The sequence below is a fragment of the Elephas maximus genome, chromosome 14 (assembly GCF_024166365.1).
Source record: "Elephas maximus indicus isolate mEleMax1 chromosome 14, mEleMax1 primary haplotype, whole genome shotgun sequence".
Lineage (NCBI taxonomy): Eukaryota > Metazoa > Chordata > Mammalia > Proboscidea > Elephantidae > Elephas > Elephas maximus.
Genome location: NC_064832.1, coordinates 25,706,565 through 26,816,579, shown reverse-complemented (window position 1 = coordinate 26,816,579; position 1,110,015 = coordinate 25,706,565). Strand labels below are relative to the sequence as shown.

Below are 1,110,015 nucleotides of genomic sequence, written 5' to 3'. Positions count from 1 at the left end.
TAGAGAACACACGTAAACTAAATTTGACATCAGTTTATAATAAAAGGTGGCTAAAGAAAAAGTTTAGTGTTCATCGTGATTTTCTCAGAAACAAAATTGCCTTGGTTAGAGCAAAAAGTTCAAAAACACAACAGTAGCAAAGGCGGGTGTTGAGAGGTGGGGGTGCGGAAGAGCACCACCTCATGTCAATTCCAGAAATGCAGCGAAAGGGCAAACTTTTTCCCTTTGTGAATATGAATATAGGTCTGGGTGTGTGTGGGTGGAGGACAGGAAGAATGGGGGGGAAGAGGGGGAAAAAACAACAATAAAGAAAGACAGCATCGGGCTAGTAGAAAGAATTTTCTACTGGGTTTGTTGCATATCTGTGATCTTCCTTCCTCCATCAAAAAAGAAATAAACGAAAAAGAGAAGCCCATAAACGCCGCTGCTCCGTGATCATTGGGTACGTCCACGCAGGCCACCCCACTTTCCACAACCTCTGGGCTCCTTCCTAGGGGCTTGCAGGTGACTGAAGTTTATTTGAAAGCAAAGGAACCTCGGTTTTAAAAGAAATTTCTTCATAGAGTGAATAATCCTTCTGTCCCGCAAATGTCAGGCCCAAGGTTCATCTTACATGTTTGCACTTTATTTACGAGGATTTCTTAAAAGGGCAGACACCAGCGCTGAGAGGAAGCTGACTGGCCTAAATCCTGGCAGCTCCTTCCTGGGAACCGGATGTATGGCTGCACTTCCGGCTCTGCCCACACAGCCCTCTCTCCTTTCTCCATCTTTACCTAGCTACCTTCCTCTCTACCACTGTGTAACCCGTTTCTATGGCTGCGCCCTAGGCTGACTGGAACTGTCCTCAAAGCACCCTCTAGAATTGTATTCATTGATGTTTCCATCATGGAAACATTTGTTTCCTGTTCTTACTTCCTTATGTTCACTAAAAGTGCCTGCCCACCTTTCCCAGACGCAGACCTATTCTCCCACAGCGTTTCTTCCCATTCCACCCAGTTAGCCTACAGCGAGTCTCAGCTCAATGCTGCCTTGCTTGTGGAACTGCCTCCACTCCCCTGAACCAGGAGCCAGGTGGTATTCCCTTATGTCCCAGAACTCGTAGACTTCTGGGCCCTCACCACCACAGGGATGCTTTTTTAAAAATATTGCATGCACACATGTATATTTTATCTATCTTTCCGGGGTTTCTGGGGGACACAGTTAAGCCCTCGAATACTAGCTGAAGGTCTGCGGTTGGAACTCACCCAGAGGTGCCTGCCTCAGAAGACAGGCCTGGTAATCTGCTTCTGTAAGGTCACAGTCTTGAAAACCCCTGGGAGCAGTTCCCGTCTGCACACATGGGGTTGCTATGAGTTAGAATCTACTCATCGCAATTAACAACCATCTATCTTCCTATCTATACACACACATGCGCACACGTATGGTTGTGAGTCTGTGCATATATACATATGTATCCATACATATGAATATACTTGTCCTTATAGATTTCCCTTGCTTTTGCTAAATTACAAGCTCCTCTGTGTCAGGAAGGAGGTATAATTTATCTATATATTAGCTAAAGTTTTAAGACAATGCCTGGTACATAGTAGGTATTTAACAAACACTTTTTGAATAAATAAGTACTGAATTGAAGCCTGAAGTCTGAACTCAAGAAAATCTTTAAAAACCACCAGGTATTTAATATTCAGTCCGATGTTAACAAAGATATCAATTGTTTATCCAAGTAATCTTGGCAAAACAGCGCCGGCTCCAATGGAGCCTCACATCCACTTTGGAAAGGCCGCACGACGACACCCTCCTAGTTTGTGGCAGAAGAAACTGAGGCATAGGGGCACCTCACAGTTTGCTGGTCTCCCTTTCTGGGATATAACACACTGGGCTAATGTACCCCAGTTTGATGAATTTAGGGACAATGAGACACACAGTCCAGCACTTGGTCTTGAGCATCAAGGATCCCTAAAACTGGTGGCACAGCTAATACGTTTGGGGGCCCCGAGTGCATAGGTCAGAGAAAGGCCTCCTACCTCTACTGACTGTAATGCATCTTAGCCCTCCTGTAGCCCTTCTTCTGCGTCTCAAAGCAGGGGATTTTCTCTGCCTCTGGAGGGAGCACAAAGAGGCAAAAGTACAGGCTGGCCCGACAGAATTTGTCCAGCTTATGCTGGAGGCCTATTGTGTTTGCTTCTCACATACCAGGTCACAAGGCGTTTTCAGTAAGAGACACACTCCTTGTACATTGAAATGGTGAGAATTACAAACCAGTACTCAATTCTCTAATACTCTGCAACTGTCGCTGTTAAACTAGTTCAGTCACCAAGCAGGTGGGGACTCTCACTGGCCTGGTGATCCCAAATCTTTCAGGGGCCACTTGGGTAGTGGTTGTGATTAACACCATCCAGAAGGCACCCCTGAGAAACAGTTTGTATTTATTTTTTTTAGTTCGAATATTTCAAAGTGTAGCTAAATCTTTCTCCTAAAAAGAACAGCTTTCCTCATTCCACACCAATCCTATTCACTGTGCGGGCTATCTCTTGCCTGAGGAATGAGACTTTATTGTGGAATACAGCATCGATGGGTCCAGACAGGGGTTTTGGTGTAGAGGAAAGAGCTTGGCCTTTGGAGCTGACACGTTTCTGTCTCTGTGCCTTATAGCTGTGCTGCTTTGGGTAAGTTACCTAACTTCTCTGAGCCCAATCTGCTCATGAGTTAAACTGAAAATCCCAGTGCTGACTCTGAAGGACTGTTGTTGGGGTTTTGGAGTAATGGTTCTAGAGTCAGACGGCCTGGGTTGACTCTGGCCTCAGGTCTTCCTAGCTGTGTGACCCTGGCCACTCACCAAACCTCATGCATCTTCAGTTGCCTCATCTGGAAAATGGGGAAAAGAATGACCCCTCCCTCATAGGCTCACGGTAGAGATTAAATGAGATCATAGGTATTCCCCAATAGGCACCATGTGCCACTTGGTACATAGTAAGTGCTCAGGAAACGATAGGCGTCTTAGATAACATGCATTTAGAGAAATAGGCGCTCAATACATGGAAGCTGAGAAGTCAGGGCCGAGGATATTGAGGGTGCTTACCATGTTGCCGCTGAGGCTGGTCCTCGATCCGGAGCAGTCTGCCTCGGCCTTGGATCTCCTGTGCTTCCGACCCTCCCGTCAGCCCCCAGGCACCCAGGAGAATCTGCAGCATCTCCAGGAGCCAGTCTTTTAGAGGCCTGTGCACTCCACAGGGAAATTAGGGACTGAGCGTGGACTCCAAGCAAGCAGCAAACTGTTAGTCACCCAGGGAGTGGAAGTAAGGCTGCCTGTGCCGGTGAGCGCAGGGGACCTGCCACCTGGTGCCCAGGGGTGCACATCTGGGACCCTAAACTCTCAGTTCAGCCCGAACCTGAGGTTTCTCCTCTTGAGGTGGCTACACAACAGCAGCGTCACCGCCCCAGCTAGGCGACCCCTCCTCTTACCCCCTCCGCCAACCGGTGCTTTGATGGTCTCTGGGGGCTCCAGCCACCAGGGGGAGTCTGGCTCGGGGGGATGGCGGAGCTGTTGCGTTGCCACCTCAGGGTTGAGCTGCCCTAACACAACACCAGCCTTTCCTCATTAAGCACCAGGATCACTTCCTGGTCGTGCTGGACCCTGGGGCTTATAGTCTCTCTTTGGTAATGTCTTTATTCCCACTTTATCTGGCTACAAATTCAGAAGTTCCCTCTCCCATTCAATACTTCATCAGAGATGTTGGAATCTGATTCTCTGGGAAGCATTCTCTCCTAGACGGGTTTGAATTGCTGGCCAGGCTTCCTGGAACCTGACAGGCTTTGCACAGCCCTTCATTCTTTCATTCCACGGATTGCTATTGGCCACCTAGCGCATGTGGCGTCCCCTTGATGGGCCTGTGGGGAAGGCAGAGGCTGGGGCATGGTCCCACCAGGTCACCAGGTTAGAGAGCTCTTGGCCCCAGGGCATTCCCAGAGCCCTGAACTTGACTTGGGGCACGTCCCTAGGCTTCTGCGGGAAGAGAGCTTTGTAGATGAGATCACCTATTGAGAGGTCTTTTTAGTTCTCTAATTAAACCTCCTTGAATGTGGTCCAAGAATGGTCCGTGTGACTGGAATTTGACCCTATCAAGTTATAATGTGAAGTTCCCTGGGGCCATAAAGCCCTCATCCCCATCACCGCTGCATTTCAGGCTCTGTTAGTCTGCTTCTCACAGGTCTGTTTATTTCCTGAATATTGCTTGTGGTCAGGGGTGAGAAATCCAGCCACTGGCCAGGCCCAAAGAAAGCTGCCTACAGCAGTTCCAGAAGTCATGCTAGTTTTGGAGTAAACATAAATAAACACAATAAAAGAGTAAAAACAAAAGAAAAGAGAAAAGAGGGTTTTTGTGTGTGTGTGTGTGTGTTTTAAAGAAAAAGTAAAAGTGAATTATTATCGTTAGGTGCCGTTGAGTCACAGCAGTGACCCTGTGTACAATAGAATGAAACACTGCTTGGTCCTGCACCATCCTCACAACCGTTGCTATGTTTGAGCCCATTGTTGCAGCCGCTGTGTCAGTCGATCTCACTGAGGGTCTTCCTCTCTTTCAGTGGCCCTCTGCTTTACAAAGCATGATGTCCTTCAGGGACTGGTCCCTCCTGATGACATGTCCAAAGTACATGAGATGAAGTCTCCCCATCCTTGCTTCTAAGGAGCAGTCTGGCTGTACTTCTTCCAAGACAAATTTTTTGGTTCTTCTGGAAGTCCATGGTATATTCAATATTGTTTGTCAACACTATAATTCAATGGTGTCAATTCTTCTTCGGTCTTCCTTATTCATTGTCCAGCTTTCGCACGCACATGAGGTGGTTGAAAATACCACAGCTTGAGTCAGGCACACCTTAGTCCTCAAAGTGACATTTTTAACACTAAAATAAGTACAATACAATGAAATCAAAGGATTGGGTAAGTTGTCCCGGCTGCTGCACCCTGCAGAGGTACAGGGCAGCTGACCTGTATAGATGTAACTCCCGGGTAAGGCAGCAGCCCTTGAAGCTAACCGTGCCAGAGGCTGGTGTGGCGCCGAAATCAACGCTAGCTGTCCCACAACAGCCAAACTAAACCAGCTGCCAGTGAGCAGATTCTGACTCCTGGCGACCTCACGTGTGCAGAGTAGAACTGCTCCACAGGGTTTTCAAGGCTGTGACCTTCAGGAGCAGATGGCCAGGCCTTTCTTCCAAGGTTCCTCTGGGTGGGTAAGACTGACAGGCCTTTGGTTGGTAGTGGAGCGCTTAGCCATTTGCACCGCCCAGGGACTCGCAGATATCTAACAAACCCGCCTGAAAATATCTCAGTGTCTTCACCTTTGCGTTCCCAATGCCTGGAGTAAATTCCAGATCCTTTGTTGGGGGACTTTCTCCTTGTTACTCTTCCCTCTGGCCCCACTCAGCTCTCTCCCAACTTGCAGCTCCCCTAAGAAAGCTTTTCTTGCCCCTCCCCTCACTAAACCATTCTCGGCTCCTGCTTTGCCTTATTTGCACCACCCCCTCCATGGAAAGACCTAGCACTTGTTTAAGTCCGCTATTCTGTCTGAAATGGGCACTTGGTTTATTCCCCAAAGCTGGATTCTCTACATGCTATTCCCATGTGGAACGGACATGTGGTTGGGAAGAGGAAAAAAAGGGCCCTGGAAGAGGTGATTTCCATAATTATGCTTCCAAAGCCTTTGCGACCATCCTGCTGACACCCTCCTGTCTCCCTGCCAAGTGGGCTTGCTCTGCGCGCTCTTCCGCCCACCCCTCCTCCAGCCCTGCTTTCTTCAACACAGATACCAGCCCTCACAGTTCACAATAAGCAAATGGTTAAAAAAAAAAAAAACTCCATTTTCTTTTTCATGCAGCAGATGGCAGGTCTCTGGAACTTGGTGGAAATTAGGCTTTCTGATTTTCTAATAAAATTCAGTATCTCATACAAAAAACACAGGCTCATTTTGAGTCTGGTGTTAAGTACCATATGGCGGATCCTTCCTGAAACTTCATACCCAGGAGAACAAGGAAGACGGGCTTTTTTCCATAACAACGATGTTGAGCTCATGAGAACCAATTGGGCTCCTTGGCGAGTGCCATTTGATAATGATGTTGTATATGGCAGCGGGCAATTACCCCTCTTCTATGCTATGTGTTAATTTTCACTGCCAGTTTTCCTAATTACAGCCGCCACCCCGCTGACTACTTTTTGTAAATACACTGTAAACATTTGAAAAGACATAGGCAGTGCATGCGTGAAGGAAAAAAAGTCCCTGAATTTTAAAACTGTCTGGAAAATTGGCTGACGTTTTATATATTTTTCGATTGCATAGACGCCTAGTGAGGAACTTTCGGTACATGGAAATTCCCTTCCCTCATCCATTACATAGCGGGCTTCCTGCCGAGACTGTGACCGTTGTTGTCAGAGGCATTTTTCACTGCTGCTTTTTTGATCTTCAGTGCACAGTTCCATGAGTTTTGACAGATGTAAACACCGTGTAACCCAGAGGCTAATAAAGACGTCGAGCATTTCCATCTCCACAGAAAGCTCTCATGCCCCTTTCAGCCAACCTCCCCAACAACCACTGCTCTGAATACTGTCACTATAGATTGAACTTCGTAGAGGCTGAATCACACTGTATGTTACTTTTTGTGTCTGCCTTCTTAACTTTGAACCCACGTTCAGTGAACTGAAGAGTTCAGACATCATTCCCCAAGACACCTGTAGTAAACACACAGCCTCGTTCGCTGCGCGCTCTGTGATGTGTGATGACACCACAGAGAACAGCAACTCTCCTGTTGTATAGTGTGCACTGAGACACACGAGCCTATGTTTCACAGACAAGGGGAAGGGTGAGATACCGTACACGGACTTTGCTAGAGTAAATTTCTATAGTTTCAGAAAGAAATGAGATCAAGGATGCAAGGGAGTGTGTATACTTTCACCAAAAATACCAAAATAATAATAATGACAGTAAACAAAGAACGCAAGAGAAGAGTATCAGGGAAGACATTCCCTGGTTTTGTGTGTTTGTTTCTGTATTTCTAGGAATGCAGCTGCCTGGGTTTTGGTGGGAGCTCCTTTTTTTTTTTTTTTTCCTCGTAGAGTCACTGGGTCGCTTCCCGTCTACCTCAGGCTTCCTGGCTTCAGAGCTGGCCGATGACTTCGTACCAGTTGCCTTTGCGTCGATTCCAACTCATGGCATCCCCTTGTATGTAAGTGTAGAACTGTGCTCCATGGAGTTTTCGAGTCCACTCAAGGTGCCTCTGGGTGGACTCAAACCTCCAGCCTTGCAGGTAGCAGCTGAGCGCATTAACCTTTAACCATTTGCACTCCGGTGACCTCCTGCCAGGGCCCACAGCAGCAGAGGAAGGTGCCGCATTGCCTCTGACTTGGGCTGGCCCCAAGGCCACAAAGCGAGAAGTGGCCGAACTGCTGGGTTCCCAAAGACCCTTCTGCTCAAAAGTACTCCACACGTGGGCCTGCCAGGGTCTGAGGGCCTCATTCCTTTGGACTAAGGCTTTGAAAGCTACTGACAAAATGAAAATACTATCTACTCCTTCTGGCTAATCAAACCAACTAACATTGACTAGGCTTGCAGAGAGGTACACAGGACTGATGAGCTTTGATGAATGCGCACCAGAGAGTCTGAGAGACATAAGCTTCAGTACCAGCCCGTGGACTGCAGTGCTCTCTGAGAGGCTGGCTCTGTACGAGACAGCAAGAGGCCTGGACAACGCGGAAAAGGGACAAAAAAGAGTTCACCTTTACTCATTTCACAGGTGGCAAGAAAAGAATAAAAGGTTGATATTAACCCCCTTTTTCTTCTGGAAGAAACTGAAGCCTGTATTGGATTCAGGTGATAGCTTCAGAAAAGTCCCCTTTTACAGAAAAGTCAGAACTCTGACACACGCGGGCCCGCGTTCTGTGGCCTCCCACATTGGTGGATGTCATTTTGCTTTGCACCCGGAATTGGGTGTGATGTGAAAAACCCTGCAAAATGGGCTCTGGCTGCGGAAATCAAATCATAGCCTTTCCTTAAAACTGAGGAAACCAGCAAAAAGAACCAAGCATCCTGGGCAGCCCCATCATGCTCGCTGGCCAGGGTATCTGTGTCAGCCTGAGAAGAAAGACAGGGCACAGCCATTTCCCTTAAAGTTTGAATTTCAAATCTTGACACCTGAAAAAAGGAAGAGAGGAATTGTTAGGCATGAAGCGCCACCGTGTGGCCAGAGCGCCACATGGCAACGGGCATCTGTGTAATTAATTCCTTCGCCAGAAGCGAGGCCACCGTACGCGGATTTCAATGCCCACAAATCCTGACATGGTGGTGGGACGTGGCTTAGAGGAGTGGACTTGGATCCGAGTCCTAACCTCTGGTTCCGGCGTCCTAGGTTTAAATTAACCACAAAAAGGTCCTTCATCTGCCCCGAGTGGCCGTTCCCCTCGGACTAAAAGGAGCTTTGGGTGCTCTCCAGGGACTGAAAGGGGAATAATACATTATATACAGAAAACAGGCAAGGTTGGAGATGAGAAGTCGAGCAACGCTGAGACGCTGCTGTGAAAGGCTCATTTGAGACCACATCCAACAACGTTCTGATCTAAGCTAATACGTTGTTCTTGTTGTTAGCTGCCTTTAAGGTGGCCCGCTACCCATGGCGACCCCATGTGTTATAGAGTAGAACTTCCCCATAGGGTTTTCCTGGTGGCACAATGGTTAAGCACTCAGCTGCCAACTGGAAGATCAGTGGTCCGAACCCACTAGCAGCTCCTTGGGAGAAAAGAGCGGGTGATCTGCACCCATAAAGATTTCAGCCTAGGAAACCCTATGGGACAGTTCTACTCTGTCCTATTGGGTTGCTATGAGTCAGAATCCGCTTGATGGCGCACAACAACAACAATCTTTACAGGAGCAAGTCGCCAGGCCTTTCTTCTGCAGTGCCACTGTGGGTTTGAACTGCCAACCTTTGGGTTAATAGTGGATTAAAAACTGCTTGCAGCACCAGGGCTCCTTAATCTAATCTATATATATATATTAAAAAAACCCTCATCGCCATCGACGTGATTCCGACTCCCAGCTACCCTATAGGACAGAGTGGAATTGCTCCATAGGGTTTTCAAGGAGTGGCTGGTGGATTCCAACTACCAAACTTTAGTTAAGCAGCTGAGCTCTTAGCCACTGTGACTTCCATATTATTTCAAGGAAAAGCTGCAAATAAGAAAACCAGGTGGTCTGGGGAGCATATGTAGAGGAGGCATGACAATAATGTATTATCACATTGTAATCAACCTTGTTGTTGTTGTTAGCTGCAGTCAAGTCAGCTCTGACTCATGGCGACTTCTGTACGATGGAACAAAATGCTGCCTGGTCCTGTGCCGGCCCTATGATTAGTTGTAGATCAAACCCTTGTGATTCGTAGGGCTTCTGTTGGCTGATTTTCACAAGTAGATAGCCAGGCCTTTCTTCCTAGTCCATCTTAGTCTGAAAGCTCCACTGAAGCCTGTTCAGCATCACAGAAACACACAAACTTCCACTGATAGATGGGTGTTGGCTCTCATGAAGGTACCTTGGCTAGAATTCAAGGCAGGTCTCCCACATGGGTGGGGAGAATTCCACCGCTGAGCCACCAGTGTCCCAGTAATCCACTTACCATAATTTACATGTTGATGTTTTTTAAGAGCCCACAGTGATGTTAATTGCAACATGTAGTGTGTGCTTCCTACCTACGAGCACTGTGCTTTCCATGCATTCTGTCTCAGTAGATGCTCATAAAGTGCCATGAAGCCGACACTCGGACCATGCTCATTTTACAATTAGAAACCCAGGCTGCTGAGAGCGGTGGAGTAGCTGGTGGGTGGAGGAGCTGAGATTCAAGCCAAAGCCCTGACTGTAGAAGCTTTTCTTCAGCAGATGTTGGGCCAGTGCTGTCTCCTTCAAAACAGTCCTCTAGGAGGCTATGCTTTCTCCGGTTATGCACAAAACATTTTAAAATTACTATTTTACAGTTATTTCCAGAGAATGTGGCAAAATTTTTGAATGTCTTAGGTGACAATTATTAATTACATTTGATTATGACGATAGCTAACGATGACCATATACCAGGCCTTTTGTCACTGTCGTTAGTTGCTAGCTGGTTGACTCCGACTCATGGCGACCCCACGTGTGCAGAGTAGATCTGCTCCATAGGGTTTTCAATGCTATGACCTTTCAGAAGAAGATCACCAGGTCTGTCTTCCAAAGCACCCCTGTGTGGATTTGAACTGCCAACCTTTTCAACAGTAGTTGAAAGCTCAGTCCTCTGTGCCACCCAGGGACTTTGCTGGCACGTTAACGGGTATAAATTCTTTTAATCTGTACAAAGCACTGTAAGTTATGAGCTATTATTATCATGCCCAATTCACAGATGAGAATATGAGGCATAGGGGGCCAAAGTCACCCGCCCAAATTCTCACAGCCCGGGCTCCTGGGTTTGCATGGGGCTACCAGGTCAGACTATGAAGCTTGTTCATTGTATGAGGGTTCCCAGCAGAGGGGCTGAAATACCCCACCCTGACCCTGCGTGAATCAGAGGTCACCCAGGGAAAGGCGAGTCCCTGTGTGGTGCAAATGGTTAACACAGTCAGCTACTAACGAAAAGGTTGAAAGTTCGAGTCCACCCAGAGGTACCTTGGAAGAAAGGCCTGAAGATCTATTTCCAAAAAACCAGCCACTGAAAACTATATGGAGCTTACTTCTACTTTGACACACGTGGGGTCTCCTTGACAGAAACTGGTTTTTCTTTGTTTTGTTCTAAGTCACACCAAGACACTGCAGGCTCCCTACAGCCCTGGTCCACTACACTGCACCAGAGGCTGGCTTGAGTTTTATAAACAAACAAAAATCATCTGGAGCTGGGTCTGGCAAACAGGACGGGTGAGCTCTCTGGACTGTGGGCAATAGCACCCTCCCTGGGCTACAGCGCAAGCCGCAGGGCCCTGCCTGCTCTGGTCTCCAGCCTCGTCTTGCACCACATCCCTGGCCGTCTCTTGTGCTCCGTCCACCTCAATTTAGATCCTTCCCTCACCTCACTAGCCTGCTTTTCCTCCATCTCAATTGCTCCTTCTCTTTGCCTCTAAGTGCTGGGGTGCTCTGGTCCCTGGTCCTCGTCCTGCTCTCCTCTCAGATTTTCACTCTTGGTACCTGGTGACTTCTTCTCAGCCCATGCCTCCCAAGTCCACCTCTATACTCGTGACCCCCAGCTTTATACCTGTACCCCAGCCACTGCCTGAATTCTGCACACAGGTGTTGAATTCCCTGCTTGGCATCTCTACTTTGAAGCCTACAGAAAACTCTAAGTTAATGTCCAAAATAGATCTTTTGACTCCCCCACCCCACCCCCCCCAAAAACCCTGCTAATCTGCCCTTCCCTTTCCCAGCTCAACACATGGTACCTCAGTCACCTAGTTGCTCAGGCTAAAACCCAGGGAATTTCTCATACCTCCATATCTAATTCATAGAGCACTCAAATGCCTGTAAATTCTACTTCAGAATTTATCCTAAAGCCAATTGTCTTGGATCACTTCCATTTCTTCCACCCTGGTGGCATAATGGTTAAAAGCTATGGCTGCTAACCAAAAGGTCGGCAGTTGGAATCCACCAGGCACTCCTTGGAAACTATGGGACAGTTCTACTGTGTCCTATAGGGTCGCTATGAGTTAGAATTGACTTGATGGCAATGGTTTGGGTCTGGTCCAAGCCACTATCTTCTGCTATAACCACTGCAGAGCTGCCCAACTGGTCTCTAACTTTTCCTTTTGCCCCCTAGTCAAATTCCCACCCAACAGCCAGAACCGTCTTTTAAAAACTAAATGGGACTGTGTTACTCTCTGCTCAGAACCCCCAAGGACCCCCAGCCGTTCATCACCGCGCCCTCCAGCCTTCCTGACGCCACCACACTGGCTCCTCCCTTTGCCTGGGCAGTTCTTCCCCAGCCTCTGTTTACATACCACTTCTTTGGAGAGGTTTTCTCTGACTAAAACCCACCTCCCTCTGCTCCTTTCTCTACCGGTCTTCATAACATCTATCATTACCTGAAATTTTACTATAACACATATGCATGTTTGCTTAATGCCTGTAGCGCCCTCTCCTCAAACATACAAGCTCTAAAGAGAAGGATTTTATCTCACTGGCCTGGAACAGCATCTAGGAAACAAATGGGTGCCCAACAAACATCTTATGAAAAAATGAATGTCATAGATGCCATACTTCCTCTAGCACAGATCTTTGCCCATGATATGCCCTCAATTATTTTTATCTCCATGCTTCCTATTTTCTCTTCAGATCTCAGCTCAAACATCATTTTCTTCATTTAATTCAATCAATCAGTCAGTCAACAACTTGGCCTTGGTAGAGGCGACGTTCTAGGCACTGAGGACAGAGCCATGAACACACCAGACTAGCTCCCTGCCATCATGGAGCCTACAGCCTAATGGGACACAGATGAGTGTGTATAATCCTGTAAGATAATGGTAAATCCAGCGAAGAAATCAGAGCATGGTGGAGATTAAGGGCAGTGGTGGTTTAGATCAGGTGGCCAGGAAAGACTTCTCTGAGGAGGTGGCATTTGAGCATTTGAGCATGACAAATGAAGCCACGGGGGATCTAGAAAGTCTTCCCCAAGCCTCCCTCCACCACAACTAGCTCAAACTCCACTGCTACAAGCTCTCAGTGAAACGGTGGCCCTCGTTCCCAGCACAATTCCAATCCACATGTGTTGGTGTAATCCTCTGATTCAAGTCTTATCCTCCCACTGGACTGAGAGCCCTGTTAGGGCAGGGTCTCTGCTTGTTTCCCCATCATACAGCAATGCAAGGCTGGGACTTAGTGAATAAATGGGTGAACAAGCATAGGCAGGTCTCAAAAGAACGTCCAGCAGGCTTTGGCCTCCTCTGTGGACTGTGAGGTCAACCTCAACAGCGACGTGGATTGACTTACAAAGCGTCTCTTCCCAAACCCTCCCCTCACCCCCACCACACATCTCCTGCCCCTTTCAAGGACAGCTGGGAAGACACAGAGTTGACAAAGAGCTGGAGGGTCCTGGACACTCATGATTTGATGATGGGCTGGGTGCCTGGAGCAACTGGAAGCAGATCTCACCCGGAGATGCATACACACACCACGTGTGGACCATGGAAGGACTCACCACAGAAGTTGCATCTGGTCAAAACTGGCCAGGTCCAGGGGCAAGCATGGTGCTCTGAGGAGGAGGGAAGCTGGAAGAGGATGGAGGAACGGAGTGGGGAGAGGAGTCAGGCAGGAGCAGACCGAGGCCTTGAGATTCTCTCTTCCTGAGGACATGGCAACTTGGACACCCACAACATTTCAGACGCAGCAGCCAGACTTCCACCTCCCACCCCCATACTCCACTTTCTGGAGATGCTGCTTCCATCTTGCTGCTTGCTAGCTCCAGCCTTGAGAACAGCTGGTTCTACATCCCCACAGATCAGTTCTATACACCTCTGTTGGCTTCCCCCAGGCCATCCAATCTCATTTCCCTTGACTGCTCAATAAAAACCCTGCCCTCACGGTTCTCCCGCTTTCCGTGGCTGTTCTGAATACCGTCCGTGCTGTTCCTCACCACGGAATACTGGCCTTTAGCAATCCTCTGCTGAAGTCTAAATCCATTTTCCAGGCTCCACCTCTGCCATGGAGTTCTTCCCTGACGCTTCGTGCTAAGTGGGCTCTCTCCTTCATGGAGCTCTTCATGGGCAGTATGTACTCTGCACGATTTTATCTGTGTTCATCCTACCTTCTCCCTTTGGATCGCCAAATGAAATCATGTCTTACACTATTTTGCTTGGCGCTTTGCGGTTGCTTAATAGAGACGTGATGACTGATGGGAGGAAAGCACATGTGGTTGGCCGGCAGCAAAGTTTATGAAGAACTGCTGTCCATTCCTTATCCTTATAGGGTCGACTGTCATCCCGAGTGTCACTCGGGAACTTTGTATAATTGAAAAGTCTCTCCAAAAGAGAAACCTGTCAGACGAGAGAGAATTTCCTCCTTAACAAAATCACAGGGTAGCAGCTAGAACCAAAAAAGGAGTTTGTAAATGACAGCTAAGCTAGAGTTAGCCATAGGTACTGGCTTTAGTAGAAACTTGGGCTGGGTTCATAAAAACTAGGACATTTTGGGATCCTGAGTGTAGCAAGCTGAATGATGGCCCTCCCAGGACGTTCACATCTTAATCCAGGAACTTGTGAATATATCACTTTTACACCACAAAAGAAGTTTTGCTGATATGATTATATTAACGATATTGGGATTATCCTGGATTATCAGGTGGGCCCAGTATAATCACAAGGGTCCCTGTAAGAGGGAGGCAGAAGCTCACAGCGAGTAGTTGGAGATGTGACGACGGAAGAGGTCCAGAGGGAAGGGACCAGAAGCTAGGGATTGCTAGTAGCCTCTAGAAGCTTCCCTCAAAGCAATCAGAAGAGGCCAGCTCTGCTGACACCTTGACTTTAGCCCAGTGGGACTGATTTTGGACTTCTGACCTCCAGAACTGTAAGAGAATAAAACTGTGTTGTTTTAAGCCCCTCGGTTTGTGGTACCCAGTTTGTTTCAGTGGCAACAGGAAACTAATATGCCATGAGAAGGCCATCAGTAATGTGGGGAATGCAGTCTCCTACTGGAACCATCCTGGGCTCTGTTTCTGAGAATGGGCACCAGGAAGCTCCGCTATGTCTGTCCTGGCAGCCATGTTCTCAGTTGCTTCACAACCAGGCAAAGGTTAGGGTATGCGCCATTCAAATTAAACGGAAGTCTCCCACTCCAACTACTTCCAGGGCAGAGAAGACACTTTGTGTCAGGATTTAGAAAACAGAGGCTAAAGAACAAACCAGATGCTAGGGACTCACATGCTTTTTTTTTGTTGTTTGCTTGACATTCCATCCAAAGAGAGGTAGATTTTCACGTATCAAAACTGAGACAGGTTTGGGAAAGCTCGAGCTGCTAACCCAGTGCCACAGCAACCAGCTGAGTCAGTTGACTAACTGATCCATTCAAGGAGGAAAGAATTGGTTGAATTAGCTGATTTTCCTGAAGTGACTTTCATTGTCCCAGATTTGATTTACCTCAGAGCCAGAGATAGCACCCAAGATTCACCAGGCAGATCCCATAGTCTGGTGTTTATCAGCAATTTCAAAGACTTGAAATCATCTCAAAAGACAAGCCAGGGTCTTAAGTTTCTGAATCATAGGGTTTTCATTTCAGACAGTTTGTATACAGTCTCATGAGAGACAAAAACATACACAACATGAAGCAAAACAGAAAAACACAGCTTCATTTCCTAAGAAATGCTACAAGAAAATTAGGGCTCCAAACACCCTCTGCTGTCTATTTTTTTCTTATCTATGAAAGCCAGATGTAGGGCCTCTGCCACAGAATGTCAGGGTTGATCTGTGATAGGCTATAGGTTGATAAGAAGCAGAGTAAAGAGACCTTCATCCTGAGTTTATCCCCAGCAGTGAATGGAGTGAACTTCCATACGTGGAGCTTCCAACAAGGCCACTTTTGGGGAAAAGACAGAGCCACGGTGACATTAAGTTGGAATACTTTAATGAAGCTTATAAAACAAATCTCCCAAACATTTATTTTTCAGTCAAGCTTCTAGTTATATTGGGGTTAGTATAAGCAACAAAAGAAAGCTCCCACACATTGGCACACCATAAATAATAAAGAGAAGTAGTAAAACATTTCCAATATGATTTCATTCTGAGAATTTTGTTGACACAAAATTTCTAAGAATGCTCCAGAATTACTTATTGATTTTTTTTCTCATAGGAATTATAAATACTTAGATTCAGATAGTCAAATTCCCATGAATAAAAGGCTTTTTCTAACAATCTGAACCATAAGAATATCATCACACGGGCCTGGCAGGAGAGAAGGTTGTGGAACTTTATTCAGTTCTCAAAATGACCTTAGCGTAGAGCACTGTTGGCTTAATTTAGATCATGGTTTTTCCTAGTCTGTCTCTCTTATTCCCACTGGCAGTCATATATTCATCAGCATGTACCTCTTACCACTACCCACTGCCGTCGAGTCAATTCCAACTCATAGCGACCCTATAGGACAGACGAGAACTGCCCCATAGAGTTTCCAAGGAGTGCCTGGTAGACTTGAACTGCGGACCTTTTTGTTAGCTGCCGTAGCACTTAACCACTACACCACCAGGGTTTCCATGTACCTCTTAGCTAACAGTTCTAAAGAAAACACCAGAAGAAATAGGTGAGAATGGGCAGAGTGAAGTGTTTCCTCCAAACTGTGGTTCTCAAACTCCAGTGGGAATAACTACATGCAAAAATGCAAAGCTTATGTTAAAAACTCAAAGATTTTATTAAAAATGTAATTCTGATTCAGATTAGTTCCTGAAATATAGAAATCCTTTCTAGACCAAAAGGGCTTAATGGTTCTGGTTGCCCTCTTAAATTGGGGAAGGAAGGAGCACAGAGGCCGAGCACCGGCTGTACGGGTTTCTTCAAAGATTTACTGGCCGGGAATTAGAGAAAGAAGAACCACCCCACCTCCCTCCTTCCTGTGGGAAGTGGAACTGAGTTCCTGGGCTTTGGCGGAGCGTGAGTAGTCTGGAGACAGGGCCCTGACACAGCCCTGCCCCCGGCCCCTCGCCAAGGAACCTGCCTCATCTTTAGCCTAATCCAAAACTGTGCTAACGGTTAGGGCAAAAGGAGCCTCTTCACTGACTACATTCCGCACAAAAGAAGGCAACCTCATGATGAAAACAGTTAATATGCTCAGCTGCTAACCAAAACGTTGGAGGTTTGAGTCCACTCAGAGATGCCTCAGAAGAAAGGCCTGGTGATCTACTTCTGAAAAACCAGCCACTGAGAACCCCACGAAGCGCAGTCCTACGCTGACACGCTCCATGGCAGCTGGCCACTGTTTCAGTACACAACCAGAACGTCTCTGGGCTCCATGGCAGCTGGCCACTGTTTCAGTACACAACCAGAAGGTCTCTGGGCTCCATGGCAGCTGGCCACTGTTTCAGTACACAACCAGAACGTCTCTGGGCTCCATGGCAGCTGGCCACTGTTTCAGTACACAACCAGAACGGCTCTGGGCTCCATGGAAAAGGGATTGCACTGTTTCAGTACACAACCAGAACGTCCCTGGGCTCCATGGCAGCTGGCCACTGTTTCAGTACACAACCAGAACGTCTCTGGGCTCCATGGCAGCTGGCCACTGTTTCAGTACACAGCCAGAACGGCTCTGGGCTCCATGGCAGCTGGCCACTGTTTCAGTACACAACCAGAACGGCTCTGGGCTCCATGGAAAAGGGATTGCACTGTTTCAGTACACAACCAGAACGTCTCTGGGCTCCATGGAAAAGGGATTGCCTCTTCGCAAACTTTGGTCCAGAGCTCCATGGGGGGTTCACTTCCTGTGCTGAGCACAAAGCTAGCAGCCACTTAGACACGTGGGAGAACCAGACCCTGGGGACAGACCAGGTGAGGCCAGGGATGTGGGCCTACACAACCCCCAATAAGTCCTTCCATTTCTTCTGTACTGAAGTCTAGCCAGGCTGTAAGAACCTGCTCACCGGTCCACACAGGCAGACCCTAGGGGAAGCCGCAGGTCTGTTTGGCACTAACCGAGCACCATCGGGCAGTGTGTTGATGGGTTTGCTTTGTTACAATGTCCCCTTTTAGCCCTACAAACACCTTATAATGCACAGAAAGAAGACCCCATCTCTGGAATCCACCCCGAGAAAGGCCAGGAGCCCAGATGGAGTCAGGGCACAGCCTGCTCCCAGAGTCTCTCCCGCAGAAGCCACTGTCCTTTGGGGTTCTCCGTCTCATAGAAGTCCTCCTCTGGAGACACCAGGGGCTCCAGGGCAAAGAGCTCAGCATCCAATTCCATGTCTTCTCCAGAGAGGTTGGAGAGGATCTGTCTGGAACTCCCCAGGCTGGAAGGGAGGAATGAGGCACAGAGTTTCAGTTCAGCTTGGCTAGTAGCACAGAGGGAAGGAATTGTCACCATTCCAGTGGAGATCATCAGATTGCTCCCCTGCCCTGGGCCTGGTGGAGGACCAAGCAGTAACGTCATGGGGCTATGGGCAGACCTCAGGTGGACCTTGGCCTGCCCTTGAAGGGAAGGATGGGAGATGGCTCATGTTTGTAAGATGTCCAATGCATGGTCTACTATTGTTATGGATTGAAATTGTCCCCTCTCAAAATATGTGTTGGAATCCTAACTCCATGGTCTATTATTGTTATGGGTTGAATTCCCCGCCCTCCCCTCTGCCCCTGCAAAAAAAAAAAAAAAAAAAAAAAATGTGTTGGAATCCTAACTCCTATGCCTATGGATGTAAACCCATTTGGAAATATGGTTTCCTTTGTTATGTTAATAAGGCCATACAAATGTAGGGTTGTCTTAGACCTAATCACTTTTGAGATATAAAAAGAACAAATTAGGCACAAAGACAGCAGGCACAAAAGGGGGAAAGATAGATGCCATGTGGAGATTGCCAAGGAACAAAGAATGTGGGGGTTACAGAAGCTAAGATAAGGATCTTCCCCCAGAGCCAACAGAGAGAGCCTTCCTCTGGAGCCCTGAATTTGGACTTCGAGCCTACTACACTGTGAGAAAATAAATTTCTCTTCATTAAGGCCACCCACTTGTGGTATTTGTGTTACAGCAGTACTAGGTAACTAAGACTATTATTATAGGAGGAAAATGTTATTTAGAAAACATTCTGAATCCATCAGAGTTGGACAACTTTTTTTTAGAAAAACAGAGGTTGATGAATCTTGATAGGCCATTCTGCCGTGAAAGGTCCCAGCAGAAGTTCTCCATCCAGAGAGTGGCCAATGGCTTTTTAAGTCAGTGGCCTCCAAATAATTGATGCTGGTTCCCTCTTGGTGCAATTCCCTCTTGCACGCCAAGCTCTCATTAAAAATCTGTAGTACAAAGGGGGTGAAGCGAGATAGTAAAGTAAGTGGATGTTCCCATTTATTCCCCTAGCCACTAACCCATCAAGCAAGGGATAAAAACAAGCAGAGGCTGAGATCTCAGAACTCTGGAGGGCAGCTGTGGTGTCAGAGAGCTGGGGTGAGTCCAGAAGCAGAGGAGAGAAGCAAGGATGTCACAGAAGCTGGGAGAATCTACCCACTAACATCTGGAGCCCTTGCTCATCATAGCCATTTTGGGACCAGGCTGGCAACACCCCAAACAAGGAACAGATGGGCACCAGGACTGGGAGGAACTGCAAGGGCAGCAGGGTGGAAGAAATATTTCAAACCGACTGGCAACACAGAGGGAAGTGGCTAGCTCCTGTCCACAGAGGGATACGATGCGAGAGCCTGTGCAGGGGTGTCCATGATGGAAAGACACAGAGAGCCCCTCACCTTCACCATAGAAAAGCCAAGCCCCATCACTTACGTCAGCATCTGCACCCAGCTAACCACTCCCTCCTGAACATGTACATTGAATTCCAGAGAGCAAACATCCAAAACTCCTCAGTCAGCACTGAAAAAAAAACCTAGAGACAAGAGTGCCCTCTAGTGGTTCTCAGGAGAAGATACCAAGCCACTGCCACTGGGTTGATTGTGACTCACAGAGACCACTGGGGAAGAGCAGAGCTGCCCCCTGGGGTTCCCAGGGCTGTGTCTTTGTGGGGCCAGGCTGCTGCATCTTTCCCTGTGGAGTGACTGGTGGGTGATAAAACAGGCCTTTCAGCTGGCAGTTGTGTGCTTGGCCACTGCACCACCAGAGCACTCAATAAGAAAATTTTCCCCCACACACAAAATTTAAAGTAAAAAAAAAAAAAGATAACAAAATGGCCAAAGTTCAACAAAACTATAATAAAACACACACACACACACACACACACACACAAAACAACTAAAGAAGGACCAATCAAAAAGCAAAACAAGAAAAAGAGGAAATTTCTCCTATGGAGGCCAGACTAATGCGAAGAGTTGATAATTTTCATACTATGGTGCTAAATATGTTTAAAGAAAGCAAGAAGCACACAGACAACAAACCAGCAGAGATCAGGAAAGAAATGGAGGAACAAAATGAGAGATTCAACAAAGAAATTGAAAACATAAAAAAAAAAAAAAACCCAGAACTACTGCAGCTGAAGAATAAAGTAACGGAATTAGAAAAAGCATGAGAAAAACTTAACAATACAGTAGAACAGATAGAAGACAGACTAAATGAACTAGAATACAAAACAACGGAACTTATCAATCCTCAAGATAACAAGAAAGAAAAACAAAGAAAAGCAAACAAACCCAAAAGGAAATATGGAATTCAATTAAGAAATCTAACATTAGAATTATTGGAATCCCAGAGTAACGTGACAACAACGAAGGCATAAAAACAAATTTCCAAGAGATAATCACAGAATTTCCCAGATCTACAAAACACTCAAAAAACATATAGCAAAATGAGTAAGGTAGACATTTTGTTTTCAGTAATAACCTTAAATGTAAATGGCCTAAATGTCCCATGCAAAAGGTAGAGAGTGGCAGAATGGATTAAAAAAAAAATGATCCATTCTTTTGCTGTCTGCAAGAAACACACCTTAGACATAAGGACACAAACAGACTGAAAATCAAAGGATGGAGAAAAATGTTTCATTCAACCACTAAACAAAAAACAGCAGGGGTGGCCATATTAATATCATATAAAATAGACTTTAAATCAAAATCTATTTCAAGAGATGAAGAAGTACACTACATAAATAAAAGGGTCAATCCAGCAAAAATAATAATGACAATTATAAATAGATATGTACCTAACAGCAATGCAACAAAATTCATGACAAAAACAAAGAACCAGGGGCCTCCCAGATGAAGAGAAGGTCTTGGAATTACTGGAGGTAGAATTCAAAAGATTAATACACAGAGTTCTTTAAGAGATCAGGAAGGAGATCAGGCAAAATGCAGACCAAGCCAAGGAACATACAGACAAAGCAACAGAGGAACTTAAGAAGGTTATACAAGAGCAAAATAACAAATTTAACAGTTTCTAGAATCCATAGAGAGGCAGCAAATAGAAATCCAAAATATTAACCATAAAATTTCAGAATTAGACAACTCAATAGAAAGTCATAGGAGCAGAACTGAGGCAATGAATGTCAGGATTAGTGAGATTGAAGATAAAGCACGTGACACCAACTTATTTGAGGAAAAATCAAAAGAATTAAAAAAAATGAAGAAACCCTAAGAATTATGTGGAACTCTATCAAGAGGAATAACCTAAGAGTAATTGGACTACCAGGACAGGGCACGGGGAGGGGAGGGTAACAGAAAATACAGTGAGAATTGTTGAAAATTTGTTGGCAGAAAACTTCCCTGATATCGTAAATGACAAGAAGATATCTATCCAAGAAGCTCATCAAACCCCACACAGGGTAGATCCCAAAAAGAAAGTCACCAAGACATTTTTATAATCAAACTTGCCAAAACCAAAGATAAAGAGAGAATTTTAAGAGCAGCTAGGGATAAACGAAAAGACATCTACAAAAGAGAGTCAATAAGGCTAAGGTCAGCCTACTCAGCAGAAACCATGCAGGAAAGAATGCTTTGTGATGACATATATAAAACCTTGAAGGAAAAAAATTACTAACCAAGAATCCAGCAAAACTCTCTCTCAAATATGATAGCAAAATTAGGTCATTTTCAGATAAACAGAAATTTAGGTAATTTGTGAAAACCAAACCAAAATTACAAGACATACTAAAGGGAGTCCTCTGGTTAGAGAATCAGTAATATCAGATAACAACCCAAAGCTAGAACACAGGACAGAACAACCAGATATCAAACCAGATAGGAAAGTCACAAAAACAAGTCAAAGCTAAAACACTGAAAATAGGGAAACAGACATCAATATGTAAAAGATGACAACATTAAAACAAAAAAGAGGTATTAAATAATGTACTCATAGAACTTTCATATGGACAGGAAGTCAAGATGATATCAAGAAATAAAAGATTGCTTTAAACTTAGAAAAATAGAGGTAAGTTTTAAGGTAACAACAAAGGAAACTAACAATCCTACACATCAAAATAAAAAAGAAGAAAAACATAAAGACTCAGCAAATACAAAATCAACGAGAAAGATGAAAAGAAAATGCAAAATGAAAAGAAAAATGACTCAGCACAGAAAATTAAGTGGCACAAAGAAACTGTCAACCACACACACACACACACACACACAAAATACATCAAAATGACAGCACCAAACTCATACCTAACAATAATTTTGCTGAATGTAAATGGACTAAATGCACCAATAAAGAAACAGAGAGTGGCAGAATGGATTAAAAAAAAAAAAAAAAAGATCCATCTCTATGCTGTCTACAAAAGACACACCTTAGACTCAAAGACACAAACAAACTAAAACTCAAAAGATGGAAAAATATATCAAGCAAACAATAATCAAAAAAGAGCAGGAGTGGCAATATTAATCTCTGGCAAAAAAGGCTTCAAAGCAAAATTCACCACAAAGGATAAGGAAAAACACTATATAATGATTAAAGGGTCAATACACCAGGAGAATATAAACATAATAAATATTTACACACCCAACGACAGGGCTCCAAGATACATAAAACAAACTTTAACAGCATTGAAAAGAGAAATAAACAGCTTCACAATAATAGTAGGAGACTTCAACACACCACTTTTGCTGAAAGGACAGAACATCCAGAAAGAAGCTCAAAACAGACTTGAAAGATCAAAATGCCACAATCAACCAACTCAATCTCATAGACATATACAGAACACTCTACCCAACAGCAGCAAAGTGTAATTTCTTTTCCAACACACAGGGAACATTCTCCAGAGTAGATCACATATTAGGCTACAAAGCAAGCTTTAACAGAATCCAAAACACTGAATATTACAAGCCATCTTTTCTGACCATAAGGCCATAAAACTAGAAATCAATACCAGAAAAAGCAAGGGGAAAAAAATCACATACTGAACAATACCTTGCTCAAAAACTACCAGGTTATAGAAGAAATCAAGGACAGAATAAAGAAATCCACAGAATCAAATCAGAATGAAAACACATTCTACCACAATCTTTGGGACACAGCAAAAGCAGTGCTCAGAGGTCAATTAGTAGCAATAAATGCACACATCCAAAAAGAAGAAAGGGCCAAAATCAAAACATTAACCCTACAACTCAAGCAAATAGAAAGAGAGCAGCAGAAGAAGCCCTTGAGCACCAGAAGAAAGGAAATAATAAAAACTAGAGCAGAAATAAATGAAATAGAGAATAAAAAAAAAAAAACAATTGAAAGCGTTAACAAGACCAACAGTTGGTTCTTTGAAAAGATCAACAAAATCAATAAACCATCAGACAAACTAACAAAAGAAAAACAGAAGAGGAAGCAAATAACCTAAATAAGAAATGGGAGGAGCAATATCACAACAGGTCCAACTGAAATTAAAAGAATCATAACAGAATACTACGAAAAACTGTACTCAAAAAATTTGAAAACCTAGAAGAAATAGATGAATTTCTAGAAACACACTACCTACCTAAACTAACACAAACCAGGGTAGAAAAACTAAATAAACCTACAACAAGAGATTGAAGAGGTTAAAAAAAAAAAAAAAAAAAAAAAACCAACAAAAAAAAGCTCTGGCCCTGATGGTTTCACTGGAAAACTCTACCAAACTTTCAGAGAAGAGTTAACACAAATACTACTAAAAGTATTTCAGAGCACAGAAAAGGATGGAACACTTCCAAACTCATTCTATGAAACCAGCATAGCCCTGATAACAAAACCAGGTAAAGACACCACAAAAAAAGAAAATTATAGACTTATATCCCTCATGAATGTAGATGCAAAAATCCTCAACAAAATTCTAGCCAATAGAATTCAACAACATATCAAAAAAATAATTCACAATGACCAAGTGGGATTCATATCAGGTGTGCAGGGATGGTTCAACATTAGACAAACAATCAATGTAACCCATCTCAAAAGATAAGAACCACATGATCTTATCATGATCTTATCAATTGATGCAGAAAAGGCATTTGACAAAGTCCAACACCCATTCATGAAAAAAACTCAGCAAAATAGGAATAGAAGGAAAATTCCTCAACACAATAAAGGGCACTTATACAAAGACAAGGAAACCCTGGTGGTGTAGTGGTTAAGTGCTACAGCTGCTAACCAAAAGGTCAGCAGTTCGAATCCCCCAGGCGCTCCTTGGAAACTCAGTGGGGCAGTTCTACTCTGCCCTATAGGATCACTATGAGTCGGAATCGACTTGACGGCAGTGGGTTTGGTTTTGGTTTTATATAAACCCAATAGCCAACATCATCCTAAATGGAGAGAGTCTGAAAGCACTCCCTTGAAAACGAGAACCAGACAAGGATACCCATTATCAGCACTCTTATTCAACGTTGTGCTGGAGGTCCTAGCCAGAGCTATAAGGCAAGAAAAAGAAATAAAGAGCATCCAAATTGGTAAGGAAGAAGTAAACGTACCCCTGTTTGCAGATGACGTGATCTCATACACAGAAAAGCCCAAAGAATCCACAAGAAAACTACTGGAACTAATAGAAGATTTCAGCAAAGTATCAGGATACAAGATAAATATACAAAAGTCAGTTGGATTCCCCTACACCAACAGAGAACTTTGAAGAGGAAACCGCCAAATCAATACCATTTACAATAGCCTCCAAGAATATAAAATACTTAGGAATAGTCTAACCAAAGATGTAAAAGACCTATACAAATAAAACTATAAGACACTACTGCAAGAAACCAAAACAGACCTACATAAGTGGAAAAACATACCTTATTCATGGATAGGAAGACTCAGCATTGTGAAAATGTCTATTCTACCCAAAGTGATCTATAGATACAATGCAATCCTGATCACATTTTTTAATGAGATGGAGAAACAAATGGAAGAGGCTCCAAATAAGTAAAGCATTACTGAAGAAGAACAAAGTGGGAGGCCTCACACTACCTGATTTTAGAACCTATTATACAGTCACGGTAGTCAAAACAGCCCAGTATTGGTACAACAGGTACACAGACCAATGGAACAGAATTGAGAATCCCGATGTAAATTCATCCACCTATGAGCAGCTGATATTTGACAAAGGCCCGAAGTCCATTAAATGGGGGAAAAGACAGTCTCTTTAACAAATGGTGCTGGCATAACTGGATATCCATCTGCAAAACAACGAAACAAGAACCATACCTCACACCATGCACAAAAACTAACTCAAAATGTATCAAAGACCTAAACATAAAATCTAAAACGATAAAGATCATGAAGAAAAAACAGGGACAATGCTAGGTACCCTAATACATGGCATAAACAGAATACAAACCATAACTAACAAGGCACAAACACCAGAAGAGAAACTAGATACCCGGAGCTCCTAAAAAACAAACATTTATGCCCATCCAAAGACTTCACCAAAGGAGTAAAAAGATAACCTGACTGGGAAAAAATTTCTGGCTATGGTATATCCCATCAGGGTCTAATCTCTAAAATCTATAAGATACTGCAAAACCTCAACAACAAAAAGACAAATAACCCAATTAAAAAACAGGCAAAGGATATGAACAGGCACTACAACAAAGAAGACATTCACAAGGCTAACAGATACATGAGGAAGTGCTCACAATCATTAGCCATTAGAGAAAGCAACTCAAAACTGCCATGAGATACCATCTCACCCCAACAAGGCTAGCACTAATCCACAAAATAATAAATGTTGGAGAGGTTGTGGAGAGACTGGAATGCTTATACACTCTGGTGAGAATGTAAAATGGTACAACCACTTTGGAAATCAATTTGGTGCTTCCTTAAAAAGCTAGAAATAGAGGTACCACACGATCCAGCAATCCCACTCCGTGGAATATATCCTAGAGAAATAAGGGCCATCACATGAATAGACATATGCACACCTATGTTCACTGCAGCACTGTTCTCAACAATGAAAAGATGGAAACAACCTAGTTGCCCAGCAACAGACAAATGGATAAGCAAATTATGGTATATTCACATAATGGAATACTACACAATAATAAAGAACAATCATGAATCCATGAAACACCTCACAACATGGATAAACCTGGAAGGCATCATGCTGATCGAAATTAGTCAGTCGCAAAAGGACAAATATCGTATGAGACCACTATTATAAGAACTCAAGAAAAGGCTGAAACACAGAAGAACACATTCTTTGATGGTTATGAGGGTGGGGAGGGCGGCAGAGGGGAATTCACTAACTAAGGAGCAGACAAGAATCATCTTAGGTGAAGAGAAGGATAACACACAGTACAGGGGAAGTCAGCACAACTGGACTGAACCAAAAGCTAAGACATTCCTGGACACAACCAAACGCTCTGAGGGGCAGAGTAGCAGGGGCGGGGATCTGGGGACCATGGTTTCAGGGGACAGCTAGGTCAATTGGCATAACAAAGTTTATTAAGAAAATGTTCTGCATCCCACTTTGCTGAGCATCATATGGGGTCTTAAAAACTTGTGAGAGGCCATTTAAGATCCAACAATTGGTCCATACCCACCTGGAGCAAAGGAGCATGAACTCTAAAGACACAAGACAAATATTAGTCCAAGAGACAAAAGGGCCAAGTAAACCGGAGAGTGCATCAAACCGAAACCAGAAGAACTTGATGGTACCCAGCTACCACCAATGACTATCCTGACAAGGAACACAACAGAGAGTCCCTAACGGGGCAAGCGAAAAGCGTGGTGTAGAACTCAAATTCATGTAAAAAGGCCAGATTTAATGGTCTGACTGAGACTGGAGGAACCCCCGAAGACATGGCCCCTGTACTCTGTTAAGCCAGAACTAAAACCATTCCTGAAGCCAACTCTTCAGACGAAGATTAGACTGGACATAAAACATAAAATAATACTTGTAATGAGTGTGCTTCTTAGTTCAAGTAGATAAAACCCGATACACGAGACTAAATGGGCAGCTTCTGTCTGGAGGCAGGATGAGAAGGTAGAAATGGACAGGAGCTGGTTCGATGGACATGGGAAACCTGGGGTGGAAAGGGGGAGTGTGCTGTCACATTATAGCGGTTGCAACTAGTGTCACATAACAATACAAGTATAAATTTTTATGAGAAATTAACTGGAGCTGTAAACGTTCACCTAAAGCACACAAAAAAATCGCAACATAGGAAAATATTTATTGATAGAAGTTGTTTACAAGATTAAACACACACACAGAGAGACACACGCAGGATGCTCCCTTAAACAATTAACTATATGAGACCAAACAGTCGACATTTACCCAAAAGAAAAGATGAGAAGGCAAGGAGGCGAAGGGAAGCTAGATCAATGGAAACAGAAGAAATGGAATGGAAATAATGAGAATGCTGACACATTGTGAAAACCGTAACCAATGGCATGGAACAAGTTGTATAAAAATTGTTAAATGAAACCCTAATTTGCAGTATAAATTTTCGCCTAAAACACAATTAAAAAAAAAAATCAACTGGATTCCTCTATACTAACAAAGACTACTCCGAAGAAGAAATCAAGAAAACAACACCATGTTTAATAGCCCCCTGTCATGGATTGAATTTTGTCTCCCCAAAAATGTGTGTATCAGTTTGGCTGGGCCATGGTTCCCGGTATTGTGTGATTTTCCTACATGTTGTAAATCCTGCCTCAATGATGTTAATGAGGGAGATGGGCGGCAGGTGTGTTAGTGAGGCAGGACTCAACCTACAGGATTGGATTGTATCTTGAGGCACTCTCTTGAGATATAAAAGATGGAAGCAAGCAAAGAGACAGGGGACCTTATACCACCAAGGAGGCAGCACCAGGAGCAGAGCGTGTCCTTTGGACCTGGCGTCCCTGCACCTGAGAAGCTCCTCGGCCATGGGAAGATTGAGGACAAGGACCTTCCTCCAGAGCTGACAGAGAAAGAAAGCCTTCCCTGGAACTGATGCCCTGAATTTGGACTTCTAGCCTACTAGACTGTGAGAAAGTAAATGTCTCTTTGTTAAAGCCATCCACTTGTGTTATTTCAGTTATAGCAGCACTAAAAAAAAAAAAAAAAAAATTTTTTTTTAGTGCTGCTATAACAGAAATAACACTAAAAAAAAATTTTTTTTTTTTAGTGCTGCTATAACAGAAATAACACAAGTGGATGGCTTTAACAAAGAGACATTTATTTTCTCACAGTCTTTTAGTAGGCTAGAAGTCCAATAGATAACTAAAATACCCCCAAATCGATAAAATACCTAGGAAGTAACCTAACCAGGAGCATAAAAGACCTATACAGTGAAAATTATAAAACACTACAAGAGCCTAAAAGAGGCCTACAAAAATGGAAAGACATCCTGTGCTCATGAATTAGAAGACTTAATATAGAGAAAATGTCACTTCTACCTACAGTGATCTATAGGCACAACGCAATCCTGTTGTCACAAAGTCCCAACAGCATTCTTTACCGAAATGGAAAAATAATGACCAACTTCATATGGATAGGAAAGAAACCCCGAATAGTCAAAGCAATTTTGAAGAAAAAGAACAAAGCCGGAGGCCTCACACCGCAGTATCAGAACACACCATACATCCAGTGTAATCAAAACAGCCTGTGTAATCAAAACGATAAATACATAGACTGGTGGAACAGAAATGAGAACTCAGGATTAAACTCAGCCACCTATGGACAACAGATGTTCAACAAGGGGTCAAAGCCCATTCGGTGGGGACAGAAACAGTCTCTTTAATAAATGGTGCTAGCAAAACCGGATATCCAACTGCAGAAAAATGAAACAGGCCCCACACCCCACCATACTCAAAAAGTAACTCAAAATGGATCAAAGACCTAAATGTTAAATCTAAAACCATAAAATTCCTGGGAAAAAAATATGGGACCTAACCTTTTGTAAAAATAGATAACAAATGCAGAATAGAAGAAGCCAAAACAGATAGATGGGATCTCATAAAAAATTTAAAATTTATGCTCATAAAAAGACTTCATAAAAAGAGTAAATAGACAACCTACAGACTGGGAAAAAAATCTTCAGAAATGGCTTATCCAATAAGGGTCTAATCTAAAATCTACAGAAAACTTGCACCAAACTCAACAACCAAAAGACAAATAATTCAATCACAAAATGGGCGAAGGACATGAACAGAAACCTCACCAAAGAGTACGTCCAAGCAGACAATAAACTTATGAAAAGATGTTCAGGATCACTAACCATTAAAAAAAAAAAAAATTATTATTATTATTTTTTTAGAGAGGTGCAAATCAAAAGTACAGTGACATACCACCTTAAAAAAAAATTACTCCTGCTAAAATGGCACTGATTAAAAACTAACAAAAAAAGATAACAATAAATGTTTGCAAATATGTGGGGAGATTGTAACTCTTATCCATTGCTGGTGGAACTGTGAAATAGCACAACCACTAGGGAAAATGGTATGAAGCTTTCTCAAAAAACTAGAAATAGAACTACCCTATAGGGTCGCTACAAGTCATAATCGACTCGACGGCACTAGGTTGGGTTTGGTTTTGGTTATCATCCTGCAATCCTATTCCTAGGTATATATCCTAAAAATGACATTAACAAACATATATACACCTATGCTCATTGCTGTTTTATTCACAATAGCAAATAAATGGAAATAACCAAAGTCCCCAACAACAGTTGTCTTAGTCATGTAGTGCGGCCATAACAGAAATACCACAAGTGGATGGCTTTAACAAATAGAACTTTATTCTCTTACAGTCCAGTAGGTTACAAGCCCAAATTCAGGGCATCAGGTCCAGGGGAAGGCTTCCTCTCTCTGTTGGCTCTGGAGGAAGGCTTCCCCTGGTTGAGGAGCTTCTCAGGCACAGGGACTCTGTGGCTAAAGGACGTGCTTTGCTCCTGGTGTTGCTTTCTTGGTGGTATGAGGTCTCCAACTCTCTGCTTGCTTCTCTTTCCTTTTATCTCTTGGATAAAAGGTGGGGCAAGCCACACCACAGGGAAACTCCCTTTACACTGGATCAGGGAGGTGACCTCAGTAAGGGTGTTACAATCCCACCCTAATCCTCTTAACATAAAATTACAATCACAAAATGGAGAACAACCACACAATACTGGTAATCATGGGTATTTTGGGGGGGACACAATTCAACCCATGACAATGGTTGAATGGATAAGCGAACTGTGCTACATACACAATGGAATACTACTCAAACATAGAGAACAATGACGAGTCCATGAAACATATTATAACATGGATGGAGGTGGTGGGCATAATGCTAAGTGAAATAAGATAAGCATATAAGGACAAATATTGTATGAACTCTCTTTTATAAGAAGACAAGAGCTGATATATAAAGAGAGACCAATGTTCATTGATGGTTACCAGGGAGAGGAGAGGGAAGGGAAAAGTACACTGTAGATTATAGAGACTTATTATTTTGGTGATGGGAAAAGTGACACTGAATGTTGATGTAGTGAGCACTGCACAACCAAAGTAAAAACAAGTGCTTGAGCACATATGGATAGGTACAGACATGATGGTACACTGGTAGGTACAGGTGTACACATAGGTGAGAACAGACAGAAGTATCTATAAAAAAAAAACAAAACCAAAGCTGTTGCCGATCACCAAAGCTGTTGCCAACGAGTCGATTCACTCCTCTTGACCCTACAGGACAGAGCAGAACTGCCTCATAGTGTTTCCAAGCAGTGACTGGTGGATTCAAACTGCTGACCTTTTGGTTAGCAGCTGAGCTGTTAACCACTGTACCATCAGGGCTCCAGAAGTATCTACAGGAACATGTAAATAGAAATAAGTGGGTGAAGGCACATATATTCATTGAAAACACGAGTATAGATCCTCCACAGACATAACCAAACACCTTTTAAGATTGGTTTTCTGCATTTGAAAGCTCAGGACCATAGTCTCATGGGACAACACAGTCAATTGGCATAACATAGTTTGAAAAAATTATGATCTCCTCCTAGTTAAGTGAGTAGCATCTGGGGTCTTAAAAGCTTGTGGGCGGCCATCTAAGACATAACTACAGGTCTTTACTCACCAGGAGTAAAACAGTAAGAAGGTAACAAAAAGGTCAGAGAAGAAACAAGTCTACACAAGCCACAACCTCATCTACCCTGAGACCAGAAGAACTAAATGGTGCTCAGCTATCACCACCCACTGTTCTGACTGAGGTCACAACAGATGGTCCCAGATAGGACAGGAGAAAAATGTAGAGCAGAACTCAAATTCTTATTAAAAAAAAAAAGAAAAAGCCATACAAATTGAACAGTAGAGAACAGAGGACTCCCTGAGACTACCGCCCTGAGGCAGTCTTTAAACCTAGAACTGAGCCTATCCCCTGAGATCACCTTTTAGTGAAATGGTAGAACAGCACACAAAATAATCTTACCCATAAGATCAGTGCACTAAATAAACACCATCCATATGAGACCAAAAGGTCAACAATTACTCAAAAGCAAAGACAAGAAGACAAGGGGGCAGGGAAACCAGAGCGCTGGTAAGGGAACAAACTGAACGCAATTAAGGAGAATGTTGGCACATTGTGATAAACGTAACTAACGTCACTGAACATTTTGTACAGAAATTGTCAAGTGGGAACTTAACTTGCTGTGCAAACTTTCACAAAAAATTGAAAAAAATATTATGTACATACATATATATATATATATGAAATCTGTAGCCCACAGTGCCCTTGCATCAGTGGCACTTGGGAAAACAATGACAGAGGGACATGAAACATAAGGAGGAACGGGGCCAGAAGGAAGGGAGGCAGATCCAAAGCTAAAGCATCAGTTGGGAGCAGGTGACAGCATGAAACAGGCTACAGTGTAACACCGCCAAAAGAGCCAAAACAACTAAGGCCCACCCCAAAGAATACACGAGAATGTTCGGCATGAAGGACGGGGACTGAAGCCACTGTCAGAACCACCCCAAGGGTCTGGAGGACTTGAGGACATCTCAGTGATACTTTTTATCCCAAATACTTACTCTTTTTTGCAGCCCTTGGGCTTAAACTTCAAGGTGTTGAAAGCCCCTTCCACAGCCTTGGGCAAATAAATGGGGTGCCTCTCGAGTCTCCTCTGGGTTCCCATGGTCCTCTGCTCACTGCTCTTGCAAAGCTGGCCATCTAGCGCGTGGACGGCACGGGCAGCGATGGCCTCAGAGAGTCTCCGTGGCGCCCGAAGGATCCAGTTGGAGTGCAAGCTGTGCTCTCGGGAGCTGGTGGCCACTGGGAGAAAGAAGGAGGAGCCCCGGGAAAGGAGGGTTTGCCATCAAGAGGAGCAGAAGACAAAGGAGAGGGTGGGTCAGACTGAGAGCTCACAGCAGTGCTCATGTCCAGCAATGTTAGTCAAAGCATGTTTTTAGAAAGGTCCAGAAACCCAAGGACAGGATAGGAATGCGATGAAATATTGTGTGTCCATTAAAATGAGAATATAGATTTACTGAGTTGGAAAGATACCCAAGATTTATTGTAAATTGTTAAGTGAAAAGAGAAGATGAGAAAATAGCAGAGACCCCCCCCCTTTTTTTTTTTCTTTTATGAGTCCCTAGGAGGGGCAAACTGTTAAGGGCTTTACCACTAGCCAAAAGGCTGGTAGCTCAAACCCACCTCGAGGTGCCTGGGAAGACAGGTCTGGTGATCTGCTCCTGAAAGGTCACAGCCTTGAAAACCCTACGGAATGGTTCTACTCTGCACATATGGAGTTGTCATGAGTCTGAATCAACTTAACAGCAACTAGCAAGAAAAATAATAAATACATATGGGAGCATTAGTGGTTCAGTGGTAGAAATCACGCCTTCCATGAGGAAGACAGGTTGGATTCCCTACCAATGTATCTTATGTGCAGCCACCACTCATCTGTCCATGGAAGCTCGTGTTGCTATGATGCCAAACAAGTTTCAGTGGAGCTTCCAGACTAGGGCAGACTAGGAAAAAATGTCTGGCAATCTATTTTTGAAAATCAGCCAATGAAAATCCAGTGGATCACAATGGCCTGATCTGAAACTGATCATGAGGATAGCACAGGACCAGGAAGCATTTCATTCTGTTGTACGCGGGGTTGCCATGAGTCAGAGGCCAACTCCATGGCAGCTAGCGATGACAAGTACATAGGTAGGTGTGAATACTGAAATAAATTTTTGAAAGGATATACACCAAAATGTTAACAATGATGAGTGTAGAATTATACAGGTAATATTTTTTATTAATATGATTTACAATGAGCATATATTACTGTCATTGTAGAAAACTGTAAGTCATCGTCATTAAGAAACTATAACTGCAGAGATGACATTTGAATCTGCAGCCCTTTCTCGAACATTCTGGATTTCCCAGGCCTGACTCCCAGGAAGAGAGAGGGCTATGCTTTGTCAGGAACTGAAGGGGCTGCCTGGGAGGGGAGGGCAAAGAAATTACCCTCCACGGTAAAACCAGGATTAGGAACAACTGTTTGTGAAATTTTACAGAATCCTGTGAGAAACCAAACTTCATAGACAAATATCTATAAGGGCAAAACAACAACAATAAACCACAAGAATGTAATCTTTGGAGCATTAGATAAAACACTTGCAAATGATTTAATATTTGTACCAAATGCTGCTGCTACCTTTGTATCCTGGGGCCAACAACCTCCTTGAATAAAATCGTTGCTTAATTACACCTTGAGGCTAGGACAATGTTTAAAGGAACTGACAGTTGAGTGCTAGAATTTCAAAATGGGCTCAACTCATCAACACAGCTGAATTCTTTGCTCTCTACCGGGAGAGACCCTGGGATATACCTTGGTAAAGAGAAAGGGGGAGCTCTCAGCCCTCACCTTCTTTCTCTCTTCAGAGCTCAGGACTGGGGCCTGGGAGGTCATCTCGGGGCCTCTCCTGGCCTACATCCCCACTCCTGTATGGTGACCATGCAGGCCACAGAGGGTGTGACGGGAGGGGGGTTGCAGAAGGGTGGCAGAGTGGGTGAAAGGTCAGAGTCGCTCCAGCAGACAGTGTTACCTCAAGGCCAAGCTAACTTAAGAAGGTTCAGCAACTGGATTTTTTCCCCACGCTTCTGCCACCTAAGCCCCTGTCTAACCGCTGATCTTTCCCCTATCTCTATAACCAGTTCACCGGTTACCGTCCACTTGATTCCGACTCATGGTGACTCTGTGGGTATCAGAGTAGACCTGTGCTCCCTAAGGTTTTCAATGGCTGATTTTTTGGAAGTAAATAACCAGGCCTATCTTCCAAGGCACCTTTGAGTGGACCTGAACCTCCAACATTTCGGTTATTGCACCACCCAGGGACTCTCCTGTCTCTATAGTTGTGTCTTCCAGAGTGTCTTGTGGTTGGAATCATACAGGATGTAGCCTTTTCAGACTCGCTTCTTTCATTGGGCAATTTGCATTTAAGTTTCCTCTGTCTCTTCCTAGCTTGAGAGCTCATTCTTTTTTATTGCTGAATGATACTTCATTGATTGGATGTTATCACAGTTAGTTTATCCATTCGCCCAATGAAGAACACCTTAGTTGCTTCTAGTTTTCTTTTAATACAGTTTGTCTATTCCCTTTATTTAATAATTTCCCTATTGCTTCCTCTCATGGAATCTGACGAACATTCCGACCTGTCTCAGCTGCGGTAAATGGATCACAGGGGAGGAGTCTGGGCCCAGATTTGGCCCCAGAGTGCTGGAGGGATCGGCTGGAGTGCCAGCTGAGACAACTAAAGCAAGAGGCTTCAAAGAGAAGAACAGGCTCTGGCTCACAGGTGTGGGGTTTCCCTTTACTCAGGGAGGTGGGATTCCTGAGAGCCTACTCAACCCACGGCCAGGGGCCCTAACCCACTCGCTTAGGGGCCTCCGGGGGCGTGTGGCCTTCCATGGCACTTACCATCAAAGTCCACGTCCTCACTGGGCGGGTCAGCCTCCGCCGTACGCGGCCGCTTCTCTGTGTCCAGCTCCGCGATGATGGAGTCAAAGAAGGCGATGGCCTCCGCCACGTCTGCGCTGAACTGCGAGTACTTCTTTGGGGTTGCTTTCTGCTGGCGGAGAATGAGAGAGTATTCCTGAGCTAGACTCTGCGTACCTTCACACACGTCAGCCATAGAAGGCAAAAAGGATGGAAGTGTTGTAAAACCAAATTTATATAGCATTTTCAGCTTTGTGCAGTTTAAAAAGTAAATTTGAGTAAGCGTCCTGTGGAAGGAAGGTAGACACCCCAGATCCATGATTGTGTAGTTTAATTGAGTTCTAATTATCTCAAGGAGGGACAGCGAAAGCACAACAAGGCATAGGTCTTTCTTGGTCGCTGATTTGTTAGTAGACATTAGGCAAAATAACGAGTCTTTGGCCTTGTTCTCTGCCAGTAAACACCCAGTTAGGAAACTGTCCAGCTTCTTAGGTAGAGAGTGAGGTGCTCACAGCATGAAAGAGAGGAGAAGGAGCATTGTCAGTATCTAAGGTGGCCAAAAATGGGCTCAAGGCGTGGAATAAAGAGAAGAGAAACTAGGTATGGTTGTTTGAAAAGCATACAGAATAATAAACTGTAGAGTTAAAAAATCTATTGATACACAAATGTTCAAGGAGCTCTATTTACAATAAACAGCCAAAACGTGGAAACAACCCAAGCGTGTCCACCACAGATGAACGGATAGGCACAATGTGGTATATCCATGTAATAGAACATTACTCAGCCATAGAGGGAAATGAAGCTCTGACACATGCCACACAGGGATGACCTTGAAGACATTATTCTGAGTGAAGTCAGTCAGTCACAAATATTGTATGATTGCAATTATGTGAAATATCTAGAACAGGCAAATGCCTAGAGACCAAAGTTTATTAGTGGTTAGCAGGGACTCCAGGGAGGGGGGAATGGGAGTTATTGTTTAAGGGGTGCTTGGGGCAATGAAAGGTTTTGGAAATGGACAGTGATGATGGTAGCACAACACAGTGAATGTCATTAATGTCACGAATGGTGCACCTACAATGGTTGAAATGACAAATTTTTGCTATATCTATATTTAATTTTGCTAAACATATATGTAACAAAATGTTTGCTACTTCAGCATCCTCTGTGTGTATAATTCAGTGACATTAATTGTGTCTATCATGTCGCGCACCATTATCCATTTCCAGTTTCTTTATCACCCTTCATGGAAGCCGAGTGGCACCTGAGCAACAAGTCTCCCTTTGGCCCTCTGACCACAATAAGATTATAAAAAGTAACAATAACCTAGCCAGGTTCCAGGCTCTGTCCCAGCTTTCTCCATAATCACGTTTAATCTTCACGACGACCTGGAAAGGCATGAGTGGCTGACATCATGGAAGTAAACACACCCTGTTGGACCTGGAAGGAGAACTGATGACGAAGGAGACAGACTCAATAGGTGAACTAATAAAGGACTCTCTGAGGAATTAAGGAAATAATAAGACAACTTGGGGGGGGGGATGGTACAATATGTAGTAATGTTAGCCATTTCGACCAGCTGTAGAGTTCTTTTATTGTATGTGGGTTTTTAGAAGTGGGGTGGTATTAAAAATGAATACGACTGAATTACAGACTGGCATGTTGGGAAATAAAAGGATGGCTTCTCTGTGTGTCAAGATTTTTGTGAAATATCTGTATTTTGTACTACTAGGAAGCAGTTTTAAATACGGGAGTGTTATTTTATTTTTTTCCTGTTGTATTTAAAAAGGGCTTTCTCAGAGAAAATGCTGAAGAACCACAACATACACTTCACCTTTTCCATAAAAAGTGGAAGATTATCCACATGTAGTTATTCTTCTCCCTTCAATGCCCCCTAAAATGAAAGAGAAAGAAGAGAACAAAGTAGAAACCCCAGAGACGGGGAGAACAAGAAAAAGGCCATGAGTGGAAGAGAGATTTCAAAAAGCTTTTGGCAGTTGGAGAGCAGCTGAAGGGTGGCAACTGAGGTAGCAGGAGTCCCTAGTGGTGCAGTTAACCAGCTCGGCTCCCAGTTCACCCAGAGACTCCTCAGAAGACAGACCTAGAGATCTACATCCGAAGTCAGCCACCCAAATCCTGTGGAGCACAGTTCTACTCTCACATACGTGGGGTCATGCCATGAGTTGGCCACAACCGGTTTTGGTTAATAACCTATTTCATCAGCATCAAGAAGGAAAGCGGACATGTACTGAGCACGAACCACCCACTAGCTCACTTAATCCTGACAACTCCGCCTCAGCTCCACAGACAGCAAATCAGAGACCCAGATGTAACCGGATAGGAATGGGTCTCACCAGGTGTGACCCCTCAAGTCAAATGAGAGACACCAGGCCTTTGAGAAAGAGAAAGTGGACTTTACTGCAAGTCAGCCAAGCAAGGAACTCAGAGACTAAATCTCAAATCAAGCTCCCCGAGGTTGGGGATTTTAGGGCAGTTATAAGGTTTGGGATAGAGAATTTATGTATAATTCGTGAAGTTTCTGGGAATAGGCAGGCAATTTCAGGAACTAATTAACATGTATGGGGGTGCAATATGACAGCTGCGGGGTATGACACATGAAGTTTATCTAAGGCCAGCTTTGTGGTGTATTGCTCATGTCCAAATAGGGGTGGGGGGGGCAGTAAGCAGTAAGACCACCTTGGGCTGCAACACAGAAATACCTTATCAGAGAGCCTGGCTGTGATGGGAAGAGGAGGCGGTGTAGTTTAACTCCGTTGGTTACGTGTCAGGAGGGGGAGCAAGTTAACCCTGTCCGTTACATTCCCTCCTCTGGTTTTCAGGGTCTTTAATCTTGAAGATAGATCTTTATGCAGGTGGTGGCCCAAACCTCTGGAACTTTTGAGCTTGCAGACTGGTATAAGCATGTGCATTGTAGGATCTGAGGTTTGTTGAGTTAAGAGGAACGTGGCCATTTGTCTGAAGCATCATGATGTTCACAGCTGTTAGGCAATTTTGAATGAGCCTCAACTTTTACTTAATGATTTTGGCAGCTGTTGTCTAGACTTATCAGTGATTGTAAAATATTGCTTTTCCAATTCTGCATTCTTTCTGCCTTTATTAGCTGTGCTTCTGATAAGAGAAACTTTCCTTCATTAACTATGTGGTTAACTTTAAAAATATGATCTGTATAGAAATGGCAGAATACTTAATCCTTCCCCTTTATTTACCTTTCTTCTAGATAATGAATTAACCCAAGATGGCAGCCACCATGAAGGCAGCTGCAGAAGATGTCAATGCTACTTCTTAAGACCAACAAAAGATGAACAAATTTGCACGGAATACGAGTAGAATCACAGAGTTAAGAAAGAAACAGACATAAAAAAGAACTCCAAAATTTAGAAGACGCTTGTAATGACATCATGCTGGCAGATGACAACTACTTAATGATGCCTCATCAAGTTGGTGATGTTTTCATTAGCCATGAAATGTTAGAAGAAACAAAGAAAAATTTGCAAGAAGAAACTGATGCTTTAGAATCCAGAGTCGAATCAGTTCAGCAGGTGCTAGCAGATTCGAAAGTACAATTACATGCAAAATTTGGAAGCAACATAAACCTTGAAGCTGATGAAAGATAAATGTTTTATAATACTTTTTTATTTGTTTAATGAACCTGAATATTGTTTAAAATGAAAAAAAAAAAAAAAAAAGATAATCAATTGATACCCTAGCAACTTTCCAAGGTGGCCAATGAGCTTGTTTGTTTGTTTTCTGGGTTTATTACAAATTCATGGACTTTTAACTCATTTTCCAGTAATGTTTTTCCATTAGTTGTAATTATTCTTTTTTATTCTCAAATTGTCCCGTATTTGAACAGCAGGAACCTTTTCAAGGTGGGTCCTGAGCCTTTCTGACACAGTCTTAGCAGTCTGTGATAGCTTCCCTAACTGTGGGCTTAACAAATTATCCCATATTCAACTTGTATGTTTCCTACCCCAGCTACTAGTCGGGACTCCCAGAGCCTTTCCAAGCCCTGATTAGCCCCAGGCTGATTCTAGCTCTGTCTGCTTTCCCATAGCTCCCATAGGCCTTTCTGGCCTACACTACAACATCCACTTGACGATCCCTCTAGCAGCAACCACTAGCACGGAGGGCTGTATTGGCTGAGGCTCAGGCTCATGTCACAGGAAAGTCTACTTCACAAAGAGATAGTTTTACAAAGGATGCCCTGGTTGGTGCAAACGGTTAGCAAGCTTGGCTACTAACCCAAAGGTTGGAGGTTCGAACCCACCCAGGGGTACCTCAGAATAAAGGCCTGGCAATCTGCTTCTGGTTTTTATTGAAAACCCTATGGAGCACGGTTCTGCTCTAACACCATGGGGTTACCATGAGTAAGAGTCAACTTGACAGCAGCTGGTTTGATTTTTTTTTTTTTTTAACACAATGGGGTTTCAGTAATAAACATCACTGGATAGGACCAAAATAGTCCTCCATCCCTAAACTCAGTACTGTAAGAAAAAGTGGATGGCCTTGCTTCCCTCCCAGTCATGAATGTCTTCTCGCTCAGAACCATGAAACTTCTTCTCTGGGAAACGTGGATGTAAAGCTGCCAGCCTCCTGCTGTAGCCTGCCAGGCCTGGGTGCTCCAGGTACCCCTTTGCTGCCAGCCCTGCGGCAGCCCTGGCAGAAGAGCTTTCTGGAAGAGCATCTGTCTTGCATTGCAGACTCCATTCTAGTTATCCTTTCACATGTGTAACCTTCAGTGGCCTCAGGGTTATCATTTTCCAAGTCTCTCCCACCCCCACCACACCAGGCCTGGGGCTCAGTTTACTTTTCCGATGTGGAACATTTGGCATTTTTTCCAAACAGAACAAACTCCATCGTATTTTAATTTTAATTTCTGAGTCCCGGGGAGCAGTTTCTGATATTCTTCTGCATTTCATATTGGCCTGCCATACTACCTGGCTCACCTGCCCCCTGGGTACCTGGGCTACCCTCTTCTCCAACCCATACATTTACTCCGGGGCTCTGTCAGCATTTGTCTACAAGAGATCTGAATTCTATAAAATGAATTTTCAGTTGCAAACAGCAATATTTTATCAGAGGTTGGGTTGGATGAACATTCTAAACCCACCCAGAGCCAAAAGGACCACCACTGAGCATCTAGCCTCCTTCTTGCCTTCTCTCCTTGGCAATTCCCCTTACCTCCTTGGAGGGTCAGCTCATGTGTCAGCTCCTCTCTGAAGCTTTCCCTGACTCTAGGCACATATTTTCTATGCTCACATTGTGCCTGTGTGTATAGGTCCACTGGAGAGTATTGTACTCTACCTTCTGTAGCCCCACACTCCACCAACCTGTCTGTCAGTTTGTCAGACTGCAGCGACTTGCATGTTGCTATGATGTGGAAGCTAGGCTACCAGTATTTCAAATACCAGCAGGATCACCCATGGTGGACAGGTTTCAGTGGAGCTTCCAGGCTAAGACAGACTAGGAAGAAAGGACTGGCAATCTACTTCCTAAAATTAGCCAATGAAAATCCTAGGGATCACAACAGAACATTGTTCGACTTGCTCGCTTTGGAAAGATCATCAGGAAGAATCAATTTATGTTTACTGAAGCAGAGAGCCAGCGAGGGCAAAGGAGTCCCTTGAGGAGATAGATTAGCACAATAGATGCAACAATGAGCTTGAACATGCCAACGATGATCACGAGGATGATGCAGCACTGGGCAACATTTCATTCTGTTGTACATAAGGTCACCATGAGTTCAAGGTGACTCACCAGCAGTTATCTATCTATCATCTATCTACCTACCTACCTACCTATCTCCACACTAGACCAGTGGTTCTCATTCTCTTCTTTGAGACAGATTTGGCAGTAACACCCAGAGATATGATATGCCTCATACTTTTTGGATAGCTGCAGATAGGCTGCTACTAGCACACAAGTGCAACGGCACTAGGTCTGCCCCACTCCCACCCACCAACATTTTTCTCTTTTTCTTTCTTTTTTTTCCTTCTACCTCCCACCTAGCCCCATACAATACCTTCCACCCCTTCCCACTGGCCTCCAGGTCTGCCCTGCCTCCATCCACTTAGCCCTGTACGCCAACCCCATTTCCCACCAGCCCCTGCCATGCTGCCATGGCTACAGCACCCCTGCTACTCAGGCCTACCGCCACACCGGGCTTGTACTGCCCCTCTGCTGCTATCACTCAACCATCTGCTGAATGGTAGGAAGTGAGCCTGTACCACTCCCCCTTGACACCCCCACCTATCTGGGGAGGGGCAGTGAATGGTGCCATATCACTGGACCAACATCAGGAGGCAGACAGCACCTTCCCAGTCCTCCCTTAGCCACCTATCCAAATCACTGTACAGCAAAGCAGGATTGTCTTGCCTGCTGCTGTCATTCCTACCTGGGCAAAGTGGTGAGAGCTATCATGCCCACAGATGAGCAAGCAGCAAAGCACACACCTGCCCCACCCACCCTGACATAACAAAACAAAACAAAGAAGTAGGATGAAACAAACAGACAATCAGTAATTAAGAAAATACTACCTCAACGTCTTGGACACAGCAGGCAACATCGAAACATATAAAAAAGCAGGACAAAATGGCTCCAGCGAGCAACCAAAATAAAGAATCAGATGACCTTCCAGTAGAAGAAAAGGCAGTGGAAATACCTGATATGGAATTCAAAAGACTAATATTTAGGGGTCTCCAAGGAAAACACAAACAAAACCAAAGATAAAAGAGACAAAAATCATGGAAAACACAGACAAAACCAATTAAAGCATAACCAAAACCAAGGAGAACAGGAAAAGCAATAGAATAATTCAGGAAAATAATACAAGAATGAAACATCAAGATAAGGAAACAATTAGAAATCATACCAAAACAGAAACTAGAAATCTAAAAGATAAACAACAAAACGTCAGAAATGGACAACCCAATAGAAGGTTTTAGGAGCAAATTTGAAACAATGGAAGACAGAGTCAGCAAGATTGAAGACAAATCCATGGATGCCAGTTTGTTTGAGGAAAAATCAGAGAAAAGAATGAAGAAAAGCTAAGGGTTACGTGGGACACAATCAAGAGCAAAAATTTGCACATGGTCAGAGTTGCAGAATAGAAAATAGAAAACACAGAGAAGACTGTTGAAGATTAGCTGGCAGATAACTTTCTATCATGAAAGTTGAAAAGCTGACTATCCAAGAAGCTCAACGAACCTCGTATAGGACAACCACAAAAGAAAGTCACCAAGACATATCATAACACTTGCCAAAAAGAAAAGGACAAAGAAAGAATCCTGAGAGCAGCTAGAGAAAAATGAAAAGTCACATACAAAGGGGAAACAGTAAGACTACGTTCTGACTACTCTGCAGAAATGCTCTCTACAAGAGACACATCTTAGACCCAAAGACATAAATATATTAAAAATCAAAGGATGGAAAAAGTATATCAAGCAAACAGTAACCAAAAGAGGGCAGGAGTGGCAATGCCAACCTCAGATAAAATAGACTTTAAGGCAAAGTAAACCATAAAAGACTAGGAAGGACATTATATAATGATTAAAGGGACAATCCATCATGATGACATAACCTTAATAAATAATTACACACCCAAAGACAGCGCTCCAAAATACATAAAACAAACTCTAACAGCACTGAAAACACAAATAGACAGATCCACAATAATAGTAGGAGACTTCAACATGCCACTCTTGGCAAAAGACAGAATATCTAAAAAGAAACTCAACAAAGATACTGCTAATCTAAAGGTCAAAATCAACCAACGTGACCTTGTAGATATATATAGAACACTCTACCCAACAGCAGCAAAGTATACATACTTTCCCAATGCACATGGAACATTTCCCAGAAGAGACCGTATTTTAGGCCACAAAGCAACCCTCAATAAAATCCAAAAAATTGAACTAATACTAAGCATGTCATAAAAGTAGAAATCAATGACAGAAGAGCAAGGAAAAATAAATAAATACATGAGTCGCTATGAGTAACTGAATAACACCTTGCTTAAAAACAACAAAAAAAAAAAATTTTTTTTTTTTTAAAACAACTGGGTAATAGAAAAAATCAAACAGGGAATCAGAAAATTCTTAAAAGCAAATGAGAATGAAAAAACATTATACCAAAACCTTTGAGACCCTGCAAAGGAAGTGCTCAGAGGTCGATTTATAGCAATAAATGCACACATCAAAAAAGAAATGGCCAAAATCAAAACATTAGCCCCATGACTTTACAAATAGAAAGAGAAGAGCAAACAAAGCCCACAGCCACTAGAAGAAAGAAAATAATAAAGATTAGAGCTGAAATAAATGAAATAGAGTACAGAAAAACAATAGAAAGAATCAACAAGAGCAAAAGTTGGTCGCTTGAAAAGATCAACAACATCAACAAACAACTGGCCAAACTGACAAAAGAAAAACAGGAGAGGAACCAAATAAGCCAAATAAGAAATGAGATAGGGGATATTACAACAAACCTAATGGAAATAAAAAGGATCATAACAGAATACTATGAAAAATTATACTCCAACAAATTTGAGAACCTAGAACAAATGAAAAAATTACTAAAAACACACTACCTACCTAAACTAACACAAACTGAGGCTGAAAATCTGAACAGACTCATAACAAAAGAACAGACTGGACAGGTAAAAAAAAAAAAAAAACCCAACAACAACAAATCCCTGGCCTGGACAGCTTCACTGGAGAATTCTACCAAACATTCAGAAAAGAGCTAGTATCTGTACTACTCAAACTATTTCAGAACATAGAAAAGGAATACTCCGGAATTCACTCTATGAAGCTAGCACAACCCTGATGCCCAAGCCAGGCAAAGAAACCACAAAAAAAGAAAATTACAGACCAATATCTCCCATAAATATAGATGTAAAAATTCTCAACAAAATTCTAGCCAATAGAATTCAGCATCATATTAAAAAAAAAAACAACTAGGATTCATATCAGGTATGCAAGAATGGTTCAATATTTGAAAATCAATCAATGTAATCCACCACATAACTAGAACAAAAGAAAAGAATCACATGATCAACTCAATCAATGCAGAAAAGGCATTTGATAAAGTCCAACACCTATTCCTGATAAAAACTCTCAATAAAATTGGAATAGAAGGGAAATTCCTCAACATAATAAAGGGCGCTCCTTGGAAACTCTATGCGGCAGTTCTACTCTGTCCTATAGGGTCGCTATGAGTTGGAATCGACTCGACGGCAGTGGGGTGGTTACAAAACTAATGGCCAACATCACTCTCAATGGAGAGAGACTGAAAACATCCCTCCTGAGAACAGGAACAAAACAAGGATGCCCTTTATCACCACTCCTATTTAACATTTTGCTGAAGTCCTGGTTAGAGTGGTGAGGCAGGAAAAAGAAAAAGAAATAAAGGGCATTCAAATTGGAAAGGAAGAAGTAAAACTATTCCTATTTGCAGATGATATGATCCTACACACAAAGAACCCCAAAGATTCCACAAGAAAATTACTGAAACAAATAGATTCAGCAGAGCAGCAGGATACAAGATAAACATACAAAAATCAGTTGAATTCCTATACACCAACAACGAGAACTTTGAAAAAGAAATCAGGGAAATAATATTTACAATAGCCCCTAATAAGATAAAGTACTTAGGAATAAATCAACCCAGGGACATGAAAGACCTATGCAAAGAAAACTGTGATATATTACCGCAAGAAACCAAAAGAGACCTACATGCTCATGGATAGAAAGCCTCAATGTTGTGAAAATGTCAATTCTACCCAAAACAATCTACAGATATAATGCAATCCCCATCCAAATACCAACAGCATTCTTTAATGAAATAGAAAAACTAATCACCAACTTTATATGGAAGGAAGCATTACTGAAGAAAAAGAACAAAGCAGGAGGCCTTACACTACCTTATCTCAGAACCTACTATACAGCTGCAGTAGTTACAACAGCCTGGCACTGGTACAATGACAGACACATAGAGCAATGGAACAGAATCGAGAGCCCAGATGTAAATCCAGCCACCTGTGGCCAGTTGATCTTTAACAAAGGCCCAAAGTCCATTAAATGGGGAAAATACAATATTTTTAACAAATGGTGCTGGCAAAACTGGGTGTCCAACTGTAAAAAAATGAAATAGGACCCATAAGTCATGCTATACACAAAAAGTAACTCAAAATGGATCAAAGACCTAGAACAGATTAAAAAACAAACCCATTGCCATCAAGTCAATTCCAACTCATAGTGATCCTATAGGACAGAGTAGAACTGCCCCATAGGGTTTCCAAGGAGTAGCTAGTGAATTTGAACTGCTGACCTCCTGGTTAGCAGTCAAGCTCTTAACTGCTGTGCCACCAGGTCCTAAAATGATAAAGATCATGGAAGAAAAAATTGGGACAACATTAGGAGCCCTAATACATGGCATAAATACAATACAAACCATAACTAACAATGCACAAACATCAGAAGATAAACTAGATAACTGGGAGCTCCTAAAAATTAAATACTTAAGCTCATCAAAAAACTTTACTAAAAGAGTAAAAAAGAGAACCTATAGACTGAGAAATAATTTTTGGCTACGACATGTCTGACAAGGGTCTAATTTCTAAAATTTATAGAATAGTTCAATACCTCAATAACAAAAAGACAAATAATTCCATTAAAAAAAGGCCAAAGGATATGAACAGACATTTCACCAAAGAAGACATTCAAATAGCTAACAGGCACATGAGGAATTGCTCGCCATCACTGGCCATTAGAGAAATGCAAATCAAAACTACAATGAGATATCATCTCATCCTGACATTACTGGCACTAGCCAAAAAAAAAAAAAAACAGCAAATAATAAACTTTGGAGAGGTTGTGGGGAGATCTGGAACTCTTACGCACTGCTGGAGGGAATTTAAAATGGTACAACTACTATGGAAAACAATATGACACCTCCTTAAAAAACTGGAAATAGAAATACCATAAGATCCAGCAATCCCACTCCTAGAAACATATCCTAGAGAAATAAGAGCCATCACACAAATTGACATATACATTCCCATGTTCATTGCAGCATTATTCACAGTAGCAAAGAGGGGAATAACATAAATGCTCATCAACAGATGAATGGATGAACAAATCATGATACATACACACAATGGAATACTATGCAGCAATAAAGAACAATGATGAATCTGCAAAACATCTCACAATTTGGATGAATCTGGAGGGCATTATGCTGAGTGAAATAAGTTAGTCACAAAGTGACAAATATTGTATGAGACCACTATTATAAAAACCCAAGAAAAGGTTTACATACAGAAAAAAAACAGTCTTTGATTGTTAGACGGTACAGGAGTGGTGGGGAGGGAAAATCACTAACTAGAGAATAGACAAGTGCTAATGTTGGTGAAAGGAAAGAACATGCAATATCTGGGAGGTCAGCACAACTTGACCAAGGCAGTCATAGAAGCTTCCTAGACACATCCAAACACCTTGAGAGACAGAGTTGCTGAGGCTGAGGGTTGGGGTCCATAGTCTTGGGAAACATCTAGGTAACTGGCATAATAGTTCATAAAGAAAATGTTCTACATCCTACTTTGGTGAGTAGCTTCTGGGGTCTTAAAAGCTTGTGAGCAGCCATCTAAGATACAGCTATTGTTCCCATTACTTTCAGAGCAAAGAAGAATGAAGAAAACTAAAGACACAAGTAAAATATTAGTTCAAAGGACTAATGGGCCACATGAACCACAGCCTCCACCAGCCTGAGCCCAGAAGCAGCAGATGGTGTCCAGCTACCACCACTGACTGCTCTGATAGGGGTAACAATAGGGGTCCCGGACAGAGTGGGAGGAAAATGTAGAACAAGATTCAAATTCACAAAAAAAGACCAGACTTAATGGTCTGACAGAGATTGGAGGAACCCCCGAGACTATGGCCCCTGGACAACCTGCTAATTCAGAACTGAAGACCCTCTCCTGAAGTCTACTTTTCAGCCAAAGATTTGACAGGTCTACGAAACAAATCATGCACACTGAGGAACTTGACTCTTAGTCCAGTCAAGTATACGGGACCAATGGGCAACATCTCTCCAGAAGCAAAGACAAGAAGATAAGAAGGGACAGGAAAACTAGATGAATAGACACAGAGAACCCAGGGTAGAAAGGGAAAGGGGGAGAGTGCTGACATATTGTGAGGATTCCAACCAATGTCACAAAATAATTTGTGTATAAGTTTTTGAATGAGAAACTAATTTGGGCTGTACGCTTTCACGAAAACACAATACAGAAAAAAAAAAAAAAAAAGAAACACTTGCTGTCAAGTCGAACTTGTGGTAACCCCATGTGTGTCGGGGTAGAACTGCCTTCCATAGGGTTTTCTATGGCTGATTTTTCAGAAGTAAATCCTTTCTTCCAAGGTGCCTGTGGGCAGACTTGAACTGCCGACCATTCAGTTAGCAGCCAAGCACTTAGCCATTTGTGCCACCCATACTTTTTGCTTTAACTTGACGAGTTTCAAGAACTCTGTATTTCTTACTTCTGTGAAGTACTGCCAATAGGCTCTTGACCTAATAATACCTAAAATGCTGAACGTCAATATTGATGATGAAATTTCCAGGACCAAATATGGAAACGGTCTGAATGTAAGAAGATCGTATTCCTTTGGACCATTTGGCTGGGTGAAATTAACCGCAAAGCTGCTCCAATTCACTCACAAGCAATGTCGTGTTATCAGAAGAAGGTTTTCAGGATAAACTTGACTAGAGTTTCCTCAGGTGCTTACACCCCAGGATTATGTCAGTAGTGCTGGTACTGCTCGTTTAGGAGAGCCCTTATCTTTAGGGTTTCCAGTCTCCGTGGTGTAAATACTCCCACTGCAGCTAATGCCAAACTACCATATGACATCACCTGATGTGGCGCTGGGAGGAGACGCACTATAGCACACCATTATATGGCATTCTCACCCTACAGGCACAAGAGACAAAAGTAATCTCAAGAGCAAAAATAACACCTGTTGCCTTTATCTTTAATGTTATTTATTTCATTGTAAGCTTATGTAATTGAATTTTTAAATACAGGCTGTTTAACACCTGGCTCACAAAATACTTGAAAATTTCCCACTGGTTCCCTGGGTGGGCCAGCTTCAGCCAGCTGCAGACACCACTGGACATAGCACTCTGTCAAGGACATTTATTTATTCTTCCATCTAGCACCCCTCCACCCCGCTTCTTGAGATGAGTCTTCTAACTCCATGATTTAAAAAAAAAGGCGGGGGGGCGATATCTTCTTCCAAACCTCACCTCCCTGGTCACAGTTTTTAGTCAGACAGTAGGTACCTGATAAAAAATGGGTCCATCAGAGTCTTGCCCTGGGGTTCTTCTAACTGTAATAAGGAAATATAGCTCCTTCCGCTTTGGTGGCCAAATTCAAATGCCGTGAATTGGAAGGTACTGACAGCCACACATGGAGAGACTGCCTGCAGTAGGAAGACATTGAGGGTGACATGTAGAGAAAGACAGAGACGAGAGATAGGGGAAGAGGAAGTCCTGGATGCTTACGACCCTGACTCCTATTGTCCCTACAACCAGCCTCAAATTTTCCTCCTCCTTGGTTTGCTTATATAAGCCAGCGTTGTTGTTAGCTGCCATCTGGTTGGTTTCGATGCACGGTGACTCCATGTATAAGAGAACAAAATGTTACCTGGTCCTGCACCATCTTCATACTTGTTGAGTTCATTGTTGCGGCAATTGTATCAATCTATCTCACTGAGAGTTTCCTTCACCTTTGCTGGCCCTCCACTTTACCAAACATGATGTCCTTTCTCCAGTGATAGGTCTTTCTTGATGACATGTCCAAAGTAAGTGAGTCAAAGTATCAGACAATATTATGTGATCCATCTATAGCATTTTTGTTTACTGATTTTTGGAAGTAGATAGCCAGGCCTTTCTTCCTAGTCTGCCTTAGTCTGGAAGTGTCACTAAAACCTGTCCACCATGGGTGACCCTGCTAATATTGAAATAACACTGGCATAGCTCCCAACATCATATCAGCATGCAAGCTATCACAGCACAACCATCTGACAAACAGGTTGTGGATACAAGCCAGCACATTCCAATTTTTGCCTACACTATTATCGGCATAGTGGTTAAGTGCTATAGCTGCTAACCAAGAGGTCGGCAGTTCAAATCCACCAGGAGCTCCTTGGAAACTATGTGGGGCAGTTCTACTCTGTCCTATAGGGTCGCTATGAGTCGAAATCGACTCGATGGCAGTGGGTGGATTTAAGCTGAATTCTGTCAAGTACAACCAAAAGAGCTCTGACTAGTACATCCTCCTTGCTTTCTGCCGTATTTGGGATGATATTCAGGACCACGTCAAAAGACAGCCTTATTCATTTTATATTACAGCACCTCAGGCAATGTGCACCCATAACTGAACAAGTGTTTATGAGAAAAGATGGGAATTTATCAATTGGTAGATATGAAAATACGAAACAACAAACATACTGTTGATGAAAAACAAACAATTTGCAAGAAAAATACCGTCACTGAAACTTTAACACATCCACGCATACAAATTCTCAATACATAGACTAAGTGGTCACCGTGCCAGAGGAAGGGATGAACAAGAGAAGCACCAGGTATCTTTTGGGCAGTGGAACTATGCTGTGTGGTACAGTGATGGTGGAACGATGACACTATGCATTTGTCAAAACCCATAGGGCTGTACAACATGAAAAGTGAACCTAATGTGAGCTATGGACTTTGGTTAATTATAACATGTCAATATTAGTTCATCAGTTGTAACAAATAGACCACAGAAATGCAAAATTTCCTGTAATGATAGGAGAACTGCAGGGAGGGGAAGGGTGTGTGGGAACTCTCTGTGCTTTCTGTGGAGTTTTTCTGTACACCTAAAACTCCTCTAAGAAACAGGCTATTTTTAAAAGTATGTTATTGATGGTGGTCTCTGGTCCATTACAAACTAAATACTTTAATTGTTAGGATATGATTCCATATTTATATACTTGAACTATACGCTATTAAAAACAAAAGGCAAGCCTTTTCTCACTCAAAATCCTGGACTTGTTACTTTTGCAGATCTTCCATCCAACTTTGTAACAGGTCCTTCTTAAATTACAGTTTGGGGCTCTCAGGCTATTCTTTTATTGGGCAAATATTTCGTGCCTGGCTCTGAGCTAGATGTTGAAGAACAAAAATAAATAAGACATATTTCCTTCCCTCAATGAGCCTACAATCAGCAGAAGAGATGAGCGAGTGAACAATTACAAGGCAGTGTACAGTATACTGTGTGCTGTGTACTGTGTGCAGTGTGTAGTGTGCAGTGTGCTGTGTACTTTCTGCTGTGTGCTTTGTGCTGTGTGCAGTGTGCTGTGTGCAGTGTGTTGTTTGCTGTGTGCTTTGAGCAGTGTGCTGTGTGTAGTATGTTGTGTGCTTTGTGCAGTGTGCTATGCGTAGTGTGCTGTGTGCAGTGTGTTTTGTGCTGTGTGCAGTGTGCTGTGTGCTTTGTCCTGTGTGCTATGTGCAGTGTGCTGTGTGCAGTGTGCTTTGTGCTGTGTGCTGTGTGCAGTGTGCTGAGACAGGAGTTAAACACAGGGAGGAGGAAAATGCACTGTTTTGGAGTGTGGATATCAGAAAAAGCTGCCTGAGGAAGTGACTTCTTGCTAAGTTTTAAAAGACAAGTTAGCCATGTGAACAGGGAATGGGGGAAAGGAAAAAAGAAGAAGGAAATACTGTTTCTGGACAGAGGAAACAGCACCTGCTTAGAGGATTGACTGGGGACTATAATTACACACCTCGTGGCTGGCTGTGAGGGGCTGCTGGAATCATATGCCCTGTTATCAATCATTAATACGCTGCCTGTCAACTTGTGGAGAACTCTGCCAAGCATAATGGAACACTCTTCGAGGCTCAAATTGAATTTTTACTGTCTTTTGACTCTGCAAATCAGATATGAGGCAGTGATATAAACCCCCCAGGAACTGATGCTCACAGAAAGCCTACATTTTAACATCACTGCAAAAACCCTGCATTTGGGGAAAGTCCCCACTGCAGATCTGAAGGATAACTCCTAGGGGTGTAGAACAGACCCTAAGCTGGCTCCCCATCCCGGACACAACTTAGAATATTTTTAAAAGAATTAGATCCAGGCCTTCTTGCCATAGAGATGAAATCTTCCTCTTAGCTATTAATATGGTTTCATTTTATGAACTAGAATTGAGTGGCCTCAGTAGGAAATTGATTCTGAAAGCTTACTGTTGTCAGAACAAAATTCGTTTAAATAAAAGGCATTGACTTTTGGCAGCCATTCTCCAGAATTCAACTGATTCTTTTAAAAATCATATTTATAGCAGGTGAACTGCTCTGGCTGGTGGGGGGGTGGAGGGGGGTGGTGGGAGGGGTGGGGGCAGGGTAGACACTTTGCCAGACAAACATATCAGGAACCCAAGCTGCTCCAAGCTGGATAATCTATGGGGGAATTAATGAGGACTAGTGTTCCGTGGTGTGCCATTGTTGTTGTTGTTGTTAGCTGCTGTCAAGTCACCCTCTGACTCACAACAGAACGAAACACTGCCCAGTCCTGCGCCATCCCCATGATTGGTTGTTGATGGGACTGTTGTGACCTATAGAGTTTTCACTGTCTGATTTTCAGAAATAGATTGCCAGGCCTTTCTTCTTAGTCCATCTTAGTCTGGAAGCCCTGCTGAAACCCGTTCTGTAGGTAACCCAAACTGCTTCCTTAGGTCAGCCCTGGCTCTGCAGCCAGATCCCCCGAGATCTCCTCCCAGCCAGGGTTCACTGACATATTTCAGTTTTCATACCATGGTTACTTGTCCATCCGGCCCTAAGGGCCCAAATGCCAGCCATCACTCTAGTCAGGGTCAGGGCATACTGGAAAACATTTTGCTCTACACCTCCCATCAAAAACCAAGTTGAAATGGGTAGGGGGCTTCTTTTTGGGGGTGAAGGAAATGTCCTAGAATTAGACAGTGGTGAGGGTGGCCCAACAATATACTGCAAACCACTGAACTGTCCACTTTAAAGGGTAGACCTTATGGTGTGTGAGTTATACCTCAATAAAGCTGTTATTTAAAAATAAACAAATAAATAAAAGCCAAGCTGAGAAAAGTGATGGTTCTGAAAACCAAATCAGTTGTGCCGCGGTCGACTGTGACTCATGACAATCCCCTGTGCGTCAGAGTAGAAATGAACTCCATAGGGCTTCAGTGGCTGATTTTCTGGAAGTATATTTCCAGGTCTTTCTTCCTAATCTATATTAGTCTAGAAACGCCACTGAAACCTCTGCTGGTATTTGAAATACTGGTGGCATAGCTTTCAGCGTCACAGCGACACGCAACCCACCACAGTACAACAAACTGACAGAGAGGAGGCACCGGCATCTAGTGTGTGGTCAATAAAGACGTGTTGATAAATGAATAAATTCTGTATCTATTAACGAATTACTACTAAAATATTGTCGAGAGCACCATCAACCACATCATACAAGGTTTCCTGCATAAAGCCCTGTGTGAGAAATTTAGGAATTCTAAGCTGGGAAAAATCTTGCTTCCCCTAAATAGCTGTTAGGCTTCTTCTTTTCAGATGGCTAGAACCTTGAAACGAGTCCAGCTCTGTTTTTATTGCGGCTTCCAGCCAGCGCAGAGCCACGTCAAAGCTTATCCACAGCAACTGAGTTAGCCCATATGATCCGCACAGTCTTCTGAGTGGTCTTGATTTTCTGTTGATGTTTTCTCTCGCCGGGTTTTCCAATTTCTGTGGTGATTTTATTATTCCACTGTGTGGCTCATCTCAGATATTTGGTAGGATGAGTTGGGAATTATAAAATTATTTTTGTTGAAATGATTTGAGGACACAGCCCCTACCCATCACGAAATTCACAGTCCAGCTCGGCTCATGCTGTTTCACCAGCTATTTTTCCAGCGCATTTCGGGAAATGCAGAAGTAGGTAGTACAAACCAAATATCTAAACGTGGTCGCAACCTAGAGCAACAATGGAATCAGAGGGAGCCACGCAAAGAGAAGACTCTAAGATGAAGGGGAATTTTACACGTGAATTGGTGAAGAAAGCTTAAAATGAAGTAGCGAAAGTGTATTTTCTTTAGTGTTTTAATATTAGGGAGAATATATTTTCTCATTTGTTTTAGTACAGCTGTATAAGCTGTGATTAATCTCTAAAAAAAAAAAAAAAAAAATCTCTAGTCCTTGGAAAATGGTGCAGGCTCTGTTCAAAATATAGCTGAGCAGTCTGTTCCACTCTTAAACATAACAAACACCTTACTACCTTACAACATGTTTTCCCCTATTCGAAATAGGTGATTGCGAGGTTGACATGACTAATGATGCTGTAAGTAATCTCTAAACATTTTTTAATTGCACCAGCTGCACTGGTCTCTTCCAAAGGGATGCGGCGCTATCTCAGCTCCTGTGGCCTTGGTTCTCTTGAGAAATGGCCTTCAGCCTGCAAACCAACAGGAAGGCTTTCTTTCTTGCTCCCTATCTCAGCCACAGTGGACTTGGCAAAACAGATCCACTAGCAGAGAGATTCTTATGAGAGTTTTTCAGCCTGTTATAAATAGACTAATTAGAGTCCAGGTGCCTGACATCTTTATCTTTAGTTTAATAAAGACTTTTGTAGTTGTTTTGTGGACTATGTGCTCAAAACATTAGGGAACCCTGATCTTTCCCATATAAAACCCTCCCATCAACCCTTTAGGGTAGACAGAATTTGGGAGAAATTTAATCCCCTCTGTCTCTTGAATAAAAAAAAAAAAAACTTTTTTTTGAATACTGGTATTCAATAAAGCCTTCTTACTGCTTACCTCTTCCTGTCTCAGTATCGGCTTTGCTGCAGGTGGCTCGAACCTGCAATTCGTGGTAACAAAAACATTCCTTCTGATCTCTTAATTTCATGCCAGGTTCCTCCTGGACAAAGGGAGACCAGGCCAAGGAGCCAGCTCCATGCGAGTCAGGGGGCAGGTATTCCCCTAAGGACTCCCCTTACCCAGGTGTGCAGAATGGAGCAGCCTCCTCACAGCATCCTGAGCTGTACCCTCCTGCGTCTTCTCTGCTACATTGTCTTAGTGTCTTAAAGGGGCCGCAATGGAAATACCACAAATGGGTGGATTTAAAGAACAGAAATTTATTGTGTCTCAATTCTGGAGGTTGAACATCCAAATCAAGGTCTTGGCTGTGTGGATTCTTTCCTTGTTGGTAGCCCCAGGTATTCCTTTCTGGTCTTTTCATAACTCAGAAGTGATTAGGTTTAGGACCCGCCCTACTGCAATGACCTAATCAACATAATAAAAGGAAACCCTATTTGCTCACAGGGTTATATTTACAGGTACAGGAGTTAGGATTTTAACACATATTTTGGGGGAACACAACTCAATCCATAACATATACAAACTCAAAAAACCTTTCCGATTGAAAGGAGTTGTGGCACAGTGAAGAGTGTGGGCATTTTGACATATACAAATTGGTTTGAAATCTTGGCCCTTGGTTTGTCAAGTGTATGGCCTTACATAAACCACTAATGTCTGGGAAACTACAGTTTCCTCACCTGTAGAATGAGGCTGGTACCCCACATGCAGGGTTTGCAGAACTCAGGAGTAACTGCTGACCACTCTGACTGTGCCCAGGCGGTGGCTGAAGAGCAGAGGAAGGCGGGGTGAGGAGGGGGCCATTCACTGCTCCTCTTCTCTGACAGATGCATCAAAGGTGCCCAGAGCAGGCGGGGCCTTGCCTACAGGTTCTGAGATTCCACAAGCTAGGATAGGCCCCACTGCAAATGTGCTGTTCTTCTCCCATTGCATCATGCACTGTCCCAGATCCTAAGAGCTGAGCATCCCAAAGAAGAGTCTCAAACTGCAGCTCATGCCCAATGCAAAACAAAGACAGAAGGAAACCAACTGCTGTCAAGTCAACTCTGTCTCACGGTGCCCATGTGTGTCAGAGTAGAACTGTGCTCCATAGGGTTTTCAATGGCTGAATTTTCAGAAGTAGATTGCCAGGCCTTTCTTCTGAAGTGCCTCTGGGTGGACTCCAACCTCCAACCTTTCGGTCGGCAGCTGAGCATGTAACCATTTGCGCCACCAGGGACACCAAAAAAAAAAAAAAAAATTGCCGTCGAGTCAATTCTAACTCATAGCAACCCCATAGGACAGAGCAGAACTGCCCCATAGGGTTTCCAAGGAGTGGCTGATGGCTTTGAGCTGCTGACCTGTTGGTTAGCAGCCAAACTCTTAACCACTGCACCACCAGGACTCCCAAGGACTTCAATAGTGACACAAAAATCCACAGATTTGAATTTTTCCATTTTTATTTTAAAATGTTGCAAAAAAAAAAAAACTTTATTTTTGGAAGGACTTCCTACTCTGAGGGAAAAGCAGGTTGTCACAGAGCTTGGCTGAGACCCCTCCATGCAGGGACTGAGGGTGGCTTCCCACCCCCGCCCGGGCCAGCCCCACTTCTGTCTGTCCTCACTTCCTCCTATCAACCACGTGGCACCCTTCCAGCCTTCGGAATCCCAGGGGGCTGGGATAATAGACTATCTGGCAGCCTGGTGCTTTATGTCTTAGACACCAGTAGCATTCCAGCACCCTACTAGAAATGTCTGTCTCCTGGGCATAAAAATTGGGTCTTGACCAATAGTGATTTGTGAAATCAACTTAGTGTGTCATGACTTGCATCAAAAGAAAGAAAGAGAAAACAGAATAGCATAGAATAGATTGAAAAATATCAGAGTGCAGTATAAGAAACAGGAATAAGACTATTTCATGAAACTTTTGTTTTGGTTGTATGTTTGAGCAAACTAAGACAATATATCAAATATATACCCACTCCTCACTTATTGACATGGTTAGGTTCCAAAGGCCAGGTCATTATGTGAAAATCAGCTTTATGCAAAAATGGAAGATGACCACATCAGATCACAAAATGGAGGATGACCACATCATTACATAACTGCCAAATTACATCATTACATAGCTGCCAAACCACTGAGAATCATGGCCCAGGCAAGTTGACACATAACCTTAACCATCACAGCCAGCGTTACTCTCGCATGGCACCTTGGCATTGGTTACTGCCAGGCGTGCGTCGTTAATATGCAAAATAGTCAGACAGTAGATTTTTTACTACTGTAAATGCAAAATGTTGGATACTGAGATAGTCAATAAGCGAGGAGGAAGTGTAGTTCTTACTGTGAGTCTCAATCAAAATAGTTCAAAAGCCAGTATCTTACCCGAAAGGAGTGGCAGACAGGGGAACATAAGATCTACGGGCAGGCCAGGGCTGGTACTTGGGGGAAGCGAGGTGACCTGGAACCACAGGTGACACTGCTCTGTCCCTGGGTAGATTAAGGCCAGTGCTCTCACATGGCACAAAAGACATCAGACTTGTGACGTTTATAAAGTGTCTCTATGTGACCTGTAAGCATTCACTGCTCTGCTCTGGGGATCGAAACATGAAACAGCTATAGTTTAACCAAGCTCACTCCGCTTACTGCAGTCTCCCAGGGTGCATTTCAACTGAGAGAGTTTTAATTCTCCTGGAATCCAGATTTCTGGGTTCCGTGGAGGTGGCGGTGACCCACCCAAGCTATCACTCTAAGATGATCCTGGAGCCTTGAGCCTCGAACACTGGTCTCTTTTAAGTCAAACAGTCGTCAAGAGAAATTAGTAAAGTATGTTTTGCCTGAGGTGTTGTGCTCTTTTAAAAGAATTACATATGTTCAGTTTCAACAGAAACTCCAAAGGTCAGACTACAGCTACGTTTTAGGGTAAATCAGTAATTATTTTAATCGTTCTTCGAGACAATGCTGTAGAGAATTCCACTGGCCACATATTACTAGAGATAAGCTGGAGGGCTGGTGGCACAGTAGTTAAGAGCTTGGCTGCTAACAAAAAGGTCAGCAGTTTGAATCCACCAGCTGCTCCTTGGAAACTCTATGGGGCAGTTCTACTCCATCCGACAGCATTGCTATGAGTCTGACTTGACAGCAATGGGTTTGGTTTTTTAGGTTTAGTGATAATCTGGAGTATTAGAATCTGTAAAAAAAAGTCTTTCTTCTTTGCAACATTTTATACTCTAGTCGAAATGCTACTCTGATTGGTAAATCATATATTAAATAAACTTCAATCAATTTCTATTATTGGCTCAATATGATTTCTGTTTTAACATAACAAATTGCATAAGAATGTGAGAAGCTAGAATGAACTAACATTGTGCGTGCTTGGAATATAGGAGAAGAGACAGAACAGTTAGCTCTGTAGGGGAGTGTATTTGGTTCTTAGAGCTGCTGTAACAACGTACCACAAACTAGGTCACTTAAAACAACAGCAACTTATTCACTCACAGTTCTAGAGGCTAAATGTCCAAACTCAAGGTCAGCGAGGCTATGCTCCCTCTAACGTCTCTAGGGGTGAATCCTTCCTTGCCTCATCCAGCTTCTGGTGGCCCCAGGCACTCCTTGGCTAGTGGCTGCATCACTCCGGCCTCTGCTTCTGTCTTCACATAGCTGTCTTTCCTCTGTGTCTCTGGCTGTGTCTCTTCTCCTCTTCTCATAAGGACACCAGTCAGATTGGATGAGAGCACACCCTACTCCAGTATGACCGCAGGTTGACTAATTACAGCTGCAAAGACTCTCTTTTCCAGACGAGGTCCATTCACAGGTACAGGGGTTAGGACTTCAGCATTTCTTTTTGGAGGACACAATTCAATCCATAACAGGGAGCCAGGGAAAATAATGCTCTTTGTCCCACAGCTTGAAGCTCAGCAGGCATTTTCTACCCATGCAGGAGGGTAATGACCTTTCAGGAGGAAGGAGCCCTCCTGGTCCCCTGAGCCAGCTATGCACAGAGAGCAGGTAACCACGGACCACCTGGCCAGCCACGGAGCCCGCACCTGTTACTTCAATGTGCACCCAGCATACAGCTCTTTCTTTAGGAGAAGCAGTGCAGGAAAGCAGTTTGTGTAAAGGCTGCTGAAAGCCTCCTGCCCCTTACATCTCAGAGTCAACAAACACTCAAGTACCTAGTATTGCCAGGTGCTGCTGTCACACACATGATCCTGCTGACACCTCGCAAGGTTTATTACTATTTCCATTCTATACTTCAGAAATAGAGATACAGAGAGGTAACCCAACCAGACAAAGTCATACAGCTGGTAAATAAAACATGAAAAAATCAAACTAGTTGCCCCTTGAGTCCGTTCTAGCTCATGGCAACCCCATGTGTGTCAGAATAGAACTGTGCTCCACAGGTTTTTGAATGGCTGATTTTTTGGACATAGACCACCAGGCCTTCCTTCTGAGGCAACTCTGGGTGGACTCCAACCTCCAACCTTTTGGTTAGTAGCCAACCACTCAAATGTTTGTACCACCCAGGGACTCCTCAGCTGGTAAATAAAACCCGTGGCCTTTGAGTCAATTCTGACTCAAAGTGACCCTGTAGGACAGAGTAGAACTACCCCATAGGGTTCCAAGGCTATAAATCTTTACGGGGGCAGACTGTCGCATCTTTCTCCCATGGAGCGGCTGGTGGGTTTAAACAGACAACCTTTGAATTAGCAGCTGAGCACTTAACCACTGTGCCACCAGGGTGCCTTGGCTGGTAAACAGTAGAGCTGAAATTCAGACCTTAGGCTGATGGACCCTTTCCTGATTCCACCCTGGGAGGGTCATCTCTTGAGAAACCCCATACACTGTATCATGCCTGTGCCCCTCTTCACAGCCGTCCCTCCAGGGCCAGAGTGGGTTGTTCTGCTTCCAGCCCTTCCCTCACCTTCAGCATCTGAACAAGGAAGGAGAAGGAGAAAGGGAGGGGAGTTCTACCTGGAGAGAGCTCCATTCTGCAGGGAAGTATGGTGTCTACAGAAAATCTAACTAGAACCTACAGCCCCAAAATACTCAAGCTGGAAGGGAGCCCCGAAGCCACTGGACCCCTCCATCAACAGAGGTGTCCCCAAGATGACTGACCCACACATCTACAGCTGGCTAGGCACAGGGTCAGCACCAGGACTCAAGAACTAGGACTCTTTTATATGAGTCCCAAAGCAGACATATTCTGAGGGTTGGAAATGGTTATTTAAATTGCTCCCACCTGCTATAAAATGAAGACCGTTGGAACCATTGGGCTAGGGCAAGTCCCACCAATCTGACAGCAGGCCAATCAGTCATCCCTCATTGATGGAGCTGCCCAGCCTGAGGGCACTCTCAGCAGACAGCAAGGAATGGGAGACAGGTCTGCTCTGAACACCTTCTATCCAGCCGTCAGGAGAGTGAGTGACCAACGTACAAGACAGCCTCCACCACAGGCATACAAAAGTGGATGTGAGGAGTGGGAAATGAGGCCAAATTGGGGGTCATGGTGGGAACCAGATGGCCAAGCACATACAGGTAAGGTCGCTGAGTCTCAGCCGGCTCATCTGCGATGCCTCTGGAGGGCATTATTGAAATGCTCAAAGAACGATGAGATACGCAAAAGCACTACGGTAAGTATAAACGACAAGAACAATGCACGTTCTTTCTGTCCCTGATTTCATGCTTGTGTCAGTCTGGGCTCAGACCCCCAGTCCCCAGCAAAACTGCCCCGTAATCTCCTTCGAGACATAGACTCTCTGTGCCTGTAGCTTGAGCTGCCAAACACCTGAGCCCAAGCTGCAGGCTGAGTAAATCCTCCTGTTAGTTGGCTTGCATGGGGCTGAGCACCTAGATATTTGAAAACATTTAGTCTCTGGGTGGTGCAAATGGTTAACACACTTGGCTGCTAACTGAAAGGCTGGAAATTCAAATCCTCCCAGAAGTGCCTCAGAAGAAAAGCCGGGTGATCTACTTCTGAAGAATCAGCCATTGAAAATGCTGTGCAGCACAGTTTCTACTCTGACGCACAGGGGTCACCAGGAGTCGGAGTCAGCTCGACGGCAGCTGGTACCGGTAGCTCATATAAATATTTCACTTGGATTTTTAGATGTGCTAATACTAGCAATAATTATAAATAAATAATAACGATAATTTGTTGGGAAATTCTCTGCCAGTCCCTGTCACCCAAACATCTTGAGAGCGTCATCTCATTTAGGGAGTCAGGTGGCCAATGACAGCCGTGCCTGAAAATGCAGTACCCCCAAGCCAAAGCCCAGGCTTCCCCACTAGCCTGCTCCACCCCCTTTCCTCGGCGTGAAAAATAAACACGGGACTGGCAACCTTCTCCCACTGGGCACATGACCATGTAGAGTCTCCGAGAACTACTAAATAAAAAGCATTGGCCCTGGAGTTGCCTCTGACTCATGAGGACTCCTCGGTATCAAAATAGAACTGTGTTCCATAGGGTTTGGAATGGCTATTTTTGTGAAGTAGACTGCCAGGCCTTTCTTCCAAGGTGCCTGAGTGGACTTGAACCTCTGACCTTTTGACCCTCCAACCTTTTGGTTAGCAGCCCTGCTGGTTAACCGTTTGCACCACCCAGGAACTCCTCAACCACTCCTCAAATGTGTCAGATGAAGCCGTGAGGAAGGTGAGAGAGAGGGGCTGAGGCCCGTTGCACTCAGGTGTGCAGGCTGGCGGGAGGAGACCTACTGTGTACTGCACAAGTGTATTAAATGACACTGCTCGGCGGCACGTACCTTTGTCTCCTGGGGAGTCGACCGGGTGAAGGCCTTTTTGCCCCCCTTGGAGGAGGACTTGGAGGACGTGGAGGAAAGCCCCGCGACGCGCCCGGCCTTCAGGTCACCGAGGCTGCTGAGGTATTTCCTGCGCAGGGCCAGCAGCTCCTGCAAGTAGTGCAGGCAGTCCTGGGCGCGCGAGGACATCCAGGCCCGGTCCCCCTCGCGCTGCAGGCAGTGCGCGCTGCCGTCCATGCTGCCGGCGCTCCTGTGCTTCCTCAGGGACTCGCTGAACGTCTCCCCGTGCTCCCCGACCACGTACATGGAGCTGCTGCGAAGGAGCCGCACGGCCGGGCTGGCCCCGCCGTAGTACGGGCTCTCGGCCTCTGCCTTCCTCTGCGGGCCCGAGCCGAAGATTGAGTGGATCTTCCTGAACATGGTGCTTGGTGTCTCTCCGTGGGCCCCTTCCAGCTGCCTGCGCCGCCGCCACCTGATCTAGCTGGGGGAGAGGCGGCCGCCACGCAGGCCTGCTGCCATCCGCCTCTGGGGTCCCCAGTGCCGGCTGGGTCAGGCGGGGGGCCTGGGCATCTCTCATGGGGGACAGCTACACCCAGTCGCCACGCTGCGGAAACAACCTGCCGGAATAAAGCTGAAAAAGCAAGTTCCCTGGCTGGCTTTGGAGAACCATTTGGTGCCAAAACCTTCGGTGCTCTTCCATCAAAGGCCTGGCAGATGAAGAGAGCCTGACTGTGCCCTTTCGCTCACTTCTTTCCTTTCTTTCTCATTTCCCACTCTGACCGTGACTTGATCTTGGTGTGGATTTTACATTTCCGCCTTGGCTCAGCTGGCCCCGGCCCTCACCGCCGGTTCAGAAGGAACCCCACTCTGGAGGGCTGCCTCTAAGTCCAAGGCCGTGTGTGTAAAATCCAGCCCCCGGGATGGGCCCCTGTCAGGGGTGGCAGGTGCCTGATAAGCTGGGTTCCGGAGCTTCAGCCTGCGCCGCAGTAAGACCACCTGGCGCGGTCACCGGATAGGGGCCATTGTACAGAGCAGGACGGCTCAGGTGTCCGGGCCTTGGCTTTCTGCACGAACCGTCAGGAGATGAGGGTGGCAATGTGCCTGGGGCAGACACCGTCTTTAGCCCAAGCACACTTGAATATAAATTAACCAGTTCAAATTAGAGGTAAGCTGTTTTTCAAGAGCATTGTATGAATACTTAGGAATCTCAGGGATGTTTCTGCTAGGGTTTTTCTCAGGCAAATGCCAAACATCACTATTGCATTCATTTGTCAGCATAGCCCATTTCTCTTCTGGGCTTCAGTCAAAGAGCTGAAGCCCGGAGCTATCTAGGACAGGCATTTTCTTAATCTGGGGTGGGCTTTAGATAGACGATGAACCCCCAGAAATTGTATGAAAAATGTTATTGGATATATGTGTTAGCAAGTTTTATTTTTCCTGATTTTTTTCTTTTTTATCTTGGAGAGAGAGAGAAAGGTATAGTTTAATCAGATATCCAGAGATGTCTGTATATATATATTTAAAAATTTGCTATGTCTTTCTCTAGAACAATAACCATGGTTTTTTGTTTTTTTTTAATAAATGTAGATACATATGGATTAGAAGACTTAACATTGTGAAAATGTCAATACTACCGAAAGTGGTCTATAGGTATAACGCAATCCTGACCCAAATTCCAACACCATTCTTTACTGAAATGGAAAAATAATCACCAACTTTATATGGAAAGGAAAGAGGCCCTGAGTAGCTGAAGCAATATTGAAGACGAGGAACCAAGTAGAAGGCCTCACACTTCCTGATTTCAAAGCATACTATATGGCCACAGTAATCAAAACAGCCTGGGACTGTTCAGTGACACATAGACCAACGTAACAGAACTGAGAACCCAGAAGTAAATCCACCCATCTATGTGCAGCTGATTTTTGACAAGGGGTCAAAGCTTATTCAATGGAGAAGAAACAGTTTCTTTAACAAATGGTGCCGGCAAAACTGGATATCCATGTGCAGAAAAATGAAACAGGATTCATACCTCACACCATACACAAAAACTAACTCCAAATGGATCCAAGACCTAAATGTTAAAGCTCGAATTATAAAGTTCCTGGAAGATAATACAGGGACAAAACTATGGAACCTACTTTCCTTTAGAAATAGGCTATCAAACACAATGATAAATGAAAGAACAACAAAAGACATAACTAGGACCTCCTAAAAATTAAAAATTTGTGTTCATCAAAAGACTTTATCAAAGGAGTGAAAAGAGATCCCACGAACTGGGAAAAAATCTCTGGGAACGACATATCAGATAAGGGTCTAATCTCCAAAATACACAGAAAACTTCAACAACTCAAAAAGACAAACAATCCAATTAAAAAATGGACAAAGGACATGAACAGGCACTTCACCGAAGAAGACGTTCAAGCGGCCAACAAACACATGAAAAGATACTGACAATCATTAGCCATTAGAGAGATGCAGATCAAAACTACAATGAAATCTCATCTCACCCCTGCAAAAATGGCACTGAACAAAAACACAGAAAAGAACAAATGCTGGCAAGGTTGTGGGGAGACTGGAACCCTGGTCCATTGTTAGTGGGATTGTAAAATGGTACAACCACTGTGGAAAATGGTATGCTGCTTTCTCAAAGAACTAGAAATAGAAATACCTTATGATCCAGCAATTCCACTCCTAAGTAAATAAGATCTAAGAGCAGTGACCTGAACAGACATATGCAAACTTATGTTCATTGCAGCTAGGAGAAATACGTGGCAGTCTGCTTCCGTGAAGAAACTCTGTGGGGCAGTTCTACTCTGTCCTATAGGGTCGTTACGAGTTGGAATTAACAGCAAAGGGTTTTAATGGGTTCATTGCAGCCCTCTTCACAACAGCAAAAAGATGGAAACAACCTAAGTGCCTGTCAACAGATGAATGGATAAACAAATTGTGGTATATACACACAATGGAATACTACTCAGCTACAAAGAATAATAATGAGTTCTTAAAACATATTATAACATGAATGAATCTGAAGAACATTAAGCTGGGTGAAAAAAGGCAATCACAAAAGACAAATATTGTATGGTCTCACTTTTATAAAAAGAAAAAAATAGCTATATGTACAGAAAACAATGATCTTTGGTGGTTACCAGGGATGGGAGGGGAAGGGAGGAGGAATTTCTAGATAGTAGACATTTGTTGGAGCCCTGGTGGCACAGTAGTTAAGAGCTTGGCTGTTAACCGAAAGCTTGGGACTTCAAATCTACCAGCTGCTCCTTGGAAACTCTACAGGGCAGCTCTGCTCCGTTGCTATGAGACAGTCAACTCCACGGCAATGGGACTTAGATATTTGTTATTTTCAGTAATGGAAAAGGCAATACCCAATATAGGCGAATTCTGCACAGCTTGATCGAGGTAAATGATGACACTAAAAAGTACACATGAACAAATGACATTTTTGGTAAATGCTGTAACATATACAACTTTGCAAAAACAGCAAATATCAACCAAAATATCTAAGTGTGGCTACATAGGCAAAGAAGTATGCATACATGTGTATAGGAAGTTATACGTGCCTACATACATGAGTACATACCAGGGTAAGTCAAAAATTGTACACATCTTTATTAAACAAAGATACCAAAATGTGAAGCTATTCTTTCTCAACATATCCACCATCTAGGTCTACACACTTCTGAAGATGGTGTTTCCATCTCTCTAACCCTCCTCCGAAGAATTCTGCACTCTTCGATTTACCCCACATCAAAACAGTAATTTTGGCATCCTCAAGGGATTCAAATCATGTCCCTTTTAAATGTTCTTTGAGTTTGGGGAACAAAAAGAAGTCTGAAAGGGCAAGATCAGGGCTGTAGCGTGGATGGGGTAATGCTTCCCAGCCAGATTCTCACAGGACCACCCTCGCTACCTTTGAAGAACGAGCAGGTCCATTGTCGTGGTGGAAAAAAAAATTCCTAGGTGCAAATTTCATGGCCTTTTTCTCACCAATGCAGTTTTCAATTTTCTTAAAACTTTTTCATAATAAGCCCCCATGATCATCCTGCATCCTTTGAGAAAATCCATCAAGATTATCCTTTTGGGATCCCAAAAAACAATTGCCATAACCTTCTGAGCAGTCTTCCCTTTCTTGGCTCATCTTCGAGGTCCTCCCCACCTTCCTTAAAACACTTATTCCACCTAAAAACTGTTTTTTTTTTCATGTAAGGCGGCATTCCCATAAACTTGTTGCAAAGCTTCTATGACTTGGGAAGATGTCCACTCGAGTTTTGTCAAAAATTTGATATTAGCCTTGACTTCAAAATAGTTTTTTAATAGCACAAAAAGTATCCTTTTTTTTTTTTTAAGGCACCCTAATGAGACTAAAGGAAACCCTGGTGGCATGGTCGTTAAGTGCTATGGCTGCTAACCAGAGGGTCGGCAGTTCGAATCTGCCAGGCACTCCTTGGAAACTCTATGGGGAAGTTCTACTCTGTCCTATAGGGTCGCTATGAGTCGGAATCGACTCGATGGCACTCGGTTTGGTTTTCTGGTAATGAGACTAAGACGGTGTGTTACTGAGAGAACTTGTCTGCACCCATCTACTGATCACAGAGATATGTTTAAACACGTTTTGTTGGAATAAAACCATGTATGTATGAACTGGAAACCAGTATATCTATAAGCATAGCTATACACCTGCTTGTCAGTGCTGCATATATATTCATGTTAATAATAAAGCACAAAGGGGGCACAGCTATGGATACTTCCTAGACATAGCTCACAGGAGTGGTTTAGTGGGTTTGAAGGCTTAGGACCTCAGTCTCATGGGACAGTTCAGTCAACTGGCATAATATAGTTCATAAAGCTTATGTTCTACATCCTAGTCTGGTGAGTAGCATCTGGGATCTTAAAAGCTTTCAAGTGGCCATCTAAGATACAACTATTGCATCTAATCATCTGGAGCAAAAGAGAAGGAAGAAAACCAAAGGCTCAAAGAAGAAAGTACTCTGCAGGATTAATAGCCTATCCTGAGACCAGAAGAACTAGATGGTGCCCGGCTACCACTACCAACCATCTGACCAGAGACACAATAGATGGTCCCAGACAGAATGAGAGAACAACACGTAGAACAAAACTCAAAATCTTCAAAAAGTCCAGGTATACTGGAAACCCTGAGACAGTCACCCTGAAACACCCTTTAAACCTGAAACTGAAACCACTCCCAGAGGTCACCTTTCAGCTAAATAACAGGTAAGTTCATAATGTAAAATCACCTGTGAGAACTCTGTTCTTTAAAAAAAGAAAAGAAAAAAAAAAAAAAACAGCAACGATATGAGACCAAACGTCAACATTTACCCTAAAGCAAAGATGAGTCAGTAGTGGGGGGGGGGGGGGGGGGCAGGAGGGCTAAATTAATGGAAATAGAACAACCAGAATGGAAATAATGAGAATGTTGCCGCTTGTGAAATATGTAACCAATGTCATTGAGCAAAATGCATAAAACCAAAAACCAAACCCAGTGCCGTTGAGTCGATTCTGACTCATAGCGACCCTATAGGGCAGAGTAGAACTGCCCCAGGTTTCCAAGGAGAGCCTGGCGGATTCAAACTGCCGACCCTTTGGTTAGCAGCCATAGCACTTAACCACTGCACCACTAGGGTTTCCAACAATATGCATAGAAAGTGTTAAATGGGAATCTAATTTGCTGTGTAAACTTTCACCAAAAACACAATAAAATATTATTTAAAAAGAAAAACCACATAATCACACCCCTTTACTCAGTGAAACAATGCCTCTAAATACACATTACCAAGGAAATAATGCAAAATAAAGACCTATCTGTACAATAAAAAAATGTAGCTGCAAAATGACCTCCTAAGTGTGTTCTTAGGGAGCACCCCCTATGTGTGTGGGATTCTCCTAGCCACTGTGCTGGAAAAACCCTCTGCTGTCGAGTAGATTCCGACTCATGGCCATCCCATGTGACAGAGCAGGACTGAGCTCCAGATGGTCTTCTTGGCTGTAATCTTTATGCAAGCAGATTTCCAGGGCTTTCTTCCATGGCATTGGTGGGTGAAATCAAACTGCCAACTTTTAGGTTAGCCAAATGAAGCACGTTGCTGTCAAGTTGATTCTGACTCATGTTGTTGTTAGGTGCTATGGAGTCTGTTCCTACTCATAGCAACCCTCTGTACAACAGAACGGAACACTGCCCAGGCCTAAGCCATCCTCACAATTGTTGTCATACTTGAGCCCACTGTTGTAGCTACTGTGTCAATCCATCTCTTGAGAGTCTTCCTCTTTTTGAATGACCATCTACTTTACTGAGCATGTTATCCTTCTCCGGGACTGATCCCTCCTGATAACATGTCCAAAATATGCGAAACGAAGCCTCTCCATTCTCACTTCTAAGGAACATTCTGGCTGTACTTCTTCCAAGACAGATTTGTTTATTATTCTGGCAGTCCATGGTATATTCAATATTCTTCGCCAACACCACAATTCAAAAATATCAATTCTTCTTCAGTCTTCTGTACTCATTATCCAGCTTTCGCGTGAATATGAGGTGATTGAAAACACTGTGGCTTAAGTCAGACGCAACTTTATGTCGTCTGCACATCCCAGGCTGTTGATGAGTCTTTCTCCAATCCTGATGTCCCGTTCTTCTTCATATAGTCCAGCTTCTCGGATTATTTTCAACTCACAGCAACCCTATATGACAGAGTAGAACGGCCCCACAGGGTCTCCTAGGCTGTAATCTTTAAGACAGAACTGCCTGGTCTTTTCTGCCATGGAGTAACTGGTGGGTTCAAACCATGGACCTTTCAGTTAGCAGCTGCATACTTAATGACTGTGCCACCAGGGCTCTTTGCAGAGTGCTTTAGGGCCTATAGAGTGTTTTCACATGTATTAATTTATTTAGTTTTTATGGCTTCCTTGGGAGAATGGCCTCATTTCCATTATCATCTCTATTGGGTCCCCATTGCACAATGGAAGAAGGTGAACTTTAAGAGAGTTTAGGAGACTTGTGTGAAGACCGAATTGGGTAAATACAGAGCTAGCCCACAAACCAATGCTCCTGGCTTCAAGTCCAGTGTGCTCGATCCACTGCCTGTGAAGCCATGGACACGTGATGAGTTACAAGCTCTCCTGGGAGGTTTCTGCCCAGCACCTTTCTCCGCTCCACTAAGGCAAAGTATCTGCGCATCCAGGATTAACACATGCTGACAGAGCTCTTCTTAAGAGAATCCAGGGACTGTGGCTACACAGTCTTTTCCAGTTGCTTGTGCTGATGGCTCTATTATTGTATTTGCTCTACACGGATTTAGAAAAGGGTTGAATAGACATAAATTAACTCTCTGAGCTTTGGTCTTCTGTGAAAGCAAACATCACCTATTCCACACGGCTGTTGTAATGATTAAAGGAGCTCAGATATAACCGATTGCCATCAAATTGATGTGTGGCAGAGTAGAACAGTGTCCATAGTATTTTCAATGGCTGCTGTTTCGGAAGCTGATCACCAGGCCTTTTTTTTGAGGCACCTCTAATGGACTCAAACCTCCAACCTTTCAGTTAGCAGGCAAGCATGCTAACCATTTGCATTGCCCGGGGACTCAAAGATAATACGTGGAGAGCACTTGGCATGTCATATTTGCTCAAACAAAAGTAACAATTATTTATAATAGCAATATATTATTAGAGGTTATAATAATATAAAAATACTATTACTTCTATTTTGCAGCTCCCAACATATAGCTACCAAGCTATTGTTCAAGGCAAATATTTTGAATGCAGGCATATACACAGAGGTCACAGGCTTAGATCGGCCAGCCCTGCTAGCAGCCGGCAAAGAAATTGCCAGCAGAGCCCCCAGCCTGAATACCGCCGAGTTTCCCTAGTTGGGCACCATGCCCTGGACAGCCTATCGGCCTAAGGGTGCATGGCAAGGCATTCCATCCCGCTGGCACAAGGTCAGGTGAACACCGAATCAGTTCTCTCATTCAGCTGGGGGTGTCGCCTACTGTCTGAGTTGCCTAGTGCTGCTATAACAAGAAGTACCACAAGTGGGAGACTTTAAAGAACAGGAATTTATTATCTCACAGTTCTGAAGGCTAAAACTCCAAATCAGGGTCTCATTCTTTCTGTGGGCCTCTCTCCTAGTTTCTGGTGTCTTCCTGTAATCCCCGGAGTTCCTCTGCCTGCAGATCGGTCCTCACACAGCATCTATCTGTCCCTGTGTCTGTGTGTCTTCTTACAAGACACCACTGAGAAGTGATTAGGTTTAAAACCCACGCTACCCTGGTATGATCTCATTAACATAAAAGAAAACCCCTACTGTATTTCCAAACAGGGTCATAATCACAGGTATGGGGGTTAGGGCTTCAACAGACCTGTTTGGGGAACAAAATTCCACCCCTAACACCTGTCATTGTGGTCTAGCCTGAGGTAGCATCGGTGGGACACCATCGTTTCTTCAGCCCACCGGGCTGCACCTGCATTTCCTATAAGGAGTCCTGCATCAGAGAAAACAGTCCCTATATTTCCCCCTGGTTATGTGCACAGAAATCCCCTCAGCCAGATGTGGGGTGTGCCTGCTGCGTCCCTGGCAGTAAAGAAGGCAGGCAATGTGTGGGAGGAGGGGTGAGGAAGGGGAACAAAGGCCGAGAGAGGGGAGAGGAAGATGGGGAGCCAAGAAAAGGAAGAGATGGAATCATTGGCGTTAAATAGTTAATAAGGAGTAAGATTACAAAATTCGACAACAGGTATCCCATGTCGCGTTGGTCCATTTGCACAGGTGTCCTGGAACATCTCCTTCTGGTTGTGCTACAAATTCTAAGGAAAAGAATTTCCCCTGGAGATCTGCTTCCTAGGCTCGGACTGTGATCCCCTGTGATCCCCTGTGCCTTCGGAGCTTTGTTCTCCGTGAGGCTGGCCCCAGTGAGCCGATGGTGGCCCTGCGGGTGAGGGTTCACCAGGCACAGCCTCCCTGGGGGCAGAGCAGCTCCACAGGCCCAAACCTCCCCACTTGGCCCTCCGCACAGGAAGAATGAAAAAGGAATAACACATGGTTTTGCAGCCCCTTCTGACTTTAAGACGCTTACCCATTGCCCTAGAGTCGCCTCCGACTCACGGAGACCCCACAGGACAGAGGAGAGCTATTCCAGAGGGTACCCAAGGCTGTAATCTTTACGGAAGCAGACGACCAGGTCTTTTCTTTTGGTTAGCAATCGAGTCTTAACTATTGTGCCACCAGAGTTCCTTTAAGGTGCTTGGAAATCCCTAAAAATTGGGGCTGTATGCAAACATCAGATCCTCTGAGGTTTGTTGTTTTTAGCTGCCATCCTGTGTGCCCCCGACTCAAGGTGACCCCAGGCACAATAGCACTAAATACTGCCTGCTCCTGTGCCATCTCCATGATTGGTTACTGATCAGACAATTGTGATCCTTGGGGTTTTCACTGGCTGATTTTCAGAAATAGATCACCAGGCCTTTCTTCCTGGTCTTAGTCTGGGAGCGCCTCTGAAACCCATTCAGTATCATAACAACACACAGGCGTCCAGTGACAAAAGGAGGTAGCTACACATGAGGTGCGTTGGCTGGGAACCAAACACAGGTCTTCCACACAGAAGGTGAGAATTCTACCACTAACTGCCCCCCAGGCCCGACAGCACTAGAGAGGTTTTATTTTTGAGGTCTGTTTTGCTCACTTCTGTACCTCCTGAGTTAATCCATTTGTATTTGATCTTCTCCAGAGACTAAGCCAAATCAAAGCTACATGTGATGAAAGACCAATCTAAGCACTAGGCAACCCAGAAACAATCACTCCCCTTTCCCTTGGGCTCCAGGCAGGACTTAAGCTCTCACTCGTGTGTTGTATGTCAGTTAGGATGAGCTAGGTTTTGCTGTGGTAACAAGGAACCCCAAGAGTCTCACTGGCTTGTTACAAAGTTTGCCTTCTCAGTCATATTGGTGGTCCACTACAGGTTGGCTGGAGGCTCGGCTCCTCTTAGTCTTTCAGGGACTCAGGCTGACAGAAGCTCCATCTCAACACATTTGCCATGGCAGCAGGGGAAGACAGCATGGTGAGACATGCCTCATTCCTAAACCTCCCAGCCATAGGTTGCATGCATCACTCCTGCTCACTCTTCATTGGCCAAAGCAAGTCACATGGTTTCACCTAACATCAAGCAAGGGGGGAAGTGCAATCCTAGCACGTGCCTGGAGGAGAGCCAGATACTCGTCAACAGCCCTGATGCTCGTCGTAACTGTGTTTATGTATCCTACCAGTTGCCATCAAGGGCATTCCAACCCACGGTGACCCCACAGGTATCACAGTTGACCTGTGCCCCAGAGGGCTTTCAATGGCTGATTTTTCAGAAGTAGATTGCCAGGCCTTTCTTCCGTACGCATCCTATTTCCCTTTTAGTACAATGTGAGCTCATAGAGGGCAAGAATCAATTCAACACAGTTACATCTGCCTCCATCACCTAAGCCAGGGTCTGGCACAGACATTCCCACTGCCGTCGAGGCGATTCCCAGTCATAGAGACCCTGTAGGACAGAGCAGAACTGCCCCATAGGGTTTCTGACACTGTAATCTTTATGGAAGCAGGCTAATCTTTCTCCTGAGGAATGGCTGGTGAGTTCAAACCGCTAACCTTTTGGTTAGCAGCCAAGCACTTAACTACTGTGTCACCAGGGCTCCTTGTCTGGCACATGGCAAACATTTGTTGAATGAATTAAAAAGTTTCCCCACATAATGAGGAGGTACACCCAGGAATTTAGGGGCTTTGGTTTTGTGTGGTACTGTCACTTGTCCACGTCCCAGGGGAACGTCCTTTCCCAGAATCCCCTTCCTTGTATGAATCAGGGTCGATTTCCTGAGCTTTGGGAGGTGAAATGTGGAGAGAACAATTATCCTCAGGCAGGAATGGTGTCCAGCCTAGACACAGGTGCACCGTGGTTTCTAGGCATCTCTCGACAAGCATTGGACTTGGTGGGAGCATTCCCAGAGATTCTTGAGAATTGCAGCAGTTTCTCCCCAAACTTTAGAAACCACTCACTTAGGTGTTTCAGGCCAATGTCATCAGGGACTCTTTCCAGGACCTTCTAGCTGCATCTGCCCAGCTTTCACCCCCCCAGCTCTTCCCACTCCATGTAAGCTGTCAATCCTACAGCAGACCTCTTTGTTCCCATGCTCCATAAAACCAGTTGCCATCTCATCAGCTCCGACTCCGTGTGTCAGAGCAGAACTGCGCTCCACAGGGTTTTTAATGGCTCATTTTCCAGGAGTAGATCCCCAGGCCTTTCTTCCAAGGCATCTCTGGGTAGATTTGAACCTCCTACCTTTTGGTTAGTAGCCAAGCACTAAACCATTTGCACTACCCAGGGACTCCCACATACTACACAGAGAAGCATTAATACATGGGTCTTCCTTTATTTTTTCCAAGGATTAAATAGGATTTCCCTTTTGGCCACGCTCCAAAGAAACCATTACATTTACTCCTTAGGAAAGTCCTCTAAAGATTTTCTATCCTTTTCTTCCTCAAGTCTTAGATGGAAAGGGGGCCTAAGAATTGTTTCCAAGTTCTGGAGAGCTCCTGCTAGCAGCCTGCTTCAACTCTCCATCCACCAACAGCCTCTCTCCTGGGCAGAGGTATCAGTTTTGTGACAAGTAAATTAGGAACAGGTGTAGCCAGAGACAGTCAATCTCGCAAGGTTTACAAGAAGATCGTCAAACGTGCCGGGACCTGTCCATCCTGACCTATAACAGCACTATCTTCTGATGAAATGCTGAGCTCCCCAGCTCGCCTCTTCTAGCAGAGCCTGTTATTTCCCGCTTCCTGAAATCCTGAACCAAGTGAAACTGCTACTGTGCAGGGAATATTGATGCCTGGTCGAACTGAGGTTTCAAGAATGCATGTTTCATCTCTAAACTCTTTAACTCCCTTTCAGTGAAAAATGGCCATTTATTTCAATGCTGTCCCTGGGTGGTACAGACGGTCAAGCACTTGCTACAAACTGAAAGGTTGGTGGTTTGAATCTACCCAGAGGCAACTTAGAAGAAAAGCCTGGAGATCTACTTCTGAAAAATGGGGCATTGAAAACCAGGGCTTCTAAATGGTTCTTTACGTTTCGAACCCCTGCTAATAATTTTCATTTCTAACAAGTTCCCAGGTGATGCTGCTTAGGGATCAGGTCTGAGAACTAGCAGAACAGTGGTTCTCAAAATTTATTACACGTGAGAATCACCTGAGGCTCTTGTTAAACTGTAGATTCTGATTCAGTATACCCTGGTGGTATACAGCTGCTAACCAAAGGTCGGCAGTTCGAATCTGCCAAGCACTCCTTGGAAACTCTACGGGGCAGTTCTACTCTGTCCTATAGGGTCACAACGAGTCGGAATCGACTGGGATTGGTTTTGGGGTTTTTCTTTCATGCCTGTGGTGCAAATGCAAATTCTCAGCAGGGATTCAAACCAGAATGAACTTGTTCGAAGGCCTGTTGAAAACCCTGTGGGGCACAGCTCTACTCTGACACACATGGGGTCGCCGTGAGTCAGAGTCAACTTGATGGCAGCTGGTTTTGTTTTGTCTCCATGTGGAGACTCCAGAAGCTGAGGGAGCAAAGCCTGACACCTCTTTAACAGTGCCGAGTAGATTAACTGATTGCTGGAAGCAAGTAATGAAAATTTCATAATTCGGCAGGATTCCTGGAGCTTGTGCAGAATTACTCAGGTCATCTCCGATTGCCAGCACTGACCCACCTCCAGTGTCCCAATCAACATCATCTGTAGCCCTGAGGCCTGTCTCCTTAAACAACAAATATTTACTGGGGGTTCTTCTGTGCTCATCATTGCCCTAGACTCAATGGGGATTCTCCTCCAGCTGCTCCTTCTGTCTCCTTCATAGCTTCCTCTCCCTCTGTCAGTTAAATAAACACAGCAACAGTGACGACAGGATCAGCTAAGAGTCACTGAGCTTTCACTTCCGTGGCTGATTTCTCTCTTAGCTGAGCGTGCAAAGTTCCCAACTTCCACCAGAGGGCAGCACATCCACAGGGTCAGCCCCACACCTTGTTCTCAGCTCCGGTCCCTGCAGGGAGCCTGGTGGCCTAGCGCTTAAGAGCTGGGCTGCTCATCAGAAGATCGGCAGTTAGAATCCACCAGCCGCTTTGGGGAAACTCTACGGGGCAGTTCCACTCTGTCCTATAGGGTCGCTATGAGTCGGAATCGACTCGACGGCAGCGGGTTTGGTTTTGGTTGGTCAGTGTAGATAGCAAGGAAGAGCCACGCCCTTGCAATAAGAGGGTGAATGTGGGTTGGAGGGAGGGGATACCTGTACAAATTAGTGAGAGAGTCTGCATGTCACGTGTGTGACTACACGTCTGCCTACGGCTGGGTGGAGACGCATGCGTCCTTAGAACAGCTGCCGTGGAGTCGGCTGCGACTCACGGCGATGCCACGCGTGGCACACTAGAACTGTGCTCCCTAGCGTTTTCCGTGACTGATTTTTCATAAGTAGGTCACCAGGCCTTTCTTCCAAGGTGCCTCTGGGTGGACTTGAACTTCCTTCCTTTCAGTTAAGAGCTGAGAGCATTAGCCATTTGCATAAGTCCTGGCAAAGGCATAGTCACTATTTCGTTCAACATTTATGAGCACTTACTGTTTACCAGAAATTGTGCTATTTGATGAATTTTTTTCCTTTAATAAGGAATCATCTGTAGTTAGCACTTGAATTGCGTGAGGGCAGTGCCATTGTAGTTGAAATGTATTTGTTTTAACGCTTAACTAAAATAAATATTTGGCTCTAATCTTGCTGACTTATACGGCATCCTTTTCTGTTAATAGCAACATAAAAAATGTAACGATATGCAGGCAAGACTCTGTTTTAATGAGCTTGGGCCAGGGAGGGCTGCAGGAGAGAATGTCAGAGTTATTTCCTCATTCCCAAATTAAGCTACAGAATTTAAAAAAGCATTGCTTTCAAACCCACTTGGTAAACTGTACCCATGCAGCCAGTGTTCTATGATGCCATATTTGCACACAAGGCGCTCCTTGGAAACTCTACAGGGCAATCGACTCCATGGCAGTGGGAGTGGGTGGGTGCTGTGCAAATAGCCCATCAGCAGCTCTCAGAGGGAGACTTCTGAGTGTTGTCCTGGGCTGGGACGTGGCCTTCTGGCGGCCAGGGGGGCAGGGAGGATGGCAGTGGATTGCCAAGGACGTCAGGCCCAAGACTGGGAGAGGCAGTTGCCAGGCGTTTCCAATCAAAGACCGAGGCCAAAGACTAAAACATTGTTTTGGCAAATGGGAGCTCAGTAGGAGCCAAAGGCCAGGAGTGGGAGGTATTTTAAAAGATGAGAGGAACAGGAGGAAGAGGAAAGGGGCTGCAGGAAGTTGCTGGCACCTCTTGAAGGAGTAGCAGTCAACAGTTATGTCTAGGCAAGTTATTGCCTCACTGAATCCCGACAGTAATTATGGGCGAGGTACTGATATTATCTTCCCATTTAATGGAAAGGAAGCCAATGCACAGAGAGGTTACATTACTTGCCTACTGTCACACAGCTGTGGTAAAGCTGCATTTGAATTCAGGCTGGTAGGCTCCAGGGTCTCTCTGCTCATTGTCACTGTTAGCAGCCTTTGAGTCGGCACAACGCAGTGAAAGGCTGCCTGGTTCGGTACCATCCCCGTGATCATTTGCGGATAGGATCATTGCGATCCATAGGGTTTTCACTGGCTCATTTTCAGAAGTAGATCACCAGGCCTTTCTTCCCACCCCATCTTAGTCTGAAATCCCCACTGAAACCTGTTCAACATCATAACGTTAACCTGACTACAGGAGGCCCAAGATGGAGTCACTTATGCTAAGCCCCACATCAACAAACCAAAACCTAAGTTTTTATTTGATTGTAAACACCTGACCTTCCCAGAAGCCAAAACCTGAGTCAAACAATGTGCGCTTGCCACCTCAGCTGTAGTGTAGGACCCAGCTACAAAAGTTCCCAGTATGCCACAGAAGGAAAGTAGCTTAGAAATAACCAATCACTTTTTGCCCAGTGTTGCTCTCTTGTTCTCACACAACCCTGCCTATAGAACCTTTGTTTCTTTCGCTTATCCTTCTGAGCTCCAGTCTGACTTTCAAACTAGGTGCTGCCCAACGCATGAATTGCTAACAAAAGCCAACAAGTTCCAACAAAAATTGTTTTGTTGAAAATTTCTTTGAACAAGAGCAACACACAGCCTCCAGTGACAGACAGGAGGAGACTGTGCACGAGGCTCATTGGCTGAGAGTCGAACCCGGGCCTCCCTCGAGGAAGGGGAGAATCCTCCTACCAACTACCACTGCTCCCCATCTGCTTATTAACCTCTGCACTAAGCTGCTTCTCTGCGTTCTCAGCCTTGGGGTGATGGCTCAGTAAACTGGAGTATTAGTCAATGGAATGTTACTCAGTTAAAAATCATGAAAATAATTACAAAGGAAATACAGCAAAATGTTACCTACTGTTAAATCTAGGTGGTGGGGTCATACGTACCTGGTATATTATTTTCTGAAATATTTAAATAATTTTAAAAATGTAAATGCTTATAAGACAATGTATAAAACTTACATTAAAAAAACTATCTGTAGAGGAAGGTCTTCTGTACAGAACGTTTACGACTTTATGTTTTTTTTTAATTAAATCTGGCAATTTCAGAAACACTTCAGAAGCCCTTAGGGCAGCTTCGGGCCACCCTGGCAGCAGAGCCCAGGTTGCTCAGGGAGGCCCAGGGTCCCAGGAAAGGAGTGGGCTGCCCAGGGTCTGGCAGTTTGCCTGGTGTGCATCTTAGTGTGGACCAGAGGGCTAATTCGGAGGGGCCTCCCAGGTGGCTGTGGACACTTGTTACTTTGCACATCTCCATCTCTGTCACTGTGTGTCCAGGAATGAAGTGGAACAGAAGAACAAGGGCCTTATAAGTCCAGATGGAGTCCCTGGACGGTGAAAGCAGTTAACACTCTCAGCTGCTAGTCAAAGGTTGAAGGTTTGCGCTGACCCAGAGGCTCCCTGGAAAAGAGGCCTGGCAATCTTTGTCTGAAAAATCAGCATTGAAAGCCCTACGGAGCACAGTTCTACTCTGACACACATGGGTCACTGTGAGTCAGGGTTGACTTGATGGCAGCTAGTTTTAAATATGCGGATGCTGGGAACACGGGAATAAGCAAGACAGTGTGATTCCTGCTCGCTGAGACCTGTGGTCTAGTTTCTTGCTGGCCCTGCCTCTCCTTTGAGGGCAATGTGGTTACAAAGCGGCCCCTCAGGGACATGGGAAGAGGAAGGGGGAGAGAGCAGCAGAATCAGGGCCGGGCGGTCAGACTGGAGGCTGTGAGTGCACCTGAGCGAGGTATGGCACAACTGTACACATGTGTAGCTCTTTGTTACCCTCCACACCAGAGACAGCAAACCCGGCGTGCAAACGACTTATGCTGACAAACACTGTACGTGTTTACACAGATCAATTAACCAAAATTATGCTTCATAATGAAAACTGCTGTTTCAGACACTCAGTGATGGGACCAGGCCCTGAACATCCCTCTGGGATGTGGAGGCCGGACAGCATCCCTGGACACTTGGCGGGTCACTCACAAGCCACAGTGATCGAAGTCTGTCAAGTTCAGGGTCCTGTGGCACCTGAACAGGGCTGTGAGGGGTGCCGCCTGGAATAGACCTCGGCTGTGCCCCCCCCCCCTGCCACTGGCGGGGAAGGGAAAGGGGACATGAACAGTGCTCAGGCCCCTGTGTGCCCCTCTGCCCCCTTGGTGGCCCCTGACCAGCCCCATCCCAGGCCTCTCTGTCCTTTTGTCTGTCTCCCACTCCTTGTGCTCCTGGACAGAGAGAAACCAATCAAGGAAGCCGAGAAAGAAGAGTAGGTTTCTCTCCTCTCCTCCCCACCCCTCCCCCCTCTTCTCTTCTCTGTTGTCCTTTCCTTTCTTTCCCTTCCCTTCCTTTTCATTTTTCCTTCCTTTCATACTAGTATTTTAAAATAATATTTATTTTTTTATCAGATTACAAAAATAGTGCATACTCATTGTGGAAAATCTAGAAATTTTAGAAGAGCCCAACAAAGAAAATAAAAAGCACGTGGAGCCCTGTGGTGGGCACGCATGCTTTCGATCTCGGCTCCTACACCCGGCATACACGTGCCTTTTACTACAGGCCTGCACTGTGCATCAAGCTTTGAAACCTGCTTTTGTTACCTAACAATACTTCATGGACTGTGCCTTTTCTCAGATCATTGACCATTTTTCTTCAACTTCACTTTTAATGGTTATGTGGTGTTATGGATTGAATTGTGTCTCCCCAAAACATGTGTTGAAGCCCTAACCCCTGTACCTGGAAATGGGACCCATCTGGAAATAGGGGTTTCTTTTGCCATGTTAATGAGGTCATACCAGGGTAGGGTGGGTTCTAAACCTAAACACTTCTGAGTGTCTTATAAAAAGAGGAAGATAGACCCAGGGACACACACAGGGAGAGACAGACGCCACGTGAGGACCCAACAGTGGTTCTTGCCTACAATAATTAATGCTATGTTGGTGCTTTTCTATTTCCATCATTCCTTCTACATATACTAATTAACCCACCCAGTGGTGTCGAGTCAATTTTTAAAGAAGAGCAGTCCCTACTCCCCCGTTACACGAGAACAATGGACCCAGAGACACAGCTAGGGGGAGACATGCCGTGTGAGGATCGCCTACAAGCAAAGGAATGCCAAGGTTTGTGGCAACAGCTGGAAACTAGGAGAGAGGCTACAGGAGGACTGGACCAGCACACCACCGCCCTGATTTAGACAATTAGCCTCCTGAACTGTGAGATAATACATTCCTGTTCTTTCACGCCACCCACTTGTGGTATTTGTGTTACAGCAACGCTGGGAACTAAGATATGCAGTGCCCTACAATGTGCAAGTGTGAGGACTTATCAGTCAATGGTGTCCCCAACATCTTGGTACCCCAAGCTCCCTCCTTCCCTCCCTACATAATGTCATCCCTCCTCTCTTAACCTTACTATTTCAGTATAATACTAAACTCAGAGTTTTCATTTACTTTTTTGGTAGGGGATGTAAGCAGGGAAAGAGGCGGGCAGTAAGCTGAGTCTAAGCCCCTTAGAGGAAGAGGGGGCAGGCAGCTTCACATTCATATTGCTGTTGTTAGCTGCCATTGAATCAATTGCGACTCAAGGTGACCCCATGTGTGCAGAGTAGAACTGCTCCATAGGGTTTTCAAGGCCGTGACCTTTTAGAAGCAGATCTCCAGGCCTGTCTTCTGAGGTGCCTCTGGGTGGCTTCGCCAGCCTTTGGCTACTTGCCAAGCACTTAACCGTTTGCACCATCCAGCCACCTTACATTCATTCACACAGGGTCTCAAAATAAAGATGCCTGACGTGATCCCTGGTGCCGTGGCACACTCAGTTGTGTTACACTACACAATGGAAAGACAGTCATCGCACAACCTCAGACTGGTGGCCCAGCATCAGACCACAATTCAGTGCATTATGCTTTCATATTTTATAAATCCTATGATTTTCTCATAACTAGCAAATTTTCCAGTGCACGTTTGGGTGTGTGTTAAAAGCATGTGTTTGTTAAATGTAAATATGGGAAATAGATCCTGATTTGTCAACTTGTTTCGGAACCTCTTAATTTTTGGTACATTCGGAGCTTCAGAATATAGAAGTGACCCATTCCTCTTTTGACACCCGTTTGGCACCTGAGAAGCTCTGGTAATAAATGGGTGTCTGCACAATAGAACTTCTGGGAGCCCTGCCATAGTCTGAGACAATGCAGGAAGCAGCCTGTGCACCCAACTACCACAATTTGGAACAGCCCCCTGTGTCTCTGACACACAGTCACCTTTGTGAGGGCTCCAGGTTTCTTCTCAGACATCCGTCTCAGTGCCAGCCTGGCCTGTGTCCATGAACAGGCTTCACAGCCTCAGTGACCCCTTGATCCTTCAGTCCGTTTCAAAGCTCACAGCACCGCACAAGGCTGACAGCAGGCGAGAAGCACCAGCCTTTGCTGGAAGCAGGAAACAGCTGCAGCAACTGGGAAAGCTGGGACTCTGAGGAGTTCAGCCTGGCCCAGGTGGGAGGGGCTGCCTCCCAGGGAAGTGGTGATTCCAAGTACTGGCCCCTGACACCACCCTGGCCTTCAGCCTGACTGCACATGTGCACCCAGTTCCATGCCTACACAGCTTCCACAAACTGCTCCTGGACCTTCAGATGGGTGTGGTGTGGACGCCCTTTCAGCCTCGCTCAGATTCAATCCTGCTGGACAGCCAGAGAGGAAGCAGCAGGGGTCTGGCAGCTGGTGCCCAGGTGAGTTGTGACTCTAACACAGACCAGCTGAATGACCTTGGGAGCCTTTCTAATGTTATCCTCCTGGCCTCTGTTTACTCATCTTGTAACCCCTGGGTGGATTCATCAGGGCTCTCAATCTTGGAGAGCTTTTTTTAAAAAAATCGATGCCTGAGCATTACCCCTAGGTGGCATAAGTAGTTTGAGCTCAACTACTAAGTGGTTGGTGGTTGGAACTCACCCATTTAGCACCATGGAAGAAAGGCCTGGCGATTGCATCCATAAGATTACAGCCTAGAAAACTCTCTGAAGCATGGTTCCACTACGTAACACATGAGGTCGCCATGAGTTGGAATCAACTCAAAGGCAACAGCTTTTTTTTTTTTTTTTGCGGAGGGGGGACTTTCATTCCAGACCAATTAAATTAGCATCTCTAGGTGTGGGCCCTGGTTATGTGGCTAAAAGCTGATGGGTTCATTCTCACGTGCAGAGTCTAAGGTGCAGGCTCGAGGAACCCTGGATGGGGGGATTGCCAAGGGCCCCCCATCCCTGACATTTGTGATTCTGTATATGACATGGGGCCAGGGAGTGTTCCTGGGCTCTGAGTGAGGCGGGGCCTCCCCCATCTCAGGCCTCTTCTCCCTAATACAGGGATCCGGATCCGGGAATGCAGAGGCACTTAGAGCAAGTGGAAACCAGCAAATGGAAATGAACAAGCACCTGATAATGCCTTGCCTTGCATCTGCACAGTACTTTGTAACCATGTGATTTCCTTAACAACTGAGGTAAATTGCACAGCTATTATTACTTCCAGAGGACAGGAAGGAAATACAGCAAGGGACAGGCAGAGAGAGGTCTTCCCAGGTCATTTCCACCACCCACGCCCCAGCCCCTGGGGCCCATGCCCCTTCTTCCCTTTGCACACACAAGCGGGGTGCCAATGCGTTGCCAGGCACAGTGCGAGGCACCAGGGCTGTGTCAGCAACACGGCAGATGTGATCTGCCCTCGCTGGGAGAGGTAACAACAAACAAAAGCATATTAAATATGGCACACTGCGATATCAGCACCACGAAGGAAACCAGTGGGGCGTCATGCAGTGATGGAGGGAGGCAAAGGTTTCTGTCCACCACCTGTCTGTCAGTCTGTCGTACTGTGGCAGTTTGTGTATTGCTCTGATGCTGGAAGCTATGCCACCAGTATTTCAAATACGAACAGTTCACCCATGGTGGACAGGTTCCAGCAGAGCTTCCAGACTAAGAGAGATTAGGAGTAAAGCCCTGGCAATCTACTTTCAAAAATCAGCCAATGAAAACTTTATAGATCACAACAGAATATTGTCTGATATAGTGCTGGAAAACAAATCCCCTAAGTTGGAAAGCCAAAAAACCAAACCCGTTGCCGTCGAATCAATTCCGACTCATAGCAACCCTATAGGACACAGTGGAACTGCCCTATAGAGTTTCCAAGGAGCGCCTGGTGGATTCAAACTGCCGACCTTTCAGTTAGCAGCCAAACACTTAACCACTGCACCACCAGGGCTCCCCTGGGTTGGAAGGCACTTAAAATACACAGAGGCAGCAATAATGGTGAAGATGGTGCAGGACTGGGCAATGTTTCCTTCTGTTGTACATGGAGCCACCGAGAGTCGGTGCCAACTCGACAGCAGCTAACAAGAAAGGCTCCTTTAGACGCAGTGGCCTTGGAAGCCCCCACAGAGGAAGTGGCGTTTAATTTGGGATCCGTGAGTTAAAAAGAAGGCAGCTCCAGTGAAGAGCCAGCAGACTCACAGATGGGCCAAAAAAGATGGATTCACCAGAGGCCCCACCAAGTATCAGGGGCCACCTAGAGATTGGCTCCTGGGGTACATGAGAAGGAAGGAAATTATTTCCCCCTGGGTCTTCTGCTCACTGCCAAGAACCCCCTCCCTGCTGGGCAGGGCACTGCCTTACAAAATGGAAAAGAAAATCCCGTCACCTGCTGAGGTCTGAGGGCCTCAAAAACCAGGGCTCCAGGGAAGTGCCTTCCTCCACGGGAGCTCCAGCTGAGACCCATCTTGAATGTTAACAGATGGCTACCACCATAGGTAGAAGTCCCTGGATGGTGCAAACAGTTAAGTGCTCAGCTATCATTACATCTAGAGGAGGTCGGTGGTTCAAATCCACCCACAGGGGCCTGGGAAGAAAGGCCTGGTGATCTACATCCAAAAAATCAGCCATTGAAAATACTATGGAGCACAGTTCTACTCTGACTCTATGGGGTGGCCACGAGTCAGAATCGACCTAATGGCAACTGGGTTTGATGAAGGGGGAGGCAGGAATTTCAACCTTCCTACTTAAAAAAACAAAACCAAACGCATTGCTGTCGAGTTGATTCCGACTCATAGCGACCCTATAGGACAGAGTAGAACTGCCCCATAGAGTATCCAAGGAGCGCCTGGTGGATTCAAACTGCCGACCTTTTAATTAGAAGCCATAGCTCTTGACCACTGCACCACCAGGGTCTCCAACCTTCCTACTAATTCCAGGCAATGCCTGCAGAGGCAGCTTCATATTCCCCAGTGGATGGAGTTCTTGGTAGCTACAGTTCACAGTTCCAGTCATTTAACTTGGCTCTGAAGGCTGCTCAGAAAATTTATCCAAGCCGTGGGCTTAAACTGGAGAAACCCCGAGAAATCTGGTTTCATCTGTATCTTCCTTAATTAGCAGATGTGATAAGGGTGGGGGAAGGTGTTCGCACAGGAAAACTAGCAACTATGAAATACAGCTATGAATGGAGTCAGCCAGAAAATGGTCCTTAGGAAGAAAATTTTGGCTCTAACTTTGAGAAACCAGAGGCACTAACCCTGGACAATCAGGGTGAAAAACAACCTGCGGCTTGGTCACTGTCACCATTTTGCTTGATCAATGGCAGCCGGGTTGTGGTTGATCACACTCGGTCCCAGACACATAGTGGGCTGAGGAGGGTGGCGAAGTTCAGCCACTATAAGCGAAAAGACAATTAGGTTTTCTCAAAAGCAAACTCATTTTGCTTCGTTGTCAGAAAAGATTGTGTTTTTTGCAGTAATACGGCACAGATATTTGTCTCCATCATCAATACTAAGCTGTCCCTGCACCCCCATCTTGTCCCTTCATCCTTAGGAAAGCCTTCTCTGACATTTTTGTGAGTTGAGATAGTCCAGACATAGCAAGAACAAAAAGACACTAATTCTGTCTTCAGGAGTCTAGATTTTAGCCCAAGAAACAGAACTCTTTCCAGGAAATAGTATAAAATACATACTTTTTATATCACTGTTGAACTTTGCATATGTAAATAGAAGCCTTGACAAGCAAATCCAAACCACTACTTTGATACTTGAAGTTTTCATAGATACAAAACCAGTTTTAAGTTTGGGAAATGCCCAAATAGAATTCCACAAGAGATGTTATCCCATCCTCTGAGGATGATTTTGGGGCAAAAAGACATGATAAATTTTGTTCACATTTTTATTTATTGGAAACCTGTTTGCAGAGATCTCCACACTTCCCCCGCATTGGGGCTATTTTTGGCAGCTTACCTTTGGGCCCTTGGTCATCGTACTTCATCATTTTGATTCATATTCACGCTCACAGGTGTTGCTTCCTGGGAAAGGTGAGAGCATAGAAGTTGTGCTTTCTCCTCATTGCATGCTGGGGACAGATTCAAAATAGTCCCTTAGAAGATAAAATTAGAACTTCATTGTTTTAGGGAGGTGGCCTTTGGGATGGTTAATTTTACGTGTTAACTTGACTACAGTTCCCAGTGATTTTGCCAAACACTAGACTTGTTGCCATTATTTATATTGATATTATTATACTTATTCAATCTGTATGCTGAACAAATAATCCAAGAAGCTGGACTATATGAAGAAGAACGGGGTATCAGGATTGGAAGAAGACTCATTAAAAACCTGTGTTATGCAGATGATACAACTTTGCTTGCTGAAAGTGAAGAAGACTTGGAGCACTTACTGATGAAGATCAAAGACCACAGCCTTCAGTATGGATTATACCTCAACATAAAGAAAACAAAAAACCTCACAACTGGACCAATAAGCAACACCATGATAAATGCAGAAAAGATAGAAGTTGTCAAGGATTTCATTTTACTTGCATCCACAGTCAACACCCATGGAAGCAGGAGTCAAGAAATCAAAAGACACATTGCATTGGGCAAATCAGCTGCAAAAGACTTCTTTAAGTGTTGAAAAGCAAAGACGCCATCTTGAAGTCTAAGGTGTGCCTGACCCAAGCCATGGTATTTTCAAACACCTCATATACATGTGAAAGCTAGACAATGAATACGGAAGACCGAAGAATTAATGGCTTTGAATTGTGGTGTTGGAGAAGAATATTGAATATACCATGGACTGCCAAAAGAACAAACAAATCCGTCTTGGAATAAGTACAACCAGAATGCTCCTTAGAAGCAAGGATGGAGAGACTACATCTACATACTTTGGACATGTTATCAGGAGGGATCAGTTCCTGGAGAAGGAGATCATGCTTGGTAGGGAGTCAGCGAAAAAGAGGAAGACCCTCAGTGAGATGGATTAACATAGTGGCTGCAACGAGAGACTGAAGCATAACAATGATTACAAGGATGCTGCAGGACCGGGCAGTGTTCCGTTCTGTCGTGCATGGGGTCACTATGAGTCAGAACTGACTCGATGACACCTAACAACAACGGACTTGTTGCTGATCCATAATGTAATCTAAGGCAATGTAATGGAATCACTTTCCATAATGTAACCTAATGTAATGTAATCAACTAGTTGAAAGTGGAGTTCCTTAGGTTACAATCTGCCTTTAGATTATAAATAATATTTTGGCAAAATTCACTCTCTCTCTTGACTCTGCAGTCTTCTCGTTGCCTGATCTTGGGATGCAAGCTTGAGGAAGTCTCCAGCCTGCTGTCTGACCTACGGATTTTGGACTTGCCAATCCCCACAACTGCATGGGCCAATTCTTTGAAGTAAATATATATATGGCACCGTGGTGGCACAATGGTTAAGTCCTTGGCTGGTGGTCTGAACCCACCCAGTGGCTCCACAGGAGAAAGACCTGATGATCTGCTACTGTAAAGATTCAAAAAAAAAAAAAAAAAAAACCTATGGGGCAATTCTACTCTGTCACATGAGGTCACTATGAGTCCAAATTGACTCCATGGCACCCAACGACAACAACAAATACACATATTGGTTTCTCTGGAGAACCCTAAGACAACCTTCAATAAATGTGCTTCTCTTAATACCCTTCTCTGTCTTAGCCACAAGCTAAAGGTATGTAGAAAACCCCGGTGGTGTAGTGGTTAAGTGCTACGGCTGCTAACCAAAGGGTCGGCAGTTCAAGGTATGTATCAGCCCAAATTCGGCACAAGTCCTATGCAAATTGCACACAGTTTTAGCAGTGCTGCAAACATATAACAAGATGATGGCTACATAACGGAACTTCTGGCTCTCCAGAAACAGGCTTAGCTGTCCTAATAATTAAATCACGTGGGGTGGGCCAGATGATCCAATCAGTTGCCTAGAATCCACTCCTTGGGCCACCAGAAAACACAGTGAGCCCCTCAGAGGCTGTGACTGTGTCTTGATCGTCTTTCCACCCCCAGTTCTTGGCCCAGAGTAGAAGCCAAAACCAGAGCTCAATAGCACTTGCTGAGGTGAACTGAATTCTTTGGTTTTGTATATATGCCTGGGCAGGTACAAGAGGCTACCAATGTCTTCTGAGATGTCAGGAGTCATAATTCTAGCTGAATGAAAAATAAAGGAAATGCCACAAAAGTGGCCAAGAGAAGTCCATAGCTGTAGAATCCTTAGCTTTTCAGAGTCCATCTGTCCCTACCTGTGCCCGTAGGGCCAGTCACAAGCATAAATTCACTCTGCAAGCACTAGTCAAGCACCTTCAGAAATGAGCCAGGCATTGAGCCAACCAATACGGACACAAAGAAGTTCCAGCATTCCAGGGCACAGAGTCCAGCAGGGAGAGAAAAATGCCTACGTGCAGCTAAAGCAACGTGCTCTGCACTGAAGTCCAATGCCAGGCCCTGGGGGACACTCAGCAGGAAGTGCTCTCCTCTCCCTGGGGGAGTAAGGAAGGCTTCCTGGAGGAGGTGGGACATTTCAGCTAAGACTTCAAGGTGGATAGAGGAGTTGCACAACTCCAGGTTCATATGGGCCCAAGGTCCTTCGTTTATCTCTTTGGGACACCGTGTTGAAAAGGGAAACATTTCTTCTTGTCCAGAACAGGCTAGGCCCTTTATCTTCAACATGTGGTCGAGGGACCAAGAGCATCAGCATCACCTGGGAACTTGTTTGTAATGCAGACTCTCGGGCCCAGCCCAGCCTGTCTAACAAAGTCCTCAGGTGCTTCTGATGTGGGTTACAGGTGGAGAGTCCCTGCCCTAAACAGCAATGTTCTCCCGCTCATGACACAGGGGAGAGAACAAAGGCTTTTTTTTTTTTTTTTAAGCGATTATTTTTAATGCTATCACTAAAGGTGGCAACATGAGGTTTTCCTAAGCTTGTATTATGGCTGCAAGCCTTCCGCTTCCCTCCTCCTCCTCACATCTAGAAATCCTTGCAGTGGTCGCGGTAGAACCAAAACACAGGTGTCAACGTTTGATTGCCTCACTGTGAATTTGTGGGATCATTTATTGTACCATGACCCACTGAGGCTTCTACTGGCCCTGATCCATTCCTTCAACATTCTGAAAATGCCGATGGGGTGTCTCCTCGTTTGGGCTCCTAAACACCGGCCGGGAGGGAGGACGGCGGGAAGGAGAGGCTTTCAAAGAAGTATGACGGCTCACTGGTCACAAACGGGTCACTCACCTGCCTGGAGGTGGGCAAGAAGTGCTCGTTAAAATCCTGGAGGTACAAATCCAGAATATTCCATTTCTATGAGGTTCAAAAACAGGAACATCTACTCTCAGGCGGTAGAAGTCAGGCCAGTGGCGCCCTCTGGGGGCGGAGATGGGAACGACAAGGGCAGGGCGCGAGGCGTCCCCTGGGGGTACGTGGAGCTGTGCGCTCAGAGACCAGCACTTGTCTGTACGCGTGTTCTGCCTCTATAAAAAAAAATCAAAACAAGACTTAACCATAAAAATCTTGAAGGGGTAGTGCGGTTTCTCCTTCCTACTGAGAGTAAAATGCCGGCGGAAAGAGAGCGACTGAGACGTGAACTGTGCAAAAAAAAACAAAACAAAAACTCAGAACCTGAAGATTTGGAAACAGCCTGCCCTGGAAAGGACAGCAAGGGTGCGGCTGCACAACCTTTTGATAAAGAGACTGATGGATCTAATCAACCACCTCAGCACAGACCCTGTCAGCTTAGACTAAAAAAGACAAAAAGATAGGACGAAATGAAAGAAAGCTGTCTGCCTCCTGGAGTTCTACAGGCAGGAAACAGAACAGGGGAACAACTTGGTCGCACGTGTCTGTTGCCCTCTAAGTAAGGGAAGGAACCACCCAGGAGCAGTTCAGAGACCAGCAGGACTGTCAGAAGGAGCACGGGGGGAGGGGGATGGAGGCAAGGCAGCCGTTTCCTCTGTTTCAAAGAGTGGAGCCACCATCTTGATTCCAAAGGATGAGGCTGCCATTCCAGTGGGTCAGGAGAACGGGGCCACCGAAAGATGAGGGGCGGGATCTCCATCCCAGGGGGCCTAGGAAGCAGTCCCCTGCCTAGAGTCTGGAGGATGGTCCTTGAGAATAGAGGGCTATTTTCAAGCCTTGAGATCTAACGAGATTTGCCCTGCTGGGTTTTGGACTTGCTTGGTATCAGTAACCCCTTCTTTCCATTTCAGAATGGGACTGACTACCCTAGGCTTACACTACCACTGCATTTAGGAGGTAGGTAACTGGAATCCTAGGTTTCCCGGGTCCACACATGGAGAGGAATTTTTCCCCAGGATGGAAGACAGTCAGAGTCCCAGCTACACTTGAATTAGATAATTCAGAAGATGAATTTTGGACTTGAGTAGATGCTGGAATGGGTTAAGACTTGTGTGGTTGCTGGAGTGGAGTGAATGTATTTTACACATCAAAAGGAAATTAATTTGGGGGGTGGGCAGAAGGGTAGATTTTTATGGATTGAATTGTGTCCTCCAAAATACACATTGGAGTCCTAACCCCTATTCCTGTGGGTATGACCTTGTTTGGAAAAAGGGTTTTTCTTTTACTATGTTAACAGATCATATTGGAGTAGGGTGAATCCTAAACCTAATTCCTTTGAGCAGTGTCTTATAAAGGGAAACAGAGACAGAGACACACACAGGGCGACACCGTGTGAGGATGGAGGCAGATGGGTCTGCAAGCCCAGGAGGGCCAGGGATTGTCTGCAGCTACTAGAAACAGAAAGAGACCAAGAAGAACCTTCCCTCCAACACCGATGCTCTGAATTCAACTTCTAGGCTCCACAACTGTGAGACGATAAACTCCTGTTCTTAAAAAAAAAAAACAAAAACCCTACAAAAAGCAACACTGGAGCTATCACCAAGCAGAATGTGACGATGTGTGATATGACTGATTAAGCGTATTCAGCAGCCTGTGGTGCTGGGTAATAATTAGATCAATTGTTCCCTCACAACGGAGGGGAGCAGCTTCCATGAGTGTTGGCCCAGGCAGGTAACTACACTGTAGAAAACGGACCGACTCTCTTTCCCACCACGTGTTCACGCGAGCTGAATGCTGTTTAGGTTTATTACAGTTTTCTAATAACAATAGCTACCTTTGGTCAAGTACCTATTTTGTGCTAATGCTGTATGTACATACATATTTTTTTTTCCCCTTGAGTGTTTACAATAACCTTATAAGGTCACTGTCTTTTGTCCCATTTTACAACTGAATTGGTAGTTTAGAGAGACTCTATAGGAAGTAAGTGTTGAAGCGAGATTTTTACCCAGGTCTGTTTGGCCTTTTGGAGCCCTGGTTGTACAGTGGTTAAGAGCTTGGCTGCTAACCAAAAGGTCAGCAATTTGAATCCACCAGCTGCTCACTGGGAACACTATGAACAGTTCTACTCTGTCCTATAAGGTCACTATGAGTCGGAATCAACTTGACAGCAACGGGTTGCTGTTGTTTGGCCTCTGTGCTTTTTTGGTCAGGAGCACAGGGTATGAAGACAGATTTCCTGGATTCCTGTCCCAGATCTGCTACTTCCTAGCTGTGTAACCTAGGGTAAGTTACTTGACCTCTCTGTGCCTTAATTTCCTTATCTTTCAAAGTGAGGATAATAATGGCAAGTGTACATCACAGGATTATTGTGAGTTATGAGTCAGAATTGGCTCAATGACAATGGATTTTTGGGGGGAATCTAGATTAAGTCTATAAGTGGTTCCCAGGGACAGTGGGAAGGGAGAATGGGGCATTATTCCTGAAGGGGTACTGAGTTTCTGTGTGGGGTGATGAAAAACATTTGAAAATGGATATGGTGATGGTCGCACAACATGGTAAATGCAATTATAGTCACTAAATTGTACGCTCAAAAATGGTTAAAATGGCAAACGTTTTGCTATATATTTCCACAATAAAATTAAAAAACAAAACCAACCAGATAGAACTTGTAGCTGCGTTTGTAGACCAGACCCTTCTAACACCCTGTGTGCTGGAGAATCCACAGGGTGCAAACTCTTGATTTATCATTTCTTCAACTCCCTGACCTGCAGCAGAAGTGCCTGCAGGTTCTTTGTGGAGTATAACCCAGGTCTGTGTGCGTGTTGGATGTGGACCCAGGGAGAGGCATGGCTGGTGCTGAAGAAAGGAGGGGTCAGGTGACAGGCGCTGTACTTGCTGAGCAGGGCGACGGCCTGCTGGTGGATTTCCGTGGACCTACGTCCTAAAAGCCAGAGCTCAGGTTTGCCAGAGCCACCCTGCCCTGCTTTTCCCAACAGCAGGAGAAGTAAACTGAAACTCAGCGACTTGACAACTTAGCTGTTAGAATGAATTATTATGGGATTGAGGTCATCTACCTAGAGAAAAATTTGCCCCGTTTGAATGCTAGAGCCGAAGTTCTATTTTCTTAAAAAACAAATGGGGTGTTTGTAGCCAAGTTTTTATGAAATGAAGCCTACCTAATTATCCATAAGAGATATATAACCTGATCATGTATGTGGTATCTGTGTAAATGCTGAAAAACAGCCCAGGGTAAAAGTGTACCCTCTCTGAGTATTGTGACATTAGTGATCAATGGATATGCTGCTGAGGGACCTCAACTCCATCAAGTTTACATATGTGAGCAATTTCCAGTGTGCAGACCTTATACAATAAACTTCGTATACAGTGTTTTCAATAAATAGGTATTATCCCCATTTGGCAGATGGGAAAACTGAAACTCAGGAAAGTTAAATTGCCCAAGGTCCCATAGTAAGTGTAGGTGTCAGGATCTGAACCCATGTCTGGCAGATTTCAAAACCTATGTTCTCAGCCACTACACTATGCTCAGAGAGCATCCCGGAGAGAACCTTGGCTTTAGCACCTAGGCTTCTGCCTCTGACCTCTGGCTAACATAGAAAAAATTACTTCTCTTCAATCCTCAAGCAAGGAAAGAACAGGGGGAGATAACAATTCTACCTTACTGAGTTGTTACGAAGATAAGTAATAACGTTTGTAAAGTGTCTCTCTCATACAAGGCACTCAGCAAACGATGGCTATTACGTTCGCAAGCCACCACTCGTCCGTCAGTGTGTTGTACTGTGGTGCCATGCGTGTGGCTGTGATGATGGAAGCTATGCCACCAGTATTTCAGATATCAGCAGGGTCACCTATGGTGGACAGGTCTCAGGGGCGCTTCCAGACTAAGAAAGACTAGGAAGAAAGGTCTGGTGATCTACTTCTAAAAATTAGCCAGTGAAAACTGTATGGATCACAACAGAATATTGTGACTTTGACCATGTCATCCAGAAAGACCAATCACTAGAAGGGAACATCTTGCTTGATAAAGTAGAGGGCCAGTGAGAGCAAGGGAGGCCCTCGATGAGATGGATTAACACAATGGCTGCAACAATGGACTCAAACACGCCAATAATCATGAGCATGGACTGTCACTGGGCAGCATTTTGTCCTGCTGGACATAGGGTCGTCATGAGTTGGAGGTGACTAACAACATTAGAAGAGGCAAGCTGTCCCGCGATAAGTATGGCTGCGCCTGACAGGTCCTTCCAGCCTAAGAACCCGCTCATTGGCCCCGGCAAGCGTGCTGCTCTCTACTCATCACCTTGCGCTTCATAGCCTCCTAGCAGTATCTGCCTTCAGCTGAAGGTCCCACATGACATAGACATGGCAGCTCCTGGACATCCCTGTCAACTGATGGACCCGAATGACTGAGGCAACTGTGAATTCAGTGAAGCAGCTAGGACTGATTTCTGGGGTTTCCCTCCCCGCTGGCTGTTTCACGGAGCTGATGGGCATTCTGAGGACTTAATCGCACCAGCTAGTTCTTTAGTGTGATAGTGTGACACTGAGGTTTCAGGGAAGCACTTTTTTCCTGTGACAGTCATTTCTTTCTAAGCTCCTTCTGCATAGGGAATGGGAAGCATTTAAGGGGAATTTCGTTGCATGTCAGTATGCTGATAAGACATCTCCCCTTCAGTTTTCCCAGAGTTCTCAGGGTGTGATGAGATGGCAGGATGAATCCCAATCTCCTTCTCCCTACGCATGAACTTCTGCCAGTTCTGAGCCATTGAAACCAAATAAATGGCCCCACCCCGCCCCAACACATACACACATAAAAGCTGATTTTCAGCGTTAAGTGAAAAAGCAGATTCTCAGGCAAGTCAACAATATGCCAACTCTTGGGGGTGATGATTCACACACCCGTGATTTCTGTTTTCTTCCCTGGAGGTTGCTCTTGATGGATTTCAGACAGCACCACACTTGTTTTCACTGACAGTGATTGAAACACCAGAAGTCAGGAAAGAGACTGGAAGGGTAGGGGCTGGAGAGGTGGGGTGACAAGAGAGAAAAGAGCTGAGTTGGTGTGGACGCCGAAGCCCTTCTTTGAGTTACAGAGCTCTTAAGCTTCCTCTGGCCACAGAGAAACACTGGTTGCAGACTTTCTTCCAGGAAATAGATTATAGCTGTATTTTTATTGACTTTCAAAAAAAAAACAGTCTGTCTCTGAGTCTTTGATGTTGTCATTGTTGTCTCATCCTGTGATGAGGTCTCAGAATTATTGGAATTAGCAGTGCAACTGAAATTCTCTCATACAATCAAAAAGAAAAGTATCCTAAGGACACAGAGACTCACTCTCCACCAAGCTCCATTAGTCAGTTGCCTTGGAATATGCGATGTATATCATTGCATTACATTATTGCATTTTTGTGCCTTTTATCCTGCATGAGTTTTATGGACTAAATTGCTATGGTGTTTTCAAGTGCCTCATAGGCATGTGAATGCTGGACAATGAATAAGGAAGACTGAAGAAGAACTGATGCCTTTGAATTGTGGTGTTGGAGAAGAATATTGAATATACCATGAACTGAGTGAGCATCGACTCGACGACAATGAGGTTTTTTTTTTTGGCCAAAGAACAAATCTGCCTGGGAAGAAGTACAACCAGAATGCTCCTTAGACGTAAGGATGGCCAGACTTCATCTCACTTTCTTTGGACGTGTTGTCAGGAGGGATCAGTCCCTGGAGAAGGACATCATGCCTGGCAAAGTAGAGGGTCATCGAAAAAGAGGAAGACCCTCAACGGGATAGATTGACACAGTGGCAGCAATAATGGGCTCAAACGTAACGATTGTGGAAACGGTGCAGGACCAGGCAGTGTTTTGTTCTATTGTGCATGGGGACACTATGAGTCAGAACCGACTCAATGGCACCTAACAACAGCAACAACATACAGTATGAAATGTCTCATTCATACAACTCATACGTAATGCAGTGTGACATTAAGCCTGGGTCCACACAATGCCAACTATTAAAAATTTGATTTGCTCCTCCCTATTGACATTTTTATTGACGTTGTGGAAACCCTGGTGGTATAGTGGTTAAGATATATGTCTACCAGCCAAAATGTCAGCAGTTTGAATCCACCAGGTGCTCCTTGGAAACTCTGTGGGGCAGTTCTACTCTGTGCTATAGAGTCGCGATGAGTCGGAATTGACTCGAAGGCAACAGGTTTGGTTTTTTGACATTGTGGCTATGAGTCAAAATCAGGGCTTTGAATTGGTTCATTCGTGTTCGAACTCCTGCTCAGAATTTGCATTTCTAACAAGTTCTCAGGAAGTTATACATAAAGTCCCCTGGGGGTCTTGTTAAACTGTAAATTCTGATTCAGTGTATCTTGGATGGAAGTGCAAATTCTCAGCAGGGAACTTGTTAGACATGCAAGTTCCCAGCAGGGGTTTCCAACCTGAACAATCCAGAATTGAGTCAAGGGTGCACAACAAGGACAACCACATTGACATCATTTAGGGTGCACAACAGAGAGAAGGCCGGGAATGAACTTCATTTGTTGAAAACCAATGAGGAGTTGTGAATTTGACCATGAGGCATTAGAATGCAGACAATTTATCAATGGTATTGGAAGAACATCCCTCAAAATGGCAGGTGTAAAATGAGTGCGAACCCCAGAAATAGAAAGGGGCTGCCTTAGCCTGATTTTTTAAAGTATCTACTAAAATCCCACAATAAGTGCTATTCCTAATGGCAAGCATGAAAAACGTTTCCTCCAAATCAGGAACAGGCAAGGCAGCTTGCTACCAGCAATTCTAATCAACATTGTTTTGGAGATTCTGCCAGGATAGTAAGAAAAAGAAATAAAAAACATAGGATTGGAAACAAGGAAACAAACTGTTATTTTTCACAGTTGATATGACTATCCACAAAGAAAGCTCAAGAAATATCTATAAATAAGTAGAGTTAATAAGAGAGTTCAGCACAGCTGTCAAATACAAAAATAAATATACCAATATCAATTGGGTTCCTATATCCGACTCATTTAGCTGACTATGGCGGGTTGAATGTCCCCCGCCCCCCCCCCGAAAAAAAAGCCCATGTCTGAATCCCTGGAACCTGTGGGTGTGCCCTCATTTGGAGGAAGGGTCTTTGCATAGACGTAATTAAGAATCTTGACGTAAGGTCATCCTGGATTATCCCGGTGGGCTCTAATCCAATGACGAGTGTCCTTCTGAGAGACACATGGGCAGAAGACACACGGGCAGAAGAGGAGAAGACAGAGGCAGCGACTGGAGTGATGCAACCACAAGCCAAGGAATGCCTGGGGCCACCAGAGGCTGGAAGAGACAAAGAACAGAACCTCCTCCAGCGCCTCTGAAGGTACTATGGCCCTGCCCACACCTTGATTCCAAACATCTGACCTCCAGAACTGTGAGAGAATAAATTTTTGTTGTTTTAAGCTTGTGGTACTGTCTTAGGGCAGCCGAGGAAACTAATCCACCAAGAGATATTTATTTAGCTCTTAGTATGTGCCACTGTTCTAGGTGCTTGGAATACATTGATGAAGGAACAGACCTTCTTGAGCTATCCAGCCACAGTCACTTAAAAGTAATTGAAATGAGTGTGAACAAGAAGACTTGACAGCCACCTAACGCCAGGATCCTTGCAAACATTAAGGTTCTGATCCCTGAGTGGTTTGCTACATTATATTCTTTATCAGAAGGTATCCCTGCCCTTGGATCATCAAGGCCCCACACTAAGGGCAAATTGGGACTTCGTTTGGCAGACACAATGTTCATGGTTTGTTCGTTTTTTAAATCACATCCCCAGAATTTAATACTGATACAATAATAAATTTCCCTATTTGGAAATTTGGTTGTGGATTGCTTTGCATTCTCTGATAATCTTGGCCTGCAACCGTTATTACATGGAGGCTTTGGCATTTTCTTTTTAAAGGTTTGAATATTAATTTTTTTAAAGGGTTATTCTCTCTACTCAGCCACAGGCCCTTCACTTCCTATTGCCTTTGGATGGCCCAGGTCACACCCTGATGTTGCAGTAGAAGCTCTCTTTTCTACTATATACAGAAATGTTAGAGGTTTGTTAATGCTAAAAGCAGAAAAATTATAATAAAAAATACATTTCTGTATTAAATATTTTAACTTAAAATATTTGCCCATTTTTAAATAAACAGCTAATAACTTTCCTTTGACATCATTCTTTCATAAATGATACCCACTGTCCCTCGTTTACAATTTCCAGTTAGTTTGCAGTGGATCAATATTTTAAAGAAACTTGTATAGGGTCGCTATGAGTCGGAATCGACTCGACAGCAGCGGGTTTGGTTTGGTTTGGTTTTTCTGAAGCAATAGTCTCCTGATTTTTCTGGATTTTTAAAAGTCTTTTCCAATTTTCTAACCCATATATAGTTAAAGCAGTTTTTGCAATCAAGCCTTTCTTATTTAGTTTTCAAAGAAATAATAACTGTTAGTCTTCTTGTACTCATAGGTCACTGATTTATATAATATTTCACTATATCATAAAATTTAGCTCCCAGTTCACATTTTAAATAACATTGTTCTAGCTCCTAATCCTCTCTTTAGCTTGCCCAAAGTATCCTTCTGTCCATCTTTTAAGTTCTTAATTTCAGTTATTGTATTTTTCTTTTGGGAATTTCTATTCGAGTAAATTCCAGTTCTCTGATGAAATACTCTGTTTTGTCATCTACTTTCTTGAACATATTGATGACTGTTAATTTGAAGTTCACATGTGATAATTTCAATATTAGAGAAAACTCGATGGCAACGGGTTTGGCTTTTTGGTGTATGGGTCTCTGTATACTGTCTATATAATATCTGAAAACCCTAATAGCGTAGTGAATAAGAGCTGTGGCTGCTAACCAAAAGGTTGGCAGTTTGAATCCACCAGGCACTCCTTGGAAACTCTATGGGGCAGTTCTACTCCGTCCTGTAGGGTCGCTATGAGTCAGTGTTGACTCGACGGCAATGGGTTTGGTTTAACGGGAATGCTATTTTTTCTCAAGTTCTTGGTACTTTTAATTGGAATCTGGACATTGTATTTGAAAAATTACAGAGGTTTTGGATGATGTTATCTCCCTCAAAAGAAGATTCACCGTGTCCTTTGGGAGCGGCATAGCGCTTGATTAACTCAATCTAGTCAGACTGAGCCACCTGAGGCTGGATGTAGCCTTTGAATGTCTCAATTCACTACTCGTTCCCTTTATCTTCTACAGTGTAACCCTGCAGAGTCCCAACTAAAAGCTTGGCCGTGTTTCTCAGGGTGTCTCCTCCTAGGCAGTCTGGACTCTTGAGTTTTTATCTCCTCAGCACTTTAAGACTACCAAAACTCTGCTCCACTCTTCAGCTGCTTTCTACTTAGCTTTCTGGCCCTTTGTCCTACTGTCTAATTAACATACACTTTGATGGGAAAACTAATGTTGAGTCAGAATTACTTCTTTACATTTCCATTCTCTCTGGAATTGTAACTCCTAAAGTCCTTGACGTCTTGGTAGCCACAAACTCCGATGTCTGTCTTCCAAGTCCCATGATTGCCAAAAGCCCTGCTGGCTTCTCTACCTCTATCCACTTGTCAAGGATCAGCAAATGTCCCCTGAGACAAGCAGAACACAGAAATTTCTCTAACCTCAATGGACTTTTCTGCTGTCTGAAATCTTGCCCCTCAAACCCCAGCAACCTCAGTAGTTCATGGAGGCAATTAGTCACACATTCCATTTCCTCCTCCTATTCCTGACTCTCCGTCTTCCTCTCTTGCGCCAGGTGAATAGAGACCAATTATTGCGCCTTGGATGGCTACTTGCAAGCTTTTAAGACCCCAGGAACTACTTGACAACCAAGGAAGTAGAACAGAAGCACTAAACATGTTATTAGGTCAATTCTAGAATGTGCCATGAAACCATGACCCTAAACCTCCAAACCAAGGAACCAAATCCCATGAGATTTTTGGTTGTACATAACCAGCCTCAGCAGCTACTTTTTTTTTTTTGTCATTGTTGTAAATACATCTATCACACAACTTTTGCCATTTTAACTTTTTACAGGTGTACAACTTATTGACAGCAATTACAATAATCAGCTGTGCAACCCTGCCCTTAGTCAATGTGATTTTTCCGTTACCGTTAACCTCCTCGTTTCCCCTTCCTCCTCTCGCACCTCTAAAAAAACCTCTAGTAACCACTAATAAACTTTGGTCTCTATACATTTGCCTTTGCTTAACTTTTTATATAAGTGGGGTTATATAATATTTGTCCTTTCGTGACTGGTTTGTTTCACTCAGCATGTCTTCCAGCTCCATCCATATTGTAGCATGTATCAAGACTTCATTTCCTCTACTGGCTAAGTAGTATTCCATTGTATGTATTGTCAAAAACCTAAATTACTTAGAGAAACACCAAAAATTAGTGTAACAGAATATACTTATTGTGAGTAGATACATTCGGAATCAAGCAGCATCACCTGAACACGTCAGGAAGGGGCTCCGAAGAGGGGACAGTGCAAGTAGGTTATATGGGCCATTGTTAAGTTCATTTCTCAAAACATAACACCTAAGCACAGGGCAGGTTACGGAAATAGTCACCAAGGACATGCCACACATCCTAACACAGCCTCTACTCAGACCCTGGAGTTTCTGCTTCTTGAAGCTGGCTGTACATAGATAATTTTCCAAAGGAGCCCAGTGACTAAGGCAAAACACTCTCCACTAAGCTGTTTACTAAGCTCTTGTCCAACCTGAAGGTGACTCCACGGAACCAGTTATAGGCGGATGACCTCTGTGGGTCACCCCAATTCCATGAACCCAGAAATCTGAATTCCAGGAGAATCAAAATGATTTTGTCAGTACATACCACATTTTGTTTATCCATTCATGTGTTGATTACTTAAGAACCTTAGGGAGTAGTGAGTTTATGTTAATAGGGGAGGAACAACTCAGAAAAGGAGGGTGAGGCTAGACAACCCAAAAAATGTAATCAGTGTCACTGAATTGTACGTGTAGAACATTTGAATTAGTGTATGTTTTGCTGTGTATATTCTCAAGAACAACAAAATAAATTTTAAAAAAGGAAAAGCTTCGCAAAGAAAAACCTAAAAATGTCTCCAAAAGAAGAAAGAGTAAAAACACACATTATTCAAAACACAAAAAAGGTCTAATAAATGACTAAGTGTTTTCCATAAAAAGTATGAATAACAATTCACTAAAGTCATCATATGATTCAGATTCTGGATATACTTTGAAAGTACACTCAGCAAAATTTCCTGATGTGAGGCATGCGGAAAAGAGAGGAATCAGTAACGGCTTCAGGAATTTTAACCTGAGCAATTGAAAGAACAGGGTTTGCCATCGACTGAGACGAGAAGCAATATAGGTGGAGCAGGTTTGAAGAGGGGCCAAGTGAGAGTTTGGTTGTTGTTATGAATAGAATTTTATCCCCCAAAAATATGTCATAGGATTTTACAACTCTGCTGATAGCTGTAATGGGGTTGTAAGTCCTAACCCCTATACCTGCGACGGCACCGAGCCGGGTATACCTGTGGAGGAGCCCTGGTGGCGCGGTGGTTAAGAGATAGAGCACGCTACAGCTGCTAACCAAAGAGGTCAGCAGTTGGAATCCACCAGCTGCTACTTGGAAACCCTATGGAGCAGTTCTACTCTGTCCTTCAGGGTCACTATGAGTCGGAATAGATTCAACCAAAACAGGTTTGGTTTTATACCTGTGAATGGGGCCCTGGTGGTGCTGTGGTTAAGAATTCAGGCTGCTAACCAAAAGGCTGGCAGTTCAAATTCATCAGCCATTCCTTGGAAACCCTATGGGGCAGTTCTACTCTGTCCTATAGGGTCACTATGAGTTGGAATCCACTTGAAGGCAATGCTTTTTTTTTTTTTTTTTAATACCTGCGGAGGTAATCCCATTTGGGAAAAAGGGTTTTCTTTGTTATGTTAATGAGGCCATGTCAGTTTAGGGTGTGTCTTTAGCCAATCACTTGAGGTGTTAAAGAGCAGAGTAGACTCAAGCAAGTAAGCAGGAGTTGGAAAAAGATAGGTGCCACATGGAGCTCTCCAAGGAACACCAAGAAGGACTGAGACAAGGAATTTTCCCCAGAGCAAACAGAGAGCCTTCCCCTAGAGGCAGTGCCCCAAATTCAGATTTCTAGCTTCTCAAACTGTGAGAAAATAAATTTCTGTTTGTTAAAGCCTCCCACTTATGAATTTCTATTATAGCAGAAACCATAATAGTTTCAGACATTTTTTGTTTGTGATGACTAACTCCTAAGCATCCACGTTGAGATGTCGAGCAGGCAGTTAGATGAGTCTAGAATTTCAGCATACAGATGGTATTTGGTGACCCAATTATTTTCTCCTTTGAATTTTTGTGGATACCATGTGTTTTCACTAATGGAAGGCATGCTGATTAAAGGACCAATTCAGAATTTTTGTTATGAGTTATGGATTTTGATACTCATTATCTGGGATCTCATATGGCCCAGTGGACTCTGGACATAGTAAATTCTACCAATATGGTCAATGATAAAATCTTTATTATTTTTTAAATTTTGTTTCTTGAAAGTTTACAAGTCATGATGTAAAACATGAGGGCAACTGGCAATGACTGCAGATGCATTTTATTCTAGTCTCCTTCTTCTTAGCCTTTTTATTATTTTCCATGAAACTTTTCAAAACAGTACAGTGTATTCTTCCTTACTGCAAAAGCAATATTTACAGCCCAAATAAATAAAGCCAAGGGATTTTTTTTATCTCAGGAAAATTACTACTACAATGCATTCTTCATTACTGCAAAAGTAGTACTGACAGGCCAAATAAATAAAACTAAAGGAATTTGAATCTTAGGAAAATTACCACTATCGTGTATTCTTTATAACAAAAGCAGTACTGACAGCTAAGTAGCAGAAACAGCTGCCCTGAAATACTGCAGAATGGCTCCCAGCGGTGCTTTCCACCTGCTACACATGGAAGAAATGATTGGGCCCTAAGATTGAATGCAGTGTAAGAATAACTTACAGGAGTTCAAGTCTCTTGAAAAGTACCACTGCAATGCATTATTCCTTATTGCAAAGGCATTATTTACTGTTCATAAGCTAGAAAAGCAGGGAGCCATAACATCCGAAAATAATGAATGGCATCAAGGAGAAAATGACCACTATGACTGAATGAAGACTGGGAATAGCTTGTTCTCGTGATAAGTACATTCTTACAAGAATATAGTAACTGGGAAACTTAGTGAGGAGGCTTATCTCAAAGAAATAATGGCAAACCTGTCAAAAGTTTAGGAAATCCACACACCCACCTAAAACAATGCTCAACCTACACAAAAATGAGATTCCAACTCAAGGTTCTTGAGCTGTAGGCATTTCAAAAGGCTCCCACCTTGAAGCTGAACACGTTAAAATCAGGCTACTTCCTTCCCAAAGAACTCCAGAGACATAAAAACTGGTTGGGATACTATATGTCCCATGGATCACCAAAGGGTTAAAGCCATGGAACTGGATGAGGTTACTAGGGGAGGATGCTGGTTACCTTCCCTTTGCCCCTCCATTTCCACCCATTCTTTTCCATCCTGCTTTATGCCTCAGGAGGCTGGTACCTTTGGACTTTTTCAACAAGATTCCTTGTTCTTCGAGTTACACTTGGGTTCAGCCAATGGGAGGCATCGGCAGGAGATCAAAGAGCACAAGGAGAAGATGTCGGCTGTTGATGTCCCCTGTTTCCCCTCTGTTGAATTTCTGTGGGTTTATTGCATCCCTCTATCAAAGACTATAACTCCTGCCAGTCAGCCTACACATTTGGCTCCCCTTTCAGGGTTCCAGTAACCACTCCTCCTTCTAGCACCTTCGGGCCTCAAGGCGATAACAACTCCCTACTGCCTCTAACTCCAGAATACTGGATTGTCTGTTGCTGATGTTCCTACACTGTGCTCACATCCTCACAAAAAGTTCTTATTATTAAACTCTTCTCAAATTACCCACCTGGAGTGGACCATCTATTTCCTGTCAGAACCCTGACTAACACAGGGAGAGAATGCAGATGGAGAAAAGAAGAGGCGAAAGGGCCGGGCCCTGGAGCGCTTAATTTAAGAGGTTGGGAAGAAGAGCTGGAAGAAGCCAAGGAAACAGAAAAGAATGGGTAGTGAGGTAGAGGAAAACTCAAGAGAATGTGGGCATCCTGGAAAGCAAGTGAAGAAACCAAACGGCCTCATGGCATTTCAGGAGGGACGACTAACTGTGCCAGTGGTGTTTGACAGTCAGGTAAGACAAGGGCTGGTTGAAAATGTGCCACTGGTTTACCAACATGGAAATCATTGATCACCTTGACTAGAGCAATCTCACTGGAATGCTGATGGAATGCTTCCATGGATAGTGGCTAGAGATGGAAAATGAGCTGAGATTCTGCTCATCTCTTCCCAATGGCAATAAGTAATTACAGTTTTTGGAAAACCAGACATAAAATTATATTCAAGCCATGTTTTTAATCAGCATAGCACTATGCAAATGTTGAGACTTCCAATAATAATGACGGCCACCATTAAACAAGCACTGACTAAGGACGAGGCACAGGGCCAGGTGCTTTGCATATATTGTCTTATTTAATCTTCATAATAATCCCTTGAGACAGAATTATTATTCCAATTTAACCAACTCATTGAACAGATATTTACTGAGTACTTGCTATGGGCCAAGTACTGTTTTAAATGAATACCAGAGATAAATCAGAAACCAAAAGAGGATAACATTTCTGCTATAACGGAACTTACATTCTGGTGGGAGGGTTCAAATGAGAGACTGGACACAGAGAAGTTAAATTATTTTTCCAAGTTCAGAAAGCTAGGAAGTGGAGGAGCTAGAATATGAATTTAAAAAACTGTTTTTCCAGCACACTTTTTTACTTTGAAATAACACAAATTTACAATTAAATGTCCTTTGCTGTCAATTAGATTCCAATTTATAACGACCCTATAGGACAGATTAGAACTGTCCTACAGGGTTTCCAAGGCTTTTGTGTGTGTGTGTGTGTGTGTGTGTGTGTGTGTGTGTGTGCTTTAAGTGAAAGTTTACAATTCAAGTCAGTTTCTCATACAAAAACTTATGCACACATTGTTATGTCACCCTAGTTGCTCTCCCTATAATGTGACAGCACACTCCTCCTCTCCACCCTGTATTTCCTGTGTCCATTCAGCCAGCTCCTGTCCCCGCCTGCCTTCTTATCTCACCTCCAGACAGGAGCCGCCCACTTAGTCTCATGTGTTTACTGGAGCCAAAAAGCACACTCCTCACCAGCATCATTTTATGTCTTGCAGTCCAATCCAATCTTTGTCTGAAGAGTTGGCTTTGGGAATGGTTTTAGTTTGGGGCTAACAGAGAGTCCAGAGGCCATGTCCTCTGGGGTCCCTTCAGTCTCAGTCAGACCATTGAGTCTGATCTTTTTACTAGAATTTGAGTTCGGCACCCCACTCCTCTCCTACTCCGTCAGGGGCTTTCTATTGTATTCCCTGTCAGGGCCATCACTGGTGGTAGCCAGGCACCATCTAGTTTTTCTGGCCTCAGGCTGATGGAGTATCTGGTATATGTGGACTTTTCTGTCTCTTGGGCTCATATTTTCCTTGTGTCTTTGGTGTTCTTCATTCTCCTTTGCTCCAGGTGGGTTGAGATCAATTGATGCATCTTAGATGGCCGCTATCTAGCTTTTAAGATCCCAGGTGCCACTCACCAAAGTAGGACACAGAACATTTTCTTAATAAACTTTGTTATGCCTATTGACCTAGATGTCCCCTGAAACCATGGTCCTTAAAGCCCCACCCCTGCTACTCTGTACCTCAAAGTATATGGTTGTGTTCAGGAAACTTCTTAGCTTTTGGTTTAGTCCAGTTGTCCGAACTTCCCCTGTATTGTGTATTGGCCTTCCCTTCGCCTAAAATAATTGTTGTCTACTATCTAGTTAGTGAATACCCCTCTCCTTCCCTCCCCACTCTCGTAACCATCAAATAACATTTTCTTCTGTGTTTAAACCTTTTCTTGAGTTCTTATAATAGTGGTCTCATAGAATATTCATCCTTTTGCAACTAATTTCACTCAGCATAATGCCTTCCAGATTCTTCCATGTTACGAGACGTTTCACAGGTTCATCATTGTTCTTTATCACTGTGCAGTATTCCATTGTGTTACTATACCATAATTTGTTCATCTGTTCATCCGTTGATGGGCACTGTCTTAGTCATCTAGTGCTACTATAACAGAAATACCAAAAGTGGATGACTTTAACAAAGAGAAGATTATTCTCTCATAGCCCAGTAGGCTAGAAGTCTGAATTCAGGGTGCTGGCTCCAGGGGAAACCTTTCTATCTCTGTCAGCTCTGGAGGAAAGTCCTTGTGATAATCAGTCTTCTCTTGGTCTGGGAGCATCTCAGAGCAGGAACCTCAGGCCCAAAGAACTTGCTGTGCTCCCGGCACTGCTTTCTTGGTGGTATGCTTGCTTCTCTCTTTTATATCTCAAAAGAGATTGGCTTAAAACACCACCTTATCTTGTAAACCTCATCAATATAACCACTGCTAATCCATCTTATTACATCACAGTGATAGGATTTACAATACTGGTAAATCACATCAGATGATGAAATGGTAGACAATCATACAATCATAAAAGGGAATCATAACCTAGCCAAGTTGGCAGATATTTTGGGGGGACCCAATTCAATCCATGACAGGCACCTAGGTTGTTCCCATCTTTTTGCTATTGTAAACAGTGACGCAACAAATGTGGGTGTGCATATATCTATTCCTTTGACAGCTCTTATTTCTCTAGGATATATTCCAAGGAGTGGGATTGCTAGATCTTATGGTAGTTCTATTTCTAGCTTTTAAAGGAAGTGCCAAATCGATTTCCAAAGTGATTGTACCATTTTACATTCCCACCAGCAGTGTGTAAGTGTCCCAGTCTCTTCACAGCTTCTCCAACATTTATTATTTTGTGTTTTTTGGATTAAAGTTAGCCTTGTTGGGGTGAGACGGTATCTCATTGTAGTTTTGATTTGCATTTCTCTAATGGCTAATGATCGTGAGCATTTCCTCAAGTTAGCCGCCAAGGCTGTAATCTTTACGGAAGCAGAGTCCACATCTTTCTCCCATGGAGCAGCTGGTGGCTTGGAACAGCCGACCTTTCTGTTAGCAGCTGAGTGCTTAACCACTGTGCCACCAGGCCTTCTTACAATCAGATAGTTTTAAAAATCAGGCATTACATTTTTCCATCTGATAAACACAATTGTCGCATAGCAAGTCTCAAGTCTATATTCAAATATGAAATATTTGATTGTCCAATATTTTTCAAGATCTTAGATAAAAAACTGAAATATTGAGTAATTCTGTTCATGAAACCTACCAGCAGTTTGCAGTTGCATTTGAACTCCAAAGGAAACACACATGTACACACACACACACACACACACACACACATGCACACTCACACAGACAGTTCGGGGAAGGTGGCCTGGCCATTGTGTGTCCTTGGGAAGTCTAAGGATGAAGTAGGTTTCTAGAAGACATTACACAAAAGCACCTTCTAAAGCTAACAAGCCCTGTTCAGACCTTGGTCCTGACATTTATTCAGATGTTTGACTCTAGGATTCCCCAAACCCCTCCCTGAAACAGGGGCTAGAGTTAGCTCTGAAGATCTGGACCTGCTGCTTCCAGCAATGGCAGGGGACCTGCTTGCTGCCCAGGAAGGAGGAATGGGCTTGCTCCTGGAGACTACAAGTATCTTTTCAGGCAAAGTGACAGGAAAGTGGCAAATGACCTTTACATTTTATCTTAAAATAGAAAAAAGAAAAAGACAGTTGCCCCTGAGTCCATTACCGCTCTTAGTGACCCCGTGTGTTGTCAGAGTGGACTTGCGCTCCATAGGGTTTTCAATGGCTTGCTTTGGGGGAAGTAGATCACGAGGCCTTTCTTCCCAGGCACCTCTGGGTGGACTTGAGCCACTATCTTTTCGGTTAGCAGCTGAGCACAGTAACTGTTTGCACCATCCAGGGAAAGAAAAGTTCCAGTGTTCCATTTATTTGTCTTTAATCTTCTGGGGTGTGTCCCTTTCATATAGACATAAATAGATGCCTGATTGGGTCTCAGCTAATCAACCCTAGGGGGTTCTGTTTCTACCCAGGCATAAGATAACTCATGTTCCTGGCTTACTCACCAGGCTCTGGGTATGTCCTGCTGCCTTTTACCTTTTAGTTTTAATCTCTGTGAGCTCTCTACACTCAGAGAAGCTTTAATGCCATTTATCCTAAATGCCCCAGCTGCTGCCTGTCAGTGTGTGTGTCCCTACAGAAGATAGGCTTCCCTGGAGCAAACCTGGGTTCTAAGCCTTCAGGTAGCTATACAGCACCACCTTCCTGAGAGAATTTCCCAAGCTTTGTACTTTTTAAAAGAGGGAGAGAAGGCCACCTACTATGTGCCAGATGTCCTCACAGACACCTTATGAACACAGTCTAACTAATCCCCACCTATTACCACCATTTCATAAGCAAGAAAACACACCTGAGGGAGGCCCAGTTAGAAAGAGACAGAGCTAGGATTTGAACCTCTTTTAGAGTGTTGGTTCCTTAAATCAGATGAGCAGTTTCCCATGGTCTGGTAGAGTCTCATGTGGCAGAGATTACCGCTACCCCTGGTATTCCTCCTCCCTTCTCTCTCACTTTTAACTCAGTGGATGTTTCCCAAAATAAATAAATGTTTCCCAGTCTTCCCTGCAACACAGTAGGGTCACGTAACAGAGTTCTAACAAATGGAAAGTATGCGGACATGCTGTGAGCCTCGTCTGGGCTGCTGTGCTGGAAGGGAGGGCAAGCATGGTGGAGAGGCATTTTGGATCAGCTATGCACGTGGGTAGATGAGAGCAACTCCCAGGGAGAGGAGCAACAACACAGCCATGTCCACAGTACCGTGATGCCACCCTGCCATCCCTGGGAGGCTTACTCTGCATGGTTTGGTCTCCTAGAGCTGCCATAACAAAACACCTCAGAGTCGGGGGCTGTGAAGAGCAGAAATGTATTGTCTCACAGTTCTGGAGTCTAGGAGCCTGAACTCAGGGCATTGACAAGGTTATGCTTTCCCTGTCTGCTCTAGGGGAATACCCTTCCTTGCAGCTTCTGGAACCCCTGAGCGTCTCTCGCCGTTGTCTTACAGATGCATCTTCACTTGGTGTCTCTCCCCATGACTGTTTCTGCGTCTGTTCTCCCATTTGTAAGACAACACTCAGAAGGGACTAGGGGCCCACCCGACTGCAGCACTGCCTCACGGTAACTGATCGTGTCTTCAAAGACCCTATTTCCAAACAAGGTCACAGTCACCAATACGGAGGTTAAAACTTCAGTATATCATTTTGGGGGACGCAATTCAATCCATAACACCCCGGTTATTACATAAGAGCAATGAACTTCTATTTTGTCTGATCTACTGTCGTCTTGGGTCTCTGTCACTATGGCCTAACTTATCCTAAATAAACTGTCTTTTGTTAGAAGGCATTTTTGTTTTCTCAGCCTTTATGTATAAGAATACATCGTTCTTTCAAAGGGATTTATTTAGGTAAAGAGGATAGGAAGTCTTGGTTGGAAATCCTTTGGGTTATAAAGAACACCTTTAAAAGCTAATTTAGCCTTCAGAAAAATATGCTAAGTTAGGAGATTCTGAAAAATAAAAAAACTTAGCCACATCCAGGGGTCTATCAGAGTGGACATTATTGTTTTTATTATTGTTGTTATTACTTTGTTTTTGTTGTTGTTGAGAATTACATAGTAGAACATATACCAATTCAACAATTTCTACGTATACAGTTCAGCGATAGTGATTACATTCAAGTTGCAGAACCGTTCTCACCCTCCTTTTCTGAACTGTTCCTCCCCCGTTAGCATGAACTCACTGCCCCCTAAGTTTTGGGTGTCATTGTTTATAAGTTATATCAATGAGGTACTGTGTTGTATTAGTTCCCTAGAACTGCCGTACCCAAGTACCACAAACTGGGTGGCTTACAAGAACAAAATTTTATTGCCTCACAAGTCTGGAGACTAGGAGTCTGAATTCAGGGTGTCAGCTACGAAGGCCCAAGGGGAAGACTCCTTCTTGTCTCTTCTTATTCTGGTAGTTGCAGGCATCCCTTGTTTACAGCTGCAGTGTAGCTCCATCACCACATGGCCGTCTTCCCTCTGTCTGCCTCTCTCTGCGTCTTCTCCTTTTTTATATGGACATATCTCAGATTGGATTAGGACCAACCTACTCACTTATGGCCTCGTGGTAACTGATAACATCCTCAAAGACCCTACTTACAAACAAGGTTGTGTTCTCAGCCACCAGGGATTAGGACTTCAACATATTTGGGGCTGACACATTGGGCACATTGTCCTCACTTGTCAGCTGCATACCCTGAACTCTCTGAAACTAGACAGAATGTCCCAAACCTTCCTGACAGGAGCCCGCAATCCTAATTGTCAGTCCTAGCTGACCCAAATGTTTCAAAGTTTTTTCCCAAAATTGGACTCCCCTGAAATAAAGTACATAGCCTCTACAGTACCTTGAATCAAGTGCTCCAAATCTCACAAGTATACCCATCACTAGGCCATATCTCTCTCCTGCTTTTATCCTGATTAGTGAGCAGGGCCTTCCCCTTTACAGTCGAGAAATTCTAGCCCTCTCACGAAATGACAGTCACTTGTCTTGACTTCTTAATTAGCGCCCAGTGGTAAGATGAGTAGCAGTGATGTCCTCTGGCTGAACTGTAGTAATGACAGGGTAGCCACAGGCTTTAGGGCACTTTCCGTGCTTGCTGAAAAAGAGGCAAGACATGTAGGGAAATGCCTTCCCCTCGCAAAGCTGCCTCTGTTCTCAGCTGTCTGTTTTACTCCCTCTGTGTCCTGAGTCTACTCTGTCTCCTGATCACGTCTCCATGGTATATTCAGAATGCCCACGAATGACTCCTGGGTAGGAATATTTGCCTTTGGGGGAGAATTAAGGCTTCTAATGCTGCAGATGATTTACTGAACCACACCTGGTCAAGCACCATACAGAACATAGATGTAGCCCTGTGCCCCTCTACAGGATCATCCGAGTGGAATGGACCCACATCATGAACCTAGGACATGCTCCAGCACACTGAAAGCACACAGTGACGTGCTGTTTGTGAAGGTGAGTTGCCTTTTCCATCACTCCTCCAACTGTTCCCTCACACGCTGTGAATCAGCCCCTAGAGCTGTACTTCCATGCTTTGAATGCCTAGGCTTTCAAAATTCCTTGCATCCTCTGTCCCTGCTGAGCCAGCCGTCTGCCTTGACTGATAACTTCTGCATTGCCAAGAGGTATGTTAAGCCTAAGGCATTCCATTTCCAAGAACATATGCTTTTTTTTTTTTGTTTTTTTTTTTTTTTTGGTATAACTTTTCCTAGATAAATAAAGTTGACACAAAGTTCCAGCTCCATCTGGAAGATCAGAGAAATTGTCCTCACTGAGTGCATTTCTTCTTTTCACAGCCAGGAAGGCCTTGGCCCCAGAAATCAGGGTGGCTCAGTTGGAAAAGGAAGGGCCTTGGAACTCACAACCTGGGGTTGAATCCAAATTCCCCAGATTAGTATTTGTGTGACTTTGGGGAAGTTACTAATCTTTCCTGAGTCTGTTTCCCCAGCTGTAAAATGGAGGTAGAGGTAATGCTATTTTGCCAAATTAGCAACAATGCATGCAAATATCTAGTACCTGATATTAGTTCAGTAAATAGAGCCTACTATTATTTAGGAGTCCCTGCTGTTGTTAGGTGCCACTGAGTTGGTTCTGACTCAGAGCAACCCTATGTACAACAGAACAAAACCCTGCCTGGTCCTGCGCCATCCTCCCAGTTGTTGCTATGACTGAGCCCATTGTTGTCAATTTATTCTGTTGAGGGTCTTTCTCTCTTTCACTGACCCTCTACCTTACCAAGCATGATTTCCTTCTCAGGGACTGGTCCCTCCTGATAATATGTTCAAAGTATGTGAGACAAAGTCTTGCCATCCTCACTTCTAAGGAACTTCTGGCTGTACTTTTTCCAAGACAGATTTGTTCATTCTTCTGGCAGTTCATGGAATATTCAATATTCTTCACCAACACCATAATGCAAAGGTATCAATTCTTCTTCAGTCTTCCTTATTCATTGTCCAGCTTTTGCATGTATATAGAGCAATTGAAAATACCATGGCTTGGGTTAAAAAAATGGCTTGGGTTAAAAAAAAAAAAAAACTTAGGCGCACCTTAATCCTCAAAGTGACATCTTTGCTTTTTAGCTCTTTAAAGAGGTCTTTTGCAGTAGATTTGCCCAGTGCAATGCATCATTTCCCCCATGTGTCTGTCAGTTTGTCATACTGGGGGGGGCTTGCAAGTTGCTGTGATGCTGGAAGTTGTGCCACCGGTATTCAGATACCAGCAGGGTCACTCATGGAGGACAGGTTTCAGCTGTGCTTCCAGACTAAGACAGACTAGGAAGAAGGACCTGGTAGTCTACTTTTGAAAAGCATTAGCCAGTGAAAACCTTATGAATAGCAGCGGAACGTTGTCTGATATAGTACTGGAAGATGAGCTCCCCCCCTCCCCAGGATGGAAGGCACTCAAAAGATGAGTGGGGGAGAGCTGCCTCCTCAAAGTAGAGTCAACCTTAATGACGTGGATGGAGTAAAGCTTTCAGGACCTTCATTTGCTGATGTGGCATGACTCAAAAGGAGAAGAAACAGTTGTAAACATCCATTAATAATCAGAACCTGGAATGTACAACGTGCGAATCTAGGAAAATTGGAAATCATCAAAAATGAAATGGAATACATAAACATCGATATCCTAGGCATTAGTGAACTGAAATGGACTGGTATTGGCCATTTTGAATCAGACAATCATATAGTCTACTGTGCTGGGAATGACAACTCGAAGAGGAATGGTGTTGCATTCATCGTCAAAAAGAACGTTTCAAGATCTATCCTGAAGTACAACGCTGTCAGCGATAGGATAATATCCATACACCTACAAGGAAGACCAGTTAATACAACTATTACTCAAATACACACACCAAACACTAGGGCCAAAGATGAAGAAATAGATTTTTATCAGCTGCTGCAGTCTGAAATTGATCGAACATGCAATCAAGATGCATTGATAATTACTGGTGATTTTAACGCGAAAGTTGGAAACAAAGAAGAAGGATCAGTAGTTGGAAAATATGGCCTTGGTTATAGAAACAATGCCAGAGATCAAATGATAGAATTTTGCAAGACCAACGACTTCTTCATTGCAAATACCTTCTTTCACCAACATAAACGGCGACTGTACACACGGACATCACCAGATGGAACACACAGAAATCAAACTGGCTACATCTGTGGAAAGAGACGATGGAAAAGCTCAATATCATCAGTCAGAACAAGGCCAGGGACCAACTGTGGAACAGACCATCAATTGCTCATATGCAAGTTCAAGCTGAAACTGAAGAAAATCAGAGCAAGTCTATGAGAACCAAAATATGACCTTGAACATATCCCACCTGAATTTAGAAACCATCTCAAGAATAGGTTTGACGCATTGAACACTAGTGAACAAAGACCAGACGAGTTGTGGAATAACATCAAGGACATCATCCATGAAGAAAGCAAGAGGTCACTGAAAAGACAGGAAGGAAAGAAAAGACCAAGGTGGATGTCAGAGGAGACTCTGAAAAGTGCTGTTGAGCGTCGAGCAGCTAAAGCAAAAGGAAGAATTCATGAAGTAAAAGAACTGAACAGAAGATTTCAAAGGGCCTCTCGAGAAGACAAAATAAAGTATTATAATGACATGTGCAAAGAGCTGGAGGTGGAAAACCAAAAGGGAAGAACACGCTTGGCGTTTCTCAAGCTGAAAGAACTGAAGAAAAAATTCAAGCCTCGAGTTCCAATAGTGAAGGATTCCACGGGGGAAAATATTAAATGATCCAGGAAGCATCAAAAGAAGATGGAAGGAATACACAGAGTCATTATACCAAAAACAATTAGTTGATATTCAACCATTTCAGGAGGTGGCATATGATCAGGAACTGATGGTACTGAAGGAAGAAGTCCAAGTTTTTCTGAAGGCATTGGCGAAAAACAAGGCTCCAGGAATTGATGGAATATCAGTTGAGATGTTTCAACAAACAGATGCAGCCCTGGAGGTGCTCACTTGTCTATGCCAAGAAATATGGAAGACAGCTTCCTGGCCAACTGATTGGAAGAGATCCATATTTATGCCTATTCCCAAGAAAGGTGATCCAACCGAATGTGGAAATTAGAGAACAATATCTGTAATATCACACGCAAGCAAAATTCTGCTTAAGATCATTCAAAAACGGCTGTAGCAGTATATCGACAGGGAACTGCCAGAAATTCAGGCCGGTTTCAGAAGAGGACATGGAACCAGGGATATCCTTGCTGATGTCAGATGGATCCTGGCTGAAAGCAGAGAATACCAGAAGGATGTTTACCTGTATTTTACTGATTATGCAAAGGCATTCGACTGTGTGGATCATAACAAACTATGGATAACGCTGGGAAGAATGGGAATTCCAGAACACTTAATTGTGCTATTGAGGAACTTTTAACATAGAACAAGAGGCAGTTGTTGGGACAGAACAAGGGGATACTGATTGGTTTAAAGTCAGGAAAGGTGTGCGTCACGATTGTATTCTTTCACCATACCTACTCAATCTGTATGCTGAACAAATAATACGAGAAGCTGGACTATATGAAGAAGAACGGTGCATCAGGATTGGAGGAAGACTCATTAACAACCTGCCTTATGCAGATGACACAACCTTGCTTGCTGAAAGTGAAGAGGACTTGAAGCACTTACTAATGAAGATCAAAGACCACAGCCTTCAGTATGGATTACACCTCAACATAAAGAAAACAAAAATCCTCACAACTGGACCAACGAGCAACATCATGATAAACGGAGAAAAGATTGAAGTTGTCAAGGATTTCATTTTACTTGGATCCACAATCAACAGCCATGGAAGCAGCAGTCAAGAAATCAAAAGACTCATTGCATTGGGCAAATCTGCTGCAAAATACCTCTTCAAAGTGTTGAAAAGCAAAGATGTCACCCTGAAGACTAAGGTGCGCCTGACCCAAGCCATGGTATTTTCAATTGCATCCTATGCGTGTGAAATCTGGACAATGAATAAGGAAGAATGAAGAAGAGTTGATGCCTTTGAATTGTGGTGTTGGCGAAGAATATTGAAGATACCATAGACTGCCAGAAGAATGAATAAATCTGTCTTGGAAGAAGTACAAGCAGAATGCTCCTTAGAGGCAAGGATGGTGAGACTGCGTCTTACATACTTTGGACATGTTGTCAGGAGGGATCAGTCTCTGGAGAAGGACATCATGCTTGGCAAAGTACAGGGTCAGCGGAAAAGAGGAAGACCCTCAACGAGGTGGATTGACACAGTGGCTGCAACAATGAGCTCAAGCATAACAACAATTGTAAGGATGGCACAAGACCGGGCAGTGTTTCGTTCTGTTGTGCACAGGGTCGCTATGAGTCGGAACCAACTCGATGGCACATAACAACAACAACAATGCATCATTTAACTTTTTGACTGCTACTTCCATGGGCATTAATTGTGGATCCAGGCAAAATGAAATTCTTGAAAGCGTCAATCTTTTGATTTATCATCATTTATCATGATGTTCCTTATTGGTGTAGGTGTGAGGATTTTTGTTTTCTTTACGTTGAGGTGTAATCTGTACTGAAAGCTGCAGCCCGTGATCTTCCTCAGTAAGTGCTTCAAGTCCTCTTCTCTTTCAGCAAGGAGAGTTGTGTCATCTGCATATCGCAGGTTGTTGATGAGTCTTCCTCCAATCCTGATGCCCCATTCTTCTTCATATAGTCCAGTTTCTTGGATTCATTGCTTAGCATACAGACTGAATCAGTATGATGAAAGGATACAACCCTGGTGCACACCTTTCTCGACTTTAAACCACACAGTATCCCATTATTCTGTTCAACTGACTGCATCATGGTCTATGTACAGGTTCCACGTGAGCACACTTAAGTGTTCTGGAATTCCCATTCTTCGTAATGTTATCAATAATTTGTTATGACCCACACAGTCAAATGCCTTCGCATGGTCAATAAAACACAAGCAAACATCTTTCTGGCATTCTCTGCTTTCAGCCATGATCCATCTGACATCAGCAATGATATCCCTGGTTCCATATCTTCTTCTGAATCAGGCTTGAATTTCTGGCAGTTCCGTGTCTATGTATTGCTGCAACCATTTTTTAATTATCTTCAGCAAAGTTTTACTTGCATGTGATATTAATGACGTGTTCAATAATTTCTTCATTCTGTTGGATGGAATGGGCACAAACACAGATCTCTTCCAGTCAATTGGCTTAGTAACGTCTTCCAAATTTCTTGGCATAGACAGTGAGTGGTCCCAGTGTTCCAACCATTTGTTGAAACATCGCAATTGGTATTCCATCAATTCCTGGAGCCTTGTTTTTGCCAATGCCTCCAGGGCAGTTGGACTTCTTCCTGCAGTACCAACAGCTCTCGTTCATATGCTAGCTCCTGAAATGGTTGAGTATCAACCAGTTCTTTTTGGTACAGTGACTATTCCTTCCATCTTCTTTTATCAGTGTGTTCCTTGGCTTTTGTAAATTAGTTTTTTATATTCTGTATCTGATAATTCCAGGATTGTATCTTCATTTGGGAAAGATTTTGATTCTTTTGTTTGGGGGGTTGGAGAAGCTGTCATGGTCTGCTTCTTTAAGTGGTTTGATATGGATTGTTGTCTCCGAGCCATCACTGGGAAACTAGTTTTCCCAGAAAATCCGCTAAAAAAAAATGCAGTCAGATCCCTATCAGAGTTCTCCCTCTGGCTCAGGCTATTCGGATGTTAATGAAACCACCTGCGTCCAGTCCAAGTCCCGGCGGGATGGTTCCCCGGCTGGGACGCTGCTCTCCCCGTTCCAAGACCAGTCACTGCCTCCCGGGGACTTCTCCTACCGGCTGTGTCCCACGCCGCCCGCGGAACCGGCTGGTTCCCCTCCCGGTGTTAGTTCAGGGGGGTGGAGCAGCTCTCTGTGCTTGTGCCGTACCTGACTGGTACGCTGGCTCCAGGCTCTGAAAACAATCACTGCTTCCCCGTATTAGTTCGTTCTCCGTCTCTAAATCTGTGTTTGTCGTTCAGCGTTCGTAGATTGTTATGTATGTGATCGATTCACTTGTTTTTCCGTGTCTTTGTTGTAAGAGGGATCCGAGGTAGCGTCTGCCTAGTCCACCATCTTGGCTCCGCCTCCCCTTCCATCTTCTTTTGATGCTTCCTGTGTCATTCAGTATTTTGCCCATAGAATCCTCCAATATTGCAACTCAAAGCTTGAATTCTTTCTCCAGTTCTTTCAGCCTGAGAAATGCCAAGCATGTTCTTCCCTTTTAGATTCCTAACTTCAGGTCTTTGTGCATTTCATTATATCACTTTGCCCTCTTGAGCTGCCCTTAAAATCTTCCATTCAGTTCTTTTACATGATCATTTCTTCCTTTCGCTTTAGCTACTCTACATTCAACAGCAACTTTCAGAGTCCTTCCTGACATTCATTTTGGTCTTTTCTTTTTTTCCTGTCTTTTTCATGACCTTTTGCTTTCTTCATGTATGATGTCTTTGATGTCATCTCACAACTCTTCTGGTCTTCGGTCATTAGTGTTCAATGCTTCAAATCTATTCTTGAGATGGTCTCTAAATTCAGGTGGAATATACTCAAGGTCTGACTTTGGCTCTCTTGGACTTATTTTAATTTTCTTCAGCTTCAACTTGAACTTGCATATGAGCAATTGATGATCTGTTCCACATTCAGCCCCTGGCCTTGTTCTGACTGATGATATTGAACTTCTGCATAGTTTCTTTCCACAGATATAGTCTATTTAACTCCTGTGTATTCCATCTGAGGAGGTCCATGTGTATAGTAGCCATTTATGTTGTTGAAGAAAGGTATTTGCAATGAATAAGTTGTTGATCTTGCAAAATTCTATCATGTGATATCTGGCATTTCTATCACCAAGGCCAGACTTTCCAACTACTGATCCATCTTCTTTGTTTCCAACTCTCACATTTCAATCACCAATAATTATCAGTGTATCTTGATTGCATGTTTATTCAACTTCAGACTGCAAAAGTTGGTAAAAATCTTCAATTTCTTCATCATTGGCATTAGTGATTGTAACATGTAAACAACATGCTTGGCTGGTGACTGAAGGTTGTAGATTTGAATAGGTTAGAGATACCTCAGAAGAAATGTCTGATCATCTACTTCTGAAAAATCACCCACTGAAAACGCCATGGAGCACAGCTGTACTCTTACACACATGGAGGTGCTATGAGTTAGAGTTGACTCGATAACAATTGGTCATTGGTAATATTAGTCACCCTGCCAGAATACAGAAGTAGTTAAGAACCTGAGCTTTCATGCCAAATGTGGCTTAGCATCCAAATCAGTAGTATGATTTTGGAAACTATTTAGCCCCCTGAGTTTGCTTGCTTGTCTGTAGGGTATTAGTGATAACTCAGGTAGTCCTTGTCATGAGAATTAGAGATAATTGTTGTCAAGCACATGGCATGTGGTATGTGCTGAATGAACAGCTATTATTATCCTTGTTGTCGCTGTTACTGTTCTTGGATACTTTTCCAAACGTTGTCTCAGGATGCTCCTCTCTCGGCACAATTCCCTACCAAGTCTGTTTAAGGGGCAACTAGTAGCCATTTTGTCCACCCTGCAGCTGAATTCTGGATATGAGGATGAGAGAGGGTTTTTAGTTCCTGGTTTCTTAATTCGTCAAGGACCTTTTTGACTTCCCAGAAAAATGTCTTGGTTACCATACCAAATCTTCAGAGTGACCAGGAAAGCTACTGGCCATGATGAAGAGTCCCTCTTCACAGCTGTAAGAGCGACTCACGGAACTACGGAACCTGCGGTAATGGAGGTTTATAATGCTGAAAGCCCAGAACAATTGGGCACTATGTGTTTTTAAGGGAACCAATAGAGACTACCATTGCTACTCAGGAAATGAAGTTTCTGCCACAAAGTGACTGCTTCCTGAGAAGCATCTTTAAATTTCCATTTATGATCTTCCATATTAAGTTCACATAAAGGAGCCCTGGTGGAGCAGTGGTTAAATACTTGGCTGCTAACCAAAAGATTGGCAGTTCTAACCTAGCAGCAGCTCCTCGGGAGATAGAAGTGGCAGTCTGCTTCAATAAAGATTACAGCCCAGGAAACCCTACGAGGAAGTTCTACTGTGTCCTATAGGATTGCTATGAGGTTGAATCAGCTCAATGGCGATGAGTAATGTTCATATAGTTACTGGGTAGTGCAGATGGTTAAGTACTTGGCTACTAACTGAAAGGTTGATGGTCTGAATCTACCCAGAGGTGCCTCGGAAGAAAGCCGTGGTGTTCTACTTCTGAAACCCTGTGGAGCACAGTTCTACTCTGACGCACATGGGGTCACCCTGAGCCAGGGCCAACTCAAGAGCAACTATTTGGTTTTTGTATTTGATATTCATATGGATCTAGATCATTGTGTAAAATCTGAAACTCTCCTCCAAATGAAGATTGTGACAAACCCTTCCTTTTGAGCCCTTTTTCCACACTGCTCATCTTCTTGCCCAAAGTCTGTCCTTCAATCAATTCTTCTGGCATTCTTACTAAAAGAACGGCTGACTGAGTTGGAATGCTCAAGACCTAAGCAGAATGGGAAGAGGAAGAGAAACCTGTAAAAACACATCCAACCAACTGGTTTTGACTCACTTGAAATGTGGAAGATTCCAAAAGGGGCCTTTCAGACAAATAGGAGATTGGAAAAAGATCGCACTCAACTAAATATCCTTGAATGCTCATGACAAAAGCCAACCATACATCCAGCTGAAATGAGTATAAATAGGGAGAGACTGCATTGCAAGAACTGAAATACTTTGTGGAAAGTATCTACTTTGTATTAAAACAGAATTTTATGCTTCCTCTTTTGGTCAATAAATTTTTTAGTGAAATTTGTAATCATGTTTCAAGAATCTAAATGTTAGGGCTTCCACAATAGTGCACTTGCATGGGAAAAACATGAAAACAAAAACAGACAAGCAGATGGCTTCCGGGACACGGCCGGGGGTGGACCTCTCTAATAAGTATCCAGGGTTTGATTTCTGAGGACTACATGGATAGAACCTTAAGGAATAACTCCACAGGGGGTGAATGTGATAACTAACTCACAATATCCACACTCCTGCGTAGTGAATCTGTAAGCCAGAACACATACATGTGTATATAAAATCAGTATTTTATTAGGGTATCATGTTTCCAAAATTGTAGTGTCTGTTTCACTCTCCCAATTTCCAAGTGAAGTATCTATTATAATCCATTTAAAAGGCAGATACTGGGAAGATTTGTTATAAATTTTTAGTTTAATACATAATAAACCAGTTGCCATCAACCCCATGTGTTTCAGAGTAGAACTGCACTCCACAGGGTTTTCAGTGGCTGTCATCTTTTGGAAGTAGATCACCAGGCCTTTCTTCTGAGGGTCCCCTAGGTGGAGCCAAACTTTCAGTTGGTAAACTCAAAACCCACTGCCGTCGAGTCGTAATAGACAAGCATTTAACTCTACCACCCAGAGACATTGAGACATTTATGTATACACACACATATTTTCATCTTTTTAAATTATTTCATTTGAATTATTATTATTATTATTTGTTTATTGGCTTTAATTGTCAGAGATTGATTGTGGTATCCAGCGATCTCTAACTCCAGCACCCCATAGTTGGCCCTTCCCACCCCACCCACGCCAGCCAAAACAAACCTACCAGGGGCCGAATTTCCAATATTCTCAGCTGACCTTCATTGCAAGAAATGAACTTGATCAAATAATCTTGTGTGGGCAATTGCTGAAGATGCTTACAACATCAAATTAATAGAAGATTTTGGAGAAACAAATTATCACTCCAAATGTCTGTGAAGAGCACACATAAAGGTGTTTGGAAATTGATCATATCTCAGGCCACAAAGAAAATCACAATAAAGTCCTCAGTAAGTCCCGGCCAAATCGTGACCAAGTTTCCCATGGCAGGGGCCAACTGGAGAATGCACCTAGTTTATGTCCCCAGGGCCTCTCTCTACTCCCTGGATCGCCTCCCACAAAAACCATCTGCCCATAGGCCTGGTTTCAGCCTTTGTTTTTACAGGGAGTTAAAGCGAGGACATGCTCTTTATTTTGCACTCATGGTCCCCATCCAGATCAATTTGGATCCTACTCCCAGTAGTCTTTTCTCAGTACATAGATCTGTCCTGGAAGGGAAATAAAATTTGTTAGTTTTGGGAGTTCATGGGGTCCAGTCAACTCTAGCACCCACCCATAACTTGGAGCTGCGATGTCCTCTCCAAGGTTTCCTGTTCTCAGACCACCCAATTGCACTTTCCTGCAAAAACCTGTTAGAAATTTTAAGGTTTCTGATCTATAAGAAATCCTTTTGATTCTCTTCCATTTTCACCCATGTAGTTCTGATATCAGGCAGCTCTGGTTACTTGTACATAGTTTGTCTCAACCCACTTACACTTGGGAGGTTCATGTGCATACCTTGTCCCCTGGCTTTTATTGTGGATAAATTGCTTTTGCTATGCTCGTGGCTTTAACCTTTCATTGAGGGGTGGAGGGGTGTTAGGGAGGTTAAAAAACTAAGCCACTACTGATATCACTGCCTTCCTAGAATCCTAATAAATTTTCATTCAAAAGCTGATCTTTTGAAAAGAAAAATGAAACTGATTGACCTTTGGAAAATATCCTCATAAAAAAAACAGAATACAAATAAATGAAATAGAAATGAGAGCAAATAAAAAACCAAAAAAATAAACAGATTTGAAAATTTTAAGATAGTACTTTGTACAAGTTCATAACATGGAATATTAACATCTCAAATAGCTGGCCAAATTTTCTGGAAAAACATCATAAAATATCAAAATTAGCACAAAATTTAGAAACATGTACATTAAATATAAATGTGGTAAATACCCCCAATTACAAAGCAGAGACTGTCAGATAGGATAAAAAAGCAAGCTCCAACTGTTTGTTGTCTAAAAAAAAACTTTACCTATAAAGACAAAGATGTGTGTCTTAGTTATCTAGCTGTTATAACAGAAATACCACAAGTGGCTGGCTTTAACAAATAGAAATTTATTTTCTCACAGTTTAGGAGGCTAGAAGTCCAAATTCAGGGTACTGGCTCTAGAAGTCTCTTTTTCTCTGTTCGCTTGGGGGGAAGATCATTGTCTCTTTTAGTTTCTGATCCTGGGTGATCTTCATGTGGCTTGGCATCTCTCTTCCCCCATCTCTGCCTCTCTGCTTGCTTGTTCTAATCTCTTTTATATCTCAAAAGAGATTGACTCAAGACATACCCTATACTAATCCTGCCTAATTAACATAACAAAGACAACCCATTTGCAAATGGGATTATAACCACAGACACAGAGGTTAGGATTTACAACACATATTTTGGGGGGACACAATTCAGTCTGTAACAATAAGGTAAAGATAAAAAGAGGTAAAAAGATATAAACCAAAAGCCAAACCCACTGCCGTCGAGTCGATTTCAACTCATAGCGACCCTATAGGACAGAGTAGAACAGACCCCATAGAGTTTCCAAGGAGCGCCTGGTGGATTCGAACTGCCGACCTCTTGGTTAGCAGCTGTAGTACTTAACCGCTACACCACCAAGGTTTCCTGGTCAAAAGACATACCATGTAAATATTAATCAAAATAAAGCGGGAAATGATATGTGTGTGTGCAAACGTGAGCATTTTAATATAAGCAGAAATATAAGTGTATGTATATATGTACATATTTCCAAGTAGATTTCAAAACAAGAAATGTTACCAGGCATGGAGAGGGAAGTTTCACAGTATCGAAGGCGCCAATCCATCAATAAGACTAATAATCCTAAGTGGATATGCACCACGTAACATAGCATCAAACTACATGAGGTAAAAAATGATAGAATTGAAAGAAAAAATAGATAAAGCCACAATTATAGTTAGGGATTTCAATACCACACTGTCAGTAACAAGTATACAATAAATAAGGATATAGAAGACTTGAACAACATTATCAATCAACTTGACCTAACTGTCATTTATAAAACACACCATACATATTCCTTTCAATTGCAGGTGGAGCATTCACCAAGATAGACATCTTTCAGGGGAATGAACCCAAGGTCAAGAAGAGGAGAGTGTTGACGTGTCGTGGGGGTAGCAACCAATGCCACAAAATGATATGTGTATTATTTATTTAAATAGAAACTAATTTGCTCTTAAACCTTCATCTGAAGTACAATAAAAAAAAGATAGACTTCTGTTAAACTCCCACATAAAAAAAAAAAATTTTTAGTGATAAAACAATTCACTTCTAAATAACCCATGGATCAAAGAAGAAATCACAAGGAAAATGAGAAGACATTTCAAGCAGAATGAAAAAGAAAACACACCATATCAAAATTTGTGAGATATAACCAAAGCAGTATTTAGAAGAAAGTTTATATAGCATTAAATGTTTATATTAGAAGAGAAAATAGGTCTCAAATCAATGATCTAAACTTCCACATTAAGAAAGTAATATAGATCTGGATCTACAGATATAAATACTAATACTAAATACTACTTTGTCTATATTTCACAAATTCAGGAACAAACAAACAAAATCCAAATACTTAGGAATAGAAAGAAACGGAAAATACCCTCAGTGTGATAGGAGGTAGCTTCATAAAAACTACAGCTAACATGACAGTAATGGTGAAAGCCTGAATGCTTCCAGTCTTTTCAGATTGGTAACAAGGCAAGGATGTCCATCTTACCACTTCTATGCAACAGTGTACTGAAAAGCCTAGGCAGTGCTAATGGCCAAGGTGAAAAAAATGACAATGATTTTAAAGGAAGAGCTAAAACTGTCTTTATTGACAGGTACCATGATCTCCTATGTAGAAAATCCTAAGGAATCTCAAGGACAGCTAGTAGAACTAAAGAAGTGAACTTAACAAGTTTGCAGTATACAGGTCATATCACAAAAATCAATTATATTTCCATATATTAGCAAAAAGCAATTAAAAATTAAAATAAAAAATACCTTACACGATAGCATCAAAAACATTAAGTGCTTAGGGACAAATCTGACAAATGTATAAATTTGTACTCTGAAACCTAAAACGCATCTAAAAGAAATTAAAGATCTACATAAATGAAAAGATAAACCATATTCATGAATTGGAAGAACTTAGTATTGCTTAAGAAGTTCTCCCTTTATTGTTCTATAAACTCAATACAATCTCCACCAAAACCCAGCAGGTTTTCTGAATTGATAAGCTGATTCCAAGATTTATATGAAAATGTAGATTCTAAAATATCCAAAATAATTTTGAAAAAGAAAACAAACTTGTAATATTTATGTCTCTGAGTTGAAGTCTTTCTATAAGGCTACAGTAATCAAGACTGTGTGGTATTGTTCTAAAGACAGACATACAGACGAATGGAACAGAATAGAGCATTCAGGAGTAGACCCACACATAAATGGTCAATTGATTTTTGACAAAGATCCTTAGGTAATTCAAGGAAAAAAAAGCGTAATCTCTTCAACAAATGGTGCTGAAACAATTGGACATCCACATGCAAAAAAATTAATGTTAATCCCTCCCTCACTATACCTAAAACATAAAGAAGTGCTTCTAAAAGAAAGCATAGAGAAAATCTTTGTAACCTTAGGTTAGGCAAGCATTTCTCAGATAGGACATAACAGCATGAACCATAAAATGAAAATCAGCAGATTGGAATTTATCACATTTTAAAACTTTGGTTCTTCAAAAGACACTATTAAGAAAATAAAAAAGCAAGCCACAGACCATAAAATGTTGTTGTTAGGTGCCATTGAGTCAGTTCTGACTCATAGTGACCCCATGTACAATAGAATGGAACACTGCCCGGTCCTGCGCCAACCCAACAATTGTTATGTTTGAGCCCACTGTTGCAGCAACAGTGTCAGTCCATCTTGTTGAGGGTCTTCCTTTTTTTTGCTGACCCTCTACTTTACCAAGCATAATGTCCTTCTCCAGGGACTGGTCCCTCCTAATAGTGTATCCAAAGTATGTGAGACTTCTAATGAACATTCTCGCTGTACTTCTTCCAAGACAGATTTGTTCATTCTCTTGGCAGTCTATGATATGTTCAATATTCTTTGCCAATACCATAATTCAAAGGCATTAATTACATAAAATATTTATAAAATATATAAATGATAAAGTACTTGTATCCAGAATATGCAAAGAACTCCCATAACTCATTAATAACAAGACAATCTGATTTTTTTTTTTTTAAGACCTAAAGATTTGGCCAGAAGCACATGAAAAGATTCTCAATAATCATTAGTCATTACAGAAATGAAATTAAAATCACAATAAAATACCAGGACACACCTAAGAAAAGAGCTACAATTTTTAAAACCTTAAAATACCATGTGCTGGTGAGATGTGGAGCAACTGGAGCGTTCATGCATTGTTGGCGATAATGCAAAATGTTGCATCCACTTTGGAAAACAGTTGGACAGTTTTTATGAAATTAAACATACACGTACCTATGATCCCATGACCCAGAAATCCCCTTCTTGGTATTTACCCAAGAGAAATTCAAACTTAGTTTTCACAAATACATGTACTATGATGGAGTCACAAAGTTGTAAAATATCCAGGCTCCATCCTGTTCTTCCTTCCTTTATTCCTTGCTTATGGCCCAGGTCCTCAGAGTCTAAGATGATGGCTGAAGCTCTAGCCGTCATATCCCCCTTTTCACTTCACAGAATGGAGCAAGGATCCAAAAAGGGCTTATCTTCTACTTTTCAGGAGACTTCCCAAAAGTACTACACAACACTTAAACGCTTACATGGCTGCATTCAGCTGCAAAGAAGCACTGAAATGTAGTCTCATCTGTGTGGCAATGTGCCCAGATAAAACTCTGGTGTTATTAATGAAAAAGGAATGTATTTTGGGAAGCATCTAGATTTAATAACCCTTTCATTACTAAATTTTAATTTTTTAAATGTTTTATGCTGTGTGTTTTCGTAATTATGGCATGTGATTCAAAGACCAATTTGGAATTTTTTATATGAGATATGGATTCCGAGCTATATGATCTGGTAATACAAGCCAGCAATAAGGTTAGTGGCACAGTGGTGCCACCAATTTGTGGTATGACAGTGTACTAATAGAACTAAATAGCTTATCGCAGATGCCTTTTTTTTTTTTTGGTTCCATTAGGTTACATGCGGAACCTCTGGTTTTCCAAATATGACACAGAAAAGCCAAAACAAACCCATCAGGGCTCCCTAACTATCGCATACAAAAGCCGTAATCATGTTTGCAAAACTTACCTCACAGAAATAAAGAAGAAAAAGGCAAAAGTTTACAAAACTAACACATCCAGAAAGCATCACCTAATAGAATGCTCAGCCTACACAACAACGAGGCTCCAACTCCTGTCTGCTGAGCTTCACGCATTTCAAAAGGGACCCACCTTGATGCTAAATGCACTAGACCCAGAACAACATAATACACACAAGGTCCAGAGGCATAAAAAGTGGCTGGTATACAGTTAGACCAATCGTGATGAAAGGGATAAGTGATTTGCAAAATTGGCAAGTCATTGAATAAATAGTGGTCATCGCTTTACAACACATAACAAAATGAGTTGCAGGCTGTCTTAGGGTTCTCCAGAGTAACAGAACTAATAAGATTATAGATATAGATACACACGCACACACATATATAATCTTGCATAAACTCCTACTCCTCATTTATCAACTATTTCGTTACCTGACATTTAGCATTAATGACAATAGTAAAATATATCTACTATCTGGCCATTTTGTGCATTAATGATGTACGTCTGGCAGTAATGAATGCCAAGGTGCAAGGTGAGAGCAACACTGGCTGTGATGGTTAAGGTTATGCGTCAGCTTAGTTGGGCCATGATTCTCAGTGGTTTGGCAGTTGTGTAATGATGTAACTTGCCAGTTGCGTAATGATGAGTCATCCTCCATTTTGTGATCTGATGTGGTCGTTTTCGTATAACACTGATTGCTGCATAAAGGCCTAGTCTTCGGAACCTGACCACGTTGATAAGTGAGGAGTGGGTGTATAAGATGTATTCAAGGACTTAGCTCACGTGGTGGTGGAGGCTGGCAAGTCCAAAATCTGTAGGTCAAATGACAGGCTGGACATTTCAGCAACCTCGTGTTCCAGAATTGGTAGGTCATGTGATGGGGAAGAAAGAGGAATTCTGCCAAGACATCTTTTTATAGATGGAGGCAGAATTCTCCCTCAGAAAACCTCAGTTTTTTTGCCTTGAAGTCTTCAATTGGTTGGAAAAGGCCCAGCCACACGTGGAAGGTGATCTGCTTTGTTTAAGGTCAACTTATTTAATTGCAGAAATCCTGGTGGTGTAGTAGTTAAGTGCTACGACTACTAACCAAAGGGTCAGCAGTTCGAATCCACCAGATGCCCCTTGGAAACTCTGTGGGGCAGTTCTACTCTGCCCTGTGGGGTCGCTATGAGTCGGAACCGACGCGACGGCACCGGGTTTGGTTTGGGTTTGGTATTTAACTGCTTCCTTCAGCTGCTGTGGAGCTGATTCGGATGGTGACCCCACGTATGCCGAGTAGAACCGTATTCCACAGGGTGTCACGGCTGGGACCTCTCAGAAGCAGATTGCCAGGGCTTTCTTCAGAGACCACTCTGGGTGAGTTCAAACCACCAGCCTTTTGGTTATGGCCACCCACTTAACCATTAGCACCACCCAGGGATTCCATTTTAACGCCAATCCCATGTAAATACTTGCATACCAACACCTAGACTAGTGATTGACCAAACACATGGGCACTGTAGCCTAGCCATGTTGACAGGTGAGATTAACCATCACACAGACGACTGAGATAAAAGGTAAAATGTAAATGTAATATGAAGAAATAATAGGCAAACATGTATCTCATTTGTGAAGAGGAAATTATTATTTTTTAAGGTTAAGAAACCTAAAACACAAAGAAAAACTTCATCTATATAAACAAGTTTTAAAAACCTGATGTAAAAAAAAATCACAAACAAGTTAAAAAATAAACAAGACAAATACTAGCAATTAATATGGCAGGCAAAGGATTAATATTTTTAATATATATATGCTATGGAATAAATCAGTATGGATGCTACTATAATCTAAACAGAAAAATGAACGTAAGACAGAAACATAATTTGCAGTAGAAGAAATACAAATGATTAACAAACATATGAGCATTTTTCAAGCTCTCTAGTAAACAAAAGGAAACCCTGGTGGCGTAGTGGTTAAGTGCTACAGCTGCTAACCAAGAGGTCGGCAGTTGGAATCCACCAGGCGCTCCTTTGAAAATCTATGGGGGAGTCCTAGTCTGTCCTACAGAGTCGCTATGAGTCAGAATCGACTCAATGGCAGTGGGCTCGGGCTTGGGCAGAAAACAAAAAGTGCAAATTAGAATAGTGTATCTTTTTATTTCACCAAAGAGCCAACATTTTAAAGTCAGGTAGTACCTTTACCTAGCAAGGGTGTTGAAAATTTGGCTTTTTCAAATCCCAAGGACTGCTATTAGAAATTAAATTGGTACAATATTTCCAGAAAGCAATTTGGCAATATGTATTAAAAGGTTTAAAAAATGTCAATGCCCTTTTAAAAATCTATTTTAAGTAAACTTTCAGAAAAGAAGACAGATATTTCTGGCATTGATGTTCTTGTCTGTGTCATTTATAACAGCAGAACATCGAAATTATCTAAATATCCAAAACAGAATGCTTAGTGATATTGCAAAAAATTCACAATATTAAAATAAAATACCAGGGTATATACTCTGTGTGTGTGTGTATTTATATACACAAGAAGCCCCTGGGGGGTGCAAACGGTTAAGTGCTTGGCTACTACCTGGAAGGTTGGCGATTCAAACCCACCGCGAGGCACTTTCGAAGGCAGACCTGTCAAACTGCCTCCGAAAGGGTGGTTATTGCCTTGAAAACCCTGTGGAACAGTTTACTCTACACACATGGGTTTGCCATGAGTCAGAGTCAACTTAATAGCAACAACATGTATACATATATATACATCTATATGGAGCCCTAGCGGCACAGTGGTTAAGAGATATAGCAGCTAATCAAAAGGCTGGCAGTTCAAATCCACCAGCCCCTTCTTGGAAACCCCATGGGGAAGTTCTACTCTGTCCCATAAGGTCACTATGAGTCGGAATCAACTCAATGGCAATGGGTTTGGCTTTTTTTGTTTATACATCTATATGCTCTGCCTACCAGGAACCTAGAAACAATTTCTCCCAGATGAAGGTCTTAAAATACCCTTTCCACCAAAAGAAACTAGTGTTTCTTTGGGAATGACTGATTCCAGGTCTGGAGCAGGAAATGAACATGATGAGCCTAGAACACCTTGTTATTCCAGATAGTAAGGAAGCCATCAAAGGCTACTATAGTCATGTAAAAAAGACTCAGAAACCAACTCGAAAAGGCTCCCACTGGACAAAGGGGAACAACTGAAGCTTCAAAGGAATAACAGAAATTGATTAAACCCATGGGTTCATAATAATATTTTAAAAATCTAATTGTTTACCTTCAGAGAATGATAGGAAACCAGTTCGTCATCTTGAAAACTGGTAAATAAAGAGAAAGAATGAAACATTTATTCTGCCTTTCTCTATGAACTGCACCGCTCAGTAACCAAACTGTAGATGAGGGAGTATTTATAAAGAGCTTTGTAACAAATCAATGTATAAGAAATGATATGATTAAAATAACACTATTTCTAACTCCCTTGAATTAATGGCTCTAGACATTGAATATCAACAGCTGCTAATATCACAAAAATTGAAATGATCAGCCGTTATGTGCCTCCTGATGAAAGAACACAGCACCACCTATAAACCTATAGTCTTCCTAAAATGAATAAATACGAGTCTGATCAAGTCTCTGAATCTAGCTACCAATTAGCAGGAAATACAGAGGACAGATTATACAGTCAGCAAAATCCACACTGTGGGTCAAATACCCAAGGTAGTTCAACAGATAAAAGATATAAATGGATGGAGGGAAAAGTAGAGATTAAGAGAGACTTAACACATCTCTTTATTTAAATGGACAAGACTATAGTGTCTAGTGATGTGCACTTGGAAAATAAAACTGTGGAAAACAAAGAATTGATTACTGGATTAGTTTATACTACCATACTAATATAGTAGTATACTACTGGGGCAAAGCATGGATGGTGCAGTGGTTAAGAGTTCAGATGCTACCAAAAGGTCGGCAGTTAGAATCCACCAGCTGCTCCTCGGAAACCCTACGGGGCAGTTCTACTCTGTCCTATAGGGTCTCTGTGAGTCGGAACTGACTTGACAGCAACGGGTTTGGTTTTTGTAGGTACTTACTGGGGAGAGTTGAGGCCAAGATAAGCCACATGAGGGGACTTCTGGAGTAACTGGTAAAACTCTATTTCTTGATCTGAGTATTTGTCTCATAATAACTCATTAAACAAACATTTGTTTTGCAGCATTTTCTGCATCTGGTTTACTTTAAAACATTCTTGTTAAGTGCCATGGAGTCAATTCTGACTCCTGGCAACCCTATGTGTGCAGAGTAGAGCTGCTCCACAGGGTTTTCCGGGCTGTGACCTTTCGGGAGCAAAGGTTTAAAAAATGGCTATGTGTTTAACCACTTCTCTTGAGTGCCTCTTTCATGTGCTGTTAAGGTAGACATGGGGACCTTACAACAAATATTACATTTATAAATATAAAAAGCTGCATTTTTACATTAAAATTGCGAGTCTGAAACCAACCAAACAGTAGAAAGAAGATAGTTTGCATTAAAAAAATTTGAGAATTTTATTTTATAGTAAGTTCGATGTGTGTTAAAATTGTGATCAAACAATTCCTAAGAGCCGGCTGGATCACTGGCCACGTTAATGAAAGTACAAAATCTAAAACAAAAGATGTGATGGTTGCTGTCCACTCTCTGAATGGCTGTAGGCTTTCTACTTTCACAGGGACATTGGCAGCAAGGGTGTTCAGAGGAGATAGACCAGAGAGTGACGGTTCTCCAAACCGTATCATCAGGGGCAAGACATTTACTCTGGGAAGTCTAGGCTAAGGCATGCGACTGTTGACTTCAAATATTTCAAGAAGAGTCTGTTGAAAGAGGTAACAGAGTTGTTTTGCATATTCCTAGAGATACAACGAAGATCAGTGGGAAAAAGAGACAGGGACAAACTTGTCTCATTGTAAGGAAGAATTACCTGACTGTCAAAATCTGAGAAAGTATGATGGAGCACTTTAGGAAGTACAAGGTTATAGTCACTGGACTTCTGCCATAGGTGGGATGATCACTTGAAAATGAGTAACATGAATATGAGTATTCAAGTTTGGAGGAAATGAAATCTGCAGGTTCTTTTATCCCTGAGGTTCTTTGAATTCTTGTTTTTCTGTGTAGCATAAGGATCTCTGAGACCAGGAGTATAAATACAACAATGCCTCATTTATTGTCAACTCGTACCTAACTTCCTCACCATCATCCATGATAAGAGTGAGCCCTGAGAAAACTTATATCTTTTTTGGATATTTTATTATGATACTAAAGCTCTACCCTTTATACTGTTGTGATAGAAACAAATATGCAATCATAATAATCACACTTTAAAAATATTTTAAATTAATTTTAGACCAAAGGCCACACATTATTATGACCTGCTCCTGTACTTAATAATAAGTGCTTTCCTGCTTGTTAAACCCTGTAGAACTAGCTCCTCATGGTAACTCCTGAGAAGGCTCACCTGCAGCCAGTCCCCTTTGTCTTTATCTGATCCATTTCCTAGGTAATTTATCTAGAATCTGATCTGTCTTCTATGTAATTTATCTATGCTTTCAACCTGTAGTTTTGCTCTAAGGCCCCCACCAAATGCCCTAGCCTGGGATAGTTTTTTACTTTGATGTTTTGTATGAATTCAACTTCCTTTTCTACTACAGGTCACTATTGCCTCAATGGAAACCCTGGTGACATAGTGGTTAAGAGCTATGGCTGCTAACCAAAAGGTTGGCAGTTCAAATCCACCAGGCACGCCTTGGAAACCCTATGGGGCAGTTCTACTCTGTACTATAGGGTCGCTATGAGTCGGAACTGACTCAAGGGCAATGAGTTTGGTTGTTTTTTTTAATAGCCTCAATGGAACCCTGGTGATGCAGTGGTTAAGAGCTACAGCAAGCTACAGCTGCTAAACAAAAGGTCAGAAGTTCGAATCCACCAGCCACTCCTTGGAAACTCTATGGGGCACTTCTACTCTGTCCCATAGGGTTGCTATGAGTCAGAATTGACCACATGGCAGCGAGTTTATAACCTCAATAGCTTGTCTGAATTCTACTACCACCAGATATATCTATCTATATACAGTTACAATCCACAGGGTTTTCATCGGGTACTTTTTCAGGAGTAGATCTCCAGGCCTTTTTTCCTAGTCTGTTTTAGCCTGGAAGCACCACTGAAACCCGTTCACCATGGGTGACCCTACTGATATTTTAAATACTGGCGACATAGCTTCCAGTATCACAGCCACATGTAAGCCACGGCAGTGCAACAAACTCATGGATAGGTGAAACAAAAACAAGTGTCAACGAGACGGATTGACACAACAGCCACAACAATGGACCCGGACATACCAATGATGATGAAAATGGTGCAGGACCAGGCAGTGCTTCATTCCGTTATCCACAAGGTCACCGTGAATCTGAGCCACCTTCATGGCAACTACCGACAACATATACACACGCACGTGTATGTTCATTTGTGACCTCTCTACTCGTTTGGGTGTCTTTTCCATTAAACTTTTCCTGAGTCCCTTACAGATATCCTCTTCCCATCCTTTGCAGCATCCCCATGAGTTACATCTTGCCTACTGCTCAAGACAGTCCTATAATGGAGTGGAAGTACATTATCAGTCTGCTTATCGCCCCTTCCTTTGGGGAACCATCCTTCTTCTATTCAATGTGGTCACATTTCATTCCCAGAGACAGGCGTGTGATGTGGCCCTATTGCCATACGATGGTTTCAGAGACAGGCGTGTAACTCAGGCTGAATCCATGGCTTTGAATCGGTTCTTTCCAGTTTGAACTGCTTCTGAAAATTTGCATTTCTAACAACTTCCCAGGCAATGCTAATGCTGCGGGCTAGGGACCAATTCCAAGAACCACTAGTAAAAGCCCGCTGCTGTGGAGACGATTTTAACTGATAGCGACCCCATAGGGTTTCCAAGGCTATAAATCTCTACGGAAGCAGATTGCCATATCTTTCTCCCATGAAGCCGCAGGTGGTCTCAAACCACAGACCCTTTGATTAGCAGTCAATAGCTTGTCTCTTACTAGTAAAGCAGTGGTTGTCAAAATTTATTATACATAAGAATTATCTAGGGATCTTGTTAAAATGTAGATTCTGATTCAGTGTATCTGGGGTGTAAATGCAAATTCTCAGCAGAGGTTTGGACTGGAATGAACTGGTTTGAAACCCTGGCTGAATCACAATCTTCCCAAAGATTTTTCTTCCAGGGTTATGGGGGAAGATGCTTTTTCTTCTTCTGGGATCTTGAGTCATAAAGTCTATAAGCTCACGCTTCTTAGAGACACTTTCCTTGACTGAAAAAAGCTGCTGCTGTAGGAAAAAAAAATGAGACCAGCACTCAAAACAGAAGATAAAGAAATTGAAAAAAAATCGGGCCTTTGGGTTCACCAGTACCTAAAATGAGATTATCCTAATCTTTGTAGTTACGTGACTCTAGCTCCTTTTTCTTTCATTTAAGTTAGTTTGAGTTGAGTTTCTGTCACTTGCAACTCAAAGAATTCTGACTAATTACATATAACATCACAGTTACATTGTGTGTTTGTTTAACATAATGCTTTTCTGAATTATTGTATTAATAAAATGAGAGAAGATCTAAGAATAAAACTTAAAAGTGAAGAAAATAGCATCCAATTAATTTAGACATATATTCATTTGTTATTTTGAAGGTTGAGATTTGGGAGGGAGAATAAGAAATCATTTACACCATAAAGATTTGATATCTGGATTGCTAAATTTAATCGCTAGAAGATAAATATAACTGTTTCTGCTTGAAAAATAAGTAGCTTTTGTCTAATTTTGAAGTTTTGCCTTACTGTGTGCTCTGAATCAATACTTTTACAAATGGAAAATCTTAATTCTCATTAGAACTCATTTGAATTCTGACAATAGTTGTGATTTGTATTTGCATCAAATTACCAAACGGAGGGAAAATTGTATCAGAGGCTCAATCCTGTTGAGGCCTGAAAAGGTCATAGAGTCTACAGAATTGGGAGGAAGAGTGCGGTGAAGCCTGAAGCAGGGAGGTGCTTCAAGAGCATCACATCTTCTCCACATGTATGTAATATGAGATAGGTACTCATGCGAGGTGTCAGCGCTTCATGGGTACAGGCTCCCAGTGAAGCTAGGGCTTCTCTGACTAACTAGACACACAGCTGCATGCTCTTACACATAACATTCACACACACACACACACACACCACACATAAATACACTCATGCATACACACTCATACACATGTACGCTCATGAACACTCATACACACACCCATTCAGATGCACATACACACTCATGCACACACACACACGCACTCAGAAGCACACACTTGTACACAAATGCATTTAAACACACTCATGCACATAAACACTCATCCACACGTGCACTCATACACACACTCGTGCACACACACAACACACACCCTGATCCGAGCTCATTGAGTATCTGGACATTACTGGCCATATTTACTATCCAAACAATTAAAAGCATGCTTAAACATATGCATAACAAGAGAAGAGACTGAAGAGGTTATAATAAAAACCGCCTCCCCCAAAAAAAGCCCTGGCCTGGATAGGCTGCACTGGAGAATTCTACCAAACACTCAGAAAAGAGCTCACACAAGTACTACTCCAATTATTTCAGAACATAGAAAAGGAAGGGATACTTCTGAATTCATTTTATGAAGCCAGCATAACCCTGATACCAAAACCAGGCAAACACACACACACACACAAAAAGAAAGAAAGAAAATTACAGACCAATCTGTCATGAAAATAGATGCAAAAATTCTCAACAAAATTCTAACTAATAGAATTCAGCATCATATATAAAAAAAAATACAGCCCTACCAAGTGGGATTCACACCAGGTATGCAAGGAAAAAAGAAAGAAAGAAAGAAAATTACAGACCAATTTCTCATGAATATAGATGCAAAAATTCTCAACAAAATTCTAACAAATAGAATTCAGCATCATATAAAAAAAAAATACAGCCCAACCAAGCGGGATTCACACCAGGGATGCAAGGATGGTTCAACATTAGAAAATCAATCAACATAATCCACCACATTAATAAAAACAAAATAAAAGAATTACGTGACCACCTTAATCGATGCATAAAAGGCATTTGATGAAGTCCAACACCACTTCCTGATAAAAATTCTCAATAAAATAAGTATAGAAGAGAAATTCTCCAACATAATAAAGGGTATCTAAAAAAAAAAAATTTTTTTTTTTTTTATACAAAACCAAGAAAACCCTGGTGGCGTAGTGATTAAGTGCTACAGCTGCTAACCAAAGGGTCGGCAGTTCAAATCTGCCAGGCACTCCTTGGAAACTCTATGGGGCAGTTCTACTCTGCCCTATAGGGTCGCTATGAGTCGGAATTGATTCGATGGCATTGGGTTTGGTTTTGGTTTTATACAAAACCAACAGCCAGCATCATTCTTAATGGAGAAAGGCTGAAAATCACCCCCCTGAGAACAGTAACAAAACAAGGATGCCCTTTATCACTGCTCCTATTTAACATTGTGCTGGAAGTCCTAGCTAGAACAATAAGAAAAGAAAAAAGTAAAGGGCATCAAATTGGTAAGAAAGAAGTAAAACTATCCCTACCTGCGGATGATATACCATACATAAAGAACCCAAAAGACTCCACAAGAAAACTACTGGAACTAATAGAGAGATTCAGCAGAGGAGCAGGGTACAAGATAAACATACAAAAATCAGTTCGATTCCTATACACCAATAAAGAGAACTACAAAAAGGAAATCAGGAAAGCAATACCATTTATAATAGCCCTTAAAAAAATAAAATACTTAGGAATAAACCTAACCAGGGATGTAAAAAGCCTATACAAAGAAAGTTACAAAACACCACTGCAAGAAAACAAAAGGGACCTACATAAATGGAAAAACATACCATGCTCATGGATAGGTAGACTCAATATTGAGAAAATGACAATTCTACCCAAAGCAATCAACAAATACAATGCAATCTTGATCCAAATACCAACAGCATTCTTTAAAGAGGTGTAAGAACTAATCATTAACTTTACATGGGAAGGAAAGAGGCTCCAGATAAGTAAGGGACGATTGAGGAAGAATGAAGTAGGAGGCCTCATACCACCTGACCTAAGAAGCTACTATACAGCTACAGTAGTCATAACAGCCTGGTACTGCTACAATGACCAGCACATTGAACAATGGAACAGAATTGAGAACCCGGATATAAATCCATCCACCATTATTCAAAATAGCAAAAAGATGAAAATGACCCAAGTGCCCATCAAAAGATGAATGGATAAATAAACTATGGTACAATGATAAAGAACAGTGATGAATCTGAAAAACCTCTCACCACATGAATGAATCTGGAGGGCATTATGCTGAGTGAAATAAGTCAATCACAAAAGGACAAATATTGTATGAGACCTCTATTATAAAAACCTGAGAAAAGGTTTATACACAGGAGAGGAGGGGCAAAGATGGAGTAGTCAGATGCTTCCTGTGGTTCCTCTTACAACAAAGACTCAAAAAAACAAGTGAATCTATTATATATATGACAACCTAGGAGCCCTGAACATCAAATGCAAAGTTGAGGAGTCGGACTGAGCAACATGGGGAGGGAGAGATGGTTCAGAGGCAGCAAGGAGTTGCCAGAGCTGACCTGGCCAGTACCAGCACCCTGCAGGCAGGATTGGCTGGAGTGTGTGGTGAGGCAAGCAGTGGCATTCAGAACACATTTTCCACATCAGGAGAGACCGAGCGGCAGAGAGTCTACTTAAGCCTCCAGAGCCTGTAAAAAGTGGCGCTCAACAGGCCAAAGGCAAGTACACGTGTCTAACCTATCACACGGATCAAAAATCATCCCCTTTGGGAAGAATCTCTCTCCCATTTACCTGCCCCCTCCCCACTCTGCACTGGGTCCTGGGCTGGCTCCAGTGATTGCTGCATCCCCTGGGCCGGGAGTAAGACCCATCATGTGCCCTGAGACATTCTCCCAGCTTTGGAGAGGGAACAAATTAACAAACAGGAAAAAATAATCCGCTAGCTCCCCTAAGCCAGGAACTCAGGGCAGGCACAGCCCTTTTTCCTAGGCACAGGTATAAGGGGTCCACAGACTTCGAATGTGTCTAACACCTGCACGGACCTGTGTGGGCCCATTCCAGCAGCGTAGGCCCTCATTAGCACAGTACAACAGGATATATACCTGAAGCCTATTTTCAACTGCATTACCTATAAGGCGGAGTGGCAGATTTGTGACATATGACACTGCTCTGCACATTAAGCAGGGTTCTCACCTACCCACATCAGGGGCTTGAGGACTGGTGGCTCCATCCACACCACTTAACCACCCACAACAGAGGTCCAAGAATAAGTGGTGCCTCCCACTCCTAACAGCCAACAGCATAGTCTGGCTGTAAAACCCACCAACCTATGTGCTCTAGGGAGCAGGGACTTGCTTCCCTCAGTCAACCAGGAGCAGCTGTCAGGCCCCTGCCTTACTCAGCACAAGACCCCCTATTACAGCCATATAGCAGTGCCTACGCCAATCACCCCTGCCTGCCTGGGACTGCACCACACACTTGGTGACCTACACCTGGACACCTGATTTGAATCCATACAAGAAAATAAACAGACTCCTGGGCTCACATACCTAGTAACAGCTCTAACCACCTGGTGACAGGACGTGAGGGCTACAAAGGCAGCAATAATCAAACTAGCTCACATGAACAGCCTATCTGGGCATCTCTAAACAAGAAGCTAGGACACAGTAAGCAAACATAAAATAAATAAATATAGTAACTTATTGATAGCTTGGAGACAAGAGTCAATATCAAATCATGTAAAGACGCAGCCCAGGATGGCTTCAGCAAATGTCCAAAATAAAGAATCAAGAAACTTTCTGGAGGAAGATAAATCCTTGTAAATACTGGAGGTAGAATTCAAAAGATTAATACACAGAGCTCTTCAAGAGACCAGGAAGATCAGGCAAAATACACAACAAGCCAAGGAACACACACACAAAACAATAGAGGAAATTAAGAAGGTTATACAAGAGAACCCCCACGTGTCTGTTAGTTTGTCATACTGTGGGACCTTGCATGTTGCTGTGATGCTGGAAGCTATGCCACCGGTATTCAGCTACCAGCAGGGTCACCCATGGAGGACAGGTTTCAGCTGCGCTTCCAGACTAAGACAGAAGAGGAAGAAGGACCTGGCAGTCTATTTCTGAAACGTATTAGCCAGTGAAAACCTTATGAATAACAGCGGAACATTGTCTGATATAGCGCTGGAAGATAAGCTCCCCAGGGTGGAAGGCACTCAAAAGATGAGTGGGGGAGAGCTGCCTCCTCAAAGTAGAGTTGACCTTAATGATGTGGATGGAGTAAAGCTTTCAGGACCTTCATTTGCTTAATGTGGCATGACTCAAAATGAGAAGAAACAGCTGCAAACATCCATTAATAATCAGAGCCTGGAATGTAAAAAGTATAAATCTAGGAAAATTGGAAATCATCAAAAATGAAATGAAACACATAAACATCGATATCCTAGGCATTAGTGAACTGAAATGGACTGGTATTGGCCATTTTGAATCAGACAATCATATAGTCTACTATGCTGGGAATGACAGCTTGAAGAAGAACGGTGTTGCATTCATCATCAAAAAGTACATTTCAATATCTATCCTGAAGTACAATGCTGTCAGTGATAGTATCCATACACTTACAAGGAAGACCAGTTAATACAACTATTACTCAAATACACGCACCAACCACTAGGGCCAAAGATGAAGAAATAGAAGATCTTTATCAGCTGCTGCAGTCTGAAATTGATCGAACATGCAATCAAGATGCATTGATAATTACTAGTGATTTTAACGTGAAAGTTGGAAACAAAGAAGGATCAGTAGTTGCAAAATACAGCCTCGGTGATGGAAACAATGCCGGAGATCAAATGATAGAATTTTGCAAGACCAACGACTTCTTCATTGCAAATACCTTCTTTCACCAACATAAACGGTGACTATTTTTTTTATACATATGGACATCACCAGATGGAACACACAGGAATCAAATTGACTACATCTGTGGAAGGACATGATGGAAAAACTCAATATCATCAGTCAGACCAAGGCCAGGGGCTGACTGTGGAACAGACCATCAGTTGCTCATATGCAAGTTCAACCTGAAACTGCAAAAAATCAGAGCAAGTCCACAAGAGCCAAAATGTGACCTTGAGTATATCCCACCTGAATTTAGAGACCATCTGAAGAATAGATTTGGCACATTGAACACTGGTAACTGAAGACCGGACAAGTTGTGGAATGACATCAAGGACATCATACATGAAGAAAGCAAGAGGTCATTGAAAAGACAGGAAAGAAAGAAAAGACCAAGATGGATGTCAGAGGAGACTTTGAAACTTGCTCTTGAGCGTCGAGCAGCTAAAGCAAAAGGAAGAAATGATGAAATAAAAGAACTGAACAGAAGATTTCAAAGGGCAGCTCAAGAAGACAGAGTAAAGTATTATAATGACATGTGCAAAGAGCTGGAAATGGAAAACCAAAAGGGAAGAACACGCTCGGCGTTTCTCAAGCTGAAAGAACTGAAGAAAAAATGTAAGCCTCGAGTTGCAATAATGAAGGATTCTATGGGGAAAATACTAAACGAAGCAGGACGCATCAAAAGAAGATGGAAGGAATACACAGAGTCATTATACCAAAAAGAATTAGTTGATGTTCAACCATTTCTAGAGGTAGCATATGATCAGGAACTGAAGGTACTGAAGTAAGAAGTCCAAGCTTCTCTGAAAAAAAAAAAAAGAAGGCATTGGCAAAAAACAAGGCTCCAGGAATTGATGGAATATCAACTGATATGTTTCAACAAACAGATGCAGCGCTGGAGGTGCTCACTCGTCTATGCCAAGAAATATGGAAGACAGCTTCCTGGCCAACTGACTGGAAGAGAGTCAAATTTATGCCTATTCCCAAGAAAGGTGATCCAACCGAATGTGGAAATTAGAGAACAATATCATTAATATCACATGCAAGCAAAATTTTGCTGAAGATCATTCAAAAACGGCTGTAGCAGTATATCGACAGGGAACTGCCAGGAATTCAGGCCAGTTTCAGAAGAGGACATGGAGCCAGGGATATCATTGCTGATGTCAGATGGATCCTGGCTGAAAGCAGAGAATACCAGAGGGATGTTTACCTGTGTTTTATTGACTATGCAAAGGCATTCAACTGTGTGGATCATAACAAATTATGGATAACATTGTGAAGAATGGGAATTCCAGAACACTCAATTGTGCTCATGAGGAACCTTTACATAGATCAAGAGGCAGTTGTTCGGACAGAACAAGGGGATACTAATTGGTTTAAAGTCAGGTAAGGTGTGCGCCAGGGTTGTATTCTTTCACCATACCTATTCAATCTGTGTACTGAGCAAATACTACGAGAAGCTGGACTATATGAAGAAGAACGGGGCATCAGGATTGGAGGAAGACTCATTAACAACCTGCGTTATGCAGATGACACAACCTTGCTTGCTGAAAGTGAAGAGGACTTGAAGCACTTACTAATGAAGATGAAAGACCACAGCCTTCAGTATGGATTGCACCTCAACATAAAGAAAACAAAAATCCTCACAACTGGACGAATGAGCAACATCATGATAAATGGAGAAAAGATCGAAGTTGTCAAGGATTTCATTTTACTTGGATCCACAATCAATAGCCATGGAAGCAGCAATCAAGAAATCAAAAGACACATTGCATTGGGTAAATCTGCTGCAAAGGATCTCTTCATAGTGTTGAAGAGCAAAGATGTCACCTTGAAGACTAAGATGCGCCTGACCCGAGCCATGGTATTTTCAATTGCATCATATGCATGTGAAAGCTGGACAATGAATAAGGAAGAATGATGCCTTTGAATTGTGGTGCTGGCGAAGAATATTGAAGATACCATAGACTGCCAGAAGAACGAATAAATCTGTCTTGGAAGAAGTACAAGCAGAATGCTCCTTAGAGGCAAGGACGGTGAGACTGCGTCTTACATACTTTGGACATGTTGTCAGGAGGGATCAGTCTCTGGAGAAGGACATCATGCTTGGCAAAGTACAGGGTCAGCGGAAAAGAGGAAGACCCTCAACGAGGTGGATTGACACAGTGGCTGCAACAATGAGCTCAAGCATAACAACGATTGTAAGGATGGCGTAGGACCTGGCAGTGTTTCATTCTGTTGTGCATAGGGTCGCAATGAGTTGGAACTGACTCGACGGCAGCTAACAAGAACAACATAGAAAAGCATAATGACAAATTTAACAGGTTGCAAGAATCCATAGAGAGACAGCAAACCGAAAAGTTTTTTTTCCTTTTTGTTAGTTTTAATTGAAAGTTTACAAATCAAGTCAGTCTCTCACACAAAAATTTATATACACTTTGCTACATACACCCAATTGCTCTCCCCCAATACAACAGCCCACTCCCTCCCTCCACTCTCTCTTTTCTTGTCCATTTTGCCAGCTTCTAACCCCCCACCTCGTCTCCCCTCCAGGCAGCAGATGCCCACACAGTCTCGATTGTCCACCTGATCCAAGAAGCTCGCTCCTCACCAGCATCCGTCTCTATCCCTTTTTCCAGTCCAATCCCTGTATAAAGAGTTGGCTTTGGGAATGGTTCCTGTCTTGGGCCAACAGAAGGTCTGGGGGCCATGACCACCAGTGTCCTTCTAGTCTCAGTCAGACCATTGTGTTTGGCCTTTTTATAAGGATTTGGGGTCTGCTTCCCACTACTCTCCTGCTCCCTCAGGGGTTCTCTGTTGTGTTCCCTGTCAGGGCACCATCTAGTTCTTCTGGTCTCAGGCTGATGGAGTCTCTGGTTTATGTGGCCCCTTCTGTCTCCTGGGCTCATAATTACCTTTTGTCCTTGGTGTTCGTCATTCTCCTTTGGTCCAGGTGGGTTGAGACCAATTGGTGCATCTTAGATGGCTGCTTGCTAGCATTTAAGACCCCAGACGCCACTCTCCAAAGTGGGATGCAGAATGTTTTCTTAATAGATTTAATTATGCCAATTGACTTAGATGTCCCCTGAAACCATGGTCCCCAAACCCCTGCCCCAGCTACGCTGGCCTTCGAAGCATTCAGTTTATTCCGGAAACTGCTTTTGGTTTAGTCCAGTTGTGCTGACCTTGCCTGTATTGTGTGTTGTCTTTCCCATTGCCTAAAGTAGTTCTTATCTACTACCAAATTAGTGAATACCCTTCTCCCACCCTCCCTCCCTCACCCCCTCGTAAAAACAGAAAAGTTTTATACACAGAAAAAAACAATCTTTGATGGTTACAAGGTAGAGGAGGGATGAGGAAGGAAATCACTAATTAGATAGTAGACAACTGTTAACATTGGTGAAGAGAAAGATATCACAACATCTGGGAAGTTAGCACAACTTGACCAAGGCGAAATCATAGAAGTTTCCTAGACACATCCAAACACTTCGAGCGTCTGAGTTACTGGGGCTTAGCGCTGAGGGCCATGGCCTCAGGGGACATCTAGGTCAATTGGCACACACAGTTCATAAAGAAAATATTCCATATCCTACTTTGGTGAGTAGCATTTGTGGTCTTAAAAGCTTGTGAGCAGCCATCTAAGATACATATATTGGATCCATCCTGTCTGAAGCAAAAGAGAATGAAGAAAACCAAAGACACAAGAAAAATATTAGTACGAAGGACCACATGAACCACAGCCTCCACCAGCCTGAGCCCAGAAGAACTAGATGGTGCCCTACTACCTGCACCAACCACTCTGACAGGGATCACAATAGAGGGCCCAGACAGAGCAGGAGAAAAATATAGAACAAGATTCAAATTCACACAAAAAAATTAGACTTACTGGTCTGACAGAGACTGGAGGAACCTCCAAAACTATGGCCCCTGGACACCCTGCTAACTCAGAACTGAAGCCCATCCTGAAGTCCACCCCTCAGTCACAGATTAGACAGGCTTATAAAACAAACAATAACACACTTGAGGAATGTGTTTCTTAATTCAATCAAGTATCAAGACAAACGGGCAACACCTGCCCAAAAACAAAGAGGAGAAGGCAGGAAGGGACAGGAAAACTGAATGATTGGACACGGGAACCTGGGGTGCAAAAGGAAAGGGGAAGAGTGCTGATACGTTGTGAGAATTGCAACCAATGTGACCAATTTGTGTGTAAATTTTTGAATGAGAAAATAATTTGTGCTGTAAACTTTCACCTAAGCACAATAATTTTTTTTTTTAAGTATGGTTGAAGAATCTACAAAAAATGTTAACGTATCTACAGATTTACTCATTTCATCTATTTTGTTCGCTCTAGAACTTCAACATCTTTACAACACATTGTAAGGTTAAAAAAAAACAGTCTACCACCATCACCAAGTTTCTTGTGTCTCCTTTAGATATTTTATACAATGTATACAACATTTTGTCCACATGCTACCGAGAAAACAAGCTTTATCTGGCAAAACTTTAATTCTGCCCTGATTCATTACATTAATTACATTCATTCATCTCCAATAAGTTTTTCAACAGCTTTGGTTCCAAAACTCTGCAACATACTGGCATGACCTGGGGAGTTTTGTTGGGTATCAGGTGTGAAAACCCCTGATCTACACCCCTCCTACTCAGTGTGGTCCAAGACAAGCAGCTTGGACATCAGCTTGGAGCTTTTTAGAAATGCAGAGTCTCTGGCTCCACCCCCAGATCAATGGAATGCAAATCTGCATTTAATAAGATCCCCAGGTGATTTGCATGCACATTAACATGTAAGAAGCACCCATCTACAGAGCATTGTCAACAGAACTGGTCCCTCTTTTCTCCATTCCTGTCTTCCAAAATTCTAACATCTCCTTAATCAAGAACATCATGCAGTGCACTTAAGTTTCAGTTTTCTTCATCTATACCTGCTCCAATCTTCAAATTCCGTCTTAGATCACAGGTAAAAATAAGGCATTGCATTTTTTAGAGGCCCTCTTTGATGCCTCATCCATTTTATTTTCAGAAGAATATTCCCTCATAGGCCTGCACAACTGAAACGCCCTAAGCTCCACCTGTCCTCCTGGATCTCTTGACCTTTGCCTCCCGTGTAGTTTTCACTGCCAGCACTGTTTGATCTTGGCTGTGACTTTGTCATTCATCTCCTGTTATCTACCTTTTTTAAGTCTTTCCTTTGACATGCTTCCCAGGCTCTAGTCTACCTTTCATCTCCTTTTAGCCAGCTGTAATTTTGCTTACTATGGAGGCCCTGGTCTCTGTAGGAGCTCAGGCTAGATGCAATAATCTGTGCCTACTTTTAAATCTCATTTCTAGGAAACCGCCTGCCAATATCCACTTTCTGGCTGTTTCTACCTTACATCAAAACATCTGGATAAAAGGGGAAATTCATAAATCACCTTGACATTTTCTCTTCCCAGAGCTGGGCACTCAGTGATACTTAGGCCACCTTCCTGAGAACTTCAGTGTTTCACTTTCCATCTGGATAGCCTGATGTCACGTAGACACAGCCGTAGGACACTAGGTTGATATTCACAGTAAACAGTGATGGCTGTGCTATGATAACAGCAATGAGGAAACAATGATCATCAGGGCACAAGGAGCGTTATGAATGAGTTCTCCTCAGTTTCTTGATGTCCTCAATTCTAAAGACCTTCACTTCTACTCCCTTTCAGTCGTGTGTCCCATGACCAGAACTTGGGCCAGGTGACAATCAGTGAAAACCTACCTCTGACATCCTGAATGCCAGTTTCCTACTTCTGATCAAAAAATCTTCCATGTGTTAGACTCGCATCCCTGTTTCTGTCACACCTGCTCTCCCGCTCCATGCTGGCCTCTTGGAAGTACATACTTCATCATTTCAGGTCCAACTTCGAACACCCTCAGCCCCTACCCTATTGTCCCAATTACCCTGCCAAAGTCTCCACTGTGGATTAACCTAACCACCTGCCACCTCGCTCCCACATCTGGGTTTCCAGTGAGCCACTGGAGGAAGCAGTGGAGCTGACACTGACTTGCTGTAGCCATCTGTGCCCTGCCCTCAGCCTTGCTGGCAATTCTGGTATTGCTCCCCTGCCTGTCCTCTCTTTCCTCAAACGTGCTCCATCTTTCTTAACTGTTTATGTCTTTAACTACTTTATCCCTCACCCCAATTCAGGAAACCCTCTTCTTTCTGTTTCAAGGAGAAAATCAGGCTAACAAGTCATCCATCAGAGTCCAACTAAGAAACAGAATTGCTTTACATGTCACAATGGAGGGAGTTGGTTGCACAGGTAATGAAGATCTGAGAGTCTAAACAGTAAAAAAAAAAAATAGGTGTGGGAAAACCAGAGAACCATAAGACGCCACTACTACCCCTAGGCCAGAGAGACAAAGAGAAAAGGAAATGTTAACAGAATCCAGTGGCCTTTCTGGTGAAATCTGGAGCCAGGAAAAGTCACAGCCACTGCCAGAGATGCTCCTGAGGTAGAGGAGGGGAGGGAGACCCACCCGCCCTCCCAGCTCCCATCGGTGCCTCCGACTGGTCAAACCCAACCAGAAGCCAGCCAACATGGAGGCTTGAGAAACAGCCTCAGGACAGTTCCCCACCATACTGAACAGGGCAGGGGAGGACAGGAAAGGGCAAGGGAGAGATCTGAGGACAAACTGGCTCGGTATTGACACAACCCCTTGCAATCGAGTCTACACAGGCATGTCTCAGAGTGGGAGGGTCTCTTCACCCTTCCACCTGTGTTCTGAGACACCTTCCCTCCGGCTTCCATAGAGATCTTATTTCATTAAATATTCTTTTGGGTTCATTTATCATCAACTTTTCTTCCTTCGTTGATTTCTTTCTTGCTGTACATAAACTGATCAGGCATTGCTTCAACAATGACATTTTTTTTAAATACACGTTAAGCTTTGACCCTGAATCCTCTTCTAGCTACTGCCCCTCCTAACATTCCTTATTTAATCCAAATTTATTAAAGAGAGGGCTACTTTTTTTTTTTTTTTTACCCATTTTTTCTTCAATTGTTCTAGCCACCATGCCCTTGGACCTCCTGGACGTCAAATGAAGCATTCGCTGCATCTGATGGCCTGGGGACTGATGGTCCCTTTTCCCACCCTCTATCATGTCTGAGGTCATTCTTGAAGACTTGTGGAATCACAAGGAAAGGTTGCATCACACAAGGTACACTATAGCTGTCCTCCAAGTCCAGGTCACCCCAAAGATGATTTCTCTCTGCCCTTCTCACACCCAGTGCTCAACTGCACAGGCTCCTCCCTCTGACATCCCCTCCCCTACTCAAGACCTCACTTAAGTTCTCCCAACACTTGTGCAGAGCAAGTCCACTCTACTCTCAGCACCTACTCCCCAATAGCCAGAGTACCCATCAAAACCAACACTAGTGTCTAATATGCTGCAAAAATTCAGAAATGAAAGATAAGAGAACATATTTATAGGGAATGAGACCAAACTGCAAAGAATATGGAATAATGAAAAAACTCCAAGGAAAGGGGGTTTGAGAATAAGTCCACTTGACATGCAGGTGCATACGCACTCTGTGTACCCCAGGCTGACCTAGATCTTCGCATCACTGGTCCTCAGCTGATGAAAATGATAAAAATTCACTATAAGATTGAAGGATTGTTGTGGGCAGATACATCCATTAGGCCACACAGTATAGATAAGACACAAGGACTCTGGAGACCGACTGCCTCCTTACCAGCTTTAAACAAGTTACTGAACTCTTCTGTGCCTCATCTGTGAGATGATAAAAGTGCCTGCCTCCGAGGGCTGTGGTGAGGATTGTATGGAATAATGTACGCATAGTGCTTAGCACAGGGCTTGGACCAACGTAACCCCTAAATCATTTCAGTTATTGAAAGAGCCAGTGTTGGTCCTAACCCTCCTGCTTAATGATTCACATTAAAAAAGAGCATTTTATTTTGATAACTTTGTCTTTATCTTTTATTTGGACACAGCTTCTGTGTGGACTAAAAAATAAAAGAAATAAAAATACAGAATGAGAGAGAGGGAGAATGGAACGTTGGGCTTGAAAACAAAGTAATGAAAAGGAATATAATTCCTCTGCCCTGTTCAGTTATTGCAAACGTAGGCTCCAAAGTCAAGTCAATATCGCCAAGGAAAATAAAAGGGCACCCATTTTACTCTTCCACCCACTCAGGTCACATCTAGCCCATCCCTGGAAGGTAAAGATAAATTTTAGTTTTAAAGGAACTCTTAACAGAGAGATGGCATTCTCCCTCAGTAACCATCTTCTATCTTTGAGACTGAAACCTGCAAGCCCTTATATTCCAGTAAAGGATGCATTTATAGAACTAAAACTGATGGTCTGTGAGCACAGAACTGACAAATTTCTCTGTCATTTATTTACAGTTCTCTTTCGTAATTATCATACACGATTTGCAATGAATAGGAAATAATTGCCAATTTATTCATAGATTCTTGGCAAAAGCTTGCATTTTTTCTGAGTTTGAAAAACCCTTGTCACTAGTACAGTCTTTTCCACTTAACATTGTAAAAATGACCTTAATAAATATGGAACTATGACTGCCAATTCAGTAACTGACCTCAGGCACTCACCCTTGGGCACTGGTGTGGAGAAAGCATCAAAATGGCCGGGGCTTGAAGCAGTAAGACCAGTGCCTGGGTTGTCTGATAACAGCTGAGAAGTATTTAGACTCTGGACTAAGCCATTGTGGGTGGAGATGAAGAGAGAAGGAGAGAAGGAAGTAAGATGACAGGAGACAGTGACAAATTCTGTCTAAATTTCTTTCATTTGCTCTATCAGTGAAAAGAGGAAAGAGCTTCTCATCTTTATGCCTAGTGATGTGATGGATGGATGGATGGATGGATGGATGGATGGATGGATGGATGGATGGATGGATGGATGGATGGATGGATGGATGGATGGATGGATGGATGGATGGATGGATGGATGGATGGATGGATGGATGGATGGATGGGATGGATGGATGGATGGATGGATGGATGGATGGATGGATGGATGGATGGATGGATGGATGGATGGATGGATGGATGGATGGATGGGTGGGTGGGTGGGTGGGTGGGTGGGTGGGTGGGTGGATGGGTGGATGGGTGGATGGATGATGAATGGATGGATAGATACATAGATAGATAGAGAGATTAGATTGACAGACAGATAGACTGACAGATAGATAGACTGAAAGATAGACAGGTAGATAGACTGATAGATTGATAGATAGACAGCTTTAGGATAAGTGGAGGAGGAGAGAATTAATATTTCCTGAATACCTGTTAGGTGTTCGGGCCTTTTTATCTATACCCATTCCCTTGGTGATTTCAACCAATCTCACAATTTTAAATATTATCTACATACTAATGACTCCTCTATCTCTAGATTTAACCTCCTCCTTGAACTCCAGGCTTATAAATTCAGTTGCCTACTCAGCATCTCCATCTGCTGCCTAATAAGCATCTTAAACTTAACATATCCCGAAAGAAACTCCTGACCCCAGCCTGCTGCCCCTCAGTCTTCCACCTCAGGTTATGGCTACTCCATCCTTAGACACTCAGGTCAAAAATCTTACAACCGGCCTTGACTCCTCTCTTGCTTTTACATACCTCTTCCAATCAATCAGAAAGCCCTATTCAGATTCATTTCAAAAATATATCCAGGAAGACTCCTTTCAAGTAATGATAAACTACATTATTCAAACCAAATCTAAAAACTGAAATTTAAAAACATATAAGAGCTGAAAAAAAGGAATTACCAAAACCGGAGAAAATTACAACCCAGGGGAAAAAAAAAAGTTGTCTTTACCAAAATATTTTCCCCTGAGGACATTACCTATTCCAGAATATTTTCCCTGAGAATCTAAACATTATGGGAATTCAAAAAAAAAAAAACTCTCCTCAGAATAAGTTGGGACCTTAAAGTCTACAGGATGAGGTTGGCCCAGGGTGTAATTCCTCACATGGAATTACACCCTGAATTTTCTTTCTTTCTTAAGAATATTTTCTTGTGTTTTTGGAGAAAGTTTGTACAGCAAATTAGGCCCCAATTTTAGCAATTTGTATACATATTTTTCAAGGAGCCCTGATGGCACAATGGGTAAGAGCTTGGCTGTTAACCAAGAGGTTGTCAGATTGAACTCACCATCTGCTCTATGGGAGAAAGATGTGGCAGTCTACTTTGGTAAGCTTTGGAACCCTATGGGGCAGTTCTGCTCTGTCTCACAGGGTTGCTATGAGTCAGAATCGACTCAGTGGCAGTGGGTTTTATACATACTGCTCAGTGACATTGGTTACATTTTTCACAATGTGTTGGCATTCTTATTATTTCCGTTCTGATTGTTCTGTTTCCATTATCTAGCTTCCCTGTTCCAATCCCTCTCCCCTTACATTCTCATCTTTGCTTTAGGGTAAATGTTGATCATTTGGTCTTATACAGCTGATTATTTAAAGGAGCACCGTAATCATGGCTGATATTGTTTATTTTATGAGCCAACCTGCTATTTGGATGAAAGGTGACCTCTGGGAGTGGCTTCCATTCCAAGTTTAAAAGGGTACCTCAGGGCTACAGTCTCAGGCATTCCTTTAGTCTCTACAGGTCCAGCGACTCGGACCCTTTTTAGGAATTTGAGTTTCGTTCTACATTTGCTCCCATTCTATCCAGGACCATCTATTGTGTCCCTGATCAGAAATCAGAACTGTCAGTAATGGTAGCCAGGCATCAGCCAGTTCTTCTGGTCTCGGGATAGATGAGCCATAGTTCGTGTGGGCTATTAGTCCTATAAACTAGTTTTTTTTTGTTTTTGTTTTTATTCTTTGGTTTCCTTCTTTCTCTTTTGCTCCAGACAAGTAGAGACCAATAGTTGTATCTTAGATAGCCACTCGCAAGCTTTTGAGAACCCAGATGCTACACACCAGAGTAGGATGTAGAACACTACCTTTATGAACTATGTTATACCAACCGACCGAGTTGTCCCATAAGACAATGGTCCTAAACCTTCAAACCCAGTAAACCAATCCTGCAAAGTGTTTGGTTATGTCTGGGAAGTATCCGTAACTGTGCCCACTATGAGCTTTATTAAATATATGAATATATAAGCAGCACACACAAACAAGTATACACATATACACTTAAACATGCACACTCAGAATCGCATGTGCCTTCCTATACAGATATATGTATACATGTCTACCTATGTAACCGCACACACATTTTTTGGTTGTTATTACTGTTGTTGCAAAATTGTATATGTTACAGAATTTACCAAAATTGTCCCTCATTCTTTTGTACTTCTTAGTGTCATCATTTATCTTGGTCAAATTGTGCAAATTTCGATATCTGATATTGCCTTTTCCATCACCCAAAATAACAAGTGTCTACTATCTAGAAAGTGATTACCCCTCCCTCTCACTACTATCCCTGGTAACCACCAAAGAACGTTGCTTTCTGTATGCGTATCATTTTTGCCTTTTCATAAAAGTGAGACCATTCAATACTTGTCCTCTTGTGACTTATTTCACTCAGCATTATGTCTTCCAGATTCATCCATGTTATAAGATGTTTTGAGAAGTCATCAGTACCATATTTTTATGCAAATAATATGCACCTTATGCGTTTTTTTGTCAGCCACGTCCTCCTCTGCTGAGGTATTTTCATAAGCACACTATGCGAATTTTTTTACAGCAATACGTGATGTGGGAGAGGGTTAGCATGGTGGTGCTCATGAGGGTGCCTCTCCGGGGGAGGGTGGGGCCAGTAAATAAACACAGAAGGCTTCTGTTGTTTGCTTAAAAATACAATATTCTTTAAAGCTGAGTAGTATTCCATTGTAGGTATATACCACATTTTGTTTATACATTCACCCATTGATGGGTACTTTGGTTGTTCAATATTTTTGCTATTGTGAATAATACTGCAATGAACATAGGTGTGTGTCTTAGGTTGGGTTCTCTAGAGAAGCAAAGCCAGCGAAATATATATATATGTAAGAAGGGGCAGGGAAGCTAGATTAATGGAAACAGAACAACCAGAATGGAAATAATGAGAATGTTGACACACACATATAGACACAGAGAGAGAGAGATGTATCTCAAGGAAATGGCTCATGTGGTTGTAGAGGCTGGTAAATCCCAAATCTGTGGGTCAGGCATGATGCTGGAGGCTTCTGCTGATCCATGTGGTTGCAGGAGCTGAAGAACTCAAATCCACAGGTCAGGCAACAGGTTGCTGGCCCACAAGGCTGCAGAAGCTGGTGAATCAGGTCAGATGGCAGGAAATTGGCTCATAGAGCTGCAGAAGCAGGTGGATCAGGCCAGATGATAGGCTGCTGGCTCACAGGGTTTCATTGCTTGAGCAAATTAATACATCTCCTCATACCAGGCATGTAGCTATCAATACGACTAATGCCTTTTCCTCCATACCTGTTTCAAAGAAACACCAAAAGCAGTTTGCCTTCAGCTGGCAAAGAAAGCAAAACACTCTCACTGTCCTACCTCAGGGGTTTATCAACTCTCCAGCCTTATGTCATAATTTAGTCCACAGGGACCTTGATCGCCTTTCCTTCCCACAAGACATCACAGTGGTCCATTACATTGATGACATTATGCTGATTGGACCTAGTAAGGAAGAAGTGTCAATGACTCTGGACTTATTGATAAGACATTTGCATGCTAGAGGGTGGGAAATAAATCTGACAAAAATTCAAATGTCTTCCATCTCAATGAAATTTCTAGCAGTTCAGTGGTGTGGGGCACATTGAGATATTCCTTCTAAAGTGAAGGATAAGTTGTTACATCCCACCTCTCCTGCAACTAAAAAGGAGGCACAATGCCTGGTGGGCTTCTTTGGATTTTAGAGGCAACCTATCCCTCATTTAGGTGTGTTATTCTGGCCTATCAAGTGACTCAGAAAGCAGGTAGTTTTGAATGGGGCCCAGAACAAGAGAAGGCTCTGTGACAGGTTCAGACCTCCATGCAAGCCAGTCTGCCACTTGGCACATATGATCTACCTGATGCAATGGTGCTTAAAGTGTCAATAGCAGATAGACATGCTGTATGGAGTCTTTGGCAGGCCCCTATTGATGAATCACAGCACAGACCCTTAAGATTTTGGAGCAAAGACCTACCATCCCCTGCAGATAACTACTCTCCTTTTGAGAAACAGCTTTTGGCTTGTTACTGAGCCTTAGTAGAGACTGAACACTTAACCATGGGACACCAAGACACCATGTGGTATGAGATACCCATCATGAACTACATGTTGTCTGAACTACAGAGTCATAAAGTCAAATGTACTCAGCAGCACTCCATCATTAAATGGAAGTGGTATATAAAAGATTAGACTTGAGCAGGCCCTGAGGCACAAGTAAGTTGCATGAGGAAGTGGCCAAGTGCCCATTCCTGCTATATTAGCCTACTTCTCCTGGTCTGCAAGTATGGCCTCATGGGAAGTTCCTTATGATCAGATGACTGAGGAAGAGAAAACCTGTGCCTGGTTTACAGATGGTTCTGTGTGATAGGCAGGCACCACTTGAAAGTGGACAGTGGCAGCACTACAGCCCCTTTCTGGACTTCCCTGAAGGATAGTGGTGAAGGGAGATCCTCCCAATGGGCAGAACTTTGAGCAGTGTACCTGGTTCTTCACTTTGCTTGGAAGAAGAAATGGCCAGATGTGTATACTGATTCATGGACTGTGACCAATGGTTTGACTGGATGGTCAGGGACTTGGAAGGAACATGATGGGAAAATTGGTGACAGGGAGGTATTGGGAAGGGGTATGCAGATGGACCTTTCTGAGTGGGCCATAGAAGTGAAGATATATGTGTCTTATATGAACGTTCACCAAAGGGTGACCTTGGCAGAGGAGGATTTTAACAATCAAATGAACAGAATGGTGTGTTCTGTGGAAACCAGTCATCTTCTTTCCCTAGCCACTCCTGTCATTGCCCAATGGGTTCATGAATAACGTGGTCATAGTGGCAGGGATGGAGGTTATTCATGGGTTCAGCAACATGGACTTCCTCTCATCGAGGCCAACTTGGCTACAGCCACTGCTGAGCGCCCAATCTGCCTGTAGTAGAGACCAACGCTGAGTTCCCAATATAGCACCATTCTTCAAGGTGATCAGCCAGCAAGCTGGTGGCAGATTGATTACATTGGACCTCTTCTGTCATGGAAAGGGCAGCATTTTGTTCTTACTGGAATAGATACTTACACTGGATACGATTTGCTTTCCCTACACACAATGCTACTGCCCAAACTACCATTCAAGGAGTCACAGAATGTCTTGTCCACCTTCATGGTATCCCACACAGCATTGCTTCAGGTCAATGGACTCACTTCACAGCAAATGAAATGAGGCAATGGGCCCATGCTCATGGAATTCACTGGTCTTACCATGCTCCCCATCATTATGAAGCAACTGGCTTGATAGAATGATGGAATGGTCTTCTAAAGATGCAATTACAGCGCCAACTAAGTGGTAATACTCTTTGCAGGGTTGAGGCGATATTCTCCAGAAAGCTGTATATGCTCTAAACCAGTGTCCAATATATGCTGCTCTTTCTCCCATAGCCGGGATTCAGGGGTCCAGGAATTAAGGGGTAGAAATGCGAGTGGCACCACTCACTATTACTCCTAGTGACATACTTGTGAACTTTCGCTTCCTGTCCCTCAACGCTATGCTCTGTGGGTCTAGAGATCTTAGTTCCAAATGGAGGAATGCTCCTATCAGGAGACACAACACTGATTGCATTGAACTGGTAGTTAAGAATTCATTGTATAGGTCTTTTACATCCCTGGTTAGATTTATCTTTAGATATTTTATCCTTTTGAGGACTACCGTAATTGGTATTGTTTTCTTGATTCTTTTTTGGAGTTCTCCTTTTTAATGTAAAGGAACCCAACTGATTTTTGTGTGTAGATCTTGTATCCTGCCACTTTGCTGAACCCTTCTATTAGATCCAGTAGCTTTCTTGTGGAATCTCTGGGATTTCTATGTTTATGATCATGTCTTCTGCAAATAGGGATAGTTTTACTTCTTCCTTTACAATTTGGATACGCTTTATTTGCCTTTCTTGTCTTATTGCTCTGCTGGCACTTCCAGTACAACATTGAATAAGAGTGGTGATAATCGATGCACTTTTCTCATTCCTGTTCTCAAAGCGAAGGCTCTCAGTCTTTTTCATTGAGAATAATGTTGGTTGGGCACATATGCCCCTAATTATGTTGAGGAATTTCCTTTCTATTCCTATTTGCTGAGAGTTTTTATCAGGAAATGGTGTTGGATTTTATCAAATGCCTTTTTCTGCATTGATTGAGATGATCATGTGATTATTTTCCTTTGTTTTATTTATGTAGTGAATTACATTGATTGATTTTCCAATGTCGAGCCACCTTACTTTCCTGGTATGAAGCCCACTGGATTATGATTTTTTTTTTGAAATGCTGTTGAATTCTATTGGCTAGAATTTTGTTGAGAATTTTTACATCTATATTCATGAAGGATATTGGGCTATAATTTTGTGTGTGTGTGTGTGTGTGACGTCTTTACCTGGCTTTGGTGTCAGGGTTATACTGGTCTCATAGAATGGATTAGAGAGTACTCCTTCATTTTCTATGTTCTGGAAGAGTTTGAACAGAATTGGTGTCAACTCTTCTCTGAATGTTTTGTAGAATTGCATAGTAAAGCCATCAGGGATGGGCTTTTTTGTTGTTGTTAGGAGTCTATTTATGACATCTTCAATCTCTTCTTTTTTTATGGCTCTATTTAGATTTTCTACTTCTATTTGTATTAGTCTAGGTAGGTAGTGTTTTTTTAGAAATTTGTCTATTTCTTTTAGGTTTTTTAATTTGTTGGAGTACAATATTTCTTAACCTTCTGTTATTATACTCTATCTCAGTTGGATCTGTTACAGTGTCATCTCTTCACGTCTTATTTTGGTTATTAGTGTCTTCTCATTTTTTTCCTTTGCCTGAGTTTTATTTCTGAATCACCTAGGGCATCTTGAAACTTGAACTTGACTTAAGGTAGCCCCAAATGGGTAGCATACTCATGTCTGGCAGAAGTAATTACAAATCCTATCTGGATGAAAGCCTCAAATTATTTCTACAAATTTTCTTTCAAATACAACATTCAGAGTCCACTCAAAGACAACTAGGCCCACAAGGAAGCTAGACTGCATGAGACAGATTCACAAGGATTAGATACAAGAATCTAATCTTCATGAGTCTATTTCCATGGCATATTCAATATTCTTCACCAACACCATAGTTCGAATGCATTAATTCTTCTTCAGTCTTCCTTATTCATTTTTCAGACTTCTCATGTATATGAGGTGACTGAAAATACCATGGCTTGGGTCAGACGCACCTTAGTCTTCAAAGTGACTTCTTTGTTTTTCAACACTTTAAAGAGGTCTTTTCCAGGCTTAATGGTCTGAGACTAGAGGGACCCTGATGGTCGTGGTCCCCAGACCCTTTGATAGCCCAAGATTGGAGCCATTCCCGAAACCAAGTCTACAGACAGGGATTGGCCTGGACTATAAGAAAGACAATGATGCTGGTGAGGAGTGAACTTCATGGCAAGTAGACACATGAGACTATGTGGGTGACTCCTGTCTGGTGGCGAGATGAGAAGGAAGAGGGGGGCAGCAGCTGGTTGAATGGACACGGGGAATACAGGGTGGCGAGGAGAAACGTGCTGTCTCATAACGGGGGAGCAGCTGGGAGTGCACAGCGGGGTGTGTATGGCTTTTCGTATGAGAGACTGACTTGATTTGTAAACTTTCACCTAAAGCACAATAAATAATTTTTTTTTTAAAGATGTCTTTTGCAGCAGATTTGCCCAATGCAATGCATCTGTTGATTTCTTGACTGCTGCTTCCATGGGTGGTGATTGTTGATCCAAGTAAGATGAAATCCTTGACAACCTCAGTCTTTTCTCCATTTATCATGATGTTGCTTATTGGTCCAGTAGTGAGGATTTTTGTTGTCTTTATGTTGAGGTGTAATCCATACTGAAGGCTGCGGTCTTTAATCTTCATCAGTAAGTGCTTCAAGTCCTCTTCACTTTCAGCAAGCAAGGTTGTGTCATCTGCATAACGCAGGATATTAATGGGTCTTCCTCCAATCCTGATGCCACGTTCTTCTTCATATAGTCCAGTTTCTTGGATTATTGGCTCATCATACAGAAATGAATAAGTATGGTGAAAGGATACAACCCTGATGTACACCTTACCTGACTTTAAACCAATCAGTATCCCCTTGTTCTGTCTGAACAACTGTCTCTTGATCTATGTACAGGTTCCGTGTGAGCACAATCAAGTGTTTTGGGATTCCCATTTTTCACAATGTTATTCATAATTTGTTATAATCCACACAGTCAAATGCCTTTGCGTAGTCAATAAGACACAGATAAACATCTTTTTGGTATTCTCTGCTTTCAGCCAAGATCTATCTGACATCAGCAATGATATCCCTGGTTCCATGTCCTCTTCTGAATTCAGCTTGAATTTCTTGCAGTTCCATGTTGATGTACTGCTGCAACCACTTTTGAATGATCTTCAGCAAAATTTTACTAGCATGTGATATTAACGATATTGCTCAATAATTTCCACATTCAATTGGATCACCTTTCTTTGGGATAAGCATAAATATGGATATCTTCCAGGCAGTTGGCCAGGTAGCTCTCTTCCAAATTTCTTGGCATAGGCGAATGGGCACTTCCAGCGTTGCATTCATTTGTTAAAACATCTCAAGATTTCATATAGGATTTCAAAATATATACAAAACTAAAAGGCACAAAACAACATGTTATATATATAATATTATACAACAATGCATGTTACATTGTAAACATAACAAGTAAAAGAATAGAAATATAGTATGTAACTTCCAAGCCATTCCAAAACTAGTAAAGTAAAACCAACAAATTGGAAGAAAGGATATAATAAAGAAAATAAGATAAATTAAAGACATTAAAAACCATTATATAATAGCAAAGTTCAACAAAGCCATTTTTGATTAAATTGATAAGTCTTTGTCACCAGAAAAAAAGAGGAAGCATACAAATAAATACCAGGAATGCAAAAGGAAACATCATTAACAGATCCCGCAGTCATGGACAGGGTGATAAGAAGAAATTAAGAACTACAACATGCATTGTGGTATATTACTAAAAATATAATATAATGACTAGTATGCTATTGTTGTGGTATGTATTTTAATTCTCTCTATATTTAAAAACCCTATAATAAATTATAATCATTATTTATTTTAGGCCAATAAACTTTAAAATTTGGTTGAACTAGATTAATCTTTTAAAATCTAACCAAACAAATATGATTCAAAAACAAAAATAGAAAATATGTATGACTTCCAAAAACCAAAAACCAAACCCAGTGCCGTTGAGTCGATTCCGACTCATAGCAACCCTAGAGGACAGAGTAGAACTGCCCTACAGAGTTTCCAAGGAGCGCCTGGCGGATTCGAACTGCCGACCCTTTGGTTAGCAGCCGTAGCACTTAACCACTATACCACCAGGGTTTCCTCTGTATTACTTCCATGTATTTAATGAATGCAATCAGTAATACAAACTCTTCCCATTAAACATCTAAGCCCAGATGACTTCTTTGGAAAATTCTAAAAAAACACTCGAGGAGGAAATTGTTTATTCTTATACAAACTCATTTAGAGAATAGAAAAGGAACTCATTTTATGAGACCAGCATAACCTCGACATCAAGATCTTCCATGGATATATATTAAAGGAAAATCACAGGCCAATCTTTCTTATGAACACAGATGCAAAAATCAAAATATTAACAAACAGAATTCAGAGATATATAAAAAGTATAATACATCACAATCAAGTGTTTTTTTTTTTTTTTTTTTCCAAAGAACACAAGGTTGGTTTGGCATTAGACAATCAATGTAATGTACCACATAAACAGTTCAAAGAATTTTAACTACACGGTTATCTCAAGAGATCCAGAAAATTTTTTTGATAAAATTTAACATCCATTATTATAAAAATTCTTAGTAAACTTGAAATAGAAAAGAATTGCATGAATCTGATTAAAACTATCTACAAACACTACCTATCACTGAAAAACTGTAAGCTTATACAAGCATGTCTTGTTCCACTTCTTTCAGCTTTTTATTGGAGGTTCTAGAGAATACAGTAAAGCCAAAAAAAAAAAAAAAATCTATAGCTATACACACACTGAAAGTTACACATTACCAAACCAAAACCCAAATCCATTGCCAATGAGTCCACTCCAACTCATAGCGACCCTATAGGACAGAGGAGAACTGCCCCATAGGGTTTCCAAGGAACAGCTGGTGGATTTGAACTGCTGACCTTTTGGTTAGCAGCTGAGCTCTTAACCACTGTACCACCAGGGCTCCAAAGTTATACATTAGATGGGAAAATTAAAACTATCATTATTTGAAAATAATATGACTATGTCTGCAGAAAATCCCAAATAATCTACAGGCAAATTATTAGAACCGATAAGTAAATTTAGCATGGCTGCTGAATACAAGATCAATATGCAAAAATCAATTGCAATTGGACATCTCGTTGGGTTGAAAAGCAAAGAAGCAATTACAGACAAATGGGAACAAGTCAAGGGAACACAGAAGCCAGCTCGAAGAGGCTTCCACTGACCAAACTCTGAGACAATTTGAGCACTGAAAAGAATAATGACTGTAATTAACCATTAAGTGTTTAATAAATAAAACTCCATAAGTATAGTGTGTGTGTATGCATATGTGTGTGTGTGAGAAACAGAGAGAGGGAGAGGGAAAGAGACAGAGAAAATAGAAAGTGATTTAATAATAATAAAAAAATCCTCTCACATGCCACTACTGGAAGCAGGTTTTATGCCAAATGAAAATGGCTCATAAAAGGAAAAGAATTGGACATTTACCATACCTATTTTTTAGGAGTCCCTGGGTTTTTTGGGTAGTACAAATGGTTAACATGCTTAGCTGCTAACCTAAAGGTTGGAGGTTCAAATATTCCCAGAGGCTCCTTGGAAAAATCGGTCATTGAAAACCCAGTTGTACTCTGACACACATGGGGTTCTCATCAATGCGAATTCACTTGACGGCAACTGGTTATTTAGAAGAAACTGTAGGTCATTCCCAGTTGATGATGTGAAGATCTGCTCTACAGAAAAATGACAACTAATAAATATAGAATGGGTTATACAATTAGGAAATCACAATCTGAGAACTTCAATGAAATAAAAACCATCAATAAATGCATGAAGAAGTAGGGAAAAGACATGTGCATGGGACCAAAGTATCACCTCACTAATCACCTACTAACTGCAAAGGGGAAAGCTGTCCTTTTACAATGGAGAATGGGGAAGTCCTTATTAACCAAACACCGACACTCAGCACCTCTCACGGTGGTGATCATCTGTCATAGCACTTGATATGACTCAATATGGAGCAGATAGCACGGGGCGGACTAACCAGTAGGCAACGTAGGCAGCAGCCTACAGTAAAACATCCTCACGGGCTGAGCTGCGTTGACGTACTAGTCTGTAGTGAACAATTTCACGTGGGTTTCACCACATCTTTGATGCTATCTGATAGCATCATCTATGAAGTGTTCTTTCCAAAAATGTTGAACATGAAGCTAGTCAGGCCTTTAGTCTTTTTTATAGGATATAAGGGGATAAAGGAGCAAAATAAATACCCCCACAAGGAAACAATCAAGAATATCCAGAATGTAGAACATTCTACAGGACAACTTTTACAAAGAATCAATGTCATGAAAAAGTCAGGGAATGAGAAAGTGAAAATCAGCCCTGTTGATAATCAGACTGGGACTTCTCAAACATCAACAAGTGTTTCCAACGAGGCAAGGCCAACACCAGTAGACAACAATGCTGCCCAGAACATATACAGCTGATAGGGACAGATTACCCAATTAGCAAGGTATGCACAGGCTTACTTGTGTTTACTTACTAATCTGCAGTGCACCGTCTCACCTGTTTTTCACCACATCCAGCAAGGCACACACATGGGCTTACTTGTGGTTACTTACACAAAACAGGTGAAATTGTGTGCTACAGATTAGTAAGTAACCACAAGTAAGCCTGGGTGTACCTTGCTCACTGGTTAATCTGCCCTTGTCTGTTACCATTTCTTCTGAGTGATTGTTGCTTTCTTACTAGTGGCAAGCAATCGCATCCCACCCTTACTTCTCCTGTCTCCTGAAGAAAGATTACTGAGATACTGATCACATCCTAGCAACTTCCAATCCAAAATGCCTTCTGCTTCTTAAATGCCTTTAAAAGCACTCCGGACAAAAACAAATCTTCTAAGCCCCTGTCAACTGCCTATGGTCTATCTGTGGGCATTCTCTCTTTCAGCAGAAAGCTGACAAAACCTAAACCTGGTGACTATGAGTGTGACTCTGGGCCTCATTAGTCTTTGCTCAGTAGGCTTAACAAGTGGAGGTGCCACCAAGATTTGGCCAAGACTCTTGCTTTTGCAGACTAGCAGCCTCAGTTTGGTAATTTATATGTAAGTCTGATATTCCCAATTCCCATCTCTCGGACCATCTGCCTGTGACGATGAGAAAACACATGCTGAATCTGAGCTGCAATTATTTCATCGAGCTCTTCAGCATTATGTTTCTTTCATTTGTCCTAAAAGAATATCTTTCAGAACTTTTTGGTTTTCTGGTCGGATCTGTACTCAGTTTTCCTTGGTGAAGAAGGTCTGCCAAAGTATCGATTTGCCGTAACACCCCTGTCTGCCTGACTATCATCTGTACTTTTATATGTCTATACACCCAGTTGCCTTCAAGTCAACTGACTCATGGCAACCCCTTGTGTGTCAGAGTAAAGCTGTACTCTCTGGGGTTTTCAGTGGCTGATTTTTCAGATGTAGATCACCAAGCTTTTCTTCTGAGGTGCCTCTGGGTGGACTCGAACCTCAAACTTTTCACTTAGCAGGTGGGTGCGTTAATTCTTTGCATCAACCGGAGACACGTGTCTATAACAGGGCAGGAGACAGGTACATCTCTCCTCCCTCGCCCTGAGGATTGATGAGTTCAGAACCTCTTCTCAGACCAGTGTTCTTGGTAAACTGCCTTGACTCACCTTTTTAAAACCTTTTAAGAACTTTTCTCATCCTTGTCTTTATGTCCTGGAGAGCTGCTTTAGTTAGCTATATCTGCCCAGAGCTGGGGATCAGATAGCTACTCTTTGGCCAGGTCCTGGAGACACAGGTTGCATAAACTCCATTCTGACGACCTTTTTGCAGAACTCAGGCTAAGTCTACAGTAGTTCCAGGCTGAAACCTGCTTCCTCCGTGTTTTTGCACTATAATGCTAACTCTCATGCATTTATTTGTAACTGACCTAATTTCACCAAGGAAAATTTGGAATTACTGTGGCCATTTTGAGCATGTTGACATGAACAGTGTGGTTCAACTGAGAGGTGCCTCAGAACAAAAAGGAAATACAATCCCAAGTCTCCAATAATTTTCTTGTTTTAATTGGCATGAAGAGGCTACCAAATGCAATTCAGTCTCTTGAGTTGCCTCTTCAAGCTTGCTAAAAAATTCAAGGCTTAGAACTACCTCACTTGTGGACCCACCCAAATCCTGCTCCACTCTTTCTTGTTTGTGTCCTTCATCCACGCTACCTCAGTACCCCTTGAAACTGCGACCTGAGTGTGAAGGATACCTCAATACTTCCTGGTACATGGGCTTTAAACCATAGTTAATGACTCCCCAAGTACACTTCCGGACTGACTGAACTCTACCAGTCAGACATCTTTTGGTTGGGCCAGAAGGAAAAATTTGGTTTAGAAATGCTAACTACCAGATGGATGTCAGAAGAGACTCTGAAACTTGCTCTTGAATGTTGAGTAGCTAAAGCAAATGGAAGAAATGATGAAGTCAAAGAGCTGAACAAAATATTTCAAAGGGCAGCTTGAGAAGACAAAGTAAAGTATTATAATGACATATGCAAAGACCTGGGGATAGAAAACCAAAAGGGAAGAGCACATTCTGCATTTCTCAAGCTGAAAGAACTGAAGAAAAATTCAAGCTTCGAGTTGCAACAGTGAAGGATTCTACAGTGAAAATACTAAACTACGCAGGAAACATCAAAAGAAGATGGAAGGAATATAGAGAGTTACCGTACCAAAAAGAATCTGTCGATGCTCAACCATTTCAGTAGGCAGCCTATGATCAGGAACCGATGGTACTGAAGGAAGAAGTCCAAGCTGCGCTGAAGGCACTGGTGAAAAACAAGGCTCCAGGAATTGATGAAATACCATTTAAGATATTACAACAAACGGATGCAGCACTGGAAGTACTCCCTTGTCTATGCCAAGAAATTTGGAAGACAGCTACGTGGCCAGTTGACAGGAAAAGATCCATATTTATGCCTAGTCCCAAGAAAGGTGATACAACCAGATGCGGAAATTAGCGAACAATATCATTAATATCACATGCAAGTAAAATTTTGCTGAAGATCATTCAAAAGCGACTGCAGCAGTGTTTCACCATGGAACTGCCAAAAATCCAGGCTGGATTCAGAAGAGGACGTGGACATCATTGCTGATGTCAGATGGATCCTGGCTGAAAGCAGAGAATACCAGAAAAATGTTTGACTGTGTGGATCATAACAAATTATGGATAACATTGCAAAGAACGGGAATTCCAGAACACTGAATCGTGCTCATGAGGAACCTGTACATAGATCAAGAGGCAGTCATTCAAGCAGAACAAGGGGATACCGTGTGGTTTAAAGTCAGGAAAGGTGCGCATCAGGGTTGTATCCTTTCAACGTATCTATTCAATCTGTATGCTGAGCAAATAATCTGAGAAGGTGGACTCTATAAAGAAGAATGTGGCATCAGGATAGGAGGAAGAGTCATTATCAACCTGTGATATGCAGATGACACAACCTTCCTTGCTGAAAGTGAAGAGGACTTGAAGCACTTGCTGCAGAAGATCAAAGATGACAGCCTTCAGTATGGATTACACCTCAACATAAAGAAAACAAAAATCCTCACAACTGGACCAATAAGCAACATCATGATAAATGGAGAAAAGATTGAAGTTGTCGAGGATTTCATTTTACTTGGATACACAATCAACATCGGTGGAAGCAGCAGTCAAGAAATCAAAAGACGCATTGCATTGGGCAAATCTGCTGCAAAAGACCTCTTTAAAATGTTGAAAAGCAAAGATGTCATCTCAAAGACTAAGGTGCACCTGACCCAGACCATGGTGTTTTCAATTGCCTCATATGCATGCAAAAGCTGAACGATGAATAAGGAACACCAAAGAGTTGGCAACTTTAAATTGTGGCATTGCCAAAGAATATTGAACATACCACAGACTGCCAAAAGAATGAACAGAAATGTCCTGAAAGAAGTACAACCAGAATGCTCCTTAGAAGCAAGGATGGTGAGACTACGTCTCCTATTACTTTGGACATGTTGTCAGGAGGGACCAGTCCAACAATTGGAGAAGGACATCATGCTTGGTCAGCAAAAAAGAGGAAGACCCTCAACAGATGGACTGACACAGGGGCTGCAACAACAGGCTCAAGCATAACAACGATTGTGAGGACGGCACAGGACCGGGCAGTGTTTCATTCCGTTGTGCACAGGTAACTATGTGGTACATAGATTGCTATGCCGTTGACTCGATGGCACCTGACAACAACGTGTTTTGAGGTTTTGTTATGCAGCGACAGTAACTGGAACACCAATATTCTTTGTTGTTAGTTATAAAAAGTTTTTTAATTTCTCAATATCAGTTGGACAGTGTTAGAATTAACAAAACTTGTGAAAATTTGTAAGTGAACCCTCTGTTTGCAAAGATGAATGTCTTTTCACTTTTGTACAAAGCTAACGTACAATGGTGAGCTAGAGCCAGCTCATACCAGCTGGTGAGAGCCAGTTGTGTACATCTCTTCCAAACCAACCATGATGGAAATATTTACACCATGGAAATTGGCAAACACTACAAACCAGGACTTTCTTCCCAGAGAGTTAGTTTATTAGCACTCTACCCATCTGTCAGTAGAAGCTTGCATGTTGCTATCATGCTGAACAGGTTTCAGCAGAGCTTCCAGACTATGACAGACTAGGAAGAAAAGCCTGGTGATCTACTTCTTAAAATCAGCCAATGAAAACTCTATGATGCACCATTGTGCAGGGGTCCTGTTGTGCATGGGTCACTATGAGTCAGGGCTGACTCAATGGCAGATAACCACAACAATTGGAAATATATGGTTTTACTTCTTGATGATATATTTTTCCCTTATTGCAAAAAAAAAAAAAAAAAAAAGTTTGGCTTTATTGAGAGATTTTCCTCTAAAGCTGCTTCAAGACCTATCTGTGATGCTCCAAGAATTCTCATGAGTTAAGACCTACAGGTTGGCTCCCTCTGCTCTAATATTCTCTGCAAGGACTTCCACACGGGCTGTCCATTCCCTGCGGTGTCCCTGACACACAGCTGTAGGCAGAGACGGAGTAAGCCCAGATGTTCTGGGAGGGTCTAGGCACCCCCACAACTCCCCAGGAGTGAGGGGTTTTCCTCCCTCTGTTTGGTGGGTGGCCATGGAGAGCTCTCCCGCTGGCCGCAGCTGGGCCACGAAAGGCATTGCCAGCGGGCTTTGGCACTGCTGCCATTTCAGGAACAGCAAGGTGAGCAGGCTCCCCTCCACACCCCTCTGTGCCTGAGGACCACTCATGTAACTGAGACTTGCACAAAAGGATGGAGCAGGCCCATTAATTTAAATTTAATAACGGCTTGTGGAACTGAACTATTAAGTCAATTCTCCCAGTGCATAAGTGGTGCTTGCTGGTGCCACTTTAATAAATTACAGCTCCAGTGTATTATTTGCATAGCTATTAAATATCTTCCTTATTAGGATAGGAAATTGGGCAGCAACGGATGAAGTATCAAGCCCTCTGTTACTCTAATACGTTGGGAATGCTAAAAGTTAAACCAAGTTTTGTATTTATTCAAACTAGAGTTTGAGGGAGAAACACTTAAAACTCTTGTGTTATATCCTCTCATATACTCATATTAGCAGTTCTGCTTCCCACAAATGATCCTATAGCTACATCTACACAGGGATGAATTAACAAGGAAGTACCACATGGGTGTTCATCAAGGCCTTGTTTGGGTTTATCAATAGGTTACTGGTGAAAACATGTGAAATCCACATGATGGAATATTATGGTGCTTTTGAAAAACAAAGAGGTAGATCTGGATAGATTCATATAGGAGCATCTCAAAAACACACCAAGTATAACCCAAAAAAAGAGCAGCTGCTGAGGCTGCTTATATACAACCAAACACCACATAGGATTCGATTCTTTGGTTTGGAGGCTTAGGGTCATGGCTTCATGGGACATCCCAGTTAATTGGCCTAATTAACATGTTTAGTGCTTCTGTTCTACCTCCTAATTCATTGTATAGTTTCTGGGGTCTTAGAAGCTTTCAGGCAGCCATCCAAGGCACGACAATTTGTCTCTTTTAGCCTGAAGCAACAGAGGAAGAAGGAGAGTCAGGAATAGGGGGAGGAATTGGAATGTGTGGCTAAATGCCTCCATGAACAATTGCCTCCTTTGCCATGAGACCAGAAGAACCGGATGGTGCCCAGCTACCACTACGAACATTTTGATCAAAGATTCTGTAGGAGAATCTGATCAAAAAGGGGAAAATACAGAACGGAATTTCGAATTCTCATGAAATCCAGACTTTCTGGAGCCATGGAGGCTGGATGAACCCCTGAAACTATTGCCCTGAGATAATCTTTAAACCTTAAACCAAAAATATCTCCTGAAATCTTCTTAAAACCAAAGAATAGTTTAGCTTACCTAATAAAAAATGCCTGCCTTGAGCATTATGCTCTTTTAAGAACTATCTATTTGGGATCAAATTGACAACTGCAACTCAAAAGATTAGAGAGGAAACTTAGGGGGCAGTGAGTTTATGTTAAAGGAGAAAGAACAACTTAGAAAAGGAAGGTGAGAATGGTTGCACAACTTGAAGACGTAATCCATGTCACTGAACTGGACACGTGGAAACTGTCAAATTGGTGTATGTTTTGGTGTGTATATTCTCAACAACAATGACAACAAAACAAAAGATACACCAAATGAAAATAATCAAGGCAGAGCACAGCCCTATATAACAAGCCAAATTGGGTAAAAAGAATATATTCATATATATGAGTTTATGCTTAGACATTTTCTGAAAGAAAACTTATGTAGAGTGTTAGCAAACGCAAGTTGAAGCACTAAGTTTGGGGTAAGGAAGAACCTCGCCTTTCATTGTATATGCTTTTGAACTATTTTTGAAAATTCGCCATTTTTTTTTTTCTTTCAGTTTCCTTTCTGTCTCAGTCCGGGTTCTCTAGAGGAGCAAAACCAGTGAGAGCAGACAGATAGATTAAGGGGGGCGGAGGATACTTACTTCGGGGAAATGACCCACGGAATTGTGAGGGCTGGCAAATCCAAAACCTGCAGGTCGGGCAGCAGGCGGGAGAGCTCTGCAGGTTTACACCCCAAGAACCAGAGGTCAGGTGACGTGATGTGTGCAGGGTCATACGAAGAGATTTCCAGACAGAAGAGTGGCAAGTGCCAAGGCCCTGGGGTGGCAGTGTGCTTGATCAAATAATAGGCTGAATTCCTTTAAACTTTACTCTTCAAGTATACGCAGCTTATTTCTGAGCTTAATTCAAGTATATTAATAAAATACAATTGACCTACTCTAATTCCTAGGCTAAAGACATTCACCAAGGGGACAACTGTACTCCCTCAGCACGTGGGGGTTACTGTTCTAAGGGAACTGGAGTATGCTGAGGTTACTAACCCAAGAGAATTGGGGTTACTCTCCCAAGAAAACCAGGACGATCCTCAGAGAACCAAAGTTGCTTATCAACCAGCTGCAGATATGCAGGGCAATTTTGCCTATGACCCTGAACAACAATATTTGAGCCCCTTTTTATGGCCATTATCCCAATGAGAACATCCCACACCTGCCTAATGGAATAATCTCATTACCTAATTCTCTAGTTGGATTTGAGTCTCCAAGCCCCCTGAACTGGAATCAATAAACCTCCCTGTTGCCTGGTTCTCGTCATGTCTGACTGTGAGCCATTGTCACTGTGATGACCTTTGTTTCTCTTTTAGTCAAGGCCGTCTGATTCTCAGGGACTTCTTCGCAGATCTAATCCTGCTTGACCTCCGCAGGATATCTGACACTGTCTGTGACTGCCCCTTGCCAAACTCTCACCTACTTTGGCTTTCTTAACATTGTCGTTGTCCACTGCTGTCAAGTCAGCCCCAACTCATGGTGACCACATGCGCAACAAAACAAATCTCTTCTCGGTCCTACACCATCCACATGATCAGGTGCGTATTGGACTATTGTGATCCATAGGGTATCACTGGTTGATTTTTAGAAATAGATTAGCAGGCCTTTCTTCCTAGTCTGTCTTAGTCTGGAAGGGCCACTGAAAGCTATTCAGCATCCTAGCACCATGCAATCCTCCACTGAAAGACCGGTGGTAGCTGTGTATGAGATGCATTGGTCGGGAATCGAACTCCAGTCTCCCACGTGGAAAGCAAGAATTCTACCACTGAACCACCAATGCCCCATTTTCCTAACATGGCTTCCCACAAATCTGATTGTTCTTTCCTAGTCACCTCCTTTCTCTTCTCCTCCCTTAAATGGCGATGTTCCCAGAGTCTGTTTCTGTCTCCTCCTGGGTGATGGCATCCATTCTCTTCCCACTGGCTCTCAGTTAAGTACTCATAGCATTTAACCCCGGAAGGTTAATATAAGAAGAATGCTATAAGTGTTTATGGATTTCTACCTGCAACCCCACCACAACTATCTCCACTGTAACTTACGAATAACGTCGCCTTCTCGGCGTTTAACAGAAAAGTCAATATCGTAGTGGATAATTTTAACTATGCAAAGAAGAAAACGAAGAGATTGTGTAAACACACAAGTGATGCAATCTGTGCTTGGTCAAGCGCAGGCAAGCTAGGTTGGGAGGACCTGCATCTCAGAGAGGCCTTTTGGAGTGTGATTTTCAAATAAGAAAGCTGAAATCTTATTTTGCAGTTACCATCAAGTCGACTCCGACTCACGGTGAACCATGCGTGTCAGAGTAGACCTATGCTCCATTGGGTTTTTCAGTGGCTAACTTTCTGAAATATATCACCAGGCCTTTCTTCCCAGGTGCCTCTGGGTGGACTTGAACCTCCAACCTCTCTGTTAGCATCCAAGGGCATTAATTATTTGTACCACTCAGGAACTCCCAAGAAAACTGAAATCTGAACAATCGTATTTTGCTCCTCCCGAAGAAAGACACAAATAGAAGATTGTGAAAACGAGCAACCAGAGAGTCCAACTCTGTCCACGAGTCCAAAGCACAGACCTGAGGGAAGGAAGCCCGTGTGCACATCCATGGTTCAGTCTATTCTCCCAAACCTGACTCCGGAGTTGGCCCGAAGCAAGCAGTCTGTAGCATGGTACTAGTTGTATTTCTTCTAAGACTGATCTGTTCATTCTTCTGGCAGTCCGCTGTATGTTCAATATTCTCCACCAACATCACAATTCAAACACATTAATTCTCCTTCTGTCTTCCCTTTTCCTTGTCCAACTTTTGCAAGCATATGAGGAGATTGAAAAGATCATGGCTTGGGTCAGGTGCACCTGAGTCCTCAGAGTGACATATTTGCTCTACAGAGATCTTTTTCAGCAGATTTGCCTAATAATGTATGTCGCTTGATTTCTTGATTCTTGATCCAAGTAGAATGAGTATCCTTGACAGCTTCAATTTCTTCTCCAATTACCATGATGTTGTTTATTAGTCCAGTTACAAGGATCAGTTACTTTGGACACGTCATCAGAAAAGATTAATTCCTAGAAAAAGACATCACGTTTCGTAAAGTAGAGGGTCTGAAAAAATAAGGTAAACTCTCAATGAGATGGATTCACACAATAACCACAATGGACTCATATATACCAATGACAATGAAGATGGCTCAGGACTGGGCAACATTTTGTTCTGTTAATCATAAGGTCGCCATGAGTTGGAACTGAATTGACGGCAACTAACAACGGCACTGGGTAACAACAACAGCATGGCTACTTAAGAAAAAAAATTCCATTTTTTAGTATGTAGGTAAGCAAGAAAAAAACAGAGAAGGCACCAATGTCCCAACCCCCGATTCAGCCTCTCCCTCTACCCTGGTCTTACCCCTCCATGGGTGCAGGCATTTATCTCCTCAAGTTGATCGTGGTTCATGGAGGACGTGTCAATGGCTCCTCTGGGATCATGGATCACGGATCATCTACTTGGGATATTCTTTCTCTCTTCAAGGAACAGCAAAGAGAGTGTGTTGGAATCTTGAAACTGTGATGTCAGGGATCAAACCCACCTAAGTTCAAATACCATTTCAGCCACTTACTGGTTACATGTCTTTCAGCAAGTTACCTGCCTCTCTATACCCCAATTTTCTTATCTGCTAGTTAGGGATAAATATAGCATCTAACTCAGGGTTTTGAGGATTCCACGAGTAATATATTTAAGTGCTTAGGACAGTGCCTGGCTCAGAGTTAAATCCCCAATATCATCCTGATGAGCAGGGAGCAGGAATCCCACAACACTCAGCAATTCTGACCTCAGAACCTTCCTTGCGTCTCTCCCAACTTCTGTTCCTCAGAACAGAGCATGCTTCCCACTGATGCTTCCACCCAAGGCAATTACATGAGAAGCACGTGCTTATCGTTCTTTGGTTATTTTTCTCTAAGACACAAGCACAAAAGAGGAATCAAATAACTACTCGCTAAACCCTTTTATCTTCCTCAGGGTGAAAAGTTTAATAAATTAGAACACCCTTCCAGCTGGTTCTTATTGATAGTACAAAGTTACCTTTTGAATTACAATATATTTTGAGCTAAATGTTTCTGTATAAACACGGAACATTTCCATAGCCTTGTGTTTTCCTTTTGTTTTTTGTTTGGTTGGTATTTTATTTTGTTTTGTTTATACAAGGGGCAAAAACTATTTGTCAGAAAAAAAGAATTCTCATATGCGAAGTGAAAACTACTTCATTGTTTTTATCCCAACCCTAAGTTTAACTAACACAAACATAACTTTATGACAGAGCCTCAACAGTGCCTGGAACCACTTACGTGAATATTCTGGATCGATTGAATAAAAATCATTCATTTTACTTCCCTAGCTTGGAGTCTATGCTAACCGAACAGTTTTCTGATTATAATTTGTCCTTAGAGAATGAATTGGGCAGTGAACCTAAGTCTTTTGGGAGAATTTGGTAGCTGTGTTTCTCACCATAAATCAATAAACTGACGTGTTGGTTGTACCTCAATCTCTTGTAGTATGTATATATGAAACAGCCCCCAGAGGACTGCTTAAAAATTTGAAAAGCCCTAGTAAAATAAAGTTACCCATACTCTAAAGCCTCTGGGATGCTGTGCCCATACCCAGGTGCCATTGCCATTTTGTGAGACTCTGACTGGGGAACCTTCTAGCTTGTCTTTACAACATCTCCCTTTGCACTGCAGCAACCACCATATCTATATCTCCTCTGCCACCTCTGTATGCAGCTGCCCAGTGGACCCTGCATGGTTGTCCCACGGGCATTTCAAACTCAGCGTTTCTAAGAGGTAATTCATCGTTTTGCCTTGCAAGCCCATTTTGTCCCGCTGCTCCCAGAGGTGTTGAGAGAACGTAGAAGGTCTCCAAGTAGGGCAGTAACATGGTCTGCTTTGCATTTCTCTAAGAGGAGCTCTCTGCTCTGTGTAGAGAACAGATCGTTACGGGCCACAAGTGGCCAGGGGGATGCCAGTTAGGAGGCATTTGCAGTCACCTAGGTCAGCCGTGGTGGTGCCTGGGCTGAGGGGTGACACTGGAGATGAGAAATAGGGACCATTCAAGAGATTTTCATAAGGTGTATTTGTGATGATTGGATGTGAAAGGTGGGAGAGAGGGAGGCATCAAAGAGGAGACCCTGGTCTCTGGCAGATGGTGGGATCATTTACTAAGAAAGCAACATGGAAGAAAAGCAGCAGGTTTGGGGAGGAAGATCCCAATGTCTGTTTAGACAAGTTGAATTCGACACATTTTCAGGTGAAAATGCCATGTAGGGAATTGGACTTAAAATGGAACCCAGCTGGGAGGAAATGATCACAGATACAAACTTAGGAGTTACCAGCAGGTTAGGGAAAATTGTATTAATGCCTAGGATCACCAAAGAAACAATGAGTGGATAATGGGGGGGGAGAGAGAGAGAGAGAGAACTAGAATAGAGAGGCTCCAGTATTAGAAGTCAGCTCCATCCATAAAAAAAAAAAAAAAGGTCTGGCAATTGAACCTGAGAAGCAGCCTCCAGAGAAGCAGGCCGGGAACTGGTAACTCTACACCTACAGGGACCCAAGGGAAGGAGGAGGGCGTAGCCCCGGCCCTGCTGCGGGGAGGTCAGGATGAGGGTGCTGCAATCTTGCTCTTGGCAAAAATTCTGATAGAGTCAGAAAATGTTTCTTTTAAAGAAACACCTCTGCATAGCCGTAGGTTATGTTTTTGGATACAGCGTAAATCCCAGGTACGTTTAATAAAGCAAGTTTTCAAAAATTATTTATACAGCACCAAATTTAAAAATTGAATGGAAAAAAAAAAAAAAAGCCACATAGTTGTTCATCCAGATAGGCTGTCATTGCAATACCAGACATGTGAATGTTTCCAAATATCTGACTGTTTGCAGTCACGTAAACCAAAGGGAAAGATGCTTGGCAGTCTTTTTTCCCCATGAGTCATCCTGATATTTAGCATCATGCAAAAAACAGCCTAAGACTCCATGGCTCACTGATCCACCCTGCTACCTTTTAAACTTAAAGCCGCCAGTTGCACCTTGATCTTTTTGATTGACATACTCTTGGTTTCTTAAATCACTTCGAACACCATTTGTCAGTGTTCCCAGACTCACAGATAAAATATCACATATGTCCCCTCCCACCAGGAAGCTAAATCCAGATAAATTTTAAGTCAGTAGCATAAGCCCTCAGAGATTCCCATATAGGACTTTGCCTGTTTCCAAGGTGACGGAGCTGTGCAGCTAGTTACTATTCCAAAGCACACAGCCAGATTCCCATCACGATGATAGATTCCATTTCCTACTCAATTTTATCCCCAGGAAAAAGCTCCTGGATTCTATGAGATTGCACATTTAGACTTGCCCTTCTGACAAACATTAATAAGATCATGGGATCGTAGTGCAGAGGGGGACCTGGGAATGGTAGACTCAATCTGTTCTCCTTTAGCAGGAAAACATTTAACCTCCCCCTAGGGAAACGGGGAACCTCATATTTAAATGGGCTTCCCTTTCCCCTCCAGAAGATTCTATGGCCTCTAACAAACAATTCCCAGTGCTTAGCAACCTGTGCTCTGCGAGAGCTCCGAGGAGACATAGCATCAACAGCCGTCAGAGCTGAAGATTCGTAGCCAAAGATAGGACCCCTGGTGGCACAGTGTTGGCTGCTAACCAAAAGGTCAGCAGTGCAAATCCACCAGCCGCTCCTTGAGAACCCTATGGTGCAGTTCTACTCTGCCCTATAGGGTCGTTATGAGTCAGAATTGGCTCGGAGGCACCCAACAAGTCAGAGATATGGTGGGAAGAAAGTAACCTCACTCACCTAGAGGGGATTCAGATGCAATACTCTGAATTCTGGAAAACATTGTGGAAAAGTGGACGCACTGAAGCACGGCCAGTTCATAGTACAATGTTTTCCGGATTAGATGACTCATGCCTGGAGAAGTCCAGAGGTCACCCAGTGTCCACTTGGGTCAAGTCTGAGGGTGTTGTGGGGATTAACCACTGGCACCCCGTGTGCACTTTCTTCATGTTTCTTCCAGGACGTACGGTAGGACTTGCGAAAGCTGGAACCTGTGTAAGGCGGAACCCTGTCAGAGAAAGAAAGCTCAAGTATTTTCTACTAATAGAGAACAAAGGCAAAATGGTAAGACTGCACCCTGTCAAAGGTGGAGCTTTGCAAGACCTGGAAAAACAAGGCAGTCCCGTCGAGTTCCAGCTCCTGTAAATCTCCCAGTGGAATGAAACTTAATCGTTTGAACTGAATCCTCTCAGTTACATACTCTGCCTTGCATGTGGTGAATCCCATAATAAAATCGAAAGTTTTCTTAAAAAAGAGAGTGAGAGTCTGAGAAAGTTTCTAGTTTTCTTAAAGGGATTAGTAATGGCATCAGAAAGTTCACAGCACATGTGCTCAGTCACTCTTCCCACAGGTATTTGTGAATGGCTACTACATGCCAGGCATGGAGCTACAGTTATCTATGCGCTCACAATAATAACATTCACTATCTGTCAAGCTCTGTGTAGACACTGAAGGTGTAATGGTGCTTTAGATTGAATTGTGTCTCCCCAAACTATGGATTGAAAGTCTGGTCCCTATGTCTGTAAATACGATCCTATCTGGAAACAGGGTTTTGTGCTATATTAATTAGGTCATACCTGAGTAGGGTAGGTTCTAAACCTAATCACTTCCGAGTAATAAAAAGAGTAAAATGGACACAGTGACCTGCAGGGTAGAAGACAGATGCCATGTGAGGATCATCTACAAGTCAAGTAACCAAGGACCACTTGGGGCTACTGACACCATGGCCAAGACCTTGATGTGGACTTTTAGCCTCCAGAACTGTGGTAAAATAAACTGTATTCTTTAAAACTCCCCACTTGTGGTATTTGTGTTACAGCAGCACTCGGAGACTAAGACAACTGGTAAGCAGAACAGTCTGGTCTCCAGGGAGCTTACAATTTAGAGATGGAAAGAAGGAATGATTGAAGAATCACACAACAAATACAAAAGACAACTTTGTTAAGGTCTTTTGGATGCATAAAATAGGGGGATCGATCTAGTCAGGGAGAAAATAATGACTGAGAGGTGATCGGAAGACCAAGTAGGAGTTAACCAGGTGAAGATGGGCCAGGAAGAATATGCCAGGCAGAGCAGCTGTCATAGGAAAGAAAGGCTCCATGCCTGGGGAGGTCCATTTGAATAATGAGAGAAGGCCAGTGTGGTTTGGAGCGCAGACAATGCAGAGAATGGGGGACTGTGAAGACACGGCTGGAGGCACAGCACTGGCCAGCTTGATTATAATTCTGATCTTCACCCTAAGAGCAGTGGGAAGCTATTGAAGGCTTTGAGGCTGTGGTAGTGGTGGCGCCATGATCAGAGCTCTTTCAGAAAAATCATTCGGCTCTAGCATGCCAGGATGGGAGGGCACAGAAATGGACATGGGAAGCCACCTAAAAGACTACTGCAATAAGCTCACCTAGAGGGCAGGACTGATAACTGAGTAAGGGAGAGGGCGTTTCCAAGGACAACATTTAGACTTCTGGCTTGCATGCTAGTGCAGAGTGTGGTAGCATGCACTGAGATGAGGAGAGGCAGGGGTGCGGGTGGGGGAGATGAGGGGTGAGGGGTGGCAATTTGACGTACTTTTGAGACATCCGAGGGGAGGTGCAGGGGAGACAGTAAGATGGGCAGTAAGGCCAGGCACTACGAGGGGTGTGAGCAGGGGTATATGCATCGGGAATCATTGTATGCACATCACTGGGAATCAGGGGGGGCAAATGCAAAGCAGAGAGGAGAGTTTAGGAATGAACTTGGAGGACTCCGGCCCATAAAAACTGTAGAGGACACTGCACAGATGCAACCAGAGGAAGAAAACCAGGGTATTCTGTGCCATGGAAATCAAGGGACAGAGGGCTGTACATATGAAACCTCTCTGGAATAGAAAGGAAATGGAGAGATTAAAGATATGAATAATTCTTCCAGAAAGTTTGCTTTGCGAAGGAGGGGCAGTTGATGAGAGAGGATATAGAGTTAAACACTTTTTTTCCCAACATGATAGAAACGAGTGTGCTTACGTGCTGATAAGAGGAAGCCCATCGGAGGTTGAAGATAAAGCAGAGAGAAGGGACAGTAATAGGGTCAAGTTTCTAAAAAGGCTGGAAGGGATAGGACCCAAAGCTCAGAGATTTTATTTTGGCTGTAGAGTTATTGTGGTGATAAGGTCATGTTCTCAGATTATGTTAAAAACAACCACACAATTGCTAAAGCAAACTGCATCGTTGCCAGCATCAAGGAACCTGAAGAAACTGTCAGTGTCCACCTGGAAGACAGCCATTCCAGAGTGTGGCTCACCTGGTTGACCCACTAGAGGCACTGAGCCTGGACACTTTGCTCACCACCCCCAGGCAGCACACCTAAGGGGACAACCTCCTCATTCAGTGGCCCGGGATACTTATAAACCCACAACACAGAAAAAGGGCTTTGGACACCCAGACGTGGTACTGGCAGAACAAACAAAGTAAGCACACCAATGGGCATGTAATGAAAGTAGGCCTGGGGAGATATGGGGGTGTGGAGGACCCCTCTCAGCATGACTCTGGGTTTGAGAAGAGTTATCACATTGTTTTGAAACTGTCTAGCTACTTTTTAGGAGTCCTTGGGTGGAACAATTTTTTTTTTTTTTTTGGTACTTTTGATGAAGTTTTACAGAACAAACCAGTTTCTCATTCAACAGTTAGTACACACATTGTTCTATGACATTGGTTAACAATCCATGACATGTCAACACTGTCCCTTCTCAACCCTGGGTTCCCCGTTGGCAGCTTTCCTGTTCTCTCCTGCCTTCTAGTCCTTGTCCCTGGGCTGGTGTGCCCCTTTAGTGCCATTTTGTTTTGTGGTCTTGTTCTATCTTTGTTGAATCTTTGTTCAGTCTGTTAGGCCAGCAAGTCTAGACTTTGTTTTTGAGTTAGAATTTTGTTCTACATTTTTCTCCATCTCTATTGTGATCCCTGTCAGAGCAGTCAGTGGTGGTAGCCAGGTACCATCTAGTTTTACTGGACACAGTCTGGTGGAGGCCTTGGTTATTAGATGTGATCCATCAGTCCTTTGGACTGATCTTTCCCTTGTATCTTTAGTTTTCTTCATTCTTCCTTGCTCCTGAAGGGGTGAGACCAGTGGAGTAACCTAGATGGCCACTCACAGGCTTTTAAGACCCCAGACGCTACTCACCAAAGTAGAATGTAGAACATATTCTATAAACTGTGTTATGTCAATTGAGTTAGATGTTCCCCGAGACCATGGTCCCCACAGCCCTCAGCCCAGAAATTTGGTCCTTCATGGAGTTTGGATGTATCTATGGAGCTTCCATGACCTTGCCTTGTGGAGGTTGTGCTGGCTTCCCCAGTATTTTGTACTCTCTTAATCCTTCACCAAAGTTTCCACTTATATCCATTGTCTATTAAGTGTTTCTCCATCCCTTGTAATCATCAAAGTTTTTTTTTTTTTTTGTATGTAAACCTTTTCATGGAAACCATGGTGGTGTAGCAGTTAAGAGCTACAGCTGTTAACCAAAAGTTTGGCAGTTCGAATCCACCAGGTGCTCCTTGGAAACCCTATGGGGCTGTTCTACTCTGTCCTACAGGGTCGCTGTGAGTCAGAATTGACTCGACAGCAATGGGTTTTTGGTTTGCATAAACCTTTTCATGATTTTTCACAATAGTGGTCTCATAGAATATTTGTCCTTTGTGACTGACTTATTTCACTCAGCATAATACCTCCAGATTCATCGAAGTTATGAGATGCTTCCCAGATTCATTGTTGTTCTTTATCTTTGTGTAATACTCCATTGTGTGTATGTACCACAGTTTGTTTATCCATTCATCTGTTGATGAGCATTTAGGTTGTTTCCATGTTTTTGCTACTGTGAACAATGCCGCAATGAACATGGGTGTGCACGTGTCTATTCATGTGATGATTCTTACTTCTCTAGGATATATTCCTAGGAATGGGATTGCTAGATCATATGGTATTTCTATTTCTAGTTTTCTACGGAAGCACCATATCATTTTCCAAAATGGTTGTATCATTTTGCATTCCCACCAGCACTGCATAAGAGTTCTGATCTCCCCACAGCCTCTCCAACATTTGTTATTTCCTGTTTTATTAATTTGTGCCAGTAATGTCAGGGTGAGATGGTGTCTCATTGTGATTTTGATTTCCATTTTTCTCATGGCTAGGGATCATAAGCATTTTCTCATGTGTCTGTTGGTCACTTGAATGTCTTCTTTGGTGAAGTGTCTGTTCATTTCCTTTGCCCATTTTTTTACTGGATTATTTGTCTTTTTGTTGTAGAGATGTTGGATTTTCTTGTAGATTTTAGAGATTAGAGCTTTGTCTGATTTATAATAGCCAAAAAATTTTTCCCAGTCCTTAGGTTCTCTTTTTACTCTTTTGGTGAACTTTTTTGATGAACGTAAGTGCTTAGTTTTTAGAAGATCCCAGTTATAAGGCATATCCTCTGGGGCTTGTGTGTTGTTGGTTGTAGTTTGTATCCTGTTAATGCCATATATTAGGGCTTCTAGATTTGATCCTATTTTTTCTCCTATGAATTTCATGGCTTTTGGCTTTATATTTAGGCCTTTGATCCATTTTGAGTTAGTTTTTGTATATGGTGTGAGGTATAGGTCCTGTATCATTTTTTTGCAGATGGACATCCAGTTTTGCCAGCACCATTTGTTAAAAAGATTATCTTTTCCCCATTTGATGGACTTTGGGCCCTTGTCGAAGATCAGGTGACCGTAGGTAGGTGGATTTACATCTGGGTTCTCAATTCTGTTCCACAGGTCAATGTATCTGTCACTGTATCAGTACCAGGCCGTTTTGATTATCGTAGCTGTGTAGTAGGTTCTGAGGTCAGGTAGCGCAAGTCCTCCTACTTTATTCTTCTTCAATAGTGCTTTGCTTACACGTGGCTTCTTCCCTTTCCATATAAAGTTAATGATAAATTTTTCCATCTCTAAAGAATGTTGTTGGTATTTGAATTGGTATTGCATTGTATTTGTCAATCACTTTGGGTAGAATTGCCGTTTTCACAATGTTGAGTCTGCCTATCCATGAGCGTGGTATGTTTTTCCATTTATGTAGATCTCTTTTGGTTTCTTGCAGTAGTGTTTGTAGTTTTCTTTGTATAGGTATTTTACATCCCCGATTAGATCTATTCCCAAGTATTTTTTTTTTTTTTAGGGGCTATTATAAATGATACTGTTCTCCTTTTCATTGTTCTCTTTAGTGGTGTATAGGAATGCAACTGATTTTATACATTTATCTTGTACCCTGCTACTCTGCTGAATCTTCCGATTAGTTCCAGTAGTTTTCTTGTGGAGTCTTTTGGGTTTTCTATGTATAGTATCACATCATGTATAGTATCAAATAGGGAGAGTTTAACTTCTTCATTACCACTTTGGATGCCCTTTATTTCTGTTTCTTACCATATTTCTCTAGCTAGGACTTCCAACACAATGTTAAAGAGGAGTGGTGATAAAGGGCACCCTTGTCTTGTTCCTGTTCTCAAGGGGAACGCTGTCAGCCTCTCTCCATTAAGAATGATGTTGGCCATTAGTGCTGCATATATGCCCTTTATTATGTTGAGAAATTTTCCTTCTATACCTATTTTATCGAGAGTTTTTATCAGGAATGGGTGTTGGACTTTGTTGAGTGCCTTTTCGGCATCAATTGAGATGATCATTTGATTGTTTTCTTTTTATTTATGTGGTGGATTACATTGATTGATTTTCTAATGTTGAACTGTCATTGCACACCTGGTATGAATCACACCTGGTCACGGTTTTTTTTTTTTTTTATATGATGCTGAATTCTATTGCCTAGAATTTTGTTGAGAATTTTTGCATCTACATTCACGAGAGATATTGGTCTGTAATTTTCTTTTTTTTGTGGGATCTTTGCCTGGTTTTGGTATCAGGGTTATGCTGGCTTCATAGAATGAATTCAAGAGTATCCCCTCCTTTACTATGTTCTGAAATAGTTTGAGTAGTACTGGTGCAAGCTCTTCTCTGAATGTTTGGTAGAATTCTCCAGTGAAGCCATCTGAGCCTGGGCTTTTTGTTGTTTTGGGGAGTTTTTGTTTGTTTGTTTTACCTTTTCAATCTCTTTTCATTATGGGTGTGTTCAGATTTTCGAAAGATTTTGGGCAGGGAGTGTGTTTCTAGAAATTTGTCCATTTCCTCTGGGTTTTCAAATTTGTTGGAGTATAGTTTTTCATAACACTTTTTACAATCCTTTTTATTTCAGTTGGGTCTCTTGTAATGTCCCCCATTTCGTTTCTTATTTGGGTTATTTTCGTCCTCTCCTATTGTTCTTTTGTCAGTTTGGCCAATGGTTTGTTGATTTTGTTGATCCTTTTAAAGAGCCAACTTTTAGTTTTGTTGATTCTTTTGTTGTTTTTCTATTCTCTATTTTATTTATTTCTGCTCTGATCTTTATTTTTCCTTTCTTCTGGTGGCTGTGGGCTACTTTTGCTGTTCTTTTTATATTTGTTCAAGTTGTGTAGCTAATGTTTTGATTTTGAACCTTTCTTCTTTTTTAATGCATGCATCTATTGCTATAAATTGACCTTTGGGACACTGCCTTTGCTGTGTCCCAAAGGTTTTGGTATGATATGTTTTCATTCTCATTTGATTCTAGGAGTTTTTTGATTCCATCTCTGATTTCTTCTAATACCCCGTGTTTTTTCAGCAGGGTGTTATTCAGTTTCCATGTAATTGATTTTTTTTTCCCTTTACTCTTCCTGTTGTTAATTTCTACTTTGATGACCTTGTGGTCAGAGAAGATACTTTGTATTATCTCAGTGTTTTGGATTTTTGTTGAGGGTTGCTCTGTGGCCTAAGATGTGGTCTATTCTGGAGAACATTTCATGTGTGTTGGAAACGAATGTTTACTTTGCAGCTCTTGGGTGGAGTGTTCTATATATGTCTATGAGGTCAAGTGGGCTGATTGCACTCTTTAGCTCTTCTGCATATTTGTTGAGTTTCTTTCTAGATGTTCTGTCCTTTACTGAGAGTGGTGTGTTGAAGTCTGCTACTGTTATTGTGGGACTGTCAATTTCTCTTTTCAGTGCTGTTAGAGTTTCTTTTATGTATTTTGAAGCCCTGTCATAGGGTGCATAGATGTTTATTGTGGTTAAGTCTTCATGGTGGATCTCCCTTTAATCATGATATAGTGCCCTTCTTTGTCTTTTATGGTGCATTTTGTTTTAAAGTCTATTTTATCTGAGATTAGCATTCCCACTCCTGCTCTTTTTGGTAGTTATTTGCTTGATATATTTTTTACATCCTTTGATTTTTAATAAATTTACATCTTTGTTTCTAATGTGTGTCTCTTGTAGACAGCATATTGATGGATCCTGTTTTTTTTTATCCAATCTGTCACTCTGTATCTCTTTATGGGTGCATTCAGGCCATTTACATTCAGTGTAATTATTGATAGGTGTGAGTTTATTGCTATCATTTTGTAGTGCTTTTTTTTGTGGTGCTAACATTTTCTGGTGGCATAGTTGTTAAGTGCTACAGCTGTTAACCTAAAGCTCAGCAGTTCAAATACACCAGGTGCTCCTTGGAGACTCTATGGGGTGGTTGTACTCTGTCCTATAGGACCGCTATGGGTTGGAATTGACTCGATGGCAATGGGTTTGTTTTTTTGGAACATCTTCTTTGTTCTTCTTACTCTCTTGTGCTGAGTTCCTTTTGTTTGTGGATTTCTTTTTCATTTCTCTTGTTTTTGTAGATTTTGTTTTTATTGAGACTTTATGTTTTTCTTCTTTATCTTGATGAGTAGGTTTGTTCACTTTCTTTGTGGCTACCTTGAAATCTACCCTTATCTTCCTAGGTTTGAACCAGTCTATTATTACTTGGTATCCCATTGCCTTCCTCTCCATTAGAAAGTTCTATACCTACACCTTTTATTCCCTCTTTTATTGTTCTGACATTGTTTTCATATAGAGATTAAACTCTCCAGCTCCTTGTTGCAATTCTTTTGGTTTTGGATAGTCCTTGAAAGTTTATTTCCTATGTTGGTATCTGGCTGGTACAATCTTGCATCCTAGAATCAGGCTGTGGTCTGATGTTGTTTGTTCTCAGGCCATAGGACTACCTTTCATAATTCTTGTAGGTTTGGTTTGGCTTTTACATAGTCTCTTAATTTCTGTTTATTTGGAAATGTCCTGATTTCACCGTCATATTGAATGAAAATTTTGCAGGATATATTAGTCGCTGTTGGCAATTTTTTTTTCAAGGTTTTATATATGTCATCCCATTGCCTTCTTGACTAAATGGTTTCTGCCAAATGATCAGAGCTTAGTCTTACTGTTTCTCCTCTGTATGTGACTTTTTGTTTTTCTTGAGCTGCTAGCAGGATTTTTTCTTTGTCTTTGGTTTTAGCGAGTGTGATTATGATATGCCTTGGTGTTTTTCTTTTGGGGTTTATCCTATGTGGGGTTTGTTGAGCTTCTTGGATGGTCAGCTTTTCATCATTCATGATATTAGGGAATTTTGCTGTCATCAGTTCTTCAAAGTTCCTCTCTGTGTTTTGCATTTTCTCTCCCTGTTCTGGAACTCCGATTGCTCACACATTTTTGCTTTTGATTGTATCCCACATAATTCTCAGGGTTTCCTCATTTTTCTTCATTCTTTTTTTCTGATTTTTCCTCAGACAGAGTTGTATCCAAGTATTTATCTTCAATTTCACTGATCCTGTCTTCCATCATTTCAAACCTGCTCCTCAGCCCTTCTATGACACTGCCCATTTCCGAAATCTTGTTGTTTATCTTTTGGATTTCTAGTTGTTGCTTTTGTATGATTTCTAGTTGTGAATTTATTTTGGCATTTTGTTGCTGTATTATTTCCTGAATGGTTCCAATTTTTTGTCTGTATTTTCCATGAATTTGTTTGCCTTTTCCATAAATTTGTCTATTTTTTCCTCATTTTTGTCTGCTTTTTGCTTCATCTTTTGGATATTTCTGAATATTAGAGATTTCAATTCCCTATCAGGTAGTTCTAGTGTCTTTTCTTCTACTGGAAAGTCAATCTGGTGTTTTATTTTGTGTGTCTACTGGAACCACCCTGTCATGATTTTTTGTGTTTTGATATTGTCTGCTGTCTTTGGGGCATTCAATAGTTATTTTCTTTGTTTCTTGATTGTAGTTTTTTTTTTGTTTGTTTGTTTTACTTGGTTATGTCTCGGTAGGCGGGCTGTGTGTTCTTTGCTGTTTGCTCATCTGTATTCATGATAATTTTCACCTCCTTGTCCAATGAGCAGGGCCAGTCCCTCAGCTATGGTGCAGCAGGGCAGGTCCAGCGGAAGTGGAGGGGCTGGGATGGGTTTTTTGTGGCAGGTACTAGGGCCAACAGGGTGGGCCACTGAAAATCCTATGAGGCACAGTTCTACTTTGACACACGTGGGGTCACCAAGAGTTGGAGTTGACGCAATGGGAAATTTTTTAAGCTACTTTTTAACTCTTCAATACAGTGAGCAGCTCCTTAAGGACAAGGACTGTGTTTTCTTTATTATGTGTCCCCAGTGCCTCGTGCTATCCCTGCACAGTGCAGTTGATGGGCCAGGAGCACAGGGCACCTGAGGAACTGGAGGGTGGAGAGTGAAAAAAGCATTTAAAGAGAAAGGAGCCTGGAAAGACAGCCAAGGTGGAAAAATAGGTGCCGGGTTGAAGTGTTTGGCCTATATTCTGTGAGTAAATGTTTACTGTCAGAGTTTTTCAAGTTGGACTAGAGCTGGCGTTCATAAGCTGGTATCTTGAAGTTTCAAATTGCATAATTGGAACAGTTACACTGCAACACAAAGGCAAGAACTGGGGTCGAAAGATGATTGTAAACCAAATTTCAGGATTCTCAATGTACCCAGGGGAGGAACCAGGAGGTCTGTAATATTCACACACCAGCAGCAACAAGAAGGGGTGGAGAGGGGCATGGCCAGAAGCCCTGGACCTTAAATAAGAAAGGTTTTGGCCCTTCCCCTTCTTGTCCATTTGGTGAACTCTATTTAAGATTCAACTTGCGTTATCCACTCTGTGAAACCTTTTCTCATCACTTCCTCCTCTTTCTCCCCTTCTCTCCATCCTCCTCAGGGTGTATTGTTTCCTCTCTTCCACCCTAACAGCATTTTGTACCTGCTTCTGAACTGAATTGCACACACCTCTATCGTAACATTAATTATATTGTGTTGAGGTTTGGGGTTTACTTGCCTGGATCTCCATCCAACTAATAACCAGGGTTCAAGGGTAGAGTCTTGATCTTATTTGCACCAGATCCTGCAGGGCACCCAGGTACGGTGCAAGACCTGAAATTAGGTTCATTATTAAGTGCTACCTTGACATTTGATAAAATTGGGAGGGTCTCAAAATGGCCTAACCACAAATCCCCCTCCCCATCTGCTCCAAAGGATAACGTTCCCTTGCCAAACAACCCTCATTATCACAGAGTCCGGGGCCAGAATCTACTCACCATCTAGGAACAAACTCAGTGCCCTGCCAGTCCATGAAATTATTCAAGCAAGACAATCACGTCTCCCGCAGGAACCAGAAGCCACCTCACCCTCTTGTTACTACAAAGTCTGCCTCCCAGAGCCCCTGCTGGTTCACTCTGTTCCTGAGCACAACCTCCGTGTGGCCCTGCATGGCCTGCAGTGTCCTGCTCCCTCAGACTGGGAGTATATATGACCAATAAGGTGCCATCAGTGTCCTCTGTTCAGTGTCAGATGTCATGTGTTTGGCCATCCCCATTATCCTAAGGTGAGAATCCCTCTCTCACCAATGGTTGAAGAGGAGGTCAGTACAATTTGAGGAGTAAACGAATAAACAAATGCCTTTCATGTGGAGAGATCTAAATAGCATTTGGATGGTCAGATATAGAACCCCAAAGAGGTCATGAAGAAATGCTTAGATTTAGAAGATGGCTGCAGAACAAAGTTATAATACCTAACGCTTCACATGTGCCAGGCACTATCTCAGCACGCTCTATATAATAACTTCTCAGTTCTTACAAGGACCTTATTATGTCCATGTTACAAACAAGGAAACTAAGCTTCATAGAGTTTAAGTAACATGCCCCAGATCACAAAGCAAGTAAGTAAAAGCGGGAGGATTTGAACTTGGGCAGTCTGGCTGGCTTCAAAACACAGTCTCACCCATTATACTATCCTGCCTCCTACATGAGGCTTCTTCAAAGGCAGTCAGAGCTGTGGAAGATGAGGTCACAGAAGGAAAGTGTGAGAATAGGAAGAGGACTTTGACAAACTTTCAAAGTTTGGACCATTAGATACATAACAATAAATGGGCAACTGCTGCAATCCCCAGAAGCACTTCTACCATCACAAGGGCCAAGTGGTCAGTGTCCCAAGGCTAGGGTTTCATTTGCATTCTTAAATTTCCACAGCACTTTCCCACAGGTCTTTCATATTCGTGTCTCATTTTACATCCACCAGCCTGGCAATTGGCAGATAACGTGGGTACCTTGTGGATGTTCCATCTTAGACTCTGGACCTCATCCCTGTAAGCTGCAGGCTGGGAGTTTTGAGGAAGGTCCTAAGGCACAGGGACCACTGTCTCCACTCTACCTTATCAAAGCAAAGTGATTTGTATTTTAATTTGTATTTCAACAGTTCATCTTTAGTTTCATTTATCCCTTTGCTATCTGGTCCCCTTATGTTTGCATGCAGGGCTAGTCCCTCTCTTTGTCGAAGTAGATTTGTCAATAGTTTATAAACTTTCTTGTCAGGATCATAGTATTTATTTTTCACATCAGACAAACTCTTCTGGAGACTTGGAAGGAAGAGTTTTTTTTTCATGTCTCTCTTTAACCTGAAATTTTTGTTTCTGGGAAAAGTGTTTTGATAAACAGAGATAGATAAATATTAATGAACAAAACTTCCAAAACCAACCTTCCAGTCAGTCCTATTTGCTACTAGATACTCTAAGTATTTCATTTAAAGGAATGCATTAGATCACGCTGGCCTTGCATCAAATGGTACAGAAGGTTTCGACTCACAAAATGAAAGTGGCTTAATTTCTCTCTAACTTGAAACTCAAGCCCAGGCCAATCCCATATCCAGATGTTTATCTTTATCTTTTTTCATTCTCTCATTTTCAAAGTTTTTATCTGAAAGCTACTATCTCCTGTTGTTCAGAAACTTTGGCCTTCTCCCAGAGACTTTTGGTCTTCTTGATTACGGATCCACCTCTTTCATCAGCAAAGTCCATGCTCTTTACTCACTATCAGATTATTCTGAGTGTTTTGGTCCTGTTCTAACAGCCAATGGCACTGTCATGGATAGAATTGTGTCCCCCCAAAATGTGTGTCAACTTAGCTAGGCCATGATTCCCAGCATTGTGTGGTTGTCCATCATTTTGTGATCTGATGGGATTATCCTACATATTACAAATTCTAACCTCTATGATGTTAAGGATTAGAGGCAATTATGTCAATGAGGCAGGACTCAACCTACAGGATTAGGTTGCATCTTGAGTCAGTCTCTTTTGAGATATAAAAGAGAGAATTGAGCAGAGAGGAACCTCATACCTCCAAGAAAGAAGCACTAGGAGTGGTTTGGATCCTTTTGACCGGGGTCCCTGCACTGAGACATTCCTAGACCAGGGGAATATTGATGACAAGGGCCTTCCCCCACAGCTAACAGAGAGAAAAAGCCCTCCCCTGGAGATGACACCCTGAAATTAGACTTGCAGGCTGTTAGGCTGTGAGGGAACAAATTTCTCTTTGTTAAAGCCACCCACTTTGTGGTATTTCTGTTATAGCAGCACTGGATGACAAAAACAGGCACCCTACACCTGTCAGGTTCCTGCTGGGGCTTCCAGGAGCCTTCTAAGGAAGGCTAGGCTTAGTGGGAAGGCCAGCCCTGCCCTTTGGCCATGGAATAGAATATGATAGAGTGCCCCTTTCTGAAAAGCTCTATTAAGCCAGGCACTACCTCTGATCCATTTGCCAATATGTTCATCCCAGCCACTGCCTGGTACAAAAAAAAAGGGAGTGCTTAATAAATAAGTGAATAAACGGCCTTGTTTTCTATTGAACTAATACATGCAGTAATATCAAAAGAGACTGAAACTAGTGTTACAGGTAAACAACAACAGGAGAGTGTTGTTCAAACTTTTCTGAGAAAAAGTGATTTAAAAAAAGAATCAGTAACACCTTATGTTCCTAATTCTGGAGGGCTTCAAGTCTTCTGTGAGCCTCATATCAAAAACCCCTTTTTAAGGATGATTGAACCCTCACAAGGTTTGTATGAGGATTAAAGAGATCATGTATGTCAAGCCTCTATCACAAGGGCTGATATATCCAAAAAAAAAAAAAAAAACCCAGTTGCCATTGAGTCAGTTCCAATTCATGACCATCCCATATATGTCAGAATAAAACTATGTTCCACAGAGTTTCCAACGGCTGTGATCTTTCAGAAGGAGGAGGCTCTTCTGGGTGGATTCAAACCACCAGCCTTTTGGTTAACAGTCAAATGCTTAGCCGTTTGTGCCACCCAGGACTCCACCTGACGTGTAGTAAGGGCTTAGAAGAAAGCTGATGGTCTATCTTTTTCCTATAGTTAGAGTTTAAACAACTAGAGCACGATGGTCTAAGTCAGGTTTCGTGTCTCCTGACTTACTAGACCTCCCACTTTAGCTCAGCATTTCTCTAACACTGTCCTCCCTCTCAGAAGGGGACATCATTAGGACAATAGGGAGGGCATCCTAAGCTGACAGGTGGTACTGCTCTGCCCCCATCTTACAGTGCAAGAGGCAGGGCACTCCATCCCCATGATAAAGTGACCCACATTAAATAGCTGGAAAATAGAGCCTAGAAGTCAAGTAAGGTTAGGGGCAAGGTAGCCATGGTAATCACTAAGAGGTTCTCATGCTGGTTACCTGCTGACAGTTCCGATACCAAAAGAAAAAAAAGTAAGATTTGGGAACTGGACTGGAAGCACAAGTGTCACTGGAATGTCTGTCCATCACAGAGCTCTGACGGGCGGTGATTACCGTTCCTCTTCCTGATAACAAATGCATCACAGCTTCGCTGTCAGACAGCTATGTCAACAATGAAGCATAGCCCAAGTCCCCTGTGACAGGTACTCTGAATCGATGCATCTTTGTGAGATATGCCCCAGGTTTTTGGTCTGGTCTGACCTTTCTCTGGATATTTGAGAAAGGCTGAAATAATTTAAGTAGCATCTCATTTCCCAGGGCCCATAAAGGTCATGCTAATTTCATCCTTTTTTCCTTGGCCTTTATCTTGGTGCCATCTTCCTGAGTATGCTACTGGCCTGCCCACTAGCCCTCCTGGTAGGTGGCATGGGCTCCCTCCACAATAAATGGGCCACCTGGCTCTCTACTCACTGATTGGGTGCCTGCGACAAGTCACATGAATTCACTGGGGTTTAGTTTCTTCAGCTGTAAAATGGAAAAATAAACCCACTTCACTGAGCTCTGTCAAGGATCAGATGGGGTGACACACGACTTGCCCCTACACAAAACAGACAAAGCTAGGTTCCTTCATGACTGTAAGGATGATAAGATGGTTGTTGCTGTTAGTAGTCATCAAGACGGCTCTGACTCATGGTGACAACAGAACAAAACATTGCCCAGTCCTGTGCCATCTTCACAATTGTTGGTGTACTTAAGTCCATTGTTGTGGCCAGTGTATATTTTTGAGTGCCTTTTTTTTTTTTTTTCCAACCTAGGGGACTCATCTTCCAGCACTACATCAGACAATATTTTGTTGCAATCCACAGGGTTTTCACTGGCTGATTTTCAGAAGTAGATCGCCAGGCCTTTCTTCAGTCTTAGTCTGAAAGCTCCACTGAAACCAGTCCACCATGGCCAACCCTGCTGGTATTTGAAATACTGGTGGCATAGATTCCAGCCCCATAGCAACATGTAAGCCACCACAGAAGGCTGGTGAACAAGATCCCAATGTTCATTATACATACCTATTTTGCTACTTAGATCACTTATTTTAATCTGGTTTCATTGTTATGGTATTAGCTCTTCTACTTTCCAAATATGCTATAATAATCTATAATGTGGAAACATCACATTTATGTAGAAATGTCTTCCAGTCCTCGCCATCATCTTTGCCATTTTGTGCAGCTCCAGTCACCCAGCTGTCCTTCACTCCCTCTCTAATTGAATGCTCCATGGCCTGTCCTGCCTCACACCTGCTGGTCTCTCTACCTGGAGCACTATCCCCACCTCCACATTGGGGCTGTTGCACCAGAGACTGTCCCAGGTATTGGGGATACAGCAGCAAACAAAACAGACTGAGCCCATGCTCTCAAGGAACTGACATTCTGGGGGTAAGGGTGGAGTGGGAAGAGCAGATAATTAGTAACAAAATCTATCAGGTCAAATGCTGGTGGAGTTACAAGAAAGAGTAGGACAGGGTAAGTGGATACTGTGATGTAGGATCAGTCCGCAAGCCTCTCTGATGAGGGGCGATTTGAATAGAGTCCTGAAGGAAATGTGGAAGGAGTGTTTCAGGAAATCTGAAACAAAGTATTTCAGGACCTGAGACCAGAAGGACTAAATAGTACCCAGCTACCACTACTGACCACTCTGACTGAGACCACAATAGAAAGCCCTGGTTAGAATAGGTAAACAAACAAACAAAAAAAATGTAGAGCAAAATTCAAATTCACGAAAAAAGACCAGAATTACTGGTCTGACAGAGACTGGAGGAACCCCTGAGGCTATTGCCCCTGGACAGCCTGCTAACTCAGAACTGAAGCCACTCCCAAAGTCCACCTTTCAGCCAAAGATTAGACAGGCCCATAAAACAAACGAAAACAGACTTGAGGAACATGCTTCTTAGTTCAGTCAAGTATACAAGACCAAACGGACATCATCTGCCCAAAAGCAAAGACAAGGAGGCAGGAAGGGACAGGAAAACTGGACGAATGGACATGGGGAAACCAGGGTAGAAAGCGGGAGAGTGCTGATACATTGTGGGAATTATAACCAATGTCACAGAACAATCTGAGTATAAATTTTTGAATGAGAAACTAATTTGCACTGTAAACTTTCACCTAAACCATAACATTTAAAATAATAATAATAATTGGTCAGAGTGAAAAAAAAAAAAAACCAGACTTAGTGGTCTGATGCAGACTGGAAGAACCCCCAAGACTATTGCCCTAAGACAGCCTTCTAACTCGAAACTGAAGACACTCCCAGAGGCCGCCTTTCAGCCAAATAATGGATGGGCCTATGAAATAAACAATAACATCTGTGAAGAGTGTGCTTCTTAGAACAATCAACTATATGAGACCAAAAGGGCAACATTTGCCCAAAACCAAAAGTGAGAAAGCAAGGCGGGACAGGAAAACCAGAGAAATGGAAACAGGGAACCCAGGGAGGAAACGGGGAGAGTGCTGATGCAACCAACGTCACGGAACAATCTGTGCATGAATTATTGACTGGAAAACTAATTTGCTATGCAAACTTTTACCTAAAGCACAATAAAATGTTCAAAACAATAAACAGAAGGAAAGAAAGTAGTATTCCAGGGAAAAGTAACAGAGAGTGCAAAGGGCTTGAGCTGAGGCAACTGGCTCCACCCAGCTACAGGAAAGCCCCGACACAGGGTCCTTTGAGGGAACCCCTGCACACTCAGGCCTCTCTTGCCCTGAATAGGCCAGTGTTACACCTTCTAACTCCTTAGGCAAAACGCCCGCCCGAAGGCACTGAGCTCTCTCTCAGTGGGCCGTCAAGTCTACTGCCACTGCTCCTTGCCATCTTGTACTGTTTTCAGTGTTACTGCTCTTTCTTCTGGGTCTAGAAGGGGCCAGCGCAGGGACCCCAGGTCCATGGTCCAAAGGATGTGCTCTGCTCCAGACTCTTCTTGATGGTAGTGAGGACTCCTGAACCTCTGTGAGCTTGACCTTTATATAAGCAGACTTTCTCAATTTCAAGGCAAGACATGGCGCTCCCAACAGGACCACAAACTCACCAATCCCCTCGGTAGATGGTAAGTCACTTAATTTGTAGTCCCAGCCAATCATTTTGTAGGAGTTACAAGACCATGGCTAGAAAGGCCATATAAAAGTGATTCATTATAAAAGTGATTCATTGCACTACAATAATTTATCTATTTCTGTTTTGGGTGCAAGGAATTTTATGTTCAGTAATAACAATTCAGTTAAGATTTGGAGTTGGCATATGTGTTTGTTTCTCTTAATGATAAGATTGAATTTCTGTTCTTTTGTTAATAGCATTTTTCATATGTGTAATTTGATAAAATAAGAATCAGAAAGGAGTGATATTTAGGTAGGGGGTAAGGAGGGAGGGAGAGAAGGGAAGAAGGAAAGGAGATGTATTCCTTTTCACTGCTTTGCAAGTTGAGATTGGGAATGTAACTCAAGCTTTAAATGTAATGATAGTGCTTGGCAAGTGTCAGGACCTATGCTAGGCATTTTATATCCATGATCTTAAATTAATTTTCACAACAGTTCTATAAGGTAGGTATCAATAGTCCCATCTTATAGATGAGGATGTTAAGCCTCAAAGAGGTTAAATAACTTGCAAAGAAGAAAGTAGAAATGAGTTCTTTCCAATGGCTTGGACAGGGCTGTCAAATTAAACCCAAGCCATTCAGATTCTCCTCCCCTTCCCCCAAGTTTGATCCTGTCTCATCCTACTAATAAGGGGAGAGTGGACTCTCCAGTCCTTCCAGTGGCGATCATCGACTCATCCTGAGGAGCGGAGGGAGGGACTTACAAATTATTATCCTCTTGTCCCTGTTAAAGAGTGCTATTAACTGAAAGGTTGGAGGTTCAAGTCCACCCACAGGTGCCTTGGAAGAAAGGCCTGGTGATTTACTTCCAAAAATCAGCCATTGGAAATCTTAGAGACCATAGTTCTGCTCTGACACAAATAGGGTGGCCATGAGTCGGAATCCACTAGATGGCAACCGGTTTTATTATCCCCTTAACTGCAACAACCTCTAAATTCAAGTACATCCAGTGTTCTTTATTTTTAAATAGCAAAAGAACGCACTGCACCCGTCGCAAACTGGCAAGCTGCACCAACCTGTACTGAGAAAGGTGATAATGAACTCAGCACTGGCGCTTCTGAGGGTACTATGAGAAAACACCCAGGGGTTCCAACTGACAGCAGTAGGGGAACAAACCTCTCCTTGCTTTCACCCAGCAGTCGAGTATCTCTCCGGGCTGCTAGCCCCGCCAATCCTGGGAACCTCGGGCAATCCCTGGGGCTCCGATTCTGGACTCTGCGGCCCAGGGAGGAGGACGGCCCTCGAGATCTCGTGAGCACACCCAGCACACGAGCGCGCTCACACACGCGCACACACACGCTCACGCACACACCCCACGCGGTCACAGACCACAGACGGCACAAACAGGCGCGTGCACCCACACATACACGCCACACCCACACTCACACCACGTACCTAGGCACAGGCGTACTCCCACACACTCGCCCACTCACTCCCTTCACCCCCGGGCGCGCACACACGCCCCCGCGGACACGCGCACCCCCGCGCACACCCGGCCCTCAAGCGGAGGGGCGGGCGCGGCCAGGAGAGGGCGCGGCGAGGGGCTCGGCGGACGCCGGAGTTGATCCCCGAGCCCGGCCGCGCGGCTCCCAGGGCCCGGCCGGGCGAGGCTGGGCGGCCGGGAGGGACGAGCCCCGGGCCGCGCGGCGCCCGCTAGCAGAGCGCGGCCGGACGCGCGCCATGGACCCCAAGGCGGGCGGCGGTGGCGGCGAGGAGGATGACTGCGTGGATTCGGGCGCCGAGACCGGAGGGTGAGCGTTCTCCCAGTTGCGCGGCGGCTCTGCCCCGGCCCGGGACCCTGCTGCAGCCAGTGGCCGAGTCGGCGCCGCAGGGGCGGGACGGGGCCGCGAGGGCTTCCCCGCCCTGCCGGGATCCGGGGAAGCGGAGGGGCTGGTTCCGGCCGTTGCCTGCCGGACTGGGGCTGTCCGGTGCGGCGGGCCCCGCGAGAGGACGAGGAGAGTGGAAGGACCCCCGGTGCGATGGACCCCTGCCACCACCACCCCCCCGGCTCCCTTCTTGCCCCCGGGTCAGTAAATCCGCTCATATGGAGTGCCAGGCAAATGCAGCGTCTCCTCGCCGTCCCCCTAGACGGAGGGCTGTTGCACTTGTTTCGACCTTCCCGGAGGACTTCCTCCGTATAGCTCCGGGCGCCCTGGAGTCCGGGATGGGGCTTGGGGATGGGGACGGGGGAAAAGCGAGGGTGGAACACCCGGCACGTTAAAGTCTTTCAGAAGTCTAGGATGATGGCGTGCTTCAGTTTATGGTTTCATTGCGGGGCTTTATTGTAGGCTTGTCGAGACCTCCCGGACTTCTCCATCCCGCGCCCAACTTCCTCGCCCTTAAGCGCGCCCATCCTGGCCGGAACCGCCTGCCCATGGTGCTGGCGGGACGAGGATGGTACTGTGATCTAACCCTGATTATTTGAAGAAATGTCCTATTCTTTTCAAAGGACACAAATATCAGCTCACATCTTGGGAGGCCCATTAGCCCTTTCCCAGCCACACTTTTCCTGAGACAAAAGGCCGAGTGTCTTTTATAAGGCGAATGTCATTGTAAAGCCTTCCACCCAGTCCCTATCTCTAAAGGATTTTCCTGTGCAGGATGTGGGTACTGACCCAGGAGGAAAGGGTGTCTTTTCCTATCTGGAATAACCTGGGGGAGGACAGGGCAGTCCCAGACTACAAAAACTTCATTCCTGGAAGGTGGGAAGGTTTGAAACTAATCTCAGGGTTTGGCAACACTGTAAAGCAGGAACAGAGCCCAGGCCCAGAATGGACCCAGGCTTCTGACCTGACCCTGCAAAGGCTCCCAGCAGCCCCTCCTGCCTGCCCAGCCCCCCTTAGCAGAAGCCCCCTCTGCCACTCCTGGCCCAGATGTAGGACTTGGTGCCCTAAAGCATTTACCCTGCAGTGGGCTCTCCCTGTTACCCACGCTTGTGATCGCTCAGGGTTCATTCCTGTGCAGCAACCAGATTCCAGTCCTGAACTCCCCCGCTTTTTCCCACACCTTATGTGTGTGGCTTTTTTCAACTTTAACTCGAGAGCCTTGGCTGTTTGTCTTTTCTTCTTGCCTCTAGTTGGCTGGTCGATGCATAGAAGAAACAAAGTAACCAGCTCATTTTTAGCTGGTTTAATTAAATAAAGCACTGACTAGTCCTTTTATTTTCAATTTGCAGAGCTCACCTGAAACAGATTTTTTTCCCCCAAGGGCTTTGTCTGGAAGAAGCAGAGAGGACACCATGACCCAGGGGGTGACATCACCTTGGGATCCTGATGGTCAGCATGATAGCTGCCAGGGCTACTGGGACACCAGAGCTTCTCCTCTCTAGGTCTCTGTGTCTCTAACACGTATAGTTAAACAGGACAGAATGGCTTTAAGAATTTTTATTGCCTCAGTTGTTCTTGTTAGCTGCTGCTGCTCCATAGGATTTTCTTGGCTGTAATCTTTATGGGAGCGGATTGCCAGACCTTTCTTTCACCCACTTGGTGGGTCTGAACCACCAACCTTTAGGTTAGCAACCAACCCCAAACCGCTTGCATCACCCAGGCTCCTTATTGCCTCAGTAGCATCCTTAAACTAAAGATAAAGGTAAAATGGCATGTGTTTAAGTAAAACAGTTTCAATATATTCATTCCTCTCCTATTTACCATATAAAAATATACCCCCTGAGTTTAGTTAACAAAAGAACTATTCAGTTTCCCTATTTTCTCCCCCTCCCCCACTGAGCCTATCCAGCTTTCATACCTGTCGAGATTATATATAAAGTGTATAGAAACACTCAGTGCATGCCTGCTACCGTGATATTTTTAAAAATGAAAATCTGATCATGCCTCTCCTCCTTGGAAACTTTTAGTGGCTCTGCCATCTATAAAGTGCAAAGTGCTTACTTAGTGTGGCCTACAAGCCCAGACATTCCAGGGTCCCGCCCTCTCTCTCTGGCATTGTTTTTCAGCAGGTGCCTCTTTGCTGTCTGCACCTAGCCGCATCAGATTGGTCTTTTTCGTTTTCTTGCACTTGTCAAGCTGCGCACTTTACCAGACATGCCCTTCTCCACCTGGCATGCCTGTCCACAAGTGAAACTCAACTCCTCTTTTAAGACTCAGCTCAGGTGATACATTCTCTAAGGCAGAGATCCTTAATTTGGGGTCCACGAACAATTGCTTCAAGTTGGAGACAAAGTGATGTGCTTTGTGAATTTTAGGAGAAGATAACTTATTTTTTTGTCAGATTCTCAAAGCAGTCTGTGACCCCTCCAAAAAGTTAGAAAAAAAAAAATTCAAACCAGTTATTGTCAAGTGGACTTGAACCCGTGATGACCCCTGTGTGTCAGAGTAGATCTGTGCTCCGTAGGGTTTTCAGTGGCTGACTTTACAGAAAGTAGATGGCCAAGGCTTGGTTAACAGCCAAGGCATTGACCATTAGCATGACCCAGGGACTCCTCAAAAAGGTGAGGGTGCATTATCTTGAGTCTTTCTGACAGAGCCACCTCCCCTCCTACCCCCTGCCCTGGTAACACTGACTGCCTCATCTGTCGTGCTGTCTGCACTTAGTACACACCTGTCACCACACCTAGAATCCTCACCGCAGGCGTAGTGCCTTGAGCCCAGAGACTGGACTCATTCCTCCTCGTAGCCCTCACCTGGCACTGTGTCTGGAGCACAGCAGGTGCTCAGTACATCTTACTTGAATGAGGGGTGAAAATAATTGGAAGCACTGATTTTTTTTTTCCTTAAATTATCATTTCCAAAAATATCTGTGCGAAAAAATAAAATTTGGCAGCAGTTGATTTAAAATTAGGAAGATTATATGTGAAACACTCAGCTGCTAATCCAAAGATTCGCAGTTCAAACCCACCAGCTGCTCCATGGGAGAAAGAGCGGCATTCAGCTTCTGTAAAGATGACAGCCTTGGAAACCCTATGGAGCCGTTCTACTCTGTCTTACAGGGTCGCTATGAGTTGGAATCGACTTGACAGCTGTGGGGTTTATATGTGAAAGGTTTTACAAAGATGGTACCCCTATCTATAGCAATAACAATATTCAAGAGTCCTTTTTATTCTTTAATTCAGCAAACATTAAGCTCCTTCTGTATACAGGGCAGAGCCCTGGTGGCGCAGTGGTTAAGCGTTTGGCTGCTGAACAAAAGGCTGGCAGTTGGAATGCACCAGCCGCTCCTTGGAAACCCTATGGGGCAGTTCTGCTCTGTCCCGTAGAGTTGCAGTGAGTCAGAATCGACTCGACGGAAGTGGACCTTTTTTTTTTTTTTTTTTTAAACAGGGTATAGGGGCACTGTTCTAGGTCCTGGGGATAGACCAGTGTAAGAGTCAGGTGCCGTACCTTCCCTGAAGGAGCTTGATGTTGAGTGGGAAGACAGATGTCAGACAATGATTTATGCAATTAATCATTTTATTAGAGTTGTGATAAGTGCTACTTGGGGGCATTGCAGAGATCTGGCCAGTGGGAGGGGCTGGGGTCGGGAGAGCTGTCCTGCCTCCTGCCAGACGAGGGACGTTTGGTGAAGGTGGATGGGTGTTAGAGAGTTCTGTCAAGGAAAGCCCCTGCAGTGCCTGAGGCAGGAAGGAGCAGGCTGGTGGGAGGAACCGAAAGTAGACCTTTTGGCCAGTAGCCTCCTGAGTAAAAAGCCTTTCACCTTTGTTCTAAGTGCAGTGGGAAGTGTAAACCGTTTCCTGAGACTATTGTATTATATGTGTGCATTGCGTGGTGTGGAGAAAGCCAAGTAGGGAGATCAGGGAAGAGCTTTGCAGAAGTTGAGACCAGAGAGGATGGTCAGTGGACAAGGATGTGTCAGCAGAGAGGGTGAGAGGAGAGGTGATGGCTGTGGGAGACGTTTAGGAGGTGGATGAGCGTTCAGGACTGGGCATGGGGAATGAAACAAGGCGGCAAGGTTGACTCCAAGTCAGCCTTAACTTGGCGCAGAGTGCTAAGGGTAAAGAAGCTTGGAGGAAGACCAAGTTGGGCATGGTGAGTTTCCTTTTCAACATGCTGCCTTGGAGGTGTTGAGAGACACGCACGCAGAGATGATGAGTCAGCAGAGAAGAGGTCTGCATGATGACATTGCATTTGGGAACTATCAATCGAAAAATGGCAGTGAGGTCCTAGGAGGGGCTTACCCCATAGGAAGGTAATAGCAAACAATGACCTAGCACTTCCTTGTGTGCCAGGGACTGGTCTAAGAGCTTTACATATTTTATGAACTTATTTAATCCTTCAACAACTCTGTGAAGTAGGTACTATTTAAGACCAACTTTGAGAGACAACAACATTGAAATTTTGTTGGGTAAAAGAGGATGAGTTGATCAAGGGGCCTGAGAAAGATTAGGCATGGAATAAAAAAGGGAAGAATGTGGTGCCATCTAAGCCAAGAGAAGGAAGTTTTTGAGAAAGGAAAGAGAGCTAACTGTGCTCCTGAGAAACTCATTAAAATGAGGAACGTGGAGTGTCTTTTTACTGAATGGAGATAATGAAGTGAAGGTGGAGTGGTGGCTTCCGAGGGGGACGATGAGGGAAAGGAAATAGAGATCTTTGTCTGCAGAGGAAGGGGAGAAGGAAGGTGTTGCTGGAGGGGAAAGTAGGGTGAGAGAAAGATTTTAAAAAATAGGCACTAATAGGGCAATAAATGCTGATAGAAAGGATTCTGTAAAAAGGGGAAGGATGAAGATACAGGAAGGAAAAATGATAACCTATAATGGAAGCTCTCTGAGAAGGTGGAGGTCGATGGACCATGTGGCTTTGGGTAGGAGGAGGGACCAGAGGGAGAGAAGGGAACATGGGGTCGATTTGGTGTAAGCTCTCCAAGGTCTGAGGAGAGTGGAGATTTAACATAGTTTTGGGGGGCAATGTTGAGTGAGAACCCAGCTGAGATTAGTGATTACATATTTATGGAGGTACCCGTCTACCTTGCTATTTATTTTCCTGTGGCAATGCTCAAATTCTTAGGTCAGGCAGAGAGAAGGTGGGGGTTGGGATCTCAAGGATTGGAGGGGTGGGAGAAGATGGTATGACCAAAACATAGGAGCAAGGGATTTTAGGGTGTTGCTTGACCTGACTATTGATCACTTCAGCAGCATGATCAAAGAGACAGTTCCTGAAAACTTCCGTGAGTCACACTACCAACGGGCCAAATGTACTACTGATCACTTTGAAAGTTATAACCTATGGAGCCAGCCTGGCAGGGTTCAAATTCAGCTCCTCCACTTAGCAATTATGGCACCTTGTGCCAGTTACTTAACCTTTCTCTGCCCTCAGTTTCGTCCTCTGTAAAATGGTAGATGATGATAATAGTACCTACCTTATAGGGTTGTTGTGACAACCTAAAGCCCCTAGAACAGCACTTGGCGTAAGTAAACTCTCAGTATATTATTATTTCTCAACATACTATTGGTGTTGTTATGAAGAACCCCCCAAATGATAAACTTTGAATTTTATACAATAAAAAAATGTGTATCTCATGGTAAACTCAAGACCATGTGCTGTGCCACAAAAATTAATCAGATTAAAAAAAGAATTGTCACATGACCATCACCACCATGATTCTTGTTCTTTATACTCATCAGAGGAGCCCCTGGGTAGTGCAAATGGTTAAGTGCTGGGCTACCAACCAAAAGGTTGGCAGTTTGAACACACTCAGAGACGCCTTGAAAGAAAGGCCTGGCAATCTGCTCCAAAAGGCCACTGCCATGAAAACCCTATGGAGCACCGTTCTACTCTGACACACACGGGGTCACCGTGAGTCAAAATCAATTCAGTGGGAATTGGTTTGGTTTATTTTTATATTCGTCAGAGCAAATGCTCTGATTCTTTTCATATCTCAAGAAATTAGATTATCTGAGAGACAGTAGGGCATGCTTCAGTATTATAATTTTTGTTGTTGTACAGATGGAGAAACAGAGGCTGTGATGACGTCGCGAGTTAGTGGCCTGAGCCTGAAGCCTGGGTCTCCAGCGTACTTCCCAGTTAGCGAAGTGGCCTCTCAGGGGGCCGTTGGATCTGCAACTAGCTCTTTTTTTGTTGTTCAGACATTTTCTTTGCTTGAAATGCTGCCTTTGCTGCCTGACCCATCTAGTACAAGTCAAGACTAAAGGCAGGCTAATATTCTCCTGTGGCGATTGATGTCGTTTGGAAACTCCACTTTCCAAATCCACTTGAAAGCAAGCCTTGTGCCTCTGTATACTTTTTGTTAGAAGAAACTGGCAAATAGGCTGCTGACGGTGGTAAACAATCTGAAGAAACAGGATCCCTGAATAGAAGGACAGGCAGTGTCGTCGTAAGCCCACATAAAAGAAGTAGAATAAGTCAGCCAAATGCTTTGTAATGGCTATTACTTTAGTGATGCCGCCAAGATTTGGCAACTAAGCCACTCTTTCAGATATGACCATACCACATAGATGGTTTGCATCCAGTAGTCTGGTCTGGCATTCGTCCACCTCCTCTTCCCTGTCAGTTGAACCTCATGAGCTCCTGGGAGCATGAGGTCATGACATGCCCTTTATGTTTCTTTGGGTGACCTCCATCCAACACATGCGTCACTGTGACTTCAGCGATAACAAGCAATTCAGGGATCTAGAGTTTATAAACAGACGGATGGGAAAGAATAGGTAAAATAAATTGAAAAATGAGACATGTGTAAAGAAAAGTAAAAAGGAAAATCTTGCACAGACGATAAGATGACATATTGGGTACCCTCTTATCTTTGTGGAGTCCCTGGGTGGTGCAAACGGTTAACATGCTGCTGCTAACTAAAAGATTGGAGGTTCGAGTCCATCCAGAGGCACCTCAGAAGAAAGGCCTGATGTGCCATTGAAAACCCTATAGAGCACAGTTTACTCTGATAGATGTGGGGTCACTGTGAGTTAGAGTCAGAATCAGCCGGAGCTTCCAACGGGTTGGAACCTGTGCTGCAAATCTGCATTTCTGACAGGTTCCCAGGGATGCTAATACTGCTGGGCAGGGACCAATTCTGAGAACCGCTAGTAGAGCAGCGGTTCTCAAAATTTATTATGCATAAGAATCACCTGGGATCTTGTTAAAATGTAGACTCCGATTCAGTATATCCAGGGTAGAAATACAAATTCTCAGCAGGGGTTCAAACCAGACTCAAAGCCCCAGAGTCAACTCAGGGCAGGTGTGTGTGTGTGTTCAGGGTGGAGCTAGTTAACTCTAAATCCCATGGCCTCTAATTCAGTGCCCTGAGAGTTAACAGCTGAGCCCTGCTGCACTGAGCTGATGTACTATAGAAACGTCAGGATCAGTTTTACAAAAATGACAAGATCAGTTTTTATGGTGAGTTTTCTGGAAAAGAGAATTTAGGAAGGTATTCATTATACATATATGAAGCACATCTAATTTTCTGTTCATTATTGGCACAAATACTAAGTAAGTAATATACAGAAATAGGTGGAGTATCTGTCACGTATGTGAAATTACGTAATCTGTGTATTATTCTGCTCACCTTTATCGTATGCCCATCAATTTTTCATCCTAAAATTGTTCGTGGATTCACCTTTCATGAGTGTCTCACATAGGATAAATGTGTCACGTAGAGCCAGCTGGGTAATGCTTGTGATGTGGAGACTGATAACAGGCCACTCAAGGCAGCTACTGAACTGCTGCCCCGCCTTCCCCCGAAAAAAGCTGGAGAGGGCATACCTCTCCAGAGGACCTTGTCGGATACCTGATTCTTCTTGGAGATGGTTTGGACCTATTTATTTATACACAAAATTGTTTTCAGCTTCACAGTTTGTTTTTCACTGACCAGATCACTAGCAAATAATCTTTTGGGGTTATTTTGTAATATATTTTACGAGCTATAAAAACGCTCATACCTTGGCTCAGTGCATAATCCCACTCACAATAATTTTTCTAAGGAAAAGAAGGTAAATATAAAGCTTTACTCGTAGCTGTCCCATCACAGTGTGCTTTATGAAAGTGAACAGGCAGGACGAGTCCTATAGCCAACAAAGGGGGTGAATGAGTTATAGTACATCACGTCACATAAAGTTATAATTAAGGGGCTATGTGGCAGCATGTTATAACAGTATTAAGTGAAAAAGAGAAGTTCTGAATTTTATGTATGTCATGATGGCAACTATGTACAAGTTCTGTAAACACATGGGGTCGTCACGAGTTGGAATTGACTTGATGGCAGCGGGTTTGGATTTTTTTTTTTTTTTGGATGAACAAAGGCTAGAAAGTAATGTGAGCGTTTGTGCCCCAGTGGTGAGATTTTAGGAGATTTTTCTTTATCTGATTTCTGTGTTGACATGGATGGGGATGAAAGGTGGTTGATGGATGGTGCTGCAGAGCTGGGCAGAGAACTGTCTGTGATGGAGAAAGGGGTTTGGGTTTTACACAGGGCTTGGGACCAGTTCATTCGGGTTCAAATACCTGCTGAGAATTTGCGTTTCTAACAGGTTCCCAGGAAGTTATACATAAGAATCACCTGGAAATCTTGTTAAAATGTAGATTCCGATTCAGTATATCTGGGGGTGGAAATGCAAATTCTCAGCCAGGAGTTTGTTAGAAATGCAGATTTTCAGCAAAGGTTCCAACCGGAAAGAATAGCCCTGGTTTTACACTAGAGACCTTGAACTTCACCCAGAAGGCAATGGAGAGCAGAGAATGACAGGCCCAGGTTTGTGTTTTGCAAAGACTGCTGTGCGAGGAAGGGGTTGGGGCAGTGCAGGAGCGGTGGCCAGGAGATGACCAGTGGGCAGGACAGACGGACGGGGGCAGTGCCCCTAGCCCCTACTGATGGGGAGGGATCTGTGGCAGGGGCGTTAGTGGTGCTAGCACTGTTCTGTAATACAACCGTTGAACTTTAAGATTCTTGAAATACGTTCCAAATGTAAATTATTTTCTATATATGTATCCATCTGTATGCAGATCTTTAAAGTCTACGCATATGTGAATTCCATCTGCTTCAGGGATATTCGGAAAAGCCTAGCTGCAAATGTGGGCAAATTTTTAATAATAAAATTGTCATATCATATATTATTATTACATGTTTCGTTTGAATAGCCATAGAATTTCTTTAAAATCTGACCATCTTAAAATGATCCCATTGTAATGGACTTAGTTTGCCATTGCATCTGCTGTAGTGGACCTCTGTCGAGCAGTCACTGCGTTTATGTAGCTACTCTTCTTAGAATTGCCCTAAAGTTTATGTCCTGGCTGGATCCAGAAAGAATTTAATGCAGCAACGCTGGGGTTACAACCCTGCTCTCTCTTTCATCTCCCTTCTGCTCTCTGATCCCTGTACCTGCCACCCACACTGCACCCTGCGTTCATGCCCCTACCTTCCTGGCCTAGTGGTTTCCTCCCAAGTAGTATCACTTTAGTTTCGTAACCAGTAAAATAGAAACTGAATTAGATATATGTGAATGTATCTTGTAACATATAAAGGGATACACAAATGTTAGTTGTTATTCTTGCCAGTTTTAAAATTCAGTGAGTCTGTGACTACTGCAGTATTTCATTTGAAAAGGGAAAACCACATGCTGTTTTTCTTCCTTTCTGTTCCATGATCAGTATATCTGCACATCATTTTGTGTGAAAGATGTTGTTGTTAGGTGCTGTTGAGTCAGTGCCGGCTCGTAGCGACCCTACGTAAAACAGAACAAAACACTGCCTGGTCCTCACAACCGTTTTTATGCCTGAGCCCATCGTTGCGGCCACTGTGTCAACCCATCTCATTCAGGGTCTTCCTCTCTTTCACTGACCCTCTGCTTTACCAAGCATGACGTCCTTCTCCAGGGACTGGTCCCTCCTGAAAACATGTCCAAAGTGTGTGAAACGAAATCTCACCATCCTTGCTTCTAAGGAGCATTCTGGCTGTACTTCTTCCAAGGCGGATTTGTTCATTCTTCTGGCCGTCCGTGGTGTATGCGGTGTTCTTCATCGACACCACAATTCAAAGGCGTCAGTTCTCCTTCAGTCTTCCTTATTCGTCGTCCAGCTTTGGCATGCATATGAGGCACTTTAAAATACCATGGCTTGGGTCAGGCGCACCTTAGTCCTCAAAGTGACATCTTTGTTTTTTAACCCTTCAAAAAGATCTTTTTGTAGTATGTTTGTCCATTGCAATATGAGAGATGTGAGTCGTTTTAACTAGTTAGAATTTTATGATTTTTAAAAATCTATGTACCTTTTTTTAGTGTGGCAAGAAAGACAACTGAGTGAAAACTGGATGATTGGGGAAAGGCACTATGAGACTAAATAAAAGGAATGCAAATCTATAAAATTAAACATAATGACCAGTTTATTTGCGTAATTATGCCCCCTAACCACCACCTTTTTTTTTTTTTTTTTACCACCACCTTGGCAGAATAAATCCCTGGGTGCCTAGGAGATGAATTTCCTACTGAGAATGACTTTGTGACACTGGGGGGAGAAAATCAATGGCTTCTGTCATGTATTGAATTGTGTCCCCCCAAAATATCTGTCAACTTGGGTAGGCCATGATTCCCAGTATTGGGTGATTGTCTACCATTTTGTCATCTGATATGATTTTCCTATGTGTTGTAAATCCTATCTCTATGAGGTTAATAAGATGGGATTAGCAGCAGTTATATTAATGAGACAAGACTCAGTCTACAAGATTAGGTTGTATCTTAAACCAATCTCTTTTAAGGTATAAAAGAAGCGAGCAGAGAGTGAGGGGGACCTCACACCACCAAGCAACAAGAGCCAGGAGAATAGTGTGTCCTTTTTCCCTGTACTGAGAAGCTCCTGGACCAGGGGAAAATTGATGACAAGGACCTTCCCCCAGAACCAACAGAGACAGAAAGCCTTCCCCTGGAGCTGGCACCCTGAATTCGAACTTCTAGCCTCCTAAACTGTGAGAGAATAACTATCTCTTTGTTAAAACCATCCACTTGAGGTATTTCTGTTACAGCAGCACTAGATAACTAAGACAGCTGCTATACTGAGCACATCGTCAGAGAAGAAAGTCTTAACAGCCACGCAAGTAAGGCAGAAACTTGGTAGAGTAATCAAGGCGTATCGTTGGCCAGACCCCATTCTCAAAGAGCCGAGTGCCAGGTGTTGACTTTTCCGCATAGGAACAGAATGGGTAATTTCGCCCTGCCCTTTGTTGTTAGTAGTTGTTGTGGAGTCCATTCCGACTCAATGGCGACCCCACGTGTGCAGAGTAGAACTGCTCCATAGGGTTTTCAAGGCTGTGATCTTTCAGAAGCAGATTGCCGGGCTTTTCTTCCGAAGTGCCTCTGGGTAAGTTCAAACTACCAACCTTTTGGAACCCAGTGCTTAACTGGTTACCCCACCCAGGGACTCTGCCCTGTCCCTAGCCCTCCCTTTCCCCTTTTCCTGTCACAACCCACATCCTGTCACCCTAATACCAGTGGGGTTCTTCTCAGATGGAACTGAAACGTGTCAAATCAGCACGCACCTTTGTGTTTCCTGACTGTCAGCCGTTCCCTGAATGCAGAAGCCTTCACGGCTGAGGCGCCCTGGCTGCTCTCACTGCTCATGTAAGCATAGACATATGTCTCCAGGTTGTGGTGTCAACATTTGAAGAGTGTCCATTTGCAGTGGTTTAACCCTTTGTGGGTAGTCCCTGGGTGGTTAACGCACTCAGCTGCTGAACAAAAGGTTGGTGGTTCGAGTCCACTCAGAGGCACCTCAGAAGAAAGTCCTGGCAATCTGCTTCCAAAAACCATCCATTAAAAACCCTGTGGAGCCCAGTTCTGCTCCGGCACACGGGGCATCACCGTGAGTTGGGGCTGACTTGACGGCAGCATCACCGTGAGTTGGAGCTGACTTGACGGCAGCATCACCATGAGTTGGAGCTGACTTGACGGCAGCATCACCATGAGTTGGAGCTGACTTGACGGCAGCATCACCGTGAGTTGGAGCTGACTTGACGGCAACTGTTTTTTTAACCTTTTAGGGAGTCATGAACCCCTTTCAACATCTGTTAAAAACTTTGGAACTTCTCCCCAGAAAACTAAGCATCTGTTCCAAAATTCGCCAGTAGTTCTAGACGGTTAGGGACCTCCGGAATCCCATCTCCAGGGGTCACGGAGTCCGTGTGAAGAACTCCTGTTTTCTAAGAGAGCTTTCAAGTTTTGCTTTTTTAAAAGCATGTTTTTTTTTTAATTGAGGTGTGTCTTAGTTATCCAGTACTGCTGTAACAAATACCACAAGTAATGGCTTTAACAAATGGAAATTTATTTTCTCATGGTTTAGGAGGCCAGAAGTCTGAATTCAGGGTGCTGGCCCTAGGCGGGTAGGCTTTCTCTCTCTGTCAGCTCTGGGGGTCTCTTCGGAGGTTCTGCTCCTGGGCAATATTCATGTAGCTTGGCATCCCTCTGCCCCCATCTCTGCTTGCTGGCTTGCATTTAATCTTTTTTATATCTCAGAAGAGATTGACTCAAGATACATTCTGCACTAATCCTGCCTCATTAACGTAGCAAAGGCAATCCATTCTCAAATGGAATTATAACCACAGGCATACTGTACCCGTACCAGTTGCCATGGAATTGATTCCAACTCATAGCAACCCTATAGGATGGAGTTGAACTGCCTCATAGGGTTTCAAGGAGCAGCTGGTGGATTCCAACTGCCAACCTTTTGGTTAGCAGCCAAATTCTTAACCACTGCACCACCAGGGCTCAGAGGTTAGGATTTACAACACATTTTTGGGAGACGCAATTCAATCCATAACATTCTACCCTGAGGCCTCCCAAAATTCATGTGTTTTGCCGCATGTAAAATGCATTCACCCTATCACATCATCCCAGATGTCTTAAACCAACTCCAAGTCCAAAATATCACCTTCTGAATCATCTAAATCAAATACGAGTGAGACATTAGACATATTCCATCCTGGGGCAAAATTCTTCTTCGTCTGTAAACCTGTGAAACCTAGAACACAAGTTTTCAGACTGCAATGGTGGGACAGGCACAAGGTATATATTTCCATTACAAATGAAAGAAATTGGAGGGAAAGAAGGGCTGATAAGCACCAGGCAAGTCCAAAACCCAGCAGAACAAATTACGTTAACTCTCAAGGCTTGAAAATAATCCTCTCTTCTCTGAGACCCTCTGGACAACAGCCCTGCCCTCCAGAGTCTGGGTGTTGGCCGTGCCCTCTGGATTTTGGGTGGAAGCCCCTCAACTCTGGGCTTCAGTTCCACCTTCCAGGGTCACTGGGGTAGCAACTCTGCTCCCTTGGCTTTACACGACCCAATTCTATTCCATCTGAGTGGTGACCCCACGCCCTTGACCTTGGCCCTATTCTTCTGCCCTTTGGGCATGGTATCCCAACCCCCTCAACTTTGAGTGATGGCCGCATCCCCACGACAGACTTTAACGGCAGCCCCACACTCCAGAACTGAGTTGGTGAAAATCTGACTCTTTGAAACCTGGGAGGCTGTGGCCCCACCCTTTGAAACCCAGAAGACCCTGCTTCTGGTGCTCCTTTCAACAGTTCTGCTGATCTCCAAGCTGCTCTAGGGATTGTCCTTTTCTTGGAGGATAACAAGTGTAGATCCTTTTGCCTGTTTCCTGCCTGTAGAATTACAAGAAGCAGACAGCATTCTTTCCTTTTGTTCTTTCTCTGTTCCTTTCAGTCTTAAGCTGATGGATTTTCTCCTGTGGCAGTTGGTTGGATCCGTCAGTCACAGGCCTAATCTCTTTAACAAAAGATTGTGTAGCCACATCCTTGGTGAACATTCTAGGATGAGTGTCTGTCGTTTTTATAATGGAATTTTCCTCTTTAAGTTTTGTTTTCATTTTGCACAGTTCATTTTTAAGTCCATCTCTTTCCTTCTGTATTTTACCATAAGCAGCAAGGAAAAACCATACAGCTCCTTCAAGATCTTGCTTAGAAATCTCATCAGCCAGATATCCAAGTTCATCACTTAGAAGTTCCACCTTCCACCAAACAGTTGAACATAATGCAGAGAAGTTTTTTGCCGCTGCATAAACATCGCCCTTTCTCCATTGTCCAATTACATATTCATCATTTTCTATTAAAGCCTCATCAGCAGCACATTTAATGTCCACATTTCTAGCAACATTCTGTTGCCAGCACCATATGTATTCTCTCAGACGACAGAGACTTTCTCTCCAGCTCTTCTCATGTCCTTCTGAGCCCTTACCAGAATTGCCTTTGGTAGCTATAATTCTACCAACAGTTTCTTCAAAGCAATCTAGGCTTTTACTATTAAAAAAATAATAATAAAAAATTTACTATTAGGCACCTTAAAACTCTTCCAGCCTGTACCCAATTCCATTTTAGGTATCTATTACAGCAGCGGAGGCCTGGTGGTGCAATGGTTTAGCGTTCAGCTGCTAACCAAAAGGTAGGCAGTTTGAATCCAGCTCCTCCTTGGAAATCCTATGGTCACTATGGTCACTATGAGTTGGAATTGACTCGATGGCAATGGGTTTTTGTTTTTTATTAGAGCAGCACCCCACTCTTGGTACCAAATTCTATCGTAGTCATCTAGTCCTGCTATAACAGAAATACCACGAGTGAATGGCAATAACAAACAGAAATTTATTTTCTCACAGTTTAGGAGGCTAGAAGTCCAAACTCAGGGTATCAACTCTAGGGGAAGGCTTTCTCTCTCTGTCAGCTCTGGAGGAAGGTCCTTATTTCTTCAGCTTTTGTTTCTTGGTTCCTTGGAGATCTCCATGTGGCTTGGCATCAATCTTCCCCCATCTCTACTTGCTAGCTTTCATTTAATCTCTTATATCTCAAGAGAGATTGACTCAAGATACACCCTTCTCTAATCCTGTCTTATTAACATAATAAAGACAACCCATTCCCAACTGTGATTATAACCACAGGCAGAGAGGTTAACATTTACAACATATATTGGGATGGGGGTGGGGGGGCACAATTCAATCCATAACAAGGTAAAAATTCACATAACCTAAAATTAACCATTTTAAAGTGTACAGTTAAGTGGCGCTATCTTCATAATGATGTGCAGCCATCATCCTTATCAAGATCCAAAACATTTTCATTACCCCCAAAGAAGACCCCATACCCATTAAGTAGTTGCTCCTCTTTCCCCCTGTCTCCATCCCTGGGCAATCAGTAATCTGCATTCAATCTGAATTTTTTGTATAAATGGAATCATACAATATGTGACTTTTTGTGTATGGCTTCGTTCACTCAGCATATTGTTTTCAAGGTTCGTCCACATTGGATCATGCATCAGGACCACATCCCTGCTTGTAGCTAAATAATATTCCATTCTGTGGGGACACCACATTTCGTTTATCCATTCATCTGTTGATGGGCATTTGGGTGCTTTGTGGCTGTTAGGAATAATGCCACTATCAACACCCGTGTACAAGTATTTTTTGAATACTTGTTTTTAATACTTTGGAGTATACACTCAGTGATGGAATTACTGGGTCAGATGATAACTCTGTTTGACTTTTTGAGGTACTGCCAGTAAAGTTTGGCTTTTGTATTCAGATACAACTTCACTTTGCACAAGACGAACCTCAGCACCCCAGTAATGTGTGACATTTCTTACCAGTTAAATGCTATGGATTGTTTCAAATCCTAGCTTGAATAAATTATTGGAGAAAGAAAAACAATGTATGACCCTGCTAATACTGAGGTTTTGTGTTTCAGGTCCGACTACAGCCGCATGTCCTCCGCCAGCAGTAAGTACCTCTTATATCTCCTTCAGCGTTGTCTTAACAGTTGCCGGAGGGCCAGGGCCTCTGCTGCCGTTTCCTCGGTACATGCTTTAAGAGTAAGTCAGAATCACCCAGGGAGTCCTTGCCACAGAATGAGAGAAGACTGTTCAACTCTGCAAGTGGAGGCTTTTCGAGAATTCGGTTGTACCTTGATTTCGGTACTAGCTATGCCAGTACTTTCCCTATGGATATTCAGCCTCAAGGAACTAGCCCAGGCTTTATCAGCACACATACTTCTTGAAACACCTTCTCTGAAGAATCTGAAATCATTCGTTCATTTATCAAATACCTGCTCCCTGCAGCTATTCTTGGAAACCCTGGTGGCATAGTGGTTAAGAGTTTGGCTGCTAACTGAAAGACTGGCAGTTCAAATCTACCAGGCGCTCCCTAGAAACCCTATGGGGCAGTTCTACTCTCTCCTATAAGTCACTATGAGTCATAATTGACTCGATGGCAGAGTGTTTTTTATAGGTATTCTAGAGAGCAGTGGCAGTTCAGTTCTTATCTTTGAATTGGAGACCTGGTTTCAGTTCCTGACCAATGTACGTCGTGTGCAACCACCACCCATCTGTCATGGCTTTTGTGCTACTGTGATGCCAAACAGATTTCAGCAGAGCTTCCAGACTAAGACAAAATAAAAAGAAAGGCCTGGCAATCTAGTTCCAAAAATCAGCCAGTAGAAACCCTATGGATCACAACAGTTTGGTTCTGTTGTGCAGGGGGTCGCCATGAGTCAGAGTTCGACTTCTCGGCAGCTAACAACAGCAGCAGCAGGTACTCTGGAGTCCCTGGCTGGTGCACAGGGTTAATGGGCTTGGCTGTTAACTGAAAGGATAGTGGGTCAAGTCCGCCTAGAGGCAGTCTGGTTTTGACCAATCAGCCATTGAAAACCCTGTAGAACATAGTTCTACTCTGACACACGCACGGTCCCGGTAAGTCAAATGGTTATTTTGGGCAGGCTCTCTGCTAACACTGGCTCCATGGCATGGCCCCAGCTCATCGGTTGGCACATTTCCTTCTTCGTATTTCCACAACTGCAGGCACATATCACTCCCTTCCCCACATGGGGGCACTTCCACCTTTGGGAAAATCCAGCAAAGGATGTTAACAGCAGTACCAATGTAGGTTGTAATTAGGGAGTTTAGCTGTCATTTCTTCATTAAATGTAGCTAAAAGGAATATAGACGTTTTTAACAATCCATGTTTCCTTATTTATAATTCCTAGTTTATAGATGATTATTATATGTGGTAAAAATAATTCAAAGTATGTTTTCAAGACACTAAGCATCAAAAGGTGCTCTATTTAATATTAAATTAAGAGTAAATCTATTTGCAGGAAGTTGTGTCTCATGTCTGGAAATAATTTACAGTCCTTAAGAGCGCTATATAAATGACCACATCCATTCAGACTGATGGAACGCTTACTTTAAAATAATAAGCGATTCTTACCATAAAAGCCCTGATGTTTGGAATCGGTAAATCCTGAACTGTTTTGCCCTACCTTACTACCTGCTAGACTCTCACTTCTAAATATTCCCAAATGGAAAAAAAATGGAGAGAAGCTTAATTGGATTATTCTGTTTATTGATGTTCGGGATTAGTTTTCTTTTGCAATTAGGGACTGTGCAGAAAGCTGTAGATCTGGAATTGTAATTTAGTGTCAAATTATATTTCGTTGTCAGTATATCTGCAGTGAGCAATTTCTGACAATCTTAGCCGGCTGGAGACTGAACATTGCCCCTTAGTTATTAAGAACCATCAGTAGTAATGAGTAATAATGATAACTATGCTCCAGTGATTTGCCCTCATTCCCTGAAGCTCTTCCATTCCTAAAATCAGAGAAAACTCTTTTGAACTCTCTCTCTATGCTGCGTCCTCATTCTTCTCACCTTTGCCCAGAGGCTACATTTTTTTTAAGAGTGATTTTTATAAAATACTTTCCTGAAGGCTTTACGTAATTTGTAGCTCTCATATCAGTCCTCTGGGTACCAGAGCACCCCTCTAGGCAGTGGGGCCGGTAATTTGGTTTGGGATCCCCTCCTCTCCCTTGTTTTAATTGCACTTTCTGAGCTGGGATTTCTTTTCGTGCACCTGGGATCAATACCCTGTTATTGGTCTTGCTTTCACTTTAGCTACTTGGTAGTTCTTGCCTCACATGACACCTCAGTGGTGGGGCTTCGTCTTGAGTGGGTATGTGTGTGTTTCACTTGGAAATGTATTTGGCTGCATACAGAGAGCAACAACGGCTTAAACATGTAGGGGTTTGTTTTCCTCTAACATTATAAAAAAAAGTCTGGAGGAGGCAGTACAGCTCTGATGTGAAGGCTCCTTTAGTCTTTCTGGTATACTGTTCTCAGCTTTTAGTTTCCAGACTCAGGGTTGCCTCAGAGTTAGAATATGGCTGCCTCCATCACGTTTTTGTTCTAGACGGAAAGAAAGAAAAGGGAAGGGCAAATGGTGCCTGCCAGCCGAGTCATCCCCCCTTTTTAAGGAGTTTTACCAGAGGCTCTACCCAGTAATTTCTCTTATCCCTATTGGTTAGATCTTGGTCACATGTTTATCCCTATTTGCAAGGGAGTCTGGGAAATGTATTTTGGGTATATTTGTCACCACCAGTACCATCAGGATTCTGTTCATAAGGAAGAAGGGGAGAGTGGATACTGGTGGGCACCTGGCTGTCTCTGCTCTAGGTGTTGCCTGGCCTACCATTCCTCCCAACCAGGAGCATAAATTCCATCCATGCCCATACTCAGGGAGGCCTCAGACAGTCAGTGAGAGCTAACAGTAGACCCCTTCTGGGGGAAAAAAAAAAAGCCTAGAGTCTTGGCACAGCTGCAATAAAAAAAGCATTTTCCAAGTAGATTTCGAAAATAACTTTTCCCCACAAACTAGACAGTCATGCTCAGGGGACTGAGTAGGGAGCTTAGTACGTTTACTATTTATGCTGAATGAGTCAGTCATAGGGTCACCCTCCCTGACACAGTCACGCAGTGCCGGTACCTCTGTGTGGCCAGAGGTCCAGAGGGCTGGACTACAGCTGCTTTTTTCCAGTCCCAGTTTGTCAGTTCTGGGAGCCACGCTACATCTCACTGTCAGCTTCTCTCAACTGAATGGCCTGTTTCTGAGTAAACCCTGGCTCTGACTGGGATTCCAACCACTTACTATTGGGAAATGGACTTTTTTATGTTTGAGAGCAGCTCTTACTGGACAGTCACATCATCATCTACCCGTTTGTTCCTGAGCTCACAGGAGCGTAAATACTTCCTTGGGGTGAGCTAGCTGTACAGCCCAGTATTGATTCAAGGCCACCAGAAACTCCGGAGTACCTCATCAAGGCTTCTCCCTGCCTTCTGAGAACCATGGCAGTGAGGAGGGGCAGAGAAGAATGGGTTTCTTTGATTCCTTTGTGGGAGCTTTCCATTTCTTCCGTCTTCCCTGCTGTCCTTCGTACCCTCTGTTTGTTTCCCTTTCCTCTTTCCTTTGGCTCCAAGGACCAAAGTGGTGGGAAGAATATGGTTCTTAACTGGGAGTGGAGGGACCACAGTTGACTTTACCATTACTAGGAATTGTCATGACAGCTTCCTTCAGAGAGCACCAGCCGCTCAATTTGGTCATTGTCTTTCCCTCAGAATGCAGGGGGCTGCTTCCCCAGTGGTTCCTCATGCCGCCTGCCCTGATGGGGGAAGAAGATAGGCCATCACCAAGAGAAAAGTGCAGGAGCAATGGCACGGGCGTCAGGTGTCCCAGGTTCTAGTCCTGGTTCCACCGTGAACTAGCTGTGTGCTCCTGGGCAAGTCAGTTACCCTCTGTGGGCCTGTTTCCTTCTGCGTGAAACAAGGGGACTGGGCCGGGTGGCTGCTGAGGGCCCTTCCAGAAGCTCTGGGATGGTGGGTTTTGACTGGTTCACAAACTGCTCAGAGATGCAGAGAAGGTGGCAGGGAAGAAGGAAAGAAGGAGGACTGGAAGGAAGAGGGTAATTGAGGAGTTTGTACCTTTTCTGTTTGCTTTCTCTTTGACCCCAATTAAGAATCTAGAGGGCAGGCATCCTCTCTGGTGGTCCGCAGTGTTAATCCCGAAGCTTGGACTGTTTAGAGTCAGTCCAAACATCTTTGTACTGTGAGCTTCCTGCGAGTCTGTTGCTGTGGAGACAGCATGGTGAGAGGCAGCAGCTTCTTTTAGCCCTCCCTCAAGGACGTGGACAAGGTGTGGGTAGGAGGCCATGCAAGTCATGCGCACCCTGCTTTTCCTCGGCCTCGCGGGTTACAGAATCACACGTCCAGTAACGGTGTCGTTTGCCTTCTTTCTGTCCAACTGTCGGGTGTGGGTAAGGGCTTCTTTAATAGATGGTTTTGTTTCGTTTGGGTGGATTTTTTGAAGTTTCAGATGTTCCATCAGTCTTTTCTAGATTGACAGAGAGGATGGGTTTTTCCTTTCTGTTTTCTGAAAAGCTAAACTCCTTGGTGCTCAGAAGATCTCAAAAAATCATGCTTCCATGGTGAGGAGGATGAGTTGAACTTATGATCTCAGAATTTTAGATTGTTTTTCTAGAACACTGGTTAGGATATCATCAAGCCACTGTATACAGTTTGCATTCTCGAATGATTTAAGTAAAAAGGGAAAAATTTATAAACACAGTAAAGGAAACACAGTAATGATACCAGGAAAAGAAATGAACTGAGTCACACAATGCAAATGAAATTCCCATCATGTATCACTGAATATTTTCATTCAATAAAAATTATAATCATACTTGGAGAATCACTCTTTGAAGATGCTGGCAGTGCCAGATGATATTTTTAGGACAGTATAGCCTTCCTTGAGAGCCTCTAGCCCCAGAGCGAGGCCAGTGTGAAGTGGTCAATGAGTTCACTAGTTCCCTCTACTGGAGTCTCTTCCCCAGGAGTCTCCTCTGTTTGCCCTCCTAACTCCTGCCCTAAAACTGTTCCTTCTCGAAGGTCTGGTGTACCCATTAACTCTTAACCTAGCTCCTTATGAACTGCCAGGGGTGGCAGGAATGCCTTGCGGTTTTGTGCCCCTTCGTGCTTTTCAAACCACAAATGGTAAATGGCCAGTCCAGGTGATACAGAGGGAGTTTCTCAGCCCCCAGGAGGTCCCCTGAGGAATTCTCTGTCCGTGGTAGGAGAAAGGGCCAATTTGAGTCCAGCAGGTGGTACCAAACTGTGCAGAAAAGGCACAGGACGGCTGGGCAGGACCCGTTCTTCAACCCACCCGTGCCTCAGATTCCTGGCCTCCTCGATTTTACCCTAGTTTTATTTTTCCAAGGTCCCTGGGTGGCGCAAATGGTTTCTGCACCACTATTAGCCTGAAAGTTGATGGGTCAAACCCACCCAGTGGTCCTGAGGAAGAAAGGCCTGGCAATCTGCTCCCATAAAGATTACAGCCAAGAAAACCCTATGGAGCAGTTCTACTCTGTAATACATGGGATCGCTACAAGTCAAAACTGACTTGACAGCAATGAGTTTCTTTTTCCAGCGTCCTGCTCTGTCCTTCGCGTGACTTAGGTCGCGTTCCTGGTTCCTGCTTCCTGCTCGGGTTCACCCTGCAGACACAGAGCTCCCACAGACAGTAGGTCCGATGGAATTCAGCCCTCAGCTTCCTGGGGTCCCCACGTCTGTGCACCGTCCTTGAGGGCAGCCCCAACCAGGCCTGGTTCCTGCCGTGGGTCCATTTACACACTCATCTTGTGGGAGAGGGTCAGGTGGATTGCCAGTGGTTTTCTGATAGCAAGTTGAGGCATTTTGTTTAACTGCTAGGTACTTTCTGGCGTAGTGGTTAAGTGCAACGGAGGCTAACCAAGAGGTCGGCAGTTCGAATCTGCTAATCAAGAGGTTGGCAGTTCGAATCCATCAGGCACTCCCTGGAAACTCTATGGTGCAGTTCTACTCTGTCCTATAGGGTTGCTATGAGTCGGAATCGACTCCACGGCAGTGGGTTTCGTTTTGTTGTTGTTGTTGTTGTTAGGTACTGTAGCTCGTCTGGAGCCCTGCTAGCACAGCGGTTAAGAGCTCAGCTGCTAACCAAAAGGTCAGCAGTTCAAATCCACCAGCCGTTCCTTGGAAACCTTATGAGGCAGTTCTGCTCTGTCCTATAGGGTCTTTATGAGTCAGAATCAACCCTTCAGCAATGGGTAGCTTGTCTAGGGAGCCGTGGTGGCACAGTGGTTAAAGTGCTCGGCTGCTAACTGAAGGGTCAGTAGTTCAAACCTACCAGTTGCACTGTGAGAGAAAGACGTGGCTGTCTGCTTCCGTAAAGATTACAGCTTTGGAAACCCTGTGGGGCAGCCCTTCTCTGTCCTATAGGGTCGCTATGAGTTGGAATCGACTCAATGGCAGTGGGTTTTAAAAGCAACAGTTGAAAGATACGATTGTGTATTGTAGAACTCATCACAGATGCGGAGTATCTGCATACGGAATGATCTGTATCTCAGTTTCCAGCAGCTAAATTCAAAATAATGATTTTCTTTCAGTTTTTATTAGAGGAGATGGTATCTTACAGACAGACTTTACTCATCTTAGAACCAGTTCTTATCCCAGGTCTCAAAAAAAAAAGGAAGATCAGTATTTTGGAAGAGGTGATAGTAGCCAGTTTAACTTTGAGGCATTTGTAAATTTCATAGTTTTCTTTTTTTTCTCTGTTCAATGTTTTCCCCATTCTTGATTCTCAGAACAAATATTCTTTCAGAGTCTTAGTCCATATGGTAGAAGCAAAACATAAATCAGTTGATTAAATCTCACGAAGAACAATTTTAACCTTGAACTTGCTTCATTTCACGATCAGCATGGAATTGGCCATGTATGTAGGTTTCCAAAATGACTCAAATCCACTACTCCTTCCCCAGCCTCACACCCCTGCTGCAGCAGAGGCGTCAGAACAGAAGTCACTGACGTTCTCTAATTAGCCGTTGAGACCAGGTTAGCCGCGAACGGTAACAGCCTTTAGGGACACACTTGGCAAGAGAACTGAAGGATCTCCGTTTAGGTAGGTCACTACTTGCCTTCATATCCTGCTCCTTAGTTTCCAAAGCGTTTATTAGTGATCCTAATTGTGCTGTTTGATGTGCAGTTGTAAATCTAGCAGTTCACGTAAAACAAATAAAAGCAACGGGGAAATGGTATACCAGTTTCCAAATGGAGGGAAATTATAATGTTTTGAATTTCTATTCTACCACTCTGCAGAGCTAGGAGCACTTTCAAGGTGCAACTTCCAGCAAGTGAACCTCAAATAAGAACTATGATGTTCAAGGCCATGTTTTGGCGCAACACTCATGTTCACGTGCCAAACCATTGGCATGTGAAATTTAGGGTGAGCTGCTGCTGCGTGGCTGCAGTGACTCTCAGTAGCTGGGGCTGGGGTCTCCGTGGGGGCCTTTGCATTTGAGGATACCCTGCTGAGAGCACTTACCACCTCAGTGTGTGGCCATGGCTGCAGAGGCCAGGGAGAAGCCACTAAAATGCAGTCCTCACGAAAAGGAAAGGTCAGTCTGGTTTCCTTGTCTAGTCCATCCTGCCTTATGGTTCTGCTTTCTAAAGTAGACTGTAGGATTAAAGCTTTTACTCACATAGAGCTGTCATGTTCCCTGGGACAGACATCTGGGTCATCTACAGCTACCGCCCTATAGCTCTGTGGGCGTGCACCCTAAGGCTTCTCTTCCTGTCTCTAGAATGCACTGACCTCACTCCAGCTTCGCTAACAGTGGAGAGGGGGGCCCTGCCGCTGGTGGCTTTTCTTACAACCCCCAGCATTGAGATTTAAAGTTCCCTGTAGAGCCCTGGTGGCACAGCAGTTAAAAGCTTGCCTGCTGACCAAAAGGTCAGCAGTTTGAATCCACCAGCTGCTCCTTGGAAACCCTATGGGGCAATTCTACTCTGTCCTGTAGGGTCTCTACGAGTCAGAATTGACTCAACCACAGTGGGTTTTTTTTTTTTTTTTTTTAATGGGTGGTGAGCCTGGCTTGGCACAGGTAAGCAAAAAGAAGAAAACTCAGAATTCCACCACCCAGAAACGACTGCTCTTCATAACTTGATGTATGCCTTTATAGATTTTTTTCCAGGTTTACTCTTTTTTCATATATGGTAAAATATATATAACAAGATAGTTTCCATTTCAACCATTTTTATGTGTACAATTCATTGTCATTACATTCACCATGTTGTGTATCATCACCACTGTCCGTTTCCAAAGTTTTTCGTCCCCACAACCAGAGACTCTGTGCTTCTGAAGCGCCAACCCTTTTCTCCCCTCCCCCTGGCCCCTGGTAACAATTAGTCTGCCTCAGTCTCTGTGCATCTGCCTTTTCTAGATAGTTCCCATAAGTGGGATCATATAACATCTGTCCTTTTGTGTCTGACTTATTTCACTCAGCATATTTTCAGGGTTCATTCATATCTTAACATGAGTCGGAACTTCATTTTCTTTATGGCTGAACTAGTATTCCACTGCATGTCTGTTCCACAGTTTGTTTATCCATTCATCTGTTGCTTTTATTTGTTTTATGTGAACTGCTGGGTTTACAACTGCACATTATACATATAATACATATATATGAGTGAAATTGGATCATATGGTCAGTCTATATTTAACTTTTTGAGGAAAGTTTTGAGACACCCTTTCTAATGAGTTCTTGCTCTTTTATGCTGGGGTGGCGCGATTTAGCATGTAGCTTATATGGTGACACTAATAAAAATTGTCACAGGCCTGGGCGTGCCACTTGTGGTAGGTCTGGGTCTTGCATTCACTCAGGTGCAAGGTTAGCCACGGCCTCCAAGCCACCAACCATCGGCTGATATGGATTGTGGTGTCCCACTCGCTCCATGTTGTGTAGCTGCCCAGAGAGAGAGGCTGTCTTGGTCTGGCCGAGCACATAACATCATTGGCTGGAAAACTTGCTACTCAAAGTGTGGTCCAGGGACCAGCATCACCTGGGAGCTTGTTAGAAATGCAAAGTCCTGGCCCCACCCCAGACCTCCTGAGCCAGGTGAGTTGTTTGCAGTGAAAGCTCGAACAGCACTAGCCCATCTCCCCAGTAAGCGAGACTGCACTTAAGTCCCACCTGATAGATGTAGTTCATCCAAACTTAATACTTTCAGATTCTAAAATTTTAATGGTATCATCTATAGGATCTAGAATCTGCTTAATGTCTAGACATGAAAATATTTCGCTTGATATTTAAATTATTTCATTGATAATTTAAAAGAAAAATAGTAGTATTTCTCTACCGGGAGTAGTTTATTTTAAAATAGGAGCTACATCCCATATGAGGCAAGCTGGAGGTGGGTGTTTGTTTGTGGAGCAGGTGGAAGCCTTCCCCATGGGCTGGTAGAAGTAGCACAGGAAGCCTCGGACAGAGACAAGGAAACTGCTGAAGCCGAAAGTGTGAGTGCATTTACACTGTTACGTGATGGCATGAGTCTGGATCCAGAATCTCTGAGTGGGAAACTGGAAAGCTGGACAGTATTGCTCTTTGACAGTTGATAAGAAAAAGCAGTAACCAAAGGTATGCATGAGGAAACCCAAGGGCGAGGACAATATACCCTGGCGAAGAACCCTTTGATAGTTTGCTGCACTGGCGTCTGTTTCCCAGAAAATGGTGTAGTCTTTCTGGCTCCCAAGATGGGTGTGAATAGTACGGATTCAGCCGCAGAGAGGGTGTCCATTTACTTCCAGGATGTAGGACAGACGCGGTGCACCAGGTCGCCTCCTTGTGAGAACCTGTTGACACTTCAGGGACATGGGGTCTGACTGGGATTCTTGGCATTCCATGGCGGGGGGCTAGTGAGAAGCCATCACCACGCATGCCCCTGACATGTCTGGTGCTTTTCTCTATTTTAAAATAATTTTTATTACCCAAATAATATAGAGTCACTGTAGAAAGGTCAGAAAATACAGAAAGGTCAGCAAAAAGAAGAAAACCCAGAGTCCTACCATGTGGAGACAACCATTATTTGTAATTTGGTGGATATGTTTGTAGAATTTTTTTTTTTTTTGAGCATCTGTATTCCTATGAATGTATATTATTACAAAAATTGGTATTATTACAAAAATTTGATGTTTTTTTTCACCAGGGCATTCAGGGTATATTTTATAAGCATATTCTGATTTTCTCACAAAATATATTGTGTCCAGCTTTCTACGTCCAGTGAACTCACTTCTATAGTGCGTTGACTACCCACGCAGCGTCCATTGCATTTCCGCGCCACACTGTATTCACCAGCGCCCTGTTGTTGGACCTATAGATTGTATTCAGGTTTTCACTGCTATAACAGCATTGCCAGGAACATCCTTGTTCTAAATCTTTGCACACATCCTTCATTATTTCCTTAGCATAAATTCCTGCAAGTGGAATTGTGGGAGTAAAAAATATTTGTACCTTTTAAGGTTTCTGATCCCCGTTGCCAAATTGTTCTCCAAAGGCTCTGCTTCAGTCTCCCATCAGCATAGATGAGAGTGCCAGGTTCTCATAAAAATTGTGATTTTATGTATAAAAAAAGGATATGTGTGCATGTATACATATACATACATACACACACACGTGTATATATACTTATTTATTTTTACAATAACAATGAGCAAAATTGCTCTGGAGAGTTGATTATAAACAGGGAAAATCTCTGGTTTTAGAGGCTTGCAAATTGAAATCTTCCGTTTCTCTCATTAAAACTAGGGTATTGCTTACAGTCCTGCTCCGAGCTCAGGCAGCAGTAACTGCCCCAGCAAAGCTATCAGTCCTCTGCAGTCTGTACGGAAGTGTTTCCCACTCAGTAGACTGTCTCTGTCTTTATGCATCATCAACACTGCTGCCTTTAACCTCTGATAGAATAGTAAGTCAGATATGTTTGGGGAACGTTGTGCAAAAAGCCAGGTCACAGCTTTTAGAAGCTATAATATTCAGAATTGACTGGGAGTGCTAAGAGGACCCTGTCATCTTTATTCTTTCCCTTCAAGTTTGTTCCCTTCCTCTGCATTTATTGAGCATCTATGCTGTTTAACACACTGGCTGTGGAAGAGGAGTGTTCCATCTGCTCTCTGTCCCCCTTTTATATTTATTTCACCTGACATCTCTTTACATTATTATTGGCACAAAATGGTAGTGAAGCTGAACTGTTCAACCTATGCTAGGAAGACTGACCTACCCTTTGTCATGGACTGAATTGTGTCCCCCAAAATATGTGTCAACTTGGCGGGGCCGTGATTCCCAGCAGTTGTCCTCCATTTTGTGGTCTGATTATCCTACATTTTGTGATGTGTTGTGTGTGAATCCTAATCTCTGTACCTGTGGTTATGGTCCTGTTTGGGAGTGAACTCTCCATTATGTTAACGAGGCAGGATTAGGGTGGGATGCAACACCCTTACTCAGGTCACTGCCCTGATCCAATGTAAGGGAAATTTCCCTGGAGTGTGGCCTGCATCTCTTTTTATCTTAGAAGAGATAAAAGGAGAGAGAAGTGAGCAGAGAAAGGGGGAACCCACTACCACCAAGAAAGAGGAGCTGGGAGCAGAGTGCATCCTTTGGGACTTGGGGTCCCTGAGCTGAGAACCTCCTAGATGCAGGGAAATATTGTTGAGGGCCTTCCCCCACAGTGGACAGAGAGAGAAAGTCTTCCCTTAGAGCCAGCACCCTGATTTTGGACTTCTAGCCTCCTAAACTGTGAGAGAATAAATTTGTTTGTTAAAGCTATCCACTCGTGGTATTTCTGTTATAGCTTTACCTTAAGCCATGGCTGTCGAGTTGATTCCAACTCATAGTGACCCTACAGGACACAGTAGAGCTAGATAACTAAGACACCTTTCTTTGTAACAAGAACAGTTATGAGAAGTCTTTCCTTTGTCTAGTATGGGGCTTCCTCTGTGATTCCATGTGTAAAGTGTTGTTGCTTCAGTCCTGAGCGTAATGAAACTAAAATGTCGGGGGCGCGGGGGTCACGGATAACCTGTACTCAACCTGGAGGTCTTTCTGTGAGATGGCATGCTCAAGGGGTCATCATCAGTTGAATTATAATACTTTGTACTGTTCACTAAGAACTCTTATAAGATCCTTCTGTTACAGTGAGTATGGATTTCACAGTCACAAACTCAGATATAAGAGTAGTACTGCTAGATTTTCCTGTAATAGAGCTTAGCCGCAGTCTTGAGCAGTCACCTCCAGCCCCTACAGACTGGAGCACTGAGCTGGCATCCCCCACCCCTGCAGCCTTGGCCCAGCAGAGGCTGGTACGTGGTCCTTGCTCAGACAGAAGTCTTCTGGCATGCAAGCTTGACTCTCTCCCAGTCGTCTTCCTCCCTCCAGGAGCCCAAGCTTCCCATCTGCGTGGGAGAAGCCACTCTTGCATCAGGCACATTCTCCTGCGTGCCACTGTTCATGCTGCAGACCCTCTGCTCTAGCCATGCAGCCTTTCTTGGCTTAAAAAGCCTTTTCCGTCACCAAGAACTCTTGCAATAGAAAACCTGGGCTTTCAAGGCTATTTCTTCTGCTATGAGTTAAAAAAAAAAGAAGAAATTCAGAAGCTTGATTAACAGGTTTATCAACCCCACCCTCCCTAAAGCAGTAAACACCGCAGACACGGTGGGTGGAATGAGAAAATTGTGGGAAAGAGGAACTTTAGTTATTGTCTCTGGGTTTTGTCTTCTGTGTTATTTAGAACTTATCATATCCCTTTCTCTGTGTGAACACCTTGCTTTCTCCGTTAGGTTGTGAGCTCCTCCTGCTTTGCAGTCCCTGGGGCCTTTAGCAGGCACTGGTACTTTAAAGGAGCCTCTGGGTGGTGCAGATGGTTAACACGCTCAGCAGCTAGCCCAAAAATTGGTGGCTTGAGTCCACCCAGAGGTGCCTTGGAAGAAAGGCCTGGTGATCTACTTCCAAAAAATCAGCTGTTGAAAACCCTGTGGAGCACAGTTTAACTCTGACACACACGGGGTCCCCGTGAGCCAGAGTCAACTCAGTGACAACTGGTTCGGGTTTGGACACACACGGGGTCCCCGTGAGCCAGTGTCAACTCAGTGACAACTGGGGGTCCCTGTGAGCCAGAGTCAACTCAGTGACAACTGGGGGTCCCTGTGAGCCAGAGTCAACTCAGTGACAACTGGGGGTCCCTGTGAGCCAGAGTCAACTCAGTGACAACTGGGGGTCCCTGTGAGCCAGAGTCAACTCAGTGACAACTGGGGGTCCCTGTGAGCCAGAGTCAACTCAGTGACAACTGGTTCGGGTTTGGGTTGGGGTTTTTTTTTTTGTTGTTGTTGTTGTTATATTTTATTACTAGGGACAGTAGGAAGTGTGAAGGGAAGAGCCCTGGATTAAGAAATGTGAGCTGTTCATTCTTTTTCAAGGTCTACCATTGACTAATGGGCAGCTGAGGTAAGTCATTTGACCTCTGGCCCCGGTTTCCTCATCCATAAAATGACAGATCTGGCTGTTCACTCTCTTCCTAGATCGGCCATGGACTCATTGGTTGATTTAGCCAGATCGCCTGACCTTTGGCCCCCGTGTCCTATCTGTAGAACAAGGAGGAGGACTAAATTCACCGTGGACTAAAATGTCCTGCAGGGTAAAAAATGCAGAGTATCTAAAGTTTCTGCCTTACTTTCTGTATTCTTTCTTTCTTGATAGCGTCCTGGTTTTAGAATGAGCTCAGGAATACATCTCAGACATGCAGATCTGTGGCATCATTTCTGCAATGATGATGCAAATTTGAGAGAGCAGTAAAACAGCCACGGTTAGAACAAACACACTTATAACAAACTCTTACAAAGGCTGAGAGGCCCTGAGGACCAGCAGGATTCCTTATTGCTCTCCTCTGCAACAGGAAGGTACAGGTTTGGCTTCACCATTGCAGCCTGCATTCATTTTCTTCAAATACGAACATTCTGTGATTTCAGGTGGAGGGAGGAGAACTTTTCTGTTATTGCGGTGATCGCAGTTTGTGCCACCTATGGGGTCACTATGAGTTGGAATCTCTTGGATAGCATTGGGTACATGTCATCTCACTGTCACCAGAGTCCCACCGTTCCCATCCTCACATCCTAATTTTTGCTTTAGTTGGAACTGGCTTTGGGACTGGCCCTGCCACTTTCACAGCCCAAAGTTATAGGCCAAAGGCTTTGTCAAAATTATAAAATTACTAACAATTGAGAAAGTCTGAGATTACTTTCTCTTGAACTTTAGCAGAGGTAAGGGAATTGCGTACAATTTTTTCTTTAGTTCGGAGGTTGGAGAAATTGGCTTTAAAAGCTGTGAAAGAAGAGATTAAGGCAGGCTATTCATTTTTTTACATTCCGGATGAATAGACGCTCCCAGAAAGGAACTGGGAAGCTCCTTTCTGAGAGCAGTTATTTTAGGCATTCCAGGAACCGGGATGTGAGGGGGGCTGTCCGCGGCTCTTCACAGGCAGTGCACTTTGTGTTCATCATTGCTTAGAGCTTCCGTCCTGTCTGCTTCCTGCCCTGATCTTTATTCACAGTGTCCACCTGTGACCTGTGCATATCTTGGTTGCATACCTGATCCATTGCGCCTGGGTTTTCTGCCACTAGATCACATGTTCTGGTTGCCAGACCAAGTATCCAAGCTCCTAAATGGTTCACTGCCACAGAGCGGGTTTCAGAGATGCAAATAAGGAGCTTATTCAGACTCCTGCATGTGAGGGTCCAAGCCAAGCTCCAGAGCCAAATTCCCTAACCAAGCAGCTTGCAGTGGCTGGGGGTGCCCTTGTTCAGACCCCGTTCGCCTCCCTGGGGCTGATGGGGCACCTCAGCACTGGCAATACTTAAGATGCTGGAATGGTGTGTGACACCTTATACAGTTAATGGTAAATGGCTAACAGCTACTGCCTTGGAAACTTCTGTTATTCCCACGCTGAACATGTGTTTGTTTAGCAAAGTGTCCACGGCACGTGGCTACCCATCATCATCTCATACAGTTCTTTATTTGTTTATTGCCTGTCTCCGTACCTGGATTATAAGCCCCATGAACGCAGGGACTTCGTTTATTCACCACTGTATTCTACAGTGGCGGGCACATAGTAGGTGATCAGTAAGCATTCCTTGATTAAGTAAATGATTACAACTGAATTGCAAATTGTAAGTGACAAATTCTACACGAAATGACAGAGACATGGATCATTGCTCAAAATTCTAGAAAGGGGTCTCTGAGCTTGTTCTATCCTGAGACTTGGCCTGGCATGATCCCTTTTGGAGTGAGGGGCCTGGACCTTAAGCTGGATACACTGTTCTAGTATGAAGTAGGCGCTTTGGGGACATGCCATTTTGCCAGTTGTGGCAGGAGGGCCAATCTGGCAGGCACGGGACAGCGGGTGACAGGGCAGGCACAGCTGACGGAAGCCCCAGGACGCAGAGGCTGGCAGTGAGCTGTCCTGGCACAGGCAGCATTGAGATGGCCAAGCAGGAGCTCAGCCTCGGGAACTCTGTCAGCAGGCAGAAGGACCTCTGTCCCCTCCCCTCTCCTCTACCGTGCTCAAGCTTAGGGTGCACATCCCAGGGCGGTGGCTGCCCAAAACCCCCCAGGAGAAATGGCCTGTCCATGCATGGGGGGCCTTGCCCCCAGGTTGCCTGAAGGGACTGAGCCCCAGTATCAGAACCACAGCAAGCTGAGGTTCAGGACGGAAACCAGTATGCTAATAAGGATGGTGGGTTTGGGAGGTGCAGCGTGCTGGAAAGGAGCACAGATTTGGAGGTTCAGACTACTGTTCTCTGGCTGGATGACCTTTGGCAAGCTGGTTAACATTTCGCCTGCAAAATGGGGATAATGCACCTGTATCATAGTGTTAATGTCGCTGGGTGGTGCAAATGCTTTGTGCTCAGCTACAAACCGAAAGTTTGGCGGTTTGAATCTACCCAGCCGTGCCGTGGAAGAAAGGCCAGGTGATCTGCTTCTGTAAGATTACAGCCAAGAAAACCCTATGGACCAGTTCTGCTCTGACATAATGATGTTCTAAGATGAAATGAAATCGTATACGTAAAGCCTTTAGGACAGTGATTAGCAAATAATAGCTTAATAAGTGGTTGCTATCTAAATTCATTTCTGTTAAATTTGAAAAGGGATGTCCAGGAAAGTGAAATACTGGAAAAATGTAGTAAATACCCCGGTTAACAGTATACATTCCATCTCCTAGGTCTGGACAAGCACAGTGCTTTATTTAAACTTATTTTTTACCTTACCAAAGGAAAATCTGATCGTACATCATCACAGAGACAGAATCTCCCTTCTCCTTTGGGAAGCACAAACTAATTTGAAAGCCTCATGACTGTTGTGTGGACAACTCAGATCATCTAACCAAGCCTGAGGAAGTCTGTCTGGCTGCTCAGCCTGTTTGGGTCTGTGTTTTGCCCTAACTGAACAGGTGGTCTGTGAGGTCCTAAAGAAGATGCGTAATAGATATGATAAAGACATGCATGGACCAGTGGAGTAGAGGCTTTTCATGGCAATTAATTATTCACATTTCTCTCCTCCCCGCCCCGCCCCCGCCCTTCAAATGCTTGGTTTCCTCTGGCTGCACACAGATTTCCTCTGGTGTGTGTGTGTAACCCTAGCCCCTGGTGATGGCCCGGGGTTGCATTCTGTGGCTCTTCAGCCGTTTGTTTTAGGGTCACGTGGAGCAAGCATATGCCAGCGATGGCCAGTAATGCCCCCACGTTCTCCTTAACACTCCTGGGGCAGGATTTTAACTGTCATACACCCTAGTTCATCCAGGGCATGCGGCGCGCAGAGGGGGAGCCGTCTTTGTCGTCCTTCCTCCTTGCTGCAGCTCACGGCTCCCTCCCTGAGTGGCCCACGCAAGGGTGCTGCTGGTGTAGTGTCTTTTGGCCCCTCCCCTCTGCTCCCAGGCTGGGCTGTGTCTTGCCCTTTTGCTGAGCTGTAAACAGTCACTCATCCATGAAAGCTCCAGGGTCGCCTTTGTTCCTGCTCACTGGGAAGCCTTTGTGTGGCTAACAGAGGTAGACAGGGCCGAGCTCCCTGACAGCTGTGTGGCAGACTCAGAAAGTACCTCACTCAGACCCCTTTACACCAGCCTTTCCTTCTGCTTGCAGGCTTTCTCTGTGCCGCAGTGCTGCGTTTCTTCCCACTCTTGCACCCATCTGCGGAGCTGGCCTGCTCAGGGTACCCGTGAGGGCTGTGCTCAGATGGGAAGACCTGGATGTGTGCCAGCAGGAGGAGGTTTCTGTTTTATTCTTCCTCAGAGACTGAGGGCCTGAGGAAAGAGACGTCAGTGAGTGTCCATGACAGGAAGGTGTTGGTTCGTGGCCGGGAAGACAGCCAGTGGGCATGAGGCGGGAGAGCCGGGGAGAAGGCTGAGGTGGTAGCAGTGTGGCCAGAAATGGATGCGAATGGCGGCTGCTCGCTGTGCTGAAGCAGAGAGGACAGCGGAGGGCAAGCATCCTCGCTGCAGGAGGGTGGAGAGATTGGGCACACGCCACAGATGCTGGAGCCCACTGCCTGCTAGTGCTCCGCCCTTACTCTCTGTGTGACTGTAGCAAGTTACTGCACCTCTCTGAGCCTTGGTTTCCTGCTCTCCAAAATGGGGATGGAGTCCTTCCATGGTGCAGACAGTTAATGAGTTCAGCTGCTAACTGAAAGGTTGGAAGTTTAAGTCTACCCGGAGGCATCTTGGAAGAAAGGCCTGATGATCTGCTTCCAAGAAGCCACAGCCACTGAAAACCCTATGGCATACTACTCAGCAATAAAGCAAAATGAGTTCCCAAAACATCTTGGAACATGGATGAACCTGGAAGATATTACGTTGCGTGAAATAAAACAATCACAAAAAAACAAATATTGCATATTCTCACTTTTATGAAATGACATGAACAGATAAATTTACAGAAACCAATGTTCATTAGTGGTTACCAGGGATGGGAGGTGGGGAGGCATTCACTTTCTAGATAGTAGACACTTGTTACTTTTGGTGATGGTAAAATGAGGGTGACGCGTACACAGCTTGACAAAGGTAAATGATTTTACTAAAATATACACACAAAACAGGACCTATTGGTAATTACTATAATATATATAATTTTTAAACGAGCAAAAACAACCAAAAAATATGTTAGTATGTATGTATGTACATAAGCATATATGTGTATAAAACCAAAAACCCATTGTCACGTCAATTCCAACTCAGCAACCCCATAGGACAGGGTAGAACTGCCATAGGGTTTCCAAGGAGTGGCTGGTGAATTTGAACTGCCAACCTTTTGGTTAGCAGCTGAATTCTTTTTTTTTTTAATAATTTTTATTGTGCTTTAATTGAAAGTTTACAAATCAAGTCAGTCTCCCACACAAAAACCCACACACACCCTGCTACATATTCCCGATTACTCTCCCCCCAATGAGACAGCCCACTCCCTCCCTCCAGTCTCTCCCTTCGTGTCCATCTCGCCAGCCTCCAACCCCCTCTACCCTCTCATCTCCCCTCCAGGCAGGAGATGCCAACATAGTCTCAAGCGTCCACCTGATCCAAGAAGCTCACCCCTCACCAGCATCCCTCTCCAACCCACTGTCCAGTCTAATCCATGTCTGAAGAGTTGGCTTCAGGAATGGTTCCTGTCCTGGGCCAACAGAAGGTCTGGGGGCCATGGCCACTGGGGTCTTTCTAGTCTCCGTTAGACCATTTAGTCTGGTCTTTTTATGAGAATTTGGGGTCTGCATCCCACTGCTCTCCTGCTCCCTCAGAGGTTCTCTGTTGTGTTCCCTGTCAGGGCAGTCTTTCGGTTGTGGCCGGGCACCATCTAGTTCTTCTGGTCTCAGGATGATGTAGTCTCTGGTTCATGTGGCCCTTTCTGTCTCTTGGGCTTGTAATTACGCTGTGTGTTTGGTGTTCTTCATTCTCCTTTGATCCAGGTGGTTTGAGACTCATTCATGCGTCTTAGATGGCCACTTGCTAAGCAGCGGAGTTCTTAACCACTGTGCCACCAGAGCTCCAATTATATGTATATAGGTATGTATATATAAAAAACAAAACCCATTGCCATCGAGTTGATTCTGACTCATAGTGACCATAGGACAGAGTAGAACTGCCCATAGGGTTTCCAAGGACCGCCTGGTGGATTCAAACTGCTGACCTTTTGGTTAGCAGCTATAGCTCTTACCCACTGCACCACCAGAAGTATATGCATATGTATATGCATCTATGTGACTGTATGCGCATATATTCATATATATAATAAAGCACATAGGGCTCACAGTTACAAATGCTTCGTAGACATAATCAAACACCTCAGGATTGGCTTTCTGGGTTGAAGGATTAGGACTATAATCTTGTGAAACATCTCTGTCAATTGGCATAATATAGTTCATAAAGTTATGTTCTACATCCTAGTTTGGTGAGTAGTATCTGAAGTCTTAAAAGGTTGTGATCAGCCATCTAAGATACAACTATTGGTCTCTACTCATCCAAAGCAAAAGAGAAAGAAGGAAAACAAAGACTCAAAGAAGAAACTAGTCTACAAGACAAATGGTCTACACAAATCGTAGCCTCATCTACCCTGAGACCAGAAGAACTAGATGGTGCCCAGCTATCACTACCATGGTTCTAACCAGGGCCATAATAGTTGGACCCTGATAGAATGGGAGAAAATGTGGAATAGAACCTCAAATTCCTAAAAAGAATCAAACCAGACCTACTGGACTGGCTGAGACTGGAGGACTCTCTGAAACTCTTGCCCTGAGATACTCTCAAACCTTGAACTGAAACTCACCCCTAAAGTCACCTTGTAGCTAAATAACATATTGGCTCACAAAATAATGAATATCACCCATAAGTACTGTGCTCCTTTAAAAAACTACCTATATGAAACCAGAGTCAACAATGACTTTAAAACAAAGATGAGAATATAACGGGGCAGGGAAACTAGATTAATGGACACAGAACAACCGAAATGGAAATAATGAGAATGTTGATGCATTGTGAAGAATGTAACCAATGTGAGTGAACAATTTGTGCAGAAATTGTTGAATGAGAACCTAAACTGCTGTGTAAATCTTCACGGAAAACACAATAAAATATTATTAAGAAAGAAAGAAAACCCTATGGAGCACAGTTCTATTCTGAGACACGTGGGGTCGCTGTGAGTCCAAGTCAACTCAATGGCAACTGGTTTGGTTTTAGTTTTAAAATGGGGATAATAATAGTGTTTTCCTTGTAGGGTTGTCGTGAGGATTGAGTGGGTTCATACATGTAAAACACCAAGAAAGTGCCTGGCACACAGCGAATGTCATACATGTGTTAGCTAACAGTGTCATCCCATGTGTATGGCAGTATGCATACACTCAGGGGGAGTCATAGTCCTAAAGGGACTGGCCTGACTACTTAGACAACTTCTTTTCTCACACACTCTTTCTACTTCATGTCTCTTTTATTCCCGCACGCAGAAATCATCTGTAATTTTCTCAAGTAAATTTATTCATCCCCAAATTGTTCAAAGCCCCCTGCTCTTTTCCATTTATATTGAGCATTGGTGAATGTTTAGCAGAGTAACAGGTCTCCACAACTGGGAGACGAAGGCACTTTGGGAAGCTGAAAGGCACGCTTTAGTTATCGTGGCGTCTTCTCCTACCTTTGCTGGAGTTACTGATGGGTGGAAAATGTAATGAGTTCCCATTTGCACTACTTTGGTTTCAGTGGCATTTCTGCTGATAGAGGTGCTAGCCTTCAATGAAACAGAAAGAAGCCAGGAAAACAGAATGAGCAGCCAAAGAAAAGGACAGAATAATCCATGCATTCAAGTTACTTTTTAAGCCATTGTGATATATTTTCACTGATTCAAATCAATAAGGGTACACATACCTATCAGAAAACTGCATAAAATCAAGCATATGGTCTAAAGGTAATTGGTCCGTCTTTAAATTCAACCCATCACCTGAGCAATGCATAGGACCAGTTACCAACAGGATGTTCCTCTGGGAAGTCACTCAGGCATTTCAAGCCAACATGGCCAAAGTATAATTCCTTATCTTCCTCCACAAACCTGCCCTTCTTCCCCTATTTCCTATCTCAGTAAAGCATCAGCATCACACCAGTTGCTGAAGGATCAAGATACATCCCCGTCTACTTTTCGTGCTCCCTAAGTAGTCCCCAGGTCCTGTTGCATGTACCTCTTTGTGAATCAGTGCCTCTTCTGTTTGCATCTGTAAATACACTGCTGCGTAACAACCACCCCCAAACTCAGTAGTTTGCAACAGCAGTCATTATTTCCTGTGTGTCTCGGGTCCATTGGTCCAGACCAGGCTCAGCTGGGTGACTGATTGCGTTTGCTGGGCTCAGTCAATATGTCTCATTCGTGGTCTAATCCAGCTTAGTGGAGAAACTGCAGAGTCACATTGCAGAGAGCAAGGATACAGGCTGGGATGAGGGGCCAATAATGCAAACTACTACATTGCCAAAACCCAAGTCCTTGCTGTCTCTTGTCTGGACTTTTCAGTAGTCTTCTAACTCCTTACTTTGCCTATAGTCTAACCTCTCCCCAGCTAATCCCATCATCCCTTTATTAAAACCTCCCCTTGCCCCTTACCACCTACTGAATTGAGCTGAAGCCCCCCTACGACTTGGCTCTAATGCATTTTCTAGCCGCTTCTTTGCCATGTTTCAGAAACGACTCACCACCCTCTTCCTTGCACAAGTGCTTGTGTGGGCATGGTTCTGCAACTTCATAAACAGCTTCTATCTCTGTAGTGACTCGCGACCCCCACCCCCAACACACACAGTTAAGGTTGTTATCATTGAGAAGCTGTTTGCCTTTCAAGACAAGTTCACATGCTGCCTCCTCTAGAAAACCTTCTCGGAAGTGCTAGAGAGAAAGAGCTGCTCTTTCCTTTATTGTGTGGTAGCAGATTACAATAGCAATGTGCTCATATTTAACTTACACAAATTGGGGCTCAGGGACACATGCTCAGCCAGAGACAAAGAAGGAGCAAGGAGGACAGTTGAAATAATTCCAGCCACCATTCCACTCAGTAATCAGGGGAGAACTGAGATACAACTCACCTGTTACTTCGTCATCCTTGGTTCCAAAGGCCTCTTGAGCTCCTGAAAGCCTCTTAGAGAGTAAAAGTCTTGGCCTGTTGAGTGGGGCTCTAGTATTTAAAGATACAAGACTGTTACAGCAAGCCAGTTCTCTCATCTCCTGTTCAGCCAGAGAAACAGCTGTCTGGCTGTGTGGCCTTGTCCTAAGTCAGTACCACTCACACTTCATTGGAAATTCAAGGGACTTTCAACCGAGACTTTAGAATCTAAATGCTGCCCGAGATGCGAGTCTGTTGTATTTCGTACAGGCATATATCAGATTGAATTTTAATTTTTGTGTCTCTGTTTCCTAACTAAATCATGACATTCTCGCCTGTGGCTTCTGGTTCTTTACAGGGCTGCTGCCTGGGGCTGCACAGACTGCGCACTGTTCACACGAGAGTCTGTGTAAGCACGCTCCCAGAGAATATGGTTCTACCAGTTCCTTGTATCCCCAGTGCCTGGTACATATTGATTGCTCAAGAAATGTGTGAATGAATGAATGAACGAGAAATAGAAGGCAACAGTAGACTGAGCTAACTTCACGAGTAAGATGTATAATAGAGTTGGGATAAAAATGCAGACAGGGTCTGAGCCAACAAAATTAAAGCCATGCTATCACAGGTGCGCACAGTGACATGAATATGTCAGCCCACTTGGAAAGTCTTGTTATACCTACAACAAAAAATTACCTGTCAGCCTGTGGACTGATGGAGGTTATGGTTCCTCAAAGCACACCACACTTCTCAAATGGAGTTGAGCATGTGATCACCCTATTCCTAACACCCTCTGGGTATTGTTAGGCATGTGTGTGAAGGCAGGTCCATTATTGATGAATCTGGCCCCCAGAATCACAACTGACATAAAGATTTCTTGATTGCCCTTAGATCAGTCATGAAACTTATGTAGATGCAAATAGACCCATCTTTTAAAAGAGCAAGCCTTTTATCGGGTATAGTTAACCTAAGTGTGAGCCCACGCGGCCAGCACACTGTTTCATTCCATGTGAAAGTGTTGCAAGTGAAACAGCACTACTGCTAGGACGCCTCACTAGCCTGTACGCTCCACCAGGGCAAGTGCGTTCTCTTCATTCCCACTGTATGCCCGCTGCCTGACAGCCTCGGCAGGTAGGAAATATCCCATCAGTACTTGTTAAATGAATGAATGAAATAACCCAGTGAGGTGAACCAGCCTGAGGAGCGTGGTGGTCCAGGAAACACCTGCAGGGGTTGTGCTCTAGTTCCCCACCGTGGAACAGGCCCGGCTCCGGGCGACCCCATGACAGCAGAACCAAACACTGCCAGTCCTGCCCCGTCCCCGGGGTCAGTTGCATAATGAGATCCACAGGGTTTTCGCTGGCTGATTCTCAGAAGTAGATCATCAGGCCTTTCTCCCTAGGCCATTTTAGTCTGGAAGCTCCACTCTAAGGCACTGCATTTGCTCAGGAAATGTAAACGGTGTGGATTTGAGGCTACAGCGCCTACTCTAACAGCACGTGTTCACTTCCAAATCAGGAGAGACTTGACTTTCTGTTGTCTCATATAAAGCACACTCAGATGATGAAATACAGGACCAAGACTTTCTTAACACCGTCCAGCTTGGGCACTGTTTGTAGCCATAGTTATTTAGTCCTTCCGAAACCATGGTGGTTAGTGGTTAAGAGCTCCAGCTGCTAACCAAAAGGTCAGCAGTTCGAATCCACCAGGCAGTCCTTGGAAACGATGGGGCAGTTGCACTCTGGCCTATCAGGTCGCTATGAGTCTGAATCCACTGGACAGCAGTGGGTTTTCTGCTAGAGAGGAGCTGCAGTAGTTTTTAACTGGGGTCAGAAAACCGTAACATTATGGAGTCAGCTCAGTGAGAAGTCAGCATGCTTCCTGCCAAGGCGGCCGTGCCACCATTGGACACCTTCGTGTCACGGTATCTTCTCTGCTCCCAGGTGATCTGTCCGCGGAAGAGGCGCAGGACCCTTTCCTGGTTAGCATCCACATAATTGCAGACCCAGGGGAATCCCAGCACCTGCAGGAGGCCATCGACAAGGTCTTGGCTTGGATCCACCCAGACCTCCAGCTGTTCCGCGTCTCGGAGAGGAGGGCGTGGCGGAGGCGGAAGAAGGCGGCCGAGGCTGCGCAGCCGGCCCTGGCGGTGGTCCTGTTTCTGCAGGAGGAGTACGGCCAGGAGCAGATCCTGCAGCTGCACCGGACGCTGCAGCGGCCGCCCTGGCACTTCCACCACGCGGAGCGCGTGCCCGGCAGGCTCCTGCCCTACCTGCCCTGCAGCCAGGACTTCTTCACGCTGGCCCCCGGGACCCCGCTGTGGGCGATCCGGCCGGTGCACTACGGCAAGGAGATCGTGCGCTTCACCGTCTACTGTCGCCACGAGAACTACGCCGACACCCTCGAGTTCTATGAGCTGATTCTCCAGCGAAGCCCCAGCCAGAGGAAGACGGACTTCTGCATCTTCCCCATCTTCTCTAATCTGGATGTGGACATCCAGTTCTCCCTGAAAAGGCTGCCCCGCGAGCAGACCCCAGTCCCCACCGACTCCTCCGTGCTGGAGTTCCGCGTGAAGGACCTGGGGCAGCTGGTGCCTCTCCTGCCGAACCCCTGTAGCCCCATCAGCGAGGGCCGGTGGCAGACGGAGGACCACGACGGGAACAAGATCCTTCTGCAGGTACTTTGTGGGCTCTGTCTGTCTGTCTGTTGCCCTGTCTGTTTTTGAGGACAGAGGAGCAAGTCGGTTGGCTCTGCCAGAAACCTTGAAAGAGAAGATGAATGACCCTCTGTCTGACTCCTAGGCAAGCCGGCCCCCTTCTGTCTAAACAAGAAGCAGGTGGGGCTCCCCTGCTTCTCACCGCCTGTCAGGGCCACATGCCTAGGGGGAGCCACTGCCCTGGCTTCTGGGGATTTCAGCTGAGCTTGCAGGCTGGAGGATTTAACTAAAGATTTACTCAAGTGCTTCCTGACACTTAGCGCGTTGTTAGCATTGTGTCCTTAACTTCCTCACAGGAAGGTCAGGAAAACCCATCTATTGACATCCAGTAGAGAAGGTTCCTGTTCTCTTTCTCCCTTTGACCCCCCCCCCCATTTCAGCGGCTGCTGGCAGTAGGTTGTTAAAACTCTGGAACCACATTAAAAATAATTTCCTCATAAACCTTGTAAGGGGTAAGTGACGCCTGTGGGGCTTCTAGTTTCATTAGGGTGGGAAGGGGCGAGCGCAGTACATCTTAGGAAAAGGGATGCTCAGTAGACTGCCCTTTCCATGGTTGATGTCTGGGCTCAATTATCCTTTTCTCCTCCCATCCTTCCAGAGATAACTAATTATACTCTGGATTTCAAAATTCAGCAAATAAGTTGAAGACATCCTATGCCTGGCTTAGGAAGCAGTGATGATTCGGTGGTAGCATTCTTACCTTCTCTGGGGCAGGCCCCATTTGGGTTCCCAGCCAATGCACCTCACGTGCAGCCACCAACCGCCTGTCAGGGGAGGTTTGTGTGTGTTGCTGTGATGCTGAGCAAGCTTCAGTGGAGCTTCCAGACTAAGACAGACTAGGAAGAAAGGCCTGGAGAACTACTTCTAAAAGTCAGCCAGTGAAAATCCTATGGATCACAATGGTCCAGTCCGCAACCAATCATGGTAATGGCGCGGGACTGGGAAGTGTTTCGTTCCATTGTATGTGGGGTCACTATGAGTCAGGGTCCAACTCAGTGTCAGCTAACAACAGTAATAACCCCTGATGCTACTGATCAATATTTTCCCAGCCTAGGCTTTCTTGATTTAACAAGTAAATCAGTTCCAGAAGTATACCGAAAAAAACCCAGTGCTGTCGAGTCGATTCCAACTCATAGCGACCCTATAGGACGGAGTAGAATCCAGAAGCATAGGACTTTTTTTCCCCTGAAAAGCACCTGCGTCCTCAGTTTTCACATTTGGCTACCTGAAAGGAGAAAGTTGATAGTGAATTGGGGGACATTGTCTTTAGAGGTGCTGGATGTGGTCACCTGAATCACAGGTACAGTTTCACAGTTTTTGTTCATTTCAACATTAAACACTGAGACTAGAACCTGCATATCATGAAATGCAGTGAAAGTGTGGCAGATGGCAGACATACACCAAGCCACATTACTCAGGTCAGAAAGGTCACCTTGAGGTGTTTACTGCTTATCCAGTCAGCTCCAACTCAGGGTGACCTTCATGTGTTCAGAGAAGAACTGTGCTTCCTGAGGTTTTCAGTGGCTGATTTTCAGAAATATGTCACCGGGCCTTTCTTCCAAGGCATCTCCAGATGGACTCCAACCTCTAACCTTTCAGTTAGCAGTCAAGCACGTTAACCGTTTGCACCCCCAGGGACTCCCTACTACCTACAGGAACTAGACGGTCTTCAGATTTTCCTTTGGACTATGCAAATAAGAGGAAAGTGTGGTGGCAGAGTGGGTGAGTGCTTTAGCTGCTAACCAAAAGATTGGCAGTTTGAATCCACCAGGCACTCTTTGGAAACTCTATGAGGCAGTTTTACTCTCCTATAGAGGTCGCTATGACTCGGAATGGGCTTGAGGGCAACGGGTTTAGTTTTTTGTTTTTTAAGGCTGACAAGAAGCTAAATAATATTGCCCAGTACGGTGAACACTAGCATTGGCTCTGTAATCCTTTGGAAACGTGAGAAAAGTTTCTCCTGTGTTTGAAGACTGCTAATTCTTTATGCGGAGTGTAATACAGTTGCACCAAGTAAAAGTTAACAGACATGGAACAGATTTTAGTCATATGAAAAAGGCTAAAATGTGGTTGTTTCTGAAGTGGTGGAGTAGCTAGAGTACTTTTTTCTCTGGATCTGTGTGATAACATAAGCGAAAGAACAAAGTATGAAAGCTCAGCCTGGTCTCTGCTCAAAGGAACCACTGCAAGAATAGTTCAAAAAGAGCCACACATTTGAATATTTAAACACTTAAGTAGTTAAAATTTTACAGATACAGGCTTTTGAAGGTGGAGCATCAAAGTGTGAAACCCATTGCCGTTGAGTCGATTCCTACTCATAGCGACCTTGTAGGACAGAGTAGAACAGCCCCCATAGGGCTTCCGAGGAGCGCCTGGTGGATTTGAACTGCTGACCTTCTGGTTAGCAGGCAGACTCTTAACCACTGTGCTACCAGGGTTTCCATCAAAGTGTGAAGGGAGTAAAAAAAGAAAAAAAATTATCTTGGGACTCAGGAATACAGTCTTTGTTCAAAGTAGCAGTGTGTCCAGGAGCTAAATTAATGTGGTTAGAAACGACTAATAGCCACCTTATAATTCTTGAAAATGACCCTTTGAACAGATTACTGTTACTGCCTCACAGCAGAGAGCAACCTCTGCTCTAGCATGAGATACACATGTATTTTTTTTCTTTTGTGTGTGTGTGTTTTTCCTTCATTCAGAAATTTATACACAAATTATTTTGTGACATTGGTTGCAATCCCCGCAGTAGTCACCAGTCTTCGCCTTTCCCTTTCCGCCTGTGGTTTCAGTGTCCGTTCATCCAGGTTTTCTGTCCCTTCCTGCCTTCTCCTCTCTGCTTTTGGGCAGGTGTTCCCCTTTGGTTTCATATACTTGATTGAGCTAAGAAGCACGTTCCTCACGTGTGTCACTGTTTGTTTTAGAGGCCTGTCTCATCTTTGGCTGAAAGATAGACTTTGGGAGTGGCTTCACTTCTGAGTTAGGGTGTCCGGGGGCCATAGTCTCGGGTTCCTCTACTCTCTGTAAGACCAATAAGCCTTATTTCCCTCAGCATAATGCCCTACAGATTCATCCATGTTGTGAGATGTTTTGTGGATTCATCGTTGTTTTTTATTGTTACAGTATTTCATTGTGTGTATGTACCATAATTTGTTTATCCATTTATGTGTTGATGAGCACTTAGGTTGTTTCCGTCTTTTTGCTATTGTGAATAATGCTGCAATGAACATGAGTGTGCATGTATCTATTTGTGTATGGCTTATTTCTCTAGGATATATTTCTAGGAATGGTATTGCTGGATCATATGGTATCTCCATTTCCAGCTTTTTAAGGAGGCGCCATATTGTTTTGCATAGTGGTTGTTTCATTTTACACTCCCACCAGAAGTGTGTAAGAGTTCCAATCTCCCTGCAGCCTCTCCAACATTTGTTATTTTTGTTTGTTTGCTTTGTTTTTTAGTGCCAGTAATGACGGAGTGAGGTGGTATCTCATCGTAGTTTTGACTGGCATTTCTCTAATGGCTAATGATCACAAACATTACCTCATATGTCTATTAGCCACCTGAATGTCATCTTTGGTGAAGTGTCTGTTCATATCCTTTAGCCATTTTTTCATTAGGTTATTTGTCTTTTTGTTGTTGAAGTGTTGAAATATTTTATAGATTTTAGAGATTAGACCCTTGTCAGATATGTTGTAGCCAAAAATTTGTTCCAAGTCTGTAGGTTCTCTTTTTACTCTTTTGGTGAAGTCTTTTGAAGAGCGTAAGTGTTTAATTTTTAGGAACTCCCAGTTATCTAGTTTATCTTCTGGTGTTCGTGCATTGTTAGTTACGGTTTATATTGTATTTATGCCATGTGTTAGGGCCCCTAGCATTGTCCCTATTTTTTCTTCCATGATCTTTATAGTTTTAGGTTTTATCTTTAGGTCTCTGTTCCATTTTGAGTTAGTTTTTATATATGGTGTGAAGTTTGAGTCCTGTTTTATTTTTTTACAGATGGACTTTCAGTTTTGCTAGCTCCATTTGTTTAAAAGACTGCCTTCTGCATCTAATGGACTTTGGTCCGTTGTGAAAGATCAGCTAAAAAAAAATTTTTTTTTTATGGTGGATGGATTTATGTCTGGGTTCTCAATTCTGTCCCATTAGTCTGTGTGCCTTTTGTTGTAGCCGTATCAGGCTGTTTTGACTACTGTGCCTGTATCGTAGGTTTTGAGATCAAGTAGGGTGAGGCCTCCTGTTTTGTTCTTTTCTTCAATAATGCTTTGCTTATCCGAGGTCCCTTTCCTTTCCATGTAAAGTTAGTGATTAGTTTTTCCATCCCATTAAAGAATGCTGTTGGCACTTGGATGGAGATTGCATTGTATCTGTAGATTGCCTTGAGTAGGATTGATATTTTCACAATGCCGTGGCTTCCTATCCATGAGCATGTTATGTTTTTCTATTTATGTAGGTCTCTTTTGCTTTATTGCAGTAGAGTTTTGTAGTTTTCTTTGTATAGATCTTCTACAACCCTGGTTAGATTTATTCCTAAGTACTTTATCTTTCAGGAGCTGTTGTAAATGGTATTCTCCTGATTTCCTTTTCAAAGTTCTCATTATTGGTGTATAGGAATCCAACTGATTTTTGTATACTGATTTTGTATCCTGCTACTTTGCTGAATTTTTCTCTTAGTTCCAGTAGTTTTCTTGTGGAATATTTGGGGACAGGTTGGTCTATGTATAGATCATATCATCTGTGAATCGGTATAGTTTTACTTCATCCTTTCCAATTCAGATGCCCTTTGTTTCTTTTACTTTCCTTTATTGCTCTAGCTAGGACTTCTAGCACAATGTTAAACAGGAGTGTTGTAAAGGGCATCCTTGTCTTGTTCGGCTTCTCGGGGGAGTGCTTTCAACATCTCTCCATTGAGAATGATGTTGGCTGATGGTTTTGTATAGATGCTCTTATTATGTTGAGGAAATTTCTCTTCTATCCCTATTTTATTGAGAATTTTTATCGAGAATGGGTGTTGGACTTTATCGAATGCCTTTTTTGCATTGACTGAGATGATCATGTGATTCTTTTGTTCTATTTATGTGCTTGATTACATTGATTGATTGATCTTCTAATGTTGAACCATCCTTGCATACCTAGCATGAATCCCACTTGGTTATGGTGTAGTATTTTTTTTTATGTAATGCTGAATTCTACTGGCTAAAATTCTGTTGAGAATTTTTGCATCTATATTCATGTAATTTTCTTCTTTTATGGTGACTTTACCTGGCTTTGGTATCAGGGTTATGCTGGCTTCATAGAATGTATTTGGGAATATTCGTTCCTGTTCTATGCTCTGAAATAGTCTGGGTAGTACTGGCGTGAGCGCCTCTCTGAATGTTCAGTAGAATTCTCTAGTGAAGCCATTTGGGCAAGAGCTTCTTTTTGTTGGAAGTTTTTTATTACCTCTTCAGTCTACTCTCTTGTTATAGGTCTGTTCAGATATTATGTCTCAGTTTGTGTTACTTTAGGTAAGTAGCGTGTTTCTAGAAATTTGTCCATTTCCCCTAGGTGTGCAAATTTGTTGGAGTACAATTTTTCATAGTCTGTTATGATCCTTTTTACTGCAGTTGGGTCTGTTGTAATGTCCCCTATTTCATTTCTTATGTGGGTTATTTGCTTCCTCTCCTGTTTTCTTTTTGTCAGTTTGGCCAATGATTTCTCGATTTTCTTAATATTTTCAAAGAACCAACTTTTGGTCTTGTTGATTCTGTTTTTTCTGTTCTCTATTTCATTTATTTCTGCTCTAGTCTTTATTATTTCCTTTCTTCTGGTAGTCATGGGCCTCTTCTGCTGTTTTCTTTCTGTTTTGTTCAAGTTGTAGGGCTAACATTTTGACTTTGGCCTGTTCTTTTTTGATGTATGCATTTTTTGCTTTAAGTTGACCTCTGAGCACTTCCTTTGCTGTGTCCCAAAGGTTTTGGAATGGTGTGTTTTCGTTCTCATTTGATTCTGGGAATTTTTGATTCCCTCTTTGATTTCTGCTATTACCTAGTTGTTTTTGAGCAAGGTGTTACTCAGTTTCCGTGTATTCGATATTTTCCCCTTTCTCTTCTGTTACTTATTTCTATTTTTATGACATTGTAATCAGAGAGAATTCTTTGTATTATATCGATGTTTTGGATTTTTTTGAAGGTGGCTTTGTGGCCTAAAATGTGGTCTTTTCTGGAGAATGTTCCATGTGCATAGGAAAAGAATGTATACCTTGCTGCTGTTAGGTGGAGTGTTCTGTGTATGTCTATGAGGTCAAGTTGGTTGATTGTGCCTTTAGATCTTTTGTATCTTTGTTGAGTTTATTTCTAGATGTTCTGTCCTTTACCAAGAGTGGTGTATTGAAATCTCCTATTTTTGTGGAACTGTCGATTTCTCTTTTCGATGCTTTTAGGGTTTATTTTATGTATTTTGAAGCCCTGTCATTGGGTGGTTAGATATTTATTAAGGTTATGTCCTCTTACTGGATTGTCTCTTTAATCATTATATAATGTCCTTCCTTGTCTTTTATTGTTGATTTTGTTTCAAAGTCTATTTTATCTGAGATTAGTATTGCCACTCCTACTCTTTTTTTGGTAGCTGTTTGTTTGATATATTTTTTCCATCCTTTGATTTTTAATATATGTCTTTTATGTGTAAGGTGTGTCTCTTGTAGATAGCATATTGATGGGCTGTGCTTTTTTATCCATTCTGCCACTCTGTGTCTCTTTACAGGTGCATTTAAGCCATTTACATTCTGTGTGATTATCAGTGGTGTTGTTGTTAGGTGTCGTCGAGTCAGTTCTGACTCATAGTGACCCTATGCACAACGGAATGAAACACTGCCCAGTCCTGCATCATCCTCACAATTGTTGTCATGCTTGAGCCCATTGTTGGCAGCCACCATATCCATCTTGTTGAGGGCTTTCCTCTTTTTCGGTCACCCTCTACTTTTCCAGGCATGTTGTTCTTCTCCAGGGACTGATCCCTCCTGATAATATGTCCAAAGTATGTGAGATGTAGTCTGGCCATCCTTGTTTCTAAGGAGCATTCTGGTCATACTCCTTCCAAGACAGATCTGTTTATTCTTTTGGCAGTCCATGGTATATTCAATATTCTTTGCCAACACAACAATTCAAAGGTGTCAGTTCTGCGGTCTTCATTGTCCAACTTTCACATGAATATAAGGTGATTGGAAACACCATGGCTTGGATCAGGTGCACCTTAGTCCTCAAGGTGACATCTTTGCTTTTCAACCCTTTAAAGAGGTCTTTTGCAGCCGATTTGCCCAAGGCAATGCATCTTTTGATTACCAATAGGTATGAGTTTATTTCTCTCATGTTTTTCTGCTTTGTGTGTGTGTGTGTGTGTGACTTCCTTTGTTCCTTGTTACTTTCTTGTGCTGAGTTCATTTTGTTTGTGGGTTCCGTTTTCTCTCGTTATTATAGATTTTGTGTTTCCTGAGACTTTTTTTTTTTTTAATTCTATTGAGTAGGTTTGTTAACTTTTTTGTGGTTACCCTCATCTTCCTAGATTTGAACCAGTCTTTTATTACTTTATATCACCTTGACTTTCTCTCCATTTGGAAATTCTATACCTACATCATTTATTCCTCCTTTTATTATTTTGATGTTGTAGTCATTTACAGATTGATGTCTCTGTTTCCTTGTTTTAAGTCTTTTAGCTTTGCTTTATTATTGAGAGTTCTTCACCTAGCTTGGTATCTGGCTGATGCTGTCTTGTGTCCTGGACTATGGCTGTTGTCTGAGGTTGTTGGTTCCCTGACTGAAGGATTCCTTTAATATTTCTTGTAATTTTGGTTTGCTTTTTACAAATTCCCATAATTTCTGTTTATCTGGAAATGTCCTAATTTCACCATTATATTTGAGAGAGAGGTTTGCAGGGTATATTATTCTTGGTTGGCAGTTCTTTTCTTTCGAGGTTTTATGTATGTTATCCCATTGTCTTCTTGCCTACATAGTTTCTGCTGAGTAATCAGAGTTTAGTCTTATTGTTTCCCATTTGTAAGTGACTTTTCATTTTTTTCAAGCTTCTCTCAGGATTCTTTGTCTTTGTTTTTGGCAAGTGTGATTATGATATGTCTTGGTGACTTTCTTTTAGACTCTATCCTATATGGGGTTCATTGAGCTTCTTGGATGGTCAGTGCCTTAGTCATCTGGTGCTGCTATAACAGAAATACCTCAAGTGGATGGCTTTAATAAAGAGAAGTTTATTCTCACAGTCCAGTAGGCTTGAAGTCTGAATTCAGGGCGCCGGCTCCAGGGGAAGGCTTTCTCTCTCTGTCAGCTCTGGAGGAAGGTCCTTGTCATCAGTCTTCCCTTGATCTGGGAGCATCTCAGTACAGGAACCTCAGATCCAAAGGACAGGCTCTGCTCCCAACACTGCCTTCTTGGTGGTATGAGGTCCCCGTGTCTCTCTGCCCCCTTTTGTCTTTTATATCTCAAAAGAGATTGGCTTAAGACACCACCTAATCTTGTAGACCTCATCAGTATAATTGCCGCTAATCTGTTTTATTACATCATAGTGACAGGATTTACAACGTTTAGGGAAATCACATCAGAAGATAAAATGGTAGACAGTCATACAAGGGAATTATGACCTAGCCACATTGACAGATATTTTTGGGAGTCATAGTTCAATCCATGACAGTCAGCTTTTCATCTTTCATGATACTTGGGAAGTTTTCTGCCAGCAAATCTTCAGCAACCTTTTCTGTGTTTTCCATTTTCTTCCCTCATTGAGGAATTCTCATCACACACAAATTTTGCTCTTGATTGTGTCCCACACAGTTCTTAGGTTTTCTTCATTCTTTTCTCTGATTTTTCCTCAAAGTGGTGTACATGGCTTTGTCTTGTCTCACTGATTCTGTCTTCCATTGCTTCAAATTTGCTTCTAAAATCTTATTTTGAGTTGTCTATTCCCGCTATTTTTTTATCTTTTGGATTTCTAGTTGCTGTTTTTGTACGGTTTCTAATAGTTTATTTTAACATTCCATTCTTGTATTATTTTCCCGAAATCTTCTACTGCTTTTTTCCTTGATTTTGGTTGTTTTCATTGGTTTTATCTGTGTTTTCCATAATTTGGTCTGTTTTTTCCATTGTTTTTGTCTGTGTTTTCCTTGATCTCTTTCCTAATATCTCAGAGAGTCCTAAATATCAGTCTTTTGAGTTCCGTGTCAGGTTCCACTGCTTTTTCTTCTGCCAGAAGGTTGTTTCTTTATTTCAGTCATTTGCTAGAGCCATCTTGTCCTGCTTTTTTATATGTTTTGATATTGCCTGCTGTGTCTGAGACATTAAGGTATTATGTTATTTATTGATTGTACATTAGTTTGTTTCGTCCCTTTTTTGTTTTGGTGTGTCACGTTGGGTGGGCAAGGCGTGCTTTGCTGCTTGCTTGCTTGTGGGCACAGTAGCTCTCACCACCTTGTCCAGGTGGGCGGGAAGCAGCAGGCAGGGTGAGCCTGCTTTGCTGCACACTGGTTTGGTCAGGTGGCTGAGGGTATACTGGGCAGTTGCTGTCTGCCTCCTGATGTTGGTCCAGCAGTGTGGGAGTATTCACCGCCCCTCACAAGTTAGGCAAGGATGTCAGCAGGGCATGGTATGGGCTCTCTTCCCACTGTTCACCAACTGGCCGAGTGGCGGGAGGGAAGGGGCGGTGTGGGCCAGATGCGGTGCCAGGCCTGAGCTGAGGACGCACTAGCTGCGGTGGCACATCGGTGGCCGGGTGGCGGGAGGGAAGGGGCGGTGTGGGCCAGATGCGGTGGCAGGCCTGAGCTGAGGACGCACTAGCTGCGGTGGCACATCGGCCGGGTGGCGGGAGGGAAGGGGCGGTGTGGGCCAGATGCGGTGGCAGGCCTGAGCTGAAGATGCACTAGCTGCGGTGGCACATCGGCCGGGCTAGCTGGAAGGGGGTGCTGTACGGGGCTAGGTGAGGAGAAGAAAGAAACTAAAAGAGAGAGAAAGAAAGAAAAAAGGTAGCTGGCAGATGGGGGCGAGTGGGCCTGGGGGACAGCAGGAAGAGCCATATGGGAGGAAGAAAGCAGTGGACTGGTGGCTGTCTAGCCACAGCAGTGGAGCATGGCCCAGCGGGAAAGGGTCAAGGTAGTGTATTGAGCTAGGTGGGAGGGAGAAAGAAAAGGAAGAAAGGAAAAAAATGGGGTGGCAGGAGCTGGTGGGTGGGGCAGGTAGGGGAGAGTAGGACCTGGGATGGCGGCGGGCTGATAGCTGTCTACGCACAGTGGTTTGGCGAGGTCCAGCGGGAGGGGGTAAAGGTGGCATATGGAGCTGGTTGAGAGGGAGAAAGAAAAAGAAGGAAAAATGGTGTGGTGGGAGCTGGCAGGTGGGGGCAAGTGGGACCTGGGACAGCAGTGGACTGATAGCTCTCTACTCATAGTGGTTTGGCAAAGCCCAGTGGAGAGAGGTAGAGGTGGCTTATGGAGATAGGTGGGAGCAAGGAAGAAAAGGGGAAAAAAATGACATGGTGGGAGCCAGCAGGTGGGGATGGGGGGGACCCAGCTGGAGGTGGGCTGGTGGTTCTCTAGCCATGGCAGCATGGAGCAGCCTGGCAGGAACGGGTAGATGTGGTGTACGGGGCTAGGTGGGAGGGAGAAAGAAAAGGAGGAAAGGGAAAAAAAATGCACAGCAGGAGCTAGCAGGTGGAGACAGGGGGAACCTGGGGTTACAGTGGGCCAGAAGCTCTCTATCCACGGCAGTGCAGCATGGCCCCGCGGGAGTGGGTAGAGGTGGCCTATAGGGCTAGGTGTGAGGGAGAAAGAAAAGGAAGAAAGGGGGAAAAAAAATGGCAGGCAGGAGCTAACTGGTGGAGGCGGGGCAGACCCAGGTGATGGTTGGCTAGTAGCTCTCTAGCTGAGCAGCACAGCATGGCCCATGCAGAAAGGGTGAGTGTGGCATACTGGCCGTGGTGGGAGGGAGAAAGAAATGGAAGAAAGCGGGGAAAAAAAAGGCAGCAAGAGCTGGCAGGTGAGGGCAGGATAGACCTGGGGTGACACCAGGCCTGTAGCTCTCTAGCCAAGTGGCATGGTATGGCCTGTCAGGAAGGGGGTGATATATGGGGAAGAAGAGTAAGGGGTGGGAAAGTGTGTTTTTCTGGTTACTGGACGCTCTGTCTCCTGTTGGGAGCACTGTGAAGTTTCCGTCTTGTACTGCCTGTCCGGGGTCATTGTCGGCTGTGCTCCAAGAGAGTGACACTGTGCCATGTTAGTTGGCAGGGGACCTCCACTCAGTTTCTCTCCTCATTCTCTGTTTTTCTTCAGTTTCTTCTTCTATTTGGATTTTGATCTAGTTCTTTTTTCCTTCATTTGATGCCTGGGGCTCCAGGCTTGACATTTGTATCTGTTTTACTTAGTGTTTCGGGTCTTCGCTGCAGAGGGATGGCATGATTCATCTGTCTAGGGTGCCATGTTGGGTCTACCTTTCTGCCCATCTTTTTAGGTTACTTTTTAAAGTAAATAGTTTATGTTTCAGTCTTTGGCAAAATTAAGATATTTAGGTCATTGTGGGAGAGGGGTGCAGTTGAAAAGACTGCCTTTTTATTATTTTATCCGCATTCTCCTTAGCAGAATATGTTTCCATTTTCAACTATAATTTTTAAGGTGCCACTTACAGAATTTTTACATGTGTCTAAGCAACACCCTGTGTAATGGATTGAATGTGTCCCCTAAAAATATGTGTCAGCTTGGTTAGGCCATAGGTGGTTGTCCTCCATTTTGTGATTTTCCTATATGTTATAAATCATATTCTCTGCCTGTGGTTAAAGAGAATTAGGATGGAATGTAACACCTTTGCTCAAGCCACATCTGTGATCCAGTGTAAAGGGAGTTTCCCTGGGGTATAGCCTGTACCACCTTTTATCTTACGAGAGATAAAAAGAAAGGGAAGCAAGCAGAGAGTGGGGACCTCATACCACCAAGAAAGCAATACCAGGAGCAGAGCACATCCTTTGGACCTGAGGTTCCTGCCCTGAGATGCTCCCAGACCAAGGGAAGACTGGACCTTCCTCCAGAGCTGACAGAGAGAAAGCCTTACCTAGAACCGGCTCCCTGAACTTGAACTTCTAACCTACTGGACTTTGAGAGAATAAACTTCTCTTTGTTAAAGCCATCCACTTGTGGTATTTCTGTTATAGCACCACTAGATAGATGACTAAGACATCCTGATCCAGAAACAGAACATTTCCTGAAGAGAAGGCCCGTCCCTCTGTGCCTCGGACTCCCTTCCCTTAAATGAATATGTCAATTCCTCTGTAGTACATGAAAGGGAAAATAAAAATGTCTGTTCAAAGTAAGTTGGGAATATAGCTATGCTTTTATTATTATTATTTATCATTTCGTTTAGATGAGTGAAGTTATACATTGAAGAAAATTTTGGTTGGATAGCTTTCTTAAAATACAATCTCTATTTTATTTCCTAGTCCTGTCCCATTGACCTAACACTCCATATTTCAGGGGCCTCCTCCTTCCCTTTTAATTCCTCTGGAGGAGATAAGCTGAGATTTTTCTGGGAGCAACTCAACCCCCATAAGCATTTGGAGATGTGTTTTATGGAGATCTGATAAAATGGAAATAATCTCTCCTTTCTTGGCATGGCCTTCTTTGGGGAGCAAGGCAGGGGAAGGAGGGAGATTGCTGGCATCAGGAGGTGTCTGAGACCCCTCAGGAAAATGCATCTTAGAAATTTGAATTACTGCTTGATACTAAACTACAGCTTTCTGGAGTCAGGGACTGCATTTTATGAATTTGTCTTCATCCCCTAGAGCCAAACTAACATTGTACCTTGAACACTGTAGGTACTCTTTATATATATTTTTTTGTATTTTATTGAAGAATAATATAAATACTATCCATACTGAAAATCGTACCAGTCATAAGTATGCAGTTCAATGAATTTTAACAAGTTAAAAAGTGTATAAGCAGTACCCGGATCAAGAAACAGGTACGTTTCCTGAAGAGAAGGCCTATCCTCTGTACCCAGACTCCCTTCCCTTAAATGGACATTAATTACTCTGTCACAGGAAAGGGAAAATAAAAGATGTCTATTCAAACAAAGTTGGGAATATAGCTAGGCTATATTTCTTATTATCGCGTTATTTATAGGTAGACCTTACATTAAAGAGCAAAAGAGGTTTAAGATGGCTGACAAAGATATATACCACACAAAGCGATTAAATACAGGAGGGATTTGAAATAGAGGGAAAATATTGATAGAAAAGTAAGGTAAGGAGTACGGAGTAAGGTGTATATAAACTTATATGTGACAGTCTGACTTGATTTGTAAACGTTCACTTGAAGCTCAATAAAAGTTAATAAGAAAAAAAAAAAGTAAGGCAAATCAACAGTGATGTCAGTATCCAAAATACACGCCGTTTCCTGTAGGTTTTCTGATGCTTTGCTGTTCAATTGGTAGTCACTAGCTACATGTGGGAAGAAAGGCCTGGCAATCTACTTCTAAAAACTTATCCATTGAAAACCCTACGGAGTGCAGAGTATTCTGACACATATGGGGTCACCATGAGCTGGAATTGACTCAAAAGCAACTGGATATAATTACATTTAAATTAATTAAAATTAAATGAAATTAAAAGTTCAGTTCTTCTGGACTGCCCTGGCTCCCCGGACCAACACCCGCCCTCAGCTCAGTTCAGGCATCGGGTCTTCTAGGAGTCTCTCCTGGGAGGATGTACCCACCTTCTCAAGTCCACAGAGATGTCAACAGCCCATCCTCACCTGGCCTCTAGAGTAACTACAGCGATGGTTCACAGGTGTTTCTTATCGCGCAGCAGTGCAGGCCCATGGTGTCCAGCCACGTGTAATTCAGAAAACTACCTCAGAGAGGGAAGACAGGCCAAACAAGGCGGTCCTGGCCTGCAGCTCCCAGAGCCTTCACATAATCCCTCATGATTTGTTTCTCTCAGCCAAGCTTTTGGTAGATAGTGAGTGACAGTGAGTTTGACTTTTTTATTCGCAGCCAGGTTTCTGGAGCACAACAGCTCCAAGTAGCTGGTACAGCACAGAGCCATATGTCCCACGACTCTGCCAAGTGAGTTAAGTGTGTAAAAAGAAAAACTTGGAAGGTCACGGACTCTGCCATCTTTTTAAAGAACCCTGAGGATCCTGTCAGGGACACAGGCCTGAATGGAAGGCCACACACCTTCTCTGGAAAGCTGCCGTGGGCTTGCTGTGGGGAGGGCCAGAGTTCTCCTGAGGAAGCAGTATGGGTCCCTCAGTGACAGGGACAGAAGTGTCATTGAAGACCCAATTCCACATGCAGTATGGCTGCAATTTTAGCATGGGAAGTGTCGAAGCAGGTTGCTCCACATCTTTAAGGTAGAAAGGTAATTTAATAATGGAGTCTAAGTTTGTGGAAGATTTTTCCATAGAAGATGGTCACCAGCTGTTCTTTCTTTCCTCATAAGGCAGAAGAAGAAATGAGCTTAAATGGAAGATTTTAAGGTAGACTTAAAAGGCAAGAAATCCTGATACAAAAAAAAATTGTCACAAATTGAAATGCGTTGCTAGACAGAGTCCTGCGATTGTCTTCACTAAAAAACCAGTTGCTGTCGAGTTGATTCTAACTCATGGCAACCCTGTGTGTGTCAGAATAGAACTGTGCTCTGTAGGGTTTTCGGTGGCTGATTTTCTGGAAGTAGATCATCAGACCTTTCTTCCAAGGCACCTCTGGGTGGACTCGAACTTCCAACCTTCTGGTTAGCAGCCAAGCGTGTTGACTATTTGTGCCACTTAGGAACTGTCTTCACTGGAGAGCTTTTAAAGTCACATCCACATAAGCTAGTTTACTTGTCTCTTTCATAATGGTGAGGAAATTGACCGGACAATGAATCCTGAAACAGGGGGAACGTTGGCACCAGGGGATGCGATGAGGGCTGATGTGGGCTTCAGAGACTTGCTTTTTAAGAAAGTAGAGAAAGACTTGCTCTTCGTTTATGAGGTGTTGCACATGATTTTCCGGTTATGATCCAGAATGGCGCTGGGAGGTAAGAAGGTGATGCCAATGAAGAGAATACAGCAAGTAGCAAAGGGGGGCTGTTTTGTCACACTTTACCCTATATACCCCAGAGCTCAACTCCTAACCTGTGGACCTTGGACCCCAAGCAGTTGTGTGTGTGTGTTTATGCTCATTGTTATAAGAGGTGCATCAGATCATGTCTTTCAAGATTAGGACCCTCCAAGGCTTCCCATTGCCCTCTCAGTCCCATCCAGACCTTCACCACATCCTGTTGTTGTCGTTAGGTGCCATCGAATCGGTTCCAGCTCATAGCAGCCCTATGCGAAACAGAACGAAACACTGCTGTATCCTGCGCCATCCTCACAATTGTTGCTATGCTTGAGCCCGTTATTGCAGCTACTGTGTCAATCCATGTCATCCAGGGTCTTCCTCTTTTTCACTGACCCTCTGCTTTACCAAGCATGATGTCCTTTCTCCAGGGACTGATCCCCCCTGACAACATGTCCAAAATACGTGAGATGAAGTCTCGCCATCCTTGCTTCTAAGGAGCATTCTGGTTTTACTTCTTCCAAGACAGATTTGTTTGTTCTTTAGGCAGTCCATGGTATATTCAATATTCTTCACCAACACCACAATTCAAAGGTGTCAATTCCTCTTTGGTCTTCCTTATTCATTGTCCAGCTTTCACATGCATATGAAAAAAAAAAAATTTTTTTTTTTTTTTTTTTTGCATATGAGACAGTTGAAAACACTGTGGCTTGGGTCAGGCGCACCTTAGTCCTCAAGGAGACATCTTTGCTTTTCAACACTTCAAAGCGGTTTTTTACAGCTGATTTGCCCAGTGCAACGCATCTTTTGATTTCTTTGCTGCTGCTTCCATGGGTGTTGATTGTGGATCCAAGTAAAATGAAATCCTTGACAACCTTAATCTTTTCTCCATTTGTCATGATGTTGCTTATTGGCCCAGTTGTGAGGATTTTTGTTTTCTTTATGTTGAGGTACAATCCATACTGAAGGCTGTAGTCTTTGATCTTCATCAGTAAGTGCTTCAAGTCTTCTTCACTTTCAGCAAACAAGGTTGTGTCATCTGCATAGTACAGGTTGTTAATGAGTCTTCCTCCAATTCTGATACTGTGTTCTTCATCATATAGTTTGGCTTCTTGGATTGTTCGTTCAGCATACAGATTGAATAAGTATGGCGAAAGGATACAACCCTGATGCATACCTTCCCTAAGGCCTTGCAACAGCTGTCCATGCTTACCTCTCTGGCCTTGTCCCCTACTGCTCTCCCCACTTGCTCTTCCACATTGGCCTGCTTTCTGTTCCTCAGATGCATCAAGCTCATTCCTGTGTTAGGACCTGTGCACTTGCTGTTCTCTGCCTGGAATGATCTCCTCCAAAATCTTCACATTGCAGATTCCTTCTCATCATTCATGTTTCAAAGAGATTTTCTGAGCAGCTCTTTTCCGTATCCCCAGCACACTTCATTACCTCATCTTGTTTTTCTTTTTACACACTTAACACTATCTAAAATGATCATGTGTATTTATCTGTTTACTTGTATAGTGTCTGTTTCTGGAAACCCTGGTGGCGTAGTGGTTAAGAGCTACGGCTGCTAACCAAAAGGCCAGCAGTTCGAATCCACCAGGTGCTCTTTGGAAACCCTATGGGGCAGTTCCACTCTGTCCTATAGGGTCGCTATGAGTCTGAATCAACTCGACAGCAACGGGTACGGGTTTGTCTGTTTCTATTTTTTTTTTATTACTAGATTGCCAAAGGAATGAATGAATTTGAGTTTGGGGAATTACAGCAAGAGCTATCATTTAAAAGGTCAAATCTCAAAGGGGTCCATGGCCCCTTGTTGACCTCTTATGTCTGGGTTTTGACCCTTTGTCAAGGGGGAAGCCTTTGGCAAACATTTGCTGGGAACCCCTCTGTGCCAGGCCTTTGAATAGCTCACAGCCCATTGAGGTAGCAGACAGGCAAGCCAAAAAATCCAGCCAAGCGTTCCAGGTGCTGTGATTTTAAAACTTACACAGGGCAGTATGTGGGATGGGCTTTGGAGCCAGGTGTATTTGAGTTGAATCCTGACTCCTCTTCTTACTAGTTGAGTGACCTTGGGCACATTAATTTATGTTACTGAACTTCCATTTCTCAGCCTGAAAATGTAGGACGTTAATTCTTCCCTTGCAGAGTTACTCCGGACATTTAGAAAGAATGCTTTGAAGTGTCTCGTGGTAGGCACCCAATGAATAGTGGCTGTTATCACACACAAGATGGTTAATGCTGACCAGGGGGCAGGGAAGATAGCCATGGGAGACTGCTAGAAGACCCGATGCCTGAACTGAGCTGAGGGCGGGTGTTGGTCCAGGGAGCCAGGGCAGTCCAGAAGGCACAGAGTCCTGGGCTGGGCTGCAGAACCCAGGACAGTGGTCAGGTTCTCAGCCACAGTCCTGAGGGCAGGGAGGCCTCTGGGGAGCAGCAAACTCAGGAAAGAGCAAATCCACTCTTCAGTTGCTTACCCTGTTTGTTCTGTTCCAGAATACATGCAGAATCTGACTATTTCTCACACCCTCTACTGCTCCCACCAAGCAGCAAGCCACTGGCATCTCTTACCAGCATTTCCTCCTGACCTGTCTCCTTATTTCTGCCCTCTTCTCCCATCGGTCCATTCTCCCCTGGATAAACCATATGTCAGACCATGGGACCCTGCTGCTCAGAACCTGCCAGTGGCTGTGTGAGTAAAAGCCAGTCCTCACAGTGGCTGCCTCACCTCGCACTCCCTCCTTCCCTCCACTCCAGCCACACTGACCTCATTGCTGTTCCTTCAGAACACCTGGCCCTCTCTGTTCCCTCTGCACAGCACTTCCTCCAGAGCCACGTGGTTGCTCCCTCTGCCCCCAGGCCTCTGCTCAGTGTCCCCTCATTAGTGCGGCCTACCCTGGCCACCCTCTGAGAAATCTCCCCTCAGGTGCTCTTACTCCAGCACACACCTCACACACAGCCCCGTCCTCCTTAGCCTGCCTCATGTTTCTCCATAGCACTTACCACCTTGTGACAATATGTATTTACTGAGTCATGGCCTCGTCTTTCTCCCCTACCAGAATGTAAGCACCCTGAGGGCAAGACTTGGTTTTTTTTTACTGTTGTCACCCTAATGCTTGTAACAGTGTTACCACAAATTGCGGATTCGAGCCACCTGCCTCAAGCCAACAGTGAGACAGGACGAGGCAAGCAGCAAGACCGCTTTATTGAACACTGTGTTCAAGAGACAGAGGGGGCAAAATTTCCCCCCAGATTCTGTCTGGCCCAAGAGGGCTACAAGAGGGTTTCATAGGGATAGGTCAGGGTTTAGAAATTTCCAAGAATGTTGATTCTTCTTTAAGGGGGACGTAATGACAAAGTGACTTATTGTTGACATCTTGCAGGCCTCTTTACAACATCTTTGTTTCAGTCACAAGGTGGGTCCGGGTTTTGCTCAGTTATCTTGGGTGTTGATGGTATCGCTCATTGTTTTTGTCACCTCGGAGAGAAACATGGTTTAATCAACAACAAAAAATCTTGATTACCTTGTTTTTCTACAGTGGAATTTGTTTTTCTACAATGGAACAATCTAAGACGGATTCCAGAGCAAATAATTGACATTCTCAAAGACTAAAGATTTTAATCACAGCTTATACAGCTAAACTAGAAAATATATTCTCTCTTATTTTAATACTAAAACACTACAGAAAATGTATTTTCTCTACTTCAGCAGTGTCTGGCACATATGAAACACTCGGTAAGTGTTTGGGGAATGAACGAAAGAAGCAAAGATGTACGCAGTGGGAACCCTTGGTAGGGGAGTAGGGAGACGGTCAGGAGGTGGCTATGGGGTTTGTGTAGAATGATGAGGGCCCACAGCAGTGAGACGGCGGGGGGTGGGGAGGCCGTGACAGGGGTGTGTGTCAGGAGGACCCCTTGGGCCAGAGTGTCTGGCTGGCTGGCTGTGAGTGGGCAGCCCAGCAGCTGAAAGCAGGGCAGTGGGCAAAGTAAGGGTGGTAAGGCATCCCACCCCTCTCCCTGCCCTTCATGTCTGGGCGGAGGCTCCATGGGCCGCCTTCCCCTCCACAGAGAGAGCAGTGGTATACTGACAGGAACCCTCTCAGACCCAACCCACCATCTCCTAGGGGACAGTAAGGGGCAGAATCTCTGAGAGCATCTCTGAGAAGGTCAGAAGATCACACTGCAGTGGTTCCACTATTGTTAACACTGGGGGGCAAGCAGGCTCAGGCGTGGGTGTGGCTCCTCCGCACATTGCTGGAGATGGAGCTGACTCCATTTGGTCAGCCTCTCCCCTGGGTGTGAGCTAATGTTGGCAAGAAGTTACCCATGTGTCCGGGGACAGCCCCAGCAAGGAAAAACCCTCACTGTGTGTCCTGGCAGATAATCCAAAGAACTGACATGTAACCCTTTACAGATTCATGAGTCGATTCAGGGAAACTTACTGACATGGGCAAGCAGCTGCTCTCCAGTGGCAGCCTGCTGGAGTATTTTCAGAAACCACCTAGCAAGGACCCAAGCTTATATGCCATTCCAGCTGGGACCAAGGCTCATTGTTTTTTCCCACGTCCTTGGGCAGTCAGTGTTCCCAGGGACTTCACGTCCAGGCCCAGATGTTTTCCTCCTTGTTGCTGAGGCATTCCTCGGCCTTGGTTGCTGGCACAGTCATGCCCCTCCCGGCCTCGTACCTTAGCCCGAGTCCATCCCGAATTCATTCCCAGCATGCTTTGGGGAAGAGGAAAGCTGACTCCCTTAGGGAGGGGATGCATGTAGCTGAATAGCATTACCCTACACCACGAAATAATACTAATAATGACAGTGGTAACTAGTATCAGTCACATGCTTAGAATGTACCACGCTTTGGGCCAAGTATACTTCTGGTCGCTCAGCTGGGAACCACTCTCATCGCCATCTTGCATACGGCCACATTGCGATTCAAGTTAGACAGCCTGCCTACCCCCTATCGTTAACAGTAGCGGACGTTGAACGGGGAGTGGACTGAGGCCTGTCTGACTCTTGAACCCTCACTGGCTGTACTGTTCCCCATTCTTTTTCAAGTGACCCAGCAAGGATCCATGCTTCTCAAACTTTAGCATGCACAAAAGTCAGCCGGAGAGCTTGTAAAAACACAGACTCCTGCCCCACGCCCCGGAGACTCTGATCTAGAGCCTGAGGTTGTGCATCTCTAACCAGCTCCCAGAGTTGCCGCTGCTGCCGTCAGTCTGTACACCTGTGTCCATACCCCTCCTCCATATGCCTTCACCAGGTACAGGGCATTCTGAGGCAGGATTGTCCCGGTATCCCTTCGTGTTTGCGTAACACTGAGTGGGACATGTTCAAGAGCCCTGGTGGCACGGTGGTTAAGCAGTCGGCTGCTAAGCAAAAGGTTGGTGGTTCAAACCCACCAGCTGCTCCATAGGAGAAAGATACAGCAGTCTGCTTCTGTGAAGATTTACAGCCTAGCCTTGGAACCCTACGGGGCCATTCAACTCTGTCCTACAGGGTCGCTGTGAGTTGGAATCAACTCAATGGCAATGTTTTTTGTTGTTGTTGTTGTTAAATTGCATTCACTTTTTAAAGTACAATCAATCCTTGTTATTCGTGGTAGTGTTACCGGAATAAGGTTCTTGCCTCTCACTGGTCAAGAATGAGCAGGTAAGGCGCATAGGTTTCCACACGAGCAAAGCTTTGTTGAAGGGGCTTGCAAGTGGAGACAAGGAGGGCCTAGAGCAACGCATACTCTCATCTCACAGAACAAGACAGGCCCAAGTTTTTAAAAGTTCTCGGGCAGAAAAAGATTCATGTTTATTCATAGACACAGGCGGGGATATGTTAACTAGGTGCACACGCAGTAGCTTTCCAAGACAGCTCCTGTATTGGAGGCCTCTGGGATTCATAGCAGGACTTATTATGGGGTGTTGCGCCTGTGCAGTCTGCCGGCTGGGGCTGTAGCCCCTCACTGCCCCTGGTGGAAGGTCACACAGCGGCCACAAGTGGATGTTCTGTGCGTGCGCCTGGGCCTGGTCTTCTCCAGCTGCTTCTGTAAGGCAACTTTAAAGAAGTTTGCAGGCTATTTTTAGATACCCTGCCCCATCTTTCTGGGGAATGGCTTTGTTTCTGTGCCCTGGCGCATTTCTTGTTACTTTATTTGCAGATTTGGGGGCCCCTCTGTTCCTTGTCTTACTAAGTCTCTAGGTTCCACACTCAACCCTCTATTACCTCCCTGATAGTATAGTTTGTTTCTCTTTTACTTGCTTCTCCTCTAACCACAGCAGTCTCTTTGCTATTTCTCAGACAGGCACCCTCCGATCTCAGGGCCTTTGCTCCCTGTCTTAGCAGCTACATTCTGTAAGGTTTCCACAAATACTGAATCTCTTCTCCTAGGGGAGATACAGAGTTAGGTTCCTGTGAGCCTCTGGTCACAACATTTTTGTCAGTTGATCAATGCGTAACCTTGTTTTATGTGTGTTTCTGTTAGAAGACACCTTATTTAATATATAATGTTGAATCATTGCACTGAGCTCGTGGCCAACAGCACTATGCCTCAGGCCTGAGGGGAGCTTATCTAACGTGTGTGTTTCCTCCATAAGGCACATCACAGCCTTCTTGCGCTTAGTGACACTGGGCAGCACTTCAGCACTGTGGTTGGGGGCCATTTTAAACAGCAAATCACCAACAAAAAACACAAAAATGAGAAAAACGTGGCACTAAACAGACCCTGAAAAAGACATTTGTTTACAGTATGAGAGCTGAAACAAGAAGGCGGAGTGTTGTCTTGTTCAGCCACAGCTGGGAACGCATGTGTCAGGTGACTCCACACTTCAGCTCTTCTACGTGTGTCTTGAATGACCATGAAAGCCCATGAGTGTTGAGATTACAAGTAAATGTTAGGCAAATTAGCAGGTACAGAATTTGCAAAAAATGAGGCTCAGCTGTATATTACGATTCTAATCAATCAGTGCTGAATGTCAAGAGTGTGAGTAGTGAGAGGTTTGTGAGCAAAGCTTCCTAAAATTGTTCCTTTTGCACTGCCAGCCCACACCTCATGTCCCGTACACAGCAGGTCCCCAGTGACGTGGCCGAGTGCTCTTCTAGAACCCTACTCACTGTGTCTATACTCGGTTGTTTGCCTCTTCCTCCGCTTGGTCTCTGGTGCTCTCATGGCAAGGGTGCGGTAACCTGAGGGGCAGGGTATGCACACATGGAAACAGAGATACCCTATGAACGGAAGGCCATTGGGCATGGGGGAAGGGGCAAGAGGGGCCACTGGCCTGCGGGGCATGGCACCAGCAGTGGGCTGGCACACTAGGTTGGCTACACCCACCCTGGGATTGTTGGCTGCAAGGCCAGACTCTGAAGAAGGGCCCTGGGTTATTTTATCTGTGTGTATTGCCCAGGTGGTTGAAAAATCACCCCCAGAAAGTCATTTCCCAGAGCATGGTTTGGGCTGACATTCCCACAGTGACATCACAGCCGCTACAGGCCTGGGAGGAAGAGTCATTTTCTTCCAGGGAAAAGGAAGTGAACTGTGACTGTAGGGCTTGGCAGGACTCGAAGTCAGGTCTCTAAGGCAGAGGAGGGAAAGTGAGGGGTTTTAAGCAACGTCTTCTGTCTCAGTCTTAGAGCAGCTTTCTCTCTTTGCCAGCCTGTCTCACGTAGTTCATTTAATTTGATCTCTCCAAGGCTCTGCTTCCAAAGGGTCAGGTTTGCAGTAGATCTGGAAGGCACTGCTGCTGTGTCTGTGTGTGGCTGGGCTCCCCAGCAGGTAGGACCCACCCCCGGAAGGCAGGGCTGCAGGTCTGCCAAGTGAATTGTATCAAAAATTGAACAGTTCAGCACTTCCAAGAGCCACTAACCTCAGTGCACACTCAACATCTACCCTCAGCCAGCACAGTAATGGAGGGGGGTAAAGAGGAATGGGAGCACCTAGGTGGTGCCAGTGGTTCGTGCACTCAGCTACATTGGAGGTTTGAGTCCACCTAGGGGCACCTCAGAAGAAAGTCCTGGCAATCTGCTCCCAAAAAATCAGCCACTGAAAATGCTATGGAGTGCAGTTCTGCTCTGACACACATGGGGTCCCCATAAGTGGGAGTCAGCTCCTTGACAACTGTTTTTCTAAAGATGCAGCAGAGAGTCCTGTCCTCCTAGGTCTCGGCAGGTTCTAGATCATTCCGCATAGCATGACACACACCAGCCGCGGCAGAAGGAGCTGTGGGATGTTGTGGCGTGCTCCAGAGGGCCCCTCCTGGGGCGGGGGACAGGAAGACTTTAGAGAATGTATTCTGGGAGGCAGCCCCGCCTGGCAGTGAGGAGTGTGGGCCTAGAACCCCCCAGAAGAGCCAAAGCCTAGCTGCCTGCTGGCCTGGTGGCTTCGTAGGTCGCCTAACCTTAAAAAAGCACCAAACCAAAACACCTACTTTAATTCCCACAAGTTTCTTGCCCAAATTAATATTCTTTGTTAGCTTCCAATTAGCTTCCCATTTATGTTTTCATTTTCATTATAATTTTTATTTAGAAAGAAATAAAAATTACCCCTGAAATTTTTAGAAATTAGAGAAGATTTTAAGTCATTCTGTTACTACCACTGTAATGGAGTATTTTGGTATAATTCCTTCCAGGCATTTTTTGTCATACAAGCTTGTATATGAAATTTTATTTAAAAAAAAAAGAATGGAGGAAGAGTGTGTGGAGTTTCCGGTTAGTTCCCTCTTTCCACCACCAGCCTTGCACCCACCCAAGCGCCAGCTCAGATACTGCTTTGATGTTAAGGTGCACTTCTGCCTGATTCTTGGCCCCATGTGGGGAGAAGGAGCCCCTGTGTCCCCTATAACTTCATGTGTAGGGAATCCCTGTGTCTCTATGCTCGCCTGTAACTCTGCCATCCAAAAAGTCTAGGTTCTTCTGCTTTGGGTTTCTGTGACCTCAAAGCAGTCACCTTCCTCCAGCTGTCTGAAGAGGGCATGACAGTACCCACATGCAGGGCCTGGTGAGGATCCAGTAATGTGCCCCAGGGTGGCCATCTCAGGGACTGGCACACAGCAGGCTCTCTCAGAAAATACCTACTTAAAAAAAAATAGCGCCACATTGTGCCAACTAGCCTCCAAAGTTTAGACCCACTCACCCATACCACTGGGAGGGGAGGGCGTTCCTGGTCCCACAGCAGCCCCTGCTGAAGTCAGACAAGCCCTTGGGTGAGAGCTGTCACCTTCCCACTGACATCTCTGGCTGTGAACGCTCTCACTCTGCTGTGTGGATCGCGCATGGGAAGGGCCAAACGGGCAGCTCTGAAAGGAACAGGTGGGAGGAGGCCTCCGGTCAGCAGGAGCAGCAGGACGCAGAGCCTGGACAACCTCCAGGGCCAGCCAGCAGGCCACTCCGCCCATCTGCTGCTGAAAGCTGGCACTGGCCCACATGGCAGAATGCCAACCCTGCTCCAAGGAGACAAGGGTTACCTGGTTCAATGAAAGACGAGATCAGGCAAAAAGAACGTTCTCTGTGCTCACCACCAGGGCTTGAAGGAAACAGCTGGGGTGGACAGTCTTGCTCTGGAAAAAAGGACCTGATTGAGTCCCTGGCCTCCTTGCCCATCTCCCTGTCCCCTGGACATCACTGCACCCCTGAAGACATCGCTGACTTTCCAAACACGACAGCATCCCTTCTGTCCCCTGGCTGAAGTTCCCAGGATTAACAAGTAATGAAGCCACGTCTTGGCATGAGCCACAGTGGGGGTCTCACTTGGCCAAGTCAGCCTTTTGCTTTTGCAGTCTTGATTTGTAAGTGGGGGTGAAGGCCCATTATAAGCCGCATAGATTGATTTACCAGCTACAGTACTGTAGTTTATGTTGTTGTTAGGCTCTGACTCAGTGGCCAGCTCGCATACAGCAGAATGAGCTCTGCCTGGTCCTGTGCCCTCTCCATGATCGTTGGTATGTCTGAGTCCATTGTTGTGGCTGTCGCGTCAAGCCGTCTCATGGAGGGTTCCCTCGTTTTCGCTGACCCTCTGCGTTATAAAATGTCATGTCCTTTTCTAGCGAATGGTCTTTCCTGATGACATGTTCCAAGTAAGTGAGCCAAAATCTCACCGTTCTCACTTCTAAGGAGCGTTCTGCCTGTATTTCTCCTAAGACTGATTTGTTTGTTCTTCTGGAAATCCGTAGTATATTCAGTGTTCTTCACCAATACCACAATTCGAACGCATCAGTTCTCCTTCAGTCTTCCTTTTTCATAGTCCAGCTTTTGCATGCATATGAGGAGACTGAAAATACCATGATTTGGGTCAGGCACACCTTTAGTGATCAAGGTGACATCTATGCTTTTTCAAACTTTAAAGAGGTCTTTTGCAGCACATTTTCCCAATGCAATATGTCATTTGATTTTTTGACAGCTGTTTCCGTGGATGTTGATTGAGAACTTCAGTTTCTTCATTTATCATGATGTTGTTTATTGGTCCAGTTGAAGGCTGTAGTCTCTGACCTTCATTAGTAAGTGGTTTAAGTCGTCTTAATTTTTGGCAAGCAAGGTGTGTCATCTGCATATCGAAGCTTGTTAATGAGTCTTCCTCCAATCCTAATGCCATGCTCTTCTTCATATAGTCCAGCTTCTTCAATTATTTGTTTAGCATACAACCCTGCTGCACGCCTTTTCCAGTTTTGAACTGTGCAGTATCCCCTTGTTCTGTTCCAAAGACTGCTCCTTGATCCATGTACAGGTCCCAAATGAGTACAATTAAGTGTTCTCGAATTCCAATTTGTTTTAGTCATCTAGTGCTGCTATAGCAGGAATACCACAAGTGGATGGCTTTAACAAACAGAAATTTATTTTCTCACAGTTTAGGAGGCTAGAAGTCAGAATTCAGGTTGTCAGCTCTAGAGGAAGACTTTCTCTTTCTGTCGGCTCTGGAGGAAGGTCCCTGTCTTTCCTGAAATTTTGCTCCTGGGCAATCTTCATGTGGCTGGCTTAGCGTGTGTCTTCCCCCTCTCTGCTTCTCTTGCTCACTTGGTGAATCTCTTTTATATGTCAAAAGAGATTGACTCAAGATACACGCTACACTAATCCTGTCCATTAACAGCACAAAGACAACCCATTGCCAAATGGGATTATAATCACAGGCATAGAGGGCTAAGATTTACAACATGTATTTTGCAGGGGGGCAGGGGGGGCCACACAATTCAATCCATAAAACCATTCTTTTGTAATGTTATCCATAGTTTGTTGTGATCCACACAGTCCATTGCCTTCACGTAGTTGATAAAACACAGGTAAACCTCTTTTGGATGCTCTCTGCTTTCGGCCAAGATCCATCTGACAACAGTAATGATATCCTACATTCTCTTCTGGATCTGGCTCGAATTTCTGGCAGTTTCTCATTGATGTGTGGCTACAGCTGTTTTTGCATTATCTTCAGCATAATTTTGCTAGCATGTGATATCAATGATACTGTTTGATAGCTTCTGCATTCTATTTGATCATCTTTCTTTGGGATGGACACAAATGTGGATCTCTTCCAGGCAGTTGGTCAGGTAGCTGTCTTCCAAATTTCTTGACATAGAGAGGTAAATACTTCCAGCATTGCATCCAATCATAGTCATTGTAAAAATGTCTGTAATTAGGATCAGCATTGGCATGGGCAGAAAACTTGAGTATTGTCACACTAAAAGTTAGGCCAATGACTTGGGAAGACTACAGCTGCCTCCTGTATGGCCACGTTCCTTGGATTCTGCTCATATAGGGTCCTCTGGCTTCCACCGTGCGCCAATGCCTCATACTGACATTTGGGAATAGGAAAAGTCCTGCAACCACATCTGCTAAAGAGATGAATCCTTACACAGACCTGTAATCTTTAGGTCATGGAATTTATATCATGTGTAAAATTAACCAGTTCATCAGCCAATTTAGAGTTCTTGCTCCCTGCTAGGCCCTGTGATGCTCAGGATACCTCAGTGAACAGCACACAGAACTCCAGCCCTTATGAAATGTATGTTCTAGAAGGGGGAGACAAACAGTCAACAATAGATATAATTGTAAAATCTATAGGATGTTAGGAAGTGCTCTGGGGGAAAGGGAGTCAGCTGCTTTGCAAAGCTTTTATATGAGAACACTGATTCTGTTTATCTAAACAGCTTATTAAATCTTCAGAGCCTAAGGATTTTTAGTTCTTTAGTCAAGTGATAATAATCCTTACACATTCTAAGATCATTTGAAATACAGATCAAAAACTTCTGGAAATATGTAGATAAATCTCCTTTGGAAGAAACAGCCATATTTTTTTTCAAATGCACCCTTCTGCTTTTGCATAAAATACATAACAAAAATACGTACAGGATTTTGAAAATTCCAAAATGTATCTCATTTTAATTGGATCCTACTGTATTACTTACCTGAAAATGTTTGTTGTAAGAAATTGTAAATAGATTTTTCTCTCTTAGAACTCGAAAGAGAAGACTGTCTTCCTGAAATAGAGAAGCAAATACCTAGAACTGCAAAGCTGAAATCACACCTAAATCATGAGGCTATTGACTGCCTGTTCATATCCTACAAATTTCTGAGAAACTAGGTTTCAGTCTTTTTTGTCACATAGTTTTCATATAAATAAGATTTGCTTTTTAAGTGTCCCATTTTTCTGATTTAAAGACAAGTGCCAAAACCCGACCAAACCAGCTGCTGTTGAGTCGATTCTAACTCATAGTGACCCTATAGGACAGAGTAGAACTGCCCCATAGAGTTTCCAACGAGCGCTTCATGGATTCGAACTTTTGACCTTTTGGTTAACAGCTGTAGCACTTAACCACTGTACCACCAGGGTTTTCTAAAGACAAGTAAGTTGAATGTAAAATTAGAAATGTAATTTAACTGCTAAAAGAAAACCTGATCTTTAATCATTTAAGCAGTGATCTGGCTTCCATGCGACTACTAACCCAAAGGTTGGCGATTTGAGCTCACCTAGTAGCACTTCAAAAGAAAGGCCTGGCGATCTGTTTCCGTAGAAATTACAGGCAAGAAAACCCCATGGGGCAGTTCTACTCTGTAGCACATGGGGTCTCCATGAGTTGAAATCAACTCAGCAGCAACGGGTTTGGGTTTGTTTGTTTAAGCAGTGATCTGAAGTATAAGAGATGAGAAGTCCTTCTTTAATACTCAGCATTAGCCATTTCCATACTGTAGACAACTAAGGTATTACCAACAAGCCCTTGTGGCACAGTGGTTAAGTGCTTAGCTGCTACCCGAAAGGTCAGCCGTTTGAAACACAAAGGCCACTCCGCGGGAGAAAGATGTGGCAATCTGCTTCTGTGATTTACAGCCTCAGAAACCCTATGGGGCAGTTCTACTCTGTCCTCTGGGGTCACTACGAGTCAGAATTGACTCGACGGCAGTGGCTTTGGAGTTTTTTGGAAGGTATTACCTTTCTAAACCAAAACAAACAAACTCGTTGCTGTCCAGTCGATTCCAACTCATAGCAACCCTATAGGACAGAGTAGAACTGCCCCATAGAGTTTCCAAGGCACACCTGGTAGATTTGAACTGCCAACCTTATGAAGAAACAATTTTATAACCTTCTCCTAATGTAATAGAAAAAAAAAAAAAAGGTCTTTAATCTCCTTTTCACCAGAGGAAATGGGCTTAAATCAGAACTAATCATTGTTCTGTTAGACACAGCTCCGGACTTGTGAGGTGCCATGGGCGTGACTGCTTTCAGCTGTGTGTCCTTGTTCAGGAGGGAGATCAGGTTGGCTCATCCAGTCTGTTAACTGGTTTCCTCAGGTCAGGTGTTGTCTTAGTTATTTAGTGCTGCTATAACAGAAATACCATAAGCGGATGGCTTTACCAAAGAGAAATTTATTCTCTCACAGTCTAGGAAGCTAAAGTCCAAATTTAGGGCACCAGGTCTAGGGGAAGGTTCTCTCTCTCTGTTGGCTTTGGGGGAAAGTGCTTGTCATCAGTCTTCCCCTGGTCTAGGAGCTTCTCAGCACAGGGACCCTGGGTCCAAAGGACGTGCTATTCTCCTGGCACTTGTTTCTTGGTGGCATGAGATTCCCGTCTCTCCACTTGCTTCTCTCTTTTATATCTCAAAAGAGATTGACTTAAGACACAACCCAGTCTTGTAGATTGAGTCCTACCTCATTAACATAACTGCCTCTAGTCCCACCTCATTAGCATCATAGAAATAGAATTTACTACACACGGGAAAATCACATCAGATGACAAAATGGTGGACAGTCACACAATACTGGGAATCATGGCTTAGCCAAGTTGGCACACGTCTTTGAGGGATGCAATTCAATCCATAACAGGTGTCTACCCCTGGTCCAATCACTTAGGTGGCAGGAGCAGAATCATGTGGCATGAACACATGCAGCTGGGACCTTGCCAGGAGGCAGACTCTTTGGAGGCCTGTGAGGCCATGAATAGCCCCAGGAGGATGCCATGTTGGAGGCCCCAAAAGCCAGTTAAGGAAATTGCCTTCAGAGATCCTCTTAAGTCTGATGATATGGATAGCTGAGTTGCAAGCAGCTTTACAGCCGTTCTTCTCTGAGCCTCACTTCAGTAGCCCAGCTGTTTTTGTTTAGCCCTTTAATTTCAGATTTGCGTGGGACATTTCTAGTAGCTGGGCCTTCTAGGCTCAACCTACCCCCTCTCCCATAAACCCAAGAACGCCTGGTTATCAGAGGGACTGCAGAGGCAGCTAAGCCTTGAGAGAGATGAAAAATCCAGTTGTGTAAAATTTAAATGTCTTAAGGGAAACAAAGAAATGCAGAGCCAATTTAGCAGTGATGGAATCTGGTTGGGGATTGAAGAAGTCTGTCAGTAGAGAAGAATTAGGTAATGATTGGACTTAAGTCTGAGAAATGAGCCATGAACGAGGACCCTGCTTGTGCCTCCTTGTTGTGAGAAATTTACCTGCAACTACACATCTCACCTTCTGGCCCAAATCACTGCCTTCACACAACCTAGTCAGCTAGGAAGGCAGCCCCAAATTGTTTAGAGTAACATAATCCTTGCCTTAGTGGGTGCTTAGGAGCCCCTGGGTGGTGCAGATGGTTAAGCTCTGGACTACTAACCAAAAGGTTGGCAGTTCTAACCCACCCAGAGGCTACTCGGGTCACAGCCCTGAAAACCCTATGGAGCAGTTCTACCCTGCACACATGGGGCAGCCCTGAGTCAGAATCAACTTGATGGCAACTAACACAGTGGATGCTTATGTTTTAACCACAGAAAAATTTAGATCCGGATATAGAAATCAAGTAAACAAAACCCACAATATTAATAATTTTGTGTTAGGTTCAGCAGTGACTTGTTCATGTTTGGTGTTTGAAGAACGTGTTCTGTTTTAGAGAATTTGGCCTGTTGGAGTGAAAGGGCACGCTCACGGTTCCAGCTGATTTAGATTTGCAGCTTTTAATTGAGAGACAGGGAAGCTTTCGTAAATTTGTAACATTGAAACATTTAAGAGAATTTAGTATTCACCCTGTTTATGTGTTTAACCGATTAGATTTACAGTTATCTAAATACTTAAAGCATTTTGCTTAGTAATCAGACAACTGATTAAAAACAACTGATTAAAAAGAAAATCATGCATGGAATTTATAAATATAGTTTAAATTGTTTAAGAAAATTAAACTGCAAAAGCGCCTTTAACATTTGCTAAGTTTATTAATAGACTAATAAGATTTATGAGTTGAACTCAAATCAGAGTTTCAGGAAAAATCGGGCTTGAAGTTGGTAGCTTTAATTGAATTTTAAGTAGCTTTTGAATTTTTCTTTTTTTTTTTGGTGTACAAAAGCTGCCTTCAAGGAAATTAGAAAACCTACATTAATACTCCAAAATTCTCACTGATTACAGAGACCCCACCTGAGTAACTAATGGAAGCGACCCTGCTACTGAGCTGGGCGAGTTTAGGGTTGGTGGGCGTGGCGGGTCTGGGTGTCCCACTCTCACTCTCACTCTCAGTGTCCTGTTCACGCTCAGCTGTCCCAGATCCCAGGGGAATAGGGATCTGGCCCACCCCTTCCTTGTAGGTTCTCTGCAGCTCCAGGGTGGGCCCAACCCGAAGCAGTGACCCCAGGCCCAGACTCGCCCTCCTGCCCTCATGTCCACAGGCAGGTTTAGGTGGCTGGTACTTCTTCAGGCAAATGACCAACTGACCACATGCCAGGTTATTTCAGTATCTGAAAATGCAGACCCAAAACCATTCCGTCTCCATTCACAACATGCAAAGATACTGCACCCCATCTTGTCGTAAGTGAACAAACTTAGATAATTGATACAGTTGAGTATCTATTGTGTTGTCCCATCTTCACGTCCTTCTATTTCTGCAAATGTGTCTTGAATAGTAAGCCTGTTCTTATGTTCTTACTGGCTTTTCGCCCCCAAAGAAAGCCCACACAGAATTCTGGCCCGAGAGCACCTAAGAACCTAACGAACACTGCTGTGTGCACCAGTGATGGTGAACTCTCCCTGACACCTTCCTGGTGTGCTTCTTATTGACCCAGGAAACTTTGAGGTGCTGTCCTGAATCCTGATTGCTGAGTAGAGGCATTGTTATTATAAGACTGATCTCAACAATCCATGTTTTTCCCCAGTTAGGCAAACTTACAGAGGAGATTAGACCTACCAGTACTCTGAGTGGTACAAACAGCTGAACACTTGACTACTAACAGAAGGGACAGCAGTTGGAACCCACCCAGAGGCACCTCGGAAGACAGACCTGGTGTGATCTGCTTCTAAGACTGTGAAGTGCAGTTCTGCTCTGCACACGTGGGGTCGCTGTGCGTCGGAGCCTACTTAATGGCATGTGGTTTTTTGTTTCGTTGTCGTTACATGTTAGAGTCTGCACTGTGTGCTCTGATGACGGCTGGGTGGGGCTCTTGTTCATCTGGACCTGTGTTCTGTGGGCCAGTTGACCTCTTGTGACTAGGCAGCCTGTGTTTCTGGGACACGCGTTGTAAATGGTGAAGCCTGAGGGCCTGAACTCCACAGGACCACCTTGTTTTCAGGGGCTCGCAGGTTTTCCACCTTTGTTAGGGTACATAGTCTTACCACTTCTCTATCACTTGTTTTAGTGAAGAATATTTGAGTTTTCCTTCTCTGACAGGTTTCTGCCTTACAGGGGTACCGGCTTTCAAAGGTGTTACTGTATATTCAACAGTTCTCTGTCAGTTTTAAGTGAGTTAACAGATAGTACAATAGGAGCAAACTTCTGTACGCCATAGGAATGTTAGAACAGATGAGGACCCAATGCTGAAAAGCAACTTTTGTGACTAAAAAGATTTGCAAATAAGAACAAAGTGAAATCATCCAGAGGGAAACATGACCATGGAAACTTGGTCTCTGGGATTCCCACTGTCCATATCAATTTTCCAGGAAAAGGTTAATTAAGAGGATAGGTCCACTATACTTTAGTCAAAACAGTTTTATCAAAAGGGAAACAACTGACTGTTAATCCTGACTGCATAGTGCGGGGTAAGACACACAAAAACAATAGTCCTGTATGCTAGGTCTGCCCGCTTCCCCCGTCCCCGGCCCTAGAGCTCTCTGAGTGCAAGCCATACAAGGCACATGTAATGGATTGAATTGTGTCCCTCCAGAATGTGTGTCAGCTTGGTTAGGCCGTGTGTGGTTGTCCTCCACTTTGTGATTTTCCTATGTGTTATAAATCATAATCTCGGCCTGTGGTTAAAAGGATTAGGGTGGGACTGTAACACCACCCTTACTCAGGTCACCTCCCTGATCCAGTGTAAAGGCAGTTTCCCTGGGGCGTGGCCTGCACCACCTTTTCTCTCTCAAGAGATGAAAAGGAAAGAGAAATACGCAGAAAGTTGGGGCTCTTATACCATCAAGAAAGAAGGAGTGCTGGGAGCAGAGCATGTCCTTTGGACCAGGGGGTCGCTGTGTAGAGAAGCTTCTAGTCCAGGGGAAGATTGATGAGAAGGCAGACAGAGGGAGAAAGCCTTCCCCTGGAGCTGATGCCTTGAATTTGGACTTTTAGCCTACTTTACTGTGAAGAAATAAATTTTCTCTTTTTTAAAGCCATTCACTGTGGTGTGTCTGTTCAGCAGCACTAGATTACTAAGACGACACAATTTGCTGGGCCTCGGTTTTCTCAGTTTTTAGAATCAGAGGGTTTTGGAGCTGGAAGGTTGCTGCAAGAGTTTACTTCACAGAGAGTAAGAAACGGGTTTCTTAAAACTTTGAAGAGTATGTAGTCATAAAAATATATAGTTCGTAGTCATTCACAATGTCACTTCCAGTGGCCATAAAAATAGATACATGCCCCAGACACAAGAACGGTAGTGTTAGGCTTAGAGAAAATCAGAACCTTGGCCTACGGCAGTGGCCCCACCCCTGCTGCATCTCAGAATCACCGGGGGGGCTTTTGTAATTGACACCTAGGACCCAGGGATGTTCAAATGTGTCTTCACCCCAGTGCCTTAAGCCAACATTCAGATTTTCTCTAAGCCTAACTTTATTTTTCTTGTGTCTGGGGCATGTACCCATTTTTATGGCTACCGGAAGTGATATTCTGAATGATGGAGTCCTTGGGCAGTGCAAACGGTTAACACGTTCACTGCTAACCAAAAGATTGGTGGTTTGAGTCCACCCACAGGTTCTTAGAAGAAAGTCCTGGTCACCTACTTCCGAAAAATCAGCCGTTGAAAACCCTCTGGAGTACAGTTCTACTGTGACGCACATGGAGTCACCATGTGTCAGACTCAGCTCCATAGCAACTGTTTTGTTTCTTTTTTGGTATGGACTGTATGTTTTCATGACTTCAAAATTCAGTTGCCCAGTGTTTCCATGGCTCAGAGGAAGGGGCAAGAAGGAGATGGGCAACTTCAAAATTTCAGTTTGTCCTGGGGTAGGGCGTTTTTTTGAAAGCTTCCCGGGTGATTTTTGTGTGCAGTGAGGATTCCAAACAACTATAGTGTAATAAATTCCACTCTCCTTTCTCTTCCTCTGACATATTTTCATGATAATCTCTGCCTTTAGGACTCTTTGCCAGTATCTTTTCTGGAAAATACACATATTCACTGGTCCTAGTGATGGTGTGGGTGGTTGAGGCTGAGGGAGGGGGAGGGGAATGGACAACCGCAGTAGTTGGGGGCTGTGATGCCAACTTTGCAAATCCAGTGGCAGTTTCTGAGAAAGTCTTCAGATACGATCAGCTAGCTCAGCCTTGCTCTAGCCCTGTCTTTGAGTTTTGATAACTCACTTTCCTGATGTCCAACGGTGGTGAGGGATGCCCATTTTTCCCTGAATTAGTGATTGGAGTTCAAACCTAAAACCAAAAATAGGTGATGAGTATCCCACACTTTTAAGTTCAGAGACCCTCCAACTGTGAGATCAGCCTTTTCCCTCTTCAAGGCTTGCTGGGTGGCCCGACCCCACCCCCACCCCCGTACCCCAAACCTCACATAAGAGGCTGGAGGATGCAGGGTCAATGGGTTATCTTTGGGACAACACACTACTTTTGCTTCCTACAAGATTCAAAAAAAACCCAAACCCATTGCTGTTGAATTGATTCCAACTCATAGTGACCCTGTAGGACAGAGTAGAACTGCCCCATAGGGTTTCCAAGGAATAGCTGATGGGCTCGAACTGCCAACCTTTTGGTTAGCAACCGAGCTGTTAACCACTACGGTATCAGGACTCTTCCTACAAGACTGGGGGAACATGAACCATACAGCCTCCTCCCCTCACTGTTAGGGGACAGTGGCCATCTCTTGCCTTTATAGTTCTGAACCACTGAACAGCCATGACATGATGCCCAGGCTCTGAGGAGGGGGCCAGAGGGAGATGGCCAAGCTGACAGGGAGACAGGCAGGGTGAGTTCACAGTGCTTGTGCCTAGGTGAGGAGGGTGGTGAAATAGGAAAATTGGTTTAAAAGTTGTATAAAAAGCAATTAGACTCCAAGATCAGCTACCTCTTCCTCATTCCTTCAGAAGACTGAGGCTGTTCTCTGGAAAGCTGAGCCGGCCAGCCTAGACTTGAAGACACCAAGCACAGTTGAGGTAGGAGGCCCGTACTAAACCCGGAAAGAAAATTCTACATTTCAACCATGATTCTGCCAGCCAACCTAGCCCGCTCCCTGACTGACTTTGAGAACACAGGCTGCAAAGTTTACATCACCCAGCCCAGGCGGGAGATTGGAGAGCGGAGAGGCTAAACCAAATAACCAAACCCGTTGCCATTGAGTCCCTTCTGACTCATGGCCACCCCGTGGATTACAGAGTAGAACTGCTCCATAGGGCTTCTTTGGCTGTAATCCTTACTGAAGCAGATTGCCAGGCCTTTCTTCCATGGTGCTACTGGGAGGGTTCGAACCACCAACTTTAGCTGAGTAGTTGAGTGCAGACCGTTTGCACCATGCATTGGACAGCACAGACATAGAACGTTCATATCATAGAAGAAAGTTCTGTTTCTCCAATGCACTCAGGAAATAAGACTCAGGGATGAGGGAAAGGGAATGCGACTCAGGTGAGGGTAGAACCTTTTTTTTTTTTTACACTATAAACTTTGTTGAACTACTTTGTTTAAAAACTAAGCACATGTATTTCTTTATAAAAATTAAATTTAAGCAGTGGCATTCCCACAGAATTTTGGTCCTCAAGTTTATGCAAGAACATTAAGTTGCCATAATATGAAAGGTTACCAGTGGTTCTCAACTGGGGACGATTTTGCACTCCTCCCTGCCCCAGACATTTGGCAGTGTCCAGAGACATCCTGGCTGTCACACCGGGGAGAGGCTGCAACTGGTGTCTAGTGGGTAGATGCCAGGGATGCGGCTAAACTTTCTGCAATGCACAGGACATCCACTAACAGAGTTCCCTGGCCCCAAGTGTTAATTGTGTGGTTGAGAAACCAACCTTGGGTCAAAATAAATCTCTAATACTCTAATCGGTCTCCCATATACATATGAATGATCCTTTGGCCTGTGTCATGGATTGAATTATGTCCCCCCAAAATGTGTGTATCAACTTGGTTAGGCCATGATTCCAGTATTGTATGGTTGTCCTCCATTTTGTAAGTGTAATTTTATGTTGAGAGGATTAGGGTGGGATTTTACCCCCACCCTCACTCAGGTCACCTCCCTGATCCAAGGTAAAGGAGTTTCCCTGGGGTGTGGCCTGCACCACCTTTTATCTCTCAAGGGATAAAAGGAAAGGGAAGTAAGCAGAGAATTGGGGACCTCATACCACCAAGAAAGCAGAGCCAGGAGCAGAGTGGGTTGTTCAGAGCCAGGGTCCCTGCGTAAAGAAGCTCCTTGTCCGGGGAAACATTGATGAGAAGGTCAACAGAGAGAGAAAGCTTTCCCCTGGAGCCGACGCCCTGAACTTGGACTTGTAACCTAATGGACTGTGAGAGAATAAATTTCTCCTTGTCAAAGCCATCCGCTTGTGGTATTTCTGTTATAGCTGCACTAGTTAACTAAGACAGCCTGGAATATAGTAATTGTCTAAAGTTTAGTGCCACAGGCTAGCATTATACTTACTCTGTAAAAAAAAAAACTCGCCATGGAGTCGATTCCAACTCATAGCAACCCTACAGGACAGAGTAGAACTGCCCCATGGGGTTTCCAAGGAGTGACTGGTGGATTTGAACTGCCGACCTTTTGGTTAGCAGCTGGTTAGCAGCCAAGCTCTTAAGCACTGTGCCACCAAGGTTCCATTATACCCACAGTACACTGGAATACTGAAACGAAGTATTGGAGCAGTTTTCTTGATAATTCAGACCAAAAATTCCCTTTTCTCTAGATTCTTGCTCAAATAAATGAAGAACGAATGGGATTCCTGCTTCAATTGTTCTTAATCATTTCAGTGAGCTACTTCACCTCTAAGGTCTGTCTTTGAACTATGTCAAAGGCTGTTTCCCCTTTGAAATTTCTTTAAATCAGTGATACTTTATGAAATTTGGATGATTCTTTGTTAACATAAAAATCAGCTCAGTCTGCTTCTACTCCTGGGTTTTAACAGCCAGTGGGGAGGTAATTCCCAGATAGCATGGACTGTGAATATTCAGGAAAGGATGCCGCACGGGTGCAACGAGAAGGCCTTGGGTCTGGTGTGAACTGGCCCTTTCTCCAGGCGTCTCTTTACATCTTAGAGATTCTGTCATTAGATCTGTAGACGTCATCTCCCAGGCCTCAAATCTGTGACCTTGATTTTCTCTGTTAAAACCCAGCATTCCTCCTTAAATGGATGGCTTTGTAATATGTATCAGCTGAATAGCCTGGTTGTTACCTAGCAGTTCTTGGTGATCACAGTCGCTTTCCATTTAGTCTTTTCTGTGATACTTGCCACATTTTCCCAAGAGTTGCTAGTGATATTAAACCAAGCTGGTCTCTGTGACACCCCTTGAATATTTCTTGACTTGAAAAACTGCTGTTTATCATTAGCTATTGCTACTGCTTCCTCCCATGATACTGGAGTCCTTGTGACTGCTTTCCCATCAAAACCAAGTAATACAGCTGTTGGTATTTATGATTTATGATGCATGTACCAGTTGTCATCAAGTTGATTCCAACTCATGTGATCTGTATGCGTCAGAGTAGAACTGTGCTCCACAGGGTTTTCAGTGGATGAGTTTTTGGAAGTGTATCTGGGTGCATTTGAACTTCCAGCCTTTCGGTTAGCAGCCAAGCACTTTAGCCATTAGCACCACCATCACCCTCTGGAAGATGGGTAGGTGATCTCTGAGCAGACAGGCTTTGGGAGCCATGTGCAGAGTCTCAGAGATGTGAGCCAGTCTGGTGTGTTTGGGGAAAATGGTAGTTCTGAATGGCTGGAGCACACAGGTGAGGATTCCGGTAAAACACGAGGCCGAGGGTAGATGGGACCTCGGAGCTTGCTGAGGAGTCTGTTCCGCCAACAGGACGTGGTCAGGTTTGGAGGTTAGAGAGATCCCTCAGAGAGGAGTGTGGGTACAGCCGGGGGGCTGTGCAGCTGTGGGCAGGAGGCCGGTCTGGGTTGAGGGGCACAGATGGAGGATTGTCACATCACTGCCATCTTACTGATTCTGGAGAAAAATTACTTTCCTCGTACCCTGAATTATACTGCCTGCCATTCTGTGAGAAGTGGAATTGGGATGTTGTTTGAACCTTGTTCTCCAGGAAATACTGCATCACATAATGGCGAAGGGGACAGGAAGGTGGACAGATGACAGTCTGGCAAAGATTGACTTAATTCACCATCCTAAGGGTCGCTATGAGTCAGAATCACCTCGACAGCAGGGGGTGGTGGGCAGAATCGCTTTGACAAATAGTTTTCAGACTTTCTACCTAAAAACGTCACTGATCTTACAAAATGTTCACAGGCTTTGCCTGCTTTTAGAGTGAGTCTTGCCGTATTCTAAGGGGTCCTGGTAGCATAGTGCATAAGTTGGCTGCTAACTGAAAGGTCAGTGGTTCAAACCCACTACCCGCTCTGTGGGAGAAAGATGTGAGAGTCTGCTTCCGTAAAGACTACAGCCTTGGAAACCCTATGGAGCTGTTCTCCTCTGTCCTACAGGGTCACTACTAGTCAGAATCAGCTCGATGGCAATGGGTTTGGGTTTGGTTGACCTTTTCATCTAAATTGTCCTCCAGTCTTTCCACTGACCACTGGATAAAGACAGCACAGGCCTTGCCTGTAGCCAGTACCCTGAGCAGGTATATGAAAGCCACCTAAGAGAAAGTAAAAGGAGAAGCAAAGTAAGGTGTTTTTTTTTGGAGCAAAAATCTGATTTCTCATGTGAATCCATCGGTCAGTTTCCACGAGACGGCCCCTAGTTTATATTAGGCCCTGGGCTAAAAGATCCACCACAGGCTCATTACACAGAAGAGAGAGCCGCACTGGTCACGTTTCTGCCAAGGACAAAGGAGGGGAAAATTGCTTGACTTGGAAAGAGGAGGTGCGAGAGAGAACTCCCCACCTCTGAATGAAGATGGAGAGATACTGCCCAGGGCACTTGATGAGGGGCAGAATCACTTTTACTGGGGATTTTAAGAAGAAAGGATTTAATCCATGTGTCAGGGAATTAGCTGGCACTGACATCTGTTGTTAGCTGCCACCAAGTTAGTCCCGGACCCGTGGTGACCTCATGCACAATGAAACGAAACGCTGCCTGGTCCTGTGCCTTCCCCACAAGCTGGGGATCAGATTGCTATGATCCATTGGCATTTCATTGGCTGATTTTCAGAAATAGATTGCCAGGCCTTTCTTCCTTGTCTGTATTAGGCTGGACGCTCCACTGAAGCCTGCTCAGTGTCATAGCAACACGCAAACCCCTGCTGACGGACAGGTGGTGGCTGCACATGAGGTGCACTGGCCAGGAGCTTAACCTGGGCCTCTCGCATGGAAGGTGAGAATTCTACCCCTGAACCGCCAGTGCCACCGTGATTGACACTTAGATCCTGGACATTGAGGCCAGAATCCACGGGTAATGTGCTTGGGCTCAGAGGTCCACTGCAGCCCTCTTTACTTCCCCGGCTACAAATTGTTTATGCGTGAAGTTACGTGAAGATCTCATGTGTCCATTACAGTGTTCCAGCTTTTCAGTGATTTTGGGGACATGACCAGATCTCCCGGGCTGGTTGCCTTAATCAAGGTAATTAATGGAAAGCTATTCTCTTCCCTAGAGAAAGCTCCTTAAATATCAAAGAATGAAATACTGTAATTCAAACGAGTCTGCTAGCCTGCATTGCTTCAAAGAGAAGGAAAGAAAGCTGACTCCACAGTTAATTGTTGCTGTTACCCAGAGCAGCTCAGGGGGCAGCTCCCAAGAGCCAAAGGCAGAGGGAGGCCTGAAGTGAGGAGGGCACAAGTTACTGCTTCCCTCCAGAAAGGCCCACTGGGGAAGAGTCCTTGGAAGTATCTACAGTTTGTTTTCAGCCTCTACCACTCCCGTCAAGTAGATGAGCAGCAAGAGGGGCCAGAAACAGAGCCACCGCCAGGGGAGGGCGCTGTCCACCAGAAATGACCGAACCAGCTCAGGCCCCTCCACCGAAAATTATAAACCTAGCTTAACTGGAACTTTGCAAACCCACGTTCTTCTGAGACTTCATCGTAGTAAAGCCAAGAACCTTGCACCTGGCACAAACAAAAAATGGACATTTGGCCCAATCACAAATTTGCCCCCACTTCAGAAGTTCCTGCCTTTGTTTAAATGACAACTTTCCAGAACCTGTCCCCTTTCGTCCCAACTAACTTCCCCAGAGGATCTTATGAAAAGAGACGGCTGGTTTTGACAAACTGAAGGCCTGGGAATCTCCTCTTGAGTGCCAGGCATCCCTGTTGCAGCAACTTGGTTTACTCCCACATAAAATCTTTATTAAGAGTTTTATAACTCCAGAATCTGTCATTTACCAGCACATAAAGAAGCTCCACCCTTTGGCATACACAAGTTGTGTTTAGATCAGACAAGACCCCACTTATAAAGGCCAACCTCTCTGCCTGTGGGCAGAGTGAGAGAATCCTCCCCGGATTTGCTCCTGGGGAGTCTCACATGTGTCAGCCCTGCAGCCTAACTCGTAGCACTGCGGTGCCTTCTTTGGGCTCCCGTCTGGATCCCTTTGCCTACCCCAGGACTCCTGTATTGGTAATGCTGCTGTGTGGAGTGGTGGAGTCAGCCACCCGGCAGGCCTCTCCGCTGTGCGCGCGGGCACCCCTCCTGTGAAAGAGGCCGATGCCACCTTTTCTTCAATGCAGCAGAATAGCGGTTTCTCTGGGCTCCTGGGGTGGTAAAAATAAACCAGACTACAGTAGGTTTCTGTTAAACAAGCACAGTGGTAATCCTCCAGAACCACAGATATTAGTCCTTTCTGCCCGTCATGCCTGGTTTTAAGTGCATCCCGGTCCCCTGTCAGTGGAAAGAGTTAGCTGTCTCCCAGCAGTTCCTTGCACAGGAACTGTGACCATTTGCTTCTCATGAATTGATACCCATAGAGGCTGCTTTTTTTAATGCAGGCTCGAGACTGCAGAAATTCTCACCGAGAGGAGAGCGTGTTCCTTGAATAAGCCCTCGAAGGTGGAGGTTACAGGGCGGTGCATACTTACCAAGTAAGAAAATGGCATTAGGGCATCTGAATAAGATAAACATTTTAATTAGTAAATGTTGTCCCCATACCTGAGGGTCCATCTTTAGAGAGCTTCATGACTTATTTTCTCTTATTTACCCAAACTCAAGTAATTGAGAAAATTGGGCAACCCAAGAGCCATCCAGCTGTGACACCTCTCAGGCACACCCGGGCCTTCTGAGTCCTCTCCTTACCCCACCCCAGAGCTGTGACTCTTCATTAATTCTTACGCTTGGGGCAGGCATTGGGCAGAGCATGTGCTGAGCAGGATCTCCCTCCTGGTGCCCAGATCCTTGCAGAGGAGATGGATCATTAGCCAGAGCCTTACAGTACACAGTCCAGAGGGCAGGTGCAGTGCGAGCACACGGCAGCGAACCCTGGTGTGTGAATCCTGCCCCGGGAAGAATCGGCTCTGCCCAAGACTTTCCTTTCGCATCTTCATCTAGGTGCTCTGTTCCCATAAACTCTGGAGCTGCTGCGGGCTAAAGCTTCGTGGTGGGAACGGCCTTGTGGGGTGTGATCTTCAGAGGAATTGCTGTGCCCAGTTACTACCTGTGCTGAAGCATTTGCGTCACAATCTTTAAGGATCCATAATTCACAGTATCGGAAATCTCCTTACTTGCTGCTCCTCACCTTTTGCTCCTTAAGCCACCCTTAGCAGGATGACCTGGGAATTTCAATATGCTGTCCAGAGCCTGAAGAGAGGGAATGTGATCAAGTCATGGGAACAAAGGAAAAAAAGTGAAGGAAGGAAGGGGGAGGGAGGGAGGAAGGAAAAAAGGGAAAAGAACAGAACCCTGAATGCGGAGACTGAGGACTAAGCAGAGAATAAGAAATGTAGGACTGAGAATTCATAGAAAATCCTGAATATCTGAGTTGCTGATTGAGAAGAAACTCATGCAGCAACTGGAAATGTGGCTCATTTGTCCCAAAATTTAAAAAGTAAAGGACACTGTGGTATCTTCCAAATGGCCTCCCCGCCTCCAGTCTGTCCCTACCAATCCATTCTTCTTTACACATGCCACAAATCCGACCCTACCACCAGCTTGCTTAAAAATCTTCAGGTGCCTCGTACCTGCACATGATTCCAGCCTCAGTGACGAGACTGCTGTCACCTTTCCAGGCCCACGTCTTGCTTTGGCTTCTGCCTCTCAGTGTCTGCTTAGGCTGCTCTGTTCCATTCTGCCCTTCCTGTCTCCCTGCCCTCCAGCTCTTTGTTGAAGCATGACTTCCCAAGGCAAGCCCTTCTGACCGTTCGCCCACACTGCCTTGCCCCAGCATAAAGCTGACCACTCCTCCTCTGTGCTCCCAGCATCCCTTTACAGATGCCCATCGTGGCTCGCTTTATCTTACTTGAATGTTACATTGCTAACTCCTTGAGGGCAAAGACCATGCCTTATTCAAAATTAACTGTGTCTATCCTTCAGAACTTTTTCCTGTCAAAGAGCACATAAGGAGTTGTAATGATAATATTTATATGCTCTTGGAGGCTATTTGTGAAGATAGTATCTCGGCACACCTTCAATAACCCATTCAAAGCTGAGCCACACCAGCTGAGAAGCTATGTAAAAATACCCTCAGTTAATGTTGAACAATGAAAAGGAAGACAAAAGAAAGTTGATGCATTTACATTGTGGTGTTGAAGAATACTGAATATACTGTGCACTGCCAGAAAAACGAACAAATCAGCCTTAGAAGAAATGCAATTAGAATGCTCCTTAGAAGCAAGGTTGGCAAGACTTCAGCTCCCTTATTTTGGATGTGTTATCAGGAAAGAACAATTGCTAGAAAAGGACATCATGTGTGGTAAAGTAGAGGGTCAGTGAAAATGAGGGAAGCCCTCAATGAGATGGATTGACTTAATAACCACAACAATGGACTGAAACTCACCAACGACTGTGAGGATGGCACAGAACTGGACAGCGTTTTGTACTGTTATACATTAGGCCACTGTCTTAGTCATCTAGTGCTACTATAACAAATACCACAAGTGGGTGGCTTTAACAAAGGAAGTTTATTCTCTCACAGTCCAGTAGGCTGAAAGTCTGAATTCAGGGCATTAGCTCCAGAGGAAGGCTTTCTCTCTGTGTCAGCTCTGGAGGAAGGTACTTGTCATCAGTTTTCCTTGGTCTGGGAGCATCTCAGCGCAGGAACCTCAGGTCCAAAGGATGCGCTCTGCTCCCAGCACTGCTTTCTTGGTGGTATGAGGTTCCATGTCTCTCTGCTCACATCTCTCTTTTCTCTCTCAAAAGAGATTGGCTTATGACACTATCTAATCCTGTAGACCTCATCAGTGTAACTGCCACTAATCCATCTTATTACATCATAGTGATGGGATTTACAGCCCGTGGGGAAATCACATCGGAAGATAAAGTGGTAGACGGTGATACAACCATACAAGGGAGTCATGACCTAGCCAAGTTGAGAGATATTTGGGGGGAACACAATTCAATCCATGACAGTCACCATGAGTTAGAGCAGACTTGACGACAGCTGAGAAGAACAACAATGTTGGATGAAAAAAATAAGTTAAGCAGTCAATCCTTCAATAGGATTTGGAGATTTCTGGAATTAGGCAAACAAAGACCTTGGAAATCAATGAAAGAAGTGATCATATAGAAGAAACATAACCAAGACTGAATGCTAGCCGAAGGGTAAGGGTGTGGATTTCTTGCCCAGGTGGTTGAAGTCTCTTTGAGCAATATAGTCCTAGCCTCCATTCCCAGTTTGACCCCTCATCACTCCTTTCCCTGCACCTGGGACTCTAACCAAACTGCCCCAAGCAGGCCCCTCGATCACCTGCCTCACCAGGCCTCTGCTTGTACTGGTCTTCTCCCCAGTCCACCCCCTCCAGTTGACCCCATCCTTCAGGAACACAGCCGCTCCAAGACCCCTGTGGGGCCACCTCCATGAAGACTTTTCTGCCCCGCCAGCCTGGCATGTTCTCGCCCTTCTGGCCCTTTATCATGCCTTTCCCCACGTTCTCTCTTGTCTGAGTTATTTCTCCCCTCAGTGAAACGTAAGCTTTTCCCATTTTAGTTTCCTCTCCTTTATCCGCAGTGGTGGTGGTGGTGTTAGGTGCCATCAAGTTGCCCCCGATTCATGGTGACCTCATGTGACAGAACAGAGCTGCCCCATAGGGTTTTCTTGGCTGTAAACTTTACAGAAGCAGATCACCAGGTCTTTCTCCCATGGAGCCACTGGGTGGGTTCCAACTGCCAACCTTTCAGTTACTAGCTGAGCACTCGACTCTTTCTGCCACCAGGGCTCCCTTGACCCACGGTAGATATACAATAAATGTATACTGTGTTGAACCAAATTTCCTAAGGGGCTGTGGGAAAACCAGGCTCCTGTTTAACAGGGAAGTGGGGTGTTTGCTGGGCTCCAGGAAATATCCCTTACAGAGAACCACACTCAGAACCCTTTTCTTATTCCAGGGATTCATGAATCACACAATTCTAGACTAATGAGGCCACCCCCACTGTCACTGAATCCTTTACTTATTAGAACTTTGCATAGTAAGGTTGCCCTAAACTCAGGCACTGAGCCAGACCAGGGGGAGGATCTAAGAGAAGCAGACCCACGTGCAGACGTGCCTCAGCAGAGAGGACCCCAGGTTCCTGATGGGTTGCAGTGAGGGGAGAAGGAGGGCTGGCATCCGAAGAGGAGGACTGGGATGAGATGTTAAAGGGTCAGTCAGAGTTAGTGGCTCCCTTTCCTGTATGGAGTTTCTAAAAGGAAAAAAAGAAAGAAATCAGTAGTTCTTAATAAAACTAATTGCTGTCTCGCAGACTCTGACACATGGCAACCCTGTGTGTGCCAGAGGAAAACTGTGCTCCACAGGGTTTCCAATAGCTGATTTTTCAGAAGTAGATTGCCAGGCCTTTCTTCCAAGGCACCTCTGGGTGGACTGGAACCTCCACTCATTTGGTTAGCAGCTGAGCAAGTTAACTATTTGCACCACCTAGGGACTCCAGTTCCTAATGGCACATAAATAAATACTAATCTCCTGCCGGCTCCCCATGCGTTAAAGATTGACTCTCCTGAACCATGGCAGCCCCTGGCGTTGGGCCCTGGCATTCACACTTGGACTGGAATCAAGTCCCATGTTGATGAGATCTGAAATTGCCTGTGCATGTGTTTCATGATAAGTAATGTTAAAAACCTAAATGTGCAGAGAAACACCAGAAACTGGTGTGACAGAATATGTTGATTGAGAGTAGAGACGAATCGAATAGGGCAGCGTCAACCCGAGGGTAAGAGAGGCCAGTGAAAGCAGGTTATACAGACAGCGTCCATTCCGGGCAGCGTAGTCTCCTGAGGGTCATTGTAAATTCCTTTCATGTTGGCTTCTCAGAGCAAGTGCAGGGTTTCAGAGTGAGTCACTTGTAAAAACAGTCGTTAAGGACGTGCCATGTATCCTAAAACTATGAGTCAGAATCCGCTCACAGCAATGGGCAGGGCAGCGTCTAGCCAAACCAGGGGTTCCTGCTCTTGGAAACTGGCTGCACATAGATAATTCTCCCAAAGAGCCCAATGCCTCAGGCAAACTAAACTGCTTATTACTGGGCTATAGTTTGACTTGAAGGTGACCCCAGGAAAACCAGTTCCTTAAAGGCTCAAGGTTCAAAAGGACACCTAAGGGCAAATGGCATGTGTGGGTCAGCCCAACTGCATGGACCCAGAAAATCTGGATTCCAGGAGAATTGAAACGGTTTCTCAGTGACAATAAAACCCCCAGTCCCGCACTAACACGATATGCCCTCCTTCCCTAACAGGCACAGAGGGTGCACAGGAAACTATGCAAACCCAGCAGAGCCCACCAATCCTCAGAGAAGATACCTCCTTCCGTTCCCTCTGCAAACAGCACTGCACCGAGCCGTGCCCCCAGCAGCAGCCAGCAGCCCCTGCCTGACGGTCCATGCCCAGGGCTCGGCCAGGTGGGTCTACCTAACGGGGACCAGCAGGAGTTTGCCAGACCAACCAGCAGCGCTCCCAGCCCTCCCTGGTCTTTCCAGAGAAGCAAGTCCTTGTTTTGTTTGCCCTCAGGAGGTCCCTCCCCAGCCTCCTTGTCTGAACCACAGTGGCCCTCAAGCACAGGTACCCCAGGGCACAGGGCAGCAGAGTGGAGGCACAGCCAGCTCCTCTCCATCGACGACTTAGAGGGGGCCCAGGAGACGGATGTGGACACAGGCCTGAGGCTGTCCTCCTCAGACCTGTCTGTGGTGTCTGCATACTCTGCACCCAGTAGGTTTTGCAGCACCGTGGAGACATGCCTCCCCTCAGAAACATGCAGCAGCCGCTGGCCCAGGCACAAGGATTCCAGAGAAGGGCCACTGCCTGCCATGAGCATGGTGGCCCCTGAGGCCTCCGGGCCTTCCCCTCCTTTATTCACCAAAGGGTCTTCTAGCTCCTCAGTGACATCCGTTGCAGCTTCCTCAGCTTCCGGTGCCTCCTCACTCACAGAGTCATCCCAGGAGCCCCCTCATGCCATTTCCAAAGTCCAGCCGACTGGCAGAGACATCCCGTCACATCCAGCATTGGCTAGCCCCGGTGTTGGCGAAATGGAGGAATTCTACATCTGAACGCCCCGGTTTGCACACAAACTCTCGACACAGACTCAGGTCCTCCGCCCCTCAGTCTCTGGGCTCTGCTTCCACACGGCTGTTTAGAATTTAATTACCTGTTTCTTAAGGCTCGGTAGCACATTTGCTATACTGCCCAACCTGAGGTGAGTGGTGGTATATTTCTAGGGACTGGGTGGAAAGATAGTGGCATTTTTATGCAAATAAATCTCAACAACCTTAAGTCGTAAATATATTTTTTGAATACCCCACTTGAGATTTGGTTTAGTGCGCTTATACAATTTAAATCCATCATGTAATTATTTGAAATGAAAAAGTCTAGCCAGCTGGAGCTGATTTAGCAGTTTTTCATGCTGTGAAGAAAAACAATTAAAGCCAAAATGTTGAATGCGGGAAAGATACTGAGTTACTTGTATGAGAGATTCGTGTATAATAACGTAGTGTCCATCTTATTGGCCCTCCATGTATGTTCACATAATCAGGAAGCAGTGGCCCTAAGAACATTGCAGGACTGCTTATGGTAAAAAAAGAGCCGGCTTGAAAGACGGTAGTAACCTGGTGTTAACCAGTCGCTGTGGAGTCAGTTCCACTCCTGAAGACCCCCTGTGTGTGAGAGAAGAACTGTGCTCCACAGGGTTTTTAATGGCTGATTTTTTCAGAAGTAGATCTCCAGGCCTTTCTTCTGCGGTGCCTCTGGGTGCACTAGAACCTCCAAGTCTTTGGTTACCAGATAAACGAACCAGGTAATACGGCACTTTGAAATCCTCCAACAGCTGAGAATCTGGATTTACACAACAGCTAAACTGAGGGTGGCTAATATGCTTTTCAAGGAATTAACATAAGTAACAAACTCTGGATGCATTGAGAAAATATGATTTGATGTCAATATAGATTTGCATACACTTTGTTCAAAGCACATTTGCTGTAATGGGTGAGGGTCTGCAGAAGACAACTTCACCACCTGCGTGTATTTGGGCCACTGGGGAAGAATCGCTCACTGGAGTTACAGAATGATAGCATATTGGACGTAATAGCTGGGGAGTCTTAAGAGTCTTGATTTTTAAAAACGGTAGTCTAAGGGCCGTACGTATCTATAGAGCTCAGGAGCCACATCTCATACAGCTCTCTCTGGTAAACATGCATGTCACCTTATGTTTTTTATTTTTAAGTAACACATAACATTTCACCTGGCATTTTGATTAAACAGTAACAAATGCTCCCTCTCCCCCAAATGGGAAATTGTACATGAGGGTCTTGCTCTCCTGAACAAACCCTGTTACACTGCTAATCCTCCACAAGTACAGGAGCCTTAATGAAAGCCAGAGCTTCAGCCAGATGTGGCTTTTCTGCCTGTCACCTGCTTCTGACCTGGCGTGAATGGTGTTTAAATCCCACCTCCCTCTGTCACCTAGGTAGGATTGTGTTTACACTTCCAACCCCGGCAATACCACGTGCTGCCAACAGGGGCAGTGCTGAGCATTCCCTGGATGCTGTTGCTGGTTTCCCAGCCTGGTGCTCCTTACATAATTACTCCTGGCCGAGTTTTCACCTTTCTGCAAGTACCCACACCAGCCCAGGCGCAGCCTCAGAGTCCTTTCCATACAGCTCTCCAGGCAGCTGTTACCAGTCACCAGACAAGCTGAAGCCCCAAGTCTTTGCTATCCCTGTAACGAGAGCCTGAGGAGCCCTGGTGGCACAGTGGTTAAACTGCTCAGCTGCCAACCAGAAAGTTGGCAGTTCAAACCCACCAGCCACTCCTTAGGAGGAAGATGTGGCAGCCTGCTTCCGTAAAGATCACAACCTTGGAAACCCTATGGCGAAGTTCTACTCTGTCCTATAGGGTCACTGTGAGTCAATTCAACGGCTGTGGAGTGAGAGCCTTACATCCTACCCCATACCCTGGATTCTCCAGGACTCCTAATTTTAAAATTCTGCTCCAGTTTTAGTAAATAAAAGTATGATCTCATAGCAATAAAGCAGGAGTGAGTTTTTTTTTTTTTCTAAGAAGGGCTAAATAGTAAATATTTTAGTAGGCTTTGTCAGCTATAGATTCTGTTGCAAGTACGCCACTCTGACATTGTAATGTGAAAAAAGCCTTAAACGATATAAAAATGAATGAGAGTGTCTGTGTTCCAATAAAACTTTATTTACATAGACAGATGGTGGGCCAGATTTGGCCCAAAGGATGTAGCATGCCAGCCCTGCTCTAGACTGCTAAAACAAACAAAACCAGTTGCCATCAAGTGGATTCCAACTCATGTGTGTCATAGTAGAACTGTGCTACATAGAGTTTTTAATGGCTGATTTTTTGGAAGTAGATCATCAGGCCTTTATTCCAAGGCACCTTGGTAGATTCGAACCTTCAACCTTTCAGTTAGCAGCCAAGAGCCTAACTATTTGCACCACCCAGGGATGCCTCCAGACTGCTGTCTAAGGTTTATTCAGAGATCAACAACAAAAAATCTAAGTCTGCACCCTGCTGCTGCTGGGGGGTATAATGCCAAGAAAATGGGCTACTCAGGTCAAGCCGATGACCATAGAACCACAGGGCATAGAACAATAAGGGGCTTCTTTCTGCAAAGCTGATTCCTAGAAAGTCCTAGCAGTCCACCTCCTGCCTGAAAATGTGACTCCCAACCAGTAGCTGATGATGAAAACCAACCTGCCAACACTAGAGAGGAGAAGAAAAATAATTCACCGCAGTCTTCCGTGAATGGGAGCAAGCTCATCAGTAGCACAAGTCAGAGAAGCAAAAACGAGCAGACCAGCTGCCACATGACGGCTCTGCTGGTCTTCATCCTTTATCAGCACCCTGTCTAGCGTACTCACATGCACCCCTAGGATGCTTTAGATGCCTGCATGCCACCCTCCTGCGCCCAGGTCTCACCTTTTCTCAGTGACCCACCGCCTCATAGTTCAGTCTCCCAAACTGAAGTGACCCCAAAAGATGTGCAAAGACACCACTCAAAAGTAGGAAATGCATAATACAAGGGGGAAGTGAAGGGAGGCCCACGACAGCCCAAGTTCAGGCCTCCCAAGGTATGGCTGGGAAACGGCAATCACTATGAAGAAAGAGTCAGAGGAGCACATTTGACAAGGCTCTGACCTCCATTTCTGGCCAGAGTAGAACTGTGCTTCATAGAGCTTTCAAGGCTGTGATCTTTTAGAAGTAGATCGCCAGGCCTTTCTTCCAGGGTGCCTCTGGGTGGACATGAACCTCCAAGCTTTCAGTTAGTAGCCAGGCACGTGACTGTTTGCGCCACCCATGGATTCCTATTTCACTAGCGTTTTCCTCAGCTGGGAGGAGTGACACCCACTCTGTCACTGGTGAATCCTGACTCATCTGGAGTGTTATTCTTGTGGTAGATGCTGATGCTGCAGGTGCTCAATAAATTTTTAATTAAAAACATTGAGGCTGTCTCAGAAGTTATTTCTCTCCTGGCATAGGCCCTTCGATGTTGGAGATCTAGCCCTATGTTTTGGTCACTTAATGGACCCCAGCCTTGTCTTCCTTGGCCTGGCACTGCCTCCCAGCACTGTCCCAGGGCCATGTTAATCAGTGCCCTAGCCCAGTTTATATCCTGTCACTTACATGTCTCTTTTCCAAAGAAGACCCTAAGTAACTCTCACCATTCCCCCTTGGCCCACCCTGATCACCACCTAGTATCAGCTCTAAAGATCAAATTTTTAGGAGTGTCCCTGACTTGACAACCCCTAGAGAATTCATCCTGGATGACCCTAATTGGTTAAAATGGGCATCAAAGGGACCCCTGGTGTGGGGAGGAGTCCCCTCATAGGTTTTTATGATGGTAGGGGAGTTACTGTCTGGTTGTACAGATCTGGTATTGGTGCTGGAGCCCCCCAGGATGGAAGGTGGGGTCACAACAGAGCCTGTTGGGCTTCTCACATTCTGAGGTGAGACTAGAGGTTTGCTTTTGTTGGGACAGCCCTTGTGCTCGTGGCTGATATCTTCAGCCCTAAGTAATTCAGGAGAAATGCAAATCTTCCATCCCCCTACTGGGCTTTCTGTCGATGAGTGAATTTTCCAATTCATTAGATAAGAGCACTTGAGTCAAAGTAAACCCAGTAGACTCAAATAAATCCAACTATGCAGAGCTTCTCTCTGTGGGTACCCTCAGGACGGTGTCTATGACCAGCTCCGGTCAGTGATTCTGGGTTTTGCTCCAGGAGAGCACCAGGGACTGATGAATAGCTGCCTTCTCTGACCAAGGCTCCATCCCTCCATGTCCCTGGGCTTGGCATCAGTGCCCCCCCATGATTTGTAGGGTTCTGCTTATCTTTAATTCCCTGGAAATACAATTGATCTAGCACTGCGGAGGCTTGAGAAAATAACATGAGACGTCAGCATGAACAAAACGGATTCGCAACGGAAACATCTTTTGTCACACTTAATTACTGTAACAAATGGATTCCTAAAGGGTCAAGAACCTGTGTTTATAGATTATACATAAATTACTTTCTTCCAACTTCTACTGAAGGCTTTTTTAAATCTTGGGCATAGAGGTCTGGTTACAAAATGGCTTTAAAAGATATAATTTCTCTAAATAAATAACTGAGGCAAACATGAATGCTAATGTCTGCACTTGGGTCTTTTTAATATGCAATTTGTATTTTGAAAGTGATAACTGTTGTCTAGTGATGTGCCCACTTGTAGGGGCAATTTATTCCTTTCACAAAGAAGTCACTAGAACATCTAGTGAAGATTAGTGAAAAGGCTCCTTCCCCATGACCCTCTAACGCCCTGCCTCAACTCTCCATTTGTGGTGAGGGTCCCTCCTCTGGCTGCCCAGGGTGGCATAGCAAATGGAGCTGCTTCAAGTGGGCGAGGCACAGCCCCTGACCGCCCTGGTCTGGTTGGAGTTGCCCCATCCCTTTTGAAACACAGACCCTATAAATGGAACATCTGAAAGAAGCCTCCCCAACAGCCTGAGGTCAGCCTTGTCCCATCCCTACAGCTAAGCCCAGGCCATTTGGATTGGAGCCACTCTGAATGTGGCTGAACAGAAACACTTTCAGGCCAAATCACAGCGCTGAAGATGGCTGTGGGAAAGCCGTTGGTGCCACCTGGTGGCCGCTGTGCTCCCACAGGAGGGGCAGTGACTGCCCTTTTCTTTGAAGACGCCTGAGCGAACAGAGGGACTCACTTTTCACCTCCATTTGCCATTTATCTTAGTTTACTTCCCCGGTTTTTTATTTCTACAAAGTATTGAGGCAACTTAAATTACACTGTAAATAGAAACAGAAAACAAAGGGCAAAAAAAAAAAAAAGTCTACAAATATGCCAACCATAAAGAAAAATGTAACCGCTGCGGTTGGATTTCCTGGAAGCCAAAGGAAAAAGGGAACCACATGTAGCTTCGTGGTTCTCATATATGATTAAAGGACCTAGTGACGTTGCCCTTGTTGTTACTAGGTGCTGTCAAGATGGTTCTGACTCAGCGGCGACCCTGCGCACAACAGAACGAAACACCGCCTGGTCCTGTGCCATCCTCACAGTCATCGCTATGTTTGAGTCCATTGTGTCTGTTCATCTCGTTGACCCTCTACTTACCAACCATGATATCCTTCTCCAGGGACTGGTCCCTCCTTCCTGATAACACGTCCAAAGTATGTGAGACAAAGTCGCCATTCTCGCTTCTAAGGAGCATTCTGGCTGTATTTCATTGTAATTTAAATTGTTTCAATGCAGTTCCTCAGAAGAAACCCAAGCTTTTCTCAATGGTTTCTTTTTTTATTATGGTACAAATATATATGACAAAACCTGTACCATGTCAGCATTTTCACAGGTAGAGTTCAGTTGTATTAATTACATCCATCACATTGTGCAGCCATCACCATTATTCATTTCCCAGTGTTTCCATCTGGCTTCACAGAAGCTCAATGTCCCCTTTTCCTGCTCCCTCCCACCTCTGGTAACTGCTAATAAACTTTGGTCTCGTTTGCCTGTTCTAAATACTTCATATCAGTGGGCTCATACAATATTTGTCCTTCTGTGATTGATTTACTTCACTCAGCAGAACATTTTCAGGGTTCAGCCACGTTGTAGCATGTATCAGTACTTCATTTCTCTTTATGGCTGAGTGATACCCCATCGTATGTACGTACCACATCTTGTTTATCTATTTATCAGTGATGGACACTTGAGTTGTTTCCACCTTTTGGCTATCGTGAATACTTAGTACAGATTTTTAAAGCCACTTTCTCACAAGGGGATTTTCACAAGGGATTTTCTCTGTAGGGTTACTAACTTGGTCCCACTTTGTAGCTCCTGGATTGGAGGTTTGAGTCTGGAACACCTGGAGGAGGGCACAGAAGCGCCACAGCAGAGTGGTTAGAAGAGCCTCCCTGGACCTCACTGCTCCAGGTGCACTGTAGGCAAGAGGGGAAGTTGCACCTTCGGCAGGAAGCCTAAAGGGCTGGCTTTCTCTGCAGCTCTGGAGCCCACATCTGTAGAGTTTGGAAACCAGGGAGCAGGTGGTGAGGCTGACATCCTCCTGGGAATCTTGAGGCTCCTGCCCAGCATTCTAGCCTGTGTGGATGGAGCATTCATCTCTGGCAGGAGTAGCCACTAGCCCCTTCACATCCGTATCCACGCTTTGGAGCTGTAAAGCCAACTCATCTAACCTCCCCCAGTTAAAAGAGCCTTTAGACATATTGAAGCCTGTCCAGATAAGTGATGAATTCTGTCTCCTTGCCCTCCACTGAGATTCCCGAGAATTGATAAGAATTTGGGTCTTGGCACCTCTTACTTCGTTGTTCTGAGTGGGTTTGCTCCTCATCATTCATTCAGCAGTGAAAACAGCATGCGGGAGGTGTCTGACCGCCTCCACCCAGCAGGGGGGAAGGAGAACCAAGATCAACAGCACAAGGCTGACTCCCATGAGGTGGAGGCCAACCAAGTCCCCTCTCTCCGCCATCTTTACTAATTCTGACACCAACTGTCCCTCCCATAGCACTGTCTGCTGGGTTCAATAAATCATTGCAGTGGCCACACAACTCACAGACCATACTCACAATTATGAGGTTTATTAGCGAAGTAACAGTTACAATTCAGGCTCAAGAACGCTCAGGATACAGCTCTTCCGTCAAGGCAGCCTCTTCCAAGCTGTGCTCAAAGGCATGCCTCTGCTTGGTCCTCAGTCTCTGCCCAGAGGCATTCAGCTTCCTCTCACCATGGCCCAAGAAGCCCATCAAGCCATCTCCTTCTGACGGGTCTTTGCTGCTGGGTCTCTTGCTGGTCTCTCCTTCCTTGGTGATGGTGGGCTCCTCCCTGCTCTAGAATTGGCTCTCTTTTAAGGCAAAACTGACCAATCCCCTTGGTAGACCACAATTACTGTATCACGCAGTCACCTGGGTGGGAGTTACAAACCCTCAGCTAAAAAGGACCACACATAAAGTAATTAATCTCACAGCCACATTCAACAAGCATTTGTCGATGTTAGGTGCTGTCAGGTTGGTTCCGACTCACAGGGACCCTATGTACAATAGAATGAAACGTGCCCTTTGCTGCGCCGTCCTCACAAATGTTTGAGCCCATTGTTGCAGCCACTGTGTCAATCCATCTCATTGAGGGTCTTCCTCTTTTTCACTTACCCTCCACTTTACCAAGTGTGATGTCCTTCTCCAGGGGCTGATCCCTCTTGATAACACGTCCAAAGTACATGAAACAAAGTCTTGCCAACCTTGCTTTTAAGGAGCATTGTGGTTGTACTTCTTCCAAGGCAGGTTTATTTGTTCTTCTGGCAGTCCGTGGCATACTCAATATTCTTCACCAACACCATAATTCAAAGGCTTCGATTCTTCTCTGGTCTTCCTTATTCATTGTCCAGCTTTCCCATGCATATGAGGAAATTGAAAATACCATGACCTGGGTCAGGTGCACCTGAGTCCTCAAAGTGACATCTTTATGTTTAATACTTTAAAGAGGTCTTTTGCAGCACATTTGCCCGATGCAATGTGTCATTTGACTTCTTTACTGCTGCTTCAATGGGCGTTGATTGTGGATCCAAGTAAAATGAAATCTTCGGCAACTTCAATATTTTCTCTGTTTATCATAATATTGCTTACTGGCCCAGTTGTGAGCTTTTTTGTTTTATGTTGAAGTATAATCCAGAAGGCTGTGGTCTTTGACCTTCTTCAGTAAGTACTTCAAGTCCTCTTCACTATCAGCAAGCAAGGTTGTGTCATCTGCATACGGCAGGTTATTAATGAGTCTTCCTCCAATCCTGATGCCACATTCTTCTGCATACAGTCCAGCTTCTCAGATTATTTGCTCAGCATACAGATTGAATAAGTATACAGATTGAATTAGTGAAAGGATACAACCCTGACGCACACCTTTCCTGATTGTAAATCCCCTTATTTAACAAACTGCCTCTTGATCTGTGTATAGGTTCCACATGAGCACAATTAAATGTTCTGGAATTCCCATTCTACAGAATGTTATCCATAATTTGTTATGATCAGCACAGTCAAGTGCCTTTGCATAATCAGTAAAATACAGGTAAACATCTTTCTGGTGTTCCAAGATCTATCTGACATGAGCAGTTTTCAGCCAAGATCTATCTGACATGAACAGTAATATCCGTCATTCCACATCCTCTTCTGAATCTGGGTTGAATTTCCAGCAGTTCCCTGTCGAGGTACTGCTGTAACCACTTTTTGAATTATCTTCAGCGAAATTTTACTTGCATGTGATATTAATTATATTGTTTAATAGTTCCCACATTCTATTGAATCATCTTTCTTTGGGATAGGCATAAATATGGGTCTCTTCCAGTCATTTGGTCAGGTAGCCATCTTCCAAATTTCTTGGCATAGACGAGTTAGTGCTTCCAGCATTGCATCTGTTTGTTGAAACTTCTCAGCTGGTTTTCCGTTAATCCCTGGAGCCTCATTTTTCACCAGTGCCTTCAATGCAACTTGGACTCCTTCCTTCAGTACCATCAGTTCTTGATCATATCCTACCTCCCAAAATGGCTGGGCGTTGACCAGTTCTTTTTGGTACAGTTACTCTGTGTATTCCTTCCATCTGCTTTTTATTTTTCCTGTGTCATTCAATATTTTACCTATAGAATCCTTCAGTATTGCAACTCAAAGCTTTAATTTTTTCTTCCTGCCAAATGCGTTCTTCCTTTTTGGTTTTCTAACTCCAGGTCTTTGCACATTTCATTATAATACTTTACTTTGTCTTCTCAAGCTGCCCTTTGAAATCTTCTGTTCAGCTCTTTTGCTTCATCATTTCTTCTATTCACGTTAGCTACTCCATGTTCAAGAGCAAGTTTCAGAGCCTCTTCTAACATCCATTTTGGCCTTTTCTTTCTTTCTTGTGTTTTTAAAGACCTTTTGCTTTCTTCCTGTATGACTCCTTTACGTCATCCCACAACTCATCTGGTCTTAGTGTTCAATGCATCAAATCTATTCTTGAGATGGTCTCCAAATTCAGGTGGGATATACTCAAGGTCGTATTTTGGCTCTCATGGACTTGTTTTTTCTTCAGCTTCAACTTGAACTTGCGTATGAGCAATTGGTGGTCTGTTCCACAGTCTGCCCCAGCCTTGTTCTGACTGATGATATTGAGCTTTTCCATCACATCTTTCCACAGATATAATTGATTTGATTCCTATGTGTTCCATCCAGAGATGTTCATGTGTATAGTCCCTGGTTATGTTGTTGAAAAAAGGTATTTGCAATGAAGAAGTGTTGGTCTTGCAAAATTCTAGTATGTGATTTCTGGCATCATTTCTATCACCAAGTCCATATTTTCCAACTACCAATCCTTCTTTTTTGTTTCCGACTTCTGCATTCCTATCACCAGTAACTATTAATGCATCTTGATTCCATGTTTGATCAATTTCAGACTGCAGTGTTGGTAAAAATCTTCAGTAGCTTCATCTTTAGCAACAGTGGTTGGTGTGTAAATTTGCCAAATAGTCATATTAACTGGTCTTCCTTGTAGATGTGTGGATATGATCCTATCGCTGACAGTGTTGTACTTTCGGATAGATCTTGAAGTGTTCTTTTTGATGGTGAATGTGAAGCCATTCCTCTTCAATTTGCCATTCCCAAGCATAGTAGACCTAATGATTTTCTAATTCAAAATGGCCAGTACTGGTCAATTTCAGCTCACTCATGCCTAGGATATTGATCCTTATCTGTTCCATTTCATTTTTGACAACTTCCAGTTTTCCTGTATTCATACATTCCACATCCTAATTATTAACAGATGTTTGTAGCTGTTTCATCTCATTTTAAGTTGTGCCACATCAGCGAATGCAGGTCCCGAGAGCTTGACTCCGTCCAAGTCATTAAGATTCTCTTCTTTGCGGAGGCAGCTCTTCCCCAGTCGTCTTTTGTGTGCCTTCCAGCCTGGGGCTCATCTTCCAGCGCTGTATCAGACAGCGTTCTGCTGCTGTTCCTGAGGTTTTCACCGACCAGTTCTTTCCAGAAGTACACCACCAGGCCTTTCTTCCTAGTCTGTCTTAGTCTGGAAGCTCTGCTGAAAACCTGTCCACCATGGGTGACCCTGCTAGTATTTGAAATGCCAGTGGCATAGCTTCCAGCATCACAACAAAACACAGGCCACCACAGCATGACAAACTGACAGACAAATATTTACAGAGTCCCAACTATAAGTCTCACACAATGGGTCAGGTGCCGAGGAAATAGGATTAAATGACGTAGATGTCATCTCTGCCATCATAGAGCTAACATCCTAGTATCATCATTACTATTTCCTATTTACCTGTAGATTTTGTAATCCTTCTAGAAAGAGGTAATAGAATTATCCTCTGCTACAGTTTTTTTTTACAGTATAGATACAGAGTCTCAGAGTTTGGTATCAAATAGACCTGGCTTCCAACTCCTCCACTTACTATGTGGACCTTGGGCAAATTATGTAACTTCTCTGAGCTTCAGTTTCAAAATCTGTAAAATAGGGATAAGAATACTGTTATGGATTGAACTGTGTCCTCAAAAAATATGTTGTAAATCCTAACCTCTATACCTGTGGATGTAATCCCATTTGGGAATAGAACTTTCTTTGTTGTCTTAGGCTAGGTTCTCTAGAGGAGCAAAACCAGTGAAGCGTATGTATGTAAATACATATCTAGAGAGATTTATTCCAAGGAAATGGCTCAGCAGTTGTGGAGGCTGGTAAGTCCCAAGTCTGTGGGTCAGGCATCAGGCTGGGGGTTTCTTCTGACTCACATGGTTGCAGGGGCCAACGAACTCAAAATCAGCAGGTCAGTAGGCAGGCTTCTGGCTCACAGGGCTGCGGGAGCTGGCAAATGCCCAAATCTGCAGGTCAGGCAACAGGTTGCTGGCTCACGTCCCAAGAACCAGACGTCATAGGACAATGAGTTGGATGCAGGATTGAGAGATCTCGAGCTTTGCCAGAACATCCGTATCTACTGGGTGCAGGCCACATCCCCAAGGAAACTCCCCTTTCAGTTGATTGGCTGCCTACATCAGATCACAAAATGGAGGATGATTACATAACAGCTGCCAAAGCACAGAATCATGGCCTAGCCAAGTTGACACCTAACCTTAACCATCACATTTGTTAGGTTAATGAGGCAATTACGGTGTAGGGTATGTTTTAAGCCAATCACGTCTGAGATATAACAAGACATTAGACACAGAAGGAAGCACAAATGGGAAGATAAATGCCACATCACCTAACGATCACCAAGAAGCTGAGTAACAGAAGCTGAAGAGAGACAAGGACCTTCCCCCAGAGCTGACAGAGAGAGAAAGCTTTCCTCTAGAGCCAATGACCTGAATTTGGACTTCTAGCCTCCTAACTGTGAGAAAATAAATTTCTGTTTGTCAAATCCACCCACTTGTGGTATTTCTGTTAAAAGCAGCCCTAGATAACTGAGACAAATACCTACCTTGGAGGGTCATTATAGGAACTAAATGATGTAATTTGTGTGAAAGTCTCTATACTGCCTGCTCCATTAAACCAAAAAACCACATCAGTCGCCACTGAGTTACTTCTGACTCGTGGTGACCCCACGTGTGTCAGAGTAGAACTGAGACCCATAGGTTTTTCAGGAGCTCTAACCATTTGGAAGTTAATCACCAGGTCTTTCTTCTGAGGCACGTCTGGGTGGATTCAAACGTCCAGCCTTTATGGTTAGTGGCTGAGTGCTTAACCCTTTGTGCCACCCAGGATCATGGCAGGAATTTAATAAATGTCGATGCTCTTTTCCTTCCCCCAGGCTAAAATAATGGCCATGCTCTCTGTCCAGCAGATCCCAGTCTTCCCTTGGTGGCCTCACTGGTGAAGGGGAAGGCAAACAAGCTTTTGCTTCAAAGGTCTCTTTACAGACAGTTGTTCTACAATGGCCTCAACCATCTCTCTGGACAGAATTCCACCTTCCCCAGCGAGCACAGGACACAACAGCAACTCATGGATTCAATTATGGCCAAACCAGTCCATCACACCTTCAGCCACAACTCTTACCTGTCCTCTATTTCAAGCCCCCACCAGAAAGTCAGCCTTGGTGCTTGTTACCACTCAAAGCTGCTCATTCTCCCAAATCTCAAATTCTGAACTCCCCTTACCTAACCTTTTCTCCCTTTCCACCTCCCCTACCACTCCCTCAAGCCTATGAAACCTGCTCTGCCTTCTGTCCGCCATCTTCCTGCCCACTGACTCCCTCTGCTCCTCACAGTCCACTTCCCTCCTCCTGATTCCCATAGCTGCCCTCCCCAGCTAGACCCCAAGGATAAATGCACACTGCTGCCCTCGTCCTGGCACCTTATCCCTTTCAGCCTTCTGTGGGCCTGTACGATTGCTCTGCTTTCACCTGAGTCCCTGCCATTCATTCCATCTAGCCACTTTGCCAGCGTTTTTCAACTCTTACAGGCTTCAACTATCCAAACCTGTTCCAACTTCCCAAAACCCCCCCTAAGCCACCTTGGGCCACACTACTCTTAGCAACTAACTTTGCCCCCTGTTCAACTAAGGCCAGAACTATCCACTATCTCCTCACATAAAATGTATCTGTTTCTAATGAGATGAGAAGAAAGATCACCACCTGTCTGTCAGTTTGTTACACTGTGGTGGCTTGTGTTGCTGTGATACCGGAAGCTATGCCACCAGTATTTTAAATACCAGCAGGGTCACCCATGGTGGACAGGTTTCAGTGGAGCTTTGAGAGTAAGAGATAAAAAAGACTAGGAAAAAAGACCTGGTGATCTACTTCCAAAAATTAACTAATGAAAACCCTGTGGAGGGGCAGAGAAAGATGGTGAAGTAAGTGGACACTCCTCTTTACTCCCTTAGCATCTATCCCTCTGAACAATGAATAAAAACAAGCACAGACTGAGATCTCAGAACTCCAGATGGCAGCTGTGCTGTTGGAGAGTCAGGGTGAGTCCAGAAGCAGGGGAGAGGAGGAGCAAGGATGGCACAGAAGCTTGGAGAATCTACCCACTAACATCTGTAGCCCTCACTCATCACAGCCATTTTGGGATAGGGCTGGGCAACACCCCAGACAGGGAACACAGCAAGAGAGCTAATCTGAGAAAGCTGTAGCCCCATTTCTTTTAAGGTGGTGCAAATTAGCCATGGGAGTTCGTGGGCTGCAGAATTGGGAGGGGGTGAAGGAAGGCTGTGGTAGTGAGAAAGAGTTCTGTTGAATCATGTGAGGCCCAAGATCGACAGGCACTAGGACCAGGAGGAACTGCAAGGGCAGCAGGGCTAGGGGAGTACTTCAGACCGAGAGGTGACACAGAGGGAAATGGCTGACTCACCATGGGAGAGCCTGGGCAGGGGCACCGGTGAGGTAAAGACATAGAGAGCCCCCAACCTTTGCCACAGGAAAGTCAAGCCCCACCACTTAGGGCAAAGTCTGTGGCCAGCTAAACCCCCCCTTCCAGTGCATGCATATTAAGTTCCAGAGATCAAGCATCCAGGACCCCTGAATCAGCAATGAAAAAAAGCCTATGGATAAGAATGCCCTCTAGTGGTTCTCAGGAGAAGATACCAAGCCCACTCCTGCTGGGTCAGTTCTGACTCATAGAGACTGTCCAGGCATGGATCAGTAACTTGAAATTTGTCTCCAAAATTGGAGGGTGCTGAGAGACCAAAGAAAGAGGCAGTCAACTCCAGTGTGGCGGCAAAGGAGTCTTTATTAGGGAGACTTACATGTCAAGGCAGGTGGTACCGGGCAGCCATGACACCAAAACAGTTCTCTGCAACCAGTAGTAGGGCGGTAGAGGTTTTATAGTGGTCAAGGACTAAGGTGGCTCCAAACAAGAGAGTTACATAAGACTGCTTCAGCAAGGTCACATAACAGGGGCTTAGAAAAGAGCAGTGAACTAACAGAAAGCGTGAGGGCAGCCTTGTTCAGCCTCACAGAGCCCATTCTCCCCTTCAGAGACTCTGTGGGGGAGAGTGGAGCTGCCCCATGGGGTTCCCAGAGCTGAGTCTTTGTGGAGTTGGGCTGACACATCTGTATCCCACAGAGCAACTAGTGGGTGCAGGTCCTGGCCTTTCAGTTGGCAGCTGGGCACCACCAGGGCTCCAATCAGAAGAATTTCCCACAAAAAACAGAGTACAAAATTTCAAGTAAAAAATAAGAACAACAACAACTAAATGGCCCAAGTTCAACAACAACAAAAAAATAGTAAAACATGGCAAAATCACAAAAGAAGAGCCAATCAAAAGCAAAACATGAAGAAGAGGAAATTTCTCCTATGGAGACCAGACTAACACAAAGAATTGATAATTTTCAGACTATAATAATTTTACTATGGTGCTAAATATGTTTAAAGAAAACAAAAAGCTCACAGAAAACAAACTAGCAGAAATCAGGAAACAAATGGAGGAACAAAATGAAAGACTCAACAAGGAAATTGAAAGTAAAAAAAAAAAAAAGACAACTACTGGAACTGAAGAATAAAGCAACTGAATTAGAAAAAGCAAGAGAAACACTCAATGATAGAGTCAAACAGAAAGAAGACAGAATAAGTGAACTAGAAGACAAAATAAATGAATGTATCAAGTCTCAAGAGAAACAAAAGAACAAAGAATATCTAACAACCCCCAAAAGAAATATGAGATTCAATTAAGAAATCTAACATTATAATTATTGGAATCCCAGAGCACCACAGCAACAATAAAGGCACAGAAACAATTTTCCAAGAGAAATTCAGAGAAAATTTCCCAGACCTGGACAGAGAACCAAGCCTGCAAATACAGGAAGCAACACAAACACCAATCAGAAGAGATATGAAAAGATCAACTCCACACCATATCCTAATAAAATTCTTGTTAATTAAAGACAAGGAGAGAATTCTGAAAGCAGCAAGAGAAAAATACAATTTAACATACCAAGGGTCTTTCATAAGAATCAGTGTGGATTTCTTCCCAGAAATTCTAGAGGCCAGAAGACAATGGAGTGACATATATAAAGTACTGAATGAAAACAATTGCCAACCAAGAATTTTTTACCCAGCAAAGTTGTCATTCAAAAATGAAGGGGAAATCAAGACATTCCCAAACAAACAGAAAGCTCTGGGAATTTGCTACTACCAGACCAGCTTTGCAAGTATTGCTCAAGGAAGTACTCAAAATGGAAAGACAAGAGCATTAAATAAATACTCGTTATCTATACATGAAAAAAAAATGATGAGGGAGAGATCTCCAAAAAATGCAACAACACACGCAATCAAATGGACCAAGTATATGATATTTTCAGGAAATAAACTCAGTAATTAAATCCTGTGAACAAGACATCAAGTTTATAAGAAATAAGCACAAAGTAAACTTAATGACTATAGGTTGTATATTGACGTTAATGAAGGCACACCAACAGAAATGGGGGAGGGAGGAGAATACCAGGAATAGATTTATTATGTTAATGTTGCGTGTTAACTGTTGTTCGTATGTTAAACATTGTTGCAGTAGTAAGTAGTGTAATGTAATATATGTGGTAACCACTAAGAAATCACCAAGAAAAAGCATTCAAAAGAAAAGAAGAAAGCAAAAAGTCTCATCACAAGAAAGCAACCAAATACAAACAAAAATAAAAAATTAGAATACAAAAAAAGATACAAAATACTCAAAAAACAAATAGCAAAATGAGTGAGGTAGACACTGTTTTCAGTAATAACCTTAAATTTAAATAGTCTAAATGGCCCATGCAAAAGCCAGAGAGTGACAGAAGAGATTTTAAAAAACATGATCCATCCTTTTGCTGTCTACAAGAAATATGCCTTAGACATAAGGACACAAACAGACTGAAAACAAAAGGATGGAGAAAAATATTCCATGAAACCAGTAAACAAAAAAGAGCAGGAGTGGCCATACTGATATTAAATAAAATAGACTTTAAATAAAAATCTATTACAAGAGATAAAGAAGGACATTACATAATAATAAAAGGGTCAATCCAGCAAGAAGTCATAACAACTATAAATATATCTGCAGTTAACAGCAATGCACCAAAACACATGAAACAAATACTAACTGATATGACAGCACAGATAGACAACTCCACAATAATAGGGGCTTCAACACACCACTTTCAATTACAGGCATATCTTGGAGATATTGCAGATTCAGTTCTAGACCACTGCAATAAAGCAAATACCACAGTAAATCAAGTCACATGATTTTTTGGTTTCCCATTGCATAATAAAAATTATGTCTACATTATACTGTAGTCTATTAAGTGTGCCCCCATGTGTCTGTCAGTTTATCCTACTTTTGGGGCTTGTGTGTTGCTGTGATGCTGGAAGCTATGCCACCAGTATTTCGTATACCAGTAGGTTCCACCCATGGTGGACAGGTTTCAGCTGACCTTCCAGACTAAGACATACTAGGAAGGAGGACCTGGAGGTTTACTTCTGAAAAGAATGAGTGAGTGAAAACCTTATGGGCAGCAGTGGAACACTGTCTGATATAGTGCCAGAAGATGAACCCCTCAGGTTGGAAGGCAATCAAAATAGGACTGGGGAAGGGCTACCTCCTCAAATACAGTTGACCTTAATGACATAGATGGAATCAAGCTTTTGGGATCTTCATTTGGTGATGACTCAAAATGAGAAGAAATGGCTGCAAACATCCATTAATAATAGGAACATGGAATGTATAAAGTATGAATCTAGGAAAACTGGAAATCGTAAAAATGAAATGAAACACATAAACAATATTGTAGGCATAAGTGAGCTGAAATGGACTAGTATTGGCCATTTTGAACCAGACAATCATGTGGCCTACTATGTGAGAAATGACGAATTGAAAAGGAATGGCATTGCCGTCAACATCAAAAAGAACATTTTGAGATCTATTCTGAAGTACAACGATGTCAGTAAAAGGATAATATCCATATGCCCACAAGGAAAACCAGTTAATAGGAACATTATACAAATATACTCACAAGCTATTAAGGGCAAAGATGGAGAAATTGCAGATTTTTACCACCTTCTGCAGTCTGAAATTGATGGAACATGCAATCAGATGTATTGGTAATTACTGGTTATTGGAATGCAAAAGTTGGAAACAAAGAAGGATTGGTAGTTAGAAAATATGGCCTTTGTGATAGAAATGATGCCGGAGGTCGCATGATTGAATTTTGCAAGACCAAAGACTTCTTCATTGCAAATACCTTTTCAACAGCATAAACGGTGACTATACACATGGACCTCGCAGGATAAAATACACAGGAATTAAATCAACTATATCTGCAGAAAGAGATGATGGAGAAGCTCAAGATCATCACTCAGACCAAGGCCAGAGACCGACTATTCAAGTTCAAATTGAAGCTGAAGAAAATTAAAACAAGTCCACGAGAGCCAAAGTACGACCTTGAGTGTATCCCACCTGAATTTGGAGAACATCTCAAGGATATATTTGACACATTAAACACTAATGACCAAAGACCAGATGAATTCTAGAATGACATCAAGGAGATCATGTATGAAGAAAGCTAGAGGTCATTAAAAAGGAAGGAAGGAAAAGACCAAAAAGAATGCCAGAAGAGACTCTGAAACTTGCTCCTGAGGGTTGATTAGCTAAAGCAAATGGAAGAAATGATGAAGTAAAAGAGCTGAACAGAAGGTTTCAAAGGGTAGCTTGAGAAGATGAAGTATTATAATGACATGTGCAAAGACCTGGGGATAGAAAACCAAAAGGGAAGACCACGCTCTGCATTTCTCAAGCTGAAAGAACTGAGGAAAAAATTCAAGCTTCAAGCTGCAATAGTGAAGGATTCTATGGGCAAAATACTGAACAATGCAGGGAGAATCAAAAGAAGATGGGAGGAATACACAGTCAGTGTAGCAAAAGGTCGACATTCAGTCATTTCAGGAGGTAGCATATGATCAAGAACCGATGGTACTGAAGGAAGAAGTCCAAGTTGCACTGAAAGCATTGTGAAAAACAAGGCTCCGGGAATTGACAAAATACCAATTGAGATGCTTCAACAAATGCATGCAGTGCTGGAAGTACTCACTTGTCTATGCCAAGAAATTTGGAAGACAGCTACCTGGCCAATCAATGGGAAGAGATCCATATTTATGCCCATTCCAAAAAAATGGTGATCCAACCAAACTTGGAAATTATCAAACAATATCATTAATACCATACACAAGTAAAATTTTGCTGAAGATCATTCAAAGGCAGTTGCAGCAGTACATTGTCAAGGAACTCCCAGAAATTCAAGCTAGATTCAGAAGAGGATGTGGAACAAGGGATATCATTGCTGATATCAGTGGATCCTGGCTGAAAGCAGAGAATAACAGAAAGATGTTTACTTGTGTTTTATTGACTATGCAAAGGCATTTGACTGTGTCAGTCATAACAAATTATGGATAACATTGGGAAGAATGGGAATTCCAGAACACTTAATTGTGCTCATGAGGAACTTGTACATAGATCAAGAGGCAGTTATTTGAACAGAACAAGGGAACACTGCATGGTTTAAAGTCAGGAAAGGTGTGTGTCAGGGTTGTATTCTTTCACCATAGTTATTCAACCTGTATGCTGAGCGAATAATCCACGAAGCTTGACTACATTAAGAAGAATGGGGCATTGGGATTGGAGGAAGACTCATTAACAACCTGCCATATGCAGATGACACAACCTTGCTTGCTGATAGTGAATAGGACTTGAAGCACTTACTGATGAATATCAAAGACCACAGCCTTCAGTATGGATTATACCTCAACATAAAGAAAACAAAAATCCTCACAACTGGACTACTAAGTGACATCACGATAAACAGAGAAAAGATTGAAGTTGTCAAGGATTTTCTTTTACTTGGATCCACGGTCAACGCCCATGGAAGCAGCAGTCAAGAAATCAAAAGATGCATTGCATTGCGCAAATCTGCTGCAAAAGGCCGCTTTAAAGTGTTAAAAAGCAAAGATGTCACCTTGAAGACTAAGGTAACACCTGACCCAAGCCATGGTGTTTTCAGTCGCCTCATATGCATGCAAAAGCTGGACAATGAATAAGGTAGACCAAAGAAAAATTGACGCCTTTGGATTATGGTGTTGGCAGAGAATATTGACTATACCACAGACTGCCAGAAGAACGAACAAATCTGTCTTGGAAGAAGTACAGCCGGAATGCTCCTTAGAAGCAAGGATGGCAAGACTACATCTCACATACTTTGGACACGTGATCAGGAATGATCAGCCCTGGGAGACATCATGCTTGGTAAAGTAGAGGGTCAGTGAAAAAGAGGAAGACCCTCAATGAGATGCATTGACACAGTGGCTGCAACAATGGGCTCCAGCATAACAACTATCATGAGGATGGCACAGGGCCAGGCAGTGTTTCCTTCTGTTATGCATAGGATCGCTATGAGTCAGAACCAACTCAACGAACCTAACAACAATAACGACATAAAGAGTGCAATAACAGTATGTCTAAAAAAACAATGTACCCAGAAAAAAAAAACCAATGTACATAATTAAAAAAAAAATACTTTCTGGCTAAAAAATGCTAACCATTATCTGGGCCTTCAGCAAGTCATAATTTTTTTTGCTAGTGGAGGGTCTTGCCTTGATGTTGATGGCTGCTGACTTATCAGGGTGGTGGTTGCTGAAGGTTGGGGTGGCTGTGGTAATTTCTTAAAGTGCACAGGGTCACTATGAGTCGGAGCCGACTCGACAGCACCTAACAACAACAACAACAAAGACAACAATTAAGTTTGCCACATCAGTTGACTCTCCCTTTCACAAAAGATTTCTTTATAGCATGCAATGTTGTTTGATAGCATTTTACCCACAGTAGAACTTCTTTCAAAATTGGAGTCAGTCTTCTCAAACCGTGCTGCTGCTTTGTTAACTAAGTTTATGTATTATTCTAAACCCTTTGTTGTCATTTCAACAGTGTTCACAGCATCTTCACCAGGAGTAGATTTCATCTCAAGAAACCACTTTCTTTGCTCACCCATAAGACGCAACTCTTCACCTGTTACAGTTTTATCATGAGATTGCATCAATTCAGTCTCATCTTCAGGCTCCACTTCTAGCTTTCTTGCTATTCCCACCATATCTGCAATTACTTCCTCCACTGAAGTCTTGAACACCTGAAAGTCATCCGTGAGGCTTGGAATCAACTTCTTCCAAATTCCTCTCGTGAGTAATGAACGTTCTTAGTGGCATCTAGAATGTTGAATCCCGTCCAGAAGATTTTCGATTTGCTTTGCCCAGATCCATCAGAGGAATCACTTTCTGTGGCAGTTATAGCCTTACAAAATGCATTTCTTAAATAATAAGATTTGAAAGCCAAAATTACTCTTTGATCCGTGGGCTGCAGCATGGATGGTGTGTTAGCGGGCATGAAAACAACGTTAATCCCCTTGTACATGTCCACCAGAGCTCTTGGATGGCCAGGTGCATTGTCAAGGAGCAGTAATATTTTGAAAGGAATCTTTTTTTCTGAGCAGTAGGTCTCAACAGTGGGCTTAAAATATTCAGTAAACTGGGTTATAAACAGATGAGCTGCCATCCAGGCTTTGTTACATTTATAGAGCACTGACAGAGTAGGTTTAGCATCATTCTTAAAGGCCCTAGGATATTTGGAATGGCAAATGAGCATTGGCTTCAACTTAAAGTCACCAGTTGCATTAGCCCCTAACAAGAGAATCAGCCCGTCTGTTGAAGCTTTAAAGCCAGGCAGTGACTCCTCTCCAGCTGTAAAGGTCCTAGATGGCATCTTCTTCCGATACAGGGCCGGAAATCTGTTGTCTAGCACAGCCGCCTTCATCAATCCTCTTAGCTGGATCTTCTGGAATGACTTGCTGCTGCTTCTACATCAGCACTTGCTGCTTTGCCTGGCACGGAGACAGCTTTTTTCCTTAAACCTTGTAAACCAACCTCTGCTACCTTCAGACTTTTCTTCTGCAGCTTCCTCACCTCTCTCAGCCTTCAGAAAATTGAAGAGAGTTAGGGCCTTGCTCCGCATCAGGCTTTGGCTTACGGGAATGTTGTGGCTGGCTTGATCACTTATCCAGACTGCTAAAACTTTCTCTATATCAGCAATAAGGCTGTTTCACTTTCTTATCATTTGTGTGTTTACTGGAGTAGCGCTTTTAACTTCCTTCAAGAACTTTCATTTGCATTCACAACTTTGCTGTTTGGTGTAAGAGGCCTAGCTTTTGGCCTGTCTCAGTTGACATGCTTTCCTTACTAAGTTTAATCATTTCTAGCTTTTGATTTAAAGTGAGAGACGTGGTACTCTTCCTTTCACTTGAACACTTAGAGTCCATTGTAGGGTTATTAACTGGCCTAATTTCAGTATTGTCATGTCTCAAGGAATAGGGAGGCCCCAGGACAGGGAAAGAGACGGGGGAATGGCCAGTCAGGGGAAAAAAAGATCACTAAGGACATTAAGAACTTAAATAAAATCCTAAGCCAGCTGGACCCAACAGACATGTAGAGAACCCACCACCCAGCATCAGAACAATACATATTCTTCTCCAGCTCTCGTGGATCATTTTCTAGAAGAGATCACACACTAGGACATAAAACAAGTCTCAAAAAATTTTAAAAGATTAAAATCATACAAAGCATCTGTTCTGACCATAATGGTATGAAACTAGAAATCAATAACAGGAAAAATAAATAAATACATGGAAAACTACATAATACACTACTTAAAAACTACTGGGTCACAGAAAAAATCAAAAGTGAAATTAAAAATTCCTGCGATCAAATGAAAAGGAAAACAACATATCAAAATCTTTGGGACACAGCAAAAGCGGTACTCAGGGAAATTCACAGCAATAAATGCCTACATTAAAAAAAAAAAAAAAGAAAGACACCGACCACTGTGACAGAGATCACAATAAAGGGTTTCAGACAGAGTGGGAGAAAAATATAGAACGAAATTCAAATTCACAAAAAAATACTAGATTTACTGGTCTGACAGAGACTGGAGGAACCCCAGAGACTGTGGTCCCCAGACACTCTGCTAATTGAAAACTGAAGCCCCTCTCAAACTCCACCTTTCAGCCAAAATTTAGACAGGCCTATAAAACAAACAATAACCCATGTGAGGAATGTGCCTCTTAGTTCAATCAAATATACGAGACCAAATGAGCAACACCTGCCCAAAAGGAAAGATGAGCAGGCAGGAAGAGACAGGAAAACTGGACAAATGGACATAGAGAACCTGGAATGGAAAGGGGGAGAGGTTGACACATTTCTGAGATTGCAACCTATGTCACAAAACAATTTGTATATAAATTTTTGAATTGTTTTAGTTTGTGCTGTAAACTTTCACCTAAAGCACAGTAAAATTAAAAAGAAGATCCAAAATCATTAACTTAAACCGACAGCTTGAACAAATAGAAAAGGAAGAACAAAGGAAGCCAAAAGCTACCAGAAAAAAAGGAAATAATAAAGATCCATTACCCGTTGCCATCAAGTCGATTCCCACTCATAGCAGCCGTATAGGACAGAGTAGAGCTGCCCCGTAGAGTTTCCAACGAGCACCTGGTGGGTTCAAACTGCCGACCTTTTGGTTAGCAGCTGTAACACTTAACCACTATGCCACCAGGGTTTCTACAATAAAGATCGGGGCAGGAATAAATAAAATAGAAAAACAATAGAAAGAATCAACAAAACCAGAAGTTGGTCTTTGAAAGGGTCAATGAAATAGACAAACTACTGGCTAGACTGACAAAAGGAAAAAAACAGAAGAGGCAAATAACCAAATTAAGAAATGAAATTGGTGACGTTACAATCAATCCAAAAGAGATAAAGATCATAACTGATTACTATAAAAAACTGTACTCTAACAAATTTGAAACCTAGATGAAATGGACAAATTCCTACACACTACCTACCCAAACTAACACAGAGACAGAAAATTTAAATAGATCTATTGCAAAAGAAGAGATTGAATTTGTCATTTAAAAAAACTGCCAACAACTACAACAACAAGCCCAGAAACAGATGGCTACACTGGAGAATTCTACCAAACATTCAGGGAGCTGACACCAATCCTACTCAATCTCTTCAAAAACATAGAAAAGGAAGGAACACTACTGAACTCTTTCTATGAAGCCAGCATAACCCTGATACCCAAACCAGGCAAAGACAACACAAAATAACAATAGAAAATTACATACCAATATCCCTTACGAACATACCTGTAGAAATTTTCAACAAAATTCCTAGCCAACAGACTTCAGCAACATATGAAAGAAACTATACACCATGATCAAGTGGGATTTATACCAGGATTATAAGGGTGGTTCAACATTAGAAGAAAAAAAAAAAAAAGAACCTTATGATCATGTCAATTGATGCAGAAAGGACATTTGATAAAATTCAACACCTTTTCCTGATAAAAACTCTCAGCAAAAAGGAATACAAGGGAAATTTCTCACCGTAATTAGGGGCATATATACAAACCCAACAGCCAACATTATACTCAACTGAAAAAGGCTGAAAACCTTCCCTTTGAGAATGGAAATGAGACAAGGATACCCATTATCCCCACTCTTATTCAACATTGTACAGGAAGCTCTAATGAAAGCAATCGGACAAGAAAGAGAATAAAAGGTATCCAAATGAGAAAGGAAGATGTTAAACTATCTCTATTCACAGATGACATGATCCTATACGGAGAAGACCCTAAAGATTCCACAAGAAAGATGCTAAAACTAACAGAAAAATTCAGTAACATTGTAGGGTACAAGATCAACACACAAAAATCAGTTGGGTTCCTCTACACTAACAAAGACTACTAAAAAAAGAAATCAAGAAAACAATACTATTTACGATAGCCCCCAAGTCAATAAAATACCTGTGGATTAACCTAACCAGGGACATGAAAAACCTACACAATGAAAATTATAAAACACTATGACAAGAGACTAAAAGAGGCCTACAAAAATGGAAAGACATCTGTGCTCATGGATTGGAAGACTTAAGATAGTGAAAACGTCAATTCTACCTAAAGCAATCTACAGATACAATGCAACCCTGATACAAATCACAACATTCTTTACTGAAATGGAAAAGCTAATGACCAGCTTCATATGGAAAAGAAAGAAACCCCAAATAGCCAAAGCAATATTGAAGAAAAAGGACAAAGCAGGAGGCCTCACTTCCTGATATCAGAACATACTATACAGCCACTGTAATCAAAACACCCTGGTATTGGTTCAACAATAGGCACATAGACCAGTGGAATAGCATTGAGAACTCAGAATTAAACCCACCCCTTTGACCAAGGGGTCAAAGTCCATTCAATGGGGAAGAAACAGTCTCTTCAACAAATGGTGCGGGCAAAACTGGATATCCACCTGCAGAAAAAATGAAGCAGGACCCATACTTCCTACCATACACAAAAACTAACTCAAAATGGATCAAAGACCTAAATGTTAAATCTAAAACTATAAAATTCCTGGAAGAAAACATAGGGAGAAAATAAAATAACAAATGCATGAACAGAAGAAGACAAAAGAAATGGGGCCTCATAAAAATTAAAAATGTATACTCATCAAAAGACTTTATTAAAAGAGTAAATAGACAACCTACAGACTGGGAAAAAATCTTTGGAAGCAACTTATCCAGTAAGGATCTAATTTCTAAAGTTCTACAGAAAACTGCAACAACTCAACAACAAAAACACAACCCAATCACAAAATGGGCAAAAGACATGAACAGAATCTTCACCAAAGAGGACATCCAAGCAGCCAGCAAACACATGAAATGATGCTCGTGATCATTAGCCATTAAAAAGAGATGCAAATCAAAACTACAGTGAGATACCATATTAAAAAATTACCACCATTAAATGGCACTGATTAAAAAAACGGGTAACAAATATTGATGAGGGTGTGGGGAGGTTGCTGGTGAGACTATAAAATGGCACAGCCACTATGGAAAATTGTATGGCTCTTTCTCAAAAAACTAGAACTAGAACTATGCTGTGATCCAGCAGTCCCACACCTAGGTGAAAAAAAAAACCAAACCCTTTGCCGTCGAGTCAATTCCAATTCACAGCGACCCTGTAGAACCGTAGCATTTCCAAGGAGCAGCTGGTGGATTCAAACTGTCTACCTTTTGGTTAGCAGCCATAGCTCTTAACCACTGTGGCACCAGGGCTCTGGTATATACCCTAAAAAAGTAGGGACCTAAAAATAATGACGGGAACAGACATATGCACACCTATGTTCATTGCCATTTTATTCACAATAGCAAATAAATGGAAACAACCAAAGTGCCCATCAATGATCGAATGGTTAAGCAAACTGTGGTACATACACAATGGACTACTACGCAACCACAGAGAACAATGACGAGTCCACAAAACACAGCGTGGATGGACGTGGAGGGCGTGATGCTAAGTGAAGCAAGTCCAGCATGTAAGGACAGATACTGTACGGTCCCTCTTTTATAAGAAGACAAGAATAGATACATAGCGAGAGACTAATGTTCGTTGGTGGTTACCTGACAGGGAGGGGAGAAGGGGGAATTATGCTTTAGATCATAAAAACTTGTTTGTTTTTTGGTGATGGGAAAGGCGGCACCTACCAAATGTGGATGTAGTGAGCACAGCACAACCAAACTTAAAACACATGTCCAAGTGCATATGGATAGGTACCGAACTATTGGTATACTGGTAGGTACAGGCGTGTACATAGGTGAGAACAGGTAGAAGTGGCTATAAAAAAAATTTTTTTTTTTTTTTATAGGTACAGGTAAATACAAATATGTGGGTGCAGGCACATATATTCATTGGAGACAAAAATACGGATCCTCCACAGACATAACCAAAGGCATTTCAAGATTGGTTTTCTGGGTTTAAAAGCTTAGGACAATAGTCTCATGGAACAACTCAGACAACTGGTATAATATAGTTCACAAAGATCATGATCTGCATCCTAGTGAAGTGAGTAGCTTCTGGTATCCTAAAAGCTTGTGAGCAGCCATCTGAGACACAACTACAGATCTCTACTCACCAGGAGCGAAACAATAAGAAGGTAACCAAAAGCTCAGAGAAGAAACAAGTCTACACAAGCCACAACCTCATCTACCCTGAAACCAGAAGAACTAGATGGTGCTCAGCTACCGCCATTAACCGCTCTGACCAGGGTCACAATAGATGATCCAGGACAGAATGGGAGAAAAATGTGGAGTAGAACTCAAATTCTTATTAAAAAAAAAGAAAACAAAAACAGACAAACTGGAAGAGTAAACAACAGAGCCCCCTGGGACTATCGCTGTGAGACACTCTTTAAACCTAGAACTGAGCCCATCCCCTGAGATCACCTTTTAGGGACATAACAGAGTGACACACAAAATAAAAGATATTACCCATGCAATTGGTGCTCTACTTAAAAACCATCAGTATAAGACCAAAAGGTCAACAGTTACTCAAAAGCAAGGATGAGAAGGTAAGGGGGCAGGGAAACTAGAGCACTGGAAAGGGAACAAACTGAACACAAACAAAGTTGCTGATGCATTGTGATAAATGTAATTAACATCACTGAACAATTTGTGTGGAAATTGTCAAATAGAAACCTAACTTCCTATACAAACTTTGACCAAAAACTCAATAAAATATTATTTAAAAAAACACTATCACAACAGAGTATTGCCCGATAGAGTGCTGGAAAATGAGCTCTTAGGTTGGAATGGACTCAAAATACACAAAATACAAAATAAAATTGGAGTCGAGCACACCAGCGACTGCACAGGACTGGGTGATTTGTCCTGGTGTACATGGTGGGTCACCATGAGTTGGAGTCGAGCACACCAGCGACCACACAGGACTGGGTGATTTGTTCTGGTGTACATGGTGGGTCACCATGAGTTGGAGTCGAGCACACCAGCGACCACACAGGGCTGGGTGATTTGTTCTGGTGTACGTGGTGGGTCACCATGAGTTGGAGTCGAGCACACCAGCGACCGCGCAGGACTGGGTGATTTGTTCTGGTGTACATGGTGCGTCACCATGAGTTGGAGCCGACTTGATGGCAACCAACAAAAAAAGGAGAATCAAGAAGTGACTAATGAGCAGACTGGATCTACTGCCAGGCCCGTTGCCCTTGGAAGGGGTCTGAAAATACAAGCTGGGAGAAGGAAGGAAGTTGGTTTGTGCAGCTGGAGCCTACTGGTCCTACTTCTACTCCGGTGAGCTATGTTCTGCTTCCTGCCAGATGAGCCCCCTGTGCCCAAAGCAGCTAAATCGTCCCGTGCCAGGGGCTCGGGGATTCTCCTTGGCCGTAAAGCTCAGGGGCTGTGGGGCTGTGTTCTTTGCCTGAGCTGGCTTCGTGGGCCTTGCTCTTTTGGTCAGTTTCAAAGCTCAGGGCACCACTCTGGGGCTCAGGGGAGTTTCCTCTGTCCAGCCCGCCATTGCTGGAAGTGGTGGCCTGGCTGCAGCAATGGAGGTGGACCCTCTAAGACACCTGGCAGTGGGCTCAGGGTTGTGACCCAACCACATGTCGTCGTCTGTCTGAATCTCCTCGCGCTGCCATAACAAACTGCCACACAGTGGACAGGTTTAAAGAACGCAATGTTTTGTCTTATAGTTCTGGAGGTTAGGAGTCCGAATTCAGGGTGTCAGTGGGGCCATGCTCTCTCTGCCCACTCCGGGGGAAGACCGCTTCTTGGCTCATAGATGCGTCTTCGCATGGCATCTGTTGCCCCCATTGTAGACTATCTGTGTCCTCTCCTGATAAGACACCACTCTGCTCTAGTGTGAGCTCATTAACAGATGACATCTTCAAAGACCCTTTTTCAAACGAGGTCACATTCACAGGTGCAGGGCTTAGAACTTCAACCTATCTTTTGCGGGGAGACAGTTCAGCCATAACACCATCCCAGGGAACTCTGCCTGGTCACAATTCTGTTCAGGTCTTACCTGGCCGTGGCTCTCACTGAAGCTTTCAGTTAGGTGTGACCTGGCCTTCCTTTCCTGTCCTATATGCTAAGCCTTGCCTCTCAGACATTCGGTCACACTCTTTCCTGGGGGCTGAACCTGAGTTTTCAGCCGACTGCTACATACCCTACAGTGTGTACATCTGGCTTACCAGTGCCCCCAAATCAACAGAACTCACACCACACCACCACATACACACTTACACACTGAGAAGAACCAGCTGCTCTTCCTCTGGGATCTCTCAGTTCTGTTCATGTTTCTCCCCTCTCCTCGTCATTCACATTCAGAACCTGGGAGTGAAGAACCAAGATAGCCTCGTGAAAAGAATGATTTTGGAGTCACACATACCTGGATTTGAACCCCATCCCTAAGGCTTACTAGCTGTGTGAACCTAATCAAATTACTTATCTCTCAGCCTTGGTTTCCTTATTTGCAAAGTGGAGGAATCAGGGCCAGGACTAGGGAGAGGTGAGCAAGGCCCTCACCTCAGGTATAAATCCCAAGAGGGGTCCACAAATGCAGGTCTCAAGATTAATAACATGTTAAGGAAGGAGGCCTACTTCATAGGGGTGTTCTGTGGAATAAATGAGACCAAGAAGCAAAGGCTGGCACAGTGAGATATCGTTTCCACTTTTCAAATTAGCAAGGATTTTTAAAATAATACTTATATTGGCTTTTAGCAGGAACAACCTTTTTGGAAAGAAGTGTGGCAATAGATCTAACAGTAGCCTTAAAAATGCTTATACCTAAAATGTCACGAAAGGAGAGACTGGAAGGGCTAACTCATTAGGGGGAGAGCAAGTGGGAGTACGGAGTAAGGTGTATATAAACTTATATGTAACAGTTTGACTTGATTTGTAAACGTTCACTTGAAGCTCAATAAAAGTTAATTAAAAAAAAAAAGGCAGTGACTCAAACAAAACAAGGGGATACTGTGTGGTTTAAAGTCAGGAAAGGTGTGTGTCAGGGTTGTATCCCCTTTCACCATATTTATTCAATCTGCATGCTGAGAGGATAATCTGAGAAGCTGGACCATATAAAGAAGAATAGGGCATCAGGATTGAAAGAAGACTCATTAACAACCTGCCTTATGCAGATGACACAACCTTCCTTGCTGAAAGTGAAGAGGACTTGAAGCACTTACTAATGAAGATCAAAGACCAGAGCCTTCGGTATGGATTACATCTCAACATAAAGAAAACAAAAATCCTCACAGGTGGACCAATAAGCAATATCATGATAAATGGGAAAAAGACTGAAGTTGTCAAGGACTTCTTTTTACTAGGATCCACAATCAACACCCATGGAAGCAGGAGTCAAGAAATTAAACGATGCATTGCATTGGGCAAATCTGCTGCAAAAGACCTGTTTGGAGTGTTAAAAAGCAAAGAGGTCACTTAAAGGACTAAGGTGTGCTTAACCCAAGCCACGGTGTTTTCAATCCCCTCATATGCATGTGAGAGCTGGACAATGAATAAGGAAGACCAAAGAAGAATTGATGCCTTTGAGTGTTGAAGGAGAATACTGAATATACCATGAACTGCCAGAAGAATAAACAAATCTATCTTGGAAGAAGTACAGCCAGAATGGTCATTAGAAGCAAGGATGGCGAGACTTCATTTCACATACTTTGGACATGTTATCAGGAGGGATCATTTCCTAGAGAAGGACATTATGCTTGGTAAAGTAAGAGCTCAACCAGAAAAAAGACGAAGACCCTCAATGATATGGATTGTAATTGCAGCGGCTGCAACGTCGGGCTCGAGCATAACAAGGACTGTGAGGATAGCGCAGGACCCAGCAGTATTTTGTTCTGTTTTACAAAGGGCTGCTGTGAGTCAGAACGAACTCAACGGCACCCAACAATGACATCAACACATACTCTTTAATTTTAAACATTTACATAAATATTAATAAAATGAAAAGTTTTCTGAATAAAAGCAGATTTTAAAATACTGAAAAAAAAAAAATGCTTATGCCTACTGATTCAGTTCCCAAGACACTATCCCAAAGAAGGAGTCCCTGGGTGGTGCAAATGGTTATTGTGCTTGGCTGCTAACTGAAAGGTTGGCGGTTCGAGTTCACCCAGAGGTGCCTCAGAAGAAAGGCCTGGGCATCTACTTCTGAAAAATCAGCCATTGAAAACCCTATGGAACTCGGTTCTACTCTGACACACGTAGGGTGGCCATGAGTCAGAGTCGACTCTCTGTCAACAGGTTTTATTCCAAAGAAATTATCCAAATGGAGGCAAAGATTTATGCATCTGTTTGTCACAGCACAATTTATAAAGGCTCACCACTGGGGACAGCCTGAACATGCAGAGATTAAGGAACTATGCCCTGGAACATTATATACTCATGACAGGTAATGCTGCAATCCATTTTTGATGACATAGGGGAAAGCTTGATATAACTTTAAGCTACAAAAATTAGGCTATAACCCCATATATACAACTTACCCTTGGCCACACAAAACAATGCAGACCAAAGCAGATCGCGAAGACGTATGACAAAGTATAATAGCTTTTGCTTCTGGGTGGTAGAATCACGGCTGGTATTTTTTTCTTTCATTTTTGAACTTGACATCTTTTCAATGATAAGCATTTATTAATTTTATAATTAAAAAATAAAGAGAATAAAACTAGAGGAGCCCAGGCAACTTTGTGTTCTCTTTCCTCAGTCTCCACATCAGGTCGGCCCTCTGCTCTTGCTAACTCCACCTTTCTGGGTTTAATGTGTTTTTTCCTTCCTTTCCCTTCCACCCAGTTACGCAGGTGGTGTGGACTACTGGTTAGAGCAAGGGTCCTCTGTCCTGGCTCCTGCCTCACTAGCTGTGAGACCTTGACCAAGCCTCTTAACTTTCTGTGACTCAGTTTCCTCATCTGGAAAGTGAAGACAATCAGAACCTCACTCCACCTCCCAGGGGAGTTGTCTTCATGGACAGACGCTGGCTTCCTGGACCGCTGCAGGCTGGCCGGCAAGGATGTTAGCAGTAGGACCGTGATAGGCCAGGGGCCCTTTCCCCATTTCACCTACCGCATGATCTACCGCCATACCATGCCACCAATGCCAACTCCATATTAACAACAGGAACTCGGGTAGTCCCTATCTGGTGTGGGGGGAAGGGGCAATTATGACCAAAATGGAATGTCCCAATGACATGCAGAACGATAGCCTCAAGCTGTAAAGAAATCTCCCCACATTGTTGCCTGAGAGTCATATCTACTGTCATTAAAAAACAGTTGCTGTCCAGTTGATTCCGACTCCCAATAGTTGCCCACTCCTCTCCATCTACACACAGCTGCCAATTATTGTTTAAAAACAGTCGTTTGCCCATTCTCCTGCTAAAAACTCTTGCGTGGCTCCCTCTTCCTGACTCTTATGGATTGAATTGTGCCTCCCCTAAAAAAGATGTATTGAAGTCCTAACACCTGTACCTGTGGACATGACCTTGTTTGGAAATAGGGTCTTTGAAGATGTTCTCAGTTAACATGAGGTCATGCTGGAGCAGGGTGGTCCTAATCCAGCTGAGTGGTGTTCTGTAGAAGAGGAGAAGACCCAGCGAGGACACAGAGGGAAGATGGTCATGTGACGATGGAGTGATGCTGCCACAAGCTAAGGAACACCTGGAGCTGCCAGAAGCTGAGAGAGGCAAGAAAGCGTCTCTGTCCTGGAGCCTTCAGGGAGAAAATGGCCCTGCCAACACCCTCAATTCAGACATCTAGCTTCCAGAACTGTGAGAGAATGAATTTCTGTTGCTTAAACCACCCACTTTGTGGTACTTGTTAAGGCAGACACAGGAAGTGAATACACTGATGAGGCAAAAGTGCCCTCTCACTAGACTGGCCCGGGCCTCACCACCTGGTCGCCTCACCTGTCCCCTCTGAGCACTTACTGTTCTATGCTCCAGCCAGATGTACCTTGTGCGTCCCCACCTCTGTTCCAAAGCTCAGGTTATTCCCCCAACTCACCCTCTCTGCTCACCTCCTCCAGGAAGCCTGTCCTGGTTATCACAGCCAGAGGCATCCTTCCTGCTGCTGTGGATGCACTAGTATTTGGTTTGTCCCCGACTTGCGACAAATTTCAGGTTACTTAGCATTGTAGTTATTTAGGCACGGCATTTGTCTACCCAGACAAACTATAAACTAGTACTTAGTGAAAAATAACCAATAAAAAACCAGTTGCCATGCAGTCAATTCTGACTCGTGGCGACCCTATGTGTGTCAGAGTAGAACTGTGCCCCACAGGTTGTTGTTGTTTTTTTTTTAATACAACTTATTTTATTTTTGTTGTTGTTGAGAATATACACAGAAGAACATACACCAATTCAACAATTTCTACATGTACAACTTAGTGACATTGATTACATTCTTCAAGTTGTGCAACCATTCTCACCCTCCTTTTCCAAGTGTTCCTCCCCATTTATATTAACTCACTGCCCCCTAAGGTTCCTATCTAATCTTTCGAATTACTGTTGTCAGCTTGATCCCATATAGTTAGATCTTGAAAGAGCACGATGCTCAAGGCAGACATTCTTTACTAGTTAAGCTAAACTATTATTTGGTTTTAAGAGGATTTCAGGGGATATTTTTGGTTTAATGTTTAAAGATAATCTCAGGGTAATAACTTCAGAGGTTCATTCAGCCTCCATGGCTCCAGAAAGTCTGGATTTCATGAAAATTTGAAATTCTGTTCTACATTTTCCCCCTTTTGATCAGGATTCTTCTATAAAATCTTGGATCAAAATGTTCAGTAATGGTGTTGTTGTTGTTAGGTGCTGTCAAGTCAGTTCTGACTCATAGTGACCCTATGCACAACAGAACAAAACATTGCCCTGTCCTGTGCCATCCTTACAATCACTGTTATGCTTTAGCTCATTGTTGCTGCCACTGTGTCAATCCACCTTGTTGAGGGTCTTCCTCTTTTCCACTGACCCTGTAGTTTGCCAAGCATGATGTCCTTCTCCAGGGACTGATCCCGCCTGAGACTATGTCCAAAGTATGTAAGATGCAGTCTCGACATCATTGCTTCCAAGGAGCATTCTGGTTGTACTTCTTCCAAGACAGATTTGTTCATTTTTTCGGCAGTCCATGGTATATTCAATATTCTTCACCAACACCACAATTCAAAGGCGTCAATTCTTCTTCAGTCTTCCTTATTCATTGTCCAGCTTTCACATGCATATGATGCAATTGAAAATACCATGGCTTGGGTCAGGTGCACCTTAGTCTCCAAGGTGACATCTTTGCTTTTCAACATTTTAAAGAGGTCCTTTGCAGCAGATTTATCCAATGCAATGTGTCTTTTGATTTCTTGACTGCTGCTTCCATGGGTGTTGATTGTGGGTCCAAGTAAAATGAAATCCTTGACAACTTCAATCTTTTTTCTGGTCCAGTTTGTGAGGATTTTTGTTTTCTTTATGTTGAGGTGCAATCCATACTGAAGGCTGTGGTCTTTAATCTTCATCAGTAAGTGCTTCAGGTGCTCTTCACTTTCAGCAAGGAATGTTGTGTCATCTGCATAACGCAGGCTGTTAATGAGTCTTCCTCCGTCCTGACGCCCCATTCTTCATATAGTCCAGCTTGTCAGATTATTTGCTCAGCAAACAGATTGAATAGGTATGGTGAAAGGGTACAACCCTGATGCACACCTTTCCTGACTTTAAACCAATCAGTATCCCCTTGTTCTGTCCCAACAACTGCCTCTTGATCTATGGAAAGGTTCCTCATGAGCACAATTAGGTATTCTGGAATTCCCATTCTTCACAATGTTATCCATAATTTGTTATGATTCCCATAGTTGAATACCTTTGCATAGTCAATAAAACACAGGTAAACATCCTTCTGGTATTCTCTGCTTTCAGCCAGGATCCCTCTGACATCAGCAATGATATCCCTGGTTCCACGTCCTCTTCTGAAACCAGCCAGAATTTCTGGCAGTTCCCTGTCAATATACTGCTGCAGCCGTTTTTGAATGATCTTCAGCAAAATTTTCTTGCGTGTGATATTAATGATATTGTTCTATGATTTCCATATTCAGTTGGACCACCTTTCTTGGGAATAGGCATAAATATGGATCTCTTCCAATCAGTTGGCCAGGAAGCTGTCTTCCATATTTCTTGGCATAGATGAGTGAGCACCTCCAGCGCTGCATCCATTTGTTGAAACATCTCAATTGATGTTCCGTCAGTTCCTGGAGCTTTGTTTTTCGCTGATGCCTTCAGAGCAGCTTGGGTTTCTTGCTTTAGTACCATCAGTTCCTGGTCATATGCCACCTCTTGAAATGGTTGAACATCAGCTAATTCTTTTTTTGCATAATAGCTCTGTGTATTCCTTCCATCTTCTTTTGATGCTTCCTGTATCGTTTAAGATTTTCCCCATAGAATCCTTCACTATTGCAACTCGAGGCTTGAATTTTTTCTTCAGTTCTTTCAGCTTGAGAAACGCTGAGCATGTTCTTCCCTTTTGGTTTTCCATCTCCGGCTCTTTGCACATGTCATTATAATACTTTACTTTGTTTTCTCAAGATGCCCATTGAAATCTTCTGTTCAGTTCTTTTACTTCATCATTTCTTCCCTTTTGCTTTAGCTGCTCGACGTTTGTGAGCAAGCTTGAGTCTCCTCTGACATCCATCTTGGTCTTTTCTTTCTTTCCTGTCTTTTCAATGACCTCTTGCTTTCTTCATGTATGATGTCCTTGACGTCATTCCACAACTCGTCTGGTCTTTGGTCGCTAGTGTTCAATGCGTCAAATCTGTTATTCAGATGGTCTCTAAATTCAGGTGGGATATACTCAAGGTCATATTTTGGCTCTTATGGACTTGCTCTGATTTTCCTCAGTTTCAGCTTGACCTTGATGGTCTGTTCCACAGTCAGCCCCAGGCCTTGTTCTGACTGATGATATTGAGCTTTTCCATTGTCTCTTTTCACAGATGTAGTCGATTTGATTCCTGTGAGGTCCATGTGTCTAGTCGCCATTTATGTTGGTGAAAGAATGTATTTGCAGTAACGGTAGCTGGGCAGTATTCAGTTCTCCTGGTGTTAAGGCCAAAGAGACAATTGTTTATGAATGCAATTAGCCACACATTCCATCTCCTCCTCCTATTCCTGACTCTCCTTCTTCTGTTGCTCCAGGTGAGTAGAGACTGGTTGTTGTACCTTGGATGGCTGCTTGCAAGCTTTTAAAACTATGCAATGAACTAGTAGGTAAAACAGAAGCACTAAACACATTATTAGGCCAATTAACTGAGATGTCCCATGAAACCATGACCCTAAACCCCCAATCCAAGGATGGTTTGGAGGTGTTTGGTTGTACATAAGCAGCCTCAGCACCTACTTTTTTGTTTGTTTGTTAGGTAAACATATTATACAACTTTTGCCAATTCAACTTTTTACAGGTGTACAACTTATTGACAGCAATTACATTAATTGGCTGTGCAACCCTTCCCTAAATCAATGCACTTTTTCCATCACCATAAAGTGAAACTCAGTGCTCCATAAGCAATAGCCCCCCTACTTCCTCTGCCCTCCCACCCCTGGTAACCACTAATAAACTTTGGTCTCTATACCTTTGCCTTTTCTTGTCTTTTTATATAAGTGAGGTCATACAATATTTGTCCTTTTGTGATTGACTTACTTAACTCAGCATCATGTCTTCAGACTCCATCCGTATTGTAGCATGTATCAAGACTTCATTTCTCTTACTAGCTGAGTAGTATTCCATTGTACGTATGCACCACATTTTGTTTATCCATTCACCTGTCGATGGGCATTTAGGTTGTTTCCGCCTTTTAGGTATTGGAAATGGTGCTACAGTGAACATTAGTGTACAAGTATCTGTTTGAGTCTCTGCTTTCAAGTCTTTTGTCTATGTATCTAGGAGCGGAATTGCTGGGTCACATGGTAGTTCTATTTTTATCTTTTTGAGGAACGCCACACTGTTTTCCACAACAGCTGTACCACCAGCAACAGAAAAGTGTTCTAGTTTCCCCATATTCTCACCAATGTTCATTATTTTCTTTTTTTTTAATCTTGGCCATCCTAATAGGAGTGAAATGGTATCTCACTGTGGTTTTATTTGCATCTCTCTGATGGCTAATGAAGCTGAGCACCTTTTCATGTGTTAGGTGGCAATTTGAATGTCCTCTTTGGTGAAATGTCTATTCAAGTCCTTTGCCCATTTTATGATTATTTGTCTTTTTGTTTTTAAGCTGTAAAAACTTTATATATATATATATATATATATATATATATATATATATATCTTGTTTATTAGAGTCTTACCAGATAAGTAGTTTTCTGATGATTTTCTCCCAGTCGGTAGCTTGTCTCTTCACTTTTTTTGGTAAAGCCTTTTGATGACCAAAAATTTTTAATTGTTATGAGGTCCCATTTGTTTTGTCTTTTGCCGTTTGTACCTTTGTTATTATATTAGATGTTACATTAGATAATCCATTGTTGAATGAATGTGTGAATGTTTTATTAGTTTGTGGTATTTTTTCATGATAAATTCCCATTTTTATATTCTCATGTCCCCTGACCCTGCTTAGGCTACTCATTTCGTGATTATTCAGCCCAAATGTCCTGGAAGGTCAAGAGGGAGAAATTGTGTGCAGGGAGGAAAACTTGTGAGGCCATTCTGGAAAAAGTCCATGTTTACCTAATGTTAACCTCTGCTGTTGACTTTGTTTTTAGGTCTTAATCCTATCTGCCTTCATATTCCCAGGCTGAAGAGACCTGATGTTTCTAGACATCCATATGGAATTTTCTCTCTCTGTTCCCCCAGCCCCTCTTTTTACATTTTAATTATTCTTCTCTGGGCCTTCAATTTCCCCATTACATATTTCTGAGTCAATCTATCGACACCACACACCGGCCCAGATGCACCCTGGATTTGACCAAGTGTAAGACAGGCCTATGCCTTTGATCTCTAAAATGCTCTTGGCCTTTACTGGCATTTGGGGCTAGACATTGAGGGCCTTGTTCACAGAACCCTTTTCCAATCCAGAATTTACCCACATTCCCCTACAGACATCATACATGAATATAGCTAATTTTTAACTTTTCGTCCGCAAAACTCTTGGCAAAAACACAAACTGAATGGATTCCAAACCTAACTGGCTTAAATCCAAATGTTTGCAAAAGAACATTAAAATTGCTTGTGCACGCTCATTTGCTCTCTTTAATGTTTGTCAAGCTAGAATTATAGCATTTCAAGGCAGGGCTGGGAGTTCACGTGTTTGACCTGTTTCTTTGCCTCGGAGCCAGAAATCATTTCCATTGTCACTTTCCAAATTCTCCCTCAGGGTTGGCCTCTGTACCTCTGCAGCCACACATACGGCATGAAAACACAGACAGGGTCCTCTTGGCTATGGCTCTGCACCCACAGTCTATCTCAGAGCAGCAGCTGGAGCTGTGGTTCCCAAACTCAGTCATTGGCTTTGCGTTTTCACCATATCCGTGTACTGACTGTGCAATTATTTACTCACTCCCTTTTGAAATCAAGTGGCAAACCAGCAGACTGTGCAACACTAGGTTGACTGGGGAATGAGGCATGAGGCCCAGCGGAGGATCAAGTGAGAAGGGGGCCAGCAGCCTGGTTCAAGGTGTGCTCCGAGCACTGGTCTGTCCTGCAAGCACACCCACAGCCTTGGGAACACTCCTCAAGAGTGGTGAGACCTCAGGAGGAACAACCTGCCCCAATCTCTCCAGGAAGAACAGGCCTCACACAGCCATGTGAGAGCTTACAGTGAAGACCCTCCCTGACCACAAGTAGACAGGGCAGAACCTGGTGGTGCACTGAAAACAAAGGACAGAACCTGTGAATTGGATCATGTCACCATCTTGCTTACAGTCCTTTAGTGGCTTCCATTGCCACTAAAATCCAATTTCCTGTCCTAGTCCACAAAGCCCCATACAATGTGGCATGGAAGGCGACAATTCTGCCATTGAGCCACATTTGGTGAAGTTGAAAAAGTTGGAGACTATGAAGGGGAAATGCTGGATCCAGCTCTTATGTTAAAAAAAGAATGTCAGGTGAAAGGAGTTGTCTCAACATCATCCTCAATAGATACTGACCAAACCTACTTTGGCCATTGACCTGAGAGTCACAGAATGTTGCAAAGGCCTCTGCTCACTGTAGGAAAATGAATGGACTAATTTAACCTTCCTTGGAGAGTCTGTTTAAAAGAGCAGGCTATGCAACGTACCCACCAAAGGCTCTCTGTATCACAGGAAGACCAGCACAATATGTGCTTACTGGAGAGTGGGCACGATTATCTTGGCTGTAGATCAAATTTATGATAAGGCTGAGTTGTATTTTTTATTGGCTGAATGTATGCTTTAGAATACATTGGGCCTTTCTGGAAACCTGCCCATTATTGTACATAGAACATGAAGCATCATTTTACTAGTTGAAATTACTCTAGCTTTATTACTGTTACTTTGCTTTTATAAGATACCGTTGATCATATCTATCCTTCATTTACCACTGTTGCCTTGGTCAGCAAAGAAACCACCCTACCTCAGTGTACTTTACTGAAAAATATGTCCCATGTTAATAAGTATAAAATAAATAGCTAACATTTATTGAGAATTTAATGTGCCAGGCTCTGTGCTAAGTACTTTCCATACATGACCTCATTTAATCCTCTGTGTATGAGGTTGTTAGTGTCTCCATTTTACACATGAGGAAACATGCACAAAGAGAAGATAAGAAATTGCCCAAGGTCACACAACTAGCAAAATGTATACCATCATTCAGTTACATTCATTCATTCTTTTTTTAAGAAGTATGTTAAGCATTGTTATGTTGCTTCAGAGCATGTAAAGTTATATAAAACATGAACACTCCCCTGAGGAGTCTACAGTACAGCAAGTGAAGTAAAACAGCACACAGATAGCTAGAAGCAAAGAGTGAGGTGTATGGTGGGTGATATGAGCACTCTATTCTTAGAGAAAAGTGGGGACTCACTCTAGTGAAGAGAAGTAACACCTGAGCTGGATTTTGAAGGAGAGTAAAATTTTAAGAATAAGACATGAAAAAGCCCTCCCAAGCACAAACGTTTTTTATGTCGAGCTCCCCTAAAGCAGGAATAATAAGACCAGTGTCATACGGGATAACACATTTTTATTATTTTATTAATAAAATGTGAATGCATTTTATTTATTCATATGTTCCACTGTAAGCACAATTAACAGCCTTGTTCTCAAATACAACACTTAACTGATTATGATGGAAAAAATCTGGTAGAAGGAGCACATAGTTTTGGGGACTAAATTCAGATTTCAGAAGTTATCAGCAGATTCTATCAGAACTCTATCTTTATGACTTATGGGCATTAACAAGGATAACTGTAGAGGAAACTGTCTTCTTTTTAATAGGAAAGTCTTGCTTGTATCAGATGAAAGGAGGAGTGTGCATGGCTTACAAGTTTGAATTTTGCTTTTGCAGAAGAGTCAGGGGTATCCATGCCTATGAATTTATGAAAGTCAAATATGTATAATTTCAGACCCATCCATGGCCCCGTAGTCCCTGTCTTAGTTACCTCGAGCTGCTATACTATATATACCACAAGCAGGTGGCTTTAAAGAGCAGTTCTAGGGGCTAAAAGTCCAAATCAGGGTCACTGCCTGTTTATTCCTTCTTTTCAGTGACCCTGGACATTCCTTGGTTCTTGGCTTGTGGATGATTCTCACATGACGTCTGTCTTCCCCAGTTTGTGCACACGCCCGTGTCTAATCTGCTCTTTTTATAACTCAGAAGGGATTAGGTTTAGGACACACCTTATGCTGGTATGACCTCATTAACATAACAGAGAAAATCCTGTTCCCTAACCGGATCACCTCCACATATATAAAAAAAAAAAAACTTTTTTTTTTTTTATATATGTAGGGGATAGGATTCCAACACATATTTTGTTGTTGTTGTTGTTAGTTGCCATCAAGTAGATTTCGACTCACAGTGACCCCATGTGTGTCAGAGTAGAACTGCTCCATCAGATTTTCAAGGCTGTGACCTTTTGGGAGTAGATAACCAGGCCTCACTTCTGAGGCACCTCTGTGTGGATTTGAACCACCAGCCTTTCCATTGGTAGCCCAGTGCTTAATGATTTGCACCACTCAGGGATCCCAGCACATATTCTGGGGAGATACAATTGAATCCATAATATTTCCCTTTGAAGTGTCCTTGTCACACTCAGGTTTGACAGGGAGACCAAGCTCTTCCTTCTGCAACCAGGTCACTACCGAGAGGCCTGGGCAAGGGGGAGTCTGGGGCTGCTTGCCTTCCTGGTTTGGGGTGAGAGAATGGACAAACAGAAATGAGTCTCTGCATTCCCTCCACTCCCAGTCAAGAACCATAGTCTTCCTACCTCTTTGGTCCTTGGAGCCAAAGGAAAGAGGAAAGGGAAACAAACAGAGGGTACGAAGGACAGCAGGAAGGATGGAAGAAATGGAAAGCTCCCACAGAGGAATCAAAGAAACCCATTCTTCTCTGCCCCTCCTCACTGCCATGGTCCTCAGAAGGCAGGGAGAAGCCTTGATGAGGTACCCCAGTGTTTCTGGTGGCCTTGACTCAATACTGGGCCAACATTTGTTGTTTTCCATTCTTTGGTTTTATTTTTCTTTTATCTTAGCCATCCTAGCAGAAGTGAAGTGATAACTCATTGTGATTTTGATTTGCATTTTTTTTTTTTTTAATGGCTAAGAGTGCTCGCTTTGGCAACAGGTATACTAAAATTGGAATGATACAGAGAACATTATCATGGCCTCTGCACAAGGATGACATGCAAATTCAGGAAGCATTCCACATTTTTGGAGCCCTGGTGGCACAGTGATTAAGTGATACAGCTGCCAACCAAAAGGTCAGCAGTTCCAATCCACCAACCGTTCCTTGGAAACCCTTTGAGGTAGTTCTACTGTGTTCTCTAGGGTTGCTATGGGTTAGAATCAACTTGATGGCAATGGGTTTGGGTTTTTTTGTTTGTTTGTTTAATGGCTAAGAAGTCCAAGCACACTGGAGGCACTGGTTCCAGGAATTGATGGACTACCAATTGAGATGTTTTAACAAATGGATGCAGTGCTGGAGCTGCTTACTCATCCATGCCAAGAAATTTGGGAGACAGCTACCTGATCAGCTGACTGGAAGAGATGTGTATTTGTGCCCATTCCAAAAAAGGTGATCCAACAGAATGTGCAAATTATCGAACAATGTCCTTAATATTATACACAAGTAAAATTTTCCTGAAGATAACTCAAAAATGATTGTAGCAGTACATCGACAGGGAACTGCCATAAATTCAAGCTGGATTCAGAAGAGGATGTGGAACAAGGGATATCATTGCTGATGTCAGATGGATCTTGGCTGAAAGCACAAAATACCAGAAAGATTTTTACCTGTGTTTTATTAACTATGCAAAGGCATTCGACTGTGTGGATCATAACAAGTTATGGATAACAATGTGAAGAATGGAAATTCCAGAACACTTAATTTTGCTCATGAGGAACTTGCATATAGACCAAGAGGCAGTCATTCAAACAAAACAAAGGAATACCGCATGGTTTAAAATCAGGAAAGGTGTGCATCAGGGTTGTATCCTTTCACCATACTTATTCAATCTGTTTACTGAGCAAATAATCCGAGAAGCCAAAAAATATGAAGAAGAACACAGTATCAGAACCCATGTTCATTGCAGCTTTGTTCACAGTAGCAAAAAGGTGGAAACAATCTACATGCCCATCAACTGATGAATGGATAAACAAACTGTGGTACATGCACACAATGGAGTATTACACAACAATGAAGAACAACTATGAATCTGTGAAGCATCTCATAACGTGGATGAATCTGGAGGGTACTATGCTGAGTGAAATAAGTCAGTCACAAAAGGACAAATATATGAGACCACAGCTGTAAAAATTCATGAAAAGGTTTACATACAAAAAGAAGCAATCTTTGATGGTTACGAGGTAGGGGAGGGGTGGGGATGGAAAAAAACTTAATAGACAAAAGATAAGTGGTAACTTTGGTGAAGGGTAAGACAGTATATGATACCGGGCAAGCCAGCACAACCTGTACAAGGCAAGGTCATGGTAGCACCACTGACACATCCAAACTCTCTGAGGTACCGAATTGTTGGGCTGAGGACTGTGGGGACCATGGTCTCAGGGAACATCTAGCTCAGTGGGCGTAACATATTTATAAAGAAAATGTCCTACATTCTACTTTGGTAAGTAGCACCTGGGGTCTTAAAAGCCTGTGAGCAGCCATCTAGGATACTCCACTGGTCTCACCCCTTCAGGAGGAAGGAAGAATGAAGAAAACTAAAGACACAAGGGAAGATTAGTCCAAAGGACCAATGGACCACATCTACCACGGCCTCCACCAGACTGAGTCCAGTACAACTAGATGGTGCCTGGCTACCACCACTGACTGCTCTGACAGGGATCACAATAGAGGGTTCCAGACAGAGCTGGAGAAAAATGTAGAACAAAATTCTACACAGATAGAAAGGCCAGATTTGCTAGCCTGACAGAGACTGGAAAAACTCTGAGAGTATGGCCCCCAGACACTCTTTCAACTCAGTAATGAGGTCACTCCTGAGGTTCACCTTTCAGCCAAAGACTGAACAGGCCCATGGAACAAAACAAGACTAAAGGGGTGCACCAGCCCAGGGGCAGGGACTGGAAGGTAGGAAGGGTCAGGAAAGCTGGTAATAGGAGCCCAGGGTTGGGAAGGGAGAGTGTTGACATGTTGTGGGGTTATTAACCAATGTCATAGAACAATGGGTGTACTAACTCTTTGATGAGAAACTAGTTTGTTCTGTAAACCTTCATCTAAAGTACAGTAAAAAAAAAGAAAAAAAAAGAACACAGTATCAGAATTGGAGGAAGATTCATTAGCGGTCTGTGATATACAGATGATACAACCTTGCTTGCTGAAAGTGAAGAGGACTTGAAGCACTTACTGATGAAAATCAAAGACTGCAGTCTTGGTATGAATTCCACCAGAACATAAAGGAAATAAAAATTCTCACAACTGGACAAATAAGCAACATCATGATAAACGGAGAAAATATTGAAATTGTGAAGGATTTCATTTTACTTGGAATGTAAAAGAAGAAATGAAAAGACAAATGGCACTGGGCAAATCTGCTACAAAAGACCTCTTTAAAAGTGTTAAGAAGCAAAGATGTTACCTTGAGGACTAAGGTGTACCTGACCCAAGTCACGGTATTTTCAATCGCCTCATAAGCATGTGCAAGCCGGACAATGAATAAGGAAGACCAAAGAAGAATTTGATGGCTTTTAACTATGGTGTTGATGAAGAATGTTGAATATCCCACGGACTGCTAAAAGGATGAACAAGTTTGTCTTGAAGAAGTACAGCCAGAATGCTGCTTGGAAGCGAGGATGGTGAGACTTCATCTCATGTACTTTGGACTTGTTATCAGGAGAGACCAGTCCCTGGAGAAGGACATCATGCCTGGTAAAATACAGCGTCAGTGGAAAAGAGGAAGACCTTCAATGAGATGGATTGACACAGTGGCTGCAACGATGGGCTGAAACATAGCATTGATTGTGAGGATGGAGCAGGACCTGGCAGTGTTTTGTTCTATTTTACATAGGGTCGCTATGAATTGGAACTAACTCAACGGCACCTAACAACAAATGGTTAATGAACAGTGGTGGCACAGTGATTAAAGCTTTCGACTGTTAACCAAAAAGTCATCATTTGGAACCCAGCCACTCCGCAGGAGAAAAATCTGGCAGTCTGCTTCCATAAAGATTTACAGCCTTGGAAACCCTATGGGGCAGCTCTACTCTGTCCTATAGGATTGCTAGGAGTTAGAATTGATGACATTGGGTGTTTGGTTTAATGGCTAATGGTGCTGAGCATCTTTTCATGTGCCTGTTGGCCATTTGAATATCCTCTTCGGCGAAATGTCTATTTAGGTCCTTTGCCCATTTTTCAATTGGCCAACACATGGCCTTCGAAGCACCTCTCCTGCCTGTCTGTATGTTTCTGGGTTCATTTAATTATATACTCTGAGATTTCCTTCCTGCATTGTATCACTTCTAGAGAACATAAAGATGGCACCATAGTTAAGACCATTCTGGTGAATTGCAAATGTCTGATATTTGGCAACTCACTCTCCTACCATGTATCTCTAGCAAGGCACCATGAATCAGTGTGTTCTAAGCAGCTGATCCGAAATCACTGAAGAAAATTTTTGGACCAGATGGAGAGGGAAGCCAGGATGAAAGATTTAAATGCTAAGGAAAAGTCTGTGACGAAGGAACAAAAAGAGATGAACTAAGCAGAAACTGTTTTTATATTACGTGGTACAAAAGGATATCTTTGCAAAAGTGTTGCTGAACTCACTAATTTTTGTATTATTTCACCCCATCAAAACGATCACCCTCAGGGCCACTATTCATTCACCCAATTAGAGCCAGGTGTTCCTGGGAACTGTAAATGGCTAAGCTACTAACTGAAATATTGGCAGTTTGAATCTACCCAGAGGCACCTTGGAAGAAAGGCCTGGTGATCTAGTTCTGAAAAATCAGCCATTAACAGTCTTGTGAAACACAGTTCTCCTCTGACACACATGGGTCACCATGAGTCAGAGTTGACTCAATGACAGCCAGTTTGGCTTTATTGACTACTATGTGCAGGGCATGGAGCTAAACTCAAGGATTTCAAGTATGAGGAAAGATGGACCCAGATCTGGTCCTTAAAGGAGTGGGATCTGGTTGTATAAAATGAGTAATCAGCTACCTGGATCAGCCAGTGTAAGGGCGGTGCAATGAGCTATCAGAGTTCAGCCTGGAGTTCAGAGCTGCAGCAATCTCTGTGAGCTGGAGCACCATGGTGTGATGGATGGAAAGATAGGCCAGATGACTTTAACCTGAGAGACACAGATGTCACCCACAAAGAGGAGAAATGGGTGGAAGTGCTGCCCTCTACCTCCAGGTGGGTAGAGGGCAGGTGTGTGGGGCAAGGAAGAATGATGACATCCCCTGCCCAGGACCAAGGCAGACTCTAGGATTCCCCTCTAGCCGGATAGTGGAGGCTTTGAGGGTGCAGGTGAACTTATTTACCACAATGTGGTAAATGTCTTTAGGGATCCATGAAAAGGAGTGTAATGATTTCCTACAGCTGCCATAACAAAATACCACAAACTGAATGGCTTTAAAGGACAGAAATTTATTGTCTCAGTTCTGGAGGCTGGGAGTCCAAAATCAGGGTGTCGGCCATGTTGATTACTTCTTTGGCTTTGAAGGAGAATCTGGCCCATGCCTCTCTCCCAGTTTCTGGTACCTGCATGTGTTGCTGGCTTGCAGCTGCAGAATCACATGGTGTCCTTCCTCTGTCTCTGTATCTCTTCTCTTTCATGAGGACATGAGTCATATAGGATTAGGACCCACCCTACTCCGGTAGGACCTCATGTTAACATAACTGATAACACCTTCAAAGACCCTATTTCCAAACAGGGTCACATTTACAAGTACAGGGATTAGGACTTCAACATATCTTTGGAGGGACGCAATTCAATCCATAACAAGGAGGGAAGGAGGGGGAGCCAGGTGGGTAGAGGGCAGCACTTCCACCCATTTCTCCTCTATCTTTGTGGGTGACATCTGTGTCTCTCAGGTTAAAGTCATCTGGCCTATCTTTCCATCCATCACACCATGGTGCTCCAGCTCACAGAGGTTGCCACAGCTCTGAACTCCAGGCTGAACTCTGATAGCTCATTGGGCCCTTACCCTGGCTGACCCAGGTAGCTGATTACTCATTTTATACAAGGAGGCCTCTGGAAGGGGAGAGAGAAAGCACAGAGCATTGTATCTGAGAGTGTGGGAGAGGAGAGACGTCCAAAGGGGCCCGCAGTTTGGACAGTGGCCGGCAGATAGCAGGTTGTGAGGCTGCCATGCAGGGTGATAAACTGCAAACGACAGGACTCACTCCAGCTTGTTGAAGCAGAAAGGATTTGTAAACGAAATGAATTAGCTTACCAAGTCTCTGAGAGGTCCAAAGGGCTGGGCTTAGGAGTTATGCAACCACAAACATGCCCAGACTCCAGTCTGGACAGCTTCAGCAGAGACCCTCTGCTTCACTGCTGGGAGACAGCATGCAGCCCCTCAGACTTCGCACTGCTGCCCCCAACTCCGGATCGCCATCCTTTCCAGAAAACGAGTTCCCCTCGGTGCCATCTTGCTCACAATTTGCTGACATGGGGCATCTGTTTGCTCGCACCTTTGTCACATGCCCATGCCTTAGCTTCCGGGGGAGGCTAGGGAGATGAGTCTGGCTCCTACCCTGGGGAAGCAGCACAGACATTGCGGGAAAGGGTTGTTCAAATATCTGCATGGCCATATTCATAACAAGTGTCCACTACAGGGGCGTGGTGTTAGCAAACCCCTTGTGCCAGCTTGGGGCACAGTGACACTGGGCTTGGCATCTCCTGGCCAGGGGGCAGCATGTCTTACAGACACAGAAAGGCTGGGGGCTCCAGGGCAACTGGACCTCGAGGAAAACTGACCTCTGAAGATACGTGATAAATTTACTTCTGTGGACATCAGTTGCCGATTGAGTGGATTCTGACTCGTGGCAACCCCACGTGTGACAGAGTAGAATTGTGCTCCATAGAGTTCTCAGTGGACTTTCTTCTGAGGTGCTTCTGGTTGGACCTGAACCTCCAAAAAAATTGGTTAGCAGCCACAGCTACTGGTTTTGCTTATGCCACTGTGGTCTAGTTTCTGCGTCAGCAGAATTCAGTCCTAAGTGGAGCGGAAGCCTTCCTGATAGTCCTGAAATCACTTGGAACTGGCACCATGTGGGCAACAGGATGGTTCTTAAGATCTTAAAAATTGCCATTTTTTGTAAATTCCTGATTTAAATTCCATCTAAATTGTGAATCTTTCACCTTTTGTTTTAATTTTTTTTCCCCCTCTGGAGTGAATCTCTACGGACCCGAGTGGATGCACTGTCAGTACCCATAGCAGGGAGGGAGGGGAGAGCCAGACCCTTCCCTCCCTCATTAAATACCCGGCTGGGAATGTAAAAACACCATCTGCCATTCGGAACCTGCTGGGCAGAAGATGTGCATCCATCCCCAGCGGAGGAGAGCGGGAATCCATTTGCTTTTATGAGAGAGGTTTTGTTCTCTTCCTGTGAAAGTCCTATTATAAAAACAATTAGCCTCGTTGAAGGATTCTGTTCTGCAAAAGAACTAATTCTCTGCACAGCTGCTCATCCTTTGAAATGGCCTAAGTACTGGAGGGAGGGTGTTCCTGACGCTCTGTAGAATGGGCTCCTGCAGCCCCAAAGCCCAGCCCCTCAGCCAGGGAGGAGAGAGCCGCGATCCACCACATGTTGATCCTGTCCTCCTGGCCCCGCAGAGGGGAGGGAGGGAGGATGTCCTCTGGAGCCAGGAGACAGGCCACTAACCCCATCAGAGCTGCTTTGTGGTCAAAAGGCCAAAACCAAAAACCAAACTTGTTGACATTAAGTCAATTCTGACTTATGGCAACCCTATATTTTTATATGTGTTATAGTAGAACTGCACCATAGGGTTTTCTTGGCTGTAATCTTTAAGGGAATAGATAGTCAGGAAATACAATGACTCAAAATCCATGTGAAGGAAAGGGCTTGAAGCTAATCGATCCTGCTGGGGAACAATTCTTTGAGACCCCCCCCCCAATACTTCATAGTCTGTTTAGTGGATCTTGGTTAAAATGGGCCTTTCTATCACCTTTAGCTTTGTTCAAGAGTCCCTGGGAGGTGCAAACGGATAACGCACTCGGCTGCTAAACGAAAGTTTGGAGGCACCTTGAAAGAAAGGCCTGCCAATCTACTCCCAAAAAATCAGGCACTGAAAACCCTGTGGAGCACAGTCCTACTGTGACACACAAGGGGTCACTGTGAATCAGAGCTGACTCAACAAACAGCAACTGGTACTGGTACTTTTGTTGAGGTATGTAATTTTGTTGAGGAAATTCCACTTAAGAGATACAGATATGAAATAGATATTTTTCCTATTATAACATTATGCTTTGCCAAATGCTAATTTTTTGCTGGGTAGCAGGCTCCCCTAAGGACATTTCAGTGCTATTTAATAGTTCTTCAATCACTTTTTTCTCATCTTGGAGAAAGAGCAGACACAAAAGGATGTATATTGTATGATCCACCTATATGAAATATCTAGACTAGGCAAATGCATAGAGACCAGTATTTGTTAGTGGTTACCAGGGCTAGGAAGAGGAGGAGGTGGGGAGTTATTACTTAATAACTTATTACTGAGTTTCTGTTGAGGGGGACGGAAATATTTGGAAATGAACAGTGGTGAGAGTTGTACACATGGTGATTGTAGTTAATGTCACTGAAATGTATACTTAAAAATGGTTAAAATGGCAAACGTTTTGTTTTATATATATGTATATATATAAAATGACAGTTTTAATTACAAAAAAAAACTTTTAAAAATGGTCTCATTTCGGTTATTAAGCCTTAATCTTGTTCGTTTTTAAATCTCAGGCTCACATTTGACTACATTATGCTAGGCTCCTGGTCCCAGAGACTTGAGTCAGTGGTGTGCCATCAATGTTTAACCAGGGGTGGTGGGTGGGGAAGCGCTGATTTGTAGCTCTTGCCAATTATTGTGGTGTAAATTTTCCCACTGTGGCCATTTACCAAGCTACTAGGGTGATGAAATTGAACATGGAGTTGAGAAGAAATGGGCCAAATTGGCTCTTGCAAGCTGCTAAGAGCCCAACACCACTGTGTGGAGTGGACAGAGGGAGGCAGGTGGCCCCCTTTCCCATCCCCTCTCAAGTCTGCTCTTCGGGGTTGGGGCAGGGAGGAGGAGAAGAAAGCCAAAAGACATTTCCAACTCAAGCAATTACGTGGTGGTGGGACTGAGGTTGCACTCCCCCTTTTATTGGCCGTAATCACCAGCCCAATATGCTGTTGCCAAGCCCTACTGGCCGGGACCACAGACCAGGCAGCTCCCTCAACCACTGATAGTGACCCTGAGGACTGGCTAGGTGTTTTGACTGACCCAGAATTGGCAACTTTGTGTTGCCAGGCAAGTCTCTTGTCCCCACTCTGCAGTCTGGCAAACTTACACACCCCAGTTTTCTCTGGCTTTCTGGGCCTGAGCACTTGGGCAGATTATATCTTCTCTGCATCCTAGAATGGAGACCTTGAGGGGGCAATGGTGGCCCCCTCCGGAGCTCTTCCCTGGGTTCACAGGGCACCTGACCAGGTCAGCAAATGTCCTGGATGAGCAGATAGCGAGCTAGGAAACAGGAGGCAAACTCTTTCCCACGTGACCCTCCTCAGTCAGCACCTCACTCAAAAACAGTTGCCATTGAGCCTATTCCAACTCATGGCAAGCCCATTTGTGTCAGAGTAGAACTGTGCTCCATCGGGTTTTCAATGGCTGAATTTTTGCATTGGGGTGGAGGATGTTCTTAGCAAGACCGGAGGGGAGCTGCATGCCTGATAGCGGGCAGTGTCCAGGACTTAGAACACTAAATACTCAGAGCCTTTTTTTGTGTGTGTGCTCTAGTCACAGCTTTGGAAAGACACAACATATGCATGCACTAAGGACTGTATTATTATGACCGACACATGTAACAATCTTTTTAGCACACAGGATGCTTTCATGTTTGTGGTCTCAATCAATTCTCACACTAGTGGTCTTTAAACTGGGGCTGTGTAATTGGGGGTCCACATAGACTTCCCAAGGGGAACCCTGAGCAAAAATGGTTTTGACCAATGTGTAGCTCTCACCTTTCCTCTGCCCTTTTTCCCTAAACTGACCTTCTGAGCACACCTTTTGGTAGAGGTGTTATGGGGGTTCCTCTCCATTCTCTACCCTTTCCCAATTGCCCTTCTCCCAATTTACAGGAGGAAGGCATCCTCTTACGTGTCTCAAACACTGTATTAAACATTTATTATAGATCACTGTCTTAGGCTGGGTTCTCTAGAGGAGCAAAACCAGTAAAGCATATAAATATACAGAGAGATTTATATCAAAGAAATGGCTAATGAGACTGTAGAGGCTGGAATGTCCCAAGTCTGTGGGTCAGGGTAGAGGCCTCTCCTGATTCACATAGTCACAAGCGCTGGTTAACCCAAGATCAGCAGGTCAGAGAGCAGAGCTCTTGCTCACAGGCTGTGAAGATTGATGAATCCCAAGACCAGCAGGCAGGACTGCAGGTAAGCTGCCAGTTCAAGTCTCAAGAACCGGAAGTAAGATGAACAAGAGCCAGCTGCAGGATCCAGAGTGAGCAATAGCCCGAGAGCCTTGCCAGAGAGACCATTTATATTTGATACAGGCTACATGCCCAAGGAGACTCCCTTTCAGCTGACTGGCTACTCACAGCAGATCCTGTCATGGAGGTGATCACATTATATCAGATCTCATCATGGAAATGATCACATCATCATACGACTGCCAAACAATATCATAACTGCCAAATCACTGAGAATCATGGCCCAGCCAAGTTGACACACAGCCTTAATAATCACAATCATTATATGAATTTTTGCACATAACTCAGAAGGGGTCCAAAGAACCAAGTGACCTTGCTATTATAAAATGCCTCACCTTCTCATCTACTTACTCTGGAGAGCAAGGTTACTTAACCCTTAAATCCACAAAAATTAAAATGCAATTGAAGCTAAACCCTACCCCATTTTAAAACCAGTTGCTGTTGGGTCCATGTATTACAGAGTAGAACTGCTTCATAGGGTTTCCAATGCTGACTTTTCAGAAGCAGATTGCCAGGCCTTTCTTCCAAGGCACCTGTGGGTGGGTCTGAACCACCAAATTTTTGGTTAGTAGTCAAGGGCTTAACTGTTTTTTCCACCCAAAGACTGAAAAAAAATCTCATTCATAGCATTAAGAAAGATATTTCCAATATAATTAAATTTATTTGTTATATTTAATTATTTATCAAAATTTGTACTATATATTTTTTCAGTCAGTTGTATACTGACCAGTAAATTATAGCAGTAATAATTGAAAATAAGTGTTTGTAATGTGCCATATAGTCACCAAAATGGATTTTTAAAATTTCAACTTACATATTTTTGTTTCTGGGAAGTCCATGAGACACTTGGAGCACAATTTGGCTGCCTGCTTTCCAGCCATCCCTGCTCCCCTTGTGTGCTGTAGGGAGAGTTATGGCTAGAAGTCTGAATTCAAGGTGTCAGCTCTAGGGGAAACCTTTCTCTCTCAGTCACTTCTGGGAAAAGGTCCTTGTTTTCAATTTTCCCCTGGTTTAGGAGCTTCTCAGAGCAGGGACCCCAGGTTCAAAGGATGCACTCCCCTCCTGGTTCTTCATTCTTGGTGTCATGAGGTCCCCTGTCTCTCTGCTCACTTCTCTCTTTTATATCTCAAAAGAAATTGACAAGACAACCTAATCTTGTAGATTGAGTCCTACCTCATTAACATAACTGCCTCTAATCCTGCCTCATTAACATCGTGGAGGCAGGATTTACAACAGATAGAAAAATCACATCAGATGACAAAATAGTGGACAATCACACAATACTGGGAATCATGGCCTAGCCAAGTTGACACACATTTTTGGGGAACACAATCCAATCCATAACAGGATTTTAGATACCTGGAAGCCATCAGAAGATGTTAAGCAGCAGAGCACTTTCTGTTTTCACTGAAATCTGTATATTATAGGATCACTTTTAAAGTTTTTATCACTTGCTGTATTAGTACAGGAACAGACCAAGCTGCTGTGCCTAAGACTGCAATCCAGAAGTGAATGGTCTAGATAGCGAGAAGGGGCATGTGGGCAGCTCTGCCACCATCCTTAACACAGGGCTTGTAAGGTTGCTCCAGTCTTTTCCCAGGTGGTGGGAAGGGGAAAGAGAGAGGCCAGAGACCCCAAAATTGTGCATATCACTTCCACTTACATCCTATTGGCTCAAATTCAGTTACATAGCCACACACAGCTGCAAGGAAGCTGGGAGTTGTAGTTTGGAGCTGGCAACCATGTGCCTAACTAAAACTCAGATTGCTCTATTACTAAAAGGAAGGAGGCAAGATTGGATACTGGGGACATTTTGTTTTAAGACAAGTCACAAGTATATTTTAAGGTGTTTCTGCAGATTTGACATCAGATTTCCTTAAAATTAGCCAAATCTTTCAAGAGTGGAATAGATGACTTAAGTCTCTTAGAGATGGATTTGAAATAGTTCTCATTTCATTGCTTAATTATTGTCATGGATTGAATTGTGTCCCCCAAAAATGTGTGCCAACTTGGCTAGGCCATGATTCCCATTATTGTGTGGTTGTCCTCCATTTTGTGATCTGATGTAATTATCCTACATGTTATAAATTCTAGCCTGTATGATGTTAATGAGGCAGGATTAGAGGTAGTTATGTTAATGCGACATGGCACAATCTACAGGATTAAGTTGTGTATTGAGTCAATCTCTTTTGAGATATAAAAGAGAGAGGTGAGCAGAGAGGGGAGGGACCTCCTACCACCAAGAAAGAAAAGCCAGGAGCAGAGCGCATCCTTTGGACCCAGGGTCCCTGTGCCGAGAAACTCCTAGACCCAGGGGAAGATTGATGACAACGCTCTTCTCCCAGAGTTGACAGAGAGAGAAAGCCTTCCCCTGGAACTGGTGCCCTGAATTCAAACTTCTATAGCCTCCTAAACTGTGAGAGAATAAATCTGTTAAAACCATCCACTAGCATCACTAGATAGCTAAGACAATTACTAAAAATTACTACTGTAATTTAATTTCATATAGGTTGAATTCGTATCTGAATGTAGAGGGGGTGTCAGGAAGAGAACACCAGAGACAGGTGCAGGGTCAGTCACCCCAAGTAGAGGCAGAGGGGTACAAGGAGTGTGAGCAGACCTGGCAGCGGATGATGCTTTCAATTTTTATTGAGCCATGATGACATCAAAAAGAAATGCCGGGAAAAGGCATAACTTACAATTCAGGAAAACCAAGCTGCCAGAGTATAACTGAACTCAGAAATGGTGCCTGTGGGTGCAGGACTCTACAGTAGCCACGTCTCTCCACCAGGCAGCCTGACTCACCAAGTGCTCCTTGTTTGTCTGAAGGGCATGGTCATTTACCTGTATCTTGAAAAATGGGCAAGACTGGGCAGGAAACCCAGGCAGAGCAATGACAGCTTACTAAAAGAGCTACCAATTTCGATTCTGTTCTCCCAGCTGCGAGAAATATTGGGCACATCAAGGGAAAACATCAAAAGAGCTGATGAGTTGTCTTGTAACAGCAAAATAACACTGTCCTTCCCAACACAAATCAGTGGTCCTCATGTCCAAAGTTTAAATAAAGGATCTAATTTACTAGAAGAAGCCATCCTGGTGATATTATGCCCCACTTAATATGTATTTGTGCCCCAGAGAACGGGCACTGAGGGGTTTCCTCTCCATGAGGGGGTGTATTTGTAAGACTGTTCTGTAAATGATAAATCATCAAGCAAATGCCGTAGAGACGTATGCACACACAGCACATAGATATCAATGTGTATTAACACACCCCAGGAGCAGAGCAGCTTCCTCTCCTGGAGAGGTCTCTATGAGATAACATACACAATGGTCCTTTGTAAGTGCTAAGACTCAACATACATGTAACAAACTGGTAATATTTCATTCAATTTTTAAAATCGAGAAAGGCAACGTGTCTTATAATGGGCCTTTGCACCGAGACCTGTCATCAGGGGCTCCGCTCAGGAAGGGGTACAGGGAGATGAACCAATGGAAGCCAGCGTCCACAGGCCAGGACCCCAGCATTGCTGGTGGAAAACCGGGGTCTTTTATCATTTTGACAAATTGTTGTTAGTTGGTGTTGAGTCGATTGGGACTCATGGCGACCCCATGTGTTCAGAGTAGAACTGTGCTGCCTTAGGGTTTTCAAGGCTGTGACCTTTCAGAAGCAGATTGCAGGACTGACATGCAAGGCACCTCTGGGTGGATTTGAAATGCCAACCTTCGATCTAGTAGTGGAGCACTTAACCATTTGTGCCACCCAGGAACTCCCACCACCCTTTTTTTTTTTTTTTAAAGGAATGAGACTTCTAAGTTGAGCCTAGAAGCTATGATCTGTTCCTTCTTGTGCTCTCATCGGCCTAAGAAAACGATGGTAAGGTTTTCCTTGCTTCTCTGTTTAATGAGGTATTCTATTTACCCATGGAAACCTTGGTGGTATAGTGGTTAAGAGCTACAGCTGCTAACCCAACGGTCAGCAATTCGACCAGGCACTCCTTAAACCCTACAGGGCAGTTCTACTCTGTCCTATAGGGTTGCTATGAGTCACAATTGACTAAAGAGCAACAGGTTTGTTTTTGTTTTCTGTTTTTTTATTTACCAAAGAATTTAAATGAACAATTAATAAAGCATTTAGCATCTTGTAGACTTCCAGAGATCAAAGGCAAATTGAACAATCCAAGATAATCAAGTTCGACAGCCTACTGACTATTATTGTTAATCCAGGAGCCTCCCCCTACCCCATCCCTGCCACGGCTGTAAAATAAAAGAGAGAACAAATCTAGAAGACAAGCAATAAAACACATTGTCACCAGAACATCTCAGAAGGGACCAAGATACTGCAATGAACAAAACAGTGTGAGTGCAAAGCAGCACTGTAAGCCATCGTTTCACAAAAATGGTCACAGTCCTCCCTCGGTGTCAGGATTGGTTCCAGGACCCCCGTGGATGCTCCAGTCTCTTACATAAAATGGTGTAGTATTTGCATATAAACTCCCCTCATCCTCCTATATACTTTGAATTGTCTCTCCAAACCAAAATCAAACCCATTGCTGTAGAGTCAATTCCAACTTATAATGACCCAATAGGACAGAGTAGAAGTGCCCCATAGGGTTTAAACCATCTCTAGATTACTTATAATATCTAGTACGATGTAAATGCTATGTATATACTTATTACGCAGTACTGTATTGCTTAGGAAATAATGACAAGACTCCAAGGCGAACAATGCTCAAGTGCTGGAGAGAGACGGAGGATCTGTGAAATGGCAGGAGGCTACAGCAGGGTATGCCTGCACATCATTTCATCCATGTGGATTCAGCGTAGTGCTCGGCACAGGGCAAATTTAAGTTTTGCTTTTTGGAACTTTCTTTCAAATACTTCTAATCCATGGTTGGTTGAATCCATGGATGTGGCCCCTGAGGATATGGAGGGCCGATTGTACAATAAAAATCTCCAAGTATCAAAAAAAAAGATCGAGGTGGAGACAAGATGGCGGAATAGAGAGATGCTTCTGACAAGCCCTCTTTACAACAAAGACCTGAAAAAACAAGTGAAATGAGTATATTTGTGACAAGCTGGGAGCCCTGAGCATCAGGGGCAAGCTTAGACAACAAAGTGAGGGGCAGGGGGAGGAAGAGACTGTTCAGAAGTGGAGGGGAGTTACCAGATCTGAATCACGGGGAGCCCTCAGGCGCCATACCCAGAGCGGCGGAGGTGGGCTGGTACTAGCATTTGGCCACAGTTTCCTCAGGGAGAAGCAGACAGCCACAGAGCCTACTCACCTCTGGAACATGAGAACAGTGCTCTCGGCAAAAGCTAAGTACTTGCGTATATTTTACCACACCCCCCCCCCAAAAGCAGGCTTCAGGGGCTGAATCCCTGGGCCTGAGATAGACCCTGGTAAGCACCTAGAGCCATCCTCCCAGCCTTGGGGAAGGAAAAAATTTGCAACTGGGGGAAAAGATAATTCGCTAGCTCCATTAACCGGGGGAGCTCAGGACAAAAGCAGCTCCTGTCCAGGCATAAACTGTCCATGGACCTTGAGAAACTTTCCCTTCTGCATGCACTTCTGTGGGCCTATTTCAGGAGAACAGGCCCTTGTTGGCAAACTCCAACCATCTCAGCTATGTGATGGAGAGGTGGGTGTTTGACGTTTGACATTGCTTTGCCTATTAAACAAAGTCCTCACCTACCCACATCAGGGACCTAAGGACTGATAGCTCCACTCAGGTCACCCAGCCACCCGGGACAGGGGTCCAAAGATAACTGGCACCTCCCAGTCCTTACAACCAAAAACTTTGGGTGCCCATGGTCCCTCTGCAGAACCCACCCACCAGCACGCTCTAGAGAACAGAGACACATTTTCCTCAGAGACACTCGGGGTTCGGTTCTCAGCCCCCTGCCTTGTTCAGAGCACGGCCCCCTGCTGCAATCAGTTACCAGTATATACGCCAATCATCCCTGCCCCTCTAAGACTGTAGGACAGAGCCTGTACCACACACTTGATATCAGCTACCTGGAAACCTGAACTGAATTCATACAAGAAAACTGAATGGACTCCTAGACTGATATACCTGATAACAGCTCTAGCCAGCTGAGGACACAACACCAGAGCTCCAAAGGCGAAAATAATCAAGCTAGCTCATTCAAGCAACCCATAGGGGTATACCAAAACAAAACAAAGCAAGCAGCTGCGACACAGTAAGCAAGCATAAACTAATACAATAACCTATAGATGGCTTGGAGACAACAGTCAATATCAAGTCACATAAAGAAACAGGCCATGATCACCTCAACAGGCTCTCAAAACAAAGAATCCAGGGAACTTCTAGAAGAAAGTGCATTCCTGGCATTACCAGATGCAGAATACAAAAGTTTAATATACAGAACCCTCCAAGACATCAGGAACGAAATGAGGCAATATGCAGAACAAATCAAGGAACACACAGATAAAGCAACTGAAGAAATTAGAAAGATTATTCAGGAACATAATGAAAAGTTTAATAAGCTTTAAAAATCCATAGACAGACAGCAATCAGAAATTCACAACATTAACAATAAAATTACAGAATTAGACAACTCAATAGAATGTCAGAGGAGCAGAACTGAGCAAGTAGAAGCTAGAATTTCTGAACTCGAAGATAAATCACTTGGCACTAATATATTTGAAGAAAAATCAGATAAAAGAATTTAAAAAAATGAAGAAATCTTAAGAATCATGTGGGACTCTATCAAGAGAAATAACCTATGAGTGATTGGACTAACAAAACAGGGAGGGATAACAGAAAACACAGAGAAAATGTTGAAGATGTGTTGGCAGAAAACTTCCCTGATACTGTGAAAGATGAGCAGATATCTATCTAAGCTGCTCATCGAACTCCACATAAGGTAGATCTTAAAAGGAAGTAACCAAGACATATTATAATCAAACTTGCCAAAACCAAAGATAAAGAGAGAATTATAAGAGCAGCGAGGGATAAACGAAAAGTCACCTACAAAGGAGAGCCAATAAGAATAAGCTCGGACTACTCGGCAGAAACCATGTAGGCAAGAAGGCAATGGGATGACCTATTTAAAAAATTGAAGGAAAAAAATGCCTGCCAAGAATCATATATCCAACAAAACTGTCTCTTAAATATGAAGGTGAAATTAAGACATTTCCAGATAAACACAAGTATAGGGAATTTGTAAAAACCAAACCAAAACTGCAAGAAATACTCAAGGGAGTTCTTTGCTTAGAAAATCAATAATACCAGGTATCAGCCCAAGACTAGAACACTGGGCAAAGCAACCAGAAGTCCACCCAGACAGGGAAATCCAAAAAAACAAAGCAAGATTATAAAAAAAAAAAAAGCCCCAAACAGGGTAACAGTGACATTATTATATAAAAGAAGACAACATTAAAATAATAAAGAGGGACTAAGAATTGTAATCATACACCTTCCATATGGAGAGGAAGATACAGAGATACAAAGAAATACAAGTTAGTTTTAAATTTAGAAAAATAGGGGTAAATAAAAAGGTAACCACAAAGGAGACAAACTATCCTACTCATCAAAATAAAATACAAGGGAAAAATAGAGACTCAGCAGAAACAAAATCAACAACAAATATAAGGAAAGGACAATATATAAAGAAAATCTACTCAGCACATAAAATCAAGTGGAAAAAAGAAACTGTCAACACACAAAAAAAGACATCAAAATGATAGCACTAAATTCATACCTATCCATAATTACCCTGAATGTAAATGGACTAAATGCACCAATAAAGAGACAGAGAGTGGCAGAATGGATTAAAAAACAAGATACATCTATATACTGCCTACAAGAGGCACACCTTAGATGTAGAGACACAAACAAACTAAATTCAAAGGATGGAAAGAAATGTATCAAGCAAGCAACAATCCACAAAGAGTAGGAGTGGCAATATTAATTTGTGACAAAATAGGCTTTAAAGTTAAATCCATCAGAAAGGATAAGGAAGGACACTGTATACAGATTAAAGGGACAATACACCGAGAAGATATAACCATATTAAATACTTATGCACACAAAAATGACAGGCTGCAAGATATATAAAACAAACTCTAAAAAATAAAAAAAAAAAGAAAGGGCATCCAGACTGGCAAGGAAGAAGTAAAACTATCTCTATTTGCAGATGACATGATCTTATACTCAGAAAACCATAAGGAATCCTCCAGAAAACTACTGCAACTAATAGAAGACTTCAGCAGAGTATTGGGATAAAAGATAAACATACAAAAATCAGTTGGATTCCTCTACACCAACAAAAAGAACATCGAAGAGCAAATCACCAAATTAATGCCATTTACAGTAGCCCCCAAGAAAGTAAAATACTTAGGAATAAATCTTACCAGAGATGTAAAAGACTTATACAAAGAAAACTACAGTACACTTCTGCAAGAAACCAAAAGAGACTTACATAAGTGGAAGAACATAGCTTGCTCGTGGATAGGAAGACTTAACATTATAAAAATGTCCATTCTACCAAAAGCAATCTATACATTTAATGCAATTCCGATCCAAATCCCAACGACATTCTTTAATGAGATGGAGAAACAAATCACCAACTTCATATGGAAGGGAAAGAGGCCCAGGGTAAATAAGGCATTACTGAAAAAGAAGAACAAAGTGGGAGGCCTTACTTTACCAGATTTTAGAACCTATTATACCACCACAGTAGTCAAAAAGCCTAGCACTGGTACAACAACAGATACATGGACCAATGGAAGAGAATTGAGAATCCAGACATAATCCACGCACATATGAGCAGTTGATATTTGACAAAGGCCTCAAAACAGTTAAATGGGGAAAAGACAGTCTTTTTAACAAATGGTGCTGGCATAACTGGATATCCATCTGCAAAAAAATGAAACAAGACCCATACCTCACTCCATGCACAAAAACGAACTCAAAATGGATCAAAGACCTAAATATAAAATCTAAAATGATAAAGATCATAGAAGAAAAAATAAGGACAACGTTAGGAGCCCTAATACATGGCATAAACAGTATACAAAACATTATAAAGAATGTAGAACAAAAACTAGATAACTGGGAGCTCCTAAAAATCAAACACCTATGCTCATCCAAAGACTTCACTAAAAGAGTAAAAAGACTACCTACAGACTGGGAAAAAGTTTTTGGCTATGACATTTCTGATCGGTGCCTGATCTCTAAAATCTACATGATACTGCAAAAACTCAACTGCAAAAAGACAACCCAATTAAAAAATGGGCAAAAGATATGAATAGACACTTCACTCAAGAAGACATTCAGGTCGCTAACAGATATATGAGGAAATGTTCACGATCATTAGCCATTAGAGAAATGCAGATCAAAACTACAATGAGATTTCATCTCGCTCCAACAAGGCTGGCATTAATCCAAAAAACACAAAATAATAAATATTGGAGAGGCTGTGGAGAGATTGGAACACTAATACACTGCTGGTGGGAATGTCAAATGGTGCAACCACTTTGGAAATCGATTTGGCGCTTCCTTAAAAAGCTAGAAATAGATCTACCATACAACCCAGCAATCCCACTCCTTGGAATATATCCTAGAGAAATAAAAGCCTTTACAAAAACAGATATATGCACACCCATGTTTATTGCAGCACTGTTTACAATAGCAAAAAGATGGAAGCAACCAAGGTGCCCATCAACTGATGAATGGATAAATAAATTATGGTATATTCACACAATGGAATACTACACATCGATAAAGAACAGTGATGAATCTGTGAAACATTTCATAACATGGAGGAATCTGGAAGGCGTTATGCTGAGTGAAATTGGTCAGTTGCAAAAGGACAAATATTGTATAAGACCACTACTATAAGAACTTGAGAAATAGTTTAAACTGAGAAGAAAACATTCTTTCATGTTTACGAGAGGAGGGCGGGAGGAAGGGTGGGAGAGGGGCATTCACTAATTAGGTAGTAGATCAGAACTACTTGACGTGAAGGGAAAGACAGCACACAATACAGGGGAGGTCAGCACAATTGGACTCAACCAAAAGCAAAGAAGTTTCCTGAATAAACTGAACGCTTCGAAGGCCAGCGTAGCAGAGGCGGTGGTCTAGGGACCATGGTTTCAGGGGACATCTAAGTCAATTGGCATAATAAAATCTATTAAGAAAACATTCTGCATCCCACTTTGAAGAGTGGCGTCTGGGGTCTTAAATGCTAGCAAGCAGCCATCTAAGATGCATCAATTGGTCTCAGCCCACCTGGATCAAAGGAGAATGAAGAACACCAAGGACACAAGGCAATTACGAGCCCAAGAGACAGAAAGGGCCACATGAACCAGCGACTACCTCATCCTGAGACCAGAAGAACTAGATGGTGCCTGGCTACAACTGATAACTGCCCTCACAGGGAGCACAACAGAGAACCCCTGAGGGAGCAGGAGAGCAGTGGGATAAACAGACCCCAAATTCTCATAAGACCAGACTTAATGGTCTGAGACTAGAAGGACCCCAGTAGTCATGGTCCACAGACCTTCTGTTGGACCAGAACAGGAACCATTCCTGAAGCCAACTCTTCAGACATGGATTGGACTGGACAGTGGGTTGGAGAGGGATGCTGGTGAGGAGTGAGCTTCTTGGATCAGGTGGACACTTGAGACTATGTTGGCATCTCCTGCCTGCAGGGGAGATGAGAGGGTGGAGGGGGTTAGAAGCTGGTGAAATGGACACCAAAAGAGAGAGTGGAGGGAGTGGGCTGTCTCTCTCTCTCATTAGGGGGAGAGTAATTGGGAGTGTGTAGCAAGGTGTATATGGGTTTTTGTGTGAGAGACTGACTTGATTTGTAAAGTTACACTTAAAGCACAATAAAAATTATTTAAAAAAAAGGTCAACTGCATCCAGCAATCCATTCAAGTCAGGCAATATTAAATGCAATCAAGTTTGGGTGCAGCAAAGACTGTGAAGCTTCCCTTGGAGTTTGCTATGTCACATTTGACTTCAAACTCTATGACTATTGCAAAGCCAGCTGCCTTGGGAGGCTCACTGAAACCAGCTCACCCTTCACATTACCTGACTACCAGCCAGTTGCCATTGAGTCCATTCTGACTCATGGAGACCCCACGTGTGTCAGAGTAGAGCTTGTTTCCACAGGATTTTCAAAGGCTGATTTTTTAGAAGCAGATCACAAGGCCTTTCTTCTGAGGCATCTCTGGGTGAACCCAAGCCTCCAACCTTTCAGTTAGCAGCCAGGCACATAAACCATTTGCACCACCCAGGAACTCCACTGCCAGACTACATGTGGCCTTATCGCCAAATGAAGGATTTGGCCTTCAGTGCCTTCCGTCTGGGATCTCTGAGACCCAGCCACTCCCCCCAGATACCTGTGGCCAGGCCCTCACCTTCCATAGTTTGACTTTTATCTCAAACTATTTCACACTATTCCCTAACACTGCTAAGCACCCTTCTCAGGCTTGCCTTGGCCTCTGAGCTGCACTTGGAGCTGCTACCAGCAGTTCCAAGAAACGACTGTTCAATTCAGCCAGAATGTCATCTTTGCTCGTTAGTGATCGTGCAATTATTTAACATGTTGTTGCATTCTGCCTTTATCTTATAAAAATTATTGGAAAGTAAAAAATAAAGTACTGGGGGCGGAGCCAAGATGGCGGACTAGGCAGACGCTACCTCGGATCCCTCTTACAACAAAGACACGGAAAAACAAGTGAATCGATCACATACATAACAATCTACGAACCCTGAACAACAAACACAGATTTAGAGACGGAGAACGAACTAATACGGGGAAGCAGCGATTGTTTCCAGAGCCCGGAGCCAGCGTACCAGTCAGGTACGGCACAAGCACAGAGAGCTGCTCCACCCCCCTGAACTGACCCCGGGAGGGAGACCAGCCGGTTCCACGGGCGGCATGGGACGCAGCCGGTAGGAGAAGTCTCCGGGAGGCAGTGACTGGTCTTGTGGCAGGAAGACCAGCGTCCCAGCCGGGGAACCGTCTCGCCAGGATTTGGACTGGACGCAGCGGATTTTCTGGAAAAACTAGTTTCCCAGTGATGGCTCGGAGACAACAATCCATATCAAACCACTTAAAGAAGCAGACCATGACAGCTTCTCCAACCCCCCAAACAAAAGAATCAAAATCTTTCCCAAATGAAGATACAATCCTGGAATTATCACATACAGAATATAAAAAACTAATTTACAGAATGCTTAAAGATATCACAAATGAAATTAGGATAACTGCAGAAAAAGCCAAGGAACACACCGATAAAACTGTTGAAGAACTCAAAAAGATTATTCAAGAACATAGTGGAAAAATTAATAAGTTGCAAGAATCCATAGAGAGACAACATGTAGAAATCCAAAAGATTAACAATAAAATTACAGAATTAGACAACGCAATAGGAAGTCAGAGGAGCAGACTCGAGCAATTAGAATGCAGACTGGGACATCTGGAGGACCAGGGAATCAACACCAACATAGCTGAAAAAAAATCAGATAAAAGAATTTAAAAAAATGAAGAAACCCTAAGAATTATGTGGGACTCTATCAAGAAGGATAACCTGCGGGTGATTGGAGTCCCAGAACAGGGAAGGGGCACAGAAAACACAGAGAAAATAGTTGAAGAACTCCTGACAGAAAACTTCCCTGACATCATGAAAGACGAAAGGATATCTATCCAAGATGCTCATTGAACCCCATTTAAGATTGATCCAAAAAGAAAAACACCAAGACATATTATCATCAAACTCACCAAAACCAAAGATAAACAGAAAATAAGCAGCCAGGGAGAAAAGAAAGGTTTACTTCAAGGGAGAATCAATAAGAATAAGTTCAGACTCCTCAGCAGAAACCATGCAGGCAAGAAGGGAATGGGACGACATATACAGAACACTGAAGGAGAAAAACTGCCAGCCAAGGATCATATATTCAGCAAAACTCTCTCTGAAATATGAAGGCGAAATTAAGATATTTACAGACAAACACAAGTTTAGAGAATTTGCAAAAACCAAACCAAAGCTACAAGAAATACTAAAGGATATTGTTTGGTCAGAGAACCAATAATATCAGATATCAGCACAACACAAGGTCACAAAACAGAACGTCCTGCTATCAACTCAAATAGGGAAATCACAAAAACAAACAAATTAAGATTAATTAAAAAAAAAATACACATAACAGGGAATCATGGAAGTCAATAGGTAAAAGATCACAATAATCAAAAAGAGGGACTAAATACAGGAGGCATTGAATTGCCATATGGAGAGTGATACAAGGCGATATACAACAATACAAGTTAGGTTTTTACTTAGAAAAATAGGGGTAAATAATAAGGTAACCACAAAAAGGTATAACAACTCTATAACTCAAGATAAAAGCGAAGAAAAACGTAACGACTCAACTAACATAAAGTCAAGCACTATGAAAATGAGGATCTCACAATTTACTAAGAAAAACGCCTCAGCACACAAAAGTATGCGGAAAAATGAAATTGTCAACAACACACATAAAAAGGCATCAAAATGACAGCACTAAAAACTTATTTATCTATAATTACCCTGAATGTAAATGGACTAAATGCACCAATAAAGAGACAGAGAGTCACAGACTGGATAAAGAAACACGATCCATCTATATGCTGCCTACAAGAGACACACCTTAGACTTAGAGACACAAACAAACTAAAACTCAAAGGATGGAAAAAAGGATATCAAGCAAACAATAAGCAAAAAAGAAGAGGAGTAGCAATATTAATTTCTGACAAAATAGACTTCAGACTTAAATCCATCACAAAGGATAAAGAAGGACACTATATAATGATAAAAGGGACGATTGATCAGGAAGACATAACCATATTAAATATTTATGCACCCAATGACAGGGCTGCAAGATACATAAATCAAATTTTAACAGAATTGAAAAGTGAGATAGATACCTCCACAATTATAGTAGGAGACTTCAACACACCACTTTCGGAGAAGGACAGGACATCCAAAAAGAAGCTCAATAGAGACACGGAAGATCTAATTACAACAATCAACCAACTTGACCTCATTGACTTAAACAGAACTCTCCACCCAACTGCTGCAAAGTATACTTTTTTTTCTAGTGCACATGGAACATTCTCTAGAATAGACCACATATTAGGTCATAAAACAAACGTTTGCAGAGTCCAAAACATCGAAATATTACAAAGCATCTTCTCAGACCACAAGGCAATAAAACTAGAGATCAATAACAGAAAAACTAGGGAAAAGAAATCAAATACTTGGAAAATGAACAATACCCTCCTGAAAAAAGACTGGGTTATAGAAGACATCAAGGAGGGAATAAGGAAATTCATAGAAAGCAACGAGAATGAAAATACTTCCTATCAAAACCTCTGGGACACAGCAAAAGCAGTGCTCAGAGGCCAATTTATATCGATAAATGCACACATACAAAAAGAAGAAAGAGCCAAAATCAGAGAACTGTCCCTACAACTTGAACAAATAGAAACTGAGGAACAAAAGAATCCATCAGGCACCCGAAGAAAACAAATAATAAAAATTAGAGCTGAACTAAATGAATTAGAGAACAGAAAAACAATTGAAAGAATTAACAAAGCCAAAAGCTGGTTCTTTGAAAAAATTAACAAAATTGCTAAACCATTGGCTAGACTGACTAAAGAAATACAGGAAAGGAAACAAATAACCCGAATAAGAAACGAGAAGGACCACATCACAACAGAACCAAATGAAATTAAAAGAATCATTTCAGATTATTATGAAAAATTGTACTCTAACAAATTTGAAAACCTAGAAGAAATGAATGTATTCCTGGAAAAACACTACCTACTTTTTTTTTTTTTGTACCTAAACTAACACATTCAGAAGTAGAACAACTAAATAGACCCATAACAAAAAAAGAGATTGAAACGGTAATCAAAAAACTCCCAACAAAAAAAAGCCCTGGCCCGGACGGCTTCACTGCAGAGTTCTACCAAACTTTCAGAGAAGAGTTAACACCACTACTTCTGAAGGTATTCCAAAGCATAGAAAATGACGGAATACTACCCAACTCATTCTATGAAGCCACCATCTCCCTGATACCAAAACCAGGTAAAGACATTACAAAAAAAGAAAATTATAGACCTATAGCCCTCATGAACATTGATGCAAAAATCCTCAACAAAATTCTAGCCAATAGAATCCAACAACACATCAAAAAAATAATTCACCCTGATCAAGTGGGATTTATACCAGGTATGCAAGGCTGGTTTAATATCAGAAAAACCATTAATGTAATCCATCACATAAATAAAACAAAAGACAAAAACCACATGATCTTATCAATTGATGCAGAAAAGGCATTTGACAAAGTCCAACACCCATTTATGATAAAAACTCTTACCAAAATAGGAATTGAAGGAAAATTCCTCAACATAATAAAGGGCATCTATGCAAAGCCAACAGCCAATACCACTCTAAATGGAGAGAACCTGAAAGCATTTCGCTTGAGAACGGGAACCAGACAAGGATGCCCTTTATCACCGCTCTTATTCAACATCGTGCTAGAAGTCCTAGCCAGGGCAATTAGGCTAGACAAAGAAATAAAAGGTATCCGGATTGGCAAGAAAGAAGTAAAGTTATCACTATTTGCAGATGACATGATTATATACACAGAAAACCCTAAGGAATCCTCCAGAAAACTACTGGAACTAATAGAAGAGTTTGGCAGAGTCTCAGGTTATAAAATAAATATACAAAAATCACTTGGATTCCTCTACATCAACAAAAAGGACACCGAAGAGGAAATAACCAAATCAATACCATTCACAGTAGCCCCCAAGAAGATAAGATACTTAGGAATAAATCTTACCAAGGATGTAAAAGACCTATACAAAGAAAACTACAAAGCTCTACTACAAGAAATTCAAAAGGACACACTTAAGTGGAAAAACATACCTTGCTCATGGATAGGAAGACTTAACATAGTAAAAATGTCTATTCTACCAAAAGCCATCTATACATTTAACGCACTTCCGATCCAAATTCCAATGTCATATTTTAAGGGGATAGAGAAACAAATCACCAATTTCATATGGAAGGGAAAGAAGCCCCGGATAAGCAAAGCACTACTGAAAAAGAAGAAGAAAGTGGGGGAGGCCTCACCTTACCTGACTTCAGAACCTATTATACAGCCACAGTAGTCAAAACAGCCTGGTACTGGTACAACAACAGGCACATAGACCAATGGAACAGAATTGAGAACCCAGACATAGATCCATCCACGTATGAGCAGCTGATATTTGACAAAGGACCAGTGTCAATTAATTGGGGAAAAGATAGCCTTTTTAACAAATGGTGCTGGCATAACTGGATATCCATTTGCAAAAAAATGAAACAGGACCCATACCTCACACCATGCACAAAAACTAACTCCAAGTGGATCAAAGACCTAAACATAAAGACTAAAACGATAAAGATCGTGGAAGAAAAAATTGGGACAACCCTAGGAGCCCTAATACAAGGTATAAACAGAATACAAAACATTACCAAAAATGATGAAGAGAAACCCAATAACTGGGAGCTCCTAAAAATCAAACACCTATGCTCATCTAAAGACTTCACCAAAAGAGTAAAAAGACCACCTACAGATTGGGAAAGAATTTTCAGCTATGACATCTCCGACCAGCACCTGATCTCTAAAATCTACATGATTCTGTCAAAACTCAACCACAAAAAGACAAACAACCCAATCAAGAAGTGGGCAAAGGATATGAACACACATTTCACTAAAGAAGATATTCAGGCAGCCAACAGATACATGAGAAAATGCTCTCGATCATTAGCCGTTAGAGAAATGCAAATTAAAACTACGATGAGATTCCATCTCACACCAGCAAGGCTGGCATTAATCCAAAAAACACAAAATAATAAATGTTGGAGAGGCTGCGGAGAAATTGGAACTCTCATACACTGCTGGTGGGAATGTAAAATGGTACAACCACTTTGGAAATCTATCTGGCGTTATCTTAAACAGTTAGAAATAGAACTACCATACAACCCAGAAATCCCACTCCTGGGAATATACCCTAGAGATACAAGAGCCTTCATACAAACAGATATATGCACACCCATGTTTATTGCAGCTCTGTTTACAATAGCAAAAAGTTGGAAGCAACCAAGGTGTCCATCAACGGATGAATGGGTAAATAAATTGTGGTATATTCACACAATGGAATACTACGCATCGATAAAGAACAGTGACGAATCTCTGAAACATCTCATAACATGGAGGAACCTGGAAGGCATTATGCTGAGCGAAATTAGTCAGAGGCAAAAGGACCAATATTGTATAAGACCACTATTATAAGATCTTGAGAAATAGTAAACCTGAGAAGAACACATACTTTTGTGGTTACGAGGTGGGGAGGGAGGGAGGGTGGGAGAGGGTTTTTTTTATTGATTAATCAGTAGATAAGAACTGCTTTAGGTGAAGGGAAAGACAACACTCAATACATGGAAGGTCAGCTCAATTGGAATGGATCAAAAGCAGAGAAGTTTCCGGGATAAAATGAATGCTTCAAAGGTCAGCGTAGCAAGCGCGGGGGTCTGGGGAACATGGTTTGCGGGGACTTCTATGTCAATTGGCAAAATAATTCTATTATGAAATCATTCTGCATCCCACTTTGAAATGTGGCGTCTGGGGTCTTAAATGCTAACAAGCAGCCATCTAAGATGCATCAATTGGTCTCAAACCACCTGGAGCAAAGGAAAATGAAGAATACCAAGGCCACACGACAACTAAGAGCCCAAGAGACAGAAAGGGCCACATGAACCAGAGACCTACATCATCCTGAGACCAGAAGAACTAGTTGGTGCCTGGCCACAATCGATGACTGCCCTGACAGGGAGCACAGCAGAGGACCCCTGAGGGAGCAGGAGATCAGTGGGATACAGACCCCAAATTCTCATAAAAAGACCAAACTTAATGGTCTGACTGAGACTAGAGGAATCCCGGCGGCCATGCTCCCCAGACCTTCTGTCGGCACAGGACAGGAACCATCCCCGAAGACAACTCATCAGACATGAAAGGGACTGGTCAGCGGGTGGGAGAGAGAAGCTGATGAAGAGTGAGCTAATTATATCAGGTGGACACTTGAGATTGTGTTGGCAACTCTTGTCTGGAGGGGGGATGGGAGGATAGAGAGAGAGGGAAGCCGGCAAAATTGTCAAGAAAGGAGAGACTGAAAGGGCTGACTCAAGAGGGGGAGAGCAAGTGGGAGTAGGGAGTGAGATGTATGTAAACTTATATGTGACAGACTGATTGGATTTGTAAACGTTCACTTGAAGCTTAATAAAAGTTATTAAAAAAAATAAAAATAAAAAATAAAGTACTGATAATAGTGTCATAGGAAATACTTTAACCAAGGTAGAGGCCAGGGACTTTTTCTTTGGCATAGCTGACTCCCTTTACCCTGGTCGTAAAGTATCCTATCCTCTGTTTAGGGGAGCTGGAACAGGAGGGTGTTCATATATGGCAATCAGCAAATCTCAGGGCCAGAGTAGTCATCACACCAACCCAACCCCAAATATTGACAGGAAGAATAGCCGCCATGCTCTTTCAGTACAGAGCATGTGCAGGGCTCACTCAGTAGTCAGTGGAGCGTCTGGAGGTATTGGCTTGGCTCCGCATGTAGCAATTAGTTTTAAATTGTGGAATGACCTCTCACAGGTGGTGATGGAAGCTGTGATGGCCACTAGAAACTGCTCATTAGTGCCCCTCAAGCAGTACTCAGGGCATGCCCCCACCTGCCATACCTTAGTTACACCTCTGTCCCTGATGCCCACAATGCACCAGAGCTGGACCATCCCCTGATGCCAGCCACCTCCACCCTCTTCACATGGTTCCCTCAGGTTTGGTGCCCTCCATTCATACCCCACAGACCCTCCCCAAAATTTGTGCCACCTGTGTAGGCATGGAACCCCTCTGGCACAGTGGTTAAGTGTCTGGCTGTTAACCAAAAGGCTGGCAGTTCAAATCCACCAGCCACTCCTTAGAAACCCTGTGGGGCAGTTCTACTCTGTCCTACAGGGTCGCTATGAGTTGGAATCAACTTGACCCCATTGGGTTTGGTTTTGGTTTGTGTAGGCATAAAAATATCCCCTGGCCCTACAATGTCCTTATTCTAATCCTCGGAACCCCTAAATGTGTTAGGTCATATGGCAAAGGGGAACTAACATTGCAGATGGAACTAAGGTTGCTAGTCAGCTAACCTTAAAACTGGGGTGGGCCCCATAAAACAAAATGAGACTAAAGGGGTACACGAGCCCAGGGGCAGGGACTAGGAGGCAGGAGGGAACAGGAAAGCTGGTAATAGGGAACCCAAGGTTGACATATTGTGGGGTTGCTAACCAATGTCATGGAGCAGAGTGTGCACTGACTGTTTGATGAGAAACTAGTTTGTTCTATAAACCTTTATCTGAAGTACAGTTAAAAAAAAAAAAAAAAAGAAAGCTCAGTTTCCTAACTGGTGCTAATCACTCCAGAAGAATTCAAGGCAAACTGTTTCTATATTCAGAAATAAGACATTTCATTAAAAACAAAAACAAAAACTGGGGTGGGCCCAGTGTAATCAAAGAGTTCTTAAAAGTAGAAAAAGAAAGAAGAGAGAGAAAGATGTGATGATATAAGCTGCGTGAAAGACATGCTATGTTGCTGGCTTTGAAGGTGGAGGAAGCAGTCCACAAGCCAAGGAATGCAGACAGCACCTAGAAGCTAGAAAAGACAAGAAAGCAGATTCTCTCCTAAAGCCTTCAGGAAGGAACACAGCCCCGCTGACAGCTTGATTTTAGACCTATTTCAGACTTCTGAACTACAAAACCATGAGATAAATTTGCGTTGTTTTAAGCCAATAGCTTTGTGGAAATTTGTTTTAGCAGCAACAGACAACTAGTATACCACCATTCAACTATTTCTTTTCCTTGTTCTGTGAGAATGATCCTTGTCCGCGAGCAATGGGCATGCATCTCACCGACTGGGTTGGGGAGGCAGGCAGGGTACAATGAGTAACACTTCAAAGAATTCTTTTGGTTCACTAGTGATATGAAGTATGTTGTTGTTAGTTGCTGTTGACTTATCTACAACTCTTGGCAACCCCACATACAACAGAATGAAATGTTGCCCGGTATTGTGCCATCTTCACTATTGTTGGTATGCTTGAGTCCATTGTTGGTTGCAGTCACTGTGTATTTTGAGTGCCTTCCAACCTAGGGGCCTCATCTTCCAGCACTATTTTGGACAATGTTTTGTTGTGATACATTGGCTGGTTTTCAGAAGTAAATCACCAGGTCTTTCTTCCTACTCTATCTTAGACTGGAAGCTCTGCTGCAGCCTGTCCACCGTGGGTGATCCTGCTGGTATTTGAAGTACCAGTGACATAGCTTCCAGCATAACAGCAACATGTAAGCCTCCACAGTATGACAAACTGACAGTCAGGTGGTAGATATGAAGTATGTTGTTGTTGTTGTGTGCCGTTCAGTTGATTCCAACTCATGGAGACCCTATAGGCATGATAAATTTTATACTTTTGGAAGAGTGCCAAAACTGGTGAATGAAGATTCACTTCAAATCAGATGTCCCAATCAAATGCTTATCCAATCAAATACACAGCCAGGTATTTAATTAGGTAAAGAAAATAATAACAATAAATGTATACTTTTTTTACTCGCTTTCTCCCTCTCGGCCCAAAAGTCAGCATAAGTCAGGAATAAGATGACAAGTCCGTCCACTATCACCTTAATTATTTAACATTGATCTGGAGGTATAAGCCCATGCAATTAAATAGTAGAAAGAAATTGGAAGTATGAATATTAAAGAGTGAAAGATAAAATTATAATTATTTTCAAATTATAAGATTTTTCATGCAAAAAAAACTAAAAGAATCATATGAAAAACTATTATAAGCAGAAAGAATTCATTAAGGTAGCTGGGAACAATATGAATATATAAAAATCAACAGGCTTTATCTATCCAAACAAACAATAACAAGAAGGAAAAAAATGGAAGAAAAATTTCTAGCAATAAGCTTAAACATTACAAGATATATATAAAGAAAACTACTACTTCGTGACAGAAAAAAGACTTGAACAAATGTGAGAGCCTGCTACATTCTCAGATAGAAAGACTAAATCATGGTATTAGTTCTCACTAAATTAGTCCATAAATTTAACATGATTCCAATTAAATATTATTATGGATTGAATTGTGTCCCCCAAAATGCGTGTCAACTTGGCTAGGCCATGATTCCCAGTATTGTGTGATTGTCCACCATTTTATCATCTGATGTGATTTTCCTGTGTGTTGTAAATCCTATCTCTATGTGCTAATGAGGCAGGATTAGAGGCAGCTATGTTGATGAGGCAGGGCTCAATCTACAAGATCAGATTGTATCTTGAGTCAATTTCTTTTGAGATATAAAAAAGATAATCAAACAGGGCAGAGGGGACTTCATACCACCAAAAAACAAGAGCCAGGAGAATAGTACATCCTTTGGGCCCAGGGTCCCTGTGCTGAGAAGCTCCTACACCGGGGGAAGATTGATGACAAGGACTTTCAGAACCAACAGAGAGAGAAAGCCTTCCCCTGAAGCTGGCACCCTGAATTTGGACTTCTAACTCCTAAACTGTGAGAAAATAAATTGCTCTCTGTTAAATCCATCGACTTGTGGTATTTCTATTATAGCAGCACTAGATAACCAAGACAAATACCGAGAGGATATTTTTGAAATGGACAAGTTGATTCTAAAGTTCATATGGAAAAATAAGCAAACAAGAATAGCCAGGAGGGGAGGCGGAACCCACATGGCACTATAGACAGAAGCACCACACTGTCCCTCCACAGCAAAGACCCACAGAACTAAGTAAAACAGAGACAAACATCAGTTCTGGAAACCTAAGCATCAAATGAAGAGATAAAGAACTCAACCAAGCACTGAATGGAATAACAAACTGACAGAGGAGAGATACGAACGGAGGTCCCCTATCAGCTCATGCAGCACAGATTCGCCATCTCAGACTCTTGTCAGAGATTGGCAGACAGGAAGTATGGGAAAGCAGATTCCTGGAGCCCCCAGCAGGAGACAGAGTACCCGGTGACCAGCAATACATGCTTTCCCACTCCTCACCCTTTCTCCCCGTACTCAGCCTCCACTGCTTCCCAGCAGACTGATCCACCACTTCCCAGTGGGCCGAGTGACTGCAGCCCAGGAGGTGCTGGCTCAGGGCTGTGCAGATCCACCCCATCTACACCAGTCAGCTCCTTCAGTCCCATTTCTTTGTTGCTTTTGCTGCTTTTTTCAGCTTCTTTTGGTTTCTTCCCTGCCTTTCACCTCCTCCCCCTCCTTTCTTTCCAACACCTGACTCTGTGTGCCATCTTTGCTTCTTCTTGACAGGCTGTGAAGTGCCACTCAGCTGAGGAACTGCTTCCCCAGTCCATGTTGCCACGCTGGTGGGATCCCTGGGGGCTTTTTGTTGTTGTTGTTTTCTCTTTCTTTTTTCCTTTTTCTTTTTCTTCATTTCTTGGTTTCTCATCTCTTTCTACTTACCTTCTTTCCTCTTTCCCGAATATCTGTTGCTGTGTGCCATCTCCACCCCTTCTATCTGGACCATACTACAAGGATTGGTAGCCACTTCCCCAGTCAAGCAGCCATGCTGGTGGGATCCCTTGAGGCATTTTTTTTCTTCTTCCTTTTTGTTTTTCTTCATTTCTCTTTCTCATCTCTCCGCTCCAACAGCAGGCTCCCTCACCACTTTTTTTTTTTTTTTTTTTGGCTCCTGTTTCTCTCTCCTGTCCCATACCCAACCTAGCTCCAGACATCAAAACATCCCCCGCCCTCCATCCTGCCTATCTGCACCATGTGCTGAACATTCTACCCCTGAGCAGCACAGGCACAGTCTACCAGAACCTGCCATGCACTGACCCCCAGCCTACCTTGTCAGACCCAGTACGTGCCACAAACAACCCATCCCAGCCCCTCCCCTTCGGCTGGACTTGCCTTGCTGCACCATAGCTGAGTGACTGGGCCCACCCATTGGACAAGGAGGTGAAAAATATCATGCCCACAGATGAGCAAAGAACACACAGCCCACCTGCTCACATATAACCAAGTAAAACAAAAAAACAGGATTAAAAAGCAAATCTACAATGAGGATACAAAGAAAATAACTACTGAATGCCCCAAAGGCAGAAGTCAATATCAAAACATATTTTAAAAAACAGGACAGGATGGTTCTAGTAGGCATCCAAAATAAAACACCAGATGACTTTCCAGTAGGAGAAGGGCACTGGAACTACCTGATAGGGAATAAAAATCTCTAATATTCAGAACCGTCCAAGAGTTGAAGCAAAAAGCAGACAAAAATGAGGAAAAAATAGACAAATTCATGGAAAATCCAGACCAAAAAAAAATGGAAGAATTCAGGAAAATAATACAGGAGCAAAATGTCAAAATAAATTCACAACTAGAAATCATACAAAAACAACAATTAGAAATCCAAAAGATAAAAAGCAAGATTTCAGAAATGGACAGTGTCATAGATGGGCTGAGGGGCAGGTTTGAAATGATGGAAGACAGGATCAGTGAAATTCAAGACGAATACTTGGATACCACTTTAAGGAAAAATCAGAAAAAAGAATGAAGAGAAATGAAAAAACCCTGAGAATGAAGTGAGAGACAATCAACAGCAAAAATTTACAAGAATTTACCAGAACACAGGGAGAAAATGGAAAACACAGAGAGTATCACTGAAGAATTGCTGACAGAAAACTTCCCTAATATTATGAGAGAAGAAAAGCTGACCACCCAGGAAGGTTAACAAACCCCATGTAGGATAGAACCCAAAAGAAAATCACCAAGGCATAATCACATTCACTAAAACCAAAGCCAAAAAAAGAATCCTGAGAGCAGCTTGAGAAAAATGAAAAGTCACATACAGAGAGGAAACAATAAGACAAAACTCTGATTACTCAGCAGAAACCAAGAAGGCAAGAAGGCAATGGGATGAAATATATAAAACCTTAAAAGAAAAAAATTGCCAACCAAGAATAATGTACCCTGCAAAACTCTCGTTCAAATATGATGGTGAAATTAGGGCATTTCCAGATAAACAGAATTTACGGGAATATGTAGAAACCAAACCAAACTTACAAGAACTATTAAAGGGAGTCCTTTCACTAGAGAACAAACAACATCAGAAGACAACCTGAATCTAGGACGCAAGATCGCACCAGCCACATATCAACCAAGGAAATTAACTGTCAAGGACTATTCGAAACCAGAAAATTTACAACAGGGAACCAGAGAGGTTAACCTGTAAATGACAACAACGTCAGAACAATAAAAGAAGGAATAAACAGTGTCGGTATAGAACTTTCTAACGGAGAGGAAGGCAAGGCAAAAGTAATAATAGACTGGTTCAAACCTAGGAAGGTGAGGGTAAATTTCAAGGTAACTGCAAAGAAATTAACAAACCTACTCATCAAAATTACGAAGAAAAACATTAAGTCTCAGTAAAAACAAAATCTACAAAAACAAAAGAAATTTAAAAAATCCACAAACAAAAGGAATTCAGTACAGGAGAGTAAGAGGAACAAAGGAAACATCAGTACCAAAAAAAAGCACTACAAAAGGTCAGCAATAAACTCATACCTATCAATAATTACACTGAACATAAATGGCTGCAATGAACCCATAAAGAGACAGGCAGTGACAGAATGGATTAAAAAAAAAAAAAAAACAGAATCCATCAATATGCTGTCTACAAGAGACATATTTTAGAAACAAAGACATAAATTTATTAAAAATCAAAGGATGGAAAAAATTATATCAAGCAAACAGCTACCAAAAAAGAGCAGGAGTGGCAATACTAATTGCAGATAAAATAGACTTTAAAATAAAATCCACCATAAAAGACAAATAAGGACATTATATAATGATTAAAGGGATGATCCATCATGAAGACATAACCATAACAAGCATCTACGCACCCAATGACAGGGCTCCAAAATACATAAAACAAACTCTAACAGCATTGAAAAGATAAACTGGCAGTTCCACAATAATAGTAGGAGACTTCAACACACCACTCTTGGTAAAGGACAGAACATCTAGAAAGCAACTCAACAAAAATAACAGAATATCTAAAGGCCACAATCAGCCAACTTGAACTCATAGACATATATAGAACATTCTACCCAACAGCTGCAAAGTACACATTCTTTTCCAACACACATGGAACGTTCTCCAGAATAGACAACATCTTAGGCCACAAAGCAACCCTCAAAAAAATCCAAAACACTGAGATAATACAAAGTATCTTCTCCGATGACAATGCCATCAAAGTAGAAATTAACAACAGGAAGAGCAAGGAAAAAAAATTAATTACATGGAAATTGAATAACACCCTGCTTAAAAACTACTGGGTAATAGAATAAATCAAAGATGGAATCAAAAAATTCCTAGAATTAAACAAGAATGAAAACACATCATACCAAAACCTTTGGGACACAGCAAAGGCAGTGCTCAGAGGTCAATTTATAGCAATAGATGCACATATCAAAAAACAAGGGGCAAAATCAAAACATTAACTACACAACTTGAACAAATAGAAAGAGAACAGCAAAAGGAGCCCACAGCCAGCAGAAGAAAGGAAATAATAAAGATCAGAGCAGAAGCAAATGAAATAGAGAATAGAAAAAAATCAACAAAACCAAAAGTTGGTTCTTTGAAAAGATCAACAAACCACTGGCCAAATCAACAAAAGAAAACAGGAGAGGTTGCAAATAACCAAAAAAGAAATGAAATGGGGGACATTACAACAGACCCAACTGATATAAAAGGGATCATAAGAGTATTTTGAAAAACTATACTCCAACAAATTTGAAAACCTAGAGGAAATGGACAATTTTCTAGAAACACACTACCTACCCCAGCTAACACAAAATGATGTTGAGAATCTGAACAGGCCCAAAGCAAAAGAAGGGATTTCAAAGGTAGGAAAAAAACTCCCAACAAAAAAAGCCCTGGCCCAGGTGGCTTCACTGGAGAATTCTACCAAACATTCAGAGAAAAGCTTACACCAGTACTGCTCAAACTATTTCAGAACATAGAAAATGAAGGGATACTTCCAAATTCATTCCATGAAGCCAGAATAACCCTGATACCAAAACCAGGCAAAAACACCATGAAAAAAGAAAATTACAGATCAATATTGCTCATGAATATAGTTGCAAAAATTCCCAGCAAAATTCTAGCCAATAGAATGTAGCATCCTATCAAACAAACAAACAAAATACACCACAACTAAGTAGGATTCATACCAGGCTTGCAAGGGTGGTTCAACATTAGAAAATCAATCAACATAATCCACCACATAAATAAAAGAAAATAATCACATGATCATCTCAATTGGCCCAGAAAAAGCATTTGACAGAGTCCAACACCCATTCCTGATAAAAAAAAAAAAAAAAAAACTCTCAATAAAATAGGTATAGCAGGGAAATCCCTCAACATAATGACGGGCATATATGCAACACCAATGGCCAACGTCATTTTTAATGGAGAGAGGCTGAAAACGTTCCCCTTGAGAACAGGAACAAGACAAGGATACCCTTTATCACCACTCCTATTTAACATTGTGCTGGAAGTCCTAGCTAGAGCAATAAGGTGAGAAAAAGAAAATTGGTAAGGAAGAAGTAAAACTGTCCCTATTTGTAGTTGATATGATACTATACATAGAAAACGCAAAGACTTCAGAAGAAAACTACTGGAACTAATAGAAAGATTCAGCAGATTAGCACAATACAAGATAAACATACAAAAATAAGATGGATTCCTATACACCAATAAAGAGAATGATGGAAAGGAAATCAGGAAAACAATACTATTTAAAAAAAATTTTTTATAATAGCCCCTAAAAAAATAAAATACTTAGGAATAAATCTAACCAGAGATGTAAAAACCTATACAAAGAAAACTACAAAACACTACTGCAAGAAACCAAAAGAGTTCTACATAAATGGAAAAACATACCATGGTGATGGATAAGCAGACTCAACATTGTGAAAAATGACAATTCTGCCCAAAGCAATCTACAAATCCTTGTCTTGTTCCTGTTCTCAAGGGGAATGTTTTCAGCCTCTCCATTAAAAATGATGTTGGCTGTTGGTGTTACATATATGCCCTTCATTATGTTGAGGGATTTCCCTTCTATACCTATTTTATTGAGAGTTTTTTTTATCAGGAATGCGTGTTGGACTCTGTCAAATGCTTTTTCTGGGCCAATTGAGATGATCATGGGATTATTTTCTTTTATTTATGTGATAGATTATGTTGATTGATTTTCTAATGTTATACAACGCAATACCCATCCAAATACCAACAACATTCTTTAAAAAGTTGGAAAAACTAATCATTAGCTTTATATGGAAAGGGAAGAAGCCCTGGGTAAGTAAAGCACTGTTGAAGAAGAAGAAGAAGGTAGGAGGACTTGCACTATCTGATCTCAGAGCCTACTGCACTGCTTCAGTAGCCAAAACAGCCTGGTACTGGTACAACGACAAACACATTGAGCGATGGCATAGAATTGAGAACCCAGATGTAAATCCATTCACCTACAGTCACCTGATCTTCAAAAGGGCCCAAAGTCTATCGAATGGGGAAAAGACAGTCTTTTTAACAAATGGTGCTGGCAAAACTGGATGTCCATCTGCAAAAAAATGAAACAGGACCCATACCTCACACCACTCACAAAAACGAACTCAAAATGGATCAAAGACCTAAATATAAAACCAAAAACTATAAAGATCACAGAAGAAAAAATAGGATCAAAACTAGAGACTCTAATACAGCGAGTCCATTAACAGGACACAAACCGTCGCTAACAACACACAAACTCCAAAAGATAAGCTAGATAACTGGGATCTTCTAAAAATTAAACATCTATGCTCATCAAAAGACTTCATCAAAAGAGTAAAAAGAGAATCTACAGACTGGGAAAAAAATTTTGGCTATGACAAATTCGACAAAGCTCTAATCTCTAAAACCTACAGGAAAATCCAACAAATCTACAACAAAAAGACAAATAATCCAATTAAAAAGTGGGCAAAGGAACAGACACTTCACCAAAGAAGACATTCAAGCGGCTAACAGACACATTAGGAAATGCTCCCAATCACTAGCCATTAAAGAAATGTGAATCAAAACCACAATGATGTACCATCTCACCCTGGCATTACCGGCACGAATCAAAAAGAAAAAGAAAAAACAAATGTTGGTGATGCTGCAGGAAGATTGGAACTCTTACGCACTGCTGGTGGGAATGCAAAATGGTCCAACCACTTTGGAAAACGATGTGGCATTTCCTTAAGTTAGAAACAGAAATACTACATGATCCAGCAGCCCCACTTCTAGGAATATATCCTAGAGAAATAAGAGCCATCGCACAGATAGACATATGCACACCCATGTTCATTGCAGCATGGTTCACGATAGCAAAAAGATAGAAACAACCTAGATGCCCATCAACAGATGAATGGATAAACAAACTATGGTACATATACACAATGGAGTATTATGCAACGTTAAAGAACAATGATGAATCGGTGAAGCATCTCATAACATGGATGAATCTGGAGGGCATTATGCTGAATAAAATAAGTCAATCACGAAAGGACAAATATTGTATGAGGCCACTACTATAAAAATTCATGAAAAGGTTTACACACAAAAAGAAAGAACCTTTGATGGTTACTAGGGAGGGTAAGGGTGGGGATGGAAAAACACTAAATAGACAATAGATGAGTGGTAACTTTGGTGAAGGGTAACACAGTACACAACACTGGGGAAGCCAGCAGAACCTGTCCAAGGCAAAGTCATGGAAGCTCGATGTTGTTGTTGTTGTTAGGTGCCGTCGAGCTGGTTCCGACTCATAGCGACCCTATGCACAACAGAATGAAACACTACCCAGTCCTGCGCCATCCTTACAATCATTGTTATGCTTGACCTCATTGTTGCAGCCACTGTGTCAATCCACCCTGTTGAGGGTCTTCCTCTTTTCCACTGACCCTGTACTCTGCCAAGCATGATGTCCTTTCCAGGGACTGATCCCTCCTGACAACCTGTCCAAAGTATGTAAGATGCAGTCTCACCATCCTTCCCTCTAAGGAGCATTCTGGCAGCAGTTCTTTGAAGACAGATTTGTTCGTTCTTTTGGCAGTCCATGGTATATTCAATATTCTTCACCAACACCACAATTCAAAGCCATCAACTCTTCTTCGGTCTTCCTTATGCATTTTCCAGCTTTCATATGCATATAATGTGATTGAAAATACCATGGCTTGGGTCAAGCGCACCTTAGTGTTCAGGGTGACATCTTTGCTCTTCAACACTTTAAAGAGGTCCGTTGCAGCAGATTTGCCCAATGCAATGCGTCTTTTGATTTCTTGACTGCTGGTTCCGTGGCTGTTGATTGTGGATCCAAGTAAAATGAAATCCTTGACAACTTCAGTCTTTTCTCCGTTTATCATGATGTTGCTCATTGGTCCAGTTGTGAGGATTTTTGTTTTCTTTATGTTGAGGTGTAATCTATACTGAAGGCTGTGGTCTTTGGTCTTCATTAGTAAGTGCTTCAAGTCCTCTTCACTTTCAGCAAGCAAGGTTGTATCATCTTCATAACGCAGGTCGTTAATAAGTCTCCCTCCAATCCTGATGCCCCATTCTTCTTCATGTAGTCCAGCTTCTCGGATTATTTGTTCAGCATACAGATTAAATAGGTATGGTGAAAGAATACAACCCTGATGCACACCTTTCCTGACTTTAAACCAATCAGTATCCCCTTGTTCTGTCCCAACAACTGCCTCTTGATTTATGTAAAGCTTCCTCATGAGCACAGTAAAGTGTTCTGGAATTCCCATTCTTCACAGTATTATCCATAGTTTGTTATGATCCACACAGTCGAATGCCTCTGCATAGTCAATAAAACACAGGTAAACATCCTTCTGGTATTCTCTGCTTTCAGCCAGGATCCATCTGACATCAGCAATGATATCCCTGGTTCCCTGTCCTCTTCTGAACCTGGCCTGAATTTCTGGCAGTTCCCTGTTGATATACTGCTGCAGCTGTTTTTGAGTGACCTTCAGCAAAATTTTGCTTGATTGTGATATTAATGATATTATTCTATAATTTCCACATTCGATTGGATCACCTTTCTTGGGAATAGGCATAAATATGGATCTCTTCCAGTCAGCTGGCCAGGAAGCTGTCTTCCATATTTCTTGGCATAGACAAGTGAGCACCTCCAGCGCTGCATCTGTTTGTTGAAACATCTCAATTGATATTCTATCAATTCCTGGAGGCTTGTTTTTTGCCAATGCCTTCAGAGCAGCTTAGACTTCTTCCTTCAGTACCATCAGTTCCTAATCATATGCCACCTCTTGAAATGGTTGAATATTGACTAATTCTCTTTGGTATAATGACTCTGTGTATTCCTTCCATCTTCTTTTGATGCTTCCTGCATCGTTTAATATTTTCCCCATAGAATCCTTCACTATTGCAACTCGAGGCTTGAATTTTTTCTTCAGTTCTTTCAGCTTGAGAAACGCCGAGCGTGTTCTTCCCTTTTGGTTTTCCATCTCCAGCTCTTTGCACATGTTATTATAATACTTTACTTTGTCTTCTCGAGAGGCCCTTTGAAATCTTCTGCTCGGTTCTTTTACTTCATCAATTCTCCCTTTTGCTTCAGCTGCTCGATGCTCAAGAGCAAGTTTCAGAGTCTCCTCTGACATCCATCTTGGTCTTTTCTTTCTTTCCTGTCTTTCCAATGACTTCTCGCTTTCTTCATGTGTGATGTCCTTGATGTCATTCTGCAACTCGTCTGGTCTTCGGTCACCAGTGTTCAATGCGCCAGATCTATTCTTCAGATGGTCTCTAAATTCAGGTGGGATATACTCAAGGTCGTATTTTGGCTCTCGTGGACTTGCTCTGATTTTCTTCAGTTTCAGCTTGAACTTGCATATGAGCAATTGATGGTCTGTTCCACAGTCAGCCCCTGGCCTTGTTCTGACTGATGATATTGAGCTTTTCCATCGTCTCTTTCCACAGATGTAGTCAATTTGACTTCTGTGTGTTCCATTTGACAAGGTCCATGTGTATAGTCACCGTTTATGCTGGTGAAAGAAGGTATTTGCAATGAAGTCATCGGTCTTGCAAAATTCTATCATTCGATCTCCAGCATTGTTTCTGTCACCAAGGCCATATTTTCCAACTACTGATCCTTCTTCTTTGTTTCCAACTTTCGCATTCCAATAGCCAGTAATTATTAATGCATCTTGATTGCATGTTCAATCAATTTCAGACTGCAGCAGCTGATAAAGATCTTCTATTTCTTCATCTTTGGCCTAATGGTTCATGCGTAAATTTGAATAATATGTATTAACTGGTCTTCGTTGTAGGTATATGGATATTATCCTATCACTGACAGTGTTGTACTTCAGGATAGATCTTGAAACGTTCTTTTTGACGATGAATGCAACACCATTCCTCTTTGAGTTGTCATTCCCAGTATAGTAGACTATATGATTGTCCTATTCAAAATGGCCAATACCAGTCCATTTCAGCTCACTAATGCCTAGGATATTGATGTTTATGCATTCCATTTCATTTTTGATGATTTCTATTTTTCCTAGATTCATACTTTGTACATTCCAGGTTCTGATTATTAATGGAGGTTTACAGCTGTTTCTTCTCATTTTGAGTTGTGCCACATCAGCAAATGAAGGTCCTGAAAGCTTTACTCCGTCCATGTCATTAAGGTCAACTCTACTTTGATGAGGCAGCTCTTCCCCAGTCATCTTTTGAGTGCCTTCCAACCTGGGGGGCTCATCTTCCAGCACTATATCAGACAATGTTCCACTGCTATTCATAAGGGTGTCACTGGCTAATGCTTTTCAGAAGTAGACTGCCAGGTCCTTCTTCCTAGTCTGTCTTAGTCTGGAAGCTCAGCTGAAACCTGTCCTCCATGGGTGACCCTGCTGGTATCTGAATACTGATGGCATAGCTCCCAGCATCACAGCAACACACAAGCCCCCACAGTACGACGAACTGACAGACACGTGGTGCGGAAGCTCCATAGACACAGTCAAACTCCCTGAGGGACCGAATTACTAGAATGGGGGCTGTGGGGACCATGATTCCATGGAACATCTAGCTCAATAAGCATAACAGTTTATTTTAAAAATGTTCTACATTCTACTTCAGTGAGTAGCATCTGGGGTCTTAAAAGCCTGTGAGGAGCCATCTAAAATACTTCACTGGTCTCACCATGTTAGGAGCAAGGGAGAATGAAGAAAACTAAAAACCCAAGGGAAAGATTAGTTCAAAAGACTAATAGACCACAACTACCACAGCCTTCACCAGTCGGAGTCCAGTACAACTAGATGGTGCCAGGCTACCAACACTGAATACTCTGACAGGGACCACAATAGAGGGTCCTGTACAGAGCCGGAGAAAAATGCAGAACTAAATTCTAACTCATCAAAAAGACCAGACTTACTGGACTGACAGACACTGGAGAAATCTCGAGAGTATGGCCCCCAGACACCCTTTTAACTCAGTAATGAAGTCACTCCTGAAGTTCACCTTTCATCCAAAGATTAGAGAGTGAATGTCATAAAACAATATGTGTACTAATTATTTAACGAGAAGCTAGTTTGTTTTGTAAACCTTCATCTAAAACACAATTAAAAAAAGGATAAAAAAAAAAAATAGCCAGGAAAATAATGAGGTGCAACCATCCCTACCAGATATTTAAACATAAAGTTACTAAACATTGTGGTACTGGTGCATAAATAAACAGATGGATTAAAGATACAGAACTGAAATAAACTCAGATACATAGAGAAAATTATTATGTAATAATAAAGATGGAACTTCAAATCAATGTGGAAAATATCACATTGGATTAACTGGTTGGTCATCTGGGAAAAAAAATAAAGTTGTAACTATACATACCTTACACCAAAATAAATTTCAGGTGGTTTGAATATTTAAATGTAAAAAATAAAACAAAACCAAAAAGCAGAAGAAATCACAGGATAATCCTTTTATGATCTCAAAACAATAAAGGCGAAAATTTGACACAAATACCTCAAACCAAAAAAGAAAAAGATCAATTCTATTACATAAAATTAAGATTTTTTTTCAGCTGTTATTTTGTTTTAGAATATGTTTGTTCTTTTTTTATATTTTATTGTGCTTTTGGTGAAAGCTTACACGGCAAATTATGCCCTCATTTAAATTTTTTTTTTATACAAATTGTTCAGTGATATTGGTTACATTTTTTCAGTGTGTCAACATTTTCATCTTTTCCCTTCTGGTTGTTCTATTTCCATTAATCTAGTTTCCCTGTTCCCCCCACCCCTTTCCTTCTCATCTTTGCATTAGAGTCAGTGTTGAACATTTGGTCTCATAGAGATGATTTTTTTAAAGGAACACCGTACTTACTGGTGTTATTGTTTATTTTATGAGTCAATCTATTGTTTATCTGAAAGGTTACCTCCAGGAGTAGTTTCAGTTCAAAGTTTAAAGGGTATCTTAGGGCAACAGTCTTGGGGGTTCCTTCCGTCTCAACCAGTCCAGCAAGTCTGGACATTTTAAGAATTTGAGTTTTGTTCTACATTTTTCTCCTATTATAACAGGGTCCAGCTATTGTGTCTCTGATCAGAACAGTCAGTAGTTGTAGCCAGGCACCATCTGGTTCTTCTGATCTCAGGGTAGATGAGGCCCTGGTTCATGTAGATTATTAGTCCTGTTGACTAGTTTCTTCCTGGAGTTTTTGGTTTCCTTCCTTCTCTCTTGCTCCAGATAAGTCGAGAGTGTATCTCAGATGGTCACTCACCAACTTTTAAGACCCCAGATGCTACTCACCAAACCAGGATGTAGAACATAAATTTTATGAACTGTATTATGCCAGTTGACCAAGTTGTCCCATGAGACTATGGTCTAAGCCTTAAACCCAGTAGCCAATTCTGGGAGGTGTTTTGTTATATCTAGGAAGTATCTATATATATGCTCACAGATACACCTGTACATACACATGTGTATACACACATATACCTACTATATATATGTATTCATACACACCTACCTATTGAACCATATATTTTTGTTGTTGTTGCAAAATTGCGTATGTTATGGCATTTACCAAAGACATCCCTTATTCTTGTGTACTTCTTACTGACATAATTTACTTTGGTCAAGTTGTGCAGACTTCACCCATATTCGGTATCGCCTTTCCCATCACCAAAAATAACAAGTGTCTACTATCTGGAGGGACTATCTGGAGAGTGATTCCTCCTCCCTCCCCTTCCCATCCCTGGTAACTACCAATAAACATTGGTTTCTGTATGTATATCTATTCTTGTCTTTTTATGTAAGTGTCCCGGAATGGACCGGTAACATGTAACTTGTCTCCAAAAATGGAGAGCACCATGAGACCAAAGAAAGAGCTGAGCAACTCCAGAGTGGCAGCAAAAGAGTTTATTAGGGAGACTTACACACGAGGCAGGTCCTGAGTGGCAGCAGGACCAAGCAGATCTCCACAGCCCACAGCGGGGGGCAGAGGTTTTATAGTGGTGGTGAACAATAGTGGCTGTTCAGAACATGCCAGGGATGCCTCTAGACTTAACCTAAGGCTGCCTCTGCCAGAATTACATAAGAATGATTTAGCAAATGGCAATGAACTAGCAGAAAACATAACAGTAGCCATGTTTTGCCTTGCAAAACCTATTTCCCCTTCAGTAAGCGAGATCATACAGTATTTGTCCTTTTGCGGTTGACTTATTTTACTCAGCATAATGTTCTTCAGGTTCATCCACGTTATATTTTGAGAGCTCATCATTATTGTTTATGGCTGCAGAGTATTCCATTGTATGCATGTACTACATTTTGTTTATCCATTCATCCACTGACAGAGACTTAGGTTGTTTCCATCTTTTTGTTATTGTGAATAGTGTTGCAATAAACAGATGTACATATAAAATTAAGATGTTTTAAGATAAGAATTACCAAAGTCAAATCCAAACAACAAATTGAAGGAGAAGCGGAAGAAAACACCCGCAACTCATATCTTAAAGGACTAATTTTTCTAATATACAGAGAACTCCTACAAATCAATAAGAAAAATCAACAGAGCATAAGAAAAATAGGCAGCACACAGGTAAGAAAAAAAAAATGAACTATATGAAAATGTACCCAGCTGCATTCATAATATATGAAGTGTACATTAAAACTCACACTTAGATACCATTTTTTACCTATCAGATTGGAGAAGATCAAAAAGTTTTAAGACAAATTTTATTGGCAAGCATGTGAGGAAACAGGCACTATCACACACTGTGAGAGCGCAACCTCTCTGTACAACCTCTGTGCATAGCAACTTGGCAATACCACATAAATTCACACATACGCTTTAACTTCTGTCTCAGTTTCCTAGTGCTATTTAACAAAAAAATACAAGTAGGTGGCTTTAAAGAACAGAAATTTATCGTATCACAGTTTTGCAGGATGGAAGTCCAAATTAGGGCCTCAACTTTAGGGAAATGTCCCTCTTTGTCTCTTTCAGCTTCCTGTTGTTGTTGTTAGGTGCCTTCCAGTCGGTTCCAACTCATAGTGACTCTATGCACAATAAAACTAAACACTACCCAGTCCTGCACCATCCTCACAATCGTTGCTATGTTTGAGCCCATTGTTGCAGCCACTGTGTGAATCCATCTCATTGAGGGTCTTCCTCTTTTTAGCTGACATTCTACTTATCAAGCATGATGTTCTTCTCCAGGGACTGGACCCTCTTGATAACATGTCCAAACCACGCGAGATGGAGGTTCCCCCTTCCTGCTTCTAATGAGCATTCCGACTGTACTTCTTCCAAGACATATTTGTTCGTTCTTCTAGCAGTCCGTGATATATTCAGTATTCACCAACACCATAATTCAAAAGCATCAATTCTTCTTTGGTCTTCCTTATTCATTGTGCAGCTTTCACATGTATATGAGGCAACTGAAAATATCATGGCTTGGGTCAGGTGCACCTTAGTCCTCAAATTGACGTTTTTGCTTTTTAACACTTTAAAAGAGTTCTTTTACAGCAGATTTACCCAATGGAATAAATTAAAAAAAAAAAAAAAACCCCGTTGCTGTCGAGTCGATTCCGACTCATAGCGACCCTAGAAATACATCATTTGATTTCTTGACTGCTGCTTCCATGGGCATTGATTATGGATCCAAGTAAAATGAAATCCTTGACAACTTCAATATTTTCTCCGTTTATCATGATGTTGCTTATTGGTCCATTTGTGAGAATTTTTATTTTCTTTATGTGGAGGTGTAATCCATACTAAAGGCTACAGTCTTTGATTTTCTTCAATAAATCTTTCAAATCCTCTATGCTTTCAGCAAGCAAGATTGCATCATTGCATATTGCAGGTTGTTAATGGGTCTTCCTCCAATTCTGATGCCATGTTCTTCTTCATATCGTCCAGCTTCTAGAATTATTTGCTCAGCATATAATCAGTATGGTGAAAGGATACAACCCTGACACACACCTTTCCTGATTTTAAACCATGCAGTATCTTCTTGTTTTGTTAGAACAAGTGCATCTTGGTCTATGTACAGGTTCCACATGGACACAATTAAGCATTCTGGAATTCCCATTCTCCGAAATGTGATCCATAATTTGTTATGATCCACACAGTCGAATGCTTTTGCATTGTCAATAAAACACAGGTAAACGTCTTTCTTTCATTCTCTGCTTTCAGCCAAGATCCATCTGACATCAGCAATAATAGCTTTCATCCTACGTCCTCTTCTGAGTCCAGCTTGAATTTATGGCAGTTCCCTGCCCATGTTTTTTAATACTCCTCAGCAAAATTTTACTTGAGTGTGATATTGACATTATTCAATAATTTCCACATTCTGTTGGATCACTTTTCTTTGGAATGGGCAAAAATATGGATCTTTTCGAATCAGTTGGCAAGGTAACTATCTTCCAAGGATGGAAGGAATACACTGAGTCACTGTACTAGAAAGAATTGGTTGACATTCAACCATTTCAGGAGGTAGCATATGATCAAGAACCAATGTTATTGAAGAAAGAAGTCCAAGCTGCACTGAAGGCATTGGCAAAAAACAAGGCTGCAGGAATTGATGGAATACCAATTGAGATGTTTCAACAAACGGATGCTATACTAGAAGTGCTCACTCGTCTATGCCAAGAAACTTGGAAGACACTCACCTGGTCAACAAACGGGAAGAGATCAGCTTCCTGTAGCTGCTGGCAATCCTTGGTGTTCCTGGGCTTGTAGATTCATCTGCTTCTGTCTTCACGTGGGATCTGTCTCCGCTTGTGTGTGTGTTTCTGTGTGACCTCATTAACATGCGTTAAGAAAATTCCTATTTCCAAGCAGGGTCATATTTACAGGGAGAGGGGTTAGGACTTCAACATAATTTTGAGGGGACACAATTCAATCCATTGTTGTCCATTGCCATCAAGTCAATTCTGACTCGTGGTGACCACATGTATGCAGAGTAGAACTGTGCTCCATAGGGTTTTCAAGGCTGTCACCTTTCAGAAACAGATCCCCAGACTTGTCTTCTGAACCCTCTGGGTGGGTTCAAACTGCCAGCCTCTTGGTTAGCAGTGAGGTACTTAACCATTTGCATCACCCACGGACTCCATAACAATTAGCAATTCCAATTCTAAGGGTGTATCCTGTAAACATGGTTACACATATGAGAAATACTGTATGCATCGAAGAATTGTTTATGACATGAAAAATCACAAATGACCCAAATGTCCGTTTCTAGGGTAATAGATATGACAATGGAATATTAAGTATCTGTAAAAAGGAATAAGGAAGATCTTTACTGCGACAGAATGATTTCTGAGATATCTTATTAAATGAAAAGAGCAAGGAGCAGTACAGTGCCTGATACTACTATGTTTGCATTTAATTTTCAAAAGAGAGAAAAAAAGATTATAAAACATGTACATATATAGTAAAAAATTAACTGCAAATATGACTATGTACATTCACACATGCTGTATATATAATCCTCATATGAATATATATGTGCATGTTTGTATATACATATATATGCATACGGGTATATAATGCTTGCATGAAGAGAACTGAAACACAAGAAACCAGTAATAACGGTTGCCTCAGGACACAGGACTAAGGGACTGAGGGACTGAGGGACAGGGATGAGCCGGTCTTTTCAATGCATGCTCTTCTGTGCCTTTTTCATTCTGTAACATTATGGATGGAAGACCCTTTTCTAAAATAAAATTTAAATATAAAGCATGCCTAGAAAGGGGATGTATAATCTGGATCCTACTATTTTTGAGCCCTCTAAGATCAGAATGCCTCCTTTGGCCACAGATCTTGTAAGTCTGCAATTTAATTTTCTCACAATCAAATTTTTAGCAAGTTTTCAGGAGCAGGTTTTGTCTGAAGCAGGGAACAACCTGCACACTAGTATCTGACACTTTAGTCCCATTTCAAAACACAGCTATCACTGCCTTCCACAAAGCAAGTTCCCTTCAGTCCTCACCAGAAGCAAATTTACTGAAAAGGGCCCCTCACTTTCCAAGGCCCAGCCAGGGGCCTAGGAGCATGTTCATGTGATCAGATACTTCTGTAAATTTGCAAAAGCAAGATTTTTCTTTCTTTCTTTTTTTTTTTTTTTTTTAACTGTGCTTTAGGTGAAAGTTTACAGAGCAAATCCTTTTCTCATTAAACAATTAATACACATGTAGTTTTGTGACATTGGTTGCCAGTACTTTCTTCTTCTCGACCTTGGGTTCCCCATCACCAGCTTTCCTGTCCCCTCCTGCCTTCTCATTCTTGCCTTTGGGTTGGCGTGCCTTTTTAGTCTTGATTTCTTTTATGAGTCTGTCTGGTCTTTGGCTGAAGGGTGAACCTCAGAAGTGACTGAGTTAAAAGGGTGTCCAGGGGCCTTACTCTCAGGGTTCCAAAAGTAAGATATTTTAACCACATGCACTTAACACTGATGTCTTTTCAACTCCAGTTTCCCTTTCTTTCATTTCCTCTCATGTTGGGTGACTAGAGAAGCTACAAGCATTTGGGGATTCCAGTAAGGGAGAGTGAAATTGGGGCTACATTTAGTTTGGGTTTAGTGGATATACTTAAATATTTTGAAGTCCCTTCCATGCATAGTTGGAGTCCCTGGGTGGTGCAAACAGTTAACATGCTCAGCTGCAAACTGAAAGGTTGGAGGTTCAAATTCATCAAGAGGTAACTTGGAAGAAAGGCCTGGTGATCTACTTCTGAAAAATCAGCCATTGAAAACTGTGGAGCACAGTTCAACTCAGACACACATGAGGTTGCCATGAGTCAGAGTCAACTCAACAGGAACTGTTTTTGTTGTTTTGTTTTTTTTAATGGGGTGTCCAACCTTCAGGAATTCTATTGTGGCCTAGAAGGTAACTGTACTGATGACTCCCTTCTCTGAGCCTTGCCACCGAGGGGTGAAAGAGGAACCCCCCGCTAAAAATGCAAAAAACCAAGCCTATTGCCTCCAAGTCAATTTTGACTCATAGTGACCCTAGAGGACAGAATAGAAGTGCCCCATAGAGTTTCCAAGGAGTGTCTGGTGGATTTGAACTGCCAACCTTTTAGGTTAGCAGACATAGCACTTAACCACTACGCCACCAGGGTTTCCAAACCGCCCAAATGCTTTAAAATATAACTTCTTTGCTGAAGTGAAAGGAGGAGTCTGAGTGGTCTATTTCTAGAAAAAGACCTCTTAGAGAATTTAGTACCAACCAAACTTCAGTCCACTATCACACCCTCTGGGAAATAAACTTTCTGCTTCCATTTCTGTTTCCTTAGCTGGGGAGAGAGAGATGGTCTAACTTAGCCCTTTTCCTCTTCCGCAAGACAGCTACTGTCCCCTCACAGAGATAGCACTTTGAAGCTCGTGTTGAGATTTTACCCCCTCTTCCAACCTTTTGGGAAAAATGATGGACTTGGACTCTTCAGAAATTATGTTCCTAGAAGAAAATGTTCCTCACTTGCTCTGGTCCTTACTTTATAACCCGCCTTGTAACAGGCGATCTTTATGGATAGTGTTATGGATTGAATTGTGTCCCCCCAAAATGTGTGTCAGCTTGCCTAGGCCATGATTCCCAGTATTGTGTGGTTGCCCACCATTTTGTCATCTGATGGGATTTTCCTGTGTTGTAAATCCTAACTCTATGATGTTAATGAGGTAGGATTAGAGGCATTTATATAAATGAGGCAGGATTCAATTTGCAATATTAGGCTGTATCTTGAGTCAATCTCTTTTGAGACATAAAAGAGAGAAGTAAACAGAGACGGGGGTGGGGGGCAGAGGGAGGACCTCATACCACCAAGAAAGTAGTGCAAGGAGCTGAGTGCATTTTTTGGACCCAGGGTCCCTGCACTGAGAAGCTCCTAGACCAGTGGAAGATTGATGACAAGGACCTTCCACCAGAGGCAACAGAGAGAGAAAGCCTTCCCCTGGAACTGACGCCCTCAGTTTGGATTTCTGGCCTCCCAGACTGTGAGAGAATAAATTTCTGTTTATTAAAACCATCCACTTGTGGTATTTCTATATAGTAGCACTAGATAGCTAAGACACCATCCTTTTTGTAGCACACTTTCTAGGTGTCCATCTTTCTAGGGCCTAGATCTGCTAACAGAGCAGGAAGAACAAAGTCAGTTTTTGTTGAGTCAACTCTCATGTTGACACCATGTGTGTCAGAGTAGAAATGAGCACCATAGGGTTTTCTTTTTAATTTATTTTATTTTTATTGTTGTTGAAAATATAAACAGCAGAACATACACCAATTCAACAATTTCTACATGTACAATTCACTGACATTGATTACATTCTTTGAGTTGTGTAACCATTCTCACCCTCCTTGTCTGAGTTGTTCCTCCCTTATAAACATAAACTCACTGCCCCCTAAGGTTCCTATCTAATCTTTCGAGTTGCTGTTGTCAGTTCGATCCCATACAGATTGTTCTTGAAACAGCACAATGCCCGAGGCAGACACTCTTTACTAGGGTTTTCAATGGTCCAGTTTTCAGAAATAGACTGCCAGGCCTTTTCTTCAAGGTGCCTCTGGGTGGACTCAGACCTCCAACCTTTTGGTTAGCAGCCAAGCATATTAACCATTTGCACCACCCAGAGGCTCAGGAAGAGCAAAGCCACCAACTTTTACATAGTCCAGCTAATCACGAAAATGTGTCCAGGCTTCAAATAACTTGAATTTTACCTTTTTTTTTTTTTTCTTGGCAGCATGATGTAAAATTAAAATGGGAAACATATTTAATACTAAGCTTTAAAAAGAAACCTGCTACCATTGCTATGTACTTTGATACAAAGACTATGATGATAGTAATAAAAGAAAGTACAGGAAATACTTGGCATTCAAAGATTTGAAAAAACAAACAAACAAAAAATATGTCAAAGCCCCAACCCCTGGAATCTGTAAATGTGACCTTGTTTGGAAATAGGGTCTTTAAAGATGTTATCAGTTTTAAGTTAACATGAGGTCAGTTAACATGAGGTAAGTTAACATGACTGGTGCCTTACGCAAGACGAGAAGAGCCACAGAGAGACAGAGGGAAGACAGCCGTGTGACAAGGAAATGATGCTGCATCTGCAAGCCAGGGATACCTGGAGCTACCAGAAGCTGGGAGAGACAAGTAAGGATCTTCTCCTAGAGCCTTCAGAGACAGCGTGGCCCTGCTGACACCCTGAATTCAGACTGTGGCCTCCAGAACTGTGAGACCATATATTTTGCTACTCACTTCGTGATATTTTGTTACAGCAGCACTGGAAAGCTAATACACTGCCCATCATAGGGATCCCGTCATGAGCAATCATTGCTCTGGGGCCCCCAGTGCCTGGCCAAGGCCTTCTCAGAGCAGCAGCTCTCAGGCTCTTCTTGCCCCAGCCTCCTCCTTCCCTCTCTCCTCTCCCAGGTGTCAGATCCACATCACAGTCTGCAGGCTCTTCAAGCCTCCTCCTGTTCTGTCCCCTTTATTCTTCACAGGTATTTCTCAATAAATCTCTTGTACATCTAATTTCATCTCAGCATCTGCTCCTCAGAGGACTCCAGCATTACCCTAGAACATTTGAATCATGTGAATAAAAGGGGAAAATTAATACTATTTTTGCTTTTGCAGAAAAAAAAAAAAAGAAGGAAAATAAAACTTTATGGGGCATCTACTAAGTGTCGGATAGGGCTAGGCATTTTTAAATACCTTGTCGCATTTAATTCACAAAGGTAAGCATTATTATTCCTACATTTTTAAAATCTAAGTGAAATTCTCTTTGGTTAAGTGACTCCTGATGCTCTTGGTATTTACATTGCTACTAGCTCTGCTTAGCTTTCTAGAGAAATTCAGATTTGGAGTCCTGAGGCAGTTCGTATACAGTTGTCATGAGCTTAGAGGAAGGGCTAATAAGCCCTTATGTTGTGGGTTGAGTGCAGTGAAGACTCTTGCTTTCAGTGACCTCATGTCCTTCCTTCACCTCAACCAGTTGCCATCATGTTGATTCCGACTCATGGTGGCCCCGCGTGTGTCAGAGTAGAACTGCACTCCACAGGGTTTTCAATGGCTGATGTTTTGGAAGTTGAATGACAGGCCTCTTTCTTCTCAAGCACCTCTGGGTAGACTTGAGCCACCAATATTTCAGTTAGCAGCAGAGCATGTTAAACATTTGCACCACCCAGGGACCCAGCCCCTCTCAGACAGGAGACCTGCCTTTCATCAACACTCCCACCATCTTATACTAAAAATTCTCTGCAAAGCCCAAACTGAGCCTGAGTCCACTTGCAGAAGTCTCGATATTTTCACTGTACCTTCAAATATGACGGCAAAAGTTGTATGGAATGGTGGTTATAAAATATCATGAAATGGTTAAAAACAACTTTTATGTTAGAACTCCCTAGCCTTTTCAATATGAAAGGAATACACAATCAAAATGGTAAAAAAGTAATATAGATATAGTATATATGTACGCAAAAGTGGTAAAAATCTGCCTTAAAATGATGAGTAGCTATATGAATTATGGTAGCACCAGCTGCTGTAATAGATAGACCTTGAAATCACTGGCTTAACCCATAGAAGTTTATTTCTTGCTCATATAGAGTCCCATGGCAGGGGTGGCAGGGTAGGGGGTGAGGTCCTCGGCCATGTGCAGTTGTTCACAAACCCAGGTCCACAGAGGCTCTGCCATCTTCAATCCATGGTGCTTCCAAGGTTGCCCTGGGTGTCGACATCCAGGAGAAGGTAGAGAAGGCATTCCTGCTTCTTCGTCACTTTTGCTCACAACACATCCATTGATGAGAGTCAGTCACACGGCCCCACCTAAATGCAATGGGGCTGAGGAGTGTGTCCCTGGCTGGGCAAGGGGAATGCAAATGTTGAAGGACAGCTGGCCATCTCTGCACAGCAAACATTGCCGGCTGGGGTGATGACCATCCTAGCTTGCCTGGGCTTTCCTGGTTTTAACACTGAAAGTCCCACATCCCAGCAAGTCTCTCAGTCCCAGGCAAACTGAGACAGTTGGCCACCCTATTAATTGAAAATAGACTCACAATTAAATGTAATAACAACTTAGAAAGCAGACAGAATTGCTTTTAAATGCGTTCAAGAATTGTTCAATAGCCCTAACGTACACAGGTGGTTCAAAAACCTGAGCAGGTGATTAGAAACATTGTTTTTTTAATTGTTGTAAAGATGTATATAACACAGTATTTGCCAATTCAGTGTTTTTCACATGTACAATTTAGTGATACTGATTATATTAATCATATTGTAAAACCATCACCAATAATCATTTTTAACCAATTTGTTTTCAGACAGAATTAATTGACAGCTAAGAGCAAATTTTTTTTTTATTGTGTTTTAAGTGAAAGTTTACAGATCAAGTCAGTCTCTCATACAAAAATTTATATACACCTTGCTATATGCTCCTGGAAACCGTGGTGGCGTAGTGGTTAAGTGCTACGGCTGCTAACCTAAAGGTCGGCAGTTCAAATCCGCCAGGTGCTCCTCGGAAACTCTACGGGGCAGTTCTACTCTGTCCTACAGGGTCGCTATGAGTCAGAATCAACTCGACGGCAGCGGGTTTGGTTTTGGTTTTTATATGCTCCTAGTTGCTCTCCCCCTAATAAGACAGCACACTCCTCCTCTCCACCCTGTATTCCCTGTGTCCATTCAAGCAGCTCCTGTCCCCCTCTGCCTTCTCATCTCCTCTCCAGACAGGAGCTGCTCACATAGTCTCATGTGTCTACTTGAGCCAAGAAGCTCACTCCTCACCAATATCATTTTCCATCTTGTAGTCCAGTCCAATCCCTGTCTGAAGAGTTGGCTTCGGGAATGGTTCCTGTCTTGGGCTAACAGAAGGTCTGGGGACCATGACCTCCAGGGTCTTTCCAGTCTGTCAGACCATTAAATCTGGGAAGAGCGAAATTTTAGGGATTCATGAAAATATCGACTCTCAAATAAAAGAGTCACAATTGGCTGAAAATAAATTGTAAATAAAACTTCATAAAAGATTTTAAATAGTATAAAACTTATTCTTAAAATAAAACAAAAATACTAAAAATCTTCAGTATTCTACAAAATGAGTAAAAATCCTTAATAACATAAAATATTGCTTAACTACCTCTCTAGCCAAATAAAATGATCAATGTCTGAATAAAAAAAGTTAATACTCGTTTTTTACCAATTCCTCATTTTGGCCAGTGTGTTATCTTAAACAATTTCTTTCAGCCAATGTTTCCACCCATTTGATTTATACCACTTCACCTGGTCCACTTTCTGTATTCACTGAAGGGTGAGTCATGACTCCCTATGGAGAAGGCCTCTCAAACTAGCCACAGATCATTTTTGCCTGCCCCGTCCCCAGCTCTTTTTTGTTTTAACATCTTATTGCAACTTTGCCCCAAGAGGTCTTGTTCTCCTTGCCCACATTACCAGTTCTCTTAAGTACAGAGGCTGAGTATTGCCTTTCTGTGTGGCCCCTCTATATCCTCCATAATCTCTTATCTCAAAGGAAACTCAAAGCCAGGAAGAAATGAAGTATAGGGCCCAGGTCTCATATTCCCTCTAGAAGGAAATGATGCTTCATTGATTGTCTCCCACCTGCCCCCTCCCATTAGAATTAACCTCCTTCCATGTGCTTACATCACACTTCATTTAGGCTTCTTCCTTGAGTACCTTTCACCAGATGCTGGAAATACTGACTTCTGTTTTGCTACTGTGATTTTTAAAGTTGTGTGTCACCTTGGCTGGGCCATAATTCTCAGTGGTTTGGCAGTTATAATGTCATTTGGCAGTTGTTCGATGATGTGATCACTTCCATGATGAGATTTAATATAAGGTGATCACCTCCATAATGGGATCTGTTATGAGTAGCCAACCAGCTGAAAGGGCATTTCCTTGGGGGTGTGGCCTGCATCGAATATGAGTGGATTTTTCTGATAAGGCTCAGGGGCTTTCGCTCTCTCTGAATCCTGTAGCTGGCTCCTGTTTGTCAGGTTCTTGGCACTTGAGCTAGCAACTTACCTATGGTCTTTCCTGCTGATCTTGGGATTCATCAATCTTCATAGCCTGTAAGCAACAGCCCTACTCTCTGACCTGCCGATCTTGGCTTCACCAGCCCTTGTGGCTATGTGAATCAGGAGAATTCTCTATTCTGACCTGCAGACTTGGGACGTTACAACCTCTACAACAGCGTGAGCCATTTCCTTGATATAAGCCTCTCTTTCTTATACGCTTTACTGGTTTTGCTTCTCTAGAGAACTCAGCCTAAGACAGTTGCTGTTGAGTTGGCCCTTGACTCACGGCAACACGGTACACAATGAAACGAAAAACTGCCCAGTCCTGCACCATCCCCATCATTGGTTGCTGATCTGATCATTGTGATCCATAGGGTTTTCAATGGCTGACTTTTGGAAGTAGATGCCCAGGCCTTTCTTCCTAGTCCTTCTTAGTCTGGAAGCTCCACTGAAACCCTTTTCAGCATCTTAGCTACACGCAAAGCTTCACTGATGACGGGTGGAGGCTGTGCATGAGGTATATTGACCAGCAATCAAACCTGGGTCTCCTGTATGAAAGGAGAGAATCTTACCACTGAACCATCAATGTCTCTTATTCCTCTTAAGAGCTAAAAAAAAAAAGCATGGCAATGAAGTTTGATTTGAACATGTTAGATGAGGGATGGATCCACAAAGTTTAGTCTCATGATAAAGTGAAATCCTCTAGGGAGATTGGTATAGCTACAGTATTTAAACAACTTGAATGGCAATTTGCATTTAAACAATTTGAGAAATTTGGGGTATAAAGGGTTACGTGGACAAATCAATAAGTTCTGGCTCTCGGCTTTCGCTATCTGGAACCATAAAATCTCCATTCTTGTCCCATGCCTTTCAGCTTTGAGAGCACTACTCCAGTGAAATTTCCTGTGCTTTTGGGGTTAGTCTGCTTAGGTCATTGCTGATTTAAAGGAAAGTAAGTGGGGCTGAACCAGCTTTTCACAGCTGTGAGTCACAGCTGTGAATCTCTATGGTGCTGAAATAACAGTAGCATGTGGTAATCCAATCTGGGCTTTTCCTGGGGGCTGTCATTACTGCAAATTGAGGTGAACTTGGGTGGAAAGCTCTAAGGTGGCCACAGCGCTGTGGAGTCAGAAGCCAATGCAGGAGCGTGTCTCGGGCGTAATGAGAATCAGAGGACAAGGTAGCCACAGAGCCCCAGTGGATGGTCATGTGAGCGTCACTCCCTGCTACACTGCCCACTTGTGCAGTGCTCAACCCCCCTGCTCCCTTGCTCCAACCACACTGGCATCTTTCAGTACCTTGAATGTGTCATGTCCTCTCCCACCCACCTCCCTAGTACATGCCTGTCTTGGTTACCTCGTGCCACCAGAACAAAAAATACTGCAAGGGGATGGCTTTAAAGAACAGAATTTTATTTTCTCACAGTTCAAGAGGCTAGAAGCCCAAATTTAGAGTGTACCTCTAGAAGGAGGTTCTTTTTAAATCTATTTTAGCTTCTTGTAACCAACAACCAGTTATTATTGAGTTAATTCCAACTGTAGCAACCCAGTGTATGTCAGAGTAGAATTGTGCTCCACAGGGTTTTAAATGGCTGATATTTTGGAAGTGACCGCCAGGTCTTTCTCCCAAGGCATCTCTGGGTGGATGAAAACCACCAATCTTGGTTGGCAGCTGGGTGTGTTGTTTGTGCCACCTAGGGACTCCTTAGCTTCTAGTAGCTGTGGCAATCCTTGGGGTTCCTGGGCTTGTAGGTGCATCTGCCCTGTGTGTCTGTCTTCATATGGCATCTTCCACGTCTCTGTGTCTAATCTGCTGTTTTCATAAGAGCTGACTCAGAAGTGATCAGGTTTAGGATCCACCCTACAGTGGTATGATCACATTAACATAACAAAAGAAAACTCCTATTTCTAAACAAAAACCAAACCCAGTGCCGTCGACTCGATTCCGACTCATAGCGACCCTACAGGACAGAGTAGAACTGCCCCACAGAGTTTCCAAGGAGCACCTGGCAGATTCGAACTGCCGACTCTTTGGTTGGCAGCCGTAGCACTTAACCACTATGCTACCAGGGTTTCCTATTTCTAAACAGGGTCTCTCAATACCTTTTTAAGCACAGAGGTTAGAACTTTCATATTTCTTTTGGGGGGAACAGAATTCCATCCATAACGCTCTATCCTCTCCCCTCCCCCCCAAATTCATACCCTTTCTACTTGCAAAATGCATTCACCCTATCCAAATGCCCTTCCCGTATCTGGATCTCTCTCTTCTCCCACAAACATTGTTCTCCTACTAATCCTTAAGGTCCCAGCTCAAATGTCACTCCTTGGAGAAGCCTGTCTTTTCAGATTGGGTCAAGTCCTCCATTATAAGTTATTCTTTTCCTATATAGCAGGTTTTACTGTTTATATATCAGAGTATTATTTTATCTGCCTTTCCCAATACACTATGAACTCGATGAGGACAGGGGCTTGATCTGATTTACTCATCATTAAAACCCTAGTGGCATAGTGGTTAAGTGCTACAGCTGCTAACCAAAGGGTCAGCAGTTCAAATTCACCAGGCACTCCTTGGAAACTCTGTGGGGCAGTTCTACTCTGTCCTATAGGGTAGCTATGAGTTGGAATCGACTCGACGGCACTGGGTTTGGTTTTCAGTTTTTTTTTTTTTTTTTTTGTATATTTAGAGCTCAAACTAATACCTGGCACCTACTAGAAGCTTAGTGAGGCATTAGTGGTTCAGTAGTAGAATTCTCGCCTTCCATGTAGGAGACCTGGGTTCAATTCCCAGCCAGTGCAACTCATGTGCAGCCTCCATACATCTGTCAGTGGAGGCTTGCATGTTGCTATGATGCTTGTTGGCTTTCAGCAGAGCTTCCAGACTAAGGTGGACTAGACAGAAAGGCCAGCCAACGAAAACCCTATCGAAAACAATGGTCCTATCTGCAGCAGATCATGGGGACGGTGCAGGACTGAGCACTGTTTCATTCCATGTTTCGTTTCATTGTGCATGGGGTCACCATGGGTCGGGGGCTGACTCAATGGCAGCTAACAATAACAACAGTAGAGGCTTAGTTAATATTGGTTGAATAGGTTGGATTTTCTCGTGATAATGAGCCCAGTGAAGACTCATAAGGGTAGAAGAGGGGAGTAGGCCTAAGCCTGCACTGACTTACTTGAGGTACCTGCCATTCGTCTTAAAGCAGTAGTTCTCAAACTTGAGCCTGCATCAGAATCACCTGGAGGACTCGGTAAGACACAAATTTCTGGGCTCCACCCCAGTTTCTCGTTCTGTAGGTTTGGAACAGAGCTGGAGAATTTGCATTTCCAACAAGTTCTCAGGTAGTGCTGAGGGTCCTGACCCTGGGACCCCATTTTGAGAACCACTCCTCTAAGGCATCTGGCAGTTTCCATACATGAAGTCTGCTAGAAGCATCCCAGGCACTCCCTGGATAAGCTGTATCCAGGTCTTGGCAGTCCCACCCTATTTATATCCATGGTTTTCCACCTCCAGTGGGCTTCAGACTTACAGGTGGAGATGCCCATGGAATCTCAGGCAACCCCAGGGATTAACTTTCTGTTGATTTGAGTGCAACTCCAATATCTATATTCATAAAACCGCCTCAGGTGATTCTCAAGTACAGCCAGGACTGAAAACCATTGATTGAGATCATGACTGGTAGGTTCCATCAAAAGTTACAGTTATTACAGATATCAGATGTTTGACCACTGAGCAGGTGATTTTTTCCAAGAACTATGTCGTGGCCTTTCATTGAACCAAAGCATCCACGCACACAGCATCATTATGGTTAGACAGAAGCCTACATCTTAGCCCAAATAACCTTGTTACGGGAAACTGCATTTGGAATCAGAACTGGAGACCAGAGGGTAGGTGTCTTAGTTATCTAGTGCTGCTATAACAGAAATACCACAAGTGGATGGCTTTAACAAAGAGAAGTTTATTTTCTCACAGTAAAGTAGGCTAAAAGTCCAAATTCAGGGCATCAGCTCCAGGGGAAGGCTTTCCCTCTGTCAGCTCTGGAGGAAGGTCCTTGTCCTCAATCTTCCCCTGGTTGAGGAGCTTCTCAGGCACACGGACCCCAGGTCCAAAGAACGCCCTCTGCTCCTGGTGCTGCTTTCTTGGTGGTATGAGGCCCCCAACTCTCTGCTTGCTTCCCTTTCCTTTTATCTCTTGAGAGATAAAAGGTGGTACAGGCCACACCCCAGGGAAACTCCCTTTACATTGGATCAGGGAGGTGACTTGAGGAAGGGTGGTATTACAATCCCATCCTAATCCTCTTAACATAAAATTACAATCACAAAATGGAGGACAACCACACAATACTGGGAATCATGGCGTAACCGTTACCAATTGCCCATCTGACACAAAGGGTCCTTGTCTTTTCCTGAGTAAGAATACACGCTAAAGACAAACTGTATCTTCAGCAAGCTTTATTTTGCTTGAGTCAAGCAAAAGGAGTCAGCGGGGATCTAAGCCTCTCCAAAAGACTGACTCAAACAGAGCAGCAAGGCTAGGGCTTATATGGGTTCAGGGGAGACAATAAAGTAATGAATATTTAGCAGGCTTCTTTCAAGGGGCGGGTACTTCTCAGAATTGCGGTGTGTGCTAATTAGGTTGCACACCCATCTGGAATCTAAGATGGAACCCGCTGATATTCAAGATGGAGTCCTTTCAGCAGCCCTTGGCATCACTTATTATGGGATATAGCGCAAACGCACTTGATCTTCGGCACTACATCGCCATCTTCGGAGGGCTAAGGAAGGGTAAACAGTGGTCACGCTTTGTTCTTCTGCGCATGCGGAGCCTGTAAAGGAGGAGGGGACTAGAAAAACACTAAGAAAGAGATAGTAATTCATGGGTCATTTCAATCTTACCTCATGTTGACAGGGTGGGTTCCTGTTCACCCAGCTTCTAAGTGGTAATCTTTTAACACCTCTTTTGTTCAGCTAGGAAACCCTGGTGGCATAGTGGTTAAGTGCTATGGCTGCTAACCAAGAGATCGGCAGTTCAAATCTGCCAGGCACTCCTTGGAAACTCTATGGGGCAGTTCTACTCTGTCCTATAGGGTCACTATGAATCGAAATCGACTCGACGATAGTAGGTTTGATTTTGGTGTTTTGGGTTTGTTCAGCTGCCGGCACAGTTAACCCTATCTGTCTCATAACCAAGTTGATATACACATTTTTGGGGGGGCACATAATTCAACCCATGACATTCCACCCTTTGGCCCCCAAATAATCACATCCTTGCAACATGCAAAACATATTCACCCTATCATATCATAGCAAAAGTCTTAACTCCAAGTCCAAAATCCAAAAATACCTCTTCATCTGTGAAATCTAGAATACAAGTTATCTGCTTCCAAGAATACAATGGCAGAACAGGCACAAGCTAGACATTTCCATTACATATGGGAGAAACTGGAGGAAAGGAAGGGATAACAGGCACCAAGCAAGTCAGCAGAACACATTACATTAGCCCTCAAAGCCTTGAAAATAATCTTCTGTTCTCTGAGACAATTTACACAATAACCCTGCCCTCCACCTCTAGGTATTGGCCACACTCTCCCGATTCTGAGTGGAGGCCCCTGGGCTTCAGCTCCACCTTCCAGGCCCACTGGGACAGCAACTCTGCTTCCATGGCTTTAGGGACACTATTCTCCTTGCCCACCTGAGTGGCAACTCCACCCTTAGAAACACCAGAGGCCATGGCTCCACCCTTTGAAACCCCTGAGGTCATGGCCATATCTTTTGAGAGTGAGGCAGCTCAGCTTCTTGTGTTCCTCGGCTCTTCAGCTTCTGTTTCCTGGGTTCTTGGCTTCTTGGCTCCTCAGCCTCATGACCACATCTGCCCTGCTGGGGCAAGTGTTCCAAAGCTCAGTAGCTCCACCAATAAGCGCCTGGAGGCACCCCACTCTGCCAGGAAGCCTCATGCACACAGGCACTCAGCTTTCTCGCTCTGTGGGTCGGCTCCAGCACTGTCTGGCGCTGGTGCCCTGGTTCTGCTGCTGCTAGTTCTCTGCTGCTGCCACTTCTCTGCCACTGCAGGTCCTCTGCCACTGTCACAGCTCTATCCATTCACAGTTTCAAAACCACTTCCACATTTTAGGTATGTATTACAATCCCATCCTAATCCTCTTAACATAAAATTACAATCACAAAATGGAGGACAACCACACAATACTGAGAATCATAGCCTAACCAAGTTGATACACACATTTTTGGGGAGACGTAATTCAATCCATGACAGTAGGAAATCATTCTTCCTTAAAGTTATTCCCCGGGGAACGGGCGGGCCTCTATGCCAGGTACTGTATTAGGTGCCAGGGACATAATGATGTATGGGACACAATTTCTGTCTCGGGTTGAGTTGCTGGGGACATTCTAGGTGAGGGTCCAGATGGCAGAGAGCAGAGGCTAGGGACAATGCACATCAATGGACACAGGGACCAGGGGGAACAAGATGCCATTTAGCTCAGAGAAGCAGTCAGAGCTGAGAGGGCCTGCCTGGTATCCTCCAGGGCCCAGGGTATCCACTTTGCCCCCAGCAAAGCTGAGATGCTGAACACAGGAGCAGATGCATCCAAAGGCCTGTATACAACCCCACGAAAGAGAAAGAGCTTTATTGGATGTATGTGAGCCACCCGAGTTTGGAAGTCTGAGATATTGAATGTCAGGGGGTTAGAGGTCGTTTTGATATATTACGTCTAGACTGTAGCATGGCAAGGATTCAGCTATGCCTGGGTCCCACCCTGCAAATCTCCTCCTCTTGGGGATTCTGGCCATTAGAGAAAATGCACACAAGTGCCCACACATTATGCTAGCAAAATTGGAACAAAAATGTTGCTAATGTCTGGGCAAGGCTCCATAACCTTCAAAATGAAAGGCCCTCTAGAAATAGCAGGTTTGGGAAGCAAAGGCCAAATTGGAGACTCCTACTTGCCTGTCCCTTTGATAACTAAGGTACATCTGCCCCAAGCCATGGTCTTTTCAATTGCCTTATGTGCATGCAAAAATTGGATAATGAAAAAGGAGGACTGAAGAAGAACTGATGCATTTGAACTGTGCTATTGGCAAAGAATGTTGACTATATCATGGACTTCCAGAAGAATGAACAAATCAGCCTTAGAAGAAATACAACCAGAATGCTCCTTAAAAACAAGGATAGCAAGACTTCAGTTCACTTACTTTGGACATGTCATCAGGAAAGACCAATTACTAGAAAAGGACATCCTATTTGCCAAAGTAGAGGGTCAGCAAAAATGAGGGAAACCCTCAGTTGAAACGGGTTAACATAATCACTAAAATTACCAATGGTCATGAAGACGGCACAGGACTGGGCAATGTTTTGTTCCGTTACACGTAAGGTCGCCACGAGCCAGAGCCAACTCAACGGTAACTAACAACGCTCGCCTGTCAAATCTGTGCCTTTGGGAAGACATAGAGCCGGATACTCAGAGAGGCCCGAGAGCCAGCAGCACCAGCATTCCCTGGGAGCTCGTGAGAAATGTAGAACCTGGGCCCTGCTCAGAAAGCCTAAGGCAGAATCTAAAGGCTAACAAGCTCCCCACGTGATTCGCTGACACATCACAGTTTGAGAAGCCTGATCTTGGCCACTGGTCCTCAAACATGACCCCACATTACAATCACCTGAGGAATGTTTTAGACCACGGCTGATACACAGGCCCCACCTCAGACCAATTAACATGGAATCTGCAGAGGTGGGGCCAGGCATTGTTTGGTTTGATTTTTATAAGGCCACAGGGCTGTGAGGAAAGCTTGCTCTGAGTGAGGGTGTTGGTGGGAGTGGGACGTGCAGGAGGGCCTGGCCCTTTTTACCATTCTATAAGGCAGGTACCACTCTTGAGGCACAGTCACCTTCCCTCTAGAAACACAATGTATGTCCTGGACGCATTAAATCAGCTTACTCATTCCTACTCCACTGGGGGTGGAGAGAGACAGGAAGTGTTCAATCCCCATCCTTCCTTGGGGGCTTTGTGCCCCCTCCTCTCTGATAAATGTTTCCCCTTCATTTACTTATGGAACAAATATTTATGTAAGAGCAACAATAACTGTTACTTACTCAGCACGTACTTGGTGTCAGGCAGTGTTCTAGAGCTAAGGCCACAGCAGGAAACAAGTAGGAATGTGCACAGACAACTTATTCTAGAGCAAAGAAACAGGCACAAAATTGTGAATGAATAAATGAACAAAATTTCAGACAAGTGCTGCAAATACAATAATACAGGGTGGAGTCCCTGGGTGGTACAAACAGTTAACATGCTCAGTTGCTTACTGAAAGGCTAGAGGTTCAAGTCACTCAAAAGGTGCCTGGAAAGAAAGCCATGTTGATCTACTTCTGAAAAATCAGCCCCTGACAGCCCTATGATCCAGCACACACTGACAACCCTATGATCCAGCACACACTGACAACCCCATGATCCAGCGCACACTGACAACCCCATGATCTAGCACACACTGACAACCCTATGATCCGGCACACACTGACAGCCCTATGATACGGCACACACTGACAACCCTATGATCCGGCACACACTGACAACCCCATGATCCGGCACACACTGACAACCCCATGCTATGGCACACGCTGACGGCCCCATGATACGGCACACGCTGACGGCCCCATGATAGGGCGCACGCTGACAACCCCATGATACGGCGCACACTGACAGCCCTAAGACGCAGCACACACTGACAACCCTACGCTATGGCACACACTGACAACCGCGTGACACGGCACACACCGACAATCCCATGCTATGGCACACACTGACAACCCCATGCTACGGCACACACTGACAACCCTATGCTACGGCACGGCACACACTGACAACCCTATGCTACGGCACACACTGACAACCCTATGATACGGCACACACTGACAACCCTATGATCCGGCACACACTGACAACCCCATGATACGGCACACACTGACAACCCCATGCTATGGCACACGCTGACGGCCCCATGATACGGCACACGCTGACGGCCCCATGATAGGGCGCACGCTGACAACCCCATGATACGGCGCACACTGACAGCCCTAAGACGCAGCACACACTGACAACCCTACGCTATGGCACACACTGACAACCGTGTGACACGGCACACACCGACAATCCCATGCTATGGCACACACTGACAACCCCATGCTACGGCACACACTGACAACCCTATGCTACGGCACGGCACACACTGACAACCCTATGCTACGGCACACACTGACAACCCTATGCTACGGCACACACTGACAACCCTATGCTACGGCACGGCACACACTGACAACCCTATGCTACGGCACACACTGACAACCCTATGCTACGGCACACACTGACAACCCTATGCTACGGCACACACTGACAACCCTATGATCCGGCACACACTGACAACCCTATGATACGGCACACACTGACAACCCTATGATACAGCACACACTGACAGCACTATGACACAGCACAGTTCTGCCCTGACGTACACGGGTGTCATAAGTAGGAGTCGCTTTGACAGCGACTGGTTTACTACAATGATTGGAATCATCTGGAGGGGTCTGTGGGCTGTGTGTTCAGAAAAGCTTTTTTTTTTTTTTCCTGAGAACATTGCACTTGAGTGGAAGCCTGAGTTATAAGACCACTCTGGGGACACGGAATTCCAGGCAGAAGGAACAGCAAGTGCAAAGGCACTCAGGTGGGAATAGCTTGCAGTCACAAAACAGAAAGAAGACAAGGTCAGGCAGGTAGGAAGGGGTCAGCTCATCCAGGGCCACACTAAGGAGTCAGGATTTTACCCCACGTGTAATACCATTGGGAGAGGTTAAGCAGAGGAGAGATGTGATACGATTTGCATTTTTAAAGCTCACTCTTGCTGCTGTCTGGAGAACAGAGCATAAAGGAACAAGAGGAAGCAGTGCTACCAGCAAGGAAGCTGGTACAGTTGTCCTGCCCAGAGGCAGCGTGCAGCACCTGACATCTGGGGTATTCACAGCACAGGCTGCTGTGTGTACCCGGGGAGGTCTGCATTGGACTGGTTCTGTGGAGAGATTTGGGGCATTGTTTCTGGCTCTGTACCACAGCCCATGTGATGGTTAAGGTTGTGTGTCAACATGGCTGGGCCGTGATTCTCAGTGGTTTGGCAGTTATGATGTAGTTTGGCAACAGTGTGATGATGTGATTACTTCCATGATGAGATTTGGTGGGATGTGATCACCTCCATGATGGGATCTGCTGTGAGTAGCCAATCAATTGAAAGACAGTTTCCTTGGGCGTGTGGCCTGCATTCGAATATAAGCAGACATTCTCGCAATGCTCGTGGACTTTTCCTCGCTCTGGACTCTGCAGCTGGCTCCTGTTCATCTGATCTTAGGTTCTTGGGACTGGAGCTAGCAGCTCACCTGTGGTCTTGCCTGCCAGCCTTGGGATTCATCGATCTTTGCAGCTTGTGAGCAAGAGCCCTACTGTCTGACCTGCTGCTCTTGGGTCCACCAGCCCCTGCAGCTTTGTGAATCCTCTATCCTAACCCACGGACTTGCGATGTTCCAGCCTGTACAACCATGTGAGCCATTTCCTTGATATAAACCTCTCTCTCTCTCTCTTTTTTTTTTTTATATTTATATGCTTAACTGGTTTTGCTTCTCTAGAGAACCCAGCCTAAGACAGCCTGGTTCTCCTGTTCTCCCGGAGGTTATGAGAGCTGCCAGTGTCCTTTAAATAAACTCCTTTTCTGTGCAAAGCAGACAGAAGTGGTTTCTGTTGCTTGCAGCCAAGAACTCAGCTAAGCCTCTTGAAGACAGTACTGACCAAATCAGAAGTCCTTGTGTGTTAACTGCAAGTGATACACTGACATAACTCGATGTAGGGCTGGAGAAAGCAAAAGAGTAAGGTAATAGGATTGATTAACAAGATGACCAATTATCTCAGTTTGCCTGACAATCCTAGTTTATAATTCTTGACCCTGTGTAATTATTAATAGCTCTTCGAGGCTCCAAAGCCAAAGTTTATAGAGGGGCCCCTTCCTTACAGTCCACCTAGCCAGGATGAGAGACAAGTTCTTTTCACAAATACCAGCTATCACAGGGACTGCGATAATTACGTAGCGCTATGGTAACAGAAAATATTTTGTTGTCTCACAGTTCTGGAGGCTACAAGTCCAAATCAGGGCCTCGCCCATATTGCTTCCTTCTGTGGGTCTCTCTCCTAGTTCCTGGTGTCTGCTGCAATCTTTGGCATTCTTTTACTTGTAAACGGGTCCTCATATGGCGGGTCCTCACCACTCAAACCCCCATGGGTGTCTCTGTGTCTACTCTGCTCTTTTTATGAGACACTACTCAGAAGTGATTAGATGTAGGACCCACCCTGCATTGATATAACCTCATTAACATTAATAGTTGTCATGGAGTCAATTCCAACTCAAGGTGACCACATGTGTGTATGGGTAGAACTGTGTTCCATAGGGTTGTCAAAGGCTGATTTTTCAGAATTAGATCACCAGGCCTTTCTTCTGAGGTGCTTCTGGGTAGACTCAAAGCTCCAACCTTTCAGTTAGCAGCTGAGGACATTAGCCATTTATACTATCTTATTAACACAACAAAAGAGAGCATCTATTTCCGAACAGGGCCATATTTATAGGTACAGAGGTTAGGACTTCCACATATCTTTTGGGGAGACACGATTCAACCCATGACACACGATAAGCCCTTTTTGTACCCATACCAATGAAATTCATGTTATGCAACATAAAACAGAATTCTCTCAAGGCAGCTTCTACCTCATACAGAATTTTCCACTGCCCTGATCTAAAATTCGCTCCACTAAGCTGAGCGGCCCTCAGCTGCTCCATCTTGAGCCAGCTAATCTGCCCATGCAGATGATAATCCAAATTGGCTAGTCTGTAGTACCTAGCAGACCACTTCTGTGCAATGACCAAATATTAAGAGTTAGGACACTGAAAGGAACACAAGAATAAAGAGAAACTATAGTAATTACTATATAACATAGACAATCCTACAACAATAGTATTAACAATTTATGAATGGATACATAGGTAGATAGGTATGCTGAAGAGGTGTGGGAGGGTGTAAGGGAGCAGATTCACCTGCAGATATAGGTTTGGTTATGGATATTTCTACATACATAACTGTAGGTACTGCACGTTTATTAATATAGACAAGAGAGCACATGAGGGGCACGCTTATGGAAACTTCTTAGACATAACCAAACGCCTTGTGGGACAAAGTTTCTAGGCTCAAAAGCAAAGGGGCACATTTAAAAAAAATTTTTTTTAATTGTACTTTAGATGAAGGTTTACAAAACTAGCTTCTCATTAAACAATTAGTACACATATTGTTTTGTGACATTGTTTACCAACCCCACAACATACCAGTAGTCTCCCTTCTTGAACTTCGGTTCCCTATTACCAGCTTTTCGGTTCCCTCCTGCCTTCTAGTCCTTATCCCTGAGCTGGTGTGCCCCTTTAGTCTCATTTTGTTTTATGGGCCTGTCTAATCTTTGGCTGAAGAGTGAACCTTATGAGTGACTTCATTACTGAGCTGAAAGGGTGTCTAGGGGCCATACTCTCAGGGTTTCTCCAGTCTCTGTCAGGCCAGCAAGTCTGGTTTTTCCTTTTGAGTTAGAATTTCATCCTACATTTTTCTCCAGCTCCATCCAGACCCTATATTGTGATCCCAGTCAGAGCAGTCAGTGGTGGTAGTGGGACCCCATCTAGTTGTGCTGGACTCATTCTGGTGGAGGCCATGATAGATGTAGTCCATTGGTCCTTTGGACTAATCTTTCCCTTGTGTCTTTTGTTTTCTTCATTCTCAAGTGGGGGACATCTTCGATGCGGTGAACAACAGGTGAAATTATTCACTACAGATTAGTAAGTATGCGCAAGGAAGCCCATGCATACCTTGTTGATTAGGTAATCCAGCCCTGCCTGAGATCATCTTCAATCCTCAAACGAAAAATATCCCCTGAAGCCTTCTTAAAACCAAATAGTAGTATAGCTTAACTAGTAAAAAAAATTCCTGCCTCGAGCATTATGCCCTATTAAGAACTATCTTTATGGGATCAAATTGATAACAGCAACTGCAAAGATTTAGATAGGAACCTTATGGGGCAGTGAATTTATGTTAATGGAGGAGGAACACCTCAGAAAAGAAACAAGAGAATGGTTGCACAACTCGAAGAGTGTAATCAGTGTCACCAAATGGTACCTGCAGAGACCCGAATTGATTTATGTTTTGCTGTGTATATTCTCAACAATGACAAAGAAATTAATAAAATTTAGAAAAAAAATATCAGTTACTCCTGGGCCAGACCCTCTGAGAATTTCAAAAAAATATTATACCTTGTTCCTGCCCTCAGAAAGATGATTGTATAGTTGGGAGTGATGTGGTTTAAGATCACCACATGTTAAATGAAACCGTAAGATGAATAACTGAGCAGACCCTAGGGCTGATTCCTGAGTCTCTCTGGCTGGCCATGTGATCTAAGCAAATGATTCAGCCTCTGAGTCTCAGTGGCCTCCTCTGCCAGCGGAAGGCGAGAGCCCCTACCCGCAGGGTTATTGTGAGAATTAAACTGAACAGTGTGTGTAAGAAGAGCCCAGCTAAGCTCCTGGCACCTCGTAGGTGCTCCTTTTTAAGAAAAGGAAATCGACAACTGTGTGCCAAGCAAACAGTAGGCAGGGAGTGAGGTGAGGATCAAATGAACTAAAGAAGTAGACCTTGATCTTACATTGGTCCTGTGCCAGGAACACAGCTGTATGCTGGGAACGCAAATAAGATGGGGCCACAAGGAGCTCCCGGTGGACTGGAAGTGAACACGCAGGCAAACAAGCAGTAATGAAACAGAGCTGCAGGGCACACAGGAGCACACAGGAAGGAGAGCTCACCTGAGGAGGGTGCTCACTTGAGGAGGGAGAGCTCCCCTATGGAGGACACTTAGCTGAAGAGGTTGTTCACCTGAGGAGGGAGCGTTCACCTGAGGAGGGTGCTGACTTGAGAAGGGAGCACTCACCTGAGGAGGGAGCATTCGTCTGAGGAGGGCGCTCACCTGAGGAGGGAGAACTCACCTGAGGAGGGCACTTACCTGAGGAAGGTGCTTACTTGAGGAGGGAGCACTCCCCTAAGGAGGACACTTAGCTGAGGAGGGTGTTCACCTGAGGAGGGAGTGCTCACCCGAGGAGGGTGCTAACCTGAAGAGAGCAAGGCTGAGCTACAGTAACACTAAATCATCAGCCCATTCACTGAAAACCATCAGGCCAGTTACTGTTCTGATATACAAACAAAAAGGTTTATTGAAGTTCTGGCTTCCCTTTTCAGCTCAGTATTTTGCCCAAGTAGATTTATATTCATTTTTGGGTTCCTGTAATATGATAGAGTTTTGCTTTCTATTTCCTCTTCTACAGAAAATGAAACACTGAATTCTATGATGTTTCAAAATAGTCACAGAGGTGTAGTCTGGTTTCCCCTGAGGTCCTGGTGCTCACTATATGCTGATGTCATACGCAGCTGGACTTAGGGGCACAGCCTGATGAGGCCTCAGAGGCTAACCTGGGGGTGGGGAGGAAGGGAGATCCAAACAAGGCTGGGCTGGGAGTCTGACCTAACCTGCCTGCACTAGCCAAAGGGGTGGAGAATTGGGTTCCATGTGCTACTAACATACCTCTGGGGGTCCAGTCTGGACAGGGACAATACCTAAAGGCAGGTGGGGATGACATTGCAGTTCTCTGTGGTCTGTCTGAATCCAAGTAGGGCCCAAAGCAATCACATGGGATTTCTGGAATCATAACCCACTTCCTGGCAAGGGCCAGGTCAGTGGTCCACAGTCAGTTCCTGCAGAGCAAAGATCCAGGAGTGGGCTCTCATCTCAGAAAGGCCTGGAGCTCAAACCAGGAGCTGAGGCAGAAGTACCAGAAGTCCTAGGAACAGCCCACATAGCAGGAGGGGAGACGTGAAGAATAACATGTTGTTAGTGGCCGTCAAGTCAGCTCTGACTCCTGGTAACCTGACACATAACAGGTGCCTGGTCCTGCACCACCTTCAGGATCATTGGTATGTTTGAGCCCATCATTGAGGCTATTGTGTCAATCCATCTCATTAAGGGTTTCCCTCGTTTTTACTGCCCCTCTAGTTTACCAACCACGATGTCCTTTTCTAGAGATGGGGGTCTCTGATGATGTATCTGAAGAAAACAAGATAAAGTCTCTCCATCCTCCCTTCTAAGGAGCGTTCCAGTTATATTTCCTCCAAGACTGACTTGTTTATTCTCCTCGCAGTCCAAGGTATATTCAGTATTCTTCACCAACACCCAATTTAAATGCATCAATTCTTCTTGTGTCTTCTGAAGAACAACATCAAGTTTCATTTGCTGTTGAGTTGATTGACACATGTCAACCTCCTGTGTTTCAGAATAGAACTATGCTCCATAAGGTTTTAATGGCTGTGACTTTTTGGAAGTAGATCATCAGGCCTTTCTTCCAAGGCACCTCGGAGTGGGGAGGGCATTCAAACTGCCAGCCTTTCAGTTAATAGTCCAGTGCTTAACTGTTTGTACCACCCAGGGACTACGAAGGATAACATCAAACTGCTGACCTCTTGGTTAGCAGACGTAGCACTTAACCACTATGCCACCAGGGTTTCCGAAGAATAATATAGCTACTGTTAATTGAGGGCTTACCTGTGCCAAGTATCACCTCACCTGAACCTTACAAGAACCTTAAGGAGTACTTCTTTATCACCCCCATTTTACAGATGAGGAATCAGCAACTTGGAGAGGTTAAGAAACATCCCAAGAGCTCATAGACAGTCAGAGGAGACCAGTAACCCTAGCCCAGGTCTGACTCCAGAGTTCATGTCCTTAACCTTTACTGGCCACTGCCCTCAGACAAAACCCCCAGGATTTCAGTTACCCTGGCCTGCCACAGCAGTGCTGTCAGGCTCCCAACCGCAAGATCGACTCTAAGCCTCACCCACTTGGGGAGAGAGCCTTCCTATATTTACTGGCCTGGTCAGTACTGGTTTAAGAGCCAGTTGGGACAGGTCACAGGGGCTTCACCTGAGTTACTCCAACAGAGAAGGGTTAGGGGAGGCACGGGTTAAGAGATAACAGCAATAACATCTAAGAAGTGAAACTTTTATGGCCTATATTTTTTTCTGTTCTAAATATGTACGGTAAATGTTTAGATGGTATTACTTTCTACCTGTTGAAAAACAGATTAAAGCTTATTGGTAATTATATACATAGGTTAGTGGTAGGATTCTCAACTTCCATATGGAAGACCCAGGTTTGATTCCCCGGCAATGTACCTTCTGCACAGCTACCACCTACCTGTCAGTGGAAGCTTGCATGTTGCTATGATGCTGGGCAGGTATCAGTGGAGCTTCCAGACTGAGATGGACTAGGAGGAAATGCTTGGTGATCTACTCCCAAAAGTCAGCCAGTGAAAACCCTATGGATCACAATAGTTTGGTGTACAGTGGATCATGGGGTTAGATCATGAGGATGACGCAAGACTGGGTAGCATTCCTTCCACTGTGCGTGGGTTCGCCAGGAGTCAGAGCCAACTCAACGGCAGGTGTTATTGTTAGCTGCCACCAAGTCAGCTCCAACTCCTGGCAACCTTATGTATAACAGAGCAAAACGTTGTCTGGTCCTGCAGCATCTTCATGATCAGTGGTATGTTTGAGTCCATTTTGTAGAGATTATATATATGCATATGTATATATGTCTGTTGTATATACATACATATAATTTTATATTATTTGTCGCGTGTTCAAATATCTTCTAAAGTGATGTTCTGAGTCTTGGTAGTCATTGTGGTAATTCTTAATGCATGGGGTAAGCCCTGAATAGAAATGTCTCGTCCGGCATATCATCCATGTAGGTTCATCAAGACTTCACTGGAAGAAGTAAGCCAGGAGATAACACCTGGCTCGCGGTAACAATAACTGTTTACCTCATGAGGACAAATGTTATGTCCAGAGCTAGGAAGCCAATGGAAGTGGGCTTCCAGCCAGGATATCACAGCCAACAGCCACTGTGGTGGATTTCAGGATCGCTCCACATCCAAACACCAGACCTGGACCCTACCTTTGGTGCCAGTGGAAGGGCCCCAGACATTTTTAGGGCCTGTCTAACTCCCCAGCAAGTGGGAATCCGGGGTTCAGTCCACACCAGGGAAGAGGGAAATTGTGTGGGAGTGGGCAGGGCCAGAGTCATGGAGTCAACAGGCAGCCCAGGACCACAAAGCACAAATCAAAGCACAGCTTTCCTAAGGGGTGCGCGAAAGCCCGATTCCAGAGCCGAAGCCGGGAACAGACAGGGCCAGGCGTGTCTAACCTAAGGGGTGCGCGAAAGCCCGATTCCAGAGCCGAAGCCGGGAACAGACAGGGCCAGGCGTGTCTAACCTAAGGGGTGCGCGAAAGCCCGATTCCAGAGCCGAAGCAGGGAACAGACAGGGCCAGGCGTGTCTAACCTAAGGGGTGCGCGAAAGCCCGATTCCAGAGCCGAAGCCGGGAACAGACAGGGCCAGGCGTGTCTAACCTAAGGGGTGCGCGAAAGCCCGATTCCAGAGCCAAAGCAGGGAACAGACAGGGCCAGGCGTGTCTAACCTAAGGGGTGCGCGAAAGCCCGATTCCAGAGCCGAAGCCGGGAACAGGCAGGGCCAGGCGTGTCTAACCTAAGGGGTGCGCGAAAGCCCGATTCCAGAGCCGAAGCCGGGAACAGGCAGGGCCAGGCGTGTCTAACCTAAGGGGTGCGCGAAAGCCCGATTCCAGAGCCGAAGCCGGGAACAGACAGGGCCAGGCGTGTCTAACCTAAGGGGTGCGCGAAAGCCCGATTCCAGAGCCGAAGCCGGGAACAGGCAGGGCCAGGCGTGTCTAACCTAAAGGGGTGCGCGAAAGCCCGATTCCAGAGCCAAAGCCGGGAATAGGCAGGGCCAGGCGTGTCTAACCTAAGGGGTGCGCGAAAGCCCGATTCCAGAGCCGAAGCCGGGAACAGGCAGGGCCAGGCGTGTCTAACCTAAGGGGTGCCCGAAAGCCCGATTCCAGAGCCGAAGCCGGGAACAGGCAGGGCCAGGCGTGTCTAACCTAAGGGGTGCGCGAAAGCCCGATTCCAGAGCCGAAGCCGGGAACAGGCAGGGCCAGGCGTGTCTAACCTAAGGGGTGCGCGAAAGCCCGATTCCAGAGCCGAAGCCGGGAACAGGCAGGGCCAGGCGTGTCTAACCTAAGGGGTGCGCGAAAGCCCGATTCCAGAGCCGAAGCCGGGAACAGGCAGGGCCAGGCGTGTCTAACCTAAGGGGTGCGCGAAAGCCCGATTCCAGAGCCGAAGCCGGGAACAGACAGGGCCAGGCGTGTCTGACCTAAGGGGTGCGCGAAAGCCCGATTCCAGAGCCGAAGCCGGGAACAGACAGGGCCAGGCGTGTCTGACCTAAGGGGTGCCCGAAAGCCCGATTCCAGAGCCGAAGCCGGGAACAGGCAGGGCCAGGCGTGTCTGACCTAAGGGGTGCGCGAAAGCCCGATTCCAGAGCCGAAGCCGGGAACAGGCAGGGCCAGGCGTGTCTGACCTAAGGGGTGCGCGAAAGCCCGATTCCAGAGCCGAAGCCGGGAACAGACAGGGCCAGGCGTGTCTGACCTAAGGGGTGCGCGAAAGCCCGATTCCAGAGCCGAAGCCGGGAACAGGCAGGGCCAGGCGTGTCTGACCTAAGGGGTGCGCGAAAGCCCGATTCCAGAGCCGAAGCCGGGAACAGACAGGGCCAGGCGTGTCTGACCTAAGGGGTGCGCGAAAGCCCGATTCCAGAGCCGAAGCCGGGAACAGACAGGGCCAGGCGTGTCTGACCTAAGGGGTGCGCGAAAGCCCGATTCCAGAGCCGAAGCCGGGAACAGGCAGGGCCAGGCGTGTCTAACCTAAGGGGTGCGCGAAAGCCCGATTCCAGAGCCGAAGCCGGGAACAGGCAGGGCCAGGCGTGTCTAACCTAAAGGGGTGCGCGAAAGCCCGATTCCAGAGCCGAAGCCGGGAACAGGCAGGGCCAGGCGTGTCTAACCTAAGGGGTGCGCGAAAGCCCGATTCCAGAGCCGAAGCCGGGAACAGGCAGGGCCAGGCGTGTCTAACCTAAGGGGTGCGCGAAAGCCCGATTCCAGAGCCGAAGCCGGGAACAGACAGGGCCAGGCGTGTCTAACCTAAGGGGTGCGCGAAAGCCCGATTCCAGAGCCGAAGCCGGGAACAGACAGGGCCAGGCGTGTCTAACCTAAGGGGTGCGCGAAAGCCCGATTCCAGAGCCGAAGCCGGGAACAGGCAGGGCCAGGCGTGTCTAACCTAAGGGGTGCGCGAAAGCCCGATTCCAGAGCCAAAGCAGGGAACAGACAGGGCCAGGCGTGTCTAACCTAAGGGGTGCGCGAAAGCCCGATTCCAGAGCCAAAGCCGGGAACAGGCAGGGCCAGGCGTGTCTAACCTAAGGGGTGCGCGAAAGCCCGATTCCAGAGCCAAAGCCGGGAACAGGCAGGGCCAGGCGTGTCTAACCTAAGGGGTGCGCGAAAGCCCGATTCCAGAGCCAAAGCCGGGAACAGGCAGGGCCAGGCGTGTCTAACCTAAGGGGTGCGCGAAAGCCCGATTCCAGAGCCAAAGCCGGGAACAGACAGGGCCAGGCGTGTCTGACCTAAGGGGTGCGCGAAAGCCCGATTCCAGAGCCAAAGCCGGGAACAGGCAGGGCCAGGCGTGTCTGACCTAAGGGGTGCGCGAAAGCCCGATTCCAGAGCCAAAGCGGGAACAGGCAGGGCCAGGCGTGTCTGACCTAAGGGGTGCGCGAAAGCCCGATTCCAGAGCCGAAGCCGGGAACAGACAGGGCCAGGCGTGTCTAACCTAAGGGGTGCGCGAAAGCCCGATTCCAGAGCCAAAGCGGGAACAGGCAGGGCCAGGCGTGTCTAACCTAAGGGGTGCGCGAAAGCCCGATTCCAGAGCCGAAGCCGGGAACAGGCAGGGCCAGGCGTGTCTGACCTAAGGGGTGCGCGAAAGCCCGATTCCAGAGCCGAAGCCGGGAACAGACAGGGCCAGGCGTGTCTGACCTAAGGGGTGCGCGAAAGCCCGATTCCAGAGCCGAAGCCGGGAACAGACAGGGCCAGGCGGGTCTAAAGCAATATCCAGGGGGAAGGGCACTTGGGATGGGCCTTTCGTGACATTCTCACAGTGCCCTCAGACAAGGCCTTGGGCTGGCACTTCCTGCAGGGCTGGCCATCACTAAACATGGATGGACGGACGGACGGACGGACGGACGGATAGATCGATGGACATAGATACATATAGATAGCTGCTGTTCAGTCAGCTCCCACTTACGGTATGCAGTGGAATGCAGTGTTACCCAGTCATGCCTCATCCTTATAATCACCAGCATGTTTGAGTCCATTGTTGCAGCTACTGTGCCAATCCATCTCACTGAGGGTCTCCCTTGCCCTCGCTGGCCCTCTCCTTCACCAAACATCATGTCCTCTTCCAGCAATTGATCCTTCCTGATGATGTATCCAAACTGAGTGAGTTAGACAATGTTATGTTGTGATCCATAAGATTTTCATTGACTAATTTCCAGAAGTAAGTGGCCAAGCCTTTCTTCCTAGTCTGCCTTAGTCTGGAACGCTACTAAACCCGTCCACCATGGGTGACCCTGCTGGTATTTGAAATACTAGTAGCATAGCTTCCATGCATCATAGCAACACACAAGCCACCATAGCACAACAAACTGACAGACAAGTAATGACATTTTTACCTTTGCTTCTCAAACCCAGCTACCCATTCGATATTAAAGAATAACACTATCCAGACCCCACCCCCAGAGATTCTGTTTCCGTTGGGCTGGGATGGACCCTGGCATCAGCCGTTTCTAAAAGCTCCACCAGGAGATCTAAAAGTGTGGCCAGGTCTGAGCACCTCTGTCCTAAGGGAAACGCAAGGTGAGGAGCCGGCTGTCCTACCCTGACTGAGCCCCATGGCCATCTCAGAGGGGAGCTGGCGGTCCTACCCTGACTGAGCCCCATGGCCATCTCAGAGAGGATCTGGCGGTCCTACCCCGACTGAGCCCCATGGCCATCTCAGAGAGGAGCCGGCGGTCCTACCCTGACTGAGCCCCATGGCCATCTCAGAGGGGAGCTGGCGGTCCTACCCTGACTGAGCACCATGGCCATCTCAGAGAGGAGCAAAGCCCCCACAGCGTCATGCTGGGCAGTAGCCCAGCAGCCCCGAAGAGACACCTGAGCTGAAACCTCCGCCCTTTGGAGCAGTATTAAATAATGGCTCGCAGTGTCTCAGGATGAGGCAGTCCAGGGTTTCTGTGCTGTCCAATAACTAAATTAAAACGGCATAGTGAATCTTTCTCTCTGTAGATTTACATCTAGCCAGGCCAACCCCAAGGAGAGACCTGGGGACTTTCAGAGCCCAGCAGGTCAGAGCGCCAGGGTTTTAAGTGGGACTGAACATCCTAGAGAACAGTGAGGCTGACTGCTGTGTTAAAAGACAAGACAGGAGAACCCACCTGTGTCTCTATCCAAGGCAAGAGAAAGGCAATGAGAAACTAGAGCGCTGTGACAACTCCTCACGCACATGGAAGCCTGATTTTATGCTAGTCAAAATAATTTTGCTCTATTTTTAAACACTGTTGAAATCAAAACTAAATTAATATAGACTCAGATTTGAAGAAGGAAAAAAGGCACCAAAATCCGTAATGAAGTGACAGGCTAATTAATATATCTGAACAGAGGAAGGAAACCAGAGAAACAGATTGGAAATCATGTGGATTTCATTCATATGAGGGAGAAGGCAATTGAAATATTCTTGCACAATTAATTAAATTTATAATGCACCCAGAATGCAGGTTTTCTAGCCTCCTGCTGAGCCCCATGGGACGGCTGTTGACCGGTAAGAATTTCTAAATTGCATTCTGGAAAGGTGTTTTAGAAATAGGGCAGAAAAGGCAATTTGCAGTCAGATCATGGGTACCGGACCTCCTTGTGCCTTGAGCATAAATGACACTCAGATTCAGCTCCCAACAGAGTCTAGAGCACACTCGCTGAGCAGTGGCCCCCAGTACAGATCAGGCCTGGCTGCTTCTTTCTCTCGAATGCCCCCTGCCCACCCGCTCCAGGCAGGGCAGGCTTTATATTATACCCTGGGAATAACCAGGAATCTCTGGGTGGTGCAAACAGTTAACATACTTGGCAGCTAATTGAAAGGCTGGAGGTTTGAACTCACTCAGAGGCACTTCAAAAGAAAGGCCTGGTGAACTACTTTAAAAAAATCAGCCATTGAAAAACCTATGGCCCACAGTTCTACTCCGACACACAGGAGGTTGCCATGAGTGGGAGGCCGCTCAACAGCAATTTTTTTTTTTTTTTTAAGGGACACTAGAGCCAGCAGGCCCAGCTGGTGTCAGAACAGGCGTGGCGGGAGCCTCTTAGCTCCTCTTCCATCATGTCCCAGAGGTAGCTGCCAGCCTGGGCCTCGCTGAAAGCTAGCTCTGCCTCCAAGTGGAGGCTAGCAGGTGATCTTGGAAGAATAATGAACTTTATAAGAGCAGGAGTTCAGACATAACTTGGCCAAATCAACTTTTAGATGAGACCCTCCCAAAGGTAACTGAAATTGGCCTTGAAAGGTAGATTATTTTTGTTTTTCAAATTCACCTTGGCCAATGAGTATGAGTTGATACTATTTTGATTACAAATAATAAAACCCCGCTTAATTAAAAAAAAAAAAAAAAGGAAACATTAGAAGGAAAATCTCAGCGAGCTCTAAGAGTTGAATAACCAGGGCTCCGGAAAGGGAAGCCTGACAGTTGTAGCAGGAGACTCTGAGGCTTTGCTCTGGTGCTCTGCAAAAAGTGGGGTCCAGCTCCCACTCCCAGTGTTTGAGTTTCTCAGTTCTGATCTCAAGAGAGATGCTGATAGGCCCTGTGTGGGCTGGTGTCCACCCTTGGCTGATTTGCTGGACCAGAGTTGTGTGTCACATGCCAGGCCATTGGGAGGGCTGTGTGGCTGCCAGAATAGCCATGTCCTGGCAGCAGGGGTGTGGAGAGTCACACGCATTTGTACCTTCGGTCACCCACAAGATCTCCTCTGCCTGGTGTGCACTCGCCTCCAACCCTGAATCCTTCCCAACAAGCCCTGGGTGAAGTCTGACACATCCTCCAAGTCAGAACCAGGCATACCTCCCTGTGGCTTCCAGGGCACCTTGTGTCAGCCCCAGTTTAGCACTGAGAACAGGTCCTGCATCAGCTTCCTATGTAGCCTCCTCCACCACCTGTCCGTCAGTGTGTCTGTCCTACTGTGGTGGCTTGCATGTTGCTGTGATGCTGGAAACTATGCCACTGGTATTTCAAATGCCAACTGGGTCACCCATGGTGGACAGGTTTCAGCTGGGCTTCCAGACTAAGGAGGACTAGGAAGAAAGGACTGGTGATCTACTTCCAAAAATTAGCCAATGAAAACCTAATGGATCCCAACAGAATATTGTTGATATAGTGCTGGAAGGTGAGCGCCTAGGTTGGAAGATGCTCAAAATGCAAAAACAGACCTGAGCACACCAGTGATTGTGCAGATGGTATAGGGCTAGGCAACATTTTATTCTGTTGTACAGGGGTTGCCATGAGTCAGAGCCAACTCAACAGCAGCTAACAAGCATGTAGTCTCCTGCAGATTATCTTGTACCCACAAATCCATTTTCCAAATGACCTGTGTCACATGCAAATTGGACCAGGCTCCTCTATTGCCTAAACGATTCAGTGGCAGGAACGATCTTCCTGTAAGGAAACAGGAGCACTCTCTACACCACTCCCAGCCTGTCTAACATCACCCCTGCCCAGGAAACCTTTCCTGTGCACCCACCAACATCAGGTGCCCTGCTCTGCACCCCTGCAAGGCCCAGCCTAGCTGCATTAGCACACTGACGACATACTAGGAATTACAGCCCATGTTCTCTCCTCACCCTCAGACTTGGAGGTACTCTTAATATCACGGTTGTTTCTTTAAATCTCCAGCATCAAGCCTAGTGCCTTGGGCCAAAATCAGTGCTTAAAAGACAGTATGGTTTTGGATGAATGAATGAGGATAGTCACGAGTGATTTAATATTTTATGTTACAGTCAGCTCATTTCAGGTGTGGGACTTCTCCACAAAATTTTAAGTTTTTCAGTCAAGTTCACTCTCAGCTTACACCCACTGAGCTAGTACGGCGTGCCAGTCACTGGCCATTGCTACCCCATCCCCTCTGGTGTGTCTGCAGCACCGAAGGCCCTCGGTGAATGGACAGACTCTTCAGAGACTGGTGTGGATGGACGTGCATCCTTGAGGACAATGTCTGTGCTCAGAGCCCCTTGGCTAAAGCCAGCTCAAAGCAGTGTACACTCTAGTATTCAAACTCCGCAGCTATTTGGCTGGGGGTTTTCCTAAAGTCACAGTCACAGACCCAGGAAATAGTTGCTGCTTCAACAACCTGACCCCTACTCACACAGGAGGTGTTAAAAAATATTCCTGTCCTTACGGCAGAGAGCAAGACCCCAGGCTCAAGTCAGGACACCAGCTTGACTCTTGCCAGCTAGGGGAGCTTAGTTAGCAACCCTAGAGTAGGGCAAAGCACCCCATCCCAGTTAATGCTGTCATTGCACTGTTTACTTTTCCCACCATGGAAGTCATTCTATTGCTTTTTATGTTGTTATTTGCACGCTACCTGTACTGGACTATAAATTCCCGTGAGGCAGGGACTAAGGGCACCCTTTTCACTGCTGACTCTAGCGCCTAGCTCAGTGCCTGGCATATGCTCAGCAAATATAAGTTTAAGGAAGGAAGGGAGGGGAGGGAGAGAGAGGGAAGGCAGGCAGGAAGGAAATTTCTCTAACCTCAGTTTCTCATCTGTAGAAACAGGCCAATAATTTCTATCCCACAGGGTTGTTGTGATGATTAAATAAAAGAACAATTTGCTCCTACATCTTTCTTCCCATAACCCTTGTACACACTTAAAAAAAAAAAAATCCAGTTGTGGTCAAATCGATTTTAATTCATAGAGACCCTGTGTGTGTTGGAGTAAAATTGTGTTTCGCAGGGTTTTCAATGCTGATTTTTCAGAAGCAGATTGCCAGGCCTTTCTTCTGAGGCACCTCTGGGTGGACTCAAACCTCCAACCTTTCAGTTAACAGCTGAATATGTTAACTACTTGCACCACCCAGGAACTCCTTGTACACACTGCTTTTATAGAACTTAACATGCATACTTATTTGCAGGTCTGTCTCCCCTGCTTTAACTATGAGCTTCTCTAGGGCAAAAAAAAAAACATTGCTATCTAGTTGCTTCTGACTCACAGCCAACCAAAAAACTTGTTGGCATTGAGTTGATTCCAACTCATAGCAACCCTATAGGACAGAGTAGAACTGCCCTATAGGGCTTCCAAGGAGCAGTTGGTGGATTTGAACTGCCGACCTTTATGCTTAGCAACTGAGCTCTTACCCGCTGTGCCACCAGGGCTCCGTAGCAGGGACTGTTACTTCTTTCACCTGTGTAATGCCTGCTCCTAGCCCACGGGCGTCTGGCACACAGTGAGTGTTTAGTGTACTTCCTCCTTCTGCACACTTGCCAGAAGGGACCCTGGCAGAAGCAGCTGCCCCAGCCATCCTCCCTCCAGGATCCCCGGTTCTTCTGCCCAGCTCTGCACAGTCCCAGCTGCGTGCCTTAATTAGACAGAATGAATACTCTGCCCAGGCCTTTGGAGGGGAGCACACAGGGAGAAACAGAACCTGAGACCTGTGGGAAATCAGTGTTATGGAATCAATGTTACTGTTGTGATAGAAAAAAGTGCCAGGACTCAGGGCCCACCTGCTGTTCTGCATTTGTTCACATCCCAGTCAGAGGCTTGGTCCTCCCTCCCAGATGCATTGTGGGTCACTCTCTGGTCTGCCCTCCTCTCACCAGGCCTTTTGGACCACAGGGTCCGGATGCCATCTCCAGAGCCCAGGCCCCCAGAGCCGGGGCTGCAGCCATCCCTGATTGGTGGGGGACCTCCCAGTTCCTGCACCTGTTCTTCGTCTCCACATTTACCTTCCTATTGGTGGCAGGTTTTGCCCCTGTACAAGTTTTTGCAATCACTAACAGCAGAACCAGTTGGTCCCCTATGCTTCATGGGCACAGGGAAGGTTCTGGAGGTTTTAGAAATTGGGATGCACCACTCACACCCTGCAGAGGACAGCACAGTGTGGATTGTATACAAGATTCAGACCCGACACAGGGGGGCTGCCTGCACCCTTTCCTCCCAAGGCTGCTCTCAGGAGAGGGTCTTACTCCCACAGCCCACCCTCCTGCCACCTGTCCCTGTCTGCTCTCCACTGGCATACTCAGCGCCTTGCTATCACAGGCTGGGACACCCTATGCCTTTGCCCATGCGGGTGCTCTACCAGGAACCCCTATCTCTCCTTCAAGTCTCAGCAGGCCTGACCACCCTACACTCCCCTGGTAGGGTGTGTTACTCCTGTGGGGACCTGCAGCCTCACTGGCCCCAGCTCCCTGCACAGGCCTTGCAGTATCCATGTTTAAAATCTGGTCCTTTTCCTGTCTCTGTGCCACCAGGCCCAGCTGCTTGACAGCAGAGATTGGATCTTATTTGACTCTGTGTCCCAGAACCCAGTCGATGTCTGGCATATAGTAGGGCCTCAAAATATGTTTGCTGAATTGGTGACTGACCTCACTAACACCGAAGTGAAAACCACCAGTGATACAGTGGACTGCCTCTACTCAAGCATTTCCATTTCAGGTAAACACCTGCAGTTCAGCTGAAGAAATTAACTCAGTAACAGAAATGTGGACCAACTAATACTCAGCTGAGCTTTGTGAGGGGTTACGGGGCTGATTCTTGGACAGGGAATAATGGCAAAAATTCCCTGAAAACTGAAGACTGTCTAGCAGAGGGTGGGTAGGTGAGAACAGGAATTTTGGGGTGTGTATGTGAGGGTCGGGTATGAGGTAGGCAGAGGGATGCTCCCTGAGGACGTCCACATCCTATATTACATGGCAGGGGAAGCTAAGCTTGTAGGTGGCTTTAGGCTTCTAATCGGCTAATATAAGATAGGGAGATTACCCTGGAATATGTGGGTGGGCCTGATATAATCATGAGTTCCTTTAAATGTGAAATAGGGAGGCAGGAGAGTCAGAGAAAACCATGTGATGACAGAAGCAGAGGGCAGACTGTTGGGATTGCTGACCTTGAAGGTGGGAGGTGGGCCGGAAGCCAAGGAGTGCAGGTGGCCTGCAGAAACCAGACAAGGCAAGAAACGGCTTTTGTCCTAGAACCTCCAGAAAGGAACGCATACCCGCAGACACCTTGATTTAGCCCTGTGAGAACCATGTCAGACTTCTGACCTCCAGAATTGTAAGACGTAAACTTGTGTTGTTTTAAGGCACTAAGGTGGTAGTAATTTGGTACAGCAGCCATAACAAACACACGTAAGTTGATAGCTTGTCCACACCTGGAAATAACACTACCATAACTAACACTCACTGAGTGCACGCCACGTGTGAAACAGATGTACGCAAACTCATTTATCCCTCCATTAAGCCATCTACTCACCTAGGAGGGCAGCAATGTTATTATCACCACCGTTTTATGGATTGGGGAAACTGAGGCATTGAAAATTGAGTAATGGCCCAAGACTGAGCCCACTTTTGCTGACTCCAGTACTCATAACCCACACTTCCTCTCCCAAATTCCCAAAATATTCTTGTAGTTCTTGACTCCTTCCCCAAAAGGAAGCCCTTCTGTGGGCTGAATACAACTAAACCTGTCACTATACGCTACAAAGTGAAAATCTCAGTTTTCAACAAGATCACCTTTTTCTTCTAAGTTTCACCAAGATCAGCATTCGATTATCCTGGTGAGGGCTGTCTGCCCTTTTTGGCTTATGAGCTGAGATGAGACAGAAGAAAAGCTGCAGAGGCTGCCATGGGGCCCATCCAGCCTTGAAGCGGAAACATGGAGTTCACCACCTTGTGCACAGAAGAACCTGAAACCACACAACCCACCAAACGGTGTCACCTGCACAGACACAGGAGCAAATGGGCAAGTCTGCATTTACATTGTTTCTGCCTCATGTTTTCAGTTGCCTCTAGCTGGCTTCCCAGAGAACAGCAAATCTGCCTGGGGGGGCCAGAGGCATCCCAGGCCACCTCTTACCTTCACCTCCAGGCCACCTCTTTCCTCCACCTGGGGGCAGTCACCTCCAGGCCTGGACTCCACTTGGAGAGGGAGAAATCCAAGCAGACTGGGACTGGAGCAGATGTTTCCTTGGAAGACAGCAGACAGCAGGGCTTGTAGTTCATCTGGAGTTTGTCCATCTGGGTTCAGATCTGGGCACTGACTGACACTTTAGCTATGTGATTTGGAGCAAATAACCACTCTAAGCTTCCATGTCTGGTATATAAAATAGAGATCATCACTTTTATCTGCCTCCCAGGGTAAGTGAGGCCTAACTGAGGTGGTATGTGTAAGGCCATTTACTCAGTGTCTGCAACATGGTAAGTGCTCACTAAATGGCAACCACTGGTGTTTATACCCCCCTCTCCTGGGCTTGTGGGATGCTATGTCTTTCTTGACCCTTATCCTGTTTTGACTGCTGTGAAGCGAGGCCTGGCCACCCTCAGAGCAGACATAGATGGCTACTAGGGCCTACTGCCCCACCCCACTGCCACCAGAATCAGCAAATCAGCAGCCAGGGCACAGATGTGTGCACACTCCTTGCACATACACATTCCCCAACCCCCCTTCCTCGAATTGCCTGCCATCTGCATTCCTTTCAGAAGAGAGGAGATTGACATAATCAATGAATGTCACTGGATGAGTGGAATTGTGGGCATTTTGGGTTTTCTTTGCCGTATTTTTTCTATTTTATTAAAATATTTGTGCAGTGACTAAGAGGTGCATTTCCCTAACTGATAGGATGGCTATGAAGGTTAAGTAAGATAAGCTCATAGAAGGCCTAGCACAGTGCCTCTCAATCAAAGTTGGCTCTCATTAAAAGAGATCTAACTAAAAGCAATAATGTATCTTTTATAGGACTTTATGATTTACAGACCACTTTCATATGCTTTATTCATTTACATATTCACAACTTGAGGTGGATATTATTATTCCTGTTTTACAGATTGGGAAACTGAGGCTCAAAGACATTAAAAAGACTGGTCCCAGGATTGTCGGCAAGTAGCAACAGGGTGGAACAAGGAGTGAGTTGTGGGACCATGATGATACTCCCCGTGCAGGGCCGCTGGGCCTTGGTTCCTGCCACCTAGTGGAACTGTGGCTCACAGACAGCTCCCTAGGGCTCTGAGATAGAGGACCAGCTGCCTGGCATTCATCCCTGATTCTGGGTTTCCTGTTAATTCCTGAATCTAGAAACCAGGCATTACTCTCCTGATCCCTGCAAGCCTTTCCTGCTCTGTGGAATCAATATAAGCCACAGGCCTGAGAGCCATAGGAGGGAGGTGGGTTTCCCCAAAATGGTGACTGGCACGATGCAAAGCACCACAGCTGGCATGGGACAAGGGTTGCCAGCAGGCAGTGGGCTCACAGCCTCCCCCACGGGGGCCTAGAATGAGGAGGAAGGAGACCAACTTTACCACAAATCCACCTGGGTAACGAAAGGGAAGGCTTTTTTCTTATTTGTATAATGGCTCAAATACCTGCTCTTATCTCGTAGACAAGAAGTTTTTGAGTAAAAATAAGATCTATGCAACACTTTGAACTCCTTGGCATGGGGAGGATGGTCACAAAATGCATGCTAAAAGAGTTGTTTTCCCATTTATTCATTCATCGTTGATTGAACAAATATGTACTGAGTACCTTCCACATGCCAAACTCTCTTCTCAGAATTGGGAACACAGCGGTGAAGAAGAAAGCTTCCCCCATCCTCACGGAGTGCACTAGCACCAGGTGTCATTGAGTCAACACTGACTCATGGCAGCCCCACGTGTGTCAGAGTAGAATGTGCTCCATAGGGTTTTCAATGGCTAATTTTTGGAAGATCACCAACCTCCAACCTTTCATTTAACGGCCAAGCATGTTAACCATTGCACCACCCAGGGGCTCCCCATGGAGTAAACCAAAACCGAAAACCAAACCTGTTGCCGTCAGGTTGATCCTGACTCATAACGACCCTACAGGACAGAGTAGAACTGCCCCGTAGGGTTTCCAAAGAATACATGGTGGATTCGAACTGCAGACCATTTGGTTAGCAGCCATAGCTCTTAACCACTGTGCCACCAGGGCTCCCATTCATGGAGCATAGAATATAGAAAATCCAAACCCAAACCATCAGTAACCATTACTCTTCTATTTTTTGTAGCATTTTTCAATCCCAAAATGAAAGTGGCACTGTCCTGCTTCTCGGAGGAGAGGCTGGAGTGTACTGGAAAGGGTAAGCTAATCTAAGTACATGCTGAAGTCAGTAATTGGAGGTAAGGTGATCTACTGTCCAGTCTGGGACATGTGAAATGAATTTTTGCAAAGGGTTCCTCAGCCTACGTTTTAATAGGTACGTATAAAAATCTGTTTGCTGTGCTTAAAACTGGTAAATGAGCTTTTCCACCAAAAAAAAAGTCCCTTTGCTTATAAACGTGTTTTTTTATGTAGTTAAAGTTGTAAACATGTTTGCCCCCAAAATTATGAAATATGTTGATAAATTGTAGTATAATTTGTAAAAAAAACTTACATAACCAATGATGTAATGGCTCACGTAATTTTGGGTATAACCAACATGGCGGATGCAACTGAAAACCACCGGAGCGCAGACAGTGCCAGAGTGCCAGGCTCTCCAGTTAGCACATAGTTCTGGCTGTCAGCCTCTGTATCTCCCTGTGTTTCGTCAGAGGGCCCTGAGCTGGTACTGGTGACCCTGGAGAAGATGAAGACAAAGACTTCTGTGAGCAGAAGACCACGATTGCTCCTGCTAAGTATGTAGCGGCCAAAGCAAGAATGAGACTAGTCAATCCCTCACTGGGCACACAGCTCCTGCCCACCCCCTCCTGCTGGCTCGCAGTTGCCCCTTAGCTTGTTGAAGGAAATAAATGTGCGAACGCTGTTTACTTAAGAGGCGTTTGTGCATGATAGCTCCTACTCATTGACATCCTAAACCTAGGTTCGTATTTTGACATGCGGTGTAATTTCTCAAAATACAATACCAGTCACATCATTGGATGCATTGCCAAACCCAATAAAGAGCCCACTGTGCTTGACATTCCCCCATTTTATGATGAATAATCAGGTTTGGGCTATGCCGGAATGAGGCTACTCCAGCGGACCTTTAAGGCAGGCAATTTTTCCCCAGGCCTCTATTCCTCACACCCTTGCCTCTTATCACCCAGGAGGCCAACCAGTCAGCTTCCCCAGAGGACTCCCAGGGCCTGCCTTGTGCCTGCAGCTCACACAACACAGCGCCCCCCGCCCCCTTCCCAGATGCTGTCTGAGTTCAGGGCCCTGGGAGACGAATATGTGCTTTCTTGTCATTGCTGTTCATACAGACATTACGTCCCTGGCTTGGGCATCCAGAAATGTTCCAAAGCAGTGCCAGCATTTGTAAGTGGTTTCTTTAGCCTGCTCTCATCCCCCACTCTGTAGCCAGCCAAACCACCTCACTGTAAACTACTGTGTTTAAATAGAAATAATAAAATATATGTTTAAAGCCTGAAACCACACCACCTGCCCCCCTGCCACCTCCTCTCACCTCCTAGTCTGTAGGGCGTGTTAACAGATGGGGTAGGCTGGGATTTCTGCCTCTGTGAATCAGCTCCTAAAACATCCTCCTCACATTGTCCTTCAGGCCCGGTGGGGCCTTGGGCCTCTGCATAGCACCAGCACCAGCACCGAAACAGCAGCGGGCCAAATGGTGTGGTACCATCTCCGTGATTCCAGCCATTGGGGCCTCTCTGGGAGGTGGGCCCAGAGTCAGGCCATCCCTCTACCCATCGTGGTGCTGAGGACCTGCTTTCAGGGTTGAGACTTTCACAAAGGGCTTTAAACCCCTTTGAACTGTTGTTCTCCTGATCCTCCCCCACCTCCCTCACTCCTCTCCCCATCAATAATAATAATAATAATGGTGCACTAATATGCAATTTGAACATAGAATTTATGACGTTGACTTACTGGTAGGGTATCCTGTACCCAAGCACTGCCCTAAAGTCCTCAGGGCCAGCCCAGGGATCACATGCCTTTCTTCTCCAACCCCAATCACTTCCTCAGGCAGAATGTGTCTTAAAGCCACTACCTAAAGCCTTCTACCATTTGTCTGTCTGTCAGTCTGTCAGACTGTGGAGGCTTGCAGGTTGCTATGATGCTGGGAGCAATGCAACCAATATTTCAAATACCAGGATGGTCACCCATGGGGGACAGGTTTCAGCACAGCTTCCAGACTAGGACAGACTAGGAAGAAAGCCCTGGCAATCTACTTCTGAAAATAGAACAACTAAGGTTGAGCTTGGAAAAAAGGTACCAGTCTGTGTTTGGGTGTTCTGGTTCTTTAGATCTTTCTTTCAGTGTTACTGTCCCATATGTTTCTGTATAGTTAGCATTTTGACAATTTTTGTACTATTGGATTAAAAAATGAAAAAAAGAAAATGAGAATTGAGATTATCCCAGGTTTTTCTCTCGAGCACTCAGGCTGAGCAACTAGACAGGCAAGGCTGTTTCTCACTAAGCCAGCATCATGCTTCAGAAATTGGCAGGTATAGTTAGGAGGAAAAACCGAGCCAGAGATCCCAAGCAGGGACAGGCCCCCTCCCCTCTCACCCGTGGAACAGTGGACATCATGGATTTGTTACAACACTTCAACCAGCCTTGACCTAGAAGTCCTCTCACAGAAGGACCCTAGGGAGCCACTTCTAATTTATCAGTGTTGACTTGTGAGAGAAATGTATTCGTAATCCCTGAACTAGCTGAACTGTGTCAAAATGAATTTCCAGGTTGGCTCTGAGAACCCCATGGCCTTCTGTGAACCCACAAAGCCCAGGACAACCCCACCTACTGTCTGAAGTGATTGGGCAGCAGTGCTGACGAGCCACCCAAATGAAGTCAATACGTTCTGAAGAGGCAGACTTATCACAACCACACTTAAGTGGCATTGAAACCCTAAGGCCTGGAGCATGTGCTTGTAGGAAAGGTCACTGGGACTGTGACCAGCTGAGGCCCTGAGGGGGATTTCTGCAGAGGCCCCACAGCTGTGTGTTGTTCATTTACCACACACTGTACTTGTGCCCTGGGCCAGCCACGTCAGAAATGCCTGGTTGCAGAAAGGCCACAATCGGAGTAAAAAATCATGAGCCACTGAAGAAGATGAGCAGAGGTTTGTGAGTGGGAGCAAGGAAGGCAAGGCCCAAGGGGAATCTATAAGCCTTTAATTTGTTGTTGTTATTAGTTGCCATCAAATCAGCTCCAATTTATGGCAACTCATATACAAAACAAAACATTGCCCAGCCCTGTGCTGTCTTCACAGGTGCTCGGGTCCATTGCTGGGGCTGCTGTGTACTTTGAGTGCCTTCCAACCTAGGAGGGTCATCTTCTAGCACTATAGCAGACAATGTTTCATGATCCATGGGGTTTTCATTGGCTAATTTTCAGGAGTAGATTGCCAGGCCTTTATTCCTAATCTGCCTTTATCTGGAAGCTTTGCTGAAATCTGTCGACCATGGGTGGCCCTGATGGTATTTGAGATGCTGGTGGCATAGCTTCCAGCATCACAGCAACATGCAAGTTACCACAGTAAGACAAATTGACCCTCTGCTTAATTTGCTCCGTATTTAGGATTATTTTTCAGGCTAAGTAACAATTGCTTTTAGCTCATCCCAAAGCCTTCTTTGGAACCAGGAGGCTTTTAGGGCAGACGTCCCTCACACCGGTTCTGGTACTAAACTGGACTGCAGAGGAGCTGGTTATTAGAGCTCATCAGTGCAAATCAATCCATGAAGTGGCCTGAGCACCGGCTCCAGCATTGGCGGTGCCCCCAGAGTTCTCCCACCTCTTTATCTTATCACTTAGCCTCTTATGTCTGGTAATATAGCTTGTCCTAGAAGACCTATCAGCTCTTTAAGCTTCTCATAACCTAAAATTTCACTTTTCCCAATCAAAAGCAAATATGGTAATAAAACCAAATCCCCCTGTATCCCCCTAACATCTGCTCAAGACTGCCTCCAATTTAGTGATATCTACCCTCAATCAGAACAGTCAAAACTGTGTTAAATGCTGTCATCACGCCACCCACCTTCCTTAGATGCTTGCAAACGTTTACTAATTTGCATTCTGTAAATTTTGCACAGAAAAAGAGAACTGATAATTTCCTACATTTTGATCTCACCTCTCTGTCTTTCCCCTAGGAATAGCTAATCTGATATTATTTACAGTGATATATTTATATGGAAAAATCAAGCAAATCAACAAACTATTTCAACTCATAAGAGATATCAGAAAGTTTGTCAGATACAAATTAACCTCAAACATCAATCACATTTATCTACACCAGCAAAAATCAACTAAAAATATGATGAAAATAATGACAATAAAAATATAAAGCATAGGAATGTAATCAAGAATACATACAAGATCTGTATTTTTAAAAAAACTTTAAAACTTTATTAAAATAATCTATAATAGAAGATGATTTTAATAAACAGAAAGACATACCATGGTTTTGAATGGGATGATTTAATATTATTAAGATATGAACTCTTTCCAGCCTAATCTATAGATTCAGCATCATCATAATCAAATTTTAATTGGACTTTTTGATACTTAATAAACTTTCGTTAAAACTGATTTGAAGGAATACAAGTTTATGGATAGATGAATCTGTCTTTGAAAAAAAATAATAAAGAGGAGAAACTTGCCCTACTACGTAAGATATATCTTAAAGCCATGGTAAAGAAAATGGCTTGGTATTGGTACAGGGAAGACAAATCAACCAATGGAACAGAGAGCTGAGGACCTACTCAGGTATGTGTGGGGATCTAACATATGAGAAAGGGAGCAACGGGGACGAACACATCGCTTAGCTGATTTTGCTGGGGAAATTAGATGCCTGCTCAACACCTCACTCAAAGGTGGTCCCTAATGGACTAGAGACCTACATATGAAAAGTAAAATGTGGAGAATATGTAGCATAGTAATGGGGAAGCAAAGACTATAAGAGGAAAAAAAAAGGATGATTTGAATACCTGAGATTAAGGATTTCTTTTCAGCAAGGATATCATGAAGATAGTTAATAAATAATGGAAAGAAAGGGGAAAGATATTTGCAATATCTAAAATTGACAAATGATTTATATATATAACCAAAAACCAAACCAAACTCGTTGCCGTGGAGTCAATTCCGACTCATAGTGACCCTATAGGACAGAGTAGAACTGCACCTGGTGGATTCAAACTGCTGACCTTTTGATTAGCAGCCACAGATCTTAACCACTACACCGCTATTCACACACACTGCAAATCAACAAGAAAAAACAACCGCCAGCACAATTTAGAAAAATAGATAAACAGGGAATTTCAGAAGAAAAAATACACAAAAAAACAATCTTCCCCTGGCCTAGGAGCTTCTCAGTACAGGGACCCTGAGTCCAAAGGGTGCGCTTGCCTCCTGGTTCTTCATTTTGGTGACACGAGGTACCCCTGTTTCTCTGCTCGCTTCTCACTCTTATATCTCAAAAGAAATTGACTCAAATTACAACCTAATCCTATAGTTTGTGTCCTGCCTCATTAGCATCATAAAATTGCCGTTGAGTTGATTCCGACTCACAGTGACATCATAGAGGTTAGGATTTAAAACACATCTGATCACAAAAAGGAGAACAACCACGCAACACTGGAAATCATGCCCTAGCCAAGTTAACACCCATTTTGGGGGGACACAATTCAATCTATAACATTCTACACTTTGGCCCCCAAAACATGCTCTTGCCACATGTAAAACACATTGAACCCATCATATCGTCCAAAAAGCCTTAAATCAACTTCAAGTCCAAATTCCATTCTGGGGCAAAATTCCTCTTCATCTGTGAAATCTAGAATACAAGTTATCTGCTTCCAAAGTACAGTGGTGGATGGAGCAGGCACAAAGTAGACATTTCCCTTACAAATGGGAGAAATTGGAGGGAAAGAAGGCATAACAGGCACCAAGCAATTCAGCAGAGCACATTATTAGCTCTCAAGGCTTAAAAATAATCCTCTGTTCTCTAAGACCATGGAGGCAATGGCCCTGCCCTCCACGCTCTAGGTGTTGGCCACAATCTCTGGATTCTGAGTGGAGGCCCCTCAGCCCTGGGGTTCAGCTCTGCTTTCCAGGCCCACTGGGGCAGCAACTCTGGTCTCTTGGATTTGGGCAACCCCATTCTCCTTGTCTGCCTGAGTGGCAGCCTTACTTCCTCAGCCCTGGCAGGCCTTGTTCTTCTGCCGCATGGGCATGGCAGCCCTGCCCTTTCAGCTATGGGCAGTTGATCCGTCCCCATCCTGGTGGCACCCACGAATGGCAGCTGTACGCTTCGGAAGCGAGTTGGTGAAAATCTGACTCTTTGAAGCCTAGGAGGCCACGGCCCCACGCTTTGAGACCCAGCAGGCCATGGTTCCACCCTTTGAGACCCCAGAGGTTGTGGCCCTACCCTTTGGGACCTAGGCAGCTCCACTTCCTGTGTTCTTTGTCTCTTTAGCTTCTGCTTCCTGGTTCCTTGGCCTCTCAGCCCCTCAGGCCTCTCGGGCTGACCTGGCTTCTGCCCTGTTCAGAGAAGTGTTTCCAAAGCTCTTTAGCACTACTGATAAGTACCTGGAGGCACCCACTCCACCAGTAACTTTGGCTGGAAGGCACTCAGCTTTCTTGCTCCATGGGTCAGCAAGCCTAGCTCCACTGATAGGCGCCTGGAGGCACCCCACTCCAACCAGGAAGTCTGCTGCCTGAAAACATTCAGCTTTCCTGTTCTATGGGTCAGCTCGCATATTGTCTCACACCAGTCTCCTGGTTCTGCTGCTGCCATTTCTCTGCTGCTTCTCACCATCTGCACTGTCTCCAGTGTTAGAGCTCTCCTCACTTCCTTCTGAGCCCTCACCAGAATTGTCTTTGATGTCCATAATACCACCAAGAGTCTCTTTAAGGCAATCTAGGCTTTTACTATTGGGCACTGTAAAACTCTTCCACCCTCTACCCATTACTCAATTCCAAAACAACTTCCTCATTGTACATATCTGTTAGAGCTATGGCGAACTATGGCTGCTAACCAAAAGGTTGTCAGTTTGAATCCACCAGCCACTGCTTGGAAACCCTATGAGGCAATTCTACTATGTCTTACGGGGTTGCTATGAGCCAGAAACAGCAACGGCTTTGGTTTTTTGTTTGATTAGAGCAACATCCCACTCTCGGTACCAAATTCTGTCTTAGTTATCTAGTGCTGCTATAACAGAAATACCATATGTGGGTGGCTTTAAGAAAGAGAAATTTATTCTCTCACAGTTTACGAGGCTAGAAGTCCAAATTCAGGATGCTAGCTCCAGGGGAAGGCTTTCTCACTCTATCAGCTCTGGAGGAAGGTTCATTATCATCAGTCTTCCTCTGGCCTAGGAGCTTCTCAGCACAGGGTCCTCATTATCACCAAGCAAGAAGAGCCAGGAGCAAAGTGTGTCCTTTGGACCTGGGGTCCCTGGGCTGAGAAGCTCTTAGACCAGGGGAAGATTGATGACAAGGGCCTTCCCCCAGAGCTGACATAGAAAGCCTTCCCCTGGAGCTGACACCCTGAACTCAGACTTCTAGCCTCCTAAACTGTAAGAGAATAAATTTCTCTTTGTTAAAGACATCCTCTTCTGTTATTTCTGTTACAGCAGCACTAGATAACTAAGACAGTATCTTAAGAAGAAGAATTGAGGACCGTCTTTGCAGTTGTCAGTTGTGATGACAGGAAGCCCAAAGGTGGTCCTTGCCGACTTCCCCTTCCTGGGAGGACAGACGGAGGCCCTCCTGCAGCTTTCCTGAAGGGCTTGGCGGTTTTCTCCAGTCCTGAGACATCATGTGCTGGGTTCCCTTGCCTGGCTCTCTAGCTCACCCCAGCCTCATCCTGGCTTTTTCTTTCTGTCTCGACGTCTCAATCAGCCAGTGTGCTCTATTTCCACGCAAACTCCTCAAGAGTAGAGAGCAGTGGGCGTTCACCCTATACAACCCCAGACAAGCAGCCTACACAGCAAAGAAGAGATGTCTAATATTATGTTCCAGCTGAATTAAAATGTAATGCTTCTATCAGATTAATTTAATAGGCTTCTGAGCTTGAATGTGATTTGTTTATGCCTATCTGGTTTTTTATAAGAAGTCAGGTTGTGGAAAATTAAAACCATAAAAAAGCACTGCACCACATAGCAGCCTGTCTACAGGTGACTTACCACAGCATCCCTGGTACACGTGGGCAGAGCGGACACACGTGATGAGCTAGTAGCATCTGGTCTAGCCACCATATGTCTTAGAATCCCACAGCCAAGAGGGATTTCAAGAGATCCAGTACCTTGGCTCCTGACAAACTCCCCAAGCTATGGTGAAGAGCAGGAGTGTTGGAGTCAAGGCAGCCCAAGGTTCAAATCCAAGTTCAGCCTCTAACTAACAGTAGCAAGTGACCTAAACCCTTCAAACCTTAGTTTCTTCATCTTCCAGATGGAGATAGTAATACATGCCTTATAGGATGGTTGTGAGGATTAGTTGTGAAAGCATATAATGGAATACCTAGGGCACAATAAGTGCTCAGTAATGTTCTCTGTTTTTGTTGTTACAATTATGAATAAATATCTCCAAGAATGGAGTCATAGCATTCTAACCAACATCTCTGCTTGAATGGTCAGAGGTTAACAGCTGAGTACACAAAAGAAAAATCAGCTGTGCTTCATCTTTCATTCACTAACGCCTTGAAATGTTTTACCTATAAAGGCAAAACTTCCTTTACGTTGCTTGCCTAGCATTTTTCCTTGAGATTTTTAAAAAACATTTAAAAACGTACAAATTTAGAATTGTACATTCTTAACATCAGGAAGGGTGGCTCCTAGAAGTCACACAGCCCAGCTTCTTTCCAATTTGAGATATCTTTTTACAGGCATCTCCCTGCCCCACTTCTGGCAGATAGTGAATCGGCTCGTCTGCACGTAATTCCAGTGGCCAGGAACCCACACTGTCAGCAAACAGCCCTTGCAAGCTACTGTGGCCTTCTTCATGGCCAGCTCTTTTTTCATCAGCATCAACATCGAAAATGACCACTCATTCACAACAGCCGAAGGTGGAAACAACCCAGCGCCCATCCACCAATGAATGGATAAACAAATGTGGCGTATCACACACTGGAGTATTATTCAGCTATAAGGAGAAATACAGCTCTGATACATGCTGCGGCATGGAGGAACCCCAAAAACATTATGCTAAGTGAAATAAGCCAGACACAAAAGGACAAATATTATCTGATGCCATTTATATGAAATATCTAGAATAGGCAAATTGATGAAGACAAAAGAATATTCACGGTTACCAAGGACTGGAGCGGGGGGGAGTTGGGGTGCTAAAAATAAAAAAGGGTCCACTCAGAGCCAGTTCACTGCCATTTCCCCAGGACCTACCCCAATGTCATGGAACCCAGGGTATGGTCAAAAGAAATATTTTGGGGGGGAGGATGGGTAGATTTCATGCCCTCTACAAGTGCTGTGGAGAAGCCCTTGCGGCAGGGCACAGTGGTTAACAGCTACGGCGAACTATGGCTGCTAACCAAAAGGTTGGCAGTTCGAATCTACCAGCCACTCCTTGGAAACTCTTTGGGGCAGTTCTACTCTGTCCTACAAGGTCGTTTTGAGTCAGAATTGACTCACCACAACGGAACAGTATGGGTGCTATGGAACCCTGGTGGCGCAGTGGTAAAGAGCGCAACTGCTAACCAAAAGGTGAGCAGTTTAAATCTACCAGCCGCTCCTCGGAAATCCTATGGGGCAGTTCTACTCTGTCCTATAGGGTTGCTATGAGTTGGAATCCATTCAATGGCCACAGGTTTGGTTTGGTATGGGTACTATAAATAAGTTAAACGTATTTATTACCCTGTCATTCTATGACTTAGAATCCGAGGCCTTCAATAATGAACTTATACCTAAATTAAAGATGTTGGGACGATTTCATGTGAAACACTATAGAATGCTTTCTATCCTAAGACCTAAAAACGATCTCAGGCTCAGATGTTAGCATTAAAACTCTGCCTTGAAGGGATTTACCCACTCACTGACCATAGGGGTCTGAACGGTTGCAGCGGTCAGATGAAACACAGCCTCATTCCTTTTCAGATATTAACACTAACAGGTGCCTGAGAAATAGTGGCTAAGAATTGCATTCATTTCCAAATCTCTTCTTCTTTAAAAAAAAAAAAAGAATGTAATACCATATAACCTATCATCTGTTTGAACTTAATACAATGGCTAAGGCTTTATCAGAAATGTTTGTATTTCTGAATCAGTCACAAGGACAGACTTTTAACAGCTCTGCTTATACATTCCAAAAATGTGTATTTAGTCATTGATAACATGCTGTCTTTCTCAAGCTCAGTCATTGGATTCATTTAACTGTTGTATCAGAAAAGAACAAGGTTTTTAAGAGTTTTTATTACATATTAACAAATGAATACATGTGTTTTTATTAAGAATAATTAAAATGAGTCACCCTCTCCCAAGCCGATTTGCTGTATCTTGCTTTTTCTTTCTCTTCTTGCAGAATGTCGTTTGCTGAAAGCGTTGAGTCAGGCCCAATGACTGATTTATTGTTCTCTTCACAGAGGAGGTAGGGAAGCGTTAGGTACCTGGTACCCAGCAAAAGCCCAGATGGCAGAGAGTCAGTGGAATTCCTCAAAGTGACAAAGGGCTGGGTGAGGGGTCCCTTGCTGGTACAACCAGGTCACAAGCCTAAGAAGGCTTGGCAGGTGTGGCTGGCTCCATCCCCAGCGCCCTGCTGCCACTCTTGGCTTTGCTGACCAAGGCTGTGTGCCTTCGCCTGGCTCCCACCAGGACCTCCAGGCCCCAGGAATTTGGACCGAGTGGTAGAGACATCGCTGGCAGAGACGGCAATCACCAGCTTCCTTCCCACACTGTCTTGTGATTCAAAGCAGAGTCTGCTCCACTTTTTAAAAGGGAGCGTGTTAATGCAGGGGGCCACAGGAACACAAGCGAACAAGGAAACACAGCAGTCCCATACAAGAGGCCGTGAGTAAGATGTTCATCCATGGTGAACCATGGCAGGGATGTGATCGAGCCCAGGGCATCACGGGCTGATTGCTGAGGGGCTTCCTGAGGGAGGTTCAAGGGGCTTCGAGAGCACTGCAACTTGGGGTTTTACAAACGACCCTGGACTGGGGCCCGCCACCTCCAAACACACACAGAAAGACACCCCCCGCCCCAAGATGCCATGTTCCTTCTAGAGATAGATCACCCTCCCTACATTCATGCTTGGCTGCAGAAGGGACAGGTTAAAAAGAAGAGGGTGCTTTTCCACCTTGAGCCTTTATCTCAGGCAGATATCACTGAGCCCAGTGGCCTTACTTGCGAACTTCTTGTAGGGAATGACTTTGAACTGGGCCTCTCTCACATCAATACAGTCTGATACCAGAGACAGACAACTTTGCAAAAATTGTTGTTGGCTATATGTGTGGCATAGTTGTTGAAAACGTTGGGTTTTTTTGGGTCTCTTCTTTGTGTTAATTTCTAGCTAATGCTTTCTCTTCCTTGGAGGGGTACATTTCTGTCATAGGAGCTATGCTGTGTAACTTTTTTTTTCTTATTGTACTTTAGATGAAAGTTTACAGAACAAACTAGCTTCTCATTAAACAGTACACAAATCGTTTTGTGTCATCGGTTACCAACCCCATGACATGTCAGCACTCTCCCTTCTCCAGCTCTGTCCGAGACCACTGTGATCCCTGTCAGAGCAGTCAGTGGTAGTAGCCAGGCACCATCTAAACAATGTTATGCTAATTGAGCCAGATGTTTCCCGAGACCATGGTCCCCACATATGCTGTGTAATTGTGCTCTCTATGAAATTTTTTTTTATGAGACTAACTGATATCACAAGAGGTGTGATATTCTGATAAACTCATGTATCGGTGAGCATATATATTCTCAGTATTTTATATGCCCCATATAGAAGGCCTGGGCTTGAGTCTCAGGCATGTGTCTTCTGAAATGACTCACTGGGCTCTCTAAACATCCACATCGTCATCTCTATCGTCGAAATAATAACAACTGTCTTGCACGATTATTGTGATGATTAAATGAGTATACAGTACAGAGTTTTGTAACATGGTTTATAAATTTTATCATTATTATGGTTACTATTATTACTATTAATGATAGACATGGCATAGCTATTGGCTGGCTAAATACCAAGAAACATGAATAGGTTATGTTTCTTATATTTTTTTCTCCAACATAATGGTTTGCTTCTGATCTAAACAGGGACTTACCCAAGTTCCTCCATCTCGTAAGTGGCAGGAAAAATCAGTTGCCTTTGAGCCAACTCTGACTCATGTGACCCCATGTATGCCAGTGTAGAACTGTGCTCCATAGGGTTTTCAATGGCTGATTTTTCTAAAGTAGCTCTCCAGGCCTTTCTTCCAAGGTGCTGCTGGGTGGGTTCAAACTGCCAACCTTTAGGTTAACAGCTGAACAAAAACTGCTTGCACCACCTGGAAGCAGGCCTAAAATCCAGGCCTCCCAGCCCACAGTTTAGTTTTCAAAAGGATCACAGGAGAGTATTTCTAATGCAGACATCATATGGTGGAGGGAGCAGCGGGGGTGATGGGAGCGGGGCTGAGTAACCAAGACAACTAAATGAACATCTCCCTCAGCCATTCCCAGGAGCCATGGTGGGGCAGCACAGTGGTTAAAATGCTTGGCTGCTAACAGAAAGCTTGGCGGCTGGAACCCACCAGCCACTCTGCGGCAGAAAGATGGGGCAGTCTTGTAAAAATTTACAGCTTTGGAAACCCTATGGGACAGTTCTACTCTGTCCTATAGGGTTGCTGTGAGTCAGAATCCATGCGAGGGCAATGGGTTTGGTTGGGTTTTTTTGGAACACCAAACCAGAGTGTCCCAATTCTCTGTGGGATGTGGCCCTCTAGTCACCGGCCCCATCTCACCCTGCATCGCCACCTTTGGGATTGCAGAACCCTCCCTGTCTCCATGAGGCCCCTCTTCTTCCTGCTCTTGCTCCTGCACACCTGTTTCCTCGGAGGAAATGGCGGCCTCCATGAAGGCCTGAAGTTGCTAAAGACTGAGTTTGCACTTCGTCTCTACCAGAGCGCGGCAGGAATTAGGAAGGCAACCAACTTCATCATTTCTCCTGCTGCCGTGTCCATCCCTCTGGAGATCCTGCAGTTTGGAGCCCGTGGAAGCACCCGCCAGCAGCTGGAAGATGCCCTGGGCTACACTGTCCACGGTAAGAGGCCTGCCCACACCTCACAGCCGGGCTGCCTCGGGACATGGTGAGCCCCCAGGCACCACAGGCAGGCACCTAGAGAAAGAGGACTACTTGGCAAGAATGTAGTGAAGGGATTCAAACTTTGGAGTGGTGGTTACTCTGGATGATTTTTAAGGTTCCCTTCTAACTTCAGGATCCATGGCAATTTTCAATTTCACTTAACAAATCTTTTTATAGTACATACTAGGTGCCAAGCAGTGTACGAAGCACTCTGTAAATATTAATTTATTATCACAGCAACCTTATGCGGGTAGGCAATTTTATAAGCATGCCTATTTTAGAAGTGGAGCCCTGGCGGCACAGTGGTTAAGAACTCAGCTGCTAAAGAAAATGTCAGCCATTCGGAGCTACCAGCTGCTCCTTGGAAACCCTGTGGGGCAGTTCTACTCCGTCCTATAGGGTCGCTGTGAGTTGGAAATGACTCAACGGTAAGAGTTTTTTGTTTTTTTTAGAGATAAGTAAGTAAGTGCAGAGAGTTTAAGCAACTTTCTCAAAGACACACAGCTAGTGAGTGGCAGAGTTGAGATTCAAAAACAGGTTGTCTGGCTCCAGAGCCCATGCTCTTGACCAGCCTGCTATCATAAATCTGTGACTTCTAGTCAGAGCCATGTCTGTGGGTGATGTCTTTTACGACAGCTCTGCCCGCTGTGGCAAGAGTCTCCTGAAGGCTAGGTCAGCCTCGGCAGCCTCCCACTCAGGGCCTCAGGCCTACACACCTGGCCTTTGGTACCAGCTCCACACTAGACAGCCAATCTGTACACAGCGATTCCTTTTCTGCCTTAGAGTACCAAAAACCAAACCCACTGCCAGCAAGTCGATTCCGACTCATGGGGACCAATATAGTACAGGGTAGAACTGCCCCATAGGGTTTCCAAGTCTGTACACCTTTACAGAAGCAAACTGCCACATCTTTCTCTCGTGGAGCAGCTTGTGGGTTCAAACCACCAACGTTTTAGTTAGCAGCTGAGCATTTTAACCACTGCACCACCAGGGCTCCTACCTTAGAATAAGATGTCAATTAAAAAAAGGATGGGAGTTAGAACTGAGTAAATTAATATTTGTTAGAAAACATAAGAACTACCCACCACACAGTCTTGGAGAGAACCTCCTTTGGGATGGAATCTTTAGCTGGCGAGTAAAGGTTAGCCCCCAAGATGTCCGGTTACATGGCAGTCCATCCTCATGCCATCCTCTGTCAAAACAAGTCTTGCGACCCTGTTGGCCAACTGACAAATGTGTATTCTCTCTGGGAACATTCGAAGACAGATACAATTTATTGAACTTAATTTTTCTCAGCAAGTGTATCATGCAAGCACACATACCCGCGGAGTTATTCTCCAGCCACGTTAGATTCAGTGCAGTTTGCAGCTCGTCAAGCACCACTGAGCCCCTGTTCCAGTGCTGGCTGGTGCTGTGCTGGGGACCCAACGACACAGACGGGGAAGGAAACCCTGAGCTCAGGTCAGTCTCAGGGATGACGCACGTAGAAGTACACTCTAATACAGGTGCAGTCAGTGAGTTCGTCTGAACTAAGTCCGTACAGGGAGGGTGGGGAATGATCTCTTCCACTGCTGGACCGAGATGTCTCCTCAGAGGAGATGACATTTGACTACCAACACCAACTGCTCGGACTGGGATCACAATAGAAGCTCCCCGACAGAGCTGGAGAAAAATGTAGAACAAAACTCTAACTCACAAAAAAAGACCAGTCTTACTGGCCTGACAGAGACTGGAGCAACCCCAAGATTATGGCCCCTGGACACCCTGTTAGCTCAGTAATGAAGTTACTCCTGAGGCTCACCCTTCAGCCAAAGATTAGACAGGCCCATAAAACAAAACGGGACTAAAGGGGCACACAGCCCAGGGGCAAGATGAGAAGGCAGGAGGGGACAGGAAAGCTGGTAATAGAGAAGGAACCCAAGGTCGAGAAGGGAGAGTACGGACCTATCGTGGGGTTGTTAACCAATGTCACAAAACAATGTGTGTGTTAACTTTTTAATGAGAAACTACTTTGCTCTGTAAACCTTCATCTAAAGTACAATAAAAAAGGAGAGATGACATTTGAGCTGGGTTATGAAGCATAAAGAGGAATATGAAAAAAGGGGGTGGGTGTTTCAGCCTGGAAGCAGATTTTCAGAGAAGTCAGGATTAGGAAGAAAGTTAGAAAATGCAGGTGTGGTTTTCCTGCAGAGGAACAAAGCTGATTACAAGCATGGTACCTAGTGAGTCAAATACGATGATTAATGGAGTTCCATTTAGCCCATTCAAGAATTCCCAAGTTTCAAGAATGGTTAATAATCATGCTCCGTAGAACATAGCCCTACTTTTTTCCTTAATCAGAGAAGTCTGGATTGTAGAGGCGGGGGTAATTATTATGAATAGGAATGCACCTGTTTACAGAGTGCTGGTTACCAGACTATGACCGTGCCTTCCCTGGCGGCACAGTCTACGGGGTAGTTAGAGCTCCAGCTACTCACCAAAAGCTCGGCAGTTAGAACCCACCAGGCTCTCCCTGGAAACCCTATGGAGCAGTTCTACTCTGTCTTACAGAGTCTCTATGAGTCGGAATCAACTCAACAGCAATGGGTTTGTGCTTTGCCTCGCCCCAGGACAGTTCAGAGAATCGTGTGTCCTGCTCGCAACAGCCCACTAGCTTTGCCACCTGGAGGGCCCCTCTTTCTTCTAAAAGTCAGTAGTAGCTGCTGTCTGGTCACTCCGACCCCGGGCAGCCCTGTGTGTGTCAGAGCAGAGCTATGTTCTGCAGGCAGCCCTGTGTGTGTCAGAGCAGAGCTATGTTCTGCAGGCAGCCCTGTGTGTGTCAGAGCAGACCTATGTTCTGCAGGCAGCCCTGTGTGTGTCAGAGCAGAGCTATGTTCTGCAGGCAGCCCTGTGTGTGTCAGAGCAGAGCTATGTTCTGCAGGCAGCCCTGTGTGTGTCAGAGCAGAGCTATGTCCTTTCTGCAGGCAGCCCTGTGTGTGTCAGAGCAGAGCTATGTTCTGCAGGCAGCCCTGTGTGTGTCAGAGCAGAGCTATGTTCTGCAGGCAGCCCTGTGTGTGTCAGAGCAGAGCTATGTCCTTTCTGCAGGCAGCCCTGTGTGTGTCAGAGCAGAGCTATGTTCTGCAGGCAGCCCTGTGTGTGTCAGAGCAGAGCTATGTCCTTTCTGCAGGCAGCCCTGTGTGTGTCAGAGCAGAGCTATGTTCTGCAGGCAGCCCTGTGTGTCAGAGCAGAGCTATGTTCTGCAGGAATTTCAACGGCTGATTCTTCAGGAGTAGATCTTCACCAGGTCTTTCTTTCGAGGTGAATCTGGGTGGACTTGAATCACTAATCATTCAGTTAGCAGCCAAGTGCGCTAACTGTTGGCACCACCCAGGAACTCCTACAAGTCATTCAAAAACAAAAACCAAACCAAACCCAGTGCCACGGAGTCGATTCCGACTCACTGCGACCCTACAGGACAGAGTAGAACTGCCCCATGGAGTTTCTGAGGAGCGCCTGGCAGTTAGCAGCCATAGCACTTAACCGCTTTGCCACCGTCATTACAGACCAAGAAAACACATGTAAAAAGCAGCAGCAAAGCGTATCTCAAGGTCTTGGGACATTCTTCCTGTTTGATCAACAGAAAGGTCTCTCCACGATTGCAGCACCGCACTTCAGCCCTGTTTTCTTCTCACTGTGTGCTAGCCAGTATGTGACCACCAGGAACTTTGCCAGGATTCAGGCCTGCTGGTCTACAAACACAATATGAGATTCAGAACAGGCACCCGTGATATCCCCAAAGACTACCTTTATGGAAATGAAGCGCACAATTTCCCAATGTTCCGTGTTACAGGAATTTTCATTGTGCTTCCACGTAAATTAATGAAGACCATTGTATAGCTTTCTGTTGGGCATAAAGAACCAGGCCTCAGAGATAAAGGTGGTGTGGCCCCTGGGAAAGAATTCTGTTTGATGAAGCATATGGAGTTTACTCTTATACTCATTATGGCTTTGTTGTTGTTGTTAGCTGCCATTGAGGCAGCCCCTGACTCATGGCACCCCATGCACAACAGGATCACACAAGAGGGTTTTCATTGGCTGATTTGTGGAAGCAGATAGCTAGGCCTTTCTTCCTGACCTGGAGGCTCTGCTGAAACCTCTTCAGCACCACAGCAACCCATAAGCCTCCAGTGACAGACACGTGGTGGCTGTGTGCAAGGCGCACTGCTGGGAATGGAACCCAGGTCTCCTGCATGGAAGGTCAGAGTCCTACCACTGAGCTACCACTCCCCTCTATACCGTAGCTAGCTCTCTACTAACAGCTTCGTTTTAGAAGTAAGTCACAAAGGCAGGAAGAGGTTAATGACTTGGCGAGACTCAGCTTACCCAGCAGGCATGTAACGGAGGCAGGATTCAAATTCCAGATTTTCTGACTCCAAATCCTATGTTCTTTCCACAGTTCCTTAGCCAAAATCTAGGCCATTCAGCAGTTGCATAAATATACAAGCACCGTGCTTTCTCTCGTTCTCACCAGAGACATCTCAGCCCAAACAAATCCTTTGGAGATCATCCTAAACTTAATTCTCTTCTAGTTCTCCGGCAATTAAAATAACAGTGTCCTGAAGACAGTTCTTGTACTTAGAGAATTTTATATACCAAGTAGACCTCGACTTATGACATATTCGAGTTACCATGAACCACACTTACGACTGTGTTTTTTTGTACCTTTTATCATTAGTAATATGCACTACATACAATATTGCAGTGTGTAATTTGCTGATGTAATCATTCTCTGATGTTCACTCACAGATGTTCAATGTATGATTTACTGTTCAAAACCCTACCATATAGCAGGCTATGAAAACTAAAAGAAAAAAGAGGTGTTCGTCTTATATCAGAACAGATTTAGGACAGAGTTGTGGTAAAGCCAGCTGGGATGAATTATCCAATAAGCAAGGTACACACAGGCTTAATTGTGCCCGCTTACTAATCTGTAGTGCACAGTTTCACCTGTTTTTCACCACCTCTTTGAAGCCCCTGTGAAATTGTGCACTACGGATTAGAAGTAGAAAAATAAATCCCCTGCCTACCTTGCTTACTGTAAGCCGGTGCGTAGTGTGCTTACTGGTTAATCTGCCCCTGGCAGGACCTCCCAGATTCAGTGTCACATTTGAGAAGTTCATTCAGGTCAGCAGTCAAATTAATTAAAGAGGAATGTACTCTCCATGCTAATGTCTCCCGTGAGTGTAAGGGGTGACCCACAGAAACACTGGTGAAAACTCCACTTCTGCTGTTAGCCTTTCCTCATTCTGGCGCCAATCCTAGGGTCCTCTCCTCATGCCCTCTGTGGTTGTCTTTCCTTCCTCCTTCTGCCTCCTTCCTCTCGGCATCTGATTATAATCACGTAGCCTCTTTCCAGCAAGAAGATGGCTTTCTATTTCCAAGGAGGAAGGCGGAGAGAAATGAAGCCAGCAATTACAGGATTCCCTTTACAGGGCTGCAGAAGAGAAGAAGTTGATAATCACTCTCGCCCCTTCACAGACCAGGATCTAGGAAATACACCACAGTGTACACAAACAGGGGCCACTGCCTCCATGGCCCATGTTCATTTCCAGGAGGAGCCAAGCTATCTGAAGCAGAGAGGAGTCTTCCTACTCCATCCATTCCTCACCTGTGGGCAGGCAGGACAGTGAAGCATTTGGAGTCAGACAAACTTGTTCAAACCCCAGCTCCACCACCTACAACAGGTTGACACTGAGTAAGCTCCTTAATTTATCTGAGCCTCAGTTCTCCATCTATAAAACGGGAATAATGTTAATACTTGCTACACAGGTTGTTAATAGGGTTAAATGTGAGAATGAATGTCAAGTGTTTCGAACAGTTTCTATAAAGAGTCAACTTAAGTTATTTTTTCTTCTGGCTATATATATTCTGGAGCCCTGGTGGTAAAGTGGTTAAGCGTCATGGCTGCTAACCAAAACGTTGACAGTTTGAATCCACCAGCCATTCCTTAGAAACCCTATGGGGTCGTTCTACTCTGTCCTATAGAGTTGCTATGAGTTGGAATTGACTGGACAGCAACAGGTTTGGTTTTATATATATTCTAAGCAGCCCTGGTGGCAAAGTGGTTAAGCGCTCGGATGCTAACCGAAAGGTAGGCTGTTCGAACTCATGAAAGAAAAGTCTGGCAGTCTGCTTCCGTAAAGATTTCAGCCTTGGAAACACTATGGGAAAGTTCTACTCTGTCCTGTGGGTCACTGTGAGTGGGAATGGACTCACGGCAGTGAGAATGGAACATACTGTGTACGCTCACAGCACCTGGACAACCACTGAGAGAAGCTCTGCCCACGTGCCAATGTGCATGGACAAAGTCAGCTCAGATCAGGAAAAGATTGCAGACAAAAGTTTAAGCCACTTTACTCAACTACTTTAATGCTTCTGGTTAAAACAACACAGGTTCCCTGGCCCAAGATCTTTGGGAGGATGGCGAGGTGAGCTTGGCGACCACCCCCTAAGACCACGTTACACAGTGGGCCAGAGAAATGCCTCACTTCGGCCTGTACAGTCAACATTCTAAAAAAAAAAAAACGGTTGCCTTGAGTGGATCCCAATTCAGGGCGACTCCATGATGTTTCGTAGGAGATCATCAAGCCTGTCTTTTGAGGTGGCTCTGGGTGGACTCGAACCTCTAACCTTTCAGTTTGCAGCCAAGCATGTTAACCATTTTCACCACCCAGGGACTCCACAACATTCTACAGGAACATAATCCTACAAATACGTAAGACCTTCCTCAGTGGAGTAAAGTCTGATTATCAGTGTTTTTTTCATTCATTTCTGTTCTCACTAAAATGAAATGTAAGCACTCAAGTTAGGCTATAATTCATGAGATATATCATAAGTCGTCTTTTACAGTTATAAATTCTAAGCAGCAACTTTGGTAGTGGAAGTTTGTGGATGAGTTGAATTGGCCCACTGCTGTTGTCTGCAGCCCGGTGGCTGGGTGCCCAGGCTTCCTCTGAGGGCTTTGGCCAGGCCACTGATGCGTCTGCAGCTGCCTGCTGGCCTGGCCTCGGTTATCGGAAGATCTGGGGAGGAAGGGTGTCGGGCCCCACACTATTCAGGGACTTACTGGTACAGGTTCCCTGGGAAAGCCAGGCCGGGCAGGGGTGGTACAGGAAGAAAGTACATATTTTATCTCACAGGGAGTCTGTATGGAGAGCTGAAGGGCCGTGCCTGGAGGGCAGTGGGGGTTCTGTAGTGGAATTCTCGCCTTCCATGGGGAAGACCCGGTTTGATCCCCAGCCAGTGCACCTCATGCACAGCCACCACTCATATGTCAGTGGAGGTTTGCATGTTGCTATGAGGCTGAACAGATTTCAGTGGAGCTTCCAGACTAAGGCAGACTAGGAATAAAGGTTTGGTGATCTAATTCTGAAAATCAGCCAGTGAAAACCCTACGAATCACAACACTCTGACCCTGTTGCACATGGGTTGGCCATGAGTCAGGGGCTGACCTCACGGCAGCGAAAAACAACAAAGGTCTGTGCCTCCTTCTTAGGCAGAGGGAGGAGAGGAGAGGACAGGAGGGGAGGGGGAAGGGCAGAAGGGGAGGGGAGAGGATGAAGCCTGCACAGGACGGGGGCCGGAGACCTGGACAAGCCCAGCTGGGCATGTGACTGGAGTGAGAAGACTGGGATACTCAACTGTGCTTTGAATCGTGGGTGGGGAGGCCTGGTTCCAGCCATGGGATGCCTAGGGGAGAGGAGTAGCTGTAGCTGGCAAATTAACCCATCCACCATGGCAAATTAGAGCATGAAAAAGAAACTCACTATTGATTATGGAGGGGAGGAAGCAATCCCCTGTGTAAACAGTAAATAGAGGTCCAGCTGCCATCCAAGAAGGTGGAAACTACTGGCTCTCTCAAATGCTTGTTATTTCCTCCACATTGTCCCAGGCTCCACCAACAGTGCCAACAGCTGTCTGCAGCTCAGGGAGAGCTGGGGTGGGTGGAGTTGTTCCTTTCCTCAGGATTTCTCAAACGAAGGCATGATTCTACAAGAGGCTGCATCCAGATGTCACGCAGGCTTCTGACCTACAGTCATAGGAAGAGATTTAAGACCCAGTAGGAGACATATTGACCGCTCAACACCCTGGCCACTGTTCATCAGTGTTACTTGTGACATTCCACACAAATCTCTTCACTTTGTAAACATCTGAAACTTACCACCCTGCACACAAGAACTGCACTTTCCCCAGCCCTCCCTACTCTAGCACTGGTCAACATTTCTGAAGCAGAAAGTTCAGGAAGAACGGCCTCCGTAATGTTAGTAGTGTTTTCTCTTTGACCTAATCACAGCCTGATTTCTTTCTTGATTTCTAGCTTGATTGCTTCTCAGTTTTGTATCTGTGGACCCAGGCTAATTCCTGGATGGTTGCAGTAAGGGAGTCCCTGGGTGGTGCAAACAGTTAATCACTCAGCTGCTAACTTAAAGGTTGGAAGTTTGAGTCCATCCAGAGGTGCCTAGAAAGAAGGGTGTGGCAACCTAGTTCTGAACATAGCGACTGAAAACCCTATGGAGAACATTCTACTCTGACACACATGCAGTCGTCATGAGTTGGAACCAACTCAAAGGCAACTATTATTTTTTCCAAATTGACTAGATAGTGGATGAACCTTCTGAAACAAGAGTACAGTTGCCTGGGTCCCGTGTCAATGTGCAAACTGAGAGTGTGCAAACTCACTGCTTGGCCCAGTTATAACTCACACCCACCATTGTCAACTCATCTCAAGCCTCCCACCCCCTCCTTTTCACAGACCAAAAGGTGAGAGATTTCCTACACGCCGTTTATGCCACACTAGCCAACTCCAGCCACCGCGCCGAGACGGAGCTGGCGTGTACCTTGTTTGTGCAAGTGGGGACACCTCTCTCACCCTGCTTCGTGGAGCAGGTCTCCAGGTGGGCTGGCAGCAGGCTGGAGACGACCAACCTCAGCAAGCCCAACCGCACCGCCGTCCACGGCGACCAACGGGCCTCCGGACAGATGGCAGGTAAAAGAAACCCGTCTGCCTAAAAGAGCCCACTGCCAGAGGGCTATGGAGGCAGAGCACCCATCCCATCACTGGGTCAAAGGGCATGCTGAAGGGTGCTGGGGGTCCCTCAATTGCAGTGGAAATTTGTCCTCCCGAGAGCCCCTGCATTTTAGTAATGGCCCTGCGCAGACCGAGGAAATCTGTGAAGCAAGAAGAGCTGATCTTGGCCCCCTTCTGCCGCGCACGCGCGCACGCACTCACCCACGCACGCACGCGAGCGCACTGTCACTGCCCCTTCAGAGCTTCCCGCTCCGGGACCTGCCTTGCAGGCTTTGTCCCATGCCTTTGTCACCAGGTGAGTTTCTGCTGATCTCTGCCCTCGTGGACAGTTTACTGGCAAAGTGCAGCAGGAGTCGAAAAAGTGGTTTCTTGGGAATTACCTTAAGGAAATAATTCGATGGAACAAGAAGTTACATGCAATAATATGTTTGGCCCAGTGTTGTCAAAAGAAAAACAACTTGCGAACAATCTAATTGTCCAGCAATTAGAAATGATTCAGAAAGTTATGGCATCCATATATTATGCAGTTTTAATTATTATTAAGTAATAATAATTACTGGGTCCTTTTTACATTTTTATTTATTTAGCACTGATCTAAACATTCCACGTTCATTATCTCATTTTACCCTCAAATGTTCTGGTTGGTAGATACTATTATTGCCCCCATTTTACAAATGGAGAAACTGTGGCACTGAGCGTTTCACTTCTTGCCTCCCCTTCACAGAGCCAGGATCCTAACCCAGGCAGTCTGGCTCCAGTGTCCTTGATAATTACAATGGTTACATAGAAGTAGGAAGAGTGTTCAAGACCCAGTGTTGTTTCAAAAGCAGAATAGAAAGTGATGTGCACATTGTGAGTGAACTGAAAACCATGTGTGGATAAGGACTACAGAGTTAAAATGCACAAGTTACAATCTTCGCTGATAAGGTGGTCTTCCCCCCTTCCCTCCCCCTCTGTCTGTCAACTTTCTATGATGATTCACAATGTCTTTTCAATTTACTTAAAAGTGTTGAACTCCCTGTTTCAGTTTTCCATGCCTCCAGAGGGCCAGAGGACACCATTACTGCTCTCAAGTCCTGGGCTGACTGCTCTCTAAGAAAGAGGGGCAGTGGGGTGCAGTGGCTAAGAGCACCGAGTCTGGGGCCAGGCTAAAAACCAAAACCAAATCAGTTGCCATGAAGTTGCTTCTGACTCATGGCAATTCCATGTGTGTCAAAGTAGACCTGTGCTCCATAGGGCTTTCAATGGCTGGTTTTTTGGAAGTAGATGCCAGGCCTTGCTTCCTAGGTGCCTCTTGGCAGATTTGAACTGCCAACCTCTGGGTTAGTAACCTAGCACTTAACCATTCGCATCACCCAGGGACTGGGGCCAGGCTACTTGAGTTCAAATCCAAAGTTTCTATGTTGGGAAACTGAGTGGATGGTGGCTCTGCCACTAACACATATGTGATCTTGTACAACTGCTCTGTGCCTCAGTTTCCCCATCTGTAAAATGGGCAATAATGATAGACCTGATCTCAGGGTTGTTGTGAGGAATTGATGGGGCTTTGTTAAAGCATTTAGAACACAGCTTATCACAAAGTGTGTGTCTATTAAATAAATAAAGAGCTGGGGCAAAAACTCTGCCTTTAGGGGTGAGCAGCCTGCTCATCTCTCTGGTAGTGCATGAAATTTTAACCTCAGCCCTCTGAAAACAGTGCCCTGAACCTCGCTGTCTATGCAAAGGCTCAACTAGGTACAGGGAGCAGCAGTTGGGCCATGTGGGGGCGGGTGGCACCGCAGCTTCTGGCCTGCGGAGTGAATACCTAATCATTGCTGGAAAACGGTCCCCAGACAGAACCAGCGGGAGCATCCAGCCCTGTTCAGCAAAGATTAAAAGCATAGTCTTCAGCAACAGCTAGTTATAAACGCTTACTGATTCAACAATTAATAGAGCTTCCACAAAGACTTCGGCCCCAGCAGCGCACATGCGCAGTTATCACGGCCAGGGTTTGATTCTAAGTTCTTCTCCTCCAAGGCCCTTTGCTCCCCGCCGGCAGGTGAGACCCCAGGTGGCCCATCGTGGGAGCAGGACGAGTCAGCGTTTGCTCAGCTTGTACTCGTGAGCTCCATGTCCTTCCAAAGCACTTGGCAGAAGAGGTTCTCCACAGACACACAACTCCTGCCTTTCACCTGTGCCGAGGGCCTCGTCCTGCAGGTGCCCATGATGTACCAAGTGGCAGAGGTCAATTACGGTGAGCGCCTTCCGCCAGGCAGCCTGAAGTGAGACAGTGTGGGAATGAGGGAAGGAGAGGGCAGGCCAGGGCCTAGAAAAGACGGGTGGGGTGGGACCCTTAGAGGGGCCTGGGAGCAGCGTTCCCGAAGGGATGGGAAGGAAGCAGATGTGGAAGAGAAACCCAATTTCATGCTTGACATTTCCCTTTTGGCTTAGTAAAGGAAGGAGTTAATGTGGAACCAAAAAACCGCCACCCTGGCCGGCACCCCCGTAAGCTGAAAACCCACATTGCTATTTGGCGAGAGGGGCAGGGCGGTGCAGAATTCAGTCTGAGAGGCTGTCCAAGAGTGTCCCAGACGGCGAGGCCGGCTTGTTCCAGCCCCGCTTTGAAGAGCCCTGGTTTGCACCCATCCTGGTCAGGTGAGGGGTGCCACTGGCCGTGAGGGGCTGCAGCCTCCAGCCCCTCAGACTAGACTACAGTGTGGGCTCTTCAGTGGGACCCCAGCACTGAGGAAGGCAGGACCCCCCCACCCCCACCCCGCCGCCTGCCCTGCCCACATCCCTGCTTCCATGCACCTCTCTCCCCAGGCTTGCCTCTCCATGAAGCTCAGCCCCTGCAGGTTGTGGGTCTAATTATGCTCTTATTTGAGGGAAATTCAAGGAGATCTAAGTCAGTATTTTAGGAGCTTCGGCATTTAGAAAACTTTCTACTAGTCCCAGGGGCGGATTATCCAATAGGCAAAATAAGCACAGTGCTTACCTTGCTCACCAGATCATCTGTAGTGAACAATTTCACATTTTTTCACCACATCAAAGCTTCTGCATCTAGGTATGGCTGGTGTCTATCTCTCTCCCAACTCCACGGCACCTTCCTGTGGAATCAAAGCCCGTTTTCAAATTTACAGTCCCTGACAGGGGCAGATGACCCAGTAAGCAAGGTAAGCATGGGCTTTCTTGTGCTTACTTAATAATCTGTAGTGAACAATTTCACATGGTGTGATGTGGTGAAACCTATGTGAAAGTGTTCACTACAAATGATCTGGTAAGCAAGGTCAGCACTGTGCTTACCTTACCTATTGGATAATACACCCCTGACTAGTCCTACTTTGATACCATGCAGTCAGTCCAGGGCACACAGTGGGTGCTCAATAAATACGTTTGTTTATGCGACCTGTCCTTACCCACTGAGGTCAAGTAAGATGAGGCCAGGAGTCCCTGGTGGTTAAGCCCGCCACTAGGCCTGGCAGTCTGTTCTGAAAGGCCACAGCCTGGAAAACCCCATGGAGCAGCTGTACTCGGCACATATAAGGTCGCCATGAGTCCCACTTGACTCCAGGGCAATTTTTTTTTTTTTTAAAGGTGAGCACTGAAGAACCTCTGTTGGGTAAATAAGCCCACATTTACTATTTATTGTAGTTCCTCAGTATACTTTATCCTTGCTGTGGCGCCCACTCTGGCTGATATGACTGTCGGCTCAGTGGCAACAGGCAGGCCCTGTGCAGCTCTTGCTCTTCCCAGCACACAAGGTGCACGGTGGTTGGCATACGATGGATGCAGAGGAAATGTTTACTGAAGAGACAGAGCAAGGAGTCGGCGCCATGCCTTCATAGCCTGCCAACTGTCCTGTTCCATCAGTACTAGACCCTGCATTGATCTCACCAGTCCCAGGAAGGGGTCCTGCCTGCAGCTCCACCCCAAGGCTGGGGTGCCAGGCTCTAGATCTCCACCTGCCAGCCTAGATTGTCCCATATGACTTGCCTTCTCTCCTGTTCCTGGCCCACACTGGTACCCATGCATTCACCAGCAGCTCTTGCTGGGTGTCCTTGTCCCTGGCCAACTGTGTCTGCTGCCACCCGCCACTTGGCACATGACACTCTTCTGAACCTATGCTCTGCCTGATGGGCTGGACTTGTCCTCTCTGCTAGCCACTGGGCTCTCCCCAGTGCCAGCCCCCCTCCCAGGGTCCAGCCTCCAGGTCCTTTTCTCCTGGGCCAGCCATTCCCATTGCCGCAAGCTCCCTGCTGCCCATCCTGATACCTGTCTGTGTAGGTCAGAGGTTACAAACCATTAGTCCACAGGTCAAATCCAGCCTGGACTCATGTTTTGTCAGGTCTGTGTAGTGTTTTGAAAATTAGGACATCCAAATCTGGATTTAGAGCTTTCTTGATAGGAAGATCTGGCAAAAAGAACCTGGGACCCCACATGGCCACCACAGGCCAGGATTGCACTGGCTGCCCCTTCAAGCCAGGGAATATGGTCTCCCACGTGCCATCGGCCTCACTGTGTCCAGCTACCCCAGCCCCAAGGACGCAGGCCCAGCCAGGGTTATCTTAGAGATTCTAGGCTTTAGATCACAAAAGGTGTCCGTATTACCCAACAGCTGTTGGCCTCAAACTGCCCCTGAGGGTGAGGTAGATATCCTGTTTTGTTTCTAATTCTGTAAGTTGGCCTCCTCCTAGAGCATGGTTCCCAGAACCCTGGGAGAGAGCTAATCCTCAATTTACTGAACCCTCAGGCCAGTTCCAGGACCCTGTGGGACAGCAGGTCGGGGTGCTGGAGCTGCCTTACTTGGGAAGTACGGCAAGCCTGTTCCTGGTTATGCCCCGGGACAAAGACACACCAGTGGCCCACATTGAGCCACACCTCACAGCCAGCATCATCCACATCTGGACCAACAGCCTGAGGAGAACCAGGATGGATGTGTTCCTACCCAGGTGAGCAGCCAGGCCCTCCTTAGGCCTCCATTGGACTAATGCGAGAGTCTGTCCTTATTAACCACTTGTCTAAGGTGTCTCCAGAGATGAGGCCAAGTGGAAGTTACCCTAGTGTTTGGGTCCCTTTTGAGCTTCTAGAGTCACTGCTGCTGACAACCTCATGGGACAGAATGAAATGAACCAATTCCTGGGGTTTTCTCAAGAGAAGATACTCTGCCTTTGATGTGCCAGGCTAGAGCCTGCAGGCCCCCACTCCAGCTTCTCAGGGGCAGGGAAGGAAGAGTCGTGCAGTTCCCTTCTGAAAATGTACCCCAAATCTTTTCACATCCTAAGAGTATATAACGGTCATTTTTCCAAAGCCAAAGAGGTAAGATGGCTTATATAATGGAGAAAATACAAATATCAGAATTATATCAGATATAATTCTGATCAGAAGCCCAATTAAGGTGTAAAAAATTCGAGACTTTAAATCTCTGTGCTGTAAGCTTTCATTCTTTCTAAATCGAAGTGAGCCCTCCCTTAAAAAAAACCCAACAGGTATAAATGCAAATTTTCAAAAACTTAAATGATGACATGGAAAAGCAAAACCTATTAGCAAAACTCATTACTTTACAAAAGGGCTCATCACAGAATTTCTTTAAAGGATGAACTTCTCTGGTACGTTTGAAATCAGAGTAACTTTGTAGTCAACTTGTAGACCGCATTCAGGGAGCGATGTTGTCTGAGGCTGGTTTTCAGTGTGCGAAAACCGCCCTGCTCCTCCCCACTCACCGCCTGGCCTCCCTCTACTGGCCAGGCTCTCAGGGGGTCCAGGGAGAGGACTTAGCAGCGTTCCCTGGAGGAGTTAAAAATAAGCCTGTGAACTGATGAACAAAGGGCCATGGTCTAAAGTGGAATCTGGCAGAGCCAGATAAAATCATCTCTCAAAGCCAAATATTTGGCCCCCAAATCAAAGCACAAAGTCTGGATATTTCAGCATCTCTCTCTGGTGTGGGACAGAAGCAACCCCAACCTTTCTGTTACGTTTGAAAAGAAGCTCAACAAAGGAAGGAAGAAGAGTTTCTGATGTCACAAGTAGAAAATGCAGCCTGTGCAGAAATTTGCCACAGTCATTTTTTGTGTGTGTGACATTGCCATAGTGGTTTCTTGTGATATTCCTGTCTGGTTTGGGTGAAAGGTATTTTCTTAACCAAGATTTTTTTGTACCATTTCTTCTGAAGCTGGCTTCACAGCCATACAAGAAAATCATTCATTTTTATAGTCACACCTCACTTTTACTGTTTAAGGTTTACCAAAAATGATACCGCTCAGTTTTATCACCCACTGGAATCACCATAGTTGGCTTCACAGAGCGCTCAGTACTTTCTCAAGACCAGTGAAAAACAACAATGAAGCACAGCGATAGCAGTGAAGGGCGTGCGCTCTGTGCTGGGCCTGTACTGAGCTCTCTCTAAGTCTTGCTTCGTTAAATTTTCACAGTCCTGTCACCAAGTACTCACAAATGAGGAAACTGAGGCAAAAACAGGCTAAGTAACTTGCTCCAGGTCCCTCAGCTAGTAAGAGTCACTGGGTCAGGATTCAAATCTCAACCACTTGATTCCCAAGTTCATGCTCTTAACCACTGTTTCAGCATTAGCAGTTTTAAAAAAGTGATGTGTTTTAAGTACTTAAGAAAATTTCAGAAGAGGTGGTCCAAAATTTTTTCAAGAAATGTCAACATATTTGGAGAAACCTTTTTTGAAAACTATTCACATAAAAACATACTTTCATGTGAAATTCTGATAGTTTTGTTTAAAATGTAGGGCATGAAGTCTTTGATATTAAATTGTCAGCAGTCTTTGATATTAAATGGTTTGTCCTTTTCTTTTACTCTCCTGCAAGCTCTGCTTGGTTTATAGAAAAAGATAATCTAAATTCCACTTCAAACTTTTAATTTTGAAAGACAAATAATATCAGCAGCCCTTTTAAAAGATCCTTCAACAGTAAATTTTTATACAGCTTGCCCTTGGGGATACATTATGAAGTTGGTTTTCTGCTCATAGAACTTACTAGGAAAACCAAGTTAAGTACATTCCTTCCCTCTGTGCCTCAAAGGCAACACGCTACACACAGCAAACATGAATATATGTTTTATCAAATATAAACATATTAAATGGGACACTCTTTGAATTCTAAATTAGTCAATAACTTTGTGTGTGTATACCTACTGTGTGCCAGGTGCCACACAAAATGGAGGTAGCCAAATGTAGAGGTTAAGACCAGGGGTTGTACACTCAGACAGCCTTGGTTTGAAAGGAACTACCAAAAAAAAAAAAAACCAAACCCATTTCCGTTGAGTCAGTTCTGACTCATAGCGACCCTATAGGACAGAATAGAACTGCCCCATAGGGTTTCCAAGGAGCGCCTGATGGATTTGAACTGCCAACATTTTGGTTAGCAGCTGTAGCTCTTAACCACTACGCCACCAGGGTTTCCAAAATGAACTATACCACATACTACTTATGTGATCTTGAGGAAGCTTCTTAAACTTGTTAAGCCTCAGTTTCTGCATCTGTAAAGTGGGGATAATAATAACATAGTCATATGGAGATTAAATGAGATAGTCCACAAAAAGTACTTATCACAGTGCATAGACATGGTAAGCACTCGTTAATTATTATTATTAAAAAATATTTTTAAAAGGTTTGTATAGCCTCTATTCTCAAGTAGTTTACCATATCACCAATAACTGTAATAAGAAGCAAAATAGTCTATATATCAAAAGAATATAAAAAAGTGTTAATTGGACTTTAAAAACCAAAGGTCATAAAGCTACTAGAAAAAACAGTAGGAGTGATGTCAGTGAAAATGGCAGAATAGGAAACTCTAAGGACCTGTCTCTCCACAGAAACGCCTAAAAAACTGGCAAAAATTGTCAGAATCAACTTTATTGAAACTCTGAAAAATAGTCAAAGGTTTACAGCAACCAAGCAAATGCTTAATCAAGAAAAAAGGTAATTGAAACCCAGTAGGAGAGCTTTGTGGAGCGCTGGTGGTGCAGTGGTTAAGAGCTTAGCTGCTAACCATATGGTCTGCAGTGCTAATCCACCAGCTGCTCCTTGGAAACCCTATGGGGCAGTTCTAATGTGTCCTATCAGTTCACTGTGAGTCGAAACCGACTCGATGGCACATAGCAACAACAACAAGGCGAAGCTTTGTGGCATTTTTAACTTATCCTAACCCCATCCTCCCTTCCTGGCTTGACAGAGTCTTCACAGCAGCCCATGTTCCCAGTGTGAGTTTCTGAGTGCCAGAGGGAGCACAACTCTTCTCAAAGAATAGTGGCTGTCTGTTTTGATCTGTCAGGTGGCTACATGAAGGACTAATGTAAAGGGTTTGCCTTTATTTTGACTGACTCAAAATCCTTTCAGGACAAAAAAAAGCTGCTACATAAAGGACATTTGTTGAAATACTCAAAAGCAAATAAGCCAGCCACTGCCACCTGAGGCAGAGAATATCAGTTCGGGTACACCATAGGAATGCCAAAGAGCCTGGGAGAAAAGGCTAGGGAGTTAGATGATGTGGGGAATAAGGATTATGAATAGCTTCCAATATTTTGGAAATCTAGAAGCCCATGCATATGCCTAGGGTGAGCAGAAACTCGTGGAAAACCTAAGAAGGTCCTAAGCTCCCACTTCTGGCTGACCTTCAAGCTCTGTGAAAGCAGGAAGTGAAGGTGAAAGGAGTGTGGTTACTGCCCAGCTGAGTGCTAAAGGTGTGCCCCAACACGCACACCAAGCCTAGCTATAAAGACAGGGTGATTTTTTTTCTCTCCTTGGCTCCAGGCATTTAAGGAAATCTCTGTCAGATCATCAGCTGACCACTAAACTAATAGACCAGAGACTTCTGTCATCACACATGACAAAGAATACAGTCCTTACAAAAATAGTTTAGAAAAGCCATTAAACAAGGAAACAACTACAATCCAAAACAAACAGCAACAACAAGATTCGGGGAGTGGAGAGAACCAAATTTCCAGACTTGTCACATTATAATACTAAAAATATCCAGCTTTTAATGAAAAATTATGAAGTGTACAGGGAAACAAGAAAGAGTGGCCCATTCACAGGAAAAACAGCAATTAACAGAAACTGTTCTTTAGGAAGCCCAGGAATTGCACTTACAAAAAAAGACTTTAAATCAGCTGTTTTAAATATGCTGAAAGAGTTAAAGGAAGCCACAGATAAAGAGCTAAAGGAAACCAAGAAATTTATGTCTCACAAAATAGAGGATAAAGAAATAGAAATTACAAAAAGAAACTGAATAGAAATTCTGAAGCTGAAAAGTACAGTAGCTGAAATGAAAATTTCACTAAAGGTAGTAATAAAACCAGTCTGGTACTGGTAAAAGAATAGATATATAGACCAATGAAATAGAATTGAGATGCCAGAAATAAACCCATACACCTATGGCCAACTGATTTTCAACAAGAGGGCCATGTCCATTCAATGGAGAAAGAATAGTCTTTTCGATAAATGATACAGGGACAACTGGATCTCCACATGCAAAAGAATGAAATTGGATCCATACCTCATATCATCTATGAAAATTAACTCAATGGATCAGTGACCTAAATATAAGAACTAAATAAAACCACACAATTCTTAGAAGAATACGTAGGGAAAATGCTTTGAGATCTAGTTTTTGACAGTAAAAAAAAAAAAAAACCAAACCCATGCCATAGAGTTGATTCCAACTCACTGTGACCCTATAGGGCAGAGTAGAACTGCCCCATAGAGTTTCCAAGGAGTGCCTGGTGGATTTGAACTGCTGACCTTTTTGGTTAGCAGCCATAGCAGTTAACCACTATGCCACCAGGGTTTCTTAGAAATGACCCCAAAAGTAAAGCAAAAAAAGACAAAATAAATAAATTGGACTTTATCAAAATTAAAAAACTTTTGTACATCAAAACGGCTTTACCAAGAAAGTGAAGAAGCAACCTACAGAATATGAAAAATATTTGAGAACTATTTTTTTTTATATATATCTGATATAGGCTTAAAATTCAGAATATATAATTTACATAAGTCAACAACAAAAAGACAAACTAATTAAAAAATGGGCAAAGGTCTTAAATAGACGTTTTTCTAAAGAAGATGTACAAATGGCCAAAAAGCACATGAAAAGATGCTCAATGTCATTTGTCATTAGGGAAATTCAAATCAAAACCACTATATACCACTTCATGCCCCCTAGGATGGCTAGTATCAGAAAAATGCAAAGCAAATATTGGTGAGTATGTGGAGAAATTGGAACCCTCATCCATTGCTGTAAAATGGTACAGCCAGTGTGGAAAACAGTTTGGCAGTTCCTTAAAAAATTAAACATAGAATTACTGTATGGCTCAGAAATTCCGCTTTTAGGTATCTTCCCAAAAGATTTGGAAGCAGGAGCTCAAACAGATACTTGTACAGTATTCGTTGCAGCATTATTTTCAATAGCCAAATGGGGGAAACAACCCAGATGTCCATCAACAGATGAATGAATGAACAAAATGTGGTACACACATACAATGAAATACTATTCAGCCATAAAGAGAAATTAAGCTTTGATATATGCTAGGAGATGGATGAACCTGGAAAGCATTATCCTAAGTGAAATAAGTCAGACTTTAAGGACAAATACTGTTTGATTCTGCTTATATGAAATATCTCAAACAGGAAATGCAGAGACACAAAAGTTTATCAGTTGTTACCAACAGATTGGGGAATGGGGGAAATGGGGAATTATTGCTTAAGGGGTACTTTGTTTTTGTTTGGGGTGATAAAAGTTTTTTGGAAATGGATAGTGGTGATTGTGATTAAGGTCGCTGAATCGTACACCTAAGGCTTGTGGAAAGAGTAAACATTTTTATGATGTTAAAAAATATGTATAACAAACGTTTGCCATATCAACCATTTTTTTACATTTTGTTTTGTTTTACTATGCTGTTCAACCATCATCACTATCCATTTACAATTTTTTTTCATCACCCTTAACAGAAACAGTGCCCACCCCAGTAATAAGCTCTGATCTCTATGCATTTGGCTGTAAAACAGCTGTTTTTTTGTGATAGATATTGTACCACAATAACAAAATCTTTACTGGAGGAGTTCAACAGCAGATGTGAGCAAGCAGAAGAAAGAATCAGCAATCTTCAATATAGGCCAATTGAAATTATCTAATCTAAGTTTGGTTTTTGGTTTTTTAAGGAGCAGGAAAAAAAAAGAAGAAGAGCCTACGAAGCTATGGGACACTGTCCAGTGTACCAACTTATGCATAATGGAAATCCCAGAAAGAGAGGAGAGAGGGAAAAGGACAGAAAGAATATATGCAGAAATAATTGCCAAAAACTTCCCAAATTTGAGGAAAGACATGAATCTACATATTCACAAAGCTCAATGAACTTTAAGTAGGAGAAACTCAAAAAGAGCCACACCAAGACACATTATCATCACACTGTTGAAGACAAAGACAAAGAATCTTGAAAGCAGCAAAAGAGAAGCAACTCATCATACACAAGAAATCTTCATTTAGATTAACAGCCAATTTTTCCTCTGAAACCATGGTGGCCTGAAGGAAATGGGATAACATATTAAATAAAGTCCTGAAAGGAAAAAACAAAAAGCTGTCAACCAAGAATTCTATACCCAGCAAAACTACTCTTCAAAAATGAAGGTGAAATTAATACATAACCAGATAAACAAAAGCTGAGGGAGTTTTTTGCTAGTAGACCTGCCATATAGGAAGTGCTAAAGGGGGTCCTTCAGGTTGAACTGAAATAACACTGGACAGTAAGTTGAAGCCATCTGAGGAAATAAGAACACTAGTAAAGGTAACTAAAAACAAAAACCTGTAACCGTCAAGTTGATTTCTACTCGTAGTGACCCTATAGGACAGAATAGAACTGCCCCATAGAGTTTCCAAAGAGCACCTGGTGGATTTGAACTGCCAAACTTTTGATTAACAGCTGTAGCACTTAACCGCTATGCCACCAGGGTTTCCATAGGTAAATATAAAAGCAAGTATTTCTGTAACTTTGGTTTGTAATTCCTCTTTTTGTGTATCATTTAAAACATAAATGCATTGAACAATAATTATAAGTATGTTAATGGGTACACAATGTAGAAAGATGTAATTTGAATGAATAACAACATAAAAGGGTAGGAATGGAGCTGTATAGGAACAGCGTTGTTGTATACTATTGAAGTTGTCATTAATTCATTTAGGCTATAAACTTAAGATGTTAATTGTAAACGCCAGGGTAACCACGAAGAAAATAACAAAACATATACGGAGAAGGAAATCAAAATAGTAAACTACAGAAAATCATTAAACACAAAAGAAGGAAGTAATGGAAGAATTGAGGAACTGGAAAGGTACAAGACATACAGAAAGCAAAAAGCAATTACTTTAAAGATAAATGGATTAAACTCTCCAATTAAAGTCCAGAGATTGGTAGAATGGATTTTAAAAAAAGATCCAACTATATGCTATCTACAAAACACAAAGATCCAAAGACACAAAGAGGTTGAAAGTAAAAGAACGGGGAAAAAAATATTCCATGCAAATAGTAGCCAAAAGGGGGCTATACTAATATCAGACAAAGTAAACTTGAATTCACAATTGCTACAGGAGAAAAAGAAGGGCATTATATATTGATAAAAGGAATAATTCATCAAAAAATATAAAAGTTATGAATATATATGTACCTAAAAACAAGGCTCTAAAATACCTGGAGCAAAATTTACAGAATTGAAGGAAGAAAGTTTGACAATAATAGTTGGAAACTTCAGTACCCCACTTTCAGTAATAGAACAACTAGACAGAAGATTGATTAAAAAAAGAGGACTTGAACAACACTATAAGCCAACTAGACCTAACATGTATATAGACCACTCCACCAAACAACAGTAGAATATACTGTCAAGTGCAAGTGGAACATTCTCCAGGATATATCCTATGTAAAGCCATAAAGCAAGTCTCAATAAATTTTAAAAGACTGAAATCATATAAAGCATTTTCTCTGACCACAATGGAATAAAACTAGAAATCAATAACAAAAGGATAATTGGAGGATTCACATATATATGGATATTAAAGAACATACTCTAAAACAACCAGTGGGTCAAAGAAGAAATCACAAGGGAAATTTGAAAATACTTTGAGATGAATGACATAAAAACACAACAAACTAAAACTTATGGGATGCAGAGAAGGCAGTGCTCAGAGGCAAATTTATATCTGTAAATGCCTACATTAAAAATAAAGGAAGATCTCAAGTCAATAGCCTAACTTTCCAATCTTAAGGAACTAGAAAAAGAGAAAACTAAACCCAAAGTTAACATAAAGCAGGGAATAACAAAGATAAGAGCAAAGAGAAATGAAATAGAGGATAGGAAAACAATAGGATCAACAAAACCAAAAGTTGGTTTTTTTAAAAGATCAACAAAATTGACGAACCTTTAGCTAGACTAATTAAAAAAAGAGAAAAGATACAAATAACTAGAATCAGGAATGAAAGTGGGGACATTACTACTGACCTTACAGAAATAAAAAGGATTATAAGATCATACTATGAAAAATTGTGGGCCAACAAATTAGGTAATCTAGATGAAATGGAAAAATTCCTACAAACACAAATTTTCTAAACTGACTCAAGAAGAAATAGAAAATCTCAACAGATCTATAAGGAGTAAAGAAATTAAATCAGTACTCAAAAACCTCTCAACAAAGAATAGTCCAGGACCAAATGACTTCACTGGTGAATTCTACCAAACATTTAAAGAAGAGTTAACACTAGTCTTCCTCAAGCTCTTCCAAAACTAGAAGAGGCAAAACTTCCTAACTCATTTTAACTCTGTGGTATGAAGCCAGCATTACCATGTTACCAGAGTCAAAGACATCACAAGAAAATAGATGCAAATATCCTCAACAAAATACTAGCAAATAATCTAGCAGTACATTAAAAGGAATATACACTATGACCTAGTGGGATTCACGCCAGGTGTGCAAGGGTGGTTCAACATATGAAAATCAATCAATATAATATACCACATTGAGTAAGGAAAAAAATTACATGGTCATCTCACCTGATGTAGAAAAAATTGACAAAATCAACACCTTTTGCAATAAAAACATTCAACAAACTAGAAATAGAAGGAAACTTCCGCAACATGATAAATGGCATTTATGAAAAATGCACAGCTAACATCGTACTCAGTGGTGAAGAACTGAAAGCACGCCCCTTAAGAACAGGAATAAGACAGGATTCCTGCTTTCACGACTTCTATTAAACATTGTACTGGAAGTTCTAGCCAGAGCAATTGGGAAGAAAGGAAGGAAAAGAAAGGAAGAGCATCCAAATTGGAAAGGAAGAAGTAAAACTATCTATATTCACAAACACCGTGATCTTATAAATAGAAAATCCTAAAGAATCTTCAAAAACTCTTAGAGCTAATAAACAAGTTCAGCAAAGTTGCAGGATACAAGATCAACACACCAAAGTCAGTAATATTTCTATACATTAGCAATGAAAATCCAAGAATAAATTAAGAAAACAATTCCATTTATGATAGCATCAAAAAGAACAGAATACCTAGGAGTAAATTCAACCAAGGAGATGCAAAACTTTTACACTGAAAATGACAAAATATTGCTGAAAAAAGACCTAAATAAATGGAGACATCCCATGTTCATGGATTTGAACATTTAATACTGTTTTAAAGGCAATACTCCCTCAAAGTGATCTATAAATTCAATACAATCCCTATCAACATCCCAACGACTTTTTTTTTTCTGGAAATGAAAAGGCTGAACTTAAAATTCATATGGAATTGCAAGGGACATCAAATAGCTAAAGCAATCTTGAAAAAGAACAGACTTGGAGGACTCACATTTCCCAATTTCAAAACAACTACAAAACTACTACTACTGCAGCAGTAGTCAGAACACTGTAATACTAGCATATGGATAGATATATAGATCAATAGAATAGAACTGAAAATCCAGAAGTAAATCCTTGCATCTGTGGTGAATTTATTTTTGACAGGAGTGCTGACACTCTTCAATGGGGAAAGAATAGTCTCTATAACAAATAGTGCTGGGACAACTGGATCTCCACATGCAAAAGAATAAATTTGGACCCATACCTCACACCATATATGAAAATCAACTCAAGATGGATTAGCAACCTAAATCTAAGAGTTAAGACTATAAAACTCTTAGAAGAAAGCTAAAGATTCCTTACATACGACAGGAAAAGCACAAGCAACAAAAGAAAAAAATAGATAAATTGGACTTCATCAAAATTTAAAACATTTATGCATTAAAGAGTACTATCAAAAAAATGAATAGAAAATCCACTGAATGGAAGAAAATATTTGCAGATCATATATCTGCTAAGGGTCAAGTAGCCAGGGCATACAAAGAACTCTTATAACTCAACAACAAAAAGATAACACAATCAAACAATGGACAAAGGACTTGAATAGATAAGCTCAGCACCGTTAGTCTTTAGGGAAATACAAACTAAAACCACCACGAGATGCCACTTCATTCCTTCCTAGCCATACTGGGATGGCTATAATTATAAAAAATAGAAGAAGAAAATAACAAGTGTTGGCGAGGATGTGGAGAAATTGGAATCCTCGTACATTGCTGGTGGGTATTATAAAATAGTGCAGCCACTGTGGAATAATTAGGCAGCGCCTCAATGAATTAACCATAGAATTACCTATGATCCAGCAATTCCACTCCTGGGTGTATACACAGATGTTGTTGTTGTTAGATGTCATCAAGTCCGTTCCAACTCCTGGCATCCTCGTGTGTGCTGAGTACAACTGCTCCATAGGGTTTTCAGGGCTTTGACCTGTCAGAAGCAGATCACTGAGCCTGTCTTCCAAGGCCCCTCTGGGTGGGTTCACACTGCCAGCCTTTTGGCTAGAAGTCAAACATTTAACTCTTTGCACCCCCCAGGGACTGCCTGAGAGATGAGGAGGAGGTATCGATTGAATGGGGTCTAGAGAAATGGGCTGTAATTAAAAGGCAATAAAGGAAGTTGAGGGAGGCCTGGGAAGAACAGCTTGAGCAGAGATAGGAAAGAGCAATGTGTGTTCAGGTTAGTCACTGGGTAGCATCTAGAGGAAGAAGGAAGGGAAATGAGCCTGAAGAACCTTGATTTCCAAGGTAAGGAATTTGGACTCCATGTGATATGTATGAAAGCATATTGAATGAGACTTTTAAATGAGTTTATTTATTTATTTATTTTTGTCTTTTAGATTTAGGATCCAAAATCATTTCAACTTAAAAAGCATTTTAAATTCTTGGGGAGTCACCTATCTTTTTGATCCACTCAAAGCTAACTTGAAAGGAATTTCAGGTAACAACAGTTCCTTCTTCCGAGATTTTTGGCATTGTGTTTTGGGGCAGTCTTATCATATTTTGATTAAGGGCTTCTAGTTGTTTCTATAGAACCCTCAGTATTAAACAGCCAGAGTCAACGTTATTTAAAAGAATAAAGTGCTTGGCTTTATATAAGAATGTGTTGCTTCTGCTGTCAGTCACGTTTGGGTTAGACTTTGAGGGTGGAGTCATTTCCTGAGACCCTTTAAGCACAGTTTTTGGAGACCAACTTCCTAGTGAGGCCAGCACCCGTAAGACACAACTCATCTTTCCTCTGCCCTGTGTGACTATGAATGTGCCAGACACTGGTGCAATAAACCAAACCCAGTGCCATCGGGTCGATTCCAACTCGTAGCGACTCTATAGGACAGCATAGAACTGCCCCATAGAGTTTCCAAGAAGCACCTGGCGGACTAGAGCTGCCGACCCTTTGGTTAGCAGCTGTAACGCTTAATTACCATGCCACCAGGGTTTCTGGTACAATAATACAGCTCTTTATTCTGATGTTCTGCTGTCTCCCCAGCCTTACAGTCACCCTTTCTTTCTACCTCTTCTGCCTCTCTTACCTCCTCTGGTCTCTTCTAATGAGCTAAGCTTGAAACTTTCCCTTATCCGTTCAACTTCCTTTCTTCAAATTATCCATGCTCCTGTAACCTAATCCTAAAATGGCCTGCTTCCCAGCATTCATATTGAACTTCTTTGCCCAAAGTAGACGTGCTACTCCCAATCAATAGGGGCTGTGTGCCTATGATCTGACAGAGGACTTAAATAAAATATAAAAAGAGAGTGGAATGCCAGAACATCGTATTCCAGGGTCCTCTTAGGAGACCGCTGGCTAAACTCTATTTTCCACTCCAAAGGCTCATGTTTGTTACTACTCTGAATAGTTGATTATCTGTGGGAAGATGACATTGGGGCAGACATTTTCATGGACCTTGACATCCTTCTTGTCTGATAAGCTTGACAATCACTATTTTGAACGCTAGAGCCTCATATCACAGACAGGTTTTCAAAAGCTTTGCCCAGAATCTTCCTTCTTAAGCGATCACAGAAAAAAAAATGAGAGTTTGATCCACAAAAGAAGTCTTGACTTGGGCTTTAGATGTGACCAGTCTAACGGGCAGAGTTACTTATCAAATAAAACACAAGAGGATTGACTTTATAGTGTTTAAAATCCACCCACTCTACTCATTACCTGAACATGCGGAAATAAGCAAAGCAAGAGTCAAGTTTGGGCACCGTGCCCAGGACAATGCTTGGATACAGTGGGACACTCAATAAATATTGTTGGCTTGGTTAAATGTCTCAACCAGAAATTTTTCCTGGTGACACAGACACAGTCTGGCACCGCAGGGAAAGAAAGACTGGAGTGAAAGGGGCAGAAGGCAACAAAAGGGCAAGGGATGTGTGCCATCTTTAATAGTGTGCAAATCAAATCCCAGTCTCCTTTTGCAGCTCCACAGCTCAACCACGGCACTTCTGCAGTTGATGGCGGCTCTGTTCTTCTCCTGATCATCCTAGTTAAAAACTTTCGGGCCGGTCTTGACCTTTTTTCCTGCACCACTACATTCAATCAATCACTATGGCTTACTGAGTATTTCTTCATAGCTCTTAAATCTCTCTCCCTTGATGTCTTAAAAGTGCATCTTAAAATGCCACCAATCCTGTGGCTTCAAACAGGACTGAGCTTAACCCTCATTGTCCATAAATCTGTCTGACAAGATCTAATAATAAGCAACCCAGTTTTTAAAGTTTTTTTTTACATCTACCCTTTTTTTTTCTAATGCAATGCAGGTGTACTTATGTATGTTCAAACCAGTAGAATACAGGCCACCTGATCTGGCCTTATTTAATAATCACTGAGCAGTTACCATGTGCCAAGTGTGAAGTTTTCATTCATGTTTTCTACAGATTTATAAAAAAGACAAAATCAGTCTTATAACCTTCTCCCAGTTGTATTCATCTAAAGCAGGGGTTGGCAAATTATGGCCTCCCACTTGTTTTTTTTTTTTTTTTTTAAATTTTTATTAAGCTTCAAGTGAACATTTACCATTCCAATCAGTCTGTCACATGTAGGTTTACATACATCTTACTCCCTTCTCCCACTTGCTCTCCCCCTATTGAGTCAGCCCTTACAGTCTCTCGTTTCGTGCTAATTTTACCTTCTTCCCTCTCTCTCTATCTTCCCATCCCCCCTCCAGTCAAGAGTTGCCAACACACTCTCCCGTGTCCACCTGATTTAATTAGCTCACTCTTCATCAGTATCTCTCTCCCCCCCACTGACCAGTCCTTTTCATGCCTGATGATTTGTCTTCGGGGATGGTTCCTGTCCTGTGCCATCAGAAGTTCTGGGGAGCATTGTCTCTGGGATTCCTCTAGTCGCAATCATACCATTAGGTGTGGTCTTTTAATGAGAATTTGGGGTCTGCATCCCATTGGTCTCCCGCTCCCTCAGGAGTTGTCTGTTGTGTTCCCTGACAGGGCAGACATCGATTGTGGCCGGGCACCAACTAGTTCTTCTGGTCTCAGGATATTGTAGGTCTCTGGTTCAAGTGGCCCTTTCTGTCTCTTGGGTTCTTAGTTGTCGTGTGACCTTGGTGTTCTTCCTTTGCCTTTGCTCCCAGTGGGTTGACACCAATTAATGTATTTTAGATGGCTGCTTGTTGGCATTTAGGACCCCAGGTGCCACAATTCAAAGTGGGATGCAGAGTGTTTTCATAATAGAATTGTTTTGCCCATTGATTTAGAAGTCCTCTCAAACCAAGTTCCCCAGACCCCAGCCCCTGCTTCGCTATCCTTTGAAGCTTTCATTTTATCTCGGAAACCTCTTTACTTTTAATCCTGTCCAATTAGGCTGACCTTCCTTGTTTTGAGTGTTGTCTTTCCCTTCACCCAAAGCAGTTCCCATCTACAGATTGATCAATAAAAAGCCCTCTCCCTCCCTCCCTCCCTCCCTCCCTCCCCCCTTTGTAACCACAAAAGTATGTGTTCTTTTCCGTTTTTTCTGTTTCTCAAGATCTTATAATAGTGGTCTTATACAATATTTGTCCTTTTGCAACTGACTCATTTCGCTCAGCATAATGCCTTCCAGATTCCTCCATGTTATGAAATGTTTCAGAGATTCGTCACTGTTCTTTATCGATGCGTAGTATTCCATTGTGTGAATATACCACAATTTATTTACCCATTCGTCCGTTGATGGACATCTTGGTTGCTTCCAGCTTTTTGCTATTGTAAACAGAGCTGCAATAAACATGGGTGTGCATATATCTGTTTGTGTGAAGGGTCTTGTATTTTTAGGGTATATTCCGAGGAGTGGGATTTCTGGGTTGTATGGTAGTTCTATTTCTAACTGTTTAAGATAACGCCAGATGGATTTCCAAAGTGGTTGTACCATTTTACAATCCCACCAGCAGTGTATGAGAGTTCCAGTCTCTCCGCAGCCTCTCCAACATTTATTATTTTGTGATTTTTGAATTAATGCCAGTCTAGTTGGTGTCAGATGGAATCTCATCGTAGTTTTAATTTGCATTTCTCTAATGACTAATGATCGAGAGCATTTTCTCATGTATCTGTTGGCTGCCTGAATATCTTCCTTAGTGAAATGTGTGTTCATATCCTTTGCCCACTTCTTGATTGGGTTGTTTGTCTTTTTGTGGTTGAGTTTTGACAGAATCATGTAGATTTTAGAGATCAGGCGCTGGTCTGAGATGTCATAGCTGAATATTCTTTCCCAGTCTTTAGGTGGTCTTTTTACTCTTTTGGTGAAGTCTTTAGATGAGCATAGGTGTTTGATTTTTAGGAGCTCCCAGTTATCGGGTTGCTCTTCATCATTTTTGGTAATGTTTTGTATTCTGTTTATGCCCTGTATTAGGGCTCCTAGGGTAGATCCTATTTTTTCTTCCATGATTTTTATCGTTTTAGTCTTTATGTTTAGGTCTTTGATCCACTTGGAGTTAGTTTTTGTGCATGGTGTGAGGTATGGGTCCTGTTTCATTCTTTTGCAAATGGATATCCAGGTATGCCAGCACCATTTGTTAAAAAGACTATTATTTCCCCAATTGACTGACACTGGTCCTTTGTCAAATATCAGCTGCTCATAAATGGATGGATTTATATCTGGATTCTCAATTCTGTTCCATTGGTCTATGTGCCTGTTGTTGTACCAGTACCAGGCTGTTTTGACTACTGTAGCTATATAATAGGTTCTGAAATCAGGTAGGGTGAGGCCTCCCACTTTCTTCTTCTTTTTCAGTAATGTTTTGCTTATCCGGGGGTTCTTTCCTTTCCATATGAAATTAGTGATTTGTTTCTCTATTCCCTTAAAGTATGACATTGGTATTTGGATTGGAAGTGCGTTGTATGTATAAATGGCTTTTGGTAGAATAGACATTTTTACTATGTTAAGTCTTCCTATCCATGAGCAGGGTATGTTTTTCCATTTAAGTGTGTCCTTTTGAATTTCTTGTAGCAGAGTTTTATAGTTTTCTTTGTATAGGTCTTTTACATCCTTGGTAAGATTTATTCCTAAGTATTTTATCTTCTTGGGGGCTACTGTGAATGGTATTGATTTGGTTATTTCCTCTTCGGTGTTCTTTTTGTTGATGTAGAGGAATCCAAGTGATTTTTGTATGTTTATTTTATATCCTGAGACTCTTCCAAACTCTTCTATTAGTTTCAGTAGTTTTCTGGAGGATTTCTTAGGGTTTTCCATGTATACGATCATGTCATCTGCAAATAGTGATAGCTTTACTTCCTCCTTACCAATCTGGATACCCTTTATTTCTTTGTCTAGCCTAATTGCCCTGGCTAGGACTTCAAGTACGATGTTGAATAAGAGCGGTGATAAAGGGCATCCTTGTCTGGTTCCCGTTCTCAAGGGAAATGCTTTCAGGTTCTCTCCATTTAGAGTGATATTGGCCGTTGGCTTTGCATATATGCCCTTTATTATGTTGAGGAATTTTCCTTCAATTCCTATTTTGGTGAGAGTTTTTATCATAAATGGGTGTTGGACTTTGTCAAATGCCTTTTCTGCATCAATTGATAAGATCATGTGGTTTTTGTCTTTTGTTTTATTTATGTGATGGATTACATTAATGGTTTTTCTGATATTAAACCAGCCTTGCATACCTGGTATAAATCCCACTTGATCAGGGTGAATTATTTTTTTGATGTGTTGTTGGATTCTATTGGCTAGAATTTTATTAAGGATTTTTGCATCTATGTTCATGAGGGATATAGGTCTAAAATTTTCTTTTTTTGTAATGTCTTTACCTGGTTTTGGTATCAGGGAGATGGTAGCTTCATAGAATGAGTTGGGTAGTATTCCGTCTTTTTCTATACTTTGAAATACCTTCAATAGTAATGGTGTTAAGTCTTCTCTGAAGGTTTGGTAGAACTCTGCAGTGAAGCCATCTGGGCCAGGACTTTTTTTTTGTTGGGAGTTTTTTGATTACCGTTTCAATCTCTTTTTTTGTTATGGGTCTATTTAGTTGTTCTACTTCTGAATGTGTTAGTTTAGGTAAGTAGTATTGTTCCAAGAATTTATCCATTTCTTCTAGGTTTTCAAATTTGTTAGAGTACAATTTTATGTAGTAATCTGATATGATTCTTTTGATTTCATTTGGTTCTGTTGTGATGTGGTCCTTCTCGTTTCTTATTTGGGTTATTTGTTTCCTTTCCTGTTTTTCTTTAGTCAGTCTAGCCAATGGTTTATCAATTTTGTTAATTTTTTCAAAGAACCAGCTTTTGGCTTTGTTAATTCTTTCAATTGTTTTTCTGTTCTCTAATTCATTTAGTTCAGCTCTAATTTTTATTATTTGTTTTCTTCTGGTGCCTGATGGATTCTTTTGTTGCTCAGTTTCTATTTGCTCAAGTTGTCGGGACAGTTTTCTGATTTTGGCTCTTTCTTCTTTTTGTATGTGTGCATTTATCGATATAAATTGGCCTCTGAGCACTGCTTTTGCTGTGTCCCAGAGGTTTTGATAGGAAGTATTTTCATTCTCGTTGCTTTCTAAGAATTTCCTTATTCCCTCCTTGATGTCTTCTATAACCCAGTCTTTTTTCAGGAGGGTATTGTTCATTTTCCAAGTATTTGATTTCTTTTCCCTAGTTTTTCTGTTATTGATTTCTAGCTTCATTGCCTTGTGGTCTGAGAAGATGCTTTGTAATATTTCGATGTTTTGGATTCTGCAAAGATTTGTTTTATGCCCTAATATGTGGTCTATTCTAGAGAATGTTCCATGTGCGCTAGAAAAAAAAGTATATTTTGCAGCAGTTGGGTGGAGAGTTCTGTATAAGTCAATGAGGTCAAGTTGGTTGATTGTTGTAAGTAGGTCTTCCGTGTCTCTATTGAGCTTCTTACTGGATGTCCTGTCCTTCTCCGAAAGTGGTGTGTTGAAGTCTCCTACTATATATGTGGAGGTGTCTATCTCACTTTTCAATTCTGTTAAAATTTGATTTATGTATCTTGCAGCCCTGTCATTAGGTGCGTAAATATTTAATATGGTTATGTCTTCCTGATCAATTGTCCCTTTTATCATTATATAGTGTCCTTCTTTATCCTTTGTGGCGGATTTAAGTCTAAAGTCTATTTTGTCAGAAATTAATATTGCTACTCCTCTTCTTTTTTGCTTATTGTTTGCTTGATATATTTTTTTCCATCCTTTGAGTTTTAGTTTGTTTGTGTCTCTAAGTCTAAGGTGTGTCTCTTGTAGGCAGCATATAGATGGATCGTGTTTCTTTATCCAGTCCGTGACTCTCTGTCTCTTTATTGGTGCATTTAGTCCATTTACATTCAGCGTAATTATAGATAAGTAAGTTTTTAGTGCTGTCATTTTGATGCCTTTTCATGTGTGTTGTTGGCCATTTCATTTTTCCACATGCTTTTTTGTGCTGAGACGTTTTTCTTAGTAGCTTGTGAGATCCTCATTTTCATAATGTTTAACTTTGTGTTTATTGAGTCGTTACGTTTTTCTTGGCTTTTTTCTTGAGTTATGGAATTGATATTCCTTTTTGTGGTTACCTTTTTATTTACCCCTATTTTTCTAAGTAAAAACCTAACTTGTATCCTTCTATTTCGCCTTGTATCACTCTCCATCTGGCAGTTCAATGCCTCCTATATTTAGTCCCTCTTTTTGATTATTTTGATCGTTTATCTATTGATTTCCATGATTTCCTGTTGTGTGTATTATTTTGTTTATTTATTTATTTTTTAGAATTAGTCTTAATTTGTTTGTTTTTGTGCTTTCCCTGTTTGAGTTGCGTTGATATCAGGACGTTCTGTTTTGTGACCTTGTATTGTGCTGGTACCTGATATTATTGGTCATCCGGCCAAACAATCTCCTTTAGCATTTCTTGCAGTCTTGGTTTAGTTTTTGCAAATTCTCTAAACTTGTGTTTATCTGTAAATATCTTAATTTCTCCTTCATATTTCAGAGAGAGTTTTGCTGGATATATGATCCTTGGTTGGCAGTTTTTCTCGTTTAGTGCTCTGTATATGTTGTCCCATTCCCTTCTTGCCTGCATGGTTTCTGCTGAGTAGTCTGAACTTATTCTTATTGATTCTCCCTTGAAGGAAACCTTTCTTTTCTCCCTGGCTGATTTTAAAATTTTCTGTTTGTCTTTGGTTTTGGCAAGTTTGATGATGATATGTCTTGGTGTTTTTCTTTTTGGATCAATCTTAAATGGGGTTCGATGAGCATCTTGGATAGATATCCTTTCTTCTTTCATGATGTCAGGGAAGTTTTGTGTCAGGAGTTCTTCAACTATTTTCTCTGTGTTTTCTGTCCCCCCTCCCTGTTCTGGGACTCCAATTACTCGTAAGTTATCCTTCTTGATAGAGTCCCACATGATTCTTAGGGTTTCTTCATTTTTTTTAATTCTTTTATCTGATTTTTTTTCAGCTATGTTGGTGTTGTTTCCCTGGTCCTCCAGAAGTCCCAGTCTACATTCTAATTGCTCGAGTCTGCTCCTCTGACTTTCTATTGCGTTGTCAAATTCTGTAATTTTATTGTTAATCTTTTGGATTTCTACATGCTGTCTCTCTATGGATTCTTGCAACTTGTTAATTTTTCCACTATGTTCTTGAATAATCTTTTTGAGTTCTTCAACAGTTTTATCAGTGTGTTCCTTGGCTTTTTCTGCATTTATCCTAATTTCATTTGTGATATCTTTAAGCATTCTGTAAATTAGTTTTTTATATTCTGTATCTGATAATTCCAGGATTGTATCTTCATTTGGGAAAGATTTTGATTCTTTTGTTTGGGGGGTTGGAGAAGCTGTCATGGTCTGTTTCTTTATGTGGTTTGATATGGACTGCTGTCTCCGAGCCATCACTGGGAAACTAGATTTTCCAAGTAGTCAGCTGGTGCGCTGGCTCCTAGTTCTGAAAACAGTCGCTGTCTGCCCGTATTTGTTCGTCCTCTGTCTCTAAGTCTGTGCTTGTTGTTCAGAGTTCGTAGATTGTTATGTATGTGATCGATTCCCTTGTTTTTCCGAGTCTTTGTTGCAAGAGGGATCCGCGGGAGCGTCCACCTAGTCCGCCATCTTGGCCCCCCTCCCCACTTGTTTTTATAAATAAAGTTTTACTGAAACACAACCACTCCCATTCACTTACAAATTGTCTAGTGCTGCTTTCCCATTACAATGGCAGTTGAGTCATTGCAACAGGTACTATATAGCCTTTAAGGCTAAAATATTTACTATCTGGTCCTTTCTAGAAACTATTTGCTACCTAAGGTATTGCCTCCAGTGCCCTTCTTTGAAAAACATAATCAAGGGACTAGTCACTTCTGTGCCCAAATGGGCTTTCAACTTAATTCTAGAGGCATGACCACTGAATCTCTCCAAGAAATAATTTCCTCCTTCCTAAAATGGGAATAGCCGCCACCCACCTCACATATTAATTTTATCAGAAAATGCTGGCCTCCCTTCGTCCAATTAACAAGGGCTTACCAAACAGGTCTTGTGTTGTTGATGAAAGCCTGACAACCACAGGGAACATCTGGCCTTTTTCTTCCTTGGTTCCAAAGCCCAGAATCATTTTGCTATCTCCTTCACTGGGTGGGTTTTTCCCTATTTACCAGTCATTCATCTCTTCCTACTTGGCAGCAAATCCATTTTTTTGCTCCCTTAAGAACTTGCTTCATATCATTTCGAGGCCCTCTGAGCCCAAGTTATAACCTGCTCTCCACCCCAGCCATCCTTGGCAGTAGGTGTCATGAGGCTTTAAAGAGTAATTCCAGTTGTGTTTACAGTGCTAGAGACACTTTTCTTGAGTAAGCCTACTTCCTATAGAATCAGCAGGCTTTGATGTACCCCCAATCCAAGAGCTACTGCTTCTGCACAACCCTTAAACTCTGAAGAAACAGTCTTCTTTTTTTACTTTTATAAATGGGTCATTTCCAATATGCACTCAGTAAGAAGTACAAGCTCCCTGTTACTCTGACTTAAATGAGCAAACCACCCACAGTTGGTTGGGTACTGATGTTAATTTAGGCCACACCAGATGTCTGGTCAGAGCTGGAATAGAGAGGGCTGGGGAGTGGTCTAGAAGAGAGGAACACAGAAAGCAACTAACCACAGCCTAGTTTCAGATTCTTCTTAGCACTCTATATGCTGGGCTGGGTGCTGTGTGAACCCCACACTCCCGCCATCGTTCAGGAACTATGGGACAAGATGATGACACAGATAAACTAGAAGCAAATTCTGGCAATAACTCTTTAAATGCCACTAACTCTGCCAATAGTGATAATAATCGGGAAGACAAAAAAAAAAAAAAAAAACCAGCAAATGATACATTTGTCTTGCTTTATGAGAAGCTCAGGATGAAATATAGAGACATTGATTTACGTTTTGCCAATCCTGTGTTTACACAGTGTCATACCATGAAGACTTTTCAACTTTTTGATAGTCTGACCAACCACACACAAAGGATGATGGAAGAGGTCTCCACTAACAAACGGGAGAGGGGAACTGAAGTAATCATTTGGTGAGATGTCCTGGAGGAAGTCTGGGCCCCTGTGGAGCTACAAACACAGGCATTTTTTTCCAAGTGAAATTAGGTTAAAAAAACATCAAGGCAGCTGCTTTTAAGGGGAAAAGAGAACAAATGTAGTGTGAGGGGTGTTTGTTATTCACTCAAGCAACATTTACTAAGCACATATATGTATCCAGCATTATTACGCTAGTTGAGTAAAGTAAGATATACTTAAAATGAATTTAAGACATAGTTTCTGCCTTCTAGAAGCTTACAGTCTAAAAAGGAAAATGGACATGTAAACACTTGGTAGAAGATGTTATGGAAAAAGAATGGAGAATATGCCAGGAGGGAGAGTAGGAAGAGTTCTCCCCCTTAACTTGGATAGTATAATGTAATGTAGGGGCAGATGGGTTGATGGTGGGCTACAGTGTTTCCTGAAATATGTTCCCGAGAATGCTAGTCCAGTAAATTTGGGAGGGAGTGGTATGGGTGATTCCATAGTTAAATACGTAAAAAAAAAAAAAAAATTTTTTTTTAAATACTTCATATATAATCCTCCTGGAGAGATTCACTGTGAACATTAGCAAATTAGCAGCTCTAAGAAGTCCCCTACTAAAAACAAAAACTGTTCAACCAACATGTCCCACATTTAACTAACCATGGAACCCTTTTTACAGGATAGAACCTATAAACAACCTTTGGAATAAATGTTGGGAAGCCAGGCTATATGATACTCAATGGCACTGAGCACCTGCCAACACTGCAGGGAAGGATGAGGCCACCAGGGGAGTCCCTTTGTACTTGGCCTCTTCCAGGCTGATCTCATTAGTTGTAGAACATTTCAGTAGCTACTTAGCAAAAGTAAGGATCTGTACTAGAGCAAGCAAGAGGAAAAAAGCAAACAAACCCACAGATGATCCTGAATTCTCATTTCGATCACACACAAATGCTGGTCTTCTCCATTCTCAACTCTTAACAGAGATAACATGTAAGAGATGCTGATGCTGGGGTATGGCAGGCGATGGTGTCTTGGCTTACGGCTGTGCAAACACGTGACCATCAATTATTGGACCATCCCTGTAGTCTGGTGGGGAAAAGCTATTTAAATGAAACTCTTTGGTTGGAGCTTTAAGATACTGGAATAACCAAGCCCATCCAACTCATCCATACAGTTGGTCCCATTTCTTAACCTGTGCCTAGACTAACACAGGCACATATACCTTAGTTGATACCCACCCACTGCCTTTGAGTAGATTCGGACTCATAGTGACCCTACAGGACAGGGTAGAACTGCCCCGTAGGGTTTCCAAGGCTGTAATCTTTATGGAAGTAGACTGCCACACACATCTTTCTTCCAGAGCAGCTGGTATGTTTGAACCGCCGACCTTTCAGTTAGCAGCCGAGCACCTAACCACTGCACCACCAGGGCTCTTCCTTAGCTGATAAGAGGTTTCATAGTGAACCTCTGCCCATTTCAGTATTAAAAATGCTCAGATGCCATACTAGATAGTAGTGAAACCACAGAAACAGCGAGACCTCGTCTCTGCCGTCACAGAACCGTTCTTTATCCATAAACTCATCTTCTTAATTTTGGCACTGCGTTTCAGTTTGTTCAGTGAGCGAGTGAGAGGCCAAGTATCTCATTACAGAAATGTGTTTCTTTTCTCAAAGCCCCATGCAGAAAAAGACCAACTGCTAAAATAAATCAGACTCTTCACTCAGGACAAGCGATGCCAAGTGACTGCTTCCACTGGTTTTCCCTTCCTGTGGCCGTCTGGTTCCCCTTCCTGACGCTGGAAAGTAAGGGTTCTGTACTGTGAGAACAGCCAACTCAGACTTTCTGCACATACTTCATTTACAAAATGGATGAAATGCAGCATATTCCAGACGGGTTTTGTTCTCTTATACCACATTCATGGGCCACCTCCATGTATGTTGTTGTTGTTGTTAGGTGCCATCGAGTCGGTTCCGACTCATAGCGACCCTATGCACGACAGAGCGAAACACTGCCCGGTCCTATGCCATCCTTACAATTGTTGTTATGCTTGAGCTCATTGTTGCAGCCACTGTGTCAATCCATCTCATTGAGGGTCTTCCTCTCTTCTGCTGACCCTGTACTCTGCCAAGCATGATGTCCTTCTCCAGGGGCTGATCCCTCCTGACAACATGTCTAAAGTTGTAAGACGCAGTCTCGCCATCCTTACCTCTAAGGAGCATTCTGGCTGCACTTCTTCCAAGACAGATTTGTTCGTTCTTTTGGCAGTCCATGGTATATTCAATATTCTTCGCCAACACCACAATTCAAAGGCGTCACCTCTTCTTTGGTCTTCCTTATTCATTGTCCAGCTTTCACACGCATATGATGCGATTGAAAATACCATGGCCTGGGTCAGGCACACCTTAGTCTTCAGGGTGACATCTTTGCTCTTCAACACTTTGAAGAGGTCCTTTGCAGCAGATTTGCCCGATGCAATGCGTCTTTTGATTTCTTGACTGCTGCTTCCATGGCTGTTGATTGTGGATCCAAGTAAAATGAAATTCTCGACAATTTCAACCTTTTCTCCGTTTATCATGATGTTGCTCATTGGTCCAGTTGTGAGGCTTTTTATTTTATGTTGAGGTGTAATCCATATTGAAGGCTGTGGTCTTTGATCTTCATTAGTAAGTGCTTCAAGTCCTCTTCACTTTCAGCAAGCAAGGTGGTGTCATCTGCATAATGCAGGTTGTTAACGAGTCTTCCTCCAATCCTGATGCCTCGTTCTTCTTCATGTAGTCCAGCTTCTCGTAGTATTTGTTCAGCATACAGATTAAATAGGTATGGTGAAAGAATACAGCCCTGACGCACACCTTTCCTGACTTTAAACCAATCAATATCCCCTTGTTCTGTCTGAACAACTGCCTCTTGATCTACCCCCATGTATATGCATGAAAAATGGAAACCAACTTTATTAGTCTAAGATGAAACAAAGAAAGCTCCCTCGAAACACAATATGCAAACCAAAATGATTTTAATACTCATACCACAGATCCCTTTCCAGTGGCATGCTAGAGTGGACTAGAATACACTTTCTGAAGGGGGTAGCCAACCCTGGGTGGTGCAATTGGCCACCGGCCTAGTCGCTAATCAAAAAGTTGGAAGTTCAAGTCCACCCAGAGGCGCCTTCGAAGACAGACCTCGTGACTGACTTCCTAACAATCAGGCATGGAAAACCCAGCGAGCATAGTTCTCCTGTGAAACATGGGTGACCATAAGTGTGAGTGGACTTGACAGCAACTGATTAATGTGTATATGCAGGGGTGAGGTGGAAATGGGTGCTGGCTCTTACATCAGAAAACCTACATGTTCCCAACTCTGCTCAGGTAGTGAGCTCAGATGGCTTAACAGTTCCCTCTAAAATGAAAGGGTTGGACTGAATGATTTCTAGTTAATGATAAAGTACAAAAATCTGTCAATTCCCCTAAGTTATCACTCATATTTCCTAATAGTATTTTTGAAACTATAACACAGAACAATTATATCCTAACTTTGCATTTTCTTTGCACGCTCTAGCCATGAAGCAATTTAATTGCACAACTGATAGACCTAAGTATACTGGAATGCAGTCATGCAGCATTAAACATTGTTAATACACTGAATTGTGCCTCTTCAAGTCCATAATGCAAACCTGTCACTTAAAAGTGGCTCTTTAAACGCAGTCCAAGGACATGTTCAAGGGTAATCATCTGAGATGCCTGCTAAAAATGCGGGTTCCTAAACTCCATATTCTGCATTTAACGAGTACCCTGGAGATTCTTATGACCACTGAAGTCTTAGAAACATTGGCTGAAGGGAATATTTCAGTACTAATTAGAAATCATTTTTTAAAATTAACTATTGGAAAAATGGGGCACTGATCTGAATATTAATTTGGGGGGATTATTTATTAGATAAATTTACCAAATTTGAGGTTTTGAAAGTTGCATAAAATGTCAAACTCTAAGAACTTCATGAATTTTCTCTCCCTGGCTATACAGCAGCCCTGGAAACTAAAAATTTAAAGTACATTCTTTAAAAATGTACTGAAATCCTTAAATGAAATGCATCAGAACAAATACTAATCAACAATTCACATTTTTCTCATTTCCTGGGGTTAGGCCAAGACGGCTTCTACGTTTCTGAAGCGACCCACAGGGCCGAGATTGAAGTTTTAGAAGAAGGTACCAAGGCGTCCGCAGCCACAGGTATGTCCGTAACAAGTAAGCGATACCCAGCCACACTGGTGGCCTCTATCTGCTTTTGTTAAATGTACGCATTTGAATTTTCACATTTCTAAATCTTTCAACTTAAAACTCCAAGTCAAGATGTGGCACAGCACTTTTTAAAAAGTCTTATCAATGTTTACAGAAAGTGAAAAGGTTTTGGAAAATGATACGAGAAAAGAAATACCCATTTCGAAATGGATTTGTACCATTATCCCATAAACAAGGAATAGAGTCATTCTGAAAATTACTTTCAGTAAGGTATTTATTCCATGGGATGTTTTGAGAATAGGAGACAGGCTTGGCTAAGTGGTATCTTTTCTCTAATTTTCCAATTTGTACCCCTATCATAACACTAAACAATGAAAGGTCATTAGGATTTTTTTTTTCCCCTAAGAATCCAGAGATATGATTGACTTCTTATCCAATTTAAATAACAGTTTTCTTCAAATGTACAGAAAACACAGTGGGATTCCTCTCTGTTCCTTTTTTCTTGCAGCTCTGTTGTTATTCAAAAGGTCTCAGATTCCTATGTTTAAAGCAGATCGGCCATTCATCTTTTTCCTGAGAGAACCCAACACAGGTATTACAGTCTTATTTTTATAGGATTAATATAAATTATTAGCATCTCTCTAGCAACAAGGGCTCATTTGTCCACGATAGCCTATATACAAGCATTCTTTCTAGCTATAGCTAGTTTCTCTGGTGCTTCAGAAACTTCCCAGTTGCAGGGTCTTGTATCCTGAGAAAGGGGAATATTTCATACCTAGAAAGAAAACTATTATCCTCAATGTGTTTTGCCTGCTCTTTCTTTCAACTCATTTGTAGTTGATGTAGATTAAAAAAGACTCAGTTTCTACTTCTGGAGAGACTTAGAAAAATTATCAAAGTAAAACTGACAAACCTTGCCTATTTTTTCACTTGGAATCTAGCTTCCTCATCATTTTAGGAAAGAAGGTGGTTTCTTCAGGCCACTAGAAGATGAGCGTAGTCCTCTAGCGTCCCTCAGTGATTCTAGCATTCTAGTAAACGCACCCGGATTTCTATACTGTTTTTCCGTTGAAAAGTTGAGTTGACCCAGTATTTCTCAAGTTTGCTGAAATTATACAAAAATAAAATGTCTGCCCTAGTACTTTTAAGTCCTACTATACAACCTCAGCTTAATTCCAAAATGGTACAGTACCGACAAAGCTGCAGTACATCAGAATGACAAGCACAAGTCCTGTAAGATTCAAGAGCGCTGAACAAAGTGTTCAAGTATTTCTCTTTCAAGCTTAGTTTGCATCAGCCTAGGAAGAAAGAAGGATTCTCAGTAAAGAGTTGTTGGCAAGTCTAAATAATGTATTAAAAAGAAATAGGATGGAGTAACACTAGTAAAATCACGCAAAGGTGGATCTCTTTTAACTAAGCATCAGGCATTATTTTTATTAATGGAAAGAAAAAAATGTCAAAAGTTAGAATAATGAAAATTATGCATCAGCTTTATACAAATCGTTAAGGAAATACTGTCAACATTGTTTTATCTGGGAATCATTTGCATACTGCTATAACTTGTGCTAGAAATCAAAGTAACACTTTTGTGGCAAAAAGGATGAGGCTAATCGTTCATTAGAAAGTAAATGGGGAGAGAAGTTCATTCTCCAGAATATATCCTCCTAGTCTTTCACCACGATCAACCATCCCAATCCCACATTGATTAGGTGAAAATTTCATTTATCCCTCAGAACAGGAAGCAGAGAGCTCTTAGAAAGGATGTCAAAAATATCAAAGATGAAAAAATGACAGGTTCTACTCCCTCAAGAAAAAAAGACAAGGCTAAATTTGAATAGAAAGGTCATTGCTAAAAGCTGATAACCTAAAAGGGTTGATGACAGTTAAAAGAGAAAGATTCTTTTTTGGAATTCAGTTGCATAAAAACGATGTCAAACCCCTGGGTCTAGGAAAAGACAGACCACTGTTTTCAATGGTGTGAGTTTTCAGAACGGCCTTAGCAATCAGGATGAGGATACAAGGCTAATCCAAAACCAGTTCCACAGTCTACACATTCTGAAGCCCTTGTGAATTTGTTTCCTTCTCTTTTTGGGAGGCATTTGCCCATATCACACAAGACAGTGACTCCTCTTCTGGTGACAGAGTACTGAATCTTTAGCACACCAAACTGACAAATCTTATTGATAAAGGCAACTAATGACTCCTGCAACTCACAGATGAGACACATAGGGAACATTAAAAAAAGGATCTCAACATTGAGATTAAACATTCAAAGAATATCATTTACCCAGCCTAAAGCCATTCAGTGATCTAAAGGGCCTAAAAGATGTGATAAAACCAAAATATATCTTTCTTCCCCTTTGCTTACAAGTAGAATTCTACAGTAAGTACTTCACTACTGTAGTTAATACGCTCATAGTCTCCTAAAATGCAACAAGCCTGAGAAAGATGGAGCAGTTAAGTTTTAGTTTAGATGGATCTTGATGAGTGTAAAAACTATGCTGGCAGACAGAAAAAGGACAAAAAAAGAGGAAACTTGACAAATGGCTGCTTCCCAACTTCTTCCAGGGTTCATCTCCCCCAAGATATTAAACGTCAAAGGGCTAAAGGATTATTAACTCATAAACAAGCTGTCAAATGGAAATAAGAATTTTCCGATAAGGAAAGCAGCTAAAATACTGGAATAGATTCTCTTTCCTACATATTCTTAAGTATGAGTTTGTATCCGAATGATTTCTAATCCCTTTTATTAATCTCAGAATCTAAGTATATATAATTTAAGATCAGACAGTATATCTGGATTTGTTTAGCTCTTGCTGAATTTAGCAATGTAACTGCAGGCAATTACTTTAACAACTCCACCTTTTAAATGATATCCTGCTTTACCTAAAAAAGTATTCTGTAGATATAAAAAGAATTTAAAGAATTGCATATGAAAATACTATATAATGCTACATTAAATTCTTCTTTTTCTTGACAGGGTTTGTCTTCAGTATTGGGAGAGTTTCAAACCCCCTAGATTGAATTAACAGGTCTCCAGCGTGCCTTCACGTTCATCTATGCTTTTCTTCATCAAAAGTTAGTTTCACTTTGCTATACCCTTGAACTTTAAAAAAATGTTCTGCTTAAGTGCAAAAAGATGAGGGTATGTAATTTTCAAATATTATGAGTGCAAAAATACTTCAATTGTATTGTAAGTTTATTTCACTCTCTTTTAATCCAAATGTAATTAAACCTTCTTTTCTACTAGTTAACTCCAAAAAACACTGTAAGGCACAGCAGTGATCTATGAGTAATGAGTGAGTCAGGTCATAGGATCACTTCCTCAGTAAAGAAACACAAGGCCATGTTCAACTGAGTGTGGGGAATGAATAGTATGGATTTTTCCTTATCCTGTGTAACTCAGGGGGAATGCAAAGTGATCATAAGCAAGGTCATCTTAAATGTGTGTCCTTTCCATTTATCTTCTAAATAAAATTGAGAATTTAAGTATGAGAACAGCCGAGCAAAACAAAGAGATCCCCCCTTTGTTGGACCCCCAATATATTGTGGGCCTTTTGTAAGCACGGCATCAAGTGCTAAAGGCTAGACATTGCAGAGTCTATGCTGTAATCCCACACTTACCACTCCCTAACAGCTTCAATGTAATGCCATCCACAAACTTAGTGAGAAGGGGAAAAGGGTTGAAGGGAAGTAAGGAAACCAATAATGTCCAAAGTCTGCTTTTGAAACAGCTTTGTAAGTGTCTGCCTGTGTGCCACGGATACAGTCGCTTCCATTATCTAGACAAAAAATGGGAGTATGTTGGTGTGGACAACAAAAACTAAGAACACAGAGTAAAAAGACAATGCAGATTATCTAACACATAATTACAGTTACGTTTAACAAATAGGAACTTCCAAGTGGTGTGTCTTTCCAATGATAAAAAGCAAGGCCTTTAAGATTCCATTAATTTTTTTTTCAAATGATTACTTTAAATGTGATTATTTCCTAAACCACACAAGAGTAAAATAGAGCATTTATTGATGGAATAACAAAAGTGCTTTTCTTAAATATTCTTCAAAATACATTTGTACAACTTACAATAATATATCCAAAATAACTGTATATACAAAACATTACCTAGTTTGAAGGTATGTGCTTTTTTCCCCAAAAATTACAAAGTAACTTTTTTTTTTTTTTTTTTTGGCAAAGTTCAACCTTAACAGAGGTGACAATTTTAAAGGTTGGTTTAAGAAAATAGAACCTGAGGGAAATTGACACGCAAGAGTCAATGACAAGCAAGAGATTTGGAGAAATATTTTTAGTTTGTTAAATAAAAATGTTTTGTTTTTTTTTTAGAGTGATACTTTTCACATTACAAAAATAAACCAAAATGAAGAAAAGGTCACTGTAAAATGATGGAAAAAGGATCTGTAGACTTGTTTTTTGTATTTCAAATAACCAACAATGCATGTCAAAAAATGAATGCAAGATCACGATCATCTGGTATTTACTTTGTTTGTATTTGGAGAAGAGAGTGAAATAAGTGGCCAAATTTTATTTTCTTTTAATTGCTATTAATATGGTTGATCTGATTGGCTCTTCGATGAATTTCATCCAAAAAGTTCTCCAGTTGTTCTATTAGCATTCGTTTTTTAAACCTGTATGAAAAAAATAATACCACTCTCAATTTCTTATTAATTAATATTTACATACCAGTATAATATTTAAAATAAAAGAGAAACTGTTTTGGGAAATTTTTCAAAATGAGAATGAAAAATGTACATGCTATTATATATAAAAAATTATTAAATCAGTACAGTATTACAGTTTGTCCCTAAAACAAATAATCTAGACCTAGGTACCTAGGTACAATAGTAAAGAGGTTATTCCTTCCACAACCAAAAAAAAAGAGGTTATTCCTTCCACAACCAAAAAGAAAAAGGGGGAAAAAAAAACTAATGTACACAAGGGTTGCAAATAGTCTAGCATAGTTAGTTTGGGCTAACAAAGCCATCACTGCAAGAATTTCTTCTCATACACTTTGAAACAGAATGTTTAAAGTAATATGAACAAAGTGTGAATATAATCCCCACAAAATGGAAGGAGAAATAAGAGTTGGGCCAGATCATTTAAAATCCATGCTGTCCTACTGTTCCAGCTAGAAAGCTAGCAAACCAAGGATAGACAGCTAATATAGCAAATAATAAACGGCACTGAAATAGCAATTTTTAAAAAATCTCAGTAATAAATACAGGTAGCGTAATTTCAAATTAAAATTGAATTTATCTATATAAGTGTTAACATTGCTGATGCTTTTAGAACATCTAAGACTGCTGTGCAGCCCACACCTGTCTCCTCTCTACTGGTCGCTACTATGAACAGCCATTATACTATTACACAGCTCTTTCAAAGGCAAAAGTGAATGAAGTACAAGTACCAGCCACATACACAGGAATGGCTACATTCACAATGAGGTCTGATCTGACAGTACGTTGCTATAAAGAGCATAACAGGTGAAACACTCAAAATCATGGGAATAATTATGGCCTTATCTTGATCCTTAAAGTGGTCTGTGTTCTAGCCACTCCAAAAAAAAAAAAAAAAAAAATGTAACTGCTCAATCTAAAAATGCTCTATCTTTAATGTGAAGCATGGAAGAGACTGGCAGACTAATTAAGTAGGGTGGAACTATGCTTACATTTAGCAGGTCAGACTAAGTTTCCTTATGATACTAAAATTTTATGTGTGTCTCGGAATAAAAATAAAAAATGCTTTGTGTATTTTCTAAACTCATACAGCTATGCTTTTCAATTGATTGCATTCTAGTTACCATTTATAACCTTGATCCACATTCTTTGTATTAAAGTACATGATCCTAGGCTACTGAAAGGAGTCAGAAATAAGGTCAATTTGTGCAACCTGGTTCCCTAAATTACAGGTTTTCCCATGTACAAATAAAGTGCATTCAGATACTGCCTTTTGAGGTTATCTCTAATCACTGATTAATATTAACTGTGGTCCAAATATCTTAAAGAGAGAAATTAAAGGCTAAAAAAAAAAAAAGACACCAAAATGTCACAGTAGGATAAATGAGAATTATGCAAGTATCTAATAATTTACTTATCCATAATTTCTGAAGAATTGGTGTGTGGTTAATTTTTAACTGAAGTTCTTTTATAAACTAAAAATGAGAAGTACTTGAATGCATGTGAGTCTCTCACATGTAAGCACAGACAATACAAGTACAAAATAGACTCTATTATTATGATACTGGCTACATACACTGGGGACTCATTTCATAATGTGCTGTAGTTTATTTACCTTGATGCTTCTTTGATGACATTTTGTAAAAATATTAGTCTTGTTTGTAAACTGCCTTGCACATGCTTCAGTAAAGTGAAGATTCTTTCATATTCTTAAAACGAGAGAAGCAAAAAGATATGGCTTTCATTTGCATTCTTACTCAATATTTTTCTATTGCAGTTTACTATATTAAGATATACTAAGACAAAAACAAAAATATTCTACATAAAAACTTCACTTATTTAAGATTTTATATTTTAACATATATGTGTGAAAGAAAATCAACATCAATACAGGTAACTTGGCAGACATCTTTTTCTTTTTTTGTAGAAGTTCCCAATAAGGTATCAATCATAAAGCTTAGAAGGATGAGTAAATAGCTTTTTGGTAGTACTGCTGAAAAAGAGGCAAGTGGCTATTACAAAAACCCATCCTTATAAATTCTAAACTACAGCTAACATGGGGAAAATGTGGAGAAAAATCAGGTTAAGAGTACTATTTCAGTTTCAAGTTTTCACATAAAATTCTGCCAAGGACTACAAGCTCCTAAACAGTGAGTCTTACCCACTTCTGGCCCACCCCTGGATCACTGTACCCTCAGAGCTGGTGATGTATCTTCTGAATGAATGCTGACAACATTGAGTTTTTTTCCTACAAAGTTCTTCTGTATTCATATATATAGTTTTCATAACTTTCGTTTTTTACCCTAAACATATCCCTGGTCACTATCATAGCTTAAATCTTACATAGGCACTATGCCAAGAACTTTACAGACATGAAATCATCTAATCTTCACATTTTTGGGGGTTAGCTGCTATGCTAAAAATTCTAGTTGCTGGTAAGAAGAATAGTCAAGACTATGTATGAGTTCCTGTCGAGGCAAGAACTACATGTAACTTATCTGTATATTCTTCGCTGCTCTCAGTCCCTGCTGCCTACCACCATACCTAGCATAGTACCTTGGACACAGCAGATATTCAGTAAATGTCTGTCAGCTGAATAAAGAATCAAATGTTCTTTAATACAGCTCAGATGTTGTTCAAGACTGATCTAGATTCATTCAGATCTATGCTTTCAGTTAACGGGACTTTTTTGTTTCATAGAAATCAAATCTGAAGTTTGTCTCTATACATACTTCTTCCTGGTTTTCGGATCTCTTTCATTATTTGTGCTTTTAGTTCAGTGTTGACTTCTTCATGGCTTCTGCAATGCACCAATTTCTTTCCTTTGTTGAGTGAAGATGCTGGTATATTCTCTTCAGCACATTGTTCTTTATCTCTTGGCTCCTCATGATTTTCTAAAAATCCACCAACAGTTAGGTCATTAGCTCCTAAATGGTCATGACTCAGAGCCTCTGTATGATTGGTTGGTCGTTCCAGTAAATTGGCTGGAGAAGATGATGTTGAAAATTCAGTATCCATAGCATTTGGTGTAATGTCCAACGGAAGTTGGTCTGCAACATGATTTTCAACCACATCATCTATTGCCAAATCATTAGTGGTTTCTGAAACTAAAAACAAAGATAAGGGAAGAAAAAAAAATGAGAGCCAATTTCAAAGCACACAGTAAAGAAAGCTACAAAGGAATATCATACATAGCAAATCACAACCAATTTCCTTGACTAACACAAATTAACAAGTAACATGTATGGTTAAGTTTTGCTAAAGAAGATATGCTAGATTTCAATTTGAAACTCTCAAAATATTTCCAAAATCTGTACAACTTCTGCCCTTAGAAACACAATTAAAAATAAAGCCAATTTCAACCACCTTTTAGCTCTCTGGGCTATCCTATGGCAATTTCATTGAACAAGTAGGTTTTTTTTATGCTTTAAGACCAGTTGCCCGGGAGTCCATCCAACTCATGACAATGCAATGTGTGTCAAGAGTAGAACTATGCCCTCCATGGGATTTTCAATGGCTGACTTTTTTCGAAAGTAGATCGCTAAGTGTCTCTTCTAAGGCACCTCTGGATGGACTCAAACCTCCAACCTTTTGGTTAGTAGCAGAGCATGTAACTGCTCCACCCAGGGATTCCTTTTATGTCTTAGTGAAATATATGTGATCAAAATTATCATGGCCATTTTTCCCTTAGAGAGCCCTAGCTCATTCCAACCTAATTCTGCCTTACATAACAATTATCATTTATAAGCAAAAGCAAACACTGGACGACCTGACTGCCAGTTTATACTGTTCCACATTCTGCAGGGAACATAGCAAACATGTCAGGTTTCACAGCACACCCTTTCCTTATAACCAAGTATCTGTGGTTGTTAGGTGCCATCAAGTCGGTTCCGACTCATGGTGACCCTATGTACAACAGAACAAAACAGTGCCCAGTCCTGCGCCATCCTCATAATTGTTGTTATGCTTAAGCCCATTGTTGCAGCTACTGTGTCAATCCAACTATCTAGTCCTCATTATATGAGCAATGTAGAACAAGCTGATGCCCACTTCAGGTCATTAGTCCACCAGACCCTGAAGCTTGCCACTTAACAGCAGGTTATTAGACTTACTCCCCACAGAAAACAGCTGAATTCTAAGTTCCCTGATTGTTCACCAGCCTCCAAGACACCAGCAAAATTCATCTCCGTTTTGTGCATTCACTGTCCAAAATGTAAGCTCCCTCTTCACCTGTACTCCCCTGCATAATCACCCCATAAACCCTCTCCTGGATCCTGTTCCATGATTGTAAACTCCTCTTCACTGAATGTTCTCTATAGCAATTCATGCTTCACCTGAAACTTAAAATCAGGTCCTGGAGTACCTGCCTCCTTCACCTCCCATGACCATTGCAAGGCCATTTCTCCTATGCACTCTTACAGAAACTAGCTCTTTTGAGACTCTGCCACTCATCCTCTCTCCTCATCATTATCATATACTGATCTCCAGGGTACACCCCTTCAGTCACTGATGTCTCTGGCATCTAGTTCACAGCCTTCCCCCCAACCCCAAGTCCCTCTTGACATCACTGGAGGTCTGTAAGACTCAAAGTGGGGGTCTGTGTACAAGCAGAATCAGCACCATCAGAGAGACTGCTAGAAACGTTCATCATGAGCCCCAGCATATTTTAACAAGACTCCCAGATGATTCAGATGCACATGAAAGTTTGAGAAGCAGTAAGTGACTTCAAGTCAATCACCTGGACTGAAAAGTTCTCAACTTCTTATCTCCAAAGAACTCTTCATTGATGCTTTGCCTCCTACCTCAAACACAAATTCAGACATCCAGGAGCATAAGCGCTTACCTTTGCAACACTCTCTAGCCACTGCTCTAACTCATCCAGACTTTCCACTCCAGCGCCCCCCTTCCATGCTCCCGTCTAGTCATCAGCTCTCCCGTCTCAATACCTACTTTCCTATCTATCTAGCTTACATCCTGTGGTATCTCACTTTCTGGAGAAGGTTGGAATACTTTTTTGTGGGAGAGGAAGAAATTGCTTGGCAGTGCTGAGGATCCAAGTAAAGGTGGTGATTGTGACCACTCCGCAGGGTGGATGGAATTTCTGCAGCAGCGCCAGTTATTCCAAACGCAGTTCTAGAGCAGGCAGATGGAATCATCTAATTTGGGGGTTTGCCCAGGAGATGTCATGGAACGACCGCCTCTCTTGCTCTGTGACACGTTCCGCGTGAGCACAATTAAGTGTTCTGGAATTCTCAGTCTTCACAATGTTATCTATAATTTTTTATGATCCACACGGTCGAATGCCTTTGCATAGTCAATAAAACACAAGTAAACATCTTTCTGATATTCTCTGCTTTCAGCCAAGATCCATCTGACATCAGCAATAATATCCCTCCTTCCATGTCCTCTTCTGTACCCAGCTTCAATTTCTGGCAGTTCCCTGTCGATGTACTGCTGCAATCCGTTTTGAATGACCTCCAGCAAAATTTTACTTGCGTGTGATATTAATGATATTATTCGATAATTTCCGCGTTCGGTTGGATCACCTTTCTTTGGAATAGGCATAAATATGGATCTCTTCCAGTCAGTTGGCCAGGAAGCTGTCTTCCAAATTTCTTGGCACGTATCAGTAAGCACCTCCAGTGCTACACTGTTTGTTGAAACATCTCAATTGCTATTCTGTCAATTCCTGCAGCCTTGTTTTTCACCAATGCCTTCAGTGCAGCTTGGATTTCTTCCTTCAGTACCTTTGGTTCCTGACCATATGTCAACTCCTGAAATGGCTAAATGTCAGCCAATTCTTTTTGGTACAGTGACTCTGTATTTGTTCCATCTTCTTTTGATGCTTCCTGCATCATTCATATTTTGCCCATACAATCCTTCAAAATATTGCAACCCAAGGCTTGAATTTTTCGTTCAGTTCTTTCAGCTTCAGAAATGCCAAGCCTGTTCTTCCCTTTTGGTCTTTGCATTATGTCATTATAATACTTTACTTTGTCTTCTCGAGCCACCGTTTGAAAACTTCTGTTCAGCTCTTTTACTTCATCATTTCTTCTGTTCGTTTTAGCTACCTGACATTCAAGAGCAAGTTTCAGAGTCTCCTCTGACATCCATCTTGGTCTTTTCTTTCTTTCCCATCTTTTTAATAACCTCTTACTTTCCTCATGTATGATGTCCTTGATGTCACCTTACAACTCATCTGGTATTCGGTCATTAGTGTTCAATGCATCAAATCTATTCCTGAGATGGTCTCTAAATTCAGGTAGGATATACTTAAGGTCATACTTTGGCTCTTGTGGACTTGTTCTAATTTTCTTCAGCTTCAACTGGAACTTGCATACAAGCAGTTGATGGTCTGTTCCACAGTTGGCCCCTCGCCTTGCTCTGACTGATGATAGTGAGTTTTTCCATCATCTCTTTCCATAGATGCAGTCTGTTTGATGCCTGTGTCTTCCATCAGGCGAGGTCCACGTGTATAGTCAATGTTTATGTTGTTAAAAACAGTATTTGCGATGGAGAAGTCCTTGGTCTTGCAAAATTCTATTCTCCGATCTCTGGCATCATTTCTATCATCAGGGCCATATTTTCCAACTACCAATCCTTCTATGTTTCCAACTTTCGCATTCCAATCACCAGTAATTACCAATGCATCCCAATTGCATGTCAATTTCAGATTGTAAAGATGGTAAATATCTTCAGTTTCTTCATCTGTAGCCTTAGTTGTTGGCACGTAAATGTGAATAATACTAGTCATATTAACTGGTCTTCCTTGTAGGCATACGGGCATTATCCTACCACTAACAGCATTGTACTTCAGGACAGATCTTGAAGTGTTCTTTTTGACAGTGAATAAAACGCCATTCTCCTTCAAGTTGTCATTTCCAGCATAGTAGACCATATGATTGTCCAATTCAAAATGGCCAATAGCAGTTCATTTCAGCTCACTAATGCCTAGGAAATTGATATTTATGCATATCATTTCATATTTGATGATTTCCAATTTTCCTAGATTCATACTTTATACATTCCATGCTCCTCTTATTAATGGATGTTAGCAGCTATTTCTTCTCATTTTGAGTCGAGCCACATCAGCAAATGAAGGTCCCAAAAGCTTGACTCTATCCACATCATTAAGTTTGACCCTACTTTGAGGAGGCAGATATTCCCCAGTCATCTTTTGAGTGCCTTCCAACTTGAGGGGCTCATCCTCCAGCACTATATCAGACAATGTTCCACTGCTATTCATAAGGTTTTCACTGGCTAATTTTTTAATTCTGCACTGGCAGTCTGCTTCTGAAAAAATTAGCCAGTGAAAACCTTATGAATAGCAGCATATCACTGTATGATGATCTGATAGGCACTTCTAAACTCACTCATCATCTCTTCCTTCATCTCATACCTGACACCATTATTTACCCAATGCCTCTCAAGGCAGAAACTTCACTCTTCCTTTGCCCTGGACCCAACAACTAATCAATTGCCAAGTCCTTTCCTGCTATGTCCGAGTACTTATCAAATACATATTTTCCTCACAACCCCACTGCCAGGTCACCACTATCTTTTTCCTGGGTTTCTATAATAGCCTCCAAGATGGTCCCTCTGCATCTAAAATAATTACAGAATAAAATCAAATATCTAGTCAGTGTCCACATTCTCCAATTACCTTATACACTTTCTGTTTGTGGAAGAGTTTTTGTTTGATTCAGGATCCAAGTGAGACCCATACATTGCAAGTGGTTTATATGCCTCTTGGCTATCTTTTAAGCTATAAGATTGTTCTGCACCTCTCTTTTTCCTAAGCATTTTCTTCTGGGATAAATAAAAATCCATAATAGATTCTTTTTCCTACAGAGCCTCTCACAATCTGGGTTTTGCTTATTGTATCCTTGTTTTGCCATTTAACATGGTCCTCTAGTATTGCCTTTAAATTAGTAGTTAGAGCTAGAGGCTTAATCAGACTGCTGTTCATAAATATAGATACTTTTGGGGGGGGGGCAAAACATAATATTGTATAGTTGCACCAGGAGATATGTAGTATCTGAGTTCTCTCCAGTTAGGATGTTGTCAGCCACTAAAGATCACTGCCTATATCCATTAATTCATTAAGGAGTCCCTACATCCATTTTTGTCTCTCTCTGATAACATTCTGTACATTATAGTCAGCCTGGTTTTTATAAAGTTAATCTGATCAGGCTACTTTCTCTACAAAACTTTCTAATGGGTTCTCATTGTCCTTAAAATAAAGTCTAGAATCTTTACAAGAGCTTCCAAGATCCTTCATGATTTGGCCTCAGCCTATCTTCCATTCTCACCTTACCTCATTCTCAATACCCTTATTCTCTCAGTTCCTTTCATGCCCTTCTCTCTCCTTTATACCTCTGCACATACTCTTGTTAGAATACTACCTAATATAGGCAAATGCACGGCTTTATTTAGCTAACTGCCAGTCATCCTTCAAGTGGCGGCATAAACCATAACCTCCTCAGTAAAGTGCCTTGACTCCCAGATTAAATTAAATCCTCTTGCCAAACGCTTCCACAGAATACTTGACTTTTCTTTTGTAATGTCCATCACACATGTTCAATATCTGTTCAATGACCTTCTTTCCTCACTCATTATAAATGAGGGCAGAAGTCACTATTTTCTTATTGAGTGCTATACCTCAACGCCTATCATTGTCCAAAACAGACTATGTATTTAAATAGTTGTTGAACTAAACTAAAATTGAAAACCACCTTTCTGTGGGTATTGATAATGCCCCTTTTAATGCCTATTTTTACATACTTAAGATTTGTAAATGCTATTTTAGAGCACAACAGCCACAAAGTATCATGAATATATGAAATGCTCCACAAGCATTTATTAAAAAGACAAACAAAATGATTACACGCTCATTTAAATAAAGCAATATCTTCTCCAGATACTCAATGGACTCTTATCAACCAATTTTTTCTATAATTTACTGCAAAAAACTCCTCACCGAAGAGAAACCAAAAGGTAGCAAATCATGTTCAAAAAAATAAAGAACTCCTACTTTTATGAAGAGGAAGGGGTTTAATAAGATCTGACTGTGCTTGAGTCATAGGTACAGGTGGTCCTTTTCCTCCAATATGATTATTCACAACAGGGTTCTGTTGTCTGCCTCGCAGTAACGGAGACATACACCGGCGTCTTTTGGGGATCCCTTGCATATTTGGTTCTCCAGGTCGTTTATGTTTATTTTGAGGTCCAGCCACAAATTCATCTGCTTCATCTATCATCATACCCTGTAACAAAATATATAATTTTCCTGAATTTACATGTAACTTTTACATGGCACAACTAATTCCAATTGCAATTAAAACGATAGTATTACAACTATGTTGCCATTTATTAGATACTCAATAAGGAAAATAGCTTCAGCTTATTTAGTTAAATTAAGAACGGTTATAACCCTGTTAAATCCAGTGCCTAGCACAATGCTCGGCACATAGCAAGCACAGTCATCCCTCGGTCTCCATGCGGGGTTGTTTCCAAGACCCCTTGCAGATACCAAAACCCGTGGATGCTCAAGTCCCTTATATAAAATGGCGTAGCATTTGCATATAACCTACGCGTGTCCTCCCGTATACTTTAAACTATCTCTAGATTACTCAAAATACCTAATACAATGTAAATGCTATGTATGCAGTTGTTATACTGTATTATTTAGGGAGTAATAACAAGAAAAAAAAGTCTGTATGTGTTCACCATAGACACAGCCATCGCAGGCCTAACTACATAGTACATTTCAGACACGAGGTGGACAATGCTCAAACAACAAGTGCTGGAGAGCCTGAGAATTTGTGAAATGGCAACAGGCTATGGCAAGGGATGCCCACACATCACTTCCCCTCCTCCCCAAAATATTTTCAATCTGCAGTTGGTTGAATCCGCAGATGTGGAGGGCTGACCGTACTCCATATACTTGTTAGATGAATAAATGAAGGAATGAGCAATCAAATAAAAGATTAACTACTAAGCTGACAGTACGAATAGAAATCAAATTCTCTTAAATTGTGTTTAAGATTACCTAATAAAGGTTTAACTTATTGTACAATAACTTCACAATGTTTGTAAACTTTAGAAAATACACTACTGAAGCAGGCAAAATGTCTTTGAGAGTGAGTCACAGAGGCTAACTTATTCTCTAATTCCCATGCAAGATTCCCACACAAGAATGTCAAGAAACAACTTGAAAATTGAGAATAAAGACAAAGCTATAAGACATGATTGTCTAACAAAACAAATGAGGCAAGAGGTTACTGTGAATTTTACCTAAAGTCTCTTTTTATAAAGGAAAAGTATAAAAACATACCAGCCATCACATAAAGAAGGAAATTTAAGTTGTAAGTATAGAGGGAAATAGAGGCACATGTAATACTGGTTACATGACTGATGAAATGACATTGTGTTTTAATGAATATAAAAGCACAGTATTTTAGTCAAATGAAGGATTGTTATAAACTCTATTAAATCCACCATGCCTAGCATAAAAAATTATGTAATGGAATACTTTAAAATTACCTTTTTATCCAGCTTAAAAGGGTTACCAAATGTATGCAGCCTTCGAGGCTGGTCAGGATCAAGTTCTCTTAGAGGAGAAGGTACTTGCTTGAGGTATTCCTGGTAATTTCCCATTTGTGCTATAGGAACACTGTGCACTTGATCTTTTCAAACAATACAACAACAAAAGTTAGCCTTAATAAAACTATGGCCATCTCATTTTCCAATAATGTCTTCTCATATACGAATACCACCTAGTGTTATTTTAGGCAGTCTTCCCTTACTATACATATTCTAAATTAGTCTGCTACAATTATAAATATGTAGCATAAAGTCTTTCACTTTTTAAAATATTGATTTCATTTTATAAACACAACAAAAATATCATAGTTAATTTCAGTGCATAAACAGTACGTGTAATCTTACCATGAAAACGTATGTCTCTTCTGCTTTGTCCCAAGTAAACAGAAGTATTTAATTATAGCAGAATTTACAGAAAAGAGAAGTCACATAGATAATGCTTTTTATATAAAGCTGTAATTGGAATGCTTAAATTAGAGATGACAAAGGGTTACATCCTCAGCTGACGCGATGTGTGGTAGGTGCTTTGAACACAGGAGGAGGTACAGAACGTGCCACTTGCTGGCCACCCAGAGCTACCCCACCAGGTACTAGTGCAGCGCAGGAGAATGACTGTGTCTGACTGTCTGAGCATGTAAAAATATGAAGAAAGCGAAAAAGGAAATCAAAGTTTACCTCTGGGGAATAGAATCTGGGGCAACAGTGATGGAGAAGAGAAAAGAAGAGAAATAGGAATGACTCACCTTTACTTCATCTGTCTGTATATGCATAGAGACTGTAATACTACTATAATAATGCTTTAAAAAACTAATTACCATACCCTATTTTTTCATACTATAAAGAAAAAAACACAGAGGAAATACTAATATTAATGTCATTATCTAACCTTCATCCTGTCCTTTAAGAAATTTGCGGGTGCTCTTCAAAAGATTGGACCTCATTCTTGTTAAGTGATCCAGAAGATTCCGTCTTGGTATGTCATAAGCATTTCTAAATGTCTGTGGTTTCAAATCCTATGGTTGAAACATTTAAAGACAAATTTATTTTCAAGTGTAGAATTAAGAGACTAAAATCTCTGGCTTATAACACAGCTTTGGAAATAAGATATATAAGTTATCTAGTTAAGAAAATTAAATATCTTATAAAACCAATTTCCAAATTGTAAAAACTGTGAAGGTTTTTAAAAACACTTGTGGTAAAATTTACATACATAAAATCACCTACTTTAAGTATACAGTTTGATGTGTTAGTAAATTGACAGCTGTGAAACCATCCCCACAATCCAGGTTTTAGAACACTTCCATTACCCCAGAAAGTTCCTTGTGCCCATTTGTAGTCAACCCCCATTCCCATCCCCAGGCTACCATTGATACGCTTTCCGTCTCTCTGTATTCCGTTTTATAAACAGAATCTCACAATATACAATCTTTTGCATCTGGCTTTTCCACTTAGCATGTTGTTTTTGATATTCATCCAGGTTGTGGGTGTGTTAGTAGTCTGTGCCTTTTTATTGCATTAGATGGATATGCCATCTTCTTTATTCGGTCAGCAACTGATGAACACTTGGGCCATTTCCAGTTTGGGGCTATTACGAATAATACTGCTGTGAACATTTGTGTGAGAGCCTTTATACGGCCATTTTTATTTCACTTGGGTAGATACCTACACGTAGAATTGCTAGTTGGGTTGTATAGCAAGCGTATGTTTAATTTTTAAGAAACTGCACACTATTTTCCATCAGGAACGTATGAGAGTTCCAGCTGCTCCGCATCCCAACCAACATGTGATTCTCTTCAGTCTTTTAAAGGTTCATTCATTGTAGCGGGTGTGAAGTGGCGTCTCATTATGACTTTAACCTGCATTTCCCTGATGGTTGCTGACGTTGAGTGTTGTTTCATGTGCCTGTGTGCCATCTGTATATCTTCTTTGGTGTCTGTTCATCAAATATTTTGGCTGCTTTTTTTTATTGGGTTGTCTTTTTATTATTAAGTTGTATGAGTTCTTTATATATTCTTATATGGACTCCTTTATTTGATATATGCTTTTTTTTCCACCCTGTAGCTTGCCTGTCCATTTCTTTGGAAGAGCAAAATTTTTTCATAGAGTTTAATTTATCTATTTTTTTTGGTCTGTGCTTTTTGTGTTGTATTTTACAAATCTCTGCTCTCCCAAGGTCACAAAGATTTTCTCCTAGAAGTTTTATAGTTTTAGTTCTTACATGTAAGCCCATGATCACTTCAAGTAATGTGAAGTAAGGGACAAGGCTCACTGTTTTGCATATATATATATATATATATACACACAATTGTCCCAGCACCATTTGCTGAAAAGTCTTCTCGCCCACTCAATTATTTTGACACCTCTGTTAAAAATTGACCATATGTGTGAGGGACCATTTCTAGACTCTACTCTCTTCTTCTAATCTATACGTTTATTCTTCTTTCAACACCACACTGTTGTACCTTTATAGTAAGTTTTGAAATCAGACAGTGTAAGCTCTCCAACTTAATTCTTCTCTTCCAAAATTGTTTTAGCTATTCTAGGACCTTTATATTTACATGTAAATTTTAGAATCAACTTGTCGGTTTCTTCAAAAAGCCTGCTGGGATGAAGATCTTTTTAATAATGAGTATTACAAGCATTTTAGGGTGAGAACATGCTGTGTCCGAGGTCATCAGTGTAAGTACCAAAGTTCAGTGAAACTGTAGTGACTTAACTCTACCCTTAGCTACATAACTTTAAGCAATCTCTAAGCCTGTCTTCTCATCTATAAAATGAACGGGTTAGTTTACTCTTCATCAATCCATCCATACATGCACAACGTTAGTTTAAATTCTAAAATGCAATGATTCAATGCTGCAGAGGTATAGAGATACTTCTTAAAATTCTGGCAAATGAAATGCCAGTTAACAGAAAGAATGATTTATTCAAAAAACCGTAACAGAATATAACTACAGTAGCACTAAATTCATATGACTATTACCTTATTTAGCAGAGCCACCTGGAACCCAGTGTACTCCTTCATATTAAGGTCTAGCAGTCTGGGAGGAACATCCTCGGAAATTCCCTGGAGCAACTGCTGAAAATCTTTCCTACATGCCGTTGACATGCCGTGTGATCGGCTTCGGACTTTAATGCCGGTTTCCTGTACTACTTTTTTGCCTACAGATCCGATAACTCGATCAGATTCTATTTTGGCCTGAATTAAAAATAAACAAGAGTTGTCTTGATATAAAGTAAATTGTGAAACCAGATACTAATAGTCAGTTTTGGTCTTCTATAAATTAAATATTTATTATATTAAAAAAGGGATATAAGACATTAAAAACTGAAGTAGCATAGTTTATATCAGGTACTCAGTAACTAAACATTTTTAAAACAATAATGCCTTATGACTTTAAAACATTATAACTCTAAACTTTTGGACAGAGCAAACAAATTCAACTTCAATTCGTTATTTACTAAAACTCGCGAAACTCTAAGCAAGAGCCACCAGAGCTGAGATGCAGACCTTATCGGAGAAGACTTGGCCGTGGCTCTTTGGATTGCAGAGAAGTCACTGTGGTCTCATGGTGGAACTTACTAAAGATCCACCCTCTAGGGTGCTGGGGAAGGCCACTCATGGGGAAGCCTCTGACTGCTGGCTGCCATAACCTGCGAATGCTAGGCACTGAAGAGGCCACCCGTGCTGCCGGAGTCAGGCAGGAGAGAAGCCGCACCCCTGCAGAAGCCTACCGTGCTGGCGAGCAGACCCACCACCGGGGCTGTGCTCTGCTCTTTCCCATATACCACAATGCTACTGCTTAAATTTGGGTTCTGTAGTCGAGTTTTTAGGCTAAAGTGATATTACTAAAATTATGTCCTTTTGAAAAATCTTTACTAAGTATAAATAAATGTCCTATGTACATTAAAAAAAAAAAACTCTCTACACTTAAACCAAGGAGCCCTGGTGGTGCAACGATTAAGTGTCAGCTGCTAACCAAAAGGCTGGTGGTTGGAAGCCATCCAGTGCCTGCACATAAATAACATAAACAGTATATTACAAGCAGTGTGTACACTTCAGTTCAATCCAAATGGTTAATGTCCTATGAAATACATTATTCTTCTAGTACTTTCGATATCTCTAACCTAACTAGTTGTCAAAATGCAGGTTGGGAGGTGTGCTTTCCACTGAAAAACGACACCGCTTTTTGCCATGCCTGTGAACGTTCAGTTATGTGCTAATAGCAATGCCTTTAAGTAAATATCGATATGATTATTTTTTCTAATTTTCTATCACGTCTGAATTGGGGATAAACCCAGTGCCATCGAGTCGATTCCGACTCATAGCGACCCTACAGGACAGAGTAGAACTGCCCATTAGAGTTTCCAAGGAGAAAGATCTGTCAATCTGCTTCTGTAAAGATTACAGCCTAGAAAACCCTATGAGGCAGCTCAACTCTCTCACATTGGGTTGCTATGAATCAGAATCGACTCGATGGCACTGGGTTTATCCTCAATTCAGACGTGATAGAAAATTAGAAAAAATAATCATATCGATATTTACTTAAAGGCACTGCTATTAGCACATAACTGAACGTTCACAGGCATGGCAAAAAGCGGTGTCGTTTTTCAGTGGAAAGCACACCTCCCAACCTGCGTTTTGACAACTAGTTAGGTTAGAGATATCGAAAGTACTAGAAGAATAATGTATTTCATAGGACATTAACCATTTGGATTGAACTGAAGTGTACACACTGCTTGTAATATACTGTTTATGTTATTTATGACCAGAATGGCAAAATTCAGTGTTTTTACAAACGTTTCAGTAGAAACTCCCGTTTTGAAAGAGAAAATTCTGCAGAATTTAAAAGATAAAGCAAAAGAAATGGATACTTTTTTCTAAGAAAAATAACTTTCTAATATAAATTTCTCAAAAGAAAATGTTCACATATAGGAAGTCTAGGGACACACTAACGATGCCATTTTTCGTAAACTAAGAATTATTATGAAACTTTAAAATTAAACTAACATTTCATGTATTAAGAAAACGTTCTGCATCCCACTTTGGTGAGTGGTGTCTGGAGTCTTAAACACTAGCAAGCTTCCATCTAAGATGCATCAATTGGTTTCAACCCACCTGAAGCAAAGGAGAATGAAGAACACCAAAGACATACAGTAAAGATGAGCCCAAGAGACAGAAAGGGCCACATGAACCAGAGACTACATTAGCCTGAGACCAGAAGAACTAGATGGTGCCTGGATACCACTGATCACTGCCCTGACAGGGAACAGAACAGAGTATCCCTAAAAGTGCAGGAGAACAGTGGATGTAGATCTCAAATTCTTGTAAAAAGACCAGACTTAATGGTCTGAGACTAGAGGGACCCTGGAGGTAATGGTCCCCAGACCCTTTGTTAGCCCAAGACCGGAACCATTCCCGAAGCCAACTCCAGACAGGGATTGGACTGGACTATAAGATAGATAATGATACTTGGTGAGGAGTGAGCCCTTTGGCTCATGTGGACACACAAGACTATGTGGGCAACTCCTGTCTGAAGGTGAAATGAGAAGGAAGAGGAGGACAGGAGCTGGTTGAATGGACACTGGGAATACAGGGTGGGGAGGAGGAATGTGCTGTCTCATTAGGTGGGGAGAGCAGCTAGGAGTAAAAAAAAAAAAGAAAAAAAATTTAACATTTCAAAACATAGCAGACTATGAGACAGAATTATGTTAACATATGATATATCTGCTTTAAAATACAATATATAAATGTAATGCAATTCCATTCAAACCATTAAGAACTAGCATCTGGCTTGTTACCATATTAACCAAAACCAATTACAATACTTAGAGGCTCACTCTATTTCTTGACATTACCTGTTGACTCAATTTTTTGAGGTATGAAATGACACTGTAACTAAGTCCATATTCCATACTGTCTGCTATTAGGTTAGGTGCTCCCATCATTCTAACAGCTTTCTTCAAGGGCTACAGGAAAAGAGGAAACATCATTCAATATCAAGCTTTAAAAGTTATGGCTACATGTATAAGAAATCAGTTTTAAAAATTTCTCCAAAAAGATTTCCCTTTCTTTTCCTCAATAAAGAAGGGAGTAACGTAATCATAATTGTATTTCAGCAAAATGTTTGTCAGTGGCATAAAAGGCAGTTTGAAATAGAGTTAAAAAGGATTAGAGGCCATAATAATACCAGGAACAAACAAGGGTTATCATGGGATAAGATGAGTTAATACATGTAAAGGACTTATAAAAGAAAGCATCTTGCTCATAGTAAGCATTCAGCAGCTGTTAACCATGACTATTATTATAATTAGCTGAGATTAAATTAAAAACAACCAAGAAACAAGATCTGAAAGAAAAATAAGAAGGAAAAATATTTACTATAGACATGGTATAGTGAAATAATTTTCAATTTTAAGGGGATGCAAATTGAGACTGTCTTTGTGCAATGAAAAATAGCGCTAGCAGGAGTGTCCAGCACATGTGCATGGAATACAGCCAGTAAAGGGATGATAATAACTGATACACAGAAAGAATAAATATTGGAATCAAACAAGAATTAAACCCCAGCTCTGATATTTAATATCCATATAAGTCCTCAGAGTTGCAATAAAATGTAAATGAGTCAACAAATGCAAGTTCCCCATTCTAAGTGATTCTTCTTTTTCATCCTTTTACATGGCAGGCTCTATGTGCTGGACACTCACACAACTTTTCTCTTACAACTCTAACATGTTATGATTTTCAAAACTTCAGAAAATAATCTTCTAATTACATTAGGGATATATTTAAAAAAGATTAGTTATAGCCAAATGCTATAATATTCCTGGATCAAAAGCATAAGTGTTTAAAAGTGTAGGTTTTTTTGTTAAGAAGTTACTTTTCCTAAATTAATTAATGTATGTAAATAATACGTATGTTTTTGGTCTTATCTACCAAAACACAGTAGTTTTTAAGTAATCAGGTTTTCTAAACGTATATGGTTCTATGAGAATATATACTTATCTACCTAAAAAGGCATTTCTAGAGACTTGGGAAATAATGCAACAAAAAAAATTTTGTACCTTTAAAGAGAAAACAATTATAACACTGCAATTTAAAAAGCATTATAACAAAGTTAAGAGACTAAATACTAAAGTCAGACTAGACTGCCTGGGGCTGAATCCCAGCCTCCCACACACCCACATATATTAGCTATGTAGCTTTGGACAAATTTCTTAGCCATTTAGTGCCTTAGGTTCCTTATCTGTGAAACAGGAGTGACGGTTTTTACCTCACAGGCTTATGACATGAACTGAACGACGTTCACATGTGTAAAGTGCCTCGGACAGCGCCTGACCTATGGCAAGCGTTATGCAGGTGTTTCCTATCAGCATCATCACTGCCATTCTATCAGCCACTAAAACACAGCTTTATCATTCCATCTGTATTGATAAAATGGTCATTTGTACACCCAATTTTCATGACATTTAATCTATAACAGCAATAAATAAAGGTTTATAATAATACCTAGGGTAAACTATAGGCATTATATAAAATTTTATATAAGATCTATTTTTAAAAATAATAATATTCTTACCCCAAGATAGTAGGGAGGCATTGTTTTCAGGTAACTTTCAAACGACTGTCTCCATTTCAATGTTGGTTTTGCTTTATGTACTTTAAACAAGTCATCTAAGAATGTACATTATGAACAAAGTATCATCACTCAATGTTTTCATGCATAAAAATCAAGTCAAAAAAGTTCCATTTTTAAAGTCTGTGTTTTGTTATTTCTATGACAGAGTAGCATCAGACACAAGTTTTTAATAAAATTCGAAGCAGGAAAATTTCTGGTCCTGGGGTTTTCTCTTAATAATACCATTTAAAAATGAAAAGGTGCCAATTATGGTCTAAAATTATATGTAATAATAAAGGCAGAATCAGAAATACACAAGAAAAAAATCCATATCCTGCATAGACCTGGACACAAAACAGATTAGAGGACAGAAACAAAGTATGCACGTCTTCTATAAAATATACCTACTTTCACCTATAGCACAATTAAGAAAAAAACATATACGTGTTGTATGTGTATATATATACACCTACAAATTTTTTACTACAACTTTTAAATCTGAGTGGATTCCATGGAGGGAGGGAAGTCTTCTCTAACAGCAGTCCTCAAAAAATTACAGCCAGATGATACTTAGAAACTAACTTTGAACTTTTATCATACATTATTTTGAGATAGATCCCCTTATTTTAAAAAGTTTTTTCCAAATGAAAATTAAAGCATAAATTCCCTGAAAGAAAATACACTAAGACCTTGTGCATATATAACACTTTTACAAAATATGTTTTGTTTAACAGAAGCCCTGCATTACCAATTCTACCTAACTTACAGAAAAAATTCAAATATTTCATTTAAAATTTAATATACCTTTATTAGTCTGTAGAATAAAGGTGTTTTGACACCAACTTTCAATTTGCCACAAACGTAAACAGGCTGTTATAAAAAAACTCTTTAGAAAGGCTTAACATTTTCAAATATTAAATACATCTTCATTAGTTCCCAGAAGACAAGAAAAACTGCACAGAGATGTTCCCCAAGTTCCTTTTTAGAAAACTTTTTCTATGCTGAGCCACAGAAAATGTTACAGAATTACTTACCTAAAAGGGGAAGGAGGACTGGATAATTGTAAGGCATCACAAATAAGTTGACACAGTTCAGTGCTGTACTGGCTTTCAAGTAACCGAAAGGATGACCGAGTTCACTATATTTTGCACTATTGCTCACATATACCTGTTTAAAAAGGAGTTGTTAAAACTTCGTATTTAATAACCTTTAAAGAATGTTAACGTAAACCACCGACGCAATTTAAGTTTTTAAGAAACATCTCACTTAAATTTTTACATCACTACAATTGTTCAGCTTACCTGCCAACATGTCTGAGGAGATTTCCTTTCCAGGATAAACTGAGTCAGCGGTGAAGGTTCCAACTCATATTTGTCAAAAGGCAATTTGTCAATAACCATTGGTTCACAGTCTGTACAGGAAAACTTCACTACCGGATGAGATGTACGAGGTGGCTAGAGGGAAAGTCTTATTATTACTATCTCCACAAAACACCAGGAACAAACTCATTGTAAGTATTTTGATATCACTATCAAAATATACTCCATTCCTCAGTTTTGCTAGTAAGAGTCTGATCTTTACTATTAAAAGCACCATTACATAAAATACTTTAAAATATAATACATGAATTTTTTTAATATTCACAAGAAAAACATTTCAAAACCTATACAAAATGAAAATCTTCTTAGATCTTAAAGTAAAATTTATCAAATAAGTTAAATGCAAAATTTCAGAATTAAATAAGTACTCTTTAATGTTTACATCTAAGAAATATGAAATGTATAGGAATCTTCATAAGTCTCATTTGAAGCAATTTAATTGCTTGTATACATTTTTTTTTTTATACATTAGCAGGTTCCAAACTGAGCATACATCTTGATCAGTAAAAAGTTTATTTAATATATAATCAATTAAGACATATATACTTATTATATGTTATTAATGTATTCTATACATAATAAAACATACAAAAGCAATATTAAAATAGAAGAAAAATAAGCATAAATAGAAGTTCTAATGTTTTCTTCTCTACTTTAATGGGCTGTTTCGGTTACTCCCGTGGTATGCACACCCTACCTTGTAGACCCTTGTTCTAGGAGCATAGAAGATATAGGACGATTAAAAAGGCATAGCATTCTCCTATTTACCTCTTTCTTAGTAGTTTCCTTCCTGAGAAATCTCACCAATTATGAAGAAAATATGAGCTATGTGGAAATAATTTAAAATTTCACAGCTATAAAGGATTCTATCGGACTCAAGTGGCTCCCAAACCTACTGTGCTGGTCCCAGATCTCTCGTTTCTCTCCTGTATCCAACTGCCTACTAGACATAGCCTGAATCTTCTAGAGGACCCTTAAACACACTATATCTGATTCATTATTTCTCCTCCAGACCAAAAAACCTGTTCTAAAAACCTAGATGCTATCCTTGATGTCTCCCTCTTATCCCCCATAGTTAGCTGTCTCAAAGACCTAGCTAGATAAAATGATACCACAAATTCTAAGATGCAGTACAACACATAAAACATGAGAGGTGCTCAATATAAGTTGCTTTCTTTATCAATACTAAATTCTCACTTTTCTAGAAATGTATCTTCTACTTCTTACCACTGGAATTCAACCCTTCATCATTTCTTATCAGACTAAATTAGTAAAATCACTTTTTAATTAGTCTTCCTAGCTAATTAGTCCTCTTCCAGTTTCAACCACAGCCACGTCAGCCCATTATTGTTATGAAATGTAAGTATGACCACGTAATTTCTCTCCCTAAAATTATCCCGTAAAAGTAGCTTCCGATCACCTAAAAATAGAGTTCAGACTCTTTTAATATTACATGCAGAGATATTTGATGATCTGGTCCCTGTATGCCTTTCAGCCACAACGACACACGGGCCCTGTGCTCCAGCCAGGCATACCTGCAGTTACCCAAATATGTCATCATCTTTCAAGTTCCTGTGTTTCACATGTTACTTCTGACCACTTTATTATTTTCTTTCTTCCACATTTTGCAAACCAAAGATGAGTTGGCAAGGACCAACCTCTAAGAGGCCTCTTCCCTGACACGCTTTCACACCTTGTACCCCAAACATATACCAGGCAGTTAGGCACTACCTGCCCTGGGCTCTGCTGCAGCTCTCCATGACAGGTAGCATACTACGCTTGAGTATGTTTACATGTCTGCCCAGCCCATAAAATGCTGAGCTTCAAAAGGACCAGCACTAGGTTTTATTCATCCGTGCTCCCGTGCCCAGCATACAGGATACATAACATATTGAATGAAACTTATTTTTTGGATAAAAATATTGAAATCCAAAGGGAAATATGGAGAAAAAATGGTATAGAACTTGTCTAATTTTAATCCAAGAAAAGAAAATTTTGTATGTATTTTTTTTTTTTTCATCTACTCGATGAACAATCCCATGAGACAGGAGCGATCGATGAACAATCCCATGAGACAGGAGCTAGTATATCGATTTAACAGATTTTGGGAAACCGAGGCTTACAGAAGATAATTAACCAAAGTCACCCAGCTAATCACCAATAGAACCATGATTCAAATTCAAAATCAGTCTCTAAAAAATTACATCTCAGGCGGGGCCAAGATGGCGGACTAGGTACACAGTACCTCGGATCCCTCTTGCAACAAAGACTCGGAAAAACAAGTGAATCGATCGCATACATAACAATCTACGAACCCTGAACAACAAACACAGATTTAGAGACGGAGAACGAACAAATACGGGAAAGCAGCAACTGTTTTCAGAGTCTGGAGCCAGCGTCCCAGTCAGGTAACCTTGGCGCCGGGCTTAGGTCTGGGCCTGGGGGGCTGAACACAAAATCTTGTGATGGCTAAAACAAGGGGCACAGCCCTACCCCCCTGAACTGACCCCGGGAGGGGGCCCAGTCGGTCTGCGCAGGCGGTGTGGCGACGCAGCTGGTGGGAGAAGCCCCCGGGAGGCAGTGACTGGTTTTGGAGCCGGGAGTGCAGCGTACCAGCCGGGGAAGCTTGGCGCCGGCATTTGACTGGGCGCTTTCACGGCGCAAGCACGGGGCGCAGCCCTACTCCCCTGAATTAACCCCGGGAAGGGGGCCCAGCCAGTCCGCAGAGGCGGCGCGGCAACGCGGCTGGTGGGACGAGAAGTCCCAGGGAGGCAGCGACTGATTTTGGAGCCGGGAGTGCAGCGTCCCAGCAGGGGAATCTTGAGGCTGGACTTTGGACTGGCAGCAGAGGATGTGACCGCGGCTTCGGCGGGCCAGACACTCGGGGGGCAATCTCCACACAGCCAGCACACATAGGCGACACGCCCCTCGGGAATCTCAGATAAAGTAGTCATTCCAAGCAAGATAAGCAACTTTGGCTATATTCCTGGGTGCTACTCTCCTGTTTCTCTGAACCCTCCCCCACCCTTCCCAGGCGGCTTCATTAACATTGGAATTTCCTGAGCCAGAGGGAGAACTGCTCCGACTCTGCAGCGGCTTTGCTTTTCCCTTTTTTTTGTTTTTTTTTTTTTGGTCTTTTCCTAATCCATTCTTCCGGCCTGAGAGAAGGAACCACAAAAAACCCAGGGACTAAAAATCCATCTCTAATTGGACTAAAAACACAGAACCAGCTACAGCCAAGCATATATGATCCAAATCTCAGGCTTTCATCCTTACAGGGAACAACGTGGCGGTTATAATCCAAAGGCAGTTCTGGTAGGGATCTGACTACATTTTTTTTTTTAGCAGATTTTCTGGAAAAACAAGTTTCCCGGGTCTGATATCTCTGCTTATTCAACAGAGCCCTAACTGACCCACAACAGGGAACTGAAGGCTGAAGCTCCCCCCAGACCACCTAGCCTCTTGCCTTCGGGGTCTAAGGAGGGTGACACCTACCAATCAGTAGAGGTACTGGCACTGGGGGCCGAAGGTACACCTGCAGTGCCCTCCCACCAAGGTGCTATAGGAATAGAGACACACCTACCTTACTGACACTTGGGGGAAGCCTGTCAGCATCCTGCACCCCCTGGAGGGTGAACCCCAGCTGCTAATAGAATCTGGTGCACACAACTATCACCACTACTTCTCGAGGTGGATAGGTGTTAGGGTGCAGCAAAGGCTTGATGACCCAAAATCAGAGTCTACTCAAGAATAGTGAATAGACTCAGGCATATATATCTGGCAACAGTCCAAACCAGCTGGTAATAGGTCATAAGTAAGTCAAGGGCTACAACAAACAAGACAGCACAATCTAGTAGCCCATCCACATATATTGAAAGAAAACAAAACAAGATAAGACTCAGTGAGCAAATATAGAATAAATCACTACTTTATATCTTAGTGATGGCTCGGACACAGCAGTCGATATCAAACCACATAAAGAAGCAGACCATGACAGCTTCTACAACCCCCCAAACAAAAGAATCAAAATCTTTCCCAAATCAAGATACAACCCTGGAATTATCAGATACAGAATATAAAAAACTAATTTACAGAATGCTTCAAGACATGAGGGATGACCTCAGAAATGAAATGAGGCAAACCGCAGAAAAAGCCAAGGAACACACTGATAAAACTGTTGAAGAACTCAAAAAGATTATTCAAGAACATAGTGGAAAAATTAATAAGTTGCAAGAATCCATAGAGAGACAGCATGCAGAAATCCAAAAGATTAACAACAAAATTGCAGAATTAGACAACGCAATAGGAAGTCAGAGGAGCAGACTCGAGCAATTAGAATGCAGACTGGGAAATCTGGAGGACCAGGGAATTAACACCAACATAGCTGAAAAAAAATCAGATAAAAGAATTAAAAAAAATGAAGAAACCCTAAGAATCATGTGGGACTCTATCAAGAAGAATAACTTGCGTGTGATTGGAGTCCCAGAACAGGGAGGGAGGACAGAAAACACAGAGAAAATAGTTGAAGATCTGCTGACAGAAAACTTCCCTGACATCATGAAAGACGAAAGGGTATCTATCCAAGATGCTCATCGAACCCCATTTAAGATTGATACAAAAAGAAAAACACCAAGACATATTATCATCAAACTTGCCAAAAGCAGAGATAAAGAGAAAATTTTAAAAGCAGCCAGGGAGAAAAGAAAGGTCTCCTTCAAGGGAGAATCAATAAGTTCAGACTACTCAGCAGAAACCATGCAGCCAAGAAGGCAATGGGATGACATATACAGACCACTGAAGGAGAAAAACTGCCAGCCAAGGATCATATATCCAGCAAAACTCTCTCTGAAATATGAAGGCGAAATGAAGATATTTACAGACAAACACAAGTTTAGAGAATTTGCAAAAACCAAACCAAAGCTACAAGAAATACTAAAGGATATTGTATCGTCAATAAACCAATAATATCAGATACCAGCACAACACAAGGTCACAAAACAGAACATCCTGATATCAACTCAAATAGGGAAATCACAAAAACAAATTAAGATTAATTAAAAAAAAAAAAAGCTCAAAACAGGGAATCATTGAAGTCAATATGTAAAAGATCACAATAATCAAAAAGAGGGACTAAATACAGGTGGCACAGAACTGCCATATGGAGAGGGATACAAGGCGATATAGAACAATACAAGTTAGGTTTTTACTTAGAAAAATAGGGGTAAATATTAAGGTAACCACAAAGATGTATAACAACTCCATAACTCAAGATAAAAGCCAAGAAAAACGTAACGACTCAACAAACATAAAGTCAAACACTATGAAAATGAGGATCTCACAATTTACTAAGAAAAACGTCTCAGCACAAAAAAATATGTGGAAAAATGAAATTGTCAAGAACACACATAAAAAGGCATCAAAATGACAACACTAAACACTTATTTATCTATAATTACGCTGAATGTAAATGGACTAAATGCACCAATAAAGAGACAGAGAGTCTCAGACTGGATAAAGAAGCACGATCCATCTATATGCTGCCTACAAGAGACACACTTTAGACTTAGAGACACAAACAAACTAAAACTCAAAGGATGGAAAAAAATATATCAAGCAAACAATAAGCAGAAAAGAAGAGGAGTAGCAATATTAATTTCTGACAAAAGACTTTAGACTTAAATCCACCACAAAGGATAAAGAAGGACACTACATAATGATAAAAGGGACAATTGATCAGGAAGACACAACCATATTAAATATTTATGCACCCAATGACAGGGCTCCAAGATATATAAATCAAATTTTAACAGAACTGAAAAGTGAGATAGACACCTCCACAATTATAGTAGGAGACTTCAACACACCACTGTCGGAGAAGGACAGGACATCCAGTAAGAAGCTCAATAGAAACACGGAAGACCTAATTACAACAATCAACCAACTTGACCTCATTGACTTATACAGAACTCTCCAACCAACTGCTGCAAAGTATACTTTTTTCTCTAGCGCACATGGAACATTCTCTAGAATAGACCACATATTCGGTCATAAAACAAACCTTTGCAGAATCCAAAACATCGAAATATTACAAAGCATCTTCTCAGACCGCAAGGCAATAAAATTGGAAATCAATAGCAGAAAAACTAGGGAAAAGAAATCAAATACTTGGAAACTGAACAATACCCTCCTGAAAAAAGACTGGGTTATAGAAGACATCAAGGAGGGAATAAGGAAATTCATAGAAAGCAACGAGAATGAAAATACTTCCTATCAAAACCTCTGGGACACAGCAAAAGCTGTGCTCAGAGGCCAATTTATATTGATAAATGCACACATACAAAAAGAAGAGCAAAAATCAGAGAACTGTCCCTATAACTTGAACAAATAGAAAGTGAGCAACAAAAGAATCCATCAGGCACCAGAAGAAAACAAAAAATAAAAATTAGAGCTGAACTAAATGAATTAGAGAACAGAAAAACAATTGAAAGAATTAACAAAGCCAAAAGCTGGTTCTTTGAAAAAACTAACAAAATTGATAAACCACTGGCTAGACTGACTAAAGAAATACAGGAAACAAATAACCCGAATAAGAAACGAGATGGGCCACATCACAACAGACCCAACTGAAATTAAAAGAATCATATCAGATTATTACGAAAAATTGTACTCTAACAAATTTGCAAACCTAGAAGAAATGGATGAATTCCTGGAAAAACACTACCTACCTAAACTAACACATTCAGAAGTAGAACAACTAAATAGACCCATAACAAAAAAAGAGATTGAAACGGGAATCAAAAAACTCCCAACAAAAAAAAGCCCTGGCCCGGACGGCTTCACTGCAGAGTTCTACCAAACTTTCAGAGAAGAGTTAACACCACTACTACTAAAGGTATTTCAAAGCATAGAAAATGACGGAATACTACCCAACTCATTCTATGAAGCCACCATCTCCCTGATACCAAAACCAGGTAAAGACATTACAAAAAAAGAAAATTACAGACCTATATCCCTCAGGAACATAGATGCAAAAATCCTCAACAAAATTCTAGCCAATAGAATTCAACAACATATCAAAAAAAATAATTCACCACGATCAAGTGGGATTTATACCAGGTATGCAAGGCTGGTTTAATATTAGAAAAACCATTAATGTAATCCACCATATAAATAAAACAAAAGACAAAAACCACATGATCTTATCAATTGATGCAGAAAAGGCATTTGACAAAGTCCAACACCCTTTTATGATAAAAACTCTCACCAAAATAGGAATTGAAGGAAAATTCCTCAACATAATAAAGGGCATCTATGCAAAGCCAACAGCCAACATCACTCTAAATGGAGAGAACCTGAAAGCATTTCCCTTGAGAACGGGAACCACACAAGGATGCCCTTTATCACCGCTCTTATTCAACATTGTGCTAGAAGTCCTAGCCAGGGCAATTAGGCTAGACAAAGAAATAAAGGGCATCTGGATTGGCAAGATGGAAGTAAAATTATCTCTATTTGCAGATGACATGATCTTATACACAGAAAACCCTAAGGAATCCTCCAGAAAACTACTGAAACTAATAGAAGAGTTTGGCAGAGTCTCAGGTTCTAAGATAAACATACAAAAATCACTTGGATTCCTCTACATCAACAAAAAGAACATCGAAGAGGAAATAACCAAATCAATACCATACACAGTAGCCCCCAAGAAGATAAAATACTTAGGAATAAATCTTACCAAGGATGTAAAAGACCTATACAAAGAAAACTACAAAGCTCTACTACAAGAGATTCAAAAGGACATGCTTAAGTGGAAAAACATACCTTACTCATGGATAGGAAGACTTAACATAGTAAAAATGTCTATTCTACCAAAAGCCATCTATATATACAATGCACTTCCGATCCAAATTCCAATGTCATTTTTTAAGGTGATAGAGAAACAAATCACCAACTTCATATGGAAGGGAAAGAAGCCTCGGATAAGCAAAGCATTACTGAAAAAGAAGAAGAAAGTGGGAGGCCTCACTCTACCTGATTTCAGAACCTATTATACAGCTACAGTAGTCAAAACAGCCTGGTATTGGTACAACAACAGGCACATAGACCAGTGGAACAGAATTGAGAACCCAGATATAAATTCATCCACATATGAGCAGCTGATATTTGACAAAGGCCCAGTGTCAGTTAATTGGGGAAAAGATAGTCTTTTTAACAAATGGTGCTGGCATAACTGGATATCCATTTGCAAAAATATGAAACAGGACCCATACCTCACACCATGCACAAAAACTAACTCCAAGTGGATCAAAGACCTAAACATAAAGACTAAAACGATAAAGATCATGGAAGAAAAAATAGGGACCACCTCAGAAGCCCTAATACAAGGCATAAACAGAATACAAAACATTACCAAAAATGATGAAGAGAAACCCGATAACTGGGAGCTCCTAAAAATCAAACACCTATGCTCATCCAAAGACTTCACCAAAAGAGTAAAAAGACCACCTATAGACTGGGAAAGAATTTTCAGCTATGACATCTCCGACCAGCGCCTGATCTCTAAAATCTATATGATTCTGTTAAAACTGAACCACAAAAAGACAAACAACCCAATCAAGAAGTGGGCAAAGGATATGAACACACACTTCACTAAAGAAGATATTCAGGCAGCTAACAGATACATGAGAAAATGCTCTCGATCATTAGCCATTAGAGAAATGCAAATTAAAACCACGATGAGCTTCCATCTCACTCCAACAAGGCTGGCATTAATCCAAAAAACACAAAATAATAAATGTTGGAGAGGGTGCGGAGAGATTGGAACTCTCATACACTGCTGGTGGGAATGTAAAATGGTACAACCACTTTGGAAATCGATCTGGCGTTATCTTAAACAGTTAGAAATAGAACTACCATACAACCCAGAAATCCCACTCCTCGGAATATACCCTAGAGAAACAAGAGCCTTCACACATACAGATATATGCACACCCATGTTTATTGCAGCTCTGTTTACAATAGCAAAAAGCTGGAAGCAACCAAGGTGTCCATCAACAGATGAATGAATGGTTAAATAAATTGTGGTATATTCACACAATGGAATACTACGCATCGATAAAGAACAGTGACGAATCTGTGAAACATTTCATTACATGGAGGATCCCAGAAGGCATTATGCTGAGCGAAATTAGAGGCAAAAGGACAAATATTGTATAAGACCACTATTATAAGATCTTGAGAAATAGTATAAACTGAGAAGAACACATACTTTTGTGGTTACGAAGGGGGGAGGGAGGGAGGGTGGGAGAGGGTTTTTTACTGGTTAATTAGCAGATAAGAACTGCTTTAGGTGAAGGGAAGGACAACACTCAATACATGGAAGGTCAGCTCAACTGGACAGGACCAAAAGCAAAGAAGTTTCCAAGATAAAATGAAAGCTTCAAAGGTCAGTGGAGCAAGGGCGGTGGTTTGGGGACCATGGTTTAAGGGGACTTCTAAGTCTATTGGCAAAATAATTCTATTATGAAAACATTCTGCATCCCACTTTGAATTGTGGCGTCTGGGGTCTTAAATGCTAACAAGCGGCCATCTAAGATGCATCAATTGGTCTCAACCCACCTGGAGCAAAGGAAAATGAAGAACACCAAGGTCACACGACAACTAAGAGCCTAAGAGACAGATAGGGCCACATGAACCAGAGACCTACATCATCCTGAGACCAGAAGAACTAGTTGGTGCCCAGCCACAATCGATGACTGCCCTGACAGGGAGCACAGCAGAGGACCCCTGAGGGAGCAGGAGATCAGTGGGATGCAGACCCCAAATTCTCATAAAAAGACCAAACTTAATGGTCTGACTGAGACTAGAGGAATCCCGGTGGTCATGGTCCCCAAACCTTCTGTTGGCACAGGACAGGAACCATCCCTAAAGACAACTCATCAGACATGAAAGGGACTGGACAGTGGGTAGGTGAGAGATGCTGATGAAGAGTGAGCTAATTATATCAAGTGGTCACTTGAGACTGTGTTGGCATCTCCTGTCTGGAGGGGGGATGGGAGGATAGAGAGAGTTGGAAGCTGGCAAAATTGTCATGAAAGGAGAGACTGGAAGGGCTGACTCATTAGGGGGAGAGCAAGTAGGAATACGGAGTAAGATGTATATAAACTTATATGTGACAGTCTGACTTGATTTGTAAACGTTCACTTAAAGCTCAATAAAAGTTAATAAAAAAAAAATTACATCTCATTTCAGTATCAACACTTCTTATTTGAAATTTATTTTCAAATATTGAAATTTATAAAAATTCCCTTTCCTCTAAAACATCCTTCAGTTAACTAAATTTTGCCAGTTACTTTTCATATTATCTATTTCTTATGACTCTCTCATCATCTTACATTGAACTCTTACTGTCTCCTACCTGGACCACAGCAATAGCCCTCTTGCCAGCTGCCTGCCTTCCAACTCACTTCCCTTCCAACTTTGCTGCATGTAACAACCACTAGATTAACTTTCCTAAAGCAGCACGTAAAAATGCCACTCTGTTAAAACATCTTCAACTGCTCTTTGATCCCCACTGAAAAAAAAAGCTCAAATTCTTTAACCTCAGCCTTCAGAGTCATCAGCAATTTGACTTATTTAAATAGTAATCTCAAGGTCCTATATACATGTTATGATCCACCCAAACTCAGCTACTTGTCATTCCTCCAAATACAACTTGTTCTTTTTTACTTCCATACTTTTTGCTCCTACCATTTCCTCCTCCAGTCGAAATGCTACCCGTGGTTCAAAACCCTCTATGGCTTGTGACAATTTGCAATAGACCACTTGACTAGTCAATATTAATACATACTGCTTGTAATATTGGTTTTGGATTTCTTTCTGTTAGGACTTCCAGGTACCATACAGTACACTACTGCAGGCATTAAACAAATACAATAGGATGAATAACCAACAAGACAACATTGCATACAAACATGATATGAGTTGAAAGGGCTCTAGAAGAGAAAGTACACTGACCAAAGGAATGGGGAGCCTCTCTATGAGGGAAGATGAAAAAGTTATCATGGAAAAGTAATAAAGAAGATGCCTCACCAAAATTTATAAAGCCTCAATGAGTATACAATTATATACATTTTCATGTTCTACTTCATTAAATCCCTAACGAATAAAGGAAATACCACTTTACAGACTCTGTATGGACTTAAAGTAAAAATTACCCTGAAGAACTGGTACAGGTTTACATAAAAGGTTTTAAAAAGGGTTCAGTTTAATTCATAAATGATAGTTCCATGAAGTATCATTAAAGACAGCTTAGTGATCTTTGAAATACAATTCTTATCTTCTAAGGGTAATATTAAAGAGAACCACTGTCACGCTCTCCCACAAAATATCTCCTGATGTCCTCAGATACTACAAAAAATACTAGTCTGAAAAAGAGTATACCACTAACACCGAATAAATATTATTTGTATATTTTTACCCTATGATAGTAAGAATAGTGAATACTGATAATTCACCATGATCATTCAAGAGATCTCACTGTTCCTAAAAATAATCCAGGTACACAAGACCAGAAAATCTTTTCTAACCTTAAGCCTCCAGAATGAAACACTGAAACATGCAAGTCAACACCAATCTCTGTGACTAAAAAGACTGCAGGTCAATAATCAGGATTTTCAAACCTTCATTTAAATTCTAAGTTGTGTCCCAGAGACAAATCCTCATGTCACATTATGTTGACAGTCCAAAGAGAAAATCTTGCTACATTTGTGATTCTGTATCCAGATGCCAATAATAAAAAGGTAAGGATGGTCAACAATTGAATGGATAAATAAATTATGGTACATTCACAAAATAGAATGCTGTACATTGATAAAGAACAATGATGAATCTGTAAAATATTTCATAACATGGAGGAACCTGGAAGGCATTATGCTGAGTGAAATTAGTCAGCTGCAAAAGGACAAATATTGTATGAGGCCACTATTACGAGAACTCAAGAAATAGTCTAAACAGAGAAGAAAATATTCTTTGATGGTTACGAGAGGCGAGAGGGAGAGGGGGATTCACTAATTACATAGTAGACAAAAAATAATTTAGGAGAAGGGATGGACAACACACAATACAGGAGAGGTCAGCACAACTGGACTATACCAAAAGCAAAGAAATTTTCTGAATAAACCAAACGCTGCAAGGGCCAGAGTAGCAGGGGCGGGGGTGTGGGGACCATGCTTTCAGGTGACATCTAGGTCAACTGGCATAATAAAAACTATTAAGGAGAGGTGGGGCCAAGATAGTGCAATAGACAGACGCTTCTGCGAGCCCTCTTTACAAGAAAGACCCGAAAAAACAAACCAAACGAGTATATTTGTGACAAACTGGGAGCCCTAAGCATCAAAGGCAAGCTCAGACAACAAACTGAGGGGCAGAGCGAGGAAGAGGCCGTTCAGAAGTGGAGAGGAGTTACCGGACCTGAATCGCAGGGAGCCCTCAGACACCATTCCCGGAGCAGCGGCGGCGGTGGCGGCAGGCTGATACCAGCGTTTGGCCACACTTTCCTCAGGGAGAAGCAGCCAGCACACAGCCTACTCACACCTCTGGAACCTGAGAAGAACGGCGCTCTCGGCAAAAGCTAAGTACTTGCATATATCTTACCGAGCCCAGCACCCACCACCCCCAAGCTGGCTTCAGCGGCTGAATCCCTGGACCTGAGACAGACCCTGCTGAGCACCTAGAGTCATCCTCCAAGCCTTAGGGAAGGAAAAAATTTGTAACTGCGGGGAAAAGATAATTTGCTAGCTCCATTAACCAGGTGAGCTCAGGACAGAAGCGGCTCCTGTCAAGGCATAAACCGTCCATGGACTTTGAGAACCTTTCCCTTCCACATGGACCTGAGTGGGCCCATTTCGGGAGAATAGACCCTGTTGGGAAACTCCAACCATTTCAACTGTGTGGTGGGGAGGTGGGTGCTTGATGTTTGACATTGCTTTGCCTCTTAAACAAGGTCATCACCTATCCACAACAGGGACCTAAGGACTGGCAGCTCCACTCAGATCACCCAGCCACCCACGACAGGGGTCCAAACATAACTGGTACCTCCCAGTCCTTACAACCAAAACCTTTGGGTGCCCATGGTCCCTCTGCAGAACCCACCTACCACCACGCTCTAGTGAACAGAGACGCATTTTCCTCAGAGACACTCGGGGGTCAGTTCTCAGCCACCTGCCTTATTCAGAGCGTGACGCCCTGCTGCAATCAGATACCAGTACATACGCCAATCAACCCTGCCTCTCTAACACTGTAGGACAGAGCCTGTACCAAACACTTGATATCAGCTACCTGGAAACCTGAGCTGAATTCATGCAAGAAAACTAAATGGACTCCTAGACTGATAACACCTGATAACAGCTCTAGCCAGCTGGGGACAGGACACCAGAGCTCCAAAGGCGAAAATAATCAAGCTAGCTCACTCAAGCAACCCATAGGGGTATACCAAAACAAAACAAAGAAAGCAGCTATGACACAGTATCAAGCATAAAATAATAAAATAACTTACAGATGGCTCAGGGACAACAGTCAATATCAAGTCACATAAAGAAACAGGCCATGATCACCTCAACAGGCTCTCAAAACACAGAATCCCGGGATCGTCTAGATGAAAGTGCATTCCTGGAATTACCAGTGCCAGAATACAAAAGTTTAATATACAGAACCCTTCAAGACGTCAGGAAGGAAATCAGGCAATACGCAGAACAAGCCAAGGAACACACAGATAAAGCAACTGAAGAAATTAAAAAGATTATTCAGGAACATAATGAAAAGTTTAATAAGCTGGAAAATCCATTACAGACAGACATCAGAAATTCAGAAGATTAACAATACAATTACAGAATTAGATAACTCAATAGAAAGTAAAAGGAGCAGAATTGAGCAAGTAGAAGTCAGAATTTCTGAACTCGAAGATAAATCACTTGGCACTAATATATTTGAAGAAAAATCAGATAAAAGAATTTAAAAAAATGAAGAAACATTAAGAATCATGTGGGACTCTATCAAGAGAAATAACCTATGAGTGATTGGAATACCAGAACAGGGAGGGATAACAGAAAATACAGAGAAAATTGTTGAAGATTTGTTGGCAGAAAACTTCCCTGATATTATGAAAGATGAGAAGATATCTATCCCAAGATGCTCATCAAACTCCATGTAAGGTAGATCTTAAAAGAAAGTCACCAAGATATATTATAATCAAGCTTGCCAAAACCAAAGATAAAGAGAGAATTATAAGAGCCGCGAGGGATAAAAATGAAAAGTTACCTACAAAGGAGAGCCAATAAGAATAAGCTCAGAATACTCGGCAGAAACCATGCAGGCAAGAAGGCAATGGGATGACATATTTAAGAAACTGAACGAAAAAAATTGCCTGCCAAGAATCATATATCCATCAAAACTGTCTCTTAAATATGAAGGTGAAATTAAAACATGTTCAGATAAACACAAGTTTAGGGAATTTGTAAAAACCAAACCAAAACTACAAGAAATACCAAACGGAGGTCCTTTGGTTAGAAAATCAATAATATCAGGTATCAACCCAACACTAGAACACTGGGCAGAGCAACCAGAAGTCAACCCATAAAGGGAAATCCAAAAAAACAAAGCGAGATTAAAAAAAAAAAAAAAGCCAAACACAGGATAACAGCGATGTTATTACATAAAAGACAACATTAAAATAATAAAGAGGGACTAGGAAAAATAATTATACACCTGCCATATGGAGAGGAACATACGTCAATACAAGAAAAAACTCCTAGTTTTAAATTTAGAAAAATAGGGGTAAATAGTAAGGTAACCACAAAGGAGAAAAACTACCCTACTCATCAAAATACAAGGGAAAAATACAGACTCAGCAGAAACAAAATCAACAACAACAAATATGAGGAAAGGACAATATATAAAGAAAATCTCAGCACATAAAATCAAGTGGGAAAAAGAAACTGTCAACACACAAAAAAAGACATCAAAATGATAGCACTAAATTCATACCTATCCATAATTACCCTGAATGTAAATGGACTAAACGCACCAATAAAGAGGCAGAGAGTGGCAGAATGGATTAAAAAACAAGATCCATCTATATGTTGCCTGCAAGAGACACACCTTAGACTTAGAGACAAAAACAAACTAAAACTCAAAGGAAGGAAAAAAATATATCAAGCAAACAACAATCAAAAAAGAGCAGGAGTGGCAATATTAATTCCTCACAAAATAGACTTGAAAGTTGAATCCATCATAAAGGATAAGGAAGGATACTATATAATGATTAAAGGGACAATACACCAAGAAGCTATAACCATATTAAATATTTATGCACCCATTGACAGGGCCACAAGATACATAAAACAAACTCTATCAGCATTGAAAAGTGAGATAGACAGCTCCACAATAATAGTAGGAGACTTCAACACACCACTTTCGGTGAAGGACAGGACATCCAGAAAGAAGCTCAATAAAGACACGCAAGATCTAAATGTCACGATCAACCAACTTGACCTCATAGACATATACAGAACACTCCACCCAACAGCAACCAAGTATACTTTCTGTTCTACTGCACATGGAACATTCTCTAGAATAGACCACATATTAGGTCATAAAGCAAGCCTTAGCAGAATCCAAAACACTGAAATATTACAAAGCATCTTCTCTGACCATAAGGCCATAAAAGTGGAAATCAGTAACAGGAAAAGCAGGGAAAAGAAATCAAACACCTGGAAACTGAACAATACCCTGCTCAAAAAAGACTGGATTATAGAACACATTAAGGATGGAATAAAGATATTCGGAGAATCCAATGAGAATGAAAACACTTCCTATCAGAACCTTTGGGACACAGCAAAAGCAGCTCTCAGAGGCCGATTTATATCAATAAATGCACACATCCAAAAAAGAAGAAAGGGCAAAAATCAAAGAATTATCCCTATAACTTGAACAAAAAGAAAGAGAACAACAAAAGAAACCCAAAGGAAACAGAAGGAAACAAATAATAAAAATAAGAGCTGAACTAAATGAAATAGAAAACAGAAAAACAACTGCAAGAATTAACAAGACCAAAAGCTGGTTTTTTGAAAAAAAAAAAAATCAACAAAATTGATAAAGCACTGGCCAAACTGACAAAAGAAAAACAGGAGAGGAAGGAAATAACTCGAATAAGAAATGAGATGGGCGATATTACAACAGGCCCAGCTGAAATTAAAAGATCAGATTATTATGAAAAACTATACTCAAACAAATTAGAAAACCTAGAAGAAATGGATGAATTCCTGGAAAAACAGTACCTACCTGAACTAACACAAACAGAGGTAGAACAACTAAATAGACCCATAACAAAAGAAGAGATTGAAAAGGTAATCAAAAAACTCCTATCAAAAAAAACCCCTGGTCCGGAGGGCTTCACTGCAGAGTTCTACCAAACTTTCAAAGAGTTAACACCAGTACTAAAGCTATTTCAGAGCATAGAAAAGGACAGAATACTACCAAATTCATTCTATGAAGCCACCATCTCCCTGATACCAAAACCAGGTAAAGACACCACAACAAAGGAAATTATAGACCTATATCCCTCATGAATGTAGATGCAAAAATCCTCAACAAAACTCTAGCCAATAGAATTCAACAACATATCAAAAAAATAATTCACCATGACCAAGTGGGATTCATACCAGGTATGCAGGGATGGTTCAACATTAGAAAAACAATTAATGTAATCCATCATAGCAATAAAACAAAAGACAAGAATCACATGATTTTATCAATTGATGCAGAAAACGCATTTGACAAAGTTCAACACTCATTCATGATAAAAACTCTCAGCAAAATAGAATAGAAGGAAAATTCCTCAACATAATAAAAGGTATTTTTATACAGAGCCAACAGCCAACATCACCCTAAATGGACAGAGCCTGAAAACATTCCCACTGAGATCGGGAACCAGACAAGGATGACCTTTATCACCACTCTTAATCAACATTGTGCTGGAAGTCCTAGCCAGAGCAATTAGGCTACATAAAGAATAAAGGGCATCCAGAACGGCAAGGAGGAGGTAAAAGTATCTCTATTTGCAGATGACATGATCTTATACACAGAAAACCCTAAGGAATCCTCCAGAAAACTACTGCAACTAATAGAAGAGTTCAGCAGAGTATCGGGATCCAAGATAAACATACAAGGATCAGTTGGATTCCTCTACACCAACAAAAAGAACATCTAAGAGGAAATCACCAAATCAATGCCATTTACAGTAGCCCCCAAGAAGATAAAATACTTAGGACGAAATCTTACCAGAGATGTAAAAGACTTATGCAAAGAAAACTACAGTACACTTCTGCAAGAAACCAAAAGAGACTTACATAAGTGGAAGAACATAACTTGCTCGTGGATAGGAAGACTTAACATTATAAAAATGTGTATTCTACCAAAAGCGATCTATACATTCAACGCAATTCCGATCCAAATCCCAACGACATTCTTAAATGAGATGGAGAAACAAATCACCAAATTCACATGGAAGGGAAAGAGGCCCCAGATAAACGAGGCATTACTGAAAAAGAAGAACAAAGTGGGAGGCCTTACTTTACCTGATTTTAGAACGTATTATACCACCACAGTAGGCAAAACAGCCTGTTACTGGTACAACAACAGATACATGGACCAATGGAACAGAATTGAGAATCCATAAATCCATCCACATATGAGCAGTTGATATTTGACAAAGGCCCCAAAACAGTTAAATGGGGAAAAGACAGTCTTTTTAACAAATGGTGCTGGCATAACTGGATATCCATCTGCAAAAAAATGAAACAAGATCCATACCTCATTCCATGCACAAAAACTAACTCAAAATGGATCAAAGACCTAAGTATAAAATCTAAAACGATAAAGATCATGGAAGGAAAAAGAGGGACAATGTTAGGAGCCCTAATACATGGCATAAACAGTATACAAAACATTATAAAGAATGTAGAACAAAAACTAGATAACTGGGAGCTCCTAAAAATCAAACACCTATGCTCATCCAAAGACTTCACCAAAAGAGTAAAAAGACTACCTACAGACTGGGAAAAAGTTTTTAGCTATGACATTTCTGATCAGCGCCTGATCTCTAAAATCTACATGATACTGCAAAAACTCAAGTGCAAAAAAGACAAATAACCCAATTAAAAAATGGGCAAAAGATATGAATAGACACGTCACTAAAGAAGACATTCAGGTAGCTAACAGATACATGAGGAAATGTTCACGATCATTAGCCATTAGAGAAATGCAGATCAAAACTACAATATTTCATCTCACTCCAACAAGGCTGGCATTAATCCAAAAACCAAAGAATAAATGTTGGAGAGGCTGTGGTGAGATTGGAACACTTATGCACTGCTGGTGGGACTGTCAAATGGTACAACCACTTTGGAAATTGATTTGGCGCTTCCTTAAAAAGCTAGAAATAGAGCTACCATAGGATCCAGCAATCCCACTCCTTGGAATATATCCTGGAGAAATAAGAGCCTTTACACAAACAGATATATGCACACCCATGTTTACTGCAGCACTGTTTACAATAGCAAAAAGATGGAAGCAACCAAGGTGCCCATCAACAGGTGAATGGATAAATAAATTATGGTATATTCACACAATGGAATACTACACATCGATAAAGAACAGTGAGGAATCTGAAACATTTCCTAACATGGAGGAACCTGGAAGGCATTATGCTGAGTGAAATTAGTCAGTTGCAAAAGGACAAATATTGTATAAGACCACTATTATAAGAACTTGAGAAATAGTTTAAACTGAGAAGAAAACATTCTTTTGTGGTTAGGAGAGTGGGGACGGAGGGAGGGTGGGAGAGAGGCATTCACTAATTAGACAGCAGATAAGAACTACTTTAGGTGAAGGGAAAGACAGCACACAATACAGGGGAGGTCAACACAATTGGCCTAAACCAAAAGCAAAGAGTTTCCTGAATAAACTGAATGCTTCGAAGGCCAGCATACCAAGGGCAGGGGTCTGGGGACCATGGTTTCAGGTGACATCTAAGTCAATTGGCATAATAAAATCTATTAAGAAAACATTCTGCATCCCACTTTGAAGAGTGGCATCTGGGGTCTTAAACACTGGCAAACAGCCATCTAGGATGCATCAATTGGTCTCAACCCACCTGGATCAAAGGAGAATGAAGAACACCAAGGACACAAGGCAATTACAAGCCCAAGAGACAGAAAGGGCCACATGAACCAGCGGCTACATCATCCTGAGACCAGAAGAACTAGATGGCGCCCGGCTACAACCGATGACTGCCCTGACAGGGAACACAACAGAGAACCTCTGAGGGAGCAGGAGAGCAGTGGGATGCAGACCCCAGATTCTCATAAGACCAGACTTAATGGTCTGACTGAGACTGGAAGGATCCTGGTGGTCATGGCCCCCAGACCTTCTGTTGGCCCAGGACAGGAACCATTCCTAAAGCCAACTCTTCAGACAGCGATTGGGCTGGATAATGGTTGGAGAGGGATGCTGGTGAGGAGTGAGCTTCTTGGATCAGGTGGACACTTGAGACTGTTGGCATCTCCTGCCTAGAGGGGAGATGAGAGGGTGGAGGGGGTTAAAAGCTGACGAAATGGAGACAAAAAGAGAGAGTGGACGGAGAGAGCGGGCTGTATCATTAGGGGGAGAGTAATGGGGAGTGTGTAGCAAGGTGTATGTGGGTTTTTGTGTGAGAGACTGACTTGATTTATAAACTTTCACTTAAAGCACGATAAAAATTATTAAAAAAAAACTATTAAGAAAAGATTGTGCATCCCATTTTGGAGAGTGGCGTCTGGGGTCTTAAATGCTAGCAAGCGGCCATCTAAGATGCAACAATTGGTCTCAACCTACCTGGGGCAAAGGAGAATGAAGAACACTAAAGACACAAGGAAAGTATGAGCCCAAGAGCCAGAATGGACCGTGTAAATCAAAGACTACAACAGCCTGAGACCAGAAGAACTAGATGGTGCCCAGCTACAACAGATGACTGCCATGACAGGGAGTACAACAGAGAATCCCTGAAGGAGCAGGAGAGCAGTGGGATGCAGAACCCAAATTCTAGGAAAAAGATCAGGCTTAATGATCTGACTGAGACCAGAGGGATCCCAGAGGTCATGGTCCCCAGACTTTCTGTTAGCCCAAGACAGGAACCATTCTCAAAGCTAACTGTTCAGACAGGGATTGGACTGGATTACAACAAGACAGAACATGATACTGGTGAGGAGTGGCCTTCTTGGATCAAGTAGACACATGAGACTATCTAGGCAGCTCCTGTTTGGAGGGGAGATGTGGATGTGCCTAGGTGGACAGAAGCTGGCTGAATGTACATGGAAACACAGGGTGGAGAGAAGGAATGTGAGGTCTCATTAGTGGGAGAACAGCTAGGAGTACAGAGCAAGGTGTATATAAGAGACTGACTTGATTTGAATACTTTCACTTAAAGCACAATAAAAATTTTTTTTAAATATAAGGATGGTATCGGATTCTAAAGGAAACAGATACCTCATTTTTATTACTTCATTAACAATAGTTTATTATAGCATGTGGATCATCTGTCTAATCCCCCTCATGAACCACACCTCTAACTGACAGTAGTACTCAGAACTGATATAAACAGCAATTAAATGGTTACTATTACAGTCATGGTATCTCTTGTACTTACTAGTGTTGGAGAATTCTGATCCGGCCAAAAAGATTCTGGAACAGGCCAATGACCTATAGGAACCCCAGTTTTAGGATTTGGTCTGACATATATGAGCTTGTGACAACTATGCCAAGGCTGAGATCCAAAAGGCCTTGACACATCTGGCTGGCCATCTGTAGCAAAGAAATTAAAACAAAACATTTAGCACTGGGGGAAAAAAAGTTGAATTATACCCATTATTACCCAAGTTAATAAAAATGCCCTAACTCTTGTTCTTTTCTGGATTTCCCTATTTTCTTACATGGTAAGATACCATGGATTATTGCTTAATATTTAGATTAGATTAAAACTCACCAGACAATAAAGTTTGCAATTCCAACTATCAGTTCACCAGTTGAGAGGACCTCCTAAAGAACCTTTTGCTTGGCCAATCAGAACATGTAAAACATTCTCTATGGAAAATGTTTGTGTAATGAATAATAAGGGCAAGCATCCAATTTATCCGTTTCCTTATCATATCCCCAGTGCCAAAAATAGAGCCAGGCACACAGTAAATGCTAAGTGAGTATTGCTAAGTGAATATTTCTTAAAAATAATTTTAACTAAAGCCTAATAACTCCTCCAAAAAAAAAAAATACTTTATGCCCATCCAGATTTAAAGCACCTACCTTAATCCAAAAGACTTGCAGCAAAACAGTGATTTTCTTTTCCAATATAGGTTTAGCATCCTCTGCTCCTTCTGTATAATCCCAATCTTTCTTCTCTGTAATCCCTCCCTCAATTACAGACTCTAGTGGCTCACCTCTCCTAACCACTGCCGTCGAGTCGATTCCGACTCACAGCGACCCTATAGAACAGAGTAGAACTGCCCCACACACCTCGCCTAAGCATCATAAATAATTTTCTAATTCTTGAAATAAGTTATATTCAGTGCAGAGAGTCCTAGCTGTAAACTGTCCATTGGTTCTAGTCTAACTCCTTATGTTGTTGTTGCTGTTAATTTAATTACCATCAAATCAATTGTGACTCATGGCAACTCCACACAGAGGCTTATCTACGGCAAATGGAACCTATGGCGAGCACTGAAATTGCACCCTTGCAGAGGTGTGTGAGCGCCCAGGGCCAATCTGTAAGTTGTGTTCCCCTACCCCAAAATTCGAGCACCCAGGGGCAATCTCTAAATTGCACCCCCCCCCCCAATTTCAGGATGAATAAATGTTGATAGCAGCAACACATGAGCAGAAATACCTGCCCCCTCTTGTCTGCCTTCCCCCCACTGTCCGGCTGCCTCAGTCAGGCACCTTTCCTATTTGCGGTGCCTGGGTATGTCACTCCACACCTCGTCTGGCGCCCCCTTGCAGTTGCGCCCAGGGGCAAGTGCTGCGCTCTGCTCCCCCTTCCCCACGCCTCTGCGCCCACGTCCACACACCTGGCACTCATCTCCTAGACAACCTCACCATAACATCAGCTCAAAAATACAAGTCAAGTTCCTTCATCTTTGACTTAACACACTATGGCACTACATGAAAATTACAACTGCACCTTCCTTGCTTTCATGATGAAAATTAATGTGTTCAAAGTCATTTTTTTTTTTTTTTTTCAGTTTCTTCTCTTTCTACACTCAGCAGAGCAAGATCACATACTCTGTCTTGACCCATGGTGGCTCTCAAATACAGAAGTATTAGTTTTAACCTGCTGAATGATCTCTCACAGCTGGCAATGTAAACTGAGATGGTTAGTCGAAACTGTTTGATGCCCCCCTTTCAAGTGGCACCCAGGGCATGTGCCATACTCGCCACACCTTAACTCTGCCTCTGATACATGTGCACAGTAGAACTGCAACACAGGGTCTTGAAGACTGTGACCTTTCAGAAGTAGATTCCAGGCCTATCTCCCCAGGCACTTCTGGGTGGGTTCAAACCACCAACCTTTTGGCTAGTAGTGGAGTGCTTAACTGTTTGAGACACCCAGGGACTCCTCTAACTCTTTATACCTTCTGGCTAATATAAATAGTTCATGATCAGAGAAGCTGAGAAAAAAGTCAGGTAGGGATTAGCTAGAATTAAAAGAGTTAAGCCTAATGGCAAAGGCTAGTCCTTAATTTTTGGACCCACACAAACCATTTGGTTCTGTTCAGTTTGATCCTAGGAACAGTGTAGCTAAGGAATAAACACCTAGGGTTGAACACTCTGTGAATTAGAGAACATGAGAGAGGCAAATTTATTGGAGAGGCAACAGTACAATATTAAAAAAGGAATGAGGTTTCTGGCTCTTACTAAAACTGTAAGCTATAAACAATCATTAATATCAAAAGATGACGTTAATGAACCACTATCAGTTTACCTTGATTTCCCTATTTTAATCTTCCCTCGTTACAGTAACAGTTTTGTCACCTTACTATAAAGGCCAAAATTGTAGTGATCAGTTCTACTTAAAACAACTGATAAAGCAAGTCTGTAAGTACAATAATACCTTCTACCGGAGAAGGGTCTGGTCCTGCTTTTTCAAAGTTTATTACCACCCCACTTTGCACCTTCTGCACCAAGGACTCCAGACACTGATTAAGCATTCTTGGAGAACATACTGAATATGAACGGCCTGAGATAAAAAAAAGAGTAAAACTAGTTAGTTGAAGGACTCTCACCTTTGGCAAGAAGGAACCATGGTGAGGTTACAGTACTAATAAAAGTTGAATGGTAAAGTTTAACTTATTTCACTATCTAATGGAAAAGTTATTTCCAATAAAACAACCAACAATTAATTCCATTTTATGAGAGCACATAATGTTAATAAAAATCTTGGTCTGTACAATGTACAAATCACAAAGAAAAAAATACATATTCTACGTATGTATATAACACTATTTCCAAATGTTACTAATATCATTTATCTTTAATACATACACACATACTTACAACATCAAGTAACTATCCCCCAATAATCTTTCTCCTACTTAGCAAAAGTACTCTCATTAGGATTAATGCTAAATACAAAGGGGATATGCAGTAACTATTGAAATTGGTCTCTGGCAGTGACTGCATATTTTAAGTATCTGCAGAAAAGATGGTATTGTGTTTTTCCAAATTTCAGTTGGCTTAACTTGGGAATTTCCTATTTTTTTTAATGAATACTCCTTTCACATGTGTTAACCTACAATATATTTAGTTCAAAAGCATTAAAAATCTAGTGATTGGGAAAAAAAAAAAAAAAAGATACAGGTGAAAAGATCTCCTAAACAGTGACTTTCAACAAAATTATCTGGACCTGTGCTGTCCAATACTATAGCTGCCAGCTGCGTATAGTTACTGAGAACTTGAAATGTACCTAGGTCCAATTGAGATACACAGTAAGTGTAAAACAGACACCAGATTTCAAAGGCTTAGTATTAAAAAAATGTAAAATCTCTTAATCACTTTAAAACATCAATTTCATGTCGAAATATGTGGGATACAATGGTTTAAATAAAATATATTATTGAAACTAATTTCACCTGTTTCTGTTTTTTTTTTTAATGTGGCTACTAGAAAATTTTTAATTGCGTATGTAGCTTGCATTATATTTCTTTTATACAGTGTTGATCTAGACCAATGCAGAAAACCTGCACCACTAAAATTCAATTTTAATTAAATATCTTGCAATATTATTTTTAGTAAGTTCAATATGATAAAGTCCTGCCCTTTTACAAACTCAACCAGTTATTTCAGAATACAGGCTACTTCACTGTATTTGACAAATCAAATTACTCATATCAATTCATTCTCAACATGTAATCTGCTAAAGGATACTCCTGGAAGAGACCATTAGGCGGTAGTGAATGACTCAAACACTCAAAAATAAGCTTTTCTTAGAAAAACAGCCATCACATAACAAGCAACTTACCTGCATACAATGATGATGTTGGTACCCATAAAGGGCCACCAATTACCAAGTGCCTCTTAGGTGCCTGGCACTGTTCTAACCACTTTATCATATTAATTTATTTAATCTTAGCAAAAATTATATGGGTTATTTTTCCCATTTTACAAAGGAGAAAACTAAGGCACAGAGTAGTTAGCTAACTTATCCAAGTTAGTACAGTGGTGCAGCCAAGATTCAAACCCTGAAAGGGCATTAGAAACTACTCCAGGTACACTTTTTCCCTTTGGAAATCAAGGTGCTGATTTGAAACCAATACTGAAACTGTCTATACAGAGCCAAGTTTATTTGGAAGCACCGGTAAATTAAAAAAAAAAAAAAAAAAATTAAGTCAATTTAAACATGTACATAAAACACATAAAAAAGGCTGACCATCCTAACACACAAGTATTTAAAAGATTATGTAAAGGTTGAATATCTTATTTCATGACATTTACACATCTTCCCAAGACATCATTAAAATAAATAAATAAATTTGACTGTATAATTGTCGTTAATTCTCTCTACTCCCCTAAGCTATATTATCAAGTTGATGACCAGAAAAATATAAGCAAATCAGTTATGATCTTAGTTTGAAATAAAATTATTTAAAGAGGTGTTTTATAAAAACTAGGAAAAACTGAATAAACAAGTCATTTGGCAAATAATAAAAATCCATTCTTTTGAAAGTTAGAAATAAGCAATTTCTGCCATCTTTACAAAGTGAGCCTATATTCTATGTAATGTTGTTCTTATGTTTACTTATTCTCTATGTTAAACTCACATAGAAGATGTGACGACACTTTGTACTGAATGTGTGAAGCTTTATACCGAAGGGTAAGGTTTCTAGAATCGCTAATTATATCTGTAAGAAAAGTGTATTAACACACACCTTCGAGTCAAGAAGCTGGCTCAGTCTTCGTTAAGTAGAGCCCACAGAAGTCTACTTCTAGATTAGCATTTTAGTAAAATGAAGAAGATGCAAAGAGAACATTTCTAAGTTGGGCAACAGTCCCTACAGATGCTAAGAAGTTACATTTATTAATCTAGAAGTCTTTAAATAATTCTTATAAAACGCTTCTTATCCTCAGTATTTCCACCAACACGTCTATTAGGCACTGTCGCCCCTGCGCCTCCCCTGCTTCTTTCCAGCGTACCAATCTTGGTTTGTGGCACAGCCATTCAGCTCCAGCTGCTCAGGCCAAGGGAATCATCCTTGACTTCGCTTCCCCTCGCTCCCCCATCCCTGGTTTTCCTTTGAAATATATCCTGCATCAGACTTCTCCAAACCCAGCACTCCAGACCAAATTACTATTATCCCTTATTAGTCTCCTGGTTTCCATTCTTGCTACTGTACAGTATGTTCTTACCCAACAACCAAAGTTGCTTTTCAGGAACAGAAACCAGACGTCATCCCCTATTCAAAGCCCTCCAATGGCTTCGCGTCACGCTTGTTGATGTTGTGTGCTGTCGAGTCAGTTCTGACTCATAACGACCCTACAGGACAGAGCAGAGCTGCCCCATAGGGTTTTCAAGGAGCAGCTGGTGGATCCAAACTGCCCACCTTTTGGTTAGCAGCTTGAGCTCTTAACCACTGCGCCACCAGGGCACACCATCATACTTAGAAAATAAAAAATATTTATTATTATGGCCTAAACAACTATTCAGTACTTGGCCCCTGCCTACCTCTTCTTTCCACTCCTCCCTAACTTTGTAAGCTCCGGTCACATCAACCTTTTTGTTGCTCCCAAATACAGAACTTTTTCCTGGGGGGAACAAGTCCCTTTCCTCCCTCCACTTCCCCCTTGCCAGGAGGGGAAGCTTCATCATTCAGGTCCCTGCTTATCCGCCACCCTCTACCCTAATTTCTTTTCTTCAAAGTAATTAAAAAAAATTGCTGTCAGTCAATTCCAATTCATACATATAAACACAACTAATATGTGCATATATATGTATATCTGTGCACATATATGTGTGTGTGTGTATACACACACACATACATATGCCCTCGTGGTGCAGTGGTTAAGAGCTATGGTGAGCTATGGCTCCAACTCATAGCGACCCTATAGGATGGAGTAGAACTGCCCCATAGGGTTCCCAAAGGGCAGCTGGTGGATTCGAACTGTCAACCTTTTGGTTAGCAGCCATAGTTCTTAACCACTGCACCACCGGCGGCTCTCTAGAATAATATTATTTATTCATTTTACATGATTATTATCTGTCACCCTGTCTAACAATCTAGGCTTTGTCTACTGTAGTGCTGTATTCCCAGTATCTGGAACACTATTTGGCATAGAGTGGACGCTCGTTAATTACCACTTTAATAATTAATAATAACTACATCCTATTCAAATCACAGACCAATAAATAAAATTTTAAAACCATGTTAATATTTGTTAAAGAAAAATGCTTGCAATGACAATTTTGCATTTTTTTAAAACACATACATAAGAAATACAACAAAATATTAACTGATTTGGCAATTATAGGTGAACTTCTTTCCAATTTTCTCAGTGAGCATGAATTATTTTAGTATGGGAAAAATAAATGTATGCGCACATGCGTGCACGCGCACACACACACACACACACACACACACACAGAGGAAACTTACCAGTGATTATATATTTGGATAGTGCAGTAACAGCGGGTATTAGCTTTTTGTTCTACTTTCCTGATATTCTACCCCTAAAACTTTCTTTAGTGAACATTCTTTTAAAATAAAAGACACATTACTGAGATATATGAAAAGGTGAGTGGCATTTGGGCAGCTTCCCATTATTGTTAGCGAGAGCATGAAAAGGGGATTCAGGATATGTATTTTGCAGAAATTTCCTAATTTCTTCACTAACTAGGTTTCTGGGTCACTGAAAGATATTACCAAGGGTGAATTCAGAATCTTCTCCTTTGGAGATGTTCCTTTCAAAGAATAAACAAAATAACTTTAGTACGTTACTGCCCAAAGGCACGGATATTAACTACTACGTGATTAGCTCAAGGTTCTTTTCAGACCCACTCTGTTTATACCACTAACTTCATTTCACTTTCTGAATATACTTGATCCTAGAAGACATATGTTATAGTATATATAGTCCCATAACTTCTTCTTAATTCTAAATCCAAACTAAGTAATTCATGGTAAAGAATCTCCAATGCAAGAATATTTCAATTATAGCCTGAAGGTCCTTCACAATCTGTTAGGTGAAAACCCTAGATTTAAATTTAAAAAAAAAATCCAAGAATTTAGTAAATAGGTCAGTTCAAAGAAAACTCAAATTTCCTGAATACAAATGTACAATCCACCCACAGAAATAATTAGGACTGCCACTGAAACACATTCATGCACAGAGAATTATTAGCGGTAAATTTCCGATGATAGAAAGGTTGTCCCTTAAAAATTATGCATAAACTTTTTTTGGGTAAATTAAATTGTGAAGACATCAGTAAAAACAATTTACAAAAACATTTCTATAAAACGGTAACATTTAATAATGTGAATAAAACTTCCTCACTTGTCTACCTCATATACCTGTGTAAAGCTAATTCCCTTTTTTGTCTGTAAGTGTTGCAGATTTTTAACACCCATAGAATTTTAGAAGGGCAACTAAAATATTAACTAGCTAGCAGTTGCTGACAAGTCGATCCCAACTCATGGTGACCCCATGTGTGTCCGAGTAGAACTGTGCTCCATAAGGTTTTCAACTGGTAACCTTTTGGAAGTAGATCACTAGGGCTTTCTTTCTTTAAGCCCTCCGGATGGACTTGAACCTCCAACCGTTTGGTTAGCAACCGAGCACATTCATGTTTTGTACAGCCCATTTTCCCTTAAACGATGCAGATGGCTATGACGGAATCTCAGTGGAGCACTAACTGTATCTAGAGACTACACCACAGGCCCTAATCACAGGTGAAACAGTGGTATACCAGACTTGGACATTTTAACATCAAATTCCTTAGGTGAGAAACAACCTGGTCCATGAAGGCAAGACCACTATGTCTGTCTTGCTTACTAGTGAAGTCCAAAGGCATGGAACAGTGCTTGGAATACAGTAGGCACTCAATACATATCAATACATAACATTTGTTACAGAACTTAGCAAAACTAATCCACCTGTTAACCAATTTCACATCATAGAAGTTGAGTCTATTAACGCTGTATTTCAAGATTCTCATTAATGCTCCTTTAACACACCGGCTATCTGATCGAATTTGTAAGTGAAGCATAAACTGGGGAAGGCCTCACCACCTGCTTCCTCAAGCCTATTTGCCTCTGAGAAGAACTGTACTTAAATCCAACAATATACCATCAAATGGATAATGATATAATTCTCAAAACATTTCTTACAAAAAATAACTCTACAGTATTTCTAAATCATTAGCAATCTCTGAAGAAAATTAATTTAACAGCTTCAAATGCCAGCATTTTCTATTTAAGTAGCAAAAATCACCATTCCTTATCAGATCAAGTAGTAGCCATTCTATTCGAATCAGGATCACAAATCTTCATCAATAAATGAAAATTTAACCATCTTCTTGTTCAATAAAAACAAGCATGGGGTTTTTGAAATGTACATTTAAAAACATTCAGATAAACTCTGCTTTAAGTCACTGAAATTCTGCAAGGAAGTGTTTACAAAACTTACCTCCTGTTACCTCGCACATGGGTGTGATTGCAGAGTCATCTAAGGGTACCCCTGTCAGCGGTTCTGATTCTACTGACATGGTGCCAGGCAACCGCAGCACTAATGCGAAGAGTCTCTGATCCCAACGGAAAGGTTCCTTGGTCAATTCACTTCCAGGTAAAGGAGAATTAAGAGGTAAATGGAGCTGGAAGTAGAAAAAAAAAAGATTTCCACACATTTTTTTTCCTAAAAGGCCACTTTAATTATAATTACATTAAAACTGCATTATGAATCTTTTAGCTGTTCAAAAAGAAGCTAAAAAATAAGAGCGTATATAGATACAGCTAAAATAGCATATAAAAAATATTTGGTATTATAATTTAATTTTCTCAAGCTTTACTCCAAAGACCTAAATTAAAAAAATCCGTATCAGTTTATAAAGAGTATGTTCTATTTTGGTGAGTACTGTCTGGGGTTTTAAAAGCCTGTGAGCGGCCATCTAGGATACTCTACTGGTCTCACCCCTTAGTGAGCAAGGAAGAATGAAGAAAACTAAAGATACAAGGGAGAGATTAGCCCAAAGGACTAATGGACCACATCTACCAAGGTCTCCATCAGACTGAGTCCAGTAAAACTAGATGATACCCGGCTACCACCACTCACTACACTCTGACAGGGATCACAATACAGGGTCCCGGACAGAGCTGGAGAAAAATGTACAACTAAACGCTAACTCAAAAAGAAAGACCAGACTTGCTGACCTGGCAGAGACTGGAAAAACCCTCAGAATATGGCCCCCAGACATCCTTTCAGCTCAGTAATGAGGTCACCCCTGAGGTTCACCCTTCAGCCAAAGATTGAATAGGCCCATGGAACAAAACAAGACTAAAGGGGTGTACCAGCTCTGGGGCAGGGACTGGAAAGCAGGAAGGAACAGGAAATCTAGTAACAGGGAACCCAGGGTTGAGAAGGGAGGGTGTTAACATGTCATGGGGTTGTTAACCAATGTCATAGAAAAATGTATGCCCTAGCTGTCTGGTGAGAGACTAGTTTGTTCTGTAAACCTTCATCTAAAGTATAATTAAAAGAAAAAAATCTAATTACTGTAATGTTTTTCAGATTTAGATTCAATGTTATAAAACATCAGGTCCTGGATTGCTTCCAAATAAATCATTTCATTTAATTGTTTAAAAAACCTGGTGATAGATCTCTTATTATTACTATTTTCTACATTTTTTAAAAATGGGTCTGAGAGAGAACGATTTGGTCTCCTGGATCCAACTCATTGCTGTTTCTACTGTACCACAGCAGCCTCAATAATATCCTCTGTTCTTAATAATTTTAAATATTAAATGTCTTACATAAGACATACATTCCTAAAGCGTTACATAAAAGTACATTTTGTCAATCTCATTACGTATTAAAGGTATTAAGGTAGTGATTCTCACCACACCTATGTAGACGGGTTTTGGGCGTGTGTGTTTATTTCTTAACAGATGCTTCTCCTTATCCCCATCAAAGCTGCTAAGTCAGAATCTCTTCTGATTCTAAGATTCTTAAGAATTTTGAAAAGTTCTAAAGTGATTCAAACAGGCACCTCTAGTTAAAAACCAGTGTACGAACAGAATCCATACATCAATCTTAGCATCCCTAAATGTGGGACAACTAGTATGTGTCATGATGTGATGCAATGGGAAGTTTATCACATCAACTCCTAGATCCTGAGGGAGTAAGGGAGACAGTGAAAGAAGGAAGGAGGGAGGGAAGGAATGAGGGGAAAGGGAAACCAGAATCTAACTAAGCCTTTATTTGTAGAGACTGGGGATATAGGATTAAGTTAAACAGCACCACAAGGGAGCAATCAGTAAAATAAAAAATGTGGGATATTCTAGAGAACAAATGATTCAATTTCCCCAAAAAACCAACAGCCTGAAAAAAGCAAGGCGGGGGAGGTGGGACTGATAAAACTGTTACAGAATAAAAGAAACTAAACAACCAAAAGCAAGGATTTTTGAGACCATCAGGAAAATTTGGAATATATGTTGCTTACTGGAATTATTAACAATATTTTAAGTGTGATAATGGTGTGGTGCTTAGGGGAATAAAAATCCTTATCACTATGTAGGTCCAGGTTCAGCATATTCAAGGAACTTATTAATACAAATGTTGGAGTTTGTGTTTTTGTTTTTTCTTAATATGTAACAGAGTTTAAAATTATCACTTCCATATTAATTTCCCAAGTTTACACTCTTTTCTCCATAAAGCAAGATATAACTGTATTGCTTACAGCCTTTCTATTTCTCACTTCAGAAAGATAACTAAACCTAATAAATTAGGAACTGAAGTCATTCTACACTGATTAAAGACTCAGGTTTCTTCAATGACTTCCCTCAAACCAGGATAAAAAAAATTCAATTCTATTCTAAGAGGGTTCCTAGAGCAGCTGTACCTCTGTCCAGAAGATTCCTGGCAAGAGAATACGCTTACAAGGCTCCCTTATCAAGATCGGCCAAGGTTCTCTGACCGTGGACGGAAGTCATGAACTCTTCCTCTGGCAATGACCCTGCTTAGGGCAGAATAAGTCAGAGGCAGTAAGGAAGGAATGCTAACGAAATCTGGGCCAGGATGTTCTCTGATGAAGGCTCTCCAAACTCAAAACTCTGTGACACCTGCAAAACAGCTCAGCAACTCCAAGCCCTTGCCGCCATTACCATATCCTGCCGTAAGACACCCGGGAAAGCACTGTTTGTGTCATCTTTACCTCAGAACCAACCACTTTTCTACTTGGGAAACAGAACTACCAAGCGCTTGGTCATTTTCTAACATCACAGAAACTTCAAAGCACCAGTGGCACTGGCTGAAGAGGGTTTCAGTTGTTAATACAGTTACTCTGGGGAATAAAGGAGGTGGGAAATCATCTTGAGAATCCAGTGGATAACAGGCACTGCCTGTTACAAGAGGTATATGTGTATGTATGTGTATATACACACACCTATATACACAACTAGTATGTGCACATACATGTGTATGTGTACATATACATGTGAGTGGGTGTGGGTGTGGGTGTGTGTATATGTATGTAGGTATGTGTGACCTGATGGTGCAGTGGTTAAGAGCTATGGCTGCCAACCAAAAGGTCAACAGTTCAAATCCACCAGCTGCTCTTGGTAACCTTATGGGGCAGTTCTACTCTGTTCTATAGGGTATGAACAGGAATTGACTTCAAAGGCAAAGTGTTTGGGTTTTTTTGGTACATAGACACACACACAACTAATCATATCCTGATGAGCATCTGCAATGCAGACAACATCCAAAGAAAAAACTGGCCTATGGCTGTACAATGCTAAACGTAGAATGCATTTCAAGTTAAAAAAAAAAAGCCAAGAAAAGTCAGAAGGATATTCCCCAAAATTTTATATATAGCTATTTAAATTTTATAACTATTCTCAAATTGTTATTGTGTGCCCTCTAGTCAATTCTGACTCACAGCGATCCTATCTACAGGACAGACTAAACTGCCCCATAGAGTTTCCAAGGCTGAAATCTTTATAGAACCAGACTGCCACATTGTTCTCCACTGGGGTGACTAGTTGGCTCAAACCACCCACCTTTTGGTTAGCAGCCAAGTGCTTAACCACCGTGCCACCAGGGCTTCTTGTTCCCAAATTGCTATTCATTTTTCAATTTATTTCCCCCTCCCCATATCACCACCACCCTCTCAGCACCAAATAGGGGGAAAAAATCTCCTGTAGATAAAATAGGATGGAGTGATGGCAGACAAACAGGGACAGGAAAGAGATAAAGGCCTGAAGGAAAAATATTCTTAGGAGAACTGAATTCCTCCAAATCTAAGGTTTACAGTTTAAATTCCAGCAAGGTCTTAAAATCACAAGGGGTGGGGGGCGGGGGGACTTTCTGAACATAAGGACTTTGAGAATCAAAGCAAATCACATGCACATCAAAAAATATAAGAACATCCATTAGAAAAACTATGCAAAAAATACAAATAGATAATTCTCAAAAGAAAACAAAAATGGGTAAAATGTAACACCCAAGACAAAATCACCATGGCCTCTAAACATGTGAAAAGATGCTAATTATCAGATCATACAAATTAAATATCAATCAGAGAGCATTTTACACCTATCAGATTAGCAGAAATTTTAAAGTTTGACAATACCAAGTGATATGACAAGAATCTAGAGCAAATGGGAACTCCATCACGCCTGATAGGCCTATAAACTGGCAAAATCACTTTGGCAAACAATTTGATAATATTTGGTAAAACTGAAAATGAGCATATCCTAGGACTCAGAAATGCCACCTCGAGGCACACATCCTGGAGAAACTCTCGTATATTTTCACAAGAAATAACGTAAAAGAATATTCATTACAGCACTGTCAGAAACAGGAAAACCTCCAAGTCCACTGATATAAAAAAAAAAAAAAATCAATAAACAGAACTGCAGTATATTCATTTACCACAGTTAAAATGAATAGAAAGTGTCTGTTACAGTTTTTTGCCCATGCTTTGGTAGGCTATCTGTCTTTTCTTATCGATCTGGAGGATATAAACATTGCAAATATCTATGACTGCTTTTCATTATTTCAGTGGTATCTTTGATTTGTAAAAAAAGGTGTTGATCATATTACTATATTTTAGTACTTTTTGTGTCCTCAAAGATCATGAAGATGTTCTCCTATGTTTTCTTCAAAAGGCTTTATTATTTTCACATTTACATTTAAATATGAAATACGTCTGGAATTGATTCTGGTGTATGTAAGGTAGGGATGAAGATTATTTTTTCCAGATGGATACCTAACTGACCCTGCAGCATTTCTTAAAAAGACTATCCTTTCTACGTTGCAGAGCAATGTCACCTGTACATATATGAGTCTATTTCTATATTTTAAAAGAAGGCAATATGAAAAATTATATGTACAAAATAGCATTTATATGCACTATTAAAAGTAAACAATATTTAGAATAGCTCAAATTCATAATGGTTGCTTGTGGGGTAGAGAAGAAGCAGGGAAGCGACCCTGTGTGGAGGAACACATCATAACTACTGTAATATACTGTTTCATTTATTACATTTTTAAAAAATCTAGAACAAAACTAAGCAAATACAGTAGAATTTTTAATATCAGTTCATCTTATAATACTAGAATACATTAATATGGAGATAATTATCAAAAGCCAGTAAATTATTCTAGACTGCATAATAAAGTTTAAAACATCTAAGGAGGGCTGCAAATTTTAAAAACTGAATATATCATGTGTGATTTGGTAATACAGTAATTTTTTCATAAGCATGTTATTATTGACCTTTATTAAGATCTTCACAAGATTATACTTTCCAAAGGTTGGCAAAAGTTTTGATTTTACTTGAATATACTTGAGGCTTTCTATATTGCTATAATCAGATACCATTATTAAGTTATCCAATGGGCACAATTTCAGGACTTAATAAGGACATACCAAGCCAAATAAACAAGATTTGAGATCATGTTTTAGCTAGCTCGCTTTAAAAGAAGCTATTTCAAAACTTCGGGTAACCAAGATACTCATACATCATTACTTATTTTTTACACTTGCAGAATGTTAAAAAAATTAAAAGTCAGCAAAAGGTGAAAGACAAACGAAATTTATTTTAAAAGCATCTTTAATTCGGGAATCCAAACAGATGTCTCCTAACATACAACCTAATTGGCTCCTGGATGATGATCACACCCAGAGCTCACCATGAGTCATGGCTGATCTGTACCAACACTTAAGGGTTCCTCTTGAACTTGGATGTTCTGCCAATTAGTTCTATTACTAAAGTAATTCAAATTATACGCACTTTAATCATAGCACTTTCCACTTTAAGTTTAAGGGCCTATTTACTTGGCTGCCTATCTCACCAGTTTGGGAGAGGGGATCTGATTCTTTTCTGTGCCTGTCCCCCATAGTATTTGTCAAATGAAAGAATAAATGAGGTTCTACTACCAGTCTAAGGAAAGCATGAGAGGGCAGAGCAAGGTTTGCAGTCACAAAGCACAACCACCCTTCAATGCCCTGCTAACAAGAATCGTGCTCCCCTGCATGTGGATACAAACACACAAACACAGTTTCCATGGTAACATGTATGTGATGGGTCATAGAACTGGGTAGTCCTATCTCCGAGAGCTTGGGAAAGTTATTCTCTCCCTGTATGTGTAACTAGCTGTCTCTAGCTTGTATGTGCCCATGCATACAGGATACAAAGACATGAGTTGCAAAACCTGGAGCAGAGTGTGGAGAAACAACCACTCCACATGCTGGTGCCATGGCAACTACTCCAAGTAGCTCAGTACACAACACTCATAATGAGAATTTACATAAGGACACACTTCCATAGAGGCCCACACAGAACATAACCTCATAAATGTCTGCATTATGAGAGATACAAAGAACTTGACCATGTATTATTTCTTACAAATTTTTTTACCTCACACACATTAAACCTTCACTTTTCCATACAGTTTACTGCACTGGCCTGCACGTAACAAATGAACTTGGCATAATATCAGAGGTAATTAGATTATAAATAGACAAAATTTAATTTTTATCATTTGGGGCCTTTTTAAAAAAACTAAGAACGATCAAAAGAATACAGATCACAAATCAAGCTGTAACTCAGGAGTTATTTAATGAAAGGCAATATATTAAGATATTGAGGTACACAAAGATAAGAAAAATAGATTTCTTACCTTCAAGAACATAAAAAATTTTACAGAGAAAACATAACGGCCATTAAGAGAGGTACAAGAAAATGAACTTCCTAAAATGCCAGAAACAATAATATTCAAGGGGCAGAAGGGCACTTTGGGATGCTTGGAAATGCTGAAAGTAATTCAAGAATCTTGACAGCCCCGTATTTTCTTTCAACAAAGTACACAGACTGTTACTGCAAGGTATTCCTGAATGGTAACAAGGCTAGCAAGAAGAATTTTCCAGATAAAATGAGACAACCAGCAGCCATATTCTCATAGACTTGGGGGCCAAATAAACCTGTACTAAGATGCACTACATCTGCTCCTACTAGGTGTGGTTACCTCACTTTCATAATATGTATCCTTGAACTCATTAAACCAGAAACACAACCTAACCTTACACAGATGTGTTGAATGTGGACTCGTGCCAATCCACGGCCTACCTGCAACTGGTGGCAGAAGCAGAATCTAAAATACTTGAAAATGTTTTATAAAGTTCTGAGTGTGGAAAAAAAAAAAAAGGAATTCCAGTTGAGTCACAGAGTATGGACCATGGGAGATGAAAACAATTCATGGAAAAAGTAGCACTTCAGTCAAGTGTTCAACATTTCTAATAGGTAATAGTAACAGCAGCTTTGTGTTGTTATTGTTACCTTCTGTGCACCAGGTGCCATTACACATGATCCAATTTAATCCTTCCAACAACCCAATGCGTTAGGTGTTATACCCATTTAAAAACTGAGAAGACTTAAAGAGGTTAAGTACTTTATCTGAAGTTGCAGAGGTGTAAGATAAATGGGTAAATATTCAAAATTAGGTCAATATCTGAAGCCTATTTCTTAACCTCTATGCTAACATTTCCAAAGTAATTTAACTATAAAACCCATTATTTAAGTAATATCTACAAAAAAATTAAAAAACACCACACTTCCTATTTGACACCTCCTCTTGAATGACTCAAACTCAACATGTTCAAAACTGAACTCATAATTTTTCTCCACCTATACCCCCAAATGGAAACCCTGGTGGCACAGTGGTTAAGAGCTACGGCAGCTAACCAAAAGGTCAGCAGTTTGAATCCACCAGGTGCTCCTTGGAAACCATATAGGGCAGTTCCACTCTATCCTTATAGGTTCACTAGGAGTCTGACTCAACTCAACAGCAATGGATGTTTGTTTGGTTGGTTGGTTTTTGATTTTATATCCCCAAATGCAATGTCAGCAAATTTTATTGATTTAACCTTCTGAATGTCTTTTGAAACTGTTGTTTCTTTCTATCTCTTCTACTCTCATCAACCTCCTTGTACAAGCTATTGTCAGAACTAATGCAACAGTGCCTAACTAACTGGTCTACCAACACCCACTTTGGTCTCCCTCTCCTCCACTCCCTGCCTCTCACCCCACCCCAAAATAAAACCCTTAGATAGCTTCCTATTGCTTTTATATTAATAACAACATTACAGAGTATGGCCTCAAAGTCCTGGATGGGCAAGCCCAACAACCTTCCTTATACTATGATTCCTTCTCTTTTATATTCCAGCCACATTAGCCTTCTTTCAGTTCTTCATCTCTCTTCTGCAAGAGCCTTCGTACATGCTAGCCCGCTGCCTGGTATGATCTTCCTTCCCACTTTTTGTGTACTAAATCCTACTCATCTCTTCAGATCTTAGGCTTCCACAACCTCCTTAACTAGATCTACTGCCCTTATTGTAAACCTCTCATTACACATACTCCTCCCTTTTATAGGATATTTCATTATCTTCATCTATGTAATATTTAATAATATCTGCCTTCCCAACCAGACCCATGGGAATGGGCCCGTTTGTTTTCTCACCATTTTATCATCAAAGCCTAGAATAGTATCTAGTTCATGGAAAAAAATCAAATAATAATGGCTAAATGAATAAATGGAATGAGAAGTAGCTAGGTTGTGGAGGGCACTGAGAAATCTAGTTGGCAGTGGAAAGCAAAAAAACATCGTTGAACGGTAGAATAATAAAGTCAAGTGGTGTACTATAGAATAATAATTGCCATGTGTACAATGAACTGAACGGCAGCCAAGACAAGCTAGGGAGCTAATGTAATAGTTTAAGAAAAGCACCAGAGTGACTGCTTGGTAAAAGGAATAAGAGCAGAAGGAAAAAAACAGATTAATGAAAGCAAAACACTGTTACCAGAAACAACTGCAGAGGAAAACATATATAACATGGTACATACTAAGGTCCTTATGCTTTCTCTACCTCTACTATTATAGTGATGATATAACATATTACAATGATGTTATAATAACAAGGTACCGGAATATACAAAGCATGAATTAAAAATTAAACTACAAAACTTAATTTCAAAATGACATGCACACACACATACATGCACCAGAAGAGAATATGTGTCTCAAAGACGTACAAGAGACAAAATAGGAGGTGGAGCCAAGATGCCAGAATAGACAGATGCTTCCAACGAGCCCTCTTAAAACAAAGACCCGAAAAAACAAGTGAAATGAGTATATTTACGCAAAGCTAGGAGCCCCGAATATCAAAGGCAAGCTTAGAAAATGAACCGAGGGAGACGGGGAGGAAGAGACAGTTCAGAAGTCGAGAAGAGTTACGAGACATGAATCGCAGGGAGCCGACAGTCACCACTTCCAGGAGCAGCAGCAGCGACGGTCTAGTACTAGTGCTTGGCTGCAGATTCCTCAGGAAGCAGCAGCCAGCCACACAGCCTACTCACACCTTCGGAACCAGAGAAGAACAGCGCTCCCGGCAAAAGCTAGGTACTTGCATATATTTTACTGTATCCCCACCCCCCTGCCAGCTCCCAAGCAGGATTCAGTGGCTGATTTCCCCGGGCCTGAGATACGCCCTGTTGAGCACCTAGAGCCATCCTCCCAGCCTGAAGAAGGAATAAATTTGCAATTGGGGGAAAAGATAATTTGTCAGCCCCACTAACCAGGGGAGCTCAGGACAGAAGCAGCTCCTGTCCAGACATAAGCAGTCCATGGGCTTTGAGTGCTTTACCCCTCTGCATGGACCTGTGTGGGTCTATTTCAGAAGAATAGGCCCTTGCTGGCAGACTCCAACCGTTTCAGCTACACGGCGGAGTGGTGGGTGTTTGATGTTTGACACTGCTTTGTCTGTTAAACAGGTCCTCACCTACCTACATCAGAGGCCTAAGGACTAGTAGCTCCACTCAGGTCACCCAGCCACCCGAGACAGGGGTCCAAGGATAACTGCTACCTCCCAGTTCTTACAACCAAAAACCCTGGGTGCCCATGGTCTATCTGCAGAACCTACCCACCTGTATGCTCTAGGGAACACAGACACGTGTTCCTCAGAGACACGTGGGGGATGATTCTCAGCCCCTGCCTTGTTCAGAATGTGACCCCCTGCTGCAACCAGATACCGGTCCCTACACTAATCACCCCTGCCCCTCTAAGACCGTAGGACAGAGTCTGTACCACACACTTGATGTTCATCTACATAGACACCTGAGCTGAATTCACACAAGAAAAGTGAATGGACTCCTAGACTGATATACCTCATAACAACTCTAGCAATCTGGGAACAGGACGTCAGCGCTCCAAAGGCGAAAATAATCAAGCCAGCTCACTGATGCAACCCATTTGGGCATATCAAAACAAAACAAAGCAAGAAGCTTGCTTACGGTAAGCTAACATAAAATAAACTAATACAATAACTTATAGATGGCTCAAAGACAACAGTCAATATCAAATCACATAAAGAAACAGACCATTATCGCCTCAACAAGCTCTCAAAACAGAGAATCAAGGGCTCTTCTAGATGAAAGTGCCTTCCTGGAATTACCAGAGGCAGAATACAAAAGATTAATATACAGAACCCTTCAAGACATCAGGAAGGAAATCAGGCAATACGCAGAACAAGCCAAGGAACACACAGATACAGCAACTGAAGAAATTAAAAAGATTATTCAGGAACATAATGAAAAATTTAATAAGCTGGAAAAATCCATACAGAGACAGCAACCAGAAACGCAGAAGACTAACAATAAAATTATAGAAGTAGACAACTCAATACAAAGTCAGACAAGCAGAACTTGAGCAAGTGGAAGGCAGAATTTCTGAACTTGAAGATAAGGCATGAGGCACTAATATATTTGAAGAAAAATCAGATAAAAGAATTTAAAAAAATGAAGAAACATTAAGAATCATGTGGGACTCTATCAAGAGAAATAACCTACGAGTGCTTGGAGTACCAGAACAGCAAGGGATAACAGAAAATACACAGAAAATTGTTGAAGATTTGTTGGCAGCAAACTTCCCTGATATTGTGAAAGATGAGAAAATATCTATCCAAAATGCTCAATGAACTCCACATAAGGTAGATGCCAAAAGAAAGTCACCAAGACATATTATAACCAAACTCGCCAAAACCAAAGAATTTTAAGAGCAGCTAGGGATAAACGAAAAGTCACCTACAAAGGAGAGTCAGTAAGAATAAACTCAGACTACTCGGCAGAAACCATGCAGGCAAGAAGGCAATGGGAAGACATATTTAAAAAAATGAAGAAAAAAAAATTGCCTGGCAAAAACTTATATCCAGCAAAACCGTCTCTCAAATACGAAGGTGAGATTAAGACATTTCCAGATAAAGAGAAGATTAGGGAATTCGTAAAAACCAAACCAAAACTACAAGAAATACTAACAGGAGTTCTTTGGTTGGAAATTCAGTAATGTCAGGTATCGACCGAGTCTAGAACACTAGGCAGAGCAAACAGAAGTCAACCTAGACAGGGAAATCACAAAAATAAAAGATAAAAAAATGCTCAAAACAGGGAACAGTGATGTTATTACGTAAAAGAAGACAACATTAAAACAATAAAGACGGACTAAGAAATGTAGTCATAGGTCTTCCATATGGAGAGGAAGACAAGGCGATACAAAGAAATAAAAGTTAGGTTTAAATTTAGAGAAATAGGAATAAATAATAAGGTAACCACAAAGGAGACAAACTATCCCGCACATCAAAATAAAATACAAAAAAAAAAAAAAAAATAGAGACTGACCAGCAACAAAATCAACAACGAAAGGAGGAAAGAATAATATATAAAGATAATTTACTCGGCACATAGAATTAAGTGGGAAAAAGAAACTGCCAACAACGCACAAAAAAGACAGCAAAATAATAGCACTAAATTCATACCTATCCATAATTACGCTGAATGGGAATGGATTAAATGCACCAATAAAGAGACAGAAACTGGCAGAATGGATTGAAAAACACGATCCGTCTATATGCTGCCTACAAGACACACACCTTAGACTTAGAGACACAAACAAAATAAAACTCAAAGGATGAAAAAAATATGTCAAGCAAACAACAATCAAAAAAGAGCAGGAGTGGCAATATTAATTTCTGATACAATAGACTGTAAAGTTAAATCCATCAGAAAGGATATGGAAAGACACTATATAATGATTAAAGGGACAATATACCAAGAAGATATAACCATATTAAATATGTATGCACCCAATGACAGGGCTGCAAGATACATAAAACAAACTCCATCGGCACTGAAAAGTGAAATAGCTCCACAATAATAGTAGGGGACTTCAACACACCACTTTCGGTGAAGGACAGGACATCCAGAAAGAAGCTCAATAAAGACACGGAAGACCTAAATGCCACAATCAGCCAACTTGACCTCATAGACATATGCAGAACACTCCACCCAACAGCAGCCAAGTACATTTTTTCTAGTGCACATGGAACATTCTCTAAAACAGAACACAAATTATTAGGTCATAAAGCAAGCCTTAGCAGAATCCAAAACACTGAAATGATACAAAGCATTCTCTCTGACCATAAGGCCATAAAAGTGGAAATCAGTAACAGGAAAAGCAGGGAAAAGAAATCAAACACTTGGAAACTGAACAATACCCTGCTCAAAAACGAATGGGTTCTAGAAGACATTAAGGATGGAAATAAAGAAATGCATAGAATCCAGTGAGGATGAAAACACTTCCTATCAGAACCTTTGGGACACAGCAAAAACAGTGCTCAGAGGTCAATTTATATCAACAAATGCACACATCCAAAAAGAAGAAAGGGCAAAAATCAAAGAATTATCCCTACAACTTGAACAAATAGAGCAACAAAAGAAACCCACGGCCACTAGAAGAAAACAAATAATAAAAATTAGAGCAGAACTAAATGAAATAGAAAACAGAAAAACAATTGAAAGAACTAACACAATCAAAAGCTGGTTCTTTGAAAAAAAATCAATAAAACCGATAAACCACTGGCCAAACTGGCAGAAGAAAAACAGGAGAGCAAGCAAATAAACCGAATAAGAAATGAGATGGGCGATATTACAACAGACCCAACTGAAATTAAAAGAATCATATCAGATTACTATGAAAAATTGTACTCTAACAAATTTGAAAACGATCAATTCCTAGAAACACATCACCTACCCAAACTAACACAAACAGAGGTAGAACAACTAAATAGGTCCATAACAAAAGAAGAGATTGAAAAGGTAATCAAAAAACTCCTATCAAAAAAGAGCTTCGGCCCAGACGGCTTCACTGCAGAGTTCTACCGAAGTTTCAGAAGAGTTAACACCACTACTACTAAAGGTATTTCAGAGCACAGAAAAGGACAGAATACTACCAAATTCATTCTATGAAGCCACCCTATCCCTGATACCAAAACCAGGTAAAGGCACCACTAAAAAAGAAAATTACAGACCTATATCCCTTATGAACTTAGATGCAAAAATCCTCAACAAAATTCTAGCCAATAGAATTCAACAACATATCAAAAAAATAATTCACCATGACCAAGTGGGATTCATACCAGGTATGCAGGGATGGTTCAACATTAGAAAAACAATTAATGTAATCCATCATAGCAATAAAACAAAAGACAAGAATCACATGATTTTATCAATTGATGCTGAAAAGACATCTGACAAAAGTTCAACACCCATTCATGATAATAACCCTCAGCAAAATAGAATAGAAGGAAAATTCTTCAACATAAGAAAGGGCATTTATACAAAGCCAACAGCCAACGTCACCCTAAATGGACAGAGCCTGAAAACATTCCCACTGAGATCAGGAACTAGACAAGGATGCCCTTTATCACCACTCTTATTCAGCATTGTGCTGGAAGTCCAAGCCAGAGCAACCAGGCTAGATAAAGGAAAAAAAAGGCATCCAGATTGGCAAGGAAGAAGTAAAAGTATCTCTATTTGCAGATGAAAGGATCTTATACACAGAAACCCCTCAGGAAAGCTACTGAAACTAATAGAAGGGTTCAGCAGTATCAGGATACAAGATAAGCGTACAAAATTCAGTTGGATTCCTCTACACCAACAAAAAGAACATTGAAGAGGAAACCACCAAATCAATACCATTTACAGTAGCCCCGAAGAACATAAAATACTTAGGAATAAATCTTACCAGAGATGTAAAAGACCTATACAAAGAAAACTACAGTACACTTCTGCAAGAAACCAAAAGAGACCTACATAAGTAGAAAAACATACCTTACTCACGGATAGGAAGACTTAACATTATAAAAATGTCTATTCTACTGGAAGCAATCTATATAGATTTAATGCAATTCCGATCCAAATTCCAATGACGTTTTTTAATGAGATGGAGAAACAAATCACCAACTTCATATGGAAGGGAAAGAGGCCCCAGATAAACGAGGCATTACTGAAAAAGAAGAACAAAGTGGGAGGCCTCACTCTACCTGATTTTAGAACCTATTATACCACCACAGTAGTTAAAACAGCCTGGTACCGGTACAATGACAGATACATAAACCAATGGAACAGAATTGAGAATCCAGACATAAATCCATCCCCATATGCGCAGTTGATATTTGACAAAGGCCCCAAAACAGTTAAATGGGGAAAAGACAGTCTTTTTAACAAATGGTGCTGGCATAACTGGATATCCATCTGCAAAAAAATCAGACAAGACCCATGCCTCACACCATGCACAAAAACAAGCTCAAAGTGGATCAAAGACCTAAGTATAAAATCTAAAACAATAAAGACCATGGAAGAAAAAATAGGGACAACGTTAGGAGCCCTAATACATGGCATAAACAGTATACAAAACATTACTAACAATGCAGAAGAAAAACTAGATAATTGGGAGCTCTTAAAAATCAAATACCTATGCTCATCCAAAAACTTCACCAAAAGGGTAAAAAGATACCTGCAGACGGGGAAAACGCTTTTTAGCTATGACATTTCTGATCAGTGCCTCATATCTCTCTAAAATCTACATGATACTGCAAAAACTAAACTACAAAAAAAAAAAGAAAAATGGGCCAAGGACATGAACAGACACTTCACTAAAGAAGACATTCAGGCAATAACAGATACATGAGGAAATGCTCACAACCATTAGCCATTACAGAAATGCAAATCAAAACTACAATGAGATTCCATCTCACCCCAACAAGGCTGGCATTAACCCAAAAAACACAAAATAATAAATGTTGGAGAGGCTGTGGAGAGACTGGAACACTTATACACTGCTGGTGGGAATGTAAAATGGTACAACCACTTTGGAAACTGATTTGGCACTTCCTTAAAAAGCTAGAAATAGAACTACCATATGATCCAGCAATCCCACTCCTTCAAATACATCCTAGAGAAATAACAGCCTTTACAGGAACAGATATATGCACACCCATGTTCACTGCAGCACTGTTTACAATAGCAAAATGATGGAAGCAACCAAGGTGTCAATGAACAGGTGGATAAATAAATTGTGGTATATTCACACAATGGAATACTACACATCGATAAAGAACAGTGATGAATCTGTGAAAAATTTTAAAACATGGAGGAATCCATGCTGAGTGAAATTAGTCAGTTGCAAAAGGACAAATATTATGTAAGACCACTATTATGAGACCTCAAGAAATAGTTTAAACAGAGAAGAAAATATTCTTTGATGGTTATGAGAGGGGGGAGGGAGAGATGGTGGGAGAGGGGTATTTACTAATTAGATAGTAGATAAGAACTAGTTTAGGTGATAGGAAAAGACAACACACAGTACAGGCGAGGTCAGTACAAATGGACTAAACCAAAAGCAAGGAAGTTTCCTGAATAAACTGAATGCTTCGAAGGCCAGTGTAGTGGGGCAGGGGTTTGGGGACCATGGTTTCAGGGGACATCTAAGTCAATTGGCATAATTAAATCTATTAAAAAAACATTCATTCTGCATCCCATTTTAGAAAGTGGCATCTGGGGTCTTAAAGGCTAGCAAAAGGCTATCTAGGATGCATCAATTGGTCTCAACCCATCTGGAGCAAAGGAGAATGAAGAACACCAAGGACACAAGGTAATTAGGGGACCAAGAGACAGAAAGGGCCACATAAGCCAGAGACTACATCAGCCTGAGACCAGAAGAGCTAGATGGTGTCAGGCTACAACTGATGACTGCCCTGACAGGGAACACAATAGCAAACCCCTGAGGGAACAGGAGAGCAGTGGGATGCAGACCCCAGATTCTCATAAAAAGACCAGACTTAATGGTTTAACTGAGACTAGAAGGACTCCAGTGGTCATGGCCCCCAGACCTTCTGCTGGCCCAGGACAGGAACCATTCCCAAAGCCAACTCTTCAGACAGGGATTGGACTGGACACTGGGATGAAGAGGGATGCTGGTGAGGAGTGAGCTTCTTGGATCAAGTGGACACTTGAGACTATGCTGGCATCTCCTGCCTGGAGGGGAGATGAGAGGGTAGAGCGGGTTAGAAGGTGGCAAAAGGGACATGAAAAGAGAGAGTGGAGGGAGGGAGCGGGCTGTATCATTAGGGGGAGAGCAATTGGGAGTGTGTAGCAAGGTATATGTAAGTTTTTGTGTGAGAGACTGACTTGATTTGTAAACTTTCACTTAAAGCACACTTTTAAAAAAAGGAAAAGACAAAATAATGGTTACAAAACTCCAATCCACCCAATCTTGTTGACTGAGGCATTACTGCTTATTCAAGTGCTTAACATTTGAGTAATAGCAAAGAGTGTTTAATTGCAAGCTGTGCTTATTTATGCAAGTCAACAGTGACAGTCTCCTCCTTTTAAAAATACTCTATTATTAATTCAGTCATATATTCTTTGAAATATCATAACTTGTTACTTTAAAAAAACATAAAATTCAGAATCTGTCTCTCCCTCCCCTAGTGATCTGAATTGGTGAGGTTTCAGTACAACACATACACACTCCCGTTAACCCTCTCAATGCTAAAGCATAACTTGCTATCATTTAACCATTATGTCTGAAGTTATTCAGAGTCTAGCTTAAAACATCTAGACTGGAATAAAGTATAAAGTATTAAATTATAAGGTTAATTTATAGTACACTGGTAGAAAAACTTTAAAAATAAAAACACAGTGAAAGCTTTATGAATCATTTTGGAGAGCCATTATTTTCTAGATAACCTAGAGAACATGTAGAACCTTGTACTTCAATATAAAATTTATTCAGATCAATTCAGACAAAGTTCAGAAGCTTTCTGAAATATATATCCCTATCTTCCGAAAACATTTTACACCCCTAAAACATGACAGTAATAGCCTTTTCACGATAATTCAAAGAAGTTTAGGAGAGAAAACATTTTTAAAGATTTCTTGTCCGTAACAATTGTTGCTGTTGTTAGGTGCTGTTGAGTCGGTTCTGACTCACAGCGATCCTACAAGATAGAGTAGAACTGCCCCACAAAGTTTCCAAGGAGTGGCTGGCGGATTTGAACTGCCAACCTTTTGGTTAGCAGCCAAGCTCTTAAACACTACACCACCAGGGCTCCATCCATAACAACATTGCCTAAAATCACATAGCAAGTTAACAGAACTGACAATTCATCACTAATTAAGTTCCTATAATGTTCCAGGGCTTCAATTAGATGCCCTGCTTGAGTCATTTCATTTACTCCTCCAACAAACCTATTACCTGTAACTTAGATTCTTGGGTATACATTAATATATTTGTTTCTCTACAGTTAAACATTAAATGTACATGAATTTTCTCCAACAATAACATATAATTATCCATACAGATACATATTTCTTTCTTCTTGCATATCCTTGAATTTCAGTATCACAGAGTTTCAGTCTGAGCCTTCTCCACACTGAGTCTAGCTGTTCCTCTGAATCTCTTTGGGTCATTCGAGGTTAAGCAGAGCATCTGGGTCATATTTTACAATGATCTTGACCAAATCTAACAATTTAGTATAAACAGCAAAATTTCAAGGCATATTAAAGACTACTAGTACTTATTTGGAAACCCTGGTGGCGTAGTGGTTAAGTGCTACGGCTGCTACCCAAAGGTCGGCAGTTCGAATTCACCAAGCACTCCTGAGTTGGAATCAACTCGACGGCACTGGGTTTGGTTTTTCTGGTTTTGCTTAGTATTCATTTGTTTTTCCTATTTAATTAATCTTAGAATAATTTCATAATATCCTTACCTCAACTACAAATTACTAGAAGATATAATGCTTTTCTTTAAAAAGCGCAGCTTTGGACAGATGTTTGATTCCTCCGTAACAGCTCTTCATAATGGGTCAAACAGCAATAATACCACTTTATAGCTTTGAAAGTGTTATCACTTCTCCTCAGAAATTTAGCACTTTCAACTGCCTTTAATTGTACTGCCTGCTATATGTTAGGTAATCTATTGTACATAATTTTTTTTTCAATGCTTATTTCACCATACGGTAACGATCTTTTAAAAAAAGTTTTAAGGATCAATTAGGGATCCAGAGTTATGTTGAACTTCTACCATGAGACTTCTGGTCAGGCTAACACACACCTGTTTATCTCCTTTCTCTATAATAAAGAGTTAAAATATAAGCCTACAACAATACAAAGAAAAAGAAGGCATCAGAGAAAAAAAGTGGACAGATGTTGAAGCTGAGCAAAGGAAACCACAGCCTAGAATTTACAAGGAAAGGGGCCAAATGGTCCAGCAAAACCCAGGTGACACATTGGACTAGATGAATAAAGAGTACAGATTTGAAGTGGGGCAGAAAATTTAAGAATCTATTGACAATTTGTATATAGAACCACTGACATTCCCCACCTCCACCCCTAGCATTTATCCCTAGGCAAAAAAAAAGGGAAGAGGGAAGGATCCAACCAAGACTCCAGATACACAGCTGAACAAGAAATACAGAGGACAGAGGATCAAGTTAAACAACCCCATAAGGAGGCAAATCAAACAAATCCAGATGAGGGACATTCCACAGAATAAAGTACTAATTTCTTTACAAAATACATGACGTGGGAGAAAAACCCAGCAGGTAGTGAGGGAATACTGCTACAGGTTTTAAAAGGTTAAAAACACGTAACAACCAAATATAATGCATGAACCATGTTTGGATTCTGATTCAAAAAAACCAACTGTAGACATCTGTGAGACAAAACAGGGAAATATGACTATGGACTGGGATTTAGATTATATTACTTACTAGACCCCTTAAAAGTTTTAAGTGTAATGAATAACTGCCTACATTCACAGATGACATGATCATCCATGTAAAAAATCCAAAGAAATCTAGAAAAAGGCTACTAGGTAAACAAATTTAGGAAGGTCACAGGATACAAAATTGATACACAAAAACCAGTCGTTATTTCTATGTACTAGCAACAATCAGAAAATAAAAGTAAAAAACAAAATAACCTGCAATAGTATCAAATACACGATGCCTAAAAAAAAAAAATTTTTTTAAACATGTGCAAACCTTGTACACTGAAACTACAAAACATTGCTGAGAAATATTACAGACCAAAAAAAAAAAAGATACATGTTCATGGAATAATCAATAATATAAAATGTCAATCCTCCTCTACATTAATTTATAGATTCAATGTTATGCTGGTCAAAATTGCAGTAGGATTTTTTTTTTTAAATATTTGTGTTTTAGGTGAAAGTTTATACAGCAAGCTGGGTTCCCACTTAACAATTTTTGTACAAATTGTTCTGTGACATTGGTTACAATTTTTGTAATTTGTCAGCATTCTCATTATTTCCATTCCGTTCTGCTTCCATTTATCTAGTTTCCCTGCCCTTCCTTGGCTCTCATCTTTGCTTTTGCATAAATGTTGACCATTTGGTCTCATATACAGGTAGCCCCAACTTACGATGGATTTCCGTTCCGATGACTTGGTCGTAACTCGGTTCTCACGTTAAGTCGAATACCACTTTTTCTTTTTTTCAGTTTTCACTATTATTGCCTTTTATTATCAGTATCTTTATAAATCCAATCTATGTCTTTGGTGGGTGACATGAAAATAACATCAGCAAATTACACGGTACGACACTGTATGTGTTACATATTACTAAGGATAAGATATACCAAAAAAAAAATAACGGATGGTTGTTAAGTGCAATTCATCATAACTCGAATACATAGTAAGTCAGAGACTACCTGTAGTTGACTGTATAGGGGAGCACATTCTTCACGGGTGACATTATTTATTTTAAGTCAATCTATTATTTGGATAAAAGGAGACCTCCAGGAGTGGCTTCAATTCCAAGTTAAAAGGGTATCTTAGGATGACAGTCTTGGGGGTTTCCTCTAGTCTCTATCAGTCAAGTCTGGTCTTTTTTAGAAATCTCAGTTTCCTTCTACATTCTTCTCCCATTCTATCCAGGACTTTCTTTTGTGTCCCTGGTCAGAACAGTCAGTAGTGGTAGCTGGGCACTACCTAGTTCTTCTGCTCTCAGGCTAGAAGAGGCCATGGTTCATGTGGGCTATTAGTCCTGTGGACTATTTTCTTCTTGGAGTCTTTGGTTTCCTTCATTCTCTTTTGCTGCAGATAGGAAGAATCCACTAGTTCTATCTTCGACAGCCACTCGCAAGCTTTTAAGACCACAAATACTGCTCACCAAATTAGGATGTATACATTATCTATATGAACTATGCCATGCCAACTGACTGAGTTGTCCCACGAGACTATGGTCCCAAGCCCTTTAACCCAGTATACCAATCCTGCTAGGTGTCTGGACATGTCTAGGAGGTCTCTGTAACTGTGCCTTCTATATGCTTTATTACATATATGAGTATATATGTAGCACACCCAAACATGTATATACACAGCAAGCTTTTATATATAAAAATTAACAAGCTAATCTAAATTTACATGGAAATGCAAAAGACCTACAATAGACAAAAAAAAATTGAAAAAGAAAAACAAAGTAAGAGATTTAAATTGACTGATTTCAAGATTTATTAAAAAGTCTCTGAAGTTGAGGCTGTGTTACAGTTGTACTGGTATAAAGATAGACATAGAGATCAACAAAACAGAATAAAAAGTACACAGAGACACACAAGAGCATGACCAATTGACTTTTGACAAAGATGCCAAGGCAATTCCATGGCAGAAAGGATAATCTTTTCAACAAGTGGTACTGACACAATTAGTTAGCCATATGTCAAAAAAAAAAAGAATCTCAATACTTTCCTATCATACATAAAAATTTTAAATTAATCATGGCCCTAAAAGTAAGAGCTCTAAAATTCCTCTAACAATATATAGGGGGAAAATCTTAGTAACTTTGGGTTAGGCAGACTTCTTAAATAGAAAACAGAAAGCACACACAAAAAAAGGAAAACATTCGCACTTCAAGTGAACTTGAAAAATGAAAAGGCAACCCATAAACTGGGAGAAAATATTTGAAAAACATACATCCAATAAAGGATGTGTATTCAGAATACGTAAACATTCTTACAACTCAATGATAAGACAATGATCCAATTAAAAGCTGGGCAAGAGATCAGAATATTCACTTCACCAAAGAAGATACAGCGATAGCAAATGATCACACAGGAAGATGCTCCACATCATTAATTATCAGGGAAATGCAAGCTAATGCCAAAATGAGATACCACCACACACCCAGCAGATTGTCTAAGATTGAAAAAAACTGGAAAAAATCAAGCTCTGGTAAGGATGTAGAATGGCCAGAACCCTCGCTCACTGCTGGTGGAAATGCGAAACAGTACAGACACTTTGGTAAACAGTTTGAAGCTTCTTATACAGTTAGACACACACCAAACGCGCTCCTAGGTGTGTATATACCAAGAGAAAGAAAAACATGCATCCACAAAAAGGTCTCAAGATCAATGTTCATAACGGCCTTGTTCATAATCGTCAAAGAACGGAAATAACACAAAGTTCTATCTGGTGAAGGGACGTGCAAATCACAGCACAGCTATACAACGGAAGGACACTCAGCAGTAAAAAAGGAAAAAACTACTGACACACACAGCAACGCAGAGGAGTCTCAAAGGCATCGTGCTGAATGAAAGACGCCAGATGCAAAGCCTACACACTGTATGATCCCATTTATACAAAATTCTAGATTTTAAAGACCAAAACACAACCCTATGCTCCAGACTTGCTTGATGCACATCATACCACCTGGTGAGTCCCTTGCCTTGATGTTTCTTCTAACTAACCCTCTGCAGCACCCTTAAGGCCCAGCCCTTCCTGAGAGCACACGTGTGAGCCCTCCATGGGCAGGTCTTCTCTGACACCTCCAAGAACAGTAGTCTCTCTTTTTTGTATCGAGATAGGGAACAATAAAAACAGTAAACTTTCTCGAGCATGTTACCTCATCTAATCATCACAGCAACCATGAGGTACAGTTAATGTTATCCCCATTTTAAGGATGAGGATGCTGAAGCTCAGAACAAGAGGGAATAAGGTTATACCTCTAATTAGGTGCAGAGCCAGCAATTAGTTCTAGGTCTCTAAGATATAAACACATTCTTTCATAAGCACATTTTAAATACCTCCTTTAAATCTGAATTGGAAATATTAGTATGAATTCATGACATATTTTCTCTTAAAAAATATGTACGTACGTGTGTGTGTGTATGGAGCCCTGGTGGCACAGTGGTTAAGTGCTTAGTTACTAACCGAAAGGATGGCAGTTTGAACCCACCAGCCCTCCACACCCTTTACCCTGTTCCACAGGCTGAAATTTAGTTGTACTGTTGATTTAGGGTATGTTGTAAAACCAGCATTACCATTCAGATAAAGTTAAGATAGAACAACAAATGAGAAGGACCAGAGGACCCTAGACAACAGGCTGCAGCAGAACCACGCTCCCTCCCCAAACACCAGTTGTGTCTTTAATGTGAAAGGTAAAAAGCTTTCTATCTTTTTTAAGCCACTATTATTGTTGGCCCGATTAGAGCAGCCAAACCAATTTCCTAGAAAAACACACCTTGCTAGAAGTTTTTCAGAATCCTTGAAGGTTCAGCTAGATGCTGATCAATTTATTTTGCTTTGCTGCAGAAAATATGCATCAAAGAGGCACTGTACTTTAAGGGCAGGAAAGCACACATGCTATTCAAACTAATGCTAGAAGTCTTTCTGAATAATAAACAGAGAGCTGACAATCCCAGCCTTCAGTCAAGTACCACTTTAGTCTCAATTACCCAGATTTGTTTGGATGATGTAGATGTGGAAAAATAGCTTCAAATAAAATCCTATTTTGGTGAAACTGAGCGGGTATTTCTTAAATCCCCTTGCTGAAATATAATATAGCCTTAGCTCCTACTCGTAACAACAGAAAACAAACATACAATTAGTATCAGGCCCTTACAGATTCATTTCAGTTTCCTCCCCAAAAGATGTAGGGAGAGTTCTAAGACTCATGATTTACATTTCCTCAACTCCCTTCCTTTTCCTAAGGTTTTTATCCCTCATAATTCCTAATCCCTAGTTCTTTTTCTAACGATTTTCAAGAAGAATGATTCAAAACTCAAGGATATCCAAATTAAAATTATCTGGTTGAGGGAAGGTTTATGAAATATATCCTAGAATTTGCTGCTTGGGAAACTCACAGTGAGAGAAGAGCCACTACACACTGAAAGCACCTTCACACTTTACCTGGTAGTAGTTTTATTAAAATGGAAGGGCAAAGGAAGGACACAGATGGACCCAGAGAGAATGGGAGAAAAATGTGGAACAGAACCTCAAATTCATTTAAAAAAAACACACCTACTGGACTGGTTGAGACTGGAGAACTTCCCAAGACCACAGCCCTGAGATACCCTTCAAACTTTTAACCAAAACTAACCCCTAACGTCACCATGTAGATAAATAACAAATTGGCTTAAAAAATAATGAATATCACCCATAAGTATACTGTTGTGCTCCTTTAAAAAATCGCCCATGAGACCCAACAGTCAACAGTTACCTTCAAACAAAGATGAGAATATAAGAGGGCAGGGTAACTAGATTAATGGAAACAAAACCAGAATGGAAATAATGAGAATGTTCACACATTGTGGAGAATACAACCAATGTCACTGAGCAATCTATTTAGAAATTATTGAATGGGAACCTAAACTGCTGTGTAAACTTTCACTGAAAACACAATATTAAAAAAAAAAATCAACTTTCACTGAGCACAAACCTTAGCAAAAGCCAAGCACTACTCTAAGCCCTTTACAAACCCAGTGAATCATCACTATAATCCTATGATGTACACACTATCCCCGATTTACAGATGAGGAGATGAGGCTTGGAAGAGTTAAAAAATTCACACATTACAGAACGAGGCTAAGTGCAGATTCATGTCACATATAATAAGAAACTGAAGGATTTTAACCTAAAGAGTCACATGAAAAGATCTGCTTTTCAAAAATAATAACAATGGTTACAATGTGGAAAATAACTAAGGAAGAGAAAGATTAGCAACAAGATAGTTACTCTAAGCAAGACGCGATTAAAGTTTAATGACAAAAAATGAAGATTTTCAGTTAAAATAACACGATCTCTACTCCCTCCAGAACTCCCACTTTAAAAAAAAAAAAAAGTTTTTAATGGTATAAATTCACGAGGACAAAAAACAGGAGGGGGAAGACTATAACAGACAAAAAGACATCAATAATATTTTGACTCTAGAAATCAAATGGAAGAGAGGTAACCAACTTAGAGTAAAAGCAGAAATCTAAGTGGCCACAGGAGAATGTCAACAAGAAGAAATGGTGCAACAAAAAGAAAGTTCCACAAAATAGCAGCAAAAGGAGTCAGGAAGCTAAAGTCACAAGCATTTCAGAAGATAAAAACAAGGGGATTCCTGAAATTAGGGAAAAGGCTGCAGGCTTTGTAAATCATCAGCCTGTGGATAACAATGAAGCCACGGGAGCACAGGACAGCACTCAGGGAACTTAAGAGAGACAGTCTTCAAAGCCAGAAGGCTTGAGGGGTGCAAATTATTTTATTCCATCCTAGGGGTTGTCTTTTCACGTTCTTGATAGGATGCTCTGAAGCACAAAAGTTTTTAATTTTGTGAAGTACAATTTACTGATTTTTTCTTTGGTTGCTTTTTTTGGTTGTGCTTTTGGTATCATATCTAAGAAAATGTTGCCTAATCTGAGGTCATGAAGGTTTATATCTATGTTTTCTTCCAAGAGTTTTATTGTTTTAGCTCTTATATTTAAGTCTTTGTTTCATTTTGAGTTAATTTTTGTGTATGATATCAGGTAGGGGTCCAACTTCATTCTCTTGCTTGTGGCTATCCAGTTGTCCCAGACCATTTGTTGAAAAGCCTAATCTTTCCTCTGTTGAATTGTCTTCTCACTCCTGTTGAAAATCAATGTCTGGACTCTCAATTCTATTACATTCATCACCTCTATCCTTATGCAGTACAGTATTAGTTTTTAAAAATCCCACATCAGCATGAAAAAGCAATGGATTTGAGGGGGAAAATAAAAAAGGGTCAAGTCCTAGCTCTGCCTTTTACCTGGGGGTCAGCTTTACTAAGATTCATTTTCCTGTCACAGAATTGTTGAGAATTAAAAAATATGTGAAATTACCTTATAAACAGTAACAAGTTACAGAATTAAGTTTTTATACATACATATATATATATATAAAATGATGAAACTCAACCTTATAAATCATTTTGACAGCCAGAAGTAAAAGAAAGGAACACTGAGAAGCCTTCACAATCTGTTTCTAATAAACAGTGCTAGTATATAGTTGGCTCTAAGTATTTATTAGTTGAAATGGACCATTTTCTCGTTGTTTTATATTCTTTTTATTCATTTTCTATGACTGTTAAGATTATAACAAAATAATTAGTGAATTTAAAAACACCCTTCAGATTCTTTCTTTAGCAATTATTTCCTCGAAAAAAAGTGAGTAAACTTCCCTTAGGCTATGTCTACACTAGATTTGTAATATTACTATGTAATATAAGCAATTAAGAAGGTTCTTCCCAAATCACTTCTAATTAGGAAAAAATAATTAAGAAATTATTAAAGTCAAAGTGAATTCTATAAAATGTAATAACAACCTGGTTTATTTAGCTGGTAGTTCCACTTGACAATTTGTTCCTCTGAGGTAAAAACCAACCAACCAACCAAACAAACAAAAACCACAAACACACTTTTAAGATCAATATTTGTTCAGAGGAAAAAGTAATCACTTTGCAACCAGCAATATAAAAATTATTGCTTTAACAAAGTTTTATCCCAACACATTTCAAAGGTGAATTCTTCCTACTATTTTTTAACAGCTGTTAAAATATAATTACTACCACAAAATTCACCTGTTTTAAATGTTCAAGTCAATGAGTTTTAGTACACTTACAGAGTTATGCCACCATCACCACCATTCGATTTTAGAACATTTCCATCACCCCAAAAACATCCCTGGAACTCATTTACAGTCAATCCCCGGCCCACTTCCCAGCCACTAATCTATTTTCTGGACATTCTATATAAATGGAATCATATAGTGTGTGGTCTTTTACATCTAGCTTCCTGGACTTAGCATAACGTTTCTGAGGTTCATGCTGTAGCATACCAGTAGGTTTGCTCCTTTTTTATTGACAAACAGTATTCCAACTTTTTTTTAAGTCTGGTATAAAATGACTCACAAACAGTTTTATCCTCTTTTATAAGGAGGTAAAAAAAAGATGAGTTGCCAAAAAATCTACTCTTTCTACAGTCCACACTATTGCCACTATCTTTCTAAAATGCAAATCTGATTTCTTTCTCCTCTACTAAAAGCTCTTCGATGGCTTCCATCATCACCTCAAAAGCAAAGTTCCTTGACAGAGCATACACGATGGGCCATGTCTACCTGTCTAGTCTCATTTCCTGATGCTTCTTAATACTTTACCAACTATCAATACTGAGGTACATACCCCCATGCTCTCTATCAGCTTTATGCCTTTGCACCCACCCACTTAGCAAACTTAAGTTAATCTTTCAAAGACCAACTCAAGACATCATTTCCCAGCACCAGCTCCAGCCTCACTTTCTCCGTACCATCTCAGCAACTTAGGCTTTGATCATTTTACTTCTCAACCACGCTGTAACTGTTACCTACCTCTCTTACCAAACTCATGATCCTAGCATCTAACCTAGTGTGTGAACATCACTGGTGTTCACTATTTGTTCAATTAAATGGAACACGTTCTGACCATTAGTGTTCTTCTGCTCACTTCATGAAAGATAACTTCATGCATAAAGTCTACCCTAAAACTGACAGTGAAAAAGGCCTAAAAGAAGTAGTATAACACTTCAAGGTCCATGGCAGTGGTCTGCAAAACAGAGTGTACACCAGGGGTCAGCAAACTACGGCCCACCAGTGAAATCCCAATGCACTGCCTGTTTTTGTAAATAAGGCTTTAATGAAACACAACCTCACTTGTTCATTTAACATATTGTCTATAGCTGCTTTTGCCCCTTAATGGCAGAATCTAGTAGTCCCTGAGACCATATGGGCTGAAAAGTCTAAAACATTTACCATCTGGCCCTGTAAAGAAGTCTGCCAACCCCTGGTATACATCTTGACTGGGGGGGATCAGAAGTTCCTTCATGTAAGTTTTTTTCATCACATCTTTTTAAATTTCCACTTTTGTATGTTTTGTAATATAGTAACATATTAGTAAAGCAGTGGTGTATATACTTTCTGAATTAAGAAGTTCAGATATGATAAGGAGGATATATGCTCTAGAATTTTTCTTTTTTACTAATGCAGGTAGCTTGATCAAAAATAAACTAGTAAGTCTTAAGACAAATTTGAGAGCTTACTTGAAAATTCAGCAATAAACACATTAGAGAAACAACTGGGTTTCATAAGTGTTTCAAATCACAAAGAGGCCTAGAATGAAATTTTTTCCAAGGCAAAATGGTCAAAACATCTCTAAAGAATCTTTTAATGGTGTTAAAATACTATTCAAATGATGCATGTAGTGTTAATATTCTTCAAGCTGAATACAATAAAATATGAGCTACATAAATCTGAACTGCTTCGAAGATGGTTATGTTTTTTTAAAAAAATTTTTTAATGATAGACAAATGAAACACAAACTTATCCTTTCAACTCCTGAAGCTCAATTGCCTGAAAAAAAAATTGGTATGTGATAAATATACAAACTAAGGGAGTACCTCACTAGCTACATTTTTAAAAACTCTATCTGTACTCAACAACTTAATGTAATTTTGTAACAAAGTGTCCGTTAGTATGACAGTAAGACTGTTCCTGCTTAAGACAACAGATGCTAATCCAGGGCTCTGAAGAGCCCCCACCCATTAAACAGATCTTACAACTTGGGAGGGTGGTTTCTAATAATTCAAAAGTTGGGGTCTGGTCATCATCAACAAATCTGTAAGCTCAAAGTTAGTTTACCAAGTGAACCTGGATTTATCAGGTTAGGGTTGTCATTCTAGTTGAATCAGATTCTCCAACAAATAGTCACAGCCCCCAGAGAAAACTACGCTCTACTCTGCTCACCTTTAAGGCTTTTTCTGAGGCCCTCCGAGATGACTAGCATCAGACTTTTGAGGAAGGCTAGCCATTAGACAAGGCATTTCCCCACGATCTGACTGCTTGAAGTGACATCCAGGATCAGGTCGATCCTGTATCCAGGAATCATGACCCTCCCTGAGGCACCAGTCATCATGAGACAGTCAGTGCACTTTAGCACTTCTTGAAAACCACTGGGCTGCTCCTTTAGCTGAAAGGAAAAAAAACATCAAAACTACAACAAACAAAACAGAGAGGGGAGGGAGGGAATCACTAATTCAACCTGACAAGACAGAACGTGGGGAAAAATGTGCCAAAATAGCCTTGTCTAGATAAAAATGTAGCCTTGCCTTGACGTAAAGACCATAGTTTCAACATTGTTTCAGTTACTGCATACAATTTATTCCTAATATCCAAATCTAAAATATTTAAAATTCACTGTTAAATCTGAAGAGAACAACTGAAAGTAGAAGTTAAATAAGATATTTATGGGAACGCAGCTAACCCAGTATAATCGGTATTTATAAAAGACTGGCAGCCTATGGCATATGTGAGTATGTCCCATCAGATACTCTAATACTCAACATTGGCATTCTCTCAAATTGTAATCTTACTGAAAGAGGCATGAAATACGCTTTCTAAGGATAACAGAAAACTGACAATGCCATTGTTAATGTCTGATAACCCATCTGCTCCTATTCTTAAATCTGACAATGATGAACAAGAGAAAAGGGGCTGGGCTCACACCCTCTTTACCTGGCCCGACAGCAGCACCAAGCGGGCCACACACAGCGCTCTCATCCCAGCACTCCTATGAATTTCAGTGTTGAGGCTTGCTTGAAATAAGCAATTGTAAATGATCACATCATCATGCCCATAAATAAAAACCTAAAAAAGCTGATAAATAAATAATAGGATGATTTAAGGCTTATTTATTTAATCTGCTTTAAAGTAAAAACTCTACATATAGGAATTAAGAGATAAAATTCTGCTCATTTCTCTTGTTTTCAAATACGAAATACCTTTTTTCCTAAGACATAATGTTAAAAGACAAAAGAAGTCTTTGAGGTTATCATTTTAAGAGCTGGCTCATAGCTTCTGTAAAATATCCTTGTCCTAAAGGTAATAAATACTTTGTCCATCGCACAATTGCTTTACATTGCTTTCTCTTACTTATCCCATATCCCCAACTTAGTTAACAATACCAACATCCATACAGATGCCCAAGTCTGAATCCTGGAAATGAGACTATTCCAGGGTTTTTAAAATTTGTTCGAGAATATGATTCAGGCTATGGAACTCTCTCCCTAGAAGAAATGTGCTTATGTACATATGGACAATATCTGGACGTGATTTCAGGAATTCGGCAACGGCAGGGGGAAGGGGGGCCACCACTGGCTGAGTTTTGGCATTCCCCATGTTTCCCTGGGTTGTGACATACAGTTTGCTAGTTCTTCCAATTTTACCATCTTTCAATCTATCCTCTTTTACTCTGATTATGAAATGCATTTACAAAAATGCAACTCTGATCAGGTCACTTACCTGCTTAAAATCTTCAATGCCACCCCAAAAAATGTTAACAGAATGAAGCCCAACTTCCTTAGGATGGTATCATCTGACCTATACCTACACTTCAGGCAGCTATCCCTCCTATCTATGCTTTGCATACTCCAGTCATATAATCTCTACTCTACCAATACACTGCTTTCTCTGCTTTCATACTTTTGTATATACTATCCCCCCGTCCTAAAATATCATGGCTCAATTCCCTACTCATTCTTTAAAGTGCAACTCCTTACTTTAGGTTCTTTCAGAACCTTCTGTTTACTTCTGCCATGGTATTTATCTCAGTGTATTAAAACTGTTTATTTACTTGCCTGTCTTCAATACCAAATACCAAAAACCTTGGGGCGGTAGAGTCGATTCCGACTCACAATGACCCGATAGGACAGAGCAGAACTGCGCCATAGGCTTTCCAAAGCTGTAATCCTTACAGCCCCGAGAGCTGCTGGTGTGTTAGAACTGCTGACTTTTTGGTTAGCAACTGAGCGTTTAACTACTGCACCATCAGGGCTCTCTCTAGGGGCAATAAAAACCAAAAACAACAAACCCACTGCCATTGGGTCTATTCTGACTCATAGCGACCCCGCAGGACAGAGTAGAACTGCCCCCACAGGGTTTCCAAGGAGTGGGTGGTGGATTCGAACTGCCAAACTTTTGGTTAGCAACCAACCTCTTAACCACTGTACCACCAGGGCTCCCTAGGGGCAATAAAAAATAGCCTTATTTAATTCCATCGTCATAATACAGTAAAACCTGAGAAAGCCAGAACCTGTGTAAGGGGAAATCCTGTCAGAGAGGAAAACTCAAAGATTTACCACTAAAACAAGCAAAAGAAAAGTGGTAAGACTGCACCCTGTCAAAGGCAAAAAACTTTTGAGACCCAGAAAAACAAGGCAGTCCTGTCTAGTTCCAGCTCTCACAAGTTTCACCCTGGTACTAAATATAAATGTATGGTTCTGCTACTATTCTTGTATATAACCAAAGTTACTATGTATCAAAAAGTATCACAGGGAGAATTGTTACTGAACTAATAGAAAATACACTTAAATGATTCAAAATCTGAAACATTCTTTCTGGAAGGATATTTGAGCACCAAATCTCTTAAAAAGCAACAAAATATCACCATTTCTTTATAAATTGCTTTTATCTGGGTGAAGCGAAGCCCTGGTGGCACAGTGGTTAAGAGCTTGGCTGCTAACCAAAAGGTCAGCTGCATCTCGGAAACCCTATGGGGCAGGTCTGCTCTGTCCTATAGAGTCGCTATCAGTCAGAATCGACTTCATGGCAATGGGTTTGTTATTTTTACCTGAGTCAAGTACAGACTTAATTTTTAAAATGATGGTAGTTGCAAGGACATTCAAGCCAGGAATTACAGCTAAGTAAGTATACCAGAATATTCTGCAGTCCTTTGGATTAAAAACTCCTAAACCAGGGATAGCAAGTACATGACCATATGGTGACCCCATGCACACAATGTACAGAGTAGAACTGCACTTCATAGAGTTTGCAAGGGTATGACCTTTTGGAAGCAGATCACCAGGCCTATCTTCTGAGGTGCCTGTGGGTGGGTTCAAACATCCAACCTTTCAGTTAGTAGTCAAACATTTAACCATTTGCGCCACCCAGGGACTCCAAGTACACGGCAGATAATGTTAAGTAATTACTCCCCTCTTTTGCCCCTTTCTCTCCTCGACCCACATCTCACACTCAGAGTCTAAGAACAGCAACTCCTCAGTACAGCACACTGAGCAGATTGACTGCAGATGGCATGGAAGTTAACATTTCAGGGCTGCCATAATCTATCCTAAACCATACCATCAGAACTAGAAATTATCCTATTAAAAATATTCACACAAGGTCAATTCCATTACTGAGTTGAACAGATAAGGAATTATTTAAATATTATTTATATCTTAAACAAAATACTTTTTGGTGACCTTGTAAGACAAAAACATTTCCACCTATTTTGTTAAAGTTGTTCATATTCACATGCTTTTTGTGTAGTTATTTTTTTTTTTTTTTAAATACTTGTAGTTACATTATCGGAATCAGCTCGATGGCACTGGGGGTTGGTGGAAGTTACATTATGTTTTAAAATCATGATTTCCAAATCTGGCTGCATCAGAATCAACTGGGAAGCTTTTTTAAAAAATACAGATCCCCAGGTCCCTGCCCCGATGAACTGAGCTAAAATTTCCAGAATTAAAGTCGAAGCATGTGTATTTTAGAAAGCAAACACCCTAGGTGATTCTGATGCAGCCGCTTGGAAGTTACTGTTCTAAATATCACAGTGGTTCACACACAGAAGAGCTAGAATCAGAGAGTAACAGAAACATTTCTAAATGAAATCTTCCTTAAACGTGCAGTCTCTTATTGCTTATTGATTCTGACAGGGTAATAAATGCAGAGTGAAGTTGCTTCACCCTCTGAATAAAAACTACTTTGATAAATCCTGCCACAAAATTCTAGATTGTAGATTAATTTAGTTACTATAGCCTACAGCTTCATGAAAGAGTAGTTAGTATTTCTTTTTAATTACTGTTGCGTATGTGTGGGAACATTCCTTAAGAGTTCTTCTTACCACATAAGCTCTAGAAAAGGTATATCCAATATGAGTACTCCAAATGGGAATTGCTGAAAAGTCACTATAGAAACTAGATTGAAATAGTTCATATTATTTTAATTACACATTTTAATAGTTACATATATCCAACATACTAAGAATGTCAGATGTATACATTTTTACAGCATACCAGAAGTAATAATTCAGAGGTTGAGAAAGCAGGGCCAAAAAATGGATAGAAAAAGAAAATGCAAATGATCTGCTTTCAACAAATTCTTATTAAATGTTCTTAGAAAGTTGAATTGGTAGAGACTAACACATACACTAACATTGGACCTATATTTAGAACATCTGAATCACAAATTAGTAAAACAGGAGCTTATCTTGAGATTGCTACTGGGCCCCTAACAATAACAATATAAAGAGGAGGACTACTAAGGGATACAGATGAAAACTCAGACACACATTTAGACACAGGCTTGTCTGAGAGATTCTACCACACCACAACAGCATCCCTCAAGGTTCCTTACAAGACTTTTTTTAAAAAGGAAAAAAAAGTTTCCCAAAATTCTAAGTGTCCTGGGAAAAAGCAACTATTTTAAATATGTGTTTAAAAGTCTTTACGAACACAATCAAAATAGATTTTTGGCAACTTTTGGCACATATTTTTAGTGAAATAAGACATTTTGACAGGAAAACATACGTTTATGGCTTCTGAATCATTTCAGATACTAGAAACGGATTTCAAAAAATTCTAGACTGTCCTATAATCCGTACAAGTCACTAAGAGTTAAATGCACACTATAAATTACAGATCCTTGCCAGTTAAGACAAAACCACGCACATCACCCAGAACAATGCGGAAAAAAATCACTGCGAACCTCACCCTGCACTTCAAAGACTGATGAACTTTGGCATCAACTTTTGAGAACTGACAAGTTGAAAGATAAGACCCCAATCTACGGCCATTTTCATACACAGCTGAGACTGCTCAGACACTCTCTTCCTATATGCCAATATCCTTGATTAAACTGCCCCAAGAAGTTATAAACCTAGATGGAGTTAATGCCCTAGCTGGTCTTAACTTGGGAAAGCTAACAGAAAAGCAAAACTGCTAATGTCAAAAGCCAACAGTTTCTGTTTTGTTTTATCCTATAAATATCTTCTCTAATATGTTAGCCTCCAAAGCAGTCATAACATTGCAGGATTCTTCAGCATATAGGAGTCTCAATATGTGAAAGATAATGCTACTGTTAGCACTTTCAAGGAAGGAAAAATAACTGCTCCACTGTCCTGGTACATCATTCATTGCTAAGGAGGTGCTGGTAGGCTTTCTCCTGGGCTGCCTCGTTGAGCAATACTGTTAGCCATGTGTTCCTGGAATCACAGCACAAAATGGTTTGCCATTGCAAGCAGTACTAGAGAAGATCTTTGCAGGGAAGAAAAACTAGAAACAAAAACTTTCAATAACTCAAAATTATTATTTGTTAATTCTACCAAACAGTTGATACATCAGGAAGTTCACGATGAACAGTACACTGACTATCTGGCCAGAGGCATGTTTACCAACACCAAAGATCACTACTATGGGGGTAAATACTGTAGGTTTCTTGTGTGTCCAAATTCAAAGTTCCATCTAATTCATTCCCTGTAAATGAAAATATTGCAAACAACCAGTTTTACCCAATAGGCCCATTAAAAAATCAAAGGCAAAAAATACACACATACACTTCCAATCCAAGTAGTAATCAAAAGCCCTTGTTGTAGTTATCAAAAATACTACACTAGAAACATGCTCATGATACCTCAGATAATGGACTGGACTTAATCAAACGGGGCCAAAGAAGACAAAGTCAGGAATTAATGTAAAATGAACACACAGCTCAAGATTTTCATCTCTGATACAAAGCTGTTACTCTTCTCTCCGAACTCATAACGTACTGCTAAGCGATGAGCCGTCCCAGAGGACACGGTATTGCTATATTCCTTAGAGAATCAAGCTACAAAAAACTGGATCATTCTGGCCTGTACATCTTAGCCAAGTCAAGAGACAATATGGTACCACGTTTTTCCATTAGCTCTTTTCTAGGCTCAAAACGACTTTATTCCAGACTTTCTTCCCAAGGCTCACAGATATCAACTATAAGCCAGACCCTAAACCAAATCATCCACAAGATTCCTGAATCTCGTCAGTCAAGACTGAAATCAGAGCTATAAAAATTCACATTACCCAGGATTTAACACACGCACAAGACAGTGACATTAACCCTCCCTCTTTACGGCTGCCACACGTTTAGTTTGTATCTGTATTTTATCATTCATAAAACTGTTTAATAGCTGTCTCCCCCATAAGACTATGAACTTAAAAACCAGAAACCCATCTTATTCATCTCTGCAATCCTCATTGCCTAGAAATGCCTTGGTCACAACAGTCAGTTGTGGAACACTGCATGAATAACAGAATACCTACGTCACTACAATATAAAAAGCTGAAGCGCTAAAGCAGACAAACAAGAAATCAGGAACATAGAAGGTAAATTTTAAGAACACACAAAAACATACAATCAATGAGAAGCAGTAGTATTATCAGGAAAAAAGCACTGGTCTAAAGTGGCTAGGATATCTTTGGAATTTAGATAAATTCTTATCTAGATTTTAGTACTAACAAATGCTGTTTGAGCAAATCACTTCTGCCTCTTTGGATCTCAATCTCCTCATTTGTAAAATAAAAAGGTAAACTCACTTAGTGTGAGCTTGGAATTTCCTTATATGCTACGAGGATAATTTTAAAGCAGCAGGAATACTTACTTCTAAAAAACAGCACCAGAACAGATATAACTAGTACACTATGTTAGATAATATGACTCCTGAGCAAAGGATATCATACGGGTAGAATGTGCAACTCCATAAATAATAACAGATCACGTAAACAGCAGCCACAGTCAACCAAGAATGACACACACACACCCGTAACGTGGAAATTATTGATACATTCATTCATTCAATAAATCCAAAAATAAAGTTTTTCCAAAGGCAAAAGTGAGAGATATTAAGATAAAGGGATATAAACACAAACTTATGTTTGTTATTCCCCGGTAAAAATTACAACACCAGATCACATTTTAGCATGAGTATATGTACACACACACACACACCAAAGAGCAAAACAAAAGTGAAAGCATCTTTATGCTTTTCTATAAATGGAAAGACTCCTTCGATAATTTAATTACTTAGGATAGACAAGACCAGTATCTCACAACATTTTAGAACAAATTAAACTATAATGATATGTACACCTATGGTATATTCTCTGCCCCACAAGATAAGCCTCGCTGGGACATTAAAATCCAAACATGCAAAGGATCAAAGACATTCCTAAGCTGGAAAACAAAAAGAACTCACAAGTGTATGTTCCAAAATCATAGCCAAACTAAACCTTTGCCTTAAAACAAACGAACCTCCCACCTCAGATAAGTAGCAGTAGTAATCAATTCTGAGCTCAGTGACTAGCAGACTCAATACAACAATGTCTATAATCAATGTTTTTTAAAAATATAATCTGTGCTCACTGACTATGGCTAAATATTGTAGAAGATATAAGAAACATGAAAGGTAAGACCCTTGCCCACAGGGAAATCTTCCCAACCTTATTCTAAGGTAATTTCTGCTTATACACAGTCAACATTTCTCAAATGCCCTACCCAAGGAAGGACCCAGAAGGAAAGGTGCAATTCCAATATCCATGTACATTCCAAGACATTATAAAAAGCTACTTGTTTGTACAAATATTGCAAACAATAGACTCAAATATATGGGAACAAAATATATTGCACCTCAAAGGGCATTTCTACAAAGGCAATAAGGCAGATCCCCTTGAATGGATTATCTCACAGGGAGGAACCAAGCCTAAGGAAGCCCACAAACCTGTTAACTGCAGCTATGGAACATTCCAAGGCTACTAATTATACATAAAATATAAATTATAGAATTAGGATTATAATCTGCCTAATTTTTCAGCTTTATCTCCAAGAATTATATTCCAAATTCCTTTTGATATCAACTGTTCAGGCAGTCACAGCTCTTTACTATGCTCTTTTCCTTTATGGCTCACTAAGCACTTTCACACACATTTCCTTTCAGACTTCCAACAACCCTCTGAGGTAAGGCGAGAATTAATCTTTATTTCATAGACAGGGATACAGAGTTAGGGAAGTTAGATGACTAATACAAAGTTCACAGCTGAAAAGTAACTGAGCCAAGACCAGAACCTAGGTGTCCTGACTCCACGTACAACTGGCTTTCCACAATGTCACCCAAATGAAAATACTGCTAAAAATTACTAAGCTTAAAAATTATACTTTTCCTGCTTAATCAAACTCTTTGTAAATAGAAATTAAACTTAAGATTCTAAAGCAAATGCAAGCAGCAAAGAGAGTTGTCTAATCTTTCTAAATCTATTTTGAAAAATAAATAAAATGTTCAAGAGCAGTTCAAATACCACAGTAAAAACATAGTGAAAAACAAAAACAGAACTTTTGCATTCACCCTACCACACCACGCAAGGGCAACGCCCCGTAAGGCGCGCCAGGAGAGAACAGGTGAGGCTGGCGGCAGAGTCGCGACACCAGGTCTGACTTAGAGAAAACGAACATTCCCAACCACCACCAGTCCTGGTCTCCGACCCCTCTCGGCCTCGCTAGTCCCTAGTCTAGGCGCCTCCTCAGCGAAGCGCATGGAACAGTCCACTTAAATACGGGACCAATTTATGACAACACTGTTCCCATTTTTTTAAACCTGAAAAAAAGAAATTCTTTTTTACTAATATTTACTGTATGAACTGACATTGTCACCGTCACATCAATGCATAAATACATATGTTTCAGGTGAGGGGTACACTCAAAATTTTTTCACAGAAGGGATTCCTATGCAAGAAAATTTAGAGGCTGCCACTAAATACAACAAAGGTAGATGGGCCCTAGGAGACAGATGAATCTAGACTGCATCAAATAATCAAGAAGAGAACCTACTGAAAGTGTTCAGTATCCCACAGTGCATGCACAAATAAAGATTTCAACTGCACGTGTATAATAAATGCTGTTATAAGCAAAACTTACCTCATCCTGGACTCCACTGGTAGTAGTCAACTTGCTCCCATCAGTAATTGTAATAATTATTGCTGGCTCCAAGAAAAAAGGGTTTCTTCCCTAAAGTCAAAAAATACATTTGATTATATTAAGGTTTAACTTCTGCCTTAGAACTTTAAGTAAAAAGTCAATTCTCAGAACACAGCACACAGGATCCCTCCTGTTAATAAAATTTATACAATAGTGTATACCTGTTCCGCACATTTAAAAAGTTTATAAGGACACACAAACTAAAACAGTGATTAACCCTGAAAGAGTGGGATCAGGTAGAGAAAAAAGTAGATTTTTTTTTTACTTCTTTACACATGTTGTTTTAATTTTACAATGAGCATTTACATCTATGTAATTAAAAATAAGTTAATTTCTCAAAAGTGACCCTAGTAGTTCAAGTCTAGTAATCCGACATTTTTAGATACAACAAACTGCACAGATACAGCATTTTCTGAGAAGCTTTCTTTAAGAGTCCGGCAGCACAGGTGAACACTGCCATAACCTATGCCTGTAATCCAAGTGTCTGAACAAGCAGGTAAATGAGCAGAAGAGCTCCAAGAGCTGGCTCCATGGAAAACACTCAGGCTACTCTGACCTTAGCAAAATTTAACAAACAAGAAAAATTAAAGTTAAGAAGGATGGTCACTTAATGCTGGGGAAGAGAAGGAATATATTTCTATTTATTATTATATTTAGACAACTGCCACTTCCTAGCACACTACAGCACATACAAAATATCTGCTGAATGAATGAGTTTGCAAACACTTCACCAACAGCAATTCTGTGATTATAACCTAAGCATAAAATGGGAGATCTGGTAGATTAAACGTCTTGATCAAGTCACACAACCTGTAAGTGGCACATGCATTTTTCAAACAGGTACCCAAGAAATAATGGTTCCAGAAGAAGAAAGAGCCCTCTGGTCAAGCAAAATTAAAATACATCGGATATATCACCCTCTGGAAGATTTCAAATGCATAATAGCATTCAAATGTCACAGGAGTCTGGTAGGAAGAAAACATGAATTTACCCTCCCCCCTTTTTTCTTCTCTAGGGGGAACCCTGGTGGCATAGTGGTTAAGTGCTACAGCTGCTAACCAAGAGGTCGGCAGTTCAAATCTGCCAGGCGCTCCTTGGAAACTCTATCAGGCAGTTCTACTCTGTCCTATAGGGTCACTATAAGTCGGAATCAACTCGATGGCAGTGGCTTTTGGTTTTTTTTTTTTTTTTCTTCTATAGGAGCCCTGGTGGTTAAGAGCTATAGCTGCTAACCAAAAGGTCAGCAGTTTGAATTCACCAGCTGCTCCCTGCAAACCCTTTGGGGCAGTTCTACTCTGTTCCATAGGGTCACTATGAGTTGGTATCGACTCAACAGCAACGGGTTTGGGTTTTTTTGTTTTTTCTTCTCTACAACAGTCATGTTAAATGAAACACATTTTTGGGCAACATTACACTATAGTGCCTCTCATATCATTTAACTCTCAACATGAATAATCAATTCTAGTAATGCACATTTCCTCCTGGGCCCTGCAAACAGGAAATGTTCGTTTCCATCTCTGGGCGTTGACTGGTTCCCTCAAGTGAAACGCTTTTCCTTTTCCCTGCCCACAAACTATTCAATTTTAATCAGGGCTTCCAACCAGCTTGTGCCAGTTCAACCCCCTGCTGAGAAGATATGTGCCTTTCTACCCCAGATATACTGAATCAGAATCTACATTTTAAGGAGATACCCAAGTGATTCTTATGTATAATAAATTTTGAGAACCATCGCTCTATAAATTCTTAGACACAATTCTAATTACCTGGGGATCTTGTTATAATGTAGATTCTAATTCAGCGTATCTGGGGTAGAAATGCAAATTTTCTGCAGGGGTCAAATCAGAATGAACTGTTCAAAGCTCTGATTTTAATTAATCTAAACTTTTCCAAAATTTAAAGCCATTAAAGAACCTAAAATCATTCTATCTTATATTCAGAAGCCAGAAAATTAGTCATATTTACAATTATAGAATAATAATCTACCAGGTACTAGGACCTCATGGATGATGTCCACCCAAAAATTAACACACTTTTTTAAGAACCGTAATGTCAAAAATCGAGTTAAAATGTATTAAAACTTAGCAAAAAGTCTGAGTTACTAAATTTACTGCAGCTAAATTCAAACACCAACATCAAAGTTACTTTTTTCTAGATGACCAAACAAAGCTTTTAGCTGAAACACTGCTAGTCTTCCCACACACTTAACACTCTGCTCTGCTGAGGCTAGGCCTAAAATAATAACCAGGCTCTTGATAATAACAATAAAGCATGTATATTATCACATTTGACCCTAAAAACTTGGTAGGGTAAAATGTTCGAGAAGATTTAAAAATATAACCCACCTGCTAAGAGGCAAGGCCAGAATCTTAAAGACTTTCCAAATCTAAATCACATTGTCTTTCTGCAGCATCTGGAGGTCCTGCTGGTACCAACTAAATTCTCTTAGACACAATTCTAAACCAAGCTGGACAGTGCCGTGTTCACTCAACAATGAATGGTGTTATAATCAGGCCTTTTCATTTTTTAATATACTCTATCTGTAGTGAAATTGGAGCCCTAGGTGGTGCAGTGATTAAGAGCTCGACTGCTAGCCAAAAAAGATCAGCAGTTTGAATCTACCAGCCGCTCCCTGGAAACCCCATAAGGCAGTTCTACTCTCTCCTGTAGGGCCACTATGAGTCAGAATCCACTAGACCACAACAGATTTTTGGTAGTCAAATTAACTACGGTAGGGCTATTCTTTACTTGACTTCCTGTTCCTCTATGACTCCTTATCCACCAATTTTTCTATATATAAATTAATATGCCTTCCCCAACACAAACACAGTGAAATAAAATGCAACATATAACAATGCTTGCTTTTGAAAAATATATAACTTTAACCAATTTTCAAAGTATTTATCTGGATATAAAATATTAAGTTATTTAATGGCTTTAAATTTTGGAAAACTCAGATAAAGGGGTAGAAAAAAGAAAAGAAAAATATTGCCATCCTTATTGCACCATTTGATCCTATCTTACCCCGCCTAAGATCCTCTTCTAAGAGGCAAGAGTTTAGCCAAAAATCACACTAAGGAAAGCAATATTAGGTACTTCAAAACTTAGAAAAATAATGATGAAATGAACGTAATTTATACACAAAAGAATGTTTATTTCTTCAGGAAAAAACTTTCTCTGCCTCTGTAAACATCTATAAAAATTTATATTAAAATATTTCAAATTAACAAACTATTTAAACATGAATTTCTAAATCACAGTAGAAAGGCCTAAGTGCCCAGGACGTGCTGCTTCAAGGGAAGTTTTTACACACTCTTTTCTCTGCTCCGCTCGTCTTGTATACTCACTGCTGGTGGGAGCACAGTGAAAACCTGGCGTGTTTGCCAACGGTCTTTCACCCAGCCAAAAAAAAAAATGTTTTGTTTGTCTGCCAATAAGATTATTATTTTTTGTTTTCATAGAAGATAATTTCACACTCAAAAGTCTAAATCACCTATGATTCGATCACTGGAATACAATGTCATTAACTGGAAAATACCAGGCTATCTGGTGCCGAGCCTCTGCAGTTTAATTTAATAATTCTTAAATCCTTGTATTTAAGAGCAATTATTTTACATTTTCATTCTTAATAAGTATGTTTATGAAGTTACTCAACTGGGGAACAGTACATATTACTAAACTTTCCCTCAAAATTCACCTTGGTCATAAAGTAATAAACAGTCTTTATCATTTTTTATCATAATTATAAGATCTCGGAAAAAAAAAAAAAAGAGCCCTGCTATGAGAAAGGCAGCCAGCAGAGGGCCTGTAAGTTAACTTTTGCCATTAACAAACTCACAGGTTTTACTTGAGAAGTGGTTCCTGACTTAGAGAAATCTAGACATATGACTATAAACTATTACGCAGACAAAATACACTATTCCACTTCAAGAGCTAAAACTTGTAATTTCCTATTGACTAATGAGAATCTTTCTGTCAGTTAGAAATCATGATTTTAATATCGGTCAAAAGGCTCAAATAAGGGTTTTGCCATAAGTAAGTATAAAGCAAAAATTTTCATTTAAGATTTCCTATGATAGTTTCCTGAATAATTTAGTATTATTACAGTGTTAAATAATTAAGATATAAAATCTCAATAATCAAAAAATTTAAAGATTATATCCACAATTATTCCTGCAAAGAAAATGCTTTAGAAAAGTTATTTTGCAAAGAAAACAGTTTTGAAAATGCAAAATTAAAGTAATTTCTCCCAAATATAAACTAACCTGGTTCTTACAATCAGAATTCTCTTAGTTTTACCTAAAAAATTTAAGTTGTGATGGGCAAAGGGCAGGAATTTTAATGTACCCTTAAAGTGGTGGAAGTATTATCTGCTGAACCAAAAGGAAGCAACCCTGAGTAAAACTCTTTGTGGCTACATCCGCTGTAGGACCAAAGGGCTCCAGCGCCACCATGCTCCACCATGTTGGCTAGTCCTTTGAACAACACATAAGGATAGGATGGCCAAGTGGCTGTCTGCCCTACAGTTTTCTTCACATGGTTTAAGGCATCTACTGAAAGGGAAACATGCACCAATGGTCAAGTTCTCCAGCTCTCCTATGACAGCATCTTCAGTTACTGTCTAGCTGTTTTGTTCTGTAACAGGAAAAACCAAAACAAATTCAACTCCAGAGTCAACTCCCAACTCATGGAGACCCCATGTGTATTACAGTAAAACTGCGCTCCATGGCTCTTCAATGGCTAATTTTTTGGAAGTAGATCGCCAGGCTTTTTTCCGGAGGCACCTCTAGGTAGGCTCAACCCTCAGAACTTTTGGTTAGCAGCCAGGCACACTAAGCATTTTCACCACCTAGGGAGTTAGGGAGTAGGAAGACATATTCAAGGCTATGGACAACAGAAATCAACAAATGAGATGTTACAATGGGTACCCCTAGGCCAAAACACATCACCAAATGAGAAAAAGCAAGAATTTTGAGAAATGGTTTGTGCTTTTTTCAATCGAATACTTCCTTTTCAAGTAAATAGCAACAACAAGCAAAAATGGTATAAGATGGAAAAGACTGCCTTAAGTACTGTATCACCAAAGACTCTCATGTATAAACTGAACACGTACTTTGAAAGATCACTGTTAATTTTGTAATGGTTAAGTTGCCAGGCTAGCTAATCTTTAGGTTCATTTATTTACATCTTTGTAGAATCTACACAGTAAAAATATGAAAGAACTGAAGTCTATATTATCTACCCTACTTTTCTCTGCCACTGATAATAAAGACGTGACAATATATATTGCTGTAAAATACGAGAAATCATCTGATATTCATTTAGAAACTTTTTCTGATACTTAGCTATGTAATTTGTGAAAATTCAGACTCTACAAAGCAAATATTTATAGAAATATTAATACAGAACCTAATATTCTTCCACTTCAAGCTTATTTTAAAAGAAAAGCATTTTAGGATCCAATTCACATCCAAAGACTTATCAGACATAATAAACACTGTTACAATTACACAGAACTGAGGAAAGCGGCTTCTTTTAATACACACTTTGCAAAGCTAGTCAACTAGAACAGCATTCTTTATATCAGTGCTGCTTAAACTTCAGACATTTACATACCACAACTACAATTTTTGCCAAGAGCACTTATTACCTGTATTCGTATTTTACATACTCAATTTTCCCTTTAGTTTTTTGTTTTAGCCTCAATCTATAGCAGTTAAGATCTATGAAATCACAGTTTTGATGTGTTAATTATATTTCTCTATTCAATAATTTGTTGTCATTATTATTGCTTAACTACTTTTTAAAGAGTGTGGGGGCTGTTTTGTCATTTTATGGAGATGAATACACAACTAGTTAATTACACATTCCAAACAAAATATGACTATTATTTAAGTTGATAAAGGCCTAACAGGCTTACATTTAAATCAATATTCCTTAGTCAGAATTGTAAGTTTTGCTTTAGAATTCAGCAAGATAATTACTTTTATACTTAAAATCTCAAGTGGTATGACATAAATGAGTCTTTTGATATGTAAACTCCAAAACGTTCATCTTAAGAAACGAGTACTTTTAAAACAATCTTTGACAACACACAAAAGACCTCCAAAGGACACATTTGGAACGGATTAACCATGGTTGCCTCTGATGAAAGGAAGTGAGCAACTGTCTAACTTTTTACAATACTTGAAATTGTTTAACCACGTTTATTACCTATTCAAAACAAACACTCTTTGAAATTGAAATGTTCTTAGTATCCCAAAATAAGGCACTTTTACAAACCTGACGGGATACATTCATGTCTATAACTATAGAAGAACATGTCAAAATTCCACTTTATAAGAAATATATTTTAGTTTCAAGTAATTCCATTACACAATTGTGTACCAATAGTTTCCTTTATTCAACCATATAATTCTTTGTATGAAAATATAAAGGATTAAAAACGTAATTTAATTGGAAAAGACATAATGCCAGATTAATTTTAAAGGGCCCTGATTTAAAGAAAAAAATGTGGATTTTTAGTTTTCTAGAAAGAATTGGTGGTAACGTATTTTAGTAAGTTTTTTTTTTTTAGGAGGAAATACTTAAATTTCTCCAGATCCATTACAAAGGCATATGTACTTGGATAATTTTCTAGAAATCCATTCTTGCTAGATTATGATTCAAACATTTATTGATGCTTGTGCTAAATGGCTTACCAAGTATTTGTAGATTTAAATTTTTTAAATAGGTGACAAACAAAATCCAACCACATAATATTTGGGCCTACCCTTCGAGAAAAAATGAGCTTTCCTAACTCTAATACAAATCCACTAATGGTTTTACCTTAGTAATGCACTTCGCCACAAAGCAGATGCCACATACTGTTACATGTGACATGTTTTAGAATGTTACTATTCAAAAGCTCTGAGAGCTTAACAAAACCACGCCTTTTTACATTACGATTTCCATTCAATCTAATCTTACTTAGAATGAGATTTGACCCATTCTGGATTAGCAATCAAATGTATATAAAGGCCTGTTACCCTATTACCTGATTTAAGCCAATCTTCTGGATACAATCTCTTGGCTTTTCTTCCTAGTTTATCGGTTTGAGAAATGTGATTATATACTTGTACAAATAAAATTCAAGATTTTACATCAGTTATTACCAACCAAATACATAAAATGATCACCAGCTACCACAATTCAGACATTACCAGAGGTCACCAAGACATAGTTTTGCTTATTCCTGACAGTCCAAAAGTACTGGCTCTGGACCTTGTGGACTGGACCTTTGAAACATCACCCACTGTAATCTGCTGCTTAACCTTTCACAGCACACTGTGTAACCAATCTTCCTCATTGCCTGTGATTTAAAACCATCAATTGTTTTTAATTCTTTCAGAATAATTCTATTGTTTGGATACTTCCAGCATTTAGAAAACCCAAATAACCAGAAGGCTCTGTTGATGTTTTCTAATACCTAAATTCATCAGCTTTAAGACTAAGGGAATATTCCTTTAACATGCAGCATGACTTCTATCATTCACTAGTTACAAATTACATCACCTAATAGTTAAGGCTACATTACTTTCTAATTTACTCATACATCAGAACTATTTTCATAATAAACTTTTGGAGATGAACATATCCAAGGACTTTCACCGTAAATTACCCAGCGTATGCAGGCAAAACTAGTGGACGGGAAGTGTTGGAATGTCATACCCTTTAAGGCACAAATTCAAAGGTCAAGAGTAGGCAGACACTAAAATTTTGAGAAGACTGATCAGTAGACTGATATAATTTGTCTTTTAATTACAACTAAACTTTTAAATGAGTTATGAGAGTTTTAAGTTAAAATATTTTCACATGCAACTGTATCTCTCAATCGCTGAGTTGAAACAGACTTGACAGCTATGAGTTATATTTCTCAATACACCACTAAACAAATTTCAAATCACACATACCCTAAAAAAGAAATATCTTCATGTAAAAAAAATTCCTCCTAGGCTTATCCCATTGTGTTTTTCCCACACTAATTTGTGTTGCGAACAATAAAAGTGACCATGTTACATATTTTACCTTTCTTCTAGACAAGATTATCCTTCCTTCACCCCTCTCCAGCCATCACCAACTTGAATTCTAAATTATATGTACTATTAGCATCAGAGGAAACCCTGGTGGTGTAGTGGTTAAGTGCTACGGCTGCTAACCAAAAGGTCAGCAGTTTGAATCTGCCAGGCGCTCTCTGGAAACTCTACAGGGCAGTTCTACTATGTTATGTACTACAGGGCCGCTATGAGTCGGAATCGACTCAAGAGCAGTGGGTTTGGTTTGGCGGGATTGGCCTCAGAAACAGATTCAGATCTAAATTTGCTCAAAGCTTAAAACCTTCCTTGCTTTGGAAATCAAAACATGTTTTGTTCTGTACTTTATTTGTACTTATTGTCAAGGAAGAAGTACAGCCCAGATGCTCCTTCGAAGCAAGGACAGTGAGACTACATCTCACATATTTTGAATGTGTTATCAGGAGGGATCAGTCCTTGGAGAAGGGCATCATGCTTGGTAAAGCAGAGGGTCAGCGAAAAATAGGAAGACTCTCAATGAGATGGACTGACACAGTGGCTTCAACAATGGGCCCAAACAAAGCAATCAATGATCGTGAAGATGGCACAGGACTGGGCGTTGTTTTGTTCTATTGTACATAGGGTCGCTCTGAGTCGAAATTGACTCGACGGCACCTAATAACAACACTGAATAGCTCATTCCAGCTTCTCATGATGGATGTTCGCTGGGTTATGTACCAACCTTCATTCTGTTTCTGCCAAAAGTTTCAGAGTAGAACAACCTGAAGATAACCACCACCTGTGCTCCTACCATGTACCTGGAACTTTGCTAGGTGACTGACAAATATTAATAATAAGTGTAAGCTCTAATTCTTACAAAAATTTTCAAGATTGGCATTATCACCATTTTGTGGCTCAGAGGCTATAGGACTTGTCAATATAACACAGCCAGTTCTGATAAAGCAGTTCCTTCCACGCTACCACACTGCTTACTCTGAAAGGCGCTATGGCTGTCAACCAAGAGGTAGGCAGTTAGAATCCGCCAGGCTCTCCCTGCAAACTCTATGGTGCAGTTCTACTCTGTCCTATAGGGTCGCTGAGTCAGAATCGACTCGACAGCAGTGGGTTTTTTGGTTTGGTTACTCTGAAAAAAGCAGGATAAAAATTGTATCCCAGTTTTTAAAATTCAAATAAAAGGAAATACACAAAAAATGGTAACAGTGGTTTGTTACAATAATAAATTTATATTGTATGTCACTTGATCTTCACAATCCTGTAGGGTAGGTTTTTTCACCCCATTTTTCTGATGGGGAAACTGAGGTTGAGAGGTTACATGATTTGCCAGGAATTCACCTGGTAGGATAAGAATTCAAAATCAAGCCAAGTTTTTCTGAGTCTTAGACATGATGCTCAGAGATTTTCAAAATTACCTTCAATCAAAGGAACACGTGATAGTTAACTAATAAAAAGAAACATAAAAAGCTTCAATTACTGAGCCTAATGCTGGCTGGCATACTAATTAGAAAAGTCAACTTGCACTGAGCCAATTCTGACTTACGGTGGCCCCACGTGCTACAGGGTAGAGCTGCTCCACAGGGTTACAGCTCTATATTAACTAACTACATCAGAAATCAAATGAACTATTTTGAATGAACAGAAAATCAAAGCGTGGCATTAAATATACATAACGGAATCCACATAGGCCTTAAAATAATAATGGTATCAAATTGTGTCAACTATCCCCACATTCGCATCCTTATTTTTTTCCCAAATAAAAGATAGGGAAAATTCTATTTAAAGTTAATACATGTAACAAACAGTATTTTATGGAGTGTTACAATAAGGACTAAATGCAGTCCACTGCCAAAATCCAAAGTCTGGTTTTCCTAAGGAATTGAAAGAACCCGTATTGCATTAGGCAACAACTATAGACATACCCCCAAGAAAGGGACTCAGATCTGCTGGCCCTATCTATAAATAAAATGTGCTCTTAAATAGTACACCAAGTTATTTTTTTTTAATTGCCTAATTGTTCCATAACCAATTATAATGTTTTAAATATTTCATAAATGAGAAGAAATTAACCATTTTAACCTTTCTGGGCTCCTTTCTTCACCTATAAAATGAGGGAGATGCCTTATTCTCCTTCTGAAGCCCTATGAAATAATCACAATAAAACACACAGAGAAAAGTCCCATGAAAATTTGTCAGTAGATGCAAAAGTTCAATGTTTTTTCCAAGAATGTATAAAATTCACTAAGCGCCACACTTACGATTTGTGTATTTAAAATAAAAAAATGGGAAGGAGAAGCAGTCAGGGAATAAAGACAAACTAAAATGAAACCAAAACCTTCAATATTTTGTTTGTAAGTATGGCATTCATACTTAAAACAGATTAATAATGGAAACCCTGGTGATAAAGTTTATATAAGAAAATTACTTTTTAAAAATGGATGAAAGCAGGGTTGAAATATTTGAGCATTGATCGACCACTGCCTATCAAGACAATTCTAATTATAGATTATAAATATGAAGGATGACTGAAAATAATTTTAAATATTTAAGAAACATTTCAAATTATAAGACAGTGTATCTCTTTGGAGAAATTCATGGCATGAACATGACTAAAAAAAATCTTCTTAGCAAATTTTGACCACTAATGACCTTAAATCAATTCAATATACTTGAATAAGTGAGTGGAATTCTTTCATTTTAATATGAGATTTGTTCTTGGACTTTTAATTTTCAATCTTATGTAGTTTAATACACAATTATTCATATACTCTTAACTTAAATGGAAAATAAGAGTCTCCTCCTTAAAGGCAAAGAACTTATTATTTTTGCCTTTTATACTTAAGGTTTTTTCCCAGTAATTTTTCATTGAAAATGCAATGATGTCTTTGGGATGTTCTTCATTTTTTTTTTTTGAAGGACCATGACATGGCATTTTTTGATCCTTTAGAACAGAGATGTAAGGCATGAAATTAAGAACTGTAGCAATTGTTTTGAATGAAAACAAAATCTGCGTCTTGAAATATTCTTCCCATTCAAAGTACCACCTTTAAAATTAATTCTCAATAGAAAATAAATCACATCTCTTTTATGCTACCTTGAGCTCAGTCAAATCTTTTTATTAAAATATCCCTTGATTTACTCAACAGATGTCTTCCTGAAAGGTTCCTTGGAAATGAGATTTGTGTAACTCTCATCTTAAACACACTAGGGGGAGCTCCCTATTTGAAAGAATCCTACAGCACGTGCTTCTCAAGCAAGGGTTCCTATTCTAACCTGTATTCCTGCAAAGGAACGACTTTCAAATTTAACTGAACTATTTATATACAGGTTTTAATACATTTGTTTAAAAACACTCCACTACTTTATCCTACGCTTATCAACTGCCATGAAGACAACTTTGGCCAAATTATAATATTTACTTTTACATCTCCTTCCCCAGAACTGAGTATAAAGCCCAAGGAAAAATACATACTTAATATGCTACCAGTAGATTTCAGAGCATGTAGTGTGAATCAGCTTTAGATACAACTAGATTTTTACAACTTTAATTTCAAACTTAGAGCTGAGAAAGAACAGAAACCCAGAAGTAAATACACTAATCCTTTACGGTAGAACGTATGCCTTCTGTCTACTGAGCACTTCGTCATTTTTAAAGTACATTTTAAATGCGCCATCCCATTTGACCTCTCATCGAATCTAGAATAGTAAGGGTACGAAGGCTTCATTGTCAATTTAGAACATGAAGAAACAAAGGCACGGAGTGGTGAAGTGACTGTCCAGTGCTATACAGAACTTCAATGGCAAGCTCAGGACTAGGATTCCAATTTTCACATTGCTGCTCATTGCTCTTCTTTTATACAATTGAATAAAGAGGGAGAAAAAAACATTTAAGCAAGTTTGACTACAGAGTCTCCTCTTTACCAATGGTAACTCCTGAAAATACTCTTCAGGAGGCTTATTATAAGCTCAGAGAACTTCAAAATTTTACAAAATACCATTTATCAATATGTTTCCCGTTCATACCCACCACATCAAAGTATATTCAAGAATAATAATTCAGTTTCTTTTGAAAAGATGTCTACTATAGCTCAGTAAATACCAAACTATTGATGATACATCCGTTGATAGCCTATGGGAAACCAAAAATCCAAATGGGAATCAAATTTTCATTACTTCACCCACCAACATTAAAAGTCTGTATTTAGTGCTACCTGAGTATTAAATGGGTACTGCATACGTAACTGAGTTATTTGCTAAATTCAGAAATGGATCTTTATGCCGAAGAATAAAATTGGTTAAAATTATTCTCCCTAAGAATCATTGCACCTGATTTTGTCTTAAAAGCCACCATTACTCAATGAGGACAATACTCAGCACTGAAAATTCTCAAAACATTAAAACACACATTTCATCTCCTTTTAGGCACTGGTCAAGCACTGTCTTCACGAAGGGCACATGGCATGCCAGGCGCCATTCTAAGCCCTGGAACAACCTAATCAGTACCAGCATATTGGGGGGGGGGGGGGGTGGTGCGGAGTCAGGCCAGTGACAAATGAATCTCAGGCCAGAGTAAGACTGACCAGCTGAACCTAAATGAAGTTTTCTTTTCAAAGACAATGTTGCAAACATTGACCAAAAACAGGAAGATTTTGAATATGAAAAAATATATATCTACATGTATAAACTTTTACTACAGCTCTAAAACTTTATGTGTACTAATTTTAGACACTGAGGTGGGTTCAGACTTTCAGTGGCTCCTAAAGGATCAGTATCATTTGAAACTGGTAAACACATCTGGAAATTATGCAGACATATATATATGCCAAATTTACCTGCAATGATAAGCACTTAATTCAGTCCTGCTATAATTAAAAATTTTGTAGAAAATATACATTGTTACAAAACTGCAGAAGTAACAGTGAATGGTAACGAAATTAAGGACTTCTACACGCATGGACTCTTTTAGTGGGTTATCCAAAGAGCATGAGGAAAAGTTTCACCAAAAATTGTTTATTCCCAGCTACTGTAACCTTACTGATGCCAGTTCTGATAGCATCCTAACTAACATGTCAAAGATGTTTTATTTGTAGGTATGCTAACCAAAATCACAACTGTAAATTAACGGATGCAATATAGACAGATATTAAATACACTCCTGCAATTGGTTATGTAAAGTCACATGTGTGCGTCTGTATGTAAAGGGGGTGGCTGTGGTATCTATAAAATCTATATAAAGATACAAATACATACATATATACACACACACACGCACTAACCCAAATTTAAATATTTAAGAGAAAACTAATGCAGAATCTTATTGAACTATTTTAGACGTTCTGTAAAACAGATACACTTTGTCTTCCATCTCATATTTTCTCTGAGGTTATACACAAGTATATAGTACAGCGGGGCTCCACAGATCCTAGTATACATATCTATGTAAAAACACTGAGATATAACAGAACAAAAGTACTCCATGGAAAACAGGCCTATAAAAGTATTTTTGCAAAGAAAAAAAATACAAGAGCTGTGTTTAATATAGGAGTCCTGATGGCACAGTGGTTAAGAGCTCGGCTGCTAACCAAAAGGTCGGCAGTTCAAACCCACCAGCTGCTCCTTGGAAACCATATGGAGCAGTTCTACTGTCCTATAGGCTCGCTATGAGTTGGAATCAACTTGACAGCGACAGGTTCGGTTTTTTGGTCTGGTGTTTAATATTAAATATTTGAGTCATTCAAAATTCCTGACAAGTTATCCTTTTTATGAATAAAAAATACCATTATTTAAACCACCAAGAAATAGGTATATAAGAAATATCTTCTAAAAAGTCTTTTTCTAATTGAACACTTTCTCAAATAATCATTCTCATTTGGAAATTGTGGTTTCTTATTTTAACGCTAGTGTAATTTTTATGTGCGAATTCAGGACATAAGCATTAACATTACTCCTTGAAACCTTGCTTATTCATCAAAATAATTGAGAAGCATTATTCCTCCCCCTTATGGAATTGATAAACCCTAATGTGCAAAAAAAAATCCTAATCTGCAGGCTCTTGTCTGGTCAAAGTGGTAACAGCAGGACCACCTTCAACCTCAAGCTGTTTACAGTGCAACCTGTGAAAGCCAGAACTGCATGCTTTCTCCAGGTCTTGCAAGTTTTCCACCTTGACAGGGTGTCTTACCACTTTCTATCACTCTCTGTTAGTGGAAATTGTTTTGAGTTTTTTCTTCTCTGACAGGATTCTGTCTTACACAGGTTCCAGCTTTCACAGGTTTTATTACATAAGCTTTAGACAAGAACTAATGTGTTCTCTTGTAGAAAATGGCAATTGGGGAAAGGAAAATACAGGCTTAAGTTAAAAATGTTCTCAGCCTCACCATGACAATGAGTTTTCCTGAGGAAGGACCCTAAATATTTTTAATAGGTCGTAGGAAGTGAATGTGTAGGCAGAAAGACAGGAAATTAACAGTTGTGCAATACACTGTTGTTAGGTGCCATCAAGTCGATTTTCGACTCACAGCAACCCCATGTGACAGAGTTGAACTACCCCATACAGTTTTCTATACTGTAATCTTTACGGGAGCAGACGGCCAGGATGGTTTGAACCACCAACCTTTTGGTTTGCAGCCGAGCGCTTAATGGTTATACCACCAGGGCTCCTTCTGTGCTACCCACTGACAACCTGACAAATAATCAAGCAATGGCAAGTTTTGAGTTTTTCTTTGAAGTCAAAGAAGGTTGGATAAAAACCTTAAGCATTAAGATTGTGTATCACCACATATAACAACTGGATATGAAAGGGAAAGAAATCTATGATTATTTTACAGAAATAAATTGAAGAGTTCATGGCAAATCTACCTAAATTACTGAAAGTTGCAACATGAAGCAGCACAGAAAGGGGGGGAAAGTAATGTAAGAAAATACACATTTACCTAATTAAACAATGGACGTGCAATTCGGTAAAAGTAGAAACTCATGACAATTGTGGCTGTGGAACTGGGAAAAGAAAAAATGTACATCTAAGTATACCATGGTGGTGACAGTGCTCTTCACTACGACACAGGAAACTCACTGGGTTTAACAGCCCTTTGTTATGTGTCACATTACATATTCTTCAGTATCTTTTATTTTCCAGGCCAGTGATCTCGTTAAAAAGTTATAATGGACCACCTTGCATTATTCCACAGTGAACCACCATGTGATTTAAAGCTGCATGGAAGTCTTGTCTCATCCTTAAACAGACGAGCTGCAGGTGCAATAGAGGGCTTTAGGGGTTAAGAGTGGGTTCTTTCATTATTTTCCAGACAGCCTCTTTTCCAAGGGTTTATAATAAAAAAAAAAAAATCTCCTTCAATAGTTGCTAATTGTGTATGCTTGAAAAACTGAGAAATCTTAATGTACTCAACCAGGTATTGCACCCCAATGAAAATCTGAGCTTTCAGAATAGTTAAACAATATGGTTAAATTACACCCTGATGCAACACAGAGAACAGTTTCCTAATATTTGTCCTGACTGATACAGAAATGGGGACCACTGACCAGCTGGTGTCTGTAGGCCACTGCAGTGGCTGCACATTCGCCTGCAGCGGTTCGTTACTGAGTATGGTGAGGCAGGAGGTTTCCACTTTAATGTACCAAATGAATTTCAAGGGATTAAAACCACATTCACGACAACTCAATTTTTAGCAAAGGATTCTGGCTCTAATTCTGAATTCAAGTGCGTTTTAAGCAAAAATATGAGGGATACAAAACTATACTGAGTATGTTGAGGGTTTCACATTTGTGTTACGTGCATATATTTTCTTTTAATCTGAAATGTTTCATACTTATATTTTACATATAGGTTTAGGACTGGAATGTGTTTTTCCACAAAAAGAAAAATCAGCTATTTTTCCACCTTAATATTCAACCTACCTGCCCATAGTTGTCTATGCCAGTTACTAATCTATTTAAATTTAATAAATCAAAAGCTGTCCTTAGGGATTGGCCAAGAGTCGTAAGTCCTTCAGCCTGAAGGTTTTTCAGTTCATTCATAAACGTTGCATGGTTTTCTTTCCATCCAGCCTGAAAAGAAAAATGTAAGAATTTTTTTTTTCATCTTTCAAAGCCATGCACACACGGGCAGCCGTTATAATCTGATGCTCGCCAAGTAGCTGCTTCACTTTACAGTACAACATGGTTAACTTGTTTGTTGTGTGTCACTGCTGAGGAAACTCCCCTCCAAAGCTCGCCAGAATAAACCTTCTTGCTCTATAGCTTCTGGTCATTACCAGCTGCCACACTTCACAACTTTACTGGGGAGCTGACTCTCTCACACCCCAAATTTCAGGATGTGAAGGCAGCAGCGCAGAGCAGAGGAAACTGGACTTCTGAAGTCAGCCTACAGCTGTCCCACTAGCCTGTGGCCCTCTCAGGAGCCATCCAGAGCCCCAGCGCCGCAGACCCCCGCTCCCCCACGCCCCAGCCCGAGCCCCGGGCGAGCCGGCGCGGCCGAGCCCCGGGCCGAGCCCCCTTTCATGCGGACGGGGCTGCGCCGCCGGCCCGGCTGTCACTCCGGCTAACTTGAATAAATATCCCCCACAGTTCATTGCTGCCGCTCACGCCGCGGAGGGGAAATGTCGGCCATGTTGATCGCAGCGCCGCCGCCGCCGCCGCCGCCGCGGGCCGGGCCCGGGAGGGGACGGCGATGGCCTGGCGACTCCGCGCCGCGCCGGGACGATCCAGAGCGGGGGAGGGGGTGGGAGCCCTCAGGGGAAGAAGCCTCGGGGCCGGGAGAGCGGCGGGTGGGGGAGGGGAGCATAATGAAGGGTGGACGGGGGGCGGGGAGGGCGAGCGAGGAAGGAACCGGGAAGGGAAGGGAAGGGGGGAGGGCGAGGGCTGTTACCTTGATAGCATAGGGCGGCTCTTCGAAAGTGACCAGCATGTACCTGTCTCCTCTGCTGGCGGGATCCCGGGCACGGAGCTGCGGAGAGCGGACGGGGGACGGGGAGAGGAACAGGGCGGGCGAGAGGGAAGCACAGAGGCGAGGTTACGGGCGGAGAAGGGGCGTCGAGCGGCCCCGCCGCCCCCCCACAGTACCGCACACGCAGCGGCCACCCCTCCACGTCGCCCCCCACACACAGATCGGTCCCCACACACCGCCCGGGGCCGCAACCGGGTCCGGGGCCGCAGCCGGCTCCCGGGCCGAGCCCGGCTCGCAGCGCCCGCCCGCCGCCCGCCGCCCGCCGCCCGCCCGCCCGCGCGGTGGGGGAGGGGGTCCCCGAGGCCGGCAGCTCCCGCAGTCAGGTCCCCGACACCTCCGCCTCGCCGCCCCCAGCCGCCCTCCCCCACCCCTGCCGCCCGCGGACCGCCGGGCCGGGGTCGCCGCCCGGGCTCGGTCAGTCGGTACCTTCATGAAGGTCTCTACCGCGCCTTTGGCCGTGTCCAGGTAGGTGGTGCCCAGATGGCTGCGCTGGTTCATAGAGGCAGACGTGTCTATCAGGAACAGTAAGATGGGCATAGTGCTGGCCGGGGACACCGGGGCCCGAGGTGGTGGAGGAAGACGGTAGGTGTCGGCGCCGGTGGCGGCGACCGCCGCTACGCGGGGCGGGGAGCGCGGCCCCCGGGAGGAAAACACCGTCTGGGTCTTTCCTCCGGCTGCGGGGAGTTTCTCCCCCGATAGTTAAGAGGAAACTCCCCAGACCCAGTCCTCCCCGTCGTACCCCCGCCTCCGCCTCCTCCTGCCTGCCTGCCCGCTGGGCCGGGCTCCCGGCCGTCTGTTTGTCGGTCCGTCCCCCCTACCTCGGGGGTCCCGTCCCCGCTCCCGGCCCCTGTGTGTGTCCCAGCGGGAGACGGGCCTGGCTCCCCACCCCACCCCCGGTGCAGGGAGTGGGGACCTGGGAGCTGGCGAAGGGGGGAGTGGGCTGAGGGGAGATTGGCCCTGGGGCTGTTGGGAGAAGTTTCAGGGACTCCCTCTGCACCCCAGCGGTGTCACCACTTTCTCGGCCCCTCTCGCTACTGAAGCGCTTTTCTCTCTCACACTCCGGTTTTAACTCGGGCAGGGGCTGCAGAGGCTCCGCCCCCTGACACGTCCCCGAGCCACGTGATGCACCGCCCCGCTGTTTTATTGGCTAGCCCCTAACCTTTCATTAGCATATTTAAACAGCTCAGGGGCGGGGGAAGTTCCTAGGCCGGCTCTGGGGACAGTTATTGAGCACGCGCGGAGGCGGGGCGTCGGGTACGCGCGCGAGGGGCGAGCAGGCGGGCGGGCCGACGCGGAGGCGGGCTCCGGGAAGGGGCGGGGACGGACCGCGGAAGGGCCGCGAGGTGGGGGAGGGGGCCGCGTCGGCGCGCGCAGGGCCGCCGCGCTCTTGCGCGTCAGGGCGCCGGCCTGCCCTTGGCTCTTGGAGGTGTTAGGGGTCGGGGAAAGGGAGATGCAGGCTGGCTTCAGCTGCCCTCCGAGGTCGTTGTAGTGAACCCCTTCCCCGGGGGGCGAGTGAGGAGAGGATGAGTAAAGTGCCCGGACACCCGATGAGCACAAGCGTCGGACCCGCGGTCGCCCCCCCGAGGTGGCTCGGGTCCGCGGTCGCCGGAGGAGGTTCCTTGGACCGGGAGGGCCGGCCCCAGCGCGGGCGGGTCCGGAGCGGGGGAGGGGAAGTGAGAGGTTGTTTATGACCAGGGACTGATCTCCGCGAGTCACACCGCTCCCGCTGGGGAGTGGGGACGAGGGCCCGAACCTCGCGCGGAGCCTCCCTCGGCCTGGGGAGCGACCGAGGGCGAGGGCTGGAGCCGGGGCAGGCCGGGCTCCGTCTTGTTGAGGACCCCTCAGAAGGGCAACAAACCCTCTCTCCTAACCCAACCCCGAAAAACCCTGGGAGAAGATTCCGATTTCCGTAGTTCCCCTTTTTACTCGGGAGAAGAATAACTGGGCCTACCCCCAGAATTACATTGCACAAGCCGCGTTTACGTTGGGCCGTAGAATAAATAGCAAAATCTGCATATCAGAATTGAAAAGGACCCCAACGACCGTAATGCATTACCAATATTTTACACGTGAAAAAATTGCCTTTGGCTTGCCGGGATAACACAAAATGGGTTCCCATAACCCTGCTAGTGCTCTTTCAATATGGTGCCCTCTCACGCTTGACCCAAATACCGTAGAGGGAAGAAGTTCTAACGCGAGTCTCTCTCATCCTACCTGAGGTAATGAAGCTTCTCCTAAATGTCCGAGGGATAGTGTCCTCCAAGACACGAGTTGAAACACTGAAGACACTGTCTTAAATGCAAGTTGGATTGGGGACATAGGACCTTCTAAAATGTAGCTATTAATCGGGCCTTTCCTACTAGCCTTGCATTGCCTGAATTTTTTAATTCTATTCCGAAATTCTTATTTGCTTACTGCTCATTTAGAGAAATTGTTGATATTGTTAACCACAGAAGAGATGCTATGTGGCACTTTTAAAAAAATTAAGTTTTATAAATTGGGCTTTTCCTAATCTTTACGACAGCTTCAGAAATCTGTTCATTTATGTTAGAGCTTTTTCAGTAATAATGCTGCTCTGTGATTATGTACCATGGAAGAGGTGTCATATTTTTGAGATTTGAACTGTGAAATAGGAAGAAGATGGAATACAGGCCCTATAGCCAATATTTGCTGAGGACCTACCTTGTACTAGGTGTGCTGGAGATAAAAAGTTAATCAAGTTTGATCCTAGTATAAACTCGATGCCTTCGAGTCTATTCTGACTCAATGTGACCTTATGGTCTTAGTATGGAGAAGATAAGAAATAAATAAAATATGGTCCCTGCCTTCACAGAGTTTATGGTTTTCTAGAAAAAGATGACATACATAAGGCATAAAGTGACTAGATACTAAGTAATTCAGAGAAAAGAAATATATATTGTGGTGATGAAAGAACATTTCCTAGGGTCAGTATGTTTAAGGTGCAACATAAAGAAGTATTTCTGAAACTGGAATCCTAGACCCAGAGATAAGAATTATGTTCTATGATACTTTCAAATTTTTGTTTTCATTTTTTATGACAATATATAAATTACGCGGCCAGTTATAAAGACAATTTTTCTTTCAGAATGATGGACATATTCAGAGTATAGGTCTGTAGTTTCTATTATCAGTGTTTTCAAAGTCTGCAGATCCCTCCCTGCCTGTCTCAAATTGTATCCTCATAAGAGAGGCTTGGTGGTGCAGTGGTTAAGAGCTTGTCTGCTATCCAAAATGTCCGGGATTTATAATCCACCAGCCACTCCTTGGAAACCCTATGAGGCAGTTCTGCTCTGTCTTATGGGTCACTATGAGCTGGAATTGACATGATGGCAACGGGTTTAGTTTGTATTTTTGTTATTTTTTTATAGGATCATAAGAATTTACATTGCATTAATACATTATTCAAGAAGCCCTGGCAGCACAATGGTTAAAGCACTCAATTGCTAACCAAAAAATGGGATATTGGAACCTACCAGCTACTTTGTGGGAGAAAAGACCTACCTGTAAAGATTTCAGCCTGGGAAGCCATGTGGGGGCAGTTACAATATTCAGTATTTTGTATATAGGTTTGAGAAACACTGCTTTAAGGGATCGGTAGGATTTGGGATATATGAGTAGAGGAAGGGGAAGCTGCTGGTAAAAAAAAAAAAAGAAAACCCTTCCAGACATTGAAACCATAGGAAAGAAAGGAAGGCAGGACAGCATTGCTGATGGCTTCGTGGGGACAGTGACGTTTAGCCAGGCTGGAGCACCAGACACAAGAAGAATAGCACAAGATTCAGAAAGGTTGGTCAGGACTAGACAATAAGAGCCTTTATTCCAGACTACGGGATTTTTTTTCTTATAAATGAGAGTTTTTAGTTATAGTGCTAAGTACAAAGCAGTGTTTGAAAGCAACCAAACTGTTATTAGCTGCCGCAGAGTCCGCCACTCATTCACGGCAACCTCACGTGTTAAGAGTAGAACTGCTCCGTAGAGTGTCCTTGGCTGTAAGACCTAACAGCAACAAAATCTCAGAAGCAGATAGGCAGGTCTTTTCTTATGCGAAGGTGCTGGGTAGGTTCAAACTGCCAACTCTTAGGTTACTAGCCAATCTCAAACCACTTGTGCCACCCCAGCTCCTTTGAAATACATTAGCATATATAATTAACTATATTATATAGTTATTTGAAATCATTTTCCAACTGAGCCATCATGGCTCTTTCTTCCCTGACTCAGTAGGGTTGGCTGATTGTCATACTGATCAGGGTCAGATGCAAAGACCAGGAAGCCAAGCCCAGTGAGCCCAACCTGGAGTATATAACCAGAACCTATGTTACAATGAAGCCTGAGATCAAAGGTAGATTTCCAGTCAGAACCTAAGAAGTAATAGAAGGCACAGAACAGGAAAGAAATCAGGGCAAATATATGCTGCAAATGAAGAGGCAATCAGAAACAAGGAAACATTGACAACCTCTCTAGACAAAATTGTGAAATAGCCAAGTTTATTCTTAGTGCTCACTGGTTGACAGGCTATTGGTTGATTATGGCAGAAAGTTGTGTTTTTTTGGTCATGAGATGCACATCATTATCACCCAAAGAGCTTTAAAAAAAAATGTACCAGATCCTCATCCCTGAGGAAAGCGATTCAGTAGAATTTGGGTAAACCCTGGTCATCCTACTTTTAAAGAGCTCTTCAGGTCAATCTTATAAAGAATACTGATTGAAAACTACATGCTTAAAATATAAGAATAATTACGTGCCTGGCATCTAGTAGACACTCAATAAATAACTGAAAAACTCACACACCCTTAAATTTGTTGCCTTTATTAAAAGAACTCCTAAAATAAACAAGTCTGGAAGCTAAAGGAAAGAAATTATAAATGTTTCATATGCTTATTTAAATTACTTGAATTCAACTATATTTGTTTGGCAAAAAATAAAAAGAGAAAAAGAATTTAAACAGTGCCAGAGATTCCCACCATCTCCTCTCCTTAGGCCCTGGAGTGAGCACAAGATGAGAGCCACGAATCTCTTTTTCACTCAGTCTCTGTGATTCTGGAAATATAAAAATACAGAATTTTTCTAAAATGTGACCACTAAGCGCAAGCCAAGTATTTCATCTGAGACTCAAAATTCCACTGCTTAGAGGGAAGACTAGTTGGAGCCGTGTGTGCCAAGCCCAGTGCTTTTGCAAATCTAGGGAATTAGGGAAAATTTTCCTGGAGAGGCATTGATCTGAAGAGGTATATAAGAGAAAACCTGCTCTTTAGTATGTTTTTAAAGAAGTGCTGCCCAAATGCTGTCTTCAGTTTAAAAGGGAATGAATAAATTATGTGGAAACCTCTGAAAGAATGGTGACTCTGGCTTATACAATAGCCTAAATTGTTGAAATGGAGCTATTCTAACAGAATTAAGAACTGATGATTTAGATTCATTTGTAGGAGCCAACCAGAGTCCCCAATTAAGCAGGGTAACACTGTTTAAAAATAATTATGTGCCAGTGACTTGGGTTATGGTATTCAGATGTGCCCTCTGAACAAAATAATCGTATGAACCTAGTGTTCCTCATTTGTAACCTAACAGTTTCTTTTGGCTGTTCTTACCATTTTCCCAACCCTCTGCTATACTACTCTGAAATGATAACAGTTAATGATGTTAAGTGGTTGAAACATCAAAAAAAGTGTAGAAATTACAAGCATAAAAAATTAGATGTGAAACTGTATATAATGCCTACAGTTTTATAATATGTATATAAGGGAATTTAAGTTTAGTCATCCTAATATCAATCCTCAGAAAATGCCACTAGGAGCTACCATTAAAAAGAAACTAGCTCAACAACAACCCAAAAAAAAAAAAAAATTATTTAAAAAAAGGAAGTCAAAAAAATTAACATAATTGCTGACATGAATTAATAGGCAAATCAGTAATGGATTTTATCAGGGCACACAAACATGGCATTTGAACACAAGGAAAAAAAATTTAGAACTGTATTTCATCCTTAAAAAAAGAAATTAGATCTTTCGAAGAACAGTGTTTCATGATAATAGTTGAAGTATCAGACAATTCAAAATCAGCTCTACGGACATATCCAGACTGAGAATTAGAATCACAGTGAACAGTTTCTTTAGCAAAAGAGTGTGAACATTTCAGCCATTCTGTCAACTAATGTTATCAAACACATTGTATGTGACAGTCACTATGCTATATCTAACGGGAAAGAAAGAAGACAGGTAAATGGGTAATGAGAATACAATAATTATGTCAGCAGACCCAAGCATGATATAAGACCTTCTGTGCAAGGTTGTTTTGAAAATTCTAGGTAATATACCCTATTCCATCAATTCTGAGACACCATGTGTTGTAAGAAGCACCATAATTTTTAGGCCACTGAAAGGAAAACAAAATGCTACTAATTAAGCTATGACATAATCCTTTCTCATTATTTAGAATTTTTCCATACTATATTGAACTATATACTATGTTGATAACTGTATACTATATTGTTAACAGGAACGTTTTTTAAAAGAATGCTCTGCTACTGTCTGATATTTTCATCCAAACTATTGTCACCCATTCTTCAATTTTTAATACTGATCTTTCCTGATCCAACTAGATGGTGTCAATGGAAAGTTTTCAGACTTCAACCACGACTTGATCCTTTCTTTAAAAGGCTGATGGAATTGCCAAGGGTTTGCAATTGTCTAGTCATGCCACCAGGAATAACCACAAAGTTTGCACAATCAAATTGACTATGTCTGTGGAAAGAGACAATGGAAAAGTTCAATATCTTCAGTCAGGCTATAGCAATTACATTACAATTGCCTTCTGTTTGACAGCATTGAAAGCATGGATTGTAAGTCACATTCTTATTTTCGAGATGTTAAAATATAAAGAAAAATACACCTCAGAAGGAGTGAAATACCACTTAGTGCTGGTAACTATTAAAATAAGTATTATTAGAGTAATATCCACCACTCATCTGTCAATTTGTTATGCCATGGTGGCTTGTGTGTTGCTGGGATGTTGGAAGCTATGCCACTGGTATTTCAAATATCAGCAAGGTCACCCATGGTGGACGGGTTTCAGCTGAGCTGCCAGACTAAGACAGACTAGGAAGAAGCACCTGGCAGTCTACTTCTGAAAAAAATTGGCCCATGAAAACCTTGTGAATAGTAGCAGAACATTGTCTGATAATAGTGCCAGAAGATGAGCCTCTCAGGTTAGAAGGCATTCAAAAAACGACTGGGGAAGTGCTGCCTCTTCAAAGTAGAGTTGACCTTAATGGGGTGGATGGAGTCAAGCTTTCAGGACATTCATTTGTTGATGTGGCATAACCAAAAATGAGAAGAAACAGCTGCAAACATCCATTAATAATTGGAACATGGAATGTATGAGGCGTGAATCTAGAAAAATTGGAAATACTCAAAAATGAAATGGAATGTATAAAGATGGAAATCCTAGGCATTATTGAGCTGAAATGGACTGGTATTGGCCATTTTGCATTAGACAGTCATATGATCTACTATACTGGGAATGGCAGATTGAAGAGGAATGGCATTGCATTCATCCTCAAAAAGAACATTTCAAGATCTATCCTGCAGTACAATGCTGTTACAGGATAATATCCATACCGCTACAAGGAAGACCAGTTAATACAACTATTATGCAAATTTACCACCAACCACTACTGGGAAAGATGAGGAAACTGAATATTTTTACAACTTCTCTAGACTGAAATTGATCAAAAATGCAGTCAAGATGCATTGATAATTGCTGGTGATTGGAATGTGACAGTTGGAAACAAAGAAGAAGGATTTCTAGTTGGAAAATATGGCCTTACATGATAGAAACGACACTGGCCATTGCATGATAGAATTTTGTAAGACCAATGACTTATTCATTGCAAATACCTTTTTTCAGCAACATAAACAGTGACTGTACACTTGGACCTCACCAGATGGAAAATGTGGGAACCAAATTGATTAAATCTGTGGAAAGAGGCAATGGAAAAACTCAATATCATCAGTCAGAACAAGGCAAGGGGCTGGCCGCGGAACAGACCATCAATTGATTATATGCAAGTTCAAGCTGAAGCTAAAGAAAATTAAAACAAGTCCACAAAACCTGAATTTGAAGATCATCTCAATAGATTTGATGCATTGAACACTAATGACCAAAGACCAGATGAGTTGTGGGATGACATCAAGGACATAATACATGAAGAAAGCAAAAGGCCATTAAAAAGACAGAAAGACCAAAGTGAATGTCAAAAGAGACTCTGGAACTTGTTCTTGAACACAGAGTAGCTAAAGCAGATGAAAGAAATGATGAAGTAAAAGATCTGAACAGAAGATTTCAAAGGGCATCTCCAGAAGACAATTATAATGAAATGTTCAAAGACCTGGAGCTTGAAAACCACAAGGGAAGAACACACTTGGCATTTATCAAGCTGAAAGAACTGAAGAAAAATTTCAAGCTTCGAGTTGCAATTTCAAAGGATTCTACAGGCAAAATATTGAACAACACAGGAAGCATCAAAAGAAGATGGAAGGAATATAGAGTCACTGTACCAAAAAGAATTGCTTGATGTTCAAACATTTCAAAAAACCAAACCAAACCCATTGCTGTCAAGTGGATTCCAACTTATAGCGACCCTATAGGACAGAGTAGAACTGCCCCATAGAGTTTCCAAGGAATGCCTGGAGGATTTGAACTGCCAAACCTTTGCTTAGCAGCCATAGCACTTAATCACTATGCCACCAGGGTTTCCAACTAAACTTGTTGTTGAGTCGATTCCAATTCACAGGGACCCTATAGGACAGAGTAGAACTGCCCCAGGTGGTTTCCAATGAGCACCTGGTGGAGGCGAACTGCCAGCCTTTTGGTTAGCAGCCAAACTCTTAACCACCGTACCACCAGGGTCTGAGACAGACATTTCAGGAGGTAGCATATGACCAAGAACTGATGATATTGAAGGAAGAATTCCCTGCTGCACTGTAGGCATTGATGAAAAACAAGGCTTCAGGAATTGATGGAATACCAACTGAGATGTTTCAACAAACGGATGCCGTGCTGGAGGTGCTCACTGTCTATCAAGAAATTTGGAAGAGAGCAACCTGGCCAACTGAGTGGAAGAGATCCATATTTGTGCCCATTCCAAAGAAAGGTGATCCAACAGAATGCAAAAATTATCCAACAATATCATTGAAATCACACACAAGTAAAATGTTGCTGAAAATAATTCAAAAACAGCTGCAGCAGTACATCGACAGAGGACTGTCAGAAATTCAAGCCAGGTTCAGAAGAGAACCAGAAACAAGGGATATTGCTGCTGATATCAGATGGATCTTGGCTGAAAGCAGAGAAAACCAGAAAGATGTTTACTTGTGTTTTATTGACTATGCAAAGGCCTTCTGCTGCGTGGTTCATAACAAATTATGGATAGCATTCAAAGAACGGGAATTCCAGAACACTTAATTGTGCTCATGTGGAACCTATACATAGACCAAGATGCAGTCATTCAAATGGAACAAGCAAATAGTGCATGGTTTAATATAAGGAAATGTGTTTGTCAGAGTTTTATCTTTTCACCATACTTATTCAGTACGTATGCTGAGCAAATAATCCAAGAAGCTGGACTCTATGAAGAAAACCACAGCATTAGGACAGGTGGAAGACTCACTAACAACCTGTGATGCGTAGATGACACAATGTTGCTTACTGAAAGTGAAGAGGACTTGAAGCGTTTACTGATGAAGATCAAAGATCACAGCCTTCAGTATGAATTACACCTCAACATAAAGAAAACAAAAATCCTCACACCTGGACCAATAAGCAACACCATGTTAAACCAAGAAAATATTAAAGTTGTCAAGGACTTCATTTTACTTGGATCCACAATCAACACCCATAAAAGCAGCAATCGAGAAATCAAAAGATGCGTTGCATTGGGCAAATCTGCTGCAAAAGGTCTCTTTAAAGTGTTGAAAAGCAAAGATGTCACTTCGAGGACTAAGACGCACCTGACCCAAGCTGGGCAATGAAAAAGGAAGACCGAAGAATTGGTTCCTTGGCAAAGAATATTGAATATACCATGGCCTGCCAAAAGAAAGAACAAATCTTGGAAGAAGTACAGCCAGAATGCCCCTTAGAGATGTATCAAATGGACTCAACCCACCTGGAGCAAAGGAGAATGAAGAACACCAAAGACACAAGGAAAATATGAGCCCAAGAGAAAGAAAGACTCCATTGGCCTAAGACCAAAAGAACTAGATGGTGCCTGGCTACCACCAATGACTGCCCTGATAGGGAACACAACAGAGAATCCCTGATGGAGCAGGAGAAAAGTGGGATGCAGACCTCAAATTCTCATAAAAAGACCAGACTTAATGGTCTGAGACTGGAGGGACCCCAGAGGTTGTGGCCCCCAGACTCTCTATTAGCCCCAAACTAGAATCGTTCCTGAAGCCAACTCTTCAGACAAAGATTAGACTGGACTATAAGATGTAAAATGATACTGGTGAGGAGTGTGCTTCTTAGCTCAAGTAGACACATGAGACTATGTGGGCAGCTCCTGTTTGGAGGTGAGATGAGAAGGCAGAGGGTGACAGGAACTGGTTGAATGGACACGGGAGTGTTCTGTCACATTATAGGGAGAGCAACTAGGGTCATATAACAATGTGTATATAAGTTTTTGTATGAGAAACTGACTTGAATAGTAAACTTTCGCTTAAGGCACTATACATACATAAAAAAACCAAAACCAAACCCAGTGCCGTCGAGTCGATTCCGACTCATAGCGACCCTGTAGGACAGAGTAGAACTGTCCCATAGAGTTTCCAAGGAGCGCCTGGTGGATTTGAGCTGCCGACCCTTTGGTTAGCAGCCCAACACTTAACCACTATGCCACCAGGGTATAAACATATATATATATATAATATATATATATATATATACAAAAAAAAAAGAAAGTCTGAAGAAAAGAAAAAAGAGAATGCTCCTTAGAGGTGAGAATGGCAAGACTTCATCTCACATACTTTGGATATATTATCAGGAGGGACCAGTCAACAAGATGGACTGACAAAGTGACTGCAACAATGAGCTCAAGCAGAACAATTGTGAGGATGGTGCAGGACCCAGCAGGGTTTTGTCCTGTTGTCCATGGAGTCACTATGAATCAGAACCGACTCAACAGCACTTAACAACAATGACAACAAGTTATACTGCTGTGGATGTTGGGACTACATCAGTGAACAAACAATCCAAATCCCTTCCCTCATGGAGAGGAGGGAAGACAGACAATAAAGAAGTAAATTATATGTCAGAGAGTGATAAGTGCCCTGCAGAGAAATAAAGCAAGGAAAGGGAATAAAAAGGGCAGGCCGGGCTGTGGATTGCATTTTTAAATAGGATGATCATAGAAGAATTTGTTGAGAAGGTGACATTTGAGCAAATATCTGAAGAAAGTAGAGCAGCAAGCCAGGTAGATAACTAGGGGGGAGCATTCCAGGCAGAAGAACAGCACGTAAACCCTGAGGTGGGAGTGGATTTGGCATGTTTAAGGAACAGTGAGAAGGCCAGTGTAGCGCAGCGGTTAAAGCGATGAACTGCTAACCAAAAATGTCGGCGGTTTGAAACCACCAGTGGCTCCACAGGAGAAAGATGTGGCAGTCTGCTTCTGTAGAGATTTACAGCCTTGGAAACCCTAGGGGATCGCTATGAGTTGGAATCAACTCAATGGCAGTGGGTTTTCTTGGTTTTTGAGCAGGCCACTGTGGCTGAAGCAGAGTAGGTGAGCAAGGAGGAGAGCTATAGGAAATGAGGTCAAAGAGGTAAGAGGTGAGCAGCTCGTATAGGACCTTGATGGTCGTGAATGGTCAGTGGCTTCTAAGCTGAGTGAGATGGAAAGCCATTGTAGGGTTTTGAGCAGAGGGTAGAATAGACTGTAAGAAAAAAGGGAACGGAGAACAGTCAGGAGGTTATTGCATCATCTAGGAAAGCAATGGTGGTAGCTTTTGGACAAGTGGGAAAACAGTAAAAGTGGCGAAGAGTGTTTTCTTGTTGGCTTGGATACAAAATATGAGAAAAAGAGAAGACTTGGGGATGACTCTAAGCATCTCCAGTTAGTTCCTTTGGACAAACTTCTAGGATGGGAATTTATTAGATGCATTTTTATGGCTCTTTAGACAGACAGGTAGATTACTCACCTGCAAAGTTAAGTCAGTTTACACCAGCCAGTGAAAGCCCTATGGATCACAGTGGTCCCATCCCATTGTGTGAGGTAGCCATTAGTTGGAGGCCAACTTAACGGCTGCTAACAACAACACTCCAGTATGTATACGGAACATAGATTATAAAATTTTTGAGAAAACTGTTTCAGCCAGAATTTTTTAAAATAGCTTTACAAATAACTTTGGCCTGCAGCAGAATCATTAAGGGACTGAATTGTTGCCTTGAATTTTGCATATATATGTTACTACAGTTTAAGTAAAAACACCTTTCTGATAAAGATTACAAAGGTCTTGGTATTTCCCTTTTGAGCTCACACTGTAGAAAAAACTGAAACATGAAGTGGAATTTGATAAATGCAAAAAAAAGGTTTGAAGAACTCTAAGGAACTCTTACCTGAGAGGGCAGGAAAAGAAAGGTGAACCAAAAAAACCACCAGAGAAGAAGGTGGAGGACAGGGAACCTGACTTGCCAAAGGAAAGAGAAAGAAAAGTTTGAGAAAGGAGGGTATGTTTTCTCAACAGTTGCTGAAATGTCAAATAAGACTGAGAAAAAGCCGTCAGATTTGAGAAAGCAATTGGTGAGTTTTATAAGGGTCTTTTTAGTGGAATATAGAGGCAAGAGAAATAGGTAATTAGATCACCAGGGATTTTAGTAAATGATTGAAGACAAAACATAAACTTCTCTTTTTGCATTAAAAAAGGAAATGGGATGGTAGCTTTAAGACCATAGAGGACTTTTTTTTTTTTTTTTTAAGGTAAAGGAAAGACCTGAACGTATGTTTAGGGAGAGAAGAAGCAGAGGAAAACTGAAGGTACCAAGTGTATGGTGGTGTCAGAGGAGGCAGGAAAGGACAGGGTCAACAGCATAAGGCGGGAACACTAGGATGTAAAAGGAGGGGCATTGTGATCTCCGAGACCAGAAATAATCATGAGAATATGAGCAAAGCAGGTAGCACAGGGCCTGGTATATAGTAAATGCTTAATGTGTGTTGAATGATTGAATCCATTACAGAGAAATTCAGAGATAGAGAGGATGGATGCTGTGGTGAAGTGAGTCCTTTATGTGGTCTTTTGCCTTGGTGGGAAGCAACAGGCCCAGTCAAATGGGAAGTGGGAAGAAAACAAACATTTGATGTTCTGCTTGTACCAGGCAGTCTGCTAGGCTTTCCATGTTCATTTACTCTTCTAACAAGATTACTTTTGTTCCCAGCTTTTTTGGAAAAGGACCAAGTAATATTAAGTAGGTCCTTGGGTGGCACAAATGGTTTTCTCTTGGGTACTAACCTAAAGCTGGTTCAAAACCACCTAGTGGTACTGTGGAAGAAAGGCCTGGCTATCTGCTTCCATAAAGATTACGGCCAAGAAAATCCTGTGGAGCAGTTCTACTCTGTAACACATGAGGTTACCATGAGTGGGAATCAACTGTCTGGCAACCAGTTTTTTGTTTGTTTTTTTTTTTTTCCATTTCTTTGTTTAATATTAGGTAACATAGTCCAAAATCACAAAGCAGAATGGAACTAGAACCTGAGTATGAATCCAGAGGCATAATGCTGACAGTAGGCATCATTGATCCATTCATGGGAGTTGGCGCTTAGAGTCAGAGCTTCAATCCCTGTGAAGACTATAGGCAATGGGCTACTTCAAACTAAAACAAGGCAGAGACTCAGGCACAAAGGAAAATGACAGGGAGACCACAAAATGTCTTATAAGGCAGGAATTTTCTCATAAGAACAAGCTGGGAAGGATAAAGGGGTAAGAGATTCTAGGATGTTAGTGAGATTATCATTTTAATATTCAGTTCACTTATCCCCACGACCCATGTTCTAAAACAGTAAATAAAATAAAATAGCTTAGCATCTTATTATGCGATATCTATCAATGATTATGAGCACAAGAGAAGCTCTCACGACATCCACTTAACTAATTTGCCGTAATAACTGACGCTCCTTGTTCCCTCTTTAAAACGTGCCCATAGCACGGTATAGCCTCGGCTAGTAAAGTTGAGTACTAGTACTTGCGAAGTCCTGCTCTCATGACAGGTTTCATGCTTACGGAGTCAATTGCATTTTTTCTGAAACTAGTTTACGCCAGTTGAATTTGTCATTGTAATTACGTTCTTCAAATACTATATAAACCAATGAAATGTGAATATAAATATCACCAGAGACACTGCTGTCAAATTAGGTGAAGGCAAGACAACTGCAAAAGCCTGGAAAAGGTTCTTAAAAATCTGCAAGTATTTTTCACTTTGAAAGATTGGCAAATGAAATACATTTACATTTTAAGTTAAAATAAAAAGGTTAACCTATGTCTGCATCAATTTGTAATTTCTCTGCTTTAACTGACTTTTTCTATCAATCACCCACTAGTGCTGGATAAGAGGACATGTACTATATGCCCTGTATTGTATTGGTATAACACTGTTGTTCCTTCTTTCTAAAAAAAACCAAAAACCGCACTAACAATCTCTCTGTAAAAGTAAAAATCAAGAACAGAGTCCATGTTCTTTTAGTGACTCTGTTCAACACTTTTATGTTAAATCTAAATACAGAGAGTAATACTACATGTCTGTTTAGATAATTCCTCTAAGTCTTGGGGATAGTGTGACTTTTACTTATGAAGTCTTGTATTGCGGCCGTTTCTTGCTCACTTGTAGTCAGAAGACTATCGGGAATTATGCACATAAGGACCAGATTGCTTCTGTTGTTGTTTCACGATAGGCCAGCGTGTACAGCATTTTAATATTTCTCTCTGTAAGGAATCTTAGAAATAATCTAGTGCAATTCTCTTGTATCAGAGATGAATAAACTGAGGACTAGGGTTATAAAGGAAACCCTGGTGGCATTCTCATTAAGAGTTCAGCTGCTAACCAAAAGGTCAGCAGTTCAAATCCACCAACCACTCCTTTGAAACCTTTTGGGGCAGTTCTACTGTGCTATAGGGTCGCTATGAGTCAGAATCGACTCAATAGCAATGGGTTTAGTGTTTTGTTTTGTTTTTGAGGGTTATAAAGAGTTGCCGTAGGTGAAAATTTATTGAAATAAAATTAAGGGAAATGTTTCAGTAGCACCTAACATTGTATCTTCACCATGATGTATAAAAATTTTAATCCAAGGATCTTAAACCCGTTGCCTTCCAGTCAGTTGCGACCCATAGCGACCGGATAGGAGAGGGTAGAAACTGCTCCATAGGGCTTCGAAGGAGCAGCTGGTGGATTTGAACTGCTGACTTTTTTTTTCTTTGGCTAGCAGCCAAACTCTTAACCAAGGCTCCAAAAGCACTTTCAAATCAGATCATTAATTATTCCGATACCTCTGTATCAAATTTTTCTCCTATTTTCTACCAACTGGGTTGCCGCTTGTCAGAGAGTGAATTAAAAGAATCAGCATCTTCTTTGCAGGTCAATCAGTTGTGAGTTACATGGTCTGCAAATAGAAACCTTAACAAGGGTTATTTTTATCACCTATGGCAGAGGTAGGCAGTCCAGGCCTCGTTTGTCCTCTCTGTGATTTCACAGTGTGCTTAGAAACATGAGGTTTTTCTCCTCCCGCCATTCTTAATGTGTGCTTTCAACTTGTAATTAGCTAATTTACTTCAAGTATTATGTCTGATTCTTGGTAAAAGTCAGGAGAAGGAGAAAAGAAAGCATGCCAGCTTAGCTGGCCTTTCTTAAAAAGGATATTTTCTGGAACCTTTCCTAATAATTTCCTCTTTCATCTGATTAACTACCCATGTCACATGGCCATCCCTATCCGCAAGGGAGACTGGGAAATGTAGTTTTTTGGCTGGATATAGTGCTACCTCCAACAAAACTGAGGAAGAAAGAGATAATGAATGCTGGGAAGGCAACCAGCCCTCTTTGTCACCGTGGGGCTGTTGCCAAGATTAGAAAGAACATGCGTGTGGAGACTAGCATGTGCCTCCCACATAGTGGGTGCTGCAAACTGGTAGCTCTTATTTAAAAAAAAAATGAAATTAGTGGTTATGTCTCCAAATGTATTTCACAGGAATTATAAAAGAGTGTTTTCATGCATGTAAAGATGTCAATGTGGAACAAAATAATTTTTAGTAGAAAAGTATTTCTGAAACTGTCATTTGGCACTAAAATACTGGTGTGGCAACTTTGTTTCTGAATTGTACTGAAAATATACACACCAAAGCGTTCATCAGCACAATTCACACATCCACAATTCAATGACCTTGATAACATTTTTCACGTTGTGCCACCATCATCACTATCCTTTGCCAGAGTGTTCCACCACCATTGACATAAGCTCAGTGTACCCCAAACACTCACCCTATCCCCCTCCCCCCCACCCCTGATAACTGTTCATAATCTTTGGTTTCTGTGCATTTGCTTATTTCATATAAGTGAAATCATATAGTATTTGTCCTTGTGTGACTGACTTATTTGGATCAGCATAATGTTTTCAAGGTTCGTTCATGCTGTGGCATGCATCCGACCTTCATCTCTCTTTACAGCTGCATAATATTCCATTGTGTGTATGTACCACACGTCGTTTATCCATTCATCTGTCAGTGGGCATGTTGGTTGTTTCTACTTTTTGGCTATTGTGAAAAGTGCTTCAATAAACATTGTGTGCAGGTTTCTATTTGCATTCCTGTCTTCACATCTTCTGGGTGTATACCTAGGATTGGGATTGCTGGGTCATATGGTAGTTCTATTTTCAACTTTTTGAGGAACCATCGAACTGTTTCCCACAGCAGGTGTATCATTTTACATTCCCACCAGCAACAGATGAGGGTTTCAGTTTCTCTAGAAACTCACCAACACCTGTGGTTTTCCTTTTTTTTTTTTTTTTTATTATTGCCATTCGAATGGGGATGAGGTGATATCTCATTTATGGTTTTAATTTATATCTCTCCAGTGGCTAATGAGGAAACCCTGGTGGCGTAGCGGTTAAGTGCTATGGCTGCTAACCAAAGGGCCGGCAGTTTGAATCCGCCAGGCACTCCTTGGAAACTCTATGGGGCAGTTCTACTCTGTCCTATAGGGTCGCTATGAGTCGGGATCGACTCGACAGCGCTGGATTTGGGAGTGGCTAATGACGTTGAGCATCCTTTCACATTTTTGTTGGCCATTTAAATATCTTCTTTGGTGAACTGTCTATTCAAGTCCATTGCTCATTGTCTTAATCATCTAGTGCTGCTGTAACAGAAATACCACAAGTGGATGGCTTTAACAAAAAGTTTGTTTCCTCACAGTAAAGTAGCTAAAAGTCCAAATTCAGGGCGTCAGCTCCAGGAGAAGGCTTTCTCTCTCTGTTGATCTTCTCATCAATCTTCCCCTGACTAGGAGCTTCTCTTTGCAGGGACCCCAGGTCCAAAGGATGTGCTTTGCTCCCAGCACTGCTTTTTTGGTGGTTTGAGGCCCCAATTCTCTGCTTGCTTCCCTTTCCTTTTATCTCTTGTAAGATAAAAGTTGGTGCAGGCCACACCCCAGGGAAACTCCCTTTACATTGGATCAGGGATGTGACCTTAAAACCAAAACCAAACCCATTGCCATCGAGTCAATCCTGATTCATAGTGATCCTACAAGTTTTACAGTCCAACTCTAATCCTCTTTAACATAAAATTACAATCACAAAATGGAGGACAACCACACAATACTGGGAATCATGGCCCGGTCAAATTGATACACACATTTTTGGGGGGGACATAATTCAATCCATGACACCCATTTTGTTTGATTGGGATTTTTGTATTTTTGTTAAGTGGTAGAAGTTATATATATTTTGGGTATTAGGCCCTTATCTGATATACAGTTCCCCAAATTTTTCTCCCCATCTGTAGGTTGTCTTTTCACTTTGTCAATTGGTATGGCAACTTAGAAAAATCATATGCTTAACCAGATTATCATTTTGCATGATGGTCAATAATTTATGAAGGGGTACTGTAGTCTCAAAGTTCAAATAAAAACGAGCTTTTTCCTCCCCTTAAGTTTTATGAGTGGAAAATATTTGTTTGTTATATTTAATTAGCATTAAAGTATGTAGTTTATCATAATAAAGCATGTTCAAATTGGTGACATGTTGAGAAAATACATCTGTCGAACCATTAAAATTTTGCAAGTATTTTTTTGTACTGTTTATATATTGTTAAAGAAAAATATTGACCTTCAAAGATGTATCTTTGGGGATTGTTGGATTTCTGATTTCACTCTCACAAATTTCCAGCTTCCTATAGTCATTTCCATTAGAATGACAATGTTGGAAGTTTTATGTCAGGTATTTGATTTCGTGAACAACAAGAGACAAATATGTACTTTATAAGAAACTAAACAATTTTTCACATACAGAAATAGAAAATGTTAGAATTTCGTAGACATAAAAATACCTAATGCTAGATCCGCCTCATACATGTGATACGCCATGTACTGTCAAATCCCTCCATAAAACAGAAAGCTGAAGCAAAATCAATATTTTGTTATACTGGACTTTTATTCTATAAATTTTTGAGAATGAGTGCACAAAAATTAGTTCATGTCAGGCCGTTGTCTACACATTTTCTTTAAAATGAACTCAATATGAGGCCTGTGTGTGTTTAGCAATTTAGTAAATCCTTCTATGAAGAAATCATCCTGCTTAGTGTTTTACAAGTACTTACTTCTCTCCGTGTTTATATCTGAGTAGTTATTACACCAGTAAGGGGAGTCACATGAGATATTCACAGAGACTAAGTGTCCCATACAGGAATCGCAGAGCTGCAACTCGAACCCCGTTCTCCCTCTAAAGCCTGTGTTGGTTTCTCTACTCCATGTCCTAAGAATGTAATGGACTTGTGATTTAGAGTCTTGGTTTTGCATGTAGCAGTTTTGTGACCTTTGATGTCAATAGATGTATTGTGCTTTTAATTTTCAGATCTGTGAAATGTGATTTTGGTTCAGGTTTGTTTTTCAAAATACGACCAAAACAATACAAGCAATATAATGTGAAGAAATGAGTAGATAGGTGATGAAGTCAATCAATTTATGAAGTTCAAACCCAAACTTTTTCCTCAATGGCAAAATTCATCTTTTTTTTCCTCTAAATTACCAAAATACTTGATGGAGTTATCCAATTAATTTTTTTATCCATAATTTCTAATTGCAGTTTTTAACCACCATAGTTCCACCAGGAAGCCTATGCATGCTTTTTTTCTTTCAAACTTTTACTTTTTTCTTTGCTTAGGTTTATCCAATCATTTATAGTTAAGTCAGTGTCTTTCTTTAACTTATTTCAGTTAACCTAATTCCACTTCTCCAGCTCCATGCCACAACCCCCACCCAGCCCCAGTTTAGCATATATCCTGCTCCTCCCTGGAGAAATTGTGTCAACGTTATCATTTCATTGGCAGCATCCTCACTGCTGGAAGTCAGGCTTGGTTGTGAAGGAGAATTTGTTCAGGCATAAACAAAAAAAAAACAAACCAAACCCAGCGCCGTCCAGTCGATTCCAATTCAAAGCGACCCTATAGGACAGAGTAGAACTGCCCCATAGAGTTTCCAAGGAGCACCTGGCAGATTCGAACTGCCGACTCTTTGGTCAGCAGCCGTAACATTTAACCACTACGCTACCAGGGTGTTTATGTTCAGGCATAAATATCTTTCAAAGCAACTGCAATATTTAACTCCGTTTTCTCCAAACTTCTTAGCCATTCGGATGGCACCTTTTTAACTTTTTTCTTTACTCTCTCATTTATTTTCTCTCTTTCTAGTTTTTTCAATTTCCATTCCAGAATCTTTTTAATACCCAGTCAGTTTTATGTTTATTCCGCTCCCACATTACAAAATGTCTACTCTTTTCAGTAAATGTAAACATTAGTTTCTCAGGGCACCTGTGTATCATGGTTTTGTTGCTGTAGTTCTTCCTCCGTTTCTGCATTGCCTTCAACTCCCAGCATCCCACGTTCCACCTTCTCCACCTTCTTCCCTAGCCCAACTCCTACTCACTATTCCAAACCCAGTTTAAAACCCGCCGTGACTCTCCAGTAGGTAGGAGCTCCTTAGGCTGGGACAGCACTTGGTTCACTCCTCAGGCCAGGTGCTTAGCAGAGCCTGGGATTTGGCTATGATTTAGTTAGCAGACTGCCGGCTCAAATGTTTGTTAAATGTTAGGTCACATGCCCCATTCCAAACTCCCAGTCTGTCTCATCTATGCTTTTATGGTAGAACCTTTGTTTTACAGTAATACAACTTTTTTTCGCTTTGAGCTTTTTCTGACCAGTTCATTTTTTGTCCTCACTCAGAGTCACCCTTCAGTCTATTCCATCTTTGGCAAATACAGACTTTTTTTTTTTTTAAGTGAAAGTGCCCTCTGTTTTTCTCACTAAGGCATCCAACAAGATCTTTTTATACTTTAGGAAGTACTATTTTCCGTTTCATAAAGAACTCTGACACCTATCAGCTACTCAAATCTGGTAGTTAGCTGCTTTCCACAGATTAGGCTAAGCAAACTCGCCTGGCAGTCAGCCACCGGAAATTCCAGTTACAGCACACTGTCATATGCCTTCACCATGACCTCACTTACATGGAATAGGCCAATATATAGAAACCAAGTATGGTTCGGGGTTACCAGGGGAGGGTGGGTAGCTTTTGCTTTGGGACATTGAGTTTATGTTAATGGTGGCGGAGTGATTTGGAAAAGGATAGCGAGAATGGTTGCAAAACTTGAAGAATGTAATCAATGTTACTGAGCTGTACGGGTAGAAATTGTTGAGATGGTGTATGTTTTATGTATATTTTCACCACAATAAAAATTTTTTAAATCATTTTTTAAAAAGGCCTGGAAAGTGTTAGCTATGAGATTAGGCAAATACTCTGCTTCCCTAACCATCTCAGGCAGCCCTAAAAAAAAAAAACCTTCTGCCAGTCCATTCCACCAACTCATAGAGACCCAATAGGACAGAGTAGAACTGCCTCATAGGGTTTCCAAAGAGTGGCTGGTGGATTCGAATTGCCGATCTTTTGGTTAACAGCCAAGCTCTTAACCACTGCACCACCAGGACTCAATTGCACCACAAGGGGTCCTTTATTAAAATAGCCTACCAGTCCTAAACAAAATATTTTACAGTAAAACCTGTAAAAGCCAGAAACTGTGTAAGGCGGGAACCTGTCAGAGAAGGAAAGCACAAATATTTTCCACTAACAGAGAGTGATAGAAAAGTGGTAAGACTGCACTCTGCCAAAGGCGGAAAACTTGTGAGACCCGGAAACACAAGGCAGTCCTGTCGATTCGGCTCCCACAGGTTTCACCATGGAATTTCATGCTGGCATCTTAGGTACCATCAAGGAGATGACGATGCTGCATTGTTGTTCTTACCCTCTGTTGCCTCTTATATGTCTGTTCTGCAACATGCTGCCAGAGTTCAAACAACATAGATGAGATACCTTGATGTCCTTAAGATCTTAAAGTACAGGCCTTTTATTATCAGAACTATGCAATGACAATGTAGAGCTTTAAAATAAGAATTTCCACTTGATGGATGCAATATGACATGCCAGCCTACATCTCTGGTGTAGGAAGTATTGAAATGTCCAGTATAACTCAGACAAAATGGAACCAACTCACAAAAAATGTTTGAGTAGTTTCTTGGCTTGTGATTTATTGAAACTGCCTTGGAATAGTTTTATACCTGAGAAAATAAGGCAGAAAAAGCTTTAAAAAGTAGTTTATTCATAATGAAAGCATACATTATTATTTCATGTTTAAATCTACCAGGCCAACCATTTTCACTTGGTCTTTCTTTGAGTCAGGCTAGGGCTCCCTGGGAAACCCTAGTGGCACAGTGGTTAAGTGCTAGGGCTGCTAACCAAAAGGTCAGCAGTTCGAATCCACCAGGCGCTCCTTGGAAACTCTGTGGAGCAGTTCTTCTACTCTGTCCTATAGGGTCACTATGAGTCGGAACCAACTCAATGGCAGTGAGTTAGTGGTACAATTGTTAAGCCCTCCACTGCTAAACTGAAAGGCCTGTAATGGTTGAAAACCATCAGCCGCTTTGTAGGAGAAAAGACCTGGTGATCTGCTCCCTTAAAGAGTACAGCCTAGGAAACCCTGTGGGCAGTTCTGCGCTGTCATAAAGGGCCGCTATGAGTTGGAATCTACTCAACAATACGAAATAAGAAGAAGGCTATTTTAATTGAAAAAAAAAAAAAAAAGACGTTGCCGTGGAGTCTATTCTGACTCCTAGTGACCCTATAGGACATAGTACAACTGCCCCATAGGGTTTCCAAGGAGTGGCTGGAGAATTTGAATTGCAGACCTTTTTGGTTGGCAGCCAACCCCTTAACCACTGTGCCACCAAGTGAACCAAAAAACAAAACAAAACTTTGACTTCTAAAACTTTGACTTCTAAAACTTTGACTTCTAGGTGTATCTATTTCAAGATACATCTGGTAATCAATCATTTTTCCTTCTTACGTAACTATTTCTCCCAGAATATAGCTCAGTGCATTGTTTTAAGAGTCATTTAAAAATGGAGTTAAGAAAAATCCACAGTTCACCTTTATAACTGGTTTAATTGTGTAATAATCTTGGAGATTTAGGTCCAATTTTGCAAAGTATAGTAAAGTGAGCCTAGCGTACTTAGGAGAAAATACACGATCCCAAAACTTATTTTTTGATTAACTTAGAATTTTTACTTTTTATGGTTTCCTTGAATAAGGATTGGAGCAGTAAAAGGGCATTTGCCTAATGATCTGAAGTTTGACAGCCAAAAATAAATACAGGAAAAAATCATGACTTTTAGATGCCTCTAGTTTGAGATTTGGCACAGGCTGAATTCAAGCTTACCTTTGTACTATTGAAAAAAAAAAGTTTGCTATGCAGGTGATATACACAGTAGAATTTATCTTACTTTATAATGAACATCAATCTATCCAAGATCTTTTAGCCTCAAAATTATTTATTCACAAATAATGAAAGAGAACATTACAAAAAAAAAAAATCACCTCATTTTCATAGCCTGGTCTCTTCCATTACATAGCAGTGTACTGTGTGTTTTTAAAGTTATGAAAGTTGTAAAAAGTTATAAATTTATAAAAACTTATGAAAATTTTAGAAAAGTTCAGAGATATATATGTGTGTCATTTATTTACAATTGGTGCCAACTTTGCCCTTGGAAATGTCTGAGGGCATTTATGGTTTCTCAGTGAAGGAGCAGGGGCGGCAGTAAGCTACTTTCAGTGCCAGGAGATAGAAGTATTAAAACATCTCGCAGAGTGTAGGACTGTCCTGTGCAACCATCAATTATCCCGTCCAAAATGCCAATAATGCAGTCACCCCTGAGAGGCATATGGGGCCTGCCTAGCTCTTACAAATAAGTGAGTGTTCATTGTGGACATGTGTAAAGACAGAGGAGTATGGGCGCACAATGCACATTTGGAGCTAGACAGCCTGAGTTCAAATCAAATTTCTGGCTATATGACCTTGGGCATGTTCATTAAACGACTCAGTTGCCCCATATATAAAATGGGCACAATAGTAGTACCTGCCTCATAGAATTGTCGTAAGGACTGAACAGGTTAAAATCTATTAAGTTCTTAGCATATGGTAAGAGCGCAATAAATGTTGGTTATTGCTATTACAAGTTCACTCTGTCCCTTGATTTTTCATTATTTAGAATTGCTGAGAGAATGTACAAATATACTTTTGAAACCTGAAGCTTCTAAAGTTAAAACATTTCAGGCTAGAACCCATTGTGTTAGAAGATATTTCTTGCCGATGAAATGTCATAACGTAAGCATGTACTCAGCCATTAAATGTATTCAGACAAAGCAGTAGAAGAGAGTTAACAGTCGGGGGGCGTTTGCAGCCTGGGGGGATCTGTGTGATCTGCAGAAAAGGGGTGGTGTAAGGGGGACAGTCTGTAGGATGCAGAGATGCAAGGAGGTCGGGCCAGATTATAAACACGAGTTTGCACAGCGGTGATCGTAGCTGATGAGATGCCGCTGAGAAGAGATTACTCCTGACCTAGAACCTTGCGGAAAAATCAAATCCAAATTACCGTCAAGTTGGAGGACATTTGTAGAATACTCTGCAGTTACATGGGGTCTCTAAGCCTCCAGCCTATCAGTGCAGACACGAACATTCTAAATAGTTAAATGCTTCTTTCTGTAAAAGAAGAGACTTCTCACTCTGCCGCTAAATCTTGGATTTGTTGTTCTGCACACAGAGGGCCTCAGAGTTAAAAACTCTCATTTTTAACTATAATATAGTGTCCTTTGAACATGTAAAGAAAAAGCCAGTGAAAGCCAGTTTTACTTCTGTTAAGGATTTATAAACCCAAAAGTGAACAGTAACTTCATCCCAGTGTTTTATAGATTAAAAAAAAAAAAAAACTGAATCCAAACAAGAATAAGATTAGTGCCCGTGGGAAAAATAGAAGAGCTTATCGCGGTGAATACAGCACATTTTTCATGAGTACAAGTTAGGCAGCTGGAAACAAAAGGAACTGAAAAAGTAAATGAATACCAATTGTCCTTCCAATTTTTCAAATCAAAGGTCTTTCAGTTGTCAAATGTGTTACATGATGATGTAAATGATCATATGCTTTAATCACAGATAAGATCAAGTAACACCACAGTTAGTAGGGCACTTCCGAAATTAGCACTGCTAGGACTATGTTGATTCATTTTCTTTCAAAGACTGAGTCACAAAGTATAAAATCTAGCAAATTGGAATTAGTGCTTCCTCTTCCTCCCACTAAACCTTCACCTTCCTAAAGCTTCTCTAGTCTTTGTCAGGCTCTCTGGCTATACGCTTGCACAGGCCCACACCTGCTTTTCTTTGGAGACTCTCTAGTGGCCTCACATGCACTATTGTGACCGTTTCTCTCTAACATTGTCCTCTTCCTTGGGCTTTAGTCTTAATGTCCCTGAGGGCTACTAGACGTTGCCGCTAAAATACAAATATTCTACTCTAAAAATTTACATAAAAAATTTACATATTTCCCCTTAAATCTTACGTCTAAACAATCAAGAAATCTTGTCAGCTATTTTCAAATTATATCCAGAATCTGTCCCATCTCCTTGCCTCCGTCCTGGTCCAGGTCATCATTATCAACTCTTGCCCGGGCTGTTGCAGTAGCCTCCTCTCTGGTCTCCCTGCTTCCACTCTTGCCCCACTTTATTGTCTATTGAAAGACAGCGGCCAGGGTGATTCTCTTAAAATGTGAATTGCGTTGTAACACGACTCTGCTCAAAACCCTCCAATGTCTTTTCATTTCATTCAGGATGAAAGCCAATTTTTTTACGACCTATAAGTTCTTACACAATGTGGCCTCTGACCTGTCTCTCTCTGTCCTCTTGCGCACTCTTCCCCTTGTTGATGCCTCTAGCTGGAATGCTTTTCTTCCAGACACCTGCAGGATTCACTCCCTCCCTCCTTGAGGTCTTTAGCTGAATGACTTCTCAGTGAGGTCTTCCCTTACCACCCTATTTAAAAAGGCCACCCTCTCACCCTGAGCCTGCATGCTCCTTATTCTCCTTTGCCACTTGATTTTTCTCCACAATCCTTATCCTTAACGTAATATGCAATTTACTTTTTGTGTTTCTTTTTGTCTCTGGAAAGTGTGGCTGGCTGCAGGGATTTTAGTCTGTTTTGTTAACTGAGGTATACCCAGTGCCTAGAACAATGCCTGGCACACAGTCATCATTAAATGCGTATTTCTTGAATGAGTAAAAAAAAGTAGCTCTCTGACTCTTCTGAAATCACCTTCTAGTATAGACTACCTTATTTTTTTTTCAAAGGTCCATAGTTTTCTCCCGCTAAAAATCCATCCAGATTCAAAATTTTGCTGTTATCTTTGTCCCTGTTTTTTCACATCTGATAAGTTACCAAATTCTTTCAATTCCACGTTGTTCCCGGAATATTTCTCCTTTCTTCTTATTTCTGTTGCTACCCATGTCTTTCATGACAGTATGGATTAGAATTAGACAAACTTGGGTTTGAATCCCACCTCACAATTGATTAATTAGAAGACCTTTGGCAAGTTAGTCTGCAGGAGGGAGAAGGCCTCTATTTTTTATTTGTCAGGTGGTACCTCCTTTACAGAGTGGTTTTCAGTATTAAACAAGGTAATGTATCTAAAGCATGTGATGGTACCTGATACATAGTAAATGGTCAGCCTATTCTCTCATGCCTGATACATGGCAATAGATTTCTAACTGATAATCCTTTTCCTTGTCTCATTCCTTTTAGTACATCATACCGCTACTACCAAAAACTCTTCCCTAAGAATTGCTTTGATCGTGCTGCTCAGTTGACTCAACAACTTCCAAATCTTTCTACAGATAAAAGGAGTTGTAACTTGAGTGCTCACTATGCCCCAGGTGCTATATGCATATTATGTAACTTTATAAAACCCATTCAAAGTCCACCTAAGTCTGCCTGTCCTCTTCCTACCATATCAAGCCCTATCACATTCCTACTGTGCCTCATGGCCCATCTCCTCCCTAATCCATGACCGCCCCCACCAGAAGTCATTTATTTATTTATTTTTTCTGGCTCCTTGAACTCTTCCAATGTCCTAATTTGCATTGTAGTAATTTGTATTCGTAATGACTTCTCTACAATAACTTCACCCCTGCTACTGAGTTGCCTCGGGGAAAGCTACTTAACATCTCTGAGTCTCTGCTACCTCATGGTAAAATGAAGACAATAAATTTCTTATTGAACTGATGTAGAGGGAATATACACGCTCACAATATTGTGAAATACATAACATAATGTGAAAATTGTACTTAATACCACTCATCTCCTGGGGAACTTGTGTGGCAAGGAAATGAGCCATGTTATGTCCTGTCAGACTCAGGAATGAAGACAGATCTGCAGGGTTAGGCCATAACTGAGAATTGGAGAACAGAGCCAATTTGTGATTCTAAGAATGAGCACATGAAGATGGAAATGTGTAAGGCAGATGGGCAACCAAAAGCTCAGTTCAAGACAAAGACTGCTGACTGGGCTCAGTACTCAAGATCCAGGGCCTCCACCCATTTTGGGAGCATGCAAGCAATCCCCAAGACGTCAAGTGAGTGGAATGCTAAGGTCAGTAAGAATCCAGAATCTGGAAGTGGAAGTACAAGGCATGTCTCTAGTCCTAGAGACTGAATTTCCAACCTCAGGGCCCAACCAGTAGTAACAGTGACTCAGTGCAAAATCGTTGAATAACATTATGCTCACCTGCATAGGGCCAGAAATGGTTCTAGAGACCAGGTTAAGGCCAATTATAGGTGATAGCTACTGGATTAAAGCATGGGGGCAGAGAGATCGTAAGTCTGAAGGACTTCTGTGGTAGCATCTTGAGAGGATCAAGACTCCCCCTCTTATTTGTGGGTGTGCTCACTTTCTTCATGCACAGATCAGCGCCTTTATCAAAGAGTAGGGGATTGGTTTTAGGCCTTGGTGCGGCTTAATTTGATTACCAAAAGTCCTTCTTATTTAATTACATGGCAGGATCTGGGTAGGTAGAATTGTGGCTAAAATTAAGATTATTTATTGATTCCAATAAATAAATGGAGCTATTGATTAGGAATAGGACAATCTCAATTTCCCCAGTTATACTCTTAGTTAACATTAAGTGTTCATGTTAGGGTTTTCAAACTGTTGCCAGGTATATCAATCAGGATCCCAAGAGGAAACAAATGGAACACTCAAATTAGGAACATTTAGGAGGGTTTACAAGGAACTAGTTACAAAAGTATGGGCAGGGCTTAGGGGAACAAAAAGGGATAGGGAAGAAATTCAGATACAGAGGCACAGAGCTGTTACCGCTTCCAGGTCCAAAGGGACAAGAGGAGGGGAAGGTTAAGGAGCTCGTAAGGAGAATGATGTATAGCAGATACCTTGCAAGGACAAGGGACACAGCTGCCCAAGGCAACCTCTCAAGGGGGAGCGGGGGTAAGTGTCTTGACCTCGCTGTCCCCACTCCTTTGGATGTCCTTCTAGACTCTCCTTTGACTAAACCCATTCTGAAGCCAGAGGGTGTGGACCCATACAGGTCAGCTTCTGGGGCAGAGAGCAGAGTGAGAAGGATAGGGAGTAGACCTGGAGATGGAAATCTAAACTATCGGGCATCCAAGCATAGTCGGATCTCATTCTCCTTACCTCCCTAATCAATCTATCCCTGTCTCTTCTTCCCCATGTCATCTCCCATGACTTCACCCTCAGAGGGTTCCTTCAGAGCTCCTGCTCCCATTTCTCTCTTAGTATGGACTTAACCTCCACCAAACAACGCTCTGGGAATTGATGGGATACCAATTGAGATGTTTCAATAAATGGATGCAGCACTGGAAGTGCTCAATCATCTATGCCAAGAAATTTGGAAGACAGCTACCTGGCCAACTGACAGGAAGAGATCCATATTTATGCCTATTTACAAGAAAGGTGATCCAACAGAATATGGAAATTATAGAACAATACCATTAATATCACATGCAAGCAAAGTTTTGCTGAAGATCTTTCAAAAGTGGCTGCAGCAGCATATCAACAGGGAACTGCCAGAAATTCAAGCCAGATTTAGAAGAGGACGTGGAACCAGGGATATCATTTCTGACGTCAGATGGATCCTGGCTGAAACTAGAGAATACCGGAAAGAGGTTTACCTGTGTTTTATTGACTATGCTAAGGCATTCATCTGTGTGGATCGTAACAAATTATGGATAACATTGCAAAGAATAGGAATTCCAGAACACTTAATTGTGCTCATGAGCGATCTGTACATGGATCAATAGGCAGTCTTGACTATTCAAGCAGAACAAGGGGATACTGCGTGGTTTAAAGTCAGGAAAGGTGTGCGTCAGGGTTGTATTCTTCCACCATACTGATTCAATCTGTTTGCTGAACAAATAATCCGACAAGCTGGACTATCTGAAGAAGAACAGGGCATCAGGATTGGAAGAAGACTCATTAACAACCTGCATTATGCAGAGGACACAACCTTGCTTGCTGAAAGTGAAGAGGACTCGAAGCACCTACTGATGAAGATCAAAGACCGCAGCCTTCAGTACAGATTACACCTCAACAGAAAGAAAACAAACATCCTCACAACTGGACCAATAAGCAACATCATGATAAACAGAAAAGATTGAGGTTGTCAAGGATTTCAATGTACTTGAATCTACAATCAACACCCATTGAAGCAGCAGTCAAGAAATCAAAAGACACGTTGCATTGGACAAATCTGCTGCAAAAGACCTCTTTAAAGTGTTGAAAAGGAAAGACGTCACCTTGAGGACTAAGACCCAAGCCATGGTGTTTTCAATCACATCATATGCATGCGAAAGCTGGACAATGAATAAGGTAGACCGGAGAAGAATCGATGCCTTTAAATTGTGGTGTTGGCAAAGAATATTGAATATACCATGGACTGCCAAAAGAACGAACAAATCTGTCTTGGAAGAAATACAACCAGAATGCTCCTTAGAAGCAAGGATGGTGAGACTATGTCTCATTGTAGGGTAATGCTATTCAGCTATATTCATCCCCTGCCTAACTGAATCAGCTTTGCTCTTCCCCAAAGCATGCTGGGGATGAATTCGGGATGGACTCGGGCTAAGGTACAAGGCTGGGAGTGGCATGACTGGGCCAGCGACCAAGGCCGAGGCATGCCTTAGCAACAAGAAGGAAAACATCTGGGCCTGGACGTGAAGTCCCTGGGAACACTGACTGCCCAAGGACATGGGAGAAAAACAAGGAGCCTTGGTCCCAACTGGAATGGTATACAAGCTTGGGTCCCTTGCTAGGTGGTTGCGGAAAATACTACAGCTAGCCACCGCTGGAGAGCAGCTGCTTGCCCATGTGAGTAAGTTTCCCTGAACGTATGAATCGGGAAAGAGCTATGTGTCAGTTCCTTGGATTATCTGCCAGGACGCACAATGAGGGTCTTTCCTTGCTGGGGCTGTCCCTCGACGCTCATATACTTTGGACATGTTATCAGGAGGGATCAGTCCCTGGAGAAGGACATCATCCTTGGTAAAACAGAGGGTCAGCAAAAAAAAAGGGAAGACCCTCAACGAGATGGATTGACACAATGGCTGCAACAGTGGGCTGAAGCATAGCGACAATTGTGAGGATGGAGCAGGACTGGGCAGTGTTTCGTTCTGTTGTGTATAGGGTCACTATGAGTCGGAACCGACTCGATGGCACCTAACAACAACAACATTAACTATTATGATTCCTAGGAATGTAGCCTGAGCTCTAACCAAATCCAGCTGCTTGCTGGATGACTTGACCCAGGTGGCCATTATTGTTGTTGTTGTTTTTAGGTGCCGTCGAGTCGGTTCTGACTCATAGCACCCCTATGCACAACAGAACGAAACAGTGCCCGGTCCTGCGCCGTCCTTACAATCATTGTTACACTTGAGCTCTTTGTTGCAGCCACTGTGTCAATCCACCTCATTGAGGGTCTTCCTCTTTTCCACTGACCCTGCACTCTGCCAAGCATGATGTCTTTCTCCAGGGACTGATCCCTCCTGACAACACGTCCAAAGTATGTAAGACGCAGTCTCGCCATCCTTGCCTCTAAGGAGCATTCTGGCCGCACTTCTTCCAAGACAGATTTGTTCGTTCTTTTCGTAGTCCATGGTATATTCAATATTCTTCGCCAACACCATAATTAGAAGGCATCAACTCTTCTTGGGTCTTCCTTATTCATTGTCCAGCTTTCACATGTGTATAATGCGATTGAAAATAGCATGGCTTGGGTCAGGCGCACCTTAGTCTTCAGGGTGAAGTCTTTGCTCTTCAACACTTTGAAGAAGTCCTTTGCAGCAGATTCGCCCAATGCAATGCGTCTTTTGATTTCTTGGCTGCTGCTTCCATGGCTGTTGATTATGGATCCAAGTAAAATGAAATCCTTGACAACTTCAATCTTTTCTCCGTTTATCATGATGTTGCTCATTGGTCCAGTCGTGAGGATTTTTTTTCTTTATGTTGAGGTGCAATCCCTACTGAAGGCTGTGGTCTTTGATCTTCATTAGTAAGTGCTTCAAGTCCTCTTCACTTTCAGCAAGCAAGGTTGTGTCATCTGCATAACACAGGTTGTTAATGAGTCTTCCTCCAATCCTGATGCCCCATTCTTCATACAGTCCAGCTTCTCGGATTATTTGTTCAGCATACAGATTAAATAGGTTTGGTGAAAGAATACAACCCTGACGCACACCTTTCCTGACTTTAAGCCAATCAGTATCTCCTTGTTCTGTCCAAACAACTGCCTCTTGATCTATGTAAAGGTTCCTCATGAACACAATTAAGTGTTCTGGAATTCCCATTCTTCCCAATGTTATCCATAGTTTGTTATGATCCACGCAGTCAAATGCCTTTGCATAGTCAATAAAACACAGGTAAACATCCTGCTTTCAGCCAGGATCCATCTGACATCAGCAATGATACCACTGGTTCCATGTCCTCTTCTGAAACTGGCCTGAATTTCTGAAAGTTGCCTGTTGATATACTGCTGCAGCCATCTTTGAATGATCTTCAGCAAAATTTTGCTTGCATGTGATATTAATGATATTGTTCTATAATTTCCACATTCAGTTTGATAACCTATCTTGGGAATAGGCATAAAGATAGATCTCTTCCAGTCAGTTGACCAGGAAGCTGTCTTCCATATTTCTTGGCATAGACGAGTGAGCACCTCCAGCGCTGCATCTGTTTGTTGAAACATCTCAATTGATATTGCATCAATTCCTGGAGCCTTGTTTTTCGCCAATGCCTTCAGAGCAGCTTGGACTTCTTCCTTTAGTACCATCGGTTCCTGATCATATGCCACCTCTTGAAATGGTTGAATATCGACTAATTCTTTTTGGTATAATGACTGTGTATTCCTTCCATCTTCTTTTGATGCTTCCTGCATCGTTTAATATTTTCCCCATGGAATCCTTCACTATTGCAACTTGAGGTTTGAATTTTTTCTTCAGTTCTTTCAGCTTGAGAAACGCCAAGCGTGTTCTTCCCTTTTGGTTTTCCATCTCCAGCTCTTTGCACATGTCATTATAATACTTTGTCTTCTTGAAAGGCCCTTTGAAATTTTCTGTTCAGTTCTTTCACCTCATCATTTCTTCCTTTTGCTTTAGCTTCTCGACGCTCAAGAGTAACTTTCAGAGTCTCCTCTGACATCCGTCTTGGTCTTTTCTTTCTTTCCTGTCTTTTCAGTGACCTCTTGCTTTCTTCATGTAGGATGCCCTTGAAGCCATTCCACAACCCATCTGGTCTTCAGTCACTAGTGCTCAATGGGTCAAATCTATTCTTGAGATGATCTCTAGATTAAGGTGGGATATACTCAAGGTCATATTTTGGCTCTCGTGGACTTGCTCTGATTTTCTCCAGTTTCAGATTGAACTTGCATATGGGCAACTGATGGTCTGTTCCGTATTTGGCCCCTGGCCTTGTTCTGACCGATGATATTGAGCTTTTCAATCGTCTCTTTCCACAGATGTAGTCAATTTGATTTCTGTGTGTTCCATCTGGCGAGGTCCATGTGTATAGTCACTGTTTATGTTGATGTAAGAAGGTATTTGCAAAGAATTTGTTGGTCTTGCAAAATTCTATCATTCGATCTCCAGCATTGTTTCTATCACCAAGGCCGTATTTTCCAACTACTGATCCTTCTTCTTTGTTTCCAACTTTCTCATTCCAATGGCCAGTAATTATCAATGCATCTTGATTGCATGTTCGATCAATTTCAGACTCTAGCAGCTGATAAAAATCTTCTCTTTCTTCATCTTTGGCCCTAGTGGTTGGTGCGTAAATTTGAATAGTAGTGGTATTAACTGGTCTTCTTTGTAGGCGTATGTATATTATCCTGTCACTGACAGCATTGTACTTTAGGATAGATCTTGAAACGTTCTTTTTGACGATGAATGCAACAACATTCCTCTTCGAGCTGTCATTCCCAGCATAGTAGACTATATGACTCTCCGATTCAAAATGGCCAATACCAGTCCATTTCATCTCACTAATGCCTAAGATATTGATGTTTATGCATTCCATTTCACTTTTGATGATTTCCAAATTTCCTAGATTCATACTTCGTACATTCCAGGTTCCAATTATTAATGGATGTTTGTGGCTGTTTGTTCTCATTTTGAGTCGTGCCACATCAGCAAATGAAGGTCCCAAAAACTTTACTCCATCCACGTCATTGACGTCGACTCTACTTTGAGGAGGCAGCTCCTCCCCAGTCATCTTTTGAGTGCCTTCCAACCTGGGGAGCTCACCTTCCAGCACTATATCAGACAGTGTTCCGCTACTATTCACAAGGTTTTCACTGGCTGATGCTTTTCAGAAGTAGACTCCTGGGTCCTTCTTCCTAGTCTGCCTTAGCCTGGAAGCTCAGCTGAAACCTGTCCTCCGTGGGTGACCCTGCTGTTATCTGAATACCAGTGGCATAGCTTCCGGCATCACAGCAACATGCAAGCCCCCACGGTAGAAGAAACTGACAGACACGTGGGGGAGGTAGCCATTAGTGCCATGGAATCAACAGATCCCAGAGCAAACCCATAGGCTCCCGCTACATCAGCTCCAACCTGACTGTACTGCTGCTGTGAATAAGACGGTTTTTCTCCTAATGGCTCAGTATTGCAAGCTCAGTCGTCCCTGTTTGTGCCTTCCTTTATTTGCCCTCTATTGATTACATCCTGGACCTTCTCCGTCCAGCACGCTTTTCCAGTATCCTGCACCTTCTCCATCCGGCATGCTTTTCCAGTGTTCATCTAATTCCATGACTGTCCTGGTTTCTAGCTAAACTGTTGTAATAGGTTTCTAAATATTAACCTGGCTTCAATGCATTGTATACCCAACTCTACTGTCCGGTCTTTAAGTTTGTTACACCAAGGTGCCTTATTGGTACAGCCATACTTTTTGCCTCTGTCCTCCTTGAAATGGTACATTTGAGGAGAGGGAACAATCTATAACATAAATCTTCCTGAAACAGTGCTTTAATCCTCTAAACATGGGACCTTTAACGAGTCCCTAGGTACAGAGAGCATGTGGCACACCCTCTCATTTTGCATATGAGGATCTAAGGCCCAGAGAAACTGTCCACATAAACTGCCTCCCAAAACCACTGCTCTGAAAAATCCTGTGATGACTCTCCTGTACATTTTTAGTTATCAGGACATAAGCTATGCAGCTTCCCATTCCAGGCTGTTCCCACAATGTGTTCCCAACTCACCTTTTTAGTACTTTCTCCTACTGCTATGCCACACCGCCTGTTCTCTACCTAAACTCAACATTCTGGCATACAACTTATGGTTATCCCCATTTGTGCCTTTGCACATGCTTTCCTCTTTGCTTGAATTGACCTTCTCTCCCTCAATTCCCCAAGTTCTGCCTGTTGAAAATCTACCCACCCTTCAAAAGACGCCACAGCACTTTTCCTTAAGCCATCTTTTACAAAGCCTTTTTTTTTTTATTAACTTTTATTGAGCTTCAAGTGAACGTTTACAAATCAAGTCAGACTGTCACATATAAGTTTATATACACCTTACTCCGTACTCCCACTTGCTCTCCCCCTAATGAGTCAGCCCTTCCAGTCTCTCCTTTCGTGACAATTTTGCCAGCTTCCAACTCTCTCTATCCTCCCATCCCCCCTCCAGACAGGAGATGCCAACACAGTCTCAAGTGTCCACCTGATATAATTAGCTCACTCTTCATCAGCATCTCTCACCTACCCACTGTCCAGTCTCTTTCATGTCTGATGAGTTGTCTTTAGGGATGGTTCCTGTCCTGTGCCAACAGAAGGTTTGGGGACCATGACCGCCGGGATTCCTCTAGTCTCAGTCAGACCATTAAGTATGGTCTTTTTATGCGAATTTGGGGTCTGCATCCCACTGATCTCCTGCTCCCTCAGGGGTTCTCTGTTGTGCTCCCTGTCAGGGCAGTCGTCGATTGTGGCCAGGCACCAACTAGTTCTTCTGGTCTCAGAATGATGTAGGTCTCTAGTTCATGTGGCCCTCTCTGTCTCTTGGGCTCTTAGTTGTCGTGCGACCTTGGTGTTCTTCATTCTCCTTTGATCCAGGTGGGTTGAGACCAATTGATGCATCAAAAAAAAATTTTTTTTTAAAAGGCCGCTTAGCATTTAAGACCCCAGATGCCACATTTCAAAGTGGGATGCAGAATGTTTTCATAATAGAATTATTTTGCCAATTGACTTAGAAGTCCCCTTAAACCATGGTCCCAAAACCCCCGCCATTGCTCAGCTGACCTTTGAAGCATTCATTTTATCCCGGAAAATTCTTTGCTTTTTGTCAAGTCCAGTTGAGCTGACCCTCCATGTATTGAGTGTTGTCCTTCCCTTCACCTAAAGCAGTTCTTATCTACTAATTAATCAGTAAAAAAAACCCTCTCCCACCCTTCCTCCCTCCCCTCCTCATAACTACAGAAGTATGTGTTCTTCTCAGTTTATACTATTTCTCAAGATCTTATAATAGTGGTCTTATACAATATTTGTCCTTTTGCCTCTGACTGATTTCGCTCAGCATAATGTCTTCCAGGTTCCTCCATGTTATGAAATGTTTCACAGATTTGTCACTGTTCTTTATCGATGCGTAGTATTCCATTGTGTGAATATACCACAATTTATTTAGCCATTCATCCATTGGTGGACACCTTGGTTGCTTCCAGCTTTTTGCTATTGTAAACAGAGCTGCAATAAACATGGGTAGGCATATATCTGTTTGTGTGAAGGCTCTTATTTCTCTAGGGTATATTCCGAGGAGTGGGATTTCTGGATTGTATGGTTTATGGTAGTTCTATTTCTAACTGTTTAAGATATCGCCATCTTTTACAAAGCCTTTTTTTAATTTTCCCCAAATGTTTTTTTTTTCCCTCCTTTGAATCCCTAAAAACTCAATACTGCTTTTTTCCCCTGGCCTGTAAGTATTTGTATTACCCAGCTTATGGTTATTTGTATATTTGTCTTATATTGTTTATTTGTTTTTACATTATAAGCTTCTTAGAAGCATGGCCTATGCCTTCTTCAACTTTCTATTTCCTATAGTATTAGTGCAATGTACTTCACAGAAGTATTTTAAATTCCATAAATATTTTTAAATTTTCACTTAAGGTACTCTTCTCTTTAGAAAGATTTGGCTATCCTATACACTTGCCTAGTATAACCACATCTCACGTGTAATCCCCTCAGCAGGAAGGGGTAAAGTTGCTCTTATCATTGGTCTTTTGTTTACAGAGGTGATGGTATTTACCAAACCATGTCTCATTCCTGTGATCCCTTACCTCCCACTTTGTCAAGTTGGTAGGGTATAAAGACCAGCCAGCCTAGTCTATATTGTAAGTGAAGTCTCTTTTGCAGGTAAATTTCATGTGCAACATATGTTGGAGACATGCAAGAATGTCTTCATGCATACTGTAAGTGGTATTAGGCACACTTTCGTTGGATACATTTTATTCTGACCTTACCTCTGCTACAACCTTGGAAAAGTGACTTAATCACCCTGAACTTTAGAGAATATGGACTAGGTCCATGTTTTCAAACTTTTCTTTTAAGCTGAGGAATTCTTTTATCAAACAGAATCTTACTTGGACATGTACTATGTGAAACGGATGAAATCAGAGTCAGGGGTAGTTTGGCAGAAACTTGGGGAAGGAGATTGGGGCAGCTTTGAAGAATGGGGTGTGAAAAACAGTAGGCAAGGTGACTTCTAAAGTCCATTCCAGGTCTAACTCCTCCATTAGCCACTTTATCAAAGAGTACAGTCAGGGCTAGAATAGTCAAAGTAGTACTGACTGGTAGGGTTTCTAAAATACTAACTGATTGAGGGCATTCAAACGAGAGGCAGGAATATATTATATTTATCAGTCTTGGAATTATTGGGGCACAGAGAATAGCTATACAGTGCGTGTGGTAACTGGAATAAGTTTCAAGCTATCTAATGATAAAGGTGCTCTCCATTTGAGTGTAGGGAGCTTCTAAATGCTGGTCTCATCAAAAGGCTACACTCACCAGTTGTCTCTGAAGTCTGGTCTCCAGTTCTTATTTTCCATCAGAAGCCAGGAGAGAACCTCAGGAACGTGACAGAAAGGAACTTAGTCATGAGAGTTCTGACTGGGGCAGCGTTCAGCAATTGTGGCCATAGAAGAAATGTATATATATATATATATATATATATATATATATATATATATATATATATATATATATATATATCCCTGGTGGTGCAGTGGTTAAGAGCTCGGCTGCTAACCAAAAAGGTTGGCAGTTCAAATCCACCAGCCGCTTCTTGGAAACCCAGTGGGGTGGTTCTACTCTGTTCTATAGGGTCGCTGTGAGCTGTAATCTACTCGACGGCAATGGGTTTGGGGTTTTATATGTATATATAATATGGTGTTTTTATTGAAGCCTTACATACAGTTTAGGTTCCCAATCAACAATATCTATACAAGTTGTTCAGTGACATTGGTTACATTCTTCACAATATGTGAACATTTTCATTGTTTCCATTCTGGTTGTTCCATTTCCATAGTCTAACTTCCCTGCCCCTTTACATTCTCATCTTCGTTTCAAAGTAATTATTGACTGTTTGGTCTCATATAAGTGATTTCTTAAAGAAGCACAATACCTACAGGTGATACTTATTATTTTTTGAGCCAATTTGTTACTTAGCTACAAGGTGACCTCAGGGGTTAGTTTCGTTTCAAGGTTTGAAGAGCACCTCAGGGCAGTAGTCTAGGGGAGTCCTCCCATCTCCACCAGTCCAGTAGGTCTGGTTTTGTGTGTGTGTGTGTGTTTTAGTTATTTGAGGTTCTGGTGCACATTCTTCTCCCTTTCTATCGGGATCCATCTATTGTGGCCCTGATTAGGATAGCCAGTAGTGGTAACCAGGCACCACCTAGTTCTTCTGGTCTCAAGACAGATGAGGCCATGGAGGAATGGTGTAATTTTAAGGTCACAGCATGGAGCCAAAACTATGCTATCTCAGAGAAAGCATAGGCTGGGTCTATAGTTTTAGCCTGTCCTTCATGCCAAGGTTATTTCTGAAAAAACTTGCCATTCAACAGTTAACAGACTTTTCTATAATTTGTTCTGTGTTAGTTTGACTATCTTAACACAAAATAATATTGAAGAATACATTTAAGCAATTCAAGATTGTTATGGATTGAATTGTGCCCCATTTCCAAAATGTGTATTGAAATCCTAACTTCTGTACCAATAAATGTGACCCTATTTGGAAAATAAGGGTTTTTCTTTGTTATGTTAATGAAATAATACCAGTGTGTGTGTGTGTGTGTGTGTGTGTGTTTGAGGGGGTGGTCCCTAAACTTAATTGCTCCTGAGTTACAAAAAAGCAGAATAGACACAGAAACACACAAGGGAAAGAGGAAGGCATCTACAAGCTCAGGAACTCTAAGGATTGCTGGCAGCTACTAGAAGGTGAAATAGACAAGGAAGGACCCTCTCTGCCCCCCTCAGAGCCATGCCCTGAATTCAGATTTCTAGCCTCCAGAACTGAGAAAATAAATTCCTGTTCTTAAAATCCATCCACTTATGGCATTTCTGCTACAGCAGCACTAGGAAATTAAGACACAGGTAAACATGGCAGTTTCACAATGGCTGGGACACAGGCTGCTGCTGTCTTTTTGATCTGCTGTCCTAGGGTGTGGTCTTTGTCATCATGGCCTATTATGTGTTATCACATTCAGCGGCAAGATGAGGAAAAGGGAACTGGAGGGCATGCTCTTTTCCTTTAAAGGTGCAACCTCAAAGGTGCAATCTCATCACTATGTTCCAATCCCAAGGGCAGAGCTCGAGACCACAGGCACGCTCAGATTTAAGGGAAGCTCGTTGATATCTATTCCGGAAGTCCATGTACCCAGCTTAATTTCAGACATTCTTTTTACTGAAAAAAGAAGTGCAGAACAGATATTGGGGCACAACTGGCAGCCTTGGCCAAATATTCTAAAGTACAAAACAATTCTTGTTTCTTGGCCAGACTGAACTTTTTATGCTACCCAGGAGATCAGTGACAATCCATTGTTCGTAGTCCAACTCTTCAGGGCTGGCTTCTTGGCTTTCAGAGCTATATCTCACACTGATTTCTCTAGCATAAAGAAGACTAACAGGATCAGTGTCTCCAATACCAGGTGTTGTGGATTGAATTGTATCCCCAGCAATTTGTGTTGAAATCCTAACTCTGTAGCTGTGAATGTGACCTTATTTGAAAATAGGATCTTTGAAGATGTTATCAGTTAACATGAAGTCATACTGGAGTAGGATGGGTAAAATCCCATCTGAATGTTGTCCTTGACAGGAAGAACAGACACAAAAAGAGGAGAAGAAGAATGGCTTTGTGAATATAAATCTACAAGCCAAGGAATGCCAAGAAACATCTGGGGTTATCAGAAGCTAAAAGAGACAAAGAATGATCTTTCCCTAGAGCTGACAGAGAGAGCACAGCTTGGCCAACACATTGATTTGGACTCCTAGCCTTCAGAACTGTAAGAGAATAAATTTCGGTTCTTTAAAGTCACCCAATTTGTGGCACTTTGTTACGGCAGCCCTAAGAAGCTAAGACATGAGGTATCCACCTGGGTCAATCCTGGGGGTCCATGGAGACAGACTAATTGACAGCTTAGTATCTTTTTTTAAGTGAATGTATTTTAGTGATGAGAATTATAGGAAACTTCGGTAATTCTGGGGTCGGGCGGGAGATAGGGAGACTGGTTATATTTCTGGAGCTTGTTCTATCCCTGCAGCATTGTGAGCTTGTCAGGGATAAGCTTTAGCTTTTCAGGAGAGAAAATGGTGGTCTTTGATAGTTGAGGCAAGATGTTTAAGTAAGTGAATAAGCACAGGCACTGAGGTTTTAAAAATAGCTGGGTTTCAGGAATATGGGGCTGCATCTTATCTCCTTATCATAGAGAAACAGGCTTCTGAGGACTCTGAGTATTTCCTTCAGCCTGGTGAGACCCGTAGTATAGCTTCCCTAATCATGAGAAGTCATTCAGAATGAGTTCCTATTGTTCTCAGGGAAGCTTTCAGAGCTCTTCAGCATTGCAGGGCCAAAGGTGGCAGATTCCTGATGAGTGACAGGTTCCGCAAAAAGATCCCTAAAGCTGACAGAACCAACTGAGATAAAGAGGATCATAACAGAATACTATGAAAAATTGTACTCCCACAAATTAAAAAATGTAGAAGAAATGGACAAATTTCTAGAAGCACGCTATCTACCTAAACTAACACACACACACAAAAAAATAGAGGTAGAAAATCTGAACAGACCTATAACAAAAGAAGAAATTGAAGAAGTCATAAAAAAAAAAAAAAAAAAAAAAACTTACAACAACAACAAAAATAGCCCAGCCCAGACAGCTTCATTGGAGAATTTTACCACACATTCAGAGAAGCGTTGACACCAATCCTACTGAAACTATTCCAGAAGATAGAAGAGAAAGGAATACTCCCTAATTCATTCTATGAAGCCAGCATAACCTGGACACCAAAGCCAAGCAAAAACATCAGAAAAAAAAGAAATTACAGACCAATATCTCTCATGAATATAAATGCAAAAATTCTCAATAAAATTCTAGTCAACAGAATTCAACAGCATATCAAAAAATAAAACATCATGATCAAATGGAATTCATACCAGAGATGCAAGAGTGGTTCAATATTAGACAATCCATGAATGTAATTCACCACATAAATTAAGGAAAAGAATCATATGATCATCTTAATCAATGCAGAGAAGGTATTTGAAAAAATCCAACACGCTTTCCTGATAAAAACTCTCAGCAAAATAGCAATAGAAAGAATATTCCTCAACATAATTAAGGATATATATGCAAAACCAACAGCAAACATTATTCTTAATGGAGAAAGATTGAGAGCATCCCCCTTGAGAACCAGAATGAGAAAAGGAAGCCCATTCTTACCATTATTATTCAATTTGGTACTGGAAGCCTTAGACAGAGCAATAAGGTAACAGAGGGAAATAAAGGGTATCTAAATTGGAAAAAGAGTAGTAAAACTATCCTTATTTGCAGATAGCATGATCCTATACATAGAAAATCTTAGGGACTCCACAAGAAAGTTACTAGAACTAGTAAAAGGATTTAGCAAAGTGGCAGGGTAGAAGATCAACATGCAAAAATCAGTTGGGTTCCTCTGCACTAACAAAGAGAACTCTGAAAAGGCTATTAAAAAAGCAATACCATTTATAATATCCACCCAAAAGATAAAATACCTAGGAATAAACCTAACCAGGGATGTAAAAGACTTATTCAAGGAAAACTATAAACACTACTGCAAGAAACCAAAAGAGATCTACAAAAATGGAAAAACATTCCATGCTCATGGACTGGAAGACTACATGTTAGGTCACAAAGCAAGTCTCGATAAATTTAAAAAGACCGAAATCACACAAAATATTTTCTCTGACCACAATGGAGTGAACCTAGAAATCAATACAGAAAAAAAACCCGGAAAATACACAAACATAAGGAAATTAAACAACACACTATAAACTACCAGTGGGTCAAGGAAGAAATCAAAAGAAAAATCACAAATTTCCTAGATTCAAGTAAAAATGAAAGCACCACATACCAAACTCTGGGATGCAGCAAAGGCCGTACTCAGAGGGAAATGTATAGGAATAAATACTTACATGAAGAAAGAATAAAGATCTCAAGTTGACAGCTTAACTTGACCACTCCAGTATCAAGAAAGAAAAATGCCAACTAAGCCTAAACCATCCAGAAGAAAGGAGGTAACAAAGATCAGAGCATAAATAAATAAAATTGAAAACAAATAAATAAATAAAATCAATAAAACCAAAAGTTGGTTCCTTGAAATGATCAATAAAATTGACAAAACTTTAACTAGACTAACAAAGAAAAGAAAAGAAAAGTTGCAAATAACAATCAATAAATAAATAGGGGCATTACAACTGACCCAGCAGAAATAAAGAGAAGTATGATAACCTAAAGGAAATGAAATGGACAAATTCTTAGAAGCACACAACCCACTCAAACTGATCAAGAGGAAATAGAAAATCTCAATGGACCCATGACAAGTGAAGAGATTGAATCAGTGAATCCCACAACAAAACAAATCCTGGACCAGATGGCTTTACTGGGAAAAGCTACCAAACATTTAGAGAAGAATTGACACCAACACTGTTTAAACTCTTCTAAAAGATAGAGAAGGAATGAGTACTCCCTAATTCATTCCATGAAGCAACCATAACCCTGATACCTGAACCAAAGACACTACAAGACAAGAAAACTACAGGCCAATATCTCTTTCAAATATAGATGCAAAAACCCTCAACAAAATACTAGCAAACAGAATCCAACAGCATATTAAAAGAGTCATGCACCATGACCAAGTGGAAATTTTATCCAGGAATTCAGGAATAGTTTAATCAACATTAGAAAATCAATCAACATAATACAGCACATCAACAGAACAACAACAACAAAAGAACCATATGATCATCTCTATGGATGTGGAAGAAAAACATTTGATAAAATCCAGAACGCTTTCTTGATGAAAACCCTAAAGAAGATTGGAATGCAAGGGGAATTCCTCAATACGATTCAGGGCATATATGAAAAGCCAACAACCAATATTATAATTAGCAGAGAAAATTGAGAGCTTTCTCCTTGAAATCGGAGCAAGACAAGGGTGCCTGTTCTCACTACTTCTATTCAATATTGTATTAGAAGGTCTAACCAGAGTAATAAGACAAGAAAAAGAAATAAAAGGTATCCAGATTGGAAAAGAAGAAGTAAAAATTATCTGTTTGTGGATGATATGATCCTATATACAGAAAATTCCAAAGAGATCATAAGAAAACATCTAGAGTTAATAGAGAGATTTAGTAAAGTCACAGGGTACAAAGTCAACAAACAAAAATCAGCTGGGTTTCTATACACCAGCAATGAGAAATATGAAAGTAAAATTAGGGAAACAATTCCATTTGCAATAGCACCTAAAAGAATAAAATAGTTAGGAATAAATCTAACTAGGGATGTGAAAGACTTATACAATGAAAACTATAAAACACTGCTGAAACAGATTTAAAAAGACTTAATAAATGGAAAGATGCTCCATGTTCATGAATTAAAGACAATATTGTTAAGATGTCAATACCACCCAAAGCAATCTATAGATGACTTTCCAGTAGAAGAAAAGGCACTAGAACTACCTGATAGGGAATTCAAATCTCTAATATTCAGAGCTATTCAAGAGTTGAAGCAAAAAGCAGACAAAAATGAGGAAAAAATAGACATTCATGGAAAAGATAGGTGAATTCATGGAAAACACAGACAAAAAAAAAAAATGGAAGAATCCAGGAAAATAATAAAGGAACAAACTGCCAAGATAAACTCACAACTAGAAATCATACAAAAACAACAATTAGAAATCCAGAAGATAAATAACCAGATTTCAGAAATGCACAGTGTCATAGAAGGGCTGAAGAGCAAGTTTGAAATGATGGAAGACAGGATCAACGAAATGGAAGACAAACACTTGGATACAACCCTGTTTGAGAAAAAATAAGAAAAAAGAACAAAGAAAAATGAAGACACTCTGAGAATTATATGGGTACAATCAAAAGCAAAACTTTGGTAGTTATTGGAGTTCCAGAACAGGGAGAGAAAATGTAAAACACGGAGAGGATCATTGAAGAACTGCTGACAGAAATCTTTCCTAATATCATGAAAGGTGAAAAGCTGACCATCCAGAAAGCTCAACAAAGCCCATATGGGATAGACCCCAAAAGAAAATTGCCAAGACATATCATAATCACACTTGCTAAAAGACAAAGAAAAATTCCTGAGAGCACCTCGAGGAAAACAAAAAGTCACAAACAAAGGAGAAACAATAAGACTTAGCTCTGATTATTTGGCAGAAACCATGCAGGCAACAAAGCAATGGGATGACACATAAAAACCTTGAAAGAAAAATATTGCCAACCAAGGATAATATATCCTGTAAAACTCTAATTCAAATATGATGAAATTAAGACATTTCCAGATAAATAGAAATTAAGGGAATATGTAAAAACCAAACCAAACTTACAAGAATTATTAAAGGGAATCCTTTGGTCTGAGAACAAACAACATCAGACCCAAGACTGAATCTAGGATGCAAGATTGTACCAGCCAGATACCAACGCAGGAAATGGACTCTCAAGGAATATCTAAAAACAAAAGAACTACAACAGGAAACCGGAGAGGTTAATCTGTAAATGACAACAAGGTCAGAGCAATAAAAGAGGAAATAAATGGTGTAAGTATACAGCTTTCTAATGGAGAAGAGGGCATGGCAATACCAAGTAATAATAGACTGGTTCAAGCCTAGGAAGATAAGGGTAAATTTCAAGGTAACCACAAAGAAAGGTAACAAACCTACTCATCAATATAAAGAAGAAAAACATAAAGTCTCAATAAAAACAAATCCACAAAAGCAAAAGAAATCCATAAACAAAAGGAATTCAGCACAGGTGAGTAACAGGAACAAAGAAAATGTCAGCATCACAAAAAAAAAAAAAAAAAGCACTACAAAATGACAGCAATAAACTCACACCTGCCAATAATTAAACTGAATATAAATGGCCTAAATGCAGTGTTTTTTTTTTTAAATGCACCCATAAAGAGACAGAGAGTAACAGAACAGATTAAAAAAACAGGATCCATCAATATGCTGTCTAAAAGAGACACATCTTAGAAACAAAGATGTAAATTTATTAAAAATCAAAGGATGGAAAAAATATATCAAGCAAATAACTTCCCAAAAAGAGCAGCAGTGGCAATATTAATCTCAGATGAAATAGACTTTAAAACAACATCCACCATAAAAAACAAAGAAGGGCACTATATAACGATTAAAGGGATGATCCATTATGAAGACTTAACCATAATAAACATCTACACACCCAATGACAGAGCTCCAAAATACATAAAACAAACTCTAATAGCGCTGAAAAGAGAAACTGACAGTTCTACAATAATACTAAGAGACTTCAACACACCACTCTCGGTAAAGGACCAAACATCTAGAAAGAAACTCAGCAAAGATACAGAAGAGCTAAAGAGCACAATTAGCCAACTTGACCTCAGAGACATATATAGAACATCACCCAACAGCTGCAACACACATGGAACATTCTCTAGAATAGACCACATTTTAGGCCATAGAGCAACCTCAACAAAATTCAAAACATTGAGATAATACAAAATATCTTCTCTGACCACAGTGCCACCAAAGTAGAAATTAAGGACAGAAGAGCAAGGGAAAAAAATCAATTACATGGAAACTGAATAACATCCTGCTTAAAAACCACTGGGTAATAGAAGAAATCAAAGATGGAATAAAAAAATTCCTAGAATCAAAGAATGAAAGCTCATCATACCAAAACCTTTGGGACAAAGCAGTTGCAGTGCTCAGAAGTCAATTTAGAGCAATAGACGTACACATTAAAACAGAAGAAAGGGACAAAATCAAAACATTAGCTACACAACTTGAACAAATAGAAAGAGAACAGCAAAAGAAGCCCACAGCCTCCAGAAGAAAGGACATAATAAAGATTGGAGCAGAAATAAATGAAATACAGAATAGAAAAACGATAGGAAGAATCAACAAAACCAAAAGTTGGTTCTTTGAAAGGATCAACAAAATCGACAAACTACTGGCGAAATTCACAAAAGGAAAACTGGAGAGGATGCATATAACCCAGATAAGTGAAATGGGGGACATCACAACAGACCCAATCAAAATAAAAAGATCATAACAGAGTATTATGAAAAACTATAATCCAAAAAATTTGAAAACCTAAAGGAAACGGACAAATTTCTAGAAACACTACCTACACAAAATAACACAAAATAACATTGAAAATCTGAGCAGACCCATAACAAGAGAAGACATTGAAAAGGTAATAGTAATAATAATAAAAAAAACTCCCAACAAAAAAGGCCCTGGCCCAGGTGGCTTCACAGGAGAATTCTATCAAACATTCAGAGAAGAGCTTACACCGGTACTACTCAAACTATTTCCGAACACAGAAAAGGAAGCAACACTTCCAAATTCATTCTATGAAGCCAGCACAACCCTGATACCGAAATGAGACAAAGACACCACACAAAAAAAGAAAATTACAGACCAATACCTCTCGTGAATATAGATGCAAAAAAATCAACAAAATTCTAGCCAATAGAATTCAGCATCAAAAAAATAATACACCACGACCAAGTAGGGTTAATACCTGGTATGCAAGGATGGCTCAACATTAGAAAATTAATCAATGTAACCCACCACATAGATAAAAGGAAAAAAAATCAGATGATCATCCCAAACTAGGAAGGTTAGAACCAAGGGTCTGAACAAACACATAAATTTAGGTAAAGATACAGCTACTATCCCCATGCATCTGTCAGTTTGTCCTAGTGTGATGGCTGGCATTTTGCTGGGATGCTGGAAGCTATGCCATCAGTACTTCAAATACCAGCAGAGTCACTGTCTTAGTTATCTAAAGCTGCTGTAACAGAAATACCACAAGTGGATGGTTTTATCAAAGAAAATTGATTTTCTCACAGCCAAGTAGGCTAAAAGTTCAAATTTAGGGCATCAGCTCCAGAGGAAGGCTTTCTTTCTCTGTTGGCTCTGGAGGAAGAGCCTTCTCGTGAATCTTCCTTTGGACTAGGAGCTTTTTTGTGCAGTAGCCCCAGGTCCGAAGGATGCACTCTGCTCCCTGTACTGCATTCTTGGTGGTATGAGTTCCCCCTGCCTCTTTGCTCACTTCTTTCTTTTGTATCCCAAAGGAGAACGGCTCAAGACACAATCCAGTCCCATAGAGTGAGTCCTGCCTCATCAACACAACTGCCACCCATCCCCCCTCATTAACATCATAGAGGTAGGATTTACAACACACAGGAAAATCACATCAGGTGACAAAATGGTGGACGATCACACAATACCAGGAATCACGGCTCAGCTAAATTGATATACACATTTTGGGGGAACACAACTGAACCCATGGCCGACAGGTTTCAGCAGAGCTTCCAGACTTAGACAGACTAGGAAGAAAGGCAGTCTACTGCTGAAAAAATTGGCTAGTGAAAACCTTATGAATAGCAACAGAACATTATCTGAAATAGTGCTGGAAAATGAGCCCCTCAAGTTGGAAGGCACTCAAAAGATAACTGGGGTAGAGCTGCCTACTCAAAATAGAGTCAACCTTAATGATGTGGATGGAGCTAAGCTTTTGGGACCTTCATCTGCAGATGTGGCACAACTCAAATGACAGGGAACAACTGCAAACATCCATTAATGTTTGGAACATGAAATGTATGAAGTATGGATCTAGGAAAATTGGAAGTAGTCAAAATTGAATGCATAAAGACCGACATCTTAGGCGTTAATGAACTCAAATGGACTGGTATTGACCACTTTGAATCAGCCAATCATATGGTCTACTATGCTGGGAATGACAACTTTAAGAGGAATGGTGCTGCATTCATTGTCAAAAAGAACAGTTCAAGATCTATCCTGAAGTACAACACTGTCAGTGATAGAATAGTATTCATACACATAAGGAAGATCAGTTAATATGGTTATTATTCAAGCTTACACACCAAACACTAAGGACAAAGATAAAGAAATTAAAGATTTTTACCACTTCTGCAGTCTGAAATTGATCAAACATGCAATCAAGATGCATTGATAATTACTGGTGATTGGAATCAAAAGTTGGAAACAACGAAGAATGATCAGTAATTGGAAAGTATGGCCTTGGGGATAGAAATGACGCCAGTAATTGAGTGATATTATTTTGCAAGACCAATGACTTATTCATTGCAAATACTTTTTTTCAACAACAAATGGCGACTATACATATGGACCTCACTGGATGGAAAACACAGGGATCAAATTGACTACATCTTCGGAAAGAGACAATGGAAAAGCTCAATATCCTCAGTCAGAACAAGGCCAGGGGCTGGCTGAAGAATAGGCCATCAATTGCTCATATGCAAGTTAAGGTTGAAGCTGAAGAAGGTTACAAGTCCACGAGAGCCAAAATATGACCTTGACCTTGAGTATATCCCATCTAAATTTGGAGGCCATCTCAAGAATAGATTTGATGCAATGAATACTCAGGACTGAAGACCAGACGAGTTATGGGATGACATCAAGGACATCATACATGAAGAAAGCAAAAGGCCATTCAAAAGACAGGAAAGAAAGAAAAGAACAAAATGGATGTCAAAAGAGGCTCTGAAACGTGCTCTTGAACATAGAGCAGCTAAAGCAAATGGAAGAAATGATAAAGTAAAAGAGGTAAACAGAAAATTTCAAAGAGTGGCTTGAGAAAACAAAGTAAAGCATTATAACGAAATGTGCAAAACCTGGAGTTAGAAGACCAAAAGGGAAGATCATGTTGAGCATTTCTCAAGCTGAAGGAACTGAAGAAAAAATTCAAGCCTTGAGCTGCAATTTTGAAGGATTCCATAGGCAAAATATTAAATGACACAGGAAACATTAAAAGAAGATGGAAGGAGGGTCGGGGCCAAGATGGCTGACTAGGTAGACGCTACCTCCGATCCCTCTTGCAACAAAGACTTGGAAAAACAAGTGAATCGATCACATACATGACAATCTACGAACCCTGAACAACAAATACAGATTTAAAGAGTTGACCTGAGTGACAGAGACAAGAACGAACAACTACGGGGAAGCAGCAACTGTTTTCGGAGCCTGGAGCCAGCGTCCCAGTCAGGTAACCTTGGCGCCGGGCTTAGGATTGGGCACAGGGGAGCTGAACGCGGCATCTGGTCACAGCGAAAACACGGGGCACAGCCCTACTCCCCTGAACTAAGACTGGGAGGGGGCCCAGCCGGTCCGCGGAGGCGATGCGGCGACGTGGCTGGCAGGACGAGAAGTCCCCAGGAGGCAGCGACTGATTTTGGAGCCAGGAGTGCAGCGTCCCAGCAGGGGAACCTTGACGCTGGACTTTGGACTGGCAGAGGAGGATCTGACAGCGGCTTCAGCGGGCCAGACCCTCGGGGACAATCTCTACACAGCCAGCACACATAGGCGACACGCCCCTCGGGAATCTCAGATAAAATAGTCATCCCAAGCAAGATAAGCAACTTCGGCTATATTCCGGAGTGCTGCTCTCTGCTGTTTTTCTGAACCGTCCCCTACCCTTCCCAGGCGGCTTCATTAACATTGGAATTTCCTGAGCCAGAGGGAGAATGGCTCCAGCTCCATGGCTTTGCTTCCCCCCCCCCTTTTTTTTTTCTGGTCTTTTCCTAACCCATTCTTCCGGCCTGAGAGAAGCAACCACAAAAAACCTAGGCACCAAAAATCCTTCCCTAATTGGACTAAAAACACAGAACCAGCTCCAGCCAAGCATGTATGATCCAAATCTCGGGCTTTCATCCTTACAGGGAACAAGGTGGCTGTTATAATGCAAAGGCAGTTCTGATAGGGATCTGACTTCATTTTTTTTTTAGCGGATTTTCTGGAAAAACAAGTTTCCCGGGTCTGATATCTCTGCTTATTCAACAGAGCCCTAACTGACCCACAACAGGGAACTGAGGGCTGAAGCTCCCCCCAGACGACCTAGCCTCTTGCCTTAGGGGTCTAAGGAGGGTGACACCTACCAATCAGTAGAGGAACTTGTAGTGGGGGCCTAAGATACATCTGCAGAGCCCTCCCACCAAGGTGCTATAGGAATAGAGACACACCTACCTTACTGACACTTGGGGGAAGCCTGTCAGCATCCTGCCCCCCCTGGAGTGTGAACCCCAGCTGCTAATAGAATCTGGTGCACACAACTATCACCACTACTTCTCGAGGTGGATAGGTGTTAGGGTGCAGCACAAACTTGACGACCCAAAATCAGATTCTACTCAAGAATAGTGAATAGACTCAGGCATATATATCTGACAACAGCCCAAACCAGCTGGTAATAGGTCATAAGTAAGTCAAGGGCTACAACACACAAGACAGCACAATCTAGTAGCCCATCCACGTATATTGAAAGAAAACAAAACAAGATAAGACTCAGTGAGCAAATATAGAATAAATCACTACTATATCTTAGTGATCGCTCGGAGACAGCAGTCGATATCAAACCACATAAAGAAACAGACCATGACAGCTTCTACAACCCCCCAAACAAAAGAATCAAAATCTTTCCCAAATGAAGATACAATCCTGGAATTATCAGATACAGAATATAAAAAACTAATTTATAGACTGCTTCAAGACATCAGGGATGACCTCAGAAATGAAATGAGGCAAACTGCAGAAAAAGCCAAGGAACACACTGATAAAACTGTTGAAGAACTCAAAAAGATTATTCAAGAACATAGTGGAAAAATTAATAAGTTGCAAGAATCCATAGAGAGACAGCATGCAGAAATCCAAAAGATTAACAATAAAATTGCAGAATTAGACAACGCAATAGGAAGTCAGAGGAACAAACTCGAGCAATTAGAATGCAGACTGGGAAATCTGGAGGACCAGGGAATTAACACCAACATAGCTGAAAAAAAAATCAGATAAAAGAATTTTAAAAAATGAAGAAACCCTAAGAATCATGTGGGAATCTATCAAGAAGGATAACTTGCGTGTGATTGGAGTCCCAGAACAGGGAGGGAGGACAGAAAACACAGAGAAAATAGTTGAAGATCTGCTGACAGAAAACTTCCCTGACATCATGAAAGACGAAAGGATATCTATCCAAGATGCTCATCGAACCCCATTTAAGATTGATCCAAAAACAAAAACACCAAGACATATTATCATCAAACTTGCCAAAAGCAGAGATAAAGAGAAAATTTTAAAAGCAGCCAGGGAGAAAAGAAAGGTCTCCTTCAAGGGAGAATCAATAAGTTCAGACTACTCAGCAGAAACCATGCAGCCAAGAAGGCAATGGGATGACATATACAGACCACTGAAGGAGAAAAACTGCCAGCCAAGGATCATATATCCAGCAAAACTCTCTCTGAAATATGAAGGCGAAATTAAGATATTTACAGATAAACACAAGCTTAGAGAATTTGCAAAAACCAAAGCTACAAGAAATACTAAAGGAAATTGTTTGGTCAGAAAACCAATAATATCAGATACCAGCACAACACAAGGTCACAGAATAGAACATCCTGATATCAACTCAAATAGGGAAATCACAAAAACAAATTAAGATTAACTAAAAAAAAAAAATGCTCAAAACAGGGAATCATTGAAGTCAATATGTAAAAGATCACAATAATCAAAAAGAGGGACTAAATACAGGTGGCATAGAACTGCCATATGGAGAGGGATACAAGGCGATATAGGACAATACAAGTTAGGTTTTTACTTAGAAAAATAGGGGTAAATATTAAGGTAACCACCAAGAGGTATAACAACTCCATAACTAAAAATAAAAGCCAAGAAAAACGTAACGACTCAACAAACATAAAGTCAAATACTATGAAAATGAGGATCTCACAATTTACAAAGAAAAACGTCTCAGCACAAAAAAGTAAGTGGAAAAATGAAATTGTCAACAACACAGATAAAAAGGCATCAAAATGACAACACTAAACACTTACTTATCTATAATTACGCTGAATGTAAATGGACTAAATGCACCAATAAAGAGACAGAGAGTCTCAGACTGGATAAAGAAACACGATCTGTCTATATGCCGCCTACAAGAGACACACCTTAGACTTAGAGACACAAACGAACTAAAACTCAAAGGATGGAAAAAAATATATCAAGCAAACAATAAGCAAAAAAGGAGTAGCAATATTAATTTCTGACAAAATAGACTTTAAACTTAAATCCACCACAAAGGATAAAGAAGGACACTACATAATGATAAAAGGGACAATTGATCAGGAAGACATAACCATATTAAATATTTATGCACCCAATGACAGGGCTGCAAGATACATAAATCAAATTTTAACAGAACTGAAAGGTGAGATAGACACCTCCACAATTATAGTAGGAGACTTCAACACACAACTTTCGGAGAAGGACAGGACATCCAGTAAGAAGCTCAATAGAGACACGGAAGACCTAATTACAACAATCATCCAACCTGACCTCATTGACTTATACAGAACTCTCCACCCAACTGCTGCAAAGTATACTTTTTTTTCTAGTGCACATGGAACATTCTCTAGAATAGACCACATATTAGGTCATAAAACAAACCTTTGCAGAATCCAAAACATCGAAATATTACAAAGCATCTTCTCAGACCACAAGGCAATAAAAGTAGAAATCAATAACAGAAAAACTAGGGAAAAGAAATCAAATACTTGGCAACTGAACAATACCCTCCTGAAAAAAGACTGGGTTATAGAAGACATTAAGGAGGGAATAAGGAAATTCATAGAATGCAACGAGAATGAAAATACTTCCTATCAAAACCTCTGGGACACAGCAAAATTAGTGCTCAGAGGCCAATTTATATCGATAAATGCACACATACAAAAAGAAGAAAGAGCCAAAATCAGAGAACTGTCCCTACAACTTGAACAAATAGAAAGTGAGCAACAAAAGAATCCATCAGGCACCAGAAGAAAACAAATAACAAAAATTAGAGCTGAACTAAATGAATTAGAGAACAGAAAAACAATTGAAAGAATTAACAAAGCCAAAAGCTGGTTCTTTGAAACAATTAACAAAATCGATAAACCATTGGCTAGACTGACTAAAGAAATACAGGAAAGGAAACAAATAACCCGAATAAGAAACGAGAAGGGCCACATCCCAACAGACCCAACTGAAATTAAAAGAATCATATCAGATTATTACGAAAAATTGTACTCTAACAAATTTGCAAATCTAGAAGAAATGGATGAATTCCTGGAAAAACACTACCTACCTAAACTAACACAATCAGAAGTAGAACAACTAAATAGACCCATAACAAAAAAAGAGATTGAAACGGTAATCAAAAAACTCTCAACAAAAAAAAGCCCTGGCCCGGATGGCTATACTGCAGAGTTTTACCAAACTTTCAGAGAAGAGATAACACCACTACTACTAAAGGTATTTCAAAGCATAGAAAATGACGGAATACTACCCAACTCATTCTATGAAGCCACCATCTCCCTGACACCAAAACCAGGTAAAGACACCACAAAAAAAGAAAATTACAGACCTACATCCCTCATGAACATACATGCAAAAATCCTCAACAAAATTCTAGCCAATAGAATTCAATAACATATCAAAAAAATAATTCACCACGACCAAGTCGGATTCATACCAGGTATGCAAGGCTGGTTTAATATTAGAAAAACCATTAATGTAATCCACCATATAAATAAAACAAAAGACAAAAACCACATGGTCTTATCAATTGATGCAGAAAAGGCATTTGACAAAGTCCAACACCCATTCATGATAAAAACTCTCACCAAAATAGGAATTGAAGGAAAATTCCTCAACATAATAAAGGGCATCTATGCAAAGCCAACAGCCAATATCACTCTAAATGGAGAGAAGCTGAAAGCATTTCCCTTGAGAACGGGAACCAGACAAGGATGCCATTTATCACCGCTCTTATTCAACATTGTGCTAGAAGTCCTAGCCAGGGCAATTAGGCCAGACAAAGAAATAAAGGGCATCCAGATTGGCAAAGAGGAAGTAAAATTATCTCTATTTGCAGATGACATGATCTTATACACAGAAAACCCTAAAGAATCCTCCAGAAAACTACTGAAACTAATAGAAGAGTTTGGCAGAGTCTCAGGTTATAAGATAAACATACAAAAATCACTTGGATTCCTCTACATCAACAAAAAGAACATCGAAGAAGAAATAACCAAATCAATACCATTCACAGTAGCCCCCAAGAAGATAAGATACTTAGGAATAAATCTTACCAAGGATGTAAAAGACCTATACAAAGAAAACTACAAAGCTCTACTTCAAGAAATTCAAAAGGACATACTTAAGTGGAAAAACATACCTTGCTCATGGATAGGAAGACTTAACATAGTAAAAATGTCTGTTCTACCGAAAGCCGTCTATACATACAACGCACTTCCGATCCAAATTCCAATGTCATTTTTTAAGGTGATAGAGAAACAAATCACCAACTTCATATGGAAGGGAAAGAAGCCTCGGATAAGCAAAGCATTACTGAAAAAGAAGAAGAAAGTGGGAGGCCTCACTCTACCTGATTTCAGAACCTATTATACAGCCACAGTAGTCAAAACAGCCTGGTACTGGTACAACAGCAGACACAAAGACCAGTGGAACAGAATTGAGAACCCAGATATAAATCCATTCACATATGAGCAGCTGATATTTGACAAAGGCCCAGTGTCAGTTAATTGGGGAAAAGATAGTCTTTTTAACAAATGGTGCTGGCATAACTGGATATCCATTTGCAAAAAAATGAAACAGGACCCATACCTCACACCATGCACAAAAACTAACTCCAAGTGGATCAAAGACCTAAACATAAAGACTAAAACGATAAAGATCATGGAAGAAAAAAATAGGGACAACCTTAGGAGCCCTAATACAAGGCATAAACAGAATACAAAACATTACCAAAAATGACGAAGAGAAACCAGATAACCGGGAGCTCCTAAAAATCAAACACCTATGCTCATCTAAAGACTTCACCAAAAGAGTAAAAAGACCACCTACAGACTGGGAAAGAACTTTCAGCTATGACATCTCCGATCAGCGCCTGATCTCTAAAATCTATATGATTCTGTCAAAACTCAACCACAAAAAGACAAACAACCCAATCAAGAAGTGGGCAAAGGAAATGAACACACACTTCACTAAAGAAGATATTCAGGCAGCCAACAGATACATGAGAAAATGCTCTCGATCATTAGCCGTTAGAGAAATGCAAATTAAAAGTACGATGAGATTCCATCTCACTCCAACAAGGCTGGCATTAATCCAAAAAACACAAAATAATAAATGTTGGAGAGGCTGCAGAGAGATTGGAACTCTGATACACTGCTGGTGGGAATGTAAAATGGTACAACCACTTTGGAAATCCATCTGGCGTTATCTTAAACAGTTAGAAATAGAACTGCCATACAACCCAGAAATCCCACTCCTCGGAATATACCCTAGAGAAATAAGAGCCTTCACTCAAACAGATATGTGCACACCCATGTATATTGCAGCTCTGTTTACAATAGCAAAAAGCTGGAAGCAACCAAGGTGTCCATCAACGGATGAATGGGTAAATAAATTGTGGTATATTCACACAATGGAATACTACGCATCGATAAAGAACCGTGATGAATCTGTGAAACATTTCATAACATGGAGGAACCTGGAAGGCATTATGCTGAGCGAAATCAGTCAGAGGCAAAAGGACAAATATTGTGTAAGACCACTATTATAAGATCTTGAGAAATAGTATAAACTGAGAAGAACACATACTTCTGTGGTTATGAGGCGGGGAGGGAGGGAGGGTGGGAGAGGGTTTTTTACTGATTAATTAGTAGATAAGAACTGCTTTAGGTGAAGGGAAGGACAACACTCAATACATGGAAGATCAGCTCAACTGGTCTGGACCAAAAGCAAAGAAGTTTCCGGGATAAACTGAATGCTTCAAAGGTCAGCGGAGCAATGGCAGGGGTTTGGGGACCATGGTTTAAGGGGACTTCTAAGTCAATTGGCAAAATAATTCTATTATGAAAACATTCTGCATCCCACTTTGAAATGTGGCGTCTGGGGTCTTAAATGCTAACAAGCGGCCAACTAAGATGCATCAATTGGTCTCAATCCACCTGGATCAAAGGAGAATGATGAACACCAAGGTCACATGATAACTAAGAGCCCAAGAGACAGAAAGGGCCACATGAACCAGAGACCTACATCATCCTGAGACCAGGAGAACTAGTTGGTGCCCGGCCACAATCAATGACTGCCCTGACAGGGAGCACAACAGAGAACCCCTGAGGGAGCAGGAGATCAGTGGGATGCAGACCCCAAATTCGCATAAAAAGACCAGACTTGATGGTCTGAGACTAGAGGAATCCCAGCGGTCATGGTCCCCAGACCTTCTGTTGGCACAGGACAGGAACCATTCCCGAAGACAACTCATCAGACATGAAAGGGACTGGACAGTGGGTAGAAGAGAGATGCTGATGAAGAGTGAGCTAATTATATCAGGTGGACACTTGAGACTGTGTTGGCATCTCCTGTCTGGAGGGGGGATGGGAGGATAGAAAGAGTTGGAAGCTGGCAAAATTGTCACGAAAGGAGAGACTGGAAGGGCTGACTCATTAGGGGGAGAGCAAGTGGGAGTACGGAGTAAGGTGTATATAAACTTATATGTGACAGTCTGACTTGATTTGTAAACATTCACTTGAAGCTCAATAAAAGTTAATAAAAAAAAAAAAAAAGGAGAAGAAGAAGATGGAAGGAATATACAGAGTACTAGTACCAAAAAGAATTGGTCGACATTCAGCTATTTCAGAATGTAGCACATGATCAAGAGCTGTTGGTACTGAAGGAAGAAGTCCAAGCTGCACTGAAGGCATTGGAGAAAAACAAAGCTCCAGGAATTGAAGGAATTCCAACTGAGATGTTTCAACAAAGAGATGCCTCACTGAAGATGCTCACTCATCTATGCCAAGAAATTTGAAAGATAGCTACTTGGCCCACTGACTGGAATAGATCCATATTTGTGCCCATTCCAAAGAAAGGTGATCCACATCTGGACTAAACTAAAATCAAAGAAGTTTCCAGAATAAACTGAACGCTTTGAAGGCCAGCATAGCAGGGGTGGGGTTTGGGGAGCATGGTTTCAGGGGACATCTAAGTCAATTGGCATAATAAAATCTATTAAGAAAACATTCTGCATCCCACTTTGGTGAGTGGCTTCTGGGGCCTTAAATGCTAGCAAGCGGCCATCTAAGATGTATCAATGGGTCTCAACCCACATGGAGCAAAGGAGAATGAAGAACACCAAAGACACAAGGTAATTATGAGCCCAGGAGACAGAAAGGACCACATTATAAACCAGAGAATACATCAGCCTGAGACCAGAAGAACAATATGGTGCCTGGCTACAACCGATGACTGCCCTGACAGGGAACACAACAGAGAATCTCTGAGGGAGCAGGAGCGCAGTGGGGTCCAGACCCCAAATTCTCGTAAAAAGTCCAGATTCAATGGTCTGACCGAGACTAGAAGGAGGTCATGGTCCCCAGACCTTCTGTTAGCCCAAGACATGAACCATTCCCAAAGCCACCTCTTCAGACAGGGATTGGACTGGACTACGTGATAGAAAATGATACTGGTGAAGAGTGAGCTTCTTGGAACAAGTAGACAGACACATGAGACTATGTTGGCATCTCCTCTCTGGAGGGGAGATGAGAAGGCAGAGGGAGTCCGAAGCTAGCCGACACGAAAATAGAGAGTGGAGGGAAGGAGTGTGCTGTCTCATTAGGGGCAGAGAAATTAGGAGTATATAGCAAGGTGTATATAAATTTTTGTATGAGAGACTGATTTGGCTTGTAAACTTTCACTTAAAGCACAATAAAAATTAAAAAAAAAGAAGACAGGTGATCCAACAGAATACAGAAATTATCGAACAATATTATTAATATCACCCACAAGTAAAATTTTGCTGAAGATAATTCAAAAGAGGTTGCAGCATTACATTGGCAGGGAACTTCCAGAAGTTCAAGCCAGATTCAGAAGCGGACGTGGAATGAGGGATATCACTGCTGATGTCAGACTGATCTTGGCTGAAAGCAGAGAACACCAGACAAATGTTTACCAGTGGTTTATTGACTATACAAAGGCATTCAATTGTGTGGATCATAACAAACTATGTATAACATTGCAGAGAATGAGAATTCTATAGCACTTAATTGTGCTCGTGGGGAACCTGTACATAGAACAAGAGGCAGTCATTCGAACAGAACAAGGGGATACTGTGTGGTTTAAAATCTGGATAGGAGTGTGTCAGGGTTGTATATCATTTCACCATACTTATTCAACCTGTATGTTAAGCAAATAATCCGAAAAGCTGGACTATATGAGGAAGAACATGGCATCAGGACTGGAGGAGGACCTATTAAGAACCTGTGATGTGTAGATGACACAATGTTGCTTACTGAAAGTGAAGAGGATTTGAAGCACTTACTGATAAAGATCAAAGACCACAGACTTCTGTATGGATTACACCTCAGCATAAAGAAAACAAAAATTCTTACAAACAGACCAATAAACAACATCCTGATAAATGAAAAAAAAGATTTAAAGTTGTCAAGGATTTCATTTTACTTGGATCCACAATCTACGCCCATGGAAGCAGCTGTCAAGAAATTAAACGATGTATTGCATTGGGCAAGTCTGCTGCAAAAGACCTCTTTAAGGTGTTGAAAAGCAAAGCAGTCACTTTGAGAACTAAGGTGCACCTGACTGAAGCCATGGTATTTTTAGTGGTCTCATATGCATTCAAAAGCTTGCCAATAGAATTGATGCCTTTGCTTATGGGGTTGGTGAAGAATATTGAACATACCATGGACTGGAAGAAGAACAAACAAGTCTGTCTTGAAAGAAATACAGCTACGGTGCTCCTTGGAAGCGAGGATGGCAAGACTTTGTCTCAAGTACTTCGGACATGTTATTAGGAGGGACCAGCCCCTCAAGAAGGACATCATACTTGGTAAGGTAGGGCGTCAGTGAAACAGAGGAAGACTCTCAGCAAGATGAATTGACACAGTGACTGCAACAATGGGCTCAAATATAACGATTGTGAGGATGGCGCAGGACCAGGCAGTGTTTCATTCTGTTGTACATAGGGTTGCTATAAGTGGGAACTGACTCAATGGTACCTGACATCAACAGTTACTATGAAAGTACATGCTTGTTGCAGGCACAAACTTGCAGGCATATGAATTCAGAAAGTTGATCCACAACTAAGATATAATTCTTAGCTGAGAATGACCAGTCTAAACAGCAAGACATTAGAGATCCAACAATAGGTCTTGGGATCCCGGGAAGATTTTCCTTTCTATCTAGAATTCGTCTATTCTTTACATTTAGAAATCTACCTGTGACGTAAACTAATAACTGATGAAAGATATTCTAAGTTCTACTGTTATGATTGGATAAGAACAATTCGTACAATATTATATGTATAGGAACTAATAGAATGGATTCTCTGAATCTGGGGTCAGAGTTGCACAGAGAAGCTCAGGACTCCTGCATGTACAGGTGGTGAGCTTAGAGGTACTGGGAGGCTACTCTGTGAAGGCTGAAAGTAGAGTTAATAAAGATGAAATTTGTAGGGTTCGAGTGGTGTGGGGCGTGTTGAGATATCCCTGCTAGGGTGAAGGGTAAACTTTCGTATTTGGTCCCTCCTACAACTAAAAAGGAGGCACCATGTCCAGTGGACCTGTTTGGATTTTGGGGGCGACATATTCCTCATTTGGGTGTTTTACTCCTGCCCATTTACTGAATAACTCTAAAAGCTGCTAGGTTTGAATTGAGCCCAGAACAAGAGAAGGCTCTGCAACAGGTCCAGGCTGTAGTGCGAGCTGCTCGAACACGTGAGCCACATGATTCAGCAGATCTGACGGTGCGTGAAGTGTCTGCGGCAGATAGAGGCTATTTGGAGCCTTTGGCAGGCCCCTACAGGTGAATCACAGTGTAGAACCTGAAGATTTTGGAGCAAAGCCCTGCTATCCTCTGAGGAGAAATAACTTGTGGCTTGCTCTTGTGCCTTAGTAGAGACTGAACACTTACCACTAAGTTACCATGCAACCTGAGCTGCCCACCATGAACTGGGTATTGTCTGACCCTCAAGCCATAAAGTTAGGAATGCACAGCAGCACTCCATCACGAAATGGGGAAGGTGAATGTGAGCTCAGGTTAGAGCAGACCCTGAAGGGCACAGTAAGTTACACAAGGATGTGGCCCAGATGCCCATCCCCTGTACTCCTGCTTCGTTACCTTCTCTCCCAGCCCACACCTATGGCCTCATGGGAGTTCCCTAGGACCAGTTACTGAGGGAGGGAAAACTCAGGCTGGTTTACAGGTGGTCGTGCACAATATACAGGCACCGCTTGAACATGAACAGCTACAGCACTGCAGCCCATTTCCCAGACAGTGGTGTGTTAGTTTGCTAGGGCTGCCCTAACAAAACACTACAAAGTGGGTGCCTTTAAAGAACAGAAATTTATTTTCTCACAATTCTGAAGGCTAGGAGTCTGATTTCAAGGCATGGACAGTACCCTGCTCTCTCTGTTCACTTTAGGAGAAGATCCTTCCTTGTCTCCTGGTTTCCAGTAGCACCAGTAGTTTCTTGGCTTTTAGATGCACATGGTGTCTTCTCCTGTGTGACTCTGTTTCTTTGTCTTTTCTTTCATTTCATAAGACATCACTCAGAAGGGATTAAGACCCATTCTTCTCTGGTATGACCTTGTTAACTGATCAGATCTTCAAAGAAAGGTGCAGCGGTTAAGTACTTGACTGCTAACCAAAAGGTCGGTGGTTCTAGCCCACCAGCTGCTCTCAGGAGAAAGATGTGGCAGTCTGCCCCTGTAAAGATTATAGCCTTCGAAACCCTATGGGGCAGTTCTACTCTGTACTACAGGGTGACTATGAGTCAGAATCAACTCAACAGCACACACAATAACAACAGCAATATCCAAACAAGGTCATATCACTGGCACGGAAGTTGGGACTTCAGCATATCTTTTTGTGGACATAATTCAATCCATAACAGTGTTGAAAGAAAATTTTCCCATTGGACAGAACATCAAGCAGTACGCTTGGTTGTTCATCTTGCTTGGAAAAAGAAATAGCCAGAGGTATGAGTCTATATCAATTTATGGCCTGTTGCCAATGTTTTGGCTGGACTGTCAGGAACTTGGAAGGAACATGATTGGAAAGTGGCAAGGAGATCTGGGGAAAGATGTATGTGGATAGACCTCTCTGAGTGGGCAAATGATGTGAATATATTTGTGTCCCACGGGAACGTTCACCAAAGACTGATCTCAGCAGAGGAAGATTTCAATAATCAAGTTGTTCCACCTGTTCTGTGGATACCAGTCAGCCTCCTTCTCCATCTACTCCTGTCATTGCCCAATGGGCTCATGAACTAAGTGGCCATGGTGACAGGGATGCAGGTTACGTATGGGCTTAGCAACATGAACTTCTACCACCAAGGCCCAGCTGGCTACCACCACGATCTGCCAGCAGCAGAGAACAATACTGAATCTTCAATGTGACGCTATTCCCAGGGTGATCAGCCAGCTACCTGGTGAAAGATTGATTCTATTAGACAGCTTCAACCATGAAAGGAGAAATGCTTTGTTCTTGCTGGAATAAGTACTCTGGATACAAATTAGTCTTCCCTTCATGGAATGCTTCTGCCAAAAGTACCAACTGGGAACTTATAAAATGCCTTATCCACTGCCTTAGCTTCCTAGGACTGTCATAACAAAACACAACAAAGTGGGTAGCTTGAAAAACAGCAGTTTATTGTCTCACAGTTCTGGAGGCTGAAGTCTGAATCAACGTATTAACTATGCCAATTCCTTCTAGGGTTCTGAGAGAGGAACTGATCCACACCTCCCTCCTAACATCTGGTAGTGCCAGCAATACTTAGTATTCCTTTGCTGCTTGTAGGTGTATCCTTTTCCATTGTCACATGGCATCTGTCCACTGTGTAGGAGTGCTTTTTGTGTCTGTTTTCTCCTTTTATAAGATATCACTCAAAAGGGACTAGGAGTAGAACCCACCCTAACCCATTATGACTTAACTGATGGTATTTTCAAAGAAACGCTCTATTTCCCTAAGAAAGTCATATTCGCAGGTACAGGGGTTAGGTCTTCCACATATCTTTCTGGAGGACAGAATTCAATCCATACTATCTACCGTTATGGTATTTCACTCAACATTGCCTTCAATGTCCAGGGATTCACTTCACAGCAAATTGTTGTTGTTGTTGTTGTTAGGTGCCATCGAGTCGGTTTTGATTCATAGCGACCCTGTGTACAACAGAGCTAAACACTGCCCGGTCCTGCGCCATCCTTACAATCATTGTTATGCTTGAGCTCTTTGTTGCAGCCACTGTGTCAGTCCACCTCATTGAGGGTCTTCCTCTTTTCCGCTGACCCTGTACTCTGCCAAGCATGATGTCTTCTCCAGGGACTGATCCCTCCTGACAACATGTCCAAAGTATGTAAGACGCAGTCTCACCATCCTTGTTTCTAAGGAGCATTCTGGTTGCACTTCTTCCAAGACAGATTTGTTTGTTCTTTTGGCAGTCCATGGTATATTGAATATTGTTCGCCAGCACCACAATTCAAAGGCATCAATTCTTCTTCGGTCTTCCTTATTCATTGTCCAGCTTTCACATTCATATGATGCTATTGAAAATACCATGGCTTGGGTCAGGCCCAACTTAGTCTTCAGGGTGACATCTCTGCTCTTCAACACTTTGAAGAGATCCTTTGCAACAGATTTACCCAATGCAATGTGTCTTTTGATTTCTTGACTGCTGCTTCTGTGGGTGTTGATTGTGGATCCAAGTAAAATGAAATCCTTGACAACTTCAACCTTTTCTCCATTTATCATGACACGGCTTATTGGTCCAGTTATAAGGATTTTTGTTTTTGTTGAGGTATAATCCATACTGAAGGCTGTGGTCTTTGATCTTCATCAGTAAGTGCTTCAAGTCCTCTTCACTTTCAGCAAGCAAGGTTGTGTCATCTGCATAACGCAGGTTGTTAATGAGTCTTTCTCCAATCCTGATGCCCCATTCTTCTTCATATAGTCCAGCTTCTCTAACTATTTGCTCAGCATACAGACTGAATAGGTATGGTGAAAGGATACAACCCTGACACACACCTTTCCTGACCTTAAACCAATCAGTATCTCCTTGTTCTGTCCAAACAACTGCCTCTTGATCTATGTTAAGGTTCATTACAAGCACAATTAAGTGTTCTGGAATTCCCATTCTTTGCAATGTTATCCATAATTTGTTATGATCCACAAAGGTGAATGCCTTTGCGTAGTCAATAAAACACAGGTAAACATCCTTCTGGTATTGTCTGCTTTCAGCCAGGATAGATCTGACTTCAGCAATGATATCCCTGGTTCCACATCCTCGTCTAAAACCAGCCTGAATTTCTGGTGGTTTCCTGTCGATATTCTGCTGCAACTGTTTTTGAATGATCTTCAGGAAAATTTTGCTTGTGTGTGATGTTAATGATATTGTTCTATAATTTCTGCATTTGGTTGGATCACCTTTCTTGGGAATAGGCATAAATATGGATCTCTTCTAGTCAGTTGACCAGAAAGCTCTCTTCCATATTCCTTGGCATAGACAAGTGAGCACCTCCAGCGCTGCATCTGTTTGTTGAAACATCTCAATTGATATTCCATCAATCAAGTCCTCTTCACTTTCAGCAAGCAAGACTGTGTCATCAGTATCCCCTTGTTTTTCGCCAGCGCCTTCGGAGAAGCTTGGACTTCTTCCTTTAGTACTATTAGTTCTTAATCATATGCTACCTCTTGAAATGGTTGAACATCAACTAATTCTTTTGGGTATAATGACTCTGTGTGTTTCTTCCATCTTCTTTTGATGCTTCCTGCATTGTTTAATTTTTTTCCCCATAGAATCCTTCACTATCGCAACTTGAGGCTTGACTTTTTTCTTCAGTTCTTTCAGCTTAAGAAATGCTGAGCGAGTCCTTCCCTTTTGTTTTTTCTATTTCCAGCTCTTTGCACAAGTCATAATACTTTGTCTTCTCAAGCCGCCCTTTGAAATCTTCTGCTCAGTTCTGTTACTTCATCATTTCTTCAGCTTTAGCTGCTCTACATTCGTGAGCAAGTTTCAGAGTCTCCTCTGACATCCATCTTGGTCTTTTCTTTCTTTCCTGTCTTTTCAATGACCTCTTGTTTTCTTCATGTATGATGTCCTTGAGGTCATTTCACAACTCATCTGGTCCTTGGTCACTAGTGTTCAATGTGTCAAATCTATTCTTGAGATGGTCTCTAAATTGAGGTGGGATATACTCAACGTCATATTTTGGCTTTCGTGGACTTGCTCTGATTTTGTTCAGTTTCAACTTGAACTTGCATATGGGCAATTGATGGCCTGTTCCATGGTTGGCCCCAGCCTTGTTTCAACTGATGATATTGAGCTTTTCCATCGTCTCTTTCCACAGATGTAGTCAATTTGACTCCTGTATGTTCCATCTGGCGAGGTCCATGTATATAGTCGCCATTTATGTTGGTGGAAGAAGGTATTTTCAATGAAGAAGTCGTTGGTCTTGCAAAATTCTATCATTCACTCTCCGGCATTGTTTCTATCACCAAGGCCTTATTTTCCAACTACCGATCCTTCATCGTTTCCAACTTTTGCATTCCAATCAGCAGTAATTATCAATGCATCCTGATTGCATGTTCAGTCAATTTCAGACTGTAGCAGCTGATAAAAATCTTCTATTTCTTCATCTTTGGCCTGAGTGGTTGGTGTGTAAATTTGAATAATAGTCATATTAACTGGTCTTCCTTGTAGGCATATGGATTTTATCCTATCACTGACAGCCTTATACTTCAGGATAGATCTTGAACTGTTCTTTTTGACGATGAATGCAACACCATTCCTCTTTAAGTTGTCATTCCACCAGTATAGTAGACTGTATGATTGTCGAATTCAAAATGCCCAGTACCAGCCCATTTTAGCTCACTAATGCCTAGGATATAGATGTTTATGCATTCCATTTCATTTTTGACAATTTCCATTTTTCCTAGATTCATACTTCGTACATTCCAGGTTCCAATTATTAATGGATGTTTGTGGCTGTTTGTTCTCATTTTGAGTCGTGCCACATCAGCAAATGAAGGTCCCAAAAGCTTTACTCCATCCACGTCATTGACGTCGACTCTACTTTGAGGAGGCAGCTCCTCCCCAGTCATCTTTTGAGTGCCTTCCAACCTGGGGGGCTCATCTTCCAGCACTATATCAGACAATGTTCCACTGCTATTCATAAGGTTTTCACTAGCTAATGCTTTTCAGAAGTAGACTGCCGGGTCTTTCTTCCTAGTCTGTCTTAGTCTGGAAGCTCAGCTGAAACCTGTCCTCCGTGGGTGACCCTGCTGTTATCTAAATACTGGTGGCATAGCTCCCAGCATCACAGCAACACACAAGCCCCCACAGTACAACAAGCTGACAGACACAGCAAGTAGAGTACAACAATGGGCCCATACAAATGGAATTCACTGGTCTTACCATGTTCCCCATCATCCTGAAGCACTTGGCTTTATAAAATTGGGGAATGCCATTTTGAAGACTCAGTTACGGTATCAGCTAAATGGCAATCCCTTGCAGAATTGTGGCAATGTTCTCCAGGAGGCTGTATATGCTGTAAAGCAGCATCCAATATATGGTGCTGTTTTTCTCGTTGCCAGAATTCACAGGTCCAGGAATCAAGGAGTTGAAGTGGGAGTGGCACCACTCACTATTACCCCCAACGATCCGCTAGCAAAATTTTTGCTTCCTGTCCCTGTGACATTATGTCTTGCTGATCCGGAGGTCTTAGTTCCAAAGGAAGGAATGCTGCTACCAGAAAACACAACGCAGATTTCATTGAACTGTAAGTTGAGAATGCCACCCAGCCAATTTGTGTTCCTCATGCCTCTGAATCATCAGGCAAAGAAAGAAATTACCATATTGTCTGGTGTGATTGAGCCTGATTACCAAGGGGAAATCGGATTGACATTATATAATGGAGGTAAAGAAGAGTATGTCTGGAATACAGGAAATCCCTCAGGGTGTCTCTTAGTACTACCATGCCCTGTGATTAAAGTCAATGGAAAACTACGGCAACCCAATTCAGACAGGGCTGCTAATGGGCCAGACCCTTCAGGAATGAAGTTTGGATTATCCCACCAGAGAAAGAACCATGACCAGCTGAGGTGCTTTCTGAGGGCAAAAGGAATATGGAATGTTTAGTGAAAGAAAGTGGTTATAAATGCCAGCTATGGCCACATAACCGGTTGCAAAAATGAGGTCTGTAATAGTTGTATTTCTCCTTTCTTATGAATATGTTCGTGTATATATAAAGCAAATATTTATGTTTTTCCTCTTTTATCCTCTTTACGTCTAATATAAGATGTACTAATAATAGTTTATCTTATACCACAATACTATGTTACAGGGTGTCAAGGAGAAGAGTAAACATCATCCAAATATTTTGCATCCTTTTCTGGGGAACAGGTTAGCATGTTTTCTGTTGTACATAGGATAGTTGTATCATATTAGGCAGAAGCAGAGGCAGAAGAGGTGGACTGCGATGGTTAGTTTTAGATATCAACTTGGCTAGGCTATTAAAAAAAAAAATTTTTTTTTTTTTTTTAGTCCCCAGTAAATCAATCTAGATGTTGCTATGATGGTACTTTGTAGATGTAATTGACTTTAAGTAAAGGAGATTATCCTAGACTATCTGACTGGGCCTGACTCAATCAGTTGCAAGGCCTAAAGAACGGAACTGACGTTTTTCTGAGGAAAACAGAAATTCCACCTGTGAACTCTTTATGCCTAAGCATTCCAGCCTGCCCTGGCTAATGGCCTGCTCTGCGGATTTTGGACTTGCCTAGTCAGCCTCTGCAATTGCATAAGCCAAATCCTTGCAATGTATGCTGTGACTGTTAAGGTTGTGTGTCAGCTTGGATGGGCCATGATTCTCAGTGGTTTGGTAGTTATGATGTAGTTTAGCAGATGTGTGATGATGTGATCACTTCCATGATGAGATTTGATATAATGTGATCATGTCCATGATGGGATCTCTTGTGTGTAGCCATTTAGTTGGAAGGGTGTTTTCTTGGGGGTGTGGGCTGGATCAAATAAAAGTGGACTTTCTGGTAAGACTAGTGGGCTTTTGCTTGCTCTGGATCCTGCAGCTGGTTCCTGTTCATCTGACCTCCAGTTCTTGGGACTTAAGCTAGCAGCTTACCTGCTGTCTTAACTGACGATCTTGGAATTCGTCGATCTTTGCAGCCTGTGAGCAAGAGCCCTGCTGTCTGACCTGCCAATCTGTAGCTACGTGAATCAGGAGAAGCCTCTATCCTGACCCATGGGCTTGGGACATTCCAGCCTCTACAATCGCATGAGCCATTTCCTTGATATAAATCCCTGCCTATATATATTTATACGCTTTACTGATTTTGTGTCTCTAGAGAACCAAGCCTAAGACATATGCATATATATCTCCTACTGGTTCTGTTTCTTTGGTGGAACCCTGACTGAAAACAAATAAAAAATCTTTTTTTTCCTCATTCATAAATTTATATGCAGATTGTTTTGTGACATTGGTTGCAAACTCCACAATCCATCAGCACTTTCCCCCTTTCCACCCAGGCTTTCTGTGTCCATTTGTACAGTTTTCCCGTCCCTTCTTGCCTTCTTGTCTTTGCTTTTGGGCAGGTGTTGCCCATTTGGTCTCTTATACCTGATTGAACTAAGAAGCACTTTGATTCTACCAGGATTTCTCTGAAAACTTAAACCGATGCAGCATTTTTTTTTTCTTTTTTGTCTGTTATAAATCTCTCATTTACAGGAAAGATTTTTAACATGCACGTACATTCAGGGTAGAAAAGAAAATGTTACATACCCTTCAGGAGGATTCTGTGTCAAGGAATTAGCAGCAATAACAGAAATAACTGTTTCTCAAGGAAACACAGATGTAAATCAAAGTGAAAGAAAAATAGGAAGTCACGTTACTACAGCTTTTGATTATCCTAGCAAACCCATTGCTGTCAAGTGGATTCCAACTCATAGCAACCCTATAGTGACCCTACTTTCTTGTTGTAAGGGATTTTTACCAAACAAACTAAAACATAAAAATCCCTTCCATGCCTCTTTTTTTCCAGGGGTTACTGCCATTGACAGTTTGATGGGTGTATTTTAAGTTATTTCTTCTACACATTTAGTGCCTTCAACAGAATTGTAAACCTCAATTTGCTGTAAATAACCTTTCTGGTCTCATCTCCTTCTACAATCCCTGTCTTAGTTTCTTAGGGTTGCCAAAACAAAAGATACCACAAGTGGGTAGCTTTAGAACAGACAGTATTGTGTTACAATTTTGGAAGTTACAAGTCCAATAAAGAGTATCAACTCTGGGAGAGGGTCGTTTCCTGCCATTAGTCCCAGGTGTTCTTTGGTGTCCCTTGGCTTGCAGGCAATTCTTCACATGGTCTCTTCCCCTTGTGTATTGTCTCAGAAGGGATTAGGTTTAGGACCCACCCTACTCCAGCACGACCTTATTAACATATCAGGAGAAAACTCTTACCAATCAGGGGCCTATTACAGCTACAGGGGTTAGAACTTCAACATAACTTTTTGCGGGACACAATTCAATTTGTAACAATGCCCAAACCCAATGCCTTGTTGTCATAAACCCGAAGCTCTGACCATCCACCCGCTTTATTTCATATTCCCGGGATATGCCTCTGCTGTCGCACAATTACCTGTGCTGAAGTAGTTTCCTTTGTCCAAATGGTCTTGCCACCCATGATCTTTCTAATCTTACCTCCTCCACACACCTTACTGAATTTTACTAGTTAAAATTAGTTGTTGCTCCTAGTAATAATAACTACTGGTCATAGAGAAATGAACATGTGCCTGGGGCTTTACATATGTAACGCATTTAATCCTCACAACAATCCATCAAGATGGGTAATGATCCCTTACCCAAATCCCTGAGGCCAACTGTGCTTCCAAATTCAAAATGTCTTGTTTTTTAGAAAGTCGACACAGTGATATGTGTCTCAGTTTCTCCATCTGTGAAGTAGAGAGAATAAATAATAGTATGTCCCTCTGGGATTGTTGTAAAACAGACAATACGTTCCTTCAGGAAAGGGCCTCATGAAATGCCCTTACAAAAGGCATTCTTTTTTGTTCTATTTTCTTGACTGTTATAAGTACTACTGGCTTAAGAACAACTCGTTGTTGTTGTTGTTGTTGTTGTTAGTTGCCTTCAAGCTGACCAAGCCAGTTGCTGTCCAGTCAATTCTGACTCATGATGACCCCATGTGTTACAGAGTAAAATTGTTCCATAGGGTTTTTTGGAAGTAGATCATCAGGCCTGTCTTCTGAGGCACTTCTGGGTGGGTTTGAACTACCAACCTTTCAGTTAGTAGTCCAGCACTAAAGTGTTATATCCGTAGGGACTCTTATGGATAGAACGTTTACCAAAGAAAACCCATACCCACTGAGTTGCTTCCGACTGATAGTGACCCTACAGGACAGAGTAGAACTGCCCTATAGGGTTTCCAAGGAGCGGCTCGTGGATTTGAACTGCTAACCTTTTGGTTAGCAGCCGAGCTAATATGTCTGGGAAAATAATTTGGGTGGTGATAGGAGCTCTTTTTTTCTTGGAATTTGTGCTTATTTCTCTTTCTTTGCTTCTACTTCCTCCTGCCACTTGCCACACCCTTATTCAACATTTCCAATCAAAATCACAGGCCTCCTGCTACTGCAGTAAAAATGCCTGCTTCTGTTGTCTGACTTACTTTACTATTAAATCATCATTTGCTCGGCAAAAAATTATGCTAGACAATTATCCGCTTCTCTGACAAAAACACTTGATGACACTGATGATAATTTTTAGGAATCCAATGTTAACACCACTAACAAACTTATTGTTATTATTTTTAAATCTATTCATTTCTTTTTTTTTTTAATTGTACTTTAGATGAAAGTTTACAGAACAAACTAGTTTCCTACTAAACAGTTAGTACACATATTGTTCTAGGACATTGTTTAACAACCCCATGACATGTCAACATTCTCCCTTCTTGACCTCAGTTCCCTATTACCAGCTTTCCTTTTCCTTTTCCTTCGTGGTCCTCCCCACTGGACTGGTGTGCCCCAGCAGTCTTGTTTTGTTTTATGGGCCTTTGGCTGAAGTGTGAACCTTGGGAGTGACTTCATTACTGAGCTAAAAGTCTGTCTGGGGGCCATACTCTCAGGGTTTCTCCAGTCCCTGTCAGACCAGTAAGTCTAGTATTTTTTTGTGAGTTAGAATTTTTTTCTACATTTTCCTCTGGCTCTGTCTGGGACCCTCTGTTGTGATCCCTGTCGGAGCAGTTGGCAGTGGTAGCCGGGCGTCATCTAGTTGTGCTGGACTCAGTCTGGTAGAAGCTGTGATAGATGTGGTGTATTAGACCTTTGAACTTATCTTTCCCTTGTGTCTTCAGTTTTCTTCGTTCTCCCTTGCTCCCAAAGGGGTGAGACCAGTGAACAAACTTATTTTTTTAATTCTTCCATGAGCCTACATGCAGAAGACCAAGAATGTAGCGCTGAAAGGGACCTTGAGGATCAGCTAGTACATTTGACCTGGGTTTACTTATGTAATTAAATGTTACATTCGAAGGCACCAAGGAGCACGAAGGTGGAGTGACCTGCTCAGCTCCCAGAGCTGGTTAGTGACACAACACTGTCTAGACCCAGCCTCCGTCATGCCCAGGCAGCCACTGATCTGCTTTCTGTCACTGTAGATTAATTTTTGCCTTTTCTAGGATTTCATATAAATGGAATTATACAGTATGCATTTTTTGTGTCTGGCTTCTTTCACTCAGCAAAATACTTTTGTAATTCATCCACATTGTGGCCTGTATTGCTGAGTAGTATTACATTGTAAAAATGTAGTACAATTTATTGTCCATTCTTTTGATGGACATTTGGGCTATTTCCAGGTTTTGGCAATTATAAATAAAGCTGCTATGAACATTCTTATATACGGCTTTTTGTAAACACAGGTTTTTATTTCTGTTGGGGAAATACTGGTGACTAGATATAATGGGTCACAGATGCTTATTTCATTTCTCAAGAAATTGCCATACCTTTTCAAAAGTAGTGGTACCATTTGAATTCCCACCAACATTGTATAAGAGTTGCATTTTTGTTTTGTTTTTTTTTTACATCCTCACCAACAATTGAGATTTTCTGTCTTTTAAATGCTAGTCTTCTAGTGGGTGTGAAATTGTACTTTATTGTGGTTTGAATTTGTGTTTCCTGATGACTTTTCATGTATTTATTGGCAATTCTCTATCCCTTCTTTATGTGAAGTATCTGTTCAAATCTTTGGGTCGTTCCCTGAGTTATATTGAGTCTTCTTAATATCAAGTTATAAAAGTTCTTTATGCATTCTGAATACAAATCCTTTGTCAGATATATATGTTATTAATAGTCTGCGGCTTGCATTTTCATTTTTTAAATGTCTTTCAAAGAGCTGATTATTTTTATTTTAACAAAGTATAATTTATCATTTTTTTCTCTTACGGATTGTGCTTTCTGTGTGCTATCAAAAAAAACCCCATGTTCTGTATACTTCATTGTCTCAGAAATTTTCTCTTGTTTTTTTTCCCCAGAAGTTTTACTGTTTTAGCTTCTATATTTAAGTGTACAATCCATTCTGAGTTGATTTTTGTGTATGGTGTGAGGTGAAGGTTAAGGTTCATATTTTCCATATAGATATCTAGATGTTCCAGCATTGTTTGTTAAAAAGACTATGCTCTCCCACTGAATTACCTTTGCACCTTTGTTGACAATCAGTTGATGGTATATGTGTGTGTGTTTCTGGACTCTAGTCTATGATGTTGCCCTGTCTGTCGTTATGACAAACCACATTGTCTTCATTATTGTAGCTTTAAAGCTAAATTGTGAAATCAGAGTAATTTCTCCAACTTTTTCTTTTCCAAAATTATTTTGGCTATTCTAGGTTCTTTTAGAATCAGCTCGTCAGTTTTTACCAAAAAAAAAAAAAAAAAAAAAACCTGTTGGAATATTGATTGGAATTGTATTGAAGCTATAGATCAATTTGGGGAGAATTGACAACTTGACAATATGTGTTCATCTAATCCATGAACACAGTGTATCTCTCATTTATTTAGGCCTTCTTTAATTTCTCCCAGCAGTATTTTTCAGTGTACAGATCTTGCTTATATTTAATTTTCCATAAGCATTTCATATTTTTGAAGCTATTATAAACAGAATTTTCTATTTTATTTTTCAATTGTTCATTGCTCATTGCATTGTTCATTTCACTGTATATAAATAAATTGACTTTTTTAATATTAACCTTGTATCTTGAGAACTTATGAATTCTAGTGTCTGTTTTATTGGTTCTTTAGAATTTCCTATGAGTACGTTCATTTCATCTATGAATAAATCCAGTTTTACTTTTTCATTTCCAATCTTTATGCCTTCTGTTTTGTCTTTCCTGCCTGTTTGCCTTCCTTCCTTTCTTTTCTTTATTGCCCTACTAGGATTTTTAGTACAATGTTGAATAGACATGGTGACAGTGGACAAGCTTGCTGTATTACCAATTTTAGGAGAAAAACATTCAGTCTTTCAACATTAAGCATGATCTTAGCCTTAAGTTTTTGTCTGTTTTATAGGTGTCCTTTATTAGTTTGAGGAAGTTATCTTCTATTCCAATTTTGTTGAGAGATTTTGTCATGATAAAATCCACTGAACAGAGTGAGTTACACTGATTGTTTTTAAATGTTAAACCAACGTTGCATTCCTAGAATAAACCTCTAGTTTGTCGCAGTGTATTATTCCTTTTATATCTTGCTGGATTTGATTTGCTAAAATTTTGTTTAGGATATTTGCATCCATGCTCATGAGCAATATTGATCTTTAGTTTTCTTGTAACATCTATGCCTCATCACGGCAATACTAACAATAAAATGAATTTGAAATTATTTTCTTCTCCTATTTTCTGAAATGTCTGTAGGATCTATAGTAGTGTCCTCTCTCTCATTCTTGATATACTGTAGCCAATTGTGCCTTCTCTCTTTCTTCTTTGATTTTTCCAAAGAACTAACTTATGGTTTTGTTAATATTCCCTACTGTCTGTCTGTTTTCTATTTTATTAATTTCTGCTCATGTCTTTCTTTCTTCTGACTGCTTACTTGGGGTTTAATTAGCCCTTCTTCTAGTTTCTTAAGACCTAAACTTAGATCATTGAGTTTAGACCTCTTTTTCTCTTCTAATACAAACATTTAAAGCTATAAATTTCATTCCAAGCACTGCTGTAGCAAAACAAATTTTGATATTTTATTATCATTCTCTTCAAACCATTTTTTAGTTTCCCTTTTGTTTCTTCTTTTACTCATGGATTATTCAGTATGTGTTGCTTAATTTTGAGATATTTTGTGCTTTTCTATTTGTCTTATTAATTTCTAATTTAATTCCACTGTAGCCAGAGAGGCATCGCTGAGTGGTGCAAATGGTTAAGCATTCGGCTGCTAACAAAAGGTTAGTGGTTCAAGCCCACCCAGAGGCTTCTAGGAGGAAATGCCTGGTGATCTACTTTCAAGGAATCAGACACTGAAAATCCTATAGAGCACAGTTCTACTCTGCAGCACAGGGGGTCACCATGAATCAGAATCGACTCAGATGGCAACTGAGGGTGGTGGTGGCTGTAGTCAGAGAACATCCTCTGTAAGGTTTTCATTCTTTTGATACCTATTGAAACTTATTTTATGACCCAGGATATAGTCTGTCTTGGTAAATATCCTGTGTATACTTGAAAAGAAGGTGTACTCTGAAGTTGTTGAGTGTATTATTGTTCTATAAATGTCAATTAGGTTATGTGGTTGACAGTGTCACTCAGGTCTTCTGTGTCTTTACTAATTTTTTTTGTTTGTTTCATTAATTACTGAGAGAAATATGTTAAAATCTCCAACTATGACTGTATATTTGTGTATTTCTTCCTTTAGTTGTGTCAGTTTTTCGTTCACAAATTTTGAAGCTCTACATTTTTAATTGTTATGCATCATAACAACACATAAGATAACATTGTGAAATATCCCTCTTTGCCTCTTATAAAGTTCCTTTTCTTGAATTCTATTTCATCTATTATCAATATAGTCACCCCACTTTTCTTATGCTTACTCTTTGCCCAGATATATCTTTTTTTTATACTTTTATCCTATTTATGTCTCTGTATTTATGATACCAGAATATGAGATATAAGGCAGGTGATTATAAAAATATACACATTTTTAAAAGTAAAAAGCTGAAAGGATTTATATTTTGGAATAGATGATAAATTTTTGATTAGTCAAATCCAAAGGACTGAAATAATTGACCTTCAAAAGAAATGACAGTGCCGTGCTTAGTGCTAGCCTGTTCTCATCACCAGTTTAGAGCTCAAACTTTATAGAAATAAATGTCAATGATATGCTGCACAGAGGGCTGTGGAAACAGATAGCAATTTGGGGGATTGAAAAATGCCCTCTAGAGCATGGAAAAGCCGCTTCATGGAGCTACCAGCAGGAGACAGAGCATGCAGTAACCAGCAAGACACGCTTTCCCACCCCCGATCCTCTCCCTATTGCTCTACCTTCATGCTTCCAGGCTGGCAGCAGTGGCTCTACCAGCTGGGAAGTGCAGTGTCCATGCTGCTTGGATTCGCCCCACCCACATTGGAGATCAGCAGATAGGGAGTATAGGAAAGCAGCTTCACAAAGGTCCCAGCAGGAGACAGAGAACCCAGTAACCACTGATATATGCTTTCCTAAACCTGACCCTTATTTCCCCCCTCCTCACCTCCTCTGCTTCCCACTGGCCTCAGTCTCATGGCCTGGAGATAATTGCTTTAGCCTGGGCCACTTGGATTCACCCTGCCCACACTGGCCAGCTCCTGAGTGCCATTTGTCTGTTGCTGGTGTTGTTTTTTCTGTTTCTTTTGTTTTTTTCTGTGCCTCCCACCACCTCCCCCTCCTTTCTCTCGAACACCTGGTTCCATGGGCCATGTTTGCTTTCTGCTGAAAGGCTGTGAAGTGCCGCTCCACTGGGGAACCACTTCCCCAGCCTGCAACACCACACTGGTGGGATCCATGGGTTTTTTTTGTTTTTGTTGTTGCTGTTTTGTTTCCCTTTTTTTCATTGCTTGGGAACCCCTTCTATCTGGAAAGCACTGCATGGCTTAGAAGCCACTCCCCAAATCTGTGAAGCCGTTTAGGTGGGATCCCTGGGGGCATTTTTTTTTCTTTCTATTTTTTTCTTCCTTTTTTCCTTTCTGTCTTTCCTCATTTTTCAGTTCTTGTCTCTCTATACTTACCTTCTTTTCCTGTCTCCTGAATACCTGCCACTGTATGACATCTATACCCCCTCTAGCCATGCTATACTGCGCAGTCTGGGAGCCACATCCCCGATCTTTGCAGCTGCACCAGTGGTGACTTTTTTCTCTTCTAAGTTTTTATGTAGTTATTTTTTGTCTTTTTCTTTTTGTTTTTCCCATTTTTTTGTTTTTCATCTCTCCACTCCAACAGCAAGCTCCCTTAGCACTCTTTTTTTTTTTCCATAACGATTTCTGCCTCCTCTATCTCTTCTTTCCCATAACTATATCAGCCCCACACATCACAACGCCTCCCCCTTCCTGTCTACCTGGACCATTCACTGAAAATCACACCCCCAAGCAGCACAAGCACGGCCTACCAGAACCTGCCCAGCACTGATTCCCAGCCTACCCTGTCAGCCCTAGAACGTGCCACAAACAACCCAGGCAGCCCCTCCCCTTCAGATGGACCTGCTCTGATGCACCATAGCTGAGCAACTGGCCCTGCCCATTGGACAAGGAGGTGAAAAGTATCATGACCACAGATGAGTAAACAACAAAGAATGCACAGCCCGCCTACTCAAACATAACCAAATAAAATAAAAAAGCAGGATGAAACAAACAGATCTACAATCAATAAGCAAAGAAAATAACTACTGAATGTCCCAAAGACAGCAGACAATACGAAACAAAAAAAAAGTACAGGATGGTTCCAGTAGGCATCCAAAATAAAACACCAGCTGATCTTCCAGTAGAAGGAAAGGCACTACAGCTACCTGATAGAGAATTCAAATCTCCAATATTCAGAAGTATCCCAGAGTTGAAGCACAAAGCAGACAAAAAAGAAGAAAAATTCATGGAAAATATTAACAAAAAATGGAAGAATTCTGGAAAATAATGCAGGAACAAAATGGCAAAATAAATTCACAACTAGAAATCATACAAAAACAACAATTAGAAATCCAAAAGATAAACAATAGGATTGCAGAAATAGTGTAATAGAAGGGCTGAGGAGCAGGTTTGAAATGATGGAAGACAGAATCAGTGAAATGGAAGACAAACACTTGGATACAACACTGTTTGAGGAAAAATAAGAAAAAAGAACAAAGAAAAATGAAGAGACCCTGAGAATTATATGGGATACAATCAAGAGCAAAACTTTGGTAGTGGTTGGAGTTCTAGAAAAGGGGGAGAAAATGGAAAACACAGACAGGATCATTGAAGAATTGCTGACAGAAAACTTTCCTAATATCATGAAAGATGAAAAGCTGACCATCCAAGAAGCTCAACAAACTCCGTATAGGACCGACCCCAAAAGAAAATCACCAAGGCATATCATAATCACACTTGGTAAAACCAAAGACAAAGAAAAATTCCTGAGAGCAGTTTGAGAAAAACAAAAAGTCACATACAGAGGAGAAACAATAAGACTGAGTCCTGATTATTCAGTAAAAATCATGCAGGCAAGAAGGAAATGGGATGACATATATAAAACGTTGAAAGAAAAGAAATGCCAACCAAGAATAATATATCCTGTAAAACTCTTGTTCAAATATGATGGTGAAATTAGGACATTTCCAGATACACAGAAATTAAGGGAATAAGTAAAAGCAAAACCAAACTTACCAGAATTATTAAAGGGAGTCCTTCGGTTTCAGAACAAACATCAGACCACAGCTTGACTCTAGGACACAATATTATACCAGCCAGACACCAACCTAGGAAATGAACTCTCAAGGAGTATCCAAAACCAAAAGAATTACTACAGGGAACCAGAGAGGTTAATCTGTAAATGACAACGTCAGAACAGTAAAAGAGAGAGTAAATGCTCTAGGTATAGAACTTTCTAATTGAGAGGAAGACAAGGCAATACCAAGTAATAATAGACTGGTTCAAATCCAGGAAGATATGAGTAAATGTCAAAGTAAACACAAAGAAAGTTAACAAACTTGCTCATCAAAATAAAGAAGAAAAACATAAAGTCTCAATAAAAACAAAATCTGTACAAACAAAAGAAATGAAAAAGAAATCCACAAACAAAGGGAATTCAGCACCGGAAAGTAAGAGGAACAAAAAAAAATGTCAGAACCACACACAAAAAAAAAGCACTACAAAATGACAGCAATAAACTCACACCTATCAATAATTACACTGAATGTAAATGCCCTAAATCCACCCATAAAGAGACATAGAGTGACAGAATGGATTAAAAAAAAAAAAAAAAAAAACAGAGTTCATCAATATGCTGTCTACAAGTGACACGCATTAGAAACAAAGATGAAAATTTATTAAAATCAAAGAATGGAAAAAATATGTCAAGCAAATCACTTCTGAAAAAGCAGCAGTGGCAACACAAATCTCAGATAAAATAGACTTTAAAACAAAATCCACCATAAAAGATAAAGAAGGGCACTATAAAATGATTAAACGGATGATCCGTCATGAAGACTTAACCATAATAAACATCTACACACCCAATGACAGAGCTCCAAAATATATAAAACAAACTCTAACAGCAATGAAAAGAGAAATTGACAGTTCTACAATAATACTAAGACACTTCAACACACCACTCTCGGTAAAGGACCGAACATCTAGAAAGAAACTCAGCAAAGATACAGAAGAGCTAAAAGGCAAAATTAGCCAACATGACCTCATAGACATATTCGTCTCCAACATTCTCCAACACAGATGGAATGTTTTCCTTAATAGACCACGTCTTAGTAGCACAGAGCAACCCTCAGCAAAATCCAAAACATTAAAATAATGCAAAGTACCTTCTCTGATCACAATGCCACCAAAGTAAAATTAACGACAGGAAGAGCAAGGATTAAAATCAATTACATATGGCAACTGAATAACACCCTGCTTAAAAACTGCTGGGTAATAGAAGAAATCAAAGATGGAATCAAAAAATTCCTAGAATTAAACGAGAACAAAAACACATCATACCAAAAGCTTTGGGACACAGCAAAGGCAGTTGTCAGAGGTCAATTTATAACAACAGATGCACACATCAAAAAAAAAAAAAAAAGGACGAAATCAAAACATTAGCTACACAACTTGAACTAACAGAAAAAAACCACAAAAGAAGCCCATAGCCAGCAGAAGAAAGGAAATAATAAAGATCAGAGCAGAAATGAATGAAATAGAGAATAGAAAAACAATAGAAAGAATCAACAAAACCAAAAGTTGGTTCTTTGAAAGGATCGACAAACCCCTGGCCAAACTGGCAAAAGAAAAACAGGAAAGGACGCAAATAACTGAAATAAGAAATGAAATGGGGGACATTATAACAGACCCAACTGAAATAAAAATGAGCATAACAGAGTATTATGAAAAACTATACTCCAACAAATTTGAAAACCTAGAAGAAATGGACAAATTTCTAGAAACACATTACCGACCCAAACTAACACAAAATGATGTTGAAAGTCTGAACAGACCTATAACAAGAGAAGAGATTGAAAATGTAATAAAAAGGAAAAAAAAACTCCCAACAAAAGAAAGCCCAGGCCCAGATGGCTTCACTGGAGAATTCTACCAAACATTCAGAGAAGAGCTTATGCCAGTACTACTCAAAGTATTTCAGAACATAGAAAAGGAAGCAATACTTCCGAATTCATTCTGTGAAGCCAGCATAACCCTGATACCAAAACCAGGCAAAGAGACGACAAAAAAGGAAAATTACAGAACAATATCTCTCATGAACATAGGTGCAAAAATTCTCAGCAAAATTCTAGCCAGTAGAATTCAGCATCATATCAAAAAAGTAATACACAGCAACCAAGTAGGGTTCATACCAGGTATGCAAGGATGGTTAAACATTAGAAAGTCAATTAATGTAATTCATCATATAAATAAAAGGAAAGAAAAGAATCACATGATCATCTCAATCAATGCAGAAAAGGCATTCAACAAGTTCCAACACCCATTCCTGATAAAGAAAAAAAAAAAACTCTCAATAAAATAGGTATCCCCACTCCCACTGCCATCGAGTCAAGAAATAGGTATAGAAGCGAAATTTCTCAACATAATAAAGGGCATCTGTGCGGAACCAACAGCCAACATCATTTTTAATGGAGAGAGACTGAAAACATTCCCCTTGAGAGCTGGAACAAGACAAGGATACCCTTTATCACCACTCCTATTTAACCTTGTGCTGGAAGTCCTAGCTAGAACGATAAGGCAAGAAAAAGAAATAAAGGGTATCAAAATTGACATTGAAGAAATCAAACTGTTCCTATCCACTGATGATATGATACTATACATAGAAAACCCAAAAAAACTCCATGAGAAAACTACTGGAACAGAAAGATTCAGCAGATTAGCAGGATGCAAGATAAAAATACAAAAGTCAGCTGGATTCCTATACACCAATAAAGAGAACAATGAAAAGGAAATCACAAAAACAATACCATTTATAATAGCTCCTAAAAAAATTAAATACACAGGAATAAATCTAACCAGGAATGTAAAGTACCTATACAAAGAAAACTACGAAAAACTACTGCAAGAAACCAAAAGAGATCTACATATAAATGGAAAGGCATACAATGTTCATGGATAGGTAGACTCAACATTGTGAAAATGACAGTTCTACCCAAGTCCAAGCCCAAGCCAAGCCCAGTGCCGTTGAGTCGATTCCGACTCCTAGCCCCCCTATAGGACAGAGTAGAACTGCCCCACAGATTTTCCAAGGAGCACCTGGCAGATTCGAACTGCCGACCCTTTGGTTAGCAGCTGTAGCACTTAACCACTAGGCCACCAGGGCTTCCCAGTTCTACCCAAAGCAATTTATAAATACAATGCAATCCTGATCCAAATACCAATAAGATTCTTCAAAGAGATGGAAAAACTTATCATTAACATTACATGGAAAGGGAAGACGCCCTGGATAAGTAAAGCACTATTGAAGAAGAAGAATAAAGTAGGAGGACTCGCAATACCTGACCTCAAAACCTGCTATACAGCTGTGGTGTCAAAACAGCCTGGTACTGGTACAATGACAGATACATTGACCAATGGAACAGAATTGAGAACCCAGATGTAAATCCATCCACCTGTCGTCACCTGATCTTTGACAAGGGTCCCAAGTCTATCAAATAGGGGAAAAACAGTCTTTTTAACAAATGATGCTGGCGAAACTGAATGTCCATGTGCAAAAAAGTGAAACAGGACCCATGCTTCACACCATACACAAAAATTAATTCAAAATGGACCAAAGACCTAAATACAAATCCAAAAAGTTCAGAGAAGAAAAAATAGGATCAATGCTAAAAGCCCTAATACACAGCATTAATAGGATACAAACCACAACAAACACCACACAAACACCAGAAGATAAGCTAGATAACTGGGATGTTCTAAAAATTGAACACTTAATTTCATCAAAAGACTTCACCAAAAGAGTAAAAAGAGAACCAACAGTCTGGGGAAAAAATTTGGCTATTACAAATCAGACAAAGCTCTAATCTCTAAAATCTGCAAGAAAATCCAACACCTCTACAACAAAAAGACAATCTAATTTTAAAAAATGGGCAAAGGAGGGTGGGCCAAGATGGTGGAGTAGTCAGACCCTTCCAGTGATCCCTCTTACAACAAAGACCTGAAAAAACAAGTAAAAAGATTGTATTTATGACAAGCTAGGAGCACTGAACATCAAAGGCAAAGTTAGAAAATGGACTGATTGTCAGGGAAGGGAGAGATGGTTCAGAAGTGGAGAGAAGTTGCCAGACCTGAATCTCCAGGAACCCTCAGGCACCATTCCTGAGAGCGACTGTGGCTGGCTGGTGGTAGCATTCGGCCACAGTTTCCTCAGTGAGAAACAACCAGCCGCACAGCCCACTCACACCTCCAGAACCAGAGAAGAATGGCGCTCTCGGCAAAAGCTAAGTACGTGTGTAGATTTTACCGTGTTCCCAGCCCCCAAGCAAGCTTCAGTGGCTGTTGATTTCCCTGGGCCTGAGATAGGTCCTGCTGAGAGACCTGAGCCATTCTCTCGAACTTGGAGAAGGAATAAATTCACAATTGGCGGAAAAGATAACCTGCCTTCTCCACTAACCTGTGGAGCTCAGGACAGGAGTGGCTCCTGTCCAGGCATAAATGGTTCATGGACTTAGAATACCTTTCTCCTCTGCATGGACCTGTGTGGGCCTATTTCAGGAGACTAGGCCCTTGTCAGCAGACTGCAACTGTTTCAGCTGTGCAGTGGAGAGGTGCATGTTTGATGTTTGACACTGCTTTGCCTATTAAACAGGGTCCTCACCTACCCACATCAGGGGCCTAAGGACTGGTGTCTCCACTCAGGTCACCCAGCCACCCACAACAGGGGTTCAAGAATAACTGGTACCTCCCAGTCCTTACAACCAAAAGTGCCCACAGTCTGTCTGCCGAACTCACCCATCCATCTATGCACTCTAGGGAAAGGATAGTGGTGCCTACCAGTTCTTACAGATACAAACATAGGGTGCTGAAGGTACAGCCACAGAGCCTACCCACCAGAATGCTCTAAAGAACAGAGATGCTCCTTCCTCACTTATACTTGGGGGAAGGCTGTCAGCCCACTGCCTTCCTCAGAAGGTGACTCCCTGCCGCTACCAGAAACCAGTGCATACACTCATCACCACTGCTCCTCTAAGATAGTGGGTGAGAGCCTATACCACACACTAGGTGACTGACTATCAGGACACCTGACCTGAATCTATAAAAGAATACTGAATGGACTCCTAGGCTCATATACCTGGCAACAGCTCTAGCCATCTGGTAACAGGACATTAGTGCTTCAAAGCCTCCAATAACCAAGTTAGCTCACACTACTAGCCTATTTGGCTATATCGAAACAAAACAAAGCAAGAAACTAAGACATAGTGAGCAAACATAAAATAAATTAATACAAAACTTAGATGGCTCAGAGACAACAGTCAATATCAAATCACATAAAGAAGCAGACCATTATTGCTTCAACAAACTCTCAAAAGAGAGAATCAAAGACTCTCCCAGATGAGGATGTAATCCTAGAATTACGAGATGTAGAATACAAAAGATTAATATACAGAACTCTTCAAGACATCAGGAACGACATCATGAATGAGATCAGGAAACAAACAGAAAAAGCCAAGGAACACACAGATAAAGCAGTTAAAGAAATTAAAAAGATTATTCAAGAACATAATGAAAAATTTAACAAACTGCAAGAATCCATAGCGAGACGCCATTCAGAAATTCAAAAGATTAACAATAAAATTACAGAATTAGACAACTCAATAGAGAGTCAGAGGAGCAGAATTGAGGAACTGGAATGCAGAAATTGTGAGATTGAAGATAAATTGCTTGGCACCAATATGTTTGAAGAAAAATCAGATAAAAGAATTTAAAAAAATGAAGAAACCCAAAGAATCATGTGGGACTCTATCAAGAAGAATACTTTGTGAGTGATTGGAATACCAGAACAGGGAGGGATAACAGAAAATACAGAGAGAATTGTTGAAGATTTGTTGTCAGAAAACTTCCCTGATATTGTGAAAGATGAAAGGTTATCTATCCAAGATGCTCACCAAACCCCATACAAGGTAGATCCCAAAAGAAAGTCACCAAAAAATATTATTATCAAACATGCCAAAACCAAAAATAAAGAGAGAATTTTAATAGCAGCCAGGGATATGGAAAAATCACCTACAAAGAAGAATCAATAAGAATAAGTTCAGACTACTTGGCAGAAACCATGCAGGCAAAAAGGCAATGGGATGACATATAGAGAGCACTGAAGGAGAAAAATTGCCAGCCAAGAATCATATATCCAGCAAAACTGTCCATCAAATATGAAGGCGAAATTAAGACATTTACAGATAAACAGAAGCTTAGGGAATTTGCAAAAAACAGACCAAAACTACAAGAAATACTAAAGAGAATTCTCTGGATAGAAAATCAATAATATCGGATATCAACCCAACACTAGAACACAGCAACCAGATATCAACTCAGATAAGGAAATCATGAAAATAAATCAAGATTTTTAAAAAAAGCTCAAACCTGGGAATCACTGATGTCATTATTTAAAAGATGACAATAATCAATAAAGAGGGACTAAATAAAGTAGGCATAGATCTTCCATATGGAGAGGAAATCAAGGCAATATAGGGAGATACAAGTTAGGTTTAAGCTTAGAAAAATAGGGACAAATATCAAGGTAACCACAAAGAAGACTAATAATCCTACACTTCAAAATAAAAAAAAAAAAACAAGATAAACATAGAGACTCAGCAAAAACAAATTTAACCACAATGAAAAAGAGGAACATACAATTCACAAAGAAAAACTTCTCAGCACAAAAAATAAGTGGAAAAATGAAACTGTCAACAACACACACAAAAAAAGGCATCAAAATGACAGCAGTAAACTCATACCTACTTACAATCACGTGGAATGTAAATGGACTAAATGCACCAATAATGAGACAGAGAATTACAGAATGGATAAAAAAACATGATCCAGCTATATGCTGCCTACAAGAGATGCACCTTAGACTTAAAGACAAAAACAAACTAAAGTTAAAAGGATGGGGAAAAAATACATCAAGCAAACAACAAACAAAAAAGAGCGGGAGTGGCTATACTAATTTCTGACAAAACAGACTTCAAACTTAAATCTACCACAAAGGATAAGGAAAGGCACTGTATAATGATTAAAGGGACAATATAACAGGAGGATATTACCATTTAAATATTTATGCACTCAACGACAAGGCTTCGAGATCCATAAAACAAACTCTAACAGCATTGAAAAGTGAGATAGACTGCTCCACAATAATGCAGGAGACTTCAACACACCACTTTCAGTGAAGGACAGAACATCCAGAAGGAAGCTCAATAAAGACAAGGAATAGCTAAATGCCACAATTAACCAACTTGACCTCATAGACATATACAGAACACTCCACACAACAGCAACCAACTATACTTTCTTTTCCAGAATGTTCCAATGGAACATTCTCTAGAATAGACCACATATTAGGTCATAAAGCAAGCCTTACCAGAATCCAAAACGCCGAAATATTACAAAGCACTTTCTCTGACCATAGGGCCATAAAAGTAAAAGTCAGTAACAGAAAAAGCAGGGGAAAAAAAATCACACACTTGGAAACTGAACAATACCCTGCTCAAAAATGACTAGGTTATAGAAGATATGAAGGATGGAATGAAGAAATTCATAGAATCCAATGAGAACGAAACACTTCCTATCAGAACCTTTGGGACACAGCAAAAGCAGTGCTCAGAGGTCAATTTAGATCAATAAATGTACTCATACAAAAAGAAGAAAGGGCCAAAATCAAAGAATTATCACTACAACTTGAACGAATAGAAAGAGCAACAAAAGAAACCTTCAGGCACCAGAAGAAAGCAAATGATAAAAATTAGAGCTGAATTTAATGAAATAGAAAACAGAAAAACAATTGAAAGAATTAACAAGACCAAAAGCTGGTTCTCTGAAAAGATTAACAAAATCGATAAACTATTGGCCAGACTGACAAAAGAAAAACAGGAGATGAGGCAAATAACCTGAATAAGAAATGAGATGGGCAATATCACAACAGACCCAACTGAAATTAAAAGAATAATAACAGAGTACTGTGAAAAGTTGTACTCTATCATATTTGAAAACCTAGAGGAAATGGGCAAATGTCTAGAAAGACACTACCTACCTAAACTAACACAAACGCAGACAGAACAACTAAATAAACCTGTAACAAAATAAGAGATTAAAAAAGTAGTAAAAAAAAAAAAAAACCTTCCAACAAAGAAAAGCCCTGGCCCTGACGGCTTCACTGGAAAATTCTATTAAACTATCAGAGAAGAGTTAAGACCACTACTACTAAAGGTATTTCAGAGCATAGAAAACGATGGAATATTCCCAAACTCATTCTGTGAACCCAGCACACCCTGATACCAAAACCAGGTAAAGACTCCACAAAAAAGAAAATTACAGGACAATATCCCTTATGAACTTAGACGCAAAAATCCTCAACAAAATTCTAGCCGATAGAATTCAACAACATATCAAAAAAAATAATAATTCACCACGACCACGTGTGATTCATACCAGGTGTGCAGGGATGGCTCAACATTAGAAAAACAATGTAATTCATCACAGAAATAAAACAAAAGACAAGAACCACATGATCTTATCAATTCTTGCAGAAAAGGCATTTGACAAAGTCCAACACCCATTCATGATAAAAACTGTCTGCAAAATAAGAATAGAAGGAAAATTCCTTAACATTATAGAGAGCATTTATACAAAGCCAACAGCCAACATCATCCTAAATGGAGAGAGATTGAAACCATTCCCATTGAGGACAGGAAACAGACAAGGATGCCCTTTGTCACCACTCTTATTTAACATTGTGCTGGAGGTCCTAGCCAAAGCTATAAGGCTAGATAAAAAAATAAAGGGTGTCCAGATTGGTAACAAAGAAGTAAAAGTACCCCTATTTGCAGGTCTCATGATCTTGTTCAAAGAAAACCCTAAAGAGTCCTCAAGAAAACTACTGAAATTCATAGAAGAGTTCAGCAGAGTTTCAGGATACAAGATAAACATACATAAATCAGTTGGATTTCTCTACATCAACAAAGAGAGTGATGAAGAGGAAACATCAAATCAATACCATTAAAAATAGTCCCTAAGAAAATAAAGTACTTAGGAATAAATCTAACCAGAGACATAAAAGACCTATACAAAAAAAACTACAAGACACTACTGCAAGAAACCAAAAGAGACCTTCATAAGTGGAAAAACATGCCTTACTCATGGATAGGAAGACTCAACATTGTAAAAATGTCTATTCTGCCCAAAAGGATCGATGAATATAGTGCAATCCCGATCCAAATACCAGTGATGTTTTTCTAATGAGATGGAGAAACAAATCTCCAACTTCATATAGAAGGGAAAGAGGCTCTAGATAAGTAAAGCATTGCTGAAAAAGAAGAACAAAGTGGGAGGCCTCACACTACCTGACTTTAGAACATGTTATACCACCACGGTAGTGAAAACAGCCTGGGACTGGTACGACAACTGATAAATAGAACAGAATTGAGAATTCAGACATAAATCCATCCATATTTGAGTAACCGATATTTGACGAAGGCCCTAGTCAGTTAAATGGGGAAAAGACAGTATGTTTAACAAATGGTGCTGGCATAACTGGATAGCCATCTGCAAAAAAATGAAACAAGACTCATACCTCACACCATGCACAAAATCCAGCTCAAAATGGATCAAAGACCTAAATATAAAATCTAAAACCGTAAAGTTCATGGAAGAAAAATTAGGAACAACTCTAGGAGCCCTAATACATGGCATAAACAGTATACAAAATATTACTAACAATGCACAAACACCAGAAGAGAAACTAGATAACTTTTTGGAGCTCCTAAAAATCAAACACCTATGCTTATTCAAAGACTTCACCAAAAGAGTAAAAAGATTACCTACAGACTGGGAAGAAATTTTTAGCTGTGACACCTCCAATCAGCGGGTGATCTCTAAAATCTACATGATACTGCAAAAACTCATCTACAAAAAGATAAATAACCCAATTTTAAAAAATGGGCAAAGGATATGAACAGACACTTCACTAAGGAAGGCATTCAGGTATCTAACAGATACAAGAGGAAATGCTCAACAATCATTAGGAATTAGAGAAATGGAACTCAAAACTACAATGAGATTCCATCTCACTTCAACAAGCCTGGCATTAATCAAAAAAACACAGAATAATAAATGTTGGAGAGGTTGTGGGGAGACTGGAACACTTATGCCCTGCTGGTGGGAATGTCAAATGGCACAACCACTTCGGAAATCAATTTGGCGCTTCCTTAAAAAGCTAAAAATAGAACTACCATACTATCTAGCCATCCCATTCCTTGGAATATATCCTAGAGAAATAAGAGCCTTTACATGAACACACACATGCACACCCATGTTGATTGCAACACCGTTTACAATAGCAAAAAGATGGAAGCAACCAAGATGCCCATCAGTGGATGAATGGATAAATAAATTATGGTATATTCACAGAATGGAATACTCTGCATCCATAAAGAACAATGATGAATCTGTGAAACATTTCATAGCGTGGAGGAACCTGGAAGGCATTATGCTGAGTGAAATTAGTCAGATGCAAAAGGACAAATAATTTATGAGACCACTAATATAAGAACTTAAGAAATAGCTTAAATAGAGAAGAAAACACTCTTTGATGGTAACAAGAGTGGGGAAGGAGGTAGAGAGGGGGGTTTTCACTAATTAGATAGTAGATAAAAACTATTTTAGGTGAAGGGAAAGACAACACACAGAACAAGCAAGGTCAGCACAATTGGACTAAACCAAAAGCAATGAAGTTTCCTGAATAAACTGAATGCTTCAAAGGCCAGCATAGCAGGGGCAGGAGTTTTGGGACCATGGTTTCAGGGGACATCTAAGTCAACTGGCATAATAAAATCTATTAAGAAAACATTCTGCATCCCATTTTGGAGAGTGGCATCTGGGGTCTTAAACGCTAGCAAGTAGCCACCTAAGATGCATCAATTGGTCTCAACCCACCTGGAGCAAAGGAGAATGAAGAACACTAAAGACACAAGGTAATTACGAGCCCAAGAGACAAAAATGGCCCCATAAACCAGAGACTACTTCGGCCTAAGACCAGAAGAACTATATCGTGCCTGGCTACAACTGATGACTGCCCTGAGAGGGAAACAACAGAGAACCCCTGAGGAAGCAGGAGAGCAGTGGGATGCAGACCTCAAATTCTTGTAAAAAGACCAGACTTAATGGTCTGACTGAGACTAGAAGGACCCCGGAGGTCACGGTCCCCAGACCTTCTGTTAGCCCAGGACAGGAACCATTCCCAAAGCCAGTTCTGATGGGGATTGGACCAAGGCATGGGATAGAAAATGATACTTGTGAAGAGTAAGCTTCTTGGATCAAGCAGACACATCCGACTGTGGGCAGCTCCTGTCTGGAGGGGAGATGAGAGGGCAGAGGGGTTTAGAAGCTGGTCGAATGGACATGAAAATAGAGAGTGGAGAGAAGGGGTGTGCTGTTATGCTCTTTTAAGAACTATCTTTTATAGGGGGTCAAAATGACAACAGCAACTCGAAAGATTAGCTGGAAACCTCAGGGAGCAGTGAATTTATCTTAATGGGGGGGGGGAGGGGAATAACCAGAAAAGGTGGGTCAGAATGATTGCATAACTCAAAGAATGTAATCAATGTTATTGAATTGTACATGTACAAACTGTTGAATTGGTGTATGTTTTGCTGTGTATGTTATCAACAAGAAAATAAATAAAATTTAAAACAATAGGCAATGAACAGAAAAATTTACAGTCACTCAACAAATATTTTTTGAAAGCATATAGTGAACAAAGAAATACAATTTAATTTTAGACACAAAAGGTATTTCTCCTTTCTTAGAATTCCTCTGAAGAATACATTGGCCTATAGTGTGGAGAATAACCACTCCAACAAACCTATGAATCTACATTCTTATTTGATTATGATTAAATAGTGATGAGAACGTCCCAAAAGTCCTATGGAAACCATATCACCTCCACTAACTTGTATGTGCAACAACTAAGACTTTATAAACTTAGGGTTCTCCTGGAAATCCGAGTATTTTACTTTCAGAGATGTCTCTAAGATTCTTTACATTGGAGTACATTTAGGCCCCCAGCCAGCACACAGGGACCTGATCCTACTGCAACAAGTTCTGTTTTCTACACATAAGCACATATATTTGTAGTACTTTTAAAATGTATATGTAGCAAGAGCCACACAGATGTTTCTCACTTTGACCTCCCAATCCTACTCCAGGGAACTTATCCACAGACATTAATTTCACAGATGCAGAAATATGTATATTGCAGGGCTGTGTATAACAGCCAAAATATAGAAGCAACCCAACTTTCTACAACAACGGCAAAAAAATATATATTTTGAAAAGCATGGTGCATCAGTAAGATATCATATTAAGGGATCATTAAAAATCAGAACTCTGAAGACTGTGGAAATGTGAAAAAATGTTTTTGATAAACCTTAAATTTAAAAAGCAGCATTTTTAAAATGGCATTTACATTGTGATTATAAATATGTACAAATACGCGTACATGTGGAGGACTAGAAGATAATATAGAAAAGTGAAAATAGCTGTGTTAGGATGGAGAAATAAGCAGTTCATTTAACTTCTGAAGAAAAGTCTTGTATTGTTACATCAATTTTTCAACTAAAGAAATATAATTACTTGCTATGCATAATCAACTCATACTATAAGGACATGTCCACATAGATCACAAAGAAAAGCTAAGCTTTTACAGAGTTGATCTATTTGTTTTTTCTCTGAGCTTCCTACTAGAGTTATCTCTCTCCTGTTGTTATGGATTGAATTGTGTCCCCCAAAAATGTGTGCCAACTTGGCTAGGCTATGATTCCCACTATTGTGTGGTTGTCCACCATTTTGTCATCTGATGTGATTTTCCTGTGTTGTAAATCGTACTTCTAAGATTTTTGGATGATGTTATGAGGTGGGATAGGTGGCAGTTATGTTATGTTATGTTAATGAGGCAGAGTTCAATCTACAAGATTAGGTTGTATCTTGAGCAATCTCTTTCGAGATATAAAAGAGAAAGGGAGCAGAGAGACAGGGGGACCTTCTCCCACCAGAATGAAGAGCCAGGAGCATGTGTGTCCTTTGGACCTGGGGTTCCTGTGCTGAGAAGCTCCTAGACCACGGGAAAATTGATGACAAGGACCTTCCCCCATAGCCGACAGAAAGAAAGTCTTCTGCTGGAGCTGGCACCCTGAATTCAGACTCCTAACCTCCTAGGCTTTGAGAGAGTAACTTTCTCTTTGTTAAAGCCACCCACTTGTGGTATTTCTGTTATAGCAGCACTAGATAACTAAGACAATGTCATCATTTTCACTTGTGATTTTCAACCATGGGGAGCTGCTTCAGACAGGCCCCACCTCCAACCTACCAACTCAAATCCCCTGGAGTTGGGTCTGGGCATATGTATTTTGAATATCTTTCCTCTCACACCCCACCCCCGTCCCCCTCCCCACATACACCGCAGGTAATTCTGATATGCAGCTGGGTTTGAGGACTCTGACCTTACCAGGCTAAATGACCGCTGGTCTTAAAGACTACCTTCCTGAAATTGGGGGTGGGTGGTGGGATCTCATTTCAAAGAAAAACCAAAAATGGTAATCTGTGTTCAAGTGACTACTTCCAATTTTGATTCCCTGTGATACAGGTAGAATGTGTTCCCACTGCTTTGAACCAAGGCATGCTTTTATTCTGCCCTCAGGAGACACCAAACCAAAGAAGGAAGCCCTCCAGCAGAAGGCAGAGGACTCCGCCTCAGGCCGTTCCTTAAGGCCAGCCCCCAGGACCCACCTGACTGTGCAAAGAGGCAGCAAGAGGTACTCAGGATTTTCCTCAAAAGCAAATATATTTTTTCCTAATTGAATTTTTATGTGATGTTCGAAAGGCTCTGGGCTTGCCAGAATATTTACTACTTTTACTTCCAGTGATTTTCAGACCCCCAGCAGCTGCTCCCCACCTCTATTGCATCCAGCATCCACTAGAGCAGGGTCGGTCAGGGAGCAGAGCTCTCAGGAGGTACCAGGAGGACCCCAGCCCACCACGAGTGACCCTTTCAGTTCTATCTGCCTGACGATGGGACCTCTTCACCAGCCTCTTACCCCAAAACGTATTCATCCTCTAAGTGGCTAGTAGTCCTTGCCCTTCCTCTGGCTTTATAGGTTATATGATGCTTTAGATTAGTTCATAAAAATGAGCCATTGACACAGAATATTAAAATTAGGGGGAGCCTGGTCCAATCCTTCCATGTTTAAGTTGTGAAACCGAGGCCCAGAGGGGATAAATGACTTGCCCACGTTCACATAACTTGATGAGGCAAAGCTGATTTCCTGTCCTAAAGCCCTTTGCATTATTATTAGGAAGCTTATACAATCGACCACAGCCCGTAGGGTGTGGGCTCTAAGTTGTTCTCATAGTTGTCAGTGATTCACCTACACACTCTTGTCCAGCCACCTGGTATGGTGACACATATCTAAGACATCCGCATGGTGGATTAAAAGCATTCAGACTCACAATGGAATACTACGCATCGATAAAGAACAGTGACGAATCTCTGAAACATTTCACAACATGGAGAAACCTGGAAGGCATTATGCTGAGCGAAATGAGTCAGAGGCAAAAGGACAAATATTGTATAAGACCACTATTATAAGATCTTGAGAAATAGTAAACCTGAGAACACATACTTTTGTGGTTACGAGGGGGGGAGGGAGGGAGGGTGGGAGAGGGTTTTTTATTGATCAGTAGATAAGAACTGCTTTAGGTGAAGGGAAAGACAACACTCAATACATGGAAGGTCAGCTCAATTGGATTGGACCAAAAGCAAAGAAGTTTCCGGGATAAAATGAATGCTTCAAAGCTCAGCGGAGCAAGCGCGGGGGTCTGGGGAACATGGTTTGCGGGGACTTCTAAGTCAATTGGCAAAATAATTCTACTATGAAATCATTCTGCATCCCACTTTGAAATGTGGCGTCTGGGGTCTTAAATGCTAACAAGCAGCCATCTAAGATGCAGCAATTGGTCTCAACCCACCTGGAGCAAAGGAAAATGAAGAACACCAAGCCCACATGACAACTAAGAGCCCAAGAGACAGAAAGGGCCACATGAACCAGAGACCTACATCATCCTGAGACCAGAAGAACTAGTTGGTGCCCGGCCACAATCGATGACTGCCCTGACAGGGAGCTCAGCAGAGGACCCCTGAGGGAGCAGGAGAGCAGTGGGATGCAGACCCCAAATTCTCATAAAAAGACCAAACTTAATGGTCTGACTGAGACTGGAGGAATCCCGGCGGTCATGCTCTCCAGACCTTCTGTTGACACAGGACAGGAACCATCCCTGAAGACAACTCATCAGACATGAAAGGGACTGGTCAGCGGGTGGGAGAGAGACGCTGATGAAGAGTGAGCTAATTATATCAGGTGTACACTTGAGACTGTGTTGGCAACTCTTGTCTGGAGGGGGGTGGGAGGATAGAGAGAGAGGGAAGCCGGCAAAATTGTCAAGAAAGGAGAGACTGAAAGGGCTGACTCAAGACGGGGAGAGTAAGTGGGAGTAGGGAGTGAGATGTATGTAAACTTATATGTGACAGACTGATTGGATTTGTAAACGTTCACTTGAAGCTTAATAAAAATTATTATAAAAAAAAAAAAAAAAAAAAAAAAGGTACATGTGTGTTAGGGAGAATAGACTTTACAATTTAAAAGTATAAAGTAGACTTAATGAGAGTGAAAAAAAAAAAAAAAAAAAAAAAAAAAAAAAGCATTCAGACTGGGTCAAGCTGGGAGAGGTTGACCTTTGACACTGGCCTTGTTAAGGGCACATATTTTTAAGAATGGTTGGTCTTAGAGTGGAAAATGAAAATTTTTATCTCTAGCCCGCTCTGGAAACCCTGGTGGCGCAGTAGTTAAGAGCTACAGCTGTTAATCATAAGATTGGCAGTTCAAATCCACCAGGTGCTCCTTGGAAACCCTATGGGGCAGTTCTACTCTGTCCTATAGGGTCGCTATGAGTCAAAATGGATTCGACAGCAACGGATTTTTTAACCTACTCTAGATTGCATGTCAAACCACTCACCACAGAATGGAAAAAGGGAGTTCAATCATTCAGTGTCCACAGGCTCTGTCTATACATTACCAATCAACTACAAATTCCTGTCACGGGTGGTTGTCAGTATATGAATGAGATACAGTCTGTATTACCTGAAGCAATTTAGTATCTGGAATATGTCTCCATTTTATCAGAGGAAAGACTACGAGGATGTTACTGCACGAGAGCCTACTTAGCTGATACTACTGCACGTGGCACTGTAGTTTCCAGGAAACCTGTTGACGTCGGCTACTGTCAAATCACCCGTGACTCATAGTGACCCCGTGCACAATAGAACGAAATGCTGCTCCGTCCTGCGCCATCCCCATGATTGGTTACAGATGGGACCATTTTGCTCCATAAGGTCTTCACTGGCTGATTTTCCGAAGTAGATCGCTAGGCCTTTCTTCCTAGTCCATCTTAGTCTGGAAGCTCTGCTGAAATCTGTTCAGCATCATAGCAACATGCGAGCCTCTGCTGACTGATGGGTGCTGGCTGCTCCTGAGGTGCGTGGGCTGGGAATGGAACCCAGGTCTCCCACATGGAAGGCGAGAATCTACCGCTGAGCCAGCACTGCCTCATGCAGGAAGCCTAATCTATGTGACTCCCTGACTCACATAGATCCTGTGGGCCCAGCGTTGCAGGCTTCGCAGTGCTTCCTGCTCCAGCTGCTGAGTGTGCAGGCTGGAGGGAGGTCCGGGATCTGAGGAGGCAGCATAAGTGCTGGGACGAGCTTTCATGGCCATTTATCAGTGCAGTATTCAGGGAATTCGGTGTTTTCGTATACAAACGTGAAAGCACAACTGCATGCCACGCACGTGCTCACTCAGTCAGCACAACCAGCACCAGCTGTGCGCCAGGCACATAGGTGCTGGGTTCCCAACATGGAACAGGACAACCAAATCCCTGTCCTCAGAGAGCTGGTCTTCTACTGGGGAAGACGGAAGACAAGTGAAATAACTGAGTAAAACACATGATATACCAGGTAGTGCCGTGTGCTGGAGAGAGAAATGAGGTGGAGAAGGAGTTAGGGAACACTGGCGGTGAGGAAGGGAGGGACTTGCAGTCTTAAATAGGGAGAGCACTGGAGTAAGGACCTGAAGGAGGTAAGGGAAGGAGCCATGTGTATATCTGCAAAAGAATATTCCAGAATGGCAGAAGGGCAAAGGCCCCAAGATGTGTGGGGAAAACATGAAGAAGGGCAGGGGCAAAGGAGAGAGGAGATGAGGTGAGAAATAAGGGGTGGGGGGAGTCCAGATAATGCAGAGCTCGTAGAGGATTCTACTGGCTCCACCGTCTGCTCTGAGCAGAGAAGTGACACCATCTGCTTCACATCTTAACGGCTTCTCAGGCTGCTGTGCAGGCAGCGCTGCTGTGGAGTAAACGCTGCTTTGGAATACTTTCCTATTATGAAAATACTGAATTTAAGTTTATTATCTGGAAAAAAAAAAGGCTTTTTTTTTTTTTTAATGAATACTAAATTTAAGCCTGTTCCTGAAGTTTACAGGAAGGGGAACACCTTCTAAAATGAAGGTCAATCCCTCAGCAAGATAGCATGGGCTGAAAACAAAATATAAATAAAGAAGGCCAAAGTCCAAGGCTGAGGGACTAAGCAGTTTTGCGCTCAGCTACTAGCCTAAAGATTGGCAGTTTGAACTGGCCCAGCAGCACCATGGAAGAAAGTCCTGGCGATCTGCTTCCCTAAAGATTACAGCCAAGAAAATCCTATCGAGCAGTTCTACTCTGTAACACATAGAGTTGTCATGAGTCCGAAGGGACTGGACAGCAACATGTTTGGTTTTTTAGTTTTGTGAATTTATATGAATGCATGCATTTGAAAAGAAAACAAACAAAGCAAAAACCTTTCCACAAACCTAATTTAAGTAAGTAATGATGGTTTTAGCCCTGGCTCTGAGAATGAATTGCTGGCTCCATCCAGGCAGGTCTGTGCTTGGGGTCTCCGGTCTGAAACTGGGGCGATAGCTGGCACTACTTTACTGGTGGGCTATAATTACTTCGTGTGTGTATGTTGTTGTTGTTACATACTGCCAAGTGAATTCCAACTCATAGTGACCCTACAGCACAGAGCAGAACTGCGCCATAAGGTTTCCAAAGCTGTAATCTTTATGGGGATCTCTGGTGGCACAGTGGTTAAAGCATTTGATTACTAACTGAAAGGCGGCAGTTCAGATCTGCCAGCTACTCCTTGGAAACCCTGTGGGGCAATTCTACAATTCCACTCTGTCCAAAGTGAGTCTGACTCAACAGCAACAGTTTTTTGTTTTTAAAAAAAATCTTTACGGAAGCAGGTCGCCACATCTTTCTCCCGAAGAATGGCTGGTGAATTCAAACAGGCAATCTTTCAGTTACCAGCCAAGCTCTTAATCACTGAGCCACTAGGGCTCCTTGTATGTGTATAGTAAATACACATGTTGTCGTGTTGTCAGCTGCCATCAAGCTAACTCTGACTCCTGGCAACCCCGTGTACAAGAGAAGGAAACCCTACCCAGTCCTGGGTCCTCCTCACCATGGCCGGCCTGGCTGAGTCCGTTGCTGTGGCTCTTGTGCCGATCTATCTCACCAAAGTTGACCCTCCGCATCACCGGACACAGTGTCCTCCTCCGGCACTTGACCCTTTCCGATGATGTGTTCAAAACAAGTGAGGCAGACGTCGTTCTGCTGTGATGCGTATGGTTTTCACTGGCTAATTTCTGGAAGTAGATCACCAGGGTTTTCCTCCTAGCCTGTCTTAGTCTGGAGCTCTGCTGAAACCTGTCCACTATGGGTGACTGTGCTAGCATTTGAAATACCAGTGAAATTCCAGCATCATAGCAACACACGAGCCACCACAGCACGACAAACTGACAGACTCGTGGTGGCTAAAAAAACATAAATATTTACATATATATATATATACACATATACACACACATATAAATATATATGTGCGTGTGTGTGTGTGCATACATACACATAAGGAGCCCTGGAGGTACAATGGTTAAATACTTGGCTGCTAACTAAAAGGTCAGTGGTTCGAACCCACCATTCACCCCACAGGAGAAAGACCTGGTGATCTGCTCCTATTAAAGATTGTTGTTGTTGTTGTTAGGTGCCGTGGAGTTGGTTCCGACTCATAGCAACCCTAGGTACCTCAGAACGAAACACTGCCCGGTCCCGCACCATCTTCACAATCGTTGTTATGCTTGAGCCCATCGTTGTAGCCACTGTGTCCATCCATCTCACTGAGGGTCTTCCTCTTTTCCGCTGACCCTGTACTTTACCAAGCATGATGTCTTTCTCCAGGGACTGATCCCTCCTGATACGTGTCCAAAGTATGTAAGACACAGTCTCGCCATCCTTGATTCTAAGGAGCATTCTGGTTGTACTTCTTCCAAGACAGATTTATTCATTCTTTTGGCAGTCCATGATATATTCAATATTCTTCGCCAACGCCACAATTCAAAGGCGTCAATTTTTCTTTGGTCCTCCTTATTCTTCGTCCAGCTCTCACATGCATATAAAGCGATTGAAAATACCATGGCTTGGGTCAGGAGCACCTTAGTCTTCAAGGTGACATCTTTGCTTTTTGACACTTTAAAGAGGTCCTTTGCAGCAGATTTACCCAATGCAATGCGTCTTTTGATTTCTTGACTGCTGTTTCCACAGCTGTTGATGGTGGATCCAAGTAAAATGAAATCCTTGACAACGTCAATCTTTTCTCCATTTATCATGATGTGGTTTATTGGTCCAGTCAAAGGGATTTTTGTTTTATGTTGAGGTGTAATCCATACTGAAGGCTGTGGTCTTTGATCTTCATCAGCAAGTGCTTCAAGTCCTCTTCACTTTCAGCAAGCAAGGTTGTGTCATCTGCATAACGCAGGTTGTTAATGAGTCTGATGCCCCATTCTTCTTCATATAGTCCAGCTTCTCGGATTATTTGCCCAGTCTCAAATAATCCAAGAAGCTATAAAGATTACAGCCTAGGAAATCTATCATATGGGTTGCTATGAGTTGGAATCGACACAACAGCACACAACGTATACATATATATACACTTTTTAAAAGGGAACATATTTTGCTCCATAAAATGAAAATGTGGAATAAATTCAATCTCTACAAATAATAAAAAAAAAATTTTACATGCCACATGTCTTCCCCACCCTTACCCATGTGTCACTTCTCTCCACATTGCCCATAGAGCCCAGTTCACCTAGGCTAGGAAGAAATCCCAGGAGAGAAGGTCAAAGGGATGGCATGACTCAGCACCTCCTCTGGCTGCCTCGCCCTACTTTCCCAGCCAGCCATGCTCCTCGGCTGCTCAGAAGGCATCTCTGAACACGTTTTTATTTACTTGGCTATGCTCACCTCAGAATAAAGCCACCAGAACTTTTCTGGAGAAGATATCGAACACCTGATGTTGCTTCACAGCCAGGAGCTGGTGATGCTCACAGGAACGCCCCTCAGCCTCTGTCTCATGTCTGTCTGTCTCTTACACACACAGCCTGCCCTCTGGCCTGGCTGTCTCTTTCCTGTGCCCCTGCCCACACGTGTATCTCACTCCCAGCCCCTGCCCACGCAGGCGTGTCTCACCCCCAGACTAGGCCCACACAGGCATGTCTCACCCCCAGCCCCTGCCCACACAGGCGTGTCTCACCCCCAGACCATGCCCAAACAGGCGTGTCTTAACCCCAGACCATATGTACGTTTCACCCCCAGCCCCTAGCCACACGGGCTTGTTTCACCCCCAGCCCCTGCCCACACATGTGTGTCTCACCCCCAGCTCCTACCCACACAGGCATGTGTCACCCGCAGCCCCTGCGCACACAGGCGTGTCTCACCCCTAGACCATGCCCACACATGTATGTTTCACTCCCAGGCCCTGCCACACAGGCATGTCTCACCCCCAGCCCCTGCCCACACATATATGTTTCACCCCCAGCTCCTGCCCACACAGGCGTGTCTCGCCCCCAGTCCCTGCCCACACAGGCGTGTCTCACTCCCAGCCCTTGCCCACACAGGTGTGTCTCACCCCCAGCCCCTGCCCACACATGCATGTCTCACCCCCAGCCTCTGCCCACACAGGCGTGTCTCACCCCCAGCCCCTGCCCACACAGGCGTGTCTCACCCCCAGCCCCTGACCACAGAGGTGTGTCTCACCCCCAGCCCCTCCCCATACAGGTGTGTTTCACCCCCAGCCCCTGCCCACACTGGCATGTCTCACCCCCAGCCCCTGCCCACACAGGCATGTCTCACCCCCAGACCATGCCCACACATATATGTCTCACGCCCAGCCTCTGCCTATACAGGCATGTCTCACCCCCAGTCCCTACCCACACAGGCTTGTTTCACCTCCAGCCTCTGCCCTTACACCTCCAGCCTACATCTGGTGCTGCCCACCTGATGCCCAAGTAAACTCCTGCCCCACACAGCCCACGCCCCAGTTGAATTTGACATATGAAGCCGGAGCTGAATCCCACATGGAATCAAACTGCCTGCAGCACAGCTCCATGTAGAATTCAAGATCTGTTGGCAGCGACCCCACCAAAGCCTCTATGTGCAGCGCCAGCGGAGACTGGCAGTGGGCCACCATTACCGCTTCACTCCATGGACACTCCTCCAAGGCTCATATTTTTGGTATTTCAAGGCTGCACTGAAGCAACGCTTATTCTAAAAGCTCAAATATGAAGTAAAGGTATCCATTTTCACCAAAAAAAAAAAAAAATATATATATATATATATCTTGCACACCATTTCATTAACATGCAGCCTCTTTAGTCTTTTTTTTGTTTCCCTCTTTTTTTTAATTTTTAAATGGTGACGTACTAAATGCATTGTCCTTGTTGTTGCCACTGTTTGCTGCTGTCTAAATTGGCCATTGACTTACAGCAAATACATATCTTGTTGCGTTCTTAGCTGTCATCAAGTTAACTCCAAATCCTGGTGACCCTATGTATAAATGAAAGAAAGACTGGTTCTGTGTTATCATCATGCTAACCATGTCTGAGTGTGTTATGGCCATTGTGCCAATCCATGTGACCCCTTGCATGATGGAACAAAACACTGCCTGGTCCTGCACCACCCGCATGATCAGACACAGGTCAGACCATTGTGATCCATTGGGTTTTCACTGGCTGATTTTCAGAAGCAGATCACCAGACTTTCTTCCCAGTCCTTCTTCGTCTAGAGGCACCGCTGAAACCAGGTTAGCAGATAGCAACACACAGGCGTCTGCTGACAGAAGGGTGGTGGCTGTGCATGAGATGCCTTGGCTGAGAAGTGAACCTAGAGCTCCTGCGTGGAAGGCAACAGTTCTGCCACGCCGTCCTCTACCTTGCTTTTTTATATCACTTCATTGATGCATATTTTACATATCAGATACTTCATTACATATCAGATACTTCAGTGATCTGCTCCAGTGAAGATTACAGCCTAAAAAACCTTATGGAGTGCCTGGTTACCATTACTGGACATTTTGATCAAAGATTCTATAGAAGAATCCTGATCAAAAGAGGGGAAAATGGAGAACAGAATTTAATTTCTCATGGAATCCAGGTTTTCTGGAGCCATGAGGGCTGGATGAACTCTGAAACTGTTGCCTTAATAAAATCTTTAAATCTTAAACCAAAAATATCCCCAGAAGTCCTCTTAAAACAAAGGGGATTGGTTGTGGGATTGGCAACCAATGTCAGAAAACAATATGTGTGTTAATTGCTTAATGAGAAATTAATTTACTCTGTAAACCTTTACCTAAAGCACAATAAAACTGGGAAGGAAAAAAATTTTTTTTTCCTCCCCCAAGGACACTGGAATACTGTCCATGAATTCCATGTCAGGCTAGAGCTAAGGCCCAGGAAGAATCCCAAGCATCCACTCTCTGCCCAGGTTCTATGTGGTCCATCTGTAAAAGGTAGCCTAAGGTTCGATCCTTTTCATCTCCATCAGCACCCCTCCCCCACTGAAATGGACAATTGTTATTTTCTTAATCTTATATAAAATGTGAATAAAAACATACTTTAAAAATAAAACAAACAAACAAAATACCCCAAACAATAATTTAGTTTAAGTAATAAAGAAAGTCAGCCCTCACAATAGCAAAAACATGGAAGCAACCAAGGTGCCCATCAATGGATGAATGGATAAATAAATTATGGTATATTCACACAATGGAATACTACCCATCAATAAAGAACAGTGATGAATCTGTGAAACATTTCATAACATGGAGGAATCTGGAAGGCATTATGCTGAGTGAAATTAGTCAGCTGCAAAAGGACAAATATTGTATAAGACCACTATTATAAGAACTCAAGAAATAGTTTAAACTGAGGAGAAAACATTCTTTCGTGGTTATGAGGGGGCCAGGGAGGCAAGGTGGGAGAGGGGTATTCCCTAATCAGATAGTAGATAAGAACTACTTCAGGTGACGGGAAAGGCAACAAACAATACAGGCGAGGTCAGGACAACTGGACTAAACCAAAAGCAAAGAAGTTTCTGGAATGAACTGAATGCTTCAAAGGCCAGTGTAGCAGGGGCGGGGGTTTGGGGACCATGGTTTCAGGGGACATCTAAGTCAATTGGCATGATAAAATCTATTAAGAAAACCTTCTGCATCCCACCTTGGAGAGAGGTATCTGGGGTCTTAAACGCTAGCAAGCAGCCATCTAAGGTGCATCAATTGGTTTCAACCTGCCTGCATCAAAGGAGAATGAAAAACAACAAGGACACAAGGTAATTATGAGCCCAAGAGGCAGAAAGGGCCACATAAACCAGAGACTACATCACCCTGAGACCAGAAGAGGTAGGTGGTGCCTGGCTAGAACCAATGACTGCCCTGACAAGGACCACAACAAAGAACCCCTGAGGGAGCAGGAGAGCAGTGGGATACAGACCCCAGATTCTCTTAAAAAGACCAGACTTAATGGTCTGACTGAGACTAGAAGGATCCCAGTGGTCATGCCCCCCAGACCTTCTGTTGGACAGGACAGGAACCATTCCCAAAGCCAACTCTTCAGGCATGGATTGCACTGGACGATGGGTTGGAGAGGGATGCTGCTGAGGAGTGAGCTTATTGCATCAGGTGGACACGTGAGACTATGTTGGCATTTTCTCCCTGGAGGGGAGATGAGAGGGTAGGGGGCTTAGAAGGTGGTGAAAGGGACACAAAAAGAGAGGGTGGAGGGAGGGAATGGGCCGTCTCGTTAGGGGGAGAGTAATTGGGAGTATGTAGCAGGGTGTATCCCCCACGTGTCTGTCAGTTTGTTGTACTGTGGAGGCTTGTGTGTTGCTGTGATGCTGGAAGCTATGCCACCAGTATTCAGATAACAGCAGGGTCACCCATGCAGAACAGGTTTCAGCTGAGCTTCCAGACTAAGAAAGACTAGGAAGAAGGACCCGGGAGTCTACTTCTGAAAAGCATTAGCCAGTGAAAACCTTACGAATAGAAGCGAAACATTGTCTGATATAGTGCTGGAAGATGAGCCCCCAGGTTGGAAGGCACTCAAAAGATGACTGGGGAAGAGCTGCCTCCTGAAGGTACAGTCGACCTTAATGACGTGGATGGAGTAAAGCTTTCGGGATGTTCATTCGCTGATGTGGCACGACTCAAAATGAGAAGAAACAGCTGCAAACATCCATTGATAATCGGAACCTGAAATGTATGAAGTATGAATCCAGGAAATTTGGAAATCATCAAAAATGAAATGGAACACATAAATATCGATATCCTAGGCATTAGTGAGCTGAAATGGACTGGTATTGGCCATTTTGAATCGGACAATCACATACTGTACTATGCTAGGAATGACAACTTGAAGGGGAATGGTGTTGCATTCATAGTCAAAAAGAACGTTTCAAGATCTATCCTGAAGTACAACACTGTCAGTGATAGGATAATATCCATATGCCTACAAGGAAGACTAGTTAATACGACTATTATTCAAATTTACGCACCAACCACTAGGGCCAAAGATGAAGAAATAGAAGATTTTTATCAGCTGCTGCTGTCTGAAATTGATCTAGCATGCAATCAAGATGCACTGATAATTACTGGCAATTGGAATGAAAAGCTGGAAACAAAGAAGAAGGATAAGTAGTTGAAAATATGGCCTTGGTGACAGAAACAATGCTGGAGATCGAATGATAGAATTTTGCAAGACCAATCACTTCTTCATTGCAAATACCTTCCTTCACCAACATAAACGGCAACTGTACACATGGACATCGCCAGATGGAACACACAGAAATCAAATTGACTACATCTGTGGAAAGAGACGATGGAAAAGCTCAAGATCATCAGTCAGAACAAGGCCAGGGGCTGACTGTGGAACAGACCATCAATTGCTCATATGCAAGTTCAAGCTGAAACTGAAGAAAATCAGAGCAAGTCCACGAGAGCCAAAACATGACCTTGAGTATATCACACCTCAATTTAGAGACCATCTCAAGAACAGATTTGAAGCATTGAACACTAGTGACCAAAGACCAGGTGAGTTGTGGAATGACCTCAAGGACATCATCCATGAAGAAAGCAAGAGGTCACTGAAAAGACAGGAAAGAGAGAAAAGACCAAGATGGATGTCAGAGGAGACTCTGAAACTTGCTCTTGAGCACTGAGCAGCTAAAGCAAAAGGAAGAATTGATGAAGTAAAAGAACTGAACAGAGGATTTCAAAGGGCCTCTCGAGAAGATAAAGTAAAGTATTACAATGACATGTGCAAAGAGCTGGAGATGGAAAAACCAAAAGGGAAGAGCACGCTCAGCATTTCTCAAGCTGAAAGAACTAAAGAAAAAATTCAAGCCTTTAGTTGCGATAGTGAAGGATTCCATGGGGAAAATATTAAATGACGCAGGAAGCATCAAAAGAAGATGGAAGGAATACACGGAGTCGTTATACCCAAAAGAATTAGTCAATATTCAATCATTTCAAGAGGCAGCATATGATCAGGAACCGATGGAACTGAAGGAAGATGTCCAAGCTGCTCTGAAGGCATTGGTGAAAAACAAGGCTCCAGGAATTGATGCAATATCAATTGAGATGTTTCAACAAAAAGATGCAATGCTGGAGGTGCTCACTCGTCTGTGCCAAGAAATATGGAAGACAGCTTCCTGGCCAGCTGACTGGAAGAGATCCATATTTATGCCTATTCCCAAGAAAGGTGATCCAACCGAATGTGGAAATTATAGAACAATATCATTAATATCACACACAAGCAAAATTTTGCTAAAGATCATTCAAAAGCGGCTGCACGTTCAGAAGCGGAGAGGAGTTACTGGACCTGAATCACAGGGAGGCCTCAAGCAACATTCTTGGAGTGGCGGCGGCGACGGCCAGCTGATCCTTGCGTTTGGCTGTGGTTTCCTCAGGGAGAAGCAGCCAGTCACACAGCCCACTCACAGCTCCAGAACCTGAGGAGAACGGCGCTCTCAGCAAAAGGTAAGTACTTGCATATATTTTACCGCGCCCCACCCCCCGCCCCAAGCCGGCTTCAGCGGCTGAATCCCTGGGCCTGAGATAAACCCTGGTGAGCACCTAGATCCGTACTCCCGGCCTTGGGGAAGGAAAAAATTCGCAACTGGGGGGAAAAGATAATTTGCTAGCCCCGTTAACTGGGGGAGCTCAGGACAGAAGTGGCTCCTGTCCAGGCATAATCCGTGTGTGGACCTTGAGCACCTTTCCCTTCTGCATGGACCTCTGTGGGCGTATTTCGGGAGAATAGGCCTTTGTTGGCAAACTCCAACCATTTCAGCTCTGCTGTGGAGAGGTGGGTGTTTCACGTTTGACATTGCTTTGCTTATTATATAAGGTCCTCACCTACTCACAACAGGGACCTAAGGACTGGTAGCTCCACTCAAGTCACCTAGCCACTCATGACATGGGTCCAAAGATAACTTGTACCTCCCAGTCTTTAAAACAAAAACTTTGGGTGTCCCTGGTCGCTCTGCAGAACCTACCCACCAGCACGCTCTAAGGAACAGAGATGAGTTTTCCTCAGAGACACCTGGGGGTCGGTTCTCAGCTCCCTGCCTTGTTTAGAGCATGACCCCCAGCTGCAATCAGATACCAGTATATACTCCAATCACCCCTGCCTCTCTAAGACTGTAGGACAGAGCCTATACCAAACACTTGATATCAGCTACCTGGACACCTGAACTGAATTCATACAAGAAAACTGAATGGACTCCTAGACCAATATACCTGATAACAGCTCTAGCTAGCTGGAGACAGGACACCAGAGCTCCAAAGGTGAAAATAATCAAGCTAGCTCACTCAAGAAACCCATAGGGGTATACCAAAACAAAACAAAGCAAGCAGCTATGACACAGTAAGCAAGCATAAACTAATATAGTAACTTATAGATGGCTTGGAGACAACAGTCAATATCAAGTCACATAAAGAAACAGGCCATGATCACCTCAACAGATTCTCAAAACGAAGAATCCAGGGATCTTTTAGATGAAAGTGCATTCCTGGAATAACCAGAGCCAGAATACAGAAGTTTAATATACAGAACCCTTCGAGACATCAGGAAGGAAATGAGGCAATACACAGAACAAGCCAAGGAACACAGAGATAAAGCACTGAAGAAATTAAAAAGATTATTCAAGAACATAATAAAATGTTTAATAAGCTGGAAAAATCCACAGACAGACAGCAATCAGAAATTCAGAAGATTAACAGTAAAATTACAGAATTAGATAACTCAATAGAAAGTCAGAGGAGCAGAATTGAGCAAGTAGAAGCTAGAAATTCTGAACTCAAAAATAAATCACTTGGCACTAATATATTTGAAGAAAAATCAGAGAAAAGAATTAAAAAAAATGAAGAAACCTTAAGAATCATGTGGGACTCTATCAAGAGAAATAACCTATGAGTGATTGGAGTACCAGAACAGGGAGGGATAACAGAAAATCCAGAGAAAATTGTTGAGGATTTGTTGGCAGAAAACTTCCCTGATATTGTGAAAGATGAGAAAATATCTATCCAAGTTGCTCATCGAACTCCACATAAGACAGATCTTAAAAGCAAGTCACCAAAACATATTATAATCAAGCTTGTCAAAACCAAAGATAAAGAGAGAATTATAAGAACAGAGAAGGATAAAAGAAAAGTCACCTACAGAGGAGAGCCAATAAGAATAAGCTCAGACTACTTGGCAGACACCATGCAGGCAAGAAAGCAATGGGATGACATTTTTTAAAAATTGAAGGAAAAAAGTTGCCTGCCAAGAATCATATATCCAGCAAAACTGTCTCTTAAATATGAAGGTGAAATTAATACATTTCCATATAAACACAAGTTAAGGGAACTCGTAAAAACCAAACCAAAACTACAAGAAATACTAAAGGAAGTTCTTTGCTTAGAAAAGCAATAATATCAGGTATCAACCCAAGATTAGAACACTGGGTAGACCAACCAGAAGTCAACCCAGACAGGGAAATCCCCCCCCCCCAAAAAAAGCAAAATTAAATAAATAAAGCCCTGCACACGGTAACGACAATGTTATTATATAAAAGAAGACAACATTAAAATAATTAAGAGGGACTAAGAAATGTAATCATCCATCTTCCATATGAAGAGGAAGATACAGCGATACAAAGAAATAAAAGTTAGTTTTAAATTTAGAAAAATAGGAGTAAATAATAAGGTAAGCACAAAGGAGACAAACTATCCTACTCATCAAAATAAAATACAAGGGAAAAATACAGACTCAGCAGAAACAAAATCAACGACAACAAATATGAGGAAAGGACAATAGATAAAGAAAATCTACTCAGCACATAAAATTGAGTGGGAAAAAGGAACTGTCAACACACAAAAAAAGACATCAAAATGATAGTACGAAATTCATACCTATCCATAATTACCATGAATGTTAATGGACTAAATGCACCAATAAAGAGACAGAGAGTGGCAGAATGGATTAAAAAACAAGATCCGTCTATATGCTGCCAACAAGAGACACACCTTAGACTTAGAGACACAAACAAACTAAAACTCAAAGGATGGAAAAAAATATATCAAGCAAACAACAATCAAAAAAGAGCAGGAGCAGCGATATTAATTTCTGACAAAATAGACTTTAAAGTTAATTCCATCAGAAAGGATAAGGAAGGACACTACATAACGATTAAAGGGAAAATATACTAAGAAGATATAACCATATTAAACATTTATGCACCCAATGACAGGGCTGCAAGATACATAAAACAAACTCTATCAGCATTGAAAAGTGAGATAGACAGCTCCACAATAATAGTAGGAGACTTCAACGCACCACTTTCGGTGAAGGACAGGACATCCAGAAAGAAGCTCAATAAAGACACGCAAGATCTAAATGCCGCAATCAACCAACTTGACCTCGTAGACATATACAGAACACTGCACCCAACGCCAACCAAGTATACTTTCTTTTCTAGTGCACATGGAACATTCTCTAGAATAGACCACATATTAGGTCCTAAAGCAAGCCTTAGCAGAATCCAAAACACTGAAATATTACAAAGCATCTTCTCTGACCATAAGGCCATAAAAGTGGAAATCAATAACAGGAAAAGCAGGGAAAAGAAATCAAACACTTGGAAACTGAACAATACCCTGCTCAAAAAAGACTGGATTATAGAGGACATTAAGGATGGAATAATGGAATTCAGAGAATCCAGTGAGAATGAAAATACTTCCTATCAGAACCTTTGGGACACAGCAAAAGCGGTGCTCAGAGGCCAATTGATATCAATAAATGCACACACCCAAAAAGAAGAAAGGGCCCAAATCAAAGAATTATCCCTACAACTTGAACAAATAGAAAGAGAGCAACAAAAGAAACCCACAGGCACCAGAAGAAAACAAATAATAAAAATTAGAGCTGAACTAAATGAAATGGAAAACAGAAAAACAATTGAAAGAATTCACAAGACCAAAAGCTGTTTTTTTTGAAACACTCAACAAAATTGATAAACCAATGGCCAAAGTGACAAAAGAAAAACAGGAGAGGAAGCAAATAACCCAAATAAGAAATGAGGTGGGCGATATTACAACAGACCCAACTGAAATTAAAAGAATCATATCAGGTTACTATGAAAAACTATATTCAAACAAATTTGAAAACCTAGAAGAAAAGGATGAATTCCTAGAAACACACTACCTACCTAAACTAACACAAACAGAGGTAGAACAACTAAATAGACCCATAACAAAAGAAGAGATTGAAAAGGTAATCAAAAAGCTCCCAGCAAAAAAAAACCCTGGTCTAGATGGCTTCACTGAAGAGTTCTACCAAATTTTCACAAAAGATTTAACACCACTACCAAAGGCATTTCAGAGCATAGAAAAGGATGGAATACTACGAAACTCATTCTATGAAGCCACCATATCCCTGATACCAAAACCAGGTAAAGACACCACAAGAAAAGAAAATTATACACCTATGTCCCTCATGAACGTAGATGCAAAAATCCTCAACAAAATTCTAGCCAATAGAATTCAACAACACATCACAAAAAAAATAATTCCCCATGACCCAGTGGGATTCATACCAGGTATGCAGGGATGGTTCAACATTAGAAAAACAATTACTGTAATCCACCACATAAATAAAACAAAAGACAAAAATCACATGATTTTATCAATTGATGCAGAAAAGGCATTTGACAAAGTTCAACACTCATTCATGATAAAAACTCTCGGCAAAATAGGAATAGAAGGAAAATTTCTAAACATAATAAAGGGCATTTATACACAGCCAACAGCCAACATCACCCTAAATGGAGAGAGCCTGAAAACATTCCCACTGAGATCGGGAACCAGACAAGGATGACCTTTATCACCACTCTTATTCAGCATTGTGCTGGAAGTTCTAGCCAGAGCAATTAAGCTAGATAAAGAAATAAAGGGCATCCAGATTGGCAAGGAAGAAGTAAAAGTATCTCCATTTGCAGATGACGTGATCTTATACACAGAAAACCCTAAGGAATCCTCCAGAAAACTACTGAAACTAATAGAAGAGTTCAGCAGAGTATCGGGATCCAAGATAAACAAACAAAATTCAGTTGGATTCCTCTACACCAACAAAAAGAACATTGAAGAGGAAATCACCAAATCAATGCCATTTACAGTAGCCCCCAAGAAAATAAAATAAACAAAAATAAATGGAATAAATCTTACCAGAGATGTAAAAGACTTATGTAGAAAACTACAGTACACTTTTGCAAGAAACCAAAAGAGACTTACATAAGTGGAAGAACATACCTTGCTCGTGGATAGGAAGACTTAACATTATAAAAATGTCTATGCTACTGGAAGCAAGCTATATAGATTTAATGCAATTCCGATCCAAATTCCAACTACATTCTTTAATGAGATGGAGAAACAAATCACCAATTTCATATGGAAGGGAAAGAGGCCCCAGATAAATAAGGCAGTACTGAAAAAGAAGAACAAAGTGTGAGGCCTTACTTTACCTGATTTTAGAACCTATTATACCACCACAGTAGGCAAAACAGCCTGTTACTGGTACAACAGATACATGGACCAATGGAACAGAATTGAGAATCTAGACATAAATCCATCCACATATGAGCAGTTGATATTTGACAAAGGCCCCAAAACAGTTAAATGGGGAAAAGACAGTCTTTTTAACAAATGGTGCTGGCATAACTGGATATCCATCTGCAAAAAAAAAAAAAGAAACAAGACCCATACCTCACTCTATGCACAAAAACTGACTCAAAATGGATCAAAGACCTAAATATAAAATCTAAAGCAATAAAGATCATGGAAGAAAAAATAGGGACCATGTTAGGAGCCCTAATACACGGCATAAACAGTATAGAAAACTTTATAAAGAACATAGAAGAAAAACTAGGTAACTGGGAGCTCCTAAAAATCAAACACCTATGCTCATCCAAAGACTTCACCAAAAGAGTAAAAAGACTACCTATAGACTGGGAAAAAGTATTTAGCTATGACATTTCTGATTAGCACTTGATCTCTAAACTCTACATGATACTGCAAAAACTCAAGTGCAAAAAGACAAATAACCCAATTAAAAAATGGGCAAAAGATATGAATAGGCACTTAACTAAAGAAGACACTCAGGTAGCTAACAGATACATGAGGAAATGTTCACGATCATTAGCCATTAGAGAAATGCAGATCAAAACTACAATGAGATTTCACCTCACTCCAAAAAGGCTGGCATTAATCCAAAAACCGCAAAAGAATAAATGTTGGAGAGGCTGTGGAGAGATTGGAACACTTCTACACTGCTGGTGGGAATGTCAAATGGTACGGCCACTTTGGAAATCCATTTGGCGCTTCCTTAAAAAGTTAGAAATAGAACTACCACACGATCCAGCAATCCCACTCCTTGGAATATATCCTAGAGAAATAAGAGCCTTTACACGAACAGATATATGCACACCCATGTTTATTGCAGCACTGTTTACAATAGCAAATACATGGAAGCAACCAATGTGCCCATCAACAGATGAATGGATAAATAAATTATGGTATATTCACTCAATGGAATACTATGCATCGATAAAGAACAGAGAGGAATCTGTGAAACATTTCATAACATGGAGGAATCTGGAAGGCATTATGCTGAGTGAAATTAGTCAGTTGCAAAAGGACAAATATTGTATAAGACCACTATTATAAGAACTTGAGAAATAGTTTAAACTGAGAAGGAAACATTCTTTTGTGGTTACTCGATGGGGGAGGGAGGGAGGGTGGGAGAGGGGTATTCACTAGATAGTAGATAAGAAGTACTTTAGGTGAAGGGAAAGACAGCACACAATACAGCGGAGGTCGGCACAATTGGACTCAACCAAAAGCAAAGAAGTTTCCTGAAAAAACTGAATGCCTCGAAGGCCATCGTAGCAGGGGCAGGGGTCTGGAGACCATGGTTTCAGGGACATCTACATCAATTGGCACAATAAAATCTATTAAGAAAACATTCTGCATCCCACCTTGAAAAGTGGCATCTGGGGTCTTAAATGCTAGCAAGCAGCCATCTAAGATGCATCAATTGGTCTCAACCCACCTGGATCAAAGGAAAATGAAGAACACCAAGGACACAAGGTGATTACGAGCCCAAGAGACAGAAAGGGCCACATGAACCAGCAACTACATCATCCTGAGACCAGAAGAACTAGATGGTGCCCGGCTATAATCGATGACTGCCCTGACAGGGAACACAACAGAGCACCCCTGAGGGAGAGGAGAGCAGTGGGATGCAGACCCCAAATTCTCATAAGACCAGACTTAATGGTCTAACTGAGATTGGAAGGACCCAGGTGGTCATGGCCTCCAGACCTTCTGTTGTCCCAGGACAGGAACCATTCCCGAAGCCAACTCTTCAGACATGGATTGGACTGGACGACGGGTTGGAGAGGGATGCTAGTGAGGAGTGAGCTTCTTGGATCAGGTGGACACTTGAGACTATGTTGGCATCTCCTGCCTGGAGGGGAGAGGGTGGAGGGTGTTAGAAGCTGGTGAAATGGACAGGAAAAGGGTGAGTGGGGGGAGATAGCGGGCTGTCTCATTAGAGTAATTGGGAGTGTGTAGCAAGGTGTAAAGGTGTATATGGGTTTTTGTGTGAGAAACTCACTTGATTTATAAACTTTCACTTCAAGCACAATAAAAATTATTAAAAAAAAAAAAAAAAAGCAGCTGCAGCAGTATATCGACAGGGAACTGCCAGAAATTCAGGCTGGTTTCAGAAGAGGACATGGAACCAGGGATATCATTGCTAATGTCAGATGGATCCTGGCTGAAAGTAGAGAATACCAGAAGAATGTTTACCTGTGTTTTATTGACTATGCAAAGGCATTTGACTGTGTGGATCATAACAAACTATGGATAACACTGTGAAGAATGGGAATTCCAGAACACTTAATTGTGCTCATGAGGAACCTTTACAGAGATCAAGAGGCAGTTGCTCGGACATAACAAAGGGATACTGATTGGTTTCAAGCCAGGAAAGGTGTGCGTCAGGGTTGTATTCTTTCACCATACCTATTTAATCTGTGTGCTGAACAAATAATACAAGAAGCTGGGCTATATGAAGAAGAACGGGGCATCAGGATTGGAGGAAGACTCATTAACAACCTGCATTATGCAGATGACACAACCTTGCTTGCTGAAAGTGAAGAGGACTCGAAGCACTTACTAATGAAGATGAAAGACCACAGCCTTCAGTATGGATTGCACCTCAACATAAAGAAAACAAAAATCCTCACAACTGGACCAATGAGCAACTTCATGATAAATGGAGAAAAGATTGAAGTTGTCAAGGATTTCATTTTATTTGGATCCACAATCAACAGCCATGGAAGCAGCAGTCAAGAAATCAAAAGACGCATCACATTGGGCAAATCTGCTGCAAAGGACCTCTTCAAAGTGTTGAAGAGCAAAGACGTCACCCTGAAGACTAAGGCGCACCTGACCCAAGCCATGGTATTTTGAATCACATCATATGCATGTGAAAGCTGGACAATGAATAAGGAAGACCGAAGAAGAGTTGACGCCTTTGAATTGTGGCGTTGGTGAAGAATATTGAATATACCACGGACTGCCAAAAAAATGAACAAACCTGTCTTGGAAGAAGTGTGGCCAGAATGCTCCTTAGAGGCAAAGATGGTGAGACTGATTCTTTCATACTTTGGACATGTTGTCCGGAGGGATGAGTCCCTGGTGAAGGACATCATGCTTGGCAGAGTACAGGGTCAGCGGAAAAGAGGAAGACCCTCAACGGGGTGGATTGACACAGTGGCTGCAACAATGAGCTCAAGCATAACAACGATCGTAAGGATGGCGCAGGACTGGGCAGTGTTTCGTTCTGTCGTGCGTAGGGTCACTATGAGTTGGAACCAACTTGACAGCACCTAACAACAACAACAGCAGGGTGTATATAAGCTTTTGTGTGAGAGACTGACTTGATTTGTAAACTTTAACTTAAAGCACTATAAAAAAAAAAAAAAAAAAAAGAATGTCAGCCTTGAGCATTATGCTCTATTAAGGACTGTTTACATGGGATCAAATTGACAGCAGCAACTCAAAAGCTTAGATAGGAACCTTAGGGGGGCACAGTGAGTGTATGTTAACAGTGGAGGAACAACTCAGAAAAGGAGGGTGAGAATAGTTGCACAGCTCAAAGAATATAATCAATGTCATTGAATGTACATGTAGAAACTTTAAATGGTGTGTGTTTTTGCTGTGGATATTCTCAGGAACAACAAAAAATTTGAAATAAATTATATATTTAAAAAATGAGATTCTGATTACACCATAAGATTAAAAAAAATAATAATAATCCATTGGGGCAGCCCTGCTCTGCCACGTGGGGTTTCTATGAGTCAAAAATCAACTCAACAGCAGACACCTAACAACAATACCTTTAATGCGTGTTTTACAGATGGTATAACCCACCCATTTCAGATGTACAATATAATTCTTCTCAGGAAATCTACCGTGCGGTGCAACCACATTCATAAATCAGTTTTAGGTCGTACCTGTCACCCCATTAACATCCCTCATGCCCATTCACATGCCCCTGCAGCCCCTGGCAATGTATTTGCCTCCTGATGGCACTTCATGAATTAATTATTGATGTTGTCATATAATCCATAGAATCTCATTAAGTTTCCTCCCACCTGAGAAAACGGCCGGTTTCACAATGGCTGATTAGAGGAAAACCTATTTGATCTAGCCAGAGGAGAGTTGTAATGGTGAAACTGAAGGCTGGGGAGACAGGGATGAGGCCGAGGCTGGGTGCACTGAGGTGTACTAGAAGCCACAGGCCCCTTTGCGCCAAACCACAACACCCTGACCGCCGCCCCAGTCAGCTCTGCTGAGAAGAAACCAGCGGCCTTCGAGTCGATTCCAACTCATGGCGAGCCCATGTGTGTCAGAGTAGAGCTGTGTTCCTTATGGTTTTCGATGGCTGATTTTTCAGAAGAAAATCACCAGTCCATTCTTCCAGGAAAGCACCAGTCTACCCAGGTGCCTCTGGGTAGACTCAAACCTCCAACCTTTCGGTTAGCAGCCGAGTTCGTTAACCACTTGTGCCACTCAAGGACTTTTTTTAAAAAAATTAAAACAAAAGTCACAATAAAATGACTAAATGTCTCGGTCTTATTTTTCTTTTTAATAAAAAAAAAAATGTAATTAAGACCCAGCAAAAGCTTGCATTAGTTGATTACTTGTTTTGAGAAGCCATGGGCTAGAAGAGACGGCTGCTGTCACTCTGTTGGCCCTGAGACAGCCAAGGCTGCCGAGGTTGGAGAGCATCCGAGGCTGCTGTTCCAGGCCTGTAACTGAGACAAGATGCCCTGCCCCTTGTGAAGAGGGCCCCACCACACTTTGGCACATCTGTGCCTTTAGAACAGCCCTGAAATGTTAACAGCTGCAGCTGGCCCTGCCAGAGGGCTGCTCTAGAGGCACAAAAAGCCTTTCATTACAGTTCTCAGTGCTGTTTGTGCTGTTTGGATTCTTCTGTTGCTACTGTCATTCTTGAAGGCTGCTTGTTGTCTCAGCACTCATTAAAACTTGTGGATTTTTTTTTTTTTCTTAAATCTAAACTTAGAGGGTCAGCGAAAAAGAGGAAGACCCTCAATGAGATGGACTGACACAGTTGCTGCAGCAATGGGCTTAAGCATAACAATGTGAGGATGGTGTAGGCCCGGGCAATGTTTCATTCTGTTGTACAAGGGTCGCTCTGAGTCGGAATGGACTTAGACTTTGTGCACATAAACAATAGCTTCTAGCTCCATTAAGTATACTTTTGGAAGCCCTGGGTGGTACAAATTGTTAACACACTCAGCTGCTAACCAAAAGGTTCGAGGTTAGAGTCCACCCAGAAGCACCTCGGAAGAAAGGCCTGGTAGTCTGCTTCAGAAAACTCAGCCATTGAAAGCCCCATGGAACACGGCTCTAGCCTGACGCACGTTGGGTTGCCAGGAGCCAGGATCAGCTCCAGGGCAATGGATTTTTCTAAAATATACCCTTGGCACAAATCATCTTCCAGATGGGACGAGAACACCTGAGCTATTCAGTGCAAACTTCCATTTTTAATGTGGGACGTACAGTGTCATATCCCTCTGCCTTCAAGTCTTCATCCTACTTTAAATGTGAAAATTTTCTTTAATCCTATTTCTTAATGAAAAAAGAAACTGTTAGGGAGATAAAAAGTTTAACATTTTTAAGTGAATGCTTCAGGGATATTGATTTATTCACTGTAAACCCCTTGGTGATACAAATGAAAAAAAGGTATCAAACTAACTTAAAAGTTAGCAGGGTTTTTCCATCTTAGGCTTCTGTGCGTTTAATTAGGATGACAGCGAAGCCTTTCACGGAACTTGTATCTTCGGGCTTACCCTCTTGTTCTTTTATCTGAATATAACGTGCCAGTTTCTAATTTTTTCCCCCAGTGATGAGGTTAATAGCCAATCAAACAGCAAAGAGATTTTCTAATGTTGACATTAAGATTATGACACATTTAATGTGATGAATCATATTCCTAATTTCCAATTACAGCTCTAATCCATGGAAAAAATGTCATTATAGAAATTACCATCTTTAAACCACAGCTAATATTATAATTATTTTCTTTGATGCTTATCTATTGATAAACACTATTGAGTTCCTGATAGAATCTTACCAGCATACTACATATTATACTTCTTTTGAACCAAATATAGGTAAGGGACCTGCCAACAAAGTGGGAGAAATCCAGAGCACGCCTAGGAGGAAACCATCACCAAGCTAGTGTTCAGCACTGTAGTGGTGAGGTGCTCAGTATTCAGCTGCTGGGAGTGATGGTGACTGACACATCCCTCAGCTAATTCCTGTCCCAGAATTGCCCTCAGCCAAAGGTTGTGACCTTGGCCAACGTCATGCCACCTCCCTGGAAGCAGCCTGCATCCAATGTCTGGTTGATTAGGAAGGGGATAATAGGCAGCCTAGAGGCATTGTTTGTTCAGTGGTAGAATTCTCCCCTCCTATGTGGGAGACCTGGGTTTGATTCCCAGGCTATGCATGTCATGTCCAGACACCACCCACCTGTCAGTGGAAGCTTGTGTGTTGCTATGATGCTGAGCAGGTTTAAGTGGAGCTTCCAGATAGTGACAGACTACTCAGTAAGCAAGGTACACACAGGCTTAATTGTGTAAGCCTGTGAGTACCTTGCTCACTGGGTAATCCACCCCTGCTTCCAGACTAAGATGGACTAGGAAGAACAGCCTGGTGATCTACTTCCAAAAATCAACCAATGAAAACCCTATGGATCACAACAGTGCAATCCACAACCAATCATAGGGATGATGCAGGATTGGGCAGCTTTTCGTCCATTGTGCATGGGGTCACCATGAATTGGCTCTGACTCGATGTCAGCTGACAACAATAGAGGTCCGGGGCCGTTGCATCAAAGCAGGATAACTCGCAAGGACCATCCCAGCTCCAGAGCATCCTGTGGGATCAATTTGGCCTTTGTTGTAATGACATCACAGTTCAACTCCTCTCTCTGCCCAAGTGTATTTCACTTCCCAGTTGATGTTGATCCCCAGACTCCCAATGCATTTCCTGAATGAGGCAGTGCAAATCTCTGCTTTAGGGTCTGAATTCTGGGGTAACCCAGCCACAGCAACATCAAATACTGATATATAAAATTAGGAAGCTGGGGTTCTGGTCTTTCTTCTGACACCATGGTGAGTCACCACTCTCAGCTTCCTTTAGAAGGAAGGGTTGGACAAAGATCCACAAAGTAACATATTTCAAAAAGTCTATGATAATTGCCACAGCAAGCACTCACTGATTGATCTTCTAACAATTATAATTAATATCAGCTGAAAAGAGTGTGGAATCAAAAGTCAATGACTTGGATTCATTTTCCTATATCAGTTACTAATTTGTTCGGCTGACAAATCGAAGATAGGCAGGTAAGATGGTAGTGTGCTGGCTCAAGTTTCAAGAACCAGAGTTCAGATAATGATAAGCCAAATGCAAGATCCAGAGCAGGGCAAAAGCCCATGAGCTTTGCCAGAAAGTCCACATATATTAGATGCAGGCCACACCCCCAAGGAAACGCCCTTTCAACAGATTGGCCTCTCACAGCAGATCTCCTCATGGAGGTGATCACATTATCAGACCTCATCATGGAGGTAATTACATCATGATATGATTGCCAAACTACGTCATAACTGCGAAACCACTGTGGATCATGGCCCAGCCAAGTTGACACACAATCATACCAACCATTGGCCAAAAATGTCTATCTTTCTGGCAGTGCTGTTGCGTTACCAGTTGACCCTGGAAAGCAAATACGTTCTGTCTCTAATTTGTCCCCGTGACATAGGAAAGTGGCCTAAATTACCTACCTTTTGAGGTATTGTCAATTGTGGTGCCCTATCATTTTACCATTTTGCTTTTAATCTATTACTAACTAGGAGATGTGTATGAATTTTTTGTCAAAAGCTTTTGGGAGAGATCTTTGGAGAAGATATTTTTCTACCCCATTATCACTTGACAGAAACCGCTACATGGGAAGAAAGTAAGGAACACTCAGAACTTACATCAGTTTGTACAGATTTCCCAGGTTTAACTCCCACTCCGTCTCCTCACTCACAGTTTACTGCCAGCTGTACTCATTCTCCACCACCCTTAATCGCAACCCTGTACATGCATAAAATTCTTATGTACAAAGACAAAATTAATTTTAAAGATGGTAGGCAATACATTTAACATTTTTATTATATGTCTCCTCTTAGCTTCTCTATAAATAGATCGCTTTAATTTTTAAAACAAAAATAGTACTTTAAGAGAATCTTTAACATCATTGAAGAAAAGGTGATGTTTGACTGTTAAGAGCCTAATTCAACAGTAAAACAGCAGATTTTATTAAGTATTTCACTATGCAACATCCATCAAGAATTTTGGTGACTGGATCTTAGGCTTTGTGTTCATTCCAAGGCCTTCTATTAACCTAGGCAATGTTCTTCTCCACATAAATGACCTACTCAACACCCTAGCCTCACAGTTCAGATAAGGTTTTCAAGCTGGTGTACCTTATGTTCAAGTCCTAGCCCTGCTCCTGTTAGCTGTGTGACCTTAAACAATAATCTGCCTCCATTAAAATCTTACAGCTGTACTACCTGCATCAGTCCAGCCATAACTCCAGCATGGTCTTCCATGACCCTATAACCAGGCAATGCATACATCCAGTACAAATTAGCACACCTATAAATTTATGACCTCTAACCACAGTCAGAACCTCCACAATGCTGGGCAGTCATTCTTCATGTCTTTCAACAGCCACCTCCACCCTAGATTTTGAAATGGTGCTTCCAGATCTTTACCACTCTTCCCATGACCCTTCTTCACAAATTTCTCTCTCACTCTTACCAGTTACCTTCACGATTATTTCACAGAGAAAATGGTACCGTCAGAAGAGAAGCCCTATGGTCCCTTGCCCTCCATATGCCCAACCCCATACTAATCTTCATCTTCACCTATCATTCCACACTTCCTTCACATCTCACTTGAGAGGGTATTCCACCACTCGACCAATCTGGTCCTTGCTTATGATCTGGATACCATGCCTTCTTATTTTCTTTGGAGCTTTAGTCTTCTTTCTCCACTCTATGCTGTCCCTTCAATCCCTCCCTGTGAAACGGTGGTAGCAGTAGTAGTAGTAGTAGCATCAGAACCTGTCTAACTTCAGTGGGGATAATGACCAAGATCACCCCAAAGTTGATTCCCATGAGGTGGAGGTCAGACATACCTCCACTCTCCAAACTTTTTATCAATTCTGACACCAGCTGCCCCTCCCACAGCACACTCTACTCCTTTTCTGGGTTTGACAATCCATTGCAATGGCCACATGGAACTCACAGATGATGCTTACAGTTAGGTGATTTATTAAGAAAGCAACAGCGTACAACTCAGGATCAGGATCAACAGACTACAACTCAAGATCAGAATCAGGAAACACGCAGGTAAAATCTCCCTTCTTTTGTGGAAGACAGCTCTCTCAGCTCTTCTGGCTGTGCAGGCCTCCTCACTCTCTCTCAGGACAGGCTTCTCTTGGCCCTGCCACCTGTTGCTACCAACTCTGCCATTGGACCCGTTCTGAACCTATTACTGTCTTCACTGTTACAGCCTTTGACCCATGTTACAGCTCTTTTAGAAGATTCCTCTCCTCCTCTCTCTCTTAGCTTCTTTTCTCTCCTTTCTTCTTTCTGCCTCTCTTCCTGCTTCTTTCTGTCTGAAAAACCTCTCTGGGTCTTGGCTGTATATATACACACAACTCCTTATCTATTTCAAGGCATGGTCCCTCTCAGTGGGGGCTACAAACTGACCAATCCCCTCTTGGTAGGCCACAAATACTTCATTTGCATAGTAGGCTGTACTTACCTCATTTGCATAGTCCATAGCCACTTCATTTGCATGGGTTTATTGGCCAATCCCTGCAAGATGCATACTAATCACAGGACAGGCTGCAGCCCAAGGCCAGACAAAAAGTCAAGTTGTTTAGAGCTTGCCCAAGAAATGTCAATCAACTTGGACAAAAGTAACAAACCCTCTGGGGTAGAAAACTAGGGCAAATGTAAGTCCTCAGGGGTTAGGGGAAAGATCTCTCAAGCTGTTTTTCCAAAGAACTAAGGCAAAGGCCACATAAAGGAACTCATTTCACCACACTCCCTCTCTAGTTCCTTCTTCCCTTAGCCAATGAACATAGTCAGATTTTTAATCCGTAAAAAGGAAAAAAAGGCCTTCCATATTCTATATATGCTTTCTCTTCTCATTCACAGCTTTCTTCGAAGATGAGTCTTTTACACAGCACTCCTTTCATTTCCTCCCATTCATCCCTCATCCCACTTCAGTTGGGCTTACATCCCACTCTAATGGTGCACCTACCCCAGCACCCAATCCAATATGGAATTCTTTGATGCACATGCTGTCTCTGTGGCATTGACCAGTGACCTTACCTCATTCTTAAATCATCTCTTCTTTTTGATCTGTGTTGTCACTCTCTCTTGGCTCCTCACCTACCTCTCTGGTCATTTCTTCTCAGTCTTCTCTTCCTAATCCTTTAAATTCTTATGTTCTCTAGGATTCTGTCCTAGCCCTTCTTCTTCATTTCACATACCCCCTTAGTGAGCCCACCCAAGCCCATAACTCTAATTTCCACCTATACTCTGATGATTCCCAGACTTCTCTTCTAAGCTGTAGGACAGTAACTCCCTTATGGATACTCATACTTGGCAGTCACACAGGCATATGGAATTCAGTATGTTCTAAACTGAAGTGTTCATGTTATGCTCACACTTGTTCCTCCTGGGCTCTTGTCTCATTGGAAGATACCATCACCCACCCAACCACACAAGCCACAAATCTGAACGTTATTCTTAAATCTTCATGTGAATCCTCCCTTTTTGTCATCTATTTTCAGTAAGTAAAATCCTATCACATCTGTTTCTTAAATCTCTTGAACTTGTCCCTTGCCTTCCAATCCCTCAACTATTGCACCATCATCTTCAGCCTGGACAGGTCTCCTGCCTCCAGCCATGTCTTTCTCCAATCTATCCTTCATAAGGCTGCTAGCAGCTCTTTTCTTTTCAAGGTAACTTTCTAAATAGCATATCAAACTCTAGCTTGTTGTTGTTGTTGTTAGGTGCCACCAAGTCGATTCCGACTCATAGTGACCCCATGTACAACAGAACAAAACACTGCCCGGTCCTGCGCCATCCTCACAATCATTGTTATACTTGAGCCCATAGTTGCAGCCACTGTGTCAATCCATCTCATTGAGGGTCTTCCTCTTTTTCGCTGACTTTAGCAAGCATGATGTCTTTCTCCAGGGACTGGTCCTCCCTGATAACATGTCCAAAATATATGAGATGAAGCCTTGCCACCCTTGCTTCTAAGGAATATTCTGGTTATATTTCTTCCAAGACAGATTTGTTCATTCTTTTGGCTGTCCATGGTATATTCAATATTCTTCACCAGCACCACAATTCAAAGGTATCAATTTTTCTTCAGTCTTCCTTATTCATCGCCCAGCTTATATGAGGCGATTGAAAACAACATGGCTTGGGTCAGGTGCACCTTAGTCTTCAAGGTGACATCTTTGCTTTTCAACACTTTCAAGAGGTCCTTTGCAGCAGATTTGCCCAATGTGATGCGTCTTTTGATTTCTTGACTGCTGCTTCCATGGCTGTTGATTGTGGATCCAAATAAAATGAAATCCTTGACAACTTCAATCTTTTCTCCATTTATCATGATGTTGCTCATTGGTCCAGTTGTGAGGATTTTTGTTTTCTTTATGTTGAGGTGCAATCCATACTGAAGGCTGTGGTCTTTCATCTTCATCAGTAAGTGCTTCAAGTCCTCTTCCTTTTCAGCAAGCAAGGTTGTGTCATCTGCATAACGCAGGTTGTTAATGAGTCTTCCTCCAATCCTGATGCCCCGTTCTTCTTCATATAGCCCAGCTTCTCGGATTATTTGCTCAGCATACAGATTGAATAGGTATGGTGAAAGAATACAACCCTGATGCACACCTTTCCTGGCTTGAAACCAATCAGTATCCCTTTGTTATGTCCGAGCAACTGCCTCTTGATCTCTGTAAAGGTTCCTCATGAGCACAATTAAGTGTTCTGGAATTCCCATTCTTCGCAGTGTTATCCATAGTTTGTTATGATCCACACAGTCAGTAAACTTTGTATAGTCCCACAGTCAATGCCTTTGCCCAGTCAATAAACACAGGTAAACATCTAAGGGATCTAACTCCAGCTTAGATTCCTTCAATGTAAGGAATAAACTAATCAGGCAGTAAAATTATGGGTAATTCTCCCTTCTATTTAAAAAGCATCGATAGTTTTATTATATTAAATCTAAAATTTTAAAATATCAGGGCTATTTTGGTGGAGAAATATGCAGGATTTCCATTCTAGAACCTCTTTCTCTGAATTAGGCAAGATAAAATGTCACTCCAGAACTTCATTGATAGTTCTCAGTTGCCAGTTTGGTGAAGTACACACTATATAGTGATGAAATGTAATGCTCAAATCAAATCATAAAAATACATCCTATTTATATGAACTTTTAAAATTGATCCCATGTTTTTAAAAAGGTCATTTTGTCAGTGCCCTTCTTAAGACAGCGTCAAACTCCCTCTCTCTCCTCCAGGAGGTGATGTGAGGGTTGCTCGTTTTATGGTTGCAACACCGAGGAAATCCTGGGTGAAAGGGACAGCAGATTGTATGTACATCCATTTCTGACTTTTTTGTATCTAAATGGGAGTCTTTTCTTATTGTCCTTCCCAACCCTTGGGTCTGGTGGGGAGGAGGAGGATGGCAGCAGATGGACAGAAGGATATTTCCTGTTCCTCTTCATCCCACTTATGTCAAATAATTAAATCTTAGATCAGTAAAGAGAAGGGATGGAGAGGGAATGGACATTTAGAATTTCTTTTTAATTCATTTTCCAAAAGGAAGACTGAAAAGATGTTTTAAAATTTTTGAACGGCTTAATGTTGTGGTTCAACTGATTCTGGAAGGCAAGGCTCCCCAGCTTTGAATTCCAGCTGCACCACCTACAAGCTGGGTGAGCTTAGACAACAGTAAACCTCTCTGCATTCAGCAGTAAAAGTGAGCACCTCTCTGTGCGTTCAGCAGTAAAATTAGGATAATAATTATCACACCTACTTACAGCCTTGTTGTGAAGATCACAGAAGTGAGTACACACAGCTCTTAGGACAGTGCCTGGCAGGTGGCGAGTGCTCGTAAGTGTGAGCTCACACTAGGGCCTTCCTAGAATGTAGGAGAACAGGGGCTTTATCCGGTTTGGTCACTGGTGTGCCCGCAGCATCTAGAAAACAGCAATAAGTATTTGCAAGTTAGTTCATCTAAGCTCATCAGATACTTTACAATACTCCCGACAGACACTGGAGATCCAGGGATGGGTAAGAATTGGAACCTGTCCGAGACGTGAAAGTGGGTAGGAAAATGGGGGGTTTCCCCCATTGTTCTTTGCATATGCTGTTCTTCCCCTGCCAGGAACATTCCTCCACCGCTTCTACATCTGGTTAATGTCTCCCGTCTACCGTTATTCACACCCTCCAAAACTCTCAGTTCAGGAGTTGCAGGCATTGTTTCCTGACAGAAAAGCTTTCCTGACGCGCCCGTATGGGTGAGAAAACTTCCCCAGCCCCTATGCAAAGTTCTATCATCGTTCCACTGGCTGCCTTTGAGTCAACCCTGACTCATGGCGACCCCATGTGTGTCAGAGTAGAACTGTGCTCCACAGGGTTTTCAATGGCTGAGTTTTCAGAAGCAGATCTCCAGGTCTTTCATCTGAGGCACCTCTAAAAAAAAGGCGCCTCTAGATACCTCTAGGTGGACTCTAATCTGCAACTTTGGGATTAGCAGCCCAGCCCATGAATTATTTGCACCACCCAGGGACTCCATCATATCTTTAGCAGCCTCCTCCCACTGACTGGCCTGAACAGCTTGGGGTCAGGATGGTGTATCTCAGCGCTGAAGACTTTGTACCTGCCGGTGTCTGCTGTGTAATTAATGCTCAACAAATGGTAAATAAGTTCATGGTGATGAAAAACCGGGTAATCTTTACAACATAAGAGGACTGTTTTTGAACAGCAGTGCCTTAGCTTTAAGAAGCAAAATATGTACTGTACCACAAATCATCACGTTAAAAAGGCTCAATAAGCCAAACTTTATAAAATACCTTCTTTTTCCCTTCCTAGGTAATAAATGGTTTTTGAAAGTTACATTAAAAAAAAGTGGTGAGAAATTAAAATACAATTTCAGTGTTATCTCAGTGAAGTAACCAGGAGCTAGTAACCCTAGTCCAACAGACACAATGGACAACTGCAAGACATTGACACACAGCATACTCCTTTATAAAACCGTGGGAGAGAAAGATTCATTGCCCCAACTTAGAAGTATTTTATAGGACATCTTTTAAAATGATAAAGACATTCTAATGAATCCTGGTCTTACAGAGAAATAATAGGTATTGATCAAAGTCAGCGGGCAGTTTTGGTTAATGCTGAGGGATTAACTGCCATGATAACTGAATGTGGTTAAGGGTCACCTGAGACTCAGGTGTTCTGGCTTTCTCGAGACTACATTACCGTATCAATCTTATGCTCCTCCAGCACACACGGAAGGAAGACTTCAGTAAGAATCGGTAAAATGGTTCCCACAGAAGGGAAAGATTTCAAATTCCTTTCCCTGCTTTCCCTCACCTTCTGGCGATCTTTAATGTGCTCTTACACAGGGGTCTGCCAGTGTTTACCTCTATCACACATACAGACCAGTTTCTGGTGAGTCCAACCCACAGCGACCCCATGTGTGTCAGAGTAGAACTGTGCTCCATAGGGTTTTCAATGGCTGATTTTTTGGAAGTAGATTGCCAGGCCTTTCTTCTGAGGTACCTCTGGGTAGGCTTGACCCTCTTACCTTTTGGTTGGCAGCTGAGCTTGTTAACCATTTAAACTACCCAGAAACTCCCACGCATACAGCCTCATCTTCAAATAGCCGTGATCCATTTATTTTCTTCCCACCTCATTGGGAAAATCTGTCTTAGACATGGTGCCCTTGAAGCCATTGCCAGTAGTGTATAAATGGCGTGGAGGGTTTACGTGTGTGATCCCGAGCAGGGCTGTTAGCATTTTAGCCAAAGATGAACTCTTAATCCAAGGAAACAAATTCCTGATTTTCAAAGCTTCCGTCATCTACGAGTGGTGAGAGTGGTTTTGGGGTCTTGCCCGTGGCAGCTGTCTGCTCCACCTACTTATATGGCTGGTGGGTCTTAGATCTTAGTTTCTATTTTGAAAAACACTTCTCTTCCTTCTTCAGTAAAAATTTGTCCAGGGTTGTGGCCCCTAAAAAATTTACAATCATATGTAACGCTTGGAGCAAAACCACAGTTATGAAAACCACAGGGTCATCTTTCATCCAAAGACTTCATATTATCTGAAATTATCAAAAAGAAATGTGTGGCAACCTCCCAGTCCCCAAATCACTTCAGAAGGAAAAGATTTTTTCATTTAACAGCTTTTCCTCAGCTAAAATGGTTCTGGGGGGGAAATCAGCGTTCAATTGTGTTTAGACAATCTTTTTTCGTGGTAAAGATTGTTGCAATGGTTTCATATTAGGCTTTCTTGCCCCTTTCCAAATTGTTTACAATCACCCTTCCCTCCCCTGGGATTTCAAAATGAATCATCTACTTTTATTTTTCAAGCGCGCTATTAAATTAAAGCTACAGCCTGGAACCAGGCATTTGTTCTTACTGGCACTTCTTTCATGTCCTCAGCTGTAATGGAAGCCAGAGACTCAGTAGCAGGCCGACTTCAGCCAAGAGGAGCAGGGGCTGTCCAGGCCCACACTTTGCTGCACCATTTGGAAAATTTTGAGAATTAATGCTAAAATTAGAAAAGGTCAATTTTTAAATTTATATGAGAATTCATAATGTATTTTACTTCAGAAGCAATATGTGTCATGTATATTGAGCAAAAAGTTAAAAACAACTTCTTCCTTTGACTCTCTATCTTATGTAAGATGCCTTTAAAGGATATCCACACTTTAAAAGAAAGTATTCACCAAATTCTAGCTTCAAGAGAAGAAAGGTGCTTTCAGTCCATTTTTGACTTCACGGGCAGAAACTGTTGAATACAAAAATACATAATTATAATAATGGCTACCACTTAGTGACATATTCTTATGGAAAACAGACTTTTATCAAAGATGGAAATGAGATAACCTATGTGAAAGCACCTAGCATTATTGGCGAATCCATTCATTCAAAGAGTATTTATGTGCTATCACCATGCTGAGAGCTAGGGGTGCAGCAGTGAACAGAACAGGCAAAATCCCTGTCTTGTGTAGCTTGTATTGCAAGAAGAGTGGGGTGAGACAGCTAATAAACAAAGTAAAGCAAATAAATACACACAGCAAATTAGACAGTGAAATGTTATAGAGGAACTAGAGCAGGAAGAAGGGTAGGGAGTGTGCGGGGGTGGGGAGGAAGTTACAGTTTTAAGTAGGGGTTGGGAAAGTCTTCACAGGAAGGCTGCATTTGGGTAAGGACCTAAAGGAGATAGGTTGCGCTGGGAAAGAGCACCCAGGCAGCGGGCACTGCAAGTGCAAAGGCCCTGAGGCAGAAGTGCTCTGCTCAGTTAATGGCCAGCAAAGAGGTCGCTGTGGCTGGTTCAGACAAGGCCTCGTAGGGCACTGTGAAGACTTTGGCTTTTACTTTGAGTGAGGTGGAGAAGCACTGGAAGATTCCAAACAGAGAAGTAACATGATCTGACTTAGGTTTTAAAAGATTATTTTGGCCATTGTGTTGCCAATAGATTTAAGAAACACAAGGATTTAAAAAAAAAAAAAAAAAAGAAAGACAAGGATGGGGCAGAAAGACTAGTTAGCTACACAGTAGGCATTCCATAAATGCTTGTTTATTACAAAGTCCATTTTTACGTTAAATTCACTCTTTTTTTTATGTAGTCCATCTTTTAAATTTTTACTTTATTTACTTACTCTTCATGTATTGGGGTAGTGATACATTCACATTTAAAAGCAACGCAGCTGCATTTCTTTAAAATATTGAACACATATCAAACTTTCCACCACCAAGTCCAAAAGATCTCTCATTTGATTTCTCTTTTTCTTTAATTTGGTGAAACGGTTAAGAAAAACTTATTCTCCATGAGCAGAAACAGATACAAATCAGCAGAAGCAGATGAGAACAGCCATAATCCTATTAGCTAATTTTTTTTTTAGTATTCTACATGTGCGAGGTACAGTGCTAAGTGTCCGACATAAATTAGCTCATTTAGTCTTCACGATGACTTTCTGAGGTTGGTACTATCATCTTCCCAGTGTCACAAATGAGGGAGAAAGAAGTTAAATAACTACTTGAGGTTACACTGCTAGCAATGGCCATGAGGCTCAGAACCTGTGAACTTGACTGCCATATTGTGTTACTGTTATCTCCCAGTCATCTTCAACAATGCCCACCCTAAGAGACTGAGGAGAGAGGGAAGCCCTCAGAAAACCGACTGGAGAGTAATGCTGTAAAGTAACTCTGATCTTTTCTGTTTCACGATGATCTCTTTGAAGGAATGGTGTGTTAACAACAGGGTCAGAAACAAAACAAAAAATATAGAGACCAAAAGATAAGACATATGTCAAGGTTTACCCGATACTATCCAGGGACAGAGAGCTGGATTGGTTGGCTGGAGGTACCCTTATCACCAGCAGTGTACCCTGTTGCAGAACAGGTTAGCACAGCAGATTTTTCCACAGATTTAATAGAAAACAACAAAAAATCCAAACCAGTTGCTGTGGACTTGACCCCGACTCATGGCGATCGTATGTATGTCAGAGAAGAACTGTGCCCCCGGGGGTTTTCAGTGGCTGCTTTTCATAAGCAGATTACCCGGCCTTTCTTCTGAGGTGCCTCTGGGTGGACTTGAACCACCAACCTTTCTGTTAGTAGCTGAGCTTGTTAAGCGTTTTCACCACTGCATATTTATTAAAACACCTCTCTAATTCTTTGTGCTGGTCAATGAAGAAATTGGCATTTCTGTTTATAAACCATGCTTTTGTGAGTCTGACTTGCTTGAATCAGTACACGCACGCACACACACACACACGCAAGCACGCACACGCACACACACGCGCACACACATGCAAGCACCCCCCCGTCCCCCCCCCCCCCCCCCGTGCAGAGCTGTATCAGCTTGGGTTCAGTGGAGCCTGGACTGTAAGAGCTGGGCCCCTGCATCAAACGGCCAGCTCTCTCTCCACGCGCCACGGCTCACAGGGACTGTTCTGAGTTGTTTACAACGTAATACACATTTATCTGGGGGAGAGGCTTTTAAGTTATTTTTGTGTCGCGGTTTTGATTTATTTAGGCTTCTCCCATGTGACTGAAGAAGCTTAGTACAGTCTGGAACAGAAACCTGATTTGTCATCTTGCACTCCTGATCTGTCGTGTCTCAGAAATGTGTGGTTCCTCTCTCGGCTGCCATCTAACGCAGAGAGAGCTAAGGTGGTGGACGTTTACATTTTATGCAGTTAATGCAGCATGGATTCCAGACTTGGTTTTTTTTGTAACTTGATTAGGAACCACACTTGGAGTTTAAATAAACTGGCAACTGACAAAATTGGAAAAACGTCAAACAATTCTCTCAGCTGCTCATCTCCTTTTGTGAACAGATCCCTTATCAGGTCTTTGCTTCCATTTACCTCACTAGGACTACTTAGCACATTGTTTTTCTCACATAAACATTTGTTATATTTTTGTATATATGTGTGTGTGTTTCTTTTATTTTTAAAAAAAAAAAAAAATCCTGCTCTTTAATAGTAGTTGCTTCCAGGGAGAAGAACTTGAACTTGGTGGCTAAGGAACAGGGGTAAAAGGAGATTTTATTTCCATTGTACACTACTTTGTACCTTTTGGATATTTATAGTACTTATGAATTATATTTTCAAGTTAATTAATTGACTTACTTTTAAAATTATTTCAGATTAAAAGAAATTCCACCTCTCCTTATGCAGGGTCAAAAGCACCAGCTTTTGGCCAAAAAGCATATGAAAAGCTACTCAACATCATTAGCCTTCAAAGAAATGCTAATCAAAACGTCAGTGAGATACTTCATACTGCCTAGGATGACTAAGATAAAAAAGACAGACAATGCAAGTGTTGGCACGAATATGGAGAAATTGGAACCCTCACACATGGCTGGAGAGATTGTAAAATGGTTCAGCTACTTTGGAAAAAGTTTGGCAGTTCCTCAAAAAATTAAACAGAGTTACCATACGACCTATCAATTTTGCAGAGAATTGAAAACATATTCACCAAAAAAAGTGTGCATGAATTTTGATAGTATTATTTATAATAATAAAAAACTGAAAATAACTCAAATGTCTATCAACTAATAAACAAAATACGGTATATATATATATACAATAGAGAATTATTAATCAATAAATCTCAAAGGATTTCTTTTTGAAGGTGGAGACACGTGCCAAAATTAGTACAAAAATATATGGTCATAAAAATAATGGTCATTTTTGAAAGAGTAGGGATAAAAATTCAAGGTACGGCCTTTTAAAAAGTTGAGGAGGTAACGGTCCTATCAGATATCAAAATCCGTTATAGACTACGCTGACGACTAGCGTGGGCACAGGTGTCTCACAACAACTGGTCAGAATAAGGAGGCCAGAGGCAGGTTTACACGTGCTTGGTGGGTTTTAAGGATTTACTAGACATTAAAGACAGCATTTCAACTGAAAAGGTAAAGGACGGGTGGGTTCGTAACGAATGTTGGAGTAGTTGTTAGAACAGTAGAAAAAATAAAGTTAGATTCCTACCTTACAGCTATACTCAAAAGCTTGGTAGATTCAAGATTTAAAAGTAAATTTTTAAAAAAATCTGTAAATTACAGACAGAAAATATATTTTCTCTCAGATTATTTATATAATCTTGAATACAGGATGCCTTTATTTTTAGAATTGCAACATAGGCAGACTTATTTTTTTTTTTTTTTAAATTGACACATTTGACTACTCTTAAAAAAAAAGAGGAAGACCCTCAGCAAGGTAGATTGACACAGTGGCTGCAACAATGAGCTCAAGCATAACAACGATTGTGAGGATGGCTCAGGACCAAGCAGCATTTTCTTTCTGTTGTACATAGGGTAACTATGAGTCGGCACTGACTCAAGGACATCTAACAACGACAACAAAAATCTTTATGCCCAAAACATAAAATTTAAAATGAAGACAAATCGGGGGAAAACTACTTAGAATATATTTGAGAAATATATACCAAAAACAAAAAAACCAAACCCATTGCCGTCAAGTGAGGGCTCTTAAAACTCAATAAAAGAAATGCTAGAACTCAATATTTCATGTTCAGAGGACATAAACAGGCAGTTCATAAAAAGACCCTATACGTGGCCACTAAACATTTTTAAAAATCCAGGCTCACTGGAAATAAAAAAAAAAAAAGTGCAAGTTGAAAACAAGATTCTATTTTTATTTATTAGATTAGTAAAGATGGAAAAAAAGATATACTGAGGGCAAAGGCTGTGGGAAACGACCTTCTCAAACACTGCTAGTGGAATACACACTCTTTGATCCAGAAATCCCACGTCTAAGAATTCGTCCTAGGGAAATAGCCAGTTATTTGTACAAAGATTTGTTTACAAGGATGTTCATTGCAGCATTGTTTAGAAAAGTTAAAAAAAAAAAAAAGGAACCAATATAAATGTTTAATAGGCCATTGATTACATAAATTATAATATACCAATACTATAAAAGTCTATGCATCTATTAAATAATACTTTAGTTATTTTCAATAGTGTTCTATTGACATGAATGATATTTATTGCATGTTGGTAACTATAAAATGGCATAAGTATGTTTTGTAAAGATTATAACTGACTTACATACTATTTTGGCAAAAGTCTGGAAGTAAATAAAACTACTAATAGTATCTGGTGGCAAGAATAGGGTTTTTTAAAATTTATCCTTTTTCCACTTTTCTACAATTATGTAATAAAGTTTTTTTTTTAACAAATGGTGATAAAATTAAAAAATCAAAAGGGGACTAAATGGGGAAATAACCATTAAAAATAAAAATTCTAAAAACAGGTTTGCTTCGCGATGAGATTAATCTCTGTAGGTTAGACAATGCTGGTGCTGTGAAAATGCTGAACTGTAGCTAACCAACGGATGGGGAAGGGCGGCCTGAGCAGTCTTTGTGAACTCCTGCCTCCACAGTACTGTTTCTAAAATCTTGCTAATGGTCATAAAGGGTCTAGAAATGGGAAGGCACAATCAGTTTTACAGTGATGGCAACAGCTTCGCAGACAGGATCTGTGATCGGGGACTGTTCTGTGTATGATACATCAGATCAGCATCAAAGGCCTAGTTTTTGGATGCAGCCACAAACCTCTCCTGGGAATTCTTAAGGAATGCTAGGGAGCTGGCTTTTTCATTGTACTGTGTATTCTTTGTTTCTTCCAATAACACTCTGCTTCCTGCTGTTATACTTCTTCAAGTAACAAGAATAGATTCTAGAATAATTGGATCAAAACTTTGTTCTCTCGTATTACAATGCATTCGGAGGTCAGTTACAGTGAGCAAGGAGACTATTATTGCCTGTGATAGCCAAAAATATGTGGTGCCTAAGAGACTTAAGGGGAACTCTCTCTTCCAGAGTGCCTGTGATATGTACAAGTGTGCCCTGGGAGTGTCTGATACAGTGTTTTCTGTGCTTTGGGCATCATCCACCACGTTTGCCTTTGACACTCTACCTTAACCTACACAAAAGGTAGAGAAATCTGTATGATTTGGGTATTTATTATTTGAACATGTTATTGGTGAGTTCTACTAGTGTCTTAGGAGTCCCTGGATGACACAAATGGTTAAGTGCTAGACTACTAACTGAAAGTTGACTGTTCGAACCTACCCAGGGAAGCCTCGAAAGAAAGGCCTGGCAATCTGCTCCCAAAAGGCCACAGCCCTGAAAACCCTACGGGGCAGCTCTACTCTGCATACGTGGTCTTGCCATGAGTTGGAATTGACTAGACAATTGGTTTGGTGTTGCGGATTTTTTTTGTTTTTTAATTGTTTGTTACTAGCATCTTAGATTGGGTTTCCCAGGAAACAGACTCTGCAACAGAGATTTGTGTGTGCAGGCAGCCTACAACTCCTGAAAGGAAATGAGGCAAGCAGGGCAAAGGCAGAAGTTTGGTCTCAGCTGACCGCATGGGGAGCTGGGGAGGTGGGATAGGTCATCCAAGTTGTCTCAACTTGAGGCAAGGGGCTGGGTCTTTGTAACAATGCCACCCCACCTCCTCCACCACCCACCCCTGCGTGGACAGTGGACCTGACCTCATCAAGGTGGCTTCCTTCCCAGGGAGCACTCTGACACCTGGGGCTGTGAGAGCCTCCAGCCCGAGGAGGAATCTGGGCTGGCAATCACAGCAAGCATGCCAACAGTACCACCCTGGCTGACGTTTGCATTGTGGCATTTCTGACTTCGGTCCTACTGGGGGTAAACACACAGGACAAACCAGTAGTTGAAGGTAGAATTCTTAGAGAGCAGTTTAGCATTTTTACCAACAAATACTGATTTAGCTTCTAGAAAATAAAGCGGGAAAACGGCTACTCTTCATTTCTTGCTCCTTACCAGTCCAGGGTATGGAGGAAGCCATTCTATTAATATGGTGTGAACTCCATGCCCAGGAGAAAATGTTTCAGTCAGGTGTTTCTCTGCGCTTCTGCCACTGCAGCTTTCTGTCCTTGCACACTTTGCTCAGGACACCAAAAAGGCCACTCAGAGCAAGCCTGCTTAAGCGTCACAGTAAGTAGTAAAATAGCTTTGATTGGAACTTTACCTTAAAATGAAATAAAAATTATGAAAATCTGTTTATTTCACTTTTTATTTAACATATTGGAGACTGTAATGACAACTCTCCACGTATTCTTAAAATTAAGAATAAAGCAAGTGATTGACTAGAATGTTTAACACAATTTTCCCTGCAAAATTTATAATAGACAGACGACTTTCTTCACTTGATGTTTTATTTGTGCAACATGATACTGACGACAGACATTTTTACAAAAATGTTTGAGGATTTTATTAACTTCCCAAAAGCCTCTCAGCCCTTTAATACTGAACTCATTTCCCTTGGAAACGTGTCTGCTGTCGTCATCCTTACTGATGTTTCTCTCCAGCTTGGACATCTCCACTTGGATGGCTAAGAGACTAGTTAGTCTTAAGATGTTCAAAACAAAACTCTTGATTCCCAACTTCCCCTGCCTGCCCGCTCCACCCCACCTTCTCACCTTCTCTAGTTGCTCAAGACAAATAGCTGGGAATTAGTCTCGGTTTTTATTCTCACAAGCTGCACCCATCAGCAAGTCCAATTGTCTCTCCCTCCAAAACACATCTCCAAACTGACTGCCCCTCACCACCTCCACTGCTGCCTCTCGGTGCTAGCCTTTATCATCACTTGACTGAACTACCTTAGTGGTTCCCCAGATGGGCTCCCAGCTTCTGTCCTTACACCCCCGCAATCCACTCTCCACACGGCAGCCAGAGGGATTGTGTAATAGATGTGTTTTTGTTAGGTGCTTCATTCACGTAGTTCAAAATCTAATGCACTATAAAAATTACACTCTGAGGTGATGAAAAACTCGGAAATAGATAATGGTGTTGTACAACATGGTGAATGTATTAATGCCACTGAATCGTACAGTTAAAAATGGTTAAAACGACCATTTTTATGTATCTTTTACCACAATAATATATATGTGTGTGTGTATGTACACATACATATGGAGAAAGTCTTGCACCGACCCCTGTACCCCACCCCAACTGTCTCAGTTTGCTGGTGCTGCTGAAATGTGAATATCATATACATGTATGTACACATATATATGGAGGAAGTCTTGTACCCACTCCTGCACCCTACCCCAACTGTCTCAGTTTGCAGAGCTGCTGGAACATGAATATCACCAGTAGGTGACTTGACACAACAGAAATTGGTTTTCTCAAAGTTTAGGCTGGAAGTCCAAATTCAGGATGCCAGCTCTGGGGGATGGCTCTCTCTCTGGCACTGGGGGAAAATCCTGGCCTCATGTTCCGTAACCGCTTGGAGATCTTCTGGCATCTATCTTTCCCTCTGTTTGTGCTGCTTGTCTCTGTGCCTAATCTGCTCTTTTTATATTTCAAAAACAGTTAAGATTAAGACACAGCTCACACTGATAAGACCTCATTAACATAACAAAGAAAAGCCTAGTCCCAAATGGGATTACAACCACAGGAATAGGGATTAGGATCCCAACACATGTTTTGGGGGTACATGATTCAGTCGCTAACACCAGCCCTCTTACAATAATCACTTCATTGGTATCTTTTTCTTTCTTTCTCTCTTCCTTTCTTATTCTTTTAGGGTTTTTGAGGCAATGCAAGCAAATACAAATATATTATCTCCCATCTTATTACACAAAGTATATTTTCTCCCATCCTACTAATATATGTTGTTTTTGTTGTTAGGTGCCATCGAGTCAGTTCCGACTCATGGCAACCCTATGCACAACAGAATGAAACACTACCTGGTCCTGTGCCATCCTTACAATCGTTGTTATGCTTGAGCTCATTGTTGCAGCCACTGTGTCAGTCCACCTCGTTGAGGGTCTTCCTCTTTTCCGCTGACCCTGTACTCTGCCAAGCATGATGTTTTTCTCCAGGGACTGATCCCTCCTGACAACATGTCCAAAGTATGTTAGACACAGTCGCACCATCCTTGATTATAAGGAGCATTCTGACTGTACTTCTTCTAAGACAGATTTGTTCGTTCTTTTGGAAGTTCATGGTATATTTAATATTCTTTGCCAATACCACAATTCAAAGGCATCAATTCTTTTTTGCTCTTATTCATTGTCCAGCTTTCACATGCATATGATGCAACCGAAAACACCATGGCTTGGGTCAGGTGCATCTTAGTCATCAAGGTAACATCTTTGCTCTTCAACATTTTAAAGAGGTCCGTTGCAGCAGATTTACCCAGTGCAATGCGTCTTTTGATTTGGCTGCAGCTTCCATGGCTGTTGATTGTGGATCCAAGTAAAATGAAATCCTTGACAACTTCAATCTTTTCTCCGTTTATCATGATGTTGCTCATTGGTCCAGTTGTGAGGATTTTTGTTTTCTTTATGTTGAGGTGCAATCCATACTGAAGGCTGTGATCTTTGATCTTCATCAGCAAGTGCTTCAAGTCCTCTTCACTTTCAGCAAGCAAGGTTGTGTCATTTTACTAATATATGCACTGTTCCATATATTGTTTGTTTGGGGTTTGTTTGTTTTTCACTTACTGACATGTCCTAGAGCTCATTCCACATCCCTACCTAGAGATCTTCCTATTTGTTTGGACAACTGGACGGCATGCTGCCGTTTATTTAGCCAAGCCTCTTTTGCTGGACACGGCGATTGGGGGCAACCTTTTGCTCTTACAAATAATACAACAGTGAATAACCTTGTACATGTATCATTTCATACACGTGAGATGTATCTGTAGGTTACAGCCACAGATATAAGATTGTGAGACCATAAGTTTTAGTGTATTTGCCAGTTTCAAACTGAAAATCGTAGAGATAAATCTGATTGTTACTTCCCCACCTTAATGGCCTCCAAAGGTCTCCATCACAGTGAGAATGAAAACCACTAGTGAGGCCCTTGCCTTCCCCTCCGATATCACCTGCTCTCACTATAGCTACCCACATAGGTCTTTCATCAACTTCATAAAATCCTGCACATATGCAAAGTGTACAGTTTCACTTTGCATTGCGTTTGTATCGTATGGTGTGTAAAATCCAGAAACCAGCCAGAGACCTGACAAAGGGCAAATAGACGCTAATGTTCAATGGAGATGAGCGTTGGAGTGGGTATTCTTTTCACGCCTTGTCATCTGATAAGCAAATATTTCTAGGTTGTGACATCCTTAATCTCCCACACAGCTTCAGTCTTCAGGGACTCAGATCATGAGTGCTGAGATAATGAGGACTCTCTATCATGCCGTGGCAATGTGACCACGACCCCAGACCTCGCCTGACAGAAAGGTGACACGGTCGGGGAGGAGCACAGAGCTGGGAGGTAGGAGTCCTGGGCTCTGCTGCAGACTCTGCGTCTAAGCTGTGGCGGCCTAATAAAAACCAGTTGGTGAAGAGTCAGTTCTGACTCGTGGCGACCCCATGTGTGTCAGAGTGGAGCTGTGCTCCATGGAGTCCCCAGTGGCTGATTTTTTGGAAGTAGATCTCCAGGTCTGTCTTCTGAGGTACCTCTGAGTGGGTTCAAACCACCAATCTTTTGGCTAGTAGTTGCTCTCTTAACCATTTGTGCCACTCAGAAACTCCTTTTTTCCCCAATAAAGGGAACAAATTGTATGTTTAACCCTTTTCTCCATGACGTACCAAGTACTAGTTGCTGTCAAGTCAGTTCGTACTCATGGAGACTCCATGTGTGTCAGAATAGAACTGTGTTCCATAGGGTTTCCAATGGCTGATTTTTCAGAAGCAGGTTGCCAGGCCTTTCTTCCAAGGCACCTCTGGGTGGACTTGAACCTCCAATCTTTAGGCTAACAGTCAAGCATGTTAACAATTTGTCCCACCCGAGGAGTCCTGCGAGGGCTTAGGCAAGCCATGTAACCTTTCCTGTCTTTTTATATTTGTATGAAAAAGGAAGAAAATGAAAGGAATCATGATTCCCAACCTTTTCAGTCACCAGAGATTCTTTTTGTCATCCCCTCGTCACTCCCTTTTCAAAATGTTGAGAAACTTGCTGTTCCAAAATTCATTAGCAACTAGTTCATGTCAATCATTTTGAATTAATCAAAGGCATATAATTTCCAAGTCTGCTTAACATTAAATAATCAATTGACATTGGTTGAGTTGATGTGATACCATCCAAAGCAAAGAAACTTCATGTTTTAATTTGCCTAGGTGGCCTTAACCTTGGGTAAATACCTTTTAATGTTTAGTCTCTCAGAATAGAGACCCTGTAGGTTGGGAATCTCTGAATCAAATTGACTAGAAGTTTCCTTACCATTCTGGGAGTCTTTAGTTTTTATATGATCATCCGGTCCATTGGTCTTTCTGATGGTACCCTGGGGCTCAGCAGAATGGGCAAAAAGGGGGTAAAGCAAGAGGTTTTAGGACCCCAATTCCAATTCATCTAGAGTAGCTCCACTTTTATCTGTTCTGTGTATTTGGATGCAGCCTAAGATTTTGTTTGAAGACAGGGTTTAATCAGCTAAAAAATAATTTGAAAAAATATGACTTGATTACACTTAATTAAATACATGAGAATAAAGAGGTCTAGAAAAGTTACATGAAATTTGCCCAAGGCTACAGAGCTAATTGAACACTGTGGAAATAAAAATTATAAAAGTAAAACCTTTAGTCGCTCTTGGTTTAGAAACAATCTGTGGGTCACCACGGTATTTGGCGAGAAGCATTGGGGTGGAAGTTTTTTCACACACAGATGGAGAATTGAAATTCCTGTGTGTGTTACTATGGTTTAGCAAGACAAGGAAGAGAGGGCAGGAGAATATTTGTATAGTGGGAACCACAGTAGAGTAATGAACAAAGAGACCCGTTAGGAGACACGCCAGGCAGAGGAAAGGTCTTAAAGAAAAAAAAAATTCAGTTTAAATCTATAGGGGCTCTGTCCCTGGTAGTCACACTATTGCTCGCTTCGGTGATCATGGAAGAGGGGCCAAGAGCCCCTCCACCTCCAAGATTAACCGGAAGGTTTTTGTTTCATTTTCCAGATTAAGCATGAGATTACCACTTAGCTTCGAAAACCTGTGGCTATAGGAATTGTGTTAATTTAATCTATAAAACATATTTGTAAAGCCAATTGGTTGAATTTGTTCAACTTATGCTGTTAATAAATTCAACAGTCTTATGATAACTTGGAGCCCTGGTGGCATAATGGTTAAGACCTTGGCTGCTAATGAAGAGATGTGCAGTTCAAATCCACCAACTTCTCCTTGGAAACCCCGTGAGGCAGTTCTACTCTGTCCTATAGGGTTGCTAGGAATCGGAATCCACTCGACAGCAATGGGTTTGTTTGTTTTATGATAACTTACCCATGGCTGTGTTAGAAAGCTACAGACCATCTGGTTCTGGATTTCTCCTTGAAGACTATTTGAAATAAAGGGTGTCTTCAGCAGATTTGGGAGCCTCTGCATGGTGCAAACAGTTAACACACTTAGCTGCTAACTGAAAGATTGGAAGTTCGAGTCCACCTAGAGTTACTTTGGAAGAAAGACCTGGCAATCTATTTAAAATAATCAGCCATCAAAAACCCTGTAGAAGGGGACATCTACGTCAATTGGCATAATAAAATCTATTAAGAAAACATTCTGCATCCCACTTTGAAGAGTGGCACCTGGGGTCTCAAATGCTAGCAAGCAGCCATCTAAGGTGCATCAATCGGTCTCAACCCACCTAGATCAAAGGAGAATGAAGAACACCAAGGACACAAGGCGATTACGAACCCGAGAGACAGAAAGGGGCACATGAACCAGAGACTACATCATCCTGAGACCAGAAGAACTAGATGGTGCCCGGTTACAACCGATGACTGCCCTGACAGGGAACACAACAGAGAACCCCTGAGGGAGCAGGAGAGCAGTGGGATGCAGACCCCAAGTTCTCATAAAAAGACCAGACTTGATGGTCTGACTAGACTAGAAGGACTCCAGAGGTCATGGCCCCCAGACCTTCTGTTGGCCCAGGACAGGAACCATTCCCAAAGCCAACTCTTCAGACATGGATTGGACTGGACAATGGGTTGGAGAGGGATGGTGGTGAGGAGTGAGGTTCTTGGATCAAGTGGACACTTGCAACTATGTTGGAATCTCCTGCCTGGAGGGGAGATGAGAGGGTAGAGGGAGTTAGAAGCTGGCGAAATGGACACGAAAACAGAGAATGGAGGGAGAGAGCAGGCTGTCTCATTAAGGGGAGAGTAACTGGGAGTATGTAGCAGGGTGTATATAAGTTTTTGTGTGAGAGACTGACTTGGTTTGTAAACTTTCACTTAAAGCACAATAAAAATTATAAAAAAAACAAAAACAAAAAAACCCCGTTGAGTACAGTTCTACTCTGACTCACAGGAGGTCGCCAGGAGTCGGAATTGACTCAATGGCAACTTGTTGGTGAACAGTTTCAAATCCAAACATTATAAGAAGCCTCACTCGTCCTCAGCACCAATCAAGAGCCAGGCTTTCTTCTAAGCATTGAGGATGCAACAATGAACATTTGGAAAAGTGCCCAGCTTCCATGGACTAGAATCAGATCTCTTGATTTCTGGTCCAACACTGTTTCCATTACATTGTGCAAAGTTGAAGGCTGGCTCAACTGTTTTGAGAGTACCTGTCATTACAGAGTATCCTTACATCTCCTCCACGTTATTTATTCATTTATTCAACAAATATTTGTTGAGTAGCTTCTATAACCAGGCTCTACACCAAGCGCTGGGCGCTGTGATATAAATTGGCTCTCAAGGCACTCCCGGACTTGTGGGGACATAGACTCTTAAATAAATCTCAGACCAGCACGGTAAGTGCAACATGGAGGAAGGAACAAGGTACAGACATAACACAGGGTAGCAACTCATCAGCTCTCTCTGGGGTGATATCAAAACAGTCATAGAGGTTTCCCAGGCCAACAAGGACAGTGGGAGTGGGAACAGCATATAGAAAAGTTCAGAAGCAAGAGAGGACATGGCACTTTCTGAGAACTATAAGCTGTTTGGTATTGAAGGAGTATCAAGCACGGATGGATGGGAGGCAGGAAATTGGTGGAATTTCTATCTAATGGCTTCTGTTTTCTCAACGAGATAAGAGAGACAACATTTTTTTTTTCCTTGATGCATAAACATTTTATTAGTAATCAGATAGCTGTTCCTCCAGGGCTCTGAGCACTCCACTAAATTAAGCATTTCTAGTTGAAGAACTAGAAATGAATATGGAACAAATGCCCCATTGCAACCTCACGGGCAGAAGGTCCCTGTGCATGGCAGTTGCACTACTGTGGACTTGAAGAGCTGCAAGTGTGTGAAACCCAGGAACTCCCTAGGCACAGGAGTGGTACCAGGAGGGTGACAATTCTGTGCCACGAGGGGCTCTTCAGGTCCCTAGGGCAGGAAGCGTATGATGATTGATGAGAGGCAGAATCAGTGACCTGAAGGACAACTGGGCTCTGTAGTTGGAAGAACTGATTGTTATATTACTGTTTTAAAGTACATATAATATAAAACATATACACAAAGTAGAACTGACCCATAGGGTTTTCTAGTCTATAATTTTTATGGGAGTAGATTGCCAGTTCTTTCTCCCACAGAGCCACTGGGTGGGTTTGAACCAGCAACCTTTTGGTCAGCAGTGGAGCACTTAACCAATGTGTCACCAGGGCTCCATATATTTATGTTATATATGTGATATATGGAAACCCTGGTGGCATAGTGGTTAAGTGCTATAGCTGCTAACCCAAGCGCCGGCAGTTCAAAATTCCGCCAGGCGCTCCTTGGAAACTCTATGGGGCAGTTCTAATCTGTCCTATAGGGTCGCTATGAGTCGGAATCGACTCGACGGTACTGGGTTTGTTTTTGATGTGATATATGTTGTTGCTGTTGTTGTTAGGTGCCATCGAGTCGCTTCTGACTCCAGCGACCCTATTCACAACAGAACGAAACACTGTCCGGTCCTGCGCCATCCTTACAATCGTTGTTATGCTTGAGCTCATTGTTGAAGCCACTGTGTCAATCCACCTCATTGAGGGTCTTCCTCTTTTCTGCTGACCCTGTACTCTGCCAAGCATGATGTCCTTCTGTAGGGACTGATCCCTCCTGACAACATGTCCAAAGTATGTAAGACGCAGTCTCGCCATCCTTGCCTCTAAGGAGCATTCTGGCTACACTTCTTCCAAGATAGATTTGCTCGTTCTTTTGATAGTCCATGGAATATTCAATATTCTTTGCCAATGCCACAATTCAAAGGCGTCAACTCTTCTTCAGTCTTCCTTATTCATCGTCCAGCTTTCACACGCATATGATGCAATTGAAAATACCATGGCTTGGGTCAGGCACACCTTAGTCTTCAGGGTGACATCTTTGCTCTTCAACACTTTAAAGAGGTCCTTTGCAGCAGATTTTCTCAATGTAATGCGTCTTTTGATTTCTTGACTGCTGCTTCCATGGCTGTTGATTGTGGATCCAAATAAAATGAAATCCTTGACAACTTCAATCTTTTCTCCGTTTATCATGATGTTGTTCATTGGACCAGTTGTGAGGATTTTTGTTTTCTTTATGTTGAGGTGCAATCCGTACTGAAGGCTGTGGTCTTTGATCTTCATTAGTAAGTGCTTCAAGTCCTCTTCACTGTCAGCAAGCAAAGTTGTGTCATCTGCATAACGCAGGTTGTTAATGAGTCTTCCTCCAATCCTGATGCCCCATTCTTCTTCATATAGTCCAGCTTCTCGTATTATTTTCTCAGCATACAGATTAAATAGGTATGGTGAAGGAATACAACCTGGATGCACACCTTTGCTGACTTTAAACCAATTGGTATCCCCTTGTTATGTCCGAACAAATGCCTCTTGGTCTATGTAAAGGTTCCTTATAAGCACAATTAAGTGTTCTGGAATTCCCATTCTTTGCAATGTTATCCATAGTTTCTTATGATCCACACAGTCAAATGCCTTTGCATAGTCAATAAAACACAGGTAAACATCCTTCTGGTATTCTCTGCTTTCAGCCAGGATCCACCTGACATCAGCAATGGTATCCCTGGCTTCACGTCGTTTTCTGAAACCAGCCTGAATTTCTGGCAGTTCCCTGTTGATACACTGCTGCAGCTGTTTTTGAATGATCGTCAGCAAAATTTTGCTTGCGTGTGATATTAATGATATTGTTCTATAATTTCCACATTCGGTTGGATCACCTTTCTTGGGAATAGGCATGAATACGGATCTCCTCCTGTCAGCTGGCCAGGAAGCTGTCTTCCACATTTCTTTACATAGACGAGTGAGCACCTCCAGTGATGCACCTGTTTGTTGAAACAGCTCAATTGATATTCCATCAATTACTGGAGCCTTGTTTTTCACCAATGCCTTCAGGGCAGCTTGGACTTCTTCCCTCAGTAACATCAGTTCCTGATTATATGCCACCTCTTGAAATGGTTGAACATCAACTAATTCTTTTTGATATAATGACTACGTGTATTCCTTCCATCTTCTTTTGATGGTTCCTGCATCGTTTAATACTTTCCCCATGGAATCCTTCACTATTGCAGAATAGACTCAGAGACACAGACATGAGGGAAGACAGACGCCAGGGTATGTCAAGGAATGCCCGCGGCTACCTACAAGGAAGGACCCTCACCTACAGCCAATGTCCTGATTTGAATTTCTAGCCTCCAAAACCACAAGACCCTGAGTCCAGTTCTTTAAAGCCACTCATTTATGATATCTGTGCCACAGCAGCCCTAGGGAGCTAAGACACAGGGTATGTACAACAGCTGGCATGTTCAAAGTCACTGGCGGTACAAACAATTGATGCACTCTGGTGCTAATCAAAAGGTTGTAGGTTCAAGTCCATCAAGAGGCCTTCAGAAGAACGGCCTGGCAATCTACTTCTGAAAAATCGACGCTTGAAAACCTTATGGAGCCCAGTTCTATACCCAGTCAGTGTCAACTCAACAGCAACTGGGTTTTGGCATGTTAGATAGACATAAGTGCTAAAAAGATAAAGAAACAGGGAAGAGGAATGAGGATTTGGAGGTTACAATGTTAGCTAGAGGCCAGGTAAAGCCTTGCTGATATCTGGTGGAAGAAGATTCCAAGCAAGGAACAATAAATACCTACTGTGTTTGTGGAACAGTAAGGAGGCCAGTGAGGCCAGAGCAGCGTGAATCCCTGGTAGAGCAGCGGGGTCAGGAAGGTGGGGTAGGGTGGACAGATTTAACAAATGAAAATGTAGGGTGCTAAGTCAAACTTGAACCCCACACAAGTGAGAAAAAACTTTTTGACTATAAGTATATCCCAAATGGAGCCCTGGTGGCACAGTGGTTAAGAGTTTGTCTGCCAACCAAAAGGTCAGCAGTTCTAATTCACCAGCCAGTCCTTGGAAACCCAATGGGGCAGTTCTACTCTGTCCTACAGGGTTGCTATGAGTCAGAATGGACTTGAAGGCAATGGGTATATCCCAAATATTGCATGGGATATATTCATACTAACCAATTATGTGTTGTTTATCTGAAGTTCAAACCCAACTTGGCGCCCTACATTTTATCTGGCAACCCTGAGGAGAGAATGAGTTTTAGATAGTGGGCAGCTTCCTAGGTGAGCCTGAGGCTTTGACTTTCACTCTGGGTTAGATAGGAGCTGTATTGGCACTATAGGGCTACCATAACTACAAACTGGGTGCCTTCAAACCACAGATATTTACTGTCTCACAGGTCTGGAGACCAGAAGACCAAATTCAGGGTGTTGGCAAGGCCATACTCTCTCTAAAGGCTCTAGAGAAAGACCCTCCTTTGCCTCTCCCAGCTTCTGGTAGACCCAAGTGTTTCCTTCCTCCGTCTTCACATCCCATCTTCCCTCTGTGTTTCTCTGTCTCTGTGTGTCTTCCTATCCGTCTTCACATCCCATCTTCCCTCTGTGTTTCTCTGTCTCTGTGTGTCTTCCTATAAGGACACCAGCCCTGTTAGATTAAGGCCCACCCACTCCTGAAATTTGTCCATTTCCTCAAGGTTCTTAAATTTGTTGGAGTACAATTTTTCATAGTATTCTGTTATAATCCTTTTTTTATTTCAGTTGGGTGTTGTAACATCACCCATCTCATTTCTTATTTGGGTTATTTTCATTTTCTCCTGTGTCAATTTGGCCAGTGGTTTGTTGATTTTATTAATCCTTTCAAAGAGTCAGCTTCTAGTCTTGTTGATTCTTTCTATTGTTTTTCTGTTCTCTTTCATTTATTTCTGCTCTGATCTTTATTATTTCCTTTCTTCTGGTGACTATGGCCTTCTTTTGCTGCTCTTTTTCTATTTGTTCATGTAGTAGGAATAATGTTTTGATTTTGGCCATGTTCTTCTTTTTTGATGTGTGTGTTTATAGCTGTAAGTTGCCCCCTGAGTACTGCTTTTGCTATGTCCCAAAAGTTTTGGTATGTTGTGTTTTCGTTCTCCTTTGATTCTAGGAATTTATTTCATCTTTATTTTTTTAATCTTATTGTGTTTTAGGTGAAAGTTTAAACTCATATTAGTTTCTCCTTCAAAAATTTATACACAAATTGTTTTGTGACATTGGTTGTAATCCCTGAAATGTGTCAGCACTCTCCCCTTTCCCTTTACACTACTGGTTCCCCATATCCATTTGTCCAGGTTTCCTGTCCCTTCCTGCCTTCTTGTCTTTGTTTTTGGGTAGGTGTTGCCTATTTGGTCTCATATATTTGATTGAACTAAAAAGCAGAGAGATGGAGGTGGAATCAATGTGGCGCCGTAGACAGATGCACCATTATGTCCCTCTGCAGCAAAGAACTGAAAAACTAAGTAAAATAAACACAAACGTCAACCCTAAAACTGTAAGCATCAAATGAAGGGATAAAAAAATAGATCAAACACCGAAAGGAGGAGGAAACTGAAGGATAACAGAGAACAAGGAGAGATACAGAGTGCAGGTCCCCTGCCAACTAACACAGCACAGCACCGTCAGCTTGGAGCACAGTGAGCAATGACCCCAGATAGGAGTATGAAAGGCAACTTCATGAAGTTCCTAACAGGAAACAGAGTACTCGGTAACCAGAGAAACACACTTTCCCACACCTTACTGTTCCGCCCCATATGCCACTTCCATGCTTTCCCGCTGAGCCACGCCAAACAGCCTTAGCTAGAGTGTCACTGGCCCATTGCCAGCCCTGGTGCACCCTGCCGGCTCTGCCGGGCCGTATTTTTCCCGTTTTCTTCTTTGCTTTCTCCCTCCCATCGAGCCCCATACTCCACCTCTACCCATTCCCACCAGGCCACACTGCACAGCCTTAACTAGAGAGCCACTTGCCTACTGCTGCCCAGGTCCACCCCACCCCCACCCACAAGCCCCTGCTATGCTGCCATTTTTTCCTTTTTTTAATTTCTCCCTCCCACGTTGCCCTATATGTCACCTCCCCTCCTTTCCAAATGGCCCCAGTCTCCACTTCACCTCTCCCCCACTTGCCAACCCACATCAAGACACTAGTTTTTTTCTTTCCTTTTCTCTTTCTTCCTTTTCGTTCTTTCTCCCACCTGGCACTGTATGCCACCTTCCCCCTTCCTGCTGGACTTCACCACACTGCTGTGGCTAGAGAGTCACTGGTGCACTGGCCAGCCACTGCCCCAGGTCTGACCCACCTTCTCCCATGGCCCACACCATGCTGCCATTTTTTTTTCATTTTTTTCTCCCTCCCACCTAGCCCAACACATCACTTCCCCTACCTACCCACTGGACACTGGGTATGCCCTGCCCACACTCAACGGCCACTGCTGTGCCCCCATTTTTTGTCTCTTTTTTTCCTTTCTTACTTTGCTTTCTCCCTCCCATCTAGCTGCATATGTCACCTCCCCAACTTCCCATTGGCCTCCACCATGACACCACATATAGAATGCCACTGACACACTGGCCTGCATCCACCCTACAGACCCCACTTCGCCAGCTTTTTTTTTTTTTATTTTTCTTCTTTCTTTTCTTTCTAACATCCACCTAACCCTGTATGCCACCTCTCCCACTTTCTGCTGACCCCCAGGTCTGCCACACTCCCACCTGCCAGCTAGTCCTTTTTGTCATTTTTCTTTCTATTTCCTACCTAAACCCGTTTGCCACCCTTCCATTTCAAATGGTACTTACTGTGCTGCCACAACTACAGCATTCCCAGTGCTCAGGCCTGGTGCTACACTGGGCACACACAGCCCCTCTCCTTTTGACACTCGACTAGCTATTGAACGGTGGTAAGCAGGTCCATACCACTCCCCATCTGACACCCATGCCTATCTGGTGGGGGCTGTGAACACGTCCAAACCCTGGACCAACATCAGGAGGTAGACAGTGGATGCCCAGTCTGCTATCAGCTACCTCACCAAACCAGTGTAAAGCGAAATGGGCTTACACTGCCTGCTGCTACCCTGCCCACCTGGACAAGTAGTGAGAGCTATTGTGCCCTCAGATGAGCAAGCAGCAAAGCATGCCTGGACCACCTCCCCAAACACATCAAAACAAAACAGTGAAATAGGATGGAAAAAAAGGAACATACAATCAATAAATAAAGAAAGTAAAACCTTAATGTCTGGAAGACAGCAGACAAAATCAAAATATGTGAAAAAGCAGGATAAGATAGCTCTAGGAAGTGGTCAAAATAAAGAATCAGATGACTTTCTAGTAGAAGAAAAGGCAGTGGAACTACCTGATATGGAACTCAAAAGATTAATATTCAGTGTTCTCCAAGAGATTAGGAAAGACATGAAGGAAAGCACAGACAAAACCAAGGAAAAATAGACAAAATCATGGAAAACACAGACAAAACATAACAAAAAAATAAAAATAAAATTTTTTAACAAACATCAAGAAAATCACAGACAAAGCAATAGAAGAATTCAAGAACAAAATATCAAAATCAATAATTAGGAATCATACAAAAACAGAAACCGGAAATGCAAAAGATAAACAACAGAACTTCAGAAATGGTCAACTCAATAGAAGATTTTAGGAGCATTTGAACCAATGGAAGACAGAATCAGTGAGATCAAAGACAAATCCATGACCACCAATTTGTTTGAGGAAAAATCAGAGAAAACAATGAAGAAAAACTAAGAATTATGTGGGACATAATCAAGAGCAAAAATTTGCATTAATCAGATTTCTAGACCAAGGGGAGTAAATGGAAGACACAGAGAAGATTGCTAAAGATTTTCTGCTAGAAAACTTCCCAAATATCATGAAAGATGAAAACCTGACCTTCCAAAAAGCTTTACAAACTGCATATAGGATAGACCCAAAAAGAAAGTCACCAACACATATCATAATCATGCTTGTCAAAAACAAAGACAAAAAAAGAATCCTGAGAGCAGCTTGAGGGAAAAAAAAGTCACTTACAAAGGGAAAACGATAAGACTAAGATCTGATTACGCAGCAGAAACTATGCCTACAAGAAGGCAATGGGATGACATATGTAAAACTTTGAAAGAAAAACACTGCCAACCTAAAATAGTAATATATCCTGCAAAACTCTCTCAAATATAAAGGTGAAATTAGGATATTTCCATATAAACAGAAATTAAGGGAATTCATAAAAACCAAAACAAACTTATAAGAACTATTAAAGGGAATCCTTTGGTTAGAGAAGCAACAACATCAGACAACAACCAGAGTCCAGGACGCAGGACAGCATCAGCCAGACACCAACCTAGTAACAAACTCTCAATCATAAAACAAAGTTAAAAGATTTAAACATGGAAACAGAGATGTCAATTTGTAAGTGATGACAACGTCAAAACAATAAAGGGGGCATAAATAGTGTAGGTATCAAACTTTCAAATGGAGAGGAAAACAAGGTAATATCGAGTAATAAAAGACTGGTTCAAACTTAGGAAAATAAGAGTAAATTTCAAGGTAACCACAAAGACAGTTAACAAATATACTCATCAGAATAAAAAAGAAGAAAAACAAAGTCTCAGTAAACACAAAATCTATAATAATGAAAGAAAAGATAATTCACAAACAAAAGGAAATCACGCAGGAACGTAAGAGGAACAAAGAAAATGTCAGCACCACATAAAAAAGCACAACAATATGAAAGCAATAAACTCAAAGCTACTGATAATTACGCCAAATGTAAAAGGCTCAAGTGCACCTGTAAAGAGACAGAGAGTGGTAAAAAAACCCAGCCCAGTGCCATTGAATAGATTCCGACTCATAGCTACCCTATAGGACAGAGTAGAACTGCCCCCATACAGTTTCCAAGGAGCACCTGGTGGATTTGAACTGCCGACCCTTTGGTTAGCAGCCATAGCAGTTAACCACTATGCAACCAGGGTTTCCAAGAGAGTGGTAGAATGGATAAAAAAAAGTATGACCAATAAATATACTGTCTACAAGAGACATACCTTAGACACAAAAACAAAAATATATTAAAAATCAAAGACTGGAAAAAATGACAAAGCAAACAGTAATCAAAAGAGGGCAGGAATGACAATGCTAATCTCAGTTAAAATAGACTTTAAGGCAAAATCAACCATAAAAGTTAAGGAAGGACATTATATAATGATTAAAGGAACAATCCACCATGAAGACATAACCTTAATAAATTATGCACCCAACACCAGGGCTCCAAAATACATAAAACACACTCTAACAGCACTGAAAAGAGAAATAGACAGGTCCACAATAATAGTAGGAGACTTCAACACACCACTCTTGGTAAAGCACAGAACATCTAGAAAGAAACTCAAAAAAGTTAGAGATGATCTAAAGTCCAAAATCAACCAGCTTGACCTCATAGACATATATAGAATGCCCCACCCAACAGCAGCAAAGTATACATTTTTTCCCCAATGCACGTGGAACATTCTTCAGAATAGGAAACACATGAGGCTGCAAAGTAACCCTCCATAAATTCTGAAGCATCGAATTAACATAAAGCATTCTCTTTGATCACACTGCCATAAATGTAGAAATCAGTAATAGGAAGAATAAGGGGAAAAAATCAAATACATGGAAACTGAATAACATATTGCTTAAAAAAAAAAATTGGGTAATAGAAGAAGTCAGCAAGGGAATAAAAAAATTCCTAAAATCAAATGAGGGTGAAAATACATCATGCCAAAACCTTTGGGACACAGCAAAGGCAGCGCTCAGAGGTCAATTTATAGTAATAAATGCACACATCAAAAAAGTAGAAAGGGCCAAAATCAAAACATTAGCCCTACAACTTGAACAAATAGAAAGAAAACAGCAAAAGAAGCCCACAGCCACCATAAAAAGAAAAAAAAAATTTTTTTTTTACCACAAGGGAGGAAATAATAAAGATTAGAGCAGAAATAAATGAAATAGAGAACAGAAAAATAATAGAATCAAAAAGATCAGAAGTTGCTTCTTTGAAAAGATCAACAAAATTGGCAAACCACTGGCTAAATTGACAAAAGAAAAACAACAGAGGAAACAAATATCTCAAATAACAAGTGAGACGGTGTACATTAGTGCAGACCCAACTGAAATAAAAAGGATCATAACAGAATACTATGAAAAATTGTACTCCAACAAATTTGAGAACTTAGAGGAAATGGACAAATTTCTAGAAACACACTATCTACCTAAACTAACACAAGCTGGGACAGAAAATCTTAAAAGACCCAAACGAGAGAGGAGATTGCAGAGGTAATAAAAAATCTCCTAATGGAGAAAAGCCCTGGCCCAGGCAGCTTCACTGGAGAATTCTACCAAACATTCAGAGAAGAGCTCACACCAGTACTACTCAAACTATTTCAGAGCATAGAAAAGGAAGGAATATTCCTGAGTTCATTCTATGAAGCCAGCATAACCCTGATAACAAAGCCAGGAAAAGACACCATAAACAGTAAAATTACAGACCAATATCTCTCTGGAATATAGATGCAAAAACTCTCAACAAAATTCTAGCTAATAGAATTCAGCATCATATTAAAAAAAAAAAATACACCATGATCAAGTGGGATTCATACCAGGTATGCAAGGATGCTTCAACATTAGAAAACCAACCAATGTAATCCACCATATAAATAGAACAAAAGAAGCAAATCACATGATAGTCTCAGTGGATGGAGACAAGCCACTTGATAAAGTCCAAAACCTATTCCTGATTAAAAAAAAATCTCAATAAAATAGGAATAGAAGGGAAATTCCTCAACATAATAAAAAGCATCTACACAAAAACAACAGCCAACATCATTCTCAAGGGAGAGAGGCAGAAAGCATTTCCCCTGAGAACAGGAATAAGACAAGGATGCCCTTTATCACCACTCCTGTTTAACATTGTGCTGGAAGTCCTAGCTGGAGCAATAAGGCAAGAAAAAGAAATAAGGGGCATCCAAATAAAGAACCCCACTGATTCCACAAGAAAACTCTCGGAACTAATAGATTCAGCAGTGTAGCAGGACACAAGATTAACATACAAAAACCAGTTGGATTCCTATACACCAGTGAAAGAGAACTTCAAAAAGGAAACTGGGAAAAAATACCATTTATAATAGTCCCTAAAAAAAATAAAATACTTAGGAATAAATCTAACCAGGGACATTAAAGAAAACTACAAAACACTCTTCCAAGAAACCAAAAGAGACATGCATAAAGGGGAAAATATACCACGTTCATGATTAGGAAGACTCAAAATTGTGGAAATGTCAATCCTACCCAAAGTGATCTACAGATATAAAGCAGTTTCAATCTAAATACCAACAGCATTCTTTAACAAGATGGAAAAACTAATTACCAACTTTATATGGAAATGAAAGACGCCCTGGCGAAGCAAAGCTTTACCAAAGAGAAAGAACAAAGTATGAGGCCTCACACTACCTGATCTCAGAACCTAGTATACAACCACAGTAGTCAAAACAGCGTGGTACTGGTACAATGACAGACACACAGACCAAAGGAACTGAATTAAGAACTCAGACATAAATCCCTCCACCCGACGGCAGCGGGGTTATGGTCAGCTGAACTTTGACAAAGGACCCAATTCATTACATGGGGAAAAGACAGTCTTTTTAACAAAAGGCGCTGACAAAACTGGATGGACATCTGTAAAAAAAAGAAAAAAAATAAGATCCATACCTCACACCATACACAAAAACTAACTCAAAGTGGATCAAAGACCTAAATACAAAATCTAAAACAATAAAGATCATGGGAGAAAAAATAGGGACAACATTAATGGCCCTAATACATGGCATAAATACAATATAAACCATAACTAACAATGCATAAACACCAGAAGATAAACTAGATAACTGGGACCTCCTGAAAACTGGACACTTATGCTCATCAAAAAAGTAAAAAGGTAACTGGGAGCTCCTAAAAATCAAACACTTATGCTCATCAAAAGACCTTAAAAAAAGAGTAAAAAGAGAACCTACAGACTGGGAAAAAAAATTTGGCTACCACAAATCCCATCATGGCCTAACCTCTAAAATCTACAAGATACTGCAAAACCTCAACAACAAAAAGATGAATAAACCCATAAAAAAAAAAAAAATGGGCAAAGGACAAGGCTGGAACCACTCCCAAAGCCAACTCTTCAGACAGGGATTGGACTGCACTATAAGACAGAAAATGATACTGGTGTGGAGTAATTTTCTTGGCTCAAGTAGACACATGAGACTATGTGGGCAGCTTCTGTCTGGAGGCGAGATGAGAAGGCAGAGGGGTAGAGAAGCTGGCTGAATGGACATGGGGAATACAGGGTAGAGATGACAAGTGTGCTGTCTCATTAGGGGGAGAACAACTAGGAGTACATAGCAAGGTGTATATCAGTTTTTGTATGAGAGACTGACTTGATTTGTAAACTTTCACTTAAAGCACAATAAAAATAAATAAATAAATATTTCTAAAAATGGCAAAGGATATGAACAGGCACTTCACCAAAGAAGACATTCAAGCAGCTAAGAGATACATGAAGAAGTGCTCATGATCATTAGCCATTAGAAAAATGCAAATCAAAACTACAATGAGATACCATCTCACCCCAACAAAGCTAGCATTAATGCAAAAAACAAAAAATAATAAATGTCAAAGAGGTTGTGGAGAGACTGGAACACTTATACACTGCTGATGGGAATGTAAAATGGTACAACCACTTTGGAAATTGATTTGGGACTTCCTTAAAAAGCTAGAAATAGAAGTACCATATGATCCAGTAATCCCACTCCTTGGAATATATACTAGAGAAATAAGAAATGTCACATGTATAGATATAGGCACAGCCATGTTCACTGCAGCACTGTTCACAATAGCAAAGTAATGGAAACAACCTAGGTGCCCATCAGCAGATGAATGGATAAACAAATTCTGGTGTATATACACAATGAAATATTATGCAACGATAAAGAACAATAAGGAATCCGCAAAACATCTCACAACATGGATAAATCTGGAGGGCATTATGCTGAGTGAAATGAGTCAGTCACAAAAGGACAAATATTGTATGAGATCACTATTATAAAAGAACTCAAGAAAAGATTTAAACACAGAAGAAAACATTCTTTGATGGTTACGAGGGTGGGGTGGGAGGGAGAGAGGTATTCACTAACTAGATAGTAGGTAAGAATTATCTTGTGAAAGGAAGGACAACACACAATACGGAGGAAATCAACACACCTGGACTAAACCAAAAGCTAAGACGTTTCCTGAATACAACCAAACACTTCGAGGGGCAGAGTAGTGGGGGCAGGGGTGTGGGGACCATATTTTCAGGGGACATCTAGGTCAGTTGGCATAACAAAGTTTATTAAGAAAATGTTCTGCATCCCAATTTGGTGAGTGGCATCTGGGCTCTTAAAAGCTAGCCAACGGCCATCTAAGATGCATCAATTTGCCCCAACCCAAGTGGAGCAAAGGAGAAGGAAGAACAGCAAAAACACAAGGAAAATATTAACCCAAGAGTTAGAAAGGGTCATATAAACCAGAAGCTCCTTCAGCTTAAAACCTGAAGAACTAGATGGTGCCCAGCTACCACCAGTGACCACCCTGACAGGGAACACAACAGAGTCCCTGATGGAGCAGGAGAAAAGTTGGGTGCAGAAGTCAAATTCTAGTAAAAAGACCAGGCTTAATGGTCAGACTTAGACTGGAGGAACCCCTGAAGATATGGCCCCCAGGAATCTCTGTTAGCCCAAAACTAAAACCATTCCCAAAGCCAGTTCTTCAGACAAAGATTAAACTGGACTATAAGACATAAAATGGTATTCATGAAGAGTGTGCTTCTTAGCTCAAGTAGATACATGAGACTAAATGGTTAACTACTGTCTGAAGGTGAGATGAAAAGGCAGAAAGAGACAGGAGCTGGTTGAATGGACACAGGAAATCCAGGGTAGAAAGGAGGAGTTTGCTGACATATTATAGAGAGAGGAACTAGGGTCATATAGCAATATGAGTACAAATTTTTATATGAGAAAATAACCTGAACTGTAAACTTTCACTTAAAGCACACACACACACAAAAATTAATCGATTATAAAAAAAAAAAAAAGAGTGAAAAGAGAACCTACGGACTGGGAAAAAATTTTTAGCTACTACATATCCGAGAAGGGTCTAATCTCTAAAATCTATAGAATACTTCAACACCTCAATAGCAAAAAGACCAATAATCCAATTAAAAATATGCAAAGAATATGAACAGACACTTCACCAAAGAAGACATTCGGGCATCTAACAGACACAGAAGGCAACGCTCAAGATCATTAACCTTTAACCCGTTGCCACTGAGACTATTCCAACATTAAAAAGAAATTCAAATCAAAACTACAATGAGATACCATTTTATCCCAACATTACTGGCACCAATAGAAAACCAGAAAATAACAAATGTTGGAGAGGTTGTAGGGAGATTGGAAATCTTATGCAATGCTCTTGGGAATGTAAAATGATACATCCACTATGGAAAATAATATGGCACCTCCTTAGAAATAGAAATACCATACGATCCAGCGATCCCACTCTTAGAAACATATCCTAGAGAACTAAGAGCCGTCACAGGAACAGACTATTCACAATAGCAAAAAGATGGAAACAACCTAAGTGCCAACCAACAGATGAATGGATAAACAAAATGTGGTACACACACACAATGGAATGCTACATAACAATAAAGAATAATGATGAACTGGAAAACATCTCACAATATGGATGAATCCGGAGGACATTATGCTGAGTGAATTAAGTCAATCACGAAAGGAAAAATATTGTGTGAGACCACTATTATAAAAACCCAAGAAAAGGTTTACACACAGAAGAAACAATCTTTGATGGTTACGAGGGAGGGGTATGGAGGGGAAATCACTAACTAGATAGTGGAAAGTGTTACCTTTGGTGATGGGAAAGACAATACACAATATTGGGGAAGCTAGTACAACCCAAACAAGGTAAAGTTATAGAAGCTTCCTAAACAAAACAAAAAAAGACCAAACCCTTTGTCGTAGAGTCAATTCCAACTCATAGCAACCCTACAGGACGGAGTAGAACTACCCCCATAGAGTTTCCAAGGAGCGCCTGGTGGATTTGAACTGCCAACCCTTTGGTTAGCAGCTGTAGAATTTAACCACTACCCCACCAGGGTTTCCAGGTCAATTGGAAAACATAGTTCATAAAGAAAATGTTTTGTATCCTACTTTGGTGAGTAGTGTCTGGAGTCTTAAAAGCTTGTGAGTGGCCATCTAAGATACCTCTATTGGTCCTATCTTGTCCGGAGCAAAGGAGAATGAAGAAAACCAAAGACACAAAGAAAATATTGGTGCAAAGGATTAATGGATCACATGAACCACAATCTCCATCAGCCTGAGCCCAAAAGAACTAGATGGTGCCTGGCTACCACCAATTGCTGTGACAGTGATCACAATAGAGGGTCCCAGACAGAGTGGGCGAAAAATGTAGAACAAAATTCAAAATCCCTAAGAAAGGCCAGACTTACTGATATTACAGAGACTGGAGGAACCCCCGAGGTTATGGCACTCAGACACCCTGCTTACTCAGAACTGAAGCCATTCCCAAAGTCCACTTTTCACCAAAGATTAGACACGCCTATAAAACAAACAATAACACACGAGGGACATGCTGCTTAGTTCAGTCAAGTGTATGAGAACAAGTGGGCAACATCTGCCCAAAAGCAAAGAAAAAAAGGCAGGAAGGGACAGGAAAACTGGAAGAATGGACACCGAGAACCCAGAGTGGGAAGCAAAAGGGGGAGAGTGCTGACACATTGCAGGGACTGCAACTAGTGTCATAAAAGGATTCATGTATGAAATTTTTGAATGGAAAACTAATTTGTGCTATAAGCTTTCACCTAAAACAATAAAATAAAATTAAAAAACAGAGAGACTCTATTTTTTGAGAATGAAAGAGGCAGAAGCTGGGTAGGAAGTTTGAGGGGACCATTAGGATTGAGAAAAACCTAAAGGTCTATCAATGGGACTGGCTTAATGGAACAGTCCACCATGCAGTGGAATACCATGTAGCCAGAAGAAAAAATAAGATACGTATTGATATATACTGATATGAAAAGATCTATAAGATATACAGTTTAGAGGCAGAGCCAAGAGGCAGAATAGACAGAAACTCCCGGCGAGCCCTCTTTACAACAAAGACCCAAAAAAAACAAGTGAAACGAGTATATTTGTGACAACCCGGGAGCCCTGAGCATCAAAAGCAAGCTTAGACAACAAACTGAGGGGCAAGGGGAGGAAGAGACCGTTCAGAAGTGGAGAGAAGTTACTGGACCTGAATCGCGGGGAGCCCTCAGGCACCATTCCTGGAGCGGCGGCGGCAGCAGCAGGCTGATACTAGCATTAGGTCGCAGTTTCCTCAGGGAGAAGCAGCCAGCCACACAGCCTACTCACACCTCTGGAACCTGAGGAGAGCGGCGCTCTCAGCAAAAGGTAAGTATTTGTGTATATTTTACTGCGCCCCCCCACCCCCAAACCGGCTTCAGCGGCTGAATCCCTGGGCCTGAGATAGCTCCTGTTGAGCACCTAGAGCCATGCTTCCGGCCTTGGGGAAGGAAAAAATTTGCAGTTAGGGGGAAAAGATAATTTGCTAGCTCCATTAACCGAGGGAGCCCAGGACAGAAGCAGTCCTGTCCAGGCAAAAACCATCCATGGACCTTGAGCACCTTTCCCTTCTGCATGGACATGTGTGGGCCTATTTTAGGAGAATAGGCCCTTGTTGGCAAATTCCAACCATTTCAGCTATGCAGTGCAGAGGTGGGTGTTTGACGTTTGACATTGCTTTGCCTGTGAAACGAGGTACTCACCTACCCACATCAGGGACCTAAGGACTGGTAGCTCCACTCAGGTCACCCAGCCACCTGTGACAGAGGTCCAAAGATAACTGGTACCTCCCAGTCCTTACAACAAAAACTTTGGGTGCCCATGGGTCCGTCTGCAGAACCCACCCACCTGCATGCACTAGGGAACAGGGACGTGCTTTCCTCAGAGACACTCAGGGATCGTTTCTCGGCCCCCTGCCTTGTTCAGAGTGTGACCCCCTGCTGCAATCAGATACTGGTATATATGCCAATTACCCCTGCCCATCTAAGACTGTAGTAAAGAGCCTGTACCACACACTTGATGATCAGCTACTTGGAAACCTAAGCTGAATTCATACAAGAAAACTGAATGGACTCCTAGACTGATATACCTGATAACAGCTCTAGCCAGCTGGGGACAGGACGCCAGAGCTCCAAAGGTGAAAATAATCAAGGTAGCTCACTCAAGCAACCCATGGGGTATAACAAAACCAAATGAAGCAAGCAGCCATGACACAGTAAGCAAGCATAAACTAATACAATAACTTATAGATGGCTCAGAGACAACAGTCAATATCAAGTCACATAAAGAAACAGACCATGATCACCTCAACAAGCTCTCAAAACAAAGAATCCAGGAATCTTCTAGATGAGAGTGCATTCCTGGAATTACCAGAGCCAGAATACAAAAGTTTAACATACAGAACCCTTCAAGACATCAGGAAGGAAATGAGGCAATACACAGAACAAGCCAAGGAACACATAGATAAAGCAATTGAAAAAATAAGAAAGATTATTCAGGAACATAATGAAAAGTTTAATAAGCTGGAAAAATCCATAGACAGACAGCAATCAGAAATTCAGAAGATTAACCATAAAATTATGGAATTAGACAACTTGATAGAAAGTCAGAGGAGCAGAATTGAGCAAGGAGAAGCTAGAATTTCTGAACTCAAAGATAAATCACTTGGCACTAATATATTTGAAGAAAAATCAGATAAAAGAATTTTAAAAAATGAAGAAACCTTAAGAATCATGTGGGACTCTATAAAGAGAAATAACCTACGAGTGATTGGAGTACTAGAACAGGAAGGGATAACAGAAAATACAGAGAAAATTGTTGAAGATTTGTTGGCAGAAAACTTCCCTGATATTGTGAAAGATGAGAAGGTATCTATCCAAGATGCTCATCAAACTCCACATAAGGTAGATCTTAAAAGAAAGTCACCAAGACATATTATAATCAAACCTGCCAAAATGAAAGATTAAGAGAGAATTATAAGAGCAGTGAGGAATAAACGAAAAGTTACTAGAAAGGAGAGCCAGTAAGAATAAGCTACTCAGCAGAAACCATGCAGGCAAGAAGGCAATTGGATGACATACTTAAAAAATTGAAGGAAAAAAATTGCTTGCCAAGAATCATATATGCAGCAAAACTGTCTCTTAAATATGAAAGTGAAATTAATACATTTCCAGATAAACACAAGTTGAGGGAATTCGTAAAAAAAAAAAAAAAAACAAAACTACAAGAGATCCTAAAGGGAGTTCTTTGGTTAGAAAGTCAATAATATTAGGTATCAACCCAAGACTAGAACACTGAGCAGAGCAACCAGAAGTCAACCCAGACAGGGAAATCCAAAAAAAAACAAAGCAAGAAAATGAACAAAAAAAGATCAAAACAGGGTAACAGTGATGTTATCACATAAAAGAAGACAAAATTAAAATAATAAAGAGGGACTAAGAAATGTAATCCTACACCTTCCATATGGAGAGGAAGATACGGCGATACAAAGAAATAAAAAAGTTAGCCTTAAATTTAGAAAAATAGGGGTAAATAATAAGGTAACCACAAAGGAGACAAACTATGCTACTCATCAAAATAAAATACAACAGAAAAAAAGAGACTTAGCAGAAACAAAAGCAACAAAACAAATATGAGGAAACGACAATATATAAAGAAAATCTACTCAGCACATAAAATCAAGTGGGAAAAGAAACTGTCAACAACACACAAAAAAAGACATCAAAATGATAGCACTAAATTCATACCTATGCATAATTACCCTGAATATTAATGGACTAAATGCACCAATAAAGAGACAGAGTGGCCGAATGGATTAAAAATAAGATCTATCTATATGCTGCCTACAAGAGACACACCTTAGACTTAGAGACACAAACAAAAACTCAAAGGATGGAAAAAAAATCTATCAAGCAAACAACAATCAACAAAGAGCAGGAGTGGCAATATTAATTTCTGACAAAATAGACTTTAAGTTAAATTTATCATAAAGGATAAGGAAGGACACTATATAATGATTAAAGGGACAACACACCGAGAAGATATAATCATATTAAATATGTATGCACCCAATGACAGGGCTGCAAGATACATAAAACAAACTCTATCAGCATTGAAAAGTGAGATAGACAGCTCCACAATAATAGTAGGAGACTTCAACACACCACTTTCAGTGAAGGACAGAACATCCAGAAAGAAGCTAAATAAAGGCACGGAAGATCTAAATGTCACAATCAACCAACTTGACCTCGTAGACATATACAGAACACTCCACCCAGCAGCAACCAACGATACTTTCTTTTCTAGTACACATGGAACATTCTTTGGAAGAGACCACATATTAGGTCATAAAGCAAGCCTTAGCAGAATCCAAAACACTGAAATATTACAAAGCATCTTCTCTGACCATAAGGCCATAAAAGTGGAAATCAATAACAGGAAAATCAGGGAAAAGAAATCAAACACCTGGAAACTGAACAATACCCTGCTCAAAAAAGACTGGGTTATAGAAGACATTAAGGAGGGAATAAAGAAATTCAGAGAATCCAATGAGAATGAAAACACTTCCTATCAGAACCTTTGGGACACAGCGAAAGTGGTGCTCAGAGGCCGATTTATATCAATAAATGCACACATCCAAAAAAGAAGAAATGGCCAAAATCAAAGAATTATCCCCACAACTTGAACAAATAGAAAGAGAGCAACAAAAGAAACCCACAGGCACCAGAAGAAAACAAATAATAAAAATTAGAGCTGAACTAAATGAAATGGAAAACAGAAAAACAATTGAAAGAATTAACAAGACCAAAAGCTGGTTTTTCGAAAAACTCAACAAAATTGATAAGCCGTTGGCCAAAGTGACAAAAGAAAAACAGGAGAGGAAGCAAATAACCCAAATAAGAAATGAGGTGGGCGATATTACAACAGATCCAACTGAAATTAAAAGAATCATATCAGATCAGATTACTATGAAAAACTAAATTCAAACAAATTTGAAAACCTAGAAGAAATGGATGAATTCCTAGAAACACACTACCTACCTAAACTAACACAAACAGAGGTCGAGCAACTAAATAGACCCATAACAAAAGAAGAGATTGAAAAGGTAATCAAAAAGCTCCCAGCAAAAAAAAGCCCTGGTCCAGATGGCTTCACTGAAGAGTTCTACCAAACTTTCAGAGAAGAGTTAACACCACTACTACTAAAGGTATTTCAAAGCATAGAAAAGGATGGAATACTACCAAACTCATTCTATGAAGCCACCATATCCCTGATACCAAAACCAGGTAAAGACACCACAAGAAAAGAAAATTATACACCCATGTCCCTCATGAACGTAGATGCAAAAATCCTCAACAAAATTGTAGCCAATAGATTTCACCAACATACCAAAAAAATAATTCACCATGACCAAGTGGGATTCATACCAGGTATGCAGGGATGCTTCGACATTAGAAAAAGAATTACTGTAATCCATCATATAAATAAAACAAAAGACAAGAATCACATGATTTTATCAATTGATGCAGAAAAGACATTTGACAAAGTTCAACACTCATTCATGATAAAAACTCTCAGCAAAATAGGAATAGAAGGAAAATTTCTCAACGTAATGAAGGGCATTTATACAAAGCCAACAGCCAACATCACCCTAAATGGAGAGAGCCTGAAAACATTCCCACTGAGTTCAGGAACCAGACATGGATGCCCTTTATCACCTCTCTTATTCAACATTGTGTTGGAAGTCCTAGCCAGAGCAAGTAGGCTAGATAGAAATAAAGGGAATCCAGACTGGGAAAGAAGAAGTAAAAGTATCTCTATTTACAGATGACATGATCTTATACACAGAAAACCCTAAGGAATCCTCCAGAAAACTACTGCAACTAATAGAAGAGTTCAGCAGAGTATCGGGATACAAGATAAACATACAAAAATCAGTTGGATTCCTCTACACCAACAAAAAGAACATCGAAGAGGAAATCACCAAATCAATGCCATTTACAGTAGCCCCCAAGAAGATAAAATACTTAGAAATAAATCTTACCAGAGATGTAAAAGACTTATATAAAGAAAACTACAGTACACTTCTGCAAGAAACCAAAAGACTTTACTTAAGTGGAAGAACATACCTTGCTCATGGATAGGAAGACTTAACATTATAAAAATGTCTATTCTACCAAAAGCAATCTATACATTTAATGCAATTCCGATCCAAATCCCAACGACATTCTTTAATGAGACAGAGAAACAAATCACCAACTTCATATGGAAGGGAAAGAGGCCCCGGATAAATAAGGCATTACTGAAGAAGAAGAACAATGTGGGAGGCCTTATTTTACCTGATTTTAGAGCCTATTATACCGACACAGTAGTCAAAACAGCCTGGTACTGGTACAACAACAGATACATGGACCAAGGGAACAGAATTGAGAATCCAGACATAAATCCATCCAAATATGAGCAGCTGATATTTGACAAAGGCCCCAAAACAGTTAAATGGGGAAAAGATAGCCTTTTTTTTTTTTTAATAATTTTTATTGTGCTTTAAGTGAAAGTTTACAAATCAAGTTAGTCTGTCACATATATGCTTATATACACCTTACTCCATACTCCCATTTACTCTCCCCCTAATGAGTCAGCCCACTCCCTCCTTCCAGTCTCTCCTTTAGTGACTGTTTTGCCAGTTTCTAACCCTCTCTACCCTCCCATCCCCCCTCCAGACAGGAGATGCCAACACAGTCTCAAGTGTCCACCTTATACAAGTAGCTCACTCTTTATCAGCATCTCTCTCAAATCCATTGTCCAGTCCCTTCCACGTCTCATGAGTTGTCTTCGGGAATGGTTCCTGTCCTGGGCCAACAGAAGGTTTGCGGTCCGTAACCGCCGGTATTCTTCCAGTCTCAGTCAGACCATTAAGTCTGGTCTTTTTATGAGAATTTGGGGTCTGCATCCCACTGTTCTCCTGCTCCCTTTGGGGTTCTCTGTTGTGCTCCTTGGCAGGGCAGTCATCGGTTGTGGCCGGGCACCAACTAGTTCTTCTGGTCTCAGGATGATGTAAGTCTCTGGTTCATGTGGCCCTTTCTGTCTCTTGGGCTCATAGTTATCGTGTGACCTTGGTGTTCTTCATTCTCCTGTGATCCAGGTGGGTTGAGACCAATTGATGCATTTTAGATGGCCGCTTGTTAGCATTTAAGACCCCAGACGCCACACTTCAAGTGGGATGCAGAATGTTTTCTTAATAGAATTTATTTTGCCAATTGACTTAGAAGTCCCCTTAAGCCGTAGTCCCCAAACCCCCACCCTTGCTTTGCTGACCTTCGAAGCACTCCCACCAGCAGTGTGTAAGAATTCCAATCTCTCCGCAGCCTCTCCAACATTTATTATTTTGTGTTTTTTGGATTAATGCCAGCCTTGTTGGAGTGAGATGGAATCTCATCGTACTTTTAATTTGCATTTCTCTAACGGCTAATGATCGAGAGCATTTTCTCATGTACCTGTTAGCTGCCTGAATATCTTCTTTAGTGCAGTGCATGTTCATATCCTCTGCCCACTTTTTGATTGGGTTGTTTGTCTTTTTGTGGTTGAGTTTTAACAGAATCGTATAGATTTTAGAGATCAGGTGCTGGTCAGAGATGTCATAGCTAAAAATTTTTTCCCAATCTGTAGGTGGTCTTTTTACTCTTTTGGTGAAGTCTTTAGATGAGCATAGGTGTTTGATTTTTATGAGCTCCCAGTAATGTTTTGTATTCTGTTCCATTGGTCTATGTGCCTGTTGTTGTACCAGTACCAGAAAAGACAGCCTTTTTAACAAACAGTGCTGGCATAACTGGATATCCATCTGCAAAAAATGAAACAAGACCCATACCTCACTCCATGCACAAAAACTAACTCAAAATGGATCAAAGACCTAAATATAAAATCTAAAACGGTAAAGACCATGGAAGAAAAATAGGGACAACGTTAGGAGCCCTAATACATGGCATAAACAGTATCCAAAACATTATTAAGAATGCAGAAGAAAAACTAGATAACTGGGACAAACACCTGTGCTCATCCGAAGACTTCACCAAAAGAGTAAAAAGACTACCTATAGACTGGAAAAAAGTTCTTAGCTATGACATTTCTGATCAGCACCTGATCTCTAAAATCTACATGATACTGCAAAAAGACAAATAACCCAATTAAAAAATGGGCAAAAGATATGAATAGACACATCACTAAAGAAGACATTCAGGTAGCTAACAGATACATAAGGAAATGTTCACGATCATTAGCCATTAGAGAAATGCAGATCAAAACTACAATGAGATTTCATCTCACTCCAGCAAGGCTGGCATTAATCCAAAAAACATAAAAGAATAAATGTTGGAGAGGCTGTGGAGAGATTGGAACACTTCTGCACTGCTGGTGGGAATGTAAAATGGTACAACCACTTTAGAAATTGATTTGGTGCTTCCTTAAAAAGCTAGAAATTGAACTACCATACGATCCAGCAATCCCACTCCTTGGAATATATCCTGGAGAAATAAGAGCCTTTACATGAACAGATATATACACACCCATGTTTATTGCAGCACTGTTTACAATAGCAAAAAGTTGGAAGCAACCAAGGTGCCCATCAACAGATGAATGGATAAATAAATTATGGTATATTCACACAATGGAGAAAGAACTATGCATCGATAAAGAACAGTGAGAAATCTGTGAAACATTTCATAATATGGAGGAACCTGGAAGGCATTATGCTGAGTGAAATTAATCAGTTGCAAAAGGACAAATATTGTATAAGACCACTATTATAATAACATGAGAAATAGTTTAAACTGAGAAGAAAACACTCTTTTGTGTTTACGAGAGGGGGGAGGGAGGGAAGTGGGAGAGGGGCTTTCGCTAATTAGGTAGTAGATAAGAATTACTTTAGGTGAAGGGAAAGACAGCACACTATACAGGGGAGGTCAGCACAACTGGACTAAACCAAAAGCAAAGAAGTTTCCTGAATGCTTGAAAGGCCAGCATAGCAGGGGCAGGAGTCTGGGGACCATCGTTTCAGGGACATTTAAGTCAATTGACATAATAAAATCTATTAACAAAACATTCTGCATCCCACTTTGAAGAGTGGCATCTGTGGTCTTAAATGCTAGCAAGCAGCCATCTAAGATGCATCAATTGGTCTCAACCCACATGGATCAAAGGAGAATGAAGAACACCATGGACACAAGGTAATTATGAGCCTAAGAGACAGAAAGGGCCGCGTGAACCAGAGACTACATCATTCTGAGACCAGAGGAACTAGATGGTGCCTGACTACAACTGATGACTGCCCTGACGGGGAACACAACAGAGAACCCCTGAGGGAGAGGAGAGCAGTGGGATGCAGATCCCAAATTCTCATAAAAAGACCAGACTTAATGGTCTGACTAAGACTAGAAGGATCCCAGTGGTCATGGCCCCCAGACCTTCTGTTGGCCCAGGACAGGATCCATTCTCAAAGCCAATTCTTCACACATGAATTTGGACTGGAGTTTGGTTGGAGAGGGATGCTAGTGAGGAGTGAGCTTCTTGGATCAGGTGGACACTTGAGACTATGTTGGCATCTCCTGCCTGGAGGAGAGATGAGAGGGTGGAGGGTGTTAGAAGCTGGCGAAATGGACACAAAAAGAGAGAGTGGAGGGAGAGAGCGGGCTGTCTCATTAGAGGGAGAGTAATTGGGAGTGTGTAACAAGGTATGTATGGGTTTTTGTGTGAAAGACTGACTTGGTTTGTAAACTTTCACTTAAAGTACAATAAAAATTATTTTAAAAAAGATAAATGGCTTAATAAAAAAAGTAAGATGTAAACTGTGTGTACTGTTATCTTTTATGTCACAGACAGGAGGAAGAAATATGTATTACCTTATATGCAAAAAATATCTCTTGAAGAATGCATGAGAAAGCAACAGTGATATCTAAATGGCCAACAAGTACATAAAAAATGCTCAACATCATTACTCATCAGGTAAATGTAGACTAAAACCACAATGAGAGTCAATCTCCATCATTCTTAGAGATTGTCTTCCTCAAGAGAACACTTTTTGTCTCTCCTGCATGAATGTTTAAATCCGTCACATTTACTGATCCAAAGAAAAAAAGTGTAATAAGGTAGATTGCATGCTCATTTTACTGAGTACTAAATTGTTTTTCCTGGGCTCTCAACAATAGCTGATAATTAACTGTCTTTAGATTTAACACTTGAAAAGTACTTAGGGAATGGGAAAAAAACAGATTTAGGTTGTACAAAAAATACTCCTACCGTATTATATATTATGTTCTTGTTTTTTCAGTGAACAACCCAGGAAATTTACACTTTCAAAAGGCTTGGGTCTTCTGTCTAAATAGCAAGGGTTAGGCAGAGGGTTGTGACCTTTTCTGGTTGTTCTGATGTGACCTGCCCATGTGATCGAATTATAGCCTTCGGAAAAAATCCACAGGGAAAATAGCTGCCCTTTGGAGCATATACTCAGAGGGGCAGAGTAAAACTGCTTTTAAATATAGTGCCATTATTATAAAATTACCATTTCTTATTAATAATAATTGGAATAAACTAGTTTTTCTTTTATCTAATTCTATGTAATTTTATAATAATTCAATTTAAATAAATACATATCAATTATATAAAAAAAAAACACAATGAGATACCATGTCATACCCACCAGGATGGCTCTTATCAGGAAAACAGAAAATAACAAGTGTTGGTGAGGATGCAGAGAAATTGGAACCCTCACGCATTTCTGCTGGGATTGTAAAATGGTGCAACCACTGTTGCCACACTTTGGCAGTCACTAAAAAAGTTAAACATAGAAATACCATATGACCCAGCAATTCCACTCGTAGGTATACACCCAGAAGAAGTGAAAGCAGCAAATCAAACAGACACAGATACACCAGTGTGCACTGCAGCATTATTCGTCACAGCCAAAAGGTGAAAACAATCCAAGTGTGTATCAACAGATGAATGGATAGACAAAATGTGGTATATACACACAATGGAGTATTATTCAGCTATAAAGAGGAAGGAAGGTCTGACAAATGAAGTCTGATAAATACGGATGACCCTTGAAAACTTGCTGAGTGAAATAACTGGGACATAAAAAGGCAAATACTGTACCATCACACTTACCTGAAATATCTAGAACAGGCAAATCCATCCAGACAAAAGATTGGTGTTTACCAGAAGATGGGGGACAGGGGTGATGGCGAGTAGAAAATAAATAAGGAATTATTTAAAATGTGGCATATTTACATAGTGATATAGAATTTTGCTTCACTCTTTGGTTAATGAAAAAAGAAAAAGAAAGTAATCGCTTTCGTTGCACTCTGGGAGAGAAGCAAGACGGTGGGGGTAGAAGCATGGGAGAGGCTTTTCACCATCTATCTTTTGAATTTTGGATCACATAGGTGTATTATTTATTTAAAAATGAATTAAAAATAAAATCTCTAAAATCTTTTTAATAAAATAAAAAGAACAATTTCTGAGGGCAATGGGAAGTAAAGCTCAGTGATTTTGGCCTCTGGAGCTTTGTGCTTAAATCGAACTTGGGGAAATATAGAGGAAGATATTTCTTTTCATTGTTGTGATTAGTTGCTCTTGAGTCACCTCTGACTCACGGTGACCTTGTGTATAAAAAAAGGAAACATTGCCCGGTCCTGAACCATTCTGATCCTTGGTTTGTCTGAGTCCATTGTCGTGACTATTGTGTCAATCCATCTCATTAAGAGTTTTCCTCATTTTTGCTAACCCCCCACTTTACCAGCCATGACGTCCTTTTCTAGGGACTGGTCTTTCCTAATGACATGTCCAAAATAAGTAAATCAACGTCTTTCTATCCTTGCTTCTAAGGAGCATTGTGGTTGTATTTCTTCTAAGACTGATTTGTTCATTCTTCTGGCACTCCACAGTATATTCAATATTCTTTGCCTACACCACTTTCCATTAGGAGTTCCTATTTAAGAAAAGTGACTTAGATGAAACAAGTGGATCAAATCTAGAAAGGTGTCCACAGAAAAATCGAACCAAGCTCCCTGGCTTGGCCTTTTGTAACCAGGGTCTCCGACCATGGTCTCTTCTACATACTAAAAAGGATTGCTTTGGTTACATTAACACAGCATTAAAAATTACTTAGAAACACCTATTGGTGTAAAATCCTATTGGTACAAATTGATTTAAAACAAAACTCAGCCCTTAGGAGCTAATAAGATGACAGTTTTCATTAATTCCATGCTTGGCACTTCTCAAGATGAAAGAACTGAAGAAAAAAATTCAACCCTCAACTTGCAATTTTGAAGGATTCTATGGGCAAAATATTGAATGAAGCAGGAAGCATCAAAAGAAGATGGAAGGAATACACAGAGTCACTATACCAAAAAGAATTGGTCAAGGTTCAACCATTTCAGGTGATAGCATATGATCAAGAACTGATGGTACTAAAGGAAGAGGTCCAAGCTGCACTGAAAGCATTAGTGAAAAACAAGGCTTCAGGAATTGATGAAATACCAATTGAGATATTTCAACAAACAGATGCAGTGCTGGACTTGTTCACTCATCTATGCCAAGAAATTTGGAAGACAGCTACCTGGCCAACCGACAGGTATAGAGCCATATTTGTATCCCTTCCAAAGAAAGGTGGTCAAAAAGAATGCAGAAAGTGTTGAACAATGTCGTTAATATCACACACAAGTAAAATTTTGCTGAAGATAATTCAAAAGTGGGTTGCAGCCATATGTCGACAGGGAATTGCCAGAGATTCAAGCCAGATTCAGAAGAGGGCGTGGAATAAAGGATATCATTGCTGATGTCAGATGGATCTTGGCTGAAGGCAGACAATACCAGAAAGGTGTTTACCTGTGTTTTATTGACTATGTAAAGGCATTCAACTGTGTGAATTATAACAAATTATGGATAACACTGTGAAGAATGGGAATTCTCAAAAGCTTAATTATGCTCACGAGGAGCCTGTACTCAGACCAAGAGGCAATCATTTGAACAGGACAAAGGGATACTGTGTGGTTTTAAGTCAGGAAAGTTGTGAGTCAGGGTTGTATCCTTTCACCATACATATTCAATCTGTATGCTGAGCAAATAATCCGAGAAGCTAGACTATATGAAGAAGAACGGGGCATCAGGATTGGAGGAAGACTCATTAACAAACTGCGTTATACAGATGACACAACCTTGCTTGCTGAAAGTGAAGAGGACTTGAAGCCTTCTGATGAAAATAAAGAAATACAGCCTTCAGTATGGATTACACCTCAACATCTCAACATAAACAGAACATAAATCCTCACAACTGGACTGATAAGCAACATCATGGTAAACGGAGAAAAGATTGAAGTTGTCAAGGATTTCATTTTCCTTGGATCCACAATTAACACCCATGGAAGCAGCAGTCAAGAAATCAAAAGACAGATTGCATTGGGCAAATCTGCTACAAAAGACTTCTTTAAAGTGTTGAAATGCAAAGCTGTCACTTTAGGGACTAAGGGGCACCTGACCCAAGCCATGCTGTTTTCAATCACCTCATATGCATGCGAAAGCTGGACAATGAATAAGGAAGACTGAAGAGAATCTATGCCTTTGAATTATGGTATTGGTGAGGACTGCCAGAAGAACAAACAAGTCTGTCTTGAAAGAAGTATAGCCAGAGTGCTCATTAGAAGTGAGGATGGTGAGACTGCTTCTCACATACTTTGGACGTGTTATCAGGAGGGACCAGTCCCTCGAGAAGGCCATAATGCTTGGTAGAGGGTCAGTGAGAAAGAGGAAGACCCTCAATGAGATGGATTGACCCAGTGGCTGCAAAAATGGGCTCAAGCATAACAATGATTACAAGGATGGCGCAAGACTGAGCAGTGTTTCATTCTGCTGTACATAGGGTACTGAGCTGATGGCACCTAACAACAACAAGAATTATTAATTAACACATTAACAAATAATTAACAAGAGTAACTTTTGTGTAAGAATGTGATTGTTAAATCAGGTTCATTGTCTTATGTTGTTGTTTTTAGCTACTGTCCTAGTTGGCCCTTGGCTTGTGGTGGTCCCATACATGATGGAACAAAACACTGCCTGGTCCTGCACCATCCCCATGATCTGTTAAGGATCAGACCATTGTGATCTGTATGTTTTTCATTGGCTGGTTTTTGGAAGTAGATCACGAGGCCTTTCTTCCTAATCCATCTTAGTCTGGAAGCTCCACTAAAACCTGTTTAGCATCATAGCAACACACAAGCCTCATTGGTAGAGGGGTGGTGGTTGCCCACGAAGTGCATTGGGCAAGAATCGAACTAGGTCTCCTGTATGGAAGGTGAGAATTCTGTCACTAAACTACCATATCCTTTTTATTTAAACAAATATATGTAAAAAAAATTCTGGATCTTCAACAACAAGCATGTGAAGTACTGTCTTTGTGCCAGATGTTAGGCAATGGTGATGCCTGAAGTCACGCAGAGTAATGGAGGAGAGAGACATAAAGAAAAAATTAGAATAAAATGTGACAGGTTCTATCACAGAGGCATGAACAGAATTCTGTAGGAGCCCAGGGGAGGGTGTGAGTAACTCTGCCTGGAAAAAGCTAGAAAGGAGGACCATATTTAAACCAAGTCTTAAATGAGGATTTGAAGTTAAGGGAGGTGAGAAGAACATTCCATGCAAAGAGAATACAGTGTGCAAAGCAGTGAAGCTCAGAATAACACAGTGTGTTTGTGGAACACCGAGCAGTTTGATCTGACTACAGCATCAGGTGCTTTTCAGGGAGTGGCAAGAATTGGGGTTGGAAAGGCAGGTTGGGACAGGGTTATGAGGTGCCTTGTATGTCAGGCTGACAAGTTTAGACTTCCTCATGGAGGCAAACTATCGTGTTCTCAGTCGACAGGCTGAGAGGTGAGTACACTTAGCATTACTAACTCCTTTCAAAGCAGGCAGTCCTCTCTGCTTCCACACGCTTGCTAGGTGCAGGACAAGAACATGGAAGGCACATTTGCAAACCTGGTGTTACCTTCACCATCATTCCTTTTTCTTCTTCTTCTGCATCTGATCAGTTCCAAAGTCTGTGACTATTGTCTCACAAATGCTTTCTTTTTTTTTTTTTTAATCAACCATTTAGTAAGCATTTGCCTGTGTCAGGTACTGGGCTAAGGGCTTTGTATCCACTCTTTCATTCAACCCTCCAAGGTAGTGTTCTAGTCAGGGTCTTGGTAGCAAACAACAGTAGAAAAGGGACTTATAGGAAGGGTATCAGGCAACTCATAGAATCTATAGAAGGCTGGGGACTGGACTCAGGTGGGATCCAAGGGAAAAAGCAAAGCACAGTTGAGAGCCTACTTAGGTAACGATTTCCCTGGACATATCCCAGCATGCCTCTGGACTCTCATTCCCACCACAGCATCCTTGAAGATTCTCAGACTGACCCCCAGTGTCTTCGCATCACAACCCCAAGATTCCAAGTACAGAGAGGTGGGTGACCATCAACTGGCCCTTCTCAGAGCACAAGCCCAAGCCCTAGCTTCCAGAGGCAGGCAGAGGGACAGTGTCCCTTTTGTGGCTCCCACCTACCTTGGGATTCATTTAAATTAGGAAGGATATTCAGATATTGGGCAGCAAAAATGACAAACATCTGCTAGTGTATCATTATTTCCTGCATTTTATGAATGAGAGAGTAGACTTTAAGCAGGTAGGTTGGTTACTCAAACAACACAGCTCATTGGTGGTAAAGCCAGGCTTGGAGTCCATCTGTTTATCTGCAAAGCCCACGTTTTTATGCAATTGGCCGCATTGCCTTCTCTAAGCCATTCAGGCTATATTTCACAGCCCACACACTGGTTCGGACTCCCATCATCTCATTTGTATTACTGCCTCCTGCCTGGACTTCCTGCTTTGTGCTCTCCCCATCTAGGTTCCTTCTCCATGCAGCTGCTAAGACAGTATTTTTCAAGTGCCACCTACATCATGCCAGCCTCTTGTTCAAAGCCCTGTGACTTACCCCTTTAAGAGCTTTCCCTGACTAATATCATTCCACCCAATCAGTCCCTCAGTAATCAGTCAAATAATGCTGCTCCTGTGCCATCAGGGCTGTATAATTTATACTATACTATCTTATACACATGAATAGTCTCCAGCTATTATGTTTACATGGGACTTCGCTAAGGTCAGAGAGCCTGTCTTCTGCTGCCTTTGCAACTCGATTGCCAGATATCAGCATCTAACACAGTACATGTCTTCTCAGCTTTCAATCTCACAGCCCTCCAAAATGTTTGCATTACTGTCATCCATGTTATTATTTGCAGGGCATTCCTCATTTGCTAATTCATTATTGTTATTGAGTGCTGTTGGGTTGGTTCCGACTCACAGTAATACTATCACTTCCCTGAAATTTCTCAGTGCTTCCTATGCTTCTCCACCACATACACCATGCCCAACCCCAAGAATAAACATATGCAAAATTATTTGTTGATAATGATAATAACAGAAACCCTGGTGGCGTAGTGGCTAAGTGCTACAGCTGCTAACCAAAAGGTCAGCAGTTCGAATCTGCGAGATGCTCCTTGGAAACTCTACGGGGCAGTTCTACTCTGTCCTATAGGGTCACTGTGAGTCAGAATCGACTCGACAGCAGTGGGTTTGGGGTAATGATAATAACTTTATTTCATTTTCCGGAAATGTTTAATTCTTTACTCCAGATACTGTGAGTTGAGGAAACGTAGAAAGTGTTATTCTTTTCTCAGAGCTGTAAGATGAGAGGAAATAGTACTTAGACCACCCCCCTTCCCATCGGAAATACTAAAGTAACATTAGAGTGGGACATAACGTGCAATGACGTAATCTAGAGGGCCAGGCTCCCAGCTTGATGTTCCTGTAGGGAAACCTCCTTACCTGGTTCTTGAATTCCTGCATATGGCAAAGGGCATCATTAGCAGCGAATAATGCACTATACCTTCAGACACCTCTGTTGGAGTTGTTGTTAGCCACTGCTGAGTCACTCCTGAATCATGGCGACCCCATGCCCAAGGGAACGAAATGCTGCCTGGTCCTGCACCATTCCCATGATTTCTTGTGGATCTGATCATTGTAATCCAGGGGGTTTTGATTGGCTGATTTTCAGAAGTAGATTGCCAAGCCTTTCTTCCTAGTCCTTCTTAGTCTGGAAGATCTACTGAAACCTGTTCAGCATCACACCAACATACAAGCCTCCACTGACAGATGGGTGGTAGCTGCACATGAGGCTCACTGGCTGGGAGTCAGACCCAGGTCGCTCTCACGGAAGGTGAGAATTCTACAACTGAACCACCAATGCCCCCGTTCAAAGACCTCTAATCAACCAGAGCCACTGAGTCGATTTCCACTCACAGCAATCCTATAGGACAGGCTAGAACTACCCCATAAGTTTCCAAGGCTGTAAAAAAAAAAAAATTTTTTTTTTTTTAATCTTTACAGAAGCTGACTACCACATCTTTTTCCTTGCAAACCAGCTGGCGGGTTCAAAATGCCGACCTTTCAGTTAGCAGAAGAGTGCTTAACCACTGCACTACCAGGGCTCCTTTCAAAGATCTCTAGAGCCCTCTAAATCCGTAACAAAAAGGCAAAGACTTGAGGGATGCAAAGAGTGTCTTCTTCCATCTCCCTATGGTCCAGTCTCCAGTTTTGGTTGTTTTGTTTTTGACAGCCTGCCTTCTTCAGTTTATGTCATCAGCGGAGGTCACACCTACACACCCAACACACAACTTGATAATTAATACCTCTAGTAGAATCAATAAAACCCACAATTTATTCAAGGGACACTCATATATGCTCTGGTCATTGCATAGGTGCAAGAGTAAAGAAAAATAAAATAGAGTTTCTGTCCTCAAGGAGTTTACCTTCTAAATGGAAACACACATCTATTATACAAATACAGTAATTGATGAACAATGGGCTGAGGCAATAAATTAAGACTATACTGGAAAAGAATGTGTACTTTGCAGCTGTTGGATTGAGTGTTCTATGTATGTCTACGAGATCAAGTTGGCCGATTGTGCCCTTTAGCTCTTCTGTATCTTCGTTGCGTTTCTCTCTAGATGTTCTGTCCTTTACCAAGAGTGGTGTGTTGAACTCTCCTACTATTATTGTGGAACTGTCAATTTCTCTTTTCAGTGCTCTTAGAGTTTGTTTTATGTATTTTGGAGCCCTGTCATTGGGTGCGTAGATGTTCATTATGGTTAAGTCTTCATGATGAATCATCCCTTTGATCATTATATAGTGCCCTTTGTCTTTTATAGTGGATTTTGTTTTAAAGTCTATTTTATCTAAGGTTAGTATTGCCACTCCTGCTCTTTTTTGGTAGTTATTTACTTGATATATTTTTTCCCATCCTTTGATTTTTAATAAATTTACATGTTTGTTTCTAAGGTGTGTCTCTTGTAGACAGCATATTGATGGATCCTGTTTTTTTTATCCAGTCTGTCACTCTGTGTCTCTTTATGGGTGCGTTTAGGGCATTTACATTCAGTGTAATTATTGATAGGTGTGAGTTTATTGCTGTCACTTTGTAGTGCTTTTTTTTTGTGGCGCTGACATTTTCTTTGTTCCTGTTACTCTCCTGTGCTGAGTTCCTTTTGTTCGTGGATTTCTTTTGTTTTTATAGATTTTTTTATTGAGACTTTTCTTATTTATTTTGATGAGTAGGTTTGTTAGCTTTTTTTGTGGTTACCTTGACATTTACCCTTATCTTTCTATGTTTAAATCAGGTTTGCCTTCCTCTCCATGAGAAAGTTCTATATCTACACTGTTTATTACCTCTTTTATTGCCCTGATGTTGTTGTCATTTACAGATTAACCTCACTGGTTCCCTGTTGTATTGCTTTTGGTTTTGGATAGTCCTTGAGAGTTCATTTCCTAGGTTGGTATCTGGCGGGTACAATCTTGTGTCCTAGATTCAGGCTGTGGTCTGGTGCTGTTTGTTCTCAGACCGAAGGACTCCCTTTAATAATTCTTGTAACTTTGGTTTGGTGTTTACATATTCCCTTAATTTCTGTTTATCTGGAAATGTCCCAATTTCACCATCATATTTGAATGAGAGCTTTGCAGGATATATTATTTTTGGTTGGCAATTTTTTTCTTTCAGGGTTTTATATATGTCATTCCATTGCTTTCTTGCCTGCATGGTTTCTGCCAAATAATCAGAGTTTAGTCTTATTGTTTCTCCCCTGTATGTGACTTTTTGTTTTTCTCCAGCTGCTTTCAGGATTTTTTCTTTGTCATTGGTTTTAGTGAGTGTGATTATGATATGCCTTGGTGATTTTCTTTTGGGGTCTATCCTATACAGGGTTTGTTGGGTTTCTTGGGTGGTCAACTTTTCATCTTTCACAATATTAGGAAAGTTTTCCATAAATTTGTCTATTTTTTCCTCATTTTTGTCTGCTTTTTGCTTCAGCTCTTAGATAGCTCTGAATATTAGAAGTTTGAATTCCCTGTCGGGTAGTTCTAGTACCTTTTCTTCTAGTGGAAAGTCATCTGGTGTTTTATTTTGGACACCTACTAGAACCATCCTGTCCTGTTTTTTAAAAATGTTTTGATATTACCTGTTGTCTTCAGGACATTCAGTGGTTATTTTCTTCGTTTATTGGATGCAGATCTGTTTGTTTCATCCTGCTTTTTTGTTTTATTTGGTTATGTTTGAGCAGGTAGCAGTACTTTGTTGTTTGCTTGTCTGTGGTCACAATGCTTTTCACCTCCTTGTCCAGTGGGCAGGTCCAGTTGCTCAGGTATAGTGTAGCAGGGCAGGTCCAGCTGAAGGGGAGGGGCTGGGCTGGGTTGTTTGTGGCATGTACTAGGGCCAACAGGGTGGACTGGGAATCAGTGCTGGTCAGGTTCTGGTAGGCTGTGCCTGTGCTGTTTGGGGGTGTGATGTTCAGCACACCATGCAGGTAGGGAGGAAGCAGGGGGGAGGTTGTGATGTATGGAGCTAATATGGGTATGGGAAAGAGGAGAGAACAGAGAGAGAAACAGGGGCCAAAAACAAACAAGAAAAGAGTGCTAAGGGAGCTTGCTGTTGGATTGGAGAGATGAGAAACCAAGAAATGGAGAAAAACAAAAAGGAAAGAAAAAAAACAAAGAATAAAGGGAAAAAGAAAAAAAAGTAACTGGATAAAAATTTTAAAAAAAAGAAAAGCCCCCAGGGGTCCCACCAGTTCAGCTGCAAGGACCAGGGAGTGGCTCCCAGGCTGCGCAGTATAGCCTGACTAGAGGGGGTATCGATGTCACACAGCACCAGGTATTCAGGAGACAGGCAAAGAAAGTAAGTATAGAGAGATGAGAACTGAGAAACAAAGAAAGACAGAAAGGAAAAAAGAGAAAGAGAAAAAAAAGGAAAGAAAGAAATCCCCCCAGGGATCCCACCAACTGTGGAAGTGGCTCCTAAGCTGTGCAGTGTAGCCCAGATAAAAGGGGCTCCCAAGCCTCAATAAGAAAAGGAAAAAAAAAAAAGCAAAAAAAAAAAAAAAAAAGCCCTGGGGATCCCACCAGCATAGTGTCTCTGGTCAGGGGAGTGGTTCCTTAGTTTAGTGGCACTGCACAGCCTTTCAAGAAGAGGCAAAGATGGCACAGGGAGCCAGGTGTTTGAGAGAAATGGGGGGAGGTGGTGGGAGGCACAGAAGAAACCAAAAGAAACAGCGACAGACACATGGCACTCAGGTAGCCGGCCAGTGTGGGTGGGGTGAATCCAAGGGCCCGGGGCAGAAGCAGTTGCCTCTGGGTCAAGAAACTTCGGCTTCTGGGAAGCAGAGAAGGCTGGTAGGGGGCAGTGGGAAGAAGGGTGGGGTTAGGAAAACGTATGTCTCTGGTTATTGAGTGTCCTGTCAACTGCTAGGAACTTCCTAAAGCTGCTTTCCCATACTCCCTGTTTGCCAGTCTCCAGTGTGGGTGGGATAAATCCAAACGGCATGGATGCTGCACTTCCCAGCCGGCAGAGCCGCCACTGCCAGCCAGGAAGCCAGAAGTAGAGCAGCGGGGAGAGGATGAGGGGTGGGAAGCCATGTATTGCTGGTTCCCTGGTGCTCTGTCTCCTGCTTGGAGCTCCGTGAAGCTGCTTTCCCATGCCTCCCGCCCGCCGAAATCTGACAGGAACCCAAGATGGCAGTTCCGCGCTGCATTAGCCGATAGGGAAACTCCGCATGTATCTCTCCTCGTTGTTTGTCTTTGTAGGTTCCTTATTCCATTCGGTGCTTGGCTGTGTTCTTTATCTCTTCATTTGACACTTCAGGTTCCAGGAGCAACGTTTGTCTCTGTTTTACCTAGTTTTTTGGGTCTTTGCTGTGGAAAGACAGCATGGTGCTTCTGTTTATGGTGCCTCATTGGCCAGGAGTCCTTGAGTCTACACTGGGTATAAGAATGACACACAGAAGGGAGCGATCCACTCTCTTTGGGGCAAGGGATCCTCAAAGACTTCACTTAGGATGAGATGCTTGGGCTGGGGCTGAGGGAAGAGTAAGAATTTACCAGAAAAATGAAAGTGGAAAGAGCATTCCAGGGAGAAAGTAGAAAGATGCACTACAGAATGAATGGCTTAGGGAATCGTAGGTCATTTGGATTTTGAAGATGCTTTTTCATTATCCAGAGCCCTGGTGGTGCAATGGTTAAGAGCTCGGCTGCTAACCAAAAAGTTGGCAGTTGGAATCCACCAGCCGCTCCTTAGAAACCCTGTGGGGCAGTTCTACTTTGTTCTATAGGGCCGCTATGAGTCAAAATCAACTCGACAGCAACGGGTTTTGATTGCATTATTCAGCATCCATTCTCTCCTTCCCTCCAAATTTCCCAGCCATGGGGTTGGGTATGACTGGCTTCACTCCTGGCTACAGGGAAGGCCCCTGACTGGAGTTAGCCAGTCAGCATAATCCATCCCCTTGGCACTGTTTGTTCTCAAGGAGCCATGTACTCCAGGCCTAATGAAACCAGCCACGGCATTCTCAAGGACTGGATATGTCTAATCAGAAGGAAGCCCAAGTCTTTGGTTTGATGGTTGGGGGAAGAGACAGTACTCACTGCTATTGGACAGGGAAGAGGAAGCGTGCAAACCTGAGAAGTGCTGGTTTCTGGTTTGTGACCTCAAGGGGAGCCAACCAAAGGGTAAATATGTCACATAAAGCTAAAGGAATTGCAGAGAAGTGGATGATCTGACCAAATTCTCAGCAGAGATTAAGCAACTGCTGGATTTCTCTTCATTACTTAAAAAATCAAGTAGAATTTTTTTTTTCTACTACTAAAATTATTGTACCTGACATAGTATCACTGGATTTAGGTTTTCAGGAGTAGAAAATAGGAAGTAGGATTGTAGAGGTAGGTAGGGGACAGATCATGAAAGGCCCTCTCTGCAAAAGAGTTTGGGTTCTATTCCAGAGACATGGAAAGCTCTCAAAGGTTTTAAGCCATGTTAGGGAGTGACATGATCAGACATATGAGTTTTAGGAGGATTGCTACAGCAGCAATGAGAAAGGTGGCTTGGAGGGAGTACGTCTGAGAGCAGTGAGACCAGTGAGAAAGTGACATCACATTCCCATTTCCTTATAGTTCCACTCAAGGGTACAGTTTCTACCTCCTTTTTGCACCGATCTTAAAATAGAATAAGCTTTCTAAACATAATTAGTCTATAAACATATGGTATAAAATCTTCAGGAATTTATACCCTGGATGAAAAGATGTATAGTTTTAGAAGCCCATAGCAGTTCTTCAGGAATTTAATGTAGGAGATTAAAGCTTAGACTATACCATTTGGGCTATCAATAATATCTTGGGTTTTTTCTGTTTCTTTTTAGGACTTCCAATTTGTTCTGTACGCCTTCTGAACTCTTTTTATTTATTTTAACTGCAGTCTTTTTTTTTTTTTTTTCTCATTGTTTAAGGCTTGGTTCTTTTTTTCTAGAGATAGGATGGGAGTTAAAGAAAAAGAATAACATTGAGTCCCTTGGTACAAAAGCCCTTTTCCATGGTATCTGTTCCTCTTGAGGGAAGGTAACCTAACCGTAACCAGTTTTACTCAAGAGGAGGCATCTTTACTAACAAACACTTGTCTTGATCCATAGGGCTGCTCTCTTTTGGCCACCAGGATTAACTGCCAAGTAAATTCTATTGATAGGAGAAATATGGGCATGGAACTCCTATTGCTCCATTTCACTGGAAAAGGTTCTGTAAAGATAATAAGATTCAGTTAATCTCCTACTTTTCTTTATTGAGCTCCCCCTTCAAGCCTTGCACTGCACTCAATGCTGGGCAACAGAACAGTAAAGTTTAGGCTGTGCTTCCGGAAGGGCTTACAATGTGGTTGAGGATGGGAAGTGCTTTTCCTGAAACCGTATTAATGAGGCCTAAGTATAAACAATAAAAGCTGGTTCATATGTAAGACGGCTGTGTTATGTTAATTCCTGAAGCCTATGGAAAGTTTTTAAAAGCACCACCAGGTATATCCCAAAACTTTTCGATGCCATTCTGCTGGGACTCCAGTGACATTAGAATTTTGGTCTTAATTGCCTATATGAGACCAAAGGGTCAGCAATTACCTGAAAACAAAGATGAGAATATAAGGGGGCAGGAAAACTAGATTAATGGAAATGGAACAACTAGAATGGAAATAATGAGAATGTCCATGCATTGTGAAGAATGCAACCAATGCCACTGAACAATATGTATAGAAATTGTTCAATGGGAGCCTAAACTGTTGTGTAAACCTTCACCAAAACAAAATAAAATATTATTTTAAAAAAAGGCAGAATTTTGGTTTTAAATTACTATTTCATATCTCACCTGGGCAATATTCATTTCCCTTAGGTCCCATTTAATTCCTTTGTGCATTCTATTAAACATTTATTCGATGCATAAGACTTACAGCAGAACTGGTTACGTAATTGTGCAACAGAACCTGACCTTATTTCTAAGCCGAAAGCTTGTCAGACCAACTTCCCTTCTTTACTTGCATATTGTGCCTAGAGCCACTGGCTCTCTAATTATAAAATTAAGATATAAGCTGCATAGAGCTCTGCCCTCAGTTTTACAAGAGAGTTAATCATATCTAGCACCTAGCTCACTCTCTGGCACAAAGCAGGTACTAGACAAGTATCTGCTGGAAAGAAGGAATGAATGAATAAACTTAGTGTCTGTGGAAGTGTGACTTAGCCTGAGTTTCCTTGAGCTCCATCAAGGACTCTAACAGATTCAAGATCCTTGAATAGCGAACTGTGAAGGAGTTTATTTCTTATTTATTTTTTGTCAGTAATTTTTGAAAGCCACCATGTTCTAGGAATAGTAAACTTATTTCCTTTTGACCAAACAGACCAAATCCTCTGCTCTCAGTCTTCTAAGGAGCAAAACTAATCCATCGTAGTCCCTGCCTCTCACTTCAGCTCAGTTCAGGGACAGTTACAGGTGGGTCTGTGGTGTCATGAAAGTTATTAGTAAAGAGAAAGTAAAGAAGGAACAGAAACAGAAGCTCTGTTCCTCCTTCTCTGTTTTCTTTCTCTATTTTGCCAAAAATGGTCACCATTTCCCTCAGGCTGGTTCCCTTTCATACTTCATCTTACCCTGCCCTACTAGTTCCTCTGCAGAAAATTCCAGGAGAGTTGGTTTCCCTCAGAAATGTAGATGAACCAATGGGTGAAGCCAAGATGGTAGACTAGTCAGACACATTAAGCCATCCTGCTGCAACAAAGACTCGTAAAACAGATACAGACATCAGTCCTGAAACCCTGAACCTTAAATGAAGAGATAAAGTATTAGATCCGAAGTCAGTGAGGAGAAGAAACTGATAAAAAATGGGGAAGAAGTAGAGATACGAAGTGGAGGTTCCCAGCCAAATGGCATGACTCAGTGTGGACATCTTGGAATAAAACCAACAACCCCATACACAGGAAGGCACCTCCACAGAATTCCTAATATGAGATAGAGTTATGGCATGGACACGCCCAGGGCTAGGTAAGACCATGTTTGCTGGCTGCAACTCAAGGAAGAAACCAGACCATCTCACCCGGTAACCAGTGGAACATGCTCTTACAACTCCTACCCATCTGCTAAACAGCGGCTATAACCACCCCACGCCAGCAACCTCAACTACTGGGAACCACAACACCAGCCCACCCTATTGCCCTTCTCCATCTAGCCTACTCTGCCTCTGCCTTTGCCCCCCCCCACCACTCTCCTCTGCCCTGCCAGCCACAGCCTCGAGGGGACCCTGTCTGGACCCCAGACACCTTGCTCCCAATTCTGGACCCCTTCCACCAACCACCATGGCCCCGAGCCCCAGACCCCTCCCTACTGGCTTTGGACCCATCCCACTGCCTGCCGCAGCCCTGAGTAGAGAACAAGACTGGACCCGAGGCCCCCCCGCGACTGGCTTAGGACCCCCCCCAACTGACCACCACGGCCCCACACCTGCCCCTGGCCCACTTCACACTGCAAACAAATGACCCATCCTTGCCCCTTCCCTACCTGCTGGACCTGCCGTGCTGCGCCATAGCTGAGCAACTGGCCCTACACACCCAGACAAGGTGGTGAGAACTATTGAGCCCACAGATGAGCAAACAACAAAGCACTCTCTGCCCACCTACCCAGACATAACCAAACAAAACAAAAAAGCAGGACAAAATAAACAAACCAACAATCAATAAATAAAGAAAATAATACCTGAATGTCTCAGAGACAGCAGACAACATCAAAACATATTTTAAGTAAAAAAAAAAAAAAAGGACAAGATGACTCCAGTAAACAAACAGAATGAAGAACCAGTTGACCTCTGGCAGAAGAAAAGTCATTAGAGTTAACCTCATAGGGAATTCAAAAGTCTAATATTCAAGGCTATCCAAGAGATTAGGAAATAAATCAAGGAAAACGCAAAGTTATGGAAAACAGAAAAAAACAACAAAACAGACAAAATCAAGGAAAAAGCAGACAAAGCAATATAAGAATTCAAGAAGGAAATATAAGAACAAAATGTCAAAATAAATAAAGAATTAGAAATCATACGAAAAGAGGAATTAAAAAATCCAAAAGGTAAACAACAAAATTTCAGAAGTGGACAATGCAATAGAAGGTTTTAGGAGCAAATTAGGAACAATAGAAGACAGAATCAGCAAAAGCTAAAGGCAAATCCATGGATATTACTTTGAGGAAAAAAATTAGAGAAAAGAATGAAGAAAACCTAAGAATAATGTAGGATACAATCAAGAGCAAAAGGTTGCACGTGATCAGAGTTCCAGAACGGGGTGGGGGCGGGGGGAATGGAAAACACAGAGAGGATCGTTGAAGATTTGCTGACTGAAAGCATCCCTAATATCTTGAAAAAGGAAAAGCTGAGCATTCAGGAAGCTTAATGTACCCCATATAGGAGAGACCCTCAAAAAATTCACCAAGACATACCATAATCACACTCTCCAAAACCAAAAACAAAGAAAGAATCCTGAGAACAGTTTGAGAAAAACAAAAACTTCCATACAAAGAGGAAACAATAAGACAAAGCTCTGATCATGTGGCAGAAACCAGGCAAGAAGGCAATGGGAGACTATATATAAAACCTTGAAAGAAAAAAGTCTCCAATAAAGAATAATATACTTGCAAAACTCTCTCTCAAATATGATGGCAAAAGTAGGATATTTCCAGATAAATAGACATTAAGGGAATTTGCAAAAATCAAACCAAATTAACAAGAATTATTAAAGGGAGTCTTTTGGTTAAAGAACCAAAAACATCAGACAACAACTTGAATCTAGGGCACAGGTCAATATCAGTCATATACCCACCTAGGTAATGAACTCTCAAGGATAAAACAAAACTAAAAGATTTGAAACAGGGAAGTATAGACTTTAATCTGTAAATGACAATGCCAGAACAATAAAAAGGGGAATATATGGTGCAGGTATAGAATTTTCAAATGGAGAGGAAGTCAAGTAATAAAAGACTGGTTGAAACATAGGAAGATAAGGGTAAATTTCAAAGTAATCACAAAGAAAGTTAACAAACCTACTCATAAAAATAAAGAAGAAAAATATAAAGTCTCAGTATGCACAAAATCTACAATAACAAAAGAAGCAAAAAGAAATTTGACAAAAGGGACTGAGCACAGGAGCATAAGAGGAACAGAGACAACATCAGCACTGCAAAGAAAAAAAAAGTACTACAAAATGACAGCAATAAACTCACACCTATTGATGATTACAGTGAATGTAAATGGTTTAAATGCACCCGTAAAGAGACAATGAATGACAGAATGGATTAAAAAATAAATAAATATGGATACCCATAAACCCATTGCCATTGAGGCAATTAAGACTCATAGCCACCCTAAAGGAGAGCCTGGTGAATTTGAACTGCTGACCTTCTGATTAGCAGCCGTAGCTTTTAACCACTATGCCACAAGAGTTTCCTAAATATGGATAAAATGGATTTAAAAAACATTAAAAAAAAAAACCCCACATGGACATAAATATGTGAAAAATCAAAGGATGGAAAAAAACATATCAAGCAAACAGTAACCAAAAAAAAGCAGGAATACCAATACTAATCTCTTAGCCAATAAAGTAGACTTTAAGGCAAAATCTACAGTAAAAGACAAGGAAAGACATTATATAATGATTAAAGGGACAATCCACCATGATGACATAACCATAATATCTGGGTTATGTCATCCAACACAGGGCTCCAAAATATATAAAACTAACAGCACTGAAAAGAGAAATTGACAGTTCCACAATAATAATAGGAGACTTCAACACACACCACTCTTGGTAAAGGACAGAACATCTACAAAGAAACTCAGCACAGATACAGAAGATCTAAAGGGCACGATCAGTCATGTTGATCTCCTAGGCATATACAGAGCACTCCACCCAAAAGCAGCAAAGTATACATTCTTTTCCAACACACCTGAAACATTCTCCAGGATAGACATCTTAGGCCACAAAGCAACCCTCAGCAATATCCAAAACATTAGATAATTCAAAGCATCTCCTCTGATCACAGTGCCATAACAGTAGAAATTGATAACAGGAAGAGCAAGGAAAAAATAAAAATAAAAAACATGAAAACTAAATAACACCTTGCTTAAAAACAACCGGGTAATAAAAGAAATCAAAGATGGAATCAAAATAAAAAAATCTCTAGAATAAAATGAGAATGAAAACACATCATACCAAAACCTTTGGGACACAGCAAAGGCAGTCCTCAGAGGTCAATTTATAGCAATAAACACACATCAAAAAAGAAGAAAGGGCTAAAACCGAAATGTTAGCCCTACATCGTGAACAAATAGAAAAAGAAAAGCAAAAGAAGCCCACAGCCACCAGAAGAAGGAAAATAATAAAGATCAGATCAGAAGTAAATGAAATAGAAAATAGAAAAACAATAGAAAGGAACAATAAAATCAAACATGTGTTCTTTGAAAGGATCAATGAAACAAACCATTGGCCAAACTGACAAAAGAAAAACAGGAAAGGACATAAATAACCCATATGAGAAATGAGAGGCAGACCCAACTGAAATAAAAAAGATCATAACAGAATACTATGAAAAACTACTCCAACAAATTTGAAAACGTAGAGGAAATGGACAAATTTCTAGAAACACACTAGCTACCTAAACTAACACAAACTGAGGTAGAAAATCTGAACAGACTCATAACAAGAGAAGAGATTGAAAAGGTAATTAAAAAAAACTTCCAACAAAAAAAAAGTCCAGGTCCAGATGGCTTCCCTGAAGAATTCAAAGAAACGTTTGGAGAACAGCCCGCACCACTATTACTTAAACTATTTCAGAACATAGAAAAGGAAGGGATAACTCCAAATTCATTCTATGAAGCCAACATAACCCTGATACAAAACCAGGCAAAAACACCACAAAAAAAGAAAATTATAGACCAATATCTCTCATGAATATAGATGCAAAAATTCTCAACAAAATTTTAGCCAATAGAATTCAGCATCATATCAAAAAAATAATACACCACGACCAAGTAGGATTCGTACCAGCTATGCAAGGATGGCTCAACATTAGAAAATAAATCAACGTAATCCACCACATAAATAAAAGTAAAAAAACACATGATCATCTCAATCAACACAGAAAAGACATTTGATAAAGTCCAACATCATTCCTGATAAAAACTCTTAATAAGATAGGAGTGGAAGGGGAATTGCTCAACAAAATAAAGGGCATCTATACAAAAACAACAGCCAACATTCTTCTCAACCAACAGCATTCTTTAAAGAGATGGAAAAAATAATCACTAACTTTATATGGAAACGGAAGAGATCGCAGATAAGTAAAAGAAAGAAAGAAGATAAGTAAAGCACTATTAAAGGCCCCCATGTGTCTGTCAGTTTGTCATACTGTGGGGGTTTGTGTGTTGCTGTGATCCTGGAAGCTATGCCACTGGTATTCAAATGCCAGTAGGGTCACCCATGGCAGACAGGTTTCAGCTGAGCTTCCAGACTAAGACAGACTAGGAAGAAGGACCCAGCAGTCTACTTCTGAAAAGAATTAGCCAATGAAAATCTTTTGAATAGTAGCTGAACATTATCTGATATGGTGCTGGAAGATAAGCCTCTCAGGTTGGAAGGCACTCAAAATAGGACTTGGAAAGAGCTTCTTCCTCAAAGTAGAGTCGACCTTAACGATGTAGATGGAATAAAGCTTTTGGGACCTTCATTTGCTGATGTGGCACAAATCAAAATTAGAAGAAACGGCTACAAAGATCCACTAATAATTGAAACCTGGAATGTACAAAGTATTAATCTAGGAAAATTGGAAATTGTCAAAAGTGAAATGGAACGCATAAACATTGGTATCCTAGGCATTAGTGAGCTGAAATGGACTGGTATTCGTCATTTTGAATCAGATAATCATATGGTCTCCTATGCTTGGCATAACAACTTGAAGAGGCATGACATTGCATTCATCGTCAAAAAGAACATTTCAAGACCTATCTTGCAGTACAACACTGTCAGTGATAGGATAATACCCATACACCTACAAGGAACACCAGTTAATATGACTATTATTCAAATTTACACACCAACCACTAAGGCCAAAGATGAAGAAATTGAAGATTTTTACCAACTTCTGCAGTCAGAAATTGATCTAGTATGCAATCGTGATGCACTGATAATTACTGGTGATTGGGATGTGAAAGTTGAAAACAAAGAAGAAGGGTCAGTAGTTAGAAAATATGGCCTTGGTGATAGAAACCATGCCGGAGTGCACAGGATCGAATTTTGCAAGACCAAGGACTTCTTCATGGCAAACATCTTTTCTCACCAACATAAACAATGACTATGCACATGGACCTCGCCAGGTGGAATACACAGGAGCCAAATTGACTACATCTGTGGAAAGAGACAATGGAAAAGCTCGATATCATCAGTCAGAACAAGGCCAAGAGTGACTGTGGATCAGACCATCAATTACTCCTATGCATGTTTAAGCTGAAACTGAAGAAAATTAGAACAAGTCCCTGAGAGCCAAAGTATGACCTTGAGTATATCCCACCTGAATTTAGAGACCATCTCAAGAATAGACTGAAGTTGAACAAACTAATGACCGAAGACCAGATGAATTGTGGAATGACATCAAGGCCATCATACATGAAGAAAGCAAGAGATCATTAAAAGGACAGGAAAGAAAGATGTCAGAAGAGACTCTGAAACTTGCTCTTGAACCTCGAGTAGATAAAGTAAAAGGAAAAAATGATGAAGTTAAATAGCTGAACAGAAGATTTCAAAGGGCAGCTCAAGAAGACAAAGTATTATGATGATGTGCACAAAGAGCCAAAGATAGAAAACCAAAACAGAAGAACACACTCAGTATTTCTCAAGCTGAAAGAACTGAAGAAAAAATTCAAGCCTCAAGTTGCAGTACTAAAGGACTCTACATGAAAAATATTAAATGACACAGGAAGCATACAAAGAAAATGGAAGGAATACACAGAGTCACTATACCAAAGAGCGTTGGTTGATATTCACCCATTTCAGGAGGTAACGTATGATCAGGAACCAATGGCACTGAAGGAAGAAGTCCAAGCTGCACTGGAAAAAAAAAAAATGCACTGAAGGCATTGGCAAAAAATAAGGCTCCAGGATAGGCCGAGTACCAACTGAGATGTTTTAACAAATGGATGCAATGCTGGAAGTGCTCACTCGTCTATGCCAAGAAATTTGGAAGACAGCTACCTGGTCAACCAACTAGAAGAGACCATTTTGTCTATTCCCAAGAATGGGGATCCAACCAAAGGCAGAAATTATTGAACAATATCATTAATATCACATACAAGCAAAATTTTGCTGAAGATCATTCAAAAGTGGCTACAGCAGTATATTAGCAGGGAACTGCCAAAAATTCAAGCCAGATTTAGAAGAGGACGTGGAACCAGGATTATCATTGCTGATGTCAGATAGATTCTAGCTGAAAGCAGAGAATACCAGAAAGATGTTTACCTGTGTTTTCTTGACTATGCTAAGGCATTTGACTGTGTGGATCATAACAAATTACGGATAACATTGCAAAGAATGGGAATTCCGGAACACTTAATTGTACTTATGAGGAACCTGTACATGGATCAGAGGCAGTCATTCAAACAGGACAAGGGGATACTGCACTGTTCAAAGTCAGGAAAGTTGTGCCTCAGGGTTGCATCTTTTGACTGTACTTATTCAATCTGTATGCTGAACACATGAATCACAAAGCTAGGCTATATGAAGAAGAACGTGGCATCAGGATTGGAGGAAGACTCATTAACAACCTGTGTTGTGCAGATGACACAACCTTGTTTGCTGAAAGTAAAGAGGACATGAAGCACTTACTGATGAAGATCAAAGACCACAGCCTTCAGTATGGATTGCACCTCAACATAAAGAAAACAAAAATCCTCACAATTGGACCGATAAACAACATCATGATTAATGGAGAAAAAATTGAGGTTGTCAAGGATTTCATTTCACTTGCATCCACAGTCAACACCCATGGAAGCAGCAGTCAAGAAGTCAAATGATGCATTGCTTTGGGCAAATCAGCTGCAAAGACATTTTTTAAAGTGTTGAAATGCAAAAATGTCACCTTGAGGACTAAGGTGCTCCTGACCCAAGCCATGATGTTTTCAATATGGATGCAAAAGCTGGACAATGAATAAGGAAGACCAAAGAAGAATTGATGCCTTTAAATTGTGGTGTTGGTGAAGAATACTGAATATACCACGGACTGCCAAAGAACAAACAAATCTGTCTTGGAGGAAGTACAACCAAAATGCTCCTTGGAAGCAAGGATGGTGAGACTACATCTCACATACTTTGGACATGATATAAGGAGAGTTCAGTCCCTGGAGAAGGACGTCATACTTGGTAAAATAGAGGGTGAGCGAAAAAGAGGAAGACCATCCAGGAGATAGAGTGAGACGGTGGCTGCAGCGATGGGCTCAAGCACTGCAACAATAGTGAGGATGGCTCAGGACCAGGCAGTGTTTTGTTCTATTGTGAACGGGGTCACCATGAGTTGGAACCGACTTGATAGCACCTAACAACAACGATTGAAGAAGAAGAATGAAGTAGGAGGACTTGTACTACCTAACCTTGTAGCCCACTATACAGCTACAATACTCAGAACAGCCTGTTACTGGTACTATAACAGACACAGTGAGCAATGGAGCAGAATTGAGAACCCAGATGTAAATCCATTCACCTATGGTCACCTGATCTTCAACAAAGGCCCACAATCCATCAAACGGGAAAAGAACTGTTTGTTTGTTTTAACAAATGGTGCTGGTAAAACCGGATGTCCATCTGTAAAAAAATGAAATAGGACACATACCTCACATCATATGCAAAAACTAATTCTAGATGGATCAAAGACCTAAATATAAAACCAAAAACTATAAAGATTATTTTAGAAAAAATACGGTCAACAGCAAAAAAAAAAAAAGTGTTGCTATGACATTGTTTCCAACTCATAGCAACCCTGTAGGGTAGAGTAGAACTGCCTTATAGCGTTTCCAAGGAGAAGCTGGTGGATTTGAACTGCTGACATTTTGGTTAGCAGCCATAGCTCTTAACCACTGCACTACCAGGGCTCTAAGGGCCCTAATATAAGGCATATACAGCACACAAACCATAATTAACAATACACAAAACCAGAAGATAAGCTAGAAAAATGGGATCTTATAAAAATTAAACACTTAGGCTCATCAAAAGACTTCACCAAAAAAGTAAAAAAAGAAGCTAATTGGGAAAAAAAAGTTGGCCATAGCATATCTGACAAAGATCTAATCTCTAAAATCTATAGGAAAATCCAACACCTCTACAATAAAAAGGCAAATAATCCAATTAAAAATGGCCAAAGGATATGAACAGACACTTCACCAAAGAAGACGTTCAGATGGCTAACAGACATAGGAGGAAATGTGAATGATCACTAGCCATTAGAGAAATGCAAATTAGAACTACAATGCGATGCCATCTCACACCACCACTACTGGCACAAAAAAAAGAAAATAACAAATATTGGAGAGGTTGTGAGGAGATTAGAACTCTTATGCACTGCTGGTGGGAATGCAAAATGGTAGAAACCATTTTGGAAAACGATATGGCCCTTACTTAAAAAGCTAGAAATAGAAATACCACATGATTCAGCAATCCCACTCCAAGGAATATGTATGAGAAAAATAAGAGCCATCGCACAAATAGACATATGCACACCCATGTTCATTGCAGCCTTATTCACAATAGCAAAAAGATGGAAACAACCTGAGTCCCCAACAACAGATGAATGGAGAAACACTGTGGTACATACACACAATGGAATACCATGCAATAATAGAGAACGATGATGAATCTGTGAAACATCTCACAACATGGATGAATCTGGAGGGCATTATGCCGTGTGAAATAAGTCAATCACAATAGGACAAATACTGTATGAAACCACTAGCATAAAACACATGAAAATGTTTCCTCACAGAAGGAAAGAATCTTTGATGGTTACAAGGAGGGAAGGGGTGAAGAGGAAAAAACTCTAACAGTGGTAACCTTGATGAAGGGTAAGATAGTATACGATACTGGGAAAGTCAGCACAAGTCGACTAGGGCAAAGTCGTAGAAGCCTCAGCGACACATTCGAATGCCCTGGGGGACTGAGCTACTGGGCCAAGAGCTGGTAACCCTGTTCTTAGGGGACGTCTAGCTCAACTGGCATAACAGTGTACAAAGAAAACGTCCTACATCCGACTGTGGTGAGCAGCGACTGGGGTCTTAAAAGCCTGCTAGGAGCCATCTAAGATACACTTACTGGTCCCATCCCAGCTGGAGCAAAGAGCAATGAAGAAAACCAAAGACACAAGGGAAAGATTCGTCCATAGGACTAATGGACCTCAGCTATCACAACCTCCACCAAACTGAGCCCAGAACAACTAGACGGTGCCTGGTTACCACCACTGACTGCTCTGGCAAGGATCATAATACAGGGTCCCTGACGGAGCTGGAGAAAAGTGTAAAACAAAATTCAAATTCACACACACACACACAAAAAGACCAGGCTTGCTGGTCTGAAAGAGACTAGAGAAAGTATGGCCCCAGGGAATCCTTTCAACTCAATACCGAAGTCGCTCCTGAGGTTCATCCTTCAAACAAAGATTAGAGAGGTCTATAGGACCAATGGAAACCCTGGTGGTGTAGTGGTTAAGTGCTATGGCCCCTAACCAAAAGGTTGGCAGTTCAAATCCACCAAGCACTCCTTGGAAACTATGGGGCAGTTCTATTCCCTCCTATACGATCGCTATGAGTCGGAATCGACTCGACGGCAACAGGTTTTTATAGGACCAACAATAACACATGTGAGGAATGTGCTTCATGGTTCAATCATGTATACGAGACTAATGGGCACACCAGCCCAAAAGCAAAGATGAGAAGGCAGGAAGGGACAGGAAAACTGGACCAACGGAAGCAAGGAATTCGGGTAGAGAAGGGGAGAGTGTTGACAGATCACGAGGTTGGCAAAGAATGTCACAAAACAATTTGTATATTAAATGTTTTATGAGAAACTAATCTGCTATGTAAACTTTCATCTAAAGCACAATTAAAAAAAGAAAGAAAGAAATATAAATGGATCTTATTTCAGTCCTTTCTGTACATGAAAGCGTATTGTTAACACTCAAGGGAGTTAGAGAAGAATGGGGATACTGAGGAATTTCAGAAGAAGAGTAAGGGAAGAGCCTTCAAAAGCCTTGTGCTTCACTGAATTGTACATGTAGAAATCGTCGAATTGGTGTATGTTCTGCTGTATATATTCCCAAAAGCAACAAAAATAAATAAAATAAAATTTAAAAAGAGCCTTGTGTTTGCTTAAGCACAGGTGAGTAGGAGAAAAGTCACAAGGCTGTGTTTTATAGCTGATTAGGCCACAGAGGAGATACCAGTCTGATCAGAAACAGTATATGTTAACAGTGGAATGGCAAGCAGGCTGGTTAGTCTCTCAAACTGGGAAAGAAAAGGAAATGGGTGGCCTGGGAGATGTGCCCCATGATTGGAGGCCTTGGCTCCCATCATTACTAGTTACTCTTCCTAACCCTTCCCTAGAGTTCCCAGTCCTGGTGGCTCAAATGGTTAAGCGCACAGATGCTAATGGGAAGGTTGATGTTTCAAACCCACCCAGTGACTCCACGGGAGAAAGACCTGGTGATCTGCTTACATAAAGATTACAGCCAAGAAAACCCTATGGGGCAGTTCTACTCTGTCGCATAGGGTCACTAGTAGTCTAAATTGATTCGACGGCTCCCAACAACAGGTCTGTGTGCCAACCACATTAGAATCATTTGGTATATGTTATAAAAATTCAGATTCTCAGGTCAAACTCCCAGAAAACAAATTCAGTTCCTTGGATATACGGTCCAGAAATCTGCATCTTCACAAAGTTCCCAAGGCATTCTGTTGTGCAGCCAGGTTTGGTTGTTCTGATGAAGTCCGATATACCCATTTTTTCTTTTGTTGCCCAGGATTTTGGTGACATATCTAAGAATCCATTATCAAAAACAAACTCTTGAAATTGTATTCACGTTTTCTTCTAAGAGTTAGGTGGTTTTAGTACTTACATATGGTATGAGGTATGGGCACAACTTCGTTCTTTTGCATGTGGAGATTCAGCTGTCCCAGCACCATTTATTGAACAGACTGTTCTTTCCCCATTGAATAAACTTGGCAACCTTGTCAATTATCGATTGGCCATAGGTGTATGAGTTTATTTCTGAACTCTCAATTATATTCCATTGGCCTATATATCTATCCTTACACCAGTATGACTGGTATAGGAATAGAGTTATCTTTAGTCTATAGTACACTGTTTTTTATTATTATACTGTTTTTTATTATTATACTGTTTTGATTACTGTAGTTCCATAGTATGTTTTGAAATTGGAAAGTGTGAGGTCTGCTACTTTGTTCTTTTTCAAGATTGTTTTGGGTGTTTGGGACCCCTTGCATTTCCACATGAATTTGAGGATCAGCTTTTCCCATTTCTGCAAAAAAGACTGTTGGAATTTTGATAGGGGTTGTGTTGAATCTGTAAATCACTTTGGACAGTACTGACGTCCTTACAATATTAAGTCTTAAAATCCATAAACCCAGAATGCCTTTCTATTTATTTAGGTCTTCTTCCAACAATGTTTTATGTTTTTCAGTGTACAGGTCATTCACCTCCCTGGTTAAATTTATTCCTAGGTATTTTTTTTCTTTTATATGCTATTGTAAATAGGATTATTTTCTTGATTTCCTATTCAGATTATTTACTGTTGTGTACAGAAGCAGCAGAACTGATTTTTGTGTGTTGATCTTTGTTATCTAGTGCTTCTGTAATAGAAATACCACAAGCTGATGGCTTTTACAAACAGAAATTTATTTTCCCACAGTTTAGGAGGCTAGAAATCTAAATTCATAGCTCTGGCTCAAGGGGAAAGCATTCTCTCTCTGTCAGATCTGGAGAAAGGTCCTTGTCCCTTCAGCTCGTTTCCTGGTTCCTTGGAGATCTCCAAGTGTCTTAGCATCTATCTTACCCCATGTTATGGATTGAATTTGTCCCCCCCAAAATATGTGTTGTAAATCCTGACCTCTATGCCTGCGGTTATAATCCCATTTGGGAATGGGTTGTCTTTTTATGTTAATGAGGCAGGATTAGTGTAGAGTGTATCTTAAGTCAATCTCTTTTAAGATATAAATGATAACAAGTGAACAGAGAGAGATAGATGGGGTAAGGTAGATGCCAAGACAGATGGAGATCTCCAAGGAACCAGGAAGCAGACACTGAAGAGACAAGGACCTTCCTCCAGAGCCAATACAGAAAGAAAGCCTTTCCCCTAAGCCAGCACTCTGAATTTGAACTTTTGCCTCCAAAATTGTGAAAAAATTAATTTCTGTTTGTTAAAACCATCCACCGGTGTTATTTCTGTTACTGCACCACTGGGTGACTAAGACAGAATTTGGTACTGGGAGTGAGGTGTTGCTCTAACAGATACTTAAAATGTGGAAGCAGTTTTGGAATTGGGTAGCAGGTATAGGCTGGAAGAGTTTTAAGCTGCCTAATAGTAAAAGCTTATATTGCCTTGAAGAGACCCTTGGTAGAATTACAGATGACAAAGGCAAGTCTGGTGAGGGCTCAGAAGGAAGTCAGGAGAGCTACACAGAAAGTCTCTGTAGAATACATATGGTGCCAACAACAGAATGTTGCTAGAAATGTGGACATTAAATGTGCTTCTGGTGAGGCCTTAAGAGAAAATGGTGAACATGTGATTGGGCAATGGAGGAAAAAGGACGATGCTTTTTATGCAGTGGCAAAGAACTTGTCTGAATTATGTTCAAATGTTTGTTGGAAGGTAGAATTTGAAAGTGATGAACTTGAATATCTGGCTGATTAGATTTCTAAGCAAGATCTTAAAGGGGCCACATGGTTTCTTTTTGCCAGTTATAGTAAAATGTAAGAGAAAATGAACTGTGCAAAATGAAAACAACTTTAAGATTTTGAAAATTCTGTTGTACAAACTAAGAATATGTGTCCTAGAATGTTCACCAAGGACGTGGCTATACAATATTTTGTAAAAGAGATTAAGCCTGTGACTGATGGATGTAATCAACTATCACAGCAGAAAACCCATCAGCTTGGACTGAAGGGGAAAAAGAAAGTAAAGAACACCATCTGCTTTATGGAATTGTGCAGGCAGAAACAGGCCAAAGAAGCTACATCTGTTGTCCTCTAAGAAAAGAAAGGGATCATCTCTAGAGCAGCTAGGAGAGTAGCAGAACTGTTGGGATGAGAACAGGAAGCAGGGCCTTCTCGGTTTTAAAGGGTGAGGTCATGATCTCCTGGATCTCAAAGGGTGTGGGGCCACAGCCTCCTACGTTTCAGAGTCAGATCTCTGCCAACTGGGTTCCAGAATGTGAGGCTGCAGTTAACGTGTGCCAGAGGGATAGGGCTGTCATCCAAAGCTGAGTGGGCAGGACTGCCATGCCCAAGGGGAAGAAGAATGGAGCCTGATGGAGCTGAGTGGGTACGGTCACCATTCAGAGGGACTAGGAGAATGGGGTCGCTTATAGCCAGAATCAACTGATGACAACTCTTTTTTTTTTTTAAAAGCCAAGGGAGAAGAGTGACCATTCCAAAGGGCCTGGAAGGTGGAGCTGAAGCCCAGGGCTGAGGAGTCTCCACCCAGAACCCAGAGGGCATGGCCAAAACCCACAATCTGGAGGGTGGGGCCATTGCCTAGATAGTCTCCGAGAAAAGGATTATTTTGAAACCTTCCCAGCTAATGTAATTTGTTCTGCTGATTTTGGGTTTGCTTGGTGACTGTTATTCCTTCTTTCCCTCTAATTACTCCCATTTGTAATGAAAATGCCTACCCTGCGTCTCTATTACCAATATACTTTGGAAACAGATAATTTATATTCTAGATTTCACAGGTTCACAGATGAAGAAGAATTTTGCCCCTGGATGGGGTATGCCTAAAGTCTCACCCATATTTGATTTGATGATTCAGAAGATGAAGTTTTGGATTTGGAGTTGATTTAAGACTTTTGGCATGATCTGATGAATATGTTTTGCATGTGGCAAGGACATGAATTTTGGGGGGCCAAAAGGTGGATTGAATTATGTCTCCAAAAATATGTGTTGTAAATCCTAACCTCTATGCCTGTGGTTATAATCCCATTTGGGAATGGGTTGTCTTTGTTATGCTAATGGGACAGGTTTAGTGTAGGGTGTATCTCAAGTCAATCTTTTTTGAGATACAAAAAGATTAAGCAGGGGAGAAGAGAAAGAGAGATGGGGTAAAATAGATACCAAGATACGTGGAGATCTCCAAGGCACCAGGAAGCAGAAGCTCAAGAGACTAAGAACTTTCTTTCCTCCAGAGCCAACAGAGAAAGTCTTCCCCTCCAGCTAGCACTCTGAATTTGAACTTCTAGCTTCCTAAACTGCAAGAAAATGAATTTCTATTTGTTAAAGCCATCCACTTGTAGTATCTCTGTTACAGCAGCACTAGATAACTAAGACACCCCATCTCTGCTTTTTAGCTTGCTTGTTTAATCTTTCCCAACCCTTGAACATGGGACATCTTTCCCTTTATGTAAGTCATCTTTAATGTCTTTCAACAGCGTTTTATAATTTTCATTGTGTAAGTCTTTCGCATACCTGTTCAGATTTATTCCTAGGTATTTTATTCTCTTAGATGCTATTGTAAATGGAATTGTTTCCCTAATTTCCCTTTCAGATTTTTCCTTGCTGGTGTGTAGAAACCCAATTGGTTTTCGTTCATTGACTTTGTACCCTGCGACTTTGTTAATTCCTCCATTAGCTCTAGAAGCTTTCTTGCAGACTCTTTGGAATTTTCTATATATAGCATCATGTCATACACCAATAGAGATAATTGTACTTCTTATTTTCCAATCTGGATACTATTATTTATTTTTTTCTTCTTTCTCTGGCTAGGACTTCTAATACAATATTGAATAGAAGTGGTTAGAGTGGACACCCTTGTTTTGTTCCTGATTTCAAAGGGAAAGCTCTCAATCTTTCTCCATTAAGTATAATGTAGGTTGTTGAATTTTCATATATGCCTTGAATTATATTGAGGAACTTCCCTTCTATTCCAATCTTCTTAAGCATTTTCATCAAAAAAAGGGTGTTAGATTTTATCAATTTTTTTTTTTTGGCATCCATGGAGATGATCATGTGGTTCTTTTCCTTTGTTCTATTGATGTGGTATACTATGTTCATTGATTTTCTAATGATGAACCATCCCTGCATTCCTGAAATAAATGCCACTTTGTCATGGTGTATGACTGTTTTAATACGCTGTTGGATTCTGTTCCCTAGTATTTTGTTGAAGATTTTTGTATCTATGTTCATAAGGGATATTGGCTTGTAATTTTCTTTTCTTGTGGTGTCTTTGGTTTTAGTATCATTGCCGTGTTCGCTTCACAGAATGAATTAGGGAGTATTCCTAAAAAAAAAAAATTTTTTTTTTTTTAACCTTTGGGAGAATTCAAACAGGATTGGTGTTAGGTAGAATTCCCCAGTGAAGCCATTTGGCCCATGACTTATTTTTGTTGAGAGTCAGTATGCGTAGCTGACTCAAGAGGAATAGAGGAAATAGGTCACTATGAGTCAGAATGGACTTGACGGCAGCGCTTTGGGTACTTCTAAAATTGGTCACTTTCATCTAGGTTATCCAGTTTGTTGCTGCACAGTTGTTCATAGCATTATTGTAATTCTCTTTATTTCTATTGTGTCAGTTGTAATGTCTCCTCTTTCATTTCTTATTTTGGTTTTTGCATCTTTTCTCTTTTTTTCTTTGTCAGTCTAGCTAAAATTTTGTCAATTTTATTGATCTTTTCAAAGAACCAACTTCTGGTCTTGTTGATTCTCTGTTGTGTTTATGTTTATTTTTTTTAATTTATTTCTGCTCTGATCTTTGTTATTTCCTTTCTTCTGATAAATTTAGGCTCAGTTTACTCTTCTCTATTTCCTCAAGTTGTACAGTTAGCCTGTTGATTTGAGATCTGTTTTCATGTAGGCATTTATCGTTATAAGTTTCTCTCTGAGTACTGCCTCTGCTGCATCTCGTAAGTTTTGGTAAGTTGTGCTTTTATTTTCATCTGACTCTAAGAAATTCATGATTTCCTCCTTGACCCATTGGTAGTTTAATATTAAAAAAAAAAAACGTTGTTTAATTTCCATATGTTTGTGCATTTTTCAGGATTTTTGTTTCATTTTGTTTTTATTATTGATTTCCAGCTTCACTCCATTGTGGTCAGAGAAAATAGTTTGTATTGTTTCAATCTTTTAAAATTTATCAGGACTTTCTTTGTGATCTAACATGTGGTCTGTCCTGGAGAATGATCCATGTGCTGTGGAGTAGAATGCATATTAAGCTGTTTTGGAGTGTAGTGTTCTATGTATGTCTGTTAAGTCTGGTTGATTTATAGTGTCATTCCTGTCCTCTGTTTCCTTGTTGATCTTCTGTCTAGATGTTCTGACCAATATTGAAAGTGGCATATTGAAGTCCAACTATTATTATAGTGCTATCTATTTCTCCCTTCAATTCTATCACTGTTTATATATTTATTTAAGTGCTCCCTAGGTGCATATATATTTATGATTGTTAAATCTTCTTGATGAATTGACTCTTTTATCACTAGGTAATGTCCACCTTGATCTTTTCTAACAGATTTTGTCCTAAAGCCTACTTTGTCTGATATTAAGTTATCACCCCAGCTCTCTTTTTGTTATTATTTGCATGAAATATTTTTTCCATCCTTTCACTTTTGATCTATTTGTGTCCTGGGTATATGGTGTGTCTCTTGTACACGGCATATAGTTGCATTATATATTTTTATCCATTCTGCCAATCTCTGCCTTTTAATTAGAACATTTAGTCCATTTACATTCACTGTAATTACTGGTATGTAGTGATTAAATTCTGCCATTTTGTTATTTGTTTTTTGTGTGTCTGAAGCTTTCTTTGTCTTTGTCCTTTACTACAGCTTGCTTTTGGGGGCTTTTTTTTGTTGTTGTTGTTGTTCATTGTAATGAGTCATTTTGTTTTCTTTCTCTTTTGCATGTGTGTGTTTTAGATATTTTCTTAGTGGTTACCATGACTATTACATTTAAGAGCTGTATTTATAATATGGTAGAGTAAGTTGGTACCAACTTAACTTCAGTAACATACAAGAAATTCTATACCTATATCAAACCCTTCCAATTTTGTTGTTGTTATTACTAATTACATCTTTATATTTTGTGTGCTTTATACTTTTATCCTTGCTTTTTTATATAATTATCTCTTTTCTTTCTTAATGTAGGCATTTACCATTGTAAATTTCTCTCTAAGCACTGCTTTCACTGCAACCCATAGATTTTGGTATGTTGTGTTTTTATTTTCATTTGTCTCTAAGCATTTTCCAATTTCCCTTGTGATCACTTCTTTGACCCATTGGTTGTTTAGTAGTGTGTCATTCAATTTCCATATATTTGTCAAATTCCCAGTTTTCTTCGTATTATTGATTTCTAGTTTCATTCCATTGTGGTTAGAGAATATACTTTCTGTGATTTCAATCTTTTTAAATTTATTAAGACTTGTTTTGCAACCTAACATATAGTCGTTCCTGAAGAATGATCCGTGTGAATTGGAAAAAAATGTATATTTCGCTGTTGCTGGGTGGAGTGTACTATTTGGTTCTATTAGTGTTCTTTTAGGTCTAAATGGTTCATAGTTTGTTCAGGCTCTCCATTTCCTTGTTGATCTTCTGTCTAGATATTCTATACATTATTTAAAGTAGTATATGGAAGACAGTCACCTTGCCAAACGACTGGAAGAGGTCCAAATTTGTCCCCATTCCAAAGTAAAGTGACCCAACAGAATGCAGAAATTACTGAACAATATCATTAATATCACACATAAGTAGAATTTTGCTGAAGATAATTTAAAAAAAGGTTGCAGCAGTATATCGACAGGGAACTGACAGAAATTCAAACCATATTTAGAAGAGGACATGGAACAAGGGATATCATTGCTGATGTCAGATGGATCTTGACTGAAAAGAGATAATACTAGAAAGATGTTTACCTGTGTCTTATTGCCTATGCAAAGGCATCCAACTGTGTGGATCATAATAAACTATGGATACCATTGTGAAGAATGGGAATTCCAGAACACTTAGTTGTGCTCATACAGAATCTGTACATAGATCAAGAGGCAGTTTTTAGAACACAGCAAGGTGATACTATGTGGTTTAAAATCAGAAAAGGTATGCATCAGGGTTGAATCCTTTCACCATACTTATTCAATCTGTATGCTGAGCAAATAATCTGAGAGGCTGGACTATATGAAGAAGAAAGAATGCAGCATCAGGATTGGAGGAAAACTCGTTAACAACCTGTGTTATGCAGATGACACAACCTGAAAGTGAGGAGGAATTGAAGCATTTACTGATGAAGATCAAAGAGTACAGTCTTCAGAATGGATTATACCTCAACATAAAGAAAACAAAAATCCTTACAACTAGACCAATATGCAACATCGTGAAAAATGGGGAAATTTTTGAAGCTGTGAAGGATTTCATTTTACTTGGATCCACAGTCAACACCCATGGAAGCAGCAGTCAAGAAATCAAATGACACATTGCATTGGGAAAATCTGCTGCAAAAGACCTCTTTAAAGTATTAAAAAGCAAAGATGTGACTTTGAGGACTAAGGTACGTGTTTTAGGCTGGGTTCTCTAGAGAAGCAAGACCAGTAAAGTGTATAAATATTACCAAGGAAATGGCTCAAGCGGTTGTAGAGGCTGGAACGTCCCAAGTCCATGGATCAGGATGGAGGTTTCTCGTGATTCATGTAGCCACAGGGGCTGGCAAACCCAAGACTGGCAGGTGAGAGAGCAGGACTCTTGCCGACAGGCTGTGAAGGTCGACGACTTCCAAAACCGGCTAGGCAAGACTGCAGGTAAGCTCCTAGTTTCAAGTCCCAAGAACTTGAGGTAAGATGAACAGGAGCCAGCTGCAGGATTCAGAGCAAGCAAAAGCCCCCGAGCCTTGGCAGAATGTCCACCCCGATTGGATGCAGGCCACATGCCCAAGGAAACTCCCTTTCAACTGCCTGGCTACTCAAAGCAGATCCCATCATGAAGGTGATCACATTATATGAAATCTCATCACGAAGTGATCACAACATCACACAACTGTCAAACTACATCATAACTGCCAAACCACTGAGAATCAAGGCTTGGCCAAATTGACACAGAAGCTTAAGCATCACCGTGTACCTGATCCAAGACATGGTATTTTCAATCACCTCATGCATGCAAAAGCTGGACAATGATTAAGGAAGACTAAAGAAGAATTGATACCTTTCAAGTATGGTGTTGGAGAAAAATATTGAATATACCATGGACCACCAAAAGAATGAGCAAATCTGTCTTGGAAAAAGTACAGCCAGAATGCTCCTTAGAAGTGAGGATGGTGAGACTTTGTTTCATGAAATTTGGACATGTTGTTGGGAAGGACTGGTCCCTGGAGAAGGATATAATGCTTGGTGAAGTAGAGGGTCAGTGAAAAGATAAGACCCTCAATGAGATGGATCGACACAGTTGCTGCAACAATGGGCTCAAACATACCAACAATTATGACGATGGCACAGGACTGGGCAGTGTTTGTTCTGTTGTACATAGAGTCGCTGTGAGTTGGAACTGACAACTAACAACAACAACACTGAAGTCTCCAACTAATTTTGTAGAACTCTTTATTTCTTCTTCCACTTTGTCAATGTTTGCTTCATATATTTTGGGGTTCTTTTTTTGTTGTTGTTAAGTGCATATATATTTATAGTTGTTATATTTTCTTGATGAATTGACCATTTAATCAGTATATACTGTCCTTCTTTGCCTTTAGTAATTGATTTTGTCTTAAAGTCTACTTAAAGTCCTGTTCTCTTTTGACTATTGTTTGCATGGAATTTTTTTTTTCCCCATTTTTTCACCTTCAACCTACTAATGTCCTTGTTCTAGAGTGAGTGTCTTATAGACAGGGTACAGTTGGATCACATTTTCTTACCTCTTCTGCCAATCTTTGCCTTTTGATTGAAATGCTTAATAAATTTACATTTAAACTAATTGCTGATAAGAACTTACTTCTACTATTTTCTATTTGTTTTTTGTGTGTCTTATACCTTTTTTGTCTCTCATTTCCTCTAATACTGCTTAGTTTTGTGTTATTTGATTTTTTTTATTTAAATAGGGAACATTTTGATTCTGATTTCCTTTTGTGTATACATTTTTAGATATTTTCTTTGTGGTTACCATGGAGATTACATTTAACAACCTGTACTTATAACAACCTTGTTTAAATACATAACAACTTTAATAACATGCAAAAACTCTGTTCCTATACTGCTCCTACCCCTCTCTTTATGTTATCATTGTCATATATGTTATCTTTTTATATTGTGTGGCCAATAACATGTATTTATAATTTTTTATGCACTTGTCTTTTAAATCATGTCAGACATAATGAATAGAGTGTAACATAAAAATACCATAAAACTGTCCTTTATATTTACCTGCAAAATTACATTTACTTAAGATCTTTATATCTTCATAAAGTTTCAAATTATTGGCTAGTGTCCTTCCTTTTTAACCTGAGGGACTCTCTTTAGCATTTCTTGTGGGCAGACCTAATGATAAACTTCTTCAGCTTTTGTTTATCTGGGAATGTCTTTATTTTGCCCTCATTTTTGAAGGACAGTTGTGCCAGATAAAGAATTCTTGGCTGATATTTCTTTTCTTTGAGCAATTTAAATATGTCATTCCATTGCCTTCTGACCTATGTTTTTGAGGAGAAATCGGTACTCAGTCTTATTGCAGATCCTTTATATATTATGATTCACTTTTCTCTTGTTGCTTTCAAGGTTCTTTTTTTATCTCTGGTTTTTGAGAGTCTAATTATAATGCATCTTAGTGTGGATCTCTTTGGGTTTTTCCTACTTGAACTTCATTGTGCTTTCTGGATATGTAGATGCATGACTTTGATCAAAGCTGAGATATTTTTCGCTATCTTGTGTTCATGTATTTTTTTTTCCCCTTTCTCTCCTCTCCTTCTGAAACTTCCATAATGCGTATATTGATTTGTTTGATGGTTAGTGTCTAATAAGCTTCTTAGGCTGTGTTCACTTTTCTTCATTTTTTTTTGCTCCTCTGACTCAATAATCTCAATTGCCCTATGTTCCAGTGTATGGATTCTTTCTTCTGCCAGTTAAATATGCTGTTAAGTCCCTCCAGTGAATTTTTTATTTGCATTTTTGTACTTTTCAGCTTCAGTATTTCTGTTTGGTTCTTTTGAAAATTTTATCTCTTTACAGAAATTCTTGTTTTGTTCCTATATTGTTTTCCTGATTTCCTTTAGTTCTTTACCTATGTTTTCCTTTAGCTCTTTGAGCATATTTAATACTTTTGTTTTAAAGTCTTTGTCTAGTAAGTCCATTACCTTTCCTTTGAGCCATCCTTTCCTATTGCTTTGTATGGCTTGCACACAAAGGGTCATTTGACTATAAAACACTGGTAACCCTGTAAATCAGATTCTTCCCCTTCCCAGGGTTTGCTTCTCCTCCTCTCCTTATTCTTTTTTAATTGTTTAAATTAAACAATTAGTTTTCCTCTTTAAAACATGCTCCCTTAATGGAAGTGCTGGCTGTTACCATTTTAATATCAGGCTCCCTGTCTGGTAGTGCCAGCCAACACTGCTTCAACACCAGGTCCCTCACCTAGATGGACTGGCTGTGGCCATTTCAACACCAGGTACCAGTCTGGGTGCACCAGCATATAAGACGTAGACATATAAGACATATATAAGACAGGATTTGGTACCAGGATGTGGGAGTGCTCTTCTAACAAGTACCTAAAATGTAGAAAGGACTTTGAAATTTAGTAAAGGCAGAGGCTGGAGGAATTTTGATGCCTTGATTGTAAGAGCCTTGGTTGCCTTGAAGAGACTGTTGGTAGAATTATGGGCATTAAGAGAAATTCTGATGAGGGCTTAGAATTGATTGAGAGCTGTAGGGAAAATTTCTATCATCATGAACAGAACGTTGTTAGAGATGTGGAGGTTAAATGTGCTTCTAGTGAAGCTTTAAAAGGAACAATAAACATGTTATTAGACACTGGAGAAAAGTTGGTCTTTGTTAAAAAGTGGCAAAGAACTTGTCTTAATTATGTTTGAATGTTTTGTGGAAAGTAAACCTCGTAAACGACGAATGAACGCTTGGCTGAGAAGATTTCTAAGTAGTATCTTAAAGGGATGGTGTGGTTTTTCCTTGCTGCTTATAGTAAAATGCAGAAGGAAAGACATAGATTGAGATATGAACTATGCCAAAAGGAAAAAAAAAAAAAAAGCCAGAACTTGAAGATTTGGAAAATTCTATTGTAAAAATTAAAATAGTGTGCCCTGGAAAGGACACCAAGGATGTGACTACACAACATCAGGCTCCTTACCTGTAAGTTCCAGCCACTGCAGCTCTCCTATGCTTGCACCAAACTGGGAAAGGAGTGGGGTGTGGATGTGTGCAGAGCCAATGTTCTTCTACCATTCATATGTCTCCATATTCTTGATTTAGTGTACACTTTTTTAGATGGCGTAACTCTTTGCCTGGTTTCCAGAGTTCTGAGACCATGGATTCCATCAATTACTGCTTGATTTTTTTTTTTTTTTGGTTTTGTTGTGAGTGGAAGGAAGCATGCACTGCTTATATCACCATCTTGCTCTGCCTTCTCACTGTGGCTTTGATTTGCGTTCTCTTGATCACCAATGATGTTCAGCACCTTTTCATGTGCTTATTAGCCCTTTGTATATCTTCTTTGGAGAACTGTATGTTCATATCCTTTGATCATTTTTAAATTGGGTTATTTGTATTTTTATTGTTGAGTTATAAACATTCTTTACATACTCTAGATACAAACACCGTATCAGATACATGATTTGCAAAAATTTTTCTCCCAACTATGTGGTTTTTGACATGTAACGTAGAAAGAGTTCAAAGAATTGAGTGGCATTGCTATAGGAAAACTCCATTCTCATCTATTTGTTTATATGAACAAGGTTTCTCAGTCCTTGCATTTAAAAACATTTTATATCTGTAAAATGTTACATGTAATAACATTTAATATTATGAATATGCTACTGGACCTCCAAGTCTCGCTAGGTGTGACACTGAGGCACAAGTCAGGGGAAAGAGAAAGAAGAAAAACTTTATTTGGTTGGCCAAGCAAAGGAGCAAACCAGTACCTGCAGAGCCAAGATGGCTCCCTGATTGGCAGGCACAGGGGTTTATATCTGCTGAGGAAACAGAATAGGGGTGGGCTCCTCTTCAGGGCGTGTTCAGGGGCATGGTCCATCAGGATTGGCAGACGGCTCCTGTAATGATGCCGATGTAGTGCCACTGGGGCCATGATGGAGGGGAAATGGCTGCTTAGCTCCACCAGCCACCATCTGGTGGCTGCCTGCCTCAACTACATTGGATAGTGAGAAGTGTTATGATGAGTGGACTGGAAGTCTCTTTGAGGTCAAAGAATCACTGGGGTGGGAATATTTGAATAAATGAACCTGGAGATTAGGTAGACAGATACGCTTGGGTTGTATCTGGCCTCTGTCACCTGTTATAACTGTGTGACTCCAGGAAAAGCACTTTACCTCTCTGACTTTCTGTGGGATTAGTCAGTAATACTCCATTTCTTTTTTTAGCCGGTGGAGTTTTTGTTATCTGTAACCAAGAGTCCCGACAAATACAGTTGTAAGGATAAAGTGCTGCAGTATGTGGAACACAGCATTTGCTCTATAATTATTAGCTCTCATCTCTTTCACCTTCCAACAATGTACCCCCATCCCCGCAGAACAGTAAATGTCTCTTGTACCATTCTGGGAGCCTGACCTTGTGCTGGGTTCAGTAGAGGCATGCTCTGAGGTTACCGCAGTTGCCCATCACGCCCATCATGTAAAGGTTAAAACTAAAACTCCCAAGCATGGCTCTTCCTTGACACGGCTCCTGCCCGTATCTCCAGCCCAATCTCACAACCTTCACTGTTATCAAACTCTGCCCTCCAGCTATCTGAGGTTCCCAGAAGAAGCCCGGCATTCTACAACTACCAACCCCTTGCACATGCTTTTCCCCCTGCCTGGACCTACCATTCCCATACTCCAGATGGGTTCTTCATCTTCCCAGCCAGAGTCAGGTGAGGGTCTCTGGGTCTCACTGCACTTTATAGTACCTCCATTGCAGCAGCTGCAACACTGTATTGTAATTGATAGTTTACTTGAGTGCCCATCCCACCTGGGGATGAAGTGGCAGGTGTCCAGAGGGCACCCCTTTCTAACAAGAACAAGTGCATCAGGCCATGGCGCCACGCCCAGGTCCCGTAATGTCTTCATCTTCACCTCGCTCTGTCCTAAGCCTCAGTAGGCTGCTCCAGCTGTTTTAAAGTTCTTTCACTTCCCTAACAACCCTGCTGTGCTTGCCTCCAGGCCCTTTACCCACCTCCTCCCCAAGACTCTTCAAACCAATATAACATAAAAAACAAAACAATGTAACTTGCTTGCTCCTGATTACACTTCAAGACTCTATTTAGATGATACCTTCTCTGGGCAAGCTTTGCTGCATAACCCTGCCTCCCTCCTCCCCACCCCAGCTCAGGTTACATACTTGCACATTCCCTGGGCTGCGTGTTCTTCCATCACAATTTTTGACATCATCATTGCACTATCCTTGCCTGTTCTCTTATCTGTCTCTAGTGATCTGTGAGATTCTTGAGAATTGAGAGGTCTGTGTTGTTCAAATCTGTGTCCTGCTGCCTAGCACTGAGTAGTTACTCACTAAATGTTTCCTGAATGAATGGCAAGATAGAGATTCTGGTTCTGCAGAATTGAGGGCCAGACTCAGGGTTGCGATGATCCCACCCAGGTTCTGATTCCCATAAGGTTTGAGGTGGGGCAGCCATTGTCACTTCCTCCATACTTTTAAGGGGATGAGAAGATGCTCCCCTCAGGGAAGATGTCTTGCTCATAACAATAATTGCCACTACTACTTAAAGGACCTAGTGCACAAGAAGGCACTTAAAATATGTCATTTGTAAGCAAGGTTAAAACATGTCATTTCTAAGCATACCGGCAAGGTAGGTGTTATTATCACCATTAAATAGGTGGGGAACCTGAGCCTCAGTGTAGTGGAATACTTTGCTCCAGGTCCCACAGCTGGAAAATACCTGAATCCCCTTTTCAAGGTCCGTACAGGATATCGGCAAAGATGGCAAGTGGTAGAGTTGCATTCTGTGTTTTGAGACAGGTCCTTTGTATCATACTCTTTGGCTGTCAAAAACCTGCCTTAGAAATACATTTTCACAAGTCCTCTCCTTGTGTACCTTGGCCACCTCTGCATATTATTTTTCTGACCTCCAGAGCCCTGCCAGCCCAATCCTACCACATAGGCCCTGCTCCTCAGCTATCCTATAGCTCTGGCAATGCCAGGCACCTAACATTCACTTGATCGTTTAATCAGAGTAACTCTTTTCTGTCTGGAGCAGGTTAAAAGGGCTGGATTGCTGGGGAATGGAACCAGGTCAGGGCTAGGAGATGGTGACCTGGGTTCAAGTCTAACTACTGGTATGCCCTTGTGCTAGTAACTTAGACATCTAAGAAAACAAGGAGTCACTTCTGAGGTTCGCCCTTCAGCCAAAGGTTAGACAGGCCCGTAAACAAAACCAGACTGAAGAGGCACGCCGACCCAGAGGCAAGGCACGCCAACCGAGGGACAAGGACGAGAAGGCAGCAGAGGATAGAAAAGCTGGTAGCCGGGAACCCAAGGTCAAGGAGAGTGTTGACGTGCTCTAGGATTGGCAACAAATGTCACAAAACAATGACTGTATTGTTTAATGTAAAACTAATTTGTTCTATAAACCTTCATCTAAGGTACAATTAAAAAAAAAAAAAAGAAAACGAGGAGAATGACACTACGGACGATCTCTAAGCTCCCTGTCGGGATGTTCTCTTCTTTCCTAACTCTAGGTGCGCCACTATTTTGGGCAGCCGCCTGAACCAAGTGCCTAACGACGGTCTGCTCAACCAGGGACTGTCACGCAGTTCCCCGCTTCAGAAGCCAAGCCAGACCCCAGCTCGGCCACGCCCCCGGGCTCCCCAGGCCAGGAGCGCTGAAAGTGCGCGATAGGTCAAGACAGGACAAGAGAGAGATGGCTCTGTGAAACTACAACTCCCAGGAGCCCCTAGAGTGCCACCCGGCGGCCTGGGCCTGGTGCATGTTGGGACTAGTTAGCTGCCCACAGCTCGCTTTATTGCTAAGGCCGAAAAGGGCAGGTAAACCACGCGCATGCCCAGTCAGTCCCAACCACTTCAGCTTGTCTTTCCCGCAGGCCTTTTCTCCTTCCGGCCTTGCAGAGGCGCGCTTTTCCCCGCCCCACCTCCCCACCAGGTCAGGAAATTTGGAGGAGGCGGGGCCTCTGGGAAGCGCCTTCCCAGGGGTGTGTACACGAGCATTACACGAGCATTGAGTGGATAATAAAGAGGGAGGGAACTAAGAAAGGGGTGTGGAGGCAGCAAAACACGAGGATATTGAGGGGAACGGAAGACGCATGCGTCCTAACAGCTGTTCCGCATGCCTTCGGGAGTTGCGGAGGGGCGGGACGGAAGTGGGCCAGTTTGCTGACGCAAGCGCATTGGGCCGCCAGAACCCCGCCTCCCTCGGTTCCCCTCCTTCTCCAGCACCCTCCCGGAAGTGAAGCCGCCCTCGCGCCCACCAGCGGCCACCTCTTGCGGCAGGCCCCGCCCCCGGCTGGCCCCGCCCCCTCTCCGCCCCTCCTCTGGCGGTGGCTCCCGGGTCGTCTCTCCGGCGGTGGCGGTTTCGGTGCCCGAAGCCGGGAGCGCTGAGTCGTTCCCGGGAGCGGCGGCCAGGCTATGACCGCCGGTCCCCGGCGTCCCGCTCCGGCCAACCAGAGCCTGTGCTCGTGCCCGAGCGGTCTCTTCAGCCCGGCCCCGCCGCGACCCCTCTCCGATGGCGGCGGAGATCCAGCCCAAGGCGCAGACCCGCAAGCCGATCCTGCTGCAGCGGGTCGAGGGGTCCCAGGAGGTGGTGAATATGGCCGTGATCGTGCCCAAGGAGGAGGGCGTCATCAGCGTCTCGGAGGACAGGTACGGACCGCTGCCCCTGTGCCGCGAGGAGGGGCGGGACGGAACGGCGGTCCCCGAGCTCCGCGCCGGGGCTCTGCCTCCGCGTCCGCGCGACTGTAGACGTGCTCCCCCAAGTTGTATTACAATGCGCGTCCCGGTGGCGTCGGTCTCCAGCTCGCGCCACCGCCGCTGCGGGACTCGGGGAAGCGGAGCCCGGCCAGCGGCGTGCGCTCAGGCCTCGCCCGGAGCCGGGTGGCTCCTGCGGGGCCCAAGTGGCCCTTAGGCTAGCGGTGCGCCGGCCACCGGACCTTGGTCCTGCCCTGAGGACGCGAGGGGGCAGAACGAGGGGCCGCCCGGGCCTGCAGGTGTGTGCGCGGAGAGGATGCTCCGAGCCATCTCTGCGAGATAACTGAGGGTTTTTGGGGTGTTTTTTTCCTCGGGTACAGTTCTTAGGGTTCCAGACTGAGAAAGCAAATGCCACTCCCTTGTCTCAGACATTCTCAGCGAATCCCGCTCTCCCGAACAGCCTACTCTGAATTCAGTGAATATTACAACTTAGGAAGAGTAACTTTGGCTTTTACGTGGTGCCTTCTCTCCTTTCTTAATCTTTTCGTGCTCAGGGGAAAGCTCGTAGAACCCGCAAGGAACCAATACTGCAAATAGCTCTTGAGTTCCTTCCCTTTGCTTCTTTCCTTTCTTTTTACTCTATTTTGCTTAATTTGCAGAAGTGGAGCTAGTTGTTCTCCTTCAGTATTCTCCCTTGTTCAGACAATGATATTTTGGCTTCAGTTTATGATGCTGATTTTTTCCAGAGGAGAATGCTGCTTGAATGAAGCAATTATGGTAATTTATCTACCAGCGTTCTAAAAAAAGTAACACTAGAAGTACTTGCGAAGGGGCCTTTACCCTAAAACATAGTTGAATAGTTAAGTTTTTGTAATTTAGGTTCAGACTTTGCTAAGGTGGAGATTATTTCTGTGTGACTTCTAAAGTTTCAGAGGTAAAGCAACTAAGTGTACATTACCGCCTCTATAGCCATTTTATTACTTTGCATACAGTGTGGCCTCAAAAAATTTACCTGTTAAATTTTAGGTTCATCATTATTACTTGAGTGAGTATATTAATGACATATTCTTGTCTACATCACTCTTGATACAAATGACCAAATAGTGCTTGATTCATTTCCTGTGCAGAATCCAGTGGCAAACATTGTAAACATACACCAGTGGCAAGCAGTCTGGAGTGAACAGAAGAAATTCGTTACTGAAATTGAATACACAGATATAGGAACCTTTTGAAATTCATAAAAAAGTCTAATATGAGTTTAATTTTTCGATTAGGCAAAATCCTGTTACAAGGACTACTTCTGGACCTAGAAATTCTTTGTTATAAAATGGTTTTTAAAGGAATGTATTGTTGGCATCTCTTTGCCAGTCTGTGGCTACTGGGGATGAAACTGCTCAACCTAACTGCAGTAGGAGATTCATACGTTCATCGACTCACATCAGGAAAGAAAAAAGTGGTTAAACCTAAGCTGCTTTTATATTACTTTCGAAACCTTTTGCTTTGGTTGATGGTTTGGGAGTAGAGGTAGGTATTCATAGGTTTTTTCTTTGAATCGAAAGGAGTACTAGAAGTTATTTGCTCTAACAGTCCTTGATTTTACAGAGAAGGAAGTTTTGGCCAGAGAGCTTGTTAACTGTCCAAATTCTTGTAGTTGGTGGAGCCAGCCTTAGCTCCTGTCTCCTGATTCCCATTCTGGTGTGTTTACCTGGAAGAAAATAGCCTTAGTAGCGTTTATGTCAAAGTATTTGGAGATGCTGAAGTGGCGTACGTGAAAGAACTGATGGATAAATTTCATTTGATTGTAAGACGAATGCAGTGCTTAGCTATTTTGGAGCTTAATTTTCATTTTCCTAGTTAACGATATGAAGAATAGAAATTATTTTATTATACAGAGTTACTGTTGTTTATATGGAGTGCCTGGGTGGTACAGATACTTAAGTGCTCAACTATCTTTAGCAGAAAAGTTGGCAGTTCGAACTCACACAGAGACACCTTAGAATCTACTTCCGAAAGATCATAGCCTTGAAAATCCTATGGAGCAGTTCTTCTCTGCACATACGGGGTTGCCATGAGTTGGAAGTGACTCGACAGCAACTAATGACGACAACAGTTCTTTACGTGTGCTTTGTTACTACCATCTCAACAAGTTTGTGTTTTTGTGGCCATATACTCAAATGTGAAGATAACTTTGTTATTTAGAGCTCATTTTCTGTTACGGTTTTCAATAAAAGAGAATTGATTAGTATTCTTGCTTTTCAGAATCCATTGTCAATGCAACTTGACATAATGCTAAAGATAGAATATTGATTTCATTAAAATCTGCAAAGCCATTACCATTAACTGCTCCTGCTAGCAATTGGTTATCTTCATCCTTGACCTATAAGGTTAAACCACAAATAATGTCCGTTCCTGAATGATAGTATCCCATAAGTTCTTAGGAAACTCTGGATTACCTTTTGACCTCTCATCCCTATAGCCCTTTGTGTACACTTTTGAAAACTCTTAACGTTTTCTATTTTAAACAGTATTACAGATACTTTATGTCCGTCTGTCCTCTCCGTTAGTTACCTATCGGGGCGGTGTCTGTCTTATCCATTGTAGTGTCTTCAGGGTCTCCGTAGTGCCTGACACACAGCAGACCCTCAGTGAACATCCGCTCTATCAGGGATTCATCTATTTTTTGTCGTAGTTGCTTCTGAAAGCACAGCATTTTGACTACTGTGGGCGTTTAACTGACACTTGCTGAATGAGTTTTCTGAGAGCCTGTGAAAGCCTTCTGTGGACAAATGCACACTTGTGGGAAAATTATTGAGTTGGGAGCCTTTAAAAGTGCCTTAAAACTCTAAAAGTCTATGCGTTGCTTCATTTGATCGACAAACATTTGAGTTCCTAGTATGTTGCAGGCACATGTGCATACAACATTGACCAAAATGACAAGGTCCTTGTTCTCCAGATGCTCACAATTCAGTGGGGGAAGTTTTAGAAGACTACTGTTTTATGAAACAAACCATAAACTCTGAGAGTTAGTACTGAGAAGAGAATTTTCATTTGGGGAGCAGTGGCTGGATTGCACGGCCTTTATTTTCCCCTAAATTTTACCTTTTTTTGGAGGATTCTTCCACTTAGATTACCATTTTTACCCTTAGGCTGCCCTAGGTAGTGAGCTGATGATACTCTAATCTTCAGGGCCAAGAGTGACGAAAACCCTTGCCCTCAGTTCATCTTAGCGCACTTAAGACAAACTGTAACTTTGCCTGATACCAGGGGAAGATTTATAAGGGAATATAAGTTGTAAAAACAATCTAACTTGCAAGTATAGTTTCCTGATGCTGCCATATTAACAGCTTATTTTTACAGCTCACAGGCATTGTCTGAGTCTTATCTTTGCTGTGGTTATAGCCAGGTGCCAGCCCCAAAGAATTTGCCCAACTTTAATACTTTGGGATCCTCATTTCCCAGCTTCTGGACTGTGTTTTCTGAGTAGAGGGATATTTACCATTGTTTTCTTAGACTCTCCCTCCAAGTTATCTCAGCTTTATCTTGGTCAAGACTAATCTGTGCCTTACCTGGGGCTCCTTTGTACAGTGGTAGCTTCTTCTCCAAGTGATGAAGGCCAGGAGGTACCTCTCTCCAGGTAAGACCCAGCCCCATCCATACCTTTGTAAGCTCTTTTCTATGCATGTCTTAAGTCAGCAATCTTAGCATTCATAGTGAGAGTTTTAGAAACTCTAGGTAGTTACTGTTAGGGAGTTATAGGTCATTGTTCCTTCACCAGGAGTCACTACGCTGTGCTTAAAACAGGTACAAGCAGCCTCGTTTGGGATTGCTGAAAAGCTCTGCTTGTGGTAGTCACAGAAGAAGACCAAAGAGTTCTCCAGATGGATCTTGCAGGATGAGTAGGAGTTCATGTGAAGAAGCCAGGGAAGAGGAAAAGTCCTTCTAGACAGAGGCGGAAAGAAAACTTGAATTCATTGAGGAGCACCATAATGGGCTGGCTAAGAGTATGGGCTCTGGAGCCAGTTGGCTTGGGTTCAAAACTCAACTTTGTCATTGTTATGGATTGAATTGTATCCCCCCAAAATGTGTGTAAACTTGGCGAGGCCGTGATCCCCAGTATGGTGTGATTGTCTACTATTCTGTCATCTGATATGATTTTCCTATGTGTTGTAAATCCTACTTCTGTGATGTTAATGAGGCAGGATGAGGCAGGACTCAATCTATAAGATTGGGTTGTGTTTTAAGTCAGTCTCTTTTGAGATATAAAAGAGAGAAGCAAGCAAAGAGAGAAGAACCTCATACTACCAAGGACAAGAACCAGGAGAATAGTGTGTCCTTTGGACCCAGGGTCTCTGCACTGAGAAGCTCCTCAACTGGGGAAGATTGATGACGAGGATCTTCTCCCAGAGATGACATAGAGAGAAAGCCTTCCCCTGGAGTTGGCACCCTGAATTCAGACTTCTAGCCTCCTAGATTGTGAGAGAATAAGTTTCTCTTTGTTAAAGCCGTCTACTTGTGGTATTTCTGTTATAGCAGTACTAGATAACTAAGACAAAATTTGGTACCAGGAGTAGGATGCTGCTGTAACAAATACCCAAAATGTAGAAGCAGTTTTGAAGCTGTGGTTGGATAGAGGCTGGAAGAGTTTTAAAGTGCCTAGTAGTAAAATGCCTAGATTGCCTTGAAGAGACCGTTGGTGGAATTGTGGCTGTCAGATAGTTCTGGTTAAGACTTCGAAGGACGTGAGAAGAGCTGTTACACTGCATATGGTGCAGATGGTGAGAAGCAGCAGCAGAACCAGGAGACCAGGACAAGACAGAGCTGGGGCCAATCCACGGAAGGAACAAGAGAGCTGAGTAACTTTGTGCAGGAGGCCTCCTGGCAGAGTGGGGTGTCTTTAGGCACTTATTGGTGGAGCTAGGCTTGCCAACCCCTGGGGCAAAAGAGCCGAGTGCCTTCTGGCTGAAGTTTTTGGGTTGAGTGGGGTGCCTCCAGGCACTTATCATTGGTGGACATAAAGAGCTTTGGATGCTTGCCCCAGGAGGGCAGATATAGGCAGAGAGGCCACAGGAGCCTAGAGGACAAGGAACCAGAAAGCAGAAGCTGGGGAGACGAGGAATGCAGGAAGCAGAGCTGCCTCAGTCTCAGAAGGGTAGGGCCATGACTTCAGGGGTGTCAGAGGGTGGAGTCGCCTTGCCACTCAAATGGAATAGGAGAACGGGGCTGCCCAAAGCCAAGGGAGCAGAGTTGCCCATTTTAGTGGGCCTGAAAGGAGGAGCTGAAGCCCAGGGAGAAGGGACCTCCACTCAGAATCTAGAGAGTGTAGCCAATGTCTAGAGTCTGGAGGGCAGGGCCATTGTGTAAGTGGTCTCAGAGAACAGAGGATTGTTTTCAAGCTTTGAGGGCTAATGTTCTGCTGACTTGTTTGGTGCCTGTTATTCCTTCTTTGCCTCCAAGTTCTCTCATGTGTAATGGAAATGCCTAGCTTGTGGCTGTTCCACCATTGTACTTTGGAAGCAGGTAATTTGTATTCTAAATTTCACAGATGAAGAGGAATTTTGCAGAAGATAAGATTTTGGACTTGGAGCTGATTTAAGACTTTTGCTATGAAATGCAGTGAATGTTTTTTACACATAGCAAGGACATGAACTTTTGGGCATCAAAGGATGGAATGTTATGGATTGAGTTGTAGCCCCTAAAAATGTGTGTAAACTTGGCTAGGCCATGATTCCCAATGTGGTATGATTGTCCATCTGTTGTGATTTTGCTGTGTTTTGTAAATCTTACCTCTATGATATTAATGAGGCAAGATTAGAGGCGGTTATGTTAATGAGACAGGACTTAGTCTACAAGATGAGGTTGTGTTTTAAGTCAGTCTCTTTTGAGATGTAAAAGAGAGAAGCAAGCAGAGAGACAGAGGGACCTCATACCACCAAGGAACAAGAGCCAGGAGAATAGCATGTCATTTGGACCCAGGGCCCCTGTGCTGAGAAGCTCCTTCACCAGGGAAGATTGATGACAACGACCTTCTCCCAGAGCCAGCACAAAGATAGAAAGCCTTCGCCTGGAGCTGGTACCCTGAATTCAGAATTCTAGCCTCCTAGACTATGAGAGAATAAGTTTTTGTTTGTTAAAGCCATCCACTTGTGGTATTTCTGTTACAGCAGCACTAGATAACGAAGACAGACACTTACTAGCCGTGTGACTTTAGGCAGTCTAATGTCTTCGCACCTTAGTGTGCTCATCTTAAAAATGAGGGTGAGAGTTGTCCTTATCTCAAAGTGCTGTTATGAAAGTTAATTTGTAAAAAGTCAAATAAAAATCTCCAAGTATCAGGTCATGGGCTAGTGCTTTGTGTACCATAAATCGGTCCTCACAATTACCATGTGAGACGGGGGTGTTATTTATATCTTACAGATGAGAAAACTGATGGTCAGAGTAGTTTTATTGTGGTCATATGGCTAGTACATGTCAGTGCTGAGGTTAGAACCCAGGTGTCTTTCAGCTCGGAGTGGTGGTGGGATAGAGGTGCTAGGAATGAGGCTGGAAAGGTAGGAGGATCTGGAGGGTGAGGATCGTGGCATGATGAGATTGGAGTTTTCAGTGGAGACTCTTGGTATTGGTGCAGGGGATAGATTGCAATGTGAGGAGAGATGGGAAGTGGCAAGAAAAGCAAAGTGCCTGTTGTAGTAATAACCCAGACAGGAGGTGATTTCACTGGGTTTGCTCCACTCCAGCCACACTGGCCTTCTTGCTCAAATACACTGAGCTCATTTTAGCTCCAAAGCCTGTTCCTTGTGCCTTAATGCTCTTTCATTAGGTACTGGCACAGCTCATTCCTTCCGGACTGACACCTCCTAAGAGAGATGTTTCCTGACTCCCTTCCTCTTGCCTTGCCTTGTTTTCTTCATAGCATTTGTCACTACCTGAAATGGTATTTGTTTACTTTACTGAATGCCTCCGCTACAAGAACACAGGCCCCTTGAAGGCATGGACTTTGTCTAGTTCCCATCTGTATGTCCAGTGCCTAGAAGTTGCCTGGCATGTAGTAAGTACTCAATAAATGTTAGTTAAATGAATAAATTGCTTAAACTGAGGCAGTGGTCATGTGTATGGGAAAAGTGAAACCAAGCGAACGTAAGGATGTTTCGTGAGCAGTCAGGACGTGCTGGTTGTTCTGTCGTGTTAGTTTCCAGGGGCTGCTGGAGCAAAGTGCCACCAACTTGGATGGCTTAAAACCACAGAAAAGTATTCTCTCACAGTTTCGGAGAGAAAAGCAAGTCCAAAATCAAGGTGTTTGCCGGGCCATGTCCCTCTGAAGCCTCTAAGGGAAGATCTTTTCTTGCCTCTTCCAGCTTCTGGTAGTCCCAGGCGTTGCTTGGCTTGTGACAGCACTACTCCAATCCTCCCGCTATGTCTCTGTGTTGCTTCTCTTCTTACGAGGACACCAGTCATATTCATTAAGGGCCCACACTGCTCCAGTATGACCTCAGCTTAGCTGATTACATCTACAGTGGCCCTATTTCCAAATCAGGTTGTGCATTCTAAGGTTCCAGAAGGACGTGATTTGGGGGGACACTGTTCGACCCAGTACACCTGTGAGCGTGAACACCCCCCAAATCTCAGTGGTTTGATGGAACATAAGTTTATTTTTTGTTTTTAGTGTATGTCCAACTTAGGTTGGTAGGGGGACTTTGCTCATCAGTTGCTCTGGGATCTAGGCTGATGGACACTCTAAACACATGCCGTCACGATTGCCTGGACCAGTGCATTAAACATAATGCAACTTCCTGTGATGATGGAAATGTTCTGTATCTGTGCTACCCAGTGTGGTAGCCACTAGCACATGTAGCAATTGAAAGTAGAGCACTGGTGGTGGAGATGGTTAAGCGCTCGGCTGCTCATCAAAGGCTAGTGGTTTGAACCCCGCCCCCCCCCGCAGCTCCTCAGGAGAAAGACGTGGCAACCTGCTTCCATGAAGATTACTGCCAAGAAAACCCTATATGGCAGTTGTGCTCTATCACATGGGGGCGCCATGAGTCGGAATCAACTCGAAGGCACTCAGCAACAACCACAGGGTGACCGAAGAACTAAATTTTCAAATTTTATTTAATTTACATTTAAATAGCCACATGTGGCTACTGACTGCCAACTGGATAGTGCAGGCAGTTGACAAATGACAAGTTGCACACTTGCCCTTACAGGCTTCTACCAGAAGTAACGCGTCACCTTAGCTGGCATTTCATTGGCCAAAGCAAATTATGTGGCTGTGCTTAGTGGGGTGGGGGGAAGGGGAAGGAGGGGGGAGGGGGGCGAGGGGGGAGGGGGGCTAGGGGGGAGGGGGCGAGGGGGGAGGGGGAGTGTGATCCTCCAGAGGGAAAACGGGTATATTTGTGAATGACTTCTAATGCCTGCCAGAATTAGAATTTGAAAAAAGACGCTGAATCATTTAAAATTAGTCTGTTAAATTTCTAAACTTGTGATTTCAGCAGTCTGAAGTCGCCAGTGCTCTGGATTATAACACGGTACTTTTAAGACTTGGGTGAAAACATTGGTAACACAAAGCTGTCTGTTTAGTGGAAGTGAGAATCAGAATCTAACAGGCTGAAGCCATAAGCCTGAGCTACTAGACCCAGACAGTATGTGTAAAATCCTGCCTTTAAGCCTGAAATCCAGCTGCCTTTGTCCAGAATGGAGGAGATAGAGCTTTGTAACAGCCTATCAAAAAGACTTCAGAGTTGATTATTTGATACTAACCTGACTATGAGTCAGTACAGTAACGTAGTTGCCCAGAAAAACTGATTGAATTTGAGTGGTGTGCAGAGCAGGGAAGCAGGTAATTGTCTCTGAAGTGTTCAGTGATTACTGTGTTCAACTCTGAGTGCCACACTTTGAGGAATCTGGAAAATTAGTGTCTCCAGGGAAATAGCATGATAGGAAAAGTTCCCGAAACCTCTGAGTGAAAGAAAGAATTTGAGATTCATGGAGAGTGAAGGAAAGAATTTGAGATTCATGGAGGAGGGTGATGTGAGGGACCACCTTCTTACACTCTGACTTTATAAAGGACCAATTTATGCAACATAGTTGGTTGTGTTCTCTGTAAGCCCTGAGGGCAAAACCTCTGCTGTGCCTAAAAGGGGGGCAGGTTTTTATCTCAGTAGAAGGAGATCTGATCCCCAGTACTTAGCACACAGGAGATAATGCAGTATCAGCTTGTTGAATAAATGAGATAAACAGATCGATCATCTGCTTAAAATGGAACAGACCTCAGGACATTTTTAGTTTCCATATTTTTATTTATTTTACCAGCAAAGGTATTTAGGTAGAATCAGAGAGATGCTTTATGCCAAGATAACTACCCAGCATAGGATGGGGGGGGGGGGGTGGGTGGGGTGGAAGCAGAAGATAGGAGAAAGGAGGGGTTGGATTTCTTTCTTTTTTTTTTTTTTTTTAAATTAAATCTGTAAGGCCTTTTTTTCCCCCAACTCTAAGTGGCCATGACTACTTGACTATTTCTTGAAAAGATGTGTTAAAAAAATCTCACTCCATTTTATCAGTCCTCATTTTGTTATTTCATTTACCACTGATTCTTCCCATTATAAAATTGCACTGTCTCAGCACTCTGCTTCAACCATTAGTTCCACTAATAATTAGACTTTGGCTCAGTTCAGTTGAGCCTCAGATGGAGTTTTATGTACCATGTATCTTAAAACAACTGTATCAAAAAACTATTTTTTAATGCAAGATGAAGTTTTCGCATTGTGCAAGCATAGTTGTGAAAGTTGAAGACTTCTCAAAGAGATGGTATGAGGTCTCAAATCAGCAAAATTATAGACCCCATCTAAGCTAATTTTTGAGCTTGTCAAATATCTATTTAATGGCATAAAATTAATAAACTTGAAACTATGCACTTGAGACCCATCACTTAGTGGTAATAATTGTTGGCTTCAAGGCCCCAAAGGGAGAATTTGCCCCATATGATTGTTGAAAATTAGACCTTTACACTAAATTCAGAATATGAGACAGTCTTTGTGCCAGTAATCTGTCTGGAACTAGTCTGTGTCTGTGTCTCTCAGAGACAGAATACAGATGGACTTTTTAAGAGAAGATCACTACGGGAAAGCTTGTTCCAGGGAGATTCACTAAAGGAGGCTTAGTTTGAAGTGCCTCCAAGGGCCTGATGGTTCTGAATTTCCTATTTAATTTAAGCAGTTAGACCATGTTTTGGCCAGCCTCAGAGCTCTTTATCAGGGCGCATTCATCCGGATGTTGCAACACGATGGAAAATGTGAGCGTGGCAATTCTGACTTGCTGAAACAAGTGATTCTCAGACTGTAAAATCCGAAGGGACTTTAGAGCTGATCTTTTCCAAATAAACAAAATCAAAACTTTTTAAAAGGAAATACTATTTTTGACTTAACAATATCTTTCCTTGGCTGTTTTCACTTTGCATTTAGCTTTGAGAAATGGAAACACTTTTCTATTTGTTGAGAATCACCCCGATGCAATTAAAAAATAAAAATTAAAAAACAAATAAATTTTGGGAAATTAAAACAATTAGTGGCATTTAGAAATCAACATGTGTTAATTATGATTGAATACTTCAAGTAGTGCTCTGTTGATATACGTAACACTAACCTGGTGGAGCAGTGGTTAAGTGCTCAGTTGCTAACTGAAAGGTCGCTGGTTCAAACCCACCAGCCACTCCATGGGAGAAAGATATGGCAGTCCGCTCCCATGACAGTTTACAGCCTTGGAAACCCTATGGGGCAGTTCTGCTCTGTCTTGTAGGGTCGCTGTGAGTCGAAATCAGCTCAGCGCCACTGAGAAAGCTAAATTACGTTACAGCTTATGCCTCCCTGAAAAGAAAATGGCCATCAAGCCAAGCTCTTCAGTACCATAAATAACCAAAACCAAACCTGTTGCTGTCGAGCTGATTGCAACTCATAGCAACCCTATAGGATACAGTAGAACTGCCCCATAGGGTTTCTGAGGAGCAGCTGGTGGAGTCGAACTGCTGACCTTTTGGTACCATAGTAAAAATCAAACTAAACCTGTCAATTCTGACTCATAGAGACCCTAATGGACAGAGTAGAAGTGCCCTATAGGGTTTCCATAATAGAAAGAATAAAAAAGGAAGTGTTTTAGTTATCCAGTGCTGCTGTAACAGAAATACCACAAGTAAATGGCTTCAACAAACAGAAATCCATTCTCTTGCAGTTTAGGAGGCTAGAAGTCTGAACTCAGGGTGCCAGCTCTAGAGGAAGTTTTGCTGTCTCTGTTGGCCCTGGAGGAAGGTCCCTGTCTCCTTTCCACACCTATGGGCCCGGTATTCCTTGGAGATCTCGATGTGTCATGACATTAGTCTTCCCCTGAATCTAGGAGGTTCTCAGCACAGGCACCTGGGGTCCAAATGATATGCTCTGCTCCTGGCTCTTCTTTCTTGGTGGTGTGAGGCCCTCTCCTCTCTCCTCCTTTCTCTGTTTATAAGTCAAAAGAGATTGACTCAAGATGCAACCTAATCTTGTGAATTGTGTCCTGCCTCATTAGCATAATGGCCTCTAATCCTGCCTCATTAACGTCATAGAAGTTAGGGTTTACAACACACAGACTAATTCCATCAGATCACAGAATGGAGGACAACCACACAGTACTGGGAATCATGGCCTAGCCAAGTTGACACACAATTGGGGGGGGGTACAATTCAATCCATATCAGGAGACAATACTTATTTATTTCCATATGAATAGGTCTCCCAAGGAGAGTGCCACAATTAACCAAGAAATTTCCTTACACAGGAAAAATAACTTCCCTTGTGCAACTTCAGCAAACACTCTTAACTCTTCTTCTTTTTTTTTTTTTTAAAGGACAGGGGCCTCCTTATTGAAACATTTCATTTAGTCATTAGTAAAAATTAATTTAGAAGTATAAGAAATAATAAATAAGACTGAAAAAAAAAAAGATAAGTCTGTCTGTCTCTCGGCAGGGAGGGCTGCCTTGTGCTCTTGTGTGTGTGCTTTTATGAGGGGTTGGGGGTGGATCTAAGCTCTTTCCTGCATTGATTGATCTTGGCCATCTCCCGGGCCTTTCAGCACTCAGCTCCAGCAGATGAGGGGGTGGATTTTCTAGCTGGGGCTCTGGCATTGGTGTGCCCACACAGTGTAGTAGCTGTCCAGGTAAGTGCAAAGTCTTCAACCTGATCATCCTAGAGCCTTCCTTAGGGGAAAGAGCACAGTGGGGGAGGGGCTGCCTGCTTGTGCCCTGCTGTCAGCACTTGGTGACACAGGTGGGAAGTGATGCTTTCTGGAGCCTTTGGATGGCAGTGGCTCCTTGTTTCTGGAGAAATTTTCAGAGGTATTTGTTTTTATTGGTAAACTAGATTCACCACGTTCCTACTCCTGGATGAGTCCTTTGGTTTCAAATACCGAAGTTTTGCTCCTGGTGGTTTGCTGGCGCCTAGATCAGAGTCTGGGTTCTCTGGTGTTTTTGAAACTTTTTTTTTTAACCACAAATTATAGTGAGAGATGTATTTGACATTGCTTTCTAAGACTCACATACTTTCCCACGTCCCCACGTATATAACTGAAAGAAAAGTTTTCTAAAATGATGTCTTTATTATGTGATGTGCATGCTAATATTTTCTGTTCTGCTGTAGCTTTTATAAAATCCTGATTGTGACTCATTAAATTAATTTCGTGACCTACTAATAGGTTACAGACAACAGTTTGAAATACAGTGCTTTAGAGAGGTTATTGAAGATTTGTAACCTCTTTTTCTCTCTATGCAGTTTTATTTTTCTAGAAGATGAAAATACAGTAGAACTCACCTCCCTGGCCTGCCCCACGTAAAGAATGACTCTTAAACCTCTTTACATGATGACTGTTAAATGTTTTATGTGGTACCTTTTATAGCAATTTTTTGAATGCAGTTTTCAAAAATATGGTTGTGTTCATGCAATTTTATATTCTTGCCCCCACTTAATATTGTATCACCAGCTATCTAGTTTTTTTTTTTTAATCTTTATGGTGCTTTAAGTGAAAGTTTTCAAGTCAAGTCAGTCTCTCATATAAAAATTTATATACACCTTGCTATATACTGCCACTTGCTCTCCCCCTAATGTCACAGCTTGGTCCTTCCCTCCACTCTCTCTTTTCATGTCCATTCCGCCAGCTTCTGACCCCCTCTGCCCTGAATCTAGGAGGTTCTCAGCACAGGCAACTGGGGTCCAAATGATATGCTCTGCTCCTGGCTCTTCTTTCTTGGTGGTGTGAGGCTCTCTCCTCCTTTCTCTCCTTTTTATGTCAAAAGAGATTGACTCAAGATGCAACCTAATCCTGTAAATTGTGTCCTGCCTCATTAGCATAACAGCCTCTAATCCTGCCTCATCTCCCCTCCAGATAGGAGATGTCAACATAGTCTCAAGTGTCTACTTGATCCAAGAGGCTAATTCTTCACCAGCATCTTTTTCTATCCCTTTGTCCAGTCCAATCTCTGTCTGAAGAGTTGGCTTTGGGAATGGTTTCTGCCTTGGGCTAACAGAAGGTCTGGGGGCCATGACCACCAGAGTCCTTCTAGTCTCAGTCGGACCATTAAGTCTGGTCTTTTTACAAGAATTTGGGATCTGCATCCCACTGCTCACCTGCTTCCTCAGGGGTTCTCTGTTGTGTTCCCTGTCACGGCAGCCATCGATTGTAGCCAGGCACCATCTGGTTCTTCTGGTCTCAGGCTAATGTAGTTCCTGGTTTGTGTGGCTCTTTCTGTCTCCTGTGCTCATGATTACCTTGTGTCCTGTGCTCATGATTACCTTGTGTCCTTGGTGTTCTTCATTCTCCTTTGATCCAGGTGGGTTGAGACCAGTTGATGCATCTTAGATGGCCACTTGCTAGCGTTTAAGACCCCAGATGCCACTCTCCAGAGTGGGATGCAGAATGTTTTCTTAAAAGATTTTATTATGCCAATTGACTTAGATGTCCCCTGAAACGATGGTCCCCAAACCCCTGCCCCTGCTACGCTGGCCTTCGAGGCATTCAGTTTATTCAGGAAACTTCTTTGCTTTTGGCTTCGTCCATTTTTGCTGACCTTGCTTGTTCTGTGTGTTGTCTTTCCCTTCACCTAAAATAGTTTTTATCTACTATATAATTAGTGAATACTCTTCTTCCTCCCTCACTCCCTCCCCCCTCTGGTAACCATCAAAGAATATTTTCTTCTCTGTTTAAAGTATTTCCCGAGTTCTTATAATAGTGGTCTTATACAATATTTGTCCTTTCACAACTAATTCCACTCAGCATAATGCCTTCCAGATGCCTCCCCGTTATGAAATGTTTCATAGAGTCATCACTTTTCCTTATCGAGGCGTAGTATTCAACTGTGTGAATATACCATAATTTTTTTATCTGTTCATTCATTGATGGGCACCTTGGTTGCATCCATCTTTTTGCTATTGTAAACAGCGCTGCAGTGAACATGGGTGTGCATGTATCTGTTCGTGTAAAGGCTCTTATTTCTCTAGGATATATTCCAAGGAGTGGGATTGCTGGATTGTATGGTAGTTCTTTTTCTAGCTTTTTAAGGAAGCGCCAAATCGATTTCCAAAGTGATTGTACCATTTTACATTCCCACCAGCAGTGTATAAGTGCTATCCACAACCTCTCCAACATTTATCATTTTGTGTTTTTTGGGTTAATGCCAGCCTTGTTGGAGTATGCTGGAATCTTATGGTAGTTTTGATTTGCATTTCTCTAGTGGCTAATGATCGTGAGCATTTCCTCATATATCTGTTAGCTACCTGAATGTCTTCTTTAGTGAAGTGTCTGTTCATATCTTTTGCCCATTTGGGTTATTTGTCTTTTTGTATTTGAGTTTTTGCAGTATCATGTAGATTTTGGAGATCAGGCCCTGATCGGAAATGTCATAGCTAAAATCTTTTTCCCAGTCTGTAGGTAGTCTTTTTACTCTTTTGGTGAAGTCTTTGGATGAGCGTAAGTGTTTGATTTTTAGGAGCTCCCAGTTATCTAGTTTTTCTTCTGCATTGTTAGTAATGTTTTGTATACTGTTTATGCCGTGTATTAGGGCTCCTAACGTCCCTGTTTTTTCATCCATGCTCTTTATCGTTTTCGATTTTATATTAGGTTTTTGGTCCATTTTTGTGCATGGAGTAAGGTATGGGTCTTATTTCATTTTTTTGCAGATGGATATCCAGTTATGCCAGCACCACTTGTTAAAAAGACAGTCTTTTCCCCATTTAACAGATTTGGGGCCTTTGTGAAATATCAGCTGCTAATATGTGGATGGATTTATGTCTGGATTCTCAATTCTGTTCCACTGGTTTGTGTATCTGTTGTTGTACCAGTACCAGGCTGTTTTGACTACTGTGGCGGTAGCTGTCCAGTTTTAACTGCCATTTTAAGTGACTATTTTTCCTTTCTTTCAGTATTTACTCGTATTTATTTAATAAGTGTAGTATATGTACTTGACACTGGATCTCCCGTCATGAAGAAGACACCTCCTGCTCTCAAAATACTGATAATGTAGTGGGCATGTATCATAATTTACCCATCACCTGTTGTTCGGTGTTTACATTATTTCCAGTTCATAAATGTTGTGATGAACGTTGTTGTGTATGTATGTGTGCCCCCTCTCCCCTGGGTTTTTGGCATTATTTCTTCAGGAAAGATTGTAAGAAAATTACCATAGTCTTTTCCAGAATGTTTGTGGCACTTTATAATATTTAGAGTGACTTATAAGAATATTAGTTTTGCCGTACCTGACCAGTTATGGATATTATTATTTTTAAGTTCTTAATAATTTAATTGATACGTAGTGGCACGTCACTGATGTTTGATTTGTACTTTCTGGCTGGTTAGTGAATACTTTTCTATTTGTTTTTTACTGCTTATGTTTCCTTTTGTCAATTATCTGTCCCTATTCGACAGCACTGGGTTTTCTGGGTATCCTCTGCTGCAAAAGACCTGTTTAAAGTGGGAAAATGATTCTTTCTGGAACCTTTGGATGGCAGTGGCTATTTATGTCACTTTGAAGACTAAGGCACGCCTGACCCAAGGCATGATATTTTCATTGCCTCCCATATGTGTGAAAGCTGGACAAAGAATAATGAAGACCGAAGAAGACTTGATGCCTTTGAACTATGGTGTTGGTGAAGAATATTGAATATACCATGGACTGCTGGAAGAACAAGCAATTCTGTCTTAAAAGAAGTACAACAGAATGATCCTTGGAAGTGAGAATTACGAGACTTTGTTTCACGTGCTTTGGTTGGACGTGTTGTCAGGAGGGACCAGTCTCTGGAGAAGGATGTCAGGCTTGGTAAAGTAGAGAGTCAGAGAAAAAGAGGAAAACCCTCAAGGAGGTGGATTGATAAAGTAGCTGCAACAACGGGCTCAAACAAAGCAACGATCATGAAAATGGTGCAGGGCAAAGCAGTGTTTTGTTCTGTTGTACATAGGATCACTGTGAGTCGGAGTCGACGGCACCTAACAACAACATCTTTGTCTCGCGGAGCCTTGGTGGTGCAGCGGTTAAGCACTTGGCTGTTAACTGAAAGGTCGTCAGTTCAAACCCACCAGCCACTTCTCAGGACAAAGATATGGTAGTCTGTAGTCTGTGGGGCAGTTCTTCTCTGTCCTGTAGGGTCTCCATGAGTTGGAATTGACTCAAGGGCATTGGGTTTGGGTTTTCTCTTTTTATCCTTTGGCCATTTATCCATTGAGGTCTCCTGGTCCTTAGCAGTTTCTTGCACATGTATTGTCTGTGTATAGTAAGAGTGTTAACCCTGTGCCTGTTACAAAGCCAGAGATGTAGCCTATTCTCCTTTGTTTGCCTTTTGATTTTTACATACAAAAAATTCTTTAACTTAGCTGTCTATCCCTTTTTTTTCTTAATAATTGAAATGTCTTCCATCACTCCTAATTTTTGAAAGTCATTCTTTCCCCAGAGATTCAGTGAATATTCAGTTTTCTTTGATGCTGTTTCTTTAGCTTGATGAAAAAATAAATTTTGATTTCTCTGGAAATTTATTTCGTTGGATGGTATAAATTGATTTTTCTAAGATTTTCTAATTGGTTATTTTATCACCATTTATTGCATGCTCCGTACGTTTTCTTTTGTATTTATTTGTGAAACTGCCTTATTCTCGTAATTAAGTTCTCGTAGTCAAACAGGCTTATGACAACCCTGCTGTGCTTTGGGGATCTCTTTGCCTCTTCTAATACTGGTTTTTTGCTTTTAATTGCTGTAGCTAATGGTAAGTTCTTGACTGCTTGCCATTATTTGAAAGGAATCATTTGGCTCAAGATGACTGTTTTTTCCCAACCTTAGGATTTCAGAGTCTCGGTTTCTCCTCTGTTAATTAGGACTAATGATTCCTCCTAGGATTGGCAGGAGGTTTACTGGAGGTGATGTGTGCACATCATACATGATGCTCAGTAAGTTAGTTTTGTTTTTTGTTTATGAACTTTTAAATGAATTGGTCACTCATCAGCTGCTCCTCAAAAGCACGGCTCTAAGTAGGTAGGCTTTTTTTGTTGCTATGCTATGGCTGCTAACCAAGAGGTCGGCAGTTCAGATCCTCCAGGCACTCCTTGGAAACTCTATGGGGCAGTTCTACTCTGTTCTATAGGGTCGGTATGAGTCAGAATCAACTCAACGGCAGTGGGTTTTTTTTTTTTTTTAATGGTTTCATTAAAGGCTTGACTCTTTTTTAAGAGTCACCTTGGATACACAGTGGTTGGGCTGTTGAAGTTTTTGTTTTTTTTTGTATAGTTCTGAGCCCCATTATCTCTTCTCTTAACTGTCATCCTTTTACTGCCACTTCCCAAACTTGCCCTGGGAAGGCCAGTGGTCAGGAGAGGTGTGTGGCAGGAGGGCACTGAGCTCTCCTTTGCAAGCTTCACCCTCCATTTGGCTTCTTGTCCTGAAGTGGTGTGTCCGTTGCCCCCGCTGGTCCCCTGGATCAAGGGTGTGTCTTCCACGTCCTCCGTGGGTAATGAACTTCGTGGGTAGGATGGACCTCTAACTCAGCAGTCATCAGCTGGCAGTCGGGGGTTATAAACATGCAACCAGCAGGCTCAAGTCTGTTCTCAGACAGAATTTGGGTGCTTTACAAATGGTGCTTTTAGAAGTTTTTAATTGGAGCCAAGGTTTAAAAATCTGAATTTCACATAAAAATGCAGATTGCTGGCTTCCCTTGACATATAGGAAGATGTAGCTGTGCTAAGCCTTGAAGTGCCTCCTGCAGACCCTTTGCTCCTACCCTGCCCGCGTAGGGCCACGGTCGTCTGAGCCCTGGGGGCATGCTGCCCAGCTGCCTACTGGTGAGGAACCAGAGCAGAGGCCCAAAGCGCTTTCGCATCTTTCTCTCAAGTCTGAAAGGCAGCACTTCCCCTTTTATAGAGCAAATTGTTGGCTTTTTTTGGCATTTGGGAGGAGGGAAAAAAAGGAAGAAATAGATACCCAGGAAGCCCAAGTTTCTAAAAAATTAGATAGGTGTTGAAGGGAGGAAGCATATCCATTAAAAATTAAGAAACCTTTTTCAAAAGATCCCGGTGTTGTAAACAGTAAACATATAAATAAAGGCAGGTATTGGTAAATTAGGCATGATGTTTACCCCTCCCTATCCTGTCTCTGTATAACCAAACTTGAGTTCTTGTCCTGTCCTATTAGCTGATCGAAATAAGACAGACTCCACACCTCCTGTTGCAAGGGAAACAGAAAGTGGAAATTTATTGTTTGCCCAAACAAGGAGCAACGTGGGGCCTACTAGCTGAAAGACCATGCACTCCCTGCCCTAAGGGAGCAGGGGGCTTTTATGTCCTCGAGTCCCTAGGGAGCAGGCATTGGTGTCCAAAATCTGAAACCTGGTTCCCTCCTATGTCCATATTTGGAGATCCAGGTGATGAGTCATGTTGCAAAGGAAGGGACCTCTCCCTGCTCAGGTACTGTGGTGTGCGGGAAAATATCTTCCTCTCCAGAGATGTTCAAGTCGGGATCAAGTTCAGGGCCACGGCTCCTCGGATCCTGCACATGTGCCACAATCGTGGTTCACTTATGCTCGGGATTCTGGCACCAAATTCAAACCATGGTTAGGGCCAAGGAGTGGTCAGGCCAAGCTATAGTTAGAAACTATGGCTTGTTGGGCTGTGAGGGAGGAGAAAACTATGGCAGAGCAGGAAGCCTTGGGGGTGGCTTCATCTGTAGCCCTAGTGGCACAGTGGTGAAGAGCTCTGCTGCTAACCGAAAGGTCAGCAGTTTGAATCTACCAGCTGCTCCTTGGAAACCGTATAAGGCAGTTTCTGTCCCATAGGGTTGCTGTGAGTTGGAATGGACTCAACAGCAACAGATTTGGTTGTTTTTTTTAATCCCGTCGCTGAGGAGCCCTGGTCACGTGGTGTTTAAATGCTCATTTGCTAACTGAAAGGTCACCAGCAGCTCCGCAGGAGGAAAGACCTGGCAATCTGCTCTCATAAAGATTACGGCTAGGAAATACTATGGAGCAGTTCTACTCCGTCCAGTAGGATCACTATGAGTGGGAATCAACTTGATGGCAGCGGGTTTGTTTGTTTTTCTCTCTGAAGATCCCTAGGTGGCACAAACAGTTTGTGTTTACCTACTAACCTAAAGGTTGGCAGCTCAAACCCACGCAGCAGCATCAGAGAAGAAAGGCTCGGTCACCTGCTTTTGTAAGGATTACACCAAGAAAACCCTGTGGAGCAGTTGTACTGTGTAAGACATGGGGTCGTCATGAGTTGGAATTGACTAGATGGCAATGGGTTTGATTTTTTTTGGCATTACCTCTCTGTAGGAACTGTAACAGTGTTTAGGGCTTCCGTCTGGAGTCTGGGAGACCTGGGTTTGACTTTTAGCTCTGTTACTTACTTACTCGGTGATCTTAGGCAAGACTTAACTTCTCAGCCTTCTCAGCTACAAAATGGGAGTTAAAATAATGCCTACCTCATAGGGTTGTTCTAAGGATTAAATGATGCCATTTTGTAAAGTGCTTGTTGTGTACCATTGAGTTGATTCTGACTCACAGTGACCCAAAGGACAGAGTAGAACTGCCCCATAGGATTTCCTAGGCTGAAATCTTTACGGGAGCAGATAGTCAGGTCTTTTTTCCCTCAGAGTGGTTGGTAAGGTTTGAAATGGTGACCTTTTGGTTAACAGCCAAGCACTTAACCACTGTGCTACCAGGGCTCCTTGTAAATAGCTTGGCACCCGTTTATTCCTCCATGAATGTTAGTTTTTTCTTTTCCTCCAAAGTCTGTTTTTCTAACTCTTTAATAACTATGTAGGTCTTTTCTTTGCGTTTGAACCAATCCCCCGAGTTCCTTTCTCCCCTAGTTTTCTCCGTTCTTTTTTTTTTTTAATTGTGTTTTAAGTGAAAGTTTACAGTTCAAGTTAGTTTCCCGTACAAAAACTTATATACACATTGTTATATGACCTTAGTTGCTTTCCCTATAATGTGACAGCACGCTCCTCTTTCCACCCTGTATTTCCCATGTCTGTTTCTGCCTTCTCATCTCACCTCTGGACAGGAGCTGCCCATTAGTCTCATGTATCTACTTGAGCTAAGAAGCACTGTCTTCACTAGTATCATTTTAGGTCTCATAGTTCAGTCTAATCTTTGTCTGAAGAGTTGGCTTTGGGAATGAGTTCACTTTTGGGCTAACAGAGAGATTGGGGGCCATGTCTTCCAGGATCTCTCCAGTCTCAGTTAGACCGTTAAGTCTGGTCTTTTTACATGAATTTGAGTTCTGTACCCCACTTTTCTCCTGCTCCATCAGGGACTCTCTGTTGTATTCCCTGTCAGGGTGGTCATTGGTGGTAGCCAGGCACTGTCTAGTTCTTCTGGTCTCAGGCTGATGGAGTCTCTGGTTTCTGTGGCTCTTTTTATGTGTTGGGCTAATATTTTCCTTGTGTCTTTGGTGTTCTTCCATTTCATTTGCTCCAGGTGGCTTGAGACCGATTGATGTATCTTAGATGGCCATTGGCCAGCTTTTAAGACCCCAGACGCCACTCACCAAAATGGAATGCAGAACATTTTCTTAATAAACTTTGCTATTCCAGTTGACCTAGATGTCCACTGAAACTGTGGTCCCCAGAGTCCTGCCCCTGCCACTCTGTCCCTCTAAGTGTTTGGTTGTATTCAGGAAACTTCTTAGTCCTTGGTTTAGTCCAGTTGTGCTGACTTCCCCTGTACTGTGTGTTGTCCTTTCTTTCACCTAAGATAATTCTTATCTACTAATTTTTTTTTAATTTAGTAAGTGAATACTCCCCTCCCTCCCTCCCCACCCTTGTAACCATCAAAGAATGTTTTCTTCTGTATATAAACCTTTTCCTGAGTTCTTGTTATAGCAGTCTCACACAATATTTGTCCTTTTGCAACTGATTTCACTCAGCATAATGCCATCCAGATTGATCCATGTTAGTTTTGCAGATTCATTGTTGTTCTTTATTGTTGCGTAGTATTCTGTTGTGTGAATATACCATAATTTGTTTATCCATTTGCCCCTTTATGCGTACCTAGGTTGTTTCCATCTTTTTGCTATTGCAAACAGGGCTGCAGTGAACATGAGTGTGTATGTGTCTGTGTGACGGCTCTTATTTCTCTAGGATATTCGACTCAACGGCAACAGGTTTTAGGTTATATTCCAAGGAGTGGGATTGCTGGATTGTTTGGTAGTTCTATTTCTAGCTTTTTAAGGAAGTGCCAAATAGATTTCCAAAGTGGTTATACTATTTTACATTCCTACTAGCAGTATATAAGTATTCCAGTCTCCCACAACCTCTCCAACATTTATTATTTTGTGCTTTTTGGATTAATGCTAGCCTTGTCAGAGTGAGATGGTATCTCACTGTAGTTTTGATTTGCATTTCTCTAATGGCTAATGATCCTGAGCATGTCCTTATGTATGTGTTAGCTACCTGAATGTCTTCTTCGGTGAAGTGCCTGTTCATATCCTTTGCCCATTTTTTTAATTGGGTTGTTTGTCGTTTTGTTGTTGAGGTTTTCCAGTATCTTGTAGACTTTAGAGATAAGATACTGATAGGATTTGCTGTAGCCAAAATTTTTTTCCCACTCTGTAGGTTGACTTTTTGTTCTTTTGGTGAAGTCTTTTGATGAGCCTGTTTGCTTTTTAGGAGCTCTCAGTTATCTAGTTTCTCTTCTGGTGTTTGTGCATTGTGAGTAATGTATTCTGTTTATACTCTGTATAGGGCTCCTAGCATTGTTCCTGTTTTTTTGTTCCACAGTCTTTATTGTTTTTTTCCCCATTCTTGATAAGGCCCCTGCTTCTAGGAAGAGAGCTGAAGGTCACTGCTAGTTCTGTGGCTTTGGGAAAGACACTTAATTTCTTTAAGCCTCATCTGAAATTGTCTTCTCAGAGTTTTAAATGATGTAATATATGTGAAAGTACTTTGTATACCATATTGTTGTAGTTAGTTGCCATAGAATCTGCTCCAACTCATGATGACCTATGTATAACAGAATGAAATGTTGCCCAGTCCAGTGCCATCTTCATGATCGTTGGAATGTTTGGGTCCATTGTTCTGGCTGTCAGTCCATCTTATTGAGGTTTTTTTCATTTCCACAGACCTTCTGCTTCACCAAGCATAATGTCCTTTTCTGTTTGCCAAACCAACCAAATCCATTGCTGTTGCGTTGATTCTGACTGATAGTGACCCTATAGGACAGAGTAGAACTGCCCCATAGGGTTTCCAAGGAGCAGCTAGTGGATTCGACCTGCCAACCTTTTGGTTAGCAGCCTGAGCTCTTAACCATTTCCGTATAGTCCGTGTAAAAATGGAGCAGCGTCAGACCTTGTCTAACTTCATGGGGAGAGAGGAGAATCAACATCAGCCTCAGCCCAAAGCTGATTCCCATGAGGTGGAGATCAGACATACCTCCACTTTCCAACCTTTGTACCAGTTTTGGCACCAGCCATCCCTTCCGTGGCACTCTCTACTGGGTTCAGTAATTCATTGCAGTGACTACACAGAACTCAAAGACCATACTCATGATTATGGAGTTTATTAGTGTGGTGCGATGAATCACTTTTGCGTGGCCTTTCTTGTCGTGGTCTTGGGTGGGACTGTGTAAATAGGATAATTGTGGCCCACCAAGGGGATTGGTCAGTTTGCCATCCTGCTGGGCTTGAAATGAGCCATCCCAGAGGTGAGAAAGAGAGGACCCCGCCACCGCCAAGGAAAGGGAGCCAAGAGCAGAGCGTGTCCTTTGGACCCAGGATCCCTGTGCTGAGAAGCTCCTGAAACTGGGAGACAGAGAGAGAGCTGAAACACTGAAGACAGCGAGCAGTGGTGGCAGAGAAACTGCAGCAGGAGAAACCGGCAGGAGATGGCGTAGCGGGCCTCCCAGCCCACAGAGCGAGAAGCCTGAGCGCCTTTGGCAGAAGGCTTACTGGTGGAGTAGGGTGTCTCCAGGCACTTGGTGGGGTTAAGTTTGCAGAGCTAGAGCTGAAGGCTTTACAGCTGAGCCTTACTGGTGGAGTGTGGTGCCTCGGGACACTTATTGGCAGAGTTAAAAGAGCTTTGTAACACTTGCCTGAGCAGGGCAGAGGCCGAGGGCCAGAGAGTTGTGCCTGTGAGCCTGGCTGAGAAGAGGCTGTCCTGTTGGAAGAACTGTATCCTGAGTGTTCCTGAACCTGAATTGTAACCTGTTACTTCCCTATTAAACCCCATAATCTTGAGTTTTGTCTGTGAGTTCTGTGTGGCTATTGCAATTCATCATCGAACCCAGCAGAGAAGCAGAGAGTGTTGTGGGAGAAACAGTTGGTGTCAAAAATGGTAAAGATGGTGTAGAGAGGAGGCATGTCTGACCTCCCCCTCATAGGAATCAGCCTGGCCTGTTGATCTTGATTCTCCGTCCCTTTTGTGAAGTTAGAGGAGGTCAGACAATACCACCCTGTGCTGTTTTTACAATTAGGGAAGTAATAGGTTACAATTCAGGATCAGATCAACTTGGAAGTAACAGGAACAGCTCAGGATAAGGCTCTTCAATCAGAACAGCTTTTTCTTAGCTGCTGCCATGGAGCCCTCATTCTCAGCCTGGGCCCCTCAACTTTGGCCTGGGCCCTCGCTCTCAGCTGTGACCCAGTGCTTGGGTAAGTGTTGTTTAGCTCCACAGGTAAGTGTCTAAAGGTACCCCACTCTGCCAGGAAGCCTCCTGCCTGAAGGCACTCAGCTCTCTTGCTCTGTTGGTTGGCACGCCCACTCTGGCCACCTTGCTTCACTGGCTTCAGTCTCCCAGTAGGTCTCCTAGTTCTGCTGCTGCCATTTCTCTGCCGCTCAACTATGCCATGCTTGCTGTCACTTCTCGCTTTTTCATTCTGTCTCTGGTGTTACAGTTTTTTCTGTCTTCTGCCTCTAGGAAGTTCTTGGTGCAGGGACCCTGGGCCCAAAAGACGTGTTCTTCTCCTGGCTCTTCTTGATGGTAGTGAGGTTCCTCCTTCAGCCTTTGGAATTGGCTCATTTTAAATCTAGAGGGATGGCAAAACTGACCAATCTCCTACAGGGGTTACATGCACCTTGTTTGCATAGTCCCCAATCCCCCCATCAAGGGTTTCCTGTACCTTGTTTGCATTAGCAGGCTGCCCAGTCCCCTTGGTGGGCCACAAGCACCTAGTTTGCTAGTCCCACCCAAATATTTTTTGGGAGTTGCAAGACCATGGGTAGAAGGGCCGTATAGTAGCAATTCACTGTCCTGCAGTCCTATACTAATGTTGTCATTGCTAGTTGCCATTGAGTCGGCTATTGACTTTTAGCAACGCCGTATATAACAGACTGAAATGTTGCCTGGTCCTGTACATCTTCGTGAATGATCCTTGGTATATTTAGAGCCCATCGATGTACCATTGTGTCAGTCCATCTCACTGGCCTTCCGCTTTACCAAACATGATGACCTTCTCCAGCAATCATTCCCTCCTAATGACACATCCAAAGTAAGCAAGTCAAAGTCTTGGGTAGTATTTTGTGATCCATAGAGTTTTCGCTGGCTAATTTTCAGAAGTAGATTGCCAGGCCTTTCTTTTTAGTCTGTTTTAGTCAGGAAGTTTCATTGAAAGCTGGGTGACCCTGCTGGTATTTGGAATACCAGGGGCATAGCTTCTAGTATCATAGCAACAAGCAAGCCACCACAGTACGACAAACTGAGAGACCGGTGTAGGATATAAATGTTAAGGATTATTATCACTTACTGGGCTTTAATATAGAATATGAATATATATATATTTATATTTAAAGAGTTTTGTGCTTTGTCTTCATCTTAAAACTAGGTGGATGTTATATTTAAATTCGAATTTTAGAAAACCTTAAAATTATTTTATTGCTTTTTGTTTTGTAGATCTGGATGAATATTTTTCCCAAGTCAGTTACCCCCTATAGAAAAAGGCTTTCCCATGCTATGCTGTCAGAATCTCAGCAGGCTGTTATAGTGTACACCAGCACTACTGGGCTCTGGAAAATGCTAGTTGTTTGGTATTTTATAAGTTGATTTTGTTGGGAGGGAAGGGGTGTTGGAAATGGCTCATTTATTTCATTGTATTTTGATGTTTGGAAATTTTTTGAATTAATTTGAATGGTTTAATCAGTTCTCTTTACATTTTAAAGCTCAGACTGTTAAGCAGTTTTGAAGAATGAAATCTTTTTCTTGAGAAGGTAAAATTAAATTAGGGAGGTTAGTTATTTAATCTGAATAGTCAATTGAGTTAACATGTTGTTTGAATGGATTAAATTGGTGTGAAATTTTGCTGCAGTGTGACTTTTCTGACTTATTTTTCTTGTTGAGCTTCCATTTGAGAAGTTTCTGATGTCATATCAGACGTGCTCAACATAGATTTTCTAGCTTCATCTCAGTAGGATGGGGCAAAGCCTGAGGAGGTAAAGCTCACTCAGTCCGAAAAGGTTCAGAGCAGTATAGTGAGAGGAAGAGGCCCAGGTGGAGCATCATTTTTTTTATCAGCTTAGAATAACAAGTATTTATTATCTCACACAGTTTCTGAAGGTCAGGAATCCAGAAGAGGCTTAGTTGGGTGGTTCTGGCTCAGGGTTTCTCATGAGTTTGCAATCAAGTTGTAAGTCAGGGCTGTAGTCTCTGAAGGTTTGACTGGGTCTGGAGAGGATCTGTTTCCAAGATGGCTTACTCACATGATTGGAGGCAGGAGGCTTCTTTTCCTCCCTTGTGGGCTTCTTCAAGGGCTGCCCAGGACATAGCTTTCCCCATTGCAAGTGAACCATGACCAAACTATTGTTCTTGTGTGCCACCAAGTCAGTTCTGACTCAAAGTGACCCTGTAGGACTGCCCCATAGGGTTTCCTAGGCTGTCATCTTTATGGAAAAAGATTACCAGGTCTTTTGTCCTGTGGGGTCGCTGGTGGGTTGGAACCGCCAACCTTTGTGTTAGTAGCTGAGCGCTTAGCTGTTGAGTTATTAGGGCTCCTTGACCAAACTGTAGTCTTTTTATAACCTAATCTTGGAAGTGATAGCCCATCGTTTTTGCCATTCTGTTCACTAGAAGAGAGTCACTAAGCACAGCCCACTCTTGAGGGGAGAAGTATCAAAGAATTTGTGGGTATATCTTTAAAACCATCACAGAAGCCTTGCCAGGCAGATAATCTTGAGGATCCTGAGGAATGTCTGAGTTTGTCTGCAGGTAGATCTGTTTCTTTAGGGTGTGATCCTGCCCCACCCCCTGCTTTTATTTCTTTTAAAAAATGTTCTGCTTAACCCTTTAATAATTTATAATTATTAAATGAATCTTAAGAAGTTGCATACATCTGGAAGTGTAAGTCAGTATCAGTACTGAGCCCAGAAGAACTATACACGCTCCAAGTTGTTGATTCGTAGGTAAGTGAACAAAAGGTTAATTTTTTGAGATTAATGTGATGTGAGTAGCTTCTAGTGGTCGTTGGAGCTAGGCTGGTCCTTTTCTAAGTGTCTTTGGCTTTAAATGAAGCTTTTATATTTTGGACTAGGCCCTTTCTGATGTCTTACTGCTAAATACTTACTGGGAAATTCCATTTTCAGCTTGAAGGACGTGTTAGTTATGATCCGTTTTTGCATTGCACAGATAATGAGATTGTCTTTTGGGAATGCTGTTGTAGTCAGTATTTTCAGTGCCCAGTATTGGTTATTTTTGTTTTCCTAAAACCTTTATTTAAAAAGTTGATCTGTTGCTTTTTTAAAAAAAATATTTTATTGTGTTTTAGTTGAAAGTACAGCACAAATTAGTTTTCCCTTCAAAAATTTTATATACAAATTGTTTCTCAGGCTGGTGGAGGCTGTGGTTCATGTGATTCATTAGTCCTTTAGATAAACATTTTCCTTGTATCTTGGGTTTTCTTCATTCTCCTTTGCTCCGAAAGTGATGGGACCAATAGATGTATCTTAGATGGCTGCTCACAAGCTTTTAAGACCCCAGATACTACTCACCAAAGTAGGATATAGTACATTTTCTTTATGAACTGTTTTATGCCAGTTGACCTAGATGTCCCCTGAGACCATGGTCCCCAGCTCAACAGCGCCAGCAATTCAGTCCCTCAGGGTGTTTGGGTGTGTCTAGGAAGCTTCTTTGACTGCCTTGGCCAAGTTGTGCTGACTTCCCCTATATTGTGTGCTGTGTCCTTTTTTAAAGATAATGTTTTATTGTGTTCTTGCTGAACATTTACACAGCAGTTTAAGTTCCCATTCAACAATTTCTACACAAGTTGTTCAGTGACATTGGTTACATTCTTCACAACGCATGAGTGTTCTCATTATTTTCGTTCTGTTTCCATTAATTTAGTTTCTCTGCCCTTTTACGTTATCTTCTTTGTTTTAAAGCAATTGTTGACCACTTGGCCTCATATAGGTGACTTTTTAAAGAAACACAGTACTTACAGGTAATATTATTTTTTGAGCCAGTTTGTTATTTAGCTACAAGGTGACCTCAGAGGTTAGTTTTCGTTCAAGGTTTGAAACGTATCTTAGGGCAATAGTCTCGAGGAGTCTTCCAGTCTCAACCAGTCCAGTAAGTCTGTTTTCTTAGGAATTTGAGGTTATGTTCCACGTTCTTCTCCCATTCTATCAAGGTCCGTGTATTGTGGCCCTGATTAGAACAGTTGGTAATGGTAGCCAGGCACCATCTAATTCTTTTGGTCTTAGGATAGACGAGGCTGTGGTTTACGTAGACTGTTTATCCTATAGGCTAGTTTCTTCTCTGAGTCTTTGGTTTCCTTCTTTCTCTTTTGATCCAAATGAGTAGAGACCACTAATTGTATCTTAGATGGCTGTTTGTAAGCTTTTAAGAACCCAGACACTACTCACCAAATTAGGATATAGAGCAACTTTATGCCAGTTGACCAAGATGTCCCACAAGACTATAGGTGAGAATTCTGTTGCCAAACCACCGCTGCCTGTATCTCGTTACTACTTGGTCCTCCTTTTCTAGTTTAGCAGCTGTGAACTTCTCGCTGGTGACCAAGCAGGGTCTGAGTGCGGCGTCTTCAGGGAGCCCATGGTGGTTGCTGCGTTCGTTCCCTTAGCGCTTTTCACGTTTGTACTAAAGCACCTCGCTGGGCACCGATCCTGGCAGTATTTGTCTTCTGCTCTGGGAGTCTTATCTTTGTTTCTCAAGGCCTCTAGCTGAGGACTTAGAACATAGTAGGCATTCCCAAGATTTTAAATAAAAGGCAGGAATTGGGGCAATACAGGTTTGTGTTGTGTATTAGTTTATAGAGAGGGAGAGAGAGAGAAAGAGTCACTCTGTAAACCAGTTGTGTACTAATGGTATGTACTGGGGACATCTCTTAGGTCTCTTTGGTACTGTGGACAGAAACCAGCTCTGGCTTTTCCTGGTAGGAGACTGAAGTATCTCTCAGAATCTAAGGATGGGGATGCACTGGGGCCATAGGAATAGAAGTAGAGACTGGAGCACCGGAGAAGCAGGACCGCGCCTCTCCCAGCTGCTCCTTGCCGTCTGTGTGTCCGCTTCGTGCTCCTCTCTCCCACAGACTGCTTTCCTCTCTTTCTTATTTAGTCTGCAGGGCAGCACTTGGCTGCCAGCTGCCTGAATTTTACATGTTCAGACTAGATACTTAGGAATAGATTGATATAGGTGCCAAGTCCTGGTTCTGGAATTCCTTGGGAAGGGACTCGCTGGTCCAGCTGGGGCTGGCTGTCCACCCTGCGGTTGTGGCAGAGGTGGGTCATGTTGCAGGGCTGTGTCAGTCACTGCTGCGGCCTGTGGGGGGGGGGCAGGGGACTTCAGGCAACGCAGGGCTGGCGGTGTGGGTGTGAGCCCAGCCCGTGCAGTGTTGCCTGTTGCTCCACTAGCAGCAGAAGGAAGAAGACGGCCTCCGCTTTTTCTTGGTGTTCATTGCTGTTTTCCTTAAATCTGCTCATATGGCAGTTGATGTGTTCAGATAGCCATTTTCTCCTTACTGCTTCATTTGCCTGTTTGACGTGCTTGCTGCTAGTTTTCTGTAGTGAATGTCAGTGTGGAATGGGTAGGTATTTCACTATGAATGTGTGCTGAGCAAAAGCCATTATTCTGTGCCATATTTCAGCACTAATAAGTAGACCCCATATGGTAACCATATTTCCTTAACTCCAATTAAAATACATGGCTTAATAAAAATTTTTTTTTTCTGGTGGATGAACTTATAAAATTGCATTTCATTTTACATCTAACAAACTGAAAGCAAAAAATGACGTGAATCTAGACGTCAAGCACAGACTGGCACAGTAAATATTCCATTTCAGCAAAGGAGGCTGAAAAACCTCAAGAATATCAATAGTGATTAATAAGAACTAACATTTATTAAGCAAGGACCACACGTTAGATACTGTGATAAGCCCTTTTCATGCATTTTCTCATGTAATCCTCAGAGTGATTGCATGAGGTTGTTTATTCTTCTTTTAAAGGTAAGGAAATAGCCAGGAGGAGGCAGAGGGGATGTGCAACCTGGTGTGTCTGACTCCACAGCCCTTCCACACCCTCCTGCACCAACCATCTCCTGTGAGGCTCTGTTACTGAAGGCGTGGAAGGAGGAGTGTGGAGCCTCCGTGGAAATCACCACGGGCCCAACTTGTTTTCTTGAAGAAGAATCCAGCAAATCAACTGACCAATCAATAGATGACAGTACAAGTTAAGTAGAAGGAGGGTAAAGCTCTCTCTTCCACCCTTGTAATTCCCTTCTTTCTTTGCTTTAAGTATTGGAGTTACAGAATTGTGGATGTGGCTTGGACTTGTATCAGAAGGACCATGCATTTATTGCTAGATGACCGGGTGTTTGAATGGGGAAGGGCTTGTAGGCTGCCCAAAGCTTGTATCAGTTAAGCCTAACCACACACGGATTTCTTTTTCTCATAACAAAACATCCGGAGGTAGATGGCCCTTACCACTTCCTGTTCTCTTGTCCCCAGCGTATGATATCTATCTGTCCACTTATTTATTTTAAGCAGTTGTAAGTTTTTAGCTGAGGACATTGGTACTTGAACAAATTTGGATGTTGGGGAGATAAATAACTAATAAGATTCATGAGGCCTTTGGCTAGGAGAGCTACTCGGTTAGACCAGTTTTTATTTTGGGGAGTAGCTTGTCTCCATATGGATTCCCTTTGAATTTTGTACCCTATAAAACTGATTATAATTTTTTTCCCTACCTGCAACTCTGCTCCTTCTCCCTGTATTCCAGGATTGCCTTTGTGGTTGGAACAGATTTCCCCATTGGACTGAATGCTAGAGTCTAAATGCTGGGTTTCATGGGTTCATGGATATAGGCCTGGGACTTTTATGATTAATGTATGTAAGTGTTTTGGACCACCCTGAAGATTATCAGTTAATCTGGCAAATAGAAATACCAGAAGCTTGCCGGTTCTTGACAGCCTTTAAGAACCACCAGCAGTCACTCCTTTGTTCTTCTCATTTTAATGCCAGACCTTGAACTGCCAGAAGAGTTCGTAAGTGCCCAAGCACTGCATGTCTATTGAATTTACGGTGTGTTTTAAGGGATATTTTTATTTAAGAACATCTGGAGTGGAAGTTCCCTTGTGGAATTTCTGTTATAAGAGTGGTGAGATAGCGATGCCTTCAGCCTTCAGGGTTGCCTGCTAGAGCCTGGAGCAGCTGGAGCCCCTGGGCTGGGAGCCTCTGGTTGTGAGAAGCCTTGTCTAGTTACCCCCTGTTGCTGTAAAAGATTGAGAAGCACTTCTGTAGGGACACTTAGGGCTTTTTTTAAAAATAATTTTTATTGTGCTTTAAGTGAAAGTTTACAAATGAAGTCAGTCTCTCACACAAGGACACTTAGGGCTTTTATGTTGTACATACAACAACAGGATCATCAAACCTGGCCATACTTTCTCAGTGAAGATATTAAAGGATGTTTTCTTTATGTTATCATGTGAGGAATTTGCCCAACATTTAAACCTTAAAAGTGTTCTTGGGCTATTGTAAAGCAGGTTCCTATGATAAAGAGAGTATGGGAGGGGTTATAGGATCTGAGCTAAAACCATCCTTCTTTCACTTATTCCAAATTTTCTTGAGGGTTAGCTTCCTAATGTATGGAACAGGGAGACTACTGCTGCCTTCTTCGTAGGGTTGTGGTAAGAATTAAATGAAAGAATGGTGCAGTGTGGTGGATCGCTTTTGTGTGGCCTTTCTCACCGTGGTCTTATAACAGTCACTTGGGTGGGACTGTACAAATAGAATAATTATGGCCCACCAAGGGGATTGGTCAGTTTTGCCATCGCAGCAGGCTTAAAAAGAGGGACAATTCCAGGGCAGGGAGAGGATCCCATCACCACCAAGAAAGAACAGCCAGGAGCAGAGAGCACACCCTTTGGACCCAGAATCCCTGTGCCGAGAAGCTCCTGGAACCAGGAGACAGAGAGAGAGAGAACTTTAGAAGTGGTGGCAGAGAAACGATGGCAAGAGACAGCATGGTGGGCTTCCCGGCCCACAGAGCGAGAAAGTTGAGTGCCTTTGGGCAGGAGACTTGCTGGTGGAGTGGGGTGCCTCTGGGCACTTGTCGGCAGAACTGAAAGAGCTTTGTAACACTTGCCTGAGTAGGGGAGAAGCCAAGGGCTAGAGAGGCGTGCCTGGGAGCACAGCTGGGAAGAGGCTGTCCTAATGGAAGAATTGTATCCTGTGTGTTCCTGAACCCGAATTGTAACCTGTTACTTCCTTAATAAACCCCATAATCATAAGTATTGTCGGTGAGCTTTTTGTAACCATTGCAGTGAATTATTTAACTCAGCAGAGAAATAGAGTGTGCCATGGGAGGGATGGTTGTTGTCAGAACTGGTAAAGATGATGGAGAGAGAAGGCATGTCTGACCTCTGTCTGCCTCATAGGAATCAGCCTTGGGCTGTTGATCTTGATTATTCTTTCCCGTTGTGAAATTGGAGAGGTCAGACACTGACCCCATGCCGTTTTTACAAATGGATGTGAACGTCCTTTGTAAAGCTGTGTGAAGGGGTCACATGCTCACATGGCCATAGGTGTCTGCAGGTGACATAAATGAGTGAGGCAGCATGCGTTGAGAATAATTGGGTGCAACCGAGTTGCGCCTTTGCGTCAGAGGTGCAAGAGGGAGTAGTGGCAATTGTGGCTGGTGAAAGAGGGCAGCTCCTTCTCAGCTCTAGCAGATGTTTAGGGTGTGGAAACGAGGTCCAGTGTCTCCAGATCATTAGACTTTTCAAAAAATGCTAGAAATCCAAGTTTTTATGTGAACTCTTTCAGTTTGTAAAGTTATTGAAAAAAAAATTTTTTTTTTTTAACTCTACAGATTAAGCAAAATACAAATGTGGGCTAGAAATATTAATTCCTTTTTGAAAATAATGCATGCCAACTTGTACTATTTATTGACCAAGTTTCCAGTTAGAATAGACTTTTATATTAGTGTGGCCTCCCTCAACCTGTGCCCTCATTCTCCACTGAATGGTTATTCCCCGAATGTGCTGAGAGGATCATGTCACTGTGATCCAGCTCTAGCAAACAGCCTTACGAGGAGAGGCCATTTTAGTAGTCAAGAGTTAGATTGTCTTGATTTTTAGTTAAGAAACAGAAATGCATCTGAAAGCCTAAGGAAAGAGGAATTTTTTATGAGCCTACAGTCTAACTCTTGGACCTAAGGACAGAGGGAATGTGTCTGAGCCTTGTGGATGTCAGGGCTTGGGAACAGGGGAGACTTGAGAACTGTGTAGAGCTGCAATGTCTAACAGGTAGCCACTAGCCACATGTGGCTATTTAAGTTTAAATTTAAATTACTTAACATTTTATATAAAATTAAAAATTCTTCAGTGGCACTAGTCATATTATAAAGTGCTCCAAAATCACATGTGGCTGGTGGCCGCCATATTGGACAGTACAGATTAACCGAACATTTTCATCATCAGAGATAGTTCTGTTGGAAAGTGTGCATAGAAGGGGAAGAATCATGAAGTGGGAGGTCTAGTTAAAGGTTAAACTAAATGATGATGGTGCCTGACCTGAAGCATTGGCAGTGGGGCACGTTTCAGAGTTACCGGGGAAGGTCACCATTGGGGAGGTGCCATAGCATAAGGGGTTAAGAACAATGGTTGGTGGTAAGATTGAGAGCCTGCTCTGCCATATCTTTGCTCTGTGGCTTTAGGCAAGTTACTTAAGGCTCATTTTTCCAGCCTGAAAAAATGAGGATTATTGAAGCTATGGGTAGAATGAAAAAGGAGGAAGTTGAGCAAATGTGGTCAAAGAGAATGTTGGAGAAGCTTGCAGTGAGAAATGTTAGGGAAGGTCTCAGAAAGAGATGGTTGCTAAGTAAGCTTATAAAGATGAATGGATCCTGGAGTTTTGAGCTGGTCAATGCCCACATGAGAATAGTGCATTGGATGAGAGCATGGCCATTGGAGTCAGACCTGGGTTCACCGTCACCACTTATTAGCTTTTCGATATTGAGCAATTAGCAAACAAGCGTGCAATTATCTGGACCTTTTTTTTTTTTTTTTTACCTGCAAAGTAGGGATTTTAATAGAATTTATCTTGAAGGCTTGTGAAGATTAAGGGGTATAATTCATATAAAGATATAATGTAGGGTCTGATACCTAGTAAACACTCAATAGATGTTAGCTCTTGTTATTAAGAATCTATCCCTCAGTATTGAATAATAAAGAATCATGGTGGATGTGGATTGTACAAATATTTTTTTGTAACTAGCTATATACCGTTGAAACTAAAGGATACCCTTTAGAATGTCCCATCAGAAATTTAGAAAGTGAGGAAAATAATTTTGGTATAAATGAAAAGTTTTACTTTGTACCAGCATTTCTTATGTAACTCATTACCCAGAGCCTTATAGAAATAAGTTTAAGTTTAGAATAGTTGAATTCATGGATGATAAATGCACACCGGACAGTTAAGGAGGATGTGAGGGGTGTTTGGTGCATCTGAGAGAGCATACTAAGATGCACGAACCATTGGCCGTGTTCTCATTGGGGACCTGGTGGTCATACACCTTTCAGGGAATGGGAAGAGGGCTTTCCCAGTATCTTCTCATGATGAGTTGTTTCCAAGACGACTCTATTTCCTTGTTACTCTGAGATTGTTCTCTTTCATTCCAGCATAAATTAGAATTCCCCTCTTCTTACTTCAAATTAAAAAGCACGAAGCAGAGACAGTAAAAGACAGTGTTGGGTAGTAAAAATGCCAGGTAAACCTGGGTTAAATCCCAGCTCCTCCACTTACTGGCTGTGTGACTTTTTTCAGAGCAGGTAAGCCATTTTTTAAATGTGTCACAGTGCTTGTAAGGATTAAAAGAGAAGGAGTTGTATGTAAAGCTTCTGGGACGCAATAGAATTTTTATACATTAAAAAATGCATTCATTCAGTTGAGATCTCCAATTCAGAAATTTAGAAGATTTGGTTTTTGGTGGGAACTTTATGTCCTTCAGTCCTGAATATGGCATCAGGCACACTATAGACACTCAGAAAATGTGCCTTAAATCACGAATTTGTGTAACTCTTTTTATGTGTGGAGAAAAAATTGTCTAAGAAGAAAAGTAGTTATTTCTACTGCTTATTTACCTTCAGTGATATGTCACCATCAGGTGTTTCTTTTTTTAAAATCTGTCCTCCATGTCATTTTACCTATTTTTAATTAAAAAAAATTTTTTTTTGGTAAAAATATACCCAGCAAAAGATACTCTTTCAATAATTCCTACATGTACAACCCAGTGTCATTGATTACATTCTTCAAGTTATACAATCATTCTCACTGTCCTCCTCCAAATTATTCTACCGCCGTCAAGATAAACTTATTGCCTCCTGAGGTTCTCATCTAACCTTTCAAGTTGCTGTTGTCAGTTTGCTCCCACATAGATAATTCTTTAAAAGAGCACAATGTTCAAGGCAGACGTATTTTATGCAAAGCTAAACTGTTGTTTGGTTCCAAGAGTGTTAGCAGTGCAATGGTTAAGTGTTTGGCTACTAGCCCAAAGGTCAGCACCTACCAGCAACTCCACGGGAGAAAAGATGTTCCTGTAAAGTTCACAGCCTAGGAAGCCCGATGGGGCAGCTCTACTCTGTCCTATAGGGCTGCCATGAGTTGGAATTGACTCGATGGCGTGCAACAACAATAACATTGTTTGATTCAAAGAAAACTTCAGGGGATAGTTTTGATTTGAGTTTTAAGGTTTGAAGATTATCTCAGGACAGTAGTTTTGGGGACCAGCCTCACTGACTCCAAAAAGTCTGGATTCCATTGAGAATTTGCAATTCTCTCCCATATTTTATCCCCTTTTGATCAGGATTCTTCTGTAGAATCTGTGATCAGAATGTTCAGTAATGGTACTTGGCACCATCCAGTTCTTTTCGTCTCATGGCATAGGAGTCAGTGGTTCATGAAGCGCGTCAAGGGTTTTTATGACTAAATATTTGGGAAACAAACTAAATACCCTATAAATCCAGAAACTGAATTGTAAAGCTACAGTGTAGGAAATTCACTTTTCATAGTGGAGTTAGCCTTTGACCTTTTCACAGTGGAGGTAACAACTTGCTTATTTAATTAAATATATTTTTGACATGTTTCATATCAGAATAAATTGATCTACCTAACTCAGTACCATAATTTACCTTACCAGTCTCCTAACAGGGGAAACTTAGGTTGTTTTCAGTTTTTCATTCTTTTCAAAAATTGGATTTTAAAGCAACAGTGTAGGAAATTCACTTTTCACAATGGAGGTGGTTTTTGACCTTTTTGTTAACAAAATTCATCTTGTTTATATCAATGGGATGTGAATAGGAAAGCTACAACGCGCCTATAAATGCAGTATTGTAATAAGAGGTACCTAGAACCTCTTTTGTATTTGGAATAATTTTGGTTGCAAAATTGCAAATGTAATAAATACTGGAGAACATACCACCTTGTCTTCTGTTCCTTAGTATACTTATGTACTTTATATAATGAAATTAAAAGGCATTTGAATGTGTTAAAAACCCAGTGCTGTTGAGTCAATTCCGACTCATAGTGACCCCATAGGACAGAGTAGAACTGCCCCATGGAGTTTCCAAGGAGCGCCTGGCGGATTCGAACTGTCAACCCTTTGGTTAGCAGCCATAGCACTTAACCACTATGCAACCAGGGTTCCGTTGAATGTGTTGGCACTCTTTATTTATAACCCACAATACCTACCTGAAGGACAAAGTAATATTTTTTCACCATTTAATTCTTGAGGTGGTTAGTTTCTTTCCCATCGAACGGACAAGATAATTTCCGTTGTTCTGGTATTCTGTGACAGAAGCCAGTATCCCTGCAGTGCTGGAGATCATTTATTCAATGGCTTCAGCTCTCTGAATTTTAACTGAAAACCAGAAAATAAGCAAAAGTAACCTTTAGCAGCCAAAATATGGCATAAAAATCCTGCTGACTAAAATTTGTATACTTTCCTCCCAGAAACACCCTTTCGATACCTAGTTATGTATTGATATTGTAACATGCTCTGTTTTATTGATAATAAGACCCACATCTTTTCACCTTTTTAATGTCTCTGACTCTGGATTAGTGATTTAAAACCACAGTCACTCTTTGCTCAGGATTCTGTGAGTTGGGTAGGACAGCTGGCATGACCACAGTCTCCTCCCTCTAGTAGGCCTACCTGCCTGGACTTGTTCACCTGGCAGAAAGGTTCCCAGAAGTGAGAGAAGACAAGCGCCAGTGCATTAGCACTTTTCAAGCCTTTGCTTGGTCACATTTGCCAACGCCAAGTTACAAGGTCAGGCCCAAAATCAAGGAGTGGAGAAATAGATTGTATAGTTCTTGACGAGAGGAGCAGGAAGTCTCATTGCAAAGGGGTGTACATGCTCGATGGGAGGGATTTCTGAGGGAATTTATGCAAAAAAATCTGTAGTATTCAATGAATGGCATATCAATGTTCAATATACCCACTGCTGTCAAGCTGATTCCGACTCATAGCAACCCCAAAAGGTTTCCAAGGCTCTAAATCTCTATGGGAGCAGACTGTCACATCTTTCTCCCGTGGAGTGGCTGGTGGTTTCGAACTGGCGATCTTTCACTTAGCAGTCGATTGCTTTAACCACTGTACCACCAGGGCTCCTGACTGTTTAATATAGTCATTTTTTTTCTTAGTGATATGTAACATTGGATATTAAAATTGATGGCATCTTAAAGTTCATAAAATATGGTATATGTGTATTAAATTTTTAATTAAAACAGTAATACATATTCACTATAAGAAATGAGAATAACACAGTGGTGCTTCCTCATTCCCTTTTCCTCTTGCCTCAGACTCTCTAGAGGCAACTTCCCTGAACAATTTGGCGTAAGTGGCAGGCTGTAACAATGGCCCCCAAAGGTGCCCACAGTCACATTCTTGGTTCCTGTGAATATGTTACCGTAGGTGGTAAAGGGACTTTGGAGATGTGATTAAATTAAGCATCTTGAGACAAGAGATCATTCTGGATTATCAGGGTGGGCCCCGTGTCATCACAAGGGAGGCAGGAGGGGTAGAGTGTCAGAGCGGAGCAGGTAATGTGAAGTCAGAAGCAGAGGCTGGAGGGATGCGGCCCCAAGCCAGGAAATGAGGGCAGTCTCTAGCAGCTGGAAGAGGCGAGGAATAGCTTTCCCCCTGACGCTTCCAGAAGGACCTTGTTTTAGCCCCATAAGACTCATTCTCACCTTCTGATCGACATAACTGTAAGAGAATAAATCTGGATTTTTTTAAGCCACCAAGGTTGTAGTAATTTGCTATAGCAGCAATAGAAAACTAGTACCCTTGTTTATTTTTTGCTTTAAAGCAATACATGATTATTGGTTAGAAATTCAAATAGAATCAAAGGGTGGAAAGTAAAATCCTGTTTTTCTTCATCAACTCTTCCTACATCCTATATGTTACCACTGTTAATAGTTTATGCTTTTTTTTTTTTTAGAAATAGTCACATTCATTCTCTTTTCCATTTTTTTTGTACAAATAAGATCCTATTGGACATACATATTTTGTCCGCAACTGGCTTATTAAATATATTTTTGGACATATTTTCATATCAGAATAAATCCATCTGCCTCTTATGGAGCCGTAATTGACTGTTTCCCTAATAGTGGAGATTCAGGGTTTTTTTTTTTCTTTCTTTCTTTCCTCCTTTTCCTCTGTTACAAACAATGCTAAAGCAAACTATCTTCTACAAATATCATTGGCTGTCCTCTCCCAATGTAATTTCAAACAGTGGAATTGCTGGTTAAATGGAAATTGCTGTGTGTGTGTGTGTGCACGCACGCATACCTGTATTAGAGCAAGAGGGGGGAGCTGTTTCTTCCTGTTCAACTCTTTGCCTGTAATTTGTCATTTTAACTCTTTTTAAAGATGTGAAACACACAGAAAAGCACATAAAACAAATGTGTAGTTAATTGTACTTTTTAAAGCGAACATTCATGCAATTACCACTCATGTGATACCCCCCAGAAGGATCTCATTAACCCCTTCTTGATCACCACCTCCACAAGGTTAAACAGTGTTCTGACTTGCATTACTGTTGTTTACTTTGGTTAGAACTCTTAACAAATTTGGTCATCTGTCTTTTTGGTCCTCAGAAGATTAGAATTGTTAAAAGGGCCAGTTAAGGTATTCATAATAATGATAGTTGGCCTTGGAGAAGTTACAGAAGGTGGGTGTAATAGCTAAAAACTAAGAGTTTGGAGCATTTAGTGTTAGAGCTAGCAACCCTCTGTAGGACTGTAGCTTAAGGAATCAAGGAAAAAAAAAAAAAAGGTTAGTTTAATACTTTTAAGAACACAGAAAAATATTTTTAAAATACTGTCATAAAAGTGATTAAAAGAAAAAAGATGATGTTTCAAAAGACATCTGCCTGTTACCTTGAATTCACTCAGGGAGATTGCCTCAGTGTGCTGAGATGTCAAATACATGCATCCATTATATGGTGCGTAAGGCAACCCAGCCTTCATCTTTGAAAGCTAAGTTGATTCTAAGTTCCTAGGAGGTTTGATTTAGAGCAAACCCCAAGGTCTAGTTCTTAGTCAGTTCTGTTTTATAAACTCCCCAAAGGAGTTCTTTCTGATCAGTGCTGATTGGTCAGAGATGGAACTGAATCAGGCACATATAATTCTTGTCTATTTTCTGTCTTACACTCATGTCCGGGGGGTAGCACTAAAAATGGCAAATATGAGTTCCTACAGTGTGAAAAGGAGCCCTGATGATGCAGTAGCAAGCGCTTGGCTGCTAACTGAAGGTTGGAGGTTTGAACCTACTAGCCACTCCATGGGAGGAAGATGTGGCAGGCTGTTTCCGTAAAGACTGACTGTGTTGGAAACCCGATGGAGCAGTTCTGCTCTGTCCTACGGGGTCACTATGAGTCGTAATGGACTCGATGGCAGCAAGTTTGGTTTTTTATTTTGACACTGTGAACAAGCTTGACTAGGTTCCAAGTTAGGGTGGTCAGTGAATGAAGGTGGGTGTGCATAGATGGAAAGACACCACCCTTCATCTCAAACACCTTTTAAGTATGAAGGTCCTCATTTGGGTTCAGAATTGTATCATCTTTGCTATTTTACCCCCAAACTCACCTGACTTTCTTTGGTCTAATATCCAGCTATCTGATTCTTTCCATTGATGGTTTTTATGAGTGCAGAGTTTCAGGGATTTGGGAAATAAAGAAGAAGTTAAAACCAGAAGTTCAAGCGAAGAGTCTTAAGAGCTTCGTTGTCATCTGGTCCCCGCCTCCTTTCTTGCACTCACTAATGGGAACAAGGGGAGTGACTCTGTTAATGCTAAGTAATGCTTTCAGGCTACTTACAGATACAGGACATCGTGTATCTTTCTGAATAAAAGGAGAAAAGTTGACATGACCTTGAGTATCTCTAAGGGAGGCAAGTAAAATGAATCTTTAAAAAGCCATACTGAAAATTTCTTTCTTCCTGAAATTTAGTCCCCCCCCCCCGAAAGTGTATGTAACAGTTGTGTATTTACTGTGTGAAATTACAAGGGAAAATTATTCTAACCAGAACCCAGGTGATGAATACTTGCCTAAGTACATGAATTCCATTCCCACTGTAATTTGTATTTGTGTGTGACTCCTTGGTGTCATTTAACCCTGTTTTTGTAGATATGAAATTAAGGCAACTGTCTTCCTTGCATTTAGTAATATTGTTTATCCTGTTTGATAAGGATTGGTATGAATGTAACATTTACTTGTAAGATAACCAGATAAAGGTATGGTGTTGTAAGTACTATCTACTAATGGAAGACAATCATGGAAAACAGATCCGTTGTGCATTTGCTCTTAGGATTCTCTGATTAGGTATATTTTGTGTTTTATTGTTTTTAGACTGTAGATATTGATGGTGTTTTAGCTGTGCCCTTTGTGGTCCTACCTTCACAAATGATAGGTAAAGTGTGACTCTGCCTTTTTGGCATTCTTCCAGAAGGGGGCGGGGAAGCAACAAAGAGGAATCTGGTTAACTCATTCTTTGCTCTGTTGGTGAGTACCTGTTACATTTTTCTCCCCTAGATTAATGATTTTACTTTAGGGTGGTATGGGAAAGTAGGAGAAATAAACAAAAACTAAAGTTGTTGTAATTAATTAAAATCGTATGTGCTCTGCTAGTTCAGCATATGTTGATGATTAAGAATGCTTGCCTTCAGAAGTACTTATGCATTTAACAGTGAAGCATCAGCAAGGCAGGCATTTTGTTTTGTTCACTGTGGTGTCCCTGGTGCTTAGAACAGTGCCTGGTACATAGTAAGTGCTCAGAAAATATTTGTTGGGTGTAAAATAAAAGTGTATATTGCCTGTAAAGCCTGTTGTTTCTGCTTCATATTGTCAATCTGCCTAAATTATTTCTAATAATTAAAAACCTCATATTTTATATTATCATTTGAATGGTGGTCATTGTAATTTGCTGTTTTGTGATTTTCTTAATGATCAGCCTAAGCCTAAGTAAGTTCCTTCCCTTTACCAGCAATTACTTTAGGAATAGGTATATGACCCAGTTCTGGCCGCTGATAAGAGCAGAAGTCTGCTGGGGCTAGGAGAGGAAGGTGCATCCGGGAAAAGTTCCCCCCTTTTAGAAAGGGATACACAAGGAAGAAACAATCTGTAGTTTTCTACTGCCTGTTGCCAGTCTGGATGTGACACCTGAGCTGCTGTAACAGCCTGACTAAGAGAAATAGCCTGAAGATAGACCAACACGCTGAAGATGGCAAAAGAAAAAGATGGAAAGACCCAGGGTCCTGCTGTCATTAAGCTACCAAGTTACCCAACCCCGGAGCTGCCCTACTGCTTGAGGAGTTTGTTTTCTTTTTTTAATTGTGCTTTAAGTGAAAGTTTACAAATCAAGGCAGTCTCCCATATAAAAATTTATATACACCTTGCTATATACTCCTAATTTCTCTCCCCCTAATGAGACAGCATACTCCTTCCCTCCACTTTCTCTTTTTGTGTCCATTCGGCCCGCTTCTGACCCCCTCTGCCCTCTCGTCTGCCCTCCAGACAGGAGATGCCCACATAGTCTCATGTGTCCTCTTGATCCAAGAAGCTTACTTTTCACCAGTATCATCTTCTGTCCCATAGCCCAGTCCAATCCCTGTCTGAAGAGTTGGCTTTGGGAATGGTTCCTGTCTTGGGCTAACAGAAGGTCTGAGGATCATGACCTCTGGGATCGTTCTAGTCTCAGTCAGACCATTAAGTCTGGTCTTTTTTACGAGAATTTGGGGTCTGCATACCACTGCTCTCTTGCTCCCTCAGGGATTCTCTGTTGTGTTCCCTGTCAGGGCAGTTGAGACAATTGATGCATCTTAGATGGACGCCTGCTAGCATTTAAGACTACAGATGCCACTCGCCAAACTGGGATGCAGAATGTTTTCTTAATAGATTTTATTATGCCAATTGATTTAGATGTCTCCTGAAACCATGGTCCCCAAACCCCCGCTTGAGTTCTTGTTACCAGAGAATAAATTTCCCTCACTGATACCTACTATGGATTGAATTGTGTCCCCCCCTGAAATATGTGTTGGAATCCTAACCGTTATACCTGTGGATGTAATCACATTTGAGAATAGGGTTTTCTTTGTCATATTAACGAAACGGTGTCAGTGTAGGGTATGTCTTAAACCTAACCACTTTTAAGATATAAAAGAACAGATTAGACACAGAGAGAAACCAGCAGAAATGAGAGAAAGATAGATGCCAGGAGGAGATCTCCAAGGAATGCGGAGAAGAAGGCTGGAGAAGCTGAGACAAGAATTTCCCCCAGAGTGACAGAGAGCCTTCTCCGTGAGCCGATCCGCTGAATTTGGACTTCTAGCCTCCTAAACTGTGAGAAAATAAATTCCTGTTCTTTAAAACCACCCACTTGTAGTATTTCTGTTCTCATAGCACTAGCAAACTAAGATACCATTATTACCATTTTACAGGCAAGGCAACAGACTCATAACAGCTTTAAGTGGAATGATCATTGTTAGAGAACTCACTACTGTGTTAAAGTCAGGTGCATTAAAATATGTATGTGTCTGATAGTTTAGTGGTCTTCCTGTTCCTTTCTGTGACTTCTCTATAAACAGCCCTGCCTCCCTGTTTGGAAGGGAACTGGATTACTGCATTTAGGTATTTGTGCTTAAAATGCGTTAATAGACAGTTGCTAATTTTTTGGTAGCTGATTACCTACGACAGATAGTACTTTGAAATTCTTACCTACTTTTCTTAACTTAAAAAAAAAATTAGAACTTTATTTACAAATTAACAACTTGAAGAGATGTTTTTATAACTATTTTTACTGTTTTGTGGATATATATTTCAAAATATAATTTGAATCAATTTGAGAAGTGATATGGCCTATCTGTAAAGGGAGGAATTAAAATAATAAACTATGACCTATTGGACTGGATGGGAGTGGGGGCTTAATGTGTAGCTTCGAAGTTGTACTTTATTTATATGGAGATTTCAGAGTTGACCATGTTCGTGATATATCCACACATGGTGTCCTTTTGCTGCCTTTGTCCCACCTTCTATTTTGCCTTCTACCCTGTTCTCTCTCTCTTCCTTCCCCACTTACAGGTAGAGTGCAGAGAGATTCAGTAGAGTGTGGGTACGTTTGTTCTTTCTGCAGAGGTAATCACGACAGTATCAATCTGAGTAGAGGAGTTGATGCATAGTTGAAGAATTCAATTAAAAAATATTTAATGCCATGTGAAAGGCACTTTAATGGGGGAGGGTTAAGTAGTTTTGAAAAGAAAATTCAGTTTCTCTTGGTAGAGGCAATAGTGGCTGATAAAGAAGTTGCTGCAAAGGTGACTGAGACAGTCCCCAGTCTCCTGGAGCTTACAGCCTGTGTCTCCCACATCCCTCGCTGAAGTGATGCCATGCTGGAGAGGACCTCTGTGGGGAGCAGTCTGTTCCTCCCTCAGGCCCTTTTGTTCCTTCTTCAGGATTGGAGGGCCTGTGAGTTGAAGCCAGAGGGCTAAAACAGGACCAACATTTTGAAGACTGTTCTCCCTGTAGCAGAGTGGTTAAATAGTTCCCTCAGCTTGTTTTTTCCTCCCTAATCTAGTCAAATACTTGGAAGAATATGATTTTGAACAGTGATGGGGCTTTTCACTGGGCACCTTCTGGAATATTTTCTTAATTTCGGTTAAAACTGTAAGTAATTCCAAATTCTTGGGAATTAATAAAACAAAAAGCCAACCTTGTATAATTGTTAAGAATCCCTTTCTCAGCTGTGGTTTTTTTCATTAAGAAATCTTTTGTCTGTAAAATTTTGTTTCTCAGCTAAAATGAGCTGTGTGGTGTACTGATCAGGGTAATTTAGCACCAAGATTAGCACAGGTGACAGCATATGTTGCTGATTATTGACTTCTTCTTAAGGGAGCTTTTGGTTTTCTATTTGAAGCGCTTAATGATTTGATTCCTCTTTTTAAAATTAAAGGTATCTGTGAATAGAGAACTTGCCCTTCAAATGAGTATAAATTTTTTTCAAGAGAAACATTTCAAGCCATAAAATGAAAAGGGTGTTTTAAAATCTTTATGAAGATGTTGGGTGAATCATGACACAGAGTTTGGATGCTATATTCTACTGCAATTTAATAATGTCTCCAACAAGTAAAGTGTTTATTTTCCTCTTATAACAAAAAGTCCAGAGGTATGCATTCGAAGGTTGGTCAGTGGCTCAAAGAAATTATCAAAGATCTGGCAGAAAGATTCTGCCTTTCCTTTCCATTCAGCCATCCTTAGTGGTCTAGTCACTTTGAGGTCTCAAGATGGCTGCTCTCCAGCCAGCATTGCATCTCTTTTCCAGGCAGGAAGATGGGGGAGGGCAGATGGCAAAAGGCATTTACCAGCGGCGCCTGTTCTATTTCAGGGAGCTTCCTGGAAACTTGTTTCAGTGACTTCCGCTTACATCTCATTAACCAAAACTGAGTCATGTTGCTACCCCTAGCTGCACATGAGGCTGGGAAGTGCAGTTGTCGTAGCTAGGCACCTTGTTACCCTGGACACAATTGGAATTCTGTTGGAAGATATTTTGAAAAGAAGTACATGTCTGCCGTCTCTAAACTAACGGAATTCAGGAGGAAAAACATAAATGACATTTGTTGAAAGCCTACCACACACAGGATGCTGTGCTCTGGTTGCCTTTGGCTGCATTTTCTTATCTCAGCCTTAGAATTCTGAGAGATAGGTCACGATGTGCATTTATATACAAGAAAAGATAAGCTCAGGGGGGACTTAAAGAACTAAAAGCAGGATTACTTGTATTCTTTATGGAAATCTTTGTACAATGGACCTCTTAAGCTTGCAATTAATTTAAAGAATTGTATCTTGAAATTCTGAAATTATAAAGTAAAATAACAAATTTAATCATATTTACGTGTTGAAAGTCAGCATTCATCAGTGAAGGCTGCGGTGCAGTGAATTACTTAATGTCGCTCTTCTAGCCATGGTCTTCGTGACTCACATACAGTGATTGGGTGGGACTATGCAAATAAGACATATGGAACCAATGAGGGTTGGGGTTATGTGTCAACTTGGCTAGGCCATGATTCCCAGTATTGTGTGGTTGACCTCCATTTTATGTGTTGTGGATCTTGACTTCTGCATGTTGATGAGGCAGGATTGGTGTGGGGTGTGTCTTGAGTCACACAGCCTTGCAGGAGGGCGTGACTCAAGTCCCACCCTTACTCAAGCCACACCCTTCCCTGGGGTGTGGCTTCCATCTAAGGTATATGTGTGGGTGCCCTGGTGGGGCTCTCTTTGCATCTGGATCCTGTGTCTAGTTCATGATCATCTAATCTCTGGTTCTTGGGACTTGAGCCAGAGGCCTGCCATCTTACCTGCTGATTCTGGGATTCGTCAGCCTCCATAGCCGCTTGGGCCAGTGGCCTATCATCTGACTGATTCGCCAGCTTCCACAGCCTTGTGAGCCAGCAGCCTGTGGTCTGACCTGCCAGTTTAGGTTCCTTAGCCCCTGCATCCATGTGGGTCAGGAGTAGCCTATGCCTGACCCACGGATTTGGGACTGGCCATCCTCCACGACTGTGTGAGCGATTTCCTTGATATGGTTCATGAGTTCTGTGAGATGTTGCAGTGAATTATGGGTTAGACGGGAGGGAGAGCGCCGAGGGGAGAGTACTGAGGGGAGGAGGAGGAGTTGATGTTAGAGATGATGGAGTGGGACAGCAGTTTGGAAAAGTTGGACATTTGGGACATCTTTAACCTCCGCCTCATAGGAACCAGCTTCGTGCTGATCCTTATAAAAGAAATTATTCACTTAAGGCTAGGAGAAACTATTTGCAACATAGATTAAAAAGTTTTAATATTCATGATAGGTAAAGAGCCTCTACAACTAAATAATGATAAAAAGCTAACTTAATTAAAAAACAAAACCATGGACAGGCAGATATTTCTGAGAAGAAAAAATACAGATGGCCAAAAAAATTTGGAAAAAACAGTAATGCAAATGAAAAGAAAAAGTGAAACATTCCTTTTGATTCCCAGCTTGACGAATATTTTTAAAAGTTTGTAATATACAGTTCTGTAAGGATGTGGGAACAAAGGCACTTTCATGTATTACTGGTATTGCTGTAGGTTGATAGTGTCATTTTGGAGGGCAACTGGCAATACGTACAGAATGTAAAATGTACACACCTGTCTTTGACCCAGCAGACCAACTTCTCGGGAAAAAATTACAGAAATATTAGCATGAATTTACAAGGATGTTCATTGTAACACTGCAGTTAAAAAAAGTCTGGAACAAACTAAATGTCCGTCTCCGGGGGAGTGGCTGGATAAGCTGTGTCACGGCCATCCAGTATACCCCTGGCTGAATGAACTGTGTCACGGCCATCCAGTATACCCCTGGCTGGATAAGCTGTGTCACGGCCATCCAGTGTACCCCTGGCTGAATGAACTGTGTCACGGCCATCCAGTGTACCCCTGGCTGAATGAACTGTGTCACGGCCATCCAGTATTCCCCTGGCTGGATGAGCTGTGTCACGGCCATCCAGTATACCCCTGGCTGGATAAGCTGTGTCACGGCCATCCAGTGTACCCCTGGCTGAATGAACTGTGTCACGGCCATCCATATACCCCTGGCTGAATGAACTGAGTCACGGCCATCCAGTGTACCCCTGGCTGAATGAACTGTGTCACGGCCATCCAGTGTACCCCTGGCTGGATGAACTGTGTCACGGCCATCCAGTGTACCCCTGGCTAGATGAACTGTGTCACGGCCATCCAGTGTACCCCTGGCTGGATGAACTGTGTCACAGCCGTCCAGTGTACCCCTGGCTGGATAAGCTGTGTCACGGCCGTCCAGTGTACCCCTGGCTGAATGAACTGTGTCACGGCCATCCAGTGTACCCCTGGCTGGATGAACTGTGTCACGGCCATCCAGTGTACCCCTGGCTGGATAAGCTGTGTCATGGCCGTCCAGTGTACCCCTGGCTGAATGAACTGTGTCACGGCCATCCAGTGTACCCCTGGCTGAATGAACTGTGTCACGGCCATCCAGTATACCCCTGGCTGAATGAACTGTGTCACGGCCATCCAGTATACCCCTGGCTGGATGAACTGTGTCACGGCCATCCAGTATACCCCTGGCTGGATAAGCTGTGTCACGGCCATCCAGTATACCCCTGGCTGGATAAGCTGTGTCACGGCCATCCAGTGTACCCCTGGCTGGATGAACTGTGTCACGGCCATCCAGTGTACCCCTGGCTGGATGAACTGTGTCACGGCCATCCAGTATACCCCTGGCTGGATGAACTGTGTCACGGCCATCCAGTGTACCCCTGGCTGGATGAACTGTGTCACGGCCATCCAGTGTACCCCTGGCTGGATAAGCTGTGTCACGGCCATCCAGTGTACCCCTGGCTGGATAAGCTGTGTCACGGCCATCCAGTGTACCCCTGGCTGGATGAACTGTGTCACGGCCATCCAGTGTACCCCTGGCTGGATGAACTGTGTCACGGCCATCCAGTGTACCCCTGGCTGGATGAACTGTGTCACGGCCATCCAGTGTACCCCTGGCTGGATGAACTGTGTCACGGCCATCCAGTGTACCCCTGGCTGGATGAACTGTGTCACGGCCATCCAGTGTACCCCTGGCTGGATGAACTGTGTCACGGCCATCCAGTGTACCCCTGGCTGGATAAGCTGTGTCACGGCCATCCAGTGTACCCCTGGCTGGATAAGCTGTGTCACGGCCATCTAGTATACCCCTGGCTGGATAAGCTGTGTCACGGCCATCCAGTGTACCCCTGGCTGGATGAACTGTGTCACAGCCATCCAGTATACCCCTGGCTGGATGAACTGTGTCACGGCCATCCAGTATACCCCTGGCTGGATGAACTGTGTCACGGCCATCCAGTATACCCCTGGCTGGATGAACTGTGTCACGGCCATCCAGTATACCCCTGGCTGAATGAACTGTGTCACGGCCATCCAGTGTACCCCTGGCTGGATAAGCTGTGTCACGGCCATCCAGTGTACCCCTGGCTGGATAAGCTGTGTCACGGCCATCTAGTATACCCCTGGCTGGATAAGCTGTGTCACGGCCATCCAGTGTACCCCTGGCTGGATGAACTGTGTCACAGCCATCCAGTATACCCCTGGCTGGATGAACTGTGTCACGGCCATCCAGTATACCCCTGGCTGGATGAACTGTGTCACGGCCATCCAGTATACCCCTGGCTGGATGAACTGTGTCACGGCCATCCAGTATACCCCTGGCTGAATGAACTGAGTCACGGCCATCCAGTATACCCCTGGCTGAATGAACTGTGTCACGGCCATCCAGTATACCCCTGGCTGAATGAACTGTGTCACGGCCATCCAGTATACCCCTGGCTGGATGAACTGTGTCACGGCCATCCAGTATACCCCTGGCTGGATAAGCTGTGTCACAGCCATCCAGTGTACCCCTGGCTGAATGAACTGTGTCACGGCCATCCAGTATACCCCTGGCTGAATGAACTGTGTCACGGCCATCCAGTATACCCCTGGCTGGTTAAGCTGTGTCACAGCCATCCAGTGTACCCCTGGCTGGATAAGCTGTGTCACGGCCATCCAGTGTACCCCTGGCTGGATGAACTGTGTCACAGCCATCCAGTATACCCCTGGCTGAATGAACTGTGTCACGGCCATCCAGTATACCCCTGGCTGAATGAACTGTGTCACGGCCATCCAGTATACCCCTGGCTGAATGAACTGTGTCACGGCCATCCAGTATACCCCTGGCTGGATGAACTGTGTCACGGCCATCCAGTATACCCCTGGTTGAATGAACTGTGTCACGGCCATCCAGTATAGCCCTGGCTGAATGAACTGTGTCACGGCCATCCAGTGCAATTATTAACTGCAAAGATGTCCGCGGACTATCGGGTAGGCAGGCTGCAGAGTAATATGGACACGATTTTTGTAATACCTCTCCTTAAAAAAATGCTGTGTGTGCATAGAAAAGAATTGGGGCAAGGGGGTCTAGTGATACTTCAGTTTTCATACTTAGGTATTTGAAAATTTGCAGTGCTTAATTACTTCTCTGTGTGTGTTTTGCAAGGATGTGTTACTTTTTTGTAACCTAATAAAGACATTTTTTTAAAAACACAATTTTTAAAAAACAAAAAGGTATATAAATTTGTCATTCTAAAAATGCTGAAAAGCTGATATTTATGACTATTTTCTGAAAGTGATGGGGAGCAAAATGTGGCAGGGAGAAAATAATCTGGGCTAATGAACACCTGAATTATAGACTGAAAAGAAATGCTGTCTTCTTTCAAATACCTATTACTCAGTTGTATCAGAGTAGGCTAGATTATACTGCCTGTACCCCACAATCTCAGTGCTTTAAACCACAAAGGTTTATATCTCATTCTCTATTGAGAATTGCTTGGGGGCTCTGCTAATAGAGTTGGTGGGTTAAGAAAGGCTCCATTATCTCAAGCATTACCAGTCATCTTGACAGGGGGAAGGGATTTGGCAGGTCATGTGATTAACCGTTCAACTTAACAACCAAACAGTTGGAGGTTTAAGTCTACTCAGAGGCACCTTGGAAGAAAGACCTCATGATCTACTTCCAAAAAACCAGCCACTGAAAACCCTGTGGAGCATAGTTCTATTTAGATACACATGGGGTTGCCATGAGTCAGAATCACCTCCATTGCAGCTGTTTTTTTTTTTTTTTGGTGGCACTAGCTTTTAAAAGACTTCTTCCCAGAAGCGACAAGTATCATTTCCACCTATACTTGATCAGTCGAAACAAGTCACATGGTCTTGCCTGGACTTAAGGGAGCTGGGAAGCGCCACCCTAACCATGTGCTCGGAGGGAGGAGAATCAGAATTTATTGTGAATACCCTGATGGCTATCATAATACTTCAAAGGGGTGCTGTGAGATGAGTTATCATATGTAAAGCTCTTAGAATACTGCCCGGTACATAGGTGGCATGTTATGTGTTTTTATTCTTATAGTTACAGTAGCTTTTATGAAGCTAGATTTGTTTTTTAAGAAATGATGTGCATATTTATTGAATCAATAGGCATGTGTTCAGCTCGTGGCATTGTGCTAAAACTGTGAAAGATAAAAAGATTTGTTTGTATATAAGTACTTTTGAAATAAGATTTTGTGAAAACATTTCTTAAGTGTTTAGAAAGTTCCCCCTGCAAACTTGTTCATTTTAACTCTATGGATAAAGAAATTGAAGATTTTTACCAACTTTTGCAGTCTGAAATTGATCAAACATGCAATCAAGATTCATTGATAATTACTGGTGATTGGAATGCGAAAGATGGAAACAAAGAAGGATCAGTAGTTGGGAAATATGGCCTTGGTGATAGAAATGACGCTGGAGATGGCATGATAGAATTTTGCAAAACCAGTGACCTTATTTATTGGAAATACCTTTTTTCACCAGCATAAATGGCAACTGTACATTTGGATCTCACCAGATGGAATACACAGGAATCAAATCAACTACATCTGTGGGATGTAGTTGGTTCGTGGGCTCAGTATCATCAGTCAGAACAAGGCCAGGGGCCAGCTGCAGAACAGACCATCAGTTGCTCATATCAAAGTTCAAGTTGAAGCTGAAGAAAATTAGAACAAGTCCACGAATACCAAATTACAACCTTGAGTATATCCCTCCTGAATTTAGAGACCATCTCAAGAATAGATTTGACGCATTGAATGCTAATGACTAAAGACCAGACAAGTTGTGGGATGACATCAAGAACATCATACGTGAAGAAAACAAAAGGTTATTAAAAAAGACAGGACCAAAAGAAAAGACTAAAATGGATATCAGAAGAGACTCTGAAACTTGCTCTTGAACATAGAGTAGCTAAAGCGAATGTAAGAAATGATGAAGTCAAAGAGCTGAACAGGAGGGTGGCTCGAGAAGACAAAGTAAAGTATTATGAAATATGCAAAGACTTGGAGTTAGAAAACAAAAGGGAAGAACATGCTCAGCGTTTCTCAAGCTGGAAGCACTGAAGAAAAAATTCAAGCTTCGAGTTGCAATATTGAAGAATTTTAAGGGGAAAATATTGAGTGGTGCAGGAATCATCAAAAGAAGATGGAAGGAGGCAGAGCCAACATGGCACTATAGACAGGAGCCCCATGCCATCGCTCTGCAGCAAAGACCTGAAAAACGAAGTAAAACAGATACAAACCTCGGTCCTGGAATCCTAAGAGTCAAATGATGGGATAAAGAACGCGATAAAGCACCAAATAGAATAAATATGCAATTGACAGAGAACAGAGAATGAGGAGAGCTATGGAGTGGAGGTCCCCTACCAGGTAACAATGGCATGAATTTGCCATCTTGGACTACAGCCACCAGGGACTGCGGACAGGGAGTATAGGAAGGCAATTTCACTGTGCTTCTGACAGGAGACAGCATCCAGTAACTAGAGATACATGCTTTTCTACCCCCACTCTTCTTCCCTCTATGAGGCTTCTGGCACTTTCCAATGATCCATGGTTGCTTGGTGGGAGAGACACCTGTTCACTGTCTCTAGGTCTGCCCCTCCCCCACGGCTGGTTCCCTTAGCGACATATTTGTAAAAATTTTTTGTTACTGTTTTTTGGCATTTTTGGTTTCTTCCCTCTCTGTTCCGTTCCTTTCTCCCACCCAGCTAGCCCCGTGTGCCATCCCTGCCCATTCTTGGCTGTGCTGTACTGCTCTGCTAGAGAGCCAACAGCATGGCCTCCCTGGTTTCCTGCCACCTCCACTGGCCCACTCCCTCAGTGCCATGATTTTTTCCTGTTTCTTTTCTCTTTCCCTTCTTCCCTTCCCCTCCCCCCCCGCCCACCTGGCTCTATGTGCTGTCTCCACCCCTTTTTGACAGGGCAGTGCTGCACTGCTTGGCTAGAGAGCCACTGGTGCCGGCCTCCTGCGATCTGTGCCACCCCCACCAGTTGGCTACCTCAGCACTGTATTTTTTTGTTTGTGTTGTCTCATCTTCCATTCTCTCTTCCTTCCTTTTCTTTCTCCCGCCCACCTAGCCCTGTGTGCCATCCCCGCCCCTTCTTGACAGGCTATGCTGAGCCATTTGAAAGGTGTGTGTCAGGTTGTATCCTTTCACCATGCCTATTCAGACTGTATAACGCACTGCCGTCAAGTTGATTCCGACTCATAGCGAACCCTATAGGACAGAGTAGAACTGCCCCATAGAGTTTCCAAGGAGCGCCTGGCGGATTCGAACTGCCGACACTTTGGTTAGCAGCCATAGCCCTTAACCGCTATGCCACCAGGGGTGAGCAAATAATATGAGAAGCTGAACTACATGAAGAAGAATGGGGCACTGGGATTGGAGGAACACTCATTAATGACCTGTGATATGCAGATGACACAACCTTGCTTGCTGAAAGTGAAGAGGACTTAAAGCAGTTACTGATGAAGATCAAAGATTACAGCCTTCAGTATGGATTACACCTCAACAAAAAACAAAAATCCTCACAACTGGACCAATAAGCAACATCATGATAAACGGAGAAAAGATGGAAGATGTCAAGGATTTCATTTTACTTGGATCCACCATCAATGCCCATGGAAGCAGCAGTCAGTAAATCAAACAACGTATTGCATTGGGCAAATCTGCAGCAAACCAAAAAACTAAACCCACTGCCGTCAGGTCGATTGCTATTCATAGTGACCCCAGAGGGTTTCTGAGGCTATAAATCTCTACAGAAGTAAACCACCACATCTTTTTCCCCCGGAGCCTCTGGTGGTTTTGAACTGCAGACCTTTTGGTCAGCAGTCAATAACTTTAGCACCTGACCCTAGCCATGCTATTTTTAATTGCCTCATATGCATGTGAAAGCTGGACAATGACTAAGGAAGACTGAAGAAGGATTGATTCATTTGAATTATGGTTTTCGTGGAAAATGGTGAATATACCATGGACTGCTAGAAGAACAAAAAAATTTGTCTTGTAAGAAGTACAGCCAGAATGCTGCTTAGAAGTGAGGATGGCAAGACTTTGTCTCACGTACTTTGGACATGGTATCAAGAGGGACCAGTCCCTAGAGAAGGACATCATGATTGATAAAGTAGAGGATCAGCAAAATAGAGGAAGACTCTCAAGGAGATGGATTGACACAGTGGCTACAGCAGCAGGCTCAAACACAGCAGTGACCGTGAGGATGGCGCAGGACTCAGCAGTGTTTTGTTCTGTTGTACATACGATCTCTCTGAGTCGGAACCGACTCAACAACACCTGACAAGAATAACAACAATATTGAGAAAGTGCTTATTAAAATGGAAATTTCTGCAGAACTTTCAGTGTGTAATTTTACACAACTCTAACTCAGTGAGGTTTTAATGTATCTAACAATAAATTCCTCTTTATGCTAGCTATCGCAGATGCATTTTATAGCAGTAACTCCTTAGCTATGCCTGTAGGGTTTGGCTGAGTAAGAAGGTACATTCCATTACCAGAAGGAACTCTTTTTAGACAATCCCTTATACACATGAAGTCCAAATGCAGAGTTCTTTACTTACTGTGATGTCTGTCATTCAGTGCAAAGTTTTCCTCACATGGGCATCATTCAGTTCTCTCTCCTTCGATCGTCTCTCTTTCGTTTTCCCATAATCCTCTGTCTTTTTGTCATCAGGATTCAGCTCTTGATCGTCAGTTCTATCCCGTTTTCCTATAGATGAGCAGACATTTCAGGTCTTTTGTTTCCTCCAAGTGCAGTATCTACAAGAGAAACAAAGCTTTCCTAGGATCCAGGAGGAGGTAGAAAAATCCCCCGTTGCTTTAATAAGATGGTGCGTTGAATCTCAAGGAATTTCAAGAAATGTGTCCACAGCCTGATATATTTGTTGGTTTTATTTTTATTTTTTAAGCTGTTAAGTAGAAAAGGCTGTTAAGCATTTGTGATGCTCACAGAAGCTTGTTTGTAAAAGATGAAGCTGCCCATGTATTTGTTTGATTCGCTTTCACCTGCCATTATTCAGCAGCCATGGCTATAGAAGTCAGGCCCCTATTAAGGGAGCAGTTGCGCCTGTGCTAATGTAGCAATAATCTTTGATGCTAGAATTTGGGATACCTCTTAAGTATAAGCGGCAAGCACTCTTTCTGAATTCACCAGAATTTTGTCTGTGGTTACCCTCAGGCCCCCTGGATTTAGTGCTGCATTTTGGCTGCACTTCCTTGAGAGTCTCAGCAAAGGAGAGGATAGGAGAGAGAATTAATAACGTTTTTTTGAGCACTGACTGCGTCAGCACTATGTTGTTACCTGTAAGGAGCCCTGGTGGCACAGTGGTTAAAGCTCTCAGCTGCTAACCAAAGGGTCGGCAGTTTGAACCCATAGCCACTCTGCGGGAGAAAGACGTGGCGGTCTGCTTCTGTGAAGATTTATTACCTGTGTTACCGCATTGAAAGTTTGCTCTAGGCTAACACATGGTCTCCTTCCTAACTCTAGTAACCGTGATACCGATAATAAGTCAAGCATCTACAATATGGTGCTGTAGCCGGAGTTTCTGGAAGGCAGGGACTCTGTCTTATACTCTGTTCACAGTGGTGTTATCAGTAAAGGTAGTAAACGAATGACTGTGAAGTGGGTGGGGGAATAGGTGAATGCATGGGTTCAAAGCCAGATGTATCACATGGTCCCTAACCTCGAGAACATTAAGATTTAGAAGCAGTGAATCTTGAAAATGGCCAGTGGATGTTTCCTGATTGACAGAGTAGAATGCAGTCTGTCTTATCTTGTATAAAGTGAATCCACCTGTTCCTGTCCCTCAGGAACGCTCATTCTTGGTATACGCCATCAACCTGTTGCTCATTAACACATATTCTCGCAGTATGTTGCCAGAATTTTCATGAACACAGAACATCGCAGTTCTAGAAGATAGGAGGTTTGCCAAAGCAAAACAGTAGTCTTGGAGTGCTTCCTCCCTGCTGTCTCCTTTGTGCTAGTGGAGGAAGGTGTGTTGAGGGAACTGCAGTGCTGGACACCTTCATCAAGCAGCGATCATGAGACTGCTGGAGCTTGTCCACCTTTGCTAAGGCCAGAGAAGTGATCAAAATGGGGGGTGGCTTTTGCTGCTCTAAACAAAAAACCAAACCCAGTGCCGTCGAGTCCATTCCGACTCATAGCGACCCTATAGGACAGGGTAGAACTGCCCCATAGAGTTTCCAAGGAGTGCTTGGCGGATTCAAACTGCTGACCCTTTGGTTAGTGGCTGTAGCACTTAACCACTATGCCACCAGGGTTTAGATATGCTATTACGGGAATGGTGAACTGCAGAGCTCAAATGGGAACAACAGCTGATGCCTCCCTTTCTTTCTTTGACTTTCTTTTCTCTCTCAACTATGTCTTTTCTCTGTTTCTCAGAAGACACCCCAAAGGTGTTTAGTAGAGACTCCCCACTGTACCTTCCAAAATTAAATAATGGGACTGAGGTCTTTCAAATTCAATTGGGGACTATTTTAATTACCTTATGTCATATTGTGGATGATCAAAATAAGGGTGAGAAGAGGAAACAGTGCATGCTTACAGAACAGGCAGGCAGAGAGAGTGATCTGTTTTCCAGTAATCTGGGCTGATCTTGGAAACCTTGGTGGCATAGTGGTTAAGTGCTACGGATGCTAAATTTGAATCCACCAGGCGCTCCTTGGAGGTTACCCTATGGGGCAGTTCTGCTTTGTCCTGCTCTGAGTTGGAATTGACTCAACGGCAGTGGGTTTGGCTTTTTATTTTTTTTTTTAAGAGGGCTGATCTTCCTATGGCCCCTCCCAGTGCAGAAATGTGGGGGAGAGAAGGGGAGGGGCTAAATATAGTTCAATCTTGAAAAGTAGCCTGATGCAACAATTCAAATAGCCTTTAGGTTAATGCTCATTAAAAAAAAGTGAAATGCTTTGACTGTCCTATTTCCTCTTCCTCCATGTTCCTTACTAAGATGGCATCTGGCTGAGAGAGGTTGTTGGGAGACAGTGGGGGTGGGCAGTGGATGGGTCCCCTAGACCCACCTGGTAACCTCTGGGTCTTTCTTGGCTCTGTTGTGGAGCAGCTGCCCCGGCCTGATGCCTGGGAGATTGCTGAGGGGGGACACCCTACCCTGGTGCCTGCTGCTGGTAGAGCCGCATGTTGCCTCTGTCTCTCTGGCCATGACCTGGTGGTGCTCCTGGGGGCAGCACTTCACTTGGGCTCTTGTAGACCTGCTTCCCCTCTGGGTGTCTGCCATATCCTTCATTCGGCTCTTGGCCTGGTGTTCCCCTGCAGCCTTTGTAGCCTCGGCCTTTACTGTTGTGGGCCCATAGCACACCTGTGGCTCTCTGCACTGCTGCATCTCCTCACTCCCATCCCACCTGTGTCCCAGGTGCATCTCTGGGCCCCCAAGAAAGGCAGACTCCAGCTGTTCTGTCTGATTGAACTCAGTGCACTTTGATGTGAATGGCCCAAGGTGGTGCGGCATGGCCCACGAGGCAGTCTTTTCCCAGAATCCTGGCTGGGAAGCTTGGCGTAAGCTCTCCTGCCCTCAGTGTTTACCTCAACCTGTCTATAGGGTTGCTATAAGTCGGAACTGACTCGAGGGCTGTGGGTTTGGGATTTTTTTTTTTTGGGTGTACTACTGTCGGGGGATAGCCTCAACAAGGAAAGACTCTTGCTGTGTGTCCTGGCAGATAATCTGAAGAACTGACACACAGCCCTTTCCAGATTCATATGTTCAGAGAAACTTACTACACGGCGGCCAGCTGGAGTGTTTTTTGCAACCACGTAGCAAGGGACCCAAGCTTATATGCCATTCCAGTTGGGACCAAGGCCCTTGTTTTTCTCCCATGTCCTTGGGTAGTCAGTGTTCCCAGGGACTTCACATGCAGGCCCAGATGTTTTCCTTCTTGTTGCTAAGGCATTCCTCAGCCTTGGTTGCTGGCCCAGTCATGCCCCTCCTGGCCTTGTACCTTAGCCCAAGTCCATCCCGAATTCATCCCCAGCATGCTTTGGGGAAGGGCAAAGCTGACTCCATTAGGGAGGGGATGCATATAGCTGAATAGCATTACCCTACAGTCCACCCCTGCACACCTTCCTAATGTCCTTACAATCTTACCGCCCCCTCTTCTGCGATAGCCCTTGGACTTGGTATGCAGAGGAGCATTGCAGAACCAGAGCACATACTCAGCATAACCAGCAACACAGGAAAAGACATAGTAATAAGAGTCCCGATATCATCCAGAAGCCTGTCTGCCAGGCGAACGGGAGGGATTGCAGCCAGCTGGAGGCAGGGTCAGCGGCTTCATGTTTGATAGCAGTGATGTGTTGCTGCAAGTCCTGCAGATCCAGAGATACATTTTTAGAGGCATCAGGGCTATACATGCAACGTTCAGTTTTCATCATGGCACAGGTGCCACCCTGGGTGGCAGGCAGGATGTCAAGGGCCATCCTACTTTGAAGGACGACCTTCTGTATTTGTTGAGTCTCCCCATGCAGAAAGGTGATAGCCCACCTGATGCTGTTAAGTGCAGCTGTGGTGCGTGTCGCTAGCACCTCTACCTGCCACTCCACATGTATAGTGGTGGCCTGGGGCGAGAACAGGGACAAGGGGCAAAACCACCATTATGTGCACTGGTATCTGTGCTGGGCTGTTACAGTTTGCCAACTGCTGGGAACACTGGGGCGGGTGGCGTAAATATTAGCAGCTATGTACAGCCACCCCCAGGTGCAGCGCCCCACCCACTTGTAGGGCAGTTACGGCCACCCACGGAAGCCATGTGCCCAAAGCCACCGCTTGGGTGATGGGCATGCCCCTGCCTGTAGGCTTTGCTTTTGCTTCTCTAACCAACTATTGGCAATAACTAGCAGGGTTCTAGCACACTGTCTTCGGGGGTCCAGTCCATCACTCTGAGGGGACAAGAGGTATTAGTCCTGTTCCGATGCTCCCAGTAAAAGGGAACTTGGCCCTTTATAAGAACTTGCTTCCAATTGCAGTCAGGCATTGTACACTGCACATGACCTTCTCCAACATGCTGTACCTCTCTTCTGCTCCTCGTCACAACTGGGGCCAAAATCCCAGTGGCACTCTCTTATTGCTTTGCTGTTGCCACAGGACCTACCCGTACCTCTCGGGGTAACAGACTATGTCCAGTTGGCATGGCTGACCTTGTATTAACACTCCTAAAGCCTGTGTTTGTTTTACAGCGACCTTCGCCTGCTGGAAGGCCTCCTCTTCCTTTGCCTTTCAGTCCCACACTGCTCCTTTTTTCACGTTCTCACTCTCTCTCTTCTTATACCCTCACTCTCTAGAATTCTCCCCAGTTTCACCTGTCTCTCTCTCACTCACTCATTCTCTTCCCCTCTAGCCCCCCGTATCACTTTCTCATCCAGTCTTTTTGTTTCTTTCTCCTTCAGTCTCATTTCCTTTCTTCACCAACCTATGTAGGGACTGTAGGGTGTGGGCTACGTGGGATATGAAGGGGTGCTAATACTCCAGGAGCCTGACAATTGCCTGTAGTTGCTTCACAGTTTCTGCACAGGGGTAGGCTTGGACTTTATCACCGCTTCAGGCATCACTTTCTTCTTACCCAACCAGATAACACTCAAGTACTTGACCAACAAACCAGGCCCCTGCGTTTTTCCCTTGTTCACTGCCCGTCCCCGTGATTGGAGGTGCATGACTACCTCACCAGTTGCAGTCTGCAAAGAAGCAAACGAGTTAGAGATCAGCATGACATCATCAATATAGTGGAATATGGCCACCTCAGCAGGGGGAATCTGCCACTTGAGGTCAGTGGTAACCATGCCATGGCATATGGTGGGGCTATGCAGGTACCCTTGTGGGAGCATGGTGAAAGTCCACTGCCTTACCCCCCAACTGAAGGCAAACTGGTCCTGGCTGTCTGAGTGTAGAGGGATGCTAAAGAAAGCATTAGCCAAGTGATAAGTGCCCTGTACCTCCCCCATTTGCCCCATCATCTGTGCAATATTGGGTACAGCTGCAAGCAAGGGGGGAGTCACTTTATTCAATTCCCAGTAGTCTACTGTCATTCTCCAGGAGCTGTCCAGCTTGTGCACTGGCCAGACAGGACTATTGAAGGGGCTCTTAGCTGGTCTCAGAATCCCCACTGGGTGTAGCTCCTCCACGGCCTCGGTGATTTCTTGGTGCCTGCCAGGGAGGCGGTATTGCTTAAGGGCCATGACCCAAGCTGGGGAGTGCAACTGCACAGGGGACCATTTAGCATTGCCTTGCACTACAGTTTTTACCGCTCTCACTTGCAGGTGGAACTCACCGGAGGTCTGCAGCTCCAGCCTCAACAAGATATCTCTGCCCAGAATGTATTCTGGTATCAGGGCTAGGTATACTTTGGTCGGCCTTTGGGAGTAGCCTTCTAATCTGCAGCACTAGTTTGATTTGGTACACCCTGACAGCCCTACTCCCATACCCATCAGTAGTTGTTAGTGGCAGTCCAGTGTATGATCATTTCAATGTGTGGCCTCTGGGGCCCTGTCACCTAGCAGAGGGCTTCCTGCACCTGTGGTGCACCTTGGCCACACCCCTAGTCAAGGGGTGAGGGACACTCCCACCCCCTGGTGGGGGAAGCCTTAGGTTTGGCCTCCTCTCATGGGCTCCGGTCAGTGCCTTTGTGGAACCCAGATCTTTAGTCGGGAACAATTCTACACTAAAGAAACACATTTTATAGAATAGACAGTTTGATCAAACATACGGCACCAATAAGAAATACCCTTGCAGGGAACTGCTGCATTGAGACCCCAGACTGCTTGTCTGAGATGTGTGGTCCAGGCTGGGGTTGTCTTGTCCTCTCCCATCAGCCATTTAAACCTGTCCATTGAAGTGCTCAATTGCCCCTATGTCTTGGGCGATAAAGAGTGTGAAGAGTTCATTGAAAATCCAGTGGAAGCCTCTGTATAGGATAAAAAGTCCCGATATGATTTACCTGCCGAGAACACTCTGGCCTGTTGGCTCAGGAATCTGTTCCTGCACAGGTTTTAGCCTCGGCCAGGGTCTCCTAGGTGGGTCAGCTTTCTTGTGCTGTCCAGTGTTTTATGATGACAGTGGCAGTCCATGTGTATAGGCCCAGTCTAGGATGGTGTGTGAGTCTCCATGGATGGTCGTCTCTTAAATCAGGACGCGGTTGATTGCACATCTCTTTGCTCTGGAGCAGACAGGGCTTCAGCCTCTGCAGTCAGCCGGTAAGACTGGTCTGCTCCTTGGCTGTTTTCCACTCTCAGCATAGGGGCTTTTCTGATGACTATCCACACAAGTAACAAAAGCTTACCAGGAGCAGAACTGATTTTGTTATTTTTTCTGTCCAGATGTCTTATCTCTGTAGGGGCTTGCTTTATATGTCAGTCCGAGGGTTGTCAGTGGCCAGATTGAATGGCCAGGCTCTTAACTATAGCCCACGTCACAGTTTCCTTGTGCCCCTCTAAGAACGGCTCTAACTGCAGCAATTCCCATCAGGACTTGGAGGTAGAAGTTTACAAAGGTGTGCATTAATACATCAACATCATCAGTACACACAATAAGGATTTGTAGGGGCCCAGGGGACTTATCCTTAGTCAGGCTGGGGTAAGAGTCTCAATGATAGTGACCTCAGACCCAGAGTATACCTCGTTGGACTTTAATTGTAACACAAGGCCTTTGCTCTTTGCTGGTGACAGAGAAATTAGGCTTAATCCTCAATTAAGAAATAACCGTTCTTAATTATTTCTGAAAGAAGAGCTGGGAAAAGCTGGCAGAGCCCTCACTTATTTGTGGGGCCACACCTCCATCACACCAAGTACAAGCATGGGTCCAGCCCAGTTGCCCGGTAACCTGGAGGTGGGCGCCCCTCTTTTATTTTCCCCTTACCATTGCAGCTGCAGCTAGGCTACTGGTCAGTTATCTTGGCTGGGGCAGCTATCAGAGAATTCTGAGGTCTCTTCAAGGTCACTCAACACAAACTATCTTGAAGAGCTTTTTACTCCCTTTTTTTTCTTTTTTCCCTGCTGTTTTAACTGGTGCTTTGCACTGGTTTTACAGGGTGTTCTCAGCGCCAGGGACCTGTTTATCCCCTCCAACTAGCTCCAGTCCCATGTTCTACTGACTGAGCTAGCCGAGCTTCACTGGCCACCCCAGGACTTCTCCCACAGAACAGCATACAGGCCAGACTTCCCCACATCAAGGTCGCTGGCCACTCTGGGATTTCCCCCGAAGATGGCTCTTGCTTCCGCAAATGGGACACGAATGTTTCAGTGGAGGAGGAGCATGCTGCAGGCAAATCCTTCAGCTGCAGCTCTGCTTCCAGCTGCCTAGTTAGGGCCACAGTGGCTGGCTCTGCATCGGACGCCCCTCTCAATGCTGCCAGCAGAAGCCACCTCACACAAGCCGCCTCAGCACAGCAATCTGGCTTTTGCTTTGGGGCCTCCAATGAATATCGCCATGCCCACCACAGCGGCCATGCAACTCCTGCAGCCAGAACATGAACATCCTTTTCTTTCTCAATATGCAAAGACTCTAGTAACTGCAACAATCCCTGTGGTGTTTTCGGGGCGTCCCTGTACTCACACACAGGTCCCCGGGTATCAACAGCCTGGGCTAGTTGTCCCAGGACATGTATCCCTGGCCACCCTGGGATTTCTCCCAGCAGAGCCCACTTTTCCCCATGCATCTGGAAAGGCACGGTGTGCCCTTTGGATCCTGCCGGCTATGCCACTTGTCTGGGGACAGCCCCAGCAGGGAAAGACCCTCACTATGCATCCTGGCAGATAATATGAAGAGCTGACACATAGCCCTTTCCAGATTCATACGTTCAGGGAAACTTACTACACGGGCAAGCAGCTGCTCTCCTGTGGCGGCCAGCTAGAGTATTTTCCACAACCACCTAGCAAGGGACCCAAGCTTATATACCATTCCAGCTGGGACCAAGGCTCCTTGTTTTTCTCCCACGTCCTTGGGTAGTCATTGTTCCCAGGGAATTCACATGCAGGCCTAGATGTTTTCCTTCTTGTTGCTAAGGCATTCCTCAGCCTTGGTTGCTGGCCCAGTCATGCCCCTCCCGGCCTTGTACCTTAGACCGAGTCCATCCTGAATTCATTCTCAGCATGCTTCGGGGAAGAGCAAAGCTGACTCGATTAGGGAGGGGGTGCATGTAGCTGAACAGCATTACCCTACAACTACACATTACAGAGAAGAAAGGTTGGGACACACTTGTCTCACCCAGTTCCTCTCCTGCCTCTGCCTTTCTTTTCCCACTTTCCTCTGGGCCAAGCTTTTGAACTGTCAAAGAAAAAAATTGTGCCGGACAATGTTAAAACAGGCAAGGAAGACTTCTGTTCAAAAGAATTATAGTAAGGGAGCTGAAAGGACGAAGGCAAAGGGGAAAAGAGCACTGTAGTGGGGGAAGGGAAACCACTACAGTGAGAGAGATGCCAAAAGTAAGTCTGAGCTACAACTCCACTGACAGAGAACTGAGAGCCTTTTAAAAGAAAATTGGGGATTGACCACTGGGATGGGCAGTGATTTACTAAAATTGTGATTAGGGCCATTTTGTTGGAATGCTTTCTTTTCTTATGATGAATCCACTGTGATCCTGAGAGCTCCCAGGGGAGGGAGAGGGAGACAAGAGTTGGATGCTGATAGAGAGGAAGGTTGGGGAGATAAGGAAGTAAAAAGCCTATTCTGTAGTTAGAATAAAGAAAACAAAAATCCTCGCAAGTAGACCAATAAGCAACATCATTATAAACTGAGAAAAGATTGAAGTTCTCAAGGATTTTATTTTACTTGGATCCACAATCAACATCCATGGAAGCAGCAATCAAGAAATCAAAAGAGGCATTGCATTGGGCAAATCGGCTGCAAAAGACCTCTTTAAAATGTTGAAAAACAAAGATGTCACCCTAAGAACTAAGGTGCGCCTGACCCAAGCCATCGTGTTTTCAGTCGCCTCATATGTGTGTGAAAGCTGGACAGTGAATAAGGAAGACTGAAGAAGAATTGATGCTGTTGAATTGTGGTGTTGGCAAAGAATATTGAATACCAAACCAAAACCAGTGCCGTCGAGTCGATTCCGACTCATAGTGAACCCTATAGGACAGAATAGAACTGCCCCGTAGAGTTTCCAAGGAGCGCCTGGTGAATACGAACTGCCGACCCTTTGGTTAGCAGCCATAGCACTTAACCACTACGCCACTAGGGTTTCCAATATTGAATACATAGACTGCCAAAAGAATGAACAAACCTGTCTTGGAAGAAGTACGACCAGCATTGTCCTTAGAAGCAAGAATGGCGAGACTACATCTCACATTCTTTGGACATGTTATCAGGAGACATTGTGCTTGGTAAAGTAGAGGGTCAGCGAAAAAGAGGAAGACCCTTAAGATGGGTGGACACAGTGGCTGCAACAGTGGGCTCAAGCATAACATTTGTGAGGATAGCGCAGGCCCAGGCGGTATTTTGTTCTGTCGTACCTAGGGTTGCTGTGAGTTGGAAGCGACTCAGTTGCACCTAACAACAACATGTGCATACAAAAGCTGGACAATGAAAATGGAAGACCAAAGAGGAATTGACACATTCAAATTGGAGTGTTGGCGAAGAATATTGAATATACCGTGGACTTCCAGAAGAATGATCAAATCTGCCTTGGAAGAAGTACAGCCAGAATGCTCCTTAGAAGTGAGGATGGTGAGACTTTGGTTCATGTAATTCGGGCATGGTATCAGGAGGGACCAAAAACCAAGCCAAACCCATTGTCGTCAAGTCAGAGTACAGAGTAGAGCTGCCCCTTAGGGTTTCCAAGGAGCAGATGGCGAATTTGAAGTGCCGACCTTTTGGTTAGCAGCCGTATCGTTTAACCACTGTGCCACCAAGGCTCCCAGAAGGGACCAGTCCCTGGAAAAGAACATCATGCTTGGTAAAGTCAGGGGTCAGCAAAAAAGATAAAGACCCTCCACGAGATGAATTGACACAGTGGCTGCAACAATGGGGTCGAAACATAGCAATGATTCTGAGAGTGGTGCAGGACTGGGCACTGTTTCATTCTGTTGTACGTAGGGTCGCTATGTGCCGGAACTGACTTGACAGCACCTAACAACAGCAACAACATAGTTATTTAAAAAGTAGATCATTAAGTTTTTGTCAGTTGTTTAAGGTAACCTTTCTCAGGAATACACAAAAAAGTGAGGGATTATTTTTAACAAAGGGCTCAGGTAAAATTCAGCTTTGCCACCCCTTTTGTCATCCAGCCAGATTAGAAAGTCTCTTACATTTAAAACTCTATAATCAAGTCCTCTTGACTTCAGTATGTTTATTTACGTTAAAGAGATATAGAAAATACCTTTTCTCTACGTAAGACCTGCAATTCTTGCTGCAAAATCCTATTTTGTTTTTCTTTTCCTTGCTTGGTTTTTCTGCCACAACAGAAACTTTACCTAGCCAGACACCTTCAGTAGTGTTAAAAATAATAAACTCTTGAATTAAATCAAAGGCATAACACAATATTTGATTGCTCTGTGATTCAATAAACAGTTTGCAAATTGGGGCAGCTTCTGTCCCTGCAAGAAGAGAAACCTCTCCCTGGTACTGGAGATTTCACAAAGAGTTAAAAGTTTTATTTTTTAATGATTATGAGTTTTTGTGGTGACAAAGTACATAATGGTTATTGATTTAGCATTTAGAAAAATGACTCCAGAAAGTCTGGCTATTTACCTATTTGTAACTATAAGGCCTCTTGATGTTGAGTTTCAGGGAGCAAAAGTCTTTTTCATTAAATCACAAGGTGATGGGTTTGTTAGGGACTATGCTTTTTAAGTTGGGGAGGGTGAAAACCAAGTTAACAATGCTGCAGGCAAGATTAGGATAGTTTTGCAGTTTGGGTTATGTTTTTTGGGCCTGTGGGTAAGAGAAACTGAAATTGAAGTGAACTATTTTTTTTTTTTTTTTTAATTTTATTTCACAATAATACTGGTGAAGAGTGAGCTTCTTGGATCAGATAGACACATGAGACTATATGGGCAGCTCCTGTCTGGAGAGAAGATGAGAGGGCAGAGGGGTTCAGAAGATGGCCAAAAGGACACGAAAATAGAGAGTGGAGGTGTAACCGAACGCCACTTGGGCTCTTGTCCTGTCTTATTAAAAAAAAAAAAAAAAGACGGACACTGATTGCAATGGAAACAGAAAGTGGCAAGTTTATTGTCTGCGCATACAAGGAGCGCGTGGGGTCTAGTGACTTTAAGGCCACGGGCTCGCTGACTAAGGGAGCTGTGGAACTTTTTGTTTCCAGTGGCGTCAGGGAGTTGGGTTTGGTACCTGGAATTTTCTGCCTTTAGCCCTGTCATGCCTATATTTGGGGGTGGGCAGGGGGAGGGGTCAGTTGAAGGATGTGATTTCAATCTGTGCATGCTTCAAGGTGTAACTAGGGCTAGTCAGTGGACAGAGCCACTACCTGCTGCAACTTCCTGCTCAAAACAAGCTTGTGGTTAGCAAGACAAAGATGGGGGGAGGGGTGTCGATTGGGGTGTTCAATATGGCTGAGCAGCCTCTTTCAGAGGGAAGGAATGTGCTGTCTTATTAGAGGGAGAGCAACTAGGACTATATAGCAAACCAAACCAAACCCAGTGCCGTCGAGTCAATTCCGACTCAAAGCGACCCTATAGGACAGAGTAGAACTGCCCCATAGAGTTTCAAGGAGCGCCTGGTGGATTCGAACTGCCGACCCTTTGGTTAGCAGCCGTAGCACTTAACCACTACTCCACCAGGGTTTCCAGGAGTATATAGCAAGGCGTATATAATTTTTTATATGAGAGGCTGACTTGATTTGTAAACTTTCACTTAAAGCACAATAAAAATTAAAAAAAAAATTTATTTCACAATAGAATGATGGTGGTACTCGGCCCAAGTATATTAATTGCTTTCAAAATTACTTTCCCCATTGAACCTATAAGAACTGAAGGGGCATTGTTTACCTGTGAAACAGCTGAGCCTTAAGCAATTAAGGCTATTTTGAGTTGAAGATTCTCTCCCCCCGCATTTTTCTTTCTTTTTATATTGTGGTAAATATATACACAAGTCTTACGTACTTCATAATTTAAACAGAGTTTGAGGTCATGTGTCCAGGATCGGGTGGTAGTGTAGGCTGCCTCATGCATTGTGATGACTTTCCACAGGTTGTCCTTTTGTGTTCCTTCCAGCACAAAATGGTAGTTACCATAAGAGAAAATATGGAGAAGATTCAATGGGTTCTGGAGTAGCCACCTGGTACTAATGACTTACGCTCAGAAACTTGGATGACGGATCAACCACCAACAAACCGTTCATTAGTCGTTACTGTGATAAAACCATCCCAGTTGACAGTTTGGTGGGATTTTCTCTTAAACTAATTAAAACTACACTCTCTATTATTTTTTTACTTTTTAATCTTTTTCTCCATTTAGCTTGATGTAGAAAGGTAGTATGCATTTGTGTATGTGTGTGTGCGTGTGTATGTTTGAAGGTGGGATGGGTTGTTTAGCTTCACATTAGACATTACATTTTAGGTTTATAAAATTGCAGTGAAATTGGGGGGGGTCATTATTATTTCCCATTTCATAAAGCACAAGATTAACCCAGACCACACTTGTGGTATGATTCCCTCCAAGAGGCCATATGCTGACAATGTAGAGCTTTGCAATATTTGCATCACTAAATAATAATATTTATAAACCTGCACACATTCTCTTCCAGCCACTGTCTCCTCTGGAGGCACACTGGTGTTTAAAGGACTGTTCTTTACTTGTGCAGCAACACACATTACTGCATTTTTGTAGATCATTGGCTCTTTCTGGAGTTACACTATCCATCACAGATAAAGCTGGAAGATTTTATAAGTTTCAAATTCTGAACTTGGTAGAGAACATATAAAGAACTACTGCAACTCAACAGCAAAAAGATAAACAACTCGGCTAAAAAAAAAAAAAAAATACCTTGTTGGAATTTGAAGTATCAGTGTTAAAGGACTTGAATAGACATTTCTCCAAAGAAGATACACAAATGGCTAATAAGCACTTGAAAATGATGCCCAACATCCTTAGTCATCAAAGAAATGCAGATCAAAACCACAATGAGATATGGCTTCATGCCCACTGTTGATGTTATCTGCCCTCAAATCTGCTCCCACTCATGGCAACCTTATGTTGAACAGAAGGGAGTGTTGCCTGGTCTTGCTTCCTCCTCCCAGTCACCAGCATGTTTGAGTTCATTGTTGCCACTGTTGTGTTGGTGCATCTCACTGAGGGGCTCCCACGTTGAGGAAGACACCAAATATCATGTCCTCCTTTGGCAGCTGAACCCTCCTGATGACATGTCCAAAGCAAGTGAGTTGGGCAGTGTCCAAATGTAATCCATAAGGGTTTCCTTGGCTAATTTTCAGAAGTAGTTTGTGAGAAATTCTCATAAAAAGACCAGACTTAATGGTCTGACTGAGACTGGAAGGACCCCGGTGGTCATGGCCCTCAGACCTTCTGTTGGCCCAGGACAGGAAACATTCCCAAAGCCCATTCTTCAGACAGGCATTGGACTGGACAGTGGGTTGGAGAGGGATGCTGGTGAGGAGTGAGCTTCTTGGATCAGGTGGTCACTTGAGACTGTGTTGGCATCTCCTGCCTGGACGGGTGATGAGAGGGCGGAGGGGGGTTAGAAGAAGCTGGCAAAATGGACTGGAAAAGAGAGAGTGGAGGGAGGGAGCGGGCTGTCTCATTAGGGGGAGAGTAATTGTGAGCGTGTAGCAAGGTGTGTATGGGTTTTTGTGTGAGAGACTGACTTGATTTGTAAACTTTCACTTAAAGCACACACACACACACACACACACACAAAAGTAGTAGTTTGTGAGGCCTTTCTTCCTAGTTTGTCTTAGTCTGAAATTCTACTGAAGCTTGTCCTTTATGCATGACCTTGCTGGTATTTGAAATACCAGTGGCATAGCTTTCAACACTGTAGCAAGACATAAGCCTCCATTGTACAACAAAGCTACAGATGGTTGGTGGTTATACCCACTAGTGTTACAGCAAATCGTGGATTCCAGCTGCCTGCCGCAAAGCCAATACTGGGACTGGAGTAGGTTAAGAGGGCTTTAGTGAATACTGGTGCCCAAGAGACAGAGGGGTTAAGTTCCTCCCAAATTCTGTTTAAAGGGCTAACTGGAGGGTTTTATAGGGAGAAGGTCAGGGTTTAGAGATTTCTGGGAATGTTGATTCTTCTTTGAGGTAGACATAATGATAAAGTGACCTATTATTGAAGTCTTGCAAGTGTCTTCACGCCATCCTGGTTTTGGTCACAAGATGGATCTGTGTTTTGTTCAGGTACCTTGGTATCGCTCATTGCTTCGCCCCCTCGGAGAGAAACGTAGTATAATCAATCAAAAATCTTGATTACCTTGTTTTACTTCAAAGGAACAATTGTGAGACAGACTCCAGAGCAAGTAATCAATGTTTCAAAGATTAGAGATTTAATCACAGTTATATAGCTATACTAATAACACTGAAAGAAAAAAAAACAACTGTATTGTCTCTACTTTGCTAGGATGACTATAATAAAAAAAAGAAAAATATAGAAAATAACAGATCTTGGCAGTGATTTGGAGAAAGAACCCTCATCCATTGCTGGTGGGAATGTAAAATGGTACAACTGCTGTGGAAAAGCGTTTGAAAGTTTCTCAGGAAGTTAAACATAGAATTATTATATGACCCAATAATTCCACTCCTAAATATATACCCAAAAGACTTGAAAGCAGGGACGCAAACAAATATTTGTACACCAGTGTTCATAGCAGTATTATTCATGGTAGACAAAAGGTAGAAGCAACCTAAGTGCCCATCAACAGATGATGCATACATGAAATGCATTATGTAATACAATATAATGTTATTCAGCCACAGAAAGGAATGCCATAACGTGGATGACTCTTGAAAACATTATGCTGAGTGAAATAAGTCACATAAACACGCAAATATTTTATGATTCCACCTACATGGAATATCTGTTGTTGTTAGGTGCCGTTGAGGGGTTCCGACTCATAGAGACCTGTGCACAACAGAACGAGACACTGCAGTCCTGGGCCATCCTTACAATCGTTGTTATGCTTGAGCCCATTGTTGTAGCCACTGTGTCAGTCCATCTTGTCGAGGGTCTTCCTCTTTTCCGCTGACCCTGTACTTTACCGAGTATTATGTCCTTCTCCAAGGACTGATCCCTCCTGACAACATGTCTAAAGTATGTAAGATGCAGTCTCACCATCCTTGCTTCTAAGGAGCATTCTGGTATATTTTTTCCGAGACAGATTTGTTTGTTCTTTTGGCAGTCCATGGTATATTCAGTATTCTTCACCAACACCACAATTCAAAGGCGTCAATTCTTCTTTGGTCTTCCTGATTTATTGTCCAGCTTTCACATGCATGTGATGCGATTGAAAATACCATGGCTTGGGTCAGGTGCACCTTAGTCTTCAAGGTGACATCTTTGCTCTTCAACACTTTAAAGAGGTCCTTTGCAGCAGATTTACCCAATGTAATGCTTCTTTTGATTTCTTGACTGCTGTTTCCATGGGTGTTGGTTGTGGATCCAAGTAAAATGAAATCCTTGACAACTTCAGTCTTTTCTCCATTTATCATGTTGTTGCTCTTTGGTCCAGTTGTGAGGATTTTTGTCTTCTTTATTTTGAGGTGTGATCCATCCTGAAGGCTGTGGTCTTTGATCTTCATCAGTAAGTGTTCTAAGTCCTCTTCACTTTCAGCAAGCAAGATTGTGTCATCTGCATTATGCGGGTTGTTAATGAACCTTCCTCCGATCCTGATGCCCTGTTCTTCTTCATATAGTCCAGCTTCTCGGATTATTTCCTCAGCATATAGATTGAGTAGGTATGATGAAAGGATATAACCAGGACGCACACCTTTCCTTACTTTAAACCACTCAGTATCTCCTTGTTCTGTCTGAACAGCTGCCTCGTAATCTATGTAAAGGTTCCTCATGAACACAATTAAGTGTTCTGGAATTCCCATTCTTCGCAATGTTATCCATAATTTGTTATGATCCGCACAGTTGAGTGCCTTTGTGTAGTCAATAAAACACAAGTAAACCTCTTTCTGGTATTCTCTGCTTTCAGCCAGGATCCATCTGACATCAGCAATGATATCCCTGCTTTCATGTCCTCTTCTGAATCCAGTCTGAATTTCTGGCAGTTCCCTGTTGATAAACTGCTGCAGCCACTTTTGAATGATCTTTAGCAAAATATTGCTTGCGTTTGATATTAATGATAATGTTCGATAATTTCCACATTCGGTTGGATCACCTTTCTTGGGAATAGGCGTAAATATGGATCTCTCCCAGTCAGTTGCCCAGGAAGCTGTCTTCCATATATCTTGGCATAGACGAGTGAGCACTTCAGCACTGCATGCATTTGTTGAAACATCTCAATTGATGTTCTGTCAATTCCTGGAGCCTTGTTTTTCGCCAGTGTGTTCACTGAAGCTTGAATGTCTTCTTCAGCATCATCGGTTCCTGATCATATGCTACTTCTTGAAATGGTTGAACACTGACTAATTCTTTTGGTGTAATGGCTCTCTATATTCCTTCTATCTTCTTTTGATGCTTCCTACATCATTGAATATTTTCACCATAGAATCCTTCACTGTTGCAACTCAGGTCTTGAATTTTTTATTCAGCTCTTTCAGCTTGAGAAATGCCAAGCGTATTCTTCCCTTCTGGTGTTCTAAGTCCAGCTCTTTGCACATGTCATTATAATACTTTACTTTGTCTTCTCAAGCCGCCCATTGAAATCTCCTTTCAGTTCTTTACTTCATCATTTCTTCCTTTTGCTTCAGCTGCTCAGTTTTCAAGAGCAAGTTTCAGAGTCTCCTCTTACATTCATCTTGGTCCCTTCCAGCCAGGAGGGTGATAGGGAGGGGAAGGAATCCTCATCGCCAATACGGTAATGATTATAGTACTCAATTCATAGGGTTGTTATAAAAATTAAATGAGTTAAATTAAATGGAATACTGCCTAAGAGTTCAAAAGTATATATATTTTTAACTTCACAATTTTTCAGTAGCCTTTTGTGATTTTCCTTGCTTGTAGATGTTGATTTTTTTGAGTGCTTTTTACACAGTTGTCTCTCTAGAGATGTTTGTTAATCTTACAGACCTCATCATTTGGTTACCAGCGGATTTTGCTTGTCTGTGTAGAGGTGTTTGTTAGTCTTGCAGACCTCGTCGTTTCGGCTCTCAATGGACATTGCTTATCTCTCCCGTGCAGCACAGGTTGGAATGCACATCATAACAACATCTGGAAGCTCCCTAATTTCCAAGGTTTTCTCATTCTCTGCAGTAATTTTGGATATTCTGTGGTTTTTGACCCAATCTTGTGGTCCTTTCTGTCTTTCCACAGCAGGCACTTAGTACAGGCAGTTGTTTTTTTAGGGATGATCTTTTTTAAAAATAAAGGGCCAGTTCAAGAGACATAATTAGACTGTTCTTCTGCTGTTGGCCAACATTCCTTTCAAGAGCTATCTTTGAAGTGACTGAATCTGGTTTTGAGATAATGTGATGAAGGATGACGGGTGAGAGAAGGGATCAGGTTCAGAGAAACCAACATGTGGCGAAGTCGAGGCATTTAACCAGAGGCTCCTCTAGGCCCACAGTTCTCTTGGGGCAATTCTGGACAGATTGATGGATGAATTTATTCAAGGCAGGCTTCAGATTGACCTGAGATGCTCTACATGTTAGGTGTTCCCTCATTATTTGTAGTTCCATCCCCAGGAACTGTGGTGTCAGCCAGTGTGCTCGCACCTTTTGTAATTTGCACTTGCTGCTTTTATTCAGCGTTGAGAGTAGCAAGAATAATGTGTTGAAATCTTGATGTGACAGCATTACCAGGCCACTTTCACTGTTCGTTTTCCTTTAATTCCACATGTTTTAAGATCCCTGGTGGCTTGAACAGTTTGTTGTCAACTACTAAATAAAGGTTGATGATTCAAACCCACCCAGCAGAACCACAGAAGGAGGGCCTGGTGATCTCCTTCCATAAAGATTACAACCAAGAAAACCTCATGGAGCAGTTCTACTCTGTAACACGTGGGATCTTCATGGTCCAAATTGACTCAATGGCACTGGGTTTGGTTTGACTTTAGCATATGTTTGGTAAATATTAGTTGAGTTCTTGACTCTGCACCAGGTGCTTCTCTGGGCAGTGGGAATGATATTAGCAAATGAAACAAAGACCCTGCCATGTGAAGATTATATATATATAACCCAACCCAACCCAGTGCCGTCGAGTCGATTCCGACTCATAGCGACCCTATGGGACAGAGTAGAACTGCCCCATAGAGTTTCCAAGGAGCACCTGGTGGATTTGAACTGCCGACCCTTTGGTTAGCAGCTGTAGCACTTAAGCACTATGCCACCAGGGTTTCCTATATATATTTTAAATTTTTATTGTGCTTTAAGTGAAAGTTTACAATTCAAGTCAGTCTCTCATACAAAAACTATATACACCTTGCTACATACTCCTAGTTGCTCTCCCCCTAACAAGACAGCACACTCTTTCTCTCCACCTTCTATTTCCATGTCCACTCAGCCATCTTCTGGCTCCCTCTGCCTTCTTGTCTCCCCTCCAGACAGGTGCTGCCTACATAATCTCATGTCTCTACTTGATCCAAGAAGCTCACTCCTCACCAGTATCATTTTCTATCCTATAGTCCAGTCCAATCACTGTCTGAAGAGTTGGCTTTGGGAGTGGTTCCTGTCGTGGTTGGGGACCATGACCTCCGGGGTCATTCTAGTCTCCAAGTCTGGTCTTTTTACAGAATTTGAGGTCTGCATCTCACTGCTGTCCTGCTCCCTCAGGGGTTCTCTGTTGTGTTCCCTGTCAGGGCAGTCATCGGTTGTAGCCAGGCACCATCTAGTTCTTCTGGTCTCTGGCTAAGGTAGTCTGTGGTTTATGTGGCCCTCTCTGTCTCTTGGGCTCATAATTACCTTGTGTTTGGTATTCTTCATTCTCCTTTGCTCCAGGTGGGTTGAGACCAATGGATGCATCTCAGATGGCCGTTTGCTAGCTTTAAGACCCCAGATGCCATTCTCCAAAATGGGACGCAGAATGTTTTCTTAATAGATTTTATTATGCCAGTTGACCTAGATGTCCCCTGAAACCATGGTCTCCAACCCCCCACCCCTGCTATGCTGGCCTTCGAAGCATTCAGTTTATTCAGGAAACTTCTTTGCTTTTGGTTTAGTCCAGTTGTGCTGACCTCTCCTGTATCGTGTATGGTCTTTCCCTTCACCTAAAATAGTTCTTGTCTACTAATTAGTCAATACCCCTCTCCCTCCCTCCCTCCCCACTCTCCTAACCATCAAAGAACATTTTCTTCTGTGTTTGAACTATTTCTTGAGTTCTCATAATAGTGGTCTTATACAATGTTTGTCCTGTTGCAACTAATTTCCCTCAGCGTAATGCCTTCCTGATTCCTCCATGTTATGAAATGTTTCTCGGGTTCGTTCTCGTTTTTCGCTGATGCATAGTATTCCATTGTGTGAATACACCATAATTTATCTGTTCCTCCGTTGATGGGCATCTTGGTTGCTTCCATCTATTTGCTATTGGAAACAGTGCTGCAGTAAACATGGGTGTGCATATATCTGTTCATGGAAAGGCTCTTATTTCTCTAGGATATATTCCAAGGAGTTGGATTGGTGGATCGTGTGGTAGTTCTATTTCTAGCTTTGTTAGGAAGTGCCAAATTGGTTTCCAGTTGTACCTATTTACATTCCCACTAGCGGTATATAAGTGTTCCAGTCTCCCACAACCTCTCCAACATTTATTATTTTGTGTTTTTTGGATTAATGCCAGCTTTGTTGGAATGAGATGGAATCTCATTGTAGTTTTGATTTGCATTTCTCTAATGGCTGATGATCATGAGCATTTCCTTGTGTATCTGTTAGCTACCTGAATATCATCTTTATTGAAGTGCCTCTCCATATCCTTTGTCCATTTTTTAAATTGGGTTGTGTTTTTGTTGTTGAGTTTTTGCAGTATTATGTAGATTTTAGAAATCAGACGCTGATAGGAAATGTCATAGCTAAGAACTTTTTCCCAGTCTATAGGTAATCTTTTTACTCTTTTGGTGAAGTCTTTGGATGAGCATAGGTGTTTGATTTTTAGGAGCTCCAAAAAGTTATCTAGTAGTTTCTCTTCTGGTGTTTGTGTATTGTTAGTAATGTTTTGTATACTGTTTATGCCATGTATTAGGGCTCCTAGCATTGTCCCTATTTTTTCTTCCATGATCTTTATCGTTTTAGATTTTATATTTAGGTCTTTGATCCATTTTGAGTTTGTTTTTGTACATGGTGTGGGGTACGGGTCTTGTTTGATTTTTTTGCAGGTGGACCAGTTATGCCAGCAGCATTTGTTAAAGAGTTTGTCATTTCCCTATTTAACTGACTTTGGGCCTTGATCAAATATCAGCTCCTCATATGTGGGTGGATTTATGTCTGGATTCTCAATTCTGTTCCATTGGTCTATGTATCTGTCATTGTGTTAGTACTAGGCTGTTTTGACTACTATGGCAGTATAATATGTTCTAAAATCAGGTAGTGTGAAGTTTATATTCTTGTGGAGGGAAATAAAATAATCATTATAAATAATAGTATGTTAGAAGATGATAAGCACTGAGAAAAAAACCAGAGTAGGGTAAAAGGATTAGGAATGTAGGTATGGGGTGTTGGGGGAGGATGACATTTTTATTTTTAAAAAAGGAGTGGCCAGGTGTTGTGAATTGAATTGTGTCCCCCAAAAATATGTGTTGTAAATCCTAATGTCTATACCTCTGGTTTTAATCCCAATTGGGAATGGGTTGTCTTTGTTATGTTAATGAGGCAGGTTAAGTGTAGGGTATATCTTGAGTCAATCTTTTTTGAGATATAAAAGAAATTAAACAAGCAAATAGAGGAGGCGGGGGAAGGTAGATGCCAAGCCACATGAAGATCACCCAGGAGCAGAAGCTCAAAACACACCAGGCCTTCCTTCAGAGCTGACAGAGAGCCTTCCCCTAGAGTCAGCTACCCAATATAGGCTTCAAGCATGCTAAACTGTGAGAAAATAAATTTCTGTCTTTTAAAGCCATCCACTGGTGGTGTTTCTGTTATAGCAGCACTAGATGACTAAGACAGAATTTCTTACTGGAAAAGTGGGATGCTGCTCTAACAGATACCTAAAATGTGGGAGCAGTTTTGGAATTGAGTAATGGGTAGAGGCTGGAGGAGTTTTAAAGTGCCTAGTAGTAAATGCCTGGAGCCCTGGTGGTGCAGTGGTTAAGAGCATGGCTGCTAACCAAAAGTTCAGCAGTTTGAATCCGCAAGCTGCTGGTCAGAAACCCTATGGAGCAGTTCTACTCTGTCCTGTAGGGTTGTTATGAGTCAGAATCAGCTCGATGGCAAGGGATTAGTAGTAAAAGCCTAGATTGCCTTGAAGAGACTGTTGGTAGAATTATAGACATCAGAGGCAATTCCGGTAAGGGGCTCAGAAGGAAGTGAGGAGAGCTGTAGAGAAACTGTGGTATTTGAGAATACATATCGTGCCAGCAATAGAATGTTGCTAGAGATGTGGACATTAAATGTGGCTTCTGGTGAGGCTTTAAAAGAAAATGAGGAACATATAATTGGATAATGGAGGAAGGGTGATGCTGTTTATGCAATGGCAGAGAACCTGTCTGAATTATGTTCAAATGTTTGGTGGAAGGTAGAACTTGAAAGTGATGAACTTGGGTATCTGGCTGATGAGATTTCTAAACAAGATCTTAAAGGGGGCCACATGGTTTCTTCTTGTGGCTTGTAGTAAAATGTGAGAGGTAAAAATGAACTCTGCAGAATGAAAACAGAACTTAAAAAGATTTGGAAAATTCTGTTGTACAGACTAAGGACCCGTGCCCTAGAATGTTCACCAACATTGGGGCGACACAATCTTTTGTTACAGAGGTTAAGTCTATGACTGATTAACCAACCAGCACAGCAGAAAACCCATCAGCTTAGACTAAAGGGGACAGAGAAAGAATGATAGAACGTTGTCTGCCTCTATGAATTCTACAGGCAGGAACCAGGCAAAAGGAGCTACATCTGTTGTCCTCCAAGAAGAGAGAAGGACCGTTCTTGGAGCAGCTCCGAGATCAGCAGAAATGTTGGAAGGAGCACGGGAAGCAGAGTTTTCCCTGTTTCAAAGGGTGAGGCCACAGCCTCCTAGGTGTCAGAGTCGGATCTTTGCCAGCTTGGCTCCAGAGTATGGGGCTGCCATTAAGGTGTGCCAGGGGATGGGGCCACTGCCCAAAGCTGAAAGGGTGGCGCTGCCGTGCTCAAGGGGCAGAAGAACAGGGCCTGCCAGGGCTGAAGGGGGTAGGGTCTTCACTCAAATGGATTAGGAGAATGCCCCCCCCCCCCAAAGCCCAGGGAGCAGAGTCATCGTCCCATTGAGTCTGAAAGGAGGAGCCGAAGCTAGGGTCAAGAGGCATCTATCCAGAATCCAGAGAATATGGCCAAAACCCAGAGTCTGGAGGGCAGGGCCCTAGCCCAGACGGTCGCAAAGAACAAAGGATTATTTTCAATCCTTTAGAACTAATGTAAATTTTCCTGCTGAGTTTTGGACTTGTTTGGTGCCCACTTTCCCTCCTTTCTCTCCCATTTCTCCCATTTGTAATGGAAATGTCTGCCTTGTGCCTGTTTCACTGTCATCCTTTAGGAGCAGATGGCTTGCACTCTAGATTTCACAGATTCGCAGATGAAGATGGACCACGCCTAAAGTCTCACCTATATTTGATTTAGATGATTAAGAAGATGAGATTTTAGTACTTGGGGTCGATTTAAGACTTTTGGGATGATGTGAGGGGGTGAATGTGTTTTACATGTGGCAAGGACATGAATTTTGGGGGCCAAGGGATGGAATGAGCGCTTGAGCACATTCTTTTCTTCTCTATTTCCGCATACCTCCTAAATTTTATCGACGTAATTGGAAATATTAGTGTGTGTGTGTGTAATAATACTCCTTGAAGCATTATTTCTGGATATTTGCGTTAAGATCGCAGCACCATTAGCATGGATTTTTGAAACAGCTTTAGCTTGGCCAGCTTTACTGCTCACCGCCATTTCTTTTATGCTTCTGTATGTCTGTACTTCTGTATATCTTATACTTTCTTGAGTTCTTTTTTTCTGATTTAATTTTTAATGGTTGTCTATCTTTGCTAAAGAATTTTTTCTTTTTCCAGGTAGGGTATGTAGGAAGTATATCTTTGAGTTTTTCTTCATCTATTAATATATTCTTCTGCATTATAGTAATGACAGTTTAGCGAAATTTAGAAATTTTAGGTCAGTCTTTTACCTTCAGAGTCCTATAAATTGTAGTCCATTGTCTTTTAGCAGTTAGGACTGCACGTGAGAAGCCTCATACCCATTTCATTCACATTCCCTTTTTTTTTTTCTTAATGGAAGTCTATACGTATAGTGATTTTTTTTTTTTTTTTTCTGTCCCTGATATTCAGAAGTTCTGCTGGACTATATGGGTCATTTATGATTAATTCTCCCAAGCTCCAAGTGAATAGTTTCAGTCTGAAAAACTCATTTTTAAGTTTTATTTCTTTTTCTATTATTATTCTCTTTATTATTTCTCCCTTCTGTCTTTGGTTTCTTTCTGAAATTGCTATTACCTGTAGATCTTCTGGATCATTCATTCCTATGTTACCTTTTTTCCCTGATAATTTCCAGTTTTTCATTATTTTCCTGTGGGTTGTAGGAGATTTCATTGAACAGGTCTTTTAAGGCACTAGTTTGGTTTCCTGCAGTAGCCAGTCGGCTTTTCATTGCCTCTTTTTTAGGCCACCAGTTTTGTTTTTCACAGCCAAACACTATTTCCTGTTGCTCCTTTTTCATTGTAGTAACTTTTTTTTTAATCAGTGATAAACAGTTTTCTTTTGAGTTTCACTGAGAATATAAATTGAAAAAATTTGTAAGATTGTCTTGTTTCTTTGTTACTCGCATTATTCAGATTTTTCCACTTCTGCTAAAATACTGAGTCTTTTTTCATATCTAGTTTGCCAGCTTCTGCTCATCTGCCAAAAGAGATCTAGTTTGTTCAGTACTGGCAACTGAAATATGTGTTGTCAGAGATTGTGTAGGTCATTATTCTTTTTTTTTTTCATTCCAGGCAAAAATAGGAAAAAAGAAGTTAGGTTTACTGTAATTTCTGTTAGTGTTCTAATAGTTTGTGTGGGGTAGGGATGGAGCTGAGGGCGGTGGAGACAGCTGCAGGGCAGAGTTCCTCATTGTTCAGGAACAGTCTTCTGTTTGTGTCTGCTTGGCAGCTCTCAGCCTACTGAGGTAGTTTCCCTTCCCCCTGAATAGCTGCCTGGCCTCCTCATCAAGGCAGAAGCTCTAGCACTGGTCTTGCCTTCAGCCTCTGCTCTAATCCAGGAGCTGTCTGTAGGCTGAGGAGGGGATCCTGGTGGCATGGCCTCTCTGTGTAGAGTGGAGCAGTTAAGAGTTTAAGCTTGAGTGTGATAGCCATGTGTTCCAGTTCTGGCTTTGCTGTTTATTGGCTGTTCAACGTGGGGCATCTTGTTTAACCCTCTGAGCACCATGTCCCTCATCTGTACAATAATATTGAAATTTGATAATAACTTCAAACAGAGTGCCTGGCTCTGGATAACTGACACATGACAGCTGTTTTATTGTCAATGTTCTGATAACTGGCAGCTGGTCAGGCTCTCCCCTTGCTGAGCTCTTTCCTTGGCCATCTCCTGCTGACTCCTCTGGTGCTCAGGTTTGCAGACGGAGCTCTTGTCAAGTGGCCAGTTAGGGTGGAGAATTCTCCCAGTGAGTTAGTTGGGTCATTTGAACAAGGAATAATGAGGGGAGAGAGTCATATACATCCTACTGGCTCCAGATACCCATGTGTCATTATTTGAACCACCTGAAATTTATTTTGGTAAATGGCGTGAGGTAAGAGTCCACCTTGTTTTGAACCATGTAATTAGGGCATCATGTTTTATTGTGTAATTCATCTTTTCCCGAATTTGCATTTCTACACCAGATATACTGAGTCATCATCTACAATTTAACAAGATTCCCATGTGATTCTTATATTTAACTTCCTGGGAACTTGTTAGAAATGCAAATTCTCGGCAGGGGTTCAAACCAAAATGAACCTGTTCAAAGCCCTGATCTTTCCCCCCATTATTTGAAATAGCTTTTTAGTATGCTAATTAGTGTATATGCTTGGGTTAGTTTCTGGGCTTTTAGTTCTGTTCCATTGGTCAGTCTGTTTAAACTGGTACAGTGCCACATGGTATTTGAGTCTTTCTTCAGTGGCAGGATAGAATAGTTGAACTCAACGTAAGTGCTTAAGATTATTATTACATTTAAAAATCTACTGCCATATGCAACAGACCTTTTTTTTATTGTACTTTAGTTGAAGGTTTACAAAGCAAACTAGCTTCTCATTAAACAATTAATATACATATTCTTTTCTGACATTGGTTGCCAACCCCACAATATGTCAACATTCTTCCCTCCCCTACCATAGGTTTCCCATTTCCAGCTTTCTTGTCCCCTCCTGCCTTCTTGTCCTTGCCCCTGGGCTGGTGTGCCCATTTAGTCTCATTTCGTTTTATGAGCCTTCGCATCTCTGGCTGAAGGGTGAACCTCAGGAGTGACTTCAGTACTGAGTTAAAAGGGTGTCTGGGGGCCATACTCTGAGGGTTTCTCCAGTGTCCTTCGGACCACTTAAGTCTGGTCTTTTTTTTGTGAGTTAGAATATTGTACATTTTTCTCCAGCTCTGTCCAGGACCCTCTATTGTGATCCCTGTCACAGCAGTTGGTGGTGGCAGCTGGACACCATCTAGTTGTGCTGGACTCAGCCTGGTGGAGGCTGTGGTAGTTGTGGTCCATTAGTTCTTTGGACTAATCCTTCCCTTGCATCTTTGGTTTCTTCATCCTCCCTTGCTCCAGACGGGTGATACCAGTAGAGTACTTAGATGGCTGCTCAAAAGCTTTTTTTTTTTTTTGTACTTTAGATAGAGATTTACAGAACAAGCTAGTGTCCCATTAAATAGTTAGTACACATATTGTTTTATGACATTGGTTAACAACCCCATGACATGTCAACACTCTCTCTTTCTTGTCCTTGGGTTCCATATTACCAGCTTTCCTGTCCCCTCCTGCTTTCTAGTCCTTGCGCCTGGGCTGGTGTGCCCCATAACCTCATTTTGTTTTTTGGGCCCATCTAATCTTTCGTTGAAGGGTGAGCCTCAGGCAAGACTTCATTACTGACCTGAAAGGGTGTCCAGGGGCCATACTCTTGGGGTTTCTCCAGACTCTGTCAGGCCAGTACGTCTGGTCTTTTTTTATGAGTTAGAATTTTGTTCTATGCTTTTCTCCAGCTCTGTCCAGGACCCCCTATTGTGATCCCTGTCAGAGTAAATCGGTGGTGGTAGCGGGGCACCATCTAGTTGTACTGGACTCAGTCTGGTAGAGGCTGTGGTAGTTGTGGTCCATTAGTCCTTTGGACTAATCTATCCCTTTATGTCTTTAGTTTTCTGCATTCCCTTGCTCTACACGGGGTGACAGCAGTAAATTATCTTAGATGGCTGCTCACAAGCTTTTAAGACCCCAGATGCCACACATCAAAGTAGGATGTAGAACATATTCTTTGTAAATTGTGTTAGCCAATTGAGCTAGATGTCCCCGTGGTCCCCATAGTCCTCAGCCCAGTAATTTGGTTCCTCAGGGAGTTTGGATGTGGCAACAGACTTTTTAAAATTTTTACCAAAAATATATATGACAAAACATTCAGCAATTTAACAACAATTTCTACATGGACAATTCAGTGACATTGATTACATTCTTCAAGTTGTACAACCATTCTCACTACCTTTTTCCAAATTATCCCACCTACCATTAACGTCTATGCAGTGTACCCTAAGAAAAAACTCCCTCTTTTTCCCCTCATTCCTACTCCAGGAAAAAAAACAAAAAACAAAAAACGTTGCTGTCAAGTCTATTCTGACTCACAGTGACCTTATAGGACAGAGTAGAGCTGCCCCATAGGGTTTCCAAGGAGGAGTTGGTGGAGTCAAACTACCAACCTTTTGGTTAGCAGCCTAGCTCTTAACCACTGTACCACCACTACTAATAATATTTGGTCTATAATATTTGCTGTTTCATGTAAGCGAAATCATAAAATATTTGTCCTTTTGTGACCGACTTATTTCACTTAGCCTGTTTTCCAGTTTCATCAGGACTTCATTCCTCTTTATGGCTGAGTAGTATTCCATTGTATGTGTATACCACATTTTGTTTTTCCATTCAGCAGTTGTTGGACTTTTTGGTTGATTCCACCTTTTGGCTATTGTAAAAAGTACTGCCATGAACATCAATGTACATGTGTCTATTAGCGTAGCTGGTTTCAGGTCTTTTGAGTATACACTTAGGATTGGGATTGCTGGGTCATATGGCAATTCTATGTTCAGTTGTTTGAGGAACCACCAAAATATTTTCTACAGTGGTTGTACCATTTTACATTTCCATTAACAATGGATCATATTTCCTGTTTTTCCCCAACCTTGGCAACAAGTAATGTTTCTGTTTTTATGATCACTGCCATTTCTAAAGGTGGTGAGATGGTATCGCATTGTGGTTTTGGTTTGCATCTTCCCTGATGACTAATGGGAGATCTGGTGACACAGGGGTTAAAGCACTGGGCTGCTAATGGAAAGGTTGGTGGTTTGAACCCACCTGTTTCTCCACGGTAGGAAGATGTGGCAGTCTGCTTCCACAGAGATTTACAGGCTTGGGAACCCTATGGAACAGTTCTACTCTGTCCTGTACGGTCATTGTGAGTTGGAATCAACTGGACAGCAATGGGTGATGGCTAATGACTTTGAGCATCTTTTCATGTGCTTATTGGCCATTTGAATATCCTCTAGCAGCACAGACTTTTTTATTTTGAAGTCCAGTTTCCAAAACTGGAGATCAAAAAAGTGTAAAGATTCTCCTCCTCCTTTGAGATCTTCTTTATCCCTTATTCCTAAGCATATACTACAGTGAAACCTGCAAAAGCTGGAAACTGTGTAAGGCGGAAACGTATCAGAGAAGGAAAACTAAAATATTTTCCACTAAAATGAGTGATAGAAAAATGGCAAGACTGCACTCTGTCGAAGGTGGAAAACTTGCAAAACCTGGAAAAACAGAGGAGTCCTGTCGAGTTCCTGCTCTCACAGGTTTCCCTGTATTACAAGGCTTTAATTCTATAAATAACACGAAGAACTAACAGTGTAGTTTCACAAAGCCTGGAGGTGTGTTTTTAAGAAAGACTGGATGAAATCCCTACTCCATGGGCTCCATGAGGATGAGACCCCACTTTTACCCATTGCTGTATCTAGTACTTGCCCTGGATCTTGCTAAGAACTCAATAAATGCTATCTCTCTGTCATTCTAATATATCTAATCTATCTTTCTAATCTCCCACAGATTTAAAAAAAAATTTTTGTTATCGTTGAGAATATACACAGCAAAATATACACCGATGCAATGGTTTCTACATGTAAAATTTAGCGATGTTTTTTACATTCTTCGAGTTGTGCAACCATTCTCACCCTCCTTTTTTGAGTTATTTCTCCTTTGTTAACATAAACTTACTACCTCCTAAGGTTTCTATTTAATCTTTTGAGTTGCTGTTGTCAATCTGATCCCTTATAGATAGTTCTTAAAAGAGCACAGTGTTCAAGACAAATCTTTTTTTTTAGTAGTTAAGCTAAACTATTGTTTGGTTTTAAAAAGGCTTTAGGGGATATTTTTGGTTTAAGGTTTAAAGATCATCTCAGGGCAATAGTTTAAGGGGTTCATCCACCCTCTATGGCTCCAGGAAGTCTGGATTTCAGGAGAATTTGAAAATTTTTTTGTTTGTTTTTCATTTCTTTTTTTTTTTTTTGTGCTATAAGTGAAAGTTTACAGCTCAGGTTAGTTTCTCATACAAAAATTTATACACACATTGTTATGAGACCCTAGTTGCTATCCCTGTAATGTGTCAACACGCTCCTTCTTTCCACCCCGGATTTTCTGTGTCCATTTGACCAGTTCCTGTCCGTTTCTGCTTTCTCATCTCGCGTCCGGACGGGAGTTGCCTGTGTAGTCCCATATCTACTTGAACTAAGAAGCACATTCTTCACGAGTATCATTTTATATCTTATAGTCCAGTCTAATATTTGTCTGAAGAGTTGGCTTTGTGAATGATTTTAGTTCTGGGTTAACAGAGAGTCTGGGGGCAATGTCTTCTGTGGTTTCTCTGATCTCAGTCAGACCATGAAGTCTGATCTTTTTACTAGAATTTGAGTTCCGCACCCTGCTTTGCTCCTGCTCCATCAGGAACTCTCTGTTGTGTTCCGTGTTGGGGTGGTCCTTGGTGGTAGCCGGGCACCATCTACTTCTTCTGGTTTCCGGCTGATGGAGTCTCTGTAGCTCTTTTTATCTCTTGGGCCAGTATTTTCCTCGTGTCTTTGGTGTTCTTCATTCTCCTTTGCTCCAGCTGGGTTGGGACCAATTGATGCATCTTAGATGGCTGCTTGCTGGCTTTTAAGAGCCCAGACGCCACTTACCAAAGTGGGATGCAGAACATTTTCTTTATAAACTTTGTTATGCCAGCAGACCTAGCTGTCCCCTGAAACCATGGTCCCCAGACCCCAGCCCCTGCTACTCTGTCCCTCAAAGTCTTTGGTTGTATTCAGTAAACTTCTTAGCTTTTGGTTTAGTCCAGTTGTGCTGACTTCCCTGTATTGTGTGTTGTCCTTCCCTTCACCTAAGATAATTCTTCTCTACTATCTTTTTTTTTTAATCTAGTAATTGAATACTCCTCTCCCTCCTTCCCCACCCTTGTAACCATCAAAGAATGTTTTCTTTTGTGCTTAAACCTTTCGAGTTCTTATAATAGTGATCTCACACAATATTTGTCCTTTTGTGACTAATTTCACTCTGCATAACGTCTTCCACATTCATCATGTTATGACATGTTTCGCAGATTCATCATTCTTTATCATTGTATAGTATTCTGTTGTATGAATGTATCATAATTTGTTTATCCATTTGTCCATTGATGAACATAGGTGTGCATATATCTATTCGTGTGATGGCTCTTATTTTTCTAGGATGAGAATTTGAATCCTGATCTGCGTTTTCCTCCTTTTGATCAGAATTCTTCTATAGATACTTTGATCAAAATGTTCAGTAATGCCACCTGGGCACTATCCAGTCCTTCTGTCTCATAGCAAAGGAGGCAGTTGTTCTTGGAGGCAATTAGCGACACATTCCACACCCTCCCCCATTCCTCCTATTCCTGACTTTCCTTAATTCTCAGGTGAGTAGAGATGAATTGTTGTGTCTTGGATGGCCGCTTGCAAGCTTTGAAGACCCCAGGTGCTATGCAACAAACTAGGAGGTAGAACACTAAAGACATTATTAGGCCACTTAGATGTCCCATGAAATCATGACCCTAAACCTCTAAACCAAGGAACTAAATACCAGGAGGTGTTTGGTTTTACATAAGCAGTCTCAGCAGCTACTGTTTTTATTTTTATTTTTGGTCATTGTTGTAAATATATTTATCACACAGCTTTTGTCAGTTCAACTTTTTATAGGTGTAAAACTTACTGATAGCAATTACAATAATCAGCCGTGCAGCCTTAATCAATGCAATTTCTTCCATCATTATTGACAATCCTTTTCCCCTCCCTTCTGCCACTGGTGATCACTAATAAACTTTATTCTCTGTACATTTGCCTTATCTTGTCATTTTAAATAAGCAAAGTCATAAAATATTTGCCCTCATGTGATTGGCTTATTTCACTCAGCATAATGTCTTCAAGCTCCATTTGTACCATAGCAGGTATTAAGACTTCATTTCTAACATAAAAGTAGAAATCAATAACAGAAAGAACAAGGAAAAAAATCAAATACATGGGAACTGAATAACACATTGCTTAAAAACCACTGGGTAATAGAAAAAAAAGAAGAGATAGAACCAAAAAATTCTAGAATCAAATAAGAATGAAAATACATCTTTTCAAAACATTTGGGACATAGCAAAAGCCGTGCTCAGAAGTCAGTTATAACAATAAACGCACACATCAGAAAAGAAGGGCCAAAATCAAAACATTAATCCTACAACTTGAACAAATAGAAAGAGAGCAGCAAAAGAAGTCAACAGTCACCAGAAGAAAGGAAATAATAAAGATTAGAGCAGACATCAGTGAAACAGAGAGTAGAAAAACAATAGAAAGAATCAGCAAGACCAGAAGAAGTTGGTTCTTTGAAAGGATGAACAAAATGGACAAAAGAAAAGCAGGAGTGAAATGAATAACCCTAATCGGATGTCAGATGGCTAACGTTACAGCAGAAGCAACTGAAGTAAAAAGGATCGTAACAAAATACTATGAAAAAACTGTACTCCAATAAAATTGAATATGTAGAGGAAATGGACAAGTTTATGGAAACATACTACCTACCTGTACTAACACAGAGTGAGGTAGAAAAACCGAACAGACGCATGGCAAAAGAGATTGAAGAGGTAGTAAAAAAACTCCCTCCCCTGAAAAAAAAAAAACCAGAAAACCAAAAACCCTGGCCCAGATGGCTTCATTGGATAATTCTACCAGATATTCAGAGAAGACCTCACACCAGTACTACTCTATTTCAGAATATAGCAAAGGAGGAAGTACTCCGAATTCATTCTATAAAGCCAGCATAATCCTGATACCAAAGCTAGGCAAAGACACCACAAAGAGAGTAAATTACTGACCAATATCCCTCATGAATATAGTCACAAAAGTTCTTAACAAAATTCTAGCCAGTATAATTGAAGAGCATATAAAAATATATATATATATGTATCATGACCAAGTAGGATTCATACAAGGTATGCAAGAATGTTTCAACATTACAAAGTCAATCAATGTAATCCGCCACATAAGTAAAAGAAATCACGCAGTCCTCTCAATGTAAAAAAGGCATTTGATAAACTCCAAATTTCATTCCTGATAAAAAGTCCCAATAAAATAGGAATAGAAGGGAAATTCCTCAATATAATAAAAGGCATTTATACAAAACCAGCAGCCAACATTATTCTCAACAGAGAGACTGAAAGCATTTTCCTTGAGAATGAGAACTGAACAAGGGTGTGCTTTATCACGACTTTTATTCAGCATTGTGTTGGAAATAAAGTCTTTTGATGAACAAAAATTTTTAATTTTTATGAGATCCCATTTATTTCGCCTTTTGCTGTTTGTGCTTTTGTTATATTAGATAATCCTTTGTTGAAAGCCCAGCCTGACAGCATTTCCTCTGTTTGTTCTTCTAAGAATTTTATGGTTTTAGCTTGCACATTTAGGTCTTTAATCCATTTTGAATTTGTTTTTGTGTATGGTGTGAGGTATGGATCCTGTTTCACTTTTCGGCATGTGGAAATCCAATTTTCGCAGCACCATTTTTGGGAGAAATTCTTCTTTCCCTATTTAATGGACTTAGAACCCTTGTCAAAAATCAGTTGACCATAGATGTGGATTTATTTCTGGACTCTCAATTCTGTTCCATTGGTCTATGTGTCTGTTGTTATACCAGTACCAGGCTATTTTGATTACTGTAGCTGTGTGGTATGTTTTAAAGTCAGAAAGTGTGAGTCCTCTTACTTTCTTTTTCTCTTTAGATGTTGTTTTAGCTATTTAGAGTATCTTGCCATTCCATATAAAGTTGAGGATTGATTTTTCTATTTCTGAAAAGAAAGCTGTTGGAATTTTGATTGAATCTATAGAATGCTTTGGATAGTATTGCTGTCTTAACAATGTTAAGTCTTCCAATCCATGAACATGGAACATCTTTCCATTTATCTCGCTCTTCTTTGATCTCTTTTAGCAGTGTTTTATAGTTTTCATTTTATAAGTCCTTCCTGTCTGTGGTTAGATTTATTCCTAGCTATTTTATTCTCTTAGATACTATTGTAAATGGAATTGTTTCCGTAATTTCTCTTTCATATTTCTTATTGCAGTTATATAGAAATCCATCTAATTTTTGTTTGTTGACCTTGTACCTTGGTACTTTGCTAAATTCCTCTGTTATCTCTAAAAGTTTTCTTGTGGATTCTTTGAGATTTTCTATATATAGAATCATATCATCCACAAATAGCTATAATTTTACTTCTTTTCCAATCTGGTTACCTTTTATTAATAAATGCTTTTTAAATTAATGAAAAGTAATACTTAAGTCTTTTAGGAAACAAAGATTTTAAAATATCATGAACCCAGATTAGGTTCAATTAAGCCTTTGTAAATTTGCAATACCTGCTGGCACCTTAAGATTGGAAAAGGCTGATTTTTCTCATATACTCAGTACCGAGAAATGAGTTTTGTAGAGCAAAAAGGGCTTTTCTGCCCAAACATTTCTGTGCAGATCAAAGCAGTTGGGTATGTTATGGTTGGATTAAGTGGATTTCATCCACACTCTCCAAGCTTAGAATTGGATGAGAATGTAGGGGAATATGAAGAATCCCCCCAAAAGGAAGCCCTAAGGCTCTTAAATGGCATAGTAAGAGTTGAGAGGTGAATCATTAGGCGATCATTATTTTCCATGCCGGCCTGTGAAGAATAGCAGCTTCGTGTAACTGAGTCGGTTTCACAGAACAGTACGTTTTTTGTCTCGTGTACCCAGAGGCATAAATCAAATCCAAGCCTAATGCACTGCGCAAGGTTCCATAAATGCTCGTAAGCCATTTTGTGTGGCTTCCTGTCGTCTGTCATCTAAGAGTGAAAACTTTTCACCAGGCTTCTTGCATTTTACCCTTTTTCTTCATGGTTTGATTTAATCCTATCTCTGAGAATTCAGACAACTCTAGAAATAGCGCGGTGATGAGACCTAGACTTCAGAGTCAGATGGGCTTAGCTCCTGGTTCTCTGTGTCACTGGCTTGGGGATCATGGACGCCATTAGCATCCCCAGCTGCAATTTTTCACTTCTAAAATGGAGATGAAAAAATGGTGTGAGGTTTAATGAAATAAAGCAAATAAAGCAGAATGTGTCTGATGTAACAGATGCTCGATAGGATATTGTTAGAAGGAGAGGTGACAGCTTCAGTCTAACCACACCACCACTCCTCATTTCTCTTCTGGTGTCACCATATCTGGTAAGTCCCTGGGTGCTGCAAATGATTCATGTGCTTACTGCTAGCCAAAAGGGTTGGAGGTTTAAGTTCACCCAGAGGTGCCTCAGAAGAAAGGCCTGGTGATCTAACTTCAGAAAAATCATCTGTTGAAACCCCTGTGGAGCACAGTTCTACTGTGATACATGTGGGGTCGACCTGGGTCGGAGCTGATGCTATGGCAGTGGGTTTTCGGGGTGTTTCCCGCATCTAGGCAGTGCCGGAGTGTGGCTCCCTTCTCCGAGTATGGAAGCATCTGCGTGTGCCTTAATCTGGTGTGACTCTCTTAGTGAAGGGTGCCTACCGTGTTTTCACTTTTTTTTCCAATGTGCTGGCTGCCCACCTTTGTCTTCCCTTATGTACCAGGAAACCCAGTAATTGTCTGCTAGGCAGTTAGCGGTGTTTCTTAACAGATGTTGGCTTTTGCTGGATTTTGCTCATTTTCAGGTAATTGCCTTTAGCTGTCTTCCTCCCTTAGCCCACACTCGCTTCTGCACACTTGCACTCACTGACATACACACTCTGATTTGTGAACATGCTTTGGACTGATTTTATGGTTATCTTGGTTCTCTTGGCTACAGTTAGCTGGTTATTGTCAAAACCAGGCACCGCAATCATTATAACTTGGAGAGTACCAATTGTAGCAGAGAAGGGAAAGGGGGAATTGACCTTGACCCAGTTAGGCAGGATGGGAAACAACCAGTCCTTTGGCTTTGAAGTAAAAAAAGTCTATTTAATCACATAAAGCAAAATCACTGCAACAGTTGCCCAGGGTCTGTTAATTGAAAGGACTGAGAAGACTTCCCGGAGGACAGCCTGAGAAAGAAAACACGGCAAACATCAGGGAGGTCCAGCCATTCCACGTCCCCTCTCATTTGCACAGAACACCTTTTCTTTGGACTGTGAGCCATCAAGATAGTTGTGAGATAGCTTGGGCTAGACAAATATATTAGCGCAACAGAATAGAGTCCAGAGTGAAACTCACACATAGACGGTCAATTGATTTTTAACAAAGCAGTGAAGCCAGTTCAGTGGAGAAAGCATAGTCTTGTCAGTAAATGGTGCTGAAACAATTGCATATCCACATGTAACGAAATGAACTTTGATGCATACCTCGTACTACATACAGGAATTAACACAAGTGTATCGTACACTTAAGTGTAAAACCTGAAATCATTAAACTTCTAGAAGAAACATGGGACAAAATCTTTGTGACCAGACTTGGCGTTTTAACAACATCCCCGTGTTCATCTTATTCACATTAAGGTTGGAAAAACTACTGTCTGTAAGGGGAGTGTGGGAAGATGAGTGTTATTCATGCAGGTAAGAAGGAGGCCAGCACATGCAGGGTCAGCTGTTTCATGGTCAAGTTCATGCAGAAGGTTTCACCCATCTGCAGCGAAACTAAAAACAAAACCCGGTTCATTTCTAGAACTAAATTTATTCAGTTTTTAAAGTTTAAGATCATGTCGCTTCTCTTTTTGTAAAATTATCCAGGGCTCCATCTAAAAATAATAGAGCTAACACATTATAGATTTTTTTTTTGTTTTTCTTTAAGTGAAAGTTTACAGTTCGAGTCAGTTTTTCATACAAAAATTTATACACACATTGTTATGTGACCCTAGTTGCTCTCCCTACAATGTGACGACACGCACCTCCCTCCCACGCCGGATTTGCACGGCATAGATTTTGTTTTACATTTTTTTGCCTGGCAAAATAAAAAGTTGGCAACTCTGTGTTTAACCCCCCACCCTTTTAGCTTTTTACCTGACCTACAAAACCCAGAAGTTTAGTAGCTACTAAGTTAGAGAACCAAGAGTAGTTTGGTAGAGTATGGGGCCACCCTTGGGCAGCTGGAGTGGGTAGGGCCAGAGGAGCAGACAGGTTCAGGTCCTGCAGAGCCTTGGAAACCATGGTGTTGGACTTGATCCTCAAATCTTTGAAGGGTGTGACACAATTAGATTTGCATTTTAGAAAGAGGACTTAAGTGGTTGGGTGAAGAAGGAATCAGAGAAGGGTGAAATTGGAGGCAGGAGATGAGCTGGGAGGCTCTTGCCGGTATCAGTGAAGATTGTGAGCTAAGGCAGCGTAGGAAGCATTAAACCAAAAACCAAACCCAGTGCCGTCGAGTCGATTCCAACTCATAGCGACCCTATAGGATAGAGTAGAACTGCCCCAAAGAGTTTCCAAGGAGCGCCTGGAGGATTTGAACTGGTGACCCTTTGGTTCAAAGCCATAGCACTTAACGACTGCGCCAGCAGGGTTTCGCAGAAAGTGCAGAGGATAGGTTTAATTTATACTAAGGAGGTAGAGTTGACAGGGCTCAGCAGCCTACTTGATGAAAAAAGCAAACTTACATTATTTAAATTATTCTGTGGTTTTAAATTTTGGTGAATGTAGCGTGGTCAAATAAGTGCAAGTCAGTGCATTTCTCAGAACTCTTAAATGGATTGATTTAAACGATTGTAGAGTAGTGTGAATGAGCATCTGTGCCACATAGTCCCTCAAAGACAAAGAGGAACTCATTAAAATGAGATCGGAGAGTTAATCCATCTTGACACATAAGTACCCATTCATGAAAAGCTATGCCATGTGAGTCAGAAAATGCTGATTTCATTCATTTTATTACATATATAACTCCTTGGGAGAATGCTGGCTAGTGAAAATTCAGGGTATTTCTAAGTTTTTTGGACTTTAGTTTTTTAGGGCTCAAGTATTTTGTATTTGTATTTTGCTGAATATTTTGTAGAATAATAATTTACATATTGTGCTTGTTTTACAGAGCGACCTTTGGTAGAGGGTTGGTGTGACATGCCAGCCTTAGCTCAAGAGCCTAAGAATTTCAGAATCTTTTTGCAATTTAATGAACTCTTGGAAAGGATTTTAGAACATAATTGATTTTCAGCTACTGCTTTTGCCTTACTTCCCCCACAAAAATATGAATAAGGGTTGACTAATAAACGGTCTATTCCTACGGCTTCTCTGTGTGTTTGATGAGTTTATAGTTAAGATTTTCTGTTGGCATGGCTTAAAATCAGGCATGTTTTCCAAGAGAGGTCAAGATATAGTGAATTGTCTTTGGTAATAGACTTTTCTTCAACATATAACTTCGCTATTATAGGTTCATCTTTACTTTTTGTGTTATACCATGTTCTTTCTTAATATCAAGAAACAGCGATATACAATTTCGTGGACGCTTATGGGAAGGATTCGCTATAGAAGAGGAGTTAGTGCAATTTTGATTTATGGGATTTATTAACATTCATGGGCATTCATTATGTGTCTCAAAAACCCACAGGAAGAAGGGTTGATTATAGGGGGGATGGAGCATCTCTATGCTGTGGTTTTTCAAGATAACATGAGATTTTTCAACCATTGGTGCCAAGTTGTCACTTCCTAGCAAGTAAAAGTGTAGAGAGCAATATCTACTATTGTATGTTTGTTTTTCTTAGCAGAGTAAAGATACAGTATTGTCTGTTTTGATTTTGGTGTCTTATACCTCCTTTGTATTACTACAAAGCATTTCAAATGCATTTAAAATTTCTCTTATATCCCATGTCCAGTGTAGCATTAAAATGGATACTGAAGATCTGTAGGGTTCAGCAGAAACTCTCAGTATGCCCCCTAATTACCTAGGGTTTGGGGGATCTGTAGATTACTCACTTTTCAAGCAAATTAGCAGTGTTTTAAAATAATAACAAAACCAAAAACAAATTCTGTTAGATTTTACCTAGTATTTTGGTTATTTCTACCCAGAATATCTTTTAGCATGTCTGAAAGATTTGCTAATTTTTCTCTCTTGAAAAAGTAATTTGGCTTTGTGAGGCCTTTCCTCATTTTTTAAATATGGGCTGATAGCCTCTCTCGCAGTCTGCCTCCACCATCAGTGTGGCGCTCCAAAGTGGAAATGTTATAGCCATCTTTGGTTCCTTCGCTTTCCCTTGATTCCTTAGACATAGATATAGCTAGGATTTGATTCTCTCTCTGTTCCCCTGCCAGTACTGTATTCTAACACCTTGCTTGCTACATGCAGTAGGCTCTCAGTTGGCCATACAGCCTTTAGTTTTTCTCGTGACTAATTAAATTTGCTTGCTACTGCCAAAGTCGTCTTTTGAAAACATCCCCTTTGATTGTATAACCTTGCCCACACACACACATGGTTCAGAAACTCTCCTTTGTTCCTTCTTTTATAAGGTATCAAGCCTAATTGCACCAAACCCAAAGTTGAAGTTGGATTTGAATACTGAATAGGTACCCTTTTGCCCTATCCTGCTGGCCAAGGTCCCTCTTCCAGACCTCCAGGGCCACTGTGGTCACAGCTGCCTTCTAATTGCTGCGTCTCTGGCAACTCTTATGGAGACTACAGTTTTAGAAAGAGAGTCATCTGTTGTAGTTTTAAGGTGTAAAATACTGAGTCATTTTACTACATGTGGCTACCCTGGAAGAGAGCAGAATCCGTCTACAGATGCAGAATGGTGGTAGCCAGGAGCACCCTCGGAATCACTGCTGTCAGTTTACTGCTTCATTAAGTCCCTCGTGAGCATTCAGCACGCGCCTGTCTCACTGTAGCATGAGGTGGGGATACACGGGTGAGCCGGATGACATAGACTGTGACCTCCCGTGGTTTACAGAGCCAAGAACAATACTAAATCTGTATAATTCCTCTAATGATACCACCCAGATCCTGCCTAATGGGAGGACCCAGATTGTTGGATTGCTCAGACTAACTTTCAAGGCTGGACTCGGTTTCTTCTCTTGCCTGTGAGTAACTCAGGGTGAGGAGCAGGTAACACTGTTGATGCTGGTAGTCGGGGACGCACTCAGCCTCTCTGATCTTGTGGTGTGTTACTGTTCCTGGTGCCTCCTGGTGGGCTTCTGACCTCTGCACTGAGAATGTGTGTCATTTTCTCTCCTCTTTTCTAGTCCTCCTTCTGTCTTTCTCTTATGTGCTTATATGACCTTTTCTAAACACCTCCTCTAGGCTAAGTACTATATATATTCAAACGAAAAGTATTGTAGGTATTTACAAAATCAAAGATAATTTTTTTTTATTGTGGTTTAAGTGAAAGTTTACAAATCAAGTCAGTCTCTCATACAAAAATTTATATATACCTTGCTATGTACTCCTAGTTGCTCTCCCCTAATGAGACAGCATACTCCCTCTCTCTACCCTGTATTCCCTGTGGCCATTCAGCTAGCTTCTGTCCCTCTCTGCCCTCTCATCTGCACTCCATACGGGAGCTGCCTACGTAGTCTGATGTGTCTACTTGAGCCATGAAGCTCACTCCTCACCAGTATCATTTTCTATCCCATAGTCCAGTCCAATCCCTGCATGAAGAGTTGGCTTTGGGAATGGTTCCAGTCTTGGCCTAACAGAAGGTCTGGGGACCATGACCTCCAGAATCCTTCTAGTCTCAGTCAGACATTAAGTCTGGTCTTTTTATGAAAATTTGGGGTCTGCATCCCACTGCTGTCCTGCTCCATCAGAGATTCTCTGTTGTGTTTCCTGTCAGGGCAGTCATCGGCTGTAGCCAGGCACCATCTAGTTCTTCTGGTCTCAGGCCGATATAGTCTCTGATTTATGTGTCCCTTTCTGTCTCTTGGCCTCATAATTACCTTGTGTCTTTGGTGCGCTTCATTCTTCTTTGCTCCAGGTGGGTTGAGACCAATTGATGTGTCTTAGATAGCCGCCTTTTACTTGGATCCACCATCAACAGCCATGGAAACAGCAGTCAAGAAATCAAAAGATGCATTGCATTAGGTAAACCTGCTGCAAAGGACTTCTTCAAAGTGTTGAAGAGCAAAGCTGTCACCCTGAAGACTAAGGTGCGCCTGACCCAAGCAATGGTATTTTCAGTCGCATCATATGCATGTGAAAGCTGGACAATGAATAAGGAAGACCGAAGAAGAATTGACGCCTTTGAATTGTGGTGTTGGTAAAGAATATTGAATATACCATGGACTGCCAAAAGAATGAACAAAACTGTCTTGGAAGAAGTGCAGCCGGAATGCTACTTAGAGGTAAGGATGGCGAGACCGCGTCTTGCATACTTTGGACGTGTTGTCAGGAGGGATCAGTCCCTGGAGGAGGACATCATGCTTGGCAGAGTACAGGGTCAGCAGAAAAGAGGAAGACCCTCAACGGGGTGGATTGACACAGTGGCTGCAACAACGAGCTCAAGCATAACAACGATCATAAGGATGGCTCAGGGCCAGGCAGTGTTCCATTCTGTTGTGCATATAGTCGCTATGAGTCAGAACCAACTTGACGCCACCTAACAACAACGACAACATATATATAGAGAGAGAGAAAGAGACAGAGAAATTTATACGAAGGAAATGGCTCACACCGTTGTAGAGGGTGGATGTCCCAAGTCCATGGGTCAGGCATCAGGCCGGAGGCTTCTTTTGACTCACGTTACCTGCAGGGACTGATGATCCCAAGGTTGGCAGGTCAGGTGGCAGGTTGCTGGCTCACGGGTTGTGGAAGCTGAGGAATCCAAGATTGGCAGGTAATATGGCAGTCTGCTGGCTCAAGTCCCAGGAACTGGGGTTCAGATGATAAGTTGAATGCAGAATCCAGAGCAGGGCAAAAGCCAGTGAGCTTTGCCAGAAAGTCCATGTATATTGGATACAGGCCATACCCACAAGGAAACTCCCTTTCAGCTGATAGACTGCTCATAGCAGATCTCATCCTAGAGGAGATTACATTATATCAGATCTCATCATGGAAGTGATTACGTCATAACTGCCACGTCACTGAGAATCATGGCCCAGCCAAGTTGACTCACAGCCTTAACCGTCACAGATGTCTGTGACAGACCGCCTAGAATAGAAGGTCTAGAATGTAAGAAAACGATTTGCAGACACAAAATAGTGCTCATTAGTGATAAAAATACTCAGATTTAAGGCCTCTTGGGAGTTTCTTTCCCTAAAGGCTTTTGCTTCTAATTATTGATAAAGACAACAATTCCGTGTTTTCATGTATTCTGTTTTTGTAATTTCTCACCTGCCATATGTATCACATTCAACCTTATTTTATAGATTAAAAAAACCACTGAAGATATTGCACTTGATGGTTATTTTTTAAATTCTAAACCGTGGAGACCTTCACAGCCTTTGGTTGGAGAGATGTGACCCATCTGGTTGAAATGCTGAGGGGCAATCACGGTAATAAGCACACCTTGCTAAAAGCACATGACTGCAAATGACCAGAATGGCTGGTAATGTTTTTAAAGCAGGAATGCCATTAAAGCCCAAGGGGTTGAAATAAAAAACATCCACACCTCTTCTCCAGCATGGAGCTATGGAAAAAAAAGAAAACAAAAAACCATAGTGTCTGTGGTTCAGCCAGGTTGTTGACATCTGATAAAGCAGGCTCATTCACAGGAGGAGTGGACCCCAGGCTGGGCAACCCCCAGCTCAGCTCCTGGCCGCTGTAATGCACTGCCACAGCTTCCCAACAGCAGCTCTGTCTGTCTGTAGGGGGCAGCCCCCTGCAGATATCACAGTGTAGCGTGAAGATTTGGTGGTGTTTATTTACTGTATGTGATCTGAATGCATGTAATGGGAACCCGACAGTTTGTTCTCATTACTGATAATCATAGAAAAATCAAATAATCATAAACAAATGGGCTTTTTTTCCCCTTTCAGTGTTTTCCAAGAATTTCTGCAACAGTCTTAATTCTTAAATGAATTAGAGACATTTTTGCCCGTTAAACAAATCGTTGTAAAAGCTACAAAAGGACATTGACTGACATCCTATTGCTCCAAGTTTGTTAGTTTGCAGGTCGGTCGAGGCCGCCTTCCTTCTCTCTGTATCAATGTGCAGTGTGTGATCTGTTAGACAAGTATTCCGTGAAAACTCAGGGTCTTCAAAATTCAGTGGCTCCCCACCTCCAGTGTTACTTCAGTGGTGGCAAAAATAACAATTGTCCCCTGGGAAATGAAGCTCATTGCTATGGTAACTAATGAAGGTTGCATCATCCTAGGGCACATTTTTCAGAGCCTGGATTTCAGCATGGGTAGACGCCCCATCTTATTTTATTCAGTAGCTTAGCAACCTGGGGTGTACTATTTGTTGCCACCCCCAGTTTCCCTGTCCTCTTGGAAAAGTGACCTATATAGATAGCTTTCATTGTAGGCCCGTTTTCACTGTGGGTTTAGTTCAGTTCTTAGGTATGTTCATAACGACCTTATTTTCTGGACCAAAATTCAGGACACATCCTGTGTCTGTAAAGTAAAAAGGGATTTTTCTTCTACCTCCGTGGCTGCCCACTCTGAGGTCTTTTTCTCTCTGAAGCCCATAACTGTTGGTATTATTCAGGGCTTTGTCTTTGGCCCTCTTTTCTTCTTACTCACTCTTGACTTAGCTATTGCTTATGTGCCGATGACTTCCAAATCTTAATTTTCAGCTCAGGTCTCATTCCTGATGGCCTTAACTAGACCTTTCCCGAACGCAGCATGTTCAGAATGGGCTCAGCATAGCCCCCCACAAACATCACTTATTGATGACTGGTACTAGTGTTCACCCAACACCCCTCATCCAGTCAGCCCCCAAGTCCAGATGATTCTACTTCCTAAGGAAAATCTGCCCTTTCTCTCTTTTAGGCTCTCATCTTATTTTAGCCTGCTTTACTTCCCATAGCCTCCAAACTGGCCTTTCTTCTTTCAGGCTTCCTACAGACGAACAAACAAACGAGAGTGTGTTTCTGGCCTCTTATCCTCCGTGGTTCCCATGTCCTTGACGTCAAGTGCACGGTCTCTAGCATGACGTACCAGGCCCTGGTGACCTGCCCGCTCCTGTCCAGGCTCGTTTCTCGTTACGCCCCACCTTGCACCGTCCCCTGCTGACTCTCACCTCTTGTGCTGAGTATCTGCTCCTCCTGCCAGGAGCACGCTCCCACAGTAAATGCCTACTCATCATTTCAGACTGTTGTTTCTGGAAGCTTCTCTGACATCACTTAATCCCTAGCTTTGTAGTCAGAGTTTAGGCCCCATGTGCTTTTCTAGCTCTCACCTTGCCTTACTGTAATGTGCTGCTGCCTGTCTGCCTCCCCCAGTGTACTTGGAGCTGCCTGAGAGCAGAGGTGTGCTAGTTGGTCCTTGTGCCTCCAGACCATTTCACATACTAGTACCTGTGGGTGTGTAATAAATGCTTATTGAATAAATTAATGAATTGACCAGTCAATGAATGATTGCCCTTGTGGGGCACTAGGGCAGAATTCCTAACTTCTAGAATTTAATTGTCTTGGAAAATCCAAGTTGTTCCAGACCGTGTAGTTCATTGTCCTTATCAGTATAAGTAGACTCTTAAAGACTGTGAGAGTATAGGGCAAAGCGTATGTTTTCCCTGGTTAGGATGTGGGTCGGGGTGCGGGGGGGGGCATATACATACGAGTGTGTGTGTGCATATACATATAGATAACTATATTTTTATACATTCAGTTCAGCAACTGAATGTGCGTGTTTCTCTGTGTGTATACACACACATACACATGTACGTATGTATACGTATAAACATATACTTATGTATATACGTATTCATATTTATGTGTTATATATTCAGTTTAGAAACTGAATATATGTGTTTGTGTGTGTGTACAAGGGGCCCTGGTGCCACAGAGGTTAAATAAGAGCTTGGCTGCTAAATGAAAGGTCAGTGGTTTGAACCCCTAGGAGAAAGATGTGGCATTGGGCTTCTGTAAAGATTACAGCCTTGGAAACCCTATGGGGCAGTTCTCTCTGTCCTTTAGGGTTGCTATGAGTTGGAATCCACTCTACGGCAGTGGGTTTGGTGTTTTGGTTTGGTGTGTGCATACACAGTTGAGTGCGGCAACTGTGTCTGACTACACCCTACTGCCAGTTCAGTTGCCTCAGCACAGTTCAAAACAAGAAAGTCAAGATGGGGATCTCACAAGAAGTGGGCGTCTGACTCCCCTGCTTGACTGAATGTTTGAATTAAGCCTGTCTGTGTGGTCCTAGTGGCTGCTGGGCCAAGAGCGGCTCTGGAGGAGATGGTATCCACCCTAGTTGAGGCTGTAGCTGAGGCAGGCATGGGGTTCAGTTCTTTGGAGGGAGTTGGGGTGGGATGGGAGGCAGAGTGGGATTATCCTTCACTTTCTTACTTATTTAGGGTACTAGCAGGGGCTGGAATTGTAAGGAAAAATAAGGGTTTATAGTTGGGTCATAGCTCACCCCAGCATGGTTTACGGATTTCTGTGTATCAGCCCCACTTCTTTGGTGCCTTTCTGTACAAGGCCTCTTGGGAGATATAGTCAGAGAACTGCTGACCGTTGCGAGATGGGTGGTGGCGGCTGTAGGCAGGTATTTTTGACTGATTCTTTTAACTTTTCACAAACAGTGAGCACCAGTTTTGGACCTAATGTGGTGGTTGGTCCTGGGCACAGATGTCAAGTATGATAAAATGTGGTTCCTTCTCTGACTGTATTTACAGCTTAGTCATGGAGGCAAACTAGTACGTAATCATAGTGGGGTTTTGGTGTATGCTATGATTTACCTAACATTTGTTTTAACTTAAAACAAAAACAAAAAGCCTATTTAGGTTTAAGAAATAAGGGCCAGTGTTTAGATGTAGTTTTCACCTGTTGAACTGTGGTCAGCTTCATCCAGTCTAGAATAAGACTATGGTGTTTCCAAAGCAACCCTACTGCTACACTGGCTGAGGTGGCCGTGGGGAGCACATGTGGTTCTCCCGATGCTTCCACCTGTGCTGAGAGCTTGGGAGAGAGGACGAGGCAGAGAAGTCAGGACAGGACAGTGCAGTGCACGGGGCCTTATGTGGGGGGCCAAGGAACAGTTTCCTGCATTTCAGCTGAGTCCTGCATTTCCTTCTCTGACACACTGACCTCTACTGGCTGAAGTATGACAGCTAATCACAACTGTTATTTTCTAAAATATTTTTTCAAGGATAAAGTTTCTCACTTACTACTAAAAGCATTCAGGGTTGCTTTTAAAATAATGATTCCCAGAAAAATTAATTTTTACCTGTAGGCTTTGTACAGTGGAATTTACGTTTATCTAAGTAATTCTCAGCCATCCAAACTGCACTTTTGATCTCCAGGATTCAGTACCTTTTTTTTCTTTTTAAACTATTTTATCTCTGAAGAATAAGAGATCAGATATTTTTATATAATTTTATTTTTAGATTTAAAAATCTGTAAATTATTCTTCATGCATGTTGGTGTAAGGAAGGCAGTATATTTAGTGAAGAGAGCACAGAATTTAAAATGAATTCATCACTCAGAAGCTCAGGCAAATCATTAGGCCCTCTGGGCCCCCGTGTTTGTCCAGAATGATCGTTTCTGTTTCACAGGACTAATGCATATGCAGAGTGGTTTTGGGGCTGTAATTTTATATTTTGTTTGTTGGTATTATCAAAAGTAAAACTAAGAGTATTTTATTATCCTTTTGACCTGTACAGATTTAAAATTGTAAACCGTGTGTGTGCCTTTTTTAACTGGGATTTTTAGAAACACTATTACTTAAATATACATATATGTAAGTAATACTTTGTAAGTCTTGAGTCTGGAAGACCACAGGCATCGATCGCTTCAGCTAACATTACGACAATATAAGAAGCTGCGTGCACATAGCCTAGGTGCTGACTGCAGCTCTGATCCTCACGGGAGATGCTACTCGTAATCTCCACTCAGATAACCTACAGGTATTTTAAACTCAGTAGGTCTTAAAACAAAATTCGCTGTGACTGTCTTCCCATATTAGGGAAGCGGTTCTGTAGAGTGAGGTGGCTTGAGAACACAGTCTCTGAAGTTAGACCACCTAGATGCAAATTTGTGGCTCTCTCTGTGCCTCAGAGTGCTCACCTATAATACGGGGATAATAAGCATATCTACCTTGTGAGATTGTTGGGAGACAACCTGGGAGAACAGTTTCCTCAGAAGCCAGTTAGACTTCTATCTGGTTGCTTCCAGTAGGGTCCGTAAGCAGGTAAACTCTGCCAAAGATCTTACGTAGCCTGAGGACAATTGTCCTCAATTTATTGGCCTAGTCCTTTGCCCATCACTCCCACATCAATAAAACTGATGCCCAGGAAGAAGGGGAGAATGAATTTAGGGTAGGCAACCAGCAGTCTGCCACATCCAGCCGCTCCCCACTTTAACTCACCCAACAAATATCTATCATGCATCTACCATGTACCATGAACTCTGCCAGGCTCTGAGTAGACACTACAACCAAAACCCACTGCCATCGAGTTTATTCCAACTCATAGTAACCCTACAGAACAGAGTAGAACGGCCCCATAGAATTTCCTAGGCTGAAAATCTTTACGAAAGCAGACTGCCACATCTTTCTCCTTTGGAGTGGCCAGTGGGTTTGAACTGCCAACCTTTTGGCTAGTAGTTGAGTGCTTTAACCACTGTACCACCAGGGCTCTGGTGAATAAGAAAAATACATTCTTTATCCTCACAAACCTTAGTTTCTAGTGAAAGAAACAGATAATAAACACTTCTACAGAAAGGCAGATCAAATAACAGATTGTGGTATGTGCCAAGAAGGAAATAAATGAAGTTATGTAGTGGATAATGCCATCATCTCTCAAGAGTCAGCACCTCCTGGGAAACCTTCCTGAACGTGCCTTTCCTGCCCCATATGAATTAGGTGCTTTCCCTACATGACCTTACATAGATATAAAATAGCTCCTAGCTCTTATCCTGGGCCATTGTAATTATGTGTTTACTTGTTTGTCCAGATGCAAATCCTGCACAATGCCTGGCACATAGCAAGTGCTCATTGTTGTTGGTAGTTGCCGTGAAGTTGATTCCAACTCATGGTGACCCTCTGTGTACAGGGTAGAACCATACTGCATAGGTTTTCAAGACTGACCTTCAGAAGCAGATTGCCAGACTTGTCTTCTGAGGAGCCTCTGGATGGGTTTGAACCACCAAACTTTTGGCTAGCAGTCAAGGGCTTAACTATTGGGGCCACCCAGGGACTCCTAGTAGGTGCTCAGTACATGTTAAATCAATGCATAAAGAAATGAATGTCATTTACAGGATACCTTTGTAGACTGAACGTGAAATTCCTTATGTAAAGGATTATAATTTTCACTATGTTGGAAAAGAAGGAAAGCTTTATGGATCTTGGACCCTCCCAAGCTATGGTTGATAAATCCATTTGTAAAACAGTAGTGATGATGGTGATAATAATTGTGGACAGTTACTGAGTGGTTGCTATATGCCAGATACCACGTGAAGAACCTTACATTTAATCCTTATTACACCTTTATGAAATAAGTTCTAATTATAATTCTTATTTTTTTTACTAATTAGGAACTTTCAGGTATCTAAAGACACCTCAGACTCAAATGTTCAAAAGAGGACTCATGATTCTCACCCTAAACCTGGTCCTTTTCTGGTGTACCTCATCTCGGTGAATGACAGCATCATCCATGTGGTTGGACAGATCTAAAACCAAAATGTTAATCTTTGACATTACTTACCCTCATTTTCTCTATTAGTTAGCATATATTCCGTTGCTGGTAACAAAATCCATCTAACAATATCCTAAGCAAATAAGAAAGTAAATTATCTCACAAAAAAGTCTAAATGTGATCTGAAGGGTTGGTGGCTCAACAGTGTTATTAAGGCCAGGCTCTTTCTGGTCTTTATCGCTGCCATCTTCAGCGTGACAGTGTATGTCCTCAGTCTTGTTGCCTCATGATTAAAGATGGCTGCCTCAACTCCAGGCGAAGTCTATATGGATTCCTTTTGGATAGTAATCTCAATGTTAGAGTGTTGTATTGGTATATATTGTAAAAAGAACTTGTTCAAGACAGTGAATGTTGATTCACTTAAACAAAGAAAGGGTAGGTGGTTGTCATGGATTGAATTGTGTCCCCCCAATATATGTGTCAACTTGGTTAGAACATGATTCCCGGTATTGTGTGGTTGTCCTCCATTTTGTAATTAATATAATTTTACTATTTATTGTAAATCCTAATCCCTACTTGTGGTTAATAAGGCAAGATTAGTTTATGTTAAAGAGGATTAGGGTGGGATGTGACACCCTTGCTCAGGTCACATCCCTGATCCAATTTAAAGGAAGTTTCCCTGGGGTGTGGCCTGCACTACCTTTTATCTTACAAGAAGTAAAAGGAAAGGGAAACAAGCAGAGAGTGGGGGGCCTCATACCATCAAGAAAGCAGTGCCAGGAGCAGAGCGCGGTTTTTGAACTTAGGGCTCCTAAGCACAGAAGACCCTAGTCCAGAGGAAGATTGATGACAAAGACCTTCCTCTAGAGCCAACAGAGAAAGTCTTCCGCTGGAGCTGACACTCTGAATTTGGACTTCTAGCCTACTAGAGTGTGAGAAAGTGAATTTCTCTTTGTTAAAGCCATTCACTTGTGGTATTTCTTTTACAGCAGCACTAGATAACTAAGACAGTGGTTAAAGAAGAAGAAGGTGTAGACTCCCTATATGGAAGGAGCTGACACATTGTTCTTCATTGCTGTGAAGTCGATTCCAGTGCATGGAGACCCAATGTGTTGGTGAATGAGAAAAACATGTAAATACCTGAGAGAAGGCAGTGAGTTAAATGCTGCACGGAGGCACACAGGATGAGGAAGAACTGTTTCTAACTGAGGGGACTGGGGGTGGAAAGGACGTACCTAGAGAAGGCTTCATGGAAGAATTGACTTTCAACTATACCGTGAGTGGGCTGCACACATACTCCAGCTGAAAGGCCCCGTTGTGATCTGAATGCACACATTCTTTATAACGTAGGGCCTCCGGTTGGTCACAGGTGAAGAAGCTGTACCACCTGTCTTTACTGCTGTTTGAACATTTCTAGTGAGTCCCTCTTTATGTAATGAAGCAACATGGAATATTCTGTCCTTATTGATACTCAGTTCCACTAGATTGGAGTATATTGAGAATTTTGTCTTTCAAATTATTTGCTATTACACCTGTCCATCTCAAAAATGAAAGCAATTAGGAGACTTTTTTTTTTTTTTTATTCAAGATGGCAGACTAGTCAGACACACAATGCTGTACCTCTATAGCAAAGACCCAAGAAACAAAGTGTAACAGATACAGATGACAGCCCTGGAACCCTGAGCATCAAATGAAAGAATATAGAATTAGATCAAACACTGATTGGAAGAAGAAATTGAACGACAACAGCAAATGAGGGAGATAGGGAGTGGTGGTACCCTGCCAGCCACTGGCTCATCAGGGCCATTTTGAGACACAGGCAGCAGTGACCGTGGTTAAGGAGCATAGGAAAACAACACAGAACTCCCAGTAGGTGACAGAGAAACTGTGAAGACACAACTGGAGTGAAGCAAGGATTGAACTGGAGCTAAGGAGGGAAAGTAAAGGAAGGAGAATGGGAGCTTCAGGGATCTTAGCATACACAGAACAGGGAGAGAGCCAGGATCAAGAGACAGGGCGACTCTCCAGCAGCAGTACCTGACTAGTAGGGCAAGTGATGAATGTGGAGCAAAAACGAGGCCCTCCTCCCATTTTTCTTTTTTCTTTTTCTCTCCCCCACCTCCCAGCTGCCTACTTTGCCCCACTCTGCACCAGAGAAAGTACCTACACTCCTCTCAGCCACCTGCCCACCCCCCTGCCCCACTCACCAGAGAGAGCACCTCCATGGCTCCTGGTTGTCTGTCTCATCCCTCCTCTACGTAGAGATTGCCTGCGTGACCCTTGGCTGCCCACCCCACCCCTCACTTGCTGGAGGAAGAGCATTTGTGTGGCCCCTGGCCGCCCACTGTGATATATATCAAAGCAAAACAAAATTATAAACAAAATAACGCCTTAATACCTTGAAGACAGCAGACAGTATCAAATCATATAAAGAAACAAGACAAGCAAGCACAACCAAGTGACCGAAATAAAGGGGCACAAAACCTTGCGGAAGAGATGGTGATAGAACTGCCTGATAAGGAATTCAAAAGGCTCCCTCAAAGGAAAACAGATAAAACCCTAGAAGAATTCAGGAAAACAATACAAGAACAAAATGAAAAATTAAATAGAAATCATACAATTAGAAATCAAAAGATTAACAATAAAATACCAGAAATAGATAACCGAATCAAAGGCCATTAAAGTAGAATGGAAGCAACGGAAGAAAATTAGTGAGATAAAGGACAAGTTCCTTGATAACCTGTTTGCCAACCAAGATAGAGAAATCTCAAAAGTAAAATAATGCTACAGAACCAAAAACAGAGCACCAAATGTCAATCTGTAAGAGATGACAACCTCAAAACAAAAAAGAGAAATAAATGTTGTAGACATAAAATTTCCATATGGAGAGGAAGTCATGGTGATATCAAGAAATAACAAACTGTTTTAAATGTAGAAAGATAAAGGTGAACGTCAGAGTAACCACAAAAAGTTCATAAACCTACTCACCAGAATAATGAAGAAAACCGTAAAGACTCACTAAACACAAAATCAACAACGAAGGAAATGAAAATACATAAATAAAAAGAACTCAGCATAGAAAATTAAATGGAACAAAGAAAACAGCAACATCACAACAAAAAGCATAACAAAATGACAACAGTAAATTCATACCTGTCGACAGTCACACTGAATGTAAATTGTGTAAATGTACTAGTCAAGAGACAGAGAGTGGCAGAATGGATAAAAAATATGACCCATCAATATGCCGTCTACAAGAGACACACTTTAGACACAAGGACATAAATAGGTTAAAAACCAAAGGATGGAAAAAAAATATCATTCAAATAGTTACCAAAAAAAGAGTAGGAGTGGTAATATTAATCTCTGATAAAATAGACTTTACATCAAAATCTACCATAAGAGATGAGGGAGGGATATTATATAATGATTAAAAGGACAATCCACCAAGAAGACATAACCATAATAAATATGTATGCATCCAATGACAGAGCTCCAAAATACATAAAAAAAAAGGCTCTAGCAGCATTGAAAAGAGAAATTGACAGCTTCACAATAATAGACTTTGATATGCCACTTTATTTACTTTTAAAAATATTTACTTTTATTGTACTTTAAATGAAGGTTTACAGAACAACTAGTTTCTCATTAAACAGTACACACGTTGTTTTATGACATTGTTTAACAACCCCACGACATGTCAACACTCCCCCTTCTTGACCTTGGGTTCCCAGTTATCAGCTTGCCTGTCCCCTTCTGTCTTCTAGTGCTTGCCCCTGGGCTGGTGTGCTGCTCCTTTAGTCTCCTTTGTTTTATGGGCCTGTCTGATCTTTGGCTGAAGGGTGAACCTCAGGAGTGACTTTATTACTGAGCTAAAAGAGTGTCCAGGGGACATATTCTCAAGATTTCTGCAGTCTCTGTCAGGCCAGTAAGTCTGGTCAATTTTTGTGAGTTAGAATTTTATTGTACATTTTTCTCCAGCTCTGTCCAGGACCCTCTACTGTGATTCCTGTTAGAGCAGTCAGTGGTAGTAGCTGGGCACCATCTAGCTATATTGGACTCAATCTGGTTTAACACGCCACTTTTGATGAAGGACAGAACAAATAGAAAGAAATTAACAAAGATACAAAAGACCTAAGTAACACAATTAACCAACTTGACCTCAAAGACAAAGAACCTTCCACCCAGCATCAGCACAGTATACATTCTTCTCCAACGTACATGGATCATTCTCCAGAATAGACCTCATTATAGGCCACAAAGTAAACCTCAGTAAATTCAAAAACGTCCAAATAATACAAAGCATCTCTGACCACAGTGCTACAAAGCTAGAAATCAGTAACAGGAAGAACAGGGGAAGAAAATCAGATACATGGAAACTGAATAACACCTTGCTGAAAAACCACTAGGTGACAGAAGAAATTAAAAATGAAATAAAAATTCTTAGAATCAAATGAGAATGAAAACAACATACCAAAACCCATAGGACACAGCAAAAGCAGTGCTCAGAGGAGAATTCACAGCAGTAAAAACACATCAAAAAAAGAAGACAGGGCCAAAATCAATATTTTACCCCTACAGCTCAAACAGAGAAGCAACAGCAAAAGAAGCCCACAGTCACCAGAAAAACAGAAATAACAAAGAGCAGAGCAGAAATAAATGAAATAGAAAACAGGAAAACAAAAGAAAGAATCAACAAGACTAGAAATTGGCTCTTTGAGAGAATTAATAAAATAGACAAAACACTGGTCAAACTGACAAAAGAAAAGAATGAGAAGACACAAATAACCAAAATAACAAATGAGATGGTACATTACAACAGATCAACTGAGATAAACAGTATTATAATAGAATACTATAAAAAGCTGTACTCCAACATTTTGAAAACCTGGAAGAAATAGACAGATTTCTGTAAACACATTACCTACCTAAAATAACACCAACTGAAGTAGAAAATTTAGACAAACCCATGATAGAAGAAGTAACCGAAAAAAAATCATTAAAAAACTCCCCAAAAAAGAAACCCCTGGCCAGACGGCTTCTGGAGAATTCCACCAGGCATTCAGAGAAGAGTTGACACCAATCCTACTGAAACTATTCCAGACCATAGAAAAGGAAGGAATACGCCCAAATTGCATAACCCCGATACCAAAGCCAGGCAAAGACACTACTAAAAAAGAAAATTATAGATTAATATTCTCAGCAAAATCTTAGCCAACAGAATTCAACAGCATATAAAAAAATAATATACCCCAACCAAGTGGGATTCATACCAGCTGTGCAAGGGTGGTTTAACATTAGAAAATCAATGAATGTAATTCACCACGTAAGTAAAACAAAGGAAAAGAATCCCACGATCATCTCAATCGGCAGAAAAGGCATTTGATAAAGTCCAACACCCCTTCTTGATAAAAACTCTCAGCAAAATAGGAATAGAAGGGAAATTCCTAAAAATAATTAAGGGCATATATACAAAACCAATATGCCCTTAATTGTTTTTAGGAATTTCCCTCTTTTCCTGTTTTGCTGAGAGTTTGGTGGCACAGTGGTTAAGAGCTCAGCTGCTAACCAAAAGGTCAGCAGCTGCTCCTTGGAAACCCTGTGGGGCAGTTCTCCCCTGTCCTGTAGGGTTGCTATGAATCGGAATCTACTTGACAGCAATAGGTGATGCAAAACCAGCAGCCAACATTATTCTCGATGGAGAGAAACTGAAAGCATTCCCCTTGAGAAGGGGAACTAGACAAAAAAAAAACAAAAAAACACCACTTTTATTCAGTATTGTACTAGAAATCCTAGCTAGAGCAGTAAGGCAAGATAGGGAAATAAAAGGCATCCACATTGATAATGAAGAAGTAAAACTATCCCTATTTGCAGATGACATTATCCTATATATAGAAAAATCCCAGAAACTGCAAGAAAGCTACTGGAACTAATAGAAGGATTTAGCAAAGTGGTGGTATACAAGATACAACAATTGGTCACTTCCTATCTGGAGCAAAGAAGAGTGAAGAAAACCAAAGACTCAAGGAAACAATTAGTCCAAAGGACTAATGGACCATGTCAATCCCAGTCTGCATTATCCTGAAACTAGAAGAACTAGATGATGCCTGACTACCACTACTGACTCCCCTGAACGGTCTGACCAGGGCCACAATAGTAGATCACGGACAAAGTGGAAGAGAAGTGTGTAACACAGTTCAAACTCGTAAATAAGACCAGACTTACTGGTCTGGAAGAGACTAACTTGGAACTGAATTCACTCCTGGAGATCACATTACAGGCCTATAAAATGAACGATAATACCAGTGAGGAACAGACATCTCAGAACAGTCAACTATATGAGACCTAAAAGGCAGCATTTGCCCAAAAGCAAACTACAGAAGGATGGTACGGGCAGGAAGGCTGGGTGAGTAGACTCCAGGGAACACCAGGGAGGAAGGAGGGAGAGTGCTGCCACATTCAAAGGTTTGCAATGAATGTCAGGAAACAAACTGTGTATAAGTTATTGAATGGGAAACTAATTTGCTCTATAAACTTTTACCTAAACAACAATATAATGTTCAAAAACAAAAAAGTTTGAAACACTTAGGAGAATTGGCTACAAAACCCTGAGTTTTGCATGTACAGTATATGTGGTGGGATCACTATATATCACTGCATTTTAAGTGTGCTTGTGCAGAGAAAATGGCCTTTCCTTATTGTGTCTGTAGTTGGTCTATTTTTGACTAGAAAAAAATTTAATGTATAACAACTTTCCATTTTTTATGATTATGAAATATTTCGGGCATATCAAAAAAGCATAATTATCTGATCATTTACATATCCAGGTCTGTACAATACAGAAATAGTAAGCAGTTAAAATGCAAATTTGATGGATGAATTGTGTCAGTGTCAGTGTCCTGGTTGTGCTTTTGTACTATAGTTTGGAAGATGCAGCCATCGGGGTACATGGTGTGAAGGGTAACGGACCTCTGTGCGTTATTATTATTGTGCTTCAGGTGAAGGTCAATAGAGGCTATCAGTTTCGCATTCAGTAGTTTATACACAGATTGTTTTGTGACAGTGGTTGCAATCCCCACGATGTGTCAGCAGTCTCCCCATTACCACCCAGAGTTCCCCATTTCCATTTGTGTGGTTTCCCTACCCGTTCCTGCCTTCTCATCTTTGCTTTTGGGTATCGGTTGACCTTTTGGTCTCGTGTAAATGATTGTTCTAAGGAGCACTTTCCTCGCGTGTGTTATTGTTTATTTATAGGTCTGTGTGTTATTTGGCCGAAAGGTGTTATCTGGGAATGGCTTCCGTTCCAAGTTAGAGGGGTGTCTAAGGGTCATAGTCACGGGGGTTCCTTCAGTCTCTCAGAACAGTAAATCTGGTCTTTTTTTATGTAGTTGAATTTTATTCTACACCCCCACCCCCTTCCCCCCGCCCCAACCGGGCCCTTCTATTGTGATTCTAGTCAGAGTGGTCGCCCGGGCAACATCTAGTTCTTCTGGTCTCCGGTTAGTGGAGGCTGTGGTTCCTGTGGTCCACAATATAAAATGGGCATATATGCAGCACGTACAAATATATCTGTAAAAATATCCCATATGCCCTCCCACACCTATTCAGCATACATATCTACTTATGTATTCACGCATAAATTATTGTTTGTTATTACTGTCGCAGGATTGTATGTGTTAAACTATTTACCGTTGTTGACTTTTATTCTTGAGTACCTCTCAGTGTCTTACCTTGCCTTGGTCACGTGTTGACGTCTCCTATATTGTGTACTGTCTTTCCTTTCACCAAAGTTAACACGTGTCTACTCTCTAGTTACTGATTTTCCTTCCCTCCCCCTCCCATCCGTGGTAGCCATTAAAAAATGTTTCTTTCTGTGTATAAACCTTTTCTTGACTATTTACAATAAAACTCACGGCCATCAAGTTGATTCGGACTTAAAGTCACCATGTAGGACAGAGTTCTGTTGTACATAGGGTCACTGTGAGTTGGAACCGACTCGACAGCACCTAACGACAACAACAGGGCAGAGTAGAACTGCCCTATATCATTTCCAAGGAGTAGCTGGTGGATTTGAACTGCTGACCTTTTGGTTAGCAGCTGATTGCTTAACCACTGCAGCACCAGGGCTCCATTTGTAATAGTGGTTTCATTCAGTATTTGTTCTTTTGTGATTTGCTTATTTCACTCAGCATATTGTCCTCCAGGAGCCCTCCGAATTCATCCATGTTATGAAATGTTTCAAGGATTCATCATTATTCTTTATCATTGTGTAGTATTCCACAGTTCGTTTATCCATTCATCCGTTGATGGTCACTTAGGTTGTTTCCATCTTTTTTGCTATTGTGAGTAATGCTGCAATGAACATGAGTGTGCATGTGCCTGTTATTGTCATGGCTCTTATCTCTCTAGGATATATGCCTAGGAGTGGGATTGCCGTGATCATATGGTATTTCTATTTCTAGCTTTTTGAGGAAGCACCATGCCGTTTGTCCATAGTGGTTCTACCATTTTACATTCCCACCAGCAGTGTATAAGAGCTCCAGTCTCCACATAATCTTGTCAGCATTTGTTGTTTTCTGTGTTTTGATCAGTGCCATTATTACCAGGGTGAGATGGTATCTCACTGTGGTTTGTTTTGCATCTCTCTAATGGCTGATGATCGTGAGCATCTCTTCATGTGCTTTTCACTGCCTAAATGTTTTCTTTGGTGAAGTATCTGTTCATGTCCTTTGCCCCCTTTTTTTGACTGAGTGTGTATTTTTGTTTTTGAGTTGTTGAAGTTTTCTATGAATATTAAGGATTAGACCCTTGTTGAATACGTTATAGGCCCCAATTTTTTCCCATTCCGTAGTTTCTCTTTTTCCTCTTTTGGTGAAGTCTTTTGATGAGCATACATGTTTAATTTTTAGGAGATCCCAGTTACCTTGTTTATCTTCTGCTGTTTGTGCATTTTTAATTATGTTTGGTATTCTATTTATGCCATGTATAGGGGCCCCTGGTGTTGTCCCTGGAGCCCTGGTTGCATAGTGGTTAAGAGCTCAGCTGCTAACAAAAAGGTCAGTAGTTCAAATCCACCAACAGCTGCTTGGAAACACTATGGGGCAGTTCTACTCAGTCCTGTAGGGTCACTATGAGTTGGAACTGACTCGGTGGCACCTAACAACAAGGACAAGAACAGAGTCGTCCAAATTTTTTCTTCCATAATCTTTATGGTTTTAGGTTTTACATTTAGGTCTTTGATCCATCTGAAGTTAGTTTTTTTGTGTATGGTGTGAGATGAGGTGTGGATCTTGTTTCATTTTTCTGCAAATGGATATCCAGTTTTGCCAGCACCATTTGTTAAAGAGACTTTCTCTTCCCCATTTAGTGAATTTCCACCCTTTGTCAAAGATAACTGTTCATAGGTGGATGGGCTATGGATCTGTTGTTGTACCAGTACAAGGCTGTTTTGACTGCCGTGGCTGTATGATAGGTTCTGAGATCAGAGAGTATGAGACCTCCTACTTTGTTCTTCTTCAATAATGCTTTGTTTATTCAGGACCTCTTTCATTTCCATATGAAGTTGCTGATGAGTTTTTCCGTCTCATTAAAGAATGTTGTTGGAATTTGGATTGAGGTTGCAGTATATTTGTAGATTGCTTTAGGTAGTATTAACATTTTCACAACGTTAAGTCTTCCTATCCATGATCATGATATATTTTTCCACTTAAGTAGGTATAGGGTTGCTGTGAGTCAGGATCAACTCGATGGTAATGGGTTTTTTTTTTTTTTTGGGGCTTGGTTGTGTACTTTTCTTTGTGTAAGTCTTTAATGTCTAGTTAGATTTATTCCTTTTTTTAAAAATCTTTTTGATGGCTATTGTAAACGGTCTTGATTTCTTCTTTGGAGTTCTCTTTGTTGGTGTAGAGGAATGCAACTTATTTTTGTATGTTGATCTTGTTCCCTGCCATTTTTATGAATTCTTCTAAAAGTTCCAGTAACTTTCTTTTGGAGTATTTGTCTAGTCTTTATTCTGGTACCCAGTATGGGAGACCCACTGACTAGCTGAGGAAAAAAAAAGTCCAGTACAGCTTAATACTTAATCCTCTATGATGGCTTAAATTGTCTAGTTTCCAATTATCTCTGGGATAAAAATGCTCATTCCCTTAGTCTGCTTTTTACCCTGGGATAGCTTGGAGTGGAGAGTGAGGTGTGCGGCCAGATGATCTCCTGGTGGGGGGAATTGCCCAGCTCCCCTGATCTGATGTCCCCTGCTTCCTCTGGCCTGAGTGTGTTTGCCTTGCTGCCCTGTGCAGATGAAGTCCTGGCTGGTGTAACTCGTTGCCAGGCCTTTCTGGCTGGTCAGAACCTAGTTGTGCTGCCCAGCTGGTTTTGTCTCTCTTTGGCTCCTCTCTCTGAGCTCTCCTGGATTTCTGCCATGTCTCCTTCTGGCCTCCTAGTCTGCAGGTTTACCCACAATCTTTTCTGCAAGATCCTCCTGTTTTTCCATGGTGGGGTTCCATGGCAGGCCCACTGGCTCAGGACATCTGAGCCTTAGATTAGAGCTTACCTTTGCCTGACCACACTTGGAAAATTCTCTCTTAGGGCAGTAACCTAGCTGGCAAAATTGTGGACATACTGTGGAACCCTTGTGTGTGTGTCAGATGCTACATATTCATTTGATTACTTTGCAGTCCCTTCACTAGTAAAATCTATTATGTGCGCAGGCGTGTAGATGCTTCCAGCAGACCAAGGCATAGCTGGAAAGACAAAACAAACAACAAAGCAGGAACAATAATAATACTTTTCAGAACACTATCAGTATTACATTATGTTGTACACGTACATCTATGAGGATGGTATTTAGAGAAGCATATGTGGCATGCATTATGTAATTAAGAGATTTGGTTTCTGTATTTTGATTTTTTTCCCATGACTGAAAATACTGTGATTTAATGTATAATGTTTTCTTCTGTTGTAGGACAGTTCGTGTCTGGTTAAAGAGAGACAGCGGACAGTACTGGCCAAGTATATATCATGCAATGCCTTGTAAGTATTTGGATCCCTATCTTAAAAAACCGAACATGCACCCCAACTCCCCTTCCTTCCCAGATTGCCTTCTCTGTATGTTCTACTTGAAGAGGGAAGACTGAAGGATGGATTATCATTATAATGGAAAGTACCATATTAAGTGGTTTTAGGTTTTCTCAAGCTCTCAATATGTCAAATAAGAAACCTGTTCTGAAATTGACTATATAATCATAATTCCTAAATAAGGTAAATGGAAGAAGGGCTACAGCACAGAGGCTCACTCATTATAGCAGTCTTCTGCTCTTTTCCAACTTTTTCTTGAAAATTTTAATGAAGTACTTCTTTAGACAATTCAAAATTTTGTCCAGTGATTACATTTATGAAGTAAATTTGTTCTTGCATTATTGTTATGTCATTTATCCAAATTCAAGACATTCAGCATTGAATGTTCAGTTCTCAAAAGGATTTGCTTAGAATTCAAAAGTTCTAACTAGAAGTCAATCTCAGTTCTCCCGGGTCTTACACGCAGAGTATGTACCTGCACCAGTAAATAATTAATCTTGCAAATATACTTTAAAAAAAATGTATGAGTGATTCTTAGACTATTCCACTGGCAGAAGTTCCCCTCCAGGAAAAGAAGAGCTGCCTTCCCCCAAACAGGAAATTTCTTTTTAGTCTAGTATTTTATCTTTAAAATTATCTCAGTTTTGGTATCCTGTTTCATGTTTATTTTAATACAAAGTAGTTATTTAAATTCATTATCATTGTATTATTAAATATTCTTACTCCCATCTATCAAATGTTAATTAAAATTGATACCCTAGGAAAGCCCTCTGGTGTATTGTTTGCGCTCGCATACCCTCTGGCTTGCTGCACTGTGAGCCCCAACCCTTGATGCAAGTATCCTGGTTTGAGAAGTACATGCCACAATGTACAGCCAAAGTAGATTCCAGCTAAATTGTAGATGTGATTAAGTTTATGCCTCTGGCAAAAGAATACTGTAATAACTTAAACAATAGTTTGCCTGTTTATGAACAGATGAATTACTAAGGATGCAGTGGTTTCATTGATTTTCAAATTATCTCTGAGTGTTTGCATGTTTTTTGAATTTTGTAGTAAATAGATGATACTTGGTTCAGCGTCGTATTATCATCTATTTACTACAAAATTCAAAAGACATGTGAAGAAGAAACTTCTTGTAATTCTGAGTACTTACATTCTCCCCTGACCTGTTTTGCCACCAATGAACACCATTATATGGCCTAGGCCCGAGGCGAGCTTTCTTTTTAAGACCTGGCAGTGATGAGGGCTTAAGTAAATGGAAATGGAAAAAAAAATTCTGACTTTTTTCCCCAATTTTAAGTGAAGAAACAAAACTTATCTTTGATCTTGCTTTTTTCATCAAACTTGAACAGTATCTAACCAGGAGAGCTCAGGAAGGCCTGTACTCTAGCAGGGAGTTGGCCCCAGAGACCTGCAGCTGCCGTGACTGTGGCGTGGCGGGCAGAGGAGAGGCAGATGTGGGTGGAAGGATGGGGCTGGGAGTGGCAAGCAAGGAATCTTCTTGAGATGAGCAGTAATAGGAACCTCATGAAGACCCAGGATCCTAAGCAATTGCTTCCTCTCTCCCCCCTCCCCCCACCCCATACACGTATACATATAGACTCTGGTGTCATTGCTGCTGATGCTCACTTTATTTGGATATCACAGAGGTACAGAGAAGCCTCTAGTTTGCATTTCCATCATTTATTTATTTATTTTTTAAACTAGTAGTGTGCTTTATTTTTTGCAGAAATGTTTTGGCAGATAGTGGTTTTTAAAGCGTTAGCTTGCAATTATGCAAGTGTCTGTATATTACACGTTAGATTATTAAAGCCATTTTAAGAGATCGAACTCCAGAAATACCAGAGGTCTAAAGAGGGAAAGTCAAAAACATTTTTGTGAACTATCTTCTACTGCTTTTTCTGGTTGGTCCTCTTTCCTTTCCACGTGTACTCATTACTTCTTTAAGTCTTCTGCAGCGGGCTTCTTAATATGATCTCCACGTGGTTTTAGGGGGCCAAGACACTCCCTGAAGTACCTAGGAGGAAATATAAATCCCCCTGCTTGGGGAGAGTCTCTCACATTTATAAAGGGACACATAAGGGCATCCACTCCTCCTCCACCCACCATGCTAAGAGTAGTTACGTTAATTGCAGGAATAATGTACTGTGAAAAGAGCTGTAAGTTTTAAGGAAAGATAAACCTAGTTTGAAATTAAAAAAAAAAGTTTCCGTCGAGTTGATTCCAACTCATAGCAACCCTGTAGGACAGAGTAGAACCTCCCCATAGGGTTTCCAAGGAGCGGCTGGTGGATTCAAAATGAGCCTTTTGGTTAGCAGCCAAGCTCTTACACACTGTGCCACCAGGGCTCCACAAATTTCTTTCTAGAGGATCGTGAGTAAATAACTAAACAACTCCAAGTGTTGTACCCCTACTTTATAAAAATAAGATATCTTTCCTGCAAAGTTATTATTTAAATCAGATAAATACATATTTGAGAACATTTTATCTAGTACCTGCCACATAGTAGACAATCAGGAAGTGATGCCAACATCATAGTTATGATTTTTTTTTTCTTTTTATTTTGCTTTAAGTGAAAGTTTACAGCTCAAGTTAGTTTCTCATACAAAAATTTATACATACAATGCTATGTGAACACAATGCTATGTGCCCTTAGTTGCTCACCGTATAATGTGTCAATACACTCCTCCTTTCCACCCTGGATTTCCTGTGTCCATTCAACCAGTTCCTCTTCCTTTCTGCCTTCTTAACTTGCCTCCAGGCAGGAGGTGCCCTTTTAGTCTCATGTTTCTACTTGAAATAAGAAGCACCCTCTTCATCAGTATCATTTTATGTCTCTCTCTCTTTTTTTTTTTTAATTTTTATTGTGGATTAAGTCAAAGTTTACAAATCAAGTCAGTCTCTCATACAAAAATTTATATACACCTTGCTGTATACTCCTACTTGCTCTCCCCCTAATGAGACAGCAGCACACTGCTTCTCACTACCCTCTGTTTCCGTATCCATTCAGCCATCCTCTGTCCCCCTCTGCCTTCCCATCTCCCCTCCAGACAGGAGCCGCTCACATAGTCTCATGTGACTACTTGATCCAAGAAGCTCACTCCTTGCCATTATCATTTTCTCTCTTTTGGTGCAGTCCAATCCCTATCTGAAAAGTTGGCTTTGGGAATGGTTCCTGTCTTGGGCTAACAGCAGGTCTGAGGACCATGACTTCTGGGGTCCGTCTAGTCTCAATCAGACCATTAAGTCTGGTGTCCTTACGAAAATTTGAGGTCTGCATCCTATTGCTCTCTTGATCCCTCAGGGGTACTCTGTTGTGTTCCGTGTCAGGGCAGTCATTGGTTGTAGCCGCGCACCATCTAGTTCTTCTGGTCTCAGGCTGATGTAGTCTCTGGTTTATGTGGCCCTTTCTGTCATTTGGTGTTTTTCCTTCTCCTTTGCTCCAAGTAGGTTGAGACCAGTTGATGCATCTTAGATGGCCGCTTGTTAGCGTTTAAGACCGCAGACACCACTCTCCAAAGTGGGATGCAGAATGTTTTCTTAATAGATTTTATTATGCCAATTGACCTAGATGTCCCCTGAAATCATGGTCCCCAGACCCTTGCCCCTGCTACTCTGGCCTTCAAAGCATTCAGTTTATTCAGGAAACTTCTTGGCTTTTGGTTTAGTCCAGTTGTGCTGACCTCTCCTGTACTGTGTGTTGTCTTTCCCTTCACCTAAAATAGTTCTTCTCTACTATCTAATTAGTGAATATTCCTCTCTCTCCCTCCCTCCCTCCCCCCTCCCCACTCTCCTAACCATCAAAGAATATTTTATTCAGTGTTTAAACTATATCTTGAGCTCTTATAATAGTGTTCTCATACAATATTTGTCCTTTTACAACTGACTAATTTCACTTAGCATAATGCATTCCAGATTCCTCCATGCTATGAAATGTTTTATGGATTCATCATTGGTGTTTATCGATATGTAGTATTCCCTTGTGCAAACATACCATAATTTATTTATCCATTCATCCATTGATGGGTACCTTGGTTGCTTCCATCTTTTTGCTATTGTAAACAGTGTTACAGTGAACATGGGTGTGTATATATCTGTTCATGTAAAGGCTCTTATTTCTCTAGGATATGTTCCAAGGAGTGGGGTTGCTGGATCGTACTTCCATTTCTAGCTTTTTAAGGAAGCATCAAATTGATTTCCATAGTGGTTGTACCATTTTACATTCCCATCAGCAGTGAAGAAGTGTTCCAGTCTCTCCACAACCTCTCCAACATTTATTATTTTATGTTTTTTGGATTAATGCCAGCCTTGTTGGAGTGAGATGGAATCTCATTGTATTTTTGGCTAATGATCATGAGCATTTCCTCACATATTTGTTAGCTACCTGAATGTCATCTTTAGTGGCGTGCCTGTTCATATACTTTGCCCATTTTTTAATTCGGTTATTTGTCTTTTTGTTGTTGAGTTTTTGCAGTATCATGTAGATTTTAGAGATCAGATGCTGATTGGAAATATCATAGCTAAAAACTTTTTCCCAGTCTGTAGGTAATCTTTTTAGTCTCTTGGTGAAGTTTTTGGATAAGCATAGGTGTTTGATTTTTAGGGGCTCTTAGTTATCTAGTTTCTATTCTGGTGTTTATACATTGTTAGTAATGTTTTGTATACTGTTTATGCCATGCATTAAGGCTCTTAATGTTGTCCTGATTTTTTCTTCCATGATCTTTATCGTTTTAGATTTCATATTTAGGTCTTTGATCCATTTTGAGTTTGTTTTTGTGCATTGTGTGAGGTATGGGTCTTGTTCATTTTTTTGCAGATGGATATCCATTGATGCCAGCACCATTTGTTAAAGAGACTCTCTTTTCCCCCATTTAACTGACTTTGGGCCTTTATGAAGTATCAGCTGCTTATATGTGGTCGGATTTATGTCTAGATTCTCAATTCTGTTCCATTGGTCTATGTATCTGTTGTTGTACCAGTACCAGGCTGTTTTGACTACTGTGGCGGTATAATAGTTTCTAAAATCGGGTAGTGTGAGGCCTCCCACTTTGTTCTTCTTTTTCAGTAGTGCTTTACTTATACTGGGCCTTTTCCCTTTCCATATGAAGTTGGTGATTTTTTCTCCATCTCATTAAAAAATATCATTGCAATTTGGATTGGAATTGCATTGTATCTATAGATTGCTTTTGGTAGAATAGACATTTTTACAAATTTTACAATTTTACCAAGTCGTCCTACCCATGAGCAAGGTATTTTTTCCACTTATGTAGGTCTCTTTGTTTCTTGGAGTAGTGTCTTCTAATTTTCTTTGTATAGGTCTTTTACATCTCTGGTAAGATTTAATCCTAAGTATTTTATCTTCTTGGGGGCTACTATAAATGGTATTGATTTGGTGATTTCCTTTTCGATGTTCTTTTTGTTGGTGTAGAGGAATCAAACTGATTTTTGTATGTTTATCTTGTATCCTGATACTCTGCTCAACTCTTCTATTAGTTTCGGCAGTTTTCTTGAGGATTCCATAGGGTTTTCTGTGTATAAGATCATGCCATCTGCAAAAATACATACTTTTACTTGTTACTTACTAATCTGGATGCCTTTTATTTCTTTATCTAGCCTAATTGCTCTGGCTAGGACTTCCAGCACAATGTTGAATAAGAGTGGTGATAAAGGACATGCTTGTCTGGTTCCCGTTCTCAAGGGGAATGCTTTCAGACTCTCTCCATGTAGGATGATGTTGGCTGTTGTTTTGTGTAAATGCCCTTTATTATGTTGAGGAATTTTGCTCCTATGCCAGTTTTGCTAAGAGTTTTTATTATGAATGGTTGTTGAACTTTGTCAAATGCCTTTTCTGCATCAATTGATAACATCGTGTGGTTCTTTTGTTTTATTGCTATGATGGATTACATTAATTGTTTTTCTAATGTTGAACCATCCCTGCATACGTGATATGAATCCCACTTGGTCATGGTGAATTATTTTTTTAATATGTTGGTGAATTCTCTTGGCTAGAATTTTGTTGAGGATTTTTGCATCTAAGTTCATAAGGGATATAGGTCTATAATTTTTTTGTGGTATCTTTACCTGGTTTTGGAAACTCTGGTGGAGTAGTGGTTAAGTGCTACAGCTGCTAACCTAAACGGTCGGCAGTTCGAATCCACTAGGCGCTCCTTGGGAACTCTACAGGGCAGTTCTACTCTGTCCCATAGGGTTGCTATGAGTCAGAATCGACTTGATGGCACTGGGTTTTTTTTTGTTTGTTTTTTTGGTTTTACCTGGTTTTGGTATCAGGGATATGCTGGCTTCATAGAATGAGTTTGAGAGTATTCCATCCTTTTCTGTGCTCTGAAATACCTTTAGTAGTAGCAGTGTTAACTCTTCTCTGGAAGTTTGGTAGAACTCCCCAGTGAAGCCCTGCGGGCCAGGGCTTTTTTTTTGCTGGGAGTTCTTTAGTTACCTTTTCAATCTATTCTTTTGTTACGGTTTATTTAGTTGTTCTACCTCATTTTATGTCTTATAGTCCAGTCTTTGCCTGAAAAGTTGGCTTTGGAAATGGTTTCAGTTCTGGGCTAACAGAGAGCCCGTCATCGTTTATTAATAAGCTGTATATGAGAGTGCCTAAAGGCTGCTATAGCTCATGCGCCTGGCCGAGGTTCTCAGTAAATACTTATTGAAGGAATGATGGAGCCCGATAATAAAGATGAGCTTCTGAGAACATACATTACACATTTTCCTAATGATTGAACATGAACTCTGAGAAGGAGACTATATAATTATTTTGCATACCTCACCTGTAATGTACTAAAAGGTCTAAAAAGAATTACTTTGCTACTTTCAGTGATCAGCTTCAGCACCACCTGGAACTTTTTAGAAAGGCAAATATTGGGTTCCACTTCAGAGCTACTGGATCCAAATCTGTATTTTAACAAGACCCCTAGGCAATCTGAATGTACATTAAAGTTTGAGAACATGGTGATCTATGTACCTCTGCTTATGTAAACACATATAAACCTCTCGCAGATATTATATTTCTTTGTAAACACATAGATAGAAGCATACATTCTAGTCAAGTAAAGATTTTCTGAGCTCCTACTATGTGCAGGCTACTGTGCCAAGTGCCAGGGATTTGCAGACGAACAAGGTGCACTTGGTCAAGATGATTTTCTTCATCTTTCACTGTTGGATGATCTTGCTATCATGTAGGCGTTAAACAGACAAAAAATACTGTGTTCTCCACAGTTGGTCAGAAGGAGCTTTTACGTGCCTAGGAATCTGATGCATTCAGATGCCATAGTAGCTGATTTTTGAAAAAGAATTTAAACTTTGAGTTGAGAGATGCAGAATCTTATTGAAGAAGAAAATAAGCTACATTTTCTTTCAGTGATCTAGAAATAGATTTGAGTTTCCAAGGGGTTTTTTTGTACCTTTTAATGAAAGGAGTTTTGCTAAGAGATTACTCAGTATTATCCTTAAATATCAGTTATGTGGTATTAGTTGTAAAATAAGGGAAAAGATTCATTATATTTGGATGCTATAATGTGGACAACCAAAGCAGATATGAGCATATTGTATGTTATAGCAGTGTGCAATAAATAGTATTCCAAATATAGAAGAAAACAAACATTTCCTTGGGGATGTGGACTGTATCCAATACATATATGTGGATGTTTTGGCAAGGCTTGTTGGCTTTTACTCACTCTGGATCCCGCATCCGGCTCATCATCATTTGACCTCTGGTTCTTGGGACTTAAACCAGCAGCCTGCCATATTCCCTGCTGATATTGGGGTTCGTCAGCCTCTGTAGCTCGTGAGCCAGCAGCTTGTCATCTGACCTGCCAATCTTGGTATATGTCGGCCTCCATAACCTGTTAAGCCAGCAGCTTGTCGTCTTTTTTGCCAGTCTTGGATTTGTCAGTCTCCACAGAGCATGAGCCAGCAGTCTGCCATGTGAACTGCTCATCTTGGGTTCCTCAGGCCCTGCGGCCACATAAGTCAGGACAAGCCTACAGCCTGACATCTGACCCACAGACTTGGTTCTTGCCAGCATCGACAACCGTGGGAGCAATTTCCTTGAGATAAATCTGTGTGTGTGTGTGTGCGCGTGCGTGCAAGGAAATGGCTCATGCAGTTGTAGAGGCTGGCAAGTCCCTAGTCTGTGGGTCGGGTGTTAGGTGTCGGAGTGGAGGCTTCTCCTGACTCAGGTAACTGCAGTGGTTGATGAACTCAGCATCCACAGGTCAGATGACAGGCTGCTGTCCCTTGAATTGCAAACATGTAAACTCCAGAGCAGTGAGGCGATCGTGTGTCTGAGTCAACAATGAGAGCTGACCTGCAGAAAACGAAGAGTGAATCCACTAGGAAAGACTGTCTGGCACCCCAGGGAGAGAGCCCAGCCACTGATGCCTATGCTTTCCTCCTCATGCTCCTAACCCCCCAAGAAGCCTGGCTCTGCTTTTGCCTGTGAGTTCAAGAGAGACCTCCCTCTCCTGCTGGATGTGTCCATTTGTGCTTAAGTAGACACAAGTGGGTTTCTGTGACTTGGAACTCTAAGTATTTGACTAAGCCTAGCCCTGATTGTGTACCTCCTAATTCCTATGTGCTCCGTTTCTCTTGAAATTCTGTGGTCTTTAAAGAGAAAGGACCAAGCCATGGTCTGTTGGTGCCATTGTGGTGGTAAGCGGAAAATAGCCTGAGAAAAGTGAAAGCATGTAAAGAAAGAAAGCAAAAACTAATGTTTTATCCTATTTTCTTTAGAAAGTTAGTTCAACAAATGTTCTGTGTTCTTCTCTACCAAACACTACGCCAGGTACTGTAGTAGTTAAATATGGCAGACGGTCCCTATATTCATGGTGTTTACAGTCTTGGGGGAAGGCAGACATGAAAGAAGTACCAACTGTGACGTGTGGTGCATTATGACATGGGAAGTAGGTATAAAGGGAAGATGGTCAGGAAGCCTCCTGAGAAAGGTCCGTTTTAGACCCTGCTGTCTATAGAGAATTTGGGGTGACTGTTTTTTAGTTTTATAGTTTTCTATAAGCCAGTGTTTATGGATAGGTGGGAAATATGAACATTTCCTTATCAAACATTCTTTCACAAAAGATAATACTCCCTTGATGTATCTTACATTAAAAAGAAAACAACAAAGCTTTTGAGACATTTTTTACATGTATAATTCAGTGACATTGATTACATTCACCGTGTTGCCCAACCATCACCACTATCTGTTTCCAAATTATTCCACCACCATTAACAGAAACCAGTGCTCCTTTCCCTCCCACCCCTGGTAAGCACTAATAAACTTGGTCTTTATACATTGGCCAGTTTTATGTAAGTGGAATTATACAATATTTGTCAGTATTTTGTATCTGACGTTTAACTCAGCATAATGTTTTCAAGGTTCATCCATATTGTAGTATGTATCAGAGCTTCATTTCTCTTTGTGACTGAATCATATTCTGTTGTGTGTATATATCACATTTTGTTTATCCATTCTCTGTTGATGGACATTTGGTTTGTTTCCACCTTTTTGCTAATGTAAATGGTGCTGCAGTGAACATTCCTGTACAGGTTTCTGTTGATGTTCCTGCCGTCAGCTGCCCTGAGTATGTACTAGCATTACGACTGCTCAGTCATATGGTAGTTCTATGTTACACTTTTTCAGGAGACGCCAAACTGTTTTCCACAGTGGTTGTACCATTTTACATTCCTTCCAGAAATGGGGGAAAGTTTCACTTTCCCCACATCTTCATCAACGCTGGTTATTTTCCTTTTTTTGATCATAGCCATTCTAGCAGGGGTGAACTGATATCTCACTGTGGTTTTGATTTGCAACTCCTTAATGACTAATGATGTTGAACATCTTTTCATGTGCTTATTGGCCATCTGTATATCCTCTTTGATGATATGTCTATTCTTTGTCCATTTTTTGATTGTCCTTTTGTTGTTAGGTTGTAGGAATACTTTATTGTTGTTGTTAGGTGCCATCTAGTCGATTCAGACTCATAGTGACCCTTTGTACAGCAGAATGAAACATTGACCGGTCCTGCACCATCCTTGAAATCCTTGTTATGCCTTAGCCCATTGTTGCAGCCACTGTGTCAGTCCATCTCGTTGAGGGTCTTCCTGTTTTTCTGTGACCCTCTACTTTACCAAGTATGATGTCCTTCAGGGACCGGTCCCTCCTGAGAACCTGTTCAAAGTACATGAGACAAAGTATCGCCATCCTTGCTTCTAATGAGCGTTCTGGCTATACTTCTTCCAAGACAGATTTGTTCGTTCTTTTGGCAGTCCATGGTATATTCGGTATTCTTCACCAATGCCATAATTCAAAGGCATTAATTTTTCTTCAGTCTTCCTCATTCATAGGCCAGCTTTCACATGCATATGAGACAATTGAAAACACCATGGCTTGGGCCATGTGTGTTTTAGTCCTTAAAGTGACATATTTTCTTTTTAAAATTTTAAAGAGGTCTTTTGCAGCAGATTGCCCAATGCAATGCATCGTTTGATTTCTTGAGTATTTCTTCCATGATGTTGATTGTGGATCCAAGTAAAATGAAATCCTTGAAAACTTCAATCTTTTCTCCATTTGTCATGATGTTGCTTATTGGTCCGGTTGTGAGGATTTTCGTTTTCTTTATATTGAAGTGTAATCCATACTGAAGGCTGTGGTCTTTGATCTTCATCAGTAAGTGCTTCAGGTCCTCTTCACTTTCAGCAGGAAAGGTTGTGTCATCTGCATATTATAGGATGTTAATGAGTCTTCCTCCAATCCTGTTGCTGTATTCTTCTTCATATAGTCCAGCTTCTCGGATTATTTGCTCATACAGATTGAATAGGTATGGTGAAAGGATATAACCCTGATGCATCCCTTTCTTGACGTTAAACCATGCAGTATCCCCTTGTTCTGTACAGTTGACTGCCTCTTGAACTATGTCCAGGTTCCTCAGGAGCACAGTCCTTTGGTATACAAAAGTCCATGGTTGTTTTGTTGTTGTTCTTGTTACTGTTTTTAATAATATTTTATTGCATTTTCGATGAACGTGCACACAGCAAGACAGGTTCCCATTCAACAATTTCTACATACACTGTTCACTGACATTGGTTACATTCTTCACATTGTGTCAGTATTCTCATTATTTCCATTTAGTTGTTCCATTCCCATTAACCTAGTCTCATAGACCCCCAACCTTCTCATCTATGATTTAGAGTATTGGTTGACCATTTGGTCTCAAATGGATGATTTTTTTAGAGATCAGTACTCAAGGGTAATATTCACCACTTTATGAGCTGACCTGCTATTTAGCTAAAACGTGACTTGAGGGAATAGTTTTGGTTCAAGGCTTAAAGAATTTCTTAAGGCAGTAGTCTCAGGGATTCCTCTAGTCTCACTGGGTCCAGTAAGTCTGGATTTTTTGAGAATTTGAACTTCTATTCCACATTTTTCTCCTTTTCTATCAGGATCCATCTATTATGGTCCTGATTAGAACGTTTGGTAGTGGAAGCCTGGCACCATGTAGTTCTTATCATCTCTGGGTAGAGAAAGCCATGAATCATGTAGACAGTTTTGTTAACTGGTTCCTTCTCTGAATGTTGGATTTCCTTCTATCTCTTTTGATCCAGACGAGTAGTGACCAGTACTTACATCTTAGATGGCTGCTCCCAAGCTTTTAAGACCCCAGACACTACTCACCAAAGTAGGAAGTAGAACATAAAATTAATTATCTGTATTGTGCCAATTGACCAAGTTGTCCCACGTGACTATGGCCCAAAGCCTTCAAACTCAGAAAGCTAATCCAGGTAGTGATTGGATATGTCCAAGAAGTAACAGTTTATGTGACTGTATTTGTTTTATTTTACATGTACCCACACACATATATGTATATATTTTGGTTGTTGTTGCAAAATTATATGTAACGTAGCATTTGCCTAAAAATCCCTGTGTGTGTGTGTGTATGTGTGTATAACTTAGTGGCATCAATTACCTTGGTCAGCCTGTGCACACTTCACCCATATTCAATACTGCCTTTCTCATCACCATAAATAAGAAGTGACTACAGTCTTGCAGGACAATAGTTTTCTTTTCATGCATAGCCTTTCTGGCCCAGGATTTGTAGTTTTGCCAAGACGACTTGCTGAGCTCTACAACCTTACGAAGGAATTGGACAGTACTATGCAGATAAAGTTCCTGTAGCATACTAAGGGGATTGCTTAGTTTTGCCATCCTATTAGGCTTAAGAGATCCAATCCCACAGAGGCTGAGGGGGACCTCACTACCATCAAGAAGGAGCCAGGAATCAAATAGACACATGAGACTATGTGGGCAACTCCTGTCTGGAGAAGAGAAGAGAGGGCAGAGGGGGTCAGGAGCTGGCCAAATGGAGAGCGGAGGGAAGGAGTGTGCCATCTCATTAGAGGGAGAGCAACTAGGAGTATGTAAAGAAAAGGTATATATAAGTTTTTGTATGAGAGACTGACTTGGTTTGTAAACTTTCACTTAAAGCACAATAAAAATAAAAGAGAAAAAAAAGCCAGGAGCTGAGTGCATCCTTTAGACCCAGGGTCCCTGTGCCGAGAACCTCCTAGACCCAGAAGACAGAGCTGTACCACTGGAGGTGGCATGAGGTGGCAGCAGCACAGGACCGACAGACAGCTTCATTGGGCTTGCTATCCCACAGAGCGAGAGAGCTGAGCACCTTTGGGCAGAAGGTTTCTTAGCAGAGTGGGGTGTCTCTGGGCACTTACCAGCGGAGCTAAAGAGCTGTAACACTTGCCCACGCAGGGTAGAGGCCCGAGTGCGGGCATGCCTGAGAAGGAGTTGAGAGCTCTTAGTTGGAAGCTGTCTTGATTGACGAACTGTATCCTGTCTCCTGAGTTGTTCTTGTTACTTCCAAGTTGATTCTGATCCTGTTATTTCCCTAATAAACCCCATAATCGTAAATTTGGTCTGTGAGTTCTGTGTGGCCAAATCGGCAGTTAACCCAGCGGAGAAGTAGTGCTGTGGGAGAGACAGCTGGTGTCAAAATTGGTAAACAAGGTTGGAGAGTGAAGGTATGTCTGACCACTACCTCATAAGAGTCAGCTTTAGGCTGAGGGTGATTCTCGTCCGTCCTTCTGAACTTAGACAAGATCTGACACCACTACATTTCAATCTAGAGAATGAATCCCTCTCTCCCCCTCCACCTGTGCCTGATAACCATCAATGAACATTGGTCTCTGTATATGTACCTATTCTTGTCATTTTATGAAAGCGAGAACATGCAGTATTTGTCTTTTGTGCTCAAAATAATGTCCACCAGATTCATCCACGTTCCAAGATGTTCTGTAAACTTGTCTTTTCTTATGGCTGCTTAGTATTCAGTTATACATGCATAACACATTTTGTTTATCCATTCATCCATTGTGGGCACTTAGGTTGTTTCCATATTTTGGCTCTTGTGAATAGTGCTGCAACTCCATAGAGTTTTCAGTGCTTGAATTTCAGAAATAGATCGCTAGGCCTTTCGTCCAGGTTACCTCCGGATAGACTTGAACTTCTGATCTTTTGCTTAGCAACTGTGTGCTTAACTGTGTGCACCACCCAGCAACTCTGTATCTCACATAGCCAAAAACCAGACAGACAAAGCTGTTGATGTCAAGTCGATTCTGACTCATGGTGACTCCATGTGTGCAGAGTAGAACTGAGCTCCATAGGGCTTTCTTCAGTGTATTCTTTATGGAAGCAGATTGCCAGGACTTTCTTCCATGGAGCTACTGGGTGAGTTCAGACCACCAAACTTTACGTTAATAGCCAATTGCAAACCACTTGCTCTACCCAGGGACCTCTGTATCTTATATAATAACTGCTCATTCTTTATGACAATATCAATTTACAGTCTACACAACTGGGACCCTGCCTGAACTTGGAAACTGGAGAGGGGCCTTTCTGAGCATACAGAGTTGAGGTTTAAGTTGCAGCCATAAATGAGATGATTGTTCCAGACTCTTAATAGATAACCATTTCAACCCCCACATTTGCATCACAAGAGAAGAAACAAAACAAAACACATAACCTATTTTCACGGTTGAATAATTTTAGACTTACTTTACCGTGGTACGAGGTTTGCCATTCATGATGTCAGACAAAGGAAAGGAGGAGTGAAATCTCAAGTGGGAGCCAGGGTGGCAGGTGTTTGAGATTTTTCTTCCTCTGTTAAAGTATTGAGTATCACGTCTAGCCCTTTATTGCCAACTTTTCCCTTGAGAATGGGGAAAAGGTAAATCAGCTTGGCTGCCAAAGATGTCACGAATAGGAGGTGGAGAGGGCTGGGGCCTCAGGACCTGGGTGTGTTGGAGAATTGGAAAGCCTCTGTTGATTCTGTCATTGCCAGGGCAGGCGGGTGGGATTTATTTTAGCTCCTAAGTGTTTATAAATTTGTCCCCAAGGCAGTGAACCAAACACAACTTAAACAGAAGACATTTTTTTTTCCCCAAAGATATTTACAAATTAGTAAGCACACATGACACAGCCAAGAGATGACCTATTTTGTCACTTTTTCCAGCTCTCTGCCTTGGCTTGGTAGGATGCCATTTACCAAGTCTGAAGTTTTGGTTGGGCCCCTCAGTTTTCACATAACCGTGGCCACTATCTTATCTGCTCAGCTAACTTTTATAATATAGACACATGAGACCTCACTGAAAGACATCATTTTGAATTCTCTGCTTCCCAGTTTCTATTAAAAGCCTGATAGAGAGAAACGCTATTTACAGTGAGCATGTGAAGGCTATGCAGTCCGTTATTCACCTGTATTCTGAGTTTCCCCACCTTGTCTTGGTCCTCTGCAGAAATGCTTCCATGCTTTATACTGTCGGGGTGCACTGGTGTGTACATTATAGGAAATGCTTAAATTCTGTTCATGAAATAATTGTCTACCACAACACTTAACATCCCCTATATGAAGAAGCCCCAAGTGGGAATATTTTTTCAGATATGGGGACCTGGAATATCTTTGTTTTCTCTAAGGCAGAATTTCCCAAACTGCGTGCCACAGCATACCCGCGTGGTCCCAATGGATCACAGCATACCTGTGTGATCCCAATGGATCACAGCGTACCCGTGTGGCCCCAGTGGATCACAGCATACCCGTGTGGTCCCAGTGGATCACAGCATACCCGTGTGGCCCCAGTGGATCACAGCATACCAGTGTGGTTCAAATGGATTCCAGGTCCCCCCAGAATTGATCCCCTTAGCTGGATAGAGGCAGTCCAGTCATCTTTTGCTCTAGCAATCTCTTCCATTTACCCCAAATATAAATGTAATTTTTGATACAGATATAATTTCCTATATGTATCGCATTGGGCAAATCTGCTGCAAAAGACCTCTTTAAAGGGTTAAAAAGCAAAGATGTCACCCCAAAGACTAAGGTGCACCTGACCCAAGCCAGGGTGTTTTCAGTCGCCTCATATGCATGCGAAAGCTGGCCAGTGAATAAGGAAGACTGAAGAAGAATTGATGCCTCTGAATTGTGGTGTTGGTGAAGAATATTGGAAGAAGTATAGCAAGAATGCTCCTTAGAAGCAGTGATGGCAAGACTTCGTCTCACATACTTTGGACGTGTTATCAGGAGGGATCAGTCCCTGGAGAAGGGTATCATGCTTGGTAGAGAGTCACAGAAAAAGAGGAAGACCCTCAACGAGATGGATTGACACAGTGGCTGCAGCAGTGGGCTCAAGTATAACAGCGATTGTGAGGATGGACTGGGCAGTGTTTCATTCTGTTGTGTATAGGGTCGCTGTGAGTCACAATAGACTCGACAGCACCTAATAAGAACATTATGAAGTTAAAAAGATTGGGAGAAACAGCTCTGAGGAATTGGTACTTGGCCTTAACGATGTGAAACGTGGAACCTATTATGTTAACCAAGAGGTCTTTATTTTAATTTTCTTTCTGTTCTTATATGTCTTTTCCTTAGTAATGACTTACTGCTTATTTTTGTTGCCTAGTTTTATCGTATCTGCTTATTAAGCCATTTCAAATTCTTTGTGAGATGAAGTGGGGAATTGTCTTTGTCTGGGTTCTCTAGAGGAGCAGAACCAGTGAAGTGTATATATATATATGCTGCAGACCTCTGCTGGCTCACATGGTTGCAGGGGCTGACAAACCCAGAATCTGCAGGTCAGGAGGCTGGCTGGAGTCCTCTGCTTGCTCACAGGGTTGCAGAGGTTGGTGAATCCAAAATCTGCGGGTCAGATGGCATGCTGAAGATCTCTGTTGGCTCACGTGGTTGCAGGGGCTGAGAAACCCAAAATCTCCAGGCCAGGTGGCAGGCTAGAGGCCTTTGCTGGATCGTGGGGTTGTGGAGATTGGTGAATCCAAAATCTGCAGGTCAGGCATCAGGCCAGAGACTTCTGCAGGATTACATCCCAAGAACCAGAAGTCAGGTGCCAAGTAGAGTACAGGGTCAAGAAAGAGAGCGAGCTTTGCCAGAACATCCATTTATATACTGGAGGTGGGCCCCACCCCCAAGAAAACTCCCCTTTCAACTGATTGGCTGCCCATATCAGATCACAAAATAGAAGGTGATTGCTTGGTGTCTGCCAAACCACTGAGATCAGCCTAGCCAGGGTGACACATAACATTAACCATCACAGGAATACGTTAAGTAAATTATGTTAGTGAAACAGAATGGAGAGCTGAAGTTTGAGCATAGGCTATTATTTACATTAAATTCACCTTGAAATATACATTGTTAGGATTGGCATAGTCACAATAGTGTATAGGTTAGAACCTGTACCTGGATGGGAAACTGGGATTTGAGTTTCATTTTTGCTACTACCAATTGACTGTGTTACTTCGGGTAAGTTATTTACATTATCTTTGATGTGTGACAGATAAACTGTCTGTTTTCTCTGTTCTCAACTTTGCAAAAATATTTGGGTTATTAGATATATCAAATAACTGTTTGGAAAGGTCTTTCAGGTTCTGGGTCTTTAACAATATATACCATAATTGCTGATACTGATCCAGTGTTATTATTAGGGTTATAACTAATGACTGATTTGTGGGGTTAGGGGCTGAGTTGGTTTCCTTTTTTCGTTTGTTGGCACTGTAATCTTAAGGCAGTAGATACCTTGAAACTGGATTTTGAAAATTTGATTGATTAATGTGGTTATATGCTTTCCATCTGGGATAGAAATGAGTTGTTTTGTATGTAAATGACAAGTGTTAATTTGGTCAGGTTTTCAAAAGAGAACTTTAGTAGGTAACTTAAGCCTAAGATGTGTTTGTCCCACCTCTTGTACTAGACTTATTGGAGTTCTGAGGCAAAGCTCGTGTGGATAGATGAGTGGTAGAAAGGCACTGAAAATAATGACCTCGTCAGTTGTAGTTTATAAGGTAGTGACTGTTTTGGTGACTTTTAAACAACATCTTTAGCTTTAGGGAGTTTCTTGGCAGGCTGGGGAATATGTGATAATTGCTGGGAAATGCTCATCCTATTATTTTAATTTATACCTACTTTCAAATAATTCCTTGGTTCTAAGTTGTGAAGTGTATCTCTCCATTTGTTGGCTTCTTTAATTGGTATAGATTATATTATGGAACCATATGTAGAAACAGTTTGTTGTTTTTACTCTTTGTGTTTTTGACAATAATAGTGTAATATGATCTTTTAATTCTGTATTTACCAAGAAGAAAGGAGCCCTGCTGGCACAGTAGTTAATGTGCTTGGCCTCTAAGGGCTAACCAAAAGGTTGGTGGTTGGAACCCACCAGCCGCTCAGCAGGAGAAAGATGTGGCAGTCTGCTTCCATAAAGATTATAGCCTTGCAAACTCTCTGGGGCAGTTCTACTCTCCTTCAGGATCACTATGAGTCAAAATCGACTTGAAGGCAATCGGTTTGGTTTTCGGGTTTACCGAGAAGAAGTTCCCAAGCAACTTGATTTTTAAGGAAATGAAGGGAAACGTACACCATCCAAACTAAAGATGACAGATATTAATTATCTGAGCAATTATAGCGCTTTTTTTTTTTTTTAGCATACTCTTGTTTGATTCTCATCTGATAGAATGTTGTAAAATTTCCTGTAGTTAGATCACTTTACTGTAACTTAAAACTTCTCTGAGAGAAACTTCTCTGAGAGAAAAATGACTACTGCTAATAAATTCACTGTAAGTTTGCTGGTGTTACTCAGACTAGATAAAAAGAAAACAAAATGGTTAATTTTAGTAGATTACACAAAATGTTTGATTTCACTGGAAAATGCTTTTCAGTGCTAGGTAGTCGAAGTCTTAAATATAGGCACCGCTAGCCTAATAAATATTGTGCTGTGACAAACGAGGCTGAATGAAGTAGCGTCCATGAATTAAACCTTTGCTTTGTGCTTGCTCCCTGGAGGTGTATTTAAGGCTCTCTTATCATGGGATGCTGACATAGAACTTTACCAGGATGCCTTAAACACCTGAAGCTTTACTCATGGAAGTAGCATTGTTTAGTTTTAAAGTTCCCACTGGAACATGCCCTGCAGAAGGTAGCCTGTCCTGCCAGGGAATGCTGTGGCTTCGTAAACCAGTTGGCATGACTGAAATCCACGGCAGACCCGTCAGTGAAACTGGTGTTTATTTGAGCAAAGTTCAGCAGGTCAGCAAAGAATGGAAAATAAATTAGCCATAAAATGAAAGAATGATAGGTGTAATAGAAATTAGGAGACTTTCCCCAAATTGAAATATTTTAAGAATGCCTATTTTTAACAATGTGTGTGTGTGTGTGTCTGTCCATCTGTCTATCGATCAATCCATCAATCGGTCTCTCTCTTTTTTTTTTTTTTAATAATTTTTATTGTGCTTTAAGTGAAAGATTACAAATCAAGTCAGTCGTTTACACAAAAACCCATATACACCTTGCTACACACTCCCAATTACTCTCCCCCTATAATGGGACAGCCTGCTCTCTCTCTCCACTCTCTCTTTTTGTGTCCTTTTCACCAGCTTCTAACCCCCTCCACCCTCTCATCTCCCCTCCAGGCAGGAGATGCTAACATAGTCTCAAGTGTCCACCTGATCCAAGAAGCTCACTCCTCACGAGCATCCCTCACCAACCCATCGTCCAGTCCAATCCATGTCTGAAGACTTGGCTTCAGAAATAGTTCCTGTACTGGGCCAAGAGAAGGTCTGGGGGTCTTTCCAGTCTCAGTCAAACCATTAAGTCTGGTCTTATGAGAATTTGGGGTCTGCATCTCACTGCTCTTCTGCTCCCTCAGGGGTTCTCTGTTGTGCTCCCTGTCAGGGCAGTCATTGGTTATAGCCGGGCACCATCTAATTCTTCTGGTCTCAGGATGATGTAGTCGCTGGTTCATGTGGCCCTTTCTGTCTCTTGGCTCGTAATCACCTTGTGTCCTTGGTGTTCTTCATCCTCCTTTGATCCAGGTGGGTTGAGACCAATGGATGCATCTTAGATGGCTGCTTGCTAGAGTTTAAGACCCCAGACACCACTCTTCAAAGTGGGATGCAGAATGTTTTTTTATTATGCCAGTTGACTTAGATGTCCCCTGAAACCATGGTTCCCAGACCCCTGCCCCTGCTACGCTGGCCTTCGAAGCACTCAGTTTATTCAGGAAACTTCTTTGCTTTTGATTGAGTCCAATTGTGCTGACCTCCCCTGTATTCTCTGCTGTCTTTCCCTTCACCTAAAGTAGTTCTTATTTATTATCTCATTAGTGAATACCCCTCTCCCGCCCTCCCTCCCTCCCTCCCCCCTCGAGTAACCACAAAAGAATGTTTTCTTCTCAGTTTAAACTATTTCTCAAGTTCTTTTAATAGTGGTCTTACACAATATTTGTCCTTTTGCAACTGACTAATTTCACTCAGCATAATGCCTTCCAGGTTCCTCCATGTTATGAAATGTTTCAGAGATTCCTCACTGTTCTTTATCGATGCGTAGTATTCCATTGTGTGGATATACCATAATTTATTTATCCATTCATCCGTTGATGGGCACATTGGTTGCTCCCATGTTTTTGCTATCGTAAACAGTGCTGCAATAAACACAGGTGTGCATATATCTGTTCGTATAAAGGCTCTTATTTCTCTAGGATATATTCGAAGCAGTGGGACTGCTGAATCATACAGTAGTTCTTTTTAAGGAAGCGCCAAATGGATTTCCAAAGTGGTTGTACCATTTGACATTCCCACCAGCAGTGTAGAAGTGTTCCAATCTCTCCACAGCCTCTCCAACATTTATTCTTTTGTGTTTTTTTGGATTAATGCCAGCCTTGTTGGAGTGAGATGAAATCTCATTGTAGTTTTGATCTGCATTTCTCTAATGGCTAATGATCGTGAACATTTCCTCATATATCTGTTAGCTACCTGAATGCCTTCTAGAGTGAAGTGCCTATTCATATCTTTTGCCCATTTTTAAATAGGGTTATTTGTCTTTTTTGCCCTTGAGTTTTTGCAATATCATGTAGATTTTAGAGATCAGGCGCTGATCAGAAATGTCATACCTAAGAACTTTTTCCCAGTCTGTAGGTAGTCTTTTTACTCTTTTGGTGAAGTCTTTGGATGAGCGTAAGTGTTTGATTTTTAGGAGCTCGCAGTTACCTAGTTTTTCTTCTAAGTTTTTTATAATGTTTTGTATACTGTTTATGCCATGTATTAGGGCTCCTAACGTTGTCCCTGTTTTTTCTTCCATGATCTTTATTGCTTTAGATTTTATATTTAGGTCTTTGATCCAATTTGAGTTAGTTTTTGTGCATAGAGTGAGGTATGGGTCTTGTTCCATGTTTTTGCAGATGAATATCCAGTTATGCTAGCACCATTTTTTAAAAAGACTGTCTTTTCCCCATTTAACTGTTTTGGGGCCTTCGTCAAATATCAATTGCTCATATATGGATGGATTTATGTCTGGATTCTCAATTCTGTTCCATTGGTCCATGTATCTGTTGTTGTACCAGTAACAGGCTGTTTTGCCTACTGTGGTGGTATAATAGGTTCTAAAATCAGGTAAAGTAAGGCCTCCCACTTTGTTCTTCTTTTTCAGTAATGCCTTGTTTATCGGGGCGTCTTTCCCTTCCATATGAAATTGGCGATTTGTTTCTCCATCTCATTGAAGCATGTCCTTGGGATTTGGATGCGAATTGCATTACATGTATAGATCGCTTTTGGTAGAATAGACATTTTTATAATGTTAAGTCTTCCTATCCATGAGCAAGGTACATTCTTCCACTTATGTAAGTCTCTTTTGGTTTCTTGCAGAAGTGTACTGTAGTTTGCTTTGTAAAAGTCTTTTACATCTCTGATAAGATTTCTTCCTAAGTATTTTATCTTCTTGGGGGCTTCTGTAAATGGCACTGATTTGGTGATTTCCTCTTCGATGTTCTTTTTGTTGGTGTAGAGGAATCCAACTGATTTTTGTATGTTTATCTTGTATCCCGATACTCTGCTGAACTCTTCTATTAGTTTCAGTAGTTTTCTGGAGGATTCCTTAGGGTTTTCTGTGTATAAGATCATGTGATCTGCAAATAGAGATACTTTTACTTCTTCCTTGCCAATCTGGATGCGCTTTATTTCTTTATCTAGCCTAATTGCTCTGGCTAGGATTTCCAGCACAATGTTGAATAAGAGTGGTGATAAAGGGCATCCTTGTCTCGTTCCTGATCTCAATGGGAATGTTTTCAGGCTCTCTCCATTTAGGGTGATGTTGGCTGTTGGCTTTGTATAAATGCCCTTCATTACGTTGAGAAATTTTCCTTCTATTCCTATTTTGCTGAGAGTTTTTATCATGAATGAGTGTTGAACTTTGTCAAATGCCTTGTCTGCATCAATTGATAAAATCATGTGATTCTTGTCTTTTGTTTTATTTATGTGGTGGATTACATTCATTGTTTTTCTAATGTTGAACCATCCCTGCATACCTGGTATGAATGTCACTTGGTCATGGTGGATTATTTTTTTGATATGTTGTTGAATTGTCTTGGCTAGATTTTTGTTGAGGATTTTTGCATCTACATTCATGAGGGATATAGGTCTATAATTTTATTTTCTTGTGGTGTCTTTACCTGGTTTTGGTATCAGGGAGATGGTGGCTTCATAGAATGAGTTTGGTAGTATTCCATCCTTTTCTATGCTCTGAAATACCTTTAGTAGTAGTGGTGTTAACTCTTCTCTGAAAGTTTGGTAGAACTCTTCAGTGAAGCCATCTGGACCAGGGCTTTTTTTTGTTGGGAGTTTCTTGATTACCTTTTCAATCTCTTCTTTTGTTATGGGTCTGTTTAGTTGTTCTACCTCTGTTTGTGTTAGTTTAGGTAGGCAGTGTGTTTCTAGGAATTTATCCATTTTTTCTAGGTTTTCGAATTTGAGTATAGTTTTTCATAGTAATGTGATATGATTCTTTTAATTTCAGTTGGGTCTGTTGTAATATTGCGCATGTCATTTCTTATTCAGGTTATTTGCTTCCTCTCCTGTATTTCTTTTGTCAGATTGGCCAATGGTTTATCAATTTTGTTGATTTTTTCAAAAAACCAGCTTTTGGTCTTGTTAATTCTTTCAATTGTTTTTCTGTTTTCTGTTTCATTTAGTTCAGCTCTAATTTTTATTATTTGTTTTCTTCTGTTGCCTGTGGGTTTCTTTTGTTGCTCTCTTTCTATTTGTTCAAGTTGTAGGGATAGTTCTTTGATTTTGGCCCTTTCTTCTTTTTGGATGTGTGCATTTATTGATACAAATTGGCCTCTGAGCACCACTTTTGCTGTGTCCCAAAGGTTCTGAGAGGAAGTGTTTTCGTTCTCTTTGGATTCTATGAATGTCTTTATTCCATCCTTAAGGTCTTGTATAATCCAGTCTTTTTGAGCAGGGTATTGTTCAGTGTCCAAGTGTTTGATTTCTTTTCCCGTTATTGATTTCCACTTTTGTGGCCTTAGGGTCAGAGAAGATGCTTTGTAATATTTCAGTGTTTCAAATTCTGGTAAGGCTTGCTTTATGACCTAATATGTGGTCTGTTCTAGAGAATGTTCCATGTGCACTAGAAAAGAAAGTACAGTTGGTTGCTGTTGGGTGCAGTGGTCTGTATATGTCTACGGGGTCAAGTTGGTTGATTGTGGCATTTAGATCTTGTGTGTCTTTATTGAGCTTCTTTCTGGATGTCCTGTCCTTCACCAAAAGTGGTGTGTTGAAGTCTCCTACTATTATTGTTGGGCTGTCTATCTCATTTTTCAATGCTGATAGAGTTTATGTATCTTGTGGCCCTGTCACTGGGTGCATAAATATTGAATATGGTTATTTCTTGGTGTATAGCCCCTTTAATCATTGCATAGTGTCCTTCCTTATCCTTTCTGATGGATTTAACTTTAAAGGCTATTTTGTCAGAAACTAATATTGCCACTCCTGCTCTTTTTTTGATTGTTGTTTCCGTGATATATTTTTTCCATCCTTTGAGTTTTAGTTTGTGTCTCTAAGTCTAAGGTGTGTCTCTTGTAGGCAGCATATAGATGGATTTTGTTTTTTAATCCATTCTGCCACTCTCTGTCTCTTTATTGGTGCATTTAGTCCATTTACATTCAGTGTAATTATGGACAGGTATGAATTTAGTGCTATCATTTTGATATCTTTTTTTGTGTGTTGACAGTTTCTTTTTCCCACTTGATTTTATGTGCTGAGTAGATTTTCTATATGTATTGTCCTTTCCTCATATTTGTTGTTGATTTTGTTTCTGCTGAGTCTGTATTTTTCCCTTGTATTTTATTTTGTTGAGTAGGATAGTTTGTCTCCTTTGTGGTTACCTTATTATTTACCCTTATTTTTCTAAATTTATAACTAACTTTTATTTTTTTGTATTGCCGTATCTTCCTCTCCATATGGAAGGCGTATAATTCCATTTTTTAGTTCCTCTTTATTAGTTTAATGTTGTCTGCTTTTATATAATAACATCACTGTTACTCTGTGTTGGGCTTTTTTTTTTTTTTAATCTTGCTTTTTTTTTTTTTGGATTTCTCTGTCTGGGTTGACTTCTGGTTGCTCTGCCCACTGTTCTAGTCTTGGGTTGATAGCTGATATTATTGATTTCCTAACCAAAAACTCCATTTAGTATTTCTTATAGTTTTGGTTTGGTTTTTACAAATTCCCTCAACTTGTGTTTATCTGGAAATGTCTTAATTTCACCTTCATATTTAAGAGACAGTTTTGATGGATATATGATTCTTGGGAGGCAATTTTTTTCCTTCAGTTTTTTAAATATGTCATCCCATTGCCTTCTTGCCTGCACATTTTCTGCTGAGTAGTCCAAGGTTATTCTTATTGGCTCTCCCTCGTAGGTGACTTTTCTTTTGTCCCTCGCTGCTCTTATAATTGTCTCTTTATCTTTGGTTTTCGCAAGCTTGATTATGTTTTGTTGACTTTCTTTTAAGATCTACCTGATGTGGAGTTCGATGAGCAACTTGGATAGATATTTTCTCATCTTTCACAATATCAGGGAAGTTTTCTGGCAACAAATCCTCAACAATTTTCTCTTTATTTTCTATTATCCCTCCTCTGGTAGTCCAATAACTCCTAGGTTGTTTCTCTTGATAAGAGTCCCAAATGATTTTTAAGTTTTCTTCATGTTTTTAAAATTCTTTTATCTGATTTTTTTTCAAATATATTAGTGCTAAGTGATTTATCTTCGAGTTCAGAATATTCTAGCTTCTACTTGCTCAGTTCTCCTCTGACTTTCTATTCAGTTATCTAATTCTGTAATTTTATCGTTAATCTTCTGAATTTCTGATTGCTGTCTGTGTATGGATTTTTCCAGCTTATTATACTTTTCATTATGTTCCTGACTAATCTTTCTGATTTCTTCAGTTGCTTTATCTCTGTGTTCCTTGGCTTTTTCTACGTATTGCCTCATTTCCTTCCTGATGTCTTGAAGGGTTCTGTATATTAAACTTTTGTATTCTGGTAATGCCAGGAATGCGCTTTCATCTAAAAGATCCCTGGATTCTTTGTTTTGAGAGCCTGTTGAGGTGATCATGGTCTGTTTCTTTATGTGACTTGATATTGACTGTTGTCTCTGAGCCATCTATAAGTTATTTTATTAGTTTATGCTTGCTTACTGTGTCATAGCTGCTTACTTTGTTTTGTTTTGGTATACCCCTATAGGTTGCTTGAGTGAGCTAGCTTGATTATTTTTGCCTTTGGAGCTCTGGTGTCCTGTCCCCAGCTAGCTAGAGCTGTTATCAGGTATATCAGTGTAGGGGTCCATTCAGTTTTCTTGTGTGAATTCAGTTGAGGTTTCCAGGTAGCTGATATCAAGTGTATGGTACAGGCTCTGTTATCTATCAGGTATACCAGTCTAGGAGTCCATTCAGTTTTCTTGTGTGAATTCAGCTGAGGTTTCCAGGTAGCTGATATGAAGTGTATGGTACCGACTCTGTTCTACAGTCTTAGAGGGGCAAGGGTGATTGGAGTATATACCCGTATCTGATTGCAGCAGGGGGTCATGTTCTGAACAAGGCAGGGGGCTGAGAACCGACCCCCAAGTGTCTCTGAGGAAAATGCATCTCTGTTTCCTAGAGCATGCTGGTGGGTGGGCTCTGCATGGGGACCATGGGCACCTAAAGTTTTTGTTGTAAGAACTGGGAGGTACCAGTTATTCCTGGACCCCTGTCATGGGTGGCTGGGCAACCCAAGTAGAGCCACCAGTCCGTAGGTCTCTGTTGTGGGTAGGTGAGGACCTTGTTTAATAGGCAAAGCAATTGCAAACATCAAATACCCACTTCTCCACTGCACCGCTGAAATGGTTGGAGTTTGCCAACAAGGGCCTGTTCTCCTGAAATAGGCCCACACAGGTCCATGTAGAAAGGAAAGGCACTCAAGGTCCACGGACGGGTTATGCCTGGACAGGAACTGCTGATGTCCTGAGCTCTCCCAGTTAAAGGAGCTAACAAATTATCTTTTCCCCCAGTTGGAAATTTTTTCCTTCCCAAAGGCCGGGAGGACAGCTCCACGTGCTCACCAGGGTCTGTCTCAGTCCCAGGGACTCAGCCTCTGAAGCTGGGTTGGGGGTGGGGGGTGCGCGGTAAAATATACGCAAGTACTTAGCTTTTGCCTAGAGCGCCGTTCTCCTCAGGTTCCAGAGATGTGAGTGGGCTGTGTGGCTGGCTGCTTCTCCCTGAGGAAACTGCGGCCGAACGCTAGGACCAGCCCACCGCTGCCACAGCCGCTCTGGGAATGGTGCCTGAGGGCTCCCCGCCATTCAGGTCCGGCAACTCCTCTCTGCTTCTGAACGGTTTCTTCCTTCTCCTGCCCCTCAGTTTGTTGTCTAAGCTTGCCTTTGATGCTCACGGCTCCCAGCTTGTCACAGATATACTCGTTTCACTTGTCTTTTTGGTTCTTTTTTTGTAAAGAGGGCTCGTCAGAAGCGTCTGTCTATTCCGCCATCTTGGCTCTGCCTCCTATCTATTTTTTTAAGGCAAGGGGAGTGTTTTTCTAGACCACCTGTGGGATAAAAGTATTAGAAATACAAGTAGCTGATTTCTCTTTAATCCATTTAATTACTGACCTGCTGTTGAGGTCTCTTGAGTCCTCTTTGTCAAGGGCTCATATACCTTCAGCTTTTCTCCCTTCAGATTTCGTGTTCATTAATATAATCACTTTTACTGGGGCTTCTCTTATTTTTACTTTCCCTGAACTTTACACTAAATTCCTGTCTTAAATTACAAAAAAAGAAAAACCACTTTAAAAAACACTCAGAGTTTATGAAAGTGTTTAATTTTAAACATGAGACATTGGCAAGCCATTAAGATCTAAAGGCCTGATACTAATATAAAAAAATATTGTTTCCTCATTACACATAGATAGATAGCTGCCTTCAAGTCAGCTCCAACTCATGGCGACCTTGTGTATCTGAATGAAATGTTGCCCATTCCTGCGTCAACCTCACAATCACCAGCATGTTCAACTCCATCGTTACAACTGTCGTGCCAACCCATGTCACTGAGGGTCTCTCTCACCCTCGTTGGCCCTGTTTCACCAAACATGGTGTCCTCGTCTAACGACCGATTCCCCCTGATAGTATTTCCAAAGCAAGTGAGTCAGATAATGTTCTGCTGTGATCATAAAGTTTCCTTTGACTAATTTTAGGAAGTGGATCACCAGACCTTTCTTCCTAATTTGTCTTAGTCTGGAAGCTCTGCTGAAACCTGTGCACCGTGGATGACCCTGCTGGTATTCAAAATACCAGTGGTATAGCTTCTAGCATCACAGCAACACACAAGCCGCCACGGTACCACAGACCAATGGACAGGTGATGGCCATTACTCACAGACCTGCCCAGTTTCTTTTCTGTCTTATTTGTGCCTTTCATTATCTTGCTGTCTAAAATTTTGCAAATTCACTTATTTTGAGTGTCATCAATCTGAGACTGAAAAGGTAGATGACAAATCTTATTCAGATAGTGTGGAAAAGGAGTTTTTATACTATTTTATCTTGAAACTGTGATCATATTTTTCTAGGTTTTAATGAAAATGTTGGGAAGTAGGAAGCTAGGGTATAACACTGACAAGACGAGCGGCAAGGCCTTGGATTTCAGTTACTGGGTTAGTGTAGGAGCAGACTTGGGCACACTTTACATGGCATGATAGATGTGAAGGGCCTTGACAATTGGGGGCCACCCCACAAAGCTTAACTGTTGTGGTCATCCTTTCTCATGGGAAAACACTTAAGGGTGGCAAGAGTAAATATATCTTCCAGCTTTGTATTTCATTTCATTTAGAGGTCAGTGATGAATTTGTGATAGAGGAAGTCAGTAGACGGGAAGTGTATTGTATTTGTATAGCTCTGGCCAGCCATGTTTCTCACTCTGTGGAGAAAGCAACTTTAAGTTGGGAGACTAGAAGAGTCTCTCAGCCAACTTGTCTCTAGCCTGCACTTCTAGCCATCAGAGAGATCAAATAGTTCTTTATTGCCTTACAAAGTAATAGTTTTACAGTGTTGAAAGCAGAGTTCTGATTTGTTAAACATCGCGTTTTGCAATCTGACTACAAATGTTGTTTGTTTCTTCCCTCAATTCCCTTTACCATTTGGCCATAATTACCTCTATTTTAGTGTGTCTCATTATCCTTCCCCAGACAGCTTTGCCCCTTTGATATTTGTCTTGCATGACTAGGAGTCCGTTTTGTTCGGGCCTCAGCACTAGTCTTTCAGAAGCTACTTTAGTTGTTCATTTCTGGGGAGCTGAGGTTGGAACGATCTGTGTCAATCTGTCTACCCTCCGGAAAAGCATTTACTGTAACAACAAATATAGGCATTTATGTTCTTATGAATCTCTGCCTCCTTGGGCCTGCCAGGGTGTGTGGTTCACCAGTCGGGGGCCTGTAGCTGTACAATGTGAGTGTCACTGTTGAGGAATGATTTAATGACCGTCATGTGGCTCACCTAGCAATTTTTTCTCCCTACACATACATACGTGCACACACACACACACAAATGCACATGCACGCACACACACACACAAGATTTGTCTGATGTTTTCCCATAGCCTTCTTGAAGGTGTGGTTGTACCTTTGGGGGCACCTGGGAGCTATTGCTCTATAGCTCTGGCATTCTGCATCCAGAACCGTTTAAGGTTCAGCCATATGGGCTCTAGATCAGCAGTGTTTCTGCTAAAATTCCTTTTGTTTATGGTCCTTTATAGGTGAGATGCTTTGCTTTTGAATTCTGGTGATATTTCCTTCCATAAATGATTTAAACGAAGGAGGTGAAATTGGGGGTAAGTCTCATAGGTCCTGCATGTGGTTGGAGTCACACAATCTGTAACTCTCTTGGGGGCAGCAATAATATCTTACATCATTGTACCACATGTCTAGCACCTAGTAAGCTTTCTAAAAATTTCTTGAAAGAATAATAAGAAATATAGTCAATGTGCAAAAGAGAAATAAAGAAATAATAGCTAAGATTTAAGGGTAGCATTTGGAATCCCTAGGTGATGCACAGGTTAATGCGCTTGACTGCTAACCAGAAGGTTGGAGGTGCCAGTCCACCCAGAGGCACCTCAGAAGAAAGGTCTGGTGGTCTACTTCTGGAAAACCAGCCACTGACCCTGCACAGCACAGTTCTCCCTGACACACGTGGGGCTTCGTGAATCTGCGTTGCCGCCACAGCAGCTGGTATGTCGTGTTGTGAAAAGTCTTTTAAATCACATTCGGAGATCAGTGGGTTTTCAAACTGTTGCATAGCTAGATACAAATTTTGGAGGAAATCACATAGAAAATGCTTTTAGCTGGTCAGTCAGGCAGCTCAGTGGCATGGTATTTTTCGCTAATCTGTAGTCCTTTAGGCTACAGTCAGATTTTGATTTATATGTCCATGCTTACATCTTAATAAATCATTTGATATTTAAAGTTAATTTTAATAGGAGTAGCAAAACAATAAGAAATAATGCCAACTGTAACTCATAATCTTTTCATCCAAACGTGTTGGTACAAACTGTTTAATTTTTCCAGGTATACTTTTAAGTGTGTGACTGCAACTGTTTTTCTTTTTCTGTTTTCACCTAACATGATAAGTGTTCATGGAACTTTTAAATTTAATTCTGCACATATTGCATGGGATTATGAGACCTGGGATTTCAGTATCTGCATAGAAGTTGTACCCAAACAGTGTATAGGCCAAGGACAAAGAAAACGGAGTTTCTCAGGACAGTGTGTTAATTAGCACTGCGGTTGCTTCTGTTTCCCCCCTCAGCAGTGTACTCTTGAGAATCTAGTTTTATTTTGTGACTAAACAGAAAGAAGATATTTTGCTATGCTGGTGGAAGCTTTTTGGGAGAATTTTTTTGTTATATTTTTTGAACATGTAGTAGTGATTGGAAGATAGAAAAAAGAAAATACACAGCTTAGGAGTTTTTTCTTTTTGGTTATTTTTATTCAGGGCTCTTAAAGAGAATGAAACATGTTACTGAGCAGTGTGTTTCTATGAAGTGGCTTTGTCAGTAGTACTTGAAGTTCTTTTACAGTTTAAAGATAACCTAAGTTATTTGTTTGAAAATGAGACTGTGTTTGAATTATGTCTTTGAACATTCTCCAACATTTTTCCCCTTTGGGACCTTGAGTAAGACTTTTAATCATAACTGTGAAAAGTAGGAATAAAAATATTTCCTGCTGATTATGATAGTGAGTAGTTTGTGATTTACAGGGCTGCTGTGAGGATGGGGAAGACTTTTACATATCGTTTTGGGCTCTTTGGAACAGCTATTTCAGTATGGAACAAATTGTCAAAAGTCCGAATTCTCAGGTGAAATGTAGATAGAGAAGAAGATAGGGACCCAGAAGCTGACCGTTTAATAAGCGCTTGTTGACCACATGTGGCTGCCAAGAATACTCAAGTCCTTGGGCACAGATACACTCCGCTAGTCAGCCCGGTGGAACAGAGAGTCCCAGCCCCGCACCGTGTGGACTGACTTACCCGATCTGTTTCCCACAGTGCCTAGTCCTACGTCTAGTTGGTTCTCATTTAGACGGAGACAGATCCTCAGTCGTGTCAGTCAGCAGCCTCCAGAATACCCCCCTGAATGCTATGAGTAAAAGACCCCTGTTACAGTCCATATGCCCCAAATCAATTATGAGTTTAAAAAAATGGATTTGTATGCAAGTTGTGTGTATGTGTATGTATGTGGGGGGGATAAGAAGATCTTTCTTTTGTTAGTTCAGAAGGGATAGGTTACTTCTGTCAGAAATTGGGGTCTAATTAGGAGAGAAAGCTTGGTGACAGAAGGATGACGTAGCACAGAGTACTGTTAACCTAGTCGAGCACGTTGAAACGTGACATTGACAGAACAGCGAGAATAAGCTCCTTGGAACTGATCCAGTTGGAGAATATCTTGTTTGTTATAGTCATTAAAAGGATAACTAAAAAATTAGGGGTTGGCTGCAAAATTGCTGTTTTTACTTTTTGACATGTGGGAATTTAATGAACTTTTTTTTTAGTAAATAGTGGGAATTAGCCATACACTTTTAGCTATTTAGGCACTCCAGAATGAATGAGAATCATCGCTTTGTTAATTTCATCAACATGTTCATTTCTTTCAGCTCCATGTTCATGCATGTCTTTTAACCCGGAAACCAGAAGACTGTCCATAGGTCTAGACAATGGTACAATCTCAGTAAGTACACATCAATAAGATTTCCAGTTGAAATACTTCCTTTCCTGTGAAGTATGTATATGTATTGTAATTAGAATTATTTAGTTGTTTCAAATGAACAGATTAACATTCTTGCTAAGTAAAGTGGAAATTGCAGTGCAGCCAGTTATGGTGAGATGAGGGATTCTGGGTAAGGAGAACTGTCACCAATCTTGGCTTACATGCTAACAAGGTTCAACTTGCCCTACCATGTACACAGTGGGTAGGATAGGGGTGTGATTAGGCAGTTAAGTGAACTGCATGAATCTGTGCGTGGGGAGAGCAAGCTGTGATACTAGTGGCTTGATCAGATGGTTAATCGTGGATGGCCTTGTCAGCTTCCCTGCACGAGCAACCTAATACGGGGCAAATGTCTTCTCGTAGGTCTGCATGTCTGATCTTGTCTTTGATACTCTGTGTTCTCCTCCTGTTTCTGCTCCTCTTTGCCTTTTCAGCTCCTTCTAGCATGTAAAGAGAATCCTGTAAATTTGTGAAGCACGGAATCTAGATTTAATCTGTAGGCTATATCCAGGTAAATATTAGAACCTTTGATTATAGATCTTGAGAAAATTGAAGTGATTGTAGATTGGAATTTTAGGTTTTAATTTAATTTAAAGTATTACATTAGCTGCTAATAAGACTGATCTGGCAAATTCTCTATTTGGTAAATTATCCAGTACTGACTTCATTCCTGGGCTAGAGGGGCCCTGTGATTTAGAGGGTTCTACTCGACGGCAGTGGGTTTGTTTCTTTATTTTTTTGGTTATTATGGCCATAGAGCCTTGGTAACACAGTGATTAAGAGCTCGGCTGCTAACTGAAAGGTTGGCAGTTTGAACCCACCAGCCACTCCTAGGAAGAAAGATGTGGCAGTCTGCTTCAATAAAAATTACAGCTTTGGAACCCTATGGGGTAGTTCTCCTTTGTCCTGTAGGGCCACTTGAGTTGAAATCAACTCAACGGCAATGGTTTTTTGTTGTTGTTACTATGGCCACACTTCTCCGTAAGGTGAAGGATCTGAGGGGCCAAGGGGATGTGCCTAGCCCAGTCATTTACCCCCCACCCTCCATGCCCTGAGTCCTGGGACTCTGGAATTCCCTGCCCCAAAACAGCTCAGAGCCGGCTTCCAGGGTCTTTTACCTGGGTCTGTCCTTAACAACATAGAAGAAGCCACCAGTCTCTTAGGCCTGAAGGACGGCCAAGGGGCAGTGGTTTGAGGTGGGTGGGATGGATCTGGGGAATAGGAGGAGAAGGGGTGGGCTGGTCCTCATGTCATCACAGTATGACTTGCAACTTTAAGGAGTCTAAGAATTCCACATTTGAGCTGGCTTTCCAATCTTGTCAAGATTAGAGACCATATTTTGTTTAACAGTTTGTTAACTTGATTTATAACTTTTAAATATTTAGACATATCGAATGTGGGCCTCCATGTGTACTCTTGCCCTGGCTCCTACAACTGTTAGAGGTGGACCTGAAATTTTCTATTTGATTCTTTAGTCAAAACATCAATTTGGTAACCTTTAAGGAAATTGTAACAATGTTCTTATATTTTTAATTATCAAGTATTTATATAATTCTTGTAACATCCAGAGCGTTTGATAGGTCTGTAAATTTTTCCTTAGGAGGACAGAAGAGAAATTTATGATATGGATCTTTGTCTAGTTTGAGGTGATCCATTTAAAAAAGGAGGGGAGGTGGGATAAATGTATTTTTAAAAGAAATAGGGAAATAATTGGATTATTGAATGAATTGAAGTGTTCATTACAAAGGAAATGTGAAAAGATGGCCTGAAATCCACATATTGCTCAACAGTTCATGGCATTGTGTGTGTGACACTCAATCTCCATGAAAGCACTTATGTGGCTGTCACATATGGGTAGGACTTTGCTCTTTTGACATCAGTAAAGGTGGTAAATGGGTTGTTGACAAGTATGGCTTTGGAAACAAGAAACATGAGCAAAATAAAAGTTATGGAGCATTCTAACTGTTGTATATAAGAGGAGAAACCACTGTAGCCAGTGTCCTTTAGTAAAAGAGACTGTCAGAGAACCAGAATATAAATCAGGGATGGGGCTCAGGTGCTTCTCTAGGTGTCAGTACAGTGTTGAGATAGCAAACCTACCTTACCCTGATCTGCTGAGAAAGACTGAGTGCCCCGACTTGTATGAGATAAAAAGAGATAGTTTCTTTAAAAGTGCCTTCTCTATTGCTGAAGAAAATGGATTGAGTACTCTGCCTTTTCTCATCTGAAGAATTATAAAGAGCTCTAAGTTAGGGAAAGATACATTGAAAAAACAGTGTTCAGCCATTATCTAAGGATCAGAATTCTCTGTGGTCACTACAATAACAGGGTGTTCACAGAGAACATGTGTACAGAGCTTCCACTCTGTGGGAGTTTACTTTCCAGAGATGGGAGATCTTTTTTAGAGATCAAACTTTCTCTATTCTCTGAATATAGTAAATAAGTTTTAGGAAGAAATACTGCTTAGCTTATTTTAAAACAAAGAATGAAATCAGAAGGTGAATTTTTATTTCTCTTTGGTTTAAAAAGAATACTTTTTTAAATGTATTAAAATACATGAAAAGTTCAAGAGATTATATAATTGAGGAATAAACTAAAGATGAAGTAGAGAAAGCAGGCATAGACGGTTCTTTAAAAAACCTGGCCACAAAGGGAAGAAGACAGAGGGCGATGACTAGAACATGATCCAATAAGAGGCAAACGGCAAGAAGGTCCGGAGAGTTTAGCTTTGAGAAAGAATTTGGGACACTTCAATCCATTTGAAATAGGAAGGACAGAAACATAGTTAAATTTCAAGATGTAGGAGCGGAATGGCCTTTAATTTTTCTCCGTGAAGTAGCAAGTAGGATCACCTACTAGTAGCTAAAGATGGGGTGAGGGAGTATTTTTATACCTCTACCATTTGCTCTTTCTAATTGTATAGTCCAGAACTCCCTTCTCCCATCTTTGGACTATCAAAATCCTAATTATCTTTCATAGCCTACTTCAAATGTTATCTTTTCCATTTTTCTTTCTTTTACATATGATTCCTGAGCCCTACCAATTGAAATTAATGACACAGTATTCAGTATGTTGTTGTTGTTGGTTGTGGTGGTGTTAGTTGCCACTGAGTGTGTCCGTAGGGTTTTCGCTATGACCTTTCAGAAGCAGATTGCCAGGCCTGTCTTCCGAGGCCTCTGGGTGTGTGAACTGCCAACCTTTCAGCTGGTAGTCGGGCGTTTAACTGTTGGCGCTACCCAGGGACTCTTACTCAGTACATTAGCTGTATTGTATTGCCTATTTAATATTGCTTTTGTAAAAAGTTTTCAAGTGATTCTCCTCCATTAAAGTGTTGGCTGCTGAGGACTAGTCCAGCCTTATTCGTCACTTTTCCGCACTGGTTCCTAGTGAGTTTCCTGGTACATATTAAGAACTCTGTGAATAATTTGTTAAATACATTGCTGACTAAAGTACAAACGTTATTTCTTATTATTTAACATAGCTGATTATAATAAACACCTGCGTAAATTCTGACAGTTTATTTATACAATTCTGTTGTTACTAAGGAAACCCTGTTGGCATAGTGGTTAAGGGCTACACCAGCTAACCAAAAGGTCAGCATTTCGAATCCACCAGCTGCTCCTTGGAAACTCTATGGAGGCAGTTTTACTCTGTCCTGTAGGGTCACTGTGAGTCAGAATTGACTTGATGGCAACAGATCGTTGTTGTTGTTTTTAACAATGTCTTTCACAACATAATTACCTTCTGAACGGGTAAAATTTATGCCAATAGTTTATTTCATCTTAAGTGTTGAGACATGTCTTCCATTTTAATATTGAAGGTAGTCAGTCAGATTGTGCTAACTGCCATTCATGAAGTAGGAGTGTAAATTTTTCTCTCTTATGCCTGAGGTATTCTAGCCAATCAACAAATGTTTAAATATCATCTATGTGCGAAAGATCATTCTCAGTGCTAATGTGTGGCTGCTGCTCTCAAAGATTTTATAATCCAGTTGAGGATACCATGAAAAATGAAGTTATGAAATAAGTAACAAAAACTTGGGGCGGGGAGAAAAAGACAGCAAAAGTAGTGGTATAAGAGATATGTCAATGATGATGTTGACAAGGCAATGAGGTCAGAAGAGAGTGGGAAAGAATGGTCTGGAACAGCTCCACGGAGACTGGTTGGATTTAGAAGACTGGTTAGGATTTGATTCAATAAAGATAGGAAAATTAGGTATTATTTCAGGAAGAATGAGTGGAAGGGGAAAAAAAACACTTGGACCATGAGCTCAGGCAAATGCAGCAGTGATATGCAGAAGAGTGGCTGGGTGGATGGCAGAGATAGGGGACTTACCACGTTGTTGACTGGGGCCCAAGCAGTGAGTGCACTATGCCTGCTGCTTTCTGTAGGTTCAGGGGCCACCTGCCTGCTGCTAGGCACCCAGGTTGCTGCACTGCAGGGCCAGGCAGTGGTGCTCAAGGAGTGGGAGCTGCTGCAGCACACACGTCTGCCCAGTACCCTGGCTGCCTGGGCAGAACAGCACCTGGAGTACCTGCTGCATGAGAAATTGGATGGACTGACCAAGCTGCAGATGTTTCAGGAAGCTCCATCTGAGTGCATCTGTCCCCCAGACTCCCCTGAACAGTGTGGCAAGTCTGGACAAAGAGGCGATCCTGGCTTTTTTGTTTTTATTTGGTTGGATCAGCCTTTTCTTTATGGTTTCTGGATCATGAATTGTAGTTGGAAAAGCCTTCTGGAGAGGTAGAGTCAACATGATACCCTAGACAGACACACCATGAGGTCCGTCTGCAGCAAAGGCCCCAAAACTAAGTAAAAACAGATACAAATGTCAATCCTGGAACCCTAAACATCAAATGAAGGGATAAAGAACTAGATCAAACACTGAATGGAAGAAGAAGCTGAAGGGAAACAGAGAACAAGGAGAGAGAACAGTTAAAGTCCCCTGCCAACGACCCTGGACAGGGTTATGGGAAAGGAACTTCACAGAGCTCCCAGCAGGAAATAGAGAACCCAGTAACCAGAGAAACATGCTTTCCCATCCCTCCCCCTTTGCCCCATATGCTACCCCCACCCCCTTCCTGGGACATGTCACGCTGCTTGCCTAGAGAACTACCAGCCTGCTGTCACCCCTGGTCTGCGCCACATTGCCAACAAGCTCCTGCTGTACCTTTTGTCTTTCCCTTTTCCTCCTTTTCTTTCTCCCTTCGACCTAGACCTGTATGCCACCTCTACCCTTTCCTGCATGGCCTCCCTGCACTGCTACAGGTAGAGAACTGCTGGCCTTTCGCCACCCTGGGTCCCACCCACCCCCACCTGTCATGCCATTTTTTCCTTTCTCCTTCGCATCTAGCCGTGCACACCACTTCTGTCCCCTCCAGCTGAACCACACTGCACTGCCGTGGTTAGATAGCCACCAGCCTGCTGCTTTCTACCTCCCACATAGCTCCATACGTCACGTCCTCCCCTTCCTGCCAGCACCCTGGCCCATCAAACCTCTACCATGCCACCACAGAGAGAGTTTCCCTGCCTCAGGTCCACTGCCATGCTGGGCTTGCATTGCCCCTCCTCTCCTGCCACTCGTCCAGCTACTGAACACTGGAAAGCAAGCCTGTACCACTTCCTGATCAACACCCCCGCCTATCTGGTGAGGGGCTGTGAACGCTCCCGCATTCCCAGGCCAACAGCTGGGGTCAGACAGTGCCAGCTCAGTCCATCCTCAGCCACCTTGCCAAACCAGTCAGTGTACAGCAAAGCGGGCTTGCCCTGCCTGCTGCAGCCCAGCCCACCCAGACAAGTTCTCGAGAGCTGTCGTGCCCACAGACAGACAAGCAGTAAAGCATGCCTGGCCCACCCACTGCAACATATAAAAACAAAATAAAAAAGCAGGATGAAACAAACATATAGTCAGTAAAGAAAAAATAATAGCTTAATGTCTTGGAAACAGCAGACAGTATCAAAATATATTTTTAAAAAACAGGAAAAGATGACTCCAGCAAGTGGCCAAAATAAAGTATCAGAAGATGACCTTCTGGTAGAAGAAAAGGCAATGAAAGTACCTGATATGGAATTCAAAAGACTAATATTTAGGGCTCTCCAAGAGACTAGGTGGAAACCCTGGTGGTGTAGTGGTTAAGTGCTACACCTGCTTACCGAAGGGTCGGCAGTTTAAATCCGCCAGGTGCTCCTTGGAAACTCTATGGGGCAGTTCTACTCTGTCGTGTAGGGTCGCTATGAGTCGGAATCAACTTGATGGCACTGGGTTTGGTTTTTGTTTTTTAAGAGACTAGGTGAGAGATCAAAGAAAACATAGATAAGCAGCTGTAGCACTTAACCACTATGCCACCAGGGTTTCCTTTAGTTGGATTAGTTGGATAGCCATGGACAAATTGCTTAGCTTTGCATAAGCCTCAGTTGACTCACTGTAGATTGGAGATGACAATTTGCCCCTTGTGGGGTTGTTGTGAGGTTTACGTGAGATAACTTATGTGAAGGCACTGGCACTCATTTAATCTTCAACAAATGTAATTATTATCTTTATAGCAGGAGTTCTGTTCATTTTAGGAATAAATGGACTTTACTTTTTGATAAGGTTAATAATTTTACCTGAAATTAAAGAAAGTAATTTTTACATAATTATTTGCCACCCTAAGTTTAAAGATAATTTTTTTTAATCATAGTTTTAAAAGCATTATGTTTCTTGGGGTACCATTTTGGGCTAGTGAATTGGGTTTTACATGTTAATGCTTCCTTTCTTTTTCCTTTATGTCTTTCTGTATTCATATTTATTTGTACAAATAATGTTCAAGACTGAATATTTGTGGGCTTAAATCTAGAAAAAGATAATTATAACATTTTAGCACAAAGACCATGGTTAGAAAAAGTTAACATAAAAAAAACCTCATTATTTTCCTATTGACCTAGTGTAACCAAATGCAAGTTCTTGTCCTGTCCTATTAACCGATCAAAATAAGACAGACGCCACACCACCAGTTGCAGGGGAAACTGAAAGTGGGAATTTGTTGTTTGCACAAACAAGGAGCAATGTGGGGCCTAATAGCCGAAAGACCATGAGCTCCCTGCCCCAGGGGAACTGGGAGCTTTTATGTCCTTGAGCCCCCAAGGGCAGGGATTGGTGCCCGAAATCTGAAACCCTGAGACCTCCCACACCCAAATTAGGAGATCCAGGTACTGAGTCATGTTGCAGAGGAAGGGACCTTTTGCTTTGCAAATGGGCTTGGGCACCATGCTGGAAAATACCTTCCTCTCAGGCAATGTCCAGCTCCAGGGTCAAGTTCAGGGCCACAGCTCCTCAGGTCCTGTGCATGCGCCAAGATTGTGGTTTGTGGATGTGCAGGATTCCAGCACCAAATTCAAATCGAGGTTAGGGCCAAAGTGTTTTCTGGCCAAGCCATAGTTAGAAATCACGGCTTGGTGGGCCGCAATGGGGGAAGCCTCAGTGGAGTGGAGGAAGCCTTTGTGGTGGCTTCAGTCCCCCACTAACAGATCTCTTTTATTCTTGAGAGGGTTTAGGGCTGAAGGTCTCGTCTTCTGTAACTTTTTCCTGCTGGCTAGGGGTGTTGGCATAGAACTGGACTCTAGCCAGAACCTGTTCAGGGGAGATAAGGTAATATCCCTGTGGTAGCATCATCTGCAGGTGGAAGTTGTGAAACCTAGAAGATACAAACTTTACTAAAAAGTTAAACAAACAAGGCCTGAATACAAGTAGCAGGATGACCATAACCAAGGGTCCTAGAAGGGGAGGAAACGATGTTAGGCTCAGGGTTGCTGACTTTACTATATCCCAGACATCTTGTGAAGTTGGGCCTTGGTTGAAATTGTGTAGCCACTTAGCTTTCTCATAAATCTTTTTCACATTTATCTCCACATCTCGAGAGGTGTTAACATAAGTATAGCAAGAGCTGTTGGCTACTGTCCAAATGCCCCTGGTTCAGCTAGCAAATAGTCCAGAGCTATATGATGGTCTAAGACCACCCTCTCCAGAGTCAATGCTCTTTTTTTTTTTTTTCTGTACATTTTTTATTGTAGTAAAATACATATAAAATTTGCCATTTTAATCATTTTTAAGTGTATATTTCTGCGGCATTAATTACATTCACACTTTTGTGTAACCATCACCAAATTTATTTCCAAATCAAAGTTGTTTTTTAAAAAGAAGTTTGCATTTGCTCTGGTTCGTGTAGTTTGGTTAATATTGTTCTTAATTTCTATCTCTAAATAACATAAATAACTGTAGCACACAACTCACGTCTAAATATATAGTGTTTCAGTAGAACTAAATATTTTTGCTCTCTCTTTTGATGATCAAATCTTTAAAGTGATATAGTTGTAACAGAAGCTCGCAAACTTTTTTTTTTTTTATCTTTTTGAACTTTAGATGGTTTACAGAACAAATTAGTTTCTCATCCAACAGTTAGTACACACATTGTTGTATGACATTGGTTAACAACCCCGCAACATGTCAGCACTCTCCATTCTCAACCCTGGGTTCCCTATTACCAGCTTTCCTATTCCTTTCTACCTTCCAGTCCCCGCTCCAGGGCTGGTGCACCCCTTAAGTCTTGTTTGGTTCCATGGGTCTGCTCAATCTTTGGCTGAAGGGTCAACCTCAGGAGTGGCCTCATTACTGAGCTGAAAGGGTATCTGGGGGTCATACTCTCAGGGTTTCTCCAGTCTCTGTCAGGCCAGCAAGTGTGGGGTTAGAATTTTGTTCTACTTTTTCTCCAGCTCTGTCCAGGACCCTCTATTGTGATCCCTGTCAGAGCAGTCAGTGGTGGTAGCCGGGCACTATCTAGTTGTACTGGACTCAGTCTGGTAGAGGCCATGGTAGATGTGGCCCATTAGTCCTTTGGACTAATCTTTCCCTTTTTTTTTTTTAATTGTGTTCTAAGTGAAAGTTTACAGATCAGGTCAGTCTCATACAAAAATTTACATATACCTTGCCATACACTCTTAATTGCTCTCCCTCCAATGAGACAGCACAATTCTTCCCTACACTTTCTCTCCTCGTGTTCATTCGGGTAACTTCTGGCCCCCTCTGGCCTCTCATCCCCCCTACAGACAGGAGATGCCAACATAGTTTCATGTGTCCACTTGATCCAAGAAGCTCGCTCTTCACCAGTATCATTTTCCATCCCCCAGACTTACTTTTTTTTTTTTATTAACTTTTATTAAGCTTCAAGTGAACGTTTACAAATCCAATCAGTCTGTCACATATAAGTTTACATACATCTTACTCCGTACTCCCACCTGCTCTTCCCCTATTGAGTCAGCCCTTTCAGCCTCTCCTTTCGTGACAATTTTGCCAGCTTCCCTCTCTCTCTATCCTACTATCCCCCCTGCAGACAAGAGCTGCCAACACACTCTCAAGTGTCCACCTGATATACTTAGCTCACTCTTCATCAGCATCTCTCTCCCACCCGATGACCAGTCCCTTTAATGTCTGATGAGTTGTCTTCGGGGATGGTTCCTGTCCTGTGCCAACAGAAGGTCTGGGGAGCATGGCCGCCGGGACTCCTATAGTCTCAGTCAGACCATTAAGTATGGTCTTTTTATGCGAATTTGGGGTCTGCATCCCACTGATCTCCTGTTCCCTCAGGAGTTCTCTGTTGTGCTCCCTGTCAGGGCAGTCATCGATTGTGGCCGGGCACCAACTAGTTCTTCTGGTCTCAGGGTGATGTAGGTCTCTGGTTCATGTGGCCCTTTCTGTCTCTTGGGCTCCTAGTTGTCATGTGACCTTGGTGTTCTTCATTTTCCTTTGCTCCAGGTGGGTTGAGACCAATTGATGCATCTTAGATGGCCACTTGTTAGCCTTGAAGACCCCAGATGCCACATTTCAAAGTGGGATGCAGAATGTTTTCATAATAGAATTATTTTGCCAATTGACTTAGAAGTCCCCTCAAACCATTTTCCCCAACCCCCACCCCTGCTCCGCTGACCTTTGAAGCATTCATTTTATTCCGGAAACTTCTTTGCTTTTGGTCCAGTCCAATTGAGCTGACCGTCCATGTATTCAGTGTTGTCTTTCCCTTCACCCAAAGCAGTTCTTATCTACTGATTAGTCAATAAAAAACCCTCTCCCTCCCTGCCTCCCTCCCCTCTTCGTAACCACGAAAGTATGTGTTCTTCTCAGTTTTTACTATTTCTCAAGATCTTATAATAGTGGTCTTATACAATATTTGTCCTTTTGCCTCTGACTGATTTCGCTCAGCATAATGCCTTCCAGGTTCGTCCATGTTATGAAATGTTTCAGAGATTCGTCACTGTTCTTTATCGATGCGTAGTATTCCATTGTGTGAATATACCACAATTTATTTACCCATTCATCCGTTGATGGACACCTTGGTTGCTTCCAGCTTTTTGCTATTGTAAACAGAGCTGCAATAAACATGGGTGTGCATATATCTGTTTGTGTAAAGGCTCTTGTATCTCTAGGGTATATTCTGAGGAGTGGGATTTCTGGGTTGTATGGTAGTTCTATTTCTAACTGTTTAAGATAATGCCAGGTAGATTTCCAAAGTGGTTGTACCATTTTACATTCCCACCAGCAGTGAATAAGGGTTCCAATCTCTCTGCAGCCTCTCCAACATTTATTATTTTGTATTTTTTGGATTAATGCCAGCCTTGTTGGTGTGAGATGGAATCTCATCGTAGTTTTAATTTGCATTTCTCTCATGGCTAATGATCGAGAGCATTTTCTCATGTATCTGTTGGCTGCCTGAATATCTTCTTTAGTGAAATGTGTGTTCATATCCTTTGCCCACTTCTTGATTGGGTTGTTTGTCTTTTTGTGGTTGAGTTTTGACAGAATCATGTAGATTTTAGAGATCAGGCGCTGGTCTGAAATGTCATAGCTGAAAATTCTTTCCCAGTCTGTAGGTGGTCTTTTTACTCTTTTAGTGAAGTCTTTAGATGAGCATAGATGTTTGATTTTTAGGAGCTCCCAGTTATCGGGTTTCTCTTTGTCATTTTTGGTAATGTTTTGTATCCTGTTTATGCCTTGTATTAGGGCTCCTAAGGTTGTCCCTATTTTTTCTTCCATGATCTTTATCGTTTTAGTCTTCATGTTTACGTCTTTGATCCACTTGGAGTTAGTTTTTGTGCTTGGTGTGAGGTATGGGTCCTGTTTCATTCTTCTGCAAATGGATATCCAGTTATGCCAGCACCATTTGTTGAAAAGACTATCTTTTCCCCAATTAACTGACACTGGGCCTTTGTCAAATATCAGCTGCTCATACGTGGATGGATTTATATCTGGGTTCTCAATTCTGTTCCATTGGTCTATGTGCCTGTTGTTGTACCAGTACCAGGGTGTTTTGACTACTGTGGCTGTATAATAGGTTCTGAAATCAGGTAGAGTGAGGCCTCCCACTTTCTTCTTCTTTTTCAGTAATGCTTTGCTTATCCAGGGCTTCTTTCCCTTCCATATGAAATTGGTGATTTGTTTCTCTGTCCCCTTAAAATACGACATTGGAATTTGGATCAGAAGTGCATTATATGTATAGATGGCTTTTGGTAGAATAGACATTTTTACTATGTTAAGTCTTCCTATCCATGAGCAAGGTATGTTTATCCACCTAAGTATGTCCTTTTGAATTTCTTGTAGTAGAGCTTTGTAGTTTTCTTTGTATAGGTCTTTTACATCGTTGGTAAGATTTATTCCTAAGTATTTTATCTTCTTGGGGGCTACTGTGAATGCTATTGATTTGGTTATTTCCTCTTCTATGTTCTTTTTGTTGATGTAGAGGAATCCAAGTGATTTTTGTGTGTTTATTTTTATAACCTGAGACTCTGCCAAACTCTTCTATTAGTTTCAGTAGTTTTCTGGAGGATTCCTTAGGGTTTTCTGTGTATATAATCATGTCATCTGCAAATAGTGATAACTTTACTTCCTCCTTGCCGATCTGGATACCCTTTATTTCTTTATCTAGCCTAATTGCCCTGGCTAGGACTTCAAGTACGATGTTGAATAAGAGCAGTGATAAAGGGCATCCTTGTCTGGTTCCCGTTCTCAAGGGAAATGCTTTCAGGTTCTCTCCATTTAGAGTGATATTGGCTGTTGGCTTTGCATAGATGCCCTTTATTATGTTGAGGAATTTTCCTTCAATTCCTATTTTGGTAAGAGTTTTTATCATAAATGGGTGTTGGACTTTGTCAAATGCCTTTTCTGCATCAATTGATAGATCATGTGGTTTTTATGTTTTGTTTTATTTATGTGATGGATTACATTAATGGTTTTTCTGATATTAAACCAGCCTTGCATACCTGGTATAAATCCCACTTGATCAGGGTGAATTATTTTTTTGATGTGTTGTTGGATTCTATTGGCTAGAATTTTGTTGAGGATTTTTGCATCTATGTTCCTGAGGGATATAGGTCTGTAATTTTCTTTTTTTGTAATGTCTTTACCTGGTTTTGGTATCAGGGAGATGGTGGCTTCATAGAATGAGATGGGTAGTATTCCGTCCTTTTCTGTGCTTTGAAATACCTTCAGTAGTAGTGGTGTTAACTCTTCTCTGAAAGTTTGTTAGAACTCTGCAGTGAAGCCGTCCGGGCCAGGGCTTTTTTTTTTTTTTTTTTTGGAAGTTTTTTGATTACCGTTTCAATCTCTTTTTGTTATGGGTCTATTTAGTTGTTCTACTTCTGAATGCGTTAGTTTAGGTAGGTAGTGTTTTTCCAAGAATTCATCCATTTCTTCTAGATTTTCAAATTTGTTAGCGTACAGTTTTTCGTAGTAATCTGAAATGATTCTTTTAATTTCAGTTGGTTCTGTTGTGATGTGGTCCTTCTCATTTCTTATTCAGGTTATTTGTTTCCTTTCCTGTATTTCTTTAGTCAGTCTAGCCAATGGTTTATCAATTTTGTTAATTTTTTCGAAGAACCAGCTTTTGGCTTTGTTAATTCTTTCAATTGTTTTTCTGTTCTCTAATTCATTTAGTTCAGCTCTAATTTTTATTATTTGTTTTCTTCTGGTGCCTGATGGGTTCTTTTGTTGCTCACTTTCTATTTGTTCAAGTTGTAGGGCCAGTTCTCTGATTTTGGCTCTTCTTTTTGGATGTGTGTATTTATTGATATAAATTGGCCTCAGAGCACTGCTTTTGCTGTGTCCCAGAGGTTTTGATAGGAAGTATTTTCCTTCTCGTTGCATTCTATGAATTTCCTTATTCCCTCCTTGATGTCTTCTATAACCCAGTCTTTTTTCAGGAGGGTATTGTTCATTTTCCAAGTATTTGATTTCTTTTCCCTAGTTTTTCTGTTATTGATTTCTACTTTTATTGCCTTGTGGTCTGAGAAGATGCTTTGTAATATTTCGATGTTTTGGACTCTGCAAAGGTTTGTTTTATGACCTAATATGTGGTCTATTCCAGAGAATGTTCCATGTGCGCTAGAAAAAAAAGTATACTTTGCAGCAGTTGGGTGGAGAGTTCTGTATAAGTCAATGAGGTCAAGTTGGTTGATTGTTGTAATTAGGTCTTCCATGTCTCTATTGAGCTTCTTACTGGATGTCCTGTCCTTCTCCGAAAGTGGTGTGTTGAAGTCTCCTACTATAATTGTGGAGGTGTCTATCTCACCTTTCAGTTCTGTTAAAATTTGATTTATGTATCTTGCAGCCCTGTCATTGGGTGCATAAATATTTAATATGGTTAAGTCTTCCTGATCAATTGTCCCTTTTATCATTATACAGCGTCCTTCTTTATCCTTTGTGGTGGATTTAAGTCTAAAGTCTATTTTGTCAGAAATTAATATTGCTACTCCTCTTCTTTTTTGCTTATTATTTGCTTGATATATTTTTTTCCATCCTTTGAGTTTTAGTTTGGTTGTGTCTCTAAGTCTAAGGTGTGTCTCTTGTAGGCGGCATATAGATGGATCGTGTTTCTTTATCCAGTCCGTGACTCTCTGTCTCTTTATTGGTGCATTTACTCCATTTACATTCAGCGTAATTATAGAGAAATAAGTTTTTAGTGTTGTCATTTTGACGCCTTTTCATGTGTGTTGTTGGCAATTTCATTTTTCCACATACTTTTTTGTGCTGAGACATTTTTCTTAGTAAATTGTGAGATCCTCATTTTCATAGTGTTTGACTTTATGTTAGATGAGTCGTTACGTTTTTCTTGAGTTATAGAGTTGTTATACCTTTTTGTGGTTACCTTATTATTTACCCCTATTTTTCTAAGTAAAAACTTAACTTGTATCGTTCTATATCGCCTTGTATCACTCTCCATCTGGCAGTTCAATGCCTCCTGTATTTAGTCCCTCTTTTTGATTATTGTGATCTTTTATCTATTGACTTCCATGATTCCCTGTTATGTGTATTGTCATTTTATTTATTTATTTTTAATTAATCTTAATTTTTTTGTTTTTGTGATTTCCCTGTTTGAGTTGATATCAGGACATTCTGTTTGTGACCTTGTATTGTGCTGGTATCTGATATTATTGGTTTTCTGACCAAACAGTATCCTTTAGTATTTCTTGTAGCTTTGGTTTGGTTTTTGCAAATTCTCTAAACTTGTGTTTATCTGTAAATATCTTAATTTCGCCTTCATGTTTCAGAGAGAGTTTTGCTGCATATATGATCCTTGGCTGGCAGTTTTTCTCCTTCAGTGCTCTGTATATGTCATCCCATTGCCTTCTTGCCTGCATGGTTTCTGCTGAGTAGTCTGAACTTACTGATTCTCCCTTGAAGGAAACCTTTCTTTTCTCCCTGGCTGCTTTTAAAATTTTCTGTTTATCTTTGGTTTTGGCGAGTTTGATGATAATATGTCTTGGTGTTTTTCTTTTTGGATCAATCTTAAATGGGGTTCGATGAGCATCTTGTACAGATATCCTTTCGTCTTTCATGATGTCAGGGAAGTTTTGTGTCATGAGTTCTTCAGCTATTTTCTCTGTGTTTTCTGTCCCCCTTCCCTGTTCTGGGACTCCAATCACCCGCAAGTTATCCTTCTTGATAGAGTCCCATGTGATTCTTAGGGTTTCTTCATTTTTTTAAATTCTTTTATCTGATTTTTTTTCAGCTATGTTGGTGTTAATTCCCTGGTCCTCCAGATTTCCCAGTCTGCATTCTAATTGCTCGAGTCTGCTCCTCTGACTTCCTATTGCGTTGTCTAATTCTGTAATTTTATTGTTAATCTTTTGGATTTCTACATGCTGTCTCTCTATGGATTCTTGCAACTTATTAATTTTTCCACTATGTTCTTGAATAATCTTTTTGAGTTCTTCAACAGTTTTATCGGTGTGTTCCTTGGCTTTTTCTGCAGTTTGCCTTATTTCGTTTGTGATGTCTTGAAGCATTCTGTAAATTAGTTTTTTATATTCTGTATCTGATAATTCCAGGATTGTATCTTCATTTGGGAAAGATTTTGATTCTTTTGTTTGGGGGGTTGTAGAAGCTGTCATGGTCTGCTTCTTTATGTGGTTTGATATGGACTGCTGTCTCTGAGCCATCACTGGGAAACTAGTTTTTTCAGAAAATCTGCTAGAAAAAAATGCAGTCAGATCCCTATCAGAGTTCTCCCTCTGGCTCAGGCTATTTGGATGTTAATGAAGCTGCCTTGGGAGGGTGGGGGAGGGATCAGAGAGTTAGGAGAGTAGCACCTCAGAATATAGCCAGAGTTGCTTGTCTTGCTTGGAATGACTATTATATCTGAGATTTCCGCGGGGCGCCTCGCCTATGTGTGCTGTCTGTGTGGAGATTGCCCCCGGGGGGTCTGGCCCACTGCAGTCACGGTCAGATCCTCAGCTGCCAGCCTGGGGCGGTGCACTCCCGACTCCAATATCAGTCGCTGCCTCCCGGGGACTCCCCGTCTCGCCTACTGTGTAGCCGTGCCGCCCCGGCGAACCGGTTGGGCTGCCCCCCGGGGTCAGCTCAGGCGAGCGGAGCAGCTCCCCGCGCCTACACCGCGACCGCGTGTCCTGGCTGGGACGCCACTCTCCCCACTCCAAGACCCGTCACTGTCTCCCGGGGCCTTCTCCCACTGGCTGCGTCGCCACTCCGCCAGTGCGAACTGCCTGGGGCCCCCCCGGGTCAGTTCAGGGGGGTGGAGCTGCTCCCCGCGCTCGCGCCCCGCCAAAATCCCAGCGGGACGGCTCCCCGGCTGGGACGCTGCTCTCCCCGCTCCAAGACCAGTCACTGCCTCCCGGGGACTCCTCCCACCGTCTGCGCTGCCACGCCGCCTGCGCGAACCGGCTGGGCCCCCTCCCGTGGTTAGTTCAGGGGGTGGAGCAGCTCCCCGCGCCCGCTCCCCTCCTAAATCCCGGCGGGACGGCTCCCCGGCTGGGACGCTGCTCTCCCCGCTCCAAGACCAGTCACTGCCTCCCAGGGACTTTTCCCACCAGCTGCGCTGCCAAGTCGCCCACGCGAACCGGCTGGGCCCCCTCCCGGAATGAGTTCGGGGGCTAGGGCTAGGCCCCTTGTTTGTGCTGTCTGCCCCCCTGGGCTTTGCCCCAAATCGGGCGCTGAAGGTCACCTGACTGGTATGCTGGCTCCAGGCTCTGAAAACAATCGCTGCCTCTCCGTATTTGTTCGTTCTCCACCTCTAAATCCGTGTTTGTTGTTCAGGGTTCGTAGATTGTTATGTATGTGATCAATTCACTTGTTTTTCCGAGTCTTTGTTGCAAGAGGGATCCGCGGTAGCATCCATCTAGTCTGCCATCTTGGCCCCGCCTCCGAGTCAGTGCTCTTTTGTTGATCTTCGATGGCTCAAGCAGTGGATTGTGCAATACTTTCTATGGACAAGGTCAGATTACAGAGGGTGGCTTCATGATAGGCAAATCCTTCTTAAGGTACCAGGATCCCTATTGCTACACCTGCCCTAGCCAGGATTAAACCTAGTTCTCTCTTTAGTCTATAACTTGAGGTTTGGTTAGAGGCCTGATATGAGTGGACACTGGTGCCTGATGGGGACAGAAACATTGGCAGGTGGCCGTAACAGGGTTGTTGCAAGGAGTTGCCCACCCTTGGTCTGGATAGTGGTGCACTGGGCTGCTACTATTTCGGTATGAGCTGGATCCATATATCCAGATGTATCCATTGGTAGCACATAAAGATGCAGTGATGGTGCAGTTATTGAGGGTGGTATTAGCTAGCTCGAGCCAAGCATTGCTCTGCAAGTTTGGGGCTAGGGGACCATAAAGTTCAGGTCGATACACTCGGCACACAGGGCTTTGGTATTCTTTCCTGTGGCGTTGTAAATGTGCTTCAAGGTAATTGAGCATGCCTGGGGGTGTAGGCCCCATGTGGTCAGTAGGCAAGCAATAATCAGGGAGCAAACGAAAAGTTCTTGGGAAATTCCCAGATTATCTTCCCTTGGCAGACCCCCCCTGTGCAACAGACTTGTTTGGTCAGATTGGCCTGGAAGCAGTTGTCTGGGGCTTTAGCATCTGAGTCGGCGAGACTCCAGATAGTCTTTTGGACCAAGTCCTTGTTGTAATTAGAGGAATTAAACTCTTGGTCAATGGGCCGGGAAGAGAATGGGTACAGTTTTCAACCCAGGAAATGTTTACCCTGTATATGGGAGTGAATGAAAGATGGGCCCAGGGTGGGGCCCAAAGGGAGACCATCTAGTGGTGTTTTTAGTAGGTGGGGGTATTTGGATGTAATTGGTGACCGGGAGTGCTTCTATATTGTCTTTGGTTCCAGTAGGGGGAGTGGAGCAGACCTTTTAAGACGAAAGCACTTGAGGTACTTATATGAGATAGTTATCCTGCCATTTCAGGGGCCCTGCCTCTCCCCCAGAGAGACATAGGAGATAAACAAGCAGGATGTAAGGCTGCATATAGGTGTTAAACATGAACACAGCCATGAATAGAGCTACTCGATAGTCATTGAGCTTGACAGGAAACAAGCACCAGGTCTTACAGAGCCAGAAAACAACTGTCAATAAGACAAGAACAACTGGCACAGTCACCAGGGGATGACAATCAACTGGCACAATTTTCTATCACTTTAGATCCTCTGAAGCCCGAGTCTCTCAATTATCACTGTCCTCCCAATTCTTACTGTTCTGCAGGGCTTGTTGGTTGGTATCATGAGTAGGAGCTAGCTTGATGTGGGAGTGGTAGGTCCACGCTCCCTTTCTGGCAATCCTGACTGCAGTGGGGGTTGTTTTCCTGCTGGGTCTGTGGTGTTCCGGGTCCTGATGCAGAGAGGGACTTCAGGTTGTGGAAGAGTCCGTCATATCTTATACCTGTAAAGAGAGTCAAGAGTCCCTGCCACAGAATACAAATGTTGTTTAATAGCGAGCTAGCTTTGTGCATGCCTCTAGTCTCCAAGGTGTTTACAGGACCCAAAGTATTTAAACCCTCCCACAAATCATAGAGGTGGGGACGCCGATACATAAGCTTAAAAAGGCTTACCTTAAGTTTGAAGTGCCACCCTAGTCTTGCACAGAGCCAAGGGAAGCCCATGTTAATTAGGTCTTCTTACAAGGTTTGGCCAGGTGGGCTTCACCTTCCTGCAGTCTTCTCCCAGAACATATTCCTGGTACTTGGTACCCTCTGACACTGCTGAGAAGATCTTGTTGCTTTTTTTTTTTTTTGCAAATAGTGGTCTTTCATACTGAGAGGGACCATACAGAGTGACAGGTCATGCAGAGCCAGCTGATCACAAAACTAAAACCTGATCCGGTAGCAGAATAAAATCAATATATTTACATTTAGGTTTGTCCTGGAAAACCAGGACAGCCCAGTCTGGAGCCATCCTTCCTTTTCTTCCTACTTCCTTCTCACCTTCTTTTACTTCCTCATTACCTTTTTACCTCCTTTCTTCCTGCATTTTCTTTCTCTTGCTATTCTGCCTCTTTTCCTTCTTTTCTTCTCTGCCTTTCGTTTTTTCCCTTCTCTGTTTTCTTCTCTCAGTCGGCCCTTTGGTGGCCTTGGGCCACTACTGTATCTTCCTGCTGATGCCCTTTGCAGTGTACCACAGCCAGAGCCACGGTGCGTGACACCGCCTCCAGGAGTTGGAAAATCTGTTGGCCATGTTTGATTTCTTTACTGGCCCAATTCAGCAGCTGCCTTTGCTTCCACAAAGTCCCGTGTACATGTGCAGCTGACAACACATACTCTGAATCTATATAAATGGTCGCTTGCTTGGACTTGGCTAGCTGCAAGGCCTGGATCACTGCAATCAGTCTGGCTTTTACTTCACTAGGAAGTAAAACATTGGTTAGTTCCTGAAATTTGAGTCAAAAGTATATGCTGTTCTATTTTTTGGCATTAATTAGGAAAGGTAATAGCTTTGCATGTAGGTTCTCTTCTTATTTTCTCTTATTATTTGAATGTCAGATAATTGCACATATTTCCATTCAGATCTACTGTGGGTAGCACTGAACCCAAATCCAGAAATCCAGTTGCTACTTCTAAGCCTGCTCTTAACGAGCAGATTGTTTAATCCTTTTCTGAAAGTTTCTTTAAATGAAAATATGAACTAATAAACACCACACTTATTTGCCATCACTGAAAAACAGTTTTACTTCCAATATGTTTGTATAATATATATAACCATTTTCATATATTTCAAAACCATATATGTGCTGTTCTTATTGTTAGCTGCCATTGAGTTGACCCCTGACTCTTGGTGACCCCATGCACAATGGGATCGGACCATTGTGATCCATACAGTTTTTACTGGCTGGTTTTTGGAAGTAGATTGCCAGGACTTTTTTCCTAGCCTGTCTTGGTCTGGACGCTCTGCCGAAACTTCGGCATCGTAGCAGCACACAAGCCTTTTTTGACAGAATGTTGGTGACTGTACCTGAGTGTATTGGCCAGGAATTGCACTTGAGTCTGTCACATGCAAGGTGAGAATTCTACCACTGAACCACCACTGCCCTCTGTAAATGTGCTACTGTGTGTAAATTAACATATTACTTAGAATAAAATTTTTATTTTTTCATTTCACCTCTTTTAACAAAATATGTATTGAGTACCTACTGTGTGCCAGGTGGTGTTCTGGGTGCTTGCGATATAGCAGTGAACAAAATTGACCCTTTCCCCCCAGAAAATCCTTCTCCTGTGTATGTCACATTTAGTATACTCTCTATGAACAAGAAATGGAACAAGTTATATATAAGGTGATAGAGGTGATGGTTTTTATGGGGGAAAATGGAGCACAGTAAGGGGGATTGCAGGTAGGGGCTTGGGGGGCAGGTTGCAATTTTAAAAAGGATGGGCAGGGTAGACCTTGTTGAAAAGGTGTCATTTGAGCAGAGGACTTGAACGCTGGAGGAGTCAGTAGTCCTGCTGATATCTGGAGAAACGTTTAAGACAGAAGCACAGTCAGGGCAAATGTTTACAACAGTTAAACCAAAAAAACAAAAACAAAAACAAAAAACGTTGTCGTTGACTGGATTCTGACTCATAGCAACCCTATAGGACAGAGTAGAACTGCCCCATAGAGTTTCCAAGGAGCACCTGGCAGATTCGAACTGCCAACCCTTTGGTTAGCAGCTGTAGTATTTAACCACTACGCCACCAGAGTTTCCAGACAGAGGCACAGTCAGGGCAAAGTGTTTACAATAGTAAAAAAAAAATATATATATATATCGTTGAGTCGATTCTGACTCCTATCTATAGGACAGAGTAGAACTGCCACATAGAGTTCCCAGGGAGCAGCTGGTAGATTTGAACTGCTAATCTTTTGGTTAGCAGCCAAGCTTTTAACCACTGCGCCACCAGGGCTCCGTTTATAATAGTAGTACAGTTAAAATTTGATTTAATTTTTTAAACAAAGAATGATTATTCCTTTACTCACAAATATTTGATTGTCTCTCATACATTGTATATTGGGGGAAACATTAGAGAAATGGAGACACACATGTTAAGAAAACAAAACTCCATTCCTTTCAACTTAAAATCTACAAGGAAGGATAAAAATAATCTGGTCATAAACCAGACCAAACCCATTTCCATTGAGTCAACTTCTACTCATGGCGACCCTATAGGACAGAGTAGAACTGCCCCATAGGGTTTCTAAGGAGCAGCTGGTGGATTCAAACTGCTGACCTTTTGGTTAGCAGCTCAGTTGTTAACCACTGTGTGACCAGGGCTCCAATCTGATTGTAGACAGCTCTGTTTTAATACAGATTGTGATCAATAGCGCGAAAGAGCTACAGGGTCTATTGAAGTTCAAAGAAGGAAAGATTCATTCTGCCTAGAGTGATATGAAAGCAGACTATTCAAACTTGCCTAAGAGGATAGGTTTGCAAAGTGGTGGAGACTGGGGAAAGGGAAGAATTTACCTAGAAAGGGAGAGGCTAGAGCAAGGCAAGGAAGTAGGAATGTGCAGGCCATTGGCAAGGGTAAACGTAGTCTAGTTGGAAATGCTTAGGAAGGGCATGAGTTCAAGAAGGATGATACAAAGCCAGAGACTGACTGCCGGAGAAATGGAGTGGGACGGCAGGGCTAGTTGGCAAAGATAGCAGCTGGAGTCTTCCGATTGACAGTGTCCGTGGAATACCGTGGTCCTGCTTCCAGGTGTCAGACATGGGTAACAGGGATAGTGATGGAGGCGTTGCTTTATGTCTGTCTTTCTTTCATGTTTGTCATAACTTATTGGTATCTGTAGTCTCCGAAGAGTGTAGTGGTTTCAGAATTTGCACTTTAATATTTTCCGTTGCTCATAGAAATTTGATGAGATAGTCTCCTGAGTTTCAGTATCCTTTTAAAAGCATCTTTGAGATTTGTGGGAGTTGAAAGATCAGTAGGTGAAAATCAGAGACAAACTCCAGTTGTAGGCCTGGGTTGTGCAACCAAGTACGCTAGAAGCTTGGACAAGTTCCTTAGTATCCCTAGACTTTAGTTTCTCTGTCTAAAAAATGAATCATTGTACTACTAGGTGATCTCGAAGAACCCACACGAACTTTGCCAAAACTTAGCAGCCAAAGAGCGAACCTTCTCTCCTGAGCTGGTTTCATAAGTGCCAGCCTTGACTCTCAGGCTACGATTCATGACGTTCACTGTGTACTTTTCGGTTTCAACAGGCAGCTTTTTTGTTCAGGATAATTTTCTCCAAAGTTTTTTTTTTTTTTCTGTTTAGAAAATAAATATCAGCTACTAGACTTTATGTGACCTGATGATTCATGTCATTTGCTGTTCAATATTATAGCAGAATTTTTTTTTTTTAGTTTCTCATTCAAAAATTTATACACAAATTGTTTTTATGACATAGGTTGCAATCCCCACAGTGTGTCAGCACTCTCCCGCTCTGTGCCCGAGTTCCCTGTGTCCATTTGTCTAGTGTTCCTGTGCCTTCCTGCATTCTCATCCTTGCTTTTGGGTGTGTGTTGCCAATTTAATCTCATATATGTGACTGAACTAAGAAGCATGTTCCTCACGTGTGTTATTGTTTGTTTTATAAGCCTGTCTAATCGTTGGCTGAAAGATGGACTTCAGGAGTAGATTCGGTTTGGAGTGCTTGGGGGCTGTAGTCTCGGGGGTTCCTACAGTCTCTCTCGGACCAGGAAGTCTGGCCAGTTTTTGTTAATTTGAATTTTGTTATACATTTTTCTTCTGCTCTGTCCGAGACCCTCTGTTGTGATCCCTGTCGTAGGGGCCAGTAGTGGTAGCTGGGCACCATCTGGTTCTTCTGGCCTCAGGCTAGTGGAGGCTGTGGCTCCTATGGTCCGTTAGTCCTTTGGATTAATATTTTCCTTGTGCCTTTGTTTTTTTTTTTTCATTCTTCTTTGCTCCGGATGGGATGGGACCAATAGATGTATCTTAGGTGGCTGCTTGTAAGCTTTTAAGACCCCAGATGCTACTCACCAAAAGTAGGATGTAGAACATTTTCTTTATGAACTATGTTATGCCAGTTGACCTAGATGTCCCCCAAGACTGTGGTCCCCAGCCCTCAACCCCAGTAACTCAGTCCCTCAAGATGTTTGGATGTGCCTGGGAAGCTTCTGTGACCTTCCCCTCCCCGCCCTCTCCTGTCTTGTAACTGTCAAATACTGCTTTTTTTCTGTGTATAAATCTTTTCTTGCTTTCTATAATAGTGGTCTCATATAATATTTGTCCTTTTGTGATTGACTTATTTCACTCAACATAATGTCCTCCAGACTCATCCATGTTGTGAGATGTTTTGCTGCAGCAGAATTTTTATTGTGTATAAATGTCATTTAAAATATGCAATCTCCCTTTCACTGTCTGTGAAGGATACAGGGGGCAGGGGCCACTTTAGCGGCTTTCTTTGTGTAATATGTTAGTGTTCTGGCTTCAGATTTTGGCCCTGAACAGGATATTCCCCTTCGTTGAATAACTTCAAGAGCATTTGTCCTTAAGATTTTGAGATCTGCCAGAAGCAGTCTAAACCTGTGTCTTCGGTTTTCCTTTTACCCACTCCCTTCCATACCCTTGGGAGACATGGTATTGAAAACCCAGCTGCATCTGGTTACTTAGCAGTCAGTAATTGAAGACTGGAGATGGAGAAAGCACAAAAACATGGTGCTACTGATGGAAAGGAAAGATTAAGACAGGCAAACTGTTAAACACCCAGGCTGACGTAGAGAGGGGAGCGGCTGGATAGCTAAGCAGTTGCTGTGCCAAGCAGCCTTGATACCACTTTTGAATCTGAACAAGAATTTGTAGAAAGAATCTGTAAGCCTGAATTTGAACAAGATTTTTTTTTTTATATAGATAATATTTTGAATCTGGAGATGTTAACAGCTGCTGTTGTTGCACAAACCTCAGTTATCTTTTCTCTTCTGTCAGATGCTTCCATGTCTCGTGGCTTATGTCAGCCTACTCAGAAGTGTGACTGGGAGTTTCTTAAAGAGTTTGGAGCTGAGGCTGGGGGTTTGCAGCTGAAGCATTCCTTCCTCCAGCTCTTAAAACACGTCTGGTCAGAAAAGATTCACCTCAGTAGGCATTTGACAGGAGGGGGAAACGGCACCTGCCCTCCTGGCTCCTGGGTGGAGACAATGTTCCTGTGTGTGATACCCAGTGAAGCTTCTTTTCATAATTATAAACAAACAAGGCAGATAAGCAGAATCTGAAACAGAGATTTATCAAAGACAAAAGTCAGGTCAGTCACAGAAACCAGTAGTTCTCAGACTGGTCTGTGAGATCAAAACCATCTTCATAATGATAAAAAGACGTTATTTGCCATTTCCCTTCCTTCTCTAACAAGTATACAGATGGAATGCAGCAGCAAATAGGAGACTCCAGCTGCCTTCTGTTAAGCCAGACACTGAGATTTGTAAAATCATTTTTGCAGAAAAAAATTGCAAAACAAAAGTTACAAAACAAAAACAAGGATGTGTGTTTTCTATGTCCTTGTGGGTTTTCTGTTTATTATGTTCCAGCTGATTTCAGGAAGTTTTCCTGGAAACTTGTAAGAATACATACAGTAAAAAAAAAAAAACGGTAAAAATAAAAATTGGGAATCAAGGCAGGGCAAATATGTGTAAGTAACCAAGATCATGTAAAAGATGACCCCCTTAGCACCCCTCTGTGGAGAAAGCTGCCCTCCTATAGGCCCTGATGAAAAGGTGGAGGTAGCTTTTTTTTTTTAGTTTTGTGTTTCAGGTGAAAGTTTATAATGCAAACTAGTTTCTCATTCAAAAATGTGTGCACAAGTTGTAATCCCTGCAATGTGTCAGCATTCTCCCCCTTTCCCTTTCCACTCTGGGTTCTCCGTGTCTATTCGTCCAGTATTCTTGTCCTTAAACTTCTCATCTTCGCTTTTGGGCAGGTGTTGCCAATTTGGTCTCATGTACCTGATTGAACTAAGAAGCACGTTCCTCACGTGTATTATTGTTTGTTAGGAGGTAGCTTTGTTTTATCTCATAACTCCATTTCCATTACTCTCAACTGTCTGAATTCTAGGAGTGAGTACCTGGCCCAAAGACAGCCTAGGGACCACGTATAGACGGCTAGGGGTCTAGTGAGGAAGGATTTGCAGGGCTGAGATTTGAATGTGAAAGTACTATGAGAGCAGACTGGTTGGTGGAAGGGGAAGCTGAAAAGTCTTGCCTTAAGGAGGGGCTGGAGGGACTCTGATGGCGACGTGGAGGTTCCTATTACCAGGGAATAGAAGCCGAGCATCAGAAGGGGCCTGAGAAGCAGGAGAAGGGATAATAGATCACCTGGTAGAAAAAGGCAGAGCTACCAGCATTCACCAGTAGCATTCCCATCACTGTCTGGGTTTCTGTATAATCCCTCTTTAGGGGCTTGAGTTCACGCAACCAAAAGAGCCTAAGAAGAACCTAGAATAAAATAAGTATGCAGATTATGAGGATCAGCACAGTTTCTATGACTAACACTTGAATTTGATTTCAGACTTTATGGTAGGCAAAGCAAAAAGGAGACACCGTTAACCTTGATACTGTATAATAATAAAGAAGGCAGTTTATCATAAACATTTCTAAAGCAAATGCAGAAGTGGATTTTGTATGGAATTGTAAAACAAGAAGTTTACCAGTGTTAGACCAGAAAGATGTTTACCTGTGTTTTATTGACTGTGCAAAGGCATTCAACTGTGTGGATCATAACAAATTATGTATAACATTGCAAAGACTGGGAATTCCAGAAAACTTAATTATGCTTATGCAGAGCCTGTACATGGATCAAGAGGCAGTCGTTTGAACAGAACAAGGGCATACTGAGTGGTTTAAAGTCAGGAAAGGTATGTGTCAGGGCTGTATCCTTTCACCATACTTATTCTACCTGTATGCTGAGCAAATAATCCAAGAAGCTGGACTATATGAAGAAGAATGGGGCATCGGGGTTGGAGGGGAAGATTCATTAAAAACCTGCGATGTGCAGAAGACACAACCTTGCTTGCTGAAAGTGAAGAGGACTTGAAGCACTTACTGAAGAAGATCAAAGACCACAGCCTTCAGTGTGGATGACACCTCAACATCAACAAAACAAAAATCCTGACAACTGGACCAATAAGCAACATCGTGATAAACAGAGAAAAGATTGAAGTTGTCAAGGATTTCATTTTACTTGGATCCACGATCAATGCCCATGGAAACAGCAATCAAGAAATCAAATGACGTATTGCATTGGGCAGATGTACACAAAAGACCCTTTAAAGTATTGAAAAGCAAAGATGTCACTTTAAGGACTAAGGTCTGCCTGATCCAAGCCATGGTATTTAGGTCACCTCATATGCGTGTGAAAGCTGGACGATGAATAAGGAAGACTGAAGACGAATGGATACCTATGAATTGTAGTGTTGGCGAAGAAATATTGAATGTACCATGGACTGCAAGAAGAACAAACAGTCTGTCTTGGAAGAAGTACAGCCAGAATGCTCCTTAGAAGCGAGGATGGCAAGACTTCGTCTCACAAACCTTGGACGTGTTATCAGGAGGGACCAGTCGCTGGAGAAGGACATCATGCTTGGTAAAGCAGAGGGTCAGCGAAAAAGAGGAAGACCCTCAATGAGATAGTGAGTCAGTGAGACAGTGGCTGCCACAGTGGGCTCAAACAGACAATTGTGAGGATGGTGCAGGACGGAGCAATGTTTTATTCTGTTGCACATGGGGTCTCTATGAGTCAGAACCAGCTCAGCGGCACCTTAGAACAAACGACAACAGACTTCCAAAGAACATTTCATCTTCTAACCAACTTCTGTTTTAACGAGGCAGATGTGGAGAGAAGACATCTCTGTTCTCAACCAGATGGTGCAAATGGTTAACATACTTGGCTGCTAACCAAAAGGCTGGAGGTTTGAGTGTACCCAGAGGTGCCGTGACAAAAAGGCCTGACAATCTACTTTTGAAATATCAGTCATTAAAAACCCTAAAGAGCACATATCTACTCTGACACACATGGGGTTGGTGTGAGTTGGAAATGACTTGACAGCAACTGTTTTTTTTGTGTGTGTCACGAAACTGGATGGAACCAGAATCCACAGCCCTGCACCATGGGTTGTATACTTCTGTTACTTTTCTGCATTTCCCAGAAAAATTCTGGGCATCTGAGAACCTCTGCTGTATGCAGAGCGCATGCATGATGAGGAAAAAAATGTACATTTCATTTGAGTAAAAAGCCAGAGAACTGCCTGTGACCTCTCACTTAGACCGATGAAAAGCTGAGGTGGCTCCTATCAGCTCACCTCCGTTACCAACTGAGAATTGTGGTGTCTACTTGACAGATGTATTTTTATAAACTAACAGAAATGTTTATTGTTATGTGAAACATGCTGCAAGAGGGTAAGAATGGCACATGTGTACACAGGCCTAGGCTTCGTTGTACATTCTTTAATGACAGGGCATACTGGCAGCTATTTTTTTCAGTATGATACTGACATAATTGCACAAATAAAGTAATATTACTATCCAGTCATGTCACTCTGCAGGACCTGGTTTTCATAGAAATTTAGAGAGTCAAAGAGGAGTGGAGGAAGCACTGAGAAGTAAGCTTACTGGCACTCTGCATTCTTATTCTTTCCTCCCAGCCCAGAGCACTAACTGTTAATGATAGCCCTTGACATTGGAATTGGAAGGGTCCTTCCAGTTTTCCCTTTCTTGTTTATTAATTTGATCTGGAACATGCCTTCTTCCTTTCCTTCTAAATGTTAAGATGAGAGTGGTGATGGTGCGTCACCTGCCTTTGGAGTTACAAGTGTGTTGAATGTCCCAGGATTCATCACGTCACTGTAACTGCCACAAAGTGAGGTTTTAAGTGGGTTGATAGTGAGTTTCTCAGGAACTGTGATATCCTTTTTACGATTTGAGTCCAAACGTAGCACCTATAAATTTTTTTTTAACTCAGAGTTTACCAAGTAATAAAAAACAGTCCCATTCGTAGAAGTCAACAACAACAAAAATCTAGAAATAGTCTCAAGACGAAACATGAAATTTAGTTGAAGAAAATTATGAAATTTTACTAATATACATAGAAAAGGCTTTCAAATGCCAATTCTTCCTGAATTTATAGGTTTGATGCAATTTCAATAATTCTTAAGGTAGTACTTTTTGTTATATAAAAATGTACAAAGTAAAACCTTAAATAAGGGGGAAAAACTATAAGTAGCACCAACATTTATAAACAGTTTCTACAAGGAAGACCTTTGTAAGCATAAAACAATGGCAATCACAAGGGAAAATATCATTATATTTTGAGTACATGAAATTCAGAACCTCTGTACATGAAAATGCGACGTAAATAGAATTTAAAAGTAAACAATAGGAAAAGTATTTGCTTCAAATATGGCAGAGAAAGGATAATACCCTCAATCTATAATAAGCATTTACAAATAGATAAGAAAAACAGTCAAGCCCTGTAGGTAGAAGACAAGTCACAAAAGAGGAGATACTAAAGACTAATAGATATTTTAAAGTGTTAGCAATAAAAGTTTATATTTAAGTATCAGTAATTTTAGGATACACATTGCTTCCATTTGAATTTAAGCTTTGAATTGAATCAAATAGTAGGTGCTCTCTTATGCTGCTGAAGGGAACATAGTAAAAGTGGCACAAACCAGAAAGAAATGTTGGTAATATGTACCTAGAGCTTTAAAAGTATTTATGCCTTTATATCGGTAAACCCACCTCTAGTAAAATATCTATTGAAAAGAATAATAAAAAGCAGACAAAGATTTATTTACAAGACTGTCCTCATTTTTATAATAAAAGAATTGGTGTCTTAAAAATATAACAGTCTAAGACTAATTAAATAAATGTCTGTATAGCCTTCCAGTAGACTATTATGCAACTATTAAAAATTATGTTTTCAGAGAATAATGACATGGCAAATGCTGTTGTAATGATGTTAAGTTAAAAAGGAGAGTCACAAAACTACATAAATAGTACTCTTATTCCAGTTGTGTGTGTTTGTATGTATGTAAGGGAGAACAATTGAAAAGAAAAATAATCAGACTATTAACAGACCTTGTCACTAGTTGGTAGAATTGTAGACAATTTAAATATCCTTCTTGATACTTTTTCATAGTTTATTTATCTCCAGTAAGCATATTACTTTTATAATTAGAGTGAAGAATAATAAACATTAGAAATAAAAAAAAGTCTCTACCTATTCCAGAATTTGAATATCAAGTAGACAAAAAATAATATAGAATATTTGAAAACTGTCAGATTTCATTGAATATATATACAAATAAATATAGAACTTTGTATTCTGAATAAAATATATCTTTTCCCTGTCTGTAGAACATTTACAGAATTAGTGTCTTGACCATAAAGAAAATTTTACTAAATTGTAAAAAGTAAAAATGTTATATTTTCTGACTATAAGCCAGTAAAACTAGAAATTAGCAACAAAAGGTAGCCGTAAACATAATTGCTTGTAAATCAAGAATTTTTTCTAAATAGATCATAGTTTAAAATCGGTATACAAATTACATACAGTGTATATATGTTTCTATGATACATAAAATAATATAGAAATTATTTTAAAGGGTAATCACTTTATATCAAAATCTATGGAGTACAGTAAAAGCTATGCTTAGAGAATTTTACCTTAAGATGTTATGAGTTTTTTTAAATAAAGACTTAAATATATGAATCTCAGTATTCAGCTTAAGTTAACTACAAAAACAAACAAAAAAAGTGGTAAAGTATAAGGAGGTTGTGGAAGAGAATTATAAAAATCAACCCTGAAATTAGAGATATAGAAAACAAACCAAAAATAAAACCAAAAGCTGTGTTTTAGAAAATATTGATAAAATAGATAAATTCCTGGCAAATCTCATTAAGGAAAAAAGATGAAAATAAAAAGCATATAATATTAGGCTTAAGAAAACGGATATAACCACATATAGTCAGTTCTGCTAAAATGCAACTTAGGTAGTGTTTTAAAATCATCACAATGTGCAGGATCTCACAATAAAAACCATAGAGCTTATGGGGAAAAAATGGAGTTAATGGACAAGTTTTGGATTTAATTGTGTCCCCCAAAATATGTGTTGTAATCCTGTACCTGTAAATACGAGTCTGTCTGGAAATAGAGGCTTTTCTTTTGTTGCGTTAGTGTAGGCTGGGAGCTAACCTAATCACGTCTGAGTTACAGAAAGAGTAGACTAGGTACAGAGACACACAGGGCAGACAGACACGAGGGAGCACCAAGAACTGCTCACAGTCACCAAGCACTAGGAAAGAAGCTCATAGAAGAAATCCACGCGGCTGAGATCCTGATTTGGACTTTTAGCGTCCAGGACTGTGAGAAAATAAATTTCTTTCTGTAAAGCCACCCACTGAGGTATTTCAGTCGTGGCAGCATTTGGTAACCAAGACAGGCCATGATACTCAAAAAACTTCATCAGTGACACAAAAAATAAAACGGGACACTCATAGAAATAGTAGCATAGTTTTATACTTGTTAAATGGTTAGCAAATATATAAATACTGCAGTAAATATGGTACTTTACCTTGAAAAAGACCTGAAGTTTGCTTGAGGGAATGGGCCTTGGAAGTTATTGGAAGCTGAGTAATAACTTAGTGAGTTATTTTGAAGTGGTGGACAGACAGCACTTTAATTTAATACCAGATGTAGATGGAGTTACACTTAATGAAATTGGCGAATGTTTGTGGTATGTGCACACATGTGTTTTGTGTATTCCTACATGACTTGGTTTAGCTGGGTTCAGTTTTTCGTGTTCACCTAGAGTTTCTGGAGGACAGAATCACACACAGCAGACATGAAATTTACTATGCTCAATTTGTTCCCTAATAAATCAGCCATATCGAAACAATACAGTTTCAAAATAAGCATTATAGCTGAATCATAGGAGAATATTGTATCAGTTCTATAGTAATATATTTGAAATTTAAGAGAAAAGGATGATTTTATAACAAAATATAAATTAATAAATTTGGGGTAGAAATTTGAAGTAGAAAGATTAGGTAGTAGAGTAACTACAGGAGAAATTGGAAAAGTGGTTAAAGATACGCTGTTTAAATAGGCACCAGGCACACAAGGTTTTATAGCCAAATTCTCTCTAATATTCAATTAGAGTTGTTCAGTATATTCCAGATTTTAAAAAACGGAAGGCTCCTTAATTCATTTTACAAAAGTAGCATGCATTTGACGAGGCATTGGTGGTTCAGTGGTAGAACACTCATCTTCCGTACCGGAGACCTTGGTTCTATTCCCAGCCGGGGCAGCTCACACACAGCCACCACCCATCTGTCAGTGGACGCTTGCGTTTTGCTATGGTGCTGAACAGGTTTCAGTGAAGCTTCCACACTAAGACACACTAGGAAAGGCCTGGTGGTCGACTTCTAAAAATCAGCCAGTGAAAACCCTATGGGTCACAACGGTTCAATCCACAACCAATCGTGGGGATGGCACAGGACTAGGCAGCATTTCATTCCATTGTGCATGGGGTCATGATGAGTTGGGCTGATTCGATGGCACCTAATGACATGTATTTTTTACCTAATTCTCATAGAGTACTTACTGTGTGTCAGGCACAATTTTAAATGCTTTATAAATATTAACTCAATCCTCAGCAGTTTTATGAAGCTATTACAGAGGCGTGAACTGAGGCATGGAGATCTTAAGCAACTTGTCCAAAACCATGTAGGTAGTATGCACTTTAGCTGGACTTTACACTAGGCAGTTTGGCTTCAGTGCCCAAGCTCTTAACCACTATCTTTTAACCAAAACCAAATGGAAAACTATAGACGAGTAACACTTAAAATATATAGATGTAAAAATTGTGTACAAAATTAGCATATCAACTCCAGCCACGTATTAAAGGAAGAACACACCATGACAAGTTGGAATTCTTTTGAGACTTTAAGAATAGGTCAATATTATGAAATTTACCAAAATAATTCTTTGCTTTTATAAATTGAAGGATTTTTAAAAAAGTTGTATATACTCTCTATGAATCAGAATTGATGGCATCGAGTTTGGGTTTCTTTGGTTTATAGTAAATACCCAAAATATATTTAAGTAAATTCAGCCGGTGCTCTTAATAAAAATTTCAGATAAAATACAGGTAATTATTGGTCAACAAACATCGTATACTAGATAGCATACTGCTGAAGTCATTTCTGTTAAACCAAGAGCTATTTTTAGATACACATAATCAGTAACTTATTAGAAATTGAAATGAAAAAAATTTCCAATCAGCCTAGTGATTGGAAATATATAAGATGCTTAGGAATTTGTTTAACTAGGAAGGTACAGGATCTTTATAAAGAAAATTATAAAATTTTATTTAAAGACCTGAGTATATTCCTCAGAGAAGACATCAGTCATATCATTAAAATACTGCTCCTTCTCAAGTTAAAATTTAAAAAGTGTAATGCAGTTTAGACTTAGGCTACCATGACATATTTATTTATTAAAAAAAACTAAAATTTCAGTACTGCAGAAGGCTGAACAAGTAAAATCCAAAGAAAATATTCTGAGAGAAAATATTGGCAATTCACATAAAAGGCAAAGGGTTACTCCCCCTAATTATCAAAGCATGTCTGTAATTCAGTAAAAAAATTACAAGCACAACAGACAGAAGGGACAGAGGATACACAGAGGACACATGCTTTATGCAGCTCAGGTTTTCTAGTCTCTGGTGCCCTTGGCTACTTCTTTCACCCTGAGGCCAAACCCCAGAGTCTGGTTTCTCTGCCGCTTTCTGAGCTGTATGACACACAGCCTAATGTTTGACTTTTCTAACAGCTGCTAGTGGGTGAGGTAGCAAGGGGGGAGCTAACTTCCTGTGAGGCATGATTAAAGTTAAAAGGGAGGTGGGATGGAGCTGGCAGGTAAATCCCATCTCCTTCCCATCCCCCAGTGGACTCTCCCAGAGCCTGCTGTTTCAGTTCTGTCTGTCCAGAGGCTTCCTTGCATTCATGGCTAACCAACCAGCGGGGCTTCTCTGTAAAACACTGGCCAACTTTGTAATGTGCCATACCCATCTTTCCCACTTCCCTTTCCTTTTCCTTCACTCAGGCTGCTGATACTGCACCTCCAAGTAAAGCATTTGGCGTAGCTTTGTCTCAAGCTCAATTTTTTAGGGAACCAGGCTAGGACAAGAAGTCCATAGAACAAGAAATGAAAATGGCAAATAAACATATAAAAAGTACCCTATCTCAGAAGCAGCTAGAGTAATGCTCATTAAACCATCATGAGATACCATTTTTTTGCACATCAATTTGGCAACAATTGAAAAGATGAATAACATCCGATTCTAATACGATAGGGGGAAATTAGCTATCTGGGGGATGGGGAATGAATCGCCACACACTTCATGGAAAACGATCCGCTTATTAAAACATTAGATGCACTAATCTGTGAGCCAACAGTCACTTTTAGGAATTTTAACTTACATACTCATTCACATGGGTATATATGCAAAGACATTTCTTGTAACAGTAAATTGTTATAAGAGTAAACAATAGGAGACAAATGGAATGTCCATTTAATGAATTAAGTGTAGCATGTTCTTATTATGGAGTATCATACAGCCATCAAAATAAGTTAGAACCATGTGTGTTGCCCTGGAAAGATAGCTCTGCCATATTTTAAGTGAAAACAGCAAGTTGCAGAGTACTGTCTATAGTGGAATCCTATTTTTGTATGACAGAACACCCTATATATGTGAGTATATGTTTGTATAAGGGTTAAAAAAAAGGTATAGAGGGATACATTACACAGACTGTTAACACTGGCTGCCTTAAAGGGGTACAGTGTGAAGTGAGGACAGTCACTTAATTTTTTTACAACATCCTGTATTCTTTGACTTATTACAGTGAGCACTGTGGATGGGTAGTTGAAAGGAAAGAAGGAAGCATAGAAAAATGGATCAAATGATTAAAAAATACAGGTATATTCAATCAATTGATTCTGAGCTTCAGTCAATACTAATGAAATAATCTAAATTACAAACAGTTTTATATTATATTATTTGTAAGTGTTAATAGATAAAATCTTTTTAAAAGTCAGCTGGGCAATATCTATCAAATTTTAAATGGCCATGCCCTTGGATCCAGTAATTCTTCTAGAACTTTATTTTTACAGAAATAACAGCTAGAGATGTATAAAGATGCAACGTGTTCAATGTAATTTTTTTGTAGTAAGGAAAACTGAAAACAATATAAACATTCATTAATAGAAAAACATTGTAGTACATCCTTAAGTTGGAATTCTCTGCAGTTATTTAAAAGAACGAAGTTGATAAGAATATACTCACATGGAGTTATATGCATGATTTGTTAAAAGAGAAAAAGTATTGCCAAGTAGTATGATTTTTTTTTATGTACATGATTATAGTAACACTTTCCATAATAGTTGTCTTTGAGAAATGGGATCACATTACATTACTTAGAATAGCATATTATTTCTATGACCAAAAAAAGGAAAGAAATGTTGACAAAATCTCCCAAATTTTCTCCATGATTGTGTGTTTTTATTATCTTAGGAAAAACAAATTAATGAAAAATTAAGTTTACCAGTGTGATGAACTAGTAATTTTATTTTGTGTGTATTTGTTAAATTCTGAATGCAGGCCTGCACCAAATTGTTTTATTTTTATGCTCTTTCTTGTTCCAGGAGGAATTGAGGTACCTTTTGTCTGAGCTCCAGAACCATTTCAGTATATTCAAAACAGCACAAACTATATGAACTCAGTAAATGTTTATCCAGCTGTCTTAAATACATTATTTAGTGTGTGTGTTAAGATTTAGGGGGCAGTGGTTTTTTACAGAACAGGGAAACCCTGGTGGCCTAGTGGTTAAGTGCTATGGCTGCTAACCAAAGAGTCGGCAGTTCACATCCGACAAGCTCTCCTTGGAAACTCTATGTGGCAGTTCTGCTCTGTCCTACAGGGTCGCTATGAGTCGGAATCAACTTGATGGCACTGGGTTTGGTTGGTTTTTGGTTACAGCACAGGGCTCAGAGTTGAGCTCCTTACTCCTTCTTGGGATTAAGGGTGATAGTGAATTGTTGCTCACATATGTGTGTGGCTTCCCTTCCCACACTATAAACTCCTAATGTAAAAGCTACTTTACTACTTTCAAAAACAGTCTGCTCTGACCCCAAGTGTATGGCCCGTGGACACCCTTTTAACTCAGTACTGAAGTCCCTTCTGAGGTTCACCCTTCAGCCAAAGATTAGACAGGCCTATAAAACAAACAATAATACCTATAGCTCAACCAGGTATATGAGAATGAATGGGCATGCCAAACCAGGGGCAAGGATGAGAAGGCAGGAGGGGACAGGAAAGCTGGACAAATGGAAATGGGGAGACCCAAGGTCAAGAAGGGGAGAGTGTTGACACGCTGCAGGGTTGGCAACCAATATCACAAAACAATATGTATATTAATTGTTTAATGAGAAACTAAGTTGCCCTGTAAACCTTCATCTAAAAAACCAAACCCAGTGCCGTCGAGTCGATTCCGACTCATAGCAACCCTATAGGACAGAGTAGAACTGCCCCATAGAGTTTCCCAGGAGTGCCTGGCGGATTCAAACTGCTGACCCTTTGGTTAGCAGCTGTAGCACTTAGCTACTACGCCACCAGGGTTTCCTCTTCATCTAAAGCACAATAAAAACAAACAAACAAAAAGAATGTTTAAAAAAAAAAAAAGCCTGCTCTGTTTGAGTGTGAGTCTAGCCCTCTAGAAATGAGAAGTAGATATAGTGCCACTCCTTGAAGAAATAATGAGTTTAAAAAAAAATGACAATTAGAGCTGAGAAAACAAACCATGGTAAAGAAAATTGATTTGTAGGTAAGCTTCTTAAAGGGGAAGGGGGTAGAAAAGTGGAGAACCAGAGGAACTTTATTGCCTTGTATTTTCTCACATAACTTTGTACTTTATGGCATTTATCACAAAAATAATAAAATAACTGTTTTCTTTTAAAATATTACACAAACCTCAGTAAACACCCAGATAAGAAGTACGGAGATTACTTTCTGTCTCCCCCTCCCTTTTTTCAACTCATCAAAGAAAAATTCTGGATGCCTCCAAGTGTTTTGAAAGGTTCCTTGTTTTTAAGCTTAGCTGAAGGAATCAATTTACTATACTTTGCAGCTTTCCCTATGTTTGACAACTTACTCTTTAAGAACATATGAATATTTTGCATTTGAAAAAGGGTAAATAACTTCAAACCTGCTTAGGGCTTATAAATGTCCTGGTTAGGGCTTATAAACACATGATTGGCTTCTACATATGGGTCACTATAAACATGGATACTTAAGTGAAATACATACTCACTCACCTTTTATGTATCCCCACAAAGGATATGTAAAACGTGCTATATAGAAACTGGTTTTTTTTTGCGTGTGAACTTGACGTCCAAATAATCTGATCATATCGGGAGGTGCCTTTTGGTCAATATCGTTTGGTCAATATTTGTTGATTTCCTACTATGCCAGTTGCCCTAGGAATACGGGAACGAGTAAGATACAGCCTTGAGAAGCTCGTAGTAAGTGAGAGGAAATAAATTTAGAAATAAGTGTTAGAAACAGAATCTTTAAAATACCTGATTAATTTCTCTCATAGAAGAATTGCCATCCATTTGCTCACTGGCCAGAGCCTTGCCTGAGTTAGAGAAACATTTTCAGCTGTGGCATTATTGAAAGAAAAGTATTTTAAATCAGGCTTATCTTCAGAATTGACCCATATCAAGACTCTAAGCTTGCGCTCTCTCTCTCTCTCTCTCACACACACATACACACACACACACGCCAATTTAAGAATTATAAGGTAAAATTTATGATAGTTCATTGGGTTGTAATTATGATTGCCACTTTTAAAGAGGCATAAAATTACTGACTTGATTAGCAAAATGTTAATATTAGATATAATTACATGATAGTGTTTGCTTTATACAATGAGGTTTTACTGAAACATAGTTTTTCACTTAAAGAGTTTCTTTTTGAGCAGAGCCAACACGGTGCCCTAGACAGACACACCGTGCCGGCTCTCTGCAGCAAAGTCTTGAAAACCTTAGTAAAACAGACACAAACGTCAATCCTAGAACCTTAAGCATCACCGTGCCTTTCCCCCCACCACCTGTTCCTCCTTTCCTCTCTCCCTCCCACCTTGCCCCATACACCACATCTACCCCTTCATGCCAGGCTATGCTGCACCACCACAGGTACAGAGCTACCGGCCCGCTGCCACCCTGGGTCATGCTCACCATGCAATTTTTCCCCTTTCTTCCTTTTCTTTCCCCCTCTCAGTGTCATATGCCACCTCCCCTTCTTCCTGCCACACCAGGACACACCGCCACAGCTATAGAGCTACCAGGCCACCACTTTCTACTTCCCACCTAGCCCCATACACCACCTTCCCACCCTTCCCACTGGCATTCAGACCTACCCAGCTCCCACCCACTTGCTACCTTTTTTCCTCTTTCTCTTTTCATTCCTCTCACCACCTTGCCCTGTACACCAGCCCCCCTTCCCACCGTCCTTTGCTGTGTCACTACAGCTAGAGCACTGGGCCCACACTGCCTCTAACCTCCTGCCACTTGACCAGCTGCTGAACGGTGGGAAGTGACCCCTAACCACTCCCCATCCAACACCCTCGCTGTCTTAGGCTTGGTTCTCCAGAGAAGCATAACCAGGAAAGTGTATAAATATATGTAGATGGAGATTTATATCAAGGAAATAGCTCACACGGTTTTAGAGGCTAGAAGGTCTCATCCGTGGGTCAGGATAGAGGGCTTCTCCTGATACACGTAGCCACAGGGGCTGGCAAACCCAAGATCGGCAGGTTGGAGAGAGGGCACAGGCTGTGAAAATCAATGAATCCCGAAGATCAGCAGGCAAAACCACAGGTAAGCTGCTAGCTCAAGTCCCAAGAACCAAAGATCAGATGAACAGGAGCCAGCTGCAGGATCCAGAACGAGCAAAAGTCCACAAGTCTTGCCAGAATATCTACTTACATTCAATGCAGGTCACGTGCCCAAGGAAACTCCCTTTCAACTGATTGACTGTTCACAGCAGATCCCATCATGAAGGTGATCACCTGATATCAAATCTTATCATGGAAATGATCACATCATCATATGACTATCAAATCACTGAGAATCATGGCCCAGCCAAGTTCACATACTCCAGTAACCATTACAGACCACTCCTTCTCAACCTGGCACCTATACACATCTCCTCAAACCATACATAATCTCTGAATAAAGGTAACTATAAAGCCATACTTGCCCCTAACGTGAATACAACGAACACACATACAAAGCAGAAATACTCATAACAATTCTGGAACTGGTCACATGGCCATAACTGGTATTTATAATTACCTTCTTCCACCATTCATTCCATATTTCCTTTGCCCTCAGCAGGCACCTCAGCTGGTCCTTTGCCTGGTGGGGTGATCCATATCTTCATTCCTGAAGAGTCTGGGCCATTAGTAGTCATGTCAGGATTGGGTTGCTACAATTTTGCATTGACTTTAATCACAGAGCATGGTAGTACTAAGAGATGCCCTAAGGAATCTCCTGCATTCAAGACATACTCTTCTTCACCTCCATTAGGTAGTATCAGTCCGATTTCCTCTTGATAATCAGGATCAGCCACACCAAGCAGTATGTTAACTCCCTTCTTTGCCTGTTGATCCAGAGGCATGAGGAGCGCAAACTGGCTAGGTGGCATTCTTAGCTTCTAGGTCAGTGGAATCAGTGATGTGTCTTCAGGTGGGAGCATTCCTCCCTTTGCAACTAAGACCTCTAGACCTGCAAAGCATAAGGTCTCGGGGACAGGAAGCAAAAATCTTGACAGTGGGTCACTGGGGTAATAGTGAGTGGTGCCACTCCCATTTTCATCCCTTGATTCCTGGACCCATGAATCCTGGCTATGGGAGAAACAGCACCATATATTGGATGCTGATTTAGAGTATATACAACCTCCTGGAGAACATTTCCCCAACCCTGCAAGGTACCCCCAGACACTGTAATTGTGTCTTTAGAAGGCCATTCCATCGTTCTGTCAAGCTAGCTGCTTCAGAATGATGGGGAACATGGTAACACCAGTGAATTCCACGAGCAGTGGCCCATTACCGCACATCATTTGCTGTGAAGTGAGTCCCTTGATCCAAGGCAATGTTGTGTGATACCATGATAGTGGATAAGGCATTCTGTAAGTCCACAGATGGTAGTTTTGGCGGAAGCTTCGTGTACAGGGGAAGGCAAATCCGTATCCAGAGTAAGCGTCTATTCCAGTAAGAACAAAATGCAGCTATTCCATGATAGAGGTGGTCCAGGGTGCTGGCTGATCACCTCAAGGGATGGTGCTATATCAGGGATTCAGTGTTGGTCTCTGGCAGGTTGGGTACTCAGCAGTGGCTGTAGCCAAGTCAGCCTCAGTGAGTGGAAGTCTGTGTTGCTGGGCCCATCCATAAACTCCATCCCTGCCACCATGGTCACTTGGTTCATGAGCCCATTGAGTAGCTGGGAAAAGAAGATGACTGGTTTCCACAGAACCTGCCATCCTATCCACTTGACTGTTAAAATCATCATCTGCTGAGGTCACCCTTTGGTGAGCATTCACATGAAACACAAATATCTTCAATTCTTTGACCCATTCTGAGAGGTATATCTACAAACCTCTTCCGCATAAATCCTTGTCTCCAATTTTCCATTCATGTTCCTTCCAAGTCCCTGACGATTCAGCCAAACCATTTGTCACAGCTCCTGAGTCTAGTATACAGTTGTACACCTGGCCGTTTCTCCTTCCAAACAAAGTGAACAACCAGGTGCACTGCTCTGAGTTTTGCCCGTTGGAAGGATTTCCCTTCACCACTGTCCTTCAGGTAGGTCCCAGGAAGGGGCTGTAGCGCTGCTGTTGTCAACTTTGAAGTGGTGCCGGCATATCACACAGAGCCATCTGTAAACCAGGCTTGAGTTTTCTCTTCCTCAGTCAACCAATCATGAGGAACTCCCCATGAGTCCATAAGTGCAGACGGGGAGACAGAAGGTAATGTGACAGGAGTGGACCCCACAGGCATTTGGGCCACTTCCTCACGCAACTTACTTGTGCCTTCAGGTCCTGTTTGGGCCCGATCTTGTATATACCACTTCCATTTAATGATGGAGTGCTATGTGCACCTCCAACTTTATGACTCTGTGGGTTCAGACAACACCCAGTTATGACAAAACAAATGAACATACAATCAATAAAAAGAATCTCATACATTAATGTTTCAGAGACAGCAAACAATATCAAAACATAAAAAAGCAGGACAAGATGGCTCCAGCAAGTGGCTAAAATAAAGAATCATATGACCTTTTGGTAGAAGAAAAGCTAGTGAAACAACCTAATATGGAATTCAAAAGACTAATATTAGGGCTCTCCAAGAGATTAGGAAAGAGATCAGGGAAAACAGACAAAACCAAGGAAAAAATAGATAAAATCATGGAAAACACAGACAAACTCAACAAAAACATAACCAAAATCAAGGAAAATACAGAAAAAGCAATAGAAGAATTTAGGAAAATAATACAAGAACAAAACATCAAAATAAATAAATAATTAAGTATCATACAAAAACAGCAATTAGAAACCCAAAAGATAAATAACAAAATTTCAGAGATGGACAGTTCAACAGAAGGTTTTAGGTACAAATTTGAGACAGTGGAAGACAGAATAAGCAAAATTGAAGATAAATCCTTGGACGCCACTTTGAGGAGAAAAATCAGATGAAAGAATGAAGAAAAGCTAAGAATTATGTGGGACACAGAGCAAAAGTTTGCATGTGATCGGAGTTCCAGAACAGGGAGAAAATGGAAAACAGAGAAGATTGTTTAAGATTTGCTGGCAGAATACTTCCCAAGTATCATGAAAGATGAATAGCTGACCACCCAAGAAGCTGAACAAACCCAATGTAGGATAGACCTTGAAAGAAAGTCACCAAGGCATATCATAATCACACTTGCCAAAAAGCAGGAATCCTGAGAGCAGCTTGAGAAAAAAAGAATAGTCACTTACAAAGGCCAAACAATATGACTAAGCTCTGATTACTTGGCAGGAAGTATGCAGGTAAGAAAGCAATATAAAACCTTGAAAGAAAAAAACAACCAAGAATAATATACCTTCCAAAACCCTGTCTCAGCAAAGGTGGCAAAATTAGGACATTTCCAGATATACAGAAATTAAGGGGATTCATAAAAACTAAACCAAACTTACAAGAAATATTAAAAGGAGTCCTTTGGTTAGTGAACCAGCATCAGACAACAACCAGAGGCTAGAACACAGGACAACATCAGCCAGATACCAGCCTAGGTAAAGAACTCTTAGTAATAAAACAAAGCTAAAAGACTTAAAACAATGAAACAGAGACATCAGTCAGTAAATGACAACAACATCAAAACAATAAAAGGGGGAATAAAATGGTGTAGGTATAAAACTTTCAAATGGAGAGGAAATCAAGGCCATATCAAGTAATAAAAGACAGGTTTAAACTTAGGAAGATAAGGGTAAATTTCAAGATAAACACAAACTTAACAAACCTACTCTTCAGAATAAAAACGTAAAGTCTCAGTAAACACAAAATCTGTAATAACAAAAGAAAATCCACAAACAAAAGGAACTCAGCACAAGAAACAAGAAAATGTCAGCACGACAAAAAAGTTTTTTAAAAGGCACATTATAACAGCAATAAACTCATATCTCTCAATAATCACACTGAATGTAAATGGCTTAAATGCACCTGTAAAGAGACAGAGAGTGGCAGAATCCATCAATATGCTGTCTACAGGAGACACACCTTAGACACAAGGGCATAAGTATATTAAAAATCAAAGGGCAGGAAAAAAATGTCAAACAAACAATAACCAAGAAAGGGCAGGAGAGGCAATACAAATCTCAGATAAAATAGGCTTTAAGCGGTCCGCAGGGGCGGGGCGGCGACGCGGCTGGCAGGATGAGAAGTCCCCGGGAGGCTGCGACTGATTTTGGAGCCGGGAGTGCACCGTCCCAGCAGGGGAACCTTGACGCTTGTCTTTGGATTGGCAGCGGAGGATCTGACCGCGGCTTCAAGGGGCCAGAGCCCCGGGGACAATCTCCACACAGCCAGCACATGTAGGCGACACGCCCCTCGGGAATCTCAGACAAAACAGTCACTCCAAGCAAGACAAGCAACTTTGGCTATATTCCGAGGTGCTACTCTCCTATTTCTCTGAACCCTCCCCCACCCGTCCCAGGCGGCTTCATTAACATTGCAATTTCCTGAGCCAGAGGGAGAATGACTCCGGCTCCGCGGCGGCTTTGCTTCCCCCCGCCCTTTTTTTTTTTGTTTTTTTGATCTTTTCCTAACCCATTCTTCCAGCCTGAGAGAAGGAACCACAAAAAACCCAGGAACCAAAAATCCATCCCTAATTGGACTAAAAACACAGAACCAGCTACAGCCAAGCATATATGATCCAAATCTCAGACTTTTGTCCTTACAGGGAACAAGGTGGCGGTTATAACCCAAAGGCAATTCTGATAGGGATCTGACTGCATTTTTTTTTTTAGCGGATTTTCTAGAAAAACAAGTTTCCAGTGATGGCTCGGAGACAGCAGTTCATATCAAACTACATAAAGAAGCAGACCATGACAGCTCCTACAACCCCCCAAACAAAAGAATCAAAATCTTTCCCAAATGAAGGCACAATCCTGGAATTATCAGATACAGAATATAAAAAACTAATTTACAGAATGCTTCAAGACATCACAAACGAAATAAGGCAAACTGCAGAAAAAGCCAAGGAACACACTGGTAAAACAGTTGAAGAACTCAAAAAGATTATTCAAGAACATAGTGGAAAAATTAATAAGTTGCAAGAATCCATAGAGAGACAGCATGTAGAAATCCAAAAGATTAACAATAAAATTACAGAATTAGACAACGCAATAGGAAGTCAGAGGAGCAGACTCGAGCAATTAGAATGCAGACTGGGAAATCTGGAGGACCAGGGAATTAACACCAACATAGCTGAAAAAAAATCAGATAAAAGAATTTAAAAAAATGAAGAAACCCTAAGAATCATGTGGGACTCTATCAAGAAGGATAACTTGCATGTGATTGGAGTCCCAGAACAGGGAGGGAGTACAAAAAACACAGAGAAAATAGTTGAAGATCAGCTGACAGAAAACTTCCCTGACATCATGAAAGACGAAAGGATATCTCTCCAAGATGCTCATCGAACCCCATTTAAGATTGATCCAAAAAGAAAAACACCAAGACATATTATCATCAAACTTGCCAAAACCAAAGATAAAGAGAAAATTTTAAAAGCAGCCAGGGAGAAAAGAAAGGTCTCCTTCAAGGGCGAATCAATAAGAATAAGTTCAGACTACTCAGCAGAAACCATGCAGGCAAGAAGGCAATGGGATGACATATACAGAGCACTGAAGGAGAAAACCTGCCAGCGAAGGACCATATATCCAGCAAAACTCTCTCTGAAATATGAAGGCGAAATTAAGATATTTACAGATAAACACAAGTTTAGAGAATTTGCAAAAACCAAACCAAAGCTACAAGAAATACTAAAGGATATTGTTTGGTCAGAAAACCAATAATATCAGATACCAGCACAACACAAGGTCACAAAGCAGAACATCCTGGTATCAACTCAAATAGGGAAATCACAAAAACAATTTAAGATTAATTAAAAAAAAAATGCTCATAACAGGGAATCATTGAAGTCAATATGTAAAAGATCACAATAATCAAAAAGAGGGACTAAATACAGGTGGCATAGAACTGCCATATGGAGAGGGATACAAGGCGATATAGAACAATACAAGTTAGGTTTTTACTTAGAAAAATAGGGGTAAATATTAAGGTAACCACACAGAGGTATAACAACTCCATAACTGGAGATAAACCCCAAGAAAAACGTAATGACTCAACAAACATAAAGTCAAACACTACAAAAATGAGGATCTTACAATTTACTAAGAAAAACGTCTCAGCACAAAAAAGTATGTGGAAAAATGAAATTGGCAACAACACATATAAAAAGGCATCAAAATGACAACACTAAACATTTATCCATTACGCTGAATGTAAATGGACTAAATGCACCAATAAAGAGACAGAGAGTCTCGGACTGGATAAAGAAACACGATCCATCTATATGCTGCCTACAAGAGACACACCTTAGACTTACAGACACAAACAAACTAAAACTCAAAGGATGGAAAAAAATATATCAAGCAAACAACAAGCAAAAAAGAAGAGGAGTAGCAATATTAATTTCTGACAAAATAGGCTTTAGACTTAAATCCACCACAAAGGATAAAGAAGGACACTACATAATGATAAAAGGGACAATTGATCAGGAAGACATAACCATATTAAATATTTATGCACCCAGTGACAGGGCTGCAAGATACATAAATCAAATTTTAACAGAACTGGAAAGTGAGATAGACACCTCCACAATTATAGTAGGAGACTTCAACACACCACTTTCGGAGAAGGACAGGACATCCAGTAAGAAGCTCAATAGAGACACGGAAGACCTAATTACAACAATCAACCAACTTGACCTCGTTGACTTATACAGAACTCTCCACCCAACTACTGCAATGTATACTTTTTTTTCTAGCGCACATGGAACATTCTCTAGAATAGACCACATATTAGGTCATAAAACAAACCTTTGCAGAGTCCAAAACATCAAAATATTACAAAGCATCTTCTCAGACCACAAGGCAATAAAAGTAGAAATCAATAACAGAAAAACTAGGGAAAAGAAATCAAATACTTGGAAAATGAACAATACCCTCCTGAAAAAAGACTGGGTTATAGAAGACATCAAGGAGGGAATAAGGAAATTCATAGAATGCAACGAGAAGGAAAATACTTCCTATCAAAACCTCTGGGACACAGCAAAAGCAGTGCTCAGAGGCCAATTTATATTGATAGGGGAAATCAGAGAACTGTCCCTACAACTTGAACAAATAGAAAGTGAGCAACAAAAGAATCCATCAGGCACCAGAAGAAAACAAATAATAAAAATTAGAGCTGAACTAAATGAATTAGAGAACAGAAAAACAATTGAAAGAATTAACAAAGCCAAAAGCTGGTTCTTTGAAAAAATTAACAAAATTGATAAACCATTAGCTAGACTGACTAAAGAAATACAAGAAAGGAAACAAATAACCCGAATAAGAAACGAGAAGGACCACATCACAATAGACCCAACTGAAATTAAAAGAATCATATCAGATTATTACGAAAAATTGTACTCTAACAAATTTGAAAACCTAGAAGAAATGGATGAATTCCTGGAAAAACACTACCTACCTAAACTAACACATTCAGAAGTAGAACAACTAAATAGTCCCATAACAAAAAAAGTGATTGAAATGGTAATCAAAAAACTCCCAACAAAAAAAAGCCCTGGCCCGGACGGCTTCACTGCAGAGTTCTACCAAACTTTCAGAGAAGAGTTAACACCACTACTACTAAAGGTATTTCAAAGCATAGAAAATGACGGAATACTACCCAACTCATTCTATGAAGCCACCATCTCCCTGATACCAAAACCAGGTAAAGACATTACAAAAAAAGAAAATTACAGACCTATATCCCTCATGAACATAGATGCAAAAATCCTCAACAAAATTCTAGCCAATAGAATCCAACAACATATCAAAAAAATAATTCACCACAATCAAGTGGGATTTATACCAGGTATGCAAGGCTGGTTTAATATCAGAAAAACCATTAATGTAATCCACCATATAAATAAAACAAAAGACAAAAACCACATGGTCTTATCAATTGATGCAGAAAAGGAATTTGACAAAGTCCAACACCCATTTATGATAAAAACTCTCACCAAAATAGGAATTGAAGGAAAATTCTTCAACATAATAAAGGGCATCTTTGCAAAGCCAGCAGCCAACATCACTGTAAATGGAGAGAACCTGAAAGCATTTCCCTTGAGAACGGGAACCAGACAAGGATGCCCTTTATCACTGCTCTTATTCAACATCGTGCTAGAAGTCCTAGCCAGGGCAATTAGGCTAGACAAAGAAATAAAGGGCATCCGGATTGGCAAGGAGGAAGTAAAATTATCTCTATTTGCAGATGACATGATCTTCTACACAGAAAACCCTAAGGAATCCTCCAGAAAACTACTGAAACTAATAGAAGAGTTTGGCAGAGTCTCAGGTTATAAAATAAACATACAAAAATCACTTGGATTCCTCTACATCAACAAGAAGAACATCGAAGAGGAAATAACCAAATCAATACCATTCACAGTAGCCCCCAAGAAGATAAAATACTTAGGAATAAATCTTACCAACGATGTAAAAGACCTATACAAAGAAAACTACAAAGCTCTACTACAAGAAATTCAAAAGGACATACTTAAGTGGAAAAACATACCTTGCTCATGGATAGGAAGACTTAACATAGTAAAAATGTCTATTCTACCAAAAGCCATCTATACATACAATGCACTTCCGGTCCAAATTCCAATGTCATTTTTTAAGGTGATAGAGAAACAAATCACGAACTTCATATGGAAGGGAAAGAAGCCTCGGATAAGCAAAGCATTACTGAAAAAGAAGAAGAAAGTGGGAGGCCTCACTCTACCTGATTTCAGAACCTATTATACAGCCACAGTAGTCAGAACAGCCTGGTATTGGTACAACAACAGGCACATAGACCAATGGAACAGAATTGAGAACCCAGATATAAATCCATCCACATATGAGCAGCTGATATTTCACAAAGGCCCAGTGTCGGTTAATTGGGGAAAAGATAGTCTTTTTAACAAATGGTGCTGGCGTAACTGGATATCCATTTGCAAAAAAATGAAACAGGACCCATACCTCACACCAAGCACAAAAACTAACTCCAAGTGGATCAAAGACGTAAACATGAAGACTAAAACGATAAAGATCATGGAAGAAAAAATAGGGACTACCTTAGGAGCCCTAATACAAGGCATAAACAGAATACAAAACATTACCAAAAATGATGAAGAGAAACCAGATAACTGGGAGCTCCTAAAAATCAAACACCTATGCTCATCTAAAGACTTCACCAAAAGAGTAAAAAGACCACCTACAGACTGGGAAAGAATTTTCAGCTGTGACATCTCCGACCAGCGCCTGATCTCTAAAATCTATATGATTCTGTCAAAACTCAACCACAAAAAGACAAACAACCCAATCAAGAAGTGGGCAAAGGATATGAACGCACACTTCACTAAAGAAGATATTCAGGCAGCTAACAGATACATGAGAAAATGCTCTCGATCATTAGCCATTAGAGAAATGCAAATTAAAAGTACGATGAGATTCCATCTCACTCCAACAAGGCTGGCATTAATCCAAAACACACAAAACAATAAATGTTGGAGAGGCTGCGGAGAGATTGGAACTCTTATACACTGCTGGTGGGAATGTAAAATGGTACAACCACTTTGGAAATCGATCTGGCGTTATCTTAAACAGTTAGAAATAGAACTACCATACAACCCAGAAATCCCACTCCTCGGAATATACCCTAGAGAAACAAGAGCCTTCACACAAACAGATATATGCACACCCATGTTTATTGCAGCTCTGTTTACAATAGCAAAAAGCTGGAAGCAACCAAGGTGTCCATCAACGGATGAATGGGTAAATAAATTGTGGTATATTCACACAATGGAATACTACGCATCGATAAAGAACAGTGACGAATCTCTGAAACATTTCATAACATGGAGGAACCTGGAAGGCATTATGCTGAGCGAAATCAGTCAGAAGCAAAAGGACAAATACTGTATAAGGCCACTATTATAAGATCTTGAGAAATAGTATAAACTGAGAAGAACACATACTTTTGTGGTTACGAAGGGGGGAGGGAGGGAGGGAGGGAGAGGGTTTTTTACTGATTAATTAGTAGCTAAGAACTGCTTCAGGTGAAGGGAAGGACAACACTCAATACATGGAAGGTCAGCTCAATTGGACTGGACCAAAAGCAAAGAAGTTTCCGGGATAAAATGAATGCTTCAAAGGTCAGCGGAGCAAGGGCAGGGGTTTGGGAACCATGGTTTAAGGGGACTTCTAAGTCAATTGGAAAATAATTCTATTATGAAAACATTCTGCATCCCACTTTGAAATGTGGCATCTGGTGTCTTAAATGCTAACAAGCGGACACCTAAGATGCATTAATTGGTCTCAACCCACCTGGATCAAAGGAGAATGAAGAACACCAAGGTCACACAACAACTAAGAGCCCAAGAGACAGAAAGGGCCACATGAACCAGAGACCTACATCATCCTGAGACCAGAAGAACTAGTTGGTGCCCGGCCACAATCGATGACTGCCCTGACAGGGAGCACAACAGAGAACCCCTGAGGGAGCAGGAGATCAGTGGGATGCAGACCCCAAATTCGCATAAAAAGACCATACTTAATGGTCTGACTGAGACTAGAGGAATCCCGGCGGTCATGGTCCCCAAACCTTCTGTTGGCCCAGGACAGGAACCATCCCCGAAGACAACTCATCAGACATGAAAGGGACTGGACAGTGGGTAGGAGAGAGATGCTGATGAAGAGTGAGCTAATTATATCAGGTGGACACTTGAGACTGTGTTGGCATCTCCTGTCTGGAGGGGGGATGGGAGGATAGAGAGAGTTGGAAGCTGGCAAAATTGTCATGCAAGGAGAGACTGGAAGGGCTGACTTATTAGGGGGAGAGCAAGTGGGAGTACGGAGTAAGATGTATATAAACTCATATGTGACAGACCGACTTGATTTGTAAATGTTCACTTGAAGCTCAATAAAAGTTAATAAAAAAAAAATAGGCTTTAAGGCAAAATCCACTATAAAAGACAGGAAAGGACATTATATAAAGATTAAAGGGACAGTCCACCAAGAAGAGATGAGAGATAACCTTAATAGATATCTATGCACTCATTGACAGGGCTCCAAAATATATAACAAAGTCTAACAGCGCTGAAAGAGAAATAGTTCCACAGTAATAATAGGAGACTTCAACACACTGTCGGTAAAGCACAAAACATCTAGAAAGAAATTCAACAAAGATACTGAAGATCTAAAGGCCAAAATCAACCGATTTGACCTCATAGGCATATATAGAGCACTCCACTCAACAGCAGCAAAGTATACATTCTTTTCTAACGCACATGGAACATTCTCCAGAATAGACACATTTTAGGCCACAAAGCAACCCTCAATAAAATCCAAAACATCAAAATAATACAAAGTGTTCTCTCTGAACACAATGACATAAAAGTAAAAATCAACAGGAAGAGCAAGAAAAAAAAAATCAAATACATGGAAACTGAATAACACCTTGCTGTTACTTCTGGGTAATAGAAGAAATCAAAGAGGGAATCAAAAAATTCCTAGAATCAAATGTGAATGAAAACACATCATACCAAAACCTTTCGGACACAGCAAAGACAGTGTTCAGAGGTACGTTTCTAGCAATAAATGCACATATCAAAAAAGAAGAATGTGCCAAAATCAAAATGTTAGCCGTACAACTTGAACAGATGGAGATCAGCAAAGGAGGCCCACAGCCACCAGAAGAAAGGAAATAATGAAGATCAGAGCAGAAGTAAATGAAGGAGAGAACAGAAATACCGTAGAAATAATCAACAAGGCTAAAATTGGTTATTTGAAAAAAATCAACAAACCATTGGCCAAACTGACAAAAAAAAAAAAGGAAACAGATCACCCAAATAAGAAATGAGATGGGGGACATTACAACAGACCCAGCTGAAATGAAAAGGGTTGTAACAGAATACTATGAAAAACCATACTCCAACAAATTTTAGAACTTAGGGGAAATGAACAAATTTCTAGAAACACACTACCTACCTAAACATAAGCTGAGATAGAAAATCTGAACAGAAAGTGGTAACTTTGGTGACGGGTGAGACAGTAGTACACAATACTGGGGAGGTAGGCACAGCTTGACCAAGGCAAGCTCATGAAAACTTCATAGACACATCCAAACTCCCTGAGGGACTGAATTACTGGGCTGAGGGCTGGGGACCATGGTCTCGGGACATCTAGCTCAGTTGGCATAACATAGTTTATAAAGAAAATGATCCACATCCTACTTGCGTGAGTAGTGTCTGGGGTCTTAAAAGCTTGTGAGTGGCCATCTAAGATACCTCTACTGGTCCCACCGTGTCTGGAGTAAAGGAGAATGACGACACAAGGGAAAGATGAGCCAAGGGGACTTAGGGACCACAGGTGCCACAGCCTCCACCAAACTGAGTCCAGCACAACTAGATGGTACCCAGCCACCACCACTCACTGCTCTGACAAGGATCACAGTAGAGGGTCCTGGACAGAGCTGGAGAAAAATGTAGAACAGAATTCAAATTCACACACACACAGAAAGAGCAGACTTAGTGGTCTGACAGAGACTGAAGGATCCTCCGAGGCTACGGCCCCCCCAGACACTCTGCTAACTCAGAATTGAAGCCACTCTCAAAGTCCACCTTTCAGCCAAAGATTAGATGGGCCTATAAAACAAAAAATAACACATGCAAGGAACTTGCTTCATAGTTAATCAAGTATAGGCAATCAAATAGACAACACCTACCCAAAAGCAAAGATGTGAAGGTAAGAAGGGACAGAAAAATGAGACGAATGACCATGGAGAACCCAGGGTGGAAAGCTAAGGTGGAGAGTGCTAATGCATTGTGGGGCATTGTGGGGATTGTAATCAGTGTCACAGAACAATTTCTGTATAGATTTTTTAATGAAAAACTATTTTGTGCTGTAAACTTTCACCTAAAAAACCATTAAAAAGAAAATCAGTTGTCATAGAGTCCATTCATAGCAACCCCATGTGTGTTAGAGTAGAACTGTGCTCCATATGAAGTGTCTCTGGGTAAACTCAAGCCACCAGCCTTTCAGTTAGCAGCCCAGCACTTAACCACTTGCACCAGCCGAGGAATTCTCCCAGAACTTGCGTTGCCTTCTCTCCAGACTCCATCATAGAGCAAGCTGGTAGCAGGGGTCCTTTGGGTCTCTCCATTACCCTTCAGTTATTTATCCTCAACTTTTTTTGTTTTCAGTAGAATCTGTGATACCAGCAAAATTGATAGAATTGCAGATGGATTGATTTTGAACTGATTTATGATCCTTACTGCACCAGAGAAGTAATTTTATGCACATAACTTCTCTTACAGTTACCTCCACAATGATTTCTCAGGAGCTCAGTCCTTATGGGAGAAGGCCATCACAAGTGATGCTTATTTATTCATTTCAATCAGATTTTTAAAGATTTAGGGGAATAGTTCGCACCTCAGAAAATTACTCTTCATCAGGTTACCTAATTTGTTGTTGCTGTTGTTGTCTTCCAGAGAAAATACGTAGTAAAAAAAAAAAGATTTCTTTTTGGTTAATGATTTTTTTTTCTTTTGCAGGAGTTTATTTTGTCAGAAGATTACAACAAGATGACTCCTGTGAAAAATTACCAAGGTAGGGAATGCAAATAGTGTTTTCACTTAACCTAGACTTAAAAATATTTCTTGGTGGCTACTATTTTCCACTGCCACAAGAGAGTACTTACTCTGCTATAGTCAGGGGGAAGAGAACAGAGCAACCCTCTGAGGTGAATATGACCCCAGTTTTTTAAGTGAAAAGTTGAGGCCCAAAGAGGTTGAATGGTTTGTCTGTGGCCCGGCAGTATCAGAGTACAGATCCAGACACAGGTCAGTGCAAGTCCTGGATCCAAGGCCTTTGTTTCTACCACACCACGCTGCCTCCAACAGTTTGGCAGTGTGAATGGGGGACAGTGTTAGGAACAAGCTGCTCTACATGTGGCTCAGTTTGTATTTGGTTAAATGCTGTAGAATGATGGGACTATTTATATTGTCTAAGAGAAAGAATTAAGTTTTTATTGTTTCTTCAGCACTGGTAGTGTCATAGAATATAGTTCAGGAGCAGATTGTCATAGAATATTGTCATAGAATATAGTTCAGGAGCAGATTGTAGAAGGAATTTCTATATCCAGACCAACAGTGTTATAAAATCAGTACATTAGACGTGGGCCTTTTTGGAACACTTAGAAGTCATTTCATTCAGATCTCTGTGTGATTATGCAGTCTCTCCTTTATCCAAAGACATAGCAATCCTTTCTGATTTTGGGAAATTCAAAGCATTGAAAAATTTTTCCTTCATTTCAGGTTTTGAGCCAAAATTAATTTCCCTACAGCTTTATTCTTCAGGGTTTTTTTCATACATTACTTATCAAATATTTGCTGAGTACCTAATGTGTTCCAGTAGCTGATGATTATAATGGTGAACAGGCATGTGTTGTCTCTGCAAGTAAGCAGTTTATAGTCCTGTGGGGGTACACAAAGGAAAACAGGCTGCTGAGATGCGTGTGGTAAGTGCTAGAATGGTTCCCGATCGTCTTTGCTCAGTCTGTTGGTGCCACATAGACTAAGTACAATCTCTTACACACAACAGCCTTTCAGTTATTTCTAAAAATCTGTGAAAGTTCTTACCCCATCCCTTTTCCCTCCTTCAGTCTGCTTGTTTTCCCCCTTTTCTAACCAAGACGTTTTTATTTGCAATTCACATGATTCGGAAAAATGTTTTTTAATTGGCATATTTACAGATCTTAGGGTATCATGTACCTTTAGAGCACATTGTGGTGGTCTCCTTCTGAGATGGCTCCTAATGAGCACCACTTCCTGATAATCATGCTGTCGTGTAAGCCCCTGTTCGTGAGTGTAGGCAGGCCCTAGAATACAGCAAAAATGATGAATATCACTTCTGAGATTAGATTTCAAAAAGGCTGTGCATTCTGCCTTGCTTGCCCTCTCTTGCTTGTTCTTTCTGCTGGAAGCCAGCTGCCATGTTGTGAGCTGCCCTGTGGAGAGGCCTGCATGGTGAAAACTGAGGAAGGCCGTCAGTTAGGAGCCAGCATGGAACAGAGGCCCTCAGTGTAACAGCCCATGAGGAACTGAGCACAGTCAACAACCACATGAGTGAGCTTGGAAACAGTCTTCTTCTGTTGAGCCTTCAGATGAGACCACATCCCCTCCTAACACCTAGATTGTAGCTTTGTGAGAGACCTTGAGGCAGTGGCTCCTTGCTAAGCTGCATCAAAATATCTGACCCACAGAGATTATGAGATAATCAATGTTTGTTGTTGTAAGCCTTTAAGTTTTGGGGTAACTTGTTATGCAGCAACAGATAACTAATATATACATGCTGTTCTTGTGTGCCATCGAGTCAATTCTAACTCATAGTGACCCTATAGGACAGAGTAGAGCTGCTCCATAGGGTTTCCAAGGAGTGGCTGGTGGATTCGAATTGCTGAACTTTTGGTTAGCAGCCTGAGCTCTTAAACACTTTGCCACCAAGACTCCATTATATGCATGTAATCTTACACACTTATAATAAGAAAATGATACTTATTTTCCTGTGTGCCTTTCTTCTTAAAATTAAGGGTGGCTTTTGGGGCAGCCACTTTATACTGTTGGCTCATAGAAAGTAGTCAACTCAGTTTCTCACGTGAGTTCTTATTAGGCTATATCTCCTGTACTTTTGAGCCTGTTTTATATATACAGGCATACATTGTAGATATTGTAGGTTCAGTTCCAGACCACTGCAATAAAGCAAATATCGCAAAAAAGCAAGTCACATGAATTTTTGGGTTTCTCAGTGCATATAAAACTTATGTTTACACTATACTACAGTCTGTTAAGCATGCAATAGCATTATGTCTTAAAAAACAATGTACGTACCTTAATTAAAAAATACTTTATTGCCAGAGAGAGACTAAAGGCATTCCCCTTGAGAACAGGAGCCAGACAAGGATGCCCCTTATCACCACTCTTACTCAACATTGTGCTGGAGGTCCTAGCCCGAGCTATTAGGCTAGATAAGGAAATAAAGGGCATCCACATTGGCAAAGAAGAAGTAAAGGTATCTCTATTTGCAGATGATATGATCTTATACACAGAAAAGCCTAAAGAATCCTCAAGAAAACTACTGAAACCAAAAGAAGAATTTAGCAGAGTATCAGGATACAAGGTAAACATATATAAAGCAGTTGGATTCCTCTGCACCAACCAACAAAGAGAATGTTGAGGAAGAAATCAAATCAATACCATTCACAGTAGCCCCCAAGAAGATAAAATACTTATGAATAAATCTAACCAGAGACGTAAAAGATCTATACGAAGAAAACTATAAGACACTACTGTAAGAAACCGAAAGAGACCTACATAAGTGGAAAAACATACCTTGCTCATGGGTAGGAAGACTCAACGTTGTAAAAATGTCTGTTTTACCCAAAGTGATCTGTAGATACAATGCAATCCCAATCCAAATACCAGTGATATTTTTTAATGAGATGGAAAAACAAATACCAACTTTGTATGGAAGGGAAAGAGGCCCCGTATAAGTAAAGCGTTAATGAAGAAGAAGGACAAAGTGGAAGGCCTCACACTACCTGATATTAGAACCTATTACACTGTCACAGTACTCAAAACAGCCTGGTACTGGTACAACAACAGATACATAGACCAATGGAAAAGAATTTAGAATCCAAACATAAATCCATCCATCCGCATATGAGCAGCTGATATTTAACAAAGGCCCAAAGACAGTTAAATGCAGAAATGACAGACTCTTTAACAAATGGTGCTGGCATAACTACATATCCACCTGCAAAAAAATTAAACAAGACCCATACCTCACACCATGCACAAAAACTAACTCAAAATGGGTCAAAAGCCTAAATCTAAAATCTAAAGCAATAAATATCATGGAAGAAAAAGTAGGGACAATGCTAGGAGCCCTAATACATGGCATAAACAGTATACAAAACATTACTAACAATGTACAGACACCAGAAGAGAAATTAGATAACTGGGAGCTCCTAAAAATCAAACACCTATGCTCAGCCAAAGACTTCACCAAAAGAGTAAAAAGATTACCTGCAGACTGGGAAAAAAGTTTTTAGCTATGACATTTCCGATCAGTGCCTGATCTCTAAAATCTACATGATACTGCAAAAACTCAACAACAAAAAGACAACTAACCCAATTAAAAAATGGGCAAAGGATATGAACAGGCACTTTATCAAAGAAGACATTCAGGTGGCTAACAGATACATGAGGAAATGCTCACAATCACTAGACATTAGAGAAATGCAAATCAAAACTACAATGAGATTCCATCTCACCCAACAAGGCTGGCATTAATCCAAAAAACACAAAAGAATAAATGTTGGAGAGGTTGTGGAGAGACTGGAACACTTATACACTGCTGGTGGCAATGTAAAATGGTCCAACCACTTTGGAAATCAATTTGGCACTTCCTTAAAAAGCTAGAAATAGAACTCCCATACGACCCAGCAATTCTACTCCTTGGAATATAACCTAAAGAAATAAGAGCCTTCACATGAACAGATACCTGCACATCCATCTTCATTGCAGCCAAGGAGCTCATCATCGGATGAATGGATAAATAATGATATAGTCACACAATGGAATACTACGCAACGATGAAGAACAACGATTCCTCCATGTTATGAACAACAGTTCATACATAACATGGAGGAATCTGGAAGGCATTATGCTGAGTGAAATTAGTTAGTTGCAAAAGGACAAATATTGTATAAGACCACTATTATAAGAACTACAGATAAAGTTTAAACACAGAAGAAAATATTCTTTGATGGTTACGAGGGTAGGGAGGAAGGGAGAGGGATATTCACTAACTAGATAGTAGAAAAAAATTATTTTAGGTGAAGGGAAGGCTAACACACAACAAAGGGGAAATGAGTACAACCGGACTAAACCAAAAGCAGTTTCCTGAACACAACCAAACACTTTGAAGGCCAGAGTAGCAGGGATGGGAGTATGGGGACCACAGTTTCAGGGGACATCTAAGTCAATTGACATAACAAAATGTATTAAGAAAATGTTCTGCGTCCCACTTTGGTGAGAGGGGCCTGTGGTTTTAAACACTAGCAAGCAGCCATCTAAGATCCATCAATTGCTCTCAGCCCACCTGGACCAAAGGAGAATGGAGAACACCAAAGATGCAAGGTAATTATGAGCCCAAAAGACAGAAAGGGCCACATAAACCAGAGACTCCATCAGCCTGAGACCGAAAGAACTAGATGGTGCCCGGCTACCACCTATCACTGCTTGACAGGGAACAAAACAGAGAATCCCTGATGGAGCAGGAGAATAGTGGGATGCAGATCTTAAATTCTCATAAAAAGATCAGGCTTAATGGTCTGACTGAGATTGGAAGGACCCTGGTGGTCATGGTCCCTGGACCCTTTGTTAGCCCAGGATTGGAACCACTCCCAAAGCCAACTCTACAGACAGGGATTGTACTGGACTGTAAGATAGACAGTGATACTGGTGATGTGTGAGTTTCTTGGTTGAGTTGGACACTTGAGTCTATGTGGGCAACTCCTGCCTAGTGGCGAGATGAGAAGGAAGTGGGAGACAGGAGCTGATGGGATGGACACGGAGAATACAGGCTGGAGAGGAGGAATATGCTGTCTCATTAGGAGGAGAGCATCTGGGAGTGCATAGCAAGGTTTGTATAATAACTTTTTGTATGAGAAACTGACTTGATTTGTAAACCTTCACCTGAAGCACAATAAATTAAAAAAAAAAAAAACTTTATTGCTAAAAAATACTGACCATCATCTGAGCCTTCAGCTAGTCATCATCTTTTTGCTGGTGGAGGATCTTGCCTCGATGTTGATAGCTGCTGACTGATCAGGGTGGTGGTTCCTGAAGGTTGGGGTGGCTGTGGCGATTTCTTAGAATAAGACAACAATGAAATTTGCCACAAGATTTGACTCTTCCTTTGACAAAAGATTTTACCCACAGTAGAACTTCTTTCAAAATTGGGGTCAGCCCTCTCAAACCCTGCACTGCTTTATGAACTAAGTTTATGTAATATTCTAAATCCTTTGTTTTTATTTCAACAATGTTCACAGCATCTTCACCAGGAATAGCTTTCATCTCAAAAAACTGCTTTCTTTGCTCATCTATAAGAAGCAACTCCTCATCTGTTTAAAGTTTTATCATGAGATTGCAGCAATTCAGTCACATCTTCACGTTGCATTTCTAATTCTAGATCTCTTGCCATTTCCACCACATCTGCAGTTACTTCGTCCACTGAAGTCTTGAACTACTCTTAAGTTATCCACGAGCATTTGAATCAACTTCTTTGAAATTCCCGTTAATGTTGATATTGTGACTTCCTCCAATGAATCAAGAATGTTTTTAGTGACATGTAAAATGGTTAATCCTTTCCAGAAGGTTTTCAGTTTACTTTGCCTGGCTCCATCAGAGGAATTATACTATCTATGACTGCTGTAGCCTTACAAAATGCATTTCTAAAAATAAAAAGACTTGAAGGTCAAAATTACTTCTGAACCCGTGGGCTGCAGCATGGATGGTGTGTTAGCAGGCATGAAAACAACGTTAATCCCCTTGTACATGTCCACCAGAGCTCTTGGATGGCCAGGTGCATTGTCAATGAGCAGTAATATTTTGAAAGGAATCTTTTTTTCTGAGCAGTAGGTCTCAACAGTGGGCTTAAAATATTCAGTAACCCATGCTGTAAACAGACGTGCTGTCATCCAGGCTTTGTTGTTTCACTTATAGCCCACAGGCAGAGTAGATTTAGCATAATTCTTAAGGGCCCTAGGATTTTTGGAATGGTAATCGAGCATTGAGTGCAACTGAAAGTCACCAGCTGCGTTTATTTAGCCACCAACAAGAGAGCCGATCTGTCCTTTGAAGCTTTTGGAGTTAGGCATTGACTTACCTAGCGGTGGAAGTCCTAGATGGCATCTTCTTCCACTACAGGAATGTATCGTCTATGTTGAAAATCTGTGGTTCAGCGCAGCCGCCTTCATCAAAGACCTTGGCTAGATTTCTGAATAACCTGTTGCAGCTTCAGTATCAGCACCTGCTGCCTCACCTTGCACTTTTATGTTGCGGACACGGCGTCTTTCCTTAAACCTCACGAACCAACCTCTGCTACCTTCAGACTTGACCTCTGCAGCTTCTTCACCTTTCTCAGCCTTCATAAACTGAAGAGAGGACCTTACTCTGGGTTAGGCTTTGGTTTAAGGGAAAGTTGTTGTTGGTTTGATCTTCTATCCAGACCACGAAAACTTCCTCCATATCAGCAATAAGGCGGTTTCACTTTCTTACTGTTTATGTATTCACTGAAGTAGCACGTTTAATGTCCTTCAAGAACTTCCCCTTTGCATTCACAACTTGACCAGCAGTTTGGCACAAGAGGCCTAGCTTTTAGCTTATCTTGCCTTTTGACGTGCCTTCCTCACTAAGTATAATCATTTATAGCTTGATTTAAGTTGAGCAACCTGTGACTCTTTCTTTCACTTAAACAGTTAGAGGCCCTTGTAAGGTTATTAATTGGCCTAATTTTAATGTTGTGGTATTGCAGGGAATATGGAGACGGGGGAACAGCAGGTTGGCGGAGCAGTCAGAACATACTACATCATTAAGTTCGCTGTCTTATATGGGCGCGGTTCGTGGCGCCTCAAAACAGTTAGAATATTAACATCAGAGATCACGGATCGCCATAACAGATATAATAATGAAAAAGTTTGAAATGTTGTGGTAATTACCAAAATGTGACTCAGAGACACAAAGTGAGCATATGCTGTTGGAAAAATGGTGCCGATAGACTTGCTCAATGCAAGGTTGCCACAAACCTTCAATTTCTAAAAAACGTTATATCTGTGAAGTGCAATGAAGTGAAGTACAATACAGTGAAGTATCCCTGTGTATGTTGTTGTTAGGTGCCGTTGAGTTAGTTCCAACTTAAAGTGACCCTCTGTACAGCAGAACGAAACACTGCCTGGTCCTGTGCAACCCTGAATATTGTTGCTATGTTTGAACCCATTGTTGCAACCACTGTGTCAGTCCATCTCATTGAGGGTCTTCCTCATTTTCACTGACCCTCTACTTTACCAAGCATGATGTCCTTCTCCAGGGACCGATCTCTCCGATAACATGTCCAAAGTACTTGAGACAAAGTCTTGGTATCCTTGCGTCTAATGAGCAGTCTGCCTGTACTTCTAGGATGGATTTGTTTATTTTTCTTGAAGTCCATGATATATTCAGTATTCTTTTATAGCACCATAATTCAAAGGGATCAGTTCTTCTGTCTTTTTTATTCATTGTCCAGCTCTTGCGTGCATACGAAGTGATTCAAAATACCAAGGCTTGTGTCAGGCCCACCTTAGTCCTTAAAGTGACATATCTGCTTTTTAACACTTTAAACAGATCTTTTGCAGCAGATTTGCCAAATGCGATACGTCATTTGATTTCTTGACTATCACTTCAGTCTTTTCTGTTTATCATGATGTTGCTTATTGGATCAGTTGTGAGGATTTTGGTTTTCTTTACATTGAGGTTTAATCCATGCTGACAGCTGTGATCTCTCATCTTCATCAATAAGTGCTTCAAGTCCTCTTCAGTTTCAGCAAGCAAGGTTGTGTCATCTGTCTGTACATCGCAAGTTGTTAATGAGTGTTCTTCCAATCCTGATGCCTCATGCTTCTTCATATAGTCCAGTTTCTTGGATTATTTGCTCAGTATACATATGGAATAAGTACAGTGAAAAGATACGACAATAACACACACCTTTCCTGATTTTAAACCCTGCAGTATCTCCTTGTTCTATTCGAACAACTACCTCTTGTTCTGCGTACAGGTTTATGTGCTGATGTGCGTGAGCACAGTTATTTGTTCTGGAATTCCCATTCTTTGCAATTATCCATAATTTGTTGTGATCCACACAGTCTAATGCTTTTGCATAGTCAAAAATACATAGGTAAATGTCTTTGTGGTATGCTGTGCTTTTAGCGAAGATCCATCTGACATCAGAAATTATATTGCTTGTTCTACCTCCTGAATCTGGCTTGACTTTCTAGCAGTTCCCTGTCGATATACTAATGTGAAAATCCTTGAATTATCTTTAGCACTATTTTATTTGCATGTGATATTAGTGATATTGTTGGATAATTTCTTGATCCTCCTGGATCACCTTTCTTTGGAATAGGCACAAATAAGGATCTCTTTCAGTCAGTTGGCCAGGTAGCTGTCTTCCAAATTTCTTGGTGTAGACACGTGAATGCTTCAGCACGCATTCAGTTGATGAAACACTTCAATTCGTATTCTGTCGATTCGTGGAGCCTTGTTTTTTGTCAATGCCTTCAGAGCTGCTTGGACTTCTTCCTTCAGTACCATTGGCTCTTGATCATATGCTACCTTCTGAAATGGTTGAATGTTGACTAATTCTTTTATATATGTGTGTGTATATATATATATATATATATGTATGCATATATATATAGTTTTGTTTTTAACTTAATGTTGAACTTCACTTTCAGTTATTCATCATCTCATTTTATTTAGTCCATTTTCATTAAGATGTTTTCAGTAAGATACTCTGAAGTCCTAATTGTCATTATATGTACTGACTCTCAAACATAGTTTTGTGTTTCCCTTAAGTGTATCAGCATGAAATATGCCTTTACCTAAGTTTGTATTAAAAATGACTGACCTCTCAGATGCATAGATGATTAGCATACCTTTAGAAACCAGTCTCCATTGGTATTACTCTTTGAGTATCCTGTAGCCAACCAGTATAGCCAACTGTATTAAGTATAGCTCACATATTTCCATTTTATCACCAGGGGATTGTGAAAAATTGATAACTAGACTACTGTGGGAACCCTTTCACTATAAACACTTAGAAGTGATGTTAAAATGATACTTTTTGGTGTTGTTTTTGTTGTTTATGCAAGGTAAGCTCTTGAAGAGAAAATAAAAGGAAGATTCCCATGTGTCAGAAGCAAAGAAAGAACTAAAAGTTAGAATGATATACATATGACCTGACATTACAGTAGTCCTGGGGAGATAATAGAGTGAGTAATAGCTAGAAGTTTGTGTATCAGGATGCACATGGGGACAGGAGATAAGGCCTAGACATACATGAGTTGGGAAATTGGAAATGACATATCCATATAAAGCTGAAATTCCATGGAAAGGTGAGGCATGAAACCCTCCACCAAGTGTCCCAGAAGACTATAGGGAAATACATTCTTGGCCTCAGCTCTGGATGGGTGGAAAAAGTGTCCCATGATAAATGAACAAGGGTTAATTGAGCAACACAGTTAACCGTCTTACCTGAATTGTCATCTATAGACCACTCCATCCAACTAAAACAGAATACATTCCTTCAAGTATACACAGAACATTTACCAAGATAGATCATATTTGGGGCCATAAAACACATCTCAATAAATTTGAAAGGGTTCGAGTCATACATTATGATCGAAATGACATTAAAGAAAAAATCAATACAGAAAGTTCTCTGTAAAGTCTCTAAATATTTGGAAACTAACACACTTCTGACTACTCCATGGAGCAAAGAAGTCAAAAGGGAAATCAGAATGTATTTTGATCTGAATTAAAATGTAAACACAATGTACCAGAATGTATGGGATGCGGCTAAAGCATTCTAAGGGGGGTATATTTATAGCACTAAACACCTGTATTAGAAGAGAAGGAAGGTCTCAAATCAATGACCTCACCTTCTACCTTAAGAAATTAAAAAAGAAGAGCAAGTTAAATCCAAACTAAGCAGAAGAAAGATTAGAGCAGAAACTCATAAAGTAAAAAAAAATAAATTGAGTAAGATATCAGAGACTAAGTAGAGATAATCAGTGAAACCAAAAGCTAGTTCTAGAAATGGTCACTAAAAGTGATGAACCTCTAGCCAGACTGATCAGGAAAAAAAGAAAGGATATAAATTAATAATACCAAGAAGGAGAGAGGTGACCTCACTATAAGAGTGTAGGGATATTTAAAGGATAATGAGGAATATTATGATCAACTTTATGCCGATAAATTTGACAACGTAGACAAAACAGACCAATTCCTGGAAAGATACAGACTACAAGAGCCACTTACAAAGAAAAAATCAGAATAACCCTACATCTAGTAAAGAACTTAAATTTATAAACACCTTCCCACAAAGAAAACTCCAGACACAGATTGTTTCACTGGTGGATTTTACCAAATATTCAATTAAGAAACAATACCAACTGTACAAAGCCTTCTAGAAAATTGAAGAAGTTGAATACCTTTCAGCTTGTTCTGTGAACTAGCATTACCCTGATGCTGAAGAAATCAAAGATGACGGTACAGAAAGAGAGCTACAGGCGAGTATCCCTTACAAACATAAATTAAAAAATTCTGAACAAAGTTTCAACAGATCAAATCCAAAAATCTCTGAACTGAATAAATACATCACAACCTAGTGGAGTTTACCCCAGGAATGCAAGGCTGGATTAACATTCAAAATCAATGTAATTCACCATATTAACAAAATGAGGGAAAAACCATACCATTTTCTCAGTAAAACCAAACCTATTGCTGTCGAGTTGATTCCAATTCATGCTCAACACCATGTGTTACAGAATAGAACTTCTCATAGAATTTTCTTTGGCTGTAATCTTTATGACACCAGATTTCCAGGCTTTTCTTCTGCAGTGCCACTGGATAGGTTTGAACCACCAACCTTTAGGTTAGTAGTTGAGCATAAACTGTTTATACCAGTCATCTCAGTAGACACAAAAAAAGTATTTGATAAAATCCAACATCCATGTCTGATTTAAAACTCTCAGCAAAGTAGGAGTACAAGGAAACTTTCTCAAGCTGATCAAGGACATCTACAAAAACCTACTTAGGTGGAAAGCTGAATGCTTTTCCTCTAAGATGAGAAACAACACAAGGATGCCCACTCTCATGACTTCTGTTCAGTCTTGTGCTGGAGGTTCTACCCGGTGCAGTAAGGCAAGAAATAGAATTATCAAATAAATAAAAGAAGAAATGAAATTTACCCAGGGAGTAAAGATACGAATTTCTACATTGAACGTACCCACTGAATGTCTAGCATAAGGAATGAAAGAAAGACCTCTACACAAGGCACTTTATTGTGAAATGCCATTGCACCAGGTATAAAGAAAAGATGCTGAAGGTTTCCAAACAAGATAAAACAGCTCTCACAGAATGAATGGGAGCCCAGATAGCATTGGGCTTCTCCACTGGCAGCCAGATGGCAGGAGAGCACTGACATCCAATTTTTGGTGGAAAATTAATTCAAACTCAGAATCCTATGCATAGCCAAGATGGCAAGTGTGGTCAGATAAGGTTAGATGTTTTCAGACATGCAAGGCCTCAAACATTTTACCTCGTCTAAGCACTCCTTCTAAACTGAGGAAATAAACCTAAAAAGAGGAAATTATGACATCCCAGAAACAGCATTCAACACATGAGGGAGGCAAAAGTAATTTCCAGGATGATAGCTACATGGCAGGCTTAGACTGGGGCAGAAGGATAGATGGCTCCAGGATGAAGGTGACAATAAAAAAAGAAGTGACCAAATGTATTTGACTTTCTTGAAAGGAGTTTTAAAATTCTCTTAGCAAATCTGAGACTGTGTTGTTGTTGTTAGGTGTCATTGAGTCAGTTCCAACTCGTAGCGACCCTGTGCAGAACACAACGAAACACTGCCCGGTCCTTCGCCCTCCTTACAATGGTTATTATGCTTGAGTTCATTGTTGCAGCCACTGGGTCAGTCCACCTCATTGAGGACCTTCCTCTTTTCCGCTGACCCTGTACTTTACCAAGCATGATATCCTTCTCCAGGGACTGAGCCCTCCTGACAACGTGTCCAAAGTACATAAGATGCAGTCTCACCATCCTAGCTTCTAAAGAGCATTCTGGTTGTACTTCCAAGAGAGATTTGTTTGTTCTTTTGGCAGTCCATGTTATATTCAATATTAATCAACACCACAATTCAAAGGTGTCAGTTTTTCTTCCGTCTTCCTTACTCATTGTCCAGCTTTCATATGCATATGATGCAATTGAAAATACCATGGTTTGGTTAGTCTTCAAGGTGACATCTTTGCTTTTAAAGACTTTAAAGAGGTCCTCTGCAGCAGATTTGCCCAATGCAATGCGTCTTTTGATTTCTTGACTCCTGCTTCCATGGCTGTTGATTGTGGATCCAAGTAAGATGAAATCCTTGACAACTTCAGTCTTTTCTCCGTTTATCATGATGTTGCTTATTGGTCCAGTTGTGAGGACTTTTGTTTTCTTTATGTTGAGGTGTAATCCATACTGAAGGCTGTGGTCTTTGATCTTCATTAGTAAGTGCATCACTTTCAGCTAACAAGGTGGTGTCATCTGCAAAACACAGGTTGTTAATCAATGTTCCTCCAATCCTGATGCCTCATTCTTCTTCATATAGTCTAGCTTCTTGGATTATTTATTCAGCATACAGACTGAATAGGTATGGTGAACAGATACAACCCTGACATACACCTTTCTTGACTTTAAACCACACAGTATCTCCTTGTTCTTTTCAAACAACTGCCTTTTGATCTATGTAAAGATTGCTCATGAGCACAATTAAGTGTTCTGGAATTGGCATTCTTCGCAGTGTTATCCATAATTTGTTATGATCCACACAGTCGAATGCCTTTGCATAGTCAATAAAACACAAGTAAACATTCTTCTGGTATTCTCTGCTTTCAGCCAGGATGCAGCTGACATCAGCAATGATATCCCTGGTTCTACATCCTCTTCTGAATCCAGCCTGAATTTCTGGCAGGTCCCTGTCGATATATTGCCGCAGCCACTTTTGAATGACCTTCGGAAAATTATGCTTGCATGTGGAATTAATGATATTGTTCGATGATTTCCGCATTTGGTTGGATCACCTTTCATGGGAATAGGCATAAATATGGCTCTTTTCCAGTCAGTTGGCCAGGAAGCTGTCTTCCATATGTGTTGGCATAGCCGAGAGAGCACTTCCAGGGCTGCATCTGTTTGTTGATATATCTCAGTTGATATTCCATCAATTCCTGGAGCCTTGTTTTTCGCCAGTGCCTTCAGTGCAGCTTGAACCTCTTCCTTCAGTACCGTCAGTTCCTGATCATATGCCACCTCTTGAAATGGTTGAATATCGACTAATTCTTTTCGGTATTAATGACTCTGTGTATTCCTTCCATCTTCTTTTGATACTTCCTGCATCATTTAATATTTTCCCCATAGAATCCTTCACTGTTGCAACTCAAGGCTGGAATTTTTGCTTCAGTTCTTTGAGCTTGAGAAACACGAAGCTTGTTTTTCCCTTTTGGTTTTCTATCTCCAGCTGTTTGCACACTTCATTATAATACTTTACTTTGGCTTCTTGAGCCGCCCTTTGAAATCTTCTGTGCAGTTCTCTTACGTCATCATTTTTTCATTTTGCTTTAGCTGCTCAATGTTCGAGAGCAAGTTTCAGAGTCTCCTCTGACACCTACCTTGGTCTTTTCTTTCTTTCCTGTCTTTTCAGTGACCTCTTGTTTTCTTCATGTATGATGTCTTTGATGTCATTCCACAATTCGTCTGGTCTTCGGTAATTATGTTCAGTGTGTTAAATCTGTTCTTGAGATGGTCTCTAAATTCAGATGGGATATACTCGAGGCTGTGTTCTGGCTCTCGTGGACATGCTCTGATTTTCTTCAGTTTCAGCTTGACTGTTCCACAGTCGGCCCTGGGCCTTGCTCTGACTGATGATATTGAGCTTTTCCATCGTCTCTTTCCACAGATGTAGTCGATTTCATTCCTATGTGTTCCATCTGGCGAGGTCCATGTGTATAGTCACCATTTATGTTGGTAAAAAAAAGATACTCGTAATGAAAAAGTTGTTGGTCTTGGAAAATTCTGTCATCTGATCTCCAGCATGGTTTCTGTCACCAAGGCCGTATTTTCCAACTACCAATCCTTCTTCCTTATTTCCAACTTTAGCGTTCCAATCACCAGTAATTATCAGTGCATCCTAATTGCCTTTTTGATCAATTTCAGACTACAGAAGCTGATGGAAATCTTCAATTTCTTCATCTTTGGCCTTAGTAGTTGGTGCGTAAAGTCGAATAATAGTCCTGTTAACTGGCCTTCGTTATAAGCGTATGGATATTATCCTATCACTGACAGCATTGTACTTGAGGATGGATCTTGAAATGTTCTTTTTGACGATGCATGCAACACTATTCCTCTTCAAGTTGTCATTCCTGGCATAGTAGACTGTATGATTGTCCAAATGAAAATAGCCAATACCAGTCCATTTCAGCTCACTAATGGCTAGGATATCAATGCTTATGCATTCCATTTCATTCTTGACGATTTCTAGTTTTCCTAGATTCATACTTTGTACATTCCAGGTTCTGATTATTAATGGATGTTTGCAGCTGTTTCTTCTCATTTTGAGTCATGCCACATCAGCAAATGAAGGTCCCGAAACCCTTACTCCATCTACATCATTAAGGTCGACTCTACTTTGAGAAGGCAGCTCTTGCCCAGTCGTCTTTTGAGTGCCTCCCAACATGAGGGGCTCATCTTCCAGCGGTGTATCAGACAGTATTCCGCTGCTATTCATAACGTTTTCACTGGCTAATTCTTCTCAGAAGTAGACTGCCGGGTCCTTCTTCCTAGCCTGTCTTAGTCTGGAAGCTCAGCTGAAACCTTTCTTCCATGGGTGACCCTGCTGGTGTCTGAATACCGGTATTATAGCTTCCAGCATCACAGCAATGCATAAACCCCCACAGTAGGACAAAGTGGCAGGCACGTGGGGGTGGAACTATGTTAGTACATAGAAAGTAAGCAAATGAAAATAGCTCCGGCGGGGGGAGGGGGAGTTATACAAGAAAGAAAATACAGTGAAGATATACTACATGCCTCAACTGTGAACAGTATTTACATAGGCATAATAATACATTTCTGAGAATTGATAGAATTATTTTTCAATTAAAATTGGTAGAATTATAGCTATATAAGGTACGTAGGTAGATATAAGGGTCAGGGGAGGGGATGTGTGTGTTTTTGTGCTGAGTAGCTGCATGTGTAAGAAAGCTACCTAAATCCTCATCTTCCATTAGAGGAAGTCAATGGATAATGTATGAAATTGAAAAGTCAAGGAATAGCATTTAAAGTATGTTATTAAGAATTTATTTAAAAAATACCAGAAGAAAAAGCTAGGAAACTTAAAATTGGTTGTCTCTGGGGTGTCAAAAACTAAATGTTGCAGAATGTGAAGAAATTTTTTGAAAAAGAAATACCATAACAGTGGGCTCGCCTATTAGATATCTAAATATGCCGTAAAGCAACAGTCATTAAAACAACATGGTACTGGATGGAGCCAAGATGGTGGAATAGACAGATGCTTCCGGCGAGCCCTCTTTACAACACAGACCCAAAAAAACAAGTGAAACAAGTATATTTGGGACAAGCTGGGAGCCCGGAGCATCAAAGGCAAGCTTAGACAACGAACTGAGGGGCAGGGGGAGGAAGATGCCGTTCAGAAGTGAAGAGGAGTTATGGGACCTGAATCGCGGGGAGCCCTCAGGCACCATTCCTGGAGTGGCAGTGACGGGCAGGCACTAGCATTCGGCTCCATGTTCCTCAGGGAGAAGCAGCCAGCCACACAGCCCACTCACACCTCCGGAACCTGAGGTGAACAGCGTGCTCTCAGCAAAAGCTAAGTACTTGAGTATATTTTACCGCCCCTCCCCCACCCCACCCACCCACAAGGTGGCTTCAGCGGCTGAATCCCTGGGCCTGAGATAGACCCTGCTGAGCTCCTACAACCATTCTGGCCATGGGGAAGGAAAAAATTTCCAACTGGGGGGAAAAGATAATTTGTTAGCTCCATTAACCGGGGGGCCTCAGGAAAGGAGCGGCTCCTGTCCAGGCGTAAACCGCCTGTGGACCTTGAGCACATTTTCCTTCTGCATGGAACTGTGTGGGCCTATTTCGGGAGAATAGGCCCTTGTTGGCATACTCCAACCATTTCACCTGTGCAGTGGAGAGGTGAGTGTTTGACGTTTGACGTTGTTTTGCCTGTTAAACAAGTCCTGACCTACCCACATCAAGGACCTAAGGACTGGTAGCTCCACTCAGGTCACCCAGCCACCCACTGCAGGGGTCCAAAGATAACTGGTACCTCCCAGTCCTTACAAACAAAAACTTTGGGTGCCCATGCTCCCTCTATAGAACCCACCCACCAGCACGCCCTAGGGAACAGAGACACATTTTCCTCAGAGACAATGGAGGTTGGTTCTCAGCTCCCTGCCTTCTTCCAAGCGTGACCCCCTGCTGCAATCAGATACGGGTGTATACTCCAATCACCCCTTCTAAGACTATACGACAGAGCCTGTACCACACACTTGATATCAGCTACCTGGAAACCTGAGCTGAGTTCATACAAGAAATCTGAATGGACTTCTAGACTGATATACCTGATAACAGCTCTAGCCAGCTGGGGACAGGACACCAGAGCTCCAAAGGCGAAAATAATCAAGCTAGCTCACTCAAGAAACCCATAGGGGTATACAAAAAAAAAAAAAAAGCAATCAGCTATGACACAGAAAGCAAGCATAAACTAATAAAATAACTTATAGATGGCTCAGAGACAACAGTCAATATCAAGTCACATAAAGAAACAGGCCATGATCACCTCAACAGGCTCTCAAAACAAAGAATCCGGGGATCTTCTAGATGAAAGTGCATTTCTGGAATTACCAGGTGCAGAATACAAAAGTTTAATATACAGAACCCTTCAAGACATCAAAAAGGAAATGAGGCAATATGCAGAACAAGCCAAGGAACACACAGATAAAGCAACTGAGGAAATTAGAAAGATTTTTCAAGAACATAATGAAAAGTTTAATAAGCTAGAAAAATCCATGGGCAGACAGCAATCAGAAATTCAGAAGATTAACAATAAAATTACAGAATTAGACGACTCAACAGAAAGTCAGAGGAGCAGAACTGAGCAAGTAGAAGCTAGAATTTGGGAACTCGAGGATAAATCACTTGGCACTAATATATTTGAAGAAAAATCAGATAAAAAAAATTTTTTAAAAATGAAGAAACCTTAAAAGTCATGTGGGACTCTTATCAAGAGAAATAACCTACAAGTGATTGGAGTACCAGAACAGGGAGGGATAACAGAAAATTGTTGAAGATTTGTTGGCAGAAAACGTCCCTGATACTGTGAAAGATGAGAAGATACCTATCCAAGATGCTCATCGAACGCCACATAAGGTAGGTGTTAAAAGAAAGTCACCAAGACATATTATAATCAAGCTTGTCAAAACCAAAGATAGAGAGAGAATTATAAGAGCAGCAAGGGATACAGGAAAAGTCACCTACAAAGGAGAGCCTATAAGAATAAGCTCGGACCACTCGGCAGAAACCATGGAGGCAACAGGGCAATTAGATGACATTTAAAAAACTGAAGGAAGAAAATTGCCTGCCAAGAATCATATATCCATCAAACCTGTCTCTTAAATATGAAGGTGAAATTAAGACATTTCCAGATAAACAAAAGTTGAGGGAATTTGTAAAAACCAAACCAAAACTACAAGAAATACTAAAGGGAGTTCTTTGGTTAGAAAATCAATAAAATCAGGTATCAGCCCAAGACTAGAACACTGGGAGAGCAATCAGAAGTCAACCCAGACAGGGAAATCCAAAAAAACAAAGCAAGATTAAAAAAAGCCCCAAACAAGGTAACCTCGATGTTATTATATGAAAGAAGACAACATTAAAATAATAAAGAAAGACTAAGAACTGTAATCATACACCTTCCATATGGAGAGGAAAATATGGTGATACAAAGAAATAAAAGTTAGTTTTAAATTTAGGAAAATAGGGGTAAATAATAAGGTAAGCACAAAGGAGACAAACTATCCTACTCAACAAAATAAAATACAAGGGAAAAATACAGACTCAGCAGAAACAAAATCAACAACAACAAATATGAGGAAAGGACAATAGATAAGGAAAATCTACTCAGCACATAAAATCAAGTGGGAAAAAGAAACTGTCAACCCACAAAAAAAGACACCAAAATGATAGCACTAAATTCATATCTATCCATAATTACCCTGAATGTTAATGGACTAAATGCACCAATGAAGAGATAGAGAGTGGCCGAATGGATTAAAAATCAGGATCCATCTATATGCTGCCTACAAGAGACACACCTTAGACTTAGAGACACAAACAAACTAAAACTCAAAGGATGGAAAAAAATATATCAAGCCAACAACAATCAAAAAAGAGCAGGAGTGGCAATATTAATTTCTGACAAAATAGACTTTAAAGTTAAATCCATCAGAAAGGATAAGGAAGGACACTATATAATGATTAAAGGGACAATACACCAAGAAGATATAACCATATTAAATACTTATGTACCCAGTGACAGGGCTGCAAGATACATAAAACAAACTCTATCAGCATTGAAAAGTGAGAGAGACAGTTCCACAATAATAGTAGGAGACTTCAACACACCACTTTTGGTGAAGGACGGAACATCCAGAAAGAAGCTTAGTAAAGACACGGAAGATGTAAATGCCACAATCAACCAACTTGACCTCGTGGACATATACAGAACATTCCATCCAACAGCAACCAAGTATACTTTCTTTTCTAGTGCACATGGAACATTCTCTAGAATAGACCACATATTAGGTCCTAAAGCAAGCCTCAGCAGAATCCAAAACATTGAAATATTACAAAGCGTCTTCTCTGACCATAAGGCCATAAAAGTGGAAATCAGTAACAGGAAAAGCAGGGAAAAGAAATCAAACACTTGGACACTGAACAGTACTTTGCTCAATAAAGACTGGATTATAGAAGACATTAAGGATGGAATAAAGACATTCAGAGAATCCAATGAGAATGAAAACACTTTCTATCAGAACCTTTGGGACACAGCAAAAGCGGTGCTCAGAGGCCAATTTATATCAATAAATGCACACATCCAAAAAGAAGAAAGGGCCAAAATCAAAGAATTATCCCTACAACTTGAACAAAAAGAAAGAGAGCAACAAAAGAAACCCACAGGCACCAGAAGAAAACAAATAATAAAAATTAGAGCTGAACTAAATGAGATAGAAAACAGAAAAACAGTTGAAAGAGATAACAAGACCAAAAGGTGTTTTTTTAAAAAAACTCAACAAAATTGATAAACCACTGGCCAAACTGACAAAAAGAAAAAGAGAAGAGGAAGCAAATAACCCGAATACGAAATGAGATGGGCGATACTACAACAGACCAAACTGAAATTAAAAGAATCATATCAGATTACTATGAAAAACTATACTCAAACAAATTTGAAAACCTAGAAGAAAAGGATGAATTCCTAGAAACACACTACCTACCTAAACTAACACAAACAGAGGTAGAACTACTAAATAGACCTGTAACAAAAGAAGAGATTGAAAAGGTAATCAAGAAACTCCCAACAAAAAAAAGCCCTGGTCCAGATGACTTCATTGCAGAGTTCTAGCAAACTTTCAGAGAAGAGTTAACACCACTACTACTAAAGGTATTTCAGAGCATAGAAAAGGACGGAATACCACCAAACTCATTCTATGAAGCTACCATATCCCTGATACCAAAACCAGGTAAAGACACCACAAGAAAAGAAAATTATAGACCTATATCCCTCATGAATGTAGATGCAAAAATCCTCCACAAAATTCTAGCCAGTAGAATTCAACAACATATCAAAAATATAATTTACCATGACCAAGTGGGATTCATACCAGGTATGCAGGGATGGTTCAACATTAGAAAAACAATTAATGTAATCCACCACATAAATAAAACAAAAGACAAGAATCACATAATTTTATCAACTCATGCAGAAAAGTCATTTGACAAAGTTCAACACTCATTCATGATAAAAACTCTCAGCCAAATAGGAATAGAAGGAAAATTCCTCAACATAATAAAGGACATTTATACAAAGTCAACAGCCAACATCACCCTAAACGGAGAGAGCCAGAAAACATTCCCATTGAGATTGGGAACCAGACAAGGATGCACTTTATCACTACTCTTATTCAACATTGTGCTGGAAGTCCTAGCCAGAGCAATTAGGCTAGATAAAGAAATAAAGGGCATCCAGATTGGCAGATGACATGATCTTATACACAGAAAACCCTAAGGAATCCTCCAGAAAAGTACTGAAACCAATAGAAGAGTTCAGCAGAGTATCAGGATACAAGATAAACATACGGAATTCAGTTGGATTCCTCTACACCAACAAAAAGAACCTTGAAGAGGAAGTCACCAAATCAATGCCATTTACAGTAGCCCCCAAGAAGATAAAATACTTAGAAATAAATCTTACCAGAGATGTAAAAGACTTATACAAAGAAAACTACAGAACACTTCTGCAAGCAACCAAAAGAGACTTACATAAGTGGAAGAACATACCTTACTCGTGAATAGGAAGACTTAACATTATAAAAATGTCTGTTCTACCAAAAGCGATCTATACATTTAATGCAATTCGGATCCAAATCCCAAGGACAGTCTTTAATGAGATGGAGAAACAAATCACGAATTTCATATGGAAGGGAAAGAGGCCCCGGATAAATAAGGCATTACTGAAAAAGAAGAACAATGTGGGAGGCCTTACTTTACCTGATTTTAGAACCTATTATACAACCACAGTAGTCAAAACAGCCTAGTACTGGTACAACAACAGATACATGGACCAGTGGAACAGAATTCAGAATCCAGACATAAATCCATCCACATATGAGCAGTTAATGTTTGACACAGGCCCCAAAACAGTTAAATGGGGAAAAGACAGTCTTTTTTTACAAATGGTGCTGGCATAACTGGATATCCATCTGCAAAAAAATGAAACAAGACCCATACCTCATTCCATACACAAAAAGTAACCCAAAATGGATCAAAGACCTAAGTATTAAATCTAAAACGATAAAGATCATGGAAGAAAAAATAGGGACAGTGTTAGGGGCCCTAATACGTAGCATAAACAGCATACAAAACGTTATTAAGAATGCAGAAGAAAAACTAGATAACTGGGAACTCCTAAAAATCAAACACCTATGCTCATCCAAAGACTTCACCAAAAGAGTAAAAAGCCTACCTACGGACTGGGAAAAAGTTTTTAGCTATGACATTTCTGATCAGCGCTTGATCTCTAAAATCTACATGATACTGCAAAAACTCAACTGCAAAAAGACAAATAACCCAATTAAAAAATGGGCAAAAGATATGAATAGACACGTCACTAAAGAAGACACTCAGGTAGCTAACAGGTATATGAGGAAATGTTCACGATCATTAGCCATTAGAGAAATGCAGATCAAAACTACAGTGAGCTTTCATCTCACTCCGACAAGGGTGGCATTAATCCAAAAACCATAAAAGAATAAATGTTGGAGAGGCTGTGGAGAAATTGGAACACTTCTGCACTGCTGATGGGAATGTGAAATGGTACAACCATTTTGGAAATCGATTTGGCGCTTCCTTAAAAATTTAGAAATAGAACTACCATACGATCCCACTCCTTGGAATATATACTAGAGAAATAAGAGCCTTTACACGAACAGATATATGCACACCCGTGTTTATTACAGTACTGTTTACAATAGCAAATACATGGAAGCAACCAATGTGCCCATCAACCAATGAATGGATAAATAACCATGCACACAATGGAATACTATGCATCGATAAAGAACAGTGAGGAATCTCTGAAACATTTCATAACATGGAGGAACCTGGAAGGCATTATGCTGAGTGAAATTAGTCAGTTGCAAAAGGACAAATATTGTATAAGACCACTATTATAAGAACTTGAGAAATAGTTTAAACTGAGAAGAAAACATTCTTTTGTGGTTACTCGAGGGGGGAGGGAGGGAGGGTGGGAGAGGGGTATTCACTAATTAGATAGTAGATAAGAACTACTTTAAGTGAAGGGAAAGACAGCACACAATACAGGGAAGGTCAGCACAATTGGACTCAACCAAAAGCAAAGAAGTTTCCTGAATAAACTGAATGCTTCAAAGGCCAGTGTAGCAGGGGCAGGGGTCTGGGAACCATGGTTTCAGGGGACATCTAAGTCAATTGGCATAATAAAATCTATTTAGAAAACATTGTGCATCCCACTTTGAAGAGTGGCATCTGGGGTCTTAAACTCTAGCAAGCAGCCATCTAAGATGCATCAATTGGTCTCAGCCCACTTGGATCAAAGGAGAATGAAGAACACCAAGGACACACGGTGATTTCAAGCCCAAGAGACAGAAAGGGCCAGATGAACTAGAGATTACATCATCTTGAGACCAGAAGAACTAGATGGTGCCCGGCTACAACCAGTGACTGCCCTGAGAGGGAATACAACAGAGAACCCCTGAGGGAGCAGGAGAGCAGTGGCATGCAGACCCCAAATTCTCATAATACCAGACTTAATGGTCTGACTGAGACTAGAAGGATCCCGGTGGTCATGGCCACCAGACCTTCTGCTGGCCCAGGACAGGAACCATTCCCGAAGCGAACTCTTCAGACGTGGATTGTACTGGACAATGGGTTGGAGAGGGATGCTGGTGAGGAGTGAACTTCTTGGATCAGATGAACACTTGAGACTATGTTGGCATCTCCTGCCTGGAGGGGAGATGAGAGGGTGGAGGCAGTTAGAAGTTGGCGAAATGGACACAAAAAGAGAGAGTGGAGGGAGAGAGTGGGCTGTCTCATTGGGGGAGAGTAATTGGGAGTGTGTAGCAAGGTGTAAAGGTGTATATGGGTTTTTGTGTGAGAGACTGACTTGATTTGCAAACTTTCACTTAAAACACAATAAAAAGTATAAAAAAAACAACATGGTACTAGTGGAGGGATAGATAATGGGCTGAAATAGAGAATCCAGAAATATAGGCGTGTAAATATCAGCATTTCCTACTTAAATATACAGCATTTTAGACTACAGGGTAAGGATGAATTAGTCAAAGCATGGTTATGTGATCATTGGCTGTGCTTTTGGGAAAAATAATAAAATTCGACTCCTACTTTTCATACCCCACACCCAGGGGCAGATTACCCGATAAGCAAGGCAAGCAGGGCCTTACTTTTGCATGATTACTACTCTAGTTTATCTTGCTACTAGGTAATCTGCCCAGACAGGGATTGTAAATTTCAAAACAGGTGTTTATTCTGTAGGAAGGTGCTGTGAGCTTGGAAGAGAGACAGATGCCAGCCATACCTAGAAGCAGAAGCTTTGATTAGATGAAAAATGTGAATTTGTTTACTGCAGGTTAGTAAATAAGCACAAGTAAGCCCGTATTTACCTTGTTTATCAGATAATTCTCACCTCCTGAGTCACGCCATATGTGAAAATCAACTCAGAATGGATCGAGGACCTAAATGTAAGAATGAAAACCATAAAACCCTTAGAACAAAAGAGAATTATTGCCTTGGGACCTAATTTTTAACAATGGATTTTTAGATATAACTCCAAAAGTGCCGGCAACGAAAAACAAAATAGATAAATGGGACCTCATCAAAATTAAAAACTTTTGATCAACAAAAGGACTTTAATAACAAAGAGACAACCTATAGACTGGGAGAAAATTTGGGGGAACCGTCTGTTGAATAAGGGTTTAATATCCAGAATATATAAATAACTCCTCAATTTAACAACAAAAAGACAACTCAATTAAAAAAAAAATGAGCAAAAGACTTGAACAAACATTTTACCAAAGAAGATGCTCAGATGGCCAACAAGCACATTAAAATATGCTCAACATCATTAATCACTGGACAGCAGTTGGTTTCATCATTAATCATTAAAAAAAAAAAAACCAAACCTGTTGCTGTAGAGTCGATTCCAACTCATAGCGGCCCTATAAGACAGAACTGCCCCTTAGGATTTCCAAGGATCAACTGTTGGATTCGAACTGCCGACCTTTCGGTTAGCAGCCAAGCTCTTTAACTACTGCACCACCAGGGCTCCTGCTCTTTAACCATTAAAAAACCCCAAAACAAACCCATTGCCATCAAGTTGATTCCGACTCATAGTAACCCTATAGAACATAGTAGAACTGCCGCATAGGGTTTCCAAGGAGCGGCTAGTGAATTTAAACTGCCACCCTTTTGTTTGGCAGCTTGAGCTTTTAACCACTGCACCACCAGGGCTCCCATTAACGATTAGGGAGATATAAACCAAAACCACAATGAGATACCACTTCACCCCACTAGGATGGCTAGATTTTTTTTAAAAAAGGAAAACAACAAATGTTGGTGACAATATAGAGAAATAGGAACTGTCATCCATTGCTGGTAGGAATGCAGAATGGTACAGCCACTGTGAGAAACAGTTTGGCTGTTCCTCAAAATGTTAAACATAGAACTAACATATGACCCAGCAAGTTCACTACTAGGTATATACCTAAGAGACTTAAAAGCAGAAACTCAGATAGACACGTGTACACCGAAGTTCATTGCAGCTCTATTCTGTTCTTTCCCAAAGAGGGGAAACAACCTAAATATCCATCAGCAGATAAATGGGTAAACAAAATGAGGTACATATATACTATGGAATACTACTCAGCCATGAAGAAATAAAGTCATGATACTTGGAACACTATGGATGAACCGTGAAAACATGCTGAGTAAAGTGAGTCACAAAAGGCAAATATTGTATGATCTCACTTATATGAAATATCTAGAACAGGCAAATATTATAGGAACCAAAGTTTATTAATGGTTACCAGGGGTGGAAGGGAGAGGGAACAGGGGAGTCACTGTTTAGGAAGCATTGAGTATCTGTTAATGGCGATGGGAGATTCGGCAGTGGATACTGTTGATGGTTCCACACCTGACCAGTATAATTAATGTCGCTGAATTATACATGTAAAAAATGTTGAATTATATTAAATATTAAGTATATTTTTACTACGATAAAAATAAATTAGATCCCTACTTCACAGAATGCCCAAAAATAAATCCTAGATGAATTAAACATGTATGCCCTTTGATTTTTCAGTTTCCCTTCAAGTAATCTTTCCTCCAAAAATACAGTTCACAAGGGCATGTGAACACAGATGTTTGTAATGGTAAAATATTGGAGACATTTTTAATGTCCATAAATAGGGAAATGGGTAAATAATCTATGGTTTATCTGTACCAGAGGCCAGCAAACTTTTTCTGTAAAGGGCCAGATAATGAATATTTTAGGCTTTGTGGGCTGAGAAGCAAAATTGAGGATATTATGTAGACACTTAAATAACAAGGGGAAGAAAAAAAACTTTCCACATGTTTGTAATCAGTGAAATTAAAAATATAATAATGATTGAGTACAATTTTTTGTTAGTACTGGTCTACTAATTAGAAGAATGGGATCCTTTTTGGGGAGTGTCTTAGTTATCTAAAACCAAAACCCATTGCCACTGAGTCAATGCTGACTCATACCGACCTTCTAAGACAGAGTAAAACTGCCCATAGGGTTTCCAAGCTGGTTGATTTGAACTGCTGATCTTTTTGGTTAGCAGCCAAATTCCTAACCACCACGCCACCAGGGTTCCCTTAATTATCTAGTGCTGCCATAACAGAAATACCACAAGCAGATGGCTTTAAAAAACAAAAATTTATTCTCTCACAGCCTAGGAGGCTAGAAGTCCGAATTCAGGGTACTAGCTCCAGGGGAAGGCTTTCATTCTCTGTCGGCTCTGGGGAAAGGTCCTTGTCATCAATCTTCTCAGCACAGGGACCCCAGGTCCAAAGGACATGCCCTGCTCCCAGCGCTTCTTTCTTAGTGGTATGAGGTCCCCTGTCTCTCTGCTTACTTCTCTCTTTTATATCTCAAAAGAGATTGACTCAAGATACAACCTAATCCTGTAGATTTTATCCTGCCTCATTAACATCATAACAGCCTCTGATCCTGCCCCATTAACATCATAGAAGTTAGAATTTATTCCAAAAGCCAGTGCCATCAAGTTGATTCTGAATCATAATGACTCTATAGGACAGTGTAGAACTGCCCCATAGAGTTTCCAAGGAGTGTCGGGCAGATTTGAACTGCCAATCCTTTAGTTAGCAGCTATAGCACTTAACCACTACGCCACCAGGGTTTCCATGGAATTTATTACACATAGGATAATCACATCAGATCACAAAATGGTGGATAGCCACATAGTACTCAGAATCATGGCCCAGCCAAGTTGACACACATTTTGGGAGGACACAATTCAGTCCATAACAGGGAGAAAACCATTAATTGAGGTTAAAAGTTAGTATTCCCTATCATCAAATCGATTGCAAATTTCATCTGTAAAAATCATTCTTGTGTCATGAACTGTGCTTAAACAGGTGTCAGTCCAGATCTGGCTCGGGAGCTGTAGCTTGCCAACCCCTGATGATATATATATTACGTCATCATTCAGAAGACTGTAGTAGATTTATATGGACTGATATGTAGAAGGCTAGCCATGATATATCGCTGAGTGAAAAAAAGCAAGTACGTGATAGTATTTATAATGTTAACACACCTCTCCAGAGATCCTCTGACCATGTTTGTGTGTGTGCATATACACATGCGTGTTTGCATTTATGCATAAAAAGGAGAGGAAGACTGAACAGGAAGCTCTAACAGTCCCCCCTCTCCACACCCACCCCCTCAGGAGGAAGAGTAGAGGGAAGTGTTGAAATTAACTTCATAGTCTTCTTTCTTGATTGAATTTTTTTCAGTTAGTTTTGTGCCACTTGGTAATTAAAAAAAAAATTATAAGGAAACCTTAAACTTTAAGCCAAAACTATCCGCTGAAGTCTGCTTTAAATAAAAAAATAAAAATAACTTCTTTTAATTATTAAAGTATGTCTGCTTTGAGCATTGTGCTCTTTTAAAGAATTATCTGTGTGAGATCGGATTCACAACAGCACCTGAAAAGGTTGCATGGGAGGCTTAGGGAGCGGTGAGTTTAAGATAATGATGGTGGTGGTCATGGTTGTGAGGTGCCGTCGAGTCGCTTCCGACTCATAACAACCCCGTGAACAACAAAACAAACACAGCCCAGTTTTGCACCATCTTCAGAATCGTTACGCCTGAGCCCATCGTTGCAGCCACTGTGTCAGTCCGTGATGGTGGAATAATGTGGAAAAGGATAACGAGAATGGTACCATAACTCAGTGTAACCAATGTCACTGAATTGTACATGCAGAAATTGTTGAAATGGTGTGTCTTTGGCTGTGTATACTTTCACCAAAATTAAAAAAAAAAAAGGATTATATAAAAGACTGACATGCCCCTCCACAGGGGTATCCCCATACCTCTCATGAGATCCTGACCTACCGTGTGTTTGCAGTGGTTGCCGTACTGTTGAGCTTGATCTGGAGTGGGGAGACGAGAATGGTGCTCTTGTGGACTGCACTTTACAACCTCCTGTAAGATGCTTCATGGGCTGTTTTGTGTCTTGGTTTTCAGCACATCAGAGCAGAGTGACGATGATCCTGTTTGTCCTGGAACTGGAGTGGGTGCTGAGCACGGGACAGGACAAGCAGTTTGCCTGGCACTGCTCCGAGAGTGGACAGCTCCTGGGAGGTTATCGCACCAGTGCAGTGGCCTCGGGCCTGCAGTATCCTTTGCTGGACGGAGTCCTTTGGTGGGAACTTTGCTGTTGACTTTCTTTCATGGCAATTTTGGGTATGTGCAATTGAAAGTTTTGGGGGGTTTTGTTTTGTTTCTTTTTTGTGTAAATAAGATGCTCATAGACTTTTTCCTCAGGCACAAGTCTTCGAGGTTACTCTGTAGGCAGAGGGGAGTGAGGTGACCTCGCCTGAAGTGACGGCCCCTGCTGACACAAGTGCTGACATCAGGACAGTCTGCAGCTCAGATCTGTATGCCTCAGCTGTCAAGAAAATTGTGGAAAATGGAGATGAAATGATCACCAAAATACAATCTTTTATTTTTACACCAAAGTAATTTACACATAGATGTTAAGGTTGTGAATAGTCTCATTGGTGACTGGGAGAAGAACCACAGAATTCCTGTTCATTTTACAGATAGTTATGGAGAGGCTCCCATGCCACGACCAGAGCCTTGCTGCAGCGATGAGAGTTTTCCAGGGCGCAGAGTTATAGTCAGTCCTTATCTCCAGGTCACCAGGGTCCATTTGCTCAGCGTGAATCACTAACTACTAATGCCAGGTAATCCTCACATCTGGCCCACTGGACTCCAGCGAGCACAGTCCTGACAAGTGTGAAGCGTGTGTCATTGATACTACTACTGTAAGCAGTAAAAAAAATCAAACCCATTGTCGTCAAGTGGATTCTGACTCATAGCGACCCTATAGGACAGAGGAGAACTGCCCCATAGAGTTCCCAAGGAGTGCCTGGTGGATTCCAACTGCCGACCTTTTAGTTAGCAGCTGTAGCACTTACAGGGTTTCCATAAGGAGTATAGGACCCTGGAATTCATAAAGAAGCGTAGAATATCTTTCCACCTTCTGACAAATGAGCAAGTAGGCGGAAAGAAATCACTTGTCAGCAGAAGCAGGAAAAGCAGTAAGACCTTTGCAGACATGTGGCAGTGGCTGTATTTTTCTAAGTGTGCAGGCTAATGTCACCCTGATTTTTCTCACTGGAAGGATGAGGTCAAGGAACTAAGGCTGGCCGTTGTGGAAGGTTGAAAAGTGGCAAGTTTCCAAGAAGACCAGAAGCAAGGAAGATGAGATAAGAAATGGAAAACAGGATCAGCTTATCTTTGAGAGGGTGGTACTTCCTGATAAAAATGAAACTCCAGCTCTACTTTCTAAAAGCCAGTTCAGATGATCATAATGCTTGAACTGAAATTCATGGAATCTCTTGCCAATAGATTAATGATTTCTTACAGGTTAGAGCTGGAAGGGCACTTAGAGATCAACCAGTCCAACCCCTCACCTTACAGATGAGCCAGCTGAAGCCTAGAAAGGGTCACGTGCCTTATCTAGAGCCACCCTGCCAGTGAGTAGGATAATCACCAGAACCCAGTTCTGGCATGTACTTTCTGTTTTCTCGCATTACACTGCGTTATCCCCTGGAGAACAGAACTAATAGTATCAGTATAATTTCTCCTATACTGTGGTTTCCGTATCAGCCCTTTTACTCTGGGTTTGGCCCTTAGTGGAAAAGTAGAAATAACCAAAATGCAAGAGGCAGAAGAAGACAAAGAGCCTGACCAGTTCACAACTTGAATCATCAAGTTCTGAATAACCTCAAATTCTTTGGTTATTTTGGCTAAAGACCTAAAACTTCAAATATTAAGTGGCCTGTGACACTAATAACAACCATAAGGAAGACACAGAAGGAGAGGAAAAAGAAGAAAACGTGTTGCATTTGCAGTCCTGGAGTTTACAAAGCATTGCTACACATGTTATTTCATTTACAATTTAAAACGGTAACGTGAAGTAGAAAAGAAAGACCTTATTCTCAGTTTTCAGCGTGGAAACCAGGGCTCGCAAGAGTGAAGTGACTTGCTCACAGGTGAATGACTGCAACAGGCAGAACCAGGATTGTTGATTGTTCTTAGTTCCTATCAAGTGGGTTCTGTCTCACAGCAAACCCACGTGTGCAGAGTGGAACTGCTCCATAGGGTTTTCAAGGCTGTTAAAGCAGGTTGCCAGGTCTGTCTTCTGAGGCACCTCTGGGTGGGTTGGATAGGTTGTAACTGCCAAGTTTTGGACCAGTAGCTGAGCGCTTAACCATTTACACCACCCGGGGACTCCTTGAACCAGGATTAAAACGTGAGTATTAAAATCCTTCAGCCAGCCCTCTGCAAAACTGGACAGAGTAAAACAGGCATTTCCCAAAGAGCCATGGCAGCTAGACGTTAGGAAATGGAGCTGTTTGGCTTCCCACCTTACTTGCTCTTCTTTCAACTTGAGAATATATTACGCAGCTGCACCTGTCAGTGTCTTGATACCTGACCATGTTTTGGTCACATTTTTCATGCATCATCAAAAATAATTCAGGAAATCTTCATTTTAGAATTGTATTTCCAATATGTCACTCTGTGTAGTGAAATGTCTTCCCACCAAATGTAATCGCTTAGATTTATTCCTGTGCAGATAAAGAGTTCTGAAAAGCTATTGAGGTTATCTCGATTTTCCTATCTCTTCATATCATACTTAATGCCAGTCACTGTGGATTGAGGTTATACTGTAATTTTATTTCAGCTTAATTCTGGATGACTTTGTTTGACGTCTTAGTTTCTCTAGACAGTACTGTTATTTACCTGCAGTTTTAAAGACTGCAGGTGTCAGGTTGAATATGTTTTTTCATCTGTGTTCTTAAAATTAATCAAGACAAATTTAAGGTGATCTTTTTTTCTTATAAATTTACATATGTCTCTTAACTTGCTGGAAACCCTGGTGGCAAAGTGGTGAAGTGCTATGGCTGCTAACCAAAAGATCAGCAGTTCAGATCCACCAGGTGCTCCTTAGAAAAACCCTATGGGGCAGTTCTACTCTGTCCTTATATGGTCGCTATGCGTTGGAATCGACCCCAAGGCAGTGGTAGTGGGATAACTTGTTAGGAGAGCTTTTTCCCTCTTGTTCTTGAGACTGGAAGAATTTGTTATGTCTTCTCCATCTTCACCTAGTCTTTTAATGTTTTATTATGGAAAACTTCAAAATGTCCACCAAATTGAAGAAAATAGTATAATGGATATTCACATACCCATCAAATCAGATCCACTGATTTTTCTATCCTTTTTGCCTTCTCTATCTTTGTTGAAGTGTTTTAAAGCAAATTTCGATCTCATTTCATCTTTAGATACTTGATTGTGTACCTCTAAAAAATATGGACATGTCTTTCAGTAAACATAATGCCTTTATAGCTCCAAAAATTCGTAATCACTGCTTAATATTGCTGAATAATCCATCCACTTTCAAATTTCACCAATTGTCTGAAAACATCTTTTGCAGTAGCTTGGTTTTGAAATTGGATCCAAACAAGGTGTACATGTGGCGTGTGTTTGTCGTGTCTCCTAAATCTCCCATAGTCTGCAGCAGCTTCCCACACGCTTATATTTTCATGTCACTGACTTGTTGAAGAAACTGGCTCAGTCATCATAGCTGGTCCCACGCTCAGAATTTCTCTTTGCTGCCTCATGAAGTCATTCACTTTGATCCACTACCTGCCAGTCTCTCCTATTTCCTATAAACTGGAAGTTGCCTCTAAAATCTTGATTCAGTTCAGATTCACCTTTCTGGCAAGAATAATTGATAAGTGTGCTCTGGTCTTCGTTTTGTTTCACATCAGGAGGTACATGACTTCTGGTCGCTGCCCATCTAGCAATGCTGGGTGCCTCAGTGGTTAGGTCGTGACAGCTGACCCCTGCAGGGCAGAGTTCCCATCAGCTTTTCATGCCTGGTACCATCCACTGACCAGCTCTGCCTGAATGGTGAGTCCCTAATGCTATCCATTTTCCCCACATACATCATTAGCTGGGGTTCTTCTACAAAGGAGAACTTTCCCTCATTAACTAGGGCTATTTGGTTTTTACAATTAGTACAGGAAAAGCAGGATAAATTCTTAATTTTTCCTCTTAAATTTCTGCTTTTCAGAGAAAAGATTTAGTACCCTGATTACTTCCAAAAGTGATTGATTTTCTTTTTTTTTTTTCCTTTTTGAGCACTGCCTTAGTCATCTAGTGCTGCTGTAACAGAAATACCACAAGTGGATGGCTTCAACAAAGAGAAATTTATTTTCTCATAGTGTGGTAGGTTACAAGTCCAAATTCAAGGGGTAAGCTCCAGGGGATGGCTTTCTGTCTCTGTTAGCTCTGGAGGAAGGTCCTTGTCATCAGTCTTCCCGTGGTCGAGGTGCTTCTCAGGTGCAGGGATCCCGGGTCCAGAGGATGCGCCCTGCTCCTGGCACTGCTTTCTTGGTGGTATGAGGTCCCCAACTCTCTGCTTGCTTCCCTTTCCTTTTATCTCTTGAGAGATAAAAGGTGGTGTAGGCCACACCCCAGGGAAACTCCCTTTACCTTGGATCAGGGAGGTGACCTGAGTTAAGAGTGTTGTTACAATCCCACCCTAATCCTTTCAACATAAAATTTATATTCACCAAATGGAGAACAGCCACACATGGCCTAACCAAATTGATAGACACATTTTGGGGGAGACATAATTTAATCCATGACAAGCACTGTTATAAACTCTTCCAAAAAACCAAACCCATTGCCGTCAAATCGATTCTGACTCATAGTGACCCTGTAGCACAGAGTAGAACTGTCCCTTAGAGTTTCCAAGGCTATATAATACAGAAACCCTGGTGGCATAGTGGTTAAGTGCTATGGCTGCTAACCAAAGGTTCAGCAATTCGAATCCACCAGGCGCTCCTTGGAAACTCTATGGGGCAGTTCTACCCTGTCCTGTAGGGTCGCTATGAATTGGAATCGACTTGATGGCACTGGGTTTGGTTTTTTTTTTAAATCTTTACAGAGCAGAATGCCACATCTTTCTCCTGCAGAGCAGCTGGTGGGTTCAAACCGATGACCTCTCATTTAGCAACCAAGTGCTTAAGCACTGCGCCACCAGGGCTTTTCAATTAACTCTAAGGGTTTTTAAAAATATATATTTAGTATATTTCAGTACATTGCAGTCATTTTATTTAATGTTCAAATTTTTTCACCTTTAGCCAGTAAGAGCCCCTTCATATTGCTACTGTGTTATTTTTACATAATCCCACCAGCCTTTGATGGCTTCCTTGCATTCCATCACGTGCCCTGAGCTCACTTTGTTCCTTCCCTGTCTCAGTCCTGCAATCAGCCATTCCCTTTAGTGAGGAACAGTATTCAGAGACAGCTAGGAAGTATGTGTGTGCATGCATGTATGTAAAGAAAACAAATCATCAGCTTGTGTAGCATTTCTATTTCAGAGTAACATTATAGAATGTTTACTTCATCTTTATACTTGATTCTTTTATCTTAAACTGAAATTTTTGGTTCCTAAAACATTTACATAATTCCTTATTTGCTTTATACTCCAGTATATTTCAGTAGGTTCAAAATAATAATAGCACTATTTCGGTAAGAGTAAGACTACTAAATGGAATTTTAGATTTCTTTGCATCATTCTTTGTCATTAGAACATATTCTACCAAGGACGTACAGTCAAATGCTGTCTTAAAGTCACTCGAAATAATTCTGTTCGCAGTGGTTATTTTCATCAGTTTGATACAGTTAGGTTTGTGCATTTTACTTTGTTATCAATACAGGGGGAATTCTTTTTCTCTTAATTTTTTTGAATATGCAAAACAACTACAAGATTCCACAATAGAGACTGTGTAATAAGTGATATGTCTTACCTCCATCCCTGCCCTGCCACCTGGATTCTCCATCCTCCGTAGGTAGCCATTTTTGTGAGATCTTGATTTCTCCTTCAGATGCTTCCTTTTCTAACTATGAGCACACACGTACATTTGTATTTCCTTCCCTTTCTTACACAGAATTGGTAGTACATCACAGAATACAACTTACTAATACAGGCATACCTCATTTTATTGCCCATCACAGATATCGCATTTTTTTTTACAAACTGAAAGTTTATGACAATGCTGCATTGAGCAAGTTCACTGGTGACATATTTCCAATGGCGTGTCGTACTTCCTGTTTCTGTGTCACATTTTGGTAATTCACACAATATTTCACACTTTTTCGTCGTTATTGTATCTGTCATGTTGACCTGTGATTATTGATCTTTGATGTTACTATTGTAATTGTTTTGGAAGGCCGCGAACCGCACCCACATAAGATGGCGAACTTAATCAGCAAACTTTGTGTGTGTTCTGACTGCTCCGCCAACCAGCTATTCTCTCTCTCTCCCTCTCCTCAGGCCTCCCTATTCCCTGAGACCATTCAGTATTGAAAGTAGGCCCGTGAATAACCCTACATTGGCCTCTTAAATGCTCAAGTGAAAGAGAGTCACACGTCTCTCAGTTTAACTCAAAAGCTAGAAATGATTAAGCTTAGTGAAGAAGGCATGTTGAAAGCTGAGATAGGCCAAAAGCTAGGTCTCTTATGCCAAACAGCCAAGTTGTGAATGCAAAGGAAAAGTTCTTGAAGGAAATTAAAAGAAGCCCTGGTGTCGTAGTGGTTAATAGCTCAGCTGCTAACCAGAAAGTCAGAAGTTCGAATCCACCAGCCACTCCTTGGAAACCCTATGGGGCAGTTCCACTCTGTCATACGGGGTCACTGTGAATCGGAATTGACAGCAAAAAGATGATGACTCTCTGAAGGCTCAGATGATGGTTAGCATTTTTTAGCAATAAAGTATTTTTTTAATTAAGGTATGTACTTTTTTTTTAAGACAATGTTATTGCATACCTAATAGACTGCAGTATAGTGTAAATGTAACTTTTTATGCACTGAGAAACCAAAAAATTCATGTGACTTGCTTTATTGCAGTATTTGCTTTATTGTAGTGGCCTGGAACCAAACCCACAGTGTCTCCTAGGTATGCCTGTATATCCTGGAAATTATTCCACATTAGCAATTTCCTCATTTTTTCCAGCTGCATGGTATTCCATTGCATTGGTGTATCGTTGTTAATTAAATAAGTTCCCTAATGGTTGACTTTAGGGTTGTTTTCAAACTTAAGCTATTAATATAGAGTGAATAGCCTTGCTCACATGTCATTTCAGGTATTTGCCTGAAATGTTTGTGTCTGGGATTGATGTATAGAAGTAGGAAGGACAGATGCATATGTAATTTTGCTATTACCAACCCCCCTTTCACGGGGATTGTACCATTTTGCCTTCCAACCTTTGATGTATGAGAATGCCTGTTTCCCCACATCCTTGCCACAGAGTATGTTGCCAAACTTTTAGATTTTTGTAATCTGATAGAAAAGAAATGTTATCACAGTTTTGATTTGCATTTCTTTTATTATGTGTGAGGTTGAATATCATTTCATATTTTTAAGGACCTGTATCACAGGTCCCAAAGTCCACCCCCAGGTTTCATGATTTGCTAGGAGGATTTACAGGACACAGCTCATAGTTGTGCTCATGGCTCTTAGTTATTACAGTGCAAGGATTCTAAGTGCACACAGCAAGAGCAAAAGGCACATGGGGTGAAGTCCAGGGGAAAACGAGGCAGAAGCTTCCAAAGCCCTTTCCCGGTGGAGTCACACTGAATACTCTTAATTCCCCCCAGCAGTGAGTCGTCACAGGTATGAAATGTTGCCAACCAGGGAACTTTATTACAGACTCAATGCCCAGGGTTTTTATTGGGGTCGGGCACATAGTCAGCCTCCGCCTGACACGTACCAAAATTTTAGACTTCCGGAGTGAAGAGTTTAGCATAAACCACGTAGTTTGTACAGTTTAGGCCCAGTGAGCTACTCTTACCGGCTAATGGTGGGATGGTTCTGAAATAGGAGTTCCCAGCTGCCAGCCAGGGCCATCTGTGTAAGGAGGACTTTTCAGAGGATAGCAGTCAGGCCTGCTGTGTCAACTCTTCTGCACAGGATTATTTTCATTTCTTCTTGAACTATCCATCCATACAGTTGGCCCATTTTTCTATTAGGCATGTGGTCTTTTTCTTCTTGATGGCTCTTTTTATGTTAGGGATTAGGCCTATGTGATATAAGTTGCAAATATTTTTTTTCGGTTTGTCTTTTGGCTTTCCTTATGGTATTTGTTGTTCATTTGTGTAGGTGTGTATGTGTTTTAAATTATGGGTGGTATTACAGATATCATTAATTTGAGTCATAGCTTTTCCCGCTGCAAGCTTATGCCGGAACACTCCTGTCTAGAGATTATATGTTTTAATTTTTTGCATTTAGATACCTAATTCATTTGGAATTTATCCTGGCATATAATGTGAAATACAGAACCTACTTTTTTTTTCCAAATGGCTAATCAGTTTGTGCTAACATCAGCTATTTTTTAAAAATCCATCTTCTCCTTATTGATTTAAGGAGTCACCTTTATCAGACATGTACTAAATTTCTGTGTGCTTTTGAGTCTATTTCTAGACTTCCTTTATTTGTTCTGTTGGTCTGTTTGTCTGTCTGTGCACCAGTATCACACTTTTAATTATAGAGACTTTATAAGATGTTATCATCTCTATTAGGGCTAAGCTCACCCTACCACATACTGTATTACTCTTATTTTCAGAGTTTTTCTGGTTCTTCCTGCTTATTCATTTTTCTCATTGATCTTTATAATTAACATATCTAGCACTAGAAAAAAATCTGTTGATATTTTAATTGTGGTTACATTGAATTTATAAATTAAGGTAGTAAGAGTTGATATCTTTATTATGTTGAGTCTTTCTATCCAATAATATGTAGTATGTCTTTCCATTCGTTTAGTCCACTTTTGTGTCTTTCAGGAGTATGTTCACATTTTCTCATACAGGATTTGCACATTTCTTGTTACATTTATGCCTATTTAAAAACTATAAATCCCTCCACTCAATTTTGAGAAACAATCCTTAATGCTTACATGATAGATTTGATGTTGAAACCCGGCATGTGTTTATTGGTGACCACTCAGGCCAAGTTACAATCCTCAAACTGGAGCAAGAAAACTGCACCCTGGTCACAACGTTCAGAGGCCATACAGGTAGGATTGAAAGCCAAACCATCATGTGCTGATATTACAGTGAGATATTGCCTGCTGCATATTCTCGTATTCAGATGATATGTTTTGAAAGTGGGAAAGTACAGTCTGTGCTTGTGTAAAGATATACATGATACACATACCTGATTTCAGAATAGCTCAGTAAGATATAATGTCAAAAACGTTGCTACATCAATCCAAACAAAAGAGAAGCCAATCTGTTTTGAACATGTTTGTAACTTGATTCTTTGTCATATTGTACCAGAGAAAACCATTGTTGGCATACATTAATAAGACATTGTTTGAGACTCTGTGGCAACTGCTCAGACCCCATAGGCTGAAGGGACAGCTGCCTCCATCTGTCCTTGCCATTCTTGGAGTGAGAAGATGCTGTGGAAGACACACTCCCACTTACAAAACAAAATGAAATGAAAAATATATTCATCATGGGTAGCTGTGCTACTTAAAAAGGTGCAAGTTCCTTTGTAATTTTCCTTCCTTTTGGGTTTTGTTTTGTTTTGTTTTTTCTGGTTTAAAACCCAAGGTCCCCTTTATGTCACCTATCTGCTCAGTGTCATTTAAGCAAGGTGATATGAGCTATTCATGCTTCGCCTTGACAGAACTTGAAAAGATGATGATTATTCATCTTTTAGTAGCATTTTTAAGATGTGGCGTTGACTGCAGAAAATAGTGACCCTGAAAAACTATTAACAAAGTATATTTTAGAACAGCTTTACGTGTCTTCTGAAAACTACCAACGCGTGATTTAGTATAAAACAATGTTATTACTGAACTTGGATTTGGTATACGAGCAAAAGTAGGGGATACCAAAAAACCAAAACCAAACCCACTGCTGTCAAGTCGAGTAGGGAATAGAGGGTCGTAGAGATGATAAGGCATTTTCTAAAGAGGAGAAAAAGGAATGTTGGAATGACAAGCATGCAGTAAGGAGAAAACTGAATCCGGGGAACAAAGATTCATAATAAAAACCAAAACCAAGCCCACTGCCGTTGAGTCGATTCCAACTCATAGTGACCCTATAGGACAGAGTAGAACTGCACCATAGAGTTTCCAAGGAGCGCCCAGTGGATTCGAACTGCCAACCTCTTGGTTAGCAGCCATAATAAAAAAATGCACCATAGAGTTTCCAAGGAGCGCCCGGTGGATTCGAACTGCCAACCTCTTGATTAGCAGCCATAATAGACCATCTTAATTATCTGTGTTTTGGGGAGGAAGAGCGCATAGAACCATTCCCTGTGGATAGGATCCAGGCCTTTCCTGATTGGATTTCTCCTTTCATCCACCTACACGGTAGCCAGCTGCAGGCCTGGTAGCTACCCAGAACTGTCCCACCCCAGAAATTTTAAACTTATATGTTCCACTTGCTGATTTCAGTCTAATCTTCCATCTCCTCAGAGCTTTCCTCTAATTCGCTTGCTCTTTCACCTCGGTTTCCCCCACTGTCTTAGCACCTCATCTTCTCTTCCTTCCCTGCGGCACCTGGTCTGTCACTTCAGCCGCATCCTCCCCATAGTCTCAATTCCGCACCCCCTTGTTCTTCCTTCTTGGAAGACCTTATCTACAATGCAGGCTCACTGCCTTGGTGCACTCAGCTGCCAGGTTGGTAGCAAGTCACACCAATACCATGATTTCCATGGCCAATTCATGATTTCCAGCCTTGGCGCGTGGAGTTGCCTAGTTATCCCTCTGCAGAATCCCTCTGCCTGTCCTCAGTACACCCCTCTTCCCTTGCCCGGCTCTTTCAGACCTTCCCACTCTCCCCACACCTCCTTCCCCATCACGTCCTCCTTCACAGAAAAATAGAGGCTATCAGATAGAAACTCCTTTGTTTTCTTTTTTTAGTTTCTTCCCCACCCACATTCCCTCCCCAACAAACAAGCTCTCCCTCTCCCCTGCCTACCTTTGGCCCCAGGCTACTTCTCCCTGAGATGTCTACACAGGAAGTTATTTTCTCCGTCCCTCTCTGTACTAACCCACTCCTCTCAGTGTACTAACCTGCTCAAGTTGCCCGCCTCTCTGTTACCAAATAAACAGAGCGTCCTCTCAATCCTGCACCCTGTTGTAGCAATTTCCATCTCACTCTCTTAACACCAATGCTTCTTAAAAGCGTGTTTTCCCAGCTGCTTCAAATTCTTCACCTTCCGTTTGCTTTCCCTGCAGTTTGGCTGGTGTCTTATCACTCCACATACACTGCTCTCCCCAGTGGCCTGCTGGTCATTAAGTCCTTTTCTTAATTAACTTTTCAGCAGCATTTTACCTTGCGGCCATTCCTACATGCTGTAACTGCCTCCTCTGGCTTTGGTGACCCATTCTCCCAGCTTTCCTCCTCCTTCTCAGTCTCTGTCTCCTTTGTGGGTGGTGGCATCCCAGGGTCTCCCTGGGCCCTCTCCTCTTTTCACTCTGTGCTCTCCTTGGTTGATCTCAGCCACTGCTCTCAGTCACAGAAGTAAAAGGCTCAGTCATTGTCCTCAAATTCTTCACAACCTGTTTAGAGAGACAAAAGCCAGGCAGTGGTTACAGTGCATGGTAGCAAGGGCACACACCCAGCTGAAAGGAGGTGGGAGGGGTCAGAGAAGGCCACCCTGGGGGGAGATGTCACTTCAGCTACGGTCTTCAGTGATGAATAAGTGTTGAGTTCATGAAAAAGAGGTAAGAGGAGTAATTCAGGCAGAAAACACCCCCATGGTCCAAGGCGTGCGGAAACTGCTAGTATGTAGCTCTGTTTGGCTGGGTCCTTGGGTACAAGGCAGGGAGGCAACCAGAAAGGAAGCGAGAGTCAGTTCAGATCACTGAGGATTTTCTCAGGTATTGTCCTGCAATCAGTGAGAAACCATTAAAGACTTTCAAGCAGAGAAATTAATATAATCAGATTTTAAAAGTTTGTTGTGGCAGTAGAGTGTAATTGGAAAGTGAGGAAACCATGTCCCTTGAAATGTGACAGTGGCAATGGGAAAATGAGGAGTGGATGGACCCAGGCATTTAGGAAGCAATCTCAACAGGCTTGATGAGGGAGCAGGTGGCTCACAGATTCGGTTTAGGCAGAGGTGGGTTTCGGCCTGATGTTTTGACTCTTCACCATTATGTTTTGACTCTTCACTATTATGGTGGCTGATTGGTAGGGAGTCCTCTCAGTTCTGTATTGTTACCTCCAGGTCAGAAAAGGGGGAAGGGGCTGCTTCCAACCATGGTGTTGTGAGCCAGATGTGGCCCCAGGGTCTCACATTTTCATGCTTGTCCTAAAATTGAATGTTAGCTTGGTATTATGTCTTATCTTTCTCAGAAGAGTTGCAAGCATTTTCATTTGACTTTATCTTGAAATATCTGAAGAAGACAGGACCGCCGTGGCCCAGGAAGGTCACTAACTAACATGAAGGCAAACTTAGCAGGTCAGACGTTTAACTTGTTATTCTTCCTCAAGCGGGTGGTAGTATCTGTGTGTTGCTAATCAGGCTACAGCACAGCTCACTTGTTTAAAGCTAGAGCAAGGACATCTAAGAGGACATGGGGATTCAAAGATATTGTCTGGTTCCTCCTATGTCGTAGGCCCATTCTGGGCACTGGCATATCCTAAACTTATCCAGACACTATTTGGGGATTTGGAGGTTTTCGTAAGGATTAGCTTAACCTCCTCTACCCCCTATCTCCCATCAAAGACCTGAAAGTAAACTCAGATCCTTTAAAGTGTGAACTTGGAGTCCCATCACTCCAGGTCCAAACTGGAAGCAGACAAGCATCTGATATGGGTAGAGAGTCATGTAACTGTTCACCCATCACTCCATTTGTTGCTCTCTGATGGAGGAGAGATGGTCATGTAAGAAATGTGGGTTAGTGATGGCATCAGCCTCACATTCCTGCCCAAAGGCCAAAACATTAGGAAACTAGTTTTATGTTCTTACGCTCCCTCTGCTGGTTTTATTTCTGGAGCTAAATGCCAAGTGTCATAGTTCTCTGCTGTTTCTACAGAAATTAGAATGCATTTCTACCAAAAAGGCATATACTGACTTGAACAAAAGGGAAGAAAATCAGATTTTGACCACTGGAAGGAAATTTCTATTAATTTCAATAAAATATTTTTTCTCTCCGAAGAAAATTTTTATTAGCATGAACATATTGGAGATGGGAGGGCCTGAATATAAACCTGCCAAAGCATACTAATAAATGAAAAATTAAATACAGACATGTTCATTAGCTGCCGGGAGAATTATTATGAAAGGAACAAGATAACTAACAAAAATAGTTAAACAAGGAAAGGTGTAGTTCAGTGCAAATACAAAATAATTAAATTGAAAACTTGCATTGTTGTTTATGATGGAGGCTTCAACAAAGACTCCATTTCTATAAAGTGCAGGTGGATAGATGCAGATTTTCATCAAGTGTTAGTCAAGTCCTCAGCTGTATGTATGTGATGGGTGCAGAGATACATAGGTGAATAAAACAAAGCATTAAACCCATCATTACAAAGGATTAATCAGAACACTGTGAGTGTACCAAGTGCTGTGACCCGTGAGGCAGAGCCTAGTCCGCTGTGGGAGCAGGCAACAGGAGGGCCTCTCCCTGTCCAGAGAGGTAGAGGGAGGCTCCCAAGGAAGTCACTGGTGGTGCACATGGTTAATGTGCTCGGCTGCTAACTGAGAGACTGACTGCTGGAGTCCACCCAGAAGGGCTCTAGGAGAAAGTCCCAGTGTCTTCTTGTTAAAAATCAGCCATTGAAAACCCTTTGGAGCACAGTTTTACTCTGATAGGGTTGCCATGAGTCACCATCAACTCAACAGCAACTGGTTTTTCCAAAGGACCAAAAACCAACCAAACCCAGTGCCGTCGAGTCGATTCCAACTCATAGCTACCCTATAGGACAGAGTAGAACTGCCCCACAGAGTTTCCAAGGAGCGCCTGGCGGATTTGAACTACTGACCCTTGGATTAGCAGCTGTAGCACTTAACCACTATGCCACCAAGGTTTCCTTTCCAAAGGAAGCGATGTTTAAATAATATCTTAAGGAGAAACAGCTGTTATCCAGGTTGTAGGAGCTTCCCAGGCCAAGGGCAGCAGGTATGAAACCTGGAATGGGGAAGTGTGAGCAACTGAGCAAAGTGAAATGGCACATGTGGTGAGTTGGTGGGGAGGGTACAGGTTGGCCTAACAGTCAATGTTAAGAACTTGAGACATTGTGCTCAGGCAGTGGGAAGCCAGTGAAGAAGTTTAAGCAGGGTACGGTCATGGTTTGCATGTTAACGAATCGCTGTGGCAGCAGTGGGTGGGGACAGGAATGGGTACGACAGACCATTTAGGAGGCTACAGCTGAGACCCTGGAAAAGGTGATGCCTGTTGGGATGGGGCAGCAGCAGGGAGTGTGGAGAGGAGGGATCTAAGGTTTATTTAGGAGACGGGAGCCAGTAGCACTTGGCTGTTGATCGAGGTAGGGTGGCTCCCAGGTGTCTTAAGCATTTGGGTTTTACCCTGAATGGGACGAGAAGCCATAGGAGAGATTTCAGTGAAGGATGTTGTAATCCGCTTTGTGTTTTCCAGCGACCATGTTGGCTGCAGGACAATAGGAGCAGCAGTGGAAGCAGGGGAACCTGCTAGGAGATTATAATAGTCTCAGGCTTGTTTTTAGTTTGGTTTTTTACTTTTCATTTTAAAATATTTCAGATTTAAAAAATTTTTTAAACCAGTAGAGTCTTTTATGTCCTTTACCTGGATCCCACAAATGTTAACATCTTTCAAAATTATGGTACAAATATCAAAATCAGGAAATTAGCATGGATACAGTACTAGTATCTAGCCTATAGACCTTATTCACGTTTCACCAGTTACCTCACTTATGTCTTTTTTCTGGCTTAGACGCCAACCCAGAATCACACGTTGCATTTGAGTGTCAAGGCTCCTCAGTTTCCTTAATCTGGAACAGTTCTTCAGTGTTTCATGACCTTGACGTTTTTGAATACTAGCCAGAATGTCCCTCCACTTGAGTTTGTTTGACGTTTCCCCATGGTTAAGTTCAGGTTTATATGCCTTTGGTAAGAATCCCACGAAAGCGACATTCTGGCACGCCCTCCTTAGTGCATCCTACGACAGGGTGCTGAGGAGTGGTTTGTCCTGTCACTGATGATGTTAACTTTGTTCACTTGGCTAAAGTGATGGCCTCCAGGTTTCTCCACTTGGGTTACCCTTTATAATTAAATATTTATGGGGGAAATACTTTGAAACTATGTAAATATCCTGTATCTCCTTTCTGCCCTAATCATTTTAGCATCCATGATTATTCTTACCAGAAACAATTATGACTGTGGTGTTCGCCAAATTGTGATTTTCTATTATCATTATCCCTGATACCTTTATTGGCTGGGATTCTACTATAAGGAAGAACGTTTACTTCTCCCCCATTTGTTCATTTAGTTGTTTATTCAGTATGGACCTATGGGTTCTTATTTCTACACGTGAGGATTCATTACTATCATTATTTATTTTGTTGCTGAAATTGTCTCAGACTTGACCATTGGGAACCCTTCATAGTTTTCCCCAGAGTTCTCTCCAGTTCTGTTTATATATTAGCCATCAGTATCAACAGTACAAACTAGTAACTTTTTTCTTGTCTGAGATTTATGAAGCTGTTAGTGACTCTCACCTTCTTCTTAGACTAGTCTCTGTAATATTCTAGTAAACCTATGGTGTTGTAATAATTAAGGTAGTGCTAACTGCCCTAACAAATAATCCCCAACATCTCAGGAACAGCCCAGTGCGGGTGTTCTCAATTTGCACCTTTTTTCTTCCATGTGGTGATTCAGGAGCCCAGGCTCCTTCTAGAATGTGGTTTCTCATTCCCTGGGGTCCTGGAGTTCTCTTGGAGGAAGTGTAAAGATAAAGTGGAAAAGAGCTGTCTTCTCTTACCTGCCTTGGCCCAGAAGGAATGCATGTCACTCCACTTACGTTCTCTGTTCTGTTGCTCATTGAGAATTGATCACAGGCCCCTTCCATACAAGAGGGGTGGTACTCAGGCAGCAGTTGCCCAAGGAGTGCTCTGTATATTGAGGGCGAATATGAATCCAGGTGGGCAGGTAGCTAACTCTGCCACAGGGGTTAACAGAGTTAGCCCTTGGGTGCTGTGTGGGAATAAGTAACATGTTTTGCACCATGGAACACAAGTCCTGAAATATTGCATTCTGAAATACTGAAGGGTATTTGGGAAACATTGTAACCTTGGAGTTCAGTAGCAGGGAGAGAGGGTGAGTTGTACAGAAGAAGATACTTGGCTTCAGCGGGCTGGATATGCATAGCAGAGAAGTTCCAAATAACAAAATTTGTGGAGAAAAAACAATATTTTTATATTTTCACTCAGCTGTTGATTCATTCATTCAGCAGACAGTATTGTCTGTGCACCAGGCACCCTGCTTGGCTGCTGGTGGTGGGTGGTGGAGGGGTCAGGGAGGAAGAGGTGGGAGTGGCAGGGATGGTTAGCCACCTGCACACTGGGACAAATGGTGCCCATTTTCACGTACTAGGAATGTGTACAGGCAGAACGCTTGCGGGCGTAGGAAGAAGCTATCAAGCGTTATCCAGAACAGTGGGATTTTTTTCTTTGTGATCTTAAAAAGGAAATCTGAGACAATTCTATGTGGGAAGCTTTCCTAAAAGCTTTTAAGGTACAGTACTTTATTAGAACAAATTGGTAATCTGGATAAAAAATGTCAAATTCCAACAAATAAGAGGCTATTTTATGTTCTTTGCAGAATAAAATATTTTTCAGTAATGTAAAAAATGAGTACTTCTGACATTCTGAAGTATTTGTAAACTTGGCGATGATGTTACATGGGAAAAGTTATGACTGTTTTCAGTACACAAGGAGTTTCATTTATAAGGGCCCTACCACAGAGGAAAACCTGTGGTAATACTCTATAGTTGTATCACAGGAGTAACACTGCTAGCCAGCATCAGCGCTGCACGTGAGTTTACAGAGGCCCTGGGTAACCACCTCACTGCTCACCGCGGTCCTAAGAGGTAGGTGACGGCTAGCTAGGCTCATGTTATTACTAGTGAAAGTAGTAATGTTACCATCATCCCCATTTTATAGTCCAGAAAACTGATTAAGGATGTAAGTGATTTGCTCAGAGTCTATAAACTTAAATTCCCAAAGAGAAAAAAATGAATTTTAAATTCTGATATTGTAGTCTAATTATATCTGATGTTTAAGAATAAAAAATCTAATTGAGCTTTTTAAATCTGTTTACTTCCCATCCATTACTGTCAGGGTGAGAGGTGGCAGCAGTTTAGAAAACATAGTTAATATTCTGAACAGGGCAGTATTTTCCATTCTTCTTAAAATTATGACTGTTGTTTGCAGGTCACTTAATTGCCTTTTTTTCTTTCCCATTGGTCTTTATAGTAATTGATTTTATGGTACATTAAATTTGGGGGAAGAATGGTTAAAGGGTCAGATTTTTATCCTTGGTATCAATTCTTTTCTCTTAGAATTCATTCATTCATTTGTTCTTTGAACAAAAATTTATTGTATGCCAGGAACTGCCCTAGATCCTAAAGGCTTTGTACTCACATTTATTTCGTGAATAACATTGTTGCTTACTGTCCTCTTAGGTGGGGTGACTGCTCTCTGTTGGGACCCGGTCCAGCGAATGCTCTTCTCAGGCAGTTCAGATCACTCTGTCATCATGTGGGACATCGGTGGGAGAAAAGGGACAGCCATCGAGCTCCAAGGACACAAGTAAGGCTGCTGGTACTTTTTTAAAGAATTCCTGGGAAGGCATCCCAGCTGACAGAGCAGAGGCATGCCGTCCAGCCCCTGTGGCCAGGTCTTAGCAAGGGAAGGAACATGGCAGGGCGCAAATACTGGCCACTTTGGTTTCCATCTGGGCGTGAGTGTGTTTACCTATCCATACCCCATCTTACTCCATGAGGAATTGAGAATGTTTACAAAAACCATAAAACACAGTAATGGGAGCGAATAAATAAAAGATAAGAATTAGAACCAGTGAGAACATAAGACTAAAAATTTAGGACCGAGAGAAAAAAAAGAGCTTAAAAATATAAGCCATGAAGGCCTGCACAATTTCTACAATTGAGTTCAAATGTGTCTTCCAGCTTCCTGGCAGCTTAAGGAAAAGGGAAGAGGTAATACCCTTACATAGTACATTTTGTAATTCAGCAAATATTTATTGACTACCTACCTTGATCTGTATCAGGCTCTTCTTCCTTAAGGGATGCATTTTAGAGGACTGAGATCGAGAGCAGAGAAAGCTTCACGTTTCCTTGGAGCAGTTCTCAGACTTTGCTGTGCACAAAGAATCACCGCGGAATTTGTTCAGTGATTCCTGGCCCCATCCTCTGGTTGCTGGTCGTATCTGTATGGTAACAAGCACCCCAAGTTGAGCACACTCTGGAGAAATCTGCCCGGCAGCATGCTGCTCACAGTCCCTGTCTGCAGGAAAGACCTTGCGATCTGCTCTGGAACTCTAGAGCTAATCTGAATTGTGTTTACTGTACACAGTTTTCAAAATGATATGGTGACACACAGCACAGACAGACGTCAGCAATGCTGCCATCAACTGAGTGCTTTTAAGCAGCATTCACTTTCCTGTAAATCTGCCTGGAAACGTTTGTTTCAAAATAGTCCTCTGAGTAGTTAAATCTATAGTTTTGGATTATTGAATATGAACTTAGTAAATTTTGGAAAGCCGAGACACAAGTAATCATTTTAGCTTTAGAGTTTGGGTTTATAGGAGTAGCTATTAAGCCTTTTTTTCTCACATTAGAGAAAGACCAGTTATCTGGGGCCACTTCTGACAGTCAGACCTTGTCATCAGCTCACTGGAGGAATTGTCGCCTTATTGTTCTCCTTAGTGAGGGCTGGCTCATCCAGAACACGTATGAGTTCACATCACCCATGCAATGAGGAAGAAGAGCTGGTCCACTGTCCTGTTCCAGAACACCCTGCTCTTATCTGATCTGCCGGGTAATTCCTGCCAACTCTGACTCTCTCAGGGCAATAAAACGCAGGTTTTGAATAAAGATCAGCAGTATTTGTTGGACTCATTCAGTTTAATTCATAACTAGGTTTATGTTTACATAGTGGTTAACAAAGACTGCAGGCGACCTTGCCTGATTTCATGGGGTCCTTCCACAAAATGCTAGACTGTAACAGTGCTCAGCACCAGCGTGCCTGTGTGCTAAGTGCCCTTGACCCTCATGGAAAATGTCCTTGAGAACCTACGCCTGCAGTTTGATAAGAAAGGAACCCCTATGACATTTAGATACAATCTCTCAGTCCCAGAAGGAGAAAACAAACAGATAGGTTTTCTAGTTTCTAAGAAGGCAAAGTTGTCCTTTTAGCAAATGGAATCCACCATACCTGGAGTTCATCCTGGTAGAGTCACACCCTAAGAACCTACCTGAATAGGTAGGCAGGCAGGCTGGGGAGATAAAGAGCCACCAGTCAGAACTGGCCTTGAACAGTCGTAATGGCAGAAGACCATGGTCTGGGGCTGTATTTAAGTCAAACTCAGTAATAAACTCTAGGTCTTAGCCTGAAGGGGTTGCCCTGGTTTCACAGGTTTAGAAGAAGTAAACTTCTCAGCATCAACTGGTGTCACTCTGTTAGAGTGGGTTTGAATGCCAGGGCTGCGGATAGAGGAGCCACTGGAGCTCCAGAAAGTAGTAGAATGGTATTCTGAGAGGAAGGAAGGGAGGTGCAGGAGAGGAGAGACCTGGAGCACCAGGCAGGAAAGGAGAAGTCATAGGAGCCCTTTCGCAGCAACCCAGAAGTTGGCTGCTGGATTGGGGCTCAATGATTCTAGTATCTGATTAGTGCTTAGTATTTTGTCAAAGGTCTTTCAAAACACACATGTATCTCGGTTTAACCATACAATGACCCTATGAAAGAGAGAGGTCAGATAGCATTTTTTAGATGAGAATCTGCTTTAGGGGCCAGAGAGTTTCTGGTGGGGGCCTGAGGCTGCCCCATGTCCTCCTCCAGCTCCCAGTTTCCCCCACTGCCTGCCTTCCCCAGGATGACCAATGCTGGTCAGAGTCCCAAATCAGGAGCCGTAGTTGGTAAGCTTAGGAGCTGGAGAAAGCAGACAGGGCCCAGTGGGGAGACTGCCCTCCCCTGGTGTGGAAGGTCCAGTCATGGTGCTGAGGGACAACGCCGTAAGCTTTGGTCACGGCTTCTGTGGCTTCATGCCAACCTTCAGTGGCAGAAATGCGATGCATATGTAACTAGCTTGCTTGATTTGATGTTCAAAAATCCCACCAAAGAAGAACAAACTTTAGCACCAGAGAAAGTAATGATGACGGTGAAAATGTGTCCAAGCCAAAGGAAGAAAGCTAAGAATGTACACCTCTGTACAATGTTACCTGCATTTGGGTGATTTTATTTCCTGTAGCAGCTGGAACGTGACTGTCTGCTAGCTCGTGGGCGGAAAGGCGAAGGTTCCCGTCTCAGGTGCCGGTGGCGTTTCTCAGATGTTAGTTACCAGTTGGGCAGGTATTATAGAAACATTAACCTGGGCACTTCCTGTCCCGTGCCCACCTTGTCAAATCTAATTATAGTCCTTGGGCTTTTTAGATCCTTTTTATTCTGCTATAATACTTATCATTTTGTGCCCAACATTATGACTGTAATTCTTCTTCCTGATAGCTTAATTTGGTGCATTTGCTTAGGTTTTTAGGACTTTTTGTTAACTTGATTTAGTGGTAACTTGATTTAAAGCACAGGTAGAAATCCATGTTGTCCCTTTGTGTGGGACTCTCCACCAAGGCTGCAATCAGCTTCCGCCAAGTCTGGGTCACAGCCGCAATATTGGCCACTCATGGCTTGCATATTTGCTTCCTCTTTCCAAAACCCCAGTTCTTGGTTTCTATCTTATTACTCTTACCATGTGTGTTGTTATTAGTTGTTGCCAAGTCACCATCAACATACGGTAACCGCGTCCACAACAGAGTGGAATGCTGCCCTGTCCCACACCACCCTCACGGTCACCAGCATGTCTGAGCCCTTCGTTGCCTTCCAACATAGAGGGCTCATCTTCCAGCGCAATACTGGACAACATTCTGTTGTGATCTATAGGGTTTGCATTGGATAATTTTTGCAAGTAGATTGCCAGGCCTTTTGTCCTAGTCCTTCTCAGTCTGGAAGCTTCGCTGAAACCTGTCCACCATGGGTAGCCCTGCTGGTGTTTGGCATAGCTTACAGCATCATAGCAACACCATAATATGACAAACTGAAATATGGGTGATGATTACCACCACGTGTAAGAATTTGCTGGAAGCTTCCTCAGAGCTGTTGAGTAAAGACATACGGTATTAGTAAATAAATATACATTGACAGAATGGGTGCTTCTCCTCCTCCTCGTACCAGGTACATTGACAGAATGGGTGTTCCTCTTCCTCCTCATATTAGGCACATTGACAGAATTGGTGCTCCTCCTCCTCGTACCAGGTACATTGCATTTACAGTTATGAAAGGAAGTGGAGCCCTCTCAGCCAGCATCTGTGTTTTGGGGAGGGGTGTAATGATCAGCATATATGAGATCTTTCCTCATGAATTCAAGAGATTCAGGAGTATTTCTCACTGTTGTGCTAGAGACCTGTTAGGGTGGAGAGGAGGAGATGCCTTTCCTATTTCTAACTATTTAGCTGAGCACGCAATAGATCAAAGTATTAGAAATTAGAGTTTCTGTAGGGGGTAGAAGCTTGTCAAAGACAGCGGAGCAGTAGAGAGTGGTCATTAAGCCCACAGGCCTTTGAGTCAGGCCAGGCTGTATGAGCCAGCCCTTCTCTGTAGCCTTTGGCAAGGCATTTTAATGCTCTGCTCCTCAGTACCCTCATCTTAAAAGATAGTATTGCAAAGAAAGCCCTCCCAAGGTTGTTGAAAAACAAATGATCCAATACGTGTCAAATAACCAGCATAGGAGTAAGGGCCTAGTAAATGACAGTGTTGTTAAAATTATTCTAGTTGATAAAAATATATAGTAATTCAAAAATCAGGCTTTAAGCTATGAGTACTGTTTCTCTCTGATTGTGTCATTTTCTGTGGAAATATTGCCACATACACCTAATCCCTCTGCCCATCATTTATTCAGCAAATGCTTACAGAGCTCCATCTGCACACCAGGCTTTGTATCAGGCACTTAGGGCACAACGTTGGGTAAGAAAACATAGTTCCTGCCCTTATGGAGCCGTGCGAGAAGTATGAAAATGGGTTAAAAAAACCATTGCCGTCAAGTTGATTCCAACTCATAGCAACCCTATAGGACAGAGTAGAACTGCTCCATAGAGTTTCCAAGGAGCAGCTGGTGGATTCGAACTGCCAACCTCTTGGTTCACAGCCAAGCTTTTAACCACTGCTCCACCGGGGATCCATGAAAATGGGTAAAAGTGGGACAGTTGCGAGTTTTACTGGAAGGTGGGGGCTTCGGTGGGAGGTGGGGGGTCACTCTTGATTTGGACCTGAGAAGATGAAGAGGTTCTCATAGCGCACAGGATCAGGAGGTTACTCGACAAGAGCGACCTCCATGAACTAAAACACAATGGGTTCAAGAAATTGCCAGTGGACAGAGGGCAGTGGCTCATCTCAACTTCCACTCAAGCCAGTAAACAGCAGGGTATCTCTGATGTACCCAGACGGGGCCCTGAGTTCAAGTTCAGACTAGCTGTGGTCCAGGACCCCGGGGTAGGCAGAGCCCTTCCCTGGTCCCTTGGCTTGGAATGGCCATAGGTATCAGATATCCAGGAGACCTAACATGGGTGGGTTACTCATGTGCCTTCTTGGGTCCTTGGAGGTTGGAAGACTAGTGAGGCGGCTCTGAATACAGGAACTGAGGTCTCCGGTAGCAGATGCAAAGCTGATGAGATTTTTACAAGTAACCTGGGGCATGCCTGAACAGGGATGTGAACCCTGGGCTGCCGTGGACTGCCAGAAGAATGAACAAATTGTCTTGGAAGAAGTACAGCCAGGATGCTCCTTAGAAGTGAAGATGACGAGACTTCGTCTCACTTACTGTGGACTTGTTATCAGGAGGGACCAGTCCCTGGAGAAGGACACCATGCTTGGTGAAGCCGAGTCAGTGAAAAAGAAGAATACCCTTGAAGAGATAGGTTGACACGGTGGCTGCAACAGTGGGCTCAAACAGAGCAACAATTGTGAGAACTGGGTAGTGTTTCATTCTGTTGCACATAGGGTTGCTGTAAGTTGGAACGGACTCGACAGCACTTAACCGCAACAACCTGGGGCATTTCATCAAAGAAATGGAAGATGCTGTACATTTAAGACCCCTCCTGTTTGAGGATGGCAGAGGGCCTAAACTGACATTTGAGCAGCTGTTGGTTTGGGTCTGAGAGCCTGTTTTGATAACAAGGGTAAAGGCTTCTCCGCGCTTCTCCCTCAAGCAGCATCAGATCATTGTTATGCTTGAGCCCATTGTTGCAGCTACTGTGCCCATCCATCTCTTTGAGGGTTTTCCTCTTATAACGCTTCATCTGTGACTTGGGAATGGTCCCTCACCTTGTTCTTACCCACACGGTGGTTATATTTTGAATCCTTAAATCAAGAAGGCCCTGATGAGCTTTATTACAGAGCTTGGTTCCCAGCATTCCTCACTGCATTCCACTCCTCTGTGTTGGAATATTAACAGGACTGAGTCCATAAATTATGTGTTTGTTGCTCAATGTTGCCGCCAGCTGTGAGTGGCAAAGCTGTTCCTTCTATAGCTTATTTTGGTTTTACAAGATCATTGATGTGTATCAAGATGCCTTAACAAATGAAATGTAGTTCAGGTCACAGGGTTACGAGTCTTTCAATTAGATATATTTTCCTTCTTGTCCTTGCACGGTGGAATGGTAGCACTCCATATATTAAAAGCATGAAATGACAACCAGGAGAGATGGTGAGAAGAAAACTGACTTTTTTTTTTTTTTTTTGACAAACACATGAAAGATTTTATATTGCTCATTAATGAATAAGGGTACCAGTAAGATACTATAACCAATTTGAAGAAAAACCAACAGAGCAGACACATACATAAGCAATCGGGAATGCTAAAATGAATTTGCAAAACCAGCTTGTCTGTGGGCAGAATGGGGCGGGGGCGGGGGGTGGGGGGGGGATTAGTAGTGTCTTCACTGGACAGGATTCCTTTATAGTGATATCAGTTTTCTGTAAAACAGCTCAGTTACAGTTACAGAAAAGTGCGGTCCCCAGTCAAATAAGATAACCCTGAAGGGTGCATTAGACAGCACCTCATGTTCTGTTGAGAAGACACCCGTTAATGTCATCATGTCAGAGTCTTTCACGGCTTCACCTGATAGCCCTCCCCTCATTCCTCCCTGTGCCCATAACAGTCTCAAAGGTTATTCTTGATCACACTAAAGTAGGGGTGGCCTAGTTATTCACAGAGGTGCGGTAAGAGTGTTAACCATACAGGCCTTCTTGGGTTTGCTTTGCAGTCTAGAGTAGTGCAGCATTCAACAACTCTTAAGTCTAGAAATTAACTTCTGCCTGGAAGTTTTGATCAAGAATCTTGGATTGGACTTTTTAAAGCCTCTATTATTTGCTTATCCCAAGGGTGGAAAACCAAGCCCAAGAAACTCTCCACCATATCTGACCTACCATATTTGGAAACTAGATTGACTTCCTTGAGGCTTCCAACGTTTGCTAGATTCCTAGCCCTGGTACCTTCTTTGCCACCTGTAAGGCCGGGACCCTGAAAACCAGGTACAAGGCCTGTTTTCCTGGGAAGCCTCTACAGACATTGGCTCTGTAAGTGAAGTCTGCCTTCGTTCCTTGAAGTGGCTAGTCAGTTCTGATTCAGCGAGCATAGTCCCCAAATACAACACTCTGGGAAGGGGCTTGATCGTACCATCGATTTGCCTCATTATATCCTGTGGAAAGACTCTAACTGTACCTGTGCAGATAGCTATATTGCCATGAAAAGCAGTCGGACTTGTAACAGTTTTTGAGTTCTGGAGGATCAGTGAGAATTGGATATTATTTTTAAATGTTTCCATTTAGCTCATAAAAGCAGAATGTACTAAATTGTAGATTAGAGATAGCTTAAAAGAAAAGGCTTCCTTGTCTACACAGAAAATAAGACACTAAAACAACATCAACAATCTTTCAAACAAATAACCACAGTGAGATTTCCCTCTTCGGCTCGTTCAGTCCTATGTAATTAATTCTTGTCCTATGGGATCTCACTTTAGCAGTTGACTTTTGTGAAGCCATCTGCTTCCAGAGTAAATAGAGCCCAGAAATGCAAGGAAATCCTGGTTCAGCCCACTGGCACAGATTGAAAATTGTTTAAGCAATGTCAGCTCAGAAGTCTGTGCCCAAGATTCTGTTCTTTGAAATACATTATTTTTAAAATACCTGGTACGTACCGTGCTTTCCCAAGAAACTCTGAGACGTCCTTTGGTTAAGTCACATACAAGCCTGTGGCTTCGAGCAGAGCCTTCAGGCAAGCATTAGAGTAACAGGAAAGTTGTCTGTAAGATGACAGATGTAATGGCTTAGTGGTCAGTTTACTATAGTGACCAATAATATTAGAATGGAGTAGAGTGGGTACCCTCCTATTGGGGTACCCTGCATAACTATTTCATAAGAGTTTTGATCAGGGTTTCCCCTGAGGGTAAAAATATATTACAGGCAGTCCCAGGTTTATGAACGCCCGACTTACATAGTACCCGTAGTTATGAACTAACCCCTGTAAAGCCTATTATATTAAAAATTCCAGGTACATACAGTGGTTTGTAATAACAAACAGGTGCTGCTTTGCAACACATATCAAAACATTATTGTTATTACTGTATTATTGTTTTAAAGATATTTTAGTGTACCTGGAAGTGTTTCGTTACCATTTTTTATGCATGGAAAGGTACATTATATACTACATACCAAGACAAACATTTGATTAACTGAGGTTAGACACAAACCGTACCTAACTGTTCTGACTTATGGACAAATTCAACTTAAAGACAGGAATAGAACTCCGTCGTAATCCAGGGGCTGCCCTGACAGATCTCCAGAGTCGTCTTATAAGGCATACAATTTCTGAAATACTTACGTTAATAACATTTGCTCATACAGGGTCTGGGTAGTGCAAACAGTTAACGTGCTCAGCTGCTAACTGAAAAATTGGTGGTTGAAGTCCACCCAGAGGCTCCTCCGAAGAAAGTCCTGGCAGTCTGTTCCCAAAATAGCAGCCCCTGAAAAGCATGTGGACCACAGTTGTCCTCTGACACGCACGGGGTCGCCGTCAGTAGGAGCCGCTCCGCGGCAGCTGGGTACAGACTTCACATGGGGAGGCCGGGCCGCTCTTCTCATCCGACACCTGCCCCGTACGCATGTGGACCACAGTTGTCCTCTGACACACACGGGGTCGCCGTCAGTCTGAGCGCTCCGCGGCAGCTGGGTACAGACTTCACATGGGGAGGCCGGGCCGCTCTTCTGACCCGACAGCTGCCCCATACGCATGTGGACCACAGTTGTCCTCTGACACACACGGGGTCGCTGTCAGTCTGAGCGCTCCGCGGCAGCTGGGTACAGACTTCACCTGAGGGAGGCCGGGCCACTCTTCTGACCCGACAGCTGCCCCGTACGCATGTGGACCACAGTTGTCCTCTGACACACACGGGGTCGCCGTCAGTCTGAGCGCTCCGCGGCAGCTGGGTACAGACTTCACCTGGGGAGGCCGGGCCGCTCTTCTGACCCGACAGCTGCCCCGTACGCATGTGGACCACAGTTGTCCTCTGACACACACGGGGTCGCCGTCAGTCTGAGCGCTCCGCGGCAGCTGGGTACAGACTTCACCTGGGGAGGCCGGGCCGCTCTTCTGACCCGACAGCTGCCCCGTACATGCAGCTCCTAACATGGTAAGGCAGCAAATAAACCTTGTTATTTATAGCATCTCTTTTTGTGAGGTGAAGGGGCAAATCTTTATGCTTTTCTAGGACCCCTTTGGGAAATCTCAGAGATCATTTTAGGTGTAAAAAAATCTTAAACTTTTATTTTTTCAGAATATAGGACCCAACCTGGGAAGGCACAGCCAACAGAGCTGCCAGAGGAGGCTCAGGCACTTACCTCTGGTAGGAGCACAGGTGTCCAGGAAACAATACCTGCTTATCATGTAATCAAAGCCACATGGAACATTTAAAGATAAATCTGGAAAGTGATATGAGTTTAAAGAATTTAGCTCTTTCATAAGTGAGGAGCCTTTGTGCTTTTTTTGTTTGTTTTTCTTAAATAATCAAGGACTTTAGACTTCAAGATACCCCACCCCATTGCCGTTGAGTCAATTCTGACTCATAGCGACCCTATAGAACAGTGTAGAACTGCCCTGTAGAGTTTCCACGGAGCACCTGGTGGATTCGAACTGCTGACCTTTGGCTAGCAGCTGTAGTATTAACCATTACGCCACTAGGGTTTCCGACATCAAGATAAAGCACTGAAAATAATTCCATCAGACTCAGAACCTCTGCCAGCTCTGCAGATTCCACGGAAGGCAAAGAATATCCTTTCTCATTGTAGCCACAGGCACTGATCAATAAGTAAACCAAGGAAGCCAACTCATCAAAACTAAGGGAACATTGCCAAAATTTTAATGCATCCCATAACGTCTTTTCAGACTCAAGTATTGTAAACAAAAGCAAATAAAGTTCCCTTTCCAGGTTTTGTCTTTCTTTTTTTTCTTTCATGTTCTGGAACAAACTGACACTTTACTTTAGAATTGCCTTTTTCATTCTCATTCTCTCAGAAGTATACAGTGGAGTTTTCCAGAAGCTACGTGGTGCGTGATACACAGCACATGCCGAGAGATGAGTATCTGGATCTCTGTTAGTAAGCCAGACATTAGAAAGATTTGCAAAAATGTAAAACAATGTCATTTTCTCATAAGAATTCTGTTTTAGACAATATAGCTATTTTTCACAAAATATGTTAACATGCAATGGGTTCATCATTGCTTTTTTTCAAATGAATCTTTTTTTTAATTTCTGTTTTAATTTCAAATACAATAAATACCAATAGTTATCATTCGTTTAAATGAAAACTTTTTGGTATCCACAAATACATTTTACAACTGTAAAGAGATCCTGAGACCAAAAAGTTTGAAAACCACCACTTTAAGACAAAAAAACTATTCTCTTTTTCTTTCAAAAACTGAAGTGCATACGCAGCTGTATTTCTTTGGCATGATTGCTCCTGTCATAGTCTCAGCTACTCATTTCAGTTAAAATTACCATCCAAAGTAACTAGCTTATATTTCACAGAGAAAAATGGGGGTGGGAGGAAATGAATAATTGAGAACTGACTGTCATGTACAAGCATTTCAGCACAATATAAAAGCCCATGAACACCCATAACACAAATTTCTACTTCAACATACATCGCTTTTGTTGTTGTTAGGTGGGTTCCGACTCACAGCAACCACATGTACAATAGAACGAAGCACTGCCTGGTCCTGTACCATCCTCTGTTCAAGTCCATTATTGCAGCCACTCTGTCAGTCTGTCTCGTTGGCGGTCTTCCTCTCTTTCACTGACCCTCTACTTTACCAAGCATGATGTCCTTCACCAGGGACCGATCCCCCCTGATAACATGTCCAGAGTGTAAGAGACGAAGTCACCATCCCTGCCTCTAAGGAGCATCCTGGTTGTACTTCTTCCAGCGCAGATTTGCTTGTTCTTCTGGCAGTCCATGGTATATTCAATATTCTTCATCAACACCATAATTCAAAGGCATCAGTTCTTCAGTCTTCCTTAGTCATTGTCCAGCTTTCGCGTAAGTGTGAGGTGACTGAAAACACCATGCCTTGGGCCAGGCGCACCTTAGTCCTTAAAGTGACATCTTTGCTTTTTAATACTTTAAAGAGAGGTCTTTTGCAGCAGATTTGCCCAGTGCAGTAAATGTCATTTGATTTCTTGCCTGCTGCTTCTATGGATGTTGATTGTAGATCCAAGTAAAATGAAATCCTTGACAACTTCAGTCTTTTCTCCATTTATCATGATGTCACTTATGGGTCCAGTTGTGAGGATTTTTGTTTTCTTTATGTTGAGGTGCAATCCATAGTGAAGGCTGTAGTCTTTGATTTTCATGACTAAGTGCTTCAGGTCCTCTTCACTTTAGCAGGCAAGGTTGTGTCATCTGCATAACACAGGTTCTTAATGAGTCTTCCTCCAATCCTGATGCCCCATTCTTCTACATATAGTACAGCTTCTTGGATTATTTGCTCAGCATTCACATTGAATAAGTATGGTGAAAGGATACAACCCTGACACACACCTTTCCTGACTTTAAACCACACAGTATCTCCTTGTTCTTTTCAAACGACTGCCTCTTGGTCTATGGACAGGTTCCTTACGAACACAATTAAGTGTTCTGGAATTCCCATCTCTTTCAAATGGCAAGAGTGAACACTTTGATTGACATGACCCAAAATTAATAGCCTCTCTGTAGCATATAAAAATAAGCGAGCATATGTAAACTTAATATTATTCTGTGTAATCCAAGTTTTAGTATTCTTAGAAATGTAAGACATCAAATGATTATCCATCAGTTAGCTCAACTTAGTCCGTTTTAAGTTAGCTAAAGATCTTAGAAATTCTCTTTAATACCCTACAAAACATAATTACTGATTATAAAGTTTGCTAGAATAATTGTTCAATTTAATTGAACACAAATTTATTGTATTTTATAATCTTAAACACTATGCAGGAATAATATTAGCTTGGGGGAAGTGGTGGCTCCGTGGTAGAATTCTTGGATTCTAGGCTTAAATTCCCATCTGCCAATGGAGGCTTCAGTGTTGCCATGATGCTGAACAGGTTTCAGCAGAGCTTCCAGACTATGATAAATTAGGAAGAAAGGCCTGGTGATCCACTTTAGAAAATCAGCCAGCAAAGATCCTATGAATCCCAACAGTCTGATTCTGCAGAGGGTCGTCATGAGTCAGAGGCTGATCTGACAGCAGCTAACAACACAACAACATCAGCTTATTTGACCAGTAAGCTGTATAAGTTTAGGGAAATAAACCCAAGTAAAATAAAAGGTACATTTATATTAACGCTGATGAACTGAGGATATAACTTTTTTAAAACCTATTATACTAGCCTCATTTGCCAAAGACTTACCTTAATTTTTTAATTTAGATTCTTAAAGTGTAATTGAGTTAGCTTTTCTGTAAGAAGAATTTTAAGTCTAGCACATTTAAAGCATGAGAGGTTCAATTTCCTTATTTTCTGTGAGTTTTAGGAATATTCACTTCAGGTAAGCACTTGTTTATTTTTATTATCAGTCAATCAGAAGAAGTTAATTTAAGAACTGCTATAATCTAATTTATTGATACTGGTAGCACAGTGATTAAGAGCTGGCTGCTAACCAAAAGGTCAGCAGTTCAAATCCACCAGCTGTTCCTTGGAAAACCTATGAAACAGTTCTACTCTGTCCTGTAGGGTCGCTATGAGTCAGAATCTACTCCACGGCAACGGGTAGATCGTACTTTAGATAAAGGTTTACAAAACAAACTAGTTTCTCATTAAACAGTCAGTACACACATTGTTCTGTGACATTGGTTAACAACCCCGCAACATGTCAATACTCTTCCTTTTCAACCCTGGGTTCTGTTTTACCAGCCTTCCTGTCCCCTCCTGCCTCCTAGTTCCTGCCCCAGGGCTGGTGTGCCCCTTTAGTCTCATTTTGTTTTATGGGCCTGTTCAATCTTTGGCTGAAGGGTGAACCTCAGGAGTGACTTCATTACTGAGCTGAAAGGGTGGCCGGGGGCCATACTCTCAGGGCTTCTCCAGTCTCTGTCAGGCCAGCAACTCTGTTCTTTCTTCCTGAGTTAGAAGTTTATTCTACATTTTTCTCCAGCTCTGTCCAGGACCCTCTATTGTGATCCCTGTCAGAGCAGTCAGTGGTGGTAGTCGGGCACCATCTAATTGTGCTGGACTCAGTCTGGTGGAGGCCATGGTAGATATGGTTCATTAGTCCTTTGGACTAATCTTTCCCTTGTGTCTTCTTGTGTTTTCTTCATTCTTCCCTGGCAATGGGTTTTTTTGACAGGAAATAGGAAAACATTTCATACACAACTAGATGTACAGGCCTTTCTGAATTACACAGGAACACGCAATCACTAGTCCACTTAGCAAAGAACTGCTCTTCTCAGAAGGTACTAAATTCTTAATTGATTTTGGGCTCAAAACAGGCAAATATACAAACACAGAAGACCAAGAAACCACATTCTGTGTTCCCTCTCACCCAGCAGAGAGTAGATATCTATAATCACATATTAAAAACCACCAAATTGTCAGCCCATGGAACCAAATTTCCTATCACTGCTGCCACCAAGGGAATAACTTGTAAGCCGGGAATGAACTAGAAGAAAACATAAAGCACAAAATCGGTACAGAGAATAAAAACTAAAGAATGTCTCTTGCTGCTTTGGATTTGCTCTGGGAACCAAGAGGAGACACACCTGGCCTAACCGCTTCGTGAATGCAGTTTACCTGGCTCTGTTTGGTAGGTCCATGGGTGTCTTGAAGGATGACCTCCAAAACTCTCCAAGAGTAAGAAAGAAAGAAAAAAAAAAGATGAAATCATGGCTCTTGAACAAATGTAAAATGAACCTGTGTCAAAGATTTTAAGTAAGTAAGTAATGAAGGAACCAGTAAGATGGTCCACCCAGTGCAACCTTCAGCTTTGTTAGTAACTGACAAAGACTGCCTTTTGCTGGCACCTTGGTATCTTAAAGAAGCGTTTTGACTTGTCTGAAATCTTGGGTACCCGCCTGACTGTTAACCAACTAGCCAGTTGCTATGTAGTCGATTTTGACTCATAGCAACCCTGTGTGTATAGAGTAGCTTGTAGGGTTTTCATAACTGTGACTTTTGGGAACAGGTTGCCAGGCCTTTCTCCCAAGGCACCTTGCATTTCAACCTTTTGGTTAGTTGCCCAGTGTTTAACCATTTGCGCCACCCAGGGACTCCACTTTACCTTAAGCATATTGAAAATTAAGTCAGATCTCTACGGTCTGCATTTGGGATCTGGGAATGTGTGTTGGTTGACTTTGCTAGGGTTTCTGCCATCAGGCTTTTCATTTGCCGTCCTGAAGTGTCATTCCCCTTGGTTTCTTGCACAGTGACAAAGTCCAGGCCCTCTCCTATGCGCAGCACACGAGGCAGCTCATCTCATGTGGCGGTGATGGTGGGATCGTCGTCTGGAACATGGACGTCAAGAGGCAGGAGGTAGGTGCCACGGAGGCTGGGGATCCTCTCCTTCCACAGCAGCAGGGCTGGGCTCTATATCCAGGCAGCCATGGCTCAGCCTCCCTCTTGCCTTCTTCTTTCTTTTTTGATTAAACCATGACATGGTATGTCAGAATAAAATATGGTATAAATAGAGTTTCCTTTTTTTTTTTTTTAACCTCTCACAAATTGGCATGTGACACTAATGTAATGGAGATTTCATAAGAAACTCGACGGAAACTAAGCTGTTTAGACTTTAAATAAGTTACAGCATTTGCTGCAAAAGTCCAGGTAAGAAAAAAGAACCATCTGTTTTCAGGCAGTTAGCCCTTCAGTATCAAGTGTCCTGTGAAAACAGGAAACTCATATGCTTTATTTTATTGAGGGAATTGGTGGCCAGGGTGTGAGAAATGTTATTTAATGAAGTAAGAATCCTTGGTTTGGTATTAATAGAAATGTTAGAAATAATTATTTTAAATAATTTAAATTTTATCGTAGCATTCTTTTTTTTATGAAGTTTGCTTTTTAATCTTTGAGCATCCTAACAACTGATATGTTTACTGAATGTCTCTTTTGACCGGCACGTCGAAGTTAACCATTTTCCCATTTCCCTTGAGTTGTTGTGGGTAGGCTTTCCCTTTGACAGTGTATATTCCTCTAATTTATTTCTTTGCAGGAAGCAAGAACTAGATAGAAAAGCAATACTTAAAATTAGACAAATGCAATTTCCCAGCTTCTTTCCATGCCCCCACCCCCATCTCATTTCTCGAGACAAGTTGCTATTACCCACAATGTAATGTCTTTCAAATGTCAGTAATTAAATGCTTAAAAAGATTAAAGCTTTATTTGCTCAAACCATAAATCCACTGGAGTTCTATTAGTAACTAATTAAAGTAACCATTACTGTTAGGAAGTGGGGAATTGTAGAATATTGTTTTTGAAAAGTACCCCTTGGCAGGGACATAGTTATAATGTGTTTAGCCATGCCAGCCAGGCTCTCAGTGCTGACCAGTGGCTGTCCTGGCTGGGTCCTGCATGGTAGCCTGCTTTGGGTTAGAGGTAATCACACCTGTTATATCCTGGCTTCTTTCCGGGCCCAAGTGACCAGCTAGGGGAGGGGAGATGGCTGGATTCTTTTCCCTTGATGCGAAGACAGACCCCAAAGAAGGACACTTGTGTGGTCTCCAGAAAAGAAACTAGGTGGTGGTTGGGCAGCCCCTCCAGCCATCTTGCTTAAATTCCACCTCTTGACAGGCAGGTATATGGGCACAAAGTGCTTGTTGACTGATTTAAAATTTTCTTGTTGAGTGACTCAGAGCTTTAAATACAGCAGGAAAGGTTCTGTCCATTTTTCACAAGTGCCTTTTATTTTTATAAACATAAATCTGAGAGGTTTTTTTTGTAAATGAGGATCTGTGGGACTACTTCATAGTTATGGCAAATACTGTGCAGTGCTCTCTGTAGAAGGTCTGAGGTGCGTATGAAGCAGTCTCTTTCCTGAAGCGCTGACAGACTTTCTGAAAGAAAAGATATGTGGGAGAAAACTTCAGAATATGAATACCAACCAACCGGTTGCCATTGAGTTGATTCTCATAGTGACCCTGAAGGACAGAGTAGAGCTGCTCCATGGGGTTTCTAAGGAGCACCTGGCCGGTTCGAACTGCGGACCTTTTGGTTAGCAGCCGTAGCTCTTAACCACTGCGCCACCAGAGTTTCTGAGACCAGGGCCCTTAAAAAGTTACCTTTTTCGTTTTCTTCTTGATAAAATGTATAGTTTTAGCGTCAGTCCTCCTGAATGTAGGAGAATAGGTTAAATCAGTGTTTCCCAGAGTCTTATCCATAGCACGTGATCCTCAGAAAGGGACTAGTATTGCAGGCTCTTCAGAGCCTTCGGTGCAACCCTCCAAAGGAGCCTGTTGTTTACAGCATTTCTCAGACTTGTTTGATCACAGACCTCTCCCACAGTAGGTGTCCTGTGAGCCTACTGTTCCCTGAAATTAACTTTTGGGCCCTCCCACCAAATAAGGAATTTTATACAGTTAAATATGTGTGGAAGTGCATACCGAATCCCTGTGTATAATCTATAAAGATTTGCCAAAGAATAGCTTAAAATTAACAAAGTTTTTAAACCTGTTTGGCATGCTCTAGAATACTCATGATTGGGCTGGGAAATAGAGAACAAAGCAAAAATATGTGACCCATGAGGCAAGGAGCAGAGCTTCAAACCGTGACGGGTCCTGCTAGGCATGGACAGTGGGCAGTAGCTGCCCAGAGTAGCCCCTGTATCATGTCATATCGCACCAGCATGATGGCTGTGTGCAGGCAGCATGTGCTTTGTATGTATTGTCATCGTTGCTGTTGTTAGGTGCTGCTGAGTCTCTTTCAGCTCATAGTGACCCCATGGGACAGAGTAAAACTGCTTTCTAGGCTATAATCTCTGCGGGAGCAGATCCCCAGGTCTTTCTCCTGTTGCACCACCTGCTATGCAGTTATATGTAACTGTACGTAATCAAAGCAGATGATAAAGACCTAGATCTTCAACATGGTTGTAAGACCCTGCATGACGTGGCCCCTGCCTTGCCCTCCAGCCTTTCTCTCCTCTCTGCTCCAGCCATCCTGAGCTGCTCGCAGCTCTCTTGGCCTGGCCCTACCCCACCATCCTTCAGACCTCCTCAGCCTTACCACTTGTCAGGGGTCCAAGGCACCTGCTTCTCCACTCTTAAAGCATTCTGTACTTCTCAGTCTTCTCACACTTCCTTGTACTTACATAATTACTATTCATGAAATTTTCGTGTTTGGTCTTCCCTAATAAATTGTTTATTTACCAGTGTGTCCCCAGAGCCTGGTACATAGTGGATATTCCGTAAATATTTCTTGAATGGTTGACTAATAAATCACACTTCTATATTTTTATAAATACAGCAGCAGTGTAGTGGTTTCATTGTCCTCGCTGCTTCTCACTGTGACCTGCTGTATGCTTTATTTGACCAGACCCCCGAGTGGCTGGACAGTGACTCTTGCCAGAAATGTGATCAGCCTTTCTTCTGGAACTTCAAGCAGATGTGGGACAGTAAGAAGATTGGCCTCAGACAGGTTGGTGACATGAAGTCAGCATCAAAGTGCATGTAATAATGTGGAAATAACTTGCCCTTACGGTCTTAGGAGAAGCAGCTTCCCTGGGCAGAGGCTGTGGTGGGGTAAATCCACCCCTTTGTCTTCTGTAGCTGATTCTTAATGGATTCAGTTTGGGAAACCATAGTGACTTGTTTCCAATAAGGATGAAGGGATGTGATTTTAGAATTCTAGTGGCATCTACTAAAATACACCTTGAAATTTGACCAGTCATGCTTAGCTCATATTAGTAACAAACCAAGAAATTATATAAGGGATATTTATTTTTCCTTAATTATTTCACTTTGCCTCCTCCAATCTTAGTTTTCGTTATTTAGATTTACTTGTAATACAGCATTTTCAATCAGATTCCATAGCTTGATTTGGTTTTCCCCAAGAAATCCAAATGTTAGGTCACCTAGGTTGAGCATGCCCCAAGTGTAGACAATAGATTGAATTCAGTTTCATGCGGCAGCTTAGCCTTTGGAGACAACAGCGCCTCAGCACACCAGCTTCAAGATAGCCTGACAGCCGGATGGTTCTTCTGTAGTCCCTAGAGGTGACAGTTGGGTGGTTCCTCTGTAGTTCATAGTGGTGATAGTAAGGTGGTTCCTCTCTAGTTCCTGGAGGTGATAGTTGGGTGGTTCCTCCTAAGTTCATGGTGGTGATAGTAAGTGGTTCCTCTATAGTTCATGGTGGTGATAGTAAGGTGATTCCTCTAGAGCAGTGACATTTGGGTGGTTCCTCTGTGGCGGTGACAGTTGGGTGGTTCCTCTGTAGCAGTGACAATAGGGTGGTTCCTCTGTAGCGGTGACAGTTGGGTGGTTCCTCTGTAGCGGTGACAATTGGGTGGTTCCTCTGTAGCGGTGACAGTTGGGTGGTTCCTCTGTAGCGGTGACAATTGGGTGGCTCCTCTGTAGCGGTGACGGTTGGGTGGTTCCTCTGTAGCAGTGACAATTGGGTGGTTCCTCTGTAGCAGTGACAGTTGGGTGGTTCCTCTATGGTTCATAACTGATAGTTGGGTGGTTCCTCTGTAGCAGTGACAGTTGGGTGGTTACCCTATGGTGGTGGCAGTTGAGTGGTTCCTCTATGGTTCATAACTGATAGTTGGGTGGTTCCTCTGTGGTTCATAACTGATAGTTGGGTGGTTCCTCTATAGTTCACATCAGTGATAATTGGGTTATTCCTCTGTAGCAGTGACAGTTGGGTGGTTCCTCTGTAGCGGTGACAGTTGGGTGGTTCCTCTGTAGTGGTGACAGTTGGGTGGTTCCTCTGTAGTGGTGGCAGTTGAGTGGTTCCTCTATGGTTCATAACTGATAGTTGGGTGGTTCCTCTGTAGCAGTGACAGTTGGGTGGTTACTCTATGGTGGTGACAGTTGAGTGGTTCCTCTATGGTTCATAACTGATAGTTGGGTGGTTCCTCTGTGGTTCACAGCAGTGATAACTGGAAAGCACTGAGAATGGGGAAAGGAGGCAGAATAGGAAGGTGACACAGTCAGATTTGTTTCCCAACAGTCCTTGTACTGAATAAACAGAGTACAAAAGAGAGCGCACCTGGAATTTTCCTTTTAATCTTCTGGGCCAGTTCTTGTTTAGCATCCTCACCTAAATGCGGTTGACCACGACTGAGTCTACCCAGAGAGGGGGTGAGGCACAAGAGCCATAGTGAATATCTATCTTCTCTTCCTCCTCCAGCACCATTGCCGCAAGTGCGGGAAGGCAGTTTGTGGCAAGTGCAGTTCCAAGCGCTCCTCCATCCCCCTGATGGGCTTCGAGTTTGAAGTGAGGGTCTGTGACAGCTGCCACGAGGCCATCACAGATGAAGAGTAAGTGGCAGTGGTCCGCACAACTCTCCAGGCTAAGGAGAGCTCTGACCTAAGAGCTGCATCCCGCGCCGCAGCCGTAACTAATATCGGCTCTATTGGCTTAGGGCTTGCTGCTTTAAAATATGGACCATGCAGTAGTAAAACCCCCCTTTCCCAGCAAGGGATTTGTGCTATCTTGTGAGATAAATAGGAAAAGGGAATATGCTCAAAGTGTTCATTTCTGGGTGCTCCTCAATTCCAGAGGTAAAAGCACAGGCTGTGTGCATTTAAAATAGATCCTCCTAAAATATTAAAAATAAAATTGATGCTCTTGGACCAAACTTCTTTGTCTGCCCATTTACTTGAGAATTGCCAAAGAAGGCAGGGGCCCACGCTTCACTTTCTAGCCCAACCTGGTGTCTTCACAGGAGTTGAATCAGCCAGCAGGCTCCAGGTTTCATTTCCCAGGAAGAGCTGAGCTATTTTACCGTTGCCCAGCTGCTCAGATGGGCTACATGTGGCCCTAGGTTATTGCACTTCAGTGTGTGTGAGAGAGCGGGGCAAATCTATGTGGTCTCTCTAATATTGGCTTATTGAAAACTGCCCCCACATGGAAGTGGAATGTTCTAGAACAAGTTTCTCTTTTAATGAATTACAGGAGGGTTTTAGAGGAAACTTCTCTTCTTCCTAATCTTCCCACTCCCACCCAACCCCAGCCCTTTGTATATAAGAAAACATCTTAAGTACTAGATGGCTGTCTTAAAAGCTGCATGTAAATAGAAACATTGAAAATGCAGCAGAGAAGCTCGGCAATTAGAGGAAATTCTTAGCAAATTAATAAAACAAAGAATTCTCTCATAGTACAAAAAAAAAAAACCAAACCCACTGCACTGTGTACTGTGTCTCATAGTACAGATAGCCCTAATTTACATTTTTCATTCTTATTTACTCATATCAAATATAAATTGAGATCCTCTTACAAGAAGTAAGCATTTATGTTCATTTGATTATTTTCCACTCATTATACTCGACAGCACTGGGTTATACAAGATAAAATTAATAAGAACGTTCTTCTCTCATTGAGTTGGAAACCTGGAAAAAAATGTTAGATACTGTAGTTTAAGTCTTCCTTTTATAGGTAAAGACAGACCCAGAGAGTCTAGGCGAATTGCAAAATAAGCCTAAATCTTTAATTCTAAAAATTTGCAAGTGACCATATTTAGTATACTGGAGATCTGTCCTACAGATTTTAGCTCTAGAAAAAAGAAGAATAGCTGTCTTCAGAGAGCCCACTGCAGACGAATAGGAACCCCAAAACATGACTAGAAAACAGCTGTCCTTTTTCTAATCCCTGCCCACCTTTCCACGCCACTGTTTCTTCTTCCTCTTCTCTGTGGAAGCATTTGCGTTGTGTCTAGAGCACCTAGGCAGCTGGTGAGCCTTAGTGCTGAAAAAGGCAGAGATTAAATAACAGTGTTGTTTATATTTTGTTTTACTTGTTAAAGCTGTAGAATACTGCAGAAAAGCTAAGTCTGCAGTTATACCAGTGAAAAGAGGAGAAAGAACGGATGGCCGTTTGGTTAGAATGACTGTTCTTTTATCATGGGCATTTTAGCAAGCATGTTTTTTTTTTAAACTATATAGGCAAAGGTAGAGTATTTTACTGGCAAGTCCTATAGGGATCAAACTTAGCAAAAGCACTGTTGTTGTTGTTGTTAAGGCACAGGTAGAGATTTTATCTCTGGACTTCACAGGTTCCAGTGGAGCAACAAACTGTCCAGAAGGACTTTTGAAAATGTCTCCCATTTTGGAGAATGTAAGAATCCTTTTACCTTTTTTTTTTTTTAATCTATAACACGTCTCCAAGGAATAAAGGTAGATCTGATGAGCTTTTCAGTTATGTGATTTTAGCCATTTGGCTAAAAATGAGAGCGTAGGGTCCCTAGATCTCCATCATTCCCACGATACCACCTTTTGTGCTCCAAACTCTCTTTTCCACCTTGCCCCCAGACGCGCGCCCACGGCAACCTTCCACGACAGTAAACATAACATCGTGCACGTGCATTTTGATGCAACCAGAGGGTGGTTACTGACTTCCGGGACTGACAAGGTTATCAAGGTAGGACACCATCTTATTTTTGGAGCTTTCCATCTTTGTCCTTACGTAAACACCCAGGAGCATCAAGAATCTCTGAGGTACTGTTCAAGAGCTCATCCTCAGCAGTGAGCATTTTTGAGAGGAGCCCACTAGATGCAGGGCCCAGGCCAGGCCCTGGGTCTCCACAAAGAATGACCAGGCTCCTGCCTGCAAGGAACAGCTAGCCTACTTGAGGCATACTCTCAAAAAAGGACCAAAATAGGTCTCATGGGCAAACTGCCAAAAGAGTAATGCAGACAAGAAGTATTTTAAGAGTTCAGTAACTGGAGAAGGCTTTGTGAAGGAGGTGGGGTTTGAGCTGAGCACTGAATGAAAGATGGGACTTGAATAAGCCAACAGCTAATAAACAAGGTCCTTTCCCAGTGAAATCAGTTACTACAAAAGCACTGCTCCTGGGCCTCTCTGAGGAGGGTGATAGACCACATGGAGAAGTGCCACAGCAGAGCCCCCCGCCCCCCACAGAAAGAGCCACCCCTGCATCACCCCCTGAGGCACACAGGTACACCCACTCAGTGCACCAGGCCCACTCCCAGCTCGCTCAGCTCTTGTTCTTGGAGGCAGCAGCGGGATGAGGTGGTTAGAATAGCTCCCTTCCTTTGGAAGTAACCAGACCTCTGTGACTTTGAGCAAGTTTAAAGTAAATTCTGGGAGCCTGAGTTGCTTTGTAAAATGAGACATCATGTCAAAGTGTTCGGAAGATTAAATGAGATCAGATTGGAAAGGACACAACACATGCCTGGAACCCATTTGGTGCCCAGTATGTGTTAGCTCCCGTCCCCGTGAAATGACTATATGCCTTCGTTGTCCATCGTCGTTGTTGTTAGCTACTGTCCAGTCAGTCCCAATAGCCCCAACTCATGGTCACCCCGTGCTCAACAGAACGAAACGCTGCCCAGTCCTATGCCATCCCCGTGAGCAGCTGCAGATCGGACTTCTGTGATCCATAGGGTTTTCACTGGCTGATTTTCAGAAGTAGATCTGTTAGCGGGATTGAAATTTCCAGCTGCCCTTGTCATGTTTTTGAGCTTCATGTTGAAATTTTTGATGGAAAAATATTTTAACATATAGATTTAGAATTCATATTAGTATAATACTTGGTTGATTTTTAATGCAAAAACTTTACTTGAAGAATTCAAACAGTTTAGTACCTTTTATCCTCAACCCAATTTATTTTTTAATTCATCACATAGCTCCCTTTTCTTTTTACAGTTGTGGGATATGACTCCAGTAGTGTCGTGATGACACTCCCGGAATCAGAAAGAATTTACTGAAGAAATGGTTGTTCTAATCCCAGTCACTGCTGAAGATGTAAAGGAAGGCAGCCGCATGAGGAGAGAGAGACCACATGAGGAGAGACTGCGCGGAATCTGGATGAGTTTGCATACGCAAACAGTGGCGAGCTGGTGAGGGAACACTTGCGAAGGGACTCTTTCAGCTTGTTCATACAGTATCAAAGAAGGTATTTTTTTTAACGAATGGTTTATACAGCCTGGCTGTGCTACCTTGTTTTGAGTATAATGAAAAATCTGGGATGTTTAATTTTTGTATTTTTCAAGACTTCATTTTACTTGTTGGTTTGTGTGTCAGAGAAATGAGGGAGGTATCTGTTCAGGGTATTTTTGGTTATTATAAAGTAGTTCTTGTGTTCTCTTCACTTCGGCATGTATCACGTGGTCAGCATCTTTTTCTTCCCGTCTCTCTGCATTTAACCATCGTCTGCCGTTTCCCAGAGTGTCTGTGTTTCACTGTTTACTCCCAGCGCCTCTGCGTTCATATCCTCTTCAGTGGAGAGATTTGCGAAGCCATTTGTGTGGATTTACCGACTGACTTGAATCACTTGGAGGATGGTCTGTTTGTAATGCCTGACTCATCCGTGTTGTTATGCAGTAGAGATGACCCTGCCTTCCCGCCTCAGTGTTCTCTGTCTTTCCCACATTGGAAATACTGTGCAAAAGCTGCTTCCTGTCATCATCCTCACAGAAGTAGATGGTTACAACTCAGAGCTTCAAGCCTCAGTGCCTGGATCATTTAGAACTAACCCAGTGGGAGCCTCGTGGACCTTTTCTACCTTAGTTTTACTTGGCACAGCCAGTCCTCACTCATAATATTTAAAACAGACAGACAAACAAACCCTACATGCTTCAAGAACCAGTATCTTAAGATGTGCTTTTCCATGTGACATCACCTCTGAGCTTGAACACGTTCACTCCTGTGAGATTGTAGGCTTGCTCTATCCTTCATTGTCTGTATTTTTTTTCCCCTTAAAAACAAGTTATTTCAACTTTTTTATCTTAATGTATTTTATCAGAACACTTTGCACACTTTCATACTAAAACTGAACATGATCTGCGACATAAAGGTACTCAGTCCTACAGCTCAGCCTGTGTCCTGTTGAGACTGTGAAAGAAGCTTCAGAACAGGAACCTGAAGGACTCTTTATTTCTAAGGAAATCCACTCAAGCTTGATAAAGTGGGATATTCCTGTTGTAGTCACTCAACTCAGGATTTTGAAGTCCTTATTTAAAAAAAGAAGCTATTTTCACCTGTGAAAATAACATTAAACAACAGTTAGCTGCACACACGGACCATGTGCCTGCCCCTCCTAAGCATGTTCGCACACTGTCTCATCCGTCCTCACCTGTCGGGAGGGGACCGCCAGGTTAAACAAAGCCGTGCAGATCAATGGGCGATGGCTTGCCCCACCCACCCAAGCACTGCCTCTGCAGCGTCTCGTCCACTTCTGACGTGACGTTTTGCGAGCAGTGTTGGAGTGAAATTGAAACCCTCCCTATTTTCCCAGAAAGCAGTTTTACCCCTTCATGATCATTAATTACCTTTCTTTCTAACCAGGGAAAGTACTACAAGCCATACGCGCATACCACCCCTAACATGGGCAAAGTGTGCTTGCTGGGGACGGGGCTCCCAAGAGGTGGCTGTGCTCCACCAGCACGGGAAGCAGGCCCAGCGTGCCTGTTCCTGTCAGCCACCTCACATGATGGCCACCGCCCAGAATCAGACCAGAATGACCATTCGACCCTAACTTTAAGGATGCACGTGCGCACACACACACGTGAGCAATTACCACATACCCCTCACTGCCCCCTCCTTCCACACCGCCCTTGCTTGCTGTCAGTCAGAGCTGTTATAATAACTACTTTGAGTCTTTTCTGCATGATTGCTCTGTGAGAGAGCATTAAAAAGGGAATTAAATTTAAAATATTCAAATATTTTATACTTTATTACTAGGACCTATAACCACTTACTAAGTTTCACGTATTAGAGTAACCGTGCATTGGAAATGAGGAATGGAAATGAATTGCTCTGTTATACCTTCTGAAACTTTGGAGCCTGGCCTGCATACAGACAGGGAAACACAGTAGCTCAGGTGCCAGCAAGCCTTCTAGATGAGCTCAGACCTCATTTGGGAAGCCGATCGCCCCACTGGAACCCACATGTACACCGTGGCCACTCTGCTCTGTGCCCTGCACTGCACTCAAGCCCACAGCCATGCAGAGGTTGAAACCACTGGTGGTCAGAGTCAGCTAGACCCCGCAGACACGTCAGGGTGTCCGTCGCCCGGCTTTTTCTTTCTCCTCATCTGCTGTAGGTGCATGAATTTGGTGAAGAGAGTTTAGCAAACCAAGTATGTGGTACTCGGAATACTGTGAATTCTTGAGTTTTACATTAAAGTAAGTGTCTCCACCGTACTCGTAACTCACAGAAATATTTGCTGGTGTTGGGTGTCTCCCAAGCGTCTTACGGACATGGAGACTTCCCTCATGAGGAGTGGAAGCTGGCCCAGCAGTTGGCGTTTCTCCTGTCTGGGTTAATTAACTATCACAGTTCTTGTTTTGCCCTCTAGGGTTTGCACTTTACATGTATTTTTTTCTCTGTCACTTAAACACAAAAGCGCTTTGGCAAGTAATGCCTAGCATGGCTATGTTGGAAAAGTGACAGAACTGTGCTTATTATACATGCTAGTTGTTGTTTTCTGTTTGGCAGAACAAAACCAATCACATGCTCTCAGTTTCTCCAAAGGAGGGATGTTAACTGGGGTCTTCAGCTTCTTGGGTAAAGTCCACAATAGCAAAAGTGATTTTAGGTTAAATACTTAGAATCTTGTCTGCTTTTATAAGAGATTAATCAACCATGATCAGTTTTTAGGGTGTATTTTTCATTTGATTATTTGAATTATTCAGAGAATCATAAAACCACAAAATTGGAAGGGATCTTCAAAGATCTAGAAGATTCCAACCACAAAACACTTGATTGACCCCAGACGGGTATAAACAAATCTGGAAGGAGAATTCTCAAGGAACAGTTGTTTTTGAACGTTAGCTGGTAATGTGCGAGTGGGAGGCATGGAGTCCTCCAGACCCAGGAGTGCCCCTCAGCCTAAGTGCCTGGGCACGTGGGCCCTGTGGCTGAGTAGGGGTCCTGGCAGTGCAGCACCAGTCGTCATCAGTGTAACCCTTCCTGCACTGTCCACCACAGGCTACTCTGGTGGCAAAGCTTAAGCGGAAGTACAGGGCCCTGAAAATGCCTTTCACCCATCTGTGTGAGGGCTGGCTTGGAGCAGCCTGGCCCGCAGCACCTGCCCTTCTTGTGGGCATCACCTGTTTGCACCCTGAACTTCACTTTGAAAAATTATAATTCATTTTTGCTTAACATTAGTTAATTTTTAAAGCCCCGATTTTGGCTTTTAAGCAAAAGGATAGCTCCAAGCTATATATCAAAATTACTATACATATTCAGTGAATGAGATTCATTTGGTTTTGTCTTTCCATAGTAGTTTAATTGTATGTAAATGACCCTGTTCACTAAGATTTATATTTTAAAGTGAAAATATTTTGCCAAAACATGCTTATTTTTGCCTCCTTTAAAATGATTTTAAGTTGAATTTTTCCTGATAAGAAAGTGAATGTCTTGCAACTTGATTGTAAAACAGAGAAATTAGGTCCGTTTTGAGCACTGAGTTATCCAGATGATGCTTGAGGGTCTACGCGTTGAACTAGCCACTGGGGTTAGAGGTCTCTGGGGCTCCTCTCCTGGCCTGGGCTGAGGCCACACAGATGAGTAAATGGACTGTCTCAGTAGATGTGGCAGATGCGGTGGTGAAGGTATGCATGGGGCCCTCCTCCAGCTGGAGGGGATCCGCAGAGGGAGGGACTTCTGAGTGGAGTTAAAAGATGAGCAGGAGTGGGGCAGGTGAGGGGGACATGAAATGACTTTCAGGCTCTGACACAGCTTCACCAACGCCCAAGATCTCGAATGGGCCTGGTGTGCTCAGGGACCTCGGGTGGCTTGGAGTTGCCAGAGAACACCAAGTGCCTTGACTGCAGTCTTGGAGCCTGGTCTCTTGTTGTCAGGAGACGCTGATGCTCTGTGAACGCAGAACAACATGGTCGGCTATGAGATGCCACTCAGAGGTTCATCATGCTCTGATTCAGTCAGGTTTCCTGCCCCAGTGCTAACATCAGTTTCTTTTTCTTTGGAAATGCCTAGAATTGTTATCTGAAATTTAGTTACCCCATGGTAACTAATTTGGAACTTTCTGGGTGCGTTGCCCTTCCCTGCAGGCTGTGAGGTGAAGCTGGAGACCGTACATGCCACAGACCTTGCCTGGAAAGGACTAATATACTGATTAGGTAATTCTACAGGTGGGCCAGGCCCAGCCGCTCACACCACTTGGTGAAAGGAAAGAGGTTGGACTGTGGCAGGAGAAGACTGTTGTGGACAACTGTGCGTACATTACACTAACTCGCAGCGTCGAGTGTGTGGTGCAGAGCAGGCGCTGCTGCCCCCACTTCCTCCTCAGCCTTAGATCATTCATGCAAGAAGGTGATAAATCCCTGTCGCAATGGCCTTCGCTGAGTGGAACCAAGTTTTTTCTCCATTCAGTTATAGAAAAAAAGGGCTTTGGGCAGCTCCTGCTGGGGAAACCTGGCTCTGCAGAGGCAGGAGCACCCCAGCTTCATGGCAGGAATGAGCAGGTTCTTCTCTTGCCATTACATCTATGTGCCTTTGGCTTTCAGTGCCCAAGTATCATAGGTCCATAATTTGATAGCAGTGGTGTTTGTGTTTAAACTTTAGCTCAGCTTTCCAATCAAGAACTACATACTACTCAGCCCTCAAGGTTTGTAGTTTACATTTTTGCTGTTAAAAGTCATTCTCCTTTCCACAGAGAAGCCTCTTTAGGTTTAATACGCAAAAGTACTGGCTAAAACTTAGATCTGTTCAAAACTGGGATGGATCCTTTGTGTTTCCCATGCCAGCAAACTTGTGAACAGATGGCCCCTTGTCAGAGGAGAGGGAAGCCTTTAGTGAGGATCAAATTAGATGATCGTTCTGAAGGATCCCTCCAGTACTGAGGTTCTGTGATTCCACTGAGTGTTGTTTATCATTGGACTAACCAAAACTATTACCCTGTGTGCCGTCCACATGGCTGACCTAGATAAACAGCACTTCACAGGCTTTGTGGTCATTTGCCATATCAATGAATTGCTTTTTGAATCTTTCCGTCTCGAGCCTAGTAAGTCTGGTTTCAGATAAAGATGGTGAAGGTGGACATAGTCATGGTACCATCTCATTAAAAACAGATACCTCAGATGTTCACCTTCATGAGTAAAGGAGTATCTGACTTTCTTGGGAGAGGAAGTGTCAGAGAATTACAGGCTGGTTTAAAAGTTTTTTTGTTTTTTAATTTACAATCTCTTTTTTTTTTCTCTCCTATTCCCTCTTTCCTTCCTTTGTTCTCTGGGAAGCATGAGAGGGTGAGCTCTAACTAATAAAAAGGGGAAACAGTTTGAAAAAAGTATTTTACATCTATACACATTTTTACTTAAATGGATGGCAGTCTTATGTCGGCAGCATATGCCAACATGAAGTATGGACCAAACACGTGTGTCACTGTTAACCGTTGTACTCATACATTTGTGTTCTGCCGTTTGCCTTGCTTTTTAAATGACTTGTTTTTCAGTGTACTATCGTTTTGCAAGAGAAAATCTATGAAAAGTACAAAAACTGTTAGTAACTGGTCAGCAGGGAAGGTGCTAGCCCAAACTTCAGTGCCTGCCTAACCACTTTGTCCATAACCAGGGGCGTGGACTCGGCCACTCGGCTTGCTTGGCCCCACCTCACACCGGCTGAATGTTTTTCCCTTTCTTCTCTTGAAATGAGGAAGCTCTCCAAGGGGCTGGCCTGAGGATGTCACAAGCCTGAAGGTGGAACAGATTTCTCAAATGTGGCTCTAGCTGAACTCCTGGCATTTGACATGCTCTCTGCCACCAGATCCCACCCAACCAGACCACCCAGTCTTGACATTGACGTCCAGAATGTGCTCCGGTGGCGATGAGCAGGAGTTTTCTCCTGTGTCACAGTGTCTGTATCCACTTCTGCATTCACATGCTGCTGAACGTTGTGAGTGTCTGCTGCGCTCACATCCCGCTGTGCTTCTCTCCAACCAAAATGTACCTGTCACCACGGCCAGTGTAAAAGACTCTCAACGCTCAGCTGCCTCCGTGGTTTCAAATAAATCTCTGTGGAAACCTTCCTGCGGTTGTGGTCCCATCCATTGTTGTTGCTGAGCCTCGTGCACTCCGGCCACCCTGCTCTGGGGCTCACTCTGTGGGTGCTGTCCAGTCTGGAGGTGTGGGTGAGTTTCCAGCTGTCTAGACCTCAAAGAAAGATGCAGTCTGGAGACCAAAGTGAGCTGCTGCTCACCACAGACTCTGAGCACAGCAAGTGGGCTGCGACCATCTTAAAAAAAAAAAAACCAAACCTGCTGCCATTGGGTTGATGCCGACTCATGGCAATCCCATGTGTATCAGAGTAGAACTGCTCCATAGGGTTTTCAGTGCTGTAATCTTAGAGAATTAGATCACCAGGCCTTTCCCCCATGGTGCCACTGGGTGGACTTAACCTCCAACCTTCTGCTTAGTAGCCAAGCACAAGCTATATGTGCCACTCAGGAACCTGTGGCCTTCTAGTCCCCTTCTAGTCCCCTTTATGTTCTTTGGGTCTGCCCTAACTGTGGTTGATGTACTTTCCAAATAAGAACAAAGAGGACTTCGGGCACATACAGCCAGGTAAAGCCTCTCCTGCGGCCCACAAGTGACCTGCACAATCTGCAGCAGCCAGTGAGGGGAGTAGCTGGGTGTCCTTCCCACCAGCCCTCGTCCCGGGGTTGACCCCCCTCAGCCTGCCTCTGCGGGCTGCAGCCTCACCTGCGTCCCCCATTCAGGAGCTCTCACTTTATCCCTGTGGAAAGAGGGCAGATACAGTCATAGGGCACAGGCCTGTATGTGTGAGCACCAGGGAGAGCATCACCACCCCAATGGACACTAACCTCTTGGGCAGGCACACCCGAAACAACCCCTTCTCTGGGGATAAAGGCTGATGGGTCTGGCTGAGGGCCTTGGGCACCACTGAGAAACAGCCTGGTGGATGGCTGGGCTGCACCCACCTGGTTTTCCTTGAGCACCAAGGCTGTATGCAGACAATTCTGTCTGTTCACTGGTTTTCTCACACCTGTCCCCGAACTCACGCAAAGGTAAAATGGTGTGATTTAGAAGTTTTATCAAACCACTGCAAGAATGCCAGGTGTGTTGCTTACACTCCTAATCTTCAGCAAGTGTAAAACTAGGCCACATTTCATTGCCGTGTTTAATACTCACTGTCCCTTAGTTTTGCTTGTTCTGGCCACATGCATGGCCAGGGCAGTCCAGAGCCCCATGCACACACATGCTTGGGACCCTACAGTCATTGTTCCTCCCATCCCACCTCCCCTCCAGTTGACAAAGTTAATCTCAAGGGTAGAATTTTTAAGAACCACATTCTCAAATAGTAGGAAAAGAGCCTGCTGCTAAAGGTCAAGGTGAGCTTGTTGACAGCCCCAGTCATATTTATTTTAAAATAAATGTTCCTGCTCCCTGTAGGCGCCTCGTGGCTCATAGGGAGGGGAAGCAGGGTCTGCTCACGGCAGTTCCTGCTCCTTTATGAAGGCGACTGGCCTGCATGCTCTGGCCTGGCCTAGTGAAACCTCTGAGCCAGCTGTTCGAGAACTTCAATTAGCTTCTCCTCTTCAGCCAGTGAGAAGAGGTCCTAGCAAGAGGCAAGTGTGTAAAAACGGGTTTCCGACGTAAAGGTGAGGGTAAAACAAAGATGTGTGAGCCGCAGCACTGTGGACCAGCCTCTGACCTGTTACTGCTCGGGCCCAGGTCAGCCATGTCACAGACGCCTGGCGGAGGGGAGGCAGGAGGGGCCACGAGAGTTAGGTGTAGAGCCTGCCCTCAAGGGTCTCACGCTAACAAGGCCCCGCAGATCAGTGTTAAGCACCACTACAGAAGGGAGACCTAGTAGGGCAGAGAAGAACCAGGTGCTGTCGAGTAGACTCCAACTCACGGTAGCCCCATGTGTGTCAGCGTACAGCTGTGCTCCACAGTGCTTTCAATGGCTAATGTTTGGGAAATAGATCGCCAGACCCTTCTTCTGAGACACCTTTGGATGGACTCAAACCACCAACCTTTCTTCTTAGCAGCTGAGTGTGGTACCTTTGCACCAAAGTCCCCCAGGGACTCCTGGAGGCAAGCGAAAAGAAGTTAAAGCTGAGTTTTGAGGGAGTCACAGACATTCTGTGGGTGGCTGGGGGGAGGGGAGAGGGGCATTCAAACACAGGTAACAGTATAGGTGGGAGTTTGGGGACAGGAGAGTGAGGCATGTTTGGTCAGGCAGGTGATAGCCGGGGCTGGATTGTGGCGTGTGTGGGAGATGAGTGGGAGGATCCACTCCAGAGAACACCAGAGCTCTATAACCTCTAGAGCAAGGGTGGATGTCGTCAATGATGGGAACGGATGCGGAGAAGACCCTGGCTTCTGCCCAGGAAAAGCATCACTTCCTTATGCTGCCTACTATCACGCCTGCCTTCTCTCCTCAGTACTTGATCCTTTAAGAGTTCCACTGAGATAAAGAACAAAAACGCAACAGATACTGCTTCCAAAAATAGAAAGGAAAGCAGAGTCATAGTTACTCCCTTCACACCACTGCCTTGCACTGCCCCTGTTCCGCCTGGGACTGGGACCATCTTTCATTCCCAAAGTGAGGCTTGCCTCCACTGTGCCCATAGGTGCCATCCTTGCCCAGAATTTTGATTCTAGGGGATTTCTGTACTCAGAGGACCCGCCAAGTTTAGAAAGCTAAACAGGAAGGAGAAAAGGGCAGTAGGAGTGTTGGGGTGATGCAGTCGGGGGACAAAGCACTTTGCAGAACCAACCCCAGGGCAGAGGAAGGAGCCCTGTCACAGTCACAGGAAGGGAAGAAAACCACCCCACATTTCAGGGCAGGAGAGGCTGCCTCCAGAGGCTGAGCTCCCTGCCACCCAGCACTGTGGTTTAGGGACAGGTTGGCAGCTGCCTACAGAGATGGGAAGTAAGTTACCATGGAAGAACCATATGCTGGGGTGCACGGTGGCTGCAGAGGACGGGGTGAGCCACAGTGCCGTGTCCACTGCCTGCACCACTGAGCAAAGTCTGTCCTTCATCCTGGCATGGAAGCCTGGCATCAACAGCTTCACAGCTGGGAGATGATGGGGACAGTGAACAGGGACAAGTTGATTATGATGGTATTCTGGATTAAAGGAATTTGGGGTGGTTGGCATCTTTTTTAATACCAAAAAAAAAAAAAAAAAAAAACCCGTTTATCACAAAATGAAATGTGATCATGCTGGGGGAATGATCTGCCTCTACACCTCCCATCCAGGCTCCCTATGTAAGGGCCTTGGGCCCAGAGCGTTCTCTGATGAGGAGGCTGAGAATTGGGTTACATTCTTTCTCCCGGTTCGCTCTCCTTACCAGAGAGGCCTTCCCCTGTTCTGGGCATGCAGTAACTGTCTCTGACTGTTGCACATGCCCAGGCAGCACACAGCACCTGGCTGACCCAAATTCTGTATCTTCCTGGTGGGGAGGGAATGGAGTCTCTCATACTAGGGTACAAGAAGGAGAGCATGCCAGATTGTAAGAGCCAGCCTCAAGGGGTGGGCTGAAGGCCAAACATGAGCACCCTCATGCAGTCCGCCAGTTCACTACAGTTTGCATTCTTATGTCAGCCCCTGCCATGGAGCCACTATTGTCCACCACCACTATAAAACCTCTTTCTGCCCTCTTCAGGGTGCAGAGATCTGCTTTGGTCCTTTTGCCACCTAGGACTCGCCTTGTTGTAAGTCTACGTAATAGACTTCTTTGCTGCCACCCTGGAGTTGCCTGCCTTTCTTTGGTCTCTCAGCAGCTTCCATTTTTGGAGGCAAATTTCACTTTACTGGCCCATGCCTGGACAATTGGCAAGCCAGCCAGGAGACCGAAGAATGGTGAGTGGGAGTAAGGCCTCTGTAGGGGGAAATACTGGTCAGCCAGCAACCTCCATGTGGGGTGGTCTGGCCAGTGTGCTTTTTTACAGGGGAAATCCCAGGTTGGCTAGTGTTATGGATTGCACTGTGTCCCCCAAAAATGTGTGTCAACTTGGCTAGGCCATGATTCCCACTATTGTGTGATTATCCACCATTTTGTCATCTGATGTCATTTTCATATGTGTTGTGAATTCTACATCTATGGTGTTAATGAGGCAGGGTTAGAGGCACTTATGTTAATGAGGCAGGACTCAATCAACAAGATGAGGTTGTATCTTGAATCAATCTCTTTTGAGATAGAAAAGAGAGAATCAGGCAGAGAGTGGGGGCCTCATATCACCAAGAAAACAGCGCTGGAAGCAGAGCACATCCTTTGGACTCGGGGTTCCTGCACTGAGAAGCTCCTACCCGAGGGAAGATTGATGACAAGGACCTTTCCCTAGAACCAACATAGAAAGTCTTCCCGTGGAGCTGGCGCCCTGGATTCAGACTCCTAGCCTACTAGACTGTGGGAGAATAAATTTCTCTTTGTTAAAGCCATCCACTTGTGGTACTTCTGTTGTAGCAGCACTAGGCAGCTAAGACAGCCAGCGATCCTCATGTGGGGAGTTCTGGCCATGTTGTAGGCAGATGTGCCCCTTCATAAGTGTGGAAAAGAAGCTAGGAAAGCAGTAGCAGCTGTGGGATGGCAGCTACTCTGAGCTGTTTGGCTACTGAAGCCCAGCTAGCTGCTGAAGTGTGCATAAGAGCTCCCCAGGAAGAATTACAGTTAGAAAAAGATGTGCAGCAGTCAAGTGTGGACATGACTGATGTATCAAGCAGCCTGGTCCACGAACAGGATGAACAACTAGAAATGCTCACTTGCTGGTTTGTAGAGATGGGAGATTCAAAGGCTAGGGAAACAATCCCCCAGCCATTGCTCAAAGCTGTCCAACAATGGGACTGGAGATAGTTGGAGGAGATAAGCAGGTCCCTGGGGCTGAGAACACCCTGTACATAGCAAGAGTTAGAACAGCAGGAAAAAAAAAAAAAGGAGCAAAAAGTCCTTCAAGATAACTTGTGTTGAGCAGCCTTGAAGAGACCTTGGAGGCCTGCTCTGGAATTCTCTGCTAACTGACCCTGCCAAGATAACCAAGCAACAACATAGTCGCAACTGGACCCGTGCTTGCACTTGGTATGGTGGCGGCGTGGCTCCACAGGTGTCTAAGGGCTCTACCAACTTTGCTCAGACCTTCTGACTTTGACAAATAATTAGGAGTGAGGATTAAGCCTCGGTCCCTCTGTCACCTGGGAGGACCAAAGGCCTTAGGTTACAATTAGAGCTCAATGAGGAAATGAAAATCTTGGGTTTTTAGATACCGTTGCACAGGTGACTGTGATCTCTGTAACACCTAGCACCAAGATGAGGAAAACTTTTGGGTCTGAGGTCACCATCACTGAGACCCCTGCCCCAGCCTGACTACGGATAAGTCCCTTCAGGGCCCCTACAAACCCCTGTTGTATGTATTGATGATGTTGTTGTGTTAACGTACACTTCTGTAAGTGTTTGCCTCCAGGTCTTGATGGGAATTGCTGCGGTTAGGGGCATTTTAGTGGGGCACACAGAAACTGTGACATTGGCGATAGCTAATAGCCTGGCCATCCATTCAATCTGGCCACTGACATGTAAAGACCCTCAGGCTGACATGTAAAGAAAGCCTCTAGGTGAGACAGCTGGACAAACAAACAAAAAAATCAGTTCTGCTCCTGATAAGCTTTTGTTACTTGTGTGGATGGTCACCAGAAAGGCCCTATGCTGAGAGGCGAAAACAACCAATGAGCGGGCCGTTCCGACTGACTTTGGAGACTGAAGCTTCCTCTGCTCCGGAGCAAAGAGATGTGCAACTGACCCCTCCTGGATCTAAGAGAGGACAGGCCGTGGGGAGTCACACTCCGTCCTCGGCTGGGTCTGCGTGCACAGACTGCCACTGCCATCGCAAAACGCCGGACAACAGAAAAGCTGACCCGCCTGTGAGGCCCTGGCCAAGGCTAACACCTGCCCAGGGACAGGTGCCTGAGCCAACAGGCCAGGGCATCCCCAGCAGGTAGATCATACTGGGGCCTCTTATCCTGTACAGAGGCCTCCTCTGGATCTTGAATGTGCTCTTCATGCTCTCTGTCACCCCCAAGCCACAGGGGCAACTGAGCACTTAACCAAGCCACAGGGGCAACTGAGCACTTAAGTGGACAGGCTTGGACGGCCGATGAGAGGGGGCAGGACAACCCCAGCCTGAACTGAACATCTGAGACAGGCAGCCCGGGGTCTCAATTCAGCAGTCCCTGCAAGGGCGTTTCCCGTTTGTGCCGTTTGTTAGATTAAACTGTCTGTGTTATAAAATGTGTTTCTTCTGTATACGACTGTCTCTGACAAAAGCTCTGGGTTCCCACAGAAGTCACTGCCTCAAGACTAGGACAGACAGCCTGGGTGGCTATACCTGGGACCCTCACCTTGAGTCCCACGGAAGATAGGGGAGGGGAGGGGGGATTGTTAATGTTGTCTCGTGTTCTCCCCAGATTATCTCACGATGATGGACAGGCCTCTCATCCACGGGCCCCAACGATACAGGCTTTTGTTAGAGCCACCGCTCAGACCGACTGTTGGCTCTGTCAACATCTGAACTAAGATAATAAATCATCTCCCCACATGTTTCCAGCTGATCTGTCAACAAGGAGGACATCTCATAGACCAACTGTATGTGTAACCTGGCGTGCTGAGGAGATGACATGGTAAATGAGTACAGTCAACTCCTGTTATGAATTGTGTCCCCCCAAAATGTGTTTACTTGCCTAGGCCATGGTTCTCACTATTGTGTGGTGGTTCTCCATTTCATGATCTGATGTAATTTTCCTATGTGTTATAAATCCTAATCTCTGTGATGTTAATGAGGCAGAATTAGAGGCAGTTATATTGATGAGGCAGGATGAAATCAACAGGATTAGTTTGTATCTTAAATCAATCTCTTTTGAGATATAAAAGAGAGATGTGAACAGACAGGAGAGGGACCTCACTACCACCAAGAAAGAAGAACCCGGAGTGAAGCGTGTCCTTTGGACCCAGGGTCAGAGTGCTGAGAAGCTCCTAGGCCAGAGGAAGATTGATGACAAGGACCTTCCCCCAAAGTTGACATAGAAAGCCTTCCCCTGGAACTGGCACCCTGAATTCAGGTTTCTAGCCTCCAAACTGTGAGAGAATAAACTTCTGTTTGTTAAACCATCCACTTGTGGTCTTTCTGTTACAGCCGCACTAGATAACTAAAACAACTCCACTATTCATGGAAAACATCTTCTGAAGCATGAAAGCCGCCTGTGGGGAGCGCTCCAACTTTAGAAGGAAATTTCTTTCTCTATGTTAAAAATATAGGTAGATGGCATGGGCCTGGATGGTTTGACTCTGAGAATGGTACTGAGTTTGACATTACTGTGGACATGGAGAACTTGTAGAATATGACCAGATGGTCCAGTGTACATTAACTGACTACACCAAGTCTGGATTAGCCTGGTCTGGCTATGAGTCGGAATCGACCAGATGGCAGTGGGGTTTTTTTTTTTTTTTTTTTTGGTTTGGCAATGTAAGACCTTGTTCAATTGTGCTGAGAAAGAGAGCTTTTGTATTACTTGTACTGAAGTGTGTCCTGTTCACATACTGTGCCATATTGGGAGAAATATGCTGTTTTACATCAACGAATCAGGGCATGTTATACATACATAAGACTGGACAGATGCAGCTGTGTGATGCGTTCATTTGGCTTAGATTAAGCCACAACTGGGGTAACTGGTTGGGATCTCTCCTCCGAGCAGGCCTGATCAACCTTCTGGAGATAGTGCTACTAGTAACCCTCATTAAATGCTGCTTCGAATGACAGATATAACATCCACCAGAGTTATGCACCAAACCACGTATATAGCTCAGCGTCCAGAATAGGTGATAGGCATACCAGGACTAGGTACTGCTCTGCTTCTGTTTCTGGCACCCTGATGGGCATCGAGGGTGGATTGTTGGGGGAATGGTCTGCCTTTACGCCTCCCATCTGAGCTGCCTAAGTAAAGGCCTTGGGCCCAGAGCATTCTCTGATGAAGAAGCCTCCTCTGTCCTGGCTCCTTCTCCTTATCAGAGAACCCTTCCCCCTCTCCTGGGCACACAGTGACTGTCTCCGTCTCTTGCACATGCGCCTGCACCACACAGCCTCTTTCTGACCCAGCTTCTCCACCTGTTCCTGGTAGGGAGGGAATGGAGCCTCTTGTGCTGTGGTCCAAGATGAAGCACGCCAGATTGTAAGAACCAGCCTCAGGGAGTGGACTGAAGGGGAAACGGGCTTTGTGAGGCCAAACGTGAGCACCCTCATGCAGTCCCCCAGTTCACTACAGTTTGCATTCTTATGTAAGCCCCTGGCGTGGAGTCACTACTGTCCACTACCACCATAAAACCTCTGCCTTCCCATTGCAGGGCGCGGAGATTTGCTTTGGTCCTCCTGCTACCCAGAATTCATTTTGTATGTAAGTTTTGCTAATAAACTTAACTTGCTGCCACCCTGGAGTTGCCTACCTCTTTTTTTGGTCTCTCGGCGCCCTCCATTTTTGGAGGCAGATTTCATGTTACTGGTCCATGCCTGGACAGATCATAAACTCTCTATTTCAAAATAACATTTATCCAAGCTGTTTGGAAGAGATTGCAAAGAACCTTGTCATAAAGGCCCTAATGCCCCCTGCCACTTGGGTGCTAAGTGCTGCTCTGCTGGATGTCCTGTCCACAGGGCCCTCAGACCAGCCCATCCCCTGAGGAAAAAATTATCTCAGAGCTTTGAGGAAGCACGCCTCACCCCCCCACCCCCACCCGCCTTCCCCTCCTAAGAAACAGGGCTCTAATGAGGTGTGGGCCTTACACTGAGGCCAGGAAGGTTAAACCCTCAGACTGGATTCCTGCTTTAGCGATCTCTCTAAAATTATTCTAATCTCTATGAGGATCCTCGATGTTAGTTTCTTGGACTGTTTTCATATTCTTTTTAGAGAGCAGTGTAGTAAGGGAGCCCTGGTGGCATAGTGGTTAAGAGCTTGGCTGCTAACCAAAAGGTCGGCAGTTCAAATCCACCAGCCATTCCTTGGAAACCCTATGGGGCAGTTCTGCTTTGTCCTATAGGGTCACTATGAGTCAGACAGCAACAGGTTTGGCTTTTTTGGTAGTAAAAAAAAAAGCCTCTGCTTAGCTTTTTTTTTTTTTTTTTTTAACCTCTTCTGCCAGGCTGTTTGCCTTGTCCTCCCCCTGGACCCCTGCACCCGGGGCTACACAGAGGTGGTGGTCACCTGGCACAGCCTGCCCACTCGCCCACTCCCTCGTCCACTCACAGCCTACCCAAATCCAGGCAGGACTGGCCTTGTGATTTGGCTGCAGGCAAAACCCCCATCTTCCCGTAGACCTCAGGGAACACGCTCGCTAAGTTGAGCACATTGGGAAACAAAATAGTTCTCTTGTGAAGCTAAAGAAAGAAACCAGAGAAAACAACGTTTGGAAGCCTTACTGAGATCATAGAATTTTAGAGATAGGAGTCATCTAATCTAGGGCTCTCTCTCTCTCTCTGTTTAATAAAAAATATTTTTTTCTTTTTACAGAAGTCACGATTGTTTATTGTGAAAAAATTAGGAAATACTGATGAGCAAAAAGAAAGCATTTAAAAACCCCTGTCCTACAATACTAGAGGAGTAGCACAACTTGACCAAGGCAAGATCATGGAAGCTTCATAGACACATCCAAACTCCCTGAGGGACTGATTAGTGGGCTGAGGGCTGGGGACCATGGTCTTGGGGCACATCTAGCTCAACTGTCATAACATAGTTTATGAAGAAAATGTTCTACCTCCTACCTTGGTAAGTAGCATCTGTGGTGTTAAAGCTTGTGAGTGGCCATCTAAGGTATTTCACTGGTCTTACTTGGTCAGGAACAAGGGAGAATGAAGAAAACCAAAGACACAAGGCAAAGATTAGACCAAAGGACTAATGGACCACACATTGCCTCCACCAGACTGAGTCCAGCACAACTAGATGGTGCCCAGCTACCACCACCAACTGCTCTGACAGGGATCACAGCAGAGGGTCCCAGACAGAGCTGGAGATAAATGTACAACAAAATTCTAACTCACCAAAGGAAAAAAAAAAAGACCAGACTTACTGGTCTGACACAGACTGGAGAAACTCCAAGAGTATGGCCCCCAGAAACCCTTTTAACTCAGTGCTGAAAATCACTCCTGAGGTTCACCCTTCAGCCAAAGATTAGACAGGCCCATAAAACAAAATAATACACACAGCTCAACCATGTACATGAGACTAAAAGGGTATATCAGCCCAGGGGCAAGGATGAGAAGGCAAGAGGGGACAGGAAAGCTGGACGAATTGAATTGGGGAACCCAAGATGGAGAAGAGGAGAGTGTTGACACATCCTGGGGCTGGCAACCAATGTATAAAATAATATGTATATCAATGAGAAACTAATTTGCTCTGTAAACCTTCATCTAAAGCACAATAAAAAATCTATAATAATAATAAAGTACTGAAAGTAAATAAAAATCCCTGTCCTATCACCCGGAGTCCCCTGGTGGTGTGAACAGTTAATGTACTCCGATGCTAACCAAAAGGTTGAAGGTTTGAGTCTACCCAGAGGCACCTCAGAAGAAAGGCCTAGCAATCTACTTCTGAAAACCTTGTAGAGCACAGTTCTACTGTGACGCACTTGGGGTTGCCATGAGTCAGAATCAACTCAATAGCAGCTGGTTTACAGACTTAACCTAGTGGCCTCATTCATCAGCTCCCTCATCACTGGATGCTGTCGAAGTTCAGAGGGCCCACAAAGGACAGGGCCCAGCCACACCCCCACGTGCCCACCCCACGTGGCACCGTCCCCTTCCTTGGCTTTGCAGAGGACACACTGTAGATAGAAGCTCTACCTCTGAGAAAGAGGCCCCTCTTTCCAGTCCCAACATGTCCAATCTAAGTGGGTGTGGAGAAGCCCCTCAGTCCTTGCCACACTGGTTTTAGGTGGCTCCTGGGGAGAGTCAGTCCTGCAGCTGCTCAGGTGTCTTTAGATGAAGCATAGAAAATAAAGGCATGTCCCCCCAGCCAAGGTGCATGAATGAGAAACGGATGGGTTGGTGTGCACTGGCCCATCAGTCAAAACCACTTGCTGCCCCCAGGACAGGAGTGAAGAATGAAAACTGAAGGTCAGTGGTGAGTGAGCGGGCTGGCCAGCAGGCTTGCAAGACGGCACACACCCCGTCTTTGTCCAGGGCACTGCAACATGTGCGGCCCCCTGGGTCGCACCTTCCTCCTCACTGGGCTTCACCGTCAAGGTCTAAGTTGAACTCAGCACTCTGCTGCCCTCCACGTGGCTGAGAGTGGCAATGAACAAACCAGGCTGAGGATGAAGAAACCACATACTCCACGCTGCCTGGGCTTCCCTTGAAGTCAAATCCCCTCAGACCCCAGAGCTTTCTCCTTCACAAGTCACTTGTTTGACCCTTCTCTACTACACTTGAACTCAGCAGGGGCCGGCTGGTGTCTGCCTTGCTCACCACTGTACCTCGGGTACCCAGCACAGGGCTGGCACCTATGGGGGGTCACCAGTATTGAATTAAACTCCTGCCTTAGATACAGTATAGCAAACATTGGAAATGATTAAATAACACATGAGTTATAAGTAATAAAAATCATTAGATAACCCACCCTTTAATTTGCACCTCAAATGTACTTGGGCTGTTGCCAGTCCCAGGGCGTTCTGATCATGCTTTTGTAAAGAACTCCATTTCTGAGCACCATTTACAATGAGGAACTGGTTAACCCGACATCTCCTGGGGAAACGGTAAAGAAGTATGGCTTTCTCAAACGTCAGCATTTTGAGCTGAGAAATAACCACAGGATCTGGTCTGGGGGTTAGTGGAGGAGGTGGTGGGGGGAGTCCCAGAGGGCCAGTGAGCCCAACCAGGTGGATTTCAGAGCAAGAACTGTAAGGGTGGAATTCATAGGTCAAGCTTTCTAAAATCACTGTAATACACTGAGATATGGCTTGAAGCAATACAACTATACTTTCTGTTAAAAGGCGACCCAGGGTTGTTCTCATGGCATCTGTCCCCAGACTAGAGAGGGAGTAACTTCCCACCCTACTCATTCCCCCCTAGGCTGTGTGGGAGGAGGGGGACACCCTTGCTGGGCTTCTGTTTTGGTGGTCACTAGCTGCCAACCTTTTCTGTAGGATCTGAGAAATACCAAGGAGAGAGATGGCAGATTGTTTGGCTTCCCCCAGGGCGTGCTGGGCCTGAGCAGAGCTATACTAGGCTCTTGGTGAAAAGAGGGGTTTCCTCTTAGCCAGGGAATGATCTCGAGGGCTACTGTATACTAAAAACCCAAACAAGGTGCCACTGAGTTGACTTTGACTCATGGCGACCCCATGTCAGAGTAGAACTATGCCCCATAGGGCTTTCAGTGGCTGATTTTTCAGAAATAATCACCAGGCCTTTCTTCCAAGGTGCCTCTGTGTGGACTTGAACTTCCAACCTTATAATTAGCATTCAGCATGTTAACCATTTCCAACACCCAAGGACTCCACTGTGTGCTAAGGTCCAAATTAACGTGTATGCCAGAGTCAGCCTTCCTCAGGAAAGAGACCATCCGGCACATTAATAAAATGCAGTCTTGGGAAATCACCTTATTGACCTTGTTTTGTACATAGACCATATGGTTCCATTAAATGCTATCCTTTCTGATAGAGGATTGTTGAAGATTTGTTGAAAGATGAGAAGATATCTATCCAAGATGCTCACATAAGGTAGATTCTAAAAGAAAGTCACCAAGACATATTATAATCAAACTTGCCAAAACCAAAGATAAAAAGAGAATTTTAAGAGCAGCGAGGGATAAACGAAAAGTCACCTACAAAGGAGAGTCAGTAAGAATAAACTCAGACTACTCAACAGAAACCATGCAGGCAAGAAGGCAATGGGATGACTTATATAAAGCACTGAAGGAAAAAATTGCCAACCAAGAATCATATATCGAGCAAAACTGTCTCTCAAATATGAAGGTGAAATTAGGACAGTTCCAGATAAACAGAAGTTTAGGGAATTTGTAAAAAGCAAACCAAAACTACAAGAAATACTAAAGGGAGTTCTTTGGTTAGAAAATCAATAATATCAGCTATCAACCCAAGACTAGAACACTGGGCACAGCAATCAAGTGTCAACCCAGACAGGGAAATCATACAAATAAATCAAGATAAAAAAAGCTCACAACAGGGAAACAGCGATGTATTATGTAAAAGAAGACATTAAAACAAGAAAGAGGGACTAAGAAATGTAGTCATAGATCTTTCATATGGAGAGGAAGACAAGGTGATATAAAGACATAAAAGATAGGTTTAAACTTAGAAAAATAGAGATTAATATTAAGGTAACCACAAAGGAGACTAACTATCCTACTCATCAAAATAAAATACAAGAAAAAAATAGAGACTCAGCAGAAACAAAATCAACAACAACATATAAGAGGAAAAGACAATATATAAACTACTTAACACAAAAAATTAAGTGGGAAAAAGAAACTGTCAAAAACACATAAAAAAAAGACATCAAAATGACAGCACTAAACTCATACCAATCTAAAATAATTACACTGAATGTAAATGGAATAAATGCACCAATAAAGAGAGTGGCAGAATGGATAAAGAAATCACTATCCGTCTATACGCTACATACAAGAGACACACCTTAGACTTAGAGGCACAAAAAAACTAAAGTTCAAAGGATGGAAAAAAAAAAATATATCAAGCAAACGACAATCAGAAAAGACCAGGAGTGGCAGTATTTCTGACAAAATAGACTTTTAAGTTAAATCTACCACAAAGGACAAGGAAGGACACTATATAATGATTAAAGGGACAATATACCAGGAGGATATAATCATATTAAATATTTACACACCCAATGACAAGGCTACAAGATACATAAAACAAACTCCAACAGCATTGAAAAGTGAGACAGAAAGCTCCACAATTATAGTAGGAGACTTCAACATACCGCTTTTGGTGGAGGACAGACATCCAGAAAGAAGCTCAATAAACAGAAGATCTAAATGCCACAATCAACAAACTTGACTTCATAGACATATACAGAACACTCCCCCCAACAGCAGCCAAGTATACTTTCTTTTCCAGTGCACATGGAACATTCTCTAGAATAGGCCACATATTAGGTCATAAAGCAAGCCTTAGCAGAGTCCAAAACACTGAAATATTACAAAGCATCTTCTCTGACCATAAGGCCATAAAAGTGGGAATCAATAACAGAAAAAGCAGGGAAAAGAAATCAAACACTTGGAAACTAAACAATACTTTCCTCAAAAAAGACTGGATTATAGAAGACATTAAGGATGGAATAAAGATATTCAGAGAATCCAATGAGAATGAAAACACTTCCTATCAAAACCTTTGGGACACAGTGAAAGCAGTGCTCAGAGGTCAATTTATATCAAAAAATGCACACATACAAAAAGAGAAAGAGCCAAAATCAAAGAATTATCCCTACAACTTGAACAAATAGAAAGAGAGCAACAAAAGAAACACTCGGGCACCAAAAGAAAGCAAATAATAAAGATTAGAGCAGAATTAAATGGAATAGAAAACAGAAAATCAACTGAAAGAGTTAACAAGACCAAAAGCTGACTCTTTAAAAAAAATTAACAAAATTGATAAACCACTGGCCAAACTGACAAAAGAAAAACAGGAGAGGAAGCAAATAACCCAAATAAGAAATGAGATGGGCAATATTACAACAGACTCAACTGAAATTAAAAGAATCATATCAGATTACTATGAAAAAATTGTACTCTAACAAATTTGAAAACCTAGAAGAAATGGATGAATTCCTAGAAACATACTACCTACATAAACTAAAACAAAGAGCGGTAGAACAACTAAATAAACCCATAACAAAAGGAGAGACTGAAAACGTAATCCAAACACTCGCAACAACAACAAAAAAAGCCCTGGCCCAGGCGGCTTCATAGCAGAGTTCTACCAAACGTTCAGAGAAGAGTTAACACCACTACTACTAAAGGTATTTCAGAGCATAGAAAAGGATGGAAAACTTCCAAACTCATTGTATGAAGCCAGCATATCCCTGATACCAAAACCAGGTAAACACTCCACAAAAAAAGAAAATTACAAACCTATATCCCTCATGAACTTGGACGCAAAAATCCTCAACAAAATTCTAGCCAATAGAATTCAATACCATATCAAAAAAATAGTTCACCATGACCAAGTGGGATTCATACCAGGTATGTGAGGATGGTTCAACATTAGAAAAATGATTAATGTAATCCATCATATAAAGAAAACAAAAGACAAGAACCACATGATTTTATCAATCAGTACAGAAAAGGCATTTGACAAAGTTCAACACCCATTCATGATAAACACTCTGAGCAAAACAGGAATAGAAGGAAAATTCCTCAACATAATAAAGGGCATTTATACAAAGCCAACAGCCAACATCATCCTAAGTGGAGAGAGCTTGAAAGCATTCCCCTTGAGATCAGGAACCAGACAAGGATGCCCTTTATTGCCACTCTCATTCAACATTATGTGCTGGAGGTTCTAGCCAGAGCAATTAGGCTAGCTAAAGAAATAAGGGACATCCAGATTGGTAAGGAAGAAGTAAAAGTATCTCTGCAGATGACATGATCTTATACACAGAAAACCCTGAAGAAAACTACTGAAATTAATAGAAGAGTTCAGCAAAGTTTCTGGATACAAGATAAACATACAAAAATCAGTTGGATTCCTCTACACCAACAAAAAGAACATCAAAGAGGAAATCAATGCCATTTACAGTACCCCCAAGAAGATAAAATACTTAGGAATAAATCTTACCAGAGATGTAAAAGACCTATACAAACAACATTACTGCAACAAACCAAAAGAGACATAAGTGGAAAAGCATACCTTGCTCATGGATAGGAAGATTTAACACTGTAAAAACGTCTATTCTACCAAAAGCCATTTATAGACACAATGCAATTCCGATTCAAATTCCAGCGACATTTTTTAATGAGTTGGAGAAACAAATCACCAACTTCATATGGAAAGGGAAAAGGCCCAGTATAAGTAAAGTGTTACTGAAGAAGAAGAACAAAGTGGGAGGCCTCACACTACCTGATTTTAGAACCTATTATACTGCCACAGTAGTCAAAACAGCCTGGTACTGGTACAATGACAGATACATGGACCAATGGAACAGAATTGAGAATCCAGACATAAATCCATCCACATATGAGCAGCTGATATTTGACAAAGGCCCAAGTCAGTTAAATGAGGAAAAGACAGTCTGTTTAACAAGTGGTGCTGGTATAACTGGATATCCATCTGCAAAAAAAATGAAACGACCCATACCTCACTCCATGCACAAAAATGAGCTTAAAATGGACCAAAAAAAAAAAAAAAACCCTAATATAAAATCTAAAATGATAAAGATCATGGAAGAAAAAATAGGGACAATGCTAGGAGCCCTAATACATGGCATAAATAGTATACAAAACATTACTAACAATGCAGAAGAAAAACTAGATAACTGGGAGCTCCTAAAAATCAAACACCTATGCTCATCCAAAGACTTCACCAAAAGAGTAAAAAGATTACCTGCAGACTGGGAAAAAGTTTTCAGCTATGACATTTCTGATCAGCATGTGATCTCTAAAATCTACATGATACTGCAAAAACTCAACTATAAAAAGATAACCCGATTAAAAAATGGGGAAAGGATATGAACACACACTTCACTAAAGAACACATTCAGGTAGCTAACAGATACATGAGGAAATGCTCACGATCATTAGCCATTAGAGAAATGCAAATCAAAACTACAATGAGATTTCATCTCACTCCAACAAGGCTGGCATTAATCCAAAAAACACAATAAATTTTGGAGAGGCTGTGGAGAGATTGGAACACTTCTACACTGCTGGTGGGAATGTAAAATGGTACAACCACTTTGGAAATCGATTTGGCACTCCCTTAAAGAGCTAGAAATAGAACTACCATAAAATAGGATCCAGCAATCCCACTCCTTGGACTATATCCTAGAGAATTAAAAGCCTTTACACAAACAGATATATGCACACCCATGTTCACTGCAGCACTGTTTACAATAGCAAAAAGATGGAAGCAACCAAGGTGCCCAACAACGGATGAATGGATAAATAAATTACGGTATATTCACACAATGGAATACTACGCATGGATACAGAACAATGATGAATCCGTGGAACATTTCATAGTATGGAGGAACCTGGAAGGCATTATGCTGAGTGAAATTAGTTGCAAAAGAACAAATATTGTATAAGACCAGGATTATAATAACTGGAGAAACAGTTTAAAGAGAGATAAAAAATATTCTTTGACGGTTATGAGAGGGAGGAAGAGAGGTTTTCACTAATTAGATAGCAGATAAGAATTATTTTAGGTGAAGGGAAAGACAACACAATACAGGCAAGGTCAGCACAACTGGACTGAACTAAAAGCAAAGAAATTCCCTGAATAAACTGAACACTTCGAAGGCCAGCATGGCAGGGGTGGGGGTTTGGGGACCATGGTTTCAGGGGACGTCTAAGTCAACTGGCATAATAAAATCTGTTAACATTCTGCATCCCACTTTGGAGAGTGGCGTCTCTGGGTCTTAAAAGCTAGCAAGCGGCCATCTAGGATTCATCAATGGGTCTCAATCCACCTGGAGCAAAGGAGAATGAAGAACACCAAAGACACATGGTAATTCTGAGCCCAAGAGACAGAAATGACCACATAAACCAGAGACTACATCAGCCTGAGACCAAAAGAGCTAGATTGTTCCCGGCTACAACCCATGACTGCCCTGACAGAGAACACAACAGAGAACCCCTGAGGGAGCAGAAGATCAGTGGGATGCAGACCCCAAATTTTCGTAAAAAGACCAGACTTAATGGTCTGACCGAGACTAGAAGGACCCCGGAGGTCATGGTCACCAGACCTTCTGTTAGCCCAAGAAAGGAACCATTCCCAAAGCCAATTCTTCAGACAGGGATTGGACTGGACTATGGGACAGAAAATGATACTGGTGAAGAGTGGGCTTCTTGGATCAAGTAGACACATGAAACTATGTTGGCATCTCCTGTCTGGAGGAGAGATAAGAGGGTGGAGGGGGTCAGAAGCTGGCCGAATGGACACAAAAATAGAGAGTGGAGGGAAGGAGTGTGTGTGTTGTCTCATTAGGGGGAGAGCAATTAGGGTATATAAATAATAGCAAGGTGTATATAAATTTTTGTATGAGAGACTGACTCGATTTGTAAACTCTTACCGAAAGCACCATAAAAAAAAAATTTTTTTTTTAATGCTATCCTTTCTGACTGTAGATCATTGCATTCAGTTCTGAACCAAAATTCTACTGAGGAGACTTATCCATGATAAAGGTGATAGAAATTTGCAAACAAAAATAAGATTCCCTCCCGTGTTATCTTGGCTGCCTTTCTGCTACTTTTGCATTTCATCATCATTTGTGTTTGTTGTGATTTTTAAAAGTTCTTCATAAACTGAAGAGCTTGAAAGTTTACATGAGGTAAAATAAGTATGGTGGCTACGATTTTCTAACATAACTACCGAAGAAAAGGGTTTCTCTCTCAACGAACTACACAAAATTAACTCTATAATGAATTCACTTGACATCTTTCACTTTTGTTCATCACTTTATTAAAAAAAAAAACAAACCTGCTGCCATCGAGTCAATTCCAACTCATAATGTCCCTATAGGACAGAGCAGAACTTCCCCATAGCATTTCCAAGGAGCACCTGGTGGATTCCAACTGTCAAACTTTTGGTTAGCAACCGAACTCTTAACCACCATGCCACCAGGGTTTCCAACAATTTATAGTGCAGTTAATATATTCTTTTTTTTTTTCATTTATTATACTTTAGATAAAGGTTTCCAGAACAGACTACCTTCTCATTAAATGATTAGTACACATACTGTTTTATGACACTGGTTAACAATCCCACAACATGTCGACACCCTCCCCTTCTCAACCTTGGGTTTCCTATTACCAGCCTTCCTGTCCCCTCCTGCCTCCTAGTCGTTGCCCCTGGGCTGGTGTGCCCTTTTAGTCTCATTTTGTTTTATGGGCCTGTCTAATCTTTGGATGAAGGGTGAACCTCAGGAGTGACTTCATTACTCAGCTAAAAGGGTGTCTGGGGACCTATACTTTCGGGGTTTTTCCAGATTCTGTCAGGCCAGTACATCTGGTCTTTTTTTGTGAGTTAGAATTTTGTAGATTTTTCTCCAGCTCTGTCCAGGACCCTCTATTGTAATCCCTGTCAGAGCAGTCAGTGGTGGTAGCCAGACACCATCTAGTTGTACTGGACTCAGGTTGGCAGAGGCCATGGTAGATGTGGTCCATTAGTCCATTGGACTAATCTTTCCCTTGTATCTTTAGTTTTCTTCATTCTCCTTTGTTGCAAACGGGGTGAAACCAGTATTTAGATGGCTGCTTATAGGGTTTTAAGACCCCAGACGCTACTCACCAAACCAGAATGCAAAAAAATTTCTTTATAAACTATATTACGCCATTTGAGCTAGATGTTCCCTGAGACTATGGTCCCCACAGCCCTCAGTCCAGTAGTTCGGTCCCTCAGGGAATTTGGATGTGTCCCTGAAGCTTCCATGACCTTGCCTTGGACAAGCTGTGCTGGCTTCCCCAATATTGTGTGCTGTCTTAGCCTTCACCAAAGGTACCACTTATCTATTGTTTATTTAGTGCTTTTCCATCCGCACTGCACCCCTCCCTCATAACCATCAAAGACTGTTTCTTTTGTGTGTAAACATTTTTTGTCCTTTTGCGATTGACTTATTTCACTCAGCATAATGCCCTCCAGATTCATCCATGTAGTGAGATGCTCCCCAGATTCATCATTGTTCTTTATCATTTTGTAATGCTCAGTTATGTGTATATACCATAGTTTGTACATTCATCTGTTGATGGGCATCTAGGTTGTTTCCATCTTTTTGGCATTGTGAACAATGCTGCAATGAATGTGGGTGTGCATGTGTCTATTCATTTCTCTAGGATGTATTCTAGGGATTGCTGGATCATATAGTATTTCTATTTCTAGCTCTCTAAGGAAGTGCCATATTGTTTTCCAAAATGGTTGTATCACTTTGCGTTCCCACCTGCATAAGATTTCCAATCTCCCTGCAGCCTCTCCAACATTTGTTATTTTCTGTTTTTTGGTTTCTGCCAGTATGCTGGGGTGAGATGGTATCACATTCTGGTTTTGCTTTGCATTTTGCTAATGGCTAGTGATCGGGAGCATTTCCTCATGTATATGTTAGCTGCTTGAATGTCTTCTTTTGTGAGGTGTCTGTTCATTTCCTTTACCCATTTTTTAATTGGATTGTCTTTTTGTTGTAGAAACCCAACAAATCAAACCCATTGCTGTTGAGTTGATTCCGACTCATAGCAACCCTGTAGGACAGAGTAGAACGTGCCCTATATGGTTTGCAAGGAGCGCCTGGTGGATTTGAACTGCCAACCTTTTGGTTAGCTGCTGTACCTCTTAACCACTACGCCACCAGGGTTTCCGTTTGTTGCAGAGTTTTTAGATTTTCCTGTAGATTTTAGGGAGTAGACATTTGTCAGATTTGTAATAGCCAAAAAATTTTTCCCAGTCTGTAGGTTCTCTTTTTACTCTTTGGTGAAGTCTTTTGATGAGCGTAAGTCTTTAATTTTTAGAAGATCCCAGTTATCTAGCTTATCTTCTGGAGTTTGTTTGTTGTTGGTTTGGTTTGTATGCAGTCAATGCCTTGTTATTAGGCCTCTAGTGTTGACCCTATTTTTTTTACTATGATTTTTGTAGTTTTTGGCTTTATATTTAGGTCTTTGATCCATTTTGAGTTAGTTTTTGTGTATGTTGCAAGGTATGTGTCCTGTTCCTTTTTTTTGCAGATGGACATCCAGTTTTGCTAGCATCATTTGTTAAAAAGACTGTCTTTTCCTCATCTGATGGACTTTGGGCCCTTGTCAAAGATCAGGTGACCAGAGGTGGATGGATTTACATCTGGGTTTTCAATTCTGTTCCCTTGGTTAATGTAGTTGTTCTTGTACCAGTACCAGGCTGTTTTGACTACCATAGCTGTAAGTAGGTTCTGAGGTCAAGTAGTGCAAGTCCTCCTGCTTTATTCTTCTTCTTCAATAGTGCTTGAATTATCCAGGGCTTCTTCCCTTTCCATATAAAGTTAATAATTAGTTTTTCCAACTCTTTAAAGAATGCTGTTGGTATTTGGATCTGTGTTGCTTTGTGTTTGTAAATTGCTTTGGGTAGAATTGTCATTTTCACAATGTCGAGTCTACCTATTCATGAGCATGTATGTTTTTCCATTTGTATAGATCTCTTTTGGATTCTTGCAGTAGTGTTTTGTAGTTTTCTGTGTATAGATCTTTTACATCCCTTGTTAGATTTATTCCTAAGTATTTTATTGGGAGGGGGGGCTGTTATAAATGGTATTGTTTTCCTGATTTCCTTTTCATCCATCTCTTTATTGAGATATAGGAATTCAACTGATTCTTGTATGTTTACTTTGCTGAATCTTTTTATTAATTCCAGTAGTTTCCTCATGGAATCATTTGGGTTTTTTTAATGTATAGTATCATATCATACACAAATAGGGACAGTTTTGCTTCTTCATTACCAATTTGGATGCCCTTAATTTCTGTTTCTTGCCTTATTGCTCTAGCTAGGACTTCCAGCACAATGTTAAATAGGAGTGGCGATAAAGGGCATCCTTGTGTTGTTTCTGTTCTCAAGGGGAATGTTTTCAGCCTCTCTCCATTAAGAATGATGTTGGATGTTGTTTTTGCATAGATGCCCTTTGTTATGTTGAGGAGTTTCTCTTTTATACCTATTTTGTTAAGAGTTTTTATCAGGAATGGGTGCTGGACTTTGTCGAATGCCTTTTCTGCATCAATTCAGATCATCATGTGACTTTTTCTTTTATTTATGTGGTGGGTTACATTGATTGATTTTCTAATGTTGAACCATCCTTGCATACCTGGTATGAATCCTACTTGGTTGTGGTGTATTATTATTATTATTTTTGATATGCTGCTGAATTCAGTTGGCTAGAATTTTGTTGAGAATTTTTGTGTCTATATTCATGGGAGGTATTGGTCTGTAATTTTCTTTTTTTGTGATGTCTTTGCCTGGTTTTGGTATCAGGGTTATGCTGGCTTCATACAATGAGTTTGGAAGTATTGCTTCCTTTTCTGTGCTCAGAAATAGTTTGAGTAGTACTGGTGTAAGCTCTTCTCTCAATGTTTCTTAGAATTCTCCAGTGAAGCCATCTGGGCCAGGACTTTTTTTTTGTTGGGAGTTTTTCTTTATTACCTTTTCAATCTCTTCTCTTGTTATGGGTATGTTCAGATTTCCAACATCATTTTGTGTTAGTTTGGGTAAGTAGTATGTTTCTAGAAATTTGTCCCTTTCCTCCAGGTTTTCAAATTTGGTGGAGTATAGTTTTTCATAATACTCTGTTATGATCCTTTTATTTCAGTTGGATCTGTTGTAATTTCCCCCATTTCATTTCTTATTTGGTTTATTTGCATCCTCTCCTGTTTTTCTCTTGTTATTTTGGCCAATAGTTTGTTGATTTTGCTGATTCTTTCAAAGAACCAACTTTTGGTTCAGTGTAATTATTGATAGGTGTCAGTTTATTGCTGTAATTTTGTAGTGCTTTTTTTTGTGGCGCAGACATTTTCTTTGTTCCTCTTACTCTCCTGTGCTGAATTCCTTTTGTTTGTGGATTTTTTCATTTCTTTTGGTTTTGTAGATTTTGTTTTTACTGAGACTTTATGTTTTTCTTCCTTATTTTGATGAGTAGGTTTGTTAACTTTCTTTGTAGTTACCTTGAAATTTACCTTTATCTTCCTAGGTTTGAACCAGTCTATTATTACTTGAAATCATCTTGTCTTCCTCTCCATTAGAAAGTTCTATACCTACACCGTTTGTTCCCTTTTTTATTATTCTGACGTTGTCATTTACAGATTAAACTCTCTGATTCTCTGATATAAATCTTTTGGTTTTTGATAGTCCTTGAGAATTCATTTCCTAGTTTGGTATCTGGTTGGTGCGATCTTCCATCCTAGACTTGGGCTGTGGTCTGATGTTGTTTGTTCTCAAACTGAAGGACTCCCTTTAATTATTCTTGTAAATTTGGTTTGGTTTTTACATATTCCCTTAATTTCTGTTTATCTGGAAGTGTTCTAATTTCACCATCATATTTGAACAAGCTACAGGACATATTATTCTTGGTTGGCAATTTTTTTCTTTCAAGGTTTTATATATATCATCCCATTGCCTCCTTGTGTGAATCAGAGCTTAGTCTTATTGTTTCCCTTGGTATGTGACTTTTCATTTTTCTTGAGCTGCTCTCAGGATTCTTTCTTTGTCTTTGGTTTTAGTGAGTGTAATTTTGGTATCCCTTGGTGATTTTCTTTTGGGCCCTGTCCTATATAGGGTTCGTTGAGCTTCTTGGATGGCCAGCTTTTCTATCTTTCATGATATTAGGGAAGTTTTCTCTCAGCAACTCTTCAATGATCGCCTCTGTGTTTTCCGTTTTCTTCCCCATTCAGGAACTCTGATCAATGGTAAATTTTTACTTTTGATTGTGTACCACGTAACTCTCAGGGTTTCTTCATTTTTCTTTGTTCCTTTTTCTGATTTTTCCTCAAACAAAATGGTATCCAAGTATTTGTCTTCAATTTCGCTGATCTTGTCTTCCATTGTTTGAAACCTACTCCTCAGACCTTCTATGGCACTGTCCATTTCTGAAATCCTATTGTTTATCTTTTGGATTTCTAATTGTTGATTTTGTATGCTTTCTAGTTGTGAATTTATTTTTACATTTTGTTCTTGTATTATGAATGTATTATAAATGAACTCTTCCATTTTTTGTCTGTATTTTCCATGAATTTGTCTGTTTTTTTCCTCATTTTTGTCTGTTTTTTGCTTTGACTCTTGGATAGCTCTGAATATTAGAGATTTGAATTCCCTATCAGGTAGTTCTAGTGCCTTTTTTTCTACTGGAAAGTCATATGGTGTTTTATTTCAGACACCTACTGGAATCATCCTGTCCTTTTTTTTGTTTGTTTGTTTTTATGTTTTGATATTGTCCGCTGTCTTCGGGACATTCAGTAGTTATTTTCTTCATTTGTTGATTGTATATTTGTTTGTTTGTCCTGCTTTTTTGTTTTATTGTGTTATGTTTGAGCAGGCAGACTGTGCAAGCTTTGTTGTTTGTTAGTCTATGGGCATGATACTTTTCACCTCCTTTTCCAGTGGGCAGGCCTGTTGCTCAGCCATGGTGCAGCAGGGCAGTTCCAGCTGAAGGGGAGGGGCTGGGATGGGTTGTTTGTAGCACATACTGGGGCCAACAGGGTAGGCTGGGGTCAGTGTAGGGCAGGTTCTAGTATGCCTTGCTTGTGCTGCTCAGGGGTGTGATGTTCAGTGCAAGATGCAAGTAGGCAGGAGGGAGGGTGGAGGTTTTGAGGTGTGGCACTAAGATGGGTATCGAAAAGAAGAGAGAGAAGAGAGAGAAACAGGAGCCAAAAAAAAAACAAGAACAAAACAAAAGTGCTGAGCAAGCTTGTCATTGGAGTGGAAAGATAAGTAACCAAGAAATGAAGAAAAATAAAAAGGAAAAAAAAATATATATATATATATATTTTTTTTTTTTTTTAAAGAAGTGCCTCCAGGGATCGCACCAGTGACCAGGGAAGTGGCTCCTAGGCATCAGGGCACAGCCCATCTAGAAGGGGCGGAGATGGCACAGAGCATCAGGTAGTCAGGAGACAGGAAAAAGAAGGAAAGCAGAGAGAGATGAGAAACGGAGAAATAAAGAAAAACAAAAAGGAAAAATGGAAAAGAGAAAATAAATAAATAATTAAAAACTAAAAGCAAAGGTCCCCAGGGATTCCACTGGCTCGGCTGCACAGACCAAATCAGTGGCTCCCAAGCCTCACAGTACAGCCTGGCTAGAAAGGGCAGAGATGGCACACAGTGCCAGTTTTTTAGGAGACAGGAAATGGTAAGCAGAGAGACAAGAAACTGAGAAATGAAGAAAAACAAAAGGAAAAAAGTAAAAAAAGAAAGGGCCCCAGGAATCCCACCAATGCAGCTGTGCAACCAGGGACGTGGCTCCGAAGCCACACAGTGCAACCCTGCAGAAGGGGCAAAGATGGCACACAGCACCAGGTATTCAAGAGACAGGGAAAGAAGGTAAGTAGAGAGAGGTGAGAAACTGAGAAATGAAGAAAGACAAAAAAAAAAAAGGAAAAAAGAGAAAAGAGCAATGCCCCCAGGGATCCCATTGGTCTGCACAGCTGGGTGGCTCCCAAGCCTCACAGTACAGCCCAGCTAGAAGGGGCTCCTAAGTGGCAAAAAGAAAAAGAAAAAAGAAAACAAAACAAAAGAAAAAAGTCCCTGGGAATCCCATCAGCATGGCAGAGCAGACCACAGAAGCAGTTCCCCAGCCGAGCGGCACTTCATAGCCCGTGAAAAAGAAGCAAAGATGGCACATGGAGCCAGGTGTTCAAGGGAAAGGAGGGGGAGGAGATGAGAGGCAGGGAGGAAACCAAAAGAAGCCAAAAAAAAAAAAAAGCAACACCAGCAACAATGAAATGGCACTGAAGGAGCCAGTCAGTGTGGGCAGGGCGAATCCAAGTGGCCTGGAGTCAGAGTCTCCTGGGCCTCAGTCACTCGCCTCACTGGGAAGCAGGAAAAGAAGGGTAGGGGGTAGGAAAGCATGTCTTACTGGTTACCGGTGCTCTGTCTCTTGCTGGGAGCTCCATGAATCTGCTTTCCTGTACTCCATGTCTGCCGACCTCCAACAGGAGTTCAAGATGGCAAATCCATGCTGCGTTAGCTGACAGGAGACCTCCGCTCATCTCTCTCTTCTCTCTCTGTTCTCTGTCAGCTTCTTATTCCATTTGGTGCTTGGTTGAGTTCTTTATCTCTTCATTTGATGCTTAAGGTTCCAGGATGGACGTTTGTTTCTGTTTTACTTAGTTTTTCGGTTCTTTGCTGTGGAGGGACGGGGTGATGCTTCTGTCTATAGTGTGATGTTGGCTCCGCCCCCCCCCTAAAATATTCTTATAGTAACGAAAGGACCACCCTGGACATTCACCAAAAAAAAAAAAAATGCCATTTTATGAACTCTTTTTTATTCTCCTGTTCTCCCTCACCACTGCTGTCTTTTCTATGAAAAACCAACCTGTTGCTGTCAAGTCGATTCTGACTATAGGATAGAGTAGAACTGCCCCATAGCATTTCGAAGGAGTGGCTGGTAGATTTGAACTGCATACCTTTTGGTTAGGAGCCACGTAGCCACTACACCACCAGGGCTCTTTTCTGTGAAGCACAGCTAAAGTCTTATGTCCTCTTCTTTACCTGTTGTGCAGTGTATCAGCCTCCCATTGCTGCTACAACAAATTACCACAAACTTAGTGTCTTAAAACAACACAAATTTATTGTGTTACAGTTCTGGAGGTCAGAAGTCCAAAATGGGATTTGCAGAGCGAGTTGCTTCTGGAGGCTCTAAGGAAGGATCTGTTCCTTGCCTCCTCCAGCTTCTCAAGGCTACCTACTTTCCTTGGTTTGTGGTCCTATCACCCCAACCTCTGCTCCCATTGCCACATTTTCTCTCTGACTCAGGTCACCTGCCTGCCTCTTACAAGGACCCTTGTGATTGCACTGGGCCCATCCGGTAATCCACGATCATCTCCCATCACAGCCACAAAGCCCCTATAAGGCAGCGTGTTCACAGGCTCTGGTGATAAGGACGTGGACTTTTTTTGGGGGGGGGGGCATTATTCTGCCTACCACAAGCAGAGAGAAGACAGCCTACATACACTGCCTTCCCCTGATTTCTCTGATGTATGCATTCTAGCTCACGAGGGACACACAGGTTCCATTAGCCTGTCCTTCCCCACTTGAGCAGGATTGTCTTCAGGAAATGCACACCCCCCACACACCTAAGCTCTCACCCAGCCGCCCTAGCTCTTCAGAATCTCCCTTTCCCCGATGCTTTGTCACCCCTGAGGACAGCCTTCGCAGAGGGCTGAGTCCGTAACATGGCTCTTTGCACAGCTCTGCCTCCTTCTCACAAGGAATCTGAGGGCGTTAAGCCCTCAGCTGCCAACTGAAAGGTCGGCTCTTTGAACCCACCAGCCACTCCACAGGAGAAAGATGCGGCAGTCTGCTTCCATAAAGATTACAGCCTTGGAAACCTGATGGGGGTAGTTCTACTCTATCCTTTAGGGTCGCTATGAGTCAGAATCAACTCAACGGCAATGGATTTGAGTTTTTCTCTCTCTTTTTTTTTTTTTACATGCTTGGCTGCTAATGAAAAGGTTGGTGGTTCAAATCCACCCAGAGGCACCTCAGAAGAAAGGCTTGGTGATCTGCTTCCTAAAAATCAGCCATTGAAAACTCTTCTACTCTGCACAATTCTACTCGGAGACACATGGGGTCACCATCAGTCAGAATGGACTCGGCAGCAGCTGTTTTTTTTTTTTTCCTTTTTTGTGCAGGCAACAGCCCCCACAGCAGCAGTGAGAAGAGGCAGGAGTAGGAGGAGTCTGGGGTGCTCCCTGAGATCCAGAGGAGGCAGGATTTGGAACAGGCTCCCAGGTCTGAGGGCTTCCAGGCAGTTCTCTACTGCTAGAACATGCACTTGGGAATCCCAGTCCATGCATTAGTAGTGGGAAGAAGCAGGAGGCTAACCATCAGCTCCCCTCGCACCCCTCGTGGCCTTGGGGCTGACTTCTCTCCAGACCCAACTAACCTGTCTGTGCTGGTACACCACTGCTTTATTTCAGATGGCTTGGCTTGGCAGGAGGCAAATGGCCTCTTGGGCAGCATCAGTTTCCACTGTGGATATGGGCAGAATGGCCCCTTAGGACATTTGCCGCAGCAAGTGTTGGACCATTAACTTCCCATCAGGAAGAAAGCTGACAAAGCACCCCAAAGGTCAACTCATCACTCTAGGGTGGAGTTCCTTCTCCAGTGCAGGGATCAGCACAGCGGTGAGAAAGTGCACCTGCGGTGGCACTAGTAGCCATGAGCTGGGAGGGGCTGTCCTCTGTGCTGCAGGGCGGGGAGCCTGGACGTGTTTATTTGCCTCTACCCTCCCATGCGGAGTCCCTGGGTGGTGCAAATGGTTAACACACTCAATTACTAACCGAAAGGCTGGAAGTTTGAGTCCGCCCAGAGGTGCCTCAGAAGAAAGGCCTGGTGATCTACTTCCAAAAAATCAGCCGTTGAAAACCCTGTGGAGCACAGCTGTGCTCTGACACACATGGGATCTCCATGAGTTGGAGTCAACTCTATGGCAACTGGTTTTATGTGTAGCTACTGTTTGCAACAACACAGGAAGCATCAAAAGAAAGAAGGAAGGAATACGCAGTCACTATACCAAACAGAATTGGTCGATGTTCAGCCATTTCAGGAGGCAGCGTATGATCAGGAACTGATGGTACTAAAGGGAGATGTCCAAGCTGCCCTGAAGGTATTCGCAAAAAACAAGGCTCCAGAATTGACGGGATACCGATTGAGATGTTTCAACAAACAGATGTAGCGCTGAAAGTGCTCACTCACCCGTCTATGCCAAGAAATTTGGAAGACAGCTACCTGGCCAACCGACAGGAAGAGATCCATATTTATGCCTGTTCCCAAGAAAGGTAAACCAACCAAATGCAGGAATTATCAAACAATATCATTAATATCACACGCTAGTAAAATTTTGCTGCAGATGATTCAAAAGCGGCCGCAGCAGCAAAACGACAGGAAACTGCTAGAACTTCAAGCTGAGTTCAGGAGAGAACATGGAACCAGGGATATCATTGCTGATGTCAGATAGATCCTGGCTAAAAGCAAAGAATACCAGAAAGATGTTTACCTATTGTCTTAGTTTTCTAGTGCTGCTATAACAGAAATACCACAAGCGGATGGCTTTTTTTTTTTTTAAATAATAATTTTTATCGTGCTTTAAGGAAAGTTTACAAATCAACTCAGTCTCTCACACATAAACTTATATACACTTTGCTACATACTCTCAATTACTCTCCCCCTAATGATACAGCCCACTCTCTCCCTCCACTCTCTCTTTTCGTATCCATTTTGCCAGCTTCTAACCCCCTCTACCCTCTCATCTCCCCTCCAGGCAGGAGATACCAACATAGTCTCAACTGTCCATCTGATCCAAGAAGCTCACTTTTCACCAGCATCCCTCTCCAACCCATTGTCCAGTCCAATCCATGTCTGAAGAGTCGGCTTCGGGAATACAAGTGGATGGCTTTAACAAAGAGAAATTTATTTTCTCATAGTCTAGTAAGCTAGAAGTCCAAATTTGGGGTGTCAGTTCCAGGGGAAGGATTTCTCTCTCTGTCAGTTCTGAGGAAGATCCTTCTCGTCAGTCTTCCCCTGGACTAGGAGCTTCTCCACGCATGAACCCCACATCCAAAGGACAAGCTCTGCTTCCAGCACTGCTTTCTTGGTGGTATGAGGTCCCCAATCTCTGCTTGCTTCCCTTTTCTTTTACCTCTTATAAGATAAAAGGTGGTGCAGGCCACACTCCTGGGAAGCTCCGTTTACATTGGATCACGGATGTGATCTTACTAAGGGTGTTACAATCCCACCCTAATCCTCTTTAACATAAAATTACAATCATGAAATGGAGGACAACCACATAATATTGGGAATCATGACCTAACCAAGTTGACACGTATTTTGGGGGGACACAATTCAATCCATGACACCTGTGTTTTATTGACTGTGCAAAGGTATTCAACTGTGTGGATCATAACAGATTATGGATAACACGGCAAAGAATGGGAATTTCAGAACACTTAATTGTGCTCATGAGGAATCTGTACATAGACCAAGAGGCAGTCATTCAAACAGAACAAGGGTATACCGCGTGGTTTAAAGTAAGGAAATGTGTGCATCAGGGTTGTATCCTTTCAGCATACTTATTCAATCTGTACGCTGAACAAATAATTCAAGAAGCTGGGCTATATGAAGAAGAACGGGGCATCAGGATTGGAGGAAGACTCATTAACAACCTGCGTTATGCAGATGACACAACCTTGCTTGCTGAAAGTAAAGAGGACTTGAAGCACTTACTGATGAAGATCAAAGACCACAGCCTTCAGTATGGATTACACCTCAACATAAAGAAAACAAAAATCCTCACAACTGGAATGCTAAGCAACATCATGATAAATGGAGAAAAGATTGAAGTTGTCAAGAATTTTATTTTACTTGGATCCACAATCAACACCCAGGGAAGCAACAGTCAAGAAATCAAAAGACACATTGCATTAGGCAAATCTGCTGCAAAAGACCTCTTTAAAATGTTGAAAAGAAAAGATGTCACCTTGAAGACTGGGCTGCACAGCCCCGTGCACGTTGGTGGTGGTCACTGCACTGCTGTATTACTTGTAATTCGGAGTGGTGACTTTCACCCAAAACAGCATTCGTAGCTGCCCAGGGTCCATTCCGTTCTGGAGTAACCCACCTTGTTAGTATCTGTGGATTTTAAAGTCTCATGCACACTTGGTCTGAAACAGCTGTCAACCTCCATCTCATGGCCTTGAATGCTTCCTTTGTATTCACTGTGGGTGGCTCTCTTGGTGATTTAACTTTCAAGAAGTGGAAAGGACTTATGCCAAGAGCTATCTGCCCATCAGCCTGCCATGACGGATCATCATAAATGACTCCTTTGAGTAAAGGAGACGGAAGTCTGGAATCGGGCTGCCCACGGGAGGCCCACAGCCCAGGGAGGCTGGGGGAGGAGGGTCCTGTGCCTGCCCCAGACACATCTCCTTGTGGGATGGGCCAGAGCTGGGGATCCCCTCTGCCCCTCTCCTCCCTGCCCAGGAGCTGCTCCTGTGTTTTGTTCTGTGTATCATTTTCTGTGGGAATACCTCTGTATCCATTTAGACGTTAGCCTGGAAATATTTGCTCCTTTAGGGCCCAGCCAGGTTGTAGGGGCTTTTAAAGCACCCCTAGAGAAACACAGGGGGAGGGGCACTGGTGGCTCGGTGGGAGAATTCTCTCCTTCCGTGCAGGAGACCCAGGTTCGACCCCTATCCAGTGCACCTCATGTGCAGCCACCACCTGTCATTGGAGGCTTGTGTGCTGCTATGTGCTGCCCGGATTTCGGTGGAGCTTCCAAACTAAGATGGACTAGAAAGAAAGGCAGGGCAATCTACTTCCAGAAGTCAGCCAAGTATATAACTCTTCACACCCAGCAAGCGTTTCTTCTCCCTGAGGAGATGAAACTTTTTCTGGCTACCAGCAGTTTATAATGCTCCAGCCTCCAAGCCTGCCTTCTGGGGCCCTTCCTCTATCCTCAGAGCCAGCAAAGGGGGACACAGCAGGGTGTTAAAGTAATAATCATATAAAATATTTAAGTTATACATGTGCACGTGCGTGTATGAAAAGATTCGGAGTTAGGGAATCCCAAAGAGGCTTGCGGCCCTGGTGGCGCAGTGGTTAAATGCTCAGGCTGCTAACCAAATGTCAGCAGTTTGGATCCACCAGCCACTCCTTGGAAGCCCTGTGGGGCAGTTCTGCTCTGTCCTATAGGTTGCTCTGAGTCGGGCTCAACTCGACAGCAATGGGTGGGTAAAGAGGCTCAGTAACTTACCTAAGGTCCCACACCAAGTCTACAGAGTAGAAAAGAGAAGGCAAATCTCCTTTCCTGACTCATTGAGTCGTGCTGAATCCCAACCAACACCAGTGCAAAGGAGGAGTTAAACCCGTATTTGCAAGTCATTGTTCCTTAGGATGAACTTGGTTGCAGGAGCTCCTTTCCCCAGATCCAAACTATGGGCCTGTCCTTAGCCCAGTGAGTCAAGGCCACACTCCTGGCCCAAAGCCCTTTAACACAGCATGCTCTCCATCAGCCTGGCGCAGTAGATATCTTTTGGAGGAACTACTGCAAGCCCTCTATTGTGGATTGAATTGGGTCCCCCAGCGTTTTCTGTTGCAGTCTTAACCCCTGGTGCCTGTGAGTGTGACGTCATTTGAAAATAGGGCCTTTGACTGTGTTAGCCATTAAGTTAACATGAGGCTATACTAGGGCAGAGTGGGCCCTAATCCCATCTGGGTGATGTCCTTACAGAAGAGACTGCTCACAGACCCCCAAAGAAAGAAGAGCCACTTCTGCAAGCCAAGGAACGGCACGGGCTACAGAGACAAGAAAGGATCTTCCCGTGGAGACTCCAGAGAAAACATGGCCCTGCCAATGCCGATTCACACGTCTAGCCTCCGGAACTGAGAGATGACAAAGTCTGTTCTGATAAGCCCCCAGTTAGCCACAGTGGCCCTAGGACACTAATACAGCCTGCCCACCCCCATCACCACCCCACCCTGGGAAGGCACCACATCCTGCATCCTGTTTGCTAGTGACAACAAGCACATCACTGAGTGGGTCCCCTGGGCCAGGCACTGCGTTCATCCCAGGTGGCCTTGACCCCATGGACAGAGTGGACTGAGCCAGGTGAATCCTTCCTGCCAGAGGGCTAATCAGCTAATCAGCTACCTTTTAAGAGAAACACCTCCCTGGAAAGATGCAGGTAGGGCCCTGTAGGAAGTGGCTAACAGGTACTCTTGGTTATCCATAACTTAGCATGAGTCTGGTCAGTAAGTGTCTTTCCTCCAAGACTTTCTAGCTCAGATTGGGGGAATTTGGGGGATTCAGAGTGTTGATGAGAAAAAAGAAGAGAGATATTTTAGAGTACGGGTTCCTGGGGGAGGGCAGGTCTGGTGAAGGGAAGGCACTTCAGCTCCTGGAAAATCTGCCCAAGGTTAGCCCTGGTCCCAGTAATAAGGATAATAACTCCTTATCATTGTGCCCATTAGTATTTTTAATTCACACAATGCCTTCCTTCCAAGGAGCTCATTACGCCGATGGAGGTTCATTACCAGAAAGAGATTCGGGAGTGGAATTTATGTTGGATATCGTCTTCTAAATATGGCAACAAGGACTTTCATTACATGGGTACAGGACTTGGAGCAAATCTCTCTCTATAAGCTAATTAAGAAAGGATGTAAAACTGTGTCAAGCCCGGGTAATACTGAAGGAGAGTATGCTTAAAGCACTGCTAAAACCATCTTTCCACCCTCCAAATACTACATTCGTAGGGCCCTAGGATCTGAGAAATTTTAACAGCATGCAAGTCAATTATTGTTTGATGAGAAAAATATATTGCAATTTTAAAATTTAGCATAGGAAAACTGATTGGAGTTTCTATTAAGAAACCTTCAAAGTCACCTTGAATTAAAGCCACTTTGGTTACCAGCCAATGGATTATGTACTTTCACCAGCTGTACTATCTGCCAAAGAAGAAATTGTCCTCTAACCCTGGGAAGTTATCAGTGTAGATTATACAGGAGCAAACAGCTGCACTGGAGTGTACCATTTGGTACTTCCCATTTGTACAGTAACAGAAACAGTCCATAGTGAGCCCTGGGGGACTCACACACTGACCTTGGAAATTACATAAAGACTCTTTCCAAGAGCATATTATCTGGGAACACTTGGGGACAGAGTCCAAGAGAAAATGAGGGGCAGTAGAGTCATTAGGTTCTCATCGGTGCTCCTTGTGTGGGGTCAGACAGCAGGGAGTCAGGTTTTTCCCCTTCCCCCAACCTCAACTATCCCCCTTACCCAGTTCCATTCATTCAACAAGTATTCATCAAGGGCCTGCTAAATACTAGCAGCTGAGCTAAGTACTAGGAGACAGCTCTGTGCTTACCAGGATCACCAGGCGTGAAGTTAACCCCACAGTAACCGAGGTTAGTGCTGAGCGCAGGCACTGGGGGAGCTGACCTGTGTCAGGTCCTGCATTAGCAGTGACACGACATTTCGACTAAGATTTGACAGTGAGGCAGGAATAAGCTGGCAGAGGGTGAGGAGAGGAGAGCTGGGATGGGAAGGAGTGTGTCCCGGACATGAAGCCCAGCCTGCGCAAAGGCGCCATTCAAGGAAAAGCGAGACCGTCAGAGTGGCTGAGGCCAGAGGAGCAAGGCAGAGTGGTACAAAGTGAGGCTGGAGACGTAAAGGCCACACCAAAGACGCTGAACTTCTATGGAACCAAGGGGTGATTTTAAGCAGAATGAAGCAACTTTGTGGAGGAAGCTGCTGGTGAGCACAGAGCCCTGACGTTCCTACTCTGCATTACAGGGGCCTGGGTGGCCTGACAGGCAGTGGAGATGAAGAGAAGCGGACAAACTGGGCACAAACCATGGAAAGCCCACAGGTACAGTAGTGGACGGGGTACGGGAGACAAGGAGGGGAGGTGTAGAGATGAGTATGTGGGTGATGCCATCCCCTGAGGTGGGGAAGGGAGAAGAGGAGCAGGTTGGTGAGGGACGTGCTGGGTTTGAGGTAGCTGAGATATGGACTTAGAGCTCCGAAGAGAGATCTGGGCTGGGTGGAGACCCTTGGAGCCACGGAACATGATAGCATTTGGGGCCATGGGTGGGGTGAGATCCTTATGTAGAATGGAAAGGGAGGGGAGGGCCCAGGATTGGGCCCGGAGGAAATCCAACACTTTAAGGCCGGGTAGCAACCTGACCAATCCCTGGAGAAGGACATCATGCTTGGCAAAGTGGAGGGTCAGTGAAAGAGAGGAAGACCCTCAACGAGATGGACTGACACAGTGGCTGCAACAATGGGCTCAAACATAGCAGTGATTGTGACTATGGCACAGGACCGGGCAGTGTTTCATTCTATTATACACAGGGTCGCTATGAGTTGGAACTGACTCAAAGGTGGCAGCCTGCAGGGGTCAGTGGTGATTCAGTGGTAGGTTTCTCACCTTCCACTTCAGGAGACCCGGGTTCGACTCCCAGCCAAGGCACCTCATGCACAGTCTTCACCCATCTGTCAGCAGGGCTGGAGAGTATTTGTTCTTGTGCCTGGGCTCGCCATGAGTCCGGGGCCAACTGCACCACCACTAACAACGCAGAAGTCACAGTGGGCCAAGGAGGCTGAGGAGCGCAGACAGCGGTGTCAGCGGCTGCTGAGAGAGAATGCCAGATGTGGATGGAGGCAGTCCTCTGGGTTTCGTGACCTCAGCAAGAGAGTCTGGAGAAAACCAGGATGGAGTGGGTCACAGAGTGCCTGGAAGTCAGGAGGTGAAGAGGGAGCCTGGAAAACTCTTTGAAGAGGCATGGCTGTGACCCAGAGGAGAAAGACGGAGCCCCTTGTCCTGGGTTGCCCAGCACTTCCCTTATTTTAGCACTAAGAAGCCTGCATCCTGGGGAACCACTTAGTCCCAGACAGATGGGATTGTTGGTTACCCTGATGTGAAGTTCAGCAATGTTGTTTTTAAACATAGGGATGGACATATTTGAACACTAAAGGGAAGCATCCGTGAGAGAGGGGAGCGCCCTGGTCACCCACAGACACCTCATTAGCCTCCAGCTTTAATGAGGTCCTTAAATCCTTTGTGCCAGTGGCACGCACACACACACATCAATGAACGTGCCCTCACTTGCTGGTCCCCCAGCCGTGTGAGATCCACGCCACTGTGTTTCGACCCTGCTGGCACATCTAGGTAGGGGAGGCACTCAGTCATTGCCCCCTGACACAGGGAGGCGGCCCCACAGAAGGAAGCCCAAGCGTGTGCACTGGGCTGGTTAAAAGCTTCAGAGTCCTGAACTGGGACTTTGTTTCTGACATTCCCCAAACGAGTACCTGAGGAGCACTGCTATTAGTGGCACACCTTTAAACACGCTCGCCAAATTCCAGCCAGAGGATCTGATAAGGTCCCAGCTCACAGGCCAGGATGGATTCCGTGCATGGCAGCGCTGATGGATCAAGCAGTGCTCTGGAGCAGGGCTCCTGGTCTGGGAGACAAGGAAAGCAGCACTTCTGAGGTGCACAGAGCAGGGCCTGCCACGGATCCCACAGCACGTCAGCCCAGCTCCCAGGACGTGGCAGGGCATAGGGAGGCCTGAGGGGCTCGACTCAGGGAAACTACTGTGTCTCATCAAAAGTAGCCTCCGTGACTGGCAGAAAACCAACACCCAATGGGCAACTGATGTCTGCCTTCTGGGCGTGTTAATTCTGTCTCCTTGAGGAGGGGAAGAGGGTGCTCACACTGCAGGGTCAGCCCAGAGGCTCACCCAGGCTGGCTCGCAGGACCTTCAGGGGCTCCTCCTGCTGTTTGAGAAGGCCCAGTCCCCGCCGGCTTCCCCTGTTGTCTGAAATCTGCCCCCCTCCCCTATCCTATCAATCTTTTGGGTTAAAATGTCTTAAAAACAAGAAGAGCAATGAGGTGGGCTTCCCCTCGCAGATACTAACACGTGCTGTGAATAGTCAGAATACTGTGGTCCTGACATCATCAGTAATAAATCAATGAAACAGAACAGAGCCCAGGAAGAGAAGCAACTTACTGAGAATTTGGTACATAATAACAATTGCATCACAAGTCCAGAAGAAAGGGAAGATTATTCGGTAAACGGTGCTGGGACACTGCTTATTAAAACAGGAGAAGGAAGAAGGCGGGGGGGGGGGGGGAGGAGGGAGACACCTTACCCCTCTTAAACCAAAACAACTTCCATATTAAAAAGCTAAGTAAGAGAAAAGGTTGACTTAAGAAAATAGTAGATATTTAGAATAGTAAGGATTTTTTTTTACCATAAAAGTGAATAAATCAATCTGAAAAATACACAGCCTACCTGTATAAAAAAATGTAAACATCTGTGTGACAAATACCAAAAATAAAACTTAAAAGTAATTTGCAAAATAGGGAAGAAGAAGCATTTGTGATAAATATGCCAAAGAAGGTTTATAAATCAGTTTAAAAGATGACCATCTCAATAGAAAAATGGGCAAAGGACATGACCAGGCAATTCCCCCAAAGAAATGCAAATAGTAAATGACCACCACAAAGTTCCAGGTCACTAGCAACCAAAGAAATGCCAAAAATAATAAGAGTAATAAGATGCCATATTTCATCTGTCATTTTTGAGAAGATTCAAGACAATGATAGAACCCAGACTGGAGAAATACTAGTGGAAACATAAATTACTACAATTTTTTCTGGAGGGCAATTTGGTAATACATATTAAGGTCTAAAAAATGCTTATATGCTAAAAACCCATTGTCGTCGAGTCAATCCCTACTCATAGAGACCTTATACACTAAGTCTCTGTAATTTCACTCCTAGGAATTCATCCAAAAGAAATAACCAAAAATGTACATACAAATGTACAAGTACGCAGAGACTCAAGCGTACTTGTACGCCAATGTTCACTGCAATATTATTCACGATAGCAAAAAGGTGGAAACAATACAAGTGACCGTCAGCTGATGAATCGATAAACAAGACGTGGTATATCCATACACTAGATTATTACCAAACCAAAAAATCTAAACCCATTGCCCTGGAGTCAATTCCAACTTGTAGCAACACTGTAGGACAGAGTAGAACCGCCCTGTAGAGTTTCCAAGGAGCAGCTGGTGGATTCCTACTGTCCATCTTCTGGATAGCAGCCAAGCTCCTAGCCACTGCACCACCAGGGTGCAGGTGGAACATTATTCACCCTTAAAAAGCAGCTAAGTTCTGAAACACGCTACAACGTGGATGAACCTTGAAAACGTTATGCTGAATGAAATAAGCCAGACGCAAAAGGGCAAATATTATGCAATCACACTTATATGAAGTATCTAGAATAAGCATATTCACAAAGGCAAAAGATTAGTGATTACCAGAGGCTGGGGGAGGGGAGGAAACCCTGGTGGCATAGTGGTTAAGTGCTATTGCCGCTAACCAAAGGGTCGGCAGTTCAAATCCACCAGGCGCTCCTTGGAAACTCTATGGGGCAGTTCTACTCTGTCCTATAGGGTCGCTATGGGTTGGAGTCGACTCGACAGCACTGGGTTTGGTTTGGTTTGGTTTTGGGGGAGGGGAGAATGGGGCTTATTGCCTGAGGGACAGAGTTTCTATTTAGGGTGATAAAACAGAATGGTGACACACAACATATACAACATGGTGAATGTAATTTAATGCCACTGAATTGTATGTGTAAAAATGGCAAAAGTGGCAAATTTTAAGTTATATGTATTTTACCACAATAATTTTTTTAATGTATGTACAAAAATGTTCATCGTGGAGTCACTTTTAATAGTGAGAAACTGGAAACAACCGGAATGTCCCCAAACAAGGGATTAATTAAATAGATTATGGAGCATTCACCCAAAAGAATATTCTCTAATAGAATTCAGATTTTAAAAGATATGTAATGACATGGAAAACATTTCTAATATCAAGTTAAATGGAGAAACACAGACGCAGAATGACATGTACAGTAAGATTCCAACTGGGAATAGAGAATAGACACAGGAGAAGGCTTAGAGAAAAGTGACCAAACATGTTCATAATGGTTATTTCTTAATGATGGAATTATAGGTGACCTTTAGTTTTTTTTTTAGTTATCCCCATTTTATGGAATGGGAAAGTGAGGTTTGGGAGGGTTTAAGCAATGTTCCCTAAGTCACATACCTGGAGGAGCTGGACTACCCACCCAGCCACCCATCAGCTCAGGGCAACCAGCACGGACTGAACTCCTCCTAGGGGCCAGGCAGTGCCTGCTCTCAAGGGTCTGTGCTTAGTGCAAGAAAACAGCAGCAAAAATACCAAACCAGCTGCTGTCGAGTTGATTCCAACTCATGGCAACCCCATGTGTGTCAGAGTAGAACTGAGCTCCCTAGCATTTTCAATGGCTGATCTTTCAGACAGATCACCAGGCCTTTCTTCTGAGGCACCTCTGGGTGGACTTAAACCTCCAACCTTTTGGTTAGCAGCCCAGGGCATTAACCATTTGCACCATCCAGGGACTCTCTGTGCAAGAAACCAACTTCTAAACAGGTGATACCTATTGTACTACAATAAAGGTGCCACAACAAAGGTGCTACAGGAGCCGAGAGGACACCTGACCATGCTCTGGGTGAGAGGGATGCCTGAAAAATATCCTAGAGAGGGTGTGCTGAGCAGAGTCACAGAGGACAAAGGAAAGTCAAGCATGTAGGTGACAGTCCAGACAGAGGAAGCAGGGGAAAAACATGGTGGTATTAATGCAAGTGCCATGTTCCAAAAATCAAGGGGCTGGCTGGTGGAGGTTCTGTGTAGGAAAACAGTGGGAAATGTGTTTGGATGGGTGGGTGGGGTCTGGTGACAAAGGACTTCAACTGCAGGTTAATGGATTTGGAAGGTAAAACAATACTAGCTAACATTTCTACAGTATGTACTATTTCCCAGGCACTGTGGCCCTCTAGGAGATCTGGTGACACAGTGGTTAAGAGCTTGGGTGCCAACCAAAAGGTCGGCAGTTCAAATCCACCAGCCACTCCTTGGAAACCCTACAGGGCAGTTCTACTCTGTCCTATACGGTCACTATGAGTCGGAATTAACTTGATGGCATTGGGCTTGGTTTTTTTGGTTTGGTGCCCCTCTTGGAATCTTGAAGGTTTGTGAGCTGGAAGGTGGTCTTAAGAGCAAAACACTACTTGGTAAAGCTCAGGGTAAAGGTTATTGACAGGAGAGAATGCCAGGAACCACACCCAGTCAGTGTCTAAGGACATCTTCTACTTTGGAGTGCTGTTCTTTGCTTCTCTTGAAGACTTGGTACCTTAGCTCTCTCCATAGATCAAAGAGCATTTACCACGTGGTTCCTGAAGTTGTTCATGTGTCTAGTTTCCTCACTAGACCAGGCTCTCCTTTAATTTCTGAATCCTCATCACTGGCCACAGTGCCTGTCACATAGGAGGTGCTCTGTAAATGTTTATTGAGCAAATAGGGTGCTTTTCTTTATTAAATACTTTGGTTAATAGTTAACAGGCATGTCAAACTCAGATAACCCATTTTTATTTTAATTTTTATTGTGCTTTAAGTGAAAGTTTACAAATCAAGTCAGCCTCTCACACAAAAACTTATATACACCTTGCTACATACTACCGATTGCTCTCCCCCGTATGAGACAGCCCGCTCCCCCGCTCCACTCCCTCTTTTCGTGTCCATTTCGCCAGCTTCTAATACCCTCTACCTTCTCATCTCCCCTCCAGACAGGAGATGCCGGCATGGTCCTAAGTGTCCACCTGATCTAAGAAGCTGACTCCTCACCAGCATCCCTCTCCATCCCATTGTCCAGTCCGATCCATGTCTGAAGAGTTGGCTTCGGGAATGGTTTCTGTCCTGAGACAACAGGTCTGGGGGGCCATGACCACCAGGGTTCTTCCAGTCTCAGTCAGACCATTAAGTCTGGTCTTTTTATGAGAATTTGGGGTCTGCATCCCACTGCTCTCCTGCTCCCTCAGGTGTTCTCTGTTGTGTTCCCTGTCAGGGCAGTCATCGGTTATAGCAGGGCACCATCTAGTTCTTCTCGTCTCAGGCTGATGTAGTCTCTGGCTTATGTGGCCTTTTCTGTCTTTTGGGCTCATAATTACCTTGTGTTTTTTGTGTTCTTCATTCTTCCTTACTCCAGGGGGTTGAAACCAATTGATGCAACTTAGATGGCTGCTTGCTTGTGTTTAAGACTGCAGACGCCACTCTCCAAAGTGGGATGCAGAATGTTTTCTTAATAGATTTTATTATGCCAATTGACTTAGATATCCCCTGAAACCATGGTCCCCAAACCCCTGCCCCTGCTAGGCTGTACTTCGAAGCATTCAGTTTATTCAGGAAACTTCTTTGCTTTTGGTTTAGTCCAGTTGTGCTGACCTCGCCTGTACTGCGAGTTGTCTGTCCCATCACGTAAAGTAGTTCTTATCTACGATCTAATTAGTGAATGGATTTTTTTCCCTCTCTCATCCTCCCTCCCTCCCCCATCTTGTAGCCATCAAAGAATATTTTCTTCTCTGTTTAAACTATTTCTCCAGTTCTTATAATAATGGTCTCATACAATATTTCTCCTTTTGCAGCTGACTACTTTCACTCAGCATAATGTCTTCCAGATTCATCCATGTTATGAAATGTTTCACAGATTCATCACTGTTCTTTATCGATGTGTAGTATTTCATTGTGTGAATATACCATAATTTATTTATCCATTCATCCGTTGATGGGCACCTTGGTTGCTTCCATCTTTTTGCTGTTGTAAACAGTGCTGCAATAAACATGGGTGTGCATATATCTGTTCAAGTAAAGGCTCTTATCTCTCTAGAATATATTTGAAGGAGTGGGATTGCTGGATCATATAGTAGTTCTATTTCTCGCTTTTTAAGGAACTGCCAAATCGATTTCCAAAGTGGTTGTACCATTTCACATTCCCACCAGCAGTGTAGAAGTGTTCCAATCTCTCCACAGCCTCTCCAACATTTATTATTTTGTGTTTTTTGGATTAATGCCAGCCTTGTTGGAGTGAGATGAAATCTCATTGTAGTTTTGATCTGCATTTCTCTAATGGCTAATGATTGTGAGCATTTCCTCACGTATCTGTTAGCTACCTGAATGTGTTCTTTAGTGAAGTGCGTGTTCATATCCTTTCCCCATTTTTTAATTGGGTTATTTGTCTATTTGCAGTTGAGTTTTTGCAGTATCATGTAGATTTTGGAGATCAGATGCTGATCGGAAATGTCATAGCTAAAAACGTGTTCCCGGTCTGCAGATAATCTTTTTACTTTTTTGGTGAAGTCTTTGGATGAGCATAGGTGTTTGATTTTTAGGAGTTCCCAGTTATCTAGTTTTTCTTCTGCATTGTTAGTAATGTTTTGCATACTGTTTATGCCATCTATTAAGGCTCCTAGCATTGTGAGTCAGAATCGGCTCAACGGCACTGGGTGGTTAGCATTGTCCCTATTTTTTCTTCCATGATCTTTATCGTTTTAGATTTTATATTTAGGTGTTTGGTCCATTTTGAGTTCGTTTTAGTGCATGGTGTGAGGTATGGGTCTTGTTTCATTTTTTTGCAAATGGATATCCAGTTATATGAGCACCATTTGTTAAACAGACTATCTTTTCCTCATTTAACTGACTTGGGCCTTTATCAAATATCAGCTGCTCATATGTGGATGGATTTATGTCTGGATTCTCAATTCTGTTCCATTGGTCTATGTATCTGTCATTGTACCAGTACCAGGCTATTTTGACTACTGTGGTGGTATAATAGGTTCTAAAATCAGGTAGAGTGAGGCCTCCCACTTTGTTCTTTTTTAGTAATGCTTTACTTATCTGGGGCCTCTTTCCCTTCCACATGAAGTTGGTGATTTGTTTCTCCATCTCATTAAAGAATGTCTTTGGAATTTGGATCGGAATTGCATTAAATCTATAGATCACTTTTGGTAGAATAGACGTTTTTATAATGTTAAGGCTTCCTATCCATAAGCAAGGTATGTTTTTCCACTTATGTAGGTCTCTTGTGGTTTCTTGCAGAAGTGTTTTGTAGTTTTCTTTGTGTGAGTGTTTTACATCTCTGGTAAGATTTATTCCTAAGTATTTTATCTTCGTGGGGATACTGTAAATGGTATTGATTTGGTAATTTTCTCTTCGATGTTCTTTTTGTTGGTGTGGAGGAATCCAACTGATTTTTGTATGTTTATCTTGTATCCCGATACTCTGCTGAACTCTTCTATTAGTTTCAGTAGTTTTCTTCAGGATTCTTTAGGGTTTTCTGTGTATAAGATCATGTCATCTGCAAATAGAGATACTTTTACTTCTTCCTTGCCAATCTGGATGCCCTTTATTTCTTTATCTAGCCTAATTGCTTTGGCTAGGACCTCCAGCACAATGTTGAATAAGAGTGGTAACAAAGAGCATCCTTGTCCAGTTCCCAATCTCAAGGGTAATGATTTCAGGCTCTCTCCATTTAGGATGATGTTGGCTATTGGCTTTGTATAAATGCCCTTTATTATGTTGAGGAATTTTCCTGTTTTGCTAAGAGTGTTTATTGTGAATGGTTGTTGAACTTTGTCAAATGCCTTTTCTGCATCTATTGATAAAATCATGTGATTCTTGTCTTTTGTTTTATTTATATGATACCCCTAGATTACATTAATTGTTTTTCTAATGTTGAACCGTCCCTGCATACCTGGTATGAATCCCACTTGGTCATGGTAAATTTTTTTTTTTTTTGATATGTTGTTGAATTCTATTGACTAGAATTTTATTGAGGACTTTCGCATCTAAGTTCATGAGGGATATAGGTCTGTAATTTTCTTTTTTTGTGGAGTGTTTACCTGGTTTTGGTATCAGGGATATGCTGGCTTCATAGAATGAGTTTGGGAGTATTCTGTCCTTTTCTACGCTCTGAAATACCTTTAGTAGTAGTGGTGTTCACTCATCTCTGAAAGTTTGGTAAAACTCTGCTGTGAAGCCATCTGGGCCCGGGCTTTTTTTATTTAGAGTTTTTTTGATTACCTTTTCAATCCCTTCTTTTGGTATGGGTCTATCTAGTTGTTCTACCTCTGTTTGTGTTAGTTTAGGTAGGTAGTGTGTTTCTAGGAATTGATCCATTTCATCTAGGTTTTCAAATTTGTTAGAGTACAATTTTTCACAGTAATCTGATATGATTCTTTTAATTTCAGTTGAGTCTATTGTAATATCACCCATATCATTTCTTATTTGGGTTATTTGCTTCCTCTCCTGTTTTTCTTTTGTCAATTTCTTCAATGGTTTATCAATTTTGTTGATTTTTTTCTAAAAACCAGTTTTTGGTTTTGTTAATTCTTTCAATTATTTTTCTGTTTCCTATTTCATTTAGTTCTACTCCAATTTTTATTACTTTCTTCTGGTGCCTGAGGGTTTCTTTTGTTGCTCTGTATTTGTTCAAGTTGTAGGGATAATTCTTTAATTTTGCCCTTTCTTCTTTTTGGATGTGTGCATTTATTGATATAAATTGGCCTCTGAACACTGCTTTTGGTGTGTCCCAAAGATTCTGATAGGAAGTGTTTTCATTCTCATTGGATTCGATGAATATCTTTATTCCATCCTTAATGTCTTCTATAATCCAGTCTTTTTTGAGCAGGGTATTGTTCAGTTTCCAAGTCTTTGATTTCTTTTCCCTGTTTTTCCTGTTATTGACTTCCACTTTTATGGCCTTATGGTCAGAGAAGATGCTTTGTAGTATTTCAATGTTTTGGATTCTGCTAAGGCTTGCTTTATGACCTAATATGTGGTCTATTCTAGAGAATGTTCCATGTGCACTAGAAAAGAAGGTATATTTGGTTGCTGTTGATGGAGTTTTCTGTATATGTCTACGAGGTCAAGTTGGTTGATTGTGGCATTTAGATCTTGCATGTCTTTATCGAGCTTCTTTCTGGAGGTCCTATCCTTCACTGAAAGTGGTGTGTTGATGTCTCCTACTATTATTGTGGAGCTGTCTATCTCACTTTTCAATGCTGATAGAGTTTGTTTTACGTATCTTGCAGCCCTGTCATTGAGTGCATAAATATTTAATATGGCTATATCTTCTTGATATATTGCCCCTTTAAGCATTATATAGTGTCCTTCCTTATCCTTTCTGATGGATTTAACTTTAAAGTCTATTTTGTCAGAAATTAATATTGCCACTCCTGCTGTTTTTTGATTGCTGTTTGTTTGATATATTTTTTTCCATCCTTTGAGTTTTAGTTTGTTTGTGTCTCTAAGTCTAAGGTGTGTCTCTTGTAGGCTGCATATAGATGGATCATGTTTTTTAATCTATTCTGCCACTCTCTGTCTCTTTATTGGTATATTTAGCCCATTAACATTCAGGGTAATTATGGATAGGTATGAATTTAGTGCTATCATTTCGATGTCTCTTTTTGTGTGTTGTTCACAGTTTCTTTTCCCACTTAATTTTATGTGCTGAGTAGATTACCTTTATATATTATCCTTTCCTCATATTGGTTGTTGTTGATTTTGTTTCTGCTGAGCGTCTATTTTTTTCTTGTATTTTATTTTGATGAGTAGGATAGTTTGCTCCTTTGTGGTTACCTTATTATTTACACCTATTTTTCTAAAGTTAAACCTAACTTTTATTTCTTTGTATCTTCTTATCTTCCTCTTCATATGGAAGATCTATGACTACATTTCTTAGTACTTCTTTATTGTTTTAATGTTGTCTTCTTTTACATAATAACATCGCTGTTACCCTGTTTTGAGCATTTTTTTTTTCTTGCTTTGTTATTTTGATTTCCCTCTCTGGGTTTACTTCTGGTTGCTCTGCCCAGTGTTCTAGTCTTGGGTTGATACCTGATATTAATGATTTTCTAACCAAAGAACTCCCTTTACTATTTCTCATAGTTTTGGTTTCATTTTTTAAAATCCCCTAAACTTCTGTTTATCTGAAAATGTCCTAATTTCACCTTCATATTTAAGAGACAGTTTTGCTGGCTATGTGATTCTTGGCTGGCAATTTTTTTTTTTCTTCAATTTTTTAAATAAGTCATCCCATTGCCTTCTTGCCTGCATGGTTTCTGCTGAGTAGTCTGAACTTATTCTTGCTGACTCTCCTTTGTAGGCAACTTTTCGTTTATTCCTAACTGCTCTTAAAATTCTCTCCCTATCTTTGGTTTTGGCAAGTTTTATTATGTCTTGGTAACTTTCTATTAAGATGTACCTTATGGGGAGTTCAATGAGCATCTTGCATAGATATTTTCTCATCTTTCATGATATCAGGGAAGTTTTCTGCCAACAAATCTTCAATAATTTTCTCTGTATTTTCTGTTATCCCTCCCTGTGCTGGTACTCCAAGCACTCGTAGGTTATTTCTCTTGGTAGAGTCCCACATGATTTTTAAGGTTTCTTCATTTTTTTTAATTCTTTTATCTGATTTTTCTTCAAATATATTAGTGCCAAGTGATATGTCTTCAAGTGCAGAAATTCTGCCTTCCACTTGCTCGGTTCTGCTTCTCTGACTTTATATTGAGTTGTCTACTTCTGTAATTTTATTGTTAGTCTTCTGAATTTCTGAATGCTGTCTATCTTTGGATTTTTCCTGCTTATTAAATTTTTCATTATGTTCCTGAATAATCTTTTTAATTTCTCCAACTGCTTTATCTGTGTGTTCCTTGGCTTGTTCTGCATATTGCCTCATTTCTTTCCTGATGTTTTGAAGTGTTCTGTATATTAATCTTTTATATTCTGCCTCTGGTAATTCCAGGAAGGCACTTTCACCTAGAAGACCCCTTGCTTCTTTGTTTTGAGAGCCTGTTCAGGTGATCATGGTCTGTTTCTTTATGTGACTTGATATTGACTGTTGTCTCTGAGCCATCTATGTTATTGTATGAGTTTATTTTATGTTTGCTTACTGTGTTGTAGCTTCTTGCTTTGTCTTGTTTTGATATGCCCAAATGGGTTGCTTGAGTGAGCTAGCTTGATTATTTTCACCTTTGGAGCTCTGACGTCCTTTCCCCAGATGGCTAGAGCTGTCATCAGGTATATCAGTCTAGGAGTCCATTCACTTTTCTTGTATGAATTCAGCTCAGGTGTCCAGGTAGCTGATCATCAAGTATTTGGTACAGGCTCTGTCCTACAGTCTTAGAGGGGCAGGGGTGATTGGTGTAGGTACCAGAATCTGGTTGAAGCAGGGGGTTACACTCTGAACAAGTCAAGGGGGTGAGAACTGTCCCCATGTGTCTCTGAAGAAAGTGTGTCCCTGATCCCTAGAGCATACAGGTGCGTGAGTTCTGCAGACAGTCCATGGGCACACAGTGTTTTTGGTTGTAAGGACTGCAAGGTACCAGTTATCCTTGGACCCCTGTCGCAGGTGGCTGGGTGACCTGAGTGGAGCCACCAGTCCTTAGGCCCCTGATGTGGGTAGGTGAGGACCCTGTTTAATAGGGAAAGCAATGTCAAACACCAAACACCCCAGTCTCCGCTGCACAGCTGAAACGGTTGGAGTCTGCCAACAAGGGCCTATTCTCCTGAAATAGGCCCACCTAGGTCCATGCAGAGGGGAAAGGTACTCAAAGTTCATGGACTGTTTATGCTTGGACAAGAGCCGCTTCTGTCCTGAGCTCCCCTGTTTAGTGGAGCTGGCAAATTATCTGTTCCCCCAATTGCAAAATTTTTCCCTCTCCATGACTGGGAGGATGTCTCCAGGTGCTCAACAGGGCCTATCTCAGGCCGAGGGAATTCAGCTGCTGTAGCTGGCTTGGGGGCAGGGGGTGGGGGGCACAGTAAAATATATGCAAGTACTTAGCTTTTTCTGAGAGCACCGTTCTTCTCTGGTTACGGAGGTGTGAGTAGGCTGTGGGGCTGGCTGCTTCTCCCTGAGGAAACTGTGGCCGAACACTAGTATCAGTCCACCGCCACCCTGGGGATGATGCCTGAGGGCTCCTAGTGATTCAGGTCCGGTAACTCCCCTCCACTTCTGAACTGTCTTTTCCTCCTCCTGCCCCTCAGTTAGTTTTCTAAGCTTGCATTTGATGCTCAGGACTCCTAGCTTTTCATAAATACACTCGTTTCACTTGCTTTTTTGGGTCTTTGTTGTAAAGAGAGCTCGCCAGAAGCATCTTTCTATTCTGCCATCTTGGCTCTGCCTTCCCTGACCCATTTTCAAATAATTAAAATTGAAGAAAATACACTTTCCTGGTATATTGGAGTCCTTGGGTGGAGCAAAGGTTTAAGTGCTCTACTACTAACTGAAAGGTTGGTGGTTCGATCCCACCCAGAGGCACCTCGGAAGAAAGGCCTGGTGATCTGCTTCTGAAAAATCAGTCATTGACATGCAAAAAGAAACAATGATTATGAGGGAGGGTTATGAGGAGGAAAGAGGTGGGGCTGGAAAAATACTAACTAGACAATAGATAAGTGGTAACTTTGGTGGAGGGTAAGACAGTACACACTACTGGGGAAGCCAGCACAATTTGTCAAAGGCAAGGTCATGGAAGCTCCAGAGACACATGCAAACTCCCTGAGGGACCAAATTTCTGTGCTGAGGGCTAGGGGGACCATGGTCTCAGGGAACATTTAGCTCAATTGGCATAACATAGTTTATAAAGAAAATGTTCTACATCCTACTTCAGTGAGTAGCATCTGGGGTCTAAAAGCTTGTGAGCAGCCATCTGGAACAAGGGAGAATGAAGAAAACCAAAGACACAAGGGAAAGGTTAGTTCAAGTGTCTGATGGACCACAAGTACTACAGCCTCCACCACACTGAGTCCAGCACAGCTAGGTGGTGACTGGCTACCACCACCGACTGCTCTGTAAGGGATAACAACAGAGGGTCCCAGACAGAGCTGGAGAAAAATGTAGAACAAAATTCTAACTCACTAAAAAAAAAAAAAAGACCAGACTTACTGGTCTGACAGAGACTGGAGAAACCCCGAGTGTATGGCCCCTGGACACCCTTTTAGCTGAGTAATGAAGTCACTCCTGAGGTTCACCCTTCAGCTAAAGACTAGATAGGCCCATAAAACAAAATAAGACTAAATGGGCACACCAGGCCAGGGTCAAGAACTAGAAGGCAGGAGGGGACAGGAAAGCTGGTAATAGGGAACCCATGGTAGAGAAGGGGAGAGTGTTGACATGTCGTGGGGTTGGCAACCAATGTCACAAAACAGCATGTGTACTAATTGTTTATTGAGAAGCTAGTTTGTTCTATAAACCAACTAAAGTACAAAAAAAAAAAAAGGAAAGAAAGAAAAATCAGCCATCGAAAACCCTCTGCATCACAGTTCTACTCTGAGATGCATAGGGTCACCATGAGTTGGAGTCAACTCAATGGCAACTGGTTTGGTTTTATGCTCTGTAGTAGATTGTTGTTCAGCAATATTGATTCCCTCCTGCCTGTCTCCATGGGAGGAGACCACTTTCCTGACTCTTGACTTTGGGCTGGTGGTATTGCTTGCTTTGGTCAACTGGATGTTAGCCGATGTGAAGCAAGCCAGGGGTTTGAAATGTCCTTGCGCACTTTTGTCATTGCCATGAGAAGAACGTACCCTGGCCAGACTGCTGATCCAAGGAGGGTGAGAGACATCTGGAACATTCCCCAGACCCAACCTGCTGGTTAGTGACACCCAGCTGAGCCCAGCTGAGATTAGTCCACCCAGCTGACCTGTAGAAGAATCAAAATATACATGCTTATTGTTGTAGGCCTCTAAGATTTTGGAATTGTTTGTTATGCAGCAATAGCTGACTGATAACAACTCTATCCTAAAAATGCATCAACAGTACTACTATGACAAACATGGGGTCACGACAAGTCAGGACTGATTTGAAAGCTACTGGTTTATAATTTGTCGGCCTTCATTTCAGAAGTCCCTGAGTGGTGCAAACACTTTGCATTCAACTATTACCCTAAAGGTTGGTGGTTTGAACCTACCCGGTGGTACCACAGAAGAAAGGCCTGGCAATCTGCTTCGGTAAAGATCACAGCCAAAAAAACCCCTGGAGAGCTGTTCTATTCTGACTCACATGGGGTTGCCATGAGTCAGAATCAACTCCACAGCAAAGAGTTATTTTATTCCTGAAGGTGGTTCATGGACTCTAAGTTCATGCTACTTCTGACCATCAGCTTCCTCACCTGCACAATCTGTAAAGTTCTGAGGACTGAATGACATAATGAGAGAAAAGCAGTTAGTGTAGCCCCTGGCACATGGAAAGGGCTCAGTATGCACCATTATTAAGGCTCTTCTGGACCTTGGGTTGCTGCTTTGAACACACATATCATTGGATGGGAGGCTGCTCTAGTGAGGAGAAAGTCACAGCAGAGCACTGCGGTGTGTTCCGTCCTTCCAACGTGACCTCAAGTGAACTCCCCTATCTTCTGCCAAAAGTCAAGGCACCACTGCCTGTTTATCACATTCAGTTAATCAACAATGCAGCTGTCCTGGAGAAGGCAGAATTGGTGTCCTTGTCCCATGTCCCATGGTGTAAGAATGGCTAAGGTGGGTAAGGGCTTCAATCGCTAACACGCGGGCAGTGGTAGGCCACCAGCAGTGCACTTAGCACAGCCCCCTCCAGCCCATCTGTCTTCACTCCTCACGGAGTGAATCCTAACAGGCAAGATGGGTGTGACTCCAGAAGACCCCAAAAACACCAGCAAGAACAGCAACCAAACAATCTATCTCACAAGATTGCCTCACCTCCATCGGTTTATCTACCCACAAGTCCACCAGAGGCAGCTCATGCTGTCCACAGGAGGGTGCTCTGGAAATCTCCCCATGCCCCACCTCACACCCACAGAAGGTCGTCGTTAGCTGCTGTCAAGTCAGCCCTCAACTCATGGTGTCCTGTGCACAGGGAACTAAACGTTGCCCAGTTCTGCGCCATCCCTGTTATCAGAGATGGATCAGACCATTGTGATCCAGAGGGTTTTCACTGGCTGATTTAAGGAAGTAGACTGCCAGGCCTTTCTTCCTAGTCTATCTTAGTCTGGAAGCTGTTCGGCATCACAAGAACGTGCGAGCCCCCATTGACAGAGGGGTGGTGGCTGTACATGAGGTGCATTGGCTGGGAATCGAATCAGGATCTCCCACATAGAAAGCAAGAATTATTTGTAAACTTGATCTAATTCATACACCATGAATCATCTATTCATAGTCCATGAATCGTATACTATGAATGTATTATGACACCTAAACAAAGAGCTGTATGCAGGCATGGGCTCGGAAGGTAGCTTGCATTTAACCTGTCAGCGTCCAAACCTTTAGGATCGGCTGAGAAAGTCTGCACATACTGGTGTGCGTGGCCTCACAGTGTCAGGAACTACTGATGCTCGCTGGGGCATTGGAAATGTTTCCAGAGGCCCAACTGAATCTTAGAAAATAGAAAACAACCCATCCCATGTTATGTAATCTGGCCAGGAAAACATGTTTCATATTAGAAAGGCAGCCAGCAATTTCCTAGGACTCAGACAAAGGTCTAGGTTTTTCATTTGGCTCTGGAGCTGTCTCCGAATGCTAATATTTAACCCCTGTATCTCCCCATCTGTCCCGCACAGACACATTCAGCCGCCTCTCCCACAGCGGACGTGCTTCTTTGTGCAGTGTACTATGTCTTCACTCGAGAGATGGTGAATAAATATCAAAGAATGGGAACAACTGTGCTTCTCAGGGAGGTTGGAGAGATCAATAAATGCTCCTAACACAAATAGGAAATGAAAATGAAAAGATATCAAGGCCTCAGAGCCAGGCTGGGTTCGTACAAAGGTGCAGCATAACAGGTCACGTAGTGAGAGAGGCAGTCCCTTCAGGGTTGATCACCCCTACCCCTGCTTTCAGTTCATGCAGAGACCCCCACTCTGCCCCCTTCTTTTTATAATTTTATTGTGGTGAAATACATATGACAAAACCTTTGCCGCTTCAGGCATTTTTACGTGTACAATTCAGTGACGTTAATTATATTCGCCACGTGTGCAGTCATCGCAACTATCTGTTTCCCATTCGTTTTCCTCACCCTTGACAGAAACTTGGTGCCCCTTAAGCAATACCTCCCCGTTCCTCCCTCCACCCACCCCAAACCCTCCTCCCGCAAAAAAAACCAAACCCATTGCTGTTGAGTCGATTCCGACTTATAGAGACCCAACAGGACAGAGTAGAACTGCCCCCACAGAGTTTCCAAGGCTGTAATCTTTACAGAAGCAGACTGCCACATCTTTCTCCCACAGAGCTGCTGATGGGTTCAAACCACCCACCTTTCAGACAGCAGTTGCATGCTTAACCACTGCGCCACCAGGGCTCCTTAACCTCCTACCCCTGCTAACTACCAAAGAGCTTTGGTCTCTATGCATTTGCCTGTTCTAGTTATTCCATGTCAGTGGGATCATACAATGTTTGTCCTTCTGTGTCTGACTTATTTCACTCAGCATAATGTTTTCGAGGTTTTTCCATGTCGTAGCATGTATCAGAACGTCATTTGTCTTTACAGCTGGGTAGTATTCCGTTGCATTTATGTACCACATTTTGTTTGTCCATTCATCTGTTGAGGGACACAGGTTGTTCCCACCTTTTGGCTATTGTGAATACTGCTGCAATGAACACTGGTGTACAGGCATCTGTTTTTGGTCCTGCTTTCAGTTCTCTTGGGTATATACCTAGGAGTGCAATTGCTGGGTCATATGGTAATGCTCTGTTTAACTTTTGGGGGAACCCCCAAACTGTTTGCTACAACACAGACCGTCCTCTTCTTGATCTCCATCCAAAGGCTTTGGCCCCTCTAAGAAGCACCCGTAGACTCGGTCCATCCTCCCCATGGCATGCCTGGCCTCTCCCCTCACAGTGCTCTCTTATGACTTATTTCACAATAATATGGTGATGGGCTTGGGGAGGAAAAGCTGGGGGGTGGTAGAACACGGGCTGTGGTGGCAGATAGACAGGTTCACATTCTAGCTCAGTGGCTCCTCAACTTGACTGTGGGCAAGCTATATGACTTCTCTCAGTCTGTTTCCTCATCTGCCCTATGTAGGCAGCGATACCTGTTTCATAGGCTGTCATGAGGGCTGCAGGAGACAACATGTACAGCACTCACTAGTGCCCAGCACACAACCAACACTCAGTACAGTGCTGGCAGGTGGTAGGTGGAGGAGCAGCAGTTGTTGACAGGGCCCCATGTTTGAAGGTCCGCATTTAAATGCTCTGCTGTTGCTGTCTTAACCTTCTGAATAAATTCAGAACAAGGGGCCCTGCATTTTCATCTTGCACTGGGTCTTGCTGAGCTGCAGCCCATCCTATGAGTCTTTGCCCTACAGTAAACTTACAATTAAAACCCCGCACAGCCCAAGATTTTGGTACTTTCAGCAATGATACCACATTTGGAACAAAGGCAAAGATGAAACTACTTGTACTCAACCAGCACCATTTTTATAGTAAGCTTCCAGGTATTCATTAAAAAAAAAAAAAAGCAATGTCACCACTGGGGAGAAAGCTTCTTTCCCACTCCTGATGTTTCCTTCATCATGGAGAGAGTGCAATTAGTGAGCCTGTGGCCCCTGGGCCCTTCTTCTCCATCCCAGGGAGGGGGAGTACTCATCTACACTAAATTCAGTAAATCTGTGAACAATAAACTGGGCATGCTCGGCTCTGATCCTCCCTCCCTCCCTCCTCCTCCTGCAGAGCCGGAGAGGGTGTCTGTCTGTCCGAGGCCAGCCAGCTGTGAGAGGTGGGTGAGTCTGTCTAATTCTTGAGTTCAATATAACTTTAAAATCTATAGGAAAATCCAACACCTCTACAGCAAATAGACAAACAATCCAGTTAAAAAATGGGCAAAGGATATGAACAGACACTTCAGCAAAGAAGACATTCAAGCAGCTAATGGACATATGAGGAAACGATCACGATCTCTAGCCATTAAAAAAAAAAAAAAGCCATTAGGGACATGCAAATCAAAACCACGATGAGATACCATCTCACTCTGGCATTACTGGCAGAAATGAAAAAAAAAGAAAAAACAGGAAATAACAAATGTTGGAGAGGCTGCAGGGAGACTGGAACTCTTACACACTGTTGGTGGGAATGCAAGATGGCTCACCATTTTGGAAAATGATTTGGCACTTCCTTAAAAAGCTAGAAATAGAAATACCATACGATCCCGCAATCCTACTCCTAGGAATACATCCTAGAGAAATAAGAGCCATGACATGAATAGACATAAGCACACCCATGTTCATTGCAGCACTGTTCACAATAGCAAAAAGATGGATGTCCATCAACAGATGAATGGATAAAGAAACTATGGTACATACACACAATGGAATACTACGTAACAACAAAGACCAGTGATGAATCTGCGAAGCATCTCACAACCTGGATGAATCTGGAAGGATTATGCTGAGTGAAATAAGTCAATCACAAAAGGACAAATATTGTATGAGACCATTACTATAAAAACGCACAAAAAGGTTTACACACAGAAAGAAACAATCTTTGATGATTACAAGAGAGGGGAGGGGTAGGGAGGAAAAAACACTAAATAGGCTATAAACCTAAAAAAGCAAACCCGTTGCCGTTGAGTCGATTCCGACTCACAGTGACAGAGTAGAACTATAGGACAGAGTAGAACTGCCCCACAGAGTTTCCAAGGAGCACCTGATAGATTCAAACTGCTGAACTTTTGCTTAGCAGACGTAGCTCCTAATCACTATACCACCAGGGTTTCCAAATAGACTATATGTCTTAGTCATCTAGTGCTGCTATAACAGAAGTACCACAAATGGATGGCTTTAACAAAGAGAAATTTATTTCTTCACAGCAAAGTAGGCTAAAAGTCCAAATTCAGGGAAAGGCTTTCTCTCTCTGTCCACTCTGGAGGAAGGTCTTTGTCCTCAATCTTCCCCTAGTTGAGGAGCTTCTCAAGCACAGGGGCCGCGGGTCCAAAGGACTCGCTCTGCCCCTGGTGCTGCTTTCTTGGTGGTATGAGGTCCCCCACTCTCTGCTTGCTTCCCTTTCCTTTTTATCTCTTGAGAGATAAAAGGTGATGCAGGCCACACCCCAGGGAAACTCCCTTTACATTTGATCAGGGATGTGACCTGGGTAAGGGTGGTGTTACAACCCTTTTTAACATAAAATTACAATCACAAAATGGAGGACAACAACAGTCATGGAAATCATGGCCCAGCCAAATTCATACACAGTTTGGGGGTTGGGAGGGGAACATAATTCAATCCATGATACCACAGATAAGTGGTAACTTTGGTGAAGGGTAAGATAGTACACAACACTAGGGAAGTCAGCATAACTTGACCAAGGCAAAGTCATAGAAGCTTTACAGACACATCCAAACTCCCTGAGGAACGGAGTTACAGGGCTGAAGGCTGGGGACCATGGTCTCAGGGGACATATAGCTCAAACAGCATAACATAGTTTATAGAGAAAATGTTCTACATCCTACTTTGCCGAATAGCATCTGGGGTCTTTAAAGCTTGTGAGTAGCCATCTAAGATACTCTACTGGTCCCACACCATCTGGAACAAAGGAAAATGAAGAAAACTAAAGACACATGGAAAGATTAGTCCAAAGGACTAATGGACCACAACTACTACAGCCTCCACCAGACTGAGTCCAGCACAACTAGATGGTGACTGGCTACCACAACCGACTGCTCTGACAGGAATCACAGTAGGGGGTCCCGGACAAAGCTGGTGAAAAATGTAGAACAGAATTCTAACTCACAAAAAAAGATCAGACTTACTGGTCTGACAAAGACTGGAGAAACCCCAAGAGTATGGCCCCTGGACATCCTTTTAACTCAGTACCAAAGTCACTCCTGAAGTTCACCCTTCAGCCAAAGATTAGACAAGCCCATAAAACAAACAATAATGCATGTAGTGCAGTCATGTATATGTAACTAAATGGGCACACCAGCCCAGGCGCAAGTACAAGAAGGCAGGAGGGAACAGGAAGGCTGGATGAATGGAAATGGGGAACCCAGGGTCGAGAAGGAGACAGTGCTGACATGTTGTGGGATTTGGCAACCAATGTCACAGAACAATAAGGGCATTAATTGTTTAATAAGAGGCTGAAAACATTCCCCTTAAGGACAGGAACAAGACAAAAACGCCCTTTATTACCACTCCTATTTAACATTGTGCTGGAAGCTCTAGTTAGACCAATACGGCAAGAAAAAGAAACAAAGGACATTCAAATTGTAAAGGAAGAAGTAAAACTGTCCCTATTTGCAGATGATATGATACTATACATAGAAAACCCAAAAGACTCCACAAGAAAACTACTGGAACTAATAGAAAGATTAAGCAGGATAGCAGGATACAAGATAAACATACAAAAATCAGTTGGATTCCTATACACCAATAAATAGAACTACAAAAAGGAAATCAGGAAAACAATACCATTTGTAATAACCTCTAAAAAAAAATAAAATTAAAAATTAAAAAAATAAAATACTTAGGAACAAATCTAACCAGGGACATAAAAGGCCTATACAAAGAAAACTACAAAACATTACTGCAAGAAACCAAAAGAAATCTACATAAATGGAAACACATACCACACTCATGCATAGGTAGACTCAACATTGCGAAAATGTCAATTCTACCCAAAGCAATCTACAAATACAATGCAATCCCAATCCAAATACCAACAGCATTTTTTTTAAAGAGATGAAAAAACTAATCATTAACTTTATATGGAAAGGGAAGAGGCCCTGGATAAGTAAAGCACTATTGAAGAAGAAGAATGAAGTAGGAGGACTTACACTACCTGACCTCAGAACCTAATATACAGCTATGGTAGTCAAAACAGCCTGGTACTGGTACAATGACAGACATGTTGTCCAATGGAACATAATCAAGAATCCACATGTATATCCATCCAACTACAGTCACCTGATCTTCAAAAAAGGCCAAAGTCCATCAAGTGGGGAAAAGACAGTCTTTTTAACAAATGGTGCTGGCAAACAGGAAAAACATACCACGCTCATGAATAGGAAGACTCAATACTGTGAAAATGTCAATTCTACCCAAAATAATCTGCAGATGCAATGCAATCCTGATCCAAATTCCAACCACATTTTTTTAATGAGGATGAGAAACAAATCACCAACTTCATATGGAAAGGGAAGAGGCCCCGGACAAGTAAAGCATTCCTGAAGAAGAAAAACAAAGTGGGAGGCCTCACACTACCTGACTTTAGAACTTATTATACCACCACAGTAGTCAAAACAGTCTGGTACTGGTACAACAACAGATACATGGACCAATGGAACAGAATTGAGAACCAAGACATAAGTCCATTTACCTATAAGCAGTTGATATTTGACAAAGGCCCAAAGTCCATTTAATGGGGATAAGACAGTCTCTTCAACAAATGGTGCTGGCATAACTGGATATCCACCTGCAAAAAAATGAAACAGGACCCATACCTCACACCATGCACAAAAATGAACTCAAAATGGATCAAAGCCCTAAATATAAAATCTAAAACGATAAAGATCATGGAAGAAAAAATAGGGATGGGGCCCAGCTACCACCAATGACTGCTATAACAGGGAACACAACAGCAGAAAGATGGAAAAAACCTAGGTGCCCATCAATAGATGAATGGATAGACAAATTATGGTTTGTTACTACACACAACAGAATATTATGCAACAATAAAGAACAATACCGAATCTGTGAAGCATCTCACAACCTGGATGAATCTGGAAGGCATTATGCTGAGTGAAATACGTCAATCACAAAAGGACAAATGTTGTATGAGACCACTACTATGAAAACTCATGAAAAGGTTTACACACAGAAAGAAACAATCTTTGATGGTTATGAGGGAGAGTGGGGTGGGAGGGAAAAATACTAAATAGACTGTAGGTAAGTGATAACTTTGGTCAAGGGTAAGACAGTACATAGTACTGGGGAAGCCAGCACAACTTGTCCAAGGCAAGATCATGGAAGCTTCATAGACACATCCAAACTCCCTAAGGGGCCAAATTACTGGGCTGCAGGCTGTGGGGACCATGGTCTCAGGGAATGTCTAGCTCAATTGGCACAACATAGTTTATAAAGAAAATGTTCTACATTCTATTTTGCTGAGTAGCACCTGGGGTCTTAAAAGTCTGTGAGTAGCCATCTAAGATACTCCACTGGTCTCACCCTGTCTGGAGCAAGTAAGAATGAAGAAAACCAAAGACATGGGGAAACATTAGTCCAAAGGACTAATGGACCACAACTACCACAGCCTCCACCAGGCTGAGTCCAGTACAACTAGATGGTGCCCAGCTACCATCACGTACTGCTCTAACAGGGATCACAGTAGAGGGTCCCGGAGAGAAAAAAAGAAAAAAATAGCAGACTTACTAGTCTGACAGAGACTGGAGACACTCCAAGAGTATGGCCCCTGGACACCCTTTTAGCTGAGTAATGAAGTCACTCTTGAGGTTCACCCTTCAGCCAAAGATTAGATAGGCCCATAAAACAAGACAAGACTAAATGGGCACACCAGGCCAGGGGCAAGGACTAGAAGGCAGGGAGGGAACAGGAAAGCTGGTAATGAGGAACCCAAGGTTGAGAAGGGAAGAGTGTTGACATGTTGTGGGCTGGCAACCAGTGTCACAAAACACTATGTGTGTTAATTGTTTAATGAGAAACTTGTTTGCTGTATAAACCCTCATCTAAAGATAATATTTAAAAAAATGTTGCTGATAAGGGTGATGGGAAAATTTGGAAATGGATAGCGGTACAGCAGGATGAACGTCATCAGTGTCACTGAGTTCTATGTGTAAAAGTGGATGAAATGGCAAATGCTTTGTTATATATAATTGTACCACAATTAAAAAAAAGCTCTAAAAAAAATCCACTGCATATTAAAATTAAATAACTCCACATTTCTAATAAAATCATTGGATCAATTAATATTCATTTTTCATTGACAATATTTCTAACACTGGATCTAAATTTTAAAAGTTTAGATGTTAAATGTTTAAAGGTTATAAAAATAATAAATACATATACATATACAAACTAATATCCTTTTAATTAAAAAAAATACATGTACATGGTTTCCAAAAACTCAGAGAGTTCAAAATGACATAAAATGGAAAGGAGCAGTCTCACTCCTCAGAAGTGAACCATTCTTCACGGTTTCTTACGAATCATCCAGGAACATTTTAAGGATATACAAACGTGTGTGTGTGTTTGCATTTTCCACACAGACGGGATCAGGTTACACATCATCCTACAGTCTTCTTTTTATTTAACAATATGTCTTGGAGATATTTTTGTTATATATAAATTTACCTTATGCCCTTTAACCATACCAGTTGCTGTCTACTAGATTCTGACTCACGCAGACCCCACGTATATCTAAGTAGGGTTTTCAGTAGCTGATTTTTCAGAAATAGAGTACCAGGTCTTTATTCTGAGGCACCTCTGGGTGGACTCCAACCTCCAACCTTTCAGTTAGCAGCCAAGTGCATTGTTTGCAATACCCAGGGACTCATCCTTATACTTTTTTTTTTTAATATTTTATTATGATTTAGGTGAAAGTTCACACAGCACATTAGTTTCCCATTCAAAATTTATACATAATTTGTTCCCTGACATTGCTTGCTCTCCCTGCAATGTGTCAGCACATTCCCCATTTCCACCCTTCTTCCCTGTTTCTGTCTCTCCAGTTTCCTTGCCTTCTCATCTTTGCTTTTGGGCAAATATTGCCCATTTGGTCTCACATAGTTGATTGTTCTAAGAAACACATTCCTCACGGGTGCTATTGTTTATTTCATAGGCCAATCTATTATTTGGCTTAAAGATGACCTTTAGGAGTAGCTTTGGTTCCAAGATAAAATGGTGTCTTAGGGTGACAGTCTCAGGGTTCCTCCAGTCTCTATCAGTCCAGTAAGTCTGGTCTTTTTCATGAATTCGAGTCTTTTTCTACATTTTTCCCCCATTTTAACTGGGACTTTCTATTATGTCCCTGGTCAGAGAGATCGTTAGTGGTAGCCGGGCACCATCTAGTTCTTCTGGTCTCAGGCTAGGAGAGGCTGTGGTTTATATGGGCCACTAGTCCTGTGGACTAATTGTTTCCTTGAGTCTTTGGTTTCCTTTACTCTTTCTTCTTTGTTCCAGACAGGAAGAGACCAATAGTTTTATCTAAGATGGCTGCTCACGAGCTTTTAAGACCTCAGACGCTACTTACCAAACCAGGAGTGTAGAACATTCTCTTTATGAACTATGTTATGCCAGTTGACCTAGATGTCCCCTGAGACTATGGTCCTTAGCCTTCAAGCCCAGTAATTCATTCTCCTGAGGTGTTTGGATATGTCTAAGAAGTTTCTATAGCCTTCCTTATACTCTTTAATGGCTGCATAATATATCATTTCATGGATGTGTCATAGTTTCCTGCTGTGAAACATCTAGGGTCATGTCAATATTTTGCTCTTCAGACAATATCTAAAGCACATCATAAATGTAAGATCACAACCTGCTCTGTGACTCCCAGCCCTTGCTCAGGACGCTGTGTGGTCTGGTTAATGTTGGGCACAGCTGCCTCTCCCAGCAGATGGAGAATCCTTGACGGAGGAACCATCCCCAGTGCTTCCCTTTGCGGAACAAATGGGAAAAGGTGCACAAACATGCTCTCAGATACCTTATGGTGGTACACACAGAGTCACACACATAGTGGATGACTGAGCGTGTTTGCTGTTTATAACTTTTCCTCTGTGCCCAGCACATGAACCCAAACTTGTATTCTAACCATCCAGTGGATACAAGGGTGTCCCCTCTGAGCTCCAGCAGACATGTAACCTATCACCAACCCAAGACGGAGATTCCTGCTCCTGCAGAGAACTGGACACTGAACTGCAGATGAGGATCTAAGCAACAGCCACAATTCTTTTGATAAAACAGAGAACATCAGTGCCCTGCCTCAGTTTGCCCCTGTCTCAGGTTAAAATAAAACAAAACAAAAAACAGTTGCATCAAGTCGAATCCGACTCACGGCCACCCAATGTTTGTCAGAGTAGAACTGTGCGCCATAGTGTTTTCAATGGCTGATTTTTCGGAAGTAGACTGCCAGGGCTTTCTTCCAAGGGGCCTCTGGGCAAACTTGAACCTCCAACCTTTCAGTTAGCAGCTGAACATGTTAACTGCCTGCACCACCCAGGGACTTCGTCGCAGGTAAAGACAGCTTTAATTAAGCCACGGCTGTTTTTTGTTGTCACAATTTCTTTTTACCGATTTTAAAACCTATTATTTTCTCACTCTAAGGGAAAGGCTCGGAGAATGAGAAAACTGAAGCAATCCCACACTTTCATGACTCTGAAAGTAGTCAGCTTGCATTCAGCTTAAGTCTGGCACAAGTTAATATTCCTCTACCTTCAAAGAATAGGAAAAGTGTTGTCTGCCTGGCCCACGCTCTTTAAAAGGGTCTGTGAAAGCCCTCACCCAGCCGGAGCAGATACACGGCTGCTGACTCACACATGGCTCAGCTGTATGCCTGTACTAGTGACTTCAAGCTGGGTCCAGACACCCAACCCTTTGATTCTAGGACCCTCTCCAAAACCACCCTGAAACTTCCTCCCATCCAGCAGTGCTACACAGCACTTATACAAAATCCAGGATAAAAAACAAAAAATCAAGTGAACTAAAATCAGCTCTTCCTTGAGGATTTCACAACTTCCTTGAGCTATCGGGAAGCATTGGAGGTGTCTCGGAAATAAAAGGAGGGAAAAGAGGGTCGCCATCCTAGACAGTAAACCATGGAGGCTAGTGAAATGAGGCACGCTGAAAAGACGGCGGAAACCATCTCCCTCTGAGAGAAAATAAGCCCATTGCCTTTGAGTCGATTTTGTCTCATGGCAGCCGCATGTGTTACAGAGTGGAACTGCTCCATAGGGTTTTCTTGGCTGTGATCTTTATGGAAGCAGATCGCCAGGGCTGTCTTCCGTGGTGCTGCTGGTTATGTTCTAACCACCAACCTTTAGGTTAGCAGCTGAGTGCAAACTGTTTGCACTGCCTAGGGACCTACTGGGAGAAAATAGGAAGCCAGAAAGCACCCAGAAGGAGAGATCAGAAGTCTGCTGTGGCCAGGGGAGGAGGAACTAGGAACAGGTGCATGGGTGTCAAAATCCCCAACTGCTGATCTATATGAAGAAAAGGCCGGGTAGCCGTTGGGCCCCATGGTACCAACTCTGCACACCTTCAAGTCCTGGGATACAAATATGGTTCCTGAAACTGAACAAAACTCAGCTGAGATTCTGTCCACCCTCCAGCTGCTGAGTGGCCCAGGAGTCCTGAGATGACGTTGTGAGAACTGTTCCACCCACATCAGAGGGTGAGTCTGTGGAGCAAATGGGAAAGGGTGTGTGAACATGCTCTCAGATACCTCTGTGTAGGAATGAGGCTGTGTTTTATATTAATATGAATGCTCGAGAATCTAAGCCAATAATTCTCAGAAGGTGGAAACCCACCTTGATCTGGTGTGTTGGGCAGTAGAGAGCCCTATTTTTTACCTTGATGTTTCGATGTTGATGGAGTCATCCCCCGCAAGTCATAAGGCACTCCTACAGCACCTTCCAGCCACGTCAGGGGTTAGGGCAAGAGAAAAAATGTTCCCAGGCACTGTGCCTCTGTGATCCTTCTCCCCAGAACCCACAGCCCCTGTCTACTCCTAAGACATCCAATTCCAATCAAAGGACACTCTACAAAATAAGACACCTGACCAGTACTCCTTGAAACTGTCAAGGTTATCATAAACCAGCAAAGTCTGAGGAACTGTCACAGCCAAGAGGAGCCCAAGGAGTCATGACTTCTAATGTGGTGTTCTGGAACAGAGAAAGAGCATTAGGTAAAAACTGAGGAGATCTGAACACAGTATGGACTTTAGTTAATAATATTATCCCAATAATGGTTCCTTAGCTGTGCCAAACGCACCGTTCTAACGTAAGATGCTAACAATGGGGGAGGGGGGTGGGGTGCATGGGAACTCCTTGTGCTACTTTCACAGCCTTTCTGTGCATCTCAAACCAGCCTCCCTTTCTTAGAACCAACTGATCATACGTGGTAATCACATCTACAACACCTAGAGCAGCGTTGGATGGAATAACTGGGGACTATGGCCTCTGGTCTCTGGGTGGCACAAACAGTTAAGCACTCATCTCTTAGCTGAAAGGTTGGCGGTTCGAACCCACCCACAGGCGCCTCCACAGACAGGCCTGGCAATCTGCCTCCGAAAGGTCATAGCCTTGAAAACCCTATAAAACCCATTGCCATCAAGTCGATTCCGACTCATAGCAACCCTATAAGTCAAAGTAGAACTGCCCCATAGAGTTTCCAAGGAGCACCTCGTGGATTTGAACTGCCAACCTTTTGGTTAGCAACCATAGCACTTAACCACTACACCACTGGGGCTTCCAGAAAACCCTATGGGGTAGTTCTATTCTGCACACATGGGGTTGCCATGAGTCGGAATTGACTCAACGGCAACTAACAACAACAACCAAAAAAACTATCCTAAAAGTAAAGTTTATTTTTTAAGTGTTGCCAGGGAGATAACTGCCAAACAAAAGTCTGGTGTCCTTCTACCCAGACAGCAAGATGATAAAGAACTGCAACCAGAAGTTTAAGAGGGAGGGTCCACCTGGTTCTGTCCCTGAGGCCCACTGGGAACATTGTGCCAGAGAGCAGCTGCTGAGCAGGCATTCCTGTCCCCAAGCCTGGTGCCACGCACGGCCTTCCAGAAAGATCACCTTGGCATACTTACCTCCCCATACCAGTGTACAAGGTCAGATTCCCATACAGCATTACCTTACCTGGCGCACAGGTTGTCCATGCTTACCTGGCTCAGCTGGCCAGCTGCACACCTGCCCAGACTCTCCTGCTCTCCTGAGTCCTTTGATCTCCACCCCTGATGCAGCAGGACCACCCCTCCGGTGTCCTCACGGCTCCACATGTCTCTTGTGGCTCCCAGGGCTCACAGGCTTCCCAGTCCACTTAGGCAACAGTGGTGGTTCAGTGGTCAAGCTCCCGCCTTCTGCGTTAGAGACCAGCGTTCCTTCCCAACCAGTGCACCTCATGGCAGCCACCACCTGTCAGTGGAGGCTTGCATCTTGCTATGATACTGAGCAGGTTTCAGCAGAGCTCCCAGGCCAAGACAGACTAGAAAGAAAGGCCTGGTGATCTACTTCTGAAAATTAGCCAGTGAAAACCAACAGTCCAATCTGCAAATGACCATGGAGATGGCTCGGGACTGGGCAGCACTTAGTTTCACTGTGCCTCAGATGGCCATGAGTCAGGGGCCGATTCGACGTCAGCTAACAACAGCAGCACGTATTAAAGAGAGAACTAGGGAACTCGAAGCAGAGAATGTGAGGTTGGGAGTGATAATAACATTACCGTAAACAATAACACCAATAATAATAATAGCTGCTCCTATTAATTGAGAGTTATATGTTCTTATGATACCCAGAACTTCCTGTGTCGTGGCATCTGTCATGCTATTTCAGGCAGGGTCTGACAGAAACCACTTTCAACAGACAGAATTGAATGCAAGGATTGGTTACCCAGGAAAAGAAGGGAGGTGAGAACTGAAAGAGGTATGGTGCAGGAACCCAGAGATCAGCAACAGCAGGAAGCTACTATCAGCCCTAGTCTCTGGCACAAAGGGAGGATGGGTGTGGCCTGAGCCCAGGAGCCAGGGTCACTGGCCAGAAGGTGGAGCCACAGAGATTTCAGCCATTGCTAGGGAAGCACGTACCCCTTCTTCCCACCTTCCGGTCTTCTAATACCTCCTGCTGGCTAAACCCAGCCGGAAGCCAGCTGACAGAAAACACAGCAGAAGTCCACCCGATCCACTCGCCTACCCCACTGTGACGCAGGGTGGAGCAGGCAGGCCGGGGCAGGCACACAGCTCCATTGCTTACACCCCATGCATGAACGTGAACTTGGTGAGGACAGGGCTGTGTCTCTCACCTGAGTCTCTCTCCAGCTGTCATACAACGTCAGACATAGGTGCACATACCAATATGTTAAACAGATAAAGTAGTACCACGCTCTCTCAATTACCTAGTTCTGCTGTGACCAAAATCACAAGCTGGTGGCTTTGAAGAACAGATGCTTATTTTCTCACAGTTCGGGAGGCTAGAGATTCAAATTCAGGGCCTGGCCCTAGGGGGAGGTCCTACCTTGTTGGTAGTCCCAGGGTTCCTCAGTGCTCCTTGGCGTCTGTCTTCCCCTGTGTGTCTGTGTGTCTGCTCTTTCTATACCTCAGAAGGGATTAGGTTTGGGACCTACCCTATACTGGTATGGCCTTATTAATAAACAAAAGAAAAATCCCATTTCCAAGCAGTTATGATATCCAGAGGTAGCGGGGCTGGAACTTCATACACACTCCTGGGGAACACAATTCAATCCACGACACACCCCTACTTTTCAAATGAGGAAACTGAGGGCCAGAGAGGCTAAGGAATTTACCCCAACTCACAAGACTAGTTAGTGAGTGCAGACGCAGGAGGCAAAACCAAACCCCAGCTCCTCCTGGCCTGCCACGCTATGTGTCTGCTGCCTGGGAACAGCAGACTAGCCCAGGTTGTGGGAGTGGTGCTCTTCACAGACAGGGCCCAGCCACTGACCCGTGGTGAAGCCTGCAAAAGGCAACGCGTCAGGGAATATTCCCGAGGGATGGACACACAGGCACCCTCAGGCCTGGCCCTCTGAGCTCTAAGGGCTGGGGGAGAGGGCTCATTCCCTCCCCACCCAGGAAACCTGCTTGCCTTCCTTTTAGCTCTATAAAACCAGCTGCCTTTGAGCTGACTCTGAGTCTTGGTGACCCCATGTATGTCAGAGGAGAACGATGCTCCATTGGGTTTTCAATGGCTGATTTTTTTCGGAAGTAGATTGCCAGGCCTTTCTTTTGAGGCACCTCTGGGTGGACTCAAACCACCAAGCTTTCAGTTAGCAGCCAAGCATGTTACCATTTGCACCACCACCCGGGGACTCCTTCAGCTCTATATCCTTTCCTAAGATGGTAGACTTGGTTATAAGCATGGTTCAATATTATAAACAGAACCATAGTTTCATCCTTTTCTAGATAAAATCCACTTTTAAAACCATGTGGCCGAAACAAAAGTGGGCTAGAATCCAGGCGAATCCTCCTCAGTGTTGCCTGAGATTAGTATTCCTGTTGCATCCCGCAGCAGCACAAGTGAAAATTATCAGCAGGCAGCCAGCCAGCTTTCCATCTCAAGAACACAGGCACTTGCAGATATTAGAGGAAGATTTAGAGACCCTCACGCTGGCTGCCAGCACTGGGCCTTTGTAAAGCATCTGATGGCATGAGACTACGGATGACCTGTGAGAAGGAGAAAGAAACACCCACTTGCTTTGATAATGTTATTTAAAAAATAATAACATTTTCTCTTTGGCCACGGGCCAAGCCTGCGGAGTGCAGGTGTGACTGCCCCCCAGCTGCCCTCCCACAGGCCCTGCAGTCAGGAGAAGTTAGTGGAGAAACATTCCCAGGAGCGGCAGCAGGCGGGGAGTCTGCTGGAGAGGCCAGCTCAGAGCAGAGACGGGGAAGCTCCAGGCGGGAATGCAGGGGCCGTGTTCTTTAGCGTCAGCCTGTGAGCGCCCAAAGGGTTAACTGCGGACCATTCCCAGGGGTCCATTCTCTCAAGCTCCCCATGGGTGTTCAGGGTGCACGGCCTGTGTCATCACTCCAGGAGGGCCCCGCACTTGGTTTAATGCTCTGCTCTCACCGTCTGGCAATTCTTGATGATCTTTGCACCAGGGGCCCTGCATTTTCATTTTGTCCTTCTTTTTGCTACTGTTAGCTGCCATCCCCGACTCAAGGTGACCCCACCCACAAGGCACAAAACACTGCGCAGTCCTGCACCATCCCCATGATCTGTTGCTGATTGGACTGTTGTCATCCATAGGGTTTTCACTGGCTGATTTTTGGAAATATATCACCAGGCCTTTCTTCCTAGTCCCTCTTAGTCTGAATGCTCAGCTGAAACCTATTCAGCAGCACAGTGACGCGTAAGCCCCCGCCGACAGGTGGGGGGTGGCTACACATGAGGTGCAGTGTCTGGAACTGAACCCTGCACAGACGGCGAGAATTCTACCTCTGAACAACTCACCTCAGCTCGCACTAACGAGTTGCCGTCGAGTGGATTCTGACTCACGGCAACCCCGTGTGTGTCAGAGTAGATTCTGACTCACGGCAACCCCGTGTGTGTCAGAGCACAACTGTGCTCCGCAGGGTTTTCAGTGGCTGATTGTTTGCAAGCAGATCACCAGGTCTTTCCTCCTAGGCACCTCTGAGTGGCCTCAAAACACCAACCTTTTGATAGCAGCCTAGTGTACTACATTAACCGGTGTACCACCCGGGGACTCCCATTTTGCTCTAGACCCCACCAACTATGTAGCAGATCCTGATTCCGCCTCTCAGAAGACGAAGACCACAAAATGTGAGCAAGACCTGATGGCTCTTGTTAGAAAGTGGCTCCCATCAAGACCAAAATGCTGTTTGTGCTTCCTCTTTAGTGAAAGGCCACTGGGTCAGTTTAAGGTCAGCGGTGCCTCAGTCCCCCTTGGTGTGCTGCACACTGACGCGCCCCCCTGGTGTGTCAGCACGGGGCTCCAGTGCCCTGCAGGAAAACGTGGCAGCAGCCCAGGGACACGGGGTCAACCCTCAGTGGCCCAGTTATCCCAGGTCAAACCCAGCCTGGGAAATCACATCTCCCTCTCCCCTTGCTGAGGCTGCGTCTGAAGCGGAAGCACATTCACAGCCGATGCCAAGCCAGAGAGCTCGGCAGGAGCCCAGGCTCCCGCAGCTGACCCCCGCAGGGGGTGGGGAGCACTCACCGGTTACCAGGGTACCACCTCCCGATGATTTCACCTTTGTCCTCTTGCACTCTGTCTTGATCTCGCAAACCAGGTGAACTGTGCCACCTGGTGGAATTCAAAAAAACCACCCACAGGTTCCGCTGTTAGTCATGGACAGCAGTTTTTCCAAATTAAGAAAGTGAAGACAAGGGTTCCCCAAAAGAACACCTGAAACTGAGATGGTTCTGAAAAGTCTAGCTGGAACCAGTGCTCTGCACAGGTAGAGCAGCGAGGGTAGGAGTGAGGGGCCGTCTGGCCAGCGGGGCTACCTGGGCCGCCTGGCCTACCTGGGCTACCTGACAGCACATCTGGGACCACCCTGCTGTGAAGAGTCCCTGAGCATGGGGAGGGAAGTGTTGGCGTGGTCACTTCTGCACCCCAGCATCGGGTCCTCAGTCCTGGCTGTGCTGGAGACTCACCTAGGGAGCTTGTGAAGAGAGAGGTGACGGGCCCAGACAAGGGTATTTCTAAAGGCTCCCAGGTGACTCTCATGTTCAGCCACGTTGAAAACCCCTGACCTAGTATGTAGTCGGGAGTCATCGAAGTGACTGAAAGGCTGAATCCGTAAATGGCATGCATACTGTTTCAGCGATGCCAGCCTGTCATCAGTCAAGGTTTATTTAAAGGGGAATGCCTTGGCTGCTGCAGTTCAGGAGTACCCATTACCAGTCTGCTTTCTTCACTTAAAATAGCCCGATTGATTAAATGGGGCCAGTTCCACAGGAGGCCGCAGGGTGACCACAGAGCCAGCCCTCTCCTCCTCCCCACCGCAGCTTAGAGTGCTTCCCGGGTTGCTAAGATTCAGTAATCCTTCTCTGACTTGGCAGATAATTAAATAAACCTCCAAATGGTAATCTATTACCCTGGAAAAGGCCTACCTTGGTTTTAGAGGGAGGAAAAAAATAAGACATCTTGAGTATCTTGAAAGGTGATAAATTCTCAGCCTATTTCCCCGACCTCTGCTGGAACGTCAATTATGCCTAAAGGAGGGGTTCCTGAGAGGCGTGGCTAACTGTCCTAGCCACCCCAGTGCCACCCGTGACCTAGGGCAGTAGGGGTTGTGCAGGAAATCCCGGCATTTACCCAGGGGAAGATTCGTGTCGACTGAATAACCTTACTTTGCAGACTAAGGGACGGAGGGTAGAAGAGCAGCTACCATGCTCCAACCCTGGAGGCTGGACACCAGGACGGAGGAAGGAAGTTCAAGCACTGAACCCCCCTCACCCCTCTTCCCTGTAAGTCCTTCCAGTTATTCTCTGGGGCACTGGTGCTCTCTCTCTCTTTTGCCAATTCAACTATTTCTACATGTCTAATTCAGGGACATTGATTACATTCATCATGTCGTGCAGCTGTTATCACTGTCCTTTTCCCAATGACTCTGCCACCATTGTAGGGCACTGGTTCTTAAATAGGGTCCACATCCAAATTGTGGTGGACTCCCAGGCTTCTCTTTCCCCCACCTCTCCCAACACCCCCCGAGATTCTCATTGAGAAGATTTGGGCTAGGTACCAAAAAACAAACAAACCTGTTACCATCAAGTCAGTTCTGACTTGTAGCAACCCCACACGTTACACAGTAGGACTGAGCCCCATAGAGTTTCTCTGGCTGTAATCTTTACGGCATCAGATCTCCAGTCTTTCTCCTGCGGAGACGCTGAGTGGAGTTGAACCCCCAACCTTCCAGTTAGTAACTGGGTGCAAACCGTTTGCACCACCCAGGGACCCAAGCTAGGACCAGAAGTCCACATTTTCTTTAAGTTCCACTGGTGAGTCTGATGCCCAGGATTGGCCACAGGCATTCACTGCTCTTGAGCAGAAAACATTGTGGCAGGTGGGCAGGACCCAAGCTCCTTGTGAATTAATGAAACACTGAGGAAGGCTCCTCCAGTTACCCACTCTGTCCACCTCTAGCTGGAAGCTACATGCACAGCTCAGAAACCCGGCAGCTGTGTGAACCCCAAGGGACTGTTGTCCAGTGCTCGTGGCCACAATGGCCAGGCCCCTCCTGACCTGCCAGGGACACAGGGTATTCTCCCTGAGCTGACTGGGCAGGCTGGCCGCGGGCTCAAGGGACACTGGCTTAGCTGCTCACCTCTCTGCCTATTTCAATGGTAGTTGCTTTCCCAATGTCACTGTTCTCTCCAGGGATCAAGAAGGCTCTTCCAGAAACTTGGACCTCCAAGTCATCGGGGATGAAGTCCTGAGATGCAGATTCATAGCCACTCTGGGAAATAGCAGGCCCACAGAAGCAACGGCCACAATGAGCCAGGAACACTAACCCCTCTGGAGGGGAAAAATCCTAATTCTACTGTGGGCTTTCTCTGTCCCTTCCAGCACACTGCCCAGCTCCATCCTGCCTCTGCCTCCCTCCGTCCCTCTCTCCCTGGTCTCACCGTCAATGCCAACTTCTCAGGGCCCAGATTTCCTGACTATTATCTTCCCGAACTTTTGAAAATATTTGGAGATTCCAACCTTGTGGCATCCAAACTACCTTTCCCTGACGGCCTCTGATACTTCTCTGTTGTCGTTAGTTGCCATTGAGTGGATTCTAACTCATGGCGACCCCTGTGGGT

The 1,110,015-nt window shown here is 42.0% G+C and overlaps 6 protein-coding genes, 2 long non-coding RNA genes, 1 other non-coding gene and 1 pseudogene across 19 annotated transcripts; 6 read left to right on the top strand and 4 right to left on the bottom strand.

Annotated features, from left to right (window-relative positions):
- Window positions 1-17,789: 17,789 nt before the first annotated feature.
- C14H13orf42 (chromosome 14 C13orf42 homolog) lies at window positions 17,790-61,021 on the bottom strand. Its single transcript, XM_049853387.1, has 4 exons — window positions 60,605-61,021; window positions 34,910-35,057; window positions 32,028-32,268; window positions 17,790-17,964 (listed from the first exon to the last, which is right to left on the bottom strand). The coding sequence occupies exons 1-4, from the start codon at window positions 61,019-61,021 to the stop codon at window positions 17,790-17,792; spliced, it is 981 nt and encodes a 326-aa protein (XP_049709344.1).
- Window positions 38,184-38,562, top strand: LOC126058195 (prefoldin subunit 4-like; annotated as a pseudogene).
- Window positions 61,022-188,608: 127,587 nt separating the features above from the next.
- FAM124A (family with sequence similarity 124 member A) lies at window positions 188,609-412,069 on the top strand. 5 transcript variants are annotated; one of them, XM_049853325.1, is made up of 5 exons: window positions 188,612-189,164; window positions 205,051-205,082; window positions 229,083-229,816; window positions 275,725-275,886; window positions 281,966-282,478. In XM_049853325.1, the coding sequence occupies exons 1-5, from the start codon at window positions 189,094-189,096 to the stop codon at window positions 281,984-281,986; spliced, it is 1,020 nt and encodes a 339-aa protein (XP_049709282.1). In that variant the 5' UTR covers window positions 188,612-189,093; the 3' UTR covers window positions 281,987-282,478. The 5 variants fall into 5 exon arrangements, 4 of the variants coding, with proteins under 4 accessions (XP_049709283.1, XP_049709282.1, XP_049709280.1 ...); XR_007513164.1 differs by having other exon boundaries at window positions 188,616-189,164; window positions 275,725-276,677; XM_049853326.1 differs by lacking the exons at window positions 275,725-275,886; window positions 281,966-282,478 and adding an exon at window positions 412,011-412,069 and having other exon boundaries at window positions 188,609-189,164.
- LOC126058435 (U6 spliceosomal RNA) lies at window positions 317,631-317,733 on the top strand. The gene has a single exon (XR_007513215.1). It is a non-coding gene; the product is annotated as a U6 spliceosomal RNA (small nuclear RNA).
- A 4,046-nt stretch (window positions 412,070-416,115) lies between the features above and the next one.
- Window positions 416,116-459,065, top strand: SERPINE3 (serpin family E member 3). Its single transcript, XM_049852897.1, has 9 exons — window positions 416,116-416,371; window positions 425,205-425,438; window positions 425,558-425,775; window positions 427,413-427,713; window positions 430,210-430,408; window positions 441,706-441,806; window positions 455,946-456,032; window positions 456,550-456,633; window positions 459,022-459,065. The coding sequence occupies exons 1-9, from the start codon at window positions 416,116-416,118 to the stop codon at window positions 459,063-459,065; spliced, it is 1,524 nt and encodes a 507-aa protein (XP_049708854.1).
- Window positions 456,244-565,472, bottom strand: INTS6 (integrator complex subunit 6). Of its 3 annotated transcripts, none has more exons than XM_049853295.1 (18): window positions 564,598-564,667; window positions 564,344-564,421; window positions 563,374-563,523; window positions 547,337-547,426; window positions 509,592-509,775; window positions 503,527-503,652; window positions 501,073-501,227; window positions 480,258-480,410; window positions 479,991-480,123; window positions 478,918-479,012; window positions 477,197-477,307; window positions 474,321-474,536; window positions 472,224-472,350; window positions 471,278-471,420; window positions 469,767-469,998; window positions 463,465-463,839; window positions 462,348-462,441; window positions 456,244-460,684 (listed from the first exon to the last, which is right to left on the bottom strand). In XM_049853295.1, exons 2-18 carry the CDS (start codon window positions 564,380-564,382, stop codon window positions 460,591-460,593), a joined length of 2,517 nt encoding a protein of 838 aa, XP_049709252.1. In that variant the 5' UTR covers window positions 564,383-564,421; window positions 564,598-564,667; the 3' UTR covers window positions 456,244-460,590. The 3 variants fall into 3 exon arrangements, with proteins under 3 accessions (XP_049709252.1, XP_049709253.1, XP_049709251.1); XM_049853294.1 differs by lacking the exon at window positions 564,598-564,667 and adding an exon at window positions 564,848-565,472 and having other exon boundaries at window positions 456,255-460,684; XM_049853296.1 differs by lacking the exons at window positions 563,374-563,523; window positions 564,598-564,667 and adding an exon at window positions 564,848-565,472 and having other exon boundaries at window positions 456,249-460,684.
- LOC126058292 (uncharacterized) lies at window positions 564,713-758,240 on the top strand. 2 transcript variants are annotated; one of them, XR_007513169.1, is made up of 3 exons: window positions 564,713-564,886; window positions 655,084-655,198; window positions 756,019-758,240. It is a non-coding gene; the product is annotated as an uncharacterized LOC126058292 (long non-coding RNA). The 2 variants fall into 2 exon arrangements; XR_007513170.1 differs by lacking the exon at window positions 756,019-758,240 and adding an exon at window positions 661,666-662,289.
- An 11,013-nt stretch (window positions 758,241-769,253) lies between these two features.
- On the top strand, window positions 769,254-1,040,236 carry WDFY2 (WD repeat and FYVE domain containing 2). 3 transcript variants are annotated; one of them, XR_007513165.1, is made up of 13 exons: window positions 769,254-769,617; window positions 882,706-882,773; window positions 913,842-913,915; window positions 965,258-965,312; window positions 993,222-993,372; window positions 1,002,237-1,002,349; window positions 1,010,957-1,011,083; window positions 1,025,506-1,025,611; window positions 1,028,603-1,028,704; window positions 1,030,418-1,030,548; window positions 1,032,538-1,032,646; window positions 1,033,895-1,034,144; window positions 1,039,784-1,040,236. XR_007513165.1 is itself a non-coding variant. In XM_049853335.1 (12 exons), the coding sequence occupies exons 1-12, from the start codon at window positions 769,481-769,483 to the stop codon at window positions 1,033,922-1,033,924; spliced, it is 1,203 nt and encodes a 400-aa protein (XP_049709292.1). In that variant the 5' UTR covers window positions 769,254-769,480; the 3' UTR covers window positions 1,033,925-1,040,236. The 3 variants fall into 3 exon arrangements, 1 of the variants encoding a protein (XP_049709292.1); XM_049853335.1 differs by having other exon boundaries at window positions 1,033,895-1,040,236; XR_007513166.1 differs by lacking the exon at window positions 1,030,418-1,030,548 and having other exon boundaries at window positions 1,033,895-1,040,236.
- LOC126058293 (uncharacterized) lies at window positions 1,004,267-1,021,274 on the bottom strand. Of its 2 annotated transcripts, XR_007513172.1 has the most exons (4): window positions 1,019,437-1,021,274; window positions 1,018,754-1,018,858; window positions 1,011,547-1,011,720; window positions 1,004,267-1,004,851 (listed from the first exon to the last, which is right to left on the bottom strand). It is a non-coding gene; the product is annotated as an uncharacterized LOC126058293 (long non-coding RNA). The 2 variants fall into 2 exon arrangements; XR_007513171.1 differs by lacking the exon at window positions 1,019,437-1,021,274 and having other exon boundaries at window positions 1,018,754-1,019,164.
- Window positions 1,040,237-1,041,499: 1,263 nt separating the features above from the next.
- On the bottom strand, window positions 1,041,500-1,109,794 carry DHRS12 (dehydrogenase/reductase 12). The gene is given in 7 exon segments (XM_049852896.1): window positions 1,041,500-1,041,774; window positions 1,041,777-1,041,969; window positions 1,042,237-1,042,263; window positions 1,043,100-1,043,257; window positions 1,068,208-1,068,469; window positions 1,109,535-1,109,725; window positions 1,109,782-1,109,794. Coding segments are annotated over 7 exon segments (903 nt in total). The 3' UTR covers window positions 1,041,500-1,041,715.
- Between the last annotated feature and the right edge of the window lie 221 nt (window positions 1,109,795-1,110,015).

Bases quoted from the DNA above. Each gene is read 5' to 3' on its own strand.
- FAM124A (XM_049853323.1), top strand. From the start codon at position 189,094: ATGGACCCCAAGGCGGGCGGCGGTGGCGGCGAGGAGGATGACTGCGTG. The intron at 189,165-205,050 runs GTGAGCGTTCTC...TTTGTGTTTCAG, and splicing joins TCGGGCGCCGAGACCGGAGG to GTCCGACTACAGCCGCATGT. The intron at 205,083-229,082 runs GTAAGTACCTCT...CTCTGCTCCCAG, and splicing joins CCGCATGTCCTCCGCCAGCA to GTGATCTGTCCGCGGAAGAG.
- INTS6 (XM_049853294.1), bottom strand. From the start codon at position 564,958: ATGCCCATCTTACTGTTCCTGATAGACACGTCTGCCTCTATGAACCAG. The intron at 509,776-547,336 runs GTAAGTTTTGCT...TTCTACTTCCAG, and splicing joins CCAGTGGAGTCCAGGATGAG to CTCCATTTACCTCTTAATTC. The intron at 501,228-503,526 runs GTATTATTGTAC...TCTTTGCTACAG, and splicing joins AGACCCTTCTCCGGTAGAAG to ATGGCCAGCCAGATGTGTCA.
- WDFY2 (XM_049853335.1), top strand. From the start codon at position 769,481: ATGGCGGCGGAGATCCAGCCCAAGGCGCAGACCCGCAAGCCGATCCTG. The intron at 1,025,612-1,028,602 runs GTAGGTGCCACG...TTATTTGACCAG, and splicing joins TGGACGTCAAGAGGCAGGAG to ACCCCCGAGTGGCTGGACAG. The intron at 1,030,549-1,032,537 runs GTAAGTGGCAGT...CCTTGCCCCCAG, and splicing joins GAGGCCATCACAGATGAAGA to ACGCGCGCCCACGGCAACCT.
- C14H13orf42 (XM_049853387.1), bottom strand. From the start codon at position 61,021: ATGTTCAGGAAGATCCACTCAATCTTCGGCTCGGGCCCGCAGAGGAAG. The intron at 35,058-60,604 runs GTACGTGCCGCC...CTCCGCCAGCAG, and splicing joins CGACTCCCCAGGAGACAAAG to AAAGCAACCCCAAAGAAGTA. The intron at 32,269-34,909 runs GTAAGTGCCATG...TCTTTCTCCCAG, and splicing joins TGAGGACGTGGACTTTGATG to TGGCCACCAGCTCCCGAGAG.
- SERPINE3 (XM_049852897.1), top strand. From the start codon at position 416,116: ATGAGGCCCCTCTTCTTCCTGCTCTTGCTCCTGCACACCTGTTTCCTC. The intron at 427,714-430,209 runs GTGAGCGCCTTC...CTGAACCCTCAG, and splicing joins AGTGGCAGAGGTCAATTACG to GCCAGTTCCAGGACCCTGTG. The intron at 456,634-459,021 runs GTATTACAGTCT...TTTTCTTGACAG, and splicing joins CCTGAGAGAACCCAACACAG to GGTTTGTCTTCAGTATTGGG.